The sequence below is a fragment of the Bombus affinis genome, chromosome 7, assembly GCF_024516045.1.
Source record: "Bombus affinis isolate iyBomAffi1 chromosome 7, iyBomAffi1.2, whole genome shotgun sequence".
Classification (NCBI taxonomy): Eukaryota; Metazoa; Arthropoda; class Insecta; order Hymenoptera; family Apidae; genus Bombus; species Bombus affinis.
The window spans coordinates 11212236-12271041 of NC_066350.1; the positions used below are offsets into that span (position 1 = coordinate 11212236).

General features: G+C 40.8%; 39 protein-coding genes, 8 long non-coding RNA genes and 1 other non-coding gene across 136 annotated transcripts; 20 read left to right on the plus strand and 28 right to left on the minus strand.

The window, feature by feature from the left end:
* The first annotated feature begins 97962 nt into the window (after positions 1-97962).
* On the plus strand, positions 97963-256286 carry LOC126918956 (irregular chiasm C-roughest protein-like). Of its 5 annotated transcripts, none has more exons than XM_050727574.1 (13): positions 97963-98966; positions 199190-199530; positions 220783-221015; positions 235533-235733; positions 236537-236664; positions 238924-239075; positions 240005-240315; positions 241487-241727; positions 242755-242910; positions 243507-243754; positions 244448-244683; positions 245355-245484; positions 245780-256286. In XM_050727574.1, exons 1-13 carry the CDS (start codon positions 98839-98841, stop codon positions 245876-245878), a joined length of 2604 nt encoding a protein of 867 aa, XP_050583531.1. In that variant the 5' UTR covers positions 97963-98838; the 3' UTR covers positions 245879-256286. The 5 variants fall into 5 exon arrangements, with proteins under 5 accessions (XP_050583531.1, XP_050583532.1, XP_050583535.1 ...); XM_050727575.1 differs by having other exon boundaries at positions 242767-242910; XM_050727578.1 differs by lacking the exon at positions 97963-98966 and adding an exon at positions 186640-186761.
* A 74-nt stretch (positions 256287-256360) lies between these two features.
* LOC126918990 (GPI mannosyltransferase 1) lies at positions 256361-257774 on the minus strand. Its single transcript, XM_050727659.1, has one exon. It carries the CDS (start codon positions 257632-257634, stop codon positions 256483-256485), a length of 1152 nt encoding a protein of 383 aa, XP_050583616.1. The 5' UTR covers positions 257635-257774; the 3' UTR covers positions 256361-256482.
* A 357-nt stretch (positions 257775-258131) lies between these two features.
* LOC126919023 (uncharacterized) lies at positions 258132-258887 on the minus strand. Its single transcript, XR_007711489.1, has 3 exons — positions 258772-258887; positions 258256-258392; positions 258132-258172 (listed from the first exon to the last, which is right to left on the minus strand). It is a non-coding gene; the product is annotated as an uncharacterized LOC126919023 (long non-coding RNA).
* On the plus strand, positions 258879-260120 carry LOC126919017 (ER membrane protein complex subunit 6). Its single transcript, XM_050727703.1, has 5 exons — positions 258879-259025; positions 259339-259499; positions 259563-259655; positions 259762-259781; positions 259902-260120. Exons 1-5 carry the CDS (start codon positions 258989-258991, stop codon positions 259930-259932), a joined length of 342 nt encoding a protein of 113 aa, XP_050583660.1. The 5' UTR covers positions 258879-258988; the 3' UTR covers positions 259933-260120.
* A 207-nt stretch (positions 260121-260327) lies between these two features.
* LOC126918971 (excitatory amino acid transporter-like) lies at positions 260328-263496 on the minus strand. 3 transcript variants are annotated; one of them, XM_050727609.1, is made up of 10 exons: positions 263349-263496; positions 262948-263145; positions 262796-262886; positions 262518-262716; positions 262239-262449; positions 261902-262180; positions 261572-261805; positions 261297-261491; positions 261090-261224; positions 260328-261014 (listed from the first exon to the last, which is right to left on the minus strand). In XM_050727609.1, exons 2-10 carry the CDS (start codon positions 263019-263021, stop codon positions 260807-260809), a joined length of 1626 nt encoding a protein of 541 aa, XP_050583566.1. In that variant the 5' UTR covers positions 263022-263145; positions 263349-263496; the 3' UTR covers positions 260328-260806. The 3 variants fall into 3 exon arrangements, with proteins under 3 accessions (XP_050583566.1, XP_050583565.1, XP_050583567.1); XM_050727608.1 differs by having other exon boundaries at positions 263303-263479; XM_050727610.1 differs by lacking the exon at positions 263349-263496 and adding an exon at positions 263291-263309.
* A 1071-nt stretch (positions 263497-264567) lies between these two features.
* Positions 264568-268150, plus strand: LOC126918961 (transforming growth factor-beta-induced protein ig-h3-like). Its single transcript, XM_050727588.1, has 14 exons — positions 264568-264751; positions 264952-265216; positions 265315-265413; positions 265483-265547; positions 265624-265769; positions 265834-266007; positions 266078-266378; positions 266446-266655; positions 266731-266868; positions 266947-267062; positions 267134-267324; positions 267390-267561; positions 267628-267750; positions 267827-268150. The coding sequence occupies exons 2-14, from the start codon at positions 265107-265109 to the stop codon at positions 267971-267973; spliced, it is 1992 nt and encodes a 663-aa protein (XP_050583545.1). The 5' UTR covers positions 264568-264751; positions 264952-265106; the 3' UTR covers positions 267974-268150.
* A 32-nt stretch (positions 268151-268182) lies between these two features.
* LOC126919012 (U7 snRNA-associated Sm-like protein LSm10) lies at positions 268183-271158 on the plus strand. Its single transcript, XM_050727695.1, has 3 exons — positions 268183-268468; positions 268538-268655; positions 270718-271158. The coding sequence occupies exons 1-3, from the start codon at positions 268329-268331 to the stop codon at positions 270910-270912; spliced, it is 453 nt and encodes a 150-aa protein (XP_050583652.1). The 5' UTR covers positions 268183-268328; the 3' UTR covers positions 270913-271158.
* LOC126918982 (5'-nucleotidase domain-containing protein 1) lies at positions 268662-270909 on the plus strand. The gene has a single exon (XM_050727643.1). It carries the CDS (start codon positions 269122-269124, stop codon positions 270601-270603), a length of 1482 nt encoding a protein of 493 aa, XP_050583600.1. The 5' UTR covers positions 268662-269121; the 3' UTR covers positions 270604-270909.
* On the minus strand, positions 270913-274014 carry LOC126918987 (acetyl-CoA acetyltransferase, cytosolic). Its single transcript, XM_050727654.1, has 8 exons — positions 273853-274014; positions 273212-273333; positions 272852-272964; positions 272406-272605; positions 272076-272305; positions 271819-272007; positions 271593-271755; positions 270913-271517 (listed from the first exon to the last, which is right to left on the minus strand). Exons 1-8 carry the CDS (start codon positions 273899-273901, stop codon positions 271399-271401), a joined length of 1185 nt encoding a protein of 394 aa, XP_050583611.1. The 5' UTR covers positions 273902-274014; the 3' UTR covers positions 270913-271398.
* Positions 274015-278605: 4591 nt separating this feature from the next.
* Positions 278606-476174, plus strand: LOC126918944 (MAP7 domain-containing protein 1-like). 28 transcript variants are annotated; one of them, XM_050727527.1, is made up of 19 exons: positions 409213-409375; positions 413545-414113; positions 414967-415229; positions 452342-452410; positions 459787-459846; positions 461273-461341; positions 461668-461857; positions 462537-462883; positions 464466-464648; positions 466584-467018; positions 468466-468645; positions 469114-469421; positions 469504-469717; positions 469783-469904; positions 469987-470228; positions 470323-470446; positions 470552-470883; positions 474301-474557; positions 474639-476174. In XM_050727527.1, exons 2-19 carry the CDS (start codon positions 413815-413817, stop codon positions 474650-474652), a joined length of 3708 nt encoding a protein of 1235 aa, XP_050583484.1. In that variant the 5' UTR covers positions 409213-409375; positions 413545-413814; the 3' UTR covers positions 474653-476174. The 28 variants fall into 28 exon arrangements, with proteins under 28 accessions (XP_050583513.1, XP_050583494.1, XP_050583498.1 ...); XM_050727531.1 differs by lacking the exon at positions 474639-476174 and adding an exon at positions 470996-471061 and having other exon boundaries at positions 474301-474543; XM_050727532.1 differs by having other exon boundaries at positions 409214-409375; positions 466584-466739.
* LOC126919033 (uncharacterized) lies at positions 293414-301882 on the plus strand. Its single transcript, XR_007711500.1, has 2 exons — positions 293414-294951; positions 295034-301882. It is a non-coding gene; the product is annotated as an uncharacterized LOC126919033 (long non-coding RNA).
* Positions 305832-308714, minus strand: LOC126919026 (uncharacterized). 3 transcript variants are annotated; one of them, XR_007711493.1, is made up of 2 exons: positions 308423-308714; positions 305832-305938 (listed from the first exon to the last, which is right to left on the minus strand). It is a non-coding gene; the product is annotated as an uncharacterized LOC126919026 (long non-coding RNA). The 3 variants fall into 3 exon arrangements; XR_007711494.1 differs by lacking the exon at positions 308423-308714 and adding an exon at positions 307650-307776; XR_007711492.1 differs by lacking the exon at positions 308423-308714 and adding an exon at positions 306553-306751.
* Positions 364512-365508, minus strand: LOC126919024 (uncharacterized). Its single transcript, XR_007711490.1, has 2 exons — positions 364698-365508; positions 364512-364589 (listed from the first exon to the last, which is right to left on the minus strand). It is a non-coding gene; the product is annotated as an uncharacterized LOC126919024 (long non-coding RNA).
* Positions 476175-487690: 11516 nt separating the features above from the next.
* Positions 487691-637966, plus strand: LOC126919020 (protein Fe65 homolog). Its single transcript, XM_050727705.1, has 16 exons — positions 487691-488003; positions 512979-513035; positions 524681-525033; positions 577521-577839; positions 628167-628319; positions 630167-630396; positions 630544-630662; positions 630744-630856; positions 630965-631163; positions 631248-631375; positions 631478-631483; positions 631561-631811; positions 631882-632084; positions 632151-632327; positions 632403-632541; positions 632697-637966. Exons 3-16 carry the CDS (start codon positions 524742-524744, stop codon positions 632744-632746), a joined length of 2379 nt encoding a protein of 792 aa, XP_050583662.1. The 5' UTR covers positions 487691-488003; positions 512979-513035; positions 524681-524741; the 3' UTR covers positions 632747-637966.
* Positions 498623-502394, minus strand: LOC126918980 (probable cytochrome P450 28d1). Its single transcript, XM_050727641.1, has 4 exons — positions 502251-502394; positions 501836-502039; positions 501536-501642; positions 498623-500954 (listed from the first exon to the last, which is right to left on the minus strand). Exon 4 carries the CDS (start codon positions 500751-500753, stop codon positions 499263-499265), a length of 1491 nt encoding a protein of 496 aa, XP_050583598.1. The 5' UTR covers positions 500754-500954; positions 501536-501642; positions 501836-502039; positions 502251-502394; the 3' UTR covers positions 498623-499262.
* Positions 502491-504731, minus strand: LOC126918979 (cytochrome P450 9e2-like). The gene has a single exon (XM_050727640.1). It carries the CDS (start codon positions 504174-504176, stop codon positions 502686-502688), a length of 1491 nt encoding a protein of 496 aa, XP_050583597.1. The 5' UTR covers positions 504177-504731; the 3' UTR covers positions 502491-502685.
* Positions 507619-509490, minus strand: LOC126918978 (cytochrome P450 9e2-like). The gene has a single exon (XM_050727639.1). The coding sequence runs from the start codon at positions 509377-509379 to the stop codon at positions 507889-507891; it is 1491 nt and encodes a 496-aa protein (XP_050583596.1). The 5' UTR covers positions 509380-509490; the 3' UTR covers positions 507619-507888.
* LOC126918981 (cytochrome P450 9e2-like) lies at positions 510388-512073 on the minus strand. The gene has a single exon (XM_050727642.1). The coding sequence runs from the start codon at positions 511967-511969 to the stop codon at positions 510479-510481; it is 1491 nt and encodes a 496-aa protein (XP_050583599.1). The 5' UTR covers positions 511970-512073; the 3' UTR covers positions 510388-510478.
* On the minus strand, positions 515288-519109 carry LOC126919025 (uncharacterized). The gene is made up of 2 exons (XR_007711491.1): positions 518611-519109; positions 515288-516960 (listed from the first exon to the last, which is right to left on the minus strand). It is a non-coding gene; the product is annotated as an uncharacterized LOC126919025 (long non-coding RNA).
* A 166-nt stretch (positions 637967-638132) lies between the features above and the next one.
* LOC126918970 (bicaudal D-related protein homolog) lies at positions 638133-666965 on the minus strand. The gene is made up of 5 exons (XM_050727607.1): positions 664469-666965; positions 644292-644624; positions 642005-642174; positions 641058-641376; positions 638133-640667 (listed from the first exon to the last, which is right to left on the minus strand). The coding sequence occupies exons 1-5, from the start codon at positions 664706-664708 to the stop codon at positions 640050-640052; spliced, it is 1680 nt and encodes a 559-aa protein (XP_050583564.1). The 5' UTR covers positions 664709-666965; the 3' UTR covers positions 638133-640049.
* Positions 666966-667611: 646 nt separating this feature from the next.
* LOC126919021 (coiled-coil domain-containing protein 63-like) lies at positions 667612-670952 on the plus strand. Its single transcript, XM_050727706.1, has 7 exons — positions 667612-667925; positions 668153-668533; positions 668612-668946; positions 669358-669581; positions 669731-669993; positions 670118-670407; positions 670569-670952. The coding sequence occupies exons 2-7, from the start codon at positions 668183-668185 to the stop codon at positions 670747-670749; spliced, it is 1644 nt and encodes a 547-aa protein (XP_050583663.1). The 5' UTR covers positions 667612-667925; positions 668153-668182; the 3' UTR covers positions 670750-670952.
* LOC126918996 (cilia- and flagella-associated protein 73) lies at positions 670911-672494 on the minus strand. 2 transcript variants are annotated; one of them, XM_050727670.1, is made up of 4 exons: positions 672244-672494; positions 671736-672024; positions 671407-671646; positions 670911-671323 (listed from the first exon to the last, which is right to left on the minus strand). In XM_050727670.1, exons 1-4 carry the CDS (start codon positions 672357-672359, stop codon positions 670994-670996), a joined length of 975 nt encoding a protein of 324 aa, XP_050583627.1. In that variant the 5' UTR covers positions 672360-672494; the 3' UTR covers positions 670911-670993. The 2 variants fall into 2 exon arrangements, with proteins under 2 accessions (XP_050583627.1, XP_050583626.1); XM_050727669.1 differs by having other exon boundaries at positions 671736-672163.
* A 120-nt stretch (positions 672495-672614) lies between these two features.
* On the minus strand, positions 672615-674997 carry LOC126918964 (protein sly1 homolog). The gene has a single exon (XM_050727595.1). It carries the CDS (start codon positions 674643-674645, stop codon positions 672756-672758), a length of 1890 nt encoding a protein of 629 aa, XP_050583552.1. The 5' UTR covers positions 674646-674997; the 3' UTR covers positions 672615-672755.
* Positions 674998-675132: 135 nt separating this feature from the next.
* LOC126918952 (jmjC domain-containing histone demethylation protein 1-like) lies at positions 675133-680348 on the plus strand. The gene is made up of 7 exons (XM_050727564.1): positions 675133-675380; positions 675489-675768; positions 675845-676532; positions 676610-676934; positions 677021-677318; positions 677411-677706; positions 677781-680348. The coding sequence occupies exons 1-7, from the start codon at positions 675330-675332 to the stop codon at positions 678792-678794; spliced, it is 2952 nt and encodes a 983-aa protein (XP_050583521.1). The 5' UTR covers positions 675133-675329; the 3' UTR covers positions 678795-680348.
* A 590-nt stretch (positions 680349-680938) lies between these two features.
* On the plus strand, positions 680939-684615 carry LOC126918985 (uncharacterized). 2 transcript variants are annotated; one of them, XR_007711488.1, is made up of 4 exons: positions 680939-681065; positions 681881-682903; positions 683078-683431; positions 683503-683653. XR_007711488.1 is itself a non-coding variant. In XM_050727647.1 (3 exons), the coding sequence occupies exons 1-3, from the start codon at positions 680968-680970 to the stop codon at positions 683723-683725; spliced, it is 1344 nt and encodes a 447-aa protein (XP_050583604.1). In that variant the 5' UTR covers positions 680939-680967; the 3' UTR covers positions 683726-684615. The 2 variants fall into 2 exon arrangements, 1 of the variants encoding a protein (XP_050583604.1); XM_050727647.1 differs by lacking the exon at positions 683078-683431 and having other exon boundaries at positions 683503-684615.
* A 1008-nt stretch (positions 684616-685623) lies between these two features.
* LOC126918972 (uncharacterized) lies at positions 685624-695590 on the plus strand. Of its 6 annotated transcripts, none has more exons than XM_050727612.1 (4): positions 685624-685785; positions 691861-692033; positions 692785-694146; positions 694782-695590. In XM_050727612.1, exons 2-4 carry the CDS (start codon positions 692026-692028, stop codon positions 695035-695037), a joined length of 1626 nt encoding a protein of 541 aa, XP_050583569.1. In that variant the 5' UTR covers positions 685624-685785; positions 691861-692025; the 3' UTR covers positions 695038-695590. The 6 variants fall into 6 exon arrangements, with proteins under 6 accessions (XP_050583569.1, XP_050583571.1, XP_050583572.1 ...); XM_050727614.1 differs by having other exon boundaries at positions 691880-692033; XM_050727611.1 differs by lacking the exon at positions 685624-685785 and adding an exon at positions 685817-686244.
* On the minus strand, positions 685838-691840 carry LOC126918960 (glutamic acid-rich protein). 2 transcript variants are annotated; one of them, XM_050727587.1, is made up of 8 exons: positions 691667-691840; positions 689223-689469; positions 688661-688948; positions 687828-688147; positions 687499-687742; positions 686949-687150; positions 686605-686884; positions 685838-686537 (listed from the first exon to the last, which is right to left on the minus strand). In XM_050727587.1, exons 1-8 carry the CDS (start codon positions 691838-691840, stop codon positions 686376-686378), a joined length of 1917 nt encoding a protein of 638 aa, XP_050583544.1. In that variant the 3' UTR covers positions 685838-686375. The 2 variants fall into 2 exon arrangements, with proteins under 2 accessions (XP_050583544.1, XP_050583543.1); XM_050727586.1 differs by having other exon boundaries at positions 686949-687225.
* Positions 695591-743731: 48141 nt separating the features above from the next.
* On the minus strand, positions 743732-765730 carry LOC126918802 (LIM/homeobox protein Lhx5). 3 transcript variants are annotated; one of them, XM_050727201.1, is made up of 8 exons: positions 765600-765730; positions 761526-761718; positions 750877-751109; positions 748464-748685; positions 747205-747446; positions 746689-746974; positions 746080-746247; positions 743732-744824 (listed from the first exon to the last, which is right to left on the minus strand). In XM_050727201.1, the coding sequence occupies exons 2-8, from the start codon at positions 761696-761698 to the stop codon at positions 744709-744711; spliced, it is 1440 nt and encodes a 479-aa protein (XP_050583158.1). In that variant the 5' UTR covers positions 761699-761718; positions 765600-765730; the 3' UTR covers positions 743732-744708. The 3 variants fall into 3 exon arrangements, with proteins under 3 accessions (XP_050583158.1, XP_050583156.1, XP_050583157.1); XM_050727199.1 differs by having other exon boundaries at positions 748464-748664; positions 765600-765705; XM_050727200.1 differs by lacking the exon at positions 743732-744824 and having other exon boundaries at positions 746131-746270; positions 765600-765705.
* Positions 765731-770313: 4583 nt separating this feature from the next.
* On the minus strand, positions 770314-771518 carry LOC126918805 (mitochondrial fission process protein 1). Of its 2 annotated transcripts, none has more exons than XM_050727205.1 (4): positions 771373-771518; positions 771181-771292; positions 770960-771087; positions 770314-770876 (listed from the first exon to the last, which is right to left on the minus strand). In XM_050727205.1, the coding sequence occupies exons 2-4, from the start codon at positions 771233-771235 to the stop codon at positions 770589-770591; spliced, it is 471 nt and encodes a 156-aa protein (XP_050583162.1). In that variant the 5' UTR covers positions 771236-771292; positions 771373-771518; the 3' UTR covers positions 770314-770588. The 2 variants fall into 2 exon arrangements, with proteins under 2 accessions (XP_050583162.1, XP_050583164.1); XM_050727207.1 differs by having other exon boundaries at positions 771181-771279; positions 771373-771505.
* A 168-nt stretch (positions 771519-771686) lies between these two features.
* On the plus strand, positions 771687-773630 carry LOC126918804 (N-acetylglucosaminyl-phosphatidylinositol de-N-acetylase). The gene is made up of 5 exons (XM_050727204.1): positions 771687-772466; positions 772536-772617; positions 772732-772928; positions 772997-773127; positions 773212-773630. Exons 1-5 carry the CDS (start codon positions 772154-772156, stop codon positions 773350-773352), a joined length of 864 nt encoding a protein of 287 aa, XP_050583161.1. The 5' UTR covers positions 771687-772153; the 3' UTR covers positions 773353-773630.
* LOC126918803 (neuronal membrane glycoprotein M6-a) lies at positions 773504-776875 on the minus strand. 2 transcript variants are annotated; one of them, XM_050727203.1, is made up of 5 exons: positions 776455-776875; positions 775822-775958; positions 775554-775736; positions 775326-775476; positions 773504-775236 (listed from the first exon to the last, which is right to left on the minus strand). In XM_050727203.1, exons 1-5 carry the CDS (start codon positions 776456-776458, stop codon positions 774920-774922), a joined length of 792 nt encoding a protein of 263 aa, XP_050583160.1. In that variant the 5' UTR covers positions 776459-776875; the 3' UTR covers positions 773504-774919. The 2 variants fall into 2 exon arrangements, with proteins under 2 accessions (XP_050583160.1, XP_050583159.1); XM_050727202.1 differs by lacking the exon at positions 776455-776875 and adding an exon at positions 776103-776428.
* Positions 776876-777412: 537 nt separating this feature from the next.
* LOC126918801 (serine/threonine-protein kinase PLK4) lies at positions 777413-780928 on the minus strand. Of its 4 annotated transcripts, none has more exons than XM_050727196.1 (11): positions 780714-780928; positions 780550-780645; positions 780114-780440; positions 779932-780024; positions 779571-779852; positions 778965-779504; positions 778585-778890; positions 778456-778519; positions 778238-778362; positions 777992-778171; positions 777413-777908 (listed from the first exon to the last, which is right to left on the minus strand). In XM_050727196.1, exons 1-11 carry the CDS (start codon positions 780768-780770, stop codon positions 777729-777731), a joined length of 2250 nt encoding a protein of 749 aa, XP_050583153.1. In that variant the 5' UTR covers positions 780771-780928; the 3' UTR covers positions 777413-777728. The 4 variants fall into 4 exon arrangements, with proteins under 4 accessions (XP_050583153.1, XP_050583152.1, XP_050583151.1 ...); XM_050727195.1 differs by having other exon boundaries at positions 778238-778383; XM_050727194.1 differs by having other exon boundaries at positions 778238-778519.
* Positions 780929-781037: 109 nt separating this feature from the next.
* LOC126918846 (tudor domain-containing protein 3) lies at positions 781038-784784 on the minus strand. Of its 2 annotated transcripts, none has more exons than XM_050727275.1 (11): positions 784424-784784; positions 784230-784314; positions 783949-784148; positions 783704-783851; positions 783412-783645; positions 783212-783342; positions 782889-783134; positions 782164-782809; positions 781963-782076; positions 781783-781882; positions 781038-781708 (listed from the first exon to the last, which is right to left on the minus strand). In XM_050727275.1, the coding sequence occupies exons 1-11, from the start codon at positions 784462-784464 to the stop codon at positions 781545-781547; spliced, it is 2109 nt and encodes a 702-aa protein (XP_050583232.1). In that variant the 5' UTR covers positions 784465-784784; the 3' UTR covers positions 781038-781544. The 2 variants fall into 2 exon arrangements, with proteins under 2 accessions (XP_050583232.1, XP_050583231.1); XM_050727274.1 differs by having other exon boundaries at positions 781038-781711.
* On the plus strand, positions 784785-785974 carry LOC126918849 (uncharacterized). The gene is made up of 3 exons (XR_007711447.1): positions 784785-784862; positions 784983-785052; positions 785632-785974. It is a non-coding gene; the product is annotated as an uncharacterized LOC126918849 (long non-coding RNA).
* Positions 785975-787199: 1225 nt separating this feature from the next.
* On the plus strand, positions 787200-795737 carry LOC126918847 (CD151 antigen). The gene is made up of 7 exons (XM_050727276.1): positions 787200-787530; positions 793246-793341; positions 793425-793619; positions 793715-793885; positions 794017-794109; positions 794829-794969; positions 795251-795737. The coding sequence occupies exons 2-7, from the start codon at positions 793264-793266 to the stop codon at positions 795296-795298; spliced, it is 726 nt and encodes a 241-aa protein (XP_050583233.1). The 5' UTR covers positions 787200-787530; positions 793246-793263; the 3' UTR covers positions 795299-795737.
* Positions 795738-802311: 6574 nt separating this feature from the next.
* On the plus strand, positions 802312-839709 carry LOC126918690 (uncharacterized). The gene is made up of 14 exons (XM_050726886.1): positions 802312-802664; positions 829604-829841; positions 830492-830600; positions 830715-830739; positions 830834-831014; positions 831205-831551; positions 832326-832392; positions 832517-832825; positions 833093-833201; positions 833535-833869; positions 834738-834854; positions 835768-835854; positions 838212-838844; positions 839113-839709. Exons 1-14 carry the CDS (start codon positions 802627-802629, stop codon positions 839278-839280), a joined length of 2763 nt encoding a protein of 920 aa, XP_050582843.1. The 5' UTR covers positions 802312-802626; the 3' UTR covers positions 839281-839709.
* Positions 815884-817212, minus strand: LOC126918693 (uncharacterized). Its single transcript, XR_007711411.1, has 2 exons — positions 816294-817212; positions 815884-816197 (listed from the first exon to the last, which is right to left on the minus strand). It is a non-coding gene; the product is annotated as an uncharacterized LOC126918693 (long non-coding RNA).
* Positions 839710-839849: 140 nt separating the features above from the next.
* On the plus strand, positions 839850-844201 carry LOC126918692 (uncharacterized). The gene is made up of 5 exons (XM_050726888.1): positions 839850-840550; positions 840688-840921; positions 840997-841953; positions 842379-843002; positions 843094-844201. The coding sequence occupies exons 1-5, from the start codon at positions 840195-840197 to the stop codon at positions 843755-843757; spliced, it is 2835 nt and encodes a 944-aa protein (XP_050582845.1). The 5' UTR covers positions 839850-840194; the 3' UTR covers positions 843758-844201.
* LOC126918686 (probable phospholipid-transporting ATPase IA) lies at positions 843768-865817 on the minus strand. Of its 21 annotated transcripts, none has more exons than XM_050726856.1 (23): positions 857684-857839; positions 856657-857011; positions 853170-853408; positions 852988-853086; positions 852808-852918; positions 852473-852720; positions 852118-852398; positions 851750-852044; positions 851444-851673; positions 850990-851366; positions 850774-850911; positions 850553-850705; positions 850281-850478; positions 850105-850204; positions 849790-850034; positions 849572-849697; positions 849351-849491; positions 849146-849264; positions 848939-849073; positions 848767-848871; positions 846371-846468; positions 845623-845815; positions 843768-844047 (listed from the first exon to the last, which is right to left on the minus strand). In XM_050726856.1, exons 1-22 carry the CDS (start codon positions 857684-857686, stop codon positions 845670-845672), a joined length of 3942 nt encoding a protein of 1313 aa, XP_050582813.1. In that variant the 5' UTR covers positions 857687-857839; the 3' UTR covers positions 843768-844047; positions 845623-845669. The 21 variants fall into 21 exon arrangements, 20 of the variants coding, with proteins under 20 accessions (XP_050582813.1, XP_050582820.1, XP_050582822.1 ...); XM_050726873.1 differs by lacking the exons at positions 843768-844047; positions 856657-857011; positions 857684-857839 and adding exons at positions 853692-853855; positions 854650-854765; positions 855119-855339 and having other exon boundaries at positions 844218-845815; XM_050726872.1 differs by lacking the exons at positions 843768-844047; positions 856657-857011; positions 857684-857839 and adding exons at positions 853692-853886; positions 854650-854765; positions 855119-855339 and having other exon boundaries at positions 844218-845815.
* On the plus strand, positions 855293-863664 carry LOC126918694 (uncharacterized). The gene is made up of 2 exons (XR_007711412.1): positions 855293-855420; positions 855488-863664. It is a non-coding gene; the product is annotated as an uncharacterized LOC126918694 (long non-coding RNA).
* Positions 865818-866361: 544 nt separating the features above from the next.
* LOC126918688 (uncharacterized) lies at positions 866362-873047 on the plus strand. 9 transcript variants are annotated; one of them, XM_050726880.1, is made up of 18 exons: positions 866362-866973; positions 867465-867582; positions 867657-867796; positions 867905-868003; positions 868094-868207; positions 868391-868516; positions 868586-868765; positions 868838-869167; positions 869233-869475; positions 869555-869687; positions 869752-869892; positions 869969-870401; positions 871227-871343; positions 871421-871678; positions 871768-871942; positions 872020-872205; positions 872279-872398; positions 872482-873047. In XM_050726880.1, the coding sequence occupies exons 1-18, from the start codon at positions 866824-866826 to the stop codon at positions 872635-872637; spliced, it is 3219 nt and encodes a 1072-aa protein (XP_050582837.1). In that variant the 5' UTR covers positions 866362-866823; the 3' UTR covers positions 872638-873047. The 9 variants fall into 9 exon arrangements, with proteins under 9 accessions (XP_050582837.1, XP_050582835.1, XP_050582836.1 ...); XM_050726878.1 differs by having other exon boundaries at positions 866362-866679; positions 866797-866973; positions 868391-868765; XM_050726879.1 differs by having other exon boundaries at positions 866362-866679; positions 866821-866973; positions 868391-868765.
* On the minus strand, positions 872931-874640 carry LOC126918691 (uncharacterized). 2 transcript variants are annotated; one of them, XM_050726887.1, is made up of 2 exons: positions 874010-874640; positions 872931-873396 (listed from the first exon to the last, which is right to left on the minus strand). In XM_050726887.1, the coding sequence occupies exons 1-2, from the start codon at positions 874410-874412 to the stop codon at positions 873065-873067; spliced, it is 735 nt and encodes a 244-aa protein (XP_050582844.1). In that variant the 5' UTR covers positions 874413-874640; the 3' UTR covers positions 872931-873064. The 2 variants fall into 2 exon arrangements, 1 of the variants encoding a protein (XP_050582844.1); XR_007711410.1 differs by having other exon boundaries at positions 873248-873396; positions 873483-874152.
* A 16788-nt stretch (positions 874641-891428) lies between these two features.
* Positions 891429-892915, plus strand: LOC126918148 (GS homeobox 1-like). The gene is made up of 2 exons (XM_050725791.1): positions 891429-891747; positions 891870-892915. The coding sequence occupies exons 1-2, from the start codon at positions 891483-891485 to the stop codon at positions 892634-892636; spliced, it is 1032 nt and encodes a 343-aa protein (XP_050581748.1). The 5' UTR covers positions 891429-891482; the 3' UTR covers positions 892637-892915.
* A 7678-nt stretch (positions 892916-900593) lies between these two features.
* On the minus strand, positions 900594-900665 carry Trnap-ugg (transfer RNA proline (anticodon UGG)). Its single transcript has one exon. It is a non-coding gene; the product is annotated as a tRNA-Pro (tRNA).
* Positions 900666-939380: 38715 nt separating this feature from the next.
* LOC126918845 (uncharacterized) lies at positions 939381-972748 on the minus strand. Its single transcript, XM_050727273.1, has 8 exons — positions 972418-972748; positions 961082-961330; positions 959767-960487; positions 956175-956326; positions 954112-954349; positions 948865-949086; positions 947432-947627; positions 939381-944956 (listed from the first exon to the last, which is right to left on the minus strand). The coding sequence occupies exons 2-8, from the start codon at positions 961307-961309 to the stop codon at positions 944947-944949; spliced, it is 1767 nt and encodes a 588-aa protein (XP_050583230.1). The 5' UTR covers positions 961310-961330; positions 972418-972748; the 3' UTR covers positions 939381-944946.
* A 15212-nt stretch (positions 972749-987960) lies between these two features.
* LOC126918856 (RNA polymerase-associated protein CTR9 homolog) lies at positions 987961-994037 on the minus strand. The gene is made up of 14 exons (XM_050727292.1): positions 993907-994037; positions 993354-993452; positions 993042-993281; positions 992390-992962; positions 992198-992317; positions 991585-991895; positions 990987-991512; positions 990726-990920; positions 990534-990650; positions 990136-990446; positions 989726-990063; positions 989465-989639; positions 988252-988986; positions 987961-988158 (listed from the first exon to the last, which is right to left on the minus strand). The coding sequence occupies exons 1-14, from the start codon at positions 993946-993948 to the stop codon at positions 988062-988064; spliced, it is 3879 nt and encodes a 1292-aa protein (XP_050583249.1). The 5' UTR covers positions 993949-994037; the 3' UTR covers positions 987961-988061.
* A 68-nt stretch (positions 994038-994105) lies between these two features.
* Positions 994106-998231, minus strand: LOC126918857 (solute carrier family 35 member F2-like). 2 transcript variants are annotated; one of them, XM_050727294.1, is made up of 8 exons: positions 998065-998231; positions 997487-997596; positions 997161-997354; positions 996267-996429; positions 995980-996136; positions 995688-995898; positions 995362-995489; positions 994106-994919 (listed from the first exon to the last, which is right to left on the minus strand). In XM_050727294.1, exons 1-8 carry the CDS (start codon positions 998190-998192, stop codon positions 994727-994729), a joined length of 1284 nt encoding a protein of 427 aa, XP_050583251.1. In that variant the 5' UTR covers positions 998193-998231; the 3' UTR covers positions 994106-994726. The 2 variants fall into 2 exon arrangements, with proteins under 2 accessions (XP_050583251.1, XP_050583250.1); XM_050727293.1 differs by having other exon boundaries at positions 994106-994934.
* Positions 998232-999269: 1038 nt separating this feature from the next.
* On the minus strand, positions 999270-1041232 carry LOC126918700 (ryanodine receptor). Of its 8 annotated transcripts, XM_050726896.1 has the most exons (61): positions 1041064-1041232; positions 1037749-1038145; positions 1031099-1031203; positions 1030893-1030991; positions 1030026-1030040; positions 1029429-1029506; positions 1029263-1029338; positions 1029063-1029175; positions 1028690-1028889; positions 1028061-1028243; positions 1027790-1027961; positions 1027171-1027340; positions 1026888-1027012; positions 1026446-1026816; positions 1026036-1026367; positions 1024518-1025626; positions 1024034-1024242; positions 1023684-1023783; positions 1021836-1022034; positions 1021048-1021421; positions 1020709-1020940; positions 1020609-1020638; positions 1020334-1020478; positions 1019914-1020215; positions 1018648-1019181; positions 1017914-1018146; positions 1017462-1017564; positions 1017233-1017403; positions 1016955-1017070; positions 1016098-1016643; positions 1015147-1015965; positions 1014727-1015053; positions 1014178-1014198; positions 1013818-1014095; positions 1013500-1013720; positions 1013410-1013433; positions 1013167-1013257; positions 1011904-1012220; positions 1011169-1011472; positions 1010934-1011087; positions 1010007-1010798; positions 1008610-1009628; positions 1007881-1008252; positions 1007629-1007741; positions 1007005-1007098; positions 1006432-1006680; positions 1006234-1006257; positions 1005854-1005874; positions 1005332-1005743; positions 1004213-1004617; positions 1003826-1004042; positions 1002892-1003750; positions 1002603-1002805; positions 1002095-1002338; positions 1001684-1001971; positions 1001317-1001603; positions 1001185-1001245; positions 1000836-1001114; positions 1000595-1000751; positions 1000345-1000510; positions 999270-1000263 (listed from the first exon to the last, which is right to left on the minus strand). In XM_050726896.1, exons 2-61 carry the CDS (start codon positions 1037800-1037802, stop codon positions 1000101-1000103), a joined length of 15477 nt encoding a protein of 5158 aa, XP_050582853.1. In that variant the 5' UTR covers positions 1037803-1038145; positions 1041064-1041232; the 3' UTR covers positions 999270-1000100. The 8 variants fall into 8 exon arrangements, with proteins under 8 accessions (XP_050582853.1, XP_050582854.1, XP_050582856.1 ...); XM_050726897.1 differs by lacking the exon at positions 1020609-1020638; XM_050726899.1 differs by lacking the exons at positions 1013410-1013433; positions 1014178-1014198 and having other exon boundaries at positions 1017233-1017388.
* Positions 1041233-1058806: the final 17574 nt, after the last annotated feature.

The following is a 1058806-nucleotide window of genomic DNA, read 5'->3' on the forward strand; positions in this document are numbered from 1 at the left end:
AAACTTTTGAAGGATCAACTTTTGCCCCATCCCTGGAGAGTGACATCGCACCTGCGATCCCTCGAAATTTTTCCCGGGTAATGCTTTTACCGTGTCGAAGGGCCAGAGGGGTCGGAAAACAGGTTGAAGACGCGGATGAGCGGTGTTCGGTTACACGTGCGACGTTTATCGGAGCGGATAGCGGACGCGGAAACGCGTTCCTCACGTTTCACGAAACGTGCTGCATTTTTTTCCGCGCGTCCGTGCTCTATGCAATTTTTTCGCTATTAATTTCACCGTTCCCTTGGTGGATGCTTGGTATGCGGTTAAGAGACGGCTATGAAATCAAGAATGGACGCGGACCAAGAGGAAAGAGAACGTGTTCGTCGCGTTTTGCGGTCCACGCCACTATTGTGCGACTGTCTGGTACTTCTGACAGCAGGCCTTTCAAATTCATAATGCTTTTCCAATAGTCGCCGAATGACATGCCATACGAGTACCTACGGCTTCTCTCCTTACCCTACCTCGTCATTCGTTCGCTTTCCTTTCTGCTATACCAACGACATTCACGGCCCAAGTAAATGCAAGCCGCTTTTCGAAAGGGACGACAAATTAGACGGTAATTTGCACCTTTTCGATCCTACTTGCGGTTGAATGCTAGAGAAGCTCGCAGGATTCCCAAATGAATATAGCATATTCCCGGTTGATAGTAGGATTTTCTCTCCTCGAATACTCTGTCCATATATATATATATATCGAATCGTTTGCGCCGAAACGACGAGTATTTATATTGAAATACCGTAAATTCCTTTGTTACCTCTCGCAGAGGGTTCAGTATCGAAGTTCAGATTTATTAATTCCCCTCTCGCCTTTTTCCACTCTTGCCTGTTTCGCATAAAAATTTCGCCGAGATTTATGAAGCCTGGGTAGGCACAAATTGCCCCCGGGGATCGAGGAATGTTCCTCTGATAGAAGGATCCTCGTTTCGAGGGAAGTCCCTATTTGTGTGGGTCGTAGGTCGAAGCCCTAAGAACGACGATCCTGCGGTGAAAAATGAGGCTTCGTGTGGCCGCTGCTTGCCAGATCACTAGCTCCAACGACCGACGAGCTTTTTCCTTTTCCTTCCTTTCTCTCTCTCTCTCTTTCTCTCTCGTCCCATTACGATCTTTGTACTTCAGTCGTATCGTCGCGATCGCCACGCCTGTTTATCGATGAAAAGTAACTTCGTCGCAGGGAAATATTTGTCGAGCAAACGCTGACCGAGTCGACGCTGTTTGTTCGAGTCGACGACAAATACAGTTCATAATCGGTTCTTCGCAATGACGCGGTTAATTTCAGTTAAAACAGAAAACACGCGAAACAATTCGTAGGATCGAGTCGTTCGATTGAGGATTCCATTCTAATGGAACGGCTCGTGATCGAAGATAACCACGTACGTACTTCTTATCCTTTCCGCCAATTAAGCTCTCCATCTTGTCGATGAATCTCTCCAGTTATCCGATTGGCTATCGACTAATGCTGCTTTTTGTTTCTTTCCATCCTACAATTTACCATTTATCGAAGGTAATTAATTAACAAGAACCGCGGGAAACGATCGATTCGCGAAGGAAAGATAGAGTGTAACAAATATCGAAAGATGGAGAATCGAGTGGAAAGTTTATCCTTTCGAAAATAATTCTTTAATCCGCTAAAGTTTTTGTCGAGCTTCGAGAGCGATCGAGAAACGAAAGAAAAGTACTGAAAGGTTGTGTCATGAGAATAGTGGCGACGATCGTAGGAAAAGTTGGCGGGATTAATGTACGACGAGGAGATGGGTTTATAGCGATATCACTGGCGATTAATTAGCAGAGTGAACCCGACTTGATTCGCAAGGGAAGACCGCGTGTCCATTTTTTCTTTTTTCCTTCGGCCGCTCTTCGGCTTCGCTTTGCCATCTGTTGCGACTAAGGGTCGATTGGGCGACGTTATACGTACTCAACTTTTTCTGCGATATTGCGATCGATGACACGACTGAAAGGAAAAAGAGGCAAGAGGTGAGTGCAGGTGACAAGAGAGGCAGAGATGGAAAAGAATAAGAGAGAAAGGGAGACAGATAAAGGAAGAAAGGGATGCTTTCACGGCGAAAACAGAAGAGAAATAAGAGCTGAGAAGTAACCGGGTGAATTCAACGTACCATGTGATATCCGATCATACTGATTCAGTGTTTCCATCAGGATGGAACTAGGAAGAAGGTTATCGCGATGATAAAGTTCGCGAGGGGTCAGGAGAATTTCTAGCCACTTGTCCTCCGACCGTTTTACTTCGAGAAAGATGGTGGAAAAAATATTCCGCACGGTGGAACGAAAATTTCGAAAAACGACGCTCCGTGGAAGTGGTTGATTTATGCCGACGGGGATCTTAAAGGAGTAGCAGGTCGGTGCATATGTTCATTCTTAAAGTTATGGGATCCTTGGCAAACTACCTCCTTCTTAAAAAGAATCCTTTAATAACCCGGAACGCGAAACGCGTTTTCTTGTTGGTTTTACTTTCAAATTGTACGTACAGGATACGTTCCGTGTTAAATCGCGAATAATCAACGCCACGGTAATAACTCGGTGATTCTAATGAACCATGTATATCACCGGGAGCAGGAAATCGACAACGGTGTTTCACGATTCAATCAAAGGCTGAACGTTTACCCTCATGCTCTAATGTGCTGTTCAACTTTGACGCGTTCAATTTCGGAAATCTTGCTGTTTGACTTTGATATCCGCTTTATGTCGGTCATTGATCTTTCGTGAAAACTGTACCACGGTATAACGTTTTCCGAGAATCAACTTCGCCCCGACAATCGATGAGCCGTGCGTGTGGCAAGCTACTAGAACAATAGCAAAGAACGACACGATACACACGTGAGGGTGAAACGATTGAAGTGGACGACGCGCAATATAAACGGCAAAGAAAGTTGAACGTTCGTTTCCCGTGCATTGAAAAGGAGGCCGCAACCAAGTTCCAGATCGAAAATGAGATTATCTAGACGGAGAAGCGGGTACGGTACTCGCGAGCTTAACAGTTACGTTTACCTGGATAGAAGCGGATCCACTCGCGTAGCGCGTACGTTCTGGTTAAAACTGATTTTAATTAGAAAGCCTGCGGGGGGCATTTTAGTGCGTTTTTACCTTCCATTTTAAACTGGTTGGCTGGAAAATGCATTTCGCGTCATTAAATGCGCAGCGGCGCCGTCGCTTTCGCTTTTAGCGAAAGCTGCGCGGGATACGAGTAGAAAGCATTTCGTCCCTCGTATCTGGCCAGGCCGCGTATCTGCTTTCTCATTTTTACATTATCGTCTACCAACCTACGCCAACGTTTTTTCTTCGTCATCCGAGCTTCGCACGCTTTTCCACGGACGACGAGGTCAAGCTTGAAGAAAAGATAGTTTCCTTGTAACACCGTAAATGAATATTTTTCCCGCCGTATTTTTATCGTTTGTTTCTTTTACTCTTCTCAATTTTATTTCTTTTTGCTGCCAACGTCTATGAGAAGTAAAAGTAAATAAAAAGCTGATAACGAACCAACATTCGGCCAACGTAATACACGTTCAGTAAGCTAGGATTATCCGACTCGAACGTCTAGCTCCAACGTCTTAATATTCAATTTTGAAGTTTGCACAGAACAACCAAGCTTGTACGTTATGGCACACTATTAAGTCTTTGATATAACGAGCCAATGAGAGAGCATGGCGCGTTTCATGTTCGGCGAGAGGAAATACGAAAAATGAGAAAATTATTCAAACCCTATGATATATAGTTTATTTGGTAGCGAGAAGGTATGAATAAACAACAGAAAGGTTCATCCCCACGCATAAAATAATTACGATAATTATAATTGAAAGCAAACATATTATTTCAAGAAACGTTTTTCTCTTTGATAAGTAGAAGTTACGTTTTCAAGACAGTTCTCTTAGAAATTGATCGAACTTGGCGAGCTGCAAAGAAAATTACTCAACTCCACTAAAATATCTTACCTTGCGTGAAATTTCGCCATTCTCTTTTATTACTGTGTCGCGGAATGAACGGGATCGAATAGGCGATTGGTATATCGGTGATATATCGCATGGTGTATCAATGGTACTCGTTCGTTCTCGAGACCGTCGCTGTTCGACTTTTACTAGTGAATCAGCCGAGAATATAGGTTTTCCTTGATGTCACTCGTCCTCGCTGAATGCTCGTAAAACGAAAGGGTTACATCAGCTTCGACGAAACCACCTATACACCTTCGATATCACCGTAAACTGGTTTTCCACAGGCCGCAGCCCGTGGCGATGTATCGGAATCAAGGTATTACGACGTGCAGCTGCGCCCCTGTCCTTTCATCGGCTCCTGCAAATCTCGCCTGTTCGTTTCTCTTCCTACGTGTTTTTCCCTCTGCGAAAGGAATTCGTAATAACTCGTCGAATAGTTTGGAAAACTGGGTCAACCTTTACGCGGAATCGCGCTGGCGAACTTCGTACAATAGGCGAGCGTAAAACTTACAAGTAAATACCTCGTACAGACGGAACGAGCGTGCTTTTTCTTTCAAGAAAGAATTTAATTTCCGTTCCGGCCACAGGGGCGAAGGTCCGCGTCGATGCATGGATTACGTTTACCTTCGTAATGAAACCGTTATATAAAATGGAAAATAATCGATAAATTAGAGGGAAATAGTATTTAATGGAATGACACGAAAAACAGAAGGCCAAGACACGATAATTTTTAATTACATTTCTTTTTGTTTTTCGTATAAGAGCAGTTTGAAAATCCGGTACCTTGTTAATTTTATTCACACGTTATGAGCATCGTGTTTTTACTAAGTTCGGTTATAGCGTTCTATTTGAAAAATATCTGTATCAAAAAACACCGATCCTTTTGATACAAGATGATAATGATCTCTCGCGAAAAATATTGGTTTTGAGATATTGGTTGTCAGATTTGAAATATTACGTCGCTAGCTTTCTCTACGTTCAGCTTGTCCTATATTAGTTTTCTTTTTATATTAAAATCCATCCTTTTAACAAAACTAAATCAGATTCTCCTTCTATTTGTCGTATTTTTCTCCTCTAATCTTCATACCAGTTCCGGTGGAAAACAATTTTTATCGAATAAGGAATGTAACGAGTCGATTAGAGACTCGGCAATTTCGAACGAAATTCGATTCACCGTTAATGGTGAATAACGTTCACCTCTTGAAATATTGTTATAACGAAATCGTTATGGTAGGGTGGCGCGTATCAGCGTCGTTCGACAGAGGGATATCGTGATACTTGAAGCTGTTTCGGCTCGTAAAATCATGTTCGCGTAATTCCTGGAGGCATGTCGCGCTCGTTTGAGGTCAAGCCCTTAAGCTCGCCGCGGCTTAAATCGTTTTACAAGGCGAGAGGGGTGAGCTACGTTAAGGAGAGATTGCGAGCGGCAACGAGACCGCTGTGTGCACTCGTTTCGCTAGCAATCTTCCGAGCTTTATCGTTATTATCCATAAACGGTATTAACGAAATTATACGAAAACGTTCGGACGTTTTAAACATTTCCCGTTCTAAGGTAATTTTCTTTTCATCGCGAAACCGAGTGACCGAAAGGCGAAGAAAAATCGTGCCCGATCCAGTTGTCGCGCGATTTAAATCAACACTGAGGCGGAATATTTTTTACGAGTTATACAAAAGTCCAAAACCAGAGGAAAAGAGAGAAAAGAAGTTAAGAAACGGACACTCGCCGAGAAATTTCTACGGTTTATCTTGACCCGTTCTCTGAGTCACATTCAAGGCTGTGCACGATTCGTGTTGAATATTCTTCGTTCTTAGGCCGTGTCTTACTTTCCAGGAACGCGGGAATAAAAGTAGGCCATAACTCACAAGTTGAACACCGCCGCTCCAAAGCGGTCGTACTTCTGCTCGAATATCATTGTTTTCAACTACCGGATGATAGCTGCGCCCGACAAATTTCTCCCGTTTTCTTCTCTTCGTTCTCTTTCCATCGTTCGCAGCGTTCTATCCGCAAAATTGTTCCGTTATAAATGAATTTCCATTGACCGTTGCTGTTTATCAGCCGTGGAACATGGTAGAGCCACGATCGAAGAAGCTTTTCATTTAAAAGTTTCACGCGACCAAGAAATCTCGCAACGAGTCCCATTGTAAACCGAGCCGACGCGACGTCTCGGAAATATCTTCGTTGGAAACGATTCCGTTTGATCGTCGTCGCGCATTTCTTCGAGTTCTTACAAATCGAAGTTGCCTGTCTGTGCAAGACTAAACAAACGAAAGCAGGAGAAAGAATTTATTCCGCGTTTAATAATCTTCGTTGTGAATAATATTGGATAATAACGCGTTAGCATTATTACACAGCGAATCGTCTCGATTCGCGTCCATTATAAAGCACGTACGCACCCGGGGCTGCTTGACAAAGAGAGTCGTCGTACAATCAGTCTCTGAAGCGACGTTCCACGCGGATAGCCGGTCGCTTTGTATATACTCATAATTGATTTCTAGTCACGTGCCGGAAAAACACGGTCTCGCGGCCCTTCGACCGATCGCGTATTCTTGCAAAAGCAATTTCATCGCTCTTCCCCTCGAAACGACCATGATTCGCGAATTGCCTTCCGTCCCCCGCTTTATTTATTTTATTGTTCGCCAGCCTTCCGCGTACACAATGATGCTCCGACTGCTAGCCTATTTCCGATCGGCTTTGTACGATGGTCAGTTGCAAATATCATTGACAAATCCGGTGCGCGCGGTGTGGCGCGCCGCCTCACCGTCTCCCAGATCCGAATTCGTTGTGTTTTTTTCGCGTATCCGTTCGTTTCGCCTCGTTGTCACATAGAGCCAGAGTCAGAGATATTTTGTTTTTCCTATTTTATTCAAACTCACGGGTTGCCATATGTTTCGTTCCATTTTCTTTTTCTCTTTAAACATATGTTGATCATTCGTGAATAAATTATCTCTGATTTTTGTACAGACTTCGGATGCAATTATATCGAAGTTCTACTTGTAAGGGAGTAGTGGGTCGTTTGAAAAGTTCATGGCGTATTTGACCCTTCATATACGTTTCATGAAAATGGAGAAAATATGATAAAAGAAAGAAGGTACTGTTAGAGCGGATTCTTTCATGATTATTTAATTACAGTTATTTTGTATTACACACTATTTTAATGGTTTATAATATAACGAGTAACGTGTTTGTGGTATAAAATCCTGAAAATGTCTTACAGTTCATGTTCTATCGTCTACCGCGATACACATAGGTTTTGACATTCCACGCGGTAACTGTCACATGCTCGCAACACTACCAAGTTCTCTGCTCCTAGTTGAACAGAGAAATATGTGGAATTGATTAATTATTTAATTCCCTTCACAGAACTCGTACTATCATCGATTTCGATTTTTATAGAGCTCTATTTATTACGAGATATTAAACGCTTTAAGGATTTGAAGGATCTCGTTGCGGATGAGCAGCTTCTTGAAAACGATTCCTGAAACCACCATATAAGAAATTCACAAAAAAAAAGAAGAAAAATACATACGTTATTTAATTATTTAATAAAATACAACAATTTTCTCTCGGATAATCGATATTTTCACTTCGACTCCCATTTAAGAAAAGTAGATGGTATAGATAATGAGAATTTCAACGAAATAATAAATGCTTCCAGTAATTTGAATAATTGACAAGCCTCATTCACGATTCCCTGGAAGGATCGTAACTTCCATTCGACAGTAGAATTTCGAGTACGAATACCGTCGTTAATAAGACGACTTTAATTCAACGGGAGCTTTTCCTCCAGCCCTCGCAATAATTTAATTTGTCGCTATGCAAGCTGGTGTCGTGTGCCAGGTAATAATGCAATTTGTTAACCACGGCAATTTGTTGAGCCCGCAGACAACGGTTAGGGACGCTTGGATAGACCTTTTAGCGAAAGGTATGCACCTTGAACGTTAAGACACCTCCTCCGCAGTCAGCGAAGTGTTCTCGCTCCAGGTATAATACCATTCGTATTTACCTATTCGCCATCGTCCTCGTCGCAGTCAGCATCTTAGGGCCGCCAACGCGTCGACGGTGGCCCGGGCAATAATAAGAAATTGATAGTAAAGGAGGCATAATTCCGAGTATACCGGCACTCGGCCTCATGAATTTTTCATGAATTCCAAGGCTGTATATATGCAAATCGGACTATTTTCACGATTCGGAATGCTTTAAACGGTTTAAATATACGACTGGGAATAGAACGTAACACGGTTTGCCTCTCGAGGCCATTAAGTTTTCACTTAACCCTGGCTTTCTTCCCATTATCTTGTGTCACAACGCCACCAAATTACGGGTCCCATTGTCTCGACCTATGGCTTCTTTTCGTTCGACCGTGACCATCGTGCAACTTTTCAGATAATTGTGCTACGAGGTATTCTCGGTCATGCTACACCTTGAAATAGCTGTACACTGCCATTCGTAAGTATTAGGATACTTTCTAGTGTATATATAAGAGGCGATATGATTATCATCAAAGAATCGATGAATCGACTATGATTTTGCATTTATGGAAAGTAACGATGCGAAAATTCATAAAAGCTAATTGTGAGAATTAAATCGTTCGGAAGCTACATTGATCAACTTTATAAATTGTTACAGGAAAGTAATACCGTCACAATTATTATCATTAGTTTATATTAAGAATAATTTTTTTAATAATTTCCTAATTATCTCTAACATATTAACCTCGCTCCTTGTCAGTATACCGATATTTATGAACGGTGGTGTACGTTTCATAATATTGTTTCCGCCAAGAACGAACGTTCGATCTATAGTTACTCGATTTTGGAGTCAATATGTATGTTGTATACATGTGTAGCTATATCCGAGAGATCATCGAGCAGCATGTTTGAAATTCGTGTCGGATTGCAGTTTCGTGAGCCTGGTAACGCTAGACGAATTCTGTCAGGATGGAACATCGGCAACAGGATATCCTGCTGCCTATGCTTGGTCTTCCATCATGTCGGAATTTAACAAAAGTTTACGTATCGTGGACAACGAAAAAGACTGGAATCGGTCGGTGTAGCTCACTTTGCGCGCGCCACTACTATGTTAACGGCCCCATAAGGATACGCGTAAACCGTGGAACGCGTAGCCGGCTGACGTGCATGCACCTTAAACGTTAACGACTTCATAAGGATATAGGAGATGCGAAGAAACTGTCTGCGTTTTATAGGCAGTAAAATCGGCGGGTGAAAAACGAACGAAAGGGAACTTTTAATAAATAGATCGCAGAAACGTAGTTATCGACGTACCCGACAACGAGCTTCTCTTTCCGTCTCGAATATTACAACCGAAAGATAGCGCCGTCTTATAGTTTGCAGCTGACTTCGTAATTTACTGGAGAAGTAATTTGTTTAATTAAAGAACCTCTATAAAAGAGGAAAGACTGTGTGATAAAACTGACGGTGAAAAGAAAGGCGAAACTTGCCGAAGGTTGACAAGCTGTATACGAGAAATAATTTAGTCAAGTTGAAGGAGAAGGACGTAATTAGAGTAGAGATCGTAAAGTTCCTTGCGGTTCGCGGTACCACGTCGCGTTACGAGTTCGCGAATTTTATTTCTCTCCGAATACCATGCTGCTACGAGACGATCGTGCGCGGCTGAATAGCATGATCAAGCGTGTCCGGTATATTCGGCTCACGTGGTATTGATTAAAGGGCCCTCTTTGAACTCTTTCACCCGGTTCTTCTCTTCTTCGATCCACCGTCAGAATTCTCGAAAACCTTTTTACTACCCGTTCCTTGTGTATTGCGAAATCTGCGGTTTCGAAGGTAACAGTTTGGAAGGTAGCATGCATAGCCGAAACGTAGCATCGGTTATTTGGCCCTGCAAATAGCGGTACAGATTTAAACGTTCCCTCTGACGTAAAATCGTGATCGCGTGCAGTACCTACGTAAGATTACCGTAATTTTCGGATTTTCTGTTCCTTCCAGAGGTTTTCGAGTATTCACCATCTAACAGACGATCCTTCTCGAAAGCATGTTACCTGGAGGATTCGAACCGCAGCTTCTTATCTTCGAATCGCACGAAAAATTCGATGCCAGAGAAATAGACGATGGCTTGAATTAATAAAAAATCCGATCGTTCCCAGCACGCGTCTTGGACGTAATAAAAGATCCGTTGGATAAATAAAACGACCCGGAGAAGAACACGCGGTAACTTCGAGATAGTCTGGTGCAGATCGATCGAAATACTTTAGCGGAGGAACGTTCGCCCGCGGCGAGCCAAACCCCTTCCCACTCTTTCCATACTAACTGGAGAATCCATAAACGCAGCGATCTTCTGAAGGTATTGTACAAACCGAGAAATCTGTGGCGGATAGAGGGTGGGGTTTTAGAAAGGGTGGCTCGGTCGCCGGTTAAAGACGGCACCGATTAGGGTAAGCGATCCCAAAGGATTTCTAAACTACCTTCACCGATACGACCTTCCAATCTTGTTCACAAATTGACATTAAAACTTGTTCGAATGCCGAAACGCGTCTGTTTTCAGAACACCCTGCTATTGTCGCGACATACGACCCGATCCTAATTTTTCATCCCTCATCTCCAACTAGATCGGCTCATGTACTTTGCGTGGATTAGAACGTCTATCCGATTTTGTGAGATATTTACTCTCCGATCTGCGTAACGATCAGGTCCCGTTTGTCGATCCCATTGAAAAGTCTCCGTTACGTAGCTACCGTGTCCACTAGGCGGGAAATTTATCCGGTTATTACTGTTTCGAACATCTTTACGATCAACCATTGCGACTCGTTATACTTTGTTACGATGTTATTTCACGGAACAACATAGATTAAAGGAACAAAGCTGGTAACAACGAGGTCACCGGGGGTTGTATTTCGCGGGGTATATTTCACAGTATATCGGGTTGAAATATTTGCGCAAGAAAATATGGAAACAAAAATTGTGTTTGCGAGCAGCCAGGCGCGTTGTTTCCTATCCGAATCAGCGTAGTGTTTCCTTAGTTTGACGAAACTCACTCGTTGCTCGTGATACGCTTTGCAGCGGAAAGTTCGTTGCGAGAACTGAGCTTGTTATTGGTTATCCACGTAATTCGTTCGTTTAACGGTACTTTAAACTCCATATCAACTAACACCGTACGATTCGACGAAAGTTCATCGAGCTGGATTTTTGCGTTATTTGACGTCGAACGCGAGGAAGGTTCCTGGTCTTGCGCGTGCAGAAGGACCCGAGTGCGGTTGCAAAATGCGGTCTTTTTTCGGTCTTTGAGTCTGGACGTAATTCGCGGCGTGCTTTTCATCTTTTCGAAGAAATCCGTTTCTCGCGGTATGCGAATTTTTCAAAGCCGCGTGTCCGTTGCCCGACTATGCACAGGCAAATTACTTTGCCGAATGAAACTTTTATTCGACGTTTCGAAGTTTGTCAGTGATGTATGACTCCGAATTTAGTTTTTTAATTTGGTACTCGTGGCTATGTATTGGGGTTCGGTTGTTTTCGCTACACGTGTAAAGTTTGGAAATGCTACGTGGTGAATTCTCCCTCGCGTTATAAACGTTATGAGAAATTCTTCTGGAGTTAATAACTTTGCGGGTAACCACAACTTTGCTCAGGAGCCAAGTTCTTATCACCTATTTTGGAATAGGGTATTGTAGAGCCACACAGTCATGTTTCCTGTTAATAGAAAATTACCTTATTCGTAGAAGGAATACAACTTACTGTTAACAACAGATTATTTGATTTCCAATCGTCGAAAATACAACAGCTTCTGTGAGAAATAAATTAATGATGGAACTACTAAACTACTCAAAATTCTGGTCACTGTTTTATAGATATTTTATAGCTTTATAACAGATATTTGAGGGCTTGCTTTCCTCTTCGTGTTATATACTTGGTTCATTCGATTTACTTAAATTTCAAATTGATTTTCTGGCTACAAATAGTCGGATATCCAGCGGTTGACAGTTTCAGAAATAAAGCTCTATCGCAATGATAATTTAGAAAACAAAATATTCCACAGATTATAACGACGTTGATAAATAATCTTTCATCTTGTACGACATTCAACGCTAAATTAAAATTTACAAAAAATCTAAACGGTTGACGTTACACCGCGAAAAATAATCTCGGAGAAAGCTGTTCATGCGAATAATTGAACACAGCGCCTCCGCGCCGTTTGTTTGAAGGACCGCGACATGGACGCTTGAAACACGGGAGAATTTCTCTCCTCGAAATTCAATTTTACCGATGTATTTCCGTAGCTATGGCACGAAACCGTTGGAAGAAGATTCTTTTCTCTCGTACAATCAGCCGCGTACGTGTGCACAAGGCCGTGCTCGTAAGTTGCCGCGCCAAGAACTTTCTCCTTTTTTTTCGCTCTTTCCTCTTTCTCTCTCTCGCCCTACCTTCCCTTTATTCCGCGTCTTCTTCTTCCCTCCGTGTATACTTCTTTTTTACCCTTGAGTGCGAGACGTGAAATACGCGATATGCATTGCTTCCTCCAGGAAAAACAGTGGAGCTGCTTTTGTGCGAACCACGACGTCGATAGGCGAGAGTCGGCTCCGCAACTCGTGTACGGCGGCAGCCATCTGAAAGCAAAACAAATGTTTTCGCAATCACAGCCTTTGTGACGGAGCACAAGATTTTTACCCCGTCCTCCCCATACTCCCCCCCACCGGGAAAAACTAGAGCGCACCGAGAATTCGTTTATTCGATAGAATTGCAAGGAACCAGGCGCCACCGAGCGAAAGAGGTAGTTCAGAGGGTGGAAAAAGGGTAGGAACGGGTTGAAAAAGGAAACAAGCGGTGTAAACGCGTTTTCTCCGGCTACCGGAAAGAAATATCATTCATGAAGACCTTATGAATGGAAACAGCGATTCGTCGCTCTAATAGGATTCCATATCGGATCCGTCTGTAAGCCTTGAATATTTCTTTTCGAGGATCGAGCGTCTTTGACGTTGCTGCCGTGCGAGTGAAACGAGGAAAGTCGTAGAACCGCCGGAAACGCCTTTTGTAGGTAGAAAAGCTCGCTGTCAGGATGAACGACGATATTTATGGAGTGGTACTAATATTTCACGCAGCCCCACTTTCCTCCCAGCGGTGTCATTAATAATAAAATACCTTGCGATTATTTCGCGATATTATTCGCGAACGAGTCGTATAAATAATATATGTATTCGAGGGGAAGTAGGCAACAAAGGACCATGGAAAATATATATAACGGTTAATTTATGAAGCAGAACCCCGCTAACCACGCTCTGTCCACTCATTTTTTCCAATAAGAACGAAAGGATCGTTGATGGATTTTAGAATTTTCTAGCGAGATCTTATTAACGTGTGACCATTTGCCCACCTTTCTCTCTCTCTCTCTCTCTCTCTCTCTCTCTCTCTCTCTCTCTCTTTCTCTCTCTTTGTGTTCTTGTTGGATGATTTATTTTACATTCTGTTTGGCTGATTCAACTAATTAAAATGAAATTGACCGCATATATCTAATTGTAATCATGGCGGAGGAGAAATTCGGGCTGGCGTTGCAACATGCCATTGAATAAATCAATATTTCGATATCGTTTTCACACAAAGGAAGCAAACGGTGAAAGGTTTACGATGGCTATTGTAACTGGCATTTGGTAAATGAGGAATAGGCAGTGTTATGTATCCTGTTCGTTTATTATTTCGGAAGAACTTGTGGATAGGAGAATATAATACGAATAACAACGAGAAATCGGCTATTGAATATTATTTAAATCGGATTGACGATTTAAATCGACCATCGGGACATTACGTAATCCCAATCATTTCGAGTTATTATTAAATTAAGCGTGAAAACGATCCGTAACTTCGCAGCCAACATCATCTTATATCTCTCTTTGTTAACAGGTTGAAAGCGACAACGCTATGGTAGCGATATCTCTGAACATTGTTACACGATCGCTGATTGTACACGATTCCGCACTTACTTTTAATTCCTTTCTATGTGGAGAACTCACTTTCCTCGTCAGGATTAATTTTTACACGTCAAACGATTCCACTAGCGAGTCGATCCAATTATATAGCTATTCTTTATAATAAAACGTGAATCAAATAGTCTATAATATAAAGTTTCGCAAAAGACGAGTAACGGAGATGCGAGGCGAAGGGGCGAACCGTTCGAAATGCAATCCATGAGCGGTAATTATCTGTGAAGTAAAAATCTATCTTTAATCACGCTGGTTCTGGTGAGTTGTTAATTGCAAGCCAATCGCCGGGATACCTTCCTATAGAAAATATAATTGAAACGTCGAGAGCTCGTACACGGTCGAACTTCCGTGTAACAAAAGGTGACCATTTTCGTGCTTCCATTCTTTTTCGTGTATTTCTTTGGACACGGTCAGAAGACAGATAGGAGAAAAGCCGAACGATCGCGTGTTGTATCATTGAAAAACCGTAGATCGTGAGGGATGTATGATGGGAATTGGAAGAAAAGGCGTGACCGTTACTCCTTCAATGATATTCTTCAGGCGAAACGAAGGAGCGCGTGTACGCGTTCGATATGGAAAATTGCATTACGCCCTGCACGCGATAACTAAACGTTTAACTTAAATTAATACTAATTTCCAGAGTAAACGCGTTGTCGCGACTGTCGTCGTACGTGATATTGACTGTCGCTATCTGAAATTAAATGTCCACCGACTAATTTCCTAAAGTGAACCCGGTCGAAACGTATACGAAGGGGAGTAAAAGGATTTGATGTCGTGCGCCGATGGCAGTGACAAGACGCGAAGAAATGAAACGTTCTGTCCCTCGGAAAGATATCATCTTATTCGAAGACGCGGTACATATCACGTGTCGTTCGATACAACGATGCGTATCGATTCTGACAGCGAAACAACGTCGCACGGAATTGCATATAAGGAAACGATAGCGCGAAATTTCAAACGTAAATAATCAATAGACGATTCTAGAGGTACGGCGCGTTTAAAACCAATCGAAACAGTCCATAAATTTCGAACTTTGTGTGCATTCATAGCGCATTCATAAATTTCGATATGAATATTTATGTGTATGTATATGGTCTTGCAGGATTTTAACAACTGTATGGTAAAACGAGGCAGGTGTTAATTTTGTTCTGGAAGAGCGTCAATTGCAGCGACATAATTTTAATGCAGACGAATACTGTTCATGGTAAACTAGGATATGTGAACCTTCATGGGTCCTGTACATGAAATATCACGACATGTACTCATTTACATTTTTTTAACAAAATTTGTTTTGCTCGATATTCCATATTATACAGTGTACATAATACAAATGAAACAAACAAATTTCTAATAAAATAACAAAAGAGGATTCGATTCATACTCAGCAGGTATTAGTCAGGTATTGTAACACCCATTGCTGAAATTGGTTTTTAGATGATAGTTCTAAGATTCTTACGAAGAACATAGATATAGAAGAACATCAAAAGATTATTTAACCAAAATCGACAGACAATTTACGCAATTCGATCTTCGAGCAATATCGTCCAGGCTACTACAACAAAATACTCCTGAAAACGAACATGATCGAAACTCGATAGACGATTTAGGACAAGGAGTCGGATGTTGTTGACGCGAGTCAGATATCAGTGCTCGGGAAAGCATCAGGTAAAAAGATACCTTCCACGAGAAAGACGCTTAGAGGGACGATAATTAATTTCAGTTTCGGAACCAGGGCTTTCTCGTTTCACTTCCCATTATACTTGGTGGCTTCTACGCTATATCGTCCTACATAGCCGAACACCGATGATTGAACAGGAGAAGCTGTACGAACAAGAAAACTCATAAGAGAGAATCAGGACGATAAAGGAAAGGAACAGAATTCTCGCGAATCGCGGACTCTTTATTATCCCAATAGTCGTTATAATTAAATTTATTGTTCGAATCGGCTTCTTTGTATATACCTGTATACATACGTATTGGGCAATAGCAACAATTATGGTCGTCGATCGCCTTGGCGTTTCCTTTACGCGCTTTCATACCGTTAATCACGTAACGCTACGAATCTCGATTGATTCCTGTTCGGAGTTCCGCGCTGAATCGAGCATCGTCGATGCCACGTCGCCCATTTCGCGTTCAGGAAACATTTTCGTTGGAACCACGCCGGAAATGATCGCATCCCAGTGCTATTATGGAACCGAGGGTGCGGATCGACCGATCACAGAGAGGGGAGACAGCGTATTAGCGAATACATGCCCGTACACATCATAGTCCTAAATTCGTGTTATGATTGAAACCAGGCAGATTCTATGGGCCGAAATTAGAGGAAACTTAAGAATAATAAAATTACGTCGAAGACGTATATTTTCAAGAAAATGAATTCGTTTAATTTGCAAGAAGAGAGGTGCAGAGAATCGACAGAAGATTATTCGATATGCAACGTATGAATTAAATTTTCAACTAATTCTCATTTGTAGAATAATCTCCTGTCGGATATTTATATTAGCCTAGTTAAGAATTGAACAAATTCACGCATACTTGATAAACTTCTAAGCTTGATTTTCTAGAAAATAATATCTTCCATGTAATTTTATTATCCTCGATACTATTTTCAACCGTACGATTTTCCTGGCTTTAATTGTGCATATGACGAATATAGAAGCAGGCTGTGTAACGGTAGTCTGGTCGATACGTTTGATTGGATGTTAGAAACAGTTACAAAACACGACCAGCGAAACAAATTTTGTAGAAGATACCTGTTAAATTTTCATCGTTATCGTACCGCACTGAACAACGCTGAAATAAAAGGCAGAATGGGTGAAACGTGTTACGATATTTTGCAGCAAACTTTTCGTCCGATTGCCGTCGTTATTACGATCATTGCCGCTTCTCCCGTTCTTATTTCTCGCTGGGATCCTGTTCAGAGTCTCTTTTATCCAATCTAGCGAAGCGCATCTCGAAAATCCCTTCGCTTATACAGTCGCCCAACGATACTTCGCCCCACTTCTTCTCAGCTTTTCTCATGCTGTGTCTCTTTCTGTCGACGTTGGTCCGATCCCAACGTTGTCGTACTGGAAGCAAGCTTCTTAACAGAGTTTTCGCAAGAATCTCGTAAATGCTGGGTTTCCAAGCTAGACGCGCAGCAACAAGAAAGCACGCACGTCCGAAACGGAGGTGGGGTAACGTGAAGAATGGCGTGTTACGGTGTCCGTAGAGGGATGCTCGAAAGGGTAAATGGACGGGCGCGTTGGAAGCCCCGGCGAAGCGCCAGAACCAGCAGGGATGCTTGAAGAAGAGGAGCTGAGACTAGGGGAAAGACGAAAGGCAGAAGAAAGACAGAGAGACAGAGAGACAGAGAGAGAAGAGAGGGACAGAGAGGGCGAAGAGGGGTTAGGCAAGAGGATATGGAGGCTTCGTTCGCAAAGGAATGATGTATGATCTATCCGTGCCACGCTCTGCGGTAGCGAGATTTTCAACCCCTTCATCTTCGCAAAAGGCTGTGCCGTAGCCAGCCATCGGACGAATTGATGGTGACGCTGCTCATAAAAATGGCTCTAATGTATCCTCGTCCAAAAATCTATCCGCTTTTGTATTCGATACACTCGTGGGCCATTCTTATTTGTTGGCCAATTCGAGAAATTCGTAACACCGAGAACGATCCGCGCCTTTATCTATCGGGTGGTTTGAGTTAACTCGACCGAAACAGATTTAACTCTGACTAGCCCCTTAATGCTCGCATTTCTCTCGATAAAACTCTCCCGTTTCCGAGTGGGTTTTTTTTTCTTTCCCTCTTCAAAATTATAACTTCGTATCGTATACGCTTATGACGATTCATTCTCGTTCTAAAACATAATTTTTAATTGCTATAACATAAATGTTGAAATTTAAATCACAGCGGAAAACACGAATCGACATTAGTTTTCGGTAACGATATCGTATTTTTCTGCAACCACGTTTCACGTTGATTACTAGAATTGTTATTAATTGTTTATCGATACGTTAATATAATGTGAGAGGGAAAAGGAGACTTTAAAATATATGAATCTACAACCTCAAACTACGATACACAGCAGCTTACTCCGAGAGCTGGAATAAATGAACCGCTAATAAAAGAGCTTATATATCAACTGCAGTTCGCGTGGGAGCGGAACATGCACATTTTGCATGCATTGCAGGGGATAGAACGTTAAGAGGTTAAACGTGTTGTGCGATTCACGGATTCAAGAAACAAGGAGTTACGCAAGGAACGCGCTATTTATTACCGGTGACGAGCGTTCATTAAGGTTGTACAGGAGAGGTAGTGGGCAGGTGGAAACGTAATTACTCGACAACAATTTCATTTGCCGCGTGAAAGCGGGCCTTCCATAAAATTTGTCCGGATGCTTTCAACCGTGACATTCACCAGTATCGTTTAACGCGGTTCGCATACTTATATTTTCCGCGGCGCTTAATTTGATAACTAATGCCATGCGGCTTTCGATAAATCGTGCAGCGGTCGGACGTCCGTTTGCACGCGGAGAATTTTGCCGGCTCGCTTGTTCGGCCGTTGTCAACTGGATACACTATTAAAATGTGTAATTGAGCCGGTTATTCTAGATGCATTGCGGTTTTCTAACGAACCAGGTTCGTATCAACTTATTGGTGTGCACCATTCCCCGTGTTTTATCCAGTTATTTTGCATTTGAGAGATTTCATATCGTAACGAACGCCGGCCATGTTCCAATCGACGAGTTTTTAATTGCATATTTTCGCGGAAAGCCCGTTCCCACGCTGCGTTACACATGTCAACCGTTTGATATCCGCCGACGGATAACGCACACAATCGAGGAATATTCAAATCATAACGAATTCGTTATTTCAACGGCACCGTGGCTTTAATTTCGTATCCTTTCGAAAATTGAACTCGTCTCGCTACGTTTTGCGCCGACCCGCGAATCAGGCTATTTTTAGTTGGCAAATGGCTGAATTTGCCCCCGATGGGGCGGTCGCGACCCGAAAAGCCGCGGTTTTTAATTGTTTCGAGTCCCAGTGCCGCCATAAAAGCCGTGCCAGTTAATCATACTTGATTAGTCCGTTTGTGCCGAGATATCTGTCAGTCGATACCGCGTAAACCAGGCCGCCGCTGGCCAGTGCTCCATAAATTCCAAAGGGAATAAACGTGTCAGCATATTATATGGGCGTTCCGCCGGCTGAGAAAGTCGTTTTTAATGTCGACCTCGCGAAACTGACAATTCTTTTTTCCAATTTAATGGACAAATAACGAGTCGTAATGAAGTTTCTGCGTCGAGCTCGCGTGAAAATAATAGCGTCCCTGGCGAGATGCCACGCTATCTCGGAAACTTCCAACCGGTCCTGTGTTTCGACGTATTTTAAAAGTAAAAGTTGCCGCGGTACGTTGTTCGAACACGTTTGCGAATAAATATCGCTGACTGTTTTCATAGTTTTCTTTGTCGAACGTAAGAAACATCGTCGAAAAACACGCAACGATATCCCCATTTAAAGATATTCCGCGTCGCGTGCTCGGTTTCTCGACGATCGGCTTCGAATTAACAGCGGCGAAACGAATCAACGATATTCGGAGAAACGAGACCGGTCGGAGTCATCGATTCCGTGACACAAAGCCTCAAGATCGTCGATGCAACAAGAAAGAAGGGGGGAAAAAGCAGAAAAGGAAGAAAGACATAGAGAGACAGCTCTGTATAACGAACGCGGGATTTGAATTTTTGCGGCTCGTGGATGAACGATTAACGAGAACGAAAAAGGGGAAGAAAACAGATACCGCGGCAACGTCAGAGGTGAAAGGGTGAAAAGGTGGAGTGGGTTAAAAGGGGCTTGCGGATGTGTACAAAGAGACAGACAGTGGAGTATCGCACAAAGCTCCAAATCTTCAGGCCACCATGAATGAGTCGTCGAAGGGATGAGAAAATGGAATATAACCCTTTGTGCAACACGACATTGGTGTTTCCGTTGGCATGGGATTTGTGCGGTGCATGCAGCTAACATAATACAGGAAGATTGTAGATACAACATACCTGTAGGTCTGTAGGACGTGTGGCGTATATCGTTTGAAGGGTGGCTGGCGAGATAGGGGTGTATTGGGTGGCAAGAGGCGGTCGTGGGAGTCAACAGTGGGTGTCGAACGGAGAGTTAAAGTGGTCCCAGGCATAGGACGACCAGGAATAGTACAGAAGTAATGGAATCAGGTGCCACGTGCCGTGAATCGTATATGTTTGTAGGGGTTCTCATTTATAGACAATGGTTGTACCAGTCGCAATTCCACCGTCTAATTACCAGAGTGACTATCATGGATGATTAAAAAAAAAATTTTATGAATAGTTGCCTGTAGCTGTTGTGCCTAATATCCTTCGCGCTCGAGTTTATTCGATCGTCGATTCCACGATCAGAGCTTTAATTCAAAACCAGTGGACGAGTCAAGATTGATATTCTCGTTGTTTCGAGGACGTCTTTTGTCGCGTTTCATTCGGACCGATGTTTTCATCGCTGTTTATCAGTTTATGTATGCATCGCGAACACGTTTCAGGGTTCTCGTGAATACTGCGATTTTTTCGAAAGACACGTGCAGGATTACGATATCGTGCAGCTTGAATCCTTCAAACAAGCGGAATTTTCTTCTTTATCTGTTCGGTATGGTTTAATCGCGCAGCTTCAACGGCGATAACCTACTTTCTCGAACGATAACCGATGACGTTTTTTCTTTCAATGACAAAGACTCGCGTTCGATTCGATGACATATCGAAGTCTTGACAACAGACGAGCTCTTTACGCCGCTATGGCGGTTGAAACGCCGTTATCGCGGTTAGAAGCGTCGCGCCTAGAACGTGAAGCCTACCGTGAAACGCGATCATGCGTTCGCTAAGTGCACTCGTTTGCGCCGCCGCTATTTCAATGACGATCCGACCGCTTGGAAACGTTTTGCAAAACGCGCGATCGAGTCATTGACGTGACGTCGAATACGCTTGCTGTGAAATCACTCGTCCCCGTTTTTTACTGTTACTTATTCGTGGGCGCTATTAAACTCGTTCAGTTTCGATCGAATCGATGCCTGCAAAATTGCTCCGCCGGAAAAATCTATCTCGCACCTCTCACCCTCACTTGCTTTTTCCAATTTAAACCTGATTTCAGGTCGTAAACTAAGCGAGCGTTATACCGTCGAAATAATGAAATTATTCTAGTTAACCTTTTAGGTACGATGCGCCACTATAGTGACTTTCGCGGATGTCATCTTATATTACGACGTGCCACTATAGTGGCTCATTCTACTGACTCATTCGTCCACCGTTTCAACTAACTGATCTGTTTCATTTGTCGTACTTCGCACTTTTCTTGTTCTCGCAATGTTTTATAACGGTGTTAATAATATACAAGTAGAATATATAGTCTTTGTTTTTGATACGCCAGTGTCAGATATCAATTGTTGTTTTCTGTTAAAATAAACATACCATTATTGGATGCTCTTTTTAATATACCGAACCGTATCCTTATAATTTTTTAGAATATTCAACCTAAAAATGTCGCTACAAAGTAGAAAACGAAGAGCAATGTGAAGAACACTATCGCGCTATGAGTGTGAAAATTGTGTCGTGAGTCTATGTGTCGTACCGTGCTTTAAAATATATCACGCTCAATTGTATTGTTAATTATCAAAGTAAATTATTCAAGTTAAAGTATATACACCATATCTTTAAGAAAAATTATAATTCAATTATCAAAAACTTCATTCCAATGTGCTTGCGTAGAGAACACTATTATCCGTCACACATTGCAGTGCTGCTGCATCGTTTACGCGTAATTCGAGTCAAACTCTGCCGTACAGAGAAACAGCCTCGCACAAAATTCAACTGTACCTAAGAGGTTAACAGCGTCGAGATATCGTCTGTCTCGTAAACTCGACTTCGCAACAAGTTTTATGAAACGTCGTCTAAGAAACGATTCATGGCGACAAATTACAACTTTGACTATGCCAAACATCGTACCTTACGACAAAGCGTACTACGATACGATATAGTGGCATGATCTCGACGATATGTATCTAAAACGCATTATTGGAAAGTATGTTGTTTTTTTCACGGTGATTGTCGCGTCTTAGGAACCACAGAGAGAGACATGAAACATGTAACGCACAGTGAAAAGCAAGACTTTATGGGATAACGAGGGTTCTTTAAATTTTATGTTGCGATTTCTTCGCGTAATCCTTTAGATGGCTGTTTTCTCACGTTCTTAAATCGCCGTGAAAAACTGTTGTATTACGATATTGAAAGCTATAGCTATGGTTATACCGCTGTTTGCTTTACAAAGAAAACAAAATTTACATCGTAGCGCGTATGCCTTTCAGATATTTCGATCGTAAAATATTCAACGATAGAGAAGGTAATAACAAGAATAAAAAAAATAAAGGGGAGGGGGAAGGAAACAGAGGAAAACCCGCGTATCGCGTTGGATTCGAGGAAAATTCGTCGTTTAACGCGACTCGTTTTATCGATGAATCATTTAATAGAACAGAATTTATCATCTCGTGGGCAAAGGTGTGCGGGAACCGGAAAGCTCCGAATACCCAGATGGGTTTTGTTGGACGGTTTCCTGTCGGAAACCCGAAAGTTTCTGGCTTTAAATTTTAGCTAGCCGTTCCGGGCCAGGCTGAATGTTTCGGATTTGCAGTTTTCCCGTTGCCCCCTGTAACAACGATTCGCGTCACACCGGCAACTTTACAACGGTAAAACTTTATAATATAAAATAATATTTTTTATTAGTGGTGCTGCGTTTTTATTCGCCACGTCGAGCCGTCTGCGCGTTCCCGTCCGCTTCAGTTCTCGCTCGTTCCCTGGCGTGTTCTTCGTTCTATTCTTTTTCTGTCTTTTCTTTCCACCTTTTTTTTCCATACCACCCCAGTCTCCTCCTGTTTCTCCCTGCTGTGGCTAGTTCTCGAAGCACCGCGAAAGTTTCGAGCCGACCTAGTCGCCATGCCACACCGGGGTCGAAACTGGCGAGCGAGCAGAAGCTCGAACGATCCCACGGTGGTACACGGCCCGCATTATTTAATGAAACGCGAACTATCGGTCTTTGAGTGTGTTTCGAGTTTGAATTTGCATGATGAAGTCAGTCAGCGTGCACAGAGCAGCGCGCCATGCGGCCGCAATTTCCGTGTCATTGACATTATTCCTGGCGAAGACTATAAATACAGGGAGTCGATGCACGACCTATTCATACAGCCGTAAAACTGAATTTATCGAAACCGTTGGTTAACCCATCCTTCCGCTAAAATCGCCCTGTCATTCCTTCCCCGAATCCCATTCTTCTTTCATGAGAATCTCCTGAAATATTTTATAGTGGTTAAATCACGTAAAATCTCGTTTGGCAATGTTCTGTTATCTTTTTCAATTCTACATATCCGGATATTTTCGGTTGCCGGCTGTCTCTTCTTCTTTTCACGGTAGCGCCTGCCTTTCTCGCTGCTGCATCATTTGCTATTCCCGCATCTCGTCTCTCTGGGGTTGGGACGAGAACCGAAACGCCACCCATAATTCCTCTGTGGCCGCTTACCCTTCGTTTTCCACGAACTCGATCTCATTTTCGACACGACTTTCCTCTTTTAAATGTTTCCTGTTACGCGATCGCCACGCTCACACTGTAAGAGACCGACTTCGTGACTGGCGCGAAGTTTCTTTTCAGCTTATCACCGGTAGCTATGCTTCCGTATCGGACTCTTGGCTTTAAATTTTTAAAAAGAGCAGATACAACCTGCTGACCTTCTTGATATTTTTTCCAAATCGTCTGATATTTCCACAGCAACTGACACGTCGATAAGGTTTCTCCTTTTGGTATATACCCGGTCGAATTTGTTCGTATATCTTCAAAAGGACGACGTACAGTCATAACACGAGAATTATTATCTTATCGGATCGCTGACAAGGGCCCTGTTCCCGTCAACGTTCCGAGACTGGCTGCTTCGATGAAGTAAGGTCGCTTCATCTTGCCCCTGTAATCTGTCCGCTTCCTTTTCAGCCCTCGAGCTTCTGACACCTCGAATTTCCGCTTCTCTCTCCGCTTCTCCCTTTCATACTCTCTCATAACCTCTTTCTTTCTTCCCTCGGACAGATCTAGCTGTTCTCTTCAGCTTCTCGAACAATGTTACTACCCAGTGAATGCGTGACGTTCGCCCATGTCCCATTTCACATTTGATAATCTTAGGATAATCCCGGCCATATCTCGACGCTCGAGGAATTTTCGATTAAGGGTTTTCAGAGTGAGTCGCGTCATTGTTCTCTCGTTGACTGCTCATTTCTTTTTTCTTTTCGGATTCGCCGACGCGTGTGACATCGAAATCGGCGAGAGAGAGAGAGAGAGAGAGAGAGAGAACTGAGACACAGTAAACGAAAAAGAAAATCGATGTCACGCGGAAAGCGTAATCAAGAGTTTCCACGCAACGAGTGGGAAATTTCTTTTATTTCTAGTGGACTGTTTGTCGTGTAGATAACGAAACGACCTTCTAGGCCGACTTGATTCTCTCTGATCAAGCGGCGCATCCGCTGCTCTCGGTTTTTCATCTCGTGTCAGGGTAATCTGCCTCGAGGTACAGCCAACTAGAATTCCCGTTCCTCTTCCTTTTTCTTAACGTGTTCTCTGCCACGCCTTAGTGTTCTCCTTTACTCCCCCTTGCTGTAATGTACGTCGAGTTAATTGGATGAGGCGGCCTCATCATGAGTGTGTTCAGGCCATTTCTATGGCCGGTCGCCAGGTTAAAGTCGCAGAGACTCGCCATTCTTAAGCACGTTACCGTTCCCCGCTGTGATGGAGCAGTCGAACCGATTAAATGACTGCGCTCGACATTACCGAAAAAAGGTAATTATCTCTAATTTGATGTTTCTGCATTTAATTTTTAACGTCTGGGACCAATTACGAGATGTTCGATTTTACCGTTAACCAATGCGTAAATGTTTGAACAACGCGACGCTCTTTTTGGTTAGCGTATTATTTTTCTCCTCTCATGATCTCGATATACAGGTAATAAATTCGTAACGGCAAGCAAAAGTTCGATAACCATTATCGCGTAATACTTATTTAATAAATTTCTATCGACGTTATTTGTTCCAGAATTATCGTTAATATCATTTCCTGCTAATGTTTTGAGTGACGTTGACAGAAATAAGATACGTTTCCGATAATAAATTTAACTCTGCCGCGATTCTTTTCTGTACTGTAATCTCGTTGCACACCTTTCTCGTTTCGTTGAACGAAATGACTTTTCATATTAAGAGAAAACATTGGAACAAAATTGAAACGTATAGGTATTAATCTTTTCTAGGCAAACTGAATTGTCAACAATCAAAATGAAATTTTATTTGAGCTTTATCGGAAAATGTTTCAAATATTAGTTAGATATTATTTGTTATCGCTGATTAATGTCCTATTCCCGATGAATTTTAGTCCCTTTTTTTAGTCTTATTCCCGATGAGGTAGATTTCTACGTTTTAATTTGACAAAATCGCGTATTTCGATGGAAATTAACATCGAAGCATCATCATTCACTCGCGATAACATTACGTCGTGCTTCCTTCCTGTATGGCTCTGCATTTTTACCATAATACTCGGTTGGAAATTATATAAAGTGTACGAGAATATCCTAAAGTCGTTTCAAATATTGTACATAAGGAAACCCATAAAGAAAAGCGTCTGCTGCACGAGTACAAAACGGTCAATAACCTACAGATCGATTTAATATCGTTTTTAATATCTTTGATTTCAAAATAACAATATACAACGTGTATATCAATTTCACACATTTTAGATAACTTTTTAGATCGTAGGACTGGGATATTAAAGGGTTAACGATAGAAAAGCGATTGGATCGAAAACGATTGAACGGGTATAGCAGGGTTAATCTGAACCTTCGAGCTTCATAAACGTATCAAGACTTTCAACTGCTATTGGCTATTGACCAGTTGGCGTTCTTCTTAATGCGACCCTTGTCTCTCTTCGCAGTCCTGTTAACGATTCAGGCTATCTCGACTTCGATCTGGCCGTAAATCGGCCAGTTGGAAACGGTTCGACGGGAAAACGAGCCCGATAGAATTTGCGGACCGGAGCGGAAACGCGCGCGGAATTCTTCCTCGTTCAAAGGCCGTCGAAATTAACCAAGGTTTTATCGGTTCGTAAAACGGAGGAAAGATAAATTCGCTTTTAATGCGGCACGATCGCGATCCCCTCGTTTTAAAATTCCTTTCGGCCGTGGCGGCGCGGGCGTGCCGAATGTGGCCAACCGCGAATTCATTTTCGCGAATCCGTTTATTCCCGGTTAGCACGTTTCGCGGACGATTTTCTTTCGTTAACAAGCTACACTCTGAACTAGTAAAAACTTGCACTCTTCCGCGAATCGTTTCCCATTGGGACTATCCCACCGGGCAATCATCGCGGGACGTCGGAAAGTGTCGTTCGTTGTGTTCTCACGGCCACACACGGATTAAGTTATTCCGACTGGTATAGTAGTAGTTTTACTTCTGCTATACGCTCCAGGGAAACGAATGTTTTATGAGCCTGTTATTATTATTCATCTCGTTGCTGTTAATATGTACTTGCGATTGAGATATAGTAGCTTGTGAAAGTATTTGAATATTTGCACGTAAAAGATCTTTTATATATATATACTATGGTCCATAATCTATTTGGACGCTCTCGCAAACTGTTGAAAATATGTATATGAAATATATTTCTCGACTGAAACTCTGATCTAATATTGATGTTATTCCAGGGAACTATATATTTGTACGTAGATAGTAGATCGATAAAAACAATATGTAGTTAATATCAATCGATCTAAATAAAGGAGCGACGATGGAACAGTAAAATATTTCATTTCTTCTTTTTCGTCGTATTATTAATATCTCTATAATAATAAAGGTTTAATATTTGAAAGGCTATTACGAACTGAATTTTACCCGTACTTGACGGGAATTTTGTTTCGATACTATTCACCCGTAATAATTCTATCGTAAGATTATTTATAACTGTGAAAAATAACTTCTCTTATTATCGTCTAGATAAATATTGAATAATAAGAGATTGAATTACATTTGTTTAGCTTTATTCATATTGCTGAAATAAAAGTACATATAATAAGGTACAATTTCGTTCAGAAATGTTACTGCAGCTTTACGGACATGTCGATGAAGTTTCGAACAGGCATTTCTATTTACGTGATTATTCGTTGTCGACGAGCATCGGGAACACGTAGCTTCCGTAATTTGTTCCTTTGTTCCTCAGAAAAATCATATTAGCCGCTGGCTGTTCCAATAACAAGCCGGTGAGTATCGGTCAAAGAGGGGTCGAGAGGGGATTTTATTTAGAGTTTTTCTCTTTCGATGTCGCTCCTGTTGCCCAGCCGCAATGGAAGCAAACTCGCCTTGTGCATTCTGGCGGTAGGTTGTCACTGTTGTCAACGTGACAACACGCGTCGTTGTTACATCGCTAAAGTATTGGGCGTACGTGTTTACATAGGCAGATCTCGTAAGCGATGGATATCAACCGTCAGGCGGCCGCGCGCAAAATTGCTTCGTGACGTGTTTGTCGTTTCGTTCTGTACTGTGTGCGAACTGCGGCGAAATCACAAACCATTCGTCGATGGGAAGTGAGCCAACGGGACAGAGGAACGCTCGTACCATGGAAGGCAGGGAATGAAAAGCTGCATGGGGGAAAACGAGCCCACGACCTTCCAGTCCGAAGCCCCCGCTCGACCTGACCATCCAATCATCCCTTTATGCGAAGACGTCTCGTTCTTCATGCGTTTTATACGATATCTCTTTACATACATATAGCTTGTGTACGTTTATGGAGTATATAAACGTGCGAGACACTGTTGACCCCATCTCGTTCTTCGATATTTCGGGATGGAGCGGTAAAGCTGTTTGCTAACGTAGTTTGCTGTCGTAGCGATGCCGTGGACTTTACGAAAGGTGCTCTCGTATTGTGTTATATGTTTGCTGGATACGCGCGTGATAACCGTGACGAATATCAAAGAAAGGAGAATTTATCGACGTCTTCTGTATAGCTTAATAATCGTGAATAGAAAGGAAACACGTTGTCGAAGTATGCGATAAGTTATACGATGGAAAGACGTGTATATACACGTTTATAGTTCGTTAGCCAGTCTTCGGTCACCAGACAGATGCGCTCTTCGTCGTCTATCATCTAGTTGCTATGGCAGTCGAGGAATACATTATCGACGATGCAATCTGCCGGTGGTTAAGACAGATATATTGGGACGAGGGGCGCGTCGATCTATCCACAGATTGAAATCTTCGCTGACGAAAATTGCCGCACGGGAGCTACGTACGATCAGCTTTATTGAAACGTTCGCGTGTTTGGAGACCCGACCTTGCCGATCCCCGCGAGATTGCCGTCGATTAAGTTGTTATCCGCGCCAAGGACGTATTTACTAGGTAGGGACTGCGATCTTTTCTACCGATCAGGAAACGATCAAGATGGATCAATGCGTGCAACGAGTTCTGCCTGTCTTGGGAAACGAAATCGCAGAGAAAACCAGCTTTCTAAGTGTTTAACTAATGAACGCGTACGTTCGTACGTGCTGTGTTATCCATTTACGATCTCGATATCGCTAACGTAGGTCATGAGATTCTACGTTCATTTAACGATACTGCACGTCTCTTCGAATGAAAGTTTATTATTACATTGATGTCGATGCGCGTATTAATTCACCGTGTAATTCACGGAATGAGCATTCGCAGCCCATCCATTGAAGCACGTCGCTTAAATAGGCCGGATGTTTCGTTTATTTAAGCGGATGTCCTGCCTTCTCTACGAGCTGCTTCTTCTTTCCTTGCTTTTACTTTTTTCCACGAGTACGTTTTAGAAATAATATCTTCTTGCGTCTTTGACGTAGTTGCGTAGAATTAACGATGTGGCTGTAGAAGTAAATTCGAAACAATAAATAATTCATTTATTTTCATATGTATACGTTGTGTCATAATATAAAATCATTGTTATTCCGTCTTGTACACGTTACGTCATAATTAATTACGCAAGTCATTTAAATAATCACGCGTGTATTTTTTTCGTATTAAAAAGCACACGGTACAAAAGTAATCCAGACAGATGAGAAATACATAGGAGGGACTGTTTGTTTAATCGCTAGCACGTTTATCCGTGCATATTATTTTTCTTTCTCCCTTTGCTCCAGCTATTCTTTATTCTTCTACCTATGCAGCAACAGCTCCAAGGGTACCATAACGAAGGGGCTAATTACGCGTTTTACCTTTGTCTAAACGCACATCGTATTCGATCAAACCACCGAACATCAACTACCAAAGAGAGAGAGTCGTTATAACCCAACCGCTCCTCTTGTTCTTTAGTACTTTAAATATGAAACATAATTAAACACGACGAAGTAACTTACTAAGGGCGTCCTTTGAATTTTCAATTACATCCTTCGAGGTACCTCGTCGCCGGTCGTTTATGACATAAGCGACGCCGCGAGCGACCGACCAACCCTTTCACCTGGTCTCCGTTGAAAACGCTACATACGTTTTTACGCTCTCGTTTCACCGAGTTGCTCATCTTGCGATTCACTTATTCCGCAGGACAACGAGCTCGTTGTAAGGGTTGGACGCTACTGACATCAGCGCAACATGGTTTCCGGTTCCGATACGCGTTCGTGATAAACTAAACCCGCGTGACTCGTCTTTTACATGCTACAACCTTGTGGTCCCGTTATAATTCATCCCTTATGTCTCGTCATTTCCATTTTATCTAATGGGCGAAGAAAAAAGAAATGTACGGTGGAAGTCAGGGCAAATTACAGAGGCGTAATTGGAGAGAAATACACGTTGCGGGAGGAGAGCGTGTCGATTAATCGAATTAGTAAGAGTAGCTTGTTGTCAAAATACACCACCGCAAATCGTGGCCCGACCAGTGTAAACGCGCACCCGTCGCGTTTATTTTCCAGTTACAGTTCGTATCGGCATTTCTGCTTCAATCAACGCTTCGGATGTTCGATTTTCGCGCGATTGACCGTGCCGTTGTTTCGTGGCAAGATATATCTGTACACGCTGTGGGATCATGGCATGTAGCGATTAATGGGAAAGGAAAGGGAAGTTAAATAGGGTCATAAGATCGTGTGAACTGGAAAATATTTAAGGGACGGAAAGAGCTATAACATTGTTACGAGTTGTCGATATTCGGTTTGAATGGCTGAAAGTTTAACGATCATCGATTGATGCGTTCGCTGTGTCCATCGCGGATTCTGATCGGCACATATTTAAATTATACGTACGATATCAATTTTAATATAGGACGCGAATCAAAAATTACAGCATTCTGCGATCAAAATTTTATAATAATTTATATCAAACATGTAATCGATCTCATAATCATCCATTGATATACGGTAATCGACTTTTTCGATACATTATGATATCTCATTCGATGTCTTGCATATTATATAACAAGAATAAATGAATCTCCCGTATGAATTTCACAGAACGTTGCTTCTTTTCTATGTTAATAAAGAATAACTTTTGTACCTTTCACGTGCATACGTTTGTATAATATACAGTTGCTGACAAAAGTATTGCATCATTTACCATAAGAAATTTTTACGTATTTACTGCATATTTTTTCAAAATTTCATTAACACTGTAAGGAGACATGGCTATCGTGATCGTACTGGACAAATACGAAACAAATCTGGAAATGTATATAGAAATTACAAATCGGATTCGCAGTAAACGCGTCAAATCAGAGAAATCGAACTGCGACTCTACCGGAAAGAGGCGAGATTATCGGCACTGCACGATTATCAAGGGATCAAGATACCCCTGATTTACATCTTCGAATACATCGACTGTCGACGTAAATCTATCCGTTTGTTATCGCTGTTCAGACACCGAATCAATCCACGGGTTTGTTGTTTTATGCAAGATCGATGAAACTTGTCGCGAAGATGCGATTAGAACGGAGCTTGCCGGAGTTAACCTGAATGTTATTAAAGTTACTACACTGTGTCGTTATCGCTTTCCGTGGATCGTATAATCGGACCGATAAGTCGGTCGTTCGAAAATGCCAGAAAAGAAGAAAAAGGAAAAGGAAAGAAGAATAAGCGGATCGGAGAAACGTGGCTGTTGCGATAAGTAAATGAAGGAAGCCACGATCAAATTGACTTAGAGAAATTTCCGATTCTTCTGAAGCAACGACGTTTGAGAGGATTCTAAAGACGCCTCGCGACAGACATCGATTTCCTCTTGGCCACTAGTGGAACGCAATAATTCCGTGTACTTTTCTCGATCCTCTGTCTAAAGCCTCGACGACGAATCAATCGCTTTAGAGTTCATTTCCTCTACGACCCGATCTTTCGCGCTCAATTTCCGAACGCTTGACGCGAGCCACGCGGAAACGGATCAACGCATTCCCATCGTGACTCTTTCAACGACTTCGACGACTGACTATCTTGATTGCATTAGTTAAAACTTTTATCACCTAACTATTGCGTTGGCGATTAAGTGATTGCGGATTTTGTCATTAGGCGGTATTGACAAAATTCGTAATCACTTAGTTGCCAACCCAATAGTCTCTCAACTCAAGTCGACTAGTAGTCAACTCAAACTCGATAAAATCGTATTTATTTATGACAAATGGAAGCTAATGTTAGAAATATTTATCATTTATCATTATATTAGATATATATTTGTCATTAGGTGATATTCACAAAATCCGCAACCACTTAGTTGCCAACCCGATATTTCTTTATAAACAAATACGACTTTATCGAGTTTGAGTTGAGGAGTCAAGCTTTTCTGTAGACGTTCAAAGTATATGTGTCTGCATACATGTGTATATGTATATGTATATGTACAGAGATTTTAGGTGGCCAGCTGAGCAATTGAAAAATGTAAAAAGAGGGTAGCCTAAGCTGAATCAGCTATCCAAGAATACTTGGTATCACGGGCTTGGTCGAATAATCCATTATCTAAAATTGTTCGTTCATAATTAATTCATCGATGGAAAGATTGAAATCTATGATCACCATGGCCAATACCGATGTTGTTAAAATTGCATATCCATTTTCTGATGAAACTAGCTGCAATGCGTACAATGAAAAGCTTCGGATATTATTGATTAGTAGATACGTCGTTCGAAATAATTAAACTATTGCGTTTCATGATTGATGCAACAGTTAAGTACATGTTAGAATTATAAATACATTTCGACTTTTTTACATTTATAATTTATATTCTACTGGGTATAAATTCGTAATCATTTTGCTCGGTGGACCTATATTGAATGTACTGATAATTTTACTATTAACTCAAATTATAAATTTACTATTATATAAACTAATCCTCCGAAAATATTCACAGTAATTTGTTTTAATTCCTCTTTCAAGACATCATCAATTTCCGATGAGAAGATGTTCAAAGATAGCAGAATTCTGAGTTGATATTTTTTCAAATATTTTACTTTTGTAGGACACACAGCAGTTCCAAACTTTTTGACGTCCATGTATGTGTGTGTATATTTCCCATTGATTTATTTTGTTTCAATTTGTTGCGCGATATGGAAATACTCAACTTTAATTATCAATATCGTAGAAATCGGAAAATGGAATACAAGTTTACGTATTTGGTGTATCGAGTTGTACAAACTGGCTCGTTAAAAAGTTGAGTCCTCTGTTCTCGTAAAACCGCCTTGCCGCTTATTTCGATAATAATTAAGTTTTACACGGGAAAACCCGTTTTTCTTTGGCCACGAGCAGCAAACCGTAAAAACGAGCCACGTTTCTGTTGTGTACCGGGCGTAACGAGGTGCAACGAGATGCAACGGTACAAAGTAACGAGAAAGAGTAACGCTGTCTTCGAGGTGCGTGTAAACTTCCGGTCGCGGAGGTGGCAGTGCATGATCGGTTGCACGACCTGACGGACAGTTTCGTGGCTATTTTTACCGATGAATTTCATTGTGATTTTTATGACTTTTCCGGTCGTGATGAAATCTACTTTCATTATTTTTCATTTCTTCCTGATTGGTTTTCGATTTTTAAACAGAGCTTCCGAATAACGTGACGAATGAATCAGAGGTTATTACTACTATTTCAGTATAATTTATCTATCCCGTCGAAGGACATTCATTTTAAAACGTTAAATTGTCTTATTATCGAACGTTCGTTATTAAATTTTAAGAAAGCAGTATGAGTCTTTTTCCTATATGTATACACGTAGATCACCTTTTTCTATATATAATAATTAATTTTTCTATCTCTAATCTATCAAATCTGTCTGATCTAGAAATTGGTCAAAATTTTGTGGTTAAAATTGCGTGGCATCTATAAAAATGTTGCATCAAGGATCGCGAAAATCATCGTCGTGCGAAGTCCAAAGCAGATCTAACTCACCTGCATAATTTAAGCCTCGGGCTGTCATTCTTTCGTCAACTCGTTAATCTCGTTGAAATTTGCATTAATTGAAGATCGAGTACTAATCTTGAAAAGTACGCAATTAAAAGACGATTTATATTATAGAACGCATAATATAAAATCAACAGAAGAACAGAAATTTGAAATATCCTCTTATTAATACAAGATGGATTTTATCTCGAGCATTTCCTGCAACGAGCAACAACTTTGCAGGAAATATTCCGCATAGACTGAGGATATTCGTGAATCTTCGAGGCAGAATACGCGAGACTAACAACTCGTTATCGTCATCGAGAAATTTATAGGACTTTAAAAAGTTTAATCTTTCCTAAACGGTCGTGTTCGACGTGCTGGTGCGAGAAACGCGTTTCCTCGTAAGTGGTATGGTGTGCGCTCGTATTCCACGGGGAATTATCTGGCAAGTATCTTCGAACGAGCAAAGAACATTTCATAATAAAACAAGATCTCTTTGAAAAATTTCACTTCGACAGACAAGATATTCTAAGGAATTATCAAGGCATTCGTCGCACGAACGATCGTAAAAGTGAAACACCTTAAACTCCTTCTGCGAGGTGATGAAATTATGCAAATGTCGCGTCTCCGATTCGAAATAGTAGAAAATCTAACATTGAAAGAAAAATATTCTCACTTAACTGTTAATTTATCGTCCATAAGGCTTTAGCTATCTTTATTTTGCGGAAAATGTACGAAATATAAGTGAAGATTCTCTAACGTAACTTTTGCCATTGTTCCTTTCTTACATGGGTCTTTCATATGTAATAATTAATAACAATTAATAATATAGATATTGAAACAATAAAATATATTTCACAAAGCGTAGAGAAAAATTAATTCGATGAAGGTATGAAGTATAGCGATTTCAAGCGCGTCTTTAGGAACATATCGAAAGATGAAATTATCTAAAATCAGGAAAGTAGTCGTGGACGTGTTACAGGTCATCTGAAAAGTCACATTAAAGGTAGACACATTAAAGAAATTTGTTGTTACATCATCTGGAATCGTAAACGCTATTGGTACTTATCGCGATGAATATAAATACATAAATATGTATAAACGAACAAAATATTTAATTACTTTCATAAATCTGTAATACATTCTATATTTCGACACGTCTGTAACATAAATTGCTAATCGTTCTACAATAGAAATATTCATATTATTATAACAACGACATAAATCTTCTAATCTAATTTCATTCAGTGGGAAAATACTTAGCACGTGTCATCCGAAAGTCTTTCGCAAATGATTGATATCACTTCGGAAATTTTCGAGGCGAATCGCGAATCAAATTCCAAAGTAACATGAAAGAAAATTCACGGGAAAGTGAAAATTGGAGGAGAACTGGAAACGTTGGGAACGGCGAATCGTCGAAGCGCACGTTTACGCGTTACCGGATCCCTTCAGCCGAGAGTTCACGAAGTGTCGCAACGCAGAAGGGAGGATTTGAATGTTAAGGATGCTCTGGGCGAGATTAGCGAAATCTTGGAGCCAAAGTGTACAACGATTTTCGGCTCTTAGCAGGCGTCGGTAATCTACGGGCAAGTCCGCTAGAAGAGACCGGAAGACTACGAAGAGGAGAAGAGTAGAAGACTCTTTGCGCTCTGGGAAGTCCAACTAAGTTTCAAACTAAGTTAGTAACGTAGATCCTATTAACTAGTAGGGTAATATGGGCCAAGAGTCTTATCGTGAAAATTATCTTCGCCTTATACGATTCTTTTTTAAACTCCTCTTCTTAAGCTTTGCTTCTACCCCTTCTTTCTTTCTCTCTCTCTGTCCCCCCCCAATCTCTTTTTCTCTGTCTCTGGTCTATTTTTCTTCATTCGTCCTTCTTTTCGGCCGAAGAAACGAAAGTTTCCTTTCCCTGAAAGGCAATTCAGAAATACGTTTTTCTTTGAGCTCCCTTTCGCGCATAAATTGAATAGACGCGATTTATCGCGAGCGACACCTGGTAATTGCGAATAGAAACACGATCTTCGACTTTTTTCTTTCAGCCACTCTAGAAGCTAGGCAAGATTCTAGAAAGATTGAAAGAGAACCGGTTGAAATTGACTGTAACACCGTGGCCCATAATTTACTTTCCTGACGCTTATATTCGAAATTGTACTTCGCCTGTACCGTTCTCTTGATACCTTCTTTTTCATTTTAAAGCTATAAAAGGAATGATTTTATACGCTTTCGGCTTGAACCAAGAACATGGAATAACGTTAAATTCGTTTTCGTGAAAATTGAATAAGCAATTTGTCGCACGGGACTATGTCTACGTTCACGTTTATCCAGTATATTCCTAGCTCGCCCTTAAACGTACACAAAATTGGAAAATCCGAGTATGGTAATAGTTATGACGGTGGTGGCGTTCCACGCTAATTTAACGAAGCCCGGCTTCTTTGGTTTCAGGATTAATTAAAGCAGGCTTGTAGCTTCGGTTGCGGGACAGCGGCCGTTTCGCTCGCGTATATTTTATCGATTCTTGGTAATTCGGTCGAAACGTCCGAGGAAAAAGGGAGGAAACGCCAGCGAAAAAAAAGACGACTATGTTAGTCCACCGACTCTTTGCGATCCAATGAAACGGGGGCTTTCCAATCTTCGACCAATTAAGGATTCGATTGCCTCGCGGTTTAGCCAGCGAATTCCAGCGATTTCCGTTTCCACGTTTTCGGCTTCTAAAAGACGACGTTAATCGATGGTATACGATAATAGAATATTCTCGGGACGGTGGAACCGCGCTAGACGATCCGATAAATCGGAGTTTCTCGATTAATTCGCTATTCGAATTCGTATTGCCCGAGACCGCTGTACGTGTGTGTCGGTGTGTACGTATCGGACGAGTGTGAGTGCGGCAGTAGTGAAAAGCAAGTTTTTCAGGAACCCCCATGGTCGATGATAAATTCCGTCCGTTCTTCGGCTTCGTACTTTTGTGCACGCTCGCTGCCGGGGTCAGGACGATTCCGGTTGTCAGGTAGGATTCATGGTGACGCAGGTGGCGGACGAAAAAAGTGAATTTTCGGCGTGACATCGGTTATTCCGGTCGTGGCTCCGACGACATAAATCGTAAGCCACCGACTGCCGAGCAATCAATACCAAGTGTCTGGTCGCGTGTATTCCTACGCGCGTCGATATACGTATATATGCCTGTGTTACGCGTACGTACGCCTATGCGCGTGTCACGTTCGTATGTGGATCGCTCGACAATCAGACCTACAGATCCCCGGAGATAAGACCGGGCAAAATGTAACCGGAGAGTCCATCATCTTCGATATGTTCGAACTGGGTATTCGCGAACCGATCGATGCACGACCTGCTCGCATCAGTCGCCGGAAAGTACAGACGATCTGATCGTAAACAAAGAACAGAATCACCCATAGCGAGCTACGCAATTCGCGTATCCTCGAAAGCAAAACGTTCGTTCGACGTTATTTCTGTACGGTATTCGACGGGTGAAACAGATTTACGACGATCGAAACGTCTGGCGAGCTCATTTCGTAGTCATTCTTCCCCTTTTCATTAGTCTCCTCGAATCGTTTGGAGAAAATCGTCAGAAGTTCTCTCCTTACCCAGGACTTTCTTCTTTCTCTGGCACGCACCATGGGCTCCCGGCGTCTCCGTTTCCCGCCACTCGAGCAGAAACGCTGCCGCGGCACTCGCCACCCTCGCTCGCCGCTCTTTCCAGCCCTTCACCATCCTCTGCACCAGACCTCTCTCCCTCCCGAGACCCTTCACATCCAGCGTCGTCGACGCCGTTACCACGACTAACACCCTCTTTTCCTCTCTTCTGTTCCACACCCTCTCTCGGACTTGCAGTCACTACTAGTCATTTCAGGGGCCACCACTCGCGCTATCGAGCACGACTGAAGCGCGCCTGAAACCTTGCCGACGTCTGCGAGGTTTTTTACGATTGCATCGAGAGAAAGTAGAAAACTCTTGTTCTTTCTCTCTCTCCCTTGATCCACCCTCGCGCTGGTACGCGCCTCGAGCGCGCCGCTAAACGCGACGGTAAACGTCAAGGGCAACCGGTTACGGAGGGGCGTCGAACGGAGTGCAAGCTGTTTTGTAATTGGAAGATTATTAAGCTGCCACGCTTGTCCCACACAATACGAGTTTTCTACTTTCTTTCTCTTCGTTCTTTCTCTTTATTTCGGCTGACCTTTTCGCACGGTAGCGCGAGATGCGGCGCCACGTTGCATTTCGTTAATTGAAACGCGCGAAGAACGTTATCAATCGGAAAGATGAAGGTGTCCGGAAGCAATGCCAACGGAATAAACTACCACGTTGATTCTGGAAGGCGCACGAGGAAGTCTACTTGGCTCGCTGTTAATTGAGATGAAATCGCGCCGTTTCTCTGAGATCTTCACAAACTCGGGCACCCTCGCAGCTTCTTACAACTCTACCACCGTGTAATTTCATTCGGCGACTGACGTTTGATACCGGCCGTGCCGAAACGAGCAAAGTTTTTTCATTCGTATTGAAGTTCGACCACCTCTGTGCCATTGGTGAACACGCTCGCGCAAACGTTATCAAAACTCGTAGTTTATTCTTGCTGAAAGCACTTCTGGTTAATCCGTTCCATATCCCTAAGCTTTTTCGTTTCGCGACTGGACCACCGACCGAAAGCTCTTCGAATTTTTAATGTGGCTTATTTTACAGAGAGTAAATGCTTTGTAAATCCGCTTTTCGCCAAATCGCCGTTTAAACTGTTCGCTCCGCGTCGTTCCATGAATCCAGTATTTAGAGCCGTACAATTGGATGATAAAATTCTTTTTCTTTCTCTTCCATTCTCTCTTCCCCACCTCCCCCCTCTCTCTCTCTATTTTCTACGTTTTTTAAACGAACTTCTCTATCAAAAAATTCACCGGAAAGCCTCTGTCGAGTGTATTTCTTCAATCGACCATCGAATGGCTAGTGCAGCGGGTGTGCGTCTTCACCGACGAGAAAAGAATCCGGGCGAAAGAAGGAACTGCTGTCGGTTTTTCAAGATCCTCTCGTCAGCCTCTTCGTCGACCCTTTTACATCCACTCATTTCCGGCATGCTGGTCTTTGCCAGTCGTTTCATGGACGAGAACCTGGTGCTCGAAACCGAACCCTGTATATATAGGGATTCGCGCGATTGCCCCGGTACGCGTAAGTCGCTCGCGTCACTACTCTCGTTATTAGCCGTAGGATTTAACGGTCGCACGGAAAAACCGTAGCCCACTCGAAGAAAGATGAAAGGAGAGAAGAACAGACGAGAAGAACACGAAGTAGAGTAGTCCAGTGGATAGACGATGATGGGATAAGGGAAGAGGGACGTTGTCTGTTTCGCGAGGGTCGTTCGAAAGTTCGGGAACCCGCGTAATCCAGCGGGCGTTCGCTGAATGGCGTAATCGGGACTCGTTTGAATTTAAAATGCCCTCCCTGTGAATGTTTTTCCCCTCTTTCCGGAATGCACGCTAAAAGGACCAACGACCTATTTGCCAGTCTTGACGAGGGAAAAGAGAGAGAGAGAGAGAGAGAAGGGGGTGGAGAGAGATAGTCTGGATCGTAGAAACCTGCTGAAGCTTCCGACATTCTCTTCCGCGCCTTCACTCCGGCCAACGTTATCTCTCCTCATCGCTATTAAAGTAACCACCGGTTACAGGCGGCGCGATTTGAATACTAGGATACGTTTAAAAGTTTACGCTCACCGAAGGTAGGTCTCTACCGAAAGCGGGACAAAGGGGATACGCGAGGAGAAAACCCTGTCGGGGGGTGGCCGAAGGGAGGAGAAAAAAGTTATGGGACGAAAACAACGTCGATCGGTTTCGAGGGCCTGCCGGGGCGAGATCGAAGCATCGATATGATTGCAATTTGCATCTAAATTGCGTCCCTTTTTTTTTTCTCTCTGACGTTTTTCGAGGAATACGCTACGAATTTTCCTGCGACCAACTATCTCGCTACACCGAGAGTTCTGCATGTTGGTTAACACGATACGGAACCGGTATATATGTATTCCCATTGCATTTTGTACTTTGAGAGCGAGAAGTGTGTACGCTATTTCCGAGTATATCGATTATAAATAATAGAAAACGTACGCTCGATCCGGAGTCGTGTGTTGAAACGTGCTTCGTCGAAAACATACGTCGACAAACGAACGAAAAATTGATGCCACGTCGCGCTAATAAAACGTTCGCCAAAACAATTTCGCTAGATCGTCCAGCGATCGTTTTACGCGTCGAGTACACCTTCTTTATATTCCGTCAACATTCGTCCCCGGAGCGCTTTCCCGCGTGGTCGATAAGATTCTTCGTTTTATAACTCGAAGAGGAATCGAGAGACCAAACTTAATACTTCCGGCATACCGATATACGAACCGTTGCGAACTTTCTGTCATCTAGTTGACCTCTCGGACTATCGAACGGGACGCACCGTCGCATGTCTATATTCAGTCGTATTTACGGCTAAACTGCTCGTAAACACGAGGAAGCCGCTCGTAAAGCAGCCAGTTATTCGCGATTCCGATCACTGGATTCTCTACTCTTCGAATCTGCTCGACCATACGCGTGCACGCGAGTTCCGTTTTCTACGTGTCGTTCGAGGATTGGAAGGTTGTTCAGAGACATCTACGTTATAGATCAGGTGCGTTTTATCGCGGCTACATCAGCTGCGTCCGCTTCGCAACTTCGTGGTATTCAATTTGCAACACGCTCGAGTGGAATGCAATCGAGGTTACTTTGCTATGGTAGAAAATGACCGCTGTCGACACACATTGCCAGTAAGTTAGACGCGCGTTTCTCAGATTATTCGCGATAAACTTTCGTTTTATTTACTTTAAAGCGTATAAAGAAGAGTCGATCTTTGTTTCGATACACAGACGTATTTGAGACGTATAGAAATACATACGTAATATTATAGTATACATAACAAATACAAGTCAAAGTTACGTAGGTTACTTTATGTTATAAAGGCTAATTTATATCGTAGACAGATTATAGGAAGAAAGTTCGATATTCGAAGAATAGAAGATTAGAAGAAAGTTCGATAAAGACCGATATTCCGCGTAATTACATAATTGAGATTCGCTTTAGGAACACTCGAGACAGAATATTACGTAATTTCCATACTAGCTTGTGCATCATGCTATTAAGCATCGCTTTAAAACCGTCGAACGTAAATTCCTCGGGCTCGTTTTTCATAGATCGGCCGTTATACGAGAACGGAGCGTCACCTGAACTGTATAACGTTCCGAGGAGACTCAATACGTTACGTTTCGCATATTATAAACATATCGTGACACGTTTCCTCTTGCTCTCTATTAATATCTCCTCCGTACGATATCTCTTGATAATTTCGCCATAGCATCGTCAAATAAACAAACGCATGCTTTTTCAAAGTTTCCGTGAGATCAGCAGAATAAGAAGATCCATCGGTAACGGGTTACGACTTTCGAAATGAGTAAATCACGAGAAGCCTCCGGTGGAAATAGTCGACGCCCGACGATCGGCAGAGAACTTATTCTCGAAACAGCTGTTCTTGCGACGCGAACGACGTTCGGGCTCGTTGCTGGAAAACTCATGGAGTTTCTTCCCTCTCGAAGAAGGAAAAAGGCCCGAGGGTGGCGAAAGAGAAACGGAGGTTGGTTAACTCGTCGAGGTCAGCCCCTTTTCCCTATGAAAGACAACCCTTCGATAAATCTACCACGAAAGACCTTTGACTTAACACGGTGTTAGCCGGCTGGAGAGAGGAGTGTACAGTCAACGCGAAAATCCAACCCCTGCGGCCCTGTCTAGACGCTTACCCCTCTATTATTGATCCTGCCGCGGCAATGGGATGAAAATCCCATTGACGTAAAGCGTCGAATTTGTGGGAATTTCTAACACGGTGGATAGAATACACAAACCGCAGGATTTCACGAATTCCGCGGCTTGGACGAACAACCCTCTTTACAATCCCAGATTTTCTACGTTTATACATTTATTCGTTTATTTATCTATTTATCTGTTTGTTTCTTCTCTGTTATAGCCGGTGGTCAATTTCCTTTGTACGCGAATTCGTCCAACCTGAGACCTCAAAGAACACTTTGTATCCGTACACCCTCCTCGCAGCGCAATCTCGCGATGATCGCCTCGAGCGTCGCTCGGTTTACGAACTTTACCCTGGACGATGAAAGATCCCGACGTGGAGTTAACGAGCAACTTCTTGATGGAATTTTGCGTGTTTTTAAGAAAAGACCAAGGTAAGGGTAGCTCGGGCTAGTTTCTTTTGCCCGTTACGAGGGTTGAATCTAAAAAGGTAGAATCGGAGCCCGAGGTCCCACCTGTTTGATGCGTTCCTTGAAACGACCTGGGCGGGATGGAAACTTACACAGGGACTTGGTTTACGATTATTGTCCGTTTCGAATTGGCGCCATCGGCTCTGCCATTTGTTAGTTACTTTATCGTGCTTTAGTAGCGCTATGTAAGCTTACGATACTTTTCCTTTTCCCTTTTTGAATACAGGAAGGACGTTCGATCTCTGTATACTTATCTGATCTTCATATTTCCCATTTATATTTACAAATTTTTGCGTTATGGTCAATATCCTTTCACGAAAGAAATAAAAGTAGGATTCACGGAGGAGGCCAGTTCGGGATACGTTTACGTATCCGTCATTCGATAAATTCGAAGGTAGCGACGTTTACTACACGGCAACCAACCATCCGAGTCGCGGAAGTACCGTCGGAAAGAAAAACGAGAAACTTTTCGGTGTTTGTTCCCGCTGCGCGGTCGGGCGCGAATTCGTTTCAAACTTCAAAGTTTATCGTCGTTTTAACGACGAACCTCTTACTCGAAGATTCCGCGCATGTGTCGCGTATTTAATCCTCGAGGAGCATCGCTGTCGTCGCTCGAATCACACCAAGGATACATTTCCTTGATATATCATCTCGTGAAACGGAGCAACGTTGTCGGCCATTATCGTTGGCCATTATGGTCGAGCAAGTTGTCAGGGCTAATCGACGCCTCTTCGTAGCCGACGATCGTTTTGTAACGGTGGCGCGTCCGGAACAGAGGCACGGCGAAATCGCGCGTACACGCGAGAGAGGAGATTTGTTTCGAAAGGTCGGTTGACAGGGCCGCCCCGTTGCCCCGTTGGGAAATGGGATCTCGATTGAATGGAAATGACGTTCGTACCAGACACGTGTATGCCGCGCGGAATGCACGTGAATAGTACTAATCGGTGTCTATAGCAAACGGCCGCGGCTACGTGTTCCCTTCGTGGAGTGTTAATTTCGGAAACAACATTCAGCATGCCCTTACACCTTGTTCTACAGCTACTAAAGCCTGCTTGATAACGATAATGCCGTCGGTTTTCGACAGTAATACGATTTCACTGATAACCCTATATTATACGTTGTATCCTCGTTTGTGATTCCTCCGCTATGGTTCCTGGTCATCGAATTAGAATCACGTCCGAAAACTTCAATTTTCTAATCGCGATACTACGTCACACGAGCGGTAAATTCTCCTCGAGTATCTAAATTGTTGTTAAATATATGGACGACGCATATATGGAAATTATTTAATTCGTCTAATTTATTATTATACCATCTCGTTAAAGAATATCATTGCAGTGTCAATTCATCCTGATTCAATGAGAATAGAAATTTCTAATTTTCGATTAAATTGCCTACACACGTACTCATTCTCTGCCACCGATATTTTTTTTTCTTTTTAATTATTTAATTTGTACTGTACAATTTGTGTCGCTGGATATTCGATAAATTTTTCTAGCTTAATTGCCAAATAACATGTGGATGGCTATCCCCAGATACCATCTTCGAGTTTGTCTATTTTATTTCTTTAGCGAGGTCAGTCGGCTGTTTTCTCTTTAGTCTTCTTCTGCCACCGATATTACCCAATTTAAAGATACAAGTTTTGTTCGTCAAGGTTTTTCATATTATTTAATTTGTACTTTACAATTTGTCCAGCTGGACGTTTGGTAAATTGTTTTAACTTAATCGTCAAGGCGATGAGAATTAGTGAAAAGTGTGAAACGGGCAAGCAAAAATAATGCATATCTACGATACTTTAGTAATCCATAAACTTTATCATTAGAATTCGTTCGTGCTTCTTAATTTAAAAAATTGAAAAGTAGCAAGAGCTTTCAATGATCCTAATTTGATAATCGGAGGCTGTACCAAAACAAATTGAGTCTGTTAATAGATTAGCAAACTTTACTTGTCACAATTGCAACATTTTGACTTTAGGAGTACACAAAATGTTCTTCTATAACGTTTAAAGATAACAAGAAATTATATTTTCACACGGAAATTCCTTTCTCTCGTAATAATTTTAAAAAAGATCTACTTGATGATAATACTTGCTGATAGTATAATATAAAGATGTATTTATTATTCTCACTGAGATAGTATTTGGTATATTTGATAGAACTAAATGAAACGCTGGTATTTTTAGTATTAACGACGATTGATTTGCGACACAGAGATATTTCTTGAAGGAAACTTCTTCTGCTTCTTCAAATCTCTGGTACATATATCTACAGAATATTATATAACGCTCAGCTAGGAGCTTGGCGCCCTAGTATACGAAGGACATCCACGGCTCGCTGCACATTCTCGAATGACACTTTGGGGAAACAACCTCGAGACTCCACGTGTTTCTTCATAAATCAGCCCGATAATTCTTTCAACGCTACTTTGCTTCGACCGTCGAATAGCCTTGGTAAAATTCCTCGAATGTCTGAGCCATTGTAATCGAAAGCCTGTGACGCTAAACGGGCAAGCAAAAGTTTCGACCGAGCTCGATACTTTTCGAAGAATCCGAGGTTTCGTCCGGCGATTCGACGAAGCGCAGATCGAAATCGATGTGGATGCAATCGGAGTGCAGAGTTTCCAATTGGCTACTCGATCAATTTCTAAAGCTTCTCTGAAGCCAAGGGGACGTCGTTCAAAAACGTGGCTCGCGCTATTTGAACACGATACTTGTCTGTTAAAAAGAAAATCTGATGGAAGTTCCAGGTTCGAAAGTTGCCGATCGATGCGTTCGGAACAACGTTCGCGAATATTTTTCAATAGGAAGAATTTGCAATTAGAGAAAAGAATTGAAGTAACTCGAACTATTTGGCAATAAACATCGAAACGAATAAAATTACGTAGAGTTCTTGACGAGTGTGCTCTCGAGATAACGAATACTTAAACATTGCCGTGTAACAGGTACAATTCATCGGTCGAAGACTCTTACCCCCCTAAGGTTCGGTTTCTCGGCTTGGCGCATTATCGAGTTGCGGTTAACACGCACAGACAATGTAACGCAGTTAGTAACGTCAATATTAATTTGTGCCGATGTGCAATTTGATTACGGCACCAGGGTGTTCGGTTAACACGCTATAATAGCGGGTTGCATTAATATCCACGCCCAGTCGTAAGATCCCCCTCTTCCCTCAGCTCGCTGACAAACACGAGAACGAAGCGTGCAACGTAATTTTTAGCTTGGCAGGCCGGACCCGGTTCACCGTTGCTATTTGCATAATTCTCTTCGCCGCAATATACCACCTTCTTCTGCTAGCAATGCACCGGTCCGCGACGATCCTCCAGGTTTGGAAAGAGGTTGTCCATGACAGCGGAAGAAGGGGACTTGGCGATGTCAACGGTACAACAACGAAGAGATCGTTCTCGTTGATACTCGAGCTATTCGTTAAAAGTTTTTCGTTGTCGTACTTTCGTGGCCTCGTTTTAATTTCGTTTTACCGCTAAGATTGTCGAGTGGGAGGTTTGCTCGAACGCGTGCTCAAACGTGTCAAAGTTCGAGAAGCTCGTCGGAAGGTAGAAGTAGTTGGAAAAGTGTACGTTAAAATTCACTTAGCCGCGACTCGCGTTATGCAATTCGCACGATTTCGCCCGACTTCCTCGTCCCGGTTACATCCTCTTCCGTCTAGTCGCGACCGCTCGTTAAACATTCCTCGCGCGTCCCCGCGTCACGTACTTCGCTTGCTATCTTTGCCGATGCATCCGTGGAACACCTTCCGAGCGAGATTCCTTGTAAAACATCAGCCCAGCCGCTCGTTCGCCACCGTCTTTCCCTTTTATCTAACGGCTCGACTGTGTTTAAATGGATCCCCTCGCTCTCTGGTTTTGCAAAGTGCAGCCGAAGACGTGGCATCGGTAAACAGGGCGATAAGGGATGAGAAAAGCAGCGGGAAAGATCAATCGTTACGAAACAAGTAAAAGTCGCAAAAACAAAACACATCGTCTTATTTAGTCAGCGGACGAAGATTTCTCGTAATAGCAAAATTTATAAGGTAAGATCCTCGAGATAAATCCATACTTCTTTATTTTTCTTGATCCCATTTTCGTTCCTCGTTGCTTGGTATCGATCTTCCCGTCGGTATTTTTTCAAGCACCGCGTGCCAGGATAAATACAGAGAGAATAGTCTACGGCTTTCTATGTACGTGGGTGAACGTAGTAAGAAACCAGGACGCAGCTGTTACGGTGTCACGTTACACTGAAAATCTTTGGCGTTTTCGGTGGGTTCTGATTCTCTGTCCTCTGTCATTCGATTGCCGCATAGCGAACGATAAACGAAAGATCGAGAAAGGATCGATGGGAAAAGTCGGGCCACGCGTTTTCCATACAAGGTTTCCGTTTGTTCGTATAGTCGGTTCGTTTAATGCCCTTATCTAAATGCTAACTACTTTTAATCTCGACCAGTTTCCACGAAGGGTGAAACTACGAACGCCGGATATTGGCTTCGTACCGGTAACCAATGGTTCTCACGCAACTGCGGTTTCACACGATATTGGAAACGGGCATAAGCCTGTAAAGGAGCCGGTCGTAGCGGCACGGATACGTTCGTATCGGAGAACTCGCTGTTAAACAATGCAAACGGACTGTTTCCAATTGAGCGGAAGCCGCTAGGAAAAATTGATTTATTCAGGATGGACGATTTATCGGCGATGCTGGGCTTCGAGACACGCTCGAATAGAGACACGTTGCTTTCACCAGTGTTATACGTGTTCTTTATATTGGAATGAATTTGTTTGTCTGGCGAAAATTTACGCGGTATTACGTTCTCGTTACTCGTCGCTCTTGGATAATTTGCACGGTGTAATTCCTCTTCGTTATTCATGAAAAGGAGTTTTACCCGTCGTTGATCGGCAGGAGAATGCTTTCTAATTATGTGTTCGCGATTTCACGCGATTACAATCGAAGAAATTGATCTTTAGACCAGCAATCGATGATCGGATGCTACATTTTGGATGCGAAATTATTCAGGAAACCAGTTTAGGAAAAATTGCTTCGACGATAAATGCGGCAGATTATAAATACATATATCGGTGCTTTCCGGAGCAAATTGCCGTTAAAACGACTGACACGATCGCGGTGAATTGTTCGTAGAAATTAAAAAGGCCACGAAATTTGGCAGGTCGCCAAGATTAATTATTGAGAAACATTATCGTCGAGGCGGAAAGAATTCGCAGACATTTAGCCGGAATATTACGCAGGCTGTTTAATGGCGGAATAATGCAACCTTTTGTTGCCTGGGTTATTATAATGATTGAGGACACGTTAGCTATTTTACCTCTGCTGGTTTTTTAATTGTACGTCGTAATGAAGCATTGGGTGTGACGCGTAATAAAAGCCAGAACAGACGTATCACGTAACACGAGAAAGATACGTAAAAATTTACGAACGACGCGGGAGCAGGGAGTTTGGCATCTGTGTTTCTCGTGGGATTTCGCGCGCTTTCAACGTAGATTTTCACGTTCCAGCGGTCTTATCTGACGATCGTAATTCATTGTGACCATTCTCGATGATAAGGTTAAGCTAATTAGAGCATTTATCGTTGAGTCCGGGATAATTATGGGGTTCATGCGGTTCATGGGACGCAGTACGAAAGAAACGGAGGCGCGTTATCTTATCGAGGGTGGATTTGTCGCGAGTTTGTCCGATGTATCTCGGTCACGAGCTTCTTTCGTTTCGCTTGTGGCCTCCATCGAGTTTCCATTAAACGACGCGGTGCCCAATTACGAGCGTCTTCCTGGTTATCGCAACAGAAATAAACGATCGGTGTTTCGTTTGTTCAACGCCGCGCACGCGTGTTGCGTTAATTAATGATACTCTTATTTTTTCGCCGACCGCCGCTGTACAGTTTAATTACGGCATTCATAGACTGTCGTAATTAAACTACGCACGATCAAACATTATACGAGCCTGACCAGCATCTTCTCCAGCTAGAGATACCTTCGGTAGCCGCGTTATTTGTCATTCTGCAAGTAGAAAATTATCATTTCACGGCTAATAAATCCCGCAGCTTCGAGTATGCCTTTGCGAACGATTCGATTCCCTCGTATTAATTTTTCAAGCTGACTCAAAGAATTTAACGTGGGTGTTCTCATTAATAGCGCAAAACGCGTACATCAGCCGCGATCGATATTATCAAGCTTCCTATCGATAATATCGGAGCAGCAGTCTTTCTATCGGTACGTTAGAATACCTCGCCGATGATTCTGCGATTTCAATTTGTCGATCGCGCGTCTATCATCCGTGGAACACCCATGGAGCGTCCGAGGCTGGCCAACAGAGAATCGAATAGCCGGTTTCGCGACTCACAGCAATTTATATTCAGCCGACGCCAATGCCGAAAAGAAACAAGTTGGATCGTTGGCGAGATCAGAGCACACTCGGAGCCATAATTCTCAGCTGCCCCTCGCGACGTTTCCACGTCCGTACGCAGAAATAGATGTTCGGGTAAGTTCAGGGTCGTAGCCACGGTCTATGCCCAGACCTATCCCTATGCAAAGTTTAAACGATACGCGATACTCGGAGCGTCGGATCGGACTCACAGTCGCATTTAACTTTCTCTCCCGTGTATATACTCTTTGGTTTAAAGAAACCAACTCACACGCGTCTCACATAGAACACATGTGTTCACACAGACACGACCGGAGTCCATCTTCTGCCTGAAGAACATCGCCACATCCGTCGCATCTGTGCATCACCATTCACTTCTTTTTTTTTCGGGGTCTTTCCTCTTCCCTTGTCTCGCACCCCACCCACTTACCACCACATGACGCCCTTCTCTCGTGCCACGACCCCGTACCCTTAAACGTTCCATCAGCGCGGTCCGTACAGGTCCGTACAAAAGAGACGCTCCCGCTACTCGACATTGAAAGGAGCTGCCAATAAAGGAGGAAGGACATGGTTCAGCTAGCCCTTGCTCGCGCCCTCGCGGTGTTAATGCTTTTTATGGACCTTGACGCGTCTAGTCACCTCCCGTTGCACCTGCAATATGCACTCTCAATGGGGAACTCACGGTCCCTCCTTCGCCTCCTCTCTTTTTTTTTCTCTCTTTTCAAGAACACCCGTCCTCTCTCTATCATCGTACTCCCTTTTGGGGTCTCGATGCGTGCATGCTTCTTTTTCGTTAATATTTACGCGCGTCTCTCGTTGGCTAAATTTCCTCTTTTTCAGACGCCGCGTTCCACCCTCGGTAGCTGGGTTCGTGACGAGTTAATTAGCAGCGGATGCGCATTGAATCCGCAAGGTTCTCGTACCGCTAGATTTATTACGTATTCGACTACTTTAATCGCTTTTTCTGCTGGTCAATACGAATAGATACGTTCTTTTTAAGGCCAATAGAGCGGGCCAGACCCTGGATCCTTTCGCGGATAATGTTCTTGTTCCGTGTATTTCGAACTGTATTGTAAATTGACGTGAATTAAGCGGTGTTCGGTGAACGGCCGAAGGCGGAACGTTTAATGCATTCTTCGTTGATTTATTCGCGTTGATTAGGAATTTCACACCGGCGACTTTATCTAGCAATTACTCTTTGTTACCGAAGCAAATATTTCACTGGCGAAGTTTCAAGCGGCCGCGATAAATAGGGAGCGAAATGAAAAAGCACGAAAGTTTGATGACACGGTTAGCTCGGTGCTACCTTTGAAAGTAAGTTAGCACGAACAGACTATAGAGAAGGCAGAGCGGGGTACGGTGAGGCGGCCAGAAATTTTAACAGGCCGGCAACCCGGTAGACATCCGCTTTCATGAAAATGAATACGCGACGTCCATTCGCTGTGAACGCGAGCGAGCCTTCAGCTTTCAGCCGTATTCGATTTATTTACATTAAACCCGGGCTTGTACATAAATTTGTCCTTTTTGGTTGTCTTTCCTTCTTTTTTTCCTCTCTGTCTCTCTTTTTTTATGTTTGTTTTCCTCTCCTTTTTCGCTTCATTTTTTATTTCGTTAAAACTCTGCACGCCATAAATGACGCATCGCGTAAACGTCAGTCAAGTGGCGCGCAGACACAAGCCGAAATATAAGCGCGATATCATTTCCCCTTCGACACGGGTGCAATTTAATATTTCAACGATGCAACTAGTAGGCATCTCGTTCCGTGCAAATGAATTCGTCGGCCTCTCGCCGCGATCCGGAACATCGGTTTAAATTTTAACCATCCTCTCTCCCCTTCGCGTTTCCCAAAGCTCTCGTGTTTTATTTCGTTCGAGCTGCCAAGCAGAATAGAGATTGGGCGGAGTAAAAAAAATAGGAAAAAAGAACAAATGAGCGAAAAAGGGAATCGGCCGAGGCCGCCTTTGATAGCAATTTTTCGCTTCCATAGTCCTCCATGAGAGCCTTCGTTTCCTGTATAACGCGTTCTCCGCACGTTCTAGCTTTTGTACCGGGTAATTCGACTTTTTGATTTCTCTTCAGTCTTGTGCTCTCCGTCCAGGCACAATTTGCCCCGATACCTTTAATTTTTCCCCGGTTGTTATTATTTTGTGAAAGGATTTCGGGTAAGTTAGACCTTTGAAAATATCACCGGACGAAAGGAAAGGCGTCGTAGCGAGAAGCTGTGAGAAAACATCAACGAAATATTATACCCGCGTGAAAATAACGGCGCAATATCGCAGCCAGCAACTGCTTGATATTTTAACAGAACATCTAGTAGATGTCCGGCCACACGAGAATGAATGCGCAGTCCTGCTGGCAAGTACCGTGGCCATGAAGAGCACGCTGTTTCGTGCCAGTTCATGGCACTTTTTGCACCAACCGTTACCCTCACCACGCTTCGTGCGATCAACCAAGCCAACCCAAATTGTCGTAAACGCTGGTTACGCTATTACGTTTATTAGTACTTTTATCGTCGTCGTCGTTACCATTGATAACATTTTTCTGGCTCCCGAAATGAATTATTTCTACTTACATCTTTTTTCGAACGTGTTATGATATTCAGAAAAAAATTTATAGATACTAATCGAGGTGTAAAGTTAAGAGAGAATTTAGTCTTTTTTTTTCTTCTTTTTGAGTGGAGGGGGATCAGTTCATCCATTTACTTTGACGATGGCTTTCAAAAGGTAACGTTCATCGGCTTACTTTCTGTTTTGAAGGACTAAATCCGTGCGAAGTCTGACTCGTTCACTTACAGCAGCTGACGGCTCCGGGTATCCTTTCCCCTTTAAATACTCTAACATTCATCTGTCTGCGAAAGCAGTGCTCCTATCTTACTCAGTCACCGTCAACAGCAGTTAGCTCGTGTCAGAAATTCGTCAGATTGACTTAGCCTTCGAACTTTGCCGTAACCCTCGTTATCGTAGGACGCTGTTACTGAAACACACTTTCTTATTGGAACATAAATTACCTTCTCTTATATCCGATGAACCAGTTTTGCACCTCCCGCGTCGATTCAATCGTTCCTAGCTGTTTTTAGTGCCACATAACTAAATATCTGTCACTGTTGCAATTATTTATAGCGTTTTTATTTGAGGCGAAAGAAATTCAAATAGGAATCCATCTACCAATCGAAAGAATTTTATTAAAAACGTCCACGTTAATCCATTTTTATATCGATGAAATTACGTTAATTATTTCATAGTACTTACTTTCATATCGATCAAATTAAATTAATTACTTTATGGGCAGTTCTTTCCACATGGAATTATTTTACTCGTTCATTATTAATTAAAAGCATCGCATTAAAGTTATTTTTTTCATATGAAATATCAAAAATTCGAGAAAAGTACGATCCTTCCGTTCGTGAAAAAGTAATACGTGTTCAAGGGAATGAAATTAACACTCGCAGAAGGGAAGGACCCCTTTTGATACGGTACGCTTTTAAAAGGGCGCGCGAGAAACGATTGAGCGTCGGCGTCGTCGCGTGGCACCGCGGCAAAGTCGCAGCGTCAACATTTTCTGTGACAGGCTGGCAGAAAAATTTGCCGAGGAAGCTCGTTACTTTCGTTTCCGCGGAGCTCCCCCTTTTGCCTTGCTTCCTTCGCGTTCTTGAATAAGCGAGCCCAAAAATAATTCCAGTTCTCAGTCATTGCGAGTGCAGCGCGCCGAGACCATCGCTATCCATGAAACGTTTCGCAAGAAACGTCGAACGACAACTACAGGAAATGAATCCTCGAGCGCGGCAGTTTCGTGGAGGAACTCTTCAGGAACTCTTTTCCACGGTCGCTGCGCCTCTGCAACGTTTCTGCAGCGGTTCTGCAGCAAGCGAGCGATGTCTGGCGTACGCTGATCTTTTCGACTTCTTTTTTCTTTTTTCCTTTCTCTCTCTCTCTCTCTCTCTCTCCCTCGTTCTTCCTCCAAAAGGAAGGGAATTCCCCTGGACGAAATTATTGAACCGAAGCACATCTTCTCGATTCGGGTTTTCTTCCCTTCTCGAAGTCACGGATAGTACGTGTCGGTTCGCGATCGAATCGAACAGACATAGAGAGATGCTAATGGCATCTCGATAAAGCCTCGAATTGTTTTACGAGGACGCGACTGTGACGTTTTAAAGGATTCTTTTACTGTACTATTGTCGCTGTTACCTTCAAACGACGCGTTAGAGGGTAACAGCGATGCTTTAAAAATAATATCGACGAATGAAAGAAAAATGAGATAGGAAAACCGAGAAGGAATAGGAACGAAGAAAAGAGAGAATGCGGTCGTTACGAGCGTAATAATGGAACCGTCAACTACTACTACGTATCAAATGGGCCTGAGCGCAAAATGAATACGAGGAATAGCCGAGGAAATAAAACACTCGAAGGTCGGTGGGAAACGACTTTATCCAGCATTACGTACGCGCAGCATCGGCCTCGCCCGCGCTGTTTATTACATTTTGAATACAAAGCGAAACAAATTGCCGCGGCGCATTCGACGATGTTATCGATTTAGCCGCCGAGTGCCGGACTCGTTCGGTGAGAATGAAATAAAAAAGAAAAAAAGGAAAAGAGAAAAAAAGGAAAAAAAACCGCGCCAGACTTTTCGGCTAGCAGTTCGTTTCATTATACGGCTCGCGGGATTTTTTCCACGACTATTAAAGCGCGAGCCATCGAAAACGGTGAAGAATAAAAAGAGGCGGCTCACGCGCGTTTCGTTGTATCGAGTGGCCGAAGAAGAATCGATTTTATCGGCACACCGCACCGCGCCGCTTGCCCGCGTCTTCAAGGTTTTATTCGACAAACAAGCTCGATGAACGGTGGCTCGCGCCGCTCTTAAACGAGCCGCGATTAAATCCGTCGGCGTGCAAACATTTGCCTCTCGATCCTCAAGCTCCTCCATCGTTCCACGAGCGCACTCACAACCACACAGATTTTTAAGCCGATCGAAAAAGATCTTGACGGCGTTTCTAAATAGATGACGGTGACACCGGCCGAAGGATGAAACCGATAAAGCATCATGGATTCGTTGGCTGAATCCGTTGATAAAACCGAAGCGCGCCTTTTTATCGTGTGCTCCATTTGAAACGACATGGGGGATTTTTAGCTCTCTCTGTCTCTCCTTTTCCCTCTGCCTTCCGCTTTCGCCATTCTCCATCAGATCCCTTTTCTTTCAGCCTCTCGCTCCTTGCCTGTCCCCTCGAGTCGGCTCAACTCGACTTCACTCTCTGCTCGCCATTCGCGAACTTTCTCGACGACTTTCTTGCCAAGCCAGAGAGAGACAGACAGAGAGAGAGAGAGAGAGAGAGAGAGAGAGAGAGAGAGAGAGCAACGAGGGAAGGATCGAGAGAAATAGGACGATAAAGGGGTGCAATGGACGCGGAGGATAGGGAAAGGAGCATAGGAGAGCGACGAAGGTGGAAGGCGAAGGGGCAAGAAGGAGCAAGAAGAAAGGAAGAAGGAAGAGGGCGCAATTAATCTCGAGGCTGAAGTTTTCTGGTGCAAGTCGGTCAACTAACCGGGCCAGGCAAAAGGGCTCCCTTTGTTTTAGCCAGAAAATAATAAAAAGGGGTAATGGTCCAACAGGGTGAGCCTTGGCTCCGGTACCGAGTGCCGGCTCTGTCAGTTGTACGCCATTCACCACCACCACTTGCTCCCCCCATTCTCATCCCTTCCCCCAAGTTTCTCGTCGTCTCGTTTCTTTTTCCTTTTTTGTTCTTCTTTTTCTTCTTCCCTTCGCTTCCTTTGCTTCTTTTTTAATGGCTTCTCTCGTGGCGTAGGTATTACCGACGCGGCCTATTTTATACACTCTGTATATTTATCCGCCTTTTTCGTTCTTCGAAGACGCTGACTGTCGTTGCTCCGAGTTTTATTGTCCCAGCGTTTCGCATTGCAACGCCACGAAAGACGTCGGGTGAATCGACTCGAAAGGAAAGAGAGGAAGACGCACGGCACGGCATCCCTTGAATACATCTCTGTGAAACAAACAGCGAATACGGGCTGGCTCGTGTTTCTCTTGAATAAGCGCTGAAAGATCCCGTTCGTCGAACGTTCCGCTCTGTGTTCTCTCCTCTACGTTCCCTCAATATTATCGCTCACCCCATTATACCACACAGGTATCGTCTCGTATCCTTTTCGCATACACATCGAACTTTGCAATATCACGTCAACGAAGCGCGATCGTTTAAACTTTTGTATTTATCATTTCATGATTACGATGTCGATGTTGACGGGCTCGTATCAGGATTAATTTATTTCCTACCGTCCTCTCGTTATTAAACGTCGGATCGGCGAAATAACGGGCGATAATTCGAAAATATTTGCGTAATTATCGGTAACGTGGCATTGCGCGCGCGTTACTCGATCGCATTAATCCAGCCACGATAGAAGGCAACCATTGCAACTCGAAACGTCCGAAATCCCGTTCAATATCAATTATGGATTACGAAATCGTACGCCAGCTTTTCACAGTCTCGGCTATATGACCGTCCACCCTCTCCACCCTCTCCACCCTCTCTGCCATCTCCGGTTGCCGCCTCTCACTCCTAGTTTCATATTGCTCGTGTGTTCGAAACTAACCAACGCTGCTGGCCGCAGTATAATTTGCTTAATTCTCGCGGTGCACCGGCAACGAGCTAACTTACGTCTCAGGTGTAACGACCTAACGATAACTCGGTTTCCATCGGAGAACACGTCGTGGCTGGGCAGCTTCGGTGAACTCAACTATTTGATAAGGCTCTCTATGCGGTTTCGCGACTGGATCGGCACGATCTGTGCACGCGTATTGGTGGAAGCGCGTTCGCTGTTCACGCAGGACACAGCACCGCGGAATTATTCATCGAGGTCCGATCAACAATGGGAGAACGGTCGACGTGCTGTGGAGAAGAGGGGGATGCACGCATATACAGAACGTGCCTTTCCAGAGGAAAGCAATTTTTAATTGTCCGAGCGTTGGGTCGCTTTTGCGTCACATCGTCGCTCTAATTAACTCGCGACCGCCTCGCCACGGAATAAAATTAACCGTCACAAATTACGCGAAGCCCTAAAGGTAATTTTCGCGAACGTTTCACGCGTTAGCTTGCAGGATGAAAGGGAAAGTAATGGTCTTTTGTCGTTCGGCGCTGCGATCCCAACGATCCGGCAATGTTGAACTTTTCAGCTCGCCCGTCGTCGCAACGTGAACAGGTTGTCCCGGAAAAAATATTCGGTGTCGCTCTGTCTACCGTTTGTGAAGTGCCCGTTGCTTTAATGATACCGCCGTCAAGGCTGGTTCAAATAGCTCGCCGTATCGGAGATTAAGTCGAAAGTTGCCTAACAGGATCCTACAGGATGGGTTGGTTCGATGTTGTTGCTGGACCAGATTTGGCTTCGGTTTATCCGACGATCGGTCTCGACTAATTCACCGAGTCTGCCAGCCAATTCCACACGATCGATCTTCTCTCTCTCTCACTCTCTTTTTCTCTCTCTTAGCTCGGTATCTTTTTACATCTCTGTATGTCGATATCGATCGATGCTCTATAATAGTTTTCGAGTTTCAAGGTTGTGACGTGTCTCGTTCATACAATATCTTTAGCAAGCTTTTCCGAATCTCAACAGAAAAAGATTGCAAATTCTCGACGACTTTTAAATCTCATACGTGGCGGCAGATTGGAATTTACGAGATACCGCCACGACCCATACGGAACGTAATTTCGATGCCGTTTTAAAAAGTATCGATCGAGGTGGAAGAGGGAAATTGAACCGTAGACGAGCATCGGGGGGAAGCTATCGCGTTGGTTTTACGGGACTTCCTTCGCATCGCGGAGAAGAGAGGGTGGATCTGTTTAAATGGTATCGCCGTGCTGGAGCCATCAATAGCGAGCAAGAGCAGGAAAAAGAACGATATATAAATATCGTTTTCGCGTAAGCGAGGCTCCTCTCGGTTCAAACCAGTCGCCTTTCATAGAAATTCCGGCGGCGATATTGAGAGGCCTGCGTACACTTTATGCCTTAAACTTCGATATAATGCATCTATATTTAATCTTTCTATACCGTGTCAATTACGAAGTTAAATTACTTCATTCGCGTTTCGCCGTGGATTATTTACTTTTTCCTCTTTTCTTTAATCACCTAAACCCTTCGTGTGGCGAACATGAGAACGTGGCTCGACGCTTCGACTAAGACGGATTAATTACCGAAGACGCTGTGTAACCAGTCTTTGAGGACGTCGAAGGGAACGGGTCATCACTGAAAGCGAAGAATCACTGGCGTCGAGAGGAAAAAAAAGTAGGTGGAATTGGAGCAAGGATTTAAAAAAAAAAAAAGAAGGTTAGCGACGGAGAGGAAGGCGATGGAAAACGAGAAGTCCAGACTTTGTTCGTAGCATTCAGACTCGTTCCCGGAGCATTGGAATCCTTGCGACTCATCTAAGGAACAACAGCAGACGGGACTGGTTGAATTCGTTTAATTACCCTCATTATTCATTTTAGCTTTGTCCGATTCAAACGAGACTTAGGCCACGCTTCGTCTGCGAAGCATCGTCACGGATGGTAATTACATCGGCCTTCCGGCTTGCAGTTAGATCGCGCGCGATCCGACGATTTTTCCAAACGAACGTTTCCTTCGTTGCTTCCTACGTAGAAATAAAACGAGAAGGCCGAATTATGGAATTTCACGTATAAAAATGTCCAATAGTCGAATTAATTTCAGACAGCTAGATATCGAAACGTTATCGTTCAATTCACTGAGACGCGGCTGTGTTGTAAATAAAATACGAGTGCTGTGGTGTTTTTAATATTGGAAATTAAATGTGAAATAATATACTGATTGGTGAACTGATGAAGTGTAGTTGAAATAAATGAAAATAAAATTGGAAAATTAACGGTTTGTAATTTAAGCGTATGGAGATGCAAAGCCACTGACCGATAGAAGTTCATTTACGGGCTCGAACGAGAAGGAAATGTTTCGCTTAAAAATAACATTTCGTTATATTCCGTTATATCATAAATTAATACTCGTCAATCTTTGAGTAAGAAATAAACGACCGACCTTTCGTATAAATTTCCATTACTTTCGAGTAATTCGAAATTTCTAGCATGACCTAGAATCGACTGGAAAGAAATGTCGCGTGTTGTCACAGATTTTTTCATGCTCTATTTTCCTCGCAACTGCTGCGTACACTTGCAAGTGAGTGCACGTATTTCGTTTAGATTTTTGAATCGCGGGACGAGCACATTTTCCTATCGTTGTTTTGTCTTTAAACGTTGATACGTTTTTGCGTGACGACCGAATGACTCAACCATGGATAGAATATCGTCATAAACTGCGGGCAAAAATATGGCGTTCGATGAGGAACACTCACCCTCGCTGTGAGTCACGACTTGGTCGCCGGGACAGTCGTTAATTCGCCGAAAAATTCGTACACGAAGCACCGATGAAAAGATCGCGAAATAATTACGCTACTACCGATCATTTGAACGTGGCGCGGGCTAAAGAAATGCCTAAAAAAAAAGAACAAGTATAAAGAAAATATATGATATATGAAATATATAAATAAATATATAATCATCATACGTGGTCGTAGAATATTCGTATTAATTTATTTCTGCACATTTTTATACCTTTTCCCTCGCCTCGGTCGCAGTCTGGTTAGTCGTTAATTAATGGGAACGTTACGATGAGATTCCACGAGCCAAACGGTATTAATGCCGAAACGAGCACGAAATTACATTTTGCGGATTTTCAAAAGCTTTCGGTTTGTAAACCAAATTAATATCGTAAGGTAAATACTAGCGGAAACAGCGTTTAAAAGGTACGACGCCTGATTAGCCCGACACAGGTATCATGAAATCTATTCGATTCGTTCGTTGATACGCACGATATTTTCTATTCCACGCGATTCACCAAACACAATTCTCTATCAACCAAAAACTACCTAATTTTTCGCAAACACCAAAGGAATGGTCAACTTTTCTCTTTGTATTGCGAAATCATGAAAACAATCGGACATTGAAAATCCCTGATTCTATCGAGTTTCCGAGCAATTTGTTCTTAACACGAGCTCTGTTCTGTGCGATTGATCGGCCAGCAGGAAGCATTACCGCGATTCGTTCCAAACGATTCGACATTGGTGTCCGTGGTCGATGTCCGAACGGCACGCATCGTCTGTTATGACTCATTACTTTGGCCCGTGTGTACACGTTAATGGGCCGACAGAAGGAGGCGAGCTGCGGACAGCGTACGCGAGACCGGGTGTAATCACTTACGCCTCCGCGTTCGCTAGATGGTGGCTCGTCCGAGACAGGGCCAGTTGGGGTGAGACAGAACGTGGAGGGGTGAGTCAGAGGCGCTCGTGCTGTCACGCACGTGACGTGTTGCGCGATTATCATATAGCGAAACCTCACGTTGGCCGCGTAGTCGCCGACGAGGAAAGTGACACGCGACACATTTCCGAAGGTCGGACGATACAGTGTTTGTCGTTCCGTGTTATAGACAAGTCGAAGAAAGGGTGGGTACGTTAATTGGGTGGCGCGTGCACGTGCTTGGCTGAAATTACCTCTCCGTTGTTGAACGTCGAATGTATTACACGCATTTGAGGTTAATTTTGAATTGAAATCGTAACGTGGAATCAATCGATAACATGATTTTATTAATTAGACAATTAATACTTAATTAATATTGGCCGCGTTAATACGATGCGATGAGCGATAATTAAAGCTACATTTACTTATTAATTGCACAGCTTTCAATTCTTTAGCCGTTTACACGAAACCGCACGATATTCGTTAATTACGCTCGTCGAGCAAACTTTATCTTCCTGAACGGCGCGTGTTTGTTGAATCACGCGTGCATACTTTTACCGCCCTCTTTTTTCTACAAATATATGTACATTTCTCCCTCTCTCGGCTCTTTTTATATTCTAATTTCACTTATCGACAAACCTTTATTCACGTAGCCGGCGATATGTCCATTCTCGGTGTTCGCCACGCGAGCCAACACAAAGGAAATTACAAGGCTGAGCCTTGAAGATAATATCGAAGCTAAATATTTGAGCAGAAATAGCGCGCGATCGCTTGTTTGTCCTCCATGTTTAAAATAGATTTAAATCGTCACGATTTGAAAACCAGCGAAAATCAAGATTTTACCCTTTGAAGATTCTGTTCTGCTCTCGTTCTCCGACGTATACGACTTTTTTCCTTTCTGCCTCTAACCGCGGTACGTTCGTACGTACACCTAACTGTCGTACGAGTATTAATAACGCACAGAAGCAGGTAAATTTTGGAATTATTAACCAACGGGATGGAACGCACGTATAAGCGCAAGTATATTTAGCAGTCGTTATATTCGGGTTAACGCGGTAAACGTCGTTAAGCAAAGCTAGTAGCTGCAAGTGTCGTAACTTCATAGACTGGACCGCGTTGTCAAAGGACATTATCGATCGAATCGATGGCGAATCGATATTCTAACAGCGTTATCGGTGCCAAAGGAGAGGCGAGCTTCTTTCGTATCGTTCCTCTGGCTCCACTTTACGAAGGGTAGATTCTTCGAAGATCAATTTCGCGGTCCCAAGGACTCATGGTCGAGGATTTATTAACGCTGTAAACCGTGTTCTGGTCCCGTTTACCTGAAATTTAACGGTGGCACGTTCAATCGGTGAATAAAAGCTCTTAAAATACCTTACCCGATAGCCGCGAAAGCGGTTTTGGCGCATCGTGGTACGCGCGCGAACTATGGCACGCGATGCATCCGGCAGTGAATTATTTTTTCTCTCCTCTCCTCTTCCTCGTCCTCCACTTGCCACTGCCGCCATCCCTCCCTCCGGCCCCCTTTGCTCAACCATTTCCATTCGCTTCGTTTTCATACCGTTGATCGAATCAATTTGCCATGCGTCGCCTGTGTATTCCGTGTTTATTAAATGGCCTCGTCGAGCATTTGCATGAAAATGTTAAAAAATCCAAATTGGCCGAATTATCTGCGAGCACGATCTGCCCAGCCCGTCGTGGTCCGCCTCGCAATTACTTTGCACTGGTAATGCATTTCCACTGGCCGCGTGACTCGCCAACGAAAAACGAGGCGTCCGACCAAAAGAACAGGGTAGAAGACAAATAAAACAAAAGAAAAATACGTGTAGAAAAGAAACTGGAAAAAACGAGAAATACAGGCGGTCACGAAAGTATCCGGCTACCTGGGAATTTCACATTATCACTTAAAATGTAATTTTTACACCTTATAGTCTTTGTTCTCCGATCGTTAGACCGTCGCTGTTCAACGAAACAACAAGTAATTATCAAAAATAGATTTTTATTAATTTTCTCTTCGTCATTCGTGTACAGTACTTCGTAACAGTAGTCCGTCAACGTTTTTCCTTTCCATTTATACGATATTAGCATTTTCTCGTTTAGTCATGAAGCCACGTCAATCAGAAAATCAACAAAAATGTACTCGTCACGTGTCTCTCCCGTGATTCTCATATATGTAAAATACGCGATCTGTTCGAGTACTAATACGTTCCTCGAGCGCGTATTATTTTCATTTTCTTTTTTTCGTGGAGCCGTTCTTCCGTTCGGCAGTTGCAACTGTCAATGGGCGCGTTTCAATCAATATTCAGGAGGAGTCGTTGCGGTCGTAAATCAGTATCCACTCGGTGCACCGAATCATGTTCGATCTAGAAAATTGGTTAACCGCTCGTCCCGAAAAAGCCAAAAGTCAACCTCCGATAAGTCGCGGGCCGCACGCTCAATACGTTCAAATCTCAATTTGCACTTTCATATTTTATACGAGAGAATATAAACGGCGCTTAATACGCGTTGCAAATCGCACACGTTGTCGATCTCCATTGCTTGCTGCTTGCGATAAGATATTTCTAATATACGAGTCTGTTAGGTCCATACGTTCCGCTCGATTATGTGCTCGATAGTAACTGTTGCGCCAAAATGGGCTCGCGAATGGACGATGATTGACTCGTTTCATGGCTGCTGTTACGATCAATTAATATCGTCGCCGTGTATGGTTACGGCGTAACGAATTGATCGTTTAAGATCATCAGGAAGCGAATTTCCAAATTGTTACTCCGTTGCCGTTGAGATTTAAGTGCACTGTTTTCGAATATATCTTGAAGTAGTTTCGGAAGCGATAGGAAACTCGCGAGCGAGGAAAAAAATTGTCACGCGTGGCACCGTTCACGGTGGGTGGCTGGCTTTGCATTCACTCGATACGAGGCAAACAAGCATTGTATTGTAACGATACACGAATGTTTAAACTGTAGGAAATTAAAACACGTTTACCGAGTCTTGATTCATTTGTTTTATCGACTCTATTTTGTTTTATTTTTATCTTCCTTTGAGTTTCATCGAGTGTACAAAATTCCTCATGATTTTTTCATCGCGTTTCCTATAGTAAATAGCTTTAATATACGTTTCCAGATTTGGTTTATACTTCAACAACAATAAGGAAAATTAATGTTACGTATAACACATAATATATGGATGAAAGATTTCTACGAGCGGTCGCATACTTTTGTAATTTCTATTGATTTTCTGATTTTATGTCGCTTTATTATTAAGCAAGAACGTTTTAATTTCTAAAAGCGAGAAGAAGCTGTTATAGCTAATGAATTTTTGCAGGAGGCATCGGTATACATATTAGGATGAGTAATATTTTAACGTTAACGTTCTTTTATAATATTTCGAAAATTTTTGACGAGATAAAAAGCCGCTCTTTAAACTGTAAAATCAAACGCGAAGACAACTGCTTCTCTGTAAAAGCATAGGAAATATAACGCATCGTTTTCTTGCTTCGTAGTATCTATGTTATATCGATATAAGAAATATTTGGAACAATTTGACAATCGCCGCGAGAAAGATGATTACACACGCCGGCCCGTAATACCTTTAATAATTATCTCGATGATATTTCAATTTCCAACGACAATGTGGTAAAATGGCGAAAGAATTTCACGCGGCTTTTCGGAGATTTGTCGGGGATGTAAGGCGCGCGACTTCAATTTCTTCGTTTCGTCGGCTGGAACAACGTATTCCCGCGGCGTGTATTCACGGCATATTCGAGGAAAATGAAAACGCCCACGCGACATTGGCTACGAGCTGACGTATTTCCCCGTGTATTGGGAAATATCCCGGTGATTCTCCTCCTCGCATCCTCCCGTCCATCGTCGTCTCTTCAAAGCCGCGTTTCCAACTAGAAATCATTCGCACCGTCAGCTTGGAGAAGAAATCCGGGAAAAGTCAAGTGTCTCGGTTGAAGATTATACTCTTACGTCCGTGTCGCGAGAAAATTCGCGAAAACATGGAAAAACGTCAAACTTGCAGTATGACGCACGCTCTCTGGCAATACTCACATGTCATGTTAACAGTTTGCTGAGACACGAGGCTGTGGATAGGATGCTGTTCGATCTTCTCTGTGGATGCTGCCTAGGCGTCCCTGTGATGGATTGATCCAGCAGGGATAATGGGTGAAGACCTGTCTAAATTTCCAGATTGACAGAATTCGTGTGTTTATAGAACGTGCACGGTGTAATATTGGATGAACCAGGTGCGTCTGTGATGCGCGTGGAATCAGAATCTGCCACGAGGTTTAGCCACGCTACGACTGGGATTTTTGTGTCCGAATGTCGATCTCATTTTTCCTTTCAACGGGCGATGCTTTTGGAAAATTCGTATGCATAATTGGAAAGGGAATTGACATGTTAACGACATTGACGATAATTCTTATATATTTTCCTCGGAAAGAATTTGTTAACGAAAGAAACATGCTCCATAACTGGGATAAAAGGATCCCTAGAAATATTAAAAGCGATCTTTCGTTTTATAATGATTCTTCGAACGATATCAAACTAGGTAGAGGAAGAAAAGGCAAGATAAAAGGAATTGAATTTAAAGTTTAAGAAAAATAGCATATAATTGGATCGATAAGTCAAGATATGTTAATAATAATACTTCTTCGATATTTTCCTCTAAGACTGAGAAATGTTTTAACAATAAAAATAAAGTTGAAAGTGCCTTAAAGAACGTAGCAGGGCTAAGGACCTATAAATGTTAAGAACGCTCTTTCCTTTTATAATTCTTATTCGAATATCATGAAAGCACGCGGTGAAGTAACAAGGGAAAAAGAACTAAATTCGAACGATCGGCAATTGTAGTCGTTCCGTTGATAACACTCGCAACGGTCGAGCGTTGTCCCGGCCCGGTTTGACGAGTTTATCAGTGACACGCCTCCGGACATTTCGCCGGAGTTACTAATAGATCCGAAAGCGCAATGCTCCGTCATTTCCATGATTAAGCTGCCGTTGGCGGTGTTCCTCGAACGAGCCTGAACGCGAACCGCGTAATTGCGGTGTTGCGACGAGCGAATGGGTCTGGCGATGCCATTTGGCTCATTATGATCGCTTTTGCGAGATAGTTGCGTCTCTAGTGGAGCAACGTGTATATTTTCGTGCGAAGATTATCTAATCGATGATGTCTAGCGCTTTACGAAAGAATTCATGTTAAACTTCTTAATTCGTTATTTTTCATTTTTCTCGATAACGATTCTTACCCAAACCAATCGCAGAAATTGATAGTCGATTGAACAATTCAGTCAGCGATCGTGACAATTATCGTATCACGATCGAACGAAACGACTAGTTAATTTTAAAATCGATTCGTCTGCCAGTTGATAGATCCGACGAAGAATTGAACAATCGTTCAAGTAAAACGTCCCGAACGTTTGAATTATATAACTGGGCCGATTGTATCGCATTTGACTCTAAATCGAGTCGTGCCGATGAAATTTACGTTTGACAATTGTGCGAGCGACATTTAGTGAATAAAAAAAGTAAATGATCGAGGTTGGAGAATACGATTTCATTTAGACCTCGTAGAAAGTGAAATCCCCGTGATTTGTGTATTTAATGAAACGTCAATCTCTGTCTTCTTGACAGACGAACGACATAGACGTAGTGGCTGATGATTTATCGATAGCACACGTTCGACGCGATGCTGGCTACATCTTCGACGAGCATCGAATCGAAGCGCGAATTAATCGTCGTCGAAACGGAGTGGAATTTCCGACTCTTCGTAGATTTTCAACCGATGCATTCTAGCGGCTATTCATTGCGACTTATTAGCACCGAGTCAGTTGAGAAATGTTCGAGAGCACCGTTTTGCAAGAATCGAAATCCTCTGTCTCTCATTCTCTGTTGCTGTCTCCATTTCCGGGATGAACGAGCATCAGCGTTGCTTATTCCGCGTGTGACCGCGCTGACGTACGAAAATTTTCCAATCGAACTTTTTCCCGCTCCCCTCTTTTCTTTCTCGTAGAGTGACGGCCAGAAAAACTAACCGACAGACATTGATTGTTCTCGCGCGACCCGAAATTCGATTTCGCGCTCCCTCCGTCTCTACAACCTCTAACCGTACATTGGCGCTGTTAATTGATCCATTTACGATTTGACGTTCGATCGAAGTGGATTTTAAACGACGTTTGCGACGCTGCAAATATTTTCTAGTCGATTCGTATCATAACGACCGTAATCTTCCGTGTGGGTTCGTTTGGTTGTTAACGAAGCTGAAAATAAACGATGGACGAGTTGAGCTTCTTCGATATACAAATAGGAATTTGTCGAGACGTTATTTTTTGAATAGCGGCAAAAACTATAGTTAAAAGATAGGATGATTATAGAGGAAATAGCAGTACCTGACAATTTCGATCTTCAGACGTTAAGTAATGGAAAGGTAATGTTAGACGCTAAGTTAGTAAGTAAAGTAGTTAAATATTTTATATCATGTATAGATATTAGAGAATTTATTCTCTTGAGATATACCATCAAGACGTCAAAGTTTTCTTGGATGCATACGGAACACCATCGTGCAACATACAGATATTTCCATTATGCAAATTAAATGACTAATCAAATCAACCTTGTCCATCAGCCAGATTTATCTACCTGGTCAATCCCTATTACCTTTGAAACGACTACTTCTTTACGACTATATCATAGTGATTCACATGTAACTTATTTTTTATTCCATCTTTTATGACCCCCTAGAATTTATCCTGTAAATAAGTAAATAAATAAATGAATAATAGCAGTAGAGATGTACCGAATAGAGCTTAATAAACGTAATGAATAGCTGACACCTTTTGAGGTTTTGTTATCTCGAAAGATGCACAAGATGACCGAGTAGATTATTCGGTTGTACGTCGAGTGACTTGCTCCGAATTCTCTAGAGACCGGGGTTAGTCTAACCTTATCTTATGTAATTTGCCTTTCCCAAAGGACTTCTTTGGTCAGTTGCTCGAATCGAGTGTATCTTCAGAAATGGAAATACCGAGCTTCAAATACCTTTGAAGCGTTATGGACGGATTCTATCTTTATCTCAAAAGTGACCCCGAATTTTCCAAGCTGTATTTCATATGCACTTGTTGGCAAAGAAAGTGTTCGAATACTCAACATATTATATTATTAATAACATATTATATCGACAACTATTATGAATATACCACGTACATTGTGCAAGTCTTTGAAATTTTATTAGCATTAGCAGACTACAGTGGAAAATCAAAATGTATATACAAGTTACAAAGCGTTTATCACAAACATATGCTTAACAAAAAGTTACTGTATAGTGTGAATAATTGCCTTAATGGCGCCATTAAATATTGAGATTTATATAGTGGATAGTTAACTGATGTTTAAACTAACGTTAAAAGCACACCTTATCAATGTGTCATACAACCTTTCTTTACGTTTCTTTTAATTAAATTTCGTACATTTCATTTTCAAAGTATCAAATAATTTTCGTAGTCGTACGAAAGTACCTACCGTTAAAGTGATACGAAGTATAATATGTAAATTGGACTTAATTAATACGTAAGTAAAATGCTATGCAATATTCGAAGTACAGTCACTGTAGTCATATCAAAGTAAGTTTCCACAGATGTTCAAATACTTTCACGAACCTGTATTTAACCTCGACTGTTTGAACTCTACCACGTTTGATCAATTCTAGCGTCCTGTTATAATCTGTATGTAACTTGTAATGTAACTTGAAATATACGAAATCCTTCGGGCCCAATTTATCGTAATATCGATACCTGGATGGGATAGGCAATGATGCGCGCAATATGTGCGCGCAAACACCATCTGCATCATTCGCTGACGTATAACTACCGCGTTTACGGCTCGTTATTTCGCACCGTCGTCGTCGTCCTGTCACGTATACTTCACGCGTATTTCGAAAACCAGCCCTCGTGTCACGGCTTTCTCGCGAAACGTAATGCCGCGGCCTGTTTATAGCGTTCGCAGCGTCGACTCGTTTTCCCTAGTCGGCTCTTTTGCTTACTTTTTCAATCTTCGTCATGTGGAAATACGACCCACGGCTTCTCTTCCTGTGGAACTTGTTCCAGCCGATACCGGTTCATGCGAGTCACTCGACGTCTTAGACTAGTCTGGACAATGTGTCGTTTTCTCTACTTCTAGCTCGTTGCCTGTAATCACGCATTATGCCGCGTTCACGTTGATCAAAAGTATCCTGGAACAGTTGATAAGCTGCTTGCGTATTGGTTGCCAATGAAGGAAGTATTGTGTTCACGTCTAGAGTAGAAACTAGAGTGCGCATCGTAAACTTTGATACACAGTAGAATTCCATGTATATGAATCCATAGGGCATAACTGATCGTATAACTGGAGTTTATGCAATAAGAGTTCGGTGTTCCAAATTATCGAGAACTTTAGTTACATTCATACACTTGGGACGCTCGTACAAACGATTTGCACGCTCGTGCTACGTCTACAACTACATCGTCTTTTCTATATTTCAGTAGCAACGGCGTACATAGCTTTATGGCATTTTTGCTAAGATAAATAGGATGCATACTAAAAACCAGTAGTTCCAGTGTTAACGAACGCTATTCGCGACCTGTTTGCTAATACCACTTCAGTTTTCCTAAAAGCGCATAACGAGCATCCTCGCACTTCCCTTTCTTTCGAAATAATTGAATTGCGCATCGTTAACCACGCATTGCTACGGACTACCAGCCTCCGCAATAACATCCATCCAACATAACGCCGCCAAAACTCTATGCCGTAAATCCTACTTTACCCGTGAACGAAAGACACGAACGAGCCGGTCGATCGACGGCCCGAAATTTCGTGCAGAAACGTTTCGCGCTTTTACGACGTCGAACACGGTAGTGGAACTCGTTGGCCCGGCTCGTTTACCGTTCACCGGATTACTGGGTCCGTAAACGTTCTCGGGCCGCCGCTTAACGGCGAGATCCTGGCTGTATTTAAGCCCATAGGATATTACTCGGTTCGGTGGAACGCTAATTACGACCACCGTGTTCGTGGTAATTAGAATTTACTTTCTTCCTAAGGGTGCCACGGCTTCGGGTCGCGCAATTCGTACGCTACCTCTCCTCTCTCTCTCTCTCTCTCTCTCTCTCTCTCTCTCTCTCTCTCTCTCCTTCTGTCTCTTTCTCTGTCGCGCGAATAGCGGCGAGTTTCATGCAAGCTCGTCTCGGAGCACCGCTGGGAACGCGGCATTATTTCGTAGATTAAGCGGTAACGCGAGAAGGCAACGGCGCGGTAACACGAGCCCCTGAGTTCACGGTGGCGCGGATTTTCGCGACTCAAGGAAAGGAGGGGTCAGCTCGAAAAGATCTTGGAGTTTTTAATTTCGGTATAATTGTCTCTCGAGGTCTGCGGGTTTCGTGGCCAGCCTGAGACGAGTAATCCCCCCGGTGAAACCGGCCGTCTCGATTGTTAAAGTTTCTGGCCGGCCGGATGGTAGGAGAACAAACGAAACTCCGGAAAACGGAATATCGAGTTGAGGAACAGCGTGCTGTCCGTTAATCCCGGCGCAAACGAAAGCGTTTTGCGATAATATTAAATAACTCCGGAGCTTTGTTCGTTGTCGTTGTCGTTTGATCTGGCGACAAACGTTTGCCCTTTGTAACGAAACATGTTTCGGTGTTGGAGGAACGGGCGCGGTTCCAATCCTCTGATTCCGAACGAAATTCCATCGTAGGATTAGTCGTATTCCTACTTCGTTCTTGCAAAAACATTGTATATTTTTATATTTTGGCGAAACGAAGCCTAGAAATCACGAGACCTTTCGAGTTTCCAACTTTCCGGCAATCGACGCGCAGTTCTCGCGCTATAACCGCGACTCTACCGGGTTGCTTTGAAATGCGACGTGGAAATCCTGCGGCTGACCCTATTCTCGCCCGCTTTCCAGATTACGTCACCCTTCTTGATCGCTTTTTGAATGTTTCCGAGAAGAGAATTCGACCGTGTGGCCTGGCGCCGCGCTGGTTATTTACTATCGTAACTTGGGGAGGAAAAGGTTTGGGGTCGGAAAACCCAAGGAAGACACGGGCGGGAAGACGAGAGCGGGAAGAAAAAACGGGGTGCTGAAAATCGTTAGTTCGGTGGAACGCTATCAACTCCTGGTATTTCAGACGCGAAACACGTGATTGAAAAGACAAATAATTTAAGAATCATTCCCGGTTTCTAAGCAAAATCATTGACAACGAGAATCAGCAATATCATCCTCACGATACCAATTTTAGACTATAAAATTCCAGCCTCGGTCTAAACATTTCACACGAGTCAGGAATTTCAAACAAACCACGGAACAATTTACATTCCGTACGAAGTAGAGCCCACGCCAAAATTCCATCCAATCAAACAACGTCTATAGACATTTGCTTATTTTCAAACAGTATTTCAACGTGTTTCACTTGTAAATAAATTTGCAGTTCGTAAAGGGTAGTGTTGGTTTTGTGAAGGAATGTCGATTTTGTTCGTGGCTCGTTCTCCATACCCGTGGAAGCGCCTCGTCTAGGGGTAAATGGTTAACGGCTGAGGAAGCTTAAAAGGGCATCGGTTTGAACGGGATTCCGTGCAAGCAGCTGATCGACTCGAGCCCCGTAGGGTTGTCGGAGCGTCTGGCCTGGTTATTTTCGGAGTTCTCTCGCCTCGAGGAAAGGAAACGGAGACGGATGGCGCGAGACGGGGATCGCGAGCCGAACGTCTCACGGATTTCCGGACAGCGGAGACCGTTCGCCTGTAACCCGCGACGGAAATAAAAGCAACCGGCGCGGCGAGCAGGGAACCTCGGATACGTGTACGTGATGTCCTTTACGTGAGCCGCAGCTAGAAAAAGCCTCCCTCCACGTACGTACGCGCGCTTCGCATTTATTATCGTTCGAGTCTCGAGGTTTCGACGTTTAGTTTCCCCGAAACGCAAGCGCGTGTCTATTTTCGAACGGGCGAGATTTGCGTTGCTTTCGGGCCAAGTTGGATGAAATTAGGGCTCCCTTGCGATCAGGCAAGGAGATTTCGATGGAAACCAAAGTGAACTCTCTGTGGAAGCTGGAGCATTCGTGCGAGACTAATTTGGGATGAGCGATGTTAGCATCTTATTGTTTATTTATTATCACATTTACGACGGGGTATGCTAATTGGAATTTTGTGTGAAATGATCACGTTGGCTCGAAATATTTAAAGATTTACTTGTAGAACCTTTCGTGAATGTATGGTTCGCGTTACTCGAGGTATATTACTCGAAGAGCCCATTTTGAAATTTCATCGACGGGACAACGACTCTTCTAATTATATTAACGAAACATATTGTTATATTAATAAGGTTTAATAACATGCAGTGAAACCATTTTCAGCACTAATTAGGTACATGTATGTTTAAGATAACTTTCACCAATGCTGTATTTAACACATAGCTATATTACCTGCACGGAATCTACGTTTGCGGTAGATCTTGTAACTTCTAATTCTAGGTATATATGCACATATCCAAATTTGTGTAAAATCTTCTCAATACAATCGCGATATTTGTGTCTTATTACAATATTAACGCAGCTTTAAAAAGTTTTACATGGAACACAGAGTACATTCATAAAGGTTTCTATAATATACATGAAGATTTCTGTAATAATGTTGAAATTATTACACTTGTTTTGTATATTAAATAATAGAATCCTTTTTAACGTATCCTTAAATTTTCATACTAATGGATCGATTAATTTAAAAGGCGATAATATAATTAATTACGTCCGTACACGAATAAATTGTTAATAATATAATAACGCAATAGTAAAAAGCGCATTAAAGGTGATAAATAAGAAATAATTAAGCAATAAATAACATACAAGTAATAAAACAAGGTATAAAAGCGTGAAAAATAAAGCACCGTAAACGAAACAAACTTTATACAACAGCGAAGAGACAAAAACTAAAATAGATAGCGTGGGTTGATATAATACGTCCGGTCTATTTTCTTTCTACCTTCTTCCTTGCGTACTTCCGTTGGATTCGCAGAAAATTTTATAAAAAGCGTAGGTTAAAATTTGCTATCGTTTGCAGAGCATTGCACCAGACGATTGTCTCTCGGTGAAGTATTGGTTGCTATTCTAATTTCAACGATTATTAGTCATCGGTTAATATTCAGTGGTTATTCTGATCGTTACTAATTTATTGGAATGGCTAAATCGCGATAAAAAGTTCTTCTTAAAGAGTTTTATACTTAGCCGACCTTGACTGACGGAATCGAAATAACTTGCACGATGTTTGCTGACTCGTACAGTTGCACACGTTCGTCTTCATTCGCGGCTACGTTTATATTCGTATCAATGTCAGTAGGATCTTCGATACTATTTCGTATTACAGTGTAATGTCGTAAAGATTCGAATTATAGTATTATCGATTGTTTAAAGAAATCCTTTTCGCGCCGTTTAGGTGTAATGGCGAGGCGAATCTAAGAAAAAGGAAACAAAAAAAAAAAAAAGAGGAATGAAAATGGACAGAATAAACGAAACTCTCGTCGAAATGAATCGTCCACGATTTCATCTGTTAAAATTCCACGAATCTTCGATGCTGTGGATCACCGTCAGGCCTTTTGAAATCTCAATTATCGTTTAACGTAATCAACAAACGAGCAACCAATCCGACTGTTTGCAATTGTCGTGATAACGTATCGTGGACCCTGTAATATCGGTGGGCGTTCTCTGGCGTTCGTAACTGGATCGTGTCTCTCTTTTCGTCGCTCTTTCCTCTCCACGTTCTCTTCTCTGTTTCGTTTATCTCTGTTCATCTGGAATCGGCGCGACCCTCCGAAAATCTGCAGGTGACAGGTCGTCCCTGATCGTATCACTCGTAATTAAATGAGTCACGTGCATCCTATGTCCGCGAATATTCGAACGAACTGGACGAATATTCGTTCATCAGTGAACTTTGTAACGCGTTCTCTAATTCATCAGAGCGTCGGATAGCCTTATATTAGTTGAGTTAAGCTAGCTACCAGTGACGCAGCTGACCCTTTTGAAATCGCAGCCATGGTATGGCACGAATGATTCAAGAGTAGAGAATAATTGGTTTAATACTACGTTTGTGTCTCGAGGCGTGACGTTTTTGCACGTTTGCGGAAAACGTATCCTCTTAAGATCAAATGAACGATCACCGCGAATCGAGTTAATAGTTTCAACTTGCTCTCGTGAGAATCGCGCGGTCTTTCAAAGAACGATTTACCTTAAACATCGCGATGATGTTTATCAAAAACGAGTACGTAGAATGTGAACGCGTTTCTTGACGCTTTTCTAGTCGCGTTTCTTGGCGCGTTTCTTTCCATGCACACGCGGCTGGAAATGTTCGGATGATGATTCTTTGGAATCACGTATCGTACGACACAGGGCGAACGTTGGCCCCGCAATTACGATTTGAGAAACGCATTGCAACGCGAAACATTTTATTGCCGTACGTGACAAATCCCGCGGCACGTCGCCTTAACTCCGGTGAACTCATAAAACTCGCGAAATGATTTTATAGCTCGAAGTTTCCGCGACTTACGGCCCGGCGTCTGGTTAAATCGTCGAGGGAAGCACGAGAGAAGGCTCCGTGAAATTGTGCCGTGACCAATGGTAAATAGCTATCGGCCGATCTTGTACGCCGCTTTATACGTTTATCTTTATATCATCGTGTGTCGGTAACATAAATCGTCGATTTGTTTGTCTACTAAGCGAGGAAAAATATCGCTTGATTATATACAATCGGCGAACAATGCTACGTCGATTAACCTATTTTCGGTGTGGCGAAACACGAATAGGGGAAAAACAGCAAACCGCCCTGGTTTTTTTTAAGAATAAAACGAACCGACATATACTAGGAGCGCGATATCGATAATCCTTGACGGATTCGTTGTATTTTTTAAAATTGAAACTGTGTTGCGATTTAAAAGGATTACGATGTAAAAATAATTCGAAAATGGAACGCGCGCTTGCTCTATGTTGAAATTTATCAGCGTCGGAAACCACTTCGTACGCAAGGTAGCGCGAGAGGTATTGGTAAATGGATGCGACAGGTCACTGATCGGAGAGAGAGTGAGAGAGAGAGAGAGAAAGAGAGAGAAACTTCTTTTTTAGATAACAAATACATAAAAGGATGAATACCGCCCAGGCTCCAATTTTAGGATTTCAATTTACGAAATCAATAAATCCACGAAGCTTATTATTCTCTTTGACAAAGTACGTTAATATATCGATAGAGATAACCATTAAAGACAAGAGAATTTTTTTAATTTGCGCATACAATGATGGCGATACGTAGTTCAGGCACAGTTCAGTCCGGGAAGTCATTAAGAGCTCGTAGCAAAATGTAGTTGTAGCTGATTGTAGTTTTCGTTCCTTGCTCGTTGCACTTGGCAGTGCAAAATTTCTGCTAGACGCGTTAAGACGCCTATCCGTTCGCGAGAGTAACGCGGGGGCGGTATGCCAAGTACACTGGCCAGATGGAAAAAAGACGTGGAAGAGACGAAGGGGACGAGCAGGGGCAGGAAGGAGGGACAAAGTTTATCGTCCGACAAACGACACGGACTTCGCGCCGACGAAAATATCCCGGAGCAGAGGAATTCGTTACCGCGAGCATCTCGTCGTATCCTACTCTTTTTCTCCTCGGTGTGTGGCGGCCGTTGGTTTCGCGCGGTTTTAAGCGACCCTCCGGCTCTTTGATGCACGCTTTCCGGTACCTTTTTTTTCCGGTCTTGGTTAATTACTCGCGTTCGGTAAAAATACTCGACGCTGGAGGAGATTTAAGGATACATGCATGGCCGATCGTCAGAGTTCGACATTCACCTTGGGTTCGCTACTGTCGTTAACCTTTGCCCCGGCCAGTTCAGCATTGGCGAATTTTATTCATAGATTCGCGGCGAGGAAGATGAAAGATTCATTTTTTTCAAAGGAATTCGCGTGAACGCCGGGCGCTTTCACGAATTCCTAGCCTTCCCGCGCGTTCGTTTAAATTCAGAGCGCTTCGCCTACGCGAAGAGGGAGTCGACGTTGACGAGAACGTTCCAAAGCGGAGACCCAGATTTCAGCGAGGCGTGAAAGCCCAATAAAGCGGTGCCATCCGTCAAAACGGATGTTTACCGGCGCCACGTGTCCGCGAGACGTTTCTCGATCAGGCGTGCACCCACGCTGCGGAAGATTCGTCAAACGTCTGGAGGTGCCTCGGGATTCCTCCGATCGGAATTCTCTATTAACTCGGTGAAGAGCGATAGGAATTCCGCGTTATCGAACGGTTTGTTCATCCTTACGTGAATCAAATGCTCGAGTTATTAGCAGTCTTGCGGAGTTCTAAAGAGCGACTGAAATGCGAGGCGCCACCGTGGGTGACACGCGACGAGAATCGCGAGACACAGAGGAGAAGTGGGAAGCTGGAGGAGGAAAAAATGGATCACTGGTCGAAAGCCGGTTGTTCATGGAGGAACGAAGACAGTTGGAGAGATAATTTTAGGCCACCCTCCTTTTCCGCGTTTCCCCTCAAGTTGCTTTTTTCCTCCGATCTTCGCATCCGGCTTCAGCCACGAATATTTGTACAAGTATCGTTGACGCGATCGTTCGATGCTCCCGATGGATATTTTAAGTTGAATGACCTTGAATGGTAATAAAAAGTAACGTATTAAATTCGCTCGTCTGTAAATCACATAGTTACATACATATCTTTCACTATCGTTTGCAACTTCTCTTTAACGTTTCGACAGCTTTCGAACTTGTTGCTTGAAAAATGCTGTTCTTTTTAACGAAACCAAACCAATTTCCAAGGCATCTTTGGAATTTCACATCGTCGTGAAAGGTAAGAAGATTTGAAACATTATGGGAGGAAGAAATAAGATAGTAGTCCACCAAAACGAGAATTTTAGAAAGCTTCTCATCTAAGATCCTGAAAAGCCACTTTCGTTAAATTGTCGTCGTATGTGTCGTTGATACGAATGTTGTTGACAATTCCACGATATTCAAACGTCGACATGAAATTTATATCTTATTATTAAAATAAAAGAACGACTCGAAAGATATCGAACGGTGTATAATGGATGGATAAATATTCCATACAATGCGAGATACAAGCGATGCGAAATTATGGACCAATCTAACGGTACGAGCGATGCGAAATTATGGACCAATCTAACGGTACGAGCGGCAATGACTATAATATTATCTAAAGAAGAAAGTATTCGGCGTAATAATCGTGGAGTGTCGGTGACATCAGGACCGACAGTCGTAACCTTCTACTTACAGTCCAAGCATCCACTTAAACCGTCCGTCTTATTAAAACGATCTCGAGAAATCCGACACGGTTGCAACAGCTGAAAAACGTTAAAAAGTTAGACCGACTACGCTATCTTTACTGTGCCGATTCAAACTTCCTTATAACTTCAATCGCGTGCCTGCGAGATTTTAACCTACCGCCAGTTCCCAAGAACTCGCGAGTTTCCCTAAAAACTCGAAGGTGGCCAAAGTTTGATTGCTCGGAAACCTTCTTCCACGTTCTACGCTTCCAAGTGTCTCCAGCTTCCTATGCCACAACCACCCCTCGTTCATCCCTCGAAAACGTCATCGAGGTCTATAGTTTTTATTTCACGCGTTTCCTTGCGACAGCCTCCGGTACGTTCTATTCTCGTTCATTGGGGGAAACACGACGACAAGAGACAGATTCCAACAGCCGGCGATGAACTCCCTAAAAGGCGGCGAGGAACGCGTAACGAGCGCGTGCCACGCTGGTATTTACGAGATAGCGGGTATTCCCGCGTCGATCGTTCCTCGCTTCTTGCGACTATTCTCCTGGAATTTCGGTCTTTTCGAAGCAGGAACGCTAAGCGTCTGAAGAATCGGTGAGAATAAGCGGTTAAAAAGAAATTACCGGGCAGACTGTATATTTTTAAGCAAGAACCTGTTGTTTAGGCGAGTGGCGAGTGGAGAAGATTCGAGTTTGGAAAGGTGAGAGAGTAAATGTCCTTGTTAAAATTCCATAAAGGCTCGTAGGCGAGATGTTTCGCTTTCTCTATCGTAATATCACTGTTCCACCTCGGCGACGATTATTGTCGTGTGACGCGTGTTACACTCGTAAAAAGCGGCCGGAGAATGCGGTTATTTAGAACGTCGCGGCGCAATTATGACCTCTCGTGATTTATTGTCATCGTAAAATCCACGCTTCATCCTCTTGTATTTCCCTGATGCTTAGATTCTCTTAGATTCCGACCTTTCTTTTTAACGTACACGTACACAGAAATTCACATGATTTAGACAATCTCACGCGTGTTCTACCGTGCGTATCTAAACGAATTGGAAACGCAGCATGTGCGATATTGAAAAAATAGTCAGAAATTAGATCATAGGAGCCGTATCGCCGATAAAACCGTGCGAAGCAAAATACCCGCAATCTGATTTAGAGCCATCAGAAGTTCGTGATGCTGGTTAAAATTGTCTTTCCATTGGAGACCTGTTCGGACCGAATCTATTAGAATATTCAAAGGGATTTTCATGGTTATTCGTTGCGTGCACCTCGATCGGATCGATTAGGTCCAAAACTGAATGTATCCAAGAACAATCTGCCGGCTCATTTTCGGTTGAGTCAACGAGCGATATCCACGTAACAGTACAATTACGATCGTAGACGCGGGCCGTAACTTGTCCGCTTGCCTCCGCTCAATCATTGCCAAGATCTCTGCCGTGTATTCAGCTGGGCATGGGATGAGAGGCAGCGACGTTCCGTGTCGTTGAGCGCGTTGTCCACGTGCACGAGAAGGGAAACGCGATTCGCTGCGACGGCCAGGCTGTCCGAATTCGCCGAAGCAATTACTCCGGCGGCGAGAGTTAAGGTAGGCCGAGCACGAAGATGAATTTCACGCGGCTTCTTTCAACAGGTTGTCCTTATACGGGCAAAAACTTGATTGCATCCGAGAATATACAGCAGTTATCTGGATGGTCTGGATTAGACGAACCGGCGGATGGCCAGCGGATAGAGTAAATCTCGGTGGCGCGGCGAGTCGCGCGACCCGCGAGCAAAAACCTTCCCCTAATTAACGCGAATGAATCACGCTATGCTTGGTCGGCGGCGTTTGATCACGCGTTTCCCACTGGCCACCGCTTCTGGGGGGCTTTTATAGTCGATAGCGTCTAAGGAGTCTCGCAAATGCTTCCGGCGGCGGGCATATCGCCTTGCCACCGCTTGATAAACGGTTCACTGGCAGAACGAAAGAGACAAAGCGTTTCGTTTATTACGTGTGAGATTGCCTGGACGAACGGAAGGCCACAGTGCAACGGTTGAGAGTCACTGGCTCTGCACACCGATTGATTAACGATGCGACTTCTTTCTCAGCGCTGTTTCCACCATCCGAAACCAAGAAACGGATTAAGATCGCTAATCGGTTTTGATTCGCGATAAATCGTTGAGGAATCCTTTGTTCACCACCGATGCGTTCGACCTATTCGCTGTCTTACCGCTTGCAGGTTTATTTTCCCCTGGTTGATCGTCGCGCCTCGTTTTACCGTGATTTAGGACGAAGTGGGAGGTTAGATACTTGAATGGCTTGGTCGCGTTCAGCCCCTCGACTCGACGAATCGCTGATCGAGGAAACGATCTATTTCCATTTTCTTGACCGTTTTCTTCGGACAATAGCAGTCTAGTTTAGTTTGGCCGGTAACGATCACGTATCTTTCAGATTTCAGAACCTTCTCTTTACGATTAAACGTAAACGTAAACGAGTCATGGAATTCAACGAGTGACATTTTACTGCTTGTACGCTGATAAAATACGGCAAACGCTCGGTGATTTATGTTTTCTAGCGTAGTTTCCAGCAGGAATATTACTCTTTACTCTGCTTTAGTATCGCAAACTAGATCGAACCGGCGCGCGACTACGAAGGACGCCCGATAGGCCGAGACGTTTACCAAGAGAGAGAATCGAGGAGGGTAGTTTGGAAATCACGAACCACGATACCTTGTTTGCGAGCGTTCGAAACGGTCTAGTTACCGGACTCGGATTCGAACAGTCGTAAAATACCCATGTCCCCGGGGGCGAATAAGATCGATACCGCGATGGCTAATTAAGGAAGAAAGGCAACGGTACGGGTTCAATATTTATACTTGTTTGGTAGTATGAAAGGCCGGAACAGGGACCGAAGCCAGACTGAAAGAAGAGGTGGAAAATATTCTGAGAAGAAGAAAACTTGAATTCCTCCATTAACGTAATTCGCGTGACTATTTTTCTTTCGCTCCGTAATTATTTGTATTTTACTTTTGCCACGACTTCTATGTATATATATATATATATATATTATACATGGCGTCCCTTTCATCGGCGACCCTAACGAAGTTAATAGCTCTATTTACACGACGCTTGAAGTTATTTCAATACGCATACTGCACGGGCAATCAGGACGCGCGTTTTATACCGCGAAAACTCATTTCATGCATGTACCACGGTTGTAACATTGTTTCGTTTATTAGTGGATCAATGCCACGCGCAATATCGCCAGATTTTACCGTGGCAATCGCGCGACTGCCACGGAAATGCAATTAATTCATCTCTTTCGCCCTTTTGCGTATTGTCGCGAACGTTGTCGCGTTGTTACGATCGGAAGCTCGTTCCTAAATGAACGGTGTTCCAGCTTTCTATCCTCCGTCGTTTTGTTATTATTTTTTTAATCATTTTTCTCTTTCTCCCTCTTCCTCGCTACTATCCCATTTCTTTTTCACTGCTTCGCTTTGCGCCGGTGTTTCTTTTTTCTCGCCTTTTTCACCAGCTACCACCGCTTCAATGGACTTTCGATTCTAATTGAAGCTAGCTTACTCGCGCGAGCCGCGAAACACAGAGATGCTTATAAAATTTCAATTAATCGACACCCGGAGGGCTGAGCGTTGCTATTTCTGGTCGCGCGTACGAAGGCAAAACTTTTCGATTACGTAATAGGATTACCAGCTGCTCCAGTTATCATCGTTGCCGCCGTTTTATCGTCATTACGGACCAACAGCTACTTTCGCCAATAGCCAGATATCTTCCACGGTCCCCTCCTCCTAACGAGCTTGCAGAGAGCGCGTAGACAACGACTGTTTCTGTGTTACAGGGACGAGGACCGCGCTGCGTTGTTGGAAACGAAACGTTCCACGGAAGACCCGCTACGACATTTCCTACGAAATCCAACAGAGATCCAATCCTCGTCATGGAAGCGTTGCACTTTCAGGTAAGCTCCTCATCATCCTGCAGCGAGACAAGTTTCTGAATTCGCAAATTGCGGCCCGCCCGCAGATCCTCCAACCGAATTCCAGTTTTCGTATTATTTACATTTTACACGTAAATGCCTCCTGTCTCTTCTGAAATGAGAACTCGAAAATACGCATGACGCTACTCCATTGCGAGAACTGCTTCTTTCGTTCACCTCTTTGATACATTTGGAATAACACATTATGAGAATAAGCCGTGGAGGTCGGATGACACGCAAAAGGATTTTCAACTACAATATTTGGGTAGGTTTTCAGTCACGGTTATCGACAGAAAGACAGACATCAGCTTTTTTATTCGATCTAGATCGTCGAATGACTCGTTACTCTTCGTTCGAGGCGTCTCACGCCGAGGCATTTGAACGAGGATTCAAAGACGAAGAGACGCATATTGTGATGTGCAGTTTGTTCGAAAATTGATATCAGGGGATCCGACGCGAGTAAAAATTTGTTTATCAAATCTTTTTTAGTATTTTCCCTACGTCCTGACTCGGTTGAAATATCTTCTTTTCGTCGCTCAAAAATACCGGTCACCTGCGATCGTCTCATGAAAACCTACCTTAAGAACAAATTCTTATACGTAATGCGGATCGTGCGCTTGCGAAATTCCGATCGTCTTTACGCTCTTGCGTTTTTCTCGACGCACGTTTAGGATACTTGGCGTAAGTTCGGTTATTAGTTTGATATTGGCGAGTGCGGGGGGAGAATTGATCGATCGACGATATAAAAAAAAAAGTATGATTAATGGTAGAAGCTGGTGACGTATGGGTGATAGGTACTAGGTGGAAGTTAGCGCGCGTGTGGCTTTTTTGAAGGACATAGCTTACCTCGGCTGATCTAAATTACTTTTCGAGGATATATGCACGTACAGTGCTCGAAGCGACGAGTTTACCGCAAGTGCTTAAAACGTCGTCCAGCGAGGTTTAATGCATGCACGGACACGTGTCTTCGTAAAGTACTGAATCAGATCAAAACTGCCGGAATGGTTATTGAGACGCTTTGGTGAGTCAGGATAATGCAACATCACGAGCAAAAGTTCGATCGTGTTGAATCAGGAATATTCGAGGGTTTGATACCGACTGGAAATAGTTTTTATTTAATATTCACGAACGACTCGTATTAACGAAATATTTGCCTGAAATTATAAATCAGAAGTGGACGTTTCTGTTCGATGCTTTGGAAAGTAACTAACCTGTATTCCAGCATTTTTAATCTACTTTTTACTATTAAACGACACCAGTCTGCGTTTGACAGATCGCACGTGTATTGTTATTTCACACCTGTCGATTATATTTAAAGAGTGACCAGTTAGCTGAATCTCAAATAGCGATTATTTGTATAAAATATTTGCACTGCGGAACTCAATGGCTAGCCGTTTAAACAGTCCGAACACGTTTAAACAAGATCTTCCCATCCAGCTAGACCATCCTTCGGTTGATCTGACGCCAAATCATCGTCTCGCTTCGTTGAGTTCTTCGTCCATCGTCGATCAAACCTGCGTTGTACACACACACACACACACACACGTATATTTTTTTTACATACGTGAAATGAACGGCAGATGTTACACGGTTTAATAAAATCGCTGAAACGAGGAAAACAGAGATAATTCGGGGCGTTAAAACCATCGACATAAATCTTCTCGAACGATTTTTGCAATTAGCCCAGCCCATACCGTTTGTTAACCGGTTCGGTAAAATACGACGGAACTTTCGGTGAATTATGTCTCTCCAGGTTGGTCCTGACGATCTTTAACTAAAACTTCTCTAAGGCGCTAGAAAAGATGCCGCTTAATTCGCTCTACAAATTAACCTCTCTTGCCTCGGTAAATTCGTAATTAGGACACCGTTACGGCGACGAGCTACAGCCAAAATAAAAAAAAGAAAAAAAGGGAAGACGATGACCGTATGTATGTTTCTCGGTCGCGAGACTATGCCGATGACCTTTGGCAGACGACGCGATTTGGCGCGATTATCCTCGAGATCCGCGGTCGATAAATCTTTGAAGAAACGGGAAGGAAAAATGTTTCGTGTCGTTGGACGATCGCGAGGGGATATATACGGAGGGATCACGAGAGAGTTGGGCGTCGTTTCAGCGCTCTAAATTTCCATTTAAACTCCTAATTAATTTTCATCGCTCATACGGCCTGAGCCAGTGGTATTTATTACATGGTCTCGTGGGCGGAGCGTAAAGGTTGTTTCTCGAAGCTAGGCGGTTTCGTGAATCGTAAATAAAATTCGTCGCGCGATGTTATCGCGTAAACGGGCCGGCTGGACCGGCCATTAGTATTCTTTCGGATTAAAGAAACGTTCCCTGGTGTGTTTCTCAACGGCCCCAGGGTATAATACCCCCTTCCCTCTCGGTTAATGGCGAGCAAGCTCAGAGAGATAGATTCTTCGGTTAGCGTCTTAATGAATGCTCGTGCGAGCCTGCTGGATTCGCCGTTCGTCACGGAAGATAGGGGAGGATGAGAAGGAAACAAATAATCGAGCGACAGGAGACGCGCGCGGCGCAGGGGAATCAGCAATGAATATTCAAGCTGATTATTTTGCAGTTATTCATCGGTTAAGTTCGGGAGACGAGACTACCAGCAAGTTAGTTACAGTGGCGCAGTTAAGAAGTTTGTCGTCCCGTGCTCCACCACGGCAAACCGATCCTGGATTTAACCAACCTAGTGGAACCGCTTAATTTATCGCGATCTAATATCGCGACAACGGGACCCAATGCGGGTACTAGTTTAAGGTTCCACGGTATTTCGTTGTATGTCGATCGACATAGGCTAAGAAGACAATGAGGTCGAACACGCGAAACGAGGTAGAGCGTTCGACTTTCGTCGCGGAACAGGCATCTAGGTAGCCAGGCATATCGGTGCAGTTTCGATGTTAAATTCAGAGGCAAGAGGGACGAGATGCACTCGAGACGTCTCCAAGGTGGAGACTAAAGTTTCTCTTGGCTCCGAGGAGACCCTTCTTCCCTTTGAACTCGCTCACCGAGAGTAAATCATGGATTTAGCGCATGGGCGTAGGAGCCGTCCGATCGTCGACTGGCTAACCGGTTCATCGTATGAGATAGCGCTGCTTGCTTGTTTCTACTTCGGACTCATTGTTTTCCTTCTTTCTTTGTTTCCTTTTCGTCATGTTACACGTTGTTTTCTTTTTCGACGCGATTGGCGAACTAATGAATACCAGAGTTTATTCGGATCTCGTGGAAACTTTGGAAAAAGGGAGGGGGAGAGAGATAATTCCGCGCGCGCTTTTTGTGAAATTCCCGTTGGAAATTTTATTTTCGTACATTTCGAGAAACTCGCGGCTCGACTGTATGCCGTCTAGGTTCGTTTGGAGAAGTTTGAAGCGGCTAGAATTGAAAAAGTTGCGGCTCGTCTCCGCGGTCGAAGCTACGGGGGATTTTAATAATTCGCGAGGTGACAGAGGGCCAGGTAAAACGGAAAGTGAACGAAAGAACCGTTCCAAATGCGACGAGGCTGGAATAGAAGAAATCAAAAGTTAGCCGGAGCCAACCCTCTTCGCCTTTCCCATCCCCCCGGCGACTGTCACCTCGTATGAAACAAGTAGCGAATCGTCTATGCACAAGTTCGAAAACTACGTGGCGATGAAAGAGTTTACCTTTGGGGATATTCGTTCTCACCCGACGTGTTGCAAAAAAGAAACGGAACGGGAAAAAGCTACGAAAGTAGAGCACACTGGACGAGTTTCGTCGAGTAATTGACGTATCTACTCGCGCGGGTACTATACTCAAGGTGCTCGATATCGTAGTACGGTGCCTGAGGTATCGCGAAAATTCTGTTGGTCATTGCTGTTATTTACCGTAACAAACAAGAAAGGAGCGAAAAATATAGAATCAATAAAGAAAGAAAAACCATATATATATTATAAAAAAGGCACGAGAAAGCACGGAGCTTCTGGTGGAAGCATTTTGTCTTTTGAAAACGCATATACATACATATGTATGCAAGCGCACACGTACAAACGCGTATCCACGTTTCTACTGAGGTATGCACGCGTAACAAGCGACGTAAATCAACGGGAAAATTTGTATCGTGCAGAGTCCAGGATTCGCGGAGATCCCCGGACGAGACAGAGTTGTGGAGAGCATCGACGTTATCCCAGAAGAGGCAAATCGATTCGATCCGAATAGAGGAAACCCGGTCGACTGCGAAAGCTTCCGTTCGCTTTTCGATCGGTATTCCTTTTTGTTTGAAACTTCCCGCCCGAACCTCCCTCTTTCATCGCTGACTCCCCTCTTGCTGTCCGCTGTTCAGCCATCCGCCCCACATCTCCTCTATCTTTCTCTTCATCCAAGAATAGCTCGACTGCCATAATAACCGCATGGAAAGAATACACGAGAGGAGAGTAATTTCTGCTCTGTGAAGAGTCGCGTCGCGATATATATTCATCCTCTCGGCTCTCTCTGGCTCTCCTTCTCCCATCTCTCTGGACCGCTGGCCCGCTCGACCGGCCCCTACCTCACCCCATTGCGCGTTTGCGCCCCTCTGCCACCTCTTTGCTGGCTGCAGTCCACTGTTTGTCACCGCAGTCTCTCCGGTTAGCATTGTGCTCGCTTTTCCCCTTCTTCGTACTTCCCTTCCCTCTGGCCCGCACCCCCATCTCAGCCCTCTTGCCGCGATCGTTGCCGTCGTTCCTTCGTTCCCTTGTCGTCTGCGTTACGTTTCTCGTTACGACTCTGTCGTTCCTCCCTGATTCCCCGTGTATTTTTGGACGCGGACCCGAAGAAACGGTTCAACGACCCCATTCGTCCCCGAACTGGGACGTGTACGTATGCGCCGACTGACGAGCACCGAGGAAAATCGTGATTGATCGTCGTTTTACCAACCACGTTTTCGCCAGGCTCGCCCTTAACGAGGCCTTGATACGATTCCTTGCTTCTTGCGCCCGACTGTCCCGCTTCGACGCTTCTATCGTCGTCGTCGTTCTCAACGCCCGACGAAAAATAATCGCCCGATCTTCACACCTCTACCAATTAGACGGAAGTCATAGTTATGATCCGAGAAATCCACTGATTGGTGTTCTTCGATCGAGTAGAATCCCGCCTCGATCGAATCGGTCATCGATGCAAATAATCTCCTTTCACCTTGTTCCTGGTGTCCTGGCGCTTTAGTTTCGCTTCACTTCTAAAACGCGTTTAAAAGTCGTTCATCCCCGTTGCTTAAGATTGTCCCAAATATCTTCGGTTATCCAAAATTCCACCCTTTCGCTTTTTAATTTTATTCTTCGACGGAATTCTACGTGAATCCGAATTTTCTTTGGATTCGGCACTTTTAGACTCGGAAGAGGAAATGATGAGAAGTAAAGGGTTTCTTTTATTCCATTTTTCTTTGTCAGCCAACCTCTTCTCCGGTATCGTTGAACGTGACGATTTCGACGATTACAGTCGTCGCGGTTACATTCCTCGCGTGTAGACAATTTAACAGTTGAAAAAAAGAAAGGAAAGGAAGAGTAGGGAAATAAAACGTGGCGACATTGCAAAATCACCGCGCCCACAAAACCGTCAGAAGTTAGACAGGCATCATGGAATTACATCTAACTTGGCGAAAAGCTGGGAAAGTCTGCTAGTGGCACTTTTTCCGCGTGCATCGCGATTTCTCCACTAACACACGCAAACCGGACACGTAGCGTGTTTTCTAAATTTTCCTCGCTGCCGAGCTGCTGTCACGTAACCGATAAATAATCCCCGATTCTCTCGTTCGACGATGACTGGCGAGAAAAAAAACACCGAGACGAATCGTACTTGCTCGTTTCCTCCACGTATTTGCGATTTGCATTCTATAAACGCGCTCGTCGCGAAAATTATCGTTCGTCGCTAACGTTAGCAGTCCCGGGAAACGTGTTTCCCTCGAAATTTTCCATCTCATAGTCGAGTGTCCATGTCTATCATCGCAGTACAAGTGGTTTCTCAAATATTTGAGTATGACTCCACTCGAATTCCTTTTCCCCGTTACGATACACACGTGTATTTTAAAATATATGCGTTTCATCCAACCGAAAGCCATTTTCGAATAAAATTCATGATACCGCGGGAAAGTCGAGCGAAATCAACTTGTACGAGAATGGGTTGCATAATTAAAATCCGTATTTTCAGCTTTGGGCGGAGTCATACGCCTCGCTATATGAAACGCAAAATTGATATTATGGGTCGTTCGCCCGTCACGATGACAAGTAATTAAATTGCATTAACGTGTATTTAAAGATACGAGCATAAAGTAGAATTTTATTTTGAATTTTTTAATCGGAAGTGACGTTTCAGTGATAACGTTGCCTTGTTCTTACAGTATAGCAGTGTTGTTTAAGCCATGTAAGCTCAAACATCTTAACATTCGATCTTGCAGAGTGATCCAGCCTATCGTATGAGACACCATTGATCCTTGTGAGTGGACTAGTATGATGTTATTTATTGGGTTGGCAACTAAGACAACAATAGATCTAGCAAGAAATATCGTCAGAAAGGTTAGGATTATTTGAGTCAATGACAAGATATTATATAAGAACTAATAAAATAAACAACAAAATAACTTTCAGAAATAAAATAATACATACGTACTATTAAATTATGATAATTACAATTAGTAAATAGATGTTATGTTCTGGTAAAAAACTATAATCTTCTAGCGTGCAATATATGTATTATTTGTATCGTGCTACAAATAATAAGCTAGTTAACCTTCTTCCAAGAGAGCTTAGATATTTCTATCAGAATTCGGTGAATTACAAGAATAATGGCTTTAGCTGAAATATCTCTTAGACCGAATAGTGTTCTTTCTTACCTATATGTTTCTGTACCATGAACAATGTATGCTTAACCGAGATATTCCTAACTGAAATTTATTTATACTGAAAAATATCTGGTACGAATAAACTTGCATTATTTATTTATTTTTCTACCAATAATAACGTACGAGCAAGATATTCGAATATGAGACCCCAATTTGAATCGTTAAAGGGTATCCTGCGGAGAGTAAATCGATGAGATTTCACGTTTCAGTGTCTCGTCATACATCCATTCTCCGAGTGAACGTTCCTTCGCGGACGTGGTACCGATCGCGAAACAGCGTGCAGGCCACGTTTATCGATCTAGCATCAGATTAATGCGGAGGGAACAAGTGTAATCTCGTGCATGAAGTCCGCCGCCGCCGTTGGCCTCTGCCTGTCTCTTTTCCGCCGAGGATAGAGGGACGTAATTCCGGGTCTGTACGCGTTCCGGACAAATTGACCCCATAGTTTAATGGCGCGCCGAGTTTCGAGTAGTTGCGCCGCGCCAGATAATGGAGTCCCGGGCTATATTCGAATGATAATATTCGAAAGGCGGCCTCTGCCTTCTATTTCGAACGAGTGGAAATGGGTCGTGGCGGAACCGCTTCGTTGGCGCGCCATCGTCGATGGCGAAACGGACCGTAAATGACTCGTATAATCGGATACGCCGTTAATTCGTGGTCCTGAAAGCAAGGATAACAAAACGACCTGACCATCGAGGTTGCAACGTACGCCCGCACGTAACCTTGCTCGTTCGATTTTCGAACGTCCAGAAGATGGTTGAAGAAAGGAAAAATAGGTCGGCGAATGGTTTTCGTTCGGCTAGGAAATTGAGAGAGGATGAAGGTGGCACAACACATGCCGCTTTTTACGAGGACATTTACGATCGCAGGCGATTCGCGTGTACAGTTTTTTATACGTTCAACGGTACGAAGGATAAAGCATTTAAGAGTGGTGTTTATGGATTCGAATCGAACGATAATTTGCCGTGGTTCGCTTCGTACGCTCGTGATCCGAAGAATCGTTAGATGTTCTCATGTAGTGGATGTTAACGTGCGCACGTGTGCAACGAGCGAAGGAAAAAAGGAGAAAGAATCAGAAGGCGCAAAAGAGAATACCGGCTAGTCGTTCGTCGAATGTACGATACTTAAATCTCGATAATCACGATCGGTCGGGGAACTTGTATTTCTCGGCTATCGACGGTCCCGATCGTTAAATCCACGTAGGAGGCGAGAGAGAAGGGAAAAAAAGGAGAGAATAGGGGGAAACAAAATGGTCTTGCTTAATAACGTGCACGTAATGAAAGTAACAGAGGTTAGACGAGTAGCATGCTTGATAAGAAATACCTTTGCGAAGAGTTAAGAACGATAGAGAGAGAAAGAGAGAGAGTGAGAGAGGATGAAAATAGCGAGGGCGGCTGCCGTTTAACCTCGACGAAGAGAACGAGCCGTGTAATCGGACTGTCTACTAATTCAAACTACTTAACACTCGATAGACGTACCCCGTGGAACTTGCGTTGCTAATTACTTCGGAACTTTCGATAACTTTGATTATCCTTTTGAATAATTCCATTAAAATCTCGTAACTAGTCCCCTCATAGTTAATGCATACGCGCTGCGTCTCGTGAACGAATCATACGCCGACCATTACGTTCACTTTCATCGAACAAGTTGTTATTAAACTTGAGTGACACCGATGAAACTGCTACACTTCGAACTCAAACCCGTATCTTCTGCTTGTTAGACAACTGCTAGAGCCAATTAAACTCTCTCTCTCTCTCTCTCTCTCTCTCTCTCTCTCTCTCTCTCTCTCTCTCTCTCTCTCTCTCTCAAATTGTCGACGAAATTCCTTCGGAACAAACAACGTTCAGTATGTACAACGAGAAGGAAACTTTATTTTGTTGCCTACGAGACGAGGACCCTTTAACGTCTGCCGGTTATGTTTTAACACATCTCACGCAGCTTATCCTAACCGTCCTAATCACCGATTTAGCATCGTTTCGTCGTTTCCCCTTTCTCTGTCCTCCTGTTTAATTTAATGGCCAGCAGATAACGATTTAACGTGAGATATTTTAAGCAAATTAGTTTTCACGGAAACGCACCGTATCATCTAGCTCGAGGGTTAACGGTCGTGTACTTCGATCGTACGACGCGGCTCGATGTGTCGCGCGTGCACGCATAGAAAATCAGCGACGACGCGTACTTACGGGGGCACACAGTTCGTTCCTCGTGACTTGGTCCCGCTACGCGTCAAAAGAGTTCTTTGGAATTTCGATAACGGGCACGGATCACGCGACCACCGGCATGCACGCAAGGACGAGGGTGGCGCGAATTTCAGGGGAAACCACGCTCTCGTCCGCATCCCTGGATCTTCTGGTTCGGGAATAACAGTGATCCTCGACAAAAGAGCCACGCTTCTCTCGATATACCTGCCTCGAATTTCTGGCATTACGGTATCAAATTGCAGCCTTCATACCCGTGGCTTTGATCCCGCGTAATCATTTTTCCCTACCCGTTTCTTTTTTCACCTCTTTTTTTCCTTTTACCCTTCTCCCTGCTTTCTCTCTTTTTTTCTCTCTTGTTTCGTAGAGTTATCACAAAGGAGAATCCGGCAATATCAGTGTCCACGGGCGCTTATTAATAGGCGAACATCGAGACAGGGAGAGGAGAAGCAAGCGAGACGAGAAGGAAAAGAGGGTCACTGACGTGTCCCACTAAAAGAATTCATTAACGCGGAAACCGCGCGACGGTGACCGATCAAAGTGTCCGTCGTTCTTTTCAAAAATCGTGGTTTAACTTGTTATCGTACCTCTGTCGTGCACACAGATTCCCCAGAACTATTATTTTTTGCTTCCTTTGACTTGCCCGACTTTCGATTCGATCCTCCCTTTGTCTCTACTAGGTACACTTTCCACCAGGTTACCTACTAACGACTTCAAGATCTGTAACTCTTTCTTGAATTGGTAATTTATTCGCCAACACTCTTCCGAAATAATGTACAGTACCGAGAAGTTGCCGACGACGAACGTAGAAAGAAAATGTTTGATTCGCAACGGGCGTTGATAGAAAAGGGGGCGAGGCACGTCGCGAGGGGTGGTAAAAGAGCAAGGGAACTGCAAATAGAGTGTGGCAGGGATAATTGCTCTCGTGATGTCATGGCATTTATCAAATCCACTCCCCGAGGCTTGTTCGAACCCCTTCCGACCAACTGCCCCGACCAGAACAAACCCAATGCTTTCCTTCGCCTTTGCCAACTACCCTATCGCAGCCCTTAACGATAAGGCCAATTCTCCCTTCGACGCAGTCGGCCGATCGTTTTCTCTTTCCTCTCTCCATTTTTTTCGCGTTGTTCAGCCGTCAAACTTTCGTCCTCGTCGCTTATTCCGCGATTAGCGTCGCTACGTGTCACCAGAAACCGAGATGGCGTCAAACGAGCCATCTGGTCTCGGAAAATTTGTGAAGGCTTAAGAAGACAAACGACTACGCTGTGTCTTGCTACGTAACAAATGGCTATGTCCGACGAAAGTGTATAAAGACTCGGCAACGATTTAGATTTAGAAGAATATTTCTCAAGAAGAGACTCGTTAGAGTCAAAACGCGTTACATATCAAACAGTCGGTGTCTTTCATGCCCTCGACTATATGCGATCTTCGACGTTCTTTCCCGAGTATGGAAACTGAAATTAGTCAGATCGGCGAAGACACGTGAGATTCTCGTGCAGCGAAATAGTTTGGATCGCTTGGAAATTTGGCAAGTTTGAAAGTGTCGTTGGAAGGGGAATGCGCCAACCATGGTCAGACTCGTTTTAACAAGTAGTCACGGTCGACTATCGACACCGGCTTCCTTTCGCTCTGTCGCCCCACTTCCAGGCCAGTTTGTTCGAACCGTTTCACCTGCGATTCATTGGCATCACGTGCTGCCTTCAATTAAGATACAGAGGAACGTGTTCCCCGCTGATATTAGAATCAGGGATTAAAGAAATTGTGCACGGCTAGGCTGGCTTGATTGGTGGGACAAACAAATGGTTACTTGTGCAGAGATTCGTTTCTAGATCGGATGAAATATCTTCTTTGTTTCGAGGAAACAATTATTAATTGTGAAGGAGATTTTGTTGGATTATTTCCAGCAGAGTGGAAAAGGTTAATCCAGGAAGAGTTAAAACAATTCCAAAATACAAAAATATTGAAAAGTTTTGCTTGTTCCTACTCCGATTCGTAAATATAACCATTTCATCTAATAACGAAAATGCGTATACTTTATTTTGAAGATTTTGCCACGGAATGTGACTGTATTACGTTATAAACCAATCAGACCTACGTAGCTTCCATTAGTCAACTTTCCAATCACGAATGGGGCAATGTAAGTTGACAAATCTCGACTACTACTGTTCGTTGATTATATCGAATACGCATCTTTAATAAATTCACGCGCACATTTTTCTCCCTGTATTATATTTTCTTTCGCTTATTTCAAGCAAGCTACGCTCTCGCAACATTCTCACAATACATTCCAGTCATGTCCATCCAAAGCCTCGAATGGCCATGCGCTCATCTTTCCTACCCTAACTCCAAATATGCCCTTTCAGTCGTTCTTCTTCTTCCCACTCATCCTGAAACTCACAATCAGTATTTGAAATTCGATACTCGGAACTGATCCGAAATAAACAGCACAAAATTCCCATTTCGACAGTTGTAATATTTTTAAACAGATACATTTTTATACGATCATCGGCACTCGAAAACGATTCGAACGATTCCAATATTCTCGAACAGGTAGAACAGCATTAAGCAGAGCCATTAAAAATGATGCTCAGCCCATTTTTCCTCTCTCATTAACATGGAGTATTCGCGTGATTCGCGCGTTTCCACGATTCTCGGCCGTGCTGATTTCGGATGCTTAATTGAAGTGGACGTAATTGGTTGGAGCGAGAAAGGAAGTTTCCGGTCGCGGAACAATGGAGAACAGTTCCAATACGACCGCATTATCTGACATTTAGTCCCGATGAGTTGCGCATCGCTGCTGTAGCTTCGATCGCTTTCTCGTTATTCTATTGCACGTTTGCGATTGGGTATCTCGCTGGATCTGTCGATTGATAATTAATCTACGGTTACCCCGAAAATACCTGGGGCGTATCTTCTTGATCGGTTACCGTAGAAATCATGTTCATTGTAAAATGATTTCTCTCGTGGAACAGGATTTCTCTTGATCCACGTACGTTCACCAAAAATTCATATTATCCACTTGCTGTATCGTAATACGTGTCAAAAATCGGTAATTTTTAAATATTCGAAAAAATTAATTTTGAAAACCAGCTACTTATTATCATAGCAGTATTATAATTCGCTATGAAAATTACGCTGTATATAACAAGAACAACGTTACAACTCGATTACTAAATTTATTGGAAAGATTGAAACGAAATGTATGTATGAAAACATGTATTTCAGGAAAATCCATTTAAGAAAACAAAATTGTTAAATTGTTAGAATGGTTCTATACAACGGAATGAATCGTTGAATCGTTGGTAGTATTAGGAGTTGTCGCTATAAATGTTATGCCACCGTTTGTTTATGTTCGCTACGTTTCGCGTAGTTATGCAGTAAATGGACTCGACGATATATGAAAGATTATCTGGATAATGGGATAAATAACAGGACAAAGATTACGAAGTAGTCACTGTAGTAGCACTCGTGAGTGTAGATTATCGCACAACGTGACAAATACGAATGGCACTCGTAGCGCGTAGCAACGAATTCTCTTGCCATCTGCCATAATTCGAGCCGCACGACTGGTGGAAATGTAATTTTTTTCACTACTGTCTTTATCTCGTCATGCATTATTCAAGAGGCTTGGTCGCGAAAAAATTCGCGAGGCAACAGGTTAACGGAACATACGAAGCTGTAAAAACGACGAAAAAAGAATAATGTATAATCGCGAGGAGAAGGAGGGGGCAAGTGAAGGATCTTTTACAGAGTTTTAAGAAAGGTTGTAGGGGTTAAAAATCCGAGACAAATACATTACCACCGCATCTATAACCGATGAAATGGCCACTCGAGAAACTACACAAAGTCGTTAAAGAAAACTCGCGGACAAAAGTAATAAGCGGTTTTATCGTCTACTCGATGCGGGCGCCGATTGGCTTTTCAACTTTATCGAAACTACTTTCGAGTCGTAATATTAATTTCGACTTATCCGGAGTTGAGCTGGAACGTCTGTGTGGCGCGGAGCGTCTTTGGCGCGAGGAAATGGGAAACGATTAGGAGAAGAGGCGAACGGAACGGTTGTCTCGCGCATAAAAGTCGGGAACAGAACTGAGCGACCCTTTTGAACGCAATAATTCGACAAATTGGTATTTCTTTGAAAGCGCGCCACCGAGCGCGTCGCATCGGGGAATGGTAGGCGAATAAAGGGACGGATAAGACGGCGGTAAGAGGCGAAGGCAAAGGGAAACGCGAAGCGTCTCGAGGCCGACAGAAACGGTAGGCAGAAGGAAGAAGCTCGAAACGTATCCAACGCCACTCGACACAGTTCTCCAGTCGAGGAGCGGGTTGTAGAGGTGGAAACGAGCGACGCCGAGTCGTAACATTGCCGCAAGAGATCGCGGTGAAAATGAAATGGATGAATCGTTGGCGATATATCGTTACGGAAATCGTTTTCCCGGCTGTCGATAATATAACTTTCAATAAAAGCCAGGCCATTGTTCGTACTCTTGATCGGACGAGAATAGAAGTAAAAAATGAAAAAAAAGAAAGAAAAAGAACGCAGCGTAAAGATAAAGAAAAAAACTGCTATTGTTTCTCAGAATGATGCTATGATTTGGTGACTCGGACGAAACCGCGTTTATTCGAACAAAGTTTTCCTGACACGCTTTTTGCCACTTTTTATATACGCCAATCCTTCTCCTTCTCGTTTATTTCTCACCGCGAGAAAGAAAATAATGGTTTCTCTTTGATAAAATGAAAACTGCTGTTGGCTCGCAACGCGAGTACGTTGCGTACGTTGCGTGAGTACGATCCGAATCTGTTTTTATAGGATCGTTGCCGCGATGTTTGCTATCGACGCCGGTAAAGGATTACTACCACCGAGCTGCGAAGCTTCAGCGCCAGGCGGAAATTCGGTTTAATTCCTCCCCGAACACATCTTCGCTCGTTAATTAACTTGCAGCGATGTAACTTCCATGAAAATGCGGCGCATTAATAAAGCTTATATCAATAGACGATGATAACGAAAGATTCCGAATGGAGATACACGTACGGTCCGCGTACGGTATCATTACACATATTTGAGCACGGTAGAATAATATTGACTAGAGAAAATTGCGAAAATCGCCGATTAATAATTCATCGTACTCGACGAACTGAATGGTCCAAAGTTAAACAGGAAAAACGGAAACGATACGAAAAGGAGAGAAGGAGGGAAAGAAAGTACGATAGGCGAGAGGAATGGTTATTATAGGTGCATTAAGGACAACCACAAGTTGGCTTCTGAATGATCGTCTCTTCGAATACACAGCACCGAGGAAATCTGTGAGAATTATTCAACGTCGAAATGCACGATCAAATTTATGTCGGCCTCGGAATACGCAGCGAAGCGTGATACACGAGAAAATGTAGTTAGGAAATGGCGTGCATGCTACCGAGTGACGACAAAATAGCTCGATTAAGAGCCTATAACCCTACAAGGAAATATATATTTCTTCCCTCTATAGCTTAGCGTTATTGGCTATCATCCCCGTTTCGATCTGAAAAGCTTCGGAAACGCGAAAACTCCTCTTATCGGGAATAAGAAATCAAACGTATCGTAAAATAAATATATATTCGGCACGAAATAACGATGAATTTCGAGACAGATACAGATCTTTCGCATAGGATCTGGAAAGAAAAAGGGAAGGGACGAAAAAATCCATGACACTCAAAAGGGAACGATCGTCGTGTTAGGAATCGATAAAAGTCAGTTTCGTTCGCCCTCTGATTTTATTATTTTGTAGAAAAGAGCAGCAGCAGCAGGCTTTCAGTGGCCGAGACCAAGCTCGATTGAATATCCAGTGCGGGGGTTGATATTGCGATCGAACGTGGCCCGTAATCGAGTTCTTTGGTCCCATTCGTTCGGTGACATTACGATGGCTCCGTTGCAGAGCGGATCTCGAATTATCAGAGGCTCGAATTTATAATATTATCGGAAAACACTCCGATTCTCTCGGGAATCCTGGTACCTCTTATCTCGATAATACGTTGGCCAGTACGTTAGGTGTCCTGAAGGACGCCGAAACACACCTACGTAATCACTCCAACTATTGGCAAAGATTAGAAACGAATAAGAACCAATAACTTGGCATCGGTCGAGCATTAAACATACTTTCGTATTTATCCAAAAGACACGGGATGCATCGATTGAATTCACGTGCGACCGAGTCGCTAACGAAATTCCAAGTTGGCCTTCTGCCACAATGGCAATATGTCCGAGCGTTTTTTGGTTCGTCGACTCGTTTCTTGCCGTCCAAGTCCTTAGGCAAATACGGACGAAGTTTATATGGAGGCGCGTGCTGCAAAAATCCTTGTCCCAGAATCACCGTGGCTGACCACGTTTCTCGTTCTTGCCGTCTACCCCTCGAATAGAGCGATTTCGAGGCGTGACCTGGAATTTGTCCGACTTTTGAAATTTACTCCGGTGTACGTCGCGCCAGAAAAGAAAAATTCTTCGTGGAATAAGTAGTTTTAAATCTGGCTTACGACTAACGCTCTCCCGTAACATATTGTTCCAGTATAAATTCGCCGTTTTAATAGGCGCGTCGCGATATTTCACCGGCAGTTGCGCCGGAACTACCGGATATACAGGGGATGAACATTACAAATAACGATCCACCGTCGTGACACAGGGGCAACCATTAATTTATGAGACCGCGAATATTCTTGTTAAGGAAGTTGAATAAAAGATGAGCGAAGAAATGCAGCGATACGAATGAAGACGTTCCTTCGTTAGGAAATGTGACGGGTGAACAGGACGAACTTGCGATTCTCGTTTCTTTATTAATTCTTCCTTTATCGTGGAACTCGTAGAGAAATTGTTAGTATCTTAATACGGTAGCTGGTAAATTTAATAGGATCAAATTTTATTATCGATGTTAGGTGAACATGTCAAGTGATCGATTTACAAACCCTGCTAAACGGTTCTGTCGTCACGTTTATATCGATTGTATTAATCGTCTATGATGATGCTTGTCTGACGAGAGATATCTTGGTGATGCTGGAGCGCCCGGAGCAAAACAGGAAGACGACGCACGGCGCTATTTTTTTAAATCATCGTATCGTAGATGGAGAATCTACCAGGTACAATATCGCGAATCGATCTTAAACGCTTGGACGGCGTGGCAACGATCGTCGAACGTTCCCGTGATGAAATCTCTGCGTGATCTAAAGTGCACCTTCTAATGTATCGAGTCACGTTACACGTTGCATTACAGCGGAACGGGCGCACTCCCGAGGCCCGCAAAATGTTTCTGGCACGATCGGTTTTAATGGCGTCGCTCGGGACCACTTTTACGCTCTGCCTGTCGATTTCCACGGTACGGAGATGAATAGTACGAGGAAGGATGGAACGGAGGGTAAGCAACAAGAGATATCGGAACAGATTTCAAAGAAAACATCGAGAACAAGCAAGAGTGACGAGTGAGCAATAAGCAGTTTGAAAATTTAAATCGTACGAAACGTTCGAGCGGCTACCATTAAGTCGAAGAAATTCGCTCCAAGTATCTGTAATATTTAAGACTAAGCCGAGCTGAACGAAATTCGTGGTATTTTTCCACGAAGGAATAGTAGAAGAAAGCGAGAGTTCTCGGTGAAAGCTGTTAGGCTAACAAGCAGTTGTCACTTTTTATAGGCAGAAGCGGAAGCGTTCTTCGCATTTATGACGGAAAATCGTGCAGCCGCGAAGCGACGTTCCTCGTGTTTGTCACCTGACAAATACCGGTCGAATAAAAATTTCCTCGTCGTTGAAGAAAATCGAGGAAGAATTCTCCTTGTTACGAGAAATCGAATGGGATTAAAAAGAGATTGCGTATTAAATTAATTGCTGTATTAAAGTAACAGAATTTTCGTGGCATTACGTCGTTTCTGGTGACGTGGTCGTTACTTTCGGATAATTACTCGTCGTTTCGCGCGGTTCATCGGTTCTATGTCGCTGAAAGCGATAGCTAGGTGGCTGAATGATTTCTAAGGGCTGGCGTGTAGGTGGGTAAAGGGTCGATATTCCCGTTGGTCGAACGCGCGACAATAGCAAACTTCGAGGTCGTCGCCTCGGATCAATCCATTAATACGGCACATTAGAAAATCAATTAAGCCGCAGTCCCGCTTAATCTCGTGTCCGAGGATTTGCCTGGTAACCTCCCAGCCAGGAAAAGGATGGAGGGACTCCACGTCGTCGAGAGCTGACGGTTCTCACCGTTCGGGGCAAAAAGAGAGAGTGGTGTTCCAGAAGAGATCGAGACTTAACCTTACTCTCTCTCCCTCCCTCTCTCTCTCTCTTTCTCTCTCATCTTCTCTTCCTTTATCCCATACATTTTTACGATCCCGCAGGAGTCCACTGCGCAAGCGTTGTTCACCTCTTACGAAAATAGAAGAAGTAAATCACTTCGTTGCTCGAGATTTAAAAAGGGAAATTATGCGGTAAAAGAGAAAAAGCCAGGAAATATGAAATTGCGTTTAATTAAAGAAACTATCTAACTACATACGTATACAAGGATTATCGCAGATTTGATTTCCTCAATCATATGTTGTTGTTTTACGTTCGAAAGCATCCTATTATCGGTATTCTGTCTAACAAGACAGACGCACGACAGACATCGAGTCAGTATCCCTCAATCAATTGATACGGCTGGTAACATTTTAATCGAGAAGACCAGGATCGATAAGGTGCAGTGTCCCGATCGAGTGTATTGACAGTATTCATGAGGGTGAATTTCAATGAAACTGGTTGCTATCGCGAACGCCAGAGTTGCAAGTTCAGATCCCCTGTCGCAGTACGCGGCGCGCGCTCTCCCTTGGCCTCCGATATCTCTGTGTCTGCATCGCAGTACGCAAACTTGGAAGATCCAGGCAAGCTGAGTGCATCATTACGGATTAATATCCTCTCGAGGAAACACGTAACCTAGCGCTACCACTTCTCGTTATCACCGTCGGTTACGTCAAACGAAATGTCATTTTACGGTTCCCTCTACAGTCTCATAGTCCTCTGTTGAAGTCTGGCTACTACTCAAACTAAATTAAACAGGATTGTGGGTTTCTTCTAAATTCTTAACATAAAGTTTTCCGATTAGCCGAGTAACCTTCCAGGCGAACGGCGTTCCTTTTCAAAGTAAAAATACTCCGACTCTTTCTTTCGCTTCGCTCTACATTAGCCGACGTTGATCTATAAATATCCTGGCAAAGTGAAATTTGAATTACAAAAAGAAAACCGTAAAACGAATAACATCTTTATCTGTTCTCGAACGGCGATTTCAAGCCATTCAGTACGAATCGAAGCATTGCCCGTCTGGTGTTGTCTATCCTTACCATCGCGTATGAATGTAAAATATTCAACGGCGCGGAGTTGCCGGTTACGAGATGATATTCCCTCTAGACAGCGCGTAACACCGGCGTAACTCTCGTTATCATCGTCGTCGCTGTCGCTGAAGAGCTTCCCACTGGCACGATCCCCGTCATCGTCACCGTCGACGTCGACATCCCTGTCATTCTCCTACCTATACGCGTTTACCTACATTTCTTCCGGAGGACGCATGCCGCAGGATCGAACGGCGCAGGCGCGCCGATCCTCCCGTTACAAGCACACGGCCAAACGATACCGAATGTATTCGAAATTTAATGACGAGCCTCCGTACGAGTCAGACGCGTTTTGGTCCGAAGGAAGCGGCCAAGTATCCTTGCCGCGAACGTTGACAAATATTTGTCGATGGCAAACGTTTACCCTTCGGCAGAGCGAAACCTAAGCTCTAAAGACATATCGCGCTCAAGGCTGCGCTATTATACGAGCAAACTTCTACCCAGCCTGTTTGACATTCCTCTACGTCCACCGAGCAGACGCTAGGAATTCTCTCGTCCACCGTCTTGTCCAACGCTCGAACAGTACGCCACGAGGCGCGAACGTAGTTGGAACGGGACATCTCGGCTTCCGATACCTTCATCGGTAGTCGTGGCGGTTCATTTAAAAATCCCACGAGCGGATCAGCTGGCTCTTTTTTAATCTTTACATTTCGAAAACATGAATCATGGTATACGCTGTATACGGTACAATGATGTCTGTACGCCATCAGTGGCGTAGACCGTAGTAGAGGTCTCTGCACCCCACGGTCTTCGTTATCCCGTACGTACTTACCGTACATTTCACGGGGATACATTCCCGCAGGAGAGCAATGCGCCTGCGCGAACGCGCCGTGTCTACGTATCTCTCTCGTACCGCGTGTCGCTCCCTTTTCGTACGGATTGTACCCCTTGCCCTCTCTACCCCCACGCGAGAGCAGCCCGCCACGCGACCATTGCCCCCACCAGAAGCGTGAGCGTGTGTCACGCTCCGGGTAGCTCGGTGCGTGCCCATTAGAAGGAGGGGGTAAGGGGCGCGTGTGCCCTACGCGAGGCCAGTGGTGGGGTGCAGTTGCGCGACCAGTGGTGGGGATGCAAGTACGCTCGACGAAGAACTCGCGAGTAGTTTCCTACGAACTCTCGCGCGAGTCGGATGACGGGTTACTTATGTTGAGCTCGTTCCCGTTTGCCGTTGACATCGTAGCTCCGAACAAACAATCGTATTCGAGGGAGCACGAAACCACGCTAGAGAAACTTGTTCGCCGATCGGACGCCTCACTTACCGTGTTCTCATCTTTCGTGTTGTGCGCCAGTTTTTGGATCTTTGCCTCCGTCCGTCAGTAGAAACGCGTAGTCGACGTTGAGTGCGATTTCGTGTGACCCCCATCGGTACGATCTACGGAAGACACGCGAGTGTGAGAAAGTTCCGCGACGCGAATGCCGTGATGCTGCACGGTGGTGGCGGAAGAAGATCGTCGGGGCCGCTCGACACCGTCTCGATCGCTTCCTCCTGACAGTATGAGCCTCGTGCATCGTCCTCGCCGATGAGATAGAGTGGCGTACCCGCTCCTGGGACGATGTCATTGCAGTGATTTACACACACGACACAGTGAAGAGGTTCCGATTCTCGAGGTTTGTGTGAATGGATCGGGACTACGTCGCGGACAAGTGGCACTGAAGTGAGAAGCGAACAGTGTGTCCGCGACGTCGGATAGTGATTTGCGTACAACCATATAGTGAACCGTGGTAACTCTGTAACACGTGTGACAGTTCCCGTGAGGGATAGAGCATATCCGGGGTGTCGGGAGGTTGGCTAGCGAAGGAGTTGATTTCAGACGTGGTTGTATCGTGTCTGTCTGTCGTGAGATTACATTCTCTGATGATCTGGTTAAGTCGGTGCCGGTTCAAACGCCGATCGTGTCACGTTATGCAATGTTGATATAGTGCGTTAAACGTTGATTTCCAGTGAACAATGGTCGGATTTCTCGCGGCGTACACCATGGATTTCTCTATTTTCAACGCGGTGCCGACGCAACGCACTACGACCAGGGATAACACGGATCTTGCAAGAAGTAGATCGAGACGACACACGACCGGCAGGTATGTGCAACATTCTTCTTTAATCGGTCAATGCGAATGGTTATCGGCGTTCTCGTTGGTTTAGAGGGTTAAGACTGTTATTGTGGCATCACGCCAATGTCCCTATATATACTGATGCGGTATTTTGAACAGGAATTCCTTTCCGGACAAGTAACTCCATTGATAATTCTCCGATACTCGTTCTCGTGGATATTTTGGAGCGCATGTGTGGTCGTAGGGAACATACGGCACACCGTGCCACCGCGTGCTGACATACACGTGATAGCAGAACGGTACTTGAGAAAATCTCACGTCATTCGTAGTCTTTCAAACGATCGAGAAATATAAAAACATATAAAAAGATATTACTCGATCCGGTTACCGCGTTCGTTCGCCGATGGTATATAAAAACGCGAAATACACGAAAAACGCGCGAGAGGTCTTTCACAACAACGATTTCCGGCGGCTGGTACAACGCACGTTCGTGCCGCGCGTGTTAAAATATTCACGCAGGATCGATATTCAACGATTGTCGCGATACGTGACTTGGGCTAAGGTATATGGGACCGAGCGTAGAGATTGCGTTTTCGGTGATTCCAGGACAAGGGATAGCGAGACAGCGACAGGGAGATAAATGTAAGGCACGCGTCGTTATGGTATCGATTTCTGTGTGGAATAGGCTGGCGCTGCATACAGGGCGCGGGAATTAAATGGCGCGCAAGGGAATTTAATGCCATTAGCCTGCGAAGAAATTTACGCGGTCGATATGAAAACGCGTAGCCCGTTAGATACGCCACGGGCAAGACGTGCTTTAGATTTTCGCCCCGTTGATTAATGGTTGCGTTAATGCTTGGCGTATAATTAACGAGGAGAAGGATTTGTCGAAAACGATCTCGCCAATTTTCTACGTGCTCATCCTCCCACCATTTCGATGTACGAGAAGACGCGTAGTCTCTCAAGGGAATAATCACTTCGCCGCGTTGTCGTCAAATATTTTCAATTTGCCCTATGGAACGGCGAATCGAAATTCCATGGAACGACAAATTTCAATTGATAGTTATATATATATATATATGAGATATGTCACACCGTGCTCCTGGAGTCTTTAATAAGCGCTGCACGTAGATACGTCAAAAATCCCTGATAAGCTCCTTTGGAATCGTTTTTGAAAAGGAATCAACGAGAAAGCTCGTATCCGGAGCATTTTATTGCTTCAATAACGAACTCACGTCGGTCGTTTCAGCTCCGTAGAAAATCCTGAGTCACCGGATTACTAAAGCAGTTTCACGGCAGCGTGCACGTACAGAGATAGGAGAAGATACGTGGCGCGCGCGATGTGTTTCGTCCGCGTCAAAGCCACCGGGAGTTGGTCAAATTTTAATTTCATTCGTTCTCCGGCCACGATATTAAACGACGGCTCGAACGAGGGCATCGTGTAATCTCACCTTAAAGATACAGGATTAGGTCTGGCCGCGTGCGGTGAAAAAGCCACGGGAGCCTTGAATAATTTCAGAACAAAGGCAACACGAAAGCTGTGGTTGTTCTCGGCTGTTCGCCGCCGCGTCAGTGTACCCTTTTTGCTCCGGGGCCACGAATGTCAATGCGTCCTCTGCGTATCGCATTTGCCTAATGCTTGAAACCCTCATGACCCGGCATCTCGTAATCCGACCGTGTATTTTAATTGGCTCACCGCGGCTACATTTTCGGTGACGCGACACGAAATGACGTCAGAGAAGATGTAACCGTGGTTTTAACTCCTTCGTTACACGACCCCCAGCTTATTTCATCCTCTTTTTTCGACTCTGTCTCTCCTCGAGTCCTTTTCTTTTTTGTTCTCTTCAAATTCGCGTACTTACACGCAGTACTCGTATGCGTAGTTGCTTCGCGCGATGGCGAGACACGGACAAAGCTCTCTGTAACGCTCGCGTCTCGAAATCCCATAGTTTCAATTGTATTATTAGAAAAAGGAGTTTTTCAAAACATCGACATTTTTCCCGCTTTGCTGAATTTCTGCGTGAAATCAACCGAACAAACGAAACGAAAGGAGATAATCCAATTTTCGTTACCGCCAGTTTTATCGACGTATCGCCGTATTAACTTTCGCTTTTTCCTTTTTTTGAAGCTGCGTATTGTTCCGGCGTTTCGATGATAAAAAAGAGGCAAATAAATAGGAAATAGATTTTCAGGCTGCACCGAGCCACCGGCTTCCCACCCTGTGTTCTCCTATGTACACGAGGTCGTTATATCATCTCCTTTTTGTCCATTCACTATTCCCGACCCAAAGAAAGTCTCCGCGTATACACGAGATTGATTAACAAAGTTCTCTTGTACTAGCATCATCCGTACATGGATGAGAAGGATGGATGAATGCAAATAAACTCATCGTACGAGCGCCAATAACGGATCATACGTATTGATAAGTATATTATCCACCCATTACCGTTTCGAGATACATTCATTATATTTTCTGAAAACTTTAGTAAAATAGAGCGGTACGGTACCGAGTGGCGCAGCAACGGTAAGAATAATTATTATTCGCTTTTATTTGAAAATAATAAGTCACGTTGCGTAAAAATCAACAGGGCGGTCAATGCTGATGAGCGCGATACCCGCGCTTATCTCTCCGAAAGCATAAATATTTTCATTTTCAATACAGCAGATTGGTTTCACCGCAGCACCTAGTTATTTACAGTCGTGTCGCAGAAAAAATAAAAAATAACAGAGAGACAGAGATAGAAAGAGAAAGATAGAAAATAGGGGAAAAGCTCGGAGAAACATACGCGCAGGGATAGAACGATACTGAACAGAGGAACGAACGTAATACGCAAGGGGAATAGGATATTACTGGGACATTTTAACGGGCAACAAAGACTCGTCTCTGCTGAAAATTTGAACTTGGATACGACCCTCTCGTTTCGCGAAAACGCGCTCTGCCCCGTATTACCCCGAATACGATTGCAAGGGACGATGACACGCAGTATGCTCGAATCACTGTGCCAAAGCTCGTGCTCTCGCGAACAGGAGCAATTTCGAATCGAAAATAATCCATTTATCTCCCTCGATTCTTGGATATTCGGAACTCTTTTGGCCAGAGCCAAATCCTTTCGCGGGCGTCTCTCGGCGAATCAAGTTAGGAAATATAGTCATTTAGGAGAAAGAAATAAAGACAGGGAAGGGTGGGGCCAAAGTGGGTAGGATACAAAAACGAAGTTGCTCGTGATAAAACAAGGAAAAGGAAAACGCGCCCGACGTACTCGAGCGTCGAAAGTTTGACCTGGTTTCGCGAAATTATCCCTCCATTTGGCAGCGATGCAGTCAAAGGCTTCCGTTGCGCCGTAAAAGCTTACGAAAAGAAGGGTGGAGGAAGCACGATGCGTCTGGAAGTAGTAGAAGTGGTAGCGGGGTTTACATTTCGTCTGGAACCAAACGAAAGGAATCGTAAAGTAACATACGTCGTCGCAAAGCTAACGTAACGTCGGTAACTTGGCAATTCTTTTATGGTATAGACAAACGGTCCAACGTCTTCCTACTTCTTACTGGTCAGGCTGTTACTCTGTCACCAACGTACAATGCATTGAAAGCTACGAGGAGCAAAGTTAAAACGAAACGTTCTATCACGAAACCCTGGTCATCGTGAAAATCATCAACTGCGTAGATACCACATTATTGGTATTCGATGGGCGAATGACGGTATTCTACAATGGAGTATCGAGGATTGGTGATACCGTGGATACGCCATTTCGAAATCGAAGGGAACTCTGTGTATTAGCGCGTTATTAACACAGCTCAGATTCGCCTTAACGCGTTGCGTTTCTAACGGCTGCGTATTTCCGCTGTACAGAATTTGAGCTATATAGAACGAGGGAGAGAGAAAGACAGAAACGTGTTGCATAGTTGCAAAACATTTCATTGGTTAGGCCGCATGAAACGTTGTCGGAATATCTAACGCGGTGGGAACTAGCGCGAATTATGTGCGGATTTGAATGATACCGATGGAAATACCGTTGCGAACAGAAGTTACAGAAAGTTGGAAACCACCGCGATCGAGCCGAGTAAGGGAGGTGTTGCATTGGGAACGAGAAGTTGCATCGGCTCGATCGAGCGCACGAAAACCTTCGGTTTGTTATTTTCGGCCAGCGAATTTGTGAAACAATTTTCAACCGGTCAGCGATAAACAGGTTAAACTGTGTTTGTAACTCGAACACGATCTTCCTACCTGTTAACTTTAATTTCATTCCGCAAATTGTTTCAATTCTGAATATCCGTTAACGGGTAATGCGTATCCTCGACGAGCTTCACCGAATCTCGACGTACTCCTCTTCTATCGATATATCCCCCTCCTAGTCATAACGTCGACGTCCTCAAGAACGTATCGAAGAAGTATCTGCACCTTACTACCGTGTGAGCGTTCACGATATCATCGATTGAGTTTCGTATGCGTCCTGTATCGTGATCCGGTTGCCGGATATTTCGAGCGCGGCAAAGAGTAAAGAAAATCGAGCAGCAACGAATAGAAGATGGAAAGCGGAAGGATGGATGGAAGAAGAACGCGGAAGTAGATCGACGGGGCTATCGAAAACATTGATAAACGAAACATTATAAAGACGGCCACGTTCGAGCGAATATTATATTACAGTAATTCGGTGGAGAGTGCGGCAAGGCGACGAACCGTGAAACACCAGACAGAGAGAATGAGGAGCAGAGAGAAGAAACGGGAGAGACTGAGAGGGTAAAGATCGGTGGCGATGTTCGGGCCGATTTGTCTGCGTAAATTCACGGCCTCGAAGGAAGTAGACGATGATATAACGTTAGAGAAGCGAAAGGCCGGCGGGGTAGTGAGACCACGTAACTCTTGGGTTCGCTTTGCCAGGGTTGCCGGTGACCCAGCAACCTCTCTTCTTCCCTGCCTCTTGGCCCAGCCTCTTTCCTCCGTCTTCCGTGGTCGATCGATTCGCTAAAAGTAAATAAAATTCACCCCTTCGATTGCTGGCGTAGCAGGCCGTGTGCGTCGGTGTAAGTGTCAGTGCTGGTTGTAATGCAATAAATCAAGTCGATGGAGAGCCGAAAGTCATCGAACAACCGAGGTGCACCTGATTCTCGGTCTCGCTTCGCGCACCGCTGAACAAAGAGAGGGGCAACATCCGTAGATAGGTTTTTGCCACTATGGTAACCATCGATGATTCTTCTTGTAAAAGCAAATCAAGTAAAAGCACATAAAAACGGATCCTCAGTATGGTCGAGTTGACCCAGCTTGTTAAGGTTCGAGTTTAAAAGATGTTTCGTACCGCGTCACGTTTACTGGCTCTTTGCTACTTTACGATCGAACAGACGTCACTGTTGCGCCGTTTTACTTACAAAGTCGTTTCGATAGTTAGGCCTTAAAGGGCAACGAATTCGTCGATGGCCTAGATGGCTCAATTGGCTCAATCCTTCGTCGGAGAACGAGCCACGTTTATATCTAATAATTCAACTGATTAATTTCTTTTCTTCTGGCGGGGCAGGCTGCTGTGTTTTTCCTTATCTCGGTCTCTCTCTCTCTCTCTCGCTCGCTCGCTCTGTCTTTCTACTCGATTGTCGAGGAACTTTTCTTCCAATACTACGTTTCCAAGTAACGAATTTACCTAGGTTATTCCACGGTGCAATCCAGTTTGGCGAATTGAGTTTTAAACTTGATTACCGGGCCGACAGATATTCTCCAATATTCATGAAACACTTGTTCAACGAAAACCGCGTTATGAGGCGAATTAATTTCACACACGGTTAAAACACGCGCAGGCCCATCATTTATGGATTAATAATAGTGAACTTATCGTCTATTTGTCAACGTCACGACGCGTTAGAATTTAGCACAATTTTTATAAGGAGCTTTTAATATCCGTGCATTTCGCGGCAGACTGCGCTCGATTTCCGAGCTCGTTGAAACGTCGGATAAAGGGGCAAAAGGAAAAGAAAAGTAACTCGCAAGCCCGCCGGGATGCAGTTCGCGGTACGGGCGAGAAGAGGAACGCTTGTTTCTTCCAATTCCTCTGGTTGTTATTCTTCCGCGACAACCCGCACCGCGCCAGGTATCGCGCGCCAGAATACCCGTCGATAAATCAGGCTGCGAACGAAAAGTCGAGTGTCGTCGAGAACATCAACCGAGTGCATTTCGCACGGAGGTGCGACTGAAAAGATGAAACAAGTCACAGACGAAACAACCTGTCGAAATAATATTACGCGAGCACAATCGCGAATCGTGTAGACGTTTATCCATTTATTAGTTTCCCAACGTAACTGTTGGAATTTCTTTTCTTTTTGGAATGAAATTGTTTCTTTAATTATATAGTAATATGTTTTTCCTGTAATATTTGCATTCTACATTTTTTTATATAATCGTACTGTAAGTATTAGAAGTTTAGTTGTGCATTTATTTCCATGCGATTACACTTTATAACGATTGGTAGAAGGATAACCCGATATATTAATGTCAGAAATCGTCGAAATTATTAGAGTTCATATATCTCGTCCGTAGATATATTTTCTCAAAGAATCATATACGCTACTTATTTCAACGACTAGAATAAATAAAAGCGTATGAATTACTATCCGTGTGTCACAGGGATTAAGAACCAAGGAATGAAATTGTGCATAAAAATTGCACACACATAAAAGCAACGTTATTGGAGGACATAAATAAAGTAAATTTAAACGTCGTTTTGTCTAGATACGAGATATGCATTAGCATAGTGGATACCTTGCGAAATCTACTATGGAATTTAAAGACAAAAAGAATGTTCACCATTTGAAAAAAGAAATTATCACGGTGTTATAAATATTTTAATTTCTCCATGATATTGTACATGGAACATGAAACGATGTTAAAATGTTAAACCACGAGTAAAATATTAAACATTCACTTTAAACGTTAAATTAAAAATTGTTAATGTTGAATATCCTACTTCATAAGCACGATATCAAAAAGCAGAATTCAATAATGTAAATTGATTGAAGAATAGCTGCGTTAATACACCGTTGGTCTGAACGAGTTAAAACGATTAATGGATTAAAGCGAACGACGAAAGAAGGAATGTCATTTGAAATAATACTTGGTTCTGATAAAATACAAAGATCCACGTCCACCTTGGACTTTTCCATCGTCCTCGCACAGTCGCTTGATCGATATTTGACGAATAGCAAATACATTAAGAATTGGCGCGTTAATTTCTACGTATTAATAAAGTTTAAACAATTTCCATAGTTATTCTCGTATGAAACGATATTTTACGAATACATAAGAAACATAAGTCTGCTTCACATCAGGCGCACGGTTTGCGTAACAGGTGGTTCTTCGCGGAATGAAATAAAATTAATTTTTGGTTCGGGACAGCACAGTATAACCAGTGTACGACACAGTTCGTCACTGTCGGTGTTAATGGAATTACGGCCGCGAAATACCAACGTTCGAAGGTTGGTTGATTTCTTTTCGAAGGAAAGGGACAGCTTGAAAGGTCGACGAAATTAGTTTCTCACAATACGATAAATTGCAATAAAAGAGCGATGGTGGCGGTCGGAAAAAACGTCAGCCCGAAAATCTATTGAGATCGATAGCTTCAGGGATGCTCGGCCGCGTGATAAAACCAGTCGTCGTACCTTTTTCCTACTTCGTCGATAATCTTGACTTTATATATATTAAGAATTCAATGTATGAATTTTCCATTACTTACCGTACGATAAACATTCAAATTCTGCCGATTAGTTTGTTAAACGTTGGTCTAACAACCTCTATTCGACTGAAATTCGTCAGTGAAAAGAGAGAAATGCAATGATCCGAAGTGTGACTGTTTGCTTCCAATCCTTACGCAACGTCTCGGTTGAATTTGCATAAATCGAGGAAAATTCAACAACCGGTTCACCGGCTCCCGGAACGAAATGCAAATATCCCCTGGCCTGGTCACGAACTTATAAATCGAGATCTCGAATCCGGACTCTGCTGGTAGTGGTGGAGTAAAAGTCATCGAATGCGGCGGGCTAACTTGATTCCGGCTCGAAGGGGAAAACTTGCTGGCGAACGGTTTGATTTTCGTCGAGATTCGATTCGCGTCCGACGGATTCGCGTGGGGCTAAACGACTTACCTGGCGACCCAATGTATGGACGCTGATCGAATGTGTGTACTTTGAACGGGCGCTCGAAAGGAAGGTGTCAAGGAGATGAAAGCGTCAGGATATGGAAGGAGATTCGTTTCGAAAAGAAGAGAAAATTCATGCACGATGAACTGAACGCATGTGGTTTAACGACCGAAACGACCGAATGATTTGTCGAATAAAGAAATGGCGTAGCATTGGAAATACAGCGAAAGCAACCACCGGATGAAATTAACGTTCATTTATTTAATAGTTGTGCCGGTTCTTATTAAGCGTACGAGAGCTTGTTCCGCATATCGTCGCTTTTCTTCGGTCGTCGTTTTAATACCGTATGAATGTCGTATTTTTCCAGTGATTAACTAGATGAAACAAACTTCCGACCGTTGGTTGAGAGTTCAGACCAGTAGAATTTCTTTCGACGATCGACGAAGCACGGAAAAGCTTTCCCGCAGGTAACGATTTTGTCCTAATGATCAACTAGCTTGGTGTTCCAACATGGGATGACAATTACGCGTAATCGATTAATTTGCGAATACTAAATATCCTCGTGGCTCGCGTTATATTCCCATTCCGAGTTACGCGAATAGCATAGCCGCGTGCTCGTCCATCACTTTGTCCAGCCGCAAATTAATTATCTCGTAAGCATTATTTTAATTAACGCGGCCACCTCGAAAGCCCAGCCCGGCTTTTTTAACCCAACCAACGTTTCCGCTTTTCGTCCAGCGCTATCATTCTTCTCATTTTCTTCTTCTTTCTCTCTCTCTCTCTCTCTCTCTCTCTCTTTCGCCTCATTTGTTCATTCTTGATGACTTTTCATGTAAATAAAAATAAACATATCGCGGAAGAATTAGTACGTTCATTTCTTCCACTTTAAAACGAGATCGATCATATATAAACGGGAGTCGTCAGACGGACGATGAAACATTTGCTCGATTTTGTCGTCTGCGAGTCTTTTCTCCGGCCGCAAAGGGAATAACTATAATTAAATGAAATCAAATAAAGCGGCTCATACGTTTTATTGTGTTTGTTCTATACGTTTTCTTTCTTTCTTTTCGCCTTCGCCTCTTTTTCTCCGGTTTTTCCCTCTTGCTTTCCGCTTTGCGCAGTACAGAACGTCACAGAGAGAAAGACGAACCATACGCGCAGCGTAGCTCTCTGTGACTCGTCGTCGTTAGAAGACGCTAATTGCAAGTTAGGCACGAGGATGCTCCATCTCTGAGAACAACGTCACTTTATCGTCGAAAGAGAAAGGAAAGAAAGGTTGGCGAATCGCAAACGTCCAACGTAGACGACGACTTTGCGACGATTTACTCGTAGCAAAGAAAAAAAGAGATGAAAGGGAAGGTAAAAACGAGGGGAAAAAGAAAACTAGAGTGCGACGGAACGTTTGCGAAGGAAACGTCTACATTTTTAATTTCTATCCGTCGTCGCTCGACGATCGTACACGTGTGTGTTAACCGTAACATGCTTCTATATACGATGAAATATGTTCTATCGTTATTACGTGTCTCTCTCGTTGTTACTTTAATTATCGATATTTAATGTATTAATAATTATCGCGACTCGCGCTAGCGACGCGTAATCAATTACACATGTTAAACGAACATGCTTAATTGAGAATAAGCGAGTAGAACAGAGCGAGAGAAAGAGGGGAAAGAAGAGAGAGAGAGAGAGAGAGAGGGGGGGGTCTCTTTTCAAGCAGGGTCGTTACACGAATAATTCCATTTAATGCCGTTTCACGTAACTCGAAACGAAGCAGAGACACGAATAATAGAGCGGAGAACAGGGTGGTTAAAGGTTAAGGCTACCTTCGAAACATAAATAAATGTTTGTATGGATTACTTGCATAAACATACATTTTCTCATCGTATATTCCGGCTGTTTGCATAAATAACGAACCGGGAAATATGGAATGTAAAATAGCTCCGATATAGTTTCCTCTGGCGCGCTAGTTTCCACTCGAGGGATGCAACACTTGAATTAATCGTAAACCAAGAAGGACGCATGGTTTTTGCCTGCGTCTGCTATTCTCGTTTTTATTTGACGCCCTCCCTTTCTCTCCTCACTGCCAGATCGATCACGAAACAACACGTTTATTGAAACTGCTCCAGCCTAAATGCTCGCGTTTAAGAGTACGTGCAACGTGCGCCGAATCGACTCGTCGTTGATATCGTAATCGTGGCGTGGCTTCCCAACTGGTTGATCGTTGATTACTTGTCTCTCCACGCGTGGCCAAGCTCGTTCACATTCGAATGGAAATCGTACGGTATACCAGTAGAGTTTGCAACGATTAACCGTAAGATAATTTTGTAGTCTACCCGATCTTCTATTGCTAAAAGTAACGTAGATAAACGGATAGGAATAAGAAATTGTACATCTCTAACGTGATTAAAAATAGTAAGATAACAGGTTACTGATTAATCAGGATTTTCTATCAGGAAACCAAGGGAACAAAAATTCGCGTCTTTACCAACGAGTCAGATCTCTTCCTTTCTCAGTGACGATCATTTAGAATTAAATGCACAAGTTACAATTCCATGTCGACGAATCGAAAATGTTGGTAATTTCATATCGATGAATTAAATTACGCCTGGTCTCATAAGTTGTTTGGAAGTTGAGCAAAGGTTTACGCTGACACAGCTGGATCGTGGTCATTGATAAGGTCGTGAAACCGGGGCGGGTCGAGAAGTTGGAGGAAAATAACGGCGCGGGAAAGTTGCTCAAGGCAGGGTGGCAATTACCGGAAGGTCGGCCAGAAAAACCATCAGCGCCTGGGCTAGCGCGGATTGTTCAAAGTGTGCCGAGGTAAAGTAACTATTCTCATTGCGGTGCGATAAATGGCGATCGTTTAAGCGTCCACTTTTTCCCATCCTTCCGGCCACGGCGATAAATGACCGGGCGTTCCAAGCGTCTTAGCATCGGTTTGCATTTCCGGCCAAGGCTAGCTTAAGATCACAGAACTCGAGCATCGAGAGCGTTCCTTCCGAGGACTCGTCCCTTCCCACGCTTTCGACCCGAGACGCCATTGAATCCTCGGCTAATCCGTGACACTTATTATCCTCCTACCCTCCCTGCTTGCGGATAAATCGATCGTGTTGGCATCTCCTGACAAATATTCGATTAACAAAACACCCTCGATGATCGTCGCGTAAAAGAAAAGAAAACGATGCAACGAACTGTCTTTCTGTCTCTCTACCATCCTGCTTTCCCTTTCGTTGCTTCATATCACATCGACGTTCTCCCACTTTCCATTTCGAGGGAATTTTCTACGTCGTGGTCCCAGGGAACGATATATCAAATGAGCACGCCGCTTTCTGAAGTCCGCCTTATCGTGACGGCTCGCGTGCTCAGACGCGTTCGGGTAAATCGATCAATTGCCGTGAATTGGCCCTTTCGTTGTAATATCGCGGCGTTGGTCGTTAATCAGCTGGCAACTGCCACCCACGCGGTGCACCTGGTAATTTTCGAAAGGACGAACAACACGAGACTGAAACGTGTAGAACGAGCTCGTGTGCTACCATTTCGAGTCATTTGGTAAACCGAAATCTGATTATTTTTTTTTTTCTTTCTTTTCTTTTTTAGCCAATGTGACACGTGGTTTCTCGACCTGCTTTTTTCCCACTCTGTGTATATAGAGCCTGAAATCGATTCGTTGGAACAATCCGAGGCGACGCGTGAATCGTTGTTCGTTGTTGTCGCTCGACGAAGCAACCTCTTTCGTTCTCTTTTTTCTTCTCTCTGTCCTGCCCGCCCTGTTACCGCTCCTCCACCTCCGGCTGCCTCTTTTATCGGTGGCCGTGTCTCGTTTTCAACGGATGTATGTATACCCTTCGATAATTCATTGGCCGTCGATACTACAACAGGTTCCACGCAGCGGTCGCGACAGATCAATACGCTTTTACAATCGCTGCATGGAACAATAATTATTGCTACACGCGCGATAATTCACGACGATGTCCCTCGGTAGCCGTATATCGGTGTGCATCGACGATAGAAAGAGACACAGAGAGGAAGCAAATTATAGAGCGCCGGTGTATAGCACGGTACATTGTATTTTATTAACGTCAACGTATTAACGCGACGATGCCCGGGTTATCGATGCTCGTGACGCTCGAATTTTGCGGCGTAATCTCCAGACGAACTTGCCACCGACCCGACGATACATATCTCTGTAACTATCGTAACCGTGTTTCGGTGATTCTAGAGTATGCATACTTGCAATTTTCAGCCCCGAATCGCCGACTAAATTTTAATATCGCTAATTGAAAGCGTATTACCGCAAATTTCCAAGGATTTCACGTAAATTGGTTGGATCGTGATGAGGTATAGTATAGGTAGCATCTTGGTCGCAGATAATTTTGATTAAAAATTCACAGCGATAGAATATACATCGTAATCCTAAATTCGTGGCACAAGATGCAATCAAGGAAATTCTATGATTGAAAATATGACAAAAATAAAAAATAACAAGAATTAATAATTACAAGAATACGAATTTCTTTAGTTCACTGGTAATACGAATTTAAGAGCGACGTGTAGATACGCGTTCATGTCGTGGGCGGTCGATCAAAGTGAAACGTTATCAGCGTTCATTTACTAAGAATCAAAAGTCCCCTCGAGTACTCGATTCGTCGTCAGCGGAGATTCGTTTCTTTAGTCAATAATCGAATCGTCGTTTGCGAATGATAATCGTCTTCGCGTCCTTCCGTTTCGACGAGAGACGAACGAGCAATTTCACAGATAATACCGTACGATAGGAGCAACAGAAGATCCTTCTCCCTAAAGACCATCAGCAAACGGTGATTTATCAGAATGTACGAAAGGATGGTTTGAGGCGTGCATTCGCGTTAGGCACCCATCAGCTTTATCCGTTTTCTCCGTGACGCCTTCTCCTCGTAATCGGCCAACGATTTATTCCGGATTCTCTCTCGATCGCAGCTACACGTTTCACAGGCCGTGTTTCATTCCGGTATAAAGACCCGTATACTCGTATCGATTCGTTTGTATTCAATCAACTCGTTAAGTGGTCTCGTCCGTTGATTCTAAGTCGTTCCAAGAAGATAATTATGAAACTTCAACTAAGCAACCGGTCCTGTTCGCGCAACTCAAATGCCATATCGTGGATAACGTGTTTCATATAGAAATAATGATTTAATGTATAGAACCATTTGCTAGAAACATTCTTAAATCTTCGTAAACTTGCAACAAATAGCAGCATGAAGTAGAATTTTATTGACATTGGTTTTTTAATTCTCGAATATAGCATAAACGACAAATTTACCAGTTTTATGACTTTATTTCCCACCGTACTTCTCAATTCACCGCTTCTTTCTATACCTTTTACATCTGATACAAGCCAATTTCATTTACAAGATTTTCTGTCTAATTGAAGGTTGTCGACTCTATCATTTGACAAAACTTCACGTTCTTTTCTATGTATTTTATAACGTTTGCAGCATAATATGTTGTTGTACTTTTCTTATATTAATTATTTACTATATTATATTATTTAATTAATTATTATACGTATGATATACAAGCATGCGCATATTTTTATATTTTGTATTACACATTTTTATATTTTCTGTTACATAGTGTTATATTTTGTCCGTAACAACATACATATAATATCGTAGTAATATAATCTTCGTTTCAAGGCTTTGACAAAGCTGTGTTCACAAGCCTGGCGTTTTCACACATGCAAAAAAATTACTCTATTGTGCGAAAATATGAATATGTCATACAGTATAATAATAATTAAAATATAATAACTAGACTGCAGAACCTTTATGCAAATTCGTATTATCATAATCACACTCGAAGAAACAGAACCAAACCAGGCATTCCCTCCGTTCTCTAAATATTTTAACAAGTATTTTAACTTTAATTTAAATATTTCATATATTATGCTCATCCTGTATATTTTCGCACATTTAAATTTCCCATATGCGTGTAAATATCCGTGGTTTAATATTAACATGACAATTACAAATTCGTTTCTTAATATTTCCTAGAATTTCTAAGAGTCCAAAAAAAAGTATTCACCCGATCGAACATTCATATATTCATGTGTATTGATACCAGATCTGCATTAATAGAGCGATTCCAGTTACCATGAAAAATTATCACTGGAAATGTAAAGCGTTTTTCGAAATCCCGATAAACCAATGCTATGTCTCTCAGTTGTCTAATAAGTGGAATCACATTAATCATTCCTTTTTAGTTTCCCCGCATACTTTTTCTCGGCCGAAGAAAGGTCTCGTCGCGAGGAAATATAACGGGCTGCTATTCCGGCCAGATTGCATCCGACGTCTCGTATTTATGGCGCGGATCGGCAGAAAGTATTGCGGCGTTGCATGCGCGGCCAATATGCATATCGCGTTGAACGTATAATTAACAAGCCCGCGAGAAACGGGATTTCAGTGTGGTAATCGAATTACTTGGTTCTACTTGGAAGAGCGTGGCGGGTACGCGGCCGCCGATAGGCTCTCGGACCACTGTCGTCCGATCGATTTTGCGGCCGCTCGTCGCTGTCGAGTCTAGCCAACCTATTACCCGACGTATCTATGCAGTCTATCATAAAAGAAGGAACAAGTTCGCCAGAAAGTGAGTTCCCTTCCCTTCGAATCAATAATCACGCTCTAACCTTCGTAAAAAGTGACAAAAAAAAAAAAAGAAGGAAGAAAATCGAGATGGTTCCGTGGTCAGCTATCATCGGTACTTTACGTAATATACGAAACATGTCTCTGGAGTCGAACATAATTATTATGACGGTCATTCGACCATAATCTACGATCGACGATTATTTCAGGCAAAGTTACCAATCCAGTCCAAACCGCGAATTAAACGTACCAGTAATACCTGTTAAGCGTTCTCTGTCGTCCATGTAAATTGACGTTAAGCGACCTTGATCATCCGACATTACTCGCTCGTCGAATCGTTCTTGGATACTTAACAGTTTAATGGACTTCTATCATCTCGGGGGGAAACTTTATTCTAAATGCGAGCAAACGTAACTCGTACGTCTGCTAATGGATATCGATAAGTCGATTTATATTCCAACGACGTTGATCCGTAAAACGCACCTACGATATTTAGTTCGTGACAGATAGTACCAAATAACTCGTGGGGGAACGAACATCTCATCCTGGTAGCCGTTCGAATCACAAGCAATTCCGAGTACGAGGGACGGTCGTTTCGTTCGATTTTCGTTGCGCGATACACGAGTTTGCGGGCGCAGGGCACACGGGCCTCGCGTGCGCTACAATCGAGCGAGAGAAAAAAGGAGCAATGGGAAGGGAAGGGGGAACAGGGCAAAAAAAAAATCGGAATGGAGGAAGGGATATATATATATAGAAAGAGAGAGGGGAGAGAGAGAAAGATGAATGGCAATAAAACGTATAGGATTCGAATAACAAAGCGGTGGAACCAAATTGATCGTTAAGTGCGTGGACTGCGTGACTCGACTGATCGGTCTGCTCGATGGTCGAAATCGTCGAACAAGAGGCGCGGCTCTTCGTGCCTGCAAACCTCTGGAGATGCTTGATCATAGGGACGAGCCAATTAACAGTGGATTATGCGAATCAAAATTAGCGCGTGCATCAATTTCTGCGTGGCTACCGGGACTACGATAGCTGAGGGGAGGGACCAGCAGCGTTGTTAATTACACGCCGTTAATTGCATAGATATCCATGATACGCGGGCAATCTCGGTTGGAGAAGGCGCGGAGCGTACGATCGTGTGCGAGGAAACGTACACTTAAACGACGATTCGTTGTTCGACCGATTATCTATTCGCTGGTCGGAAAAGGGTTGGAATTCGCCGCACGTCGCCCGTACGCGATATCCTTGGTTTATATTGTGTATTTTAGGTTTGTTTGATCTGCCTGCAAGGCGTTCGCGAATTGGATGACATCGGGACCAGAATGTAACTTACGATTATGGTTTTCATCTCGCTGGTATTAAGCAGAAGATTTCGGAGACACACTCACGTAAGGTAACGAATGGTTCATCTAACTTGTTACTCCTCGAGATGGAAGCTGCTCCAGTAGAGTGCTCAGTAGAGGGAAGGTCCTTTAGTCCTTTAGTGGGAAGACTACTTCCGAGGAATTTGAAACACGCTGTTTATCTCGTGGAATAGAAATTTTCAAGTGAAGTCAAAAGTACCAACCGATATCTCGTTAGATCAATCATCGGTATACTTATATTTACCATGCAAGAAATTGCACCAAATATTTCTGCTTGCACGACCGTAGAACCGTGCCAAACGGTTTGAATTCCAAGGCGCGAATGCAACCGATCTTATCGTTGGGCTGTTCTCGTACACGAGAACGATTGTTTCGACCGATAGTAAAGGCAGAGCCGTGGTGTGTGCCGTGTCCGCGGAGAGTTCTCGAGTCTTCCTGCGTGGAGCAAGAAGCGCACGCCTTTTCGTGGGCCAGCGTTGTAGTAGCACGGCCGATAGAAACTGCCGGCTGGGTATACCGCCATCCATCTCGAGTAGAAATAGAGCGGAGGATAGAACGGTGAAACTAAGCGAACGTCAGGTCCGCTGGACATACCCGGAGGATATTCGATAGTCCGATTGTAAAGCTGGTTCGGGACGTGGAACAAATAGAGAGCACGTCTGTGCGTCGTTGGAACTCTCTGCCTAGATATATGTGTGTGTGTGTGTGTGTGTTTCCACACTTTGAACGTGCACGCGAAAGTGGGAGAATTCGGAATGGCGCAGCGCGTACCTAGACCACGTCTATTGTACTACCATCGATAATTTCCACGAAACCAATTCGAGAATTCTCTCGAGGATCCCACGCGAACTTATCAAGGAACGAAGGAAAAACCTCGAGTGGTTCGGAAGAAACCAGATAATTAGCCGCGTAACGAGCGATGACATTTATTAGCGCGAAACAGTGGATGTTCGGTCTGCTAGCCATATTTAGCTATGCTACGCACATTCCTCTCATCCCGGATAGGCGAAACCAGTTTTTTCAAGGAGATTCGTCTTCGGCCATGGAACACTTAATGAGAACCTTTCCATCCGATATCGATAAGATATTCTCGTATTCGTAATGCGTATGTCTTCGTTCCATTCACGGTGTGCTCGTAATCCTGATTTTCTCTTCTACTGGTCTCGTGGGAAGAGACGAGCACCGAGAAGAGCTCTATTCTTTCTATAGGTATCCCTTGGTCTTTCGTCTGCAGCTTGTTTCGTTGGCAAAAGTGAAAAGTCGCGCGAAGCTATGAAAGGTAGGAGAATGGGAATACGGGAACGGGAACGCGACGAAACCGAGTATAAAAACGCGAGCTCCATTACGTCCCAGTGGATATATCCGCGTTTGGCCAGCAGAGAGTATCCAGCGCGCTTCGTCATAAAACACTTTAAACGGAAAACATTGTACAGCTTTTCGTCGGTGGGAGTAGCTAACACAACGCAGCTGGCTCGGTTGACCAGTTGAAAATTTATCGGCGAGCGACGCCACTATGCCAGACCACCCTCTTCCTCTTTGCTCTCCTTTCGAGTCAGCTTTATGAGTCGGTGCCAGCACGACGACGACGTGCCTCGTTTCTTCACCAACCGCCACCAACAGATGCATTTTTATCGCTGCTCGTTCGTCTCGCGTAATTCCGTAGAGTTACGAGGAAAAATTGCCACGGCGCGGCGCCAACGTCGATCGAACAAAGTATTTCATACTTCGCGGGAGACATAGACAAAGTTTGAAATAATCGAGAAATTAAACGAGACGCCGTTAATCTTTTTCTCTCTATCCCCGTTTTCGCCTCTTTCTCGAGGTTCCATGTAATCTCGTCGAACGATCGATCCGTTCCTTTTGAAAATTCATCGCGATATAAAATACGTCGAGCGTGGTCAACGTAAAGGCTCTGTCACGCGCATTTTTATCATACCTCCATCATCCCACGTACATTTTGCCGTCGAACGTTCACAGGCTACCCAAGCGACCGGGCAAGTGGCGCGTGTGTCAGTTGAGTGCATCCTCATTATGGTCACGTTGTGTAATGTGTCGCCGAGAATGTGAAATTTTCACGTCGGAATCCATCCACGTCGTACTACCTACGTTCATTCAGAAACATCGATTCGTTCAGACATTCGTAGTTCCGGAGAACTAACTCGTACATATGATCGATGCGAGCGTGAAACGTCTAAAGTTGTGCGCGAAATTCGTAAACGAAGATAGTTCTCTCGAACCATCGAATAGAACGTTATTCGAACTTTCGTGGTGTAACCGTTGCCTCTATTCTCCGCATTCAACGCAAATTCGTCGGCGCGTCCTTGCGTTTCTACGTGGTGCGATGCGATCGAACGGATTCGAACGCATTCTTATTATTCATAGCGGTGCACTCGGAGCAGTCACCCGGTGCACGAGCGAACGCGTGAAATTTTCACACCGTTGCTAGCTTCCTCGTTCACTTTAGCCGCGTTCTCCCTTTTTCTCTCTCATATGGTAACACCACCCATATCCGATTCTATTCCGCACGCCGGATATTCCGGGACTAGCAACGCCAGATATCATTCGCCTTATTTTAGCCCATCCACCTACCCGTCATGAATTTCCACGCGAACGATGCCGCACCCTGCCACGTTTCTCTGTCCAATGCATGCCGTTCATTCTCTGCTGCATCCTGTCCTTTTCACGATACCCGGCCGGTCGAAACACGGCCATCTACGCGGCTCGGAATCGGTCAAAGGGAGCGGCGAGTTCCAATCGATCCACACCTTCATTATCCGTCGCGGACGATTCGCCGTCACACGAATGCCGATTGCGTGAAATTTTCATCCCGGTTTTCCCTGTGCTTCCTGTGTACGGCAAATTTACCATGCTGTAACGAAACGATGATCCATGTGGCATCGCATCGATCTCATGTCAGCGATGCATCTGTACACTCCCTCTGTCTCTCGAAAGTTCGCCTCTCTGTCTTTCTCTCTCAAAAGTTTCTACCTCTATCTTCGCGTAATGTCGATGAATCGAGCCACTAATCTCTGCGGCAAATACGTTTCATGCTCTGACGTTTCGCACGGAGTCCTCCTGAAACGTTTCTCGCGAAGCAACTCGTTACAAACGCGATCCATTTGCGTCACCGTGCTTTCGAAAGCTTTCCTTGCAATCTCGATCCTGTCATTCGAGAGACACGCTGCAACCCGAGTTTTCAGGAGGAGCATCGCTCGACGGCTCTAGATGATCGAATGCCTCCTCGATCGAGGATAGAACGATCATCGCGACAGTTTCCTCGTTCATTGTATAGTAATGAATTGTCACTTTTACGATATGTCATTGGGCATATATTACAGGTATACAGGAGCAGTTTCGATCTTTCGTCTGTCTTCCTTGTCGTAGTCGACGATGGTGGAACCGAGAGGAGAATGCATTGAGCGATTGTATCTCGGATATTCGAAACTCGAGCAATTCTGATACATCGTAGGAAATGTATCACGTTGTTAGCACATTTTTCCTATAAATTTCTATAACGTGATATCTAGATATTTTTGATGAAATTATGGTAATAATTTGACAATAATCGCCACTCCATGATACATGGTCTCGATTTAGTATTCTGTACCAGGTATTTAACGAAAATTGATTCTTTGGTAACGAAACCTATTATACGTAAATAGACCTCTATACATATAGTTTATATAATAATAATTCATTGACGTCATATACCAGGATAAAGTATCATTATAAAATAGGTGTAAAATACATGTAAATAAAAAGATGCGAAAGTTTAATACATGTTGCGTACGTATGTTTTAAAAAAGTTTGTAGATGGAAATTCTGAAGACATTGGTAGAACCACAGTAAAGATCTAATATATTGCCAAATAATATATTCACGGCATTACATAAGCGATTCGTTCTCAGTGTCTGAGATAAAAAGTTTTGATTTACAATGACAAGGGAGAAACGGAGATTGTAAGAATTTACGCGATCTTACGAGAAGCATAAAGATGAAGAATAATATACCGAACACGTTGATCAGATTTGTCGATCCTCATCACACGGAACACTCTGTATATCGCAACGAGTTTAAAAGTAATCGGAGCAAAATATTGGCCCGTATAACGTCGTTATTCTAAACCATTCCAAACTACTCTGGATGCCTCTCGATCTCTCCCAGAAGCTCATCGAAACCATCCTATGTCACTGTTAACAAATTCCATTTGTTTCGCTCGTTACTCGAGTCCGGTGTTCTGACAGGCTCATACACTGATAATTGGTTCCCTTGAATAGTCGCGAGATACGAGACCCGTCGATTGTGTCCATTGTACCGCGAAGAGAGCTCGATGCCAATCACCGTTGACCAGCGTGACACGAGGAACGTCGCGTTAGAGAGCCCTTCGAAAAACGCGGGCAACGCGCGAGGATCGTGCGCCTCGAATCGATCAATCGAAGCGTGTCGCAGTGCCAAGACGAGCCGCGCCGCTAACAATGGGTTAAAAACAATTATCGAGCGGCGCGGCGGGAACGAGACCAACCTCGCACACCCTATCCTTGTTGATCCCAGCCGGACGATCGTAATTGTCCGTCGTGGCAATTAATAGTCGTCAGACCGAGCCAGTTATGCGGGACGCGAGCAAACGGGCCAAAGGTAAATATAATTACAGTTGTATTATTCTTGTAAAATCGAGTGTACGTATGGCGAGAACGCTAGAGGGTGGTTTAGAATGTAGACGAGAATAGGCGAGAGAGCAGAAACGAGCGGGTCCTCGAAAATTATGAGTCCGCGCGTTTTCCGTAACCACCTTTCCACCACGTCACTTCCCACCCCCAGAGCTTTACGTTCTTCGTTCGACCTGTTCCAACGGGCGGTGCATTCATGCGTCGTGCTCGTGCAACTGCAGCACAAAATCTCCCTCTGGCAGATCTCGCCCCTCACAGCCCATGGTCGCCATTGTACTCTACTCCCCGCGAATTTTTCATCACTTCTCTCTACTCTTCTCTCCTTTCCTCTTTTGTTTTTCCTTTTCTTTTTTTTTTTTATTATTTTTTTGTACAGGCCCCTTCTTTCATCGTAGACGTTTGTTCGTGTCATTGTGACTAGGTTTAACCCCTTCGAGTGAGTAATTGCAGCGGAGATTTGACATATTGGCCATCGTTTTTATTAGAATCTTCGTGAGAACGACTTTTTGTTGAGTGTTAGCGTTCTTATGTACGGTAAGTTGGTGACACGGATATAAATATTTTATGCAGGAATTGAGTCGTTGAAAGAGACAACCTGTAGGGCTTTGAATGGCAGACGCGAATATCAGGCTGTTTGGAAAGGCGAGGCGAAACGATGGCGTGTTAACGAAGTTTACAACGTAACACGGCAACGTTATCGCGACTCGTTACAAGGGAATTAAAACCGCGAGATAAACGAGTCACCTGCACGTACACTCCGTAGAATGTATCCGATGCTTTAGTCCGTAACTCAACTCCGTAATTCCGCGTAATTAAAGCTTTCGATTTCGTACGTGTCCCCGATTCAACGGGTTTTCAGCCGAGCATCGATGGAACCACGGATTGAAATCAATCTCGTGTACTTTTCTTCTCGTTTTAACGCGCGATTCGTCGTGGATAGCGATCCACGCTCCCATGAACAGCAGCCACTCGAAACTACCGCACTCTCAGTCTCGTTACTCTATCGCGAAACTTTCACCCACAACCCCCGTCGCTGGTATTGTCCCTGCTACGTCGCTCGAAATTCCTCTACAGTAATTCGCGATCTAGTTCCGCGAGTCGACCAATTATTAGCGAGGAAAGTTAAACCTCTTTCCTACTGAAACACGCACGAACGTCGAGCAAGCGACACATCACGATCGTAGGTAGAAGCGTAAACGAATATCTTGTAAAAGCAGCGAAGCGACAGTCGTGAAAAACGAATTAAATAGAGAACGTTACTGCTGTACGTTTTAGTAAGCCGCGTTCACAGAGTTTTTTATACTTGACTTATTCAAGTATTTGATTCTTCATACTCGTAACGATTGCCACTTATCGTCTGTAAAGCGAAAAAGGCAACGGTTATATCGATTGTGGGAGTATTACGAATCGTACGTTTTAAAGCGATTTCGACGCAATACTGGAAACTTGTCGAATCGAATGCGTATCGATAACACTCGAATTCGAGGAACTTTTCCAGGTAGCTTACAAAGGGGAACCAGTATTAGAAAAGTTGACCTCCTTGGAATTTATACCACATTTTTTCGACCTCTCTCTATTATGACCTCTCAACCGGAAGCCAAGACATTATTGCTAAAGGCAAGACGAAAAGCGTCCACTTCGAATCGAACGACAAAGGGATTTCTCCGGATGCAGAGACTAACAATAGCAATTTTTTATCGTATTCTCTACCGGTACCGATCTAATGCTTCACGTCGTATCAATGAAATGGACGATCTCTCTGATTAACGAACCGCGATACGTCTGTGAACTTGGACCGCGGAAACTTACTTTCAAAGCCGTGTGTGTCCCGGTGACGGCATGGCAGAACCTAAGGTCGCTTTCCCTTCCATTTCATTCGGGCCGGACGTGACTTTTCACGTCTCAACAATGGTGCAAGCTGTGTTTCCGCAGTAGCACGTGATACGAAAGCGTACGCGGCTCGTTCGTGTTCCGAGAGACGCGGTACGGCGACCAGCACACGTAGCAACGACCGTTAATTTCCACCCTTCGCCCAAAGAAGTTCGGTGGAAGTTACTTTACTTATGTTTCAGGTCGTGGCACGAAAGCCACGCTTATCGTCATACTTTTTCCCCTTGTCTCCGTCGTTTCGTTTCGTTTCTCTTCCGACCGGCGCGGCGCTTGTTTTCTCTCGTTCCGGCGGTCTGTTTCCTTCCGTGACGCCGGATGTTGGCACTTGTTGCAGAAATTACGAGTTAATCCGATAATTAGTCGGGCAGGACCTTGCACTTCCGCTTCTGTTTCTCTCGTGGTCTCTGCCTTCGTCGCGCCATCTACGCGATACCTACGTGTCTCAGAATGGCACAGTTTCCTCTTGGTCTTGCGTCTCCAAACATGCTCGTTTATTTTTCAAACTTTTAACGACGCAATCTCGCGACGAGTCACCTTCCGCGTTCCTTGGAGAAGCTGTCGTGGATACGCGCACCTCGAACTCCGAGACTCGTATACGCTCGGAATAATGGTGAATTGTGCTCTCCAACATGCCATAGAACGCGCAATTGAAACGCTATCCTCATTTCTGCACACCGCGGAAAATTCGTTCCGCGGTTTACAAGTTTCGCGGTATTCTACGGATTCGTTAGATCGTGCAGCTTCTTGCATTATGCTCGCAATAACGATAGTATTACTCGGTCGTCGAGTTTCTCGTCTTGTAAGCGAACGAAGCGAACATTACTAGTTTATTGCGCGGAGATGGCAACAGTTCCAAGAATGCGTTGCGCCAAACGGAATTCGAGTGTATGGGACGATGATCTTCTTACCTTTCGCATCTTACGAATAAGTATACCATATGTATCGCGTCATACATAGAATGTCTTTTAGAAACGCGAAGCTTTTATGACTTTTATATGGAAACCTACATATATCGGTTAGACATCTTTTGTTCTTTTCTCAACGAATGCTACGTACATTCCCAAAATCCTGAAACCTTGTTCTTCAATGGCATTCTGTATGGCCAATGTTTCACTATTCCATTTGAGTACCAATTCTAGATGTTTCTTAAACCTCATCAAATCGTGACCCGCGTATCGACAATTCGTTTCGTTACCAACGTTTCCGACGAACAATCGTCTCAATTAACCCCCCTCCCCCGCGCGCGTCCGATCGAATCGATTTCGGAAGCTTCGAAGACCAAATAGTTACAGAAGTAGTTTACCTTAATCAAGATCCGCGATTGCCTATTACCGCACAAACGGCGTTCGATATTATTGGCATTATCAGGTAGAAATTGTGACGCGGCTCGTGGGGGTCCGCCGCAGGCTTCTTAACGCGATTCCGGATCTCGAGAGATCCCACGATCGCGGTTATCAACGCTGCTTCCACCGTAATTGGATCGTTTCGTCGCAGCCGGAACGCGACCGGATGAACCGGAAAGCTCGTTCGAAAGAACCACGCTCCCCTACCAGGTTGTTCCGTTTTTTAATTACGATCTCGTCGGACGTTAAGGAAGAAACTGACTTGAGGATGATGGGACAAGTTTCTTTCGGTAAACGTTACGGCAATGTTCTGATAATCGACTCGGACTTCGACGTTGGATGAAATAATTAATTTGCACGCTAAATCGTGTAAATCGAGGAATCTTATCGAAATCGTACGACAGTAATTGGAGACTCGTTCACCTTTGCTTCTAACCTTAAGTTACAATAAATACAACGAAACAAGTTATTTCTGTATAATTGTCGTTAATTAAATAATAAACTGTCGAGAAAAACGGGAAAGCTAGGAAAGAGACAGTCGTTTCTCTTTAAAACCTCGATTATCGTATTTCTTATTCGAATGGATATTAGAATTCACGGCAACACGGAAGAAATTTCTAACCGTATTCCGATCGTATCCAGTCAAAGTTCATCGACGCATGGCGGGAATACGAGATCGCGATCGCGATATGTATGCGGTTGAAGGCCAATTAAAATTACAAAGAGAAACTGATGCGCGCAGAATCAGTGGACATTAACGAGTGAGACCTAATTCGGCGGTTCGAAAGCCGGCAAGTTCCATTCGATCAAGCGTATCCTCGTTTTCAGCTAGTTAAGCTTGCCAGAATCTGGCGAGCAAAGAGCGTATCAACGAACGTTTCCGATCTAGTTGATCCGCGAATGAGAAGGAAATCGACGCTCGTTCACCGCCAAATATTCCTCTTTTCACGCGCGTAATAAAGCGATCTTTTCTTCTAATTATCGTGGTTCCTTCGGGAGTCGAGAGAAGAATCAACGTAAACGTGGTCAAGTTCCAACCTCTCGAATTTTCTTCCTATCTTGATAGTACTTGCGTGTGAATTGTTACCGATAACGCTAATTAGGTTCTCGTTTCAATTAAAAATTTGCAAATTTTTCAAAGTCATTGCCGTTGTAGAAGATTTTAGTCTGAGAATGGGTCGTTGAAGTCGAAGTTTAATATTTGAAATGAATATGGATGACGAGGAATAAATCTGAAATTTATTTCTTGAAATAATAAGGAGGAAGGAAGAGATATAATAAGAGAAGATTAAACGTAACGATTAGAAATAAACGAATACTTTGAATCTAGGGATGTTCTATAGATCTTTCTGTTGCTTCTCTCCGCAGCAAAGGACTCTACTTTCTCTACATTTGTCCGCGTTAACCTACAGTCAAGATCCCAAGTAACGGAAGATACGCAAAGAATTTTTTATTTGAGCATCCTTTATGTAAAATTCTAATCTATGATTTGTAACCCGTGATAAGATCCTTGCACGATTCAAATACCCATCAGAGTTCATTCCTATTTTTAGACTTTACTTGGACAATCAGAACACACATCTACGTCAGTTGGAACTTTTACGATTCAGTATAATTGTGACCATTAAAATTATATCAACAGGGAAGTTCTAATTTTAAATAAAACTCCTTTAAAACATTCTAAATATACTAAATATTCGCTATCGATTCTCATCCACGAATTTTTAATCATCTGCCATCCATTTGCAAACCATATATAGAACCCCATCGACATTTATCACATTTTACATTCTATAAATACATTCTACATAATACACATCCTATAGTAATTAAAAATTCAATCGAATTGACCTATCTGCCTGTCATCCATTTGCAAACCATATATAGAAGTTCTACAGGCACTTACCACACTTTACATAAATTAATAATCACGCAAATCAGGTGTGTTTGTTCCTACATTTCGTTCGACCAAAAATAGAACGAATTATTTTTATCACAGCCATAGATGCTCGCTACCTGACGAGGAATAAAATCACGATAAGATATTGCGAGAGAACGAAAGAACGCACTAATTTTTAATGCTCTGCCGAGAGAAAGGAGAAGACACTTTGGCACGACTTTCTGAAGGGTTGCGACCGTGTCTGGTATGATTTATTCAGACGGCCAAGCGTATACGAATAAATAATTCGCGGACTTGCAACGACGACGAGCCAGCGGATAAGAAAGCATCGGAGTTTCATAAACAACAGGCTCAACCGGTCGAATAAAAACGCTCGTTCCCGGAGTACTTGTATCGATTTCGTTACCGGTAAAACCATAGCCCATTGGACGTCGGATCGAATCGAGAAGATATTAAATTCAATTACGTGTTTATCGGAAAAAAGAGAATGGTCCGTGGACAACGGAGGTTAGATCAAATCCGCGATTCAGCTCGCATCTTCGATCGCCATATTCGATGCGGTTGCATTATCAACGCAATTTTCGGTGGATTTCGCTGAATCAGGGGAAAATAAGGAAGATTAGAAGCAATTCGACGGGGGCGGAATAAAAATAAAAATAAGGATGCCTGGTTATAGAAGAAAATATTTGAAACAAGACGGTAGGAACCGAATGATCGGGTTCTCGAACGGTTTTGTTCCGTTCCAAGTAATTATTTGCCAATACGTTCCCCAGTGCTTGTTTATATTGGTATTTTATCCCGTTCGTGCCGTTTCTTCGATAATTTGTTCGATATCCTTTTTGTTCGATAATATAACAACGTGGAGTTTCAATAACAATGGGAATAATCCATGAAAATCACGCGAATAAAAGGTAATTACCTAGACGGGGGGATAGGTAATCGAAATAACCAACAACAAATTTGCCCGACGATATCCAATGTACATAAGATAACAAAATTATTCGATTCGTTGGTTGAGCACGAGGGCTAATATTAATGAATTCTGCTCGGCTCGAGAAATAAAAGATTGCCGAGCGATCGGAATCGATGCGGCACGAAATTTATCAAACGATTTGTTCTGGAAATCTAGTTTGTACGGTTCTCTATCCCTGGAAAACGGAGGTACATAGCGAGAGCGCTTAAAAGGAATCAACGAAAATTTGACGTCCCTTCTCTGCGTTTTTGCACTCTGGTAGGATTTATTTCTCGGTGTCGGATTTAACTACAACTAGAAAATCGCTGCGATTTTTTATTCCCGTTTCCGCGCGAACTCGCGACACCGGTTCGTTGCTTTCGATAATAAAAATTTAGTGCAGTTACCGCAAACGCGATCCCCATTGTTACCGGTGCGCGGACATCCGCGCGAAATTGCCTTCGATTCGGTCCACCTCTCGATACAGGCCAGCTCGAAAATGGTGCCTGTGCGACGTGTTTCCCAGTTATATTTTACGCCTGGAAACTAGGCAAAATGCCTCCAATAAGCGTGAATACGCTTACTCTTCGTTTGCATTGCGTCGGGTATTTTAAAAGATAAACGCCCGTTAATCCGCGGATTTAGAAATCAATTTTCGTATATTCATAGTTCAGGATTTCAAAATGCATTCAAATCGGATGTTAATCATTTTTTAATCATTTTCAGCCTTAAACTGTTAAATTTCCAATATCTGAACTACCAATTTCGTACCCCAATTTATCGTCAAATTTGTCCGATAACTTGTTAAGTGCAATAGATGAGTTAACTTTACGGTCAGGTTGCTAATCTTTTAAACACTGTAACTTTTTATTCGAAAATCTCCTCTACCTTGTTTTATTTTCCTTGAAATATCGTCATACGTATAACGAATTCACATTTACAAGACGAAAACATTAATCTAACTTTTAATTCTGTGATTATAGATATCTCTATTTAACCGTCTCACGTGTCACGTTGTAATCTAACAAGCTATTAACGAACTATTATTACATCTTGTTCGCAAAGACATCAGAAAAGACGCGTCTCTACAATTAATAATTCACAAACAAAAATTGTTGTCACAGCGCATGAAACATCAAGTCTTTAAACTGGTTAAGGACCCAGTTCCCTGGTCAGCCAAATACAGACCTGTAACTTGTACTTCCAATAAAAGTCACTTTAAAGTTCCACATAATCTGTTTCCTGTAAAACTTAGTCACAAGAAGGGATCATCTGAAAATATCTTAACCTTCTTGAAGTAATCCTAATTATAATATATTATAACTTACGTACAATATAATATATTATAACGTACTTTTCTCTACAAGTACGTCAAAAAAGCGCGTTTCTGTCATTAATAATTCCCTAAAACATCGAATATCTTGGTTCACAGATTAACCAAGCTCAGATTCTTTTTCCTTCAAACACACATCATCGTGAAGCCTTCTCTGTATGATGTGGTTCTTACGAAACTTAGCCACAGGAAGGGATCATGTGAAAACACTTTAACATCTTCGAAACAGCAGGGTCTTGGAACCCTAGCTTCAACCTCGATACACACAATACCTCAAATTCCCTATATCAGTGCTCAAGGCGCAATCAACCGACAAACGAGGGACTCGGGTCCGGCTGTCTGTCAAGCACGGATCGTAATACCTATCTCCGCCTATATCGCACGCTCGATTAGCCTCACAGTCGGCGTACGATAGTAAATACCCTTGTCGACTTGCCATCAGTTTGCGGAGAGAACTTGGCGCGAGTCGAAGCTTCGCGAGCTTCGAGAACGAAGTTTTCCGCGCAGCCAGCCTCACCGCGAACGCGTTTAAGCGATAGAACCGACAGCGATACCGCGAGCAACTACGAGTAAATACGATAATAGACAATGTCGGCGATGTAAGTTGCACCGCTGTCGAGCTATAAATTTCCCAAAGTTACTGCCAGTTAAGAATTTCTATACGGCCAGCTCCGTGCGTCCTGGATACTCTCGGTTCCGGGGCCGTCGATCGTTTCTCCGAAACGGGCCTCTCAAAAATGTTCGATCGATGGCATAAATGAAATAAGCCACAGCACTACGCGCCTGAAATTCGTCAGTTCTTGCTTCGCTAATGTGTGCCGATAATAAGCTTCACGTGAAACGAGCCTTTTCAATCCCTTTAATGAACCGTCCTTTCCGGTATATAATTTCATGCGAAATTAATATTTTACTCTTAAAGTCGAAGCTCGGCTTCTTGTTTGTGTAAAGATAGTTTCGTGTCAAATATTGAGACTGGATATTTCGAAATTGGGGATTCTCTCGCGCGATGGAATTTAATATTCTTAGAGAAATTGTATACGTCGCCAGTTACAAGTTACCAGCGCTGATAAATTCTCTTGCGTAAGAGGAGCAAGATAATTTTACAAATTATCGTAATATATGAAATACCTATCTACGTTAACAAGTCGTACTTCATCGGATCCTAAAAAGGATGTACAGAAAATAGGAAATTGGTAATCTTCAAACGATACGTAAAGAGATCTGATCATTGAAAAAAGAAGGTTCGGAAAACGGATACAGCAAAATCGGACATTTCATACGACACTACTTAATACAGTATAGTAAGTTAGATTGTAGATACTATCGATATAAAATTGTAAAATTTTCCACACAAATCTACGATATGCAACTGCTCACTTTACAATTTACCTATTCTATTAGTTACTAAATTAGTGTGCAAGGGGGTCTCCATCGATTTTGGACGATCAAGGGGTCGCTAGAAATCCATGCAAAGCATCAAGAATTAGAACGGGGTTTCTACACGCCACTGTTCTCTCCGATCTGTGCGATGAAGCTAATTGTAAGACAGATCGCGTGATAGTCCCGTTCCCGTGGTTTCCGACGTAGTGTAGTGTTCGGGCTGAAAGGAAGGGCGCGTTTGATCGAGCAACGGGGCCGCTCGCAAATCAGTGAGCGACCGGGTTAAATGTATGCACGAGACCTGGTAAACTCGTTCCAAGCTGGTCCTGTGAATACGTGGCACTTGTTAACTGAAGAGGCCATTTCGATCATGGCGCAAAACACGCGTGACTGCTTTTGCAGCCGATGGAATTGCGACAACAAAGATGACCAATCGCGGAGGATAGGTGGAATGGTCGTTGACCTTGAGGTAGTCGAAGAATTTCGGTCGACCTGTAAACGGGTTTCGAAATAATGAAACGTGTCCTCTCCTCTCTCACTCCCTCTCGTTCTCTTTCACTCGTTTAGTTACTCTCTCCGTTTCACGATCAGTTGGCTGAAGAGGTACGTGTTGCATCGGCGTAGCCACGGTCAAAGTATAGTCGAAGCTTTGTCGAGGCTTTTGCGGCACTTTTTGCGAGCGGAGCTTTTAATTAAGGCGAGATATCGAGCTTTTCCTTTTGCCTACGGGCTGGTCAGCTTGGCTGTTTCGGTGTTCGATAAATCGAGCACAGGGATAGGCGCCATGGTCTTTCCAACTTCCACGGGGAATTTGTTACTTCAGAGACAACGATAAATTTCAACCCGGCAAAAACAGCACGAGCTTCGTAAATCGCAAAACGATTGCAGAGGCGAGAAACTGAAACGTATCTGCATATGTATACTTGGTGTGTAACAGCGTGTACTCTTGGGACACGTTTCTGCAATTTCGTTTTGCGGCTATTATATAGAAAAAGAAAAGGAGCGTGTGCCAGTTGATCGATAAGATCGGAAAGCAGTACGGTTTGTATCTCAACGACGAGCATTAACGGGCATAACGATATCGATAGATCCATTCGGAATATTCGATGTCGTCGTTTTCTTTTTTTTTTCTTTCCTCGTTTTATTCGTTTCGTTTGTCATCTCATTCTCGCCTTCTCCCTCTCTCTTTCGCTTTCTCTTTCTCACTCATGGCCTTTGATCGAATCGTTTCGCGGTAAAATTAGCAATGTCCTAGCTTCGTTCTTCTGCTCCTTTTTATTCCATGTCCATCTTTTCAACGAGGTATTCTTTCTCGCTCCGATGGTCCCTTTTTTTCTTCTTCTGCCTTTGTCCGAGTTGGGGACAAAAGGAGAATGTAATTTCTCCAGCTTGCGTTATTTCTACGACCCTCTGGGCACTCGCGTTGAAAAGAGACCACCGATCCTTCTCTCCTCTCTCTCCCACTTTCACTAACCTCGCTCCTTCTCTCCCGCTATTCACCCGCTCGTTTTTCTCGTTTCCTTCTTTTTTCCTCCACCCTTCCTGCCTTCCCTCCATTTCTCTCCTCTTTCCTTTTTTCGTCTCTTTTTTTGTTTTAGTCCTTTTCTCTTTGCAGACGGTTGTTGTTCCCGTCGCTATTACCGTGCTCGTCGTTGTCGATGACAAGATTCACGGAATCACCGGCGTCAAACGCTTCATGCCGCGATGGGCGACTTTTATTTCAGCCCGCCGACAGCTTTGGCTTCGTTCTTGCTTGAAAGAAACCCACCCTCGTTTCCACCTGCGTCCCCTCGTCTCTACCTTCTAACTACCTTCGTATTTAACCGGGACTTGAAATTTGTTTTACTTCTCCACCCTCTAATAGCAACAAGACGGAACCTTAAAAAATACGACGAAATGTCTAGTACGTTGGATTTCGCGAAAAATTACTCCCCCGGCTATATGTTTCCCTTGTAAACTTTCAACCTTGTTACTCCAGTAAACAGTTCACTTCGTTTTGAGAAAGGGAAGAAAAGATTGAATTTTTCTTTTTTGTTTTTTTTATTCACACTTTCGTAGCAATGTCAAATAAGGATAAGGTATCCTAAGAGCGGGACAAGCCAAGCACAGACGTGTACGAATCGTCTCGCAAGTGCACGCGTCTCTTTCGCAATGAAGAGACGAATGGAATGCGTTGAAAGCTTGGAAATGCGAGGTTCTTGGTTTCTTCGTGACAAATTTTTCTCGATCGTGTCGACATTTAAATGTAGGTCACCTGTTATGTTAAAATCTGTCGAGTTTATAAATTGTCGCATTTGATTTGTCAAGTTAAGTTTCAATATTTTACGTTACAATTATCTCGGTTTGTCAATTATATCAATTAATTCTGAGGTAGAAATGCCAGGCAGCAAAAATATTCGCGAAATAACTTAAGTTATCAATTACGAACGAGATAATCTTTGTCGATATTTCGAAGGATATCGTAGACAAATTATTATCTTTGCGTAAATACTTTCGATAAATATAAAATAAAATTTTTGTTCGTCATATTACTTCATATTTCACTTCTACCATATTTTTACTGTATCGCTCAACCTCGAAAATCTGCAGCGCACATTTTCAACGATAAATAAATAATTATTATATTAAATTCAGTGTTAACATAGTATGTAAATTATCCGATCAAATGCATACATAAAATACATATCAAATACATTTTTATGTAATAAAAAAAATGCGCATCTTGTTAAACGTAGTGTACTCTCGAATAAATAATTATACTGTCAATGGCGAAAGTGTTAAAATCGTTTATCGAAAGCAGCGATTTTCTGGACACGAACTTTTAGTTTCTTGAATGTAGTTACTTTCATTTCCAGCTAAGTGTTTCATTATCTCAGCGATTGTAGAAATTATGAAACTGTGTTCAAGCTTGACCGATCATGCAGGACGTGACTACATGGTGAGCGGACAAACCGTTATGCTGAGACTATTTGCGAGTTTAATCGAGTTTGGAAACGAGCTAACGGTGACGCAATCATCTTATTTTTTTATCTATACACCTTTCTTCGTTCGAACAGAATATCTTAATATTTTATTACAAATAAAAAGAACAGCGTGGGCCGTGTTGAAAAATGGCCGAGAATAGAGTTTGATACCGGTCGTTGCTGTCTCGTCAGGTTCCCTCCACGGCCTTCGTAGTATATTTTACTTGGTCTCGTTTTATTTCGTCCTCGTCATCGATCAAGACACTCTCCAAGGCTCGAGGTGGAACGAAAAGCCTCCTGGCGAAAGAGTAAACCTCTTGCACCGAGAAGTAAATCGAGCAGGGAGAATAAATTTCCGCAATTTGCGCGGTATGATCACCGTGCCACGTGATTCATTAATCATCACGAAGCATTCGAATTCGGATTTACCAATAGCACCATCCATCTTGATAAATCCTATCTCTCTTAAAACTACTTAATCAGAACGGCTATTGGTACACGTTGGTTACTTTCAAGCAACTGCCATATTTCCCATATAGATCCAAGTTAATTCTCGAAATCATCAGTAATATCATCCATCTTGAGAAATTCTCTTTTCGAGAAGCTTCCTCAGTAAAGCGTTTCCCAACACATGTTGGCCATTTTCTAAAAACAACTTCTTTTTTCATCGTCATCTATCATGGGAAAATTTTTCTCTTAAATTCTCGAACTTTCTTAACCAAAAGTATTGCCAACACGCTTTGATTATTCCAGAGAAAAAAATGATCATTTCTCTAGGAGCAAGATTTCATTCTTAGATTCATCGATGAAACTATTAGTCTCAACATATTCTTTTCTTCTAAACCTTCTTAATCAAAACGTTCACAATACGCGTTGGTTGTCCTCAAGAAACAACCACTATCCCATCTGGATCGAAGTTAATTCTCCAAATCACATCGTTCAAAAGATTTCCACCTTTTTACCAGGACGCTGGTGGACGTCTGGCTTCCGGTTCCGAGTCCCCTGTAACCGGCTGACCGTAATCTTGATGGTCACCGGTCTGATCGACCGCCCGCGGCTAGAACGAAGCTAGAACAGAGGGAAGTCAAAGAGAGGATGATCTTCTAACGAAGGGAATCGATCTTCGGACGACGTGTCCCGTCGATCCTTCGTCAGCCACCCATCCAGCGTTTCCTGTTCTCGCGTTTACCCTTCGTGCGGCGTCAGGTCGCTTATAAAAGTGGCGCAGCATCTGCTGGATGACTAAAGGGACGACTACAGTTCCTACGACCAGCTGTACGCTTTTCCGTCTTTAATAGACGTCGTAAAACATTTTACAACGGCCTTCCTGGGAACCGACTTTTCCACCGTACGAAAGCATCATCGCACCGAGCTGTCTGTTTTTTTTCCATCCACGAGGACCACCGACAGCTTCAGAGAAGATACGACAAGGATTATCCCACTCTATCGATGGAAATATGGCTGTCACGTATGGACGACTCTTTCACGACTCACGTACTTGTAATTCGAAAGGTTACGGTTACGGTATTTGTCAGCTATCGGGATTCAGTTGCAGTACGATCGTAAAGCTTGCTGCGAGATGGTGAAAACCGTAGAAAATATTTCCCAGAGATATAGGGACTAGAGATGTAATCGGTAACCGACAGTGGATTTCACTGGGGGCTGGCGATTTCTATCTCGTTTAACGCTAGAACTACCAAATCCCTCAAAATGGCGAATATCAATTATTACTAAGGGTGTGCACATATAGATTCCGGGCGAATTAGAGCCACAAAGTTAAGGGTAACTACAACATCATGTCATGAATGACAAATTGTGCTTAGTTGGCCAACTTGATACTAAATACGAAATGATAGTAACTAATTTATTACTGCACCATGTTTCGGTGCTAAACCTGTCACAGAGTTCCTTTCAGCGAAGGATATTCCAATACTCTCATTGCCAAGCAATTTACTCTACTTAAGTGCTATTAGAAATGTCTACAGCTTGTTCAGATCATTTGTATACTAAAACTCCAGACCATTGTATTACCTGGTTTGAAAGAAAAGAAATTCAACAGGTCTGATAAAATAGTAGGCAAGTAAATCACGTAATACGGTAGAGCGTATCGTATTGTGTGGAACATGTTAGAAAGAGTATAACCTTTAATCTCAGTGTTAGAGAAGAGAACGTAAATTATTAACACGTATATATATATATAACACCTTAGATTAATATTAAACTTAGTTAATAGAATTCCCAATTTTGCAAAAAAAAAAACTAAGAAATGTTGAAAATTTTATGCAAAAATACTGACAGCGTTAATATCATTAAAGTGAAATTTATTTGTAGCATAACATTTTCATTAATTACAATCGTCTACGTACAATATACCTACTCAGGTACGTATCAGAGATCGGTAGTTTTTAGCTTTGCTAACAACAGAACTATTTTCCTTTTTATTGCCGCAATTGAATAGTAGCAAAAGAAAGTCGTCGTTTCGTTTTCATTCGCCTTCATCCAGCCATGGCGCTGTCCCGCGTAGAAAATAAATGTCGTCAGCCGTACTCTTCGTCCGTTTGTAACGTGATTACGCGCAAGGTTCCTCTTAATCCTCCATAGACCGCGGTGCCGTTGATCAAACTGGCCGGACAGTTTTTAATTCGTCGACTCGCCGCGGCCTATGCGTCGAACACGGCGCACGAACGAAACCAAATTACCGCGTGGGTAATGAACGCGAAATTATGGCAATCCGATGTCGGTAATTCAGCCTCGCAGTCACCGTGCGCGAAGAGAGAGGCCTCTCCGGATCGTGCACGCGTGAAAGACCATCCCCGTAATTGACATGTTCAAAGCGTCCCGCCTCGAACGTATAGAAGTCGTCCGATAATTGAAGAAATTACGCCGCGTTTTTTCGCTGTCTCATACCATCGCAATCATCCCCTCCGTTATTACGAACTTAGCTCGCTTAACTGCGAACGATATTTGTTCAGCGGCACGGCGCGACCGTGAGTCGTGACCAATTTGTGCGAACGAATCGATTGGTCGTGCAGGATCGTTGCTCAATGAGGATTAAGAAGCAACGGAAGCGCAAAATTGCCACGAATCGTGGCCAAGATAAGGCCGTGATGGCGTGTCGAGCATTCGTTGAGAATGCCAGGCTCGATCATTGCGGCTTGACCACAACGAACGGGGCAACGCGTTCAGGACGAGGCACTAGATTCCCGAGTTATGCGCTGGCTATTCGAAACGATGGATCGAGCAAGGAGAAAAAGAATCAGGTCGATCGGATTGCTGGAATCGAGGATTCCCTGCTCTGCATCTTTCGACTGCTCTAACGATCCAGTTGCGAATATTGGGTTGGTTCGAACATTCCTTCTTATCGAAAAGAGAGCATTCCTGAGCGATACGACTACTGTTGAAATAAACTCGACAATTTCGTAAGCTTAAATTGTAACCAACGATTAATATGATCATGTTATTCGCTAAATTTAATGTAGATATGTTATGTATGTAGAATTAAATGATTTGCTAGAAAACTGACGTAGCTGATAAAAGCAAATCTCGAAGAACCTGAAATAGAGAAATTAAAGTAGAAGATGATAAAGCCAATACAAGTTAAAATTCGTAATCTACGTAAAATAGCGAAATCTTTATAGAAATAAAAGATATTGCATGATCTTTTAAGCGAACGTGTGTATGTGCATGTATATAGATTCCCTTTCTCTTGAAATTAGAAAGCTTCAATAAAAGGAAATCCACTCATCGATCGCTTGATATTTAATTACGGAATAAATCGGCAAAGAAGAAGAAAGTAATTACGATATCGTGGACTGATCGTTCTCTAAAATGTACGTTACGAACAACCGCGACGGCTTTTGTTTTAATTAGACGAAATAAAGAATGATAGATAACTGAATGACAGTGGCAATAAAGTGCAGACTGGCGACCGAATGAAATAACGTTGAATAACCATAGGCCAGGGGATGAACTAGGAATTACGCGGTGATTTGAGTGAGTTACATGCTGTATCGGCGCGACCGTATGAAAAATTAGTCCGTGGTCGACATTGAATTTTCAACAGCCGACTGAACTAATCGATCACTCGTTTGTATGACACGCGATACATATCTCAATGTTTATATGTATGTATTTTATTAGCTCTCGCGTGAAACTAATTATCAAGGCCATCTTATACAATTGAACTACTGTCATTAGCGAAGTTTTATAAATCACAAGCTATAAATTATCGTTATTAATTACTTTCGCATAAAATCAACAAGTTTGATAATAAATAACGTGGAATTTCACAAGTAAATTTTACAAATTACATCGAGTTATCTGATTATCGTATTCGATGAAAAATCATAAATTCGTCGGAAGAGAGGTTCATAATCTACACAGGCTGATGAAAATATTCAAACATTTGTAGAAATTTATTCTGAATATGGTGTTCGTGCTATATCAACCAGTTTATATGACATATAGTTTATGTGATATAATTATCACATCGATAAAGTTCGAAACCAACCCGAAAATATATACCTACTGAAATCATAAGATATTTATTACGAACATACAGTTGACAAAGGTTACAAAATTATTTAAACAATCAATTAGTCATTATAGCAAGAAATCTCGATACATAATATACTTTCTTCGGTATTAAATATAGTTTACGCTATGTACTAATTTTTTATTAAGTGTGTGTTTACGATAAACACCTTATAACTAATATACACATTCCGAGATTGTTTTCGAATTTTACTATAACTATGGCAGTCATACACATATTCGTAAAAATTGTCTATAAGTGTTCGAATACCTTCACGAACCACTGCACTAATATATGTCACATATTATTGTCACATATTATTGTATAATATTAACATGTTTATGTTAATTACATTTGCATTAATCGCATTTAAATACATTAATCGCATTTACATTAATCATATTAATTGACATTGTATTATTAGTGAATAAATCATCATACACGAGAGGCGAGAATATACCATTACAACTACAATCTCCAATTTCGCAGCGAAGATTGGTCGTAGTAGAACTCGCGCAGCCAAAGTAGAAGTAGAAGTTACTAGGTCAGACAGCGCGCTACAGGAGCTTCCTTCTCGCTAATAAAACGTGTATTACGACGTTGAAACGCGGGGTAATATTAAACATGGACCGCCAACGTTGCCCTCGCCAGCAAATACGCTGTCTCTCTCCCGAAACAACTCTTGTAGTCCAACTAGAAAGTTACTTCCCGAACAGGGCGGCGCCTCCGTTTTCGCAGACGTTAAATGTTAATCCGACAAATCCACAGAACTCGTTTGTTTCATCGTGTCGATTCGTCGAAGAAACTTTACACGCCGAGGCAAGTTAAACATTGCCTCGCTAAGAAAACCTTTGATGAAGGGTGTGGATGAAGAAAGAAGGCAGCAATAACGCGTTATTCTACTTCTTCCCGCTTGACCACGAGCATATAAACCGTGCCACGGTTTCGCGTCCACCTTCACGCTTCCTTGGGCGTCGAAGCAAACGAACGCTCTCGTATATCGCGAAGTTCACTAGACTCCGGCCCGTAAAAAGAAGAATCGAATGGCTTCGCGTCGAACTGGTGGAAACTACGCCGGTTAAAGGGAAGAAAAAAAGGGAAAAGATGGGTGCGCCGAACGATACCCGTGGCGCCATGTGTAGAATCGAATTAACACCGGTTAACGCAGTTACAATTACTATGTCGATCTGACGGTAATTCATTGGAACTAGCCCGGCTGTTGCGGCACGTTTACGAGAATGTCGAATATCGAGAACAGCGTCGAAGACAGACGGTTGTCATGAATGGCGGCGGTAATGACGATAATTCATCGCGTTCTATGTCACGCTTATGAAAAGCTGGAATATCGAGAGAGAGAGAGGGCGTGCTTGTCTAGTCGTCGCGGCTGTGTAACGCGTGGCAGACTTCATGCAGAGAAAGGGATGAGGGAATGAGGATGTAGAGAAGGAGAGGTAGCGGAATAGAAGGGACAGAGAGGAATTGGAACAGGGAGAGAAAGAGAGAGAGAGAGAAACGGGGAGCCATCGACTCAGTCCGGCGTAACGAAATATCCAAGTCCCGAGGGCGAAATAAAAGCAAGATCGTTTCCTCGATGGGATACGATCGGAGGAGGAAAAGAAGCGCGGGAACGAACGGAAAAACCGGCATTTGGAAATCGATACTTCCGATGTCGTTCAGAGACCGATGCCTTTGAACCAACTTATTTCCTTCGTTGGTTCTTGCGGTGAAAATTCCCTCCCATTGTACGCTCCCATAATTGGCTACTTCCGTGCGTCGCTGTACCCACTCTGGGTTTGCCGAAAACTCGTCGAATCGAAAAACCAATGAACTTCCTCTTGTCTCAACGCCCTCTGTATCTTTCTATGCACAACTCTGCGAAACTTCTTCTCTGATTTCTCCAATCCTCTCTCTCTCTCTCTCTCCCTCTAATACTTTCCCCGACGTTGCTTAGTTTCACTCTTAGCGTCTATTTCTTAGGATTTTTCCATGAACGATATCAATCCATTTTTGAAATAATATTTCGAAATACCGTAACAGGAAAGTCAGATGGCATTATAGCATCGAAAGCCAACAGTGTGTTCTCTGTAAACTGTATACACTGGCGAACCGTACAGATTTAAGTGATTGCCATCGGGAGAGTTCCGGGAACAATACCCCGATCGATCGTGATCCATCTCTTTTATTGTCATTTCGACCGATCTCTCTCTGAAATGCTCTCGTCTACTGTCAGAGTCAAACGATACTTAGCTATCGTTGGCGTTGATCCTTTCGTGGGAAACGGCTTCGAAGCGACAGGTGCTAAAATTTTTGACCTTCGGCTTATTCACGTGCCACCTGTACAAGGTTCGTTCGTTATACGTTTTTCGACCTTGCATGTCCTTGGCGAAGTTGTTCCACTGGTTTCTCAACGTAGCGACAACCTTCTTCGTATCGAACGCTATACATACACACACACACGCGCACGCTTTCTACTCTACGAACAGGCCTTCGAATTTACCAAGTTTCCTGTGATAATAATCATTAACCATCCAACAATAAGTACTTATATGTTATTTTCTTTTTCAACGAGAACCAATTTCATTTTCAATTAAAGAAACCATCTTTGTTGAATCTTTCCAAGCATATTGACCGAGAACAGTACTCGACCGAGTTTCAGTTTCAGTCTCTACACACTGCTCTCATTTCACTCGATTCGCTCGAACAGAATACTTCTTCTTTGGTGCATTCTACGAATTCGTGGTCACGTATCGTTTAACGCCTCCTGGATCGTAGATCGCACGGCCGTACGTACGTACAGTCGTCGTCCGTTACGATCGATACGCAGCCCGTCTCTTTATAATACACAACATTCGATTTATACACTGTTCGCGCTGCTTAGGTATATCGTTCGATAACATTGTCGGTGAATATCTAATTCGGCCGATGTTGTAGCTCGTTCGTTTCCATTGCGTTTCGGCCGCGACGACGCCTCTACTCGAGCTTTGTATTCGTGGAATATCGCATTTTGACTGTTCGTGCAACACAATTCGTGATAGCAATTATGCAGCCATACAAAGACCAATATACGTATGCGTATATACAGCGTCGCTGTAATCGTAGTACAACCGGACAAGAAACGATTCCTTGTGAAAAAATATACACGTCGAAAATATACAGTGAGGTTTTTCCAATGGAAGGAGGCTTGGTTTTTGAAAAAATATTTTGTCTATTTTAAAAACTTGCTCCGTCCAGTCGCTAGTAATTGTAAATTTCGATGGATTTTTGTTTCTACTCGTGTTTGTATTTCTAGACACGGACAACATCATTTTATCTGCTTTTTTGCCGTTGCTACTATCATACTTCTCGTCGATCTGCACTACAAGTCCCTTTTATCGTATTCAATCCGAATAATTTCATGAATAAGGATAAGGCTGTCGCTTTTCGAAATTCATTTGGTTAATGTAAAAACTATCGCGAACAAAATGTTGTCTTCGTAGTGTGTAATTTGCATTTTTAATTCTCCGAAAACAAGAGCTTTTGCTATTTTCTCTGTTACAATTCTCTGACATTCTCATTATCTCTAAAATATTCTCTTGATTTAATGAAACTCCATAAACAGTAGTCCGGCAAATCGGATTGGCACACGTGTACCCGGCAAATTTTCGCAATAGTTTCCCTGGAAACAAAGCTTCATACGGAGTAGCTTCGTTGTACATTTTCGACGTATTTCTTCGCGAGAAACCACTGCTGAACCAATTATACCGCTAATATTTTATATCCGCAATATTAATTGTACTACGAACATTACGTGGTAGATTGCGTTTCAACATCACCGATAGGCTTTCGCAAAAGATCGGAGGAAAATTCGTGTCCTCGACGATGCTCGACGGTGCTCGCCGCGGCTCGAGTGGTTCGACCTCTCAAGCTGATTTAATGAGGAGAGTGGCTGAGGACAAGAGGCGGTTTTTGGTCGCGTTGCGCTTTCCTCGCAGCTTTTGCTAAAGCGTCTCGACGATGCCGTGGAAAATCAAGAAAATCCAACCAATCCTGGTTCGCCGCGACGCTTTGTAATTTCTTCTACTTTTTCTTCCCCTTTGCTCCGGCTGCTATTTCAGAAAAATATTCGTAGAGTCAGAAAGCATGCCAGAGGTAAAAAAATCTAAAGCCCAAGAGGGTAGTGTGTGTGAGCGACGACAAGATCTGGATGTCTCCATGACATGACATTCGTCGGTATAACCGAACAACGCCTACCAACTGGGCTAACGGAATAATCGGGCGTATTTGACAGATTAATCCAACGGATAATGAGGACAAAAGTTGAGAAAGACTTTCGGTGTCCGTTAAGCTCGACGTTAGACGAATAATTCAGCGTGGCGGCCTGTCTGCTTTCGTTATTGGCATGGCAGTAACCCCGTAATGGATTCTTACTTAATAATGAGGACCGACGCGACGCTTCGACTTCTTTCGGCCGTGTCTGGTTATCAATTCTGTCGAACAACTTCTGCGCGATAAGTTTCCTCTGCATACCCTCTTTGCCGAAGATTCTCGATTTATTTGACAGAGAAAAACACACAGAAGGATAGAGGGAGAGAGAGAGAGTGAGGGGAGGGGGAAGGGGTAGAGACGGAAAGCGAACAAAGAAGAGAAAAGAGGTTTCCTAGGGTCGTAGAAGCTAAAGACCTTTTCACTGTTCCTCGTAAAAAAAAAAAAAAGAAAGAAAGAAAGAGGGGAAAAAAAAGATCGTAGAAGGCGGTGGATAAAGAAGGGTCGCTCGCGTTTTACAGTCGATGAGGGTGCGTGCCGGTGCAGCGTAATCCGGTCTGATAAAATTTATCGCCCGACGGGAGTTTCGTAAAAACAAATCGAAAGAAGGCCGATTAAAAGAGTTATCGGCGCACGTACGAACGTCCTCTGACGCGACAAAATTCGCGTTTGCGTTTTCACGTTTATTTATCGGAGGAACGCCAAAAGAAAACTGAAAGAACGGCGTTGCGGTCGGAGAACGCCGGACAATTACCCCGGGAATGTTTTAATTGAAAGGAAATAATCCCGAGCACGGTTTTTGTCCGCGCTCGCTCCCCCGGCAAACGACCTGTTCTCACGCTCCATAGAGACACATGGGATCTCTATTTAGATTGAGACGCCTTGTCCCGTCGCGCGCCTCCGTGTTTAACCGTGCATCCACTGGCGTCGACACCAAGAAAGAACGAGAGAGACAGAGCGCATTTACCGGGGTCGCTTTTAATTCGAATGTCGCGGCGTCGGTCGCGCGAGCCTCAAAGCCGCGAGCGGTCCAGAGGTCGTAATGGGTTGCGCGGTACAAGAAAATGCGCAGGATACAAATTGCTTTTGTACTACTATGCGCCCCGGTGAATGAAAAAGAGAGAGAGAAAGAGAGAAACTGGCGGTACAAGGAGGAAGAAGAAGGGACGAACTTGGCCAGTGTCTTCCAAAAAACGCTTTTAATTCAACGTCTCTCGCGAAACGCGTTCGTCGCGGTTCTGTTCATCGTTGGACGCGGTTATTTTTCGTGTTGAACAACGTTTTAACAGGGCGGTCTTTACATCGTGGTAAAAAGCTTCACAGGGAGACTTGAAAGCGGTTGTTCTTCGTGTCCTCTGGAGATTTTCCTCGCCCTACAGAAACGGAGACGAAGAAAGTGGGAGGAAAAGGAGAGCGAGAGAAAAGGTCCGCCGTATTATTTCATCCGCGTCTTCTTGTTGCAATTTTTATTCGAGTAATTAAAAAAATTCGGAGCAGAATAAAGGCAAGTCTCTTAACCACGGCGCGGCGCAAGAGCACAGTTTGCCGCGAGTTGTTTTATCGCGAAAGCTGGACGACGAGCCTTGGCCAGAGTGTGCAGGAAGAGGGAGAGTGCATCATCGTATTTCGTGGCGAACCAACCCTCGAGAATCGATACTCCACGCCGCTTTACGCCTATGTGCTTCGCGATTTCTGCCCGTTGCCAGCGCGTCTGGCCAAAAATACGCTCGTTCACGCGGTTGTTGATCCTGCAGACAGACGCGCGAGGATCGTGTAATCTCGTGTGCGTGCGCCCGGCTGTGGTAAACACGTACGTGTAAGGTTTCCGTTACTTGGAGTCGAGTGGCGCTCGCGCTCTGCAAAAACCAAGCGAGATTTCAGATTTTCTAGAGTCCTTCAACGAAATTACGTTTGAGCGCCAGCAGCTGCCGCGTACGCGCGCGATAATTGAAGAATTCTACGTTCGCCAACTTCTACAGTCTTTTAGTCTTGACACGAAATTCGCTGGATCGATGCATTTTACCGATCGCTCGATCGTAGTTTAGCTTTCGTGAAAAACGTTGAAAGCCGACCAGCAGTTTTGTTCGCTTTGTTTTCGTTATTTGACTTCATGCAGATTCGTATATTCGTTCGTATTTACTCCTGTCAACGATAAAACGTTGTATTATACGTTGTATTATACGTAAATTGGATCGATAAAAGTCTACAACCGGGCTATTTAAGTTTTCCTCCTTTCATCAATCTACTTTTAGCAGTTGAAATCTTACGGAAGTTACATCCTCGCCGTGCTTTATGGCTGGTAGATCGTAGTGCATTGCATTTATGACTGATTTTTTTTTTTTATAGAGTTTGCAACGTTGGTTGTATCACAGTTCATTCGTCACGGCACGGCATTCGTGGTATTTTCATTTATTCTCCTCTTTCTTTCGCTTATTGATTTATATTTGCCATGTGAACGACTGTATAGTCTAATGAAGTTCACGTCGTTCCTGTATTCGTCGTAGTTTTCATCAAATATTGGTCTTGTCTCGTAAACGAACACAATAAAATATGCTCGCTCGATTTTCAGGCGCATAGTTATCAGCCGCAAATATCGGCAACTCAAATATTCTACGATTCATTAAAAGTTCCTGAAATTGACATGATGGGTTAGTCAGAAAATGACAAAGCTGCAGATCTCAGTTCGTTATTAACTACATGGTTTTCTAGGGTATTTATATTTGATATTTGCAGCGTATTCATCGCGTGACTCTCTAACTACGCGGAAACAAAAAAATGACTCGAGTAAATGTTATTCAGCTCGATAAGAGCAACTCAAATAACAGAAAATTAATTTCCGTTTCTATTAAAAAAAAGGAAGGAACGAAAGGTTCTTTCTTTATCTCGCTAGCGGCCGTATCTAAAAAAAGTTTATTGCACTCTAAAAGAATAGCCCTCCTACTCGTTTAATTTAACTCGGCGACGTTGCAATAAGGATATGACATATCTTCAACGCTTCTAAAAATAGTATTATACGTACCTTCTTACTAGACATTTTCAGTGCTGATCATTTTTGGTATCTTTCCTTTATACCACGTCCTCTTATTTCAACAAGTGTGTCCTACGATACAGTTGAGGTTACAAATATAATTTATTGAATCACAGCTCCGATACAACTTCAAACTTTTCCATCTTCTCAACACACTGTTATTTAACCCATTAAGAAGCAATCAATATTTTTTCATAACGTTCTAAATACTTCGATCCTCTTTAATTTCATAAAAATTGTAAAATCCAAGTGAAAGAACAGATGATGGAAAAGATGAGAAAAAGTGAAGAAAGATGACGAAGGAAATATTAAACAAATCCTTGGAATTCCCATTCATAGTTACCATATTAAAAAGCGGAATTTCACAGTGTAAACTAATTGAAAATAAGTGAAATGCAAGTGAAATGTATTTACGCAACGTTGGCTCTTCTTGGCTATCCGCAGTAATTTGATAATTGTTTAACATAATCGTTTATAATGCTTCGTCCAATCCATCCTGTATACATTGAACTTAACGAAGATAAAGATACGCGATTTTATGTTTTTCACCTTTCGAAATTGAACTTCCACTTTCAGATCTATATTCGCGGAGGAAACGAGCAAGCGACTGCTCGAACCGCTTCTTGTTGCTGGTCGAAACGTGGCCTCCCCGGCCTTGGCGTTTCATTTTCCGTTCCGGGAACGGCAGATCTTGAATCAGGATTAAATTGACCCGAATTGGCTGCGCCGTGGCTGCGTCTCGCGTTGGGCGCGATCGACGAGGTTCTTCTTTCTGGCGGGACGACGACTCGGTCGAAGTAGCTGTTCTCGGAGGAAGGAAAAAGGGCCCCGGAGCAAAGCCCCTATAATCCGTTTACGGAAGCGCTGGCGAGAGGATAGGCTGGTCTGGGTGGGGCACCAAGAAGAAAGCTAATAATCGTGCACTTTTCATCCAGCAACTCGCTGCGCTTGCAAAACGTCATCTTTGTCCCTCTTTCCCTCTCTCTTTCTATTTTACTCTCACTATCTCCTTCTCTGTCCCACACACATACATACACACACTCTCTCTCTCTACGTTATTCCTCTTCTTCCTCTCGTTTCTTTTGTTCTATTTTGCGCTTACTCTTCTTAGCTCCTTTCCCATTCCTTTCGTTGGCCCGCCTTTATCCCATGGCTGTCTCTTCCGTTAAAGCGACTCTGGTTTATATTTGGAACGCCACTCAGGGCGACAGACCTTTCGTCGGTCCCTTTTAACGCGGAATTGACTTACACCCGCGCATAATAGACAGAAATTACTGGGAATTATTAAGTGTAAACTGATTCTGCGGGAAATTCGAGTCGCGGTGGAAACGGGGGAAAAAGTTGCGTCGCAGGGTTGGGAGAAAATTGGGGAAGCGAGGCTAACGAAGATCGGCTTGAACTTCGTTCCGTGTTACCGGGACAGGTAAGTCGATAGTTTCTCAGGCAACGAACGACAGAGTAAAACGGTGGAAGGTAGAAAAAGGTGGAAAATTCAGTCGCGTGGAAGTCGACGGCGACAACCTAGTTAGTATGATTCGTGTTACGAAAGCGCAGGAGGGTTAGCTTCTGATTCGCGAACCGCGATACGCGATCGCATCGATAACAAATTTACGACACATCACGCTAGAAAACGAACACACATACATCTGCTGATAAACATTCGATGAATCCGTCGATTGCTGTTTATAACAAGGCTCAACGTAGAATATGCAATAATGTGATTAGTCGAGGGTACTACACGTTATTATTCCGATGGTAAATGAAACTGGACTCTCAAGCTTATCGATGACGTGCATTTTTTACAGATTCGATCGTAACTGTTCCTTTTACGTGCGATCGATCGTAAATTTTATAAACAGCTGCCATCCAGAGTTGCATTTGTAGTAGGGGAAAAAAGAGAAATTCGACGGTTTTACTTTTTAGTTCCATTTGTAGAGTTGTGGGCGAAAAGTGGGCCGTGGTTACGTTTTTAGCGCTAGAAATATCAGAGTGATCAAAATGATCAATTCGTATCTTTCCATGAAAATTTTACAGATTTACAATCACGCGATCTGAACGATCCTTTTTTTTAAAAATAAAATACAGAGATGAAAGTTTATTGTTTACCTCGTATACTCCTAATATTTCATACAGTTAGCCATAAAAATATCAAGTACATCGGGTCAAGCATACATCGATAAAGAAGAGAAAATAGCTTGAAATTTTCTCTCAATTGATATTCATTCATTCTAATTCACATGTATGAATCAATTACATTCTAGAAACTAAATATGGATCTCGTAATGCTTTGAAACTTAAGTCGCGGTATTTGTGATGCTAACGATCTCTGGTTTGAGAATAGCTAGAACAGGCCATTTCGATAATCGATTGTACGCGAATGGAATTCGTAGCCGGAGCTTGTGGTAATCAGCTTCTGATAAATAATTGATCGTCGAAATGCGACCGATTCTTTCGTAGCCGTAGGCATAATGGAACTCTGCGGAGGGAGTCTCGGATTCGGTTTAACCGGTTGAAAAGCAATTAACAGAGATTGTTCAGCTGCGTTTGCCGTCGCTTTTCATCTGGAATTTCGAATACGGGCCGCAAGGTGGCTGCACGAAAATGGCCAGAAAGTCAATATCGCGGCAACGAGCGGTCGCGTGAAAGATTAATGAAAGTCCCGGAACTTGTCCAGGACATTTGTCCGGCGGGGTTGGTTCGCGTTTCTCCCGGCGTCTCCCGATTCCACGAAGGCCCGGGTCGTTCACGAGCAGGATGAAAAAACAAAATCGAATGGAATCGAATCGGGTGGAACCGAGTTATATGGTGGGACACGAGAGCCAAGAAAAGAAGAGAGGATGATACCCGTTAGCGAAACTCTTTCGAAGCGACAAATGAATGAACGTCTGTGCCACGAATCGACGTTGACCATTGTCTCGTACTAGAACTCGTCTCTCGTCTATCGTCGGTCGACCGTCATTGATTTTTCTCGGCTTTTACGCGAGCTCAAAGCTCACGTAAGACACGCGGCAAATCGACCAGCATCTTGTTCGCTGGCTTTTGTTCGTCGTCCTACTCAGCCGACAGATTCGACTCCTACAATAAATTGCGCACGCTACTTTTTTCACCTTCGGGCGAATATATCGACTTATGATACGTGAAACAGGTCGCTTTGTTACGCGTAACGAATGGAAGGGAATCTAGCCGAGGCTTTAAATTAAAGTACGGATTTACTGGAAAATCGCGTGGGTCGCGTGTTTCGTTATTTACCAGGGCCGCGCGGCTCGGGATTTATTGTTGTCGTTTTAAGAAGGAAACGGGGGATGCGCGAGGGAGTTGTAAATCCTCGAACAGTGTCGGGCAAACTCCAAGCTCTAGGAATTCCTTTCGAGCACCTGTTTTTTCCTCATTTCGACTTCTTACCTTCTTTTTTGTATCCTAATCGCGTTTCCTACTTCGATTTCGCGGCGTTGTCGAGGTAATCGCGAGCAAAGCTATGCAACTTGGACGTCGCATTTTTTCGTCAACTCGAAATCCCAGCGAAATCCCTTTTTGTTGAAGCATTCTTTGTAAAGTGTCGTCATAGAAACTACATCCGAATAAACAGTTTTCAATGCTGATTTCGAACACGACTAGCTGTTTCGGTCGATGGTCGTCCGTGAAACCGTGTGATCGCCTAATCTCGTGGCTGTGCGTTGTCTTTCGCTTTTAGGCAATGGCACGACGGCACTAGATACACGTGTCTCGTTTTTGTAATTAAAATTTTTGCCACTACAAGAATGTCGTTCGTGCCGTTCTCTTTTCTTTCAAACATCGTTGCTCTTGTTTTTTCACCATTCTCGCTGAACTTCGTTTCGCTCTTTAACCTGCCGGCGGTAAAAAGGAAACGCGTGTCGTGCGGAAGAAAAGAGGACTGTCCGAAGCGAAATAGCTTCAGGTGGCCGTGGAAGTATTCTGTTTTACTTGTATTAGCAATTTCAACGCGGCTGGCTGACTTTTAGCTAGAAAGGAACCGAGTCAAGGGGATTACCTCGACTCGTTACTTCCGTTCGTCATTTTTTCTTTCCTCATCTTCTCTCCTCGTCTCTTCTCCGCCCCAAGATTTCCGGTGTTTTTCTATTTTTCTCTTTTTTCTTTTTTCTAATTTGAACGCCGCTGTAATATCGCGGCTCACGCGCATATAGAGCGGTGTAAAACCGAGTTTCCCGTAGCAGAAAATCTTTTAAGGAAACTCGAGGCGCGACTGCTAAAATCAGCAGCGGAAAAAGCGTTAAATTAAAGCTCCCAGAACACTCGAGTTACCGCAACATCCGACTTAGTCGCAGTTTACTCTTTCTAATAACAGCTCCCTCTCTCTCCCCCTCTCTTTTTCTCTTTCATCTCTTTTTTCATCTCTTTCTCATTCTCTTCTATTTCTTCGCTTGGCACTTGGGCCGCTGATAACGCAGCATCTCGCATTGAAAGCAAACAACGAGTAAGGTGAATGAAAGAAACAACCTTGTTACGGAAGTCGTTTGAATCTGACAGTTTGAAGCTGTATAAGCGTTGACTCAGGCGTTCGGGATGCCGTGTACTTAGAGAAAATATTGCAGTAACTATGCTATGAAAAGTCTTGTGTTTTACTGGAAAATACAAAGTGGAACAATAGCAGATTGCATACTCTGTAAGTAATGATTTTAATGAAAAATGTTTCAGATAAAAGTTGAATATTTTCGAAAGAAACATAATTCCGCGTAATTAGATTTTTCGCAAGTGGATGTGTAAAGGACATAAAATTAATGAACTTGTCCCATTTAATGGAATTATATTTTTCATATAATTTTTATTTCATAAATCGATCTTGCTTTTCAATAACTTTATATTCGCTAATAGCAACAACCTTTATTATTCGCAACATTTGCTTTGAAGAAAATTTCCATTAAAAAAGTTGAAAATTGCTTGTTGAAAATACTATGTGGCCCGAAATTACGTCAAATTACATTCCCTTCGAAAAGCTTTTATAATAAAATATGTATACTTATAACGTAATTGACATTCTCAGCTTGTACGTACGTCGAGTTCCATTAACAAAATGCTTAAAATTCATCGACGTCCTTGGCCAAACTGTATCACCATATTTATGAAACGCCATGAAACTCTATCAGTTACATTTTTCCTTATCCATTCCCATACGCGTTAAACGAGCATTATTAAAGGACGACGAAACAATGAGAAACGATTTATTCCTCGTTTTTCCCCCATATATATCGTCGAACGAGGAATCACGACGATCTGATTACCCCCGAAACGGGGACAGACATTTCTTGTCGACGGGATTTTTTGCCCAGGCGCTCATTTTCCCGTGACGAGCAGCCAGTATGAAAAATATTTCCAGTATTGCCACGCAGAATTAAATCGACTGCGAATAATTACGATACCCGTTGTCGCCCGAAAACGGTGGCGCGCAGACAACTAAAAAGGGGTCGTCTGGTGTGGGTAGCAAGGGAAAGACAGAAAGAGAGAGAGAAAGATAGAGAGAGAGAAAGAGACATATTATACCGACGATAAGAACATTTTACTTGAGCCGTCGTTATTCCTCCCTCCCTCTTTTTGTTTCCTACCTCCTATACCATTCATTCTCTCTCTCTCTCTCTTTTTTCTTTATTTATCCTTGGCCATTCCAAAGAATAATTTCCTGTGCGAAACTACTCGTCCCCGGCGTCTTTTCCTTTCGCCGCGCTGCAGACCGCCGATCGATATATTCAAAAGGAACGCCGGTACAATGCGTAGATTCACGTGTATCACCGTCACCAGAAACGAAATTCATTTTCCCGGTGAACCAATTTCTATTATTACGCCTTCCACCAAAATAGCGGGGGAAAAATGAAAGAAATAAGGAAAAAATCACATCGACTCGTATGAATGCGAGAAGGGGCCGTCTCGACCAGTCGTGAATACGTGGAAACGAGCTACGGAATTAAATTTCTTTCTGTCCGGTATATAGTTCCGTTCTTTCTTAAGGTTAATGCCTTGTCGTTGGTTAGCTCTGATACGAAACGACGAAGCGGGAAACGAGAAGGAATTTTCATCCGGTATTACACCGTTTGCTGGTTTAACGTGTCGGTTTCAACCAACTGATCGGACGAAAGCACGCTATTAGCATACGTTCAACGTGTATTTCGTGGAATCACGATTTATTTCATGGTTGTCGGTCGATGATCGTGTAAACACAGGGAAATCGATCGCGGCGACAAGAACGCACCAGGGGTTGCGATTTGTATCGGTGCGGTGGCAGTCGCAGATGGTGTCACACGTCGTTACGATGAAACGCGATTTTTCCCACTGGATATATAATAGTATCTGCATGGTAGACGACACAACCGCGACTAATACCATGCGGTGGGCGTGTCTATATTATACGTACTTGTTTCTACGTACGAATATGCGGAACTCGTGTTAGCTTCTTGGAAAACGTGGAACGTAATGGAATACAAAAATTGGCCGAAGGCGATTTTCGCGGGGTTAAGGGTCGCGGTTCGTGATTAAACGCAACGACTCGATCTCACGGCGTAACGATAATTGTTTGGCACGCTTCCAAACGAAGAGAGCACCGAAGGTAAACGATACGTTGTTACTGCTTTAAATTGCCCAATAAAACTCGCGCTGCAAGTTCGTTAATATTAAGTGAAAAAAGGGTTTGCGAGGAAGAACGCGAAGTCCTGCTTGCCAGGATTTAATATTCCGGCAGAGAAGGTTAGGTCAATTTCTATTTACGAGGATATTTCACGTTTATACTTTGTAGTCTACATTTGTATATCGTTATTCTACGAAACTACGTATAATTTGATTTTTTCAGTGAACCGGGACAGGCTGTTTTCATTTCGCTGTTCGCTTTATTGGTCTGGAAATGCTTGTGACGAACATGACAAATAGCCTTTGTCAGACGAGGATTATCTATTTGTAGTTAGAAAAAAAATTGTATTCGTTCTATTTAAAATGACTCATACCCAATAAAGGACTATTTAAACTTTTTCACAATCTCGACGAGTTTCCATATTTTCGTAACCTACTTTTATTAAATTGATAACATAAAAGGGATATATTTCGCATGTATTGAAACATCAGAAAAGAAACAGCGGAAAGAATCGAATAAAGTACAATATCGGATTTAATCGAACTTATCGTTCGAATCTCAAAGATTTAAGCTACGACGATAACAGACGATGTAAGATCGCCAGCCGAATTTCCAAATAATAAGAAAGGAACGATTGATAGTTGATAAGAGACAAGCAAACGAAGCGTTCGCGAACGTCTTGGCACTTACACGATCGGAATCTTGTCGACACACTTAATCCGGTATGCTCTCGTCGTCGTTATCCTCCGGGCTAACGTACACCGTCCAGACACGTATATTTGCGATGCTGCTGCATAATCACCTTGCTATATATCAAAGGGGTACCGTACAGATGGAGCGGCCGATGCGATGGGTTCAAAGGGACTAGCCGATGCGTTTTCGCGAAAGGTACTCAAAGCCTGGACGCGGAGAACGGTCGTGTACATGATCTCGACATTCCCGGCGCCGTACAGCTGGCTAAATGGAGTGGCGTTAGCGCTAGTACCGCCACGTGGTACGCGTTACTGGTCTACGGAGGGATAAGACGGACGAATACGAGGAGACAGAGGAGGATAAGCGCACGATGATGGAGAGCGAAGACTGCGCTAGGGTAAACGAGAGAAGATCAGGTTGGAGGAGACGCGCGAACCAAAATGCGAGTTAGAAAGAGAAATCGGTTGGAGAAACGGACCGAGGGGGAGAACGAGACAGGGAGAGGTTGGACTCGTTCGAGTGAACATAGCAGCGAGTAGAGCGCTATAATACTCCCTAGAGGAGGTTCGCAGTGTGGGTGGATGATGTAGGCAGGGTGGGTCGAGCACAGTAGGGGCAAAAGGGGTACGGTAGGAACGAAAGGTGGGGTTACCGCTCGATACCACTGCGGCACAGCCAAAGTTGAAGCTATATCGCTACGGCTCTCCTTCTCTTTCTCTGTCAGCTACCCTCTTCGTCCATCTTTTCCATCTCTCTCTCTCTCTCTCTCTCTCTCTCTCTCTCTCTCTCTCTCTCTCTCTTTCCTTTCCGGTCGTATAACTTTCTCTTTCTCACCCGATCTCACCGTCTCCGTCCTACTGTGTATATTTACCTTTCCGTTTCTCTCTCTCTCTCTTTCCGTTCCTATCGTTCGTTCTCCTGCTTGTTTCTCTTTCTCTCGGCTCTCTCGCCTTTCCTCGTACATACGAGGCGCTATAGTAAACGGCCTACAGCCTTTGCCCGGTATCTACCCCCGAAATCTACCCTCCGCTTCCTCCGTCACTCCTCTCGCGCTCAACCGCCCCATCCCTCGGCATCCCTCGAGGGGATCTACCGACTGCGCTCTTTAAACAACGAGACACCTTTCCCTCGACTACGTCTCAATCCTCGCCCGGAAGAGGCCTGATCTGCCTCGTCTTCCGGGTAACTTGCACACACACCCCTCCGCATTCGTCGTCTCCGTGTACGACTCGCTTATCCTTCCATCTTTCTCTTCTTCTCAACCTCCTGTTTCATTTTACGCTTCCTCTTGTCACTTTTTCTCGATCACGATCTCGATCCCGTGTCTCGTCACTCGGTCGCATTCGCTTTCACCCTTTATTCCTTTGCGATCTCTACGACCTGACCTTTCTAGTTCTTCTACTTACGAGGATCGATTTCTGTAATTCCGAAAAAGAGCATCGTCGTGAGATCTGCCTGTCGCACTTTGAACGTTACACGACGACGCTAGAACAACGTTTCTCTCGCTGCTTCGCCTGTTCCTTTGTTTTCGCAGCTACGGCAGCGACGCGCGACGATAGCTTCTTTCGAGGATGGGTAATTACTACAGATGAGATGATTCGAGAAGGCTCGAGAGCGCGTGGATGATGGTATTCCGCGCTAGTCTCGGGACTCGTGTAATTGCTGAAAGAACATCGTCGGGTGTCGAACGCGAAGAACAACCACCTGGGTTAAACGAGAGCGCGACGTCACTCTCTTACGTTACGACGTCGCAGAGGGTCGTTAACCGCGCTAAACGCGCGCCGAGGCGAGTAAACTGCCACGAAACGCAAACTTTTGATGCGATCGCGGCTAACGTTGGTAAATCATGTTTTAACGCGTAACACTCGAATCATCAGGGAACGAAACCGGGAACGTGGTACATTTATGCGTGACTAGTTCGTTTGCAACGATGGATGCGTGTTTGTCCAGTTGACGGTCGATAATTCGATCGGTACATTTTCATATAAATGAAACATATTTAGGAGACCAACGATACCCTATAAAATCGAACATATCAATCATCGCCGCGTGACCGTATAACATCAATCCAGAATCCTTTCCAACCGCTTCTCGCTCTTTTAACCATATCTTTCTTTCTCCTTTCTTTTCTCTTTTTCCCCTCTTTCCATACTTTCCCTCGTTCCACCCTACCAAATTTATCGGAAATTTATATTTGCGGAGCGTGAATTATACCCGGCGTCAGGTGCTCGATTTTTCTTCGCCGCGAGGAGCTCGCCCGTACGCTCGTCCTATTTTTCACGTACACGCGTTGCTCCCTGTTCCGAAAATTCTTCCCTACCATCATCGACTGCTTTCCTCCGGCCTCTACACACACTCAGCCCTGCTCCTCGTTCTCGCTCTCCAGGGAGCAACGGAGCCTCGTGTGCGGTGCGTCCAAGTCGGCAACGGAATTTTCGCGGTGTACCTTGCGCCACTCGACTCGATCCGCCGGTTTTCAACACATGCAAACCAACAACAGTAAAATTCTACTGATTAAATTCTCTCGATCCTCTAGTCGTTGTAGAACTTTCCTGTATTTAACTTGAAGCTTTAATGGGGTACATTTGCAATATACACGTTACAATGTACGTCGACTCGATCAAATTTCCCCGTGGAATTTATATCGAGTGTCGTAAAAGAAATTTTTCTTTGTTTTTAAATAATGTTCATCAATAGTTTTTGAATCATTCCAATTATGTGTAATGTATGATATCGATCAAATGACTACCTCTAGCTGTGTGTGGCCAGCACCACAAACGTGTTCCCTTTTGATAATATTTTTAATAACATTTTTCATAATATTTTGATATTTCTTCTATATTAGTTGTTCAGTTTTCTTGCAAATAATATTATTCGACAACTACTCTGTTGCCTGCTCGCGTAGACCTTCCCTTTTAAATGTATTCAAAGAAAACGTCTGAATTCAAGCGAATGAGGATGTCAGTCAATGTCATTTCTTTTTTGCATAATTCGGATGATCGATTCTGATAATAAGAATGGTTCACACTGTGCGAGTGTTATCACAAACCTGCCATAACATCAGCAGAAAAAAAATTACGACGAAACGATAAGCTTACGTTTCTTTCATGACACACTGTATTAGATCATCCCATGAATAATGCGGTCGTTGGTTTTCCTATACCAAATGAAAATAAATTACCTGTTGGAAACTGATCACCGGTGATCTTTCCGGTATCTTTTACAATTCCTTGTTTTTCCTATTAGCTTTTCTATTCCAATTTTATAAAGCTCCGATAATAACAACTTCCATTGCTTGAAACTTAGCTTCCAGAGAAATCTTATTACTTATTGGCTGACCTAATATTTACAATATTTGCCGGTGCTGCGAACCTCTTGGCGGCTTTCTCCTACTCCATGGCCCGGCGCACATTTTTCTCTGGCAATCTCGTGCACGTTCACCCTCGCTTTTGCTTACTCTCACTCGAATTCTGCTTCGATCACCCTTCCATCCCTTTCACTCTCTTTTGCCCTCTCGCATTCTTTCACCTTTCTCGTCTCTCGTGGCGGAGCCCCTTCGCTCTTGATAGCAGCGTCAGGAAGTCTGAACCCTCTCGTTTTACGTTTCGCAAACCGTTTCCCGTTTTCTTTGTTCCAACGGTTCCTCGACCCTGTGATTCTTTCTTTCTCGACGACCATCGTGTACGTTAGGCGCGTGCACTCGCGAATTATACAGCACTGCTCGAAAGTAGCATGGTGGCTAATTTGATTCACGGGCGGGGCACGGGGAGCATCATGCATGCAATGAAGCGAATACCAAGATCAAATAGCTCGCAGCGTTTCCCTCGGCGACCGCGTGACTCGGCGCTAAGTTCAAGTAACGTGCACCACACGTTTTCCAAGGGTAGATGCGAAACAGCGCATTAACGCCGGCTAATTACTCCTTAGGTGCTTCGTTATTTAAATTCAGCATTAGAAAACGTAATAGCTTCAGGAAGAAATAGGACGAGTCGGTGTTAAAACGTTCCCTGTTCTATATTATGCTCGTATTTATAACGAAGTCAATCAGTACATACGTAATCAAACAAAAATTCATCAGATCACGTTAAAACATATTATTTCCGTAGAAAGTCTTTGTGAAATTCTGCAACCACATGCTGTGAGTCTCATACGGTAAAAGCAAATATTTATCATATCCTATATTACGAAAATCATATATTACGATAACAAAATATTTTTGAATTAACGCCAAAGTCTAGATAACAAAGAACACATGACCTACTTCATTTTTATAATCACGAGCACTTTTCAACAATAGCGTACAACGCGCATGAGGTAACAGACATAGAATGAAATAATTAAAAAACAAAATCGATGAACAGCATTACATAATACAATACAATCTGTATATGATATCAGTAAATGCTCTAATACTTACGACCAGCGATGTGGATACGAATGTTAGATATGCATCTCCAGCGATTCCGAAACAATAACCAAAGCGAAACTTGATTCGTTCGGCACAAGCCATTCATCGGTTCGAGGCGAATCCATCCAGATAAAATTCCTCCATTCGGCATTAAAATCAACGTTAATCCATCGCGTGGAATCAACGGGGTTCCGAAATCGAGTGGATCGGATCCACCTAACTCGGTGCTCGATGCAGATTCGAATGGCCGCTCGCGTGGCTATCGGACGATTTATTTCGCACCGCGACAGAATCGTCGGACACGTCGCTGCCAACGGCGTGGACGCTGATTGTTTTTTTTCTTCCTCTTTTTTTTCTTTTTGGTTGCACAGGCACGGCTGTTTCACTTGCCGGAACAAAGCGGTGGAAACAAAAGCGACTAGCATTTTGCCGGCAAAGGTAAAGGGGTGAAACGGCGGTAGCGGCCAGCGTTGTTTTCTTGCTCGTTATATTTCCAGCCGCTTTATGTGCCAGCTCTCTCGCTATCTGTGTATCCCGGTCTCTCGCTCGCGCGAGTCTGTCCGGCCTCCTCTCCCTTCCACCAGGATGGGAGGGCTCGATAACGATTAATAATTTTTTCATCGCGCTTCACCCGGCCAATGGATCTCAAAGGGAGATAACACCGAGTCGTAGCCATGCCGGGGAAACCGTCGAAGCAAGGGTGTTACAGCGCGAGTCTGCGGAAAATCTTGCACTGTGTTTTCTCGTACAAACCATCCCAGCATGCCCCCGTTTGTTCAGGTTAAAATGTTTTTTTTCCACTCGATAGATGGTGAATGGCGTTCGCGTTTGCGAAGATTGGATCCACGTATCTAGATTAATTGTTTGACCATTCCACAATAGATGGCGAACACTTTCAGCTGTCTGACGAGTCAGCAAGGAATCATTTTCCTTTCGTAAGAGCGAGGATCGTTGAATATCATTGGATTAAAATTGACTTACGGTACTTTTCCTATGTTTTCGTTGATTTGTGGAAACTATTCGAATTTGATCGAAGCCTGCAAATTAGAGCTGAAATAATTTATAGAGGCAACATTTGCCTCCAGAGACCTATAAAAAGACATAGTAAAAAATTAGATACTACGTGTAATTTTTACGATGGAAGTCTGAGAATATTTAGAAGAACGCTCTTGATCTGATTTATACTTTATTAGAGCTGGTTAAAGAATCTATAGATAATGAGCTTCTCAAGCAGCAAAACCTGCGAAGTCGACGATTACAACCGTCAGCTTTCATACGTATTGATCTATACCGGCTTCTAAAAGTAAACTTAATCTCGTAATAGTATTCTATTATACGTTACTGTAATGCCTATTTAAAGCCTAATACTTAATACTGTAATGTAGTATTTTGTAAAGGATAGAACGGTAGTCTAATCTATCCGTAATTTGGTAATTAGAATGCACATTGTCAAGTACGAGAAAGAATGCGGATACTTTTAAACGATACTGTACATCGTTTATTCAGAGAGATTCCAGGTTTGTTTAAACGTATGTAATTACGGATAAGCGAGCCGTGCTAAAAACGAGATTGCCTAAGTACGTGTCTGATACGTGGAAACTGCACAACACTTTGAACGAAGCGAGTTATGATACCGACTAATTAATCACCGCAGTTCCGAAAGGAATATATCATTAACGAATCAGTTGGTACAATTTTAAAAAGCTTCCCCGGAAATGCGGACCTGCGAAAGCTCCGGCCGATCAAACTCTCCAAATTATTCAGATCATCGATCTTACCAGAGAATTTCGCTGGGAGCGACGCGCCGGATATTTCCGTGAAATTTCTATCGTCGTTTTCTTTCCTCGATTCGTTCGCGCAAAAGATGATGGAACGATCATGTCGCGAAGTAAATCACGGCTGTCTGACGAGAAGTTGGCCAGCCCCGATGATCGATCATAGTCCGGTCGAACGCTTTTCAAATATGCAACCCGACAAATACGAAGTCGCCGTGAAATCAATGGCACAGCACGCGCATCGGTGGCAGGCCGCGTTTGTACACGAGCAATTCGCCTTGTTAGCGAACGTTTATCGAAACGTTTGAACCGCGTTTCGGGTTAAGGGTCGAACGCGCGTCACGTGCACCCACGATCGTACGACGTGTTCTATTACGATTGTGCCGACGGTCATCCATCGAGTTCGCCAACTTTGCAGCGAGTTTTCGTCGATCTTCGTCACGAACATTCAATACGAAGCTTATTAAGCCTTGCACGCAGTTCGTGAAGCTTTATAGCAAATAAATAAAGACTCGTCTGGTAATTGCTTCTCAATGCTTTAATTTACAACCGCTTTATGCCATTCCCATCTAGTATAGTCCGTAATCATCCTTTTGGTAGTACGATAGGCGTATCTGGGTTAAGCACCGAGGCCACAAGGACTAGACACCTTTCAAGTGTCTTGACCCTCCCATTTTAGGTCAGCAGGACTCTTCATTGTTCCTGTTAAAGACCTACTTCAAATTCTTCGAGATGCCAACACTCCTCTCAACCTTACTATAAACTTGTCAAACCTTTAGCAGACATTTTCGAAGAGATTAAGAGATCGCTGGAAATTTTCACTTACACATGCGTACTTCTTGCACGTGTCATTTTTCAGGCTGCAAGAAATCTCTGTTCTTGTATCGTTCGCAGGATTTCCAAGTAACAGCAACGCTCTTCAGCAAGCGTAAACAAGGGTTGGCGATGCGTGGATGTTTCATGGGAGTAGCAACGTGGGAGAAATCGTGAGGGAACGGTGAAGTATCGGCAAATATTTAAATAAGCCGACGAAGACGGATTCTATTTTACTCTCTGTCACGCAGCTTCGTCCCACTCGTCTATTTTCTTGAATATAAGCGACTAGACGCGACACGTGTTTATGCAGCGGGGAGCATCTCTCGAAAGTACCACCGAATGTGGATGGTTTGGGTTAAAAACAAAACTACAGATGGAGAGCTAAGGCGCATTTGGAATCTTTATGTATGTAAACTACTCGGTACTCGATGATCTGTGGCAGATGTGTGTCTTTGAATCTGCGTTGGATGATTCTTGGTGTAATTTCAAGATGTTAGTTCACGGAAGACACAGATAACAGTCTATTCGTCGATGTTTCGTTCAATCCATTTTCAATTAAAGGACAGTTGAGCCATTCGAATGAAATACAAAGACTTTCTTTAAATTCCTTTCTTTCGAGGAATTTCCTTTGGAACCATGAACTTACATAACGTTCATCGATAAGGTGACTTATACCCTTTTTTTTCAATAACTTTCAAATCTCCTCATTTTCTAAAAGCTAAAAAATATCTTTTCGTCCGAAAGAAACAATTCAGATTGGAAAAGATTCGTTTTACATTCGCAGCAGCATTCTACAATCCCTATTACAAGATACAAGACGAAAATTTTTACTGGTATTAAATCAAGGATCACAGAAATCAGCCATTTCTTCCCAAAGAAACACGAATTCGTGACTTTAACCTCGCTGAAACGAAGACCATCGATCGTAAACGTTTCCAAGATTCACGCCATCGTTCAAACGTTTTACGATACCGTCAGAGCGAATCGACTCGACCTGGTGCTAGACCGAACGACTCTTTTTGTCATGGAGTCTCACTCACGAAGATCGAACAGTGCTTTAATAATTGCAAAATTAATACTCGTTCACCCCTCAACCTGCAATCGATCGTTTTCCCTCTCGTGCTATCCGGACAAGATCAATGGCAAACTTTTGATTCATGAATCAAACTCGACCGATCAACTTCGGCGAATTATCCATGTTTTCTTCATTTCCATTCGATAGTTTGGATCGATGACTAACTAAAGGGCATTCCGTGCGATTTAATAACGTGGAATTCTTGGTAACGTCGAGGAAAGGAAAGGAAAGGACGACGTAACCAGAACGATGGAAAAAAAGCGCGGCAAAAAGGAAATATTGGAGAAGGGGCAGGACGAAATAGCGAATTCTCCGATTTCTCGGTTGAAAGGGCAGATTTCTCTCCGGGCTCTATTCTATTTTTACACGGCGACTCCCCGTAGAACTTTCGATGCATTGTGCATTGTTCAGCAAGTTCGCCGCGGCTCATTTCGACCAAGTTTCCACAGCTTATTGGATTCGCGAGTCGCGCGACACGTTTCCGCCTTGCTTTCCGGTTCGCGTAGCCCGGAGGAATGAAATTCTATCTCCGGAACCAGGATAGAGAAGTAGGACCAAAACGGTGTCCGTTCGCGCAGAACATTTGTTCGCGCTCATCGGTTGATGACTCGATGATTAGCCGATGGAAATACGAGAGCGTGGACCTTTAATTAGCTTCGAAGGATTCTTCGTTACCTGTACTACCTGTATAAGAAAATACTCTGCGAATAAAAAATACTGTAATGTAACGTAATAATATAATACCTTAATAATAATAATAATACAATATTTTAATAACAATAACGCACAACAACGAAGTAAACGTATTTTCAGGTAGAAAAGCCAGAAATATGAAGAAATATTATATCTGTGACTGATTAATGTAAATTGTAGTTATGACAATTGATTTCTCTCTCTCTCTCTCTCTCTCTCTCTCTTTTAAAGGACAAAACAGCTTCCCCATCAACCTAATGTTTTCTTCGACCAATTTCGCATTTATCGAACATTCTTCCACAGCTTTCGCTTCCATCCCTTGACAATACAACGTATAATAATTCCAGCAAGGTAACTGCAGAATCGCAGATGAAAATCACTAGTGAATATTTCCGCCGGGACCTCCGTTGTATTTGGAGTCTGCAGAAGTCTTTCGCAGCGAAGGATCGTCGATAATTTAGGAGCGAATAATTAATAGCTGAAGGCGGTGCGGCCAGTTGCCAGGTTGGCAGTCTGTCGTACACGGGCCCACGGGTTGAGAAAATTCGTAGACGGAAAGGGGTTGGGACCACGCGCAGCAGAGGAAAGAGAAGACGGCAAAGATTGCTGCGATTTGCATAATTTATCGAGTACTGGCATTTGGATTACTCGCGACTATATATTCCGCGAGAAAAAGTAGCAGGACGCCTGGGTGTTGGCCGAGAGGGAGAAGCTCGGCGCCGTGCTGTGAACAATACTTTCTCTTCCTGGTTTGCGAGGACCAGGTCCCCGGTTACAAAAGAAAATAGACCGTGCCCTGCTACCGTTTCCTCCTTCATCCGGTGCTCCGTAGCTTTTTCAAATATTATGAAGTCCGTAACTTGTGAAAAATTCAAAATCCAACCGAGTTTTCCGCTATTGTCCCACGGTTTTTCCAGTGCTCTATCTTTGGGCGGACCCAACGTGCACGAGACGAAAGAAATAGGAGAAGAAAAAGGGGAAATAAGGAGACGGAGAGAGTCTGGAATACGTCTTCGATCCCTCGTCGATGATGGAGCGACACACAATCGGTGACTAGAACCGAGAATTGTCGAATTCCGAGCCGAGTGACATCGGCTTTCAAAGTTTGTCACGATGTACGCGCCGAGGGTGCCGAGTGTGTACGTGTCACACGCGACACGGCATCTTGTAACGCGAGTCCTGAATCCGGGTTAAAAGCTGTGTACACCTCTCGCGTGCGAGTTGCACAGTTGGAAAAAAGAGACGACCGCCCGGTGAGAGAGAAGAAGGGAAGGTTTCTAGACAAAGAAGTCGCAAGAAAAACGAAATGTCAGACAGATGGAAGAGGAAAAGATAAGATGCAGGAATTCTGTGACAAAAGAGGGTATACGGTATCTGAATCTTGAGGACTATACGAGCGCGATGTACGATTGGATCGAGAACGGAACAAAGGGCTTGAAGTTTTTTGAGAATACAACGAAGAGCGTCGTCGGGAGACGAAGAAAATCTTGCAGGGACTTGTGGAAAGGAAACGACGTACAGGATAGAGATTAAAAGACAGACGGTAAGAAAGGAGGAGACTAGGAAAGCGCGACGTGGAGAAACGACACGATCGGGTAAATAGTGGAAAGCAGAGATTTAATAGAATGGCGAGGGTAAGGGGGAAGGCTGAAGGTTCACGTGAAACACATGGCATCAGTGCCGGGAAGTACTTTTCCCTGGTTTAGCTGGTAAACGTTTCGGGACTCGCGCGGAAAATGTTTACCGGCAAGAGGCTGCCTCGCGCGAGTACCTCCCTTTCTCTCTCTCTCTTCCTCCCTCCATCTGTTTTATCCGTCTACTCATGGTTTAATACTGAGAGACGCGAAACGAGAAAAGTATGGAAACAAAAAAATGCAAAACTGCGAACGATTCGCGGTCGACTCAACTCCGACGGAAGTGTGTTGATATTTCGCTCGTAATGAGCTCGTCGAACTTTTGCGTCTAGCTGTGCCTGGTTGCGTTACTCGTATGTCGGTTAGAGACGTATCTACCTACGTGTTTAGAAGGTGGGGATAGTAGAAGGTGAAGGAGGTCGAGGTTGGCAGGCACGTACGTATCGTTCGTACGTATATCCACCTCGCCAGAATCCACGGGATAAGCTCGCGACGACCGAAGCGTTTCCGTGGCTGCGCGAACCGCCGCTGTGAAATTAACAGAATTTCGCTAGACGCTCCTCCAGATCCGCCTCCGACCTTCCTCCTTCCCCTCTCTTCATTAACCCGCCACTGTGTTTCTCTAATTCGTTTTACGGGGTAATGAAAACTACGGCTGGAAATTGCGCGACGTGACGCTTTGTCTTGGTCCCGTGAAAATCGAGCCTCGAACCCAAACTTGCGAACCACTTCATAATTTCGGAGTAACGGTAGTGCAATGATGGCTACCAACCGCATCAAGCACATCTTTTACCTCGTTTTATCACGCACCGTTTCTCCAGTTTGTCGTATCAAGACGATGGCGATCCGACGTTATCGAACGGAAACTTCTTGCTCTGACGATGCGAGGCTGTTTGTAAGGTGTATGGCTTATGGAAATATTTAGACTGGAGTGTTTGCCGGTTACCCTGAGATTCTCAGATTCTGGAGGCTAGAAGTTGCAGTTTATTTTCTTACGCATCTCGCGACGTTAGGTATTTCGAACTTTCACGTTCGTTAATTATCAGGCACCCGGTGGATATCTCCGGGGCACCGAGAATCCAGATTTAACTACCCTTTCTTCGTAGTTTCTCTCGTGAAGATACGGCTGTTGTGGAATTCTCCGGATATTTCCAGAAAAGTGTGCAAAGGGTGCACGGAGTCACCAATGCGACGATTTATTCTTTTCTTCTGGCTCGTGGTGTACGTTTCTCGTTTCGTCGACGCATCCCGCGCGCGCCACCCGTAATTTCTTTCTTTTGTGGCGTAAATGAAATCGCGCGGCGTGACATCCAGTCGAGAAAGGGGACAGACGGGACGTACCTTCGTTCTGTTTAGAATACTGGCACGTTTCTTTTGCCCTCCGACCGTGCTGGGATTTTTACGAGTTAAATTCCGAAGGCTAGCTGCCGATGCTCCCCATCGGGCTACCGGTCCTTTTGTCTCTCCACGTCGTTAATTATAGTCTGACCACGTACACGGGACGTTCCACTGCAGTCGAGGCGCAAGAGTCGGAAGTAGGGACAAAAGAAGGAAAGAGCATAGCAAACGAACCGATAAGAAGTACCTACAGTAATTGGTTTTTCTAATTTTGCGATGTTCTGCGAACGAAGTTAAGAAATTGATGTCACCTAGTTTTGAATCACACGATGTTCGATACGTTAAGTCGTATTCACACTGATATCTATAAACAGATCTTGATCCGTGTTCATTAGAGGTGCAGATCGTTTCGTGAAGAGAGTTCAGCGAACTCGTCAACAAGTAGAGAGAACGTTGCTCTAGAGACCGTATAGCGGATGAAATCGATATAGCAAAATTATGAAATAGATCAAGGGTTAAAGTTCATATGTCTATATATTTCGAAGGCGAGTAATTCGAAATAGTCTGAGGGATCAAGAATTTAGAGCTTCGTACCAGAAGATCTATCCATTAATAGAACAATCGACTATTGAAGCACTAATTGATAGAAAATTTGGCAATGGTATCTTTTAAGAGAGATTGAAAAACAAAAATAGAAAGCGATAGAAACTGTTACGCTTTTTTCAAAATTATTTTTTCCGTTTGTCTTCAGAGTGTTCCGGAAGATGTACAAGCGAAAACATCGAATCCTACGTTCTCACATAATCCAACTAAAAAAATACTTTGACACGAATATTGATATTTGTGTAAAAGTAGAGACATACTGCATAGCTCATTATTATTATTATTATCACTTGCGCTGTAAATATCGATTTATATGGATTATCTATACGAAGAAAGGGGAAGTTAGGCGAGCAAATAGTGAAAACGAAGAGAGTATCTTCGTTTACGTATCAGCATACACGGTTCACTCGGATTCAGCCAGAGATCATTCGCTGCTTGAACTGGAAAAATTCGACTGTTCGATTCGGACGATCGAACGACCGGCTCAACGTGTCGATATTGGTCGACGCCTTTTCAATTAAATCGGCACCGGTAGCAGGTCCGAAAGCACACCTATCATTGATATCGAGGCGCCTCTAAATCCATGAAAAGGGACAAGGGGACAGGGCGTTAAAGAGAAAAAGGAAAAGCGGAAAGCACACACATACATGCTTTATATATATACAGTCGGAGACAAGAGTGAGTGAACAAGTAGTGGAAATAGATATCGTTGAAGTTTCGTTAAATATCGCCTGTTTACACAGCAACGTAAATACTAATTTCAATTTTCCTAAATAATCTATCTGCTATAAAGATATGTAATAAATCAAACTTAAGTATACGACACTAGTATAGTTCGATTAAACTTTATCGTTACTTACCTCTACTATCTGTCCACTTATTTCTGTCTCAGACTATACATCCACTTGTATATATATATATACGTATATACAAGATCCAAATGGAGGAAATAAATCGTTTATCGGCAAAGACACCCATCGCGAGCGAATCTTCACGGTTCAGAAGGATCGGGCCACGTTTCTCCTCGGCCTGCATCCTTTTCTCTTCGATAAAATATATTTAAACCGCGCTTCGTCGAACTGTTCTCTCTTACCCTTTCTCTTTTCTTCATCGGTTTGCTTTTGCCTTGAAAAATATATGTGTATCGCTATTGGTGGAAGAAACACAGGGCAAAAGAAGACACCGATGCAACCTAGGTGTGCAAAGCCGACTGTGGAGGATCGTCTCTTTATACGTACACCGTGCGCCTGAATTTACGATACAAGCGAAGTCAGGGAGATACAGTGACTCGAAATAACACGAAAATCAAGAATAACAAAATTGCTTTGAAAGTTCTATTTCTAAGAAAATCAAACTTAAAAAATTGCCACATATATATGCATAATTCTCGTTTAGATAGAAGTGGATAATTGACAGGAGGTCATTCTTCGTATGTGCGAAAATAATTGAAATTTCTTCGTCCGAAGTCTCGTTTCCTTTTTGTTTTAAGAAAATCCAAATCGAACATATTTGATGGCTTAATTTTCGAATTCAGCTTTCATAATTTTCTCGTTTTGATGTCCAAAATCGATCTCGTAACGTGCCTGCACATATTTTGTCACATGCCGAATATAAGTTTATGTATGTGTAAGCGTTCCAGGCATCGTTGGTTGCACGGAATTTCTTCGACTCGGTTGGAAATTGAGGGCGAATCGGCGCGAAGGCGAGTCGACGTCATACCCCGCTGGAACGGTGCAATAAATATCCATCGGACGGGCCAGGTGTTAAGAAAATGGATCAACTTAGTGTGGCGGATAAAATTGAGTGCAGCCGGCGAGTGCGTTTGATTTATAGCCCGATCCGCGGGATATTACTCACTCGACGCTGACGCGCGTCTTTTGCCTGACCTTACGACGCCAGCCTCGTCTTCTCGTCGCTTCGTTTCCTCTTTTCTTTTCACCTTCTTTCCATTCTTATCGTCTCCTGCTCCTTTTCTTTCTTGCGTTTCGCGCGAGGCGATTACCACCGTCAACGCGTCTCGGCAAGGAAATAACGCGCGGTTTCTTTCGTCCATCACGCTCGAAGGCGGAGGATGTCGCGGAAGATAATTTATCGCAACGAATTCTCGCGACGGTATTGCTCGACGTCGCAACCTTCGAGACAGCGATAACGCGACCCGACACGTTTAGATGCGCGCCGCGTCGACTCGATCGCGAATAACAAATAATTCAGCCTTAGCGACGAACAGCTGCTCCATGATCGTCTGGACGACTAATCGCACAGAGGGAAACGCGCTCGAGTGTGGCGTGAGAAATTAGCAAAAAAATGGCGGGTAATTACGGACCTTGGCTTGGAAAAAAAGGTACGCGAGTCAGTCGCCGAGTGCGCTGGTTATTATTCCAAGGATGGACTCGTGCGACGTGATTAAATCAGAACTCTGGCGCACTGCTTTTGGAAAAACAACGAGATCCGATGTTTAGCTGGCTCCCTTTGAATTCGTCGTTAAATCATGCACCATCCGGCTGCTCGTTCCACGAGGATTAACCACGCCCCTATGACATTTTTTACCTGCAGCGCAGGATGAAAATAACGAAGTTCACGCTGTGAACTCTTTTTTTCAAAATCTGTTACTTCTGCCGAACTGAATAATGAATTTAATTAATCGCGGTTCTTTTAATCAATATTTTTCTATTTCCTTGCTTTAGCACGGTACAAAGAAGCTCCTTGCGAGCTAAACTGATTAATTCTACTCGTGCATTCTTCAACTTTATTGCCTGGATTATTGCGTGATTACCGCCTAACTTTTTAAAATATCGGTTTCATTTTATAACTTTCTTTATCGTACGCGCATAGCGTATGATTCGGATTTAGTTTCCTCTGCTACGATAGATGCTGAACGAAAAAAGTATGAATTCCAGTAGTATGAATTCCAAGATTATTAGCAAATATTTACAAAATTATCACTTTTCTCTATTTTTCAATTTCTTTTTTTTTGCGGTAATTCAGTATAATTTCCGTGCTAAAATATCGGCAACGTAAACTGTTACAAGCAAAGAATATAACAGAAACGTCGTTATACCGACGGACTTAAACAATTTGTCGCAGCGGTTCCTCGAGATGCGCGTAGGAAATCTCGTTGCACAAACTCCTGAAGCTTGCAAATTTGTAGGCGTGTCGGTATCAAAGACGCGGGTTATATGAAGAGGAACGAAAGAGCAGCGTTTAAGCTCGTGGAGCGTGGCAAAGCTCGTGGGATCGTCGAGACAGTGGCGCAAACGGCGTCGCCGGATTACAAATTAAGAAGAACTGTAATCCCAGCCTCGCGTTCACGACCCAGCGCAAACGATCTAAAGTGGACAAGGCGAAAGCTCCGACGTAAATTTGCGCTGATGTTCGGAAACGCTTTTTAGAGCGACGCTCTTTGATGTTTCGTTTAATTTAATGATTCGAACGAATTTTCTCATATTGTACCTACTTAACATATTTTCTGCTATTAAAATATTATCAGCCGTCTCTGAATCTTTTTCCTATCGGGAATCTTTTTATTTCATGCGATAATTCTGCTACTGTACGAACATATTTTCAAGTTGAAAACCTATCTGCCAAATCTTTTGTCATCGTTTAAGCTGAACATTTTTTAAGCTGCAAATCCATCTTACTTATCTATTGTCTAACTGTCTGCCTTCCGATAATTGTAATTTATTTTATTCGAATCAGTAGCAACTAAAATATAACGATAGTGTCAACAATATTACTTAAATAACTGAATCGACGCGACATATGCGTCAATGCTGGCAAATGGTTTAAACCGGATTTAAATTTCATTAAAAAAATTCGATATTGGAAATTCGTTAAATTAATATGCTGGCAGTTCAAATCATAACAACGCATTGAAACGGGCGGATTCAAATCGCCGTCTGTTTGCTGTCATTCTTATAATTCTCGCATCACGATGTAGCGCATTAAAACATGACGAACGACTGAGCCCATTTATTACTACGAATAATCAGTCTTTCGAGATGAAATAATAAAAGTACACGGTGTTTCTCGTATAATACGAGCCGGCAGATCGAGAAGGACAATTTCTATCGATCGTGGTTTTGCGTAGTGGCTCGAGTACCCTCTTACCAGGGAGGGGGGTGTCAAGTCGCCTGGGGTCGTTCCTGTCTGTCGTGTAAAAACGTCCCTTAGTACACACGTGTGTTTTTGCTCTGTCTAACGTATCCTGACGGTTGCAGACTCGTCACGTGGAACGTGACGTTGTAACAATCACCGTAATCAACCACTTGGTCGTTCTTCGATAGGGAAACCAGTAGCATCCCAGGATGAGAATTCTTCCGCGTTATCGCATACCCCTTCTCTACTCTTCAGTGCATCCCACGTGAGCGCCGTTCATCCCCCGTTCGTTTCGTTGCCTTTACGACACACGCTTCTGGAATCTTGCGACAAATTTCAACCCGCTCGACCCTCGCTTTCTCTACTTTCGTTTTCGTTCCGTTACGGATGCCTGAGATTGTGAAAAAAAAAAAAAAAAAGAAAAAGACAAATGGGCCAAATATTGGGTTGGTAACTAAGTGATTGCGGATTTTGTCATTAAATGGTAATGACAAAATCCGTAATCATTTAGTTGCCAACCCAATAGTAAAGAAATCAAGTTTCTGGAACGGGCGAATGTATTCACCATCGTGGAAAATCGGGTCTTTGGCCTTTCCAAGAATCGCATTCGCCTGGCAAGTAGTTTGGAATTGTCTTAGTCAGACCTCAAATTATCGAGAATTTCCTGGAGGCTTTGACGACCGACCAAAAGCGTCTGTCCATGGTCGATAGGCGGAGAAATGATAATTTCGAGCATCCCCTCTTCCACCACTATCGTTCCCCTAATCGTGTTCTATAACAGTAGTTCACTTCCAGTCTTCTCGTCGTATTATCGTTCCAGCCCGATAAATGGAAGTATAGATCGATCATCGATTACTACGTTTGTCTCTGCAACGGATAAATCGAGGAAATCTTGGTACACGTCCCTCGTTCTTTCTTCGGTGCAAAGATATTTTCGTTTAAAGGCGAATCATTAGAAAAAAAGCATTAGTTTCTTGCCGCAGAGAAAAGTACAGGCGCGCGGGTTCTCGACTCAAAGGATACCCTCTGACCGTTAGAGGGTCGTTCCATGGGACGTGACACTCTAACAATCGCCATAGTGCCTTCATCCCCACCTCCCATCCCAGCGGCGTCCTTTTTCGAAGAGGAAAATTGCGACGTGTCCTAGCGAAAACGTGACACGCCGTCTCGTTCTTCCTCCTACATCCTTCTTGCGATCTTTTCCTCCTCTTACGAGTGCCGGGCACGATCCTTGCTGCGTAACCCCGTCGTTTCTTTATTCCGGCTACGTTGTGTCTCGAGAGGACCGGTTACACTAAATGTTTCTCTCGATATTGACTCAGCCTCGATAACGACGGACGAGTGTCGTTGCCACGCGAAATTCACTTTGGTCCTGTCTCGACCCGCCTCCACGAGGAGAATGTTCCCGCGAGAATGCTAATAACGGCCACTACGAGACCAATCGGGAACGCGGCGAACCAGAGGATGGTTTTTCACGGTGGGGCCGTGCCAAGCCCGATAACCTCGAAGCATATTTTACCCATTAGGGGTAGCTGGCACGTTTTAACGTACATCGGTAGACCGTTGCACCAGAAAGAGAAAATTACCTCCCAGCGCGAACGTGACGCGTCCTCCGATGTGCACATCTTCTGGTTTCAACCTCCGGCTCGTTTAGTCGCCCTTTCTCCTTCTTCCACTAAAGAAGAGAATGAAAATCAGGCGTCCGTGTCAGATCGCAAAAAGATAGACGAGCGTATTCAACATTTAAGTCACGATCTAATTCAGCCGGTGGCCAAACACCGGCTGGATTTGAGTAATTAAACGCGACTCGGCCGATGTTATACGACGAGGAACCAGGTCGGCTTATCCAAACGGTGGAACATTCCGCGACGACGAACGCGTAGTCTTGTCGCTGTCGTCTCTTCCCAGCCAGCCAACACGAGCCTCGTAAATCTTCGCCGGCTGGATTATTAAATATACTTGGCATGTCTTAAGCGAATGTTATTCCGACCTTGAACCGTTGTCAACGCTCCCCGTGAACAAATCTCGAGGGTGCTTGGTGAGACTCAGGTAATTGAATATAAGATTTCGGTGGAATACTTTTATGAAAGCAATTAACCCAATTTCGTGCTACACAAGGGCGAAAAATGTTTTACCTCTATAACTGTATAAAAATTATCTTCGTTATATCTATATACAAATATTTCAATGCATTTAGAAATGTCGAAGCACATTTCAGCGATTTGTGGACGACATATTTGAAAAAAGAAATATATACCATATATAAGTACATACATATTTACGTATATGCCGATTATAACGTAGACAATTAATTTTTTTACTATGAAAGTATTTAAAATGATCAACACATCAAGCTATTTAATAGTTGTATCGATATATTGTAGGTTTGCTTTAAAGACGGGTAATCATTATTCGTTTTCCATGAAATCATGTGCACCAGTCGTCATGTGCATCATCTATAATCAGAATTACTAATTTCATCTAAAAGAACCCACCCTTTTATGCTATTCAGTGACAATTGCCAGTGTAGTTCAAGAATATTTGTACGAATTCCAGTTGCGAGTAGTTTGACGTCTGATCCTTGAAACTTGATTTTAATTTTATAATTCGCGTACCTGAAGACGTACTCAATTCGAAAGTTCGATGAATCTCGATCGATGTTTATATCTTTGACGACATCCCAGCCTTATAGACATTGTTTCCAAGTATTGTGTTTGTACTCCTGAGGTTCTGAATTCCTAAATCACGAGCGGACCCAAATTTCTATAGATCTTGCCGTGTTCCATACAGGTTGTCCAATCAAACTTGTAACCAGACGAGAGGAACGCCGTAACCGACGTAGCTGGTACAGTTCCATGCCTTAGCACTTCCCGTAACCAAAGCGAGTCCTGCGAGAGTCAGTGGAGACAGTTAATTGTACATTTTCTAGCTCCGCTTTGTAACGCAAGCATAAGCTTTCACCGCAATTGCGTTCGCTTTGCTGCGTTTCGGAAACGGAAGATGCTAGTTACTTAAGCCAAAAGGCCTGTTTGCAACTCGAGCTCACCACGTTCCCAACTACGAATTAATTCCAACGTAATAATCTCAGAAATATCGCCGCCGTAAATTGTTAAAAAGTCTACCTTCATCTTGATCTCAAACATGCCGCGAATAAGCAACCTTAATGGAATCGAAACTATGACAAATCTTCTTCGTCCAGCGCCGGTGTATCTTCGTAGCTTCACCTATTCCTTTGCATGAATTTGCAATTTTTCCAGCCAGAAACCACTCCGATTCCTCTGAAGCGAACGAGAAAGCAAACAAGCTTCCGTTTCACAGTTTCATCCTGATGCTCCCGAGACCGCGGTGATTTCTCAGAAACGTTATTTCCTACTGCGAAAGTGGAGCGCGACGTGGCTGTTTCTGACGATAAATCGACGCTCAAAGAGCCGCTCAAGAGCCTGAAAACATCCGGTTCGCCGGCGTGGCGTCCGCGTCCGACTCGAATCGGCGGTAGCTGCCTCGAAAAACGATTAAAATTCATTGTAGCTGTGAATCGAAATTCCAGCGCGGTTCATGACTTCGATCCGTATAATTAAATGCTCGTCGCGTTGCGCGTACTTTTTCAGAGACGTGTGAAAGTCGAGCATGTGCGTGCAATCCCTCCATGTTCTTGCAAAGCTGTGCAATATAAGCGCGATGCTTGCCGAGCTTTAATCGCGCGTAAATCGCGTTTCCTCGATGCGCGTCTTCGTTACTGCGAAAATTAAGCTGTTTGTAGGTTAATTTTCATGACTCGGCTCTAACTACTTGGCTTGAGATTTAATTAACGAATATATGACTCAGCGTCTATTTAATTTTGGAAAATTTGGTTGAGAACGATCTGAGATTCTTGCAGAATATAGTACAATAATATAACATTGCCTAGAGCGAAAGAAATTACAATTTTGATCGATCGCATTGTACAAATTAAAATCGAGTTGTATAGTAGAAATATTCATCTCCTTGTTACGGAAATATTCAGAATACATAACAAGCTATACTTTTAGATATAGATATCTGTAAGTGTATCGTACAAATTATTTTTAAATTCCACTAAAGTGTTCGTAAGTATGTTAGAAATACGTGGAAATAAACTTTAACCTGAGAAAATGATTAATTTTAGCCAGCGTGATATAGAATATCTTAAAACAGTCGAAAGTAAATATACAAAACGTCAAATGGTTGTTGGAATTTCCAAGTAATCTCGTTCCTCTTTCTCAAAATTTAAAAGAATGGAATACGCGCAATTTGCTTATACCCCGAGATTTCAATCACGCGTGAGAACTTTATTTCGTGTGGTTAAACAATTAGCCGGAGAACGAAAAACAAGGAACCAAAGCAATCGTTCGTATCCGTTTCGAGGTAACGGGATTACTCGTGTTAGATAAGGAAATATTTAACTACGAGAAACACGTAGAACTCCGGAACTCCAGAACTGTTACTATAGAATATTATCTCGAAGACGGACTTAGAGTATTATCTTAAAGCTTTACAAATGGCTGTGAACGTAGACAGCGGCTGTTACAACAGAGAGGAACGATTCTCTCCTTCGTCGACACGGTTCAATAAAAATGGCGAAGCCGCTAACCGGCGCGGCGATACGCGGCGAGCAAAAATCACGCTCGTCACCGGATATCTTTACGGTCTCCATCTGGTCGCGAGGAGCTTTCGCGCGCGTCTTTACGACCGCCGCGAACGATGCTATCCGTTTTCGCCGGTACGCGATATCGCCAGCGTCGGCGCCGCGAATACAATCGCGTGTTACCGGCAGCCGCTTTCTTCGAGACGAAGGAACGAGCTCTTCGCGCTGCTTCACCAGCCGGTCTTTACTCCAGACGCGTTTTAAAGACGCGCGAACAACGTGCGAAATGCATCGCGACCTGTGTTCATTCGACGTGTTAATTTTCTTCGTATATCTCCCAGTGACGCTTCGATAACATCGTAAAGGACTTTACGGTGTTGTCGCGGTAAAGGGGTGATGTATCATTCAGCGATTTCTCGGTGATAAAAGTTTCCAGACAAGTTGGAAGTTCGGCGACTTTATGAAAGTCGCTTAAATTATCGGTTTAAACGCTACAACTGTATTATGTAAATGCACATTAACATTGACGGACAAATGAAAATTAAAAATTGTTGCTGATGGAGGGGTAGATAAAGTGAGATTATAAAATCGAAGGAACAGTAAAGCTTACGTATTTCGGAAATTGGTACAGAGATTTGGAATATATATGTATATGCGAAGAAGAAGATAAGGAATCCTTGTACGGAATTGTGTGCTATCGACTTAGAATTGTTTCTTCTTTTATAATCTACATATTCTAAAAGATCGTATATAACATAAAATTTAGAAAGCGGATATTATAGCATTTATAGAAGTTTATATAGACTTGGATTCAAATATAATTTCATATCGTTCAGTAATAATTTCATGTAGCTGGAAAAATTGAATATCTGCTATGAAAATGGAATACAGAGAACTTAATAAAAGAACGCTTCATTGGAAAATAAAATGTGCACTTGTATTTATTGTATGAAACATACATATTGTAAGGAAATTTTCTAGATCGGAATAAAATTTTCTACCTGAGATTCAAGATGTTTCCATAAATAATCGTAGTTATCATCTCATATATGTAATTATTTAAAACTCTGAATACGTCTAGGTTATTTTCTGCCACCGATGAATAATTCAACTAATTGGTACTAATTAGTACTAGATAATTTAAACGTACAGAAGTATACAGAATACCCAGGATAAAGTTCTCGTTGTATTTCTCAATGCGTGTAAAAGATCTCTACTTAAGTTCCATTTATTTAATTGCTACTAAAAATATGAAAACTCGGCAATCTAATTACATCTGTCTTTCTAAATGTAATTTACTTTTGTAAAATTACATTCTTCCTTTCTTTTCTATGAAACTTGTTTCTGTCCGCCACAAGTATGCCAGCCCAGTATAGACTGTTTCTACTGACGGACGTTTGCTAGAAATCGTAAAGCTGCAGAACGGTAGTAATCTGAAAACAGTGAGCATCCATAATCTCGGTTAAGGGGTAGTTATTAAAGGCGAGATACAACTCGCGAGTTGCCTTTTCCACCATCCGGATCCCATGAAGTATTGAACGTTGAACCGCGATAGAACGCGAAGCTTTTAATAACAGCGATCATCGAGGAACGGATGTACAAGTGTTGTTTGGAGGAATTTTTAACGAGCAGCGAAACCGGAGTCTGTCGCTGGAAATTTATAGCCTGATCGTTTATTAATACCGAGGAAGATTTCCCCAGGCTGTGATCATTGTTTATGCAAAAGACGGCCACAGAATGTGAGCGCGGCTGCGGCTGTCTTGTTGGTGCACGGAGGCTGCAGGCGTTTCGAGGCCCAATTAACGGTGTGTCATGCGGTCTGCAAACGAGTTTTCGTCGACGGAGAAGCGTCGAAAGGTGGCCGGCTTGCCCGTTCAACCCTATAACATAGTTACGCGTTAATTGCGAAAACCGCTTGAAACGGGATAAGAATTAACATGCGAGCAGCAGCCGCTATCCTCGCGAATTTGAATCAATGCTGATCGTGCCGCGTGTTTCCACTTTGCTGTTGATTCTACGGTCCGTTTGGAGAATGTATTTCGAAGGATTTGACGGGGTTGGTTAATTCTCCTTCAAAGGGATAAGTTGAAAATCTATCTTGTACATAGAATGTCCCGGGGTTTCACAGCTTTTCGTCAATATTTTCTATGACGTATAATGAAGCAAAAACGTTATACAAACATGCGCCATTTCAAGCTTTATGAAAAAGTTACAATAAAAAAGAAAAGAAGAACAAAGTGCACAGAGAACATTACTTTGGCCTGCAATATCGCTTCCAATTTCGTGTCATTGGACTTTTATGTATGTATAACTTTCGAAAAGAGATATATTTCGAACGAAAATGACAGAAACGATGGACACTTTAAAACGGTTTACCAACAGCTAATAATTACGTTGATTATGCACATATTGTTTCGCAGCATAGTAACTGTGCGTCTATTATCGTTCCCTCTGCGTTATATACCTTCGTTATAACTTTTTAACGAAGCTTCAAATGACCCACGTTTATACAATTTACTTGACTATACCCATAAAATACATCTACAAAGTTTTACCATTAAACTTTGGACACTCTATATATATTATAAGACCTTCCAGCCGAATGCTTGATTATAAAGTAGTTTGTACATCCTCTTGATTGGTTTTCTGCACGTTTGAGGTTTATAAATCGCATCCCGGTATTCCACGTTTTTATTGGAAAAGAATCGCTCCACTTGAGAATCCAATTCACATCGCGTTCCAACGGACCCCGTAATAGACGTATTGTCGATCACGGAAGAAAATCGACGATACGCCGCTTTATGCCCCGCCGCGCCGCGCTGTCGGGAAACTCGAATGAATTAGCTGGATCCAAGCGAGAACCGGAGATATTCAACGAGTTTCCGTAAACCGTTTGAATGTGAATAGCCGGCGATGAACAAGCGAACGAGAGAACAAGCGAACTTCGACTTCGCCGCGGTCTTGTCTCAGTGAAAAACTAATATCTCCCGGGCGCGCGTCATCGTTTAAGCTACAAAACATTAATGGAAGACGTTTCGATGGAATTATGGAATAGAAAGACGGAGAAAGCTATTAAAATGAATTTATTGAAGGTATTTGGACGACGTTTGGCCGACGTTCAACTTTAAAACCAGTAATTCTGAGTCATTTATGGATGGTTCCGCAGTCGAGACAGTACGGACAGATTCGTCGCTACGGCGAATTATCTTTCGTCGACATACGTATTCGTAGGTGAATGACATTCTACTAGGCTGCCAGGGCATATTGGCAGCGAAACAATTTCTCGCCCCGAGGTCGTTAACCATCCCCACCGAAGCGCAGTTTTCACGGCGACCGAGTGAAACCGAAGGCCAACGACGCCGACGATGATAGCGGTGGCGGCGATTACACGACGAGGATGACGGTCGATCTGAAAGTACTCGCGTCCGCTAAAAGATTCATCTTTGAGAGGGAAATGGCGCGAAAAGAGAAGCGAGACGAGAGACTAGACGAGAATGAAAAAAGGAAGCGTAAGGTCTCGGCGAGATTCAATCGTTCCTTCAGTCTGCAGGTAGCTTAATAGCAGACCGGTCACTCCGGCATCACCAAATACCTATATACACCTGTGTCTGTGTCAGAAAATGGTGAATTTCATCCAACATAATCTATTCTTCAATTTCATTAAAATTGATCTCTCGCTTCGTATCATCGGCAATTCCACTAATATGGCGCAAGACACACGATAGTAGACAGAGAACGTGTAAGGTTGAATGGCCTCTCCGCTTGCAAGCTATTCATTCTCTTCCAAGTCTTCCGCGTGTTTAATGTTGCATCGATATTCTCCAACGTCGGCTGAAGAATGGAAGCTAGCCCGAGTAACGTCTGCCAGGACGAGAATAAGTATTCCGCGTAACGATCCGGTTCGGGCTAATTCCGACCGCGATAACGAGAATAATGCTCGACAATGAAACTCGAAGTAGGGGCGGCCGTGTCACGGCATAATAATCATTCCAGGAGCAAGCCGTGGCTCAACGTCCACTTTCCCTGACCTGGAAACTTGCACAATTTTTTTATACACTGGCAGAGAGTGCAGTCATTCTTTCTCGCCATGATGGCTAGACTACCAAATTAGACTATAGACGAGTAATCGTCTCGATTCTCGGAGGGTGCGCTGTTTACTCGCGTTACACCACCACTGGTATCGGCCTCGGATTGTCTAATGGGGTTCGAGACGACGCGGTGCGAGTACGACTATCTGCAATTCTCTTTTCCACCAAGCTTTAGCTACCGCCAACCCCTATGGGACACTCTCTGTTCAGTCGGTGGACAACGCTGCTGTTTTCCAAGCTGGTTAGGTTACTCGCGATAGATTGCGAAAAAGGACAGGTCTCGACATGTGTCTCGTCGTACGAGGGATTACCGGTGTATCGTTCCTGAACCGGGTAGTTTGCGGGATTCTGCGGTTGTTCGGTGATCTATCGATCAGTGCACCCCAGCAGTAACGATACGTTTAGCATTAAGAATATTTACAGTTTCTTTAATTCGTCGAATTAGGTCGACAGACGAAGACATGTCACATTTTCATCTACAGTGTTATATTATGCAAGACGTTCGAACTTTACTTTCGTTACGTTAATTTCATAAATTGAAAAGTAGGCTTACTTTCGCATTATAAATTTAAACATTCTACAAACTTATATAGGTCAATATGAGATTAACTATAGCCTGGAAGAGACCGTGTTCCAAATTTATGATCTCCGATCTGTTCTCCGATATTAGAAGACCGGTGATAAATTTGAAGGATTTCTTGATTTTGTCTTTCAGCCTGGATATTTCGCTTGGATACATTCATGTTCAACGAACCATAGTTCCGTGTAGTTCGCTTAAGCAATCAAGCAAGTTCCGTAGTCGGGCTGCTTACATTCGAATCGACTGTCGTGGGTCATTGTTGACAGAGATACAACTCCGCCGTGGTAATCATCGTAGTTTGCACGAGCATGCAACTGTGATGACTAGTTGCGCTGCAGTCAACCTCTCGAATCCTACCGAATCGTCTCGAAACAGAGATTTCGTGCGGTTATAGGCGAAATGTGTGGCTAAACGCGTCATCGTGGCGAAATCAAGGGAATTCCGGTCGTCGATTGCTCGTCTAGTAACTCGTAATCCGCGCTTCAACTGCCAAGTATGCTAATTGACCGAAAAAAGTACGTAACAATGGGGGGGGGGGGAGAGGAAAAAAGAAAAAGGAATGAACGTAGAATCAAGGAAAATGGAAAACGACGGTGCGTTTCATCTCGAGAAAAGGCGTACAGATAGGCAGCCGCAATGCGTCGAATAATGCACCGATGAGGAAAAAAAATAGGCGAAGAGAAAGAGGAAGAAGAGCGAATGTCACGCTCCACGAACTGCCAGCTCTTTTTACTCGTTGCACGCGAATGCATTCCTGTCAAGCATACCGCACGCGTGTGTATTATGTGTTCGAATAAATTTGAATACGAATGAGAGTACGATGAAAAAGAACAGGGGCGGTCGGAGAGGCAAAGAGAGAAAGCAGGGCGCGGTGGTCAAGGTAGAAAGGGAAGAGAAATGATAAAGAGGAACGGAGAAAGAGCGAAAGATAGCAGGGGTGGAAAAAAAAAAATACGAGAGGATCGAGTGGTTGTTTCTCTCTAGATCCGGAGAGTCACTATCGCTGCCGAGGGGAAAATTAAAATAAATCGCGGTTCGCTTGGAAATCGACGGTCGAAATCGACAGCTGCCAATTAATCGACCGACTGTATCCTTTCGTTCTCGAGCTGTGTTGCCCGGATTTTATCTTTTAATTGGCGGGGGACATTGGCCTCGGCCGGATTAGCCGTTACTCTCCAGACTTTGAAAGATCAATAAAGCCTGGTGCGCTCGTGGTACACTCGAAACCTCGCTATCTTCCAGCTACGGCAATGCTCGACTTCGTGCAAGATTGCGTCCAGCGTACGTCAATATTTTTCTGTGTCACGAAAACCTGGTGGGTAGAAGGGAGAGAAAGCAAGGGGTTGCAGTGGGAAAAGGGAAAATACGGGAATGCATAGTCACCGAAACCCGGGAATCACCGACATCGTCTCCTCTTTCCATACGAATTTACGCAACAATTCACTCGTGTTGTTCGTCGTTTCTCGACCGAATGCCACGCGGCGCTTGTCTCTGCTCCTTGACACGAGAACGTCACTTTAAAAATCAGCGTCTGATTCGTCTAAATTTTCTCCGTTCGATGGTTGTTTTTAATCACGAAACATTTAATCATTCGACCATTGAAACGTCTTTTCAATCGAAATATTTTATCGTTTGGCATTAAACCGTGGCACATATTTTCTATGAACGGTAGACATCGTTTCAAAAATCGACGTATGATAACGCGCTGATTAAAAGCCCGTCCCAGCTCGAGGAGGCTAGTGAACTGTCAAAAGAGGTAATTGCTCGCGGTGGAAAGGACGAAAAATGGTCGCATTTAAATGCCAAAGCGAGGAGTGATAAATTAATCGACGCCGGACAGCGAGTTAATTGTTCCCTTCAGCGGTAACAAATGGGAATGCAGAGGGTATTATCGTTAGGCTGGGAAAAATATCACCGGATAAAACCGTGCAGTCGACTTATAGAGATATATATTTAATTAGCGGCAACGTGCCGCCTCGATCCGCTGGCAGAGAGAGGGGTTCGTTCCTTTCTTACCGCAAGCCCTTTTGTTTCACCGTTATTCCATATAACACGCACACAACGATATACCACGATACGGGGTATCGTCAGAACTACGAGGGTGAAACCACCATATTGTGAACGTGCGTGAAGGGTATACCTGAACACGCTGTTTCCATTTCGTTCGACAAAATAGACCGTCCCCTCTCGCTAACGCGACAATGTACTGTACTACCAATTGGAGACCTCTGCGCTATTCTTCGCGCATAAATGTGCGCTCAGAGATACACTGGGGTGAATTTATGGATTGATATCTTCGTGATAGTCTCGAATGCTACGCCTCTCGAATGTCGTAACCGTGTCAGAAAGTTTATGTTTTCGTGGTTCCTCCCTATTCTTCCTACTACAAATGGATTGTCGATACTACATCGACTGGGGTTCGTTTTATTACGAGATGTATAACGTTTTCGTTAAAATATTTTCTATAGAGATTCTGATTTATTAGTAAATAGATGTGTAGCCACGCATTTTTCAAAATGTGCTTCATTTTTAAGGAAATACACGAAAAATAATTAGTCGCACGATCTTGTCTAGATTTCTACACTCGTATCCCTTCTGACTTCACTGAACTTGATTTATTTCGAAGATCAGTCACGATTGATAACTGATTCATAGCTGGCGCGCGTTGCGCTCTCTCCTAATTAAGCCGCAAGCCTTAGCCGCGATTTGCATACATGCATAAGCACGTGCGTGTGCACAGCCTGCATAATCTCCAAGTTCGGAAGATTCTCGACGTGCCTTCGAAGGAACTGCCTATGAAGATGGTGGTACGTGCGTCGCAACAATCTATGTGCATTAATGTGGAATCACGTGTTAGATAGGTGCTTGATATACATATGAGTCGTTCACAGAGCAAAGTGGTCGACTTGCTGGGACTACCAAATTTTAGTAGCGAAACGCTTGATCGTTTGACGATTTCTTTATATAATCTTATCGATTTTCTCTACCTTTTGTTTTGTGGAATTAACCAATTTGACAAATAAGCCAAGTATACGAACAATTGTTGAGTAAATATGACGTCTTAATGATTCTCTTAATCTATCATATTAATAAGCCTAAATTTCTAAATGCATATATAAAACATACAATATAATATATTAGTAAATGTCCAAGAATACTTCTATAAGTCATTGTATAGAGAATGTTTGTGTGAGTATATTAATAGCATTTTATATATAATAGCAAAGAGTAATTCAAAGAATTCGCGAGGTATAATTGATTGGCTATAAAATTCTGTATGAACCGTTTCGAGAGCATATAGAATTATTCTTAGAGTTAGTACCGTTTCATTATTGAATATTCCATTTTAAGAACAATTCAACAGGAATTGTTTGATCATAAAGTTTTATATGTTCTCTTTTGTTACCAAACATAGCACTTTTCGTTTTATTTTATATTTAACGAATGAAAATCTATTCGCAACCAAACTCTGACAGCTTCTACGGTTGCAACGTTCGAGATGAACAACAGAACGCTCGGCGCTACGTACGATTTGACCGGGAAAGGGACTTGTTCCAGACGAAAACGGGAATCCCTGAGGGATCGATGCAAGGAATGCATAGGAGGAGCCGCCAGCACGGGTCACCAGCGACACAGGAAGTCGGTGAACGATCGTCGAACAAAATCACGGTGCGCGCAGCGATGCAGAAAACTCCGGGGCTCGTCCGTAGCAAACGCAGACACATTGTGGTCGAGGAAAGATCCGGTCCGTGGAGCTCGTGCGTTATAACTTTTTTGGGACGAGCATCGATGAGAACGAAAAGAACGGTGCCAGTATCCGGGGTCAACATTTTCGAATCCGTGCCAGATTTCCGCGGTCGCGTTAGTCACGTATACAGCGAATTAATCGGGTTACACGAATTCTCGGAACTGTACAGTCAAAGTCGATCCAGGAAGTCTCCAACCCTCTGTTCCACTTTTGTAGGAGATAAATTATTTGATCGTCGCGACGGGTTTAATGGATCGTCGAAATTTTTCGTCTCGATAAGCCCTGAGCGATTCCCGCTTGTAATTTCCTCGAAGAAGAAGGGCAATCGAAATTTTCGAACGGTGTAATTCCGCGGAGCAACGATCCCAAGGAACGATCATATGTCCGGCTGCCGATGGTATTACTCGTGGACAAAACGCCGAGGAATTCACTTCCTTTTCTTGCTGGAATTGAATAAAACGAATGAATCAAAACGATGCCCACGGTAACTGGCCGAGATATTACTTCGTTAAGTGATCGTTGTCTATACTCGATAGTTCTTGCACCTGATTCCGCGAAGTAAGACTTTGCGGTTATATGTAACATGTACAAATATTCCGTACAGACGAAGAAACACTACTATACCGAAATTCGGGTACACGAAGTTAGAATATCGAAACGTATTGAAATTGGACGTTGTACGTTGTAGAATGTACATAACTAAGGAGACGTACGAAACTGATATGGTAAAATACGCGCGGTCAAGTGTAGCTAGAGTTGGGAATCGTCAGAGCGGAATCGCTATGTATATCGCGTTTCTCGCAACAAGGAAACATTGAAACACACGCGGATATCGGGAACGAAAATAAAAATGCATTAGAGACGTATATCTCCCGCTGAAGGAAACATGTTCTTTAAACGGGCGAGTCTGAGAATCGCGGTGGAAGACAAAGCTTGAAAAAGAGAACGCGGCGGATTTCTGAAAAGAATCCATATACCGGTTTTATTCCGGAAAGCCGCAATGAGCTCACGTCCCATCGATTTCTATGGTACGCTATACACAAAGACTACTGTTCTGTTTGTACGTAGAGTCCTTCCTCTTCTGGTGGAACTATTTTCTACCTTGGAATCTCTCCCGACCACGACTCTTCGTCTATTCGCAAGTGTACTGTACGAAACATCGTGCGGACTGATTTCGACCAGTCGATAGAGGTGGTCGAAATTAGAAAATACCGACACGCCTCGAGTGGAAACAATTATTTCGCTCCAAAGTCTCATGAAGTACGTGCGATGACTGAAGAAACATGGCATCGCCGCCACCCGCCTGGACTAAATAGATCTCTTATTGTTTTCTATTTCGCACACGACTCTCTCTTTCTTCCTCTCTTCTTCCCTCTCTCTCTCTCTCTATCTCTTTTTCTTTCTCTCCGCTCTTTATTCGTCTCTTCTGTAACATTCAGAGCGCGCTAAAATATTTACAAATTCCTTAGTCGAAACTTTTGAAAGAGAATAGGAAGAAAAGAGAGAAATACGATGTAGATGGTGAAGAGGAGGTGACTTTCGTATATCCTTCGTTGGTCCGTGCATCAAGTTGCTTTTCGGTTGCCAGGGTTAACAGAAACAAAGAGCTTACGAATTTCTTGCGACTATGGCCCTTGTTCAGCTTTGCAAACAAGTCTAACTTGTTTCTCGAACCGCGTGTTATTTGCCGTACGTTCCTTCTGTTTGCGGATAAATATTGAACCGTACGCCCTATCCGATGACCGGTAGCTAGGACGAAACATGTGACTTCCTTGCCATGAATACAAGCAACCACGTAGGATTTCAATAAACGAGCGGGCAAGCTCCCCGGTGATGTTGAGAAGAGATAGCGTGAGCCGGCACGCGGTCGGTTCCCGTGAAATATATCGAAACCCCCTCGTGAGTTTTAATGGCAATCTTAAATATACGACCTTCATGCGAACTTCTCTTTTTCACGTGGTTATGTAACGGAGACCCGGCTAACCCGACCCCGGTTGGGTTTATTTTAATAGGAGAGCCCTGCAAAGTTGAAACTTTCATCGATAACATTGCCTGTTCCAACGGACGGTTATAAAGTAGTTAAGTCCCGCTCGTGTGATTTATGGACGACACAGCAAATCTCATTTCGCCTCTCCTTTTTTTTCTTTCGCTTTTCTTTCTCTTTCTCCCCCCTCCCTTTTTCTATCTTTTATTTCCCATTTATTCTTTTTACTTTTGCCTTGCCGTTTTCCTTTCGCTTTTTACTTCCATCCTCGCACACCGATATCAGGCAATACGCACGGGGAAAGTTAGCGAGCAACGCTCCGCTGGGAGCTTAATTTGGTATCGAGGATAGATTATCAATCATTAAACAATTTTCCCTGGCAAACGCGCGAAATCATAGACGAATACCTCGGCGGAACAGGAACCCATTAATCTTCGACCGGTCGCGCCAAATAAAAACGTTTCGGTGCATTCTTTCCGCGCCGCAGCGGGCTACGCGAGTATCCCCGCCAACGTGGCTGCCGTTTATCGCGTTTTCTAATAGAATCTGCGAATACCGGAAGAACTTACGATCTCTATGATGCCACAGGATGAAGAGTCTACTTTTTGTTTGAAATCTCTGAGTGAAAATTAGTTTTACTACCACTTGAGGCACAATCGATAGTCTGTTGGAGAATTATTTCGTGTCAGCGTGACAGCACGGTACAAAACGGTCGTCGACTTCGGTTAACCGGAAATACGCGTCGTTATTTCTATTTGGAATAATGGGAAACTTGTCGTCGATACTTTTAAATAAAAGGTCAATGACATTGGAAACGTCCAGTCCTTAACAAACTATACTTTATAAATTCCAAAACAAATGTATTATATTCGTAAATGTTTAAAAATTAAACTCGCATATATAAAAGGAAAGTTTCACCTTATAAAAAATAAATTATTAAAACTTGAAAAATTCATATAATTGATGCGATAAATCTGACATTTCGTATATTACGATCTATTAACTGCGTTTAATAATATAGAATAATACTTTATTCCTATTTCTTTGAATACATCATTTGAATTTCTAGCCTCTTTACTTCATAACAAATTACTAAGTATTAATTTTCCATTAATTATTTAATCCCATCAAATTTAATATCAGAATATTTATGAACGATAGTGTACGCCTACTGTAATGCTTACTGTGCCGGACCGAATTAGCTGCAAGTGGAAAGAAAGATGACTCGAGTTTACAGTAGAAACGGACGGTGCGTTGTCAGACACGGTTAAACGCGGTCGACGGAGGATCGCGCTATTCTTGGAAGTACAGGATCGCCGCAACGCGTTCAAGCGCATGTACGTCGTCGCCATAATTCGTTCAACATCTTTTGTCCAATTTTATACGATGTAATTGAGAAGAACGAGGAAAGAATATCGCGTCCACGTAATTCGTAAAATGTACACCTAGTGTTATTTAATAATGTTCAATGCAATTGACACTCGAGTCGCGTAATAAGATCTCATTAAAGCGTGTACGACGCTTTCAACTCAAACCGGAAACATTTCATGCTCCGTTTCTTTCGTTTCTTCATCTTTTGCCGGTTCGTTCAATCGGAGATTGCATTCATTCAAACCAATGAGATCATTATTTCTGGGAATCAATCGAATAATTTTCTTTTTTCCGCCTTGAATAAAACGTTCGACAAGAATATGCAGGATTTTGCGGTTCAGAGGGTCGCTGCATAAAGACGCGCGGAATACATTTTATCGCGGTCGTTCCTCTTTCGCGACGTTCTCCTTTTTCTTTCATTCGTTAAAGGCACGCTTCCTTCCTGTTCGTAGGTTTCGTAGTAATTTTCTGGTAACCTTTCGATTCTCAATGTTTCCGTCATGATTTATTCATAACGATGCCAAGCATCACTAAAAGTTACATGATACGTTAAATATTTGTAAATATTCATTGTAACCGGTTGAGATTTTTGCATGCTTCCCATGTGGGTGTAGCCGTATCGCATTTGTTAGTCGACCATTGAGAAAACCAAGTTATCGCCGAACATCAAAGCCACTGCGAGACACGGAAGGCACACGACCACGAGGATCAATTAAATATTCAACGACGTCTACTTCAGTCTCGTGACCCAGTAACGTGATGCCGATATACGATGATGCGATACCGTGCAACAGTATATGTAGCTTATTGTGCTTTTCTCTTTCCAAATCGAGACAATGATCAGCAAATACATACGCGGCAAATGTATAAATGTATTTACCTTCTTTTTTTTCCACGAATACCGACGCTTCGCTAAGACCAGGCTTATTTTTAATTATCCCGGTTGGCGGAACAAGTGGATAAAGAGAAAGAGAGAGGGGAGAAATCACGAAGAGAGATAAAACTGAAGAGGAGGCAGTCAGCGTAAAAAAAAGGGGGAGAAACGTCAAGTAGCGAGGAAAACCGGACACCATACGCGGACCGTCATAATCTTCCAAAAATCTACGAATTACGGTTTTTAATTCGGCCTTACCGATTATGTCGACAGATACCGCCGCGTGTCTGCTTGAATTTTTATTCTCGTTCCTGGGAAGGCTTCTTCCCAACATCGTGTGTGATGCGATTCCATCGTGATCGTACTCCGAAAACAAGTATTATTCATGGCCTGTCTTCCACGAGTTCCCTTGCATCCTTCTTCAGTCACGGAAACAAAGAGAAGACAATGGAAAGCACGCGAAAATTGGAGCGGTGCTCCATCGAAATCGCGGAAATTGTCGCGTCGCTTGCCCGACGCTCTTCGAATTTTCCGACGACAATTTTCGGCATTCAGGTAACGGTTGGAGAAGTCGACTTCTCAAGAAATTTCCCAGAGAAAATTCCCGGTTAGTTAGATATTTTAAACGAGACGGAGCGAATGTATCCCATTCAACCTTTGTAGATTGTAAACAGCATAATAATGACCATTCTTATTAACATCCGGAATGGAACGGGGAATTTGGTGAAAACTTGCTAGGATTCGCGAAGCAGCTCGCGGAAGCAGTCTAATTAGCAATGCTAACGAAAGTTGGCGAAATAACGGAGGCCGAAATCCATATCGAATTAAGTGGTGTTGGATAGGCGAACACGTCATCAGTGCTACGGCACGATACTCGAGACATGGTTGAAATGTCCGAAACGCCACGATACACTCTTCTTTCTTCGTCCTTTCCACGTTTCTATCATGTTCTTTTCACCATCCTCTTCTTTACCTTCTCTTTCTCGTGCTTCGTTACGAACGAACGCGACGTTAGCTGCCGGAAGGAACAAGAAATTAATAGCAGTGGCTGCTAAGCAAAATTGTGCGCGGTATTACCTTCTTTAAAAGGTGCGCTGATTAAGAGCACCCTCGACCTACTTAACTCTTTTTCCAGAATAAAATAATCGTGAAATTAAACTCACGATGACTGAAGCTATTTGAAAGTTAAATCCGCGTCGTGATGAGCTAGAAGGGCAATCGTGTAACGTAACTAAATGTTCCTCCTGCTCTTCTTAACCTCTCTCATTTACCTACCTTTTGCCACCTTTCGGACAGTTTCTCTCCCTTTTCTGTCGAGTTTCATTCAAGCGTGCGAAGTGCTTTTTACGATACCGCTAGTCGCGTCTAAGACGGCCATACCAACCGCGAAGTAAAACGCAACGAAAACAAAGTTTCTACGACGTCGTTGAGTGCTCGTACCGCGTTATTGTTCGCATAAATAAATACCATATATATATATGTATAATAGAAGTGCCTAGCCATCTTCGATAATGGAAGTCTATTTATGTCGCGTTTCTTCTACGACCATCCTGTCATAGGGTAATTCTTTCGCTTCGTTGCATCTACATTTTTTGTCCCTTCCTTGCTCTCCGGACGACGTGTTAATCTATTACTGGGTCGGCAAAATTAGCCATACTGTGAAAGCTTCTTCGTCGTTCAATTATTTTCAGTCGAGAGAAAAACGTTCATTCATAATCCATTTAATTTTATCGTGCGCGTGTATCCGCTTCGTAATCGATTCAAAGAGAGTAGCTCGGCGTTACGGCCGTCGCAGAAACCAACCATTCCGATTAATTAGCCGCTAAGGCAAATCCTTAACAAGTTTTAACCGAGAAATCCTTTTTAATCACCGCATCGAATATCGTTACTCGACGCGGATTAGCAGTCGTGACTCGACGAGACGACATTGCGACGCAAACGATGGCACCGTGGCACCTCGACAAATTGAGAATCTTCGCGAAGCTAGCCAATGAAGCGTGCTCTCGCGAACCACTTGTCCGCGCGAAACGGATTATCGATACTTGGTTTACTTCACTTGCGCCACCTAACGATGTTATTGTACGATCAATCGTTTGTTTGAACAGCGGCGATGCTGACGCGGTTCGAAATCACTCTCTGCTCTCCCCTATCGTTCCGTGATCCTTCGTCCTTCACCTAGTTCGCACGGGCTGCTCGGTTCGTTATCGAGCTCGTTAAATATCTTGGAAAACCGCTGAACTCGCGGATCGATCGAACGCTCGCGACACTCGAGGCGAACGTGTTACCGGAGACAAGTCGATTTGTTCGATGCCGAGAAAATGAAATGGAATGAAGAGAACGATGCGTTAATTTTGCAGGCACCTGCGCTTGATTAAGTAACACCGATCGATTTCGTCTCCTTCCAGGGATATCCTGGGACTGATCATAGCGTATATATAATCACCTTCGACTATTTGCAAAACGGTCCATTAAGTATGGCGTCACGTCTGGAATTTACTCGGATGAAACCGCAGCCACCCCTCGAGCGGTAAGCCCGAACGTTATTCTCTTCGCAGACACTTAAGTCATCCGCAATAAAGAATTTTCTCGTTCCAAGGGTACGCCCTCGTAGTTTGTTTCAACCTTTCATCATTGCGATCCGACGTAAGAAGCTTACGTCGACGAGAGGTGAATTGCTACGCGTATGTACTTGTGTCTTGTAACGTATACAATCGTTGCTAGTAAAATCGCACGGCTATTGCTATGTTAGCATTCGCGGCGCAAACCATTATGTACGAATTAATTACGATCCGAGGCTCATAATTAATAGAGAATCAATGGAATTAGTTGGTATTGCAGTGGCTATGATAGCTTCGAGTCGATCGAAATGTCAGTTCGAAAGGACATCTAGTCCGAAGCTGGTACGTTGGTTAATCGGCTTGGCTAAGAGCGTCGACACGCCTCGCTTAGGAAGAGGGAACAATGAGAAACGCTATAGGCGACGACGATCCACGATGGTAACCGGAAAGCTTTACGGGATAACCGATTCATTCCGGCGGTCGTTTTCGAAGTTAAAATAATTTGCGACGTAAATGGAAGCGCACGCCCGCGTGGATCATAATGGAATAACGAAGCGCTGTTCTATGATAATGGAGTGTAAGGTAGTAGAAATGGGTAGCGTAGCCGTCGTAACGAGCGGCACACAGTCGTTTAAGCAGCGAGCAAAATAACGCTGGACGCGCAATAACTTTATTCCGCGCAGAAGTATTTCATATTTCCGCCGGTGGATAAGATGAAGCGCGCGCGGACCCGCCACCGCTGCTCTTCTACCTCTTTTTACAGGGCGCCGCGTTAAATTTTCATCCCGCTAAAAGAATTACTCGCGACGAGACGTTGCTCTGTTTCTACTCATCCTCGCGTTTATTAAAATCACAGAAAGACGGTGTAATTACCTCGAGACAGCTTTCTCCGGCTATACAAAAACGGAAACCGAGACAGATTTTTCGTTTCTTCCATTCTACGTATTTCTACGTTATGCATTTTCTTCGCTCAATATATATATATATATATACATACATACATATGTACGTGTGTATGCGAACGTATAGATACGTATTTGGCATACAGTAGTTTCGCATGAATCATTCTTCCGGCGGGCGACGCAACGCGCACCGGTAATAGACAATCCCCATTTTTCCGGGCTTTTTCCCAAATTCGCGGCAGACGCGCGCGACGCGTACAACCTAGAATAGGTTGCGTGCTCGCAGCGGGGGTCAAGCGACGACGAGACGCGTCTGACCGTTTTTTCGGCGAGGAAATTTATACACCCGTCGCGAGCCGAGGTGGCAGCGCGCGACTGTAATGAGGAAATATCGTTTCACGATATCGATCCACGCGGCGAAAGGTCAACCCTAGAAGGGGTTGCCGGCTGACAAACCCTCCGTCACAGAAGCGCACACGTACACGGGCCGGCGAGCACACGCGCGGCCATGCGCCCCTGCCACCTATCTACATACTTACACGCCGCGCCGCGGCGTATCATACGCTCCGATACGAGCATTGCGTCTCTTACGGATATTTTGATTCTCGTAATGAGACAGCCTCCTGCGAGTGATTAACACGAAAGCTCGCGGTAACAATACTCGATCGAAGGACCGTGTTCTACGTGTCACGTTCTTTTTCTTTCCTCCGTCTCTTTCTCTGCCCCTTCTCTCTTTCGTTGTTCGCGCCAGGCGATGCCACCATTTAAATATGAATTAACCGATCGATCGACAACTACGACGCCACGTATATATATACGTACTCGAGTTTCGGCTGGAAGAGAATTTCGCGTATACACCGATCGTGGCGCTATAAAAATTCAAGGGGATAGCCCAACGAATGTCTGGAACGTCGGTAGAGTTTTTCATCGAATATTCGACGAAATCCACGATTATACCGTGATACAAGAGCAAAATACACGGCGCCGCTAGAAAGTTCGCCACGTTCGACCGTTATCGCGCTATTTTCACGTAGAAATGGTCTACTCGTTGAAACAGCAAACCGCTCCATCACCGACACTGTCGTCTTCCATCGTATATGCTATATACGAAAGCTTCTCTCTCTTAAGTATCCGACTATCGTTCCCTCCGCGAAATGATCATTCCATCACGGCGCAAATATTGAATTTACATGGTCGTCTCGTTTCTGCATTGCAGATGTATACGCTCTAGGGATGTGAACCGCGGCCTCGTACATATGTACCATATGCATGTACTGGGACACGTAGAGAGGGAGAGAGAGAGAGAGAGAGAGAGATGGATACGAACACGGAGATAGATGGTAGGGGGTACTGTAGCGGTGTTTACTGCCTCTTTGCGACCAAGTCTCGCGGTCTCGTTGTATCAACTCGTGTCTAATGAAATCTGACTCACGGAACGAATCCTCCTCCCTTGCCCCCACTTTCTGTCTCGCTACGATTTAATTCCGCTCTCGAATACCATCGCAAACCGACGACCGTTCTTTAAGCAGCCTTGATTGCAACATTAACAATATTTATCGTCGTATTGCGTAACTTTCCACCCTTTGACAGCGTCTCAGTAACGGCACTGGTTTACGCGTTCATAATTTACATCCAAGTGATTCGCCATCGTATCTGCCCAAATTACGAAATTGAAGCAGTATCTCGACCGTTTCATTCGCCAACATACTTGTCAACCTTTTCTACTTGCCGCGTCTCGTATCAATCATATTAATTAATTAGCAACAGCGGGAACGAGAGAATTAATCAATTGGATTAATAGGTTGTAGTTTAACGAGGGAAGCTGTTTCGTACGCCTAACGATCCAGCTTGCAGGAATCGAGCCAGATATCTAGGTCACCGACAGGTTCCTTTCCTCTCCGTTGAATATTCGAAAATTGCTGCCGCCTCCTATAATTTGGAATATTAAACTCGGAAAACGAGAAGTCTAGCGACGGCTTGAATAACCTCCATTAGTCAGCCATTCTGCCGCGCGACCGTTCCACTTACAACCATGGGAAATCTTCGTATCGATACCGTTATATCTTTCCGCGTATGACGCGTATACGCTCGTACACATGCACGTTCCCTTTTATTTGTTTCGTAAATACTACTGGAAAAAGAATGAGAAACGTCCTCGTCTACGAATAGAGAACGGAGTGACGAAGAGGAAGCGAAAGAGAGTCGACGCTACGTTCTCTTGAACGATCGATATCCGCTTCGCGAGTTCACGATCTTAAATCACCGGGCGCAGCTTGAGCCCGGACAAGCAAGGATTCCCTCATTGTGAGGCAGCCAGCGTACTGTCACGGTGCATAACTTCGATATTATATGTGTCCTGGGTGTGCGCGCGGCTTTCCCCAGTCTCCTGTAACTCGGTTCGTCCCGTCGAATGACGACGTCCAAGAAAATACGATACGACGCGACCCGACGGTGGAACGGTTAGCGGTCGAAGGATGTTTTCTGGTGCATAAAGGGGACACGTAACGCGCTTAAGCCCCCAAACATACGCGTGGAATGGAGCACGGAATCCGTCTGTCCATTGTCCCGAGTCGCACGGAATGTCTTGTCAGGTGTCTTCTTCCGAACTCGAGAACCCTCTCTCTCTTTCTCTCTCTTTCTCTGTAGAAAACGATTCCACCAGATAAAATACGGATCATAGTGTCTCCTAAGCTTAATTCTTCTTACTTCGTGATTCACTTACGATGTAAGTAAGCTCACGTTGAAGTTAAGACGGGATATCTTTAACTTGTTTGTCAAGTCTTACGCTTAACTTATTCTTTCGTCGCGAAATTGGAAATTAATAGGGACAGATTAATTTCAGTGAGGTTCTGATGCCTGCGAATGATGCTCACATGGGAAAGATAAGGTCGATTTGGGTAATTTTCTGACTTTTGTGACATTTGGTGGCCATGAAATAGTTGAAGAAGAGAATATGTAAGCCTTCGGAGAATAAGTGAAAAATTCACTTGTATTGCTTTATTCGTTGCGTTGGTTTAATTCAATTAATATTAATCTGCGTAACTAATGTTATCAATATCTTTTAAATATTCAAGGAGGTGAAAACAACACATATTCAATTTCAAAATTGAATGAGAAAATTTTGAAAGCTTCGATGAATAGATAGAGAAATATAACTTATCAGGTTTTCATCTGTTCAAATATTTTTTATAGAAATAAAACATCAGATGAGAAGATAAAACATATAACTGTTATGTTCAAGAGATTGACAATCTAAAAATGACAAATTAACTCGTCTTTCCCAGTTAATAGGTTAAAGGACTGTTCAAAGTCAGTATGTGTTTTAAAGGATGGTTTGCTTTTTTACTTGCAAAGGTTTGTAACTCGAGCATCTTGTTCCCTGCGTATTTTCTGTTAGCTTGTGTCGCTTTTTCTAACGGAGTTACCACAACGTCGTGAATAGCGTACGTGACATTTACACAAACCGGCCAGCAGCTTCTTTACGGTGCACCTGTACGTTTCCAAGGGTCACAGGGTAATTGTTGAAAGGCCAACTTAAAGCTGTCGATCGCCGACAAAGCGGTGCCGTACACACGACACACCTAGCTTCGTATCTTCCAATGAACCGTGGTATCGAGTTATAAGCTATACCGCCGAGCCATGTTAAAAGCTATCGTTAAAAAGGGAATTCGAGCGAGATTCGGTGTACGATGGATCGTCACTGGAACGACGTTATTAGAATGAGAGTGTTGAAAGAAAGAAAGGTCGATAAAAAGAACGCGATCGTTATATTTTCGGAACGTAAACCTTGCTCCATTTAGATCTGAATGGTCTCTCTTAAATGGGAAGGATAGAAATCTAAAAATTATTAACAAGGGCAATATCATAAACATATGGAATCATCGAGTTCGTAATATGAGTTGCAAACGTTAAAGGAATTATAATGACCGCAAATGGAATTTTACAGTTAGAAGGATTAAATATAGCCGCAATTACAACTTACTCCTTTGGCATGATTTTAATTCGTGACACGATTAGATGTCGATTAAAGTCGAACTCCGATGCATAACGGGGCATTTGCTAATTTTAAACATTAGCTTTAATAAAATAACATTATAATTAAGTTAATACACACGGTTAATAAGTATCAACGTCATGTTATAATTACAACATCCATTTACGTCTATCCTACGTATACGTAGTAAAGTGAATGTCCAGTGAATTATGGGTTATGATAGTGTGCAGCATTTCACGCCCTTCTCCTCTGCTCAGCTTTCCCTGCAGGGTGTAGACGCTTTCCGTGTATAACGTGTATGACGTGTTCCGGTATCATCGGTAATGGAAACAGAGTTATCGAAGGCTAAAACTTTCGATGTTTATGGATTGTGTAAAAATAGTAGTTCGCAGCCGAACTGGTGTCGGATCTCACCCACGTTAGTACAACAGTCGTCGCTTAAATAAACAACGAAACCGGGCCGCTGCTTGTGAACCGCGTAACAGCCGCGAGCGTCAAGGTACCGCGCTACTTCCGGTGCGGTTGCAGCGCGCGTTACAGACAGTGGAAAATAGTCGAGCGCGATGTTAATTAAAACGAGATCGAACGGAACCAGGGGAACTCCCTGGAGGAGGCCGGCGAACTCCACAACGCCTGCGTCCTTTTTACGGAATCGAGGGCTTGGCCAGAAACAGCGGAAACCGCAACAGCTCTCGATACCTCGTCCTCGTTCCCAGCTCTATGACTTTGTCGGTCGTTCGAGATTGTGCCTCGAGTTTTCGCGTACGAAGCCCCTGGTTGTATCGGCATTTCCCGTATACGCATCCACACACACACAAACTTATATATGTACACACTATTGCACAGAGACGCGCGTCAATTTGGCATTGTGGTGTCCGTATGCAACGACGGACCACACACAGCCAATGTTGATTGTTGTGTGAGCACACAATGCGTCCCCGATGTAACAGTCAGCCACATCTAGCCCGACCAGACTGCGTACGGGCAGGCTTGACAGTTTTCGTTGCACCATGAATACTGATACGGGCAAACATGGTCCGGGAAAACGGTTACGCGATAATAAATCAATTTTCCGGTGACACGTGCGCCTTGGGAGCCGAATTGGAAAAAACAATCGTGGCGCAACGTGCTAACGCACGAAATGATTGGGACCGTTGTAAGAACATCGAGTTCGAAGGGGACCTTTCGTAAAATCCCTGGTCCGACCTAGTTTTATCCCCTATATGCTTTTTGCTGCATCAGTCAAAAATCTCCAGGTTAATAGATATTTAATCGGAATCCGTCGAACCGATTATAGATTATCGCTGGAAGGAGGAGCCCGGTAGCTCGATAAAAATGATATATTTCAGCCGGTTCTCGAAGCTGAGGGTTTTTCGCGCGTCAGCTGGTCGTTGGCGAGGAACTCCGTTGCTCATGGAATCCGCCTGAACGGCTATGCTGCAAAGTTAAGAAAGTACTAATGGCTTCGTTAATGCCGTGCAATCGGTCGGAGAACGGAGCTCGAATTTTCAACTCTTCACCGCAAAAGCGTAATATCTCCCCGTCTGCTTATAGATGCGATTTTGTGGTCGTAGATGACGCGTTATTTCGAGTCCGATCAAAAATTAGACGACACTCAAGGATTGGCCCAGAAACGTTCGACGACGAATCCCGCATAGAGAAAAAGCGAGGGATCATCAAACGGCACGTTGCCATTGTAACGGGCTGTATGGTCGGGCAAATTTATTCATCGGATTATTCAAATTGAAAGCCGTACACGCCAGAGGTATTGCGGTTTCGTAGTTATCGGCGTTTGGCGTGCCAAGGCTGAAGCGAAACTGAAGGGAGAGGTAGCCGAGGATACATCATCGTGGACGACCAACAATTTCATCCCTTTCGAAGGGGATGATGAGTAGCGCGTAGACGAAATTAAGAGGATCTGGTGTTCGACCCACGCAAACGGGAACATTTTTCGGATTGTCAGTGGAAATGATTGGACTCGTGTAATAAAAAGCAACGAACGGTGAGAACGAGTGTGGTGTATCTTTTTCATAAATGATATAGTTTAGAAGGGGGAATTGTAGCTTGAATTTATGAAGGCTAAAATAAACAAATGGCCAAGTATTTGTCAACTGAACAATGAAAATAAGCGTGATATATCTTTTGTAGAATATGAACTTTAGCGTGAGATATCGTAGTTTAAGTTCGTAATAATCAATAAATAAGATAAGCAAATTGTCAAACAGTTGTACAATTTTACAATTTAAAATGTGATATCATAGCTGAAATTCGTAAACAACAGTGGTTAAAATAAGCAAATTATCAAATATGTTTCAATTGCTACGGCTATTTCCGTGCATGACATAGTCGTTATTCGTAGCCACTTACCGTTTTATATTCGTCCAGATTATAGAGTTCAACAACCTGTCGTAATATTAGATTTCTCATATCTTCCCGCCTATTTCTTTTTTTCGTGACACATTTGGTTAAAATAACATTAACCCGATGTTATTAGAAAATGATCGTGCATTGTATTTAATTTACCTCGTGGCAACCGCTGCGATCGCTAGCCGGGGACCCATAGTTTCAGATGAGTTCCAAAACACTAATATCAGTAGCACACAAAGTTCCCAGATGATCAACCATATTGCCGGTAACGGTGACCAAACATGCCTTAACTTTACCGATCAAACGACAATCGTAGTCGTTAGCTAACGATACTTAAAAAAGCAACACAGCATGTCGCGTTAACAAATTTCGTCCGTTAACAAACTGATCGACAATAACCGTATTCCATTTAGCCAGCTCAGATCAGATTACTATACAAGATAAAAAAAAAAATAAATAAACGAAAATCGGTTACAGTTGATCGTATCATCGTTTATAGAGCTATGAAACGAGAGTAGGTGGAGTCAAGCATCAGAATCGACCGCTTTGTGTGTATCGTTTCCAACAGGCTCTGTCGATCCTCACGAATATCGAACAGCAGCCCGATTGCGAAGCGCGTGTACACATCAATCGGACGTTTCCAGAAACGACGACCCGTGGGACTCGTATCTTTGATTCTGGGTCATGCGATGACAAATTGATCAGAGACGCACTGTCTCTGTTCGACGACTCGAGGACGGCTACGACCGTGTTTCCAGTGACCCGGTCGAGTTTGTGCACGACTTCGATTTTCAGCTGTCAAACGCAGTCGCTGTGCCGCGTCGCCTGGCTATACGTCGACGTGGATTTTTCCATGCGGAAAAACGCGTCACCATTATCGAGACACGATGAGATTACACAATTTCCGTAGCGAGAATGTCGTTCTTCGGCGTGTTTCACGATGATTACTTGATTACGAACCTCTAGATGAACCTTTTTACAGGGAAATACGAAGGGAAAAAGGGATGGAAAAGTCGCGCGAGACAGGGTAGACTCGTCAAAATTTCGATGACAATGGGCAAGCAACCACGCGACAAACGAGTGCGTTTGTTCAACGGCGAGCGTCATCCCTGCGGCACGCTGATAATTGCCGCGGCATTCAGGTGTAATTGTTCGGATGAACAGCGGCCAATTAATTATCACGAGGCACCGACCGGGCCGCGCCGTTTTATCGGCGGCGCATGATCTACGAATACATGGTGGTTGGCAGGAATATCTATACTCAGGGACGTGTTAGCGTATGTAATAACCAAGTGGTATATACGTGGCTAGGAAAAGCAAGAGACCGATCGAACACGTTCCCTGCAATCGCACGAAATTTTAACGCGAGCCAACGATATAAAGTAAAGGGGACGTGCGAACGAATCCCATCTCGATAACAAACGGATAGACGCGTGCCGGCGCCACTTGGTTCGCCTCGACGACCCACAGTCGTCGACGGATTATATTCCGATAAAATTGAAATCCGTACTTGACTTTCATAAACTCCCGCCATGATGTATCGTATTATCTTCGTTACGTGTCTCATCGAAACTTTTAATTACCTTACAGGCGACTGTTGCGTAACAGAGTAACGAATGTGTCTCATTTGTTTAATTCTCTTTATCATTATACCGCATATTTTCCTTGTTTCTCTTACATCTCGCGGGCATGTGCATCGGGAATTTTCGTTAACTATTCGTCGAAACGCTTGTTTACCGAGCTCGGCGCGATTATGCCAAAATTCCCGAACGTATAATGAACGATCGTATCGAAATTCGGGATCGCGGCGGCTGGTATAATGGTTAAAAATCGTTGATTTGCGAACCATCGTTTCGTAGGTTGGGATATCGATGTAACGTAGCGGGGTAAAAAGTACAGATCGCTGGACGATAAATATTCTGAAATTTTTGCCTCCGGTCCGATGATTATTTATCACGCCACAGAGGAGATGTAACGTTATCCCTGAATTATGATCTCTGACCGGTTGATGTTCGGTTTAGATTGAAATTAATTAAAAGTATTAAACGTGATTATAACGAATGAACAGGTAATCCGTGATCGAGCTTCGTTTTAACAAGCACTTTCGAATCGTAACTTCGTGCTCCGGTTAGAACGGGTTAGTACAGGTTTGAGAAAAAAAAAAAAAAAATTCCGCCGACAATTAAAATTTGGAAAATGGAACGAAAAATGTTGCACGTTGATAACATTCTGTGTGACGGCGTTTGACGATAACATTGGAAAGACGAACGTTCGAAATGGTAAAACGTAGTATTTCTAAATTAAATATCAGACAACGGTTAACCGTCTGTCAGCCGGAATTCAATTTTTATCAATTTTAATATGAACGAAAAATCGAATGATTCTCTGTTATTGTTGTATTCCGTTAATGGACTGTTTCGTAATTCGCCCACAGGCTGATTCGCGACCAACCGTGACGCGATTATTTTCACTGTGAAAATAGGAGGAAAATAATTGGAGGAAAATATCGCGGAATTTATTAAAATCCCACTTTAACCCCAAACTTTTTTACTTTCCACGGATTGAAACGTACACTCGGTTATGAGATCGGTATTTCTCTCGCCTTTCTCCTATTTTCTTCTTATTTCTTTAAAACTCCTCGACAAGACTGCGAGAGGTTTCGTTCGGGTAAGGTGACTGTTTCGTGTGATATTTTCATTTCCCACGGCGCTAGACGGGAATAGGTTGGTAAAACGAGAGAAACATCGGCGAACGCGTTAAAGTGGCGCTTATCGATTCAAGCCGCAAAGCCGCAGCCGATCCAGGCATTTGTCAACGACGACAGGAAACGTGGCCCACATAGGACGCGTCGCGTTACCCGGACACATTTCAAAGTTCCGTGGTGCGTACAGAGTCGAGGTAGCTTGCAGGGACAAACAGCAACGACGAAACCGAGAGGCACAAGCGCAATTATTATTACGTCCATTAGGCTTGTATTCCATTGAAATGGTTCGACTGGTAACGACCAGGCTGAGGTTATTATCCTATTGAGCTCGTAAGCAGTTGAGCCGCACGATGTCGTACGACCGTCTTACGACATCCTCCCCCTGGTCGAGCAAACGGAACATGGCGCGACAAGAAACGTCCGCCTCCTCCTTGCTAACGTCGTCTAACTCGTTCAACGAGAAACACGAACGCGACGTGTAACGAGCGGGGCCGCTTTCTTAAAGGGTGCGAGCACCACGATTCACTGCCGGAACGAAAGCCACGGAGGAAGTTGGTGTGCCCGGACAGAACGGGATAAGGCGGATGGGGATTGATTTCGTACTCGAAATATCGTGGTTGACAGTGTCTAAAATTTAAAGGTGTATTTTGGTCTGAATTGTTAGCTGAAGACGGGATATCGCTGCGTAAAAACTCGAGAGCGATCTTCTCTTCGTTCCGTCTGAAGAACTCGCACGATGAAGATGCAGCGTGGTCCGATTCAAGCGTAAGCCAGACGAATAAAAGTTAATTGAGAGGTCGATGAAACGATTAAACGAACGCTTCGTCGGCTGACTGGCGCGTTTCTCGACGTGACCACGTTGAACGTGTTCGCGTCACTCGATAAGGAACAAGGGGGGAACACTTCACCGAGGAGAAATTGTCGCGTAAATTGCAACGCGAGAAACGTGTTCACGTATGTTATTAGAGCGCCGAAGCGAACATGTCCGTGGATATATTCGATTCGAGTGATAAAAGATCGAACATCGTCGATCGGCGTGCTTCTTTGGTCGTTGAAGATAGGAAGTATGTACGTCGCGCGGGGCCGTCCCGACCAAGAATTTCAATATCGATCACCGCTCACGCCGAGTTTCGAATAAAATTGTCGCAGCAACAACGATGAAAGTGGAAGAAAGCGAATTGATCGTGTTTTATTAAAGCGTTTCTCAATCGTTTAACGCGTGCTCATCCTCTCGTCTTCCTTCTCCTCGACAACATGCCATCGTTCCCTTTGTCGTCGTAAAACGGCTACCGTAATAATTACCAGCAACGGGTATATTTCTTTTTTCGTTGCATCGACAAAACGGTATTACCGTCGTAAAAGAAACGGAAGAGAAAAAAAAAGCAGAGAATAGAGGAGGAGGAAGAAGGATATAGTCTCACCTGGTCATAACAATGGCATCACGTGTACTAACAGCTATATATGCTCTAAAAACGCAATAATAAATTGCTGTACTGGCTATAGTTTTATCGTTTCATTTACGGCGACGACTTCTTGGTCTCCGCTCTTCTAATCCGATGGGACTATAAAGATAAATAAGGACGGTTCGAAGGTAAACGGGCGGAGCAGCGTACGACCGTCTGCAAGGTCGTTAAACAATCCTCGGCTAGAGGACTAGGCGGTGCGCGAAAGCGAATAGAAAGAGACAGAAAGAAAAGGACGGGGATGGGAGAAAAGTTAAATAACGAACTTAGACGCTTTTTACTTCTTATCGACAACCAACCCTGGAATATCATTGCGACGCCGTAAGTGCGTTATCGCCGCTCCACTATTAATTCTACCCTTTATTTTCCCCTCCGATCCGTAATTCGACTATCGACTGTTCTACCCCCGTTGCTCTGCCGGCGGTCCAAGTCATAATTTACGACAGCTCGTTCTCGCGCAATCAACCGTAAAGTTTAACGTGGTAATGTAGTTCCACGCTTACATAAGGCACCTGGGGTGATTTTTACGCGACGAAGAGGGTTCGGTTATAGTATAGTGCGAGGAAAGTATATTGCATGGATTAGGAACCGTTTGTAATTATTGGAATCGCTTTATTTCTCCTTTTTTCTTTTCTTTTTTCTATCGTGAAGAGTACTTGGAATAAAATTATTTTCTGCAATTCTCTCGGCATCGAACATTTTTCGGCGTATGGGAAAAACGTTTTAAACTACTGATGATAGAATCATGTTTTCTCTAAGGCTTTTATAGAGAGAACATAACAAAAATTAGAACTAGTCTTACTCGAAAGAAATACATTTATAGCTTTGTTAGTAACTTGTTGCTTTGCAAAGTAAACACACTTTTCAAGAAATACATTTATCTTTTATTTAGTTACTAACTTGTTGAAATACAATATTGCGTTACGTAAAACGAAGCAGTACAAAATTATTTTGTTTCTGCTTTCAGCACGAGAACAAGGGGCGTAGCAAGATCAACGCCATCTATAATCTGGCTATCGTTGCTACTGACGCTAGGAACGAGGGTAACGTCATCAGCGACGAACATAACGAACGTGTCACCATTGGCCTCGACGGTGAAGCCGATCACGACCACGGAAGTAGTTTATCAGCGATTCGCGATTGAACCGATGGATCAGACCGCGGTGATTGGCAGCCGAGTGACGCTTCCTTGCCGGGTCCTCGACCAGAAGGGACCTATTCAATGGACAAAGGACGACTTCGGTCTTGGCGCCGTCAGAAACCTCACGGGATACGAGCGTTACGCCATGATCGGCAGCGACGAAGAGGGTAAGTGAAATTCACTTAACTAACTCGATCCAATATAAAGATCATAGGAGAAAAATACAAGTAACAATTTTTATGATCTATAGAAGTAGAATTTAAAAATTCAACGTGTTGTCTGTTAATTTAATATTACCAATTTTTCTCATTTTATATGGTTTTAATGCAATCTGTATCTGACACTTTTTTAGACATTTGAAAGATATTGATTATCATAAGATTATACCACTGATTTCTTATGAAACTTTGTTGATTTACCAGCTATTTTTAAAAAGTTGTATATTTGGATTTAAGACATTCCTCTTCAATTATGTAAGTATATGAAAATACTCTCTTCTTGTCGACAAATAGCATCAGAACTAGAATATCAAAACGAACAAACTTATCATGTATTTTCTCTTTGGTCTTCATATATCTATAGAGATTTCTCTGTTCTCTTCTTACCTGTATAGCTAAATCTAAGATTAGAATATTATAGTCTAAACTATATATTACTAAACCGATATATATGCGTGAAAATAAAGCTTGCATGCGGGAATGAGTGGAGCGAGTTTCACGAGAACGCATGTTTGTAAGTTCCCAATCGATTTGCATAATGATTATGGAGTATACGTGATTGGTTATTTCCTGATAGAGCCAGTACAATTATAAATATAGACACGCCTACGGGCCGAAAAAAATCTACGAATAAGATCGTAATGTAATAACTAAACCGCAAATTTTTATGCATTTATTGGAAAATTTAAAGCTACGAGAATGCACAGAATGCACGTAATATCGAAAAATACTATATATAATATAGTATTTATATAATACATACAAATATATATAATGCTAAACAATAGCTATTTAAAGTAGAACACTGGTTAGAATATTTAACGAATAAAACTTGAAAATCGATAGTGTTCAAAAAATACAAATTTACATAGATATCCGGGATCTAATAACAATATTATTATCATGTTGTTAGTCATCCTCTTATTTTTCCATACTACATTATGCAAAACCTCGCGAACTTTCGTGACGCGTACGAGAATTAACGAGGATTGTAATGGTGAGAATTAAGGAGAAAATTTTTATACGAAGAGGACTTCCCGTCGTTCGGTGAAAATTCGGTAGTCGAGATCTCTTCAATGCATATTCTAATTAAAAAGGACAGTCAAATAGTCCAATATTGAGCAAAGCAATTGGCCAAATGCCCTCTGTATCGCCGCTTGTTTTTAATCCAACGCTACGGCTGACTAGAAAATCCATCCTTTCTTCTTTCGTGCCGTCTGTAAAAAGGAAGGGAACGGAGCGTTCCACTTTCCGATGTGTTTGTTGCGTTTAAATTACACGATGTCCTTAAGGAGAGGCGGTATCTCCGCAGGCATTCGCGAAATTGCTTTCCCCTTTGTTGCACGTAGGAGACGAGGAAGGAACAACGATATTGGAAAATGCTTATGTGCACGAACAAATTGAAACTCCGTATTTGCAAACAAGCGGGACGAGAAAACGGCCAAGACGTTGTTCTCCCTGTTTCGGTCTCTCCTTTATTTCTTCGGTCGTACAAGAGGAGGCTCTTTTCGGTTTAAGCTAAACTTACTTCCGCGAGGCCCACGTATTTAAAGTTTCTCCGAAACTAGGAGATTACCGTTTCGTTTGCCTAATTCTGAATTTCACGGCGTTGTGATAAACCCCCCTCCCCCTCTCTTCCGAAGTCTAAACTCATTCCGGGGATAAAGCTTCGGCTCAGGATAACGACCCACCCTAGCGAACCGCCCGATGAAATTAACCGCAGATTTCGAGGGGAAAGCCAGAGAAGTGTCGATATAATCGAATCGAATACGCGTCCACAGATATGCCGTACGAAGGATAAAAAATGAAAAAGAAAATAGTTCCCTTTTCATCCATCGTATTCAGCACCGTATTTCGCGATGCAAGGGATCAGTGTGGGAATATATATCCAACTGAATGACCGGTAACAGACGTACGGATGCAAAGGGTAGAACATATTTTCAGGGGTGAGTTAGAAATCGAATGAATCTCGATGGAGGCTTGGTCGCGTTCGACCGACAGCGCCATTTCCTTCGCGCTCGTTTTCCGTTTTTTCCCCGGCGCCGTTGGCCAGCGGCGGCACGCAGCTGCGATACACGACGGGTCAGTTTGCACGGACCAAATTCAATTTCCTGCGGCCTATTGATTTTTTCCTTTTTTTTTTCTTTTTTTTTAGCTGTTCTTTTTGCCTTTTTCCCGTAGTGTCGTGGAATTGCGAAAAAGAAGGAAGAACGAAAAAAATATAAGCGACTGAGTGAGTAGGAAAGAAAGGTAGAACGAAAGGGGTGAGAAGAAGAGGAAAAGTTGCACGATGAGACGAAATATTTTATGTAGAGCGTGTGCACGGGTCGGTTTGGGAGGGCGAATCGTCGTGCGAAATTCATACGGGACGGACGACGAACGACCTGACGTTTCACACAGAATGGAATCGTACGTTCGCCCATCTTGGTTCGTTCATGACTCTTCGCGTGACGTTTTAACTCGATTGTATTTCGATGTATACACGAGTGAATCGAACGGTGAAATAAATGAAAAAAAAATGTATCTATACGTATATTTCAAAAGAAGAAGCAAGATTGGGTGGTAGAGTATCATAGAATACAAGACCTGGACGAAGTGTGGAGAGAAAAATTCAAATGGATTCCCTTCGAACATTATTTGGAATAATAGTATACTCGCGAGGGCAAAGTTCGAAACGGGAAAGTCGCGGAGGAGAGTCGATAACGCGGTGGTATTAATGGGCCGCAAGCGGCAAGTTAAATTGCCTTTTTAACGAGTTCCGAAAAATGTGTGCTCCGCTGACGTAACATTTGCTCGTCCGCGTTCGAGCGTTCGTAGCATCGCATCGTGGCCCGGAGCGAGCGTTGCTCTCGAACGAACGCAGTCAGCCATCAACGAGGCGGGTACGTTGAAGGGTGGTATCGGTCAGGGTTGGAATTAACGACGATTCACCGGCGAAAGTTTTCTTTGGTTCGTTCGAGATCGCTGAATCGGTAAAATTGAAAGGCCCCCGAGGGATCTTTTTCAGGCCGTATCAGGCAATTGGAAATTGGCCGGTTACGCTCATCCAGCAAGGATGGACCGACCGTTTATTCGATTACCTGCCAATTAACCACCGTGCGCGGCCGCAAAGAATTCCTTTGGCAGAACGCGGAACGGCCAATCTAATCGATTCGTAGCCGCAGGCTATTTTGCGCGGCGTCGCTCGTGCTGGCCGACAGATTTAGCAATTTCTCCGTGACCGACGTGCGGCAGCGAATGTGTGTCATTGCGCGGCCATCCTACCGATACCGTAATATCATAATACACGGGCAACTATCGTGGATGCTCGGTCGCGATTTAACGAGCGAACGCGCGCACGCGTCGTTCTGTCGCGTTTTCGTGTTCGTCTCGGCTCGACAGCTAAATTCACGCGACGCTTTTTCCCTCCTCTCGTCCGTATCTAATGCCGCAAAAAGCGAGGCTACAAAAAGCTGCAACGTTTCGAGGTTTATCCAGTGAAAAATTTCCACGTTCCGCCACGATAAAACATCGCTTGCCGTACGGTACACGCGTATCGGCCAGAGCTTTGGCCCTTTTTCCCTCTCTCCGATACCGGTTACGCCATACGCTCTCCTTTACCTTCTATTTACACGCTGCTACCCATTTCGCGCGGCAAGGATTAGTCCAACAACCGATTCTACGATACACACTCTATGCGCATTTTCCCTCTCTCTCTGTATCGATATTATGTAAGCAGTGCTCGCGTACAACTCACCGTATATACGTGTACGCTAAACGCGAGCGAAAGCCAGCAGCGTGGAGCGGAGCGACGTATCAACGGCACGCCATGCAGCCGCCGCCGTGTGCTCTCGTAACAATCACGCCGGCTCGAAACGATAAGATTCGTGGCAGGCGAGAGGCAATTTAAGCCAACGGCACCTGATATACAAGGTGTACCAGCTAACTCTATTATCCGAGCTATTCCCTTTACTTTTCGAGTTTCCAGACGATACGAACCTTTGGTTCGCGGAAGTTGCGTGCGTGGCCCCGTTGCACGCCGAACATTTTCGTTGCCATTAAGCTCCGATATCGGGGTCACCGCGCCGTCTTATTTCGCGCGATTTCTATTTTCAACAAAGACAGCGACTCACGAGTACGTCGTACTGTTAGTTTCCTAATTCTGTAGAGTTGTAAGGAAAACGTAGATCTTGTTATGGGAAGCCTTACCCTGCAAGTTTCTTATTAGATATACCTATATAAAAATACAAGCGGTCTGCGTTCACCTGAGAAGCACCTAGAATCATCGGCCATTCAACTTGTCTTAAAAATTCCATCGGACACTCCTACGTTCATGGAAGAAAGAAGATATCCACTCAATAGCTCAATAGCTGTACCCGGAGCGAAAGCACTTTAGCCGATAAGGTCAGCTGGGACACCCTATACTTTTCTCCTTTAGCGAGTTTCGTTGGTAACAAGGGCAACGACGTGTTACTTTCAGTTTCCATAACATTATTGCAACCCTCACAGTGACCATTTGCACGGTAAACGTAGAACGCACACAACACCATCCATATTGGATCCTGTTGTTTGTCCGACGATCGACAGCGGTCTTTAACTTGGTCGAGTTCTGTTGTTGGGAAGGTAACATCCCAGTACCGTGGCTGCAAAGTTGATAAGAGTCTGTCCCGGCGAAGTTCCCGCCGTTTAACTCCTCTTAATTCCACCGGGATTAATTAATTTAGAAGCGTTTCGTTGCAACGGAGGAAGAATCGTCGGGTTTCGGTTTTACGAATTCCCGATAGGGACACCGTGGCGTCGAATCGACCGTAAATTGTGACGCGTCCTGTTTGTTTCTTCCAGTTAACGGGAGTCTTGATTTTCTTCCCTAAAGACAGTGTATTTTCCGTCTAGAACAGAACCAAGGTATCTCTCGGTTTGTGTACAGAGAATTTCGGTTAAATAAGTTCCTTTAAACGTCGGTTCCTCCATTCTTCCGCAAATAGTACGGCACAGTGACCAAAATGTCTTCGGTACTACACAACTCGTAACTTCCCATCAGACTCGAAACACGGGAACAAATATTTTCTCCGCGTCTCGGCGTGCTTGCGATTTGCCTGCGGTAAACAAATCCTCGAGCGCAGAGTATCGAAGCTTGGAAAACTGTCGATACAAGCGGCGACGCTTCCAAAAGTCGATATCGGAAAGTCGAAAGCACAGAGCACGATTGCTGCGGCTCGTCGATTTCGCTGGCTCGGTCGCGAGTTCCGACCAAGTAATCGCAATCAAGCGCGCTTAAAGATGCAAACATCGGTTCGAGAGGGTGGCGGAACTCAGCAGTTCCGGTTCCGGGACCGCACTACTACCGGTCCCTCCTAGATTGTGCCCACGACACGAGTTCGCGAACAATGGAGTTCGAACCTTCCTTACGCTCGAGTTACTCTCAATTTGCGCGGTCCCGTGCAGATTAGTAAACAGCTGCAGTGCTACGGCTGAGCAAAGCGAAGCAAAACGATAACGGAGACACGCGAAGGCGACGAAGTAACTTGCCGGCGAAGTTGAACGAGCTGTCGACAGTGTCGCGGAGCATATCGATGCATCGACGTGGTCGCGAGAGTTCTGGCTGGATGATTGGTGGCGCAGTTTCTGATTCATCCGGTCGATCGCAGCCGGTGTCATGTACGTGTCTCTATTTTTAATCGACCGAGTCGCACATATCCGTTGCACCTTGCATCCTCTGCAAAATCCTCGAAAGAAATAGGTACGCGACGTGTATTGGCCGGGCCACGCGGAATCCGCGGATAACTTTAAATTAGTTCCGAAACATTTGTCGCGTATACGCTGCACCCGGCTAATGCAGCCCGCTGGAGATCGATAGGGGAGATCGTGGAATGTTGGAAATGGCCGTGTTATGAGGATGAGGGTAACGCTAATCGCTTGGCAGCCGCGTCAAGCTGCAACCGGTTGCCCCACCGGATGTCCTTCGATGTGTCTCTAAGCGGGGATTAGAAGAGGACAGGATCGATCGCGGAGAGGATCCGTAGCTAAGATCAATATATATCTCCTACAGGATACATCCGCGGACAACTCGTTCGGCAAACGAGGCATTATCGTGATCATATCGAGAAGAAGGTTGCAACCATTGCCAGTACCTCCCATTGGCTTATATCTATAGGCGATTAAATTTCTAGCAACTTTTTCTTCTTTCTTCTATCGTGTCTTATTTGCCCATTAATCAGACCAGATAGTTTTTATCTCTGAAACATGCCTCGATTTCGTGATCACTCGTCGTAGTTCGTTCGTGCTCTCGTTTACGAACTCGAGAAGAGGACGATGGAGTTCGCGTCTGGCCTCGCGTAGAAATGGATTGCACCACAGTGGCAGTGCGGCAGTCCCGTAACAGGATGCGAAACCGGCACGACCGGCTTCGTCGGTTTCCGCGGAGATTGACGAGAAATCATCGAGGAAGGCCGTCGTTCGTGTACGAAGAACGAAACGTTACACGAACCTGAATATCATCATCCCTTTCGCCAGCTGTTTCCACCGTAAGACTATGAAAGGAGCGTAATTTTCTACGGCCACTTAACGTCGCAGTGGTTGTTTATTTATTAAGCTAAATCCGCAAAGAGAACAGATCGTCGGACACAGCAGCATAAAATAAGAGCCCTTGAAACGGTGATTTCCTATAAATAAGCGAGTTATTGCTCGTTAATACCTGGTGGAACGCTATGCCAGGACTGATGGTTTCGAGCGCGCTCTTATTCATCCGGCTCGTTATCGTTCGGGACCCAATAAATACGATTAATTAACACCGGTATCTTTACATTTGCCGGGTAACAGAGAAATTTGTGATCGGAACGAGGCAATCTACGAACGCGATCCCACACCGACATAAATTCTCTAACTGACGTGTATATTAATTGCCGCGGCTCTATAGCCTTACCAAGGTAATCCAAGGATTTTTCGATCGGTTGGCCAACCGGTCGATTGGAGTATCAATTACCCGCGTCCGCGTAGCTTAGACGGTGGCAGGGCTGCGCGAACGGCAGCAGAAAACGGCAGCAACATCGTCAGCAAGCTCGGTAGGAGCGGTGGTTGCGGGTCGAGCAACCTGCACGACCGGCTCCGCCCGCTTCTGCTGCTGCAACCGACTCGATTAATCGGTCTTACCGGTTTTCACCGAGCGTCTCTCTCATTGCCAGCGGCTCTCTCGACAGGTACCACATCTGCACCGTGTCTTGCCCTTTTAAATTGCCATCTCCCTTTTCTCCACCTCCTTTTCCTGTTCTTTGTCCTTCTGTTGCTGCTATGTGGCGAACGAGAAAAACGGCATGGAAAGCTACGGAACAAATACCGTAAAAAGTGCCATAGTGGCCGTGAACTATTACAATGGAAAGAAAAATACGAAGCAGGTGAGACAATGTGACCCGATGCAAATCCTCGGCCATTTATCCAACCGTGCTCGATCTCCTTTTATAGCACCGTGAAATCTACGCTTCGTGTGAATAACAAATGAACTTCTTTGTTCCGGAACCTTCTATTTGTTCAAATGATCTTTCGATCGCGCGTTACTGTGATCACAACGTGTCACAAGCATAACGACGATCGCTTGATACAACCAACTCTGTTAAAAAACAGGCAGTTAATCGAGAACTGTTTTTATCGACCGCAAGGTTAACCAATTTTTGTTCAGTTGATTTAGTGGAAAATGGCGTAAATTGTTTGAGCAATTCGGAATAGTAACTCCCAATATCACAAAGGCACAGATCAAAACATGATTGCTAGGTTCAGATGCGGGATCGAAGAAAAGGGAAATACGTATTGGAAGAAGATTACAATCTGCAGACTACGTGAATGGGCAACAAAGTCACTAGAACATATGTTGCCTGAATGTAAAGAACCGAAAGGAAGTTAACAGTAACAGAAATACTAAAGAGAGAGGGAAAAGTAGCGGAATGGATGCGTTTAGTGCTGGAAAAAAAAAGAGAATTAAGGAAGGATAATTCGAAGGAAAGGAAGAAACAGAATTAAACTCTTGGAATTAGATCTCCTTTCTCCCCATACACACACCTGCTCGAGTAACAAATGTAAACTCCCCATTTTAAAACTGCAAGGAATCAAATAAACCCAATTACTACTACTAATCTCCATTATTGATTTTTCGAGGAAAACAAGCTTTCGTGAAATGGCGAATATTCGGTGTAAAAGAATATCATCTCTTTTAACACGGTCGAAGTAATACGTATAAAGATACTTCGTTTTTATACTAATATTTAAAAATTGTCTTCAACATGTACATTACATTTCACGCAGCCCGCGTTAAAAGAACCCTCAACCTTTCATTGAATCACCACCGAGCAGCACCTTCCTCGAATCGCTTCGCATTTCTTTTTCTCTCTCTCTCTCTCTCTCTCTCTCTACCTCGATCCTCCATATTCGTTAACGACTTGGCCGATACATATCCAATTGCTCGTAACACCTACCAATGTTGTTTATTCTTGGAAAATCCGACGCCACGCTGGAGAATATTTTATACCACGATTTCACAGTAAACTCGGTTTTAAAACTTGCGGTAGCCAGACCGAAAAAAATTTCGCTGCTTCGTCGGTGGGGTGGCCGAGGGGTAGAGCGTGGCGGGCGAAACAAAAGCTCCATTTAAGCGTTTCAACGCAATTTTATGAGCAGTGCCGGCAATGAAACGTAAGAGAGGAAAACAGCAGCGGATAAGACTGTCTCGTTTTCGAGATTTCAACGGAACGATGAAGAGGCGGGAGAGGAGTACCGTGCGAACGCGGCCCGATTAATCGTGCTATCTCTCCTGGAAAAATGCCAGTGTGAGGAAGTACGGAGCCGAAAAACAAGAAATTGCGACCGGTAACAATTGGTTCCGCGAATAATAGGTTGCGCGGTTCCGTAATCGCAGATTTGCCGTGATAAAGCGGGACCGGATGTCGGACGGTTATCATGCTCTCTTCATATTGACGCCACTAAAGTTCCTCTTGATTTCACGGCCGTTTCAACCGCGAGATATCGCTGAAATCTAGCGTCTCCCTATGCATATGCTAATGTCTGAAAGTCATTCGACCTGCAGCGACGATGGTGCATTTTTATATACCGGGGCTGGTGTATAAGTCCGTATGAATTCTGGCACCTAAATCAGTAGCGATAACCGTAACAGATCGGTATCGTTGCGACCTACGACTGCTCTAATTATCCGTTATCACGTCCGCCATAAATCTGTGGACAATGTCCAACAACGACGAAGCCTGATCTTCAGAAGGCATCCGTTATTAGATACACCGCGGTCGGCAATATTCCAGTAGCGTAGCGCGCGTCCGTGCGATATCTGATTAATATCGCACGCTCCCGAATATGGCACGTGTTTGCTGGTGGCAACAATATTTGGACACCCGATAGGTATCTGCTACAAGCGGCTGGTATAATTGCCGGCAGCCAACACGTGTCACATTCGCGATCGAACATTCTATGAATTGTTCGTCTGGCGAAGAATTCGTTACGGTGGCATTTAAATACGAGCAAATTGTGGTTGCTGGAAAAACGAATGGTTTTATGAGATATCGATGGAAAGGTAATTTAACCTCTCGACGTTGGTCTTCGTATTTTGTATACGAGCTACGAATTGTTCATTTCTGTACAATAGCACGAATCAATTATCTAATTTATCTTTCAACTCATGATTTAAAATTGAGAATGAAACTGTTCAAAAGTTTATTAACAAATCCCGTAAATATGATACCTGAATCTCTGTTTAGTGATAGTGAGCTAATTGGAATAAAAGTATGTAATACGCAATACGAAAGCACGGATTATGAAACATTGAAAATTTATACAGCTTTATGTTCAAATGAAGCATCATGAACGTGACTGAGCTAGAAGGCATGGATTAGTGATACGCACAGTTTTCTCAGTATCAGTTTCCCTCTCTGCTTCTCTGCTTCCATATCCTCGTTAGAGCCACGTGCCAAAACTCGTCATGTTCTCCGTAAGCCTCGCTCTAATAGAAACATTCTAAATATTACTTCATTTACGCTGAGAGGAAAAAGTTTATCGCTCATCTGTTATGGACACAGTCAGGCACCGTAATATCGAAATCCTTCGAAAATTCCAATCTGAAATACGTTACCAATAAAAGAATTGACTTAAAGATGTCCACGGTGAAAGAAGAAATTTCGAAATTCAGCAACCGATATACCGCACGCTTAACGAATCATTCAAACCCCTTATCGTTAATCACTCAGCTTACAGACAGTACAGAAAAACCCATAGACTAACCATCAGACATAATCATTAGAATTACATAATAGGTTTCATCGTATAAATTAATCTATTTCGCGTCAACTTAAATTGCCTATAATTCTCCACAACAATCGACTGTAATTAATCGAAAGGAAATAAAAGAAATTAATCGTCGAAATTGTTATCCCAAAATTTGGCTCTATATAAACTTTCTGTCTCACAGTGACTGTCACAAGGTTTGATGATTTTCCTATTCTTAAAGCAAGATTTTTGATGAAAATTCCTCGTTATCTTCTCGTGATCCCACGAGTGATCACGAGTTGCACAAAGCGATCTATGGATGTTCCATTAAACGTCTCGAAATCCGATGCAGCACTATCTGAATTTCCATTACCTTCGAGTAAGTTATCCCCTTGGCATTCTTGCACGGGATTAAAAAACCATCTCCGTAGATCGACGTTCCGGGGGAACGTTTAACCTCGAAGGAGGACCGGATGTCTTTATCTAACATTTACGCTGAGAAGTTACCGGAAGAAATGGAGCAAAGCCGAGGGAAACCTCTAATCGCTGGCTCCTGCTGCACCGTTTCCAATTCTCGATTTTCAGGGTTCGATGATCAACGATGGTAGTAGGATTGTGTCGAGCAGGCGGGGCCAGTGTTTTCATGTCGTCGACCAGCCACTAACCCGTACTCCTGGTGATGTGCTCGCGCATACACCTAGTTGCGTTCCAAGTACAGAGACCTATGCCGACCGTGCTTTCCTGAAATTTACAGACGCGATTAATGTCACGACTGGCTCGTCCGGTACAGTGGTCACTCGTTTGCTTAAATGCCGTTTGTAGGCCTAACTGTTACTAATTTCCTTGTCGAATTATTGCCTGGCCGTATGTACTCGCTTTTCATGCATGAAACGTTGCTTTGATATGCAGGAGGATTTTTGTCACAGCTTTTGAGATAATGTAATGTCTCTTAGATAGTAGGTATTAAATATTTTGTTACAAGATATTGGAAATTCGGTGATATAAATTGCAAGATGTTTAAAAAATTAATAGAAATTTGAAAAGAGTAAAATTTCAATTGCTTCTTGATATAGAATTGACAATGTCAAAGTCGAATGTTATGGCTTATTTTTATATCTTCATCAGAATTTATGCATTTGTACTACGATCACATTTATCCGTTACATATATATTTTGTTATATAATTTACACGAAATACTTGAGCTTTTATAAAAATAGGTGTTTTAAAACTTTCGGAAAACATAACTCTATTTATTTGAATCCATCAATGAATAAATTATCCACGTATACCGGAGTGAATGCAATGGGAGTTCGATTAATCTAAAATTCTTCATTCATATAACAGAAATTCTCCTTTTATACTTACCAAAATTTCATTGCGATAAATAGATCACGAATGAATAGAGGATTACGACGTATATACATATATGTATACTTCCGCATATAGCTGGAAATGTAGCTCCATCGAAGTTTAAAATAATCGATGAGAGATAGAATTCATTGGCCATCTATCAATAAATAACTAGTAAAAGCCTAATTCGAATCCCATTTTTCTCCTATAATATTTTAAAATATGATCGTTCTATTCTATCTTTCTTTCCTGTATTTTGAATTTGAAATTTGGAAAAATTCGAATTTAATCGTTCGAATTTTTGATAGTTGGGAAATTCAAGTACATCGTATGGAACGTCTTAGAAAATGTAAAGGAAAGTTCAAAAGAATAGCGAGTAGAATAACCGAGACGGTTTTTGCATCTTTTTGCAAGCTTACATCGATCAGAATAAGAGAAATAATGCATGCATTGAAAGTTACATGAGAAAATACGCGATCGACGGTTAGGCCGTGAGTCAGAAGCGGAAAAAGCAGACGGATCGTTCATTGTCAGACGCATTTGCCTCGCCAAGCTAAGAAGGAATATACCTGGCTGATTCTAATGCATGCATTATTTAAAAACCGTTTCAAGTAACGCTTGTAACGCGCAGAAGCGCGATGTCGACATGAATATTTCGTAGAGCACCGTTCCGTACAGCAGAGAATTTTGTACTGTATATAAAATAAAAAACTTTGAATGAAGTTGATGAAAAATTTACGCGCCTCATTCAAAATATATTAATCCATGTAATATACTTTCGGAATTGTTTTCAAGAGGATCCGTATGAAAAATGTTTCGTAGAAACGCAACAAAACGTACGATCTATTGTTTGTACTTACTTTAACGGTTGCGAATGGACGAGAAATTCGGCATGCGCGTGAAAAACCGGCAGTCAGGTCGCTATTTCGATACACGTTTAAAACTGATATCTTTGCGTTTGAAAATAAAGCTTTGTTTTCTATCCAATTTTTATCTTGACAGTGTAAATTACATTTTTCAATAACTATTTTCTCTGTTCGAAAAGTGTTGTTAATCAATATTTGGATGGAAAATGCAGGTGTATTTATGATGTACAGATGTATGATTTAATTGAAACCAAATATGCGTTATAAATTTATAAAACACATATACGATATTACTAAAATATTCGATAAAAATGTACGCGACATCAGCGCGCCATAAATCATGCATTTTTCCTTGAAATAAATTCCATAAAGGAAATTTAGAAAACAGTGAGCATCTTTTCGAATTCTCGCGAATTTTCACGTCAAGTGTGTACTATTGTAACTGTGGGTTGTCGAACAAGGAACCTTCGAGTGTAGTAAAGCAACAGGACAGGAAACTGCAGAAAGTTAGAACAGCGCAGAAGGTAAATATTTGAGAAAAAACAGAAAACGATGTAGCAACATACTAACAAGGATACTTACACGTTTCCCCGTTGCTGGTTCGATAGATACGAGCTGCGAAATACAGTGTTTCTCAGTTGTTTGCTCGCTTGCGTGCCACCGATCAAATGTGCCGTTTTCTTATCGCTCGTTGTATGACAAGGAGAGTCAGTGGAAATAGCGAGAGTAAGCGAGACCAATCGATTGTAATGCCAAGTGCCGGCTCACGCTCTGAAATACCACCAACGAATACGTACTTTCGACGAATACAACGCAAAAGAATAAGGATCGAGATTAACTCAACTTTGTCAGTAGAGAGTTAATGCGGCAGAGCATAAAGAAACTGTGTATATGAAGAGTCGCACATTATACCAGGGAGTACACTTTCCACTTAGAATGAAGATTATGAGGGTTATATCTCCGAAACTTTTAACGCTTATACTCGAGTGAAACTTATTCGGATTAATAATTCATTAATTTCAAATTCCATTTAAAGTTCACGAACAACTCGCACGAGCCTTTGGCTCTCGCGCGAGAAAAACTTGAATGTGTTTCTCGTTCCGCGTATAAAGAGGAGGATAGAAAAATCTTGGTGATGTAAATCGGTAAACTGGCTAATGAAACAGGCTATACACCTGTCGTGATGCGTTATCAACGGCTAATTGATTTATTCTCGGTAGAAAAGCTTCTTTCTCTCTAGTCACTGTACCTTCTAGAGTGTCGTTCTAGAGTGTCGCAAATTTTCTCTCCAGCTTCAAAATTTTCGATGACGCCTGAATAACGTAGTCGATTAAACAGTGGGAGAAACGATTGCCTTTTAATTTCTGTTGGTCGAATCACGATACGATCGTTAACCGAGGAAATTAGCGGTGATCGATTTCTCATTTGGCACCGATTCGTTCCAGCATTTCACGCGATATCAAATCGGCAAGCCGTGAGTCGTAGGTTCTTTTCCAACGAAGTGGAGGAAGCGAGGAAAATCAAGGTATCGATTCGACGATAGGTCGGAGCTAAGAAATTATCACGGCCGTTTCGAAATTTACGACGCTAGCCTGCCCCTTATAGGTAAGGTCAACTGTGCATTATCGAGATCCGTTTGATTTACCGTAGCAATAAATGCTATGCGTAGCCCTGGCGTGCCGTTAGTATAGACGTTGTTTGCCCAGTTGCGGCACCAAACGGTCGATGATTATGCCAGGCGAAGCAGAGCTACGTTCCTGATTAAAGGATTAGTGGGTCTGTGCCAAGAGATTCGTGATTACATATCGTGATGTCGGTGATTCGGCCAGGATCGCCTCGATCGGCGAGAGAACGGATGTCACACATACACACACACATACGATGATGATGATTCGACGTTTCTCTACGATTTCATCTACGATAAAAGCAACCTAGCACATCAGGGCAAGGACTTAATACCTTCGGCAGTGAACACGTCGACACCGTTTAATGGATATCGCGCCGGTTCGATCGACTCAACCGCTTAGTTCACCTCGAGTAACACGATATCGCGATATAGCCGCGAGAATATTAGCATTTCATAACGGCTAATTGCCGATCGCGGAAGGTGCCGCGAAGAAATGGGCCACTTTACGGGGCGTTAAGTAAACACGCTATGCTACAGTTTTCCTTTAATGGTAGTCGTGTAGCACTATCGTAACCCTGTCTGCTCCTGACGTGTGTACGTTTTATTATCGAGTAACGAAAAAATCATCGAAACGTTTCCATCGGTTCTTTCGTTATTTTCTCGAGTATTCGTAGGCGGGTATGTTACTTTTTTCCTTTTTTCTTTTTAATGGTTCCATTTGTTCCATTTCTTTTTAATGGAACGCACGTGATTCCGCTGACGGTGTAATTATACCAAACGACAAAAAAAGTGCGAAAAAAAGGTGGAAAAAAAGAAGCAGCAGGAGAAAAAGAAAAAAGACGAGAAATGGGTAGACGGAGGCCGTGGCACGACTGTGTCGCGGTTTCTCTCAGTATGGCGAGATTCAAAACGATAATACCATATAATTCCTGCTGTATGCGATTGTAACGGAAAATTGCGATCCAATTAACCGAAATAATAATGATGGTAATAGCTACGCTGATTGACATACCGCCGTGGCAAATCTGGATTATTCGTTTTCCTATATGTATAAAACGGTGCACGGATTAGTAATCTATATATATATATATATATATGTATATATATGTACATAACCTATGTATACACGCGCGTATCCGCGTTGTCCATTTCGGAGAAAATGCGAGCTATGCAAACCCGACCATTTTCGACGTTTATTTAAATTTTTCGTCCTCCGATTATTGGACCGGCGCCATCGAAATCTGGCCGGAAAAATCGTCCGATTTTGAATACGAAATTTCCGGATATTGCGGCTCCCCACGTCCACGTCCTTCGTTTCCTGTCGGATAAAAGTGACCTTGGCCTATATCTTCTACCTCGGAACTTGGAAGAATCTCGCTGGAAATTTTCTTCGTTCGTGCAAGCCAAGCTCAAAGTCTTTTCAAGGAAGAAACGTGACCCGAAGAGATAGGAGAATAGTGTCCGGTCGTTTTTCGGTTCGTTTTTAAAGCGGTCTTCGCGTTTTAAACGATCTCGAGCTGAAACCGTTCCTCGTTGAGATCGAAGGGGAGGGAATCGTCCGCGATTGGTTCCTTGAACAAGAGAGTTCGAACCAATTGAGTAATTCTAAGCCAACCGTGGATGGATTCCTTTCCTGTAACCGACTAAGCTTTGTAATTCCTCGAACAGGTTAATTTTCTCAATTTCCTCTAAACCTCGATGGTAATTGAAGCGTAGTTATATCGAAATGTCGTAACGTTGAAAGGCTCACAAGCTTAATGTCCCTCGTATAAAATTGCTATTTAAAGTCGCTTATGAGCGTGACAATCGATTAACCGGCCGCGTTTCGCTTTAACCGTAATACTAGCTTCTATCTGATAATGGATGTCGTCTATAAAACTGAGGAATAAGCTTGGAAAACATCGTTGACAGCAAGACGAGTGAACTATTAAGACGCGTGGGTTAACCTAAACGTACAACGTAGGAACGTTCCAACGGATCCAGGCAACGATCTATGCCTTCCAGCTTGACTATACGCAATTAATCATAGTTGTCTGTAGTGGAGTGCTCGTTACCTGTTCCGTATAATTAAAATTAATTATGGCCGTTTGTAATATCGCCGACTGCGCCCGCACTAACTAATTGTTAGTGATGCATTGTTTCGCCGCATCCAGTTAGTCGTTAAAGCTCTTCTAGTGCCTTCTCCTCGTAAAGGGTTGCGTCTCTCGCTTTCCGCTCATCCGTTTTGCCTCATCCTCGCCTTCCTTCCTCGCTTTGTCCACCTTTGTCCAAACACGTGGTCGGAAATTTCTGGAATTGTATCTCAGAGAGCAAGGATTTCTGACCTGAATTGCTTGTTGTCCGTTCTATGTCGAGCTATATGAATACCGTACTTTTCGTGAATACGTTCAGCTTCTGCTGCAAGCCATTCGCTGACTTTAAGATCTGGCGCAGACGAACGATGGCGACATCGTTGCAATTCCTGGGTGATTCGTTGCATTTATGTTTCCAATAACGCAAAAATGCGATTCCGCTGTTAGAAACATTACATGGATCGGATTCGATCGGTAGATTTTACTTTCCTACACTTGTTACATTTATTTTATTTTACTGTGTTTACAAATTCATTTAAGTATTTTCATAAATTCCGCATAGTTGAAATGCATGTACACTTTAGTTCTTAAATATCAATTAAATTAAAATAAAAAGGTGGTGTAATATTGGTGGAGAAATAACTGTCGAGTAAAGTTGAAAATTTCACTGCAAATTAACATGCAACGATACTCGTGGTTGTCTTTCTTTTTCTTTCTTCCGTCAACTCTCTCTAGTTAATGAGAACGACGTTGCATGTTTCGAGAAATTCCTCGCGGACTTTTAGCGAGACTTCCGATCGTGCCAGTGACCGCCAGCTTTGTTTACGCGAAAGTTATGTTCTTCGGGAAGTTCCAGCTGGTTCTTCGAGTCATTGGCCCTCGTCGTCGGTGTCGTCGTCGTCGTTTGCGAGAAACGCGAGCTCCTCCGTGCGCGCACAAGCAATTACCAAAGCAGGGCTGCAAGGAGACGTCGCGCCGAGCTGCTTCCACCGAAGTTACCAAAAGTTGGCTAAATGAGCTCCAGAGGAGCGCTAATTATTGTCCCTCATAATGCAACGGAATCCCTTCGAGCTGCATTCGCGAGCTAGAAAGGCCAAGAGTTATTTTTGTGTTCCGCTAGACAGAGACACCGTGTAAATACAAAAGAACGCACAAAACGATAGCGTCATGGCGAATTCTCGCTAGGAGAACCCTTCTACCTTGCTGCGCTTATAGATTCCTATTTATTTGTTTAATATTTTCATATTATCATTCGATGATACAGTGCAACGATTTATAACTTTGCTTCATACCATAACTGCGTATTTCGAGACAGAAGATACTATTGAAAATGTACGGGAAGGATTTTAGTTTCTTCTGAAACTATGCACAGCGAGTTCATCGCTCCAGTTAGTTACCCATTCGCACATTCCAATTTATTTTGCATTGATATTTCGTATTTGATTTTGCACTCGTACAATTACCGATGCGAAAGTTTGTGAAGACTATCTGTCGCAATAGCAGGAAAAATATGGTAAATTAAGAATCATACGTGTTGGTCCTTGCAATCCCCTAATCTAAATCTCATTGAAAAAGTTTACGGAAGAACAGGTAGAAAAAGAATTAATAACACGAGTGTCGGAATTGTATAGAGTAATAAATTAATATAGATAAACGGGAGGAAAAATATGTATATACATATACATGTATAAATAAGAAGAACCTGCATATAAATATCGAGCCTCCTAAATAATAATTCTTAAAAGTTGTATTAATTTCCTAATCTCGTTTTCTGTAAACGCCTTGATGATTACGAACAAGTATCTACATTGATACTACACGATGATACGATACACGGATACGTAAGAAGTGCATATTGTACTTACGATATTGTACATTCGATCGATGCTATTGCTTGATCGCGATAGCGTACACAGAACAAACAAATAAACGAATAGAATGCAATAACAAATGAGAATGAAAATTCTATCTGTTCCTCGCGACGTCTACTCTGCTATACGATAACGCGCGCCTTTATCGTCAACGCGAAACGTTTTCCGTTCAATCTTCCGTGATATTGCGGCGGAACAGTCAGACTCCGCAGCTGAAATCCTTTTTCGTTCCCAATGGCACGCTAATACGCATCTCGTGGTGTTTTCAGCCCTGCGCCGCGCATGAAAGGAACGCAGATGCGATGTTTATTGCCTCGTTGGCTAGTAAGCCCATGCAAACTCTATGAATATTTGCGTTTCGTGCGAGAAGCCTTGCGGCCCCGGTTGATCCACTTTCAAACAACTCTTTATGCGCTGTTAAAACAGGTCTATAGCCCCGCAAATGGTATGCCGTTTGCAGGATTAGCGTGGCGTAAGTGGTTAGGCGAATACGATACACGTGGCTTCTATTTAAGAGAATACGCTGGGACGTGGCTGAATCACTCATGCTATCGTTTGACTTAAGCAGAAAAACGTGTGAACAAAATAAACCATGTTTTATATAACCGTGTTGTTTCTTTGATATCTCATCGCGTTTTTAATAATTTTACAAATAACGTTAAAGGATAGGAATTAAAGGAATGACTAAAGCGATATAGCGACTGAGAAAACTTCACAACTATCCTTTCTGCGGATATCTGACCTTATAACGTGGATTTATCTGTTAGAAAATTCTATTTTTGTACAAAATAATCTTCATCCATTCTTCTGTTTCCTTATAACGATTGTATTCTAAACAAGTCATTTAAAATTTCAAATGTCCGATTACAAGTCCGCGAAGATAGTTGCTCGTTCAGCGAAAGAAACTTTTCGTCACTGTGCAGATCGCTGTTCTAAAAATGCCCACTTTTTCTATCCTTTCTTCTCCTGCTTCCTTCGCGTTCTTTTTCTTTTCCCTTGTCTCCTTATTCCTTCCCTTGCTTCGTTCCAGTATCGCTATTAGATATCACCTTAGTAGATCTATCTTAGTAGACGAAAGCACCGATCGAACAGTACAAAGATAAATCCCTGAAAAAATCTCACGACGAAGCTCGTACCACTTGAAATCAGCGAGAGACGAACGACTATGGAGAAAAGCCGAAAAACGAGAGCGAAAGTTAGGTCCGCAAGGGCGCGATTTATCGCTGGAACGATCAGCCGCTGCGTACAAGTGAGACGATTCCATTTTTCCATTTACTAGTAGCGGCCCACTCGTCACCGCAGCCCGTTGTCCTGCCGAACGTCAACCCCATCTCCGCATCTGGATCCACGTCCATCGGGATCGTCCGGTTGTACGTACCCTTCATTCGTTCGTTTCGGTTTCATTCGTTCGTTCGAGCTGAAGCACAATTGCTTCGTCGTGCATGCCACGAAGAGAAGCGGCTCGTGAAAGTTGCATGAATGGAATGAAAGAAACGCGAGAGGGAATTGGGTGGATAGATGAGACGAGGCTGTGGCACGGCAATAGGGATAAGGTGAGGAGGGAGGGGGACAGAATGATAGATGTTTAGATGGATAGATGGATGGATGGATAGTGGCTGATAGAAGTGGCAAGAGAGGAGTGAGACGAGAAGGGGGAGGAGGGGGATGCTCGGTGCAAATAAATCACGCGCCAGACGAATTTACTTGATCGCGATCGGTTGTTGCTGGCGGCGATAATCGGTGCCCGAGATACTTTCTCGTGGAAAAGTTCGAACACTTGCGGTCTCGTGGTGTATCTTCGTGATTCAACGATCGAGAACCTGGACCGTCGGACGGCAATGATGGGAAAAGGAAGAAATCAACGAGTGGATGGAACCAGGACGAAAGTGGAGAAGGAAAGGGGACGAAGTAGGAGGAGGAGGAAGGGCAAAAGGTTGCGGAAGAGAGAAAAATTGGAATTTTGCTGACGCGGCCGGCAACGGGCCGTTCTAATTCGCGTCGATTCGCGCACTGCACAGCCGCCGCGTTGTTTCTGACAGCTTACACGTATATGTGGAGATTTCAAAATAAAACCGTCAGTCGGAGAAATTTCCTACGTACGGGCCGACACGATACGATCGAGCAGACGCTCGTAAACCGTTAGTTTCAATCAACGGGGGTAAATGGTTTTCTATCCGAGCACACCCCCATTCCCGTCACCTCATCTCACCCTGGTCCTGCTCTCCTCCACCATTTCTCGTTCCTAGTACCCGATGTTGCGATACCGGCCGCGTATAAAGTGAAAATCTCCGGCTGGTTCAATTTGCACGCGGTCCACCCCCGAACTTTTGGAATTCCGCTGGTGGCCTAACACCTGGTCCGGCTAAAAATTCATCGGCCCGAACGTGCTGGTCAGACAGCTCGATCGGAGCTTGTGGACCGAAGAAGTTGGATTTTGAATTGGATTTAAATTTAGATTTCGGGAGATAGAGTTGTTTCGGATTCTATATTTGCACGAGATACGATTTAGTTGAAGCGAATGAACGAAAGATACATCAAAGTAGAGACGTAATGCGAGCACCAGCTTAGATGGTTATTTCTAGCGTAGCTTTCATTGAGTTTCAAGTATTATGGATCTGTGGAAAAAGCGTATGCTTGAATTTACGGAATGAAAAGCGACGTATAGCAAAGCCGAAATATTGCAGTCGCTGAATACGTTTCGAAAATGCCTGCGTAGTTTATCCGAAGCGAGTGAAAGAGATTGTAATATACAGATAAAGAGAATGTATAGATAGTGAAAAGAGATTCGTAGCGTGCGACAATTTCTAGACTGTAATCATTGAATTGCTTTATACTTTTACTCAAAAATTCTCTCAACGTTAGATAAACCGGTAATGATATGAAAATATGCAACAAAGAAATCAAAATGACATGCAATGTAAGAAAATAGAACGAGAAAAATGTTCGTTAACTTCTACTCGTATGTTTTAGAAAAATTCCTCTAAATCTCTAAAAATTCATCGCAGCAAATCTATAAAATTTCCATGAGAAATGACGATTTCATATTCTTGCACTATTCTAACAATCCTATGGTTAGTAACGTATCCTAACATTTTCACATTTCCAAAGAATTTATGAAACAGACCCCTACGGTAATGTACAGCAACTGAAAAAGATCGTGTCTGTTTTTGTGTTCCAGGTGATTTCTCGTTACATATTTATCCGGTGGAACTGGAGGACGATGGCACATACCAATGCCAGGCCTCACCCACGAACGACGGCCAGCCAGCATTACGCTCGAGATTCGCCAAGCTGAGCGTGCTGGTTCCGCCTCAGAAACCAAAGATCCTTCAGGGCGACTTTCTTATCACGACCGAGGACCGGGAATTGGTGATCGAGTGCGTCAGCGTGGCTGGCAAACCGCCCGCGGAGGTAAGTCTCTCGTTTCTCTTTTACTTTGAATATCGATTGAACCGGATGGTAAGAAGTGGAAGATTGTACGAGGATTTACGAACACCGACGTAGGTGAGCTGTTTGCTGAGAGAGATAAAAGAGGAACTGGTACGAGTTCAAACGTTTCTATCTCGTTGAGCATCTCGCGAACAGCAAAGGGTATATACACTGTTTAAAAGTATCAGAGAATCCCTGTTAATGATTCTGTTGCATCAATCAGACGGCAATAGCGAAAAAATATTCTACAGGTATCGTAGATCGATGCGTTATTTGTACGAGACTGTCGTAAAGATTCGTTTTAAGATAGTTGTTGCTCCTTACGAGACATTCGACGAGATAGAAACGTTCGAAGCAGATTCTTTGTTACATCGGTCGACAATTTGCACGTACCGACACGTTGTAGTAGAAAAATCGATCGTTCTTCGATCCTGCATCTCCATGAATTTGATCGAACTGATCGTGTCATTTATATTTTTGAATATATAACCACGTGAAAATTAATCGTCGAAGAAAGAAAGGTTTCTTAATGCTCAATCGTGGTGTCATTGTTGGAGTAAGATCCTGTGCAAAGCGCGAAGAAATTCGCATAAACTTCGAGTAAAAGCTCTATAAGAACAGCAGGGAGCCAGTTGGTCCCGGCTCATAAAACGAGTAGGTACTAATTTAAAAGCGGAGAAAAGAGCTGCTCGGCAATGAAAATGCATAAATCTAGGAGCCGCAATAACGCGTTAAATCGCATTACGCCAGACACATAATTACCGGGGCAAAGGCTTTGTCCTTTCCACGGAGCGTATCGTAAAAGACTCCTTCTCTCTGAGCGCCTGTGCCACGAGTCGAAAAATCTTCACGAAAGCAGCCCGAGGCGAGATTGTTCGGGTTTGTCGACGTTGGTACAACCAGCTAGAGACCGCGATACCTTTTGATGGATGTGTTGGCGTTCGTTTCGCGGCGATGACGGGACCGCGCGCCGAAACGCTTTTAAACCGGCAAGCAGGAGTGACTCGACGATATGGCGGCTTGACCGACTTCGGATCTGCTTCGCGGCTCGAACTACTACGTACGGTTGGATCATGCGAGAAAAAAGAGAAGAAAAAGAGAAAGGGGAACGCAAAAGAGATCTTTAAAGGTGCTGCAGAGGGACTGCGTGCATCGCGGTGGGAGGAGAAAAAACCGGCACGAGGTAAAAAGCGCTGGGGAAAAAGCGACCACCCAGCTTCGATCCGCTCGTCTTTGTCTATTTACTTTGACGGCGGTGTTTTTGAGCTCGTAGGTACGTGTGCACGGTGAAATGGCGAAGCGCGACGCGGCGCCACACTAGGAACACCCTTTCGATTCCACCTAGACGCGATGACGCTCGAATAATGGTATCATTAATCCCTCGGCGAGCTAGCGGTGCACGTACGCTAGCGCCATCGGAGGCAGCTTCGATCGAATTATCGAATTATCGAGCACGCAGGCGAGAAACCTTCGGGAAACACTTTGGACGTTAGAGACCTATTTGTTGATTAAAAATCGAACGTTAGATATCGAAGAATATTAACCTGGAAATCCAAAATCTTCATCTCAGCCTATTTTCTTTTCTTATATCTTCGATAACTCTAACACAACGTGGATATCAAGCTGATAGAAAGATATGTACGGTAATGGTCGCTTAAATCTCAGCGAGTTAAGGCGTTATTAATGTTATTACTGAGAACAGAAATGTTACTTCTCGCTCTTTGACGGAATCACCATATAAAGAAGACGACAGCGCCTTGGCGAAAAGAAAGATTCACCAATAGCAACACGCCAGTAGCGATAAAAGTCAGAGAACACTGAGAAATAGACAATTCAAACAGACATCACTTATAGAACGCTTTCGAATTTATTCAGTAGCCGCATATTTCAATCGAAGTCAATCTATCATATATTTGTCTTATATTGTTCCGCATGCGAAGCGGCAATAACTTAGATCTAGATAGACAATATAAATATATTGATAATAAAAATACCACGTATAGGAAGTTAGTTATAACGAAAACTCGTCAAGCTTTCATCCGCGAGCTTATTGAACCCCTGTCGTAATAAAGATCGGGTCGAGGGTGGGAAGGTAGGAATATCGATGATGCGGCGATAATGCGCTGGCCGATTCGCGACACCGCGAACAATTTCGCGGTGGGCCAGCCTCGCCGCTAATTCACCGTTCGTTCGGTCGCGATTGTAGTCACTTTAATACAGAAATCCGCTTTCGATGGCGGTCGAACCGTTCAAGCCGTTGCTCCTTTCGGCCTAGATAAATAACGAGTTGCCGGGATTGTCGTCGACGCGGGGAATCGAGCCGCGGCGCCAACCGGTGAAAAATTAATTAAATTTGTTTCATGGTCGTTCGCAGGTCTGGCGCGGTTTTTAATTAAAATTACGCGAATCCCTTGATTAATGTCGTTACATGGGGATTCGTGATGCGAACGATGCTCGAAACGTGCTGGCAAACATCGACCCCCCTCCTTCCCCTTGCCCGAAACATCGCCGAATCTGAAAATCCACCGATTTATCCGATTTCGGAAAATTTCTTTCGGATCGAAGTATCCAAAGTGCGAACGCGATACGCGAGTGTCTCGTTGCGAACCGACCCGTGAACGAGATTCAATTATCACCGACCGCTGTGTGTTATAATCGTTTGTCTGGTCATTCGATCGATGCTTCGCCGATTTCATAAATATTATCGACGCGCGATCCTCGTCCGACGAGTCGTGTTATTCCACACCTTCGAAATTAACTCGTTGCCAACGAAAGGATATACCGAAATTTTTAAGCTAAATGGCGGAAACCCATGGTGTAGCGATCGGTTACATCATTATACCGGTAACATGTAAATTGAGAAAGCGATTGAACTTGCGGTTCGTGGATCTGTTACACGGCTATGTATATAGTAGGTGTTATTCGCGTATGGTAATAGTACCGTTTCAAATCGTGAAATGTTAGCTGGAAAGATAATTTTCTTGTTTTCATTCGTTTCAATAAGAAAGAGTTATTGTGCACGGATCTCCTAATAGATACTTTACCTAGTTTAAATCACAGATCATTCGATGATTGATTTCCATACAGACGGCTCTGTTCTTTCATAGTAGCGTGTCACGCGATTGAACGTTATTTAGTTTAATCGAAAAAACAAGGAAAACATGTTGGAACATGGAGGATGGGTCGTACAGCGAATGATCCATTGCAGTCGGTCCGGAAACAGTGATTTTATTCACCGTCCCCCCTTCAAAATCGGCTTCGCGCCGCGAGGTGAAAAAAATATCATTGCCCAACATACGGTAACACACGTGGAAAGATAGTTATTCTCTGGTTTGCGTTATACAAAAAAGAGGAATAGCCTCTACATATCCGAACTCTCGATTCCATTCTCTTTCTCCGATAACAACACGCGAAAAGTAAAGCAGAAAAAATCACGATGGAAGGATAAAAGGCAAAGCGAGGGAATTTAATCGACGACAGAGTGATGCATTCCGATCCATTGTAATTCATCAATGACGCGCGGTCCTCGGCGGTACGGCGCGGCGCAGCGTAGAAAATAATCGTGAAAAATCTCTGCAAAAATTCCGGCTATTGTTCGACCGCTGAAAGCTTCGCGGTGGTACACAAACGCAGGTGGATTGATCCCTAAGATAATCCGACTCGTTGATGCAGTCTGCTCGTGCTCATTTTTCTTTTCCTTTAAAAAAAAAAAAGCATAAAATACTTTTCGTTGTGCATCGGGACAAATTATCTCAAATTTTCCTCTCTGTTAAAGCAGCGCGGAGAAACGCGTCGGAACTGCGACGCCATCATAGCCGTCTGCTCGTCGATGGCGCCGGAACTTGGTGAAACGAGGACTACAATTGTCGCGGTTACCGTTAGAATGGCGTATATCCGATGAATTACGCGTATAATCAAAAATTGCGGGAAAAGCTATTGCGAAGGAGAACGAGAGAAACGAAAAGTGGCATTTATTCCCTCGTGGTCGAACAATCGCGATTACAAATAACGTTTGTTACGACTAACAGCGTCTGTATCGATTACCAACGAGCCAGAAATACCGCCGATATCCTCCAATGATTTGCCTGCTATCGCTCGAACGGTCTCGTGAATTATTTTTACTTGGCCACGTTGTAACGTCTCGTAACGGCAAAGATATTCGCGAAAATGCAAAACAAAGGAGGAAAGAAATACGACAGGAGGCTGATTTATCAAAATCATGAATGTAATTAAAAATAACCGGTTTCTAACGAGTCTGAAACAAGTCGAGTTATTTAGTCGGAGCAGTCGTTTTGTAGATATCTAGGAAGATATAATTTTGTAGGTGCCTTGCAAAATCATCAGCTTGGTATAACCATATCGTGTGTAAATACGATACAATCTCATATTCTATAAACGATACAAACTCATTCTCTGGCTAGTCCTAATAAAATGTAATCTTCGTAAAATGAATCGCAGCAATTATAACCGCAGGCTGTGTACGTGAATAAATGGCGCGTGTCGAATAGTCCTTGAACTTAAACATTCATAATAAAAAGTTTCGACTCCAATAGGAAGATTTTTGAGTTTCCTCTCTGAAATACCGGATCTTCCGGATCAAGTAACTGATTTAACGGAAAACCCACTCGCGATTTACCTCTCAACGAAACACCGGCACTCGTCTTTTTTTTCAAACCGGATGCAGATTTTTCGATAAACGTTTCATTATATTAAACAATTTTAGAGGGGCGGATGTTACGGTTTCGATGTTAAATGCAAAAGTTCCACGAATTTCACCGACCCGATTTCCACGAATTTCTTCTTTTCTTTTTCAATTTCTGTATTACCAAACAAGACAAAAAACTAGTCGATGAACTGTATTTGCTGCGATCGTTCTTGAAGTTAAGCATCGCGCGCCCGTTAATTAGTCGTTAGAGCGAAATATAGGATTAGAACGCGTCCCTATTTGGTCGTTGTATGAATTCATGAATTTTCAGTGGGTGAATAAATCAGCCGGACCCTCTGACCCTCGAGAGCACAGGATTGCCGCTCGTCTTTGTCGTGTAATTCAAAAGTTAATATTAAGCAGCTGCTCTCTCGTATTTTAGCCGTTGCATCGACTCGCCGTGATTCCGGTGCAGTTTCAATTATCGCGAGGCTTCCGTGATTTTTCCATCGACGCCGTTGGCGCTCTCGAACACGGCCGACCAACCCCGATCTTTCTCTTCGTTCCACCCTCTCACGAAAGGCAGCCGCCTCTTCTCTTTCATTTCCTCGTAACTTCTCTCAGTTCCGTGAATTTCTTTCATATTGTTGCGGAAACTTGCCGCGAGAAGCATCGCCAAGTTTCTCTCGAAACAAAATTTTAATATCGCTGTCGCGTTCTTAATTCTATTATGGCCAGCGGGATGGGGTACAAGATCAAAGGAAAACGTTTTCCGCCGACCTTTCGCCGCTTCTTATTCCCAACCTATGCAAATAGGACGAATTTAAGGAAAGAAAAACATCCCGGTAGCTGCTGCATACATTCATAAGGGGCCAAAGGCGGAGGTTTCATTAGAAAGAATCCCAGTCTCGAGAACGAAAGGCCCGATAAAAATTAGCCACCCCTGTTGAAGTTGGACGAGCACGATTCGTTCGACCTCTGGATACGAGCCAATTGTACCCAATGAAATGAACGCGATATTTGTTCGCCGCTATTACTACGAGCGTTTTATGCGTAACGCCATGATGGAAATGTCGGGCTACGTTAGGTGCTTGGGATATTTAGTGGGTTTCGTAGCAGCTAACAATCGTGGTTGGAATATCATAGAATATTTAAAGTGACTTACTGCTTTTACGAACGGTTGTAGCACCTGTAAGAGAAGTAACTCGTGCCTTCTCTCTGGGATATATTGTTGACGAATGAACGAAACGTACTTTGAATACGAAATACGCTATTAACTGATTTCAAATGACTACGTGTTCCGTACGATACAAAAATGAAAAAGAAATTCGCTTAATGCCTTAGTATCATAGAAAACGTTCTTGTCAAAAATCGAATAAAAAGACGAAATTAATAACAAAAGTAGCGACAAACGCAATTGATCAAGCGATGCTATATTCTTAGCCAGTAATCCATATCAACGTTAAGAGAAAGCTTCTTACTTGCATACATCCATAATCAACGATAAACGTCGTTCCATTTAATAAAGAGCAAACACCAGATTATAATAAAATATAAAAAGAAGAAAGCAAGGGAAGAGATTACAGATAACAAACTGACACTCGCACTTTGATAGGAAAGCGCGTGAATTTTTTTCTCTAACTCATCCTCCGTAAAGCGTAATGCATTTTTATAATAATCTTGAAATATCCGGAGAAACGTAGTGCCTGAAGTATCGGCTGACGTTCGGCAAACTGTCGCGTAAGTTCAACGGTGTACTCGTTGCGCGACACGTTCCAACGCGAAGCCGAGGCTCGTTGACTATACGGACAATTCGTGTACCGTGTTGGGAAAGAAGTTCTTGCTACGGCTTTTACCACGAAGGAAGACTCTCTGAATTTATGGGAGAAACCGTTTCCATTCGCCGTCTGCTAATGTCAAGCGCACACCCACACGCTTGCTTTCCTTTCACGGCTGAAAACAGTTACACGAGACCCGTCGAGACGAGCACCGGCAATTATAACGGTGTAACACGCGTATGTCGCTCGATGACGCCAGGCTAGATAATTAATTTCATTAGGAGGGCAAACAGTCGTTTTTGCCGGCCAGCTGGCTGCTTTACGGGTTTGTCGCGCGCGACTCGATTCGTATCTAATGAAACCCGATGAACTTTGTTCGTTCGTTACTACGAATACCTTTTTCGACCAGTCTACGTCTGCTTAATGAGACTCGACTATACAGTTTTCGAATTTTTTCTTGTCGTATTTTTAGAAGGGTTTTAACTTTAGAGTAAAAATACAGCCAGCTCGAACGATACGATGCGACATACATGGGAGAAAAAATAACTCAGACAAACATTAGGTCGTCCGAAAAGTTTCTTTCGTTTTATAAGGAAATAATGGATACATTTTCCGTTTTATATTATTTTATCGAATTACGTATGATCAAATTTGTTCTATCAAGATAAAGATTACAACGTTCGACAGATTAGGTTTCATGTTTGTATAAAGATGCATGGTTGTAAAAGACGTGTCTGTAAAAGAAAGACACTTTTCGGACAACCTAATATCTTCCATACTATACAGTGGCCTGCGAAAGTCTTCGAACACTTAACGTGGGAAATTTTTATGAGTGTATTATGTATGTTGCGCGAAACTTTTTCAAATTTCACAAACCATAATAAGGCACGACTATCATGATTATGATATAACATGTATATAATATTAAGGATATTTGTTGCAAAGTTTGAACGAGAGTTTAAATACTTTCGTGTACCGTTGTATATTCAAATATTAACCCATTCTTTCTTTCCCTATTGTATAATCTTCGTTGTTCGCATCGTATACGTGTTCATAAACTTTTCTTTCACATTCTAATTTCAAGCACGCGCTTCTAACACTTGAAGCCGAGTTACAGACAATGAACAATCGTACAAAGTTTCTATTATAGGAAGGAGAAAATGTTGACGATTAGTTTCGAAGTCTACACACAACTATGTAGATGTGGATGTGTCATTAGGGAGGGGAGTGTAGAGAACAGGAAAATTCTAGCGACAAGCCGCGAGAGCGCACGCATTTCCATAAAACTCGCGACGTGACGTTCCGACAGCTGGGTCGATCTGTCGGGTGCCCAAAAACAAGCACGCTAGCCGAAAGTTCTAATTCGCCAACTGTTGAAGTAGAAAGCTGCTCGTTAGGAAGAGACGCGAAGCCAATTTATTCGATCAAATTACTCGGCGGGGTGCAATTAAACGCAAAGCCGTCTGAGGCTGGTGGGGACAGAGGATGAAGAGGATCGTCGTTGATGTTTCCAGCTATCCGTCCGATTCGATTTCATCTCTCGTAATTTGAACGGATATTTCCAGCTTTCCAACGGATCTTGTCGGTTCTATTTATCAATAGAAACAACTTTCGAATTATTCATCAACGTCAGTGTACACCGTCGCGACTTGTACAGAAACTAGGGTCATTTTCGTTCGGCTGTCGAACGGCTAGCTAATAATTTCCCGTGGGTATTTGCGAATAAACAACGTCATGAACTAACTAGAAGCCACGTTGAACGGGTCGAGATCGTACGAGCGTTGTTTTTCCTTGTCGACCGTTGCTTTTCTCTGTCGGCTCTATTTAATTACCGTCCACGTTGAATGCCAGAGAAGGTTCGTTGGAATAAAAGGTCGCCGAACAGAAAAGAGTTCTTCTAGGAGACGTTGAATTGATGGCGGGATCGCGCTATCTTTCGCTTTGGTTTCCCAATTAACATCGATAAAGGCGTCATGATAAAGACGAACGACTTGGCTCCGTAGGGATACACGTGACGTTGCTATTTCGATGACTCTCACGGAGGCGAAGCCAGCGACTAATGAATATGATATCGTTCATTGCGAGCTTGTAGCTTTTGTGACAAATTGTCCGAACGAGAGGCAGTGTTTCGTAAAGTTTGTAAATTAATTCGCACGAATTTCGAGATATAAATTACACAAAGCTGCTCTAATTGTAACCGAAGTCACACGTGTCCATTTCTTTTACAATCTCGAATATACAGTATCGTGCAAAAGTTTTCGATTATCCTCTGTGAATAATAATAATAATAAGTATAAAGCTATTTTAAATCCATCGTTAGTTCTGGAATAAAATTAGTTTGAGCTGAAAATGTTATTGGTAATTTGTTAAAAGGATATCGACTCATTTAAAATAGTCGATATTGTAAAACTTTCTTGTCAAATCATTTTTCAAAAAACCTATTTTGTACTGTCTGTCACTCCATTATTCAGCATTTAAAATAATTCACTTACAGTTTTAACTTTTGTTCCCCTTATAGCTTCTATAAATTCTTTTATATATATATATATATGTCGGGTTGGCGTTAAGATTAGAGTTAGAATTAAAGGCGTGAAACGAATCCCTATTGGCGCTAGACGTGATCATTACGCAATAGAGGAGATATTTACTAGTGCAAATATGACTATGATGGAATTGGACAAGTAATCGCGATAATTAGATACTCGAGAAGCTAATGACAATGATCCTAGGCTCAATAACGAATCCGCGGTCAACGGGATGACGAACTTTACCCTCGTTAGCGTCTAAGTTACACTGTACGTTAGAAAAAGGGGCAATTATTCCGTATACGAAAGACCGTTCGATTGCGGATGAGATCGCACTAGAGAGTGACTCTCCGTCGCGGTGACGCTGTCGAAGAAAACTATGATGGGTGTGCCTAAGGGCACGAGATCATCGGATTCGCGGAGAAAAGTCTTCGTTCGAAGGGTGAGGGAAATTGACGTTGCTGTTAATTGGTCAATTTCCATGTTGGTTATTAGAGAAAGATATTAGCTGTCCTTGGGAAAAGTTGCTAGCGGGAAGCGTCGTTCGTGGAAGGATAGATTTCTCTTATCTTCCCGTAGTTGGGGCACAGGCTATTTGTCTATTTGAAAGACTTTGTATAATTGAAACTTAATATTCGTAGCGGGTCCTCGCCCAGCTAAACATATACTTTGAAGATGCGTTGGCATCTGGCAATCATCTTACCCGAAGGACAAAGTCTGCGTGTGGCGAGCCACGGGGCAGAAACCATTGAAACGTTTACCGTCGTGCCCTGTTCCAAGTATTTCTTTTAAGGAGAGCTATAGAATTACTTCATGCCTTTGTTAGACAAAACGTTCATCCCTTTGACCGCGGCTACGTTCGGCAACTGATTGTCGCCTCGAGCCCGAGCTCACTATCATAAATCTCAAATAAATACAGTCGGATCGAATGACAACAGTTTCTTAATACGGCTATGGTGAAATCTAAATTACAATACTAGGGGTCTTCCCAAAGTTCCAAAGGGAAGGTTCCGGTGTTCTTTCATCTCCGACATATATATATATATATATATACTTAGTAACATTTTGTCCAGAATTACATGTCTAGAATTACTTGATTAAAGGATTTTCTAAAAGAAACTATTATATTTATAGCAACGATCTAGCGATTTCGTCTCTTTCTCATGGAATTATCCCCTAAATCTTGTCACGTTTTTTGTCAAAAGTTAGACAAGAAATCGCTTTTCTAAATTCTATCGCCGATATTCATCTAGAAATTAACTACCCTTGAAATTACGTATTTGATTAAAATTTTTTAATAAGCGGAATTTCGTGATACAAATTCCTCTCTTTCGACCTCTGAAACTATTTTTAAATGGCAATGTACTGTACAAACATTCGAAAGTAAAAGCAACTCAACCCACCGCGGAACCATCCTCCGCGTTCTCTTTTCTGGTTCTTAAGTATTTCTATAAAAGCGTATGAAGTATCCTTTAACGAACCTGCGCGGAAACATTAGACGGAATTAACCGCTTACGTGGATTTATAAAAATATAAGGGCGTTAGGGGAGGCTAGTCTGGAAATAAACGAGCGGAGCCAAGGTTACGGAGGCACCGTTTTGCAAAAAGAGAAGACCGCGTTCAGGCTGTCACGTTCACATCGTTATTTAGGTCGTAAAAAATCGTTGAACGGAAGAATAGGTGAACGGAACGCGGCTGGTTCACGGTGCATTTATTTAGGGTAAGACTGGTCTATTAACGCTTATAATCATAATACGAACGTACCCGCAAATGTCGATCATCTTTCGTCCGTAAATGAAATACGCGCGGCAATTCGAAACGCATTGACGAGAAACGGTGGTGTACCACAAAAATCTGGATTCGTGAATTCTGAAAATTTTCTAATTAAAACGAACCAAATGAATTTATTCGCGAACTCGTAATCGTCATCTGCGTCACGGTCGTTGAGAAAAGTGGCGTTAAACGAGTCTCGCCGGAAAAATTAAGAAATCACCGGAGAAATCATCTTGATTGCGCGCTTTCTTTAACAATTTACGTCACAAAATAGGAATAAGAAGTATCCTTTAATTTTTTCCCCGCGACATTTTCTACTGTTATTGTTCGCTCGAGAAGGAAGATTCATCGGATGGGATGGCCAGTGCCACAATCGCCAACGCAGCTGGAATTAAGTCGGCGACCGTTCTCAAAGAAGTCGTACGTAAGGGCGCGAAGAGAAGAACGTATATTTTCCGAGGTGAAGATGCAAGAAAAGTTCGTTGCCAAGAGGTGGAACCTGCTCATCGAATATTCATCGAGCGACGAAAGAAATTTCAAAGACCGTCCATCCAGTGCTGAAGATCTTGCATCATTATTTCTTTTTCCTCCCGTTTTCTTCCATGGCTCGGTTCTTTCCTCATTCTTTCTCCCTGTCCGCGATCCTTCCGTCGTAATTGCGCCACGTTTATTAAAATTATAACGCGCTGTAACAACGCGGCTGGTTCCGCGCTATCGCGCCAAGTATCGTAAATAATATTCGAGCAAAGCGAATCGTAACTCCAAGTGATATGAGAGTACAGGAGCATTGATGCAGCATGCCTAATTATAGACGATACGATCGATTCGCGTCGGTGCAGCTACGGCAGAGCAGTGCTTGCTTCCCGTACGTAGAGGTGCATACGCCAACACGCATCGTTACATAGACGCGGTTAGCCGTATATGATCGTATTGCCTAGAGGAATAATAGAACAGCCGTAGGGAAAGTGTGCATCGATGTTCGTCAAACAGGCAATAGTGAGATTTTTTTCGGCGATTCGCACTCTGACGAATACACCTTCATTATCTGGATAGTCGAACAGTGGCTCGATCGTTGAAGTTTCGTGCTAGATTGCATGCAGCTCGTTGTTTCCGCGGTTACGGCGGAAATCGGCTGGAGCCGACGCGTCGGCCGATTTTCTTCCCGATTTCGTACCGTTCTAATCGCGCCCCTAGTTAATTGCAAATTACTCGTCGGCGGTGATGATGAAAATTTACCTACGAAGAATTCGTGCAACAGTTTCAGTTTCGTGCAAATGGGTCGCGTAATCGTATTACATTCGCTTCTTTATCTACAATCTGGTGGAAATAACATCACACCAGCGTCGTTGATCTTTTAAGATATTACCGGTATATTTAAATTTTATCTGCTGTCAAGTATATTACACTTTGGACAAATTAGGAAAATAGGCCGTACATTTTGCTACGCGCACGTTAGCACTGCTGGTAGCGAGAGAAAATTATTAAACACTGAAACGCAATACAGATTATGGTAACTTAACCCTTCCAATATGGAGATTACTTCAAGGCTTTTAAAGAAGGAATAATTTATATTTCTTATATACAGGGAAAAGCTATCTGTTTCCACTCTATTTTTCATAGAGGCATCAGTTCATTTTTTTCCTCTTATCGGGATATTCATAACTTTCTAACGAAAAGAAACGGCTTCTGGTAACAATAATCCAGCAGCGCTTCTTAACGTTGCTAATAGCCAGACTGCGAGAATTTATTTCCCGAGCATTTATAGAAATATTAAAGGTGCAAAAACGCACAGGATGCGCATAATATGCAAAAATATATAAAATATTCAAAATACTCGTAGCAAGTAACGTAAATCTCTATCTAACTTCTTCGCTTATATCCATCAGAATTTAATGATGTTTGCAGTCTACTAATAACTACGCTCTTGATAGGATATTAATCTTCCATTAAAAAATGCAAAAGAAATTTTGTCGCTCGTCTGTACCGTAAGAAGTAGTATAACATTATTATCTATACATAACCTCCTATACATAGCGTAACACCAAGAATACTAACTAGAAGATAGAAATCCAGCCACGAAATCCCAGATTAGCGTCGATTACACGAAACTGCGGAGTAGCGTTTCTGATCGGAAATATCGGTATCGGTGTCGAGCCAGGTTGCCCCAGCGGCACGAGATTTCTAATTAGAACCGATTAGATCGATCTCCGCTCGCTGGAATCGCCGCTACGAACTTAGGCATTCCGGGCGTGATATCGGAGAAACGATATCATCGTCGTTTCGCAGAATCGTTCCAACAACGAGATTCGCGCGTGTTTCCAGAAAAACCAGTCGACTAAAGATGAAAGAAAAAAACAAAAGAGGTGTGTCACGGTGCTATGCATATATATATATATATACATCTGGTGAATCGGCCCGGGACGAGAAGGGATTTTCAATCAAGTCGGCTGCAGGCTGAATTAATTCCGAAGAAAATTCGAAAGTTTGGAAAGCGAGAGCCGCAGATGAAGCTCGCGGTTGCCGGAAGCTACGTGCAGGCCGAGGGATCCGAACTACTTGCTGACCCGTTAGAAACCCGATCAAGAGGATCGATCGTAGCCGAATTATTGAATAAAATATATGACGGAATCCGTTATAATGAAATAACTTCCGATATGCGCGGCCCATCCCGGTTCCTCTCTCATCCCCCTTGACTGTGTTCAACCTCGACTTCTGACGCATTCTTCCTCTGTTCGGTCGATAAGCTGCACTCGGAAAATCCGACGGATCTCTTGCTGAAACGAGCCAACTGCTTTTAAATTAATGATCGAGAGCGTGGCAAAGTAGGTGGTAACTGGTATTCGTTAGGGAAGACGAATGAGTTGGCAGTTTGTGGCAGTTTAAAACAACGAACTATCATTTTTCGGGAGAGCACTGTTGCGATTGATACAGGGCACGCTTTAAACTGGCTGAATATTATACAGGGTGATTTTGCAGGCAAAGACAAATCGAAAACGTGGAATAAAATATTTTTCGTATACCTGAGTCTTTGTTTTCGTGATAGGCAATTGATAACAGTGATAACATATCTCGTTGTACGTTTTCATATCAAAGAGCACGCGATGATGCAGGAGATTAAAAAATAAATTTTATTACTTTAGAGACTGTTGAAACTATTTCCATTCGGCTGAACGTACAATTCCCTTGAAATATTTGTGAAATTAAATTTCGTTCGTTACAAAGCAATGAGATTAATCATACGCGAATGCGCTATACTTGCAACTTACTTTTTCATTTAAAATTACCCTCTTCCCGGTTCCACTCCTAATTGAAAAATACCTTGTATATCGTTGATAAAGTTCTTCGACTTTGATTAAGTTGAATATAAGTAGTGATATACACACGAGATAATCACGGTAAAACTGTAAAACATATTAACGTGTGAATAATTGCATACCACTTTAGGTACGAATGAAGTTGGTAAAATCTCTCGTGCATTTCTAAATTCAAGTTCCGTGACATCACATTGTCTGGAAAACACACTTCGGAAGAACGAATTCTCGAAAAATAAACAATCTGGCAACTCGAATTTTCCAGCTTCCTGTTCCGCGCAGCTGCTTTCTTAACTCGTTAATCGGATTAGATAACCAACCTCGATATCAGATTAATAGGTCTCCTATTATTCATTCGCTGTTGCATCTGCCGCCCACCATTCGAGTAGAATTGGCGAAACACTAAAACACTGATCGCCCACATTGAAATTTCATCCCCGATCCAATTAATCGCCGTTTAATTACAGATCACATGGATCGACGGGCTGGGGAACGTGCTGCACAGAGGTATCAAAACGACGAAAGAATTATTCGACGACGGCCCCTTGTACACGGTGAAATCCATCCTGAGGGTAATGCCGCGAAAGGACCACGACAACACGACGTTCACGTGCCAAAGTCAGAACGCGGCCGACCGCACGCCGCAGAATGCGAAACTGCGCGTCGAGGTAAGTGAAAACGAGAGAAAGGGACTGCGGAAAATCGGGCCATCAAACACCATTGAGACGTCGGCTTTGATAGTTTTGGGGCGTGTAGCTTACGCGCACTTTTTTCTGACAATCCATTTTTAAAAAAGAGAAACCAGGTTAACATAGCAGCAGCGCGCGAACCCGGCCAGAAACGCGGTAACGAGCTAAAGAATAATTAATGTCGCGTCCCGAAAACTGGTCTGTGGCGTAATCGCTATCCGGCACAGAGAGGATAATCTCTGGCCCCCTGCTGGCCCGGGTTTCTGCTTTCTTCCTCCGAACAATGGGAGCTCTGCGGTTTTCGTTTCGCCAGGCTACCTATCAGAAGGGGAAGAGAATCAAGAGACGCCGACAAAGAGAAGATCGTTTCTCTACTTTTCGCGGCGATGTTAATGATTCACGATGACGAGGTCGTAACTCTCCCTGTGTATCGCGCGAGCTGCACAGCTTCGGACATGACGGGTATACGGGCTACCAAACGATGATACGTTGCGTGGTTGCAGGTTGCCAGCTACATCATTTACTTACCGACTTGTCAACGCGCGATATTAATTGCCGAGAAATTACGTCCGACGACAGAAAATAAAGTGCAACGGCGGCTTGTGGTATTCGAGAGTGTCACGCGAGCCGACGCGAACCGGAGAGCCGATCGATCGACGCGACGACGATGGTCATGAAAATTTGAGCATCGGCTCGCGTGACATTTCAAGCATCTCTCTTCTCCCCCTCTGAATCGCATTCGACGCGTATCCATATCGAACGCCTCGTATCTCGTGTTTCAGGTACGCTACGCGCCGAAAGTGTCTCTGAGAATCCGGTCGGGCCTGGGCAAGAATGGCCGCATCGTGGAGGGTAGCGAGCTCCGTTTCAAATGTCGCGCCGAGGCGAATCCACCGAATGTCGAGTACAGGTGAGTGGGAAACGCGCGAGTAACGCGACTACCTCGCTGCTTCCATGCACCCTACCTCTACGTATATCCCTTCCATTTGGCAAGAGACGCAAACGATATCCTTCGATGATCGATACCCGCTACAAGAGCGCTCGTCGAATTTGGAGCGTTGTTGCTGCATGTGGCCAGATGTCGATGTCGGTGGTTTCATGGTTGCATGTCCGTCGACGATAGGCCGGTACATGATGAGCGTAGACGGCCTGGGAATACAAGCGTTCCTTCCTTGATAGATCATGCTACTCCAATTCTAGCACGTTCATTATAAAAAGAACATCGTTGCTTTGAATGTCGAGTGTACTTAGGGATTAAGGGTTTCAACTACGCCATATGATTAAAATAATTGTTATTTCTGAACGAAGGATTTCAGGTTTTCTATTATCTGGTTACTAATACATAGCACTTGAATGATATATATTTTACCTTCTATTTGATTATTATTTGTATATATTATATTTTAATATATTTTTTATTATAAATTTCAGAATTTAATATAGTTTCAAGCAATCCTTTCATCAAAAACACAATTTCAAATTATTACACGAAACATAGTTTCAATTTGTTCTAGTTTTCAAATAGAATATGGGCGTAATAGCAAATGGAATATGAAACAGAGTTGTAACAGCATCATAGAAGCAACAACCATTGGACTTGTCATTCGCTCAAAGTTCCAAGTATATCAATTACCTTTCGAGAGAACATCGATATATACTCTGTCCGTATAAATTTTCCAATAACGAACCACGAGCTATATCAACGAAATTTTCTCATCCTTTCGTTTCTCTATTAAAAACTAACGATGTCTCATAATACGCAAAAAATGTGCAATGTTCAAGATAGGGTTTTAAGATACCGAAGATTAGGTGACACAAATCATTCTACTTTACTAACTATTCGTTAAGCTAGAAAATGCTTAATTCGTGGATTTTTAACGATAACAGAAGGAGACGGATGAAAGAGAGAAGCATTGATTTATCAAAGAACAGAGTGGACCGGCACACATGGAGACAAAAGGAGAATTAGCAAGCAATCGGTCGTGGCTCGTAGAAAGCAAATAATTGATACTCCTTTCAAAGAGAGGACAATGCAAAGTTTAGGACAATGTTGACCGGTCGTACGTTGCGTTACGCGTTGCCTTGTTGACTGTTTCGCTGTTCTAGCGATCTCTCTATGTGAGCGCATACGAGTGTACGCGAGTTTGTATACGTCGACGTATATCAGTTGTGCCGTTTGTCTAGCGAGTCCGATAAAACACAGATCGCGAAACGAAAGCGAAACCATACTGTCCAGTGTGAATGGCTTTACTTTCGTATCCGTGCGATTCGAGAATAATCGAGCAGTGACAGGAAAATAGAGGAGAAACTTTTACATGGTTTCATTTAAGGTATAGCCCTCGACGAAACATCGATTTACTCGGGTTCGTGTGAAATCGAAACCGTAAAAGCCGGCTAGAATCTCCGAGCAACTGTTTAAGACGTTTACGGCGGAAGTTTCTACGACGTGTAATTTCGCGAAAATAATAAAAGCCAGGTAAAGAGTCACGCCGAGAGACCCGAGTGCTATTAGCGAGGGGACTTGGATGGTGCTAGAACGTGACCTACTGCGAAAGGTGCGAGAAAAAGGCATCCTTCCTAGGATACACGAGACACGAAAGTTTCGTGATCGTTTCATTCAGTTTCTTCGGTTCTTTGCTAACGTATATGAGCACGCGATTCGACCGGTTGAAAGACACCGCCTCTCCCCCGCTTTTATTGCCATCCGAACCAATCCTCGTCGCTCTTTTCATCGATTGTACCGGCGAACGAGATAAATCTTGCGGCCGAAGAACGGCCGTAAACCACGATCTCTCGACGAAGATCGTTTCTAAAGGACTCGCCACTAATTCGACGGGGGTTATCGTTCTCGCGTTTCCTTCGTCCTTTGTGGCCCGACCGAAAACTCCTATCGATCGAATCTGAAAAATGAACGAGGAGAATCGTGCTCGAGTATTATAGAACGAAATGCGATCGTGGTAAGAAAAACGAATTGTAGAATGGATTGGAGGAGATAGAAGAAGAGGAAGATCGAAAGAAGCAGCGAATAACTTTCAAAAATGCATAATTATTCCTTGAGACTTTTTGGTCGCGTCGATCGACCGGTAGCAGCAGCTTTTTGCAAAGCTGCCGCCTGCAAATTATACAGCAATTACACGTTCATCAAGGGTCTATCCTTTTTACTCGTTAGGTGGTTCATCAACGAGAAAAAGGTGATCGGCGACTATACCACGGAGATGATCATCCACAACGCAACCCGCGATCTTCACGACGCGATTGTAAAGTGCGAGGTTCACAACGATGTCGGGAAGAGCGAGGACACCGAGACTCTGGATATCACGTGTGAGTATGCAAACGAGGTGAAATGTACATCAGGGCAGAAAGGGAAATAGGAATAATTTTCGAGTCGTATCACGCTGACGATTCGTATGAAGAATTTCGTTTCAGCGTGTATTTGCCCCATACGAAAGAAAGCACGCGTTTAGTATTCGCTGACTCGGCCTCTCTTTATCCCATTCGTTCATCCGGAAGGGTGCTTCGACGTCGTTTCGTCGTGTTATTTAGCCAGGATCCGGTTGGCGGGCATCAGCGAAATTCGGGATAACGCTTGTCAAAAGCCGAGGCCGAGAATAAATTGGACTTCTTAGGAGAAAATTTGCCGTCATATTTTCGGAGATAGTTCTTCACGGATCGTATTCTCGATTTATGGATCTTCTCTTCAGTGTGTGAACATTGCCTCCTTCAAAAGATCAGACCAACCAAATTCGCGTTTCGTGACTTGTTTTGTGTTAAAAGCTTTGTACCGTAAAACACGATACAATGAACAACTCGTGATAGAAGCTAGGTACGATCAGAATTCTCTTGCACAATAATTTATCAAATAACAATATTACGATTCCCTTATATTCTCTTTTACGATTTCATAATTCTTTATTATATAGAATAATCGTGTAACTTGTGAAATTTAAAATAATCAAATACCTGTAAAATTTCATTTCTTTCATTACCATTTGTATCGTAATTATCTGTATCGTTATTAATACTGCTAACGGTTTCACGTGTGAAATTATAACATTTCGCTAATAATATTACTTCGATCGCACGAGAGATCTTTGATCGTTGCGCGTTTCATTCGGTACATGCCGGTTTGCGAATATTATACGTATATGATATCACAACAGTTTAAAAGGAGTAGAAAAGAAATTCTTTTCTTTCGCTCCCTGACACATCAATCTAGAAAAATTGTACGAGGTGAAAATTAAATTTCACAGACGGGCCACAGTTCCGGCACCAGCCAATCTCCGTGGAGACGCAGTACGGCGCGACGGAGATCTTGCAGTGCGACGTCGACGGAAACCCAACACCGGAGATCCGTTGGTACCACGAGGACTCGGAGCGACAGGTCGCTAGCACGCCGAACATCAGCGTGGTGGTGAACCACGAGACAGCCGGACGGTACTTTTGCAAGGCACACGTACCGGGTTTTCCGGAGCTGACGGGCTACGCGAATATCTACATCCGGGCGTCACCGAGCATAGTGTCACAGAGAGTGCAATATGTACCCGACGAGGGCGTTGTCAAAGTAATTTTACCATTGAGATTTTTCTTTATATCCATAGTTCATATCCACATTCATTTATTATTTTCTTGTTTTATTCTTTTTTTTTTACAATCATGCATAAGTATTCGTCCATCTATCATACTCGACTTTTTCAACACATTATGACATGTCATACAATATTTTGCCATTACATAACAGTTATAAAAGGAATATCACTCTTCCCGTAGTAATAGAAGAATAATTTTCTGTACCTTTGATTTCAATTTTATGCACATACGTATAAAATTTGATATAAATTTTATTAATATACATAGAAATTACAAAGCTATTTAGTACAATGTATATTTCGCAGAGTTGACAAAAGTATTTAAACAGTGATTTATCCATTGCATTAATAAACCTCGATATTCAGTGGCCACCATAATCAACGCTTATTTTTATTGAATATACGTTTGCAATAAATATCTTGTAATTTTCATATACGTTTCCAGATTAATTTCCAATTTGATAGAAAGATTTTTATGGTAAATGTCGAAACAATTTCCTGAGCCAGTAAATCCATTTACCTACCTGTGTGTACACCGCGTGTTCTAGGTGGACGAATACTTATGTATGCGATCAACAGTATGTTCCATTATATATAATAACAAAGAAAGCGTCAAAGCTTCTGTCGATTATTGAAAACAGTTATTTTTCGTTTGGTTTTCGACGTCTCGTAAAGCCAACGAACGCGACGCGGTTCCGATTTATATCAGCCATAACTTGCGCGCCGGGACCCGAAACGAGGCATTTATGGAAAATATGCGAAAACCGCAACCGCATCGCTAGACTCTGTGTCTCCGAAAATCGAACAGCCTCGGAATCTATGTAACAGATGGTTTAGAATAGCGACGTAAAGCGACCGGATATTTTTCGGCAGAATTTAGACTAGACGGATGAACATTCATAGGGCGAATACAACCATCGACTAACCATATTTTCTCTTCTTTTTTTTTCCTTTTTTAACTCGCTTGTTTTTCCTCTTTTTTACTCTTCATTTTTACCCATCAATGTACAACGCGCAATGGTCTTAAAAAACGAGACACGCGAGAAAAAGAACCACACACGGATATCGGTCGATTCGGCAAGAAGGGAGCAAATGTCTGGCAATTGGAAACGATTTTTATTCGACTATTCCTCCTCGATTTCGCAGGTAAAGTGTACCGCGGTATCTGTGCCAAAAGCGGACTCGGTGGTATGGAGCTTCGCCGGTCGCGAGCTCAATTTCTCGTCGAACAATACGCCGTTCCATGTGCAGGAGGAATACACCGGCGAGAGAGTCGTCAGCACTGTCACGCTGCTCGATCCCATATCCACGTACTTCGGGGATTACAACTGCACGGTCACGAATAGCTTCGGCACGGATTCCGTCATAATCAAGCTGACGGCACACAGTAAGTTCATATCCATTATAAACGACCTACCTTTCTCTTTCTCTCTTTTTTCTTCCTTTCTTACTCTTTCTCTTTCTCTCTTACTCGCTCTCTGCATTCTTTCCTCTCGCGATTTCATGCTTTTCTTCCATGTATGCGCGACGCGTCCTCGAAAAACTGCTACGTTTTCGGTCCATAAAAAACGCTCCAAGCGTTCCAAGCACAAGACGAGAAATATATCAATGAGAAAAAATCGAATCTCGTTCGACGACGGAGTCACGCGTTTCGAACGCTTCGAGATCGGCATGGAATTCTAACCAACCGCATTTCCAAATCCGTCAAATCGCCACCGTTCGTCCTACGATGAAATAAAAACATCGGTGACGGAGTATCGAGTGAAACCACAGAGTGTGTGTACGGTCGGTGATTTTGCATTTTTGTGAAACACGCGTCGGTATCTGATACGTTCGATCGTAGCAGTGACAAGATGAACCGGCGATTCGTTGGCCAGTCAGACAGGCTGTAGTAAAATACGAGTCGAAGTTTTTTATTTGAACATGTCCGATGGAAACAAAAATAACGAAAACAAATGGCACTCTAAGTCTCAATTTTTGCAGCGATCCTTGTTCATCGTAACTTTCGATCGAACCTAGCCAATTTTTTCCCCGATAATTCCGACCGATCTTTCACAGATCCGTCCGTTCGACTGCACGGCGTTCGTTCTACTAATTCAGCCGGTTGATTCTGTAAATTTTCATCGATACACGCTCCGGACCACGTCATAAATTCCACGGGATTCAATTAACCGACGCGCGTTCCGCGTGCACTTTGCAAAAATTTAATCCGCATCGTTAAGCAGTCGCGCGCACTCGCGTCCGACAATTTTATACTAGAGTGAACTCGTCGTCGGGCGCAAACACCGATCGTCGCGCAATTTTAAGAGGAAAATTGAAGAGGAAGTGAAAATATAAAAAGGAAAGAGATGAGAACGATATTGTTTCACTCGTTGAGCCAAACAGCCGAGATTTTAACCATTCGTGACGCTTAGCGTTGATTCCAGTCGATTGGCAACTGATTCTCATCATCGGTGGATTGGTCGTCTGCGTGATCCTGATTGGCGTGATCATTATACTCATTCTACAGTGCCGCGACCGCATCAAACAGCCACGACCGAGGACAGCCCAGACTCAAGAGACTGATATGCGTGAGTGAAATATCATGTTCGAACGAATTATTACGTCATTAGTCACGTCCGTTTCCCATTGTTTTTATCGTTTTTCGTGACTCGAGATTTCATCATTTCCACCCAGTCGCGGGACTGCTTCGAATTCTTCCTGTCTATGAACGAGACACCGACGTTATCGTTCGGCATCTATCGTTAACGATACGGAAAAACGTATACGTATAACCGTGGATGAATGATAGCTCATTGAATGCAAACGAGCCTGATAAGTAGCGAGTTGGTATTCAAACGTACTTGGGTGGAGTCAACGCGCGATATCTAGTGGTCCTTCGGTAGCTTTCTAAAGCGTTTATTTATGCTTGATCCAGCTTAATTTTTTCTTCCAGCGATTATACGCTTTATAGTTTCGTAACAGAGTTATCCGATATATTTTTCTACTTAATACATCCAAGTACTTATATTCTCGATCGTAATCAGCATCGACTCCGTTTACAGACCGTTTCGTACTCTGATCCTCGATAAATACTCGATGCAATGGACAGTCACGCGGGATATAACTCTCGTCAGGAATCTTATTTTTCCCTATGCTGATCTTTTGGAATTTCTTTCGCCGACAGAGGAAACAGATTCGAACGCGGATAGATATCGAGAAAGTGACAGAAGCAGCAACCTGTCGGACGTTAAAGCGGATATACGGGCGGGATCGAGTGTCAGCAACGCGGAGAGCGTGACAGCGCTTGACAGCGAGGGCGAAGGAAGCACGAGAGGTGTGAACGCTTTGGCGCTAGCCGGCCCTGTACCCAATCCCCTGGGTTATCGTTACAGCGCCGATTACACGGAACCTTCGTTCCCGCCGAAGAATAACGTAAGTATAATATAACCAATGCCATACTCGTTCGAACTACTAGTATTCACGTCCGAAAATTTCTCTGCTCGCAATCTCGCGTTTTGCACGAGGAGGATGCCAAGAACCGGAGCCAGAGCGCAATCTAGTTTATTTCACGAAGAAACAGCGAGCTTCTAGAGTGCATATTAAAGCGTAGAATCTCTCCCCTGGGCATGCACTCACGCGAACCGTGTAGATTTAATTTGCAGTTTTTAAGAATTTCCCCACCGAATCCTAATACCCTTTCCAAGCTTTGCTGCGTGGAACATTTGGAATTCGACCACGTCTCAGATCTCCCTTTTACTATGATAATCTGTACCGATCCTAATTTCTGTACACACTGAACGAATTATAATGTCGAGACCTAGAAATGTTCCTGGGTCGCGGAACCCGTGCCAACGTCGACCGTGCACGAACGTCTTACGGGTCGATGCCACGACCTTACGTCGCGAGCGTCGAGAAAATTAATTTTATATTCGGCACGGCCGGCACGTTCCGTCTTTTGTGTTTTCATAAAGCAACAAGAACAAACTTTCTGTATATGGTAATTACCAATTGTTTTTGATCGTTAGGTATAGTCACCCCGTGCGCTGGAACGAACGGTTTGTAAGAATTACTGGGAAATCATGATATCTGTCGCTAATGTTTGTCCTTCTGTTTCATTTGTTGCAGGACGGTAGTAACAATAATGGTTACGTACCGTACGTAGATTATACCCGCGACTATATGCCGCCCACGACGCAAGGAGTGGGTGCATCACGGGAATCCTTAAGCAGGATACCGTCTGGCGGAATACTAGCCTCAAAGAAGATCGGTCTGAGTTCTGCGAATTTGGGCTCCTCGACTCCGCAAACCACCCCAGCGATCGACCCACGTTTCTCTGCAACGTATGGAAACCCCTACCTCAGGTAAAGTTCTCAGGGACTTGGCTGCCGCCTCTGCCATACCGGGACGGTATCAATGGAACTCGCGCCCCCTGTGTCATCAAGCCCGCAATCTAGTTCGACGCTCTGGATAATAGAGGAAGCTTTGACCCACTGTAATTGTGTTTTGGCGCAGTAATCCTACAGAGGCGCGCACGAATTGCACCGAAGACGATGAAATTATAGTCGACGGTAGTTTGGAACGTGATATTCCATGAATCGACGGCGGATGAAAGGAAATCGTTGAAAAGAATAGAGTTCGTGGAGGGATGATCGAACGTGTCGTGTAAAGATGCGGCAGGATAATAGAAGATGATACGGCCGCTATTTCGAGAACTTGACGTTGGGACAGTGTACGCGTTAACGTTATAATATTTACGACGTATTGATTAACGGATTTGCCGCGCCGCGTGTGCAATCGTTTCCGGGGATTAATTATATTCCACGTAAATTATGAATCGTCTGTCTTGAATATTTATAACGTCGATTCGAACAGATCCCAGTCACGTTTAATATTAATCGAACAAATCCGCGCTTCGTCGTTCGATCAAACAATTCTCGAACGACCCATACACACTATAATCGCGATATTTTATACGATAATATAGATCACGTAAGAAATTGTTCTGATCGTTCTTTCCTCTGCCAAACAATAGAATGTCAGCCGCGGAGCAACTGAGACACGCGCCACACACGGCTGTGCCGGGAGTAACGCCAGCACCACCGCCCTACACGCAAGCAATGAGAATGAATAGCTTGAATACCTTGAACGGTGCTGGACCGCAGGTTAGTACAATGGCAGTGAATGTGTGTCAAATTCCGAGGCACAGTTACGACATCTCAGGTACATTCCTACGCTCACCTGAACTAGTTCGAGTTTAGATCTTGTTCGAGATAGTTGTGCAACCAATCGATTCTAATCGCGCCGATTAAATCAATCTTATTTTTAATGTTACACCGCCCACTCTTATTCGGTGTTATGTGCATTAAGTGCGTTCACTGCAAAGTCCTTATCCATCCAAACGTTACAATTCCTACGAGGTCGGTGCTAATTTTCTGTAACTTTTTGATAATCTTCCAGGCACCACTTTCGGCACATTACATCACGGGCGGCCCAAACGGTGGAGTAGCGACGGTAAAGCGCACCTCGGCGGTAGGGACGTTAGCGACGCACGTATGAGGCCAGGGGGTCTATCCGAACTAGAACCGTCGACGTTCGGACCTAACTAGTACCGCCTTCGAGAACCGTGAAGCCATCGAATGGACTCGGCAGTCGAATACACTCAGGTCGCACGAAAAGTTTCTCGCGGAAAATTTAGAGGAGAACTACCCCTATCAGAGCCACGATAGCGTCGAATTCGAAGATCGTGATATCGTTCGGCGAGCTTCCACGATCGCACGCGTGCCAGAAGTCGAACGATTGCTCGGAGAAACGAAGTCGAAGGACGAGACGAGGAAGTTTCGATTGAAGGGACGAGCGCAACGAATGGCTGAAAACGGCGAAGCATTAAAATACATCGAGATAGTGTTACGACAATTAAGAAAGGCCAGCCGTGATCATCGACAACTCGTGGAGCAGCGTCATCGGACCGTGCAACCGTTTTCTGCGTCTTCGACGATCGACGAATATCTTTTGGATAAGTCGAACGTACAAAGTTTGACGATTGCACGTGGGCAAAGCGAGGAGAACCGGATTGTCCGTGACATCTCTCGGGACACGATCGAAAGGTTACAAGAAGTTGGAACGAGCGAAGAACCGCAAGAGCTTACCGAGTATCCCGGCGTGGATGTTACGAAGAAACTGTTGGCAAAGAAGAAGACATACGCGAGAGGCATTTACCTACTGGAAACGATGCCCAGGAGGATCCACGAGAGGATGAGCGTGGCTGGCCGGCAGGGTCTACGATACGTTCCTGCTTACGAAGGAATTGACACTACGATTATTCAGTGAATGCGCTACGAGCTGGTGAAACAATGGGCAAACGTGAACGCTTAAGACTGCTTGAGAACATAGAGTCTGGCAAAAAATAGCTCTCGTCAAACTTGTAAGCTATTCGACCGGTATGAGAAGATCGTGAAGGATGCGAGGAGAGTTGTAAAGTTTGTTGGCCGACTTCGAGAAACGGCAGAAACAAGAATCGAATTAATGGCGAACAACTGTGGTAACGACAATGACCGATCGAGCTTGTCGAGAAGAATTGATTAGCCTTGACTACGCGTGGTACTCCATTTAAGAAGACTGAATCGAGGGATAAGAAGGTTCCTTCATCGACTCGGGAACACAGTGTATTTTTCTCTATCATCTAATAGAAATAAGATAGTCGACTTTGTACATCGAAGAGACTGGATTAGGGTAAACGGGGTTATCGTAAATATCAAAGAAATACGTGGCTCGACGTGGTTCGATAGAAATCAATTTAAAAAAGAAAAAAACAAAAGAAGAAGAAAGGGAACCATCATCGAAAATGGGTAGTTGGTGGATTAGCGAGAAACGAAGGACGGTGGTTAGGTTCGTAAATCGAAGGAGCTCTTCGGAACGAGAACAGACCACTCGGTATCGACAATCTTTTATTCGCATACTTATAGATCTCGATAAGTATTTAATGTTCATTCGAAACGTAACGAAAAAAAAAAAAAGAAGAAGAAACGAGAATCGAATTTCATCGCGGATCATTGTGGTCGTAGTAGCAGTCTCCTAAACGAGGGAAAACGCCACGAGGTGAACAAGAAAATAATGAACATCGAACAATTGTGCTTCGTACGGATAATTTGCGTTTTGAACATGTGATACGTAGACGGATGTCCAGGTAAGAGTGACGTGTTGAATACGAAGAAATCGTTGGATCGTGTCGTCAACACGGACAGGCATAACGTCTCGGCTGCTACTTCGACGTCACGCTGTGTCGCGCTGCCTTTTTTTATTTGTAGGAAAAAATGTTAGGTCTCGCGCAGTATTCGCAAGTAAGCGCACTAGACGAGAAAAAAGGACACTTCGAACGGATCGTGCTGCTTGTCTGACAAGATTGATCGCGATCTCGTGTCTCCTTCCGGCCTGAGGATTTTCAATCGTGAAAATACGCGCGTTTGGAAAGCGATCGAAGCGTTCCACGGGCCGATCTTTGTAAAATAGATAGCTAAAATGATTAGATATATACATATATAAATATATCACCTGTTGTCAATACGAACATAGGGCCTATAGTTTGGTGGCGCTACAAAAGCAAAGCTATATCGGAATAAGCTCGTTTGTGGATGGAACAGCTTCGTGTAAATAATATTATAACGATATTAACTAATAGACGATCGAGCAGAAGAAACAACGTGTTAGATGTAATTGGTCGTGTATCTCGTTTCGGAAAAAAAATGGAGCGCGACTTAAAATGGAAAAGAAGAAGAGAAACTGGCCGAGAATTCTTTGTTCGATTACGATTGTTATTAAGTTATCTTCGTTCTTATCGAAAATGTTTTCTTGTTCGTTTACAATGCCTGTAGCTCGTCGAACGAGGATCCAGACTTATTAAGTTCTCCTCGACGATGATCTACAGCCTCGAGATAGAGAATCCTCAAGTTCAAAGAAAAACACGGTAAAAAACGAAGCAAACAGATACATCGCTCATTGACGTCGCGATGCTATGCAGCGGGCATAATACCATTGATTACGATAACGAAACAGGGTAGCCTATCAATTACTAAAACGGTTTCGAAAGAAAAAGGCTGCACACTACGGATTGGCCCCATACTCACGTGGTGCGTCGGTAATTAACAGAATTAAAAAAAAAATAGGAAAAGGACAAAAGGAAATGCAGAGCTCGAGCAAACGTGTCGGTGACGACGATGGGATTCGAATGAACGATGACGGTGATCATGGCGCATTCAGAGCTAAAAAAAAGCGAATGAATATACATTTGTATTGTGGAGAAAATATCTTTATATTCAGACGTATGTAACATAATTTCTGTACATAACTGGAATTATTGCTCACCGTATCTCGTAAGATTTAGTTAGTTTTGTAACTGTGAAAAAGAATGAAAAGATAAAACACTATGTGCATATCTGATACTATGCGGACAGTTTCGCGACGGACAGTTCCCCTCGAAAGTTTTCGACCCTGTCGTCGTAGATCGAAAAAGAGAAAGAAAATCAGTATTCGTAATATAAATACTTCCTTCCTATTGAAAACTCATTCTCTGTCCCACGATCGACCGCGATCGTGCGCAGTCCGTCGTCACGAAACGATCAGTTCCTCTGTTCGCGCTCGAATCGTTTCGTCGAGAAGAACACGGTCAAATCGGAACGAAATTACACAGTGTAGTATTATCGTACTCGTAAGTATCTTTCCTCTCGTAATTCGATCGCCGTGTTCTTCTTGTCGCGAAATCGACCAGCCTCGTCGACGGAGTCTCCCATTTCCGGGCCATGGAACTGTCCACCGGAAGTCCAGATTATTGTACATCAATCATTCTGTACAATATTCATCCTGATGTTACTGTTAACTATTTAAAAGAATGAGAGCGTACGTGGGTGAGTGTTAACGAGTGTAAAAGCAAAAAAGGCGAGAATGACTGTGAGAGAAAGAGAAAGAATTTTGAACTTTTCACATTCAAAGCGCGCAAACGAAATACTGTGCGCATGCGCGTGTGCCAGAAGGCCCGGGCGCCGTTTCGCGGCACGCGCGCTTGCGCGTACGATCGCACACACGTTACGTGTAAATGTATAAATGCTTGGTGGAATTCCGGATTGTACAGGTTCAGCGGGGTGAAGAAAGAAACAAAAGACATAAAAAAACGTACACGGTGGAAACACTCGTTCGATCCGTGGAAACGAATCCGCGTACTATTACAGACGGCACGAGGCTATGTCAGAAAGAGGAAAAGAGAGAGATCTATACATACAGACACATGATTTCTATTATAAAAATGTAGGTTATAACGAAGTATACTGCGGGAAGTAATTACAATCAATGTACTGGATGGTCCAGGGCAATGTTAAAATTAGAAAAGTTTATGTCGTTTGAACCTTAGGAGTTTGCGCCTTCTTGCCGCAGGGCCATCCTATACGTATTAATTGGTTATCTGTCAATTATTAATTAAATTATATCGATTTCTTCGCCTTTAGTCAAAGAAAGGAACGAGAGCCATCGCGAAGTTTCCTTCTCGAGCGTGGCCGTGCGATTTCACCATGCGAACTGCATGCACTCGAGATATCGCGCGCGAATCTCTTCCTGCGAAGCTTCTGTTCGCTTATTCCGGTTTAAAGAAGTTCGCGGGCAAGAGCACGATCGATAACTTCGAATAGTTTATTTTTCTATAGTGCAATCATTTTATTTCGTGCAATTTCCGACGTCGTTGTTTTCATTGAAAGGTTTATTCTCGCGACGCGCAAACTCGCGCCTCTCGAAAGAATTTCGAAACGTTCGCCGCATCTCGATGAGGAAACTTGGCGCTCGGCTCGATCACGCTGTGTGTTATAAAGCGCGATATTGTTAGGCAATTTATGACGAGTCCTGTGACGAACGGTTAAGCGTTCTCTAACTAAGCGCGAAAACGGAAAAAATGTCAAGGAGAATGAGTAGAGAAAGGGATGAAGAAGGAGAAAATATTGCCTAATAGGGTGAACGAGGGAAGTTTTTTCAAATTTGTTGATACATTTCATACTTTACGATTAGGGATTATGGCCTATTACTAACTATTTCGCAAACCTTATCCGGCGATCCGATCGTTTTTACTATTTCACGCGACAGAGTTAAACGAATGGCGATTTAATCAGGATACCCCCCGAACGAGGGGAAACGCAAGAACGAAAAAGGCAACGTTTTGATACAATGAGATGTGCCATACCGTTCGTTGCGTAAATAACTCCCTGACGCTCTCGGGTTTAAAAACGAGAACACTTGAACGAACAAAGAAAAGAAAAAAAATACAAAAAAATACTGTCAACTTCGAAACAGGATATATGAATTACCGTGCAAAGAGCTCGATATCGGGGAGCATAGATCTTAAAAACGATCGAGTCGCCCGTCCACGCATTTGTGAAATGGAAAGTGACTTTTTAGAAAATGAACACTTTTTCGCGTGCTATCCATAAAAGCTACGTTAAACACGTTGCATCGATTACTGAGTATAAAGAAAAAAAAAAAAAACGCTATTTCGAATTCGACTGAGCGACATATAGGAGATACGATATATACCCCCATATTTTTCTCGATGTTAAAGCTTTTTTCTCAGAAAGCGTTACGCGGCGTGTAATGCTGCCTGCGAAAAGGAATTCAAGCGAATCGTTGCGAATCTTTAAAAATTAATCGGCGTATCGTTTGTATAATATAGCGGTGAGGATCCGATCGACAGCGATCGTTATCGTACGAGTATCGTAAGGGCGGTAGGAAAGAAGATAAAGGAAGGATGATCGTTCTGAAGCGACGCGAGCACTTCTGATTCAGACCGACCATCCGTTCGATCGAAGACTTGCACTATGAATTCTCGACGAAACGACGTTTCTTTTGTTTATTGTGTACGATAATCTTCTCGATCGTGTCGTTTGTATGAAATCGAAGGCAGAGTATCGCTAAGTTATCATCCGACAAATCCATTACGTTTTTACAGAAAGAAACTTTTCAACGTACACCGTGTGTAGTAATCTCGACCAATAATTTTTGATACGAACGCGCCAGGAATTTATTCGACTTTTGGTACGTCTCGAACGACAACGCTTGGGAACAACTTAACGAAAACGCACTCTTATCACACTCGTCCCCGGTATGAAAAATCATCTCGTGAAACAATCTCTTCCAGTCAAAGTTTCGGTCCACGCGCATCAAAAAACAAACACACCCTCGAACATCGATCCACTTTTACAAATACGATAGACTGTTTTACCGGTACACTAAACAAACGAACAAAACGGGAAAGAAAAGACTGTAAACGACTGCTCGTTGAAACTGCATCGAACGTTAGCGATGCATGATAAATTCGCGTACGAAGAGGTCGGTGCACAAGTCGCGTGACTCGGTTTGGATCAATCTCTCATATAAAATGAGAAAAAGAGAGAGAAAGAAAGAACACGACAGAATAGCTCGTGGTAATAATTATGAACGTTCGCGATATCTATCGAAAGATCATGTTACGACAAACACGTTATTACCATTATTTTTCTGTCGTCCGTTACTTTTTTGCTTTTCCTTCCTCCAGTTTCCAAACGGTAGCCTGGCCTTCCTCGGCCTCTGCTAATGATGTCTGAATCACATTCGTTCGAATCGAAATTTCCTTATACATACAATTAAACCGCGCACAATGGAATTTCAATTACGTTACGGAGATGCAACGAAGTTCTTGTAACATTGGACAATTGGCTCGACAAAGAAGCTTGACAAAAATTCCGAACATCTCGTAGCAAAAAATACGTTTCGTGGCGAAGGCTCGCCTAATGCGCGGCCATAATGGTCGATTACGATAATAATGCGTGTGATAATTGCGGGGAACGTTCGGCGAAGTAACGATGGAAAAAGAAACGACACTAGGAAACGGTAACGATGTGTAACACACGAGGTGTTACGCGAGGAGTCACGTGGCGCAAATGCCACACCGAGGCGAAAAGTAAATTAACCGAACGAAGGGTAACTCGATCTAAAAGAAATACACCGAAACTCGAAGGAAACTCTCGTAACGCGATTAAATGCAAGAACTTTTGTTGCGAACCCGTTACATCCCTGACGCTATCGCGCATCGAATTGGCAAACTTCACAAGCCGAAACCTACGCCACGAATGAAGTTCGCCGAAATACTATTCCGCTGGCTATCCATCCCCCGAATCCTCCCTCTGTATTTGATAACGAGTTATTATCGATCCGTTTACTTACGCGCGTTTAGCGTAACTCGGCATAGCCACCCAACCGCAACCTTTTTTTAACTCGATCGATTTTTCGAACAAACCGACCGTTTCGATTGAAAGTGAACTGATATTTAATTATTAAAGAATAGAGGGGAAAACGAAATTACATATATATATATATATAATTATACACCTACGCAACATCGCGCACACACGCCTTGCAGCCGATACTCGGTACGTTGATATTTCATCAGCGAATCGGTCAATATCGATGATCCTTTGACGAAACGAACAGAAGTGCACCAAGTGGACTATAGGATAATTCGAACGAAAGGAGGGTGAATAATAAACATGTGTAAATATTTCGAACACTAGAGATTTGACTATGAACAGCGAATCATACTTTTTAGTGTACATTACTTTGTATCATAATAGCCTAACGAAACAATTTAGCTAGACACTTTTTTGAGATCTCCTTATAAAAAACGAAGGGAAGGAAGAAGAGAGTCGCTGTTTCTGGGGTTTTTGTTTGACGATCGATCATCGATCTTACTATCGCGCTGCCTGACAGTGAATTGAATCGCCGCGAACGCGATATGAAAATCAACGACCGGCCATCGTGAATTTCGTAGCTTCGTATTTCGCGATCAAGCGCTCTTTTGTGACAACAGGATACGTTATACGCGGATCTACGATGCACAAACGAATTGCTATCGCCACTTTAACGGTTGGACGCATCCCTCTCTACGTTCTAACGGAAACCAGGTCGATTTGTCAGAAACGATACACATTTTTCATCCGCATCGGAAAGAAAGATATATATATATATAAAATATGAAAAATATATGCTTCGAAAATCATGAAACTTTGATCCGTATTGGTTCGATCGCAATTCGATTCAAAATTCCTCGCACGTGCATACCTGTAGCGCAAAGATTGGGCGCGAAAACGAAACCCACGGGAAAAGACAAAGCATTGTTCGCACAAGATCTTCCGTTAGCGAGAAAGAAATTTTAGTAAAAACAGGGAGAGAAAGAGAGAGAGAGAGAGAGAGAGAGAGAAAGAGCGCGCATTTTAGAGTGAAAGGGAGCGAGAGAGTTATATATAAAGATTTTCTTTTCTTGAGAATCGAGGAACGTACCGCGAAAAAACTACCGAGTCTTACTCTTCGATATCGACAGTGTGCCAATGAAAAAAACTTTTTATTCCGAGTTTAGCTAACGTCTGTCGCATTTTCTCATTCCTCTTCGATCACTTCGCGAAACATAGACACACGCGCGCGCGCACCATATAACCTTAAGGACATGTAAGTACAAAGGAACAAAGAAAAGAAAATAAGAAGAAGCTTAGAAATTTTCAATGTTTTCCGCGTCGCGACAGTCGATAGGTATTAACGCGTGCCCTTACCACTAGTGTACACCTGGCCGATAAAACTGACATTGAAACTTTCATCATTTCCGTTCAGCCCACTCGCTTCCCCTCACTGCCATAAGTACACTCACCCTTTGATCGAACTTCGTGTGTTCTTTTATTTTCATTTTTGTCTCTTCTAATTTCTTTTTCCTTGTCCGGAGGACTAAATTTTACGAGACGGGACACGTTTCTTTTCTTTCTTGCAACGCGAATAAAAGAAAAGAAACGACAAGACCAAAGAAATGTTTATTTTAATGTTGTGTATATTAATTGAGTTTATGTCGTATAAATTTGATAATGCATTTATTCATGCATTACACCGAGTGCTTTAATTATTCTTTCTCCTCTTTTTTTAATTATTATTGTTAGCATAAGTATATATTCGTATATATATATATATATATATATATATATATATATATATATATATATATATATATATATATATATTGAAATATGTTTTTTTTTTTTTTAGATAAGTATCCATCGTTTATTATCGTAATCATCGTGATCGATCGGCGCAAAAAATTTCGTACTTGTAAGGTGTACATTTTTGTTTACGCGACTTCTATCATCCATCATTATAACAGAACAACGATTTTTATTATTATTATTATAATTATTTATAGTTAATTGATTTACATACTAATTATTAAGCAGCCAGTGCCGTTTATTTTATACTTCTCGTAGAGTGTAATGTGTATCACTGCTGTTATCATATTTTATTAAATCTTTGCCATATAACAGCCCTCGTAGTCTCACGTTTTCACCCTTCATTCCATGCAAGACGATCCCATTTCTTGTCTGCAATCGCAACTCTCCTCCCAATACCAATACCTTTTTCACCAACCCCTCTTCGAATCTCCGTGCACCACAGCCACGACAAAGTCTATCTCTGGAGCACGTGTTCGTGGACTTTTTACGTTTTATCGTATTTGCTTTAATTTTTTAGCAAAGGACTAACCGAAGGCAAGAAGAGAAAAGAGTAAAAGTAATAAAAAAAGAAAAGGAAAGAGGGAAAGAAAAGGGAGGAAGTAGATACAACGATAATATCGAAGAAATGAAAGTCTTTCGATGCGTGGAAAAGCAAGAAGGAACGAGTGGTCCGGATGCGCTTAAAAGTTGCATCGTTCCATTGTAAAAATACGCGCGCGTTAACCGCCGAGTACGTGCAATATCGAGTGATTTCACGTTTCTCTACGCACGTCTTAAAGCCGCATACATCGAGACATATTGTTGCTTTGCGATCTTGTAAATGCACTTGAGCACGCATATCCTCTAACGAGCGCCGTCTTTCGTACTCTTTTGCTCCCCTCGTGCAGAAATAAGAGTGAGCGACGCTCGGGCTTTATTCGCCAATCCTCTGGGTATAATAAGGAGTATTTCGCGTCACGCAAACCCGGGGTGTTCTCTTCGTTTTCCTTATTCTCTCAGAGATGTAACTTATTCTTCTGTCTAGAATGGTGACAATTGATTTATCGATATAGCGTAAAACTTTAAAACCGAAGTACGTAACTTCCGGACCTTGCAGCCGGTACACGAAATTTACACCGACTATTTAGGGATTCATGCGTTTGTTCGAGAATCGCTGCAAGGTTTGGAATTATCACTTCTTCTGTTAACTTCCTTGTATTATCGGTGATTTGTGTCCTAGCCGGTGAGACCGACTTCGGACAGAAATCAACTGTCTGTTCACGTCAAGGGAAATAAAATAGATTATTTCACATAGCACACAGTTCAATAAACTGTAAACGAAAGCAATGAAAGAAAATAATGCTATTTTTATATGTTGCATCGTCTGCCGTGATGACCTATAGTTATACGAACTATACTTGAGTTACTTTTTTCATTTATGATTCATGTATCCATAGGGTCATTTCGTGTCGCACTTCGGATAATTTCTCTTTACGTTCGAAGTTTGTCTCTCAACGTGATCGTAAATATATCGCGTTCGAATATTTACTAAAGAAATGCTATTTCTTTCAGTCTGAATCGTGATTTGATCGATGATATTTTGTTATACTTTGTGTAAATGGAATAATTAGTATCGTTTGAATGATGTCGTTAGAAATTGTGAGAAGCATTCTCGTATAATTTGATGAGCAATATCCCCATAATATTAAATATCATCACATTAGCAGCTTAGAAATAAACGACAGAAATATTTCTAAAAATGATCCAAAGGATGCTCTTGCTCACAATTGATCTAGATTACTACATTAAGATTTACTATTATTGTATTATTATTACTATATCTACATTCCTTTTAAGAATCTACCACTATTACTTTACGAAACCATCTGTAAATAAGTATTTTGTATTCCTGCAAGAATAAAATTACGAATCATTAACCACGTATCTAATATTCCTACCACTGTCACTAAACTCGTGATAGTTTCGGATAGGGATTTGGAGATTTTTCGACTTCAATTTTATTCTCTTTTATTTTCACAAAACTTCATTTCACGTTGCACGGATAACATATATTTTTATTACTAATTAATATTTAACTTCGATAATAATAATGTCTTTTTTTTTAATTTCTAATTAGTACTTATAGTACACGATAATGTCGTTTAAAATTTTAACGTTGACAACGAAAAAAAATAAACTGGCAATCCAAATATACGTAAAAGTATTCAACCCTTGAAATTCCAATAAATAAGCAGCCAATAACCAAAAGCTTTGGCTGAGAATCCAAACAAAACACAAATATAATGATCTACGTAAGGTTAACCCAAACCGTGGGAGACACAATGGTAAAAGAGACAAATACCAAAAAAAGTATTGCGATGTTAGTACTGGATTATACGTCACCATTACCATGGCTTGTGTGAACATTGCAAAAGGCAGGAGAGACTTGCTTGAATATTTATATGACAATAATAGTAGTAGTATCAGTTGTGGCAAGAAAGTGAATATTTTTTTAGTTACATTAGGTAGCTGTTTAGCACATAAATATTGCATGTAAAAATAAACGGAAAAGTTATGTTTGGGATCTTTGCGTATGATATGATAGATGAGACTTTCATAAAGAAATTTATAACCATAGAAATAATAATTTATAGCTGTCAAAAAAATTATTAATGATACGCAACTAAGTACCAGTTTTAACTGATTTTTGGTTGGTATGACATAACTTTTATCGCGAAGAGAAAGATACATAGGTATACTAAACACTATAGGGTATAATCTAAAATGAATTGACAAAGCATGAAATAAACCTGCTAGAATGAACTTATCTCGTAGATACAAATACAAAGTTAGCATAATTAAAAGGACTGTCATAGTGTCTGCATTCCCTCTGGTTGAGATTACAATTGTAAAAGGATTATAAAGCCATGTGAAGGCACACATACGTTGTAATTTTTCATTACAATTTTGTAGAGCCACAATTTTTTTTATTAAAATTGTTACCAAGATATCAATAAAGGAAAATAAGATTTTCCCAAAATTTTCATTTATGAAAATATTAGGTGTTAAAATAAACGCTAACAATGGTGTATAGCGATATGTGTCTCGTTCAAATGGCGATGATCCTTCTACCATATGTCTCGCAGCATCGGTAAATACCTTATAATCTACATCAGTATATGGAACATTAAATGTTTTATCATGAAAATTTGAGTAAAAAACTAAAGCTATTCTGAAAATAAAGGCTAATACACAGTGTGCCTTAAATGACAAAAATTCACTCATTTTTAAGAATTTAAATATTCTTTTTAAACAATTCTTTATAGTAAATAAAGTTTTATTTCTTTATAGTTTTGTATTATTTTTTGCAGCAGCTCTCATTAGGCATGTCTTAAATTCCTTAAATTCATTTTCACAGTCACCTTTTTGCAAATTAGACTTTGCTAATACACATGCAGCATACTTAGCTCCAGATTCATGGCATTGCGCAATGACAATTGGGTACTTTCTAAATCGCTCTTTTGCTTTTTTTACTGCTTCCATCTTCAACTACGTGTTATTATTTAGCACATATTAATATATATTATATCTGTATTTCCTATTTATTCATACATTACTTATGTTAAAATATCAAAACATATTTATGTCTACTTGTTTTTTGGAATTTGTGGTGTTTGTGTCCATTGATAGAATGTTGTTGCAAGAACAGTCACTGATATTGCAGCACATACTCTAATAATCATTAATCTTTTGTTGTTTTCCAAGCGTACAATTTTGAACTTCTTCTTATTATCCATAATGAATTTTATTTCTGAGCTTTTCTCTGCAACAAAACGAAATTACAATAAATTAGTAAAAATTTTCAATATTGAAATAATTATACATGACAAAATTATTTGTACATACGTAATCGACTGTATTATGTTCGTATGGTTTGGAAGTATCTATACCATCACAGACTAACGAAATAGCAGAATGTTTTATACAACACTGTCTTAATTCCTCTATAACGTACTCACACCGTGATGGTTGATAAACGTTGTCTAAAAATGAATAACTAGTCAGCACATGTATAATCTTAAATGCAATCATAAAAATTAGAAATAGAAAGTTTTACAACCTAAAGCAAAATTACATTCAGGATACAAACCTTTTAAACACTGCTGTAATTTACATGCAAACTTTTTACATGGATCAGCAATCGTCATGCGAACAAATCAAATATCTTTTTAGATATGCAAACATTCAACGACGTACATCTTATATAATCTGAAGTTACAACTGGATCGATCGTACTAGTATCACAAAACTAGTGCAAATAAAGGATATTTTAGAGCTAAATTTATTGGTTATAAAATGTATAAATTTAACTATTTAATTAAGAACTTAGGAAATACTAATAATGGCGTATTAAATTTTTACCTTCCGCGTGGTACACTTTCAACAGAATGAACGAAAATAGTCTTAACAATCCAACGTCACGCGTAACAAAATCTTCTTAGCAGGTAGATGGCACTCTAAACTTACTTTATCATAGCAGCCGACAAACGAACTTTAATGTACACATATACATAGTCATTAACGAATGTGTTAGGTTAAATTATAAAAATCTTTTGCTAATATCAACAGAAATATAACAATGTTGGGAAAAATTAAAACAAAACAGGAGAAAGGAGGTAAATAACAGAGTATCGATTATTCTAAGGCTATTTCAATATTGAATGCATTTTACTAAATATTTGTAACATCTTTCATAGGTTATATTTTTATTTATTAATATTATATATAAATCCGGAAACGTCAGATTATAAAGGAAATAAAACTTGTAAAATAGCTTTTTAAACAATATTGAAATTTATTTACATTTTATTTCCATCTTGCCATTTATTAAATAATTCTGTTTTTTAATTTTTTAAATTATTCAGAAACAATACTACTTTCATATAAAGTAAACTCACTCTCTGGTACTAAATCTTCTTTCTTTTTCAGAGATTATTGCATATAGTGAATCAGCTGTTGTAAATAATGCTGCTGTGGTAGAATATTGTAGGATATCGATGGCAGCATTATCAGGAGGCACAGCTGGTTTATTAGGATTAACTGGATTATATGGTTTTGGTTTCTACATTTTTGCTGTATTTGGATTATGGGTAAGAATAATTTTTAAATTATTGTCATGTTAATAAACACTAAATAAAAAATGCTTTTTGTAGGCAATGTTATTGTTAAAAGCTGGAGGTCAATGGAAAAAATATTTTATAAGTAGACGAAATCTTTTAACTAGTGGATTTTTTGGAGGCCTTTTTGTATCCTTTATACATAGTCTTATTAAAGGAAGAAATTGAAATATTAAATACCTATTAAAACGGGCAAGTATTTTCCTTATTACGACTTATTACAATCATACAACAGACATATGTGCTGTTTTGGACGTATCCTTTTATAAACAATTCAATATTCTTATTCAAGTACAAGAATAAATGACATATTTATGTAACTCATCGCTATGCATCAAATTTATGTTTTTTATATTTTCCTTAATATATTATTAGATTCTTATATGGTATGGTACATGTATACTGATTAAAAGGATGTTTAGATTTAAGGGTTTATATTTTTTAACTAAATATGTCGTTAACTAATTAAATATATCACAAACATTTGCCAGTTGCTGGTCAGAGTAATAATATTGTTGATAAAGCACTATGTGATTTATTGTATATGTATGTACATAGAACACTTTCAAAAATACATTTATTCCGTCTGTTCCACCTGCTTGAATTTGTTCATTATTGTAATATTCCTAATGTGTATAATAATTATAAATGCAGTTAATCTGTATTTATTCTTCTGTTTCTATAATATACATATAATAAATAACATGGTATATAAACAATGTTAACAAAGCGTTGTAAAATCCCAAGGATAAATTATCTAATACGATAACAATCTATTGAACACAGTTTTTCAAAACATGATTAGAATAAAATTCTTTATTCGATTATTAAAATGAATAAATGATAACACATACATAATCTCATAACAAGTTAAACATTTCAGTTCATACATAAAAGCTACGTTTAATCCTTTGTACAATACAATTTTCAATTAATTTTCATCAGTACTTAATATATTGCAGCATACCGCAAGAAAACAGTTCAGAATGATATTATTTTGTACTTAACATGCTCACATTTTTATTACACTCTGTATAACAATAATATTTTGACAATATTTTTTTTAATAGTCTTAAAACATTTGTAACTTATCAACAATTTTTATTTGATCAAAAATCCAAAACTTTGTTGGCAGTGAGAAAATAAAGTTTCATTTCTACCAATTCCATTCGATACCGTGATGATAATTCCTTGATCGTGTGAGTGAGCAGAGTTTTCTTTTATGTTACCGTACAAGGAGCTAAAGAGAGTATTCGGAGGAAGATCAATATTCTTGCAAATCAAATCTTTGTTTCAGAACTTTCCTCAGGAGCAGGTACGCTCTCGCGTTGACAACTCTCTGAGATATCCTCAAGAGGTGTCCCCATTTCAAGACCCTCTAATTTCCTTTCTTGATCCATTTTCTCCAGTTCATGTTTACTCAAATGATAAACTATTCCAGCTCCGTACCCGTCACCCAAAACGTTGATCGAAGTCCTGATTCGATCCCTTCGAATAATAAGATATGTTATTGAATCTGGTTTTCTGTCGCCTGTCGTATATGAATATAAATAATGGACTTACAACATCCAATCAACTGCAAATAATAGAGAAATGTCGTTCGTTGGTAAACCTAAAGCTGTGAGCACTAATAACATCGTAATTAAAGCTGCGCTGGGAATACTTGCTGCCCCTATACTGGCCAAGGTTGCTGTGAGACTATATAGGCGAAAGAGAACCATAAGTAAGTAAAAGACCTGGGCATATTTCTGTCACATCGATCATACAAACCTGACTGTTATGACTTCACCTATTCCTAACGAGATTCCATTCATTTGGGCGATGAAAATTGCAGCAACCGCCTCATAAAGAGCCGTTCCATCCATGTTCACCGTAGCCCCGACTGAGACTACGAATCGCGTTACACGTGGATCGATTTTATTGTTTTCTTCGAGGCATCGGAAAGTTACAGGCAAAGTTGCAGCGCTAAAGGCATTAAAAAATATATCATACAGTTTACATAAGCTTATTTACAAAAAAAAAAGAAAGAAGTTATCATCAGGTACCTTGATGCCGTTCCCAAAGCTGTAATCCAAGCTTGCATCATACCCTTGAAGAACACGGCAGGATTCTGTCGAGTTATAAACCAAAATATCGCTGGCATAGTGATTATAGCATGAATCAATAAGCCCACGATGACCGTCACCATGTACAGGCCCAACATCTGAGCAGTTGCCGTCAAATTGTTGATCGACATTATCTTACCAGCTATCAAACACATGATTCCGAACGGAGAGAACCTGGATAATATTAATACTCGATTTTTCTAGATTTTTCTTTATGTCAAATCACAAATCAGATAAGCAAGGAAATTAAGTCGTATCTCGATCGCTCACCACATCACAATAATGCTGACGAACTTCATGATTATTTCGTTCAGAACCACGAAGAAGTCGACCATCAATTTTCCTCGAGGGCCGATTTGTCCAGCGAGAAGGCCGAACGTAATACAGAACACTATCATTCCCATCACGTTCGTTCCATCCTTGTATATTAATGTTGGCTGGAGAACTTGACTGATTTCATTTGTTCCTATGGCAATCACTTCCGTCGTCACGTAAGTGGTCTGCACCTGCTGGAAGCACGCCTGCACCAAATTTTCCGGCACCATGTTTCTAAAAATGGTATTCGTCGATGACGATTTATGCGATCTGTATCATGTATATCACGTACCTAACTATGTCGAGAATTGCGTCTAACGTAGACATTTTTGCGATATCCGCCTTAGGCGCGGTTATGGTGGTTTTGATTCTAGGATCACCGGGGTGGATTATAAGCACCATTGCGATGCCAACTATGGCCGCAAGAATGGTCGTTACGGTGTAATATATCAATGCTCTATATCCCATTCTTCCCGAACCCCTAGGGTCTAATTGCGCCATTCCTACAAAAAAGGATAACTTAGAGAGAGACTAGCTGAATGCAATGATTTATTGGATGTTGTGTAATCACCGGAGATAAGCGACGAAACAATGAGTGGCAGAATGAACATCTTCAATAGTCGCATAAGGAGTTCTCCGGGGAAGCTGAGAAGAGTAATGGTTTGCGGCGAAGGACTGGCTAATCGACCAAGAAATCCAAGAACAAGACCCACCAACACTCCAATGATCGTAAGAACCAAGAGCGTGTTCTCTCCGAACCAATCCACTACCTATATTTATGTTCAAATAGAATTCGAATGAAATATAGAAGAAATGTTGAAAGAAGAAAAACATATGAATATAACTAACTAGTTGTAATCTGTCAAGCGGTGTCTTCTTATCGGGGCAAATCTTCTCTTCTTCCACGGTCGTTATTTTCTCGATCTCATCGGAACATGACCTAGAAATTGTTCTAGGTAAAAAATCAAACTGCAAAGAAGGTAGCAGTTCGCAAATCTTACGTTTGTGCTTCTTTAACTTCCGAAGCGCCTCTGAGGACTGCGACGGCTCCAGATATACGTTTTCCAAGAGACATTTTGGTCAATTTGGTAATATATCACTTTTAAGACTTCTTGAATACTCTTCCTCTGTATACGAGGAAGATCACGGAGAACTCGTACTCGTTCATCCCGCGGCTTTCACCGCTTTGGCGTCTATGTCTGTACAAACCAAAGAGATCGTCATTGTATAAATTCCCTTTAACGACTAAAGAACTACACGTTCTGTTATGCGTATATAACACAGAGTCCTTGTGGCTCGTTTATCAATCGATCATAGTTAAAAAGCGAATATTAAAAAGCATACTGGAAGACCGACACTGCGCTAAAACGTAGAAAAGTAGATTTCCCATAGGAGGTCACACCTGAATCCTTAGTAGCAGATGCACAGTTTCAGAACCACTGCACCAATGCGATGAAATCGTATAACAAGCTAAATGGCATCCGTAACCGTGGATCTTGGCAGGTCTTTTACGCGCAATGGACTACCGAGTGACTACCGTATGATCGAATACCCGGACCTGGCTGGGTATCGCGTCGTTACGATCTGCCATCACGCAGATAATATGCCCCATCCAGGAAGCTGATTAGAGCTCGTGAGGGGTCAGAGGGTGAACATCGTAAGAGTGAAGGGAGACAGATCGGAGAGTAACAGAGATAGTCGACTACAGGAAGAGGGCACTCATCAGAACGGGTCGCACGGCACTGAATAAGCAGAAGGGAGAAAAATGTGTACCACGCGCGTCTGTTTCGCAGAAATAGACCCGTCTCTATTGGATCTACGGCATCGGCTAAATTGTTCTAAATGGAGAACTCGAACAGTTCATCCCTTGACGCACAACCCCCTACGAAGCGATTAAAATGTATTACAATGTTGCATTACCTCTTATGAAACGTTCCGACATTTACTATTGTAGTTACACGATCTGTTTCTACGTTTTCTCTTTCTTATATGTAAGATGCATTTGAAATAAAATAGGAGCTCTTTGAAAGACGTCGTTGCGTCTTAACAGGTTAATACGTTCTAAGTACAAAAGTACATTCGAGAGAAAAGCGTGGTTGTGGGCGTAAACGCTATGCACCACATACACATGCCACTTGCAAGACTCGTTAATTTTATCGAATTAAAGGCAACATCGTAAATCGTGTCATAATGCTAGACTGAAAAGTAAATTACGATCGTATCTACGAAAATGGACGCCGCGTATCAGTTTCCCTTGCTTGATGTTATTTTAACGGGAAATTCGAATCTGTGTTGCCCTGGTTAATTCATGGAATCATGGAAAGTGCATTAACAGTCGTATGCATCGTCATATTATTATGCGATTCTATTTATACATAAACCACATATATCCGTATTGAAATGCAACATGAAATTCGAAATTAATTGGAATCTAATGTATTTCACTGCGATTACTAAATTCGAATTGGAACGTTCATAACGAATTATTTTGAAAGCATGTAGGATATGGGCCAATTTATAGGGCCCCTTTGTATATCCGTTGTAAGGTAACCCAATTTCTCTTGCAATGATGGCTATGAGTGACTATATACAGACTAATAGTTCATAACACTAGCAGTTCATAGAGCAGATGTGCAATACAAGAGTAAGTTATCCGTCACCTCGAAGCACTGTTTAATATTTTGTTACACATATGTAACAAGAAATCGTGAATATAAAAAAAGTGTATTTCGTAGGAATGAATTTCGCCGTTGAAGATAGTGTTATAAAAAAATTGATAAATATGAATGTCGAAGGCATTTCAAGGTCAGTCGTATTCATCATTTAAAATTTATATTCTGATAAAATTGCGTATTAATGTGCGATACAAATGTTGCTATGCGAGTCTTAACATATGCAAAATTCATCTAGCCGATGCAAATGATTTCTAAAAATTGAGAAGTCCAACATGTACTAGATTTCTCAATATCAATTCACGTAGATAACATCGAAATCCATTTTAACAGATATATTTCCCAGATGGGATGGGAGAACATAGCCCTTAAAATACGAAGCATTTCGAACCGAGTCATTCTCAGATGTTCTGCTCGACCAAGCAAGTTACGCTTGTGCCGCGAGTCTTTTCATTTTATCGTGCCAATATTTTCATCATAGTGAAAACATGTTCAGTGAAATTATAACAAAAATATTCATATCATTAACGGTGTTTAATATAGTTTGTGCGTATCAAGGAAATTCTTGGTGGAAGGTTGACAATTCGCAAAGACAAGGGTAATACTTGCATAATTGTATATATATATTTTTTTTTTTTAAATTTGTATTAGTAGTAAATGTTTATGACACTAGTTTTATATTTCTAATTTCTGTAGACCTAACGTATGCGCCGTAGAAGTAAACGATGACATAAGCTATGCTTATTACACTGAAAGCAAACAGTGGAATCCTCGAAAAATTTGTGGCAAGCCTACGTAGGTATAATTATAGTTTTTAGATATGATGCATATTTGAATACTTCACTGCTTTCATTCGCTTCGCAGATTCGTAAGATACGAATGCTGCGCAGGATATTATAGAGTTCCTGGGTCTATTGGATGCACAGGAGGTAATAGATGCAATTATATATTATCGAGTCTTATATTCGTCTCCAAACTCAATTATATTTCTATTCTCCCTTTCAGTAAAACCATTAATAAATCTCATAGAAACAACGCGACGAGTGGGTGCTACGAAATTTGCAAAATTAATCGAAAGTTCGTCCTTCGTGGAAGAATTAATCAGTGGACCACCCTTAACGTTATTCGTACCATCCGACGATGCTTTTGATGTATGTTTAACGAAAATATGCGATATGTAATCATCTAATATGTTTTAATCATTTTCCTTTTCAGCACTACTTAAAAGTAAAAGGTATTCACCAAGAATACGACGGTAACAGATATGTAAATCTAATCGCGAATCATATAATAGACAGACGCGTATTATCAAATCAATGGCAAGCAAATCTTTTAATTCCATCGCGATTACAAGGAAACGTTTTAAGAATCAACAAATTTTCCAGTGGAGTAAGTAACATGTTGAATCGTAGAAGCTTATGTATGCACAATTGTTCAATAAACGCTTCCATCTTCACAGATGGAAACAGTGAATTGTCATCGAATTATACGCAAGGATCAAGTTGCCACTAATGGAGTTGTGCATGTTATCGACGGAGTTTTGGATCTTGCTTTGGCACAAAATTCAGACATAATTGAGCTCGCTTCTAGGGACGGTAGATTCGAAATATTTACAAAAGCCCTTAAAAATAGCGAGTTAGGAAATAGAATTAGATTCAGTGAAATACCCTGTACTATTTTTGCACCCACGGATCAAGCTTTTCATCATATTCCTAAAAGACAATTGACCGATATGTTGGAAAACCCGACAGAATTAAATGGTAATTGAATTGTGCGGAATACATTTATATAAGTTTTCTCTTCTGTATAATATATTGTTTCATTTAGCATTAATTGCTCATCATATCGTAACGCATCCTGTATGCGTGCCAAATATAATTTCGGAATATCATGCAAGCACGATGCAACGACAAGAACTAAAATTAAATTGCGGTCCGTATGGACCCATCGTAGACAATGCAAATATAAGGAATGAAATGTATCATGGAAAGAATGGATTACTTTACGTTGTTGATCGTGTGTTACTTCCGGATCGAGGTAAATAATTCTTGCTTGAATGGCATTTAAGAAGATCTTATAAGAATATTTTATTATGAATATAACATATTGCAGCTAAAACTATCTCGGATGTGATCAAAGAGGAAGGATTATTTAAATTTTTAGAAATAATTAAAACAGCTGAATTGGAAGAAAGTTTGAGACATTTGAAACACTTCACAATGTTTGCTCCCTCTGAGACAGCAATGTATTGTATGTATATTCGATCTTTATTCTTGACAAAACTAGACAAACGTATTTTGTTTCTTAATATAAGATGCTCTTTTATAGCTCTATCGAATCAGAAACTTGTAGAATTGCAAAGAAATCAAAAGAGTGCTCGGAACTTTGTTCTTAATCATATAGTTACGGGAACGTATTTCACCGATGAAATTAGTAGCAATCAAGTAAGTTGAGTGCAAAATTGAATATTTCAATATATTCCTCAATAACTTTTAAAGATTATAATTCATTATAGATCGCTAGAACGCTTGAAGTAGGAGTTCCATTACGCTTCCAAGTTTATCGTGGTAATTTTGGAATAGAAAATGCATTAATTATAAAAGCTGATAGAGAATGCAGCAATGGCGTTTTACACATTATAAGTCACGTTTTACACCCTGCAGAAGAATCTTTAGATTATATTTTGAGAAAAGAAGGCAATTTCAGGTAACTCTTTTCCTGTACACGAAAATTCCAAAACTCTGAGAAATATAAATGGAAAATTGTTACAGTATTTGGTTAGACGCTATGGAAAGAATTAAAGGCATTCAACCACAAATGTATGACCAATTTAAGCGCGCGAATTCTTCGTGTACATATTTCGTTCCTTCGGATAAAGCATTTAAACAGTTAGGAAATGCCAAACTTCAAAAATTATTGGAAGACAGAAACTATTTAACAAAGGTAATACTATTTTTATGAACAAATTGATTGATTCAATTAAAAATGTTTTTCGTTGTTCACTTTCAGACGCTACAAAATCATATCGTGGATAATATGTTACTTGCTGAAAGCTTCATGCCAGATTTACAGTATACCGTCAGAACTAAAGGAAACCCGATAAATATTATGAGAAAAAATAACAGAATTTTGGTAAGAACATAATTTTTTAGTGATTTAATAAAAATAATAAAATGAGCGTCTTATAAGATATAATTTTTTATTTCAGGTAAATGATGCCACTCTTGTAAAGAGCGACATTTTGAATAAAGCTGGAGTTGCACACGAGATAAACTCAGTATTACTACCTGATCAGTGTTCTAATGGTCATAGAAGAATACATGATGGACCATTTGTAAGAAAAGCTTGTCTTTAAGATAAATAATTAAACCTATCTATATTACTGACTCACGTCACTTATAATTACGATACTATATGTCTACCTACATATGTATATGTATATAAAGTTCACAAAGTATGTAGTAAGTTACTCATGCACTTATGTACTGCATTATGTATTCGTTTGGAACAATATATATTGAAATTTAAATGATTTCTCGACTATTTAATCGTTCTTTCGTTAACTGTGTTCAAAAGGCATAGTTCCTTTTGGTTATATTTATAGAGTTGGCTACACTTGTATAAATATTTCTTGTAACACATACTCTACTAAATATCTGCCGGCGTATATTATCAGATTGATATTATTATGCTTGTACTTGTATGGCATTATGGCTCCTGATTCAAAAGAAGAACGGTATTTCTATTTTAATACCTTAGCCATTTTATTAAAAGCAGTCCAAAATGAACGTACGACGATAGATCTTCGAAATGAAGCATCAGTTTATGGAATTGTAGAGCACACAGATGCGTGAGTAATTTTCCGTTATATGTTATCATTATTGACCTAGGACTATTTAAATTTTTTGCTTTTTTGCAGTTACATGAATATTGTAATGAGAGATTGCATCTTCACAGACCCTAGGGGAGACTCGTACAGTTACGACATGTTCTTTGTGCAAGCAAGAAATATCCGGTTCGTTCATATTCCACCAAAAGTAAGTACTTTTAAAATATAAGTCCTACTGTAACATTTTAGTTTAATTACAGTACATGATATTTAATATTTGATAATGATATTGTAAATGAATACGAGTCAACTTTATTTTATTGCAATTGTCGAATGTATATTGTACGTTGTACATTATTTAAGATATGCTCTTTTAAGTTCATTAAACTTATTATTGTATGAAAATTTTATGTAAAATTTCTTATGGGATAAGTATCACAAAATATAAGTATCACTTTGTTGTCGCGTTTCTGCGTATTATTATTGTGTTGTCTAGGTACTTTTGAAGTCATGGGTTGCTTATATATCAGATAACAGAAAGTTAAAGTATAAATTTAGAATAACTTTATCTTTGTGTAAACATTGTTTCTTTACTAATAAAAATAGTTGTGTATGTAGTATGTGTTAAGTGCTTTAGTTATATATGAACATATACATACAAATAAATAAGACAAATGATAAAATCTTGGAATCTGCTTTACAAATCATTAGCATCTTATTCACAAATGCAAAGTATTTTGTGGTATAACACTGGTGACAAATTAAAATTTTTCACACATTTTCGGACTCATATAAATTTGAAATATTATTCTACAACAGCCTCAATTACTCCATCAACACAAGTCAACATGAGTGCATTTAAGTTCCTTGATTATGACTGTATTGGATTTGATTTAGACAATACACTGTTACGTTATAATGTGACAAACATGGTACACTTGATATATGAAACTTTAGCCAATTATTTAGTTACAGAAAAGGGGTACAATTCTAAATATTTGTTAAAGCCATTAGAAGATAAAGATTTAGATTTTATGCAAAAAGGATTATTCTTAGATTTTGAAAGAGGAAATATACTTAGAATAAATGCTGATGGTGTAATTCAAAGAGCATGTCATGGAAGTAATCTATTAAGTACTGAGGAAATCAAAAAGATATACCCTGAGCAGAGATGGGAGATTATAGATGTTTTTTGTAATGACATGTTATCCACATGGAACGGTCCTTTATCAATGAAAATGAGAAGTTTATTAGATTATTTTGATGTTCCTTCATCTCTTGTTTTTGCAAGATTAATAGATACACTTGACGAAGAACAAGGAGGACCTTTGAATGCATATAATGTTTGGCCTAACATGTTGGATGGATTGATTGAAATGTTTAACAGAGATCATTTTAAAATGAACAGAGGGTATTTTTTTCCTAGCCTCAGAGAGAATCCTCATAAATATATGTATAAATGTACTGCAAGAACTATAACATGGCTTCAAGAATTAAAAAGACATCGTATTACTTTCCTTATCACTGGATCAAATGTTGATTTTGTTGATTTTAATGCTACTTATGCTCTTGGAGAAGATTGGAAATCTCTATTTGATATTGTAATTTGTTATGCAAAGAAACCTGCTTTTTTCACTGAAAAACGTCCTTTTCTTGATATTGTAAATAATGAAGAAGGTAATAATATCATAGAAAGTAAAGATTTAAAACGAGGTGGTATATATAGTCAAGGTAATTGGGAAGGACTTACTGAATTCCTTAAAAATATATGTGGAAAACAAAATCCTCGTTATATATATATTGGTGATAATCTTTTGCAAGATATTTATGTACCAAATTCATATGTACAATGTGATACAGTAGCTGTAACTGAGGAACAAATGTCTGAGGGAATGGTTCATCAAAACTTATCACATCCCAATGAAAAAGTATTAAATTCAACATTTTGGGGCTCTTATTTTTGTTTAAAAGATTCTAACATTAATATGGACTCATTATGGGGACATGTTATAAAAAAATACTCCAAACTTTGCATACCTGATATAGATTTAATAGCTCAACAGCCATTAGAAGAATCTTACTTATGTTTTTATAAAGATGGAAAGAAATATGATGGATATTATCCTGCAGTACCGCTTAGTATATCTACGTTTTAAATTCATAAATTTATCCCCAATTTATTAACTTCCAAACCAAAATTTTGTAGTTTTATGTTAACTTGCATGCTATAACATATTAGTACCATATTTATAATATATTCTTAATTCAAGATACGTATTATACCAGCTATCAAGGAACAATTGCAACATTTGCTAGTGCATAAGAGGGACCTAACACGTACTAAACGTACATTTAAATCAAAACATACTGAACAAAAACAACGAGAAGGGCTAGCAGCAGTGGAGAAAATTTTAGAAGATAGAAAAAAGGCAGAACAGAAATTGAACAAAAGTGAAATTAATTAATAACAAATTGATAATTTTATATTTTTATTAACAATTACATTTTTCATTTACGAAAATAACTTCTATTTAAACCTACATTGCATAATATAGTGAACAAGTTTAGCATAAAAATGATTGTTTTGTACAAATTGTAAGTACAGTTGCCAATAACTGATATATAAGTAAATATAGACAAAGTAAATTTAGTTAATTATATTAGTCAACACCTTATTATAATGATACAAAATAAAAAGTATTATAAAAGCATGTCCTCAACTTTCTATTATGGCCTTGCATATTTTTTTAGGATAATATTAATTAATATTTGTTGTAATAATATTTAAACTTTCAATGATTTAATAAATGTGTAATAAAATCAATATTTCATCATAATAATCCAAGAAGATAATAAAAATCTTATGTGACACACTCACATAGTATTTTGTTGCAAAATAATAATGCACAAGTATTAATTGAAATGTAATACCTATTTGGATAAAGTATTTGTTATTTTCTTTGAACAGCAATTGCTATTCCCATTCCTCCACCAATACATAAGGCTGCAACACCTTTGTTTCCACCAATTCTTTCTAAGGAATGCAATAGAGTTACTAATACTCTAGTACCTGTAACAGAACATGGATTAACAAGAATACTACAAGTATATAATATTTTCGATTATTCTGATTTTGCTGTCATACCAGATGCACCAATAGGATGCCCTAAAGCAATAGCTCCGCCGTTTATATTAACTTTGTTAGGATTTAAACCAAGAGTTTTTACGCAAGCTATGGCTTGCGCTGCGAAAGCTTCATTTAATTCATATAAATCTACTTCTTCTTTTGTCCACTTTGCTTTTTGTAACTAAAATATTCATCTCCTTCATTACATGAATTTACATATCGCAACTAAACTTTATCTACTAACCACTAACTCAACTGCTGGCACAGGACCTATGCCCATAATTCTTGGTTCCACTCCAGCTTCAGCTACTGCAACAATTTTAGCTAATGGGGAAAGTCCTTTTTGCATAGCAGTATCCGCAGACATAAGAACTACTGCTGCTGCTCCATCATTGATGCCAGAAGCATTGCCAGCTGTAACTGTACCTTTAGCCTGGCAATGTATAATTATTATATGATAAAGTATTCCAATTTATGAAAAAGATATGTAATTAGTCATACTTCCAAAAATGCAGGTTTTAATTTTTGAAGACTTTCTACAGTTGTTCCAAACTTAGGATATTCATCTTTATCCACAATAATAGGTTCTTTTCCAGTAGGTACAGTTACAGGAATGATTTCCTTGGAAAAATAGCCTGCAGTCATTGCAGCTTCTACCTTCTGTTGAGATTTAGCTGCATATTCATCCTGTTCTTTTCTACTTATAGTGTAGTCTTTAGAAATATTTTCAGCTGTACATATATATATATACATATATATATATTCAAAAAATTATACAATCGTAATACAATAATTTTTATATGATAGAGATGTATTAATTACAATCTATACCTGTTACTCCCATGTGAATTCCATGAAATGCATCTATCAAGCCATCGATTAATAAAGTGTCCATTAAATTACAATCTCCAATTTTTACGCCTTTTCTGAGGTGTAATACATGGCAAGATTGACTCATACTTTCTTGACCACCGGCTACAACTATTTGGTTCTCTCCAGCTTTTATAGATAAGTAACCATTCAAGACTGCCCTAAAGACATGTATTTTTTGTAAAATTTATTCAGAACATATTGCAACATATGGAATAAGTTAAAAATTAGAAGAATTTTATTAAAATACTCCTTTTACTATGACAACATTATATAAAGTACTGACATGCATGATGTAATGTGATCAAGAGAAGATCAAGGTTTTTTAAAAAAGTTGTGGTCATGAAGTAATAACATGCATGATATTGTACAACTAAATAAGGTTTGAATTGCAAAACTGCATTTACTTTAAACCTGAACCACATAGCATGTTAATTAGGTAAGCAGGTACAGATATAGGAAGACCAGCTTTCATTGCTGCTTGTCTTGCTGGATTTTGTCCTTGACCTGCAGTCAATACCTGTAAAATGAAGTCTCGCATATATTTTAAAATAATTAATTTTATTATGTTTATGCTCAGCTATTAATATATCAAAAAATTTATATCTTATCTTATCTTTATACATTATCTTATATGTTATCACAAGTTTCTTTGTAGATTTAGGAATTAGTATTTGATTAATGTTTGACAAAAAATACTTACGTATTGAATAATTTAAAATAATTAGTGCATATAAACATCAAAGTTAATTATAATTACAAATTACCTGTCCTAGTATTACTTCAGAAACATCCACAGGTTTAATATGAGCTCTTTCAAGACTCTCTTTAATAACTATACTTCCTAGATCTGATGCTTTCAATGATGATAAAGAACCACAGAACGATCCTAAAAATAATGAAGCATTTTATAAAATAATAAGAAAATCTATAATAGAAATTAATTGATTAATGTCCTAATGATTTTATGTTATATGGTAGAGGCAATAAGAATAAAATACAGAAATAAAAGCAATATAAAAGTAATGAAATAATATAAAAATAAAAAAATATATAAATTAGCAATATCATAATAATATGCTTATGATTTGTATACAATTTTTGCATTTTAGATCAATATTATTTAAGAAAAATGATATGAATAATTTTGTCACGAATGTGCAGATGTATGATGTATTTTTAAATGAAAAGGTATCTAATTTGTTAGAATATAACTAAAACAGCAAGAAGACAGTACGTGATGTGCTTTTATAATGAAACACGCTTTTATTACGTATAACAAAAATTATTGCGAATTGAAAATTTCAGTGTATAATGACATTTAAACTAAGTTATTAGTATATTATAGAATAAATGTTATTATTTTCAATCGTTATATCATTCAAACTTGTAAGGAATAAATTTATACCTATAGGTGTTCTGACCGCCGATATTATTACAACGTCGTTATTACTCATGTTGAAAACTTATTAAAAAATACGTGTAGACCTGTGAAGAACTGAACGAAGACTACCGCCACGATCCAATATAACGGAAATAAGTTAGAAGAAGTATTATATAGTAATATATGCCAGTAACGGCTTATTGAAAGTGTGTCAATCGAAATGTAGGCACATTCTTAGGTAGATAGTTCCGTGTGTGTCTCAATGAATGTTTTTTAATACTTTTAAATTAATATGACAATGAAAATTAGTATTACTGTAATCAAGTTGCAATCAATTATCAAATTAATTATTTTATTATATTTTACTTCGCTATTTGAACGAGCACTTTATTTGATTTATATCGGAACCTCTACTGTCTTAGATGTGATACGTTCCTGACCAACGTCATCGGCTGACTGACTTCTAATTCGGCGTACAGGTGGCGCTGAACCACCAATCGTGGTGTCGTGGTGGTGCTCGTTTGTTTTTACCCAGCGTGCATTGTGAATAGTGACTGGTGCTAAGATGGCCGACAACAAGGAGGAGATTTCGGAGCTCGTCGAAAAGCGAGGTATTTATTACAGTTGCTCGATTTATTTTTTGTGATCACCGTTTAGAATAAAAGCTCGATACACGGCGAACGTGTCGGTGATCTCGGACAGACGATATGATCCGTAGTTGCGATAAAAATCACGCCATCTGCACGCACGGTGTTCAGGAGGAATGATCGCGAAAATCGACGTGAATATACTAACGAATCGGGCCTGTTTCCCGTGTCTCTCGCGATATTCACGTTATTCACGGATAGTTAACCTAGGTTACGTTGACAGGAACGTGTCTGACAACGCGACGTCATGTTCAACCGGAGCCAAACATGCCACTTTTTGACAGGCTACGTGCACATTCGGTTGCACGATACCCTTTGTACAGTGTTCAGTACGTGCGAGCAGACAGAATACCGTGCTCGTTCTCGTGTGTCCGCCTAAGCGCTATGCTTGTTACTCATTAAGGTCATACGCCGACGGCCTTGCAATTCGCACCGTCGTTGAAGTAATCTCACTCGAGATTACCGTTATCTCTTACCGCGAATTTATTGCCGGTTGATTCGTCTATAACACCTACCGATTCTCTAGCGTGCGCGTGTTGTCTATGGGTTAGGTTTTCAATCGTGGTATTTGGGAACATCAGCAACGGGAAGCGAACGTTCCAATGGTTTCGGAGGTGCAACGTGGTTAGATCGTAGTCGGCTAGTAATAAATGCACGATGTCACTATAAATTTTTCTTTGACAGAAATATCTCTATGATCGATTGCCGTTACGTGACACTTGATGTATCGCCAACGTTTACATACTGTTTGATTTGCACATTTTCTTGTTTTCAACTTTGATAAGAGTACGATAATTACGCGCACATTGAGATAGTTCTTAGCTTTGTTTTGATATCGGGGAAAATTACTGTGTATAGTAACACGTGGTGTATCTTTCGACAATTTAGCAATCTACTACTGTATATAGAGCAATAACCGTTTGATTCCTAATCTTCGTTTCTTCGGTCTAATGTATGTTTATCAAATTATTGCGTGTTTAATATTGTCATTTGTGAATGTATGTATATGTAAATTAGCGAACCAGTCATTTACTCGATACGTGATTATTGTTTATCGGCATTCCATTAGCTTCCACCGTATATCGATCGTTGTTTCTCTATCTTTCAATGGGTAATTCTTTCTTTTTTTCCTGGGAACGAAATTTTTAAACATAAATCGTATACGGATGATAGAGTAGAACGATCAACCGGCGCGATTAGCCTCGCACAGTGATCAATCGTGATTTCTGCTCGTCTCTGCTACATAATGCGATTAACTGTTACATGCGTCGCGGTATTATGCGGCTAGTCCTGCACCCGTGTGCCTCGGTGCTCATCGAACCAGTTCCCATGCGTCTTTATTAGAATTTTCTTGTGGACATCTCTTCTTGGCTCTGCTTTTAACATGGATCAGTTCTAGCGTACATCTTGGTGGAGACCAAGGATATCGGCGAGCAATTAATTTCGGCATGAATTCTAAGATGTGGCGCTCCTAGACCTCGCGTGACTCTGTTCCTCCGTTCCTCGCAATATTTTTCCGTTTAATATCCGCTAAATCCATTCGGCTACTTCTTTGTCGTTGTTCGTTCCACTGATATTCCAGAAATATCGCGATGATAACGATCTTATGCAGACTAACGGATCAATATTCTAGCTAAGTATTTTACTCGTGTGCCGTTTCAATTTTCCTAGCGAGTCACGCGTGCTCTGGTTATGCATTTATTGTTGATTTTTTGAAATATGTATTATATGCTTGATGCTATTATTCTTTTGTATTTTTTAAGTTTCTTAACGATGCCATGTATAATGCAATATTCAAATCGAGATATACTGATAGTTAATCTTAGGGCTTGGAAAGAAAATATTTGAATTCAAATTATTTGTATATGAAACAATTTTAATTATCCGCTTTACAATCTTTATGAAATCTTTATCTTTATGAAATCTAAAACCCTATCGTTGGATCGTATCGGTCAGCTGACGTTAGATACGTACATACTCTTGGTGGGAATTTTAACGGCTGTTGTTCATTCAATGCTAGTTTACGAATGCACATGTTTCCGGTTTTATTGGAAACCAAATATTAGTTACTCTAATAACGTAGGTTTTCCAAATTGTTCTCGGTGTTCATCTGCACGTGATACCAGGTATTCATTTATGTTCGTATATTGCGTAGGAAGGTCTACGAACCGCGAGCGAATAGTTCGAAAATAAGGTCGTCGGGTTTATGAGTCGGTTGCGTTCTCAATTTTACTAATAGCCTGGTTAATAATCGCCACATAAATTATCTTTTTCCGGCTTGGAGGAAGATATTAGAATATTTAACTTTATCCATTTTAAAATTTCTCGTGACACAAATATCTTAGTTTTTTAAATCGAAGGCTACAGGAGAAGTTTTTATTTTTCATAGAGAACTTTTAAAATTCATTATATTATACATTATGTTACCAAAATTGTAGCTCTTCAGAATTTTAAAAATGTATCTCACCATCGTGTTAATCAGCTATTTTTAAAATATAGTTAATAGCTTGTTTCCATCTCCAATTATGCCGTATTAAAATCTTTACATAGCGGTATTAAGATCAGGAAATCAACAAAAATGTACTCATCGATGTATCCTTTCTTGTAATATTCAATTTATCCACGACCTGCAATAACCTAATCGAGGGAATAGTTAATTAGCGAATAGACCGTCTAAGTTTAAATCACGGTCCAGCGATCTGATTGATCAAATTTGTTCTTCCTAATTAGCGGTAACGAATGCAGAATTATACACAATTAAATCATAATCCGAAATTACCATCCGACCCCGTTAGCGGTTGCATGAATGTCAGGAGTATTATGTGAGGCACGAGTACTCGTATTATAATATGAACGTGACTTTCCACGCGGTGATGCGGCGTCAATAAACGAAGCCTCGATAGATATTCTTCGCTGATCTGCTCTATTTGCCGTCCCATCCGTGCGCATGGTACGTGCTGGCAATAGCAAAAACAACGCGATATCGAACGTCTTTTATATTTTCTATTAATATTTGCCTCTATACACATACACATTTAGTACAGTTTGCACGCGAGTCGAATACGCACAGACAGCCTTTGAAATGTCAGCAGATCTCTACGCATTGGTTTCCTCATTTTCCTGTGTGTTTCGATATTTTCTCTAACATAAATAAGCTATGAGCCGGTCACAGGATGCAACAGATGACGGAGGATACTCAAGTAGGTTGCATTTATTTATTCGTGGTGGCGTAGAACCGCGTTCGGTAACGGTACATCATTGTTTTGGCGTGGTCAGAAGCCGCGTTTTCAACGTCAAGCCACGATGTAGTAACCGCTGAAATAACTTTTCTCCCTATTTCAATCCCGTTCTCGGTTCCGTTCATTTTTTTTTATCCCTCCGATTCGTACACATCGTACGCATCCTTAAACGAGCAAATTATCGACTTTCGAGGGCTCGACAGCGTGCGTGCTGCAAATGATGCTCCTCGTCTCGTTCCACTTTAGTGGTTCGAATGGTTGGTACGCGCGAAAGTACGCGCCAGTTACTATTAAGCAGAATCGCTGATAATCTGTCCTTTCGTTCTGACATGTAAATAGACGCTTTTCATTCAGGCCCATTGACGAGCCTTATCTTTGTTCCGCCTATGTATTTTCTTCCTTTGATACGCAAGATCAGTGTTTTGTTTGAAATTCATGGTTCATTTCGTGACATTCACCGTCCTAGCCTAGATATCGTGTAATATTTAGGACGAACGGGGAACGAGGAGCGTACGGTGTCCTTGTGTCGTGTAAAGTTTCGATGGTTTGCCACGGCCACGTGAGGGATGGTATAAACAGGAAACGATGCAGAACGTTTTAAATTAGTCGGCATTTGTCCGACACTGAATCGGTAAAGGAAGGGGAGGCTCTAGCTCTGACCGTTTAATAAATCGTCCCATTCTATTGATAAGTACCTAGTCCGGGGAGACGTGGCGCAGTTCCACGCTCGTTCTTCGTGCTTTAGTAGAATCAATATCGTGCCCTCTCTTTGTTGTCCTGTGCGAATGCGATCTCTACGACTTTGTTCTATAACTTACTTTGCCGCGTTCGATCTTCGATGATATCTTCGTGTTTTCCAACGAATACACCGTATGTTATAGTCCTTAGACACACAAGGTATTATTGCACTGATCTAAATCAGCGCTTCGTTCTAGCTGCTCCATACGAGATGACCATACTAATTACGAGTGTAACGCTGCGCTATGTAATATGCACTAATTATTTTAACACCGTTACGTAATCGTTGACCGAACACCGTTTTCGATCAGCATTTCCTGCCTTGCTCTAGACGTTTCTCTGAAGATCTCTCGGTGTGGCGAGAGAAAAAAGCGAAACTCGCGAGATAATCACGGTAGTAATTAAGACTGTAATTGTAAGCGTCGATAACGAGTTATAACGAATTCGATTTTTTACGCACCGTTTCGACATTCTGCTTTATGTTTTAACATCGCAATCTTTGCTCACGGTTGCGTCGTTATATTAGTCTACGTTAAGTTATGCCAAGTTAATAATTCGCTTTGTAATTCGTAGTATTATAATATTTTACTATTTGATAGATTCTCCGTGCATTTTTCGTACTTCCAACTTGTTTGTTTCGTACAATGGACACGTACTTTAGTATTGTTGCGACAAATTTATCCACCACAATGTATACTTCTTTTGTTTCGATATCGAATCTCAACGGAAAGTTGCTTCGTCACCGAACGATTTTTATGGAGAAGAACCAATACGTCCTCGTTTACATATAGATAGCTTACCTTTCGAGCAAATGATCATCTCGATAGTCTTGAGCTTCGTTAATTTAGTAAAATTTAATCTCGCGTTAGCCTTCTACTTAAATGTTTTCGAAATTAATTGGACGTTCTTGAAATATATTGTCAAGAACGTTTTCACAAGTCGTGTCACGATCCTTCTGTACATAAGTAAACAGAATACACTACGTACGTTTCAAATATATGCAGTATTTTCCGCTAAATATAGATATTAAGTTATTCCATAAATTCTTCTTCGCTCCTATGTTTATAAACATGAGTAGTGTTTAGCAACGCTACAAACCGTACTTCTACTGTAAAACTTATATACAGAGTTCCATAATAATAGACCTCGTATAATCAGATAACTGTTAATAACGTATTAACTTATTATTTATTTATATTGACAATTATTTGTAATTCGTGGCTTAATAGACTTAATCGAGGCGCTGGTTACGTAAGTTGATTTTTTTATCTCGCCTATCATACCAGTTCTTCGAGTATCATCGCGACCGTGGTAAAAATTCAACGTCACGATTCGCTCGATTTGTTCGCGATCGAAGTGTATTCGATATCAATGTGTCTGGCCAGATAAGATGATTATCGATGTCATTTCTACAGAAAGTAGAAAGAACCGCTGACTTCGGTGCATAGAAGAACGAGCAAATTGGCTGTTCGTACGATTTATTACGGCTTAAATTGGCGCATGCGTCACACAGTGTACGTGACTAACCGGAACTTTCCTTCCACGGTAACGCACGTGGATCATGCGGTATGCAGCGTGGATGCGATCTCTTGACGGCCAGGCCCCACGAGAAATCGCCGGAGAAAAGTTCGATGTCTCTCGAGAAACCCATATACTCCACGTTTTCACGTGTTGCGTCTGTTCAACTGGGACTTAATTTTGACGATTTCTGTGTCATTGGCCCACTGTATTCGTTCATTACTCCTTGGAACGAAATTGTATGATCGCACAACTGCGGACAGATTTCGCGCTCGTTAAATATAAAATAGGAACTATACATATAACGGTAAGATGGAAATAATAGCAATTTAACGCTATAATCACTGTCATTTAATTTACTGCCCACTTAGAGATTAAAATATGTATAATTAAATAGGAATTTATACAAATTTCGTAGCTTTGATGGGAGTTTTAATACGAGTATCTTTTTAACCAGTTAATTCCGTTCGACGTGTATACTCGTGGCGTAAAATAAAAAATTACTATTTACTAAAAAAACTCAAAATTTGCTTAAAAAGAAAGTTTGATTATTTGATTATCCCCTTTGGTATATCGGTTATGCTCGGTTATAACGTACTGCTTTTTATAAATTGAGTTGATTATTTTCCCCAATGCATCGGCTATTCCTCAAATTGTTTTGTGTACTTTATAATTTGTTGGCAATTTTTAAGTTCTTAATAACAATACCTCTCTTGAATAATGATTCGTTAATATTTTATCCAATAAAAATATAATCCTTCCTTTTTTTGCTTTTTTCTTAAAATTTATGATAGGAGCATTTACTCTGCGGTCGACGTGTATACCCGTCATTGTTTTATTTTACTTGCGCACTCCGTAAAGGAGTTTTCAAACTGAACTTTGCAGTTAATACAATAGGTTAAATCGAAAAAAAATATATGTATATACATTTAATGCTTTACATTCGTTGAAAAGCAACGAAAATGTATAGAATTATGTAATAATTTTGAGAAAATAATAATCAGATTAACACGACCAGGATCTCTTAAACTTTGGTTCTCTCTCAACTCTTCAACGATTCTGTTTCTCAATCATATGCGCTCTTGGAGACCTCACACGTACAACATATATTCTTGCCACGTGCAGCCAAATTTCCACCATGGGCCCTGGTCTATTCGTGTTTTCTCCGAATCGTGTCGCTCTTGCCATCACTATTCTGGCAGAAACATCCTCTCTATTCTCAATCATTCGTCATCCACACGAATTCTTACTTCCTCGAGACGATCTTGAAGCGAAAGGTTAGTAAAAGTTTGCCTTATCATTGCAATATGTACTGTTTGCAGAGGGTGATTCAGAAGAATGTTGGGAAATTTACAACGGTCTTAATCAAGTTCCATTTAACCTACGCTTTATCGATTATATGTCTGAGTGTGTACACGATTATCTAGTCGATTAAGCTAGTATCGATTTAAAATGACTGTGAAACTGGTAGTAACTTTGACATGGAATGTGAAAATAGCGGGAATTTGAATAAATTCGAGTCTTAGGAATAGGCTCAGCTGGAGATCACGGATTTTAAGGAATAATAAATATTTCTAAAAACTTTGGTTTATACGTTGTCCAAATAATGCATCACAGAGGAAATCATATTTTTTGTCAAAATTCTGCGTGACTGTTATGTTTCGGAAAGTTTGGATATCGCGCGTCACTGAAGCTAGTTCGCGTTACGTAAGTTATATTTAGGGAAAGCTGAATAAGAGTGGCGATTTGAACGTGTTAGCCTACGAACCTCAGGCATGCGATAATTATAGTCTCGCTGGTGGATAGTCAGAATGTGAATAGAAGAAGCATTTGCGTTATATTCGAGCATACTTAACTTCAATGTACAAATATTTTTCTCCGACAACGCGACGTTTTGTTTAAAATCGATGTATATATATATATATCGTGCACGATATATATTTCGTTAGGGCTGGCGATACAAAATTCCTAGGAATCGTAAAACCGTCCAGATGTCGCGTGTCGTAGGGACGGGGCCACGGTTCTCCAACTTTTAGGTGCTTCCTGCGCGCGTTCTTGACGCATTGCTTGACTCAGTCGTTGGCACGTTGCCTGTTTAGTGTCGTCACACGATGTCCCAGGGCTCGACTGAAAAAAGAGGAGCTGCCTGCATCCGCAGACGGTACGCAACCTTCGTACCTTCTGTATGCATCCTTCCCTCGTCTTCCTATAGCACTCGGTCTAACAGAAATTCCTCCAGTAATATTCTGCCTTGAATTATCTCAATTGGCTTTTTCCGTAACCTTTCCAATGTATGGTGCATATGGGTAACGCTAGAGAGGGCTAACGCGTCCTTCGAACAGTGCAGGGGCGATTTAAGAAACTTACAACAATTAATTTACTTTGTTAGAAACTCAGGATAATGTATTGGAATATAACGAATAAATACATCGAAAGTTTCTATTCGTTGTGTGCTACTCGATCGAGTATTAGATTCTTAGACTTTTGGCAATTTTAATAGCCCATCGAAGAATTATAAATGTTTCTCGTTTATTAGAGAATCGATAGTTGTTCTATGCGTCGTATGATTTCGCTGGAGGCGAAACAATTGTTGAACGGTTCATTGACCCTGGTAGAAATTCAGTTACCTCCGTCTCTAGATATATGTATACGTATGCGTGTGTTTGACGTGCGAGGGGAAAAGTGAATGAGCAGTAGAACATTAAAGGAATTTGTGGATTAATCTATTAAACGGATTCCCTCGTCACTATCGACACTTTTATAATTATAGAATCAATACATAGATACCAAAGAAAATCAGTTTTAGTTGAATTTCAGTTTTTTTAAATGTAAATGGAACGTAATTTGTTTAAAACAAATATGAAACGACGCAGTAAAAAAATAGGACATCTATAAATAAAGAAATTACAGGCGATAGGAAGACAATTCTATTGTTAAATACTTATTTTGTGACCTTCGATCGTTGTCTTCGAGAAAACTGATAGATTAGAAATAGATTAAAGCTATACGGGAAATATTTATGTTTTCGTGGTTCTTGGAGCAGGATTGTGTTGGTTGGTCGGACGCCTGGCGTCGCGACGCAACGACCACGTTGGTACGTTTACTAAGACGGTGAAAGAATCGCGAAGGTGAAGGGGCGGAGTAGAGGTCCGCGAAGCGGTTATGGGGGGTGGAGGTAGCGAAAGAGAGGAAGGGGCAAGCATGGTGCATCGACTCGACATGAGGGAAGGGGGTTGATTCATCGTGGAGGCCGCACTCAGCTTCACGCAGTCGTAGAACGAATCTCGTTCATCGCGATCCTGGACGAGCGGGACGAACCAGTTACGCGTCTTCCACGCGAAAGTCAAGGACGCGAGCCGACGGAATTCCCGCTCTCGCATTCTCGAGACACGCGAGACAATCGAGAAAGTAGTCGTCTGTTGGTATGGCACATGTTCGACGTTATTTTTCGGCGTATGCTACTTGTTCGATTCCGCAAGGAAAGAGGAGACACGGCTTCTTGATCTTTAACCTCGTGCCATTATTTGTTTCTTAAGGAAGAATCGTTTGAAGATCTAAGGTTATCGCGATCTACGAGTTCGTGCTATTTCGGAGAATTATTTGTTCGAATCGATAATGGAAAACGAAGAAACTGTCGGACGTAGAGTTTCTATGATAATATGTGCCTACACGTTATTCTAGGCAGATGATTCATCGTTTACGTTCAATCTGTCTTTAATATTCAATTTGTCCTACTTACCTTTTTCGGTCAATCAGTTGCTGTCATCGGGATTTTTGTCTCCTCTTTCGTCTTGACGAGATATTTCGATTAGTTACAATTGTTATATTCGTCGTCTCGTTCGATTTTAAACGATGTTTGGTGTGAAACAGTTCATCCAGGCAGACTCGTGAGTGCTCACAATGGTCGTGGCGATGCTTGCTGACTACGGTCAATCTGATTTAGGTATGTGATACACAACAAACCTTCGTGTAAATGGATTACCGTTTCTTTTTAACTTAGCTGTTCTATAACGAAATCTAGTTCTCATTTTATACAAATTTCATATCATATCAATTTACATATTCACGCAGTGTGATACAATTATTTTCTCCAATGACACTAAAAGTAACAGAGGCATGATTAATGCAACGTAAGTAGCAAACAAACGTTACATTTCACGTTCCCTGAACGTTTATTATAGGGTAACTTCGTAATGGTGCTATCGATCGTTCGCTAGTTTTTGCAACTGTTCTCTAGCTTCACGTACGTAAAACACACGTACGTTCCTTCTCTCTTTAGAAAATTGCTGAATGTAACGCAAAGTTCATGGAAACACGTGCTAGAAAACACGATCGATATTTTCGAAGAATCTAACTATTCTTTGTATAATAACATGCTAACTGTTCGATAGAAAATGGAGGAAAAAGGTAAAATAATTATACGAACGACCGTTATTGTCAGAGCGGAAGTTTTTACGCAAACTGGTCGAGGAACTTTCAGCTTGAATTCGTCGCGGCGAGTTTGCAATCTCGCAACGTTCAACCGGTCCTATGGATTATTCCGTTAAATTGTACAGAACAGACAACGGTACACGAAACGAGCGTCCTGCCGTTTAATTCGCCGCGATGATAAAAATTCCACGAGCTATTTAGCGCTCCGAACCACCATGACACCAGTGACATTGTTACGAGGCACGAATCACGCAAAGACCTTTTACCGACTAATCGATTTCACGATGAAATTCTTTGTACGTTGCATTGAGAACTGATTTCACGGTGGAACAAAGGCCATATGTCCGTACTCTGTTGTCTCCTTGATATTATGGTGCTTTTTAAGGCGGCAGCAAGGCGAGATCCTTTGTCACGTTTCGACGCGGTTCCGACATGGCTTCCGTGGCTTTCACAACCCGGACACGTGCTTCAGCAATTGACCCGAAATTTTTTTTTTTAACTGTAGAAAGCATGAAAATGGTTCGGTAAACGTGGCGAATCGTTTGATGGGATTAACTAGAAACTAGCGTTCCACTTTAAATGAGTCAAACTAGATGAAATTTTAAAATACAGCTACTTCCTTTTTAGAATCATCCTGTATCTTTTTCATTAGGGATGTCTTTATTTTAAGCAGTAACGTTTGTTCCAATACACTGTCGATTGTCTTTCTAAATTATTCCATAAACAGAAACAAAAACGCAATAATTGCATCAACACGACTGCGTATTGTTAAATGATCAAAATGATGTAGTTTATACGTCAATACCAGCAACAGTGTTAACCACTAAGTTTCTCTCAAATTAAACACTGATCGTGTAATGCAGTAACAAAATTAACAAATTTTATTTGGATTTGTATATTATGTAAATATTAAACGAATCATTGTAAATGAAGCTTAACGAAGTGACCGTACAGATTTGCCAATGAATCATCGCGATTCAGCAGCCAAGCAAACTATCTTGCATTTTGCGTTTGAACGCAAGTTCTTGCTAGCTAAGTGAATCAGTGGTCTCTGGCTCATTGCCCTATGGTCACAACGACACATCGCACGAATAACTCGTAATCCACCCTAGCGATTATTCAAAGACGTCGCACGTGTCCTGCTCGATGAGTGACGCATGGCGCCGCAAGGCGTGTTCATAAGTCGTGGCCTAGGTCAATAACAGAAACCGTACTGCACATTTAAAAAGCCCAAACGTCTCTCTTCCTCCATCCCCGTATATGTTCGTCGTTTGCTCAAAGGAACACGTTTCGTGTCGTTCGTTTGTGCAAGCACAGAATTGGTTGTATCGTTACGTTTACTTAGCATTGTTCTAACGGCTTCAGATCGAAGCACAGCTGGCGCCTTGTTTTCCTTTCTGTTCTGGGCAGGTGAAGATTTTTACATATCGGAAGGCTGTTTCCAAATTTGTGCTTGCATCGTATTCACCCTTCGAATGTGTCAAAAGGCCTCGTGCTCGTGGTATCGTTTCTTGGTACGCACCGTCATGTTTGACGGGTAAAATCAAATATTTGTTCGTTGATTGTCACGATTCGTGGTAGCTTTATCTTGAGACCGGCATCCACCCGTTGCTTACGTGAAACTGCAACGGTGTGTAATTTTATCTTGTCATCGTCATTGTGTATTCGTATTATTATATTTTCTTCACGTAGCTTCTAAATGGATACTCGTCTTTAAGGTTAGAGTTTGAACAGATCAGCTCGCGACCGGATGCTAGCAAGCACACGTAGCACACGCGGTTACACGGAAAGAGCCAGAGCATTCTACGCGTGCATTGTCGCGCCGCGATTCACGGGGCATTGTTCCTCGTGCTTTTCAGGCCAGGCCAGAAAAGTGCAGCTGCCTTTTCCTTTTGTATGCGCCATTCTCGTGACAATCTAGATTTCGCGAGATCATAGATTACACCGTCGAAATGCTTCGGTAGGTGGAGAGCCTCCGTGGACGTTTCGTTCTTCTAGCTTTATATTACCTTTCTTCAATTTTCTCCTATCTCGGTGATCCTCTCGTGCATTCGTCGTGTTTCCTCCGATAAGCGAAATCCCTTTGAACGACCAGTCTGCATGTAAATTCTTCATCGTAAATTTGGCTCGGACCTGGCCGAAAATACGATTTAATCGGCGACCGGGTGTAAGATTGATGCGAACCATAGTTTCTCTTCCTAAATATTGCATGTGGTAACCAGAAGGTTACATCACTGTTGTTGTATGTGCTATCGATCCCGGATAAAGTAGTCATTAATAGAATTATCAATGGCTACAGTATGAATTTTGCATACTGCATAATGTAACGAGAAGTATAGGTTCTTTTTCTGTATACAATAGACCCGTTTTGTATTGACTTTTGTCCACTTTAGTGGACTTATAATTTAAAATTAAATCCAACAAATGTACTCTTTCATTGTATTAAAATGTATTGTCCTCGTAATTTTTAAATTGCTTCCTCCTTGAAACAAACTGGTCTATGTTCGTATTTCTGTAGGAGAACAAAAGATACTGTAGCATTTTTAGTTTTTGAAATACATATTTCGATTTTTCTTTTAACAAAATATTTATTATATTATTTAAAATTATATTTATTATATAATTCTTATAAGACGAGTAGGTATTTATAATTATGTCGCAGAAGAACCATATTTAAACATATAAATCTTAAAGTTGTGGATTCCATGACAAAAATTTATATAAAACAAGGTAATTCTAATTCAATAAAATACGGTCTATCTTTTGTGAATTCAACTTCTGTGTAGCAGAATACGTTATTCTTTAAGTCACAAAATTTGACAAGAGCCGTTTTTGTCACGAGCTCCTCAATTATACAGAAATACACCACCAGAACTACACCATTATAAATTTACAAAATTTTTATGAAAAATTACGAATTAATCATTTTAAATAATATAACATTACCAATCTTTCGTATCAAGGTAACAGTATATTTCCAATTTGAGCCAAAAGATTATTCAGATAACCCTTTGAATCACAATAATTGAAGTATTGTCCATGAACTATTCTCAGTTGGTACGATCGATGACTAAAAGTCATCTGATTAATCGAGATCTGATTAATTTCTGCACTCGATTGTCATCTGTCCGTTACTCTAATTGCATTTGCATAACTGGCAACGGGCCGAAACGCGGAAACGATTCTCGCGGTAACGCGTCCCACACGCGAGCTGTGGCGAGCGGATGTTGGCCAGAAGAGAATTATTATTCCGTACTTTGTAATGTGCGCGCGTTCCGCGGCGTAATCAGTGACTTCACGCCGCGTAATTGAATATTAGAAACACGTATCATGAATCATGTGAGTGGCGTTAAATATGTATGTATTTGTGATTGAAAGCAGCCAGACAAACGTATAAAAGGCTACAAATTGTTACAGTGTTATCGTGCAATGTCATTGTCGTATTTTGCCTATAACTTAGAATCAAATTACATTAGATCGTTTGGAAAAGCGATATTGACAAGCGTTATGTATTTCATGTATCGTGCTTCAAGTATATTGGAATATTGTCACTTGTAAATATATTTCTTATAACCACGTGTTTTAAGAACGTTGGTAAAAGTGTCAGGTATAAAAAAGTGTATAGTTACGGTTTTTATGACAAGTAAATATTAATAATTGAAGAATTTTTAAAGAGTGAACTCTCCAATTTCCATGGGGTATAGTTACATTCATTCTGTAGCATAAATAAATTGGTAGTTTATGGATTCTAATTAGAGGTCTCTATTACATGTGTAATTAATATATCCGTGTATTAATCGGTAGCTTTTAATTTAATACATCGGTGCACGTATATTAACATATTCATATTTTGATTCGTACGATCTATAGTATGGATATAGTATAAAACATAGTTCCCGGTAGGGTCGGTCGGCTAATCTCGAGAATCAATGGGCGAATTTGGATACGAATTAAGGAGTATTTAAGCTCTAGTATAGTATCCGCACTGTGAAATATTCGGCTACAATGATATTCTTGCACGATTTTTTTGAGATCGCTGAAGTCGAAAATGGGAGTCGTTTTACATGGAAATGGGGCGGAAAAAATTTCGGTCGACCTATTGATGTGCGATGTTCTCATGAATATGGACTGTATCTTTTTTAGAATTTGGTACTCTTAATCGATTGTACGGTTTACTCTGTCGAATTTTTAAGATCGTTCATTTTCGCGAAAAATGGCCCTCCTTTTTGGCTTTGGCAACTTAAGGTATCCCCGAGAAAACACACCCAGACCGAACATTTTGCAGTCCACGTACTACAATATATGTACCTTATCCGAGTATTTCTCGAGTAAGGTTCAGATGTTGTTGTAACTTTTGGAAGGTTTTGGGAAAGACTTGGGAAGTAAGAATCACTACGATATGACCATTGTGGACTAAGATGAAGCTGAAAGGACGAATAAGATACAGTTTGCAGATATTCGCTCGAGAGATCTTCGCTACGATCATGTTTTGTTTATAATCGGGGTCATCGTATAGCGAGGCAATATGATTTCGTTTCCGGGCAATGTTTTCCTCTTTTCGGCGTGCAGCGTGTCAGAAGCTTCACGATTTCGTTGTATGACATTCGATGTTGTTTCACGGTCTACAGAACGGTTTGCCGAGACAATAGGAATTCACGAAATCGTCAGGCATATTATTAAAAAAGGTTATATAAAGTCTCGATCAAAGACTGATTAGATCAGCTGAATAATACATAAATATTTTACTCACAACCACTACCCCTTGTAAAGGTCAGTTATTTTGCTTGTAGCAGTTTCTTTTACAATGAATGTATTCTTTTTTATGTACGCTATTTGAGTATTTTAATCTCTGTCATACCAAGGAGAAGCTTACATAATTAGATAAGGTTTATATAATAGATCAATGTAGAATTTGCTATTTTTCGGACACTTGAAATTTCGTTTACATCTGATACGTTTTTTTTTATACGTTTTATTTTAATATCGCTACTATGATTATCTTTTTTACTTTCTCTCTTATTATAGAGTTAAATGCTTTTGATGTTTACTAAAATAATAGGATATATTAAAAACATTTTTTAACTCATAATAAAAACAAGGATAAAAATATTTCATACGTGTTCGAAAATTAATTCTTGAAATTTCTTCCATTGTGTCACTAGAAAAATTATTTAAATTTCCCATATTGCATAAATAATTTCAGCTGTAGGAATTGAATCGAATAAATTGCGACACTATATACATGGAAGAGACTCGGTACACATATTGAGCAATAATTATCATACTCTTATGTCACTATGGTCTCGTACTTTGTGTCTGACTTAGATTCGAATTAGATTAGTTTCCACTTTTCATTAATATCTACAACTATTACGTATTTCGCGTATCGTAGCTAAAACATACTGGAATATTGTCACTTGTAAATCACGTGTCCGCTCTAATCATGTATTTCAACGATATTGCTACAACATTTAGCAAATGCCTGCAAACAATTACTCGAGTTTGCACGTTAATTCCGAACCGGGTGTAAATCTGCATTCAATTATAACGAGCTAAGCTAAACTACGCTCGAGGAGCGAGGAAATTTTAGAAACGTGTCCGGTGAAACACACGTCGACGTAATAAAATTCCATCGAGTCTATTTCTTCACGAAATACGGTATGATCGTTCGTCCTAATGGTTCTCCAACGCGGCGCGCTTTAATTAATTGCAATTGCGCAATCTGGGGTTTCTCTCCGAACGTTTAAATACCGAGAGAAGGAGTGAAAAAGAGACGGAATATAAATGGCATTAGTCGATCGAGGAATCTCGAATGGGCCGTCGGTCTTCGACGTGTTTTCGATAATAAATCGATTTTACGTAGCCCGATCTCGCGGAGCGTTGCGTGGCTGGTCGGCGCTCGCGTTACGCGGCTGACCTATTCGCACAGCTATTTGCGTGGAACGTTCAACAAATTGCTGCGCCTCTCTCGTTAGAAGCCGACTAATTTGCCGCGAGTGCCCGCTCCTCGTTCGCGCTCGTATTTTTGCGTTACATCATTCCCTGTTTTGTTCTACGCCTTCGTGACCCGTGGCAAGATGTAACGAGCACAAAACGCTACGAACAAAAGAGTATTCGAAGTCTACAAAGTCTCAGGTTGACCAAAGTCGATAGGTGAATTTACCACGAATGGAAAGAAATATCATATTTATAAAGCAAATAAAATTTTATAAATATTATATTTATACGTACGGTCTTTGACCGTCGAATTAAGATCATGCAAAAATTTCATTCTTTTAACTGCAACATGAAAATTACCGTTGACTGTTCAAATTGTATCTAAATACCTAGATAATTATGTGCGCAGTTAATATGCTATTACGCCGTGTTACAAAATTATGTAGATCCGTTCGTTTGTACTAGGCTGCAGTAGGTAATTTCTTTCATTGTCAGACAAATCTAAATTGATTGTCATATTATCCAATTCACAAGATGAAGATTCAAGATGTTTAACAAATTAATGAAGGGATAAAATATACGATTGTATATGTAGTATATGCGAAGCGCAAATGAATACGAACTGTAATCAAGTATTGCAAGGAAATGCAAATTATGTAGATGTTTCGCGTCGGTCACGCAACGTACGTGTTTTTCAAGTGTATATTCCTTTACTTAATCCTATTACGTAAAATGTCATGTATTTAACAAGAAAGTTTCTATATTTAAATTGATAATTACTCTTTACAAAAAATAATCCAATCAATAGGAGGAAGATATACTTTTATGTTACTAGCTGCAAACTGATTGTATGAAAAACAAATATTCTTATTCACCTGGCATGAAATGTATTAATATGTATCTACATATAAGTGTACAATATCGCGGTAGATAATAAAATTTGCCATTATATAGAGTTCGTTCGAGCCTTTCAATTTTATTAATGTAAAAAGACATTCAATGGTATCTTCATATTTTCTAAAAAAAGATCGGAGATTTTTACTGATGTTAATTCGGTAGCCAGAGGCGGTAATATCGCGTGACAGAGAAAACGGACGGGGAATATCGAGACCAATCATTGATATATCGACTGTAATCGTTTCGACTATAGCTATGCTTGATTCCGTCTTTGTAGCGTAATGCGTGTGCGATATTGCCACTAAAAAAAAAAAAAAGAAAAAAAAATAATCGGTATAGATATCGGATCCGGAAACCGAATAAATCGACTCCTCGAGTTTGCATATATTTCTCCGGAGGCTACCCGTATACACGGCGAAGCGTAGCGTGAAACTAAACTGAATTGGTACGTTGTACGCTTTTTACGATGATTTGATCGCCGTGTAAGGAATGATACGATACACGAAGATCACGGAGATCCGCTTCAAGCCGACGATTCGTAGAAATGGGTAAATCGTCGAGTGCATATGTATATCATATTAGGCGGATTGTGTCGTTTCTCAGAAAACTTGGCGTAGAAATCGCGGTCACGATCACGTTAGGGTTACCGGTTAGCCTCGTCAGTAATATATAATAGAAAGTTCCGTGTGGTATTATTAATTGGCGTTATTGAGACTGTTTTCGTGCGTTTCTAATGGGATGGTCGAGGCTTTCTAGGCTCCGCGAAAGGCGTTACTCTTTATCAAGCATGGTGATCCGATGAGGTGTTCCGCGATATATGGCTGTTTGATTGGTTGACTAGTTCGAGTTGTTTATTAAGTCGAATGCTGTATTATTCTTCTAATCTTGATTATTGTATACGTGTTAATCCAAATATGTTTTGTTTATTTCAGGTAAGCAAATAAAAGTTGATCTTCCAACGACGGTTTCAGTATAAACTTAGTTAGCCTTGCGCGCGGTGAGTTTAATATGTATAATATATATAATCGTCTCACATAAAAACTGGCCGTGCCTTCTTTCGTATCGGCAAGTCGTAAGTTACTACGGTAATTCGTATCGGTTGTTGCTTCCATTCTATTCCTCGTAACGAGGGATCCAGTTGCCGAGATTCGCTAATTAAAGTTTCATCTTGGCTGCCAGTTTTTCTGTTTGTTTATACGAGAGCTCATGCCGCGTGAAGAAAATTAATGTAATTATCGCCACGTATGGCGATTCTCGAGGATCGAGCGATTCTTGCAACGAGCAATCCGATGATTCGAGGATAAGGAGATCTTGTACTGTGTTAATATTTCGTACTCGACCGCTTTCGGTCACGGGAATTAAACTTGTATTTTACTCGTTTTACGCGATGTTTACATCCGCTACATTGCGAATCAACCACGATGAAAAACAAATCGTTCTCTTTTTCGCCTCGGTTCTCGATGACAGCGTCTCAATGCGGTGTGCTATTAGCACGACGATTAACGCGTTCATCGTTTCGTGACAGAATTCCGTCGCCGTCGTCTAAACGAGTCTCGACAATTTCAACGGTGCAACGAATAAAACGTTACGCGAGATCGGTACGATGCCTCGTTCCCATGCCGAGGACATTTCACAGGGATTAATTCCAAGCCGACCGAGATAGCTAGATCGAAGCTGATACCGGTGCAAAGAGGGTTAACGAACGCAATTTGCAAGCATCTCGTTGCGGTTTTTCGAGGTTAAAGGATAGGCGTGTTCAGGTGGGACACCTGGACGCGTGACACTCGCGTACAGGTCGAGGGAGAAGGCTTAATTCCTGAGAAAGTTTCTCACGATAGGAGGTGCGCCACCGATCTTGAGTTCGTATCGGTAATCGCAGAATCCATGCCGGGGAAAACGGTACTGTGTGGCCTGTTATCTCGGCCAATAATTTCTCGCTGTTATATTTGAACAGCTCCCACGTACGGCCGGCTAATCGTACCCTGGTTGCGTTTTGGTATCGATCTTTAACACCAAAAGCACGCCAGAATTACCTTCTCCTTGATCAAGCATTGCGCCCCAAGTTAGGAAACAAGGAATGAAAATGGATAAATACCGATCGAATCCATATCTTAAATCAATTTATCCGACTGAACGGCTACGAATATTATTTACTGGTAAATTAGAGTTGTCGAAAGATCGTAAGCAGTTTGTGTACGATATTTCCAAGAGTTATTACGTACGAATACAGAATTATCACATATTTTGATTGAAATTTTCTTTGATTATAGTATCTCGTTATTTAGTCGATAACGTTCAATAATATGATAAAAAAGTACGTGTAATATATAGGTTTATGAATGACGATGGATAGTTGTTAGTAAGCTTGTTAGTAAAAACACGTAATAATTGTATGTAGAACGACCTTGTTAAAACGTGTCCGCGCGAATCACGAGCGAGATACACGGCCAGAGTCATATTAAAAGACGCAGCAAGCCGTTTCGGCTACTCATTAGTATCCGTGAACAGAAGAACTTTAATTATTTCCATTATTTCCACGTTGAATAAGTTAGACTCCACCGTGACGTGTTCGTATATATGCACGAGGAGTACAGAAAGGGGAAAAGGAAGGTCAATCGCCGATGGAATTCTTCAATTTCGTGGTAGAGAGGTATTAAACTTCCCGCGGAAACGATGAGCTTCCTTAAGCGTGTCCGACTAATTTTCTGAATCGCACTCCGCTCGAAGATAAGGGGCTCGTTAAATTCCTTTTAATTGCTTGGCAAGCTCGCGCGCGCGGCCCAAATGGCTTTCGTGCTTTTTCTCGACGGAGTGTCTGTGAGCTTAGATTCGTAGAGACAGTGGTAATATTTGGAACAGGATACGTTATCGTTCCTCTATATGGCTTAATTAGCATCGCCACGGACGTTTGTTCTCTTATGCCAGTTCTCTAGCTTATTTTCATTTAATCATACATTGTTATGATTGGAGGCACTCTGCGTGATTAATTAAAGTGTCTCGATAAATAGGCGATCGCTCGAACGACGTGTTCGATTTATGACCTTCATTTATAGATCACGATTTCCGATAGGTCGTTAGTTATAACTGTAATTAACATCGATAAACTGAAACGACACGGTTTCACTGACGGACGCGTTAACTACGTTGCATTTTTGTTGATCTGTTTTTCTGATTACGTGCATCTGGAGATAATTCTAGAAACAGCTATTTATCAATGCGGTTTCGTATAGTTCCAATTAGTATCGTTCATTGGTTCTGTTCTGTGTTTTTGGCTTCTTTTTTATGTTCGGTGTCCTGTCGTGCATCAGATCAGAGATAAAGATACGTAGTCGGCGATGCTTAAAAATTTCATTGATTCTTAACGGCGACAAGTCGATGCTATCAGATGTTGTTTGGACGTTTCGTATGGTTAAACATGTTCCGATAAATACGCGATTGGTTCGTCGATAACCGACTAGTGCCGAGGTTAAACGACTCGCCCGCTACAATAAGATACCTAATTCTCTAATCGGTATTCGAGACTCCGAAACCACCCACGTGTACACGAACTTACCTCGAGGCTTTCTCCTCGGCCGACCCTTGTGCAATCGTCATTGCAGATCGAATGCTAACAAACGAGGAAACTTCTGAGAACGGTTTTCTACATATCGACAGCGGTTCGGCTAGGTCGTTCACCTTGATGGATTTCCATTGTGCTCCGCGAAATTGCTTATTCGGTAAGGTAGATGGAATATGACTAAATGGTATTTGGAACATACGTCGGTGTGTTAATCTGTACACAAATGATTTGACCAACAGTTTCATCACGGTGACAGCAATCTTACTATGTAGAAACACTAGGCAGAGAAACCACAAAGAATCGCTAGTTTATCGAAGAATGCGGTTTTAGTTGTCTTTTATACGTCTGACGAACAACATCGTTTCTCACTGTGAAGACACGGGAATCGTGTCAAACGAGCACCGGTATTTGTAATGATCGTTGTTGAAGGGTTCTTCACACGTCTCGTTGACCAGAACGAATCCATCAGGCGTCCATCGACGTTTCACGTAATATGGTCGAAGACGCGAGGAAAGGCAGGATGGACGACCTCGCCCACGTTCCATTACCCGATTACATAAACCTGACAGACACAGAACTCCGTAGAACGGTTGGAACGAGCGAGTTACTCAGCCAGCCAATGCCGCGACGTGTGGAGGCCAATGATGTTAAATGCAAAGGCCTACTTAACGTCACTTTAGTCTACAGGGTGTGACTGCCTTCGCCATCGCCACGATACGATGCTTCAACCTATATACGATGTCAATGAGCGACATGCTAATTTGCCTCGCGTACTGCCGGCGTCTTGACTATTTTATTTCGATCAACATCCAACAGTTATTTCCATTACATTACATTCCGATCGATACGCAGTAACTTTCGATTTTACCTTCTTTTTTCTTTTCTATCGGTTTTATATCGAGTGTAATCTACGAATGTACTGCAGTGGCAGCATGTGGTAGCAGTGGTTCATGAAGGTATTTGAACACTTAGATTAGAAGGCTTTTGTATGTGTATGTTGCGCGCGTGTGTGTGTTACGTGGAGCATTTTGGAGTTTCATTGTACTTAGTACTGGCGGCAGGATGTGGCTGTCATGATCGTGTTGCTAAGGGTTGGTTTGACTTGTTCAGAAGTGACATTGATCAACTCCATAAATCGAAGAGTACAGAAAACATTAACGACGTTGCGAAAACTGTTTTCCAAATTTACCTTCCAATCAAATGCAATGAATTTGAAAAATGTTTCGTATAATATACGTAATATATCTATATATATATATATTCACAAAAGATTTCACGAGTGTCCGAATGCTTTGGTAATCTGTTGTATAAGATTCGTAATCGCAAGAGTTCCAATTTTCCAAGTATTGCTCTCACAATACTGGGAAAGGTTAGTTCTGGAACGCTGCTCAAGGACACTGTATGCATGTAAGGTGACGGTATCTCATATTTTCTCGACGATGGTCGTCGTAAGAATTCCAGGAACGATCAAAGAAAATTACTCGACTGTCCGACGTTTCTTGCGTTTGGTCGCTTAACTTAGTGATGGAATTAGCTCATTACCTCCCTGTCCACGTTCTGTACGATTTACCATGCTCGATTCTAGCGTGCTGCTGCAAATCGCTCACCGTTGATGCATATCGCGGTATCGTTAATCATCTAGACACTTGGCAAGCTTGCGTGCGATATTAGAAGAAAAGTAGATTATGGGCTATATATATTGTCCGAGAGAAAAAGAGTCGTGCGAACGAAACGATAGAGGAGAGTCTTTGGCGAACGACTGCAGCGCTAATTACTTGTTCAGATTCAATTCCCTTTCGACTCGTTTGTCCAGTTTATGGGTGGTCTTCCGTGAGTTAGACAGGGAGTATCGTGTGTCGTATCGTGAGAGTAACTCGACTCTTCTCGAGCACTTATTCGATTTCGCGAAAAGTCGACGCGCATCTTGTTGTTGCTTCCTTGAAAGGAACGAAATCTCTTGAAACGTCTCGAAGAAAGTCGTTCCTCAAGTTTCCCCTCTTTCGAGTTATGCATTCTGACCATATCTGGGAAAAAAAAACGATCCGTGACATAATTCTCTTTCTCTCTCTCTCTCTCTCTCTCTCTCTCTCTCTCTTTTCTTTTTATTTCTAGTTAATTTAAACGTGCCACTCAGCTTAGGTAATTTATGAAGATTTATTCATTTATGGTGAATTTATATATGCGACGATATACACATAGATATATACGTACATAATATGCAAAGATATATAAGATATGGGAATTGTTGTAATTATGAAAATTAAAATTGCAAAAATGCACAGAATGTATACAACGTAAAAAGATACGTATTTAGCTTTAGCTGTATCCATAAAAATATCAGTCTACGTAAAGACCCAGTGTAATTATTTAACAAATGGCGATTCTTCGAAAGTGACATAATTTTGAATTAAAATTCCGCATACAAAGTGCGTATCATTGAAAGTTAATTTAAAATAACCGAGGATTTTTTGTTGTACGATTATGAATCATGGTTATCTTTTTATTTACATTTATTGAAGATATCAGTCGAGTTTCTTTCGAGCGACATATGGTTGCTTGATAACGTATCGGTACGTAGCCGTTTGATACCATACGGTTTGTTCTTGATTTGTTTGTAGCCGATCAGGAAAACTCGTCGAAGTAACATACTAACGAAATATGGATAGTAACTAGTTCCGTAACATACTAACGAAATCATGGGGACGCGTAATCGAGTGATTGAAACATGCAAATGTTGCCGATGACCCTGAAAATGTTGAAAATGCTGCTGGGCGAGTGTGACTCGACAACTGGTGTTTGAGGTCCGTCAGACGTTAAAAGAAATTTTATCCCGATAGCCATTTTTTTTTCAAATTAATGTAAGAAATGTTATTAGGTGGTACTAAGCACATTCGTGGACAAATGCGTTGCGGATAATTGATAATTGTAGAAAGTCTCGATAACTTGGCTCGATAGGAATATTATAAAAGATCTTGATAGTAATGATTCAATCAATGACGGCCAGCGAAGCGTTACTTGTATCGACTGATTCGTTCTTCTAAATTAGCGTATAATTGTCAGAAGTTATTTTAAAAGGTTTATTACGGTCAATTGGAATCTATCATTGGCTGTAAACGTGCGATTCTAATTAAAACTCTACCAACATGAAGAGTGGTTCTATGTTGCTTAGTCGCTTATTTAAAACCAATTACAAAGGATGGCTCGATTAGAAGGGGAAGAATGCCAAGCTAACGCGTAACTCGGCAGTAAATGAAATACAAATATATTACTCTCAATCAGCGTAATTAGAAACCATTATTCAGTGAATTACTAATGAAGGTCACATGTAGCAGAATGAACAGTAAGATGGTAGTAACATGGTGCAAATGCCGATGCATAGAACAACGTTATCAGGCAAAGGGTGGGGAAGAGGCAGGCAATGGTAAGACTGTGGCCGCGATGATGACGTGTACGTGATAAAAATGTTTCGACTTACATAAGCACGGAAATCGTGTATTATACTTACGTGGCGAGTTGAACAGACACAAGACAGGTAAAGACTCCTCTCGGTTTGTCTGTCCGGTTCACCTTTGCTAGGACGGTCGGTGCTCTTCAAGGTCAAGGCGAAGGCCTCTCGTAACCCGTCGTCTCGGCACTCGGTCTAGGTCGTCGGACCGGATGGACGAACTACATTTTCACCGTGTTGTTTCCCTTTGACTACTATTCGTTCCTTTTTCTAGTAGTGATTTATTAGCCTTACAATTTTATTTTCTTTCTAGTTCAGTTTTATTTATCTTTTTAACAATGTGCGGGATAAATCTTTGAACTAAATGTTGAAAATTCGCGTAGAATTTTTTATTTGTTGATTAAGAGTCTCTATTTTCGTCGTATTTATCCTCGCTGTCTTCACGAGGGATTCGTCTATTTTCACGATTAATGTAAATTCTCTGACGATAAAAAAAAAAACATTGTGCGTACTTACATGCGTATAGTTGAGAATATAAATCGATGGCATACGACGTGTCTCTCGTGACTTTCCGATAGCGGTAAATGTTAATAGTTACTGCAGAGGTTCCATTCTGTCCTCTTTTCTATAGACAACACAGTAAGTGAAAAGTTGAATAAATTGATACGAAATCAGCACTCAATTGACCTAAATTTTCTAAGGAAAAAATCTGCGTATATCTGGAATTGCCTTGTTCAAGCATTACTATCAATTGTATATCCTACTTTCTTTATAACGATGCTTATCAGAAGATCGGTATGCATTGCGAAATTGGTATTCCGTTGAATAGATATTTGCTTTCATTGCAGAAGGCAGATCTGTTTTCCTTCTAAGCTGAATTCCTTCAGTTTGATTTACTATTCAGTCACCAGGTGGAAGCGTTTGGTACGAGGTTCAACTTGTTTTATCCCCTCCTGTTTTTTATTCGCCGTGCTCGATCGACCGATAAATCTCTTTGTTACGATTCTCGAGCTACTCGATCGGAGTTCCTCGTGTACCACCTGACGTGTCCACCACGCTGCCTGTCGTGTCTCTTCTTATGGAGCCTGGCGACATCGACGTAATAAATATCTCGAATTTCCAGCAGTCATCGACGATACATTTCTCAACGAGGCATTTCTATAAAGTGCTTCAAACAAAACTTCATCTATTTACCTACCTGGTTTTGCAATATATGTTCAAAGCATGAGTACTTTACGCTGCTTCAAACTAGCTTAAACTTGGAAACGGTTACGTTTCATTGACTCCAAAGGCTGGATATGATTAAAGGGTTCAAAGCGTTTTTTCGTGGGACGATGGAATTACGTATTAAACACTTAACCGAGTTTAACGGAACAAGTTTCTTGTTGCTGATCCTATTACAACGGAATTGTGGGACATTAATCTTCCTCTTATCGTTAATTTACCTTGCGTTAGCTTCTACCTCGTTTCGTACCGTATTCTTCCACCGGTGTTTGTTCGACGTGTCGAACTTTTGTACACGTTGCACATCGTTCATGAGAATATTGTTTACGAGAAACTTCGAAGCAAGATAATTTGTCCGTATTAAGATTTATGTGCTTCGGTGGAATGCGCGATGAGAAAGGCAAATATCGAATTATGTTCTGTATCACGTATCATGAAAAGAACAGCTCTCCTGCATAACCGAGTTAAATATAGTGGAAGCTTACCCGTGCGCGAACCGAGGAAGATCTCGGTTTGCAAAGATAGTCGTGACGAATTCTTTTACGTACGGAAGCTTGGAATATTCAGCGTCTATCGCGAGAAACCGTAAGTTTCTTGGATGGAGCCAGCCTCAGTGGTAACTGCATGATCAGCACAACGCTATTTCATTTCAAGGACGTTTGTCGTCCAATTCAATTCCTTTTCCTTATCTATCGTGCTTAACGTTGCTCGATTTCTTTTTTTTTCGCCTTCATGGCTCGCTGGTATCGTTCAGCGTTCATTCCACTCAGTGAAAAAGTTTCCCTTGCTTTCCACGGTGCCGAACCCACTGCGCGCATCTAAAAATACGCGGCAGGTATTTAAAGAACGGAAAATCCGATAATCGTTGCCGTTTGACATTCTTGAGTGTCGAAGGAGAATTGTTATTGAACCCGGCGGAATTCGCGACTCGACCGGCAACAAGCGACCGCTCCGTACCACGACCTTTTCAAACTGCATTTCCACGAATAATAAATGGTTATCGCCACTATCGAGTAGCATTCAAGGATTATGAAACGCGGCATTAAGCTATGCATCGATATATCAGCCAGCGGAGAAAGCGTCGAATTTTTTCGCGTCGGCGAGTTCGCGCCGCGTCACCTCTCGCTAGTCGCGAGTTTAATTTATCGTAAAAATAGTTGACGAACGATCTCCCCTTCGCGCGCGCTCTCTCTGTCTCTCCTTCTCTTTCTCTCCGTGTTCATTTATGTTCCACGAATCGTGCACAAGCGGGCGAGGGTACGTCACGTTTGATCGAGAGGGTTGTGTCGCGCGCAGAGCTTACAAGAACGCGCTTACTTAAATGTGCGGGGCCATTCATAGAAATTTATATCGCGAATCGAATACTCTTTTCTCCCCTCCCTTCTTCGCCAACAATGTTTTCTCATCGAATGATGAAAACCGGTTGCACGCGCCAGCCACTAGATCACTGTCGAGCATTAAAGCTATTCTAGAGATTACGAACAATTTAAGCGCGGCATGTTTGTCTTTGTACTTTCACTTCGGGCTCTTTACCGTTACGGCCCGGGGAAAAAATCGATTGGTCGTGGTGCTCTGCGAGCTTGTACGAATCGAAATGATTTTTAACCAGGCTGAACGGTGCCACAGCTGATCGTTTTTCTACGAGAAACTCTCATCTCGTCTGTTTTTGTTCGCAGAGCGATCGCAAAGGGGATATTACGTTAAGCATATTCCGGTTAATGAAACGGGTCAATTAATGGATTTGCTAACACGTCGGACTCTTGGCAACTACAGCGTACATAGCTTAGCGATTAATTATAGCTTCGGTTTCATAATGAACTGGTTGAGCCGTGGTATACACTTGAACGATCGTACATGGCAGACGAAATCGTGTTCAAGCCAAGCCGATTCCACCAGCTAGAGCGATATCCCGATTGTAACAAATTACAAACATCCCGTGTTCCTTTCGTTTAATGCTCAATGGGCAAATCGTTCAATTTCACGCGATTGCACGATGATACCTTCTTATCGATCATTTATGTAATCTGTGATCATCTGTGAACTCAGTTATCGAGATTCCATTGCGTTTTAGTAGCGGCGCAGAATATAACTGTCTATTCTAAGAATTGTGTGTCCGACCTGGACCGGATGTTTCGCGAAAACGTATTTCCGTTTCCGCGGCACGCCTTGAACTTGTCCTCGTTGCAACGGAGCCTCGGGGTGCCGTGAAAGTTATTCGTTCGCGTAAAATTCACGGTAAATCGTAGGAAAACAAGACGGGGTTCTGCTTTCATTCTCCTTCGATCGTTACGTGTCTTTAGAATAGTTTGTTTAAAATTCTATCGTCTTCCATTAGAATTAATCGTTTGATTTCCTGTAATTTAAGCACTAGTTATGTATTTTGTTGCGAAAAATAAATGAATATCCAGTGGCTATGTTATCGAATAGTTTTGTATATCACGAAATCAATTAGGATTTCCATAGATTATTTTTCATTATGAAACCCATACATTATTTATAGATTTATTTCATTTAATATTTGTTTCAGATTTATAAATTGAATTAATCTAGGAGTGTTTCGTGTCAATGGCATTTCGAGATTTAAATTTTTCCACAAAAATCATAGATCTCATCACAGAGGAAATATACATAAATAATAACAACTTAATCTGCCTTCAGTATCCCTTTCGATCTCTATCTTTTGGTTCAACACTTTCCAACACAAGTCGACTTGCCTGTATGTTATGGCAAAGTCTGCCATTTCGAAAACCTATTTATCACTTATGAAATTACAATATTTCGGCGACAAGTTGTCGCTTGTGTAGGCGTCGAAGTGCGTTTCGCGGCTAATTTTTTCAGCAGCGCCAGGCACTCGTTGAAAGGAATGTAGTCGGTGGGTCAGGTTCTGGAAAGCCCAGACGCGAAAATAGCCAACACGCGGCGAATCGCGCGTTGCTTTTCACCGACTCTCTATACTGTACATCGTCTTCGAGGTTCGCCACCGTTGCTAACCGAGAACCGCTCTGATTCGAGAGTAATTTCGCGCAATTCGCCGCGTTGTCCTGCAACAGAGTGCACCCACAAGAAACTCGCTTGTTTATCTCAACCAACAATTCGAAGTCATCGGCTACGCTTACGTAAATAGTATAATGAGACTGTTTTAGGTGTTACTTGCGCCCTGGTTTATCCAAGAACGAACGGGCCTAGTGCGATCAATTAAGCATTCTTACATAAGACGATTAATATCGATTATCCCTGATTTGAGCCGATAATTGCACCATAGAACGATCGGTGATACTTAAATATCTAATAATATGAAAATTATGGAGAATATCTTGCGTGCGTCGATATTGAATATAATCTCGTATAAATCTCCCAGAAGCTCGATATAATAATAATAATTGGCTCGATATAATAACAATCTTGAACTGATGTTTATTGATCGATTCTATATCGATCCGATAGCTGCAACTGGCTTAATCCTGCAATTTCTATACTTTGTATTTATTCTGTAATTTAAGCAAATTGATATCTTGCACTGTTTGTATATTATTATCTACTGTGGTGGCTATTTGAATATTTATTTCAATATTCAAAGTACTGTTAGTCGGGCTACAAGGTCTGTTTATTTCTTGACTTATTATAATTAGAATGTTCACATTTTTATGATTACGAGCAGCAGAACAGTACTTAAATCGAGATTTGCTTTATTTTCTGAATATTGTAACAAATAACTTACTATAAATACTTTGTGCATTTACGTATAACATATATGTTTTGTGGATTTTCTCATACCATATCGTAATCTGATTTATAATAATTGTAGGATCGAGCTAGACTGCCATTGGCTCGAAATAAAAGATAAAAAACCTCAGGAACATGAGATAAATCACGGACAAACTATCGTGATTCGACACACAAGAGCTTAACGTGACACCGGGTAGCGGGATCGGAAAAACGATTGAACCGGTAGCTGGTTTGTAACGCGACGTAACCGTAATGACGATTTACGAACGATAATTACCTTGTCAAACGACTTCGAAGCGCACGCATTCTCCTCGCGATCTACACGCGAACTCTTATTGTTCGTCACGGTATTCTCTCCGTAGATAGAGCCGCGTCGTTTCGTTGCTTTGTTTTCTCTTTTCTCCCGGTCAAGCATGGCGAGGGAAGTATTTTTAAGAGGGACGATCGGAACAGAACAAGAGCAGATCGGTCCCGCGTTCCTCGACGCGACTAGCCGGAGATATTAGCAGCGCGTGGCGCTCGCGACCGCGCCTGCTTCGATATATTACGCCCGGTAACACGCGTTGCCATCTGCAAATGCGCGCTTACACTCTTTATCCGCAAGTTCCGCGTGTTTTCGTGCTTGACAACTGGCTCGTACCGGCAAATGAGATATCGTGGAAACAGAGTGCGTACGAACGCCGATGCAGCTCGACTTTGTTGTAGTTTACGTTCCACGTTCGAAATTATGCACGCGCTCAGGTATATTTAGTCCCGGTGAACGATCCTCTCGGAATTTTGTTAGATAGCCGTCGTTCGATATCGCGAGACTTTCTACTGACCGAATCAAACTACCGATCGTCTGTATCGTATCCTGATTCTTCGCTATTTATTCTCAGTTTTGTTTCTATTATACCGTTCGAGATCGCTGGCATAAATGGTTCTATTGCATTAACAAAATGTGATCGGAATTTGAACAGAAGCGAAGAAGTTCTACACGTGTATATATATGAATATTATCGTCGGTAATAATATCGTCACAGCTTTGTATGTACTGGGATTGAATTTTATCCACGATATTATAGACTTCCTTCGATGATAGCTCCCAAGAGTTAAAATAATCAGTAGAAAGCACTATACAGAAATAAGGTGTCTATATAAAAATGAAAGTGACGGAGTTCTAGCAACTTCGAGGAACTTCACCTTTCCATGGTAGACTTTTTTCGAACCGTCATGGAAATAAATAGAACCGCGAGCCCCGTAATTGACGCCGGAGCTCTCAACTCAATTAGACGCCCTTCGCTGGTTTTTCTTCCTTTCCCTTACTTATTCCTAGAATTTCTATACAAACATTTTAGAGAAGCCTGCTTGTATCCAACCACGTTCATTTATTTTTTCTCCCTCGATCATTTTGTATATACATATCATAAGAATTCATTCTCTTACATACTATTCTCATACGATTGCTTTCCACGCATCTGGTTCTTTTTTTAGTCTGTGCCAACGCGAAGTTTTCGTTGGAAATATCGGTGAACGGCCAGTGGAGTCCTAACGGGAGAGCACGAGGAGCAAACGAACACCGTCCTTTTTTTACTTTTCTTTTTTCTTTTTATCGAAGATATCGACGCAGTACGAAGTCGAAGAAAGGGACACGCGTTCGAGGATTTTGGCATGGGGATAATTACGCCCGGGTCCAGCAGGTGCAATAAATTACCTCGGGCCACGTCCGCGTACCCGTGGAATTCACCGGGATGCCGCGTCTTCTGCTTTATTTATTTTCACCGGACCAGGCCTCCTGGTCCACCGTAAACCCGTAATTTGCTCGTTTAATCCAGCCGTGCCAATATTCGTGTACTCGGTCCAAGTAGAAGCAACCTCGTGCTCAGCTTCTCGCGCACCCTTCTGACTTCGTTTAGAGCTCTGTGCGCCGCCTTTTGTTTCCTGGACGAAATTACCGGTCTATTACTCCTCCTTCTGCAATTGCAGCTTCTTCTCTAGGTGTGAATCGTTTACGATTCTGCCTAATACACGTGGACGTATCGGCATTGACGATATTCGACTTGTAAATCGTGAAAGAGACGTCAATTTTTCGATTCCGTTTAATTTATTAACTTCGCAAACACGTGCACGTACGTTTTTTGAAAATAAGTGATAGATGTAGGAAATTTTGTGAACGATCGAGTGAAAAATCATTTTTTATTTAATAGAGTGTAAAATACAAATTTAATTTTGTAATCACCGAGAAGGATAGTTATGATTATTGAATTTTTAAATTATTTACCGCGTTTTATCATTTAATTTTTATTTATTTGTCAGGTTGTGTAGTCCTTAATTTCTTTATTTTTCGTAAGTAGAAACGGCATATGTATAAAAGAGAAGTGAATACGCAGGTACACAGAAATTATATTATAATAAAAGTCGTAAGTACAACAGTGCACGACACGAGAAGCAACGTCTCCTTTGATACTGACAGCATTACACGGAACGAAGGTGTTTCGAGTAGGTACAAGATAAAACGTACAAAATATGTAAATGCAATTCCGGACACTCAAGGATGTACGTTGGCTGACGTGTTGAAAGAGGCTCGCATTGTTCGAGACGTGTCGCAATCTTGTTCCACGCATTACCGAAGTACTCCGATGTTATCAATTGAATGATACCAACCTGCGCTACCATCACGAGCAGGAAGCATTGCTTCAAACAAGATCGTATCACGAAATCGATGTTCTCTCCTTGTCGTCCAATTCGAAATTTGCATCAATGGCACTTGCTGTAAATTGAGAAAATGGTTACGAAATCGAGAATACTGTACGGAGTTGGAAAGGGGGAAGAGAAATGTGTTTTGCTCGCTTCTCTAACGAAGCGATGCAATTCACAGATAATAATTCAAATTAATTTCCAAAGTTCATAAAATATCCTGAATAACATCTTTATAAAGTCGTGGATTAGTCATTTTCACTATCCTGGTAATTCTAGTGTTAATTCCCACTACTCTGCACGTTCCATTCGTTAGTAGTAGATGTAAGACAGTTTAAGAATTCTTGGCTGAACTATTTTCCATTGAATATTGTAGTTAACAGATGTGATCCTTTTGTTTTATAAAATGCATCCGAGATTTACGTAGATAAAATTTACCGCAAATATTGACCACTTAGACCCATAGTCTTTTTCTTAACCTTGCTCCAGTTCTGTACAGTACATTTTATAGATGCGACACGACCTCCAGATGCGGTTAAAGGGTACGAATAATGTAAAAATGATGCGAGTCGCCTTCGTAACTTGTGTAATCGATAACCGGGGGAATGGAAAGTAATGATACACGGTAAGACAGGGTGTGTGGATCGGCTATATAAAAGGACTCGGAAAGGACGCTGGTGCATTCACCTCGTCTTGCGCCTGTCCAGGGCAGTCAGTCCGTTGCGTTCGCCTGCTTTTATGGTGTTTCGCATCTCCAGCTGTCCTTATGGTATCTAGCACTGCTCGTCTCTAGTTTTTATCCTATCCTCTTTTCTTCCCTCTTGATATTTATGTCTGCGAAGCTATTTTATTCGCGGTATCATCGCCATTTTCTTTCTGAAGCATCCCGATTCGATAGAAAACACACAAAACAAGAGAAAACACCTTACGACCTCGACTCCTTCGCAGACTGCATTCTTGGTCCGTCTTTTATCGGCTAACCAGCGTTGCTTGGCGTCGCTTTAAATTAAAGTCTCGCATAGGTGCTTCCGCGAGCTAGTCAGGCGAAATGATTAGATTTCGATGGCACGTCGAATGTAAGAGTAGTAGGGACAAGGGAAAAGAGAAACCGATAGCATTTTTAAGGTCAAGCGAACAGCCTGCGTTATCTCGCCGGTGGTCGTGGGACAAGGATCAAGGCGAAATTCACATAAATCGAGTCTTCCTCGTATCCGTGGTGGAGGTGGTGGTCGTCTCTGATTCGCTGAGAAAGATCCGTTTCGAAACCGCGAGGCTGAACCCATAAATCGATCGATCGACGCGGTAGCAACGTGTTCCGAGGTCTCAGGGGTGTACTTACCAGAACTCTTCACACATACGTACCGTTTAGCTCTGAAAGCAAGACCCCGACCGAGGTTAATATTAACTTTGCACGCCTGATTGTTCACACCTCCTGTCTGTAATTTCTCTTATATCGGATTCCTCTCCGGAGACGTTTATAGCGCGTGTGTATATGTTATTGATAGAACGTTGTCGATAGAAATTACCGATTCGTCAATCGGTAATAAATGTCACGTACGGTCAAAGGGACGATTCGCAGAAGGTTCTCGATGGCAAGGAAGAAAATCGTTTTTCTAGGCTACGCCACGAGGATCTTATTGACGTCAGAAAAATGGCGTCAGCCATGACGTTGAAGGTATAAACCGGGGAGGATAAAGCACACGAGGCGAAACCTCAAGGTCTTCGTGACGGGCCGCATGGCAGCCGACCAACCCCAACACCATCTTTTGGTTTCCCATACGAACCTGGCTGCGTTCCGCCATAGTAACGGAGGAAACCAACCACCCACCGATGTGTCTATCGACCACAGACGCCATTTGCCGGCGCCGTGCTCCGTCGCGACACCAAGTTCACTGCGCTCCCCCTTTCGACTGCCAGCCGGACTGTGTGTGTTTCCACGCACGAGCCGCGACACGACCTCCACGCCTGGGTTCATTCTCGAGAAAATCATATATCCGTCCGTTTTTCTTCTGGTTTTCTAACGAATTTCTTTTTCTTCTGGCTCGTTGAAACCATCGCTGCGGCATGTGGTGTTGTAAGAGGCTCGATGCCTCCGATTGGCCCGTCACAACCATCGTTCGAGGTAACGCTTCCTTTTTGCACGTCGCTAATTTTTCGATACTTCTTTCCGTTCGGCGAATCGCATCGTCCGAGACAGGCTTTTCAAGTCAGTGCTTTTTTTCGGTTTCCACGCTCTCTTTTTTCTGTCCAGCTACTTTTATTCCGGTCGTTGCCATCGCAACAAAAACTTGGCCACCGAGTCGATATAAAACGATCGTTGTGATATTTGACTTTTTGCTTCTCGATAAGATTTCGAATGAGAATCTTCTTCGCACGTTGCTTTCTGATTCATTTCGTTTCGCCAGTTTCGTATCGTCGGAGAAGCTTTACACAAACGCTTCGGCTTTTATGCTGTTCTACACTTGTGCTGCTATTATTACTCCGCTCGGTCAAAGTCGCGAATCTAGGATAAGTTCTAGGAAAGTCTATGCAGACTGTTAGTCGATGAGCTACTTACTTTAGGTTATACCGCAGGACATAACCGGTGCTGCGGATGGGATTGTTAATGGAATTCGGTAGGACCTCGAGAACGATTCGGGAACAAAACCTTAGTGAGAATTAGCTGCATTTTATCGCGTTTGCGGCAGACGAAGCCGTACAGTCAACGCCAGAAAACGTTTAGTTAATCGCGTCGTTCGTTCTAATTGCTTGTTCGATCTAATCCCACTTGTGATGCAAAGAACATGGTGCTTTTGGTACATCTTATTGGCGTTATTTATTCTCTAATTCCTCCAATCTTATCATTTTATCTTATATATTATATTATTTGAGATCCACACGTGATCTAATTTGAATCTAATTTAAATATGTTTTTCTGCCGAGCTATACTAATGTTAATATCCACGTAGATTCTAGTTTTGTTATTCATGACTTCTCTCTGGACTAAGATTCTACGCGACTGTGAAATATTCTTTTCATTCCATTTGAAAGACGCAGATGCAAATGTCTTCTGAATAAATAGCTTCTCTCTTTCTCGTGTGATCTTGCTTTTCTGCAACTAACAACTAAATCAAAATTTCAAATTCAATGTTACGCTCTTGAATACTCTAGTAATTTTTTCTTCCTGACCATTGACTTTGAATTCCATTTTTTTCATTATATATAAATTCAAAGTTGTTTCCTGTCTGTTGTCGTACAATGTTTTATAATAGGAGAGTTTTATGCAGTTTCTCAGAAACAGATCGAAGCTCTAGGAAACGAACTCGCATCAGGACAGAACGAAACGATTTCAACGACGAACGTCGTAAAGCAATGCCACCGGATTTAAATGCGCAGGACATCTGGACGTCTTTTTGGCTGCGGCTGTGCCGCTTTCTGGTGCCTCAGAAAGAAAAACAACGGCCCAATGGCTGCATAGTCATGGCTCTGAGTCAGCGTTCAACGACTGACGCAGGAACAGTGGCGCGTTGTTGCGCTGCGCGCATCTTTTCGGTCGTAATTCCTCAAAAATTATGTTCTCCATTATCTCATTATCTATTTTTTCCAATGTTAATGAACATATCATAAATAAACATCACGTTGATGTATAACGATGAATATTTCATGTAACACTTTTGCACTTTGTACCTGCGATTAGCGACGAAACAAAAATGAAACTCAGAAGTGTATCGATCGGTTATATCTGCAAATTCGAGGTGACTCATTCTACTCTGTGCTCACAATAATGTGACGCGTGTCATTGAGACATTAAATTGACACACTTCTGAGTATCCGCCAATGGTCAATTACATCGGACGTGGCCGGTTGCATCAGGCGTAATTGGATGAAGACGTACCTTGGAGTCCACGAGTCTCGAGACGCTCGTGTTAAAAGCGTTCTCGAGTTTCTTGCTCCGTTTCTCTGCGAGTCCGAGTCGCACGATGCTTGAAAATACTTCGACAATGACCGTATTCTATTTTTGGTGAGGTAACAGAATTTCTAGAAGATTTATATGGAAATCGTCAAATCGAAATTGGGGATTGGAAAGTTGGCACCTAGTCGAAACAGGGCGTGAAGTATACGATTATGCGACATTGACTATACTTCGGCATGTTCGAATTCTCTGGTTTTGATTCGAGTCTGTCTTCGTTTCCATTCCGAATGCGTAGATCGTCCGGTACGGAAGGAAATAAACTACATAGCCCCGAGGACAGAAACACACAGAGTGTAAAGATGGTGGTTGAACGCCGTACCTGAAGAAGCGGAAAGCAGGAGTCACGGTGTAGGAATAAAGACTTTCATTGATTCGCACTGTCATGAATCCTTGCAGTACGGTTTGCGCGGAAGAAAAAGAGTCGCGGTAAAAATAACGACTTCCGTTACGAGGCTGCGAAAGTATTTGGCACGCCAGTGATGTCATGTCCGTCGTCTGAAGGCGCTGCCTCTTTTTCATGTCTAGCATGCTTATTTTTAACCGACTGATGATGGCGCCACTCGTCGACAAACGTGTCTTGCTTAAATACAAATTGTTACTATATAACGCGCAACATTATTGTTACGTAACGCTACCGCAATTTGTGATAATTTAAAAGAAGGAAAAAAAAGAAGAAAAAAGAAACCATTGTTAATTTATCGAGTCACTTGGTGAAGTTCCACGTATTTTGCAAGAACTCTTGTATCCTCTAACTTTCAAAGCAAATTTGTTTTAGCGTTCGCGGATATCCGATTCATCGTTCATAAGCAAACTCCGATATTCATATTTCAACAATCCGCTCTTTCGATTGGAACGAAGTCGACTTATTCGATTCGTTCCTCGGACATTTCATTCACGAATCGTGACTCGGCTCAGCTACCGTTCTCCGTGCGTTAACTCTGATTTATGGTGAAATCTTTATCAGGTAGATATCGGTGCCCACGTGTTTCAACTATGGCTCTTTGAGAACAGACTTTACAAGGTTTCCATGCAGATATTCCCATGTGTCCGCCTACAGTGCACTGTTCTGTTCATTGTACGCGTCTCGTCGCGTACGCTGCAGACTGTAGTCTATAGACGATCGATAGATTTCTATGTTCTACGATCTTGTGCCAAACGGGAGAGTCGCCTATGGGACATCTTGTTATGGCATGTGAACCCGTATACAGGCAAACAATGTCCTTGCCGTTTCTTTTTTTTTTTTTTTAATTATTCTTGACGATTTTGCTCTTGCTTCGTACAAATGATAATTTTGTATTCTGAATTTAATCTTTATCTCATTTGATCTTATTCTTCTCTGTATTCAACTTTAATTTGAATGTTAATCCGATCTTCCGGATATTCTAGATACTATGTATTCTTAAATCCTTGCTTTAGTTTAATAATAGCGATATTCCACTGACTGAAAAAACAGTACGCAAGATGTAGCGTATTTACGAGTCACAGCTAAGTATATCCATATTTCAAATCTCCCCGGTTTTTCTTCCTCGCGCGCTGTTATTTTCGTCGTTCGTCGGATCCAATCTGTGAACAACCTCTACGTTTCTTCCATTTTGTACTTTCTCCGAAGTGCAGAAAAATTCATTTTCTTGTCAGTCGCGTCATAAATCATTTTCTCACAAACACAGTTTACAATACACAAACAATTTTGTTTACTTGAGCTCGTGAGAACGAAAGGAAAAATGGAAATGTCGGTAACGCATGACTCACGGAGGAAATGGGACACGACGCGCGATGTTTAAGTTCACGAGACATTATCTAGCACGGAGCGATGCCGAGCAAATCGATCGGACGAGTTCACGAGCGCCACAGTGTCTGGCCCGTGCCCGTTCACGGACACGTAATAACAATTATATCGTGACAACCTAAGAAAGATCGAGGTCACCGGCAGACAGGCTACGATCCTACGAACCGTCGATCGGAATACGATCCGTGTTCGCTCGTGATCGATCGAGAAGATCGTACCCTCCGCTCTAACGTTTACTGCTATTATCGATCGCTGATGATCGTTAATCGACGCGCTACGATCCTCGAAATCCCGACAAACGTGGTCTCCCGATCCTGTAAATTCTAACAGTCCCGTAATTTCGCCATAAACTATTAAAGACCGTAATTATTGCCGATCGATGATCGATAGCTGTTTATAGTTACCGACTTTCGATATCTTCCTACTAGTATCTGTCTGTAATCAGATAGAATTTCTAAACGATACATTGGAGTGTACTATGAGTTTGAAAATCAGTAAATATATCTTATTTGCACGTATGGATTTTTTTTTTTCGTAATTTTTAATTTCGTTATGTAACGTAGAAATATATACGGCGCACGTGCGTGGGCGATCGTTATTGCTCCGTTTCGGTGTTCACAAAAGTAGTAGCCGACGGCCAAACGATAGCTTACACGCGTTTCATTCAGTCGGAACAATTTCTCAAAGTACACGCTCGCGCGTTCAAGTATCGAATTGGTTGTCGTTTCGAAAGCCAGGATAATGATACGGTTCGGTGAAACACGAGGAAAGAGAGTCAAAAGTTGTACGACTATCTCACCGTGGCGTGTTTCTATGATAAACCAAGTCTGTAAGCTGCTACGTATCTGACCGGACTAGATGCAAGGTCCTGCCTAACGCGTAATTGTGCGGTTAACGGAGAAGTTCCGACCGGTTTGTAATTAGACCGCTAATGAGTAAGGTTACCACCTTAGCTTTTCGATCGCTTCCTTCCTCTCGCGCAATCTATCGCAATCTGTTCGTCGAACCGCCAAGTGATGCAAGACTCGTCTGTCCTGTTTAAATAATCCGTGGAAACGGGGCCTAAGTTGGACACGGTATCATAGTTTTCTTCTTGTCAGAATTTGCTTAGTTTCTAGTTCTCATCTTTTGGTTTTCTATTCTCTTTTGAATATTCTTTGTCAAGAGGTGAATCTTCGAAGAGAAGATTTCTTTCTTTCTGCAATAAAAATCGTTTTACAATCGGTTATCGAGGAAACACTTGTCGAGATCCATAAATTTTCTACTTGACTACGTTGCAAACCGGTAGACGCGAAGGCAAGTCGGTCGTTAAATTATACAGACGCAAGAATTTCCGATAGGAAACAACTGAATGCACTCAGCGTGCTGTCCGCTTTGTATAACAGGCCTCGCAAAATGGCAACGAGATTATGGTTAATTAGTTGACCCCGGGAACGGTAGGGTCATTACAGTCACATATGCAGTCACGTTTCTGGCAATAATCGTTAGAAGAAAGAGAGGAAATACCGTGAACACACCGTATCAGATTAAACAGCGTATAATCTTTGCCGTATTTTTATACTTTGTTCTTCTTTTCACATCGTTTTCTTGCGTACGTTATGAAACTTGGTTTTAATCGTTCTCCGCTTAATCGACCAGAGTCGCGCAATTTACTGCTTAATGTCTGTCTAATTAAAATAGCGATCGTGCTCGACGGTCTATCACGGATATTATTATCGAGAGGGGTTAAACTTTTAAACGCGTGTGTAGATCTCTGCGCGAAGAAAAATCGTGACAACGTACGAAGCCATCCGTCGCGTCTGTCTGAATATTTTCGAAAGTGAAGCAGGAAAAAGGTCAGTTCGTGGCTGGTTCTAAGAATCGTGTCGCACCGTGGTCGTTACTCGTGCCTCTGTTTACTGAGAGTTCGCTTTTACAACCGTTAATTACCACCGTTGTACTCGTATTTCGGCCCGTTCCATTTCACGTCCTTCGTCTATCTTTCTCCTAGCTGTGTCGGCCGTTTTGCATCCATTGTGCAGCCACTGCTGCGAGTAATTGGTCCCCTAACTTGCAACTATTAGGCCTTGCAGGTATTAGAATGCGCTTCATTCTCTCACGATTAGACAACTTGCTCTAGGTTAGGTAATAGTAACGACGGTCGTTGCTACTTAGGCGCTGATCGAGAAACATTTCTTCTTCCCTCGGTGAACGTTTCTCGGATGTAAATCGAGCTTTTTGCTAGATCGAAACTTTCGATCATTAAGTTGAAAGAAAAGAAATCTTGTTCATAGTTCAGTTGCTATTGAATTAACGTAGCAACTGAAGGATCTAGCGAATTTAACGCTGTGTAGTTGGTTACTGATAAAGCCAAGGGAGCGATAAAGCGTATTCGAAACAGTACTTGTACGAGTCCCGACAACGACGTGGTAATTTACCCAGTTCCATTCTTGGACCAATTCCTTGTGCGTGCTGAAACCTTATCACGATATTACTTGTGCTTAATCGCTATCGGAGTTTTGTTACGAGAATTATACGTCGAACGGTTGCGTTCATTTGCCTTCACGGGCTACTAGAGAAACGTCAGCTACTAAATCTACAAGCGGGTCACTCTGCCAACGTAATACCGGAGTTAAGAGATTTAATCATAGAATGGTAAATGGAGCGTCGAGCTGCATCAGGAATTCCATTCTCTCCACTCTCTAACTTCGTTTAAAATTCAAAATTCTGAAGCCCCTATAAGCGTCTACTGTCTCGAAACCTTTCATTCAAAACCTTCGACTTCGAAATATCTTACGTATTTATTAATTAAAAGACGATTAAGGCAAAATATATACAGCGGAATTAGCGCGTTCAGTTTATTGTGGCAATCAGAAATTATTAGATTTATTCGCAAATAAACTTTCAGCTTTTTGTATTGTAGCTATGATTCTTGCAGCGAATATACTCTATGGACGATCGCGTTAAAAGTTAAATGCTTTCGTGCCTCGTTGGGAGGTAAACAAAAGCATGATGAATCAAGGGTGTTCGAGGCACGAACAAGTAGAGAAATAGGATAAACGAAGGGAATGCGAATCTTGCGTAGCATGTGGGGTTCTAATTTTACGTACGGATGGGTCGTCTTTCTCGATTCCACCTAACAACGGCCGCTCTAAAAGCAGTCTTTTGGATAGAGGCGTGACTGCGCGCCACGGTTCAAATATGCTCGTAGGTTCGCGTTTTTTCCACCGTAATATTCGTGGCGCTGTGGTCGACGATCGAGTTGCGCCTCCGAAGTGGAGGCTTTCGAACTTCGTGATGAAAGTTTCCTTTACTGTCGGTATAGCGGAGCACTGACGCGTCGGTAATCGTTGCGACAGCCGGCAAACATGCTATAGCGACGTTGCATTTTATCGAATGGGCGCCGTTTCTATTCGGGATCATTTATTTCGACAGGGGAAAAGGGATCTCTTTGATCGGACCGACTATTCCTTCGTATTGCGTGTACGAATATCGTAACCCAGATCCAATAAGATGATTTAAATTTTAATTTAACGTTTTTAATTTTTAGAATTCAAATTTTCTAGTAGATTGGACCATAAAGTATAACCATAAGCGCGTGCAATGTAAATACAAGACTTTGACCGTTCAAGACTAGCAACCGTTGAATCGAAGATTTTTTTAAAGAAAGGAAATACTTTTATATCTAATCGCTTTGTCGCATCAATTTACAAAGAATGCAGCATCATTTTTATCGAGATTAATTTAATTACGAAAACATGTAATGACAGCCAGGGAAAGACTAAATTACGAGATACGATATCAATTAAACGTTTTAAAGACTGCAAAGAGTAGTATAATCCCAATGAGATCACCGTTACGATACTCGGGTAATTATCTCATTGTTGCGATTTGAAGGGGACAAGCGTATGTCGGACGATTCGAGTTGCGCGTTTCTCCCCTCGGAAAGACTAATTGCACCCCTGCGGTCATCGGACCACGACACCTTAAACATAGCGGTTTTTCCAGCCGGTTTACGATTGACAAGTGTCCACGAATGATTCAATTAAATTTCTCCCTGGGGGAGGACGCAGTCGATCGATCCGCCGTTCCATTACAAACAAACACGTCGGACATTCTCTTCCTTTTTCGTTACGTCCCGCTGGCTCCGTTACGATTGGCAAACATCGAAAAGAAACGGCGCGTAGAATCGTTCCTTGCGTTTGTTACTTTTCCAATTTTCATCGAGATTAGAACCGTTCGTCGAGGCAGTTATTGAATTTCAAAAACCCCCACTGTGTTTTACCCGATTTAAAAATAGTCCGTTAGCCGTGTAGATCGACTTTTACAATTCGTTTTCTTTTCTGTTTGTTACAGGTGAGTCCATTGTTGTATCAAATTTAACGATTCCTGCGTGATCGATGGTTAAACGATGGATCAGACTTTCACCGTAATGGGGTATGCATTCAGACGTTCAGGTAAACCCCGGCGTAAATTCTAAACGCACGTTTTCTTTGGACATTAAGCAAACAACTTAATCGAACAACGTGCAGCTACGCGTGTTATTATCATGGCTGGTGGAAAAAGTAAAAGGGACTGGCGTTGTACGATCGCGCTTTCACCAGGATCCTGATATTTAGAGACGCGTTGGCGCGAGGATACGTACGGTGAAAATAGCCGCTGCGGTATCGGGCGGCCGTTTGACATTTATGCGTTTCGTCCTAATAAGCGTAACGCAATAAATACTCGACGGGATGAAACCCACCAGTGGAAACAAATTGCAATACGCGCGCGCGACTTCTTCTTCATCTTCTTCGTGCCTGCTGGCAGCAGCCGTAGCAGCCATGCAGAAACTTATTACGAAAATGACCCGTAACCGTGAAATAATGGTCGTGTCTTTTGTAACGCGAAATCACGAATGTGATTCCTTGTTTCCTACACGTGTACGATCCATGGATTTCGTCTAGGAGAGCGAAGGTCGGGAATGAGCGAAATGATTAACTGTCAGAGATAGATATAATTTTTCCTCGTTTCCATTGGATATATCATGGACGATAATCGTTAGGTCTATTTCTTTTTATCTCGTCAATGTTCGAGTATACGATCGTGGAAAGCGATACTCGCGCTGTTTTATCTATTTAATTATTTATTTCTCGATTTAAAATATCACGGGCAACAGCAACTAGATCTATTACGTTCCTTTTTTTTTTTTTTTTTTTTTTGTTCTATGTATGTCGAAGAAAACGTGGAAAGCGGTATCCATATCCATTTTATTTATTTATCTATCCCATTTTAAAATACCACGAGTAACGATCGTTACATCTATTACATTTTTTCTACCTCATAATGTTTGAGAATAAATGAGATGATCTCTTTTAATACGAAATATTACGGTTCATAATTATTAATAGATTTTTCCTATTTTAACGATATAAGAAAATACGTGGAAAGCGGTATTCACCCCGTTTCGATGCGTTGCGCAGAGTTTTCTCTGCGTTAATTGGTGTCAGTAACGAAATTCCTATAACGCGAAACTTTTCCTTTTAATGTTATTCCTCATGACGTGGTTGGTATTCATAGTACGCTACGCTTTAATATTCATTAATTATAATCCAGCGGTCTATTCGAAACAACCGCATAACCATTAGAATTCTAATATTCGATAATTGATTGCGGACGGGCAATCTATAGCTAATCGATCTCTCGCATTAAATTCAGTCGTTCGTAAACATATTGCAGGAAGAAAGCAGTTTCGTTATTATTCATAACCCTAGAAATTAAGGTCGCGTGGCATTATTTCAATAAGACGACGTTCTGTGGATCGTTATTGGAGACGGACGTCCGCGTCGCTTTCTTTTAGCCATTTCGCAGACGATTCATAGAGAAGCGTCGCACTTTTTAGAAACCGCGAAGCATATTTTCGACGTTGCATGAATTTTATGCGTGTCGGAAAAAGCGACTTTCTCTCCTGGCCAGGATAAAAATGTGTTCCGTTCCTTTTTTCTCATGTCATTAATAACAAACCGCAATGGTCCACTCGTTGAACAGAACAAGACGTTAAATCTTCGTCTGCCGTTAATTATCACTGTGCTACGGAGAAACGATTAATACCTACAACCATGGCAACGGTCAATTAACCTTAATTATGTTCGTTAATTGCTACGTTACTCGGACTTGTAGACTCATTACTTCGGCTGTTTATTTCTATATTTATTTCCATGAATATCGATATCAGTCACTTTTTGCGATTCCCGTATCGTCGTTTGAGAATGTTTAGTTTCGCTTTCCTCGATTTCTCCACGAATTTATCCTAAGGTTTTAATTCGAATCGTGGAAGCACGGGAATTATATCGGCTACCGTTACGGGGATTTTGCCTTTTTGTAATCGGACGGCTGTTTGTACTACGAGAAAGCGAATTATTTTTCTAACCCGGCGTCCTAGATTCGAGTTTAATCGTCTTCTTTCTCGTATATTTGTGTTCCAGCTTAAACGAACCCGATTGCTATCCAAACGTCGGGTTGAAACGGGTTCTATCTTTTTCTCACTAGTTCGGCTCCCCTATTTCATCGGCGTTAATCCGACTGTAGTAATTTCTGCTCGTTAAAACGGTTGCAAGCTTTGCTCAACGTAGAAAAGATCCTGGCGACGATCTTGAGTAAGGAGAACCGCTATTTGCGACAATTTCATCTGAAAGCCTTTAATGAAGTTTGTTGCTCGTTGTCAGATCCTATGTTCAATGTTCGTTTCGTTTAATTAATCTTACGATGCAATTAATGGAAGAATTGGAAACGGTTAGGAATTAAAAGCTTTCGCTGTTATTCTGGAAGAATTTGTTTCTCGGACCATTTTATATCCAATTTCATTAAACGTAGAGGTAATTGAAAGCGATCAATTCGATACTTTCCACAGAAAGTAATCCACCTCAAAGAAAAAATATTATACAGGGCTTTTTTAATACCTAGTAACACAGCTTTTATACACAGCTGGATTCTTTCTAATTTCAAGCAAACAGTTTTCCGATAATCGTTGGCAGAATTTTATTATGCACAAAGCACTCGCTGATTTAATTAATTTATGTAGTTATCTACTAACGCTTATAAGCGCTGTAGGGTGTACTCTATTTACTTGTTTTACTGTTACTTTACTTCGTTAACAAAAGTGCAAAACTCAAATGAAAAAGTTAAAAATGAAAAATATGCGAGATGTATAATTCAAGGATAAAAAGAGACCAACACAATATCAAATATGACACGTGCGATCTTATTAATCGCATTTCTTTACTTTGTAATACGTACATTCATGATATATTCTCGGTATCATTGAGTTCCTTTAAAAAGCAGTTGCGATAAATATGTAATATGTAATGCCTAGTTACAGTTCTTATCATTGATAGCAATAACGTTAATTTTGACTCTTCTGGTATCGATCGGTAACAGAAAAAAGAAAAAGGAGAAACAAAACAGAAGTTGTCATAAAGATATTGATCGAAATCGCACAAACCGTAGGATATATAGAAAATAAACATGTCCGGCCATCGGAACACTTTATTCTTGGTCCAGGACAAACAGCAGCATCGATGTATCGCGATATAAGACGCGCTATAAATTTCGATGAGAACTTATATCGAAGCTAACCGTATCTTTTGCGCGATAAGTGTGACAAAAGATCGGGCATGCACGGGTACCAAGGTAAGTTTCTCTTCTCGGGGGCTGGTGGATTCGAAGTCCGTAAATCACACAACTCGAGATCGTAATCGATCGATGGAGGTCCGCGCGGATGGAACAAATTGACCCACTTAACGATCGTTTCGTTTCAGTAGTATCGATCGCGAGGAAGTTGTATAGTAGCTGGTGTTCGAGGAGAGATGCCGTTTTATTGAGACATTACTCATTCCTCCCGGGTTGCACTTGTTACGTTGAGATGCACTTGCCGTGAAGGATAGAGGGCGCGGTCAAGGAATGTGAAGATTCCTCGTAGAAGCAGAGGCGCGCTTTTGATTAATGGCCCGGCTGGATAGTTTCTTGACTTTACGCTTCACGTGCCTATGAAATATTTAAGCGCTCTCTTTTCTCCGCTTTTCTTGTAGCTATAATTCTGGATAGACTTGCTTACCGTGGATTTCAAAGTTTCTTGCTCTCTATTTTTCTCCCTTGGTTCTGGTCACCAATCTGAACGATACGTTTGACATGCACGTCTACTCGAAACGACAGTAACGACGACGCTCTCTAAGTAAACCGTCATAATGAACCCTTCGCGTGTAACGAGTGTCATGCGAAATCAGGTCAGTCCTTCTGTGCAATCACAGATGAATCGAATATAGGTAGCGGAACGTAGCGATGTGAAACAGAAATTCGTTCGTCCGAACTCCAACTGGCTTTGACAAAACGTACCGTAACGATTGATATATTGCATCCATTCCTGTCTTTCTTCTTTCTTTCCCTTTTTGCGTCTTTTAGACGGCACGTCGGCTCGCAACGTTATATTTCTTTTCTTTATGCAATTCGATCTATTAACAGACAATTTCAAGTTAGACCCAATCGATAATAGACGGTATTCTTGCCCCTATTTCAATTTCCTAATTGCACATGCGCCGTGAAAGCATTCACGAGAGATAGGTCACCGTTTCCATACGACACGTACGTGTCTCGTAACAGCGCGGCTCTCCTTTCTCATACTTCGATTCGACCGACTAAATCGTTTTCACTTTGAGGCTGTCCACAATCGACACCTGACTTACCAACTTCTGACAGCAATTCCCTTCAACTTGTCGCATGCATTGGATATCGATAATATCGCGGGTTGTCGGTTCTCGCCAAACGTTTGTTAGTTCGTGCAAAGGGAGAAACACAACGGTACATAAAATAAAACGGAAAAACTTGCCTAGAAATTGATTTCACGGACTTTGAACGCTTGTTTGCACACGATGTTGTTTTACAAAACCAATGCGCAAGCGAAAGTTGACGTCGATGGAAAAAAAGCCTATTTACGTGTGTACTTTGGTCTTGATGCATAACATACGTAATTGATCGCTACGATTTCGTATTCTCGTGCGTTCCCAATAGCTTCGAAGCAGCAAGCTGGTGCGTGAAACGCGTTCTCTTTTCGCTCTTATACGCATTCCGTGGAATATATTCCGATGAAATTTTACTTCGTTCGGTTCAGCTAACGCCTGTATTATACCTTCTTTACTGCTTGAACATGACCGTTCGTGTTGTGCTGGGGTCGAATACCGGTTGGTTATGGATTTTTTTCTCTCTCGACGTATACCTTTTTCCGTGCGTCAAAACGAAACATGACTCGCGATCTACTTAAAATCGATAATATTCCACGGTTCAGTCGACGCCTGGCTCCTCGTTCAACTTACAAACGATAGGTGTCGGTATCTCAGGCACGATCCGAGAAAACATTGTTACGTTGTGGCAACTTTCGAAAGCATCTAATTAGTTATACTTTCAGCAAGCATCGTAACTAGGACAGTGCAATATGGCAAGATTTAGGAGGGTGTATAACTTAGCACGCACGTCATCGGGAATCTTATTTTATAGAGGATATCCCAGTAATCGTGGTACAGTCGGAGGAGGAGCGATTTTACGTGAAAGGATAAGTCGAAAATGTAGGATAACATTTTTCATACGACGTATTCACTTCCAAGAAAGCGGAGTTTGAAAATTTGTCAAGTATAGTTGAACGTGGGTAATTTTGGATTTAATAGGGTTGAATAATTGACGAGGTTATTCTACATGTGGAAACAAGTGAAAGGTGTTGAATAAAATATTTTCGTAGAACGATTCGTTTTCGATAAAATAAAATTTGAAGATTTATCGTAATTAAACATAGTCGGCCTAGTTCTTTTCTACACGAGGCTGTAAACGGAAAAGATTTATTCTATATTTTCGATTTATATTTTCACGTGGAATCGCCTGCTTGCCGACTGTACTATGATTACTGGGATACCCTGTATGTGTCTCTCTGTATATGATCAGCTGTTGTTCGTATTTCTATTCGGTTGCATCTCACGTATGAAATAAGGTTCATCGAAGTTATTTCGTACGTGGCGATTTTCGAAACTGGGACGGTGTACAGCAACAATAGTGAAGACTTTTAGATTGTTCTAGGGGAGATTCGGTTTCCTTCTTTAATCTGGTTATTTCGACGTTACACGAATTGCCAATCTTTTGGGTGTAATATTATAGGATAGAATAAAAGCTAAGTAGTTCGTTTAAATGGAAATACACTACTTCAAATAACTAGAGAATTATTATTATGAATATTTTTATTGGATCAACCAGGCACATAGAAGAAAACCTTAATTTTTTTATCTATGTTAAACACGAATTACATTATATGTACACCTACAAGAATCAAAACCAAGTAAAATTAATTTATGTTTAGAAATTTTCAATTTAATTAGAAGTTTCTGGTCAGGAAACTATTCTGCTAACACGTTAATATAATATTTCCCCCATCGCATAATATCTACGATCTATCCAATATATTGCTAAAACCGCTCCGAAAAACTTATTTTCCATCTCGCTGTAGCGTAGCTTATTCAACACTTAACTCCCCTTCGAGAATACCCTCGTAAGGGTGACTCACTACAGTTCGAAACTAAGCTAATCCAATTGCTGCGTAAGATAGCCATTCCGACCTACCGGATCTACCAAATTCCCCTATGCGTCTGACTCATCCACGGCTAGATCTACTTAACGTATTCTAACAAAGCCTCTAAACTTACAGCGCCCTAGTGGGTCATGTTTTGTCGTTGGTTTCTTACGAGCTGGTCGAGACTAGGACGTTGCCACCTAACCATAGAGCTATAGTGCTTGTTGATCATTCTACAAACGTCGGAACTTCGTATCTTTGATATGCAATTAGGTCTGCGGACTAACGAATGATTGTTTTTCGTCTAATCGTTGAATGGTGGTTTGTTGTTGTATACTATCTTTGTTGCTGTATACTTTAGGCTCTCGAAAGATGACAAAACGCAGATTAAACGCACCGTAATCTCCTTCTACGAGCCTAGATCCTGACCTCAGAGTGGTTATCGTACGCGAGGAACAAACGAACGTTCATCGCGAAGGTCTGAACCGCCGATCGTTCGGCACGAGCGAGCATTGTTCTCGACCTTGCGTTTTTTTAATCGCGTTTTTCAACAGGCTGCGCGAACATAGCGTCCCTCAGGTGGACGTAGAATATTTTCTTTCAACTATAGACTCGACACGATCGGTATCAACAGTCCTGTTCGTGTTTTATCTGACCTCAAATCCGATCCTCCCCAAACGTTTCTATGTGATCGGATCGGGCTTTGGTAGTGTTCTACTTTGTAGAGATCGTTTCAAAGAGAAAGTCCCGTCGAACGTTTTATTCTATATGTATAAAATTAGCAGTTCTTTTTTTTTTACTCCTTCCCCGCCAAGTTTGGAACAATAGAAGTCAGCTAGTAGAAACTAGCGCGTTGTAATGACAATGGGGGGACGGCAGCTAGGCCCGAGAGAAAGATACGGATCGACGGTGTCAATAAAGTCGGATATTATCTTTATGCTTCCCCGTAGTCGTAACAATGCTTCTCGTTCGCGTCGTTAGGCGTATTTCGCGGGTTACTGGGACGTGCCGCGGTCGTAAAGCCGTGCACGATCGGGACTTCCGCCGCGATTAGCCGGATCTTTTCCTTCAATTGCAAAAATTATTCGGTTCGTGGCTCGTTTGCGCAACAAATACGTTTCACAATCCGTGACTGTGTCTGCCAGCCCGTGTTGTTTCGTTCGATGCGCCGGAATCCCGTTTGGCATTCGAAGTACGATTCGACCGCCGAATCGCGTGTTTCCGTAGACGCGCGGAGCCATCTTTATCGTCCTGGACAAGAGGACATCGTTACGTCCTTCGTGCAATCAATTTGCCCGCATAGTCGAATTTTCTTTCAACGTATTCTCGACCAGACAGTTTTCTCTCGAAATATCTTGGATCTATCGTTTCGAATGTAGGCCAGATCTGGTTAAGAAATCTGCTTCCCCTGCTAAGACGACGTTTTTTATATTAGTCCTTGCGACCTCCCTGAAGTTTATGTACATGATTTTTAAGACTCTTCTCTCTGTTTAGCATCGTGGTATGTTTTTCGATAGAATTCTAGCATCTAAACAGGATCGTAACCTAGTTGTGGCTTTTTATAGGTGGCCATCTTTTCTGCATGTAAATATACGCAATCGTTACACGTATCAACCCCTCTACTATTTAAAATACCCCTTACTTCGTTTATACCGAACGAAACCCAGAATCCAAGATGAAATTAACGAGAAAATCAAGGTTGCTCTAAGTTTATGTTTCGCCATTCTGCAAACGTTTCGCAAATAAACCGTTGTTCCAAGGGTTGCGTTTACCGCAGTTGTCGTTGCATTAAAAAACAGGGAGAAATGTGGGAGTTCGGGGAATAAATTCGGATCGCCCTCTTTCCTCAAGGACGCTGTCGCGGGTAAACAAACGTTCACGCTCGGCGAAGATGCCGGTTCTTCTCTTTGGACGAGGGAACGAATCGGTGACGTAGACGTGGTCGTATCGACCCTTGTTGGTCGGGTGCTGGCTACCGTCACCGTGGCAACCCTCGCCCATTTCCTTTTGCATAGGAGAGACCGTGTACCGCCAAGACGTCGCCCCGTATACGTTTTAGCCACGCAACTAGAACAACGTCTTTCCGACTGGCTTCTCTTCATTAGCTGTTAGAACCATCGGGCGCTCGAGCACACTCGCGATTTTCACCAGGCTTATCGCTACTACTCCACGGTACGTTGAATTTTTCCTCTCGAGGTATTCTTCTATTTTCCCTAGTTCTGTTCCCCCATGCGGAAATGTTGAATTGGAAATCTGACTTTGGAATAGAAAGGTAATTTTCTTAGAGAGGTCGAGATGTCAGACACTTCCTAATAGTCTGGTTCATGGTTGGCTTCAGGTAATGTAGTGAGGTTGGATTCTAGATAGGTTTTTGTTCGATAAATACAATGTAAAATAATGAAAAGTGTACTTAAGAATGGGTAGGATAGCAACGTCTCTGAGATTAATTGAATATTTTTAAAATTCTCTGTCTTTTATTGATCTTCTCAATCTTCTCTATCTCAATCTTTGAGCGACTCACTTTTCCAATCATAGAATCAATTATCGCATCTTTATGCTGTTAAATACAGTGGTTGTTTGAAAGTAAACATTATTCAATCTTATTTCAAATCAGAATGATGAAATTTTATTTTATCTTACATGATAATTGCCGAACGATATTGAACGATTATTGAACGATAATTGCCGATTATGTATTAGGGCATGGAGGAAACGTATCGTTACAAGAGTTAAGAATGTCATACATACTATATATATTCTTGCTACGTGCAGTCAAATTTCCATATGACGTAAACACCGCTCGTTATCAATAATCTAGCACAGACACTCTTATTTCTCAATCAGTCGTCACCCGTGCGAATTCTTGATCTCACGGAAAGCGATAATTTCCCAGGAGAGGGAACCTGCCAAGTAAGATGCAGGGAGATAACGATGCAGTGAGATAACGATAATGAAACAGACAATGAGTAATCCGCCACAGTCAGCAGAGCACAGAGAGTGTACTCGTTTTCTAGCACACGATCATCGTTGGAGTAAGCGAAGAAGAATGTGTAATTCGAACCTGTTAATGATTAATATCTCGAACGTGTTGTCGAAGGACGATGGATTATAAATTCTATAGCACCGCTAACGAAGTACGAATTACTACATTGCTTTTGTAGCAGCTGTTCGATAAAGATTACGATTTAACGGGGTAGCTGAAACGATCGCAATTTGCCAGGATGGACACGGAATCGGCCCGATGATCTCTCTAATTGAGTCTCGAGCTTCACCAGTGACCCGTATAATCGGTCGATGATTATTTATCGTCGAGCCACGAAGGTAGCAGAAAATGTCGACCGTGCCGCGGGCAAAGCATCCATCTACAATCAGATGCGATCCATTATTCACGACATTGTACCCCGATCTATAGTACAGTGTAGCCGAACTTATCGTTCGATGCATATTGCAAGTCTCTCGTTCATTGCCTCACCCTTAGCTGGTTTCTTCGCAAACGTCCATGGGAATGTTTCACTGACGTTTCTGACTGCCTCGTACATTGTTCATGCAGGTAAAAATGCTCCCGTGTAATACTCGTTTCAAGAAAACAGAGGATAAGTCACGTCAACCGCGTTAACTTCTTGAGATTACCTTTTCCATTGAAAACGTGGAATAGGAAAGAATACACGAACCAACTTGAGACGTGATTTTATTTCGTTGTATATTTTAAACATACATATGCGGGATTGAGAAATTAGGTGTATGGGTGTGATGACTCACGCCACTTCTTTTTAATAAATTTGTATCAATTCTCAGATATTTATCGATATATGATGCAATTGCTCGGCCAATCAGGCGTATCAAACTTATCTCCATATAAAGGAAAGTTCGAAGGAAAGAGATTAAAGAATAAAATTTTGCTGTGCTCGCTGGTCTAGAATCTAAATTTACTGGCTCGAAATTTTGATTGCACTTGCCAGATCCATTATAGCAAAGAAGCGATATTTCATCTTCGAAACAGTGCCAAATTAATACAATTTCAAGTTGCTTGTTTCGCGATTTAAATTTGTTGGAAAATAACTGTAAGGAATCTATAGAATAATAAATTTTATTAGATAGAACTACCTTATTATCTTTTCAAAGTTTTCGTTTATTTGTCACAAATAAATTTCATTTATGAATCAAAATCGTCAAGATTATGACTCAATTTGCTTAAAGAACTTTGCAAAACCTGCGCGTAACCAAATATCCCTATAGTATTAAAGCAGCGAAACGTTGCAGCGGAAATGCGCGTGGATTATTATCACCCTTGAAACAGGCAAAAGTGGGTCGTTGTTTCCTCTTCTTTGACGTTCGACGTGATCGAGAATGTAATTTAGAACGATGCTCCTAATTGCTTCCGATTAGGCTGTCTCTGTGAGACACGAGAGCCCAGCCCACGTAGAAAGACGGGATTTAACGCACCACGACATTGGTGTACGGAGTGGAGAGAAACACAGGTGCAGCAGGAAGTCGATAAACCGTCCTGCACCTGTGTGTATTGGGTTCGAACGTGAAATCCGAGTTCGCACGGTCCTTAGCCAGGTCGAGTCAATTTATTTGTCAGTTCTCCTGTGCTTAACAGGTCGCATGTGTATCGTGTCTCTATATTGTTAACCGTCATATCGATCTATCCTCGAGCGTCACGCAAGATCCTCGTCAAGGACTGTCGCGGATTCATTTGAAAGTATGATATTAGCCAAAGCTGGTTATCGCGATCAACGATCCAATGACCTGGCAAAAGCGGTTTAACTTAGTCGTAATGGAAAATGGTGAACAATGTGAACATTAATTAATAACGCATTTCTTATGTATTTTGAATGTTGTAATTTGTAGGAAAAGAGTTGACATTTGAATTTATTGACATATGTCCAGTTATTTTTCTGAACTAAGGTATTTTGATTTTAGAAGGTATCCAGTCAGTCATTAGAGTCCTCGTACACTGTATAAGTGGCTATCTTTAATATTTAGCTTCAAATAATATTATAGTTATTTATTAACCTACGAAGTACCAATAGTTATTTCATAAAAATATTCAAACAAATAGGAAAAACAAGTTCTTGCGTGGTCTCGCTATTTTTAACTTTAAATTAACCTTGTTTTGTCTTCTTTCTTTGCAATATAGCATATACTAATTTCATGGTGGAATTTGATGAAATTTAATTTAATTAAAAATTATTGTAGACTGTACGGAGACTAATCGTGAGTGTTTCGTGACTATGTATACTATGTTAGGAATTTTTATTAGCCAGACAAATTACTGTGTGACCGCATCACTTAGACATTCGCTCTACTATATTCCAAAATTCTGGAGCAAATGCCATGTCGCACCTCACAAAGGGGGACTAAATTACCTCTCATCTATCAATCGAATCTTCGATATCCAATATCTACGAGAGTGACTTCCAGTCACTAGTCATTTGCATAATCTCATTCGCACTTTCACTGACCACACACAGTTTGGATATCTATCGTAAATCATCCGAAAGCTGAATAATGTCAGACCAACTGCATTCGACGACTCTTAAAAATGTATCGTCACTGACATACACATACTTACATATACAATTTTGATAAAGTCTGCAACTTTAGACTTAGTCCTTATCAGTAACTCGCTCGTTCAAATATTAAATGCTCCGATGACTAATATGTTTTGGCGTTACCGTATAAATTCACTTCGTTATCTTAAATTAGTATCGTGACTCAAAATCGAGGTAGAGTTAGTCATCCAACGTTCGAGTCGTATAAAAACATTTCGATATCGATTCATCCTATATCGAGGGCTTATCAAGCGTCGATTTCATTCTCTGGGAAAACCTACCCGATAAATTTGAATTGGAAAATCGTTGAATCTAACAGGATTCATGGTGATTGAATGGAGAAACGATGTCACGGATACCACCGAGGAAACGGAACGCCTCTGCGCGTGCGAGACGAATGTCAGGAGCGCGAACGACGATCACGCGTTACTTTTAATAGAATGGGGCGCGCATCGGCGCGCACGAAACGGGAAATTGACGGCGGCGTGCGCGTACGCCTAGAAAATTTATGGTAATCCTGTGTCAGTTGCTGCCACGTTTCGATTTTTCCACCCTCGTCCTACATGTACGACACATCCTTCTGAATGTTTAATACTGCTTTTCCCTCGAAGCTTCTCTCTTTTTTTTTTTTTATCATCCAACGTCTTTTTTATCGTTGTTGTAAGATCGTATTATGACAACGCTATCGTCCTATGTATATATGCGTGGGATATTTACCTTGAATCGTATGTAAAACAGCAAACCCGAGACAAGTCGTACGAGTTATTCGTTGAATAGTAGATACACGTGTGTCTGATGAAGGGCTGCGCGATTCCACTTAAAATAATTTGTATAGCTTTTCGTATATGTTTGAAGTGGTTCATGGGTAATTGGCCACTTGTGTAAGACTTTCCTGGACTAACAAGTACACGCGTAACACGCATCCTTCCGTCTCTCCAACAATGATGTACAATTTGCTATGACCCGGTGATGTAGTTGATGGGAAGCCCCCCCACGTGTGAGACCAGCACTGGAATGCAGCTTGAATAGCTGCGTATGTGGTCGCTTGTCAACCTTAATCCGTTTATCAGCATCCAATTTCTCGCGTAAAGAGGAGCGATACATTTTTGAGCGAGGCTACCAGAGATTTTAAATAAAGTGGAACAATTTATATAATCAGAATTTAGATAGTGATCGATGTAATCCACAAAATTTAAAATTACCTGTATATAGTTGAGATGTTAAAATTCAACGGAAAATAGCAAATGATCACGCCTTAAACATAGCGAAATTTTACAAACTACAAATTAGAAGTTACTATCTAATAAATTCTCTTGTCTAACAATAACAGGTTTAACAATGAAATAAAGATTTAGGAACGATTTTTATAAATCATACAAATAGATTGATTGTTTAGTTTGACATAAAATTGTACACGCGGACGAGGACTGTGTCTTTTTATTGAACTGTTACGAACAATCGTGGCTGGCCAAATGTTGCTTATGCCGATGACCGACACGTATTGATCTAACTTTCTTAATTCGAGAAACTTGCACCGACATCGTGCTATTGTGACTCAAAGTTGACAGAGAATTCATCATTCAACAAACTCTCAACACCAGACGTTTCTAAAGTAGACGAAATTTTCTCAAGAAGTGAAACGACACATGGCGTGATGGTAGCCAAACGAAAAGAAGCCTGTAGAGACACGTGGCGTTAATTAAGTCGCGGCGAAGGCAATCGAGTCTGAGCCACGACGCACGAAAGTCGAGGAAAGTGGACGAGAATCGCGTGTCGTCGTCGTCGCGCCTCGTCACGTGTTGAAATGCAAACGTGAGGCAAGACTCTCCGTTTCGTACGCTCGAGACATCTCGTCTCGAGATCGAGCCGTGCCCTCTTGTCTCTTTTCGAGGAACTCCGAACGGAGCGTGTCCGAACGCGTGCATCTTGATTTTCTGCGCCGCGTCGGTCAGCTTTCACTGCCCTTGTCTACTTTTCGCATAAAATAATCCATCAATTATATTTCTACCATGTCTATGTGAACTTTCTGTCATCAATTAACGTAGACGAATAACTTACAGACGTGTCGGAATTATCGATTCACAACGAATGAATTTTGCTATTGTAGTTTCTTTGGAAAGTTCATAGCAAGATTTAGGGAACGTGTATTTAGGTATTCGGGAAATTTTACGATCGTTTCTCCGAAAAAGCTTGTCATTGTCAGCAATAAATTTCTCGAAGTAGTTTCTACAGGCTTCTCGACTATTCAGCTTCCTGCAATGGAAAAATGTTTTGTAAAGAGCAAAATATGGATAATATGCGATAAATTCTCGATGAACATTGAACATTTTTTACAAGGTCTTTCTGCCTGTTGGAAAATACCATCGATATGGATCAATACAAAGATTTTCCCTTTAATTGATGCATTTCATGTCCAACTAAAAGCAGTACATATCCGTCAATCAATGATTTGCTGGTATGTAATAGGAGTTGAATGCTTTCTACTGCGCTTTTATTTTCTATTTATTTTATTATATCTATTTCCTGCGCAATACATATCTATCTTGTAAAATACTAATGAAAGTAAAGCTTCATAGATTTTTCCAAGTATTTATGTATATGTCCTAACACTTATAGCCAACGATATACCTGTGCATAATAAATAATTTTTTTCAGCTTTTCTGAACTGTACAATACATGGGGTATAATAAAATAAACCGACTGTAAAAGACAAAAGGAACTTTCGAGCAATAAAATAAATATCCAAAGAACAAAACGTAGTTAAACACAAAAGGAGAAGCGCTGTTATTCACTTGGCGAAGCGCGTAATTCGCATCCTTTCACGGGAGTCGCATTGATCTTTAGGCAAGGAGCAGGTATAGGACGAGTCGAAGCGTCACGTCGGTCACGTTTTCTCTTTCCTCTTTCTTTCCTGTCCCTTCCTTTTTCTTTTTCTTTTTCTTTTCTCTCGCAGCCCGTTTACCCTGTGCTGTCTGTAGGCGTTAAAACGCGAGCCAAAGGATACCGTCGATCGATCGAACCTATCATCTGGGTCAGCCTCGCGCCACTCTCCACGTGTACACAGCCCTTTTTATTATCCTCTGCGCTCTCGAACTCGCCGCATCTACACGCTGATATCACAAGCTAACGAACTTACCCGGAGATACGGTGCGCGATTAATCAACGAACTCGAGGAATCTGCTCGATTACCTTGTAATTAGTTACGAGTCGCTGTATCCTGGAATTAAGAACCGAACGTGCTTCCATTCGGTAGGTCCGTTTGATCGGTCAGAGATCTTCTAACGGACGATGATCGAGGATTTTGCAGTGTAGGTTGTGTTATGTTCCGTGAGATCCACGGCTAATGGGGAACCAGTGTTTCGCAGGCGCAAGAACACTGCCGGTTGCGGAGTCGTAACGAGACGATACTCCTTGTACTATGGTATAATTACGCGGAGCAACTGTTATCTATGGCTTGTAGTTCGGTGAAAGCCTAAAAGGGGTAGACAACCTCGGTCACGCCTACATCCTGCTCGGAATGTTTGCGGTTTAACGAATTATTTCATTCGACTCCTATGCATCCGGCTAGATAAATTTCTGGGCAAGCGAAGTTAGCGAAAATCTCTCGTTAAAATAATCATTAATTTCCTGGAAAGAGGCCAAAGCTTTTAATTTGATGAATTCTACGATATGTCGAGCTCGAGTCATTATCCTTTATTCGATAAAGAATATCGTGTAATACGACATACAGGGTGTCGTAGAGGAGAACGTGAAAACTAGCAGAAAGAAAGAGAGAGTGAGAGAGAGATTTTAAATCGATAAAAGCAGAACAGAAGTTAAGGGCGAAGCGTACGAGAGTCGGGGCAATTTAATCAAGGAGATGGAACTAACGAGCCCTCTACTTTCTTTCGATCCTTTAATCCTTGCTGAAAGAGAAAGATAATTCTTGTGTGTCTTAGTCAAGAACTGAACAAGGATCTTTCTTGTTCATAAAGTGGTTAAATATGGCCGGACTTGGGTGAAACCGTTATCGGGATTAAGGTAGATCATATTGAAAGCAATACCCGATCGTTGCTACCTTGTTGTCTCGTTTATCGTTAAACTTTCTTCGAACGACTTGGAGTACACAATAAAATGTATAATTCAGTTCCCCTTAAGCGCATAATCGGCCAGAATATGAGAAAGGAAAGTTGATCGATGTTTTCGATTTAAGTTAAAGGCTTTCGTAGATTATTGGCCGGTTATTTATCGAAGCAATTCTCCACCAGCTACCACCGTTCGCGTAGAACAATTTTCCATCCACTTATTCCCGCGGCGATAATCTTCTCACCGGAGGAGAACATTCGCCTCGATCGCGATGGTTCGACTTTCGACGAGAGCAACGAGATACGCCAGCCGCTGACCGGACGAGATGCGATACCGCGGATTAATTCGCCGAGATTAAAGACACACGAGGACGATTGTTCGTGTTTCTCCGTGTATGTGCACCCTCTTTAGATTTCTAAGAAGGAAATACACTGGTGCTCATTGTACACTTCATTTCTTATTGAAACGAGAAACTGTAACGCAGCCGCCAGCAAATCCGGTGAGATTAGCTTCGGAAGAAGAGATTACACACCGCGTCGAAAATATCGATTATCAGATCGATACCACAACAAACACCATCATCGAGTTTCACCTAACAAGTTCACAGGGAGTTATAGCGAACGTTAACACTATGATAACCGATTGATGATGCTATATGTAGTATCTAGTATCATATGAGTGTTGGCTATGCGTACGATACATTCAGCGACTCATGAAAGTCATTGAACACTTATAGAAATCTTCTTACGGACCAAAAAACCACATTTACTCAACCTTTAACGTGAAAACTATAAAACTTGAGATTAGCTGCTCGTCATAGTGTTAAAGTGACTCGAATCAACTAATGTTAGTTAAATAATGTTAACGTAAGGTTAACTAAAATTTGCAGAGAGAAAAGTCCGGATCAAATTTCTCGAGTTTCGACGTTATCATAGTTTCTTTGACCTTCGTCCAAGACGAATCTTTCTGCAGACTCATTTAAATTCCTCTAAGCTTCATTCGTTAATTTGACTCGAAGGGGAGGAAAATGGGAGCAAAGCGCAGCAACGATTCTTCTTCGTGTCTGCTATCAAAAGGATCTTCGTTCGTATCTTTCGCCCCCCACATAATGTAAGATGTAGGGGACGGTCGTGTTTGTTCGTGAGTAGAAATTAGAAGAGTGCATTTCGTGTAACGAAATCTAGCCCTCGTCGTGGATTTTTCACCCTCGAACGTTTGATTCCACGTTGTTGTGTTGCTTATATCCGGCAACCTCCGGTTCTTATCTCCTCCCCAAGATCTTTCAACGGGTTCGAGAGGCTCGACACGCCGTGAAAGATCGTTTTTCCTTGGCCCTGGTTGCTCCACTTTCGCCGACCACGGTCGATCGTTTAATTTACAGAGATCCAAGAACTTGCTTCGCGGAAGCTCGGAGCAAGGAGAAAGAGAAAAATATATGAAAATAGGGGAGAAAAAAATAGAAGAGTGAAATAAAGAAGTTGGTGAAGTCTTTTTGGTCATGGGTGTCTTGGTACCTCCTCTACCCGAGATATTTATTACAGCGAAGCGAAGTTATTGCCTGCCGAAGCCACGATCCTTGGCAACGATCATAGGAACGAAATTATTTGCGTTCCTTTTGCGCCTTCCGGGAATCAGCGAGGCACGACCCAATTCTCGTTGATACACGTTTCGCCTAGTCGAGTTAGGCTCGTATTGGGCCAGATTCAGCATCTACAAACGAATTTATTAAGAACTTGGGTACAAGTGTTATATAGAATCCTGATAGAAAATTCTACGATCGCTAGACTGTGGCTATTTATGCATCCATAGACGATATAAAACTACAAAAATACATGGAATGCACGTAATCTGCGAAAGTATAGAAAATATCAAGTTACATTTAATGTGCGAAACAAGCCTCCGATTAGATTCTATTTCTTTAATTGCGCCCATAAATGTATAAATTTCTTCTTTACATCGATCTCGTTTTTGAAACCAATGCACTTTTTTCGTCTACCTTGTCGCCACTTTTGTTTATTGCTAAACCGTTGGATTCCATACAGGGGATTTTGTTGCGTAGGAGAATCGGTCCGTAGAAATGGATCGATCGTAACGGAATTGGATAACGCGTGGCAGCGTTTCAGTTAACTCCCTATAATCCCGATTAGCCGAGTAGACACTATGGCTAGCGTGAGTGTGGCGTTGGTAAGTCGTGCCAATTCGGTCGGTTCTTACGATTATCCGAAGCTAAGCGAGCCCCCCGTGTTATCGATAAAAGTGGGTCGATCAGGCGGGGCCATTGATTTTCCTTCGTTTCCTTTACTTGTTTTTGAATTTCTTCTTGATGATTCACGCGAAAATCTACGACTCGTATGAGTCGATTAGCAACGGAAATTGTTGATTACTAGAACATATCCCCGGCCTGTTAAACCGTTCCGATCGTATCTTTTGCCACGCGTGTATTACGCCGCGAAATTGACTCATTTATCACGTGGAGTAGAGAAAGAAGAACGCGCGCGCGCGCTAACGCGACTCAACCATTGCGACTGGCGAAAGAATCGCATCGCAGATTGCGTATCATCGTGTTGCCACTGAAAAACAGCTCGCGTCGCTTTCACCGCGTGCCATCTGCTCGTAACACGAGACCACGTACATACGTACGTCATGGCAGATTTAAACGTTTTTTGTTTTAATTATTTTCGCGTCAACCTTAATTACGAACGGTCTATGGCTTTGTTTACCTTGGAGGCTGCACGGATTGGCGTGTGGGCTGGATTCTAATCCGAGTAAACGCAGATTGCTACAATGTTTCGGAAAGAATCCGAGGTTGCGACGTTTTCAGGCTATCGTTACGTTTTATACGATACGTAGTTACACTCTCGTTCATAAATAGTAGGACTCCTACCAATTTCGAACAAAACGGGATACAATAGAATTCCGTTTATCTGCATCTGTTGGAACGAATTTTAGTTTCAATCAATTTAATTAATACTCGATCAATTGAACTATCGTCGATTAAATCCATTTGTCTGAACGAAAATTATATGTACGAAAAATGATAGATAATGGGAAAATGATATACTATGAACTCCAATTATATAAAATGTTTGTTCCTCGACCAATTCAGACAAATGGAATTCCACTATAATCAATCCGGGTTGACAGGTTAGAATTATAATATATTCATACCAGACACGTGATTCAGAATAGTCGGAAAGAGATTTGTCAAAATTACTTGGAAGAATTATAAGAAAATACGCGTTTATCGCATTTCTTTCTAATCCTAATTTACTTTTATAGGTATCGTAGTCTGAGGTATACTTCTGAACGGGAGTGTATGTATAAAGAAGATCGTGAAATGCGCGTGGAAAGCGGACGCAATTGGAAACGCGGTTATGACACATCCTCGATCACTCGTAGAAATCAAGCGTTCGCGTTATTAAAACGCTCGTGGCTATAAATAATCGGATCAGACATTAAACGATCGTTGGCTAAGAGAAAGTCATGTGTACGTGACGTAATTTTTGTAGGGTCCCTTTCAGCCGACACCTCGACGCGGAAGAGAACGTTTTTCTTCTATTAGATTTTTTTCTTTCCTTGTTTTCTTTTTTTAATGAGCAATCGGGATGATGATGCATGGTCAGTACCGAGAAGAAGGTCATTTTTGTGCTGCTAGTCTGATGGATTTTTGCGCCGACTGGACGATCGTAAAAAAGATAGTAACTTATCCGAACGGTACACGAAGCTACTTTTGGCTCATGGTCTCGGGGATTACCGTCACGTTTCGGTGTCCCTTTTCTGGACGATCGCGCGTATCGAGCATCACAATGCCGTAATATCATACACGCGAGCTGCGAAATAACGGGGACTCGCGTGACGCGCCAATTTAGCGATGATTTAATCCTCCGCGCCAACCAGTTTTCTATGCATTCCGCGCTTCTCGTTTGTCGGCGCGTAGCTGTGCCTTCGGATTATTGACATTTCACTAAGTTTTCTGATAGCAGTCGCTGTGCGAACCTTTTAGGAATCAAACCGATCAACTTTACTTTTTGCAAACTTCTCAATTTCATTATCTGAATGCCTTATTATTATTAAGCATTTCATAGAAATAGTTTATTTCCTTCCATAAGTTTATTCGTTTTCCAAGAGAATAAAATAAACGTACGTAAATCCCAATAGAATTCTTGAAGTATTGTATCGTTCGACACATTTTCTTTACGTTCTAATTTATGGAGTTAATCAATATACCTCAACGTATTACACACAATTTTCGCTACTTGATCCGATCTCTTCGAAACGTTAAAAATATCGGATCGTACTGAAACTTTTCACAGTTTCGAACCGACCTTTGAACCGTTTTATCGGATATTCCTTCGCTGAGATCAAGCATTTTTATTTTATAAAACCATAATTTTACTAGACTCCTCTTAAAAGTTTTCTGCCTAATGATTATCCAAGGCTATCGCAGTTTAATAATCGGCATCGCAGATCATCCGAAAATCACCGAGGGTTGCCGAGGTCATATCGTGTAACTTCATTCGAAGATTTAAGATGCCATTAAGATCTCATTATAGGAGCCTTAAGGTTCTTCAAAGATCTCTCAATCATCATCAAGTTCATAGCAAAATCGTCGTAATAGATTCTCCTACGTGCGAGATGAGCACTTTAATATCCCATTTACAATCAATCATCCGTTCGTTTAAAACGACCAGTTCAAAGGTCATCGTGAAAGCTTTTGGAGGGACCAAATCTATCCGTAGAAACGATTCACAACTGACAATTCGCCTGAGCCAAGCAACGTGACAAGATACCGTAATCAAGAACGAAGAGGAAGTTGAAGAAGAAGAAGAAGATCTCTGTCAATCCTTGGCCTGTCGGCAGATCGTGTGTCTGGTTCGATCGCGCCATGTACGAGGGTCGCCGCTATCAGGCGAGTCAGACTGCTGGACTTGGCATATTAGTCTCCATAAAAGGGACATCGATCGCTATTTCAGCGACTTCGTATACGAGGCACGCACGCGGAAGATCAAGCCGCAAGAAGCTCCTCCACCGCGTGGGTAACAGTATACGATCGATGGAACTTCGGTTGGTTGTGAAGTATGCAGCGGTTTAACTTCTCGGTCAAAACTTTTTTCTTCTTCTTTCGATTTCTCCGTGGGATCTGGCAAGCAACTTGAATTTTTCAAGTTGTCGCGTCCCACCACTGCGCCGCAGACACGCGCCCGTCTGCTTGGAATATTCATCGGCCCTCGGTCTCAGTTTCAGATTCCATGAGAATTCGGTGCGGTTGCGTAACGAAACTTTTTGCAAGCAGCGAGCAAGGACGAGGTACTTAATCGAGCTCGATCGGACTTGATACTGGAAACTCGTAGCGGTAGACCACTTTCCTCGGTGCAGATAACTGCTTCAGCGTTGTAATACGCTTTTAAGCGAGGCATCCAATTAACCATCCAGGTAACAGGATCAAAGGAACACGCCAACGAATCTGACAGAATTTCAGATACGGCTGTGCCATGTTGATTGGCGGTGATTTTATTTCATTAGCTGACCCTCGCTATCTCCGCTGGTTTTCGAAGAGAAGAAACAAATGAAAAACGAACGAGAAAAAGAAAGAAACAAGTTTGTCAGATATTCGTATCCTACTCGCGCTCGATGGTAAAGAAAGATGTTCCTGCGAATATGCTTCCTTTGATAATAATTAGAAATATATCCAGCTCTTCGATCTTTTGATTTTAAATGTACATTTTTTAAGGAGGAATTCAAACCTGACGGTGATGGTTTCTAATCAGTGTATAAGACTGTAAAGAAAGTGCCATTTATATTTAAATCCTATATCTATTTCTTAATATGTAACGCAGTAATAAAATAGTAAAATTTTTACGGTAAAGTTTCGTAGCATATATTTCAACACAAATGGCTACTTCATAAAGTGGACGAAGGCTTGCGAAGACTTTTATGATACAACACTCGACACCATTATTTACATCAACGTAACAAGAAGCTAATTCAAAATATACAGTTAGTTGTACAACATGGTAGAATATACCCGACCTAAGTGATCAATGGTTATATACTTACTTTCTTAAGTCATTGTACGTTAAACGGACAAATGTGTCGGCTATCCATATTCCTATCCTATAGTGCTAAACGTAGAAAAGAATTACTCGGGATTTCTTGGAATCTCCCTCGATACCTGGTCAGGTAAGGTCCTGACCAATATAACACTATTATAACGGTTCTATCGTCGAGCATCCAAATTGTTCCCCATTTGAGACTGAAACTATCGTTTCAACCGACGCATTTGTTTCCATATTCCTTCTTCAAAGCTTTGCAGTGTCAAGCTGTTACGTGCTTCCGAGAAACGTTCTAACGATCGTCACGTTATGCAGTATAGGTTCGGTGCAGCTTCATGAAACATTCCCTAGCTATAAAAGCGAGCTTGGCGCAAATTGCCAACCGCGGTCGGCCATGTCGTACGCTGGGGATATTCTCGCATCGCGAGCTTCTCACTCGACCGGCTCGCGCGCCTCCTCCCACCTTCCTCTTGTGCGCGTTTACGCTTAGCGAACGCGACGCTCGGTTTATCTTCAGCAAGAAAATCGCGGCCTGCCTCAACAGATCCGATGGATCGATCGAAACAGCACGCCGCGTTGTCATGCTTCGATAAGAAACACAATAAAAACGTGTACCAAGTACAATCTGGCGTTGCTCGAGTTGGCCTACGGTTTATACCGTTCAGGTGAAAGTCCATGTCTGTTTGTTTGTTTTTTTATTTATTTACAATTGCTATAAACTATTTGCTACATGAAAGGTAATATATAAGAAGGAGACATATGGTTATACATGTGTAACTTGAGAAAAAATTATTATTTACGAAGGTATTCGAACATTTGTAGACTGTTTTTTTTTTTAATGTGTTATATGTGTTATATTAGACGTTTTGAAATTTCATTAACACTGTTACGAAACCCGACTACTATGATTATATTAGCAAAGCGTGAAACAAATGTGAGAATGTATATAGAAATTACAAAGTATTTAGTTCAAGTAAAGTTCCGCACAGATCAGAGAAGTATTTAAATCAGTTATCTTGTATTATGTTAATAAACTTGTTATTCAGTGGGGCCATATTTAACACATATTATATCTGCTTAAGATGGCTATTTATACAGTATGATACTTTTTGTTTTTTTTTTTATTAGACATACATATGTTTGTAATACATATCTTGTAACTTCTATATATTATATACATCCAGATTTGTTTTAAACTTTATCGATATAACTATGATACTGGCTAAAAAATTAGTAAAATTTTAAAATATTTTATGTAATACGCATAATGTATTCATGAAATATTTTATAATATATTTTTATAGTAAGTATTCAAGTATTTCCACAAGTCATTGAATGTTACTGAAAATTCAAGTTCTACTTAAGACATTTATCCACCGATCCTGTTCCTTGGATATGTGTTCTAGAAATGAATTCTATTATAAACTCGTTTTTTCCGTTTCTTTTTTATTTGCCGAGTCAGTGAGCTTCCAGTATTTTCAGTGCTGTATCCGCTGCACACGCAGTATAAATATGTATTCACCTGATTGTACGTGCGTATTAAAATGCACATTAACGATCGCATCTTTGAGATCACTTCCTTTGCTTTCTTGCCTGTTGGGTATCGCGATACGCTGTAAACGGTCGTAATTACCGTTTAACTGTAATTCTAGGCACAAGTAATTGCCATTTAGCCGTGCGTAGAATAATGTTATAATTATAATTTTTTACGACTCCGTTAAATCTTTGGAGCGTATACTGTTAAATTGGACAATGGTTACGCGGGGAAATAAAATTACTCGCGTTTAGCAATTGGAAAGCCTTAAAATCTCGGAATATTTTTTAAAGAGACGGATATCCATCTTTGAAACAAAACGCGGAGCTTCTAGTTTATCGAGCAATGGAAACCAAGATACACCAGTGCATGGGCTATGAATAAGCTTTTACAGCAGGGTACAGAGAGCACAATTGTGCTATTGAAGCAAACGTATCGTGGGTAGTGGACATTTACGCGCAGAAAGCCCATCAGTTATTGGAGCATCTCGATCGATGCAGGAGTCAGGTTCAGTTAGCCAGTGAATTCTTTTTCAAATCCCCGGTCCAACGATCTTTCTCGTCCATTCAATTTCGTTTTTGCCATCCGCACAGTCCGAACGTGTATTTCATTTTCCACGTTTCGACCATTCTACCGTGGCCACTCATCCGTTCAGCGTCGATTCTCTCTCTGGTCCAGGCTGCGCGACGCAATTAGATTCCGGGAATTATATTCAGGTGCACAGGCACATGAGTATAGGTTAAAATTACGCGGAATGAATTGAAAGCTGATGCTGTGCTTTTCAATCTCGTTCCGAACGAAACGAAAAATCCGTGTGTCTGCCGGGCGAATCGTGCGTCCGCGTGCTCGGCAATTTCCGGCACCCCTCGGTGGGTCTCTCGAACGCGCCGCATCGCAGCGTCATTCAGTTGAACGCTGACCGCCACGCGCGAAGGATCGCGTTACGTTCAGTATCTGTGCGACGTCACGAGTCACTCCCGGCTGTCAGCTCAGCTGTTCGTGCACTTTGACAGTGAGTCACGTCTCGCGTTTTCCCAGCGTGTCCTCGTTCCATCGTAACGATCTACCATACGATCGTCGATCAAATTCGCTGCGAGAAAGTTTGCGTACGATTGTCGAGCCGATAAATTGCGTCGAATATTCGCCTTTCCAGTGTCTGTTCGCGAGGCACGTGCTCCTCCCGAGGGAATTAAGTATCGTCAAAGAACACAGTGCGTTGAATTATTCCCTCAGACGGACGATTAGAGGTTTGTACGCAAACAGAGCTGCTCCGTTTACGGACGGTCTGTTGGCAAACACGCTCGTCACACAGAGAATACGACATCGAGAAGGCTGTGTCTCCGATCAACGTTCACCTCGAGCACGTACACCGTTGTACGCGTTCGAAATCGCGCGCCTGAAATTACATTCAAAAGGGAACATTGTCGGGACACGTTCCCAGCCTCTTGGTAGCTTCTTAACGAAGCACTCCGCCTTTTAAACGAATTCAACAAGGCCACTCGTCCGCGGTCAATTCGTACCAGTCCGCGTGGACGGATTCGTCCCGCTCGTCTCCTCGCTCCATTAGGGTTGACTGACCGACCGATTCACGAGTTATCGTGCTGGTCCGCGCGCAGTCTAAGATACATTCGCGAAGCGTGTACGATGCGCTTGTTCCGTCGCGACAACGTGATATATCGTCGAGGAAAACAGAGCGCGTGAAAGGGGAAGAGAGCAGGATCGTGGACACAGAAGCGTAACGCCGGTGGCTATACCTCGAGAGAAGAGGATTTCGAGGCTGCCACGCGAATCCAGCGCGTAGTCGTCCGCCGAGAATCGTGAGCCCAGACGATCCGCAGTTAACGATCAACAAAAGTACTGGCCGGTAATTAGAGGTGGATTAATTGGACCGCGAAGCAGCTCGCGCCGGACGCGATGAAAGAGAAGAGGAACGTTGCGAGGAAGAGAGGATCGCTAGAATAAGCGCGCTGTGTTGCTTTCTCGCTTCAGGGATTCTCGTCTGCGACGAATTCCATCTCGTCTCTACGTGTAAATATTTACCGCATTGTCAGTGAACTCATTGAACTGAAAGACTTCTTCGTGTAATACGGATCTGTAAATTGGAACCTGTTCGCGAACAGGTTGTCCTTGTTCAGATTGCAGTTGCGATTTCCAATTATAGTAACTGCTCACTAGTGTGTTTATGATACAGTTACCAACCTCTATCATCGTTTTATCAATTTTTACGAATTATTAGCTGTCGTCTTTTTTTTGTACAATCTTCACATTTATCGAAAGGACTACTTCCGAGGTTAATTACGATAAGCGAAACTGGGAAGATCGGAAGATCGATAGATCGAAAAAGGGCGGTCGATCGATTGATTACGAGCGCGAGTGAATCGGCGGCGGTCAGCGTGTCGGGGATCGGGTCGGAGGATGCGCCGTCGCGCGACAACGCGATTTTCGGCGATCGTGGCGATAGGATGTTGACAGCCCGTTCTGGGCCTTTTGGGCTCGGCGTACCGCGAACCCTGGGGCCCGCGGAGGGGAGTGATCATCTCTTCCTACTACCTGAAAGGGCACTGATCATGGATAGCACCCACTTGAGACAGGACCTGGCTGGTCTGGACTTCAACTTGCACCTGAACCTGCTCCACACTGCGCCTCGCGGCAACGTCTGGCTATGTGAGTCTCGCTACTTTGTACTAGGTCACTGTCTAGGGATGATAGAACGCGCGCGCGCGCGGTAGACGCTTTTTATATCCTGTGAAAACCAAAGAGGCAGAGATTCCGGTTCCATGGAACTGGTCTTTCATGTAGTTTCTCTTGTTTGTTTCGATGATTTGACGGTGTTGCTACAAACGCGCGTTCATGGTTGAAATGTAGACAAATTGCAGGATTCGTATAGTGTGTATAGCAAGTATGTTTGATTAAATGGCTTCGTTCCGTCGATGATTCGGCATTCTGAATACAAAAGTAGGATCTTTTGTTTCTCGTCGCTCGTTCACCTGGTTCGTTTGTTAGAACGAGTTTTACGATCGAGACAGAGCGAAATGTTTAACGCGTAATCAAGGTGCATTTGTTCGGATTACGTGTTTTTCGTCTGAATGGAGAACACGTTTGAGGTTACAAAAAATGCTGTTTTATTGGAACAAGTATTCTTTGAATCGCGTGCTCAACGCGGCTTCTGTGTGTTTCTAGCTGTTCGTTTTAGTCGTTTAGCGTTTTCTGTTTGAATGCAGTGGAAATAAACCATAGAGAATTTTTATACACACGTAATCATTGAAATATATATACTATTCATAGATCTTCATAGCAATCGTATTGTGTAATGTTTTTTGCAAATCTCTCATGTTCGGTTCTGTGTTTTCATAAAACATACCAATTAATTTCTGAAGGTAACCTAGAAATTGTAATGATCGGTGATTACCGTAAAGTTTTTACTCCTGTCTCAAAAGGTCATTAAATTGCATTCATCCTAGAACATAATTCTCGGTTCAGCTTCTTGGCATAAATTTACCAACTAACTGTCACGAGTAAGAAAAGCTTTTCAGATCGATTCCTTTTTCGCTTAATGAAAGTAACGCAGCAACCCAAGGATACTTCATTACCATGATGAAGGCTCTGGTTAATGCCAGATGTCAATGCGAGATGCATTCTGAATATTTTTGCTTCTCCTTTAACATTAGTATTACCGACCACTCTAATGCAAGACTTGCATCAAAGAAATCAAAGTGAGCGGTACATGAAGATCATATAATCATATGTATTATAAAAAATCATTTAAATTCTCAAAAATATATCATTGTAAATCTATGAAATTTCTATGAAAGGCTATAAATTACTTTATCCATATATTTTATAAAAAGATCATAGAAGTTCCCAAAAATGCATCGCCATAAAATTATAATGTTTCCATAAAACTTCGTAAATTGGTCATTTTGTCTGCCCTAATAATTTTCATATTAAAGTTACGTGGTTCTTCCTAACGATACACTCTATTATTCAATATCCAATTTCAAGCTCTATTATTACCATTTATTACAAAAATATATTTTTTTAAATATCGTCGATTTATCACATAATACATATTCGTAAAATTTCCGTTGCCACGTTCGTAAAATTTCACCATATTACAAAAACATCGGATGATGTCGCGATGACAATCGTGCGTGTCTATCGATGAAAACGTTACGCTGTTCGTAATTTTCGTTACACGGTGTTCTGTCAGTTTTTAATTTTTGTCAGCCTGTTTCGGTGGAGCCAGCAAAACAAGGAGCATAGAGCATGGAATTGTACTCGAAAATGGAAAACCCTTGCCTCTGTGTTGCCGAGGGTTCGGAAAACAAGGGTGCGCGTTATTGGTCCATAAAAGTAGCTGTCGTACGAACACGTCTCGTGTTTCACGTTTCGTGATGTCTTAAACCTGCTTTTCGGTCGACTTTCTACCACACATATATTTTACAGGATCTTACGTAATCTTTTAATTATGCTACTGTCAGAACAATTCACCTTTATATCCTTTAAAAGAATGTATTAAGTACGAGTAATTTAGCACTGGCAATCTTTAATGCGTGTTTTAATATGTTGCACTTGAATAGTTAGAATTAATATAATCCGATGAACTTAAATAAGAATATATGAATTTCTTCGCAGCCAAGTCAAACAACTCCATTTCTGCATGTTTCTTTATTTCATTATTCGAATACATGATCAAAGATTGATTATTCTGAAAACAAATAATTTATCTCCACATGTTCATATATTGTAAGAGGAGGACACGACCTGTAAATTTCAAACTAACTCGGGAGAAATAATTCTTGAAGTCCACTGATATGTTGCATCTGATACAAACAATAATTTTGCCAAATGTGCTTACGTATTGTAACTAGAATGAACTCATCCCGGTTGAATCCATTTATCCAAGAGCGAACTTCCATTATATAAATGAATCGCAGGTATATCAACTTTTTGTCCCCTCATAATTTTAGACAAATGAAATTCTGCGGTAATTACAACGAAAAATTTGAAGCCCGTGAATTTCGATTACAGTTAAGTAGACGAAACTACTCCCCATTTAGAGCACCGTAACATCCTAAATGTACTCATAAAAAATCAACATCCTCGTATATCTCATCGTGCTCGTCGTTAGAATGGTATCATTAATATTCATCGTTGACCTCGTGCTGGCCATTATAGTTTTCGTTCCGACATTTGTTCGTGATGTTATTGTCCGCGCCTGTCAAGATTGATAATTACTTTTACCATAAACGTGTTCCCTTTTTTTTTCCAACGCGATGGTCGAACTCCAGGGCTTCATGGCGTCGTCAACTAACATTTTCTCGTTGGACTTCTCGCAATACAGTTAGGTCACTTATCGTACCAGGACAATCTGGCTGTTTTTAATAGCTTGCATCGTAACGTCGCATAGGTAGAGCTGCTATCCCAACCGTGGTCTAGAAACTTGCAGTCTTATTTAATGGGACTACAACCAGTAATTTCTGTTTACGTCGCTGTCCCCTTTCGAATGCAACGTTGTGTTCTTAATAACGCGAGGCATTCGAACAACGCTCCTAACCTAGCTTTTTGCTAATTATCGTTAACACTATTACGTTTGCCTCGATACGTATCGGCAGCTAAACTAACAAGGAAGCAAGCGTACAACTTTCGAGTACTGTTATAACTCGGATTTTGCATCATATTTTGCGCGTTACGAACACGCGAGCTTTTCAATCATGCCCCACCGTTTTTCAAACCAACGACACGCGACCGATTTACAATGGGACATCGAGAATTTGCACGAAACACCATTGCGAAAACTGGCTTGGTACAATCACGTGTAATTTTCTACATTCCATCGAAATTCGCTGAAATTCGCCGACCGAATGCGAAAAATTGTTCGAACGTGTTCGCTTGTTTTCAGCCCGTCTAACTGAAATTAATTGCGATATTTTGAAACTGTTGAATGTGGTCGATGGACGTTCATGGGCCAGTCTGAAAGTCAGTTTGATTACGGATAATATTGCTGTGCAACGTTCTTTTCCTTACGTAACGCGAGAAAGGTGGAAACGAGCTGGCGACTTTTTCCCCTTTTTTCCTCCGATTGTAAATGAACCGTTCAGCTGTGACGCGATAGAAGCACACCTTTCGAAAAGAACGAGAATTCCTTTAGGAATTCTAGTCGAACAGACTCGAGCATAATTGCTGTACGAAAATTCCAAACGCTCGTTCGATCTTATCTTTGACTACGTGTTTTTTAAACTTGCACCTCTATTTTCCAAAGTATTTAGACCAGAGCTCTAGTCAAGTATTCAAACACTTCCATATCTTTAACAAAATGCAATGTAGCCAAAAAATGATATATGTACAGATGGATTTGCAATGATTTTATCCGTTACGATAATTATAATTAGCGGCGATGAAATTAATTTCCAATAGCTAATATACAATGACAGAATCGGTGTACATAGCTAAAGATTGTTAAATTATGTTGTTCTTTAAAATCCTCTTCGTTCTCAGGTTGCTTAATTGCGAAACTATGAGTCAGACAAACTGACACAAGCCCACTAACGCTATTTCAAACAATGATATCTATCAATAATTACATCAACGATATACACAAATGTACAGACGTACATCAATGTAATCGTAAAGAAGGAAGTATATACCGCTACCATTTTTTAATAGATAATTTCTATTTATAATCTGCTAATACCATAAGAAGGTGACAAATAGTACATCTAGTTACTAATATGTACATTTTGATAAAATTTATATTCCGTCGTTGCATATCTATTAAAGTGTCTATAGATTTATGGAGACTGCGAAAATTTGTAAAAATTTGAATGTTCGTCAACAACGCGATTAAAAGAAGATAGTATAGCTAGGCAGATATATTGTTTCTGACTCGTCAAATATCATAGTAGTTACTATACTGTGCGCATTTTTCCATCTTTTAATTTTCTCTAATGGTATTCTATATTTAGTTTTCTACTACCAATAGTGTGTCACGTGTTTCAACAATTTTCAATAGTCATATTGTAAATAGAAATTTAAGAATCTAGTTTGCATATTCCTCGTGCAAACGAAGGAAGTTATCCGCGCAATTCCATCGAATTAGGTATAGACCTTGAATCGACCGATGCGTAATCCTAATAATGAAAACGTTATTACGTTGTCGTTGTAGGATTGTCGAGATCTCGTTCACCGTTGGTCGAGCAACGTAGGAACGCGATAATGATTAACAAAGGCTCGTTATTAGGCTAGTTATTAGGCTCGTTATTAGCCTCGCTGTAATTCTACGCGAAACGAAGTTGGCCGAGACATGAGAGCACAAAGGTTCCAACTAAAACGTGGAGATAGTGTTTTCCATAGTTCGGGCGCGGTTATGCTGTCGTAATCGCGTCTTTCAACGAGTAGTAGTCGACTTTGCGCTTATCCCAGATGTTTCAGGCGTTCGTTTCTCATTGTTCTCGATAAAGATCACCGCTGCTGTCTATTCAATTTCGAATGCTTGTTTCGTGTTTGGAGGGTAGAATCGTTTGATCATCTTGATTTAAAGCCAAGAATAGAGTTCAAGTTGGCGTTTCGTGTTAGGGTTCGCGATTATCGGTTCACGTTATGTTTACCAAGATCTTAACAAGCGTTTAGCGTGATTTGTTTCTTGCAAGATATTTCCTATCATCGATGTTAATTACTATTCTAACACGATTTTTCATTTTTTAAGTCCTGGATTATATAGTCATTGTATATTCTCATCGTTCCTAAACGAATTCTAATTCCGGTAAATTGTTTAAAATCTAGAGGATAATGTTAATAGAAAGTGTACTAGTATATAATTTATTCATTTAGAAGCCAGTTGACTAATAATATAATCTCCTAGTTGATTATTTAACAATGTAATCTATTTGTAGCTGTCCAAGTCACGTTTAACAAAATCATCAGCAAATGAATGTTCGGTCTGCTAAGTAAGTTGCAGGAAATTTCCGTGTAAAATAATTATTTGGTTGTAAAGGTTTATTTTTAATCGTGGCAACAGTATAAAAGTTAAACGATCGCATTTATCATTTTAGCAATAAGCAAGCGACGAGATTATTCCCAGTGTCGGCTTGCGTTATCTTCGTTAGTTATTTCAACCACGCTTGCTTCTATCGTCTACGACGTAATTCTCTGTTTATATTAATAAAATTCCAGGAAGTTCCTGATTTCTAAATTCAAAATTTTTCAATGTTTAAATTTCATATATTTTATCTCGAAAGAATCAGAGAACACTGATGCGATCGCAGGACCATCCTTTTTCAAGTTCAATTAACGCAGTGCACCGTTGTGAATTTTCACCACAAACTTTGCCCCAGGCGCAAATATAGGCTAATGTCTGCAAAGTCTGATTAAGCCAGGGTTTTACTACTTACATACTAGCGTGATTTCTCACGTGGAACTTCGTCCAGGAGGTTAATCTGGAATACAATACGGATATCTCAGTGCCTCGTTTACTTGTGCACATTGTATCCATTAATTCAGTCGTCGAGCACTGCTCGTTGAACCGATAAATTGTCGCACGGTTTCTCGAAGAGTTTGTTCGATTCGCCGCGCGATTATTATCAGTCTTCTTGCAGTTCGCGTTATCACGATGCCACGCCTTTATTCACTATGTGCAAACAGCTTCACTTGTTCGATATCGAGAATTGGAATACGCTCGACGAAAGCAGAAATGAAGTGAGAAAATAGAAAGACGTTCTCATTTATTAGATAGAATCGCATTAATTATTTTTAATCCGCGCTCGACGATCGGTTTAATTAAAGATTCGACCTTAAGTCGGGCCTTGAGATCGCAGAGCACAATTTACCAGGCTTGCTGTATGTACGTAGGATATCTTTAGTAGAAAATTTCCGTGTCCTTTGTCGTTTATCCCGGCTGATTGATCGCATGCCGATCGTTCGTTAATCCAATTACTCGCACGGTAATTAAGTAGTTACGTAGGACTGTCGATTATCGTGTATGGTCTTGCGTACGCTGCAATCGACTATTGACACTGTGAGCCAATAGTTCAACGATTCTTTTTTTTATCGCAGGATGAAGTCAGATTCTATTCGCAATAGAATCTGTGGTATATTAGATGCAAGTACGCCGGTCGTAAATTAAAACTTGGTAAATTGCACCTGGTTCATAGAAGAAGACGTAGATTTTTAATCGTGGATTGGAAGAATTATTTCCAAGTTAACTTTCTAGTTATGGTACATTAGGAACACATTTTTGATATGTAGATCAAAGATGTGTTCTGTTTTTAATCAATGATGGGGTAACAAATAGAGTAGAATTAAATAAGACACCCATTGTATCGAGAATTTTAATCCTTTAATATTCTCCTTGTAATCTTTAATTAAAGCTATACAGCATTATGTCTCCATCACTTTTTGCTCAATAACAATTGTCGTATTAGGAATAATTAATGAAGTAGTTGTTAATATATTATATGTTAATTGTATATTACATTATAACATAGTCGAGAGAAACAAGAAGGAACAATTGACACATACCCTTGTTTTCCAATGAAGTATTTTTTTATCGAGTTTTATACATTTCGTTTGCATAGTATCAAATTTTCGTAGTTATACGGAAATTCTACGGAATGATAACAAAATTAAATATACTCGCACCTAATCATTTAATATATAAATTCTACGTGTGTGCCAATACTTTTTATAGCTCCTGTAATACTCCCTTTAATCCCCGCAAATGGCTCCCATTACATGATTCGGTACTCACATATTTCATGACCGCACTATATCGTTCCCAGTCACATCTAGAAGTTTTATGATAGTCAACGAGTTTATTACACTGTTAGTTAATTGAATTAATGTCGTACGTGATACGTTATTGTCGTGGGCAAGTAATACGGAGAAAGAACACGAAAGACTCGACCTTGGATGGCACTTTTCAACGGCCAATTTTCACGCCAGAACGCTCCATATAGTCTCTGGTGACACCGAATAATCCTTGTCACCTTTGTCAAACTCGAGATCGATATCGCACCGCGCTGTGATACCTTTCGATGCATAATTGATTATAGAATGTCTTTGCTAGCAGTGACGCGAAACGCGGAGCACGATATTTCGTGTGACTCGGTTCCGTTTCTGCACGAATGATAAAGCAAAATTGCAGACTGACCCAGATATTTGTATCTCTCAAAATAATTAGAAGATCGTTGGCTAAAGTTATTCCCGGTATCCAATCTGATAAGAACTTCAATGAGTTGAAGTTGAGTCGGTTGATTAAAAATATTTCCAAGGGTCTGCAAAAAATCAAGCTTAAATTTTTAAATCGAAGCGATTTAAAAATTTAGGATAATCGGATTATTCGGAATTAGTTTGTTTAATATTACACGATGATTGACGTTCCCTTATTGAGGATGATTTATACTCCTGGATTAACTAATGTCTTGGTCTTGAAACCAGTATTTTAGTATCTCCCTGTCATAAATATATATATATATACTAATGACTGGTATCTAAATTACCCTTCATATTCCACGTTATGTATCAATATTCTTTAATAAGTTACAAACTAATTAAACGAAACATGTATTCGTTTCCGGTAAAACTGGTTCTAATTTACCTCCAAAAACATCAGAGTAAATATGTTTCCATTAGTATGAAATGACAAAAAGAAACCTTCTGCACAACATAAAACGACATTCAGCCTCGAAAGAATTAGAAGTATAGTCATATTTAAAGTAAAATTCTTTAATATTCTTTTAATATCATAGCAGCGATGTAAAGTACTAATTGCATTGTTAAGCGCTTGATCAATTTATCCTTCGCCGAAATAATCGACAGCCGTTGCAACGAGCAAAGCATACAGAATGTATTCTGCAATCAACATGTTAAATTAGAACATAATGATCACGGTAATCCCAACTTGTTTACAATATTTAACTTCTTATTAGCTCTCTGACTTCTTCAATGTTTCATAATATAAGTCAATATGTACATAGAGCAGATCGTAACTGATCTTCTTTCTTTTGTTTCAGGTGAGTATCCTTTCGAACAATTTAACGACACTTTATCACGACATCTGGAAAGCTGCACGTGAGTATCTGGCTCATTCGTTGCGCATCAGTTTCCAGCGAGGAAAAAGAGAAGAGAAGGCAAGCTTTCGTCAAATTTCTTAACTATCATTAAACATGATGAAGCGCGGCACTCGAACGAATTCCTTCGTATATATCGACCGGTTCTTTTTGCTATTAACGCGCGTAAGGGTCAAACCGATAGCAATGTGAACCGAATTCCGTGACTAACGATGTTAATGAACGTATCCAGCGGTTTAGCCACGCCCTTATTGACGAATCGATGCCTCTGAAACCGAATCGAAGCGCCGATCTCACTAGCCGGAAACGCGCGTGTGCCATAATGACGGGCCACGTGATCGATGAATTCGTTTTGCTATCCTTGAACACTTATCTTGTTATACAATCGCGCGTTACGTGTGTACGAATCTTTGTCGAAATTAACAAGGCGTGGTACCGAAATGATGGATTCGCCAGGAATTCCACGGAGGAATTGGCAAGCCTCTTAATCGATTGAAAATTCGATCGCGATTTGCGATTACGTTGCGCTGAATGGTCATTGGGATATTTACAGAACATAGAGGAAAATCGTGGAACTATATATCAACTATATATTTTTCTTCTTTCTTTTTTTTTACCGTAATGTGGATTAGATATTATGGAAAAGAAAGAAAGACGAATCAAATTGACAATCATTATCGTTCACTAATTCTTCAGAATTGATCTATGAATAATCTCTTCTTTCGTGATCTTTTTAAAATTCCTCAAATACAATTCGACACGTGGAACATCGTCAGTATAGTATACCACTGAGTTGACACTTTATCATAATGGAATTCTGATTAGGTATATCACGATACGACTGATGTTTGGGTAGAGCAATAACAACACTGAATTGCTAAGTCGCTGGTTCGTGTTTCACGAAGAGGTATTTGACGAAGGAAGGAGGTTCGCGAGCTGTACGTAGGAATGTAGGTTTGCGTGAATAGATATTGATAAACAGCGTTCGTCGGTAGTTTAACGAACTTAGTAAAGAGCTTCGTTGTTGATATACATATCGTATGACGTTGTAAATTAGATACGGGACTTGAAGACTGCTTCGGTTACTTATGTCTCAAACGATCCCATTAAATTAGTGCATACGATACGTCGCTTCTCCGAAATTGGAATTTTAGAGACTAGTGCTAACCATTAAATCTTATCTTGGATCACCACATTAAGGAGCAACTCCATTCCAAGGATTTTTTAATGTACTGATAATGTGCTAATAATTCTGCTGTTTAATATCCTACAAAGTATTTATACGAATTTAGCATTTTGTTGTTTGATCGACATTCGTAATAGACAATCTTTGTGCCAATCAAACGTACGATAGAACGTAATAGTAATAGACTTTTAATATAACGAAGGCAAATAAGTGTAATATAAGTAATTATATTTCTGAATAATCTTATCTTATTATCTAAAAACGAACATTAATATTATCAACAATACTTGCATGTGTCTAATACGTGCACTGATATCAGCCACTTTGACTGCTTTAATAATTTTAGTATTAAACATAATTATCAGAAATACAAACATTCTAAGCAATTTAATATACGTAATGAAAATTATACTTAAAGAAAGAAATATCTCATTCGCATCGATCTAACACACCTCCTTCGATAAACTATCTTACAAACCCGTAGATAATAAACAGTTTGCACACAGGATTTTCTCAGATCGTATAATATAATTCTGTCGGTAGATTCATACGCGATCACATTGCTGTCGTTCGACACGACGGTCGAACGTCAATAACGGCAGAACGTCCCTCGAGTCCTTCCGGTCGAGCTGTCGATCTAATGAAATTCTCGATAGCTCGACCTCTTTTAGGCGTCGATCACCGCGGTTTATTCAACACGATTGATAAATATCCCCGCGAGAATCGAGTATTGTCGACGAAAAATACCGATGAATAGAACCGACCAGTCTCTTCTACTCGTGAATTCTTCGCGAGTCAACCGGCGAAGCTTTTTCTCGTTTTTTCTCGACGATCTGATCGATGTTGGGGGAACTGCGAATAGTCAGACAGAGGTCTAGTCGTCGTATTCCCTCGTAGCCTCGATGACATTTTGTATTCGATGTTAATGGCGTAATAGCTTCTCGAAGCGTGATCAAGAGGAGCGGTATCGATACAGAGACCGCCATTGTATCGCGTTATCAATCGACTACGATCGCCGTGTTCAGAGGCGATCCATGAGCTCGAAGTGTGCTTTGATAGTTATCATAGATCTTCAAAGGAGTAATTTATTCGGTTATTGAAACGAATAATTTAATGAGCTTAGCAGAGTATCAGGGCTATATCGACGAACGAGATCGATATTAATTACAATTTGGTGACATGGTTCTGTCTGGTGATGAACAAGTGTTAATGGCGGCTGTTGAGAAGTTCGAGGATTTCGAGTACTCTCACGGAGACGTCGATTGAGTTAGATGCGCAGCAATTGGGGTCGACTTAGCTTGAGTTCGAGTCTACAAAATTCCGCTGCGAATGGAGCCAATTCTCTCGATAGTTTCTGACAAATTATTTTTGAACGAAAGTTATCGGAACTTTATAGCATCTAGAATTGAAAGACATTTTATAGATTAGGATAGAACTTCGTTTATATGAACCTGTTGAGTGATAAGCAGTTCATAAAACTAATCGGCAATTATATTTAATTATCTGCAAATATTAGTCATAAAGTAAACTATTTTCTACCATAAGAATGTCATTATCTTACCCAACAAAATTTTACTATTTAACAAGAATTTAGAAACTGTTTTAACCATTTTTTAAATAATTAATCTGCATAATCGATATCTTGTTAGGTATTTTTAAAACTAAGTCTATTATTTATATTCAAAAAGAAAGAAAGGATTTAACGTGGTAAATCATTTTATCAATTTTCAATTTAGAACAGTTTGCCGAGAAATTTACTTTGATAAGAGTTCACTGATCGCTCCTTCTTACTATCATTCTTCATTCATATAATGAATTCATTTGCATAAATCGATTCACTCGATTGGTTCATTTAATGGGACATTGATAAAGATCTTGTTTCAATAAATGTAGTTGGTATAAACAAAGTTCTATTTATAAATTCTAAATGAAAACATGAAAGAGCTAAATCAGATGCTACGAACAAGAAATCGTTTCAACGACGAGACATTTTTATTCCGCAATTATTGCAAATAAAAACCAAAGACTCGCTAACTCTCGTAACAAGCCGAAACTCTCGAATCGTATCGTACTCGAGGAACGTTCACAAAAGATGCACTCGAGAATCTCGCAATAAGGTCATTGAAGCCATCAACCATCCTATATTTTTTACTCTCCAAATATCTATCCAGGAATCTCGAACAAATTGTATTGAGTAAGAAGATTAAATATTTATACAGACAAGGATCATCGCGAAAAGTTTAACTTTATCGCTTGGAGCTCTTTCGGGTCTCCTTGACTCTCTCTCCCTCCCTCCCTCTCTCTCTCTCTCTCTTTCTCTACGAGATTTTCGAAAGATCACCGAGTAATTTCTCGGTTAATTTCGGCCTTGGTTTAATACCCAATCGTTTCCAAGCGGTTTGCCAAATTATGTGGTGCGTGCACAATGTGTAATCTGATTTATAGATCAGAAATTGGGCTAGGCGACCCGGCACACCGGATCAATACCTTTTCTCGTTGTCTTCGTTGGTAGGATTCTCTCGAAAATCAGGTAATTTCTTACGGTTTCACAAAATAAGACAATATAATGTTTCTCTGTGTTCTGCTTCGATATTATAGGATGGAATAGATTGCTGAAACCCCGATGTTTACGTTATACATATCTCGAAAATCGCAGTATAAATAGCGCGAGGGAGATTTCGTGACTGAAAATAGGACGAAGATGAAGAAATTACTTTGGAGACTTGATTCTTAGGAAAATAGAGTTAGAACATATTTGGGCAAGAATTTGCCCGACGTACGTGTATTCGGCAAATATTTAAACCCTATTTCATGAAAACCGTGGCTCTCTACGTTATGGATTTATTCTCGCACGTAGACTAACTTCCCATTCTACTGGGAATTCAGGAGTTATATAGAATGGAAAAGGATGTACATAAGTAGCAGAAGTGAAGATTTCCAACAGACTTTTACACCTTCTCTAGTCGCTTATCGCCTGAACGCCATGAACTTTCTGAAAATATATCGAATCAGTTTTAACCACAGTCTAGTTGATACTCAACTAGACTTTTTTATTTGAATGGTGATTTTTTTTATTCGACGATAATCTTAAAAGCTAAAACCCACGATTCTACTTTCAATTTTCTCCGTCTTAAATCACATTCACATTTATATTCTTCCTACGAGAAAATCGTTTTATATTATTTTACTTTCTAGTAAGTTTCGTATAACGCATGTAATATATTTATAGAAAACTTTTATGATAAGCGTTCAATGACATTCGTGACTCAGCGTATGTAAATATCAGTATTTACAGGCTGAAAGTGCCTGTAGTTTAATGAAATTAATTTTATTAAAAATATCGTTTTACAATAGAACGCAGGATCGCTGATCAATTCTCTGCCATTCTGTTACTCACACCGGACGATGAGAGTCTCGATGACTCGTCCCAGAGATCGTAGCGTATTGATATAGTCGACGAGACTCTCTTGAGAACAATGTACACCGACGCTAAATGACGAGGAACTTGGGCGAACGTTTCGAGACTTCGAGACTGGCTGGCGCAATAGGTAGGATGGAAGTGATGAAGTGGAAACGGTTCGTACGTAGACAGACGTGGTCGTTGGACGTTTATTCCGTTTGGCGCCGCGAAAAATTCCGATTCCGAATGCTGCTCGTAATGTGCACCACTCTATAGCTATTCTTTGTTGCGAATCCTCGATGCATTTACAATGAGCGACGAACGAGGTGACTCACTCACTGTTCGGTATAATAACGACGCCAATAAACTGTTCACAACTTCTGACTTTGATCTTGAATTGGCTTTAGGAATTTCGAGATTGTTGTACGTGATTTATAGTACCAGGAAGATCGATATGAGAGACAATTCTAGTTTGAACTACATTCTCTTCGATTTAATTTCGTATTCAGTATTAGAAAATCAACGGATCGTGGATATTGATGGAGATTTATGTTTTTGTATGGATAGAACTGAAGGGATAGGACACAAGCAGAGATTCGTTCTTTAATTCACAATTTCCAAAATGTTTTAAAAATGGAATCAAAAAGTTAATTCTGAAATGAGGCGAGGTTGATACGAATTAATATTATAACGAGTACTAAAATTTGTTTTATGTGCATATCATCGTACGCTATGTACATTTTCTGCATTTTCACGCTTTTAAATTTCCAATAAATATTCATACTCTAGGAAATCAAGAAAAAAAAAAAACACAAAAAAGTTAATGAAAGTTTACTTTATTAAGAACAGAGAATTATTTCAGTTCCACGAGTATTTTTTTTATTTTATCCCATTCAGTTTGTCCGTTTGTCTTCGTTAATACCTCGTTCCATTTAGTTCTTTTTCTTCAATCAATGGTAATCAAAAGAGTTGACAAGCAATTTTGTCTTAGACCACCTTTGAAGCTTCTTAAGAATTGATTTAATTTCTCGAGTATCCTCGTTGAACGATAAGGTACAAGGCAGGTGCAGCACGAAATGATTCCAGTTTCATCATTCGTACCTTTGTTCTTTAAACGAGGCTTCAAAAGAGCGAGGAAAACTCTAAGCCCCTTTCAGCTTCTATTTTCACTACTTCTTGTTCGATTTCTTAGACGTCCACTCTTCCTCGATTCTTCCACAGAAACTCTATAGATCTATCGTTTTCCTGTCGTAGTTCGACGGAAATCAAGTGGTTTCCTTCCGTTCCTTGTTATTCGCGTCATGGAAAGTTCGGAGTATGAAACTCAGTCGTAAATTCGAGAAAGAAAGCACAGAATTCCTCTATTAGACCTTTCTCCCGCTTGCAATAAATTATAGGACAATGAATGCTAAAGAAAGAATTTCATCAAATACGTACATAGCATAAATTGTTTATCCTCGCTACGATTCCTGAATATTTTATCGAAACTTTGCTTTCGTTTCACTCAGAGAAAGACTTAATTTTTTAGGAAAATTTTTGGCATAAAATTAAAACGAGAAATCACACTTTCTTATTTTCCTTAAACTCGACTCTTACCGAGAAAACGACGATCTTTTCTTGTCCGATGCGCTTCTCAGTTCTTGATTCTCAGGACATAATTATTTTAGAAAAATGACCTGAAGAGTACAGAAGCATTAAGATTGTCCAACGGTGCATCGTCCAATCGTTATCATTTAATTCAGACCGAAAAGACACGCGATAAACCTCGTCATTACGAAAGTCACTCGGCATCCTGCCAGGACGTTGTGCTGGCTTCTCTTCCTGCTCACGAAGACCGTATACGCCCAGCAATCTCAAAGTTTCCGCGAATCCAGCTAATGCGTGATTAACCTTGATCTTCCGGCTTGACTTGTAACCACCGACAATTATTTTGCCGATAATGTTCTTACGGGCACTAATTTCGTCAACATTGTTTATTCACCGACAGTGTCTTTGTCGATGTTGTTTTCATTGAACCGAATGAGCGTCGATGAAAACACTGCCAGTGAAGTCAACGCGTCGGTGAATAAACAATGTCGACGAGACTAAAGACGGTCGATGTCTGTGTCGACGAAAACATTGTCGGTGAAACGATAGTCGGCGATCCCAAACCAATCCGATCTTCCAATTCTCCGTACAACTATCGATTTTTCTATCGTACAGACGTACACACGCGTATACGCGTTCTCTTTTCACGTTCAAAGTTTCCCTCGACCTTCTCGCGAAACATCATAGAATCCTCTTTTTCTAGGAGAAACCCGTCGAAGATGGCATAGCATCGCATCGTAGGAAGCATTTCTGACCTGGACGCGTGGAACACTGTTTCTTTCGGGCTTCTGCGTGCGCTTAAGAACGAGTTTCGCCGCGTTCCTCGCTTTTTCTCGATCCCGCTTCTTCTGTCCGCGTTAACGACTTACGCGGAATTCACGGTGAATCCAGGTGGCGCAATTTCGCGCCATGGATTCACCGATCAAGGAATTTCCCTCGTCGCAATTGCTTCAAATGCCCTTTCATTCTTTGTTTAGTTGAAATTGTCCGACAATCTTCACTGTCTTAGCCGTCTTTTAATGGTCTCCCGGTTTCTCGAATCCCTCGCGATCCTTGGAAATTCGTTCATCGATCTGCGCTCCTCTCGGATGCTTCCAACGATTCTGCACTCGATCCGCACGATTTTCCTGAAGGAATCTGAAGGAACGTCTTTTTATAAATTTCTGGTGCTTGTGTCGTTTGTAGATTTTGTGACAGTCTTTTGTGATGTTACAAGAGCTTGGTGTTAGACCCTGGAAGTTTTTAATTAGCAAACAATTCCGAACATTGGTTTATTTCTTTTTTTTTTTAATCGTTAGATTAGATATTGTAACTGTTTTTATAGATTTATGATGCTATGTTACTTTCTTTAGTATCGTAAATAATTATGGGCCTGAAAATTCTATCTTATATCCACAAAACGTCGTCTGTCATCTTTACGCATCATTCAGAAATTCCTTTCGCGTGTTATGCTTCTTAAGATGCAAGGAACGTTTTATATTTTCTCGTTTTCCAAGATTCACGATACGCTTGTATATAAATAAATATCTTATCGGGATGGATTAAAGACACGAAAGCGCCTTAACCTTTTACGATTATTTGTTCTTACGAATTTTCAAATTTCTACTTAAGTTTTTCGACTTAATAATCCTCAGCATAAAATAATCGAAATTCAAAGAAAATTTCGTTGCGTATCCAGTCTACCTTTGTCCAATTATAAACATAATTCTTATAACGAGCGTGACTCGATGTTACATCCAATGCAGGAGGTTACCATTTCTTCATGGTAAACACAAGCTAGAAAAGAACCAAATACTTTTTCAATGTTGCGAAGCTAGCTCACGGATCGCTTCAATTCTACGTTCAACGAAATATCATGAAAAAAGATCCTCGTCCACGAGAGTAAGGAAAAAAGAAGAAGAAAAAGGAAGAGAGGAAGGAAGACTGGTCTTCTTTCCCCTATAACGGTACAAAAGTCCACTGGGTTCATGGAACTCGTGAAAAAACATTCAAACGTTAATTCGCAGTTGCCCAAGTCACTACCGACCGCTGGATACTTCGTGCTCTCTGATAGTCGAATATTTTCGCATTTTCAGTGGTCGCCAGCCCGGACTAAATTTTTCACAAAAGCGAATGACTATATTACAATGTAGAAAACGAACCGTTCTCGAATTTGGCTCGCGTAATACGTTTCGTGTGGTTGGAAATTACGTTGCGAGGGTCCAACCTACCTGGCTTTTTTCCTCATTTGCCTAAATTGCTGTAATAGGATAGGTCGAGTATCTGGTCGGTGTGCGTACGCCCTGCTCTCTTTCAATTCCTGTACACGCACACGTACGTATGTACGTGTACTATTGTGAAATACGATGCTTGGACGCGTGTGAGTGTCTCGAATCGATAGTACTTTGTGCAATACACCGTGAGTAAAGCTAGAAGCGTATCAGGTTACTAGAGAATCGACTAGGAACAACTCCAGTGACACATCGAGTATCTTAATCGTTTAACGCCAGTCGCATGTGGTTTAATCGATGGACTAAATTCTCCAACTGACCGTGACGTTTGAGATGTTCGCAGACTATAGAGACAAAACAAAGACGTTTATTTTGTTTTCTCTTGAAAGGTGAATCTCGCGTCACCCCTTGGTGTTCATCGACGCGCTGAAAATCCTCCTTCAGCGATTCCCCTCCTACATGAAAATAGGAAACCTCTTTTTAACGAGGCTTTGCGGTCGTTTACGCAGCCTCTGTTTATTCAGTTATTTTCCAACCACGACTTTTCCAATCGATTATTTGTACACGTTGTGTATTTAACTCAGAATATTTTCCGCTTTTTACCATTGTTCTCGTTCGGATCAATTCTTCCGTTTGGACAGTCGATATAGTAAATGGATAGCAAACAGCGATACTAAAAATGAATAAATATGATCTTGGTGCTTAATTAAAAAGAAAAAAGAAACGACAAATATCAGTTGTCGTTTAAAGTAGAAACCTATTTCGTTATTAAATGCATTCATTATACAAAAGCAGAGAAAGAGAACATGAACTGCGATAATGTACCAACATGTTGGAATATTTCGGATAGACAATGGAATTATTTCAAAAAGCATCGTGAAGTAAAAACATTCGGGGAATATGTGGGTTAATTGTTTAATACGTTTGTGTATTCATTGATTTTGGATTATGCTACTGCTTACCGTAATACACAACGTTTCGTAAGATTGCATCAGAATACCGAAGAGAGAAGTTCGGAGAAAGGAATCTTGTTGCAGGGTTGTCTGACGGGTAAATTACGTTAAACGGTTGGTTATAGCTGTTAACATAGTAAATGTAATATCCCGATGCCGAATTAACCGAAAACAGTCAAAGATCGAGTCTGATATCCGAACGTTAATTGGACCGTAACAACGAGCCTTTTCGATACAGCCGATAATTAAGCTCGCGCGTGAAACGTCCCATTTCCATCGACAACTGCGATTGAATCGCGAGCTGTCGCAACGTTTGTTAATAAAAGCCAGCCTTTTCGCGTATTTGCACTTCTTTTTCAGCGTATATAACCATGCAAACACCGCTATACTCACTCCCACTTCAGTATGATTTCTCGTTTCAACGATACTTCCAGCGACCTTTCGCGTATTCTAACTGGATAGGCACCCTACCGTGTCGTATTAACTGCCGTGTCGTATGAACTTCGCAGGTTCTCTGCGAACGATTCACCTAGCTTTGATTAGTGTATTAGAATAACAGCTTTGCGTAATCCACTCGGGCGAAACGTGTATCGTGTCGTTCGTTATATAATTGTTAGTGAAAAACAAACGCGCAGACACGGTATCCTCGATGTCCGTGCGTAATTTCGTTTTTCTGCGCGAAAGCAGTCCGTACGGCGATGATAATTCGTCAAGGATCGATCTTGAACGCAGTTGGGAGGATAAAAACGACGGTCGGTCGAATGGTGAATCGAGAACCGGTTTGCGAACGGACCAGCACGTGCCGGATGACGAAGCGTGGTCGTCTCTCTCCGGGAAACCTTCCCAATTTATTCCAACTTCTCGTTTAAGTCGTCGAACACACGATATGCTAGAGTCGACGCACGCACGTGATCTTACTTGGCAGTGAATGTATTCGTCTGTCTCGTCTGTATGTCTGGGTCAGACGCAGTGTATATTGTTGGTCGCGCAAGGTGAATCGATGAGACGAAAGACGAAGAAAGAGCTTCCTCCTCCGTTTTCTTCATCTTGGAACTTTGTTGTTTGAGTTGCGGGGGCGAGATGGTACGCCCACGTTGTTACACGACTCCTTCGTCGTATATTATGCGCTTTCGTACCGGCTTTATCGCTGCGTTTGTGTCCCAACGAAGATTAAAAGCGTGGTAGAAATTGCTGAAGTAAATCGAGATGAAAGAGACCCCGTCCATCGAGTCTGCGAGTAATAATTGCGTGGGGAAAAGGATATATAGTTGCTTCTAGACGTACTTTAATTTACTGAGAAATGTACTATCTTTTACCGGGAGGTATTGGGAAAAATATTCTTTCTTGTTGAAGTTATCGACGTCGTACCTTTTAGGGACATTGATTCGTGTTCTTCGGTGCGCGATGTCGGTAAGTCGGTAAGGAAGCTCTCTTTAATATTCTGTGATAGTGGCGACATTACCCAATGTAGGAGTAACTCTACAAGTATTCGCAGTGGGTAACTGGTCTCTATGAACTACTAGCACCAGGTAAAGCAGAGTTTCTCAATATATATTACCAATGGTCGATAAGTTGCTCGTCGAAATTAGTCGTTATTGTTCGAGGTATAAGTATGTAGTTCGCTACCTTGTCCTACCATTCGTTGCATTTCCATTGCAATCGTACGTACCATGCAAGTATCGTTTCTCCTTACTCTGTACGTGTACACGCGTGTGATACAATTGTCTATCTTGTCGAATCACTCGAAGTATTTTTGATTATATCCAAGCATCGACACGAAGACATCGAACTTAGAAAACCTCTCAACTCTCACGAATGCATCGAGAATATGCATCGATGACCTCGATTCGATTCTGCTGCCTTGCGCAATAGCATCTCTATTTCATTATGCATAATCCACATCAACGAGCTAATTAACTGCAATTAGCGAACGTCTCTGTTATCCGTACGCTTCCTGACCTCGAATTTCTGGAAGATCCCCATTTTCCTCCCTACAGCCCATTTCCTCCCATTCTCTCTCTCTCTCTCATTTCTTTTGTTTATTTTCTCCCTATATTTTCCATATCTGTATTTCTCGTTCCTGTCTTTTCTCAATTTCTCCCGCGTTCTCCGCGACAGCAACGTTTCCGCTCTGCGGAACCGGCGTATTTCAAGAAAATTAACAGGCAGGCGCGTTTTTCAGCCCACGTCGATCTCGTTAGCGACTCGACTGGGTATCGTGGGGATATTAATGGTATTAAAATTGTGCACGTAACCGCGATTCGTTATTCATTCCCGCGACCGTCGCTCCTTTGTCGATGAGACGTTTCCCAGCCAGTTCCTGCCTGGTCCCGCATTGTACTCGCGAGTTCCTCTCTTATTGTCCCGCGAAACTGTGTCTCTCCTTGAGGCCCGTGACGTAGAAAAAGTTCTAGAGCCACTTGGACGTACTAGAAAACACATCGTTCTCGTCCTACCAAGGGATTTGCCAGTCGATCCGCAAGTTGCGTGCCTCTGGGCGTGTTTACAGCGTCAAGTCTCTATATCGGGGAATTAAAATACGTGCGAGTGTAATTTCACTTCCGCTCATTATCCAACCTCGTAAATTTTCCTGATTTACCACGCCACAGCTCATCGATGTTTCAAGGCGTTCCCAATCAATCTATCGTTACACTTGATATGTACAATTACAAATGTATCGAGGCATCTCGTGGTTTTTATTATAAATCGCGTAAGAAAGCGCGAAGCTGCGAATATTTAGCAAAATCGTCTGGTTTCCGTCATTCTGTGTTCCAAGAAGGGAAAACGAAAATTCTCGAGGATGCCACGAATGGAGCCACTCGGAAGCCAAATCGATCGATTTCACCTTTTATTAGTTTCTTAATTTAATGATACAAATGCAAAATTCCCGATCAATTGTCGACAAGCAAACGATTCACTTTGATAAGTCTACTTGTTGCAAAGAGACGATACGAATGATTGTTAAATCTTAGGATAAATCTCAACAAGTATCACCGCTCCTCTGCGCTTTCTCATTTCTTCACATCCAAAGAATCGATCTGTGTACTTTGAACGCTTCAACTAGGTGTTGCTACCGTATTGTGTGCCGAGGAATATATTTATCCATACACATACACTGGTTATACTCTCGAGCATGTACAGGTATATTTTTCGATCTTTCTACGTGTTGCTCTACGCTTTCGAAAAACCTAAAATATTCCTGACATACTTACCGAAGTCTCTGTTACGTTATACACCATATACTATACGCTATACGCTACACGCAGTTTAGCTCAACTGTTTTAAAGCGTTCCAGGAAAAATAAAGATTCGCGCGAAGCTTCGTTGCTTACAGAGGATTAAATTTCCTATATCTTTGCTAATTCCGCTGCGGCTAAAACAACGATCGTCCGGGCAATAAAGCCAGCCAACTTTGCAGAATGGTAGCGCACGTGTGGAAAATTCATTCTTCGACAAGTATCCCTGTTTATGCTCGCGTTCAAACACGCGTTCTGCTTCTCTGAGAAAAAATCCGGTAGAATAATATACCACCAAAGCAGTTTTGTCGGCGGCTTTTCTGACTGTCGGAGCGGAGAGGCGCACGCACCGCACCTCGGTTGACCCATATTCCGCGCAAAGCCTCGCTGCTTTCGAGCACCATCACCTGGCTCCGAGCTCTACGTCACGTGGCGCAGCGGCCTCATATTCGCGCGGTGGAGCGGGCAAAGGTGGAGCGTAACGGGAAACGGAGAGCTTGCGTCGACCCGCTCGATTGTTCACCACTGGTGCATGGCAACCCGCGTATGCAAAGAGAGCGGTCGCGAAAGGGCAAATGGAAAAAATCGCGGAGCGGTTCCCGACATCAAAGTGGCTTTTCAATGCCGTTCCTGTCGCGTCGACCCGCTGAAGTTACGCAGCTTTGGCCTCTCGCAGGCGTAAATGCCAACCCAGCTGCGTAAATTACAGGCAGATCGATCCAACGAGGATCGTTTATTTTTCCTTGAATAGTCTGCGTGAGCTTTGCCGATCTCAAGTTTTTACTGTTCTTGTTGTATGGTTACGCGAGGACGTTTGTTAAGTTTCAGAGGCAAGGGCATTTTAGAAATGCAAATATTCGAAGAGCGAGTTTTAGTTAATAAGCTATGATTAGGTTTCTTTTTTATTTATTTATTTATTTAATTTAACTTTACAATTTGTCCAATTGGACATTTGATTACGCGAGGACGTTTGTTAAGTTTCAGAGGCAAGGGCATTTTAGAAATGCAAATATTCGAAGAGCGAGTTTTAGTTAATAAGCTATGATTAGGTTTCTTGTTTATTTATTTATTTATTTAATTTAACTTTACAATTTGTCCAGCTGGACATTTGATTACGCGAGGACGTTTGTTAAGTTTCAGAGGCAAGGGCATTTTAGAAATGCAAATATTCGAAGAGCGAGTTTTAGTTAATAAGCTATGATTAGGTTTCTTTTTTATTTATTTATTTAATTTAACTTTACAATTTGTCCAGCTGGACATTTGATACATTTTTCTAGCTTTCTGATCAGGTGGGCATCTTCTAATATTTTTATGTATTTGATTCGGTAGTTCGTATATCATATCGTCGTTAAATTGTTTTACATAGCGTAATAATTATTTATTTATCGACGAGATCGAAATTTAGGAGCCTTTGATATTGTAGCAGGTTGTGTGATCGAGTAACAACGAAAGGGAAGACATTGAAGAGAAGTTAATTGAAATCTATCAAAAGTACGATCCGAAGTTTAAAAAGCTTTTGTTCCTGTAACACATTTGTACTCATAAAGCGTGTACAGATCATTTATATTACAAACATCCCTGCAAAATTCAATTTCCTCCTTAAAACTGATGAACAGAAAAATATTCCGATTTTACGTCTTAAGAGAATAATAACAATAAATAAAAATATTACAAATAATCACGTACCTGTGTCTGTTTCTACCGTGTATGGTCTGCTCATGTACGACCATGATACCGAAAGAGCTCGAAGCGTTTGATAGAAACAAGATTCCAATAGATCGATCCAACGAGCAAATAATTTAATCTTGTTCGTGTATTCGTCGTGAATTCCACCGTTCTGCTTTAAATTGGTTAGGCGTGGGTGGTTGGTAAAAGTTTTCGAGAAAATAAACGCGCTTGAAAAAATCTTACACGGATTAGGAGTTGCGTATATAAACGTAGTTTTTTTCCCGTAGCTGGCTCTTTGCAGTTGGTTTTACGGCGGTACAATTTGCTCATTACTGTGTCGTAAAGGAAATTGCAGGCTCGCCGAGCTTTCAAGGAGAGAAGGTCGGGGGAAAAAAAGGCGGGTACGCTTCGGCCTGCTGTCCACCTTCTCAGAAGTTGGTAACGCGATAGTAGGCTGTCGAAGTCGTAAGAACGATCGTCGTAATCCAATGCGCGCTCCAAGACATTTAAACCGCAGCGATTCTGTTCCAGTGGAACTGTTTTCTTGTTCTTTTTCACCGATACCACTCATCGTCGATACTCGCCGGCTGTCAGTTTCCTCTCTCGCTCTTTCTCGCTTCTTTCCGATTCCCTTCGATCAAAGATAAAGTTATTAATTGTGTATCTGGTTTGTCTGATCCTGACCTTCCTTTGAAACCAATCGTGTATCGGTTACAACGTAGTTAATGGATCCGTTTCGTCGCCTTGTTCTGCTCTTGTAAAATTTGAATCCCAGTCGTTGACGGTTCAATGACTACACCCGTCGATTGCTCTAAGAAACAGCGACGAGTCTGGATTCGCAGCTGGTTGTAGTTAGAATGAAAATTCTGACTCGTAAAACGACTCGACTCGATGAATACTCGAGACGACGAAGCCAATCACGCTGGATAGACGTTAGAATTCTTTGTGTCTGAGTAATCGTTCTAAATGATTGCCACCCACACTGCGATCTAGCTTTACCTTCTGCATTCTTATCTATTTAACGCACGAGATAGCACAGTTCTTTCTTTTCTGATATTCCTCTTAAACTCTTAATGTCACGTCTAATTTATGTGTTAACACGCGTAATACCAAGTATTTGCTTTGTAAAAGATCCGTAATTCTTTGTTCCTGTAATTGGTTACCATTATTCTATGTTCCTAATGTACTTGTGTTGCTTCCAAGCGATCGCGCGAATGTTCGTCATAGCGTTTTTATCTGCCACAAATGTCCAAGGTTAAGCTTACGCTTGACAAACAATCGCCGAACAGCAACCTGTTGTTGTACATTTTAAACAAAAGACGAAACAACGCTTACCTTTCCCCTGAAGTAAGAAATTTCTGAATAATTATACTCGTCGATGAAAATCGTGCTTCTTGTCGGTTCGTTAGCGATGGAAAATGATCTTAGCGCTATCTTTAACGTTAAATGTCAACGAAATTAACTATCCCGAGAATATCCCGAAACGCCTAGAACGTCAAGGAAGAAAATGATTCTGGTCGCGTGGTACGAACCGTTGCTGTCAGCCGGTTCGATGGATTCCAAATATAAATTCCATCCCAATTTTGTGGGGCAACCTTTCATACTGGCGAGAGAAAATAAGATCGATTATGCGTACATGCGGAAAAAGTGATATTATGGAAGGTCGTGTCGCGATCCAACTTCCTACAGATTCGATACTACCGAGACTTCTGATTTCTTCTTGTTGCGTCGATCAAAGCGGGACTCCGGCTGAATCGGTGATTTTCTACGAAATTGATTTCTGTCGGGTCGTCACGTGCCGAATTAACGAGAATGTGTTGGGGAATCGCGCGAGTATGTAGGTGAATTCGAAACTTCTTTCGCATTTTTCCACCATTTATCCTTTGAGGTACAGTTACAGGTTTTTGGTGGGAAAGGTGGAACTTCGTTTAATCCTAAAACCATAGCAGAACGCTACACTGTGTTCTTCACCCATTTTTGTTTCGGAAGACCTTCAAGAAGACTTGTTTCATCCTATTTTTTAAGAAGTGGACAGCTCTTCGTTATTTAAACTATTCAGAAGTAACATCGATTAACCTGATGAATGAAAACATTGAAAAATAGCAATATGATACGAAATGTGAAAGAGAAATGTTATGCGTATGTGTAAGTAAAAAAGATAATTATTTTAGGAAGCTTCTTTTTTCAATTTATGGAAGTCGATGATTTATACTTGAGAAATTTCTTAGTACCCACGGTATTAACAGGATTATGTACAGGCGTAATGTTACAGAATTAATGATAGCAGCTGGATAATTTTCTGAAATTTATTACGATTAACTGTTGCGCATGTAATTCCGCAGAAATTAACCTACGTAGCTATTTGTATTTGCACGAACGCCTCTTGGTTACCTTACAATTTAGTTAATATTCGAAGATCCGCGAAACTCCGGCGAGTGTTTACCTCGCAAATCGTAGTTTGTCTCGAAAACTGTGCTTGCTTATAATTTGTATTCCAAAATCCACCCCCTTGTAACCTCCCGCCAGTGGCAAACTTTCACCACGAAATCCCGCTCTAACGTAAAGCAATTTCAACCTTTGTCACCTCGCGTAGTTAATTTTCGCGACAACGAGGCACACGCTTGCACGCTGTTGCAAAGTATAAAGAGCGAGCAGCGATAAAATACAACTAATTTCCCTTTCTTGGTTGTCGATCGACATTATGATCGTTGTTAATGTTAGATTATCGGAGAAGTTCGTAATATTTTTATTACGTATGGTATAAATCGCGAATTTTTATGCACTCGTTGGAAAATTAAAGGTGCAAAAATGACTAAAAAGAATGCACATAATATGCAAAAAATATAGTAAATGGGGTAGCTGTGATAGTTTTTAGGAGATAAAATTATTCTACGTCAAAGTTTCATTTTTTATACCAATATTTACAAAAATATAAAGTAACACAAATATTTGCGATACAATTGTACATTCCTGACAAGTAATGAAATTTTCGAGCAAACGCTGCTTTCGCTAAAAAAAAAACATCCGAGATCGATTAATAAAATAAATTTCTCTCTTTCAATGGGATAACACATATCGCGTTTGATATTATGTCTATAAGAAGTAGACAAGAAACTTTGAATCTCAGCTGGAATGTTCGATTCTATTCACCTCGTTTTTTACATATAAAATAGTTTTACAAACGTATTATTATTTGAATTATCCAGACGCCAAACTAATCAATTCTACTTTATAACTATTATCGATTGTATCGGTGTTTCCTGTTCGATCGTTGATCGACAACAAACTATCGAAAATCCCGTTAGAAGCTTCAGTTCGAAGCTCGATTGGTGTCCGGTTGAAGAAATTTTAACGAATTTTTTCCTCGAAGAACGTAGCTTTGTGCGAAGAGGAAAAACTCCTCATTTTGTTGACCTACATTTTGACCAGAGACATTTCGATACTTTGGGCATCATTAGGCGTCCGTTAACGGGCTGTAAGGTCCTTCGTTGGGGTTCTTTAGGGAATTCTAATGCTGAGGTAAATTTCAATGTCTTTAGATACAGGTATCGTCGAGTAAAGGTCGCTGAATTATAGAGCAAAGATCGCATTAAAGTTCCATTAATTTTGAAGATGAGGAGAGTTTTCGAATTTGATAATTATCTCTAATAATCGTTGGCTTATAATTTCTCTTCGATAGAAGTTATATTATTCTATTTTTTCACTGTTGAGTCTATACAGGTATAAATTATTTAATTTATAACGACACTTGTGCGATTATGTGTTTTCTACTCTAAAATCTACGAAGTTACGATATCCACCAATAGATAAATAACTATGTATAAGTTTAAGTAAGATCATCTCTCCTTTAAGTTTCATACCATCTAGAAACATTGTCAAATATAAAAAAAAGACGCGCGTTTTATTTTAATTAATTTAGTTTAATCATTATATAACGAAAATTAAGTCAGTATTCAAAAAGATCAACTTTTTCGAAGAATATATCGTTACTTCTGCCATATAAACTGAAAGGCATAATTGAATCGCACTATAAATCATCCAGTCCGGTCACGTAGCCGAGATCCAGCGCAAAACGAATCAGAAACCAACGTTTTACGTATCTCGTAGATCGAAAACCCGTCGATATAAATTCGTCCATAAAAATAACCTTGCCAGTCGAAAGCGCGGTCAGGGATACGAGTCAAAAAGCAGGGAGCTTCGAGTCGATCAACTCGTTTTTGTCTCTCGCGAGACAAGACACTACCCTCGTAAGACGTGTCCGCTTTCTTTTTTCTTTTTATATATATGCTAGAAAGTCGTAAGAAAAATGTGGAAGCATTCGTTCAAAGATTCCAATTATCGTTTGACAAAATCTCATAAACGGGACGAGTTAACTCTTTGTTTAGATTTTTAATTTTTTAATCATAATTTCTATATTTAGGAATTCTCTATGCTTTCACGTGCCGTTTCGTTTCTCTTAATCTTTGCACATCGAGTTTCGTATCTTGTATAGATCATTGTTTACGTGCAATAACACGAATCATTTATCTTACTTGTCCTTCTTTTATTTCGTTTCTTTCCTTTTTATCTATCAGTCATTTAATTTATACCGACAGAGAAAGAGTCACCGTTCTGTTAATTATAAAATATATCGAAGTTCAGCTCTGTAAAATTCCTTCGCCTGTGGCGATGGACGACAACAGGCTAAATATAAAGTACAGCATGTTTACACGTAAAAAGGACAGCGATAAACCCAGCTAAGATTGATTCGTTTTTACCAACTTTTAATTCAATGGCCATTTTCCTGCTAAAAACCGATTCAATTAACCGGTTAATCGAAGCAAAGACTTGTTTACCTCGTAGCAATATTAATTTCTGACAAAGCAAAACACGTGGAACTTGACATTTACAAGAAACTGTTCGCAACGTGGTATTGGAATATTCATTGAAATTTCTCTAATTACCGCCCCAAGAAAGGCTTTTAGTTGGCACGTTTGTAAATGAAGGCGTTGTTCACAGAATTCCGACTTCAACATCGATTGTAAGACACGGTCGTTCGCTGGGAACGTTGATGGAGTGGACGTCTCGTGAATTACACGGAAATCGACGCGGTTGATTACGTCGAGGAAACGGGGCGAGTCTGATGGGAACTCGGCTGTATATATCTTAAGCATGCGTGATATCGCGACGCGACGAAGCAAATTGAGCGTGACGATCATGGAATGTGTAAACCTTCGTCACGTCTAAATAAAAAAGAATACGTCAGAATATAAGAATTCATGCAAATCTGATTAATCGCTGTACGTGTCCTTCGTTCCTTGAAAGCAGTACGTAACTCTTACGCACAATCACGAAAGTATTCAAACATTTGCAAACGTTCTTTTTTTTCTTACGAATGTATCGTGCGTGGTATATGTGACGTTTAGAAGTTTCATCGTCGAACGTTTAATTATACTGGCAAAGCGTGAAATTACAAGACAGTTACTATAAGTATATATTTCGCAGAGATCGCAAAAGTGCTTAAGTACTCAATTATCCATTACGTTAATAAACCCCAGAATATTCAGTAGGGAACTACAACTTAGTTCAATAACAAAGTCAATTATCGCACTGTCTCCCGTATATATTTTCGTTCTGGTACGGAAACTCTCAACTCTTCGACTCTCTACTCCTTTCAAATGCAATTACACAATCTGCAATAATCGTTCTGTGGACACGTAGCTATTGTAATGCCGTAAATAAATGGCTTTCATTGAAAAATTATCTACGTGCCCATTCGTCAAATATGTAGCTATTATGTGCCTTATATAGGTATCTACAATAATTAAATACTTTGAGAAGATCCGATCGTAGGAGTTTAACGCTAAATTACTCGAAACAAACTCAGAAATATAGTTAAAGCTGTAATAACATAGACGACATGAAAGTATTCAAGAAACGGGGATTCGCAGCGATCCAGCGACGCGTTCAACGAAGAAAACTGTTAAGTGAAAGATTGAAGAATTGACTGAAAAAAAGAAATAAATGGAAATGGGCACCAAGATGCATAGTTGCCAGCGTAAAGGTTCGAAATATCGAGAACGTCGATTGAAACGTCCGGAGATGGAAGACGAAGACGTCGAGAAAACCTTAAAACGCCTGCAGCTACTTAGAAACGGCTCCGCTGGTTACGGAGTTTAACGCAATTAGGCGGATCCCGTGCATCGCCGCAACGGCTTCCGATTTCTTTTTTGACCTTCTACTCGAGATACGCGGAAGGGAACCATGATCGGATCGTGGCCGCCTTGCTTCCCCAAAAGTTCACCCACTTCCTCGCCCCGATATGTTATCTGGTTTGTGTAGGATGCTAGTAAACGGAAGGATGAGAAGGAAGCTACTTTGAAATTTATGTTTTTTATGCCACAAGTTTTTATATCGTTTTAGATGAAAAGGCGTTGTGATATTAAAGAGAGTAAAGGATAGTAAAGGAGGAATATTTATTCTATGAATTATCTATTTAGAACTTTATAAGAGGTTTAATTTAATTTAATATCGTGATATAATGTAGTTGCGTAATTAATAAGTAATTAATGTTGAAAATACAAATGTAGAAGTTGTTGGATATTTACGGTATTACAAAGCACAAAACACATAGTTTTGGGTATTATACCAGAGGAAACAGATAGAAATAGCATTTTCCGTAGAACGATTAATCAAATACAATTTATGTGTTTTAAATATCATTTCGTGATTTTGTTATATTATCTTTTTTCATCATAGCACCATTGCTTTGTTAAGAAATAATCCGCTTGCAATGGATATCCGTTTTTAATTCTTCTGTTAGAATAACAAGCACCGATTGATATTAATTTCTGTTCTTATGCGAAGGAAAATCCGAATACGATGGTTTAACTAAAAATTAGTAGAAACGAGTATAAGACAGTTTTTCTTCAAACGAGGCGGTATTTTACGCTCGGAAAACTTTTCGTTTGTGCAGGGAATAATGAAGATGGCGGAACTTGGTCCCTAGGTTGTTCACCGTGTAACAGAGCAGCGTGTCGCGACACAGTTTTCTTCAGAAACTTTGAAAGTTTACCTTCCCTATCAAAAAACTTTCGCCATTCTCGAATAAATATCCTTACGTTAAATTTTCGCCGTAGTATTGGTAGAATTCGGCGAACGCGGAAAGTACAACATTTAACCGTTTCATGCTCGCCGACTCGGAACAAAAATATCGGAGGAAACGTTTGGGGAACGAGCAGCGGAAAAGAGTAGAGGAAATAATACACATCGAATTCGCAGTTTTCGCGTGGTAGAAACATCTGACGGATTACTGGTTGCACGGCCAGCCGGTTCCTCGAGTACTCGAACAATGAGAACTCCGGAAATACAACGAATAGCTCGGTGACTGTTAAAACTCGGCCTGTTCCACGTTTCGCGGTACGTTTTTCATGCGGAAAGTTCGGCCTAATATCGTATCTGTTCGCGATTTCATTGAAGCCGTACGGATATATCAAGAGTATACATTTTTTGTCGACCTCTTTCTGTTTTTGTTTCATGATTTTCCTGACGAAAAAAGGAAAAGACAGAGCACAATTAGGAACGCTCGATGGATCGATAGAACAAACTGAATTTAATATCCAACGAATATACATACAGTAGCTAACGAAAATTGTTGGACGCTCGTGGAAAACTTTTCTTTACGAATATAATTACGTGTGTTACAGAAGACAGTTTGAAATTTCATTAATACAGTAATGAGATCCGATTATCATGATTACGTTGATAAAGTTTAAAAGAAATTTGGAAATGTACATAGATGTTACGACATGTTTAGCGTACTTCTATATTTCACAGAGATGATGATGGCATTCGAGCGGTCAATTACTAGATACGTACAGAACATATTGTAGTAAGCTACGATATTTAACGAGATCATCTTCAGCACTAATTATATCTAGTGTATTAATCTTTTACCAAGCGTATGTTTGTAATAAATGTCTTTTGTAAAAGCGTAATTTTTATATACATTTTTGCATTGGTTTCAAACTTTACCAACGTAGGCACGGTAGTCTCATTTGATTATAGTGATAATGAAATTCACAAAGTTTCGTGTAGTTTCTCAGAAGCCAAACTGGTCAGCTCCACTTTCTAGTTTCTAGTTTCCACTCTCAGTTTCGTTATCTGTATACGTGATTAATAATTTATTTCCATAAGTTCATTCGCTGACATAAATAAGTGTAAATCTCGTAGAAGTTCTTTAGCAATTGTAACGTTCAATACATTTCTGTTTACTTTGCAATTTATGGAATCAATCAACATGACTTCTGGGCGGCTCATACACTCGTACAAATTTTCTACAGTAATTAGCCTTTTATCCTAGTAACTCGTTGGTTGTAAATAATTTTTCCACGAAATATAATATCACAAATGTTTTTGGTGCATAATGTGGAACAACATGCAATTACATATATTACATACATTAGTATTTAGCAATTAGATATATTAGTATTTTCCTCGCGTAAATACCATTTCGAAATTCCATCGCTTGCGGTCGATCAAATGCGTCCAACGTGACGCGAAAGTGATGTTGGCCCGAGTAATGGTGTTCTGTCGGTGCGCTGTTGGCCGGCATACTTTTCGCGTTTTCAGTACATCGAATGTATGATCACTACTGGTAAAATACAGTAATCTGTATAATGTTTAATAACAGTTAAGCCACGCTTTGCTCTGCTATTGCATTTTACGCGGCCTGCCGAAACCTTTGGAACTGATACTAGTCTCGCTTTCAATAAGCGTTATTGATTACACGCGAGTTTTCATTGCGACAAATTCACGGAGAGGCTTGTTACATTTTTATTATACATGATAAAGTGGAGTATTTTATGTTCCTTGCTTGAAAATAATTCTATTTGTTCAGATGCATATGTAGCGTACTGTATTACGTATGTGGGTCGAACTGTCGCGTGTGTGTTAATTGAAAGATATTTGCTCTGCTCTTCAAAACGAATCACGAAACAATAAGAGTGCCATCATAATATATTACAATAAACAAACGCAACAGGAAGCATGAAAAAACGATAGAAATATACCTCTTTTTAATTATTTCGTTATATGATCTTAAACGTGAGTTTGTATAGGTGAATTCTAATTAATTGGGACAGCAATATAATGTATCTATAATACGATACAGTGCAGTACAATATAAGCTGACTTTTGTGTTTCTCATTTAACATTGAAGTTCTCATATTTAAACGTTTGGTACTAGGTAACTTTACTTATCCCAACTTTAAGTTAATCCATGGGCTTGAAACAGATTATACTTAAATACATACATAAGTCATACATAAGCCAAACTGTTTAACTCCATCGAGATTAATCACACGTCTTCGAAGAAATTAAACGTCGATCACACATTCTAGTATTGAAATTAAAAAAATTTAGAAAACGAAATGGAATCATTTGTATTCTAAATTTTAATATATGCTGCAACGAACTTATGCTACAATGAGCAAGCTTTTAGAATCAATTACTTCCTTCTAACATATCCTACAGTATCCTTCTACCTTCTCTGCAAAAATGTGCGTAAGAACCTTTTATTTCTCAAAATCAACCTGTTTTACCTCAGCTGTACAATAGCGTATTCGTATCTGCCAGGTAGATTTTCCTTGCTTTTTCCTGCTGTCTTTCATTCAGTTCATTCAGTTCATGTGGAACCCATTTTCCCACCTTCTGGATCTTTCCCATGGCTTTCAAACGTATTGAGACAGCTACTCGTGTCACGTTTAATTGATCAGCGAGTTGTTGTTGCGTTTGAGCATCATCCTCATCCAACAACGTTTGCAATTCGCTGTCTTGAAACTTTTTCGGTGGTCTTCCACGTTCTTCGTTCCTCACGTCAAAATTGCCACTTCTGAATTTTTTAAACCACTCAAAGCACTGTGATTTACCAAGATCATGCTCACCGTAAGCTTCGACGAGCATTCGATGCGATTCTGCAGCAGTTTTCTTCAAATGGTAACAGAAAATCAATGCTGTCCGCAAATCGTAGTTTCCAGGCACAAAATTCGACATGTTCAACACTATTACAATATATGCTGTTGTATGAAACTTGTATTGTTCTGAGTTGAAAATGCTTGTGAGATGTCAACAAAGACTTTTGGCATCAATGAAGCAGTTTAATGATAACTACATTATCAGCTAGGGCTATCTATAGGCAAATTCCGGTTTCATACTTACAGACTTGATACAATATTTCTAGAAACGGGAAAGCACACATCTAAAGTAGAGTGCAATATTTGTGTCGACAAAATCGACAATACGGTACAATACGATATTTGTGTAAATAAAAACGAAGAGAAATCTTCACGTTTCAAATACTAAGAAAAAAAAAGGAGATTCTTTATTTATTGTAGCGTAAACTAATTTGTAGTATGAATTAATTACTTTTGAACGTAATACAGGGTGGCAAAGAACATTTCACGCCTGCAAGGTGGTCAACAATCGAGAAACCGGCGCTGAAAGCAGTTACGTAACAGCGTCGAGTCGCAAAGCGGCATCGATCCGAAATTAATCAGAACCGCGAGGTCGAGTCGCGTTAAAATCTCGAAAGCTCGCTTGGCGTGCGCTTTTAAATTACCAGCCGCGCCGCGGCGAGAGTTAACGGTCTACCTGGCGTACGTCAGCCACCGAAAAAGCCTGCATAATACGCACTCGACGACAACCCCGTCGCGTTTCTCCCGTTAACGAACCTTTTACGCGCCGCGCGTATCCGCGACCAACGCGGCGCGTCGCCGCGACGGAATTTTTGTCCCTGCGATTGGACATTTCGTGGGGAAGACGTCGAAGGGTGACTGACAAGATTATCCCTTTGCCGAAGGTAAAAGCTCGCGTTTCTGACTCTGTAGCGATTTGAGGGTCGCTGAATCGAATATTTGGTTTATTTGAATTAACCGGAGGCGAGGAGAATGAACGAGAGATTGAAACGGATGGTCGGGATGAGTGACGGGAAATCTTGTATAAATTAGTTTAGCGCGGAGTTCATAGATACGTTGCTTAATTTTCATTTGTTACGGAAGATTTACAGTGCAAAGATGGGAGTATGGAAATTAGAAATTTTTTTGTGTAAATAAGTTTAGCATAGGACTTAGAGGTATATCGATCTTTGTTATGGAAAATTAATATTCCTAAAGGTAGGAGTATGGAAATTTGGATTCACTTTTACGTAGGGTGTAAAATCTTTGTTTGCTTTGTCTCTTGCTTTGAAAAATTCGCACTAACTGAAGATTGAAGTGTAGGAACTTGAAATCTTTCAGCGTGAATGAGTTCAATGTAGGATTTCAGGTGTCAATGGTTAGGATGAAAGATAGTACGCAATTGATGAAGATTCGGTTTTGATCATTTGCTTTTCACATGATCCCTTGGTTTTTTTTAAATATAATAACAGGGTGCTACATCACCTAGCTTTGTTGATGGATTACAACTAAAATTAATGTATCCTATGATCCTTTAAGATCAATATGCTTTTACTTAGGGAAAAAAAAACTTAAATCGGATAGAAATTATGAAAAATTGAAACTACAAAATGATAAGCGAAAAAGAATGGAGCTTCTCTATTTGGCGCCGCGAGAAAGTTACTGATATGACTTATGATTTCTCGTGATATTTACGACTCCAGAGTAATAAAAAGATTATTATCGCAATATTCTCTGCCCTGCTATATCGCATAATATATATAAAAAATCTAGCTTATGACCTCCTGCTGCTACAGAGTTGATCGAGTAGAAATCTAATTGCGACCTTACCAAGTTTCCGCTCGACCTGTTGGTTCGTGGTTATTACGATTTAACTGACCTACGGAATCCGCGCAAGCTTTTCTACGAGGAGGGAAAGAAGCAGAGGGAGAAGGAGAACGGAAATTTGCATAGTTACTCAATTTCCTTCGCAGCTATTACCCGAGATTGTCACTCAACGTTAACTTAATCCGATTCCGGGTATTCAGCCCCCGTTGGAGATAGATCTGTTTCGAAAGAGTCGTGCATTCAATTCTTCCGATATACACAAATAGTCTGGTGGATTAACATGCAATCATCGCGCCCCATGACAAGCTAAACTATTCTTCTGGCGTTTGCGTCTGACTAACGTATTCGTATACTACTGACGCATATGTTGCATGCGTCAATCGAATTGTTTATGTAATGCTGATATAACTATTGCATTTTGCTTTTTAAATATCTCCGTTTACAAACCTTATTTTTAACGAAACTTCGGTATTTGGTGTAGATTGTCAATTTTAAACTACACAAATTTTAATTAATCTATTGTATCATAAGTGACATTTTTTAATGATTTTATTATGCACTTGATTTTATCCTATTTTGAAGTTCAGAATTTTGGAAGGGTGTGCAGATTTCGATAAAATGGCAAAACCGTAGACAACGCATTGAAACAAACATTACTACATAAAGCAGAGGCATCTCTGATGGAGAAAAAATAAAAAATGGAATTCTACGCGTTGACAGTCGCGCTTTTTAGTAACGGCGAATGTTTTAATCGACGATTCTTGAATAAAAGACTACAGTCCGGTTTCATCGTGAAAAAACGTTTCTTGTAATTTCTAGGCTGTTAGAGGATTTTTAAATGCGAGACGCGTTTTTTCCCCAGAAACTTCAACCTCACTTTCATCGAGATTCTCTGTTCTTATCGTCTGTTTCTGATCGCCTGAATTAGTTACGTGAATTTTCGTCATTGTTATTAGAAACGTGGAATTTTTTCGTGTGAACCGCGGGCTACTAACTAGCGTACAGACAAGAATTGCAGAGAACTCGAGTATCTGAGATGCAAGATCGTTATGGCATAGTCGTGAGAAACCGACAGCTGCGAACTCGATATCCTTCGAATTGGCAAACTCCTTCTCATCCGCGACGTCTTTTTCAGCGACACGCTTGCGTTGATGCATCGCTGCTCGGGCAAATGGATCAGAATGTGTAACCTATTCTTATAGTTTTCATACATTTTGACTAATCACAGTTCAGAATTTCAAATTATCTTTTATCGTAATAAAGATTGAGCGGAAAATACGCAGTCGTCGATTTTCGAATTTTAAAAGAAATCTTAATAAACTGTAATTTTTGAAGGAACAATCTGACTAATTTATCTACGTAGTCTTTTTATATTTATATTACGCATCAGCTGAAATACAAAAATTTAAACAAACTTACTTTTTCCGTGGAATCTCGCCATGAAGTTACCGATCGTGCTCATTCTACTTGGAGCAGCGAGCTCGACGCGTCTGATCAGCACGGGTCGTTTTCACTTTGTCGCGTTCCGAACTCGTGAGGACGACATTCTTTATTTGGAGAGCTGTATTCACGTTTTCCACCGATTCCAGAACTGGTTCTTCGACTTTTACCGCTACTGTATCGATATTTATATATTCCATTAAAAAGATATCGTACTATTAAATAAACTTCTTCAGCGATGAAAATCCAGGACAGCGAAACTGCGATGGTAGAACGCGATTAATCGAGAATCTCGCCAAGTTTGCACTTTTTTCTCGTCATTTTCATTGACTTACCACAGCTTGACTCGTACGCTATGTAAATGACAATCACGTTGACATTAGGATTAGAGAATCCGCATACGACTGCATAGCCCGTTCGGCAGAGGAGTCGCTTGGCAAACAAAAGGCTTCCAGGCTCGCATACCGGTCCAGTAATTCTTACGAGCCATTACTGTCACGTTTATACATAATGAGCAGCGTGTAACTGCTCTCGTAGCATTATTCGGCGGTTTGTGAAACGTTTCTACAGCGGTCGTTGTATGCTCTATGTTGCATTCGCGATACTGTGTCATTTGTTCTACGCTGTTTTCGTTGTCGAGGTTTTGCGTTTTCAATTTCTACTCGAGGACATGCAAAGTGGGTTTCAGCTTTCGTAATTTACAACGCGGTTGTTTAGCAACATTTACGACAATTAGAAATAAATTAGGATTAAATGAGAATTATATTACTGCGGAGGCTGTCTGTACCAGAAACGCGTTGTGATCGATCAGTAGAATGGAAGAACCTTTTTAACGTTACCTAGAAGCGGAATGAACAAATTGAAAACGGAATACCTAATTAGGTTATAAACAGGATGGTCCTTTCGGTAATCCTTGTATACATGAATATTAATAAAAATCTACATCGTCGACGAAATCACTTGACACAAATCTACGTTTTATTTTCTAAAGATTCAACGTAAGGTAGATCGATGTACGTACCATGCTTTGCCTGCTATTTTATTTGATTTTCTTTTCTGGGAATTATCACTGGAAATTCTTAATTTAATAAAGGACGAATGTAAAGAGAATCTTCTTAATATATTGACCATAATTCAATCATCGTTAAAATTAATCAAATCGTCAAATCAAATCAATCCAATCATAATTCGATCATAATTCAAGTAATACGAATGTTATCGGCGAAAAAATTATAGACGACACAAATAAACAAATGACATTCTTAAAATGTGAGGTACGTTACTATTCCTACTATACTATAATAATTAATAATTTTACTACATAGATTGGAACGTTCCGTGGTACTCAGGTTCGAACATATAGACGTCACGAGATGCTCAACATGCTGAACGATTTTCTTTTTTCGATATTGGGAAGTAAAATGATGACGGAGATCGATGCGCAGAGAACTAGAGCAAAAAGAAGCGTCTCGCAACAGCCGTAAAAGAGAATTGTTGATCGGTGATAGTGACGGGAAGGCGCTTCGACTTTCAGTTATGTAAAACGTTTCACCGGAGTGCCGTCTAAACGCGGTAACAGACAGTTTCGAGATCGCATGCTCGATGCATGACGGGTTAGAGATCTATCGAATTATCTGTAGTTGAATAATCGTACGTTGCTAACTAGACTCCTTCTGTTTTACGTTTTTTCCTGTTCATTGTCCTATTCTGCAGGTTTATATTTATTAATTTCTTGTTAAATGCGATAATGATGTACGAATATGAATAAAAAATATTGAATACGAATATATATAACTGAAAATGATACTTCGAGATGCTTTCTTGTCGAACAAAATATTACTGATACGAAATAACTGACTGTTATTCGTTGCTTTAATTCGGTCGGATCTTTCTATTCAATTTATATGTATTAAATTTATTTATTTATATATTATTCCGAGGATTAACTAATCCTATAATAATTAACTATCATAGTATATTAATTCTATGTTAATTCTAATATTCTAATTCTATGTCGATTCTGTAATAACTAAATAACTAAACTAATTGTCCGTGTTTCACGTGGATATTTATTAGAAGAACGGTTTTTGATCGTCGGAGAGCCGTTGGAGCAGCATTTAAAAATTCACCGGGTTTTACTGGACCAACAATAGGAAGAGATTAATCTTAACCAAGAGTTAAAGCGTTCTGGCTAAAGCTCTTTCGAACCGAGTAAAATGCGGGGAAATTCTATTTGTCGGCTGGTTGATATAAAAATTGACTACCGTTATAGAATTACAAAAATGAAAAAAAATACGCGATCAAAGGATAATTCCGCAATCCTCGATGCACGGGTAAGCGCATTAGTCACTCTAGTTCAAAGGAATCGACGTTGCAATCGTATTGGTCCATTTGAATTAATGAATCGCTTCTATTCGAATTAATCGCAAGAACCGTTCCGTTGTAACTGGTCTTGTATCGAAACGATGTTAATTCTTCGCCTATCAAAGCAACTATTGTATATGACGATTGCAGTTACAAATGACAGCTGCTCATTAATCAGAATGACTGCTCTATTCATACGATCGCTATCTAAGATCGTGATGCGACGTTCTACGTACGGACTCGAGTACAATTGCCTACGCAATTCGAGAATCGATTCACCCAAATGCTACCTGCGCCGGCACCCGAAGCCTCGTGTCACTATCGCGACAACGCGACGCCACCATAGACGTCGTGCAGTTCGGTTTTAATAGGCTGTTGCACAAGAGGCTGACTCGCGAAAAAAGCGGAGGATTACGCAAACGACAGACCGGGATCGACAATTTTCGTCCTTCGATGCGAACGGGTGCTGCTTTGAAAGGTGAAATTCAACCGCGCCAAGCCCCGCGTCAGGAAACGTTCCCTACGTTTCATGCATTTGTAACTGGCACGCGCGGAATAATTAACGGCGTCCATGCGCCACGCAACGATCCGCCCGGACAAATTGGGGCTGATTGCACTTTCACGTGAATCAACGAGTTTTACGCGTCTGCGGTCGTTGGTAGAATTTGCAGCGAGATACAGGGAGAAAAAGGAGAGAGCATTGTTGAATATATTTATAGTTACATGAACGTCAATCGTATCGTCTCCATTGTTCAAAACACGCCGAGTCCATTTTTATTGATTTTCCAGTTTTAATATTACTTGGCAACTGGAAGGGAATATTTTAATATCCTTATAAGGAGATGGCAAGAACTGCGACATCTCGAACGAGTTGGCTGTGTGTGCATTCGATGCTTTCGGTTTATGATAAAACAATCCCAAGAGGATTTGAGTGCACAGCCCTCTTTGTGTTCGAGAAACTAATAAATTTCTTTTATATCTTACTTTGTAAATTCTTTTATAATATTAATGTTCTGTTGCTTCTAATATTAAGTTTTTATAATTTTTTTTTTCGTAAATCTCTGATTATTTTTATTCATCGTAGTACATAATTTCTCGATTAGTTTCTCGTAAACAAAGGGCCATGCATGCACATCTTTTTGCGACTGGATTACCGTCGATCTAAAACATCGAATTCACATACAGCCAACTCGTTCGAGATTTCTCAGTTCTTGCCATCTTCTTGTTAGTTGGGCAGAAGATCTTTTACATGAATCGAAAGACACAAAGCTTTCAGAAACAGCTGATGAATCTACGAAGTTTCGTAACAAACCAATAGCATACTGTTATGGCAATATTTTTAGCATCAAGATATACCATTTAGAAGCTTTATGAAGAACTCATTCAATCTCGTAATCACGGAATTCTTAACTCTCGTAACTTTCCATTTTACGTTGCCGTTACTAAAAGCGTATATACCGGAACTTACCACGTGAAATGAAATTGTTATGGCGAACAACCTAAGTACGAAGGCCTTTCTGGAACAGCGAAGGCCAACTAAACCGTTCTCTTTCAAGATATTCGTCTCGATTCGCGTTCTTGCGAACTTTAGGGCGGGGGACCATTTGCACGCGATCGTCTCGCAACAACAACAGAACGAAAACAGTCGCGGATTAGAATTTTAAATGGCGTAATATCGGCGATCCGTGAAAACGGCGATTAAGGATGCAGGGAAGTTGGTAGGCAGCCTCCGGGTTGAAACTTCCTAATGGCTCTTTTACGAACTTGCCGATAGATCTCGCGAAGTTCACACTTAAAACGGCCCCAGTGGCGTCCTCCTATTTTTCGTCGGCTTCCCCGGTAATTACCTTGATGGCCTTTTGTCACGGTTCCAGAGAATTTCCGCAGGACCATTAGCATCTCTCACGAGACGAATTTCACGAGATAAATAAAAGTAGACGAAGTATACCGGTCATCGATCAGTGAAAACGATTTGTTTTAGTTAGTCGATCTGTTCACGTTATTCATACGCTCCTTTTTTCGTTTTCATCTATGGAGACGTAGAAACGAGGTACTGTATTCCATCTTCGTGACTTAAACGTATTAAGTTACGGATATCCACTGTCTTTTACTCACGGAGAATTTTAAATTGTCCAATAATTTTGGAGTTTCTAAATCTGCTTCCAATAATATGTCTACTTATTATGTTTCTTCCCCGTGATGTTCAGATGCGATAAGTAGACCGTAAACGTTTATGTATTCGTGAGAGATTGAAAAGTGTAAAAATATACGGATATAGTAAAAGTTATCATATCTACTTCGTAGAACGAGTATATCTAAAGTCCATTTTTTTTTTACTTCACGTTCATAAGAATATGATGTTGCCTAGACATTTGCAGTCTAGCGATAGATGTAGTTGGGCGACGAGCATGTTAAGAGATTTTTGCAAGTAAAGATCGGTTCCAAGAATAGGATATTAGGATGCACAGTAACACGCTGCCAATTGACTATACAATGACACGCAGCAAGAATGTATTCTGCTTGTGAAATCTTTAAGTGTACATACATTATCATTGGAATAGAAAGACTGAGGTATGAGTCATTAAATAGTTGTTCGAGAGTTATGATATAATCACGGACTACTCAGAATTATTGAAAGGCGCCGTAGCAATAAGGAAATAACGTATGTTTATCTACTTATAAGATTATTGCACGATTATTGTTGCCTAATCCAGTGACTCTATATAGCGTATTGGCGAAGAAAGAATTTTTTCTTGGCGAAACCGGTTCCAATCGACAAGAATTAATCAGAAATCGATAATAATCCGCTGCTGAGAGGTCGAGGATAAAAGGAACGCCGATTGAGCGTTTTCTCGACCGCGTGGATAGTCGGCCACAAAGGCCGGATGCCATCGGCGGTGCACGCAGGTGGGCACAGTTCTAATGCCAGAGACGCTTTGCATTGCACGTGGCATTGCAAGGCCAACCGGCCACAAGAAATCGTCGTCAGGAATATCGGGGCCTGGCGACCAGTTCGAGGCGTAGAAAACGCCGCCGCGATGCGAACAGATATGTTTCGTTTCGAGAAAAATCGGTTGCGTAATCACGCGATATCGTCGCAAGATCATCGGCTACCTCCATCAACCAACCAGTTTCCATACGAGCAGTATGTAGTCGTGTTCAATCGAGACAGACTACTGTAACGGAGCGAAACGGAGACGTTCAGTTCGCAACGACGCCACATAAAATCGTCTGATGTAAGTGGCATGATTTCACACCGGACCACTTCACCAAAGATTATATTTCTGATAATTGAAGAGTTCGCGAGAAAAGCGATTAAGTACAGTGTCGTAAAAAGTAAAATTTTTAGTATTTGGGCTTTCGTGAACTTCTTCTCGTTGTACAAAACTCAAGGTTTAATATGCTCCTTTCTTACGATATGAATGCCTCTTCGTTAATACTTAAATTTTAAGAGGTACGAGATTTAATGTCCTGCGATTATTATTTTTATCTTAAGAGAAAGTTATAATATGCACGTTCTTGATTAGTTTAGTTGTTCGAGGATCGTAGAATTTGCATTGGCAGGTTGTGATTTATGCTTTCTAGAATGAAAATTTATAATCGTTTCAAGATTATTAACTGATCATAAATTCTCCATGACTGTTCATAAATGCTCCTCTATCGGAAAGATATGACATTGATCGGTTTTTTATTACATTACAGTCTAATAGCTTTCCCTACTTCTAATATACGATATAATAAAATCTCAATTTTTATTTCAGAAGGATTACGACTATTTTTCCTCGGAATACTTTAATTGTTTTTCTTTCGCACGAGAAACCCGAGTTGTAGCGCAACACGTGATGAAGGTTTTATTGTATGCGGGAAATGTAGTTCATAGATTAAATAGTGACCCAGATGTAATTGAACTTAATCCGGAGATACCAAGATATGAGGAAACATGATATTAAATGGTAACTGAGATTTATTGGTGAAAAGAGAATTATTGAAGAAAATGAAAGAAAGAAGGAACATTTAATACTGGAATTAAAACCTTTCGAAATGAATGTCATATTTTTTGCGTTTGTAATTACTAGAAACATGCAGGTACTTTTAACGAAGTAAGATATTGACTGTTATTGAAAAATAAGCTAAAGTAAAAGAAAGTGTGTCGTTCGAATAATTATAAGCGAATAATTATAAGTTTTCCTGTTGAAACCTTCAAATATCATCAACTATCATTGTTTCTAAAATATAGTGGGTGGTATCCGCGTTCCTTATTTCTTTTCCGTCTCATCTGGTAGAAAGTCTGTGATAAAAAACGTGTCGTCTGTTCCGTGCTCGATTTCCTCCGTGTGTTTTCCTTGCTTTCCAGGACGCTCTCGGCAAACCGTTCGGCAAAGATTTCTACGTCACCGGAAAATCGCCCGCAGGTTTTGCCGGCTGAATGAAAAACGAGGTCAGCTTCTCGAAGCGTTGCCTTTTCAATCCTCAAAGAGTTCGTTGCCGAGTTTCTTAGCTTCTCGCCCCTGTATGGATGTTCGCGAGCGCGACTGCATTTTCCCCGAGTTCTTCCATTTCAGGCGATACCACTTTTTTTTCACGTTCCCCGTCATGACTTTCATGGTCATTAACATCGAAGAAGGAGAGACTCGTTGCTAAAGTTTCTGCAGAAGACCCGTCTGTTTGTTTCATTGTTTGTGCAAGCTCCTGGCCGATTGTTTTTCACCTCTGATTTTGATCTATATCATGACGAAGCGCAAAACCACGACTCGAGTTGGAAAGACATAATTGTCCTTAATGCAACGACTATGCGGTTGTATAATTTTTTAGTATACCATTAAATTTGTTTTCTTCGTCTGTGTACAAAATAACTGGACACTTTGTTCTTCTTTATAGTGAAATGTAATGGAAAATACAAATATTATTTTTCTATGGAATATCATTTAGAGTCATACGATAGTTGGATGAAATAGCATTAAATTATTGAAATTTACCAGTCGCTTTTTCCAATCCACGGAAAACTACTATTAATAATGGCAAAAATATAAACATGTAGACATTATAATAACAGTACTACTCACATGCCTTTTCTTCAAGCTTCTTGTCGAAGTTTTGCCCGAGCTAGAATTAAACATAACTAACTGCATAACGCTAAATAACCAGGTACCGAAATAAAAAAGTATAATTATAGAAGAAAGACAGAAAAAATTAACAACACCAAGAATCATTACTCCTATCATTATTCTTAAAAGTGTTACAATATACCATACCCTATACCACACGATCGTAAAGTTAATTACCGCGTTCGCAACGCGTGACGTTTGCCTTTGCGTGACGCATGATCCTCACGAAAACACATCTTCGACGTAGGACCGCGAACCACTATGGAACCAGACTCGGAGCCGTGAACCAGATTCTCCGAGTCAGTTATTTACAGTTGGTCCCTAGTTCATGGATGATTTCAGATTTCCACGCATCGACGCTCACGCCTCGCGATAATTCGTCGAAGAAACCCTCGTCATGGCGATTCCGTTTGGCGGAGATTATCACGCGGTGATCTTCTCAGCGGGGAAAATAATTAGCCCGGAAATTGCTTGGCAAATTTCTCGGGGTTAGAAGATATATAATAGAATAATCGATGTTCGTGAAACCACCGTGCCGGACGTTCACCATGATTCTCGGCTTATAAATTGCATTTCTACCCTACCAACGGGGTGAAGGAAGGGAAAAGGCCATTCCAGAGGGGGGAAAAAATGTGTTGCCGCTTCCGTTCTCGTTTGCGGGGTCATCGATGAGCCGAGAGCAATTGGACTTGGTTATGGGCGATTCGCGCATTACGGATGATTTACGGTATTCACGGACCGATGCGTTGCTTGTGTGGGACGAAATTATCGAGAGATAACTAGTTGGATGTTACAGTGCGATCCTAGGACCCGTCCATTGTGACGGGACGCGGAGGCTATGCTTTATGAAAACGCGCTTAATTGCCTGTTAATCGCGATACTGTACGATGGAAATGTCAGTGATCGTGAGTAATTATAGAGCAGGGTTTAGTTTATTTTTCGCTTGTTTCGTTGGAGTGCATTGGGTCAAGAAGGTTAGCAGAAGACGGAGATTTAGTGTGACAGGGAAGAGGCGTTGTTGAAGCGGCATGGAAGAATGAATAAACATTGTAAACGTTATAGGACTCGTTGCGCATAGTAGTTAGCACGGCTTTCGATGGAAGCTTTCTCCTCGTTTGCATTGAACTGGGGTTTATATTGCAAGAATCTCTTTGGGTTGTCAATAGTTATCAGCGAGGTGTTAACGAATATTTTTATTGAAACGACAATGTATCGATTCGGAAACCAGGCCATTTCTTTATGCAGGTATTTTTATAGTTACGAGACTAATAATCGAAACAGTTGTATCAAATTCAGTTAGATTTCCTCACACATATCAATATGGTATCGTTTATTTGTGACGGAAACGGCACGTCGAGAAACGGAGAATCTTCAAGTAAAAAAATGATTACGTTCGGAATGTATAAACGCTAGAAAGTTCCTTCTCTCATTTTGTATTAACTAAGGAATCCACTGTCATCGTTAAAGACTTCGATCCCATCTGACCTATCCTCTCAACGTTAATTTATACCTGAGAAGCTCGTACGTCGCTTCTTCGGAACGTAGCGATTACCAAACCAAATTAACGATCTACGTTAACGCTACGGCGTCGATTTCTCGTTGCAAATTATCCATGCACCACAGATATGCACCATAGATATTCTATCTATTCCTATTAAACAGTCCTGCATTCACCGAAGTCTCTTCTTAAATCGAGCGTTACACTTTTCCCCCACAGTTTACAAGCTTCTTTACGACTTTCGATCAACATGGTGTTTAACCAAGCGAAGAGATACAGCGGGTTCAAAGGATTCACCGAGAGTGAACCAACCATTTACTTCTAGAAAATCGACGATGCTTTCAGAATCGCGAATGAATAGGTAACTTCTGAAGCAGAAAAAAAACAACCACACTTTTAACATTGGAACTACCGGAGTGGACAAAATGACCACCAGTTCATGATCTTTCATAGAAATTTTATAAATTTACAATGTGTAATAAAATGATACTGGTTTCCCTCAAGAAACTCCTTACATGTAACATATGCGGTGCAAAATTGGAAAATTCAGTCTGAAAATTTGTATAATTCTTAACCGCCAGGAAGAAAGCTATCGGAATAACCAAAAGATCCAATTTGCAACTTTTCATGAAAATTGTAGATTTGCAATAGTGTATTTTTAAGAATCTGAACGATTTTTGTATAATTTTTTTACTGCATTACGCGTTTTATTCCAAATAATTTTCATGTTTATTTCTCCAATATAAGTTTCATACTCGTCGTTAGCTAAGACTGTCATTTGCAACGAAAAGGAAAACGTTAGCCGATACCCGATTCCTTTTGTTCCGCGTTCAGGGCACGAAAATGTCTTGGAAGCCAAACGTCTCGTTATTCTTATCTCGGAAATGACAAACGTCGCGTAATCAAGAAACGCCAGAATGCTTGAGAAACGTCGCAGCAATTTGAATATCGTGACGAGGCTCGTCCGCGTCATCTCTTTTTATCTAGTCGCGAGGTTAGCCGTGAATAATGAGCCTCGTGATCGACGTGGATCGATGGAATATTCATTGACGCGCCGCGTTTCGTCTATTTTTAATGCGAGAATGCCACGTCGACGTATTTCAATGTTACTTGCACCGCGAACATGGCTGACCAGTAACGGAAGTAATTCTACTGATTCGAGTAAATGACGTAGCGAAAGTAAGACGTTTAATTTTTTTGCTAGAAATTTCTGATCGCCAGACTGCTGACTTTTCCGCGCTTGTATGAAGATTCAGAGATATAAAAATGCACAGAATGTATGTAACAAACAAAAGCGTATAAAATATCCGAAGTAGAATACTTGTTAGAATTTTTGATAGATAAAATGCAGCCTCATTTGAGCTATGTTTCTTTACTTGTGTCTATAGAAACTTCAGATTGATCTTAATCTTCGCAAATACAAGTATGACATGATTTATTCCCAACAGAAATATTACGACTGATTATTAGATAAAGAAACTGTTATATCCAAGCGATTAGAAATTCAGACAACATGTTAATTCGTCTCCTCGAAGAACAAGTTAATTTATTACCGACTGTTATCACTCATTATTGACTTAGAATTTCTCTCTATGCATGTGATAAATATGAGATATCTAGTCAAGAATGATGAAATACGAATCGCCATGTATCTTACCTCGTTATCTATCCATAATATGTCGAGCGTCTAAAACTATAAACCGTTAAGTGGCATTCAGAACACTTGAAATGCAACAAAATAATCGATAAGAGCAGAAACGAGGTAACGAAGACAGCGTTGGCAAAAAACGGACGACCATGTTTACTGGATCGGAACTCGAACCTAGAGCACTTGGCACTCACCGAGCAATTTCTCCTTCCAGAATTTCTATCTCTAATTCCACCGCTAAACTGGCTGTGTCTACCAGTGTAACTAAAAGTTACTTAGAACAAAGAACGACGCAGAAAGCGTAATATTGTTTCTCCTAATACTGTCTTTCAACAATGGCGCCTGGTGGATAACAACGTGTAAACAGAAGTAATCTATTTAAAGAAACCGAGTGGTTATACAACCACGGCTCGTAATTGTTCATACATACATCGTATGTGCTGTTCGAGCGTGGTGTACGAGAAAATGGAAACATCGATTCCCACTCCTTTGAAACAGACAGTCGGCACGCTGTCCAAGGTGCACGCAGAGCTCACAACTGTCCGTCGTCGAATCAGACCGACACAGAGAGGTGGGAGAGACTCGTAGAAGGAGCAAGAAAGACTTGCGACGAGTAAGGAGGGACCTGTGGCTTCTCGAGCAAGTCAGTCACACGGTCGAGCATGTTCCACAGGGACGTCTTGTTACCGCGATCGTGATTCCATTTGAAAATCGACACTCTCTCGTCTACAATTCTCAATCGATACCGCAAAACTCTTCTGCCGTTCGTTTAAACCTTTGTGATCGAATACAAAGTGGTACCGTATGATACGGTACACAAGTGCATATATCTATATATAGTTACATATAAAAGTGGAAACGATTCTTACGTGTATCACTGGTATCGGGAAATTTGAAATCGTTTCACGAATCGCAATCACGTGGTTACCTACTGTTTTTAGTGTACATACATGAACACGTGTACTACACGAAGGCTCGAAGGAACACAGCAAAGTGGTTGGTTGCGACGAGTCGCGGCGCTCGTCGATGTTTTCCCGGGTGAAAAGTGCGGAGTTTCTAAATCGATCTAGGAGAAAGGTACTTTCTAATCGTGACGAGGATGGTGTCGGTTTTCCGAGGGGACACAGGCCGTGGACAGCCGGATCGATAGCCTGCGTCGAGCCTCGTATGCAGCACCGCGAACCTACGCCCGCACGCGACCTTTAGCGCGAGCCATCAGCCGCTAAACAGCCGATTAAATTTACATGGTGACGTAACGTGCCGTCGCTGCTGTTGGTCGTCGGCGATGGCCTATGAAGAAGCCAGTTACGGGCATCACGGCGAAAAGAGGCGGCTCTGTTACGTGACGATCGCGTTCTCGCTCGACGACTCACTGTTAACGATCGTGTGACTCTTCCTTCCCACACTTCCGTTTATTTACGTTGACTTTCCGTTTCATCTGGAAATAAATAGAATCATCAACAACGTGGAGCGTGGTCCACACGCGGTGACATTAAAGTATCGATCGTTTGATCGGAGGAGATCGGGTCGCTTCGCTTTGTCGAAGCGCACTAGGCATCTCCAAGCGCGCGAAATTTAATCCATCGACACAGAATATTCGAGGAATTGGTGTTATTTCTTTTCAAATAATTCGTACGAGGATCAACGAATATTAGCGGCGACATGTCAGTGTTAATGAAACGTCGATGATATGGGAGCTGACGACATGAACAGAGAGATTCCGAGCAGTACCCTTGCGACTCTCAGGGGGATCCTAGTGAGTTCGTTGTCGAGGGAGAACCTGGGACCGCATGATCTACCTGTGCAGGAAAATGGAAGGCATCGACCGTACAGGAAGGTGCACTTTCGCGAAGGTACATTTAGAAGTTGCTTCCTGCGAAGCAGTAACCGATGATCATTTAAATATAAACGGAGGAAGCGGCGCGTCCATCGCTCTGTCAGAGACCCAGCAACGTTATTGCTCGATTATCGAACGCTTCCAAAGGGGATTATTGGACGACTTGTTCGAGATTAGTGGCATTCGAGATAGGAATTGTGGATATTCTGGGATCTTGGACGATCTGTATTTGGTCTAATTTAATGCAGAACGTTCGCGTGTTTTACATTAAATTAAAATAATTTACATTGGTATCGATTTGTTAGAATTTCCTCTATCTATATGGTATTGATAAAGTTCGTCGATATCGAGTTGCTTCATTAGGTTGGATAAATTAAAATGATAGGATAGTAGTAACATCGAAGGAAAGTTTAAAACGATTCTACAACGTTTTAATCGTTTGGTAATAAAAATGAAGAGTCGAATGCTCGATAAAGTTTTATACGTTTCTATATCGCCTAATTTACCATAGCGATTTCTACGATCTCGTTGAAGCGTGTCTGCGTATCGAGCTGCACGAGCCGCAAATACGTGTACATTAACCCATAGCGTCATCGAGCCTTCGACTTCTGAGATTGGTCATCGTTGAATTCGTTATTCCATTCACGCTGTCGTTGTCGTCCTTATGAATCGAGGATGCCGATCGAACTTTCCAGCTTAAGAGACGCAAACCCGAGGCGTGGTTTATTGCGTAAATTCGACGTTCGAACGGTGCTTCTGCTTCTTCTTTAAAAACGGCTCGAATAAAATATTCACGAGATTCTCGTTACCGGATTGCTTTAGTTTCCCGATTGGAGAAAGGACAGCAAAACGAGCTCGCTCATTTTCCCCCCAAAAAAGAGGCTATTGTACACGTTAAGTCGGATTTACCTCGTTCCAACGATCTTAGCTCAGGACACGCCTACGGCTGCTATTTCTTCGGCTGTCATCAATGGGATCGTATGACGTTTCTGTGATTAAATCGATTTAGATAGAACAGAACAGTATTTTAATTAATATCGAAGGCTCTCCACTATCTTCTCGAGTTAATTACAGCAAGTTTCGTAATTTGTTCGTTCTTCTTTGCCGGTCGTTATTTTCCTTGGATGTTATTTATTTCGACGCTTCGACGAAAGACGATTCGGTTAAGTTCTGCACGTGACGAGTCGGCTCGCTCGACTTTTCTCGTTAAACTCTAATGAAAGGCTTCCAACACGGGCAACGTTAGCCTGGCATTGTTTGCCCTTACGTAGAGACGTCGCTTCCTTTCCAGATTCGACGTAATTGCCGCACGCGGCTGCCGTCAACCGACAGAACTCATCGTCAGGCCCGTGACTAATAGATCTGCTGATGTCACGCGCTAAAAAGTACGTCTCCGCGCTTGACGCCCCTGGAAACGCGTTTGATAAACGACTGCCACTCCTGTCCGCTCCATTCTCCTCTTTTTTTTCCCCCTCCTTGTCCTCCGCTGCTTTAATGGTCGACGATATTTTCTCGTAGACTCTATTCGTTTGGCTTATCGATACTCGAGTATCGTAAGATTTTCGCGTTGCCTTCGAATCGCGGGGACATCGGATAGCGTGATATTTCACTGTTCAGGCAACGCTTTCGTAGCCTGTTTTTGAAAGTTTTTACGTTGTTCGATTGCTTTCAGCGGATGTGGTTACATATCCCTCTGTATCGACGAATCGTATCGAGGTTCGATTACGCGTGGGAATTGGAATCTTTCTTTTTTCTCCCATTTCCTTTTGAAAAAGTTTTATCGAGTTTACAACGCAGGCGAAAGGTTGAGGCTATGAGGTTACCTGTTTCGATTATCGTTCTTTTGGAAAGTCGAGAAAGAACGAAAGGGGAAAGCGTAAAAATATCGTTGTAAATGGCGTGTACTGACGTGAACGCCCTCGTGCGCGTGACCTTTCCCTTCTTTTCTCTCGGATTTAACGTGAAAGGTTAATTGAAATTAGCGAGCTTCCACCTCCCGTTAAAATTCCATTCTCGCGGCATTGTTGGATTTATCCTCTCAGTCATAACAATGTTTTGTCGCCATTCGGGGTCAGCGTTCCAACCGGAACGATAACAGGAAATGAAAAGTTCCAGTTGGTTTGCATTCCGCGTCATTCCCCTGCAAGGGGTGTAAAATGCATTAAGGAAAGGGACGATGAGAGGGTGAAGGTAGCCCGATGCAGTTGCGTAAATCCGAAGCGATGGGATTATTAATCGAACCGTGAATTGATTTATCCGTTGATTAACGATTACTATCTTGCACGATGTGACATAGTGAGGCGCGAAAAATAACACTTGATCGTTATCATTTTTCAACCGTCGATTGGCGCTCTGCTGGGCTGTTCTTCTATGTATGAAAATATTGCCACAGATCAGCTTCTCTTAAATAAATTTATAAAAACGTGGTACTTCATTCAATTTTTCTTTTTGTTAAATACAGCTGTTGAATTTAAAGTTGAAATATTTAACAAAACAGAATCGAAACAATCACGATATCAATTTCTTAAAATAATTATATAAAACCTTCATGATAGTTCCATCATATATGTACATTTGTAATAAATTGAAGTTTGTAAAATCATTGTCTTACTTAATCTTACTTAATCGAAAAATATATCAATGCATTTTCGTTGGTGCAAAACGTATTACTCCATAGAAAAAGAAGGATAAAAGTGGCGTATTCGTATATCAACTCCGACTGACCTCTAGCACTTACATCGTTTAAAGCTTTATTCGTCCTCTTCTATTATAGAAAATATTATTTCTGTATTTTTCATCACGTACATCGTTCAACATCTTAACCTCTGAATTATGGTTACAAACATCGTTTTCCTCCATTCTGTTCCATTATTATTCAAACGATAAACGGCGGATGTACTCTAGAACAGAATTTACGGGCTCTCTGCAACAGCTGGTTTACGCAGTGGTGCATACAGTCGGACATGTAATAAAACGCGGAGCATGCGTGCGCGTGTCGCGAGCTACTCTGTCTCGAGGAACGTTTTAATAATCGATATCGATATTTCTTTTCTGTTGCAGGTGAGTACTTTACCGTAAAACAGTGGCCATATACGAGTACCTGGGAAATTGCGGTACGTAGAGAGGAACCGAGAAGACGAGAATACCTGACTTGACTCGTAGTAGAAACTCGATCGAAGGGATAAGTGAGCCGTGATAAATGAATTCATTAGATTCACGCCGCGTCATCGCGTTTAATATTAAACACTACCCGTGAAATCGGGCTAATTGCAAAAGCTTGGCCAAGAGAAATTGGAAACGAATGCATTAACGTTTCTCCGCTCTTCCATTTTTATCGTGTCTCCTATCCTGTTGCTAATAAAATTCGAACGTCGAAAGATTCTCTGTTACGAAACAATTGTGGACAACTTGTGTAAGATCTATCTTACTTCGAGTTGATGTGTATGAATAATAAGTAACTTAAATCGACTAAAGTGAATCAAATTATAGAATGAAATTTAGAACACGTTTATATTCTTACAAGGTTGTTTTCGCGTATCGTTTGTCATGTTTTTACTATTACAGGATTATATTAAACAAGCGTTTTAGTTTTGATTATAACGTATACCGTGGTAGACTGTACGAATTTTGTCCATTAGTTCGTATGTTTATCAAGTTACGATATGCCATACTGAGTAGTGTTAGAATTTGTGTTTGTTGGTCAAAGCTTCAAGACAATTGAGTTTCAGTGTATTCAGTTACTTCTCAGGGTACAGTCATTTAGCTAAAGTATATGGATTATGTAACAATCTACCGATATACTTGTTTGCATGCATAATAGTTTTCTTTCTCACTTTTGATATTTGAGATCCTCTTTTTATTACATTGTTAATCACGAACTATGTATATTGCATCGTTGTTCTGTAGAATAGTATAGCGTAAAGTCTTTGATTCAATTCTTTCTAATATTTCTGCGCTATTTCTAAAATTTAATATCATAAATCCATACCGATTAGAATATGCATATATAAAATATAAATTTGGATTTGAATACGAATAATCAGTATACTTTCTTTCCTTTTTTCAAGCTGCCAATTGAATTTGAATAACCTTGGCGAATCGCCTCAGAATCTATTGTCAAAATAATTGCATAATCAGAATTTATTATCACATATATCTCAATAAATTTTGGACTATTAGTTCAAATTAAAATTTTCCAAACCGTTGATCTACAAATACGAATAATCCTTTACTATCTGTCATAATTAACTGCAACATCATAAGCCTCTATCGGGCCGTAAATATATTGCCGTAATTACACCTCGCTTACGTTAACAAGATCGGAGAAGCTTCGATTAGGAAAATTTTATATTCGCTACGAAGGAATGGTAAATTTACCGTACGTTCTTGGACCTCCCCCTTCTCCCACCTCCTCTTCGAGTAATAACGTGTTCGTGCGAAATTGCCCCACGGGATGCAGGCGCATCCCACATTCTCGTTATATTTCATATGCACTTTGTCAAGCGCGCGAAGGCTCGAGATGAGACGAGAGGATCTCGCGAGCATGAAGAAGCCCTCTCCCTTGACACTTTATCCCGAGCTCCGTGTGCGGCAAAGGGGAACGGGCCGTGACGAGCAATTAATTTCGTGCTCGTCGAACATTCGACGCTGTCTCTCACGGAATTTCCTTCTGTTCTACGCGAGCCTTGCTCGATAACTTTGTGACGGAGGCCTCATTAAAAGGTAGCCTAAATCACGGCGAAGACGCCGCTGTTCTTTCTCGTTACAAACCGTCCGAGTTCTTAGAAATATGGTACAGAGTAGAAATTTTAATTGGTAGCGGAAGAATAAATAGTTACTATCCAATTAAATGAACTGTCGTCGAGTGAATCTATTTATCCGAATGTGATCTACCACATTGACTATAAAGCCATGCTAAAGTTTTTGGTTCTTATACACGTACGAAGCATAAGATACGGTACGATAAAATCTCCTTAGAGGTACGTATAGAGCAGTTAAACTCATAAACGATATTGTTAGAATTTCATTTTCTTGTGTATTGAGTTCCTGTTGTAAGACAAGATTAAAGTAGTTTCCTAGCGCGTTTTGTCTTTTTCTGGTGAATATAATCTTCTGGGGATGAGAAGGATGAATCGTTTTTTAACACGATTTACGGATACGATATAGTTTGTTTCTTATCACATTATCATACGAAAATGATAAATTCTTTGATGATTTTATAGCTATAAGACGGAATAAATGAAGAATCGTAAGTTGGGAAAATCAGTGAGCTTTCGTTATGTCAATTAAATACTTAAAGCAACTTTCAGGCGAATGCAATTTGTCATTGTACGCCTCTTTGATAAAATAACGCGCAAAAGAGCGTTATCAAAGTGCAAAGTGAAGGACAAAAAGTGAAAACTGGGAACGTAACACATGGCCACGAATTTGGCGACGTTTAATTTCCGATAAGAACAGTTCACCGACTCATCAATTATTTGTAGTGGTGCGCGTAATGCCGCCTTCATATTTTACGCGATATAATTTACGACGGTCGCTGTTGTAAATAATCGCGCTGCATTAAAATACCTTGTCGCTGAGTCAGCGTTCGCGACGTTATCGTATTCGTGGTTACATCTGGCCAACCTTTTCGTTGTCTTTCTGCCGTACTTCCGTTCTCTGCATGGAATTACGTGTTGCACATTTTTTCTCCGATATATCCTTCGAGTGGATCTTGCAATGGGATTAAACGATCTGTCGACATCCGAAACGTAGCAACACGAGCATGGTCGATTAATATCACTCGTGGGAACGACGTTCTTTGAAATCTATCGTCGAACATCATGGAAACTCTCGTCGACCATACACGATCGAAAGTATTGTTCGACTGATTGACACCGCCGGATGTTACGATTGGCACGATGATTGACGCCTATCCACGAGACGAGCTCCTATCGTGATAGCGATCAAGAAACGCGCAGTGGTCATTTCTACCAATTCTTATTCTCTACGTTAAAGTGTCTGAGCGTTACGTTAGGTGATGCATTCTCACCGATATCATTATCTTTATGCTTTCCATAATATTATTCTATTCCTTGTGATTTTTCCATTTTTCTTATTACATGTATTTCTATTCTATCGTTGAGTCCATGAAAAATTCTGCGCACGGTTCTATAAACCGTTCTATCAATGATTCTATCTGCGGTTCTACCGACGATTGGTTCGCGAAGATGATAGAGCGCGCATCTTTTACGGGCGATTTGACCGCGAAAGTAATTTCCCCGGCGGAAATTTATCAAGAATCTAATGTCGATGAATTATTCATCGGTCGCCTCGATTGCGTCTACCATCCGTGAGACTGTTCTTACGAGCGCCACGACGGTCTTCAATGGCAGGATCCGTGTGCTACATGTAGCGCTCCATCGACGTAATATCCTCTTATGTTTCTCATAAACTGTTGCAATTTGCGCGTTCTAACACCATTGACGTCTCTCGTGTCGGTTAGTAAGATTACATACTGGTAAACGTAACTTTAAGAGAAGATTCTACTGGTAATGTTTATCGGCCATTTATTGCTCGTACGATCCGCAAATTCGCTCATGTGTAAGATTGCTGGCTTACGAAAGTACTTGAATATTTGCCATAAAAAGCTTTTACGTTCGTATTGTATATGTTGTATAAAACACTCTGCAATTTTATTAGCGTTTTAACGATACACGAATGTAATGGTTAAAATATAATGTAATAGGAATGTGGAATGTAATAGGTAAAATTTGAAACCAATCTGAAAATGTATAATATACAAAAATTACAAGATATGTAAACATATATTTATTGGAAAATTAATATACTAACAGTATGTCTTACATCTTACGATACGTTTTAAGTATATAGGTAGTATACCACTCGACATTGAGGCTGGTTGATACAATGGATAATGGACTATTTAAATACTTTTGTGATCTCTGAAAAATATACATACACTTGTATAAAAGTCATGTACGAATGATACGGATATCTTTCATCGACAGTTCGCCACACGCGTCGATCCGTAAATTCATTCATTTGTATGTATCATTCGTACGCATTGTACAAGCAATGACAAATTGCTCAGAGCTCTCTATCAGTATTCTGTATCGCCTGCCTCAATGAACCTCGTGGCACGTGGCTGTTTCCACGGCTGATAAGATCACGAATCATCTATTCAATTGATCAAGCTGGCGTGCGCTCTTAATTCGCACTATCAACCGATTGCTCTTAATGAACCGGCTGATTTCTCGACAGGCAACGAAAACGAACGTCAATTCCCATGATCGCTTCCCAATAATACCGGCGTTATTCTTATCAGCAGGTATTGAAGCCGCGCGAAAATCCAAAGCGCAGAGTTCCGTGCACAAGCGGCAGTCAGTGTAAGTTCATCTTGTTGAATGGGAAACGGGGAATGATCGGATAGGTTCGTTTATGCATCTTAATCCGGGCATTGTTGGCACGATTAGAATTCGTGAATCGCAAACGAGGACACAATATCTCGCGAGACCTTCCCCGGTGAATCGAAATCCGCGGCATAAACGGATCAGGAAGATTATCCTGGATCGTCGTCTGCCTAGGGTCGGCCTTTCATTCGTGCTTTCTCGTCGAATTCACGCGCGAGCATCGTCTCATTCTCTCTACGAATCTGCGCTGCGTGTTGATTCGTCGAGACGAATCTAGTTAGTTCTGCTACTTTTTTTATTTTCTTTTTTATTGTTCGATCGTCCAACGGGACTCGGGGCACAGGTGAAAGTTGTGCTAACAAAAGAAAGAATTCGGTTTCTTCTTGGAAACGATGTCGGACAGCATTCTACCTCGGAGGTAGTGGTAATTGAAAAGTTTACGGGATGTCGCGGTTCGCAGCTGGACGCGGAAAGAACTTGCAACTCTGGAATCCACGGTATCCTTATTCTGTTGTGTCGAGTTCGCTGTTTTAATTATGTATTTACTTACTCGCTCGTTCATCAACAAGTATAAGCACTTAGATATCGCATACACAGCCAGTAAAATATTTAGAATTATGTTTCCGGTTGTATCAGTTTATATTAAATTCCCTATTAACGTGGTGTTAGTCGAGGACTATGTGGGGAAAATATGCTAGTTGACTGCTTGATTTTTGCGTTACTTAATAGCTAGAAAGATGGTATTTTAATACGAAATGATTGAAAAGAGAAATAATCTGGTCGTGGCATATTGCGTTCTTCTGAACATAGACTATTGATATCGGATTGGATTTCATTCTATTGGATTGTTAAAACGGCCATTTTTGGAAATTCTCGCTTATCGAAAATATTTTGTATCTCATTGGAAACTTCCACAATGAAGTATTAATTTCAACGTTGGTTGTTTTTTGAATCTAGACAATCGCGACTTCATAGAGGACGAGACTCGTGTATTCGGCGACGAATCCAAAGAGAAGCTCACTGGCTGAGAAAACTTAGGACTCGCATCGATTCATCTTTACGGATCGCGTGTTTGGCAAAGTTTGCCACCTCCGGAACAAAGGCGCCACTCCCGGAATAAGAAAAGTAATCACCGCTGTAACCAGTCCGTGAAACTTTTCCTCCAATGCAAGAATCGATGGCCGACCGAATTTTTCTCCTATCTAAAAACCACGTCCGTATTATGAACGTTCTGTGTTACAAGTGCATTGTCATAGTAATCTTTGTTCCGGCGAGTTTCAAACTTTCGAGCTTGTCATTTTTCTCCGTGTCGAGTCCTCGCTTACACAGACTGAAAAATAGCAGGATTTGTATTTTCTTAAATCGTTGAGCAAACGCGATCTACCAATTTTCACTGTTATTTTATGTATATCAATTATTCATGAATGTCAAACATATAATAGACGAAATAGTTGCTAAAAATAAATAAAGAGAAACGAGGAAAATCCTATTTAGAATTGAGAAATTGACGCGTTATTCTCATAATACTGTAATAATGATTGTCTTGAAGATAATCATTGACAATAATCTTTCGTATTAATTTAAATAGCGTTCAATTTGTGTTGGAAATTTCCAAATTTGTGTTGGAGTGTTCCTACTATATTCGATAGAATAAGTAGAATCGAACAGTGTCTGAGCCGGCACTACTGTTATTGGCTTTAATCGTGATATTATACTGTGATATAGCCAGTTTAATTGAAATGTAATCAAATCTTTGTTTAGTTTTTATGTAGATGCTATCCACAAATTTTGACGATTGTTTTGAGATTATGCCTATATATATTACTATCAATATTCTATGAATATCAAATATATAATACTATAATGATTAAACTATATTGTATGAGAATTTTTTATAAGAATTCACTATATTCGACTGATTTGGTTCTCTGTAATTACTTTCCTAAGTCTCCAAATTCCAATCAAAGATTCGTAATAAGGACGCTACAACTATAGAAATCTATTCACTTATTAGTTAATCATTTTCAGCTTTATATTTACATTGAACAAACACGCGTCGAATAAAATGAATTATCAGTTACTAATGAATGAATTTATCACTACTTAAATGAAAATATTGAGAATCTTATTACTTTTTAAACAAGCTATGTACACTTTCGTTAATGCGAACCAATAGTAGACTTGTTTGGATTTCGCGAACGAAACTCCGGTCAGAATATTTAACATTCACCGGAGAATAAAAAAAAAAAAAAAAAAAGAAAAAAGGAAAGAAAAAACGAGTAAGCCAATTCTTTTGAAGACGGGCCAAATTCTGGAGCGTGTCCGCGGCTTGTTCGCGACCGTGTTTTAATACTATCGGAAAACACGGCTAAGGGATGTCGGATGGTAATAAAATTTTTCCCTCGGTCGGTGCAGTTCGTGTCCCTTTTTTCGATTCACCGCATATAGTCGCGGGATTTTGTTGGTACGGTTCCAAGTGGGCTGCGAAAAAAGTCGTCGGACGACCGGTAGATTTAGCTCTGTTCCAACGTCGGCTTCTTCCTCACGACTTCATCTTCTCTGTACCTCGAGTAAGATGTATCTACACCACAACCATAATTTCTCAGTTATTAAGGCGTAGAAACCGAAACTAATTCTCTTGAAATTGCTGGGACGTCCATCGAACGCGTTTCACCGGCAGAAGCATTCTTTCGTCTTTAAAAACGAAGAAAGATTAGCTCGTTGGGTCCTTTGCATAAGTTCTCCACATCACATTTGATCGCGCGTTAACGAGTTCCCGCGCTACTGAACTTCTCCATTTGGAACACGAAGGAGATAGATCACCGATGCTCATTAACGAGCGTTTATTAGTCGGTAAAAAATGTCGAAAGCGGAGCACAGGAAGAAACGTGACACGAGTTCCTCTGTAATTTCTTTCTCCGCTCGCTACGTGTAGAAAGCGGTTCCCGTGTGTATAATTCTCGGAGCATCGTGAGTTACCGAGAGGGGAAAAGATTCCGCACGGATTTTAATTAATCAACGGAAACGAGGAAGAAAAGAGGAAGGATAATAGAAAGAAGGGAAAAAATAGAAGGAAGGAAAGGTAAGACTTTCGACGATGCAATTATCGTCTCGACGCAGGGGGCCGGGTATATCGAAGCGTGACATCGGAGTGCATCGAGGCGCTCCTTGGCTCGGGCAAATCCCATGAAGAAACGAGGAGAAAGAAGCTTCCCTCTGTGCTCGATAACTCTCGATAACTGGTCGTGGCCCGGTCCGTAGAATCGGCCACTGTAGCGAGGAACAAAGGAGCTGCGACGTCGACATTATCTCGATCAAATAAAAATGCCCGAGTCTTTCGATACACTTGACATAAATCTCGCGAACGATAAAGCGGTACTGCGGTAACGAGCAATACGTCCGATCGTTAATGCCAGCGCCGTGTTTGAAACTAGAAATATCCCGTTCGTGGAGAACTCCAGCCATTTCGCGGAACCATTTTCCGCCGAGCTTTCCGACCGCCTTTGTGGTCGTTCGCTTTCGAACCTCTTCGCTACCTTTTTGCGTTCGATTAAAACGAACCGAGAGAAAGAACCATGTTCTGGATCGCGGTCTATCGTGGTATATGTATTGACGAGGGTAAAATGATTTTTAAATGGAACAGGATTTCCGAGGTCTGGTGGATATACAATGGGTAAAAAGTGTGCTGTATAACTCGCTCCGAATGCCGGGAACGTTTTATGCCTTAAATAACGGGCCACGTCGAATCCTTCGATTTTTCATCTAAACCGCTTTAAATCTAAATTTCGAGAAACTCGTGGTCAGAAGGCGAGTGATCCACGAGGGTGAGCTCGGAATAAATTACAGCGCAAGTCGTCCAGTAATTTTGACCCGGAACAGGTCGTGTTCCCCCGTGTGCACGAATGAGAAGTTCCTTTCACGTTCGGGTCTCGGCGATCGATAATCGATGATCTATTCCGACTGTGACGTACACGATTGCACTACCGGGATAGATTGAACCAGCAATATCACGGAATATGGAGGAATCGATCGAGAGGGAAGATCGGACTAGACTGACGCAGAGACCTTCGACTTCGAGACGGATCTGATAGCGAATTGAACGCCGCTTTTACCTGAAATTCGTTTATCGAGTTCGTAGGGTGCAGCCGCGTGCTTTCTATGCCGACCAGAGATACATACGGCTACCCCGCCAATTTCATCAGTGCGCTTCATGGATTTGTGAAACGCTTCGCTATCGCGTGGATACCCACTACGTTCGAAAATCTTTTTTGCGCCAGACAGACGAAATTCCACGGGTGAAATAAAGGGGAAACTTGAAAAGGTTGCTCTTTGTTTAATATTCGCTTCGCGCGTGTCGTCTAATCCTATTTAACACTCGCGAACAAAGCAGCTGCTGCGTCCGTCGTTTATGGTATCCACTGTAGAATAATACGAATATCTGTACGGTGTAATAGCAGCACTTTAGCTGCAAAAGTTTCTAAGCACTCGCGAGAGATTTAACGATGTACACGATGGCTCTGTTGTTAGCCTTTCAAATAATTTTTATGGTCAGATGTTAAATCTTAAGCGTTTGTATAAACTTTTTTTGGTACGAGGAAAATTATCATAGATCATCGATTTCGATGAATTTCATCAGAGACAAATGGTTTGCGACTAAGGAATAAACAATAGTAATTACAACGTATGGTCTTTCGCACATGTGTTTTTCCTCTTGTTTCTCGATACCATCGAAAGCAACAATCCAACAAATTTTTCTAATCTATCAGAAACGTGGATGGATCGTTTCAACGTGTCAGCAAATCTCCTTACGATTCTCTTTGGAGAAAAAGCGATCTTTCATGCCGGACGAAACGCTAAGTCACTAACGACGTTTTCTCTTCCCGTATCTTCAGATCGTGGCGGTGAAATCTCAGTAGAGGGAATTGTGTATCGCAGCAGGGCAACGAATCCTCCGTTATTTACGTAGGTAGCAGAGACGAGTCACGGCAGAGTCACGTACCAGGAGGTTTCAATTTTCTCTAGGACTTTTTCCTACCGGCAACGTCAGATGAGAAAAACGCGACTCATCTTCGAAATATCATGCTGGCCGATGTCCAAGAGCCACGTCCATTTTGAGAGTACATTTCTTCGGTGCAATCAGAACGCCGTAGTCGATCAATCGAACTGAACCGGGCCAATAGGCCCGTGAGATGATGGGAGACCAAGTCGTGCGTATGAAACTACGTTAAGACACAGAATGCTTGATATTTCGGACATATCTATAGTTTTTGTTCTGCATTGCCTGTTAGAGTTGATAATCGTCTACGTACAGCAAACTCTACGTTTTGAACTACGTTAACACTTTGCCTTACGATTCTGAGATAAATAGGTGTTTAAGTAAGATTCGACTATTCACTGTTATAATACGATATCAGGTTCAAAATAATAAAACAGTATACATTATTCATATTTGTCGATCCTTGTTAAAGAATTGAAGCTTTATTTAGCGTTGAAATTAAGCTTCTGTCTTTGTTCAACTGGAACCATAATCTGTTGCACGAGTGTACTTGACATTATAATGTAAGGAGTTAAAACTAGGTTGGAGTTTGGTTTAATCGTCAAGTCTAATAGCATCGAGGGTCTGTTATATAGAATATTGCGCGTAATTGTTCCATATCTCTTAATTGTTTCACCCCTTTCTTCTGAGTACAACTAATTAGGAAAAGAATTTTGCCGAGTTAGTTTCTTCCTGCACGATGCAGTACTCAGGAGAGTTTAATTTACAGCACCCTTTGGTGCCTGCTGTTTTATCTTTCTAAATCTTATGGTACAGAGAAACGAACAACCATTTTGAATGCTGGAAGCTTTACATTCTTTTAAGGTATGTCATCGCTGGTGTGGCGAATAGTTTCTCGTCTGTTTATTGTCCGCTTGCATAATACTCGCAAACATGCTCTGTAAAACGAGTACATCCCTTGGAAAGACAGTATTGTAGATATACAAAATTACTTTTGTAGCTTTCGAGAACCGTTGGTAACTTTGTTAGATACAATATTCGTGAGAAAATCGTAAAGTAGTCGTAAAATGTTTACTAATAACTTGCGAGTTTATGCTGATCGTGAACATACATATTTGATGATGAGGGAAGGTCGTCCTTTTACAACAATAACACGTAGAGTAGGTTAACGAGCAATGATTCTCAGCAATCACTTGCATTTGTTATTTTCACCCGGCTCTAAATTTGCTCACGCTTGGTCCTTCGAGTTAGAAAAATAGATTTAATCGATAGTATCGTGCGATATCGTCGTTAAACGAGTCGTTACCAATGAGTGTTATGTACCGATAAGAATCTCAGTGTGTCGCGTCACATTTGTTGTCTCAAAGAAAGAAAGATCTCTCCGATGTGGTTTATGAAAGGAGATCGATCTCGATGTGCCTAAATACGAGACTCGCAAATTCATCTGACTCTCGTCAGAGTCAGACGTCGACGAACGAGTTCCTGAGGGACAGACTGCCATTGAGAAGGAACACGTTCGATCCGATTCGTCTCGTAGGCAAAAGGTACCATTGAAGCCGAACATTGGCGCAACAATCGTATCTTCAGGAAAGGTAAAAAGCAGTCAACAGATTGTTACGCGTAACCGGTGACAACTATAGCCGCCCTGGTCCCAATGAAATTAATGGGAACGAATTCAGTAGAATAAGGATCACAAAAGAGTGTATACTGGGAGCAAAGAATAGGCGTCAAGAGTCTATAGAACGTCGAACGAAGTTATCGATCTCGGTTTCCTTTTCCGTCGCTGAAACGACAACGATTTATTTACAATTTATCGTGTCTCTTTATTCCCAAGTGGGAATAACGCGAGAGTGTGAAATCGGTGCGGTGGAATTCGAGCATAAATCGAACGCGAGTCTATAGGTAGAGAAAGTATCGATACGAAGATAACGCGGTCGTTTTAGCGCGTGAACCTTAATTAGGGGGATTAGAGTAGCAGAGCAGGCAGTTCGAAGGAAATGGGAAATCGATGGCCCGGAAAGTGTGCGTTCAGTGTACGGGATATGGAGTGCTGGAAGTTACGCTTGGATCGTTTGCTACTATTGTATGGAGAGAGAGAGGGAGAGAAAGAGAGGGAGACAGACAGAGAGTTTAAATAGCGGCGTTAAATCAGATTATTCCCGAAGCAAGGGTGAAACGCGAGGAGTTTGATCATTGAGGATCTTGGAGAATCCAGATCCTCAATCTGTGAATCGCGACCTCTAAGAAGATCGTAATATCATCCTTTCTAAAAAGTCACTGCGCTCACGTTAAGAATATCGAGAATACTAAATTATATTCATTAAGATAATTCTATACTAAGCTAGAATGGTGTTTCGAAATGTCCATTATTAAATTCTCTTTACCTTGTTCAGAAAAGTTTTTGTTTTATGTAGAACGCTATAAAAGGAAATCGCACAACTCATCGTCAGTAAGGTTCGATTCGGTAGCTTAAAGAAATCGCGATCTGAGAGAAACGTTCGGAGAGAGCAATTTGTAAACGAACACGGTGGGAACGTGTTGGGAAGGAAAACACCGTTCAATGACGCCGCCTCTCGATTTTTCATCCAGCATCCCGTTCTTTCCCACTTTCGATTAGTACACAACGAAGGCGTCCGATTGAGACTTCGTCGCGTCCCTTTACCCCAATGACGCCTGTGCTAGAGACCCGAAATTAATCCTCGATAATTAACCTGGTAGAGCTGCGAGGCTCGAGCACGAGCTGCTTTGCTCTCAAACGCCTACCACTCGATGAGATTTCCGGGGAATTGAAAAGTTCTTCAAGAGTACTGTTCTAGTCGACGAAAAAAAAAGAACCGAGGCGAAGTTTGGAAGAATATCACGACTATCGACGCTCTTTATGCTAGTGCTTGGAGAAGCAAACAGAAGCTCTGTAACCATTCGTGAAATCTTTCGATCAGATTTCTGCAATTTATGATGGCAAATACCTTCACTGAGAATATATGTGGGATTTATGTATTTACATAATAAACAGAACGCGAAAAGAAGCGTAATGAGGGTAGTTATTATAATTCTTTCAAAACTAGAAAGACTAAAGTATCTCTTAAATTTAAAGATTATTTCATTTGATACTTTATGCAACAACGAAGATATAAAATGAAAATTAAAAAATGCATGCATTTTAAAGTTCATAATATGCATCAGATGCTATTATTGATAACAATAGATGTTCTATGATTTTAAGCAGAAGTAACTAAAAGCAATTGTAATTATATTTACAATTGCAATGATATACGCCAACTGTACCTATTTGTTGTACGTCGCTATGATTCGTACAAGAATCTCCCATTAAACTTATTCTATTTTTTAATGATTCGCATAAAATTCTCTGGCTTTTCCATTATACTTTTAATTAGTCTTTTATTCAAGACTTACTTTTATTTGAGATTTCACACGGGTACACATTATACGCATATCCTCGCCAAATCTCTCTATGCATCTTTCAACAAATGAATTGTTTGTTTCGCTATCTATCGACATGCTAAGTTAAATATTTTCTCGTGTGCACGTGGATACATTTAGAAAATAAAGTTCAAAGTACATCATTGAAAGTTCCTATCACGTGCCGACGGAAAGCAAATTTTCTAGGTAAAAGGCGGCACGTTTGCGAACAAATATTTAAACGAAAGGGAACGGAATTACTTAGATATAATCTCTTGCGAATGTTCGTTTGATTAAAATCACGCGATGGAATGCGTATGGATAACACGTGCCATGGAATTTTTTGAATTCTATCCAAGGAAAGAAATTGGTGAATGGTTTCGCTGGATATTTCTCGAGTAGAGTACATGGCGTCGTCTCACATTGGACTCCTATTACTCTGGTTTCTCGAAATGGACGACGTCGGGAGTCTATCCAGCTAGATACGTCTGGAATTTCGGCAGACCCGTACGCGGATTCCAGTCATGTCACTCACGAGAGCAATGTGGATGAGTGGAAGAGACGTGCCGAGGGATCGACGAACGTTTGTCCCCGTTCAGACGCGATTTCGCAACCGGTTGGTTGCAAAACCACGAAGAATTCGTTCTCGTTCTGCATTTGCTACGAGTTATCTCTATAACATGCACATGCCGGTCCTCGTTAAACGCCACATTTGAATTTTTACCGTCCAGGAAAGAAAAATTCCAAAGGTGTCTCTCGTCCAAGAGAAAATTTGATTTTTCTTCGTCGAGGTTCTCGAATATGAATTTTATTTGTCCATCGATTGATTCCAGTTTACTGTTTGTATAAAACGCAGGCTCACGAAAATATTCGAACACGTGAGGACATCTTCTATGAACGCTATCGGTGGTACACGAAACGTCTTGAAATTTTGTTAGCGCTGTTATGACGTACGATTGCCATGGGTATCTCGATAGATTTTGGAACGAATTCGTACGAATATATATTGAAATATAAAGAAATTACAAGATATTTAGTATACACGTATATATTCCATAGATATTGCAAAAGTATTTAAATAATCAATTATCCGTTATATTAATAAGCCTCAAATTTCAGTAGGACCATATTTAACATTTGTTATATGCTTGAGTTAGAATAGTTGCGAATATTTTGATTCTTTATACATCATGTTGCTCTTGTATCTCATACATGTGATTTTGTTACAAATTATTGCATCGTTATCTTGTATGAATACGAAATCGTGGTCGATTAATCGTTTCCTGAATAATCTAAATCAATAGTCGTGTTTTATATATGGAACCAGAAAGTACCTTGATATCTATGAATGACAGTACATAACGTTTTATATAAGAGTAGTTTATCAATATTGAAGTATCAGGAAGTACGTAGACCGGTTAGATACGACGAAAAAAGTTGCGATATTTGGAATGGTTCGGCCGAGACCCGTTGGAAAAAGCAGGCTTGTTATCGAAACGCGGCGGCGGCGGCGGCGGCGGCGAGCGAGCGAAGTGAAAATTTGCCTCTGTCGAAATGCATCATATCTGACCGCGTTGTTATTGGAATAGCCCACTACCGTTTCATCATTCCCACGAGCAATCCTTTTTACCTGCGCAACGAGAGAATCTCGCGCGTGTAACTACAGCACGAACATAAAAAGTGATAAAAACCCAAGAGGACTACGAAAAGAAGGAAGAAAAGATAAAAAAAGGAATTTGTTGCTTGTGTTAAACCGAAAGAGCAAATCGTCTTCTATACTCGTCTCTTTGTTGTGCTATCCTTGACGCTTACAGCGACCAGAGAATAAGCGAGATCCACAAGAAAAGGAAAAAGATAATACCTCCATCCGGCATCGAATCCGCCTCGCATCTGCCCGTAATCTGTCAAGGGAGTCGAGAGGATTCTACGTCGTCTTCAAGGTTATCGATCCTCGAGAACTTCGCTGGAGGAGGATGGCCGTACGAAGAGAGTATAGCTGCGTAAAGACTGTTTCTCTCCTTTTCGGGATGAGGTTCGCGCGACCCTTCCAAATTCCTCTCTTTCTCCACCAGTTTCAAGGTCACCCTGTACTTCACCCTCTTGGAGAGTTGCTTTTAAAAAGCAGGTGTTGAAGTTAGGGGATGTCTGTCAGAGGTTGAAGAAGGTTCGTCGAAGAGCGGAGATCGATCGACGATCCTTCGACAAAGTAATTCCGGTTTAGTGCGACGAACTGAAACAAAACGGAGCTGTCCTACGTGTGTGCTTTAATAGTCAAGGTCAGTTGTGTTAGAATTACCGCGATACGATAACACTCGGCTGCGGAGTCATATAACCGCGACGTGATATGTTTGAAGGGGAAATGTGCGATCTTATCGGGCTAATAGATGTGAAATTGTAATAAATCCGTGCTATGGCGATGATAAGAAAAGAGACGAAGAGAAAACTGTTAAGAAAAGGAGGACGATAAAGATAGACAGGTAACGTAGACGAAGATGAACGAAAAAATTAGCCGGCATGACTCCGGAGGTGGTGGCGGGCACAGGTTGCACAACACGCAGTCGATGGGCAAAAGAGAGACGAAAGAAGGATCGAGCGAAGAAGAGAGAAGGAGTAGCCGGAGGTGGAGGGTTGACCATTTCGGGAGTGTCGGAGGTGGCAGCGCACGGCTGATCGATGCAACAGCAGCGCCACTACGAGCAAAGGGTAGGAGGCGTAGCGTAGTCGAAGAGAAAGGGCAGAGGGTAGCGTTCGTCGACGGTAGAGAGCCTCCCTTCTACCGTATGTCGGCCTCCTCCGTATCCCTCCGGTTCCCTCCCTCGGACCGTTGCACGCGTACTAACCGATCAGCGCGCGTTGGGCTTCGCTGTTGGACTCCATGCATCCCCCTCCAAGTCTTCCACCACCGCGAATTTTCAGATAGGGGTTGCTTCGACGCGACGCGACACGACGCGACGCGCGCCCTCTCTCTTCCTCCATCCTCCAACTATCCCTTTCTCGTTTCTACATCCTCTACCTCTGTCCTCTCTCTTTGTCGCTCTCGTACTCCCTCCCTCGCGGGCTCAGTTCTCGCCTGAAGACCGTGCGGTGTACAGGTGATCCGGCTTGTGCGTATTCAACCCTCTCTACGCTTGAGTTTGTCCGCCTGCTGATCGGGATGACGTGCTGCCGCGTTGCCACGAGGAGGACGCACGCTCTGTCCTGCCGTGTCGTCGACGAGGTGCGCTTCCTTCTCCTTTTTCTATTCCTCTGCAGATCCTTCTCGAGGGCACGCGTTCCTTCGTCCGCGTTGTTCCGGTTGTGTGTCGTGTGGTCGGCCTTCGAGTGAACGTCGAGCAAATAACCAAATCCTGACAGGTTGCCAGTTTTTTTGCACGCGAATTTTCTTCCTGGTGTTCATTCCTGCGTGTTTCGCTCGTTCTTTGATGCACGGCATTGTTTCTATTGTACCAGGAATTACAATACGAAGATCGTGCAGGCGTAAGATCCTGTGCGCGAAGTGACTCGATACTTTTCCTCTGTGAGCCTGCTGTCTGGACGTCAGGTCTCCTTTGATGTTTCGATCGCAGGGACGGGACGATGAATCCGTTCGAGATTGTGCGGGACGTAATAATTCCTCTGAGATGAGTTTTCGATCACGTGGGTGGATGGTCGGCGGCGATACGGGCCTGTATCTCGATGATTGCGCTAGCCTTTGAGAGTCCGGAGAGTATCTCGTTACTAACGTGACGGTCTATTTATTGCAGCCTTTTCTTTTAATCTCGTTCCTTCAAGGAAGGTCCTTTCATCGTTTAAGGTAATTAGAAGTTCATTCGATAAAAGCACTCGCTCAATGTACTTCTTTTGATATTCAGACTACGAAACATGTTGTAAATTTGCATTAAAAACGAATCACACGATTCTTGGATCACGTGGTCACAATATGATGCTCGCGATATTCCAACTTTCCCGTCGTGTTTATCGTACCGTGACGAATCATCCGCACACCTAATGATTATCGAGATACTTGGTCCAGTATCATCTTTGTCGTTCTTCTCAATTAACAGGTTAAAGGCGTTTATTTCCAGAGGCGCGCAATTAACGTGATTAATACTCTGGCGAATTATACATCCGCGTATCCCGGGACAGAATGATTTATCCTTGGCGTACATAAGCACCGGTATTAAGCAGCTAGGTGATTCTCACGGTGCTCGCTAAATAATAGGGAGCGCTAAATTGGTTCTTGGTCTTGCGGGATCTAGCTACGGCGGAATCCACGACTACACCAGCGTTTCGCTTTTTTCGCAACTTGTGCAACTTATCCCACCCACGTGTCTTTAAATTGGCTTAACCGCGAAGCTTGCTCCCGTTTGGAATCTCGTGCATCCTTTTCAAATTTAATATCTTTAAACTAGTCGCTCGACGGAACGTTAGTTTTTTTTTTTTTTTTTTTATTCAATGTAGCGGAACGATCCGTGGGCGAGAAAAAACAATGGAGCTTACAAGATAACCGATGAAATGTCTGGAAAATGGGAATACCGGTTACACGCGTCACGCGTCAAAAGAACGGTACCATTGTGCTCCATTTCTAAGGCCTGACGGAAGCTCGATGATTCGTTCGCCAGCTGGCAAGGCTCGCCGTCGATGAGTCTGTTTTTAGCCGAACACGTGAATTAGCTATCCTCGACCGAGCAAACGATCGGTCGGTTGCTTTTCAACTTCTTTCTACGTTTAACTCGTATCGATCCATCCCCCGTCTAATCCTCTCAACACTTTGTATCCGTATATTCCTGTCGACGTTTCAATTTATCCTGGGCGCTTCTGCCGCCTGGCCACGTGTCGAAATTGTCCACTTCAACCGATGAACTCCCGTAGAAACGTCAAAGACAATTTTCTCATTAATCTGACACAGCCTGAGAACATTCGACGTTTGCGGTTGGATTCTCTTCCTCCGACTATATCTTCGTGTAGCAGTCGTCGCAGTTGGCAACGGTGACGGCGCCATCGATGTCACAGACACGCTATAATCCACGAAAATTAGGAGAATGTCCGGTAAATCGTGAAGGTCACTGGTCCAAGTACTCTCGTGGACGAATGTGCCAGATTCAAACGATTTTACGATAATTCTTTCGTTATACGCCCTCGTTAACGCGTTCGCATTGAAACGCCACAATCCGATGGTTTGACGCACGAGCGAGTATACCAATCACATTTAACGGAATACGCGATCGTGAAATTTTTCCAGTCAAGCGCGACGCGTTATTCCAGCATTCGCATGCTGCAATCGCGTTCTCTGCTCGGATCATAATTAATCCAGCTGGATTCGACGCGTGGACGAAAAGCACACAATCGCGGGGGTGGGTTGCGTGGAATCTCGCGCGTTTTTATCGAGTGGTTTTCCGCGCCAAAGAGTTTTCGAAATACCCTTGAGCGACCGTCATTGAACCGACCTTTCTATACAGACTTCGACTATAGAGAGCTTGCTATAGAGTACAGAGGACGAAGGGTATACAAAGCAGTCGAAAACAACGATCAGAGACGCGTACATTGTTCGATGGAAGGTGGGGTTAAACCGACGATTGTCTCGAGAATTTCCGGGCAAATGGTACCGCGACAGAAACAACGGCCATCATCGTGGCTGTATTCGGCACGCGGACGTTTATCGGGCAACGGATAACGCTCCGATTGTCGTAACGCGTCCCAGCTGCACGTCCACGATTTTATCGTACCTTCCATATTCCCATCGGTAAATAATTCTTCGTAATTCTTTCGAATCGATCGCGTTCTTGCTCGGGAAAAATCATTTTCCCTGCTGTTGTTCTTCGTCGATATTCTTCCGGAATTATCGTGTTTTTTTTTTCTTTATCGTCGTACGATTTCTTTCAGCCGGATAATTAGCGCAGTTAGCGAAGCGTGAAGAACTCGCACGATGACAGTAAACCGTGTCAGTAATAAGATTCTATTAAAGTTAGAATGAAATATTAATTTTACGAGGCTCGTTAGTGAGTTAGAGTTCTTCTAGAGGATCTGTATGACTTTTCCCGGAAGTAGGAAACTGTATCATTACCAAGTTTTATTAGCTGTCCTGAGATCTTTGAATTTTTACATGTCAGTCTCGACCTTAGTTTAGCAAATAAAGAAGATCGTAACGTATTAAGAAAGTTGTTTTTTAAATTAGAAATATTTTTGACGTTAGAAAAAACGACGATAGCACGAGGATCGTTATCGGATTATCAAAACTCTTCTAGGCTTATAATATATGATTTTATCAGAAAATAGAATTTAAACAGCAAGAGCGCTTTTTCTAGCAAAACCAATACCGTTTTTCCATCATCAAACGCTTTCCCCTTTTCATAATATTTGTATTGGACGTTCGAGCGTTCTTTCGAATACCGGCGCTTCAATCAGCTTTGTTTGCGTTGACACAACCACTATCACCAGTAGCGAACACCAAATACCGCAAACATTACAGTAGCAGTTGTACAGTTACGAAGTCTTGACGTCTAAAGAAAGGCAATCGAATCACCATTGACCAATATTTTCACGATGGCGTTGAATTAATAGCGGAAGGTTATAGCGAACGCTGGACGTAATGCAAACGAGTCGATGCACTTTCGTGCAGGATGGCGGGCCGCGTGTTCTGTTTCAGCTTTCACGATATGCCGTTCTCGGTGCTGTCGTGGTCGAAAGTCGCCAGTAAATTTTCCAACGGTTGGCATTTGGCCAGACATTTTTATTACGGCATACGCCTCACGGAATGTTTCCTGGTCTTCGTCGCTAACTAACGCCATTTCCTGGACGTTTCCACCCTTAACGTTGCTAGCCGCTCCTTACGCCGATAGCGCACGCTCGTCCCGTGCTTTATGGAAACGACCCAAACTTCTCGATCAGCTTCTCCCTCTAGCTCATTCCCGACCCTTATATTCTCATAAACGCGTTTACATCGAAGTTACGTGTGGCCGCCGCGGCGGTACACGTCGGCTACGAGGGATTTGTAGGCCGCGCTCGTCAGCGTGCAAATCAGTCTACGTGTAAAGTTTTTATCCAGAACTATCTTCGTGCACGTTGTTCGCGATGGCGCTCCGCCGTTCCACCCTACGCGAGGACGAGCCCTACTCCTCGGCCGTTGTAACCGCAGCGTTTAATTATTTCAAGCTGGCTGCTCCTTCGAGATAATGTTTCTTGATTTTACCAAAGTACACGGTGAAATTCGAGCTGTATTTCTCTTACTACATACATATGAAATATAGGGGTTGGATAGCGTGCATCTGCCGTGGGAATTTTAAATTTCAAGATAAGCCTGTCAGGATGGTAACTGGTCGCTCGAGCATAAGATCTCCGTAGTCGACCACGCATACATATTTCCTTCCTCTGCGTTTATTTCGTTTAATTTAAACGTTGAAACAATAGCTGTAGACGGGGGTTGGGTAACGATGTAGTATCGAGCGATTCTTGCGACGGTGGAACCGCGGGCTACGGGTTCCCTAGAAGTAGACGACGAGGATGTCGACGTTGGAAGCACGTGGCCAGAATTGGTGAAATTTATCCGACGAATACACCAAGCACCGAGTTGAACGTGCGAGTTCGAGTGCGTTCGAACTTGGTGAACGAGGGAACAGAGGAGGAAGTTAAAGAAGAAGAAGGGTGGTCCGTAAGGGCCACGGCCATGGGGGAGGCAGTATGTTCTCCGAGCTGTGCAGGGAGACTTTGCGGAAGGCAGCCGTGTGCTACAGTTCTGGTCGTGCAGGAAGTTCATCACCATCACCACCAACGTCTCCGCCGCCATCTCCCGCCAAAGAAGCAAAGACTACTGCCAACGTTGACCTGGCAAATGTCCGTGACGCCTGCCACGAAGCCAGAGATCCAGGGACCAGCGGAAGAAGATCACCGCAGCAGCCGTCGTCGTCAGCAACGTGCACTACGGAGTTCCGTGACTTCACAGGAAGGAGATCGCCCACCGCTTCAGGCGACTCCAGGGAGTACGTTTACAACCGTCGCGAAATGCTTGCCTCTCTCGTATACGATCGCACGTCGCGTTGCTTTTGATCTCGGCTCGTTTCATATTCTTGTCTGTTTGTACAGATTGAATGACATGATAATCTAAAAAAGGATGAAGTCAAATGTCAAATGTTTATAAAGCACGTAAGCTTAAATGTCAATTGTCTGTGAATCAAGAAAATATGCAAAAGTATACACAATTTGTTTGAGAAGTAAGGGAATTGCGAATATATTACATCGAACATTGATCATATTTGTAAAAATTGTTCGTTTTATTCGTCGTTAACGGTTAACCAATCGTCGCTTTAATCTTTAATTTTATATGGTACTCTAAAAATTGTATATGGTATATAAAATACGTTAATTAATATATTCGTGTCATCTTGTTAAACGATTTCAGAACGAATACTAATCAATAATCAAAGAGATATAAATTTCATTGCTTCTCAAACAGACCGTGCGTATACATCTAAGTAGAATATCACAGTGCTTAAAGTGGATATAAAGTAGTGCCGAACCAGACACAGTCCAAATCTACTTATTCCCTATTCCATCCGCAATGACGCAGTTCCTCAATGCGGGCGATAATACTTTGCGCTTATTGAAATCTTCCCATAAAAATTCAACGTTTTTCAAGCCAATGAAAGAATATCGTCGAGATCGAGCCACGTGGGGAATCGTACAGGAAATTCGATCGTTCCTACGAGGCCCGGGGGTTCGCGATTTCCGCGCGGCTAATTTAAGTTCCCGTCGAGATCGAAAGTTCGTTAACGATCGAATTGGCCGTCTGGCGAATGAAAGCACGTAAACGTATTCCCGTCACGGAATCCCCAGGAAGCGTTCAACGGTGTCCGGCGATTCCGGGAAAAGATTGGGCTGCCCCGAAGCGAAGGACGGGAAGCGAAGTTCGGTTACGGCAGACACGAGGGACGGACGATCGGTGTCCCCAGAAAAGGGACGACAGTGGGAAGACAACAGGGGATCAAGCGGAGGATACGAGTATGGCCGACCAGACTCGAGACTCGGTAGACAATCCCCTGGATCTCCAGGATCGTCGCCCGAACCAGAGGACAACTCCTCAACTTCTGGCGACGAAGGTATTGTTTCTCTTTGTCGTTGATGTTTCCTTGCTAGCGTGCCATAGCACATGCTACAAATAGAGCATTTATTTTTATGGAGAATAGATCAATATGCGAATAGTAGAAAAGCGTCTATGTTGGATTTTTGATTGCTTATACATACTCGTTCACAAGTATTAAGTCGCCTATTGGTTTTCTACAGAACCCGATAACTGATTCAAATTGTTATAGAAATAATTAATCAGCTAATATTTCGTATTTTGTACAAAATATAAGGCGTAAAATTGTGAAGGTTATTTGCAACAATTTCAGGTGAGAATAATGAATTAACAGTCACACGTTGGTGTTTTCATAACTTCCTGGTCTAAAATCGCCGAAAATATCTCAGATAAACTAAACAACCCGAACTTTATATCTGGCATATGGAATCAGTCAGTGAATAAGGATATATAAAACTCGATAGAACATTTAATTACTATATTAATATAAATACATGTATATTTACAAATCGAATAATATAAATATCAAAATTGACTAAGACAATGGTCGAAGAATACGGTTTTTAATTAATTATCAAACTAAACAGATGACACTTGACACCGATGGCACTGATTGATCGAACGATTAAATCTAAATTCTTAAAATCGTGACCTACAACGCTAATTTTCAATTCACCATTTACGGAATGAAAATTGGGATGTACCTGAAATTATTTATAGCGATGTTACGTAAGTGGTACATGGTCTACAGTCTGAACAATGTGTGTTTATAAAATTTAGGCAGCATAATTGATAGGATCGTTAATGGCTTTAAGCAAAAACGAAAGTAGTTATGTGGGACAACTTGTCCGTCGTATTCGTCGTCGATACACGGTAATTAACGGAGGAAATCGAGTTTGCCAAGCCAGTGGCCATCGTGATAGCTCCATCCAGGCAAATTAGCAGCGCAAGGACACGCGAATTGAGTTTTCGAAGTTTGTCCGGAACATATTCGCCATTTTTCTAGATATTTTTCCAAAGCTCGTTTGCAGTGGATGATAAATATTAGCAAACTTCGATTGGTTAAAAAAAAAAAAAGTTAAAGGAAATCGCAGCATCCGCGAGAGTTCTCTCAGCTTCGTTTGTCTTGTTCGTGTATTCGTCGCGGCACGAGTACTCGCACTTTAAAAAACTTGACTATCGCACGTTCAGAGAGCAAATATTCACTGAGTTTACGTACGTTCGCAGTCTTTTTTGAATTCTCGAAATAGTAGGCGGGCACGTGAACAATTCACCAGCCTTTTTACTGCGCTAACGCGATTTTCGTTTCCCAGAACTAACTTTCCACGAGGGTTGTATGGAAGCTTTTATGGCATCAAGCAAACGCTTTCAATACGATTAGATGTTGAAAGGCGCGTGAGGTATTTAAATTTCTAAATTCCCAACTTTAAAAAATTTCAAATATTTTAATATGCAGAACGTTAAATAATTAGATTTCCCTAGTTTCTAAATGTCACAATTTTCCAGTATTTAAATATTCCAACGTTAAGAATATTTGATTTTTCAAATTTTTAAATAAATCAAATATCGAAACTTTTCAATCTTAAATGTCTTAAAACTTTCCATTTATCGTATCATCTAATCACAGATATATTTTTTATATGATATCGTCAAATGTATCACTGAGCAACTTTAGCGATCTCTTTAAATCATCTGTCTCCGATCTAACGGTCCTTCAAATCCAAAGGTAGATTACGAACAATTAACTCACAGTCAGCTCGACTTCTTGTCGTCTGCGGTATCTCTGTGAGAAATTCGTTTGTGAAAGAAGAGCGCGATTTACCGCTACGGCAAGCCAGCCGGAAGTTCCTTTCCCGCGACGCTTTCTTTGTCAGACTTCAAACGACTTTCCGCCTTTTTATCGAGCTACTTGTCGACGATCTCTTCTTTGCCGCGAAAATTTGTCCCGTTCCGGAAAGCGAAGGCGAAGAATTTCGTTCGATAAAATTCAACTGATTGTGAGCTCGGTGACCAACCCGCACAAAACAAATGAATCCATTATCGAGTCTCTTTCAGGCTTTGTCATTTGTACTTTGCGTACTCTGCCATGGATGTTTATACGAACGTGTTCAGTAAGCAAACTTAAATTGGCGTCTTAAATAAATTTTCGTATTTTTATTTTTTTGGGAACGAACGAAAGCTAAAGGCACACTTTCGGAAATTTCACTTCGTTTAAAGCTTTGAAGTTTCCAGTGAAACTCGATGCTTTCCTTCATGTGATTTTGCATACGCTGCATTACGTTCGCGATGGATTCAATGCTGTATGCTAACAAATATTCGTATAATCGTTCTTTGTTTTATAAAATTTAACATAAGTACAGTATCGGTCAGAAGCATTTCGACACCTATCCGTTACATGTATTGGAAACCTCTAAGAAATTTTAGTTCATTTTGTATAATATAGAGAGAGAAGAATTAACAGCAGTATATATATACGAGGAGTATTTCATAATAATTTATATTGAATATATACAGTGGTATAATAATTCTCCCCGAAGAATTACTCGTATCGATTACTCAGGATCACATTAATCAAGCAGATAAAAACTAAATTATTATATATCAAATGTCCTCATGATAAATAATATACCTGCTCACGCGCTGTTTAAAAAAAGAAAAAGAAACTTCCAGAGTAAAATCGGCACGACACGTATAACTTAAAAATACCTATCGACTCGAATCCACATCGTATTGGTTGTTAGTGACCGTGTTAAAAGTAGATATACCAAAGCGTTAGGAAATCCCAGGTCGTAAAATAACAGATCACAGAGTACCCTTTCGCTCGTTTCTTCGAAACTTTTCCCTCGACTAACTAAATCTAAAACAATTTCTCGCCGTTCGCTCAATGCGTCGGCGCAACTAATCAACTGTGGAGTCGTATCTGTATCGCAAACGTTCACGTAATCCCGAAACAAATCACTTTTGATGTGACGTTCTATTCGATCATGTCGGATAGGACAGGAATTGGGCCGCGATTCAACTTCTCGCCGTTTGAGAGTCGAAATTTTGCCACGCTGTCCGATATTTATTTGGCCCAATTCGCTTTCTTTTTTTTTCTTTTTTTTTTTTTTTTTTACCGGTCGCTTGGCGAGTCTCGCCAGTAGCAAGGCATAATAACGAATGAAACACGATGTTTCGATGTCTCCCATTTTAATTCAAGCTGACGCAACTTCTTTTCGTTTCTGAACGAGACTGTTGGCTCGTTGCATCGAACGATTTCGATCCTGGCCGTCGAGGATGCTCGCGAATATATGCGGTGCGCTGGACGGCAATGCCTTCGAGCACAAGAGACAAGCTGTCTAGAATTCACCGAGATATTCGAGGGTACGAGGAGTTCCGCGTCGACAAACAATTTTTTATCAACGCCCGGCGTGTTCTCCTATCGATTTTGGCTCGTAATCTCGACAAGGATTATGCGGAAGTGAGCGATACCCGTGTGGTGAGGGAAATCAATAATATCGTTGGACGATGATGCGCCAAAGGTAGAACGATAACGCTCCGTAATTGTCCTGTACCAGTCCATACTTGTAAAGACTGTCCATTGAATGTACAGGAATGTTTACGATCAGTGAAGCGTTACAAAAAGAAACCTCAGATCTAACGAACATGTAGTATCCAACAGGGAAGTTGACAAATATTTGACCAATGGAGACTTTGAAGTAAATCTGCTTGGTATTACATCAAATCTTGTATTCATTACATTTACAAGTTATATAGAATCGTATTCATTTCAAACTTTGTTTCTAATATTTAAATTGAATCTTCGATTAAAGAAAAAGAAAATGGATAAGATGAGGAGATAACCTGGTTTGAATCTTCCAAATTCTTATCAAAGACTTATCAAAAACTAGTGGAAAATATATAAGTAATACAAAATACAACAGGAATATTTGAAAACATATACCAATGCATAATTCTTAGATGTCATTCATAATTTGAAATGAAAGAAATATACGTCGAACATCCTCTACAAATGTACAAACAAATTTTTTATAGAAAATGAAATCTTCGATAGATCCTTCCTTTAACATTCTCTTCTTTTTGATGATTCTTCTCTATCCTCGTAAGTAAAAGACAACACATCTAACCTCTTATTTTCTCGACAACTTATTCCACTGTATTTATATTATATTCCCTACAAAACTTTATACTTGAAGTCAAATTACTTCATAACTGTATCAGCATATTGTTCATGGCGCGCAACAATATCCGAGCCCTTGTTCGCTCTTCGTAGTCTTCCGACAACTCTGACGCATAATCTCCGACGGATTACGGAGGTAACATCGGAGATAAACGCGAATCTGAAATCGGAATTGGCACGGAACCGCGACAAAACCGTTTCGACGATCGATGCTCGTCTTTGATCGGCGTAATTGTTTCGAAAGCAAGTTGTAACGAAACGTAGAAGCTAAAGCTTGTTGATGGAATAGGATGTTCTCTCGTGTCTCACTCGAACGTCGTTACACGCTGGGATATCTTGTACTTACGCAGGGAAATAGAGAGAGGCAAATAGAAGATATGGACAAGGAGGAAGTGAGAGAAAGGGGTTACAGAAGCCTGTGAATTATGGGCGTTAGCAGGTCGGCTTGATAATGCGGTCTCGCAATGCGGTACAGTCGTTTCCTACAATTTGCGTTGTTTAACGAACTTGCGTTCCGCCTGCTTCCCTTCATCGATCGAAGATTCATCATAATCCTACAACGAGAAAGTACGTTAGAACGTTAATGCTCCTCCAACGTGGCAACGTCCACGAGAAGCCTCTTCAACTTGGAGATCTTGTTTGCGATCGCGGCGAACCAGTTCCGGACTTACATCGAGCTCTTGCTCTATCTTTGGTATGTAAATGCAGATTACGCATCTGATGAATATTTATGGGATATATGTCGGCGATTCACGTGCAAGTGGTTTTTTCTTACGGTGTACTCCCTCGGAGTTGAAGAGTTTGTAAATACATAGTTGAATAGTCTAAGGGTGTAGCCTAAGGGGTGGTTGGATGTTGTTCGTGGGAGTTTTCGTTCATCCGTCGAAGTAGCAATTTCAGCGTTGTGCTTTTGTGTCGATGATAACATGAACAGTCGATGGTAATTGATTAAAAGGTAAATTTTAATTACGTTGCAACGCCACGAAATTAATATCGATCGCGGCAGGTTCGTGGTCATAGAAACTAGCCGATTAAAATTATAATATCCCCGATTTGCCTGGCTCAGCTACGCCGCTTTCCCTCATTTTGCCCAAACAATTTCCAGCATCCGATTCCGGCTCTTTATTCTCAGTTTACCGTTGTCGAAGTTTCGTTGCCGTTAGAATTTAGGATCTGTGGATATCGCATGGAGGAGGAAACTTTCCGCGCTTTCATAGACTTGTCGAGAATTCTATCGAAGTTTCCATGTCACGAAAGGGATTGCGATGAATTGTTTGGTCGCGGCACGTGGAAACGTTCCCCGCGGAAGCTGCTGGAAACGTGTTTGCGCGTTGTCTTCCGTGCCGTGTTTACGTAAGTTCAGACCGCTTGGCTCTTCTTCGAAACGGATCGTCGCGAAAAACGTGAAAGAAAAAAGGAATATTATACGGAAAAGTAGAACGCCCGATAAACGTAGAGGATACCCTTTCTCGCTGGTTTGCACGAGGATCATCATCTATATTTCTCTCGTGATTTTCTTCGCGAGGATCATCATCTCTATTTCTCTCTCGTGATTTTCTCCCTCGTTTTTCGAAAGGAGAATAACTCCATAGAAAATCACAACGCGTTTCATCCTGGCAAACACGTCAACATCGATATCCGTAGCGGCGTTATCGATACTGGTTTTTAATTGCATCCCACTCGTGTAATCCTAGATTAATTGCCCTAATCACGTGCGATGAGCTTGAGCGAAGCACACGAGGCAAACGGAAATTTCAGTATCATATAATATCGTAGCTTTACGATCCTGCTATTTTCTGAGGAATTAAGATATGAAGTATTCTTCTATCTGTATAAAATAAATACGAAAGATATCATTTTAACAAATAAATAATATATATATAATAACTTCTAACAACTATCGTCAAAGCAAATCGTTTCATCATGGTAAATTTTTGTTGTTACTTTAAAGATGAATAAAGTCAAATGAAATTAAGTGTCTTATTATTGTTTGATATCAGATAAAAAATAGAAATGTCATGGTAGAAAATTTCAACCGTGTTAGCCTTTAAGGTATAACAGGGTGGTTAAATCGGACATTCATTCTCTGTTATACAAAAACAATAGTTACTCTTCTTGACACTTGTATCGTCCCTTTTCGACGTGGCTATGCTGCTGACTAGCTGTGGTACGAATATATATTGTTCGTACATAGCAAGATGGTTAATGGAAGAAATGTAGGTCTGATTGATTTATGATGCAATAGGGCAACCTTACGTGACATATTCCTGAAAATAGGATACTCGTATTTTTCGTTGCTGACCGAGATGCAAGTCTGTTATCTACATCTACAGATCAAAGAAAGAGCGAAAAAAGTATCGTCTGATCGAGCAAAAGTTTCTACTTTTGTTCGACAGAAGTTGAAGCCAAAAAGTGGAAGGCACAAAGATCTGCGCGATATTTTCGACTGTCGATTGGCCGATTGTAGTATGAGACTTCTATTCTCACAGTTAACAACCAACGCTATATAATACACTATATAAGCTCATAATTACTCGAATAACATCAATGAATAATTTCATTTAGAACACATATAATTTCTCATCAATAATACCGGAAGCAGTGTTCCAGTAAAGCTTGCATGTGTTAACAGTAGCAAAGAACCCTACTTAGCTCTTATTTTATTAACTAAAAGTTACGTATGGTATGAAACATATATATTAGACGCTACTTTTGCTTAGTTAAACAGTACTTCTCTTATCGCTGCGCCATTTCAAAATGACTGATAATCAGAATGATACCCGAAACTCCACGTAATTCAGTTGATGGGCCGTATCGATGATCGAAACAAATGTCAGGTCCCTGGAGAAAGACGGAAGTAGCAATTTCTCGGGGATCATTTGAAGGGTGGTTTCAGTGATGGGACGTAATAAGTCGGTAGTCGGTGTCGATAGGAATCGCTGACTTCGGTCTGGCTCCTTCGAGCTGGGCAAGTCCTCACGATTGAAGAGGGAAGCCTTTTCTTTCTCTGCCGCGCGATACTACAGCAGCCGAAAGTGCCGAAGTTACCTCGCGGCTTGCCAACTTGGAACACTTCAGACCCTCTTCACCGCTTTGCTTTCGTATACGCGATTTCTCTCTAACCCTTTTGCTCGACTCGTGCTCCATCTCGCGCATTTCTTCCCTCAGAGTCGAGGCAATTTCGCAAGGACCGTACTCTTGCTCGGAATAACGAACAAGAAAATACCTACGTATACGTAAGCTTCCGGCGAAATTCTGTCGCGCCTTATCTGTCTCCGCGATAAATTTCCGCGCCAACTCCGAAAATGATTTGTGGCTCGTATATAATTCATGTAAGAAGTTATGCATATATATGGGCTGTCGTGTATCTGGTGGAATAATCAGGTATAGCGTGACTGTACGTGAAGAAATGTAAAATACAATTTTTTCATTCATTCTAAGGACGATATTTCTCGACTAGATAAGATATTGAATTAAAAAATTTGCCGAATTCGATTACATGTTCTGTATTTTCTCGAAAACGAAAGTCTTAAACAAATAAGAATTTTACCGTATGTTTTTGTACCTTTTTTCGCACGTAGAATAATCTTCGATCAATTATTATCGAATTATACATGCACGTGTGTTCAACGGATTTTAAAACTCGATTTTCTCAAACACAGAGCCTCGTACGAAGAAACTTTATCCCATATTTCTGATTCGTCTTTTCAATAAAATCATTTCGCCTCTAAACCAAACACCGGAAGTACGCTCTTAATTTTTTAATGCTTGTACATACCTGAATCTTCTATTCACTTGTTGTCTGTGGAATTGTTTTTTTGATTCGTGTCTTTTCTTTGTTTCGTTGCAGGTGAGTATTCCACAATATGGATAAGGAGGCCCGTTTAATTCTGAAAAACGAAGAATCCAGTCAACGAGTGCACATAAGTATAACAGAGGTTGAGAAAAAGTAAATTAGAAGTACGTCGAACGTTGGAGAAATTCCATTTACGTGGCTAATCACGAGCCAAGGGTGGCTCTTACGTTTTTCGTCGAGACCACTTTGCGTTTTCGCTTTTTTCCTGCTTTTCTACCACCACTATTGTACCAAATTAAAAGACCTAGGCTTTCTCGTGCCGAAGCCAATTCGTAGCAGGCTTCTCGAGCCTTATTCGAAAACGCGAAGACACGGCCTCGTCTGTAGGCTATCCGCGCTTTCCTCGGCATTTTTCATGAAAATAGAGTCCATTGTTCGCGCGGTGATCGTCCGTGGACGAATAGCTTCGTTCTGGTAATTGGAGCAGACCTGGCACGGAGTACCAATTAAACTTATATCTAGCGATGTCTTTGTTGTCGCCGGTTGAATGCGGTCGCGTGCCTAAATTCCTAGATAAATGAGTTTGCCGGCCATTGATTCGGTAACGATGTCGCGGTGAAAATTCCCTCGCTCGTATTTCGATAAACGACGAAATCGTGGTCGCTTAATCGGATCAAGGAAGAACATTATGCTGTTAACCGAAGAAGACGAGATAACTCGTCGTTCGTATCGTGTTCGTCTTTTCGGGAATGAATTTATTATGATCGGAGATTTTTTTATGGAATTTTATTAGTACTATTAAATTTCCTTCTATAAAAATATACATAGAAGAGAATTCTATACAATATGTATAGAGGAAAGAAATTAGATTTTAGAGATAAATTCTAAACGTTTATCTGTCGTTTAATTATTCCATGCGATGTAAAATCGCAAAACTGTAGAAGATAAATCTGTAATCTACGACTTGTAACTTGCCAATTGTAAATTTTTGTGTAAAGGAGACTGGGAAAGATAAATGGACAACGGAGACAGATATAGGAAATACTGGTAACAAATGAAATACTTAAAAACAGAAAAAAGAGTCTTAAAAATCAAAGAAATCATGGCTTTTTCATAAATCAAATCTAGCTTTAATTACTTTCATTCGATTGCCAATCTCTTAGACATAGGAATAAATGATATCGTATTTACGTTTACATGGACTGAAGCCACTCTGAAGCCAACTGAAATTGATTTGTCTCGACGAATTTTTAATTTCGTAATCATAAAAGTTCCTAATTAAGGGGCGAACGGTTTATCGTACTATGTGATATAATACACCTTGATATTTCAAAATAGATAAAAATTATGATTTATAACGATACCGACGGAGGCGAAATGGAATTTTTTTCCAGTTATAAAATGTCTATCTTTCCTTGGAGGAAAACTTATTGGCTTTATCGCGGAGAAAGTGTCACTTTCGTAGCTGTTAAGCGAGGCGTGGAATTTTCATTACGCTCTCTATACTTGGTAGTTTCGCGTTTCATTCGCCAAGATTTTCCCGGCGAATTCTCCTTGTTACGTAGTCTTTATATAACCGGCATTTCTCCACGCGGCATGCGCGATAAATACATTCTTAATCAGCGTTTCGTAAACAGCGTGCTGAGAGTGAAGTTCTCGTCTCGGAATAACAGGCTCATCGGACCCGTTTCGAATGCTAATTAACCGTAGCAAATTCTAACGAACGATCCGTTTTATAAACCGAGTTAAGAACATGGCTCTAAAGACGTCGTACGAACTTACCTACGAGGAAGCAGATCGCTTCACTTGTTTCCTCGTTTCTATCATCGAGATCGCTTCTTGCTTCGACGGCAGATTTGATAGAAATGGAAGTACGGCGAAACGATGCCGTGGATTGATCATCGCGGGATTATTATAAAGTTATCTCGATGGAGGATCATCTTCGAACATTTCGCTGTATATCGTAGCGAATCGCAGAACGTTCTTCCAATATCGCAGTAGAAAAGTGTAAATACAGGAGGATCTCTATTACGAGGTTATTCTGTTACGATCAATTCTTCGTATTCTTTGTCCTCGTTTGTTCTTTTTTCGTCGCTATTATGCAGTGACTACAAAAGGTATTGGCACACCAATGTATTTATTATAGCATTTACATGCCAATAAATTAGTTCAAGTTATATTAAATTTCGTATCATCTGACAGCAACATTTACTCGACCACAAAAATTTGATGCTATGAGAATGAAATGCCGGATTTAATGAAAATAAAAACGCTTGATTGGAAAATAAGGATATATGCAAATACTTTTTGTAGCCATTGCATATCTGTCTGTCTACTGTCTACATTTTTTGCATAATTGGATATTAGTGCGTTTTTTCCACGATTTTCTATACGTGTATGGTCACATCTGGAGATTGTAGGTAATCAAATTCAATCAGTTTCCGTTCTAAATCCTGGTAGACACTAATTGCAAATAGATGCACGAATTTCACAAAATACGAGCACATGGTGTAGTAGGAAGGTGAGCCGAGTGGTTTCTCTCATGGCTGCTTTCTGATCGATCGATGGAGGATGCATTTCGTTAATAGTTCCTTTTGCTCGGTTGGTTGCATTTACGTTACGTTATCGCATTTTCCTTTCTTCTCGCACTCGTTTAGTCGGAGTCGTTTAAAAATTGCACCACGTGAAAAGCTTTTACCATAACTATTGCATTGTCTGACAAGGTTTATTGTTAATTCTGTCGTAGCCACGACCAATGGTTTTCGTTCTCCGTCATGCACTCTTTATTATTTTCCCTGTTACATGTTTCATTGTTCTAATACTCTCAAGTAGGAAGGTTCTCTCCACCGAAACAAAATAATTGCGCAACGTTTCTGAAAGCGTTTATTAAGCCGTTTTCATTTACAAAGATCTTGTGTTCTAAATACGTTTGCCTTTTATTTCCTTTCAGACTTCTTGCGTTTCATAAAAAACAAAGATATCAAATTCTTTCAAGCTCGGTGTTGCATGTATACGTAACATTGTACTTTCGTAAGTTATTGATTATGTGAACAATAAATGTATTTATTTTCGGTAAAGGTACTTCCAGTACAATAATACGTTGACTTTATAAAACCACTCGAAAAGATATGTTTTTATTTGATAATAAATAAAATAATTTTATATACAGAGTATAGGGAGAGAATACAGTAAGTCACATGTTTTATGTTTTAGGAAAGGGCAATGTTAAATTCAGCATGTTGTTTATCGATCTCGTCTTCCCAGAATTGTCTCCCTATTTGGTTTTCATATTAAAAGTAGTGTGTTTCTTCACTCTCTTCATAGTTTTAGAAATATTTTATAAATACGTATCGACGTTAAAATATTGGAAATATTAAAACATTGTTTCTTAATAGAGTTATACCTCTATTTGATTTATAAAACTTTGTTAATCTATCAGTTACATTGAAAGACCTACATCTTCGAGCTCAACAGGTTCTTTCCATTTTCTACTCCTTTTTCATCGTAAAGTGACAGAATCAGAAGTCATCAAAAATTAATGGAAGGATCAGTACTCTCTTTTTCTACTTTATCAAACCAGTCGTTTTCGGAACAAAGGTGTTTTTCACGCTTTACTTTCACTCGTTAATTTTAAATTATCGATATAGTCAACAAAGTTATCTACATGGGAATACTCTGCTTAAAGGTTTTACCATAGGCGCAGCACGTAATTCCACGGTGTTTTAATTAAATTCGACTTAGGGACACGAGGGTGCATGTGTTTCCCGATACGTGCCTAACATTTCTCGTGAATCGCGTTTGCGAAGGCTCTCGTGGCTCCCTCGAGGCAGCTCCGACGATGACGACGACGACGACGACAACGACGACGATGACGACGACAACGACGAGAGTGCTCGTTGCGCTGACATGGTGGAAACGCAATGAAAATGCTCGAAAGTTAAGAAAAGCAGACATCAACGATGTCCTACGTGAGAACGCGCCGTTGACCGACAGACTGTGCAAGAAGAGGGTCTGAATTGAGTGACGAACATGTTTGACGAAGAATGGTCTCTGCTAAAGAGGCAAATGCGGAAAATATTTGGAGCATCCGAGTAACGTCGTAGTAGAAGGATGGAGGTGATCCACGAGATTCATTTGATACAGAGGAACTCTCTTTATGAATGGAACGCTAGAGTTATTAAGTCCATAAAAATGGTAGGATACAGATTTTCTGTTCTTGCAATTAGTACACTAAAAACGTGCAAGTGCTTTCGACAAAAATAACGTTGACATTTATTGAAACAGAAATGCAATTACATATGTATATATCTACTTATTTACGTGTGTAGAGTACAGCAGCGAACATATGAATAGAGAAATACTCGAAAAATCGTATTGTTATTTGTTTGGAGAAAAAATTCTTTTAATAAAATAGCAGGAAATCTTTATATGACACGGAACTTCGTTAATAATAATCAAATACTCAATTGAATAAAAATTTGAAAGCAATATTTATGATGTTTCAAAGTACACGGAATATAATTTTAAATGCTTTTATGAAGAAAAATAGGACTGAACATTTTCACAATGCGATTAATTGAATTTACAAGCGAGCATTTGCCTATTTGTACATTCACCACTGTACATATTACAAATAGGTAATTGTACTGTTAAGGCTGTTCGTGAAGGAGGAAATACGGTACTCTCTCGACTACTTGTTTCTTTAATTTACGCATTTGTCTCTGAATGGTATACAGCATGGCGTTGTTAATTACTGATCCTAGCAACGAAGTTTCCGTGTATTTATTACCGGTAACTTTGTCCTGGTTAGAACGTTGTAAGCTCGCGGAACTAAGTTGTAAACCGCCACAGCTTTTTATTTATATCGCGTTGTGTTTAAACTGACAGGCCAATGTACGATCGCGTGAGGGGCTGTTAATAAATTTTCAACGACGTCAAACTGCCATTATGGAATACATAAAATGCACGGGGGCTGGCTAATGGAAAAGATGTCTACAGGCAATTAACGTATTTCCACGGGGATTTAGCTGATCCATTTAATGGTCGAGTGAGACTCGTTTTATGCCAAATTGTAGCGATCCTGTAAACGAGATTATCGGGAAAAAAAAGATGGTGTCAGCCTTAAATTTCATGTGAGATCCGTTTCTTAAAGATAATGCTAATGAGGAATTAAGGCGAAACGATATACACGTAAATTCTCGAAGGAACTGCCTCGAGATGGCTATCTATCACTCGAGCTAGCACAATGTGTTCCGTGTAATAATTACCAGAGATTTTTTTCTAGTCTGAGGTTATCAATCATTTACGCAATACACCAGACACGGTAACGAACCAAGTGTGCTATTAGCAATGAAAAAATCCCGACATACGCCAAGCTGATGCATAACTCTTTTACTCGCTTACCAATTCGCTGAACACTTCGAATCACGGACTACCAGCGATCATATATAATATAATCATAATAAATAATTCATTCTTTACATTTTCAATTCTTTAGTTGGCTACGCTCCGTTTCACAAGTATCAGGGCACCTACTAATTTCGTACGAAACGTAAAAATCAGTCTAAAGCATTAAAATTTTATGTTCTTGCAAGATTCAGATCCAGTATACATAGAAACTAAGAATTTGTTTAAACTGTTTGGAAGAATTACACTGGTATAGTAAGTTCGTAATATTTATGTGCTAACCTGAACAGATTTCTGTAATGTAGGTATTGAGAAAATTGAAGATGGATTAGATAGGACACTGGAAAGAGTCTGCTCAAAATCTGAATCTGTACTGCAAAGTTAACCGTAGCATGAATTGAGGCAATTAACAAGAAATACGATGATGATGCGAATGTCAAAATTGATCAAACTGATGGTGAAAAGACGGGACAGATATACATGAACAAAAAGAAAATTAATTTCGTTGACGTTTCAAGTGGAATAATAGCTTTTAAAGGTTTTAGCAATTTCCTAATGATCTTTCGAGTGTACTTAAATTCTCATAAGTATACTAATAATTATGTAACTACTACAACTGGAAATGTGACATAACCGCCCACTTGAACATGAATGTTTAAGGTTTAGCAATGATTGGTTCGAATCAGATCTTTGTGGACGAAGTTGCATTAGTTTCTTCTATCTACTGTAATTTCGTGGTCAGACGTCGTCGATTATGGAAAGTGGACTGTCGTTAATTCGGATGTACTGGGCGAGCATAGAAAATGACTCGTTTAATCTCGTCTCCTTTTTTTCCCAGGAACTCGGAATTATTTCTGCTCGCGATCTCGCCGAGAATACGAAAAATACACCTTCGTGGAAAAAAGGAGCCTCATCAAACGTTTCTCTGTCTGCAATTACATGCTTCACTAGAACGAACGTTCCATCAGCCTTTGTTTTCTGATTTTCGAAACAATCCGCGAATAACGTAGGTTTACCATGTAGCAATTCCTCGAACTATTTCAAACATAGGTACAATTATTTCATTGAATTTAAAACACTGTTGATGGTAAAATGAATAACTGATTGTTCGTTTGAGAGGAAAAGTGGATAGACTAGTTGGAGATAGTCAACGTTGAATATGTTGATTTTTTTGTTTAACTCCGAAGGTAGCAATTTTCGACACGAATGAAGGAAAAATGTTACGTAATTAACGTTCTCTGGAAACGTGCGTGGGAGAATTTCCTTGAGTGCCTGTTGGTTATTTACGGTCTCTCTTCCTATTTTTTCGGTTTCCACAATGCCATCTTACTCGAGGTGAATGAATTTCTATACTGGAAATTCTAACTACGTTATCAGCTAGTCGCATTATAAGTCGATCGGTTTTCTACGATCACTTGTAGAATTTTCGAATCTTGTTTATAATTTCTTTTCTCATAAAAATATCCTTTATTAATCGTAAATAGTATTTGAAATATTTCATAATAATCTGGTATAAGCAAGATATTATTGCCGGCTGGCCTTCGAAAGTTAATTTCGATTTCACATGAATCTTCGAGTTTTCATTTCGAGGGATCATATGACTATCAGAATATTCTAGTGTTTGTGATCTTCGAGTGCAATCGATGGCGCGTTTGCGTTATTTTGAACCAGTGCATGGAAGAAGGCAATAACAGGACGAGACTCCGTCCGAAGCATTCGCGATATTGCACCAGGAAGATAGCCCTGGCGTATGTGGAACTTGTAATGAAATTCTATTGGTTAGTAACTCCGACCGCAGTCTCCGTATCCTTTGCTCCCTCTTTCTGTTTAACATGCGTGGACACACGTGCACGCAACGTGTACATGTCGATGCCAGGACACGAGCGTGTCGCTTGGTAACATGACTTAACTTGGTGCGACGCGTTGTTCGTCCTTGGATCAAAAGGATATTGACCTTTGTCAGGTGGAAGAAAGAATGGCATTTTCAAATTAGGTAGAAAGCTTTGATGGAAATTTTCATATTGGATTGAAAGTTTCATATTAAACAGAAATGTTCATATTAGGAATATTAGAAGTATTAGGAATAGGGATTTTAAGAATATCGAATTGTTTGTCTAACTGTGAAAAGAAATTATATTACAGAAATTTGTATCGTCGCATTTTGAGTAGAATTTGAAAACATAGGAATTGGAATAGTTTTGACGTCAAAGTAAAATTATGACTAAATATATTAAAACAATTGTAAGTTATACAGTGCAACACAAGACAGCTCGACAGCTATTATTCATTAAATAACCCTTTCACGTATCTTCCACGTAATATATACTGACATCCGCACATTCTTTCTTTCGTCGTATTACAATCTCAGTCACTTTAAGCAAACTATTCTCAGGACATATATAGTCACATCCGCCCTAAACCTTGCATGAGTATTGGTGGTCATGTTCCTTATCTACATTTTATTTTCTTATTTTCTTTCTTTTCTTTTACACCTTAATCTCAAGTATAAATACAATGGTTCAAAATTTTCTTCCTCGTTCTTGTAATATATCTTCAAAACTTTGTGTTCTTATTAAAGATCAAAGTATATATCAGTATTAATAAAAATACTTAGTTCCTTCAAGATTTGATGGTTTAGGATTATTCTCTTATTTTTCCACCACTAATTTTGATAATAAATATGGTCGCAAATGATACACGTGGAAACATAGTTTGGCCCTTTTAACACAGTCGACGTCCACAAATCTCTTCCACCAGTCCATTAGCTTTTTCTTGCCAGCTAGTTTTTTCCGGACTTTTCCGTCCGAGCTTGAATTTCAGTTACCTCTGCGCCTTTCCATTGGTCTGACGAGTTAAGGCCACTTCTACTGATACGGGCTAACGCGATGAAAGAAACTACTCGGACGGAAACTCGACCTCGAGGTGTTGTCATTGAAAATAAGGTTATCGAATTCTATTGAAAATGGCGTAGAATTTTCAACCCTACATCGCATTCACAAAATTCGAGCAATCGATCATTTTTCCTGCCAGATGAATCGTCGTAAACGGATTCATCGAATCGACATTCACAATAACATTTGATATTTCTTCGTGGCAATAATCTGGCTGACGCATAACGGAAGCAATCGATTGTTGTACGATGATCGTGGATGATGAAGAGCGCGATTATTAATATCGACACTCGTTGGCTCCTCTCCCTTTCGTAAACGATTCATAGCTACGAACCCGAAGTAAAAACGGTGATTGTGCTGCGGGATATTGCGATCCAATCATACGTAAAATCAGCCGTGTTACTCGACCGATACTTTTCCATCCCAATGGTATTTTCCTGTTGCGGCTGACCCTTTCGTATCGACGACGCCCAAAGCGATATTCGATGCTCGTGTCAGGGATCTCGTGAAAGTTTGCGCCGTTGGCTTCCTCTTTTTCTGAGATTTTCATCGGGACAAGCGACGCGGTGCTCGCAGTGATTGGCCGTAATTTATATGTAGATCGTGTGTACAGCCACCGTGCCAGCCCCAATTCTAACGAATTTTCCTCGGATACTGTGATCTGCATATTTACAAGCCGCTTCCGCTCTTGTTTCCTTCTCATATTGTCTTTTCTCTCCCTCGCTTATCTCTTTCTTGTTTTGTCGTGGAAAATACAAAGCGCAGTTTTTCATAGAATAATGACGGAACTTGCTCGCAACTTTCTTGATCTGATCAGGCGGAAGCTATGGCAAAGATACGTACACAAAACATAAGTCATTCTCTTTTTCTTCTCTTATGATGTACACATTATATTATATATTGTATTATATATATCGTCTTTCCTCTGCCTTGTTTATTTTTTGCATTGCTTTTTTTTTGTCATGAAAAAACGAAATTCAGTTTTTCATAGAATAATGACGCAACTCCCTCGTAAGTCTCGATCTGATCGGACGAAAGCTATGGCAAGAATACGTTCATAAAATACAAGTCACTCTATTTCTCTTCTCTGCTGTTCGGATTTTTCAGTATTCCAGAATTTCTCATGCCACTCGAGGAATTTTTCTTCTCGCTGAGGCCATAAATAAAGAAAACGCTGCCCTAGCATAGCAGAAAATTCGCAAAGCTACGGTCTAGTTCTAGCAGAGAATTTCTGGGGGGAATTGTTGCAACTTCTGAAACCTCTATTGCCAGGACGTTCTGTCATTTACTGAATAATTTGTGATACTTAATAATGTGATTGACTTAATTCTACACTTCTAGAAACATACTATAAATCTATTGTAAACCTACAAGATATCTATGAAAAATTATAAATCGTTTATTTTAATCTAAAATCCATATATTCTGACAATTCTACCAATATACCGTGATGATTCTTGACAAATTAATCTTGGCAATCAGAGTGCGAATATAGATTGAGACCAAAATTTCCAATTCCATACCAACTATCCGATGTAGAAACGGTTTCTCGTAGAGAGATACCGTTCTGTTCTCTTCGTCAGTGGATGATACCATTAATCAGCTGTATGAGAACAGCAGGTGGAATATAGCAGATGGACTTGGCTGGTGCGGTAGATCGTCCGACGTCTGGCCACATGATGCTAATGACCCGACAAATTTTCCAATTGTTCCCTATCATCGAAAGGATCTCATCCCTGGTGGCGTTTGATAAACGACCTTGATCACAATGGGTCAAAGCTTCCGCCGCGGAAACAATCCGACGTCGGTGTCTGTCCGATTTTTCACCGGTTCTCATAGAACTTCTCTCTTTTCGGATAAAGAGAAGGAACTTTTGACCAAATTTTTCGACAATGGAGAGCTTATCAGTCTTCATGGTCCTTGCGCGTCTCGTCTTATTATGCGATAATTACTGTACTCTTCTTTAGAACGATATTGTGGCAGACCATTTTTCTTTGAAGATATCTGTAAAGAGATTCGACGAGGATCTGTTCGCGGGATGCTTGAAATGAAAGTATTTCTTCGCTTCTTCTTTTCGGAGTGGAGAGATGTATATCTGTGATGAAAATGCCTTAGCATAGTTGTTATATTTGAAGAAAGTTAGCAATTTCAAAGTTGAAAAGATTGGGAGAAGTTCATGGATTGTCATTTAACGATAATTTAAATTTAATTTTGAGCTGCGAAATAAACGAATATAATTGGCGTACTTGGTTAAAGAAATTCTCAAGCAGATACAAGATGGATATAATTTCAAATCAATCATAATCTATATTACGTATTGAATCTTCTAAGCAAAAATGCATCGGAATATAAAAATCAATGGTTAATATAATCGACTAAACTGAAAACAATCTATACACGTCTACATACTTCAAGTGCGCATAAATATCGTTTGCAACGTGTATTTCTATATCAACGTCGCTATCATTAGAGATTGCTTATAGACACGCGCGTGGAATATCAAGTTTTGATTTACATCATGAGTTTGAGGTTGAACACGTGCCTTTGGAGAGGGACTATACAGGACAGAAACAATTGGCCCCGCAATTAGGAGGTACAAAGGGCTTCAAGCGAAGGAGAACACGACGATGAACAATGCGTTTGGGCTGCAGCTCGTGACAGCTTCTTTGAACGTTGCGCAGACGCCGCGGCGTTAACCTGGCTCGCGTTACACAAACGGTAATCCGATAAATTGCAACAGACTTGCCGATTGAACTCTGCACTAAGTCGTAAAGATCATACAAAAGTTTCCTCTGTAGATTTTTCCTTCGAGCTCGTTGGTCGATTTTAATCTACTGACCTAATTTCACGGCCCGTCTGAACCGTTTTGTCTCGGGAGTCGGGACCGCAAGAGAAAAAGGAGCCTCTTACGATAGCTTCTTACTAATTGAAATCCACGACAAAAGAAGACAGAATGAGACTGGTGAGGTGAAGAAGCTTCGCGGGCAAAGGGGTGGCGGGTCAGTTCTTTGTGGAACAAGACCCAAGTAATGGACGGTCTCATTGAGAATCGTCCTGTTCTTTTTGCTTCTTTTCTTTCTCCGGAGACTCCTTTGATTTGGAAACGAGGAGCAGCCTGTTTTCTTCGTAAATGAAAATCGAAAGTAATAATCAAGCTCTTTAACGTGGAAAATTCACCGAGCTTCGTAAAACGTTACGATTCTCGTTGATCCTCTTTGCCGATCGTAGCAAACGGCCGATAAGAAGATAGTAGTCTCGCTGTTGAAGGTACGTGGCGCGATTCACGCGCGTCGATGAAAACTTTCAACTTCGTATTCTACGAGTTAGTGTGTTTGCCTCTCTATGTTCGTCGAGCGTTGGTTTTCGAGCGTAGATGGTAGGGACAATCGCGTTTTATCCCCGTCTAAAGCTCCGTTTCTTTGTCTACTTCCGCGCCCTCGAGAACTTTCAACCCGTTTAAGGCAAATCCGTGAATATTGCTGGTACGCGTGGCGGGCAGAAACAGAAGAGTTACTCTTTTCTTCTTTTTTTTTTTTTTCTTTTTCACGTCTGAAATTTGGAACGCCGGGTATACCTAGCTATCTGTGCGCGCGTAGTTGACGCGCGAGTGAATAGGTGTTTGTATTTGCGATTCGACAGGAACGCGTGAAATAGGTGGATCCGTCACGCTGATACGTTTCGAGATTCGAAACTCGTTGGCAAGGTATAAGCCCTCCTTTGTCTCGAAATATGAAACGATACGCGCACCGTTTTCCCGTTCGTTCTTTTTTCCCTCCTTCTCTATCATTCCTAAACCCTTTCTCGCTCTCCTTGTTCACAGTTTCATTTCGTAACGAACAACTCTTCTGACGATGGAATGGAAACTGTATGTGTGGCGCGCGACTCGTGGAATTTTCATTGCCGCTCCATCGGTCGTGAAAAATCCATTCGCCTTAACTTTTGTCTCTTGCAATTAAATTTCATATTTTTTTACGCTCTTTGTTCTCCTTTTCTTCGCACTTCGTTTATTGTTTGCCCGTACGCGGTTATTTTCATGCGTTTTGACCAACGAAACGGTTACCGAAGAGTAATTTAGAAGAAGAAAAGAGAATCGTCGTTTCTTGCAACGTTTCAACCTCTCTGGATATTCGAGCTGGAATGTTCGTGGCGTGGACTTGCGATGCAAATAAGCTGCTGGATCAAACATCCGTCGACAATAGTCCGAAATGAAATTACTCGGTCGCTTCTCGAAGGACAATGCGTTTAGTCGCGCGACACACAGGTGGCCAGAAGATTAAATCGAATCAGAGCACGAAACTGACGTGCATTTAATTAGGTCGTAATCACGTTCCACGCTGGGCTGCGTGGTTCACGCGTTCTGCGAAATGATCTCAGTCGTTTCCTCGGACGTCTCCATTTAATTGAATAAATTAGTAACAACCTAGAAAACCGTTTTGTATGCCGTGTCCACTTCCAGGACTTTCCTCTAACGTGTCCGAGAAAGCGTTGAGAACGTCTACAAGCCCGTTAAATATTTACTCCTCTGTACTTTTTCCGACGTTTACGCTCTGTTGGGGGTTCATGCGAGATTTTATGCTCGTCACCTAGACGTTTGTAGTCTCCGAGGCAATAAACTTTGTTCCTGGATGGCGTATAAAGTGTGATATATCTAAACGAATAAGACTTCTTATTTCCTTGGTTGTCGGTTTATCAGAGATTGACTATAGAATTATTGACCCAAATTTAAAACTTTTCGTATGACCATCTGATATGATATGATCTGACATGACGAAGATCTCAGAAACTAAATCGACTTTTTCACTTTTTGTGACTTTTTTAATTCTATTCCTTTGATAAACAATTAGAATGATAAACGCGCTATTTTTGTAAGTTCATTTTTCGTAACGAAATAACATCAGCGTGAACAAATTCCGAGTGAAATTGAAAAAGATAATATTTATAATATCTTGACTTTCCTCTATTTCCTAGTTTATGCTTTCTGAACTTATATTATATATTTATATAATTAAAGGAAAAGTGATTTTATTCGTAATATCTTACTTAAAAAAAAAAAAACTATTCGAAGTCCTAAAAATGCGACATTGTAAATATACAATATCATTAATTGATCATTTTGACTACCGTTGTTTCTAATGGAAACGCTCACGTGTGACGTATCATGGAAAGAAAATTATCCCATTTTGGCTGATTTAAATCGAGGCTCAAACTTTCTCTTTAACTTTAAGTATAATTAAACATAACGAAGATGAATTTGCCTTCACTTTCCTCGAACTGTTAATCGGTAAAACCGAAAATCTTGTCTGCATAACGCATCATGAAACGTAACGTACTTTCATCGTGATATCCAGATAATCTCGTTTGTATTCACAGTTTTATAAGGAACGCAACATGAGTAAGCAGAACAAAATGGAGGCGAATTAAGTCGTCATGGTGATACGATCAAGATCAAACCATCTACAACTCCGGAGAACAAAGTTCTAACTGTTCTTATTAAAGTTTCACAAGCCACGATGGCGTGTGCGAAGAAAATCACTCGCGGAGGCAGCCTGTTTTTTCTTTCTTCCATGGAACTTGCAAAAAAACTTTAATCGCATGTCCCGTTGCATCGGGGAAATTTAAAATTACAATCGGTGCGCGAGGAATCGGTTGAGCGCAAGTAACCAGCGAGACGACGCCGAAAAAGTTGCATCTCGCAAGACGAGAATCTTGCTGTTCTTGCCAGCAGCCGCAATTTATTATCGTACGCTACGCGCGATGCTTCCTCGGCATATATAAATGTCATGACAGCCGTGACGAGTCATCTTCCTTCGTTTTAGGTTCCGCTTTACGAGTCGTCGAGAGACGGCAAAGATCGCGTGCCACATTGTGGCAATTAAAGAAAGACGAGCTGGCCGTAGGAACTGTAGTTGTCATTACGAACTCCTATGCATTGATCATAACATGAAAGTCGTTGCTTGGTCAGATGGCAAGCTGGATGCGGAAAGAAACTCCAATTAAGGAAATCGAAACGAATCGCTGATACATAATTGAACTGAATTTCATCTTCGTACCAAAGATCGAGGTAAAAGATGCAGTGGTGTGTGCCAAGTGTTTCGTGTATACGGTGTTTGTATATAACATATAAATACAGTTATAGGAGTTTTTAAAACTGTTACAGACAGAAGCGAATATTATAAAATGAAATTAAATGGTCCAGAATGAAGCATATATTTCTCGGGTGTACCTGTAAGGTGCAATTAACTGCAGGTTTTTCTAAATTGCATTTTGTATATTTTGTATGTTATAATCGGTGCATTCGCTCATACGTTACAAGAATTAATTAAAAAGTGCAAAAGGAACACAATTCGTGTCTTAAGTGACTTGAATAAAAAAATGAACAATTGTTTTAGGAGCAATAAAAAATTATGCAAACATTTGTTACAGCATATAGATAGTGCATGATACGTAAAAACAATTTAATAGACCTCGAACTGTAATAACATTTAAATTAATAATTCCAAGAGTATCTTAACCTATTTTTTTCAGAGAATAAAAAGTAGATAAAAAATTATGAGATAAAATTTAGAAAATGATACATTTACACAAAAACACATAAAATAAATTAATTAGTACATACTATACCAGACTGTGAAGCACTTAATTTCATCTCGCAACATTCTTCCCTATAATCGTTTTAAAGATATCGCCAGACCAACTTAAGTGCGACACTCTATGTCCTACAATTAAATTCAGCTACAGTGGTATTAAGCGCTGTGCATTACGGTGCCTTGCACCACATCACGCCGCGTTTACCTGACTATGATAAAAGGGAGGTTTAATCAGAGCCGGGCCTATCATTTGAACGCACGCGAACACGAATGTTCGATCGGACAGCGATGCTTCTTTTTGGTCGTTGATTACGATATTCTTTGCTCTCATTGCCTCTCCAAGAAACCCGATAATAACCGACTCATTTTATTGCTGTCTCGATGGTCAGCGAGCCGTTCAATTAATGCGGTCCGACAGAAGGACTGTTGTAAGTGTCATCCTTATTTTTCGCGATAATAGCGTCACCGAGCTCGCTTTGCGGTTACACTCTCGCCTGTTTTCGCGCGTTAATGACGATCGTGGTCATCCGATTCTTTTTCAGTGTCTGTCTTCTTGAAAAAATTCTGTTCGCAGAAGCCGCCCAGTCGTCGATCATAAAACGACAACACCGGTTGAATCTCGGATTAATTACTCGACGAACAGGCTCATCGATCAACTGCGATACACTCTCTGCCTGTTGATTACTGTTGCCACGCATATTCATTGGTTAACAGGAGACGTCATTGGTCGTCTGCTGATTAGTGACGTACGCGAAGTTGTCATAGGAATGTTGGATAGCTTTGCCAAGGGTGTCTGTCTCTTTTTTCCTTTTTTCTTTTTCTTTTTTCGAAATCCAGGTCAGATTTTCACCGTAGAGTAGGATTCTGTCTAACGCGATCATAAAATTGCTACCAGCGTCGTGTAACGCGATTTGGAAGATAACAATGAAAGAGAAACGCTTCTCGAAAAGATAATACCAAATTTACGAATGGAGAACACACAAATTCTGAAGCTGAAGGCGATTCATCCGGCAAAGGAAGTCACTAATGGAAAGAAAAGCCATAAAGCGATGTCGATGGAATTGCCTTTCCGCTTTACGTTATTCTATAGATTTAAGAAGGAAAATTTTATGCTTCTATTATTTAAAGATAAAGTAAAATACACATTGTTTTCTGCTATGTTGAGACAAACTTTTTATTTGATTCTAACTTTTCGCGCTCTGGATTTCGTACAACAGGAAACATATATCTCGCGTTCGAAAAGTCTCTTACGTGACAAACGTTGGTTTTTTCCAGGTACGCGATGAATTATCGTTGCTTTCAAAGCAATCATTTTTAAAGATTAACATCCAGTGTTAAATCTTCTCTGTTTTCCCCATGGAAACTCGATCGACCAAGTTCGTCGATAATTCAATTTAAAAAGGGAAAAGAAGAGTTTGGTCGTTCGTGTGCACGTGCCGTAGATTTAAGTATTGTGACTTAAGCGGATTTTCACAAAAAGAGTACGCTCTAGATAATTAAACCGGACGCCTAGGGCGTAGAAGGGCAAGCAGTTGCCGTTTTCTTCCCCTATCTCGATTTCGAAGGCTAATTAACTCCCTGCGCGTCTGATAAACCAACTAATGCTCGTGTAGATTTAAGTTGACGTCATGATCTGAACTTTGCTTAAGAATCACCGTATTGCTTCCTTCTCCCCTTCTTTTCTTCTTCCTTTTAACATTCAACAGCTCTGCCATTACGAAATTAATTTAATCAATCGATGATCATCCATATTTAAATATGCTAATTATTTAAAATTACTATAATCATCTACATGGCTAGTATCTGATTGGCAGTTTAAAGGTAGCAGCATTATTGGCGAGGTAAGAATTACACCAGTAAAAATACTCGATACGATAAGTCGATATTAAATTGCAAATGGTTGCGTGTTACAGAATATCGCCGTGTAACGTTCATACCTTTGTGGGACGAGAAAAAAATATTGCTTTGAGGAAAAAATGTTACCGCAAGTTAGCCGTTGGCCGAATCGATTAATTTTCGCTGACTACGAACTCGATAGAATTCTCTAGTGTTTTGCCGTCGCTTGTCAATACTTCTTCATCCTCCGAAATATAGGACACGTGTTTAATTGAAATCAATCTCGTTGGCGATAAAGTCGAATGTTCTCGAATGGAAAGAGAGCTCTCCTCCACGACCAATATAATTGTTGCTCAAAGCGCGTGATCGTTCAATGAATCATCTGTCTCTGAGGGAAAAACAGTTTTGTTGGTCGGAAAACGTGTTTTTATTGATTCGTTAAAAAAAGCTGCAGAGAACACTTGTTGATAATAAAAGCCATGAGTACGGTCTGTTTCGATTTCAACCCTTGAAACCGATGAAGGGTAATTCATTTTACTCTCTGTTGCATACTTGAATTTTAAGATCAGTTCCTCAATAATGTTCGTAAATGGACTGTGCATATTTCTGCATTTCTAACGAATTTAAAAGTACATGCAGAAATGTATAGAATGCAAATAGCGCATGAGATTATATGTATAGGTATATATGTAGTGATATTATTAGACAGAAAATAATTTCTCATGCACGAATTAATCTTAATCGGAAGGATGTGGAAGTCTGCCAAGTACACGTGTAAACACTGTATGCTTTTCTTTATATAAGAATAGTTTTATTAAGTAAGAAAATAATAACGACAGGAAGCAGATAGTATTGTTTATTTTAACATTGTTCTCATCTTAATAAATATCAATACGAACTGAGATCAAGATTCGTCAACTAAAGCACACGTGTAATCGAAAAATTTCCTATTTTGTTTTTGATTTTTTTTTTAATTAAAGCGTCACGTGCAATTCTACGCTTTCAATTTATTTGTATGTGAAAAACTTCTCTCAAGTCCAGTCTACCACGATTGGGACGAACAGAATATTCAAAACGAAATTTATAAAATTTAATAAACGAAGCATATCTCTATTTAGACTTTTTCAGTTGTACCTATAAAAAGAAACAATTTACATAGACATTCTATCCCACTGTATTTATAAACATAAAACGTTTCAACTAAAGATAAAGTAAAGACAGCCTCATCGATGACGTTTCAAATACGAACCAAATTCTGTTCTTCAGGTTCGATGGAAAGGATTTAGTTAGGAATTAATCATCGATCACGAGTACTACGAGTCACTTCGAAGCATCGGAAAAGTGTGTATCTTGGCTAGATAGAATGGAACATTTACGAGGGCTGCGAGTTTAGTTAACACCCTAGTAAGCGTATTAGCCTATGTTTGCCAACTAGTTAACTGGTTGGTATTTGCCTGGCCATCCCTGAAACGTATTCGAGGCGTAGGTCGTGGACGAGCGCGGTCAAAGCAGACGTCACGTCGGAATAATCACGACACTCCGTAACGACGAGCAAATGGACTCGCCCCCCTCCACCACCCTTTACAATCCGGAAATGAAACGACGAAGAATTAACTAGTCGCTGCAACGTGCTCATATTCGTGCTACTGTTCCTGTTATTGGATTCATATTGAACCCTTGTACGTTATCTGTGAATATTGACTATGGACGATGATCTACCTGCACGATAGACCTACAGTCAATGAATCGATAATTTTGTTGCGGATTTCAGATCAGCAGAAATGTTTGAAATTAACAGTATTTTAACAGCACTAGTAACTATACCTATAGTATGTTTCGCGGAAGTGGGAATTTTGATGTTTCTCCAAACTGGAATTTTCCAAAGGGACAATTTTGAGAAACATATTTTCATAAATTCATTAAAAATGTATTTGTCTTATAAACATTCAGAATACTCATGCGCATAAGATTTATCGAATCATTTCATTCTTTTATCATTATTTTTATGAAAAATAATTCAAAATTACAATGTAAAAGAATGTATAGAATGTCATGCAAGATACTCACAAGCATCATCAGAATTTTGGCCACATTTAACTCATTCTAACGAAAGCGCTTCTTTAAGGTACTTTCGCTAATTGCGACCTTAATTTCTACCATTCTGACATTAAAATCTGAACTCGGCATCGACTTGTACTACATCTGCAACAGTTTTTCTCACATTCCGTCTATGCGTCTTCTTGGACAAATAATCGCAACTAATTGGAAGGCACGCTAGGTTCGATGTTCACGGAGAGAGACAGAAAGAGACACGACGAAGAGAACGCGACGATTGCATTCGTTGGCCCCAATAAATTTTCTCGCGGCGCGCGATAGCGTGCATGCGACACTTGCATTAACGGGCCACCGCTGCGGAACACATTGCGACATTCGATAGTTCGCCGTGGCCGTGGCTTTGTAAATTCGAACCGCGCGAATGCAGATTCGACGAGGCAAGATCACCTCGGGTACACCGTAAGAGATCCTTTTGTCTACGACAGGAATTTATGGAGCGCGAGCCGTTGTCGTGCCACGAGAATTACGAGCTTGCTGCTCGACCAGGATCACCAAGGATCGGCTTTAACTGACATTTATGGGCTTCGTGAAACACTTCGTTGCCTCTTCTTTCCATTATTATATTAAAACACTTTTCTTTTTAATTCTTTTCTAGACTCTTTCAATTTGAAATTGAAAGTATTTCCATGCTATTAGTGTTGGAACACGTAAATATACAGTGAAAATTAAAGTGAGATTTGCTATAATCGAGGACGTTTCTTGACCGCAGACACAGTGAAAGTGATTCACAAAGGGATAGTTCATTTATTAAAAAGCAGCTATTGAGAGTATATTGTGGAAAGTGTATCAACTTGCCCATGTGAAAGTTATAGCTTTTTGGTGATCGCTTCTTAAAGTTAGGCTAATATTAGGTGTTAGTTATATACTGTATTTATTTATCACTGTATTTCATGCACACGTTTATTTCTACTGTTCAAATATTTCTTCCTCTGCTATTCACGAGTTCTCTCTCAAACAACTATTTATCGATAAATTCTGTTCAACAATGAAGTTCTTCAAATAGATTTTGCTTCGTTTAGGTAAGCGCCAGAATAAATGACAGTGTGACTATGTTACGTATAAAGTACGAAATTATACATTCCTGGTAAGATTCATGTTTCTTCCTAATCTTCCTCGATATACGAAACTCAACGTTAACTCGTTAAAGACTGAAAACTTTGTAAGTAAAGAGATAAAACTTGGTGTTTCATTTGATCGTGCTTCCTCGAAATCCATCAAATATAGTAATAGACAAATTGTAATTTTAAAGTTGCTAAGTAATTTATTTGTGTGTATAGTTGTACGTAGTAACTTTTTTATTAGATATATTTCATCATATTTCTGGCAGTCGTCTACAAGATATATTATATTTATTGCTTTCATCGAATACAATTCCATTTTATAAAATTATGCCATCCAACCGTTTATACTTAAACTTCGTGCGCTACTGTATATCAACTGTCAAAGGCACTACGAACATCTTTAACATTTTAATATAATTTCACGATTTCCAGCCACTGTAAGAGAATTGGAATTTTTTGCATTTTCTGATTCGTAAAAATTCGAGAGACGTTGATTACGCGAGACACAAAAAAGAAAAAGAAAGAGTCAAGTGCCTAAATGTTGACTTGAAGCTCTTGGCAACAGATACGCGTAGTTCAATTCGTGCACGGAAGCGAAAACGAACAAGGGGCAAAGGAAAGTTTTAATTTCACCAAATTATTTCAGTGTCGTTAAACATCCTCGTTGCGGGATATTAATTCCGGAAGGTAGAACGTCAGAAGCGCCGTTCGTGTGCTTCGCGCAAAAGCGAACTGGAGCAACGCGAAGTGACTATTATTTGCTATTCGCGACACGAGGCAGTAAATCAGAAGATTATTTAGCACCGCCAAAATGCTTCGCAGGGGTGTTCATGTGGACACCGGAAGTTGAAACGAACGTGCTCGTTATACGAGTGGCTTCGTGTATCGTGTTTATTCCTCTGAGTGTTCTCTTATATTACTCTGTGATCTTTCTAGCGTGTTTTACGCCGATCCATGCCACTCTACTCGTTGTTTCCTTTATGCGTTCACACGTGAAAGTGATATCAATTTCCTCAGTGGATTCGATTCGATTTTTGACGTGTTCATACCAACCGGTACATCTCTTTTTAAAGTGACACGATGCATCCTCGACTACAAACCCAACGCTTTTATCACCATCGGGCCGTTTAACAGCTATAAAACTGTTTTTTTTTTCTTTTTTTTTTTTCAAGGACCAGTTTCATTCCTATCGCGATATTCTCGTCGAAAACGCTTTATTGCCGAAACCATTTCGATCGACGTTATTGTCCAATATTGTTTCGTTATTCGTTATATTCTTACTGAAACAATCAGTTGGTTTCGACCGATAATGAATATCCAAATTGAATAAACACAAATTGCACATGAACGACCCTTTCAAAAAGCTGACTCGTGTATCGTGCTGTTGCCGTATTATTCATTGCAGTAAACGAATCTACCTATACTAGGCGTCGACATTAATTTCCATTCTTCGAGAACGCATCCAGACAAAAGGAAGTTCTAACCCTTTTCATCGTGAACATGGACGTAATGAACGGTTAATAAAACGTGATGCCACCTTCGAGAAAAGTTTCATCCACCCACAGTGCGGCATTTGAATGAGGATTTTGGGCAAAAATCACAATTCACGGACCATGTTCGCACGTTTGCAGGCAACGTTCGCACGTTCGCAGCCCACGTTCGCCTCGTTCGCAGCCCACGTTCTCACGTTCCACAGTGTAGCATTTGAATGAGGATTTGGGACAAAAATAAAAAAGAAATGCTTATAATCTGAATGTGTACATTTTCCTAAAACTAAATAATCAGAGGATCCAAGGTGGGTAGAAGTCTGTTTATCAAATCTTTGTTAATATTTTTCCTACTTTCTGGCTCAGTTGAAACAGCTTGAATATTTGTTTCTTTGTCTAACTACACACGATGTCGTTTGAGTAAATCTCTCCATTTTTGCATAAGTGTTACGCAGAAATAATTTATACTTCCATTCTGTTCTGTCAGATATTGTGCTGACATTTAGTAAAGAACAGAGTTTTTCCGTAACTTTTAAACTTTTGTCGGAACAAATGCGATCAGAAATTCACTCTTGATGCAAGTTGAGATTACGAGTGGATTTCACTGAAAGAAATAAAGAACGCGCAGTGTACCAGTTTGTAGCGGAAAAAGATTATGTAGCAATGTAATGCAATATCTTTCTGACACAGAACAATCAAAATTGCAAGATGGTTTGAAACATTCTTTTTAAATCTCACTTTAAAGAGAAACAGCAATTTTTAAATTGCCAATTAAAGTTATACGTATCTTTACTATAATTCTCCATGTTTAAAGTGTAACAAACACTAATTAAGAAGAATTAACAAACAATAATGTATAACGAACGAGCAATTTTCAAGTGATTAGATTTTCATGTGTAAACGATGTTTACTACTGTCGACTTTTTGGGGAATTACTCTTTACATTTTTTATATTATTTACATACAAACTGATAATATCATCGAATAATAAAATCAAAATCGAACAGTGGATTATTTCGATTTTTGTCCACTGCATGCCACGCCGTACTGTGCCACCCGGTTATCCTTCTGACGAGGATACTCTTTTTAGAGACAACCATTCGCGCGACTTGAGCCACGCCGACGAGTAATGGCGGCTTGTTCGCTCGCACGAGTAATAATCTCCTTCATCCATCCATTGAAATTACTGCCGAGCCTTCGTTGGAATTACGAGCTCTCAGTTTTCATTATCGTGCCACGGCGATCCACGATAGTGACGTTTTAATAGCTTGGATCTCCGTACGGTGGATGGAAGATCGACCGAAGAACGATTTCTCAAAGGATACGGAGACGAAGAAAGGGTCAACGAGCGCTTAGACGAGAAACTCAGCTAAAGAGCCGAGTTCGATAAAACGATTTTTTCTTTAAAGTCTCCCTGCTTCGTTCGACGTCGATTTCCATTTGTCTAGAGATTCAGTGGAGTCTCGCTTATCCGACTTGCATGGAACGGAACACCTCTGACAAGTTGCTACGACAATATATATCTGTTATCATTTACCGGTTAATGAAAAAAATGAACACATGTATGTTCATTGTTTTATATATATACATACTGGTGTGCATTGGCACTGGTCAAAAGTTTGGATCCATTTTTCTATCTATAATAAATCTCCTGTTGCTCTTATTAATTTCGAAATTAGCGCTCAATGGTAATTTTCTTTACTTCAATACGTACTTCGTTGAAAAGTTTTCTGAAGGAATATAGAATTCTAAGTCAACGTTTTCTTTAAGTTTCCAAGCTTGATGACGATGATTGGTAGGTAAAAGGTATACGTTATATATACGTTTACATATGTGTGTATATGAACTAGAAAAACTGCATTTATGCGTCAATGATATTTCTGGTCAACCTTAATCCAAACCAAGATCGCAATCGGTTAAAGCCGAGCCGGATAACCGAATGTCTACTGCGTTGCGATCCGTAAATCAAGAAACTCGTGTGGGAGAAGTATATAAATTTTTAAACTTCATCGGCTGCTGTAAAGTTCCTTGTAGTATCTTGTTGGTAATATTTAACGCGTCGAGAGTCGAGTCATTATCGTGGCCTAGCCCAGTTCCAATTTACGCCGGCATCATTTACGCCCTCGCGTAATAGCTGCAACGCGTTAATTCCCCCGCAGACGTGCCAGCAAATATTTTTGATAGCTCCCAGTAGGAAATCCATGGTTGCGCAGTCGAACGAGTGCATTCAAGTTCCAGAAACTTGGCTGCTATCTGTACGTTCGTTTCGACGATGTATTAAGCGCCAGGATAACAAAGTTCTCCGTGCTATTGCAGCAGCATTTAGAACGCTTAACTTATAATTTTACTCAGATATCCTGAGTTTCTTGTTTACGATGTTTTTAAAGGAAACAGCATTTCTCTTCTGTTTGGAATTTAAATCAAATGTATATTGATCAAAGTTTAGTCTATCGTTAATTTAATAATTCAATCGACAGGCTTAAAATTGGATGTATCAATTAAATTGTTGTATTATTGTTTTTTATTAACTTAGTACTCCAACTGTTCGAGGGAGATAATAATAATATTTCTAAAATTTTTAGAATACATACAAGAATTATCCTCCATCGTACTTCTGCAAGAATAATACGCATATTTAGGTTAAACGGTCACTTAGCTGTTACCCTAGTGTTGATGAAAATTCCAGCAGTTTATTCAACGAATTAACATAATAACACGAGCAATTGGCACGATCATTAGCGAGGGAATTGTCGAGAAGCAAAATTGGCATCATCAAAGGGATTCATGGCAAATAGACGAATGCCCCGATTATACACGAATGTTTTCATATATCCACCCTGAACTCTATCCAGATATGCGATACGTGGGAAATTATAATCAGGACGAATTGTATTATTAATCTATCCTGGGAAATTAGTTAGTTGGTCCTTTCCAAGTACAAATTTATTTATGGACTATCACTCAGAATAATATTTCGTTAAATTCTCCGTCAATTTCCGGCGAATCGATTTATCCCTCGACGAAATGATCAATCTTCTTCGTTGTTCACGACGCAGGCGACTTCCGCACCACTGACTTGGCGAACTTCCCCGGATAATGGCGGAGAAGAACTAGCCAAGGATAGAAATGTCGAAGTTCGCCGTCGTGTTCGACCGCAGAGCTCACCTGCATGCAGATCCTATATGTGGAAACGATATAGCGCGGTGATAAAATCAGCGGTTACTTTTGAATATTGAAACATTATTCGGAGACATTTTTGGAGAACTTAAGGATCTCTGCAAGAATTGTTTCTTGCTGTTTCTTTTAAAACCACACATCCTAATCTTCGATAAGTACAAGTTAATTGAGAGACACGTAACAAAATGTGTTTCGTAACAAGTTTCTCCACGTTTTTGATTTTAGGTTCTGGCTGTCGAAAGCAAAACTCCAAACATGGTAGAATCGATATGATTGATCTTGACTTATTGTCCAAGGAAACTGAACTGGTTTTGCTAAAACAGCCTATGTCACGAGACCCATAACTTCATCATTTAATAAAATGCAATTCTTCTGCGATATAAGTACAAATACACTTATAGCAATTGTATTGTACAGTCAATATCTTATTAAGAAGGATTGACATCTATTAAACAACAGAACTTAAAGATACTAAAATCTTCTATTATTTTCTTGGAAAAGTACAAGCATGGACAAAATCCAAGGTTGTTTCTACTACGAGCCCTTCAATTTTTGCTAATACAATTATTGACAACTGTTGTTCAGTAAGAAATGAGAAGTATTTAATTCCATATAGATTCAATGAAAGATTGTAAGAATATTAATTCACAGATAGTTTTTGCAGTCCAAAATTCAAATTGTCTCTACGTAAAATGTACTCCGTACTCGAAAATTTGAATTTTTGAAACATTGAAAATTTGGAAATTTGAAAATTTAAAAATTTGAAAAATTGAATTTTTGAAAATTTTAAAATTTGAAAATTTAAAAATTTGAATTTTTGAAAATTTGAAAATTTGAATTTTTGAAAATTTGAAAATTCAAAAATTTGAATTTTTGAAAATTTAAAAATTTGAATTTTTGAATTTTTGAAAATTTGAATTTTTGAAAATTTGAAAATTTAAAAATTTGAAAATTTAAAAATTTGAATTTTTGAAAATTTGAAAATTTGAAAATTCAAAAATTTGAATTTTTGAAAACTTGAAAATTTGAAAATTTAAAAATTTGAATTTTTGAAAATTTGAAAATTTGAATTTTTGAAAATTTGAAAATTTGAAAATTTGAAAATTTGAAAATTTGAATTTTTGAATTTTTGAAAATTTGAAAATTTGAATTTTTGAAAATTTGAAAATTCAAAAACTTGAATTTTTGAAAATTTGAAAATTTGAAAATTTAAAAATTTGAATTTTTGAATTTTTGAAAATTTGAATTTTTGAAAATTTGAAAATTTAAAAATTTGAAAATTTAAAAATTTGAATTTTTGAAAATTTGAATTTTTGAATTTTTGAAAATTTGAAAATTTAAAAATTTGAAAATTTAAAAATTTGAATTTTTGAATTTTTGAATTTTTGAAAATTTGAATTTTTGAATTTTTGAAAATTTGAATTTTTGAAAATTTGAAAATTTGAATTTTTGAATTTTTGAAAATTTGAAAATTTAAAAATTTGAAAATTTGAATTTTTGAAAATTTGAAAATTTGAAAATTTAAAAATTTGAATTTTTGAAAATTTGAATTTTTGAATTTTTGAAAATTTAAAAATTTGAAAATTTAAAAATTTGAATTTTTGAAAATTTGAAAATTTAAAAATTTGAATTTTTGAAAATTTGAATTTTTGAAAATTTGAATTTTTGAAAATTTGAAAATTTGAAAATTTAAAAATTTGAAAATTTGAATTTTTGAAAATTTGAAAATTTGAAAATTTGAAAATTTGAATTTTTGAATTTTTGAAAATTTAAAAATTTGAATTTTTGAAAATTTAAAAATTTGAATTTTTGAAAATTTGAATTTTTGAAAATTTGAAAATTTGAATTTTTGAAAATTTGAAAATTCAAAAACTTGAATTTTTGAAAATTTGAAAATTTGAAAATTTAAAAATTTGAATTTTTGAATTTTTGAAAATTTGAATTTTTGAATTTTTGAAAATTTGAAAATTTAAAAATTTGAATTTTTGAAAATTTGAAAATTTGAATTTTTGAATTTTTGAAAATTTGAAAATTTAAAAATTTGAAAATTTGAATTTTTGAAAATTTGAAAATTTAAAAATTTGAATTTTTGAAAATTTGAATTTTTGAAAATTTGAAAATTTGAATTTTTGAATTTTTGAAAATTTGAAAATTTGAATTTTTGAATTTTTGAAAATTTAAAAATTTGAATTTTTGAAAATTTGAAAATTTGAATTTTTGAAAATTTGGATTTTTGAAAATTTGAAAATTTAAAAATTTGAATTTTTGAATTTTTGAATTTTTGAATTTTTGAAAATTTGAATTTTTGAATTTTTGAATTTTTGAAAATTTAAAAATTTGAATTTTTGAAAATTTGGAAATTTGTAGCTTTGAAAATTTGAAAATTCAAATTTTTGAAAATTTGATTAGGCGCTGAATCGCCTAACAAACTATTAACTTGCGCGGGCATGGCACAAAATCGCATAATTAACTTTTAGCGACAAAATCCTTGGCTATTACACGGAGTTTATGCAGTGTGCTACGCTACGCGGAGGAGCTCGTTTCACAAACGATCGAGATCGATTGAAGCGAACAACTAGTATCCATGGTAGCCCGATCTACTGACCGCTTTCTGATTTCGTTCTACGTACAACACACCCTTGGGCGATGTGCAAAATGTTAAACGCGCCAGCGGATCGTTTTCGCCAGCGATATATACGCGTGAACGAGTACGAAACCCCGAATCGATTGCCAGAGAAATGACCCGCGAAGTGTAACCTGTTCAATGAAATTACGTTATTATACGCTACAAACCTTGAAACCACCTGCTTCGACAGCTATCTTCTAATCAGAGGCTTGTATTTAACGCTTTAAGAAAATATAATGGTTGTAGTATCTTTTTTAAAGGGAACTTTATGGTGAGGAGAATAGTATGGATTCTTTTGTATGGTACAACCAGATTTTGAATTTTTATGTATTTATTTTGATATATGGCATAAAGAATGCATGTAATATGCAAGAATATACTATACATGTATAAGATTTTTAAAATATTGTACGTCCCTGAAAGGAAATGCACTCGAGGCATGAAAGCAAGAGACATACTCTGACATACATTTCTCTTCTATGCAATTTGTTGTATATATAATTTATACATGTGTTTGCTTATCTTGATTAATAAGGAAAATAACGCATGCTTTATTTTAAAAAGTACGTCGAAGAAGATAAGCTTTACTAGAATGTAGTCAATCAGACCTGCGTATTCCTTTCAATGTGCCTCCTCTTGTGCGATGCACAATTATTGATATTTAACGAGTGAGAAATCTCTATTCAAATTCCGCTTCTTCAAGTGTATAATGTATAAAACTGAATTATGAATAAAATGAATTTGCATAAACACAGGCGATCTAAATAGAATGTACAAGTGCCTTCTATAAGACGAGCAAATGTTTAGGAAATAGAAATTGGCAGAGTACTTGGAAATGATTTGCAACGATTACCGATCGAGAGCAACGGCGTTCACAATGGAAGAACGTAGCGGAGAAAGTGACGAGTGAAAACTGTTACGTCGTTGGGTAACCGTTTCATCAGCTTACAATATACGTACGTACAATATATAAAAACGAAACTAGCGCGCAGGTTGCGTAAAAACGTTCCCGACGATATTTACATGGCTAATTTCACGTGGTGGAAAAATAATTGGAACGTGGCTCGCGGTCTGTCTGCCGGAAAGCTGAATTTCTCCGTTGAAAGTGTTTATTAGCAGCTTGGTGAGAGAGGGGATTAATGAAGACACAGTTAATAAGCTTGTTAGCAACGTGGGCGAAAGACGCAGGCATCGTGATAGTTAGCCTTATATGCAGAGTCAATGGATGCTCCGGCATAAAGGCAGCTATTCTCTACGTTGTCTCTCACTCTCTCTCTCTCTCTCTCTCTCTCTCTCCTTCTCTCTTTCTCTCTTTCACGAGTAACTGATGAATAGTTAGCCACGAGTGGTCGACACAAGCACAGCACTTGACGACATTTAGAGACATGCGACCTAACAAGGGGTGAAAAGGAAACCGAATATCAGCGGAGAATTTGTAATAAACTTTACTCTGTAAGCTAGTTTCTGGCGGAATTTTCGTCTTAAAAATTATAAATTGGACAGTCTGTTTCTTCATCTTAAAAAGCAACAATTGAACACCTGATGGGAAAAATATAAGTTCTGGCGATGAAAGAAAAGGATTCTAATATGGAATAGTTGAAAGATGAACAACCTGATAGATTCGAAGATAGATAGAAGATAGTGTTTTGAAAATAGGTGACAAAACCACAAGATTTTGTAAAAAACGAATAATAGTAGCTTTATTGCTACGTTAACTTTAATAATATACTTAATGTTATTAATGTTTCTCTTAATATTCAAGAGATTTATTTATTTATTACATAAGTCGAGCCTTTATTTATATTACAGTCGTTGTAATTATTAATTTACGTTAATGCACAAAAAATCAGGCTTGCATGTACTTTAATCGATAAATCGCCTATCGCACTTTAATTACGCTAAAACTCGAATCGTCATATTGAACGATGTAATAATAGTCGGTCAATTAAAACGAATAATTTTGTTACAGCTGGAGCCGCTTCTGAGGAAACTAACCAAAGGTCCAGTTCTGCACACAATCGCCACTCTCTCACGAAGGGTAAGCAATCAAAAATTGACGAATCGCCACGATATATTAGAATCATGGCACGACTGTATCCAATCGATCAACATCGTCGCGATGCTATATCGCTTCTCTTCTTTTTCTTGTTATCTCGTTCGCACACGTTTCCACAAATATTACGAGAATTTCATACACTCCATGCATGATCGTCCATACTTATATATACGTATAGTTAGGAAAGGCCATTTAGGATTTCGTATCGCATGTCGGTGGAAAAGTATCATTACGTTTTCCTTTTATCGCGGAAGCTTCTGGCAAATATTCCTGTTGCAACGCTGCTATCGCACAACAGCCACGGATGGTCTTTCTCGTTGATCAGTGGCTGTAAATTCGTGAATAGGAGCCGTTCGTTCCGAATAAATTGGTACGAAGCTCGTCGTTGTTATTTTCTATTAAAAACCGACAGTAAAGCAAAGCTTTGACGAGGTATTCGGTTGAGTGATCGTTATGAAATATAATAATTTCCTTCTGAATTATCCAGCTAAGAAATCGGGTCGTCTTTCAAGATGATTCTCAGTTTTCGCCATCTTCGAATCGAAGCGTATCTGATGAATATGCGATTCAAATACGACCGAAAGAAAAATACATAGGAAGTTCGACAGAAATAAATAGAAAAAACGATGTCGTTTTCCATTGTGGAAAATGAAAAGCGACATACGACGAGACGCACTCGTGAAGTCGAATAAAAAATCGTCGCGCGTATCGATCTATGAATGTGGAATCCACATTGTGGATCCATGCGCTTCTGGTCAACGCTAGATAACAAACGCAATATCTGCACACACTGTGAAACGGCAAATGGATTTAATAACGTTTTAATCCTATCGACTGATCTTCGCCGCAAATCTCAGCTCGCGCACGAAGAGCCAAAAGTTTAATCAACTGTGACAGAAGCATCCATGAAATTGATAATAACGTGTGCATTTGTTTGGAAGAATACCGAAATATCAATGACCGTACACAGGTCTGAAAAATTCGTTCCACCGGCGAGCCTTGAGAGATTTGCTCCAAATGTTTACTCGCACGAACTTTTGATTCGACGACAGATCGCGACAAAAGCGTTTCTAATCAAAAACGTCCGCAAAATGGAAACACACGTGTAAATAGAGCCACTCTTTGCGTGTTAAATACTGCAAAGAGATTAACGACCCATGGCAGCAAACTCAGGTAATTGATCGTTATACATATACTGAGTGTTTCCTGGTGAATAATAAATTTCGTTAGCGTGTTCAGAATGTTATTCCAAGTAAAAATATTACATGCATCACTGGCTGATTCGAGTTCGTTCTTGAGATATGGAAAATGTATTAGTATATAAACCGTAATAATCAGCCATAATTTACATATATTGTTAAATAGTCCTGTTTCCATTCGCAGCATCCATTGAATATCGACAATGCTAATTATCCAACTGCTGATGTGTATCATGTTTCTCATTTCATGCACGCTTGATTCGAAACACCTGGTAGAAAAAGATTAATCCTTATACAGGCAACCAAGATGCTATTGTTATCCAACGAGTGCATAAATAAATTTGAACTTTAATATACAATATCCAAATTTCAAACTTGGATATAAATTTCTATTTAATAATATCTAAGAACAAGAAGAATTCGGAGCGATTTCGCAATATTTTCACTGGAACGTAACAAATTCTTAAAAGCAATATAGAAATGGATACCCGTGGGTACTCGGTTGCTCGTAATAGAATTAAATGCAATTTCATAGAATTGCAAATAAATAATTAAACGAAGCTTAAGTGCAGACCTGAATAAATGGAACCATGGTTATGTAACATTTTTTTACTTAAAATAATATTCTGGACATGCTGCCAAAGTTCGTCGGTTCCACCGTGCAGCCAACCTGTATGTGTTTTATCGTCCATAATACAAATTTTACCCTCTGGCTGTTCGTGCATTGTATACTCGCGATATTTCCACGGAGATGCGATAAAGGGGTGGTAGATGAGGGGACGGGGAAAATGAAAGGATTTTGTTTTGCCGATAACGTTATTAGAGGTGTGCTCGCGGAATATTCAGCCAGGTGTTAAACGCGAGGACAATTATCAATGCTTGAGGTCAGAAACAGAAACAAAGTCGCACGGAATCGTTGCACACGCGAGGCTCGTTCGCTCGTTAAATATTAGTAGAACACTCTGTTGGCGCTAGGATGAGAAAGCAGGACAATTTCGATCGTCACCAGCAGACTCCCGGCGAGCTTCCATTAAAATGGAATACGAGCCACTCGACGCATTGCATTTAAACGTGTGCACATGTGTGCCGACCGAGTGAAACTGAATTCAACGAAATCACGGGTGCTCGGCGAATAGAAGCTACTTTAACATAGCTCAAGGCCGTTGCTACCGGGTTCGCATCCGCAGACGTGTGTTTATAGCGTTTTCTCATTCGTGCGATTCATTCCGTTTTTAAAATCGTTGAATTTCCAATCGTTGCCCATTGTCAAGAAAGAAAATTAAATGTTTAAAATTTGCAATTACTACTAGTCGATGAGATATCGTTGAATTCGATTGAAATAATAAACGAACAGCGTTGAGTGGCACGGGATATTAAAAGTAGGATGATTCTTAACGCAATGACATTAAAAACGAAAATGACGAATCTCGAGCACCGGATCGACGGATGATAATTGGCTATGTAAATTAATTGCTTTAGATTTATCCAATTGTAATAACTACCTTCTAGTACTGTACCGATACTGTATTGTAACAATTTATCATTATTTACACGTAATTTATTTGTGACGTATAATTACCTTATTCACATGATCCGTAATTATATTATATGTTACATAATTAGCTTATACGTATACACGTAGACTACGAATAAAATTTCAATTTTATTTAAAAGAGGGCGAAATTAATTTATACACGTAATAAATCACCGATCATTGGCTTGTATTCGTGAAAAGAAGCGGGTACTTCTTGGTATTGTGTATATATTACTCGAGAAGTAGCTTGAGCATTATACCGATGCGACAGAAGAGAGGAATAGCTGAAGGAGCAAGGATAGAAGAAAAGGTGGTTGAAGTGGAGAGGCAGTCGACTCGAGAAGTGCCACGAGCACAGAAAAATAGTAAGAACGATGCGCCAAGGTAGATGGGTAGAACAGATTCCTATTGTTTTCCGACCCACTTCCTAACGTTGGAAGATTAACAGAGTCCCTTGTCTGTATCTACTGACAGATTTTTCAACGTACAGCCTGCGAGATACTTTTGCGACCTTGCCAGTGCGGAAATAGGAACATATTGACCTAAAGAACCGCATTTCAACGAGTTATAGTCTGATATGACCGAATTGTCGTTTTCAACATCTCCGATGGAACATCTTTATACACTGCGTTTATTTATCAAGATGGATTTACGATTGAAGCAATTCCGAATTTCGAAATGGACACGACTAGGAATTTCGATGCATACATTTCTTCGATATCATTTTGATATGATATCTATTCGCCTCAAATTCGTTTCCTCTTTGAATAAAAACTTCGAATCCAGCGGCCATTGTAACTGGAAATAATTTGCGTGAAAGTATTCCGGAATATTACCCAAAGAGAGGCGTCTAAAGAGAGGGAAAGAGGGGGATTGGGAAAAGGCTTTTGTGTGCACGTATGCATTTTCCACCTTCTGAAGATCCAAGATAACACCCGCTACGTTGTTTCATGCAGCGTTACGTTGCATTGTAACGTAGCGATTCAGCGAAGCGCATTCCTATTGACAACAACAATAGACTAGTGTATGCGGGTGTTCAATTGGCAATGCGTTCTTTGTCATTTCTTTTTCCACGGAAGAAAATAGCGTGTCTTTCTGTCGCTCGGTTAAAGAACACGCGTACCTTTTTATTTGCACTCTCTGAAATTGCTTCTTCGCGAAGGTAGTCAAAAAGAAAAAAAGGTAAAAAAACACACAGAAAAGAAACTAAATAGTCGCAACTTATATAGTTTATTTAAGGGGATTGCATCGATCATAGCCAGGGTTATTTGTCGACCGATTTTCGCATAAGCTCGTACTTTGTAAAGATTCATCTTTTTAATTATTAGCAAATGATTAGGGGTTTTAGTTTTTCATCGAGACGAGCATAGAATTGAGAAAAGATCGGAGAACTTCCACGTCTCATCGGACTTTCAACGAACTTAAAATCGTTGATAAAGTAACGAAACGGTCGGCTGGACGAAGACAAAATCGGTTCTCGATCGAGTAATAAGTTTGCAATCGTAAATTGCGGGCTAGTATCTATAGAAAGATTGATAGCTTCCGGTGAAGCTCTAAATCTGCAATGAAACGTTGCCGTAGAGATAAGGGAAATGCTTTCAGAAATGGCTGGAAACTATCGCGGATTCCAGAGCTTTCGGTCCACAATTGGGTTTCTTCAGAGCGAAATTTCAATTCCAACGCGGCCTACGGAACCCGATGAAAAGGCTGGATTTCTATTGTTTTCCGACTCACTTCCAGGCGACGGAAGATTAACAGAGCCGACGTGTGTATATCCACCGCCGACGGCCTCTCGACGTTTTTCGACCGTTTTCGCGGAAAGCGGAACCCATTGTGACTCGAGACCGCTGTAATTTAAAATCATCGTCGAAAGTTTTTTACCTCGCAACTTTTTCCCCTCTTTTTTCCTCTTCATCTTTCCTCCTTTTTCCCCTCTTTCGCATAATCACTCTGATTTATATACTCGAATATCCAACGAGTTCCTCGAATTTCTAATAGGGACTCGATGCAAATGTTATTGATTCCGGTAACGCGCAATCGATACTTCCCATGAAAAGTAGAGCATTGATATTAATTACGTGTCGTACTTAGAGTGCAGTCTTTCAATATGCCATCTTTTTCTTTCTTTTTTTCGTAATCCGTTGACACGAATTCCATCGACAACCCTCTCCTTTTTCGCATCCGACAGAACTTTATATCCGTAACATTATCAGTAACGTCGAAACGTTTTCACCCTGTTTCCCCTTTTGGCTTTCCAGGCGTACGTACCCCGCCTGTTTCTATCGCTCTACCGGTAACTCCTCCTGTTCATGCAATGTCTCACTCCCTCTCGCTCGATTCCGCATCCGCATTGCTAATGAAACGTCCAATTACCATCAACGGCTTCCACGAAGCGGTCCACCAAGCTACACATTCTCTCTCTCTCTCTCTCTCTCTCTCTTTCTCTATCTCTCTCTCTCTGTCCCTTCCCTTTCGCTCTCACGCCTTTTCCTCTTTTCTGACATTTGCAATCAGCAGCCGGAAACAACATCGGCAGGTAGCAGCAGTTTCCCTCTACCTGACGTTCGATGGAAACGAATCAAACTACCTCTTGCGAGCTTCCCTGTCATCTCTTTCCCTTCCCTTTCGCATTCCTTTTTTTAAGCAGCGCGAGGTCGCGAAAATAAGCTACGCGAACTGCAATTAATCAGAATACATCAGGGGCTCTGTGCAATCAATAATCGAATGTAATTCCATTTTACAAGGAGCAGTAACATCGTACGCCTATCCTTTTCCAGCTCTTCTCGATCATTCGTTCTTTCCATTGCATCGCGTCGATATGCAATCGGCTATTATTATCGCAACAGTTGAAAAGAATGGAGTCTACCAGAGCGATAAACAGCCAGTCTTGATAATATGAATCGTTGGAAAGGTGGGGACGGAATGCGGAGGATTTAAACAACTTCCAATGATATAATTGACCACGCGATAACGCGAGCTCTTCCATTTCCATTCGCTACTCTCTGTAGACGGTTATCGAGCTGCGATCGTTTAACCAAAGAACACGGCTCTCGTATGCCTTTTTGTAATAATGCGTCGCCCATTCATCGCCGCTGTCCGTTTTCCAGTTATCAATTATAGTCGACGGCTGCCGCGTTTTTTCCTCGCGGCATTTGCAATCAGCCGGCGAAAGAATCGACGTTGGGTGAAACTCCCTCTTTCTCTCTATCTCTTTCTCACTTCATCGAATGCAAATCGTCGCCAGATGTCGAAAATAAGCGAGCAGGTTTATAATTAACGATCCTCGCAACAACAAATCTGTGACCGCGCATCATCACAGAAGACACAATTTAAATTCTCGTTTTCAAAGGTCGATGCGCAAGCTTTGAACAGGTTTCCATCATAAAAATTCTCTCGCTGATCCCATCTGTTCCGATGTCGTTATTCTTCATGAACGATAAAAAAAAAACTTTGGGAAATATTTATGAGATTTTACGTTTTTTCTAATTACGAATATCAGATGTAAAAATGTTCCTTCCTTTTCCCTATCTCACTCTTTTTTCTTTTTTTTTTTTTTTTTTTTTGTTTTCGCCTTATCCCATACCATTCATCCCTCTGATTCTAGAATATATATATATATTTTTTTATGAAAGAAGATTAAATCTGAATTTGGAATTATGTACTTTCGCATGGCATAAAGCAGAGTAGAGTTCGTCTCTTCGGTGCGCCAGCTTTAGAGATTTTCTTGCATTAAACCTGCGCACTCCGAATTTTTTAAGTCTTAATCTTGATTTAGTTTCAACCGAGGACAGAATAATTAATATTTCGAGAAAATTATCATACAATTGGAGAGATAATTCACGCGTATCAATAACGATTCTTCCGTATTTTTCTCAAATTTAAGAAATTTCTCGAGGATATGAAAATACGGTTCGATCGGAAATAACCTAAAGTGGCACACCAGGATTAAATTAATTTTCGTGTATTTAGAAGGAAACGAATAAACTGGTAATTTTGATGCTTTTATATTTGAAGGAAATTTGAAGCTGCAGAAATGCGCGGAATAGACATAATATCAAAAAATATATAAAATATGCAAAGTATAATATCTGGTCCCTCTAGCAAAACAGTTTGCCAACTCTATATTAGCGAATTGACAAATTTGCAAATTTGATCCTACAAACTTCTCTGTTATAATTGTACAATTTTGTATCGATTAGAATAGTCTGACGATTTGTAACTTGTTTGCGAAACTTCGAAGAAAATTTATTAACATTGGTAATAATTCCGACTCGTGGCTCGTCAAATTTCACTAATGACATTAGTTGAATTGTACAATTGAGCGTTGTTGTAGTAAGTAAAACGATACTTTATCTAGATTCTATTTCTATAATTGTATTAATAAAAATATAAATTTGCACATAAAGATATTCACAGATTAGAGATAAATTAAACTAAACTGAATTAAACTAATATGTCTTGAAATATTTTTAACTGGTCGGTGTGAAGCAATGGCCAGCAGTGTTCTCTAGTAAATGTAACAAACGCGGCAATCAAGGACGCGTTTCGATGGGACTTATAGGGATGGGATAGTCTATTTAAACAAAGAATCCTATAGGAACGAACTTCGAATTTATCTTCCGCAGAACAAACGATGCACTGGTTCGCCCAAATCGGAGGTGACGAAGCCTCTCCCGATTCGTCAGGTAATAATCAGTTTGGTAAATAACGGAGTGTGCTTTGCCAAATTCGACGCTACGTTTGCGCTGAATTTAATGCGTCGCGTAACGAGTGCGTACCTATTAATAGTAATCCCCCGTCGAAATTGGAAATGACCGCATTCATCAGCTACGAGTTTTCCCAGGCACGCGTGTGACCAACTTTCTTCGAGCGTTTCTCTTTATTAATAGTTTGATGTCACATTGACGGAAATTGAGAGAACTAACAAAAACGATTAAGTCTATGGAACATAACACATCCATAAGAATCATAAAACTTACTGACTTTTTCATTGTATTGATCTTTTCAGGTAATTTGCAGGAGATTTAAAAAGTTTTTAGAGATAATGCATTTTTATGGAATTAATATTTTATTGAATTACGCATGTGTAACTTGTTTCTTTCGATGACTCCTTGTAATGGTATCCGGCTTAATTTTTTGAAAAAAAACTATTCCTGCTTTTTAGTTAGGAGTTGAAGTAATTTTTGCATATTTTGAAGACCTGCAACTATTCAGCTTTTCGTTATCACTAAATATTCTATGAACGATTCCTTTTTCGAATTTGGAACAATATTTATCCTAAGCTTGCCATTTAATTGTTTATCAAAAACCTGTAATGAATCTCATTCGATGTAATCTAATATAAAGTCACGTTCTACACCCAGTGTTTTCAGACAGGCAGAAAGAAAGAATTCCATTCATAACTTCATTCTGTGTAGAAACCTAGGAACACGATTTCGCGACGTGAACTCATAACGATAAATCGAATGTTTCCATCCCGAGGTGCGAAACACGCTTTTTACAGCACCCTGTTTTTAATAATCGTATTATCCGAGCGAAAGAAACACGTTGGTATCACAAAAAATGGACGGGTTACGTCGGTGAAGCTGGAATACCGCACGAAGGGAGACAGGGAATCTAATAAAGAATTTATTTCATGCGGCCTTGTCACTTCTTTGCCAACTGATAAAACAGCTGCTCGCCGTGGGAAAGGAATATTCGCGTTTACTCGTGGAAATTGACTATCTTCGTAGTGGTAATCGAATCTGCGCGAGAAAATATACCCATGGAGACCACAATTTCTGACCTTTTTCTCTCCTAATTGTATTTCTTTAATTTCGTTCGGTTCACCACGGAACTTGAACCGAACACTTTTAACACGCGTTCTATCGGAATGAGATGAAAATTCGTTTACCGAAACTATCATACGCTAGACATCACGTCGACTGCATGAAGCATGTTTGTTTGAATCGTGTCATTTTGAAGAGTGTCAATCGCTTTAAAGGCATGCATTTGTAGCTGCAGTGTACCCGCAGAACTGTATGCTTGCAGTGCGTCGTGAATACGCGTGTTTTGCTCGTAATACCCGAATCTCACGTGCGTACGCACATGTTCTCGATTTCTTCTCGACAGATGTGAAGCGCCGGCAAAGTCTCTACGACGAGGACTCCCTCGATGGCGATCATCCTAGCGAGAACGAAGGTATCACGTTTTCAAGGGCAGTGTCGAGACTTTTCGTTTGTCACATTTTTCCCTCGGTTGTTTAAACATCGAATGGGCACCAAAATGTTGGAATTTTTCGCGTTGTCTAGCTGTAATAATCAATCTTTTGTCTCGTGGCGTACGATCGATTGTAAATAACTGGGAATAATTTCATTAAAATTAATTTCGGAGTTTAAATGAGCAATGTGTACTATGCTTTTATTATCGAGAACTGTCTGGGAAACAAGTAAACATCGACGTGTTTCAAGCAGAACGCGAAGCTCGTACGACAAGAAGAAGTAATCGGTCTTCGCGGTTGTTCTCAGGACGGGAGTCGACGGGAAGCGCGAAAGACGTGGACAGGGCGAAGCTCGTCCGTGAGAGACAAAACGAAGAGCGGCAGCGGAAGTTGGAAGAGTTGAGACAGCAAGCTCTCGCCGCGCAACGTTTCCGGGAACAACGGGAAGAGGAACGTCGAAGGCGCATCGACGAGCTCAAATCGCGTGACAACGACAGGTTTGTCTTTTCTTCTTTTCTTTTCTATTTTTTCTTCTTTCTTTCATTTCGTTTACTCAAAAATAATTCACTAATATTCACTAATAGGTTTACTGATACGTGAAAATTCGTAATATTTCAGTTGCGTCGTTTTTCATTTTTTTATATTCGCACTTTTTCTTTCTTTCTTTTTTTCCCTTTTTTTTTTTTGTAATAAAAAGTACAAGTCGGAGTGAACTTATGCTCGAATGGGAAAAGGATGAGATTTTAAGCCAGCTTTGCGTTTGAAATTGGGTTATTTAATACGATCCAGTTGCGAACGATAGAGCGCATGCCTTGAGGGTAGTTTTTTTAATCTATGACACGCGAATTTAAACCGACACGGAACCACATTGATGTGTTTAAACGCGCTCTTTACGAGATTACGTGCTCTCTACGAAGTTATAAGTTGACCTGGTTAATATGATGCCGGGCTAAACTGTTTCGCCGCCGCAGAGAAGCCCGGGAAATTACCACGACACCTGCATAAAGTTCACCCGCGGCAAAATCGCTTTTCCGTCCCGTCTAAAAAAAGAATAACAGCCTATTACATGTACGCGAAGACGTACTTTCTCGTTCGTACACGTAGCTCGTCGTACCTTGAGAACCTCTAGTTCGAAATCTGCTTTCTGCAGAAATATTCGTTTTATATTTATTTTAGACGAAACCAAGTCGGGGAGAGAAAACGGGCGATATGCGAGGCGGAAAGAGAAAGAAGAGAGGCGATCCTCCGAAAGAATCAAGAGAGAGAAGCTCGTATAGAGGCGAAGAAGAAGAACGAGAGGTCGCACATCGTGTTTGCGTTCGGAAGTTCTACACCGAGGATGTTGGAGCCAGCCGATACCGGTGGCTCCACTTTCTGGGGAACGCGTCGCGCAACCTCTACCACCAATGTAATGATGTTCTCGGCTGCACAGCCGTTGACAAGGAGATCCTCAGAGAGAGAGCTCGATGGCAGCAAGAAGCGAGCCACGTCAGCTGGTGGACTTGACCGGAAACCTGGCGAAGGTTAGTGGGAATTTCTCAACCGGATACAGATACGAGGATGTTATTGATATTTGCGGATACGTGTATTTAATTTAATACGACAGACGTCGATGATGATATTGTGACATCAAACTTCTATATTCGTAATAGTGTTTGTTACGATAATTTTCTGCCTATTCGTGTCATCCATGTCGATGTTATTTTGATTGGTATCTAGTAGTTGAGCAATGGAAGCACGTAGAAATTGTTCGACGTCTGTCGTTAACATCGTCAGTTATGGATAGTAACGAAAAGATAAAGAATCGCGAGAATTCGTGTAAAGAAAATTCGTTAGCGAATATCGTGTCGTTGGTGTAATAATTATTCTTTCTTCATGTTGGCACTCAAAAATCGTCGAGCTGCCGATGGTTGAGACGTACAGCGAAGGCCGCTTCTTTTCTCACTGCGTTCTTTCTACACAGCGCTTCTAGTGCTATATGTAGTTGCGCAACCGATGCGCCGTAACGCGTAACGCATGGATGCACTACGTTCCAGAAAGATTACGCAGAAGGCGAACGAGACATTTTTATACGTATTTGCGTGCGTGGCTTGTGCGTTACTCTTTTCAGTTAAAGATTATTTACTAATCATTTACGAAACCGGGTTAAAATCGTGGCACCTTATTCTAGCGATAAATCGAGCTTCCTTCGACGAATAAATATTTTTACGATGATGTTTGATTACCAAACACTACACATCAACCACCAACACACGACTTTATTCAACTGTACACGATATCTCCATGTGATGGTTAAAAAAGAAAAAAGGAAATTACGGAGCATGAGAGATCGATTCTCTAATGTTGATAGATAAAATGATTCGTGATCGTATTCGTAATGTGTTTTATATTCTCTGTACTTTTTTCAGGTTTTTCGTTTAAATTTCTACAGTTCGTATTGTATGTTTTTCGCAGCCAATTCCACCGGTTTTTAATTTCGCTGCGTTTCCCGACGAATGCAATTTGATTTCAGCGATAAACGAGATGATGTTATTGATTTCTTCCTCTCTTATTCTTTTTTGTTTCTTTTTTTTGCTATATATCATGTTCTTTTGCCAACATAATATCGCTTCATGTACACACACGAGAAGCACCTCATCTTCGACGCGCTGACTTCTCTGTAATCCGTACACGTTATTACGAAATACAAGTGTCAAAAGTACATAGACAGAGAGACAGATAGTTGTTCGTAGCGAGACTATATGCCTGAGTAAATGTAATTTCACTAGAGTTGTAACATTGACCGGAGAGAGATAGATTTCCTTTCGTTCGGTAATTAAGATCCTATTGCATCCGCTCTATTTATCTTTGTACTTACTGGTGGTGGCTCTGTCAGGCAAAGTGTAATTTTAAAGTATCTGTGAATCGCACTTATATCTAACTCATGCTAATTTCCCCCACCCTACGTTTGTTAATCTGTCGAACAACCCCACCCTTGCCCACCCTCGAGAAAATTAAAAAAAAAAAGAGAAATTGAAAAAAAGGAATAAGAACAAAAAAAGAAGAAACGAAGAGAATTCGATTGGAAAGTACCTAATGTTGCAGCGCTGAATGGTTTGTTTGCAGATATGAGAATGTCCTCGTCCATGTACGAGGTGTTCAATTGGAATTCTAGCCCTGATCCTCCCTTAACCCCCGCCAAACATAAGAGAGCCAGCCTCTCTCTGCCTCCTACAACTGACATCTTTGCCATCGATGATAAGTCTGATAGCGACACTAGGCGTCCGATGATTCAGCGGGCTGCCAGTGGTGAGTCCTGAAGTCGAAAAAAAGAAAAAAGTCTGCAACGGGAAGATTGTTCTGTTATCCCAGAATGAGCTATCAATATAACGTATCCTTGTCTCTCTTTCATTAGCACATCGGAATATACTCTCTTGCAAGCATGTCACTTTCGTTTAACGCCATAAAGATATCTGTACAGACCTGTGAAGTCGTGGAACACCGATGATGTAATTCTAATTCTATTTTTAGACTGCGAAAGCTTATGCATTTATGGAAAATTTAAAGGTGCTAGAATACATATAACGTACATAATATGCAAACATATACATCAAATATCAAGAGCAAAGTTCTCGCTCTGTTCAGATCTCATTTCTTTAGTTGTGTTCACTACAGACGTAGATTCGCATAAACGTTCGCAGTCTATCTATCAGATAGTTGTCATATATAATTCTGGTAACATTGAACTTGGATATCTTGATTTTTATGTAAATTTAGATTAACGAGTCTCGGTGTTGAACGACGTATATCATTAATTAGTCATATATGCATCCTAACGCTATTCAGAATTCTATACTAACAGTTACTAACATTTACATACGTTTAGATGGGTTATTTACTAACGAATTTAGAGTAAGAATTTAGTGTTATATTAGAATACTAATTTTGATATTGTTCTTTCTCTCGTTAATAGCATTACTTTATTCAGTGGCAGTTTTACGAAATGGAAATAAGTATCGAGAAGCTGAGGTGCCTCAATAGTTGAATACGAACTTCAAACGAGACACGCTATCGTTTAATTGTACTTCTCTAACATTTGCCTACTTATTATAAGAAGCAAGCATTATACACTCATATCATTCATAAACTTATTACATCCCTACATACTGTATTTAAATTGAATTTCCATTTAGTCTTCGATCGAGATAAATATTTCTTTTTACGTATTTTTCAATCATTTGAATAGAAAAACATTTTTTAACGATATCAAACGGTCGATTCGATTTTACGAGATTCTTTAAAACGCTTACTTTTTTCGCAACGGCTTCTTTCATTTTTTCACTCGATATATGAACATATGAACACGTTTATGCGTTGATTTGAATGCTATAACACGAGACACTTTCTGTATATATAGCTCTCTGCATGCGTTGAGATTTTTACCGCCTTACCGGATTTTTACCGGATATCGTTTGCATGTACCACCGTTTCGTTTTAGACCGCTTCCGTAACGTCGTTCGTACACGTTCCCAGTTTCTCATTGTCCTCTAATTACCGTAATATCTTTCTGTCATAATGTATATATCATTTTATCCGTAACAACACCATTTGCTCGACATTCCGTTTCTGGCAACGTTATCGAATGACGTCCAAGCTGTATTATGCACAAAAGTTCTTTCTATCTGCTTCGTACATACAGGAACACGTACACGCACACGCACATACATACACAGGAAACAGCATGAAGAATATTGACCAGTAGAGAGTATTAGTAGTCGAAAACGGAATGCCAAATGCACATCACTTACACATACTTATACACAGGCTCACGAAAGTATTCATATACTTGTAGGCACCTTTCATGAATATAAGTATGTATAATGTGTATTATACGAAATATTTTGAAATTTCATTAACACTGCGATGAGACTATTTCATGATTATTTCAGCAAATAATGATAATCGTGTTTCGTTAAAATGTGAATGAAATTTCAAAATGTTTCGTATAACACATACAATATGGACGGAAAAGTTTTCAAGAGCCAGTGTATGTACGTACATCATCCACACATATGCACACACCTACCCTACATGTACACTCGGTCCATGCAAAATGGAACGAATTTTCTTATGTTTGCGATGTTCAGAGGATGTACGCGCGCCTTGTACACGTTACGACTGTATAGTGCGCAGTTTCCGGTGGTCGCTTCTCGCGCTTCGCTTCTAAGGGAAACTCCATTGCAGGTGAAGAAAGCGACGGAACACCGGGAACCCCTAGCTCGGTTTATCTGCGGGTGAACAGGAGACGTACCGATCTGATGCCAACGATACCATCGCCGCGTGATGGGCCGCCATCATCAGGGCGTAGTTCGAGCGCTAAGGCCTTCGCACGTTCGCCAGGTAGGACTTACTCCATGTCCAGGCTGGACCAACTGGCGCAGCCTAGGAAACGTCCGACAGAACTTAGCACACTGACGGAACAGCAAAGCCAGCCTCTGAGCGCTTCTAGCATGAGTCGCAGCATGTCACATTTAGCTGCGTCCGGAGGCAAGAGCCTCAAACGCTCAGATAACTCTCGTAGCATGGGTACATTGCCAGGCGCGGTTCCAATGCCGAGACCAACCAGAGCCGAGAGACTTCGTCGCAAAGCCCGCGAGCATCAGAACCAACAGCAGCAAGGTAAGATCGTTCTTGTGCACTCAACTCTCGGTGACATTCTGCTCTTAAATATCATATTCATTTTATCGATACATCGTCATTCACATAGAAATTCATAGACAAACTATGTAAATATGACCAACAACATCATTCTATATTGTACATGTATATCCCTATGAGCATTATCACGCTGACAGTATTATTTACTGACAATAACTAGACAGATCTTTAGATTTATAGATTATAATAATTTTCATCAACCAATGTTTTACGATTGAGAATTCGTTTCTTTTTTGTTTTTTCTTTTTTTTTTTTTTTTTTTTTTTTTTACATCCCCGAATGAATCTATTTTCAGGATATTTGTCACTATCTATGCTCGCACTCCTGCCGTTCTATATAACTTGAGTTGGGTGCACATGTGCATGCGTACGAATACAGTGAGGAGCCATTGTAAATCAATAAGACAGAAAATCCTTGTATACCTCGGTTACTTTTCGTGCAACTTCGCGAGACGACGGGTAGAAACTCATGCTTAACTGCTTGCATATCGAATAGAGACTAACAAACGATCTTCAAAGCGTCTAACGCTTCAAACTTTTCTTTAACCATCGATTTTGTGTTACTTTATATTATCCTAATAACGATATATATCCGGCTGCATGGAATTCTTTTTGTGTTAATTATTGTACAAACTGAATTGATTAACAAAACGCTCCTGCTAAGGAAACGAACTCAGATCTTACCGGCTTTTCGGTACCAAGGGTGAAGGTACGCTCTAACGTTTTCCGGTAAGCCACACTTTTTTTTCTTATATGTGTATATATATATATATATATCTTATCACGTACACACACGTTTTACGCACAATACTAGACTGTGTACAGACGAACCGCAATCGTATTTAGTGTGCAATACATTTATATCGCTCCACTTTCGTTCTTTGATTCTTTTCTTTCTTGCTGTTTTTACGAGGTCTCGTAATTTCCCCTCGTTTCTTTTTATTTCTAATTTATTTATTTCGGCCTCTTTTTCTCAGTTACTCTCGATGTACATATACATTTCACATACGACACGATCAATAATATTTTTGGTGGCGGTGCTTGTTTTCTATTTAATTTCGCTACTTGTACCTCTTAATATATTTAAGTCTATTCTAATATATACAAATCAACGAAAAGACTGATAAGAATAGAACGGAATGGAAAAAGGAAACAGAAAATACGATTTGTTTGTCGAAATATACAAATACTCGTCAGCATTGTGCATCGGCGCGATCTGACGCGATAATCTAACGAAAGAAAATAGAAAAAGTAGAAAGAATAAAAGTTCGGTTCTCTCTGAAATGCCGCGGCAACGCGATGCTGCCGTGCATTTCACGGCGTTTGTTTGTTTAATGTTTAACGCGCGACGAACACAATGCATAAAATACGTAAATCAAGAGATGTTCACCTTGGGTGGGTACGCGTAGGCATCCGCAGCGGGGAGGTGACACCGAACAGCCCATCACGACCGCACAGCTCCATGAGTCAGCAAAGCGCCAGCAGTGTGGGCAGCAGTAACGTCAATCTGCGTCCTCGTACAGCTGCCCCGCGTCGACCGCGACCTGCTTCTATTGCCGGTACCGGTGTTTCGGTCACAGAACGACACAGTGAGCATGCCTTTTTTTGAATACTCTCTTGTTATTAAAAAAAAAAAAAAAAAAATCTTGTACACGAAGGGACCAAGCGGGCACCGCTCGAGTGTTCATTTCGCACGAAAACGTGCGGATCCATTCGACGCGACGAGAATCCTTTTTGCCCTGCAGTATTTGGACCCGAACTTCTGTTTGCTAAACACTTTGTTCGAAAAACAGTTTGTTTTTTTCTATTTGAATTGTCGTTCCAAACGAACGTTGATTTTCTCGATTTTTCTATGCAGTGTTTCTTTTTTTTTTTTTTTTTTTTTTAATTAATCACGGTTTTAGTTTTTGTACATGGCTTACATGTTATTTATCTATTTAATTTGTTTTTTGTCCTTTTTTTTTTAATACATGAATCGAGATTGCACATTCAAATACCGCGTGTACGTAGACACAAGTGACTCGTGTCGTGAGTTTCAAGTTTGTAATAATATGTAGATCTAGTGAGCGAACCGAAATCGACGAAGGATTCGAAACCGCCACTGCCAAAGGTCCATAGCACTCCAAAGAAATCATCTACACCGAAAGCGACGGAGATCAAGAAGCCGACAGAGAAACTGGTGAAGAGCGCGAAGGCTTCACCGCGAATAACCCCGAAAGTGACACCGCTGCAAAGCCCTGGAGCCGAGAATGCACCGCTGATTCGTGGTAGTACCGGAGAGATAATAAAAAGCGACGTAAAAGAGGATACAAAATTGGACGATAAATACGAGGAGAAGAAAGACCAAGGCACCGAGAAAACACAAGTAATTAATTTTCTCCATTAAGGAAATGTAGGCTATGCACGCATGAAAATGATCGATATGTGTTATGTATTCTTAATTGCAGCAGGAAATAAGCGCCGCGGAGCAGGCTAACGAAGAAATGAAAAAGTCGATCGTTATCGAACAATCCAATTCTATATCTAAGCAAACGAAGGACGAGACTAATTTGAATCAAGAGAATCAATCGACTGTACGGTCTCAAGAAACACCCAAAGCTGCGAAGAAGGAAGCCGAGGCGAAATCCGAGAACAACGTGGAGGAACAGGTCGATATGTCAGGTAAGCTGGACTTTGGATATTGAAATATGAATTAGGAGATTAATAAATAAATGGCCGTCTTTCAGCATCGATGATAGCGAAAATCCGGATCACTACGGAAGAGGAAGCCAAGGCAGCTATAGCTGAACGTAGAAGATTAGCTAGAGAACAAGCTGAACGAGAAGCCGAGCTTGAACGCCAACGACAGGTGCGGTTTTAAAGAGATTTTTCGCATAAAAGAGTGGATTATTCGCGAAAAGAAGAGACTTCATAGAGAGATCTTTTTACAGGAGGAAGAAGCCCGTTTAGAGGCCGAGAGATTGCGCGCTGAGGAAGAAGAACAACGTCGTTTGGAGGAAGAAACGCTTCGTTTGGCTAATGAAGCTCGTGAAGCCGAGGAACAGAGACTGAGACTGGCGATTGAGGAAGCGAAACGTCGCGAGGAAGAGGATAGGAGAAGAAGAGAAGAGGAGGCTCGTCAGAAACAAGAGAAAGAAGAGGCTGAGCGGAAAGCGAGGGAAGAAGCGGAAAGGTCAGTTGATTTCTTTCAGATGACGTGATTTTATTCGATCAACATTCTCTGTGGTCAAGCGTTTAATGATCACTATGTAATGTTTTTGTTACAGACAGCGGATCGAAATGGCGGAACGCCTTAAGAGGGAAGAGGAAGAGAGACTTGCTAGACGTAAACGTGTCGAGGCGATCATGCTTAGAACTCGGGGCAAGAACCAGAATAATACACCTACGAAAGTAAGATTACACATTTTTCGTTCATTGAATAATGTTTATGTGATCGTTAATTAAACTCTTGTTCCTGAAAGAAATATTTACGATCGTGTTTCGTGCTTTGTATAGGGTGAAGGTGGTGATGGCGATAAGTTGAAAGAAGACAGTCCTAACGATGAAAATAAAACAGCACCAGGTAGCAAAGTCGAAGATGTTATGACAGCCAGTCTGATATCCGAAGCGACTCAACAATTCATTAGCGGAGAGCAACGAGCTCATCATACAGAAAACAATACTACTACGGACATTGTGCATAACGGCACACATAGTAATGGCATTAATGAAAGTAAAATTGTGTTGGATAATAATCAGGGTAATGTGGAAGGAGAACTGAATGGTCATCATACAAATCACGGAAACGGTATCAACAGTCAATCAATTACACTGGATAATGCCACCGTGTAAGTATATCAAATTCAAAGTTACAGATCTGTAACAAACATTTCTATTAACCTAAGAGTTACATCCTGATACTTACCTGACCGCCATTAAAACAAAAACAAAAAATCCAAGATATAACTGGATTTCGCATCGATAACAAAAACTGAAAGATAACATCGAAGAGCATCTCAAAGAATTGTAAGTTCATTTGGTTTTTAGATCATTCGACAATAATATTATTACGAATGCCCATGCAAGGCTTATATCAGACTAGCGTTATTTAACATTGCTAAAACTCTCCTTACACATGTATACATCCACGCATTAGTTATTTTCATAACATTTTATGAGAATATTTATTTCGTCCCTTCCTCCCCCCCCCTCTTTCGGCGCGCATTCGTCGTATAGAATGAGAAATATTTTTTCAAAAGAAGAAACAATCCTTTTAATCGAAAAAGAATGAATAGCGAACATTTTAGAGTATTATTTCTATCAAATGCATATTTTATCTAAAGTTCCGTGCGAATATAATATATAAATATGAAATACACGCGATGTTACGCCATATATTTACTAAACTCGAATGTAGTTTCATTCAAAATGATCATGCAAAATTATGGCTAATATAATGTAACTAATATGATACAATTATTGCACAATATTAGCCATTGTATACGTAAAAATATTGACTGATTTTTAGTGCCGTTCATAAATATGTATAAACGTATTTGGCGTACAAAATATAGTTTAAAAAAAAAGAGTTAAAATGTATGTTGCAATTATGAAAAAAGAAAAAAGAAAAAAGATGGAAATATAAATCTGAATCAGAGCGTGCATTACATGTAACATTACTCTGTCACAAACGTACATGCTAATATGTGAAAACTGCAGATTCGTAATCATTATAAAACTAGATGTACAGTACTTTTAAATCTTGATTTAACGCAAATATACATATAATACTTTGTATATTGAATGATTCAGGGTAACGCTCTAGTCATTTATACAATAAAAGTTATTTATAGATTCATGACGAATTAATAGACACGCACATACAATATGAACTATAAATAACAATTTCTGAAGTATGTAGTAACTAGTCAATCTGTTTCGAAATTATTGCTTATAATGTCGCCTTCTATCTATTTTTGTTATCACTTAATCCTCCGTCGTTATTACTACAGTTTTAATATCATTTGTTGCTACAGTTTTATATCATAATTTTTGGTTTTTCCAAGTAGAAAATGAAATGCTGAATGAAATGGCTAGAGTGTGAACATTTTTTTCTAAACGAATATATAATAGAATGAAAAAATGTGCCACATTAAATATACACATAATAAACATAATGTATGATTTTATGACCAGCATTAAAACAAAGAAATAATTAAATATAGTAAAGCACCGATGCTTAATTGCTCTACAGAAGAAGAATTAAAAAAGATGTTGGAAGATTATAATCCTGTACGTTTATTATACATACATATAGAAGCACGCGGTGTGTTTAGAATTAATCGTTAATATGTATATATAATGAATTTTGTTGTTTGAGATGTTTTTTGTGGTGTTCGTATGATAATGGAAAAATTAAGTTTGAAAATATATCTACGCTATATGTACACTATACATAGTTATTTCAATAAGAAAATTTATTGCGCTTTCCTATAATACACATCGGAAGGAATTGCTTATAAAATAACATTTAGCTCGATAAAAATTGCTTCATAATAAACCACCACTATGATGGAAACGATTTTACATATATTGTACATTGCAAAAGTAGTCAGAGCAATGGTTGACAGATATGAAAAACAGATTTATAACAATTATTTAATGCTATTGAAAATTCATCTAATCGCATGATTATACCAATAACTAATAATGAATTATATGGAAGATTATAATATCATCGGTAACTCGAGAGGTATGAGGAATGTATATTGTATTGTCTATTATACTTATATATATTTTATAATTTATATTTAATCTTATAATAGTTAAAAATATACTATTTTTAGGTAGACGTCTAAAAGAATAATGAAAGGTTTAACCTATATTGTACGTCGATTCTTTTAGTAATGCGTTAATGGCATAAAACATGTAATGTTATACGAAGCATGGAAACGTTAAGCAACTAACAGAGCTATAGCGTTAAATACTAACTAATCAATAATAAATTCAGTGTACATAATGTAAAGAAAGATAAATAGCATAAATTTAATGACTCATCTAAACATTTTGTTTGTAATTTTATCATACAAGTTCATCAAAGATACACTGTTTCGTATGTTACTATGTTTGTATTCAACTTTATAGCTGTATACAGTCTGTCATCTTTGGTGAGCTATTACTTTATCTTACCTCCAATTAGTTACCATTCAAGCTCGACGTGTGTGCCTTAAGTACAATGTTTATATCAACATTTCTTCTTACCGATTCTATTACCACTAATGCATGTTGTGATTTAATTGTATCAATATGATGTGGCTTCTACTTTTCTTTGCTCTACTTTGTACCTGTTCTTTATGTTTGCGTTGTATATCATCCAGCAGTACGTGTCAACTTACTGTCTACTTTTGCTATGTACTATCGACCTTTACACGTTTCTGAAATTATTCTTTTGTTGTACGAAAATATATATTTCACACAATCCACTCCACAATTCCTACAGGAAGTTACCTATATCGAAACAGGGCATGAATATTTTCGAACTTATTCTACCTATGAATAAGAGAAATCGAAAATAGGGAACTACACAGGTCAAAACAATCGTTATCGATCTGATCTGTGAAACCTGCTGTATGGTAGTATCATGTATTTATATATTACATAATGTACATACCTAATTTTATTGGGTATGGCTAAAGGGAAATTCTTTTGTATGTTAATTGTGTTTTCCATGTACACTTTACGTTACGCCATAGAATTTTATATAAGTTCACAAGCATAAATAAAATGCTTTTTATAGTTGCTTTACAGTATTAAGGTAGCCAGGAAAATAGTGCTGATGCAAGATAAAATATTATCATCAACCAAGTCGATTATAAAATATGTTCCCAGGATAAGTGTTTGTTTCTGAACAATTTTTTATACTTATGGTTTGATATAAGACGAATGACTTGAAGAAATTCAGCAATCAGCATATAGTTGTTAATTTTTTATTTTCTTCGTTTATTCGTTTTCTAGACACATTAGATACTTTGAACATAGCTTTTAAATTAAGAGATTAAAAACATAGTTACTAATAAATAATCGTATGTGTATTGTACATACTAATTCTAGTAAGATAGCGTTCAATGCGAGTCGTCTATAATTGGCTTATCCAATTTAGAGATTGTAATTTCATATTAGAAATTACAATGCGCTGATGCAGTAGTAACCTAGTGTTAATTGCCTATTATTTAGTATTTGTATGTTTCCTTTCGCTGATTTTATAGCAAACAAAACAACGTGACCAACAACCTGTTAGACCTAACGGAATTCGACTCTCTCAGTAATAGCAGTAGTGGTCCAATACTCCAACTGACATCCAATCTGGCCAATGAAGACACCCTCAACTCGAACCTAAATCCAGCAGCTATACCTTTCACTCCAATGGCCAACACATACATGCCTACCGCTGCTAATGCCAATGTAAATCCGTTCCAGGATTCTTTTATGAACAACAAGCCACAAGATAATAGTCAAGTACCAGGTATGTGTGCGTATTACTAGCGCGATATTAAGATATAACATGTACGATGTGAATGTAATCATCACTGTTCTTGATCTGCAGATCTTTTATCATAATGCGCGTATTAAACATTCTGGTGAACGGATGAAGAACGATTGGATTCGAAAATATACCGTGTTGCTTTGCAGCGAGTAATAGGTATAATACTTGAGATGATGTCATTTATGAGATAATGTAAATATGCGCTATCGATGTGTAGAAATGGAGACCTAAGTAGAGAAAACGGGGGCACTACGTCAAACAGAAAAAAAGACTACTTTGTCCTTAAACGTCACGAGAAATGTAAAATAATATATAATGTTAATTAATAATATTATGTAACAGCAAATAGGCACTCAGTCCATTATAGTATGCTATAGATATAAATCTAATCTTTTAGAAGACCTTAAAGGGAATAAGGCCTGTTTATAACATATTGATTTAAAATACGCGTATATATTTTATTGTATTAAATTTCATTAAATTAATTTCACACGTAATTTTCACCCATACTGTAACATGTCGCGTTCAGAATGTTCTAAATCCTGGCAATTTTTAATGGAATGAGATTTTATCGAATTTGAGAAACACGAATTAATCGGTACAATGAAATCTTTATGCGTAAACGAACGTGTAAAACGGCTTGACAAATATTGCACAAGATGATGAATTGGTTGAAATATTTTACGAAACTTATATCTGCCAAAATGACGTAGGAGGTAAGCTCCAATGATTATCCTTACATAAGAGATAGTATAATATTACCTTATAGAATTTGAATATAGAAAACGAGTATATATATATATAGTCATATCTAGTAAGATCTTCTGCAGATATGATGTAAAAAAAAAACACATTTCTTCCATACTACATTTTGGGGCGTGCGCTCACTAGTCAAGCAATTTTACTGTTTTTATCATATTCTTCTCTTTTCCTTAATTATTATCCCTTTTCTTTTTTGTTTTTTTTTTTTTCTAGAAAACTCATCTAATATTGGTACTCTAGGTATCCACTAGATTTCATTACTATTACGTTTTCGTGAATTTAACATAAATTTTCTAGCTGTGATGTGACGACGATGACGAAGACGACGATTGCTTTGTGAAATAGCCACTGCATACGTTTATGAAATAAGAAACTGTCAACTATGTTACTTTATTTATAAATGATATTTTACTAGTTGTGGTAGGAGACGAAATGCAAATCTACGATTAATCGTTTCAGTCAAAAATAAGACATTAGCATAATCATTAATGGAAATCCTAGCGAAGAGCTCGGGAAATATTTTGTAGCAACTGAAGTGAACAAAATTTAAAGGTCGTGTTGTGTTGATCATAATATACAGTAGTGGCTATTCATTTTAGTGGTATCATACTAGTATACAGATAGAAAATGATAATTTTAAAGCCTGATGTTATTGAGCAAACATTGTAATTGGTGTCTAAGACATGAATTATTTGTTACTATTGTGGCATACTATTATAAAATCAATACGATTAGCATGCTTTGTGTTTAACACTTGTGAAATCGCAGGTGCATAATAGTGTCTTATACACATGGTTGTTTATACAAAGGTTAATAAAGTATAAATCTGATTAACCTAGTTTTCAAATAGCAGAAATGAAGAAGAAAAAAAAGGGAGAGAGAGAGAGAGAGAGAGAGAGAGAAGTCATCGACATGCCTGAAAGGATTATCATCGATCTATACAAACTCTGTATACCGTTTGTTGTCTCTTTTATTTTGTAATCTTTTTATGTTTGTGCTACGTACAATATTAGAAGTTCTCTTGAATTCTTTCCGCATATGTTCTATTGCGATTGATTTAAAGGAATTTCGCGCTGCATGCTTGCTATCAGTTCTTTTTCCTCGAAATTGTTTAATTTAAGGACTTTGAGCACATATATTTATGTAATACCGCAGTGTGTTGTATCTCAAAATAATTTCTATTGTGCAAACAGAAACCTAAGAATCGATATTTTAACGACACAACAAACAAACAAAAATCTGTATATTTATCGACAAAGATTGTAGCACACTGCTGTACAGAAGCATACGATCCTAAGACATTTTTAATTGCCTAAGCTTCGTAAGCGCGTAGTTACGATACCGTGAGGGAACTCAAATCAGTTTTACGTATCATAGCTCGATGCTCCACGTGGACTATTTTTAACCATAAAACTATCGTCGTTGCTTTCCGTGACAGAACTATGCAATGACTATATTATCGAGTTTATTTATTCAAACTATTTTATTCGGTCTAACTAAAACTATTCTATAAGAACACGTAATAATAATAACTATAATAATAATAACAATAATAATAATCCCAATACATACGAACAAATGTTTCTAAACATACAAATACTGAGAATGCTAAAGATCATCAGTCATGTCTAAAAATACTTCGTATTGTATAAATGCTTGTATGTAATAAATACTTAATATTGAAAATAAAAGAAATATTATTTAATAAACCTCCTAAACTTTCTTCCATTTCGTCGCGTTTACGATCGCGTTAACACTACAATACGTATCGTAAAGTCAAACGATAATATTATAGCGACTATTGTGTTGCAGATTCACGCAAGCATCCCTTAAAGCCGTTTCTCGGCTTCAAGCCGGCGTGAAATATGTTGAAAGTTATACAAGTGTATCTTTTTATTTATTATTGTAGAAACACGTACCACATCTATTTTCATTTTAAAACGTAACAACTAACATAGCCACAAGGTAATGGCCGTTGAAAGCAACAAGGTATGAAATATGGAGCACATACCTGGATGCGGTTCGTCTCTAGGGTGTCACTCTCGTAAAAAGTAATGCTCCTGTCTAGGAAAACTTTGTCTGTTTTACCCAACCGTAGTATCTTTGACGAGCACTCGTTTTCACGCAACCGAATCGTATCTGCAGGAGTACGATTCCATCTTTCATCGAAAGTCGCTAACTCTAACCTTCCAGTATATTTCCTTTCTATTATTCACATCTGTTTCCAAAACATTGTGCCTTTCGATCTTTCTTATTTCCTTACTAGCCTCCTCGAGTATCAAAATATCAAGAACAATTTTTACGGTAAAGCGCAACTTACCTCGTTCCGCTCGAATTTTGAAAATCGTTCAGAGCTCTGTTGCCTCGCGCGGTACTCAAGCCTATTAGCATAGGGAACAATTTTTGTTTCAGTTAAAAATATTTCTTTCTATCCCTATGATTGTTTAAGAGACGATGCCATAGGTTTTCGCATAACTTTCCATACTTAAGAAGTAAGTAAAGTTTGATACATATAGAGACATTTTTCCCTTTTTTGTATGACGATACATTTCAATGTGAGTTGTGCTCAAAAGGAATGAAATCGCTTGTGAGCCTCGTAATCCAGTGTTGCGTCTGGTGTAAATTAATTAATGAAACAACGTAATATCACGAGTGTTCTTTCTCTTTGCCACGTTATTACGACCGAAATAGCGAAAAGGATCGTCGCTGTAAAATGAGGATTTTAGATACGCGCATGTTTTCCAGCGGGCGCATAATTCCGGAAAATTAAACCGCAGCGCGAGATTACACCGAAAACTTTCCGACTCCTTCGCAACGTAATTTTTGGCCGACGATTTCGTTTCCCTGTTCCATGCCATCCTTAACGCGACTAACCTGGTAACGTTTAGCGAAACTTGATTCTTTACGAAGCATCCTTTTTCACGGAGTGAACACACGTTTCTTACATGAAACATAGTATCCAAAGTTTAATTAGCAGCTAAACTAAATTCAACCGGTTCTTAATCTATCTTCGTTATCGAAGCAAACTTAGAAGTATCAGACAGTATTACGTTGTTATCGGAACGATTAAAGTAGAGCCGCGGAGCATAGTAATTCATCGTTTGGGAAATCCATGGCGGTAATTCTGTAATGAATTTCCCGCAACTTTCGCGAAACGTGAATCGACCAAATGAGAAAGGACCGGTCGCGAATATTACAATATACATTACAATTTATGAAGAGAACGACTACATTCAAAGTAGCGTTTTACACGAGGGATTACGGTCTATATTTATCTTAGCGAGACCTTTAGTCGAGGTATCATGCTCACACCATTTCAGGAATATTTATGACGAATATTTCGCGAATAACGACCTTAATGGTTAATTTAAAGTCCTTAAAACGTATTAGAATATGCTCTCATAAGCATCCGTATGATTAGTTGAAATCGTCTGGTCGTATATTTAGAATGGAAGGCGTTTTCGCGCTTTACCGAGTCTCAATAATTGTCTAGCAAACGACAGTTAATATTCTTCTCCCTAATTTATCTCGGAAACCCGGATCGTTCCGTTTTGGAGAAGGGCAAAGCGGTATTCCGGTAGAAGCTTTCGCAGTCAGGGCTGTAATCCAGCAGTCTTGGGCTCGCACATTCACGTGGCAGCAAGGGGTGGTACGGGTGTAATTTGCGGCTTGTAATACCGTGCCCGTCGTTTGTAACCAGTTCGGGATACGCAAGTACGGTTAAGGGGAGGAGAAGGAAAACGAAAAGGGAGGTAGAAGGAGGAAACCAACGTAACCGCATCGTCTCATCGAGGGGATGTTTTCCACATCTGAAATGGACGAAACTTCCCCACGCTCATTTCCTTGCCATCAGAAAATACATTTGTCTACTTCGCCGTGCTCCGTTACTCTTTCTCGACAGCGCGTTCCGTATCGGTTGAATACATGTTTCAATTGCTCTGTACTTGTTTTCGCGGTGAACTTCCATTTATATCGGATCATATGCTAAAAGGGAGGTGGAAGAAAAAAGAGAAATGGTGTCAGACGAGGGAATTTTGTCGACTGTGTCCCCGGGTGCAATCTCTATGTAAATATTTTTATCAAGCCGTTGCTCCCAATTTCAGTAAAGATAAAGAATAAATAAGAAAAATAGGAGATGGAAGAGGAGGGGGGGGGGGGAAGGAACGCGAGACCGAAACGGCGAAAGATTCAAATGAAATTCCGTATTTCGTTTTACGAGCATGCTCGATTTAGCGGGTGGTTCAATGGTGGAAAGCCCGAACAGGGTTGAAAAGGATGCAACCTGTGAAGGGATGCATTCATTTTGCACGGGTCATAAGACCTTCTTGCGATGCTAGAGAGGGTTCGGGACTCTTCTGCCGAGGTTACTGCACTTCAGGGACGACTTATCCTCCTCATCGACCACCAGGAATTCTCGCGTAACATTTTCTAAGGAATTCTCGAGGAAACGTACAATTTCTGAAAAGTTTCGTGGATAAGACGTCGGTCGTTGTACCTTATGTTTGTCGATTTATGTCTTAAATTCCACTGTAAATTTCTTATATACAACGGCTCAGGAACTAGTTGCCTCGCGTGCAGGTAATTTCTCGATATCATCAATAATTTCATCATTTTCATCTTCTACCTCGACATTTCGAAAGAATCACGAAACGTAAAATTGTCGTTTAATAAATATTCGTTATAAAAACGATCGATGTTGAACGATGAGTATTTCCCTGAATATCGATGGTCGATAATAAAAGCTGATTTTACGTTTTCCAAGAAAGTAGAACGAACAAATTAATGGCAATTGGATGCCATATTTTCAATATTTATAACTGAAGAAGTGGCACAGGAATATTCTGGGACGATCCCAATTTTCTCTTCAAGATACGATAAGATAAATAACGTGCACAAAAATGTATAAAAAAGAGGTATGGAGATAGCGACAAACAAAGCAACCAAAAGCAAAGGCACCAAAGAACTTTTTCCTATTACGCGTGGATTCATTCGTTTAATTATCTTCCGGACGGCATTGCAGTTGGCAAAACATTAATTGTTCGGTTGATTGAAATGTCTAATGAACCCTTTCGAACTTCTTGCTTTACGAACGCGTCTAAACTTTTTTAATGGATCCGCATTTCATTTTTCTCGACTTTATCCTTCCTTCCATTTTCATCAAGGTAATAACCAGTCACAATGCTACCTCTTCTTCGTCAGACCTTCGGGGCTCTCAATGTCTCTTAAACACGAACGGATAGTCCAGTCGTTTATCGATCGCTGGTTGAATCGGCGACAAAACAAGCAGACATACCGATTTAATTTGCTCTCGAAGAAATATTTTAATCCTTGAATTGTACGGATAAATTAATTCATCGCCACTTCCGGGTCACGAATTACGCTCCATTTCCAGCATTTACGCGTCTCCAGCAGTTAGGTTCCATAGGTTCCATCGATTGTCTCGATTTGACGGATTTCCGGATAATCCGGATAACACGATCGTACCCGCGCAGAATCGGCAGAACTTAGTTGTATTGGATGGAAGCCAATCCGGGCAACTGGCGATTGACAATTGGCGGTGTGGGAATGATTTCCGATGAGCGGACCGGAGAGAACGATGGCCGATCGAAGGCGGGTCGAGGACAGAAGAGAACAATGACGCGGAACAGCACAGATATTAAAGGGGAAATATGATGAAAAGCGTCCTGGATTCACCTCCCGCGAACTAAATGGTTTTTTGTTCGCCGCTGTTTTATGCAGAAAGAAGTCAAATAAAACTACTTGTAGGATGCGCACCCGAAAGGATGGCGCCGCAGAACGATACCGCATCACCGGTGCTCTGTTGAAAAACCTTTGTACCAGAAACAGTTGTATCCGATTTAGGAAATTAATTAGAACAGGATCCATGAGAAAATGAAATGCTCGATCAAGTATCCGTTAAGGTAACATTAACGAATGCAAAACGGAAACGCGAATACCATGAATACCGAAGGCACCCTTTAACCATAATGCTTTTCGAATAACAGAAGAGATAACGCGTTTGCGCCTGAGCCAATCCGCCGTACCACCAGCTGACAATTGGCGGCGTGGCAATGATTTCCGATGAGCAGAGAAATGGAAGCGAGAGAGGGAAAAGGCGGGGTGACGAGGAAATTTGAAAGGGGGGAAACTGAGCAGAAGGAGAAAGAGAGGAGACAAAGACACACGAATATACGTACGAAAGAGAATGAGAAAGGGACGAATATATTTCGTTCGGCATTTGCGGTTAGCCGCGCACGGATTGCACCCGATTTCCCTCTTTCTACCCAATAATTTTACAAACGGCCATTCAACCTTCGTTTGTCTCACTTTCCACGTTTTCCAACCCTCCTCCCTTCGTTCGCTCTCTCTGTTCGGGCGTGATGTTGGCGCGCGCGATTCGCAGTTGTTCGGGGGTGAGAAAAATTCTGTGAGAAGAGGCTGGAAATTTTTTTTACGCTCACAGGTTTGTAACGCGTCGCATCCGCGCCGATATCATCGGTGTGTGGTTAAAATCGGAGATAAAAGCGACGCTGATGGTTTGTAAAAGATTTTTCGTACAACATACAGCGCAAGGTAAACCAGCACGCCGGGATTAATCAAGCGTTATTCGCAGAGCGTCGGCCCGTTTCCCTCGATAAAACTGAAATATACGCGAACATCAGCTACGAATTATCTTGCCTGTTTACAGTGCGCGTTTCAATTAATCCTGCAACATTTGCCCACCTTTCGTCGGAGAAAGAGAGGAGAAATTGCATCTATTCTATGTGAATGATTAACTTGTATTTCCATCTGAAATAAGATACCGTACAACGGCAGAGGAATAATTAATTTTTTAATGAATTCTTAATCCGTTACGTCCGAAAGAATAAACTAAAGCGAAATGTAAAATACATATTGGAGGAGTTATTAAGATTTCATAGAAAGAGTGAGTCGGAGACAGCTCGTCTCTAAATTACATTTTCCAGCGTTTTCATTGCGACCGGCGCGGCATGGAAAGATTTAAAACAAGATCGCTCGGTATGATAAATCCAGATTTCGGTTTCTATCGGTTACTCACACCGCAATATACGTAGCCGATGAAAGATTCGACTAGAAAATATGTTGAGACGTCGATGTTATTCTCAACTATAAAAGTTTGCGAGACCGAGACTCGAATTCAAGAAATAACAAGACGTCGATTGGGGAAATGGCCGTAAATTCAAATGCACGCTGTTCAAACCCAGCCCTAGAGGCAGTGGAAATAAATTCAAACAAAGTGGCGAACCTGAAGTGCGCAGGGCGGGAGAACCAAACGAAGGTTCGTCGGAACTTTCTCGAAGGGAAAGTTAGTTTCTCACGATTAGACTTTCACCCCCTTCCCGGTATCACTACTTTCGTTTCCGCTACCTCTAAACCGCCTCGAGGATCGAGATAGAGAAGCTTAACCTGGCCGAATGAAATTTTAATTTTTGATAAGACGCTCCGTTACTGGAGCCACCATTCCATCCCTTCTGCTTTTTCTCTATCTCCTTCTCGACCACCTCATCTTCTGCTCTTCGATTTCTTTCTCGCCTAGTAGGGATAATGCCGGTTTAGAGATATTAAATATCACCGAAACACACAAGGGTCAAAGTAAAGAAAATACCATTGGCAGAGCAGAAACGCAGAAACGTAGAAGCTTCCTGAATGTTTGAGGAGTGAGTGGCGAGTAAGGAACGTCGAGTCTCGTAGTTATGCAAAAAGAAATGTGCATCCACGAACGGATAAATGGGTTCGTAAGGCACGAATGTGCTGCGAAGTTATGCAAAGTTTACGTAGGGAATTAATTGCCAAAGCTATGCCAAGATAAAGAGCGTTTAATTAAAGGAATAATCAATAATCCTTGGGGCGACTAGAGCTTTTAATGAACAAACTTCTTGAAGTGTGCTTCGAGGAAGTACAAGTTTGAAGGTTTGTACGATATTTTTAGAAATTTATAGTTTAACCCTGGCTCGTAGTTTAGTTGGCTAAACTGAGCACGATAAACCGAACGAGACAAATTCATTGATCTTTAAAGCGTTTCTTCATCCCCTTGGATATAGCTGCTTCTAAAGCAATAAAGCAAACGGACATCGGACGATACCTCAGACGTATTCGACGATAACCAACATTTCTAATATCGTTCGTTTCGGATGAATGACAATGAATCTCGCGCGTGTGCTTAATTCTTTTTAGCGCCCTTTCAATCGAAAATTTTAATCGGTACTGAACTATCAATTGGTGGTTGTCACTACAGAAACGATTGCGATTTCACGATGATGTTGGTAGAAAATTGAGATACAACTAGAGGTAGAGCCACGAGAAGTGTTGCCTGTTAAACTGATAACGGAAGAGACGAGGAGTTTCATACCGAGGAAGAAGTAAGAGACGAAGTAAGAAAAAGAGAGAAGTAGCGAGAAGGAAGATGAGAAATAAGGACCAGCGAGTTTTCCATAGTTGGTGTAGATACATGTATGCTGAACGTACGAAAGCAAAATACAACGGAGGCAAAGTGACGTAGAGGAGTGGTGACGGCAGAAAACGTGGTAGGGGGATGCGTTATGTCATGTGTGAAATTACAATCACCCACCCCTAATGCGTTTGCCTTGACTCACTCCATTCTGTTCAGGTACAACGGTGTGAGCATGCACGTACATCCGCATGTTACGACTATTTCTATAAGCACATGCTATTATTACACACACATAGTAGAGCGTTTGTGTATATACGAGTTACACGGTCACGCTGTTTGGCATTCCGGGTATAGCTCTTTATACCGGTACGCGAGATAATGAACACAGTGTCTGCAGGAAAGTGTACACCATATGATGCGAAGGTCCGGTGCATCGGCCCTGAAGAACCTTTGGTAAACTTTGACGTGTAAACTAGTAGCTAGGACGCGACCCCGATCAGACTGCTCGATTATACGAGCGAGCTCGAAAATATAATCGTTTAATGTTCGTGCATGCTTTCGAGCCGGTCAGGTGAACTTAGTAAATTGATACACCGGATGATACAATGGTTGTTAATTCCCTGCCAGATACAACGGCACATTAATTAATTACGTATATGCAACTTTAATGTACTCTGTTTGTCAGTTTGTGTAGAATAAGTGGTCGTATTTAACGTTTACGAAGTTCTTAGGTATTTTAAACAACCACTCACTGATGCGCTACGATTTCTTGTCGACAAATAATATATATAACACGTATTAGAAGTTGTGAAGTACCGGTTGGAAAATTAACGGGAGTATAATTTAAATCTGATCGCATTAGATTGCGTGCTTTTGTTAACGAATGAACGAAAATTATCATTGATCAGGATTACTGTGCTTAATATTGTGTTCAGACGAACGGATGCCTGATACGGAATATGAGTCAAGAGTTGTCAGCACGAATGAGATTAATAAATATTAGAGGAACAAAGATACTCGAGGGATGCGCGTGATTTAAAGAGGTTCATGCCGCTGAGTGTTTTAATAAATAAACGGCCGCCGAAGTAGTAGCACACAAAATTACTTGGGAAATAGTACTTTTTTTCACGAGTCGACGGGTAATCGTTCCTGTCCGACCTACCGCTCGGGATAATTAACACGTCTGGGATCCTCGAATATTTGTAAATGTCACACGCAAAGCCAGTCATACATAAAGCACAAAGTAGGAAACCATATGAGACTATTTCAAAGTTTAACGTATATTTTATGAAATGTTTTTGCTTTAACGTTGAATGATGGAAAGCAGTTTTTAACGATTCGCCCAAATGAATGGCTTACGGATATCACCTAAGAGCGCAACATGTGTACATATTAGATTCACAATATACTTAAATATATTCAGACTCTGTATTTGAAAGCCAGAATAACTGAATTCATTTTTTCCAAAATTTATTATTGCACCCTTCCTTTACCTCTTTCATCCTCTCATTTCCTTTGTTCACTCGCGCTCTTCCCTTTTTCTTCTCTCTCCCTTTATGTCATTCCATTAATTAATATACTAATGGCTATACGACTTTTATAAAATTTGTATTTATGGTATATGCATTGTGTTAAATTCGTCCCTATTTCTCTTAACTATAAATACCTATATATCCAATAAAAATTTTTCCCATTTTATCATAATCATTCTCATCAAATAATAACAAAATCCTCAAAAACCTCTAGCTATTTCTTCAATACCAAATATATTTCTTTTTAGTGTCTGATGTCGTGCTGTTAAGTAGGCGACAGACTTTAATCATGATGTACTGAGCGTCAAGTATATCGCGAGTTCAACGTTTTACAAAACTGTTGCGAGTAATTACGAAAAAAGGGTGAAAAAGATGGGATCATTTAAATTAAACCGATATATATGGTCCCAGTATAATTACTCCATAACGTGTTCTCTTGGTGATCTAACGAAAATTTCTAATTTAACCTGGCGTCTGATGCGAACGAGCTCTAGCCTCGTTATTTTTATGGTGTTTGAATTTAACACCGTTTAACCACACCCTCTGAAGGATCGCAGTCGGCTCTGCTTAAAGGGTAATGGCGCGATATGCGATATCTCGGACTCGTTTCCTCCGAGTCGTGCTTTTACGAAATATTACATGACTGTTTTTATTTAAAAAAGCGGTGCAAGATACGCGTAAATTACGAGTACACGAACCGTTCGTATTGATTTTTGCACGCCTGTCCTAGGAAGCGTGTGCCACGACCCTGCAACTCACTTTTGTGGCCCTCCCTTCTGGCAAATACACAATTACACATACCGTTCGTACCACGCTTCCTGAATCCATTGTCTATTATAATCATTAACGGGATTTCGATTATCCGGCAGAACGCCTCGCCGCTGCACACGTAAGCTTTTCCATTTTCTGATTGTTAGAGATTTTATCGATTATTCGCTCCCTCATCGAAGGCTCGTTCTACGCCAAATGCTTGCTACAGATTATCATTCGACAATGGCTATATCTGATTTTGTTGTAATTATCGGATCGATCTAAAAATTTCTACAATGCTCGTGGTATTTACCCTTAACACCATATATGTACTGTATGAGAATTATAGTGGTGCAGATAAGTTCATTGCTACTTTTCATAAATTACTGTTCTATGTTTATTGTTACAAAAAGTTCGTATTTTTTCAAATCATAAAACTGCATTGCGGCAGAGAATAATGTTTTAAGTTAATTAATTATAGAAATACAGGAATTCAAATTTTTAAAATATCGGCTTATAGCATTGTAATTTCCAAACCGATATATTATTGGGACTCTATTAAATTCTTTTCCTTAATAATTATTGTTGTTTTGAACTATTAATTGATGTCAATGCAACCTTCCATAACCTCCAATATATTTCTATTACTAAGAAATTTAAGGTTATCCGAAAGACATATTAAGATCATAAAATGTTACTTCTAACATAATAATAATATATATATATATATAATGTAACAATTCAACATCATAGGAATTCTTAATATAACTCCATATGAACACCCAAAACACGATCAAATCGGAGCAATCGATAGGAAACGTACGAAATTACTCACTCATTCGTGTCTTCGGTTGTTTTTTCTCGGGAAGCAAAACGAACCCAGTTCTTAAAAAGAATTGCGACTTGCTTGATGTTCCAAATGAATATTTCGATCCCAGTTGCATTGAATCTCGCGTTATAAAACCGTATTAAACATTCTGATATCTTGTTCGAAGTTTACACAATAGTACCGGATTATATATCTATGTGCATCAACCGTTGTTATCGTCCAAAAATCTGCCACGTTAACAATTTTGTCGGTACAAAAATCTATTTACACATTTACCACCGTTTATGCAACCAATAAAACAAAAATGCATGACGTATCGATCTATCGTATACCGCGTAACCGCCATATTACGATAACTGACACTTTAATATTTGAACCACTAAATACATACAATATTCCAAATTTCTCAAACATTACCAATAAAACACAAATGCGATCAATATAATAATATCTTAATTAAATTATGTATTTTAACAAGTATAATATTCTCTATGAAAGTGATGCTTATTAAAATCAAAGTAATTAGCAATACTGCGTATGACTTGCGAACTATGTCGTTTGAACTTGCATCCAATCGGGAGTCGACTTCAGTGAATATATAATTAGTACTTGTTTCCACGAGGAACCTGTACGTCACATATATGGAAAACGGTGGTGGAAATTTCGGAAAATCGTTTCGATAGTTGTTACGAGGGTAATCGTAGAAATTAGCGAACAATACGGATGAAAACCAATATTCCTGGATGGTGGCTGTTGGTGGGGATTGGAGGGGTGGCCAATAGCGTTTGCGCGGGAGAAAGGTACGAAACGGGGGACACATTCGTAGGGGGATCGTAGGAACGCGGTCGCATCGTCGCTCGGCAGCGCCGCGACGCCCTCGAGGCGAACTAGACGTGATACTCTGTGCTCGCCACTACTCGGACTTTTTGGCGTTTCTAACCTTGTCTTTGCGCTGGTGTGTTGCTCCCTTTGTTCATACGTATAACATAGTGTCGTGCGTTATCTTTTTTGCTCTTCTTTCTTACATACGTTCTTAGTTTGTGATCGTCAGTTCGAGGTGAATCGTTCGATTTGTGAGCAAGGAAAAGAAGAAAGAGTCCGCCGACGCGGATTTTCGTCTTAAAATGCAACAGATTTATACGGTAAGTGTTCTTTCTTTCCTTTAGTACGAGCCTTTTCGAGGTCAGTCGCGTCTTTCACGATCAATTTCAATCGCTGTCACTCGTTCGCGCTCACAAACATTTGAACGTGCATCTCTTTGAATCAACTCGTTCTATAGGTCCATTCGCATGCTGCGTATTTCGCGCGAAACTTTCGAAGCGAAAAATTATGAATCGAGTAATGTTATAAATTACATATTAATAATTGCGTTACGTGATCGACATTTATCGTGAAATGACGTTTTGTTCGTTATTACGTTGTAAGGACATTGACGTTTAATGTCGCGTAAATCGGCGTTTAAATTCTATTCGAACGACGCGACTGACAATATCACCTCACCTGCTGTTTTGCAATATTTTGCTTGTAATATTTACGAATTGCGAAGCGTTGGGATATTCGGGGTATGGGATAAATAGGACACAAGTTTAACATGCCCGCAGGTAATTTGTTATTTTTATATTAATACATATACGCGGCGAAGGTAAAAAGCCAGTTGCACTTTAGAAGAGCAATATGTTTTTCTATAGAGGGCAATAGTGTAATTTTCTGTGTATGCCCTTGACACGGTTAATTTGCTTGGACAGTCGATAACATCAACTGTCTACAGTTTTTAGAACACACTTAGCGTAATAATCCTGAATTAAATGTCTCCACCAAGAAATTCAATATTTTATGTATTTTTATTCTGATTGATCAATACAATCAGGTGTTTGTGATTTTTTTTTCTACGGTCAACTCTTATTTTTTACGAAGATTGTACGTAATGACGATCGAGCTACGATCGATCCTTTTGAATAATATTTAAAGACATAGCTAAAGGTCGACCAACTTGACTGTTAAATTTCCTCATACGCTCTTCGCTGCTGAGATTCTTCTATGATATAATGTAGATTTTACGGTTCGTGAACAATATTGGTAATACTTTATTTGCATTATTTCTCGTGTATATGCGTTCACTGTATATTATTTATAGTACTCCGGCATTTCCTACGAAACATCTAACCATCTATCCCAGAACACCAGAATCTAATCCGAATCGTTTAGAAAATATATTTATTAAACATATAATTCTAATGACAAGATCGGGGTGTCGAAAAAGGGAAAAGCGACAAAGGGAATATAACCATAGTTTCGTCTCCCACATCAGAAGACCTCTTCTTTTTATTCTCTCGTTTCCATTCTCTCGAAGCGTCGAACGTGTCTCTTGTACAAACGGCAGAACCACGCTACCTCTCTCCGTGTATTATTTTTTTGCTCTTTCTCCCTTCGTTCTTGTTTTTTTCTCGTTTTTCTCTCTACTTTATCGTGGCACCGGGGACGGAAAGACTGGTCACGGATGTTGTTTCTTCCCTTGCTCTTCTCCTCCGATTCTTCCCCGTTCTCACTCTCATCCTTCGCCTTTCTGCATTCCATCTTCTTTCCTCTAGGCTTTTCCTTTGTCTCCCTGGAAACCTTGCGGTAGTTATGCGACGTTCAGCCCAGCCGCTCGGCTGGTGGGGTTGGAAAAAGGGGAAGGGGGTGACTCGAGGTTGTGTAGGCGGGAGGGGGCATCGGAGTTGAGGGTTGAAGGAGGAGAGGATACGGTCCTGAACGTGACTTGGATGCAATATTTAAAAGCGGCACAACGTCAATACTCCACTCTCTCCTCTTTCTCCTTCTACTGCTGTTTCCCTTGGTTTCTTCTTCGGCGACATCTTTGCGATCCCCTTTACGATCGGTTACAACAAGACGATCCTGAATCGGCTGCTTGGTCTGACCTTAACCCGGCATCATCCCCTTGTTCTTTAGAGGAGACCCTTTGCTATGGTCTGAAGGGAGCTAGACCCTAATGTTTCCTAAAATTCGTTACTTCATCCCTCGGCGCACCAATGACCGGTGGCCGGTTTACGAAATTCCTCTCCGTTTAACTTTCATATTCTTTGAAAATCTTATCCGATTACCTTTTACGGATCAAGCAATAGGAAATTAGCGAAGGGTGAATTTTTGAACAGTTACGTCCACGAATTGATAAGGAACATGAAATATAAGAACGTGTGCCATTTATCGTGCGGTAATTCATTGGGAATGACGCTTAAATTTTAGATCACTCCCGACCGAGAGTTATTGCCGCGCTCGTCTTTGCTAATATTGCCGCTTCGGGAATATTTTATCAATTTTTGACGCTGTTCGGTAATTTATCTCTAACGTCTTTCTTTGTGGTGGTCGGAGAAAGGACAACGAAGCGAAAAGGAGAAAAAAAGAAAGACTAACGAGCAGTGTGATATAAAAGGGCGAGAAAATGCAGGAAGTTATGACAATTATGAGCAGGGGAGGAAAGAACCGTCTAGGTGTGCGACGGCTCGTGAAATGAAATCGGTACGAGGAACGATCGTTTATAAGTTCGACAGATGGAATTTTTCTTTTCATCCGTTTCTTTTGCTCTTATCCTTTTTCTTCCTTTTTTTCCTTTTTTTTTTTTTTTGTCACGGAACTACGGATCAGCCGATAAATGGGTCTTCTATAATTCAATTAGGATATGAACCGACAGGGAAAAACGAGCAGAATACATTCGTCCGCTAATATTCGATTTTTGGAAATGTTATTAAGGAAAACAAAAATCTTAAGGTTCATTAAATTATACCGATCGATTCGTTTTCTTTTCCGTTTCTTTATCTCTTTGTTCTTCGATCACGCGTGATGTCACGTTCGTGACTACTAAATCCATCGGGAAATTTTCAAGCTTAGCATGCGAGTCACGGAAAGAAAACTCTTTGTACTGTATGTATGTGTACTGTGTTCTAATTAAAAGGGAACTATAAAGTTCACCCGTTTCATGCTTATCGTTATCTTTATTACATTTTCCCGAAACTTTGTTTTTCGTTCTTTATCGAGTTTAGCTATTTTAAAATATCATCAAACTTTCCTTTTCGCTTGTCTTCTTTAACTATGTAGTCCTATTTCGTTGTAGTAGGTTATTGAATATATCGGTTACATTTCCAACATTATGACTTATTCATGAATTAAGTCAAACTCGACACAGTTTCATTTTATAGACAGTGTCTGTATCAAAGATATTTGTATAAAACATTTCTCCAGATATTCATTGCGATAAAATAACTGCTTATCGGATATGCTTCATTACGTAAAATATTGTATTTGTTGGTCATATTGTTGTACATTTTACGTAGATACTACTTATAATCTCAGGCATTTAATATTCGGAAAAATCGAGTTACTTAAATGTTAATTCTAAAAATACGAACTTTTTATTACCGACTGTAGGATGAAGCATCCTTGAGAAAATAATTTTAGCAATGTTATCATATTAATCAATAACAAACTCACGTGAATATCTTACACATTGTTTCCTTCGCTGATAGCTAACTATGGTTATAAAACCGATTATATGACGCAAACACGGTATGGCCAAGGATTTTACGATGACCTTTACAAAACTCAACTTCTTGGAATTCGTAAAATTTAAAGGTTTATTTCTTTGGCGAATCGTTAGAAGAGGTAAAAATGGATAAAACGCTAACACTGTCTGATCGATTTTACATTGCGCCCTTTTGCGCGCAGTTAAACATTGTCAATAATTCTCAGACATCGCTTTATCCGAAATTTAATGTCAGATTAAATCCGGGAAGACATAGGAAACGAGAAATTATTTTCAGGAGATAATTTTGAAGATTTTCTGGAATTATTTGAAGAAGCTGTTAAGGACTCGAAGAGACGTAAATTGATTCTGATGCAAAAATCGTATTAAATGAGATATTTTGATTTTTTCTTCATTCAACGCATAACAGAATGTAAATATTTGAATTCCACCCCCGTTGTACGATCTCTTTTTCTTGTATTTTATTTTATCTGCACGCCCTTGCCCTTGACTTTCTCACCCTGACTGCCTTCAGATACCACCTTATCCCGAGCTTAATTCACGGAAGGAACGGTCGATGAAGGGCGTGTCTGGATGTTCGAGAAGAGCAGTTAGGAGGAGAGAAAAATTTTATGCTTACATAAGAAATGCTTGCTCTGTAATATATTCCAAAGTTGAACATTTCGCGGTAACGTCGGGATGACATTTAGCGTATTTTCAATGCCTTTACCATACAGCTGTGTTTCCTCTGTATCGTTCATCTTGTACAATACATTCTTGTATTATGTTTTGTTACATATTCATAACACAGGTTACAACGTCGATATTACAAGTTTTGTGTTAATGCTAGTAATGCATATTCGAGCATATTCACAACGCTTTAGCCAAGGACTATCCGTAATCAATATTTGCGTGTTGCTTTCACGTGCAGTACTAACTGTTATTGACCGAAATGCCACTCGGCCTGAGCGTCGCTTCGTATCGTTTCCTTCGATAATGATCCTATAAGGATTCCGAAAGGCATCCTCGAATCTATAGGTTTACACTTAATTCTGATACGTTGGCTATTCTGAGAACCGTTTAGGTGGTAACTGCTTCGTGATACTGGATTTATGAACTTATCACGCTCCTGTTAAATTCAATAATGACACCAAGATGATGATTTACAAAAGCTGCAGCTCACGAGATACAACGATCCGAGTTGTAAAGTCGATCGCGAGACGGTTTAAAAGCTTCTAGCAGGATTAGAATGGAGAGGGAAATGAATTCGTTTATTTACCATTAAAGTCGGGTGTCAACGAATAAATTTCGCACGTCACACCTTAACACGCGGGGGTGTAAAACGAGACACGGGTGAAATATTTATTTTAACGCTGTTGTAATTACGTATTCTGCTATAGTAGCATGTAATTTAGCTGTTGAATGCACTTACGTCACGGCAAGAGTTTACGAGCTGTGCGTTACGAGCGATTCACATAAGTAAAATTATAGTGGAAAGATGATTTAAAGTAACAGTACGAAGCTGCGGGTCCGAGAAATTCGCTCGAATAATACAAAAATCTAAAAGTATATTACGGTGGCTAAAAAGTTGCGTGAAAGAAGAATTAACCTTGGTCCTATTATCTGCATGGAAAACGTAATAAAGTTATTCGTATTGCGAGCACGAATTGATTTTCATCTAGATTGGAGATACTAATTTCGCGACTTGTCTCGCAACTTGCCCCATCAACTCGTCCAGACTTTGTCTCCTTGCTATGGTTTACAGGAAGCTCTTCACGTTGTGTTACAACGTAGCGACGTAACTGAGGGAGTCTCCGGAGAACTTTCGACCTGGAAATTCAATTTTCATCGCGAGACTCGCAGTAATGTCTCGCGACTTCTTTTTTTCTTTCTTTCCTTCTCGCCGCCTCCTTTTTTCACGGATCTTATCTCACCCGGGAGACGTGGAATGCCTATAACGGGCGATTTTTGCATCTTTTCTCTTCGCATGTCAAGAATGAGAGAGGTCGCGAGAAAATAGGAAAACCGTCTGGAAATAAAGCGAGAGAAAGGATAGATAGAAAGTGTACGTGGGCGATAAGAGGCATGACAAAACGAACAGAATAGTTGGCGTTCATAGGGACATTTTGCACAGCGAGAGCCCCGAGTTATTTTGAAAAATTCAGAAACATTGCTTCTTACGGATTGTATTTTACGACTTGTTTCCAAGTAATGGCAAAATGAAAATCGATTTCTCCCTTAACTTTATAGTCGAGCGTAATACAAACTGGATGATAGAAGTGTTGCCACCGACAGCTGTCAGACGTATAAAATACATTCGACTGTTGTATTCGATGCCGCGGACATATAAAAGTTTTAAACTAAAAAATAATCTCCTTGATGACTGCCCGTGCATAACGCAACATAATTCGGCTTTTGTGCTTCTGTAGCAGATTATATGATAATATTTGAGCACCGTATATCCATGTTAATATCTAAGTTAGATTGACCGGAAAGGAAGATCGTATCTCTCACAGAGGAGAAGGAATACACCTGTTACGCTGTTGAATGGACAGGCCCGGCCGTATGTAGATTTGCATATGCATATTCACACTCAGCAACGGTGTGGGATTACAAACAATTCCTTGCACGTTATCCTCGAGCAAGTATTTAGATCGCCACACACAACGCGAAAAGAAAATGGACGCACGAATTTGCTTTTACGTCGTCGTAAATAATTTCCAAAATAAAGGGTGTTTCCGTGCCTTCGACAATTTCGACACTTTTATTCAGGAAAGGCTCCGTTGTGGTAGAACTGGCTTATCCTCCTTTCTTCCAACAATATTGAGGTTTGTACTGTCCAACGGTTCAAGGGTGATGCTTACAGGCTGATGTCCTATCGCTATCCTAGTATCTCGGTGAGACTAACTGGCAGAAAGGGTCGTGTTGCTTCAATGTGGCGTGGTTACATGTGTTTGCCTCATAGGTGATCGTGGTGTCACGTGCGAGGGTGTGCGCGCACCGCCTTTACTAGAGAACCAGCTACAGAGGGATAACACCATTTTATGTCCTTGGGAGGTCGTAAAGATACCAGCAGACGTGCCTTCGCCTTTTCCTTCTTCTTTCTCCACCCGGAGCTAACGCACGTTTCCATCCATTCGTACACGCAGGAAACGTGCGGAACACAAAATCAGGCGCAACGAAATTGCCCTATCGACCTGTCTTTCTTAGGAGGAAGATCGATCGATTCATTAAGTAGCCAGACCAGGAACACGATAAAAAAGAGGAGGAAAATAAACGGTATATGTTAAGTTTCGGATAAAATAGAATCTAGTCTCGAATCGAATTAAAAAATATCTAGATAATCTGATTGATTAAAGTTACTTAAATCGTGAAACGTTGAATTCAGTTCTGTGGCGCCTCTCTCTTTCTCTTTCTCCAAAAGCTGGTGTGGACGACGATGCTTTATCGGCTAGGGAATACCAGCGCATCGTGACTGGCTAGAGATTAAAGCTATTGTTTTCGCGCTTACTCGAATCGAATGACCTAAGGGAGGACGAGAAATACGAACTCGTTTCGAAGCAGCTTCTCTGTTCATTTCTTGCCATATACCGACTATACCTATACGTGCTTTGCTAATTTCCGGTAATAGATCTTCGCCTCTTATATCAACAAGCTCCTCTTGTTAGTGGCCCTCTCGGTGGTGATAGGATTTTATCGATGTTCAAACAGTTCCCCGTTTCATCTTGTTATTGTTCGGAAGGTCCGTTTTATTTTTGCTTCAGCGGTCGGTCAAGTGATCGATACTTTTCAAACTGATAACATTTGCTACATAGACTTTCTAGTTATTACGAGTTTCATCGTGGGCCCGCGTGTAAACCGTGTAAATCGAATAAAACGATCCACTTCTCCATTGAAAGCTACTTGCTCGTGAAACGAAAAAACAGACTACACGCGTGCATACTGTTTTTCCAATGGCGCGCCCCTGTAGGTAGATTGCGCATATTTAACGTTGTAGCCAGATAAGAAAATTCCGTTGTGCGAACGGCGGAACAATTTCCAAGAAACCGTCGCGTTATCACACTGCGGATGTTGAAGACACTAATTCCTGAATTGACAAGAACCAAAATGACTTATTCTCTATAATCTGCCAGGGATCCCTGAGCACTCGCGAAAGTTTCACCGGCTAAATGAACTCCTAAATCACTCAGACACGATTTATTATCGTTATTACGCGTCGTCGCGAGGTGGGAGGCTGCCAGAACCAGAGAAGCGAACAAAAATCGAAAAATGGATAGACAGAGCGGGAATAGAAGGGAGGAACAGGATTGGCGTTAGTGTTTACCGTCCGTTCCCGCGGGAATCAACCGTTGTGTTGGTAGCACTGAATGGCACTATCTAACTTCACCCTGTTCGCTGATTCGCAGCAGCAATGTTTCAAACTCTCTTCCTCTCTTTAGTTTTTGTTGGCCCACTCTACTACGCTGCCCACTACCGTTTGATACGTCCCTGTTTCACTCGCGGTGACGCAATCTCAAAAAAATCCCCCGGTTATAAATGGCGTTAGAGATGAAAATGAAATTTCTCGTTGCTGCACAGTTCGCATTACACGCAATGCCGATAGTCGCATTACAGGTGAAAGCTTTGGTAGTCCTCGCGCCAGAAAGCTTTCATCCCTCTGATAAATCCTTTAGCGAGTCAGCATAATACGTATTTAATGACCTCCGCTCTTTGTTTCTATTCGGAATCACAGTTTTCTGATTTCCACGAAAAGGATGGGCCAATTTTCGAGCTATGGCTCCCTAATATTTTCTACAGTAGTTATTCGCGCGCTGTGGTGGTGCGTATTTGTGTGTCGAGAGGCGCTGACGTGGATTATAGGAAAGCGTGAGAGGGAGAAAATCTGTGTACGTATATATAATCGAACGAATGGCAGAAGGAGGAAGGATAAAGAAGGACAAAGAGATACAGGACGAAGGGAGGGAGGAAAAGAGAAGAATTCCAGCAGGAACACTGAACAAGAGGGACCCTTTCCAGGGCGATGCCTAGCTCCTAATTGCATGCCAGAGAGTGACTGCATCTCCACCCTTTTCCCTACTATTTTCACCCTCTCTATTGCACTCTCATTCTTCCTCTCTCGCGCGGTGAGTATTTGCAAGCTACCCCAACCCCCAACAGCACGCCACTCCGGAAACGTGGCATAAGAAACGTTATTGCGCCACTCCGTGAAATTTCCTGGTACGACCCTGTCTCTATCCCCTTTCTCCATTTCGTTACCCTCTCCCCCCTTTACCCTCGGCGATGTGCATTCGGAAAAGGCGGCGAGCAAGTATATTACGTTCTGGGTTGACGTTCTTCCGGTATCCTTCCAACCGGGATGCTAATATCGCTGAACAAGAGTAAAGAAAGAAACACAACGCTGAGAACAAGAACGAAAGCAGTCGAGGGAAATCGTTTCATGGTCGTTTAAAAAATTTATCTTTCATACTTGGGCTGCAATTGGTAAGCGTACGCTATATTTCAGTCCTTATGAAAACATTTCTTGAGAGAATATCAATCGTCCTTTATATTTTTCACCAACTTTTCGTTGTCGGAATACTTTTATCAAAGATTGCAAATAATTAACCTGTCAAATTTGTGAGTGAATAGTTAGTATACATGGAACGACGATAAATTAAAGCAAGAGAATGGACATTGTGAGATTGCATAAGAGAAGGTGAATAGTAGGATTTAGACATCAATGCTAGCAAGTATTGAACGTCCACTGAAGGGGATTGATTTATTGCCATAGCTTTAGTCAAAAACAATCGAATTTGTCGAGTTCTCTGTACCATGCCGCTAGTAATATTCCATTTAAGAGGATTAGTTCGCTCCGTAATTTTCAATTTACCGCATCACTGTTACCACTGTCCGTTTTAATTAAATTAAATCCAACTTCTACCTGGTCTCTCCTATTTCGAGTTGTCCCTGTCTCTGCGTGATCTGTATCATCAGCTTAACAAACCAAAATTTTCAATACTGTCCTTGTGTTTCCCTCCGATAATATACAGTGACAAACGAATTCATATAAATTCGTATTCCTAATATCTGTTGCGATATCTCTGTACATTAAAGGATAGCGGCTGCGATTTCTAGTCGAGGGATAGTGTCCTGTACCTGTTGATCCCTTCCTGGGGTCCTCGATCCTCCGATTCTGTTCGTCTTCTGTACGTAGATAGAAGGGGGTAAGTAACTGCTAGTAGGGAACGGGGGTGGAATTATGCTAGCTTCTCGAAAAGCAATAAAATAAATCATGCCATGCGAGAACACGCGTTGCGACTCTGTATCTATCTACCTTTCTCTATCCTTCATACTGCTTTACCTTCGATACGTAGCAGAAAGCTACCGAGACGACTTCTCCCACGGGAAATCAGAGAAAGATGCACTACGACGTGAAGGACTCTTTTCTCATCCCTCGAACCACTCTTTCTTCTTCATCGTTCTATGCCCTGCCTCGTTCTCTTCTTCTTCTATTCATAGAATGACGCCACACATTTTCGCTTTCCGTGTGCGCACGTGTTCTTTCCACTTTCTTGTTTTCCGGCAGGCGAACGTACAAATCGATCGGTCGTGAACAGGGATAAGATAGAAAAAGGACAAGGAACTGGCAGAAAGGAAAGAGAAAAAGAACGGAGGTACTAACCGGGAATGCGAGTGTATTGTGCTTCGCCTTGAAAGCGTCAAAAGGAGTTGCTCAAAGATACAATCTATCATTGAGAAAACTCGAAAATCGATCATTATTCGATTTACTTGTAAATTTATAAACAAGAATCTGGATATTTATTAAAATTGTTTCATATAATTTTGATGCAAATAATATGCCGAAATATATACTCGTTATGATATTTAGAGGATGAAAAACTTCAAAGTTGGAAGCTAAAAGATTAGATTAGAAATTAATCTCTATTTCGCCTGTAGTTCACTTTTACTAAAAGTGATCTGAATTATTGCATAAACATTTGTAATCTATTGATAACACTTGTACCGCCTCAATATATCACAATTGTGTCATCAGGTTATGTTTTTCTTTTTTCTCAGAATTTTCATCATCTCTACAATTATCAGTTCGATATCCACAGTTCTACTCTTTTTTTTTATGTCATTTGCAAAAAACGAAAAACAATCTTAAAGAATTACGTCAATAGTGTTACTATATTTTGTTTTATCTATTTTGTTACGAAAAATCACTCTTTTTTTAGTCGTATCACCGTGGATCAGTCTATATGATACGTTATAACAAAGGATTATTTATTTTCGAAAGTGCACACCAATTTGTCGCATCTTTCTATATACATATATTACGTAGCAGATAATACGATATATGTACTGCGTATATATAAAATATAGAATATGTACGCCACACACATACGTATATTTGACGCAGTTATGTATATATAGTCAGGGTGAACACGGGAAACCACTCAGAAAACTCGCTCGAGTCCCTTCGTTTTGAGACACGGAATAGAGACCCGTATACACACTCCCATAAATGCTATACGTCTAACTTTTTATTTTATTTTATTCATTCGTCTTTCACGCTTGCATCATGCTCAAAGCTTACATAACTTCCGTATCAATTTCGTGATGTTAAATTCCCTTCTATTACTAAGGTATATATATAAATATATATATATATAGAATGTCAAATCGCAATTTATTATCAAGTAATAAAGGTCACTGTCATGATAACTTTATTTTTATCGATTAAAAGAAGCAACAGTGTAGCGATAAATATATTACGCCTATAATTATCTTTTCTTTATTCTTTTAGCAAACGTAACAATTCTTAGCCAACGTAACAGAAACTTCGTAGTATTGTACATCTAAATATAAATATATGAAAATGTATAAAAACTTTTCGATAACTTTAAAGCTTAGAGATATATACCCAAGCACCACCATGTGGGTGCGTTAGGAAATAATGCGGCGACATTTTCAATGGAAGTTGCATTTTTGGTGACAATTCCAATTTGTAGTTTCTCAGTAAAGTAGCAAAACAAGCCTTCACCTGTAGCAAACCCATTCTCATTCCAACGCAAATTCTTGGTCCCTCACCGAAAGGAAGATATACCATTTTTTCTATAGTTTGCCTTCTCTCATCGCTGAATCGTTCCGGATCGAAAACTTCTGGATCAACCCAATAATTGGGATCGTTGTGCAGACCGTGAACGGATAGGAATATGTCAGTGCCAGGTTTCGCGCGATAGGTCAATCCATCGGATCCTTGAAGCTCGAATTCTTCCGTGCACACTTTATGCATGAAACCTAGAGCTGCGTGACATCTTTGAGATTCGCTAATTACTTGACTCATGTACGTCATCTCCTTCAACGCCTCGTACGTTAAACCGCCGTGCTTCTCGATCGTAGATATCACTTCGTTTCTCACCTTTTCTTGAATCTCTGGACGAGCAGCCAAGTCATATCCAACGTAATTCATGGTGACGCTGGATGTTTCGATACCATCAAGGTAGAAGGAAACTGCATGGGCTGCTACAATCTCTTCGGCGATGTGCTCTCCTGCTTTCTCCATGTCGATCATTAATTGAAGGAAATCTTTCCTAGGTGTCGATTCACTTCTTCTAACTTCCAAATTTTCAGCGACGACCTTTCTGAAAAATTGATCCACGTGTTTAGGCAGGAATTTGATTTTCAAAAAACGATTGACAGAAGGAAAGTGGAATCTGATTATAGATAATAATGATTCGGCGAACGCTTCTCCAGAAAGTTTATCGAATGCATTAGAACGTGGTTCATCTTCGAAACAGTGACCCTCGATTCCTAGGCCGGCGTTCGCCACAATTTCACCAGTGAATTTTAAAAATAATGCTTTTAATTCGATTTCGTACTTGTTGTTTCTTTCTAGTCGCCTGTTCAAGAAATTTTCGAATTTCTTACACACTCCGCTAATAGCTGCAAACAGGATCTTCAATCTCACGTTAGAAAACGCATAGGTTATACGTTTTCTTCCAGTTGACCATATATCTCCGGAACAGAAGAACGGATTTGTATATAAAAGAGGATCCGCGTCTGGATCGACATGAAATCCATTTTCGTGGAAGCTGGAGAAATTATTTTGCAGCACGATTTTCACTAATTCAGGATCTCGAACGACTAGTGCCGGTACTATTCCTTTGTACACTCCAACCATACTGTAATCTTTGTAATCTTCGTATATTTGACGAATAAGTCCGGCAAGATTCATTCTTCTTATTACTACGGGTAATAAGTGGCCCACGATTGGAATACATCCTTTGGCAGTTGGAATTCCATTTCTTTTCCAATGATTGTATACCAAATACAAATAAAAACAGAATAGTAAGAACGCTCCTATAAGGAGCGTGACAAATGCAGAAGCCATAAGTTACTCACAGAGATAATATCGTTAAATTATTATTCGAAATCACAACTACTCCAACAGTTTCAAAAGCACAATGTAGAATGATCGTCGTGTTTCAGTGCAATTCGATTTAAGCTCTAATGCCCAAAATGATTCTCCCACTCTAGTTGCCTCAGTACGTATTATGTTATGAAATCAAACTTTTCGGCCACAGTCGTTTATCTGAAAAATGTAGAAAGAGGACATATTGCATACTCCTATCTATTTCACAATTGTTGTGTTTTATGGTGATAACACTTTGAGAAAAACAATATAGTACATATACATATTATATATATAACTAATTACTATTGTTTGATATCAATATATTTTCTAGATTAATAGTCTTTTTATGTAATTTATAGTTAAGAAAGGTCGGTATTTTCTTATAGAAATTAAGCATATGATTTCTCTGCACTTCACTGACCCCATTGGGAATACCTACAATACATATTGTAGTACGTAACAAGAAAAATTAATCATGTTAAATTAGATATATTCCTGTTAAAAAGTCTTAATCTTCCTTCAAAACACCTGTCAATATAGTAAACAATTGTGTAAGAAATATGTAGCAAATAAAATTCCGAGTGGCGCGACCTTGAAATATGTGAGCCTCATTCCTAAAAACTATACTACATTCTAAAGATACACCCATTATCTAGTAGTCGGTTGTCACATGCCACGCTTACGTCACGGTTATCTCTCTGTTGTGCTATTTCTTATCTGATTAACTGTGCATTGAGTGCAGCTATTTTATGTTATACGTCTAATGTTTATAATGCAGTCGTCATATCGAAGCAATGATCTTTATGAAAGCTACAGTAAGTATTATACAGATTCGTAATTTATCTTCCTTCCGCAGCAATACAGTCTGAAAGAGTGAGAGAGAGGGAAAGATTAGGATACCCGTTAGACTCTCCGAATGCCTGTTCGTTTTCACGCTAGCGAAACTATCTGAAAACTGTTTTGTTTCCCGAGAAACTCTTACTCTATTCCGTTTCGAAATGCAATAGATCAGACGAGACGAATTACCTGATTTTTCGGATTCTTGTTTGTCAACCTACCTCTTTTTTACATATTACGTTTTAACTCAAATAAAATTGATGAATTTGTAATTTCGCAATTTACCATTTGGCAGTGTAATAAAATAACGAAGCGTTCTAAATGAATAATTTAGAGAGTAATTCTTCTTTATCTCTTCATAATTCTTCTGTATATCTGATGTCTCAGATACAAAAACTACATACTTTTAATCTTTTTACCTAAAACTTAAAAAATAAGAAATGAACATTAATAATCACGTTACTTGAAATGTGGAATATATGCTACTATATTTCACAGTTTACCTGAATCTGATTTAGGTTATACAAACGATTTAAAAAATGCCTGATTAAGGGAAGAATCGGTATACCATAATGTGTATATATATGCAATATAGCTATATAAATAATATATATTTAACGAAATCATTGTACTTACCCAGCAACGCTGATCAGGGGAAACCAGTTCGGTAGTTCGAACGACTAGCTTTCTTACAAACGGGATATAGATCGGCACTCAACATACTCATCATTTATCTTATTCTATTTATTCGTCTTCCATGCTCATATCGCGCTACGCAACTTCTATACCAATCCAATAATGTCAAATATTCCGCCGCAATAAGATATATATAATACGAAATCTTAAATTATCATAAGGTACACAACAATAATAGAATCACGGTAATTTCTTTTTATTGTCATATGTTTTAAAAGAACAAAGAACATAGCGTATACAATTACATTATTTTTTTACTTCTGTATATAGAGATACGTTTCCATGTAAAAATATCCAACATAGCAAAAATAATAATTTGGCTTCGTATAATAGAATTTTGTATTATATAAACATAATTATGAATTTTTAGAAACATTACAGCTTAGAGATATATACCCAAATACCACCATCTACTTCCGACAGAAGATACTTCGGCGATATTTTCAGTGGCACTTGCGTTTTTGGTGATAATTCCAATCTGTAGTTTCGCAGCAAACTAGCTATACACGCCTTCATCTGTAGCATAGCCATTCTCATTCCAACGCAAATTCTTGGACCATCGCCGAAAGGAAGGAATGTCATTTTTTCTATAGTTTGTCTTCTCTCTTCGTTGAATCGTTCCGGATCGAAAACTTCTGGATCGATCCAATACTTTGGATCACAATGCAGACCCTCAGCGGGTATAATTATATTCGTCCCAGGTTTCGCACGATAGGTTAATCCATCTAAGCCTTGTAGCTCGAACTCATCTGTGCATACTTTATGCAAGAAACCTCCAATCGTGTGACATCTTTGAGATTCGCTAATCACTTGATTCATATACGTCATCTCCTTCAATGCTTCGTACGTAAAACCTCCGTGTTCTTCGATCTTAGACATCACTTCCTTTCTCAGCTTTTCTTGAACGTCTGGATGAACGGCCAAGTCATATCCAATGTAATTTAAGGTAAGACTGGACGTCTCGGTTCCATCAAGGAAGAAGGAAAGTGCATGGGCCGCTATAACATCTTCGTCGACTTTCTCCCCAATTTTTTCCATGTCGATCATTAATTGAAGGAAATCATTTCTGTATATCGGCTCGCTTCGTCTGATTTCTAAATTTTCTGCAACAACCTTTCTAAAGAATTGGTCTAATCGTTTGGGAAGTAATTTGAACTTCAACAAACTAGCAATAGCGGGAAAGTATCGCCAGAATAAATTTGTTAGTGATGCGACTAACACATCTCCAGTAAGCTGATCGAAAGCATTGGGAGTTGTTTCATCCGCGAAACAATGACCTTCGATTCCTAAGCCAGCGTTTGCTACAACTTCACCAGTGAATCTTAAGAATAACGGTTTCAACTCGACTTCGAACTTGTTCTTCGTTTCTAGTTGTCTGTTCAAGAAATCTTCGAATTTCTTACAGACCCCGTTGACAGCTGCGAAAAGAACCTTCAATCTAGCGTTGGAAAACGCGTAGGTTAGACGTTTTCTTCCGTTCAGCCATGCGTCTCCAGTGCAAAAAAACGGATTTTTAGCCGTAAGAGGATCCACATTTGGGTCGATTTTGAATGCATTTTCGTGGAAACTGGAGAAATTACTTTGCAGCACGGTTTTTACTAAATTAGGCTCTCGAAGAATTAGTGTTGGTATTGTTCCGTTGTATATTCCGACCATGCTGTAATCTTTGTGCTCTTCGTATACTTTTCGGATAAATTGGCCAAAGTGTATTCTTTTCATGAATACGGGTAACATGTGGCCGAGGATTGGAACATACTCTTTAGCAGTAGGAATTCCATTTCTCTTCCAATGGTTGTACCTCAAATACAAATACGAACACAATAGTAGAAACAACCCTGTAAGGAGCGTAAAAAATGCAGACACCATCTTCTACCGCAGTGTTGTCAGAGCACTATTCTGAATTACACTACTCGAACAGTCTCGGAAGCACAATGTGGAATGATCGGCGTATCTCAGTGGAATCCAGCTCAGGCTCTCATGGTTGAATCGTTTCCTCCCACTCTACTTGCTATCGTTCGAGTGTTTACGATCAAAGTATACGGTTATTTTTTGTTTTAAAAATATAAAAGAATATTATATATCATGCCTTTACCTATATCCCTGTTATGTTTGTGTTATTTAATGATAAGGTGCGAGGAAACACAGAAAGGCAAATATATATATACATGATGGTACATGTATGTAGATAACATGACAGTTATAAGCGTATCATTTCAATGCCACATAGGCGTCATTGACAGGAACGGAGCTGTAAACGTGTCAAAATGATTCTCGTACCCTAAACGTTTGTATTATTTTCTGACAATATCGCGTGCTAATGTAAGTAATTAATAATTGCATAGATTGAACTATACTTACTTTCTAATATTTAATATTAAAATATTTCCTAAATAAATGAGTTTTTAGTAATCTACAGATAAATAACTTAATACTTGTTTATGGAAGTTAAATATATGAATCCAATTGGAAGAAAAATAGATTTAACCTTCACAGATTTAACCTTCTTAGCTATAAGTACACCAAATCGACTTCGTTCTTGTTCTTCGTTTTTTGTCGTCTGTTCAAGAAATCTTCGAATTTCTTACATACGCCGTTGACAGCTACCAAAAGAACCTTCAATCTGACGTTAGTAAACGCGTAGGTTAGACGTTTTCTTCCGTTCTGCCATGCGTCTCCAGTGCAGAGAAACGGATCTTTAGCTGAAAGAGGATCCACATTTGGGTCGATTTTGAATGCATTTTCGTGGAAGCTCGAAAAATAACTTTGCAGCTAGGTTTTTACTAAATTAGGCTCTCGAAGAATTAGTGTTGGTATTGTTTCGTTGTATATTCCGACCATGCTGTAATCTTTGTGCTCGTTGTATACTTTTCGGATAAATTCGACAAAATGTATTCTTTTCATTGCTACGGATAACAAGTGGCCCAGGATTGGAGCATATCCTTTGCTAGTTGGAATTCCATTTCTCTTCCAATGGTTGTATTTCAAATAGAAATAAAAGCACAATAGCAAAAACAGTCCTGTGAGAAGCGTGAAAAATGCAAAAGTCATCTTTCACCACGCACCGAAACAATGTTGTTAAAACACTATTACGAATCAGCACAAGTCTAACGGTCTCGAAAGCACAATGTAGAATGATCGACTTATTACTAAGCAATGAGACTTTAAACAAATGGCTAACTCTTGTATCGAAGGCATTTCTTCCACTTTGCTTGTTACGATGCATGTTATATACATGTATACAATCAAATTTATCGATTAATGTCGGCTATCTCAAAAACTTATGTGAGAGATACATTATTTATGTTAATCCATTACTGAATTATTTGTTTTATAGTTTATCGAGAAATGGAATAATACATTGCAACGATACATGTATATGTAGTTGATTTTTCGTACATGTAGGCCATATGGTAACTGATAACCATACTACGTAAGCGCAAGCACGCGGAATGAAATAGTATTGCAAATCTGCATTGTCTTCTCTAAATACCGCGAGGTTACTGAAAAACCTGATAGTTGTATAAAGTGAAATGAAAATTACTGCTATTTAATATGAGAATGTTTCTCAAGTGAATAGCTTTTCTAATCTGCCGATAAATAGCTTAATGCCTTTTTGCGGAACTCGAATTGTTTTGTGGAAGACACGAAAGTAAAGGATATAACTAATTATATCGAATTATATATCTTCCAAAATCACTGATGCCTTATTTATAAAATCTATGAATACGCCTATCAGTTCTATAACACAGCGTTTCGCGAATAAAACCTCAAGTGATACGGCCTTGAAACATACAAGCCTACAGTTCTGACTCTATATGTGATTTTAATGATACAACCATTACTTAAGTGGTTGCTTCCGCCACTATTATCCCTTGTACGTACTATGTTGTTTTTCTCTGAATTGTGCTTTATTATGTTTAACGCAGTGGCATTTGGCGAGTAATGAATTTTATGAAAGCTTCGCTAAGTAACGCCCAGATTTATAATTTATTCTTCCTCCACAATGATACATCCTGATATAGTGAGTGAAAGAGAGAAAAAGTGTTCCTCTGTCCTAGGCTAATGGCTAGGCTCCACGAATCCTGTTAAGTTTTCACGCTAACTGCACGAAACTATCGGAAAACTGTTTTGTTTCCCGAGAAACTTTATCTCTATTCCGTTTCGAGGTACAGCACGCGTAATGTACGAAAGATAAGTAATGAAACAATACGTCCACAAGAATTTTCATATTTAATAAGCAACTTTTAGAAAGCAACCTTTTCTATTTAATCGCGCCAAACTATACGAAGCAATATGTAGCATTGATCGCATTTATTTTCACATAAATTTTGTATCGTAACCGTTCGGAATCAATGTGTTTTTTAATCTGTTAACCAGAAGAAACGAGTTAGCTGGTTACTTAAATTGCCCATTCCGTGTTTGAGTCCCCCTTTCCTTCCATTATTTATATGTCGTTTCACTTGGTCACAAATGATTTAAATGATCGCGGTAGGTCCAGCAGGGGCAGGACGGTTAGATTCCCAACAGCGGGCACACTCTAATACATGTTTACTATCGTTTATCATTCTACACACTGTTTCAATGCCGTTGTTTTATCACACGGTATGCGAATCACAAGATCGGTTAGATCGTAGCGATTAATTATGTATCACACCATTATCATAGCACGATGTATGTATGAGCACAGCATATCCTATTTAAGATAATTTAAAACTCAATTGAAATTGATGAATCTGTAATTCCGCAATTTATCAACCGACGGTGTAATAAAGTAACAAAACACTCAGAATCTCTTATTTCTTTGTCTGTAAAAGTTGTCACTTTCCGCAATGTGAAATTGTCATATCTTATATTTGGTAATTTACCTGAGTCTCCTTCAAGCGACACAAAGGATTAAAAACAATTCCGATTAAGAAACGACTCAGTCAACAGGCCAATAGATCGCACATAAGTTACGAGACAACTAATACGATATACATAGAAAATATAGAATGTGTATGTGAACATACATCCGTATATATTTGATACATTTGTATATATTTGACTTACCTAGCAATATAAGACAGGAGAAACCACACCGGAAACTCATTCGACTCCCTTTGTTCTGAAGCACAGGATATATATCAGCTCTCGACACACTCTCATAAATTCTATATATCGCATACTTTTTAATTTTTCACGTTCATACATCTTCCATGCTAATATCAAAGTTTGCTCTACTCCTGTATGAATTCGATAATATCAAATTCCCGCCGCAAGTGAGATGCATATAATTGTAAATCGCAATTTATTATAAAATGTACAAAAATAACATCGTTACGATCATTTTATTTTGTAATCTGTCCATTAAAAGAAGAAATAATGTAGTGACTAATACATTACGTAGAAAATTACAATATATATGTACTTCTTTATATAACACATAAAAATGTTTTACATAAAAATAGTCAATACAGCAAAAATAATAATTTCACTTTATGTAGTACAATTTTGTATTCCGATATTATATTGTAATAATAATATAATATTCTATAATATTGTAATATTAATACAAGCATTGAAAAGTGCAGCGATAACTTTAAAGCTTGGTGATATATACCCAAATACCACCAACTACTTCCATCATGAAATAATTCGGCAATATTTTCAATGGGACTTGCGTTCTTGGTGATAATTCCAATTTGTAATTCCTCAGCAAACAAGCCAAACAAGCTTTCATCTGCAGCATAGCCATTCTCATTCCAACGCAAATTCTTGGACCATCGCTGAAAGGAAGAAATGTCATTTTTTCTACAGTTTGCCTTCTCTCCTCGTTGAATCGTTCCGGATCGAAAACTTCTGGATCGATCCAATACTTTGGATCACACTGTAGACCATCAGAGGATATGATTATATTCATCCCAGGTTTCGCACGATAGGTTAATCCATCTGAGCCTTGTAGCTCGAACTCATCTGTGCATACTTTATGCAAGAAACCTGCAATCGTGTGACATCTTTGAGATTCGCTAATCACTTGATTCATATACGTCATCTCCTTCAATGCTTCGTACGTAAAACCTCCGTGTTTTTCGATCTTAGACATGACTTCCTTTCTCAGCTTTTCTTGAACGTCTGGATGAACGGCCAAGTCATATCCAATGTAATTTAAGGTAAGACTGGACGTCTCGGTTCCATCAAGGAAGAAGGAAAGTGCATGGGCCGCTATAGCATCTTCGTCGACTTTCTCCCCTATTTTTTCCATATCGATCATTAATTGAAGGAAATCATTTCTGTATATCGACTCGCTTCGTCTGATTTCTAAATTTTCTGCAACAACCTTTCTAAAGAATTGGTCTAATCGTTTGGGAAGTATTTTGAGCTTCAACAAACTACCAATGGAGGGAAAGTATTGCCAGATTAAATTTGTTAGTGATGTGGTTAACGTGTCTCCAGTAAGCTGATCGAAAGCATTGGGAGTTGTTTCATCCGCGAAACAATGACCTTCGATGCCTAATCCAGCGTTTGCTACAACTTCACCAGTGAATCTTAAGAATAACGGTTTCAACTCGACTTCGAACTTGTTCTTCGTTTCTAGTTGTCTGTTCAAGAAATCTTCGAATTTCTTACAGACCCCGTTGACAGCTGCGAAAAGAACCTTCAATCTAGTGTTGGAAAACGCGTAGGTTAGACGTTTTCTTCCGTTCAGCCATGCGTCTCCAGTGCAAAAAAACAGATTTTTAGCCAGAAGAGGATCCACATTTGGGTTGATTTTGAATGCATTTTCGTGGAAGCTCGAGAAATTACTTTGCAGCACGGTTTTTACTAAATTAGGCTCTCGAAGAATTAGTGTTGGTATTGTTCCGTTGTATATTCCGACCATGCTGTAATCTTTGTGCTCGTCGTATACTTTTCGGATAAATTGGCCAAAGTGTATTCTTTTCATGAATACGGGTAACATGTGGCCGAGGATTGGTACATACCCTTTAGCAGTAGGAATTCCATTTCTCTTCCAATGGTTGTACCTCAAATACAAATACGAACACAATAGTAGAAACAGCCCTGTAAGGAGCGTAAAAAATGCAGACACCATCTTCTACCGCAGTGTTGTCAGAGCACTATTCTGAATTACACTACTCGAACAGTCTCGGAAGCACAATGTGGAATGATCGGCGTATCGCAGTGGAATCCAGCTCAGGCTCTCATGGTTGAATCGTTTCATCCCACTCTACTTGCTATCGTGCGAGTGTTTACGATCAAAGTATACGGTTATTTTTTGTTTTAAAAATATAAAAGAATATTATATATCATGCCTTTACCTATATTCCTGTTATATTTGTGTTATTTAATGATAAGGTGCGAGGAAACACAGAAAGGCAAATATATATATAATACATGATGGTACATGTATATAGATAACATGACAGTTATAAGCGTATCATTTCAATGCCACATAGGCGTCATTGACAGGAACGGAGCTGTAAACGTGTCAAAATGATTCTCGTACCCTAAACGTTTGTATTATTTTCTGACAATATCGCGTGCTAATGTAAGTAATTAATAATTGCATAGATTGAACTATACTTACTTTCTAATATTTAATATTAAAATATTTCCTAAATAAATGAGTTTTTAGTAATCTACAGATAAATAACTTGATACTTGTTTATGGAAGTTAAATATATGATTTTAATTGGAAGAAAAATAGATTTAACCTTCACAGATTAGCTATAAGTACACCAAATTACACACTAGAAGAAAAATTGAATTATCCTAAATTATATTCCATCAGAAATCTCTGAACCTATATTCAAAGAATCTGTATATATATATTTATTTCCGCGATAAAATATGTTGCTAATCCCTGTGGTTGATCGAACATTGCGATCGTTCAGGGTTTATTATATTTTTCACATGATTTGCTCGAAGAACCACCCACTAATGTGGAAAATGATTACTGGGCGATTGCTAAGAACAAAGATAATAAATAAATTAGCGAAGACGAGATCTAATTCGAGACAACAGGCTTTTATTGGCAAGGACAAGTGGCGACTACGAGTGTTGACTCGGAGGAGGATAACTAGAATTAAATAAGGCAAAATTTGAAATTGTAATTTATTATCAAGTAGAAAAAGATAGCAGGGATAGGCACCTGCCATTAAATATCGTAACAGTGAAGCCATACAATAACTTCAAAGCTTAGAGATATATACCCAAATTCCATCAGGTACTTCGGATAAAATATGGTTTGCCGAAATTTTTAACGGGATGTGGGTTTTTGGAGATAATTCCAATTTGTAATTTCTTAACAAATTAGCCAAACAAGCCTTCATTTGTAGCATAGCCATTCTCATTCCAACGCAAATTCGTGGCCCCTCACCGAAAGGAAGGAATGTCATTTTTTCTATTGTTTGCTTTCTCTCTTCGTTGAATCGTTCCGGATCGAAAACTTCTGGATCAATCCAATATGTAGGATCAGAGTGCAATCCATGAACGGATATGAATATATCGGTGCCAGGTTTTACACGATAGGTCAATCCATCTGACCCTTGCAACTCGAACTCCTCTGTGCACACTTTATGCATGTAGCATATAGCTGCGTGACACCTTTGAGATTCGCTAATCACTTGATTCATATACGTCATGTCTTTCAATGCCTCGTACGTCAAACCTCCGTGCTTCTCGATCGTAGATATCACTTCGTTTCTCAACTTATCTTGAATGTCTGGATGAATAGCCAAATCGTATCCAACGAAACGTAAAGTAACACTGGATGTCTCGACTCCGTCAACGAAGAAAGAAACTGCATGAGCCGCTACAACCTCTTCATCGATATGCTCCCCTGTTTTTTCCATGTCGATCATTAATTGCAGGAAATCATTCCTAGGTACTAGTTCCTTTCTTCTGACTTCCAGATTTTCTGTGACGATGTTCCTAAAGAATTGGTCCAATCGTTTAGGCAGGAATTTGATCTTCAAGAAGCGATTAATAGATGGAAAGTAGAATCTGATTATAGATACTAATGATTCCGCGAATGTATCTCCAAAAAGTTGATCGAAGGAATTTGCATTTCGTGCATCTTCAAAGCAGTGACCTTCGATGCCGAAACCAGCGTTCGCCACAACTTCACCAGTGAATTTTAAAAATAACGATTTCAGTTCGACTTCGTACTTGTTGTTCTTCTGTAGCTGTTTGTTCAGGAAATTTTCGAATTTCTTGCATACTCCGGTGACGGATGCGAAAAGGATTTTCAATCTAACATTGGAAAACGCGTAGGTTAGTCGTTTCCTTCCATTCGACCATACGTCTCCGTAACAGAAAAACGGATTTTTGGATATAAGAGGATCTACATCCGGTTCGATTTTCAACCCATTTTCGTGGAAGCTCGTGAAATTACTTTGCAACACGGTTTTCACTACATTAGGATCTCGAACAAGTAACATTGGCGTTATTCCTTTGTACATACCGACCATGCTATAATCTTTGTACTCTTTGTATGCTCCTTGAATAAATTTTGCAAAATTCATTTTTCCCGTCATTAGGGGTAACAGGTGGCCCAGGATTGGAATACATCCTTTGACAGTTGGAATTCCATTTCTCTTCCAATGGTTGTGTTTCAAATACAAATAGAAGCACAATAGCAAGAAAGCTCCAACGAGGAGCGTAAAAAATGGATAAGTCATTCTTTATCAGCAGAAACGATATTGTCAAAACACTATTCCGAGTCAAAATTACTCTTGAACTCGCGATGGCACAATGTACAATGATGAGCATAGTAGATAGCAATCCACCTTAAACTCTCGTACTTTGTGCGTTTCCCCTACTCCGTTTGCTATAGTGTGTATTATATGCGGTCGAACTGCTGATTTCTTATCGTTTGCTTTAAAAACAAAATATATCGACTGATAATGCGTTCTATAATACGTTTATCTATTTGTGATTTACTTTTATATTCTGCTGTGATAACACACTAAAAGAGGGAACAGTACATGTATAATATAAATCGCTGATGCTGCATTATTTAATATGTAGGCGATACGGTATTAGTAGTTGTATCATTTCAATATATGTATATTTCAATAGTCATATAGGCATCAACGCAAGGAATGAAATTTTATCATTATCATGAGCGTTATCAATATCGAAATATTGTGGTAGTTAATCTGTATTACTCCGTCCTAATATCGAGTGTTAATTTTAAAGATCTAAGAATTACTCTCATTCGAAATTAAGGTATTTCCTAAGTTTTTCTAACCAATATATGGTTGACTAGCTCCTTTTTTGTGGAAGTTAAATATATCCAAAAATATATGGTCACTTTCAGAATAAAGATAAATTATATACTTTCTTGAATGCTATACAGTTACACCAAGGAGTAAAAGAAGAAACTAATTGCATCAAATTATGAACTTGTTGAAATCAGTCAATCTTTATACAAGAAGTTTATCGATGTGTTAAACAATTTCGGAGATGATCATGTATATCAATTTAAATGGGTCAACCTATATAAATAAAATAAATTAGGTTTCAAGTGTTTCGACATTGAAAAATATAGGCATAAAGCTTTGACACTATCTATTACTGTAATGGATCAGCCATTATTTAATAGAATTCTTACGTCATTGCTATCTCCTCTGCGTGTTAGTTCTTATTTAAATTGTGCATTGAGTGTAACTATATTTTCTGTTACAGCTCTACCGTCTTTAAAGCAGTGGCCTTTTCGAAGTTGTGAAGTTTATGAAAATTACGGTAGGTAATGCGCACATTCGTAATTTATCCTGTTTCAAATATGAGACATAATCCTTACTCTTTGTACGATATGAATATTAATAATTACATTACGCATGGTGACGTCTAAGATGAAGAGATACTATTATATTTGACATTTTTCCTATGTCTCCATCAGACAATACAGTTAGAGTTAAGTGACGATCCACTCGATAAATGAAATTATTTTTGAAACTCAAATCTTGAAAGAACAATTTAATTTAATAGAGAAGGAGATCGATCTCTCGGTGAATTTTGCGCTCGTGGAAGTCTGCTAAATGGAGCTTAGACTCAGATCGCTTCCGATAAGGTGTCCTCTCGCCTCTCTTTACCTCGCTGGTCTTTGCCAAAGGCAGCCTCTGGTAATTAAGTCGAGCCCACAGCAACGTCGCTTCCATTGTGTTGGGCAAATGGGCTGTTTAGCCCGGACACATGACTTCATCCCCCTGTTATTGTGCATGTACCGACGCAATCGATCACCACCCTTGCTTTATTCTCGCCATCTCAACCCCACCATCCTCTATCTCTTCTCCCTCTCTTTTTCTTCTTCGACTTTCCACCGATTCCATTCCAACCCTCTTTTTCTCTGGGCTAATTCTGCCCTCCTTTCCATCAACCTCGATGTCTCGTCGGGCCTTCGATAATCGCGTAACATTAGATCGGAACGTTTAAACGAACAGGTAAAAAAAATGTACTCCGAAAGTTGATTCGAATAAACTCGGTTTGTCGTAATACGGAAAAGATAGACACTCGTCTCGTAGCCGAATGACAAAAACTCCCGTGTCAGTCTCTGTGCTGAAACCCTAGAAACATCCGGACGGAGGATTTGCTAGAACAAGTTTCCAGTTCGAGTCGAATCTGGCCGAATGAAACGTGATTCGACGGTAATAATACGTGGTGTATGTTTTCCCTTTTTCGAGTACATGCCGTCAAACAGTCTAGGCACAGATCACACACGAGAGGAAAACGAAAATATTGTTCCATCAAGATACATTTTGTTTGCGTCGGCCAAGTGGCGCTCTGTCATCTCTTTGTACGTGTATGCGACCATCTCTGTTGAAGTATACACGACTGAAAGATGGGAAATCCAGTTGAAACGAATTCAGGAAAATTCTCTCTAAGGAGTGGACGACGATTCGTGCTGCTTCCCCGCAAGAGTTTCTGCGAGCTCTTTGACACCGGATGCTTTGAAAACGTGCGACGAATATCTAAAATATGTCACTTTAGCGGTAACTATTTCCTTGGATATAAGCAGCACTTTTTGACACTATCGAGACGGAATTACTCCTCGTCCAAGATCGTGCTTTTTCCAGATTTTCATTCGAAGCATGAGATCTTTCCATACATACATACGTTACATACATAAAGTAACTAAATACTTGGGAATTTTTATGTTTATTTAGATAAAAGAAATTTGCTCGTTATATTTTTGAAAGACACGTTTGCCCACAAATTCATTCAAACTTGTTTGCAATTATATCTTCCGTTGTTTCGCGTTAACTTTCAAGTTGTTATATTCCGGAGGAATAGCAGACAGCTCATAACTTCGGAGCGTCGAACGAATCTAGTTTCGCGAGAAACTTTGGCGACACGGTGAACTTTCGCGACACGTTGCGAATATTTCACGTACGTGAAAAGAATGTAGGATGTGACTAGTTGGTTATTCTGTAGGTCGAGAAGAGAAAACGAGATGGTTCTGCAATTGATGACAATCGGTATCAATTACCATCGACCACGTACGATTGTCTTCATGTACGACGGATATTGAGCGCTCCATCGACGGTGCCCCTTGTCCTTAAACCACGTTTCTATCGATCAGATGTGGTTTGGGAACCACCTGACGCTTCGAGGATCTGCCTCGTTCCTGAGGAATTACACGATGTTCACCACAGATGCACCGATCCTTCGGTGAATAATGGCCTCCCGAACTAAGGAATCTTGTCACGAATTCTTAAAGCGATAAATCAACCGACGCTAAATACAACGTTCCGACGTTGTGAATTTGTGAAAAGCGAACGATGCATGTCTAATTGGAAAAAAATGTTAACTAGAATCTTTCTTTGCATTATGAAACATCGTTGGCGGAGCAATTGCTGCTTTAATAAATTTATGACGTATGGAAGTTGGTTACAATTATGCGCTTTCAAATTAATAGTGTAATTATTCACGGGCGGCGATATGCGTCGCGCTTTCCACAAAATGTAATAAAGTAGACAGGTGGTTTTCAATGCGCCTGGCGACCGACCTCTGAAATGTCCGACAGAAAATAAAGCTCTGATATGTCGGTGTTGAAGCTAATAACTTAATTTATAATGTAATCACATAATTTTTAATAACAGAGAGAGAAGGAGAGAGAGAGAGAGAGAGAGAAGGGAACATCTATCCTTTTTTGTAATGTTTAATAAAATGTTAACAGAGAATAACGTGAGACACTTCCCTGTTTTCGTTCTGGAACAGTATTAGATGTGAAGCAATCTTATTTTGAATAAGACGTACGTGTCCTACACGTCTAATGTTATATAATATCTAATATGATACGATGTTATGTGAAGTAATCTTATCTTGCTATACATACATTAGTAAAGAATGGAATATAATGTTCCATATCAAGAAACTATAAATATAAGTATCTTTTTCATGGCTATTCATTTCGACTTATCGAAATCAAAAATTAAATCGACAAGCAGAAGATTCTCTGGCATAAGAGACATTTATTATAAGGATACATTTAAGGACAAAGAAGTTAATTCTGAGAGAATTTTCGATCAAATTGGCATTAATCTACGTATTACTATGAACGTCGGGCGTATTTGCATTCCTCAAACGAATATTCTCAAATTCAGCATCTTCAAATACCCTGACAACGTCATCCTTGTAATTCCATAATGATTTGAACTATAAAATATTTATATTTACTAAATGACTGTGACTAGATATTTGTAATTGCACAAAAACAGTTTATATTCATGAAATAAACAATAATATTGTATTATTATTTATTATTACAGATATTACGGATTTATTATTACAGATATATATATATATCTGTTTAATACATCTATTTTTATGTAAATATAAACATAAATATTTTACAGGAATGTCATTGATAAATGTATTTTTCTCGACCATCATACACAGAGTATCTTTCCACTTATCAATTGAACGCTGCTTGATAACATGTGGCAATGACTTGCATGAATCTCTGCGCAGTTATGGTTCAAATCATATATATATATACATTAACAGAAATATTAAATCATTACTGGAATGACTTGCGATAAATTTTTATCCAATATTTATTACATGAAGTTTAAGAATTGTTTCTGCAAGCTAATCTGTGTATTTGTACATCTCTCAATCTTTCACAAATGCATAAGCATCAGCAATCTATTTGTAAAAAATCGTTTTTCTCACTGATTCGATCGAAGATCGCAAGGATTTATTTTTCTCAAAAAATGTGTGTTCTTCGAAATCCTGATACGAAGGTATCTTCCATGTAGCACGTGCAGCATAATTTTCTTATGTTTCATTCAGTGGCATCCTGGATAAAGATACGGTTTGGCGAGCAACCTTTGCCGATTTATTTCGACACCAAATCCGACTGAGTACTACGACAATTTTGGGGTAGCCTCTTAGCCACCCAAGGCTCACGGTAGCTGAGTTTTCTCTGCATTCGTTCTGAGAACCGTAAACTAGAACAAGCTGCCGTGCCCTCTCTGTCTTCTCTCGAGTGTGACGAAGTGGTCTAGAGTTCACTCTCCTCTCTTTGCATTCAGAAGTCTCTCTTCCTGTCCATCCTCTTTTGCCGTTACTTCCCTTGTCGTTTCTCCGTCCAATGTTCACGGATTTTAAAATTACGCCGAGGTCATCTTTCGAGTGTGTCGCACTCGCAACAAGTTCTCCGCTACTTTAAAATCGATCTGTTTAATCCTCGATCATTAACGTTGCACCGTGGGTAATCCACAAGATTTTAGGATGAAATACTTAATTTTAAAATAACTGGCTTTAATTTCTGTTCTGTGTTTTATATAGTAAACACCAATGCGCGCAGAGAAAATGAAATAAAATGAAACATAATGAAAATTAAATCGAATCTAATCTATCGTAATCACCTACGAACTAACGATCAAGGATTAATTCGATATTCCATAGGTCTCGTTTTCTCTCGTCTCGTATTCTATGATCAACGGAGAAACGAAATAATAATAAAAAACAGAAATATTTGGAAATATTTCCATGTACGTGAGATAAACGACGATCATCGAGTTCAAACGAGCGGAACGATTTTGGAAAGTTACACTACGGGAGTGGAAGCTAACTCTAGACATATTAGCGTTGGCTGGCGATGTCGTATCGTGCACAAAAGAGCGCCACTAGGGCGGAGGGAACAGAGTGAGGTCAGTGCATTTTATCGGGCGTATTTTCACGGAGCGGCAACACGAGCTCGCGGCCAACAGCATGAATGTTTGATGGAGCGAGTCAGATCGCTCGGAAGTAGCAGAGTTGCTTCTCTCTCCAATATTAGCCATGATAACGTCACTCGTCGATCAAAATGAAAGGTCCGCTCTTATGCGGGAAGCCACGGGAAGAGAAAAAGATCAAATGAATAAGTGACTGACAGAAAAAATCCGAGATAGAAACGATAGGTAGAATCACGATCCCTGCGAAGCTGCAGTTTCAAACATTAAAAACTCGATCGTTTCCTTGTCCAGTCATTTTCCTTGTTTACCGCATCGTGACTAAAGAGAAAAAAGAAAAAAGAATGGATGAATCGTGATTAAGCGAAAATTCATTTGTTCGTTTCAAGGTCTATTTCATTCTCCGTAATTGCTTTGGATATATTTATCATTTGTGTATCATTCAAGAAAATTACGAGTCAGAAAATTTATGCCTTAATGTCGTGTAGATAAGAAAGCGAGGACAGATCGTAGAACAAGCTGCATGCTAGTCAGAGATATACCTAGCATGGCGCCAGGTTGAGAAACTCTGTGCTGGCGCCAGGTTGGCTGGAACCTGACACGCGATCAATCAACCCGCTGCCCTGTCCACTAGCCGGGTTTACCTGCTGGTTTACCTCATCACTTTAGTTTGAATTCGCGCTCTAAATGCGCTGCATAATTTCTGCCTGCAGAACGGAACTAAACAGAAACTTTTAATTAAAATAGCGAGCAGTTTGTTCGTCCGAAAGGTACGGCGAATTTAACGAACGTAGTTATGTACGAACGCCCTCTCAATTAAAAAACTCTTCCAATGATTCTCGAACAATAAAACGTTTAGACGGGCCTTTAGCGATTATTAAATAAAGATTAACGATCACTTGTTCGCAAATTTACTACATTAAGATACTGTATTCAAATCGACGTAAGTTTCTCCACTTCATCGACTGATGTTGATCTCTAACCTCTGCTGACATCGACCATCTGATGTAATTCGTACTCTAATTTTCTTCTTACGACGATGACACGTAAGATATTCCAGTTCATCGAAACGCGAAATATACTCGGTACATTTGTGAATTTAGATCAACGATAACTTTCTTACAAATTTATATACGTACCAAGAAATCGTGCTCGACCGACGTAAATACACCGATGCTTCCATGATGTCGTTTTCTAATCTCTACTAACATCGAGATCTTGATATAGTCTGTACCCTAATTCTCTTTTAACGATGACACGTAAGAAATTCCCACTCAATGAAAGTCAAATATATTCAATATATTCGGGTATCTGCGTTAGGGAACTGCAAAGTAGCATCCTCGCCCCTAACTAACTATGTATATCGTCGTGTAAATTCACCTTCCGTGAGGATAATCTCGACTCAATGGCAAATCCCATTGCCAAGCAATCGCGATATCAAAACCCACTTCTATGTAATGGTCTGTCGTTAGTCGCCGATCGAAACGCGATACTGCTTGTCCACGTCCATTCCGTTAGTATTCATATTAATTCGTCGAATATTGTTTTCGGTAACGAACGTCGACTGCGCAGCTACAGTAAAATGGAATCGAGTCGCGTGATTCATCCTTGGTAGGCAAGATCAACGTCCATGAGTTATTTCCAACGTCATGCGTTCTGCGTAAACGCCGTTTACTCTGTCGCAAGTTCTCCAGTTTGCTCGCCAGAGTGAGGAATAAGACTCCCGTTTTTTCTTTCTCGTTTAACAGGAACCGTAGCTCGCGCGAGGATGTAAAATTACATCAAGTAGAATCAAGGTAACTTCCTGTTGTAACGCGAGAACAAAAGGAAGACGAAAGGAAAAACGCGATGGGAAATGCGGGTTAGATGTTGCGAACCGTTTTATTTTCATAGGCGAGCGTAGTTAGCGCGTGTCGCGAGAAAAAGGCGCGCGAAAGTACCGTCTTACCTGGCACGAAGTAAAATCTCATTTGGTCGAAGAACGAAAGGCGTGTATGTGTATATATAGGAGCGGCCAGACAGGATAAAATTACGTCGAGTCTGTCGTCTTTACGAGGTACGCCATGGCGACAGGGCGTCGTACGGCCGGTGTAACAAGCAGAAACCAGTAAATTACGTCTTGGCTTACCTGGCCGCTGTTGCACACGGCGAAATCCATTTCGGCCCCGGCCGCGTGTCTCTTGGCCCGAAAGGTTTTCTGAACCCTGAAATCTTAATTCGAGTGGAAAGCTTCCAGCGATGAGATCGAAGGAACGACGCGTTGTTCCTGCGAGATTGACAAAGATAATAGAAAAATTGCAAAGAAACGAAAGAGATAAAATGCGAAATAAAAGAATCTATCGTTGTTTTATAAAGACGATGATTACTAGAAAGTCAATGGGAATTGCGTTGGAAAGATTCGCATCGACCGAAGGTTTTCGTCCTGCTTCAGAAAATAAAGTCTATTTCCCTTTACGGCGTAAAATATCTGGAGAGATAGAGAGAACGAAGGCGCGAAGAACTAGAAACCTATTTGCATTCAAATCAAAAATCTTAATGACGAGATTCTTGTCGGCGCGGGACTCGTCTTCGATTTAGAAGATTTCGTCTTTTCCTTGGAGCTAAGGGGGAGCAAATGACATCTCTCTTATCGAGTCGACTAGCTACTTTTAGACGCTGTATGCAGTCAGATAAAAAATCCGTTCAACTTTCTCGTCGATAGAACTCCTATCTTCGCTCGTTCTAGTTTTTCTCCTTTCTTCTTTTTTTTTTTTTTTTTTTTGTACGTATTTGATGTTTGACGTAGTGTGTGTTCACAGTATCGCACATAAATCGAAGCGACGAGCTCGGAAAACTGTATGTTGTCCTTTTTTCGTCACGCGCGCGTTATTCATATAAATATTTTATCATCGTACGTTTGATATCTCTGGTCCCGTTTTGATTGATATTTCCGTAGGCGTACGCTTACATACCTTTACAAGCCTCGCTGGTAGCAGGTTATCAAACGAAGAATCTGTCCTACAGCTGTAGGGTAAACTCGATGTGTGGAGGTTAGCGGGGTTGTATGCTCCGAACGAGCGACATTGCGATATCGAGCTCGAGTTTACCATACATAAGCTCGACGGTTCGACGACGTCACGATTTTCCGCCAGGTGATATCGAGTCCCGCCGGATTTTCGCGGGCATAGTCGAGATTGGAGTCGGTAACGCCGCGTCGACGATGTTTACCCAGACACGAAGGGGTGAAAACGATCCACCAGGATTCGGTGTGTACGTGCTCGCAAGAGTACTCACCGAGTTCTGTACCGAGAGAAACTTACCACTCGTTTATATATCTATCGACCCGCGCGAACTTCGACTACTTTGTGAATGCGGCAAGAGTTCAACGGCCCTCGGGAATCGAAGCTACAGGGGATAAGAGAAATTCGTAGCTGCAAACAACGCGCGACTAATTTGAAAATCTGCTATCATTTTCCCTGCAACTTGGGGTAGCCTGCAGGAAATTAGGACGCGAAATTTGTCGATCGGACCAGTGGCTACCACTGTTCTGATAATTCGCAGCACGATGAATCATGATAATTCGACGTGATGGAAATTATACGTGAGAATATACTCGAGAGACGAAAATAACCGAAAATGACTGCTGAATTCGTTGTCCACCCATCGTTGTTCCTTCTTACCTTGAGCCTAACGATCCGTGAAATCATCCGTTGAACACGAATATACTGTTATAAATCACGGCGTATTTAGCGGTTAAAAGCTGCGTTTAAGGTTATTTTATGAATGGCCACGGAGGTGGAACGAATATCTCGTGCCCAGTGCTCATACGTTTCGTGCTCTAGAGTCGAGCAAGGGGTTGTTCCAGTTTTGGATAAGCCGTTGAATAAAGGCAAGAGTGGAGTGGGGTGGTCATGGCGCCCGTTCGTCTGCCGCTCCTGGTCGATGGCTTCCTTCAACCCCTCCTGGTTTCCCGGTGTTATCTGCAAACTTCTTAGTATCGGTATCGCGGTAGTCCTAGCCGGTCATGACTCATTCATACCGGTAATAGTGTAACTCGACGATCATGAACATTATCCGAATCGCGTGCAATCAAGGAAAAACGAACTGGAGGAGCCAACAGAGTTGAACACGGTGTTTCGACTAGGTAAATTTTATTGATTCAAACTCGCCAACGCCACGCGTTTATCAATTTTGCATGTCTCGATCCCGAGCCACGATTGTTCTACCTGCCTCTTTTATGCATTGTTCTAACGATGGGTTTTTATCGTTTCGATTAAAAAATAGAAAAAAAAGGTGGGAAAAAATCGACTTGTTTCGTTATTCATTGCATCATTATTCTTTTTGAAAGACAGGGAAAACATCTGTTCGTTATTGTGATGTCTTGGCGAGACGCGTCGGCAAACAGCGCCCTATGCTGACAGGGAAAATGTATTGTTAATATTTGCACCTATCGCGCGTTGGCGCCGATCAATTTGAAACTTGTTACTCGATCAGAGTCGGAACGAAATTTGATATAGATGATGGAAAGTTGTGGCATTTACCAATGGAACATTATATACGCACGCGTCCGTTCCGTGAATATTAATGAACGGATTGCAAATGAACAAGCCGAAACAAAAAATTCTCTCGGATACGTAGCTACATTTTCGAATGCGTTTATTATATCTGTATATCTGTATATGTATATATATCAAATTGAACATACCGAATATCTGTGTTACAAACATATGACGAATTGGAATAACGTCCCAATTTTAAATACGGGAAATAAGCTATATGGTTCATTAATCTTTAATAACGATATCATTAAACTAATTTGTCGTACGATACGTTATTCTGTATCGATTAGGAAGCCGAACGTTATATACATGTATATTTCGGACGATTTTCAGACTAAATTCACACACCAAGTCACGTCACTATTCAAGATTTTGTAACGTTATCTCTTATAGAATATTCCGTTCGCGTGTGCGTTATGCACAGTATGCTTTTTGGCGAAAATAGTGCATCGTAAAAGGTCGTTCTTCCTTGCTTGGGATTCACCGTCTTGCAGTAGCGTAGCGATGCGCACGTGTTTCTGGAAAATTAAATCACTTTAGTAATACTCGTTCTCTCCCTTCCTCTCTATCTCTTACAGTCGTTACACGGCATGAACATTTTCCTCGATTTCGAACCAAATAATAATCGTCTCAAAGCTGTCGTCGTGTTAAGAAAAGATGACCGTGAAACGATGTTTGCATATTCTACCTGCGATATCGACTGTGTCTGTTTTCGGTCGAGCAGCGCCGCAAATCGTATTACGCGTTTCTAGTTCTTGTAATTTCCAAAGCAACGAGCGATGCAGTTAGACTCCTCCTGTTTTCCGTGGGAGTGTTACACGGCTGCGCTTGTTCGAATAACATTGAATTTACAACGTGAGAAACGAGAGCAACTAGGTAGGAACGAGAGGATATTCAGTCAACATCTGCGTATTATTCCCGAAAATAGATTCGTTGAAAATTGGTAATCGATCTTGGTGTATCTGCGTGGCGTTACGCCAATGCACGCTACACACGTTCGAAATTCCGATCAGGAATTTCTGGAACTCAAACTCTACTACGATTTCTCGCGATGTAATCCGAATTCCCATGAAATATGTATGTCGCAGATAGTTCGTACATAGACGATCGAATTAACGGGAGATCATTTCCCTGGGTATTTCTCGCTTCTGATCCGTTACGGTTCACTTCGGTTGATCCGCTGAAAGAAATGCGTGCCAGTAAAGCAGGGCCGTATCAACGTCACGCACTTCGTTTCAAGCGACACTATTCTCGATACTATTGTGTAAGCGAGTCAATCTCTTTTCACAATGAGTTTACCGATCGCGTGTCCCTTTTGTATTCCTCGCGTGTATCGACGGTAGACTCCCTTACGCGTTTCGATTCAGAAACGTTGCAGTTCCATTCGATTTCTCGGTTGTCTTTTTCTCTGATTCCAACGGGTGATTTATGCGCGCGATAACGCACGATCGACGATACGAATCGATTAAACGAATGAACGCCGCGCTCCGCAGGAAATTCTTGGTGCGGCACCGCGAACGTGAGATCATCCAGTGTCCACACCCACGCACAATTCACCAGTGACGTCAGTCCGACAGAACAGCAACGCGAGTGGCCGGTCCCAGAAGAATGTCTCCGTTGCTATTGGATCGCTTCTGGTTTTCTCTTCGTCACAGTCCATTTACGCCCGTCCACTGCCGCGTTACCGGCTCTCCCTCGATCGTGCATCTCGACTGGTTCTCGCGAGAATACCCGTAAATTTCTCGTGAAAGTGATCCCTCGTCTCCGCTCTTTCGAAATTTTCACGCAAGATCAACGAGAAATAGAAGATTCTTGTGCACGTGGATGGATGGCACCGGTGGGTTCAATTTCCGGCTGTTTCGCCGTTGAAAACTTTACGATCGAACCACACGTCGACGAAAGAATTGTCAAACGCTCTCCTCGATCGCACGTTTCTATAAAATTCCAAGGCGTGTGTCGTGACGGACGAATCGATGCGAGCGGACTTTTACGAGTCGTCGAGTGCATCGAACGTTTTTGCATAACGCTCAGGCTCCACCTCCGAATATTATCTCGTATAACGTAGGTCCATATCTCATCGGTCTGTGTGTATTGTATACTCGTGCCTCGCACACGTGTTTGGATAGCGTATGTATATGTGCGTGTGGCATTAATTTACGCGCATTTCACGATAATTGTGCAGAATCGTATTGTTCCAGCCGCGGTGTGTCCAGCGTGTTACGCCAAATCTTTTGTTATGCAGATGTTTCTCCAAGTTTTGTTCTCAACGGCGCATAGCGCCTTTCGTTACGGCATATTATTCGGTTTCGTGGTCGGAAGCTGAAAGAGTAACGACCTTAAGTTACGTGGCATGCCGAGAACAATTTAACACGGTCCACGTTTCGGGTGTTTTTCTTCTTTTAATAGCTATATTCTTCGTGTACGCTTCTCGTTGCCTTTTTTCTCATTTCATGATAAAGATTCGTAAGATCGTAAAGATCGAGAGGGTGAAGCGAACAAGATATCGTTTCTGCGGAAGGGTTGAAACACCGACGAAATTTCAATCGACGAAGGGTAACGATCCCTGTGGCAATTTAAAACGATTATCTTCTTCTTTTAATTCGATCTAGGCTAAACTGCGTAATCCCACGACTTTTGTTTAATCCGACCTCCGTTGAATCTGTTGATGCAGGTAGTCGGCATCGAGGCGTTGCCAAGGTCACGAGGGAGGAGCTGAGGTCATCGCTGCACCTATGTTGTGCGGCGAACTCCTGAACGGTGGCTTCGTCAGTACCGGAGCGGTACCGGTGATTCCCTACGGTCTCTTAGGATTCTGGTTGCCGGGTTGTCTACGTGCTACCAGTCCCACTTCTCTCAACTCGTCTTATCTGACCTTGTTGGCCGAACTTCTGGCCACGGGCCACCTGGATCATCGAAGCGAACTGATGGACCTCGCGAAGAGGAGCCGTCAGGCTCCCACCAACGGGGCAGTCGACCTTGACCTCGACCTGCACGCCGACGACATCGATGAGAACGTCTTTCTCGGTGAGTAATCGTCTATGTTTGTTACTAGGAAAATGACGCATGATCCAAACGTGAATTTTTCATTCGTGATTTTCAACACCGTCGTGATTTCCTTGCGGACGAAGTTTTCTCGATTTAACGAGGACAAGTTATCCGTCAATGTGTAATTAACAGTATTAGGTCAAGGAGAATCTTTTCCATTAAACGCCCAGTACGTTTCTCGATAAATGCATGCATTTTAATAAGACGCTTTGAGTGTCGAAACGCGGATACTTCTAACTCGGTATTATAATCAAATCGATTTTTCACGGAACATCGGATTTCTTTGTCTTCTGTGCGCGTACTTTTAACGAACACCCCTCGAGCCAGCTTCGATATGAATAGTATATTGAATTCCGTTTCTGTCGAACAATCGGTCGAGCACGGTTTTACCGGCCCGCTCTACATACGTCGAACAAACAACGTCCGATGTACGAGTATCACGGTATTATAACGGCTCTATTTCGAAAGTGAACATTCCTTGGTAAGGCGTCGTATTTCGCGTTAATGGGCAATACCCTGGCATGACGACATCGCGAAAGTAGTTGCGCGTTGGCAGAAGTGAGTGTGGCGTAGGAATCGCGATTACGACTATGGGTAAATATGTCTGTCTGTTGGCTGGGAACTCTCTGTAATATTGCTCGTTTTTTCACGCGGTCTCTTGGCACGACATTTGTAGACTGATGCACCAAGAACGTACATAAATGTATATAACGTTTGACAAATTTCACCAGCAAGCTCGTATATTAAATCTCGTTTAGAACGAAAGAAACTTTTTCGCGAAATTACGCAAAATGACTCGCGATGCACGCGTCCATTTAAATCGACGAAAAACACAGATATAGGGCGTAGGTTTATTTTAACTCGCGACATTCCAGTCGGCTCATGCATTTCAATCATTCTCGCGACAAAACGTTTGCGACGCCCACGGCACAGTCCTATAAAAGATCCGACTTTTTGGCGATCGACCATTCAGTCCTGAATACCCACGGAGCCTGGCCGGCATCCAACTTCTTTTCTTCTTCTCCATCCTTTTTTTTATTTTTTTTTACTTTTCCATCCGATTCTTTCCTTTCCTCTAGTCTTCCGAATTCGCGAGAACTCGGCCTCTCCTCTAAATAATGGAAGAACGTTAACAATCTTTGCAGCTGTTTATCAAGATTTAGACCCCAACGGGTCGTTGGGCGAATGTACCGCGCTATCGTTGTTCCCTTTCCGTCTCTCGACGAGAATTTAAGGGTGTCCTATATTAACAGGGAGCTTCCTCTAGCCAGACAGATCGTGATTCTTGGCAAGCTCTTTCGGTTCATTACGTCTGTCGTCGGCGCGCGACTTTTAATTCCGTCGATTCTTCTTCGAGATTCTTCGCAGTTTCGCCATTCCGGAAAACTTCCTTTCGACGCTAGAAAGGAGTAACACCGATGTGCGACGCGAAATAGGATCTATAAATCTGGATTTTCCAAGCAACAAGTCCAGCTGTAAACAAAATTTTTGTCGATCCTCCAGCCATGAGATTTATGTTCGTACGTGTGCAAGCAGACTTCGCCTTAGCTGGACTCTGCGGGAGTATTAAGCTTCCCCTGGACAAGCCGCTTTCTCCCAGTCGGGTCATCCTTCTTACCTCGGCTACCTCGACTGAACCATGCAACATCTCGCATTTTGGTTTTCCTTCTGCTTTTCGAACTTTCAGGAATCTTAATAAATCGTTTCGTGACCCAAACCTATTCCGTTGGTGGCCCTCGAGAAAAATGGACTATCATCGTAGATCCTTCGGGATCTTTCGAGTAAAAATTATCCGACACTCTACCTTCTACTGCTCTGAACGCTTTTAATCCGAGGATAATATACCTCTATTGTCGCGCTATCTGCCTAACGGCCGACGATTACGGTAATTTCTTTTTTGCGATTCGTTGGAGAGAAAACGATTTCGGTGGAAAAGAGCAGACCATCTTTTCCCGGTTACATGTAAAGTGGGAATTTTTATTACGATATACCTGGAAGTATGAAAAGGTAGAGACATAATATAGTTTCAGTATGAAAGCAAAGGTATAATTAAATATACTGCAATAATTCCATGTTATTATAGTATTATACAATACATCACAATACACAGCTGTCGTTGAGTATTCTCTTTTTCTCTGTCTTCCCACTTCTTCCACTTACTTCAAACTTTCTTGAAGTTTACACTTATGGAGCACAGATGCAAGTAGATTAAAAGCAGAATAAATTCCATTTTGATAGGATGAAAACAAAGTTGATCAATTCGCCAATCTTGTTTACCTTAGGAATACGATTAGTAGGATTAAATTGACCATAAGAAATATGGTGTTATTCTTCAAATAGAAGCGTTTATATATTTAATCCATTTATGCATTCTTACTCTGTCACTCGTAATAGAAAGTCGCCTAAAATTTTCGTTTTCTCTGCACGTTCAAACCTATTACCCAGAAATTAATATCAAAGAGAACGAAAGCGTCCTCGCTCGATCAGACGATCGATTAACGCCTCGAGGATACGAGCGCCTAGATAACTTCCGGTGATCGTCGAAGGAAATTTTGATCTCGCTCACGTACCACAATACACGAGTTACAAGCTTGGCATAATTCACGTAACAAACTCGTGGCCTATTATGGGGGCTGATCGAAGGTCCGCTCTGCGTTAGACGTCCCTAATTGGAATACTATTCCCCATCCGTCTTATTCGACGGAATAATGCATCGGCTGGGAGACTGAGAGCTCAGGGCATCGAAAGTGGATTTTCGTGGTCCGTTCCAAAACCACTCGTCCTCTCTAGCCTGCAAAGTGGATGCGAGTTTGATGACAACACTCCGTTGCGTTGCCGCCACACGGCGGCCGAAAGTTGTCGAAATTGAATCGAACTTGCCAGCTTTCGAGCTACTTTTATCGGTCATCGCTTGCTGGTTCCCCTTAAGCCGGTCCGCGCACAAAGAGGCAATAACCCGCGTAGTCGTGTCTGGCTAAAAATAATTCCCATTCGAAGTCCTCTCGCGATATTACATTCGCTGGAACGAATTTACCGAGCGGGAACAGAGGCACAAAAGAAACGGTTTTCCGGTTTATTGTGGAAGAATATGAGAACACGTGGCATAATTCAACTGCCGCTAACTTTCCGCTATTCCGAGCAAAAATCGGGCAACTACCTGCTAAGAAGCTTCTAAATCGGGTTTACCAGATCTTTTACATTCGTCCTTGTAAACGACTGATAATAATTAGAAATGTTTGTACATTTATGGGATTTTTAAGCGCACAAAGAAAGACAAAATGCAGGTAATATGCAAAAGTATACGAAATATCAGATCAAGTGTTCCCTGCGATATACAGAGTGCGACTAGGACGATATACGTAAACATTTGAAATTGTAGATGAACTGATTCATTCTTTTGATGTCTAAAATGAATCCCGTAAGCGGCGCTCATTTTTGTGCTTACACCCTGTATAGAAGATGGAATAGATTTTTATTTACGTTCCATTCCTTCGATTGTTCCCATAAAAATGTGAATTTAGAGTTAAAAATAGCTGGTACACGTTGGATTTTTCAATTAACCCGATCGGATCTGAAGATTCCAAAGAATTTCTCCGAGAGATTGAATCGAACCGTAGGGTTTGTTACTCTTATCAGTGACCGGTTAAACCGTGACAGTTTCTGAACACGGAATGGTCTATTGGTCACGACCAGGCATAACGTTTGGTTGATGAAAATACGACGAATCGTGGGCGACGCAAGCATGTTTCTTGATTATCTGAGGAATCGACGGAAACACGAAACGAACAGAGTAGGAATAAGAGAGAAAAAAGAACGAAAGTAAAATCGAATCGATGCTTTCGATAGGTATTGGAAATTACTCGGCAAATTAATTCGTTTGGCGGAGCAGCGAGTATACCATTTCGCTGATGTATTCGAACGACAGATTGTTCTCTTCCTATCGATTGAATAAACGTTTCAATCTATCCTCCCCGTTTCGTTTTGTTTTCCACGTTCCACTTCGAAGGGATACGATAGAATATGAGCGCCAGCAAACCTTTGTAAATAAAAAAATAAAAAATGAAACGCAGGGCGGCAGATAGAACAAAAAAAAAAGACATACAAAAGAGCCGCGACAGAGTCGATTTATAAATATATCCTTCACGAGGTTAAACAATCGCGCGATTCGAGGTCGCGCTCGGCAGGGGATAAAATTGAGAAACGAGATGGAATCACAGTCTTTGACGAGAATTGAACGTGAACACGTAAATGGGGTTACACGTTTTACTACAGGAGACCGATCAAAGTGAAAACGAAATACGTCGGTTGATGTAGCAGAAGCATAGAAAGACGTGATATCTGTCTCTGATGGGAGTTAATAAAATTGATTTGCTCTGTATAATACAGTGATACAAGATGAAAGACACGTAAACATGCTATGTTACGTTATTCTGTGCGTTGTTACAACCCTGGGCGAAAAAAGATATAAAAATCCTATTCGATAAGCGACCGTGTAGAACGAGCTTGTAAAGACGTAGAAATGCGTTAGCACTAAGAAGGATGGATGCATGGAAAGCGAATTGTGCCGTGGGCGAAAAAAAAATTGATTTATTCGGCGAGAAAGCATCGCGACACAAAGAAGTATTACAGCTCCCTTTCTCCGTGTCGAATAAATGCTTCAATCTGTCGCGGATACTTCTCCTTCACTCCGAAGCCGTCTAAAATATGGGAATACGTGTGCCATTCGACAACGACTACGACTCGCGATGGTTACAAGTGGGTTGAAAAAAGATGAAGAAGCAACGTGGCGATGCATGAGACAGACGCGAGATAATGAAGAGAAGAGAAAGGAAGGAGGTGAAGGGAAATGATGAGAGAGGTAAAAGGGAGCTAGCGAAACTCGACAATAGAGAAGGGTTCCTAGAACAGACCCCCGATGTTAGCGGCGAGTGAATGAAGCGAGACACATACAGAAAAGCGAAACGAGAACAATGGCCGCGGTATTATTTTCTGTTTGCTGCGTCAGACCAACCACTCACTATCTCCCCCGTTCGTCGGTGTTCGTCCACCTCCAGTTTCTACCTTTCTTTCTTTCCCTCAACTCTTCTCCCTTTTTCTCCCCTTTTCCCCTTCGATCTTTCTCTCTTCCTTTTTCCGTCTGTCTTTCTAGCCGTGTTCGCTCCTTTTTCCCGGGTTGCTGCAACGCCACTGCCATTCCGGACCAGAATCCAAGATTACGGACTCGATATTTGCCAAATAAACGAATAATCTCCGCCTGGCTTCGCTGTTTCGTTCGATCGACCGAATAAATCATTCCCCTGCTTAATTTCCTTGGCTGGTTCGTCTCATCGGGGCAAAAAAGGCGTCCTTCGTTATCGAATTTCCTCGATCGTGTCGCGAACGTGTTCGTTTAATTAAAAGAAATATTTATCCCGTTAATTCTTCCTCTCTTTCTACAGAGGTAGAACTTTTCAATCGTATTTCCTTCTTCGCTACCAAAGCGACGTCGGATGGAAATATTTCGCCGGGGATTGTCTCGAAGAATTTTAATCTTTCCAACGAATTGCTAACAACTGTTGAATCTGTACGCGTACTTCGTAACAACGCTGTTTTACAGGAAATAGTCGTGGATTTTATTATCCCTTTGAACGCTCGAACATCGCAATTTTTATAAGGTCCGTGGGCTGAAAGGCTCGTGGGCGAAGATCGTAGATAACGAACGCGATGTTTCTCAAATAAACGGACATTAAATAAATCTCCCCCATATCCTAATCGTTTAACGCGTGGGGGATGGAAACGGATAGTATTTACTGCTCGAGTTTATCGATAAAGTTTGTCAAAGCACCTGTACTTCGAAATTAGTAATATCCACGCGAAACAATCGACCTTCGTGTCTTCTTATCTTTAATTCCCGTGGTAAAATTCGCCCATTGTAGAAAACACAATGGGCACGAATTAATGGTAGATCAATAATTAAAATGTTTCTATTCGTTGGTAACTGGAAATCCGTCGATAGTTTCGAAGCCACAGGGTAATTGCACGGTCCTGTTCATTTTGTTCACGTTCGAGATTTATTTCTTCTTTCGTTCGATCGTCTCCATCCCGATCACGGAAAATCCGACGGAGACGTCCTTTTGTCGTTAATCATTTCCGTGCTCCTCGTCAGACCGTCTGCCCTCCCCCTTGGAAACGAAACTGTTCTCGCAATTAAGCGTATTCAAAGGAAAGACCTCGTTTCCTGCGGAGCACTCCGTCTACACGTGCTTTCGGCATTGCTCGCTTCGCGGCTAATTCTCGGCCGTTTCCTTCGTTCCGTCAAAGTAGACCGTCGTTTTTCTCGTTTCCGTTGTTGACATCGATATTTCAATATCTCTAGGAAAACCCCGTCGCAAACAATCTCTCAGCTCGTTCACAAATACTCCGATAGACTCTCATAATTTTTCCCTGTCTCTTTTTTCCTATCTGTTATCAACACCTTTGAGATCGAGACGAACATTTTCTGTCGAAATTTCCATCGTCGCGATGCGTCGCACGTTTACGCGCGACGATCCTTTTTATAAAACACGAGAATGGGTCGCTTATTCGTGAAAAATAGAGCGTGCCGTACCGCCATTTAAAATATTCCAGTGATACGTCCAGCGTCGATATTTTATTAATTCCGCCAGAATCATTTCCATTGGCACGAGACGGTCGAAAGAGCATAGCTGAAGTGTTGAGGTTTGGGATTCGGGTCGAGTTTTCGTAGCCTGTATGGAAACTATGACGCCGGAAATCACCGGTAGGCTTTAAAACGAGGACGAGCATGCAAATTGCACCTCGTGGATTACAGGTATATACGGTATATAGGGGTATGTACACGATGAAGAGACTCGTTCCGTGCCAGTTTTGCCGCTGGGCTTTGGAAACGCGGCGTAAAAGTCCTGTCGGGGGATCGAAGTGGTGTATAAGGTTTCCCTCAAAACTCACGGTACGTGAATATCAAACGACCCTGACGAGAGATCCGGAAAGAGCCAAGCTCGCGGACCCTTCCAAGCCAGATTTTCAAAGTGTTAAGAGAGCCACAGTGCCATTCACCGACCCATCCTGCTTCTAGCTTTCGTTGTCATCGTCAGTCCTCCAGGTTCATCTTGCTCTCATTCTGTCGCGTCTCCGTTCTAATTGTATTTTTCTATCGATTTTCCTTTTCTCCACAGTGTAACTTAATTTACGTTTCATCGGATGTCTGGAGATCATTCACCTTCTTAAAGATGTTAAGAACTAGTGCATTCCAATCTGCATATACACTACCAGTCGCAGAAATTCGATTATCCAAAATAATTATGGCACGCGCTGTTCGCATAATCGGATTCGATGACGTTCCCTATCAAATTATTTTATAAATATCGATATTAAAGTTTTCGAATGAAATGTCATCGTATTACGCAGAAGAATCGTAGGCGATATCTTGAAATTTCGTGAGATATCGATCGCGAAGAGAACCACGGGTCTCGTCGAGCTACAGAGCTTGCGTAGTACTTGAATTGCAGCGGGAGTTGCAAATTGATAGCCCCGGAAAACACAAGCTAATTAATGCCTTCGAAAGAAATTACCTCCGGTGTAATTCGGCCGGTGTACTAGCTGTTAGTCTCGGGATAGGAGAGAAGCCACGAAGAATCGAAGTGGTTGGCCACGGATAATGGGAAGAATGGAAGATTGAAAGCCTCCATTTCCCTTTATCTTTTTTCCAGCCGTTCCGGCCTTTTTCCTCGGCAGCTCGTCATTTACGCCACGCCACGAATCAACTATCTCTCCCTGTAATTAAATATTTGTCGTTCGCGTAGCCGATGGGCATTTACGTTTTCGACGTAAGGGTAATTTTACGTAGCTTCTGGCGGATTTACTTGGGCAGGTTCGCGCGGTCACGAACTTATCGGATAAAACCAGGGATATCTAATAGTTCTTCTTTCATCGAGTTGAGTTCTCGCGCAGAAAAAGCGGAGATCACGTACGTTAGTTAAGACTTCGACAGGTTGTCGGATCTCAAGGGGATGACGTCGGTTAAGAAGCAATTCTCGCCGGATGAATTTATGGCTGGTCCGGATTAACACGGTCGGCTGCAATAAAAGTCACGAGGTTTGGTCATCCTTCCTTCTTTCCCTGCTCACCTTATCTTTACGTTCTCGTCGTCCCTTCCCTTTAATCTTCTTTTTCATTTTTGTCTAGGAAGACTCCGTCATCCGGTATCCTTGTCTCACCTCCCCCACCCCTCCTCTCTGTCTGTCTGTCTCTCTCTCTCTCTCTCTCTCTCTCTCTCTCTCTCTCTCCCGCAGAAGTTTCTGCGTTCAAAATGCTTTTCTTCTTTATTCCTCGGCCTCTTTGTCCTCCCCCGATCCACTCCGATTTAGAAGAGAGAAAATGAAGAAAGAAAGGAACGAGAGTGAAAAATACAACCCTCAGCCCCTTTTTCGTTACGAATGGACGGCTTCATCGGCATTAAACCACCGGAATGTTCCTGTTTTCGAGACACTCTGCCTTCGTTCGGTGAATCTCTTTCCTTTCGCTCGCCCCTCTCCCCCAGTATCTCTCTTCGGCACTTTTTCCTTGACGCATCGGATAAAAAAGGCTCGTGGCGTAATACAATACGTACTTAGGTGCAGATTGGTTTCGTATAGCCGCGAAGGCGAAGCATTTATGCCGCGACAAAAGACAAAGGACAAAGCAAGAGGGACGATTAACGAAATGCAGGAGGGATGGAACGAATGTATGGTAATTTACGATCGCGTTATATGAGAACAGTTTCGCATCAGAGCGATTTGAAAAACGTTGAAGTCGATGTGGTAACGATTGTGAGAATTTTCCTGACAATGTATCGGTCGAATAAAAAATGTTCAACTTTAACTGTAACGTCGTTACGATGGATAACGCCAGTCTGAACTTCTCGTGAAAGAGTTCGTTTATCTCGTCATTGATAATGGCAATTTTAACATTTTAACTAACTTTCGATCGATCCTGTTAATTACGAACGTTTTGTCACTTATATTCTTCATCTAAATCGTACCGAGAAATATGCTATTCGCCTGTAATATCATCTATACAAAATTGAATGTCTATTTATTGCCTTTCTCTGGCTCCTTTTGTTTGGAAAGCTTGTCAAAATTCTCTTTTCAATGCAGCGAACATGCATGAAATTCGAATCATTTTCCTCTATGCTTTTAAATCTATTCCGTGGTTAAATATAAAATATTATCATAATACCAATAATACGTTCATCGCGAATATTATCTGTGAAAACGAAGAACATGCCAGACTCGAGAAAATTGTATCAAGCACGATAATCTTGAAATGGTTTTAGATACATTGTATTTCGATAGCAAGAGTGTGCTAGTTTCAATAATAGGTCCCGGCCAACGTCTAAACGACGTTTTGTTCGATACAATATCCAAATAGAGTCGTCGATAATCGATTTCCGCATCTCAGATTCGATTAAAACGTACCTAACGAAAATTTTGTTTCGTCTTCTATCGACAACAGCTGTATTTATAACGTAATTCCCGATAACTCGACGCTGCTTAAGTTACTACATGGTCTGACCGTAGTGCGTCTTATTCTACTTGACGGCGGTACGTTGTTCGCGTGGCGGTTGTCGAGTTTCCTACGGGGCGGTACGCCGTTAAAACCGCCGTTCACGTAGAAGCCGGAGGTATATGTCGAAGACATTCGAATCAGCGATTTCCGAGAAGCGAGGTTGCATTCTGGTTACCCCGTTCGACGTCTGCACAAATCTCCCCTCTGGCGTTTTATCGGGCCGAAAGCCGGAAATACCAATGCAGGCGGAAATATCCAGACTGCATTCCTCGGTATCGGGCCGTTGCTTTGCGAGAACACGAAATGGAGTCCCGAGGAGCTCTTTCAGTCGGATATGTGATCGCGTAATGGACATGCTCCCTCGTACAAGGCACAAGGAAGACTTTTCGACTCTGCTGGTCGACCGATCGAACGGATTTAACTCGATTTTAGAAAAGTGCGGTGTCGTAGCCGGCGACGAAACGACGGCTGAGGATAAAATGCGATTCGACGACACCAGACAGTATCAACGATTCGATGTTTCGTTGATTTTCCTCGGTTCTCCTTTCCCAACGAATGAACGGAATCCACGGAAGACCTTCGTCGTCGTTCCTTCGTTACTCTCCCTTGATTTCTCTTGGCATCCCCGGATTCGTCCATTTCGTTGAACACTGACTTCAAATCGCATTTGCGATAGAACAACAGGAAACATAAGACGGAGAAGAACGACAGAAAGGGGTGCGAGGAGAAAGAGGGAAGTAGGCGGGTAACCGGAACGTGTCGCTAACGTAATAACATTTCAATTCGAGGACGGAAATTGCCAGAGGGCATGGCAACACGTCCCTCGCAGTTACGGGGTGACTACCCTGCTCTCTCGTTCTTCACCCTTGCGTCCACTCTCATTTTCTTCGTCTTAACGGAATGTCCGCGAACCTATAAGAACGTAGAGGAACGTCACGAACGTGAAACAACGTCGATCGGTTTATGATCGTCGGATAGCTTCGACTGACCGATCGATTGATCGTTAAAAACGAATGGAGCCCTGGTTTAAGTCGATGTTCCCGCTCCGTTTTCACGCGAAGGAGGGACTAACGAATCACGCGCAGGATTTTATATTCGTTTCGGTTTTACTCGCGCGAAGGATTCTTCACGTTCCGTTTTAAATCGAGGCATTAATTACGGCGCCACCCTCGGCCGGAATAATTCCCAAAGAAGCGTGCCACGATTTTCCCGAAGTTGCGACATGCGAACCGAGAAATAGGAAAGAGCACGTTGCGATGGGGGTAAGGAAACAGAAAAAGGGAACAAAAATAAGCGAAAAACAGGTTGCTCGGTGAAAACGCGAGGCCCCAAATGAACCCAGCGCGTCGCGCAGCCCCGTAATTGCGTTCAGCGTCGGCGTCGCTTTTAATTAATGCGACATACTTTTTTTCATCGCTAAAAAGTGCCACATCCTCGTAATCCACACCTGCCCCTTGCCCCCCTCGCCCGCTGCTCGCTGCCTGCAGGGAGTACGACCGGTGGGTGATCGTTAAATGGATGAAAAAAAATATGCAAACCCTCCAGGCACTCTTCTTTTTTCCCCTCCCTCTACCTCTGCCTCTCCCTCGCATTTCTCGTTTCTCCCTATTTCTTTTCGCCACTCTTCCTTCCTCTCCTTTTCATCTTCCTGTTCTCCCTCTTCGTCTCTCGCTTTTCTCTCTATTATTTTTCCCTTTTGTCATTCGCGATTTCCCTGTGCCACCATTCCTCGGAGTCCTTGCGGCGGAAATAAATCCAACCGGATCGACCACCTTCCTTTTTTCCTTTGAGTTTTCGTCTCTATAACATTTTTCTCTCCGATTCGCGTGCCTTTTATCCCCTCAGCTCCTTTTTTCGTCTTTTCCTCGCCATCGACGCGCCGCACGACCCCATCGTCGCTGCACTTTCTCTCGAGAGTATTAATCCGCGTAACCTACATGTGAGCAGGGGGAGGGGGTTGTGCGCGAACGATGAAAAGGACGACGATAAAACCTTCTGTGTAGGTGTATGCAAGACTCACCCACGCCAACGACGACGTACCGCGCGTGTCGTAAAAATATGATGGTCGCCACGCTGTGATTTCTTCGTCTCTTTTTTTCTTTCACATCCTTCGCTTGGAGGAAAATCCGAGACAAGCTGCCCTCCGACGCGCCAGCCTGATCGTTTAATACCGGAATAAGTCTATGGAGAGGCGATTCCTTCGAGCTCGGAATAAAAAGGGAAATATCGTTCCTTTTATACCTTGAATTAACGTGGTTGACGTTTACGCTTTCCTCGTCGCTTCTACTTATACTTCCCTCCGGTATTTATTCTAGCCACTCGAGTCGACAAACGTCTCGAATTTCAAACAACGTATATACGTCCCCAAGTTTCGTACTCGTTCGTTAACCGATACAATTCATTTCTTGGTCGTTCTACGAACGGTGTTTCCTGTTATAACAACAGTGACGGTGCACCAACCGAGTTTTTCGCTGTCCTGTCACCTGCACAAGAGCGTCTATTCAACGCCAACGGGATACCGTTCCTAGGGATGATTTGTGTAGGTCATCGAGCAGCTGTTTTGGTAGATACCAGACAAACAACGCGGCAGGCGAAGCGAGATGCGTGCGGCAAACTCTGATTTACTCGCAGTTTACACGTCGAACGCTTTCACGCCTGTAACCGTTGACACGAGTTCAGCTGTTACTGGTGTTTGATCTCGCATAATAATTCATCTGTTTTCAGCCAGTTTTCCACCAACTTTACCATTTTTTTCACATTTTCGTTCCTCAAAGTTTGTCGATAAAAAGCCAGAATCACGAAGATCGATGATTTTCTAGCAAATCAAACTAACGGCGTAGCATAAATTCCTGTTATATTCATTTTAAATCCTCCAAAGGAGAAAGTTTCGGTGCACGCGTTACAGTTCACTTTTGTCGGCAAACGTCGAGTTTAGCGTCGACGAAGTACGATTACGCTTTTTATCGCGGTACCGTTGACTATACCAGGGGGATCGTAAATTTGTAACTTGCGCCGGTCGGGCGTATGTAATGCCCGTTGAAAAATCGCAGATATTCACGTGGAATTCGTATCACGTGGCGGTAACGACATCGATATAAACCAAGGTAAAGAAAAGAGAAGAAAAAAAGATTAGAGTGGCGTGCAAAGAGTGGAAACTATGGCCCGTGAAAAGGCATTACGTATCGGTGATCCTTAATGCGACGAAACAGAAGGTATATCGATCGTCGAACACACGTGTTCGCGGAACTCGAGCTGATTCGAGAAACAGATCTCCTGGATACGTTCGTACGTGAAAAAGTCGAGATAACGTTGCTCGCGAGAATTGAGTGAAAAACGAAGGGTGTCCTCGAAAGAAAGAGATTAATCGGTAATCGCAAACCTGTCGCAAACTTTAGAAATACGACATGTAGTATCGAAAATACTTTTGCGTCCATCTCTGAGCTTGAAGTTGAGCGATGGTTATACGTATCGATGAAGCTACTCAGAACATTGACTTTAACGTTATATTATATTTCAAAATAATTGAAATCCATAGAGTGTGCTATATTCTATATAATTACCGATTAATTACGTAATCCATATGTCTCTGTTCTGCTGCCTTTTTAATCCTGACATTTTATCCCTTCCTCGTTTATATTACAATATTATAGAGAGTAGATTCGACCAGATGAAAAACCAATACGTTTCCATCGGTGGAACGTGTGCTGAAAGAGCAGCGTGAACAGTGATGGTAAAATGGATTTGAAATTAAATTGCGGCGCACGATTATTAAGTGCTGGAACGCGCTTTTAATTACGCGTCTTTCCGAGTTGCACGCTTTTAGCATATCCGACAGTCAAAAGACTCGGGCAAGCTCTGGACTGCATGCTACTGCCCCGGTTGCTAGGTTCTTTCTCTTTTCTTTCTCATCGAAGAAAGTTAGCCACTGACCGAATGTAGTCGTAAACGAAAGCTGGAAGACGAGAAGAAGGAAGGGGAACGAAGAGAACTATTTCGTTTCGCGTTAACGTTTTTACGTTTCGCGAGATTTACTATTCGATTCCCCGTAAACCGATGATTACGCGGAATTTAATTTGGTTTATGGATTCGATGAATTAATTTCATTAATGAGAAAATTACGAAGCGCATAGCGCATCCAGGTCGGATAATAACTAATAATTACGTACTGCTTATAAACGTCAAGTTGATCGCCGCGTCGAACACGCGTACCGCGTGCCAGGTAGCAACAACGCGTTTGCAAAATGCAACACGTTTTGAGAATCGAAGACTCGACTGTCCTCCGAGTTTTGGCGAGCCAACGTCCTCGTTATATTCCCAGAACGTTTCTATCTCGACTCATAAATCGAAGTATATGCAGCGAATGTCAATATATTGTCAGATTATACAGTTTTTCCGATGCTATCACGCCCATTGCCCCTAAAATAATCCCGATGATCTCTATTCACGCGATATCCCTTGTTAATAGAGTCATCGATCGTTGGATGACATATTCCAAGAGGGAGAACCGATAGAGAGAACGAGAGGGTAGACGCGGAGATAACCGATCGCAGCTTTCCTTTTTCCATCCCTTTGGCCCGATGATATCTTCCGAAAGGATTACTCGTTTCCGAATCGCTTCGGAATTCAAACTAGTACGATACAAACCGATCAAACGGCGAACTGAATTTCATAATCGATAATTTTCATGGCGAATAAGCAAACAATTTTCCCAACAAAAAACGGTCGATCTGTCGACTGTTTCGTGATCCTGGTACCTCGTTTATTCATGAACTGTTTACGGCATGGATTAACTCGCATTATTTTCCACCGGGCGAGATGAGTTACGGTGCACGTTTCTCGGGGAAAAGTCGACGGAGAAACGCAAATAAAAGGGGCGGGAATGGAAAATTTTTACGACGTACAAGATTTACGGGGAAGTTTTTTGGACGCGTAAAAGTTTCCCAGTAAATCCACATCTGGCAGCAGTACCGATCGCAGTGACGGCTGAATCGTGAGCCGCGCCGCCGGTAAGGCGATTTTTCCGTGGAAATTTTTCGGAAGAAAACATCTACAGCGTTGATTTACCACCGGCTTTCGCGCCTCTTCCACTTTCTTTCTCTCTGCAGCCTTCCTCTTTTCTTGCTTTCTCTTTCTTTCCATCCAATGCCCCCTTCCGCCGTTCTTTCTGCACCGTGGAATTTCATTTCAGCTAGAACGACGGCGACCTCGTAGCGTTACGTTGGAAAAACCTTGTTCGAGCGTGGAATACAAACAGGCAAGTTTTCGGCGCTAACCTATTTCCCGGTTCCAGGAAAAATGGTGCTTGGCATGCGTTGCATCGTATCGCAATTTATAGGGGCGCCGCCACTGTGTCACGTCCCGTGATCTCTTTTAACGAGTTGAATCGAACGGTTTAGCCGGCTGATATAGACGTTACGTAGAATGTCGCCAAACGTACGCTCAAAGTCGTCCACTGGCTACTTGTAATTCTACCAACGATCCGTACCTTTCCTTCCTTCTCTCTTTTTATTTTTATAAATTGTTTCTTCCGTGGGGGGGGGGGGCATAATGGCTTTTAAACGCTCCAATATCGAAGGTATGTAGAAGAAGAGAGCATTAGAGAAACATCAAAGCGTGAAAGGCTCTTTTGTTCGTGGACGTGGTCCGCCGGTACTTTAATCCTTCCCCGAGGATCCCAAGGATCGACAGTCCTGCCATTGCGTCACACATCGTTCCAAGATCGAACAGACCGCATGACCATCTATCCCTTCCACGAACGTTTCCCGAAGTCCGCAAATACACCTTTATGCTCGTTGTTCGTTCTCAAACTGTGAGAACCCCTGCGGATGACGTCACCCGGCACATGATTGGCCGACCTAACGGTCACGTGACCACTCGCTTGGCCAGTGTCTGGGGGGTTGTAGAGTGACTAAGGGAGAGGGTGGAAGCGCGAGCGAGATCGACGAAGGATGAGAAAGAGAAAGAGCGGAGAAGGGAGTTCGGAGAGCAGGTAGGAAAAAAAAGGAAGGGAAGAAGAGCGACGAGGATGATTCTGGCGAACGTGCATCGAAAAAGGAGGGATTGAACCGTGGGGAGAAAAGAAGAGGGCAAAAGAGGAAGAAGAAAAGGAACGAAGTTGGAAAGAAAAAGAGGGGGATGAGAAAGGACGTGGAGGGATGATGTTCCGCGCAAGAAAAAGAGCGAGAGAAAGATATAGATGTATAGATAGCGGTTGGTGGCGCGTTGGTGGGGAGAAGCGTAGGGATGCAAGAGGGTAAAAGAGAATTGTTGGAAGGGGTTAGAATTGGAGGGGGTAGCCGTGAGTCTCGCCAGTCACTGCGACGACCGCGACGCCCCAACGTCTCGGGGTGCCATTTGTTCGCTGCTGACCTTAAAAATCGTCGTAATTTTCGTCGACACCTACTTTACCGATTTCGAGTCGATACGGAACCAAGTAAATCCACGTACGATTTCACGGCGTTGCGAAAGATTTTACGGGCGCGAATGAAACGGATCGAATGGAATCGAAGTAACCGCGCAAATTTGCGTATCAGTGCCGGGAGAGAACTGGAAACCGCGTTTGTTTCTCTTTCCGTACCGTGTTATCGCGTCCCCATCGGTTCCACGATACACGCGAAAATGTGTTAGAAACTTTACACGTCTGTTTTATCTTTTTATTTTGCTACGTGCCTCTAAATCTCTAAATATCTGAATATTCCCCGTTCATTCGCGGAGAACCCTTTACTTCGCGAAAAAGATGAGTTAACCTCGTGAGAGGGTGGAAAACACCGAGTCCTTCGTGCACGAGTTTCGCTTCGGGAACCAGTGGAGCTATCGAGGACATTTTTATAGTTGCGTAAAACACGACCACGATGGTCATCCACGGAGTGAATCGTAAGTTATGTGTCCCTTATCATCCTCCTTTCGAGCGTATTCCCTGAATTTTTACAACCACCTAATCGACGTTGTCGCATGTACATATTCAAACATCTTCGAAACGATTTACCGTGCAACGATCAGGTGATTGAAAAGTCGTCGAATATGCTTCTAGTTCCTTCCTTCCCTCCGTCTGTTGTCGAAACGTATATACATGTACGATTAGCAACAAATAGAAACCCGACTAGCTAGTGCTCGTTTAAAAAGACAATTCATCCCTCCATGTGTTTGTGTTTCGTTTAAATGTAACCCAGCATCGAACGCATTATTTCCGATAAGCATCCTGATAAAGCAAACCCGTGTATATAACGGTTCTTAACAAATTGCATCCTGGCACGCTATGATTTTCCTAGATTCATCGTCCCTAAAAATAATTACGTTCAATCACTGCCATGCCATCGATCTAGTCGGTTTCGTTTCTACGTAGTCACGCGTTGCTCTTCCTCGAGAGTCGCTTCGTCGAAAGCTTTCCCAAGTGCCAATCACCGAGGTCTTTGGCACTTTGGTTATTTCGTGTCGACCCTGACCAATCGCACACACAGTGGCGGTAACGGTATGCGAAAAACGGAAACGTTTGGTCGCGTGACCGAGGAAGCGGTCTCAGGGCACGCCTCATTACTCATTGTAACCGTTCGATCACGCGAGATCGGAACAGACGTGACGGAACCGACGACCCGGTCAGATACGCTCTGACGAATGGCGAAGATGCTGAAATCACGACCTGTTTGATCCGTATCGCGACCGCTATACTCTTACCAGTTTACACGGCCCCACCGGAAACTTCGTTAAAGATGCATAGGCACGAAGATGACCTCTCGACGCGTCCACGCGAACATCTCTGTACCGAGCGAGGAAAATATACACGCGTTAGAGCACGTTGATGGCGACGATCGTGGAAATTCCTCCTTTTGTTCCCGGCTCGATAGGTTTCAAAGGCAGTCAGCGTTAAAAATACTCGAGAGGCTTCCTCCGATCGATTAACGACTGACTTTTACTAAGAATTTACGAGCCGTTGTTGAACCTGTCCGACACGCGATCCTACCACTAGTTCGATTCTTTTTCATGGCTATCGATCTCGCGTTGCACCGACGCCGTTCCACACGACGTGGTCACATACGAGAACGTTAGAAGGGATCGGAAAAACAGTCGCGTATCAAGGATATGTAAATTTTATTACGAAGCTTTTCGTTGGCAAGAGGGAGAAGAAAGACGATGGCGAGCGTTAAACGTGATGGGCCACAGTTATCGACGGAGTTGGCTCGCCAGGACATCTGGGAAAACGAATTTCCTCGACGAATTTCCGACAGCTCGTAAAACTCGCGCACGCCATGCCACGATAATACATTAGCTAATTGTTACATCGGTATCGAGATCGATCTTCTTGGTTCATTTTTGTCACTAGCTTTCGTGGACTTTGAGTCTCTTTTTTTATACGTATCGTACAGCTTTTGCCGCAAGTGTAATTTTTTGTCGGAGTAATTCGAGATAACGAACATCTATATCGTCGCTAACTGGTTACAGCTTTGTACGATCGCCAGATTGTCAGAGGTTCCAGTTATCATTCGTTTTGGAAACCAATAACGGGGCGCGTATCGTTATTGAAACAGGAGAAACTCGTCGGTAATCGAGCGAAAATATGATCGCGTTCCTTTCGCAGTTTTTCGACGAGCAACGAAAAAATTGATTCGTCTGGAAAATTGCATTTCGATGTTGTATATGGATCGCTGGACTCACGCCTATTGGCTAATTATCGTCGACGTATCCAATTCGTTTATCATTTCCGTTCGCCGTGCAATTCTCAGCGAGCTGTTCTCTGACCGGAAATTAGCGTAAGTAAATTTGCCTTCGTAGTAGATATCGACTAACCGACGCTTCTATATCGGAGGCCAGGTACTCAGAAAGCTATTTCCACCGCGGAAAATATCGTAGACGCAATTAGGTGGGTAATAACGCGTCTCGTGTTCGTGGAAGAGTCGTAAAAAAAAAAGGGGGAACGGAGATAGAAACAGAACCACAGGGACGAAGAAACAAAGATGAAACACGGTGTTTCGAGTAATAAGGAAGAAGTTTTATTCTAGCACGAGAAAAACTTTGTTCGCTCTTACATGCATAACAAATTTCAGGTTTTATCTGAAACACAGCCGTGTAACGCGATTCGTGGATTATCTCGGTTCCCAAGTAACTGTATGGGTTACGAAATAATGCATTCTATAGGATAAAGAGTTTAGCAATCCACATATTGCAAACAGGGTCACCCATCTTGGCCGTACGGAACGATCGGTATCGAAACATCGTTATAAATCGTAGGACTTTTTCTTTGCTGAGTACGCTAAACGACAAGAAGTTGGATGGTTTTAAAAGAACGATCGTTTAAAGTTGGACGAGATGGTAGTATTCTCGTAGTAAATTCCATCTAACCGTCGAGTCACGAATTTTCAATGGTTCTCCCTTTGTTAAAAAGCTCCAGCGAACGAGCGATATCGAACCAGCCACCGTCTCGCGAAGCTATCTTTGGTAGTTCCTTATAAAACACAATTACGAGTCTTAACCAAGTTTCAACGCACTTAATTACTCGAAAGTTAGAGCCAGTGCCCTGTTTCAGCCTGTCTTATCCTCTTCCATTCCCTGCATCAGCCATGACATCGTCGTACCAACGATAGTTAGGGCTTTTCAGTCGCGGTACAAGGCAATAATAATGAGGACGAAAGGTGGCTGACATACTCCACCATCAACTACGCCTATCGCCTTAGACAGCGTTCGCTTCGCAGCTACTTTGATGCCGCGCTCTACCACCGAAAGGTCTAGATATTAATAATTTCTGCGAGAGTTTGGACATCTGGAAAATATATCGTCGAGGAAATTTACGATAACGACGAGTACCGAGTAATTAGCCTCCAGTTACGTGGAAGAACTATGAAAACCTCTTGTTAGAAGATTTCATGTTTATCCGCTATCTGATTCCTTCCTAGGAACATTTTGGCTTCGATGCACATAAGCCAATTTTGTCGAACGAGCATTTATATAGCGTATAGGTTGTATAAAACATTTTAAACGTCATTGGCATTGTGACGAGTCACATCACAGTTATGTTGGTCTTCGAAAACAGTTTGTATATGTACATAGGAGTCGCAAGATATTTATTGCAAACATATATTCGGTAAAAGACTAATATACGGCGCGAACAGGTGTCTTAAGCATATAACAAGTGTTAAAGATACTAGTTGTAATTAGTTACAGTCACAGTTACCAGTCAAGTTCGGTGATGATGTTGTTGCGGAGGAAAACTATTGATGGGTGTTGCTTTGCGGCCGCTTTGTGTAAAAAGATGTTTTGTAGCGATTAAGGGCTTTGACAGTAAAATAAAAGGACTTAGTTTTATGACAGTCCCTTAGGATTATTGCGGTCCCACTAATTATATTTACACGCCGAGTGACCGTCTTGACCGAGGGATGAATTCCGGTTTATGTAGAGAGTCACCGGACGTAACAAGCTGTGTAGAATGTTCGAATACTCTCGTGCGCCACTGTATGTACAATTGTCACAGATCTGGCGGTGATCGCTTTATTTTATGGTTACAAAAATACTACCACCCATGCGCTAATGCTGCGAAAACGCACGAAACAAAATTGCTCATCCACACCCAACTTTACCATTAAACTTGCTGACCCTTTCGATATGCAATGCACTGTTTTGCTCTCACGAATTTCATTGCTCGCACAAATACCGCTAATCGTATAGACTTGGAACGTGCACGCGAAGCATTTAAATCTTACAGCGAACCATCGCGTTCAAAGCCAGAAGGTTGCGGTCTTGTCGTGACGTTCAAGAACCTCGAAGCTACCTCAAACAACGTCGGCCTCGAAATTTCTCCATCTCATTGCACGATATACGAAAGTGGCGGGCACGGGTTGCCGGGTCTACGCGGTCCCTGCTTCCTCCGGGTCGGGAACGTCTCGCCGGATACGACCTTCGGGGCTACGACCCTAAATTTCCACGTCTACCCATCTGTAAATTGTCCGACGTAACTGGAGGCATCGTGCCGGCATCGCAACTGCGATGCCTTCGTTGAAATACGAGCATCGTACACTGGCGTGGATGCGCGTGCATGCATCAGACACGTTGTAACGCCTCGTAGATTTGTTCTGCGCGTCGCGTCGCACGACCGCATGCAACTCGCATTCCGCGTAATGGCAGCCGAACGGAATCCTTGGGGTGCATTCGCGATGAGCTGCAGCGATTTCGTTTGTTTGTCTTGCTCGATGAGAATCGATCGATCGCGTGTTTGCGCCCTTCGAAATATTAACAACCGTGTCATAATTGAAAACGACAGAGCAAAGACACGATGTATCTTATCTTTTGATTTCACAGGGAGGCAATTTTTAAATTCAGTATATTGTAATAATCTCGTATTATATTACATTTGTATTTGGCTTGGCATACATATGTATTTCTCTCACCCTTTTGAATAATTCACGAACGTTAGTAGTCATGACATTAATTATGCCATTGATTTTGTATGTATAATACCTCGTTGATGTGTATACATATCGTGTATATTTACAATTTTCTTTTTATATCCTTGAACTTAACAAGATCCTTCTCTTTCCCAATTATTATATATATTGTATCAAAGTATTAGCATAGAAATTAGAATAAAAAGAATACGTTCATTACGTATTCCAATGTGATAGTCAATTATTCTGTTATTTTCTTTTCTTTCTTTCTTCGATTCTTGATTGTAATTAGGTTGACATTCGCGTTATTAGTTTCGCGTCATGTCAGCTTGAGTAGAGTTGTCTAAGGGAGTCAACGATGTTTATGTCGATTCAAGTATGCTGGATGGATTAATTCATATTAAATTCGACTAAAATACGGGGATTACGTGGCACAAATGCGAGCAGTCGTCATGCATGATTGAACGATTCCACGGCATATTGTGTACCCGCAGATGGATGTCAGCTCGAGGGGAGATTCCGAAGGCGTATTCACGATATTAATAGTCGTAGTCTTTCCTCTTCTGTCATTCATTTCGTGCTAATAAATGTTTGAAACTGTACTACGAAGTGAGAATCGCATTTTATTTTCTAACTTTCATAAGATTCCTATGCTTTACATATTAAGCGAGTATTTTGTTCCTTAAATTCTATTTACGATATTTTATATATATATATAAAATAACATACACCCGTCTTTTATAATAAAAAGGATTTAATGACCACCATTAGTAAAATGAAAAAAGAATTTATGCGTCGCGGGAATAGTGACAAATTAGGTTTCCCCAGGTACTTCATCTTTCTTTCCACCCTCGAACTACGTATAAAATGATCGTACTCGAATCTCATAAACACGAAGCATTATTCCAAATGGGCGTTTGACGATGGCGCGAAGGGCGCAAAGACGACCGACAGGCACAAAGATGGTATTGGTATCTGACAAAACGACTCTCTCGTATCGTGATATACGCGAAAGGATGCCGCGGAACGGCTTTGCCACAACGATATTTTCCATTCGCAATATCCGTCGAGGCAAACAAAAATCTAATACATATTTGTCCGTAGTCGCGGCTGTGGTCCGCATAACTGGCTACGGACACGAAGTGTGGAGGAACAGAAGGTCGTGTGTGGGAGGGGCGGTATCATTGAAGGGGCAGAGGCCATGGTGGCTGCCTCCCGATCTGCCAGTCGAACACGCAGCCGTACGAACCAACACGACGACATTATCGGTTTCGCATCAACCGTAGTTTACTTCGGCTGCATGTGTCACGCTCCCTTACCATTCACTCGTTTCGTACTTACACGCGTATCAGTGTAGATTTGAAGACCCGTGTGTAGCGATAAAGCAGCCTTTCCATAGCGCTTTCGACGCTGTGGAACGACGAAAGTCAGCGACAAAATAACGTTAGCCGATCTCTCCGTCGAAACGAGATTTTGCCTGGGAGAGGGGGCGGACATCGTCTCAGGGTGACGTTTACGCGGCGTAAAAAGCGCGGAAACGGTTATATTTAAGCGGAGTTCTCGCTCGGAGGGAAGGGTCGCGTCGTTTGCGCGCGTTACACTTTTACGATTTACTTTCTGCCCTTGATACACACACGGGTCGAGCCCTCGAAACACGAGGGGCTACTTATTCAATATCGTGCCCTGTCTACCTGGGGCACTACTGTTTGCACTCACGGATCATATTCCGCTTTTCATGGCGCGATAAAACACACAGATCACGAAGGGGGTGAACGCGTGTATCTTCTCGGAGAATTGCCATGGCTGGCTCCGCGGTAAGGCAGGAAGGGCATGCACATACATAGTTGGATGCTCGGATGAAAGCGGATGAAAGGGATGTCTTTCTCCGATACGTCAGCTTATCTTCGTCTCCTGGCGATTCTGCGTGGGCGAGCAAGGTGAGGGTTACGCGCTTCTGTCCGACTTTCGCTGAGTTAGTACGGATAAAGCCGACCATCTTTCAATTATTTTCTGGTATTATTAGGTCCGACGTGCAGAAGATTCTCGCTCCGTAAGAATGTCGCTTTCGTCCTTTATAGTCACCTTAGCCGCGTAAACGGATAGCTTAAGTTATTCTCGTCGCGAGGACCCTTCTGTTCCTTTTTCGTCGTTTTTCTCTAACGAACGTTGCGAACACAGTGTGCGACAGGCACATCCGTGGTTGGTGGCCGTAAATCCGACCTGGCTGTAGAAAAATTTCCGGACAAGACGCGAGCGTGTCACCGTATAATATTTGAGACGTAAAAAGAGGCATAATTCGGTCGTTGCCAGCGAAGAGCAGAGGCAGTCGGTGAAACTCTCGACGTCGCGGCAGAAATTCGGACTGCGCGATGAGGACGAGCACGAGGACGAGAAGAGACGAGGGGAAAAAACGAGAGGAAATAGAGGAAGAGGAAGGAGAAGGAGGGCTGCACGAGCTCGCTCGCAGACGAGTCGAGTATCTCGACGACTTACTCGACTCGGTTTTTTAGAATGTGACGAGGATATGCGGTCGATGGGGAACGAACAATCTTGCAAATGAACGGATCGCCTGGGTAAAAACAGCGTTTACGGCTGCCGGTAGTTGATTTCCGGAGCCAAGTCCTTCAATTAACGAGACAAATTGGCTAAATGAATGTGCCTCCCCCGAGGTAACGAGTGACGCTACAATTCGTCGCGCTTTATTTCACCGTTCCGCAGGAATTCCAAGGCCGAAGGCAAAGAAATTGTACGGCATTCCGGGTGAAAGGAGATCCGTTAACTCGTTTGTACCAAAGTCTATCGGCGTGGATGACGGCAGGTGGCTGACTGAGTCAGAAGTCGACGAAGGGGCTACAATTTTTCGAATTAATAGACTCGGCTAAAGAGAGGAACGAAAGCGGTCGCCGGAGGAGCTGAAGTAGCAAAGAACCGTGGGCCTGGCCTGTTCATGCATAATACATGCCACGCGCGGCAATATGTCGCCCTCGCTGCTTCCCTTGTTTTATGAATCCTTCTTGTCCCTTCAGACCGGCTATCTCGACTACTTCCAAACGTTGCCGCAGTTTTTCACCGCCCCAGGCTAGGGACGAGATTCGTCGTCGTCGTCGTCGTCATCGTTGTTGTCGTCATCGTTGTTGTTTCTTTTTCTGGAAGCACTGCTTCTCGAGATCCACTAACCCGAAACTCCACTCTTCTAAAAATTATTTGCCGTGGCTCGGTCATCTCGTTACCCTGGCAACCCGAAACGCGAAGCAAATCAGCTAGGGAGCATCGTGCATACAAAATACTTTTACCGAAAAGGTTTATCATTGGTCTACAGAAGAAAAGTGGATATTTGCGTAAGTGGAACGATCGAAGCTGAAATAGGAAACAGAGAAGAAGAGAAGGAATGAAACGATGACAGTGGACCACGAGGTGGATGCTGGCAGAATCCTTGGTCCGTTTCCACTCTCTGACCTCCCTCTTCCGACAGTTTGCCTTCTAGCTGGAGAAAATTTATGGCAAATTGTTTTAACCGTCGGCGTGGTAGCACCTGGTGCACGAAATATACCCGGTATATCGGCCCGCTGGAAACAGGCGTGGTCGTGCAGCAGATTTTGCGATGACACCGAACCGGTGTCTCCTTTTTCCTGTGCCGAGCACGCTGGGAGATTTGGACGACAGCAGGAGAGGAGGAAGTCTCTCCCTTTATTAGTCGGCTTACACCTGGTATTTTCTATCTATTAAATTTCGAAGCTCGCCAGTTGAGCTCGACATCGTTGGAGACGCGAACAATTACGAAACTGGAGGCCGTAATCCTATTTACCGGCTTGCAAAATTATGATGGTCGTAAAGTTAACGCTAGACTAGCTAGAAAGCAAAGAAAGCGTCGTAAAGGAAAATGCCGAGAAGAAATGAAGGAAAGCTCGGGTTACGCGAGGACAAAAGTACTTCTAGGACTAACGAGGACTACGTCTTGTCGGAGAAGAAAGGACCGTACGTTTCGCCACTTTATTACGAGGCTTACGTCGAGTTTCCTACCTATTAACTTTTGTGGACAGAGAGGTAGGCTGGACGAAGAAACGAAAGAGAGCCTGCATCCGGCTTGAATTCCTTTCTTTTTTCCCCCTTTCCCTTCTCTCTCTCTCTCTTTGTCTCTCTCTCTCTCACTCTCTCTCTCTTCTCTAGCACCATATCTTGAAGTTGAAACGAGAGCAGGAGGAGCAGTTGAAACGAGAAACAACTGCGAAGAAGAGAAACAAGAGGGGAGAGAGGAAAAACACGCTCGCGCAGTGAACAGGCGTTGTTTTTTCCCATTTTTCTCTCGTTATAATGCAGAACAACGAGCGAGTTGTTAAGCGGCACGACCGCGAGGCAAATAATTATAATTCGCGTAACGTTCGGGGAATTAATGTCGCGTATATGTTTAAAATTCCGGCACGCATTTCGAAGTGGACCAGCGAGCGCTCTGACGAGACAGGGAGAGAGAGAGAGAGAGAGAGAGAGAGAAAGAGGGCCCGGTTTTCTGAAACGAGCCGGGCAACTGCGCGAAAACACGGCAATGCGTCTTCGAACGCCATTTTTTAATTACGTTGAAACGCGTTTAAACGCGGATGCGCGGAGTTTATAGCGCGCCTGGGCCATTATTTCTGGAACGAGGCAAACTTCATTGTCGTCGTGGAACGAGGAGGCGAACCCCGGCTGTTCCAGGGGAGCATTGTGCGACCGCCGTCGCGGCGAGAGCGTCGCCGCCGCTCCAATTGTTAAGACAAAAAGCCGGATTCCTCGAGAGTCTGCGGAATGTAAAGCTCTGCGACCGGCACGCCGAACGGAGAAAATTGAAACGCTCGGAAGTTCTCGAATGACAAAGATTCTCGAAGAAATTGGAGCAGAAAGTGACGTAGGGATTAAACTGCGGGACAAAGCGCGTTGAGCGCAAAAGGTAGAAAAAGAAGGAATAAACGGAAGAAAAGGAAACCGTTTCCCGTTTTTTCTTTCGCTACATACCACCTCTATTCCTATTGTACTTGATATATACGGCCTAGTATGTATATGACCCGATCCCCAGACCAATACCATTTGCAATATTACGCAAAATTGGCGCAACGACGCGAGCCACGATTTATTCGGCCGACCAAACCGACATTAAAGCTTGATTTATGACACTTAAGAGGATAAGAAAGCACACAGAGCACGAGCTTGTAACTTGCGATGAGAATGAAGAATGGATAGGAGAAACGGTGAAATTGCGAAGGGATGGGCTTGTCCATTAGCCGCTTGGCGTATAGTGAATAGAATGCGTGTTTTTGGGAAACGCGGCGAGCAATAGCAACATTATGTAAACCGTGCAACAAAAGTACAGGGACCGCACCCTCGCGATGCCTTCTCTCTGTTGATGCTGTCGACGGCTGGATTATGCGGAGAACGCAAGCTGAAGAACGATTATGCGGTTGGGTCATGGACGAGAGGGCGATCCGGCTGTAGAAAGACATCCTTGTCGGTGTGTTTCGAGGTATACAGGCCGACGTACATCTACAAACGTATCTGTATAGATATATATATATATATATATTATACATGTTCACGAATATACGTTACGTGTATACGTGTATTACCTCGAGAATTTCGTGGATTAGAGAGAGGAAATGGAAGCCCTACGCAAATGTGTCGAGACTAGAAATGTACCTTTCGAGGGTTATACCAACCGCAGAATATTAATACGTTCCTCTGGCCTCGTCCGCGTCTCACCAGCACTCGCAAGTTGTGCAGACTTTTTCTACTTATGGACATCGTTGTTGAGGATTTGAAGTTTCGAGGAATCGAGAAGGACACATAAGAAAATTGAAAATGGAACGGGAATAATTTAAGAAAGTATTAGAAGCATTTATATTATATTTAAAGGTAAACAGCTGGCAATACCAGAGGATATGCACCCACGAGACTATAATTAAACCAGGGAAAACCCGGGGACTAAAAGTTAGTATGTAAGCATGAGACGAAGCTTGTGGTAAGAGTAGCAACAACATCCTACGACAGTCTTCGTCAGAGCATCATATTATTCATATTCAATGTCAACAAGATCGTACAACCGACGTGATCAGAACGTCAAACTCTTCGTGTATACACAAATAAATGACCAAACCATAGTAATACTCGATATATTTAATTTACCTCCACCTTGAGCGATAATCTCATTCAAGGTCCCCGATATCAACCGATCGGTTGAACTTGACCGATCGCTGTTTAGTTGAGAACAATCGCAACAATCGTATCACCTCGAAATTTATGCTCGTCTGTGTGATGCGGCTCGTGACCGATGGAAAGAACAGCGGAGTAACGATCTGGCAAACGGACCCGAAATCCTCCGTATCGGATACGCGTTTCGGGAAGAAAGAAAGATAGAGGACGAGACTTGCAATCAAGTTTGCAAGGAAATTCAAAATTTCTTGTCGCTTGAAGTCTTGTCGTTTGAAGAGTACGATAAGAAGGATCGGCGTATCGTAGAACACTTCGTTATCCGTGGTAGGAGTTTTCATTTTCAGAGGAACCAAAGCACACAAGCTTAGAATATTCACGTTACTCGACTTTTTCGATATTTATTATTCCCTATCTCTGTGTTCCTGGTCTATCACGGACGTGTGATGCTCGGAAAGAAACGAGAAGCCTGAATATGCAATAAAGTATGCAAAGGTGGTAGAACGGAAAACGCCCTTGTGGCGGGTATAACATCCCGATAGCATTCCTCGTCGAGGCAACGGTCTCGTTTCCTCTTCTTTTTCGTTTCGTTTCCGCCCCGCTTTTCTTTTTTCGTCGTGTCACGACTCCTCGTTCATTCCGTTGTTCCCTCGGCCTCTTTCTCGGTTCGTGGCTGAGTCGACGCGTACCCGCTGTTCCCGTCGGCCATCCCTTTTCCCTTCTATTGTCTCTGTTTCCCCCGTTCGACGGTCTCGCCGTCGCGCAGTTGGCACAACCCCATGCAAATGAAATTACCGCCCCACTTTTCCAACGGTGCACGGAGATCATCGGCCTGGTTGGTCGTCACCGTGTCGTCTCTTTCGTTCCGGGAGTATAACAGAGTTCGTCATGCACGTAGTAGCACGCGCGCACGCGCGACCTCGAGCACCAATGAGACAAACACACACACGCACATAGCTACGTACACAAACAGGTGTATACGCGTGCAAATGCGATACACGCAGACGGTGACGAGTAACGCAGGAGAAATTCGCAGAGATAGTTGGCTGGAGCGCGGCCGACAAACTCACACAAAGAGCTAAAAGCTTAACACATCAAATGAAAACACGTATTTGCTCTTCGCTTGTCACGTGCAAACAACCACGCGTGAACGTGCCTGTAATACGTGCACGAACGATTTGCCACGATCTCTCTACTATCTCTCTATCAACGGTTCGCTCTTCCCTGTTCGTGCAACGCGCGAGTCTCACCGAGTTCACGTCACTGTATCCCATCTCTCGGTCGCGCCTTGCTACAGTTTCCGGTGCTGGTCCACCTACCTCCCCTCACCGTGATCTGATTAACCCTTGATGAAGGCGACCTGGCGCAATGCACGTCTACGAAATCCTTGGAAATTAGTTGGCCTCGAGATAAGACCATGGAGACTATCTCAGTCGACTTCCATCCTCGTTCTTGGTGAACTATTTGGCTAGCTTTCTCACGGTCGTTTCGAGCTCGAGATCCCCTTCATTTTTGACGCTCCGAAGATGGCTGGCGGTTTATCGAGGGTTGACTTCTTCGTTTTATGCAGGAAGCTTGGTTAACTTCACAAGATACCGAAAAGTCGATTCAATTGTCGGAGAAATTCTATACGAACCATTTATCTCGGTGATTTTCCTTGAAAAATTCGACGACCAGTTGGCTCCATTGTCATTTCGTAATTACCATTCCATTGTCGAAAGGGCTAACTCACGAGCCATTCTAGTTAACGCGGTTGGCCCGCGGGCTCCCCAGGGTTTTGCCGAAGTATCGCCGAGCATTTTAACATTAATTCCAAGACAGCCGGATTCAGGGCCATTGTTTGCCCTATCGTAGGTCGGGGAAGAAACGAGAATGGAGACGGCGATCCTGGTATGCTGGTTAACGTCCGGTCCGTCCAGAATGGCGCGAGTTGCCTCAAGGGTCGTAGTCTCTATTAAAGCGGGATAGTCCAGTGGACCTTGTCAGCAGATCAAAACGCGAAGACCGCTTCGAATGGAAGCAGATCGCCCGATTTTGTGCACGATTGCGTCATGACGTGAAATTGCACCAGCTAGAAAAACGTACTCGTTCGAACAAATAGCTATTTCGCGACAGAAATATTCGCTTTTGGTATCTAAAGATCGCATGCATTCTCGTAGAAACTATACGAAAGCGTATTACTTTGTGACGTTCCTTTCGTTCTGTCTCAAAGAAATGGAAAAGAAATGGTTAAACGAATGGCAACGAGGTCACCGATTTATTAACAATAAACGTCAACCTGGTGTTCAAAGTCAAAGACTCGTTTCTCGTTTTTTCGTTGACTATATACATATATACGTAGAGTGCGGTCAAGCTGATCCCTTAATGGACAGAATCCCTAGTTCGCGATTAAGCCACTACATAATATACATAGGAACGCGTATTGCCGTTGTTTCCTCGTGGGAGCGTTGAACAGGTTGCTGCTATTTGTCCGACCTAATCGAGGCCGATGAAGCACAACAGCGCGACGTCTCTTTTCTTCGTACAACACGAAACGCCATTCGCGTGAACCTTTAATAACCTTCTTATCGATAATCGTTCCGGTGCACAGGGTTAACGAGCAGATGGACGGCCGCGTCAATAGACTCTCTGATAACCCAGAAATCAACTTTCTCATCCTCGAAATATCCGTTCAGCTGTTTTGTGAATAAATTAAACGCGTCGCGTACTCGTCTTCACGATCGATCGAACGCTCATCGCCCACGATGCTCTTTCTTTTCCTTTTTCGGTGTTTAGTTTCATCGTAACGGTGGAATCAGATATGAGAGAAAAGCACGTCTCCCGTGACGATTGAACCCTACCCTTTTGTAATGCAAGACGTCCCTTTTATCCCTCGCGTCATTCGATTCACGCGGAACGGATTAAAGTAAGCAGATTTGGACTGTTCGTTAGAAATCCGTACAACTCCAAAGGAATTCGAGTTGCCTTCTACTTGCTTCTTACGGAGCTAGTTTTACGAAGCAACCTCGCTTATCTTCGGAGAGTAATAGGTATTTAAACTTATAGCAGGTTTGGAAGATTCCAAACCCGGAATAGAGATAAAGACAGCCAGGTTGGTTCGGCGAACGATTTGGTGTTCGTTCGTAGACAAGCTCCTGCGGATTAAAAGGGTAGCTATCGCCAGTAACAAGATTATCCTGAAGAAGAAGCACGAACGGGGGTGAGGAGGCCGAGGAGAGGGGCAGGGTCGAACGTAGTAGACCGGCACGAGGATGAATGTTGCCGGGAGGGTGGAACCCGCGTGCTCTAGTTGAAGCCCTATCCGTATAGGTGTCTGCCGTAGAAACGAACGCTGATCTCGTTACCGTCTAAAAAACACATCGGGAAAATCCGTGGAAGTATCGGAGGAAGCGGTAAACCGAGCTACCTCGTCCTGCCTCGTAGAATCGATCTCGGGGAATTTATCTCGTGGCCTGTGGCTCTTTTTTTCTGTGACCACCGCTACGGAGTTCTTAAAATCATTGTGGGTAAGTAGATACTTAGGAAGATAAAATCGATAAACTGGCGCGATAAAGAGGTCCGATACAGCAACGTCGAATGAACGCCAACTTGAACGCCGTAAAAGAGTAATTCCGAAGGATGTAGAAATTATTTGGCGATGAAGGACGAAAGGTGGATTCAATGAACTCGAAGAGAGTTATGACGCCAAAGTTGAAGCTTATCGGCGAAGTTTTTTAGTTTCCGCGATTCTTCCGCTCTCAAGATGAATTGCTGCTTTTTTCGACGTTCATCGAGCTTAAGGGTAGGAACATTCCCCGACCGCATTATCCGGCCTGCTACATAATTTATCCTCCGGTCTGATTCGTCTTTAGATCGTCGAATGGATTAACGAAGCTCGATCATAGACCGTACGATGAACATTTTCTATCCTCTCTTTTACATTTTCTTCTTCGAATAAGTTAATCCGTTGGTAGTACGTTTCCCGAACTAATTTTCTTCCTCGTCCGTTCCATCTCATTTGCCGGATTTTTCGTTATCGTTTCCCCTCTCTTTGTGCTCGATATCGCGATCGCCCGTCAGACATTTCGGGGAACGATCCTACGTCGTTGGAAAACAGCTCTCCGGGAAACTTCCAGTCGATACGGTACCACGAAACACCCGTTTCGGCCAGAGGAGCTTCCATCCCGAACGAGAATACAAACTTTCTCCCCCCGACTGGGGAAGTTCATATCAGAAAAGGGTCTTTAGCTGACCCCGAAGTGCTCGCGACTGAAACTTCCAATCGACTTTCTTCCTCGTCTCTACCAAGGAATTTGCATGTACCTTAACCCGTAACGACTCTTTTCATCGCGAAAACAGGGTATTCCCCCTTTTGCGTCCTCTGTATTAAGCAGCGCGTTCAAGACAACCTCTCCGAGCGGGCTGCGTCTCACCAAAGAATAATTTTTGACGGCCAAGCTCAAGATGGTAGGCGAGCTTCTTTTATACGAAACACTCGCTCCGCTGCTTGTTATCAAAGGACATTGGAGGCGCCATCGTTGGGACACTTTTCCTGGCTTTGTTTCTTTAATATTCCCGTTATTCCATCCCGTGAAACAATCTAGCATTTCGTACGCCTTCCGTTTCGCTCGCTCAGCTACTCGTCGAGAGAATGAAAGTCGACGCCGAAAGAAAGTTCCTACCTGTTTCTTTTTCATGGCCACCTATTATAAACAAGGCGGATCAACGGAAATATTCCGCCAAGTATTTCTTCGAGTTTCCTTTATCGCGCTTCGGGCGTGAATAAGATGCCTCTTTGGCTCTCCAAAATAACTCGAAGAAATTAAAGATAGAAATGTGTGTAAAAATTCACCGTGGAAAATATTCCTTTGGACGACCAAGAAACGCCAACCGTGCTTCCTACGCTGCTTTTCGCGTTCGCGGGGGATTACAATTTTATTGAAGTAAGCACGGTGTATACCGTTTAAGACGCAACCATCGGCTGTGCACAGCGTTCGTTCTATTCGTCAAACGTTTACAGCGTGAGCACGTAACACGAGGCGAGGTTGGAAAATTGAATAAGCTCCGCTGTAACCGCGTTTCTGCTCGCGTTGAAAGTCGTCGGTTGCGGAGAAACGTCCTTTTCGCGAGAAACCCGTCAAGTATACGGTAGCTAATGAACCTAAGAACAACATTTTACTGGAAAATTGTTCGATGGTTTTGCATTTCCGCGAGGTCCTATGTGCTTAGTTTGCAAAATATCGAACAAGTTGCAGAATGTAATAGAAAAGGCAATTATAACGGTTCGAGGAATCCTTTGGGGCCGCCCACTGATTTGCCCTTTTTCTTTTTCTCGTTTAGTCGACCGAACCCGACAAACAGTTGGGACAGGCAACCAATAAAACATTGGTCGATCGGAAGGTAAACGACGAATCGAATTTGAGCGGCGCGTGTTTCATTTTGAACAGAGGAAATGCAACAATCGGGAACGGAATTAATTAACAACGGAGTAGCTAATTTCCTCGGATTTCAATTGCACGGATTATAGAATACGAGACAAGCCGTCAAACGGCGTTTACCATATTTCAGTAAACATGGCCCGTAGCATCGTTGTTGCCACAGTTAACAGTGCGTTACGCTCGAGCATGTGGGACGATGCATGCATACTGTACCGTACGGTGTGCTCGACCTTCGACACACACAGATATAGACATACGCGTACAAAGAGGCAAGCTTGTCCACACACATTGGCAGGCCGTGTAAATACGAAAGGCGTATCGGCCTTAGGCCATTTATAGGTGAGATCGAGAGTGTTACTTCGTCTCTACTTCTCCCTTTATACTCCTATAACCTGCCATAATTACGATACTGGCTTAGGCGGCCGTAAAGGCAACACGGAGTAAAGTAACGAGACAAGGGTGCCTGTATCCGCGCTGGTGACAAATATTGACGATAAAACCAACTACGATACGATCCTATAATGTTCTCTGCAGAACGCGCAATTATCACAGGCTAGCTGACTATCGTTTCATAAATTCGATCCACGGAGGCCACCGGTCGTTTCGTTATTTCTGTCTGTCGACCTTTTGCGATCCACCCCTTGTAGCTTCATATCGTCTGACCAACCATACGGTCCGGATTATCCTGTTATTCCAGCGTTGGTAAACCGTAACGCACGCTGGATACGCGTTGGATTGTAATTGGTTTGTTTCTCCTGTTAGACGCGTGTGTGTGCTCGTGCTACGCCGCACGAAAATCGACGGGATCGTTTGGACCGGATCGAACTGATCGTTGCCAGACGGAAGAAAATCGTCCCGGCAGATTTCCTGCGGGGCGAGGGGGGCCGGATCTCACGAAATATTCACGAGCAAATTACAGTCGAGCATAGCGCGCTGCATAATCGCCGGGCGCGAAACGTCAGTGATATATCACAAACTATGTGAATTATTAGCGCAGAAACTCGACTCGGTGAATTAACACGCAACGCAGTTATCGTTTTATTGAATTATTCATGGAGGCGAAGCGATAGCGGCCGAGGCCGAAGTATCTCGCCTCCCCTCGCCCTGTTCCAACGTGATATTTAATGCGTCGGTGTCTTTAACAAATTTATCTGACCGTGTGAATTCCATTAGCACGGCCATTTGCCCCTCTCACGAGTCGCGTTAGAAAGTACTTTCGAATCCATTTCCGTAATCGCTACCATTGAAATTAAATAGTTTGGCGCCGATTTTCATCGATCTGGAAATTCCCGTATCTGTCTACCGACCCCATAGCTTGATTCCCTCAAATAACAAGTCGTACGATCGATACGCGCGACACGGACGAGGGAAGGTTTGATGGATGCTAGAAGGTTATCTCGGTCGAATCTTTCGAGACGTCGAGCATATTCAGATAGCATCGGACCATGGTCGAATCGCAGGGAGATTAGACGATCGAAGACGGCCGAAACAAAAGAGTACAGGAAGAAGGGCTGGGTAAAATAAAAGAGTGCTTTTCCGTAATGATTGGAAGGCTCGTCCATTAAAATCCTGCTTACTCACCGAGTGCTCCCACCAATGTCCTAATTAGTCACGAATTTCTCGAGAGCCACTCGTGCTCTCCCGTCTTTCTCTCCCATTCCTTTCCCTTCCCTTGCCTCCTTCCTTCTCGTCTTTTTTAATCTTCTCCAGTGTGTGTCCATTGCCACGTTCGCGCGTCGCCGACTAGGATGCCCCGACAATCATTTCTTTCCTTTTCGTCTAATAGGCCGGAGACCAAATTGCTACGAATTAAAGGTATGATAATCCGACCTGAACTCGAATAACTCGGCCGTCGTCGAATCTTTGAACTTAAACCGACTGAAAGTAACTTTCTCCTTCGTGAATCTACCACTACTGATAAGAAAATGTGCCCCCGCACGAAACCCACGAATTTCGTTCTCATCTTTCTCGCTTCTTGACTCTTGAATTTTCCGTCGGAAGAAGGCGGCGACGCAGAAGTTCGTTTCGTCGTTTCCCTCGTGCGACGCATTCACAGCCTTTAACCGTGGAAACGACGTCGGCAGACGGTTCCCTTAAATCCCATCCGGACGGTATTTCACGAGCCTACGATGCATTTTGCCCGCGTAAATGTCTTTATCATCACGGGTATCGCTTTATGCCTTTATACTTTTATCTCAGAGACGCGACGGACGTTGCTCTCTCCATGATACGGACTACGATATTTCGCGACGTCGTTAAAGCCTGCTTGTAACTGAAACTTACGAGATCCACCGGCTCATGACGGCTATTCCACCTAAGGGGACTAACCATACGCCTATCAAGTGTCTTTTAACTATTTTCGTAAATGGATTTACGCGTGGAACGACGCGTTATGCGTCGCCTCGATATCGGAAGTGATTGTTCCGCCTTCCCTTATCGTTTTTACCCTCGACGAGCTTTTTTTCTGCTCCCTTTTATTCGCCCGGCTCCGTGGTAATATTTCGTGGAAGAGCAACAATAACCTGCTCTCATTATCACCGGTTATTTATAGGCCTTTCATGCTATGTAGACGATCGTATCTCGCCATTCGATCTTACTCGGCTCTTTTTATTTTTCACTATCGTACGTCGTTTGCCGTTTCCTCGCCTGCTAACGGAATTTCACCGGGGAACAATGCGACATCGCGATGTCTGTGACGACTGGCTACATCAGAAAGGATTACGCGATATCATAACGGTGTACCCTGAGAGCGAAAACCAGGATTGAAAGAGAAAAGTTAAAAGCGAAAAAAGGAAGGTGGGAGCGCGAGGAGCTCGACGTTATATGTATTGAGAAGCAACGCTAACGACTACGTCTCATGGAAACGAGAACGAGGGAAACAGACGGCACGTTTGTGTTCGCATCTCGTATCTCGCGATTCGCGAAAATTCGCCAAGTTATCCGCGTCTGGCGACGCCTTGGAACAAAGCAGCAGCCACGACTGCCACGTGACAGCTCGCAAATATTAAATTGCAGAGCAGGGGAACGCGAAAAAATGGAACGGGCCGAGGAGGTAGACGCGAGACTTCCGTCATATTTCAGGGGACACGTTTCACGCATCAGAACTTCTCAACATGTAACGTAAATAACTAGCGCCGTGGCATCGTGGCGCCGTGCGCCCAGCTTGCCACTTAGGTTTACGAAGTTTTCATATTTCATTGTATACCTTTGGCTGAAATTACTCCGTTGGATTTCACGCAAAGATTACAGCAGAATTTTATTTTACGTGAACGATTTAAATGCCAAAAGTTTCAAACATTCAGGCACACCATTTATCATTCAGTCGCTATGGCTTTTCGGCATTTACCACCTTTACAAATTCGGAGACAAAGTAAATACTAAAATATATGCTATTTATATATGAATTAATATTTATTTACTTCGCCTTGAATTATTTAAGCTTTGCCTCGAAATAAATTATCGTAGTATTTTTATTTACCGCATTCCACGTGAAGTTTACGCAGGTTCCCATTAAGAAATATCGTCTTTTGATTTCCTAACATTTACATCGTTTATCATTTTAACTGCCCCAATAGGCAACCATCTGTTATTTAAAAAATAAGCAGTTTCCACCGTGTTGTACCAACCTCGATATCGTTGCCTTGTAATCTGAGCAAAAGGGAGCATAGGTTATTTCGAATTAACCAGAAATCCAGTCCGATAACATTTCAAACTTCAAACCCTTTTTCTGTCTTTAGCCATATCAATTACGTATCGTAACTCTATTCGTTGTTTACCTTATTGATTCCATTTCCCTCGCAAGATCTCTACTTGAACGTTTCCTTCTTGATCTATCTCCTCTGCCGTTTTTCAAGTACTTACCTCACCCTTCAATTACTCATCTACTTTCTCTTTCGTGTTCGCCTCCGATGATAGGATGGTAAGCCCCAGGTTCTGGCGAAGAAAAAAAAGATTCACGGTGCCGCAGTTAAAATATTGAAATATCACCACGGGGAGGATCGCGGGAACGTTGAACTATATTAATTTGAGCTAATTAATTACCGGCTGTTAACGGCGTAGTTCGCTCTTACTGCGCGCCGACTCTACTTATCGGAAATAATTAATTGCTTCGCAGACGATATCAAGTCGCGAAGTAACAGTTTACCACGCCCTACGCCATCGTAGAAAATTTTCAACAAATAATTACGTGAAAATTAATATGACCGATTGTTTTGCGCCCGACATCTGCCTCGGTGATCCTCCACATTTTCGTCAACCGAACACCACGTTCTCGTCTGTGACAAACACGGAACAGTGGAATTCGAAAAATTTCCTTTTAATCGCTAGAAACGATACAACGATGGTTGTCGAAACACCAGATCGGTTAAAACGACGCAACAATTCTCCGAGGACTGTAAATTCGTCATGCCGTGTTTCAACTGCGATTACATTTTTAATTACGCGTGGTCGTTTCGCGATGTCGTTGGGAACCACGTTACCGTCGCGTTATAAGGAAATACGAGGCGTAAGTATTCCCGTTGCTACGACCGGCTATAGCAGTAAATTATAAAAAAGAAAAAGAAGAAAGATGGCAAAGGTGAGGGGAGGAGAAAGAAAGATCTCCGGATAAATTTACGAGGAACGCCGCGAGCTTCGTAGACAAGTGGCGCGTCCACCTCGTAAAATCCATGCCTCTCTTTCTCCCTTCTTCTTCGGCTGTTCCCTTTTTCACCCTTGCCATTCCTCTTGCTGCTACTTCGCAGTTCTCTCTATTTTCGACGAGCATAAAGTCCACGGTGGGCTAGCAGAGCGCATTTACAACCCTTGGACTCGAAAGCCAAAGCGAGTATGTGTGCACGTTGATTAACCCCCTTGTAATTCCACCCTCGTAGTTACGTTAACGCCACGTATCACCCCCCACCGCAGTACTCTTTCACCCTCTTTTCGTCGTACCTCGTATGCCGCGGTTGTTACCGACCGGCTTTTTCGCTTTCCTTTATCCTCTCTGTACGACGTTAAACGCGCCGATTTTTTCCTTTATCTTTACCACCCACCCAACCCTTTTCGTGCCATTAATACGCGTTCTTTCTCGACTGAAACCAATTTTTCACTGGTTCGTCGCTCGTCAACGAGCTTTACCGCCACCTCGCAAATAATCGCACCAGCATTTTTTTCAGCCGCATCTTCCTCTCGTCCGTCGAATCTGCTCTCGTCCGTCGAATCTGCTCTCTTCCGCTCAGTGCGCTATTTCGTTTAGCGCTCTTCTCCCCGCTTATTATCCGCGGCAAGATACAAAATCGTCGAGTAAACGCTCACGTTGCCGTTTAATCACGAAGTACGATCTAGCGACGGTCGTTGGCGCGACGCGACCGATTAATGGCGCTCGTTCTGCGTTACAAGTGGTGAGCCCTAGGGGCGGAGGAAGAAGTTTCACGAGGCGCTTGGTTCCGTCGCCAATTTCAAGCCAGTCTATTAATTAACAAGCACGCTGCATCACATTTGCATATCGCTCATATTTTATTTATGATTGTAGGAGCGCGCGCGCGCGCGCTAGCAAGCTCCATGCCACACCCGACATCGTCTCCGCGATACGTCGCGATTCCAGGAGCACGCATAATTCTCCATAATGCGGAAAGTTCGTTTTTCTCGAACGGAACAGGCATGTGAACGGCATTAAGAGAGACTTACACGGTGCCCGGAATATGTAGTGAGAATACGCGTGCAGGCTCATTACCGTCGGCTATTCATGTATTCCGGTATGATTATTATCGCGCAGCGATTTATGAAGGTTCACGCGAGAAACTGCCGCGCCAAGCGCGCGAGACGACCCGGATAATTTGCGAGAGGATACTGTTTCGGATTTCGTAACAGAGGAAGAAAATCTTCCGCCTTTATTCCGCCAACATTCTCAACGCGACTTCCGTGGCAAAGCTGTTCGTCCGAACGCTTAAATGTTTTCAAACATTTGTGTTTCATGTTCTCTTTCACTCTCACCCTCTTTCTTTCTTTCTTTCTGTCGTGTCTTTTTACAATGATAAATTTCAAAATGTTTTATATAATACACAATATATAATGAAGGTTTTGAAATACTTTTGTCAAGCACGAAAGGGGTTGCATCTACGTTGAATGCCTTTTTTTTCGTACAAAAGTTCCAAATTGCTTTTGTATTTCACGTTTAACGAATCGAACCTTTTCTCTCATGGATCTGTTATTCATCGTATCGTGGAAAAAATATTAGCTACCTACGTATAGAAATATAGCTTGTTATTTTTAGACGATGAATTGATAACATTACGATCTTCGTACTTTCATTTTCAAATAATTTCAAATATCTTTTATACCTACCTTTTATCTGTAAAAAGTTTATCCTAATAACTAATAAACGTGTAATAAACAAGCGTCGTCAAACATCTCACAATCCGTGTTGAAACGATTAAATTCAATTAGAAACGTTGAACATAGAATCACTCCCGAGGCTCACGAAAAGTGTTTCTGATCGCGTTTTGTTGCGAAACGTTGCAAGGAGCAGCGTCTATCGTCGCCTGCAGGCATGCAAGGAGCTTCGGCACCGCATAACTATCGATCGATCGAGGAACGTAAAACCGTTTCGTGACTGGCCGCGGGAAACTCGTCGCTTTTCGTTGCTTCTTATTGGCGGCTGGCGAACAGCCAGCAAATCTTCTCTGCAATTTCTTTTCCCAACCCGGACCAAAGACACATAGTCCGTAAGTCAATTATAAGGTGAGAAAACGGGGACAGTCGCGGGTTGGATGGCTAGCAATAACGGGAATGGACGATATAAAAGAAGCCATGGCTTCGTGACGCAGTTACAGAAGCTTCCTCGGGGGGTTTGCCAGAAAGCTTTGTCCTTTCGGCGCGTCTCTCTCTCTTGAGCGTCGATACAAAGACGGCTTTATGAAATTCCAGGAAACGAAGCTGCAAAGAGGCGGCTGGTTTCGTTCTATCGTCGTACGAATTCTTGGAATCTCTGATTGTCAGTTAAATTATGAATGAGACGCGATAATTGAGTATTTAAAATAGCTCAAAGAACGTATAATATTTATTCGTATTTGTCCCAGAGATTGTTAGATATTTATTAGGATTTTGAATGTAATAAATAGTCTTTTGTTCTTATGATTTAATAGCATCATTTAAACGAAAGTACTTTTCCAAATTGGTTAAAATATGTATAATTTATCAACACCTATCCTGAAGGATTTTGAAGATGTATTAGGATCCTGGATATAACGCACAGTCGTATATTTCTACAATTTTTTAGAACCATAAATAAGGTTATAATAACGAAATATATAAAACGATCAGGAACACGCATCAAATCGTTCGATCTTGGCTTCATTGATTTCGACTTCTGAATAACATTGAGCGATATAACGGAACGCCCAAGCTGGCTACTATTGAAAACCTCTTAAAGCCTCGACTACTTTTCCATTGACTGGCGATTCGCCAGCGATACGTTCCGACGATTTCGACGATTGTTCGAGCCCGACGAAAAGCCTCGAAGGGTGAAAGCCAACGAACAGAATGGGCTGGATCAATTAAAAGACGCGAGAGGAGAATTTACGGAAACGCGAAAGAGAAATGGCCAGCTGAAGAAACATCGTGGAAGGGTTACGAGCTGGAAGAACTAAACGACTAGCAGCTAATATCGCGAGAAATACTGTTATTGCTGCTGATATTTCGTGAAAACTCGGAGCACCGCCAGAGGGAAATCTCCTTATAACCCCTTCCACCGCGAAAGGATTGCGAGCGATACCAACGTCCATATTGCACCTCGTTTCACCTCTAATGCCTGCTTCCCGATCTCCCAACGAGAACAGACAATTCTCTCCAGATTAAACGCAATATAGATGGGTAAAAGTGGAGAAGTTACGCTCTCACGAATGTTTGTGCAAATATTTGAACGATTCTGCCCCGATACAATATTGTTTGACAACTCTTTCTCCCTCTCTCCCTCTCTCCCTCTCTCCCTCTCTCTCTCTCTCTCTCTCTCTCTCTCTCTCTCTCTCTCTCTCTCTCTCTTCCTCGCCCTATCTTTCTTTCTTTCTTTCTAATGCGAGGGATAAATCCTTGAAAAATGATCTTCATCCCATGAAGATTGTATTTGTATTCGGATTCAAATTTAAATGTCCAAATACAAATTCAGTGATGAATCTTCGAATTGAAATTCATGGCTCTAAGTTCAAATCCAAACTAGCATTAAAATTCAAATTTAAATGGAAATACGAATTTACAAATTAAAATTTGTTCAGGCAATTTTAAATTCCGGTTTTTCTTTTTAGATATGACATTTCGAGGATCATATACACATCTCGATAATAGTTTCCTCATATCCTTTGGCACAGTATTTTTGTAATCTGTACTCGAACGTAATTGTGATCGCACGTGTCTTCCGATCGATGTACCTTTTTTTCGCTCAATAGCTAATATCGCGGCAGATATTATTGTCGCTGATGTAACAGGGAAAATTTGTAACAGCAAAATTCGCCTCGGGAAAGCTTCTTGCAACTGGTTTCGTGCGGGCGGAAGGTTTGCGAACGATACCAGCCGGGTTTCATCCGCTTCCCACGTAATTCACGTCGACTCTTGTTACCGAAGCCCGGCCGGAAAATTCACGGCGAAGATCCGGAGGGAGAATATTTTTTCGCGAAATTATTATTGTTTCGCGACTAAAATTATATACGACGCGGTAGCGTCTGGCTTTTAAACGCTACGTTACAGGAACAATATGAAATTCACGGAAGCTACCATTATCCCGATTCGCAGAATTTCTATGCGGAATTCGTCTCGCGTTAAAATCCAATACGTATAAATTTTTTAACAGAACTGAAAAAAAGAGTAAAACCGTATTTTTCAATTTTCGTAATTAGTGGCGTGTCTCTGCTCTCGCTAATCGAGAAGTTTCTTTCTCCCAGACTCCAGGTGAACTTTCTTCTTCTGGAAAAATTCTAACCGCACGCGATAAATCGCATAGTTTATCGCCAATGCGTATCAGGCTCGCTAAACGCTTAAAAGGCGGCTGCAAAACGTACATTTTATGTTAGTACGAAAGTTAAACGTCATTAGAAGGAGACAACAGCGATTCCTTTAGCGTGGTTTCGGCATCGTGGTTCCGCCGGTGTTACCGCTACTTACTCAATTGAACAATCGAATTACGATTGTATCGTCTGTACGCGCAACAGGACTGTCCAAACATTGCAACGCTTCTCGTTTAATACGTAATGCAACAGTGTTAAGGTAGCGTGCACGAGATAATCAAAGCCCCGTCTCGCCCAGCTGTAATCCGGGATAGTTTCTTCGTCGAAGAGGTGTACCAGCCGCGTTTCCCCTATAATCCTGTAATCCACTGGTTCTAGAGTCTGTTACGTTCTCTTTACATAATCTATAGGATCGCCGCTGTCGTCGTCGTAAGGAAAGGCGCTATAAACAAACGGCCGATACGTGTACCAAATGCGTCGTTGGGCGGTTTACCGGCCGTTCGAGGGAGCCGCACTTTTGGAACGACAGAAATTATTTCGCAATATTGATCGTACCGGAAAATTCTCGGGAGATCTAACGTACGATAAACCGGTATCTAAGAAGAAGAAGGGTGAGTGGAGTCAATAAAACCGGCATGTCGTAAACTAAACGTAACGCCACGGAGAAAGTCGGTTGCCTGTGTAGTTAAAAGGATTAGTCGAGATGCCATTGCGCGGAAACGGTAAACGAATGCCAGCACGACGGTTCCTTCCTTGGTAAAAATTTCACCAGAAACCGGCGCAATATCGGTTTTACGGGCGCGCTTTAAAGATGTATCTAAGCCGCTTGTATGACGTGTACGTGCTGCTCGATGGACATTAAGGGGTTAAGGCACGTGAGAAACCAGACAAGGCCAACTTGTGTATCGCTGAAGTCAAAACCCCCTTCTTTTCGTGACATTAGTCACTTTTCCTATGAAATACGAACGTTAAATTTTTTGATAAACATTTCTGTCGTGAATAGTAGATAGGACGAGGTTTATTCACCGGCAAATAATATCAGCAAATTACGAGTTACAGATTATAAACTTCTCTTTCACGATATTACGATTTTTCCTCAAATACGATAATCGAATAACCTGTACAGTTTGGAAAATTTATTTGTAAAATTTTGTTCGTTTCATTAACAGGCTTTTCACCGTTATGCAATGGTATTTATTAGCAGCGATAAGTTGTGAAGCTGTAATCTCGCGCTAAATCACGTTTCAGCAAAAAAGTGTCGTGAAAATTCCATTCAGCTTAGCGAAGCACGTTACTTACTCAAATAACGAAACTAAAAGTCGTTACGTTAAAAATGCAGATAGTCGTACAAGCGCAGAGCTTAATAGACGACAAGGGAAAGTACTGCAGGATTTCGGTACATAAAAGGTTAAAGGGGAGTTGATTTATGGCGCGTTGGGATCTTAGGTGAAAAATGGCCGATCGAAAGTACGGGCAGAAATATCTAGCTGGCGGCTTTGCCGCTCGTACGAAATGGCTCGGTCTCATGCCGCTTAAGTACATATGCCAACACGATTCCCCGTGAACCGAGCACGATCCGAAATGGAGAGCGCGTCCGCAAAGCGCGATAAAGCTCCTAGATCGTGGTGCGAGCACGCAACCTGCCTCTTGGAACGCGTTAAAATTGCATCATGCTCGGGATTTATCGGTCTCCATCATCCGTAATCCTCTTCTAATTCGTCGAATTTTCATTTCACCGACCGAACGAAGATTCTCGCTCGAAAGATGTGGACGTTTATACGAGAAATCGCGTTGGAAACACGTTGATCGTCGCCATACGATTCCCTGAGGGAAATCTTCGACATACTTTCTAACCGAATATCCAGAAGTTGGCAACGCTCGTTGCCCGAAATCGGGCCGCCTGGAATTACCAAGAGGAGTTGCTCGAGTGCGATCGTGCCGCCGGAGGAGGAAAAAATGATGACCAAACTTAGGTTATTACCGCGGCACCGAGTTTAATCTAAATGCGAATCTAACGAGGACGAACCCCAACCTCGTTCGTGTGATGGTGCACGCTCAAAGTCGTCGCTCTGCAATTGTATTCCTCTCGTCTGTACGTACCGCGTCTCTGTGTGTTTCCGAATGTACAGATCCGCGACTCGCGCTTCTCAGACAGCTTCTGTCTCGCCGACGACATGTATAACGGTTTCTGATAACTAGCACGACCTTTCGAACTTTCCAGACTATCTTGTAATTAGACGAATTCGCTTAACTTTCGCGCCGTGTATCGCCGTTCTCGAGTCAACCGATCCTCCACCGAACATCCATAAATAAAAAGAATACAAAGTGACGAATAGTTTTCTTCCTTGCGCCGTAATTCATACTTTATCAGTACGTGTAACTGGAAATTATTGTCCTCCAGAGTATTGCTGGTATCAAGGAAGACACGAGTTAAATTATTCAACGGCAAAGGTAAATAGGACCTACAAAACGTCTACTCGATATTCTTTATTCCACCGTATCCTGCTGATCTTCTTCTCTTCCTCCTTCGATCGCTTAATACGAATACGATCTTTCTCTCTGTCAGCTACGGTAGATCGTCGTTGAATACTTCGCGTACGACAGCTCGTCCTTGAAATATCGATTCGCATCCGACGAGTACATCGAACGGTTTCAAGATGGCGGTTGCCGAACGAAGCAGACCAGAAGACGCAGTCAAATTAGATTATCTCTCTGTCTTAGTTTCTAGAATGTCTCTCCTCTCGCTCTTTTCTCCCATCGTGCCCGGAGAACACGAGGACAGGCAAACTTGGATTTCTGACTTACGTTGAAACGCAGCCACACTTTGCTCTGACGTTCGCATAGATTTGCATAATTCGTCTTAATAGCGATCAGCCGGAATCCTTAAGAAGCAGTACCCTTCTCTCTAAGGATTCATCTCGGCGGAGGATAAAATATTCTTGCAGCTGTATAAAGTTAAGGATTGCTTCCGGAAATTTTCATAAAACGACGTACGAAGATGTCAATGATCGTCTGGTAGAAACGATACGAGCTATTTATTAAATTGCCACGTGCGAAATGTTTTTCTGAAGCTTACATTTTACGAAATACATAATACCATCTATGAAATATTATTCCCTTGTCGATCAACCATACCGAAGATGAAGATATCTGTTGCAAATCATACACATCGAATGCTACGAAGATTCGTAACAAAAATCTGAGGATAATTTTCTTATGAGCTTAAATTTGAAAATAGCGAAGTCATGAATAATTAGAAACGTAAATTTATTTGCCATGGTCTAAGTACATTGAAAAAGCGCGTTGAATTACGCGGAGATTACTTTAACCAAATATTTTATGCCTTAAACGAGCTACGTATCGGCGTAATTTTATGTTTTCAAAAGCAACACTTTACATACGCCGACCTAATATTTTCTACGATGCGTTAGTCCATGAGACGGTTATTTTCACCCTATGAAAACACGTCAGAAATACCCAAAATCTTCGCTGCACACGCTCTTCCTTGACCTGGCACAAAATTATTGCCTGTCACCGGGCATTCCAATCGAGTAATCTCAATTCTACGTCGAAACTACCGGTCGATCGCAATTACTCGCACGCGGAATTCTGCAGCAACACACACGCGAGACAGGAGAACCACTTACGATTAGATCGATAGCTCGAGTCAGCGTTACCGCGACGTATGGCTTGGTGCCAGACTCAGTCACTTCTGTTTTGTTGCCGTTTTTAGCGCTGCCTGTACAGACGTGGTCGCATACCACGTATCTACGTATACGTATCAACCCGTGGCCTTTTTCCCCTTGCTACGTCGTTCTTCGAGCGACTAAGCGTGGGAACGGCTATTTTTACAGATCATCCCTGAGTCGAACGTGTGACGAAGCAGCTGTCATCGTCACGAAGAAATCCGTTTCGTCAGAGCTCTTTGCGTTGAATTCCCATCGCCAAAATTCGATAACCCTTTCGAAAGCCATGTCAGCCACGAGACGCACGAAACGTTCGATGACCAGAAATATAACGCCGCGTCGTTGACTCGTTCAAACTATCGCATAGGAGATATTAAATTTGATAATTTTCTGCTTTTCAAACGCCAATATTGCAAATGATACATTTCCAATGATGAGAGAAGAGTAAAGCCGTGAGTTGAAAGAAATTCTATGAAAGCGTCCTTGGGTCGAGAGCATTTACTCTTCATTAAATCGCGCGCTAACGCATCGGCAAATAGCAATCGGGAAAAGTAGCCGTCTGGAGCATTAAGTAGTAGACTGAAACCGAATGCCAAAAGGACGAATTGAAAAAGACGCCTGGCATCGGCGTGTAGGTATACTTTGCGAATTAGACTGTCACTTATTCATATTCATTGAACGTCCCTACTTTACACGAACCATAAACCAGCAGGAAGGTTTTAACTACCGACCCATGACCCTTTTTACTGGCGCTAGCATGGTTAAGTGAAAACGACCGGTGTCTGGTCAGACACGAACGCGTCTCCCATCTACTTTGCTTCCTTATTCTCGTTGATGAAAATTCAAGTGTTTCGCGTGGAGATACTATCTTATTCGTATTGTTACTAAACGTTTGAATGTATTAAACGAAGGATTTACTATCCACCACTACTGCTGTTAGTAAGTTTAAGCGAAAACGATCGGTGCTTGATCAGACACGAACACGCCTTCCATCCGAAATTCATACGCATTGCATTACATACTATCAAACATTGTAGAGTTCATACGAGTTACGAATTGTTACTGACGCTAATATTTCTGAGTGAAAACGACCAGTATGTGATCAGACAGGGCGCATCTTCGATTCTACGTCTATTTCCCCAATGACAGTCATAAAGTTATTTCTAGTAAAGACACCATTTTATACGTATTATTATTAATCACTGGAACTACCGATCATGTCACACGAGATATGATCGAAATTTTCACTAGCGAAACTGCAAAAGGTCGAATATGCTTGATGGTTTACCGATCGTGTTGCTTTTATTAAAAAACAGTTACCAGGATATTCGAGGCGCCGCGTGGACGTAGTACGAGAATGATATATCGTTGTCCAGTCCACGGCCCACACGACGTAAATCATTGACGAGCCACGGTACGAAGCACGTCGAACTATCGTCGTCTATCGATCGCAATTATCCGGTAATAATATCATGCAATGCATCAATTTTCTTTAGCGGTCATACGTGCATCAGTGAAACATCCTGAACCAAGGTTATAGCATCGAAACAAGATATTCGATAAAGTAACGAGAACACGTCGATCACTTTGTAGTCTAACGGAAGACTTTATTGGTCCACTGCGAGTGACCGTTGAACGGTATCGAGAAGCCAGATAAGATCGTACGGAAGAGGTCGACGTTGTTGGCGAGAACAGGCGGGGTTAGAGACTAGTTGGAGGCGGCATGGCGCGGCTAATAGTGTTTAAGGGTTGCGTGCGGCGCCGTAGGTGAATGGCGCCAGGACGTCTAAGCGCCAACGGGCCGACCGTTTCCAAAGTATACAGTATACGTGGTTCGATCGTCGGGATATAGTCGACGATTCGTTGCTGGGAGGGGACAAAAAATACGCATAAGCATCCTTCTGTGAAGCCAATCTACGTAATCATGCAGAGTTACGTACATCCCCGGGAAACGGTATTGCCAGAGTCGAGCGAAAAAAGGGCTGAAAGGCCAATTGCCCTCGAACGAGATTGTTCGTAGCTTGTTCGACGAAAATGAACGGGGGAACCGAGAAGAGTGGTTGTGCAGAGGGAGGGGTGGATGCTCTTGTTCTTTGATTCTTTTCGTCGCTTTTTTTCTTTCCCGCTCTTGTCCTCGTTTTTTTTCTTTTTTTTTTTAACATTATCCTTGTCGTTCCTTCTCATCGACTTTCGTTTCGAGCAATGGAAATGTAGCAAAAATAGGGTGAATAGTTCTCCGAGTTGTTTCATCGTTTGCATTCAATCTTCCCTCTCGAATATCTTGATACTTCGCTCCGTCGTCTCGTTACACGACCATATACGTACGTACGTGCACAGGAAAGCATCGGGATCTCGAATAAATTTGTCTTTCGAATGTGTCTTTTAACGATCGCTTAAGAGACGTCGACTTCGGCCACTTTCGGATACTTGGAGAACACGATGATCGGCTATGAGGACCTCGGACAGGCGACGAATAGAAATTCAACGATAGGGGAGAAGACAGCGTTAGACGCCATTACCTGAAAAAATCTTAACCTTTTCGAAGGTCCGCCAACATTTTCGGCGCGCTGTAAAAGTTAACGATGGGTTTTGAAATTGCCTCGGCCTTTTTTCGCCGTAACGAGACACGGTGCTTGGTTCTTCGCACCCCATTCTCTATAGTCTCTCGTGCGAGAAACATTTAAGATCGTAACTCTATTGTTATGGGGGTAAGGGAAAAACCAGAAGGGGCTGTGAAAGAAGCGGGCAGCATCGACAGCCGGCCCAGAGCGTAATCGCAAGGCCGGGCTCGAATAAACGTTGAATTCCGTGAAAGGGTTAACATGGGGTCGAGAATCACTTTATTTCTCGGCCCGTGAAGAATGTTATCGCGGTGAGCCGTGAACGAGAAGAATGGAACGTAGATCGCGAAGGATTTTTCTGCTGCTATTTCGTATTATACAGCGCAAGAGCTATTCTGTTACTCCGTTACAAACGAAACAAACACGGCATACATTTTCCTTTTCTTTTCCTTCGTCTCTAACCGGCGAATTAATCCGTCTGAGAAAATTGTAGGAGGAAGTCGACTTTCAATCGAGACATTGGATATTCAAATTATCGTCGATCGACCTTCAGGAAAATTGGTTTGCATTGCGTCGCCCTGTTAAAAAATGGCTATCCTCGGTCCCAGGAATGCTCGACGGACATAGTCAATCGCCTCCGGTACTTATGAGATACGTGACCCCCGCAATTCGTGGGGCGGAGGTTGTTCCGCGCCCATGAAAGTTAATATTCCGTGGAAAGGACTTACGTAAGGACGTCGACGGAGGAAGAAAGAAAGAGAGACAGGGTGAACGCGAGAAGAGCAGAGGTGAAGGGGCCAGAGAAAAGAAGAAGGGATAAAAAGAAAGGGAAAAAAAACGGAGGAGAGGTACTCGTTGGTGGTAAAGAGCCCCTTCACCCCCTAGACTTTACCTAGACTCGACCGAGGAATCGATAGGGTGACTCATCGAGGGGCGGTGACGGAGTTCTCTCCCTCCCTTATTCCTTGTCCTCCTTGTTCAGCCTTCCCACGCCCTTCTCGTACTCTTTCCATCACCTTGCTTCCGGTTCTAACGCCGAAAGCGTGTCCAAACTTTCAAACTTTCGCGTACGACCTACGTTCCGGTTACTTCTTCCCGTAGACTGTTCCTCGTTCTTCTTCTCCCTTGCGGGGTCGAAATAACGAAATGCACTATTCGGGGGCCTCGTTTCGGTATTCGTTCGTCCGCGGAATTTGCTGACTTCGATGGTGACTTAAAAAGTTGCAAACAGAAAGAGTGAGAGAGAGAGAGAGAGAGAGAAAAGGAGAAAGAGAACAAGCTTGCTATTTTCTTGTTCGCCGCGTGTCGTTTTCCTCCGCAGTGCGGTCTCCTAACCAACCTCGGATCGTTGCAAACATCGAATCGATGCCACGAATTTGGCCACGTTCGAACGATATCGTCCTCTTTCTTCCTTGTTTTTCTTGCATTCTTTCTTTACCCGGTGAAAGTAGAGCGACAGACGCACGGTATAAGTGTAAAGTTTTCGCACTTCGACCATCTCGAGGAAACTTTTCTCCATGAAATAACGAAGTCCGTTGGAAAAGACCGTTGCAGCTGCAACTCGCAACTGCAACTGCACTTCTTCGGTCGTACCTATAACGAACATGCGGCAATATGATCGCGACGCCAGCCAATTTATCGTACACGAACGATCCACCCTCCTGCTGAGTCATCCGACGTCCCTCCTGAATTAACGAAATCTTTCGCACATTTCCATCGGACTTACCTACGAATTACACGCTCTCCTTTTGCTTCTTTCCGCCATTCGATCTTTAAATAATTAACCGTCCAAAGATCGTAAGCCGATTGCACAGCTAAAATATTCACGAAAAGAAGTTAATGGAATCTAAACGAGCGTTCTTCTATCTCGAACAATTACCACGAATCCGCTCTTTTTGCTATAGCCATGTTGCCCCTTTCTTGCTAACGGCAGTGCCGTAAAATCAACCTTCGGGTTTCCAACGCTTTCCAACCGTTCCTCTTCTCCTAAAACTTTGATGCTCCCTTTCTCTCCCCTCTTGTCTCTCTCTCTCTCTCTCTCTCTCTCTCTCTCATTCTTTGTACTTCCTTCTTCGTTCCTCCGAGCTGCTTTCGAAATAACGAGATGTATTGATGTTAACAAAACACTGGAGTATCTACTTCGTGGCACGTGTAACGAGCACGCGACCACATGGCCAATTTGTCGCCCCTAACCATGCCGCCCATTCGCTGATTCATCTGAACTTCCCCCTCGAGTCGTTCAACTTTTATCGGACATTCAGGATAATCATGAAGTCGAGCACCTGGAAATTAACGAACTCGTTTTTTACTCTGTCGATCGTGAAATTTTCAACGTGGCGGATCGTAAAATCGGCGAACAAGGATGATTCATGGTCGTTCGTGTGTCAGAGATAGATGAAACGCGAGAAAACTGATTACCCTCTTGTTCCGGGCAGAAATATAGCTGCAGTCGATGGAAACCGGCGAGGGTCGTAACAAACGTCGAATTAGCCGAAAGAGGTAGCATCAAAGGGTTGCAGAAGCAACTTTCGTTCGCGTAATTCGATCGGTTAATTATCTCTCCTGTCGATGGCCCCATTGTTTCCTCAGGCCCGTGGAAAAAGCGTATGGGACAGAAATTCGCGAACAAAAAATAGCTTGTCTTTGATCGAATACTTTGTAATCGTGCATATGTCCGGTCGATTAATTTCATTCATATTTTTATCTCGTCAGTGTTTTCCTCTATCGTGTTTACGCTTGCTATTTCAAATATAATAACACGATTCTTGATTTAATCCACGGAAAGTGATGCAACTAACGAAAGGTGGCGCGTTTTTTGACAAGCGACCCTGGTCGAACACGAACTCCGCGTCGATCTGGCCGAAAGAAGCTCGGGCTCTCGAAGTACAGAGCTTAAAGCCCGCGGTTGAATCAATACCGAGAACAGGAGGGAGATAGGTAGACGGCAGAAGAGATAGGAGTGTCAAGGATAGAAGAAAGGAAGGAAGGAAGAAAGGAAGGGACAAAGGAGGCCAAGGAGATTCGTCTTAGACACCCAGATACATACACGTACACGTAACCAGACACACACATTCTTCGGGCCTGTTCCCTGTGTACAAGCCGGCGTATCTGTACACCGTGTATATACTCGATAGTTTGTCAATAAGTACATGGAGGTTCTTCGCAACGTTTTGCGATTAACTGGCGAGATTTTTTTAACGATATGACCGGCGTCGCGTCGGCATGGATGCGTTATGCCGGTTTCTGTACAACGTCCTTCTAACTACTGTCGTCTTGCTAAGGAGCATCAGTGAGTAGTGTAAACGTACCGTGCTAAATATAAAATGTCATGTTTAAAATAGTAGTCATCGTGATCATCGGTATATCTCTGTCTCTGTTTCCGCCTCACTCTCTCTCTCTCTCTCTCTCTCTCTCTCTCTCTCTCTCTCTCTCTCTCTCTCTCTCTCTCTCTCTCTCTCTCTCTCTCTCTCTCTCTCTCTCTCTTTGTGTTACTACGAGCTTGAAACCCACTCCTTTTTTACGCTTTCCAACCTTCAGCCTATACGAGACCTGATCAGTCGGTCAATGTTTTTAATCCTCTTACACCGTCAAGAAGAAGACTTTTGGTCTTCCCTCTCGAGGATTCTCGAACGTATTTCAACTCGCGAGGTCGTCTCTTCGCGATTGATCCGCTATACCCTTCGTTTCGTTTCCTATTTACCGCTCGAACGATCTCTCAATTTTTCTTCCGTTGATTTATTTTCGTTCGCGTTTTATATCACGAATAAATCGTGACGCTTTCGTTATCGTAACGTCAACCACACTTTTCTACGAGTGGTACCAAAACTAGAACTATCGACCGTCTGGTTATTCATACCCGTGCTTTTATCGCATCTTCGTCAAACGCAAACTTATCAGACGACTGAAATGCTTTAGTTTCTATATATGCGCAATAGTATTTTACGTACTTCTCTTTCAATGATTACGTCTATCTTAGGTTCTTGCGAAACTAAACTTTGACCTCCGTTTTTAATCTACCGATAGTCTCTTGTCTCACGGCTAACAGCACGCACGTGCCGGTTTGACGCATGTCTTGCAAAAACAGTCTCACGAAACAGTCGGGCGACCTTCGAAAAATATAATTTAGAACTATTGCTCAATGATTTTAACCCTCTAACATCGAGATCAAATCTTTCTGCACCTTGGGAAAGTTTTCTTCCTATTTTTATAAAACGTAATGCGCTGTAATTTAACACTAATTTGACCGAGAATAAGTATAATTATCATTTGGTAAAAATAAGTATAATTATCATTTATTTCATCATTTAATTAATAATTTCTTTAAGTATAGTGAGTGGAAGTTATTTCCTTACATTCTGCTTTAGTTCTTTCAAATAAATGTCCATCGTTCTTAGCAATTGAACGATGAATTACAAACTCGAAACTACCAGAATGTAAATTATGACTTCTAGTACTTGGCTCACATATCTCTCAGTTTACTCTCAACTCTCTCTCTCTCTCTCTCTCAAATTACTTGTTGTGAGTGTAGCCATCGAAAATTGTAAGTGTTAGTCATCGACGAATTTTACAACTCGCTATGTCGTGTCCACCTGCTGTGATGTCTCCTACACGTAATTTCCACTGTGAAGTGATCAAATACTCCGATGAACGTTGCCCTGCGTATGCCTTTAAGCAACTAACAATTCTACCGAAGTTACTAAATTAATTTTAATTCACATAAATTTTTCTCGATGTGTTTCAGAAAACGGTCTTCTCTCCTTTGAGAATCCCAACTATCACTTGGACCCAGCTCGTCTGGACGATGCTTTGAACAGCAACGAGAACGGCAGCTCTCTGTACGATGAATTGTATCAGGAATTGGTCGGAAACGGTGGCAGAAGCGGCGAAGTAACTGGCGGCGGCGGCGGTGGCGGCGGAGGCGGTGGTACGAGGGTGCAAGCCCGCAGAACGTACGCCACATTGGATCTAGGCAGCATGGGGGTTGACGTCACTCAAGGTCCACTCACACAGGATTCTGTGACAGAGGACGCACCGGACAATACCGACAACCATAACCTAGGGTGAGTAGAGATTCACTAATTTCGTTTCGTTGACATTAAGTACGAATTCACGTTCGCGAATAATATATGAAACGGAGAACGTGGTCGTGATTAAATTCTTGGATACATGCGAAAATATTATAGACACAAATGAGGAGACCACACGGTCTAAACATGATAAATCCACTTTTGGTAAAAGTTGAAAAGAAGAAAACAATCAGATATATGCAGAGATACTAATAGCTTAAAAGTAAGTGATGCAGAAGATATATTTAATTCCAATGTATCTTCAGAAGGACGCGTGTAATTCCAGAAATAAATATAAAAGGACATTTGGAAATGTAGGGCATTAGGAAAATGTAGTTTTAGGAAATGTAGGGACATTAGGAAATGTAGTTTAATGGCATGTACGAGTAGAATTTTAAAATAAGAGAAATAGAATTTATTATGTTTCATTCTCATGACCGAATACCGGTTAAAGAGACGTTCGATTATCGTAATTTCGATTCAGAAAATTTAGAATATAAATCTAAAGGTAATATTACATTTTTATATAAAAATATTTATTTTTGTTTAATTCTGATATTTAACGATCATGTGAAGATAAAGTTATTGTACCGTCGAAAAATCCGATCGTTCTAACAACTTGTATTACGATCAGTTTGTATAATTAAGGTTCTACTGTATGTATATCTAAAATCGATAACGTAATGCCTAATATACTCGATTTGACGAAACAGATAATCTGATCTCCAGAACGTCCATAATATAATCCGCGATTTATATTAGTCGTCACAGAAATCCACCATTTTCATCAGAATATCATTACGTTTCTGCTTTTAAACGGGTGGCGAGCTCGCAACGGCTCTCCGAGTTTCCCTTATTCGTAATATTCCCGGGCGGCTGTCGAAAGCTTCGTATAAGCGAGAAATCGGCTTCTCGAAGCGAAATCGAGAAATCGACTCGCTGAGAATGTTCCTCGTGGTCGTACCTAGGTAATATAAGATCCGGCCAGGCAGAATCGTTGATAAAAGTCCCGAGTCGGACCTCATCGGACTACCGCATAAAATTTCAATAAATCCGGATTCGTGAAAAGGACTCGGACAGAAGGAACGTATAGTCGATGGTACAAGCCAGTTCGAACTTATTCCCGACTGTTACACGAGAGGGAGGGTTTAGGTATTTGTTCGATCACTGGAACTTCTCTTCGTTCAGCTCCGACACTCTCATCGAAACTCCTTTGTCTTCCACGGCTGTTATCGAGCCCTGATAAACGTTGAGAACCACCTTAAAGGGAACCGTCGTTTCTCCCTCTTTGTTCTTTCTTTTTTTTCCTCTCTCCCTTCGATGAAAACCATGAAACAAGAGATTCTCATCAATTCGATGTCTATTTTTCCAATTTGATCGGAGTTCTTTTGAAATCATGGCAAATTAAGACTTTTTCCGGATTGTCGAGAAGCGAACACAGCACCGATGAATCGAACGAGCAACTCCGTCAAACCATTCCAAGTTATTCGAACGCGACTGTTACACCGGCCCTCCCGTATTCGCGATTGTTCAACGGCCTGGAACTCTCCGCGTCTCCTTCGTTCGACACTCCGGTTCTCGCCCAGCTGTTAAGTCCTTTCGTCTCGAGGACCTTTTGTCGGCGATGTTTGGAATTACCCCAAGTCTCGTCCCGACTCGTTAATCTCGCAAACGAGGTCTCCGTGAACTCGATCGCGGCTCCTTTTTGTCGATTTCAGAATTAGATTGGAAACGTTCCTTCGGGTTCGTCATCGCTTTTCACGATCGTCGACGAGTTTGTCGCCACGATTCATCCACTACAAACGATCGAAAATTGTGTTTTATCGTGAGAAAGATATCTCGTTGGAAAGCTGTCGAGAAACTTACACGTCGTATTAATATTTAAAAAGACAGACGTTAAAAGTATAATCTTTGGAGTTGATAAGTAAATTGTCACATGGCTTAATCATTTTGAACCGTTGGTTACCCAACAACTCTGTCTTACCATTGCCTCGTCTTTCAACATCTTACGAATTCGTTCAGGATCCGAGCTAAAAACGTGAAAACCAAGTGTACAGTGAAATATTAGAGAAAAGGACGAACTTAGAGTTTACCAGTCGATGAGTTAGTGATTTGGTCATCCAACAAGTCGTTCATTCCCAAAGAATAATTATCTAAAGCGAAGTTTAATGAGGCAGAAAAAGAATCGTAGCTGCTGTGAACACACACACTCTAGCTGCACCAGGTTTCGACGCGTTCAATCAACACGTATTTTAATGAACTACTACTCCTTTTTCGCCATTTCATTTTGTTCGGTCTACTCTTTTTCTTTTTCTGTACCTTTGACCCTCGTCTTCTTTTCGCTGCTCGGAAATCCGGACAAACATAAAAATGCAATTAAGGAAACGCCTGGCGTCTGGCAGAGGCCGCATACTTCTTGTTCCGTCGTGAAAGGTGGCTTCTTCTTACTCGTCCCGACGACTTCCTCCTGTACCACCCTTCATTACCTCTTCTTTCTCCTTTGTCTTCCCTTCGAGCTGCCTAAATTCAGTCCACCGTTCCGTTGGCTTGGTTAAATGGCCGCAAACCCAGGAAACAGACTAGAGGGAACGCCACCGTGACATCGAACTTTGAAGCATCCAGTTCAAGCAATTAAAAAGTTCTACGGTGAAGGGATTCAATAGGCGATCGACCAAAGGAGATCCTTAATCGTCCCTGGTATTTTGATGCCGTGTTCCTTCCACGAAGACGATCACTCTTCTCCTATTAATCGTGAATTCTGAATACGAATGGAAAAAAAGAAAACCGTTCTTCGCTCGCCATCGATATTTTAGGATAACGATTTGAAATATACTGCCACATCGAAGAAGGAAAAATATCAGCCCATGAAATCTCCAAGCTAAAACAAGAAATCGTGACTGTCGATGCTGCTACGAGGTAAATGGTTAAAAGGCTCGCACTGATGCATCTGAATGCTCGCAAACTACATAAACAAACACTTTGGACGTTTCATCGGTTGGAATCGACGCCTGTCGCTAGGTCCGACGCATAGTAAGGTAATGAAGCTATCGGCGAATGACAATCCGTCGCAACTGATCGAATTTTACGGTCGAAGCAGAGTGGAAAAGCGAATTTCCCTGCCTGCAGGCCGGCCCGCTTTCATCGTGGGTGTAACGTTAACTTCGTTTGCGTTGATGCGCCTGAAACGTACGCAGTGTTACGTTGTTAGGCGCTTGACGTGCTCGTATAATTTCATGCATCCGAAGTGGCTACGTCACCATCGCGTCGCCGGAAAATCGGTAACCTAATAACGTGCTTGATTATTCGACAACCGTGCGCGGTAATTGCCGTTCGCGAAATCTTTTCCCGCAACCTTCCCGGATAACTTCGTTTACGTCGCATGGAACATCGTTCAAACTTGGGATCGCTCCAATTCATTTACGCGTTCTGCGTATAGTAACTCTGCTCCGATAGTTAGGCTTCAGATACGATAAACGATTTACGTCTTTCTTTACGAGAAATTATGGTGGACAGATACTAAAGTCGAAACGAAGGGAACGTTGTTCGAGTGTGATAAGTTCATTGGTTGGATACAGTACTATTACATGGTAGACGATGAAAGTTACACGATAAATTGCCGGACTACTTTTCCCCCAAATTTAAGCGATCTGCCTAATATCATGGGGCCTCGATTTTACCTAGTTCATCTTCTATAATGGATAGGCAAAGTTTGAAGTGTTAGCGAAGAAGCTATTCTAGAAGTCATCGTGGCCAATTGGAGCTTTCCAGAATTGGATATTTCCAATCTTCCGGAATCGCATGTTCGAAATGTAGATTCGATTGTCTAGAGCCTTTCAGAATCGACTGTTCGAAACTTCTTGGAACTGAAGATTCCACTTTAGTTGTTCATCTGACGAACTATCTTTCTACGAAATGAAATATAAGAGCGCAGAGCTGATTCGCTAAAAAACGAAATACACGCGATGTAGCTACTATCTTCGCAACATTTTCTGTTCGTCGGAGAACGCATGCATAATATTACACTCTTGTATATTGTGTCGTTAACTCTTTGCGATTGCCATATTTTCTTTCATGATACTACCAATTAGTCGAAGCAACAAACGTTTACGGTTTGAAGAGAAATTTCGAATGCCGTCACATTCAGCTGCATAAAGTTAAAAATGCAATCCTGCCCAGTTTTGTCATCACTGCAAGATCGCCAAAATATCGCATCGATCTTCGCTTACGCCAAACTCTAAGAGGAAAACCCAATGGCCATCGCGATTGCAGAAGTTCTACGATGAAAAGTTCGTCACCGTATCCGGTGTCCAGACGGTATCTGGTAACATTCGGCTGGCAAAAATGGCTTGGAGAAGAGTCGGTGCAATTTCGAGGGTCGGTCGCTTTGTCAAAGACGAGAGAAGAACGAGCGCGAACTGAACGAACTCTCAGCAGAATAGAGGAAGCGAAACTGGACGGTGATGGGACTAGACGCGAAATGTCCTGATATTTCGTTCCAACCTCCGGCCCTCGAGGTGGGATATTAGACGATAAGCCAGCGAAAAAAGGGGTCGTTGGACGGATGAGTAGAGAGCTGCAACGACCCCTCGGCTCAGAGATTGAACTTCATCTAAACTTGCGACAAACTTTGCTCGTACTTGCCGCTATCTCTCATACTTCTGTCGAATCTCCGCCTACAACCCTTAACCTTGTTCCACTCTGACGGTGCCGCTAGGAGGGATGAGAGAAAGTTAGGTGACAGGCAACGAACTGCTTCTGTTCTCCTCCGTCAGAAGGATGTCTCCTGGTTCTTTGAAACCAAAAGAAGGTAAACCAAAAGGGAAAAGCAGGTATTCAAAGGATTCGATTCAAAAGAGGACGAGATAAAGACGAGGGAAACGAAAGTTGAGAAAATCCGAGTGTCTACCAGGAAAACAGAAAGTAACATGTTTCACGATGAAACGAGCTAAAACGATCAAAAGTAGAAATCAAAGGAACGACTTAAGAGAAGCCAACGTTATCAATTAACGGCGTTTGTCTTTGCCATTCGTCTTGCGAATTTCTTTTTGAAAAGATCCTCTTCAACAAGCTCCTATTTTCTCTTTAAAAGGAGACAAAATCTAGGAAGGAATAAAAGAAAGTATAGGAGGAAGAGATAGAGAGAGATCCGTGAAATTCGACGCGCTCGAAAGCGAACAAATCGCGTTTCAACGTTGACGTGCCGCCAGAGAGCGGAAATTTGCTACCGAACGGAAGGAAGGGCCGATAGAGCGCGGTCGGAGCAGAGGTACCAAGCTGGACGTGCACGATCCACAGTCTGGATTATATATTTTCCAAAAGCATAGCAGAGGCTAGAGAAGAACGAGAACGCCGGCCATCCGGCGCGCTTAATATATCCGCATTATTCTTCGTCTGGTGAAAACTGGCTTGGTCATAGAGCTAGTAACTGATGCAAGTCTCTGGCGGTAGTAGTAGTAAGGACAGACCAGACAGAGGTAGATTAATGCAATCCGCATCAATCTCCATCGGGGTTGAAGGGCCGTCTTCCCTCCAGGAAGCCATCAGCATCGCCGTTCGTATTCACTTACGCCTGTTCGCCGTTATTATGCATCATTTTGCTCTCGCTTTTTTGGCCAATCATCTCATCGCCATACCGGTAGACCGAGTGCTCAGGCAAATGGCCCGATTACCGTCGAGTAGCCGCGCAATGTAAAACATCCGTGGACCAACAGTTCCCTAGTGATAATTGAATTTTTATCGTTGTTCCCTTCTTCGGGGCATTATTCGTCGAGCTATTACGCGAATATCTCGTTATCGATGTTCTTTGTGGTGCTGTGGGGAAAAAAGGACAAAAAAGAAGGAAAAGAGCGTTCCATTAGGGACCTGTTAGTGAATTTGTCAGTAGACTGCCTAGGCTTCTGCTTTTAAAAGGTAGGTCAGGGATTACGTAGGATTGATACGCAGGAAATATAGGGATCATAGAAGACTTTCGCTCAAACATCTTAAAACGTCTTTCATTCTTAGCAAAACTCCGATATTTATGTACACCGCTCAAAACAATTGGTACAGCAAGTAATTGTTTAGATTCAGAACTTCCAATTACATGCAGTTTTTAGTAAATTTTCATACGTTTCTTATATACGAGATACCAAATATTTTTGTATTATTTTCCTTTATTTATTTTCCTTTTCCTATCCCAGTATTTTCCAGTGGTACACATGGAATATGTCTACGAAACATTTCGACAATTATGCCTTTGCTTCATATTCCTGTAGCTGTGAGTGTAGAAGAACCTCCACTTTTTCTATGTAATTCGAATAATCCTTATAATAATGAGAAAAAATCACCTATACCACGATGCATTCGTGTCTTTCGTGCTTTTTGCCGGTTTCGAACCATAGCAAGGCTATCGAGTTAACGTACGCCAGGAACCTGCGCCTTTTCATTTTTATTATCGCCTGGTTATTGTGCGGCGGCGAGCATATGTCGCGATACGTGCGGGCAACGTGAGCTTTTCAACGACAGACACATGCGTCAGGGTTGAATATGCTCGCATAATCGCGACCTGGCGTACAAAGCGGTGTCTCGTAATGGGCATATCCCTGTATCCTGATAAAATTCCCTCGCAGATCTGGCCCATTCAGGAAGCGTAAACCCGTAAGAAACGACGACGGTCGCTATTCGAACTACCCTGTGAATTGCGGGTCATCCTCTATAATACTGGCACAGACGGAAGAGAGAGAGACAGAAAATACTCTTAGCTGTAAGTTTTCTCTATCGGTTTCGTTGATATCATTCATACTACGAAAACTATAAAGAAGTATAGCGTAACTCAACGTGTGACACAACATCAAAGATTTACTTTATCAGTGAGTTTAACAGCTCGTAATAAAAATCATCCTCTATCATCTCTTCGATTTCTGTTCAGTATATCTCAATTCTTTCGTATTTTTTATATATAATTAAATAAGGAAGTTATAGTCCTAAAATTTTCATAGAACCGTATCGCGCATGTACCTATATTTCTCTTAGCCCTTGATATTACTCCGACGATACATCCATGGCAGATTAAAAGCCTCCGGCAGATACGATATTATTAGTTCTATTTTACATCGACTTCGAAACAGCGTAACGTCTACTGTACTTAATAAAAAGAGGAGAAAGTAGGAAAGATGGGAAAAAGTTTTCGGGTAATTCACGCGCCAGCGTTCAGGGAGCGTTGTAAGTCACCTCGACAACACCCTCCGGAGCACTCGAAGCCGAAACCCACACACCCGTGAGAAAGAACGAACCATTTTCAAGGGTTCTGTAAAAAAAAGAGAGAAAGAAGAGAGGGTCGGAAGACGAAGGAAAGAGGAGGGAACGAAGGTATCGTGGAAGAGGCTAAAAGTGGCGGAACTCGCACCTCGCTAGGATAGGTATCTTAACGATCGTGTCTGAGGCGGGATACATTGGGCGTGAAATAAGGCGCCTTTGTTAGGGCAGCTTTTCTTTACAGTCTGCACCCCGCCTAGCCGCGACTCATTCCCTCGAAGCGTTCGCCTTTAGTTTCCTTCGTTGCCACCCTCGCAACCGCAACCTCCGTCAGGATCACCGAACAGAGGGTCCACACTCTCTGACGCTCCATGTCTATGGCCAGGATCGTTCTGCTCGAACTCGATGCAGGAGGACTGACAGGACTGACGAACGTTCTCTCGAGACGTTGTAATTTACATTGAAAACTGATACTTTTGATCCAGATCAAACATTTATTTGGTAGACAATTTTATTACAGCATATTTAGAGCAGTGGGAAAAGGAGGATTTCGATACCAAAATAGGAATATAATTAGATAGAGTCTAAAAATTATGACTCAACGACTATGGTTAAGGATTTTTATAATATGAAACTTGTTAAGGACTAACCCTCGCATTTTTCACGCGATATATCCCCAGGCCTCCGCATTCTCTGTTTCTTGAAGCAGACTACGAAAATTCCTCTCTGTTTTTCTCTTCTCTTGGCTTCGAATATTTTCACCTGGGAGCTGAACATTGCTTGACCTTGAAACGAAATCGAATCGGTGGCAGACGAGCGATATCGTATGCATTCCGCGCAGTCGTCACTGTATCTTCAAGCCCGTCACGTCTCACGCTCCCCATATACGATGTGGAAATTTATGATAGGCTGGCAGGCGTGCTCGCGTCCCTGTAATCCCTTAACGCCGTTACCTGCAACACGAGTCTTGCTTTCCTTATTTCTACCGATCGTTCACAGGGAATTTCGAGCCGCGACATTATCGTCTATCACGCGTCGAATAAGGAACACGATGAAACAGGGGGTTGACATAAACCAGGGCGTCCCTCGTTCAAGATTTCCAATTGATATCAACGCATAATCCCGCTTCTATATACCTCCGTGTATCCTCTGATTTTCCTCCGAACCGAGGTCACGCGTATTATTCTATCGTTCTTTGATCCGATCCTAGATTTCGTATGTTAGCTTTGACCCTAGCTACCCTTCGAGCGGATACGGAAAGAATCGAAATCATCCACCTCGAAGATAAAGATAATGGCAAGATGGAGCAATACGGATTTTCCGACAACACGTACAACATATAGGAATCAAAGCACGACAGTTCGATGGAATCTGGCAGTTCCAAGGCGCCCAAGTTTAACCTGCGAGTGTTTGCTAATGAACTCCCAGTAGCGCAAGTAGAGACGGTCAGTACATAGTCGGCCACGGAACTTGAGGAACCTCGTTAATGAGAATAGGCATCGCGAGTACCGTACAACTACCGTGAAACACAAACGTTTCAACAACGTCTAACGAAGAACCAGCTACAAGGTACAATGGGGAGGCACCGGCAAAAGGTAAACGACACATTGTTCTCGTACCAGTGCGGTGGTAATATCGAGTATACAGTGGACCACGTTGTCAGGGACGAGTAATATACTCGTGGACGCTCGCTAGTGGGCCGAGCTTGGTCAACTATAATTCCAAACGCTTAAATAATGCAACGAATGCATCCACAGACCGCGCATACGCGGCTACATTCGAGCGACGCGGTTTCTCGTCGACCGCGTTTTCCTCGCCGATAAAACTTTCACGACTATCCCCGGATCGAAGTTTTATTGCGGCTTATCGATTATCTGCCATAGACGTAATTGGATTATTTCTCTGTTCAGGACATTGATACCTCTTCCCCCTCCCCTTGGTCCCTTTCGACCCGATTCGTTTAACTACGATGAAATTGAACTCGGTCAACGACATATTTTTTTTTATCTTCTCGCGCCCCGAGGAAACCGAATCCGGATCATTTTGATGCTCTTAAATCAAATCGAGCGACAGGGCTGTTCTGCGTTTATCCGCGTTTCATAGGCATCATTCTCCGATTTGTCCGTACTGAGTTTGTGAGATACGTTTTCAACGATGAATTGAATAGGTTATCCATAATATTAAAAGTAGACTAAAAGGATTCAGTCTTTGTTTTCCTACGTCAAAAGCAGATATCGGTGAAAATCTGTAAGTGGATCGACACGTTTAATGGTCGGACGTTCCGACGTTCGCCGTTCGACTGAGGATTTTATTACGAGAACAGAGAATGTGGATTTCCGGAAACATGGAAATAGCAGTTACTCGAAATCGAGGTCAGATAGGGCAATGGTTTCTAGAAACGTTCGGTACGCTCGATTCATATTATAATACGCCAGAGAAATTGCTCTCTTTCTCGTCTAGCAACGCTGCATTGCGGAACACCGTATTGCGGCGCGTTTGATGCAGTTCCCCGGCGTAAATGTGTCGTGTTACGATAGATCCTCTTCAACGGCTTTTGCAACTTGCTTTATACGTCATACCTGGCCATCTTACAATAGCGCGACGCCCAACTATAAATGTATATCGATTCCACGCCCACGGAGATAAATACGTCACACGGCGTACAGAATGCACGACGTCGTTTTTGATACCAATACTGATCTTCAAAGCAGCCGCGCGAGACGCCAATGCGTTTCGATCGCGAGATGTTTTTCCAATCAGATTTAATCTCGACGTCGCGCGTTCAACGACTCACGGCATCGAGAAGAGAAAGAAAGAGGGGAAAAAAGGGAAAAGAAAATGAAAGCGTGTCGTGTAACGGGATCTCGATGTTCCCCTGCGACTGATGAAAACGAGGCTGTATCACTATGAAAAGTTTCGATTCCCAGCTACGAGGAAGAACCTATATTACGCCTGTCGGTCTCGAAATTTCTAAGGGAAGATCGATACTCCGCCGCGATAATTATTTAAAGCAACAACCCGGGATGGTTTTTCCATTACTTAGTAGGGATTAAATGAGATCGCCCTTTTTCTTTTTACGAGGAAGGACTGAACATGGTTTACGTAATTGATGAGGTTTGAGGAAAGTGTCGGATACAAGAAACCAAATATTCCGTGTAAGATAATTATAGATAAAATTGGTTTATAATAGAGAAATTTGGATACTACTAAACGTTAAAGCGTATTTTTATATATATCTGTAAGGATTCTGAAGCTCATGACACGACGCTTTAAATAAATGTAGCTGTTACGTATCGTTGCCTATATTTAGTTCGTTTTTGGAAGAAATGCACTTTTCTCGTCGCACATTTAGTAGAATAACGAGAACATCGATATCCAAATTGATGTTATTCTCAGAATATTAACGATCAAATGACGTGAGAAATGAAAGCATAGAAATAGATGTGAAACAAATAGATCATAGCCCGAAAGTTGACCCAAAATTCGAATTCTAAAATGAGTCATCAACGTCCACATACATGTTCCATTTATTTTAGTGATATGGAACACATGATCAAATAAAGATTAAGAACGAGAAATATAGAAGTACGATTTATAGACAGAAAATAAACCTATTTAGGTTCTAAACTTGGTACATCTGTTACTTCTAAAGTATGAAAATTGAAGACGGGGTAGAAAGCAGGGAAATAAAGTAACGAATTGTTATCAAAAAATTAACCCAAAAATTTATTCTGCAAAACCACCAAATCGTTGCAGTCCAAATTTCGCTTTATACCCAAACCAACCAACAACGCTAAATGAAAATTCGATACGAGGGAACTGAAAATACCAATCGTCCGTTAAGTTAAAAAATTAACTTAGAAATTGCATTTCTAGAATTAACGTTAAATGGGCAGAATTTTCTCGAGGAAAACGAAAACGTAAATTACAACGAGAGAAATCGTTCGAATAGTACGGGATTCAGCGAGGCGTCTAAATCCGCTATTCTTCGGCCGAAGAATACGCGTCGCATCCTATCGATCCCTGCGCCCGGAAAAACGTATCCGACCGGGCGCATTCACGCACGAGGAGGCGCGGCCGGCCGCTGAAAATTTCAATCCGCGATTTCCATTCTAACGAGAGGCGGCGGACGTCGATCGCGGCGCACCGCCAAGAGGCTTTCAATTTCATGCAAATCGGCGGGCATCGTTGGAAGAGGTGCACAAACACATCTGCGTATCTCGACAGACGTAGACTGGCGCGCGCGCGTCGCTTGCTTGTTATTAAAATGCTTACACTGGCCGGTGGGTCGTCGAAATACACCGGATATTGCGGATTTTTCGAGCACCACCGCAGGAAACGCTCGGCCATTCACGAAAATTTCTGTCTCCGAATGTTACTCTTTTTCCGCCCCTTTCCCCCTACCATTCCTGGAGCTTATGAAAACCAGCTACCACTTTTTTTCGGCCTTCGATAAAAGGGAACGATTCGAATCGAGGGATTTCGTTCTGCTCGTTATGTTTCGCGCTCGATAATTCCGACAAGCCCGATGTTAGGGGATGAAATTGCAGGATGTGAACCTACAACGGCTCACAATCGTATATGTAGATACTTCCAGAAAATTTCTATGAATATATCGTATGTAGATTTTGGATATGGAGTTTTCAGATTCCATAAGTAAGCCGTAACGAAATTTTACCATTATCATCATTTATTTATTTATTTATTTATTTAACAGGCGTATAGTGGTTATATTAAAGGGTATAGAATAGACGAATGTAAGAACTGATATAGAAAGAACAAGCATTAAGTACGAGCAATGAGTTTTACAATTTCATCGGAGATGCTATGGCTGCTTTAAAGGAGGTTATTACGGTTCCGTGAAAGAAGTCGACGATTTCGCTAACATCGTTCACAGTTGAACAGTCTATTAATACGATCGGACATACCTAAGTTAGTCCGGTATTGGGCCATATAAAAAAATTGCCATCTTTTAATGGGAATTACAGAAGCGGATATCATATTAGTAAAATTTCAACAAATTTGGAAATTTGCATAGAAGCTACGAGTTATTTAATGCAAGTCTGTATATTTCACAGAGATGAGAAAAGTATTTCCACGGTTAATCCATTATATTGATAAACCTCGATATACAGTTTAATGCTTATTATATGTTTAAAAATGACTGTTCACACTTTATACTAATTTTTTACCGGATACACCGTCTTGTAACTTCCATAAACATTTTCAGATTGATTCCGAATTTCACCGATATAATCACGACAGCCGTGATCTCATTATAGTATTAATAATGAAAGTTTTCTACGATAAGTATCCTTTATACTATTTTCGTGAACCGCTATACATGTAAATAGATATGTATCGAGGTTGATTTCTATCTTATAATTTCGGTCCGGTAACAAGAAGAGGAGAACGAACGATATGAAAAAGGAATTACTTCGGTCGGCAAAGTTTCGTCATTTTGAGGCTGCAATAAATACTGACCTGTTTTATGCAAATTACTGGTTACAGGCGCGAAACTGACTACCTCCCTTTAGTCCCGCATAAACGCGCTTCCAACGCCTGTTATTAAAGCGCTTATGGTACAGCGTACTTCCGCCGAAAAGAAGCATTTTTCTTTTTTTCTCTCTCTTTTTGTTACGGTGAATGGCGAAACCCGTAAGAAAAGGAAGGGGGATCGAGAGGAAGAGGGAAAAGTGAAATAAAGAAGAACGAGCTGGAGTAAGGAGGGAATGCAGGAATTTTAAACAGGTCACAGCAAACGTTTCTCCATTTACATTCCATACATTTATAATCACGCTGTAAATTGTACAACAAAAATACCGTAGGATGTCCGTGGTGGTCTACAACCTGAGTCGGATCTCCGCGTTAAATATTTAAAATAGGATGATAGGTCCTTCCGCATAGCGTAGCGAAAAAATTTTGTTCTCCGATATAGATAGAATATAGAGCACCTTCTTAGTATGTAGTTGGAACAAACATTATATGTATTAATATTGCATTCCACGAAGTATAGAGCCAACTATAGAGCTGAATATGCTGATACTTGCGGGTCGTAAGAAAATATTTGATCTATCTTTTCAATTTAGAAGCATTAAGGATCGTATAGATTATCTTCTGTTAAATAAGATTAGCATTTATATGTCATCTAAGAATATTAGAGGAAATATTATATTCTTCGCTAAAAGTATCGGATTATAGTCTCGATTCGATTTGTTAACATCGCAATTTCTTCTGCTAATCGCTTCGACTGCTTTCGTGGAAATTCTTATGTACTTTGTGCAAATCTTTAAGGTACAATTATAGCTACAAGACATAATCTATGTACTTTTACCTTTTTCTATTTTCTCTCGTGTGAATTACATTATCGATTGAGTGTTCACAGTTCGGAAAGTCATCTTCAAGCGATATTCAGCAACAAAATCTCACGATCTTTATCCCAGACTAATTCAAAACTTCTTACGACCACAAAACTAATCATATTTCGAACCATGTTTGTTAATCCTTTCTTTCCGCGTTTTAACGAGAATTACATGGTCCCGAAGTTTGATATCATCTTTCCGAAACACCACGTATATCACGCTCTCCATTAACAACGCGCAGCAAAACTCCGTTTCTGTGAACTTGTCGGACGACAAATAGTTTACGTAATTGAAATTCATATCATGGGAGTCCGTTCGTTGTTCCCGCTATATCTATTACTCTTCGTTCGTATTCGAATAAACGGATTTAACAAACAGAAATTCATTCAAACCTAATGAAAAATTTCCTTACTAAGGCTCCGTTCAAACAAGCGGAATTTATATAAATGGAATTCTACCGCATAATTATAATGATAATATCCGATTTCTATCTATACTTGGAGAATCCCGATGAAATCGTATATAAAGCATCGGCGTAATTGGCTCAACGGTCCGGCGAAACGAAGCGGGAAAAAACGAAACGAGTAGCATCCTGCCCGATAATACTCTTTCCTCTCAACCCCTTGGCAGCTTCTTTCGTATTCATCGGCAATTTTCGCCGCAGTGCGCAAAACGTCGATAAATCGCATTATCCTGGGAACGGGCCACAGTCAGCGAGTGTCCGGGTTTATTCGGCCACGCGTTAAACTCCCGTTAGTGACGGTTTTTCCGCGATGGGACGCGCGTCGGGCTGCCATTATCCTCGAAAGCGATATTTACATAGCGGCACGTTTCAAGGTGTGCTTATTAAATTTTAACAACGTCCTGTCGACGCGTCAATAAGTGTGAACCGTAAAGGAAAATTACGGATGGCCATGGTAAACGCTCCTCTAAACTCATGATGACAAGATAACAAGGTGATAACAGGAAATCGACCGTGTACACAGGTACGTGGACTATACGGCTTAAAAGAACCCGTGGCCCGTTTCTGAATAATTCAATCGCTGCCAGCCGGTCGAAATATGTACTTCCATTTTTCGGGCTAGGTTGTGTAATATACGAATACTGTAGCGGGCCACGCTGCTAATTTGGCACACGAAATAACTAGTTTGCCGAGAAATTAGATTGCCGTAGAGGCATGTCGTAAAGTGGGATTCCTGAATGGCTGTGTATCACGTTCGTGTATCTAATAAAGAGAAGGCGAAGGTTATCTTAATAGGCTGTTTTTGGAAGCAAATCTCGAAAGATAGACCTGGATTTGTTCGCCAAATATTCTGTATTCAACATCAGAATTACGAGACTGGATAAAATGAGCAATTGTTTAGTAATTTGTCATTGAAATTTTGTACGTTTATATCGGTATATTTTTGAAGATTTAAGCGATCTTTTAATAAAACACGTGGTTAAAAGCATGTTTTATATCTTCTCACGTATCTATCATTTTAATTTTTTTGATACGCGATGCATTCTATACTTTAATCTTTGATAATTCAAGCGTTAAGACGTTTGATCGGTTATTTGAATTAAGCCAGCAACATGTATATGTATAAGAATGTAAAATAGTAATTGCAACATTAAAACAAAATTAAAACTTCGACCGTATCGCTGTTTAACGTTGACCATAATAGGATCAACAGGAAAACAACTGTAGTCCAGTCTATGATGCTTCTCTGCACAATAAGAGGATAATTACGGATTTGCTCGTTCAATCAGAGCGTTTCGGTTGAGCCACAGTAGAAGAGCTATGTTCTTAGTCGTACGTAGCTGAAGCGACGGTAGCGCAGCGTTTGGCACGAATCGGTTTCCATCGATGCACCTTAATTGCGATTGCACTCGCTGCTCCGGTGGAGAGCTCTCGTCAAATTTATGCGGCGGATAACAGGCGCATCGCGAATGTTCCACGAACCGTCGTAAATCGAACAACGCTCCACGGCTACGAAGAATCGGAAGAGTTTTCATTGCCGCGACCAAGAAGGCGAACAAACCGAAAGTACTCTCGTCGATCCTCTTTCGAACTTGAATTACCTTTCTCCATTATTTTTCGTCTCTCTTCTTTTTCTCCTTCCACCTTACAAATAAATTACCAGCGGCTATTATTTCGTTGGCAGAGCTAAACACGAATCTCGCGTGAACACTCGTTTTCTCCTATTCTCTGTTCGTATCTAGCTCGATAAGGGGTAGAGAAGGATCACTATAGGTGGAAAAAGGGGGTGAAAACGCGACGGAGGATGCACTTGGCACGAATCGGTTCTCTCCTCCGGCGGCCTTAATTGTAGTTACACTCGGCTCCGTGGCCATCGTCGAATTTGCCCGTTAATGCCGATAATGGGCACGCCGACGCCCGGCGAAGTTGCGGCAAGTGAATGTGCGGCAGGCGCATCTTATCGTCGTCTCTAGCACACCGTGTAAACGTCCGCTAGATAACGGCCGATCCGAATAATTATTTTCCGGAGGCGCCGTTTAACGTCCGGTAGGTAGCAGAAGTTTCGCTTAGCTTTCTGTGTCTCTAAGCTTGCTACGAACTTCCGTTGTAAACTTTTAATTACCGAACAGTTCATCGTTTAATCCCTACAGATCACGTTAATTTCCTTGCTGCAACGTTAGAACCCTCCACCTTTGTTTTACCGTTTTATTCTTTCATTTTGTTTTATCGCCTACCCCCCGCCTCCTATCTTGTTTATTCTTCAGCGGTGGAAAAAAGCGTTAAACGTTGGCGGATAAACACAGACGCTTTTTGTATCGATCGATAAGCCGCCATTCAATGCCAGTCACTTCATTGGCGGCTTCGATACCGAACGCAGGTTTCGAGCGCGCGAGTTCATCGGCAATTTCGTGTGTATACCAGCATAGAAAGAAGGAGGAAGGGGGAGAGCTGGAAATCGGCTTTGGTCACACGTTGGCATCGTTTTTCGCGTACAATGCACGGCGACGCGGGGCCGATCCTTCGAACACGAGCGCATTTCCCCGGGACACGTTATTTCGTCGATAAAACCGTTGAGCTCATTGACATTCTGCCAACGGTGCCGGATTGTACCATTGCCCGCGCTACTTCCTCTCGCCGCCGCTCTCGTATCGGCCATCGCATTGTACCGACTCAATTAACGACGCCATAAATGATTCATACCGATATATTACACGAAACGGAAATTACGGGAGCGGAATTGCCGCATGCCCGACGAACGTCTACTCCCTCCCTCCCTGGCCGGCGAAATAAATTGACCGGGAAAGTTGCAGCTAATGACGCACGGCCGCGATGAAATCGCGCGAACACTTCCATTTCACGCGGATCCGTGTTTTCCGGATTAGCGGCGCCACCGATCCCATATCGGGATAACATACGGACATATTACTCGATAAAACCCATGTGAATTCTTTTTTTTTTTTATTCTCCATAGTTAGAATGAAATAAATTCACACTGTATCGTATCATTTTATGTTTAAATAAATTTTCGTTTGTGAAAGTTGAAATTTTTGATAAAGGTTTATGCGTGGGGATATATTATCGTTCAGGAGTGTTCGCATGTTCACTTGTTTCCGACAGAATGTATTTTATTATTAGCCGAATGAAACTGCAATAATTCTCTTTTTTACAATCATTACTGATATGTATATAATAGAATATTATGAGGCGACTAAATTGATTTTTTAAAATCATTATGCCTTAATGAAACTGACGTTCGTAGTTATTAAACTGTGCAGGAAGTTAGATTCAGAAAATTCTCCTCGATTGATAAACAGATTTCTAACAGACTATCTTTTTTAACTTAAGCAGCGATATTTAAATAGTAAATATATCTGGTAGCATCTCTCTGTACGCATCACTATCGACTTGCACAATTTCATCAAATTCAAACACTGTTGCCATAGAAGAGTTTATACGTATAATTCTCGTTCTCGATAATCTCAAAAACAAGCTGAAGCTGTACGTGAACGTAATAGCATTTTTTTATACTGAAAAAAGTTACGTTGATAAAGATTGAAACTTTTAAAACAAACTTGCAGAAAAGAATCGTATCTCGTACGAATTGCTCAGTGCTCCTCGTAATAAAGTATGAGGGGTTGAAATCGATACAACTTTAGCCAGAGAATTGTTTCCACAGACAAAGAGCCTCTCGCAAGATATAATCATTCGAAGGCCGCGTGCGTCTCGGAGGAAAACGGTCCGCGTGTTGCACACACGTGCAACACGGTCGAAACCCTCTTCTCGTCCATTGGCATTCACCGGACCACGGCGAATTTCATTTATATGCTAACTCAAAGCCACGCGGCGGTCCCTGTTTTCACCTTGAGATCCCGACGAAACGTGTCGGCCTCATCTCGACGCCGCTTCCAGGGGACCACTTACGCAGCCCCGCCGATGTCAGGGACAAGTTCCTAGCAATAATTGATCCACCCTCGCTACCTTGTCCGTCACGAACAGAGAACAGCACGAACAATTTTGATCAACGTTAATGATCAACGTTAAATTTCATTAAATAAATTAACACGCACACCTTCGAATACGAAAGACCCGTATGTATATACAACAACGTAATAACTGGAGATAATTCAATATTTTATGTCAACTTTTATATTATCTGTTACCTACTTTTTATTTAATTTTAGAATAATCTTTATGCAGACTCATATTTTTATGGACTTAACTGAACAATCGATATCTAAATACAAAGTTGTTTCGTCTATTAAATACTACAATCGACGCTTTGCTTTGAATATTTTTTGTTTGCATACCATGTGTATCCTCTTTAAATGCTCTATAAATCCACGAATATCCACCATTTAATAATAATAATTTCACGGGTAATTTGGTTCTTTAACGCATTGATTGCCAGCCGATTTCATTCGGCTGTACGTTTCGTCAATCAATTTAGCACGTTTTGTTCACAACACCGAAATGATTTTGCGCTCTTCAACATGATACATTATTATATCCAGATATAATATAATATCTTATTAGAAGAATAAAGTTAGACGCATTGTGGTATATTCAGTACTTTATATCGTTTCAACGATATTAAAATTGGACATTGAAATTATGATCGTTTCCTTAATTTTGAGTGCTTTAACCGATTCTAGTACCTGTGTTTCTTTTCTTAGTTAAATTATCCTATCCAGTATTTGTTCGTTTCTTCAGATATGTCGAAATATGTGAAACTCTCCGTGATATTTTTGATTTTATGCGGAATTACATCGCACAGGCTATAAAGACTAAATACTTTAGCCTAAACGAAAAGAAACAAGTACTGAGATGTTTCGAAACTATGGAAAGAATATTTTATGATATCATGGCAATACCAGTGACGAGTAGACGAGGCTGATATAGCAATCAACGTGTTAATATTAACGTGGTATTCTTAACCTCGTTCCGAGTTATTTAACTTCTTAATTACCAGATTGGCCCGAATTTCCTCAAATTTACTGCAAATACCCACCAACTAAGCACGAGGATTTCCGATAGCAGGCCAAGCGCGGGAAATTTGAATTTTCTCGCGGAGCTCGCGCGATTGTGGTCGGTCCGTTGGCCGGTTTAATCGCAGCGTAATTAACGCTTGGCGATAATTAAACGGCCACGGGAGCAGCCGCGGGAGTACGTCGTTATAGCGTTGAGACGCGCGCATTGCGTTGCACTTTCTCACTCTCTCTAACGTTCTCTCCGTTTCTCTCTGACGCTCCCTTAAGCGCGATAATTCGTCCTGACGCAGCCGTCGTCCTTAGAAGGGGCGTCGTCGCGGAGGAGGGACGACACCCTCGTATAACGAACGTTGGCCGGGCACGGCTCGTTAGCGGACCGGCCGTTAATTGAGAGTTAAATTTCTGTTCTTCGTGGCCTTTGTTTACCGCGACGTGGCAGAGGAACGCGTGACGCGCTTGAAACAGTCGTCAACGCGAAGGAGAGATCCGAGCGTGAAAACGAGTCGTTGCGTTAATTAAAATGATTACGAGACTTTGTTCACCCGTTTGATGCTCGCTTCATCAAAGTCACCAAACTATTCCGACCTATTTAGTTTATCATGTTTGTTTTCCTTAATTATTCGCCATGGAGAGCTCTCTAACGAATGGTAATCGTACAAATGAGTCAAATGTGTCATTAAACATTCCTGCTATTAAAAGCACAGAAGGCATTAACATGGATATAGGTATTTTTACGTTTTCTTTGTGACACATTTTTCTTTTCCGTTCATTGTGGAACGTAATTACGTGTTATCTGATTGTATAATAAAATGCAAACGCACTAAAACGAGATAAGAAACGCGAAACGAATGAAAACGGTTTATCACGTGAGACACGTGTCACGTCGTAAACTTTTCTTCTCCGTGTTTTCTCTCTACAGAATCGTTCTGCTCTCATCTTCGCGAAGCACTCGAGGACGATAGGTGGCGGAAAAAGAAAGTTTTCCTCCGGGCGCGAGAAATGTGTCGACGCGTGTTATGAGAACGAATCGCTCTAGGGGTTACGTCTCCCTAGATGCCTCGACTACGAGTGGATGAGCGCTGAAATCGACCAAGTTTTACAAAAATTTTGCATTCTCAAAACACGTGAAATTATAATGAGTAATTTAAAATTACGATTATAATAATCTCTATATAATGGCAATGGTTTTAGTAGTTATTTTAAGCAAGCAAATAATAAGAATGGGAATCTTGTAAAAATGCATAGAATATTCCATGGCAACGCTCCACGTATACAGCAAGCACAGCTAAAAGAGGAATCGACAGAGCTTGAAAAACGTGTCAGTTTCCGGAGACAAAAATCGTTGGTGCGTGAGCAGCGTCGTAAAGTTCCACGATCCGACCGTTGTCCACTCGAACGGAGGGGCGTTTCGGTTTCCCTATGCAAAATTAACTGCTCTATCTATTTTGCAACGTTCCACGTGAACGCGAAATCGTTCCTCGAAACGGTACACGGAAACGCACCGGGATAAAAAATTACTCTCGTTTAAGAACACGAATGAACTGTATTTGTAAAGACAGAGCGGAAACGTAGGAAAAACAAAAATACAACGTCAAAGATCCGTAACTGGAATAAACTGTCGGTGTGCACCGGATAGGCACTAGAAGGTATACGAGAAAATTTCGCAATTTCGACGCGCACGACCGACTCGTTCGCCACGGCTTCGAAATTGCGAGTGTAAACATTTTCGACAAGGACTTGTTTTTTCAAAATCCACGAGTGCATTGTGTACATTGGATATAGCAAAGTCAGAGAGGAAAATTCGTGAATATTGAAATATGCAAATACAGTGTGAACATGAAAATCTATTTCTTTGGCGAATTTCTCTAAAATGATAACGTTAATTCGACGAGAAAGCGTAAAGGAAATTTATTTATCCAGAGTGAAATACTCGTTATAATATTTAGTACATGACAGAAATGCTTAAATAATATATTAATTTTTACGTAAGAGTAATTTTAATTTTTAATTCTTTTACCTAGAAGTAATTTTTACGTATTTTTAGAATTTACGTAAATATCCACGGTATATTAATAACATTCCCATATCATTATGTCATAAAAAGTTAGATGAAATTAAAATCAAACGACGTGGATCGTCAAGGACGAAAGGATCGAAGCAGAAGGTCGTGACTTCCGGTTGAAGCGTAATCGTTGATCGTCTGGCAGGAAAGGGGAGTGGAAAATAAAGTGGCGACTGAAAGCGGGCGTGTAGAAGGGATGAGTTTCAACCGCAAGTAAATGCATACGGATAACACAGGTTGATACTAGATGACCTATACGGGGGGTAGGGGAGTTGATAGAGGGCCAACGAACCCTTCTTACCCTTTGACCCTTTCGTACAAGTCCCTACCTCCCCCCTTTAGGGGAGTCACCAACAGAAGGATCCTCTCGACCGGAAGTGCTTTGCAATGCAAGTCGCCGCTATGAGTGTGCGAAGGTCTTTGTAGCAAGGTGCACTACGATGCTTGTAACCAAGTGCACCGTACAATCGATCGACGAGAGAGAAAGATGGATCGAGCAGCTGCGACAGCCACGCGAACCGCTTTTCATCCTTTCGCGTTTAAATTGAGTCGCGTCATATAAATTCGCTTTTAAGCGTAACCATGATTTCTTGGAACCTTTGACTTCGAACCGATGCAACCTCCTATTGTATCCTTTATTTCTGTCGGTCTTTCTAAGACGCGATTACGACGGATGCATATTTGAACAAACTGACGTTCCGCAACGTCGCAACATCTGAAGATCGCAATTCGCATATTCGTAAAAATCTATGTACATATTTGATCTCTTTCATGTATTGAGTTCAGACCGCCATGGCAGTTCATTCGAACACGCAACCGTGATACGAATACGTAACCATAGCTTTATATAGATACATACGTACTTCTCAGTTTTCTTTCTGCGAACAATTTATTCTTAAGAGCAGAACGATGTTACGATTCTTTTATTACGACGAAGCAAGACATTGGAAAATATTCATTGAACCTTCGTTTTCATCCCCTCCTTCAGAAGGTGTCGACATCGGTCTCGGGGTTAATAAACCATGTCCCTGGATCTCGTTTCGAATAAAATTGTGACAGACCGTGCACACGAAGATAACGTCGCACTTAACTGCGTATATACGCGCAAATTATTTGGACTAACGTTGTACTGAATGTTGGACCGATGGTTTACCAGCTCCGGTATTCGAAATGAAGTGCTCTCTCCGCGAACGGACAATTCGCGGAAGTCTGAGTGGAGGAATCGAGTGGACGCAGACTGTGGCTGAAAAAACTATGAATAAATATTCAAGCCTCGTCTACTGTTTCCCTGGTTTCCTTCGAAAGAGAAAGAGATGGAAAGAGGATAGAAAGGCAGAATCGTGTTCGAGTGGACCCTCGACACCGCACCAAGCCCGTTTCTTTTTCCTGCTTACGAAGTTGTCCCTCTCATCCCGCGAGAATCGTAACTCTGTCTTACACCAGTCACCCTCTATTTTCGTCCCTTTAGTTCGTTTTCGTAATACCTGACTAGAGAGACAAGAATCGCAACTCGAAACGAGACGCACGAAAGAGAATTGCTAACGACACGAAGTCCTCTGACGACTTCCAAAATCGTATTGTTATTTTGTCGAGAAAAACTGTCACGTCACGAATACGATAATGAATCGAGCTCTACGAATATCTTGAGCGTTGTGTTCCTATTGGTCGTTAAAAACAGGTTTATTGACAGCCTTTTCAGTAATGAGAATGTCGATGTTTTCGTGAAGATGTATTTATGGGGGTGAGAATGAGACAATACAAAGGTTATGTTTCTAGGAATTTCCCAATGTCGAGATTTGTATGATTTACGTTGAACAATCGCAAAAAATGCACAATGACTCGAATCAGGCTAAGTTTCACAAAGGATGAACTAGAAGAATTTTCTAGGAAAAGAACTCACCGTACAAAATGACGAACTGAGTAAATTGCATTGGTAATTTTAGTTCTAGTTTTTAATATTACTGAATTTTAAGTTGCAATTATTAGACCGCGGATTTTTACATATTTATGGGAAATTCGAAGGTGCACAGATGAACAGAATGCACATAGTATGCAAAGATACTACCTACGCAATAGGATAGTACTCGTAATAATATTTCATAGGTAAAATAAACTTTTACGTAGGTTTTTATTTTGATAATTATGCTTTATTCTTTTCATATGTGCAAACTGAATAAAAATTTCATAATTTATCCAGATGACTAGAAAATACACTGGCTGTCAATAAATGTACCACCGATCTATAAACTCTTTTTTTCGGGAAACTCTTCGATTTATAACTCTCAACAAGGAGAATATATAAGCTGTAAATTCCACGTTTCTATTCGTTTTTCTCTCTTGCGATTCGATCGTTCGAATTAAATGAACGAGTCAACTGGCTGAGGTGTCGTTTAATCGTAACACATGGGCTCGAGTTCGATCGGTCGCCAGCTGAAAATTTCACGCTCAAGAAATATTAATCGAACGATCGACGCAGCCCGTTGGAAATAGGTCGACGACTGGCGTCGTCTCGTATTTTTACTCATCGAACGGCTAACGAACTTCCACCGGCACGAGAACCAAACGATTTGAAAACATTCCGCTCCTTGACACGCGATAAACGATGTTAAACGATTTACGTGTCGTCCGTTGTTCCTGCCGCCTATCTCTCGGCTCGTCTTCTCTCTCTTCGCCTTTCTCGTCGTTTCTCGTCGCGTCGCGTTCTCTCCGTTGGCCAGCGTGATAACGAAATTTCAGGAGATCCAGCGAGCCGCGTCGCTTTGAGCCGTGATAACTTCCGGTTCAGCAATTTCATTGCTCACGCGAGTCTGCGCTTAGCTCCTGGATTTAATTTATCGTCTTCGTTGGAGCAGCACTCGGGGATCGTGTTCCGTTCGCCCTTCCCGTAATTTCTCTATCCATCGTTATGGACGTGCGCCACATTCGTCGCCTTGCCCGAAATAATTCGCCGGCCTGATGTATGTACTCTGTCCAATATTAAAAACGGGACGTTCCAGCTTGTCTCTTCCCCTTCTGTTCGTGAAATATGATTCTTACAATCATATTTAACTGTTCAACCCTTAAATCCATGATTTGTTCAGATGTAATAAGATAATAACGTAACGTACTTTTACTATTACGATACGAATATAATTATAAAATGACCAAATTATGGCCAAAATTATTCGACGATCTAATGTCTAAAATGTACAAGCTCCACGTAAGCTAATTATAGCGAAAATATAATAAATTACTTATCTCGTTAGGTGTAGATAAAGCAAAATTACTAAGGCACTTTGTTTATCTTTGGCCGTAATAGATTTTATCTATTCTTTTAGCTATTCTTAACGATAGAACGACGTTAAAATCGAAGAACCAACAAAACTCTAAGTATCGTGTTCCCTTCCTGTAATTTTTAAATGGTATGCACTATCTTTTTAAGGGTTGATTACTGTCCACTTACTAACTCGATCGATAGCTGCATTCTTTAAATATTACTCTTATAATCAGATAACGATTTGCAAATTATCGAAATATAAAAGTGTTATTCTGACGTAAGTATAAAATTATGACGTATATATAGAAGGGTGCAGAGCGTCATTAAATCGACCTTGAACCTACCTTAACGCCCTCGTAAAGTTGCTCGTAAAACGTAGTTGTCCAGGTCGCGTAGGGTTGTATAATGTTCGACGAAGTGATTTGACGCGGTGACCACAAGGGAGGAGGAAATTTCGGCGGGTCGTTTCGAAGACGGCGATGCGACGAGCTCCTGGCGGCGCACGAACCGCGAAACTTGCGACTAGGGGACGAACTTGTTTCAAAGGCGTCGATAATCCTGGCAGGTGATTAGAAATTCTGTCGCGAGACCCGAGGTCCAAGACTCGGGGGTATTGGACATCCTTATCGAGTTTACGCGAGTTCTCCCGCCTCGTCTGGTAATTAACTTGCGCAGTGGGGAATCATGAGAAACACAGGCTGGTTGGTACACGCGATATCTCGTCATCAGTGTCGGATGTGATACACAGTTTGCAAGCCGTCCATCATGTATCCCTGATACTCGACGCGCCTATCAACGAGCCATCCCCACATATCGTTTCGAATCGAAATCCAACGTTGACGCGAAATTATAGCAAAATGACGATCGATATAATATGTAAAAATACGTTTGAAGCAGCGATAATCGATATTTCCGCGCTCCGGTTCTCTTTTCTAACAACAAGGAACCGCTAAATAAACAGAGAAATTAAAGAAAACGACTATCAATTACGGAAATGGTGGAAACCGAGGTGAATATCGCGATGAAGAACCGCTATACATAACGGACGGTAGGGTGGTGACGAATGAATCCATAAAACTCCACCCTCTGGCGTTCTACCTCGATGGGCTCCGATACTATCTGCAATTATACTTACGAAACGCTCGAGCTATTTTACTTCGGACGTTCAGCACCGGTTTGGCGAGCCCTTTCCTCGTGGTTAGCTTCCTTTTCCTCGCGGTTTATGCACGGGGAAGAAGCAGAGAGAAATGTCGCCAATAAAAACCGCCGTCTCGTTGCACGACTCGTATATATTCCCGCGCTACTCGAGTACGACCATTTCGCATGCAATAACGTTTCTCCCGGTATCGCCGTTCAATTTCATTCTGCCCCTGTAATCGACTCAATAACGAAGCGACTCGATCGAGCAACAATTGCAGCTATATGGAGCAAACGAACTAACCTGGCTGGCCCAACAGCGAGAACGAGACTCTCCTCCTCTCGTTGGCCTCTAAAAAGAAAGAGAAAACCGCGGGCGCGCGGCTGTCGATATTTCTCCTGCGGACACATTGTTTCGGCAACAATTTTGTTATCGCGCTGGCAGGGATAGCGAAGCCGATACACGAGATTGCTCGTCGACGAACGGTCGCTGCTTTATCGGTGGTAATTTTACAACGGACAGACAATAACAATTCTCTCCCTTAGAAGGGAGATAATAGATATCGGGTACAGAATCGAAGGAACGATTCTTCTATTTGGCGAAGCGAGAGAGAATCTGACCGCGCGCCGTCTCTCCCACGGGATACAGAGAGAATGGTTGGCCCCGGCGTTATTATCAGTTCGTCATCTTTGTCTCAATCGTTGCCAACGACCGGCGGTAACCCTCCCTCTCCTCTATTTCCACCGCCATTTCCTTCTTTCCAGCCATTCTACCGGCTAGATGAGGGTGGAACAACCCCTCGCGTTTGGTTCCGGTGAGGAAAGCATCGAGGACGAGGACGAAGCGGCGGCACTTCGGTCACGTGGACGAGAATGCAGCTCGTTTAGGAGGAGCGGCAATATATCTGGTATCGAGAGAATGCACTCGATAAGGCCGGGGCCAGTGTACTCTATTGATTGGGCTGCGGCATTCTGTGTCGAATTCTGTCTCGTAATCTCCGGCTGCGTTGCACGCACGCGTGCGTTTCCTCTATTCAAAAGGAATCTGTTAATTAAATAAATCAACGGGACACAGGACATGGAAGAAGAACGGAAGCATCCTCCTGCCATAATTCGATCGTCCGTGCGCTCTCCTCCGATCGTCTCGCAAAACCGATATTCAAACAGTGGCGACGTCGAAACGAGGCAAGAATTATTTTATTCCTTCTTTGCCTTTTATCTTTGTTACGGTTACATTCGTTCATACGCGAGCAAAAAGGTAATAGAATGAGAATGGAGACACTGTTATTCCACTGGTTTTTCCACGCAAAATCGAGCGCCGTTTCCCGTGTACGCTGTTTGCACGCTGTTTTTATTGTCTCGCTGTGGAAAATATTTAATCCCCTCTTTGGTAATAGATTCGATGGCGAGACGCGATGAATAAATAACCTGCTCACGGGTATTTTTATTCCATTTTCTCTCTCGTGTATGCGGAAAATATTTATCTGGCTGCGTTTGCCCTACACGATGAAAGATAGCACGTGTACGTTCGAAAGAATCGTACTCCTCAAATTCAATGGACGCCAAATCGCATAAATAGTTTCGTACAGCAAGAACCTTTTAAAAACCTCCATTCCAATCGATGAGTCATCTTGTTGAAAGATTTCCCGAGCGTTGCACCGAGAAGAAAACCACTCCACTTCTTTCTCCCTTACACTCCTACAGGGACGCCGATCACAGCCTGGTTATATAGCGAGTAGACTCGTTTCTTGCGTAAACAAGTCGTTTCTGCTGTTGGCAACTTCCACCTTATCTAGTCAATTAGACAAACTACTTCTTCGTCGGCAAACAGAGCCGCGCTTGTTCGCGTTTCCGCGCTGTGTTCGGCTTGTTCCTGGGGCCGGTTCGTCGCGCGTGTCTGTGTACGTGCGTGCCAGGCCAAACTTTCGAACTTACTTTGCGGACTTCTCTGCCCTCTCCGTAGGTAGCTCGCGTTTATTAAGAGCAGGGTGAAAAGTTCCAGGAAAATATCCAGGAAATGAAAGCCGCGAGATCGGTGTTTCCAATCTACTAATGCCGTGCTTGCTGTGCGTTCTAACTCGATTACATATATTTTCTGCTTATTTATTCATTATTATTTTACCAGTTGTTTGCGATTTTACATTGTTGCCTTATATTATTCTTAAACTTTCACATTTCACCCTTTAAACTTGGTTGGCGTCAACGAGGAACGACGTGTATTATATTTGTTAATTATATCATATTTAAACTCGTCTTTTTGTTGCGTTTGAGGAGGAGAATTTATGAAATTGTACTCACACTGAAAGGATTAAAAATTCGCATATATCATAACGAAGAATCGCGATTAAAAGAACCGAGCTTGTCCCGTTAAACAACCATACATTAAGGATTACGCGTTTTCGTCGTTCCATATTCCCTGGCCGTAGATTACGTTATCGCGATCGAACTGATTTCCAATTCGCGTGATCCTGACTAATGTCACCAACCCGGTGCACGTGCCAATTACTTTCGCCACAGAGACAAAAGCCACATAATAGAACAAGTAAAGAAAGATCATGCTTTACGCTTGAACTTCGCTTACTCTGTGTTTCTACTTACATAGTATTGCGTGACCTGGCTGCAATCTAATAGCGTGATTTTCGGGGTTTATTTGAATATTTTCAAATCACCATGATCTTAACTTAACGTATACGGCCTCTAACTACCGTAATTCCCCGCGTGTGTTTGAAAAGAAAGTAGCAGAGATCAAGCGTATAGCCAGTCAGGCAAACGAGCCCTGATTGCAGGCATTCACAAGACATTCCAACAACGACGGAAGCGTCTAATTCAAATAGCGGCTTATACGGTGCTTTGCATTCCGCTGGCTTGCGGAAATTCGAAGAAAAGCGGTAAGAAAAAGTGGCGGAACATTCGTAACTGGAAAATACATCGTGATCCACCTGCGGGCGACCGCAAGGCGCCAGTAGTATGGGCACGCGATGGTACGGCAGAATGACGTCATGGCCCACGACGAATATCACCGAGGCGACACGAAGTTGCGCGAAATGTACCGCCTCAATCTCGAACGGCGCTCAGTCTGTCGTCGACCGTTGCGAGGTTGTGACGTTTTTGTCGTCGTGTTTCTCATATACCTTTCAGAGTAACTCTTTCTCGTTTCTCTCGCTCCCTTTCTCTCTCTCTCTCTCTCTTTTTCTCTCCGAGTTCTCTATACATATCATCCCCCGCCTCGATGAATCGTTCGCGTGAAAATCGAACGGTGGTTGTTCGCCGAATGGCTGCTCCGGTGATCTCGTGCCGGTGAAACGAACGTTCTCTCCGTGTAAATTGGGTAAGACCATCGGTACGGTTGAAAGAGATTTCGCGTTGAAAATTCGAAATCGGTTTTGACTGCGGTGCAACGACGATCCACCTGGCCGAATTAGAAGGAGGAGAGTATTGATTAGCACGCTTCTAAATGAATAACAATCCCGGCGCGGTGGAGGTCGAGCTCGTGCCGCGACTCCCGTTGCACGCTGATCTTCGTGGCAGCTGACTGTAAGTGGTTCCGATTCCCGTTTTAAAGTTCGTTGCCCCCTGTATTCGTAGTGACGAACTCCTTACCTCGCTCTCGTCTCCCTCAGCCACCCCTTCCCTCCTCCTCGCTGCTGCTCGTCCTTCCTACCCGTTCGCCACCCTCTCCGCTAGACTACCCTGCCTCTTTATTCGCGAACGGGTGTAAGTTGGCGACGTCGAAGCGTCTGGAAACGAGTGGAGGCCGGTAATCGAAGTTTAAAGTCGCTGGAAGAAAATATTGATTCGCTCCACTGCCGTGCGAACCACGACGCTCCGCTGGATCCCAGGCTAGGGGAAGTCGCACCGACGCGTTCGTTCAGCAATTTTGGGACCGCATTATAATTCTGGGAACGTCTCTCTCGGTTCTTCTTTCTTTCGCGATCATTACGTACGTATTCATTCCTCGATTTTTATCGCCTCTGTGTGTACTTCTGTTGAATTCACTCATACGTTTAAAAAAAAAAAAAGACAGCCGGTGAGAAATTGCACTTGAAATTCTGTCGATGATCGCGCCCACTAGCGACCGAACGTACGAACAATTGAATCGTCGAAAAGCCTCGATCGTGATTCACACATAGATCGATCGACGTGCATCATTCGCCGGACACGATCGATCAGAGCGTCGCGTCGTGACAAGCTGGTGCAATCGTCGACGACACTGCGTCCTCGGGCGCACACGCTTCGCTTGCTGAAGTGCGTGTCTCTCCGCTGCGCGGCGCAAATTCTCGTCCGCATTTTGTTCAGCATTGCGTGAAATGGATCGGATGGCGGAAAAAAGTTATCGAACCCGCGCTGACCTGCCACCGTTTTCACGCTGAACCTGTCTCTCCATTTTTATTTATTTGCTTATTTATTTATCCATTTATTTTATTTCCACGTTGTCGTCCGGCGAAACGTTCCCTCTCGCATGAACGAACTTCGATAATTCCATGTCACTGTTTTCGCGAACATATGGTTAGACGTTCGAGCTATGAAATTGTCCAGCACCCTACCAAATTGAAAATACCGATCCTCGTGTACGCGAAAGGTATAAATCCTTGGAGGGGACGGCCTTCGTCTCTAGAGTATTCCTAAGCTACGAATGAATCACTCTGGTCTTGCACGGCGACACTTTCAGCAGGATGAGAACCAAAGAAATGTCTGCGCTATTTCACTTATTTAACGCCTCCTTCCATACATTGTACATTTACATTTTTCGCTCTTTCCGTTCTTTTCTTTCGAAAGCTTGAGTCTCACATTTTTTCAATCCTTCCATTCGTTTTTCTTAATTTGATACTTCTCAAGCCTACGAAGAGAATATAGAAAATAGTACAGTATTGTTACATGAACGCGTTATAGTCATAAACGAAATAAAATTCGTAAGAGGCACTTGATGAAACTACCTTTGCAAATACGATACGTACGCGTTGTTGCGCTAACGTAGAATAGATGTAAATAAAATAAAATTTCAACGTATCGAGCAAGCTTTAAAATACAATATATAATACGATATTGTTGTAATAATCGAGAGTGGGCATAAATAAATTAAAATTCGTAGGGGCGATCGAACGAAAGTTGGTCGTAATACACAGAGCGATCTTCACGATGCATTATCATTATGCCAACAGAGGGTAGGTGTAAATAAAGTAAAATTTGAAGGGGCAGCCGGTCGAGCGATCTTTCGCGCGAGTTAAACAGGGATTCGCGCTGTTCCTCCGCTCGAACGTGTTAGGGGAGGTCGTCAAAGTTGCGCGTTGCGAGTTTACCGTTCGCCCGGAAGCCTGTCCGTTTGAAAAAGTAGTCTGCTGGAGGATTCTAGGGGCGGATAGAATGTATAGGGGGCAGGCTAGGAGTACTAGACGCGAAGGGGTGGTCGATAAAAGCTACCCTCGCGTGGCTGCGTTATTACGTATAAAGCGAGGGATTGCGCGCTCGATGACTGCACTTTGCTTCTCGCGTGCACGCGCTTCGCTTCGTTTCGAGTCGCCAGCTCGCCAGTCGGCCCTCCGTTCGATAACGGCGATCGAACGATTAAGCCAGCGTAATCTGGCCTCCGCATCGCGGCGATGGCGCTGCGTCGTTGTTATGCGAATATCGATCGGACGGTTAGCGAGAACCGCGATCCCCGTTCCTGCTTTTCTTTTGGCGCAGTCTTCGACGCGCGCGCTTCGTACCTCGCCGAGGAAATCCATCCAAGATCGTCGAAAGTGTTTTAAAAACTTTTCGAAATTGTTTAAGCCGATGGTGGATAATCAGCAAGATTTCTTAAGATGTCCGAGTGTTCGAAAATTTTCTGGTTGATGATATATTCTATGTACAGAAACGTAGATCTAGTTGCTTTATCCATTGATCTTCACGGATTCGAGCTACGATATTATATCTTTGTTTTATCGTATAAAGATTTAATCGTTTTCATTGGTAATCTTTCGTTAAAAAATTATAACAAAAATACGAAATATGAAGAGAACGCAAGGTAGCCGTCATTGGTACTATAAGAATATTTTTTTAGTCAATGTAATCACGAGTTGTTAATATTCCATTTCAAAACGTTCACCGATCTGATCAAAAAAAAAAAGACAGTGATAAAAAAGAACTGCTTATTATTCTTACAGAGTTCATTTTTATACTCTTTCATATCGATTAATCAGTCAATTTTTTATTTCACTCGATAAACCTTTTTCTTCGGTGTTACCCCCATAATAAGAGTTTGGTTGTATAAAATTGGAAATATTGCTTTCTTCGCATTTCCTATTTTTATTATGATTTTTAAAAAACGTTATGTAACATCCTTCTCTTCTTTATATCCATAGAATATCCTGAGAAAGATTAGCCGAAAAATCCCTAAACGGCTTGTACATACAAATATAAACGGTGGTATTATTTCTTTTACCAAGGTTTCTCCTTCGGTTTTTTGGTAATACGAATCTCTCACGATAGACAGACGTGATCCGTGCTCGAAATGCAAATAGCTGAGAATTTATCTAACCCACTTTGCGAATAACTCGGTGCAGGGGATATATCCGACCGGCTGGTTTAGCCTGTTAACGTGACGGCTGTTTAAACCGAGTTTCGTTTATAAACACGAGAACGTAATAAAGTTAGTACAAGTATGTTAAAGTTATCTTAACCGTATAGATTAGCTAATCCATATTGCAACGAGGATATCGCGCAAAATTATCCATCAACGTTCTTCTCGCTACCTGAAAATATCGATTCGTCGTAATATGTTGTCGTCAAGTCAGAATCTATCGCTCAAGTGTCACCCAAACGTTTTATTAATTCGTTTTCAGGGATAGATCGAGGGGAAGAACGATGGATGACAGCTAAAAAAAAAAAAAGATACGAAAGAGGGAAATAGGAAGGACACAGGGATTTTTTCAGGTGGAAACCGATCTATCGAGGCTGGCACGCTCAGCTGGGCCACTTCGCCATTCTAACCCTGGCGACAATCGTTAATTAAACCCAAATGTCCTCCAGAGCACTCGCACTTGCACTTGGGATCAGCTGGCGCCGATCTGTCGGCCCTTTCTCCCCTTTCGTAGCCGGAGAACGTTCAATGCCTCGTTAATCGCGGCTCGCCGCCAGTGAAATGGATTTTATAGCGGGGAGAGACCACGATTCGAGTATAATCGCTTTCAAGGGGGGTTTATAAATAGAGTCGCGTGGCATTCCACCGCGAAACGCGTACAAATAAAGAACGCGACGTTCTCAGTCATCGACAAGCACGTGATGCTTGCCGGATCCGTCGAATCGTTTCTTTGCGAGCGAGTTTGATCTCGGATTGATTAGCCGCCGACACCCCATACATCGCTTCGTTTTCGTCCAAATAAATGAACTAAACTGGAAGGTTAGGTTACCGTACCTACTTAATTAATTTGAATACTACGTACGTGGTGTCGACCTCTGTTAGGTTGCGTCTCTGTCCAGTTACGACGTTTAAAATGAAAATAGAACACTTGGTTTGTTTATCGACGCGTAGATCGATCGACTAATCGTAGTAGGAACGATTCTTGCTTGGTCGCATAGAATCGATTAGATCGAAATTAAACTCCTGTGGTTAGAACGTTGGAGCAAATATGAGCTTCGTTTAACGAAGAAAAATTTTAGGAGGAGTAGCTATAGATTTGACAATTGATAGGACACTGGTTATAAGTATCGAAAGAAATTCGGTGTAAAAGTGGCAGTGCTAAATGGTGTCTGCTAATTCTCCGAGATGTGGTTCCCTCAGACTCGAATAAATTATACTTCAAAGGGGAACATCGGTGTTTCACTTGCCTTGTATTTTCGATCGATGAATGTACCGCACGTGTGTCGTCGAATTTAGGAGAGAAACGTTGAACAGTCGACAGTTTCGACGCGACTCAAGGAGGATTTCGTCGTTGTTTGCAAAGTACTCGTGAAAGTGGCGAGCACGTCGTAATCGTATTTCGTTGCAAGGCTGCACTTGAACGCGTTTTCGTATCATCAACCGGGCTGGTTCTGTGATCATCGAGACACACGGGCTCGATACACACGGTGTCTCTCTAAAATTAGAATCCACTTCGCCCGTCTGATCCTACCCGTCCTTCTTCCCTTTCGGTCGGCTTTCCGCCGTGCTCTCTCCCTGCCGCCTAATCACTCCCTCGCTCCTCTTTGATCGCACCTCCTCTTTCTCTTTCGACTCCGCGCCTACATCATTCCCATCTCTCCAACGGCAGAATCTAGTAGCTGTACAAAATTCATGCGCGAGTAAACACGGTTTCGTTGTGTTCGTGAGGATTTCAGAGAATCGGCCGGTCTCGTCAAAATTGTTCTCCCTCTCTCTTTTTTTCTCAGCCTATTACGGATTTTTCCTTTGGATGTTTGCCTTCCACGTTCATCGTGTTCACCGCGTGGCGCCTCTTGATTTTCACAGATCAATTTTGGACGTAACGTTGCTCCCTTCTCGGAGTTATATTCCCGTGAAGCGCTTCGAGAAACAATTTTCAAAGTTGTAGAGTTTTACAACCACTCTTCTGTTTTACTATCCGGCACTTATTCCCTTGTTGAAAAACTTGCCAAGCTTATTCCTCGCGGGCTCGTGCCTTCGCACCACTTAGAAAATCCACGATACAGCGTCGCTCCTCCAGGGCATGCTTTACTCGTGTATTCCATTAACGTGACAACGACAGATTCTCTCTAATTGAACGATCTTCCTCCAGCGTACCTCCCGGAGACCCGGCTTAATCGCTTCGAGACAAAGAAACCGAGCAATTACCGAATAATTTTATTTGCCGCCACTGCGGGAATTCACTTTGCTCGTCTAATTCCGGCCCATCTGTTCCACCCCCGCCATTCTTACCGTTACTCCAGTCCAATTCCCATTTTCAACGGCCGCGTTCGCGCTTTGATATCATGCGGAAAATAGCTCGAAGGAGCAACATTGCAATTCCATACACGCGTAGCCGGAAACGAGCGGAATTCCAGCGAATCGCTAGGAATCTCTCGCCTCCGCGATCACTGCCCAACGGAAGAACAGAGGAAGGCTCGATAAACGCACGATTCGAATTCAATTTGGATGATGCAGTCGGGAAATCTCGTTAAATGGAGACAATCCCATGAAGTGTATTTCGCTAATTGGACAGTCGGCCAAAATGTCGACCCGTTAATCCCTAAAACCAATTATAAACGCGTTATTGTACGCATCGCTATTTCGATGAATTCCACGCAAACGCACCCGGTGCTCGTTAACAATTTTTTACCTTTATTTGTTCTAAGGGTTCTTTACAAATAATCGCTGCAATCGATAACAGACATCGTATTCATCGATCGATATAGCATGCGCTAGCAAGAGTTAGACGATTCGAAATGTTTGACTTTACGATCTGCGTAACGTTTGTCGCGACAGTTTTCCTCCAGCCACTTCGACTGTTTCTAACGCGTCCATTTCCCATTATCATCCACCGACACTGCCCGTTCTAATGGTAATAGCGGCGCTCGTTCCACTCTAGATAACACAAGGTGTGCAACGATGTACCTGTCCTCGGTTAAAGAACCACCTTGCGAAACATTCGTAGAATCGCCTTCTCCGTGGACGAGAATTTTATAACTGTTCGCGATTAAAAAGCCTCGATGATGGAACCGGCTAATATCACTCAGCATTATGATAAAATGATATTTATGGGCAAGGAAATGCTTATTGCTGATAATTCAGAAGAAACGTATTTTCATTTCCAAAAACGATACTTGACGGTATTCGTGAGATATTTAGAGGATTTTATTAAGAACAGATCATTGTTCGTATCGCGAATCAATAAAACACGAGGAAAGATTCGTTTAACCCAGTAAATATTATTATCACTACTGTACTTAAATGAATATTTTACTGAATATTTTTACGTAGTTTATTTTTTTAGTTACTGAATAGTTTATTAACGTATTACGTATATTCTGTTCATTTTCGTGCCTTAAATTTCCTAAAAATCCGCGAACATCCGCAGTCTGATTATGAATTTTCGAACCATTACGATTACACGTACTAAGTGTTTTAATATCTACACACTATAATTACATCTACATACGGACTTTTTTGTTAGAATTAAATTTTATTCGCAGCTCTTGCAAATCATAGATTTCATCATTTTCATCACTATCACTCTGAATCACACATTTATCTCTGCCACGACGAATTAGATTTAAACGATAATCGACAAACTTCAAGTATCGATCAGAAAATGGTTAACACGTCAGTTGGCATTTTATACAGATGAATCTAGAGTGTCAAATTAGCGTAGATGCGTGGCGATTTTGATACAGATAAATGTAGGAGATCAATTTTCAAGCGTATTGTCTTGTACGTCATTCGTAAGTAGAATGTGACAGTCGAGGACAGACGTTCAGTGAATTCTAAAGGTCTTGCCAGCACCGCGAGCTCGTTTCTTTCAGCACGCTCCGGGGAAAGCTAGCTCGTTACTCCATCGAAACGTTTCGGCCGGCTTGCTAAAAATATATCCTTTTAAGACTCGCGATGGAGGGCCTCTTGACTCCGGTGCACCAAGTATTTTCGTCTGTCCGCCGTAGACGAGCTTTTAATGGTTCGCTGGAGGCCTTCAAGGCATTCAGAACGAGCAAAATTTCATGGCTGCATAATGCTCCGACGTGTTTTATAGCTAAAGAAAAACACAATTTCACAGATGTGTAAAAGTTCTATTAAGTACAATATGTTGAAATTAATCGGGATCGATCGTTAAAATATGGCGCTATGTTAAATACCGTGGCATATCGTCGATGTGCTGGAAGAACGATACGTTTTTTCAGTTAATCAATCGTAAGATATTTGCAAAGATTAAAGCAAACTATCTAGAAATCTATCTACTTATATTTATAAATTATTTCAAAGACTAGTTGCTAAGATCGCGCTTAATGAAGCCATACCATTAATTTTATTATTGTTTATTAATTAATTTTATTATTATTTATTAGTCCTTTTTTCAATGGTAAGCGATATACATTAGCAATATTTTATCAAAGATCGGAAATTACCTAAATCGCGAAGAAAGATTTTACCTTCAAATCGTCGTATTATTTTCTACTTCGCGCAGATTCTGTTTCAAATCGATCTCTTAACTTATATTGCTCTTCTAGCAAACTAGCAATATTGCTGGCACATCACTATCCTGTAGAAACACAATACCTGGATTGAAGTTTTACTCGTAAAATTACGATCTCCTAACCGTATCATCGATAATATTCGATACGTATCTCGAGGCAAGAAACAACCGCATAATCCGCAACAACTCTCAACGTCGCGTTTCATGGGTTCCTCGGCATTTTCAACGCGGATTGTAAATCGATCTACAAGCAGGAGCAATCGTTTATCGCCGAGAGAAATATTTGCAACACAGTGAAAAGGGAAGATCCGACGATCCGTAACACGAACGAACGTTCTACGATGCTAGCAGGCTGTTGCGCAGATTACGCATTCGCTCGTTGTACCGTTGGATGCGGAGATATATTTCGGTCGTTAAAAATGCACGGTTCCGTATATTACCCGTGGAACAACCAATCTTCGATATCGGCGATTTAAGCAACGTGGAACTACTCGCAGGTGCAACGATAATGGCAGCTACGAGCTATTCCTCAAAACGCGGAAGAATTATTTGCGAGAATAACTTCGTACTCCCCTAGAGCTGGCTGGTGAGAAACGACTATCGATGAGCATGATATCCACCGCAAGATAAAAATTGTAGCTTTCGACAAATCAAATTCTTGATGGAAAATTCATTGAAAACTAAGCGAGAAATACAATCAGTCGTTACTAGACTATGAATATTTATATATTTACGGTGAAATTTAGATGTAAATAATATTCAAGAATACGAGTGAAAAATATGAATTCGTTATTCGTAAGACGATATTATTTATCCTGTCTGGCCATCAAGTATCGTTCTACTCGGCTAATTTAATTCTGCTAAAACCACATTCTATTAAATTTCTGGAAACATTCTATTATAAACACGAATTTTTGCCAACATTATTTAGCGAATATCCATTTAACTATTACTCCATTTATTTCGTCTAACCGATTCATCATTGTTCTATCGTGAAAATCACGAAAACCTAATACCCGTTCTCAATTGTAGCGACAAGAAAAAGCTTCTTATTCCCACGGTAGACTTTTTCTTGTCAGTCTTTTAAAACAACCAGCGGACACATGACGAAAATTGCACTAGCCACTGCAAGAAACATGCTCGAAACACAGATAGGCAAGTTCCTTGGTAAAATTCGTCCGTGAGGTAAGCCTGCCCGACAAACAAGAACCGCAGGCAACGAGAAAAAGAAGAAAACGGCATAAAACGGAAGCGGGAATGGGGCCAGCCAGTGCGGGACAGCTGGTTCGCGGGCGTCCCCGTTCTGGATTTCAGTTTAGCCCGATAATCTCGTCTCGGCTGAAACCCCGGAAGGACTTTTTCCAGTATTACTCTTTCTCCTATCCGTGATAGCCTCCGAGACGCCTTTGTCCTCCTCTGTGTCCCTGAATCGGCCGAGCTTTTACAAAGCACCACGCGGCAAGACTTATCAAGCGCACCAACTTCCCTGGATCGCCGATTACGTCGCACAGGTATTACCGCAAGAAAAAGTGCGAAGAAAGAAAACACGGTCTCGAGCAAAGGAAGAGCAGCAAGCCATCGTGCACCATTTTAAGAATTTATGGAAACGGCACATGCGTACTTGCTTGTTTGTTCGTCTGCGTTGTTGCAAGATTAGTAGAGTTTCTCATTGTTACACGAAGCGAATCTGCTTTCATTTAATATAGCGGATGTTGATGGGCTCCGTATTGAACATCGTCTCGCGTACGAGATTTGCAAGATTATTATGGAACGAACAGTTTAATTGTTGAAAGGTTATGTTGCGCGGTATACTCGTGGAATACAGAAGTGGTGGATTTCAGAATATCCTTTTGTTATGGTAATATGGCAGAAGTAGTCTTTGTTTCCATTAACAGGAGGCTGTATGAGTCTTGATTTAGCGTTGAAATTATTATGAAGGTAATGTTGGAAGAGATAGAAATACCGACGTATGTGATGTAAGACTCGATGAATCTTAATTTGATATTTAAGCTATAAAAAAAAGAAAAAAAGACAAAAAAATGGCCAGAGCTTATATCGAGCCTCCGACGTAGATCGAACATTGACTCTCGAAGAACACGTAGTCTTCTGGCTCACCTAAAATATGCGATTCCACATAAGGGACGCGTTGACTGCTGTCAATATTCCTGCCCCTATTTTATCTTTGCTCGTGTTCGACTTCTCCCTCGGCCCGATAAAAAAACGTATACGATAAATGGACCGACGTGTAAAAGCCCTAAATATTTTTCGATGGAAAGAGCCCTGAAATTTTCTCATCCTCGTATAAACGAATATGTTCTCCAGACGTATATAAAACATAAAATGCCAAGTAAAGTCGATGAAATCATTCCTTGCACGCGTAGTTGATCGATATCTTTTTGGTCGACGCTTCCGACGTCGTACCGTTAGATTAAAATCTACTTTTTAAAAAGACGAACGAAGGAAGAGGGGAATGTGGTGTGATCCGAAAGACAGAGGGTGAAACATGGAGTATCGTAAAAAAAGAAAAAGAAGGGAGCTCATAAACCAGCAAGCCGGCTAGCGATCCTTTTCAGAACCGACAGTTTATTAACCGCATTGTACGCGCGAATTCCGTGCCGAAAGAGAATGCTCGATTTAGTGACGTCAATCATAAAGCTTTACGGTCGACGGCAAAAAAGTTTCGCGCTTTAATCGCGACTTCGCGGTCTTCGCTTGTTGTTTGTGTAATTTATTCGACACGCAAGAGCTTGTTTCTATTATTATTATTATTATTTTCAAGGACGTAAAGTATAAATATTAAAAAGTACCGCCAGTAATGCTTTTTTAAATGCCCTGCTGTAGGTATATTTGAAATTCACAAAGGTTTTCCTAGAACGCGTTATTCATTTTCTTTTCTTTATTCTGTGAAGAGCGTAAACGAATCAGTAACGACAGATTTCTAAAGCCGAACAATTTGACCAGCGGAAACCGAATAAGAAATATTCACAGATTTAAAAAAATTGCTTGCATTAGCTTTATTTGCGCGAAACGATTGTGCGTATTTTTTGCCCAGTTCAATGTTGACGGCGATAAAAAATTTATACAAAAGCAGTGGTTGTCGATTTACTTATGCTCTTCAGTACATATACATAGTAAATACGTAGATAACTATAAATAAATACCTGTATACGTATATAGTTATTTTTCCGAATAGAAAGCAACGAAAGTTTTATCGAAAGCACCTGCACGTTTTTATAATTGGAAAACAAAGAGATCTGAAACTCGTCAAAGTGATGATTTTACCAGTTCTACCAGTGATGTGAAAGACCAAAACAATTTTCAGAATATTTTTATAAATCAAATTACTCACTCGAGAGACACGGTATAGTCAATTAACGATGGGCAAGGATAAACCGAGGGACCCAAAGTTATACACGGATCGTGAACGCAAACTATATCCGGCGACGCTTCGTGTTTCTCACGGATATGAATCACCTCTGGAACCAAGAACTTATCAAGTCGTTCGGATCGTTTATCGAAACTTTCTGATTACGAAACTGTCATAGTTTCGTGATCGTTTCAATCCAAAATGACCTCGTTTCTTACTTGCGTGAACCTTAGAGAAGTTTGCTGATTAATATTTCGCAGCAAATAACTCGTGTCAATTGCTCGTCTATCTTATATACGTGTACGTAAGTACTTCTAACTTACTAACTCTTGAACGCAGAGTGTTGCTATTTGACGACGTACTTATATCTCCCAACGTAGCAGACGTATTTCAATATCAATCGTAGCTATTATCGCCTCTTATATTCGCAGTCTTATTAAACTAAAGTGCTTAAAAACTTGTGCTGTACAATTAGCAACGTAAGCTATCTATTATATTTCCACGATACGTAATTTGTTTATATATTTTATAACCGAATATCAAACTCTTCCCAAATGAAAAGAACGCGTCGAGCTATTTTTTCACAATTTATTAATTAACTCATTAATCTGTGGATGTTTTATTGTATTAGGTTGTCCGAAAACTGTCTTTCTTTTACAGACACGTCTTTCACAACGATGCATTTTTATACAAACACGAAATCTAACCTGTCGAACGTTTATTTGATGGAACAAAATGGATCATACGTAATTCGATAAAATAATATAAAACGGGAAATGTGCATCCATTATTTCCTTATAAAACGAAAGAAACTTTTTGGACGACCTAATATTTGAAGAAACCGTGCATCTAAAAATCAAAATACCGACGCAGGGCATTACTTTTCCGCTATATATAAATATTGAAATATTGAAATATTGTTTGAAAGTAATTATGGCTCTCAGGTCTGCCACTGTACACAAGAATGAGAAGTCTTGCGAATCTAAATTCAAGCCATGACTTCCGGCGCCATACGATATTTATAGAATTTAATCTGAACGTGAAAGACGGTATCTTGGAAGAGAGCAAGAACGCGTTACCGAACTCCGTAGCGTTCCTTCCTCCGCTCTAAACTTAATTACCTCAGTTCACTGTGTACAGCCCTGGAACCCTTTGGAAGGGCGCAGAGTCCGCAGGGAATACGTTGTCGGGTCGACCAGACTTAAATGGCTACCCTTCTTGCGCAAGCCAGTCGGTTCCAGTGATAATATTTGGAAGAGTATCGTACCCTTTTTCGTATACCACTCATCAACTATCTCTTAGAATATTCTTTAAGACGATGGAACTAAATTTAGTTTCAGATCCAAGTAAAGACACCGGATAAAAGAGAAGCTTCGATTTTTCTGCGTTTATTTTCTGATTATATTATTACGAATCTGTTATTTATTTTTTATTTATTACATACGTACGAAGGTATTTGAATATTTATCATAGAAAACTTTTGTGTTAGAAGAACTTGTCTTATTTGGCGATAAAATCGCGATGATCGAATCTCAACGTAATATCGATGAAATTTTTGAATGTTCCACACAGAGATACACGATATATTTCTAAAAGGTTTCTACGAGCGTTCAAATACTTTGTGATCGATCGTACGCTTTCTAACGTAAACTACACCGAATAAGGCAAAATTTGTTGGAGCTTTCCAACGGATACAAGGCGGCCAGATGCCGCAACACTTAACGTGGAACGGCTCAACATCAATTACGCGTCACGATCACAGTGTTTTACTCTCCGTCGATATAATCGATACCTAACTCTCATTTACCCTCATCCAGTGTCGAAAGACTCTCCCAACTCTATCAAACATTTTCAACAATCTGCCTAAACTGAAATCGAGACCAAACATTCCGCCTCGTTCCCAGTCGAATGATCCCGATCGGAATTCCACCCTTGTGATTCTAAAACGAAATCAAAACAGCTCGTCTAACCCCGATGAAGTACGGCAACCCGCGAGCGCGATAACAAAGCCCGGTTGAACGATCTGTGCCGTGAAAAGCCAGGAAAAAAAAAACGCGTGCACGCTAATCGGTTTTTCCTCCCGCGAGTGGCGCGAAAAAAGCGAGAAGGCGCTCGCGCGATAAGACTTGTAGAGCTAAACGACAGCGGTCTCGAGCATCTAAACCGACGATAGTAGGGGTCGTTCGAAATGGAATAGGGAGGATAGGGTGTCAGGGGTGAACGAAATGGACGAGGGACGGCGTGGGACGCAGAGGGGTTGCTGGTAGTGTGTATTGATCGAGCTAGAGGAGCACCCCCCGACTCCGCTGTACTTCGTACGGACGCCCACGTACGCGGTGTTTCGCTCGTGTACGATTCTTTCTTCTTATATCGTCCGTTTTCATTTCACCCTGGCAGCCGTCGTTCGTCACCCTTCTCTCTCTCTTACACACACGCACACACGCAACCCCCTGTGCTTCTTTCCTACCTGCGAGTGTCACACCGAACGCCTAACAGATTACGCGACCTCGCATCCGATTAATGGTCCGCCGTGTAAGTAATTCTATTTGGCGTCTCTTGCTCGAGAAAATTGATGGCCTGTTCCCCTCGCTCGTGCAACGACTCAGATTGCCCAGATCCGTAAATTTTGAATCGGCTTGTGATTGATTGAGAATGGTAATTAAACCGCTCGTTGGCCGTGGCGGGGAATCGCGAAATTGATGAAGCGCTAGAACAGTTCGTTTGGAAGTTTGAAATTCGCCACTCGCGTCGTCGGGGTGCCATTGTTTTCGGGTTACGTGGATCATCGGTGATGAAATCTTTGTTCGATACTGGTATTTCTAAGTAGGTGAAATAAACGACCGGGTGTACAGGCTGGCAATTTGGAATCGTTTCGTTTTTTGTGGAACTTAAGTACGTATTTTTAAAAATACGGAAATATAGCAAGTCTTCTACTTGGGAATAGTTTCTAATCGAAAATCTGTCGTGATATTAATTTCGAATTGGTAACAGAGTTCACAGAAGAGATTCGATAGTATAGTTGGGAAACTGATCCGATGCTTTTAGCCTGCGATTTATGTTTCTTTGTAAAAGAAAAGAATCGTAATTAGACTGCGGATGTTCGTGTAGTTGTAGAAAATTTAATTTGTATGTCCGATATACACGTGATATACAAAAATTATTCGAAATATCAGAAGCACTCGTTAGAATATTCACAGGCTGAAAGAGATATTTACACGCGTTTACAAAAATATGAATTTGCACAAAGTTTCGCAGTCTAGTTATAATTCACTCGCAACTTTGCTAACAACGATAGAAATTCGTTTCTAAAGCAAAGTGCGTGCAAGTAGAACCCGTATACTACCAGATGCAGTTAAATCAGTCGCATTCATCCCTTCGTACGTGACTTGTCGCTACATCCCTCCCATTAATTGTAAATATACCAGCAATGACACGCCTGATAACCTAACACTTGAGATAAAAATTGCACGAAAGCGACGCAACATTGGACGTGTTAATCGTAATTCGAAATCTTTCCACCCTTCAGCGAATAAAATTACAAGGTCGGCCTGTAACTGATCGCAACCTCGGTCACGATCGTTCTAAACCAATGGTTTTTCCACCAGAGACCGCAAATTCTTTACGATCTTGCTATTTAAATAATAGACAAATACCTGGTCTCGTGAAGTCCATTACGCCGAGTGTCTGTTAACTGCGATTCGAACGGTCCGCAGGGAACAGAAAATCCAGCGATTACCAGTCGAGTCACGATTACGCGAAAGAACTAGAATCCGATTGCGTCGATCGGCTTTTCAGCCGAGAGGCTCGCGCCAAACGGACTGTCTAATTTCCACCGATATCCGGACACCGGTGTTCCGGCCAGAAATTGCAAAGTTGCGTATACCGTAATCATGGTCGCGGCGGATAGAGAACTTGCCGGTGTAATTTACGGTTCAGCCAGGTGCGTCAGAAGTTGCTCACCTTACGACCTAATTGGGTTTAATTACAACTCACTGAAAGTTACGGCAACACCGTGTGTCCATATATAGGGTGGGTTTACAATTACGAGCCGCCGACAGCTGATTTCAGTTACCGTGATCGGCCATATTACGTAGTCGTCTATGATTTCTCGTCGTTGCCGTCTGTGCCGGCTCTGGTTCTTGCTCCTAAGGTCGTGAAGCTAACCACCAGCCACGGTTTATATTAAGATTTCCTACGCTCTCTCCTATTTCTATCTTCGCTCGAGTTTAGATCTCTTGGATAACGACACGATTCTACGTTAGGTTAGCAGTCTGTTCGCTGGTTTCTCTGATCGTTCATGTGTCTGAAGGTAATCACGAGCAGAGCAAACAGAACGGCTAATCGATCATGAAACCGGTTGCCAAACGTGATTCGATTCACGCTTTGATTGGAAGGGTACCATTAGGGGATCGAGTCTCGACTATGGCGCCAAAGGTAACTTGAATGAGATGGAAATCTCGCGATACAGGTCGACGAGGAATTTAGTAATGTAATTGGATTAATACTGGATAGTACCCGCAGTTCTCTGTGGTGGTATTATTTTACGCAGAATAGACGTTATTCGGAAGATATGTAATTAGGGCTATTAGAGTAGATTTAGAAGAGACGGGGCCCTGCTCGAGGTCGTTTGCTTTCACTATCTATATTTTGATATGAGGATGGTATATTTAAAAAATCTTCGATTTTAAGATTTTACTTGGATAGGAATGTCATAATTATTTAATTACATTAGGGTATTTATCAAGAGATGTCACAATTTCCCCCTTTTTTTAATTGTAAAATATATATATATAACATTTTATTAGAGATATTCAAAATCAAAGTAATATCTGCTACATTGTAAAAGGAGAAAGTGAGCAATTAATAATTATGTGTTTCAAGATTTCTGTGTCCAATTTTTTTTTCTTATCTTACTTTCTTCAATCGTATCACTCTTCTAGCAAGAGATCTAATTTGTAAACTAATAACGAAATTTTATATACTCTGTCTTCACTGTTGTATGAGAATAACGCTTATCGACATACTTATTCTTACGAAAAAAGGCACGAAGTAATTTTCGTCGCTACACACAGTAGTAGACGCCGTTTCGATTAAAAAAGTATTAAATTCATCATTCATAATATCAACTCTGGCTGTTTCGACTTTGGTACTTGCGAAACAGCCCAGCGAAATTACAGTGAAAATACTACGAGAATTCCCTTGTACGAAGAAAAGAAACTAAATATTGACGCTGGTAGGTTGTACAATATTCTCGGTGGCCCTTGGACCGTAAGCTACGAGCCTCTGTGACTTACATTCCGCCAGGCACGTCTCGAGAGAACGTAATAAGAGACCCGGGAAACGGAATCTAAACGCGCGAAACACTGCTTGCTCGGAAGTCGCGAACGACTTGCGGCGCAACATTGTTCTACGTAGTAAGAGATGCAAATGAGCGGTTCTCTCTTTTTCCTGTAGCACGAAGGTAGTATCGAAGCTATTCCACGCTAGCGATTTTCAGCTAGTTATTTTGTCGCACAGTAATTACGTTGTAAAATATTGTTTTTCGCTTCATATCGCTCCTAGTGGTTTTGCTCGAACGATTTTATTAACTTCACGAATGATCGGTGGTCAAGATTTCATTATCGTTGATTGAACGTTGGTCCGATGAACGTATCAGTGAAAATAAGGAAAAGGAATAAAATTTTAAGTGCATGGATAATCAACGTTCTCTTAAAATCTATCTTTACGCTTCGCTTTCTGATTCAATTACATATAAAAAAAGAACGTTCTCTATATTTTTATCTGACCCGGCATATGTTTGTCAAATTATTATCAAACACCAGGTATAATTTAATTGAACAGGGAATACGTTTGCGAGTATTTGTCTCTTCCGAAAGATAAATACCAGTTATCGCTATTACCTGAATTTCACATTGTGCGCGTATTAACACTGTGTTGACCAGTGGCGCTACGGAATCGTCATGTTAATGGCCACTGACGCTATTGGCCTCGTGCGAGTGTCAACTATTAGCGTATAATTGCCATGGCTAAATTTTGTACAGTTCCCTTATACATTTAGAGGAATGTCTCTAACTGGTCGTCATAGTATTAAACGCGGATTCGACTCGTGGAAACAGCACATAGCAACGAAATAATGCTCATCGTCGTGTGTGTTTCGCTCGTGCATATACGTAGATGTACAAGTATTCCTAATCGTACGCCCACGTCAATTAGCAGCGACCAAATAATGCTCATTGTCATGTGTGCTTCACTCGCGCGTATCTATAAATGTATAAAATACGCTTAACCACGCATCAATTTCTATGTACACGCGATGTACCTACTTGCGTGGAACGCGTGAATCGTGAAAACGTTAGTTCGTCGGAAAATGCATCGGCTGTCCAAACGTGGTCTAAAACATTCGGCCGTAAAGTCAAAGCGAAGGAGCGTAGGTTCGTTAGCAAACGGCGCAAGAATCGCTCGTTTCGTGTTAGCCAGCTGCGATCGGTACACAAACGGACAATTGGCCGCCGCGAAAGTTGTCGCATCGACGACGATCGATAGAGAATTCCCGCAAAGGTATTCGGCTTAATCGATCGCCATCCGCGCTCCGACCGCATTTATGTACATTGCCTTCCTCCCCGTAACTTCTGGCGAATTTCCAAGCTTCTGGCCGTACCTTTGCTAACCCACATACTTGCTTAAAACGGTGTTATTAAGCTGCGGACAGTCGTTCGCGCGAAACCTCGCGCCTTCCTTCTCCATTCCAAGTACAGATAGTTCTTGGTCCTCTCTGTTTTCCCAACAATGCACTCTCTTCATTCTCTACTTTCCTTCTCTCTGTTTCTTGTCTCCCTCTACTTTAAGCGTTCAAAGCTATATGCACTGTAAAGTCTACATAAAAGACGTCTTTCTATGCGGAAGTTCTAAACGAAAACACGCGATTGCGATCGCATTTGAACAAGGAAAGGGGTTTGTTTCGCATGGCGCATGATTCAAAGGCAAGCTAACGATCGCAGTGTGTTAATGCGTTTTTGTACGAGAATAGGGACATTCTTTTTCAAGGGGAATCATAAGTGGAAACTACAGGCAGAGAACGTAACGAGTATAATTTTTACTGATCTTCTGATTTGAATGTTATTTAGTCGTTGAAGGAGTGTGCTTTAAATACGATATAGTTGAAAAGAAGGACAATCCAATACCAAATATTGAAACTGTAGTGATTTTTATTTGAAAGTTTCATGAGAACCCTACGATCAGATTCAATAAACAGACGATTTTGGTAATTCGTATTTGATTAATTGACAAGATGGAATTTAATATTGCTCTCGTACGAAGATTAGCTTCTCATCTGATTTTGTAATTGAATACGTGTCTTTGTCACCCTCTGGAGCATTCAAAAAGTAGTAAGAACATTAATTATATGCAGACTGAAATTAATCAAATTAAACTGACATTACTTGTCTCTTACAAAACACTGTAGATTTATCAATATCAGATTATTCTCTTCTTTGACAATTTCGTACCAAAATACCTTTTTTTACTTACCAAATGACGTAAAAGCCAGACAATTTTTTCTGTGGCGTCAAAAAATACGAAACACCTGACTCATCGTGTCTTTTCCCTGTGGCTTTCAATTTTAATTACATTCCTGGAACGCGTCGAGATTCCCTTTATAAATAACGTACGTACAAATATCAACTACAGCAGCATGAAACGCGCCGCGTTCTCTGGTTTTGTTTCGATATTTCGAGCCGGTCAAAGGGGTGTGTTTAAAGAGCTAATTAACGACATATACAAGAAATTACAACATGTTCGTTGGAAACTGTAATTAACGGTTACCAGTTGAGTCTACCGAAATCTCTGTCGCGTTTATTAAAGCTCGATAGCCAGTCACAGAAATATATGACGCGAAGGTGTACAATTGAGAGAATTTAATATCGGACCGACGAAGACCCTGACAAGTCCGTGTCAACTTAAAATATGGTCGAAGTCGAGGGAGCAGAGGGATAAGTGTCATTCATGGTCGGGTCATCCGGTCCGGATAAAGGATCGAGTTTCTGACTGTCAAAAGGGATCGGGATTCCCTCGAATAACCTATCCGTCCTTTTGCCTTCGCATCTTGATACACGATGAATTAATAACCTATTGGCTTCTGATAAGAACTGTTATTGCTGTCGAAGAATCCTACCATCAGCGAGATATCGTCCGAGAGCTTTTACCTCGGAAGACAAATATTTTTCCATCGGACGATTCGTTACAGTGAAACTTGTCCAAGTAATGGATTATGAATGTGAAAGATTGGAAGAAATTGGTAGATTGGCCCTCGGCTTTGGTCACCTTAGCAAGAAAATATGCATCAACGTCGAGACATTTCAAAGATCCGGAGACTTTGCTTTTCTTAGCATAGTGATGGATAACCGTGATCTATATGAGAAGGCAGGAACACGGTATTGAAGATCGCGCTTGCTACTGCAGCAAGATATTACAGAACCTTCGGAGGGTGTCATAGTTGCAAGAAGAAAATGCATCGGTGGGATGATGGGGAAGAAATCGTTTAAAAAGAAAGTTCCAGCTAGCTGTACTTATGGGCTTACGAACGCTATAAATCATTCGAAAGGTAGACGTCAAAGTCTATTCGTGGCTTAACGAAGCGTATTTCCCTCATAAAGGAATCTATTTCGAGAGGTGTCCTGTGGAAAATAGATATTAGTAATTATTCGAGGATAAGGTGTCGTTGTAACGTTCCACGAATATCTTATAATGGAAATAATAAATGATTTCCAGAATAGATGCTGTCCAAGTCTGTTCGTAGATTCGGTTAACTAAAAGTAAAAAATGGAAATTCGAAAAATTATTGAGGACGCAAACGTTAACGAATCGTGAAAAGACTAGAAATAATTAAGAAATATTAGCACAGTTTGCTGGTTGTTAACGTTAACATCGACAATATTTAGGACACTTAAACAGGGACGTACACGGTATATCAAAAACTACTCCTTACACTTTATACTTGCGAGAAAATTGAAATCCCAGTGGCGATCGGACATTAAAAGTTGACCGGTTCGAGATCGAAGGAGACGGCGAAGACTAGGCCAAACGACGCTCCGGAGAGACGAACGACGTTAGTCAGCAAACCGCTCGGCTAATCCCCTAATTACTTCGACATGGTTAGCGACCCTGTACTAACCACGTCGGTGCCTGGCTCCGTTCCCCAATCGTTAATTAAAATGGCACTTCCTTGCAGCCGCGGTAATTTCTAGCCAGTACGGCGCGCACAAATCACGACGTGACGGTTAATCGAGCTCGTCTTTAAGCCGTTGTACTCGCTCATTGGAAAATTTATAACCGTCGATACTATTTTCGCCGGTAGCTCGACTCGTAGTCGAGTTTTTCACTTTGAGACTCCCAGAATAAATAGACGGAACAGTTACCTCTGAATTACAACGACGCCTGTAGGCGTATTTAATTATTCGATCGAGTAGGTGGCGATCGTTTTGTTCGATATGTCGCGTAGGCGAATATGATTTTGTGAAAGGAGGAAAACAGTAGTGAAAGATATGTTCGGACTTTATGGCACGATTTCTTGGAAAATTGCGAAATTTTGAAATGCAGGAAAGAATTCGAATGGAGTTTTTGTAGGAGAAAATAAGGGTGGACGAGGTTGTAGTACAGTTTTCAGGGAACGACGTCAATTTCCAATAAATTCTAGTAACGAAAATTCTATTATTCCCTTTTGAAATTCCAGTGAAAATTGAATTTTTGTATTACCAACGTGGTAAACTACATTCGCTGAAACTGACGTCATTCGCGATATTTTCACCACGAGGAAATAAAAAAACATCTGTAACGCGTATTTATAAAACGAGAAGTAGGTTCTGAGCAAAATCTATTTGCAACGCTCGATTCGACCGGTCAAAAATATCGGCGGGAAAATTCGCTTGTATAAATACCACACGGCCGGCAAATGCTACCAAATCGAAGTTTAATTATGCAAAGTACTGTCAGTGGACAGTTATCAATTCTCATCATAACGAAGCCAGGTTCATGACTTTGTAATAATCGCATCGATATGATAATGCGACCATCGCGTACAATGTATGCATCAACCAGAAACCAAATACGCTCGATTTCGTACAATTTCGGTCACCGAATGGCATCAAAAAACTTCCCTGCAAGAAACCTACTCTTGTTTATCATGAAACGCGATGGAACCGTATTTACTCCGTATACTCGACCCATTTGAACACGATTCTATCGTCGATAAAAAATAGAACGACAGAGAAAATGATAGCGAAAATGATAGAAAAAGACGAAACATGGTCCAACGACGATCGATCCCTTAAGTAATGCGCACGACGACGTGCTGATTCAGGTACCGCAGCGAGGGTGTTGCGGAGTCTGCTCTGGTCGACGACACCCTCAACGGAAATCCTCGATCTTCGTCGTCGTCTTCCTCGATTCTGCCTCCCGTTCAGTCAGCATCCGCGGACACGGTCGACGCTGCGAATTTATCGGACTCGAGAAAGTACGTACGATAGAGCCACTCGTCGTACCCAGAAACCTTATTAAATCGCTGCACTATTTCTTAATCGAACAAAGTTGTTGCTTCACAGTCTTCTGTTTGTTGGATGTTCATATACGTATACATATTATATTATTGTTGTTATTGTTGTTGTTGTTACTATACTATTTGCTGGCTGCCCCGCTGCTACACACAATTTCGTTTATTATTATATTGATAAACAGATAACTGCTAGCGTCGCGTCTGGATACTTGTTTCAGTATATTTATATTATATATATATATATATATGTATGTATGTTTATATGTATGTATATATATAATTCAATGGCTGACCCGATGCGATTTTCAGCTGTAATCGCGAGCTTTTGTAGGCGGCAATGTTCCTCGCTGCTCCGTAGGAAACTCGAGCCCGAGTTGTTGTTGCTTATCCTTGTGCCAACCTTCCCCTCCATCCAACACCCTGTATACTTTGCAGTATTGTGAAGTTTGTTGGCTGTGGACGCGTTCAGCATTGCATGCTAGGTACACCGCGCAGGTTCGAAACGTGGGACGCGTGATCAATCGAGTATTCGAGGTAACTCCTCTTCGTATCTCTCGGTCGACTACGCCACCCATTTTTTTCAAATATTAAGTTTAACTAAGAGAATGTAAGCATTTAGACGTAAGATATATGGGAAATTGTGATCAAAGTTTGGCTTGTGGTGAACGACAAGAGAAAAAGAACAGGAAGGAAAGAAGGAGATATTCCTCCTGATTAATCAAACACGGAAGGAAACGCGCTCGATGGAAGATCGCACTTTTCCCCAAGGAAAAAACGCGTCAGTTCCGTTGAAAACGTGGAATAAAGTAAAAATTCTGCCCGCCAGACATACCACACCGTTCACGGTGCTCGCATTAGAAAGTAAAACCAAGTTTTCCCCGGGTTCGCGTCGATCTTTCGACCGCGCCTTTATCCGCTAGAAAGTGGGCGTCTGAATGCCGCATCAGTACCTACGGCCTGAAGAATGGATTTTATTCCACTGAGCGGCAGTGTTCCGCACAGCGGAATAAAATCAACTCCTATTCGATATAGATTCACGTCTACGAACGTTTCACTGTCGCTGCACCGCTTTTACCATGTTTTTAACGTAGCACTCTCTTCGTCCACCCGTACCGTTTATGCATCTCGTAGATTGTGCGTTTTACGATCATTGTGAAAGTAGCGAATCGTCGCGAAACACCAAGAAAAGAAATTCCAACGTGAACGGAGTGTCTGTGAAGATCGATCGATTTAGTTCATCGCCGGTTTCTCGTTTCACTCGGTACTCGTGGTAATTTCTATTCTCACCTGGTACGTTAATCACAAGCTACGCGCTATTCCCAGTAAGTAGGTCCGATGACGCGTGCAATCATCGACGCGATCGCGATTCGTCATTGTCGAATGCTAGTCGCGCGATCGATAAAACTCTACCAGCCACTGTCCATTGGTCAATTACGTGATCCGTAATGCGATTGATCGTAATGCGAACGGCGATAAGTAAAATGTTAACGAGAACCATCCATCTGTACCTGGCGCGCGAAGCTTCCTCCGCTTGAACGTTGAATTATAAATCTGATAAATCGTTGTCTGCTTGCGAACGATCAGAACATATACGCGTACGCGATAATGTAACCTTGGCGAGAACGACGTCAAAGTAGAACGTTGAAATTAGCATCGTTGCTTCGAGGCTGCGGTCTTTTTGCTTTCGTAAAGTCTACTATATCTATCAGAGTAAATTCTCGTGGTAAAGTGAGTGGTTAGAATCGCACAGAGAATATCGTAGGGTATGCTCTTACAATGTGATAATCTTGAGCCGTGGGATATTACAGTTATTGCGAGAAGGCGGATAACGATACGACAGAAATGGGAGGCGTTCCGCACGTGGAGGGTGGATTGAACAGCGAGCTGTACGCGGTTCCTGTGAAGCGGAGACAGCCCAAGGATCAAAAGAACAATACCACTGTGCAGAACAATACCCAGGAGAAGCCGGCGGAGGTGGATACCACCGATTCCGAGGATAAAGATGAGAATCTGCCACCCGGATGGCAGAAACACGAGGGTGAGTATCGGATCTGAGCTACGAATATGTAGCGAATGAATACATTACCGATAGATGGCTTGTTGTAAACTTATCTACATCGGGACGAACGAAAAACGCGAAACGTTTATTCGGATCGATTCGACGAACGATTCAATTTTCTTTCAGACGAGAATGGACCGTATTATTGGCACGTTAAAAGTGGAAATATACAGAGAGAGCCTCCAGAGGCGCCACCACATTCCAAGAGGGAGTCGCGCAGGAGTCTTATCAAAGACAACGACAGCGTGAGTAGAGATTTAAAAAATACTTTTAATAAATAGAAATTTGGAAAGAATACCTTTATGATTTGGTGTTATCGATAACAGATAAATAATTTCCACACTCTGAGCGGCATGGTGAACACCGTCACCCGCAGTAACACGAGCTCGGCCCTGGATCAAGAGTTAGAAAACAAGAGGAAAGTGGAGCTAGCTCTCAAGTAAGATATCATCGATACTTGTTTGTCAGTTTTTCTTCGATATAATGGTTCGCTTCACAAACACACGTACTCTATCTCTCTCTCTTTCTCTGTCTGTTCACCTTTCAGACGAAGGAGCTATCCCGCACGTGCGGACTCCGAGGGCAGGGACAAACCTATCAGATTCGCTGTACGCTCTCTTGGCTGGACAGAAATCGCCGAGGAGGACCTGACGCCCGAAAGAAGCAGCAAGGCTGTCAACAAGTGTATCGTAGACTTGTCGCTGGGTAGAAACGATCTTCTCGATGTGGTTGGGCGATGGGGTGACGTTAGTGTCAATTGCGAATTCAATTTTTTATGTTGCAACGAAAATAAACTAGCTACTAAAATACGCGATTTTAAATGTTACCAGGGTAAAGATCTGTTTATGGATCTGGACGAAGGCGCGCTGAAACTGATAGACCCAGAGAATCTTACCGTTCTCAACACACAGCCAATTCACACGGTTAGGGTGTGGGGTGTTGGCAGAGATCACTGCCGGTAAGTAAATCTCGATGGATATCCGAAGAAGTTTTAACCATCTCTATAATGAATTTATGATTCACGTTTCATGGCTGTTCCATCTGACTGATCCTCGCACAGTGAAAGGTAAGACGCATTCCAAACGATGACATTTAAATTCTTTCGCAATCTGTTAACCTGTCGACGCGTCATTTATCTTTCAGAGACTTTGCTTACGTGGCAAGAGACAGATCGACCCGGAAACACATGTGCCATGTGTTCCGTTGCGATATCCCGGCGCGCACGATCGCGAACACGCTGCGCGATATTTGCAAGAAGATCATGATCGAGCGGTCGCAACACCAAAATCTCGCGAAACCAGTCGACATCAATGGACGAACAAGTTTGGCTACAAGACCGACTAATCTACCCACAGAGCATAGACGCTTCCATAGAAACGGACAAGCACTAGTCAGTAAGTAATTTCCAAAGTTTGAAGATTTTGTTTCAGGCGAGAACTAGATGAAACATTGACCTGTTTTCAGCACAATCGTTTCCAACACCGATGGAGGAGCCAAAGAAAGTGTTGCGAGCACAATATCTCGGATCCATGCAGGTTTCTCAAGCAACTGGAATGGAGGTTCTGAATGACGCGATAGATCACATTGTAACTAACACACCGATCAACCAGTGGCGAAACGTGAACGTAGCAGTTGCACCCAGTATGATTTCCATCCTTACACCGAACGTAAGTGGATCGATGAGTAACGATATTTTTAAGGAGGGCAGACAGAAATAGTGGTACTTATTTCAGGAAGAGAAACTTATCACCGAGTGCAGAGTACGTTATTTGTCGTTCCTTGGCATCGGTCGCAACGTGAAACAGTGCGCCTTTATAATGCACACCGCGCAAGATCTTTTCATCGCACACGTCTTCAATTGCGAGCCTAGCAGCGGAGCCCTATGCAAAACTATCGAAGCTGCTTGCAAGGTGATTAATTTGTTAAAACGATTCCGTGTATTTTTCTAGACTTATTCCATTTACATTCTGTGCTTAATTATACAGCTGAGGTACCAGAAATGCTTAGACGCACATCCGCAAGGCTTTAGAAACGCTAGTAGCCTGAATACTCCAAGTGGAAAGGGTCTTGGCGCTACCTTGAAATCTCTGGTTGGTTCTTTGACTGGGCGTAGAAACAAGCAGGGTGAGTCCTGAGACGAGGCTCTCTCGCTGCAGGTAAATGATTGTTCGTAGCTGCTACAATATTATCTAAAACGAGAGAAAAAACAAAACGACCAAGTATATTTTTTCGCGATCGATGAACGATACGATCGCCAATCATAGAACACTATGTTGTAGTTGATACCTTCGCTCGTTCCTTCGCAGGAACTGTGGCCGCTGCCTGCTGAGCGAGAAGTGATCAGACACAGACATCTGCAGTCACCCCTGACCTTGAAGTACTTTAGCGGATCGCCACCGAGCGCATCCCTCAGGTCGCTCCTTTCGCCCTCTCTGGACAACAGGCGTATTCAACTGGCCCGTTGGGAGAGCAATCCTTAAGAGGAACGTAGCTGCAGGTTAAGACGATTCTCGACGAGGAAGAACGAAGGAAGAAAGAAAGGAAGAAATAAGAAAGCGGAAGATCGTATTCTTACGTTAACGACTGAATTGTGAATTCTGCAGAGTGCTATACTAATTACCACAGCTATAGTGGACTACGCTTACGTGTGTCGATATAATGTTATGTATGTTACACGCAGTGTCTGACAAAAAGAAAAAAATAAGAAAAGATAAAAAATATATCGTCGGAGAAATAAGACGTGAACCTCGTGGATTGGCGCCATGAAACTCGAGGTAGGATTCTTCTCAAGGTCGAAATGTCCATCGAGTGAACGCTTGCATGTTTCACTTGGAATGACCTTCGAAGAAACGGAAACAGCGTTATCATCGTTTAGGATCCTTCGATCGTGATGCGAAAGCACGTTCAAGGAGTGATGGTATCCTGCAAGGTTTGGGACAGGATAGAGAAAATATCTGTATATATACGGGATGGTAATTTATCGCGCTAAATTTAGTAAATTCGCTGGATTTAGAGGAAGTCCAGAGGAAGAGTGAAAGGGGAACGATGCGTGAGTGACGGAATGACTGAAGTAGCGTCCTAGCGTATCCACGAGGCATTCGAAGATTAAACGAAAAGACAAACAAGCTATAGAGAGCTTAAATGTATAACATACATGTGTATTCTCGGGTGTACAGAAGAAACGAGACGAGGATGACCAGACCACACGAAATAAAACACGTAATACACGTATTATATAGAAAAGACACGCATAGAGATACTCACGCGATGGAATACACGAGTACACATATGCATAACATGTGCATGCGCAAAAACACAGACGCGCGTACAGATACACGGACACTTACACGAGCAGGTAATAGGAAGTTTATTTTTTATGGCGAATTATAGAAAATAATTTTTTTGCACCTTTTTGAAACGAAGGTAATACGACAAATGCTATAGCGCGACCGTCCTTTAAATCCACGGCAAAGAAAGAGACCGAGTCGAACTTACCAAGCTATGTACCGATCTTGACACTCGCAATAAACAATATTATATATTATCGTACGCACAATCGTTGTGCAATAACGCTAACGCCTACATAAAAACGATTAACAACTCTATTCTGTTGAAACGGTGTAACGAATCGTTATCGTCAATCGTTGTTATCGTTGTCGTCGTCGTCGTAACGCGCCTCGCTGAACAAAACTAATTATCGCTGAGCACCATCATGAGCCCATGTGTTGCAATGGCGTCGAAAATTTTAACGATAATAAAGTTCCGTATAAAGGAGGAATAGAAGCAGAAGAAGAGAAAAACGAAAGAACATTAACACCCAAGAAATTGTCCAGGGAGCTTATTCACCGCCACGACGATGCCGTTCTGCGGAACAGCTCGAGCATCGACGCTTTAGCTCTTGCACGTGTGTGTCACGCGATCACAGAGAGGAATAAATTATATTGCGTACACGTATATTATCCGCAAACTCATTATTCGCACGTGCACAGCGTCGACTGCACCCTTTCACACGCGACGAACGTTCAAAGACACCGTAGACTTGGAACCAACAGAGCGAGGATAGCATTCGCTCTGTTCGGTGTCGGTCAACGGAAATCGTGGCACGTTTTAATGAACGTTGCATCAACGCGCATCGTATTCCGCGAATCATTGCAGCTCGCGTGTTTGCGCGTACGTGACCACGCAAAAGCACGACATCGGCGATTCGAAAGTAAACTCGGAGCTTACCAAATTGTACTCCTTACTAGCTAAACGATCGTCGTTTGAAGTGTTCGCGATGCCTAATGTCAATCAGTAGTTTAGAAAAAAAAAAAAACCGTGAATAATTAATCCGTACGTGTATCATCGTGCGCCGTTTTCCCTTCGGTTCTCGTTTTCTATCGATAGCTTTAGGCATTTTTCCATACGCGCCGAATTTTTGCAGCAAATCGCAGCGAATTGTACAGAGAACGAAGAAGAAGGTCTACTTCGCCCGATCCTTGATTATTTTCGTACGATAACCTCGCGATTAGACACGTGACGATATCGCGAACCGACGTCTCATCCACGTTGTTCCGGCTGTAATCGAACACGACTATGCCGACTGACAACAATGTGTCTATCGACTAAATTTTCTTCGCTCGTTCGGTCGCGCTTCTCACGTTTGACCGAAAGAAAAACGTTCCTAGCAATCGCGGCAATACTCTGGTTTGGTTCTACGCGTGATAAAAAATGTCGCGACGGACAGGCGGAAAAGCGGCGTCATGCAACGATGCAGAAAAACAAGAACGAACCAGAGAAACAAGATGAAACGGGACAAGGAGCGGCAAAATTCACCGGTCGTTTACGTAACAACGCATGTACTGTCAGCAAGAAAGCTACCGTGGCCAGCAGTAGGTCAACGTTAATGTCCCAGAACGAATCGTCCGGAGGGAAAACTGCTTCCGCACGAGAGAACTAAAAATCTCTCTGATTCTCAAGGAAGAAAGCCGGTTTATTTTCTTGCTTGCAGCACATCCTCGTCGTCCTTCGATGACGGTCACACGTCGTGGTAGCCATCGTCATTGCAAAAGATACAAAGTTGTGCGGGACCCAGAACGAAGAGAGATATTTCTACATATGTAGCGTTTAAATAAGAAGGGTGGCTGGCCAGAATAGGAAAGAAAGTTGAGTGGAGCGAGCGTGAATGTGTTGAATGGTAAGAAAGAGGAAAGCGTGCATGGTGTAGGCTGCTTGATGAGGGATTCTCATGTGACAATTATACGTAGATGAGGATGTAACGATGAGAGACAGAATCGCGAAGATGGTTTTCATCCTTTGTACATAAAAATACATGTGACGAGGATCACCTGCCTTTTACTATAAAGAAGATGAGAAATAAGAAGAGAAATGATGAGGAACGTAGCGATATTATGAAAGAAAGATGAATAATGCCGCGTGTGCGAAACGCCTCGTCTCATGGCTGAATGTTATATACAATATCTCGGAAGAGAAGGTCCTCGAAGGTCTACTAGCATTGCATCGCGGACCTTTTTGGAAATTCCCTTTCGATCTATCCGCAGCTTCGAATTTTCTTTCGCCTGTATCTGTCTTGCGTTCCTTCCGTTATCTGGTCACTCTCAATCTCTACGCGGGTAGGTTTGAGAACCGTGTCACGAACAATAACTAAATGAAAGCCGCGCGACGAGGCCTCCCGTGCGACCCACGCTCCGGAAACTCGATCATCCACGTTTTATAGGAAAGAACCAGCGATGTTTCTTCTGCTATTGATATATCGTTGATACGATTTCTTGCTTTGATATACGAATATATATATAAATATATATATATATACAAATATATATACATATATATGGTTGTTGAATTTACATTATCATAATGTTAGATCGGGCGGGCGATCAAGAGTGGCACGAGATAGCCTCGTGAGCGCGACGAGTGCGCAGATAATATGGTATGGATGTAAATATAATTATTATACATTTGTGTAGAAATGTAAGAGACTAAAGAGGAGAAGAGGAAAGGTCGAGGAGAAGTACAGAAGTTAAGGACACCATCGTTGCATCTATCGTCCGAGAGATCACTTACGTCAAGTGAAATGAAAAATTGAAACCGACATATTATTCAGGCGTACACTTAACGATACATACATGCACACACGGACATGCAACACACAGGCACACACATTACACACGAAAGAGAGAACACACACATACACAGGTTCACAAAGTACGCGTAGCTTAACTATCTCCTTAATATAGGTGTTGACACGCTGTCGGGCAAGATAGGAGGATATCGTGAAAAGAGCGAATACTGAAAATACCAACCACGGGTTGAAAGAGGCGGAAAAAAAAGAAAGAGGTGGAGGAGGGTAAAGGAGAAGGGAAGCCACTTGTAACTGACATAGAATAGTGCAAACCTAACTATATTTACTGTGACATGTAATATCCTTAATGAAAAAAAAAAAAATGCGATCTACTTGATAGGAGAGTTGTTCTGCACAAACACGATGCTTCATTGATAATTATAGTGTCTCTCTCTCTCTCTCTCTTTCTCTATCTTCAAAAAGTACGTACCTCTCTATACCTTATGGCAATTTAATGTATCCAACACGATATTTTCGATCGACAATTCGTTTCGGCAAATAGAGGACGAACGCTTTTCTTCGCGTTCGCCCTCATTACGGACGACTCTCGTCATCGTTTACTCGATTCGAGCTCATCATTGAAACGAATCACGCGAAGATACGCATCATCGAACGATCATTGTTAATTCTAATTGTAGTCACGGTCACTATCGTCGCGTTAATATGGAGTACAAGTATAGGGAATTCACCGTCATCGTCATGTCGTCGTAGTTAATGGGAAGTATTCTAAAACGGAAGAAGAGAAAATATCGTTACCACCGACTAGTAAAAATCATGCAGAAGAAAACACATGGATAAGAGAAGAACGGGAAGGAATTTTTATATATACGTATAAAAATATGTATGTATATTCCCTCGTGACGATCGGCTTTGAAACGTCGAGCGATCGATTAAACGTGTAACGTAGACGATGAAGAACGATCGACTTCTTTCGTCAACATTACGAAAAATCCCACGCGGTGCGACGCGATCGTCGTTATCCGAATGGGAAGCCAACGAGATTCTATTTGGAACATTTAGACAAACCAATTTCCGTTCTTTCGTTTATCCCTGGAATAGAATCTTGCTGTGCGCGTGTATCTTGAGACGAGAACAAGTTCTAAAAGCAACGAGGAGAGGAAAAAACAAAAATGAGAACACCGAGCGACGCGTTTCGTAATATTCGACGAGTCCACGTGTCGTTTTTACAGCGTACGAAAGGACGAAACACTTTGTATGCACCCGCCCCCCTTCCCCCATTGTTCATGCCCATTTATATTGCGTAGATGGACCGATCGATAATTATAAACGGACGTGAGAATACTATTATATATATACATATATATACATATTATATATATAAATATATATATATATAAAAGCGACAGAATGAAACTACTGTAACTACACCTGCCTCTTGTGAATAAATGCCTATTTGTTTCTTTTCAATCTGGTTGTTATTCTCATGATAGTTTCAATGTATATCGATCGAACTTATAGTAATTTCCGCAATTGTTATTTACGAAAATAAAAGTCAATTTTCGTCGAAAACCTTAGGATTTAGAATATGTGTTTTAACGAACCTAACGCGATTATTATTTGAAGATACGACAGATCCGTAAAACAGATTTTTATTAAATAAATACGTTGTCACAATTGTTTAGATCAGGTGGAATCATATAGCTATCGTAAAATATCGACGAGTACGTTTCGACTTCATCGATTACTAATTTACAAAGAAGATTACTGCGCGCGCGAACGCCAGCACAAACGCTGCGCGGCCGCGTTAAACGAACCGCGTGCAACCGCTTCGTTGTTACTTAATACCGATCGTTTAATTAAAGCTAAGCGTTCAGACTGAAATGGAGAGAAAGAATGTCGAGGAACATCGTCGCGGTTGACCGGCGCAAACGCGTGTGAAAAAATTTCTCTAGCATGATATTGCACTGCCGTTGTGTAAAAAGTTCGCAGGGTTATAGCTTGGTCGATCGACATTCGCCACTAGCCCTAACAATGTCTTTCTTTTCTTTGTATACAATTCTCGATTCGTACTACTTAATTTCCTGATCCATTTGGACAGATGGACGGACGGACGTTATTAACCGTTTGAGTCTCAAGCAGCGCGATCGCACTGTTTAGATTTTATGTCAAAAGTCCCAGTACATTTGGACGCTACGGACGATTGACGATATTTTGTATTTCATTGTTATCTTCTTAATAATTTTTAGGGAACAAAACTTGGAATATTTATAAACTAATAACACGCATATATAATAATATAGAGATAATTCATAAAGTAACAAATATGACGAGCGCTATCGCGCCGTTTGGTTCTCTTCGCAATCGATTAAAACAACTGCTATCGCACTGTTCGAGAGTTTTCTTTTTTTTCAATAACCCCTGAGACTCAAACGGTTAATGAACATTTAAAAAATAGCATAAATATAAGCCATTAAAATCCTCTCCTAACTTTTGGATTTAATTTTTTATTTCTCCTTCCCTATTTGATTTAATTTTTGTTCCTATAAGGTATTCTTGTCACTAATGTAACGACGATAGCGCCATAAATTCAGTTAAAATTTATCGTAACAACGATAATGTATATTACATAAATCCGTATCATCGCAATCAACGTCCAAAAGAAATTTCGCTCTCGTAAAAGTCAACGTAAAACTCATTTGTCTTACGTTATCAGAAACGTTTCGTATAATATATTTACAGCCACGGGTTGAAAAAGATCGATCCTCTTTAGGTCGTCTCGTCGCATTTCGTCCAATAAAGAGAAAGGAGAACGAGGGAGCTGGCTATAGTTTCGCTTAAACGCATCGGTCAGAATAATGATAAGTTTGTACCGCGAGTCCGGAGATCTTTACGAGTAGACGCCGCTAGAGATCGTTCTTACTGTGGTAACGAGTTGTTCCATGATTATGGGAATGACGAGATATTCACCCGGAGGGAAAAGAAACGTTCGCGCTTCACTGTATACCAAGTAATCGCTTAAGTCTGCCGATTGACACTTTCCTTCTTTTCTCGATGAATCACATAGACATCTGAAAAGAAGAAACTTTCTTTCGTTGTCTTGCATTCGAACACGTAACTGTGATATACTGTTCGACATTAAAAAAAGAAGAAAATAATAATAATAATAGCAGTGATGAATCTATTGTCAAAAACCTAGCCACGCCAGAAAATCTACTCCAAGCAAGATAAACGTCCCATGATCGAGACTCGATTTCGTGATCTTGCTAGTAAAAAACGAGCTGCCCTGTAAACTTAACAACTATACAAATTGTCGTAAAAAACGACGTACGCGAAGCGCCTTCTATGGCGTGTTTGCTGCTCAAGGTTCGAGTTAGCAGTCTGTCTCCAAACGTGACGGGTAGATGAGCGGGCGAGTGGTCCCTGATACGCTGGCCGCACAACGAAAAGTAAAAAACCTTTCTTCGAGCGCAGTCTTTTTCTCTCACCGTGCACCGGTGTCTCTTGGCTTTCATTTCGCGCAACGCGAAGTCTACGCGAAAAGTCATTTTCGTCAAAACAGACCGAACACCTTTCTCGACGAGGTGCTCCGCTTTTTCCTAGCCGGAGCCACGATTTCTGAATTCTCAGAGTTCGCGGCGGTGATAGAGTTCGTGACAGGCATCAGTTTGCTTCGAACATGTTCATCCAGAAGTAACTGCACATCCATTTGCCATTGTTCCAGCTGTTGACTAAGTTCGACCTTCTGTCGAATAGCCTCCATCAGCTGGCTGTCAGCCTGAAGAACGTCTATCCTCGTTTTGGCCAGTTGCACTTCCGCCCTGTTTTTCCTAGCCACAGCTTGGTCTCGAACTTTGTAAGCCTGAGCCAAAATCTCGTCCTTCGTTAACTGCGAATGTTCCATATCGTCCCGAGCTCTATCGCGTTCCTCTTTAACCCCACGCAGTTCGGCCTCGCTCACACTCAGTTTGCTCGTCGTATCGAGCAAAGCCTCTCCGCGCCTCTTTAATTCCTCTTGCGTTTGCTTGTGTTGGTCCTTCAGGTTCTCCAGCTCTTCGCGCACCCTGTGAAGTTCCACGGCTAAACCGAGCTCTCCTGGTGCCCCTCTTCCGGAAAGAGCCAAGTTGTATACCTCCTCCACCAAGTCCAACAAAGCACCGGGACAATTGGCCTGTAAAAAACCAGAAAGAACGCTTGTATAGAGAACATATGGCGAACTACTTGCGAGTACAATGCCATTGAAACTCGGATCGATCGTGGAAAGATATCTCTGTCGTGCGGCAAATTACGAAGAATCTTATCGGTGCAGGCTATATGAAAGCAACCGTGTAAACAAACTCTGCAAACACGAGCCACGTCGAAGCGTTATAACTATAGTGTACTTACAGCCGTATCTCTCTTAAAAGTACCGGTCACAGCCGATTTGTTATCTACGATCGAACCAAGCGTTCCAATCGGTGAACTGAGCACGTTCGTGGGCGCCCGACACGTGTTCTCTATATCGCATAGCCGGAAACCGGAAATGGTGGAACAAAAGGAGCGAGTTACGCGAACCCCTTACCGAACTAGCAAGAGTCTCCTGTCCATTGGTATCCGCCTCCTCCGTTTCCGTGGTGTTGTTCACGATCACGAGCATAGACTCGTCGCAGTCACTCTGTAAACCGGAGTCGTCCTCCCCTCGTCTCAAATGGACGCACAGCTCCTTCAATCGCTTCACCGCCCTCGCCACCTCTGCACGCAAATCCTCCTGATCACCCAGCGAGCTTCCGCTCTCCTCGCACTCCATCTCCGCCTGCAGGGACCTCGGTGGTTTCTGTATCGAGCCGGATCTGCCTCTCCTTTCCGCCTCGATAGTTGCCAATGTCGCCGCCAGCTCGTCCCTGTGGATTCGAACGATCAAACGATCAACGTCAATCGTACGATAAATCCTTCCTCTAAACTCGATCCAACGAACTCAACTCGTTCCAACAAACTGACATTCGCTCTCCCGTTTACGGATACGTGGTTACCGTCGTTCGCGTTTCTATAAGTTTCTACAAGCAAACGAAAGAGATAAACAAACACGATTACCGTGCTCGAGAAAAATCGATCACCGCTTAAAGCGACTGGAAAACCTTCCTCTATTTTCCGGTTCTCGCCTCGCGGAACGAACACGCGTAGGCATTTGAAACGAACAAGTATTAATTTCTGCCCTTTCAATGCGCGCCATGAAAAAACTCTCCGCTGTACATACGTGGGCTGCGAGGATTAAGAAGAACAATCTCCTATGATTCTAACAGACGGTGATAGATAACTGACCATTATGCGGAGATATTGTACTATCATTGTGGACCAAAACGATGTTGGTTGTAAGAGAATAATAAGTTAACGACGTATAGTGTCCTATTACGATGTTAGATGCCCGAAGGGGTACAGAGGCGCTTTCTGGCCATTATCCTTTAATTTATCTTTATTAATCTTTATTGAATGTCTTTCGGTTAAGGACCCAGTTAAGAAGTCGTATCTCACCTCTCACGTTCAGCTAGTTTTGCTCGGTGTTCCGCCTCGTGACCGAGCCGTTCCAAGGCCGCGGCTCTATCCTCGGCTTCTTCAAGAGCCGCCATTGCTCTCGCCCTCTCTTCCCTCAGCTCCAAGGACCTCCTCTCTAATTCTGTTCTTTGTGCGGACACCAACTGCACCTGGAACACGTTCAACATAAGTGGCTTATGTTCTATACGATTTCGCTATATCGGCCTGTGTCAATCAGCTTACCGATCTTCCTACGATCTACTACCTACGTTTGCGTATCCGTACACGAACCACCGCGACCGTTGATGTTTCGTACACGTGATGCAGCCTGAGAGCGCGTGCTTCCGGTACTTTCGTAAGGAGAAACTAGCACGTAGAATATAGACGTGCGTACAATCGTTGCCAGAGTGAGATTCGATAGTATGTTAATTAGCGAAATAGGTTTTGGATACGCTTGGTGCTGGTATCGTAATAACGATAATATTGGGTACTGCGCATTACTCCTTTCTTTCTATTCGACCTTGTAATAGATACGTGAAAGGGAATACCGGTTCTGTTTGCCTAATACAAGGAACGCTTTTTAAGTTGTAGCAAGGGCAGGTTAACATCTTTAGAGAAAAATTTACAAAGAGGAAAGTAATTACTTTTTAGTTATCCGTGAGAAATCTATTAATCAGGTTAATTATCTGACCTATGGACTACTAATTTCTTATTAATATGTAATTATTTTTCTTTATTTACAGATCATATTTTATTTCTCTTGAAAACGTATCATATCATTTCTAAATTTGCAAGAATCGATTGGTCCTCATCGGCCTTTTTAATTCCATGATCAAAAGAATTAGAACATGTTAAATCAAACTACCTGTAAAACAGTTTCATCTACTCAGAAATATTTATATACAAAAATGTTCAGCGTATCTTCCGAAATTATGTTTGGACGAAGGAGGAACTAAACGAAAGTAGTACGTGCTAGTATTCCTAAAACGATTAAGTTATTCCAAAGACACCTTTGTTCTCGCTCATTTCCACGTAAATTGCTTCGAGTTTCTTTTCACGAAGTCATTTTCCAATCTCTCGCCGATAAACCGATAGCATGACATAATCAATAACGTGGACGTAACGTGTAGACAATGTAACGAGTATATTACTCGGAGGGAATTCGCGCGTGAAGGGTATTTCCTGAAATTCGAGTTTCTTCCACGTAAGAAGAGAACAAAGGGCGCCAGTACGAAGGACGAGGCAAGTTAAGTCGATCGTCGAGGGTCACGACTCACGACCTGTTTGCTTCGAACTGGCGTACCGCGCGAACTTCTCACGGCTACGCGTACTTCCTCCCGCGATCTGCCTCGAATTATTAGACGCTCGTACACAGCCCATTGATATCTCCGGGGTCATACATATTCAATGCTGCTAACGCCGAACAATATCCATTAACTACGGTCGCAACGGTAAACATCCAGCTGGATTCCCAGAACGATCTAGCTACGATTATCCAACAATCGTAAGCAAAAACAAACGGGTACTGCGCTCGAGACAATCGTTCGACACAAATATCTGCCGAAGTTACGAGGACAATTCCATAATGGCGTGAAACAGAAGAGAAATAAAATACTCGATTGCGGAAGCGCGGATCTGTTTCGAGAAATCCCCCTGAAGCCTCATTCACATTAGCCAAATTAGTTGAATTCGCGTTGCCTGAATCGATTGAGTTTAGTTTCACGTTCATACATGTTGCATCGCTTGACTTTAGATTTAGATTCTGATTTTAGATAAATGTCGAAGGCAATATGAATAAATAAAATAATTGCGTACGTTGTGTACCTAACGTTGCGTTTCAAAGCGGCATAACATATTACGTTGTTTAGCAACTTGTCTTCTTTTCAAGTTAAAAAACATTTAAGGGAACTTTCACGATCTTACTCGAAACTTGACAGGATATTTCGAAACAAGTAACGGGATCGCGTTAGTCAAGGAATTTCAAACTACGCTGAACACAAATGACTCGAAGATGGATGACTGTACTGACGAGAATATGTATAGGAAGTTGAATAGATTAAGAATATAACACATTTCCATTAGTAAAATGACTTCAAACGATTCGAAGTTAAAGTAACTTTGCTGATAAAGACTCAAAGTTTAGACGAGAATATTTCAAGTTACGTAAACAAGAAATTCACACTAGCAAATTGTTTGAACTGAGGCTTCAAATCATCGATCAAATTGAAAATAACTTGGCTAACCTGAACGTGGCTCAATGCGCTGCTCTCGGAAACTACTAATTTACCTCGTCCCTGAGAACCTCCAAGCTACTGACGTGATCCTGGAGCGTGGTACTTCTGAGGGCACACTTTTCCCTGAGCACCTTGACCTCGATGAGCAATTGCTCTTCCTGCTTCGCGGCTTCTCTCAGCTGATCGGCCAGCCTCGTATTTTGCGCGGTGAGCTCCGCGACAAGCGTCGCCTGGTCCCGTTCCGCTCTTCTAGCTCGTTCATTTTGTTCTTCTAGCTGACTCCTCAATGTCTCCACGTCCGCCTGTAGCTCCAAGGTTCTCGCTTCGTTCTCGCTCCTGGCTTCCTCTAAACGTCGACGAAGCAGGTGCCTCTCTTGTTCCAGACTCTGTGACAACAAACAGCGGGAACGTTAAGACTATTATACGAGATCGATGAAAGCCAATTAACAGACTGTCGCGTGTTTCGATATCGAAACTTTTCGTCCCGGCACGTGTCGAAACACTCGACTGTGTTTGTCTGTATATACAAATGATCTCGCTATATACATATGTGAAGAATTTATAGAGAGAAAAAAATAGGTAAATAAAATGCATCTTTTTTTCAAAAATGAGATAAATATAGCAAATGGCATGTAAGATCTGTTTCTTATCTAATAGAAAAACTGTACAAATATTTCACCACGATAGTGATAATGTTTAGTCAACATAAGGTAGTGATGATATCTAATGTTTCAATATTTGATAACATCAGAAGTTTTTCGACTAACTCTTTGCAGTTCGTGTAGCATTTAACATTTTGCCCTGTGTAATTCATACTCAGTAAATTACTTTCAAAGATATTAACTATTTGACTATATGTTTGTAATTAATTGCGTGTATGTATTGCCATATTTCTATTAAATTAAGTTACAACGCAAAAGAATATATTTTATAGGATATTAAAGTTATAAGCTCGGAATGAATAAAATGAAATACAGCATCGAGTCGAGTTCGAGTTTACCTATACTTTTCATAAGTTAGAGATTTTATCGCGATGTTTCTTCAAATCTTCGGTATGCGTTTCATATGATCTCGAACGGAATATTTAGTTTCGAAAGTATATCCGAACGGAGAATACTATACTTTCTCGGTATCCATGAAAGTAGATGTTTATTCACGCAGTCTGGTCGATGTAATAACGGTGAGAAATATTCCTAACAAACGGTCGTGGCAAGAAAGCCTCAGCGCTATTGAATAATAAAAACAGAAGTGTTAAGAACGAATTGCAGAGAAAAGAGCGGCGGTCTACCTCAACGATGTTTGTAAAATCAGCAACTTGAATCGCTTGGTTACCTTCGACCTCGAAACGTCGTGATCGACCTACGAACGAAGGCTACCGCAAACGTCCCTGACTAGAATATCGAAAAACAGGATTCTGTCGTCGAGTCTCCTTTCTCGAAATTGTCACCTCGTTTCACCGACTTGGCATCGTTGGACGAATTTTAAAAAGGCACGCGGTGACTCACCGGAGTCGACGCGACGCTCGCCTACTTCTCTCAGGTTCAATGATGACGCTGATCCTCAAGACCTAACAAGATCCGGTGAAAGGATAATGTTTGGGTGTTTCGTAAGAACGCCGAAGCTCCTACACGAGTTTCATCATCCGTTAAAATTGAAAACATGCACGCTTGCTTCTTCGATTTATTATTATCCGCGATTAACCCTTTAAACACGATTGTCGTCAATATCGCCAAAAGCGATATCAAAAATTTGAATCGAATTTGAGGTACGGATATCATTTATTAACGACTTCGTCTGATATTGCATTTATCTTTGCTATCTTTCTGCGTTTGAAGGAGGCAATTTATGAAAATGTACACGTACTTAAAGAATTAATGAGAGACAATGGTTTCTCATTAATGCGTGTAGGAAGACTACAGACAAGATCATCTAGTTTATAATTAATTAGACACTCTTTCTTTTTAATTCGTTGAATCGGTTTCCGGGAAACGACAGAAAAATTCATTCATTCCGCTAATCGACCATCACGCGAACGCTTCGGCACGAATAATTCTAACATATCGATAATTTTCATCGTAATTTATTTATAATCAGTATATTTATATCCGTAAAAAATTCCCTTGTAAATTATAAACGTCTGAGCTTCGCTTTGGACTTTCTTCGACAATTACGAATCAGGTAATGAGCTAGTTATATCTACCTCTTTTAATTGAACGCTTAAGCGTTATAATCAAAATCATTCTACGTATTTTCATCATCATGAAGCGTGGTCTGATTTATCGATCGCTTTTGAATGAATATATTCCACTCGATAACGATTAAGTATAATTGGCCGCGGCACATTACGACTGATCCCTGCAGTTATAAATCACGAAATAGAAAACGCGAGGCTAGAAAATAATTGGTCGTGCTGGATCCCGCATCTGTTATTGTGAAGCTCGTCCAAGAATAAAGCCAACGAATGGCAAATGCTTGGAACGTTCGATTCACGGGGGAACGCCAGAATTTTAATTCCAATGCGTTCACGCAACGCTAATATAGAGTTTTGTGGTACGAATTGCGATGTATTTGCGAGGTGCCGAATGAAAAAGCAGCTGTAATACAGGCCCGCACACAACGATCACACGGTTCGATGTTGGCGGAGTTTATCGAGCTAGAAGGTAAGTACGGCCTTGGTTTCCCGTGGTTACTCATCGACCGATCGTCGACGCAGCCAAAGGCTCGTGGTCGCTCGATCGTTCGAAAATCGTCGACCACTAACGATTCGATCCTCGAATTAACACTGATGTCCTTTATTAGGATCGTAATTACGTGTCTCGTAAAAGGCGAGAGAAAGAGGGGGAAAGCAGAAAGAGTTTGAAATTAAATTAACCAATGGATAAAGAATTATCAATGGATACGTGATTGTTATCTTTGTACTGGGTTTTCTTTATACGCGTGTATCTTTTACCTTTCAGGTAAGGTTGTATCGTACAGACTGTTACGAGGTACGTAACGACGTTTAAATTGAATGAAGAAAGACAAAGAGAGAGCACGAGGAGAACGAGAAAATTGCGATTCTCTTAACTCGATATATTATGTAGTATATATATATAAATCTACAAGTGGCAAAACCAAGTTCGCGAAAAGGTAAGAATTATGCATTAATACAAGATGCGAAATAATAATTATATATCTCGCGTGTGTACGAGTTGAATCTATAAAAATGAAGTGCTGATATAATATGAAAAATGAAAAATCTGGTTAAAGTTACGTGGCTTCGACGGTTGTGAAACATTTCCTCGATATTTGTTTGAAATTGAGCAACAAATTAATTCAACAAGTAACGCAATTTCACACGACCGAGGTATCTGGAAATTTCGCGAGTATTTCAAACATTTCTATAGAAAGTATAATGCAGTCACGTCACTTTCAATGCCTCTCCAACAATGCCTATTAAAGACTAACAATGCCTGACATTTTATTGTGCCGATACGTTTATCAAAAAGGCTACGGAACAGCCTTTGTCTTCGCCGATTTTAACTTAAACGTCGGCTAATTTGAAGCCCTACCGATTATATCCACCTCAAGGTGGTTAAACTCTTCCCGGGTGCACAAAGAGAGGGAAAAAAACGTGGAAGGTGTACGTGGAGAATACAGCAGAAGGGACGAGACACACGGGGCTACGGACAAAAACCAGAAAGGCAAACACGTGTGTGATGCATACAGGAAAGACAAGAAACGTGCGTGTACGCTTTTTCCATAAGGTACATAACATGGCCGAAGGCGACTAGCGGAGATCCATGAGTCACGAATCTCCAACCCGTTCTCCAACACGACTGTTACTCCGATTGCGGTGGTTTCGCTATCCATGACGCTACCAGCTAGCTCCCACATCGGTGTACTTCAGAAAACATCATTTCTGACACCTCATCGACCTTTGCGTTCACATGGAATGCACGATTTCTCGCGTTTGATCTCCCAGGACTGTATCTAAGCTTCTCGAGTTTTTGTAATACTCATAATTGGTCCTATTTCAAAGTTCAGCATACATTAATTGGATTTAAATGTAAATTTCTGAACTAGGAAAATCTGTATGTAATCTAAAGAAAGATCACGTGTCTGGTATCATGAGTAAACATTCGCTTCGGTACATCTCGCTTGTATACGTCTTAGAAATCGATAAAGTAAAGAAGTTATTACGGGACAATAGTAATAAAACAAAATTAATATAGAATGGAATTTGATAATGTCGGGGACTTTAGGAGGTAAATTTGAAAATCGAGACTTCAATTTGAAGATTTGTGTTTGAATGTAACTATTCGATTCAAATTACACTTTTCAACAGAAATTTATTCGTGTGCAATCCTTCGCAACGCAGATAACGATAACATTGCTATTCATACCGGACTCAACCTGTTTCCCTATCTATCGGATAGGATGAATCATCGATAAGCAAACGTTAGTGATCCTTTTTATGGATCGAAGCATCTGTTACTTGTAATTAAAATCAAGCTCGATTATAATAAAGTTCGACCCCAATTCGATTACAATTATATTCGATCCCAGTTCGATTACAAACTACACATACGTATTCATGAGCAAATCGATGTGCATAATTACAGACGACATTCAATTGTAAAAACGTGAAAAGGTCCAAATATCGATTGAGTCACGAGTCATGTTCGATGTTCCATACTCGTTTATTCCTGTGCTCTTTCAACATCGAAGCTAATGTCGTCGTTAATGGTCGTTGCTACATCATGACATGTAACGAAATACTTTCATCAAGACACAGAATTAATTCGCAACGGATTTGAAAAAAGTTTCTGTCTATTAGAGACGTTAAGTCTGTTACGAAATATTTTCAATATCTGGGAAATGCTATTGATTGAAACGTAAAGCGGATGTAAAACTTGTATACGTGTACTATACTCGTATATCAAGCTTAAAGAGAATCCTTCATCCTACTAGACAGTTCGATCGATTAAAGGAATCTGATTTGGCGAACGAAAAATCTGAATTTCAATTTCTCATGACTACATCAACCGATATAGCTCGCTCGATGAATTCTGTTTCTCGGAACATGCATAATAACGTTTCCTCCCGTTAAAGGGAAAACCATCCACGACAAGGAGATTATTCTAATTATACAGCCGTGACCAGCAATACATCTTCCGGCACACTTTATCGGACTTCTAATTTAATGGCTGAGCTCCTGTCACTTTCTGCTCGAAGAAACAGACATCCGCCCGATAGAAAGGGAAGTAACCGAAACAAGGAAGCGGAGTGAACAGTGACTGGTACGTATGGACGCGGATCTTCGATTTATCATTTCTCTGTCCAACCGCATGATACCGCTCTGACTACGAACATTGCATACCTGCTTCTTTGATATGGAACGAACATCATTTTCCTCCGTATACGCAGTCATATACCATAAAATCCGACTTTTTTCCTTGCGACTTTCTTACAATTTCCACTTCGACTAATTTCTACAGCAAAAACTTTTAAAAGTTGAAGTATACGCCTATTCGTTCTCATTAACGAGCTCTAACGATCCGCCAATTGCGAAAACGAAATGACGAGTATTTTACAATATGTGGCAATCCGCGTATTTCCTTCCTCGTTGCCGAGTCTAATTCTAATCTTCGTGCCGCGTCTAATTTAATCACACGACTAAGAACCTTCGCGCAAATTTATTTCCTGCGACGACGGATCCTTCATTCCGCCTTTCGTGGATCCGCTGTACCGTTAAATAAAAGACAAGAAGTACCTAATGTAATCACAGAAACTGTGCGACATAATTACGACGCAATCCCTAAACGAAACGAATCACAGTGTTATAATCACATCTTAATTGCAGAAGGAAAGAAACGTCTTAATAGCTTCAACTGCGAACTACTCTTCGTTCACTTTTCAGGACGCGATGTTGCGATATTATTCGAGAATACTATAATTTGCTCGATGGAAGAGCGGCACAACTGCATCTTTTCCAAAAACGAGATAAATACAGGGGACGATTATCTCATGAATTTCTAAATCTTTAATAGTAGACTGTGGATTTTCATGCAAAATTATGAAGGCACCTAAAGAAGTAGAGATTCAAAAAAAAATTGTTTCATCTAATGTAAGCAGAGTACAATTGATCCTCGAACAACGCGAAAAGTTTGCTTATACTCGGATTGTTTTCTCGATCAATATTGTAGAAGTTTCCGGGATGACACACATACTATGTATGTAGTCGGCGTAGTAAAACGTGACTTTGTAACAAATTAGACGGCTAACGAAGAGCTGTTGAAGAAAAAAGCGAATCGCTGTTGTTAACAGACGATCGAACAGACTGTTGCCATATTATTGCCACGGTCGTGAGATCAGTCGTATGCCAATCGATGCAGTATAAATACGATATATCTATAAATAATATAACAAATGATATGTGTACGTATTTTCTCTCTCTTATATTTACGTAATTTTTTAATAACATTTTCTTCCCTCCAACTTATCTTATTATAAGAATACAGTAATAACGCATATATGTAATATGCAGAATCATGCTTTCAGTCAACAACAGGTTATTATATTGTACATGTACGTACGTACACAGTTAAGTTTTTTGAGACTCAGAAATTATACGCGGATTTTCGACTACTCGGGGTGTCTATGTCCATCGCATTGTTCGAGGGTTAACTCTACTCTATTTTACATATATTCTTTTTTAACATTACATGCATTCTGTGCGCTTTCGTATCTATTTTACTTAAATGCATAAAAATCCACGGTCTTATTAAATTCATGCGTATCTATAGCCTGGATTCAGTCAAGTCGCGATCCCGAAAGAATCTCAAATTGAACATTTTTAACGCGGTAATTAAATATTAAGATACAATCATGTTCCGAAGAAATCCTTATTTTTCGGATCTTCTCTTTACCTTGTTACAATTTGTTTTTTCTGTTATATAAGGGAGAGACAGGATCATTGGTTGCTTGGCTAATATAAAAGGAGGTCGCGACACGTAGTAATATATTTAAATATTCCAAAGCATACATATTTCTCTAGCAGAGTTCGACTTGACCCACAATTTTTCTAAAAAAAATATCTTGTCACTTACACCACTTTTTCACTCGATACATTCATTACACTTTTCCATAAACCGCTTTTATAAATAAACGGTTGCCGATAAACAGGTCTTGACTCGTGCACAGCTAATCGAATAAGTATTATCTAATGGGTTTCCTGGCGCATGCCACAGGTATAAGTCACAGTTTATCAAAAGAAATGGTGCACGTGTTTCATGATTGGCGGGTGTAGCGAATGTTCGGGAATAAAAAAGAAACGAAAAGATCGCGATAATGGCCGTTTTAATTGGCATTGCACTTCGCGGTGACGCATTGCGCTCGCCTCGGCTCGGCTTTTGGCGTTGCGCCGCACCGTTCCTCGTTCACTTTCCCTCAGAAGAAAACGATTATGCGAGGTGAACCTTCTCAGAGAAGGAAAAGGAGGAGAAGTAGGGAGGCTCGTAATAGAGAGGCAATGGCCCGTGACGAGCCAGGCAATGATCGTATACTATTGCAACAACCAAAGTCCATCCGCATATTGCGCGACCTGCTCCAGACGGTGGATTAATGTAACAAAAAGAACTAGATTATGGTATAGGTAGGTAAATATACCATTTTGAAAGTTTTAAATATACTATGTATATAATGATACTAAGTATATTATTTATTCGTTTTAAAAATTATAAGTATACAACATAAAAATAATATTAGACCATGGTGTGTACATATATATTGTTTTAAGAATTTATCGTATTCCTTTCACCTCTATGGTCACCTGTTTTGACCTGTTATGTCGAAACGGAATGTACAGAATGTAGATATATATATATTAAATATATGTATATGTATATTAAAATTACTTATAGATTCGACGAATGATTTGTCAATTTATATGCAATTTTATATATGTAGTTTGCGTACTGGTGTAACCAGTTTATTCTACGGAAATTTTTATAGAGTTTGTCAATCGAATAACGTGACCCAATTAAATATATGTTTCTTACAGATGCATATGAGTCTTGCGTCTAGTAAAAGGCTAAAGTTCGTTTTACGCTGCTAGAAATGTTTTTTAGTATAGCCAATGAATGTTAATTTTGAACTTAGAAAACTTCAAATTCAGAAGCTACTCTTCGTTCAAGAGTTACACTGATCTCTGCACACAACTTTACATTCGCAAGATGTTAGATCACTGACTGTTCAGCTTTTAATCAATTTGGAAAGTTTTCCAATTTCAAAGTTGCTATTTTTGGACTCTATTCATTGAACACTATAAGGAATAATTTTCGCTTCTAACAACGAACTTTAATCAATGAAAAATTTCGACTTTGAGATCCTTGCGGTTTTCATGTACCAATGGCGATCAGGTAACAGCAAAGCCGGATACGTCCATAAGCATTAACGTGGACGAGAGCAAAGGAAACCCGTGGCGATCGGCGTAAAAGCGTTGTGTAATTTCTCCGGGCCTATTACGGTCAGAATATCGCTTCATCATGGAAAGAGCTAATTGGATCGAAGCGTGACTCTTGTTCGATTGCATTTGCCTCTGATTTCCAAAGTTTTTGCTCGAGGTTCTTATTCAATGCTCTTCCATCAGGTTCTTGCTTAAGCTGCTAACAGAATTCGAACGGACAAGGAACATTATTTGATAACACTATACGATATTTTCTCGCAGCGGTAAGAAACGAACCGATATATTCTCGAACGTAAACGTGTTGTGTAATTAGAGCCACGTGAACACCTAACCAGGTGCGATGCGTCGAGCGTCACGATTACTCCATCGACATTCGATAATCTAACACGCTCGATTCGTTGTGTTATTTAATTTCGCGCACAATGTACCGAATAACGGGTTCACCAACTTCGACATCGCGTTATCGTTTTACGTAAGCGACAGCTTTAACTCGATTCCGCGATTGGTTGTCGTTGCCAGCTCCAAGGTGGAACGATTCAGAGCCGTTTGCACGATCGAATATTTAATCTACTGCGACGAACCGTAATAAAATCCGCTACGTGTCTTAACGAGACATTTCGCGATTTCACTGGAAGTTGGAACCAGCTAGAAAACTGTGCCGCCAGAATGGTTTCGGAAGATTACGTTCGTCTCGTGTCGATATATCTCGCTCCAACTATCAGCGAGCAGGTATCTGAAAGCTAAGAACGTACCTAGAAACTAGAAACTGGTATATCTAGAAACTGGTTGAAATTATAGGCGATAAGACTATCTCTGTATCGGTTCGGTTTTAAGGAAAACAGCGTTTTGTACAGAAAGAAAGTAGATCAGGAGATCAGTGCGGGAACGCGAACACAATGCGTTATTAATGGTTATCTTGAACGGTAGTGAATTCATAGCAACAATCTGCGCTGCAAATCGAGGCTGATATTAAGTAATTATTGTACTAAATGAACGTTCCCGTGGAAGTTGCGCGAAACGTTGATAAAGGACGCGTATGTATGCTCCGTTAGCGTAATTCAGATCGATGATCGAAACTCGTTTGAGAACGCGGAATCACGCGTTCCGTAGGGGGAAGTCGCGTAACTAAGTAGAAAACAAGGCTGCCGATTATCTGTAGAATCTGCGAAAGTAGCCAGCCAAGTACACGATTAATGAGATTAGCGGCAGATTACGACAAACCAAAAGGAGGCCGGTGTCGCAATCGTGTCAGCGACAGTTACCATCGTTTCATGGCTACTATTATTGTTTACAAAACTTATGTGACTCACCAGCAATTAAAGCGATGTTGAGTAACAAGAAGTTTGCGGTTCGTGCACCTTTCGAAATGTATCAAGGCTGCCACGATGCGACTAAGTTCGAGTGTTTGCCAAACGTTTTATCTTATCGACTCGGCCGATTCGTCGCATGACGTGTGCCTCGACCAATCGAAGCTTAAAATCTTACGGCAACTTCGATAGCGATAACGATTAAACGCTAGTTTAATTAAATAATGGGAATTATTAAATTGAGTGGGATCCACGATCGCGTTGAATTTGAGATATAGAAGGATGACGATGGCGTGAAATATCATCTAGAAGAAGATGCTAGACGACATCCGATGCTTCTTAGATTCTAACGTAGCATTAGTACTTGATCATAGGTAAATCAATCAACCGCTGAAATAAAACGAAATAATCAATGTGATAATAATAGCGAAGAGAGAAAAAAATGTGTTCCTCTGTGGAAACTGTGAATGATCTAAAATTCTTTCGCACGCGATCTACTCATCTATCGGCGCCATCGATTGAAATCGTGGGAAATAAGGAAACAGTCACGAGCCGGATCGATATTGCCACCAAGAAAAATTAATATTTTATTTTACAATGGTACCTTAAGCGGTAAACCGCGTCTCGAGAAACGAGCGTACCCGATCTCCCGTTTCAAATCGTTATCCGACACCGACAGGTGAGAGTGCACGCACTTCACGCACGCACTTCATGCACGCACGATGGCCGTACGAGTATTATGAGAGCGAAGGAAAAAGCGACGATCCAAGCACGTAGCCACGAAATTTTCCCCGTCGTAAAATTCGCGTAGACCGTGTACAATTGAATTGGCGTAGAATAATCACGGAAGGAAAAAAGGTGATTCGCCAGAGACACCGTGCGATAATTAAGTGCCACTTCGCAGCACCATTTAGAAGAATTTCTATCTTCGCCTTTTTAAGTTTAAAAATAATGCAGTGCATCCATCGGGTTTCACGATTGTGTTAACCGGATCGTGCCTTAATCGAAGACTCTTACAATTACGAGGTTAGAAGTTAGTAAAAACATGAATTTTGTTTAGGTAGGTTTTAATTCTTGCATATATAAATACGATAACTTGTTTTTAATAAGAATGAAACAATGTAAAAAGACTGGCCTCTAAGAAATAAAAAATCAAACGAGTAACAGATTGAGTCGTCTCCTCCGATTAACTCCGACTTGTTAACAATGAATATAATTTAACAATTTTCTTTTAATCAAATAAACCATAATATGGAACTATTACAAAATCTTTCATATAACTTCGATCCTCCTCTTTTTCCCGTCTCGATACAAATTAATTAATTCTTTCAAAATTTATTGAACGAGTAACGTTTTCTTACAAAATAGAGGTCTTGAGAAATACGTAGCTTCAAACATATAAAACATAACTGGAATTTCTCAAATTGGCACGAGGTGGAATTTACTTTCCCTAAACTTCAGTTTCATATACCTGAAGCCTACGCGCCGACCTAGTTAACGACGACTATGATCCTGAACATCGATAAAACTCAAAACCTGAAATAACAGGAAATCCATAAAATCCAGTCGCCTGCATCCTAGGGAAGAAAGCATCGACCTATCAAGCAGGTATAGCCATCTTCACGAGCTATCTCCAGAACCGTGTAGTTACCTTGTTAAAGCGTCACGGTACATTTGGAAATGGCTCGGCGCAGGTTCACCGTCAAATCAATTTCACTGCATCTTGACTCGTTTGCAAGTAAATCGTTCGTGGAACAGGCTCGCAGCCACGCATGTTCGCCCGTACGAGGATGCTCGTTCTCCGGCCTCTACGAGCACCAGCCGCCGAGAAACTGGCAGAACAATGGGGAAAGATAACGAACGAGGTGTAATAAAATTGAAAACAAACAATCGGAGTTTCCGACTAACGGTACAGAAGCTCTTAACTAGCCTGTTTCGTGACAAACAGCGCTGAACTTTTTCCACCGTCTCTTCTTTCCGCTCTTTTAATTCCACCTACCCGTAGGGTGTCTCTACGAACTGTTTCCTTTCTTGCACACCAATTCCGTTCAATTTGTATCCTCGTTGGTACCCAACAAAGTATAATATCGTGGCTTTATGATCCATCGGGTATAAGTCGTATCCGTTCGCGATAGAGTACCAACTCTGTACAATAAAAGAGCCAAAAAAGTGGAAGATTCTACGGCTTAGTACAAGACTTACGGCATCTAACGTTTATCTAACGATCGCGTGACATCCTTCTTAATGGTATTTCGACGAAATCTCTTGGAGTTCGTAACAAAGATTTAATGTCGTAACGATTAACCCGATTGGAACGGTGCTCGTGATCGTTTCTTAAGAGAAAATACTTGTTTTACTAGTTGATCGTTTCGACTAGTTGCTCGTTTCCTCGGGACGGCTCTGTGGCACACGCCGGCGCTCGTTCAGAACGAGCAGTTGAAAACACGAGTGCCCTTCTGACTCGAGTTTCCGTGTGGTGTTGTTAAAAACTTTCCCTATGCAGTTACGCTCTTACCTACGGCCGGAAACTCGAGCTAAAGAACGTTTGCTTCGTTGCAAAAGGCGAATTCCGCGCATGGGACCAGGAGTATGCATTTTCCGATGCTTGCAACGAATTCGCGAAATTTTCTAGATTCGTTTGCTAGGTTGTCGCTTGGTTCGTGTTCCCTTTAATGCGTTGGTAGGTAAACAAGCCGAGGAAAGAGGGTAGAACGTTCCTTTGAAATAACGGTTTGCTTTTTCGCGGACTTCCGGTCTGCTTCGCATTCTCCTAGACTTCGAATCACACCGTCGCAAAAGCGACTGCTCGTTCTATGGCAATTAGTCCTGCCTGGGTCTGGGAACACATCATTGTAACACGCACAGATATTCATTCTTCTTCTTCTTCGTGAAAACTGTATCCGCCTTTTGAAATCACACTTTTGCGTCGATTGAATGCTCGGCTGAATCTTGGAATTCTGTTGCTAATATTCTCAATGACTTCTTTAGTTACCACTGCTGCATCGAACGTCTGGAAACGAAAGAGCAGGTAGTCCATGATCTGCTCACCAAATTCGTATAACTCAGAAAATGTATCCCTTTGTGGAAAAAGAATTTTCCACAGGTCATTTCGAAAAAAAAGCCGCCCCGGGAATCCAAATACCATATTAAGATAACACAGGTAACCGTATTAATGTACCTGAGAAAGCGATTCTAAAAAGCGGCGAATATTGTTTCGTATCTGACGCGCTCGACAAAGGAAAATACGTCAAGCTGTGGAAGTAAATACGATAAATATTTAGAGGGAAAGGCGTAGCAACGCTGGATCCCCTTATAATCGCCTAACCGCGATCTCACGATGCACTTTCCTACAAATATTAGCGGCATAATAGTGGTCCGACAGAAACTTCGCATCATAGGCGCGGGCCAACCTGAATTGCATTCGCACTTTCTCACAAGGATTCCTAAGGTATTGTATAATGAACCATTGAAATCTCTCATCGAATCGTAAAACAATAAAGCTAATTGCGTTACGATTTACGATTGAATTATTTGTAACGTTTACCAGTGCAGGATTACGTTGCCGTCAACTTAATAATTTCTGCCAACGATCGAGAACCTAGACAAATTGAGTAACAGTTGAACAACATTGTTACGAAATACTCGTTTCGTTCTCACGACATCTGCCAATGCTATACCAACACTTTGTCCAACTGTTTATTCTCTGCGTATCATTAACGTGAAAAGAAGAACACTGGGATAACAAATTTCTGATACGAACGATAATGGGGATACGCCAATGGTTAGCAGAATGATGGTGCGTATCCCGCGGTTAATTATCGCGAGGTTAATGAATTTTTAATAGACAGAATCGCGCCACGAGCAAATGGGCAGATCGCGTAATTCACGCGCTCGAAATTCCCAGGTCACCGGCTGCGAGGAGCCCGTGGAATCTCGGCTTTCTAGATCTCGGCTGTGCCAACCGTGTAAGTGCCGCTTTTTATTGCCGACACGGTGCCGCGATTATTCTACCGCCGCTTTCAGACTACCAATTATACAATAACGAGAGGCAAACATAGCGGCTCGATCTCATTGCTACTTTAACCCACTTCTTCTTTCGGCATCTGTTAACAGTGCATCAAAAGCTCGGTAAATTTGGATCGGTGATACCGAAGTCCTTGGAGCCTCTTAGGTTCATCGCCCTCTTTTTTAAATAAGCGTTTCAGCTACTCTGAATTTTCTTTAAATAGACAATTTGAAATAGCTCTCTGTTATTAGACATGTGACGAATGTTTCGCAGTATTGCAGCTTTCGTGTAATATATTTAATAAGATAATTTAACGAAGTTTTTTTAAAACTGTTAGGTTCGTTGTTTCTTTTTAAAATACACTTTCCAGTTTTGTTGAATTGTTTCGAAATTTGAAACTACGAATAGCTTTCTGTTATTGTATAACGAACATTTTTGATACCTTTCCGTGTGTAAAGTGTTCCTACGAACGGTTCTACTTTTCCCGATAATCATCCAATTGCGTTCAATTCATACTCTCATTAGTCTCTAACGAAGTATAATATCGAGAAATCTTGTGATCCGGAGATCGAACAGCGACAGTACAGTTCTTAAAGATCCTTACACGCATTGCTTCCCTTTTAACTCTGAAATACTATGCTGCGGTATTGTGTTCTTCGTTCGATTTTATCTTGCTTATTTTTAAAACATAGCACTTCTTTATAATTTCCTGATAATTTCATGTTATAAAAAGCCTAGAGCTAATCAATATTTAATTTGAATATCTTTCAAAAGATTTACATTAATAAAATTATACCATTCAATAAACTAAACCCTAATTTAACTCATTTTCATAGTTACTCCAGCATAGATATGGAACTATAGAATTAAATTTAACAATTTTTTAAAACACAAAACCGAAATAGCGTCTCGTTATTGTATATAAAGAATAATTATTTCCGAATAATTATTTCATTGAATATTAACGCTACACCATTACACATCATTCGTAGTTGTAAATGAAGCAAGCGTGCATTACAAGATTATGCCACGCGAATATTAATTAGAATCTTTAAACGGAACTCACTGTCCTTTGTCTCGTTAACTATTGTAAAAACACAGGTCAAATTCCTAATGATAGAAACATTAATTCCTAACCGATGTCTTTTAAAGTTCAATCGCCGGTAAATTAACGACATTTGAATTTCATAATTTCAAAACTCTTCCATGACTAATTGTGAGTAGCTCCGTTTCAACGCCTGTACGCATAAATCCATTGTCCGTTTTCGCTATTAAAATTCTTTTCCTTCGATTACCATACTATTTTTCGTTGTTCGGCCACGAAAGGATTACCATTGAACGTTCGGAAAGCATCATTATTAAATAATCGGATATTTCGCAACGCGTCGATGCCATCGACCGATCGTCCGAAAAGGATAACACACGATCGAACAACCGTTTAGTTGCCACTCGATTCTGCATAATTCATGCGAGGGTATAACAAACCACGATACAATGGAATCAGAAAAACAGCTGGCGGACGAGTTGGAGGTGGATTGGTCGGGGAAACCGTCGATCGGTCGTTGTTAAAATGCTTTCTAGAGGCTTTACGTAACATTTTAAGCATACACCACATGTGCGATAACGCCGAATACGCGAACTTGTAAAAGTAACATGAACGGGTTTAATTAAAGTAACCGGAAACGAAACATTGTAACCATTCGATCAAAGACTCGTCGTGGCTGGTTCATGCGAGCCCTTCTTGCAATTCACACGCGCACCTTGTACCAACGTGTATTTAGACAAGTTCACGCATAGTCGTGCGTCGTTTATGAACGAGAAGGCCATCGTGAAAGTGAAATTGTTGAAAGCAGCGCGGAGTAAATCGAACAAAAACCGGAGGAAAAAGGAGAGAACCGACGCGTTCATGGATATTTTCTTAACGATACCGGATAAGAATGTACTCCAGTATCGTTCATTTCAGAAATAATCCATTCACGTGAATCGCACGTGAACATAACGAAGTAAGAATAGGCAGGCAATAACGCGGGTATTAACGACGAGATACAATCGATGACGATATCTTTGACGCGATACTGTTCTAGCTTTGTATATTTATCGACCAAAGTGACGATGCACTACCGATAAAATATCGTTTTCTCGAATGTGTCGCTTCTTTGACGATTCCATGCATCTTCGCCGATCGCTATGACGCAAGCCATAATTATATCCGGTAGCAAGGCGGAAGACACGTAGATCCGTTCGAAAGAAAGCACAATTATTTCTGGAATGCATCACGTTGCAATATAAAAAGAATCGCGAACGCCCAAGTAATCGTAATGTTCGCGTGTTTTGTCTTTCGCTCGCCAGAATTTTTCCTTCCAGCGAAATTGAATGAAAGCCAGAGCAGAAAGAAATATAACATTCGATAGAAATTCTCCAAGAAATACGCATTCCGGCGAAACCAACTTCCCTCGTGTTGAATCGCTCTGTACATTAATTCCATCGCCTTGCAAAAAATCTTTTCGATATTCGACAAATGATCGAAAGTTTCGAGTCTCAAACAGACGAAGTTCGAAGTAACCCAGTGAACTGAATCCCAGTTTATAAGCGTGAGCCAAGCACCATGAGTAACTAGCATTGTAACCAAAGACAAAAGAGAAACACGGGAGCGTGCTCATAGCGTGTTCTCCGGAGGTCAAAAATACGGTGACAGGCAAAACGCGGAAAGATAGACGAAGAAGCGGGTACGCGGGCAGGCAGACCGTGGTGCCGGGCATTGTCTTTGACGTTACGTTGCCTAAGACCTAAGTGACTTGTTTCCACGCTTTCGTGGCTTTCTGTCCACCACCGTACGACTGCCTACTCCAAGTCGGCAAGTTACATGCCATCGCAACATGCGGACAAGCTACTCTGTATCTTTTAGAATAAAACCAATATCTACGATTGAACGTTAACACAATAGTATACAAATTCGTGTTTTTATGATTATAATAAATAAAGATTGAAGTTAAGTAGAGATTGATTATTGTAACAAATATTATAGCAAATTCAGTGGCGTAAATTCAATAACTGTATCGTGCAAATTTTTATTTCTCTCTTTTCCTATAATATAAAATTTAAAGATACGTTTCTTGTACTTTGAGACACAAAAAATACCAACCAAATGTCAGAATTTTATTTCCAGTAATAATTACGCAATAAGTTAATCCGAATGTAAATTTATTCGTTATTTATGTTCATTATACCAACATCTTGACGTCCGCATAAATATACTAATGACTTTAACCAGTAGCCGGCGTCTTTTCTTAAAAAATTTCAAATTTCTAAATTTTACATAATCGATCGACTTACACGTGACACCAATGTGATAGTGTCAACGGACATTTTATTTCCTACATATATGCATATATGTGCATAGTTTATATAACTATAAACAGTTTCTTTTTCTATGCATGCATTGTATATTCACAGCCTCTCGATAACTTTTCGCGGAATACATAATTTTAATGAAAAAGATTTATATAGTTACGTGGTTCGAACATCTCAATTTTACGCTTTCCAAGCTGTAGGACGATATTACGAATGCATATAAATTCCACTTGTAGTAATGATCTCGCGTGAGACTTCCATACAAAAACATACATGGAAAGCCATTGTATATGTATATCTAAAATCGCGTTGAATGCTCTAACAGTTAGGTAGAATTACAAATACTGTACAGGAAGATTCGTGATTATTGCGATTAGCGTGTTTTCCGCTGCTTCAAATAAGTGATTCCGTGATTTTCCCTTAAATTCTGATTGCTCGAGCATCGTTTAACAAAGCGCTGTTAATAACATTTTCACAAGTTGCAAGTTACGTGACACATAAGAGTGACTCGGCAACGAGCAAAATTAACGATAAAAACGGCGAAAAATCTGGAAATTTTATTCTGGTATTCCCGACAATTTGATGTATAATATACTGTTAGTCGAATATAACGGTTTTAAAATTTTGGATTCTTATTCTGTAGGCACCAAGTGTAAAATAGAACACGATATTAATCTTATTAGTAACATGTAAAACTCAACAGTTAAACTTATAAAATATTTATAATATAAAATATTTATAATATATATATATATAATTTTTGAGAAAGAAAATGACAAATTATTTTCTAATAAGATTGGGTATAATATAATTAGATATAGTATATAAATAACACATAAAAATATGTAATACAACGTGAAGGACACGAGAAAGAAAACGCTAACAATTACGTTATTATTGATCTTTGTATTTCAGTGTCAAATTTTGTGAAAATGGAATATTTCACTGTAAAATAGTAGAGATATACAAAAGCTAAAATAGCCAGAGGTACAGTTAACGAACTTTTATAGACTTTAAATAGAAATTGGAAGCTTTTGTGTGATTTTATAGTTATGAGATGCGATGTAAACTGTGTAAAATCATTTTTTTTTTTTTTTTATTTATTCCTATATAGCTGTCGGTCGCAGCAATATCAAGCAGTCGAAAGAGAAAAGTAACACGTTGATCGCGGTACAAATGCGTCGCACCGAACGCGAAAGCGACGCGACAAGGTGAAAAATGAAATCGGCACACGTGACGGAGAGAAGTTTATCAACGAATGACGCTGCGCTCAATGTCAGCGTTGCCATTAGTTTTCGCAGATAAATTTATCGTCCGCCACGATCTCGAATCTCCATCGCGGCACGGCACTCGTTAAAAGTGCATTTGAAATTCAGAGTCGTGCCCCGTGGCCCGATTCCGGCGAAATCCGCGGAGAAACGTTTTATCCGCTCGCGAGCCTGCACCTCGACTTTCATTTTTCGTTTTTCTCCTTTCTTTTCTTTCCTTGTTTCGATTCATTCTTGTGAAAAGTCGGCAGAAGTCATGAAAACTTCCAGCAGGAGAATGCGCACACGCAATGCGAATCGCTCGCTAATAAACTACCGTTTGAGGCAGCCGCTCCAACAACCCTAACCGATCCACTTGACTCTTTCGGGAAATATTCGAGTGCCATTCAAAACAAATGAATATAAAATGTTCGTTACTGATCGAATTTTTATCATCACAATCCCAAATATTTTGTTTTCTTTTATAAGTGATTCTTGGAGGTCGCCTTTTATGACAGAAACAATTTTACCATTTCTTATGACAAGACAAAACTTGATCCAAAACAATAGTATTTTCTAACTGTACACGATAAATATAGATATATATATAAGTATATTTATCGTGTACAGTTAGAAAATACTATTATTTATATATATATATATATATACAGTGTTATAAAATCCTAAAAATATGTACTTCATTCTCCAAGTCATTATATCGCGCATAAAAAATAATGAAAATTTGTTTTCCGCCACGTTTCTCATAAATCTACCAACTACAGGAAAAGTACTGAGTAATTAATAGCATAAACATCCTGTATGCTAACAAGCAAGATCTACTGCCATATTGTAAAACTTTACGTACTTATGCTTACGTGCGTATATATGCTTTGTTATTTATTATGGAAGTTTTCTTTTTTAACGTCATGATTTTTGCTTTACTGGCGCGATCAAAGCGATATCATGAACATATCGTAAAAATACACGCAGTTTCTGATCTGAAACGTACAAAATAAACGCGTTAAAGCTTTTATGATAAGAATAATTGTGAAAAGATAACCGTATTTTAGAATGACCTAGACTAAGGACAGCTAGTTGATTAGGTTTTTTTTTTTCAACGATTCACGCGCGTGCTGGCATACAGTCATCCTATAGCTCTACCTACACTATTCATAGATCAGTTAGAGGCTTTTTTTATTCTATTAATACGAGATGATACGGCGACTCCCTTAATGCGAGCTTTCAGTGTAATGAAACGGTGTGTAACCGGTCTGTATGAGAACTCTAGAGGCAAACCACTCCTCCACGATTAATCTAATAAAACCTTCCCTTACGCAATGCGAATCGGTGCCGTTAATCTTCCGACGAACTGTTATGCCATATCACTTTCAGCTATAACATTGATTTCGATATAAACGAACCTATCGCGAGGTAACGATTTTATCGTCTTATATTTTCCTTTTTCTTGATTAAACAGACTACCTTGATCGTACCCAATTATAAGATACTTTCTTTATCTCTCACAACACAAATTGATATAGTAGTTAAAAAACTTGTGCTGTTTATTACACAAAATTCCTTCCATGAGACGCAATGGAAATGTATCATACATATAAGAAAGGAATCTCTCGTAATTTTCGCAACAATTTCTTTATTCTCATTGGTAATATCATATACAATATAACAATTCGTTTTGCAGTTGGTAAATTAACGAGATTTAAGTGAATATCGTTTCCTAACAACGAAATTAACAACGAAGTATATCTAGTGTTATAATAATGTGATAACTTCATGATACAGTAATTAAGTAACTAGAATGAGGGGCTAGAAACTCAAAAACATAACCGATCAACTTCAAATAAAAGCTTACCTCTAATTTTGAAGAATACTCCTCGGTGAGTGCTTCACTCTGTCTGGTTAATTCCTGGTTCCTTTCTAAAAGCGCTTTTCCCAATTCTGCGGCTAATACAAGATCTTTATCGCGTTTTTTTAGAAGCTCTACCGGATCCTCGAGGTCCTCCTGATCTAGGGAATTTCGTCGCGCTTGAAGGTCGGATATCATATCCTCCAGAGCGTACGGCTCCGGATGGCCGTCTTTTTTCGGTAGCATCGTGGTAGCGAGTCGTTACACGCCCGCCAATTGTCGATCGAATGTCACGTGTCAGGCCAACGCGTGACTTTTATCGTTGTTCGTAATGATGACACTCGCGAAACCAGGTGGCCGATCGTCTCAACGTCACAGTCATTTGTAATGCACAAAATGCGAGTATACACACTAATCAACACGGGCAATCCAATAGAAGTAACGTAGTTTGAATGTCACGTACCACGCGATACATGTGTCGCGGATGATTGACATTAATACGTAGTATATACATATCTAAAATCTCACTGAAAAAGCGATGTCATCGAAGCTTGCTCAATCTTCATTTTTTATCAAAGAAAATCGTTGGCGTATGGTATGCAGGTAATTGAAAATGTATCGACTCCTCGACAAAGTATATAAAATATAAAGTGGGATCTTTAACTGCTTCTTCCTGTACGATTAAAAGCTTTGATAACTAAGGTAGCTTATCTTCAAGTTAGAAATATTCGAATGTGCGTTGTGCGAATATCACGCTGATTTAAAATTTCGAAAACAGTTGAATAACGTGAGTCATACCGCTCACCTTCGAATATTGTAAATAAATTACACGACGTGTGCAAAAATAAAGACCGCGTAGAAGTTCACTTTTTCCTCGCCTCGACTCGTGCACGACACGTTGGAATCTAAACAGGTTCTCTCGCCGATCAGTAAAGTCACTCACTATCAGGAACGATCAGCTGTGATCACACTCACGGACGTAATCTCCCGACGAGTATATTGCTCTCGAATACTTCCATAAATCGTAGCCAATACACAATTCGTCGCACCACACATGCACGTTCGCACGATCGACTCAATTCGAAATAATTTGAAAATAAAGAGTCCCTGCGAGATATGCCGCGATAAAATCCTAGGTTAGCATCGATCGACATTCGACTGATCGCTTGTCGATCGATTGTCAATCGATTGTCAATGCAACATTCTCCGACGAGTGAAAAAACCAGGTGAATTGTTACGGGACTAATTCCGTTGTTCTGCTCCGTTTCCTCGTTACTACACGCGAACGTAGAGGCAGCAACGATTCCTGACTTTACGATAGAAAGTCAACAATGTAACCACGCTTCGAAACGACCAACATGGGTATAACATACGGACGTAACCCCTCTACCGTCTTGCTCACGATCGTTTCCAGGTACGATACACACGCAAAAATTGCCGCACTGCTCACTGATCGATGCACAAATTGTATTCGACTACTAATAAAATTACAACGATTCAACGTAGTATCCTGAAACTCAATGTTGTACATTAGACTAATATATCAAGGAATACTAGCGTTCTGTTGTCGATCGTATTCTGCGACCCATTTTTACGAATATCGATATAACCTTCGCAACATAACAAGTGCTGTACTTGTTTTCAGTTATCCTTCCATAAATATGACGTCAGTGGTTCAGAATATTCTGCCTAACACTTGAACTATACCGATTTCAATGAGACGATGATGCTTTTGTATTCCGTTCCGTCTTGGATTTCGACAATGTGGAAACGATAGGATCACCGTGAGATCGATACGATCGTCGTGGAAGGAGAATGATCTTTTTCACCAATAATCCCCTTTGTTCTCGTTGTCCTTTGCAGGTCCTTCTGTACAAGACAATCTCGACTGGCTCGTAGCGTCACCGTGAACTCACTGTTTGCAAGAAGCACGCGCAGAAGGACACGGACACACGAGGCGACCAGCTCGCCGCACCGTGGTCGGCCAGGTAGTGACTCACTAGCCGCCAGTAGAAAATAAATATTACGGAATCGTGCGCCGTGCTTCTCAGCCAAGTAGAGATCCTCCCACCTCCGAGACCTCGGCTGAAAGTAATTCGTTCGACTGGTCAGGCGCGTTCCGCTACGAAAACGTTCACTCGCACTGCTAAATTCGATCCTCGCTGTAATTATGTATCTCGATTGTGATCGTTCGTATCACCACCGACGCTACGTTATCGCATTAGATTATCTTCCGAGTAATTTACGTTTATCTCGCATCGTGTATGCATAGTATTCGGTATTCACTTGTTCTTCGCATTGTAATGGCTATAGAAAGAAAATAAAACGCGGGATAATAAGAAAAAATACAGTGTGACAGGATTTTATATAAAAACATAAGACAATCGACCTGTCGACCTTTCCCTCTATAAGCATACTAACCTCTCCCTTGGCTGTACCCACCACCAGCGTTACCCCCACTGCTTGACCCACCTGGTCGAACCGCCACCTGACTCGATCTCACGAAATCTATGGATCGTGTTTAACATACGATCCTCCTACGTTTACCGCTGTTACCGATGTATTATGTTAAAATAAATGTTGAAATTCCTATTACTTTCTTTTATATCGACCTATAAATTAATATAGCACAAAATAAATAAACTCTTTCGAGAGTTAGAAAATATGTTTCATACAAAATGATTCGAGCAGTTTCACTGTAATTCCAATGTGAAATTGGACGAACGAATGGAAAAAAAAGAGATGCATCTTCGCGAAAGAAAGAAACTTACATTATTATACAGCACTTTACAAACTGCCTAGTAATAGATCGATTAAAGGAAAAGTATGTAATGAAATTTACATTTTTTTAAGGAGCTGGTGATCACATGACACTATTCGTTAGCAATCAGGCGTTCTTGGTAATGTAATTATTTAATAACATTAGTTATTATTAAACGGCTTGCACCATCTAGTGGTTTTTCGAGTAACTGGTCTTATCAGAAGAAGTAAAGCGTCACTTTGATATTCGACAAATCATTTTAATCTTTCTGTACTGTATTTTTCCCCTTTTTTTTTTTTTTAGAAACGATATATTTCTTCGTTATATGCTTTTTTTAATTCTTTGCAAACCGGTCTTTCTTGTATAACGATGAAAGATCACTTGAACATTTTTCGCTAACTCGTAAAACGAGGATCCTGTTACTGTACACCCCTGAGAGGGTGCTTGGCAACCGGAAACATCAACAAGAAAGAATAACGGTGCCGCACGTACAACTAGTAGAACTATATAGGGTGGCAGATGTGTTTCTCAAATGTCGCCGCTGAACCTCATCGACAGTTACATTGGGAAAGTGTTTTCCTCTCCGTGGATCCTAAAGATCATCTGCGTGGACGGTGAGGAAGACACGGATGCGAACATTGCCAACTTCCGGAAAAATCTCGGATCCATTGAGCGTAACTTTCTATAAATGATTAATAAATAGTGAGTTTCGCACTAACCTTTATACTTAGACGTCGATCGATGAAAAGAATCTTAAACAACAAGTAGTGTATAGTTTGTAATAAAGCTTGCTCAATAAATAAAGTTTGAGAAATTGTAGACTAACTGTAACGTGTATTTTTATTGTATGTCGAAAGAGATAAGAAATTAACATTTAAAGGAAAATGATAGTGATAAAAATATAACAAAATCGTATTATGTTTTGAAAGGTTGTAATTATTGAAAAATAAAGCTCCATAATGGCGCATAAACTGCAACATATACCGGACGAGATAGAACTTGAGACGATAGCTATAGCTGAACTTTCAAGATTGAAAAGGCAGTATAGGATAATGGAAAATGATCGAGGTGCTTGTACAGAGGATGCAAAATTACAACTGCACAGTCAAATGAACATGATTAATCGCCTGGAGTACGAAAAGGCAGAACTCGTTCTTCGTATTAAAACTGCAACTTCGAAAACGTTTGTTCGTAAAGATGAGGAAATGGAAGAAAAATTAAAGTGCATGTTAACAACGCAAGCAAAATATGACGAGATGATAAAGACGGAGAAAGAGGAAATAGCAGAGCTCGATAATGAAATTCGCAAGGTTTATCAATCGTTGATCTTGATTTCAAGCATCAATGTTTCAAGATGAAACGATACTATTAAAATGCTTTATTTTCAGTTATCAAAAGAGGTTGATATTTTCAAAACAAAAATTAGGACAGACACGCAACTAAAAGAAATATCTTTACAACAAAATAAAATGGTTTATATATTGGAAAATCGACTGGAAGTAGCAACGAAAAGATTCAATGTTGTAGTTGCTCAAAACAAAAAGCTTCGAGAAGAAATTGAAAATATGTTGAAAGAAAGATCGCAGTTCACAATGCTTTGGAATAAGTTAATCAATCAATTAAACGCCGGGAAACAAATAATCAATGATTTAATAGAGCAAGCTACCATCGCGTTCAATCAAAGGGACGAAGAATTGAACAAGATTCAAGCTCTTCGTGAGAGGTACGCTCTTAAAGAATCTTTTATCTTGAATATTAGTATAAAATGAAAACTACACAGAAACGTACTTAGTATTGTTGCCACAAGTTTCACGACACTCTTTACCAACGAATAGCTGCGAAAGTTGAAAAGATTGGATCGTTGTCCCCATAACTCTAAGGATTACATTAATGACCTGAAAGTTATTCGTATTTCACGTCGAACGAATTATCCATCGTTGAATTAGAAACTCGGAACCAAGAGTAACGATCGGAAATCAATGACGCGTGATAACATCCGGTGATCTCGCTTCTACATCGGTTATCCAATATTTTATTTGTCGGATCATTAATTGACTTACACTTCAGTTGCTTCCGGTGACGGTGTACAATCTTTCAAACAGAAATGAACATCGAAATATCATTTTCTTTAAAGGGGGCTAAGAGATCTAAAGGCTCACGTGTCCGAAATGTGCGAATTACAAAGAACAATGGACAATGAAATGAAATTGCAAGAATTTCTTGGTGTAAAAGGACAATACCGCGAAATGGGTGATTTGAATGCAAAACGTGCAGCTGAAAAGAAAGCGAAAATGGAAGAGAAACAAGATAAGATCGAGAATTATAAAAATATCTTACAATTGATTAAAGAATTCACCGGTATTTGTGTTTTCTTCCACATATATCGCGAAACAACACGAAACATAATATTAAAATATATATATATTAGTATTAATATTATAATAACATTAAAATAATATTAAAATTCAAAAGTAGTAAATTTTTGTAACGAATAATCATTTTTGTAGGTGTGCACGACGTCGATAAGCTCATAGCGTACTTTATCAAGCAAGAAGAAGAAAACTTCGCTTTATTCAGTTATGTGAACGAATTAAACGATGAACTGGAAGGTCTCCAGTCGAGGATGGCTCAGTTGACGATAGCTATACAAGACGCACGAATTATGAACGAAGTTACTGATCAAAAACAGGCCGAAACATTGGAGAAACTCAAACGAGAACTTGAAGAACAAACCGCTCTCGCTGATGCGGCTGAAGAAAATCTGATACAGGTGATATCTTACTAATTTCATCGAATATCAGAGAATCAAAATCTACGGAATCAAACCACGACGTTGAATTTCCTTAAAAATTATATATTTCTGTTTAAATGAGTAACTTTATTATTTGTTTCAGTGCGACGACGTAATAGAGAAATTGTTAAAAGGAATAGATTCTCTCTTTAAAGCAATTCGTTGTGACAATTCTCCGATCTTACAACTGTTAGGTGATAATGAACAGATAACAACGTGTAATGTCATGCTATACTTAGAAATCATTGAAAAACGTATTACTCAGATGTTCCACAAAGTATATTGGTTAGATAAAGCTACCAGAACGCAACAATTGCGACTTGACGAAGAGAGAAGACCAAGATTGAAAGTGCCTCCTATTGAATATATTGCTCCTACTCAACCCTGTGCCTTGTAAGTCCTTCGATTCCATCTACCTCCATCTATTTCTCCTTCCTTTCTTATCCTTCCCTATTTCCAATATTTTTGAATTTTTCTTATCTCTTTATTTTCGTTTAGCTTCTTTGCATGTAATATTTATAACGAATATTTATTGAGAAAATTAAATCGTATAGATGTATCGAAAAAGAAGAATTACAGATCGTATCCGAAGGTTTAGAACAGCCATTAACGCGCGATGAAGCTACTAAAAAGTTAAAACAAAGACTCGAAGAAGATTACTCGGAACTCCTGCATAATATATCTGGTTGTCATTTACCGGCAGCTAGAAAAATCATACAGAAACGATATCAATAAAATGGTAACAGAAAGCTTATAAATTGGATACACAATCATTAACATTTACGAAGTACAAGGTAATTGGCCGAATCATCGACGTAATTGTGAGACTCGTAAAACTGTTCCGCCATAAATTTTCAATCCAATTTTTAGTAACAATAGTAAGATACTTATCAGTATTATATATATATATATATATTTAATTTCTTTAGAATATTTATTTACAGTAGCTGGACAAGTAATTTCAAGTAAAACGATTCTCTTATTTCGCTGCGCGTTTTTTTGCAACTCTTATGATTCGTTTTAATTCAAGAATGGTTCGTTTAATATGATTTAACTGTTGCTCGACGTCATCTTTGCTTACAGTCACGGGAATATCCTTTCTCTTGCAGATCTGTTGATATAGATTCCAGCAACACGTTTTTACTTGCATGTGCTCCAAATTTTTCTCCGCTGCAGTTACTTTTATTTCAGCCACGATTGTTTCCCATTTACGAGCTTGTACTTCTGCCCAATCGCGTCTTGCTTGTAATTGCGCTAATTTACTATTCAACCCCATAATTTTTTGTGACTTTGCCTCTGTCATATGATGCTATAAAAAAAAAAGAGATACGCATCCTTTCCATTGTACAATTATAAATGGAAAACTAATAAAGTATATCTTAAGAAAATTACCATTTCTGTTCCCCTTTCTTCTAATATCTCGAGATTTTTATCCTGATGCTCGGACAAAATCGTTCGTGCTTCGATTAAAGTTTCGTAACGATTAAAAATCTCAAAAATCGAATGAAATTCGCCTGTTTCGACAATGACCCTGTCTAAATAATCATGATATTTTTTATATTCTTTTACATATTTCTTCATCCTATCTCGAACATCATTCATGTAACTTAATTTTTCTTCGAGTTCTTTTATCTGAAACATGTTCTCTGCTAAATAAAAAATATTATATTTCCACTACTACGTAAATAATTTTATTTATTAATTTTATTGTGATATGTTACTTCTTCCATCCTACTTGCTTGACGATCGCGTTCTTCTTTAATTTTGCTATCCGCGCGATCGCGTTTTTCTTGATTTTCCCTCACGAATCTGTTGAATTTTATAAATGATTCTCGGAGGAACAATTCCTGACGTCTCATCTCGTCCCATTGCTCGTCCATGAATTTCCGCTTTTTCTCTTGTTCGACCCATTTTGCACGTAATCTCTCTTCGGTTTTTGCTAACTCACAACGCGCTCTAACTACTTCTAATGCCGGGTAAACTCTTGGCTTATCCCATTCAGGATACTTTCTAATACATAAAAGACAAAACTCACATATCTTTGGAAATGTTAGCTTTTTTTTAATTATATAAAGAAAAAGCATAAAAATAAGATACTTTGACAACCTTTTTCATAAAATTTTACATCAGTTTCCTAATTGTTATCGAACTGAAAATAAAAGAATGCAAAGAATATACTTGTAATGTATCGCAAATTGATTATATGAAATAGTTTCTTTGTTACATTACTTAATATCACGATCTTTTTGCTTCGAGAAGAAATATTCCGTGACAGCTTTTTGCGGGTCTGTTGTAATAACAGCTCGTCGAATAAAATTTTTTACTTCTTCTTGTATGGTAGCCATTTTAATTTAGTACAAAGCGATGTGAATAAAAATGAATGTTTTAATACGATGTTCACTAAATTTTTAATATTCCACGAGAAGATGTTAATTGTATGTATAATCCATTGATCAAACAATTTGAAATACAGGTTTGTTTCTTTACTGGTCAAAAATCCCTAGATTTTTATATAGCATATTTTAATTGAACATACATCTGGACCACCGACATGTATTAGATGTAACAAGTTCAATGACAGGTAAATACAATTAGAAAAATTGTATTTAAAATAATTAAACGTATTTTATTTATTTTACATTTTTACAAAGAGTAAATTACGGTAATGTGGAAAATCACTGTACGCTATAAGGGAATGGGAAATAAGTATTTTCAGATATTTATTGTATAATATGCAAATTTTACGAGTGAACTTCTTGTCCTAAGAGTGAAAGTTGTTTAAGTAACTGTTTTGCATTAATAAATGTTGTAGAACCATACGTGATTCGTTTATTGACCCCAGCCCCACTTTTTTGTTTTACATAGTCCACTAGGTTTTGATATTCTATGTAATTTCCACCACCAACAATAAAAACAATTACATCTTGGAATGTTGGTCTGTTCTTTGGCATTTGTTCTGTAGGCTTTAAGAGTTTTGGATCTAAATAACAATAATCATCTGCTTGAGACGATTGCCTTGATTCCATTAATTCATCAACTATTTTTGTGACTGGTAAATTATGCTTCTTAACAACCAAATTTTTTACTCCCTCCATTACAAAAGATGATCCTTGGTTCATTAATTTTGAAAACATACTAACTGTTTTAGTACCACCACCTTCATAATTATTTTGGATTTCTGCTATTCGGGTGTAACTTCTTAATCGTTTTATGTATATTAGAGGATTTAAGTCACATCCAGCAGCAAATAATGCTGTCTCAAGTTTACTATATTCGCTGTCTGACATATTTGTACAAATATAATATATAATAGCAAGACGTAATTTATCTTCTGGAGTACCACAATCTGGATCACTTATTGTTTCTAATACACTTCTATCTAATGTTTGCCTGCTCATTATTTTCTCTTCTAATTCAAAAAATGTGTCAAGTCTCCTGGACTTTATAAAATTCAGAATACCTGTTGCAATTGATGTATGCATATCAATCAATCGTTTCATTTCCAAGAGTTGTGGTAAATTATTGACAGCATTTGTCAAACGTGCTGTATTATTGGAAACCATTGATAATGCTACTTCACTATCATTATCAATACCCATAGATGATTTGAGCTTTTTAACATCATCTTCAAAAGTACGATACTGTTCCAACTCTTCTTGTATAGCTTCAGCTACTCTAGGGAATGGACTACCTTTATGTTGACACCAAAATCTATCTCTGTTATCTAGTTCATAAGCTCTAGTCTTTGAACGTGTTCCTCCTGCAGGAGATCTTCCCACATTTTCCTCGACAACAAGTCTATTCAATGTCATTTCTAATACATCATGCGCCAATGCTTGATAGGTCCATGTATGATGTAACGGTGTTGCCATATCTATGTTACGATCCAATATAATTAAAAGTGGTCTTTGAAAACTATAATGACCAGTTGTCTCACTTTCAAATAAATTATTTCTTGTATCCCAAACATTTTCCCTTAGTTTTTTATCAATCATTTTAGCAACCATTTCTGCAGCATTTCCTTTTGGACATCTTATAACCGGTACAGTACCCAATGTAACAAACACAGAGAAAAGGCAATCAACTATAATTTCCATTACAGATTCCATTTCAGTGTCTTTTACTTCACCCCGATTAATTGCATGATACGATATGACATCACTATTTTGATGTCTTAGGATAAATAAATCATCCTCCAATGATATAAAATTCAGATATTGATCAAATACTTTGTGAATATTTGACACTACACCTCCAAGCAATGCAGCAGCTGCTAAATCTTCCATCTTCTGCCTGGTTATTGGTGATATAAAATTCAAATGATAAATATCATATAACCCATTTTGCAAATCTTGACCAATTCTACCAAGATTTTCATCTGTAGGTGCACAAAAGTAAATAGCTGGTACTTCAGGAATAGAATCTCTGTCAGAATGTAATTGCATATGGAGTGTAATACCAAGTTCTCTAAGCTCTTTTACAGATATTAATGGCGAAATAATATCCTGTCCAAGTCTATCATAAATTAAAACTTTCCACACTGGTATTGCTTCTTCTAATTTTTTTTCCGGTTGATTCAGATTTAACATCAGTTTTAAGGCATTTATTTGCCTATCACGAAGGCTCATCATGGTTAAACCGTTTATTGAGATCTTTATTTTTTAAAACTTTCCTCGCTTTAATAAATACTTTAAGTTTTATAGATGAAAAAATATCTTTACAACTCTCTATGATTAATATCTTGTGATTATATAAGAAAAATAAAAGATTTAAAACACCATAATATAAATAAATATGTCAATATTCGATTCTTAACTCTAAATTGTCAAAAAATACTCATACAATGTAATACTACTAGGACTTAACACTGTAATATGGAACACATCAATAGTTCTCTGAAATGATGCAAAATCTCTAGATCATTGCTAATATCACTTATATGAAATATAATTAAAAATTCTACAATTATAATATCTTTAAAAAATATATACTTTTATGTCCTATAATACTATGTAAAAATAGGGAAGTATTTTTTTAAATATATATATAACCAGATGTAACATAACATTATATGAAATGATGCGAGATTTTTTATGGCTCTTATTGGTAACATTGGCCGGCAACAAAATGGCGACCTCATTTTACTGGGAAAGTAAAATCAAAGAAAAGTTCGATGTTAACATTAGACTATTGTGCGTGACATGTAAATAATAAACGAGATTGTGTTTATATAATATTAAAGGAACTAGTTTGACCTTCAAAGGACAATATACATTGAATATTCGATGAGATTTCGGTGATACGTTTCTGACAGCATGTCTGCAATGGCCGATGACTCTACTTCTCTGCCAAAAAGGCGTCAATTGGTAAACAAACCTAGCATAACTTTTTAATTTAACATTAATTCCAATTGTTCTATATGAAGTTTGCAAAATTTTGCAAAAAAATCATATTTGTCATGAATTTTATTGTAGCGAGAAAGAACTCGAAAGTTATATACAGACGACTGGACCATAGGCGATGAGGAAATTGAGGGTCGTAGGACTTTCCAACTCGACGAAAAAATCGAGTGTGAAAGATACAACCTTAACAATTTCACTGGGTTATTCCGTGAAATGGCAGGTTCTGAATTCAATTTAGCATACCTGCAAAAGCATGGTCTGAGCATACCATTGCTCTTTAGGGATAAATCTGGATTGGGATTAAGAGTCCCAAGTACAAATTTTACTGTGAATGATGTCAGGACTTGTGTTGGTATGTTTGATTTAGTTAAACATATTTTATTTGATATCCAGATTATTCAAAAATATTCATTGTCAATGTTTGTCAGGTTCAAAAAGGATATTGGATGTAATGGATGTTAATACACAGAAGAATGAAGATATGACAATGAAAGAATGGCAGAAGTATTATGAAGATCCCAACAAAGAGCGACTATTAAATGTAATTTCATTAGAGTTCAGTCATACCAAGTTAGAAAATTATGTGCAATCACCTGAAATAGTGCGACAGGTTGATTGGGTAGATGTTGTATGGCCAAGACACCTAAAAGAAGCACAAGTGGAATCTACAAATCTGTTGGAAGATATGATGTATCCAAAAGTGCAAAAGTATTGTCTCATGTCTGTAAAGGGTTGTTATACAGACTTTCATGTTGATTTTGGTGGAACCAGTGTTTGGTATCACATTTTAAGAGGTGGTAAAATATTTTGGCTTATTCCTCCTACTGAAAAGAATTTGACTCTTTACCAAGAATGGGTATTAAGTGGTAAACAATCTGATGTATTCTTCGGAGATATGGTAGACAGATGTGGTAGGATAACTTTAACAGCTGGCATGACTTTGTTTATTCCAACTGGTTGGATTCATGCTGTGTATACTCCTCAAGACTCTTTAGTATTTGGTGGAAACTTTTTACACAGTTTTGGTATTGAAAAACAATTAAAAGTTGCGCAAGTAGAAGAACATACAAAAGTGCCACAAAAATTCAGATATCCATTTTTCACCGAAATGTTATGGTATGATGAACTATTTAAGAGCTTCAAAAGAAATCTGTTATATTATCTATACAGCGATTTTTTGTTATTTATTACAGGTATGTTTTGGAGAGATATGTTCATGTTCTTCTAGGCAGAAGTCACTTAGATATTTCTGAATCACAACGTCAACATTCAGTACCACAACACCACCAACATGTACATTTAACACCATTTGAATTGCATGGTTTAAAAGCAATAGTTATGTATCTACATTCACTACCTTCTACGAAGAAGAATGTGCCTGAGCTAATTCGTGATCCGGTTGCCTTAATTCATGATGTTCGATGTCTAGTAGAGCAACATAGACATGATAATCCAGAAGCAGCTGTAACAGGGAATGCTGTTTTACCATCTCCACCTCCCTTGACAATTGCTGAAAGAGTATGTATAAAATGTTAAATTTTATTAATAATGTTTATTTCTTACATCATATTTACACATATCTTATGGCATCACTGGTATAACAGGAACGCTTGAGGATAACTAAGAAAAGTTTTACAAAGATTCAGAGACATCACTCACAAGAAAAGTCTGAAAGAGCTTTTCCGCGACGAAGGCGTACTAGATGTAAGAAGTGCGAAGCATGTACAAGAACTGATTGTGGAGAATGTATGTACTGTCAAGATATGGTAAAATTTGGTGGAAGTGGTCGTGCCAAACAAACGTGCTTAATGAGGCAATGTTTGAGGCCCATGCTTCCAGTTACTGCAGCTTGTAAAGTTTGTCGATTAGATGGTTGGGGTCAACCGCCTGCACCGTTAATGGGTACTTATTTATTTTTTTATTTCTTTCGATGAATTATCAATCTATTGTTAAGGTAATAAGTAGAGATACTTCATTTTTAATCTTCGATACAGGAAAGCCAACACCTACAGCTTCGTCAAGTTTAGTAGAATGCTCGATATGCTTCGACATTGTACATCCTGAATGTATAGGACTGGATCCACAAACCATAACCGTTAGCGACGATTTACCGAACAGTTGGGAATGTCCCGAGTGTTGTGAAAGTGGTCGAAATCTAGATTGTAGACCACGGCAACCTAAGGCTCGTGCTCGAAAACTTTCCGTATCTAGTGCAGCTTCATCAGCACCCACAACAGATTCTGAAAGGGCTACCACACCAAGTAAACGTTCAAGACCCGATCCCAGCGATGTAAGTCCCCAAATGGAATCTGAAACGGTCTAAGAATACGAAATTATTCATGGTTTCTATACAAAAAATTCCAGGCATGGAATGACAGAGAACCGGCTGAGGGTGAACAGCGAACAGCTTTGCGTACACAATTAGCTGTACAATTAACTGGTTCAAGTAGTAAGTCATTGAAGAGGCCCCACGTGGTGGTTAGGCCTGTTCCACTTCCGCCTGTTCAAAGACCAGGGCCCGATTTTAATGGACAATCTTTAGCATATGACAAGACAGCATTACTTGCTATTTTTAGATTTTTAAATATAAAGGACCTGGCGAATTGTGCCTTGGTTTGCCGTACATGGGCCAGATATAGTATAGATCCTAGTTTGTGGAGAAAATTGGATATGTCTCATTCCCATCTAACAGCTTTACACTTAACTGGTATAATACGCCGCCAACCGGAAAATCTGTCCCTTGACTGGACAAATGTTACTAAAAGACAATTAGCTTGGCTATTAAGTAGATTACCACAGCTCAGAACATTATCTTTACAAGGTTGTACGTGGACTGGAGTCTGTGCTTTAAGAACATGCACTTGTCCACCACTTGTTACCTTAGATCTAAGTCATGTATCTGGACTAAATGATTCAAGTTTGAGAGAAGTGCTCAGTCCACCTACAGATTCGAGGCCTGGTCTAATCGATAAAACTTCAAGATTAAAACATCTTAAAAATTTATCTTTGGCTGGATGTGATATAACTGATGTAGCTTTGAGATATATAGTTCAACATTTACCTTATCTGGAGACACTAGATCTTTCTTCTTGTGGTAGAGTTACTGATGCTGGTGTAGCTCAATTAGCAACTCCACCAGCGCAAGCAGTGACGAACCTGGCATCATTGAATTTGGCAAACTGTAGATTACTTACGGAAGCAACATTAGATCATTTGGCGAGATGTAAAGTGCTTAAACGTTTAGATCTTAGACACACTACTCAAGTCTCAACTCAATCTGTAATTAAGTTTGCTGCAAAAAGTATTCATAATTTGCATGTAACTGATGTTAAATTGGTAGAAGAAAAGAAATTTAAAGCAGAAGTTAAAGTTACATGAAAACATGTATTTTTTCTTTTTTTTTCCTTTTTTTAAACTGTTACGAAGACTTTCGACAAGTGCAATTTGGTTACCGTGTAAAACCATAAGAAATGGCAATGAACTTAGTACTGGATTTCAATTAATAATTATTTATTATCGCAAAAACCCATTAACACTATATCGCATCTTCATAATATAAGAGAATGGACCTGATTAGTATAGGATTTCTATTTGATAATGTTCAGTTTTATCGATGTCACCGTGCAATCTGGGCGAAGAAAAAAAAAGGAAAATACTGCTTATATATGATTTAAAATGACCAAAATATTTTTTATGTTCTGCTTTTTATTATGGTAGATGCTGTCTTCCTTTATGCCTGGATAGCTCTGTGCATTCTTCAGAAGTATTTTCACGAATACAGGATATTAAATAAGTAATGCAGATTCTAAAAAAAAATATTTATAAGTGACTAATACAAACCTACACTAGTTGAATCTAAAATACGTCGAAATATAGCAATGGTTAGCATTCCTAATACTAAAATTGTATAAAAGCGAAATATTAGGTTCTACTAACCTTGCCAAGCAAGAAAATCATTACTCGCTTAATATTCAGTATTCTATGAAATCGAAATATAATACTTACATCGATATGGAAATTTTTACTGTCGTACTGCTGAAAATGCGAACGTTCAGTATTTATTTTGTAATTCTATGTGGATGTAAAAATACAAATGCGGGTAAAAAACATATTAACATTCATACTCTTATGAAAAACTCAGCAGATTAATACACCGACGCTATCATTCGCCGATATATTGCTACAAAAGAAGAGGTATATTTATTTCTGCTGTGTTTGGATAGGTGTCCAACATGAAGATTACTAATTCATTCAAAAGTTGCAAAAGTAAAGCAGTTTGTTGACCATGTAAACTCATACCCTAATTATAAAAACGAAAACGCGCAATGAAACGTATTCGATTATACTATTTCATATTAGATACATAATTAACGTTATGCTGAAAAACATGTATATTACACAAATGTTTTAATTTTCGACGCAAACTATGTTAAACGTAATGTCGAATGTTTTTATGTAAACGAATGTATATACGTGATTCCTTTTTTTTTTTTTTTTAATAAATTTACTTCCCATTTTATTTTGTTAGCGTACGTATTATGTACGTAATTTAAGAGTGATAATAATACCGAGCAATAAGAATTTAATTACCTGCACTTTCAAACTAACTCTAGCTGTATAATTAAAGTATCTCACATTATTTGTATCATCTCTGTGAAAATATCTTCTAAAGAACACGATTTACCCGTGATTAAAATTCAGCATATTTTTTTCAGTTTAGCTTCGGTGTAATCAGTTTCACTATACTCGTTATTGTCAGATTGTTTATGACGAGTAAAATTTTTATAAATGGAACAGGTTTTAGGAGCATTTAAGATACAAATAATGTTCTAAAACTATAACACTACTGTATATATATATAGAATATGTAACCCATTGGAAAACAATAGTGATATTCTGATTTTTCAAATATAATTTTGAATTTTAAAAATACCGCCATCATCTTCGCTCATTTATTTTCGGCATTTTACATTCCTTTTCTAATTGTATTAGCAGAAATGTCGATGCAACAGAAAAATAGGAAAAAAGATATTGTTGAATAAACATATAATTATGAAACAAAAATTTGATATATTTGTTAACAATGATGACTATACGCTTGTAATGTAAACTATATGCAAGTGAAATGTTTGCGACGCCAGTGTAAGAAGCATCACTAGGGATTTTATCATACGTCATGTTAGATGTAGGTAAGCGTTCTTTTCAAACTATGTTAATGCGTAGTTGCAGTTTCGTTGAAACTGTAATAAACGTAGTGATTTATGTTATTCTGTACTCTAAATAAAATATCATCGTTGAAAAAATATAGCTTGTACATTCTGGAAATAACCTGCTCGTTGATTCATTTCAATTGCCAACATGTAAGTGTTGTATTGATTTTTTAGAAACTGTATAGAAACTTGGTGATCGAGTAATAATCGTCTTTATTAAAAAATATTTAACAACAAAATAGCAAAAAAGCAATATTCATAATCTCATATAAACATTTCCGACGTTCATGGGAAATATTACGATAGGTGTGTATAGATGTGTTATATAGAACGCATATTACATGACATGCGCCACAGGCATTGCGTCTTTTCTTTCGATCAATAGTTACGGTTTGACATTTTATCTCTGGTCCGTTTCACCATTCCGTGTAAGGACAGCGTGAGTATCGCTACGCGTACACAAGATATTTACCATAGATACTAAAGAAAATAAATTATCGCGTTTTATAATAATCGGTGCATTTAATAATCAGTAGAACAACATAATAGCTCTGTACTTTGCTTTGATTGAACAAAAATTCTATTTGTATAATTTTCTACAAGAAACGTTAAGCAATAAATGAGTGTACGTATAATAGTTGCTTTTGGTTTTTCGGACATAATATTTTCTATATTTCCAGATGTAATACTTATATGTGTATGTATACAATTGTTCATAATCATTCTTAGAAATGTTTTTTTTACATTAATTTAACTTTGCTAACACGCAGTCAATATCTTCTTGGAGAGTGAGACTATTTTCCCGTTGTTTTACTAGATCATCTTTCACTCTGTCGACTTGTGCTTTAAGGAGATAATTACCTTTTCTTAATGCAGCTAAACGTCCTCCGTGTTTTTTTTTTTTTTTTTTTTGGCTTGTTCATGTCAAAGTATGTGTACAATTAAGAGATTCTTATTTGACATGTCGTATAACAATTTGTATCACCTGTAAAGTATTTCGTTGACTTTCTAGAGATTCATCTTCATTTTCAGATTCCTTAGATTCTGATTCTTCTGATTCCATTTCTTTTTCTTCCTCCTCTTCCTCTTCATCCTTATCGTCATCTTCACTTTCTGATATTAACATTGCCATTTTATCAGCTTCTTTCTGAGGATGTTTATACTTCTTTTTTTCTTCTTTCAACAATTTTTGTTGCTGTTTAATTTGATATTTCGTTTTCGATGATTGATTAAATTTTGTTTTTTTCCAATCAGATTCGAAATATTGTCAAGAGATCATCAACAGAAGCTTGTCTCGTGTTTAAAGGTTGGGACGATATCGAGAGAGTCAATCAGTACAAGCTGGGGCACTCTTAAAGGTACTAATTTTCAGTATTTTCGTGCTTACGGAAATTCGATAAATGTTCGTCCAAGTGACCAAAATTTTCATCGTAGAGGCTTAAAAATGAGCGAAAATAGCGATAAGATCTCCCAGGAAAAAGAAATTGCACAGACGGAACCGAAACCTCTGCGCTATCCTCCGTATCCAGAATATTCGTACCACGAACCTGGAAGGCCTGTTTCCAAGTATTCGGCTCGTTATGCTCATCAAAGTTTAGAAAATACTAACATGAGAACTAACGAATCTGACGACAATCCGTCAAATAGTTCGTTTGCTGCTTCTGGTTCGCCAAATAAAGAAACTCCTCCTCATGTAGATGATAAAGAGACCGCAACAGAACTAGATATCATGGAAAACATTTCTGAAAATGACACATTAAGCGGAAGTCGTCCACTCAGCCCGAAAGATGAACAATCCAAGAACCTTACGGAACAGGATGATATTTCCAATCAAAAGATCGATCAGGATAATGTGGATACATGTAAGGCAGAAAGCTCGATAAACAAATATAATAATGATAGAGATCAAAATACAGAAAAGAAGGATACTCAGGAGTTCGAAGTTGAGAAAACCATGCCCTGGTTGCGAATGATTCCCGAGGACAAGAATCTCTCGAGACAGATGTTCCTTTACTTGACCCACACGGAACTGAAATCTAAGATCGAGGATGTCCAGAAGAAAGAGACGCAGGCGTGCAACAAACAATGTTGGGACGAGGCTCTACGGTTGAGGGACATGAAGAACAGACTGGAACTAATTCGCGAAAAGAGGATGTATCATACGGAAAACGTCGATTTGGACGAAGAATCGAGAAAGTGTGGATTCGCCAACATCGATAAGAGGGAAGCAGAACTCCTTCAACGAGAAAAAGTCTGTACGGATTCAACAATGTACAGGTAAATTTTAACAAATTACAATTTTTGATTGTTGGAAATGTTATTTCATGACCGTTGGTGACGAGCGAGATTATTTCTCTTTCTCTCTCTCTCTCTCTCTCTTTTGATATGCACTGTGGCGGCACTCGACAACAAATACCGCCACTTGACACTAACTCGTAACGGACACGGTAGCGAAGTGGTTGGCGCCTTAGGTTTCGAACGTTGATCCGATTTTTATTCTACGCATCAAAATAGAAGAATAATTAGCAGTACCCCAACAGCGACATCTACAGCCGGCAACTGCAACCATCACGGACAACATATACCACCTCTACAGCACTAACCACTTACACGCATCGAGTGTTTCGTAAATACGTGCCAAGGCGTTCGTCATCCTGTACGCCTTAAGTTCGGTCCTCAATAGATCGCAAATAGGTGGTCTACGATAGAGCCTTTAACGATAATGACGCGAATGGTACAAAACATAATAAAAAAGAATTGGGAAGTCGAGTTATAAGTAATCTTGGATCATAAGGATGATGAAAAGTACTAGAATTATTTTATTGTAATTTTCTGTTCATCTTTAATAATCTTTGTTTTTGTATATATTATTTTAGTGAAGATGCAAAGACCATGTGGAAAAAATGGGTGCACGAAGATGAACGATCCACGATCAAGGACGCTCTAATGCGGAGGGAAGATTTGATGAACAGATTGGAAAAAGAATGGCAACGCCTAGCAGTTCATGAGAAAGAGAAGATCTCACAATCGTACCAGATTGTAATGAAAGATTCTACTCTGCAAGACCTGCCCAAACTCGCTGCAACCGTTAGCGGCTAGAATGAAACGGTTTCCAGTTTCTTGAGTTAAACCATAAATCGTATTTACTCGTAGTTCGTGATTTTCTGCCCACAGTGTCAGATACTGTTGGATATATTCGAAGAAAATTTAGAGAACTGATTCAATTATAGTAAACTATAGATAAAAAAATAAAAATACAAAAAATAAGACAAAAAGGAAAGAGATATGTTTAACAGTTTACAACTGTTGAAAGTATTACATATATTGAAAATGTTCCTAGTGATTTCGTGCATTTTTTAATATTTTAAATGATTGTTTGTAAAATTGAACGCTATGGTACCATTACTTACTTGTAGAAGTTACATCTGTAATTAATGGATTTTTATTTCCGTTTTAGCATTTTAGTGTTTTAGCTTTACTTTGTGTTGGCAATATCACGTTATTGTTGTTAGGTAACAACACTTTACACTTTACCGTCAATTCCAATTATTTTTTTACAAATGTTAATAACTATATTTTAATAATGAGATTACTGGACGTTGTATTAGTGCCTTGGAAAAAAATGTTCACGAATACAGGATATTAAATAAGTAATGCAGATTCTAAAAAAAAAAAAAATAAGTGACTAATAGAAACCTACACTACTTGAATCTAAAATACGTCGAAATATATCAGTGGTTAACATTCCTAATACTAAAGTTGCATAAAAATGAAATATTAGGTTCTACTACCCTAGCCAACTAAGAAAATCATTACTCGCTTAATATTCAGTATTCTATAAAGTCGAAATGCAATACTTGCATTGATATGAAAGATTTTATTGTCGTGTTGCTCGAAATGCGAACGTCCAGTATTTATTTTGCAAGTTTATATGTAAATATATGTATAATATGTAATATGGATGGAAATAAAATATGGATTCAAAAATATAGATGTGGATGAAAAAAGAAATATTAACATTTACACATTAGTACACGGATGCCATCATTCCCCGATATATTGTTACAAAAGAAGAGGTATATTTATTTCTATTGTGTTTGGATGGGTACCCAACGTGAAGATTATTAATTCATTCAAAAGTCGCAAAAGTAAAGCAGTTTGTGGACCATGTAAACTCATACCCTAATTATAAGATATATTAATTTTCGACCTAAGCTATGTCGAACGTAATGCCGAATGTTTTTATGTAAACGAATATACATACGTGATTTCTTTTTTCTTTTTTTTTTTTTTTTTTTTTTTTTAATAAATTTACTTTCCCGTTTTATTTTGTTAGCGTGCATATTATGTACGTAATTTAAGAGTGATAATAAAACCGAGCAATAAGAATTTAATTACCTGCACTTTGAAATTAACCCTAGCTGTATAATCAAAGTATCTCACATTGTTTGTATCATCTCTGTGAAAATATCTCCTAAAGAACACGATCTACCCGCGATTAGAATTCAGCATATTTTTTCAATTTAGCTTCGGTGTAATTAGTTTTACTATACTCGATATTGTCAGATTGTTTATGACGAGTAAAATTTTTATAAATGGAACAGGTTTTAGGAGCATTTAAGATACAAATAATGTTCTAAAACTATAACACCACTGTATATATACATAGAATATGTAACCCATTGGAAAACAATAGTGATATTCTGATATTTCAAATATAATTTTGAATTTTAAAAATACCGCTATCATTTCCGCTCATTTATTCGGCATTTATTTTCGGCATTTCGCATTCCTTTTCTAATTGTATTAGCTGAAATGTCGATGCAACAGGAAGATATAAAAGAGAAAATATTGTTCAATAAAAATTTGTTATATTTGTTAACGACGATGACTATACTCTGGTAATGTAAACTATATACAAGGGAAATGTTTGCGACGCCAATGTAAGAAGAATCACTAGGGATTTTATGACTTCATGTTGGATGTAGGTAAGCGTTCTTTTCAAACTACGTTAATGCGTATTTGCAGTTTTGTTGAAGTCGTAATAAACGTAGTGACGTATGTTATTGTGTACTCTAAATAAAATATCATCGTTGAAAAAATATAGCTTGTACATTCTGGGAATTGCCTGCTCGTTGATTGATTTCAAGTGCAAGCATGTAAGTGTTGTATTGATTTTTTAGTTTGTAAATAACCTGTATAGAAACGTGATGATCGAGTAATAATCGTCTTTATTAAAAAATATTTAACAACAAAATAGCAAAAAAAGCAATATTTGTAATCTCATATAAACATTTCCGGCATTCGCGGTAAATTTTACGATAGATGTGTATAGATGTGTTGTATAGAAAACTTACATTACATGATATCCTTGACGTTGCGTCTTTTGTTTCGATCAATAGATACGGTTTGATGTTTTATCTCTAGACCGTTACGTCATTACTTGTAAATACAGCGTAAGTATCGTTACGCGTACACAAGATATTTACCATAAATACTAAAGAAAACAAATTAATGCGTTTAATAATTGATACCACGAAATAGTAGCTCTATGCTCTGCAGTTGATTGAACAAAAATTCTATTTGTATAATTTTCTACAAAAGACGCTAGGCGCTAGGTGAGTGTGCGTGTATTAGTTGCGTCTGGTTTTTCAGACATAATATTTTTTATATTTCCAGATGTAATACTTATATGTGTATGTATACAATTGTTCATAATCATTCTTAAAAATGTTTTTTTTACATTAACTTAACCTAACTCTGCTAACACGGAGTCAAGATCTTCTTGGAGATTGATACTATCTTCCCGTTGTTTTACTAAATCATCTATCAGTCTGTCGACTTGTGCTTTGAGGAGGTAATTACCTTTTCTTAATGCAGCTAAACGTCCTTCGTGTTTCTTGGCTTGTTTCTGTTAAAATATATATACAATTAAGAGATTCTTATGTAACATGTTGTCGTATAACAGTTTGTATTACCTGTAATGTATTTCGTTGATCTTCCACAGATTGATCTTCATCTTCTGTTTCAGTTTCCTCATCTTCAGATTCTTCAGATTCTGATTCTTCTGATTCTGTTTCTTCTTCTTCCGCTTCCTCTGCATCTTCATCTTCACTTTCTGACATTAACTTTGCCATTTTATCAACTTCTTTCTGAAGATGTCTATATTTTTTCCTTTCTTCTTTCAACAATTTTTGTTGCTGTTTAATTTGATCTTTTAACGCGTGTCTTTCTTTTCTGGCATTAACAGCTTTGTCCCTATTTGATGAAATTGACATTAGTTTCTTTATTATATATTAAACTTTAATATATTATTACTCACCTGAAATTTTTAATCTTGGTTGTCAAAAGCTTAATCTCTCTTTGTAACCGTTTCTCTGCTGCCTTTGGATCTTTGTCATCTTCTTCCTCTGAATTTTCTTCTTCCTCTTCTTCACTTTCACTCGGTTCTTTTTTGTCTATACTTTTTTGAGAAGCTATTTTTGCTACATCTTTTGCACTTGGACAACCAGCCAGTGCCATTCCTGAAACATTGTACCAAGCTGCTTCGTGGCCATCATCTGCTAGCTCAATTATCGGTACAGGCTCTAACTCTTGCTCTAATTTGCAAAGCGTTTAATAAAGAAGCAAAATTAGTATAAGCATAAGCAGGTTTAGTACTATTAATGAAAAACTAATAACAAGTCAGATCAGACATTTAGTTTTTCATTAAAAGTTTTTGTTATGCATATTGTTAAAATATTTCTAAGATTATGATTTTTTTTAGTATTACGTATATAATATGTGCAAATGATCTTAAGTAGAAATGAAAGTTAAGTAGCCTAGTCTAAGTTAAGTAAGTTAAGTAGGTGTAAATATTGATTGGCTTGTACCAGCTTTCATTCGTTTTTCTAAAGCAGCATACATCCTTCTCATTTCCTCCAATTCATTTCTTAGTTTGTCTCTTTCGTCCGAGACAATTTCATATTCTTTCTCAAATTTCTCAGCCTCTTTCCTTGCTTGCTGAGCGTCCTTTTTCAATGATTCTGTTATTTGCTCGTCGTACTTCCTTTGTTCTTGCACGCTTTTCTGAGATTTTGCATGGTCTACCTCGGCTTCAAGATTTAAAATCCTTGCCTGTAGGAAACATCAAGGAAAATCAACAGATTGTCGCCGTTTTTTCCGACGATACTCTGGCTTAACAATACTTTAAGAAACGTACTTGTAATCTTTTGTTCTCCCTTTCTAATGCCTCCTTATTTCTAAGTTCAAGCGCAAGCATTTGTTTAGTACTTTGTAAGTCATCCCTTACGGCATCAATATCGTCCATGTCATCCGAAATAGAGTCATCCGTGGGTTCTTCAGACTTTTGCATTTGCTCCTCTATCGTTAGCTGCCTTCGGAATTTCCTCAAGCCCTCTAGCATTGGTCTCGATCGATCATTGGTCTGTACTCTCTTTAATTTTACACCTTCCTGAATCTGCTTCAGCAATTGGTTATGCATGTTCGATTTTTCAGATTCGAACACAAAGTGTGCCTTCCCTAGTTAGAAACACTCAATCAGTACAACTGACACACGTACACCGTTTATAATAAATACAATTCAGAGACAATCTCCATGATTCCAGCCTTAAAGTTCATTTAGGGGATAAAGGAAATAGGAAAAAGAGGTATGTCGATAAAAACCCACTAAACACGAAGACAACAGTTAATTCAACGATAATAATATTATTAAACTACAGACGAGAGGGGTTCTCTTCTAGGAGAACGGGATCAGAACAATAGCTACTGTGTGTACTACAAACAGGTCATATCACAGTTTAGAAACAAAAGCTGATCGAATGAAAGCTTATTAACAATTTAATTGATTATACTCGTACGAGCCCCTTTAGATCGACATTCGCAAGGGTAAAAAGAGGGTTCAAGGGGTACGTAACAAAACAAAAGGGTTTTCTACTAGCGACTAATCGACAAACACGGTGAAATCGGTTGCTCGTTCCAAAAAGTATCACCCAAGGGAAATCTGAGTAGAATCGAAGTTCGATCGACGATCACCTGCTGGATCAGCTGTAACCTTGTTCACCCTTTCGATCAAGGGCGCGCTTCTGTCATTGCATTTCACGTGTCTCAAAGGTTTTCCGCTTTCCACTTCCTTCATCATGCTTGCCCAGTCAGGACGTTTCCGTGGTCTCTGTTTCAACATTTCCAGTTGTTGTTGTTGCGTGTCGTTTAGTGGCGGAAGATCTTTCAAGATCGTTCTACTCGGAGGTGGTGGCGGAGGTCTTGGAGGTGGTGGTGGTGGGATCGCTGCCCTCGACGAGCTTTTTGATAATGTCGGCGCTCCTATTTATACGAAAATTTTATTTTTATCCTGACCGAATGGTATCGCAAATTTTCGTGCCTTTTATTACGTTTGATAGATGATCATTACTGCGAAGAAAGTTAAATAATTGAAAACGTTTGTTACGTTTAACATGATATACAACTGTCGTGTTGGCTCGATATAAAAGATATCGATTAGAATAGATCTGATAATTTTTTGTCGTTTATGACAATATTACGAATGTTTATGGTTTATGGTTAAGCTTTGTCTTTACGGAGAGGATCATGCCGTTACCTGTAGTGCTCTCACTCTTAGAGAGAGGTATCGTGTCACCTCGAGATCGGGACCTCTCGATTCGAACCTGTCGTTCGAGCTGTGGCCTCGAATTTGGCTCTTGTCGTCCATTCTCGCGAAGCTTCGTCGGTGCCGGTTGACTGCTCGTATTCTTCTCGCTTTTAGGCTGTGACGGGATTATTGTGATCTTGCTCTGTTTACGTGGCTGTGCTTCCGCCGAGGGCTTCGCTTCTGGTTTCGATACACTCTATAAACCAATAAACACTTTTATTTCTCTCTTTTGAATTTTTTATCATTTTATCAATATCACCTTTTATCAAGATTTTCACTACGAATTTTTCCCTCTTCTATAAAGTATTTTATCAAAGTATTTTCTTATCCCTAACGAACAATACTTCGTAGTGTGTTTGTACGTTTTAAAAATATGCTTTCCACTTCTTTCACGTTTATTCTATTTTCATCTACTCGAAACGTTTTTCGCGAAGAGTCTAAAAATTACTACTAATTATCGTACTAGTAATATTTACGTGCCAATCGGCAGTCGTCGCGTACTTAGTTTTTCGATTACAATCACTTTATCGTTCACGATCGACGAATATTTATATTCGCAGCAGCCTTGTATCTTGGATCAGCCTGTTGGCAATTACTCGCAGTACTCGTTGATTATGACGCGTGGTAAAAGGAAGAAAATGATAGTACGTGGTGCGTGCCGCGAAAGATAGTCGTATTGGAAAATAGATAAAAAGAAAAAGACCGTACTCCCCCACCTAGTATGCTTCGTTCCTAAAGAAAGAAAGTCTCGAGAATTCTCTTGGCAAGTATCGATGTTCGTTCGGTCGTCTTTAAATAATCTAATTCGCACTTGCTACGCGATCGTTTTCAATCTAGAAACTTCGATCATTATTTTTCACGATATCCTATTGTTTCTTCTGTTTAAAACGAATGTACTACTTCTTTGTTGATGCTAATCGTTTTATGAAAGAAAGTTGAAGCGCGGATGGGAAAATTGGGACGATTATCAGAACATGGAAACGTGCAGATCTTTAGAGTAGAATTTGCAAATCCAGCACAACTTATCGGTATATTTACGCAAAACCGTAATATAAACTCGTTAAGAAACTGGCGGAAGACGCAGCTGGCAAGACAGTTGAAATAGAAACGCGTGTTCTTTAAATAATCGTGACCCAGAGGCTTATATGCGAGGACCCGTAAGGCTAGCCTTCTCTGTCTGATCGTGCTTGTATCGAGAAAATCAAATTAATTCAATCCCTTTGATGTCTCATGTAGGCACGTGTACGAACAGCTTGACGATTCTAATAAATCTCCGTTTAATTATATTAAAATCCGATAATCCATTCGCATAATTCGAACTTTAAAACGAATCGATAGGTCTCTATCGCGCGAGAAGCTCGATCATATTACCAATCATGGAATTAAAAACTTCCTTATCTATCGTATTAAACGTTTGCGATTAAAGAAATTCTAGAGCAAACGGAATATTTATAGAAAACAGTTTATTTTTGTATTATGTTAATTGGATTATTCATAGATATTTTTGGAATTTCTGAATTTCGCATTTGTTGGAAAATTTTCAACTTAACCGTTCGATAGAAAATTTCGTATGCGCTTTAAAAATATCGAGACGTAGCGAAAGTGATCGCGGATTTCGTAAATTGCGATCGAACTTGTCGATGATCTAACTACTCGCGACAGTTGTAAACAATAGCGTGACGCGAATGATCATGACGTTTCCACGTGTCTTTGGAACTTCGAACATCACGTTTCTCGCGTTTTCGCATGATCGAGGATCCATTCGTGTTCGGTCGTTTCGCGTGGCCCATTGCCAAAATATCAAAAGTACGCGTTTTCGAATCGTCGCACGACGAAAAATGCAAATAAACAAAAGTACGATAACTCGGATGATTTGCATAGGTGGCGTAGTTGATTTACACACGTACAGAAGCGCATACAACGAATCGTAAATATTTCCACAAATTAGCTGCTCACGGTTTCTCCAAGTGTAATTTCATATTTCTAATAATAATCGCGCTACGTTGTATAATTCAGATGCAACGCCCTTGTAAATTTCTACTTGTCGAAATGATTATACGCGAGAACTTGTTACTCGACACCCACGCAAGTTATTAATAGCGAAGCCTGGTGACTTTGAAACCTAATATCTGAATGGAAAAAGACTGCACAAGGCGGGCCTGATTCTTCGTCGTTTCTAGTAGCATAAGTCCGTATTTGATCGGACAATGAGCTAGCGCCCTGACGATCCCGAAACCAGACGAAAAAGCAAATTGAACCGGTGAACGTGTAATTTGTTTGAAATAAATTAAAATTGGCTTTTGCCGATAATTCTTTCGTATTGTTCGATAATCCGTTTGATCGTGTGTTAAAAGTCGACGATGACAAAGTAAACTGAGAAAAGAAAGACTCACTTTTAAAGTAACTTGGGTAAACGGAGGTGGTTCCTCGACTTTTGATTTCGAATCTCTTCTGGAATTGAGGGTCCAGGGTGCAGTAGGCATAGGTAAAGGTGACGGACCATCTTTGACCCAGGGCGGCCTGAAGGTGGTCCTCTGCGGTGGTGGTTGACCACCGGCACCAGGCATTCTTCTTTATTCTGTCACAGGGTTCTCTTCTCGTCTTAGCTTCGACTTTTCTATCGACTTCCACCTGTCGATGGAATTAGACAAAGAGGCACGGGGATCTGTGTATCGGCTCTGGGCGTGCGTAATGACGAGGATCCTCTCGAGGACGTGTACGATGCGCCACTGACGGACTCCTGGACGACGAAATGAAAAGGTGGGGATCGGTTTTACGTGGGAGAGCCACGACCCACTTTCCTCGAGACGTTTTACACTCGGGAAATCTTCCGGATTATCCTCGCGGTTCACTGGTCCCGTTGGACCTAAGCGAAGAAATCTCGCGACCGAATTAGGATCCCTTTTAGATCTACGAACGATTGATCCTCGCCAACGTCGACAAGAGGAATTACCGAAGAGCGAAGTGGTTGAGAATTTTTGGGAGTCTGGGAAAGATTGAGACCTGGACCACACATCAGGGCCACGACTGCACCTCCCTAACCGCGTGATATTTTCGTCGACGTGACGTCACAGAAAGACGCAAGCTCGAAATAGAAGACGGTCCTCTTCTTCTAGGATGTTTTCGGTGACTCTCTCGGTTGAAACGCCTCTTCGCTTGATCCTACGACGTATCCCACGTCTGTTTACGATGCATCCGTGTGCCGATCGACACGAAGGTCGGATCGATCATCGCGCACGTTCACGAGATGAACATCGTTCGATGAATCTGTTCGACCTACTAACGCTTTGCCACTTTGCGCGTCGATGATATGATAATCGGATAATAAAGACGATATGTAATTATTTTTTATAAAATATTGTATCATCGATAAAACGAAATTTCTGCACCAATTTGATCAATAAAACGTTGCCATCGCTCTATTCAATGATTCATTAAATCTTGTTTTTTTCCAATCAGATTCGAAATATTGTCAAGAGATCATCAACAGAAGCTTGTCTCGTGTTTAAAGGGTGGGACGATATCGAGAGAGGCAATACCAGCTAGCTGCGCAGAAACACAACCAGGCGTTGCTCAAGCACGATTATTACCAACAAATCGCGAGATACTTCGAACGAGAGTGCCGAATCGCCAAGCATTACGATTCTTGGAATTATAGGAATTTAGACCCCAAAGGTGAGCTCGAGAAGGCTAAAAAAGCGGAAAGGTTACATGTCAGAAGGAACAAATTGAGAAATTTGTTGAAGGAGGAGGATGAGACGTACAGAAGGGAGTTGGAGGAACGAAAAAGAGTAAAAAGCCGCGAGGAAGAAACGTCGTTAGAGGCTTTGAGGCAAAAATTACGAGAGAAACGAGCGGAACAGAGTCTGTATCTACCTAGAACTTGTCGAAGATATCAATCTTACTTCGTCTGTCCCAAAGAATCAACCAATACGGGTTGGGACACTCTCAGAGGTACCAATCTTCAATATTCTCGCGCTTACAGAGATTCGATAAACGTTGTCCGTCCAATCGATCAAAATTTTCGTCGTAGAGGCTCGAAAATGACCGAAGATAGCAATAAGACCTATCGCGAGCAAGAAATTGTACAAACGGAACCGGAACCTTTGCGCTATCCTGCGTATCCAGGATATTCGTACCACGAACCTGGGAGACCTGTTTCCAAGTATTCGGCCCGTTATGCACATAGAAGTTTAGAAAATACTAACATGAGAACTAACGAATCTGACGATAACCTAAGTAGTCCGTCTCCGGCTTCTGGTTCGCCAAATAGAGAAATTCCTCCTCGTGTAGACGATAAAGTGTCCACGACAGAACTAGATAACAAACAAAACGATTCTAAAAACGACACATTAAGCGAAAGTAGTCCGTTCAGCCCGAAAGATGAAGAATCCAAGAATCTCGCTGAACAGGATGATATTTCCAATCAAAAGATCGATCAAGATAGTGTGGATACATGTAAGGTAGAAAGCTCGATAAACAAATATAATAACGACAGAGATCAAAACACAGAAAAGAAGGATACTCGACAGTTCGAAGTTGAGAAAACCATGCCCTGGTTGCGAATGATTCCCGAGGACAAGAATCTCTCGAGGCAGATGTTCCTTTACTTGACTCACAAGGAGCTGAAATCCAAGATCGAGGACATCAAGAAGAGGGAGACGCACGCGTGCAACAAGCAGTGTTGGGACGAGGCTTTGCGGCTGAGGGATATGAAGAATAGGCTGGAACTAATTCGCGAAAAGAGGATGTATCATACGGAAAACCTCGATTTGGACGAAGAATCGAGAAAATGGGGATTCGTCAACATCGATAAGAGGGAAGCGGAACTTCTTCAACGAGAAAAAGTCTGTACGGATTCAACAATGTACAGGTAAATTTTAACAAATTACAATAGTAGATTCGTTTGATTGTTGGAAATGTTATTTCATGACCGTTGGTGATGAACGAGATTATTCGACTATAATGTACATAAAATTATATATGAACGAATAGAACTCAAAAATATTTATCCGCAAATATATTGTAAGTTCCTTTAATGTTCATCCGATGACCAGATTTGGTACAATATCGCTATGTGACCGTGAACGATGTTAAGGGTCTAGGACGACAAATAGCATCTCTCGAATTAGTCGAGATTCGTCGATGTTGCAACCGAAAGCCGTGACTCATTCATGTCTCTCTCTCTCTCTCTCTTTATCTCTTGATGTACACTAACCGCTTACACGCATCGAGTGTTTCGTAAATACGTGCCAAGGCGTTCGTCATCCTGTACGCCTTACGTTCGGTCCTCGATAGATCGCAAATAGGTGGTCTACGATGGAGTCTCTAACGATAAAGACGCGAATGGTACAAGGATAGATGAGTGAAAACATAATAAAAAAGAATTGGGAAGTCGAGTTATAAGTAATCCTGGATCATAAGGACGAAGAAAAGTACTAGAATTATTTTATTGTAATTTTTTGGTAATCTTTAATAATCTTTGTTTTTGTATACATTATTTTTTAGTGAAGACGCAAAGGCCATGTGGAAAAAATGGGTGCACGAAGATGAACAATCCGTGATCAAGGAGGCTCTGGTGCGAAGAGAAAATTTGATGGACAAATTGGAAAAAGAATGGCAGCGCCTTGCAATTCATGAGAAAGAAAAAATTGCACAATCGTACCAGATTGTAACGAATGATTCTGCTCTACAAGAGGCGCCTAAACTAGCTGCAACTGCTAACGCGGCTAAAATGAAATCGATCTCCAGTTCCTTGAATTAGACCATAAATTGTATTTTATATTTACTCGTAGTTCATGATTTTCTGCCTACAGTGACAGGTACTGTTGGATATATTTGAAGAAAATTTAGAGAACTCATTCAATTATAGTAAACTATAGGTAAAAAGATAAAAATACAAAAAAATAAGATAAAAAGGAAAGAGATATGTTTAACAGTTTACAGCTGTTAAACATGATTGAAGACTGATTATATTTTTATTAAATTCCTGTTGCGTTAAAAAAGTATTACATATATTGAAATTGTGCCTAATGATTTCGTGTATTTTTCAATATTTTAAATGATTGTAAAATGGACGGTATAGAACCATTACATACTTGTAACAGTTGCATATTTAATTGCATTTTTATTTCAATCTTATCATTTTTATTATCTCTAGTCGTTTTTGTGTTGCCAGTATCACAATATCGTTGTTATCTACTACTCTTTACCGTCAATTCCAATTTATAATTCACAAATGTTTATGACGATATTTTATTAATGAGATTACTGTACGTTGCATTATTGTCTTGGAAATAAAATGAACTTGGAAGTAACGGCGCATTTTTTCTATGTTTATAATTTGAAAAATCTAAATTTTACTAACTATATGTATAATGTAGAAATATATCGACTAGGGTTTTGGCCAACTAGTCGACTAGCCAATTGGCTCCCAAGAAGCCGATTAGTCATGTCTGTTAATCATTTTCAAATATCATTACAAAAGGCATCACATTTATGATTATTTAGTACTACGAATACAAAGAGAAAATTTGTTAACATATATTTATTTTATTACATCTTGTTTCTTCGTTCTAAAGAGCTTTTTCTGTTATGATAAAAGTTGAAAATAATGTCCAAAGTTCCTAGTTAACTGGTAACTATTTCGCTTATTTCAATGAATAGTAATTACTATATTGAATTTTGTATGTAATAATTATGTAACATTTAAATATATATCTATAAGTAAGTAGGTATACTACATATTAAAAAATAGTAAAACTATGCCAATGACAATGAAGAAAGAATATTATATATATTTTTATTTTTATGCCTTATCAAGTTATTAGTAATACTAAAAATTTAAGGCTGATCAATCTGCCTCTTTTGCCGACTAGTCTTCTTCTGTAAAAGTCGCTTCACCACTAATACGATGTAATGTGGCGAATTTCAAATTTACCGCGAAAGATTGCACGCCGATAAAATTTGAAATCATTTTCTGTTTGGTACGCAAGATGGCGTGGCGAGGCTGGCAGTCGACTCGCGAAAATAGCGCGCAGCACTCGTGTTCGCCGTTATGAAGTTGCGTTTATTTGTAATTATTGATATTGTCAAGGCATGTTTAAGTGATAATTAGTGCATCAATCACCAAAAACACAGTGAGAACGTGTTTGTCTGTCCACGCAGAGGCACTCATCCTTGTATACTTCACATGCTTTCGGCGATTCTTCAGTCTTCAGTTAGTTAAGTACAAACTTTGCTTATACATATTTTATAAAGAATTACATAATTTTCTGCCTGTAACATGTAATCAAAAATGTATCATATGCTAGATTTTGTTACTATTATGACAACTTGTCATCACAAAAAGGTTTGATTGTATAATACATTTAATGTTACATGCTCCAGATGAGTACATATTATCATATAACTATATCAAACATATAATACGTGAATTTCTATTCCCTTAATGATAAACGACGTATAACCTGAAAAATATACAAATCATGCCATCGTCGTAATAGGAAATATACTTTCGAAAAGTGAGAACGTATTGCACGTGCGTCGCGAATACTATACATATATGCGTATACGTATATCAACAAACGTTTACAGTACCGTGAATTCGGATAGAACCTGTTTTTTTCATTACCACATGTGTTCAGTTACGAGTTGTGACAACAAATCGAGGATAGCAGCCTTAGTACTTTATTATTGTTTCCATTCGGATCTGTTAATTAAGGGGCAACCTTTTTTTCGTCTGAACGAAGACACGAAAGAATTTCCAAGGAATTCGCGGTAGCATAAGCTAGGTGGTCGCCATTAATCGTCAGGCATACCCCGTGACAACGACCAAATTAGTCGGCCGATCCGTCAAAAAGAGCATTTCTGTGGTAGGCGTGCATTATATCCTCCGCGGACCGAGCGCCACATGGCACTTCGCGCGCAGACACGCCTGCGCATTCACCTTCCGAGTATTCCACGGCAAATGTGTTTGCATATACAGTGTTGTTTAAGCGTTATTACATTAACGTCGGTTCTATTTTTTAAATTATTCCGAAACTGAAGAAAAAATCTGTAATTTAAATCATTTAAATGAACATTTCATAGAAATATTTATATTTATTCATTTGGAAAAATATTTGATGGGAAGTATCCCTTTAGAAGAATTAGAAATAGCAAACTACAAGTCACGAGTAGTTAAAGAACTTAACCTGTTACAACTCTAGTCTCAAATTTGATGATTCTTGTTCGATTCTTCCATTTTTCTACGTATCGTTCATATCTATTTTTCTAAATAAATTACTCCACATTTAGTACATTTGCAAAACCTATCGTTGATCTAGTGACTATAATTTATTGATTCAGTAACTTTGAATTTTGTGATTATGCAAGTTTCTATTTAATAGGTTAACGTACTCTTTCTTGCAATAAATTTTCTTTGAATCGCCTGTTTACGCATATACGAACGGTATCATAAGGATATCGATGGTCTTTTTTTCATTTTCAGTTATAATAAAACAATTAATATAGTATATGATGACGTTAGGTATTCTATCTATTTGGCGAAAATAGGGGTGGGTATATGCAAATACTTCCTGTCCCCACCCTGTATAATATTATCCTACTGAATTACACTAAAAAAAAACTCGCTTATACCAATACGAAAAAGAATGTAACTCTCAAAAGGATAAATCATTGTTCGATCCGCGGGCAAAATGGTCCAAGTCTAACAAACTACTTATCATGTAGCCATGTATCCTTAACGACCATACAAGATGCATCCGCGTTGTATTTTTCAGCGGGCCATCGATCTCGAATTTTCGTGTTAACATTTAAATCACACCCACACTGTACATCCGGGACCATGGTAAACTCAAAGCAAAAGACATAGAGGAAACGAGAGAGAGAGAGAGAGAGAGAGAGAGAGAGAGAGAGAGAGAGAGAGCGGACGAGCGAGAGGGAGAGAGAGAGAGAGAGAGAGAGAGAGAAAGAAATATAGTTCGTAATACGTGGTATCGTGCGTGCAATGGCCCGTGAAAGCTGACTGTCTGCTCGGCACCCAAGAGAAGAGGGATGCAGCCACGCCAGCTATGTTAATTAAACGCGTTTCTAGCCCCCGCATAGGAAATCAGAGAAAAAAGGAGATGAGACGAGCGATGCTCGAGGAGATGGGGCAACGTGAAAGAGGGTGCCGGCTAATAACACGTCCCGTACGACGAACGCACGCCACACGCCCGTCTTCTGCTTCTTCTTCTTCTTCTTCTTCTTCTTCTTCTTCGTCTTCCCCTCTTCTCCTCAACCTCCACCATCTTTTCGTCCTCCGCTTCTTTCTCCGTCTGCTTCTTCTTTTCTCGTTCTCCTTCCACTATTGTTTTTTGTCTTCGTCCGTCACTTGTCTTCTTGATGCCAGAATGTCGTAACAATCCGGTCGACTGTCCGAACGACCGGGTTTTTTGATATTTCGAAAGGTTGAAAAAATTGCGAGGGTTACGGGAAAGATGGCGTTTCTTGTCTTGTAATTTCATAATTCAAAAGTTTGGTAAAAGAAAAAAGAAATAAATTCGTTTGGGGGCAAAAGCAATTTTAATGCGTCGTAGGCTTGTTTGACGCTGCTTTCCAATTCTTTGCTTCTTCCAAATAAAAGCCACAGCGCTCGAAATAGTTCCCTTTGAGATATCACTTTCATCTTTCTTCTTACAATTAGTTTCAAATCATTAAACTTCAATTTTGACATTAATTTTGAACGATCCCGTAGTAAAGATCGCTCGTCGCAACGCTAATAATCTCGGTAAGTTTCAATTGTCCTATGAATTTCATTAAGTCGTTGGTCGCTGAAAAAACAGGGCATCGATAAGATCCTGTCCCAAGACCGATTAGTTCAAATCGCGATAAGGTTATTGGGTATCACGGTTACACGGAAATTACGCTCGTCACGGGTTGACGCTTATACATGATAAAGAGAGAAAAAAAAAAAGAAGAGAACGAGAATAAAAACGACAGAAAAAGAGTAGTGCCAAGTAGATGGAAGGAGAAAAAAAGACACGCTTTAAAGGGCCAGCTAAAGTTACGCTAGCGACAAATTAGTCGACCAATAACGGGGTGTGAGGGGTTGCTGGGTTTCACGGAAACGCATACACGGACCACGTGGCTCCCCATAAAGGGAAGCAATGAAGACAGCATATGTCTGACAAGCGCTTAATCATCGGGGAAAATTTTCTGTCGTCGACAGATTAGCCTTGCGAGAGCGAGCCGGTTCGACTTCTAACACTTGCAGTTTGTGTGCGTTTCGCACCCTTGGTGTCTCTTCCGCGACGTTCGTTCCTTTACGATCGTACGATCGGCTGATCGTAATTTCTCTCGTTTCCTTGTCCTTTTTAGAAGTTCCGCTAACTTTAATGCTTCCGAGAAACGCCGACCGAATGGGAACACCGTTCGCGTGCAATTAAGTATCGATTCGCGGACAGAGAAAAAAAAGACACGGGAGAAGGGGGAAGAAGAGAAGAGATTAAGAGTAAATTGTGGCATAATCGTCTGGTGCGTCCGAGTAAAATTTTGGTCGCAATTTTGCCCACTTTAAACTCAATTTGCACGCGTCCTGGGTCATTCAAGCCAATCGAAGAACCCGCGGAAGAGTGTAACGAAACGTTAGTACGTACAAAGTTGTTCAAGCATGCAAGTCGATGATGCGTTAATTTTTTCTTTTCTTCTCTCTTTACCTCTTTCACTTTGATCGTTGTCCCTCATTCCCCGGCGGGTAGTACGCACGCTGGGGGAAAATTGATTTGATTATTCGCGACGAAACGAAGTGAACACCGTCGGTATTATGTAAATTTTTGTCCATTCGATGTTTCTGCCCGGAAAGTTCATTATACGCTCTATGAAACTTGGCCGAAATGCGAACAATAAATCGCGATTATTTGGCCTGCTATTAAATAACCGTTAAATAAAATAATATATTATAATCGGTGTTTACGCGGCTCCTAGTATTCGCTGCGATTTTAATCGCGTTACCGATCCGATAATTGAATACGATAAATGAATCCGACGAATTCGATAGAAAACGACAACCGAACACGGGCTGTGCCTTTGAACGCGTTCGCGCGTTACTCGTTCTCGTTATTCGCACAATGTATCACCCTGGATGGTGGCGTACAGCAGCGACGCAGTCTCCTTGATCCGCGACGCGCAGGTACATTTTTTCTACGATATCGTAACAACGAAGCAATTTTGTTAGGAAGTTGGCGAACCGTTGCCAAGACCGACGCTGGATGATAAATCTTCCTGGAGAAACTTTGTACGCGCGTCGAGTTCCGCGGAAAATCTATTCCCTTCGTTATCGTAAAGTTTCGCGCCGGCCTTGAACGTTGATCGTATCCCTTTTGACCGCGAAACTGGAACTAAAACCTACCTGAATGAGAATCACGCGGTTTACACGGAGAAAATTCTCGAAAATTTGCTTGAAATTTTGATACGTCGTATTCCCCGACGAGTGCCAACTTGCAACGATCGAATTTCGATGTAAAACGTGAAACGTAAAAGTGATCGTTCTTTGTTCTTCCGGCCGACCATTTTCCGATATGAAACGTTCTTTCGTTGCTTTTAAACGATTCAGAGAAGTTAGCATTTCGGCCTTTTAATCCACTTTGATGCCAATGCTTTGACATCGCTACAGGGGAAAAAAAGCAACGGAGGAAGAAAGCGATTCTTTTTATTTATTAGCCGCGAAATGGTTTTCTCACGGTGTCCGTGCCATAGTAATTAAAGCGTGTCTTTGAGGACGGAACGGAATGGAAATGCACGCAACGTGATTTTCGCGAAATAGTTCGCGGTTGGACAGATTTGGTCGATGGTCTTTTTCCAATCCGAACGAAACGATCTTTTCCTTCTTTCTTCTGTTCGTTATTATTCGAAACATTGGCGGCGTTTGTAGCCTCGGATCGCGATTATTTTCCAGCCAACGAGTCCGAGGACGATGTTAACGACGTTTCAAGCTGCTCGATGGTCGCGCTCCCACGCGACGACACAGCTTTCCCGTTTTTGTTTTATGGAAGACACCGCTAATAGCCAGAAACAAAAGTTCAATTTTTCCCGCGTACACGCCGAGATCGTAATTACACCTTGCGAGTATAAGGGACATTAATTGCAGGGATTATGATTAATCGATGCATCGATAGTGATTCATTGTCGCATCTAACGATACTTCGCTCGTAACATCTTCCTTAACAGAAAGCTATAATTAAGGATGAAGGACGGTGACCCGCGATTTCGAGACTCTTTTCAATTTTCAAATAAAGGCCTGTCGTCCTCGCTAACCGAATTATCCGATAGGATGAAAGGAACGTTCGATTAAAACTCGCCTGCCGGTTACGTCATTTTCCATACAACCATACAAATGATAAAAGACGCATAGTTTTAGAGGCTTATTCGATGCTTACAACGAGGTATCGTTCATGGAAAATTTGTCCCGTTACTACGAACGTCTGCGATGTATCGCTAATTCTCATCGAAACTGATGGTATCTTTCGTGGAGAGGTCGAGATAGTTTCCTCGTCAATAGGAGAAACGTATGTGCGCGAACGTTGAAGCGTTAATTACCAGAAGAATTAATTACGATATAACATATGTAATTAGAAACAAAAATTTCTCTATAACGCAAACAACGTTTACATACTTTTTAACGAGAAGATTTCTTGTTACTCGAAGACTCGTTACAACAACTTTCGTAATGAAAGGGTTAATAATGTTATATTTAACATTCATTACGTCAAATCAATACAATTCGTTGTACGGGAATGAAGCTTGTTCCAAGTCGGATTTCTCGTTCGATATAAAAACATCGAAGGGGGAATATCTCCATCGGCACGCGTAAACTTAACACGGAGCTACCTTCCAGAGGAGATACCTCGTACGCAATCAGAGCTAGTACGTGCAGAAACGCTCGGTACGCGCAATCTCATCAACTAAAATCGTCGGAAAGCTCTGGTGCAATAGGTGGGGCCGATGGTGATCGCGCGCAGAGCTCAAAGAAAATATATTTATAAAATTCATGGCAGACGTCTGGCTCGGTTAATCGGTTTCCCGAGGACGTTGATCAATTTCGCCTAGAAAGAGGAGAGAAAGATATACATATATATATATGTATATATATGTATATATATATATATATATTTAATATATACGCGCCCTCCGAAACTTCTCTATCCAACGTTCACCCTTTTCATCATCGCCTCTATCCTATCCCCCTTTTTCTCGTTCCGATCTCTTTCCCCTCGCTCCCGTTTTCGTTGCCTTCGTGCACCCCCTCCTCCTTCGTCCCTCCTTTTCGAGTCGCCAAAAAAATGCCCCTTCGGGCAGAACTCTCGTAGCTTCCGCCGTTCCGAGATACTCGCCTCATTCCCGCCTCCGCTTCGGTCCCGATCCCCACGTCAATGCCACCACCTCCACCTTTTCTCTCTACGATCTTGCTCTTTCTGTTAAAGACAAGCGAAGTGAGCGCGCGGCCTAGGTGCTCCGTGTGCCAGTGTGCAAAACCATGCGCTACTCTTCTACTCCGTCCTCTACCTGGCAGCGCAATATCGGTCCGCGTGCATGCATATACAGCGAGAGAACGATAGATAGAAACGAAGAGGGAGAGAGAGAGGGAGAGAGAGAGAGAGAGAGAGAGAGAGGGATTAACAGGGACAGAGGGAACGTGGCGGCATAATATACGCGAATACGGATGCAGCATTGCACACGTATATATATATAGGCGTAACGTGGTTTTCTTCTCTCGCTCTCGCGAGCCTGTTATGTAGAAAAATAAGTACATGCAGCCACCTAGGCACCCAGCGTGAAGAACAGACGGAGATACGGAGAAAAAGGGACGCGGCACTGATGGAAGAAGGAGAGAAGAACGAGAGACCAGAGTCCTGCACTCTCGGCCCGTTCACCACCTCTCTCTCGATGTGTCCTCTGCCGTGGTTCATCCGTGTGTTCGCGTGTACCTACGTGTTTCATGTTAGTGGCCCGTACGCTCGTCTTCGTCGCCCGGCTCGCGCCTCTGTCTGCGTGCACGTACATTAGGTACCTGCACGTATATATAGGTACCTATCTATAGGTACCAAATGGTAAATGAGAGGGTAGACGCGAGGTCCGGACGCCCGCAGCTAGCGGCGACCCAAAGCTTCGTCTACCGCGGGGCTGTATGTGCCACCACACGTACCGGGTGAGCTTTAAAACCGCACTTTTTATCGTCGCTCATTCTTCGTAGCGTTTGATACGATCGTCGACGCACGATTGATTTCCGGATCTATGGATTGAGAAAATAAACGGTGACTGATCGATGTCGGACGAGAACGAACGTAGGAAATGAATTTAGCGAGAAGGAAACGAAAGACGAAGATCTTCGAGCAAATTTTTCGCGTGCGCCTCGTCGCGAGTACGATTTTCTCGTAAACATCGAGCGAAAAGTCGGATAAAACAAAGGAAAACGTTGTTTTTCGAATATCTGTATTTTATCAGATCGACGCATCGTTTAAATCGAGTTTTCCGCAACTTGTACAAATTAATTCCTCGTAATAATAATATACACCCGTTTCGAATTTATTCGTTCGAATGTTTTAATATGTAGCCGGGAAATATTTTCTGCGCCGATTCGTAAAGCCGTTCGAATTGATGGTTTATCGGTCGGCGTGAAACGTTTTCGAAGGCATAGGATAAAAAAGAAAGACAACGATGGCAAAGGGAAAGGGAGAAAAAAGGAGAGAGAGAGAAAGAGAACGAGGGGCGCAGGAAATGTTGTAAAGTTCAGTCTCGGTGTGCATCGCAGTCAGAGATGAAAAATTTTCTATATCGCCACCTATTATCGTTGCTTTAACTGTATTCGACCGGCGCGCTTTTTCAATCGCGCCGCCGGCTGTTGAGTGTATTTTGTTCGCAAATCGGAATGAAACGGTGGTCCTGGGTGGCGGGACGGGTAGAGGAGGATGGCGAAAGGGGCAGGGGGAGGGGAGAAAAATTGCTACGGTTGCACGAAATTTCATATTTTCCCGCCGTACAATAGGCGATAATTCAGGAGCAGACCGAAAGGTGCATCGCGTGATAACGATGACGCGATAACTCGAGGAAAATGGAGCAGAAAGTGTATTTTAAAAAAGTCATGTACTGGGTGAACGGAAATTATTCCACGATTGCGTGAAATCATTACGAAATATCAACCGAATCGTATACACGTGCATCCAAGTACATATGTACGTGTAATATCGTGTGTTTCAAGTTTGGCGAACTGTTTGAATGTCTATTGAGAGTCGCACGAGTACCTCGTAGGCGTTGATATTTGCGAAGTCGTACATTGGATACGAAGCCCCGGAAAATTTCTCTCGCAATCGGCATTGTCGCAATTCTACGCGCACACGCGAGCGCACCGAGGGGTTTTCTCGTGCGACGAATGAAAGCGTTGTGTCGAAGCTGTAAGATGTAATCTGTTCGGCCGATCTTCCGAATCGCCAGGGCGATTCGAATTGATTAACTTCTCTATTGGTCTCCGATCTGCTGTTGTACGTTACGGTAGAATACTTGTCATTGAATCCACTGGACATTACTCGCGCGTACATGTAAAATTACCGAAGCGAATAAAATGTTTTCATACAGTTATAATTTTAATTCAAATTATAACGAATGTTACGTTTAAATGTTGAAATTTTCGAAATGTTAAACGAAGGTAAAACGTCCAAACGATAATTGCGATTATCCGACGTGTAGCTGATTCGTTGGCACGAAATAATTAGATTTTTTAATTATCTGCTAATTACTAGAGCTGCACACATTCGTTGCAACATTTTTCTTTTTTTCTTTGTTACGAGCAAGACGCGTTCGTATCGCGGTATAACGATAGTTCGTGTTCCTTCGATTTGGATTCTTAGCATCGTCAGAACGTTGCTTAGAGAGTCCTTTTTTTCTCGTACTAGAAACGGACGCGGTTCGCGGTGATTAGCAGGAACTCGTTACTCGCTGTGCACGTGCTCACACGTGCATCTCGATTTCGCATTCCCGGCTATTCCAACGCCGCTGACTTCAGCGTTTGACGTTCGAGAATCCGAAACAATTAACGACGAATAATAAACTTGCCTCGTCAAAGGAAAGAAGCGAACCACGATGCTTCATCTGCCAACGCTTCGATCTTCCTGTTCTTGCATCGTGATTTCAGACTCGTACAGACTTACAAAAGTTATCGAACGAGCGGATAATTGTTCCTTCTTACCGATTATAGTTGCCCATCTGCGAAATCAATATAAATTCGATCCTTGATCGTTCTGTGTTTTTCTTCTCGATTTTATTTCGTGTCGGCAATTACCCTGAGAAGGGACAAAGATTAGCTCGATCTTTTAATCGGATCGTTGCTCGAATGGAAGCTTCTATAATCGCAGAATTAAAAATTAACAGGGACGGATCAATATCCGGTTAGCTTAATTTCAGTCTTAGTGACCGTAAATGCGATACGGTGGAACTTTTATTCTCCGAATTAATCACGACCAAACTGCGAATGTTCATGCCAAGTCATATTTTTGTCAAAATGATATAAAACATACGACGTAAATAGAGAAACACGCTTCGCTTTGATATTTAACATAGATTTTCTAGTCACGCGCGTTCTGCAAATTTTTAGATTTTCCATAAACCCGCAAGCATTCGCGGTTTAATCGTGACACACGCGTTGTTCGAACCTTTCGAACTATTTTAAACACGTCGATGTTAATTAGGAACAAATGATTTCGACTAAAAACGTAACAATTTCTTCGAATTTCTATTCCGTTTTTCACTCTTCCTTACGGGGGATTATCCTCAAATTTCTATTAATCCACGTTTCGACGATCGTTCTATCGATCAAGATTCTATCGCGCGGTCTGTTCCTAATGGAAATAGAAAAGGAATAGAGGGTTTTTAAATAAAAATATTATCAAGTTCAAGAGATTAGCAATCCGAGTAAACGAGTTAGCCAGTTAGAGAAATAACTGGAAAAAGAATTACAGGTTGTAAGAGACATTAAAATTCACAGTAACATCGGTTAATTACCGTAATGCACGATGCGTGTGGAGTTTAATATTTCGCGGAACGCGGTTGGTGTTTCCGGTGACGGCTACCAGCTAAACACCTGTTATCGGTGGTTCCGCACTATTCGACATTACACGGGTTTCTGTTATCAAACATAGTATTCGCGACCAGAGGCGGATCTTGCGGCACTTTAAATCCGTATTGGACATACGGTGACTGTCCGCGTGTAATTTAAATTGCAACGGCGTCGAAAGGCGAAACGAGCTACCCGGGGCAAAAACGCCTGGCCGAAAGCTGGCTGCGTTCGTTCTTCGTCCATCGAAGCATTATCGTTCCGTGGTTTTGCAACAATGAAGCGAACAAATTCCCGGGGAACCGAGCCAAAAACCTGCGGCCCTCCGAAACCATGCAAACACACAGGGTGCAGAAGTGGCCGCACGAAACTCCCATTGTCCGTTTCAATCCTGTAAATAAAAATTCACCGCGTGCATTATAAATCTCCTTGGGTCGCGCAAATAATCGCCTGTCCGGGTATGCTACCGGCGACGAAACCAATTAACCGACGATCTTCTATTTTCGATACGCTCGGACCCGTTTCGCTCTTAAACATCGTCCCTATTGTCGACTCGGATCGAACCCGGGCAAGAAAAAAAGAACTCGACGGTCTATGATTATCGAACGTACGGATGTTTTCGAGAGGCCGGAGGAAAGTGCGTGAGCTGTGACGCGGTTCTTGCACGGACACCCGGTATAGAACGACCCGTGTTCCCGTCCACGAACACAGCCGAGCCAGGCCGCGGACTATATCGGTGTAAGAACGGTCGGTCGATGGGATGAGAGAGAGAGAATCGTCGTCCGGAGCTCGCGTCTACCCACCGAGTTGATAGGTTGTTCGAGCGAGAGAGCAAGAACGAGAGATGGAGCGACGGAGAGGGCGAAGAGCGAGGGTGGGACAGAGAGCAGTGACCGCGATTGCCACGGATCAGACAGAGAGGAAGATAGAGCGCGAACGAACGAGGCTGAAAGTAAGAGAGGGACAGACGAGCGACGAGATAGAATTAGAGGAAGACGGAGGAACCTTTACCTCGCCGCTGTTCGAGGGTTGAAGCGAGAGAAACGGCGAGAGAAGCGGCGAAAGAGTACGAGAATATCGCGGAAAGGAGAACGAGAGAGATAAGAGGTCGCGAAAGGAACGTCGGAGTAAGAGGAGACTCTCTTTCTCTCTCTCTCTTTCTTTCTTTCACTCCCCTTCTCTCTCTCTCTCTCTCTCTCTCTCTCTTCGTCTCTCTTTCTCTCGCGAGGAAGAGAGGCCGCGAGAAAGAGCGGCAGCCGAGTGTGCGTATATGCAAGAGAGGTAGGAGGTGGAGCGAATAAGAGAGAACCGTGTTTCGTTTCGTTCGGCTCCGGCTTTACCTCGGCTTTCGCTCGGCACGAAACTCGGAAGGGTGGAGAGGATGAGGTGTACGTGGTGGAAGAAAGAGAAGAAAACGAACGGAGGGATGGGCCACGTAGAAATCGTCCTACCGTACCCTGCTACTACCTGCGATCCTGCGGTGAATCCGCCTTCCAGGATCCCTTCCTTCCTTCCTTCCTTCCTGACGCGCTTCTTCCTTCTTTGCTTCGCATCTTCTACGTCCTCCCTCTTTACCGCTTCTCGCGGGTTGCTTCTTCTTCTGTTTTCTTCCAGTTCCATCGACAAAGACCAACCCCACTTTGCATCTCTATCTCGTGCTTGTCGGATGTTCTTTCCTTTCCCTCTTCCTCTTTTCCAATAGGTAAGCCTTTCGTTTCTTTTCCTCCGCCTCATCAGTGGAAACTTTTAAATTTCGAAACTGGTATTCGAATATCCGTCGCCGAAAATTGAATTTTCCCCGCGAGAAGATTCTTCGACGATCCGGTTCGTTTCTATGCCGTTCCTCGCCGCATCCCTTTCGCGCGTTTCTCTTTTACGCTCTCGTTTCTTCCCCTCCTTTTTTACTCTGCCACGTTTCTGGCTTCAAAGCTTTCGCATCCCACCTAGCACCGGGATATATCCATTTTTTCAAGATTGAATTCGTCTAGCCGCTATTCTCCTCTCCGCTATGCTTTCCTCCTTCATTTTACCTCTTTCTCTCTCTTCGTTTTCAGCGAAGCGTTTTTCCGTTGCATCTTCGCACCGCACCCTTTGAAATCTCGTTCCGCGCGAAGCTCTTTGTTCGCGGAGATTTCAGCTGGAAATAACGCCGGGGAAAAAATCCTGTCTTCCCCGCGAAAATAACGATGCTCGTTTCCCCGAGAGAGATTTCGAGTCAAAACGATTTTCATTCGCGTATTTTTCTTTCCACGTTCCCTTCTTCCACCCTCTTTCTTTTCCCAGCTCTTCGTTCGTATGCCTATCTCGTGCCAACCGTCGCTTTTATCGATGCTCTAATCTCGCCCGTTTGCGATATCGAGGACAACGCCAGGTACACGATCCAACGCGCAAACTTTATTACGACCTCCTTTTTTGGCCGTCCGCCGCGGTCGCATACTACTTGCACCTGTCACCCGAGTTTTGCCCTTTGTCAGACGTTCCGCTTCCACTGCAGACCCGGTGATCCGTTTTCTGCGTGCTTTCTTTTTCCTCTTTGCCACGCTGCGCTGTCCTTTAATATCCTTTTTCAATTTAAGATCGCGATCTTCCGCGCCTTTTTCACGCCCGCCCTTTTTTGTCCTCGTTTACCGAACAATTGCACCGTTCAACGACGCGTGCCAACAATCCCCATTTTCCATCCTCGTTAACATTCGCTAGTTTTTTCCAAACTTTTCTTTCCTCTCCTTTCGTTTTCCTTCTCTTTCTCCGTTTCTCTCCACTCGGGATCCTCCTTTATTTCCCTTAATTGTACGTATCGCAGGCACGAAGAAAGTTTCTTGCCGTTGTTGCCGCGTCGAGACGCCTCGAATCTTCGCCGTTCCGCGAACGACTCTGTCTTCGCTCGTTCGGACAGTACAATTTAAGTTTCGAATTAGATACAAGCAGCCTGTTAACGTTAGGGAATCGATCTTCTCGCGAGGCACGATCCTCTTCGAAGGTATCGGCTTTTCGCCCACCGAAAACGCGTGCCTATTCGTCGGCAGACTCGTTCCGCAGTTGGAAGGAAAAAAGAAAAGAAAGAGAAGAAAAGGAGAGACAAGGGTGGCGACGGCTGTTTTGAAACGGTCCAACGTACGTCGAGTTTCGAACTCGCATGCCTCTCCGCGCGATTAATCGTCTTCTTTTTTCCGACGTAACACGTACCGCGGCAGGAGAAACAAGAAACGAGAAGGTGGATCGCTTTGGAATAGTTTATACGTGGCAGCCGATCGAAAGGAATCGCGTGAAATCGAATTCGCACGCACGTACGACACGCAGGAACGCGAGGAAGGGAGCGATCTACGGGGTTGGGAAGGGGAAATAAAAACGAGCCCCGAGGGGAACCGTGTTCGAAACGATCAAAACTCCCTCGATCCTTCGACCGAACGTCTGGTCCCGATCCTTTGGTACTTTGAGCAGCGGAGATCGTCGGCTGCCAACGATGACGAAGCTGTTGCCATCGAAGAAAGCAAATAACGCCAGCTCTTATCGAACTCTGTGCAAACGTGCATCTCGTTTGCCCGATGATTTATCTGAAAATTTCATCGTCCGCGAACCAGAAACTATTTGCGATGATCGAAGAAGAAGTGCCGTCGTTTTTTTTTGCCACGCAACGACTCGCTAATACGCGTTTATGCTTTCTCGAATCGATCACCTTCAATGTTTTACAACTTAACTGGTCGTCAAGGCAGCCGGGTGTGTATGTGCGTGTGTGCGCGCGTGTTAATGTGTGTGCGTACAGAAGTTTTAAATTTCAACGAATAGTTGAAAATTTTGTTAGCGCATTTAAAAGTAATAAAGAAATCGTTGTTTTCTGAATAGCGTTCGTGAGAATACCAAAGGTTTACACAGGAAAATCGTAAAGTCGACTGTCGTAAAACATTCTTCAGCTTCTCCGTCGTCTTCCTGCTGTTCCCTCCAACCTCACCCCCGATCATTTTTTCTTTTACTCGCCGTGTTCGTTCAGCGCCAATTTCAAGTATTGCGTAAGACGGTCGTTCGCAAAGTTAAAGGCGGCGAGGCGATAATGATAATCTTTAGCCGCAGGTCGGACCACCGAGTTCGAAAGGTAAAAGCGACGCGGTTGCAAGGATGCCACGAGATATCGCGGGCCCCTTGCGACTCGCCGACGATCGAATGGAATCTCCAATTCTGCGCTCACCTTTACGTATTCGGTATTTCGCAAATGTCACAAACGCTGCCGATATCGGGATACGACGTCAGATTCCGCGGCTGATTTCATTAGAATTAAGAACTCGGGAAGCGACGCTAATTATTCCTTCTTCCTTAACGACCGTCCCGGCCATATGCCAACTACGCAAATGTTTACACAGTTGCTTGTACCTACAAATCGATTAACTAGAAATTCTTGTAGTTTTAAAGAGATGTTTTAAAATGCCTATTCGATCCGGTCGTCTTTCATTCAAAGAATCGATTCACCCGTGAGGAATAAAAAGATGGACGACGCTCGATATTTATGCAAAAGTAATCTCCGCTTCCTCCTCGTGGACGGCCGATTTCCGGCATTGCATAAACCCGAGACGATTGTTCGAAGCCAAAGGGCGCGGCACGATAATAATGTTAAATATTATCCTTGGGTCAGAGCACCGAGTCCATGTGCGATACACTCGCCGCGTTCCGTTCCTGGCTTTGGCAACAAAAAGCTTAGTGAATATTTACGGGCTTTCCCTTTGATTGAAACGCGAGCAGTTTAATTTAACGTTTGGCGAAATTATAGTAAGAGTCGAGCCGCGATTAATTCTTTCGTTAGAGAAATGTTGATTTTTCAGGGGCACGTTGAAAATCGTTTCCGTTTCTACTGTTCGGCGAAAGCAGCGACGGCAGTCGCGCTGATTTTTTAATAACGCTGGAAAATATTTTCGCTCGACGAGATTACGCGCGGTATGCGTCGGAGAAAATTAAACGCCGGCTTCGAAATGCAGGAAAACGAAAAGGGCGGGGGGCAGGATCCGATGGTTTGGACGTTTCGCTTGCGAAGCATGAGAAAATCTCGACGGACGATGTAACGACAACAATCTCCGTCATCTCAAGCGTTCGCTGTTTCTTGCCATATACGTTTTAACTCAGCCACCAGTTATGCAATATACAGATGCTATCGCTAATCGGTATCTTTTGCTTTTTAATACGTCTTTTTCTCATGCAATTAATTGATAAATACTCTTATGAATCAGCGACTCGATGCTAAAGAATTTAATCATCGGTGTGACGCGACACAGATCACCGATAAATAAGAAGTAATCGAACGATTAATGGTTGAAATAACGATTTTATAGATTTTAACGATTCTTTGTGAAATATGTATATTTTTTTTTTATTTATTTCTTAATATTCGCAATTTGTCCATTTTGGACATTAGGTCGAATTTTTTAGCAGTTATATTATCATGTAGGTGGCTACCCCCAGCGGGATACCATCCAAAATATGTATATGAGTGAAAATTTGTTTTTCTTATACGTACATTTTCCTACAATTTTCGTTTTATTGTAATTCTCTCGATACAAAATTTAACGCTTTATTCGTCGGTAGTTTGGTATTCAGCATAACGAGAAATTTGATAGATTTCACGGTTATCTATGAAATATACCATTGAATCTTACATTGTAGCTACATGTTTCTATTACTTTCCGTTTCAATTTTCTTACTAGAAATTTTACGCTATAATCGGCGATAGTTTTAGCGTATCGCAAAGTAACGATCTATCTACCATGCGTAACTGAATTCCTGACAAGTTCAATACATGAAAAACGTTAGACATAACGACGTCGGTAATTCCACGTAGATACAGCGATCGATCGGACCGATATCGATACTCGCGGTCTTCTATCACGTTCGAGCAGACTTTTGACGAAACAATGAAACACGGTTCCGGCAAGACGGAATACTTCACGCCTCGAACGTTACGCCGCGTAATTTCGTTGGCGCGTAAAACTTGATCGTTTGTCGACGTGTGCGTACCTATGGCGGAACTTAAGCGTAGTTCACACTCGGCCGATGAATCGCGTATAAGTAAAGTACACGTGCTATGCCTGACAAGGTTGGCTTTCTCGGTGATCGTGAAGGGCGATAATGATCGTGGCCAATTTGTTTTCCCCGTGGTACGCCTCTAGATACAACGTTGCCGTAATTATGATAATCACGTTGTCGTAAAAAGTGCGACGGGCGCATGATTTTTCATGAGTTACCAGCCGCCAAAGGCATTGCGAATATACGCAGCTTTCGATTTTCCGTGCCGCCTCGCAACTTTCTACTCGGAAGGGTTGTTTTTAATTGAAATATCAGTAGCTTCGCGGCGTTAATTGCGAGCTTCTGCGAGAAACATTCATTACCACCTATAAATGGAATATTTATATACGCGCAAGCTACATCGTCGAAAATTTAATCGATCAATCAAAAGGAAGATAATATACGTGTAGACAGAGAGGTGCGCGTCAGTATATACCTGCGTATATATGTGCGTGAATATTTGTGTACGTATCAAAACGCGTATGACCGCGGTACTTACTTGTCAACGTCGATGATCAATGGTGTCAACTTTTGTTTCTCGTTAAAGAATCGTGCTCGCAACGGGTATCAAAGTCGATCACCAAGCTACGGGCTTTTCGGTCGGTATAGTTGATTCATTCGATAATTACGATCGGCTACATTGTACCATGCACGCGTGTACGTTCTTCCTTGAAACAGAAACGTCGCGCCGCGTCGCAACGTAACGTTCAAACTCGGCTGGATCGGTTTTAACGAGTCGGACACCGGTTTATTATATTTTTCCGGACACCATGTCGTTCGTTGGCATATCGTTTTAATTATTTCAACGATATTACAGCGAAAGCATCGAACGTTATTTAATACTTTCGGAACACGGGTGTGTGGCCGCATAAAATGTTGCTTTGTAGTTACCAAAAGCTCCGCTTCCAAATATCGAGTAACAACGGTGGCCAGGTACAGAAGGACGGTAGCAAAGAGAAGGAAGGGAGGGTGTAGCAGGTTATTAATAATCCTGAACGATTTATGCTGCTTCGGAAACGTTCGTGCCTACAATTTTCAATAGTTTCGGGGAGGACGAGGGTGGTGAAACTCGAACGCAGACGCTGTATATCGGCGGGGTAAACTGTTTAGCTTAGCGCAAACAAGCAACGCGGCCGGTAAACATTCAATTCAAGAGAGATACAATGGCTTGGACGAAAACGGCGTACAAGGCAATTTGAATTTTCGTGCAATAAGCTTTCGCTAGACGTGCGCGTCGTAATGGATTAAACGAGAGCTGGAATACGTAGATTTTCGGCCGATGATCGCCGCTAGACCGATAGATTTTCGAGACATCGAGCGACGTTAGATCCTCGATTCGTTTCGACGAGTCGGCGATTTATTTTCCCCGGGAAACGTGCCTAACCGGCAGGCCAGCTTTAATTATTTCAACGACATCGCAACAAGTGCATTAAACGTTATTTAATCTATCTCAAAACGGGGCGCGTATGGCACGGCCACATAAAATATCGCTCTGTAACTGCCAAAGGCTCGACTCTCGAAACGAGGAGGGCGTTAATGATCGTGACCAATTTGTTTTCTGCATGAAACGCTTTCCCGCGGCGACTCTGCCGGCCCCGGACGGAATTTTTGTTCCTCCCGTTGCGCCGCATTGTTCTACGCGAGCGTGTGTCCTCCGTGTGTACCAGCTCCACTTCGCGCAAATGCAAACGCATTTCGCTTTGCCAACGTATTGTTAATCATTAAACGACGTCATTATGAATTGTCGACACATCGAGCTAATATCGTTCGAAAAATTCGATTATTTAAAGTTCAAAGCTTTTGAAATGGCGCGCGATGCTCCGATCAACATCTGTTTCCTTCTTTGCGATTAGAAACTATTACGAATAAATTTACCGTCTTTGTATTCGCCGTGTAAAACGACTCAATTACGTGTTTATGAAAATTTACAGAAAAGTATGTGCGCTGATTTCGCATTTATAGAAAATTTGAACGTTCAAAATCCGCAAAATGCGCATTACGAGTTGCCCGATTATTAACAGAACCGTCGATATTCGGTGTAAATCGAACGCTTCTATCTGCTTTTATTTTCTAATTATTTTAATATCAATCTGTTATTTCGTTATCGTGCGTGATGTGTAATATAAAATAACGAAAAAAAGTAAAATTTAGAGTCGTCACGATAGAATATGTAAAAGCGTACAAAGCATCGAAGGTCCTTACAATACTCCTTACAATATGATTTAACGAATTTCTGTTCAAGTTCTACCTTTTTACAGTCAACTTTCGTCAAAATATGAATTTGCCTAAACACGTGTAATTTACGGATGTTATCGGCGATTCGTTTTCTAATCCGCTTTCAATCTACAACCGTACAGTTGACTTTGTGGCATAGTTCTCGCTGTAATTTCAGTATTTTCTCGTACACCGCCTCTTTTTACTTCGTAACCTCTCCCCAACCTCATGTCATTGCCTCTCGTGTACCAACACCGATACACGTTTCGCGCTTGTCACGCGGTCAGAAGGTTTTCACGTCGAAAACGCGACCGTAAATACTCCTCGCGTTGGTAACTTTCGACCAACACGTTCCACCGTGTCATTTTCCATCCAGCAAGTTTTCCATAACGATTAGAATTATGAATTTCTCCGAACGTTCTCTACCTTGCACGTGTGTAATCGCGCTCCTTATGGATAACACCAGGCATTGGAAAATAAGTCTCGACATTTCTTCGAGCCTTTCGAGCGCCCTCGTTTGTTCATCACTCTCAGTTTCTATGCCGTGATCGTTGCGAGGCCGTTTGAAACGAGCCTCGCGCTGAAATACGTTCTTGGTTATTTATGATCTGTTTATGGTATTGCGATAAGTGCGTTTGACACGTATTCCGATTTCCGATGCAATTCCCATGGCTGACTGAACTACGATCATAAGTCTCCTTTAATGTGACTTTTCGAGTTCTCCTTTCTATCCTTTAATAAGTATTTCCACAGGAATTGAGGAGTTGCGATGGTAAACGACGTGAGTGGCAAGAGAATAAAAAAGGATATTTTATCGAACAAGGACGTAAATTCTGCGCGGAATACGGTGAGGAAAGTTGTAAATGTTAGAATAATTTATTTCAGCTTGCATCGCAAAATAGTACCGTGGTCGTAATTGACAATTTGATTACGATCGAAGAAGCTGAATATTTAACGTATCTGCAAACAAATAAATTCGTACAATTACATTTTTATCGTATATTCTACTCGTCGGTGATTATAAAAATGGTAAACGCTGAAAATCTGTACAGCGTTGAAGAAACGATTGACGCATGCGGTCGATACAGATATCGTTTACCGCTTTAGTCTATGTGGCTACTTTTTTAAGCAACGGCATAAAGATGTCGGGACGACGTCGTACGACTATTTCTTAGTTCGACACACGTGGACGAGAGCTACCAGGAATTCCGGATGCGTTTCAGAACGAGTAGGGCGACACACCTAACAGTCGTTTTGATCCTAATCTCGAGACCATCCGAGCCGCTCGTCTTATTCGGGTGCTTTAAACGTAGTATCCTGGTTTGGTGATCACGTGGGCAGGATTTATGCGTGTTACCTTAGGCGTAAGTTTCTCCCGTGGACACGTTGCATGGAAATGCCGATCGGTTTCGTCGCAGGGATCGTTCGTAAATTACGATGTGTCGTTAAGCTAGTAAATACCTCTTTCGGAACAATTAAGGACACGTCGTAACTTTCGCTGCCGTATATCGCCGATACGTATGAAAGTAGAAGATTGGAAAGTACGAGTTTGGTGATTTTCGTCGCGGCAATTAACGCCGATTATTGGAATAGGAAACGATCGGTCTGTAAGTTTACGTCGATCGTCGAACAGTGGCCCGCGTTTCCTGAACCAATCGCCAGTCTCCCGTTCATTTTAGTCGGCGTGATTTCTTTTTCTACCGGTAATGGCTACGAAATTATATCCTTTCAAACAGCCAGCTTGTCCTCCCGGCCACCCAGTATAATTTTCGGACGACGAATCGTCACTTTGCATTCCATTCACCGGATACACGAGCATCGTCCTGGCGATATCGTCGATACGCGCCACGGGTACCCGTTCCCTCTCCGTTAAAACGAACGAAAATACGGATTTTGTTATCTTAATGAATCCATGTGAACGAGACCACGAGTAGCACGACACGGCCACGGTAGCATCGAGAAGCGGTCTTAGGAACTCGGAGCTCGCGAGCGTGACATCGCCGATAAGATTACGTTTCTTTATTGGCGCCATCGGTCGACTCGATTTAATTAATTCGACATTAAGGAACGACAACCGGCCAGATAAGAACGTGCTTTTGGTCCGTGGACGATTTCTTTTTTACGCTAAACGCGACTGTTTGAAAAGGATTATCGAAGTCGCCACCGCTGTAAATAATTTCTCATTACGTTTTTAGTTGCCTCCGTAAAGATAACCGCGAGGTACGCGCAACACTCGGTTGCTTATCGACGGTTAAGAGGAAGTAACACTTGTAAAATATATTACAACACCGTTCACGCGTATATCGAAAGATACACCGGTAGATAAAGAGCGAACAGTTCCGCGCTAGCTTTTTCGCGGCGAACTGTTGCGCAAAAATTCGCCAGATCGTGATCCCGCGAGACCTAATCGACTTACAGAGAAGTGGCGGGCTCGGACGAATTCCCGCGCGTATGCAACTCCGTCGCGTTTGCCGACGCCGCTTGTTCTCGTGTTGCTTTCATGTCTATCTACGCAACATGTTGCTGCGAATCGAGAGTCTATCTGATAACGCAGATCATATTTATAGAACGCTTACCGATCTAATCCGACAGCAAAATTGCCTAATAAAGCTTCTCTCGCTAACGGCTATGGAAAATGAATATTACTGCTTTTATCTTCGAATTATATAAGAAAATTGTTAGAGAGTTGTCCCGCATTCGGTATATCAAAGAACTCGATCGTTAATTATTCTAGCCTATTCATATATTTGTATCGTTTTAATAAATAATAATTACGCTTGTTTATATTCTCATTCGTTTATTTACTTTTCAAGTTGGTTCGTGTACATTTTGTGATTATTTGTTTACATTCCGCGGTCCATTTGTTTGGTTACACGTATCAATAGAAATTAATTGCTACAAAATCCGTACCACCGATGGTGTATCCTTACAGCCGGGCAAAAGAACGTACTCTACCGCCGTCTTAAATTTCTTACGTATCTAATACAAAATCGTAGATGGAGAAAGACTAACAGCTCATTCGCTTTCTCCGTGAACTTAAATTTTAGTTCTTATCCCTGTTAATTGGCAATTTTATCCGCGATACGCCGGAACCATTTCACTTTATGATCGCCCCTTCGGGAAGAAATTCCTAGTACGTTGCGAGTAGCTGGCCGAGCAATTCGATACTTGCCAGTATCGTTGGTGGAACAGACGCACACCATCGAAACCCCTTGATGATATTGTATTACTCGGCTGGTACGCTTATTACGTTATCAAAACTCGAAAACGTAGACACGGATCGCGAAAAGGTAACGTTGCGAAGGAAAAGAAGCAAAATGAAGGAACGGCCATAATGGTAGGCGCTCGGTACGTTGTTACGTTCGCGGGTCACCGACGACGTAGCCACGATAAAAAGTCGGTTTTCGTTCCTTTCTCCCTCTCGTCGATTTGCCTCGAGTCAAAAGTTACGAACGGACTGACGGACAGGTGACGCAGACGGATGCCGCTCATTTGTCTCGCTTCGAGATGAACGACGAGAAGAACGAGAGAAAAGGTGTGCTCCGTGGTAGGTGCGAAAGGGATGAAGATAGAAGGTGCTCGAAGCGAAGAATCGGAACGGAGAAGGACGGAAGATTTTTTGGGCAAAGAGGACTCCCCGTCGCGTTGGGCTTCCCGCTGGCAGCGGTCAATTTGCTGCTCCTTTTTTTCTCCCTCTTTTTCTTTCATTACGCCAAACTCTCGACCGCGGGAATCTCTCTTTCTTTCCCTACCTTCGTCCTTCCTTCACCACCGTCGATCCGTGGCTCCTCGTCTCTTTCTCCTTGACGTTCCTCGTCTTATTGCGTTTCTTCCCTCTATGTTCCTCGCCCCCGTTGTCTTTCGATTTTCGCTGAATTTTTCCCAAATGAAAATCTTACGGCCCGTCACTCGGATACACCGTACGATCGTTGCCGAGTAACAATAACGCAATGACTCCGCTCCAGCTACTAAAAAATAGATTCCTCTTGCAGGAGCATTCGTTGTTGCCACTCCCCTAGGTGTTCCAGATTCCACGGTCGATAATTGAGTTTCCTTGTGAATCGAACGCTTCTGATCGCTAGTTTCTCGAGTTTCCCGCGGGAGAAGTTCCGGCCACGAGAATACCGTCTTTCGAATGGAAATAAAATGGATGGAAGTTGGTTGACGAAATACCGGAGCGTGCTCCGGTCGCTTGTTGAAATTGCCGCGTCAAAGAAAATCGCGACAATCTGTTGTTCGAGTTCCGCGAATGAGAAAGAATCGTAGCGACGCATGGAACGAGATCTGTAACGGTCCGATAAGCTATGAAATTTCTCCTGCCTTTAAAAAGTCCGTGGACCATAATGTCCTTAATCCGGACACGGGAAAACGTTTTCCTGCAGTTTCTTCTACTTCTTCTGTTCGCCCACCTCCGTCTCTAGTTCCTGCTCCTCTTCTTGAATTTCTTTTCTTCCGCGTGAAACGGCACGGCCGAACTTCGTCCTCATTATTGCGGTACGACGGAAGGAACGGCTCTTTTTATTATCGCCACCTTTTCAAAGGATTCCCTAATGGCGTCTCGTCTCGCCGATAACACCCCGGCAGCGTCCTCTTGTCGCCGGAACTCTCCTTTCTTTCTCTTCTTCTTTTTTCTTCCCCCTCCTCCCCCCCCCCCAGGCTAAGGAGAATGGAAATCTCGCGGAATTCCAAGACGAAAAGGGTCACTTTCTTCTTGAACAATGCGAGAAAAGCATCGATACGACGGAAACTTTTCCACGTCGTTCACGATGGTTGGTCCGAGTCTCTTTGTCCTTGAGAAGTCGCGAAGGCAACGAAGACGATAAATCTTCGGACGATGCGCGTGGCGGATAATAAACTGTTTAAATCGAAGCTACTTTTATCCGGAATATCTGGGAATTTCATCGACGTTGGACGATATTTCGCGTTCGCGTACGATTAAGGAGAATGTTTCCGATGTCTGGAGCGACCAAGTATTCTCTGTTGGCTGCTTAAAAATCGCACTGGTACGCGATAAATTATGTACTGTTTATACTTATTACATAGCTCTTGATCGCGTTTATCTCGAAGGATGTCGAAGGCGAGCGAACGTTCGGTTGTTGGGCTTCGCAGCCGACGTGTTTCTGCTATTACGTTTGCTCACGTTTCGCTTTCTTTTTTCACGCGATCAACGCAACTACTCACACGTGAAATCGCTCGCACAATCGTCCACCGATACTACTCCTTGCCTTCTGCGAAGCCAATAAAAAAAAGGAACGCGAGTTCCTCGGAGAGGTATCGGCTCTCGCGGACGTTATTTCTGCTATTATGTTTACACACACTTATTCGTCGGCGTTCAGGTCTCTGTTCACGTGCTTACACCGCGAAGAAGGCGTTACGAGCAATCCCGTTTTCTCGAATACACACCGCGCTTCGCCGCTTGACCAGGAAACTCGTCTCTCTCGATCGTCTTCGAAAACGGGTTCTCGATTCTCCTCGGTTCGTAAAGATCTTTCTCTTCCCATATATTTAACACTACGCGCCGCGGACGCCTCTTATCGATTTCTTCGATTTCAAGCTGCCAGCGTCCCGGCACCGCTTTTCTATTTGCGTAACTGGCAAAATGGATTCCCTATTGGGCACCGGTTTTATTATCGGTACCGATCGCACGTAATTAGTAGCTGAAATGGATTAATGTCGGAATATTCTCGTTACGTGGTTATCGTATCGCGATGGAGCGACAGTGACAACGCGTCTAATCGTGGTAAATTATCGATCGTGGTCGGTCGATCAGCGATCGATACGAAGGTCGGTCGACGCAGTTACATTACTATCGTAATTTCGATATCGATCGGAAGTATCGTACACGGTTTTGAAGAAAAGATTGACAAATCCATGGTACCACCTCCCCCGGTCTGCCCTTTCTCGTCTTTCTGCCTTTTTCTCGTGTTTCACGTCCTTCGAGTCCGGCAGCGGTCCGAGGTCCAAGAGAAGAAGACCGTGGCGGCGCGGCGGTCTCCTCTTTCTCCGCCGGCCTCTCTCGCTCGCACCCTCCCTTTTGCTCGTTGTCTCTCTCTCTTTTTCTTGCAGGCCAAAGACTTATGGATATCCATAGCAACGAAGTCAAAGCCATTAATAACTCCGGTGGGAACGCCCATCCTCATCTCGTGCCTTTTCTTTTAAAGTCGAGCGTGTGCAACAAACGCTCGTCTCACGTGAACGCGCTCGCTCTCGCGCTTACTCGTACGTTAACCAGACAGAAACGGAGAAACGGTGGGAAAAAAGAGACAGAAAGAGAAAGGGAAACTGGGAGCATACAGAGGGGTGTGTGTCTGAGTGCGTGCGAGCGAAAGATAGAGTGGGATCGAACGAACGAACGAACGAACGAACGGACGGAACGAAGGGACTCCGCGAGAGACGTAAGGTAAAAGAAAAGACGAAGAAAACGGAGAAGAAAGAGGGAGGAAGGGAGCGAGCGAGGGAGAGAGAGGAGGCGCGGAACAGGTAGATACGCACCGCGGAATATATTGGAATACCTGAGAAATTTAGTGGCGGGGCACTAAATTTCACTGCCGTGACTTTGCAGGAGGCGATGCTCGGCTGCAGGCCGTGAGCCACCGGGCGAAAAATCCCCCTCCCACCCCCGTGGCGGCCTCGTGGCGCTCACTAGCTCGGCCGGCCGGCCGTCCGCGGCCACCAAAGAAACCATCTATACCAGACTTGCACATTTTTTGACCAATTACATACTTTACGGTCCACGGCCTGGTAAATGAAAGGCAACCCGATGACATAAATCATTGCCAGTTTATAAGATTTTTGTAGTTTTACGCCAGCCTTTTCCTTATCGTCACGGATCCGCGAGAACTGGAAGTTCCTGTAACCTGCGCTCATTCGAACTCTCACATCCACGGATATCCATTCAACTTCTTGAAAGCTTCTCGCGGGCGTTCAGGTTATTAGAAAGCGAGTTTTTTTCTACTTGTCGCGAGCTACTCTAACCGTATTCAGGTTAATTAGTAACTTGCTAATGATTTTTTTCTCCCGTTTAAACCCTGCACGTTCGACCTGAGTCGTATCGACCCGATGCGATGGCAAATTAATCGCGCATCTTCCATTCGATTCTCGTTGCTTTAACGCGAACGATCTTATCGCATAGAGTATCGTTTGAAGATATATCTTTAAAGAACAATTATACGAGTATCGCTTAAACTCGGCTATCCTCCGAAACGTTGATTAACAGAAACTTCTGTTCGTGATCGTTCTTTAGAAAGAAGGCCGGGGGACAAGAAGAAAAACCGAAAGGGATTCGTATTTAAAATATAAAAGCTTTTATTCAACTTATTCGAAAGATTTTACCGTCGTTTAATCTCGATATTCATTGTTCGAAATAAATCGATAATCTTCTCTCGTAGGAAACAAAGTTAAACTGCAATTATTCGAGCAGTGTGTCTTCTGGTTGATTCAAACGATCAAAGTTCTGGCGCATGTAACAAAACCTACGTATGCGCGAGTGTATCTCGAATCATTTCCACTCATCTCCGGTGTTGCTACCGAACGCAGTTTCCAAGGATGGAGATATCTTACGTAAAACATGTTTGGTACACACGGAAGTTGGAAATACCGAGGATAAAAATATCGTCTCGTCGACGTGACGGCGACATTTCTTCCCGGCATTTTCTCGTCACGGTTCCGATGATCGGGGGCGGAGTAAGTAGGAGAAGGGCTAAAAGAAAAAAAAAAGAGAGGAAATTGTCAGAGGGGAAAAGGAGCGAAGTAATCAACGGCGGAGAGTGAAAGGACAGCGTCGCAAGCACGGAAACGACGACTCGAACGGCGATGTCGAAGGAACGAATTTTCATGGAAGCGTTTTCGCTTGGTCGAAATGAAAGTGGCGAGGAAGCCGGAGCAAGAGGAGAGGAGGAGGAAGAGGAGGAGGAAGAGGAGGAGGAGGAGGTGGAGGAGGAATGTGGGCGCGCTTGCACTCGATTACGCGTTCGATAGACGTTGATTATCGACAAAACACGTTGGTTCGACAGCCCCCTGACGATGACGAGCGGCCCTGTACGTGTGTTTACGTATTTTACGTGGGTGCCGATGCGTGGCGCGGCTCCGCGATAAATGAAGTCGTGTCTCCGTGAATCGCTATTTTCATTCCCGGTGAAATATTACGCGAAGAAAATCCGCTAGACGTTCTCGCGTTGGATAAATAGGTCATCGAAGGTAGCTCTCCTCCTTCTTCTTCCTCGTTGATTACATTTATGACCTACTCGTCGAAAAATCCACTTACATTCGTTCCTATAAATCAACGGAAGAAATAAATGTTTCTTATAAAAATGTGAGATAAAAAATGCGAATGGACTGTGGAATAATTCGTGGAAGATTCGATGCAGGAAGTTAGAATGGCCGTTAGTTCCTCTACCGTCGATACGAGAAAGCACAGGGATGTCTCTCATAAAATTATTATTACACGGTCGGCTCGACATTAATCACCAATAAAACTCGTCAATCCTAAAGCAGTGACGATGACAAACGCGAACGTGGGTGCCGATGCGTCGTAGGGGGTCGCCATACAGTGACGCGTATCGTTCTTTTTATGGGGTGTCAAGACGTCTTGTCGTTGCGATCATTCCCTCGCATGGGACTCACGGGCAGGTGCTCCGGCTCCCCCACAGCCTACGCTCGTTTCGTTCCTTCGTTTTGTTTCTCTCGTTCTCCTTCATTCTTAAATATCGCGCGTACACGCACCACGGTGACATTCGTGCTCCTTTATCAAGTATTTTAAGGTAGCCACCAGTCTCGTATTTATATCCGGGACAAACGCAAGCTTATTTAATTGAACAGAGAAACGAAGCAAAAGGACGATCGGGTATATTCGCGTTGCTGCGGCGAACGTTCGAGCCGTAGTGTCGAAACGCGGATGTCTGTTGGTCATCGAAGTGTAAAGGAAGCCGCTTGGTCGCGAGAAAGCCCACTGAGAAAATCCGAAGACCCGATTCCCAGAAATTTCTCGTGGTACGATCTCACTTACCGGTTAATACGATTCCAGGTTGTCGCTGCGGGCCACGGTTTCAAACGCTCTTCTCTCTTTTCTCTCCGTCTGCGCGCAAACGCCGCGTGCACAGTGTCAAGGGGAGAAAGGAGAGACGAGCAATGCTCTCTCTGTGCGGCGTTTTCGAGAGATCCGCAATTCCGATTTCATTAAAAAATGGAGATGGAGCAACAGCAGCAACGGCGGCAGCAAGCAGCTTCCAGGTGGAGAAACGGACGGAAACAAAGAAAGAAAGAAAGAGAAAAAGGTGGGCCGGAGAGCAATAGAGAAACGAATGGGAGGGTGGGAGTCCTAGAAGGCAGCGTGTGTCGTGTGGCGTGGCCTATCGTGTGTAAAGGTAGCCGGTCGTCGTCGAAAGAGCCCGCAGAAGAAGAAGAAGAGGGCTCAGAGGCCAACTGATCATCGCATGCATTTAAATTGGTTCATTAAAGCCCCACGGTCCACCCCTCTCACCCCCTCTTCTGGCCGACTAACCCCCTCCTCGGAAACCCCTCTCGTTCCCTCGTGACGGCCAGCCTCCAACTCGCCACCGGACGACCCTATGGAAACCCACAACACACGCTTCTCTTTGCGTACTGGGCGCAGCTCTGTCTGCATCCACCGACTGCAACCACCGAAGTGCGGCATCCTACTTATCACGCCGACACCGGACGAGATGTTCCACCGTACGTGCTAAATCGTCGATGCAATTACTACGAGAACTTCTCTTTTCCCTGTTACTCTAAATTTTCAAACTTTTTCAACGACGCATGCACATCGGTTCTCACATCGAATCTCACATCGAATAGATGCAATTTTTCAAGGGATGATTTCTCTTTTACAACTCCGTATACCATGACAACGAAAAATGAATCGTCTCTAACGAATCTCTCTCTTTTCATCGGATTCAACGTCCAATTTTTACAATATAATTTACCGCACGATTTTACAACGAATTTACGATACAAAATTTCGTATACTGGAATCTAGTTAATTAGTAGATCTAGGTAATTAGTATATTATATGCTATACATATCTACTATATCATTTGCATAAGTAGTGGTAACGTGACGTAGTAGATACAATATCTTTTACGCACACTGTGACTGTATCGAAACTTTCTCCGTTGCACAGTTCGAATTTTCGTTCACGCTTCTTTCTTCCTACATGATTTCGATGGTTCGAGAGTCGCACGGAGCGACGTTCGATGCCCTGTTCGACACGCCGGCATCGGAAAAGATGTTCCGCGCTACGTGGTAAATTGTCGGCGCAATTACGACCTCCGCCAACGTCCACCGCGAATATCTAATTTCGTTGTTCATCCTAAGGATTACAGGACAATTTTTTATTTTTCTATTCCGATACATTTTCTTCGGTTCGCGTGAACAACGTGATCCCTGCTACGCGATGACGTAAAAATTGTTCAGCCAGATTTATTTCTGCGTGTTTGCAATCCGGCAATCTGCGATCGAAAGGTTAACGCACCCCTACGGCACGTCTGATTACTTACTGGAAATGTGCGTGCGTGCATCACGCCCAGCACGTGTGTTTTCCACGCGTGTGCACAGACGCTCACACGTGCGCATCATTGGTAAATTTTTTAGAAGGCCATTGGTTATACCTGATTCACAAGGTGCGAATCGAAATGGCGCCTAAATTCGCTTGAGAATCGAAAGGCAGATGATCCCAGTGATGTTATTTAGTCTACCGCTATTTCTCGTAAAATAGTCTGTTCTACGTTTCTTATTATGCAAATACGCGACTAGATCAAAGTTCTCAAAATCTCCACCGTATCACGGTCTCTATATATTGTGATTTTTAGCCCGTCGATCGAGAAGCGGTTAGAGTATCGCGGAGGCTGTTCCAATATTTAAATTATATTTGTTGGAAGAGAAAAAAAAGCTGCAGGCTTCGTATCGAAGAACGTAAACGTTTATTACTACGAACATCAGATAATTGTGAATTTATAGCGTGTTTCTACGAATGACTTGATTTTTACCGATCTTGAACTGATTTTCTTGTTCCGTTGTTTAATCAAAACACTAGAAAGTGCCTGTTTGCCTGAGCAGCAGCCACTTCGATCGATCTCGAGGATCGATGTTTCTCTTATATTTCTGTATCGTTCCATAAGCTTCTAATAATTCACACTAGTAAAACGGCGACAGTATCGACTAATAAAACGACGAACGTTATTAAAGCGACAACGAAATTCGTTTTCCGTACACGAGCGAACGTAAAATTTATTTATCCACCGGTGGATTGTTTACGCGCTACAAATATGACAAATAGCCGATACCGCATCGCGACTACGGCGATGTTCGCAAATACGACGGGCCGGGCAAAAACCGTACAAAACTTTAGACACATCCTGTTGTCGGTCAACGATTGTCCGGTGTAATTTGTTAAAGGTGGTTAAGGATGAGCGTTCTTGTACGTTGCTGCCTGCAGGTTCGTTCGTTGCTTCCCCATTAAAATTCCACTGGGATCGATGGAACTTAGACTTCGTCTCCTTATGTATACGCACTGGTTGTACATATACATGCGTGAGGAAGGTCTAGGTGCTTCTTCAAAACCGATTACACCCGAATTGATCCTTCGAACCATCCAAGGTCGGACATAATTCGAGTAAATTAACATCGACTCGTTCGACCGCCGTTGAAAAACAGGATCGGTGTTGAGCTCATGCATCATATTGACATATAACCGCGTAAAATTTCTGATCCTTCGTTTCTTTTTTTTTTTTCTTCTTCTTCTTTCAAAGTTTGTACAAGTCTTGTTATAATTTTTTTATCGAAATATTAACCCTTCCTAGTTGAAATCAATTTTTACGGTTATCTTTCAAGTTGGATCGATTAAGTCCATGTCGGAGACCGTCTATCGGAAGAACGTTAATTTTATAAAACGAAAAAAAGAAAAAAAAGAGGAGAGTCACGATGAAAATATGGCCAAGAAATAATTTACAACGGTGTACAGCATATTACGGTATAATATGGCTAGGAGTAAATATCGGCCTTCCTCCTGTGTCGAATGCTGCGTGAAACAAGAAGAAAGCATTTGCCACTTCATCGCGGCTAATTCCGTTGGAATTGCCTTTCCGATGCAGTCAAGGTCGCCCGTAATTCGCGTACATTACTCCCGAATTCATCGATCGATGACCGCGAATGGGTTAGAAACTGTGTCGACGTTAATTTCCGATATTATGCGATATTACGGTCTGGCGAATGGAAAAAATTGAGAAAAAGGAGAAAGAAAGCAGAAAGTACGATATAGACCGTGGTACGTCGATCGTGTTTATGCTCACCTCGAGGAACCGGCAACGAGATAAAGATTCTGCCAACTGCTCTTCTCGTTATCCCCTATAAATCATACAAGGAATGGCTAGAAGCGTGAGTATACCTGAAAGAAAAAAAAAAGAAAGGGGAAAAAAGAAGAAACGAACGAAAGAGATCAACACGCTTATGTTAATACCCGAATGAAATTATGTTAGTGGGTCCCGAAAAGAACAGTTTTCAATTAACGTGATTAATCGTGTCATTCGTCATCCTTATGCGCGGTCAGTGATAACATTATCGTGTTGCGGGAAATTGAATTTATCGCATTGTGAGCCGGTAGCCCAGGAAAGTGTTAGAAGTGCGCGATCAGTGGACCGATGATGATGATGATGACGATGATGATCGTGATGATGAATTCTTCGCAGGGGGTAAATCTATTATCTATCGTTCGTTCAAAATCGCGCGAGAATCATGCATCACGTGCCACGACTATCATTATTGTTCCGTGAAATATCTGTTCCGTAAAATGAAACGATAGTATCGGTCAGCCCAAGGCACAACGTCGTTGCAGACGCGATAATTGATAATAATTGACAGTTTATTCATTGATCCTGACGGTACGTGCGTACCGGGCGATCACGCGGCCGCTCTATTCGCGGCTTCCACCTGGCCGTACGTCAATTTGAGAAAGTACGATCGCCAACGAGGCTTCCTCGAGTTCCTAACTTAAAGACGGTGCTGGATGGAACGTCAGCCGTGATGCTATAAATTTTGAGAATCGCGACGAACTACGCGGTCGCGAACAAGTCTATGGATACCGTTTTGCGTTACCGTGGCTGGTTATGAATAAACGCGCTAATCTTGGTCGGCTATAAATCTAAACTGGCTGCGAGCAGATCCGCCCTAACGACATGCAAACAAATAGCATCGAGCGTGTAAGGTGTCACGTCACAAAACGATCGCACGACAGTAGGTGGTTATCCCGGTTGGGCAGAGGAAGACGGAGCGGGAAGGAGAGTTTTCCAAAGAGACAGGCGCGTGACCATGGTGTGTGCAGGCCGTGTGCCGTCGGGGGCTGTCCGTCATGGCAAGCCCCAGTAGTTACCGTCACGCGGTCGTCCCTGCAATCATCCACGGATCCACCACCGCCGTCACTATCGCCCTCTTCTCTTCCTCCCTATTGTAGCCAACCCCCTGACTAATCCCATTCCCTTTTGAGAGTGACGGTTGCACGTATAGGTGAGCACGCGATGCACGACGTTTGCACCGAGCAGCACGTGGGAAACACGAAACGTGCATGTCCCCTTTCCCTTCTTCTCCCTGCGGTCTCTTCCTCTTCGTCGAAACACCCGACGCACCCCCCATGCACTACGACTCTCCTTTTTCCCCCGTCGTATTTCCGTAGTATACGGTATACTTGCTTCTCGTTCGTCGACTATCGTGCCGCACACGATTCTCTTCCTCTGTTTCTCGCGGTCTCCTCCTTCCACGAGTATACGGGGGCAAAACATCAACGATCAAGCTAACCACCCTAAGCGAACGTGGGCCACCCCTTCGTGGGCACGAAGAACGAGGAGAAGCGTGTAACTGCCGCGAGCTGGCCAAGTGTCGGATCGGGGGTGGATCGGCGGATGAATGCGTGCACGGGACAGGACGCATTCCTGGCCTGCGTAGGGTTGCTCCGAGGCCGCAGGAATGGTCTTACGGTGTTTGTCGATGACCCTTCGCTAACTTCTACCCTTCGTAATCGTGACGCGGAGTACGTTTTCAGGATGTTGGTCGATGTTAGGGTCACGTGGAAAGGAAACGAGGAAAGACTTTGGTCGGAACGGGATTAAGTAGCTTCTTCCTAGATTCGAATCTAATTAAAGTAACATCGTCGTATCACCGGCGGTGTCATAAACGTCGTGTCTTCGAAATTAGAATTATTTCGAAGGCAGAGAACCTCGGACCGATACGGTTATTCGTTTCCGCGCCGTCGAATCTCGATTCTTAATGAAGTAGTTTGCAGCAACGAGTGCGCACCCTTTCGAACTTCGAGTTCCACAGCCGACCGAACGATCAATTGACTCGTCCGTTTGATTCCCTTGGTATCAGCGAGCAACGTTGGCTCTCAATTATCGCAACAGCCTGTTCCCATCGAAGCTGCACTTGCCGCTCCTCGGCAACGAAAATATTAGTAAACGGGCAAAGATCGGGGCACGATGATGAGAGACAGAGAGGAGAAGATATTTTGTGGATCGATCGACGAGTGTAAGAAGGGACGAGGAGGTGCACGAGGAGGTTAAAGGGGGCTCCACGCGGGACCCCTGCTGCGCAGTTTTGTACCAGAAGAGGCCTTGCGCCCGAAAGGGGAACCCCCGTAGTGATAATTAGGGGGCCAAGCGAGTGTTTCTGGCCTTCGTGAAGGTCCTTGAAGTTTCGCCGCCCTGATCTCGAAAAAACGGATCGCCAGTCATCGTGTTTCACCATCACCTTCGTTCCTCTCTTCTTCCTCCATCCGCCTCTACCTACCACCCTCTCGATCCTCTCGGGGGTGGGACCAACGCGGGAACATCAATTTTTCAGTGCCTCGTCCGACGTACGGCTCCCAACCTCTCCCTTTCCCCTTCGTTTCGTGGGATTTCCTAGGTCATGGCTCTGTCATCTGGTGACCGACGTTCCACTTCTTCTTTCTTCTACCTTCAAGAACCGTCTCGGTGGTGTTTCTTTCTGTCCGTGCCGGCACACGCCGTGCACCCCTTAGAGACACACCCTGCCGTTCCACCATCTGTCTTCATTCGCGAGTATCGACAGCCTGCGTTAATTTCTCTGGTTCCTGGGATGTAAAACACTCCGTGACGGGTCTAAGAAAGAGATGCTGCGAATCGTCGAGGCGAATCACGTCGCAGATGACGTTCTCTCCCATCGAAGATTGAAACTATACTTGTCGAGAGAGTCGGAGGGATGAAACGGGAGATCCTGGGAACTCGCCGATCCTCCTTGGTGACTATTTTACGACGGATTCCTCTTCTTGACCATAAAACGAACCTTACCCTAAGTCAGAACTTAATCGATCGAGAAGGACGTTTAACTCAACGACGGCATTATCCAACTTTGCAAGATCTTCGACCTGATTTGTTGGAAGACCGTACGCTTATCTTACACGAGAGAGGGTGAAAACGTAGAATACGTTGAAAGATAAAATTGTTGGCAAAATGTTCGACGATCTACCGAACAACCATAGGCTAAACAATCAATACGATATACGTGCATAATGGTGGGCGGTCTTATCGCCAGTTTCCGACGAAATAACAGAACACAGAAGAAATCGTGGCACCTGCACGCTATCGCGTAGGTGCCGTCCGTCGCTCACGCAGCCAGTCTGTCTTCCGCGCCCTTTGCAATAACCGGCAGACAGTTCCACTTGATTAACCTGATTCATGCGTGCAACGGGGCTGACGTATCCCGGCGTGCCTTCTACGCCCTATAATGCACGATCGAAACCACTGTTGCGCACAAATGATGTACACTTACACGCGGCTACGGGACGAGGCGGTGCCGCCAAAATACGGCACACACCATGCTCTATTGTCCCGCACGAGTTTTACGCTCGTTTGCCGGTGACCGACCACCGATACGCACCGGGTGTTACGAAAACAAAAGGGATCCACACCGAACACGATCCGCCACTCGTTGAAATCCAAACGAGAGCCTCCTCAAAAATTCGTCCCATTTGCTTTTGTTTACCTGCTCTTTTTAACTTTTTCTTTTATTTAGCTTCTGTGGTTTGTTACGAGCCGGAATAGGGATGATGGAATTCTGAAGATTTTTGTGCCACGCGAATCCTGTCGTTTCACCGTAAGGTACAGTCGAAATACATCGTACGTTAGCTTGGTCGCAACCTATCGAGCAACAAAGATCGCGGTTCTCTTTCGTGCGATTTCTGTTCCTTGAAGCAATAAAATTCGTAAGATTTCTGTATCGCGTACGTTCAATTATCCTCGACTATAAAGTGTATGGATTCAATCGCGCCGTGTTTAGACGTCACTTTCCGTTTTCCAAGTATGAAGGGAATAAGATTTTGAAGGTGTTACGTCATCCTAAGTCTCCTTATATTTGCATACATAGTCCGATTGCAAAGTATAAGCGTATCCTGTATTTATTTTCTATTGCGTGATATCTGGCGACTACGTAGCACCGTTTTCTGCACGCGTATCCTATGAACGTCACTATGAAAGTATCTGCCCGTATCGGGGAATCGATAGAGACTCTTAGTATCTGCTCTACGCAGCGTCCGTTTCGCTGCTCTGCATCGCTAACTTCGAGACCGGCATCGCATCTCAACGAGAAATTACCTCGACCCTGACGTCAACCACGAACGCGCGTCTCCTCTAACTTAATTTCTTATTTGTACCATCGATATCGCAAAAGATTAACGATATTTCCATGCACCTATTCGATTATGCACCTCTCCGAAACGACGTGTTCCACATTCTCCAGCAACTTCCATTTACCGGTCGTATCTTTAACCGTAAAAAAGCCTCCAAACGATGGAAACGTCGTCGACACGTGATTCAATGTGACCAAGTAAGCAGGCAGCGGCTCGACGCACCGCTGAACCCATTTCTTCGTTCTGTGCCATTAGTTCCAGCCAGTGCAGTGGTACGCTCGTAGCAGAAAGAGTAATCGCGTTCGCGGAAACGCAGCAGCGTTTGTTTCGAGAAGAAGCAACCAGCGTGGAACGAGGACATCCGCGCGATGGTAGGCGTCTGGCACAAAATTCTCTTTCAGCCTGATCGTGCCTCGGTCGGCGACGGGGCCAGTCGAAGCTCCAAGTTTGGAAATTCGTGGGGACGATCAGTCACCAGTCGGTGAGATAAATCTGACTCATAAGTTACCGGGGAGTTCCCGTAGGCCAGGGGCGGCCGTATCTACGGGGGTGCCGTGGCAAGAGAGGAAAAGAGAGACGAAGAGCAAGAGGGCCTCGATGTAGCCCGTATCAAGATCTCTTTGCATCTCTGCTAGGCGGACGACGGGGGTGGGCGAGTGGGCTACGGGGGTGCTTATCTCCGCGTTATTCCCGAAGGGCGAACCCCGTCAGCCTGGGTCCCGACAGATAACGTTCCCCCGTTCCGTGCTACACCCCTGTCCTATACTGGGTGTCGAAGTCGTCGAATTGACTGTGTGCTTTCGTGCTACGTCGAAATAAAAAGAAAAAAAAAAGAACGTAATGGAAGAAGTGAAAGGAAAAACACGAAGAAATAGAGAGGAAAACAGCGATGGATTTGGATGAGCGATTTTTTAGTCGCGTAGAAAATATGAAAAGCCGTCAGAGAAGAACGTTGAAACAATGACTTGGAAGGGACGGAAGGTTATTGTCGTGGTAAACGCTATTGTACGCGCCTCGTTTTCAGAGAAGGTAGTCGCTGTGAAAACTGTCGTGCACCGATAGTAACTCGTCACGAGCTTAGAACAGCGCGAATACGATATAGAATATCGTGGAATCGTAGCGTTGGCGAACCTATGGGAGAAAAAGATCTCGTTCGATTCGATCTCGGGCAATGGCCGCGGTATCGTTAGCTTCGACAGGATACAGCACACCCAGTATAGGATGATCGAGTTTCGCTTCTGTACCGAGTCTCCGGTCCTGGCGGCTTCCAGATAAGCCACTTTCTCCGTCTCTTTTTCTCGCATGCTTAAGAGGGGTTGCTGGGGGTGGTTGCAGGAAGGTAGGAGGGAGGGAGGGAGGGCAGGGAAGAGCCGGAGAAAGTGTGTGCAGAGACACAGAGTCGAGTAGGGTGGCCGGTCGTTCGTGAAATAAGCTCCGCAGGGTTTTGGTGGTCGCGCTTTGGGGCGGCTTAGGGGCGCCTACACGGTCGCCTGGAACGACTGACTGCCGTTACTCCCTTCCATCCCCCTTCTAACTTCGCCAAAAATACACCCTGAAAGGGCCACCCCGCGATCCCAGCTGCCGATGATGTTTCCACATGGATACCCGCGAGGCTCGCGTGTTTTCGACGTTACCTCGATGATTTCGATTTCGTGCTCGTGCCACCCTTTCTTCTTCTCGTCGTTGGCCTCTTGTCCGTTCGTTCTTTGAAAAGTACTTTGGTCAGACGTGGGTTGCGTTCGTAATACCGGTGCTCGCGTACCCTCTTCGTTTCATACGCTATCAACGTAGCAAACGTTAAAGATAAATTTCACGTAATTTGTCAAACACGGCACGATGGCAGAGCATCGCCGGAAAACATATGTCTTCTCGGAAGGAGAGTACACAGAGCGAATATATCGAAAAAGCGATCCCTCGCAAAACATTGATCCATCGCGTCGCGAGAACTGTGTCAATCCATAGACGCGCCGAGACCTGTTTATGTATCGGGACGATCGATTATATCCCGGCGTAGATTCCTGGCCGATATACACGTGCACGGTAGCACCACCTCGGGCCCCGGAGGATCACCATAAGTGGTCCTCAACGAGACATTCAGGGGCCCTCTACGCTGCGGGGGTCCAGGGCACGAGATATGCATCGACACCCACTCCTTCGACACCAAGTCAAATTTCTAGCGGCCGCAAGAACTTGTCCTCCGTGGTGGCGACAAGGTGTGGTTCCAGGGACGTAACCTGCCCGTATAAACGGCCGCCACGCCGCTCCACCTAAGTGGTTTCCGGCTTTTTTCGATTTATAATCGGCGGACGATTACCCGAGGTAGCGTTCTGGGGCTGGACCTGGCCGCCTACTGTTGAGCCTTTCGGCCCGAGGGGATGTTCGATTATTACCCGTTGCTCTTTCCTCTATATAGACCCCTCCGATGATGATCTTTACGGATCAGACATCGTCTGCTAAATTAGCACCTCTTATGAGTCAAGGACAGACGGCGAAAAGATAGAGGATACGCTCTCTATCCAGGAAGTACGTCCAGAAAATTCGTATGGGAAATGCTATCGCGTTGAACGTTGAAAAAGAGCGGACACTCTTTACTCGTTTTATCTCGCGTTTAAATTAAATGGAACTAAAATTTTTAAGGAAACGAAACGATATAGAATGATTAGCGCCATATTTAACACTTCTGAAAGACACGCGTAGAATTATTCAGTTGATAACGTTTGAACGTATTTTATTCGACTCGGAGAAGAGGTATTGACATTTATTCTTTCTTCGTTGGCGTTCCATGAACAAGACAATCCGTCCGATGTTGGCAAGGTGTGGTTTCACCGACATAACTGCCATATAAACGCCACACGGTTTCGGACGTAAGTGGTTTCCGGCTTTTTCGGTTTATAATCGGCCAGCGATTACCGAAGTAGCGTCCTGGGGCCGGTCCCTGGGTGCCTACTGTTGGACTTGTTCCTCCTTTCCCCTCCGACTCGGGCCCGACGGGGGTGTACGATTAGAGGCGTAGCTTTCCTATACAGGCCTCTTCAGCGATGATCAGATACCAGCCTTGCCTGGACACCCACCTGATTTTTTATCTTTATTCTGAAACGGTGACACTTCCGACAGGTTATCCCTGACAAATCGAGCTCGATCAAGGAGAAATATTACGGAGGTGTGTCCTGAAATTCGCTATTATTCTTCGAGAGTGCATCGATCTTCCAGAGTACAGATATCTTCGCGTTTGCCTCGTATCTTTTTCACTTAAGCTGGCTACGCGTTTCCACAGGCATCTTTGAATCATAATCGCGATCGTTGATACAGCTTCGAGCATTTCCCCGAATCTCACTGCCACTGAATTTCACCAAATGTCTATTTTTCTATCTTCTTCGTCGACGTTGTTGTCTACTCCCGCTTCTATTCTCGAGCAGCGCCTCAGCAACGTACGAGACGACAATGTTTCTCACGTGGCGAAAAATGATCGGCGATCGCATTGAAAGGCCCTGTACCGGCTTCTAACCGCGTCCACCGTCGGTTAGCCGTGTAGGTGTACACTCGGATAGAAAGAGGTGGGGGTAAAGGTCGGGGGAGGGTGGTTTAATCACGGGGGCTATCACAATCCCTAAGTGGGCTTCCTGCCCGCTTCGGAATTATAGATAATGTCAGATAATAATAACACACCCTGTAGGGGCAGGCCCCGGAGCCCACCACAGGCAATAAGTATAAGGTAACCTGAAGACGAAGAAAGGGGAGCGGAGGGGAGGTAAACCTGGCGGTGGTGGTGGTGGTGGTGGTGATGGTGGTGGTGGTATTAGTAGGAGGATAAGTATAGGCTGTGAGAAGGCAAGTGGGTTGAGGTGGACGAAGGAGAAACGAGAAGAAAGAGGGACCCCGAGACTTCGCTTCTTCAGGGTTAGCCTTCTGGTAGAAGCTGGGAGTCAGGAGTCGGGCCCAGCAGTCTGGGGGCCTCATACGTGCCGGGCCATGGGGTCATCCGGGACCCCCGTTTCCCAGCCCCACCCCCCGCACCCTTACTTGCCAACTTTTTCTTCATCTTACTTCGTACACCTTTCGCGACCCCACCTTTCCAACTGCAACGCGGGATATCGCATAACATACTCCCTTCAGAGACTCCGTCCCTTTCTTCGTTTCGTCCTTTTGTTTTCCTTCCCTTCGCGTACCCCTTTCGATGCTCGCTCTTCTTCGTCCTACGCTCCTTCTTTCGCTCGTGTAGATGCGAAATTTTATCCCGCAACGGTTAGTAGACGCACGAGGCCCGTTAAGAAAGTCTCTCGCGTTGAAATCCCGTTTGAAAGAAACGTATCAATAACCATTTTACCGTGTCTTTCGGAGGAGAGACAACGAGCAACCAGCGATAACATGGAGGCTTCTTATCGTTCGATCTTTGCACGCGATACGACGGCAAGAAGCATCGAAAGGTAAATTGGTTCGCTAGATACGTACCGGAGGTTTAACGTTCTCCAGCGACGGTTTCCAACCACGGCAGAATCTGCGTCGGTTTCGTTCCACCGTCGTCAGTCAGCCTCCTTCCATTAATTATCACGCAGAAATGAGATTACGCCTCGGCGCCGTAGCGAATCTCACGCGTACGCCACGATCCACCCCTTGTGGCGACGTAACGCTACCATAACACGGCGTGAAGCGACGATGCGACCTTCGTCCTTTGCCGAAACCTCCGCGGACACCTGTTCCATCGTATTTCTTTCATCGCGAAACGACGCGTACCGAATGCACGGAGCTGCTGCATATTACGCGTTAAACGGGTTAGAATGTTCAAAGAAATCACCCTCGCCGATCACACCCCCTACGGTGACCCGTTCACCCCGTTTGAACGCGTGCCATCGCCTATCGAATGGGAGGGAAGTGTCGTATTCGGCGAAGGGATGTAGCAACGGGATCAAGAAGGGCGGACAGATGGGGGGCGTATCTCTACCGACGCCTCTGCATAACTGCGCGACGCTTTTCCACCCCCGTGCACGCACCGTAAGTGCCTGTATGACCGCGGTGTCTTCCTTGCTTGCCCCGATTCGTTTTGTGCCCCGTGAATACCAGCCGTTCGTAGGGGAGCCGCTAAAGAGAAAAATTATAGCAATAACGGGTGATCGTGTCGCGCGGGGTAATTGTCGCGGAATCGGTGGGTTACGTTCGTGCGATGGGTTCGTAATGTATTGGCCATTATGGCAACACAACGAGTTGCGGTCATAAAAATTGCTTTATAAAGGATGCAGTACATATTTGCTTCTTCGATACTCGGAGAATTTTTTAACCATTTGTTCTTTATTCATTCATTCACGGGAGTAAGATCATTGAAAATAGACGAAGCATCTCGAAAGTTAAACCGATCGAGTCTAACTATTCTTCATAAAATTCTCGTTTCATGGTACGTAATTAGCGTTCTTCGTCTTTAAAAAATCAAAGGACTGTTTTTCGTGAATGTATTTGCCATTAAGCGACGGCATAAGTAATCGCAGATTCCAAGGTAAATTTTAGAGAATTATATTCGCAATTGTTATTTTTCTCTGCATTTCAATCGATGGAGATGATCGGCATGACTTTTGAAAATCTCAAATAACGACAGTGGGATGTGAACGACGAAGATCTAAAGCGAGTTACAGCTCGGTAAACGTTTCGGAGAACGAGTGATAAAAGAACACGGCGGATATCCCAGTATTATTGGCATTTATGATCGTTTGAACGAAACGATTAAGACAGGCGTACAAAGAACGATGATATTCGATTGATACAGACATTCGATAATTTAGAACGGAATAAATTTTTGGATCTAACGTTCGGAAAGATTGATAACGAATCGCGACCGGTAACGCGTCGATTTGACGGAAAATGCACATCCCCATGGCGCCGAATTAGATGAAAAGTTGGACAATAGTTTGAACAAGGAAGATGATATTCGAATGGGATTTTCATTTCCTCGCAAATTCCAACATCCGCTGGTCCCCCGCTGATGGAATATTTTTCCAGTAGCAACCGTAAAACTGTATACCAAACTCTGGCAAACTATGTTAATCCCCCTATAAGACCTGCTAACACAATTAGGACAACGGGAAACGTAATTATCCTGGTCGGAGAATCAGCCCGTGGCGCGGCATCCTGGAATTACGAATCGACGGAACACGAGGCGAAAGAGAAAACAGGAGAACGAGCCGGAGCGAAAGGAAAATGCATTTCAGCCGGCAATCTAAGACAATATCGCCCGGTCGTATGAAAAGTTCGTTAATTGCAGGCTGGCACACGGAAGGTTGATCGAAATATCTGCGTGTAGCCCGGCAAGCAATGATTCCACCGGCAAACTCAAACATCAACGCGCGTATAATATTTACCTAGAAACGTGCAAATAAATGGGCGCTCGACATTGAAATTGCTCGACGCGAAATCAAATTATTTGACATCAAAGTTAAACGAACGGTTTGAAATATCCATTGTGCGCGCGAAATTAAAAACGAAAAGGAATATTAAACGAGAGCAAACAAATTTAAAAAAAAAAAGAGGCTGGGAAAAGGGACAAAAAAACACACACACACACACATATACTGCAAAAAGAAGCAAATGGGAAAAAATAAAGCGGCGAACAGAACGGTAAATTCGTCAGTTGGTTGGTTCGAGAGAAAATTATTTACATTGTCCAGACGAAATCGTTATTCCGAGGACCGAGATCGTCGGTGATTTTCGTCTACCTATCGACAGCCCTAAGGGCGTCTCGCCGCTCGAGGAATCGCGTCGTCATCGCCGATGGACCGTAATAGTACCTGTTGTTAATAAAAACACGAGGTCAAACGTGCCGTAACATCATCAGCTAGGGAAGGAACGAGGAGGGGGGAATCGGGTTTCCGAGCGAAGTGTGATTTCACTGGAGTGTACTCTGTCATGCGCCAGGTGCCGGAGGATCCTCGTGTCCATGGGGTGGAAGAGGCGAGGGCGGTGCTGATTGCAACGCTAGGAACTTCTAACGGGTGTTACCGAGGTTCACGGTGGTTCGCGAGAAGTCAAGTGGGGCTTTCGTCAGGGCCACCACCACTTGTAGCTAGGTATCGGAGGTGTGCAAGCCGGTTATTTTCGAGGTCTGTTCACCCCAAGCGGCGTTAGAGCTCGCTTTGCAGCAGCCTCACCCCGTTTACACGTTTCGACCCTTTCGTCTGTGAATTCGACCCCCGTGTAGGCGATCGACTGGTGGCCCGTACGGGCGCCCCGAATCGAAACGGAGCCTGCCACTCCGAGGACTTAAGAAGAAATATGAACGGAGATATTTTATGAATGTGTCCGTACGATAAAAACCCGGAACAACCCTACGCGCGTCTCTCCTCCACGGTTTAGTAAGAACGCGCGAATACATTATTAAAGGGAACGATATGTAAACACAGCCGCGTACGAACAGTGCCTGGAATAAATAATTCCCGAGAACGGAGTTGGCGAAGGTCGATCGTCGGGCAACCAGAACAGAAACTACTTGGAAGTTTCGATAATCGTCGGGGCTGACCTCGGAACTCGGTCCCAAACTACTTGACGTTCTATCATCGGGTTGTCGCACGAAGAACAATGGACGCGTAGAAAAGAGAGCGATTTTCCGAAAGTTTTGCCACCTGTTCGCGTTACATCTCGCATCCTATCTTTTTTCCTTCTTTTACTCCGGAATCAGCGATCACCGGTCGCTCAAAAAGTATTCAAAGTTTTTTTTCGCGAGAGGTAATACGGCGCGAGGAGGGTGAGATTTTGGCGGAGAAGAAGTCTAGGGAGAGGGTGGCTGGTCGAGATTGCGTGCGTTTACAAAGCAAATGGCTTGAAAATAACCGAGCGGTGTGCCCCGTGGGCTCCGCGGGGAGAAAGCTTTCGATGGACGTACGAGGGTGGCCGAGGGAAAAAGACAGGGAAAATCGAGAGAGGGATGGAGACACGTTGTACGACAGAGGGGGTTTGAAACCACCCACCGGTGGCAGAGAATCGAGAAGAGGCCCGTAAGGAGAGAGAGAAACGAACCGTAGAAGCGAGATGGAAGAACAGAGGGGGGTCAGGAAGGGGTGGTATAATCGATGCGGACATGTGCAGTTCCCTCGGGGGTAGCAACCCCTAACTCGCCAAACCTATTTATACAACAATACCCGGTACAACCCCCCATAAACCACCCTCGCGCTGGACCGCCGTGGCTGCTGTTGCTGTTGCTGTTGCTGCACACTCCACCGCCCTTCACCGTCGTCCTTCTCCCCGCCTGCTGCCTTCGGTTTATAATCAACCCCTCTTTTTCTCTCGCTCTCGTTCTCTTTCACGCCGTTTACCCTCTCCTAGATGTACGAACAGTTTATCTTGGGGCCCACGCGACGAGGACTGGTATTTTAAATAGCAAATACTTATCTCGCTACCGAGGCAGGGTGGAAGTACCGATAAGCGGGCCGAGAGGGTAGATACGCGCACGCGACTACGACTGAGAAATGTAAGAGGAAAGACGCGTGACGTGACGTTTCTCGCCGTTCTTCGTGTCAAATTAAAATGCACAGAGAAAAAGAAACAAGCCAGCGATCGTATTTATAATTTATGGTATTAATACGATACGCGCGTAACGGAAGATTTCGACGCCTATTTACACTGGACGAAGTTTGAAAATTCCTCGCGTGTTTAAAATTCGCATACACGCGCCGTACCACCGAACCCGTATACGACGAATAAACCAGGGAGATAATTTACACGCGAAAATAAAGCGATTCACATAGCGACGTTATTTACATTTACGTCGCCGGGTGTCTCGGTAATAGGAATGCCATAAGAACTTCCGTTCCGGCCAGCTATTCTTACAGGGCCACTCTTACCGCGTGCGTGTGTGCACGTGATTCAGCAGATCTACGGATCAACGGGCGGACAATCCGGAGCAATTAGCATAAGTATATTTATGCAGATCGTTTCTTCTTGACGAGAAACGTGGAGTTCGGAAACGGATGGAACGACCAGCTTTTTCCTACCGAAACGAAATTCGTATACGGCCAAGATCGAGACCTTTAATACTCGAGAAAAAAGAAAAGAAAAAGAAGAAAACAGCTATCGCTGTTACACGACGTGTCCGTAAGACTGGACCAGCTGAGGCACGAGTAATCCGGATTTCGGATTAGCCTAAGCCCAGGCTGAACACCAGGAGGTCGTTCTGGACACTTCTGCCGTCTGTCCGTTTGAAGCGAGACGAAAATAAGTCGGTCTACGCGCCACGAAAAAGACACGTTTCATCCGCGTCTCGTCTCCGATCGGTGACAACGGCCGCTAGACGTTTCCATTGTACATCCGCTCGTCGTCCCGATATTCCTCCACGAATATTATACGCTTCCAAGAACAGTCGGTTCGCGGAAGAATCGAATCAGAAGCGTATACGACAATAGACGGGATTCAAAAGGTTTCTCAAAGGCAGACAAATAATCCGAAATTATACGACGCTCAATGACACGTAATTGACTCGTATCGACGTATTGTCGTTTCTTACGGGACGGTACGAACCGGACGGCCGATGACTGGAAAACGTTACGAAGCAACGTACGGTATAATCGATGCTGATTTCCCGAGGAAATCGCGCCGATCAAACGACAACAGCAAGGGTTAATTGGTAGCTTTGCCACGTTAATTCGTGCCGGTGACGAGCGCTAGGGTTGGAACGTGCGCGGTAAGCCCGCCATGATTTGTAAGGCCTCCTTGCGTAATGATAGAAGAAGGACGCGAGGGTTTGCACGACAGGGGCTTGTTTTCCGACACGTGCTCCGGCACGTGAGCGTTCGGAACGCTTTCGACTGTGACACGATCCCCTTCTTCGCATCTTGGCCTTCCAAACGCATCTCGCGTTCTCCTTTAATTCCAGTGTGGCCAGCCCTGATAATCGTTTCTATATCTCTCTCAACGATCTTTTATTTCCTAATGAAAACACTCGCAATCTCTCGCAAACTTTTGCGTCATAATTTATGCAAAAGTTTTAAACGCTAAAGCTTCTTACGCATTTGTCGGCTAACTTCTGGTCGCCTACGTAAGTTTAACTACAAGTTCGGCATTCGTTCAACGTACAAGGCTACTGTTTAGGCGAGCGAATTCGTGTTCCAATGGACCGCCGTTCTGACAAGTATGTCAGAACGATCAAATATATAAATTCTTGAGACAACGTGCATTGCTTCTTCGCGCGTTTGATGCAAATTGAAACGTTCTGCTTCTTTAAAAGTAGTAGTAGATCGAGAAAACATTGTCACGCAGATAGTTTCCTCGTTAGAGACGTTTTTATCAAACATATTAGAACGCGATCGAGATTTAATTCGAGGAATCGTTGCGCGAGAATTTCTCCGTGGCCGAAATGCTCCTTAGGCGAACGAGAGGGTAACGAAAATGATACGGTAGGGTGTATACCGACCCGCTGGGACGGTTTGTCTCTGCAAGACTCCCGCGAGACCCCCGTGGTAGTTCCTGGGGCGCGGAGGCGGGCACGCATCTGTCGAATCTCCCGATGGATCTTCTGCAAGAGATCCGTCAGGACACGTATTACACGCTACGCTGACGCCCTTCGCCCTGCGAATCGCTGTTACAATGTACACACGCTGTACGTTGGCCGGTACTCTATCCGGTTAAATTCCATGATAAACTCCCGCGAGGATGCGGCTACGTAGCTTGACAAGGGATGAAAAGATTTAGAGGACGCTTTGCAGAAAAACGATCTCACCCTCGGATCGTTGCTGTCGTTAACTTTAAAGCGACTGGCCGCTGCGCTAACTCTTGCACCAGAGTGTATTAATTTGTTAACAACGTTAATGAATCGACGAACGACGAGTTGTAGCTTGTGAATTCGTTTTTCGTATTTAATTTTGAATCGAATCGATACGGTTATTTGTAATTTCTACGATTTATTCGAACGTCGCTATTCCATAATATCATTATTTTTATACAATTTATTACTAATTAATTAACAACGATGCTCTAATTTTATTACCACGGTTGTTGATTATTGTTCGCGTAAGGCAATCTATCGGTGATAATAATTTGTGATCAACTAAAATCTCGCTGTTACGTTACTCGAAATCCGTGCAAGAGGACCTCGATGATCGTCCTTTCCTTTCTCACGAAACATTGCTGAATCGTTCCGAGTGCTTCAAAGTTCACCGAAAATCCATCCATAACGTCTATAAGACGAATCACGTACATAACGAATAGGAATAACGTGTAGAGGAAGAGGAGATACGAAAAAAGACATAAACACGCTGGCAGAATGTAAGAAGAAAAAGAAGAAATAGTTACCAGTCAACGAGCATGTCCCGGAAACTCGTCAGGAAGACAAACGTTCGCTGCAATATTAAAGAGGTGCTCGGTCGCGTTTGCGGCGCCACGTTTTCGCGCCACTGAAAAATACATAGCTACCTGGGGACACGATGGTAAACTGTGACAGCGGACCACAGACACTACGTAAGTACTTAAGGGAGACACACTTGTAGGAGCGGTGGCGCGGGGGTCGATAGCACGTGTGTACACACGCTTGTAACGCTGGAAACACACGGACGAGACGTAGCACGGCAACGTTTCTGTCCCCAATGGGACTGTCAGGGATACGGGAACGGCGGAGTTGCAGCCCCGAGGAGCCGTACAACCCCCGGAGGGCAGAAACACATCAAAATCGAATTCACCAGATGTCCAGGAAAACGAATCTCCCGCACCCTCTCCAACGTGGAAAACGACATTGCACCCGTTAACGATGTTAGGCCAAAGCTAGGACCCCTGAGTCGCAGATGCGTTTGCGGACAGCGATTTAAGGGGGTGGCGGGCTAAAGTATTCGAGACTCGAGTATCGACAGTCTCAGGTGTTTGTCCCACTGGGGACGAAAGAAACTGAGATTTCGATGGGGACGAGAACGTGTTAGGAATAAACGTTCGGATATCCTCGACATGCAAACGCGAAGATTTAACAACTGCGACGACAAGTTTGAGAAACTTAAAAATAAGATGCGAAGGCTGTTCTAATGTAATTTGTCGCGCAACCGTGATGCAGTGGCTGACGAAAGTATTCGAACGCTTGACACAGAAAAGTTTTGTATATCGTAGCTGTTAGCCGAGATATTTTGAGATTTCAAAACGTTTAGTAAAGAAGTAGCGCACAGCAAGAACGTTAAACGTATAACAAGCGTTAAAGTTAGTTACGTTGAACGTCGACGCGTATCGAATAGTATACTTGCGCTAAATATTTTGTATATCACGTGCACATTTTCAAGTTTTTCCAACGTAATCACGATGACCGGACACGGTTATAACGGCAATATATTCGTTGATCGTTTGCACGAGTGTTCGACTACTCTCGTAAGATACTGTATATCAATTTATTTATTTTTAACGCAAAGATTTACTTACCATTTTTCTGTGCTCTCTGATGTTCCCACTCCTATTCGCACAACCTTTTCTATGGGTAGAGAAAAAAAGATAACGAAAGGCAAGAAATGCGCACAACTGTACGTATACGGAAATACGAGGTGGTTTATTATAATAATATTTATAATCATTATGCATCGTGGCGGCGTGTCTCTTTTTCTCGTAAGACGTTGGTAATGCAAGTTACAATTACACAGTTCAGTGACGGAAATCAGTCAACTAATTGTATCGCGCGCTTCCCGCAAAAAAAGACAGATTTATATTTATTTACATCGATCGCCGCCTTAACAGTTACAGGTTACACATTCCTATTTATATTTATACTTTATTGATAAATAGTACAGCGGTTTTTAAGTGTAGAATTACGCATGTGTACTGTGTGTCGTCTGTACGCGGTGTACCTGTTCGTATTCTGTAATGCTGTGTCTCTTTACGTATATCCAGATGTACGTCGTGTTATTTTTCCGATGATCTTTACGTGTCTTTCGTACGTGTTTCTCAGGTGTAGAACAGCAGATATCTACAGGATGTCTCTTAAAGTAACGTCGAAAATTAATCAACAGGGAGGGTATAATATTACACGATAGGACATTTCGAAATTTTATACACAATAATATTAATAATAATATTTAATGATTCGTAATCATAATAAAAATAATAATAAAATAGTAACGCGTTGGTGTTTAACCAACGGCCATAATAATAATAATAATAATAATAATAATAATAATAATAATAATAATATTAATAATAATACAGATAATAATGTTAATAATGACAATGATAACCGTGAAAGAAACGAAGCTAAACGATCGGTCGTCTTATCATATGCGTATCTTACAGAAACGTAACGTACAAGATGCGAAATCGACGTGGCTCGACGTGAACGACTCTCGCCATATTTTGTTCGCGGGCAAAAGTCTCTGGAGCCGGAACAAAGTCGTACGGTCTCTCCATCAGGTGCGCGCGACCGGTCGATTTTTCGCCGAAATTCGATCGATTTTCGCTCGGCTGATGGAAAGCAACAAAACACGAAAAGAAATGAACGTTAATTAAAACTCGTACTACCAGGCCAGCCCTTCGCTCTGCATCTGGTGCGGCTCCAGGAACCCACCCCCGCCGCCGCCGCCACCTGGACCGCCACCATTCCCACCGGCACTGGGATTACCCTGTGCTCCACCTGAGAAATATCAAACCCATCGAATCGGTTCCTTTCGGTGCTTCGATTTATCCCGAGAAACGTGGGATCCGAAAGAAAAAAGAAAAACATACGAAACCAACCTCGTCTTTCATCCAACATTATGGAGTGTTAGAAAGATCATGATTTTACAGGATAATTCGTCTAAGAGATATTACACTTTATGTCGTTTGTATATATTACTTTACGAGATAGACGTCTTACTTTACCTCGTTTATAGATAGAATCGAAGAGAAAAATATGTGTTGGGGAAATAGGTATCAATGAAATTTAATCGATCTTAATACTAGCGTTATACTTGAATTTTATTTATTACATAGCCTTATAGTACATAGATTATTTGGTAAATAATAGAAATTAATATTTACATATTTGCGTAAACCGGCCGGATTTAACGAAACTTCATCGATACCTATTTCAATTACACGTCCACTTATTTTTATCCTCGACCGTGTCTCTCGTGTATTTTACTTCGAATATCTCTGTTATATTAGGTCGTCCCATAAATAACGTCGTTTTTTCTCTCCGAATATGTGGAAAAAAATTAATACCTACGTTTATTTTTGGTAATTCATGTCATTGACCATCGCACTCTATGACCTTTTCCCATCTTTCGACTAACTTTTCGACTTTATCTTCGACAAACTTTTGTGATTTTGAATCAAAAAACTCATTCAGCCCGTTTGTTGCCGCTTAGAAACCATTTTCGACTTTTTCTCACATTCGGGATACGGCCACCGTGTACTTCACGATTGCTTTTAACAGCATCCTTAGTTCTACCGCTTTTTCAAAGTTTATACAGCTCGCCGAGAATGGTTTCCACCGACGCGTACTTTATAACTTCTTTTAACGCGAAAAATATCGATCCGACTGTTTCGTACACGCGTTACGAGCCATCCAGGTGATACTGTTTAAGAAACGAAAGGTGAAGTTGCTATAAACGCATGAACGAAGCGTAATACGCGCGTTTATTTGGAATTCGAAGCGAGTAAGAAACGATATTACTCGTGGGATTGACCTAATAACAATGCCAAGTTTATGTTTCTAACACCCCATACTATTGCTTCGAAATCTCGTTACGTCGTATCGCAATTTTACTATAATACTAGTGACTACCTTTGTACTTATAATATAGTCAACGAAACAGAAAATGACTGTGACGGAGGTACAGCAAGGACAAAGAATGAATTTTCTAGTGGTGAGAAAGGCGTAGCCTTTCAAAAGAATCTAATCGTACCTGAAGGTGCTAGGAACTCTCCAGGACTACCGCTAGGAGGTGCAGGGGGGCCCTGTCCAGGAGGGCCCGTGAGAAATTCCGGAGGGCCGCCTCCCGCACCCGGAGGTGGATATTCCCCTGTCACCGCCACTGCGGCCGCCATACCCGCTAAACTCGCCGGGTCCAAACCTGTCAGAAACAGATTACGTGTACTATTCAGAGAGGATCGTATCCGGCCTGCTATCTCCGAACCCGGCTGTCATAATTATCGCGACCTACCTACCCGCTACGATGTTTATTATAGTCGCGATAGAACTCGAGACAAGGTTCTGCTTTCGATTCCGTGAACGCGAATATGAATAGATCGCACGAAGTAAAACGTGGAATATCTACGCGTTACGTGAATCGACTATTTCAGCGGCGATTGTTTCGAAACTCTTCCAACGACCTTCCAACGACCGCGTCATTGATCGGCCGTGTTACGCTGACCACGAAAATAAAATCACCGATCGCGAACGACATTTTCTTGTCTTTTCTTTCCTTTTCTTTTCTTTTACGATCTTTGCCAGTGAAAACGAATCGAACGGAATGGAAAGAGGTTTCGTAGAGAAATCAAATGTCAAGACTCACCAGGATTGCCTGGTCCGCTGAAGGGCGGTCCATGTGGATGAGGGGGCGGATGAGCACCAAAGAATTCATGGTGAAATGCCACGGGCCCGCCGTAACCAAATTCAAACTTCTCCGCGCCGAAATATGGAAAACCGGGCGGCGGTCCGTCCTCGCCGCCCAAAGCACCGGGATTCAGGTTCAGGGGGAAGCCCCTCATTTTTCTGGAGCCGCCGAAGAACGGGCTCCTGCCCATCGACGTCAGTTGTTTTAACCTACGCTCTTTGCTCCTCTTATTTTGAAACCAGACCTGCGAACACCCATACGACCCGCTGTTTTTCATTCAATTTACCGGCCTTATGGGAAGGAATCGCTCTTTCAATTCGTTTGCTCGTCGTAAGAAGGTAGAATCTCGCGTTGCTATTCATAAAGTATCGAAATACGTAGTACGACAGAAACGTAGTAAACGTAGCAGACAAACTATCGCGTTGAAATCGATTGCAAGCAATCGTAAGTACGAAAGAATGAGATTTTACGAACCTGTATCACTCTCATAGGTAAGCCAGTCTCTTTTGCTAATTGTTCCCTGATGTGCCTGGTTGGTTTCGGAGTGGACGAAAAGGCAGACTTGAGAATCTCCAACTGTTTCGCCTTTATGGTCGTCCTCGGACCTCGCCTCTTCGAACCGGCACCGCCGTCACCGCTACCACCACCGGCACCACCGTCCGGACTTTTGTTCTCCGTCTGGCTATCCCTCGTTTCGGGATCTCCGTCCAGGGAACCTTTGGCCAATGCAAACAAAGCAGTTTAATAATCGATCCCACACACCAAGGGTAAACGCTTGTTTCTCGCGAAACAAGTGGCCCTTGATTATTCGGCCTAATTTCACCGGTTTCGCGATTGATCAGCAGCCGATTAGAATTTCATTCTAAATATTTGCCTTTGCGCGGAGGGGATCGAGGGGATCCCGCTTACAGGCCGAATGAATAGCAACGTTCTTTTTTCTGTTTTTCGCGGACGCTTTCTTAACAATTTATAGACGCGGACACGCGTGCATAATAAACGTATCTCGGAATTTGGATCGGCTGGATCGAGGTAACAACAATCGCAGCCAATCCCCCGGAAGCGATACGAAACCCCCATCGGATTATCGTGTGGCTGTTCTACGCTCGAAAGCTACACTCTATGAGGTGTACGTGTGGGTGTGCACACGAACGATGTGCAATGTGTACGCATGTAACGTACACACACACACGCACACACCTATACACGTAGTTTTCGAGCCCAACTCTTCACGATAATCTATATATACCCGGGGAGGTCTTAACCACGGGACAAAGAAAATGTTTGGACAGTGTCACACCGCGCTACAGGGGCCACCCTTCTCGAAGACACCCCTCTTTTCCTCTTGCCGAAGCATAGAAGTTGCTTGTACCCGGTGCTTCGAGAGAGGTAAAAGGGAAGGGGTCATTGTTGCGCTCGCGATAAAAGAGCAGAAGCGAATAATAGACCGGGAAGACCTGACGCGCTTAGTAATTCGTACTGACGCTCCAGGTCAAGCCACTGAATTTCCACCCTCGCTCGAGGGTTCCACGAAAGGGGAAGATTGGCCGCGATTAAGTCGTTAACCGGTGCCGATCGATCGTCCTTTCAAAATCGAGTTTGTCGCGGTAACAATAATAGTAATTTCTGATAAACGTGTTTCGACGTACTTTGATCAGTTTTTAATCGCTCACTCGCGTAAAACGAACGATCTAAACGTTTACCATTCAAAATGTTACGGTGGAAATGACACTTACCTTGATCCTCGGAGTCTTCCTGTTTGCAAGGATCGCTTCCAAGAGGTAGATCGCCAGTATGACCAACCGTTTGGTCACCAGGACCACCTGGACCCAGATTATGAGGTCCCAAATGAGAGCCACCGACACCACTGTGATGATGATGAGCGCTACCATCCTCGTCTTCGTCTTCCGATCCTGAACCCATCAACGAGTCTCCTCCTGTCGACAGGTTGGACGATTCTGCTCGTGAACGATCCGAATCGTGCGTTTTAATCACATCACTCGTCGAATCATTGACTTGGAAAAGAGCACCAGTCACTTTTCTGTTCAATGATTTGTGTTCGTTACATACTACGCGAGCCTCGAAGATATTTACGCTTCGAACGTTTAGGAAACCACTAGATTTCAGAAGAAAAGATTTACAATTCCTTTGGAAATCAGTGATTCGATCGAACTACTTTGATCTTATTCTTGTTAGAGAGCAACGTTTCGAAACACAGAGAATTTCTTTTCGAAGTAACGAAACGGCGCGTTTCGGAACAACAGGCGATAGCTAATAACAAGAAAGCAAGAAATCGTGATCGCTGTCGCACACTATCATCGCGTCTGTAAAATTTCGTTTGTGTAAAATAATTGCGTCGATCAACGTCAAGTTTAGACGTTCAAAGAAGCGAATATCCGCTATAGTAAATAGAACATAATTTATCAGCAGGACGAGTAAATTTGTCGATGTTCCATACGAAATTAGCAATTAAACGTGATTACGGTTATTCACTTCTGGACGTATACGACGCGCGTACCAACGCCGGCACAGTTCATTATGATTTTTCGAAATTTCGCAATTTTCCCCGGCCTCCACCGCGTTTCCCACCGCAGTGTCGCGCATTCAACGACGAAAGATGCTAAAAGTTATCAATAAACGTTGCTGATTAATCGACGCTCGTCGCGTAATTGCTGCGCTTTTCACATTCGCCGCAGACGATCACCGTGAATTCGACAACTGACAAATAGCTGCACCGTGATAGAGATTAATATCGGAAACGCGCGGAACATCCAGGACGTCACGATGTTTGATCATGGAAACGAGTAATCGTTGTCCACCTTCTGTGCGTATATATTTTTCGCAAGTAGCCGGTTGCTTCTTCGAACGCATTACGGAAATTAACGCTGGAAAACGTTCTCGTCCGAGCGATATAAATCCTCCGTACGTTTCATCGAGTTTTTGCGTTTCTATAACGAGACGAGACTGATCGCGAGCAACGACACGTCAACGGAACGATTAGAACGGTCTGACGCCTCGCGGAATTCGCATCTCGAAGAAGGGAAAAAGCACCGTGGCTCCTGTCATCCGAAAGAAAACGAAAAAGAAACGAGTTTGCCGGACATTTTGCGGTTTCGACGTCGGCATCGAAGCGACAAAAGGTTTGCCCCTGCCTAACGACCTTTCGGTTTTCGTTTCACGGCTTATACACCGGCGAGATCCTCGTGAAACCGAGCTGTTACTTTCTCTCTCTCTCTCTCCCCCCCCTCTCTCTCTCTCTCTCTCTCTCTCTCTCTCTCTCTCTCTCTCTCTCTCGGTCTGTATCTCTTTCTCTCGCTCGCGCGTTCGCCCTTTTTTCTCTAGACTCCTTTTCTCTGTTTCTCTTTCGACCGGTAGCTGACGGTCGGTTACATACACGCTGTTTTCACAGCTTGCCGTTCCGACACGGGGGTAAAACCCCCGTGAAAAACCTACCCCCAGCCTCCCTTTTTTAGAACGAGCTCGACTTCGTGAAATCTCGGGCGTTGGACGCGTTGAACTGTGCTCTCACCCTGACTAGCCGTCATCCCTCCGGCCCCCTTTTTCCCCTCGAAAAAAGAAAAAAAAAGAAAGAAGAAAATCAAGAATCTCGATCGTTCTGTAATCGAGCTTCATTTACCTACGCGAGAAAACGACGGGACAAGGTACGAATTTATCCCCGTCGAGTGTGTAAATCTTCGAAACGATAAGATCAACTTGGAGAATAACATGGAAGAATCGAGCTACGGCCAGGAAACAAAGCGAAAAATCGAGGCGTAAGTTGTTGGAAGTTCGGTCAGCCTCTTGGAAGCAGTTGTTGGCGAAGATTAGCATCCCCCTGACGATCAAAGCGATAGAAATTACAAAACGGTCGCGATAGGCTGTAACAGAGCACGTGGCGGCACATCGACTTCCTACTCTCCATAGGAGAATCGCGATCGTTTTAAATCGTACAAAGTTCCTAGCTCGCAGAATGGAATAAACGACGGTACAATCGATAACGTCCCGCGAGCCAACCGTACGTATTGTACAATGCCGCAAATCGGATTCAGAGCAAACGAACGAAACAAAGCAGCACGGCATCGTGAATATCTGGCGATGCTGCGTTCTCTTCGCGGTGGATAACGAGGGACAATGACACTTGTAACTCACCATGATGACCGTGCACGTGATGCGTGTCCGGCAGCGGCTTGCCCGACAGGTAGTCCTGCTTGCAGACGAACTTGTTGTCGTCCAGGACGTAGAGCTCCTCTCCGGTGCTCATCTGCTTGCGACATACCAGGCAGGTGAAGCAATTCAGGTGGAAAACCTTGTCCCTCGCCTTCCTCACGAGATCTTGAGGGCTTATCCCTTGGAGGCAACCGCTGCATTTCGTGCCGTATCGCCTGGAAACAGAACGCCGCGACAAACCACGTGAATAACGACGAACAACGAACAACCGGGCAAACTTTTAGATTCGTCGGCCGCGTTGAAAAACCGGATAACGAGCGCACGCGTCACCTCGCTCGTTCGAGAACACGCCTCGCGATTAATCTTGCGCAGAGGTTTTTCCGTAGCCGCGTGTCTCTCGACGCGCCTTCGAGAATCTCGACCGTCGAGTTTCTTCTTTTCATCTTCGCTCGGTTCTTCTTAATACTCCGCACCGATATTACGTAACGCGTTAGTCCGCAACGACATAAAACCGTGATACGTAAAATTCACTTTCCTTCGATTTATACGCGTTCGATCGCCCTAAGGATCGTCGCGAATACGACGGATCTTTGTTTTTTTCGTAGCCTTTGTTCCTTCCTTTTCTGCCGCTTCGCATCGGTAACGACCAACATGTGGACACTCGTCGATGCCATTCGGACGAACGAACGAAAAGGAAAGTCAATGTTGTACGACGGCGACGTTTATTGGACTCGAAACTTACAAGTCCTGTCATTAAGCCGCTCCACTCGCAAACGTCGATAAAAGAAATATGGCGCTTTTAAAGAGATGGGACTTTAACGTCCCGATAGGGCATAAAAAGTTAAAACCCTTCGGTGCTGTAAAAGCGCGTCGCGGTTACCAGCCAGCGCCTGTTCGATTTTCGCTTTTCTTTTCTTTTATTTTTTTTTTCTTTCTTTCTACTCCTTTACTCCCGCCGTGTCCTACTTGTTAATTTCGTATTAATCGTTCTTTCTTCTCGTTTTTCTCTTTCTTTCGTCGTTCGCCAACCAGATGTTTTTTCGTAGTAAACTGCGTTGTTTTTCCGAGTGGAACAGGATTGATCGGACGAAAAGAAGCAAAAAGAAAAAAAAATGACGGGGCAGATTGACCGACGATTTGCTCGAAAAAGAAACGAAAGCTCGTTGTGCAAACACGCGTCGAACCGGCCGTGGTCTTGCAGCATGGCCGCAACACGGTTCACGAGCGAGTTAATAAATCTAGCCTGGAACGATTCGTCCGACCGATCCTCCCGCGACTGTATCATTACGGAAGCATTGGAGCCACGTTACTTCCCAGTTAGTAATTCCGATCTTTTTAATTACAGGAATCACGCGATTAATTATAGCAATTACCGCGGTCCCTTAGGGCAGCCGCGTTTCGAAAGTAAATACATCTCAATCGATGCCTGCGTTGCACTTCCGACCGTAACGCGGCTTCGAAACGCGGCTACGAAACAAGCGCGTTCAAATTCCCGTGGCTGGCTCTCTCCCAGTAGGCCAGAATTTTCCTGTCGCCCGTGCGTATAATATCGGCTGACCCGGTTCGCCACCCTCGCCACTGCTATTATTTTATTGCTATCGCGTTTCCCGACCGGAAGTAGAAGCGTTCAACGTGACCCGCGACCTACATCGCGCTAATGTCGTCGATTCTTATTTTATTATTCAGCCGGACACGGGCAAAACCTATCACCGCAACGCGATAGAAAAGTTCACGGAGTCTCCGTTCGTTATTTACGGGAGCGTTTTCCATCGTCGTTTCCGTTTCGCGTTAAGACGCGGACGTTAATTAACCGCGAATAAACGGCGTTAGTCGGTGCATCGTTTTACCGAGCTGCGACATCGACGTCGTTTTGGTTTGCTTAAAATGGAAAGCAGAGAAAAGAAGAAACGGAGAGGGGAAAGTATAAATTACAAGGATTCCCTTTTGTCGATCGACACGATCGTCCGTGGCTGTTACGCGAAGTACTTACGCGGAATATCCTATAATCAACCGGCACACTTTTTCAAACTATTCATCAACCTGTCCAAATTAGCAGTCCTACGCGCAGTTCCTAACAATCTTCTCACGGAAGCAGAAGCCAGAGATATTTCTTGACCAACGGTCATTACGCTGCCAGAGCTTCCCTCTCTCGCGCGTCGTGCGTCTCCTTCTAACTCGTCCTCCCGTTTGCCACGTCTATCCTTGTCTGGCGCTGCGCGTTTCGCCTCGCGGTGCAATCCCTCTAGTCTAATTACAGGAATTATTTAATTAATTATAGCGATTAGCCGATCCCGTGTCAACTTCCCCGAATGCATACGTCACCGAATCACCGGCTCCTTCTCTCCTTATCCCTCTCTTCCTCTTTCTACTCTTCGCCCCTGCCTGTACCACCTCTCCCCTCCCTATCCTCGCTTTCTCGCTCGTTGGACGCGCGTCTGCCCTTAACGATTTTCTTGTTTTTGAGCGCGCGCGAAGGGCAGCAGCCCGGTCCAGGTCCTTTCTTCCTCGTGGAAGAAAAAGAAACGGAGGCCGGCCGTAAAAATCATTAATAGAAAGGCTTACGTGGTGCTTTCGTGTGTGAGAAAGCGGTTCGATGAGGGCGACCAGGTCAGCAGGATGGAAGGGGAGGACAGAGGCAGAAGAAGGGGGTGTGGGCTTCGGGCTCCCTTAAAGAGGAGAGCGTAAAGAGCCAGGAATTCTGGCGTGTAGCAAGAAATATAGGACAGCGGGGCTGGGATAAAAAAAAAGGGGGTGGGTCCGGGCCACGATTTGCCACGGAGCCCGGAGTTTATGTATGTGGTTCGCGTTCGTTCCACACGGTCCTCTACGACCCTGATGCGTACACGGGTCCCTTCGGTATACTAGATCCGTTCGTCGCGACGACGCTCGTCGTAACGTTCTCGTCGTTTCCCAATCGAATCGAACGAAACGGGGGAGCCATATCCGCCGCGGCTACGCCTCGTGAACTCGCCGATAAACCGATCAAACCGAACAGGTAGAACGGCCGGAGAAGCGAGCAACGAGGAAGAGACGTATCGATCCTCGGATGAAAGTTTCCTCGGCGCACGATCGAACGTCGATCGGACGATGATGACCGAAGCGCGGGTCGAATCGCGCCTCTCGATCGATCAAAAAAATTTTAATTACCATAGCATTCGCCATTTTTCTAGAAACGCTCGACCGACGTCGTGAACGTCGCTGTACCTTCGTTTCCTTGGTTCCCGCCGCTGTTGGTTCTCGTGGTCGATGCACACGCGCCAACGTCTCGGTTACGACGTCAAAGGAAATAAACAGTCGCGCGATATCGTTCACCAAGCGGCAGTCTAATTAACCGAATGCAATTAGTGGCGCGAGCGAACAAACGCTCGTTTCCGCTTTCCTATTCGGCTACCCTTCGAACGATTTTCACGAAGGAACGAAGAAGCAAGACGAAGAAGGTGTCTTTCCACTGGCAATTCCACCGTACGGTGGAATGGCAAGCGAGTCGACGCGATTTTCGCTTTATCGCGCTGTATCACACGCAGATGGATCGTAACGCGTACGGCGCGGTCCGGTTGTCGGGACGAGTTTCAAGCTGGCGCCGATTAATTCGTGAAATATCGTCGATTACCGTCCGAAGGGGGTGAAGGCATGCTTGAGAAACGATTCATAACAGTTATGCTAATGCCCCGGCGTTGGCTATGCGACACCGTAAAACGCCGTTTGCATAAAGTTCCAGCAGCCGTTCCTTTTCGTCTTCATCCTCGTTCTTCATCGAACTTTCGCGGTACATCGGTCCGGCTTCGTGCCACTTTCTCCGTGCAACAATTCCCGGGTAAATACCGCGCGTAACAACATGATAAACGAGTCGTTAAAGCAACTCGCGCTACTACGCCACGCTGCTTACGTAATTGTAGTTGGACTTTCCGTCACGAGGATCGGCTAATTGGTAAAAAGGCAGTGGGTGAAAAAAAAAGAAGAAGAAAAGAAAAAAGAAAGAAAAGAACGAGCAGAGAAAAAACTGCCACTACTTATGACCTACGTACGACGTATGACAGAACGAGGGCCTGTCTCGAGAGTGTGACGCAAGAATCCGGTGGTTGGCAAAAACGTTCCCCGTATGAATACGCATCGCGATATATGTATACTATTGCCGAACCTTCCTGGAAGGGAAACAACTCCATACCTCCCTCTCACACACACACACATACCACACTCTCTCTCTCTTTTTCTCGCTCTTTACCTCCCTCTCTGTTCTCCCTGCTTCTCTTTCTATTCTCGACCGCGCCGGCCCCGTCACGCCCAACAAACTTCTCCTACGGTTCGTAGCGGGCGTCACGCCGCATTTATAATGTTTCCACGTTCGAGTTTCGACGGGTCTACTCCCGAGGAGGCCAGCACCGCGGGTGGAAAGCAAGGACAATGGAGACCACTCGTCGGCGCCCTTTCGAACCGGCCCGAGAAAAGCCGCGCCGATCTATGATTGGCTTCGATCGTTTTGCTTTGATTTCCAACCGAGTCCATCGTCTAGTTTCAGTCTGTTTTCCCCCGCGGCCCGGAACTTGGCTCGTACCAACTGGAAAGAGGCCACCAGGCAACGGTAGATTCAGTTTAGAGAGTCGCTCCCAAGATACGACTGTTAATTAATGCCAACTTTCGATCTATCGTTAGATATTTAGGGCTCGAGATTGAATTTCTTTCTTCACGAAAATAGCGATATCGATCCGTATCGTTGGGCGATCGCGTTATTAACAATATCCATTTATTATCGCTTCTTTTCCCTCTCGATGCTTGACATTCGACGCGAATGCACGGTTACGACACGCCTTATGATTTATTTCGTTGTAAAAAAAAAAAAAGAAAAATCTCGTAGCAATACCAGTCGCCGTCATCAATACCGCGATAGATTATCACATACGCGACGATAATTCCGCGCACTCAACGTTACAGCGGATGCGTTCTTTCGACGAACTGGCATCCTAACAAACACGCCGGAACAATGAAATACGTGCCGCTCAGAAGACTCGCCGATTAACTTCATAAACCGAAAAGTAGATAAAAACGATATTATAAACGCTTCTTCTTTAAGTTCTCCTTCGGATTTACTACCGTTTACGTCGTCCTCTCGCAACGAATAATCTCGGACAAACGGGACAATAACGCGACTATCGTCCTCTGACGATCGAACATTGATCGTAACGAAATTAACAAATTTACAAAAAATCGCAATCAGCTTCTCGCTGAATTTTCGATATCGCGTTCTTCGGTCGCGAGAGATTAGATTATATCCGTTTCGCGACTTGGTCGCGACGACGGTTCGGTGGAAACACGCGTCCACGGTAAACGTAGACTAATTCGTCGAATATTCCCGCCAACGAGAGTAACCGCTTAAAGAAACAGACTTTCGAGCAAGCGAAATCCGGTCCCTCGGCAGCTCTTTGGCCGACTATTAGCAGGGTGCTAGTCTCGGCTCTCTGGTGACACCGCCGCCATCCCCCTAGCCCCGAGTTAATGTTTTCATCGGGCGTATTTCGACGACGGCATGGACCATATTTTAAGGTAATAATTTCTTGGTGGGTACACACCGGGCCATCGACCGCAAGCTACGGCAGTCGAGGCGGCGCTGAAACGGGGACATCGGTGCTTTTGATCCTGGACCCTTTCGGGCCCCCATGGGCCATTATCGACCTTTAAGGACCTTGCTGCGACTCGTAGAGCCGGTTACCATAACCGCGCGTACCGTTCCTTCGACCGATACCTCGGACCTCCCGGAGGTGTTACAGTATTCCCAACAGCGATTCGTTGAAAGTAGGTGGGAGATACAGACAGTTCGATTGGAGGAACGACATCGATAGATTCGTCGCGTCGTCGTGGGAATCGATCGGCATTCTCTGCTCTTCTACGTTCTTCCTACGTTTACCGGTTTCGTCGTTCAGACTCCGCTACTTTCGTTTTGCTTTCCTTCCTTTCTTTCGTAGCTGTGCAGAATTCCAGATATCGGTATGTCTGCTTCCACTATCAACCTGTGTTCTCATCGATGTTGGCGAACAGTTCGCGGATGCTTGTACGTACATAGGAAATTCAAAGTGCGTATCCTATAGTGCAAAGATATATAAAACGCGAGAAACAAAATAAAGTTTTGTTGAAAATTGTGCATCTTGATGGCCGAAATATTCTTATGGAAACATTACATTTACACTGGGCATCACTATTAACGTAGACACATATTTATTTTATAAACGATTTCTAGAATATTCATCGATACACACTCGCACGCATCTCGGCACTTTCTTCGATACCCGACCTTTTGTAGACTGTTAACCGACTGAACTATTTACATTCGTCTGTTTCTTAGTCGCGCACATATCTCCACACACTGATATCCACATACAAACATCTCCACTACGCATTCGACCCAGTCCAGCACAAAGATTATACATATCACAATAAGTTTAACGGATGAGACGCGTCTCTGCCGAGGTTTCGTTTCTTTCGTCGCGTTCGCAATATCGCGAATTTGTATAGACGTTCAAACTCCGGTCGTTAGTATCGCGTATCGTAGCCTGTTGAGGTTGACTGATAGAAGAACGAGTGGATGAATTTGTAGTGAAAAAATATATTGAAATAAGCATAGGTATAATAAGTATTAGTGTATGCTGATCCAGATGCTCGTTCTTACAGCGTTACGATACGATAGAAGAAAAATGATAGGGGGCACGTTCATAGGTTTACAGCAAAGGACATTACCAAAAAGTCAACTTGGTAGTTCTAGCCGAAGACTACGAGAAACAGCAATAGAAACATACTTATAGCTCTTTTGTTTCTAGACCTTGTAATGCGAAATAAAATGTATATTCAAGGGCACGATAATATGGACCTCCCCTTATTTCGAATTTGTTTATCTCGCTAAATCTACTCCCTTCGTAACAGCGGTCTCCAGATATACAAAAGAAGAGGTGTGTAGAGTTTTTCTCGAAGTAGTTACTTCGACATAGCCGAACGTGTTCGCGAACATAGTTCGAGTTTCCACGCTTCTTACCAACACCTTATCCAAACACATCGATATATCGGTATATAAAATATGTTGTACGCTTCGAAATTCGTCGACGAATTTGTTCCAACGGCTGTTCTCGCTCGAACAGAAGATCGTAGACGTACGAACACCGTTTGCGAACACGTTCGCCGGCGAATATCGCGTTTGCACGTTTCGAAATTTCGTTCTGATTTCCTCTACTTTCGCCTCGGTGAGCAAGTTGGATCTTAAAGGTTGATTTAAAAGAAAAAAGAAAAGCGCGTAATCACCGATCGAACGTTTGCACGACGTGTAACGGTAGCAAAGAGGATAACGCTAATTAACGGGACGCCGGAGCGAGAGTTATTTTTGACCCGAAAAGCTTTTCTACGCCGCTCGAGCGTAGCCAACCGTTCGTCTTACATCTAATGAATTTTTCATCGGGATGAAATGCAAAGTGCCTCGTAAAGTATACAACACGTTCGTTATACAGCCGTTCGTATAAGTATCAAAGGGCCCCCCTTTAAACGCCCTCCCCACTTTCTGCGTGTACTCGGTACTCCGATCTTTGGCCACAAAGGGGATCGTTCATCGCTTCCAGAAGTCACGAAAGAGAAACGCATCTCCAAATAAATCTCATTTCTTCGGGAACAATATTTCTTCTAAACAGGAACAATAACAGCGACGCTCGTTATCGCACCGGTGATCCTCATTGTCATTCGCTGCCAGTGGAAACTCATTCGTTCTAGTTTAACGTATCTGTTATCTAAAATAGAGGCGATCTGGAAATTATCTATTAAAATTATAATTATCGCTGTTTTATTTCGTGGTAAGCAAGGACAGTCGCGTTCGCTATCGCACCCAGTGATCGCGGCTATTCTTCGTTGTCACTGGAAATTCGTCGTCTTTTAATATACATGTATATATATATATATATAGAATACTATAATCGAAACGACGTTGAAACCGCATATTTTGAAACTTTATCCACGATCTTTATCCGTCTAAAGTTTGTCGGCGACTGCTGAAAATTCTTGGTTATTCAATCCTCATCTTCGTTATCCAAACATAATCGAGTTTCCACTTACGCGTGACCAGCGTTAAACTAAAGATTTCTCCTCCTAACCATCACTGTTTTTCACACGACCATCATCCTCGATCGAGTCCCTCACGTATCGCCACGCTGCAACCCTTTCGCGCGCCACGATTCGTTACTTTCGTCACAGGCTTTTTACGATTTTTAGCTTCTTACGCGACCCTTTGTATCCTCCGGTTCGTTACGTGTTGGCTGACGGACACAGTGTTGCAGGCTCCGTGATCGCGGCACGAGGAACGAAAACCGAGAGAAAAAATGACCGTCGCCTGGGTGCTGCTTCGCCGTAAAACTTTCCACATTTTTCGTCCGCGCCGCTTATTAATCGAAGCGACTCGCTGCCGCTTCTTCGCGCTAGTCTCTCCCGAGATCGCGATCCGATGTAAAAATCAAGAAGGATCGTTTCGCACAGAGCGCAAACCGATGTTCGCGCCTTCTGATCGGTTCCTCGCGCGAATGTCAAGGTCCTCCGGCGCAGGGAACTTCTGGCTCTCGCGAGAACGAAAAGTTACAGCTCGCTCCCTCCGCGCTGATAATCGCGCAAATTGGAACACCGGTCACGCTTTTTTCTCCTTTTTCTCGCGCCATTTATCCAAAACGACTAGATACGTCGAAGCAGCGATCGTTAATTCTACTACCACGCTATAAATATTCGATGGAAGTTGGTGAATCAACGCTCGCGACAAGATTTTACGACGTGACCGACGATCTTCCTAGGATCCTGTTCCGTGTCTCGTCTCCGCTCTCTGACTCACCACGAATAAATACGATCGGATCGCTTCTGCGTTAGTTCCGTCTATGGTTTCTGGTTCTATGGTTTTTTAATAAACCCGGCGAGTGTCTCCGAAGACATAGTTTCGCGATTCTCTGCTTCGATCGAAAACAGCAGCTTCTTAACGTTGCCTCGTTGATCGTCGTTCTAAATATTTCTTGCGTCGTTCGCGTAAATTCGCGCATCTTGACAAGCCGATAAAACGGTGTACGTTGGTTTTAACTGCGAATCGTCATTTGACAAACGCGAACAGATCGTTTCTAGATTAGCAGCGTCTACCATATCGTATGCTTCTTTCGTTTAGTTCTAGTTACTTGATATTCCAGCGCGAACCTAACTTTTCGTTTTTCCCTTTTCAACTTTGAAAGTACAGATTCACTGTCGTTCGATCGTCGAGTTTCAAGATCGTTAAGAACCAAAAGGGCAACTCGAGGCACAGATTTCCTCCTAACGTCGACGAGCGTCGGTTTTATTTCTTGCACGATTTACGAAAGATGGAAAATTTGACGCAAAAGGGTGGCTTTCGAGAGCCGATCGAAAGGTATCGATATTATTTGCGCGTTCATTGCTCGGAACGTGGCAAGAAACAGGAGTCACGAAGTCTGTGGAATCGCGAACCAAGAAATCGACTAACAGCCAGAGGATATAGCAGGACGAATATAGAACGTCGATGGACCGCGTAACGAATCGCGATAGCGCTGGCGTGTTTCGCTCGCGGAACGGCTCTCGATCGACCGAGTGATTTTTGCTCGGAAGCTTGATAGAGTGAAATAACGCGTCAGTTGTCCGGGAAAATGTCAAGGCCTCCTTTCCATTCGTCGCGAAATGCTTTTTCTCTCGGGTTGTACGCTGCTCCGCCATCGACGCGTTTGAGCGCAAAAAAGAAAAAGAAAGAAATAGACAATGTGTAAAAAAGATGAAAGGATAAACGTCTGGGCGATTGTCTGCCAATGCATCGATTGTAAATCTTTCGATTTTGCCTAACAGCGTCGACGGACTAGTAGCAGTTGCGATACGGCAGTTTACTTAATTATGCAAACAGAAAACAGTTTGTCGCGATGCCGGTACGCTCTTCTGTTCGAAGGAAACAAGAGAAAAAGTCACTGCCCCGTGACTTTTCTAACGATCGATCGTGCTGCGTTCTATCGATGCCAACAACCATAATAGAAACCTAATTACAGGTACGTACGGACAAGCGGAGGGACGATTTGGCCTGACGAATCGCTAACTAATGGTATACCTGTTTGTATCGTTTCCGCGGAAGCTTTTTTCCCTATTCCGAATACCTGTACAGGTTCTTACGCGGTCGAAGCAATTAATCAACTTATACGGTCGCTGCACGCTTTGAAAAAATCCTCGAAATACGTTTCAAATTTCGAATATCGCGTTAGAAGTTTCAAAGTTGAGATTAATTTATATAACGATAGTAATAGTGATTTATAGCTCGAAAGGTAAAAAGAATAACGATCATCGCGATGCGTTCGCAACGATCAAATGTTGGAAATCGATAAACGCGTACCTGGAAATATCGAAAATCTACTCGGATACGAAGATATCCCCTCGGAGACGATTCGAGTCGTCTTGTTCGTTACGCGATAAAGCATCGTCCAATCGATATTCGACAGCCGTTCGTCTCTAAACTGGTCGTAGCAGCTTCTGTTCCATCGAATAAGACGATTTCAATGGCACGATCGTTTATTAATCGTTAGGAGGGCGCGTAAACGCAGAAGCGCGACGATGAGAATAGACAATAGACGCGTAGGCAAGTTACCTACCTGAAGAAATCCTCTCTGCAGAACAGCTTCGCTTCCCTGGAGAAACACTTGTCCTGTAACGTGGTTCTGCAATCGAAGCAGCGGACACACTCGACGTGCCATGCCCGGTCCAAAACATTCAGCAGGTACTGATCCATAATTGGTTTCTCGCATCCTGCACATGACAGGATCATCGCCAGACCACGTCTGCCTGCTTCGAAAAGAAAGAGAGCATCTGTGAATACAGAGGATTCAACGAGATCGGTTAACGTGGTTAACGTTCAAACAAATACTAGGTGTATGAACGCGATTTTTAATAATTCGTTCGTATTGGATTCGGCGGTGGCGAGCGTTCATTTTCTCGAATTTAGCGAATTTACGTCGTTGGCAAAACGCGGCAGCATTGGACGGAAAAATAGCGGTACAGGTGAAAACGTCGAGCACCGGGAAAAGTTGATGGAACGGGCGCTGCCGCGACCTGACGAGGCGTTTTAATTTCGCGCACGTTCGAACGCCCGCGTCATCGTCCGAAAAACGAAACGTGGAAAACGAGGAAATTTCTGCGACACCGTGTTTCAACTAGCGTTCAATCTGTCTGTGTGTGTGTGTGTGTGTGTGCGTTATCAGAGTACATACCCTACTTTGATGTTGCGCGCCATCGCGAAATAAAAAAAGGAAAAAGAAACACACTCGGAACATCGAACGTTTCTTTGGACGCGGAATTCGAGAAAATTTTGAAGCGTTTCTCACGGTAGAAAAATTCGACCACCGGCGTGGATATTTTAATCGCAGGAACGTTGGAAGATCGTGGAAGAAAACGGGACACGCGCAGTATCGGTTTCAAACGTTCTCGATTATAGATTCCGAGGCGAAAGAAAATCGGCCGTACTTGCCGTGGCTGCGCACGTGCATAACAAACTACGCGTTATACACCGACGCTTTTTGTCATTCGAACGTTTTGATTACTGCGCACGGCTTACCGAACTGTACCAAAGACGACGCAGCCTTATCTACGTGTCGCGTAAACGACTCGCGCTTCCTAACGAGTAAAATAATTAGTAAGATTGGAAGATGATCGATAGCAATATGCCACGACGATAGAGTAAAAAGATAAAAAGAACGATAACGAAAAACAAGGTTGTCGTATGGTATCGTAACTTGGCAACACCATTGTCTGGAGACAAATTTCTTTGGAAGAGAAAAGAGCAGAGAACGATGGGAAAGTCGAATAACACGATATCGACGATGTACGACGACGATATCCGAAGGAACAACGTAATCCGTTATGCCATCGAATTTAATGATCGCGCTTGTATCTTTATAGTATGATAATTGTTTGTCAATAGCCACGGAACGAGCGTATCGTTGGGCGAACGAGGCGCTCGATGATCACGATTCGTCGTTAATTAACATTCGCGGACGAGATTGCCCTCTATTACATTTTCTTCGCCTACTTCGTTCGCCCGTTTCTATCTTCGTCTATTTGGATGGGTGGCACGTCGCCTCCTCTTCTCTCGTACCGGCGACCTCTGACTTCTTTTTTCGCCATTGCCGAACCCTCTAGGGGGTTCGCTCCTCTCTTTTTTCGCGGTTTCCGCCAATGGGCGGAGTTCCTCCCTGCCGGCGGGGTTGTCAACCTAGCAACCCTTCTCCCACCCCATAAGGTCTGACCTTGCGCATCTCATCTCCCTGCGTTTCGCGGCAGGGCGAGAAGAAAAAGGAGAAAGCCGAGCCGAACCGAGTCGAACCACCCCGCGGTTACCTCGAGATTTAAATCGTTGGCACGCGAAATCGACTTACACGAGTATAATTCCTACGGCAAAATCCAGTTCCCACGGGATATTTTCTAGTCGTACGCGATCCTCCGAGCGAATACGACGGCAAACGTTCGACTAGCGATAAACACGCGATGCACGTCGCTGATAAACTGAAAACTTTGATCGGGAAAATCTACTTGCCGCGATAAACCGTAAAGGGAAGAGGAAAAAGTTGACAAAGTTTTCGTTCCGCTGAAAGATACGGAAAATGTACATGTATAACGAAGGAGATTGAAAGAGATAGCTTGCGCGTCTTTGAGATACATCTCCTTAACGCGGTTCACCTTCCATTTGTTAAATCAGATACCGCGAGAAACGATTTCACGGCCGTGGCGCGTGAAAAAGAAACGGAGGACACGAGAAGGACGATTTCCTTGAATCGTCGAAACCAGATTAGGATTCGGCGTACGTGAGACGAAAGCCCGAACGGAAACGGGCTTTCGTTAATCCGATTCTTTTCTATCAACCGTACGACGCGTGCCACCTTTCGCCAGGATCGCTTTATCCAATCAAAAAGTCTTCCTCTGTCTCTCTCTCTCTCTCTTTCTTTCCCTCTGTTCTTAACGTTTGAATTTTTCCGTATTCGCGTCGCAAAGCGTCGAGACGTTTCGCAGAAACTTGACGTCGATACGCGTACGAAGAACGATGTCGCGACTATCGAAAAATTGAATAAATAGCAACTCGCAAGTTGAGCGAAGATTCGTAACGCGCAACAGTTGTAGAAACGAGAACGCAAACGATGAACGCAAAGCTCGCGGTGAAATTCGCAATCGCGACGTTACGCAAATCCGTCGAGTCGAACGCGATCTGATACCTTCGACGTGGATATTTTTCTTCGTCCCCCGAAATATGCTAATGCGTGGCTCTTCGACCCTTCGGCGGTTCGAGTTCTCGCGTTATCTACGGATACAGCCCGCGAAGGATAAGAGGAAAGAATACGACGCCGCATAATGAAACATCGGAGGGACGCAAAGGAGCGGAGGGAAAATTCGAAGCGCGGATTGTGCTAATTAACAAGAAAGAAAAAGAAAAACGTTTGTTCGGTATCGGACAGCTATCGACAATTTTTCATTTTCATTCGATAACTCTGCGTCGGTACTAGACTTAATAAAATAACTTGTTTTATCGGTTTGTCGTCAGAACGTTAACATACGATGGATATTACTTTCCCGTCGCTACAATTCGATAGCCGTATCGGTCACTTAAAATCGATCGTTCCTCGACGATCCTTTAAATCGCGTATTTCTCGTACAAGTCGTTACACTCTTTTTATCGTAATATAGCTTGGCTCGTGAACTCGTTCGCTATCGGTGGGTAATTTTTACCCGTAACGATCCGTTTTCTCTCGCGGCCCGTTTCATTTTTTCCTAGCGAGGTCAGAGAGAAATCTGTCGGCCGAACGCGTAGTCCCGCTCGCATTTGCATCGACGAGGATTACGATTTCCTCGAATCGGTCGTTCGTTACGCACAATCACGCGTATTTCGACGAGTGTTCGACCCTGTCCGAGGCAAATTTATCCTCGTTAGATCCGAACCGCGGGACAATCCATCACCCGCGGATAAAAAACGCGCATTCCTATGACATCCAAATTACGGTACGATCAATCACGATAAGCGAACGAACGGCGTTTCTACTGTCTACGAAAGGAAAAAAGGAGAAAAAGAAAAGCCCGGAGAAAAATATCATAGGGACCGTTTCTCTCGGCTCGAAACTCGAGGAGTCCGTGAGGAAAACCCTCTGACCTTCCGCGGTCCGTGTGCGAGCTCGACCTGGCGCCGGCGCTTACGAGGTGTTAAACCAACGTTATCCTCCGATCCTCTCGCTGTTTATAATCGAAATATCTCTCAACGAAAGAAGATCGTAAAGCACCGGTTACTCGTAAAAAGCAACGGCGATCTCTTGGAAACGCGCGTTCCCCAAAAAAACGAAAGAACCGACGACTTTGACGAAAACTGTCGCACGATCCTGCGAGCCAAACTGCGGAATAAATTCGTCCTAGAAACGTTTCTCCTAAACGTTCTTCGTACGCGAAATTCTACGATAAACGAAACAGATCCTCTCTGTATCCGCGAATTCTTACCGTTAAGGTTCGCGCGTTCTTCCTTCCGATCTGACTTCGAAATTAAAAGAATCGACGAGTCCGAAACGTCTGTGTGAACGTTCCGAAAATAATTGGAAGGTTCGGCAGAAATTTCCTCTGATTTCGCATAAAACCGACCGATAAGAATAAAATGTATATATCGGATAGACGTTGTAAAACTGAAACGATCTACTTACCTATGTTACAGGCTTGGGTGACGGGCAGGGGTGCGCAGCAGGGCCCGCTGAGGGTCGCGACCCTTATCCGGGGGGTACCAACCCCCCCGGGGCCCCCTCCCCCGCCCCCGGCACCCCCGTAGCCCTCCACCTCCCCAGCCGCGACTGCGGCCACCCCTGTCCCCACTCCCTTACCGGGCCCGGGACCACCACCAGGCCCACCTTCCACGGGCCCGTATCGGCCGAACGGTCCCGAGGGCCCCAGTGCACCCACTTTTACTGCGGTGTTATCCCAACGGCCGTTAAATCGCACTTCTCACACTTCCCCCCTTGGCTGCCAGTTTTTTTCCCAGCACACACTCGATATTTTGACAAATATTCGCTCCTCTTTTCCTCCCGAGTTCTGTTCCTGTGTTTCCGAGTTTTCAATCGCGTCCGCGTTATCTTACGTTTATCCGCGTCTAACGTAAAACCACGTTTCTCGTTAATCACTTTATCTGGTTATGGATGACTCGTCGTCGTTGTCGTCTTGTCTCTTCCGTACAGTTGTAACTCGTACGTTGGCCTGATTTTTATCTCGAGGCTGAAACGTTTGGACGTTTCAGTCTCTTTCCTCCTTTTTTTTGTTTTTCTTTTTCTTTTTCTTTTTTTTTTTTTTTGTTGTTGTTGTTGTTGTCTTAATAAGGATTCGACGAGGAATCACTCGGTCGAAAGAGTTTTCGATCTTCGATTTTCCAACGGTTTCAACGTTCGTCGTGTGTGTCTCAGCTGATCAGCCGGTACCGCCGGCATATCGCGATGAAGCCTGTGTCGCGTTAAGATCGTCTTCTCCCTTCGGATCTAGACACTCCGCGATGGATCATGGCGCCGATGAGACCGGTATCGCGACAGATCTCTCAGACGCGACGTGCGCGTCCGCGCGACGGGCCGCATCAAGAGCCGCTGTGCGCGTTTTACCTTCGCGCGATGATCCCGTTGCCTACTTTTCGCCGTGCAAGCAGCCACACGACGCGCGCTGATTTTTGCCAACGAATTCTCCTTCGAGATCCGCACTCTTTCCAGTTATTTGTCTTTCTTTTCTTTCTTTCTTTCTTTTAGTTAAATTGCGTTTCACGGATCGACGTAAATTATGACGTTAGAACGTAACTTGGATGGGGATGATAGACCGAGGAAGATGCGTACGAGTGGAAGGAACGATTACCGGACAAACGGTTGCGCTTTGATCGACGACGCGAAACGTGAAACGCGACGATCCTCGAGCACGCTCGCCTCGAGTTCGCCAGCCAACTGGCTGCACCTGTGACAACCGCGAGGGCCCCCCTCTACTTGGACGAGACGTCGCGCGCCTAGCTGGAACGGGCTACGCCCATTGGACACGACCACGGCGCGGGACCTTTCGCGCTCCGTTCCGATTGGCCGGCTAGACCCCGCTCGGGCGTAGCCAACCCCGTGCGCCGTCAGACATGGCCGTGGAATGGCTGCGGATCTCTGGCGGCGGACGGGACGCTTCTGTCGTTGCTACTGCTTCTGCTGCTTCTGCCGCCGTGTTGTTGCTCGAAATAGCCTGCCGCCTGATTCTCCTCGTCTCTGACGCGCTATCGATCCCCCTTCGGCGTATACCAAAGAGAAGAGTACCTCGCGAAATGCCACAGGTTTCAGAGAATCTTTACCACTCGAGCCCGCGAAATACGTATCCCTCTGTCCCCCCCCCCCCCTCTACCGCTCCTACTCCCCCTCGCCAGTCTACTTTTCTCTCTCTCTCTCTCTCTCTTTACCCTTCTCCCTTTCTCCTTTACTTCCTCGTCTCGCTTCTTCGTCTTTACCTGATCCTCCTCTCAGGCCACGGCATCTTTCCTTCTTTTTTTATTTTTCCTGTTAAACCGTCGCTTTCCTTCCCGCGAACGTTCCTCGGATCTTCTTTCCTCCTCGCTCCGTTATTCGCGCCGATAGCACACATACCTGTCCGTATGCGTGTGTGTACGCGCCCTCTGTTCGACTCACGAGACATAACCTTATCGCGAGGCTCGTTTTGTGACGGAGGCGTGTACCGAGGCAATGCGTTGCTTTCTATCGATTAAGGACCTCTTCGAGCTATTGTTCGATGGTTTTAAAGGATCGATACCGGTGGACTTTTGCTTTTCTCTCGGTTACGAGTTATCTTCCGTCGATCTTGCACCGGAGAAATATGTTGGGCTCACTGGTCGATTAGCATTGTTTATAGCGTTCGGCTGCCACTCGAACAAAGTCCACGCGTAATTTTCGTCGTGTTTGATAGACGCTTCCGTTTGTCGTAACGAAGAACAGTGCGAAGAGTTTAGGTTTCACGGTTTATGCTTCTCTATATATTCGCTGATCGTGATAACAGACTTCGGTTGTACGTTTACGTCGATGCGTTCTTAAATTTCATCGAACTCGAGACACTGTCGGCTGTCGGAAACGCGTGACATACGACATACGAGAAAAAAAGAACGTACTCGTCGCCCGCGTGCCGCCATAATTAGCCGTAAACAAGTGGCCTCTATAAATTATATCACGGTGGACTGGTTAACCTTATTACGAGGGTCGACCATAGACTACTGAAAAGCTGTCAAGATTATTATAGGGTCCCGTGAAAAATCGACCGACCCATGAATGTGTCGATTCGTAACCCAGCGCCTGTGTAAGTATAGTCCTCCGTCCTATTTTATCTTCCTTCTACGGACAATTATATTCTTTCGAAAATGTCTCGTAAAATCGAATTTCCTTTATTTTCTTTAGTCTTGCATACCCATCTACCGAACAATTTTCAATCGAAACGATACATCGAAGCTTCGAAATTGATTCAGTTAGAATGAAACAATTATTTGAATCTACGTATATACCAATTACATAGCAGACGTATTCTGTCGAGGTTAATTGTTTGGTATCTAAAAAATTGATTTAAAAAAGCTAGCCATGTATTTCGATACTGAAATTAAGAAATCTTCAAAAAATGAAGTTGATCAACTTGTGGCTTTTGACTAATTCATATGTTCTTGTATTCAGTTTTATAATTGTTCGTTTAAAAGGAAATGTTTCGTCGCAAATAGTTACACGAGTAAAGTTGTCAACGATTCGATCGTTCTAACGATTTGAAAAAATGTTATTAACGCATCTTTTTTATTTCATCGTCGACTTTTATTAATTTGCACAATGCACTACCTCCTAATCGTGTGATTTGTCCGATTATCAACCGTCGATCGTATTTTAACATCAGAATTATAATGCTTCCGTTTTTGTGCATCCTGTTATTATCGTGCTGTAAATCTTACGACGAAGACATATATACGGAATTTCATAATCGCGAGAATCCCCGGGCGTTGGATTTTTTTGCACATTTTATCCGCAACTCGACCAGCAGTAAATCGTATTGCGCCAACCTTTAAGAGGCAGTAAAATGTTATAATACGTAATAACTGTATGAGAATTAATTAGCGAGAAATTGATGCCTCTTCCCAAATCAGATTCTACTTAACCTCCAAATACTTTGTCTACAAGGCGTTTTAGTAGATCGAATGGAAGGATAGTTAATTTTACGAAAATGAGAAATTCACTGTAGTCCCGTGTGCGCTCGTGTTCCGTACACAGGAAAAGGAAAACAAATGGAAAACATACGAAAGATATGATAATTAGGCTGCGCATATTTATGGAAATTCGTATAATTAAAAAATGGAATTTAGCTAGGCAATTGTTTAGTTTCCTTGATATTGATAACGAGTACCATATATTTTTATATTTTATATATTTTTTTACGTTATACGCAATTTGTGTATTTTGCACCTTCAAATTCCCCATAAATGCTTAAAAAACCACAGTCTAGTGATAATCGAATAAAAATGAATCCCTTCCCGATTCGTACACATCACGATGTGTATCGTACTTGAAATCGTGGATACGTAGTAAGAATAAAACGTTCTATCCGTATTTGGCGCGTAGTTCGTCTTGCAAAATCGCGAAGCCAGTTCCGCGAACAAAGAAATACGATTAGTTTTTCTTGTCGGTTGACGTAGTGATTGTACCTGTGACGAAAAAATATATGTCACAGGTATGACAGGCTATTCGTTCCTATGCAATGTCGAGCCATTGTTCTGCGGCTAGCTCGTTTGACCCGACAAGACGATAAATGGGAAAATGAACGTGGCCTATGAGTTACGATTTTCCGTCTACGGTAATTATTATTGATTTTTCAACGAATCTCCATCGTTTATTTAACTGTCGCGATCGAACGAGAGAAAATTATGAACTGATATTTCGAATAAAAATATAAAAACTACGAGGGTAATAGAAGAAGGAGAAGAAATATTTACGTAATATCTTTTAAATAGTCGTTCTTTCTTTCGACGAGTTTTATTTTTCCATTATGAAACATATTTTCTATTATGTAAGGTACAGTTGTTTGAAAATAAACAATGTAATGTAATAATATGTGTTACTTGTTGCGTTCGATTTAGACTTTTGAGCTTGATAAGCATGTTCAGTGCGTCTGACTATATATTGGACAATTCTACTTCGCGCGCTCTAGTTTGAAGTGATAGATACCGACGTAAATAACGTAAGTAATAGATGATTAATAAAAAAAGTTCGATGTATCAGCGCAATATTAGAAAATTATAATATTTATATGCTCATTTATTATTCTTGTTGTAAATGTTAGTAGAAAAAAACAATTTTTGATCAAATTGGCATACACAAAAATGAAACGAGAGAAAAACAAAAATAACAATAACGAGTTTTATTTTTTGTTTTTAACAAAGCATTTGGATTTGTTTTCGAATACATGTTCCAAGATATTGTGTAATGCAATACAAAATTCAACGTGTATAGTATAATAAAATAGATAACTTTCAGTAATATTATATTAGCATTTTTATGCTAGATGTAGATTTTTATGCTAATGTATAAGCGGAAATGTTTTCGTTTCATTCGAAAACCGAATAAATCTAAGATCTATTCTCGAACAGCTCTGAATAATCATATATTATTAATTAATGGTCATTTTGGGTAGTATCCTATCCACCTTCTGTATGTTACATTCATTGTTTCTTCTACTATATTATCTATAGGGCGTATTATGAAAGGTATGGATGCTAAACCTATAATGGTTGGAATCCATTTGCTTTTTAAGAACACATTATTACTTCTTTTTTGTACAAATTGAACAGCAGCGCAAACTCTGTTAATCGTCAAACCAGGCACGACTACAGATGCAAATGACTGCCACAATAAAGTGTCTGTCATGGAAAGTACAGTATTTTTTGTTGCTTTTGGAGTTACATTATCCTGAAACGTACAATTTATATTTATAGTAGTCTTATTAATATGTATAGTATGTTTAAATAATATTTTTCTTATGAATTGCTTACTTGATAAGCTTTAAAGCCATTGTTAATTGTGTCTGCAAGAACGTAGCCACTGGCTACAGCGTAACTGAGCCATACGATTGAATTTGGAACTATAGATCTAAAAGCTTCTCCAATTTCATTTGCATATCCTGAAAAGGGAATCAAAAATGTCATTTATAATGTTAATGAATGAAAATAATAAGAAACTGTTTAAAAAAGCGATTACGATAGTCTTTCATTACCCAAATATCTGATAGGTGTATCACGGTATAAATCCACTTCTTTTTTTATGTCCATGGTAAAAATTTTGTTTATCAAATTTTCAGATTACTAAACATAACCTAATTTCATGTACTGTAAAGTTACTCGATATAATAAATGACGCTCATTGGCGTAGTATCGATTTTTTCCAAAATATAAATTGCATAACTTACAAATAATTAGGCGCGCTTCTGTGAAATTACTTGAAGTAAATAATTATTTTCATACAATTACAGAATACATGATAAAAGATTATTGTCTTCTAAAAAGATTCGAGAGATCTATAGTCAAAATTTTAAATCTAGAGACTTTTACTTCTTGGTAACTCTGTTGTAATATCAACAATTTACGTAGTAAAGGATTCAAAATAATGTGAAGACAAAGTTTAACGAACAAATACAATTTGATTTGTACGTACAATTGTAAAAAAGAAATAAATTTATAAATTAGAAGACGATTTAAAAATTAAACTTCTAGTAATGTTCTATTTCAAATACTACATGAATTCTTATAGAACGTAATCAATATTGCCATAGACTTCATTGTTGAGTGAATTTTTAATTTTATGAAAGACAACAATTAACGATATATAAAATAACTAAAACTTGAAATAATTATATCAAAATTCCTACACATTAATCACATAATTGAACGTTAGTAAAAGTAATTTGAATAAGTACTAAGGAATATCTAGATTTTTTATTTATAAAAGAAAATAATTTAACAAATAATAATAGTCTCAGGAACAGAGTATATAAGCATTACAATAGTGAATTTGTATTAACGTACTCAAGTATGGCGCTCAATCCTATTATCTCGTATAACATAACCTTGCAACAACCTTTAAACAAAAGAAATGTTGTCTCTAATTCTAACGGAATAGTTTGCTGTTCCAGAAATATGACAGGACCGTAATATTCGTAAGTGAAAATAGCTCATATATCACCATTCGACATGGTAGATCTCAATTTAATTAGAGAATATCTTAGTATACAAATTAATGAAATAATTTGTTGGTGGTGGTTTTACATCAATGAAATTTCATGGCAGTTGCTAATAGCTGTTACTGCGTATCTTTGCGTTTGTATTTCTCTTTATTCAATCTTGAAGAGAGTTAACCACACAGCGTGGCAGCTTCCGGGTCCACCTGCCAGAATACTGTTAGTTACAGCTCATCCTGATGATGAGGTCATGTTTTTTGGTCCACTGGTGTACTGGGTTACAAGATCAAAGGGTAGTAAGATTTACCTCCTCTGTCTTAGCAATGGTACGTTTATTAATCCCACATGAATTTATTATATTCTGGATGTTAAAAAATCTCTACATATCATTTTAGGTGGAGATAAGAAGAGGAAAGAAGAATTATGGAAATGTGCAAAACTATTAGGAATTCCAGAAGATAATGTAACTATAGTGATGTAAGAAATTGTTTCATCTATCTAATTTACAAAATAACTTCTTGGTAATTATTTGAATACAGTTCAATATTACCTTTTTAATCTTCTATCTTAGTTCAATAAATACATGTATAGGAGTACAGAGTTACCTGATGATCGAAATGTACAATGGCCAACAGAGATAGTGGCAGAATGTATCTTGCAACATGTAGAGATTTATAAAATCAATGCAGTTGTAACATTTGATAAACATGGGATAAGCAAACATAAGAATCATATTTCTTTATACTATGCCATAGCTGCGTTATGCATAGAAAAAAAAGTACCACATTGTTAGTATTATTTATTGGTGTATTAAATTGACATTTAAAACATTTTAAATAATTGAATCTCTTTTCAGATTGTAAACTATATGTTTTAGAATCTGTGAATATAATTAGAAAGTATGTACAACTTTTAGATTTGCCAATTAGTTTGTTATCTGCTTCATATTGGTATTTAATAACATATGATCAAAAAAATAACATAAAAGTAAGTGTGCAGTTAACATATATAATTTCTAGCAAAACTCTCATTTCTATCATAGTTGCTAACATAAAGGAATTACCTTTACAGAAAGCTATGGCTGCACACAAGTCACAATATGTTTGGTTTCGAAAATTGTACATGATATTTTCGCGGTATACATTCATTAATACCTTACAAGAAGTGTGTGCTCTTGATTTGGAATTGGATCTCCAGTTTGATGATGAATAATCTATGAACATTAATTTATACTATTGTACAAATTGTAATTAATTGTACATATTGAAGAATTAAATTTATCTAATAATGTACATATAATAAAGACATTATACCATTCTCAAAGAAACTTCAGAAATGTTTGTAAACACTGATGCAAATACAGTTTAAGTAGAAAGTATTTTTTTATTCGGTCTTACAGAAATATACAATTGTTTAGAAATAAGAATGTATCTCAAGAAATAAAAATGTATCCCAAGAAAAACAATAAACACATTTTTTATTACATGTAATTTGTGCATTACTTTTACTTATTTCATTATTCTATTGCAAATTTGTGTAGATAAAGTATAATCCTCAGTTTGATATGTTCTTATTACATGTATGTAATATACAGAATTTGTTTTCAACGTATTGTGCATCCAACAGAACTTTGAATTGCTATTAAAGAATTTGAGCAAGTACGAAATTATTACAAGTTACTTGCTATTCTAGATTTTAGATATATCCATTTTTAAAATCTGTCTCTTAGCGATAACGTACAATATACGTGATAATTTCTCATAATTTAAATCGTATTAGATTTGGCACAGTTAAGATTTGTGCATGAAGTATGATTAGAATTATCTTCATATTGTCTTTTTAACATTTAACATTTTTTACAGTATAATTTGATCTTTTATAAAATAGCAATAGATCTGTGACATAAAATTGAACTATGCATGCTGGAAGAAATCATAATTATTAAATTATAGATCTTTTAAGTATTTTTATCATTGACTAAATATACGTAGAAAATTTAAAATATTATTATTTGGCTCTTTCCTCCAACATAATTAAAATACTTTACTAGTAATACATCATATCAGTAATTTTCTTATTTTATCCTAAAGAGGTACAAAAAAGCTGCACCTTTCATGTAAAAAAAATCTCCATTAGAATGACATCAAATAGAACGTAATGATGCAGTCTGCATTTATAGTCTAACATAATATAAAGATAATATTAAATAGACTTGTAATATGAAACAATATATTAATGCATAGTAGAAATTTGTGAGTACGAATTATAAGTATATATAAGCATATCTTTGTATAGCAAATAGTTTAGAAAGAATACTCTCTGTGCACTTATATTACTCGTATCTCGCGATACGCACGTATATACAGTTTTGCTCAAAATAAACTATACTTTATCAACAGATATGTACGAAATATGGAATGTTTTCGTATGTCTTATACTGCATACATAGAAGTTCAACAAATAATCGAAGGAGTTAATACTATGAAAGATAAAATCTTATTTATCTTAAAATATCACTTAACGAATTCATACCATTAAAACAAAATAAATGCTTACAAGACAGTCGCATAAAATGGACGGCATAAAGTGTTCCCGCAAGATCCTCGATCAGTAAACTACTACAACATTAATCAATTAGTAGAATACTGAATTTAGGTACATAGAGAAGAATAACATCAAATTCATCATTAATTCTTGTAGAGTAGATGTCTTCAATGTTTCGTAAACAAGAATGTTGAAGTTATAGGGGGTTCATCGCGAAGATCTCGCGGGCCGTATCCTAGAATCTATCCTTGACACGATGGTGAGAGCTCAAAGTTCCCATACCGGGTTGAGGAGAATCTGGATCTCCTGGATCTTGCAGGTATTGAAGTTCTTGTAATTCTTGAAACTTCTCATGATCTCTAATATGTGCATAGTTAGCAGATAAACACATTAAATAATGTATGAGACTTAATACAACCAACATGGCAGCTACTGTTGCTAGAATAAACATGATCTCTGCTTTTTCAACAAAATCTTTACAAAATAATTTCACTTCTTGTGGTCCACATACTTTCATATCCTCTACTCTTGTATTATTTGGAAATATAAAACCTTCAAGAAATATAATATATGAAATTTTATCTACCCATAGTAATTAATTAATTAATAAATGCATTTTAAAAAAAATGAATTATACTTACTAAATTGAGTGAAATCAATGCACTGATCAAGAGACTGGACACGAGGATTACTGCATAAACCCCAGAATATAGTAAAAATCCAAGCAATTATAACCAAAAATGCAAATATTAGGAGCCATCCTAATTGTAATATATAAGTAATTGTCATGAACTAAAAAATGTAAAGAATATTCTATTTATGCTGCTTCATACTGTGATATTATAACTAATAACATTAAAGTTACATACAACAGCACATGAGATACGTCCACCAACTCTGGACCTCCAGGCTCTATATACTTTATGTCTTGTAGCTCCAGTTGCAAGGCAACCAACACATAATATCATAAAACCTAAAGCTGCCATACTAGCACCAAGTGTTGCAAAAGTCAATTGAACAGGCTCTAACCATCCAAGTCTTAAATGAAATACCTTAAATACACAATTATAAACAAACACATTAAATGTATAATGTATATAAAAAGAACATTATAATAGAATCATAGTGACAACTTACCTGATCCATCATTAAGGAGCCCAATGTAACACCTCTATACATTGTACCACAGAATATACCAACTCCTAAGCAACACATTATTGTTGCAATAAGAGTTGCATATGGTACTCTGGCCATACAATCATTGCACAAACTCCCTACAGACGTTAAAAAGATAATTTATTAATGATTTAGTATATATAAATTAATGATATTGTATCAAAAGTTATAAAATAGATTATTACTGACTTCCAAAGTTTGTATACTAACATATACGTAAGTTTATATTATAAAGAACTTACTACAAGATCGATCTTCATAATCAAGCATATGAAGACTTTTTTCGGAAAATCTATCTATACTAATGTTACTATCAAACCGTCTACGTAACGGTAAACTATCACTTGCACCTTGATCGTTCCTCATCTTTAATCATAAATGACTCTAACATTCGTTTGAATGAAGTGTGAAGCGATGATTGGAACGATGAATGAGTAATGTTTCCACATATATGTATGACAGATAAGATTATCATGCATATCGTACGATTACCCGCGATATTGGATCGTTACTAGGAAAGGTTTCTATTCGAGGGAGAAGATCTTTTATCACTATCGTACATAAATAAACAATTGTTGTAAATTTGTTGCTTACCCATCTTTCGATTTTAATGTTGTTCAAGGTTAAGTTCGTTTTAGGTGGGCACTGCCCGTTGTAGATTCTGAGACTACAATGCTAGAATTCTCTCAATTAATGTCGTAATTGGATGTCATTCTACTGTATTAGTGAGCAACATCCCACACGTTTCTCGTAATTACACATCCGCACATTACACCATTTGTTAATAGAGATTCTACGGGTTCTGACAGACTACTATTGTTAATTGGCCCTTAGAATATTTCGAAAATATTTTCTTCTATTTTATTCGTCTCGTTTAACAGAATAAATCAGGATATCTTAATATTGTGTAATAATTATTGCATTTTAAGTAAAATATATGTATTTTTTGAGAATATCATTTGTTTTTGAATAAGCCTTTAAAACAAACCAATATGGCGACAAAAGGAAAAGTGAATGGGATCGTTGTCCTCTCGATTATAGATTGTAGGGCACGTAGTAAATCAAACTGTTCCTTTTTTACAACAATCAACTATTATTCTAATATTGAATTATAGCTGTAGTTTTTATTGACTTGAATACCTTTATTTTAAATTTGATTGAAAATTACATTTGATTTTATATTTTGTATATGATAAAATAAAAGATATTAAATCTTTTATTATAGAATCTTATTAATAATAATAATATTCTTATTAATAGTAATAAAATTCTGATATAGATTTATAAATATAGAAAAAAAATTAAGATGTATCTACCTTCTTATATTTAAAAAATCAACTACTTAAAAGATATTGTATATATGCTATGTAAATATAAAAAATATAATTTTGCTCTTATTATAAGAAAATTACTTTTCGAAGAGCGAGTTAAATAAGGTATTCCAAGTTATTTTCTCTGAAATAAATGCAAACAAGGCTCCACTTTTTTTTTAATTAAATGGGATAGGAAAGCTAAGGAGTAATTTGTTGAGGGAACAAAGAGGAGCTCCTCCTATTTTTAAAAATAGAAAGTTATATTAATATTATCATATATTAATAAAATTTTCTATAAATTTTAAATCACAAAAGTATTCTTCGTCACTATTTTTTAGACTATGTATATCTTATTTGCCTGTCCCAAATGGCAAATATTATTTCATTTGTTCTTCCAGTAGTCGCCCGAGAAGAATTTGTTGCATAGATATGTAATAGTTCAAAAAAAAAGTCGGTGTCTGCACTAATTTGGGTAGAAATAGCTTAGAATATTTTATTTGGCCCACCCTCTATATTTTATACAAAACAATTTATATCTAAATGTATAGCTAAAAACTACCGGATGTTCTTACTCTTCGGTTGAGCAAAGTATTTAATAACTCCAGGTAGGTGGCATAATTTTTCTTTAACAATATGTGGTACTTCCACGTTTTGTTGATAATTCTGATTATATTTTATAACCATACCATTATTACCTTTATAGATTATATCATTGCCATTGCTCTGAGGACTTACCTTAAAATAATAAATTTGATCAAATTATGTTATCTCATTTTACTGATTCTAATATTATTAATGTAATTTATAAATATACTTACAGTTAAAGTAGAACCATCTCTGTAATCAACATGAATATCTCCAGAAGATAATTTTGTCGCAGTACCTATACCTGGAATCGATACTTTACAAAAACTATTACCAATATTTCGTATAGAATTCATTTTTCGTGACCGCGATGCTACCGTCGAAATAACAGAACTAGCATCAAAAGACGGCATCTACAATATTAATAAATTATGTATATCATATTTTATTAAAAAAATTATACGTATTTTGTTACTTACGACAGGTGCATTGTTCGTTGCTTGTGAAACATTCTCTTTTCCTCGTAAACAAGGAGAATCACTTAAAGCCGCATTAGGCTTACGTCCAATAAGAATAGGAAAGCAGGAATATCCTGTAGCTGTTTCTAAAGATGTTAAAGTAGACTCTATCAACAAACAACGCTGATAACATTCTGAATAATGTTCATAATATGTATCTAAATGGGATGGAAATTCACCCTCGACATAAGTGGAACCGTCACTCCTTTCCATTATTTTTACAATACCATCAACACGTTCAATCTATAACGATAAAAATCTTAATGTCTTCAATATTTACCTACAATTTATGATATTTATTTTTATACCTTTACGCCATCATAAAAGTGAATTTCACAATTTGGATGTGGTCCATTTTCCATAAATTGACATTTTGATCGTTCAGTGTACATCGTTAATTTCGGAGTTTTTGCTTTTACAAGTTTTATGAAACGAGAAGCATATATGTACTTTTTATGATGATGAGCAGGTAAATTTTCGTATGAATAAATGCTATCTGCCCCACGAGTCGGTAAAGGGAGTGGTAAATTACCAATATTCGTTAATGATGTTGGTTTGTAGAGAATAATTCTTAAACCATCACTCGATATTCGACACACTTCACTTATTTTTTCCTACAACAGAAAGACAATTATATATATATATTCACGTGAAAAATTTATTTAAACATTAATTTTTTAATACATACCATGCCATTTCTACGTTTAATAAACTCGACGCAAACTTCGCCATTATCTAGAATAGTAAGAATTGCAGTTTTTGTCTTATGTCTCACAGGTTGCAATCTTTTAGATGACAAAGGTGAGACTGATAATTTTCCACCGTTTTCTGTACTTTCAGAACAGTTTTCAGCTTTTTCTTTCTTCCTATGTTTATCATACTTGTGTTTGTCAATTTCTTGATATCCATTGGAACTGGTATAGAGCTCACATTGTGAGAAAACTTTACTTTGTGGTACTAATGGTATTCCAGTTAATACGGGATATTCTTTAGCGCGATAATTTATACCATTTGTTCTTTGTGAATGCATTCTTACAACAGGCTCAGATGAAGGATCACTTTTCGCGCTAAACATAGGTCCAAGGGCACTAGACATAATGGGCGTTGATGATATTCTCTCTTCCGACCTACAACGCATTCTTGGCTTTCCATATGAAGATAATGTTCTTCCAACCCCTGAATCAACGATACCATCTCCCAATAATCCTTTGTTCATATTATTCTTTTCCTATTAATACAAATATCTATAATAAGCTGGTTGATTTTTTACACGATTTTTTTATTTATTACTTACGTTGTATAATTTATTTTTTTTTATATTAGTGATAAACGGATGTTTCGGAATATCACGCAAGCGGATTCTATCTTTTGGATTTTTTTTTAATAACTTATCTATTAGGTCTTTAGCATTATCCGATAAATGAGCTGGCATGATATAATCAGCCATCACCACACGTGTTAAAGTGCTTTTAACAGCATCTGTATCAAATGGAGGTTTGCCAACTAATAGAGTATATAGCATGCATCCTAAACTCCATACATCTGCTTCCAAACCATGTGATGACCTTGTTGCTATCTATAATAAGATAAGCAATTAGTATTATATTCTAATTATTCTATATTCCTTACATATAATTACAAATTATTTGACAGACCTCAGGTGATATATAATTAGGAGTACCACACATGGTTAAGTGTTTTTCATCAGGCCTTGTTAATTGGGTAGCTAGACCAAAATCTGCTATTTTCTATAAATTAAGATTAAACTACTTTTAATGCATCCAGTTTAATTATTACATTCAAAGATCATATAATTTTACTAAATAGGTTTTTTTACCACTTGCATGTCCTTAGTCAGAAGCAAATTCGACAAAGACATATCTCTGTGAAGTATCTGGTATGAGTGTAAATATAATAATCCTTGCACTACTTGACTAATTATATGACCAGCTTGTGCTTCAGACAATGCACGAGAGCCTTGCATTTTAAGATAACGTTGAAGTTCTCCATTATGACACAATTCTAATACCAAATAAACATAATTAGCATCTTGGAAAACTGTGTACAGTTCAAGAATAGCTGGGTTCTTTAATTTCGAATGAATTGCTATTTCTTGACCCACTCTATCCACCATCCCAGCAGCTTGCATCAATTTTTTGTCGATCTAAAATTATTTACAATAACTATTTAAATGTTTGTTTACAATAATTGTTTTAAATACATGTAAATTGATATCTGTACGTATATTTAATTTAAAGGATTATTTAAGTTACCATTTTTATTGCGACTTCTATACCACTGCGCAAACATTTTGCTCTATATACACTAGCAAAACCCCCTTTCCCAAGTAAGTTTAATACTTCGTAGTCCTACGATCAGAAATTACTAATTAGACGTTACAATAAAACATGTAAGCGGATAAATTCAAAAAGCTAACCTCTATTTGTTCACCAAAAACCCCCGATAGCGATGGCATTACCGGCCTTCGAGTCATAAAACCATATAATTGCTTCAATCACCACAATCACTATATGGTAGTTTTCTTTTACATACAATTTCTTCGAAATTAAATGTATTTAGTAAATATATCAATAAATTAGTAAATAGAAATGACATGGCGCGTTCGCCATATGTAAATTTTATATGGCTTTGGGCTCGGTAGATGGCGCTCTAAGAACATCTTAATTATTATTCGAAATGTTCATAAAATGATTAATTTATAATGAACTAAAGGTAGGTCAGTAATAAAAATATTCAAATCTGTTGTGAATTTAAACGTGTTTTCAATTTCCGTAACTGTAATTCATTCTAAATAACTATAATTACAAATTAATTACAAATAATATACAGCACAATTTTTACATTATGCGGATTGTATTAGTGTTTTAGCGAAATTGGACGAAATATTGAAATGCTGCACAATCTTTTGATATTATCATATGATTATTCTACAATATAAATATTTTGATGTTTAGTTCTTATAATAAATACCTTAGATTTACATTTTTAATTATTAGTTTCACTTTCACTGTGTAAGGAAATAATTCATACTATAATTGTACACTTATTACATCTTTCATTTATGAATTATTTGTGGCACAGGAGTCGTTTACATCGCGTTTTAATTGATTGACCTATGATTTAAACTACCATACATGACAAGTATGGACTATTCTTCTTCATGAGGTCAGTCTTTAAAAATAACATAACTACAATGAATAATTCAGCGATGTTTAGTACTTTTACGAAAAAAAAGACTGTCAATACATTAAAGTAAAGAATTATTTTGAGTATTCATAGGCATAGAATTCTGACATCGTTGCGCCGGTGGTTGATAAATGGGCTGCGTGCTTCTTTGCTGATTACGTTTTTTGTTATAAGCAGCTTTACTTGCAGGAACAACACCACTTCCACCTCTTCGAAATTCCATACCTGCTATAGAAACTTTTATATACCTTTATGTACCTTAAATATAAATAATCATCGTAAACAAATTATAAATTTACCAGTTATGTGATTTTGAGCTTGGTCGTATCGCAGCTGCCTATTACTGAATCTTTGATCTGATTGTTTTTGATCCATAACATAATCTTGAATAGTTTGATTCTACAAATAAATACAAAACATTTGTTATTTATATACGGTATTGAAAACACATGTTTAAGTATTACGTATGTTTTGCATACATCATCTGTTATAGGTAAGCAATCCACTTGAAGCACTTCTTCATAATTTTCAAACCCTTTGAATTGAACAACACATGTCCTATCTGATACCCCAGTTACTTTTGCGTTATAATACTATATTTTGAAAACATTAAATAAAATTAAATGTAAGTACTACTAGTAGTATAAGCTTTTAATGTACAAATAATTATATTATCTTACCCTATTATCTTCCCAGTATTTAGCAAGACATTTATCACCTACGCGCCAAACCCAGGTACTTCCAACAGAAGGAACATTGGTATTTTGATTGTATTGGCTTTGTCTCCTTTGGCTATTGGATTCTACAATCCCCTTGCCACCAGAAGTCTCATTTGGTTGAAATCTATTCAGTTGGTTTTTGTAATTTTTATCAGTTGTATTTGCAGGATAAGCTCTATGTGTTCCATCTTCTTGTGCTCGATTATGTCTGGCATAAGAATCATAAGATTGTTTATTCCTGGTATCGGTCTCATAGTGATTATAACTCCTGCCTGCTCCAAAATGTTTGCCTTGTTGGTCTTGCGGAGCTTTATAATAATTATTACTATTCATAACGTTTGCCCCATCTGTACGTATTTGTACATTAGAATTTCGAGAATCATTTAACTGAGGTTTCTGATACGTTTTATGTAAATTATCTTGTTGAGAATAATTATGATTATCCTGATTTCGTTGAAACCTTGGTGGTTTATTTTGTTGAGAATGATTTCCACCGTTATATTGCAAATATTGAGTAGTAGAACTATTAAAGTTTGATTTTTTGCTACCCTTACTTTCCTCTAAATGTCTTGGAGGAACTTGATACTCACGACTTCCTTTTTGGGATCTACATAAAGAAGACCTTTATTAACGAATATGCTTATAATTTACACTATTGTACAAATTTTACTCATGATAAAGCATACCTTCCACCCTTTCCACTTTGTGATTCATTACTTTTAAGTTCAATTTTGTCATAATTATTTTCCGTATGTTGAGTATAACTATTCTGAGGTGGATTGGTTGGTTCCGTAGATTCGGATTGTAAAGGTAATTTATCTTCCAGAAAATCAAAAAGAGATATTTTTCCACTACTTGGTTTACCTTCTTCTACCTTTTTATCGAATCGTTTATTTCGTGGTTCACGCGATTCTCGTGGCTCTTTAAACGTACTAAAATAATTGAAACAGGATTGATAGTTAGGAAGTCATAAAAACTAATATTTTAAAATAAAAGAAAATAGATATACTTGTGTTTATCTGTCTTTTGCAAACTTTTCAAAGCTTTATCAACGTTATTACGATTAACTTTTAAGGCATATTCTGCTTGTTCTATAGAAAAGCCTTGATCTATGATTCTTTGTACACTGTGATCTAGAAGCTATAAAACAATTACACGAGAGTAAAATTGTTTTAAATATTTATATTATGGATATTTCATAGAAATTACCTGCTTATTTCCTCCACCAAAAATTTTCTTGCTGCCTTGTTTAGCAGCTTCTGCTATAGCATCTTTACGTTGAGCTTCAAACTCTGTATTTTCTTTACTAGACTTTTCTTTTTCTGCTAAAGCTTTAAAGTTTTTGTCATGTTCAGAAACTTTTATAATTTTTTTCCCAAATGGTATCCATGGTGGTGGACCACCTTCTTCTGTAGATCTCATTCTTGTATGTAGTGCTAATTTCTGTTACAAAATATATTTCTTAGTTTCATGTATATTAGAATTGAATGATACAACATACTTTGTTCAGTTCCCATTTTTCTACAAGATTTGTTACTTTTCCCCCAAGTACTTGTGCTATGTTCGATGGCCTTAGCAAAATAATTCCATGGGACATTGCTACATTCCCACAACCAATTAGTATCTTTGTACCAGGAGGTGTATTTAAACTGCAATAATTAAATTTATCATACCAATTTTCTCACATAAATTATAAAAAGACAATTATTATTTATACATATAATTAATCAAGCAATGGTTATATACCTTAAAAATGAAATATGTTCAACTTCTATAGCTTGAAAATTATTTTTACCATCAGTCAAAAAGAATTTTAACAAGCGTGGAGCTGCTCGAGATTCTTCATTGCTTTTAGGAGCAGCTACATTACGTACTTTTTGTATTTGTAATACAATATTACCCTGAACTATATCTCCTTGACCACTACCAATCTCTCTTAAATCAAGCTATACAATACATAAAAAAATTTAAAACACGTAAATAATTATTTGTTTTTAGGAGAAAGTTATATAAGGAGTTGTTCTTACATCTAATAATCGTTTAATAATTCTTTGTATATCAGTAACACTTTCAGAATCACTTGCAGCATTGTACCCATGATCTGTAATGTACCTAATCCAAACATTTATATATATCTGTACATTCAAATTTATAAAAATTTATTCGTGTTTTTAAACACCGACGTTCACAAACGACGAAATACGTCACTTTTTATACGTACCACCCCTTATCTTTCAACTTTTCCATAGTTTGCACCGTCATTTCGCTCTCTAGCCAGGTTTTTCAATGGAACGACCGTTTTGATTCGGCGACTTTCTCAGGTGAAATTTTATATACCTTACATGCGTACATTCGACTTGTACATAAACATGTGTCAGCTGACGTTTAAACCAATAGAGAACAAATCGTCGAAGTACAAACAATTCCGATATTGAAATCAGCTACTTTTATAAATATACGAAATCGTTTATTATATATAATAATACCACTTTGCTTGTCCAAATAACGAACAAAAGGAACCGCGCCTATTAAACCTCGAATTCTTCGCCACCATCTTGAACATTTAGTATACTGTGATTTTAAGATCGATATATCGGTACTGTGTTGCAATAGTTCAGTATCGATACATCGCTCGTTATTTGAACATGATGCTACTACAGGTATTATTGTCTAACAATAAATGATATTTTTGGCATTTCGTATGACATTTTATTGGATTTTTAAACTTTTGATACATGTATAAAGTCTTAAATGACCATTTATTTACATGTCATTTACAGATTATGAACGAATGTAACATTACTTTTTATATCTATCTAAAAATTGTTTAAGTAATGTTATTTTTATAAGGTAAGTACATGTAGATTTAAAATCTTTTCCAAATGTAATATGTAGTAGGTTATGTAATGATATATAGCTATAAAGTAATTATATTTAAAACAGAATTAGAGTGAAACATAACCTCACACAGATTTTAGAAGAAATCGCGTAAATGAGTTCAAGTAGATAAGTAGACTAATTGAATGTAACGCATCGTTATTTGAAAATGATGCTTGAACACATGCGCGGAAAATGGGTCATGAATACACGTCGCACACGCTAAGTTCTAAAATCGAGTGTTGAGAGAAAGTAAATGTAACATTTTTCGAATACATATTTGAAATTTCACGGATCATCGGCGATATCGAAAATTAAAATTCCATCATTAGTTTTTATAAAAATATTAACTAAGACAGTACAATATCATTAACCTTTAAATAACTTGATAAACTGTTTATTAATCTATTGAATTATAATTTTTTTTTTATAACCATTGTGTAAGTTTAAATAAAATTCAAAATAAGATCCGAAATATGTGTGACCTCAAGTAAGACCATGCAAAATGTTTCACACAATTCATAAATCAATTACGATCGATAAATTTTACAGAGATCACTACTACCAACAGACCTTATGGTGGCGAAGAATAAGAAAGACATCAATTTGAGCTGATGATTATTACTCGGGTGGAGTCTTGTTTGAACAAACGATGAAATTAGATCAGACAGGAACTAACTTCGGAGATGACGGAACGGTATAAGCACGATTAAGAATATGACCCACTCATATTACCAATGCACCAACAAGAACTGAGTGTACACAATTTCATGATTATCATAGATTACCCATAAGAATTATATAAATACTTATCGAATAGAAATAAACGTTCCATTTTCAGTGTTCTTTACCTAGATTCATCGAGATATATTGAAAATACAATTATTGCTTTAAAAAATACATGAATTTAAAACTACTCGTTTAATTCTACATTTATATATTATAGAAGTGAGAGAAATTAACTATATATTACTGGATCAGATCTCCTAAGTGAAAAATAATTAAGACGTTAAAGGCGTGTTAGATCGAATATAAATAACACCATTACATCTTTTCGCGAAACAACCATTTATAACTTGGGTAACGCATCGACTGAATTATTGGCATTACTTAGGAGTACAAACATAGAACGTTATCTGTCGTTTCGTATATTTCATGGAATTCTTAAGAGCAAAATAGTTTGTATGCATGTATACATATATATACATTATATTTACGTATGTGCTCTTCACATCATGTGTCCTACTATATCATGATAACAGATACAAAAAATCATTTACAATTCTACATATCAAAGAATCATAGTACTATCCAGGAGTTCCATACGCAACAGTTTATTAAGGAGAATATTTCTTAATCACATGTACTTACATCGAATGATCATAAGAATTCGATCGAGTACAATACATTACGTCGTTCGATCGCCTGACGTACACCCGTCGTGTCGTTTTCATTCGTCAGTCATATCAAACCCAGGGAGGACGACAATACACGGATGATTATGGAGCAAGTGGAAATAAATTAAACCTACATTATATCTATAGACACAGCCTATAACAAACGATACAATCTCATTGAATCTCGTTTCTCATAGCTGATATAAAAGTTCTGTACGTACACCATAGCGATTATGTATTTACTTTACCTAACTATATATATACTTAGCATGCGACTCGATGCAAGAATACGAGATGTATCTCGTTGCCTCGTTGCATATATCTGACATGCTATGGTGGAAGACGCGGCCGTACGCGTACCTCGTACTCCACTTTCGGTAGCTCTGCCTCTGCCCCTCTCTCTTTCAAAGCGTGAATTTTCCGCGCGTTGGGTCGCAAACAATGGATACACGCAGCATATACGTAAGTAGAGGTGAGGACTTATGCTGCACGGGTACGCACAGGTACGACGATGGGGACACGGTAAACGATCATTCGTAGTGGAAAAGGGAGATTCGACTAACGAAGAACAGAAACAGGACGAAACGTGCGAGAGAGTAAGAAAAAGACGAAACGGAGAGGGAAATAATATGAAAGAGAGAGGGAAATAATCAGGGAGACTGAGCAACACGGTAAACGAGAGAAAGAGAGAGGGCAAAACAGAGAGAGGGAGAGAGAGAGAGAAAGAAGTCGTGTCGGTTTTACCATTTCAGTTTCACTCAGACCCGGTCTGAAATCGCGCGTGTCCACACAGATACTCGAGCCGCAGCTTCGTGCCTGAATTAAAAGCGACAATTTTCCACCCTGCAGCGCTTCGTCGTTGCTATATCACTTAACGAAACCGTGGGATTAACAATAAGTGATTTTTGCATTCCGCTGCTATTGAAATAACATCCGACCGTGCTAGTGAAACGGTGTCACGTTTCATCGACGACAGAAATTGTTTATCTTTCGGTCGCTACCAATACCGGTGACGACGAAAGAAAGAGGCTGACATACGGTAAACATAAATCATGTGAGTACATATATAATAATATTCCGCGATGACCTTTACCAACGTTAGTTATTAATTAATGTTGATTATATGTATTTAATTTGAATTTCTACTGAGGAGAGATTATACTCGATGGTGTCAATCAGTTTTCAATCGTCAATTATCGTTCTCAGTTTGTTGGTTATAGAATTTTTTTGCCATTTTAATCGCATTATCCCTACGATTCGTCGTAAATTCAGAAATTATAGAATTCAGCTTTTTCCTCTAATAGAAGCACAGCGTGGCGACGATCCATTTCGACGATCGTGAATTAGTCAAGAAGTTCAATTACATTCGATTTAGCATATTCGAGCGATAATGCACGGATTAACTTGCGCCTCCGCGAACACAAACTCCATGAAGTTACGATGGTCAGCGATGTTGCAAGTGGCGATGGTTCGAGCTACGATTGCGTTTCGTCATATAGCGCGAGTAATTTCGATTTCGAACGGTCGATCGTAGTGAACGACGCGTTCTCGCGGCGGCGCACGCGTGATACGTTTCTTTGTAAGTTCGTACGATAACAACCGTAGAAAACTGTAACGCATTCGCATCAAGTGCTAAAAGGCATCATCATAAATGGCGTATCGTAACGGTCAAGAACGTCCCAGCATCCATATTGTAACGTGTTGTTGCGAACGTTTGTTATATGCGCCGTTACGAGCTAAGAGAAGGAAAAAGCGGGCAGCATAATCGTAGACGCGCTCACGATGTTCGCGCGAGTTTCGGCGATCGTACAACACTTCGCGGACCGTGTAAAACCTGGCGACCTCGGTTTTGACGTAACTTTCGACCGGTCGAAAGGAGAACCCTCCATTCGGCTTTTTCTTCGATCGTTCCTCTTTTCGTTTCCTAACCATCGACCCTCGCTTTCTTTTCAGGTCAGACGTCATATGACATATTGTGACATATTTCTCCATATTTCTCATTCTCGTGCGTATTTGATTAAAATTCGGTTCGATTCCGTATTTAAGCTCTTTAATATCACTCAACTTGATGTTAATCGAAATGAAAGATGCGTCAAATTTCTGAACACTGACATTAGAATTTCATAACAAATAGCTGAGATGTATTCGAATACTGGGAATTCCTAGCCCGTGACATTGTGAAGAACGAGCTCGATCGTGAGAAACACATTTTTAACAATTTTATCGTCGTTAACTTAACCTTTGAACTAATCCATTGAAATGCTTCAACGTTCTGCATACGTTTTGTTGTCGCCTCGCGTTTTCCACATAAATCTTTTCTAATGTCTCCTGGAGAAAACGATTCACGACGAGAAACTCGACAGCCCTATGCGTCAATGGCACAAGTATATGCATGATGTCAATTCGAATGAGTTTGTTTTCGTTTTACGTTTATGAATCATACGATGATCATTTAACATAGGAACGTTGCAATTGGAATGTTACACAGTTGTACTTTTTAAATCAACTCACGATTTTCTAATCATTACTAAGAGTAATCAACCTATCGTTATTAGTACACTGCGAAGCCAGTTCATAAATTTAAATCGGTTCTTAAGCCGAAAGGAATTTATCAATCTTTCCGGCATATAATAATTTTATCTATTAAAAATAAATTACCGAACTAACTAAAACTAAAATTGTCTTAATTGAAATTAATTTATCTGTCTTAGTTCTTTGTAGACAATTTTTTTAATATTCTACGCTACCAGGAAATTAAAAAATATTCTGCAATATTTATCAACATCTCTGCTATAGTACACAATCATTCATCGATTCAAATGTTTAATACCTTTTCCGATAAAAATAATATTTCTCTTCGAAGAAGATTAAGGGTAGATTCCGCTTATTTGCTCACGGAGGGTTAATTTTTAATACCGAAACTATAAATACTCCTGGTTAAGGGATGACCTGGTTCGCAGGTTAAATTCAAACGATCGTAATCGTTTGGGGAACTCGTGTCGTTCGTAAAAAGGGAAAAACGCGTTATTACTCGATGCCGAGGGAGACAAGAGTTCGACGGAAGTGTGATCGATACGAGTCCAAGTCATTCGAACGGTCACAATTACGACGCGTAGAGGAAACTACAGCGCTCTAATTAAGTTAGTACCGCCTTGATGACCGGTTACCCATTATCCCTCCAGGACGAGGAAGGAAGAAGTGTCCCGATGACGTCATTCGCCTCTTCAGTTGCTCTATTATTTTTACGTTTTACAGTAGCCGTGGATTACTTAATGCGAGGGGAGACGCCACTTTCTCTCTCGTATAACGTGTCTTTGAGGCAGTATGTCGGTGCGTGACCAAGCCTACTCTCAAGAGTACTACCACTACAGCACGTTTCAAAACCGGCGTTGACCCTCCAGCGTACGATATCGTTGCACTTATGTCGTTACATAACGTTTACGCGTTTAAGGCGATTTTTATTCGTTCAGCGAATTAGACGACGTTGCGTCAATTTCAAGTAATCCAGTAAGCTGTTTTAATTTGACACGATTTAGACGGATCGTTGAGATAACGAGAAGGTTGGAACGTTAAAATTTTAAGTAGCCTTCCACGAACGGATCGTGTTTTGTGACATCGGTCGCGATCAAAAAGTTGAAATGTTCGGCCACGATAACTGAGGATTATTGACAAAGGGGCGGGGTTACACGCGATATGACGTAAGAGAATTATTTCTCCCCTCCCTTTTTTTTGCGTGACAAGAAACGTGCATTAATTATGATGTAAGTTTAAGTAAATCAAGGGTAACGAACAGCATACACACGACAGTTAAATATACGACCTTAATTTATCCCCAACACGAAAACGTGAAATAACGCGGTTTCCATGCTCCAGGTGTAAGTTCGCTTTTATTATCCTTGATGAACAATAGCCGAGACGCCATCGAGGACTATTGCCGAGGATCTCTTTATTATCGTCCCGATCTTTTGAATTGAATTCTAAAGCGAATGTTGTTTGCCGATCGACTGGTCTTCGTCGGTATAATACTCGAGTGAATCGTGGCTTATATGATGGATTAAATATCAGCATCCGAAACCAGAAATTCTAGTCGCCTAAGCTCACGATGCTCATAATAAAATGCCTGGTTACGATGGAGATACCAGATTGATGCAATGAAAAAAAAAAAAAAAACGGTAGAAGCAGTAATAATGCGATAGATCGGATCGCGACCTTAGAACGCTTTGTACATAACAGCGGCACAGTTCTCCCGATAAGGATTGTGTAAGGAAGCTAATGTGTATAATTGCAAGGCGGAAATCGATATGTCTGCGCGTACGGACGTGTCAGGAAACTGTCGTTTCACGTATAAATAACGCAGTTCTTTTTCCTATCGCACCGTTCCTGAACTAGCCCGAGTTTCCCCTATCTAGGTCAAATTCGTCGAGGAAAATTGTTCGAGATTACGTACGATGATAACTGAATAACCTGTGTGATCAGTTAAGACTTCAATTCCTCCAGATCAGGGATTTCTCCATATTACACGCGTTTGAAAAGACGAGATAAGAATCGTAGAGAAAAGAGAATATTACAGACTACGATATTCATGCTTGAAATAAAATACTAATCCTATCTTAACCCTCTATAACGCTTTATAATTTAAAGGATATTTGCGTAGATTCAAGCAATCCTTTTATTGCAATTAGTACTACTTTCTAGATATCGTATTAACGCTTTCGCTTTCATTTATCCGACGTTTTGTGCCTCTATATTATACACACATTAAAAAACGCTAAACGTGTAATTTATTAAAATATGTACATCACTTCGTTACGTTATTAATTGCAAACAATAATTATGAATTTACTTAAATAAATTTAAAATTATTCGAACGATCGCGAAAGTGTTAAGTTAAAAAAAACTCCAGCTAATTATAATTCTCTTACTTCACAAACGAGCAAAAATCCGGTTTATAACGGCTTAAGAGTAACGTACTGCGGCACACCATTCTCTGAAGCGCATACCTCGAATACAATAGATCCCTGATACGCTTTCAAACAATATGCAATACAAGGTAGCATAGCAGCAAGCTACCTTTGTAAATACCATTTGTGTGACGATAAACATAACAATGTATTAACCACCGCCACCGGTTCGAAACGACCTAGTTCCGTTGGCCTCAAGAGGAGTCGTCGGTACGCCCTCATCTACCAGAAGGTCATCGTTTATCGTCATCGTATTTAGCAGGTGCAAAACGACCGATGGTGTAAGACCTACGTTGATGTGTTTCTGAACGGCTGACCGGCAGAGCTCGATGATCACGACATGCAAAACGGATCGATCGCGATCTTTTACGTTACATGAAAGAGATCCATGAGTTAGTTACGAGCAATGGCGGGCGTGTATATAGTTCACGGTGGTGATTCACGTAACAATCGAGCAGGGTTTTACTCATCGCATCGATGACGATCTTGAAAACACGAGGCGTCTGACTGTTAAGAATGCATTTACGCGGTCTACCATATACGAGGCTATTAGGCAGTCGAGATACTATGGTATACGATATATCTATAGATCATAAAATACAGATTATTGTTCTTGGCTGATTTATTCAATAACGTTTTACTATAAATCAAGAGAAATATGATACGCAATTTATTTCAAGAGCTAATGAATGGTTCAAGGAAGTAAATTTTGTATGACCTATAAAATGATAGATTATCATTATCACACAAGTAATTAAAAATTCAATAATGTACGTAGAAGTTACAAAATGTTCAACAAGTATCTTAATGCTTATGGTTGGCAGTATTACATAATTGTTGGTTGTGAAACTTTTGCATTACGTCATTTTTGTTTAAGATTTGCGATTAGGATATAGAGTAGGTGTGCGATAATCCGTTGAAACAAATAACTTACGCCTGAAAGTCGTTCGAGAGTTTTCTCAGAAGGATACGTGACTATTGTTGGGTTTTTGATATCTCTCTTTCTGAGAAATCATGATGCATCGATGTCTCGACCTATATATAGGCAAAGTTCAGAGGTCGTGTAATAAACGTTTGATGGACACGTGTTTGGAACGCAGACGTATCGACTTGAGTGATTTTGCCAAAACAGTCCCATTTGCGTATATTACTCGAGAATTCAGACGCAGCTTCAAACGCGTTCCCAGATGCTGTACTATCATTGATCTGCGAAATCCAGAATTTTCTGTCCCGTTGATTGAGATTCAAGGAGATTTGGAAGCCGATCGAGATTCCAAATTAAAGGTGACGAGACGATGGCGTAATCGCGATTAATTGTTGGCGAGAATGTGGGTCGACGGAAAAAAAAATTGAGAGTAATCACGAACTTTATGAAATCATGAAAGAATTTTCTGCATACCGTGACATCAGCGCGGAAACAATTACTAAACCGTTCGGGCGATGTCTGACCGCGTCTTAAAGAATTACAATGACAAAGATTACGCGATCGTTTGATCCTTATACGGATGTGGAACGACCGTTGCACTTGCAAAACAGCGTCTCAAGGCTTTCTAAGTATCGACTAGGGAGTTTGCATTAATGTAATTTTAAAACGTTCGTCTAGTCGTAAATCAGACGATAAATTATAAATTCGTGTTTACATTCCAGGCGAATCGCACTCGAGCGACATGCGTGAATCAACCGAGAACAATTTTGATGACTCACGTTTACAATTTACAACCTCTACGACTCGTTTTATTTACTTTAGAACACAACATTCACAGACTGACATCATCCTCTGCATTCATATTTACTTTTCTCATTTGTAGATCGAAACATAAGGAAAAATGGGATACGGAACAGAAATGGACAGCTGCGGTCGCTGTATGAAATATTCCTTGTTCTTCGTGAACTTCGTGATCTTCGTAAGCATGAGATATATGTAAATTATCACAATGATATTTAATGGTTTTCTATTTTAAGTAACAACGTATAAACAATGTTTTAGATCGGTGGCCTCGTGATAGCTGGTTTAGCGACGTGGGCTCTGTTGGATAAAGTATCATGGATAGGTGAACTAGTAGGGAACGATTTGCTAACAGGCGCTATTTACGTTCTACTGGCCGGTGGTATCGTCGTCGCTATAGTATCGTTCTTTGGTTGTATCGGTGCATCCCGAGAAGTAAAATGCATGCTTCTCACGGTAAATATTGTGCTCTTTTTTCGCTCTGACTCAGTCTTCGATCTTAGAAGAAATCTACCAATTAAATTATGTAACGTACAACAAAATTATTCCAGTACTTCATCATCGTGTTTCTTCTGTTCGTGACCATGTTAATTGGCGGAGTGCTCGCGTATGTGTTCCGTGAAAAACTTGTGAACACACTCGAGAGGGAAATGTCGAGTTCGATGAGAACTTACGATTCTCATAAAGTAGTCAGAGAGGCCTGGGATACGACGCAGTCGACGGTAAGCGCGAAATAAGAAATAAGTGATACGCAACAAATTTCATGCGGATAATTATTTCGAGCATCGTGCGAGATATTACGTCTGACTTGAAATAATATTTCTTTTTCTTTCCCCGTTCCTGTGATTTTTAGCTCCATTGCTGTGGAGTAAATGGCTGGAGGGATTGGGGAAATCTGGGACTCAACGTACCGCGGAGTTGCTGTCGCGAGATTCAACCAGGCCAGGTAAAGATTAATTTTCTTAACGAGCTCGTCTTTGCAGACGAAATAGCCGTCAGCGAATTCGCGCATACGTAATCGCAGTAATTAGTGATTCGCGGGCGGAACCCGTGGCGCGCGAGTCGCTAGGCAATCTAGCGTTATTACCTTGATGAGATACAATGATATTCTAAGAACCGAGAAAGAAAAAGAGAATCTCTCTTGCGTTTTAGCGCGATTGCTTTCGATTTGTATTTGCTTGCATAATTCATGACCGAATAGTTTACAAACACCGGTCTTTACGCTTCAGATTTGCTTCTAGATATACGTACTTCAACGTACTTGTTCGTTATTTAAAGAGAAAATAGAAATGGACGCAAAGAAAGTTTGCTTTTACTTCTGGTTTTTATTTATATCATGAAAATTAGCGAGAAATACCAACAGCCGATTCGGTAGACATCTACTATAGTACCGACCAACGATAAGAACCTGACGATTCGGAATTCCAGTTCATAGCATTTGCAATTCGAGATGGCCTGTTAGGAAAGCCCGATTCGGATAGTTCTCCACGGAATTTCGAAACGGCTACGACCTATCGATTACAGTTCAGAAATGCATTCATCCTGTGGTAATCTGTTAATCGCGACCCGAGTTCGCCGCATCGCCTCTCACGCTTTCACCCGGTCCGATCGACTTTCTCAAGCCGAATTGTTTCTCATGGAGACCCGATCGATCTTCTGTTGCAGCGATTCAACTGCAACGCTGGAGCAGACACGGTGAATCCTTCGAATGCCTATCTCGTCGGTTGCATCAATGGAACGCAGATTTACATGCAGAAGCACGCGACAATCATGGGTGGCGCTGGTATTGCAGTCGCGTGCCTGATGGTACGACTTTCTCTGTTTCATTTGCATTTTAATCGGTTCCAACACCAGCCAGAATCCATTAAGAAATATGTTTCCATCGGGTATTGCCGATGCGCGAGCTTTTCCTTTTTACTCACTTTCGACTGTTGCGATAATTCTGACATTAACGCAACGTCAAGCGTCTCTAATTAAATTGCTTGAGAATTACACGCGTAGAAAACATTAGAGAAACTTTCGATGCACAGATATATGATTCTTTTCGCCATGTCCAATGTTATTATTAATGTTTCTCTTTTCTACAGTTCTTTGGCATGGTATTCTCGTGCATTCTCTTCAAGATGATAGAATGACGAGAGAGTGATGTGCTTTAAAAGACAACTTCGTTTTTCATGACAAGCTAACGAAGAGAAAGAAGTGGATGTCAGCCGTCCTCGAGCGACTCATGAATTCATAATCAACGTCATCGTCATTGAGTGTACCTAAGCTGAAGTACGAGAATCAAAATGCATCTTCACGCGCATCTTTCCAATGTACAGTTCTCACCGTTGTTCCGTTTCTTCTTTCCTTTTTCTTTCCTTTATTTCTTATTTCTTTTGTTACATTTAGTATTATGCTCGATGTACCTTTGTTTTACGGTTGTTCTTTTGTAATCTTTAAGAATACGCCAAGTATTCTAAGTTTAATATTATACATAGTGTACTGTATAAATATAATTCGTATGGTAAAATGCACTGTGTTCCTTACACGCGTAATAAATATAAAACGTGTACAAACGTTCATTAAAACCAATTTGAATTTCAATTATTCTACTGCTATTCTCGCGAAGCGAATCGTGGTGACATTCCTGGTTTATAAATCGATTGGTTGACGAGATACTGTACGAGAATACTTCCGTTCGAATAACGAGAAGTTCGTCAAATTTTGCCTGAGATATCCAATCGCGTTCTTTAATTCGGTTAACGGAATGTACACGCGTCAGAACGTTTCCCCGTTACAAATCCTATTCAGGCAACCCCCTTCGTATTCCCTATATCCTGTCTATCCAACGATAAAACAGGCAGGCACGAAATGGTTCAAAGGGCAAAGGATTTGTCACGAACTTTTCACGGTAGAAAGAATTTCAAGAGGTAGTAAATATTTGTAGTTCAAACGTCAATTGAAAGTCGTTGAACGAAGAGCGTCATGCTGCTATAATAATATGAAAATAACTAATTTAATAATTACTACGAAACTTTGAAATGCCCTTGAAATTACATAAGTTTAAGAAAAGAAATTTTAAGAATGTTTATCTTCATATCTTGAATAATTGTTCTACTGTAAAGAAATTAAATTAATTTCAACAGCTGATTAGACGTTACTATGTAAATATATGTATAAGGAGGACTAATGAGAAGAAGAAGCTCGTTGCAAAATGGCGCTTATTAAAGGTACAAAACAATCTATTTGCGAGAAATAAAGGCGTATCGATACCAGGATGCCTTATTGGTCGTCTTTTCTTCGGGACCATTCGTGTTTTACGGGAAAAGAGGAAAAAAAGTCGAGTAACGTGGCTACAATCTTCGGTAATGAGAGAGCGTACATAGCTATTGTTTTGGGAACAACCAGTACGTTTGCGAATCTCCAACCGGTACAAAGACACGGTGGACCAATCCGAGTCGCATAGAGGCAACCCTTCGCGTCGATATTCCAGACGGTCATTGGTGGTACAGCAGAGGCAAGAAATTTTTGTTCGAACTGTTTCAACGTTTCTACCTTTTCCGTTCGAGGAACTTATGATATTTGTCAATCATTCAAATTACATTCCGTTACCTAAAGAATTCATCGCAGTAAATTTCAACGAACTTATCGAACGGAGGAACCGGGAGAAAGAAAAGTTAGTAGACACGCAACGTAGAATTGCAAAATAGAATGAAAATGGTAAACTAAACGGTTTATCGAACGATTGCCCGACGTTCTAATCGAAGTTTAGCATTTGAAAGTCTGCGTGTCTGTTGCCTCCCTGTATGTTTGCCTACAGCTTATTCACCCCTTTATTGTCAGGCAGCAAGTCTCCTTGCATTAAAGCACGACGGGTTCCCGTAATCCAGGCGTCTCGCCAAAATAAACCTTCGTCGCATTTTATCAGCCTTGTTTTTTAGTTTCCTTTTAATTATCGAACGATGGTACAGTCTATGATAAAGTTCTTGCGATACCTATCAAAATTATACGATTCATATACACACGTACTGGAGCATGTTTCAACAATTCTATTCGATTCGCGATACAATGCACGGAGAAACATTGTTCCTTTGCGTTTTAAAACATTCACGGAGGTACATGTGCAGGGAGAACAGTTTCTGCCAAATTTTCCACGGCCCCAGGGCAAGGTGTACAGTCGACGGAAAAATTTTGTGAGCCAGAGACGGCGAGTACAATCCTGCTGAAAATTTCTTCCGTCCTTTAAATCCCTATGTCATAATAAGGCGATATTTCCGCAACTGCTCTGTCGTCGAGTTTTGATGAAATTTTCCTGGGTCTAGTCGCACCTTCTATACCGTGATTCTAATTATTCCTTCCATGCTGGTCGATGTATACATCCGTAATTTTCCTCTACGTGTACGTACGTATGTATCATGGTTGTTGTACGACTCGTCACGTCCTTCCGTCCCTTTCGGTTTATTCACCCTAGCGTGCGTCACCCTACGTGAGTCTTTGCGTCGAGGCGTGACTGGCTGCCATTCCCAAGGCGTTCGAACGACCCGTGCGTGCCGTACAATTTTCCATTTAACCATCCTCCACGTTTTTCCTCTCTTACTTCCTACCTATCGATCTTTCCAATCTGTTGCACTGATTGGTCAAGAGCAGATCACTGTTTTACGAGAGAAGAGAAACATATCGTAAATCTCACGAATTCCTCTTATCATCATCGAAGTAGCAGTGAAGCATAACCAATGACTCATCGCCCCAAAATCAAACAGACGAAATAGCGGGCGTAGCCACAAAGAACCCAGACCCTATCTAGACTCTCATATGTTCCACCCTTTTTCACATATTCAACCGTAGATTGAAACTTTTACCGCGCGATTACTACGCGAACAACTCGAGCAATCCGCAGAATCGCTCGGTTAATCGCGCTGAAAATCCGAAAGAAGTCTCGCCCCGTCAGGTTTTCGGCTCGTTTCCCTTTTTTTCTTCTGCTCGTTTTTCTAATTCAGGCTCGACTTTCACCGCGATTTTCAGTCCTTGTGTTATTCACCCCTCGAGATTGGCGTGCTCATCGCGGCTCACATGCACACGATAAGTTTTCACGCCATTTTGCCATTCTGGATACACGAAACTCTGCAAGTATAAACGCGTGTCGCAATCCCACGCACGCGTGCGTGCACGATACACGCTGTTAACCATTCCCTGCGCCGAATAAGCCCATACGGCGTGAGCCATTCTCGCGCGTTGCCACAAAGGGTCCTCGGACAATGACGAATGAATCGCAACACACTACCGAGGGATAATACTACTCGTCTCGTGGTCCGATCTCGGTGAACAGCGCACCCACGTATACATAGACCAGGCTACTTCCCTCCATTCTTTTCTTGAGTTTCTTGCGCGCCGTCCCACGCTCTGACAATTGAAGATCGTCCACGACTGGAGGAACGATCGAAATCGAGACAAATGATTCGGCTGTGTCTCCTGATCTACGCTAATGTTGCGTATTTGTTTCGTTGCGAAAATTCCAAAGGGAGTAACTGTCTGGTAGTTGTTCCTGTTCCTCTTCAAGGAGCAAAGTAAAGTTTGCGAAGTTCCAAAAAGTAAGTACAGTTGTACAGGGATTTCCAGATCAACCTTTAGAGATTCTTTTTGAACTGTTACAAGTAGTTACTTCGACGATATGGTTGATTAGATCTTTATGAGGACGGACTCGAAAGGGAATTCTTAGGTGCCAGTGATAACTTCTGTACGTCAGCCGCCTCGAAGATGCATCGATAAATTAAAGAAGGAAGTAGGGAAACGTAACGACGTTCCAAGTATTATTTTTTAACGTTTTCCTTGAAATAGAATCTCGAGATTTATAAAAAAAGGAGGTAGTCAATTCGATTTCTGAAAAGATCACGTATAAGCACAGATTTTGTTTAATACTTTCAATAAAAATTCGCTAACTAAAGATACGAAGTACATTTAATGGAAGTAAACATATTAGCCTTGAAAAGCGTTTAATTAGTCCACGGGGAACACGGGCGAGCTGCGACATTTGCATGTCTGGGTAGCTTATAAATTGAATTTCCTACGGCGCCTGGTCTTTCGTCGTTTCCGTTCCTTCTTTTTCTCTTTATTGACATACTTTCCGGCCTGCTGACTTGGACGTTCTTGTCGAAAGACGAGGCAGCCTACGAGGGAAAAAGACCCCAGCTGCGGGTGCATAGATACAGCACGAGAGCAGAGACGAGAGATATCTCTACGTATTGATTTCGTCTCGAGCATTAAATCCGAATAGGCCGGAACCGGTGGAGTGGTTCAGGTGAAACCGAGAACTCCGGTGCTACTTCAGCCGGCGAGGTGCTCGGTTGCAAATTAAATTGTAGTCGAACTCGGAAAGGCAACTACGAGTAGGCCAATGCAATTGGCTTGAGACCGACCGTACTATTATGCAAGCTAATGTCATCGCGTGTTTGCGTCACGTAGCCATTGTAGGCGATACGACATTTTGCTGAACGCACCATACTAATAATAGCGAATCGTCGCAACGAACAATCTCTGGATCCTGTGCTTATTAAGCATTGGACGAAAAATCGAAATTTACGACTCGGGTTATGGTTATAATAGACGCGTGTTCTGACGAATGAAACACCAGGAAGACCAAAATGTATACACTTGCAAGAACCTACATTCATGAGTATTAGGACATCGGCTCGTCTCATAGAAAAACGTAACATAATCAAACTACATCGAAGAAAGAATTAATCGCTCAAAATTATGAGTTCACGCAAGATAGAAATTCAGAATAGGTAGACGAAAGTTATGGCAGCTCTCGATGACTCTTGATTTGGAATCAATGAAATTTTCATTATAACGTAAACTAATAAAGATTTTTCATATCGCAAGGTTCCGGACGAAATAAAGACGTCAGAGGCTTTAATAAGCTGTCGCTGATTTTTCGAGTTTTTATTTCTTGTAAATATTATCGTAAATGATATTTTCGTCAGAACACAGATCCGCTGTAAATCACCGTTAAAACGAAAAATCGAAAATTTTCAATTAGATGCGCGTAAGGCAAGTGGAAGGAAGGTAAAGCGTTTGGTTATAAAGAGGCAGATAAGAGAATCGTTCGAGCGGGTCGAATTAAACGGAGGAACTTAAATTACGTTAGCGATGATCATGCTTAATTCAGCGTGAGCGTGGACGGTCTCGGACACGCTTTATTTGGCGTGTCAATTAATCAACCGAGCCACGGGGGATGTTTTTGCGCGCACTCTTGGCAAATATTTGTGTTTCACCGTTACTCATCGCAAAAAATACAACGGCGCTAATTTACTCGGTCGAAACTGCGCTCGGTGTGTGCATCCGCGCAGCGTGCCACGCCATACCCGATCCAACGGCGATGCATTCTTGTTTCGAAGGTAGAAATCTCGCGGGTCGGAAAGTGGAGCACCGGAACGAGGCGGCGCACGCGAGTCCTGATGCTTCCACCTAGGCACCTCCTGGGTTGGGGTCGCACAGGGAGTAACGAAAGAAGCGAAAGAAACCAAGGGGAGAAGAGTGGAATTATGTAAATAGGAAAGGGAAGGGTAGTAATAACGGAAAGAATCCAAGAAAAGATTCAGTATCCGTGTGTTCGTGACCTATTCTTTTCGACTTCTTCGCTATGCGATAGGGGAAATAAAAATGACGCTGAAAGGGTCGCTTGATGAATGAAACTAGAACGTGTATACGTGTACACTAGACTGTGTAGTACATTACATGCACTAGATCTAGGGTGGTTATACGGAGCAAGTGGAACAGATTCTTGATGGTAGGGAAACGCGATAGGGTGTGTTTTAATTTCGTCGAGATTTCCGTGTGGAGTTTTTGGAGCGACAGCGAGCTTCTTGTGTTTGCGAGCAAGAGACAGGCGTAGCCTAGCTGGTATTTTCGCGCAAAGATCGGTCGGACTGGAGCCGTGTCGATGTTTGGTTCAGAAAGATAATGGTTCAGAAGAGGAGTAAAAAGAAGGTGATGTAAAGGAGAACCGATGCTTTAAGAAGCTGCATTTAAGCTTACAGCTTCTCGTCGTTGTCTACGAAACGATCCGGAGAAACGTTGTCTGCTTCGACGCATAAAGCTTTCCACGGCTATGGAACGCTATTATTTCTATCCGAACTGTACGCTCTGCCAGAGGATTTACGCTGTTCCAACGAGGAAAAAGTAGTCTTTTTTTTTAATTTGAGAGGGGCGGAACGAAGAGTCCGGCTACCGCGTGATTTATTATATCTTGGATAAACACGACGAATAAAGATCCACGTAAATACCTGGCGAGATCCATTTATCGATTCGACGACCGTGTGTACACGGCTGGCGAATCGCTCGCTCATGCACGAGGCGAGGCTTGTTCGTCAGATAAAAAGGCAAAGGAAAAGGGCGGATTGCTTTATAAGTGATTACACGATAGTCAATAGATAGGAAGGATGGCCGGTTGGAAAACGTATTTGCGTGGTTTCGCTATCCCGATGCTGTAACCACGGCAAGCGCCCACAAGAAAGTTATTAAAGTTCAACGCACGTGTTGAGTCTTCGAAAAAGGGAATACCGCGAATAATCGTTCGCTTCGATAAAACGACTTGCCCCCGTAACTTCTTCGCCGCGAACGACCAAGATTCTCTATTATTGCATCACGGCGAACGATCTAGACGTTAAAGAGATTGAACCAACGATTCGAAGACTAACCAAAGCATATTCGATATTTATAACGATCCTAGAACCTGCTACGAACGTTTTCAATTTGAAATTTAGGATTAAACATTCGAACGTACAAGGTTGGAAATTTGAATTCGAATATTCGAAATGTGCCGATACAAGGCCCGACCTATATATAGAATTTGAAGTAGTAACGTTCGAACGAGACTGCGTACGAAACGCAACCGCAGCAGAGTCAGGTGTGTCCCGCGTGTTCGATGGGCGAAAACAATTGGACCAGAGGCCATCATGTGAACAGAACCTTAGGTTCCATGGCAGCACCTGGTTGTGAACGCGCCAGACCAGCCAGAGCCGGCCAGACGGTTTGTTCTGTCAATCCCCACCATCGTCGGTGCTACCGGGCTCCTCCACTGCACCACCACCACCACCACCACCACCATCACCGCCGCCGACGCCTCCTGCACCGTCGCCAACCACCACCACCAGCATTGTCGGCCACTACCATGGAAACCGACGAATGCGCATTCTGACTTCAGTTCAGCCGACGGTTTCAACCTGCCAAGTCGTGCAGGTGTTGGCAAACGGTTGTTGCCATCCACGACCGATTTCATCCGCCGGTAATTCCCTCGGGGAAACGAGTTCGGGAGTACGTACGGAGTATTCGTTAAGAGCGCGATAATCGTCCCGGGGATCGTCCTGCAACGTGCCTTTTCTCCACGGAAATCACGCTATCAAACGGTTGCCACGGCGGGAAAACGGGCGTGTGTTAAAAAGCCGTGTTGCCGTAGAAGGGCTGCGATTTATGGAACCACCCCATGGATAGTAACATGTCGACTGCCGCCTTCATGCACCGGTATGGGAAACATTTAGATCGATAGCTAGTCGCGTCCCATGAGGAGGCTCGAAGCCTCTCGTGTGGCTCTCGTTCTCGCTTTCGTCGACACCGCCAATCGCCCCACTAGCCGACGTACACGAACCGAGAAATTTTTCCGTGAAAATGTTCGCGGTTCGATCGATCGGTTTGTTGCTATGCAGCGGGGGGACTGGCGGCGATACACGCGGACTTCGTCAAAGTGTCCTCGAGGTACGGAGGCAAGAAAGTCGGCGCGATCCGAGAGCCGGCATCTCGTCCGATCCACTCGTTCTCGAAGCTTATGATTTTACCCCGTTTTTGTTCGATGTTTGTTCACGGAACGTTACGGCGAATCGAAGAAACGCGCCCACTTCCTGTGCCTCCGCGAATCGATTTCACAGTATTCGAAAACTCTTTCGACGTGGAATCGAGCTTGTTCCACGGTTGTACCATGGAAGAATCTGAGATCTCGGGTTCCACGTATGCGAGATACGCGTATAATCTGCGTTCGAGGGTGTAGCATAAAGGCGAGGAAAGAAAAAAAAGAAGAAACGTGATGGCATTTTCATCGAGCGATCGCTGTTTGCATAGGGCGTTGCGCCCGCCACTTCGCTCGTAATCGAATCTTTCAATTTCTACGCGACGAGAAAATTGCTAGTTTGTTTCGCGTATGTGATCGATAAGCTTCTACAAACCTCGGTTAGGTTCGCTTATTAGTGGTTTTATAAAAGCACTCGCAACCGTGAGATTTGTTGCCATAACGATGTGAATAACACCGAAACAATTATCGTATTATAGTTACCTTTTAATATGATTCTCTGTTTCCTATATACGATTTCTATTTCAACGATCACGTACGTGATTCTTCCACGTTTTTCGAATTGATTTATCACAGAAGCTATCACGCGACAATTTTTCGTTTCTAATAATAGCAATATCCTCAAATTCTTCCATTTTGCTATTTTATAATATTTTTCCTCTCGATATTCTGTATACATCGATGTCTTACAATATCCATTTTAAAACGTTTCCAAGCGTGGCTGTTGGTATTCTATTAACCTGTATTTTCATGAGCGCGTCACCTGTTCGGTTTCCCCATGAACGACATGATGTCGAATCGGACCAGCCCGCTTTCCTTGAACCTGCGGATACCGCAGCCATTGACCGAGGCTTATTCCTCTGCTCCGTAACGAAAGGACCTAAGTGCGGTCATTCTCTATTCCTCTTCTTTCTCTCTCTTCCTAACCCCCCTCTGTTCTCCTCTTCTCGCTCCCTCTCCCTTTTTCTCTGTCTTTGTCCTTCGCTTTCGCGTGCTCGTCGTTAGCTATCTTCACCACTGGTGTCCCAGGTTCATTTGAATATCAGAATGACGCACCCGATTTACCGAAGGCCACAAAAACCGATCACAAATAGCAACGAAACGCGTATTTCGAGTTTATCGGTTACCCGCACTGCATATCGACACCTTTACCAACAACGAGATCGTATTTTTAGTTCGTTGTTCAGCGAGCATTTTAGTTTGGAATGTTAGTTTACTTTGCAGCGAACATTTGTGATATCGATATTATCTACTGGTATTACTGGATTATCGTAATGCAATTCGTATTATATCGGAAATTTTGTTTCATTCGATGTATCTTTTAATTTGTTAACCGAGATAAGCGAACTCGTGCAATTCTTATCAATTCTTGGTAAGAACCAATTACCAATTCCTTCGATAAAATAATGACTTTACTCGAAGAATCTTCTTACGCGTTAGTTTCGTTAGAAATTAATTTTAATATCGTGCTTAAATCGGCAAGGATTACACAGCCGATTTAATTTCAATCGATTCGTCTTTATTAAACTTTAATCCCGTAATTACAGATGACGTCGTCAAGAAAATTCGAAAATCTTATCTGAATCTTATTCGTAAGAATGTTATTGCAACACAATCGCACCGTAAATTCTTGTTAACTCGAAATGACTTTTAAAATTGAAAAATCCTCTGTTCTACGTAAACACGCGATACCACAGGCATCACGGGCGGAAGCAGACGATTCCAAGCTCGGAAATGAATATTCACCTCAAAGATATCATCTTTCCCGTATAATAAACAACAAATCCATAGAAGAACGCCCGTAGCAAAGCAACGTAACGATCCAACGTAATACGTAACACGGAATAGCGAGGCTACAGTGGTAACACACGATCTATGGATTAAACTTCCGAGCAGTAAGGGAACACGCCCTCTCAAGCCTTACACCGCGGCTGCATACCTTGGTTGCCCTATGGCAAGACGCCGAAACACAAGGAAGGCAACGTGAAAGAGCGCGGGATTACATAACGAGCGTAAGAGACATCGAAAATGCAGAGGATACGTACTACGACGATATACCAGTACCAACGACGAAGAACATTTTATCAATAGAGCATACGCGCATGAAACGCTCGTTTCTCGGTTCCGGCCTCTAAGCAGTCGCTTAGTCATTCCGCATTAATTCCAGCCGCGTTACCCTCCTGTCTTCGATCCCTCCACGGCTTATCCAAAGTGCATCCCCACGTTGAAAAGGGATCTACGCTGTTTCTCGTCCTTGCCACGCGTAAAAGCGAAACGTAGAATCGATACATCAACCAGAAGCTACGGCAAGCGGTATTTGCTCGTATTGATCCGATTACGATGATACCGATTCGCGATTTAAAAACAAAAAAAAGTCACCATCTTCCTAGATCACGTCGATCACGTTACGATGATAATTCACGATACGCGTGAGCAATGATATTTCTACCGACCAAGAGTGTGTTTCTTTTATATCAAACACACATGTGGCGTACGTGCGTATTCGTTGTTTTGTATCTTCTTGTAGCTGGCCTTTTTCTTCTTCCTTATCCTTCTTGGTTTTTGCGACGACGACACGTAACAGAGGCACTCTGCTTTAGGCGTGATCGAGAAGCTCGATACGAGTCGGAGCGAGCGTTGGTATTTCAGCGGAAAAAGTAGATGCTCGATATGAGTGGCGCGAAGCACATATAGAAAACGGGATTACGAAGAATTTATCGACTTTCGTTCGCGCCTACCACGGATATCTCCGACTGGCGATCGTGTGTCGCTACGAATTCTATGGTCGTGGACAGCTACCGCGACCCAGACGGCGTGCCACGTATTACTTGTACACCGAGGAAAGCGTACGATTGCTGTTAGGCATCCGTGGAAACAGTTATTTTTTGATTACAATAGACTTCAAAGTGAACGCTCGCACCGTTCCGTAGTTACGCGGAGGATTCGTAGCAACGAATCGCGCGTGAACTGCGCGCAACTAGCTGCGGTACAAAACTTTCCTAGCATTCTATCCTATTGCCTATAATCGCGGAGCTGTTAAAAACTCATCAGAAACACGTTAAAATGTTGCTCGTATAAAATGCCAACGGTTATTACCACACTTCGGACGAGAAGCGTTCGAAGTTAATAAAAAGAGAGCATAACGAAGTCAAAGATTCTAAGTAAATAGTATTCATTCAAAGAAGAGAAGAAAACATTGTGTAACTGGAGCAACCGATGGAAAAAAAGGGGAACAAGAATACAACACGGTAACCGGTCGTCCTCTCTATTTTTCCAAGATAAGCGTGACACTCTTGACGAAAGAATAAGGCCATAGTCGTGCTCGTATTAGACCGGTGCGTTGCTCGCGTTGTTAGAAGTGCATTCACACGCGGCCATGCGACTCTAGCTCGCGCTCTCGCTCGGCGACGCGCTCGATAGCTGCGTACGGATAGCAAAAGGCGAAGCGTTGGCCGACCAAGCAGCTCAAACTCGTTGCAACCCGCGTTACGTTCCCCTACGTACCACGGTGACAAGGAGCTACGGACGAGTCCGGTAACGGCGAGCCGTGCAAAGTGAAACTCGCTAAAGGTTTCCTATAGGGTTACACGGCCATCCATGAGAGAGTGCCTCTGCCCTGCTTGCCTGCCCCTCTTATGCCGTACCGAAACGAGTTTTACTCGTTGGGCGATATCGGTTACCGGCAAGTCGAGCATTTATTACTTACATGGAACCCGGAAGACCGATCGATCGGAAGTGGCCCACACGAACTTGAACCGTGTCGCGTAACGCGGTTCCATGGAAAAATCTTGCCTCAAGATTTTCTAGTAGAACCGCATTTATTTGAACTGGTTGAGTCATAAGTGGTTCACGTAATTGGAGCTCATTGACTTTTCAAATTAGTTAGCATTTCTCGTTCGAATAATAGGAATTTACGATCGGGTAAATCGATTGGGTATTAAATAAAACTTAAATAAATGCAGTTCTATAGTAGTATAGGTAATTAAATATTTCGAATGTTTTAACATCAGTACTGCCAGACCTACAGAAATAGAAGCAGATTTTTTATTCTGATTAATTTTACAAACGTGCAAGTGTTTTTAGTGAAATTGTTATCGACTTTTACGATCGATACCAATTTATAACATTTATAGTGTATTTTTACGTCAATGTGTATAGTATATCGCGTAGTATATTAAACGATTTTTCTTCTTAGAAACGAATATACGTATACTTCGAGTACCATACGCTTCGTATCATATATAGGGCATTAAAAAATAAAATGGCATATTATCATATTGGAATATTCGGAAATTGAAAGGGAAGATTACGAATTAGGCTTTTAAACAATAACGTGAACAAGATTGTCCGCGTTAGCACAGCTTTTCGTTCGTTTCAGGTATTTTCACAATTAGCTTAGGAAGGATCGACTCGTTTCATATATGAATGAAAAGATACTTGCATCTTTTTCAATAATGTTTACGCATTTATCCAGGAGAGAGGTCACTGAGTGATCACTCGGTTTAACGTCGTACCGAATCGAAACTCGTTTTACTAGTCGGTCGTTACGGAATACCGGTGAATCGGGCTGCTCGTTACTTACGTGGAACCCGGAAGATCGACTGGACGGAAGTGATGCATGTAACGTCGATTCTGTTTCTCATAAAACGAGTGACAGTAATTAATTGCGTGCTACCCGATGTACCGATGTTTATACCGTCTATAGACTAGGTTTCCAATTTCATTGCAAATGACTTGGAGATTCAAAACTATCAATTTGATTGCTTAATCTCCGGTTAACACGCGCGGTTACACCGAAGAAATATCGTCATGAGTCATTTTATAGGGAAAATGATGTTCTCTCGAGACACTGGTCGTAAACTCACCAAGACTTGAGGAAATGTCGGAAACGAAGATAGTTAGGGTTTAAGTATTTAAAGATCTAAATACTTTCAGGTAAAAAAGAACGTTATAAGGGATTTGAAAATTCATTAATCGATCTCATAATTTTAGCGATCTATCGATCTTATCAAAACTGTCCTTTTATTTCGTTGTCGGATTAAATATGTATCTTTGCGTCCCACTGAACGTACTGCAATTGATTTTCTACTTGATTTATCTCTGGAATCTAACAGTTTCTTTTTCTATCTATCCGAGATACCAAGTGGCAAGGAAACCAGGAGATTAGCAAAAATGAACTCGTCACGTTCTTCTCACGTGTTCTTCATTTTCTATCGCGAATGCTTTCGTTGCTTTCCATCGGCAGAAAAAGTCTGCATAATACGGTTAACATTCGTTCGATCGCAAAACATAAAACTCTCCATGGTCGAGCTCGACAGACCCGGAAGATCCACTGCGCTACAAAAACGTTCAGAGGCAGAGGATTTATCTCGTTTTACGGCTGTTCCGCAATATTGCCGGAAATATTTTAAAATAATATCTGAAATCCACTTGGTCCATGATTTGTATACTTAGGGACGTACCAGGGGTCGACAAAATCGTAGCAATTTCTCCACGAAGAAATTCCACGATTTATGTAAACCGTGTAGCCGCGCTAACTTGGATACTTGGAGAGCACGTGGTCCCTATCCTTCGTCCCCTCTCTGTCGTTCTCTATATGCTCTCGTACGAGAGAGCATTCAGCGCACAATAGAGAGTCGGAGCTCGGGGAAACGATATCGGTTACGAGCATTTACCGTACGAACCCGGAAGATCGATCGAGAGGAAGTCATTCGCGAGCATAAAGCCCACTTACCCTCCTTTTACACAAGCGTTTTTACCACCACTTCTAGTTCCTCGGCCTCTGTGTATCCTACGATCTATAGAAGTCACGGTGTTCGTTTTTAAGGAATTGATCAATCACGAGCCCGAACTGCGAGAGGTTTCAGCAGACACAGCAGAAAATCGTTGTTCCTTCCCACAGAGTGGATATATAGTAGTAGACGGTTGTTCCTATAAACGCGGTTGTGATCGGTCTTATTGATTTAAAGTACATTGATAAGGAAGCGTATCGATTATGAAAACATGCTGTATAATGAACAACGTGGAACATCTATAGACACGGCAGGATATAACAACGCGATAAAATTTTATGAGCGTACGCATGTCGATCGAACGGCGGATTATCGTTGTTACGAAGAATATTCGTTTCTTGCTTATCGCGAGATTGGCATTTATCGATGCTTTATAGAAATTTATTTCTTCATCCTGTTAGGAGACTGATTCCCTTTTTTCCGTACGCACATAGATATTCTACTAGTTTCCACTAACTTTTCCAGCTTTCGAACATCTTTCTTCTTTTCATTTTTATTTTATATCTTTAACCTTAATCTTAACTGATAGCAGTATTTTGACGATGTACGTAAGAAAATTATACTTGTGAGAATTTTCATGCCCCTTTCCAATAAAGCAAAAAATTGTTCTAGCATCCTTAAGACTCGCTGTCCACGAAGCGTCGCTTCGTAAAAGCATAAGCGTGGTCTATTAGGTGCGAAGACCGGTGTCCAGTCTACGAAGCGTACAGTAAGATATATTTTGTTATTAACAGTAATATATTTGTTGTTCGTTATTAAAATGTCGAACGATGAGGAAGACGCTTTCGTCTTATACCAGTACCAGTATCAAAGGAAAAAGGTTCGTTGCTGCCTCCTAAACAGATGCGTACTTACAGTTACAGTATTCAATAACATAAAGTGATAAGAGAAATTACAAATGAGATGTTACAATGAATAATACAAAGGTACTATTTCGAGGTTGCTTGCACATATCACTCATTAGCTCAGAGGAAAAGAAGATATCTTCCATACGCGTCACAAATCCTATTTACATTGTTCATTCTTACCTCTATCGACAAACAAACCGCGCTTTCCGCGATTAAACCGATCCTCGATGCAATTACACGCAGCAAGCATCCACGGCTACGGAAACGTCTACGGATGACGACGTGTTCGCGATATCAAGCCGCGAAATACCCGAACGCTTCCGCGGTAAGTGCTCTTTGACACGGATTAACATTCATCGATTCAAGTGCCTCGGTGTGTTTCGAGGCGTACGACGACAAAGGGAGGAGTACAGGATTATGCGGCGGGTTACAGTCATTATGCCAGGGCCGTGTATACGATACACGCCAATAACAGTGCATCAACCATAGCGTCATGCATTGGGGAAGACGATAATGAGAGAGGCGCGTTACACTCGGGACTCCATGTTTCTCTTTGCTTCAACGATCCTACCAACTTTTTGTATTCGTCGAACGTTTTTGAAAATTTAAGATCGCCTTATATTTCTTATCCTCTCTCGATCGAAGTATTTTTTAATTACCATGGAAATTATTCCGGAGTGTTCCGAACGTTATAGATATTCTTATAATTTTCGTCTGAAATAACACGTGTAGCTAATACGGAGAAGGGACGGCTACGAAAATCGTTGTTAGAATGACTAGGTGCAAATTATAGAGCATGTTGAACGTTGCAAAATCCTAATGGGGTTTTTCAGTATGAGCCTCCGTTTTTAAGATATTTGCGATTAAAGTTTTGCAAGCGTTCAGTAGTTCAATTACATAAAACATATCGCTAAGGGGGAATTGTGTAAGTGTTTCAGTAACATTCAACTGAAAAGGAGAGTGTAATGTTCCCTCCTTGTGTCTTCGATTTAGTTGAAACTTTTACATTGGTTTCGTTATGCTGTTTACGAGAAATACGCGATTATAGAGTTACATATTCGGTATTTCTCGAAGTAGTCCTAATTAGAGCATTGCTACGTTAAAATTGTAAATTGAGTTTTATAATTGTAACTTACAAGTTCGGAGCTTTATCTTTTATTAGGATATCTCACTCGATAAAATGTAAGAAGAAACGTGCTCCTATTATAATATTAATAAGAAATTAATCTTACCTCAAAAAAATTCGATCTTGAAAGCATCGATAGTTAAACACGATGTTATCCTTTGACCCGATATATTTTTTGCTACACTGTCCGCGAAGTAATTTCCATTCAAGCCACGTGTGTACGCTTCGAATAGTATCACGAATAGTGGCACACTGTACACTCTAGATACGTATATTTTACAGAACTTACGATCATTTATATTCTCAAGATATTCGTTCGTATTAGATCATTCGAAGAACTTGGAACGAAATTTAATTAAACAAGAAAATAAAATCCCCTGGAATTTACATTTCAATTACATAAAATACATATCGCTTCTTTCAATTAACGGCAACTTAATTAATTAAACTTAACAGAGAGAGAAAAAAGTATTCGTTATTTGGTGAAATATTGGTAATAAAATAATCTTCCGATTCTAGCAAAATATTACAGAACATTTCAATTGTAAAAATCTTTATTTTCCAATATTTTTGACTCATTTATTTGCAATATCGGCTTTCTTATTTGTTACACTAATTGTACCAGTGATGGTAGACGAGACGCGAAACGTGTAAAAGGAATACGAGGCGCGATTCAACGTGAGCAGGTGAAGAGAGTATCGTGATTTCTACGAGATACGCGTACGTTCTCAGGTATATATATTCCTTCTACGAAAAGGAGAGGAAAAAGATAGACAGATCCGCTGTATTTAACGCACCGAACATCGCCGAGCAAATTCAGGCCAGAGAAAAGAATAAAGGAAGAATAACGTCCTACTTGCATCGTTTTCGGAGAAAAACTTGAGCGTGTGATAGTCCCGGCACATCAGATGCAACGATGTTGAGCCACGAAGTTGTACGGATCGAAAGAAAAAGAATGAGCGCCAGCTCTCTTTAATAACTCCCTTCGCTGTAATGATACTCGATATTAATGCTCGATATTACAAGCCTCAAATTGCTGGATAGCTACTCGAGCACGCTTATCTGACGTACGTAATCATCGTTTAAAAGCTCGATTTGCCATTCATCCGTGATATTTGTTACTAACGGTCATGTTAATGCTCGTTTGCGCGAATCTAACAGAATTTCACGAGCAACTGGTTATCCACGATAACCACGATATTTACATATCGCGCTAATTAAATGTAAACATATCTCTATGATGTATAATGGTTAGGTGGCTGGGAAAAGTACATGGTTAATGCGTGTCTAATAATTCGTTGGATAAATCAACATCATAGCGGTAAAAGACGTATGGAAGCCATAGAACGGGCTAAAGCTACAGAATCTAGCAACTCGTAGCAGCTGGATGATTCAGCCACGATGGAATTCCTTTTCCTTACCAACGAAAACGAAAACGTTCAACCAGTAGAATCAACAATCGAGCAACATTCGTGACGCGGGAGAAAATTTCCTCCCCCTATCTTGTGGTAGCTTAAAAAATATCTTTCTGCTGGTATTGCGGCGTGCATAAGGAACCAGAGAGAGAAAGAGACAGAACGATCGGTAGATTAGCACGATGCAATTTAATGCAACATCGTGGCTGGCCTCGGTGCAACCACGTATCGGTGGCACTAAACAAACGAACAAGAAGGCCTGGTTGCAGTTCGTAAGTCATTATTAACCCACGTATAATTATACAGTGCCGAGGCGAGCTTCCAACCAGGCCTAGGAAAAGAAGCCACTATACCGCGGAAAGGTATTTAAATTGGCTTAGTATAGAGATACGTCGTCCTTTAAGAACTCGCCGCGCGATTATCTCGGGTTGTGCTCTTGATGCGGCTGTACCATGGATACGCGATCGTTGGTACCGGTATGCGCGTCCCAAGACATCGGCCTGTCCGATCGAGCATTCCTTTCGACATTCGGAACCTCGGATGCTGGACGAGGTCTATCCGTATATTCAGATACGACGAACAACAGATGACACTGCTCGGTTATTTCTTTATTTTCAACCAGAGAGAAATCGTTAGGTTAAATCTACACACTCCCGACCAAATGTCTTTGGAGCTTTAGTTTTATTGAAATTTTGATATTTGGTATTTTGATATTAAGGATTTTAGGTTACATGATTTTTTAAACGAGGTCGATAATAAATATATTACGCTTTGAAGATGCCAGAGTAATTGTGTTAAGATTTTTTGATATATATCCTCGTTCATAAATATTAGGATACTTATCAACAAATAGATTATTAACTTTTTATTGCATTTATGATTATTGTATTAATGCTATAGATAATTCTGCCAATTATTCAAATTTTAATAATTTTTAATTAGTTATTTTTCCATAACTCGTGCAATGACAATCTTTGCCAGCTTTTATTGCATTCTGTTGTTTCTGTTCTTTTTTCTGATAATTGATTGATGATATCTCGCATGAAATCAGCAGGAACTCGAAGCTACGAAAAATAAAAATTGCAACGTGTAACTCGTTTCAAGTTGTATATCATTAAATTCTATCAAAATTATAAATCGTCAACGATTTCGTTTTCTCTTAACGGTCCACGCCAACGCAGCGTACTAATTAATGATTTTCGACTGAATCTGAAATCTCTGAGGCGAAAAGTCTATCTGAATAAGATCAGTGTTAAAATTTATGATAACTCCGATGGCAAACCTCTCGTGTATTTCAATTTCCGCGTTTTTTTTAATTAACCACAGCGATAATATAACGGTTAAGCGGATCGTTCATTAACTTCGCCGGATTACTACGGAATTCTAAACCTAACTGTGTTCAGACGTTTTTCTTGCTAAAGGCATAAGGTAAACGCGTAAATACTCGAAAGGTACAGCAACGTGAATTTTATCGTGAGCAATTACGACACAGCTCTCGCTTTTGCCCGCGTACGGATGACAATAATGGTTCGCGTATATTTCAACGTGGACGAGGGACGCCGCTCTTTCGACAGAACCGACGAAAGTCCTAGTGAAAGTTATAGTTTACAGTCGCAAATTACAAAGGCCACGCGAACCAACGGTACAATTTCACTTTTATTTACCGGCGCCACGGTGACCGGATCCATGGAAAAACCGAGCCAATTTTCCAACGGCGATTCTCGAAAGTGGTCAACAGTAGATGCGTTTCAAGGAAACGTTGAAGAAGGAGGCAGACTCTAAAAGTTTCACGCAGGCAAACAGCGCAATATCGTTGCAATTTCGCTGCTGTATTGAGCTGCGTAATTCGACGGTTTTACGTTGTCAATAACAGAATTCCACGACAGTGTTCATCGCGTTATTAATAGAAATATAAATCTTTCCAAATCACGGGCATCTTAAATTCAATGCAAGTGATGTAGCTCTAGTGTGAAAAATATGAAAGCGTCAAATTGTACAGCATCACCACTACGAAATCGCAACCAGGACGCGACGTTACGTCTACACCAAGCCTAAGTCGGATTACGACCATCGATATCTCAAGTTGAATTCGTAGAATCCTGTGATTTTATACAGATTCCTTCGAATAAGTTGATCTCGGCTTATCACGAGTAAATACTGTTCCAAGGACGAATTTCCTGTCTAACCACTGTGAGGATGAATGTTAGGCTCGCATTCGATTGGTTTTATGATCAGACGCTTTTCCTTTGGAAATTATACGAGTTTGATTTATACAGATTCCTTATTATAGAAACGTCCTTTCTGTAACCGAAGAATTTGTTACATCGACGATGGAGCCAGATTTATGATTCGTTTGCGTTTATACGATTGTAGATGAAATAGAGGGAAATCATCAATTTACTTACTATCTGCATAGTTCGCGGAAATAGATCCACATCTGTTGATAACGCGTTTTTATGCAGAGAAATCGCTGGAGTGGATTTTGCAAGTGGCTTTCTCCTGTTAATTGCTAACTTCGTCGTTTAGAATTTCTATATATAATTCCATAGATTTTAAATATTTCCCTATATACATATGTAATCAAATAAAACACATCATTGACCAGTTGACTAATTAATCGTTCGATTTAGAAAAAATCACTTGAAGATTGCAAAAATATAATTTGCAGATGATTCTCATAACAACTGAATTACGAAGATTAATTATTATGTAAAAGAAATAATATTTGAATTCTTTATACTTGAAGGGAGATTGAACTACAAGCATACGTTTGAAATTGATATTTCCTATTCGTAACTAGATATTCGACAACGCTCGTGCTCTGTTTTCGCAGCAAAACACACGTGTCAACACAATTCTGGGATTTTCTCGTTGTCAATCCCGTAACCTACACTTTCCTGCCGCGAGATTTTTCCGGCAGCCGTGTCGCGACTTACGAAAGCGAGCATTGTGTCAGCCTTTTAACGTTAACGCGAACGAAACAGTAATAGGAGCACGAAGCATGCACGATAAACGTTGAATGTGATTAATCGCGGATCAGTCGTCCGCCAGACGATTACACGTCGTGTCTAGCGCGTGTCCCGTCGTCTGAATCGCACAGTTCAATGCTTCCCAATATCAAGAATTCCGAGAGCGACTCTCAAGGCTCAGACATCGAGGTCGATCACCCCATTTGTTTACAATTACCCGGCTTACCTACTCAAGGCTGAACCACTTAGGCGAGGGAAGTGGCACGACAAAAAATTACAACGAACGAACGCTGTTCTCTTTGCTTTTTAACCTGTGTATGCGTTTAAATGGAGTTTCTCGTGCGTAAACGTCAAACGATATAAAAAAGAAGTCTTCGTTCTGAAACTGTTTGAGAAACGTCTAATAAAGAATCTATAAATCATCGTTCGTTGCGAGAGAGAATTTGTGCAATTTGTTTTGCGTGAATAGAACGCTCGATAGAGGACCATTAAGCTAAGCGATAAATATTGCGAATATTTTCACGTTACAAAACAAGTGCCAAGAGCCACGTGTAACGTAACATCCATTCGCGTGAAAAGTTTACGCGTGACTTTCCCAGGATAATATACGCAATTTTTGCTATATAACATGTTCCTTGAATTATAAGTATTATAGGAATATACGTTCTGCCTTGTTACCTGGCCACCGCTATCCCCATCGTTTCCTTGAAATGCCTAGGGCGAAACGGAGTTGTAGTAATAGTAAAGTAATAGAACGTATGCATGTATATTTATTGACAGACAAAGTTCATGTAATTTGAGTTCACTCACCTTCCGCACTACCTATGATTTTTCGCTTATATAATAGAAAAGTTCAGATAAATTGATTCATCTTCAATAGCGAGTCATTTAATCGAGCACCAGCTAAACTTTCATTTCAATAAATGGAAATTGGGTAGATGAAATTCCGTTATATGTATATGTACAGTGCAGAAAGCATCTATACACCACTGCATTATAGCGTTTACATGCTAATTAATTACGTTCAACTACATTAAGTTTATAGTAATAGTACTTTCATATGACTGCAAAAAACATTCGATACTATGAAAATGAAATATAGAACCTGATAAAAAACGCTTCATTAGAAAATAATATACAGATATAGTATTTACAAGTACCTTTTCTAGCCATTGCATTTCTTTCATTTTGCTTATCCTGAATCCTTACATTCAACTGTTTCTACAATATATTATATAATATATATAACCTAGCGACTTTGAAATCTCGATATCTCGAATTGCATATTGGCTAGAATTGTGTAAGTCCATCCTTCTATACAATTCTATATTAACGTCAAATTTTTAATGTAAATTCTCCCTGACTAACTTGTTACATGTGTATCCAGTCGTCAGTTACCAAGACAGTACAGTATATTTGATATCCAACTCATCTTTTAATGCTACTTTTACACCGATCTTCTGGCTGATACCGTAAATAGTAATCTGTCACGTTTCGAAACTTTATCACCTAACCACGGAACATTTCGTGCCACTTTAGCACGTCTGTTGTTACTTGAATCACATCTTTTTTCATGCACTGCATTTCAACGAAATGTGCACGATTTGCCCGGTTCGTGTCAGCGATACGGTCACAAGCACACATAACCTGTACGCGGCGAACGTAACGAAACACCGCGTAACACGATCGAAGAAACACGAACGCGTGTGCAAGGAAATTCCAAAGATCGCGTCGTCCTTGTACGCGTTTCAATGTCAATCGGGACATGGAAACTCGAGACAGGTTCGTGATCGTTATCGCTTCGTTGCCACACAAGCTGGGATTCTCACGTAATCGAATGTTTGGAAATTGTTCCCGCAACCACCGAATCGGAGGACCGCGAAAGTCAATTGACTATTGCGTTTGGATATGTCTTACGATACGAGTTGCATCACCGCGCGTGCGCGGGAAGGATGATACAAATTTTGAAATACGCGCACACGACACGTTTGATTCTCATTTCCTCTTTGTTTTATTATTAAACTAAGGATGTCTATCTGTCACTGTAAGTTACAGTACTTAGTAGGCGAAACAAATCTTCGTTCAATTGTAGCATCCTCAATTGTATAAGTATAATATTTCTAACGAGCTTAAGACGAGTAGTTAATGAGAGTAGAAAAAAGTTCGAACGAAAACACAAAGAGTAAAAAGTAAGGAAACATTCTTGTAATGAGAATTCAAGACATTCTCGCGTTGGTCCACTTTCCCGCGGAAATACAAAGGGGATAAAGAAGCGCCACGCAATCGGAAACGAACTGAATAAGAAGAAAAGGCAGCACGTCCTTCGTGACTAGATTGCAGCTGTAGTAACACCGGGCGTTAAATAGCGCGCAAAACGTTGGAAATGCCGTGGCACCGAGCTCGGCATTCGGAAACTCAGGTGCGTGAGAAAACTCACGTTGCTTTACCGAGTTAACCGAGAGAATATATTGGCGGGAGATATGACTGGATGAAAGAAGAAGAAGAAGAAGGTTGCATAATTAGGGATTGCGATGCCGGTTACGTGGTGGCTAACCTCTCGTGGAAGTGAAGCAAATACGCGGTCAGCCCCTCCTTTTCTATCGTCCTTTCTATACGCGTCTTTTTCTCCCTCCGCCTCGTATATTATACATACGTCTGTATCAGAAATTCCCAAGCGAATGCCACGGTATTTCTACGTTTCACTCTTCACTGGCGAGATTGAAAAACGCGCCATACTAGCGTACAATGAAGCTGTCGATAACTTTCGATAGCTTTCGTCTCTATCGGCTATTTTTTATTCTGCCTTCGTTAAAACATACCGCAGGCAATTTCGCTATTTTCCTTAAGTCGTGTTTAGAGAAAACAGCTTCATTCGCGACCCGCACGGGTCAATTGACGGAATAATCGTCTTGAGACGGAAGACAGTACGATTCAAATCCTCGAGTTCAACTACCTGATCGTTAACTTTACTTTCTATATTTACAGAGAAACAGGATTCGTCTTGTAGTATTGAAACTTCTGCTGTTTCTTAGCGTACAAATTTCGAATGTCGTATTGACACAGGATGTTTGGAAGCGGGTTTAAGCGGGTAGCCATTCCTCAAATATTGGGCCGAGGGAAGGATTCACGGAGTTAAGGTTTCAACTCGTGGCGCCGTAGAGAGAAAGACAAAGAGGCAGAGAGATTATTCTAACTCGTACAAACGAGAGGATACTTCGCAAACGTGTGCAAACGTACGTGCATTACGTGCTAACAGATACTTCGATATTTACCCGTAGGTTGAAGCAACAACGCGAGCGCGCGCACTTGTGTCATGGGAAAGGTCATTTAAAAATGTTAGCTCTCTCGGCAGGTTAGCACAAGGCAACATTAACAGAATAGAATTGTCGTTACCTCATATAAACGAGACAGATTGGCGGTTATTTCATCGGTGAGTTAATCTCGAGGATGATAAGGCTCGATGAGACGCTTTCACGTTACCTCATCATCGAGGATGAGTAAAATCGTTCCAAATATGTAGAAAGCCGGTAGGCCGTAGGCCAAGTTGCCAGTCTCTTTCTGAAAACTCTCTCATGGATCTCTTTGTTTTCGTTTGAGGAAAAATGGGACAATATTATTGCAATTAGTTAAAGACCTTTGGTAATTAAAGAGAACGAATAGGAAAAGGAGGTCGACAGTCACACGGTCCGTCGTATCTGCCAAAGTAGATTGCAGACGTTTTCGTAGCAATCAACTCCGGTAAAGGTTGGCTCACACCTTTCCCGATACTAATTGTTTATGATCCACAAGTGTAAACAGTCGTGTTCTCCTTTATACGAGAAAGCTTGCTTCAGTCGCGTGATTTTTACGTGTCAATGACATCGTGTATTACCATTGAAAGCCAGCCGCGTCTGTAGCGTCTGATACGTTTCAACGATACCCGTTCTAATCGAGCGTCAAAGCAGAACGTTAAAGGAGAACCACGCGATCGATTAATCGGAACAAACGATCCGTCGTTTAATGAATTACAAACTCGAACACGAACCACTCTACCTTACCAAGGCGAGACGTTATGTCACGAAACGAGGTTGCTGATCTTGAGAACGGGCCAGGAGGCTTAGGCGACGCTGAATTCTCGCGATCCCGCGTTGCATATTACACCCGACGATTATAACAGACAGGAATCATTGCACGTGACGTGTGGCGTTACATAACCAGACCGGGCTATGTGTATATTAGTTGAAAATGCTTACGTGTACACATTCTAGCCCGAAGAGCTTGGATTAACGAATTGACGCCTGAAACTTTCCTTTCCTTATAAGACAAACCGGAGAAAACGGAGTCGGCGGTGCTTAAATTAAGGTCCCTTCTCGCCATTAAACGTAAAAGGAGACTCTAGTTCCCGTTTAGTTCTATAACATCCCGTGCAGGATTACTCCCAGTCGGTTATTCAATCCGTTGGCAAATATTTTCTATCTCCATATCCACGACGTTGATTTAACACTAGAATCACTAACCTGTATTGTGTTATCTAAACATATTTTACATAAACATAGTTGCGATTGAAGTCGTATGATAGGGAATATTAATTTTTGCATACGTTTAGTAATCACAAAAAAGATAAAAGATCTGAAAAATAATATTATTTCAGGGAGATAGGACGATCCTAGCGTTAAATAAGACTGAATATTGATATTGACTGAACGTGTCACCTCTTTTATGAACGAAGATCCATCATTTATGGATCTTACCTACAAATGTCGCTCTGGGATCATATTAGAGCGTTGAAAATTATAGTCCATCCTGACACAGATTCCATGCATAACTGTAGTTCCAAACAATTAATTTCTGGTGGCCACTTCTCCGGCCGCAGCGAATGCATCGTGCGCATCGAAGCAGCACGAATAATATATCCAACAAAATAAAAGAACCCCGGTTAGACCGGAATTCGCCGATACAAATATAGATATAACAAGACTCGGCTATAACAACGAATTAAAACGATGTTTTCGATGCTTGTTAAAATCGGGCAAAACCCGATAGGTTTAGACTTTCACCAGGGAAAAAAACTCGTCGTGGTTCGGTGAAAATACCGATAGAAACAATCGTCTGATAGCAAAACGAGAAACAAACACGGATAACGATAGAAAGCGTTATGGCGGGGAGTGGATATGCGGTTTTGCGGAAAACCTTGCGAGCTAGTCCGCGGAATAAATCGGCTGTAATTTTGTGACCTGTCGGTGAAACTCTGTGCACGAATCTTTGTGTCCGTCACGGACAATTCAATGAAATCACTCTGATAGCCGGAAAACGGTCCAACTACGTTTATTTCACCTTCGTTCGTCCAGTAATTTGCCAATCTGTGATGGGACGCGACGTTTCCAATGGTTCGCGTCGATTTAGAAAGCGCCGTAAACTCGATGGTCGACTGCGAGCAAAATGACTGCAATTAACGCGACTGGGCTTCGCATCGATCGTGCCACGTATATCTCCAGCGCTTAAAATCCAACGAAACCAATTGAAGGACAGAAATTTTTTGTTTGTTCGTCTAATTTATCGGAATTGCTCGAACGAGAAACATCGATAGAAAATCATTCGATTTCCAATGGATACGTTTAATGCTCGTCGAATGATAAACGATATTATCATCCTTAAGTTGGAAAGTCGAATGTGTATGTTCCACCTGTACTCTGTCGTCTCGGATTATCGCGCAGTATATGCTTTAAGAAAGCGTAGGTAGGCCGTATTTAAAGGAAAGTGACCATGTGCTTGACGGTAATACAAATTACGATCGAGATTGTATTCTAATAAATCGAAGATTTCTACGAGTCGTCACGATCATCGATTAAATGATCATCGATGTTGATCGATGCCGGAGAAAGTTGTTCGTGGAACAAAATCAAAGTTAATCGACAGCTTGGATTGATTCGATAAAGATAATGGAAGTCACGGCTACGTTCTACTCCAATTAGGTGAACGGTGCAAGGTCGATAACCAGTGGCTAAACATCGAACTTTGTTGCCGCTAATGGGTGTCACTGACCCGCTGACACACTCTTCCAAGTGCACGCGCGTTTCTTGCTCGCTCGCGTGTTTCTCCGTGGATACTTTTATAGTAGACCAGCGTATGTCAACGACCGTGCGTCTGTCGATCCGTATTCCGATAGCTGTTGCTGCAAAAAGGGAAAAACTCAAAGCCAAGAAGAATCGGGTTGAAGGATTTATTGGCCCCCTGGTCCCATCGATCAGGCGAGACCGAGGTCGATTTTATCTGTCTTTATGCTCGATACGTATGAGCGTTCCTGATATAATAAAAATAAATACGTGGGTGTCCAGTTCGGCCATCCGTGATTTACGGCTTTTGACAAGGATATCTCTCTTACCGGTCATCTATCTTCCCCGGTAGTCAAAACAGAATGCACGAGGTTCTACTTTCACAGGGAACCAGGCGAGTCTCGTCGCGTAATCGCCATTCTGACACCGCGCCCGAGGATTCTTGCGTTTAATTATTCGCCGCGTAATAAAAATAAAAATTAATGAACAGATACGATCAAGGTACGTCGTAACGCGTTACTTTCCACCACGTGAAAGCGAATCTTCTGTTTCATAAGTGGAAAAAAAGCGAATGGATACCGACACGGAAGAATCAATGTTGGCGTTACAACGTGACTGATTCTATTCGTAAGAACGGATCAACCGCGGAGTACATCGCTGAAACAGGAAAGTTAACGAGAAACGCGTGGAAAAAGTGGCAATTTTTGTCGGGTCACGAGTTACATTTCAGATTCGTTTCCTAACAAGCAAAGGGAAATCGTTCGATCCTGCCCGCATTTTAATCGAAACATATACGGGTTTTCACTCGATTATTTCACGCTGCTCGAAAAAGCGCCGAGAATTTTGCAAACGTTGCCTCATCGTTGCCTTCCCTTCGCAATCCGTTCGACCTCGTACACGCTTCGAACGCGTAAATTCTTTTGCCCGATGAAAAATGTCGTTCCCGGAACGCGGAACGAGACAACAAAAGTAACTCTGTTAACGAGCCACGAGTTGCACCCTTTGAAAAGTTACTCGAACCGCGCGGATACGCTTTTCGCATAACAAGCACAAATTGCTGAACAACGAAGAAGCTCGAAGCTAACGAGGAAATATTTGCCTCGCTCCGGAATACATTTGCATTTTATGAAGTTTCGAGGAGTCGGAGAGACGAGGCGCCGTTCAGACTCGACCTGTGAAAATTATCAACCGACCTAGCCTAGGTATTCCCGTTAGACACGCAGCAAGAAATAATTTACCATTCTATCGGCATTGTGCCACATTAAACGCCATAATCGGGTGCCTAGAGACGAACTGAAAACTTTACGGCTGTCAGATGATCACCGTTACCGTTCACCGCAAACATGGCAACGAGCATTGTGTTTCTCTTCGTCCGTATCTTTCGACGTCTACTCCTTTCCCCTTGCAGCTACGAGGACGAGCACGACGACGACGACGACGACGACGACGACGATGAAAAGAAACACTTAACGAGGCCCGTAAATCGTTCGCGTTCCAAAAGAATAGCGGAAACAAAGCGCGATCCGTAACATTCCTCTTTCACTTACCGCAGAGAGAGAGTCTCCAGGTTCTTTGATCGATACGTCGCATCATTTATCATGATTGAACATTGGACGTGTTTGAAACGGTCGATCATGGCGTCGATCCTTTTTCATCTTGCATTCCTCTCTTTCTTTTTATTTAATGTGGAAGATAAACGTCGATAACAATGAATAAATCATGCTCCTCCTTATCCAGACTATGAACTCGATTAAATCGTTCGTTAAAGGTGGATGTTAAGTTTCGTTCAGACTGTGCCTGTTCTCTGCGATCGTTAAAGTCACCGATAGGAACAATGATCCAGTGAACTTTAAAGAGATCGGCCCGCCATCGTACTTTTCCGCGTAGCCGTTCTTTTCCCCGACCGGTGCGAAGGGCATATCCAATAAATGAGAATATCGGAAATATCTCAAGGCCAGTACCGGCCGTTCAATATAGAGTTAATTGCGAATAAAAGAACGCGGAGGGAACTTGATTACAGTAATTCCGTTCTTTGATCACCGATATCCGGTTTATCGACTTCGCCAACCGTCTCAGGCGCTATATAATTTTTCACTCACCTCGAGGACGATTAGCAAAAAGGACGAATAGAGAAATCGTTCTGAAGATGTTAGGACAGCTGTATAATCGAAACTCTTTGATATCGATACAACGTGGTAATGTTAACCCATTACATACTAAATACCGGGCCGTGTTTCAGCGCATCATATAGAATGCTAATTACTAGGTAATGAATTTGGAAAATCTGAAATAAAAGTAACGGATATTAATGATTTTATGTGATATCTTCTTATTGAACTGCATTACCACGACGGGTATCGACTTTTAAATAAATGATTCTGAACATAGAGGAACAAAACTACGTTTGCAACGCAGGTGCGGTACGTAATTGGTTAATACCGATCGTTTTCTCGTGAAAATCGAATAAAGTGAAAAGGCACGATTCATCGAAAAAGTCACAGAATACCTTTAGCGTTATGTGAGGGAAAAACGATTAATCGTCTGGCTATATCCAAGGCGTAGTATACTAGAATCAAAGCTGAGAATAGCGCGAGTAGATCAACGACCGTGAACGGGAGGATAGATCGATCAAAGGCGCGGATTCTCGAGATCGAATGGAACGAGATCGGTGGCGCGTGAAGGGAAGAAACATGAAACACGCCCGATTCCGAAGCGTTGCCCTTTTCCTCTCTCCGTTGGTCTATCTGTGCTCGTTGCACACGATCTCGATTCGTGTTCCTCGAGGCTCTCTGGCTCGAGCGTAGTTAAAGCGGCAATTCGGCCGTAACGAAAATGAATTTTACTCTGCTCGAAATTGTGACGCGACGCGTGATCCACGATAACAGAGCCAGTTGTGCTTGAGACAGCATAAACGAGCGCAATTTCGCGTCGTGTACACTTAACGATATCAATTACGTCGTTCCCTGGACGACGCACGGATGTCGACGACGTGCGATCAACGAATACAATGCGATAACTTTGAAATTTGTTGTTCACAGTTCCTTCGCGATTTATTACGGCGATTCTCGTGGTTTCTTAGTAAAGCGAATCTTTATAGATCGCAAGAAACGAACGTCTTTTTTATGGCCAAGATAAAAGGTAAATACGTTTTAAATATACATACAGGGAGCTTGTTGCTCGAGCGCGTACATCAGGCGTAGCAATGCGGTAAAATAGGATGGATAATTTATTCCCTCGATTAATTTTGCTTTAACATGATGTTCGTCTGCTACTCTTTTCTCGAACGCGCTCCACACCGTGACGAAACAGGAACCAGAAAAACCTGTAATCGCGACTTTTCTGAAATACAAGTCCGCCTGATCTTGCCATTAATCGCGGTATACGCCGTTCATTACACGGCTGCGTGTATTCCTACATGAACGGGCTACGAACGTATTCACCAAGAGCGAGCTCGAAGGAAAATTCTCGTAATCGAGGTAGCCCATTGCGCTACGCGAAACGTCAATTAGGAAACCAGTTGGTTTCCTCGTTATTACCGGGAATCGGTTAATCGTTATTATTCCGTCCCTCCAGCAACGTTTATCTCGTTCTTTACGTAATAGGCCACTTCATTCACAAAACCGTTCCGCGAGTCAACGAAAGATTCGTTTGAAAACACCGATATCGGCTTTCATTGTCAGTTTACGAGCAATTCCACGTTACACAGAACTTTTGTACGACGACTCTACGATACTTTCGATACTTACTACGATTCGACGTGCTACGATTCAGCTTCGTAGAAGCAACTGTTACAACTGTTTCTTTTCGTTGCCAATGGAAAATTCGCAGTATCGAAAGAATTTACCGTTCCCTCCGGGTCGTAAATATTAATCGTATTACCCTCGTAGCTTGGTCGGATTAAAATAAATATTTCAACCTGACCGGAACGTTTCTGCGGCTCGATGTTTATGATCGACCTGCGACTCGGAGGCACAGTTTTTCACGATCTCCTTGAAACCCAGATAAAATGGAAAGTATCGTGTGGCTGTGGACGCTCGGTCGTGACCCAACGTCTTCTACGAGCGATCTAACAGGAGGCGAGGAACGAGACACGAGAGGACAAGAATACTCGTCAGGGCGTGTCTTTTCCGTGTTCTCTGCAACTTCCATCGACTTTCTCTACATTGTTTGCGCGCTGGACGTTCCGGGCATCCCTTCGAACCGCGTGCACAGACCAACACGAAAGCACGAGCTCGCGCAATTATGCGAGAAACTCGTGTCACGAATCGGAAGAAAAAAGACGAGTGAAAATGTACTGAACGCGAGTCAATAATTGCGCGCATCGTCCGATCGATCGCGCGCGCCACGTTCTCACCGGAGGTACACAATAAAGAGAACAATAAAGTCGGCTCGGGCTTGGGAAGGGCACCACGAACATACTCGTGTCTTTCCTCTTCTTTTCATTTCTTCTCTTCTTTTTTCCTTTCGAACCTCGCGCGCATATCGCCGTAGCTTTCTCCGCGTCGAACGATGAACTTAACCCAGAATCGATGGACCCTTCGCGCGTTTCATAATTATCATAAAGCGTGAATAGAATCCCGAGCCGATAATTCGAGGGTCCTGTTATCTCGCTACGTGCACACATGCACGAACGATCGGTATTCAAGCGCGCGTCTGTCGAGCATTGTAATGGTACCGATGATACAGCTGCTCGATATGAGTGACTCGTTGAATCATAATCCGGAAAATCGGACTTTTTATAACGATAACTTACGTCAAGCGAATCGCGAAGATTTCTCGAATATCGAAACTTCGTACGAGGTTGCCACACGAGGTTGTTAGCGTAACACCGTGGCTTATTAAGAAACGAAATAATTTCGTGGAAAGGCGTAACGTTAATTATTATTGTACAACGTTCTCTGCTTTCCCTCCAAAAACAGTCAAACGCGTTAACCAACCTGAGGAACTTCTTCCTCGTTTTTCGTCCTTTCGTTACTCGTTACCTCGTCGCGAAGGGAACTGATTAGCATAAAATATGAACCGAATGCGGGATTCGATGCGAAGTAAACGCGCGGTAATGGCCATGCGCGAGAGCTCTCTTTGACGAGCTGCTACTCTCAGACAGTAGCAGCTACCAGTATTAGCGTTGGAAGGTGTGGAGGAAAGTTCGTGACAGTCGTAACACTTTCGTGGCTGGATCGTTAAGTAGCGATATCGACGACAATAACGGTATGCCTGAGTATATCGATGGCCTGGCCTCTTGTCGCGGGAACCTCCTTGAGAATCTACGCGCGTCCATTGTCCTCGAGATTACATAAGAGATTACGTTCCTCGCGGTCTTGAAACTTTTCAACGACCTCTACTCGGTTTCTAGATCGCTCGCGGGATGCTCGTTATCGCGTCATCGACGCGTCTTATCGATATCGGACCATGAAAGGATTAATGAAACCATTGTTAACAATGTACTAACTCCGTAGATAGAATCTCGACAGCTTTGAGCTTTTCTTTTCCCTATCATCTCACCTTCTCTACTCCACGTTGCATTTCCATGAATATAAATCACTGGTTACGGTTATCGGAGCAGCACTTTTTGTGTCCGCCCGATCCTTTTCAGGTCGGCTTAACATTTGTGCCGTCTTGGCCGGACGATAGAAATACGGAGCAGTCGAACAAAAGCAGCAAGGGTTGAAGGGATCGTCAGGTGAACGCATTTTGGAGAGATGCTCAGAAACGAGGGCATAGAGGCGCGTTTACCGAGCTGTCGAGAAGTGGAGGCAAGCATCGGAGGGAGTTGTTGAAAACCTACGGCAGCGTGACTGTTTTCCGACGCGTTTGAAAGAGCGGGTGTTTAATAAAAGCAGCTACGACTTCCTTAAGGACGTCGCGAGGAACGCGTTAAAAATGCGTTAACAGCTTGTAACGAGTACCTACCTTTCGTGTCAGTGATCCCACCGGTCGAGAAATCTCGTGGATCTTAGTAGGTGTCGTCGACAGGTATTTCACCTTGCCGCCCCAGGGGGTAGAGCTCCTCTTCTTTGTAGTACTTTTCCCTTATCTAGCGGATCGCCGATCAGATCGGAGACTGGTCTTTCAAGATCGAACTCGACACGATATCACGCCGAGTCTCCAACGTCTCGTTGCTTCGGCACATATATGCACGTCCCTTATTACCGTCCAATAAGGAAATTTGTAATTTTCCGATAATTGCGAACGCAAGGTGCACCCATTGCCGAGGCAAAATGGTAATCACGTCGTAAATAGTCGCATGTAAATTGACTCGGATAGAAAGCCTTCGTCGGTTTGCGTTTTGTGTAGAGCGTAGTCTGCCCGAAATGATATCCTCTAAAAAGAGGAAGGCAAAAGCCCTGCAGGTTCGTAGGAAAGTGCAGACGATGGAATTCTCTTTCGCCTTCGGTAACGTTCAGGAAGAGCAAAAAGAAAGGGAGCAAGAACAAGTACAAGGTGGAATAAAGATAGAAAAGAAAGAAGACGAGCTCTCCAGCTAGTCGGAGTAGTTTTAAACTAGTGTCTCGTTCTTTCTAATGACTGTCATTTACCTGGTGTCATTCTCGTGTTCCGCTGCATCCGACAACCTACGACGTCCCTTCATACTGCACGTAATCTTTTCAATGTCCGAGACAAGACGGATTCCCGGCGTCATTAGGGAGCATAAAGTGTCTTTCTTTCCTTGTTTCATCCGCCTGCCCCACCCTGCGTCTCCTTTCTATCTTTCGTCTTTTTCGTCGTCTGCGGTGGAATTTGCTTCGACTCCTCCGCTTCGTCGTTCCTTCCTCGACGATTGCGCAGGCCAATAGTGCGCCAGGTGTGGTCATTAATTTCACAGGAGACTGTGGAAAAAGACCGCGAGATCCGAACAAAGATTGTTTCGAGTCGGACTGCGCGGCTCTCCGACCGCCGACTGAAACGAGCATTTTTGCAGGACAATTATTCGCGAAGGTGAGCCGCGTCGTTGACACAGAATTGCTGTAATTCCTCTTTCCAGACCGTGCACAAATTTTCCGGCCGTTTTGCCGTCCATCCCCAAGGAAAACGTTCGTCCGCGATTTTAATTCTTCTTCTTGCGAATCTTGCTAAATGTTACGAAATATTTCATATTTTCGTAACGCATACGGTAACCCAAATGCAGCTTCTAAAACCGCATATTATACAATTACACGTATTTGTGAAAAATACAATTCCTCTATATCGAACCGCTGTGAATATAGAACGGTTTTCAAATTTTTATTTCGAGCGATAAGCACGAACTAAACAAAGACTTAGTTTCATATTCAAATTTTAAAGTCAAACTTATCCGTCACATTCTAAGATTCTTCTCGAATAATCGCGAATTTCCCGGAGATATATAGGAACGTACAAACACGTAGGATATTCTATTACCGGTGGTAATTACCTGGGTAGCAGTAAAATCCAGAGGAGACGGAAATCAATGGAAAGCGTTTAAACCACTGCCATCCTCGCCATCCCCGTAAGCTATCCCAGACGCGCGACGCGACTACCACAGATATGCAACCAATACCCGGTATATTATATTCGATGGTGTACATGTCTATTCCGTGGACACCAAACATATCCAACGATTTCTTTTTGGATTTTTTTACGGTATACAGAGGCGCGCCAGTAGATCGACAATAACGAAATGCATAAATTATTTTACTTCGTGAAATAAATACAGGAAAATATCCTTAACGGATGGCTAGAGTAAAACGACGCCCTTTATACATATTATTCAGTCTCAATGACTAACTGTTCCTTCTGTCACACCACTCCCATTGTATCCTCGGGCCAAGAAACGTTTCTGTCCGTGATGTGTCGCGTTTCGTGACTGCGAACGTATATGCAAATTTTTACGAATACAATCAAAGAATCGGTACAAGAGGAAGAATCTGAAAGCAAGTATTATACCAAATACACGCTACCTATATTTTTCCATTTTTAGTGCGCGCTCTATCACGTTTTTGTATCTTTAAATTTTACATCCGCGCTATACTTGTGACTTATCGACATATCTCAACGTCGCTAAACACGACTAAGATTTTTTGGTGAGTTGCGAATAGTCGCCGGTTATTAGCGAGAGGGACTCGTGTGATTTCGCCGAGCGTGGAACGCATAGGAATAATACCGAGAAAGTAATGTTGCTCGCTTTACGTAACGAAAAAGACGAGACTCGTTAACGCGGTTAAATCCAGGATAAAATTATATCGCGGGTAAAGCGTACTCGTGAATTCATTCGGCTAAATGAAACGCGCTCCACTTTCCGTCCGAGCTGCTGATACGATTCACCGAACAATACGTGTAATGACGGTGGCTCGTAATTCGATTCGTGCCACCGAATCCACTTTCTTTTTCCAGCATTTTGTACTTCGTTAATTATCGTGCAATTAAATCCAATGCCAAATAACATCGATCAGACGAGATTGAGTTTTAATTGGTTTTCGCAGGTCGGGTGGTGCATCCGGCACAGGTAGTGCTGGGATGGTACCATCGACCGGTGGAGGTCCTGGAAATCCAACAGGAGGCGGCAGGATGGCCGTCATCGGTGTGACTAGGAATGTCAGGCTGAGACGGCGTGGAGCATCTGGATTTGGCTTCTCCCTCCGTGGTGGCAGAGAGTACGCAGCCGGATTTTACGTGAGCGACGTGCAACCTGGCAGCGAAGCTCACAGAAATGGATTAAGGGTAATGAAGTCACAAATTGTAGTTACACTTCTGTAATTGCTATCGGTACACTGAAGATGTTTGTGTATATTCAAATTTTTATCCACGTAATTGAAAGAACGGAACCAAGGCGGAGATTTATTTCATCCATTAAACATTACAATGATTACTATATCTTGAATGATTTACGTATTTCTGCATATTATGTGCATGTGCATTTACGGTGTTTCACAAATGCACAAACATCCACATGCACCGGTCAAAAATTTGGGATCTGTTTCCTGGTTGTACTTACATTTTGTCCCTCGCTAATTTCATTAATAGTTTAAGTTTAAGTTTAATAATTTTTAACTGTTTAATTCGATATCGATAGTCGTAAATTTCCTTTACAACGACAGATTCTTTATCGAAGGTTACTCCGAGATAAACTAGTTCTGAAAGAAACTGATTTTTGCTCAAGTTCTTAGACGCGACGAACTCTTTTCTGTTTTCTTCTTAATTCTCCGGGGGAATCACGTAGCGATTTCAAACTTTTGCCTGGTGGTATAGCTATTCGTATAACATTGGTCAAAAGATACGAATCGATTCCGTAATTACGAAACTACGGTTTCTGCTCTATTTCGTTAACCGTGTATTCTACTTTTCGTTTCACTTTGTTTTTTTACTTTCAGGTCGGTGATCAGATCATAAGGGTGAACGGGTATCCGGTCGAGGACGCAGTCCATCAGGAAGTGGCACTTCTGGCAAAAAACCAACAAGTGCTCGTTCTCAAGATTCGAAGTAATTACTCGCATTCTTTTCCTCTTTTTTCCTTTTTTTTTTTTTTTTGAATTCTCTCAACTCCAGAATACACGCGAACAACTTATACTGATTGCTCGTGTTTTATTGTTTCAGGCGTGGGAATGATACCTGTGAAAGAGTAAGTACCGATCGCTCATTAAAAATTCTGCAAGGCTCTCGCGTTAGTCCACGGACTGTTTCCTCGTTATAAAAGTACTTTATGATTCGCAAAGCAACCCGAACGATCCGGTCACCTGGCACATGGTGCAGCAGCAACAGCAGCAGCTACAGTACAACGAAACTGGTTTGGGTGCCGTTCCGAGCACCGAAGTCAGGATTCGAATTCTCGTCGGCGAGAAGGGTCGCCTCGGGTGTGGTGTTTGCAGAGGCATCGTGCCAGGCCTCACAGTTCAGGTTAATTATACATAGTTTCTCGCTGACATTTGATAGTAATTTCCTAACTCTCCAGTGTTTAATTTCAATTACTTTCAATTTCGACTTAAACGGCGATAGTAAAATTGATCTTGTTCGGTCAAATTACCGTGGATACGGAATAGCACGATATAACGGAGAATCGAGAATTAATTAAATAAAATTCATTTAGGGCACCAGAGACGATGGACCAGCTAGAGCAGCGGGCTTGAAAGCCGGCGACATTATAATTTGGTGCAACGGCCAGCGTCTCACTGATCTTCCGTTCGAAAGAGCCATCGAGGTAATGAGAAGCTCCGCCGTTCTCGACCTCATAGTGCAACGACCCACGCCGAATCACCTTTACGACTGCCCTGAACCATTATGGACCCGTGGCTCGAGCGGTTACGATTCTGAAACGTCGAGTATGGCTGCAGCCAGCCCACAGCCGCAGAATCCTTCTTACTCGCCGCAACATCATCACGACCCTAGAATGCATCATCGATACCCTCGCGATGACGTTTGCAACCGAAATGGAAGGTTAGTAAGACGAAGAGCAAATGGTACTTATGAAAAACTCGAACACTCGAAATATACGAAATATGTAAAGTAAAGCGATACTCTCGTTAACATTTAGAAAGCGAAAGAAATCTCTATGTAGATTTTGTTCCTGTAATGCAAACATCTATGGTCTACTTATGTCATTTTATTTCTCTAAAGTTAGGTAATTGATTGCGTAGATTACAAAACCAAAACAAATAGGCAGAGTAATATATACAGAATCAGAAATTTGTTTCACTTTCCCGTCTAATCAAGATAAATGCCTTGCAATGGTAAAGAAGTGTCTGTAATTAGTTACGTGCATAACTCTGATGTAACGTTTAAACGACCATATTGTAACACGATTATTATGCCATAGCCTGAACCGTTGTACGTAATTACAATTAACAAGGACCAGTTAAACTGTTCTTTGCCATAGAATCGAGCTAGATGCAGTAGCTCGCGCGGTTTATGGCATTGGATAGGTATTTCTCTCTTTCTCTCTCTCTCTCTCTCTCTCGTTACCGACCGTTATCATGTGGCATCGACGAATTTGCACCAAGGAGAAAGTCGGTCTATTAATAGGACAATCGGTGATAACGATCGTAGCACCGGGGAACAGGACGAATTCCTGACCGCCTCATAAACGTTCATCCTGTTCTTAACCCTCGTTCCTTTACGTCTTGCTTCCTCACGATGTTGTATAATTGGAATTAGAAAGTAGTACCGTTTGATATAAAAATTATTGGTAACACGTGACCCTGAATATTGCAGGATCTGTTGCCCGCTTGCCCTGTCCACCAGCAGCTGCAGCTCCGCGGAATGGGCTCACGTGGATCAGGTACGAATTCTTATTCAAAAAATGGATGGTAATTTTTATAAAAAATTGAAAAATGCTGAAGAGTGATAGTCGTTCGATCGAAAAATAGAGAGACGCTAAGCGATGATAATTGATCGATTCGCAGGCTCAGGAATGGTCTCGAAGACCAAATAACACCACGGTGATCCGTATTAATCAGAGCCAGAACCAAAACCACAGGTTCGTAGGTGCACCAGGTCGTCCGAACTCGCGTGGTAATTACGAAGATGATATCGATAACGAGCCTCTGTACGATCCTGTGGCGCCAAGAATCGATTACGAAGTCCACGATTTCGACGCTAATCCGAGAGACGAAGCGAATCGTCGTTTGGCTTATCGAAGGGACAATATGCGGCAACAGGACGTCATTTACGATGGTCCAGCCGATGATATGCCTCCCTATCATGGATCCAAAGTGAGTTACTCTTGTGTTAATAGGTATTGTTCTTCTAATATTTAGCGCTCGCTGTTTGATAATTAACGAGTATTCGATCAGCGCTTTCTACCTCCGAGTCTTCTCATAATCATCGCGATTATCTTGATCGAATTAACGTAATGATCAGTGTACAGCAGCCTAGAGCCATCGACGCGGCTTAATTAAAAAGAGAAACGATCGTGGAGGTACGGTGATTGTACGTTCGAACGTTGGACTGAGAGGCCTCTTGTTAAACTTTTGTCACAGGAAAATGGCACACAGGACGGAGATAGGAAAACGATAACGACCGTGGAGATCCACCAAACTGTATGCCCACCAGCGCCGCCGCCACCTCTTCCTTATAAATGGTCCGGAGGTGCGTTAAAATAATTCGAGAAAATACACGTAAGATCTATCGATACGGCACGTATGGTAAATCGTCATTTTTCTATCGTTAGAAAACGTTACGTACTCTTAAAACGTTAAAAGTATTTTTCCTGCTTGAAACAATGGCGAGATTATGACATGAAAAAGTCCAGAATCGCAGTAGCGTCAAACGCTGACACTTTCTAAGTAAGAAACAACATTCTAAATTATTAAGATCCTTTCGTAATATCTCGCAATACTTCGGACTTTAACAACGCGTGTTAAAGTCAACTTCTAAAACGCGTATCATAAAGTAAGGTGAAATGCGTTTCTATCCTTACAGACACGAAGCCAATGAACGCGAAGGGTATGCAAATGGGTAGCACAATGTCTATGGGCAGTACAGGCTCGACGGAAACGGAGTCGAGCCTCGAGTCTTCCTGCAGCAAGGACTCCGCTTCGACTTCTTCGTCCTTATCGACGTCCTCCTGCGAGCCACCGTCGACAGTTTCGTTCGGCTCGATCACTGCCACCTCGACCGGGACCAATAAAACCAATGACACCGCGGCCACCGCGGCCACCGCAACGCCCCGCAATTGCGCCACAAGGACATCGCCGATAGCCTGCACCGATCTAAGCACTGCCATCACTCAGGAATTGCAGAGGCGGGCGCAGCAGGTAGGAGAGCCGCGACTTTTCCTCTTCGCGAAACCTATACACCGCTTGGATCGCATTACCTGCTTGTTTATGCGCATTACCGGCCGTGTTACCGGAATTTGGATTTTTATATCGACCGATTCTCCGTGGAGATTCTTTGGATTTTTCTCGTCTTCGGAGTCTTTGTGGCGAGAGTGGCGCCTATCTGGCGCGGCAATATTTTTGTCCTTTCAATTGGAATTTAGATCACCGCTCAATGCTGGTATTATTTTATAAACGTGACATTTTTTTTGCGATCGATGACTCATATTGCATACACGATCTTATCGGATCGAAGATTAAAATAATTATGTCAAATAGGTAACAATAAACAATAAAGAAGACTGATTATTTCACGATTAAAGATTTCGATATAAAGTAAGTAAATAATTCATGCTTAGTAAATAATTTACTTTTGTCATGTAGCAACGAAAATTTTAATAACCAACAAGCTATATTATATGGAAATTTATATTTGTGTCTCTATTTTAGCATGGGTAATTGTCTTTTGCGATACATCATGCGTCATCTGCAAAGATAATTGTTTTCTTCCCAATAGATAAGATTTTGGTTCTTTCAACATGTTTCCATGGTGGCGATAATAGCAACATTAGTAAGGTTTCATTCATCATAAGAGACGTTCTATTCCTTGGACAACCGAGTAACACATGTAGATTCCTTATCGTCGACAAATCGCTTATCGCTCATTCCGTCTAACTCGATCGAGACTTTCTCACAGTATGACTAATTCTGAATCGATCAAATATTGCGTCACGAAATATCGATTACCGATGGTATATTTATACGCGATCGTGATGCGTAAGCGTATTCAATGCATCGTCTCTTTCAGAGGAACATGAACAACGCCGCGAAAATGGAAGCAGGAAAGGAGAAAACTGCGGAGCCGCGGAAGCCACAAAACCCGGAAGCTCTGAGGGCGCAAGAACAGAAAGTTACGCACGATAAGGTAGTCAATATTTGTGATCTTGCACAAACTGCGATAAGACCAATGTTCTGTTAATCTTTGTTTGATTTTTCTTAAATCTACATGTCGTAGCATAATATAACGTAAACGTCGAAATTGGTTCAAGTGTACGATCCAAGACAATAGGATTCCGATGCATTCAACGATCTTTTACCGCGCGACTTTTGAACTTTAACTAGACTCCGTCGAATTGCAGGATACCAGTGCATTCATAACGTCGCTGTACTCGTAAGTTGAGCATTCGTATCGCGCGTTCACTTGCCACGTACGAGAGCCCGATTCTCGTATCACGAACACCCACACGTTCCCTCCCGTGACATCCGACACGCTTGTCAGTTAAACTTAACACGCGAAAAGTTCATTCACTCGCTACGTTGTAAAACGTTGAAATTGAAATTACGACCGGTTGATCTCTCGTTCGATGGCTGAACGATCTAATCTCGTAAAAATCTAATCGGTGTTAGATCGGCGATGAAAACGAAACGATTCCACCGAGGATTGTTTTTCTCCATGGATAAAGGAGAAACGCTCGTTAATAGATGCAGAAAAAACAAAAGGGGCGATTAATACGCCGCGCAGATACTGAAAAGCGTCTGTACGTCGATAACGAGTAGAGAGCCAGCCTAATTAAAAATTACCGCGCGATGTTGCAAACGATCGAACTTTCGTAGATGAGCGTTCGAACGACGACGATTCACAGGCGCGCAGCTCGCTCGTACGCGTTTCGCGAGTTCAGTTTGCGACCGAACGCGCATTGAGCGCGCCGTAAATTTTACCGTGTGACCTCTTTGTTCTCGATCGATTAAGTTCGGTGCTTAATCTTCGGTCAGAGAAATAATATCAATAATAAAGTAACAGTAAAGACGCGATAACACACGTATTAAATTGTTTACAGCTAATGGAGGAGTTCAAGCGTGCCCATCGAAAGATGTTCAACAGCGCTCAGCAAAAAGTTCATTTCTCCGATCAGGCGCCAGAGCAGGTAAGAAAATGATAAGCTTATCTTTGCGGTACATGAACGATCTACTTATATACTTGAATACGTGATTTTCCTTGATTTATCTAATAACCTCGTGATATTTGCGTGAACGTGACTGTTTTGTTTTTCTTATTGCGATAATTAGAATATATCTTATAGCAACATCTACTATACCTTAGTTACATACTTTTTCCAACGATTTCGTTTCTGATATTATCAATTGAATCGCAAAAGAAGATTTAAGATAATTAGGTGACCGGTGTAAAAGAAGTAAAAGTAGAAGAAAAATTGTATAGATGGAGAAATTTCTTTTTTATTAAAGTTTCTATTATAATCGTACGCGTAATGCACGCCGTTCAAGTACAACGTTTAGTACTTTCACCGTTTCCTTTCTTCGACGAGGAAGACGTTACAGCTTCTGATTACACGAAAAGACTTCGAGTCTAGAATAAAATTTCTCGGTTGCGATCGCGAACTAATCAAAGGAAGGAGGAGCAGGGAGGACGATACTCCTCGTACGTATCGCACGGAAAGATGGAAAGAGCGGAACTAAGGATATACACGTATGCGCTTAATTAAAAATCCTATTAGCCACTCTTGGAAATGAATTCGCTATGGAAACGTATGTATCTCGGCGATATACTTATAATACGCTGCTTGGCAACCGAGCGTGGAAATTAAATATTGATACAAAAAGGAGGCGGTAAAGGGGGAAGTTTGGAGAAAAATACGCGAAGCAAAGCAAATAACGTGGTTTCGGGGCATATTCTTCCAGTTCTCGAGGCGATACGCTATACCGTGCTCTCTTGCGTCGTTTTTAATTACACAACCTTCTTCCCGAAGATCTGCCAAAGTAAATAGATAACGAGTCTCAAGATTACGAAGACTTCGCAGCCAGTCATTGTCTGCACGAGTCTCGAAACACACCGAACGTGTGTGCAGCGCAATACGCTCAGCTGCACCTGAATTTATGTACAAGCTGCGTTTATTAACTGTTATACACTCGCGTATGGTTCGAACTGACGACCGGCGGCGATATAGAGACCGATCTTCCTCTCTTACAGTCACGTAAGTCTCACCGTTCTGTTCTCAGTCCGGCTGAATCTGCCGCGCGATACGAACACTGGATCCGTACTAGTCGTTTCGCGGCCGGGCAATACTAAATCACGCCCTTAATTGAATCGCGGTTAGCTAATTAAGCCTGACAACTGATTACGATACGATAGAAGTGTTCGTGCGGGGGAAGCAGCTAGTGCTTTCTAAATCGGCTCTGTTCGCTGTAACGATTCCGCTAATTAACCATCTACTAATCGACCGATCATCGATTGTCCTCTACAACAATTTCGCCGTAGAAAGACTCGAGTGAATTATTTCTACCTCGCGACGTTCGGCGCTTCCTAGAAACGCGTGAATTATCGTAGAATCGATGACTCATTACATAATCGACTTATCGGCGGGTAATCGGTGCTGTTAAACGGACGTTCGACGGTAGCGGAACAGTCGATCGTTGGTGGCCGGCTCGTTCGAACACAAGTGGACGCGATCGTCTGTCGCAAGGATTTTTCCTTATGTTGGTCGACGTTGCACGTTGATTTCCTTCGAATTGCAACGTGTAAAATAATAGAGCTTACATAAGAGCGCGAGTTACGCTCGTGACTGTTTTCAACCGACTCGAATCGTGGCGTGCGATTGGTTTCAAGGTGGCCACTGCGGAACACCGCGAAATGCGGTTCGCTTGTGATTAACGAAAAAGCGGTGCCGCACTTGGCGTTCGCCGCAGTTGGTAATTCGCGTAGACGCGCGTAATTGGCGAAAAGTACCGACGACGACGACGACAACGAAGATTAGTTCTCGTCGCGACCTCGAGTTCCACGACCGTGTGCGAGTGCTCTCCGAAAGGCTGTTCGTTAACGAGTCGGAAGTGATTTACAAAAAGACGGTTGAAATTGAACCGTTATGCGCCGCTGCCGCGGCTGTTGCTACTAGCGAAGGAAAGTTAATCGAAGGAAAAATGCTAGGCTTTTGAAATCGAAGACATGAACGGTTTGCTGAGCAACGGTGAACGGAGGAGTCGCGTGTTGGTTACTATTACGCCTTACAATGTTAGTTATCGAATTTATCTGACCGATTAGCATTGAATCTACATTTTTGAACGAAGAATAGTCTAGAATACCTAAAGTGGAAAAAATGAAATATATACGTTCATAATCTTAACTATATTTCGAAACAACCTTCGGTAGACTGAATAGATTAAAACATAGTATCTATAAAATTAAATATGTATCGTTCGACTTCTTTTTCTGCTGTATAAATTGCTAAATTTATCATTGCTTATCTTAATCTCATTAAACTGTCACCAGGAACAAGAAAAAAGGGTATTGAACACGTCGACAGTGCCGACAAACAATATACCGCCGGCACCTCCAGCACCTCCAGCACCTCCGGCACCTCCAGCACCTCCGGCGCCTGTAGCGCCTGTAGCGCCTCCAGCACCACCGGCTCCACCCCCGCTTCCGCTTCTTTCGAAGACCAAAAGCGCCGAGGATTCCGTGGAGATGCAAAGCATAGAGTCGTTTAAATTGAAAGAGGCTCCAAACCCAGTGATTCCAAAGCCACCACCAACTTACTTCCCCATACAAAATAATTCTACGGTCACGTCGAACGGAAGTCCTCGACACGGTACCGGAAACAAGCCACAAGTGAATGGAAAGGAGACGTCGCCGAGTCCCGTGCCGGAAATGACAAAAGCAGCCGTGTCTCCGGCAGCTGCGAACGCACCGAACTTGAAGCCAGCCCCTGGAAAAGTCGCCATTAGGATAGGCGCCTACGAAGGGGAAGCTAAACAACCGTCTAAGCTCGACTTCCTGTCGCAGCAGTCTCGATCAGATAGAAACGGCACGGATGAATTGGCGAATGGGCCAGTGGTGTCGAGATTGCAGAACGAATTGGCTGCAACGTTACAAAGATCGAACTTAAGAAGAAAGACTGACGGGGTGAGTGGAATTTTTGTTGTATGAATTTCGAAAGGTAAACGAAGGTCGAAACGTGTGTAATGTCATTATGTCGTTTGGCTGATAAGCGCGATGCTTAGTATAAGTAGTCGATTAAGTCGCCAGGCACAAAACAACAGACGATAAAAGTATAAATTACGTTAATTACACGTTTGACGTTAACAGATGCGATTACAAAGCGACGAAGAACACGTTAAAGAAACGTGAAGTAGAGCAAACTTCGTAAAAACAATTGTTCGTTTTGTTTCAGGAGGCCCAGCCAAGTATTAAGCCAATCCCCGAAAACACAGTGGTGTCCAACAACGAGACAACGAACTCGGAACCGGGAAAATTGCCACAAAGCAACATCGAGAAGCTCGCGTCCGCTCTCAACAACAAAGTCACCATCAAAGTGAACCCCGAACATAATAATCGATAAAAAGTTAGCTTCCGTTCATAAAAGAAAAAAAAGCAAAAAGAAAAAAAAAAGAAAAAAAAAGTCGAAACGAACCGTTTTAGGAGTCCACCATGTACCTCTGCCACTTTGTACATTTTTGCACGCTCTTTGAACTTACATCGACTTTTTATTCTAGATGAAAGAGCGCTCCCCCTATTGGTGAGCTTCTTTTTTACGTCTTTTACCTGTATGTCTTTTTTTATATGTTATTTATTATCGTATTATAGCGTCTAAGGAATAAGAAACGGCTAAAGTACCCTTAATTAACCGAAATGACAGGCGCCGCGACACCTTTTACCACGTAGGCCCGAGTCTTTAAACAGAGTTCCCTCCGTCGCCGACTAATGTACAGGTCGTGAAACTCGATGGAGCCGTCGAACTGAAAAATAAAGACGATAATACCTAATGGAACCAGATCGTTTCTATATTTTTCCCCCTAGTAAAATAATCCTATTACTATATAAAAATGATAAAAACAGTAAAACCTCGATTGTCCAGACATTGGTCAGAGGAAGGTACGATTATTCGCAAAAAGGAATACAAAAACATGCCTGTTTCATTATGCGAATAGAATGTAATTGGTTCAAATATTCATTAATTCAGATAACCAAGGTTTTACTGTAGTTGAACGTTGATAATCTTCCGATTACTTCACTTTTATACAACTTCAAGCTTCCGATTCTATCGGTCTATTGGAATTTGGCACAATTACAAACTCCCCCTGACAGAAATTACGTCGTGATAACAGATTCGTTCAGAAGCGATTAACCTCTTGTGAACGAAGTCGTATTAATCGGACATCCTTTCAAGAAAATGTAAAGGCCGTGCTGAATCTCGTAGATGACTCGTTTAAACGATTCTACCTCCTGCGTTCTTCAAAAAAAAAATTCGGCTCTATGCAACCAGCATGTAAAATCAGATCTCGTCATCGAACGAGAAACTTGGAGCAAGAACAGAACAGAATTCAAAAGTTATTGGCTTCCGAGTACTCTGATTTCTCCGACGTCGTCCTCGTGGAATCTCCGTTTGCTGAAACCACCAGAAACGGTCATGGAATTCGACAAGTTTCACTTGGTCTCACGCCATCCAAGTTAATCGTGGCTGCTGACGTGTTCAAAGGAAACTCGCGGTTTTTCTGTCCGCGCACCCTCGATCCTACCATCGAGAGCTTCGAACTGATTTCTCTATATCCTCTACGATGCGTTAGTCTGAGCGTGTTCAACAGGAGACATCGCAAAACCTTGAAGGCAAGGTAGAAATTTGCTGAAAAATAAAAAGTCATGAAATAGAGATGCTCGATACAAATGAACTGCTTTCACAACTTTCTCTACTTTTCTTAACGAGATGATACTTATTAAATAGCGCTTTGACCGCTACTAATATCGTTAGATTCATCGATGGAAGAGTAAGCTATTACGAACTCGGCGGTATACAAGGAAGAAACATTTTCTGGAAGAAATGGTGCGAGCAAGTCGAAAGTTTGCTGGCGAACAAGACAAACGGAAGCTCGTTATCGGAAACGACCGCTGCAAGTTCAGCGAGCAGCTCGACTTTATACATCCTTTCTTCGGAGATCGAGCTTCGAAAAGATTTCAGAAAAGATGGAAGAAGAGCGGTGTGCAGGTGATCCTTTCGTTACTTGATATTTATCCATTTGTAAGAAATCTTCGTCGTAATACATTCTATAATTGGATACAGAGTATGGACTCACTATGGAGGCGCCGGTGATTATACACCTCCAACATGGCGTCACAAGGACTTATACCTCGGACCATCCTACAGCGAGCTGGTAGACGGTCAATACACTCCTGTTCCTATAAGATTCGCCGGTGCCAGTTTGGAAGACATTAAGGCCGAATTAAAAGATTTTTCTCCGGGCAAAATCGAGAAAGGGTCTCGTAGCTGGCCTACTTGTCGTTGCTTCGCGGAGAGACGCAAGAACGATGGTCTTTGCGACGTACTCTTTGTCAGAGATCACAATCGCAAATATTGCAATAAGACCAAATTCTACGCGACCTGTCAGACTTGTCCTCGTAATTTGCAAGCCAAGATATTCGAAGACAAAGTCAGGGAGAAACGGAACGTTTGGTACAACGAAGCTGTCGCGAAAGAAGAAGAATCGAAGAGTCCGAAGAAATGTCTCGCGCGAAGAATATCTCGATTTGGTTTTGGAGTTCCAGAGAAGTGTCATTCAGGGTTGGTTCTTGGTCCAATCCAAACGGATCCCGATTGCTTCCCTTTGCAATTGACCGTGCAGAATATTTACGTCCTCATGGAGAATGCTGTGAAGGTGTGGGAGGGCAAAGAAAGAGGTGAAAGAGGCGAGTCCTTGAAACATTCCAAACATTTTAGGAGATACGGTCTCTGTACTGCGCCCCATTTTCTTTACGCCCTTGGTCCCTGGTCGGTACAACCTGGAGAACGAACTACTCTTCAAGGTCGACGATCTTTCAGTCTGGTCACCATTCGTCGACAGCCCGTCGAGTCGGAACTGAAACTTCCTGTATCTCGTCGACAATTGGCAGCTAGTATTTCGTATACCGAACTTCAGTCTGGTAGATTTGGGTCGATCGGGACTACTGCGAAGGGACGAGTTGTGTTATTTTGGACACCAGAATACTGGTACCGACCCAGACCTGCTTCCGCCGCTTACAGGTAGTAACTAAAAAAAATATTGAATTAGAAAATCCATCTTATCAACACGCTTACCGCGAGACCTATATCAGATGCCTTTTCGCTCACGCGGCTCGTATTATTTTAAATTAAAATGGATAATAAGATACGTAATGAATTTTGTACTATTATTAGAGACCATGAATTTTTATGCATTTATGCAAAAATGCATAGAATATGCAAAGTAGAGTACTCGTTATGGCATTTGGTAGGTGAAACAAATTTTGTGTTTAAGTTCCACTTCCTTGGTCATATCTATAAAAATATAAATTTTCATAAGTATCCACAGTCATGTGTATTTTATATATTCATCATACGACAATTAGCGACAACAGACGTCACGAAAAGCCTTTTATCTGTCACCGGTGATCGTCATCGCGTTGAACGTGTTAATTGTATTGCGACAGGGAGCTGAGACTGCACTTGAACCATCTGAGAAATTTTCGCCAGGAGAAGGAACGACCGACCAGGAGGAAGCTGTTTAGGAGAAGAAAGAAGTGTCAGTGCGAAGATGATTCTACCATTGTTCCTGAGGAAAAACCCAGTTTCCTTGAACGAATCTTCTCTGGAAATGGATCCAAGAGAAGACAGAAATTCGAAAACAAGGAAAATAATACTACTGTTCAATTAAGAAGATTATTGAGAATGGACTTCAGAATAACAATTTGGGATATAAACAGCGACATTTTGGCGACGCAGCTAACACTCATAGATCGCGACCTCTTCGTCCGAATTCCCGCCGAGGAGATCGAGATCTTGGTCTTTCAAAGGAGCTCCAGGAACGCGCCTAATTTAGCAGCGTGGATAGCATTCAGTCATCGTGTTTCTTGTCTAATTGGAAGTGAAATTTTGGGCGTGAGAAAATTACCCATGAGAAGTAGAATTGTCGCGAGGCTCGTGAACGCCGCCAAAAAGTGCCTCGCTATGGGGAATTTTCACTCGTGCAGATCGATTTTGGCGGGATTGCAGTCGCCTCCGATTTTCAGATTGCGAACTACATGGGATTACTTGCGTATTCATCATGCGAATAGGTACATACGCACCAACATCGTGTACCTAAATAATTATCTTACTTTGTTACAAAGACTTCTGTCTGTTCAATTAAATGTTTTGATGATTTAGATACGAAGTGATGGAAAGACTTTGCAAGATTTACAAGAACCCGTGTGCTTTATCATACCGACGATCTTGGGCTAAAGTTGAAAAGAATCGACCTTGCATGCCGCACGTGGGTGACCTTTTGCTGAGACTTCTGCGATTAAATAATGCGAAATGCCATCAACAAGGCAATAGTATTATCCATACGAATGGTAGAATAAACCCTTCAAAGGATTTAGCTGCGACGTCTAACAGAAATAAGGATGTATCATTGGAAAGTAATCCGGATCTGAAACAGAAGCAAGGCTGTAGCAAGAATTTCCTCAATTCCGTTTTAAACAGGATAAGATATAAAAGGGATCAAAATACGATTTACGAGGAAAAGACAGATTTAACGTGGATGACGAGGCAACAGGATCTAGCGTGGAAATATTTCTATCGTTGGCACAACGCTGTTTTAAACAGTAAAATTCGTATCAAAGAGCAGAAGAGATTAAGGGATATGGATCCAAGGATGAAACGCGTGATCGAAGTTGCGACTTGGTTGTCGGATTGTCAGAAACGAGCTCAAGGATACGAATATCCGGTGCATTCGTTCACGAAGGAATTTTTATTGAAGAATCGATATAGGGAGGATCGGGAAAACTTCTTTATTAGTTTAAAATTGGAACCGGCAATGATAACTTGAACAAAAAAGATTAAAACGTCTAGCAGTTTATTGTCAATAATAAAAAGGGAAGACGAATAAGAAAAGGAGTTTTTCAGCGAATTAATATCACTCGAGTACTTATTTAATCTGAGTCGAGGTAGAATTGTAAATACGTTAAAAAAAAAAGGTTACATAAAATTTTTATAGTCGGTAGTAATTGTTAAGTCTTCCATATGAGTGGTCGAAGTTTTCAGTGCAATTTAAGTACTCCTCGGTCAATTCATCGGCATGATTAATCTCGTCATCGTCAATCAGGGGTATGGTGTATGCTATAATACAAAGATAGATTAAATAAAAAGAATAAGAGAAAGAAGAAGAACGAGAAAATTAAGTAAAATGTAAAAGAATTGTAGAAATTAAGTAAATTTATATATATAGATATATATATAGAGAGAGAGAGAAAGAGAGAGAGAGAGAGAGAGAGAGAGAGAGAGAGAAAGAGAGAGAGAAATATATACATTTTATATACATAGCTTACTGATACAATATATCTACATGTGCTTTGTACTTACATATTTATATTATACTATCATTTTAATAAAAATTTCAAATCCACTTATACATACATATAGTCGAACCAATTATTCAAATGTTTCTCTAACAATTGTCATAAGTTTGAAAAATTGAACAATTGCAACAATATAAACAATATTTCTGAATTATGTTCTTTTTATTCTGAATATAATCATATATGTATACTATATCCTGAATATAATGTACACAAAATTGTTGCTATACATGTGCACATATCGTTTCTTTAATAATAAGTTTAATAATAAATTTATCAGTCGTAAACATAAAAAAAAGTGTTTATAATGGCCGGAAGAGTAAATCTCTGAATGGAAACACACTTACATCAAATTCTTTTGACTAGATAACAACGCAACTATCGTATATATAATCGCAAAATATGTATATTAAAGTTGATTTAACAATGAACAAAAAAAAAAAAAAAAGGAACGAATCGAATGAACGAATAACGTGGAATCCAGTGGGAACAATGTTCTTTTAACATCTAAATCACGACAATCGACAGAACGCTAGTTAGTCCTTTTACACGATAAACATTTCAAAGGATAATTCTTCGAATACTTTCTTATTCATATACTTTTTGTTTTGACAGTACATATTTAGAATATACGTTTTACTTATGTTCGCAATCGAAAGTCAAACTCTCTGTATCGCCTTACGTATCGCCAGTCGCACAAACAAATCTTTCTTTCCATTTACAATAATTATTCGTTTCTTAAATTCATCGAATTCCACAAAAAAAAAAAAACTACGTTCCCGTTGAACTACAAAAACGGAATATACATTCAGAGTGCGTAATGATTCTCTTAAGATTTAGATCTAGCGTAAAATGAGTTTAGAAATGCACCGCATTTAAATGCACAAGACAAAAACGATGATTATAAGAAGTACGAGATCTTACAAGACGAGATTTGAGGTATATAATAGATATAGTAAATCTCAGAGGGTATCAAAAACAATTATGTAGGGCGTAGGACACCTATAGGGTTTCTCTTTGTCTTTCTTTCTTAGTCGTACACGATCTTAATAATTTAAGAAAACAGGGGATACATCTTTTTAGAATTGTCGTTTGATAGTCTTTCTAATACTATTAGTTACAAGGCCCGTCATCGAAAATCGTAACATCTCCCTTTTGCAAGGAAAGAACAAGCGAAATATCGAATCAATTGTGAAACACAATAGACAGGCGTTACGTAGGGCTTGGCGAGTACCAAATTCCCAGAAAAACTTCCTTTTTCTTCCCTTTCTTCTTTTTTTCTTTTCGTTTTTTTTTCTTTTTTTCTATTTTTGATTTCGTTAATCGAAAAAAGTACCTATAGAATATACATCTGTGTAGTTTCTCTAGCTAGAAGAATTAAGATCACATGCCGCCAGGTTTCGGAAGATTTGTATCGTAAGCTCTGATTACGTCCGTCTGTGTCACCGAGCCTCCTTCCTCTTGAGAGAATGCAAATCCATCTGCATCGCGCAGCATGTGCAACAACAAAGATCGTAGCCTATTAATCTCTGTTATTACAACATTAAATTAATTAACATACATGCACTATCTACAGGAAAATGTTAGACTTATTTATAATCGATGTTGGTTTACAGTCTTGCAGAATAAGTTCTATCTTTTTTACGATTTTAGAAAGATTCTTAAACTACAAGTTAAGACATCGTTGCGTAAGACAACGAGTTACTCGAGACAAGTACCAGTTACTCTAACAATTAAAGATTAGTGAAAGTACAAGTTTTGTTAGAATAATGTTGTTAGTGCAGCTTGTAGCTTGATAATAATACAGCGCATATACACTGTTAAAACGTATCTAGGTGCGAATATTGTGGAAGATTGCTTATTTCGAAGAAAATTTTTTTATATTAAATAGGCAAAAGTCGTGAATAACAAAGCGTGTGCACTTAAGTAAATATATTTGTTAGTAACGAGTAAAGAAAATACTACAAACGGCGAGCTTAGAAGACAAAGAATTTGTACAAAAGGACCATCGTTCTGACTGCCCTTGTTTTTCTTTTATTTCTGCTTTTCTTGATTGCAGGCCGTCGTTAGATAAAACAACTTACGTGATAGTTCCACATCGGTATTAACTCTGGAGGCGGCGTTTGATCGCCTGGTGAAAACACTTTTTACGTTTTTCAATAGCCGTGCCGTCTCCGTCAATCTGGAAAGCCGTGCATTCAAAATTGTTTTAGAAACACTCGTTTGTCTATTGGTCGTCCTCATCCTTATATTTCAAATTCTTTTCCCACAATAATGATATGTCTCGCGTGTAGCCTTCTCTTCACCGGCTACCTAATAGTCACTTATCTAGATTGATTCATGCGGTGCTAGAAATACTATCAGTTGGCGATACAGATCTTTCTGTTCATAATTCTTCTAATCGATGCTCTATTATCTTTAAGAGTTCTATTTAAATATTCCTTGATGCTTTTTATTACAACTTGGATACAAATCGTGTCCTTCGTAATATTATATTAATACAATTTAATTTTGATATATTAATGGGAATGTTCATACTATTAATTGATACACATATATGCCCTTAGGAATTTGAAAATTCGAATAAACACTGTGAATGAAACTAATTGAAATAGTAACAAAATAAAAAAATATTTACTAAGATCGTGATTTGTATCTATATATTCTACTAATTTCCATCCAACTAATTTCCAATATGATCTATTTCAATTTCTATCCTTACATGTTTCGATACAGAAAGAATGTAAAAATCGTATTAAATGGTGACTGTGATACACGTGCTAATATTATTCATACCGCGGTGCCCTTGCAAGTGAACCGTTGAACGATCATGCAGTTTGGTTAATCAGCAGTGCTTTCGCCTGAAAGTGTAGAATTACAGGAACACTACGGAGTTACGTACATACTACTGGGGGTACTTACACCTCGCGAGCTCGGCGATGGCATGCACAGGCCTTCACGGGATACCGCGAATAAAACATACCAGAAAACCGCATTAACAAACAGAATACTTGCTTCATACCGATGGGTTTTTTCAAGTGATTTGCCAAACTAGATTACTACCAGAATTAGTTTACTTTCGAAACAACCACTTGTCCGTATTACTTACAATATCTTTTATTGCATATTATTTCAATGCAACTTTATTCTTGTGAACCCAATTAGTATCCAAGTGCTAAACGATTGAAAATAAAATAAAAAGAAATAAATAATTAAAGTTTCTCTACGTTCGTATGCTACGATACTTCGAAAAATCTTTGGTCTTCGATGCTACTATTTACGCGTACGAAGTATAATCACCAATCTATACTGTAAATCGCTCGAAATAAATTTGAAAAATTGTAGTATTAAAACAGAATAAAGTATGAAATTAAATACAGATGAAGATGACAATTAACCATACGAGCAAACAGAGATACAATTAATGAAATGCCTCAGCTTCCTTTTTGCTCCTATACCATATTGCATAAGTATACATAATGATTCTATTTCTACTAGGTAGAAAGTAAAGAAAACATTATCAATCTTATTTATATGCAGATATGTAATAGACTTTATACTACATTTGTATTAAAGAACAATACAAATTCATAGTAAATAGTCTCTGTATAATGTTTAATACAATAAAAAAAAAAGTAAACACGTACAGTATTAGACGGTAGACGATACTAGGTAGGAATAGGTAAGGTATATAAAAAATATGAGGATGCTTACTGATCTTACAGTGGACGGGAATTTGTAGAAAATCTTTAGGAACATGGAATACGGAATGGTGCACTTGAAACATGCCCTGTATGATGAGTGAACCACAGATCACGCGCTGCGCGCGCAATTGGGAAGATTTTGATCTTATTTCGCCTTCGTGGCGACCAAATCGAGGTCCAACATCGAATTAACCATCGCCTCCTCGAATACGACTTCGATCTCCTGTTGCAATTTTCATTTTTCTACTCAATTGAGACAATTAAATGTTAAAAATATAATTGTTATAAAGAAATCCTACTATAGTAAAACATCGGAAAGTTGTTCGGCCTTTGGAAAAAAAATACTATTATGAAAACAAATCGTAAACACCATTTTTAACAAGATTGATACTGTATATCGCTATATGCATGCATCTCTAAGTGATTTGTTAGTTCTGAAAGTTATATAGGAATTGTCATCGATAAAAATGAATATTATTCTAGTGTGAATGTGGTTTGTTAAAATGTTACATTCAATAAGCCATGCATATTGAACATTAATAAGTAATTTTGTTTTTGTTACTCTACCAATTTTTCATGCAAGGTACATATACTGCTATGTATCTAAATGTATGTGAATTTTTAACCCCATACGAAAAAATATTATTGATAAGTTACCAATATGAATTACTAAAAGCATATGCCTTTGTTTCGTGACGGTTTTTCAATTCTGAGTCGCTATAATAATTCTGAATTTCTATAATGTATATTAAAAAGATATAAAAAAAAAAACTTACGAGCTTCTGTAGTCATGACTGTTGAATATATCCCCGGGGTCTGATTTTCGAATCTCATTTTCTCTAGCTGCCGCAGTTACGGACTTCCAAATTGTATTCTTTACTCTGTAACAGGATATACTTCAAACACGTGTAATTAACGTATTATGATAATTATTGGATATATACTTACGCCTTAACTGTTACATCCACAAGTAGCACTGCTGCTGGTATAAGTACCAAACCCAGCCAGAATACAGGTGAAGAAAACAGCATTCTATCGTTGCCCAACATCACTGCACCCACGTTTAAAACAGGCCAAAAATTACTGTAATTGAATTAATAAATGACTTCACTAATTTTTCATGTAAATAAAATACAGATATATTGCGTAACTTACCTATATATAAGAATAAACAAAAACCAAAGCATAATAGATCCCCATGTTGCCAAATGAGTGACCCACGTCCAAGAATTTATTATTAACCCTGCTTTTCCACATACTGTTACAACTACATACTATAAAAAAATAAAATATATTCTTTTTATAAAGAACTGATTTCATTTTGATAGCACAATAAAACAGTTATTAAATTAAAACATACAGTGTATACAAAATTCCCTAAAACAATGTATCCACCATCTCGGCCGTTTGCCCATATCACGCCTTCTTTTAGAGCCAGCAGCGATAACCAATAAAGAAGAGATGAATGTATTAAAGCATTTGCAATCCACATCCAAAATACCTATGTAACCAATGTCGAAATTGTACAAAATTGTTAACATAATGTCAAATATGACTAATACTATACAAAGAATACAATACCTTAAAATTAAACGACGATTCTCCAGTATTTTTTGTAGCATATAATCCTGGATGAGATAAATGAGTTTCCGCGGAACATACTTTATCAAAGAGACCCATAGCTAGTGGAGGAGCTGCTGTAAATACCTAATGTAAATAGTGTATATTGTAACATGTAGTATACAATAACTATATATTCTAGTAATTATATGATAGCACAATATGAGCCTATAACTTACAACATTGTAAAGACCAATTGACCATCGTTCGAAAAGGATTTGTCCGGACCAGCCGGAGTAAATAGCAAACCACAGTTCGATAACATACAAACAAATATTTTTGTAGAATGAGTACAATATTAATTTACACATTCTACTGTAATTCCATGAACCATGAACAAATAACAAACGTTTTAAAAAACGAAATTGCGCAATAGAATAGTCAGAAGCACAAGCTGCCTGAAGACCTTCAACTCCGGAAATTCCTAGAAATAATAAAAATTAGTAATATACATCTTTCTTGTTTGTCATGAAGTCAACGAATAAGTAACTTACCAACGCCGATATGTGCTTTCTGGATCATAGCTACATCATTTGCGCCATCTCCAATAGCAAGCGTTACAACCTTTTTGTTACTTGTTATCAAATCAACTACCTGAAAAACTTTATTACGTTATTGCTTTTGTTAAGAAACATCAAATAAAAATTAAATAAGTTCATAACAAGATCACCTCGGCTTTCTGCATTGGTGAAACTCTGCAACAAATAACAACTTTGCAAGATGAACATAAATCTAGAAAATCCATTCTAATATCACAGGATAATGCAAAATCTAAGGTATTTCCATCTATAATAAGAGCTACATCATTTTGACACTTTAGATCGATTCCAAAATCAAGACACCGCTGTATTATAACTTCCCTTGTTTTCTGTAATTAGATATTGATTTTAAAACTCTTTTCTAAGAAAATTAGAAAATATAGTGCTCTCAATCTTTTCTTACATCTAAAGATGATTCATTAATTATATATAATGGCATTCCATGCGTAATCAATTTACAAGAATAGCCAATATTTATGGCAGTTTCTTGTTTATCTCCAGTTAATACCCATACATTAATATCAGCTTGTAAAAGAGCTTGTATTGTTTCTGGTACCTATGACATTATGAATTCCCATCATTCATTTCTGAAAACATATATCGGAAAACAAACTACACACATACCTGATCTTGTAATTGATCTTCAATAGCAGTTGCCCCTAATAATCTTAATTTTGTTTCAATAAGGTTCGCAGCATTTTCGATCATACTTTCACGATTTCCTAAACTAATTGTCGCATTGTGATAAGTTTCACGCCACCACTATTAAAAAACGGTTCATGTCACAATTTTATTCAAGATGAGCAAGATGTAATTGAATTAACAATAAAGGGTACGCACTTGATAGAAATTATCAGGTATATCTGCAACGGCAAAACAAAGCGTTCTTAAACCTTCGGATGCAAATGCCTCCAAATGTTCCAAAGTTACGTCTCGGAAATCGTCCAAATTACTCTGTTCAAGGTCATTATTATCTAAGGGAGCTGGACATAATCTTTCGTAAATAACGGAATCAGCTCCTTTACAAAAAAGTTTGATTTTTCCGTCTGGTGTTTTGACAATTACGGACATCCTTTTTCTAGCAGAAGTAAATTCTATTACATTTAATATTTCATAACGAAGTCTTTCACCCAAAGCTATTATTTCCACATAAGCGGGCGTTCTAGTATCGAATACGTAATTAAATTTACGAGCTCCATCTACTAACGCCCTTTCATCTATTTAGATAATCGTGTATAAAATTAAACTATGAATAGTGCTTAAAGATATAAATACATTAATATAAATACATTACCTGGAGATGCAGCATGATAAATTACAGTTTCATCAATTTTTTCAGGAATAACAGTATGACACACTGAGAGCATAATCATAAATTCATGTACTACTTTTTCATGGTTTGCAGCCTTTTTATCAACAGGACGAGAAGAATCTTGTACTGATCTTCCTTCAACAATATCTCTAATTAGCTCACTATTAATACTAGTAGCGACTTCATTGCCATTTATATTTGGATTTGGCAAACTGTAAACAAATTTTTTTACTTAAAAACAAGTAAGTAAGATAAAAGGTAATAAATGAAATTACTTAAAACGCTTACTCATATAACTTGCCACCAACTGAACATCGTTTAAACTCCATTACATTTTTCGTAAGAGTTCCGGTTTTATCAGTAAAGACATAATTAACTATACCAAGTTCTTCATTAAGATTGCTTGTACGTGCCATTGCTGGTGTATCTGTTTCTGCATGGTACATTTCGATATCCATATTAATGAATGTGGCTTGAATAAATCTCACTACTTCCAATGTGACTTGCAACGAAATGGGTATTAAATTGTTAAATAAAATCATAAATGTTAAGAGATTAAAAGCAAAATTTTTAGTCATTTTCTCTGAAATAAATAAACAATTATTTAGTTTTGTGATCATCTCCGAGAAAGTTGAGAAGATAAGCCAATTTCTTACCTTGTAAACCTAAATACCACAGTCCATCACTATTAGCTTTGGTCCAAAGAATATTAAATATTGCAGATAATAGACACAACAAAAGAAGTATAAAGAATAACATGAGTATTTGTGTATTGGTCAGTCGATCCAAGGTCGACCTTTTTAAGGGTGCAGTTGTAGTATTGTTTTGCATAAGTTTTGTATCATGGCCTGTGTAAATTACTACACCAAACACCCACCGTGTGTTTCTTAGCATTGCACCACGAGGCAATACTTGATCAGGTCCCAAAGCTACAGGTCTAAAAAGTGAAATATACATTTCTTACATACAACTTCATAACATCTCTCAAATTTTTGTAAGAAACAACCGTACTGTTTATTTGTTTCTCGCAATACTCCATTAAACTCATACAATTGTCTGTTTGGTGGTTCACATTGAATATTTGCACGAAAATTCATTAATTCAACAGTATCTAAGAGACTGGCAGTGTCAGGATGGGCCTGCCGTATCTTCAAATTTGTTTCTCCATCCAAATTGGCAGTCTCTATGAAAGACATACCCTGTGGCTCCGATGATGATAATAAAATCAAATCAGCAGGGAAGAACTTGTTGTTGTGAACCTATGCATATTAAAGAAAGCGATTCTAGCAGGAATATGTTAATTATAAATCATTACCACATCCAACTTGGGAAAAATAGGATGCAACCTTAACCACATCACCAACAGCAATATTTCTCCATTGTATCCATTGCCAGTGGCCATCCCTCAAAACCTCCACTTCACGCATATTTATTTCATCATCTGCTCTATGCCTTTTCTACAAGTAACGATATTATAATATTTTATATTGGATAATAAAAATTAATTTATGATTAGGGATACTTACAATATCTTCGACTATCTCCTTTAATGCAGATACACTAAGAATAAAAATTAATGGAACCAAAGTTGTGTATCGACCTGTAGGTGATACATCCGGTATTTGCTAAAATTAAAAACAAGATAATGTGTAATAAAAAGTACCATATAAACGTTTGTTTAAGTACGTAAGATTTGTTTAATGATTACCTGCATGAGGGCGATGAATAGGAAGAAGCAATTACTATATCGACGAAATTGTTCGAAAAGAAACATAGGTATAAACGAAAGAAGTGAGTACTTTGCGGTACTAATGCGATTGTTGTTGTATTTTGCTGGCTGCTGGGGAGCATTTATGAAAACTACCCTTTCTTCACTACTATCATGTTGATACGCAGACCGCTGATCGTCACCTTGGGATGCACCATTTTCCGCCCTTATGGGACCAACTACGATAAAATATATATCATTTTATATTACTATGTTTTCTCTCATCGAAACATCTGCTTCAAAACTATAATAAACTAAATAAGTTACGATCGTTACATATGAAATAATTAATCAGTAATACGATATTACTTAATAATACATATTATGCTATTTATTAATATTTTATTAATTCGTTTTTATCGTTTTATAATATTACTTTGAAGGCATTTCTTATCTAACTATAATGTTCGCGTGTTTGATTGCAATCAACCACTTATATTTTTTCTGAATATGTTGACTTACGATTTTGAGCATACAAATAAAGATGAAACCGGGATCTGAGTTCGTTGAACCATTGTATTACTTTCGTACGAGCTATTTCCATGTTACTGGTTGCTAAATGAAATGTCTTTCACATTACTTCTCTTTGCCACACCGATCCATATTTATCGCGCGACAAGACAACACTATTACAAACACAATCTAATGTCTTTGACGCTGTGTTAATGATATAACATCAAACGATTTAAAATCAGTAACGTTTCACATCTCTTTTCGTTTAATTATATCGAAAAATAAATAATAATACACGAATTCAGACGTGTCTAGAGACGAGAGAGAACTTAGTGATTTCACTATGTTATTTAAGAAGAAAATGACGTAGTTCGGGACTCTATTATCATCTTGGAGGTTATAGCTGCATATCTAAAAAGTATTTCCGTAAAAAACTATTTTATCGCGGTCAATAAAAAGTAATATTGCCCAAGGAGAATTCATTTCAATGTCACTAACATTTTAATGATCATTAAATCTCCAACTTAACTCGTGTATGTTGATAATTTTAAAAATATTCTATACGTATAACTATATGTATTTGTATTATTTATATATACTATAAAATGGTGAAACAAAATGTTAAAAAATAATACAAAATCATCGTATTACTAACAAATATTTACTATATACTTATTGCAAAGCTGAAATTTAAACGACTTTGCATATAAAATGTATACATTTGTCGAATCTATTTTATAATTTAAATAAAATTTGTCAAAATCTCATTTCAAGGACAGCCGGTTATACCAATACTGTGAGCATCTTGATATGAGTATTATCACTTGTGTATATACATTGTGAATACCGAATATAGACATATTAGTCGTATCTGCTGCATCTAGATCGTATTACGCAAAACAAAAACTGCATAGTATCAAACTCGATACGTGGGTGTTAAATGATTATTCTTTGATAGTGTACATACATTATTCCACGACACGCGTGCACGCAAAATATTTGAGCTCGTATATCCCATAGTTTCTCAACACCAATCACGTAATAATTACTTCCGGCGATATATTATCCATTCGTACGTCACCACTACCAAAACAGTTGTGTAACAAGTAGTTGAATGTGATTAAAGTTGCAAATGAAAAAAGACAGCCTATTGCGAGACTACTAAATTGAATACAATCGATGACAATGGAGGAATAAGAAACATCAATAGGCACTGAATTTAAAGAATACAAATTAGACGTATCCTCTGTGATTATATTATTCGTTACTGATTAGAAAATAACGATCAAAATTGATATACGATTTTGACATTTTATTCAGCCGACTTGAAACTTGCTTAATCCATGAAAGAAAACAATATAGATAGCCAACATTCTGTGAAGATCTACGCACGTCTTCCTATAATAAAACTTCCTATGAAATGATAGTTAACGTACACCTGTCGAACACCTTTCTGCTCGAAATAACGATCGGTTAAACAAACTACATATCTGCGTCATCGTGGCGGAAGCTTCGCGCCTGTCGCCACACCCCTACCGATACAACGGAAATACGAATGTACGTGCAACGCGATCCTACGAACTAATCCACCTCTAACTGTTCTCTAAAACTCGCAGTACTTCTTGCAAAAATTCTCGAGTCGCGAGTTCGCGTAACCATGTCACGCCTGCAAATTTGCTCGGGAGACACTGATTCTAGTTCGTAGGTGGCACTGGTCATCAGCGACTTCTTTACCGAGGTATGTATATCCGGCCCATTAGATTGCCAATAGTTAGGTAATTTATGCGTGCAATTTATGTTACTAGTACGACTTCGTTTACGATCAACAACATTTAATTGTATTCCTATTCATACTAAAATTAAAAAATAAATAACGATGGATAAAAAATACTACTATAACTAAAGGAAACGAATAGGATGATTTTCAATATGAAAATAATATAATAGATAAATACGTTGATGAAATGTTCGAACGTATAAGATCGAAAACGTTGGCTTAAAACGTTGGATATTTGGATCGCTTAGAGACACAGGCTCTCAAGTGGTTTAGTACACTACTGACAAGGGGGTGTCCACAAAATGTGACAGCCCTGTACACGTGTTACCCTGAAAACGCATGCGCCTGCTACCGGCAACAAGTTGGCATCAGCACCGAGCTTCGCTCCACCAGTATTTTCCATGAATACGTAGACATGTACGTACGGTAAAGTTGCGTCAATATACAACGCCGATGCTCCGAGACTATAGGCCAAGGACATTTCCGCTGGGGTGGACTGGAGGTAGCTCCGCGCTACTGATGTTATACTTTATTGGACAATCCGTTCGCGCTATTTTAATGGAACAATATTACGATGTAAAATACAAAGAAAACGGGAAGCTCTTATTAGATTTTTCACTTTCTATAATATTTCAGAATGTATCTCGAATTAAACAATAGGAACGACAAGAATTATTCAGCGTGAATATTCTACAATATGTAGGATCTAAACACCGAATAAATTCTACTTCGAAAACTTAAAATTTAATTTCGCTACCGAATATTTACTGTCATTCAGTATTAGAGATTTCAATTTGCGGCTAGAAATCCTATCAACATATATCCTTTTGGCATGTATCTTTACGACCACAAAGAACAATACGACTTTGTGGCTAGCTATCATATTACGAGCTTATTTATAGCGTATTTATATTCATAGTATTGTGAATAACTAGACTCCGAATATTTTTTGTCAAGTCATTTTTTATCACGATTAAAAGAATAGAATCTGAATAGAGCTGTGTTTCATCTATTAAATGCTATAACGTCTGCTCTACTCTTGATATTCTGTATATTTCTTCATCTTACATATATTCTGCAGATGTTTGTACTTTTAAATTTTCCATAAATGCATAAACTGTATCCGCAGTCTATTAATAACAGAAAATCTTTCCACTCGCCAATTGCAGGAAATAACAGCCTGTGGACATGTTTTACCTTCGGAACTTGTTTCGTGCGCTCCAGCTTCCCGCAGTTCGATGTGTTCACGTGTTCTTCGGCTCCCAATCCCAGTCGTCAGAGAATCTATACGTAGGCCAATATTGTCGACGTTATCGATGTTGCCGAGATCGATGGGACTACCGATGATATATGGACCGGATTGTTGTTGGGCACCATCGTTGGTTTGGCCGCTCACGGATGAGGAACTGTTACGAACACCGCTGTTTTGTGGGGGTGTACCGTCCATATGAGGTATAGAAGAAAGATCCGGAGGTGTAAATGGACGTAACAAGCCAGGACTGGGAACCTGGGGGCTCCCCCTGGCAGTTGGTTGCATTGAACGCAGCGGGGCCTAAATCAGATCGAATTCATTAATGTAGCTAATGTTGGCTATCTTTAGTATTTAGCTTAAGGAGAAAAGTGTGTTAGACGTTTAGATGACTCGTTTATCGAAACGGTTATTAAGTCAGTAGGAAAATCGGGATTCGAATTTTTATGGTATGATTTTATGGTTTATCTAAATTTTGATTTTTATCTAACCGAGTATATTGTAGAATCTGTGGATCAACAAACGCCAACCATATTTTTAATATGATAAGTACTATCTGTTTATATATTAAATTATCCCAGATCAAATTATCACGATTCGTATCCCGATTCGATAATGCATTTTCTTCTCTTTGGTATGTAATAATAAGACGGACAGATACTTAAAGCTACGCAAACATATCTATTTTGAAAATAAAACGAGGCGTAGGTGAAGATTAAGATCAAGCGGTAAAATACGATCGTCTTTCGACGAACGTAATTTGCGATGATGTAATGCCGATGATGTTAAGAATATACAATGTAAAGACATACATATTGTAGAGGTACATATTGTAATAATTCGTCTAAATAAGAATACACGTACGAACAACATAAAATAATTCAGAACGTAATAAGAATTCGAAATGAGTTTGATCACTGTTTGAAAGTACTTTGTGGATGTTGAAAAATGGTAAGTCTGTGGATTCAACGATACCATTAAAAACAAAGGCAAATATTGATGTTCTGGGTGTGCACGAGACACAGTTCACGACACGAGCACTTTGCGACAATTTACGGTTATACGATGATAATTCATCGCGTTTGTATGGGTTACACATGTGGTTACAGTGTTACAATGTGAATCTATTAGAGCTCGATGTAAAAACTCGCTAGAAGAAACGAACATCATATCAGACGAAGACAGACAGGCAGTAGATATATTGTAAGAATACTTCTACTTATTTATACAATGAAACCAGATAACACGAAGAGGAATGTTCGTAGAAGTTTGCGTTGAATTTGTGCTTACACGAATCCTTACTGTTGGTCACGTACTGTTTTCAATGACACGATTATTCTCTAAATTAATTCATACACCCGATGTATTATTTATGAAGAGCTTTTTAGGAGAAGGTCCAGATATTAGCGTGCACTTATGTACTCACGATTTTCAATCGAGTAGGCCAAGGCGGATTTCTGGCGGCCGTCCTTCGACCCGTTTTATGGTTTTCGGCCGTCGAAACTTTGATTATATTTTATCAGGCTCCTACTGACGTAAGCTTACAAAAATAATTTATTTTTCTTTATCTTCATTGGAACGAATATGACCAGAAATGGTATTGACAACTTATCGGTATTATTCGTTTCTTATCTACTTTAGCAAGGCACTTCGATGCCACACTACGAACGTACTAACGCGATATGCGCTTCTAACAGCAAAGAAAAAATATAACATGGGACTCTTCGTCGCCCGTGTAACGAATCTCTATGTCAGAGTTTCAGTTTCGTCACGCTCGCTTGTTCAACGTCGGGAATCAAGATTCAGTAGTAAACGTGGTTCTCTGGCCAGACGAGTTGTACAACAGGTATCGCAATTCTCCTGCGACAGAGTAGAATATTCGAAACAGCTCTAAGAACAAATTCACGACGGAAATAGATCCAGCTTGCGCTCATACCGCAGGAAAAGGAATCAACGCGACGAACGACACACGATCACTTTATATTTTCGTTCTTTCGTTTCTTTTCTTTTTTTTGTTTCTTCTTTTTCTTTTTCTGTAACGAGGAAACAATTGATCTACACTGAAGCGTCCCTTTGCGTGTCGACGAAAAGAACACCTTGTCAATAACGCGATGTAACGAGCACTGTGTGAAAAATACGTTTGCACTCCGTAAAGTCTCTGCCACGCGAGGTTTCGATATTCTTCCCTGAATGACGATCAATCATAGCCACGTACAAACGCCGGCATCAAGTGGATTAGGACGTGTGAAAATTTTTGGCTGCGTTGATCAACCATAGCACGAAACTACCGATTATCAGGAGCCATGTTTCGCAATTGTTCTCTATGATCTTTGATATCAAACATTTACGTCAAAAACTGAAGTTAAATAGCGACTAATCAATGAAGCGAAATACCGTAGTTTCGACCGAACGTGAAAATTACAGGAAAATACTTAATCAAGGTTTCTCGTATTATTATAAACACAAATCGGCAACGTCTAATAATGACACAGAATAACACAAGATGTGCAACTACTCGAGCAATTCACGAGGTCTATGTAATCAAGATCAACGCAATCATGCTGCAACGTATCATTTGGTGATATCGGGTGTAAAATGAAATCCACGAACAATCGATAGATATGGTCTGATGATATGGCGAAACCAGGCAAGAAAATCGAAAATTTTCGAAGGACGACCAAACACTCGTGGAAAATATTTTCTTGACGTGGTCGGTTCTCATAAAATTCTCGTTTCAGATAGAAATCTCACCGCCAAGAGGCACCATGGTATTTAGAAAATTTTACGCTGATAAGTTTCACGCAATGTGTCGACTTCGTACACTTTTGCTGCCTGCGGTCTAATATTTTACATATAAAAATCGTTCGATATTTTATCACGTCGATCTTGTGATTTTTTACAGTTGAAATCTCCTCAAGTTGATAACGAGCTCTTGAAAACGAATATAGTCCGATAACTCATTCTGACAACTTGTTCACTATCACGTTTAAAATCTGTGAAATTTTCTCTGCGTACGATAAAGCACTGAATGTAATATTCTGCACTATCACCGATGTGTTACAGTATTCGAAAAAGATAAAATTACGTTTTGAAGTGTAATTCCACGACGCGATTAACCAGTGAACGCCGCGCGCCAGATAACGGTAATTAATTCGTGATTAGTTTAATAAGCATGTTTTGGACAGGCAATGGCAAGAAACAGTCGAACGGTGTAACGTGCACCCGACGATATCCGTTCATTAACTCTTCCATCTCTCTCGTTATCCCTGAAAACAACACGCGTACACGTGTACTACTTCTTCGTCTCCCTTCTTGGACGCGGGTTTTCATGTCGACGGAACGACGTACACTATTACCTGACAGACGCGTCGGCTCTCGTCTCTCCCTGATATAAACCGCCTACGATCTTCTGCGCGTGCCACTTGCTCGCTTAGACTTAGTCACCATTCGATCGACGAATTAGGCCATAAAATCGTTCCATAAAATCATTGCCTGTTCTGAGAAAGTTTTATCGTACTTTTAAGAAATTGCTCGTCTTAATTAATTTCATCGAATTGATCAATAATAACAAACGATTAAATCGAATGGATAGAATCAACGAAATATATTGTATTATTACGATGTTAGAAAGTAGCCTGATAGTACAAACAGGTTGAGGGAGTGGTTTCCATTACGTGGAGGATCGTGCGGAAGTGAATTAAGCGATCTACGTCAGACTACTATTCCTCGCACGCCTCTTTGTGTTTGAACTATTAGAAGTTGATCATTACCAGTAATTAGATAGAATGGGCGAAATTGATCTCATAATGTCGTAGAGATAGAGTTTAGTAGTATAGGAAAGTTAGAAGCAGTTTTTGTATTAGAATTTCTATAAGAAGAGGACTTAACTGTCGTGTCTGACTACCGTTGCTTATTCTACTTAAGGCGATCAAACTTACAACAAACTATCCATCAATTTATACGTTGCAGATTGCTGAAATTACGTTCTATGAAATGCTGAAATACGAAGGGAATACTATACCTTTGTACATGATAGAAAACAGCAAATACAAAAAATTAAGTCGCAATGCCGAAATAAACAGGTTGGTAAATAAGAGGCAATAGGGAACGAGATGTATCAAAAGTAATGAGATACGTATACACGTTGTTATTGCGTTATTACCATACGCTACTTATCGTGGCGCGTTCGCGTTATTATTGATAAAATGCAAAATCCACGCGTATATTTGATAAATACATCGACGTTCCACGAAGATTTTCATCGAATAAAACCAAGGTCTTTTCGCATAACAAATTGTAGAATAAATTGTATAATAAACGGTATGATACCGATGTTAAAAAAGGAGAGGAAGAATATACTAATAAGGAATGCGATAGCATTTATAATAGGAACAAATCGATATCTCGATTGAAATAAATTGATCGAAGAGTCGGCGAATAATTGAATTTTATCGATTTCACATAATTACATAGGCATATACTAGTGACCAGGCTCGAGTCACGGGTCACGAGACGTAAAAACATAGTCAATTCTTATCTAAGTCCCGTTATTACCAAGGACCGCCCTTTAGCGGAAGTGGGTTGCCAGGATTTGCAAAGGACGTTACACTTTCGAACTATTCACCGAAATGTTAATCCCCAAGAGAGCTTTTATACGCATCGATTTTCACTCGACTGTACACGTTTTCCGCGTATAAGTGTTTCTCATCTTTCGTCCAGCGTGTTGCCGTATTATCGTTGGCTTTCTATCTACGCCAATGATGATGCAGCCAGGCATATTGAATTTCGCGGGAAATTCCATTTATAATCGTAAACGTTCTGTCTTCTCGTATATCGAACAAATACATCAAAGAAACCCATATCGATCTGAATGGTTATGAAAGGAGGGAAAAAAAAAACGTGACAAATGACGAAACAATTTTTCCATTCGATGAAATCTATTTGAAATCAGATACAAACACGATGTAGCTGAAACATGCTAAGATGGTGGGTTATAATAAAAAAGATCGCATGATCCGTGTAATTGGCTTATGGGTGCAACCGTGTTTTTCGAGACGGAAATAAAAGCGGATAAGTCGGGGGAATGCCATAACAAGGAGGAGCGGCCCTTCCCATCTCCCACTGATCATCTACTGTATGTGTATACCGAGAGATATATTGGCACGTCTATTTACGAAGCCAACTTTCATGTTTGCGATCGTTGACGGCGTTGATTCCGTCGATAGGACACACGTGACGCCACACCCTCAAAATGAGCTCCTATGTCCTTCCTCTAGCACGGAATTGGGAAATGAATTAAGGAAGAAAGCAGACAAACCGCACACAGCATAACCGACAACAGGAACGATTTTTCTGATGAATTTATATGAGAGGATCGTGCACAGGTCACTTACTTCGCGTGCAAATGGAACAATGGAAGCGGAACCCCACTCGTTTTTAATATTTTACGCCGCAATCGAAGGAGGAATCTCATCGAGCGCCACGACCAGATATCGTGCAACGCAAGATCTAATGATATCACAAATAACAGAACTAGAGTATAATCATGCTAGCACGGTCAGTCATTTGTCAGAAATCCATCGTTTATATCTTCGACTGTTGTTTCCACCGATGTTGTCTAATGAAAAATCATTATCAGCAGGAAGTTTATGTCTTCGCGTTACGTAAATTATACATATATCTGTGTAAGATGTATTAGAGAAAATTTTCCCAATGCCATATTTATAACAGAAATATGAAAACTAACAGCTTGATTGCAACATCAAAGATATATATATATATAAAAATATGTATGTATATATATATATATGTGATTATCAAGACACGATATTGCAGCATTTTCACTGCCAGCGTTATGACCAGCGAATATAATGTTAGGAACATTCCAACGCTGGTGAACTGCATTTTAATCACGCGTGTAGGCAACTATCCAAATCACGTTTGTAATTGGCACTGACTGAACCTTCTAGTTGTCAGCGTGATCAAGTATCTACAAACTGCTTTGAAACAGGTTGTCTTTGGAAACATCTGTTCCGCACACGTGATAGAAACGACGCTTGTTCCATTACGAATACCGAGCTACCTGTTGATATGAATATAAATTCTAAATTTGATGTCGAAAATAATACCGATATTACCGAATCGACCGTGAAGATTAATTTCATATTCGTTAATGATTGCGTTCTCGTGGATACATTTGTAACGAATATTCGATAATAGCCAAGAACTTCATTATTCCAATTCGAAAGTCGTGGACTTCTTTTCGAACTAGTTGAAATAATACGATCAATTGGCTAGACTAGATTTAAATACCATCCAACAGGAAATGACTACTCTATTGGGGGTGGAGATTTTTAGCCAAGAGGAATTTTGTCAGACTGACATGTGTTCGTGAAAAGCTATTCTTCTCAGAAATAACTTTGTGAAATCGGGACGAAAACGTAATGAAAACCTGGCCGACGTTCAGCAACATATGCGGTTCACGTGAGAGGAGATTTGTTCCGCGTTTTTCAGCTCAGTTAAACAAAGTGCACGCGTTTCGTTGGTCGATCGTTAAAATCGAACAGTTGCAACAATAATCGGTCTCGAACGATTTTAAAATACATTTTACCTGTAGAAATAAATAAAACTAACTATTAAATACCAAAATTTGATTTGTTTAAACGAGGTTCAACACCTAAAGATAGCCACGAAAATCAATTAGAAATGTATTTTAATAATCAAATGAATTCGAGTTCCATATAAAAATCAATGTAGGATTAGAGGATTTAAGTGAAATACATTTCGCAATTTCTTACAATTACGAGGCTTTGCCCTAATCTTACTCATGCTACAAGAATTCTCTTCTCAATCACGCCGCATCTTCAACAATGAAATTACTAGAATGATCAAAATAACCAATTTGTAACTTTTTATATAAATTTGAAGTATTAATAAATATTGTTTTGTTCCCTGTACTATGTTCCTTTATATATCTTCCAGTCTTTCAGGACTTTCACAGTTCTCTTATCAGAAGGCGGAATGAATTTCCCAATTCATGATCATAACCCTCAGGAATCATAGCGCTAGTCTTCGAATATATATTTCAAATAAATGATACTCGATAGCCGGATGATTTCCAAACATCAGCCATCATCCGTCACTTCATCTCAAAAACATCCTTCTCAGTCAAAAGCAAAATAGCGTGGAGCAAATTGCCTTCGTGGTTTATTGCTAATATAAAATTCTAAAAATCGCTCTGCACTGGCTATTAATACTCTAACAAGGACAAATACTGATGTTGTGGAATCTTTCAGTATTACGTATCACTGGTAATTTGACCGCTTATATCACTTATCTTACATACACCCACGCGGATTCAGAGGGATCCTCTATCAATGTCTCTTTGGGGACTCAAAAGTGCAAGCGCTACTGCTAGGCCATCAACAAATGATATCATCGAGCCTTCCGTTTAGTATTAACACGCTAACCGTGTTATCGATCATTCAGGGTGAAATTATTACAAGGCCACCAGTCGATATTGTTGAATGAAAGAAACGAAACGTATCGACTTTTCATACATTAGAACATATGTACCGGCTATCGCGCGACAATTCGCATATAGTTGTACATTGTTTGACGAGTGCCTCACAAGTGCACACTACTGCACACGTGTGAAATGCAAACAACAGCGAATGCATAAAGACGTTGCACAGTTCGGTTAGGTCACCCAGATCGATGCATTATGCAACAAGTAGTCAAACTGAAGTGCAACGTTCAGCCTATTCGCGCGAAAATTCTATAAATGTAGTTTACATACACCTATAACAATCTAGATCTAACATCGTCGATCGCGTCGATGATGTAAAAGCATAAAGCATCGATAAAATAGTTCTTATTGTTCTTTCGGGCGAACAACAGTTTCGTCCTTGTGTAATCGTTGAATCTAATCAGAAACGATGGGTGTACGCGACATGAACAAATTTTAATTTGAATTAAATGCAATTACGCCCCCAGCTTGAGTCATTCGAGTTGCGTTTCATCCACAGTTCATTCCGTAATGCGATAGATATGTAATATTTGATATTACATGTTGTATTAATAATTATATTAAATGTTGTATGCCTATTGTTTGTATGAAGAGAGTGATACCTTGAAATCTTGATAGCTTGAAAGGATGTTTCTATGAGATCATTCAATGAAAAATAACTTTATTTGACTATATATGACTAATATCACATTGTTATTGTATTTAAGAAATCCAATGAATTCTTAATTGGACGAGGCAAATAATTTATTAGCATTTTCTGTAATACATATTTGCTCTACCTAGTCAATACTTAATAATGAAAAAATCAAATTTTAAACGAGACATTTAACATGAATTAAAATGTGCATTAAAATGCAATGTAACTAAAATAGGCTGATAATTTATATTTTAATATTACACGTATCAATAATTCTCACAACATTTGTACATAAATATTGGGTATTATACGTTTGTATTGTACTCTTAGTAGATATGTTCTATATGAATGTTAAGCGTTGATCGTACACAATATAACCTCTAATATTCTTTACACAACGTATTTGTGTCAATAAGAAAATGAAATGTCTAAGTGAATACTCACAGGTACTAAGCCGTGTGTCCGTATCTATAGTGCCGTACGCATGTTGCCAGCTTCTCAGCATTTCACACCGTTAAAAGATAAATCCAAGCAAACTCCAAGAAAATTACACAGCATACACTAACACATGAAAAGTAACCACTAATGCACACCCGTTTCACACCCGGGTAAGGTGGTACAAAAGAAAACGTAGAGTCCTGCACTTAGCCTGAACGAAAACATACGATATCTGAAAATAATCAACCGATCGTCAGCGCCGATATAACGGATTCTGTGTTCTGGTTACTTTCAATCTTTGACTTTCTCTTTCTTTTTGAAACGTTTCAAGGATCTGCACGAATCAGTTGCTCGCACACGATATTTCGAAGAAATGCAAGCCGCGGGAGCGACACTATCGAGATCTACGTCGTCTGTCATAGGCGCTACCTAGATTCTAAAGACTAGATGTAAAACACGTTGAAGTAACGTACATGTGACGGAATCGGTTATTTATTATTAACCCCCAGGCCATACATGCGAAACAGCGTCCCTATGTAAGTGTCATGGCGCCAAACGCTCTGAGTAATTCTCTTGTTATCGCCAGATGTCACTATATGTCAATGGGAGCGCTATCTATGGAGACTCATGTAACTAATATGCACCACGCTTTATTTGCGTATCGGTATTGCAGAATTTGGTGGAAATATTTTTTAAATTTGAACAATAGATGGTATCAACGTATAAAATATAAAATATTAATGCTCTGTAATTTGATAAATTTAATTGTTAAAGAAAGACAAAATATGATATAATTTAATTTTACTGTAACAACAAATATTACTAATAAATGTTTTATGTGAAAAAGAAACTATTTGTTTTTTGTTTTTACTACATATTAATTGTAAGTATGTATTGGTACCCGTTCTAAAATATAGTATAACAATTAAGAGAGACTTTTAAGACAGTTTATATTTACCGTACTATAATCAGACTAACATAAACAATTATTTTTAAATAAACAGTTTTTAAAATAATAAGATTGAAAGCCCGAGTTTGTGAATGCAGTTCTTGTTTAACCAAACATGTCAAAGAAGTATTTAAAAATGGCCGCAGCCACGAAGTATTAACCAAGAGTGATTTTGAAATTGCAATCGATATATTCTTATAATCATCGTAGTAAATACGTCAATGGCCTACCCTATTTATAGTACCTAATTCTTTTTATTAGTCTGCCAAGTATTTTGACGCAAAAGCTTCGCGAATATCGATTCATACTTTTACACTTCCGCCTTGCTCATGAAATTTATCAAGACGATTTCTGAGTTAGTCGTGTATTACTTATTTGAAATGCATCTTTTCGCACAATCGGCTCTATAATATTTGCAGGTAAATGACACCTTTCTATTCACATAAAATCATGTTCTTTTAAAATCGCATCGCGATAAAAGTTGTGCAACGAGGTTAACTGTGAGAAAACAACAAACAGAAAGGTACTTTTTCAAGATTGTAAGAATATTTTGTGCAAAGAACATGTCGCCCGGTGTTAACGATGGTCCACGCAACACAGGCACACTCCCGAAAAGCAATAGGAGAAATGATAGAAATAGAGAACGGTCAGCTGCTAATCAATTTGCAATCCGTTCTGCTTATCATGGACATACACAGCACTCTAACAATTTGGTAAACTAATAAAAAAATATGAATGATACCTTTTATTTTTAATATTTTATTTTGTATAACATATTTTTTTTTGTCCAAAAACTTTCTAGAAAATAGAGGAGTTGAATTTTAATAAATTTTAATAAATTTGAATAAGTATGAATAATTTTGCTGTAATTTAATTTACATATTTTCATTTAAAGAATTCCAGAGAATATCATATTGTTAAATAATATCTAATACTATAAATAGGTAAAAATAAGGTATTAAATTTTGTGTAACTTGAACTTTCCAAATGAAAACTTTATACAGCATTCTGTATATAGTAGTTTAAAAGATAATCTATTAATAGATAGCTGAATAGTGGGGAAGTTCTCTCTAAGAATATATATCCAGATACAATCCTACTTTGAGGCAGTAGAGTTTCAGTATTTCAGTCATCATTTCTAGAAAACTTAAACAATTATTTGTGTATTTAATTGATTCTTTATTTTATAAATTATATGTGATAGCATCAACTGGATTGGAAACCAGTCGGTGAACAAGAGCATTCAAGAATAACAAAGAACAGTAACACAAGATCAGTTTCTTCAGTACAGTCTACATCCTATCAAGACATACCCGAATTTGGTATATATTAACAGGTCTTGTTTTTATATCTTTTTAGTGTATTTATTAATAATTCAAAAATGTTATTATCTTAGTATCATTTGGTGGTCGACGACCATACAATTACAGTGCAGAAGAATTCTCGCCTTTGCAAAAGATGGTTCCTCCAACTGATTCTCAAACTCAATCTCCTCCAAGGCTTCAAGGAACAAAACCTTCTAATGTCGATAAAATGGTAATATACACTTTTTACAATACTAGAGTCTCCTATATTTCTTTCACCTAAAGTACAACTCATTTTCTAATTGTCTTCTACTGATAATTTCTATTTAATATGTTGCAGCCTGATAGAAGCCAAGTAGAATCACGTTTAAATCAAATTAGAGATTATATCAGAGTTACATCAACTCTGATGGATTCGCTTAATCAGTCCAGTGATCCAGTAAGTATATATAAGATATTAGTCATAATATGACATTACCTTATCTGTTTCATTGTTAAGTACTTTCCTCTATATATAATTATACTATAGCGTGCACAAGCTCAAAATGAGAAGTTAAGTAGAATGGTGGAAGATCTTCATGACAGTGAAAAAAAGCTAACTAAACTCTTGGAACAATATCAAACTCATGGGGTATTTTGTGAGGTTACTGAACTTATAGAATTGTTATTTACTAACTGATTAAAGGGTGTACATAACATTTTGTGCATGCTTTTTTAATTTAAAATCTATAAATTATATTCCATATGTGTTGGTTTATATATAGCTAGCTTTTGCTTTAGTCTATAATAGACGAATTATAACAGTTTTCAACTATTTCTTTCCTAGAATGGTGAAAATAGTAGAGAGGATGGAGAGGAAAATGGTGATATAAATAGAGAAATGCAACTACGTAAAAAAATGGAAGAATCACAAAGGAAACTTGCACAACTACAAGAACATCAAGCTAGTTTGGTGGGAATGCAATTACGCGTTCGAGAAAGATTAAATGAAGCACGTCAAGCTCAACAAGCTCTTTTACAGCAAGAAAATCAAAATTCAATCGGCTTAGCATTACCATTACCTGTGAATGTCGAGCAACTTGAAAATGAAACAGCTGCATTAAGGGGAAAACTGGCACAACTTCAAACAAAGAAGAAAAATATGGACCATCTTGTGGCAGAATTACAAGCTGTAGAATCTCTATCTGATAGGGGTAGTTGTGTTAGTATATTGTTTCTTATATTAATTTAATGTAGTTAGAAATGAGTTGCAATTATCTCCTCAATATTTTAGAGTTCTGAAGGAGCTCAAGGAAGACGTTCGAGAAGGAGTTCTTCAAGGAATTTTGGAGGAGACAAAGTTGTTGAATTAGAAGCTATGAAAGCACAACTTGCTCACTTGAAGTCATTAATGGAAGAAGCAACAAAAGTACGTGAATGTCTCGATTCAAACTCTGATCCTGAACCTGAAGTAGATGTAAATAATGGAACTATAGCTAATATGGATGAAAACGAAGATGAAAATGGAACGAACACTTCATTTGAACGTCAAAGCGATACGGATGAAGCAGATCACGAAAAAATCAGAAACACCGGAGAAAGGCCAACTTTCGAAGAAATTCAAGTATAAATTTAAACGCGATTAGAAGCTATGTGTAATATTGTGTCTCTATGAAACTTAATTTGCAGGCAGTCACGCGAGAACTTCGAGAACAATCAGCTTTGTTGCAATCTACTAGAGCAGAATTGCAACGAATAAAGCAACCATTATCAGCAATGCATTCTAATTCTACATCTGTGTTCCCAACTTCAACTCCTCCTCCATCGCTTACAACATCAATCAGTTCTGAAAAAAAGCAAAGTAATAACAGTAACTACGAAGTTCAATCGGCCCAAGAAAAGAGACGTCAAATTGATGATATTGTGCGGAAGGTATTTATTTTATATTTCCTTGTACATAACAAAATAACATTCGATATCTATTCTATTGTTTCATTTTATTGAACAATAGGAATCATCTCAAACATCTAGCATTAACCGCGATATGGGAGGACCAAGTGATTTAAATAGTCACAGAAGTTCTAGTTCACATGTTAGTCATACAGGTACTCCTGCTAATGTTTGGCCTCCTCCAACAACGATAGGTAATCATCATATACATATATTATCTACATTATATTAATTTTAAAATTACATTTTGATATATAGGTGGATCTAATGATCAAAGCGTAGATGGTGTATCTTCTGAAAATTTAATGGACATTGGGCCTCAAACAGCGGCAATTGAGAACGGATTTGGTGGAAATTGGTGGACTTATCCACCGCCTCCGTTAAATCAAATACAACATGGTAAAACATACGTATAATAGAAAAAATTTTTATCCAATATTTATATAATATAGTAACTTTCAAATATATCTTTTAGGTTCATCAGAGTATTATCGACAATTATTATTAGGTTCTCAAGCTCAACAACTTCAAATGATGGGTACTACGATACAACAATGTTGTCAACTGTTATGGTCTCAGCAGCGTGAATTACAAGCTATGCGTGTAGCTATTAATCAATTACAAGTTCATTTGAGACAAACACAGCTACAACAGCGAAACAATAGCGAGAATAATGATGAATATTCTAATTTAAGTCGTAATATTCATCATCTTGGTGAAACATTAGATTCTGCATTACCACCAAGTTCATCTTTACCGAATCTGGTGTCATTACCAAATTCTTCTCCTGCATTATCCCACGTCGTTGCAACATCTTCTGTTAATTCTCAACATCAACATCAACAACAATTGAATAATCAAGTTCCTCCTGGAAATAGAGCGAACAACTACTGGGACAATTTCAGAAGGTAATAGTATATACATATATACATATGTCAACTGATACGAATCTCATTTGTCCTCGTGTAGTGGAAGTATCATTTATATTGATACAACAGAATCATACACAATTCAAGATTTTCAATCATGTAATCATATAATAGAAAAGTGTATTTGATAAAATTTGAAAATATAATTTGTTTTATGACTTAAGGAATTCAATTTTACAGATCTTTTCTCAACGTGAAATAATTAATGTTTCTTTTTCTATCGAATATCATTGAAAAAAGAAAATATTTTTTTAATGAATTTAGGTGTTTTATATTCAGTAGAGATCGTGCACATCCATCTCCTATCTTTGTGTAAACCTAATGTATCATTACATAAAGTAATAAACATCACGATCTGTCTCTGCACTTTTTTGTCTTGTACTTCTTACTTATTACTACCCTCGTTTAAGCCATATCACACATAAAACCTGAAAAGATTTGATTTTATAGACCAACGTTTAATAAATAAGAATCTAAATGAGGATAGTATATTGGTACGTAAATTATGGGTATGTAATATGTGTTTGAGAATATATATATAAATATATATATATATATATTTTTGAAATATTTTGACCTTAACTAACAATAAACACTCAGTCAATAATATCCAAAACTTTTTTCTTTCTGTGATATCTTTGTTGTGTCTTTTCTCCATTTTTATAAACAATATACTTAAAAACATACCATTCTTTATCATCTTAACTACATCATGCATTCTGCTTTCTTAAGCATGGTATGAATAGCTTGAATATGATTATATATGTGAATTGATAAATATATGTTTTTTTCCTACATTTACAGCTATTCCAGACAAAACTTACTCTCAGGAAGTGCAAAAACTGTAACTGATGCTACCTCTGGAGCTATTGCAAATTCAACTTCGGGAAATGCTATATCAAGTGTTAATACTTCTCTTATGTATGTAAACATATAAATCATTTATAATATTTGGAAATGTAATATATATTTTAACATATTATACATTTTAAACAAAGGAAAGACAAACGCAATCGAGATCAAGGAACCGATAATATACCTTTGCCTTCATTAAGTGGAGTAGAAACACAATATTCTTCGAATTTGCAATTACAATCTAATTTACAGCAACAAGAACGGGAGAATACTGTTATGCGTAGTAATATTTTAACAAATGAAATGTCTCAACAACAAGTTGATAATCTTTGGGAAGAAACAAATTCATCATTTCGATTACCATCTGTAATAAATGATGATAATATGTTTCAAAACTTAAGGTATATTTATCCTATCGAACCACTTTTCAATTATTTTCTTTACGAAAAAATTATACTGAAATAACATTTTTGTTAATTTGGTTATATAGCTTTGAAATGAAAGAAGTATTAAGTTCACTGATCTCCGTGAATAAAAAACGACCAGACTATCTGGTTATTATATTAAGAGAAATTAAGGCAATAAGCGAAGACCACAGATTGCGGCCTCGTTTATGGAGATCGTTGCGTGCTCTACAAGATACACAGTCTTTAAGCAATCCATTGGTTTGTGCATTTATAAAATGTATCTGTAATCAAATAATGATTTTTTAATATATCTGTATCTGTTTAACTTTGTACAGAATGAAACAACTGATCAGACTGCCAGTGAAAGTTGTCAGTCTAGCGATGAAGATTCTGAGGCAGATGTAATATTAGGTCTAAGACCAGCAAAACATTCTATAGCAGAATTAGTTTCATCATCTCAAGCGGGAATTTCATCATCTCCTACTGCACATGTACCTTTAATAGATCATTTGGACATGCCAGTAAATATTATGAAGCATAGTATACTTTTAAGCATTTAAAAAAAATGTTTTATATTTGTTGCATATTTTATAGGGGACATCTTCAGGTAATTCTACAAGTACTTTGCCTTTAACACCTTCCATTAAACCAGGTTATAATGAAGATCTGGCAGAAGCAGATCAATCTAGACCTGAATCTTCTGATAATCAACAGGTATTTTGAACACATATTTAATAAAGGTTATTTAATTAAATAAAATAAAATGAGACATAATTAAATGAAATACAATCCTGTAGCCTCCTGAAAACGAAGAAGAGAACGAACAAGGCCAAGCTGAAGCAACTGGACAAACTGAATCTGCGCAAGCGAGGTTTGATGGTGAAGGGGATTTGGAAAGTTTAGCTGCTAAAGCTGAAGATGAATGGAATGAAGGCAATGCAATGATATTTTGATATTGAATTACATTAAAAAGTATTTTTAGTTGTATACACAATAACTGAACATATGTTTTAAGTTTAATATATGTTTTTTTTAACTGAATTGTGATATAATCAAAATCATTATATCATTTAATCCTAGATGCAATTTTGATTTTTCTGTAAGTACTATTTATTCATTTATACATTAATTGAAGTACTTCTCAATGTCAATAACATGACTACAAGTATGAAAAATGTGACATACAAATTTTTTATCTTTAATGTGTATTGATTATAATAAAAGTAGATTATAATAAAAGTTGTAATTTAGGAAAATAAGTATTTATTTTTTATTATATGATACAATGTAGTGGCATGTATAAGAGCATAGCGAATGTATGCTTTGTGAACAAATACAAAAAATATAAACATTAAAAATGTTATTGTTTAATTACTCTATTTAAAATTCTGCTTCAATACAATTGTTATCAACCAATTGCAATCGATGAAACTGATATATAGAACATCCATGTGTTTCAAATAAAATCTTTTCATATTCAACAGTGTTTTCAATTAATTTATGCCCACTATTGAATAACTGTATATAATTTGAATTATTTAAAATATCATGATTACCTGCTGTCCAGCAGCAGTTTTCTTTTGTAATCATAGATTCTTCTATATTATTATCAACAGTATTTACATGTAATACGTCTGATTCGTAAGATGCAGTACTTGATCCATAGTCCTTTGTACTTCCTGTACCACCGTTTACATTGTCCTTACCACCGCCTCTGAAAGGAAACCCATAGCCTTAACCCTTAATTTAACTGGGTATCTCCTATGCCATTTATCTTCTTAGCAAATTGTGTCCTTACCATCAAAAAAAGACCAAACTTACTAAGTGTCATTAGTTTATGAAAAAATATTAGCATCCATGCTTTCCATTGCATACCATTATCCATGGTACAGAAGATGACAGGATGCATTAAACTTCAAAATAAATTTAATGCCAGCATCAGATGAAAATCTCTGTGGTCACATGTAAATATACAACCCTTACCCCACAGGAGGGAAAACTGAATATTTATATATTTTAATATTTATTATTAGCGGGTATATCATAGCGACATTAAATAAATTTCACAATTTTTTAAAACTTCTTGTTAGTCAATGTAAATACAATGAATGAATCATAATATTTTCCCGCGCTGGAAGATCTCCCGCTTAAAAGTAAAGAAGGAACAAACAACGACCTCTAACAAGATCTATTTGAAGCATATACAAATATAAATTGACGAAATCGCGGTCTTATAAAATGTGCTAGCAATTAGAGCGTTGAAATATTCTTATTTATTCTTCATAGGAGAAATGGAAAAAGATAAAATTATGAATCTATTCCTACCTCTCCGAAACTTTTTCAGTTGACTTGCAGGGCTGAGATCGCTGTTGCGTCGTTTCCGATTCTTCCGTTGTAGAACATCCGCATCGTAAGTTACCCATTGTTCAAGTGGTAGTTCATCGTTAGTTCTTAACCGATCCTGTACTGTCGCTTCTAGAATTACGGAATCGTTATTCAAATAGCCTGATGCCATAGAATAATCACTTCCGTCCTCATCAGTTTCCATAATTGTATCATAGGAGTAGTAATGGAATGACGATGGTTTTGTAATTCCGATATGCTCGGACATAACATTATGCTGATTTTCTTTTTTACAATGCGGAACGCAACCGTAATATACGTTTGACGACATGAACGATGGAGCGACGGTTCTTGTGTTATACATAGCATCGCTTGTTACAGCCATACTTATTCTTCTGTAGGCACCGATTTTCTATATTATACCGAATGATATGAAAGCACGTTATTATATATCACTTATTGTTAGATATGTGTGGTTAATCACGTGATAGACAAGAAAACATAAAACAAACTAACGGAAACGGATAAAGCGTTTACACTTTCCAAGAACAGTAACGAAAATGGTTCGGGTCAGAAGCCGAATTCGCTCGAGCAATGAATCGGCAACGTTCGGCTTTTCTCGCACGATTTAGTTAGTTTCTTTAAATCCCCACCAACTCATTTTCAACAATCGACCCACGCATGAAAAATTTATATCGCTTGTGTCAGAATCTGACTCAAGCTTTTAAAGCTGCTTCTGACTAATAAATTTATTTTAAATTTGATTTTCAAATAATCGAAATAGGATCGACGTTTTCATACAATTTACAATTCTTGACGTCATCGTTACCCCATTGGTCAACTTTTTCGTATAATAAACGATTGAAAATATATATGTTGTCCAAAAGAATGGACCGTTTAGGCATATTAACGTCTTTTTGACATTTAAATAGACACAATTGAGACATTTTCTTAAATGCATAAATATTAATATTAAAGAAAGAAAAGCAACCCACAGAGACAAAAGATGAATCACCTAGAGCATTTACTAAGTACAAGATAGACCCGACATTATATGGCATATCTGCTCTTTGGTCTCATGTAATGACAGATCCAGAGTCGTTGATCGGGTCTATTCTGTATTTAGTCAATGACGATAATCTGTGATGATAAGTTCAATCAGTGGTCGGTATAGTAGGGAAACCCGTTCGACAACTGGTAAAGTACGGTATTACCAATGTTTCTTGTTACCGACGAGGTACTTGTCTGTTGCTACGCTATAAATTCTTGTTACCATGTCAAATGTTGCACAAATTGCAACTGTCAAATTGCACAGTCAACTGTTGTTAAAACGGCTAACGGATAACGGATAACGGATATTGCAAATATCATAATTGTGGTAATAGTTACTTGCAACTCTGTCGATATGTTAATACCGTATCACTTGTTATATCTATAAAAAGGTTGATATTTCCAAAACGAACGATGACATTTTATTTCTTGCGACTAATTTCAAAGCGATCTATAGAGCAGAATATGTATTTATGTTTGAAATAGAATATAACCCAACTGGTTCATAGTTAAATTTTGCGAGTTCGCGAAATGTCCCTTTAGTCTAGTCATAGAGATCCTTACCTGGGTAAATGATTGTACGTCGCTGTCCTTTTTGCCTTTGAAAGGGCCCCTCGCGGATAATTTCGGTATTTATGGGATTAATGTTGATGCTATGAACAATACATATAGAGTGATGGGTTTTCGATAGATCGGCAGGACAGCTGTCGTAGACACACGCCGCTAAGCCGCTTACGTCAATTCACGAAAATTTTTGCGCTTTTTTGGAAAATCGATCTCTAATCCGTTAGGCATTAGAATTATCGGTAATTTCGTCCCAATGAAATGATAATTGATTAGAGGGGTACATTGTGCAACCCTTCACAGTATGTCACGTGTTAAGATTTATACCTACTTGAAAATTGCGTAGCTCCATGTGAAAAGAATCTTTATGCATGATATTATTATTGATAGAATCAAAGCCTCAATGAAACAAAGATTTCTATCACGACTAATCAAATATTTTCTGACATGATTTATTAAAAATGTATCCATCTATTGGACGAAATATTTTCCAAATATATTTCACATCCATTTACAATCGAAGGCCGCAGATGAAAATCATGATAAATCATATTTCTTGTCTTTTATAGAGGAATAATTTTAACGTTAAATATGCTGTTAATCAATTTCACATCAAAACTATATTTTCATTTGATTTTGTAATTAAATATGGACTTTTGTCTCGAATAGTTAAAAAATACCAGTAACATTAGTGATACAATTTGACACTAATCAAGTTACATTAACATAACAAGTAAACTATTAATATTGTTCGTTTCTTACAAAACATCGTGGGTTTTCAAAAAAGCTTATACCTTCCAATCTATCAGTTTGTTTTCGTCTTCGATTATTTCATATTAAAGTACTTTTTATATGTGCGATCACTAAATAACGTAAAAGTCAGAAAACTAACAAAAATGCACGTAGCATATTTTCCCCGCGATTGTCGCGTAATACTACTAAAACCACGAGCAACCGAAATTGCTGATATGTTACAGATTTTTAAACAAGAAAATTATAGTCACGGAGAATCGTTCTCTAACATCTCTATATCCATAATTCTATAAGCTACGAAGCAGGCCTAATTCTAAATTATGTGCCTATAAACGTATAGAGGTATACGTACGAGATTACAAGTTACAAATGAGACTCATATATCGCCGGATTATATCCCGTTTGATGCCGGAATTGAAAGAAGAACCGCAGGCCTGAGTAAATAAGGCGGATGGTAGTAGGTCCTGGTAGGAGCAGCTTGCCAATAGAGAAAACCTCAGCGCCTGTCATTTTCTCGTGGTTTATACGTGTGAATATGTGGAAATGCTGGCATATGCTCGCGAAAGCAATCGTATAATTCACAGAAATGTCACTTACAACGAGAACGACCGAGAGGAACGAACGTCGGTGATCAGTTTTACAAGGGGAATTATTCTGTGTTTATAGAAGCAAGGAAAAATATTGTTTTCATAATCCGAATCTGTTCTGTCGAAGTTGTTGACAAATTAATTAAGGAATTTCCAGCGCAGGTTGTTGCGAAACCGTTGTTAAAAATTCAACTCGGTGAAAACGGATAATGACATAATTTAATGCACCGTAATTAATTGGAGACTAATGATTTTTAATTAAGAAATCGTAATTAAGACTTTGAACGAAGTAACGCGATCGGATACGTACATATTGATTATACATCTAGAGACTGTGTTGTATGCGGTACGAACGATTGATAAATGGAGCCAGAAGAAATTAATTAGTAGGAAACATCGTTATTAGATCAATAAAAGTAGACACTTGATTTTTACTGTACAATATCTTATATTAATATATTAAGATATTAAGATAATCAGAACCACGTACCGAGTTTTATTGGAGAATGAAAATCTCTGTCGACTGAATTACGATAGAACGATGTTACCGTGGTTAATCGGATTTTATTATCGACTGTATAATATAATCGAATTATATTACTCGTTGGAAATTGCAAAAGAATGTTTAAATTAACCACACGTGATACGAGTCAACATTTGATGCAGAATGCGCTCGATACAATGTACGTCCAAACGGACGTTTCAAAAAGAAAAAAAAAAAAAAAAAAAAAAAGACCAATACTACGCCTCACTTTTCTACGGACGGTGTTATTTTAAGCTTGCTTTGACGAATTTATTGACTTTATTCGCAAGGATATTCAAAACGCTTCGAACGTATCGACGAACGAATCGTCGTTCTAACGAATTGGCCAACAGGCAACGTAATATAATCTGAAATCAAGACGATACTTGAAGAAACTCGAATTCTGTTTTTACACCGAATTAGACCAAGCAGTTCTTGCTACAATATTCTAACGAAATGTTGCATGCTACAATTTTATCACGAGATACAAAAATGTATTTATCATCGGTAAAATCGTGAGAACGAATTCGTTCTATCAAATGCTGACTGTCCATCGTTTGTGTTCTCTTCAGCGGAATATAATTTATCGCGAAGTAAGCATTGCGTAACTAACACGGCATAACTAAAGACAAGCCCTACCGCCACTCGACGACACTCAACGCCACTCGAACACAATATCGAAATGCTTTTGCTGAAATGGTGTCTCTCGGCGTGTCGTTCGAGTTTACGTTGGTAAAAGGGGGCTCAAACACTGTCAACGTTATACGACCGATTCGATTCGCGTTTACGACTCTGGGGAGAGACGTTAAATGGCCGAGTTCTCTCTCTCCCTGTGCTCGTACAATCTGCTGTTTTCGTCGAGAAAACGCCACGAAGCGAAATTCAAATAGGAAGAAAATTGAAAGTATCGAAAGTAACGAACGTTATTCGCGAATGTTCCGATTTAAATTAATTTAACTTGAAGTAGCTAGCTAAATTAACGATCTCCGGTCGGAGTACCTATGGTTTTATCTTTATTTTTTCAACGAATCAAGAAGTTTTTGCATCGACGGCCGCTATTTAATACCGATATTCCGTTCTGACGTATTTCGTCTCGAGAAGCCATTTAATTTTCCCTCCCTTTGAGAAATGTACTTTTCGCGAGTTACCCCATTAGTCTTCCTCGATGGATCGTTCCCCGATGAATAGTTCTCCGATGGTTTTTAACCGAACGAGATACAGTGGCTATGAAAATTATTTGTATACCACTGCATTTATTACAGCATTTACATATCGATCGATTCGGTTCAAGCATATGAAATTTCGTATTATTTAATAGTATCTTCACGTAACTATAAAGATTTGCAGTTATTATAAAAATTAAACGTGGAATCAGATAAAAGGAAGCTTCGTTATTAGATAGGAGTATGTTTAAATGCCTTGTACAGCTATTGTATGTTTTCATCGATGCAGGATATTTAATAAATATCAAATGAACAGAAAATATCAAGAAACTTCACGAAACGGTTTTATATATTTGTTTCTAGTAATTAAATGGTACGTAAACTGATACTTCGGACATGAAACCGTCGAATGAATGGAAAATTGCAGCTTATTGCGTTCGCCGGCAGCGAGTTAGTCGCGAAATTTCGTATTTTTGGATGAAACACGGGACGATATTTCGTTTCGAATTTGTTGTTTCAATCTATATCGACGGTTTTATTATACGATGGATGGAATATTTATCCGTTGGAAAAGGCAAATATAGCAGGCATTATTTCGTTCTCACGAGTAGCTCGACATCTTGTTTTATACAAGTTTTATTTTAATGCGACACGTAGGTTCGTAACTCGCGCTCCGATATAAGTTTCGTTTTAGATGCTTGGCATTTAAGTTTCACGATGTTCCTTTCTCTACTAACCGACAAATTTTGTTCTATCGGCAAGTGAAAAAGTCTGTGCGCGCGACGAGATGAACATAGAGAAAGAGAAACGAAAGGAAAATTAGCCCCAACCGTTGGAAACTTTCTGGTGTTGAGACTTTCGCACGGTAACAGAGCAAATTAAATTTCCGTCTGTGTTTCAGGGAAACGGAAAACCGTGCGAGATGCTTTTGTTATCGATTTTCTCGGCCCTCAGCGATATTCCAACATCCGAAAATTGGCACGATAAATCGTACGTCGGTTTAGCGATATCCTCGATGCTTTGCCATCTAAAAGTACACCAACGCAACGTTAAAGCGGTGAAGCAATATTAGACGTTTAGAGTTTGGTTGCTCGTTGGTTTCGTTGGTTTCGTTCTTCGAAAGAGATAAAGTTCAGAGTAGTAAATGTACCTTTCGTTTATAAATATTAGAACACATGCTGGTTTTCCATGAGATACGATATCGGGCCACGATGATTCAAGTTGTCAAGGAAATGATTGGTCAATCAGAATTTTGCTTTCACGTAGAAATAATTTGAAAACTTTGTAAAAGCTAGTTATCAAAGTTATCGGCGCGATCTTCTAGTTTGTGTCTCGTGGAAAAAGCTTTAACTGAATCAGATACGACAGAAAATAAGAGAAATTTATAGGTATACTTAGAAGACTCGGACACCTTAAGATTCTTTAAGTTTCGGAAGATTTCGGAAGAGTACAGAGCCACGGATGTAATAGAAAAGTTTATATAAAATCTGAAAATTTAAAATAAACTAACGAATATAATGGAAAAATTAATAACACGAACGACAGAATTATTTAAATTATTTTAATTCTTAAACGTTTTAATAATTTTCCTCGTAATTTTCCAGATTTTCCTTATTTTCTGTTCTAATACCCATGAACGAGAGTACACGTGACGTTAATCTCGAGACTGTTTTCCGAAGCGTCCGAGGTCCCATGGACGTTATAAATTAACGACGTAATTATCGCGCATACACGCGCGGTTCATCATAAACCCGTTTACAGTAGACGGGCTTGATTAATATCGTTTTGTAAATTATATACAATGATCCTAATAACGGAGATCATTCGAGCGCATTGCACACTACGAATCCAGTATGAATCTCAACTATTTAACATACGAATCGCGCGATTAACCGCTTCGCATAAAGCTAGAAATGTCCTCTCCTTCTGTCCAATCTGATCACGAACCATTGGTCGTTCAATGGGACGCACGTTTCTTCCATTGAAAACGCCATAGTCGTGTCGTACCTGTATTTGCGAAAACCATAGAAGATTTCCATTGGCCGACTGTTAATCGAGTGGTTAGAGTTGTTGGTTGGAAGACGAACAAGCACGAACGGGGAAAAAATCGCTGTCTTTCGTAAAAGGGCGACGAGGAGGGGGCGGGGTAAATGGAAGGAAAAGGACGGATATTTCTCCGACACCTGGCAGCACATCGGCCCGTACGCGATGCGATTTCATCGGATCGGAAAATTGCCGTAAAATTGCTACAAAAAGTGATATTTTATTCCTTTCAGAGGCACGATTTACTAACCGCGTTGGGTAGGTTCCTGGGGATATTTATGGGATTTTATGGACTCGTGTCTCCCTTGTTTCGAGGGGGAGGTACGTATAAGAGAAGTTTGTATATCGTAACGTACGTGCCTTGTGCACCTGGTTAGCTCCAGGGTGATACGATATCACGAACGATAAAAATAATTTGTATACGTACATTTTTTATTTTTTCTTATTTTTTCTTCTTATTCCAGCAGATCCGTTTCGACGTAATCTTTATTCCACGCGTGCTTTTCTATTTCTATACAGCGACAATTATTCTTTCGAAGAAGATAGTTTGGCATGGAATTTATTATAAAAAGAAGGAAAAAGGAAGCAAAAAGAACAGATTATGCTGACATGACTGTATACACAGTAGTATGAGTAAGAATCCAACGAATCGATATTCTATCGACCAACGATATTTCTCTTGGTGAGAAACCGTTCTTCGACGAGCTAGTAGAAAATCCAGAGATCGGCAAAAAGGAAGAGTAAGGAACATTGTTTCTGCGCGTCTATGACATTGCCCTTGACCTCGTCGAGATAACGAAGCGAAAGCTTGAGGAACATTATGAGCGAATTTTCCAGATCCTGAACAAGCGATTGCACTTGGAGGATGCAGTTGCGACCTTTCAGCTAGTAAAACTTCATTTTATCGGTACGATCGACGAGTATACTTCAAGTTCGAATCAATTACAAGAACCGAAGAATAGAACGTCCTGCTCGATTAAATGTTTCAATTTAATGGTAGCAATTCCATTCATTGGCCGCGTAATCCGGTTCGCACGGCCATTGCTGGCATCGTTCAACCGGTGATTTCGCGTTTTCGAGGCACGTTCGCGATTCTAAAAACGCATGCCGGTCCTGTTGCCTTGTTACGTTTACGTTCATGCGAGCGTCCAGCCTCACGCTTGCCACTATAATGGGATTAATCACGGGATTGACGCGGGCCGACAATGCGCCAGTTAGCGCGACGACGTGGCTTTCATCAGCCGGTGTCTTCAGGAATTATTATCCTGGCACGCGTTTATTATGCGGCACGTGATCGGAAGCGTGCTCCCGCGGCACGCATCGAAACGAAGTTACATCGCAATCTATCGTTATTGTGCACCGCAGAAAGCCACCCAATAAAGTTTCCTGGATCATTCGGAAACGGTTTAACCCTGAGAGCTTTCGTCGCTGTTGCACATCCACCAATCCCCTTGGGGACACTTCGCGAGCTTCATTTTTTGTAACAGAAATGTACGAAGAATTAGTAGTAATTACGGTAATACTCTATAAAAAGTTTAGGCCTCTTAACGCGTGGAAGTATTAATAAAATAATATAATTGTATTTCGTATGGAAGGACTTAAAGATGCTTGTAATCTTAGCTTAATTCTGTTTTTGCACGTAAAAGGTATTTATCGTAATTGTCTAAAAGGTAAATTAATTTGATATAAATCTGATAATTGAGATGTTAAGAATTATTTTGCGGATGTTGTCGCTGACTAACTTTTTAGTAACTTCGTAATATCTGCTTTTTTGTTCGTAATATTCCAAATAATTTATTTATGTTTCTAATTTCCTTTCTTCTCATATTTCTATGCACATTCTATATTATACTATGCGTGTTTTGTGATATTTGATTCTAATTCATTAGATTCTAATTTATAAAATTCCAAAAGATATATAAACCGGGAAGAACCGCAAAGAAACAGCAACATTGATTACTCTCTGCCGGTACACCATGTATAAATACTTTCTAAAAAGAATAGGAGCACTATTATAAGAACACTATCATAAATATCCTAAGATCTCTGCAAAGTATCGTACGAATGTTATAATAGAATTGAGGATTCTATGTCGTGACATAAGATATTTATAAATAAGGTTGTATAATAATATGGTGTACGCTTTGTGACGAGCAGGCATAACGAGGGTAGATTTTCGATCATCCTTTCCCCAGACACCCTGATGAATTTATAAAATGGTTCAGGACCGACCAAGTGTGGAGGGAAATTTCGAGCAGGAAGAATAGCTCTCGTATCGCCTTGTCATCGAAAGTTCATTTTTCGCGATTGTTAGCTAAGGGTGAAAGAATACGAAGAAGCTTCACGGAAGACTGTACGATACGTCGAATAAAATACAACCCTATTTCCCTTTGACAATGAAACGTTGCTCTAACTTTTGCGACCTCCGGCAAGGTTTCGCTTTGATCTGACTCGCTTACGAATTACCTTGGACAAAGGTTTTGCACCGAATCGACGCAATCCGATTGTCGCTCATCGAAATGGATTTTTTTAATCCTATATCAGGTCGGCACAAGGTTGTTTCGCGAAATTTCAATAGCTTGACAGACAGAAGCTGCCGACAAAGAACGAACGCATCCATGCAAATGTTTATTTCTAGATTCTTTTCATATAGAAAATTTATTCTATTCACCGTGGATGATGTTCGCCAATGAGCACACGTTTGCCTTCGCTGAAAACAGCGTCGACGTTCTAATCCGAAATTTATCGGAGCACGAAAACGTAATTCCACGGCGAAATAACCAGCTCCGAAAGATATTTGGAGTTTATAGTTTCTGCTAACGTGGTCGTATTTAGTCTCGAAATCTTTTTCTTCCTTTGTAATCCGTTGCTTCGCGCGGATTACGCGTAAAACTTGGCGACCAAACGTCGCGTTGCGTCGGCAAAATTCATGCTTTATTCTATGCCGCGTAGTACCATCGAGAATCAAATAGCCGATATTCGTTCTTCTTTTTCCGATTGTACTAATACCAGCATGGCCATATTTCGTCGATGCCATACCAAGTAAATTTCATGGATTCTGCAATGTCGTAAAATATCGAAAACGCGTCGGATCTGTTCAGGACCGTAAGTTTTACGGAAAAGATTACACTTTAAGAAGGCACATTCTTCAAGGGGAGATAACAATGCAAGGCACGAACAACTCGGACATAGCCGTAATTCATACGGACGCGTGACTGTACAGGCCCGCTGGTGGAAAGATCTTTCTCATAAATTGTTGCATCTACCAGTTATACGCGTTTCCATGGCTTACGGAGGAAAATGCGCTTAGCCAACCTTTATCCGAGAACCAAAAAGGTACAGTCTCTTAACGTTTGACGGCAGGCTCGGTCATTACGTTCTATGATACTCTCACGTCCGTTGAAAGACGATGAAGCAAACAAGAAGATCGTGGCCGATTCACGGTGTTCAACAAACCGTGCGATATCTATGTACCGCTCAACGAGATCCGTAGCTGACCGTGTTATTCGTGAAAGCTCCTCGGCGCGTGTCAAAACACTAGTACCAAGGCGGAAACAACGGTAAGAACGTTGATGGTAGAGAAAAAGGAGGATAGATACCGAGACGCAGAGGCAATAACGACGAGGAGAAGAAAAAGGAGAGAAGAAGGGGACGTAACTTAGCGAAATTATCGAATAATCCACGCTAGGATGATTATCTCGATTCTAGCATGCTAGTTGCTACCGACAATAGCGACCGAAACAATAGCGTTGCTAACAAAAAGGTCATCGATGCACAGTTATGGTAAATTCGGCTTAAATCCATGAATTTTCCTGTTATAGCGCTTCATCCTGCGCTAATCTACGAGATTTATCGGGACCATTTAGATTTATCGAGTCACTTGACCTCTAACCCCTATCCTCTCGATGATTTCGCGTTACAAATGTCTTCGATTTTCTGGCGAAAAAGCTCGCTGGCTCGAAGAGAGAGAGTTTCTCGGTAAAAAGCTATAAAGAATGATCCACATCGATGGCCGAGAGTCCACGAGCAAGTTCTTCTTTCTTTTCTTTGGTACCAGTTGGCCCGCTACTCGGTTGTAGCCCATGAACTGGCTTATCGAGTTGCGGACTGTCGAGTTCGACGAAAGTTTCTGGATCGCTATGTATTTAAGCACATACTACATGCTTAGGTCCTTCGTGTATAGCCGCCTGAACAGACAGATGCCAAAAGGGATTCGCGGTCCGCCAGATAAACTTTTCCTTCTGAGAACAATGGACTTGACGAGGAACACCTACGCGGAGTTTTAGAATGCGACGTTTCGATAAATATTAAATAAAATGTACATTTTATTTGATATCTACGAAATGCGCAAAATGGATTCTTTAAATTTAGAATTATCTTAAACGATCGATCATTTCTGCTTAAACTCATGTGGCCACGTCTCGGAAGGATTTCGAGTGTTTGCAGAGCTAATAAAAAGAAAGAGAAGTAGAAATTGTAGCGGGCGATGTCTCATAGAGATATAATTCCACCAGTGGCCAACAATGAAGGGGGTAACAGACGAATAAAAGGATTTTCGCCAAAACTTTGCTTTCCCGACTATAGTCGAATTATTTGGTCTGGATGGCAGCAAAAGAAGAGACCCGAAATCGTATTTGCCATTCCCATGATTACTTAGTTGTGCCCGCCACCGTTTCATTCTTCTTTCTTTTCTTTTTCTTCATCAGGCCCTTTTATAGATGACCAATAGCGTGGGTTGAGTCGAGGTTGAATAGGATGCTCCTTTGGGATCGTGCATTCTGCCTTAAGAATGCACTTTTCTGTTGGGTGAAATGAGCCGAGCTAATTTCAGATCCTTGCCTCGAGATCGAACGCAGACCGGTGGAACAAAATAGCTCCGAAGAATAATGGTTAGAAAAAAAGGAGTAAGTTTACCGAACGACGACATCGTCCAAGCAATTCTCTTTCATCTGCGCTGCAATCGGGAAGCCCGATTGATTCACGGGCTCCATCGAATCGACTGCAATCGAAACGCGTACCTTCTTTGGTGCATGTATCTCTTTGGACGAAGCCGGTGAAGCTTCGTCGGGCACGATCGAGATCCTTCAGCTTGATCCATGTCGTCATTATGTCACGCTTTATCGCGTCCATCTCGAAGGACTTCTTGGTTCAATCTACGATCGATCCCCGTGATTATCCTTGTCGTTTGTTTGTCAGACCAATGTGGACAAATCACAATAACGCGCGTGTCATCGTTTTTCTTTTTGGATTTGGTTTTTTTCTTCCGTTTCGATCGATCTTGCGTTCGTATTAACCGAGTGAACGCGAAGCGGTACCAAGAAAGATCGCATCGATCATGAGTTTTATTGCTGGGCTGGCAAGTTTAAGAAGTTGAAATCAAATCTGTCTCGAATATCGCTAGCGGAAAATCCTGGCATCCTTCCAGCTAGCGCTGTATTTAGTAACTGACGGCCGATGGGGAGAAGTCGACATTTTATCGAAACTATGTTTCTTGATAAGCAGAAATGTTACTTGGCTAGTAGATATGGAAGAAACGTAATTTAACGATAAATAATTAAAGCGGAATATTAAAATATAGGTTGCTGCAAGGCCGTTCCATTCGTGATAGCTTGTTACCATGTTTCAAACTTGTTTCGAGTTTTTCGAGTTTTATAAGATTTCTTTTCAAATGTATTTAAACTTGTTAGCACACCAAGATTTTACGAGAAGTAAAGGCTGATTGATGGTAGTTTCTCGAGCGAGATCTTCATTATTCCAAGCATCTTCCGCGAGACATTACTACTCTCTTCGTCTTCCGCTATCTGTCTGTAGAAACACGCGGAAATGGATCAAATACTTTACTTTCCTGTTTTATAATTACCTACCTTCCTTATGAACAACTTCCTAGACAGTTCTGAAAGAAAGTTAGTTGTCAAGTTATACGAGTTTAATGTAAATCGAAGCCTCAAAAGAAAAGAACGAAAACGAAGGAACAGATTTGATCACCATGGAAGCCTCTGTTGCGCCCGGATGGAAAGTTGTCTTCCAACTCGTATCTCTTCGCTTAACGCAAACGTCGCTTAAAATATTTTTTCGGTGATCCTCCGGCGTAGTCACGAATAATAGCACGAATTTCGCAATTTATTTCCAACTTTCTTCCGCGCGAACGAGTTAACACGTATCGTTAAATATTTGGCTCGTCATTGACCCCGAGGCGTTCTTGTTCACGCGCCAAGAAACTTACATCTGGCAACTCTTGATATCGCCGAAGAGGAACTCATTAACATCCGACTTTGATATTTTTCGGCAAATATCCAAGTTTATCTCGGAATTATATTACGAGAGGGAGAGAGAGAGAGAGAGAGTGAAAGAGAGAGAGAGAGGGAGAAACAGAGAGGCGAAATTGGGAGTAAGCTTGCAATTAGAGGACTGCTACCTTCATAAGCCACTCTGAGATACAAACGTATGTTCAAAATAGCTTGTCGAATTTTGCAACTCGGTTTAATTACTAGGTAATTAGTTATCGATTGAAGATAATTCAACAATTTTAAAACGCGATGAAAAGCAGCTTTGGATCGGAATAGAAGTTTTGAATATACGTATATATATGTGTAGAGGACGATATTGACGGCTATAAATAGGATATTAACGTGAGACAGGTAAATTACGTTGGAAGTTTGATGGTAGTATCTCGAAAATACCGACGAAATTTCAATATTTCACAAAATATGCGGAGAATAGATGACAAAGTGAAGAAAATTGAAAATCTTGACGCACCTATATAGGATTTTCTTCGAGAACAACGTTCTCGATACTTTGATACTGGGATGCCCTAAGGGACACAGAAATTTAGAGGTGACTTTTTCAACCAATAATAGTCAATATAAGGTATATCAATAGACTATTGGTATTTCGCTTTAGAATTTCATTCAATTCCACGGATTTGTTTCTACGTTTGAAATCCATTTTTTAATTACTTTCAAGTATCCATGTATGTGCCTCGAGACTAATATCTAGATTGGATCTTTGTACAATTTTATATTTCTATGAACATAACAAAAGAAGTGAAATCTACGTGGAGTAGACCATAAGGAATACCCACGCACAAAAGTTTTAAGGCAGATATTATATTTGCCTTAAAACTGGGAATAGTTAAGTAATGGTTAATAGATACAAAAATATTACTTAACTTGACATTTTATACGGCAAAGAGAATATATTGCCAATGTATCAACTAAAAAATATATAATTAGTTTTATTAAAAAATGGTTTTACCAGCGAACAGTCAAGTACTGGAAATTCTTAAATTGAGGATAAAAGGTGTTCTAAAACTGTCGAGAGGTATTTTGCATATCACGTACATTCTGTAATTCGCAGACTATTAACATTGGTTTTTCAAAAATGAATCGAAGTATCTGGTCAAAATATATGCTATTCTTCTCTTTCATCGGTCTTCAATGGAATACGAAGCCGTAGCTGGTTGCCCTCGAATTTCTTGGAGATGGGATACGCCCCAAATAAAAAGGCCAGCCAATGGGGTGGTTAAAGGAGGGGTCGTATGTGAAATTAAAATATCCTTCGGTCGTAATGATTCGGGGAACGCGAGTAACGATGCACGTGAACGCTATGTACAAGCCCGTCTAACTTTGTTTGCGATATTCGGTGCGCGTACGAAGGGTGGCGCGATTCCAACCCCTCGCGGAGGGTGCGGCAACCCTTCGAATCAGCCGGATGCGCCGGACATATGCTGGAAGAGAGAGAGATACGCATTGTATTATTCACAAGCCGGTCGCGATATAGCATTACCCCGATTTTTAATAGGAGTTCCGGGGCTCGGTGCACGCTCCTCTTCGCGCTGCCTTGGTAACATCGTAATAGGATTAGTCGCGTTATTAAGGGTTTAAAATTACGGCTACGTCTTCTCTGATCTTTCCTCGAGTGCCCGCCGTAGCATTGCATTGCGTTTAATTCGTTTTTCATAGGATCTCGGGTGCTTATGCTCGCGATAAGTGCTTGGTTTAGTGTGAATTTGCTAACGAAGGAAGTACAATTAAATGTTCGAGGATCAGCCACTTGGAATTTTCGATAACTTTCACAAGTCGTTGCCCTGCTCGTATATGTAACATTTCTGTCACTATGTTCCGATATGTTACCCCTTCGCGACGGTATCACGAGTTACAACCGATACGATGCGATGATTCGAAAAGGATACGTGTACATCGTTACAGATATAAATCGGTTTCTGGCTAACGCGTGTAAACGACGCCATCGTTATCGTGTATCACACGTATCGTGTAAGAGATACACGTGATGATACGAACCAGAACGCGACAATTCGTACGATCTCGTAGCTGGTTTCTACGTATCAGGTAACAGGTGCCAAGGGCTGACTATGCTCGCAACGAAAATGTGCCCCGAATGACGAAGTGGAAATAGTGAACGACAGCGATACGAGGTATTCGACGTTAAATATTAATTTTCCGGTTTCTGAACATCGAGTGGGTGCCACGTACGATACGGTCGATAAAGCATTCACGGAGTAATCAAGAAATTAACTTCGCGGCTTCGCAATATGAGTATCTGCTCCTAGGCACGTTTTGTTCCGGGTATATTATTATTATTCGGTTATTTCGGGTAGCATTGTTCGTTTCCTAAATTAATAAACGATCGATTAAAGGTATGGAGTTGCCAGGGGAGATAATAAAACTCGAATTCATCGGCAATTTTCGAATCGTTGTTATAGTTTGCAGAGGTACGCGAGTTATGTCGTTAAAAAGACAAATCTAATACGCTTCAGTTGGTAAAAGTATTTCATCGAGAAATTATTTGCGAGCCGCATATCTAGAGGACGACGACTGAAAGCTGGCACCCATTTTCATCGATCGTCTACGCTTAAGAGTTTGCATAACCGAGATCGTTAAAATTCTCGGCCATAGAATAGCGAAACGCGCAACTGCGAACGTTCGTACGACAATCTGTCGACTCTGTCTCGAAAGAGATTCGAAACTTCGCTATCCTCTAGGCTTCGTTGTATGAAATTTATCTGTTCCTGATTCCCAACGTGAACAAAGTTATTTATGCATCGGAATAATTTACGATGCACAGAATTTGGAGCGGAACTGAATCTCGTCCGGATTAAATCGCAGAAGTGGCTTGTTAAATGTTGCAAACGATCTACGAAGTTAACATCGGAAGTTGGTTCAACATGGGATGATGAAGATGGTCGTTCTGTCTGATAAGGCAACGGATGCGTTTTATTGGAAGCGTAAACGATCGTTGAGCGATTGAGAATTTCCCTGGAATGCAAATCGTATGACTGGAAAGAGAGAAAGAAGCTGCAGTGTCTCAGGTACATTTGAAATTTGATTTGGATCTTCCAAGTTATTGAATGTCGCTGCAGAAATGAAATTACCGTTCAAAAGACTTCGGTACGGAAAATTGTACTCGATATGGAAAATTTAACGACGCGGATCCTCCATCATTGGCGATTGCAAAAATATTTTGCAAACGATTGATAGGGATTTTGATAAGACGTTTCCAACATATAAATTATTATTTATCGATGACATCTGCTTTAACATTTTATGAGAAATATTTTCAATATCTTACTGGAGTAAGTTGCGTTCGACGAACTAGTTACTAGAGAATAAAACGTTACCTGGAAAATTCTCTCGTTGGAAGTTCCCAGCTTGTTCCCTTTGATTGGCATAAAACGCCCACAAATTCTTTTTCCGCGAAGACCACTAATGACGCTTTCTTTAAACAAGCTGAATACCTGTGTTAACTACGCCGTCCCCTTCCACCAGTTTATCTCGATTGCCTGCAAAGATTCTTTAGCCCGTTCCGTAAAAATCCAAGTGACAGCTGACGGCAAAAGCGAGCGTGAAGCTTCAACGTTTCTTAACTCGTTAAAATGCATTTCCTCTTAAGTTTTTACGCTCTCCTTATTTAAGACTCCAATTTTAGAAGCTCAAACCATTAACAAGAAGAATAGCACGAGCAGTCACACTGAATGCACGTTGTACAAACATATAAACAGAATACTCACGATATTTCAATGAAATGCTACGGTATACGTATCCGCCGGATCCGACGATCGTTTCCGCCAATTTAAAATTATACTTCAAAATCATAGCGAGGAACGAATGTGGCCGAGAATAATAAGGAGACGTCGCAGGGGTTTAGAGCCCTAGCGTAGGCCAATAATAGTGGAAAGATGGGTACGGAGGTAGTATAAAGTTTCCGGATATATTAGCCACCCGTCGAATTAGCGTTGCGAGAAAATGCCCTACTCAGTGTCGATCCCAGGGGAAGCGAGCCGCTTGGTCCCCGCGCGCGTTTAGGGTGAATCGAAAGGGGGCACCCTCGAGAAAGGGCGGGGCCCCGTACAAAAGGGGCCCTGAAAGAAACCAACCCCTGGGTGGAGTTAACACCCCGTATATATTCTTGAGCGGTGGTCCTTCTGGGTGCAGAGCACGTTATACTATCGAACTGTGAGGATCTCGTCTTGAAAGTTTTTTTCGTACCATTTTACCATCCCGGAACACCCACTCTAATCGTTCAAAGGTTCGCACGAATGAATATCTTAAAGTTAGCAACGGCCTCGGTGATATTGAATGCAACGATATCGTTCAAACGACCAGGTGAAATCCAGCGAATCGATTGAGAGATTGTGCACAGTAACGCTTCAGTGGCTGGATGATTATTTAGTGCTTCGAGTCGAGTGTTGTTCATCCTGATTGAAGAGGACCGTACAGACTAGGTTTAACGCCTATAGAAGATACACTAGCAGCATGTCGCGAAGTTTCCTCGTGGACTCATTAATCGGAAATAATTCGCCACCTGCGTACCCGTTGCCGTATTACGGTAATCAATTGCCGAGCTATATGTTCAATTTCTTCAACCTGGGTCTGGGTTATCAGCCGATAAGACCTGTACCGAGACCACCGGCCATGCCCGTTGCGGTTCCAATTAGTCCACCCGCTTTGGGAAGCTTGCGACCGGTGCCTGGCCAGAGTCCTCCATCGCCTTTAAATACTTCTACGAGCAAACTTTCGGGTAAATATCTCCTGATATTCTTTGATATAAAATTCTTCGAAGTAGAATTTCCTTCTTGCAAGCGGAATCCATAGTAAATGTTCTAGGAAAGTTTCCATGCTAATGCGATCGTATTCTTTAAGATGTTTCAGCACCATGCGAATCACCCTCGCGTAACAGCACCCCGACGCCTCCGCCAAAGTCTCCGAACTCCATCAACAACAGCTCCAAGAGGATTCGGACAGCCTTCACGAGTACCCAATTATTGGAACTCGAACGCGAGTTTGCTTCAAACATGTACCTATCGCGGCTCAGACGAATCGAGATCGCGACGAATCTAAGGTTATCCGAGAAACAAGTGAAGATTTGGTTTCAAAACCGCAGAGTAAAATACAAGAAAGAGGATCTACCTTCCGGCCAGAGTCAGAAATGTTGCTGTCTGAGAACATGCGGGAAGAAGAAGGAGGGCTGCAACGACGATACGTCGAGTCGGAAATGCGAGCAGGAAGATGAGAAATCGATGAAAAACGAGAAAATGGACGCGGCTGACAAGTCCGCCGATACGATCAGCCACGAGGAATCGTCGAATTCCATAGCCGATCGTTTCGACCAGTCGGTTCCAACGTTGCCCGTGACAGACAGTGCACAACGGTTCTTGCAGGAAACGGAGGAGAAATTAAATCTTTCGAGGGCCGGTGCGATGGCCGATTGTTACGAGAGGAACGTTCACAATTTATCTAGAGGTTTGAAGAGGAATATGGGCGATATGGCCGAGGAAGCGGACGATAAAAAGCGACGGATCGATGGCTCGACCTTTTATCAGAATACGATTCAGGATACTGCCGTCGGGCCTGTGTTTAGAACCATAGGATGCACCAAGCATACCGTAGAAAGAATCGTCAACTCGTAAAGAACAAAATACGGGGTAGGATCGCTGTGCTAAAGGATTTTTCGCGACCACGTTCCGTGTTTTTCCATTACGCTGTCGTTGTAAATACAATTCTATCTGAGCCTTGTAAATATTGTAGATATATTTTTGTACGAATAATAGGAAGATAGAGACAAAGAATGAGAGAGAAAGAGAGAGAGAGAGAGAGAGAATGTGTGTGAACGCTGTATATTTTTAATCTAATTTTTAAAGAGAATAAAATAGATCATTAAAACTTATCGCCAAGTTTTTACAATGACTACCTTTGTCCCGGAATATTTTGCGTAATGTATTGTTATCTTTTTTAACGACGAAAAATTCTACCACGTGACGATATCGTATCGTTCCCGTTTGTTTATTCGTTTCTTGAACGATATAACGTTCCACTGAAATTCATTTCGTAATAATAACTCGATGAATTAAGAATAATAACATAATAATCTTGTCGGTGTATTTGTACAGAGTTTTAATTAATTCCACAAGCCCATGAAAAATCATATGTTAAACACTGGACAATCGATAAATGTTTCATAACGTAAAACACGATAACTTCGTGTCAGTTTCGCGATACTATTTAACATTCAGTTTCACTGATATACCTAATGAATCATCGTTACACCTACGACTATTGATCCTTGTGTGTCGTGTAAGTTATTGTCGGAGCTGATAAAAAAAAAAGCAATATAACGTCGCGTTGTTCTGTTTATTTATCCGTGAAAAGTTGGCTGGAAATAACGTTCTTTTTATCTATCGAGGTCGAGAAATTTATTGTTTGTACAAATCTTGGTGGAAGAAAGCGCCTCTTATTTCTCTTAATATAAGATATTACGTTATTTTGCAACGTCTTCGTTCCTTTGGAAGGTCTTCGTTCGATATGAATAATCGACATATAAACAGGAACAAATTACCAAGTTTCCACGTCGAATTAGAATCTGGAAATTCGTTGACGAAATTTCGCCGGTGGATTCTCATAAATAGGCAGCATACGAGCGTCCAGCAACGTTGATAGCCATTAATTTCTCTCAGCGCGGCATTACAAATGTAAAGGGCGCCATTTAACTCATGCGAGTTATCGTACTGTGTCCAGCTTCCGGTAAAACGATTTTCCGACTGTGAAGCCGCAATGAAACGGATTAAGGACGGACGTGGAGCATGCATGGTACGAATATATAGTACGGAGAAGCGAGAAGGCGAAGGACAGAAGATCTTGGAAATCAAAAGTCGCGATGACCGGAGTATAGTAGTCATTGTCGATGTGAAATCGGCTGCGATGCTGTAAATCCAAGAAATTTGTCAAGAGGGCCCCCACTTTGGGTTAAATTTAAGGTAAAACGTAGTTAATGGTGTTAAGGAGCGAGACGACAATGGCCGGAGGCACTCTCGTATCCTCGTCGATCTACAATAGGACACTTGTGTCGCCTTCGTGCTCGCAGCGGGCGAGCGAACGTGAAAACCGGCTGTCTTTTTTTTCGGTCCTCGACGTTCTCGGGCCCATTCACTCATTCACGGATCTTCACCGAACTCCACGGTTTGTGCCTAGATTCATTCATCCGCGAGGAGAATGAATGACCGACTACGGGAAAAAGTCTACGAATCAAAAAATTGTCAACGTCGCGCGTCGACTCTTTGCTTTCTTTGCTTCCTTCATTCTAGTCGAGAGAAGGGAATGTCTCGCGTGAAGCGCAAGGGCGGTCGGTACTTTTGAAGAACACCTTGTCCCGTTGGTTTATTGAATGTTTAGTGGTGGTTGTGGCGTTAATTCGCTGCGAATTTCGCGCTCTTTTAACGCGCGCGTCACCTTAACCTGAATTTAACTGGAATTTGCATCTTCTCGAGTGAACCAAATCGATTACGTCTCAAGGTATCGTTGCTATTCACCGGGAGTAGTGTTCGTAACAGTTGAAAAATTGCGAACCTTCAGTTCCCATGAAACGCGGGCACAATGCATGAAAGATTTTGTGGTAGGTACTGAAACGTCGAGCATTGGAATTCAGAAGCGACCGTTCCTATTTTACAAGATATATAATGATGCACTCTGTCCCGCGAGTTACGTTTACTTTCCAGGCTAAAAGAAGCTTGTCTTTCCTTGCCCGAAACGAACCGACGAAACGCTAGTACGTTGCAGTCCTGTCGTAATCACGTTGTCGTTTTAGCGTGCAGCGAATTCTTGGGTTTCCATTTGTCTCGCTTCCAAAGTACGGTTTTCTCGAGACCCGGGTAATCAACTTATTTAACGTACCTTCCACGTCAAGTTCCGACGTTCCACGAATCGCTCGAATCGATAAAATCAACCACGAGATGTGACATTGTATCAAATTGTATTACATGGAATTCTATTGCGATTTAAAATAAATACGAAAATAGACAATCGTGTAGTGATAAAAACAGAGGCTTCTTTTGATCGTCGAAGTACCTCGTCGTTCGATCTCTCCTCTAATCGTCGAACAGCAATAGATTTCCAGGTCGGTCGTTCCAGAGCGGTTCAATTGCTCCATTGCCTCCGCTAAATTCTGTATCGGCATAAATGATTCTGCGACTGCATCGCTGCAATGCTGTGATGCCGGCGGCCGAGCTGCAATTCAATTTTCCGGACTCCCGGGTGCACAGTCTCCTCACGCCTCAAATTCAATCCGATCCCGGGGCGATGCAACTGATATGCAGATACAGGAAAGCGCGCTCTCTTACAAATTTATTAATATTTGAGCCGTTCTAAAGTCAACGAGATGGATAGAGAGTTAGCGAGAGAAACGAAGCGTGGTTAGATGAGTTTCCAGGAACACCTGGAAATAGGGGGATTTCAGCTAACGAAGAGTCAGATTATTGGACAGGTTTCGACTTTGTACCATGGAAACTTTTGGTGAAGCCAATTAGCGAATTAAACTGACCTTGGGAACCGGCTACCCAGCTCACTCGCAACGCTCTAACGTTATTAAATACGTATCTCTCCTTCGTGCCATTTCCTGTGTGCACGCGGCTACCACTGTGAATACGTTTGAATAAACACGATTTCCACACAAACGTATGTGGAAAATCTCGTGAGATCTATGAAACGTTGGTTTAATCGTTTTAAACGCGATAGAACGGTTTATGGTATTTCATTAGCGGTGACGTGACCACGTTGCCGATTATGTCGCCCTGATTGCTATTGGAATTGTAATTACGTGATGATACGGTGATTGCCATTAGCTTTAGCTGTGTCGACGAGGGGAGGAACGATATTGGAATCGATTTGACGAGATGTTTTTGCGCCACCTTGAATAAATCAACCCCGAGATAAAAGATCGGGTGCCAGGGCTTAAACTCGATAAAGCGACGGCGAACTTACCGAAAAGGAAATAAAATGTCTGACAAATTCGCTTTGACGACAACGCTCTCCAGTTCTACGCTGGTAGAGAATGTTGAAACTAATCGTAGCATTGCAACGGGGTTCCCTGATAGTGATATTAATGAGTTCTAACAGCTCGCGACACTAGAGAAAAATTGTAGTCGCAAAACCTTTTGGGAAGGGAAACCGCAACGGTTCTCGCGTCTGGAAACAAACGACGATACGAAAGGGAACGAAAGAGAGCTAAAACGATCGAGTAAAAGAGAGAGAGAGAGAGAAACGCGGTATAGGGGAAATAAGCGGGAGGGTGAACACCAAGGCTTTCCGGTTCCGGAGCGCTAATTCATTTCATCTTATGCGCACTGAAGAGGCGCTCGATCAAAGTTGAAAAGAGTCAGCGCGACAGCACTCGAGATCCAACCAGAATGGCGGGGGTTGTTTCGTCGAAGGGGAAAGCACTCTGGTGACAAGACGAACAGGGAACCGACACGATGCGACGGTGCGGGCACTCGAAAATTGAAACCGTTTTTTCGTGTTTGCCGTGCAAAGGGACAATGGCGAGGCGCGATTTCAACGTCAACGCCGGGAATCTCTTTTAACGTGGAACGCGACCACTGCACAAGCACCATAACGAATTTCTTCTTTACAAAGGCCTGCTTCCTTTCATAATATCGAAACACCATTCGTCGGATAGATGTGATGTTTAACGTTATGTTAAAGTAGAATTTATTCGACTCGAGAACGTGACTGGATAGAATTTTAAATTCGAATAAAAAATTAATGTACGGCTTAATATATTAATGTCTGTCTCGCGGTTTGCTGTTCCGCTTCAAGGTGCTTTATCATTTTCCAAATGGATGTATATTTATACGTCATAGTTGTTGAACGAGAAAGTGTCTCTCCCAACTTCCAGCAAATCTGTATCGGGATTAAAACATTTACTTTCGTGTCACCTTTGACCTCTTTAATACACATTCGGTCCACGAACTACGTTAAACTCGGTTTGACGTATCATTAATTTATGTTTATTATGGATGCGTACAACACTGTTATCCCGTTTATGAGCTCGGTTAATTTGCATACATTTTTGAATATACCAGGCGTACACATCTGTTCACGACATTGCTGTGAGTGAGTGAAATTTAGTTTAGTTTACCTCTCTGTACGTATATTCTCTATACGTATATTTTCGTTACCAATTTTTTTATATTTTCATAAAAATATCGCAAGACAGTTTTTGAATCCTCATTCCTGGTATACGTTTCCAAACTAAAAATTTATACGAATTTGTTTAACGAATATGGTTAACTGCGTTTGACGAGTACACAAGTCAAATAAAAACTTTATTTCGATGCGTTTGACGTGTATACTAGTCGTCGCTTGTATTTATTTACACACTCCATGACCTAACCCTATCAGAGATTTCTAAAACTAAATTTCGCAGTTAACTGGTTAAATATTAATATTTCAAGCTTATTTATACGCTTCTTGGAAAACCAGAAAAATTTCAGAATAACCAAGGAAATTATAATATGTGTAAAATACAGAATGTTTAATTAATGTATCATTCATTTTGATCCGTTTTCCGTATTCGACGATGCAGATTGAAATTCTTATATTCTAGAATTCAATCACTATTTCTGGAGAATTCTAGTGTAACGAAGCGCGTTTCATTTTGTTCGTCTCTTCGGCATTTTGACGCTCGTCGTCTTTCAGCGACGTCGCACAAAAACCCGCACGTTTTGGAAAACGCAAAGATCTACGACGGAGGAGCCTTCTCATTGTGAAGCAGACCGCATTGTGAAATCGGCTGCATTTCCAGCGACGTTTAGCCACCGCAGCTACGCGCACTATGTTAGATCAATGACGCGAGAATAATTTCGCTGCACCGCCCACAAACACGGGAATCTTTTACCTGAATTCGATTTAGAACGCACACACGAGCTGCGATGAAATTCACGAGCACAATGTGGGAGTCATTGACGAGTTGCGAACACGGGAACTTGTCATCGCCAGAAAGCAATACTCGTATCGGAAGGGACTTTCGAATTGAGGAGTTGAAATGGAAAACGATACAAATGTCAAAAAAATGAAAAAACGATATTTTTAGTGAGAAAGAGAATATAAATTCTACGTGGAATATAACGAAAAAAGGTTAAAACTGCCAGAATAATATTGACTAAATTGTAGTTGGAAAAGATTCAATCTAATCAATCGGATACATTTTTTACGATTTATTCTCGCTCTAAATCTGTAAATGTGGTATAATCTCAAACTTTATAATATTCAAGCGATAAATGATACAAAATACTGAAATTGACAAAAATGAGATATTTGTTTCTAATAGAAATCTTTATTCCCGACACTTAGGTATATCGTTTATCATTTTAACTTCTCAATTGTTAAAAATCACCCTGTCTTCCTTGTTTACAGGTGAAAATTTATCCTTTCAGACTATGGGAAGTGCTTTCTTTTTATTTAGTTCTTACTAAATATAATGTTATCGCGCTTTTCTATTATATTATTGGACTCGAACGAAAGAAAAGAATCCAGGAGAAATACCAACTACGAGGGAATTTCTTAAACTCGATAGACGGGTTTCGGTATATCTGGTATAGGAGTAGTGACTTCCGCAAGGTGACCCGGTTTTCTGTGAGTTTCTACGAAGAATATAATAGAGACACAGTTTCGACGAGTCATTAAGCGATCGTTATACATAGCAGGTGCCTACTTTTATCGTTTTCCCTTTATACCATTTGATTTTCTTATTAAACCGTGAACTACACGTGTCTTAAGCATCTGCGTTCGTCTAATTTCGCCCCGCAAGTTTCAGGAAATTACTGTAGGCTCCGTCGAATCGGTTTAACCGAAAAATGTAGCTGAGCGTGACGATCGAGTACTTTGGTAACCCTGGCATCGAAGAGTTAACAATCGAGAACGAAAAAGAAAACCATTTGAAGGCTACAGGGAAAGCATACGATAAGTTATATTTCCGATAAGTCATATTTCTTACAAACAAGTAAAGCTTTGAAATTTCGATATAATGTCAATAAATGTTATATATTACCAAAATTGTCTGTATATTCGATTTTGGAGTTAAATACATGTCTTTTCATCCTCTTTAATATTTCCAAACTATTTCTCGTCGTAATATTATAATAGGGAAAATATTAAAATATTGTCTACCTTAGTTGTATCTCTGACCTGTGTAAAACTTCTACCTATTTTGGAAAGATTAACAGATTGTTTTTATTTTCAATGACTTTATATCAAGATTCTCTTGTTTAATCGTAAAGTGATATTAAAATCAGAGAACCAACGTAATAATATCTACTGATTTCCCTACGGGATTACAATGTTCCGTTTCCTTCACGCTTCAGGCATCATATACATAAATATCACATACAATGTAACAAAATCATATATATACATATATGAGTATATCCTAAACGTACATATATTATATGTACTTTATAAGCTATAAAAAGTATGAATCAACAAAAATATACCTATCGTGTTCTTCTCTTGTGATTATTTTATTTTAATAGTTAATTATTATTATTTTAAATTATTTTTAATATTATTAATTTAAAAATTATTAATATTATTATTAATAATTTTTATATATTTTTAATATTATTATTAAATATTATATTTTATTATATTATTAAATATTATTATTAAATATTATTAATAATATTTTTAATATTATTATTAATAATTTTTAAATTAATAATATTAAAAATTATTATTAATTTAAAAATGTTTATTTTTAATAACGTAAAGTTAGATACCACTTTACATTTATAATTTTGCCTGATTTTCCATCTATGAAATTCAAGCGTCGCCTCATTACGTACGTTACACGATCTACGTTTCTTACAATACGCTTTGTTCTTCGAGAAGCTCGTATAATTTTATTGTCTAGAATAGAAAATGAGAGATGCACTTTTTTCACTTTAATCATAGGATATGTACGTTAAAGACATTCGTACGCGTGCGTGTGTATAATCTAATATTTGCGTGTCTGAGATGATTATCTCGAAACGCCGGGATAATAAAATAGCAAAAAGCTAAAATGCAAATGAGCATCTGCTGCTGTGGCGGAGATTGATTTACGAGTGTGCAGCTCGTAACTGTTCAGCTTCCTCCCGATAGGTACGCGATGATATGCGAAAATCTCGACGCGGAGTTCGAATGGTTGACGAATGAAAATTTTGCAAACAATAAATACATCATACGAGATAATAATCACTGGTGTGTTGTTTTATACATGAGTTCAGTTTTTGAATACACATACGCGGGGAAAAAACAATTCGAAGATATAATTGTATCGTGATAACTAATTGTTCATAAAATTAGTTTATATTTTCTTTTTTACAACATTTTTAATTCAATCCCAAACAATTTATTTCCATCTGGTAGATCAATTGTAATAAATTGTAAACGCCAACTAATTGTACGGAAATAGAATGTACGTTGTTGTTGTATGCATTCCCCGATCGTAAAAAGTTGCAGTTTTAATTCGTGAAAAATAAACGTGTTACGTATGATACAAGAGAACTTAATAGCGTCAATATAAATATAACAATCGACGAAAAGAGAAAAAAAAATGGGCTCAGCCGGGATTTGAACCCGGGACCTCTCGCACCCAAAGCGAGAATCATACCCCTAGACCACTGAGCCGCTTATGAAAGATACTCACTTACTACAGTACGTGAGCGTTCAGCATAACATACTTTCGCGATTACAGATTGAATTAATTTGTTCGTTTGGTATGACGTTGCCTATTACGAAACGAACTGTTTGAACGATCGATCTCTCAATCATCTTAATTAAAATCCCACGTTTGATATGTAATTTCAACTTCTCAGTTGAATATATTCTACGATATATATCGAATGTGAATAATTTTATAGTAATTAAATATTTGATCGATGTTACAATAATTAATATTTCTAATCATCGCGTGTTTAATTATCTGCTTGCATGCTTTTAATTATGTATTTCATCAAATATTCGTCTCTTTCGTATATAAACGCTACACACACACGAGACGTAGCCTGAGTCATCTGAGTGAAAGTATACTCACAGAACCATAAATGCGTAATGTTGTGTCTTCTTAGACATATAGTATAGTGAAGATTTTAAGTTTGGAAAGATATTCTGGAACGGTTGATAATAAATGTGGAAGTAAAAGTGGAAGTAAAAGTAGGTACTTCGCTTATAACGTCTTTTATCGCGCACATCGAAACCGAGTGTCAGATAAACTTAGCAACGCGATTAAATTACGAATGGAGACGACATACGTCGGTTGCTTGGCTGAAATTGGTTGAAATTCATCAGACGACCAGGTCGAAATTGCGAACCATATAATGTAACGTGTGTCCGTGCCATGTGCAACCGAATAACTTGATTACAGGGTACACCTGCCTATTTTTGACCTCTAGTTATACCGCGATCACACCGATCACTATGTTCCATTCGGTTGATTGGACAAGTAAGTGAAATATCGATGGGAATCAATTTTTTAAGAAACTAGGTCGAATCGTCCGGAGCATATTCAAAAAACGAATCGGTATGTAGTTACGCAGAAAGATGTATAAAGAAAACAAAGAACAGACCCCGTCGAGATTGATAGCAGATCGTAAAGTCTTCGTCCTATTTGTCATAATTAGCACCATGAAATAGCTACTTAATTTCGATCTCCCCTTTTGTAAAAGGACATTCTATTTGCATCACTCGCGGTGATGTCGCAAAAAAGCGCGTATTGTGTGCGGCCACTTCGATCAAGCAACGCGAGAACACCCTTCGAATAGGCTACGAACCCGACGTGCAACTACAGCTGGTCACGAAGGGTCGGGAGATTTGTAGTCGTTCCATGATTGCACACAAGTCTGGGCGAGGTAAAACCTAATCTAGCAGCGGCTTACTGAATCCGTTGTTTCGATTCCAGTAGGACTCGAGGCAATCGACGAACCGAGAGATAACCGCGGCAACTATTCGATCGATGACGAACTTTCCGACGGACGAATTTTACCAATGTTCCAAGTTCTATAGATTTCTTCAGTGTCTTTCGTAACGTTACGTGAGCGCAGATCCAGCGACTTTGCGCGATGCTTCTTGTTAACAGAAGTGGAGAGTATTTCTGTGGTTGAAGATTGTTTCCTCGCTGTCGTGCGAGTATTGATTTTACCTAGCACGCTGAGCCAGACGTGAGATTCAGGTTAAATCGGTCACCATGTTTTCGGAACTCGCTTTCTTTATTCTTGAAAAAGTGTACAAATCGTAGACGATAGGAAAACGTTTCGACTCGACGATCACTCGAGTGACCATGCGCGTTCCTACGCGCCTTTTAACGCCACTTTAACGGGTCCCGATACCGATCTACCCATGTTCCCTCGGCTGGGGGCAGCTATTTTTTCACGGCGATACATCGCTCCGGAGGAAATCCGAGTCCACGATTGGTTGGCTCTTGGACGAAGAAGCGAAGCGACAGCTTGCTGATCGTGTCTGTCCTCGAAGATCGACCATGCCTGTTCCTTAAATCTCGTCGAGTCACCGCGCTAATCCTTATTTAACCCCGGAGTCTATCGGCAAGATCGAACATGGGGATTAACTTAACCGTTTCGGCAACAATGAGGCACACTAGAAGACATCACTTAGCGCGGGCTACACCTTCGTCCGACGGTATCTTGATCGAAGCTACACACAAGAGATTGGGGGATCACCTGTAAAATTGTCAGTCCTCGTGGAGATACGTGTCAGCGTAGACCATTCTGTAATGGAAATTGAGTAAGGAATGCAATTAGCGGGAACACTGGGCCTACGAAAGCGACAATTAGTGGTGACACGGTTGACAAGCCGCCGGTACTTAGACAATGCGATAATAATGATCGTTGTCAACGGAATATCGGAACAAAGATATCTAGAGCATGCCGATACGCGCTAGTTAATTGCAGTCCTTTGATTTACTGGCGATGAAACGATCAATGGAACTCTTGTGAACGCGAACTTCTTCTTTTCGTTAGTTTCTACGTTTCTTTTTAATTTGAAAATAACGAATAGTCGCAATTAGCGCTATATTCGATTATTAGAACTAAGATAAGTTTGCGATTCCAGTTGACTTAGAGCGAACGCGCGTCGTAATAATTATTCGCAGCGGTGAAAATCGTTAACGTTTCAAGTTTAATTAAACGAGCCGCCCGTGCCTCTAAAATCAATGAACGGTCACGTTACACGCAACGAACATCATCGCGTTTCAAGTGTTGGCCTGTTAATGAGGAATTTGCATAATATTAGCCACCCTTCGACGTCGAATTAATGTCCCTCCTCGACGGTGACATAATAGCGGGACAATGAGCATCAGGTCAGGGGACTGTGCTTTAACCGGTTATAAAAAATCGTGCCCACTTATATCTATGCTAATTTTATTTGCTAGCGAGACCAATCATGCCATTAAATCAGCCGGTCGCAAATAAATGTGCTGTCCTCCGAACAAGAATTAATTGACAGCGTCAAAATTTAACGTACAAATGTTGGTAATTAGTACATATTTTTTGCCTGTTCGAATAATAGCTCGATATAAACGAACTTTAATGGAAGTTCAATGGATGAAATTAACTGTTACACATGAAAGTAGTTCTATTCCTATCTTCCACTAAATTACTAACCGAAGGTTGAAAATAGCATCGTTAATGCAATATGCGTAGAAAAAGATCTTTTTTCGCTCTTATTGTCTGTTAACTTTTACTCTGGAGTGGCTGAAAGTATCGGCCAAAGGCATAATTTTTGTCGTTTATTTGGTCGCTTTTGTTCCTCCCTCTGGCGGAAACCAGAGGGGCCATTTAATTAGCTTAGGACCTTCCATTGAATTCATCTTCTTGAAAATAAAACGGCGGCCCGCTTCAACGTAACGAGGGCCATACAATTACGGTCCTTCTTGACTTCGTCATTCTCTTCCTAGTTTCTATACGGACGCGCCCTTGCCACTGATAAATTCTAGATAACAACGTCTCTCTCAGTTCACAGTCTTTCGGTTGACTCTGCCTTTCTTGGAAAATACCGACGCTTCTTCGAGTTTCGCCCGATACCATCCACAAATGGTTCGGGAAAAGCAAGTTTTCGCGGGGCGCAAGATAAAATTACAGCATGAATTCAGTTTTACAGGAAACTTGAACGTATGACGAATGCCCGGATTTCGAATTTAATTAAACTTTAAATTGAAAATTCGAGTTCCCAAATGCTTTATCCTGTTCGCGTGTTCCACGTTTCGTTTTATCAACGACACGTGTATTCCGCGATATGTGGGACGCAATATGGAATACAGCGAGTTTAGAGAAAGGAACAGGATAAAAAATATCTAAAAGATATGAGAAATTTTTGATTGCGGATTTTTCCACGTTTCATTTACTCTTTTCTCATTAAGGGGTTTTTTCATTAGAAAAGCTAAGCTTGTAATGCGAGTCGCGAAGCAATGATCGTCGCGTTCCAACCTGCATTTAATACCTTTGCTTTCCCGCGGCATCGTATTTTTTATGGATACTATGTGTGCTTTAACCATTGATAACCCGCAGTGCAAACGTTACCTGGGAACGTTTATTAATCGCATCAGAGACAGTATTATATTGTCGGCTATTTGTTGTCTAGAGGGACAAAGCTGCAAGCATGCATGATTTATAGCCGTATGGAAGTTTCGTGCACTTATTTTGGCAGAAGTTCCAATCAGTGACGATGATTAATTGTTCCGCGATCAATCGACGCTGCCTACCCTGGTAGTCGATACTTATACGTCACAAATCGTATATCGTTAAACTTTATAATTTCCCGGGGGATCCATGCTTGTGATCTTCCTCATTGGATCGGGTAAAAATCGAAGAAAATTCGCGAGACATTGGTGGAACGATGAAGATAGAATCGCAAGTGTTTTCGTTATATAGTTGGATTTAGCTCGGTAGACAATTTTGAAGAAACAAGTTCAAGAAATTCTTCGTGATTTCGTGTGATAGGTTAACCCATTTGTATTCATAGCTGAGTGGTCAATAGTAATTGAGGTGGGATAATGAGCCCATTAGTATGTAATACAACAAGCGATTAGATAGCCTGAGAAATCGATGTCTTTTCGTAAGAGGTTACGCTTTGTGTTAATGGTTATCGTTTACATACTGTATAGATAACTGATATATAACTGATATTTAAACTTATCAAGTGACAAACATGTTATGTAAGTAAGTTTCATATATATGTATATATATGTTGTAGGAATGTACTGATTCTCTTCATTACCTATGATCTCTTGTTTGTATACCTAATAGTTCATATTCAACAAAAGTTCATTTTAATTGGGCGCTAAATAAAATTTCGTACTAGCAAATGATAAATAGAGTCCTTTCTTTCTTGTTTTCAAAATTTAGGATGAATGCAATGGATAAAAAATTCTCAAGCTCAATGGAAAATCTTATGCCTCAGGAGTACAATTTTGGGAACATAAAATTATAGGAAGATCGTGCTGAAAATACGCTGTTTGCAAGGCAAGGAAAAAGAAAAGTGAAACGGTATGGCTGTAAAAAGAGTTTGGTGGCATATCGTGTATCAAAATCTTTTAAAGAGTGTAACATATTCAGAAAAATTCAGGAACTTTAAATCTTCTATATATATATATATCATAATCTTCTATAATATGTGCAGTGATAATATGAGCAACTTCAGGAAAGCATGAAATTACTTGCCTGTACCATTTCTTTAATATAAAAACTAAGCTGGAGCAAATTAAATTTTCTATAATATAATTAGATCAGAATGGTACTTGTTATGTGCAGTGATAATATGAGGAGCGTTAGGAAAGCATAAAATTTAATTTGCTTCAGCTTAGTTTTTATATTAAAGAAGTGGTACAGACAGGTGGGATAAGGACGAAAGAACTATGTCGCGTATGAACTAAATGCAGGAATCGTGGAATTCAAAATGACTCCCATAATTACGTGCAGTAGTTTGCGTTCTCAAGAGTTGTCGCCTCTCCAAGAACTTCTAAATGTCCTGGTGTTTCTTAAACGAGAATACTTTCTCGGTATGGTTAATGTCGGCTGTTCGTACGATCGATGCCCCAAGATTCTTCATTTCCCATCAACTTTTAATTTCGTTCCCGAGTTGACCTTTCGATAATCTCATTTCCAAAGAACTATGACGTCTCTCTCGCGAAGATTTAACAATTCCCTTGTCCCTCGTCTTCGAAATCGCTTCTTTTATCGTCGATAAGAGGATATTTGCGCGGTGTCGCGTATATGTACATGTTTCCTCTCCATAGCGCCACTGTTTATCGTAGATTGCTTTGCCTCTGATAGCTTATCGCGTGGCTGAGACGGGACCCGGGTCTACTGGCGAAGCGACGCTCGATCGACCTATTTTCCTTGGTTCGAGGGTTGGAAGGTTGTTTCGCAAGGGCGCACGTTCCGACGCTCTTTGTTCACGAAATTTAGCCTTGGGTTTCGTCTCAAAGACATCGAAGGGGACATGGTATATTTCTCCATATACCTTTCAAGAACATTCGATAGTAACTACCTCGATTTTTGGAATGTAATACTGTTTCGTAACTTATCTATGCTTATGCTTGTGTCATTCGAGACGTCTTTGAGCAAGAAATTCACCTCGAAGATAATTCCAAGATTACTTTGAAGCAACAGAAAAGCTTTGCATACCAGTAGCAATACAGTATTTTCAAGCCTTCTTTTACTATTCAATGCAAGGATATAATCGAGCAACGAAAGAAATGTTATTTGCTCGTGGCACGTTCAATCGTTCTTATTTATGTCACTGATTTACGATAACAAAGACCATGTTTGTATAATGTGCTCTTCCGTTTGAAGTAATCTGAAAAGTGCTCGGTTACGAATCGATACCAGTCGTATGGTGTTCCGTTCATGAAATGTCTGCGGCAAACCAAGCGGAATTCGTTATCGATACTGAAATTCGGCGAGATTCTTTCGCATCGCGTGAAAGTGGCACTCGTAAATCATACTAAATGCCGACGTGACGGTACGAATTATCGCTAGTAAGGCTCCTTCGGGCTAAGGGGAGAGACTGATTGCCCGATTTTCTTTTCACTCGGTGGTACTCGACCGAAGGAGTGCACTTAATTAATGGTCGCCCCTTCCGCCAACCTCCCTCAGGCTTAATAGCATTGTTACGTGGCATATGTTTACGAATTGGGCACACCGCCGCTTGTTCCAGGTTCGATTCGACGATTCGACCTGGCAAGTGAACCGTTAAAGCCACATCAAGTAGCTTTAGTTTCTTTCCCTCTCTCCTTCTCATTGTTCGTCGCAGTCCGCTCTGCAGATTAAACGAGAATATACATCGAGCAGTTTAACTTCCTACGAGGTGCACACGAGCATTCTTAATTCTACTTGATGTCGAGACGTTCTTCAAGGAAGCGAAGAATTGCTCGTACAGTCGACGACAACGTACTGAGTTATTCGAGCCGTTTTAGTCGTTTGCTCCCACTTGGTGCTGGTTCGCCAGTTCGATTTCGTAATTCGTTTCGATCGAAACGGCCGACAATACGCTCGATGGTTTAGTCTTTAGTATTGCGAAAGTTGCTGGGTAACATTTAAAAACTCCTTGGTGAATTGATGCGATGGATAAATGAACGCATCGTATGATGTCATGTAACGTAAGAAATCCAAGAATCAAACATAACGTAATAACATAAAAACATACGAGTGCTTTTGGAAAAATTAATATTGATTTTTGTTGGGATGTACATATAATTCTACACAGGCTACCAAGTGTTGTGTACAAAGGGAAACATCATTCAGTAAATTAAGTTCACACTTAGACGCCACCACGTGTCTTCCAAATGACGATTCTTCTTCGCAAATTATTGCTATGTCAATGACGAAATATAGTATAGAAGGACCTTAGGTTGTGGACCTAAGCCAATAAAATCCTCGCGACGAGGGTCAACTTTTCCATTCCCCTAAACTCTAAACCAACCATGAGATCTCGTCTAGTTCACGCCCTGTAGATATTTGATGTCGACCCGAAAGATCCTTTCTCGTATTTACATTTCTGCGGTGTGTACAAGGTTATCCGACTGGCCACGTTAAACGGATTAAAAGGGGGTGTACGGCGAACCATCTCGCATTTTGACTCGCACATTACGATCCTTTAAGCGTGTCTGGTCTGCGTGCAAGCAACGTGTGTACACGGGCTTTATGTGTCACAGCGCTTAACGACGTTTCCTCAGGCTGTAATGAAACATACTGAGTGTATACGAGATTAAGAACGTCTTTTCTTCCCAAGGAAAGGGATCGAATCGAAGCAGTCTGTAAGAAGATTTAGACTTATAAAAGGTGAAAACGTTGTTGTTACACGAATGAGATATAACGTTCGATTGTGAAGGTTGAATCTAAATCTTGAAAATGTATTAATGTCTTACTTTCGTGGAAAGATTGGAAAATTGTAAATGTACATTTGTTCGGTATCGACCGCATAATACAATTTTCGCAGATTTTGCGGCGAATTGAAACGACTGGCCACTTCGGGAGCACAAGTACAGAGACCTTTCCTCTTTTAAGAAAGGGACAGTGGGATTGGCAGCCGGGAAAATTACACGTTCATGGTCAGATCTCGAAAAGATTTATTTCTCATCGGTAGCATGAACTCTTGGTATCGTTTAAAATCCAGAATGATACGCCTGCGGGAACTGCATTGATTAATTTTTTATATCTTGATCGTTACGGTACAGGGTACAATTTTCGTAGCGGACGTCAAATTGAAAAATTCGTTATTAAGAAGCAGTGGAACTATTAGCTAGGAAAAATCGCGGAGGAACACGCGAATATCGTTCTACATTGGAGCGAACTGAAACATTTACGAGGTCTTGTTCTTAATCGTCTGAGGAAATGATAAATCGAGAGAAGTTCTCTTACAAAAGTAGAATTCACGAACGAAACGAAAATACAATACCGGAGTTTTTAATTTCGACCGGGTTTGAACGACCAGACATTTTGAAATATGAAAGTTGCCGCTGCAAATATTGGTAATTTCGACGTATCATGATGGTTCTGCGCAAACAGGTCGTTTAGAGACGTTACACGTCTTTTGAAAAGCCGAAGAACGATCGTTTAATGGCTCGTTAAACGTGCGAGTATTATGCGAACGGCTCATTCGCCTGGTAAACACAGATCGAAGTTATGACGTGCATCATTCCAGGCCGTTGGTTATAATTTTTTCCTTGGCTATAAGGAGTGAAATGATCCTAAGTGCTCCGGACCAGCCTAAGTAAACGATGGAAACGGCCCTGCAACGCTACTGTGCCCGTTGCTTTTTATTATACTGAACTACCTATTGGGATTGTATTCTATTTTTTATCATACTTTCGTTATATTGTTGCCAGATTGTGCCTTTTATCATATCCTTATTCATATCCTTTCTTTATTTACAATGTTTCATTATATATCTGATCTCGACCGAAGTAACAAGTTTCCTACTTTATTTAATCAATACCTTGAATATTAGTAAACACCGATTGTTTTCTTAATTTTTATTGCGACACGCGTTCCACGCTTTGGCATTTAAATAGCCGTACGAATATCATAAAAGTTTTGTATAAATACAAACATACGGTGTAAATATTTTGAACACAAATTTGTACAAATCGACGTCGAAAATTTTCCATATCGAACGTATGAAGCCACAAAAAAGAGAGAAGAAAAATAGCATGCGTTCATAGCCAAAAAATGTACTGTAGATAAAAACAAACGAAATATTAAAATCAATACTTCCGACGGCAATATTTCAAGTATCGTTTAACGGCTTTTACAGTCCGATCTAATATTCATCGCAACCCCGGAGGGCCATGGTCGTAATAATTCGCTGTCCGATAAGCACACAAATAACGCGGATGATCCGTGACCATAGGCATAAAGGATCTCGAGTAAACTGAATGCGAAGACCTAGCTGGTGAAAAGTAGCGGAGTGGATACGGTTACGTGTGTTGTATCGTTGGCAAAAATTCTCGACGCGCGTTTGATCGAGACACGACCTATTATGCGTCGATAAAGCGCGGAAGAATGGTTGGATGGGCCGAATCCATGGGGCCCGTGGGTGCTCCCATTGTTACCATCCACGATGCTACCCTTGGCTGTGTACAGAAGTGCTTAATGCAATAATACACTATAAAGATACCATCGGGAGCTCGATGGCCCGTGTTCTTTGCTCGGCACACAGCCTGAACCCGTCCCAACGAGATTTTCTTCCGACGGGAACATGAACTAATAAGCGTCAGCCACACACCATTCTGTGACTTGTCCCACGTTCTCGATTTTTGATCTCGTAATTGCCTAGATTAATACGTCACTCGATTTTATTGACAATTTCCGACCTTTCATAATGTTAGATTATAAACGACGTTGATGGAATCGATTAAAGATTAGTTTCTCATATTTTTTCATTTCTTCCCTTCTCATCGCTTCTTTTTCACTTTCGTGCTCGTTACACTCGGAACGTTTTGAAAATAGGAACTTATCGGTTTTATGTTCGGCCAGATCACGTTTCGAAGACCCGTTTCGTGACCGACAATCTGGCACGTTAGGTATTTGCCGCATCATGTTTAGGATCACGATTTTACAAACGTACGAATAATTAAGTAGGTCAGGTTGGCTGCCACATAGGCGATGAAAGTCGTAAAACCAAAGAAATTTCTCGAACGTAATTCTCGGTTTACGAGGGATCTTTAGTTTGGCGTAGAAATTATCGAGTTGCGAACGATATTTATCATGAATTATTACGGCTCATGATGGGGCAATAACCCAAATATGCCCCTGCATTACGGCGATATTTATTTAGATTACGAACTTTTGTCTCGCTTTATCTTGTGGTATTTATGAACGTTTGGACGTGTAAATAATTGATTTTCCATTCGTACCAAATAACTTTCGATCTAATACAGTATTAGATGAAATGACAAGTTTTTCACTTCGTATTACATTCGAAGCTTTTCAAAGGTTTTCTAATTAGTCACGCTGATGAGGAGGTAAAAATGAACAGGGTTAGAATGCATTTAACGGGGGCGACCAGGTAAATTACGTCACACCCCGTGGTATTCAGGTATCCGCCAGGTGTCACCAGACACAACCAACAGAACCATTTAACCGTAAGAATTCTTTTGGCTCTTGAAAACGTCGAGCACCCCACACATCTTGCGTTGGAGTTCGGGGCTATGTTTTGCCACAAGAGCGAAGTCGCTCGTTTCTACGCATTCGGCTTTGTCGGTGGCATCATGTCCCGTTGGTTTTCTGACAAATTGAAGAGAAGAGGGTAGTTTGTAACAGAGTGAAAACAAATTTGTCTGCGCACGGTCATTGATAGATCGAGTTTTATACGAATTTTCCAATTTGTCGCTATAAATGTCGTATTCGGCGATCGGTCGTGCCGATCTTTTTTAACGCAATTACAAAGCCTGTACCGTAACAGAGCGGAAACAAATTTGTCTGCGCAGGATCATTGATAGATTGAGTTTTATACGAATTTTCCAATTTGTCGCTAGAAATGTCGTATACGGCGATCGATCGTGCCGATCTCTTTTAACGCAATTGCGAAACCTATATTTTAATATCCGACTGCGCTGCGCGACACAATAGCCACCATAGTTTGTTCATATATGAATCTATATTATTCAAATCTCCGTACTCGAATTCAGATATTTTAATTCGCGTTCAAATATTTAAATTCCAGCGTACCAATTTTCATATCCAAGTGGAAAAATTCACGTTCGAATTTAGATTGGTTTTACAACGAACATTTGTTATTCTATGTAAGCTCACTTCTTTCAAGTCTTGCCTGTAAAGCAACGTCAACTGGAAATCGATTACCAACAAACTACGACGAGGAGAATTTCGTCAACTAAAGATTTACTTATTTACATAGTGCCGTATCCCGAACGTGAAAGAAAACTCTCAAGAATCTTTGCTGGTCAAGAGGATTTGCGGCGCGGCAGCTGCGAGATCTCGAAACTCGATGCACGCCGATTTTCTACATCAGAGCCAAACGATTTGTCGAAAGTACACTGGGCCTCCATTTAGATTTGATACGCCGGATCTTGGAAAGATTCTGCGGCAGGCACCGAAGGATTTCACGCCTCTCGAGGAATACACTGCCTCTCCGTTGCTCGCCTCTTCTCCGTTCGATCATAATGGAATCGAGGGGATACGAAGAATACACGTGCGCACGTACGCGACAGTCTATCTGTGTGAAAAGGGCACGCTACCGGAGGGTTGAAATCGGTGAATGCACTCAAGAGTCTTGCGACATTCCGTCAATTTTGTGGAGAACGCGTGAAACCGAGCGAAATGTACGATAGACCGCAGATGCAAGTAACGCACTCATTCTTTTCTTCCCTTCGACTTTTCGTTTTACTTTGAGAGATTGATTTCCGTGCCTCGATTTCAATTCCCAATGCACTTTAAATCGACGTCGTTTACGATTCTTCACGGCGAAATTCGACACTATGATATGGACGATAAGATATTGAGGTTTTCTTCTGGGATTTTGGTCCAGCTGCATCTAATACTTTTCTCGAAGATATGAGTAATATGTTGTCTCAGTTCGCAGTAGTTCCATTTCGTTAATCTATCTGAATTCTCTCTCTCTCTGTCTCCATTTTCTTTCTGGTGTGCAACTCAGATCCTGTCTTTCATCGTTAGATAACGGTTTGTTGGAAATTCGCGGAACAATTTAAATAGAATTTCCAATAACGTCTGCTTTGTTTAACTGTAGTCGTTGCTCGACTTTCGCAACAGATTTTAATACGAGATAGTAATTCGTCGCTGAATCACCTTCTAACGTATTCAAAGGCAATAATTAGCGAACCAACAATTGCGAGATATTTCGTTACAGAATTATGAATATAGAGAAATTTGAAGCGAACTCGACGTAGTCCCGGTACGTGAACCGAAGTAGCAAAGCGTGGAGAGTTAAAGGCACGTTAAAGCGGACAGTACAGGGTCCTCGCTCGTTTCATTTCCTTTCAACTATGTTGGTAATTTCCGCTTTATCGCGACAGCAATGAAAAATTCTTATCAAAATACTGCCGTTCTCGAACTCTACGCGCCGCAAGATTCAAAGCGCTCTCGAGTCTTTAATAAATCGATCAAATTCCGTTATCACGATCATTCTGGATTATTCCAGTAGTCTAGCAATTATTTTCAAAGGTTTCCGGAATTTATTATTTACTGTAATAATTACACGTTTATTTTACATTCGTTATTTCTTTTTACCAACGTTAGAAATAAAATTACGTCTACCTCAACTGTACCGACTCAACCTCCTTGAATTTCAAAATTTGTCATCTACCTTCAAGCGCTCTACACTAATTAGGTTAACCTTTCATTTCTTTTTAAAAAAAGGATTGCGTGCTAATTGCAATAAACTTCTCGTTTCAAAAGTCTTAAAGGTAACGTGAACGTCGGCAAGAGGAAAAAGTTTCTTTCCTGAGAAGTATTCTTATTGGAAAGTCGTAAAACTCGACGATCCCCGGACAATCACTGTCTCGCTGTGCCGTGTAATGCATTCTGAATAAAGATAGGTCAGTATTAACGGCGAAGCAATCGTGATTTCGCTACGAATCAATTTACCACAAAAGGATTGGAGTCGCCTACGTTTCCATCGACATTTGTCTACAATCTGCCTCTCACGAAAACACCGATAACTTCTTAGCATCGATATTTTTGCAAACAACTCGTTGACAAAAGGATTTGTTTCTCTTTTATAAGATGCGACGTCTAGCAGCGATAATTCACGAAGCCTCCGGGGAAATAGTTGCCTCAGACCTTTCCGTCGAACAAAGAACTGGCAAGAATTCGGGTTTCCTATTGGAAATTCTCTGTATTGATAGCTACTATCGAATTAAAACAGCTTTTCGTTATTGTTCATTTTTAGAACGTTAAAGCAAAATTAAAAGCGAAATATACAGTAGAGAACTCTGTTTGAAATTAATTTTGGATTATAATTAGCGTTCGATTGACACTAGAAGTATTCACTTGTGATTTATACCAAAATTTATGTTACGTAATTATAATAGACAAAAGTGCCAGCATTAATTTTTTTTAAAGTATTTTAATTTCTTGAAGGGTTTTAAACTCGACCATGGACTTTTCGATAGTAGGTTTGCCTAATTGTGCTCGTTGAAATACGAGTCCAAATTATTTTGCCAGCACACTCGTGCGTTTCAATTTGAAATCGCCAAGCAAGGGAATAACGACTCGTAAATCAGCTTTCTTCCGGTCGGGGCGTTAGCCGATATTTTAGACACGATAAATTCCACTTATTTCCGATTCAGATATCGATTCTGGCTTCACGACCCTAATAATTGATCGTACAAATCGATAGCAGTATCGCTGACAATGTATTAACTCTCAAATCGTTGAGTTTAAGGACCTAAATATAACGAATACGATGTATTATCGATGTGACGATCCTCTTGGAATTGCACGAAAACCTACGCAATGGAATTCAAGCAAAGCAGCGGCAAACCGAGATCAAAAGCTGCTCGCGAACGATGAACGAGTTTTCAGTGTGCATCAAAATATTCCGTCGATGGTGCTTCGTACCCGCTGAACTTTCCCTCCTTCTTTCTCCATGTGCCACGCACAGAAAGGGATGAAAGCGTCGCTGAAGAGTCGTAGATCCAGATAAAGCTTTACTTCAGCTGCGATAAAAAATGATAGGTTCTCTATTGATACGACAATGGCTAGGCATCAAAACGTAAGCGAGAGACATCCGTTAGTCGAATGACGCAAGTGCATTTTCTCAGAATTTCTCACCTGTGCTGCCGTTAATACGAAATCGATAGCGTGATCAACTTGGAGAGTCTAGAGCCAGAGAACGGCACTCAAAGTAAAGGAAGAAAGAGGAGAAAAGACCGTCATAGATTCCTTGGCACTCTTTAATAAACGCTACTTTCCATTGAATCCGAGGAACACGTGTCCTTCGCCAGGCTCCAGGTCAAACGATACGGGTATCTTTCGCAAAGTGTCATAAACCACCATAAAGAAAAAGAGAGCGATGCTTGGCCGAGGTCTTTCGGACGCTCAATGATCCCGGAGAGGCTATTATTATCCTCGTAGTAAGTCGAGCTGACCAGATGTTAAGACTGACCTCCTCGATTTCAGCACCGCTAGTATAGATTTCATTCACTAGATCTTCGGTTAGCTTCTTGAGTCGATCGATCCATTGTGACTTTGAGTACCTGTAACTTAGAAGACCCGGACGACGTTCGTGTGCGGTGGAGAAACGTAAAATCCAAATTTCTCGCACGGGAGGAGACGACTTGAAAGCCGAGACACTCATTGAGAAATGCAGAATAAGAGAAGGAGAGAGAGAGAGAGAGAGAGCAAAAATAGTGGAAGGAACGAATACGAAAAAGCAAAGACGAAGGAAGGGATAACCTTACGTCGTTCTCTTGCTAAAAACACGATAGTTGCCTCTGTCGAGAGGGTGTTTTCTTCTCGGCAATCCTCGCGCTAAAGCCACTGCCTCCTTTAACTTCATTCAACGTCGTGATGATGAATGGAAACCGAACAGTTCGCTAGTAGGCGGTGAATGAGAATGATGCTATTGCTGAAGTGCCAGGGTCGACGGGGAGTTTCAGTCGCAGTCGAAAAACGCGATCCTCTGACAAAGAGGTGCAACCAAGAGGCTGGCTAAAGGAGTCAATGACGGTTTAAGGCCTCTAGAAACGACTATACCATTCATTCTCGGTGAATTTCCGTTCATATTAATTGCGCGAATCTTATTGTCGTACAAGAGGCAATCTTCTTCTTTCCCTCGTATTATTGAAAGTAAATGTGGGAGTGTTTGAAAGAAAATTATGGCCAACGTACTACTTAGTCTAGAGGTAAATTAATATTTTCTAAGTGAGGAGAGTTACGTCGGTAGGAAGTCAGGGAGCAACGGAAATAAAAAGGGAAAATAGATTTTAAAGTAATTAATAAGTTAGCGCTTCGTCGACGAAAGGTCGATTTTTCGATCGGAAAAACCCAAGACGAGAGAGGAAATGAGCCGAGGAAATCGATTGAGGAACACGTTCTTCGCATACCGGTAGTCCAATTCCTTAGGAAGTCTGTTCACCTTCGACCATTTCGAGAAAACCGTATCGCGAACGTCACATTGGGAAACGAAGGACGACGTCAAGTTCAAGCTATAACGTACATAGTACGTGAAACCGCAGGTCGTCGTTTTTGCGTCAAGAATCATTTACTTCTTTTCAAAACCGGCTTCCTTTTATGTCGTTTGACTGCGTCGCCACGGCCTCCTTTCGTCCTTCCTCCGTTTTTCCCCCGAGAATTTTCGACGACACGCGCGGAAAAGATGTACGCGACGATAACGACGCATGATTACTTATCCTACTAGCAAACGACGTATGCATGCGTGGGTACATCATTATTTTGCATCTGTGACATTGCACGCGCGCGTTTCTGTGCTGGAGCCGCTGAAAGGCAAGCGATAATACTTTCTCATCTTCTCATCTTCTCACTTCGCGCCGAGGAAGAGGTGAGATTTATTTTCGTTACGGAGAATAAATGATACACAATCAAAATAAATGCGTCTTTCTTTCCTCTTATTTCGGAAAAAAGATAAATATATTTCGTAAAATTGCCGATGGTAACGGTAATGTTATTCGCTGTTGGAATAATATTGTAATTTCTGTATTCATTGAGAATACGCTGAAAGGTTAATGGGGATGGGCGTCGTTTAGAAAGTGGAACGTAATGAAAAATACGATGTCGATTTATTTCGTTAAACCGTTAATAATACGAACGATAGTGTTTACTGTCTGTGTAATGAACTCGAGTTCAACGAGAACCCACATAGCGTTTAAAGTTTATCTGGGCCAATGCGTGCAGATTTTGATCAAAGTGGCGTCAAACTATCACCACGCGAACACGACTTCGGGGTCGTTCACAACGTCACCTATTGTAATCAGTCACTTGTTGACCGTTTCCACCGGCCGTATATGTCGCTACTTTAAGCGAATTAAGCGCAAATCGAGTCGTCGAATCCGCAAGTGGCGGTCGACGAGCGTTAAGTTTACTTTAGCACTTTATAGGTCAATGGGTCGTAATTGAGATGTCCGAACAGCGGTGAATGTAGTCTGACCTGGTTCGTGGTAATACAGACTGCATAGTTCGCGATAATTTCGTTTCGACTATCCCATTCTGACGACCGTTTTATCGAGAAAGGTGTAACCGAAGTGAATTTGCAAAATTTCGTTGCCGACGTACTTTTGCCATTTAAAGGGGCAAAAATGTTGGAAGAAAGAAATCATAGGAAGTGGCCGTAATAATTAGCCATTAAATACACGTTTGAAGCAAACAGTTTACGAGATTCTAATTTTATAAGCAATATAACTCGAGGGATTCTCGTCGGAGTGCCGGCACGCTCTCTTAGTCGTAAATTTTTATTTGTCAGAGTTTCTTAAGCCCAGTAGGCAGCTTGCTTGCCCTTTCGTATTCTCGAAGCGAAAGGACTTTGCTGGTTGCTCGTAATTTTCCAACGAACTCCGAATATCCCTACCAGGAGTTGCTCTTTTCTTAGAAACTGCTCCTTATTTGTGAATGGTCGTTTTCTATTGAAACACGATCATTTATGTTTATATTCGAGGGAAATTGTAATAATGCGACTTCTCGGAGATTTATCAACACGGACGTCGAGACTTAGAAAGAAATCGTTATTTACTTTGGAATATCACATTCTTTAACGCACTTGTTCTTAAATTATTAATAATATTATCGCTTCAGAAAAAAAAAAAAGAAAAATGGGGGAAGATTCCAAAGAAATGCGAAGCGTCGAAAATCACCATGGATTATTTTAGAGCTCTGAAAACCTACCACTTATGACCGTGTGAATGCCGTTTTATCGCATTAACGTTATCCCTTCTATTTTTCAACTTATCCACCCTCTCGCCACGAGAAATCGCAGGAGAAATCTTTTCGGGCCAATTCGAAACAATTTAGACGGTTCCCTAGTTCTGTTATAAATCTTTATTTGTCAAAGTTTCACGAGACTGTCGAATGTTCTTACGTCGCGACGATGAAACTTGGCGGTGGATGACAGAGATTCGTGTCGAAGTTGTCGGGAAAGCTTCTTATATACTGTTCAATTTGCTTCGAGAAAAAGAAACTTTCCTTTTCTAGAATTAATTCTCTCAAGAGCGATAACAGTATATATTCTAGTTATAATTTATTTAGAAATTTTATCACCGTCAAAATTTCGTTACCGTGGCGTTCGAGTTAAATTATCAAACAATAAAATTCAGCAGGGCTCGTCGAATCTGTGGGATTGATTCACTCTGACATACGTGTAAGTAGTAAAATAATCTCCCTGCCGATGTCGCCGTCCCTTTAAGGGATGAACCGCAACCCTAGCTTCCTCTCAAGAGATGACATTTATTAAATTAGAAATGAAGGGAGCAGTATGGTAGATGCAACTAGCGGATACAACTGGGGCCAGAAGCATGTGGAATACGTGGCGAGGAATCTTTGCTCGGCGTTTTCATCAAGCAGAGCCTCCGCGAGTACGCTTGGAATTCAACGTGTCGCAGCCAGCTACCATCATATTGATCGAACCTCGAAATCGAGCCAGACTAACGCTTTGCGGACGCTGAACGTATAGATTGTTCGAAAAGTTCGTATCGAAGTTGAATGAAAAATTTACGTAATGTATTTTTATAAAAATTGACATTTTATTAAATAGTACCTATGTAGTTCTTTTTAGTAACTTTTTTTTTTATTCCATCGTTTTATGATAATTCTTTTGGAAGATAGCAACGATTTCATTAGGAAGGTTTAGTCTGTTGCTGTGGAAAGAGAGGCTTTCGTAGAGACAGTAAGTGATAATAGAGATGATCGTTAAATACTTCAACCAATTGTAAAATCCAATATTTTCCGGTATATGCATATCATCGGTATAAAACCTAACGTTGTTTCTTTGAAAAATGACTTGTTTCCTGTTAATAAATCATCAGAGTTTCCTCTGTACTTGTCGCATTTAATTTTGAACCAACGGTAGAAATTTTTTACTCGTATTTAGCATTTTATCGTTTAACAGAAGTACAACCCAATATTCGTACTATCAGTGTATGAAGGAACAAGAATGATAAAGGATAAAAGGAAATGCCTTCAAAAATAAATACGAATATTCATACTCCTGGAAGATATATAGATATCCACTCAACGTTTTCGCGAATGAATCGTTTAAATGCCATTTACACCAGATATTGACGGATTTCGAGTGTAATCAGTCGTGTTGCTCTCCGATTCGAGGCATTAATATCGCATCATCCTAGATTCATTACGTTAAGAACTTGCAGATTCATTGGATGGCGCACCGGTTCACTGCATATTCATCGTGCCTCGAAAACCAATAATTCCACGATCGTTATACGACCAGGTAGCCATGGGAGGCCCGGTTTGCCATCGCATTAATCTTTCGGTAGAACTTTGCAGTCTTAATAAACGCGTGATATAACAGTTTCGACGCCGTGATGCAGATCCATTGTGAAACTTGGTCGGTGGAGTACCTCGTTATATCGAGCACGTTGTGTGCAGCGTATTTCGTCGACACAACGTGATAGGACGCCGTTGCTGACTGAACGCGGTACACTCCAAAGTGAAACGCCTCGATACCAGACATTTCGAACGATCGTTTAATTGTTCGCGCTTAATTTTCGCGGTGGATCGGTCGAGGTCTCGTCGGAATTATTCGGATGACAATAAGCTTTCATTTATTCTAGTAATAGAGATAATAATAATAAACATCGTGGATAATTCAATAAGGAGGCCTAAAAGACGGGTATTCGAGGTTAAAGAGGAAATTAAGGTTTCAAGCAGAGACGGGCATCGATGTAGTTGCACTTAGAACAGGCGTATCGTGGAAATGATTCAAAATTTGATTCGATTTAATCTTGTATTGCGAAAGTTACCTGCAAATTAATGTTTTGCTTATGATCTTCCATTATACGATATAACTATTTCTCACTTCTTGCTCATTGACAATTGTCACGCTAGTAAGAATTAACATTCAAAGACTAACTCAAACGTGTTGCTTTCATTTTACGTATTTTATTTTATGTACTATTTCTAAACAAAAATATTTAATATTTTTCTGGAATGATGACTACAGAATACATTTAATTGATACTTCAAATAGAGAGAAAATTACTTGTTTTGTAAATCACCGCAGGCGAGCGTTCGAGCATAGCTGTGATAAAACATGTACATTTGAAAAATGTAGAGAAAAACGGTTTCTAATTGCCATCGCAATGTTCAGAAAGGAAACGAGACTCTCTAAAATCTTCCAAAAATTTCTTAAATTAGGTACGTGTTTTTGTTCCCGGAACACGGTTACTTCGCCTCTCGGTTGGTGTAACGACCGTGCCGCACTCGCGACACTAACTCTAGAATTTCCATAAAAATTTTCATAAAAATAGTGGCTGGCGGTCGCTTCTCTCCAAGTTCCATCATTCTTCACTGTCACCGATCTTGCATGCTCACTATTTCTTAGGTAAACAGAAGACGAAAAAACATGTAATTTCGTTGCAGTTGCATGCAGCTGAAGGCGATCGTCCGCGAAATCGCGCGTGTTTAGCTACCAGTGCATATATCGCTGTGGCCTGTCCGGGTGACGCGCGATATATCATAATTTTGTAACTGGTCTGAAAAAAAACCAGCGAAGGGAGAGCCTGTTCAGGGGAAGGGGGTCAAGATTGAATATGTTTCGTGTATTCATAACTCGACAATGGACACTTGAACCTGCCTTGTTAGATGGGAGCAGTGAAGCGAGAAACTGGGTGGAGTCTATAGGTCGCTATAGGTCGTTTCAGGACCCGTTGAACGTTATTGATGATGGTTCTACGTACGAGGGTAATACGGTTTCTCGATCTACGATCAAATCGTTCGACGTTTCGGTATATATCGATAGATAACGTTTAGGACGTGTTCCGCGAATTGTAGGAATTTTCAATGATCGAGCGTAGACGATAAACTATTTACGATTTAATTTCAAATGAATGTATAATTCCGTATAACGAAATCGATCTAGTATGTTATATCAATCGTTGATTCTGCATAAAGAGCATTCGAAACGTGCATAAACTACAGTAGTTGTACACTGTAAAGGACGGTTCGTATGATATTGTGCTGAATACATTCATTTTCGTTACAAGTAATCCACTATACCCTATTTGATGCAATCAATAATTTAATAAATTCCGATTGATTGGAACGAGATCAATCTAACTGCCGCTATAATTGCATGGAATAATAATTGAAACTACGATAAATATGATCGAACGTGTATCACGATTGATAAATATCCATCGAGATAGAAACAAGATATAGTGACATAAATAATACCAAAACATCGTCGTAGATCGGAGTATGATATTTATTATCGTCGACGATGTCCTCTTTCCGTTTGGCTCGGCGTAATTCCTTCTTACGCTCGTGGAACGCGAAGAATGCAATTATTTGTCGGTGTAATCGCTCGTGAATCCTCGGAAGATTCAACGCAAAGGGCGGATCGATCGAATTGGTTCCGCCATTTGCCGGACACACGACAAACTAAACGGCGACAACGGCCATGTTTCAACGAGAGAAACAGTAGCGCGAAAGCAATTGGGCTTCTCTTTCTTCCTTTCTCACGGTGACGAAATTTAATTCTTAATTAAAGCACGAAGACGATTTGCTACGCGCCATCGAGCTACCCTCTGTCCAAACGCACCTGCACGCCTGCGCCATTCTTCGACACGCCACGTGGAATCCGTAGAACATTAAGCGCATAGCGAGCGAAAACAAATACGCGTCACCCTGGACGAGTCCTCGAAGCGTAGGCAATAATATGTGTCCTCGACCCTAAACTGTCGAGTTGAAAAAGATGAGGCAACGTGTTCAGTCCACATAGATCTCTTCAATGATGCAGTGGCGCAGCGATCGAATGGACCTTTCGTTAAAAATTTCGAAATTATCTTTTTGGAAGTCCCCTGCCCTCCGTTTGCGGGATAAGTAATTTATTTGACGGAAAATAAATTACTTCGTTAAGAGTCTTTTCTTAGAAAACAGACAACAAATGAAGAGGAAACGTTGTAGCTAAAATTTACGATTCATAGAGCGTTGTTTGAAATTTCGCCTGAAAGCACGGTTAACTGCAAATGTTGATTCAACCTGTATGAAATTTTCCTAGACGCTCGGTGGTATTCCGTGTTTGTAAGTTTCGCCCGATCCAATGTAAATTGTATTCGCACAGAAACAAAACTTGCTCAATCGTTTCGAGCAGTAGCAGAGGCAAATAACTGCACGGTATAATAGAAGTTTTAACCGATAGTTTCGCGGCATTTGTCTATAGCGGCGCCATTGGAGGCGGCACACTGAAATGCGGGGTAGTTTCGACACCCTCTCTGCTCGGTGTACGTTGCACGTGTACGATCCGACAATTCGTCATGCTTCTGGTTTCCAATGCAACCTATGATCACGCGTGTTAATACACGTTAATACGCGTTATATATCCATCCAGTGTTTATATTGCACACCGCTTAGAAGGTATTACGAGCAGGATCGTCTGGTCGTTGCTTAATTTTTGTTGCGTATATTGCGCGAATATTGCGCTCGAGAGCAAATGGAAATGGGTCAGCGAATGCAGCAAAAGCCAAAGAAAAAAAGAAATAGGATAGTGGTGTACTATAGCGCTAGGATATTCGAAAGATTGCAGATCATTTGCAGATCCAAAAAACGTTCTCAAAAAATTGTGTTTACGTAGGCTGGTATACAACGAAAGCGAGTATACAAAGTATAGGATACAAAAAAAAAAAAAAAAATTAATGATCCTCGTAGTCGTTCGTCGATAACCGACTGGCTAAATTGGTCGAAAAGTCGTGATGGAAATGGAGTCGTCATCGATTCACAGTGGCCGATGTTACGACAAATTCGTATTAATGACCAGCAACTTTCCTTTCCATCGGTTTTTGCATACTCATCGCCGGCGCAATATGCGACGTAACAGTTGGTAGCGGATAGATTCGATCGTGAGTTTCTTCTATTGTCGATTTCGAATTGCTCCGCGATCATATGTCGAAAGAAGAAAACCGACGGGAGAAGGCGTTGTTCGACATTCTGTCATGCAGATCTCGATTATAGCCAGTGGTGACGGTTGATTCTACGCGAGAGTCCGACTCGGTATAATTAATTTACCAGTGGGATTATTGATTGTAGCGTCATCGGGATGAAAAGGGACTGCAAATTTACATTCTTCTCTCGTGTTGATAAAATAAATAACGTCGGTAAATGGTATTTACCCTCAAATAATTACTTTTATCTACAACCAAGAGTACTAATCATATATAGGGAATCGTTGAGCGTCATTGAAATCCGGCATAGATAGAGTCAAATGTCGTATTTGAAAACATTATGGATTTAGGTGCATCGCAGCTTCGTAATACAAACATCGAATGCGGATGATACAAAAGGTAACTGTTTTCTTTTTTAATATTTTTGGTCGCTTTCTGCTAAAAGATAACCTACAGAAATAAAATACGAAGAGCGACGAAGCGGTATACTCATCCGCTAATTAGACCCAATATTCCCTCGATCCATTATCCCCTTGGAACTGCCCTAACTTCCACTTCTGTTTGCTACTCGTTATCTCGCGAGTTTATAATATTCAACGACACAGGCCTGTGATCGCGGGCCTCGTCAAATACGCACGATTTTTGCTCATCGTGTTTGCTTCCCGTGGGATGATATCCAAACACGTATATGTACGCTTACACACGCATTAAACACGCTCTCGGTTCGGCACATGTACACGCGTACAATCGAAAGCAGGAACGGAAGAACATACAGTCGGTGCACGCGTCTTCGGCTTTGCTGCACAATCAAGTGTCCCTCGTCATTGTCCGCGGTTATTTGCCTGGCGAAGTAGTCAATGAGAAGTGATTTAGTAAACAAGTAGCATATTGCCGATGGCCGTTCGTTCAGCTGTATGATTTAATGTTTCGTCGGGATACAAGCAACCGGGGAATCGATTCGCCCGACACCGTTGCCCCATTATATCTGCTTATCGGTGGGAAACAGCGAAGCCCGTGTTCATATGTATTCGTACTTTCTGATTTAAGTGAGCGCGTGAATCGACCGCGATTCATTAAACTCCTCGATGGTGAACGAACGCATGTACGTATACGTATACATGGTAGCAAGTTGCATAATTTCAGGACACGTATGTAACGGTGATTATGTCAGTGGAACCGGTTAATTCGGGACAGGTATAATTAACCAGCTGTTTGACTAGTCTACGTTTGATAACGGCATTCCTGTTTCTATGGTTTATTTTAAATATTCATTGATGGGTATTGGTCTCATTAATGGCACGATAGGTCACATGATTTGCTATCCTGTGTAACATAATTGCATTGTAATATGTAAATACGAAATATAAATATTTCGAATAATATGTAATTTGAATAATAAACGAATAACGCGGGAATAATAATTAAAGTTTCTCTGATATATCATTACGTTGCCATTAATTTAAAAGATATAACTACAACAAAATCATCGTTCACGATAAAAGCTCCGCATCGATGAAACGTAAGCAGTGCCCGCGTACTGTTTAACATCCCCTGTGTGATTCATTATGGTTAATTTAATTTATCAAACGCGGATCAAAGGAACGTTTGGAACGTTTCGTTGCCTTTCAACGTTTTCCAGCAACGAATGCGCCATTGTGAACAGACCTCGCTATTGCCGCGAACAAACGTAACAGTTTTACCCTGTGTAACTATGATCGTAAAGCAACCACGAACTGCAGACCGCATACAAGTGTGTACGTATGGGCATTGCAAAAAGCTGAAGATCGCGTGTCTGGCGACTAAATGGTCCGACGTATAGCCAAGAGTTTAACGACGGGTGGAGAACAGAACACTTTAAGAAGTTCAAAGCGAGATGAGAATTTAGAGGAGGAAAGCCAAGCGAAATGCACATCCGGAGCGAGCTTGCTTGGTAATATAAGTAATCTGGCAATTTTCTGGGACATTGGTTCTCTACAACGCTAACTTTGCAGAAGTCGCAGGAAGTTGGGTTAGTTTAACACCTATTTGCGAGAACGGCCCGAGAACATTCGGACGACCGGTCCATCTTTCACTGACACCGAAAATTTTTCGTGAAGCCTTGGAGCGGTCACGACCCTTTGCCGTCAGCACGCTCCAAGAACATATGTCGATCTTTTGTGCGAGATCCCGAAGATTTTTCCTTTCGTTGCGGCCCCGAGTTTTTTCGTGTCAATACCCGGGACACCCTCTACGCGCCATTCGACCGGAGCCATTGGCGCGTGGTCGATCTCGTTAATGACCCACGCCCGTGCCAAACTTCTTTTTTTCCCTCCCTTTCTCGTGGAAAGATGGTAGTTTAACGTTTTCTGCTCTGTTGCGCAAAGGTACGTGCACAGGAGGATGGAAACCTTTCGTGTCCATATATCTTCGTTAAACGTCTGTGAAAGGTAAGACAGTGGTAAGGTTGTGTCTGTGTGACGTTTGCGGTTTCATCGATTCTTTCAATTATTGCCTTACCGAAATTACGAGTCCCTGCGGAATTACGATAAGATCGAATTACGCTGTTGTAACGATTCTTCGGAGTTTAAAAATCTATCGATGGAATAGAAGAGACGGCAGACACCTTACACAGTCGGCAATTTATTATAATTGTCAGAGAGAAACACAGTCTTTCGATAAAGGGAATGTTAACGAATGCGAAAGAAGACGTATCATTTTTCTTGATACTTTACTTTGAATTTTTACCCGTCTGCCTTTTCCAATACACGTTCGTATGAATCGCGTGAATTCAAAGCAAAAATTATCTCTAAGGTACGTTGTTCTATGTTAGTTCTCTTATAGATGTCTGTTCGCTTCTGGTTTCCTGTTTCCTTTATTTGACTCGGGCCCAACGCTTCAGTGTCATTGAAATAATATCCGACGAGGAGCCAATTGTTTGCAATTTTCTCTTTTCCTCTAAAAGTGCCACGTTACACGGTTGAACATTTGTTCGTGTCCTCCTTTGAGTACTTCGTGACATGAATTTTCCTACGAGCCATTCTTGAAAACGACGTTTTTAAGATGGCGGTAGGATTGGAGTGTTCTTTCGTTCTTAAAGATTCGTTTGGTGCCTCTGTAATCGGATAACATTGGGAAATGTAATCTTACCAGTTCGTAACTGTAAATTAAATTAATTCTCGCTTTCTATTCTAAAGTTAGAAAAACTTTCGCGAGTAGAAAGAGTGACGACATAGTTGGGATTGCATTAACATCGAACATACGCGAACCCACAGATTGCTTAATTCGCCGATTTAATTCACCAATTTAATTTACCGTATTCCAGAAAGCGACGAAATTAATATTTACGATGATAAGGACGGCGAATAATCGGGTGGATGAGATCGCAAATTACCCGGCATCGCTTCGTTCTTTTTCATTCAAAAGTTTCAACCAATCGAACCCCACGCTATCTCAGTTCTGTTTCATTTACCGACTGTAACGCACTATGTCTGGAACGTGTATTCGCTATAAAAACTAATTAACTTTTGATTAAACAGTATACCCTTGGATTTCGCCGGCTGTTGCGTTGGCCGAAGTTAATTCGTCGGCCGCTTGAAAGTTTGCTTTGATACGTAAGTAATCGCAATTAAAGCAATCAGTTTTTCACATAGGAGCAAAAACCATGATCTCGCGTAAGCCTACGCAGTAAATTCTCTGTCCAGATACGGTTTCCATGATTGTGCTGGCAAATGACGGAAGACCGGCAAATGCAGGACACTAGGAAATTCTGCAGCCACGTGTGACCGGGGCTTCCTGCGCGACGAGCAACGTTAATTGGACAAATAACCTCGGCTCGTATTAGACGGACCGTACGTTTCTTCCCAAAGGATTAGAGACCTGTGCATTCTCTAGGGTAGATCTGCTTTGCTTGTCGCAGTTTGCTCATGCGGCTAATCTACTTTGTTTCAGGTAAAATTGCGTTCTTGACGACATGTGCGTCATCGCTCTTGTTCCACGTTTGTGAACAAGGACAAAATGATAGACTTTGTGTTTCGACGAATAATATATACGAGTAAGTTCGAGTGGGTGACGAGTGATATAGAGAACTGATTCAATGTTTAGTTTAACATACTGTTTGCGAGTAAACAGTATCGGAATATTTGAAATGCACGTAAGGATCGCTATGCGTAACACCATACAGAAATTTGCTTGCACGTGAATCGTTAAGGAGTCGAAAGACGATAATTTTAGAATTCGTAGAATTGGATCGTGTTTGATTCCTATATTACCGTTAATGCATTTTCATTTGCGCGATATTACGTTTAATGAACAAAACGCTGCGTGACATCCAATATCCCTACAACGGTGACAGAGTCTTAACGGAAGGACGCAACGTTTAATTTTATGCGAAGATACGCGATAGTCTGTACGCAAATTTGGCTGCTACATGCATCGCTTATTCGAGATTCGCGTACGAATTATACATATGCATTTAACAATAACATTCATCAAAACGTTCTATCTTTATTGGGAAACGCAGAAACGAGATTTCTAACCCGGAACGGAAAATGGTCGAAGAGAATATGGAGGATTTGTAAAATTCTTGTATCGCGTTGAATTTGTATATTCTGTTCGCAGAAGCAAGAGTAACGCGTGCGAAATAGCTTGTTGTCAGGGAGTTGAGGTTGGCGCACGAATTCGATTAGGTACATCGCACCGTATTCTCGACAGTTCTCGCTGTGAATCGGCTTTATTCCATCCAACGAAACAGACAATGATCCTCGACGTTGAAATAGTTGCATCTTGTCTTAAAAACCGATAGTAGGAACGCACAAATGATGGAATTACACGGATAAACGAATATTCTATTTGCGAGCGAAAGAAGTTGGAACTTTGTGCCGGGTTATGCAAATTAAAAATTGAAAATCTTATTCCGTTGAAGAACACTTCCGACAGTGGGAATCGATGGAAAGAGCCTTTTGCGGCTTCGACGGCCAAACAACCGATAGAAAATTTATTTCTCTGTCACGGCATGAACGAGTTCAAAAGCTCTTTTACCGCGGGAGAAAAGCAGCGAATATCGCAGAAATAAAACGTGCCATTTTCCAACGAGGAAGGTGAAAAATATGCAAATATTAGGTGCCACGAAGGAGAGAGAAAGGGTCTTGTGGCGTCTTCTCTATCGTCTGTGCGACGATACGCGGTAAAAGTAAATTCACCTGCTCATCTTCCCTTTATTAGATTTTATTATATTTTCCAGCGAAAGCGCCATGTTCTCTGCAGCGATTCTACCTTTAATGCGTCAGAGTATAAATATCTCATATTCGGTCACTTATTATATATATAGTAATAAGGGGTGTTCTTTGAAAAGTTTACGCTTAGAGAGTACAAAAAGCTCCCGCTTCCATGAAACTCCCACGAATAACGATTTCCAGGAAGGACCGTATTTTATAATTTTCCCCGTGGAAAGCGGTAATTTCCTGTGAACTCTGTATACGGTTTACATTGGTCCTGCCTTCAAAGACTCTGCGTGACTGTTGGTAGGAAATAAGCACGCAAATACCCGTGCGAGTTCAGGAAAGGGAATGATGATTCTCTCTTGGAAGTGGGACGAGTTTCGAATGGCTTTTACGCGTAAGAAATCATAGTTCGGCTATCGAAGCTGAGATATCAAAAGTCTCCTTGTTCTCTTAACGATCATCCTCAGTCACTTCGTTTCGTTTCAGCTCGTTGTCCGGTGATTCTCGCCGATACGAGCTACCAGCGAAGAAGCAAGAGAGCAAATGCTCAATGATAGCCACCCTCCGACTGCGAGAGAACGAAATCAATAAAGCCAGGGCAAGTTTTACCAGCTCTCCTTCTCTCGCTTCTTCCTTTTGTTTACTAGTTCGCCTCTCGCTCTTTTGCGTGTCTTTGCATTATCCTCGTCGTATCTTCCTCTAGTTTCTCATATCTTCTACTTGCCTCGCTGCGTTCGCTCGCTTCCTTCATGCATGGTATATTAAATTTTTTTCTCCAGTCTCTCTTATACTTGTACCTTCTAGCCGTAGAATTCTTGCGTGTTTATGAGGAGAAAAAAAAAAAAACACTGGCTTTTAGGGTAAAAATTGATTTTATCGCGGCCTTTGTGTGTTAATCTAGAAACTGCGTTATTTAACATATAAACGGACTGTTCATACAAAAGTGACCTTTAGTTGGAAGTGAATTTTTTCACCGTCGTTCCTGAATCGGACATGTGAATTTGATAAATAAAAGGATAAGAGCCGTGTGAAAATGTTGCTATCGCAGCGATGGCTAGAACGCGATCGCATGCATGTTACGGAGCCATTCGACATCATAAGGCATCACGAAATATCAAGCATAGATTGAATTATTCTCGGGTAAGGCGGCTGTTTTTCCATGGCCGACGGAGCGTGCGTTTTCCAAGCGTACGTGCTTTCCAAGTATGTATACGAGAAAACAGCAGTTATATACTGTAACGCGATGCTTATATTTTGCCTACTATCAGAACTACCGACGGTTAAAGAATAACAAAAAGAAAGAAGAAACTATAAATTGTATACTTTGATCACCGTGGTACTTTTAGTGCGAATAATATGGTCAATTTTCTGGAAGAGTGATATAGGTGTAAAAGATCATCAAGGATGATAGAGTCATAACTACACCTATTAAGATTATAGGAAATAATGTTACAATTTAGAAATTAAATTGTGCATTTCACAATCTATGGCAAGAAGCAGTAGAAAAAGGTGAGGAAATGAGAACAACGTTTGCGATCGCAACGTGCATCGTATTAAATGAAACGTTAAAGTGAATCTTTGCTCGTGCGACCATAAATCCACGCAAAATGGTTTACGCGAATGTGAATCGCGTTTCCCGCGAGCATGCACGCTCGTTGAGCGTGATAGACAACAAAATTGCATCGGAAACGGTGCGCTATGTGCATGTAGTCACACATGCTATCCAATGCTATTTGAAACTGCAGTGACTGGCGTTGCAGTGGAATTGATAGATTAAATCTAACGCCTCGTTCGTAATGCGGGGAAGCATATGAAAAGTACATCACACAGTTGCTATCCTACGATGCTATGAATATCCAAAAGTTTCATATTTTTTAAATTTATTACGTTACTTTCTCGTAGAAACGGAGCGTCAAACACTGTAACATGGTCCATACATTATTCAAGTCAGACTTGTAATATATATTATCTTTCTTCAATGATAATTTGGATAGATAATTTTATTAGATTTTTTGATACTATATTTTACCCTAGATAGATGCCTATTGTTTGAAAACCGGTTTTCAAACTACTAACACAAATCTACTAATACAAAGGTTTAACGAACATATGAATCCAGAGAAAACTACATTGTTTCGAAAATTATCTGCAAAGATATTCGTATCGGAATTAACTTCCTACTAACCTCTTTGTAAGCGAATAATATAATCCTAGATATCGTCGCTATTGTATATATCGTACGAGATGTAACGATAGCGAAGGGATTGTTGCGGTCTGAAGGCAAAGGCCGCGTGAAAAGTTCCGGTTGACTGGGGATCCGGTTTTCCGGTTGCATCGCGAATCATACGAATGCGTGTGTTGTTCACAGTGGGCGTGCCGCGCCCGACAAATCGTCTTTCGATGTATGCTTGAGCGATTTCGAATAGGAGAAATAAAGCTGGGGCAAGAGAGCGCCTAGGAAACAAGGGGTTGCACCATAAATATAGTTTTTTCTTGAACGACCGTACGTTGGGTATCGCGCCACCCTGTTGGCAGTTGCCTCGCCTTTGCGACAGGTTTCGTCGAAAGAGAGGGGTTGGTGTGGAAAGATGGACCCGGTTCGTGTTAAAATGTGGGCTGGAAATGTGATAATTTAGTCGTGAGTGTAAAGAAACGTACAGCTCATTTTGGCTATTGTACTTCTCTTAATATCGCGTTGGATTTAGATAATTCTTTTACATCTTAGTCGATTTAAATTTATTTATTTGAAATTTGTAAGTTAAATCTGTTCGTTAAAGCGATAATCCCTGTAAGCCTTTAGGAATCCACTGTCTTTTTTCGAATCGCGCAGTGATCCGACATCGAAGTGCTGGAAAGTTGGAAACGTGAAACCTTGATGCTGAGATTAATTACCGAGTTTGTTGGTGTTCCTGCTCGCGCCTTTGACAACTGTGTACAGAGAGAAGTGCGATATTCAGTCGAGCGAAAAACTTGTAGCAGCAAATATTCGAGGCGAGAGGCGACGCGACATAGCCATCAGCCACGTGTTTACACGAGTGTCACTCGCAACCAGTCTCCTCTCGTACCTTGAACGTACTTTTCCCTTGAACTTTAAACTTCTTAATTACGCGACCGTGATCATCCTAAGGAACACCTCGAAAAGTTAAGCTAACTTCTGCTCCGCCAGAAATCCCTGTTAATCTCTTTCTCCCTTTTCGTAAACGATCCATTTCCAGCCGAGCCAGTTACGAATGAAACGAATTTTTAACGAATTTCGCTCGATCGATACGTTTGATTCTCCACGTACGTTTCAACGTGTGCGTTTACTATCTACTGGACAAAAATAGAAAAAAAGAAGGATACGTTTCGATCAAATTATTCGCTAACAAGCGTGAATACGCCTGTTAGCTAACGGTCAACTAATGGAATTTTCGAGCGAGATTTAGGCAAACTATCTGTCGGATAAACTATGGAGGCCAATTGATCTCGATTCGAGATCGTCGTTGTTGAGGATGAGTCGATTTATCAACGAGTAAGTCTCATCAATGGGGACAATGAGAAATTCAGGCAGGAACAACCATCATCGGCCGCAATATCCAAACGTTGTACACATCGTCGATGTCTGCGGGGCATTTACCTGTTCCTTACAATGTGTCCTTTCATATAGGATCGATCGAAGGTTTCTTTGAAACAGCATAGATGCCACCCTTCCTTTATCGATGTATCGAAGAGGTTAAACGACGGGATCGGGGAATGCAATCGCGCCGCCCCATCTGCGGAAAGCTCCGGTTCGAGGTTTCGGATGAAAGCGTCGTTGTCCAACATTCACGTCTAAGATTCATCTGAGAGGCTTAATTCGTTTTGACAACGCCGTTTAACCCTCCCTATTGCGCCGATCTGTTCCGCGTCTCTGTTATTTCGTAACTGAATTAGATCCGAGCTGATCGTTGTGCATTTCGGCAGATGTCAGATTTCGCGATAAACCCGAAGCAACGCGGACCGGTTCTCGTTCTGTTCTACAGAGAACCGATGAAACAATTTGCAACGATAACTCGACTTAATTTAGTTTACGATTCTCAGAGAGTCGGTGTTCGAAACTCACTGTCGCCGCTCCTTTTTTTTTTCTTTCTTTTTCCTTTGTTTCTGGGTATAACACCCGCGAGCGCGAGCGACGGCCTGTACGTGACTCCTGAGAGAGAAAGAATCGCGAAAAATTTCAATTTGCCGACGGTGAGTTTGCGTTTCCAATTTGCACAGCTTTGCGGTTAAACGATAAGAGATTCGAAACGATCGCCGGCGAAATTAACGAAGAATCAAATATCCAACGCGATTTCTTTTATACAATTTCGCCTCAACGACAGATTGTTCGAACGACCCGTTAATAATATGCAGATCATGCTAAGTTACTAAACGGTTAACTTTATCTCGCGTAAATCGACTCATGACGACATTCATTGTCGAGGGTATCGATCTCGCAGAACAAGTATAATACATTAAACGAGAGGAAGCAGTTTCACTCGGTAGAAAGTACGGTGCAGGAGTTTCTACCTGGTATAAAGCATCCATTACAGCCAGTTAATGGTCCACTAAGTGACCTGTAATAGAAAAACTTTCTGTACAATGCCGCTTCATGTAGAGTTTAGCACCACGATTGTTGCGTCCAAGCCAGTATGGCTGGTAACGCGACACCGGATTGCATTACCTCTTTAATCATAAGCTCGAACATACGTATTCGACGTGCTCAACAGGATATTAACTTTTCGCGATAAGATCCAACCGGCTGCCAGCCATAAGTTCTGCCCATTATTGGATTGGGAGATATGGGTAATCATTTGATTTTGATTACATTTGTAGCGTCATACGAACTAATGCACAATTCGAATCATGTTGTTGCTTTACTTCGGAGTTTACTTAATAATAAATAAACTCCGGGTAAAACAATGTCGCCGTTACGTGCAACAGTATAAATCAGTATGCATCGGTATAAATAAACGGACGCGATCGTAAAGAATTCAGTTATCAATCAGTTATCAGTTAGTCGCGCGAAGAAGTATCTACCAGTTACCAACGAGTTATCAGCGAATATTTCAGCGATTGTACACTGTCTTAGCGAATTTGTTAGTACGAGCGATTATTGTCTGTATTGATTTATTCCTCGTTTTAAATATACTTGACGATTTCAAGAACGAGCAATCTCGTTTTATAAATCTCACGATCAACCATCCTCTATAAGCCTCCACACATTTCTCGTATCCACCCTGAATGGCGCGTACTTTGACTCTTGTGTCGCGTTTGCTCGTGACTGTTTCTCTCGAAACGTCGTAAGAGGCACTCATAAAACTCGGAACAGTCCCGTTTCACGATTTATCGTGATATCTTCGCGAGATTATTTGTGGCGGATGCGGCGGTCACTGAACGCATCCAGAGGCATGGAAGTCGTTATCATATTGCCAGAGGTTATCCGAGTAGCAAAAGTTATTCGAAGTTGTAATTTCCGATGAACTGCTCACTCTGTAGGTACATATACGATATGATGAAACTTGCTTCGCTTTTAGCTTTCTGACTATCAATGTTCCGTTTCGACGTAAATAGGTCTACAACGACTACGAATTTCATGAATTCCTGCTGCGCTTGAAAACCTTCCTGGTTAGGTGCCTCGAAGTTTGGCGATCTTTTATCAACTAAACGAAAAGTTTCGAATCGTAATGAATCGATCTTGCGATACAGCGACATTACTTGCGGAAGTCGAACATCGGGAAACAAGGAATCGGGGCGACTGGCTGTCCAAGCGGCCTTACGCTCGAATTATTTAAAACAGTGTTCGACTTTGACCGACCTTGACCCTATTCGAAACACTGCGCAATAAATTTCCATAATCTGTTCTATCGAGTTGATTCGCCCCTTCCAAAGAACATTAAGGTGGCATCGTTTCGCCCTCCTGACTGGCGCCACCAACGCGTCGTCGTTGTGAAAATAAACGACCAAACGAACACAAAGTAAACGAACTACTTTAGAACTTGAAACTGCTATGGCACCCTATTTTCGATGAATATTCGAGTTTTAATGGTCGATGCAGATGTGTGTTCTTCCCTCGCGCGTTGCACCGGTACATAGAAATAAAAGAGCGTCAATTGTGTACATACATGTACGTGTATGTAAATATACGCTCGCAATTTCTATTCGTCACGAGCACAGCACCCACTTGTCTGTATTTTTCCATATAATGCAACGTACTGCTAAAATATGTGTAAAACGCTGGCGCGTCAAAACTCGCTCTGCTCTACATCGAGCAGACAATCGTACGTCTACTATCGATTATATATACTATCGATCGAGATTCATAGCAACAGGAATTACAAAGACCACTTTATCGTTATTAGAAAACCATGAACTACGTTGCAGAGAGGGGAAGCCCTTGCGATAATAAATCGTTATAATAATCGATAAACCCGTGGTCCGTTGCACGATTTCCACGACATAATGACATCACATGATAAACAACTGCGTAGTAAAATTATTCGATCCGAGAGGTTCCCACAATTTTAATTGGTCGACCGCGGCAGCTTTATGCACGACGATTAAATGGTTGTCAGGACGAACGCGACCATTTACACGTACACGTATACATACGTCTACATAGAATTAATGTCACCTCTTTCAGGCATTCTCCTAGCGGTTTCCTTTGTGCGATCCTTTTTTCGTAGGTCATGTGTTACGTGACACGAGTAGAATTGCCGCGTGTACGTGCGTATGGTTCGAATAAAATCGTCGCGTCGTCAAATGTCAACCCCAAAAGCAGCCACTCGAGTTACTCGGAAGGGAAACACGAGTCCAGACTTTTGGTCTCCAACTCTAAGCCCGACTCTGGGATTTCTGTCGGTTACACAGTTAACATTGGTTTCTCCGACGGAGGGAAATTCCTACGACTCTTTCTGATTTAACTGAATATTCAAATACTCTAATCTAATACTGTTCTGGCCGACAAAGATTTCACGCGACAAATGCGTGATTAATTCGTCAGAATTTTTAGAAGTTGCCTGGTGTATGTGTGTGTATATTTCACTATGCAGTTTCGATTTTCACAGCAGTTTGCACAGTCCCCAGGGAACACGGGGAAATTCAGTGATTTTTGCCACAATCCGAACGAATAAAAATTCAAATTATACGGCAAAATTGGGCGACGAGAATATGGCCGAAAATCGACGAGCAAATCGACAGTTCGTCACGTAAAAATTACGCAAAAATACGATAACTTTGATGGCTGATCGTGAAAGTTCTGGGAAGAAATAAAATGATTTTTGCTTGTACTCGACGCATTCATTCATTCGTCGTCAAGTCATTTTATTCGTGATAAGGAAGCGTCGATGTCACAGAGAGCAGGTTTCTAGCGCTATTTTCTGCAAACTATCGGCATCCACATCGGTAATCCTCTTACATTTTCTCGGTAAAACGCTGCGACGATCCTTCGCCAATGGAATTTAAGCGCCTTATGCGAGATCTATTAGCGAATTTGTGACTATCAACTCTGTTTTCCAATTTCTGATGATACATCAGGAAAGCGAAAACCAGTAGTCGCGATAAATAATTACGTCTTTCTCTTATCGTCGATTCGATTGTTTCTTAACAATGTAAAAATCACATTACTTTTTCATCGTTTACTCCGTTAATTGGTATTTGATCTTTCGGCAGAATGATAAAAGAATGACGACACAGGAATCTGAAATCTGAATGTCTTTAAACGTAAAGACGTAGCAATAATTTTTCGAGAATCCAGGAGAGAGAGAAATAAAGAGAGTTTCGTCAAGAAATTTTAACCAAATCCCAAATCAATGAAAAAGTTCGGGATGGAAAATCTAGTTTCGAATTCAGGAGAGATTGTAGAAAATGTTTTTTCGGAACTTTATGATAAAAATTGACAAAACTCGTAAAACAATCTAATATTTTCTTTGACAACTCTTCGACGTGATTTCGCCGTTTATGTTTTTCTAGAGATGTAATAATGCTTGTATGGTTCCTTCGTTGAAGGTTAGCAGGAATAGCAGCTGGAAGGGCTGTTGGAATAAAAGTTTACGGCAACTTTCGGAAACGGTACACTCGACGGAGTTCATCCTCCGTTGTTTCCGTATCCTCCTTTTCGCGGCCGAACTCGTCCTTCCGGAATACGGCTCGACCTATATTTACATTTAGATTGAATTCCGTATTTGCCTGGAGCAACTACGCAGCGCTGGACTACGCTGATTTGCAGCTCAACGATAAAGGCGCTGCTACTTACTTTTATCCTATTATCCTTTTTTATCTTGCTTATATCTACGTGAGCGAATTTAAAAGGGGGTGTACCGTGATTATAGCAATTTTTTAAATTTTCCAGGCACAAATTTACTAAACTGCAACAAGCATGAAAAAGAAAAAGAAGCGAACGAATAGAAAAATTGTTCGAAAAATTATTCGAGTACGTGGATCGATGGTAGCGCATCGAGATTAAAGAACAGCGTGATTATGCTAATTCTAACTTCACCACTGCCTTGAATCGTGTGCTCTAATGTTCCTTTGCATTAATACGTTGTATTTATTAGATCATTTTTTCTGTTAGTCGAACAATCACGATTATTCCCGTCGCCTCTTTGTTAAATCAATGATCTTTATATTTATGACGACGTTGGAAACTTCGAATTTTATCAGCTACGTGTCCACGAATCTACGCGAACGTTCCCCTTCGTTACTCTTTCTCCCACGCTATCAAAAAGCACTTACTCTAAAACATTCCAGCGGTATCGTTTTATCTTCTTTTTAATTCAATTTTGTACTTTCACGAGAAGCATCAAAGAAAAATATTTTCTGACCGAAAGAGGCCAACGCGTATACCTTTGAAGATTTTCCACTGGCTCCGCCCTTCGTCTTCGTTGCGTTTCATATCGCGGTGTCTGATGGTAATAGCGAAACGGTCAGAGTATACGATGTGGCAAGAAAAGGGAACGTGAAGCCCGAAGATGGACAATGATTTAGGTCAAACAGGTCGTTTCACGTTCAATGTAGACATCATGCGTACCACGTAGACACTTTTTATTCACAGTACTCGGCGGTTACGTTACAAATGGGTCACAATATGAGTCCACCACATCGTTTACAATTGTTTTACTCGCAAATTGAATGTTAATATCGCAAGTGTACACGTACAGAATTAAACGAATTTCTTCTTACATACTCGATTCATTCTTGATTCTACAGCGATAGATACGATAGATAGATAACGTGCACGCGTATGTTTGCTCGCGGATCCAAGGATATGCGTGCACTGGCACTGCTCCGTCGTTTGAGTGCACGTTTTTCCCTCGATAGTAGAGGGAGCGCGTTCCGACATTTTTCTCGATCTCTTTCCCTCTTCTCGCCTTTTTCATTTCCTTTTTTCTTTCCCCTTTGACCCTTCCTTATTTGAATTTTATTATCGCCAGCACGGAAATATTGCTCGTATCACGTAATTGGGATACGCGCGATAGATTGTATCATAGGCGTGCTTGATTAGCAACAGCTGCGCGGGTGTTGGCGTTGTAAGCTATGAAGAGGAAGAGGCAAATTCGCCGGTTTCGAGGGTAATTTAATTTAACGAAACATGTCGAGGCGATAAGCTCCGGCACTGTATGGTGTCGAGCCAAGTCTCGTCGCCTGCTACATGCAGATAATACGTCGCAATTCGAGGTTCAATTTACTTTAAATAGCCGCAACGTTTATTGACGGAACGCCTCCTCTGAAAGTTACATTTACTGCCGGTCATGTCGTTATTAAGTATTCTCTGTGAATTTATTCGCTGTTCCTTGGTCGCGGCAATGGAATATAGCCTCGTAACTTATAGTTATAACACGAAGTAGTCATAAACAGATTGACAGGGATATAAGAACAAAAAGCGACGCGCATCCCATATATGAGCCGTGCAACCGTGCGTTCACAAAAGATGTACAACTTCCTGGGACACGTTTCAAGAGATCGTTATACACGCTCGAATCGTGTCATATCGTCACGCTACTGCTTCGTGTAAGGACGTTACAACGATTAAGTATAATACGCACGGAACTGTAATCGACGTGTGTCTATCGTCGAAACGAGGTGTAAACGTTATACGAGCTATTGTTCATCTGGCAACACGATAAATCAGCGGAATTGATAAAACAACGAATAATTACCAGTACAAACATTCTCTGTTGACCGAAAGTACGGCTACGTATCGTCGTTTCGAAGACATTGCTCTAACAATAAGGTACAGGTTCACGATTGGTCGCGGTGTAAAGTCACTCGAAACATGGCGCTTCTAAAAAAATAATTTTCGATGTGCTCCCTTTTGGACGTTCTGCCAGTCCTACGACAAGGTCTATTTCGTATTCGAATCGACGATACCCGATGATTGGCCGATATTTCGATGCCAGGTTCGCGTGAATACGATCTCTTGCTTGTTGGCTTGAGCGTGGGCCTTGGGAAACGGTGTGTTCGCGCCAGGTAGGGAAAAATGTCACCAGTGACGCGATCGATGGTAATTCGACAGCGATGACTGCTTGACGTGCAATTCCGCTTCGTGTGGCTGTTCGACGAAACGAGCTGCCTTCGGTAGACGCGGAGGTGTGTAGATGTTACTTTTATGAATCGAGCTGAGGCGTTAATTTCTCGGGCAAATAAGAACACGTTAAATGGCCATATTAACGAGAGAGACTAGACAAACAAACGTTCGCGCCGTACTCGTTCGAATGGCTTCGCGAAAGAATATCAAGACGAAACTACTTCGGCCCCGACGCGAGTACAAGGGGTTGCCGACTCTCGCGACAAAATAGGGACGTTTTATTTATTCAATAGGAATCCCATTTTTATTCACTCCTCACTTTGCTGTCCGTATGCTTGATATTCGATTCTGAAAGAAGCCATTCGTTACACGTAGCAGTTCATATTTTAATCGCGATCGTACCGATAACAAAAAAGGAAAAGGACGTAGCGTTCTTCTTGCCATCCTCTATAAACCGTGGAAAATCAATAGCAGCACGGCGCTATCTAGTAATCGCAGAGTACTTTGGTGGACATGTTGCAACGTGCACTGTTTATTAGCATCTATATCGTTTCATTTCTGCCTTTGTTCGTTTTTTTTTTTTTTTTTTAACGCTATTTCACGCTTGTATTAATCGGTCGGCTTAATTAACGGCCGCGTCGAAACTAATGGTCGAACAAGAATACGCGTGTACGAGCTGGCGCCCAGTTATGGCGCCTCGCCCTCAGAGGTACTGCTTTCGATGTTAATTTCGCGCACGATGCGATCTCCCAACTCGTATTCTCTACGCACGGACGATTAATGAGGTATATTTATATCGAAAGAACACGAGTCGTAGCATGCTCGTTGGTATAGTGCAAATGGTGTAGAAAAATGTAATCGATGTATATGCGATACATAGTTGGTTCGGCCCCGTAAATAACGCTGGCAACTTTTCTGTTTCTTGAACGAAGGCGTAATAATATCGATGATGAAGCACGGGACAGGAAATTAGTTTGTAGTATCGCTGGAAAGGGTGACTGCGCGATACGGATATAGATATAGAAGTTACAATGGTACTGGGGTGTTGTTCAAGGTCGCAAAATGAAAGTTCGATTGATCTGGCAACATTTGGATGGTTTCCATCGCTATTTTCGGGTACCAAGGAAGGAAACACTGGAACGTGTTAACGACGTGAATTCTACGTTAAAGCCTGGACCACATTCGCGATGTTAGTGCGTGCAAATAATTCTAACCACTACTTAAATAGTTTACGACACGACTAAACGCACCTCACGCATTTCTAAAATGTTCTCACTGAAAAACGTTATATTTGTCACATAATTACAAGATATGTATTACGTTTATGTATTATTACGTACACGTATGATATTTACTTTAATTAATACGACGATCTGTTAATCAACGATAAAATCAACCGACGCGAGTCACGCGTATAGCGAAATCTGAATAAACGAAGAAATCTCGCGATAATAATAAATAGCATCTCTTCGCCGCTTGCGCGTTGTTTAATTAAATATATAGGACGCTATCAAACCATCCAGTATAAAAATAAATAAGCTCTCTATTCTATATAAATCCAACGACACGTTTATATTAAATATATCAACACAATTGTTAATTCTTACGTGCTACGGATCAGAGGAGATCGCCAAAGAGGAACCTTGTGTCCTATTGTAGCTCGGTTCCGTACAGAGTGACAGGATTTCTCTTTCACGACTCACGTACAGAGACAGATATACATTTATATACTATATATGTATAGATCTATATTACATCCACTTTACAGGGTATCGGGATTCGTGGAAATGTTAAATCAAATCGCGAAATCATTTTGTTGATTAATTTCATATTTGTCGTGGCGCAGCGTTTTAATTGAAATTTCAGAGTACCTTAGGCCGGTATCACTGGTTTCGCGTCTGCGAAAAATATTTCCGCGAATATTGTCACCCTCGGAAGAATATCGAAACGGTGGGTTTATTTGCGCCTGTCGATTTCAGCTGACTATCGAAATGGCGAGTTACCGGCCCCGATTAAAATCGTCGTCGCATTCGGTCGAACCGTTTGTTCCACTCCGCTTTTATTTCGCGAATTCGAAAATCGAACTATGTAACTTTTTCTACGGAAAGAGGGAGGCGAGGCAAATACAGATTTACGTTTTCACGATTTCCCGATAATCTTCATTGTAAAATTTTAGCAAGCGTTACAACGCATTCGCTCGTCTCATTCACTCGTTCACACTTACTCGTACGGCCGTGAACGGCGGTAACGAAAATCTGCAATGATTAATAGTATGTGATAAATTGTCGTGAAACAACTAATGAGCAAACTGTTTCGCTGCTATTCAGATAATCAATGTAACCACGTCATGGGAATACTTCGTTTCGTTGATTCCTTAATACGATTGTGAACCAAGTTTTATCGATACCAGCTACCGCGTAAATAGTGACTCTGAAAGATTCGATGGTGAACGCACTTACGTCTGTGATTTTTGCCATGACGCGACGGTCAATGTTTTAAGCGAACGGAATGATCGAAGATAAGTACATATTTGTTTCCGGCAAGCAGTGCAGATGGAAGTTGAGCGTTCTCGTTTCTCGGTAATCCCATTCGTTCGTAGTGTCGTAGATCTTACGTGACTCCTGTAAAACATCGTTTCGAGTAGATTCAACGAAACTCGTTAGAAAATCCCTCGAAACGTTGGCGCGTGTTACGCGTTAAATTTCGCGCGTAACTACATATTCAAGCCCTTTTTTTCACTTCATGTACCTCTAATTTTATACGCCTCCGAGTTGAATTCTATCATGTACGCGATGTGTGTGAACTTTTGCTAAATTTTCTGGCTGATTCCTTCTTTTTCTTTGGTACTTGGTTGTGCACATGGACGAGGCTCGTGCCTGGCGCCTGCAGCCTGTATGTGCTTACCCGTTTCGATCTTATTGTTATGCGAGCATATAGGATGATCTGTTGATTTTGTTAATGATATTAGATTCTCCAAATAATATCTTTTTTTTCGTCTGATTCAGTCGCAGTGCGTTTTCCTGTCGAGCCAAATTGTCAGTAGACGATGGTAAAGAATTTTGCATCTCATAAATCACAACACGGTACACGTACACGTTTGACAGCTCGGAAATGAAATTTTCAGTTGATTTGAGTTCGCCAGGCACGGTTTTCGCGAAAATCGGGCAACGATTCCGCTGATTTTCCCGTCGGCAATTTAATAGACGATCTGCGTTCTCAACGAAGTGTCATAAACTCGTCGACACAGTCACTGGCAAACATATATCAATTTAATAGAGCAAGTAAACATCTTCGCATTATTCGTCTACTGTTTTCTTTTGTTCCTTGTTCGACTGAAAATTGTACGTTGATTTTGAAACGATTCATTCGCCATCTTGGCCGAAACTCAGAAGAACGATCGCAAACGCGATTAACGAATACAGTTGTTTAACTAAGATGGTTCACATACATTTTTTTTTTTTTTTACATCGACAAGGTGTACACGATTACAGATTAGTAACATTTACTCGTACGGACGACTATAAGTATGGACCCGTTTTCGAATCGCCACGCAATCATGGACGTCGTACGTAGAACTGAAGATGAGCCTTTCTCTATACGTTTATACCCTCATTTAGATGACACGCGTGCCGAACGAGAAACACACGCTTTCAATGAACGTGTCTCGTTCGTGTCGTGTCTCTAAAAATAACTATAGAGCTCTTCTTCGTCTTGTTTTGGTCGATTCTTTAATAACGACTATTTAATAGCGTAAGAGCGTACGTGTATAGGTATTTATTGTATATATGTAGATATATAGACAGAATATATATATATATACGTGTATGTATACATCAAAGTGTCATCGACCGTTAGTGTTCCACGGCGATGGAATGAAATTTCCGATGCGTTGATTTAATTGACACTTATTCATTTTGTCTTCTTTCCAATCAGATTTTGCTTCTTTTTTGTTTCCATAGTCGACAGTCATTGGTATATGTACTTGCCACACACCGAGTTAAGAGAATTTTCAGCGGAAGTCACGCGGATCGTCCTGATCGCGTTACCTCGTGAAAAGGAACGAAAATACATCGAACGATACATCATCCTTAAAATAGTTTACAGACAACATATCCTTTGTTAGGCTTTATCATTGTATCGGGTTAGTGATATATTCGAGCCTTCGTGGTTAGTAACAGACACGAACGAAATACACATAATTTTTTTTTTTTTTTCTTGACACTGTTCAACATCGTGACGATGATTTGCGTCACCTCGAGTCGAAGATGATGGACATAAATCGAAACATTAAACATCGCGATTTTCTGTTGTATTCTGGTAACCTTGTGACATCGTATTAATTGGAGTTTAACTGTTAACCGCAGACCCACGTTGTTCGCGAGAAAGAAGATGTACGAGGGTTTGTTTCAACAGAATGCGTACGTTTTGTTATAACATTGAACGCGGTGTATAAACGAAAGAACATAGTGGTTAGAATAAACGATTACGATCAAATAAGAAAAAATGAGAAACGAATGAAGGTAAAGAGAAACATTGGTTAGTGTGACAGACCAGTTAACAGTTAAATGGATTTCAGTGTTAGCTACACAGATACGTTTGTACCGACCTCGTAGTTCGAATAACATGCAACATGAATGGAACCCCATAACCGCCGATAAAAACACTTATAAAAAGTATTATATACAACAAAACTCCTTTGTACGGATTTTCACGTGACAATAAAACGTGTTAGCCAGTCGATATATATGCGGAAAGCTCTTCAAATGGACCTGGATAAAAGTATCGACAAAAAGTACATCCACCTTCGTAAATATTACACGTCACGACGTAACTGTTATTGATTGACAAGATTTACACCTATTTGATACAAGCTCCATCAAGCGCGAACTTTCGAGATCGTCGAAAGTATCCAAAGAAAAGGAACAATAAAAGCGTCGCTTACCTTCGGTTTTCTTAATAAACATTACCGTCAAGAATCGACGAACGATTACAAACGACTACAGCTTTTTTCTTCGTCGGTGTTTTTCTGATTTTGGTGAAATCCTCGTGAAAGATCTAAGATCTTCTTCGATGAGCCGGATATTTTTCATAATTCTTAAAATATAGGCAGAAATTGTCGGGAATTTTCTGATGTATCTTTCTTTGTTGTTCGCTTCGTATACGGTTTGTGGCCCTCCTTTTCTTTACGTTCCGGAAACGCTGCTCGTCGGAGAGAGCTGCGTCGTTAAATTTGATTTGCTGATTAGATCCCAGCTTTAAATTGAATAACAGCTTATTACGTATATACGCCTACGCGTGTCTCGTGACAGTAAACATCCGTATTCTTTATCGTCTGTTCCTTCTCGTGAATTGTTCCAACGGTTCCTTTATCTTCCATGATTTTTTATTTCAAAAGAATCTTCTGGTATTTTCCTCTTCGCCTCTTCTCATCCAGATTATTCGAATTTTACGATGCAGGCAGGGTTTCTCACAAAATCCCAAGCGATAAACTTCTCTTGAATAGATTCCAGTAACGTAAGTTTACCACCTACATGCAATTTCCGTAGCTGCGCGTGTATTCTGATTATTTTCCTTCTTTCTTGGAAGAGATGTTTTCGTTTTGGCAAAGGAAGTTTAATCTTCGCGAAATCGATTCTTCCTCGTCGAAGTTACTGCTTAGTGCGTGAATATAGTCGGTAGATAAGAATCTTCTTTGAAAGTCGTTTGTTTCCTTGGGGTTTGATGGTAATTTGCCAGATTCTACGGTGTTCGATCGACACGATCATGCTTTCAGCTATCTTCGCATAATTCCAATTCTCCTGGAGTTTCTTAAGTTACGAATTGTCGATTTCCATAATTTACTTTCGATTCTACGTCGCAGCCGATGTTAAACTGTAAATGCAATTTCTTCTTTCCGTCGCAACTCGAGGGTCCAAGATTCTGAGCAGTTGGTAATAGCTTGTAATAGTGATAATGGTTGTAGGTTCGGTTGCAGGTTTGATCATTGGAAACGCTGTCATGCTTGACGCAATCGTCATTCCGCTTTACGACAGATTTCAAAATGTGCCCTTGGACGATGTTCTGGCCATATTCTACTTGCACGCGTCGTTTCTGTGATACCACTTCATTTACGTAATTAAATCGTTGTTGTTATCTGTATCTGGAAGAAAGAAGTCAATACGAATCGATGTAAATCGCGAAGCATTTAGTTTAGCTTAGTAATGAACGCGAAACCATGAAAACACGAGTAAAAGGTTATTCGAAATATCTCGATGAATGACGGATAGCTTTTGCAACTTGAAATTTTGTAGAAAATGTTACGCATCGATTTCAATGAAAAATTCTTTCTCGTAGGTACGAAATGCACAGTCGAAATGTTCGCACCATGTGTTTAATATAATATCGTCTGTCATAGTGTTAACTCGGCAGTTTATATTCGCGAAATATCGCGAACGTTTAGAGAAATGGAGAATATTTGAATTTTGTTCTGATGAAATATTACTAAAATAAAATAAAAGTAGTAAAATTATATAATATTAGTCAAATATTACCAATATACTATTTTATTGCCATTTGTTTAGAAGTGGCGTTTCATAGTATAAAGAACGATGTTTCGTCAAAGTCGATGTGTAATATTTCGTACAATTTCCAAGATTTATTTCTCGATGGATGGTCTTGTTACAGTAGGTTAGTGTCGTAAGTATCCATGCTGTATATCACGCGACGTCGACCTTTTAGAACACTATCCGGCATCTATAAGACGGATTACTTCAAGCAGTCTCGATCGAACGATCCTACTATCGTCTACTATTGTCACAAATGTTCCATTGTTCCCACTTCTGCTTATATTCTAGAAAATTTCTGCATAAATATTTCTCCATCTACCGAAGTGTTAAGATTCGTTACGTCTGCGAGAAATTCCATTTATTGCAACGACATTTTAATTAATATCAAATTAAATCGACCTTCTGTTGATTGAATTTGTTTATCCACGCGAATGTGAATCTATGTGATTATGAATTTCTATTATATGAAAGAAATCATAATTCTGTTACACGTATGAACTCCACTGGAGTCGTATATAATGTAAATCACTGATTAGTTTGTAGTAAAATTTGAGAAAAATCTGAAGATAGAATTTCTTGTATTTATCCCACTTAATAATAATAAGTAGTACAACGCATCATATATGAAACTACGCTTCTCTTGCACCTTCCTCAATTTCAGAAATTTCTAGTTTCGTACTTCGAAAATCCAATAAAATTACCAACCTCTAAAATATGTATTAACCAAAAAAGAAAAAATTATTTCACGATTATAATCGAATAAAATAAATCTACTGTCAAAATTACTAACTTTTCATAGAACTGGATATCTGTCTGCCGACGGATTCGAATAGATGGAGTTCTACTGTAACCTTGAATCACCAGCGAGTTTTCCTGGTGCTCAGGCTGGAAAACTGAAGCATAACACTGCCTGAACAATCTGAATATATCGCCGCGCGTCGAGATCGATCCGAGAGGAAACGCGGCGACCCGGTCAACTGGCGCACAATGCTCGGTATGCGTGTCGTGCAATTCTTTCTCTGTCGATGTCTGTGGTCACGCGAACCCCCGTTTAACACTAAGACAGGAGGAAACAAGAAGAGCAAAAAACCGGCAGTTTTCCGCTGCACGCAAAACGGGAAACGGTTGGTTCATCGTCGCGATGCAACGACACCGTTCGTTTCTGGTTTCGCGGCCTCCTCGGGTATTTATGAGACTGCCGCGCTGACACGCGACCAAATTCGTTGACCTACTATTTTGCACGTACATCTAGTTAGCGTGTAAGTGTACGTATACGTACAGAGGCTGATTGCTTTCCGGGTATAGAATATTTGACTTTCGCGTCGCATGCGGAACACCCGCGCTCGACTCACGCTGACCCGATACCCTAGAATACCTTGCGCTACATGAGGGGCAAGAAGTTCGTCGACGTCTTGCCAGGCTGTCTGCAACGATCCAGATTATTCGAACGGTGCTGTCTAAAGTTTGGCTCAAGAGCTCCGTGCTCTGGGATAATGGAGAAGGGATAGGAGAATCGCGTGGATGTAGATACGTTCTGGTTCTGTCTAATTTGAATAAAACTTTCGGTTAACCAGAAGGTAAATCGATAGGGACTGTGGTATCGGTCTCTGTTTAAGCTTAATTCGATTATACATTTCAATGGGCCGTGCTTGTAAGAAACGATCACTTTCTATGACAAAGAGCGTGGTGGAGTATCGATATCGGTGAAGCGATACTACTTCATAACCCTTGAACTTTCGTTCGAGGGAATAGTTGGAAGCAAACGAACCATAAGGAAAACAGAGGGAGGAACCGGTATTACTATCTATCTCGCTACCTTCGAATAGATTTCCTTTTCTTTTTTTTTTTTTTCGTTTCGTATACGCAAATTCGCAGTAAGGAATGTACAATATGGTGATTTATCGCATGATCAAATAGCAGTCTCATCGACCGAATTCTACAGTGTGGTAATTCCATGTTCAGACCAGCGTGTACGGCAGATCGGGTCGCGATTGAGGACGAATCAGTGGGTGGCGTATCGAACGCTTCGATTCGATCGAATTGGCGATTTACGATTGACCAAGGCTTACCTTTCTAGCAACGGACACGCTAGGATTCTGAAAGACGCCAGTACGGTTATCACGAGCAGTATGATTCCGAAAGTGATATATATCACGCCCAGATGTGCCAAGGAAAACAGATAAAGAGTTCTGTGACAGTGATCATTCGGAGTGTGTATAATGTAGGTGTACGGTGGCCACATGATGTGAAGTATCCAGTAATTTCCTGTAACACAAAGAAGATCAAGTAGCTCGTAGGAGGAAGAGTCGTTTGAAAATGCATCTTAGAAAATGTCTAAGTGGATCGTAAATAGAATTTAAAAATCTGCTTCATGGCGAGCAGGTTTTTACAAAATTAAACTGCAAGTTTGTTCGTGGAAGTAAGGTTCGAACTACGATTTGCGAAAACTTTCACAACGGTAAAAAGTTTCGTGTAAGCGGTAACGAGCGAGCTCGTGTTACACTTGAAGCAACAGCAACGACCTGGTCGCGAACACGAGAGAACAGAAGGGGTGAAAAACTTTGAGCTCGTTACTGTTTTTAAACGGACGCAATTGCGTCTGTAAACGTACGGCATGTTTTATAACGCGATCACGAAACGAAAATTAGGTTGCATCGGTGCAGTTTACCACCGACGTCTAGCAATTACCCGGCGGCAGAACGCAATCGATCGCTTATGTTCGCATTGTTTCGAGCCGTTCAAAAACACGTTCGGTGCGATACGAGTATTCGGAGATCGAGTACTTCGACACCTAAATCCTTTATAATTTACAACGTTCTTTTTCGTCATTCAAAAATAAGTCGCCCTCGAACGATGGAAGTTTTATTTCGATCACGAATCATAGGTTTCGAACGCGTAATTTACTAAAATATCTATTTCAATACGTTAATTCGTAATTAAACGTAATTAAACGTAACATATTCCCGCATTTTCGTCCATTCAAGGCTTCATATGCATTCGAAACCTAATAGCATCGTCTCCCTTTGAATATTACGTGAGCACCGATACAGTAGTAATATTTGAATGTTATTTGTACTGCCATACCATTATTCGTATTATCTCGTCCATTTTCTCATTGTAACGTTACATTTTTCCGTTACCGACTAAAATAACGGGATATAATAAAAATCCTGTAATCCTCAAGGATAATAATAAAACGAATATTTTACATGTATTCTAACAAGAACTCTTGAAACCTGTTGTTGTGCATCCAGAAAGACAGAGATTATGCTCATATTGTATCGTAACCAGAGCTGTGGCATTTGGAGGATTAAAGCGCGCGACTCGACGCTCGTGACAAAAGCATTAACATACGAGAACAATTAAACCGAGTCACGTGAACGATGTATTTCTCGCAAGAAACAAACTCTCACGGGATAAATGTTATCTGGATGGCAGTAATAAAGAACTTTCGTATTTCTCGCTTTTGCATTATAGAATCTCGAGTTTTCCTTCGACTTACCCATCACGAACCACCCCAGTAAGAAGCACGATAAGACGATGATGATCAATTTCCTGAAAGAAATTTGCGATCTGGTCGACGGAACTGACAGCATTTCTGGTCTCCTTGAACGTATCTGCGAGTAGATAAGCAACGGCATAAGCATGCTTCCGAATGTTCCACCAATCACCATGTATATGGGTATCCTTCGCTCTCTGGGACATTCTTTCGAGAAACTCAAACCTGAAACAAAATCAGGACGAGTTGTACGAAAGAGGAACGATTTTCCGACGTTTCCTTTCTAGCGGCACGCACGCTTCGGTATAATCGTTTTTGTTTTCGTGTTCATTTACAGTCGAACGAGCAAATATATCGCTTGGATCGATATCAAAAAGTTTTCGCGCTGACTGCGTTGAATAATGTAATGGTAATGACGTTGCCTGACTTCTGCTCACTGTGTCACGTCCTATTTCGATACTTAACTAAGGATAACTTGGCATGCGACTCTTACACGCCTGATTCTTAGTCCCTTGCCCCTTCGCCACCTACGATTATTTATCGCTAATCTTCAAAGAACCTCCGAACGACGTGTCAACCATTTACGAGACAAATTCTACTTTTCCTGAAAGCCTCGCAATTTTAATATCAGGATACATCAGAGAAGATCGAGGTTTCGAATTTTCTGAATTTTTTAGAAATCATGCGATTAAACCTGATAGAACCGATCAACTTTTTCTCGCATTCTTGTCTGTGTTTGGATTCTTTGCATCGAGTCAGACAAATCGATCATTTGACATTATTAACACGTTAATGTTGAATATTGCGAGGATTCTCGGCGACTGACGCTAGATCGGACAATGACTTCGTCGATGATCAATAGCAATATAAATAGTAAATAATATAATAGTAAAAAAATATAGAAATTAAAGAAACGATCATATTCGTAAAATTTCTAATGTTTTGAATATTACAATAAAATATTACACGCATCATGAGGCTAATTTTAGAACTACAAAAAATATACTTCGCTATACCACGCATAAATGATTGGAATCAAAGTGGTATGATAAAAACAAACAAAGTATCATATAATCATATTTTAAGCCATAATTAAGTTCACGATAAGAGTCATTAGTTTTTCCCGAAGCACATGCATGTTTTTAGTAATTACAAAAACAAACACTCTGAAACTGTTTATTTTGGTTTGGTAGCTCTGGTATTGAACAATATTGTTCCTCCACTGTAACTGCATTTAACAATACGTCATGCCGAGATAAGTACATTGATGCAGCGGGCAAAATACGTAAAATTGCCTTGTATTCGACGCGTCAACTCGACGAAGAAACAGCTCTTTTCTCAACTTTGTGCAATATCCCCACAGTAAAATTTCCTTAGTCATTCAGTAACAGTTACACTACCGTATAGTCTAATACTAACTGATTAGCGACGAGTGTTATTCATAGATATACGTGAAATAAGTAAACACCGTAGATTTCATTTATGCCGCTGCGCTGTTAAATTTTCTGGAATTCACGCGGTTGGAAGGTTCATCGGTGTTGGTAATTCCCGTTTCTCCGACCGCGTACTCTTTATCGATTCGAAGAACGTTCTATAACTCGAAGAAGAGGTGAACGCGCTGTCCTGGGCGACTCGCGCGAATTCATAGTCCGCGAGGGAAACTCGCTGGCGGTGTTGTTTCGCATGTCATAAGTAGCGCGCGAGCTTGCGTGTCGTAAACCAGGCAGGGTCAATTAGCTTGGAACCGATGCCCGCGTTTCACCGAGTCTCGGCTCAGGACCTCGAGAATATGCTTCGATCCGTAAAATGCTGTTTCGTGACGGTGCGGCGCGGCGGCGCGGCAAGAGCCGCCAGTATCTGCATCTTTACCCACGTTTCGCTGCAGATTTGAATCTAGCCGGCCGAGTTTCTATTATTCACCTTCGAGACTGGTATATCTGATATTCGCGTTTCTCTTGCTTAAGAAACCAGGACTTTTTCAACGGTCTGTTAATTAATTTTAATATCTGAACTGTGGATATAGCAGTAAGTTGTAATGACTTGTAGGTAGGTAAATGTAAACGTTAGAAGATAGTTTAACGAGATAATTAACGATCGAAGAACTGGAATGTTTCGATGTTTTCTAAGATTTGTCGAGTCTCGTTCTTTATCGCGTCACATCGTTTGGAGTAGATTGAGTCGTGCTATACCGGTAAATTATACGGAATCGCGTTAATACGATAATCGCGACCTATCAGAGAAATAAGATTAACGAGCTGCTTCGACATCACCGGTACATTTCCTCCATCGTATTAACGTCCAATCGTATGCAAATCGAAACGTGTGTTTTACGCATTGTTGTATATATTTTGATACGATCGGCTTAGGAATCGAGAGGCTTTTAGAAAAGAAGAAAACCCTTCGTGAGTGTCAACGGATCGTAACGTGAGATATACTTTCGATACGAAAACTGAAAGTTTAAATAAAACATGGCAGGGATATTACTGGCAGACTAAATCGTTTTTCTTAATTTATATTGCGGCTGTCGTAAAATGAAGTTGCTACTATTTGTTAATTACGAAGCTTCACCTCGATACGAACAACAAAGATAATCTCGTGGGATTTTTACCGTACTATGGACAAGTTAGTTGTCAAGTTAACTCTTTTCAAACTAATGGATGTGGAAACCAGGATTGGTGATAACGTTACAAGTAACGACAGCTCTCCGAGTTTCGCAACTAATTTATTGATAAGCCGAGTATTGATTCGACGTGAACACGAAGCGGTCTGTTAGGTGTTTGTAGATTGATGCTTTGTACATGGTACTACTATCTCGTGCTATTTCTTATAACTTCGTAGCAAACTATTTGTTGAAAATTCATAACAAAAGTAATGCAAATATTATACGCTTCGAAATATTATTTTGTCATCCAACTAACAGTATAAATATATGAATAGTACTAGACCAACATTGACATATTCATAACTACCGATTCATTCAATAACGCGACACCAAAACAATAACGTTCGTTCAGTTGTCCACGCATCGATGTTATTTATTGTGTACTTAATAATTAACACGTTCGTTACCAGCATCATACATGTACACGATGTTTCAGAATTAATTCAGATATAATTTTGAACGGGGGAAAATTAAAGAGCAATTAAAGAGGGAATTAAAGAGGAGGAAAAACATAATTCTCGAACATTCATTGTTTAGGATACACATTAGAAATATAAGTATTGGCACACTTTTTAAAACAGAATAACTTTTTCAAAATTGGATCAAACGAGTTGAACATTTTTGAGAAGTTAGAAGGATTCAATTTATTAGATAACGCGTAAAAAAATTTTGAGAAAATTGCAGTTGACCGGTATCGCGAAAAAGATAGTAAAGGTCACTTTTTACAACCTTTTCATCTGATCCTTTAGTGAAAATTTATAAACAACACGTTTCCTGGATATGTCAGTTATAAGCATGCTGAAAATTTCATCGAAAACGATTAACCTTGTTATGAGCTGCAAACAATTAACACCGATGAAAATCTCAATTTTCTATGACTTTCGACCTATAACTCGTTCTTCGATACCTGTAGCTTGTTTTTTTATCAACCGATTTCGATGAAAATTTTCACGTATATAATTAATACCAACATAGAATTAACGTCAACAAAGCGTACTATTTAAATTTTCATTATAGGTTCAGATAAAAAAGTTGAAAGTGACCTTTGCTACTTTCTTCGCGATTCCGACTAATTGCTATTTTTCCAACATTTTTTATTGCACGTCATCTAGTAAATTAATATCCTTTACATTTCTAAAAGAAGTTCGAGTCGTTTGGACCAACTTTAAAAAGACTATTCTGTTTTAAAGAGCGTGACAATACCGGTATTCCTAACTATGCAACGAATACGTTAAGAAAACACGAATATAAATTTCATATAATATGATGAGCATTATGGCGACAGTAACGCTGAACAAAAATCAATATTTCCAAAGTAACTTTATCAACCAGTTGTCCATCGTGTACGTTATATCGTTATCGACGCGTTACCAGTGATAAATACCTCGTTATCAATATACGAGGCACATACAAACGCTATTCGATCGTCATCTGATTAGTAAAACGTTCACGCTGCTATTGACACGGTACAGAAGAGTATCCATGCTATGCTATTACCGTCAAGTGGATTTACTTCTATTAAAACACATCTAATCATGTGAATATTTCGACGAGAAATTAATGTCATTCAGAAATTAAATGAACGATGACGTTTTAAAATATTTGAAGCACTCTAATATCTGGGAATCGAATTAAAGTTTCCTTCGGTTAAAAGTATATTGCAATTACAGATCACGGATGAAAAACGTGACAAATCAGATTTCCTGTATTTTACAAAACAGAATTTTTTAATTCGATAGGTTGTCAGCCAATTGTACGTTAAAATTAGCTTTGCGTTTGAGACTAAATATGTATTTCTGACAGAATATTAATAACATTACGGCAATTATTTACAAAGCGGACGACATCATCGATTTCCGCCGTCCTGGCATTAGTTTCCGTGATATTTGTAAAAGTTTCCATTTCGACGATAGCATGATTTCGATGATCGAATAATCGCTTTTTTTAATATCGTGGAAGTGAAGGCTGAAGTGCTTTCAATTTCGAATAACAACGATATAATATAAAGCTTAATACAAATTGCATCTGTCTTATTATTTAATTCCTTAGCTTATTTCACAGCAGCAAATAATTATCTATAGCAAACCTAACAAATTGATTTTTCTTTCCTGTATGAGTTGAAAATGATTATCGTAAATGGATTAGATTGGATTATATAAAAGTACGGGTGCCGTGAGGTGTAGCCAGAACGAGGGCTAATCGTAACATAAATCGAGCTGAAGCTTTTTGAATATATTTAGGATCATTAAAATTGGTGACATCGCCCGCGTCGTAAATAATTATCAACATTGGCAAATTAATATTAATAAACTTACACTAACCTAATAACTGAACTAATGTAATTTGTTTCTTACAAAACACAATGGTTCTTAAAAGGTGAAAATTTTCGAATCTCTCAGGCTAATTGCTTTTTCAACCATTTCACATCGAAATATTCCAATTTAGTCACCAAGCGACATATAAGTCAGAAAATCAACAAAAATTTTATTATATTTTCCCCTGTGGTCTTTACTTGCAAAAACATACATACAAAGTAGAAGTCCGATTGCGAATGCGGTAAAAGCGACCATTCAATTCCCTCCACTTACCGTAAATAAACATAAGAACCGGGACAGGGGACAAGCACATCAGGCAAACAGTAACCACCCTGGTTCTGCAGACAACCTTCAGCCCTCGAAACACAAAGTCGCAGATGTTGTTCGCTTCGAGATTCGCGTCCTTCAATTGAAACACCACGGAACCGTAGGTGAGGTTTCTGTTCTCCATTGTGTTCTCCGGTACTTTGGCGCTGCTGGTGAAAAGCCGTCGCGACTCGTCGCCTGAAAACTGAACATCAACGGAAACATTCACGTTAATTGCCTTCTAATTACCGTACTAGTTATCGTATACGTCGTTAACTAATTATATTAAGAGCTACTCTGCAAGAAGCTATTTAACATGAATATTGAAGGTTTGTTTATTAAGTATTGAAGCTCGTCAAAGGGAAAAGAATCGAAATGATTTGCGATGATCTCAGGTCGCAAAACACAAACTCGAGCGTAGGACCATAGATAAGTTACAAGCTTCTAACTCGAGGCTGAATGTCCGTGATCGCCGAATTATAGTAGAATCGATACACATATGTATATGTAGCGAATATCTAGAGGCTCTCTAGTTTACGCAGTTATTAGACTAATTTTAATTAATAGTCATTGTTTCATGATGAATGATATACATGTATAGAATATTTTGTATACGGCAGTTTCGGCGTGTCGTTTGAATAATTAATCTGTGAAAAATATAGCTACAATGCTGGCGAAACATTGAGGTAATGTTCCTATTGGACACGGTCTACGTTCGACAGCTGTGTGTAGTAGTAATTGCGTGTGAATGGTAAATATCGACCACTATATATATCCTGTTCGATACATAATTATTCCATATATATCCTGTCGCCTTTCTTCTCGGTTAAACAGTTACACATTGACAATTGTAAATGATACAATTTGTTAATGTGACTCTTCTGACCAATAATGAAAATTCATGTGCCTCGTCTTCGCGATTATACGAGCTGAACTGAGGCTATCGATGCATTTTTGTTTAGAAAGAAGATATAAATGATAATCGCCATCGTCGTCGAAAAGGCCAAGTAGGAAGGTGATTTTAAAATATGAACACTAATCATTTCAACTTTAGTATGTCGTCCTCGTATACTTTGAAAATTAAACAGAGACTCCGAGGTAAGGCTCGTTTCAAATATCCAGAGGTCAGAAAATATCTGTAGGGTCACCTTCTCGTTTCAGTTTACTCGAATGAGTCCGAATCTTAGGATGATCGCGCGAATTCGTGACTGTAAAGCGGTCGTTTCGATCCAACCGGATGGATCGTCTGGAGCTCGGCTGCTTTTTACGATCCAGCCATTTCTTTGATCCTCCCGGGAGGGAGGTTGTTTCTACACATGACCACAGGGCAGTTCGTTATATCATAAAGATTTTAAGCCGACACGATGGTGGATGCAAGGTCGCAGACTACGCGACAAGATGAAAAACACGCGACCGTATTTCATGATGAAATTGTCAAACGTATCAAACGTGTCATCGCTGGGCGTCAAACTCTGACCATATACATCGTCCTCGCTAACAAAATTCGATAACAGCGTTGACGACGAGTCGAAAAAAAAAGTTTTAGACAATTGTCAACTAATCATCACGTGGAGTATTTTATTCGAGTATACAGGCTCGGTCGATACTTTGTTCGACGAATACACCTCGAAAAAATAGAGGGAAATAATCCTAGAGCGTGTGAAAAATTCTGCGTTCGCGTAACGATGTTTCTCCATGGTAAAAACTGGATGAAAAAAAATGTAAAATTTCACTGAAAAAGTTTGTTTTGTTGGGATATGAGATACGAATAAAAATACCCTTCGGAAATGAATCCGTAGGATGCTTTCAAGGAATTGTAGTGTTGGCTCGTACTTTGCCTAACGAAATTTTCCTAAGAGGATACGAGAGGTTTTAAGGCTTTCAAGAACTGGGGTACTGGCTTATAGCGTACAAGGGGGAAACGCTTTACCCATTCTGGTGGCGTCCCCTTTTGTTTTTGTTATCGAATATCCCGGATAATAAATGTTGGATTTCGCCTCTCTGTCAAAGGTGAATGAAAAATATCGTACCTGCGATACCGAGCTGCTGGCTCGCCTAGAGTCCTCGAAGGTATTCGGGCCATATCCTAGAGAGATCTGAACCGTACTTCCGCGAGATTTGGCGCTGCCCGAGTTTACCTCCTTTTGCCGAGATGGGGATGAATTTCGATTCTCGTATATACCTGCGGAAACATAAAAAACAAAATTTTTGTCACTGATACCACAAGTTTCTTTTAGATAAGAATTAAATAACGGTTAAAGAAGCGTCATTGATACATATATATACTTTCAAAATATTGTCTTAATATCTAGCGTATTAATATTAGGCTAGTCCATAAATTTATGGTATTTACGAATGCAAGATTTTCAGTTTTTCCACAATCGTCTGATACGATTCAACGAACCATGTATTTTCTATCATCATCTGCAACCTTTTCCCCTAACATTGTGAAAATTTCTGTATTCTTTGCTTCAACGATTCCGTTGGTTTTAACGCAAATGAATTTTTGAGTGGATTTCGCAATTTTACAATGTTGTGGGAGGAAACTCCAGCTAAAGCATTTCGAGGAGAACGGGGAAGATGGTAATTCATCGAAGTAAAGTCCGATGAGTAAGGCGGATAGTACAACAGAGCTTCCCATCCAGGATCTGGGAGAGCCATTTTTGTTAAATTTATGGCGTGACCTTTGGCGTTATTGCCATGAAATAATGTCTGTTGTCCAATAAATCTTTATATTTTATATTAACAACAAGAACATTTTTATATGCAACCAGAAAGTCGAGAGCTGTTGTACGATCCATAATACATAGGAGATAGGCAAATATTATAATTTACGTTCAGTACGAAGAGAAACACGAATGAATTTATGGACCATAGAATGATATGGTTGATTCTACAGAAGCGGGAATTATTTGGTAATAATTTCGTTCACATACTTTTTCATTTCCTCTGCAAATTGTAACAAGTTTCGGATAGGGCAGAGAACGTACTGGTGTTGCTACAAAAGTTGCCAGACAAATAAATAACAAATAAAACATGTATGAGATTTTACCGGCATTTTTAAAATAATTATCCGCAGGGAACTGAAATTTCAATAAAAGTCTCATATAATTAACTGTGTTTAAAACTTTTTACTTGAAAAAAACCAATGTTTTTTCACGCTTTTTACCGCAAAGAATTAGTGAAAAGATAATTAGTTTTCGCAAGGATTATTTACGAATTTTGAACATACTACATTTTATATCAATAGTAATTTGTACAGTCTTGACATTTGACAGTTAAACTTGAAAGTTAAAACAGAAATAATTAGAACTTGCTATCAATTTTGGCAATTGTCAGTTAAACTTAAACTCAAAGATCATTGAAACCAATGAATAGTTATTCCTTAGCTAAACAAACTAATGATCAATCTTATGTTTCTTATTATAAACAGTGTATTTACAGAAAATACGGAGTAATCGGTATAAATCGGGTTCAGACATAACAGTTTAAAAAACACGAACAATTTCGTTTTAAACGGTTCGACTCCTTTTATCCTCGGCATTGGTCGCACGACAGAATCCAGTTATTAATTTTCTTTGTGAGCTTGTTCTTTCCGTGCCAATAAATCGTACACGTTTTTATTTTACAATTGGCCGGAATTTATGGAAGTAGAGTTGTACGTAGTGTCTCAGAGATAATCAATAATAGCGCGTAATCTTTAACGCATCGATAATTCGCTGTTTCCTAAGGATATTTCAAAGCAAATTACTTTTGTTCGATACATTTATTGCGTCGTTGGCAAGTCCCATAACTTTTTCTTATAAAGTTTTTCTCTTAAACAAGGACGATAGCACGATTCAACGTAAGAGTTCCATTTCTTTTTTAATAACGAGCAACACGCATGAACGATACATATTTTGCCAAGGAACCTAAAAACCAAGACTATAAAAGAAAGAAATGTTTCATTGCTAAATAATGGAAAAATGTATTTTTCTTAATTAGTTTGTTCTTTTAGCAAACCGACAATATACGTATGTTTAGCGAAAATAATACATGATCGTAAGCTTTTTAACAGCACCGATTCATAATGCCACATGGTCAACAAAAATTAGTTCACTCCGTTATTTCGTATTATTATTCCGTGTAACTATTTTCAATGTTCATATCAAACTACACAAATCGTATCAGAGTATTCATAGACCAACAATCTCAACGATGACTTTGTCTTCAGTTTCACACGATGCCTATTCGGTTCTAAACCGTGTTCCCTTGTCCTGGTGTGTTACGTACACATTTACAAGATTTGCTCGGCTAGATTAATGCGGTTGCGTGAAAAGCGACGAAGTGTCACGATGCTAGCTCGCTCCTATCATTATCCATACTACACTCGGCTATAATATCTCCGGCGATCAGATAGGATTATTAGCTTATCAAGAGATGCTATTTTTAGAGGAACGATCGTCCCGAGTGTCGCTCATCCTCGTCTTGATCCTCGATGTTAAATTTGTAATGTCACTTGCATCAGTTAATACTTGAAAATTTGATATCAATCCCTGTTAATCAACGTGCGATCAGATTCGCTTGTCTGTACTTCGATTACGACGCGGCGGAATCAACGATCTATGAAACTGCTCGGCAAAACGAATAAAATTTACGGCTCTCTTGAGATGTCGCGTCAAATTAGTGGGTAACGAGCATCGAATTGCCATAAGACTCCGGATACGGCGAGAACGTAATTCAATCACGTTTGCTGGAAAGCGTCATACGTCGATCTACAGCGAGAGAACTCGGTATCGAGAGGATTAACGTGATTAATTATTTCATCGAATGTAACGCCATATCGATGACGCCGTTGAAGCGTTATAACGGTTTTCGTTTCCATGGAGTGGTGAATATCGTGGATGAAACTGAATCCTATAATACTTGTTCTTGTTCGTAAATACAAACAAGGCACATTCCGCATAGCTTTAGTATGCCTGTATTCGCGTACATTAAAAACGCAGCTGCGATGCTAACGATATTATGGTTGAGCATTTAGAAGATTACAAAATCTCGTCGCTTTTATATGCTATTAAATTTTATTGGACTTCGTTTGTTCACAGTTATTCGCGGAAGTTTTTGTACATCTTACAGAAGCGCTATATCTGTTGAAATAAATTATATCTTTATCAACATACGCGACAATAGCCGTTTTGTAGGAAACTGCGTTGCTTCGCAAAAATATTCAAACAGAGAAGAGAGAAAATACAATTTGTGTAGGCTTATTATTTCAAACCGTATTATTTCAAATCGTTATTTTGTGAGAAGCTTGTTTTACTGTACCCTTAAAGTAGCTCTCAATTAGCCTTGACATAAAATATACTAACTTCGTGATGGAATTTTATTTCAATAAAAATAGTTTTACTATAAGCTATACGAAGACTTCCGTCACTGATCTAATACTATCAACTTCAAAATTACGTAGAAATTATCATTGGATAGAGAAACCCAGTTATAAATAATTAGGTTTCACTTTCTAACTATTTTAAGAGAGACAGAGAAAATTTCGTGTTCGATTTTCGGTATCCCATTGCCAATCGGATCAGCATTCTCTTTTGGCATTAGCATTCTAGCATTCTCTTAGAGCAAACAAACTCTTACCTTGATCGGCGGAGGCCCTTCTCGGATCGTGCGCCACCATGGTCGCCTTTGCGGTTCTTCTGTCTTGCGAACCACTGAGGCTGCCCCTCGGAGTTCTGTCGATCGTGTCAGAATCGATACCTCGCCGTGTGCTTCTCGTCTCTTCCTCATTAGCACCGATCGATCCTCTGGGCGCGTCGTTCATGCCAATGCTCCCTCGCGAGGATCTGTTCACCTCATATGGAATGATCGAGTTTCTTGGACTCTGATTCAAACACTCCGAGGCTATAGAACCTCGCGGGCTTCTCTGCGGGCTACGATCCACCAGTTCCATGTTGGTCATACTTCCACGAGGGCTTCTCGAAGAATTGGGTATCAAAGAATGTCGAGGACTGCGAGAAGGAGGATTTCCATTTTCAGACATCAGGGACGTCCTTGAAGCGTTCAGAGGAATCAGACTGTTCCTCGGGCTTCTATTGTGAGTAACGTCCGGTACCAAGGAATTTCTGGGACTCAAAGGAGCTTCCGGAACCAAAGAATGTCGCGAGCTGTATAACATGTCAGGTGCCAAGCTGGTATCTGGAACCAAACTGTTCCGAGGACTTCGAACTCCGTTACGGGAACTTCTGTAATAATCGTCCGGAACCAGGGAATTTCGCGGGCTGCGACTGATCTTCTGAGTGAACATGTTCCGCGTGTCGCCATATTGATCTCGCTCCAGCAGAGGCTTGTGGTGGATGGGCTGAAAGGTCAAGGGTATATCCTCGAAATTGATGAAAGCAAAAGGAAATCGTAAGAATATAATCAGCGTGGTGAATCTCTATGGGGGAATTTCGCTGATGCCAAGAAGTTCTAGGAGATTCGGGTGGAACACGGATAACGATATTTTTCACCTCAATTTTGCAACCACGTTTCTAACCAATTTCTAATCATTGCGAGGCGGGAGACAAGTATGACATAGAACAAGGTACGTCGTTCGACAATTATTTCCAAAGATGGTTCGAGTATTGGCACACGTCGAGCTCGCTAAGAATAGATTTTTTCCACAAGTTCTGCGGATTTCTAGAAAGTTTCGAAGCCATGCTCCGTCACATTTAAGTGTCGATACGCGTTACTCGTCGTGTGCCAGTAGCGATTTAGATTTTGTACTTTCTCGTCTCGAATTCACCTATGCGAGGTACGTGAAATATTTACAGATCATTTCGCGTTTGAAGCTTCCGTATTGTGCGATACATTAGCTTGTCTTATCATTAGACAACGAGTCTCGTTGTTCATGCAAATTCACAGGATGCGAGGGGATAAATCCGAATAGATAGAATTGTCAATTATGAACAACCTCGATGTCGTTTCCCATTGATAGAGCAATATCGGGCACGACACTGCCCCGTGGAGACCGTTGACGTTCCATAGTTCCTCGAAGACTCGTCGGTGGCAAATCGACAGGTTTATCGGTTGCCACGCTGGCGCGTCGTCCTCTTGGTCCGGCGATCGGCGACGTATGTCCAAAATTCGTCATATTGCGCGATGCTCTAGAGCGTCGCGATGATGTGCTTCGATGCAACATCACAGAGGCATTTTCTCATCCCTGAAAAACGAACGTAAAAAATCCTTTTAGTTAGATGACATTTAATTAATGTAATTTCTACTGATTCAATTTTTACTGATTGTTTTTCCAGCGACTGATTAGAATTTCATTATTCCAGATTTGCAAGAATTATCTGTGTTGGAATTGAAAAGTTCGCAGAAAGGAGTCGTTATAATTTCTTCGTTTACAATTTCTCTGAATGTTTTTCAACAAACTTTTCCAACTTTAACGTGATCGATAATTGACGATATAACAAAATTTAATAGATGATATTGACGTGCGAAATTTAAACTTGGGAGAAACGACAGTTTATATAACACGCTGTAACACATATCGAATCAAATATATTTCTTTTACTTCTTCACATCGATCTTAACAAATATTTTCTGTATTGCTTATTCGCCAAGTCACGTTCGCTTTATTAAATTTTTCGATTAAACTTTACGAAGAAGTTTCATGTAAACAGAGAACTTCGTGTCTTTTCCGACTGATAGGCATAGTAAAGACCCATAAAGTACTGGTAAACGAGACCATTTGACGAAATGTCGAGAAACGCAAAGCTAATCAACGTACTTTACTTCTTTTATCGAATATTTTTACCCGGTCAGCATGCGAAGTGTCCGCGAACACGAAACGTACGATCCTCGGTATACGCTTAGCCTGGAAAAGATAATCAACAGTATGGAATCAATTTCCCGCAAGCTACAGAACACGCCAGGTACGTAATAAACCGGCTTTTATAAAGATGACCCAGATACGTACGCGTCGCGTTGCATCGCTCATCGGTTTCGATTCGCTGGCTCGTGATCGCGACGAATATTTGCATGAAATAGCGCGAGGAATAGGTAAGCGAGCAGTGATCCATTCGAACGATTAATCATAAACGTGACCGATCAACAGCAGGAAATAGGTCCTTTATCTAATAAAAGCTATCCTTCAACCATCAAACGAACTGTAATTGAATTTTCACGTTATTAAGTTCGTTGAATCACTTCCGTTTTACCAAACGTAATCAATGATACGATAATGTTCGGTTTGTAATTGGAAATTTAATACAATCGAGAATCCAGATATTGAAACGATAAATAAAACAAATGGTGGGAAAATAAAAAAATAATCTTCCCATAGAAAAGTATGTAAATTTGATGTATACGATGAAACGATAGAACAGCGTCCGCTCTACACAAAGTGTATCATTGCAAATCCATAAAATTTCCATAAAAGATCGTGAATTAATTATTTTGACAACATCGGTGGTTAAATCTGATTAGATAAATTGAACTATTTCGATATATTTTTTAAAGGTGGCAAACGCTAAAAGCTCTTTCAACTGATAAATATCAAAAATTAATAAAAACACGATTCTCGTTTCTATTGAACATCTTCCCTTGTTTATCTTTTCGACCCCTTAATTAATAAATCTCTGGTCCCTATGATGTTATGTGAATCGTAATTACGTATTCTAACTATCGAAAATAATATATTTTAAAAGTTCTTCGTGGACTCATAAACACGTCGAATCTCATGAAAGTATTTCTTGAGACTAAATCTACTCAAAGTTAAAAAGATATAAACATAAAGCGCTTTTTATTCGTTTTGCTTCTTCAGATTGGTATACTTGTTCACTTCGACAGATCTCACGAAGTCGTAATAAAGCGATACACCCGAGAGCGAAGCTTTTTATCCGAGAAAATTGCATTCCGTGCCAGTCATCGGATATTTAATAATCCGCTGCTGCCAGCATTAAGCTCGACAGAGGATACGTGGTCATTGGTAATTAATGTTCTCGACGCTTTTTTTCGAAGGGGAAACGGCAATAATTTATGTAAATCGAATAAATATTGCGTGCGTCCATTGCGTAATCGTCCAACTTCTCTTAAATATAATCGAAATGGCATCGTATCGCGAATATAAGAAAAGAAATGTGGAACAGCAATCCATCCAACAGCACGTGACTTAACGCAGAACTGCTTGAACGCGAATCGAAGTACATAGAAAGCTTGTGGATTGAAGAAAATTAAAAGACCTAAATGTTATTACCATATTTTCTGATTTTTAAGTGGAACGATCGAGCTTACTTTTAAGTGATTTGAAATACTTCCAAATAAAATCTGAAGTAATCTTTCAAACTGTGAAACTTAATTAAAGTACAGTATCTACACATAAAATATTATAATTGTTTCGGGTCCAGGTGTCGAATAGTTATCTCTTGCCTGATTTCGATAGCCTTGAAATACGTTGTCAAGATCACCATTCTGATTAACTTTTTCTTATTTTTCGTATTGGAAAAAGTTGTTCAGAATGGCGACCCTGACAAAATATTTCAAGAGTATCGAGATTTTGCAAATTACAAGCTATTTGATCATCTAATTTGACGTAAAATTATAAAACTGTAAAGTTATACAAAGGAAGTCTATAAGCTACGATTCGTAACTTACAAACTCTGTAATATTACGAGTTGATCAATAATTTCGCAAGGAGCGACAAACAAGGGAGAAAAATAGTACGTTTCTGTATGGATTAAAGCAACGTGTTTTTCACTTCGTTTCATACTGACCATCGTCGTTAGCGCACGAACGTGACTCGATTCGACGAATCGTTAGAACACCGTTCGTTTTATTGGCTGCTGCAAGCGGAACAAGCTCTCGAGCAATTTTTTTGAGTCTGTTAACTATGATTGAGGTATAGAATTAAGCGACTTCTTCAATTAATTAGCATTTTGCGATGGCGAAACTGTTCAGCTGGGGTAAATAGAAAGAAAAACTCTACTGAACGCGTCTGTGTCCGCTGCTAAACTCGGTACCTTGAAATGTTTCTACGAAAACACGAAACTTTGAGTTCTATTAAATTTTGATCAAACTTTTCCATGTAAAATTAATAAGCTTGGATTGAAGATAAGTGGCCGAGGTTAATACGAAATCACGTCGGCAACGTCGTTTCGTTACGCTGCAAATGATATACGCCAGACTTGGAAATATATTAATCGATTAAACACGATCGATTACTTTATCACTATATACACACATGTACGTTTTCCATATTCTTACATTCGTTCACTTTACCGTCCTACTTCGTTAACGAAATACTGTGTCCGCGGGTAATAGTTTTACAAAGGTAACGATGATCACGATAAGAGGAAATAATGCACTTTTGCTGCTTTTCGTGTTCAACGTTGAGATTGTTAAGAATATTCAGCGATATTAATCGTAAAATGGACGCTTGAAGTACTACCGAGGAATAAAGTATACAAAGAATGAAATATTGCCGGCAATAATAATTCAACTACTAAATGAAACAATGTAGGAATATTGCACACAGAAAGTATTACGGTTGAATGACGTGAACTGTTACCTGTTAATTGCAGCCGGGACAGGAATGAAATTCATGCCGCTCGTGGTCGATACAATTACATTTTTGTGCAAGCCGTTCCCTAGTCGGAAATGAATTAACCAAACGCCACCAGTGTATTCCAATTGTTAATTGTTCCGATAACTCGTTATTATACCGAACCACATCGATTATCCCGATATATCATCATAATGCGTTTTCCAACGCGTCCCACGCCCAATGATAATCGCATCGCACGATCCTGTCTTAGCCTGTGGAAATCTTAAAGTTTCAGTGACTTTTTGTTCCATTTCAATTTAATTAGCGATAGTTCCCTTTAACGGATTGAAAGTAATACGATATCTTGAAAAACATCTCATATCTCGGCAGTGATTTGGGATTAGAAGACGATATGTAATCCGCCGATTGATTACTTTGCCTTCTTATTACGTTGAAATCGGCAGACCGAGAATTCGCTGGATTTCTTTAGAAGAATTTATAGTTTAATTACGTCGTATCAGAACACCCCTTTTTACTCTCGAAGCGATATTAAGATGAAAATATATATTAACAGGACTCTACTTATCGGCTTTTCCTCCTGCAATCTTCACATTTCATTGTACAAAAAAATATTTTGAATTTTTCCAGAAATGCCCATTACAATTACTCGACGAGAGGAAGCACAATCATCCTTCATCTTCTCGTCTATCCTATGCTCATCCCACGGAATTTCTTCCATCGTTTCCCCGAAATCCATTTGTCTCCACCGGTGGCGGAGGGCTGACGAGGGAAACGGGCCGATGAGTTTAACGGCACGGAATCGGGGCCAATTTCAGCGAGCTCTGGCAGCGCGTATATGGTGCCACGGTTCGGCTCAATTTCTATTGCGACTGGATTACTCTGAAGACGGATTTTTCCAACCGGTTTCGACCGTCACGAAGGCGAAGATAAGTGCGTTTCAGACGAACGGAAATGAAAAATTCAGCGTAACGAACGCGTGAAACGATCGTTCGATCTCCGTTAGAGGCAAAGCTGGAGAAGACGACGAATTTGCGGGAAGATCGATGCGTTCCATTATCACAAAAGTTGGTAATCTAATCCTTTCGGATGAGGATTTTTCCCGAGCAACGAATACGATAACGTAATAATACAAACTACGATACGCTCGAGTTTGAGAAAATGAAAAATGCGAGGAGAGAGCATTATGAGCCATATTTTCCACTCTTCGCAGGGACGGGGATTTAAAATCCAGTTCTAAAATTCCTCCTATTTGGTTTTGAAGGCAAACATACCCTTTTACTCTTCATATTCTTCGTAATTTCAGAAATGTTGCTTGGCGGAATATTAGAACACTGTTGGGGACTTTAGCGGCTGTTGAGGACGGTCTGGTCATCCGCTATGAGGAAATTGCTTGAGAAATGGAAGTCGAACAAGGTGGATGTGTGAAGGCTGACTACTTCTATCTAGTAGGAAATTTATTTCAATGGCATGGTGGAAATGAACGTCTTCGACGTGGCGGAGATTTTAAATTCTCGGCGAGATAGGTTCAATCGAATACTCGTTCTGGTGCAACGATTAAAAATTTATATTGAAATCAGTCGCGTTTCCCACTGGTACGATGTTATTAATGGTAACGAGGTCCTCGTGCGGAGTTTGGAAACTATTTTCTTTTCGAAGAATGGGAGGTAATTGAAATTATCGACGTCTATTCTTTGCAGAGAAATTTCCAACGGCCAGACAAAAAGAAAAAGAAGTACCAATGATATCGAGCGATATTTTAACTCTAATTGCCTTAACGAGCGATGTAACGATCGATCGGCTAAATGTTATGTTCTCGGTATAGCAAAAACGAGATTTCAGACGTGAAATAATGAAATAAACAATCGGCATCGATAACATTTTAATACAGACCTTTTTCCTAGAAATAAGCTGCTTTCAATAAACTTGTATAGAATAGAAGAATAAAAGGAATACCATAAAGATAGACTGTCATTGTCTAATGTTTATCCTACCAGCGTATTTTTCATACAGAGCATCGTTTCCGAACTTCATGCATTTCGAAGATAAGGGAAGAACAGCATTGTTAAAGGCAGAAAAAAGGGGATGAAAAAGAGTAGAATAACGTTCTGGCATATCCGTGTTGTCGGATATTTATCTGGGAAAAGGGGAATAGTGACAATCGGGTAAAGTTGCACGCGCGAGCGAAGGCCACAGGCAATCGACCGAAACTTCGAGCGCTTCATCTGTTAAATGTCTAAATGCCACTCTCTCTCTTTAAACGGTTGGCCGGCTGGCGGAGGTTTTCATTTAGAAAAAGTCACCGGAACGCATTCATTTAGTTTTACGCCAGCAATTTTAATCCGGTCGAAAAGATGAAAGATGCTTATCATGACGTAAGCTCCATTTATTTCTTCTTATCCGTTCTAGGAAGCTGAGTATCGCTGGATAGCTAGAGTACTAGCCAGCACTTGAAAAATTATTGGACGCCGATTCGAATCGTTTCGCAGGTGAACGCGTTAAGGAAATTCACGTCTTTATCTATTTAAGATTTTAATCTCTGTAAATCGAACATTGTCGTATGATAGACGAAGGATTTGAATGGATCGGATCTTCCTGCACGTAATCAGTAAATGGAGCGAGACGGAATCTCCGTTTCCGAAACGAGAATCTTAATCCCCGTTCCCTTTAGCCTCTCTTTTATTTCGCGTTCTTTGACGTTCCCGTTGGAATGAAAAGTTGGCGGAACAGCGTAGGAACTGCGTTCGAATCGCATTAGTCTCGTCGAGTCGAAAGTCAAGTACTACAACAAATGTAACTCGGGCCATTAGCCATTCAACCTCGAGTAGCGCTGCGAATTTATACGAATGACCTGAGCTGAGTTGCGTTAATCCACGCGGCGTACTTTCCGCTTTTAACGTAGGTTTACAAATAATTCCAACGATGGCTGTTTAATCTAATGCGTTGTATGGCGCGGACATTCTAAACGTTACGTTCGTACGAAAATGGTCGTCGTTTGTGAAACAACGGGAAACAATGTGCCGTTGAAGATGTAATCTTCCGTTAAAAATTGTGATTTAGACGGATTATTTAAAGTATTTCGTAGAGAGAACGTGCTGAATAACAACAGATAAGGATTCCGATAATACATCGACACGCAACTATTTTAATAATATCTGAACGGAATTGAATCGATAACGTAATTATATGAGCTGAAATTCGACCATACCCCACGAAGTTTGCATAATACAAACATGGTGTACATAGGACCGTGAGTTCCTCGGCGTTTGAGTAATCCGAAGATGCGCACCGGAATACGGTTTCGCGACGGCCGCTAGATGAACCGGGATTCCAGCGAGTCACCGATAAACAACGTTCAATCTACCGGAAAGTAAACTGTATTAAAATTGCAATGGAATTTAATGAATTCATTACCGTTAATTCGCTGATTCTTTGTTCGCATTAACAATACAGCATTGAATTTCGTAAAATACGATAGATAACGTATGCCACGCTTTGTTATATCCCATTTTCTGTAAATATAAGTAAACCATTAAAATGTTAAAAGTCGTAAGTGTCAAAGAAGAAAAAAAGAAAAACAGAAATCGATTTGTTTATGATAATATAAGTTGTACATTGGATAGGACGAAGAGATTATAAGGGCTGGAGTAATTAAAATGGAACCTATATCGTGATGGAAAATAAATTTTCTATTGTACTGATACTGTCCTGATATTTGATACCGTCCCAGTGAAAAAGAACGTAAACGTCAAAATGAATCGAAATGCGTAGTTTATTCCTATTGGAAATTTTCGCTTCTGGGTTACTCAAAATGACATGTAAAATATCAACGTATGGCGATCACGATGTGACACTGAATATATTAGAGGCAATATTTATATTTAGAGAGAAGTATAATACATCGTGCTTTCATGTATGACTCACTTTTCACCAAGGAACGATAAACCGAGTATATTTAGAATCATGCAATGCTGCACCAAAGTGTATAATCGGTCGCATGATTACCGTGAATACTGAAGAGCTCTCGCGGCCTGAATCGGATTCGTCGGGTTTGTCGAGCAAGAAGCTCTTGCTACCTACGCCTTCAATTAGCTCTGTTTTTATGTATGAGCAGCATTCCTGAATTTGTTTGCAGTCAAAGAAAGGAACCTGAGCCAGGTGGAACTGGAATCAGGATTAAGAACAAAGCGAAAATATTTCGCCTACTGTTTCATCTTATCGTATAAGAACGATAAGACGTGTAAGAACACGAGTACTTCTGAAGGTTGTATTGCTTGCTCGTGTGTCAAAGTTTCTGAGATGCTGAATAAAAGCTGATGCGTCTGCAACAATCATTTGTCTGCCTCTAATTGCGCGGAGAATGCGAGTCAAGTTTGCTCTTATACGCAAGATTACATCGCTCAGGGGCACATTTCCTCTTTGACGTGGAATATTCCAATACCTGTTAACGATGGTAATTAATTCGGTTACTCAAATTATTCAAATTCACGAACACGATTATATTGACGCAATACTTTACCTAATTTAGTCTCTCTATTACTTGCAAACGCTATCATTTCACAAGAAAGGAAAAATACGGAACGTCGTACTTGTTCGTGGTATGTGAATTGGAAAATTGTCAATCGAGAGCATTAAACGTTTTAATCCCATTAGTGATACAAAACATTGTACAATGTTACGCGCGGATTAAATTTTAAGCTATTTAACTGGAAAACGAGTAGATTTGTAAAGCATTGATGAACTGATTGCGCGTTTACGTTTCCTCCCTGTAAATGTAACACGTAACTGACTCTATACGACTTGGCGTACTGACGATTCGCGATCGATATTGTGCAAACAAAAATAGAACGTAATGCACTTATTTTCTATCAAGCCGATTGGTCGTGGTCAGACGCGATAGAGCGTCCCGAAAAATCGTGTTGCCGGTATAGTAGTATCAGTCTTTCACGTGTCAGCCGGCGTACCGTGGAAGGCGTATCCAACGCGAACCAAGGAGTTGGTGACTAACATTTAAGATTCAGATGAGCTCGTGTGAATAGACCTGCTGTCTACCTTACGGCCGTTTTAGTCACAGATATACACGCACTTGCCACTTGCTATAAGAACATATGCTTTCTTTAAACGGACGACCGAGTGAAAAGTTCTCGGTATATAAATGAAAAATTTCGCGTCACAACGCGGGTGTCCCGCATCACGACCGCTCATCCATAAAACAGCAGATCGTATGCCGAGATCGTGGAATGGATAATTAACGTTTATTATACGAGAATCTTAATGAATAGTCAAGCGTGTTCGCATATGAGGTACATTTTTCGTACTGAACTCGTATTGCTATTTTCTCACTTTTTTTTTTTTTTTTTGTAACGTGTCGAGAATCTATGCGATTGGACGAGATAACATCGAAGTTAGAACACGTTTGCAGAGAAGCTAAATAGTAAAAAATACGATTCTAGTAATAAAGGGATCGTAAGTTTCGATATTAATAGAACATACGCGGAACTAGAACTTTGAGAGTTAAGTACACCGTGTATTTCTGAAATTAGTCGATTAGTTTCACGATCCGCGTCTACGATTCTAGGAACCGAAGAATCAAGGATGAATACTTTGAAGAAACGATTGCATACAGAGAGGTTGATTTCGTAATACGCTTCGGAAAGCAAGAGACGGTGCAACGTTGCAAAGCTTGCTATGGAAAATCTTAGGAAATCGCGAGAATCTTTTAGTGTAATTTGTTGCCGGGGCATGGGCACACATTTCACGGTATTACGTATTCACGGATGTAGAATATTAATAGCGAAGGTCTTCTGCTTCGCGTTTCGTTCTCAAAACGAGATGAAAAACAAAAAATGATATTAATAGGCTTTCTCTAAAAAGCTTGTGATTAAACGAAGAAAAGGACTGGATCCCTTTGACCGTGTCTTCTTCGTCGTGATTTATTTTAATGAATTTTTATTAAGTAGCGTAAAAAATGTTGAAATTGAAGAGATAGGATTAAAAATTTGATTCCCTTGATATATCCATGAAAATATTAAATCTTTTCGAGAGGTCAATTAATTTGCTTTCTTGAGCTAAACTATATTCACGATGTACGCGCTATATATTGTTCATATTTTTGTAAAGGAATATTTGTTAATACCATTGATGAAAATAACTTTATATCACTATTAACGATGTTTATCATATTAACGATGTCGCTTGAAATAACGAACGAGGCCAGACGTTTAATTTTATCTGGAAAATTTAATCAGAGAAGAAATTTTTGTGACGCAATTCATTAAGAGAATCTTGATCGGATTTTGAACGAGAAACGCATAATATTATAAAGGCCACGAGCAGAAAAAAATATTCTGTTATCTTTCAAAAACGAATTCATGTTGAACCATCTGCGTAGAGCTCGATCAAAGGATTGCGATGTGAGAGAAAAATTTTCGTGAAAAAGAAGAGGAAAATTAATACGATATAGCGATCCTCTCTCTCAATAGAAGCATGCAATGTATTTTGCATATAGGAATTTTGTAAGTATCGTGGTTCAATGTCAAAAAGATGTAAGTATACAGATAAATGTTAGTTATGAATATGGCATGATTACTCTTGAAAATCCATTGAAATTTCTTCCATGAGGATATTGTTACTCCATGAGGGATACGTTCTAGAAACACAATTTTATTTGGCCGTTCCATTCCCCGCGCACGCTTAGCAATTAAATCCAATCAATCGTTGTAGCGGTAAAATTAGAAGGAATGCGAATGTCCCTGTAATTTCAATTCACTATCGCGAACGAAGAATTTCGCAGAATCAATGCTGCAGTTCGATGAATTAAACTCGAATTAGTCTGTACTAATTTCTTCAAACATTCTTCTCTGCTATTTCTCCCTTTACATTGCGATGAAATCCTCGCCTGGCTTCTGTGTCCTTACTCGCTCTACACTCTGACCACCCTAAAGCCACGAGATATCTACGTTCTTGACCCACTTGTACGTTGAATCTTTTATTGCAAAAAATTTTCCGTTTTACCAGCGAAACTTAAGCAGCGAAAATTCGCGATGAATAAAAATTAACATAATTAGGACAAGACTTTAAGCGCATCAAGAACAGGGTCAACGCCCAAACATATTCCCTCTGTTTACAAACGCCTTTAAAAGAGAGGCCTGCTGCACGAGGCATAATTATATGTCAGGCATTTGGCTTTTTCCATTGAACAACTATAGCGCACGGCTCGTCCCCGAATTCTTTCATGAAAAAACGAGCGGTTTAATCACGTCGGTGCTTTAGAGGTTGCTCAACCAGCTCGTTTGAGTTATTTACTCCTTTCCGTTTCCGTTCTCGTGTCAATAACATCCCCGCGAAAAGTCAACACTAAGTGTCGCTATTGTCACAATCGATCTTCCGTTCTATGTCACTAAGCCATCCATTCGACGTGAAACGTAGTTAGGCCATTTGAAAAGCTGTTTCACCTCGAACCAAATTCTGTGTTTTGCCCTTGCGAAACGGAATAACGTTCTATAGGGTCAGCTGATGTTCGTAGCAATACAACAGTTAAACGTAATTGAAAGAATGAAACGTAGTTTCCTTTAGAGAACACCGAGGGACTAAAATTCCGGAAAAATTAAAAAATAATGAGCACGAAAAGAGTTCGAGGCGATTATTACTTGAACGACTCTTCTGTTGCAAAATCAATTACACCGAGAGGCATGCACTCTATGACAAGCAGCTCGAAGACGAAACTTTCCAAGTCGACTTACCTCCGTGTACGAAAACGGTGGTAACGTGTTCATGTCCACCAAGGAGTACGATCGCGAGGTATCACGTTCTCCCGTTGGTATCATATGTTAAAATTGTTATAGCTCGCGGATTGGCAAAAGATTGCAAACGGTGGCGTACTCGCTTCTTCTCGGAAGGTTGTCCGACAAACAAATCTAGTTACTCGATGTTGATAGAAGATACAATTTTGACTTTCTATTCGATTCTGACGACAAGGTATCCCGGGGGTTGGTTTGTTTTCGTCGCGGCAGCCGGTCGCAGCGCAGGTTATCGCAGTCGCGGCTTGGAGCAGACTGAACGCGCCCCGCAGCTCAGGCCAGCGAATAGCATGACGCGCAGAACGGAGACGCTCTCACTGATACGCCCCGTGATTGTGGGCTCAACCTTAGACGCAATTCTACGACGATTGTACGTCTCATCGATCTTTTCGTGATTGATCTTAATTTATTAAAATCGTTTGGAAGTATGCTAGAACTTTCGGAAAAATCGTGGATGAAGTGGCTATTGATTATACCATAAGATGAGAACTTGTGAGTTTTATTTAAATTTGTGGAAGGAACTAACTTACCGAAGGAAAGGAACATAATTGGTATTATTTGTATCGAGTGGAATATCCGGGAGACGTTTAAGAACATTCCATGTGCATAATTTATTTATTTTTTTTTTTTTTTTTGGAGTTTTGCATTCCCGAAACAACGTCGTACGAAAATCTTGAAAAATCATAAAACATTCACGATATTACCGCAATATTGATATTAATCAGATGTACATTATAAACATACCAGATGAATTATTTGTCTTGAAAAGTTATGTTATCTAGGCGAATTTCCTTCCGTTTTGTTTAAGCAATGCGATAGCGTTACAGCAGCACGACTCACATCTTAAACAAAGTTGATGGTAGGTTAATTGATTTATCCTCATTTTGCATCTTCTCGGTTGACAATCGCTTTATCCGTGCTAGAGTTTCTAGGCACCAGCAGAATGAAACTTCGCCTGTCCTAAAGAGTTTTGGAATGTTTAATAGCTCTTTTGTCTTTACGGGAGCAGATTTTTTCGCACTGCATGAATTTTTCATCTATTATGAATCTTCCATACCGTAACTTGGCACAGTTTTGAATTTCTCTGGTAAGCACTCTGAATTCTTACGAAATGATTGCGTACGAAAATAAATACGCGATCGTTGTTTGTTTATCTCATCTTTTCCCTAGCTAATTGATTTTCAGTCTGCATGGACCTATGTGAGAATCGAATCTTTCGTTAAAAGTACATCGCAGCATGTTACAAAGAAACGGAAACCAGGAAGGGAAGTAGCATTTCAAAGTAGGTATTGCAATAAAGGGATTATTTTTATGCGACCCAAAGGTCGATCCCGTTGCTTCGAAAGGAATACAGTTTGACCAGCATGATCGATGGACTTTTGTAATATATCAAAGAAAATTACCGTGGCATCGGTTATGCATGAAAAACGGAAGCAACGAAATCGAGCGATCGTTACGATCTTAATAAGTAGGATTTAAATTCTCGTTGAAATTTTAACGTATGTACACCCGCTGCATTTTTATTGGCGAACGCTTCATGTTTCGATAAAATTAGACGCGTGGTTATTTTTTTACCCTGGCTATACCGTTATGTTACGAAAACACGACACGACAAACAGGAAATCCCGTAGGAGCAAGGGTTAATCGTCTATTTTTTCTCGATAATGCGATCAAATCGTCTTTTTGCTGTACATTTTTCATATAATTATTCTCACGTTTCGTGATTTTATCGGTGGAAAATCCTCGATGCCCGCGGGACTTTTAACGACTAAATAGTTGAACAGACGTTCTTTGTACGTCGCGACTACAGCCTGATCAAACGGTTCGAACAAAAAACGCGTTCCTTTTTGTCTTTCTACGTGTTGTCGACCGTGTACACTTTGTGTATATGCCGTTGGTTATTATTGTCACATTTCTGTTTCGTGTACTTATTTCCTTCTTATAATTACGTGTAATTGGGTATAATTAGATGAAACGTTTAGTTTATTCTCCGACAGAGGGAATAAAAAAAAAGAAGAAAATTCCGTGTACCACAGCGTTTAATATTAAAATGCGACGAATTTTTCGCGATACCTTTAACAGGGATACTCGTGTGACATTCGAATCCTCTGCCATCGTAAAAAGTACGCGTAACACACGCGTGGCTCATTTAATACCAAAGACGAAGAAGAAATGTTTATTTCGTTGATGCAGCATAAACAGAGTTTATTTACTGAGATATTTCTATCGGTATTTTTACCGCCCGGAGGCAACAATCGGATACACGTGGTTACTCGGAACTTCGCAGACATTGGAAATTTAAATTCTTTCTTTCGTATCGCCAAACGTACATAAATATTCACTGTACGTTGTTTACAATTCATTTTCATTGAATTGATTAAATATGCAATCGTTCCTGTTGCAATCGTTCATAGGCGACGGTCTTGAGGAAATTTTATAATTTACACGTAGCTATTTTTCAGGTTTTTCATCGTCATGCCGTCGTTGTTGGTTTCTGACTCTTCCTCACCACCAGTTTCCCATCAGTTTTCATTACAAACGTGAACCTTTACAACTGGTCTGCACAGAATTCTCGAGAAAAAGGAAAAAGGAAGAATACCGCTAAATGTCAAACTTTTTGACAGAGGAATTCATCTCGAAACTGATGTTTTGGTTTATCATCGGTTACGTGCTGCGAAAGCATTTTTCAGCCGCGTAATATGAACTTCAACCTTAAACGAAGGAGCGATAGGACGGTAATAGGATAAAAAAAGTTTCGTATCAAATTTCTTTCAGCACTATTTCCTTCGATGCTAGTCAATCTCCTGTAACCTGTATTGCATCCTCGATTATTTCCCTTTGCGATATGCAAGCAAGGACCTTGTCGACAAGAAAGTAGATTTCATCGCGAATACCAAATGATTTAAAATACGAGGAACACCTGCAATCTCATACGACGGTCGCCTATTTTTAAAATCTGTCTAGTATCGACGTTGTCCAATTAAATCGTTGTTCACGCTATAGAAGGTGGAAATTATCTGACCTTATTCGAATTTCGAACAAGGGCACCTGCACAATTCCAAACATGAAGTTAATTTGAAGTTAGACTTGTCGTTTGCAAAGGTTCGTTGTCAACTCTCTATCGTCGGCATTGGATTTCACGAAACCAATTCCACTTGTAGGAAAGGCGTTGCAATTCCTGCTCGAATAATTCGTAATTCACATCGTCGAACGCGATTAGCGCGTAATCTTAATGATTTTTCGATTTGTTAATCGAAACGGAGCGAAATAGTTGGAATCGTTTACAGCGTTTGTAGTGTTTCCAGCGAGGTGCATCGGGTTGAGGTTGAAATAAAAATAACGATTTTCAGCGATACGTTAAATGAAATAAAACGCGGCTGGCTATGTGTAACTTTTGACACCAATAACTTCGACCAAAAGATTAACGAACCAGAGAAAAGAGCGTGCTTCTATAATTTTGCAAGCGTGACTCGACAATTTCCGATAATGAACAGCTTAATAAAGCGCGCTTTTAGCTAGATCAATTCTGTCCCTGACAGTTGTAATTTGATGCTGTTAAAAAGGTCGATGGCGCCCGTGTTCAAAGTGCCAAGTTTAATGCAACGTACAGTCGCACAGATAGAGATATCTAGTAGTGCGTCTAATTGCTTAGAGATTAGATCAATTTCCCTTTTGAAATATTTAATTCCACCTTAACGCGATGTTTAAATTAAGTAATTTATTTCAAGATAGCGGTACACACACCGTGTTTCGTGCAACATTTTTTACTTATCCACGACATTTACTGGGGCGTCACAACACGACTCGTTGAATATTCCTCTTCGTAGATACCTGGAGCATGTTACACGTCATTCTAACTCGACCATACGGCTAACTGTAACTTTATTATACAGCTCGTCCAAATAATCAAAACCTTGTCGACCTTTATTATTTTCGTAGAGAATTTAACGATTGCTTCGCTCTACGCTAATTAAAAGCAGCGTTAAGATGCGCTGGAAGAGTCGAAAAGCGATGAGTTAATCCTGTTATAACCAGCTAACGAGAAACTAAATTTCTCTTTGCAAATCCCGTAGCAAAAGTACGTCCCACTGACTGTTATTGTGCTTCCAAATATTATTCGAAAATTATTCGATATCATTAGAATGTTTCAGTCAAGATCATATAAGGTCATTTAAAAGACATGCAAAATCATTCCAAGATCATTTTAAGATATCCCTAAGACCATATAATATCGTTTAAAGCTTGCTCCTGCCTTGAAGATCATGCAGCTAACTCAATAGTCTAATTTCATAAATTTATCGTCTTCCCTTTCCATTCCATTATTTTGCATTGGTCTTTGAGTTAAAATCTGTCCCGCAAATAAATGATAGACAAGAACTGAAATTGTTCACCGAAGAAAAGGAAACTGGACGACAATACCGAATCGTATGTATGTTTTCCAATTTATGAACTCGTTGGAAATCATATTGGAACAGCTAGCAGACGATTTTATTTCTCAACTACGCTGCTTATGTATAGTTCTATCACAATTGCACGAAGCAATTTCTCGATCGCCAAGGATCGTATCCAATAGCTATGAGTATGTACCTAAAGTTGAAACAAGGAGTAATTTTCTCGAGATTGTTATTGTACGTTCTTGGAACGTCTTCCGAGCACCGAATACGTGGAACGCGATGAAACTCTTCCGCAGTGAGCACGGCCGTGCAATTCGTCACAGTAAAATTAATTAAACTACGCGTACCGTTGTCAGCTGAAACTTACGGCTTAGGATTGCAAGTGTAAGAGCTGATATCCGTTTTGTTGATAATTTAATTCTTCTCTTTGCTATGTAAGCTTTGGAGTTTGGCTTTGAAACAAAGCTAGCTGACCGAACTATCATAAATAATCCAGCAGGTTGAAACATTGTTTGTAGTATCATAATGCTGTTTGCGGGATTACCAGTTAGCTTTTGGCACGCCACCCACTTCGTTTGTAAACACACGATCGTTGTTTGAGATAGAGATTAGGTTCGAGATAATTGTAAACACTTCCTAAGGATTCAACGAGAAAGTAACAATGGCTGCACTGTTATTGGCCTACTAGGTATAATACTTGCCGCATAAAATTCGAGAATTTATAAGAAAGTCTACTTAAAATTTTATTATCTTAAGAAATTCTGTCGTCAAGTGTCTATAAAATTAAAGGAAACTTTTACTAGCACATATTGGGAGAATTTCGAATTAGCAGGAAATTTGCTTTGATTATCTACTTATGTTAGAAAGTCTTAGAATATTTGCTGTTTTTTTTTCTTAAATAAATACTTTGGTATTTTAAATTATTGTGGATTTTAAATTATTAGGTTGTCCGAAAAGTGTTTTTCGTTTTATGAGGAAATAATAGACGCACAACGTTTTCTGTTTTATATTATTTTATCGAATTACGTACGATCCATTTTGTTCTGTTGAGATAAACATCGCGACATTTCACAGACTTGGTTCCACGTTCGTATGAAGGTGCACAGTTGTAAAAAACACGTCTGCGAAAGAAAGACACTTTTCGGAAACCTAATACATTCATTTTTCAACGAAATCATTAAGACGTTAGTAGCGTACACTTTCTTTGTCGTGTAAATCTCAAAACACCTTGAGACTGTCCCAAGATACTTGAACGCACGTATAAGTATAATCTTATTGTTAGGTAAATAGCGCATGATTCTTTTATGTATGGAACGAAATTCAGATTGTTTCAAGGTTATCATCATCGCTCCGGAATTCGTAAAACGAAGGCAAGAAAGTTGGAATCAGTGATTGAACGATTTACCACGTCGAACGGAGTCTGATCGGAATCCTTCTTGTAAATATTTCCCGTTACCGAAGATTGCAAATATATTCCCTTGGATCAACTGACAATCACGTTTGTCAAAGTCTCTTTAGATTTAAATTACTATATTGCAGTTAATGGAATGGGATGTGCGAAGGATGACGTAAAAGAATGAATCGTTTGTTACGCCACTAAACAAGTTTCATTCTCTTCGGAATCGAATTTCGATTTCAATCAAAACAGTACTGCCTGCCGGCAAGATATTTGCCATGAAAATGAGCTTTGGAATTAAATTCCACCCAACACGGACAGACAATCAACTTACAAACTGTATTAATGAACTTCTTAGAAGAATCGATTCGATCCTGTTCGACAAGTTGTCGTTGTCGTTATTTTTATCGTCAATCGTTCCCCTTTTTAAAGAATAAATATCATCTAGCCTATTAACGGCAGATAAATCAAATTTCCTGCGCCCTTCGTTAACCCTTTTAATAGCTCCGTGCTTATCTTTATAAAAAAAAGTCACTTCCTCGACAGTACACTACATTCTTTGTATTATTACCTCTTGAAAGGTATACGCTTCTCCGTAGATGTCGAATCGAGGATACTATTAGTATCGTTTTTTTCCATTCTCTTAAAATGCTTCTTCCATTAGCGGTCACTTTGTTATACCTTCCATTCAACCTTGATGCAAAGGCTGTCCATTCGTCTGTCAACATCTTCGAATCTACTCTTTTCTGTTTCACTTTGATTAACATCTCGGTACACCGCAATAGGATTAAAGGATGACGTTTTTGAAAAAGCACATATGAAAATGAAGAGATGAACATATTTGTTCCGGTTATTTGCCTTGCAAATGCGTACAATAGCAACCTAATTCCGTGTAAATGAATAATATCGCGCGCGAATACGTCGCGTGATAATTTTTCGATTTATTTTTGCTGACTGATAGACATAATAACTGAGCAATTATCGACAAAATATACAAAGGATTCGAAATTATTCACCTGATAAATTTCGACCGTTACCCCCTCACGAGTAACCAACAAGGAAACACGATTGTTTCTAAGAAACGAGATGTCAAGAACGAGCGGACCGATCTCGAAATGTCGTGAATATTTGAAAGCAGGTGACTCGCGAACTACTGTGACGACCATCTTATCATGGGGCCAACACACTTGACGCTCCTTAGAGAATAAAAGATATTCCTCCGACCTATTTTCCACGCATTCTTTCGGTCGGTCGTGAAACCGATTCTGCTGACATCGCGCAGATCGCTTCCACTTCGCTTTTCGATGCAAATGTTATTTGGAAAGTTTATTCAAAAATTCCAAGCTGTGATCCCCTGGGAATCGATGGAAAATTCTATGCAGACCTGTCGTGCTTTTATTTCGAATATTTTGATCGAAGAAATGCTAACGACGATTACATGAATAATTTTCCGCCGTTATTTTATTTTCCAAGAAGAACCTTTTACCTGCACGTTCTTGGATTCACGAATTAATTTAATCGAAATGTGAAATATGCAGTTTCTTTCTGTCTTCCGGTACATGATCGTTCTCCGACGGATATGTCGGACATGATCCCATTTAAGCTGTTTGTCGGAGCAGGAAATTCAGGCGACGTTATACGCTCGAATTACTCTCGCACGTAGGGAATGTATTCTACGAAAATTGTAGAAATATCTGTTTCGAGGTAGAGGAGCGCTCTCACCTTCGGGACGCCCCATTCTTACATATACCATGGTATAGTGTGTAGAAAATAAGAACGGGAACGCGAGTGTATTGGATTTAAAGGGGAGAGCATAGTTTCAGCCAGAATGAATTTGCCCCTTCAATTGTTTTCAAACTTGATGACTACCTTGGCTCCGCACGTGCATACCTTATGAATATACTTACTTTGTAGATGGGTACAGAAACGCACAAAGCGTATAAAGTAATATTTCCATAATATCGCTCGCGTTTCCTCGACGTCGCTCTGATAAATACATATGTATCCTGTAGAACACGGAGATAAGGCGAGGGAGAAGATTTTTCATTTTTAGCAGTGATATGAAATCGCTGGGCGACTGCGGAAATAAAGTTACAAGATTCCGGATAGTCGTAAGATTGGGACGTAAAAATCCGTGTTGCCGCAGTGTTTAAATTATTCATTAATACCAGGAACAGTGAAAAGAATAAAGTGGAAAATGGAATTCCCCTGTACTGACAGCCAGATTTTTTTTCTTTTATTCTTTTGGTACAGCTAGCAATCTGTCTGCGGTCAGCTTCCGTTCTCAGTTCAAAGCGAAAGGACAGAATTCTGATCGATCGTACAGGGTCGACGACGTAGGCACTATCTTTTAATTCGTTTCTTTATTCCTCGCTCTACTGCTCCAAGAAGAGATTAGCCGCCACTTCGAATCTGTAGAAGCATTTTATCTATCTTATTCCTAAAAACGTATTACTTTAGGATGAATTAAGTTCCAAATCGGATGGAAAAAGTGCAGCACTCTCGAATTTAGTTTAATGACGAAGAGACGTTCCAAAATAGTTAAAAAATTAAATAGTCTTGCTTAATTTAAAGCTGTGCAATACCAATTTCCTGGATATGTATTGGTTGTTAATTAATGTGCAATTCCCCTGTTGATTTCTCTCTCTCTCTCTCTCTCTCTCTCTCTCTCTCTTTTTCGTTTAATCGTTGTTCATCCGTAACAGCAGTTAGCCGTAAACGAAAATATAAAAATCGACGAGTTCTATTTGTTTGCAACGCGAATGAGCATTTCTTTCGAAACGTCGCGCGTCGCGTTGGAAACGCACGTACTGGCAACTGCAAACATCGATCGAATAACGTTAATTCCTTGATAACGTTTTCCATCTAAAAGGATTTTATTCGTAATAGGGCCGCGAGATGTTAAACTTTCTGCCTCAAATTTAACTCTCCAATATACATTGTTTTTTTAAATAAAAAACGACTTAATGATAATTTTTCACCTTCGCTATAAAGCAAAATATTCAACGACTAACGCCATATAAATTCAAAATCGGTTTGTTTCAAATTGAACAATTACTTCCCGGAGGGAACAGCTCGACCAACATCGATTTTCTATTCGATGAAATTCCATCGACTCTAGCAGGTATACATACTAATTTTTCATACGTTAACTTTACTATACTTATAGTACGTAAATATCAGATGATTTACGAAAATGTACTACGCGGCAATTTTTTCAGGGAAAGTTTGGATACGTCTTTCAGCTTCACAAATTTAGTTAACCGAAGGAAAAACTTTCATAAAGCAACTTAGGCGCCGGATAGGATAATCCTTCCTTCCACGCTTGAAGGCACCATATTACTCGAAATTTTAATCAAGCCCGTTTAACCGTCGATATTCTTTCCCTTTCGTTAAAATAACCACCACGAGCGTTGAAATGGTTGGAAGAAAGAATTCAGGAAAATTTCTTCATTATCTGGTATAGCCTTAACCGAAGTATTTTATGAGAAAACATCGATTCATCGAAGGGTGAACGCGATTCCCGTTGAGTTCTTTCATCAAGTCTTATGCCTGCAGTTATTTTCTCGATCCACCTAACAACGATATTGTAACTGGAGTAATGACTTTTTTACCTGTATGCCAGTAAAATGGTAAGATCAAATTGGGTCAGAATGATAGTCAGATACGTTCGCGGTTGTGAGGCAAAAGAAGAAATTTAGACAGTTCCTTCTCTCGCTCGTTTCTAAATCGAACGAATATTTGCGGTAACCTTAAACCTTTCGATGAGTACATACAAGGTTCACTGACCCTTAAGAGCTTCAGATGAAGCTCCGACTCTACCGATCATTAGGTTAGAACTTCCGGTCTATGACCTTTCTTGTTTCTACGGGTGAATCTCTGTCGACGATTCTTGTATTTTATGGATCACTGCATTTGGAGCGGCAATTAATTTTAAACGACTTAAAATTAGAATTTGGCGGAATTCGAAGGAAGTTGAAAATTGTATGCAATGTAAAATAAAAATTTTCCGAACATGAAACAGTTATATTTTTTAACATTGGAAATAATCGAAACCTGTCAATTGCATTGCATGCACGAGAACGTAAAACAGTACGTACTTAACAGTTAAGAGAATTGGTCGAATGCCAAATTCCGTCTATTGAAATAACGACACGTGTCAATGTTTGATCCCAGACACAATTCAACAGTAATTAAGATTAGTATTCATAGTTGCACGTTGCCCTGTATTCAACTGGAACTGTAAGGTATTTTGCGTGTATTAATACAGAAACGTCAATAGCTTACGATTGATCTAGCGACCCAATAATATTTCACCGACAATCGAGTATCCCATGTAGGACATGTAATAGAACGTTTCACTTTGTCCGACGAATAATGGCCTTTATCATTACGAACGATAACGCTATTCTATGTTCTAATACACTTGCTCTGATACCAGCTTGGTGGCAATGTGAACACCTATGTCGCCATCAATGAATGAAAATAGCCGTTCGTACGTCATTTTATTGCAACTTTTATCCAGAGCCAAATGCATCGTGTTTGACATAACGTGGCAGCTACTGCTGCTCTACAATAGTATTTGATATTACGAGGATTCTAAGAGAATATTCTTGGAAGTAATGTGAGTTCCACTAATGCAATGAAAATCTTTCCAGGAACCTTACACCGATGTTCAGGAATGAAATAATAAAAGAAGAATGTTGGGCATGTGATGTCAAAAAACCGCTGTGTTTCAGTTATTCTAAAAAATGTTATGTTATGTCAGTTATTCTACAGAATAACTTAAATTAAGTTTGTTATTAGCTCGGTTCGAGTTGGCTGAAAAACAATTCGTGTAAAATATTAAAATTGAATTAAGCGGTCCTACAGCTTCTCTTCGACGCCGTCTGATCAATAATGGGCTGTGCTACTGTGAGCGACGCCTAGAACCATGTGTTCGCTGCTTATAATGATTTTTATTTCGTATCTTCGGAAACTATAATCTTTTAATGGAAATCTTTATTTTCCAAATACTTCAAAATATTTTGTCCTTTCCAAGCGGAATCTTATTCGTGGAAGAAGCACATAAATTTCCAGTAAATGAACAGCTATGTATTATAATCGGAATCACTTTCAAGTAAATGGTACCAATTACGTAAAGCTTACTGTTTCGCCATCGGGATTTCTGTATATGTCTCCATTGAATACACGCTCGACAGCATGGATTATGCGAACAAGGCAGCCAACTGGTTTGTATACGAACTTGTAATTGCAGCCTTGTACGATGCGATGAGTATAGCAGCGTTCTTGTGGTTGACACATAGCTGGCAACTTCATCCATTCCTCCTATGGATAATATTATATCTTTTATGAACGAAATATGTGATCGTTACATAGTGCAAGGATACACGTCTACGAAATAAATCCAGTCCTTTGATTTGGGAAAATTATTTTTATATCGCTTTAAGCGGATGAAACTCGTTAATACCTCTCATCAGGTTAATTTGATCGTTTTTAAAAAGTTGGAAATTAGCTCGACATTATTAGAGACAGATTACGAGAGTGAGCTTTAAGTCGTGTAAATTTCTAGGAAACATCTTAGCGATATAAACTGAACAGTGGGATTCATTTGGCAAATTGAGGTGGAGGATGGCAAATAAGATGTTCGCTTAGATGGCAATTAAATGTTTCGCTTATCGCAGTTCGTTGAGTAACATCAGGCGAGCGGTAGTTCAAGGTTCGAAGTGAGCAAAGTTATGGAATAAGTAGATATCAGTAATTAGACGTTTACCGAGGAACAACGTCGAAAAATGAATTCAAGGTTAGCATAGAAGCTAGCAAAGTTAGTACGATGAGAGAATAACGTTATAATTAATTTCGAATTGTCACAGTCGGAAGCGAGGAAAGAATCTTGTGTCTCGGTCCGTCTCTGAAAGTTGGAGAACGTCGCAATAAAACGTATTCTATGGCCTTCCGGATAAACAGAATCTCGATTGTTCGTGTACTCGAAGCTCCAATTTAAGTCTTATTATTTTCACGATTTCATTTTCAATTCTACGTACGTTTGATTCTTGTTGAATTAAAATCATATTGCGCGCAACTTCGACCTGGCTCTCAAACGGAAAGGAAATCACCGACCGCTTTTGATCTCAAACTTTTCTACAGCCTCTTCTGGAAGGAAATTCTTCTCAGTCTTCGAAATCTTCCTTTTCAACAGAAACATGCTGAATATCAGTTTGCTCCATGACCTTCGTATGTTTCCTCTGCACGTTACCACAATTCGATTTAAGAATTATATACACTTTGCCACAGTGGGGTTTTCATATTCTATTCGTACGTAACGTGGAACATCAATCGCGTTCTTGGAACCTTTGTGATTCATAGCAAAGAACGATTTAATAATGGTTGTGCGTATTAATTCCTGTCTCAAGGCCAGAAACCGCTAATACAAGATACAAATATAAAAAATGGCTATTCAACTTTCGAAACAATGACACACAAACGAGGCTTTTATCCCGCCTGTGCATGTGTTTAGTCTCACGGATTTCGTTTATGGAACTAATTAAACCCACGGCATTGGAAACCTCTACGTTTGGCTCTTATAAACGGTACCATAAAATTTTCAAGAATGTTCATCTTTAGTGCACAAATCTTTTTGCAGGTATTTTATCGCGAAAAAGAAAAAAGAATGGGAAGGTTATAAAGTGCATATTGATTTATTCTGACATGAGAAGTAATACCGATCATCGAGGAAGATGCACATATTTCAAGATTTTTTGATTTATAAGTGGGTCACTGGTACCGCCATAGCACTCAATTTTTCTCGGGCTGAAGAAATATTGCACTCTGCATCTTTTTAAAGCGAGAAAGCCGACTTGAAACATGCGGAAGGTTCCTTAGATTTTGTGAATTCATTGTTATCATATGGATAGGTATATAACGAGATGATTCGTGAATAATGGACGAAACTAGCTGCACCGACAAAAATGCTTCAGTCATTTTTCCTACCCTTTGAAAAAATTTAAAATAAAAAAAAATTTAATTACATTTTCGGAAGGGGAAAAAAGGATTAAAAGGATGCAGCGACAGCGTGGCAAGAATTATCGATAATCTCTGCTCAAGTATTTGATAAATTGTCGGGATGTGATTGATGGAAAAGATTTATGCAGTCCAGATTGGAGGTAATTTGTTGCGAGACCAAACCTAGCCATCGATGAAAAATTTGTATTGATGCCAACATGTGTATCTGATGGATAAAAGAAACTAGTATCGTTAACTTCAAAATTATACCTAGTTCTTGACGTTGATTTCCAGACAATATTATACTGTTTATTCGTGGATGACGAACCTCTATCTTTTTACGTTTGTTGTTCAATTGGTAGTATACTTTCGAAACGCCAAGGAGGAAGAAAAAATTTGATGGTGTAGAGTCAGGTTAATTTGTTGTTATATATGTAAACCATATACCCGTTGCAGAAAATAGTTATCTTTATTGTTTGCTCCTATTTCGAATAAATAAAAATTAGAAAGATCGCTCAATTTATAACTCGAGAAACTGAATTTATTTTAAGCCGAAAATAGTCGGTCAGAGAACATATTGCGTTTGTAGGAGTTTTACATAAAAACGCTATTAACAAGTAGAATGACGAATATGCAAATAGGAGGTTAATCAAAACTCAGTCGCGAAACTATTCTATTAAACCAGCTTCGAGGAACTCGGGAGATTGTAAATAATTTCGGAAGTTCGCAACTCGCCAAGGAGGCGAGTAATTCTCGAATATCCGCTATATCTCCTAAGTAGCTGTGTGAAAATTCACGAAGGCTAATTAAAACTTGCGTTTATTGCAATGTATTAGAAACAACTTCACGAGGAATAAAAATTACACGCGGACTTCTTTTCTATGCTTTTATATGAAAATGTGGATCGAGAAATGCGACGATAGGAAAGGATTTGATAATCAAACAGGAAGAGCAGTAAGATATATGCACACTCTAAGGAGTTGAATCGAAAAAGTAAACGCTTCCAGCACTCAGAATCTTCGTAACTCGGATAAAACCGATATCTCTATCCTTCTATCAGCGTAGTTTCCTTCGCTATTTACTCTTTTGCTTTTTACGCAAACTGGCTCAGGATTTTTCTTATTCATATAATATTTGTGTACAACGTATATTTTATGATTTATGTATACTTAAAGGTTTAAACATAGTAGTAGCATATACTAAATATACTAGGACGATAAGCTCTAGCGAAGGTGGTATTTCATAACGTACCAATTTTTCAAGTATGATAGTTTTTCCGGAACGTTTCTTGCACGGCAGTGTTTGAAGAATTAAACGGTAATATAGCGATTCAATGGTACTTCAACATTAAAGTGATACGAATCGATCGATGACTAATCGTACGGATATTCGCATCAAACCTGCAATGATTGATTCGGTCGGTGTTTGTTTATTTCTTGATCTCACTGTTGAATGCGAATGGTATTAATCCTAAACAATTTTAAACCACTGCGGTAATATCTATAGTTGAACGTTATTCTTATCCTCTCACCCAAAGGTTTACTTATACCTTGTCGTAATTTTTTGCTTGTTCCGTAGCTATAGATTACAAATCGATAACGCTCGTGTGGGAGTGATAAACATTTGTGTGCATCCTCATGTAATGACATACTCTTAATATAGTTTGAAAAAAAAAACAATAACGTTGCAATATACATACTTGATGAAAATAGTTGAAAAGAATCGATGGAAAAATTGTATTACAGTGAAAAAAAATTGACCTTCGCGAAAAGGGCGCCAAGAGTGTAAAAGAGTAAAAAAAGTGCGACTTCATAGACAAAGAAAATTCTTTTCTAAAACATTTAAGAATAAAAAAATATTACATATAATGCTCTATCAGACGATCTAGATGAACGTCTAGTAGAAAAAATTGAATTAAAAAGCATTATAAATACGTTGTTAAGTTGATTAACTGTTGAACATTATTGACATAACATTATGTAATGACAACGTAATAACATATGAAATGGCACCAATGTCATTAACCTCTACAAAACTTTAATCATTTGTTTCATGTAACTGTTTTTATTGATACATGAAAAAACTTTAATCGTTCATATATAAAATATTTTAATTGTGTAATACATTTCAGGGAGACATAATGAAAACGTCAGTTATAATCTTTTTTTTGTAATTTTTAATATAAAACAATACATTGGTTATTAATACAATCTTAACATATCTTCTTGTATGTTAAACAATGTGTGTACAATAACAATTAAATCTAATTGTTTATCATAAAAAGTATCGACAGATAACTAATCAGAAAGCAAAACGGTTTATACATTGAACTAGATGAAATACGAAATCGTAATAATTTTACAAAAAAAAATTACCTTGCATCGTAAAGTAATACTTCGTTTTAAATACAATGTGAAGAACATAAATACACGGTTTCGATTGGAACTATGGGCTGTTTTAATAACCCGCAAACATAAAACAAATATTCAATTGTCCGAAGTATTACGTCCGAAACACTGAAGTCGCTCCATCTAGAGATCGTTTAGTTATCTTGAAACTGCTTCGATAAACGACAAATCGAAGTTACTCGTAAGCTCGAACGATTGCCAGTTGCCGCGCTCCATCTTAGCGTAACAATGCTGTTTCGATTCGAACGGTTCTTTCAAACGTGTGTTAAGAAATATATCGCGAAAGTAATATATATTTCATTTATATAAATTTGGCTCTTAGAAAAAGTATACAATCCAAGATTGGATTTTCTGCGCGCTAGTGATGTTATTATATGCGTATCGAGTTTATTCGCTTTCGCTGCCACCTCCTCGATCTGTACTCGAATGGCGGGAACCAACATCACTGCCCGAAACTGATTTTCTCGACTCTGGGGTAGCAGATCTGGAATAAAATAATCGCATTATGTGATCATCGCGGTATCCCTAGAGCTGTATTTCGTTTCGGTGAGTGCATTGTGATATTCTTTTTATTTACCTTGCCGATCCACTAGGGCTGCGACTTCGAGAGCCACTCTTTGACCGTGAGCCGGAACGTGATCTAGATCTTGACACAGATTTAGATTTTGATCGGCTTCTGCTTCTTGATATACGTCCCTCCGACTGTGATCCACTCCTTGATCCTGATCTTGACCTTGATCGCGAAGCTGCTTTTCTGGAACCACTAGGAGACCTTGATCTCGATCGTGCACTAGCTGCAGATCCCGATCTCGAACGTGCAGAGCCTGATCTCGATCGTGCGCTAGCTGCAGAACCCGATCTTGATCGTGCACTAGCTGCAGAACCCGACCTTGATCTTGGCTGCGATCCACTTTTCCTCGAACCACTACGCGATCTTGATCGCGATTGACTCTTCCGCGACCCTGATCTTGATCTCGAGCGTGAACCACTTTTCGCTGAAACGGATCTTGATCTCGACGGACTTTTCGACCGCGATTGACTTCTCGACTTAGAACCTGAACGAGATCTAGACCGTGAACGAGATACGGATCGAGATTGAAATCTTGATCGTGATCGTGATCGCAATTGTGATCGTGATCGTGATCGCAATCGCAATCGTGATCGCGATCGTGATCGCGATCGTGAACTACTTCTAGAACGGCTTCTAAGTTTCGATCTGGAACGAGACCTAGATCTCGATGCACGGGATCCTTCTGAGTCAGACATAATTCGTCTATTTCCGCGTCCGCGACCTTCATTACCGCTTTCACCTCTGAAAAACAAATTAATGACGCCATTAATTAATTTATTACACACCTCAGTATATTATATTCTTGTAGCGGCACATGAGTCAACTTTGTTTTGATTGGCTAGATTCAAAGGTAAACGAACTCCGGACAAAATATTATCGCCGTTATTTGTAATAGTCAACCGGAGTTACAATTAAACTTTTTATAATTATTACCGGTCGATACAAATAGACGAACATGCTCTCTAGGACGATTAGTATAACGAACTAGTATAGCAAATCAGTATGACGAATCATTATAGCGAGTTATGCAGTCGAATAACGAGCGTAGAGTTGAACAGTAGCATTGAGCGAGCGACGATAACGACCGGCATGCACTATCTCTGTATTTAAGGTGATTTTAATATACACTAACTATTACAATTTTATCACTCGTTTCTTTAACAAACTAACCAACACGTATAATAAACCACCTCATTCTCATAAAATGAATGATGCTTACCCGCTGGCGATTTTAAGACCTCCTGAATCGCTATCAGATTCGCTAGTCGATATAGTTTCCTTCGATAAAGGCATCTTTCCTTTTGCAGTCTCAGCTGTACTTTTCCGAAATGCTCTGTCTTTCTTAATAATCCCTTTTCTTCCACGTTTCGGCTTGGGTCGATCACTTTCTGAACCTGAATATTGCGAAATAAAATATATATTTTTTGAAAAACACAGATTAATAACGTGTATAATCGAAGATCATGAAATACTATCTTACCACTTTCTCCACTTCCCATTTCTTTCTTGCGCTTTGCTCTACCCTTAGCCCTTTTTTCTTTACGTTCACCACTTGCTTTTCTTTTGCGTTTCCTTTCTCTAGGAGCTTCCTCCCGACCTTCCTCTCTCCCAGAACCACCGCTGTCACTAACGTATTGATCAGTGCGTACTTTTCTTCCTTTCCTTCCAGGTTTTTCTGAAGGCATTTCACCGAATACTAAAGCGTTCTTTGTCTTTTCAACGTACTCTTGACGTTTCTGTAACATTTCTTCTTCTTTTTGTCGTCGCATCTCTTCAAGTTTCCGTTGTTCTTCTGTTTGTCGCATTTTAAATGCTTGTCTATACATTAATACAAGATCATTATTATGGTGTTTGATGTATTCCATATGCTAATTATGTTCATATAATTACCTTTCTTCTTCTTGTTTTCTCCTAAGCATTTTTTCTTCCTCGTCCAATCGTCTAGCTCTGGCAACATGATATTGGGCTTGCGATAAAAGATCTTGACACCTCCTTGTTTCTGCCTCTGCAAGTTGCCCCATTTTATCTCCATGCGTTGATAGATATTGGAAATATTTATGTGAGAGTCCCAATTCATGAACTGCCTGGAGTACTGTTGTTAAGGTGGATTTCTCATCCTTCAAAATTTGTGTCGCTAGACGTTGAAGCACAAGTGCAATATTGTATAACAAAACGGTGTCCTGTGGAGCTACTCTTCTTGCCTAAATTGATATAATGAAATTGATTAGTTATTCTTCTTTAATCAATTGTTAACGATATCAGAGCATGACACAATGTTTCTACCTCACCTTTAATAATGTCAATTTTGCTTCTTTTAATTTACCAGCTTTAAAGTAAGCTCTTCCAAGATATTGCAAAACTTCGACATGATGATATTTATAGAACTTCCGAAGGCAGTTTTCATACTGTAAAAAGATATATTTTATAAAATAGTTGCCGAAACATTATCATATCGTATTACATACAAAACGGAAAGTTACCATTTGAATAGCGCTAACGAATTGTTTTTGCTCTACATAAATGTGCGCAATATTTAACCATACATCGCAAAATTCTGCTGTTGCTTCTCGAACTTGAGCAAAAATATCTCTAGCTTCATTTACACAACCTTTATGCGCTAGTACAGCTCCTATTCCATTTGCAGCCCAAATATTTTTAGGATCGTTTCGCAAAACCTATGAATTTCAATATTTATATATGTATATACGAATAAGAAGATTTATTATTTTTTAGTATCATACCTGTTTGTACATAGCCAATGCTCTGTCTTGATGTCGCTTCTCTCGATCTTTATCTTTTCCACTTTGATGCAATGTTTGCAACCAAATGTTACCCAAAGCAATCAAAGAATAGGCATCGGTACTTGTTGCTGGATTTTTTAAAATTCTTTCGAATTTCTTCTGGCCAGGACCCCATTGCATTTTAACCAAATGTAAGTTACCCAAAAGAGACCATGCATCTGGGTGCTCGTTATTTATGCTTAAAGCATCCTTAAACCAATCAGACGCTTCATAAATTTGTCCTTTGTCTCGAGCCATACAGCCAAGTCGTAAATAACAATCTACATAGTTTGGATGTTTCTTTAAAATGGCTTTGTATAATTTTTCTGCTTTATCAAATATACATAAAGCTTCGTTCAAACGAGCTAAATTATATGTTGTCGTAACTGCAATTGAGTTATAGTATACAGAATCGTGTAAGGCATCAGCTTTAGAACGCGCTAAAGATTCCTCTAAATTTTTCCTAGCTTCTTCTAAGTTTCCAAGTCTACGATAAAGTAATAAGTTTTAGCCTTAATAGCAGATAAAATAAATTAAAATAAGGAAATATGAAACATACCTATAATGTAGAGCACCAACATTATTTAGAATTTCTGGTGGTATATCTGCCTGGACTTTTTCTTTTAAAATTCTAGTTGCTGTACCATATGCATTTAAGGCTGCATTAAGGTCACTTTGCTCCAATATTTGAGCCAATTCAATCCATGCTTCAACATCATCCGGAAATTGTTCAGTTACTTTACGAAGATGGTTTTTTGCAATATCGCGTTTCGATTGAGAACTTGAGTTTGCGTACAGAGATCCAAGAATTTTCATTGTTTCATAATTACCTGGCTGAGCTTTCAACACTTTTTCAAAACATTGTGCTGCCTGTGATTTAAAAACAGTGTATGTAAAAATTTATTAGTTTTACCCTATCATATATAGTATATAATATTAGGTCATCCCATAAGTTCGTGCCAACTTTTGTGTATACATTTCATGTGTCGATTTATAAACATACGGCGATAAGGGACCAATGCACTTGAAAAATGGGAAGAAGTTGTACAACAAGGGGGATTACATTTTTTCATGAAACTGAAAGGTATGTAAACAATCTTAACATATATAACAGCTCGAAAAACGAAACGAACTTATGGGATAACCTAATATATATAACACGTTATGCTTACATTTTCTGCATCACCACGATAAACATACATTTGACCTAAGCCAAAGTGTGGTAATACAAAAACTGGAGGTGCAAATTGTGTTGCCTGATAGTAATATTGAAACGCTTGGTCATAGTCACCCTAAAATAGTTAAATTATTTTTCAAGATTTTGAGTATGTATATACGTAAACTTACTTATGTTGTACACTTACCTGAACATGAAATGCTCTGGCTAATTGATAGCAACTCTCTGCACGCATAGCCTCGTTCTCTGTATTATGAAATGCATGGAGGGCTAAGTGCTGTACTTTGTTATAATCCTTTTTAAAGAAAAAATGATTTGCCAAATGATTCAACACCATGGGATTAGTCGAATCAATGGTATAAGCTTTAGATAACATTTGAACACCAGTTCTAATACTATCAGGCTGTTGTTGATTTAATTTCAGTACTGAAAGTCCAACTAATGCTCCAACACATTGGCCATCTAACTGTAAAGCTCTTTCAAACGCTAAACGTGCTTTTTCCTGGTTATTTAATTTCATAAAACAATGCCCCATTCCCAACCTTACAGCAGCTGGACAATTTGGATTTGTTCTCAATGCCTTCTTATAAAAGGCAAGTGCACCTCTATAATCTTTTTTGTTAAACGCTATGCATGCTTTTCCCAGTAGGGAAGGAATATTATTTGGAGATTGATTTAGTACAAAATTAAATTGGGCATCAGCCTGATCCATTTTATCTCCCTCCAGGAGGCAGAAATAAGCTCTGCCAAGTAAATGATTCTGTAGGACAAATAAGTATTATATAAATAATACATAAATATTTCCAAGCACCAAATGAAATACTAGAAACGATATATACCTGGTCATACATAATAATCTTATCTGCAGTTGTATATAATAGGGTAGCTTTTGTAAATAGATCTCTCTTTTTGTCCTTATTTTTTTCTCTGTTGGCTTCCTGCACATAATATGCAGCCAACATATCCAACCCACGCATTTGATCTTTTTCATAGTCACGGTAATCAATATTAGCATCAGTCCGAGAAGACTCAAGTATTTTAATGAAATCTTCGATTTTATGTTGTTTGTAATATTCAAGCTACAACGAAATACAATATGTTTAATGTCTTGTAGCTTTTCTATTATATCTATTATAATTCAAGGTACTTACAGCCAAATTGACCCAAATATTAAGTTGTGCATGTTCTTGACGTAAAATACCAAGAACCTCATCTCCTTCTGGTAATTGATCCAAGTATAGCTCAATTACCTAATAGAATGTAATTTAATATATTAAAAAAATTAACCAGCAAGATATGGTGAGAGATTTAAGTAGACAAAAAGTGGATAAAAGATTCAATTTCAATTAACAAATGTCTAATGTTTAATATTTTACTGTACATGATATAAATGGGAAACATATTGGAAACAATATGAACAAAATAAGATCAAAAAATAGGTCTAAAATTATGCGATCAAAACAAATATGAAACAATAGTAATTTATATTTCATATCGAGGACAAATTTCAAGATATTTAAAAGCCATTGTTTGTACGATGTATATATTCCGCAAACAACGCTTGCAGGGATTAACTACACAAACGTGTCTTCGTATCACGAGTTTTTAAAGAATTTTAAATTACATGTTAATGATTGAATGGTTTAGCTTACTTTTAATACTTCGCAAATGATAAAATTCAATGTTAAAAACAAAAATACTCACTTCATCCGTATCACGAAGTGGAATCTCTATGGAACCTGCCATTACGTTCGGTGTCTAGCCACTAACTGCAATGGAGTATAGTCGACAGATGTCGTGCCTGACCGGATCCGTCGCCATTTTGAAATAGAACATTAATATTAGATAATAAGTATGAATAATCTAGAAGGGGGAGGAAAAGAGAAAAAAAGAATTTTTTAACTTGAATTTTTTGTTTATTTATTATTTATTAATTTATTTTTTCATTTATTTATTAATTTATTTCAAAAAAATATACACAACACGCGAAATAACGTTCTAACACATGGATGGACTATAGAATATATAAATACATTTAGTGCATTTACGAACAAAGATTGTAATAAGAATCGTTAAAAATAATTCTCATTAATTTTCACTTATTATTGTACAACAGGAAATTAGTTAACGTCGTTCGGTATTTAGACCTAGTAACAATTATCATTTACAAAGTATGTTGAGCAACAGTAATGTACTTTTATTCTTACATTTCGATAAACAGTCAAATCAACAATGAAAATCGTCTTTATACGCGGCTAATCGATATTTATGTTGGTTAAGTTCTTTAAAAAATCACGACGTTAATTAGAACACTGTGTAACGCGTATATTTAACTTATTTAACTTATTTATCGAGATCTATTTACTCTTATATTGTATAACGTCATAGGAAATGAAAGAATGTACTTCCGTGATCATCAATTTCGAACTTGGTGTAAAACTTTAACAAGAGCGCACATACGGCGAATCTACGCATGTTCTTCGGTTTGTCTCTACGTTTTCTGTGCGTCTTCTTGCACATTCCCTTAATCGTAATAACTTCCGTAAAAGGAGGTGAAGGCTGTATCAGAACTAACGCTTGGCGGTATACTTGTCGCGTCCATAGTTTCTTTTTCGCTGCCGAGGGTCGACGTTCTAACGTCGAGGGTACCACTCACGCCGGACATCCCTGAACTTGTTGCCATTTCCACTTCTCCGACGTCAGGATGAGACATATGTCTTAAAATGACGTCTCTTTAATCCACAGTCAATCGTTTATTAATTTCTTGTCAGGGCCGATGATGAAAATAAAAAAATATAACGGGAATGGAGGAGTTGTTCTTATTGTAAGAGAGAATCGTAACCGAGTTTCTCGCGGAAACCATTTTTTGAAAAGAAAAATAAAAAAGGAAGACATATTCAATCGAAGGGTGAATGAATAGAACATTAATGAAATTGAGCATTTAAGAAAAAAGCTCGAATCGATTGGCGCTTGAAATCTTTAAGACTTTTCAGTGTCGTTTATATTTCGTTTCTTTTAAGAAATCACGAGTAACGTTTCCTTGGCATCTTGCTTGACGTTTTTCTTAATATACAAGCTTTTCGATCGTACGTACCTTCCAAGGCAGAACTGCTCGCTAATTAAAAAGGGTTACTTTTTAAAACGTTTTGTTAACATTACCTGTAATCTGGAGCAGTGGGTTCAGTGTGTTGTCTTCGCGAGTTCGACGACATTGGTGTTCTCTTTATCGCGTAGATATATATGCCCATCATTGTGAGCATGTACGAGACGAAGTACAATGCGTGAAACTGGAACAGGTGGAACGAGCCTTATTAGCATATGTAGCCATGTATTGTTTGTTATATAGGTTGTCGCAATAGATGATTCTATTCGCGTAACACATAGCTTGGAACACATAGCTTCGAACACATACGACAAACCAGAGCAATGACGTTATGTTTCGATTACATCCTAATCTGAAAGGATCGTATCGAATGAAGATATACCTTGTAATGATGAACCAACATGCCAGATAAAACGTTGAAAGAATCTGCGGTCAGTAATGCCAGTTGCAACGCAGTTGCACCGGACTCGAACAATACAACAGGTACCAACGAGAAAAACACGAATTGCGTGATGCAGTAAACTATCAAGAACGTTATTACTGGTACATTGTTCCACTGAAATGATTCTAACTTCATGCCCTCTAGTATGGCCCTGGAATAACAACGATATAAATCATGATAATCAATTATATTGGATCGAAAATAATCTTTTCTTCTGGTGAACAGTACTTACGTTTGCATACAGCATAATATAGTACCGAAGAAACCGATCATGCCGAGATATTCGATAATATCGACTGTCTTAACCGTTAATTCTTGTAGTATGGTTGTTATAGAAAACAATACCGCACCTCCAAGGCACAGCATATCACCAACAAGGTGATTCTTTCCTTTGCGGGAGAAAATTTAAATTGAAAAATTCAATGAGAAACTTTAATGGTTCTTTTCTCTAATTTGAAATTTATAATATTCGGCCGTGGACGAATGTTATGGATATAGATGAATTTGTAGAACAATCACCTGTAGTCGCAGGATCTTTATTGTCGTCAATCCCTGCCCAAACCAAGCACCCTACACCCATCAAAGAAACAGAAACGCCGACTATGTGCACCATCCGATATCTCACTCCTAGAACTAAACACGATAGCGCCAATGCAACTGGTATGGCCACACAATCGAGCAGCTGAAAGAAAATTATTTCATAATTAAATTAAACATTGTCGATTCTTTAAGTCGTTCAAATTTTAATCCGGAATGGGTGACGATAACGAAGTTCGTGATATTCGCGTGACGTTCGATTCGTTCGTAAGCATGCCGGGTCGAAGACCTGATATCCTCCCTCCGTTGGTGGTAGTATATATCCGATACAATAGTTGCGTTCCATGCCATTCATCTCAGCCACAAATACTACGTACGCCGTTTAATTGATGGCTAAGTGACGAAAGTTGCATTCTCAACCGCATATAAATTGTGCGATGCAGCGTTTGCATCTTATTTTATCGAAAGGGAGCTCTATACCAACGATGAAGAATAAGTCATTTTTACATTCAATGATGTCGTTCCGCCTTTTCTAAGTTCTGGATAAATACGAGCTTCGTAGAATTTATATTTAAAAAGGGAGAAATATCGAATAAAAGGAGCAAGTTACAAAAGAAATATTTTACATTCGTTCAAAAGAACGAAGAAATTTGAACAAAAGGTTTTCATCGTATAAATGAATTTCCACGTCTGTATAGCAAACTCTTTCGCTTTTAATGACATTTTTTATGAATTGTCTTTTTATCTCGAGTACGCAAGAAGGAAAATACGATAATTAATGTATCGTGTAATCTCTGACGTACGAAAGCTAAACTTCGTCATTGTTGTTTGGCAAAGTACAACGTTGAAATCCCACGTGACATCATTAGCACGTACCTGTATTCCGACTAGGCTAGTAAATTGATGCGAGGATGTTACAAGTGTGCACGCTTCGACGTCAATGAGAGCCAATAACAAGTACCTCCATCCACGGGCTTGTATGACAGAAATTAGGCCGTTCCCTACACCTCTGCAGGACATCCAGGTTGTGTACACAAGGCACATCATAACGTAATGAGGGAGGTTTTGTCCTGTTCCGCGGAGAATATTTGCTGGCTCGTTATATCAAATATATATACCTCTACGTACGATTTTAAATGTAATTCTATCGCAATTTTCATACACCGATTATTTATGCATGCGATTAATCATTAATGATATACCGGTCGGAAGCGCGAGTTGATACGCAGTGTTGATGTGATGATTTGCCAGTGTCATGAAGCATAACACGAGAGATAGAAATTGTCCCAGTATTATCGCTCTCCACACTGACCTGTTAACAATGAAAAACGCAATTAAAGGCATCAAGCATTTCATACATGATAAGCCTGAAATGATGTAGCCGTAAAATTGCAAAAAATTAACGGCAAGGAAATTTCTAAAATAAACGCAAGGTTAATTAAATGATAAATCATCGATTGAGATTTGAACGGTATCTTTTTAACGATAAAAAGATCATATCAAAAACTATCTGTGATTGAAGTAAATATGAAAATTATATTCCATGAAAGTAACAGGTCCTCGACGCGAGACAACACGAGATCAATGAACTGAGAACGTTGTTTTTCCGCCCACGAATCGTACGCAAGAAAATTGCTCCTAAACACCCGCCACTTTTATTTCTGGTGTTCCCCTTTCTCTCTCCGGTTTAAAGGAGGCGAGAAGCCGGTTCAAGGGTGGTTCGACGTTCGACTTCCAATCGGAGGTTCCCTTGCCGACTAATCAGCTTTTGCTTACGTACCATTGTCCCAGGTCCGATATGTAATTTTCGATCTTGTCGCAGACCCCGTTCCTGGACTGCATCACCGTATTTTCGCCGTAGCGACGATCACCCGCCGACACTCCCATGCCAGGGATATTCGCATGCATATTCGCCCCGAGGCTTTCAGCCACAGGCGCTAGAAGAGAGGCGCTTGCGCGACCTCTTTCCCTCCATCGGCTCTGCACAAGCAGGGACCGGTATTTTTCGTTTTGCGAGTGCGATGAGGAACAGTGTGCAAAACCGAGAAACACGCTGTTCCATGGATGTCCTTCCCGTTAGTTATCCTACTACGCTGCATCGATCGATGAGAGTACAATCCAGTTTGCGTTCTATCGGGAAACGAGATTTACCTGGATCCGTCGATCATTTTTATTAAAAATAGCTTCCCTCTTTTTTTTTTAAATCAGATAGCGTTAGAAAGTTATGGTTCGAAATTTCTTGGATTGTGAGTTTTTAAGAAGAAGTTTTAAAAGATCGATCACTAAGGCTGAATAGCTCCTTGAAACTTTTTTATTAAATAGCGTTAGAAAGCAATGATGAATAGCTCCTTGGGACTTCTTTATCAGATAATGTTAGAAAGTCACGGTCGGAAATTCTTTGGTTTGAGAATTTCGATGAGAAGGTTTGAAAGATCGATCGTTAAAAATAAATAGCTTCGTTGAATTTTCTCATCAGGTAACGTTAGAAAGTTCCGATTTTAAGCTCCGATGTTTGTAAGTTTTTGATGAGGTTTAATAAATCGATCGTTAAGGATGAATAGCTTCGGTAAATTTTTAAACTAAATAGTATTAAGAAATTAGTATCTAAAGTTTTTTGAGTTGTGACGTATTTCTGACGAGAAATTTTGAAAGATCGACCGATCGATAAAGATGAATAGTTGTTTGATATTTCTTTATCATGCATTGTTAGAAAGTTATGGTTTGAAGCTCCGAGTGTTGCCAGCTTCCGATGAAAAGTTTTGAAAAGTAGGATTGGAAGGCCAATCATACGATCTATTTCAAGTGTATTTTATTGTACTTAAAAAGTAATTGATGAAGTTTTCCTGGGAAACTCATATGATACCATTGAATGATAACGATAAACTTGTAAAATATTAATCGACGGTTACTTATGCCAGTATACTATTCAGAAACTCATGGAATATTAGTTGCGAGGGATTGGGAAAGGAGCAAAGAACATCGAAATAAAGAAGTATGTCTTTCTTTATTCTCAGGTAATCTTGTCGTAGATCGTTATTTACAACATATTGACATGTTTGATTATATCGCGATTTCAGTCGTCAATAATCTTTAAAGAGCTACCACGTGGTCGTAGAAACCTTTATAATTTGATATAAACTTTGAAACATCTTCAACTTACGTAATATTCTTGTAATATCTCAAACATTACGGTAATGAATTAAATCATCATGCACAAGATGTGGTCACTCGACGTATGAAAAGAAGGCAATCTTAACGTTTATGATAATGTAGATTTGTGCAGTCGGTTCTTTTGTCGATGATCAACAACTTTGTAAATTATCTATCTAAGGAGAGGAAACTGTTGATTATACGGTGTGTCCAGCCATCCTTACAAAGTTGGAAAAATAAGTTGGAAAAATATTTCACCAGTCTCCCAGCTTGTTTCGCTCGCTTGCACGCGCTACTGGAAATGCGAATTTTTCGATCTCGTACGCGTGCAACTCGCGCAATTCTTAATTAATGTGCTCTAATCCGCGCGTCGAAGAATTCGCTTAAAACTTGGAATAACGATAGATGTCGAATGTAGAAGATACACACGCGTTCAATGTAGTTTATCTATCGACAAACTAGCGAGAGTATAGTGTTTGAAGAATTGAAATCGTACGTTATCGAATGTTGTTTGCGATATCTTAACGCGACATCTTTTCTTTGCGTGTAGAAATTACAGACTAAGATTATCGAAGACGTTTCAGGAAGGGAGATCTTCCTTGGTAAATCGATCGATCGATTGGTCATTCAGCTATATGTAAAACGACATAAATTTGAAAAATTTGTTTATTTCTTCTTTGCCTCTTCTTCCACTGCCTCGTTCTGTTTGCGGAAGCAATCACCGACCGGGAAAAAGTCCCAACACCTTTGCTGATACATGTTCCACACGTACGTTTCTTGACCGGTGTATTCCGTGTCTGGTTTGTTGATTAAGTGCATAAGGAAGAACCTAGAAAATTTTAAAGCACGATGGTTAATTGCTTGATAATTGATTGCTTGAAACATACGAACGTATGTGAACGTGACGTACATATAATTAGCAAGATTATGCTCCTGTTGAACATGTGTATCGAAACCATGCGGTACCGTATCGAAATATTCTTTTCCTAAGCCACAAATGAAACAGTTGCTCTCCATGTTCGTTTTTACGTTTTCGAGCTGGTCTCGAAGCTCACCGAATGCATCGATGATCAAACCTATCGTGCCAAAAAACAGCAGTTAACGTCCTAGTGCCAAGAAGAAGCATACTATTAAAGACATTAAAATTTTCTTCGATTTACCTTGAATAATGGCCAATAGAATGACAATGACGAAGAAGAAGAAAGTGATATCAAACATGATACGGTAGACTTCATAGTCATCGCCATCAGGTTCGCCAATTTCATCACCGATACCACCACCAGCCCTGACACCTTTGTACAGATGAAATACGAAGCACTGAAACGTAAATATAAATATAGATGGTTGAACAATTTGTTCCAACAAGTTGCATAAGCAGCGAGAGAACATTTTCTGTTATACCGTTAACATATCATGACATTTCTTGTCGACTTCGTCGTCCTCTTCTTGAATATAGAATTTTCTGAAGAAGTTGAAGGCTATGACAGTGTATATATAGACGACGATAGTTAATAACATCACTGTTAACACAAGTTGTTTGCCATTGTGCGTGACGGACTGCAAGATCGTTCTCAGAGTTTTGAAACCAACCGCGACATCCAGCAAATGCGCAGCGAAGAAGAAGTTGTTATAATTGCCAAGGATCGAAAATGTGAAATACCATAAACTATACAAAAATGCCTATAAACGAATATAATAATTTAAAATATCTGAACGAACTGAATTTTATTAATATTAATTATTTACTTACGTTATCCGTGATGGTGACTCCAGCTTTCCATACTTGATATCTCCAATCGATATTTACGATACTGAAGAACCAAAGATCGTAAGTAAATAGAAACTCGTATAAAAGCTATAAAAGCTGTTTGATTTTACTCACAAGTGTATCAAACCAGAACCCTCTTCCTCTTGTTGGCTGAACGAAGTCTTTTCCATGCCAAGCAAGTTGCTTATGTAATCGAAGTCGTAAGTCTCGCTGTATTTCTGTCGAACTTTTTTCTTCACGAACTTGTCCCAATAATTCACGGGGAACGTTTTCGCCGATATCACCATTTTGTCCCAATGCGCCTTGATGTCATCTTCTTCCGGCGTCTCGGCAATGTACAGACCATCGAACTCTACGCGTCGCGCAATTTCCTTTTCCCGTTTGAAGATAGCCAGCGGTACCTACAACATACATTTACATATTAACACAAACGTATTAATATAATCGTTGAATAATACGCAATAATAATTAATGTTCGTACTTTCAAGTGATAGTAGGCAACCAGCATAGCAAGAGAGACGATGGCATGAAGAATAGCCATGAGTCTTATAACGTGTGCCATGTAATAGAAATCTTCTGACACCTCCACGTATTCTAACGCGTACGCATCTTCCTCTTCTTCCGACTCGTCCTCCCCGCTCCCGCTGCCTATTTCTATGCCACTGCCACTTCCAGAACCAGATACACCCTCGCCAGACATCTCTGCCAATATGTCACTAACCATTTGTCCGCTTCCTTCCTCATCCCCTTCGCCGGCCAATGATGTAACCTATAGGTCGATGATTCACGACGCAATAATGTAAAATAAAACATTATTTATTTCATGACAATTTTAAGCAAAGAGACAACTTTGCTTATCTAGTAAAGTTTTGAAGCGAAGAATTACGCTTACCTTGTAGAACAGCAACATGAAATTGATACAGAAAGCAAGAACTAGAGCCACGTATTTTAAATTGTAGAAGTTTCTAGCCAAGAAGGAGACGATACGATGGGTGTATTCGGAAAAGTCGATAGTAGATGTTGAAGGCTCTGCTATCGTTTCTTGTTTCGCTTCCGCTTCAACAGCAGCCATGGCTGCTTGTTGAGCGGCCGCTGCTTCTGCTGCGGCTGCTGCTTGGGCTCTAGCTTGTTCACCTCTGTTCAGAAATATTTAAATATATTTCGTATCATGTATACGCTAATAAAAATGTTGAATTGCTTTTCGAATTGTATTTATATCGAATCACCTGCTAATTTTATTATTAATTCATCTATCTTTACTTCGATAAAATTGTTCACCAATACAGTTTTCTAAACTAATAGGATTATACACTGACCTTTTTTAACGTTTGCGTTCTATGAAACAAATAGTGATTCCAAATTTTTTAACAGCAGTATACAAATAGAAAACTTAATTATACCCTAATAAATCAGCCAATGAAACAGGCGACTCCATGTCTCCACCACCTTCAGCTCTTGCACCTTCTTCGCCAGGAGCTTCTTCCGGTGTGCTTTCGCCCGTTTCTTCGATGCTCGATTGAGGAGTCGATGTTGCCGATTCGTGGGGCGCGATCTTTATCTGGCCGCCTTCTTCTTTCGTTATATCCATTCCGAACGCTTGTACCTGTATACAAAATCAAGAGAATTTAATCAGTCTGTGTAAACTTCCTTTTACAGCTATTATGCATAATTTTTGTATATTTTTCGAACCTGTAGATTAGATTCATCCGGTGTTGGCGGTAAAGCAGGCAAATGTCTTATCGGCTTTTCTTCCTCTTCCTTCACCTCAACTACAGGTTCTTCCACATGTGGTCCTTTCATTAACGCCAACAATAGCTTCATAAAGTACCCAATTATACAGCCAACGCCAAAACCAGAATAATAGAACGCATAGAATATCATCTTGAAGAAACCAATGAAGAGTTCCAGGAACGTCATCTGTTGCATTTCTGCGATCTTGTTCTTGATGTTACTAGGAGAGAATATGGAGAAAAAGAAGTAAATGCTGTCCTTGAATGTTTGAATGCCTCTTCTGATGGGATCTTTGTTTCTTTCTTCGTCATCCTCCGTCATATAGGTGTACGATGATTCTCTCGCCTTTCCGATTCCTCCACTTTCTTCTACCGCCATCAGCGCACTCGCGTGTTGCATTTCAAAGATAGCATCCTCGCAGAAGTTGATGAAGGTCTCCAATTTTTCCTTTTCTCCAGCTTCAACTACGGTATTATAGAAGTATGTTCTCTTTGACTCTTTAATTTGTGGTTTCTCCCATTGCTCGATGTTCGACTCCTTAATCTCGAAGTATACACGCTCGATCTTCTTATTTCCACCGAGAATTTCGATTCTTCCAAGATACGGTTCGAAGTAGTTCAACACGGAGCCTGCCGTTTCCAGAAATCTTGCCAGTCTCGGTTCATTTGGCATATGTTCTGATAAATTTGTTAACAGAACAGCAAGATTGAAACCGATTTCTTTAGCCGGTTCGTGGAAACGATCCATGAAAGCCACGTAATCGATTTTACCGTCGTGGTTCGTCTCGCAACAGGCCAACAAAAATTCGATCTCCTCGCTATAGAAATTTCTCTATGATATTTTTTGTCATTAACTTCGATATATAGAGATAAATATAAAGAATAATACATACTCGGTGTAACTCTTCTGTTGTTCCATTTTCTCTTTAAAATCTTTCGGATATACCCAGCCATCGCTGTTGAGATCCACTTCCAAGAAGCTTGGCGACGACACGAGGTCTTTCAGCTTCAAGAACATGTCGAAGTATTTCAGAATCAACTCGACGTTGCTTGCGGATTCTACCAGCGTGTCCACCATCTGTTTTCCAATAGTTCCATTTACGACGTTTCCTACGATACCAAAATTCGTGAAACATCCATTGAAATAGATTACATAGAAATATAGATCATCGTTAATGATATCTATAGTAGTTATTAATCTAACTTTATATATAGTAAATAGTTATATTAGTAAATAGCTTAGTTTAGCACAGAGTTCTTTATCGATCCGAAAGAAATACCTTCCAGCATAGAGAGCATCATAGTGATCATATCCTTTTGTAAGTTCAGCAATTCCTTCAGAAGGTCCACTTGACTCGAGTGTTTGGATAACTTGTCCTGCATATGAGAGAAGAGGAAAAGGAATCCACCAACAGCGTCCCACAATCGAGAGTGGGCAAGTGCCTGTTGATTCTGAGCGCAAGGTCCTTGAATCACTTCAGTAAGGGTATTGAATACTTGACTGGCAACGCCGATAGCTTTAAAGAAATTAGCCTTGCCAGCAGGATCGATGAGTTCCTTGCTGGAATAATGCCAGTAAAAGTCCATGATGGATTCCTGGAGGCGTAGTAGATAATCGACGGTGCAGATGACCACGTTCACCGTCGTCGTGTTGCCAGCTTGCGTCCTCAGATAATTCTGCCAATCTATTGATATTGAAGATTATATCGATTATATTTCTTTAGTCTCGTCATTGTATATCTATACACGCAGTGGATGTAAACATCTTTCGGCCGAAGCATAATTTTATTATATGGTTAAGCTAATCACCGAGGAAGATGAATTAATTCGTCACACGTGTGGCGGCACTCGGCAACAATGTATATCGAAGCGAAGTGTCTAATGAGCCATTAATATCCCAACCAGTCCGGTCAAAATAGACATAAAAATAGTGATCAAAGAACAAAAATTCCAAGGAGCTAAATTTTGGGGAAAAAATTGTAGATCATAAAATTATGTACAAAAATGTTCCTCATAATCTTTTTCCTAAGAATCACCATTCCTAAGATATCGCCATAAGCCATCGATATTCGAGGTACGTGATTGTTAATTATTGATTGTTAATCGATCAAGTTAATAGTTTAATAAACCTTTTTTGTTAAACATCAAGAGTATTTCTTGTGGGCACTTTCCCCCTAACATATTAAACCTCTCCTCCACCTTGAGCGTTAATTCATTCAGTCTACTAAGGCGTTCTTTTTGAAATCTATAGCTATATTTAAACGTTAAAGACCTGCGTCAAATTCTATTTAACTATCTTTATCATTTTAATCGAGATGGGGAATTCGGGTGATTCGTGGCATCGATACTAATCGAGACGGGAATTTACGACTCTTCCGCGAACACAGTCGAACACTTACCAAGATTGTGGCCTTCGCAAGTCAATTGAATGAATCGAAATAGAGCGCACGTAAATTCAGCATCGTGCATATTTTTCTCTCCAGCAGCTCCTTCAGAGCCGACTCCAAGACCTTCTGCTTTCGTATTCCTCTCGAACGCATCCAAATCCAATACGCTACAGGAATTCATCAGACCAGCAATCGAAGTGAAGAAGCCTACATCCTTCTTTTCCTTCAGGTGGTTCAGCATTCCTCGTTGAATTTCTATGTTACCGCCTCGCAGGATAGAGATTCCCAATTCCAAAGTCTTCATTACCATTTCACTAGGGACACCTTTGCACGCAGAGATATGAAGCAGAACCATCTCCGCTACGCCACGATTGGCGAGACGCGTTTGGTGGAAAAGAAGTTTCTGCTTCTCCATTTCTTGTTCCTAGATAATGATCGAGATTGAATCGAGAACGAATTTTAGAGTTAAAACTGTTTTGAAGTTTTTGATGGTTTGTTTCTTTATTTAGCTGTTTGTATTTTCTTTGTTCTTACCATAAGTTTGTGCATCGGTCGCTTTAGGGAGAGCATTAAAGAAAGCATCATAGAATTCGTTAATGAAGTGACAATGCTTATGATATTGGATGACAGGAGAACCATTGTCGAAAAGGAACATAATAGACACATGTGGGAACAAAATTGATTTTGTACAGAATGATCAGGGAATAGTCTACTGTTGATGCAAGCGTATTTACAAACTTGTGTATGTGTATGTCTCAATAGGAATAATTTTTTAAATTAGGTTAGCTAGATCCTACGATGAAATTTTGAGTAATTGATTGACATTACATTTAGCAATGGTAATATCGGATTTTTAACGAACGAGCGTACGTATAAAAGCAATTGAATTTCCGCAAACGATTACTTGTCCTTACCATAAGTGGCTTATAGCCCCGCTTCTACAAGGTCAGTACGCGAGAAAAAGATACGAAATTGTTAATAATTTTCAAACACATTGGACAATCTCCCATGTTTGTATTTTTCATAAAAGAATGTTCAGTAGTTCAAAGAGTTTCGTTAGTAGAAATTTTTGTTTTTTTAATGCTTCAACGAATATTAGAGAAAGTACTTACATGGATCGAGGCGCCACCTTCTTCTTCACCTCCTCCTCCACCCTCGTCTTCGCCTTCTTCTTCCTCTTCGCCACAAGATTTTGATATAATTTGCGCGTAACTCATGTACAAGGGATCTTCTTGAAGCGCGCCGGATCGCTCGGTCATAGCGCCACGACAGAATGTTGTTACCAATTGCGTAAGCGGATCTGGTTTTCCTTCGTCCTCGTCTTTGTCCATTTTCTTCAGTTCCGCGTCCTCGAAAGATTGCTTTCAAGAAAACAGATAAAAATAAAATATGAGTAATAACGATAACTGTTAAACGAGGTAACTTTCAAACTTTTGCCAATGCACATAGAACTGTCTCACTCCTCAATCGTATCATATTCTTGAAGATTTGACATTACATATGAATTGCATATATTTTTTAATTTGAATTACACGTGATTAGCTGCCGATACTTTAGACAGATTCATTCACAAGATGTTCACTCCTCAGTTCATTATTATTCTTCATTCACGCGAATTCTCATTTTCACAGTGAATAAAACGATAATTATGGAAGAAAATATTTCTTTACGAAACATATTCTTACCGTAAGGTCTTCAATCATCACTTCTTGGCCAACATTCTCATCCTGCAACCAGAGCTCGTAGTATGTTCGCGCGAAGATATTTATAGCCCGATGCCTGAAATAATATGTGAAATAATTATCATTTATCAAAACTCGAAGAGCCATTAAACGTTCATTTTACCTTCGTAATTTGTAAAGTGGCTCACTACGCAGACATGCAATCGCTGCCCTTTTTCTTGCTGCGCACAGCACGCGCTTCCATCCATCCCGAGATGGTGGAGGTTTCGTTGCCTTTTAGCAGCATGCACACACAACTACAGTTGTTAGATCACTAACAAACAATTACAGGGGTCATTGTCGGTGGTTAATATTATTTTTTGCTACTCTTACGATTAGACAAGCTTTCGTGGAAAACAACAAAAAATAACTGAAATTTTGGTTACTGGTTTACTTGATGATAGCGCACTAAAGGTATAATATTTGAAACTCAAATCGAAACAAACGTCACGCAACAAAAGTATAGGGATTAAATAATATATTGATTATCCTAATTTTATTGAACTTGATTGCTTTTCATTATTGACAGCGAAATAAACACAAGTGTCACGGTACACCGGTAACGCGAATCAAACTAAAAGAGGATACCTGGGCAGGGAATGTAGGGAAGTTTGACGGAAACAAGCGATCACTGCTCGTTTACGTTGTATCGACACCACGGATCGATATTGACCCTTGCTCTGCTGTTGCGGATGATCTATCTACTCAAGAACACAAAATTACTAAATAAATCGAACACATCTTTTGAACGAAGAAGCTTCGCGTATCTGAGAAACAACTATCGTAGAATATTCCAGCAGACAATGGTTATGTAATACTTGAAAATGATTCTTCACTAACCATATGTAAACCGTAAAGAACTTTGGCCATGTCTGTGATCCTTGCAACCACATCCTCTAGCTGTTGTGCTTTCACCGGTTCCATGGAATCCTTCTTCTGACCTAGTTTGGAGTACAGATAATGTTGCCAGGACATTTCGTCAGCTGGGTCGATTTTGTCTGGCAAAGTGAGTTGCGTCTTCGCGAATTCCGAGATCTCGTATTCCGGCATCTTCTTTAGGAATCTGTCCTTGCAGTGTTGCACTAATTCTTGTTCGCGACCAGCAAATAAATTCAGACCAACTGGAAGCAACCTCTTCAAACAGGCTACCATTAGGGAAGCCTGCACTTCTTTGTCTTTATCTCTTTTCTTGTCACGGTGCTTCTTCTTTTTCTGTTGAGTAATGGATTATAGAGTTAACCTTTTTTATTAATTTTGTTATTTTTTATGCAATTTTTATGTCATATTAACTACGATTATTGTCAGTTATGTGCATTATTAATCCTCTGTAGGCAATCGTTCACACCGCGAGTTTAAAGCTAATTTTTATTTTTTCTGAAAAATTTGACTTGTTTGGCTAGAACAGTATAAAGAGTAAGCATGGCAAAATATGCATACCCATAAAGAATTAGTTATAATTTCCATGGACCATAGTTTTTATTAATTATAATTACCATTTACTATATCGCTATAATAGCGATTTATGATCGTTGAAAGCCACTATTGATTCTTTCGTATCAAAATACTAACCTTGCCTCCTCCGGAAGGTGCTGTTCCATCCGAAATAGCAGTAGGTCTTCTGGTCGCTGTCGGCATAATGAGCACCATATTGTCGATCTCATTCGCCGATATGAAGTTTTGTTCTTCTCTCAAGAAATACTGGGACTTGGACCAAATATTAAATATCGCTGCTACGTGATTATAAAGATCTTCTGCTTCTGGAATGTTATTCCTCAGCCAATGATTTCTTTGCAAATCAACGTACTTAATCAAAAGAGGATAGAATGAGTAAATATCGCGAACCAGAAGTTGCCAGTCTTCTTGAATCTGTGCTTCGATTTGTGACGTGTCATCCGTGGATGATTTAATAAAACCACGAAGAGATTCTTCTTTATGGAACATAGTGTCTGTACGTTTTCTGACACGTTCAGCAAGTGGTAAGAATGGATCCTTCAGCAACTCTTCCGATGAATTTATAATGATCTGCTGAGTGTAAGCAGCAATACGAGTCATCCAAGGAGCATTTTCGTTACCGATGTTCTTTTTAATCAACTTTAATACGTTCTTCAGCAGTTGATTCATGTGATCGCTGGTAACCATGCTGACGTACGTCCCTTCTGTCGGGTTTACATTGTCTGGGCCTTGAGACCACCAGAAAGGCAGATAGGAGCAAAGTAGAGGAAGAATAATGTCAACTACGTGGGGAAGATCGTTGTAGGTTTTCTCAGACTCGACGAATTGATCGACTTCCGTCAAGATCGTCTCTAGGGTAGGCATACTCGATTCCATCTTCATCATGATATCTTGTGCTTCCAAGGAATGGTCGGCTATACGATTCAAAAGGGAATACTGATTGTGCTTATTTAAATGTGGCTCCAGGAAGGCCACAGGGAAACAACTAGAAAAGGCACCTAGACAGGAACCTAAGCTGGGCTTGTGACGCTCGATTTCTGTCTTCAAATATTTTCTGTCGTGTGTTAGAGAGGCATCTACACCGAGAGTGTATAAAGATGCCAGCATTTTGTAGGATGCCACCTGAATTTCGTCCACTGTTCAAAAATACAAACAGATCAATTTTTTGTGCATGTGTAGGTATCGTGTTCGATTAGTGAACATAATAATATTCGTTAAATAGTTAATAATATATCTCGCTATGTTCTATCGATATCACTAGACTATGGATGTTTGTGCAAAATTATATCTTTATAAATATGATTTAAAAAACGACAGTCAGATAGAAAATTATTTTACTCGCTAAATGTTACAACAAATATTATATTTGGAATATTTTTGCGTATTATATGCATTCTGTGCATGACTGGACTTTCAAGTTTCCCATAAATGTACAAACATCCGCAGTCTAGATATTATAAACATTTACACATATATTAAAAGGCTTAGAAGAATTTTATTTCAATTTTACTTACATAGCAAATCGCTACCATACTCGCAGGCAGCCAAATGATCGAACATGGCTGTGAGCACTGGCAAAACCACGCTATTGATATACGACAAGGATGTAGAAGTTTTCAAATGTGTTCCTCTCAGATGACTGTATTTTCCCTCTTGAAGATTAAGAATCGTGTGTCCTAAATCATCTGCAGTGTTGTTGAAGAACGTTAACATAGACGTTCTGATAAACTCGGGACAATTTTTCACTAAACTCTTCGCGTCTATGCCTTTGACTAGCACTTGAAGACAGCGGACGGTGATCCTAACATCCGGCCCGAAAGCAGCCAATCTAGATCTCAATAAACTGGCCAATTTGCAAAATAGAGCTGCTACCATCTCCTTCTCTTTCAAGGACGCAGCTCCGACATTGTTGGTAGCTGTTGCCACAGCGATGAAATAGTTTTTGTGTGTGCTAAAATATTTTTCCATCAGTGGCAGAACAACTTTGCTGAAGAATTTGATGTCTCTTGTAGACGTTTTAAAGCTATTTCTACGACTGAACGTGTCGGACGGTTTTAGCAATTTCATGTTGATAGTGGCCTTATCCAAGTAGGCTATCAACTTTTCAAGTAACGAGTAGGCGAATCGTAATTCCACCGAGGCTCCAGCCGTCGCAACTTCTGATTCTCCGCCTCTATTTGGTTTATGAAGCTTGTAACCCTGATATTGCAGGTACTTGAGGAATTCTTGGGAACGTTCGCGATCCTTTCGTTTCTCCTTGTCGGTCAAAAGATCATACGGAACTAGTTGAGGATGAATACCACCTCCTGTGAAGGACATAAATTAATATTTATATATTGATGTTAAATAAATAAGTTATTAATAGCAATATCTTGAGAAAATATTTGTGTTTTATTAATAAATTATTTAATAATTTATTTCGATTCTTCCTCGATACGAACCACAAGTGATGAGTTCTTCCTTCTTCTTCTTCGCCCAAATATCGTGCGCATTATCCGCGAGACGCTCTGCCATGTTTTGCATTTCTCTGCTCAGAGTCAAATTAGTCATGTCAACTGGATGAGGATTATAATTAAATGGACTCGCTGAATCAGCCTGAAATATTATTTTCTATCCGTAATATATAATTCAGTTGGTGTATCGACAAAGATCTATATAAATAGAATTTTTACTCACTTGACTTTTCGATGATCTTCTCATGGAACTACGATTGGTAGATGGTACATCCACCTCTGCATGTTCAACGCTCCATCCTATGGCCAATAAAGCTTTTAAGCTTTCCCTGACTGGCTCTTTGTATCGTTCTCTCTCGTAATCGTTTAACATGTTGTACGGCTTCAGCCTGGGATGAGTCTTGTTCACTTCAGACCACTGTTCGCCGTAGGTCCAACCGTTTTCTAACTTTCGACTGGCCCAAGCGTCGTGGTAATGCTCGGAGAACTTTTGGACTATCTGATTGAGGTCGTTATTGAGGACCACACTGTCGAATGTTAAAACAATTTCAGTATTACATAATTTAGAATTTTCATTCGCCGGTTTTGTCGAATCGTAAAGCACATTTCGAAGGAATTTTGTAATTTTACAAGAACTACATTCTTTCTAGAGGTGTTAGACAAGATTTATGACGTTGTTACGAGCGATAGCTATTTAATTTGAAAGTTTCGATTTTTATTGTATAGTATTGAACGCAAACATTCAGTTGGTGCATGATTTAGAAACTACGAACTATATTCAGGAGATTTGTTGGACAGTTTATATTGAAATTTTCGTATTTTCACTTTTACACGTTTCAGTAACAAATTACATTGTCATAAATCTCGTAGAACTTTCGTGAGAAGATAACGAAATAAGCTTTTCTTAAATGACTACGCTAATTATTCATTCACATTTTTATAAAGAAAGATATAATACCTAGAGGTATTGATTGGCTGAGGATTATAAGGTCCATCAGGCGACTGTGCAGATGCTGATTTGCTTCCGTACCACTCGTCATCGTAATTTTTGGACAATGAATAGTCAGGCGGTAACGCGCAACCAATAGCTGTGAGACAAGGTAGAGCTTTTCCAAACAATTCTGGATCATAGTCCATCTTGGATAACGAATCGAAAATGTTGCTGAAGAGAACCATAGTCAGGCGTTTTTCTTCATCGCTCGATGCACCGTATGCGCCTTGTCCACCGGTCGATCCGTAATATTTCGCGCAACGATCGTAGTGAAGGGTCAGCAACTATTATAAAATTATAAATACCTTCAAATAATTCAAAGTACAATAAAACTCCATTTATCGCGAATACGTCGAGAAACAAACAATTTATGTAACGGTTGTTCGCCAATTCTCTTAGCTACCAATTATTTCTTATTTACATAATAATAGTTCACATTCAAATTGGGGGATTTAATTGACAAGAGTTCGAGCAATCAGGCGCTAACTAAAATTTCGTTTCAATAAATGGAGTTCAGATAAATGAAATTTAGGTATATTTCATGTTTCAACCGTTCGCGACGCGAGATAACGCGTCAACGAGAGTCGTAAATTCTCGTTACGATTAAACAACCGACGCCACGAACTGATTGATCCCCTATTTCTATTACGAGAATAGAGGTGGTTAGGTTTGAGTGCATACGAACCACTACACTAGATTGGTTGATAAAAGTTTAATAAAAATAACGAAACAACAAGTTCAGTCAACGATCAACAATTAAAAACGAAAATTATAACAGTCAAGGTTTGCTTATAACGAGACCTGTCGCACTTCGCAGCTTGTGATAGACGTTATGCGTTAGATTCGATTCAATGTGTAACGTTCGACGCGTCACAAGGAACTGTTCGACTTTAGATGATTTCTTTGTCTCATCTTTAAGACGACCCCCACTATACTTAGGTCACGCCACCGTTCGCGCCTATGATCACGTATGTCTGTTCTTGCGTGGAAAACGTAACGGACAAAATTCGATGTTTCGAGAGCTCGCTGCTTGGCTACAACTATGCGCTCGTCCATACATTGTATATGATTCGGCGGTCAGATAAGACGATCTGACTGCGACATTGTAGGGCCGCGAGCGACGATTAGAAAATACAGCCTGTGGTAAGCCTCGTGGCCTAACATTTCATTTATATTTGTCATATTTTATACCCTACAATATTTTTCAATATTTTATAGAATTTACTTTACCCTTAAAGCGACTGTCGTATATTCTGATAGCTTGGACACGTCTACGGTGAGCTTTCGAAGCAGCTTCAGCAACATACTGGGTTGCATTTGGCTAAAAAGAGAAATACATTGAACATATATCATAAAGGAGTAAAAACGTGAGGGCACTGAATACTATAAGCGCCTTTACCCTTATAGTGTAATTATTGTGACTACAATCGTAGGCGAGAATTAGCAATTTAGAATAATATTGTTGAAACTTACGAGACATTTAACTCGTGGACGTCTCTTGTTAAGCAACAAAACGATTCCGTTAATCATTTCAATTGTATTTTGGAAAAAGGTCGCGCTTACCTGGTCAATGCCACGAGGAAATCCGACACTGCTTCACGTTGACCCTTAGTGAGCATTCTGTTCTTGCTCAATCGATATACAGTGTGCAATGTAGCATCCAGTAAGCTGGCGTAGTTATCCGCCTCGTTGTAGAATTTCGAATGCTTGATCAACAGAGGTAGAATACTGTTTCCAATGTAACGGTTCATCGCTAACGCCATGTCTGATTCGTATCCATCGTTCTAAAATGATAATTGAAATTAAAAGAGGAAACAAAACGATTCGACGTTCGAGTAATTGGTCACGAATGGAATAACATAGAGTCTGTCTTATATTTACCCTATCCAACATAGTGGCGGCTCTGAGATCGGGCAGAAACGCTTCCTCGAGTATCTTAAAGAACAATTCTCTGGTTTCGATTCCGTAAACGCGCTCCAAAAACAGAACGATGCTCTGTTTATGTCCAGGAATCAAACCAGACGGCATATCGCTTTTTGGTTTTTCTTCGCCTGCCGCGGGATTCAATAACGTGAACCTCAAAGATAGGACACCTTGTAGATCATCGAGTGGCACCAGAGATCGAAGAATAGCCCTCGCTCGAAGAGACTCGTTCTTCCCTGGAAAACATGCTCCGATGTAACCTCCTTCACAAATTAGCTATTAGCAAAGAAAAGAAAGCTTTGATTTCGTATATATTACCGACAGATTCTGTAGAAGCCTCTGTTGCTCGTCAAAAAATAAACACTGTTATTAGATAAATAATTTTGAAAGTTGCGAGGAATGGAGGAGCTCGTGCATAAATTAGGCCGCAGGTTCTTAACCATTTCATAAATACGTACTATCCAAAGCAAACTTATAAAATTTCTGTACCTCTAAAAGAAAAAAAAAAAGAAATGTATGTAGGAATTTAAGGCTTGACTCTCGTGTTCAGTTAATTTTTGATTTTGGTAGGAAGCTGTTCTACATATTTGGCTAGCCTCTAATTATTTAAATACGAGGCGACCACAGATTAAGATTGAAACTGAACTTCTGAATGGTATCATTTTTTATATTGTATATTGTAGAAATGCATACATTATTATTGTAGTACTGGTTGAGAACCGTTGGACCGACTATAAGCTTGGAAATGAAAGTAAAATCGCGAACACTCTATCGAAATAAATAATGAAGTGGTCATCAACTAATGATACTTACGAAGGTGCTGCGTATTGCGTAACCCAGGGAAAGGGGAATTCAACTTTTACTTACCTTGTTCGATAACAGAAGAATCTGGAGCGCAGCGGCCTAATAGGTCCACCAAGGTACAGTAGAAGTTCAAGATCGCAGCTCCTGTATCGATATAGTCTTCGTCGTCGTCTGATTCCGGAAGCGGATGTTCGAATTGCATGAGCGCCGTTGTACCTTCTGCTTCGTCGTGCACTTTCCTTCGATCAGCGATTCGTTCTGACATCTTGTTGGCGTCTATGATAGCTCTCAATAGACCCTCACCCTCACCACGAAGCGCTGGTCCCAGACATTCCGGTCTTCTGATCAGCAAACGGATCACCAAGTTTGCATTTTCCTCGACGCTTTCACCTAGAAGGAATTATTTCGAATTATTTTCTCAATGCGACATAACACGACTTCTTTGATATAAAATAAGTATCCCAAGATGAACTTTGGACTAACCATTAACCCAAACGCAGAACCTCAAAAAGTCCAAATATCTTTCGCCTTCCACCGGATCCCATCCCAGATCGGGATAACCTTTTTCAACCAATTCTGAATTCGATTGCAAACCACAACGGGATAGATATATGGCAATCTTTTCAAGATAATGTTCTCTGAGAGCCAGAGCCAGCTCCGTGTTTTCCATGAGGGAAGAATAAGCTACGTCCAATGGCGTGGAACCTCTTAAAGATGGTCTCGATAACAAGATATTACTATTCTCCAGTAAAAAGTCAAAGTGATCGAACATAGCCTTCTGATTCTGTCTGGAAGTTCGACAAAAGTAGCACAGGAATCTACAGCATGCTACCACCATTTCGTGAGAAGTATCCTTCTCCTTGGAAACTGGTTCTCCTTCGGTAGTTTGGGGCTGAGTTTGAGCATCCGATTGCGCCTGTGCACGTCTGCCTAGTGTGTTCATCATGATGGCCATAACGTTCTCGTGAATTCTAAGCACTCTGATTAAATCTGGATGCTGGAAGAACGTATGATTGTTGACTAATTTCCAGAGTCGTTCCCGAACGAGCTCTTCTTCCTCTTGAGACATTTGTACAGGCAGTAAGGCGCGAATTTGGCTCAAACCGACCCACATCAAAGCAACGTCGTCCTTTGTCTTGCTGTTGGTCACGTAAGTCTTTTCTAGAGCTCGAATTAACTCGCCCACCGTGTCATACTGGCGAACCAGTAAACTGAACATTTCTCGAACTAACTTCGGAGTCTCGATTTGGGATTCCTCGGCCCAGCTGACGATGGTTTTTATCAGAACTTTACGGAACACCTCTGTAACAAATACCAAAAGACGTGTCACCATTTAATATTTAAATATGTTTTAAAAAATGTAATAGCAAAAGACAGGAGCAAAAACAATCGAGAAGCTGAATACTGTGATCGATATTGTGATACAATTCCAACCTTCTGGAGTCTTTCTCTCGGGTTCAGGTTCGGGTTTAGGTTCCTCTTCGAGTTCTTTCACTGCGTTGATAAAGTTGAATAGCTTCTTAATGGCGCCAGGTTTCTGAACTGCGTCTTCTGCCTCCTCCACGGCGTCCGCTGCTTCCTGCAGGGCGTGCAAGGACACGTAGGACATGAGACTGTTGTGGAATTCATTCATCCGATTTATCAGATCTTCTCCGCAAGGACTATTCTCGGGATCATCCACGAATTCCATATTCTTGAAACTTAAGATCGCATTCATCTGTTCACGAGGTGGACATCGAAATTCTCTTGTCTTCTTCGCTGCTACTGCCGATGGTAAGTCAGATTGTTTGATTTCGATGTAACGCCGAAGTTGATCGGACTGAAGATCACCGACGAAGTCGTGGCTAAATGCGATAATGGACTCGACGCGATGTCGAAGCTGGATGTCGTTTAGATGATGAAGAAGATAGCACATCTGTAGTTTCGCACCTTCGGCCATTTTCATGTGAAGCAGACCCTTCTTGTGCTCGTCTTTTCCTTCTGTAAATTGATTTTTACATTACATTTCATATTTAGAAGATAAAATTTTACTTCTATTAAAAATATAGTAGGCTAGGGAATTATTGAAATATGATAAAATATTTAAAAAATTATTATTTGGATGCTGTATCATCTTATTTGCCTGGATATTACCTTGAAGTAATTACGGTATTAGTTTATTTGGTCTTTCAAATGATCTTTCTTCGAAATATTTTATTCAGCCATCAAATACTCGAAATGATCTGTTATGTCAATCTTTGCTTTTGTCTTCGTTCCAAATAAAATTTGCGTAAGTCTGAAATATATTTTACCTTTGTCAAACGTCGGATCCCAAGTCTCAGGATGAATCATAATCAGAAGCTTCATAACGTCTTCGTTCCTAAGCATTCCAACCAAGAGCAACCTGTCTACTAGTTTCAAAAGTGGCCTGTAATAAACAAAAATCACGTAAATAAGAGGCACAAGAATGGATCTGAATCTGCGGCAGCAAGCAAGTTATCCTGAAAGCATTTTCTTTCTTCGTATCGTCGACGTAGATATTAAATATGCAGAATAGCCCAGGCGTGCACGTATTCATTTGGCTACATACAGGAAAAGATTCTCATTGCTGCCACCAATGGGGTCCCGATTGTGAACTTGATTGACCTCAACGGCCTCGTTCAGTGCAGTCATCACGTAGTCCCGCACTACATCCAGAGGGAAGTACGGACTGTAGAGGCTCCTTATGTTCTCGATCGTTTGATCACTGGAAGGAATATCCCTTGATGTCGCCTATTAGTCATGGGGTTCACATCTAATTTTGAATTGAATGTACCTACCTGATGTCTGTCATTTTCATCTGAGGACGAACCGACTCGGTTTCTAGATACCTGAGGCTGTGCTTCATTTCTTCGTTTTCGTATAAATCCTTCAGTTCTTGGCCTATGAAACGTATACACTTATTGTTAGATATCTATAAAGTTATCTATATTGGTTACAGAAAATATTTCCACATGATTGTATTTATTATAGCATTCACAAACTAATTAATTGCAAGTATATTACAAGTAAATATATTAAAGTACAAGTTTATCGAATGTCGTGTCATTTAGTAGCATTTTTACATCACTAACAAAATGGAATATAGGACGTGACAAAAGAAATAAGTTCATTGGAAAATATACAATAAGAGATATGGAATATAAGGATGTGTAAATAATTTTTTGTAACCACTGTATGTATAAATAGATCTCTTGTTTCAAGGGATATTACTTTGAAAAAGTTTCTTTACCTAAAGGAATTATGTATTCATTTTTACACACTTCCATCGTAGTCGCGTGTGACTCGAGATGCAAGGCGATCAGCAAGTCGTAGAATCCTTGTCGTAGGGGCCCGGACATGTATTCCGCTCGAATTGCGTACAATAATTGTTTTTGATCGACGTGCTGGCATAGAGCGTGTGCTGCTCTGTAATTCGACTGATAACATAGAGCTGCGTACAGTGTCAGAGTGTGTGCATGGAAGCTGTAACAATTATATAGATAAATGTTAATTCTTCAAATAAATAGAAGAAAGTTTAATTCTCATTTGGCGGAGGCTCATATTTGTTTCATGACAATAACTTGAAGGTCCAGACAAAAAAATTTTTTACCCTTATATGTTAATAAAATTCCTTTAAAAAATAAAATTGTACGTAATTCGATAAAATAACAACGCATATGCAATACTGTCCATATGTATCTTGATACTTTGATCGATTTATAGTAATAATATTTAAAATAGACCAAAGTATAGCTAGAAGCAGCATTCGCTTGCTTTTTATAGAGTCATTTTATGAAATCGAATCCTTTTATGCAATCATTGCAGTTTGATTTATCTGTAATTTTGTAATTGAAATATATCTAACCAAAAAGTAAGTGACTGAATTCCAAATGACAGCATACAGGATGCAATTGATATCTGTATAAATCAAAATTGACCCAGCCTCTGCCTTTTGAGAATTAACATCTCACTTCCAAAATTTACCTAAGTAACTTATCCATCTCAATAAGCTCCAAGATATCGATACATCTATCCTCTTCAGGGATATGCAAAGCCAACATTGATATGGCATCCTCGCACAGCATAGACCAACCTCTGATATCAGACAGTTTCAAGGCATGAACCTGAAGCGATTGATTTGGAACTCTTGCCCATTGGTGAGGTTTCAGACATTGAACCTTCAATCTAGGTGGGAACTGTGGTATCACATGACGTTCTGAGTTTTGTAACACAGCAGCGGATAATGGTAACGTTGTGGAGGTTCTTCCAAGTTCAATCTGAAGGATTTCCTTGCTGGTAGCTTCTACGAAGATGGCAGGGAATAATTTCGTATCGGGTTCCATTTTGAATTTGTGGCTAGTTTCCTTTCCCTCGCAAGTGAAGGACACCCAACCAGTTGCGGTATCCACGAAACATCCAACGAACATTCCTTGAGAAGCTCCCTTGCCAGATGCGTCTTGCGTTACTTCGTTGTAAAGCTCATCCGCCCTTACCATATAGCAGCTCTGTCTATCAACCCTGCAATAAATTGCTCCATTTAACAGAATAATTTAAAATAAGTTATCTTGTAAAGTAAGTCGATTCATTCGTTGACATACATGCATAGAGTTACGCTTAGAGTTTTGCTAGTACGCCATGAAATTAATAAAATTTTAATAGAATCGATAAAATTGATAGAAAGTTGAAAATACGCATTTTTCGTGTCTGATAGGAAATCTTAAAGATAAATTTATCTTTTACATTGCTGATTTTCAATTTTTCATCATTTCATTACACTGTCATAGTGCTAATTTGATGAGTCTTGTTTGAATATATGTAGTATTTTAAATTGTCTAGAGCAAAGACAGGAAAAGATGTCTTATTTGAAGTTAAGTTTAGTTTTAGTTTAACAAGCAATACCCAATACAAAAACTGATTACAATATCTTCGTACGTCTTATTTCAACACTCGGCTCCCAACTTCTGTCTTGTCAGGTCAAAAAATGCCGACTATCAACCCTCGCATCCTTCTCTCCTTCATTCATTTAGCTTTGACGTCACCTAGGTATACACCCTTGCTTACACACACACACACTCTCTCTCTCTTTCTCTCTTCAGTAGCCCACTTACGATTCTTAGTTTATACTTTAAATTTACAACTTATACTATCCCGAGAAACCCGAACTTAAATATATAATAGACCAAGCGTATACCCCCCTCTTTTTTTGATATTACATTTATATATATATAATAGAAGAGAAATTGAACTTACTGTTCTATAGGACGATCATAGTCATCGGTAATAACTACAGAGCCCTTCCTCACGCGAGACAGATTAAAGTCTTTAGTATGCAAATGATACTGGGAAGTGACCCAGCCAACATAAACGTGCGTTGGATCCTGTCCAGGAAAGATTCTCACTCCGTAGAAGTATTCGTTCATCAATTTCAAGCATTCTGCATCGAATATCTCATTTCCAATCGCCTCGACGCCGCTTCCACTCAGAGCAGACATAGACATTGCTTTTGGTGCGTTGCGTTCTGGGATCTGAGGTGGCACTACTTTCAAGTCCGTCTATAGAAAGAATTTGTCACTTATTTCGTGGCGCTTGAACGAAGATGGCAATAAAATTATAGCAGCAGGTAGTTGGACGAATGGACAAACAAATAAATAAATAAATAAATGGTTTTACGTTTGATATGCGAATTTGGGGAGGCCGGTTACTTGCTTTGTTCATCGACTGGGTCTTGGTGCTCTTATCAGAAATGTCTGAACGTACTGGTGGCTCGGGCGTTTTCGATTTCGCGTCCGGAGACTTCGCTTTGCGAGAGAAGAATCTGCGAAACACATTGGAAATTTATTGTTTCTTCTTTATGTGTTCATTCGTGTTCTTCACATGACAAAGACGCAAAAGGAATTTCACATATGCAAATATTTAAATATGGAAGATTTATCAATTCAACTTACGGGGCATCCTCCATTTCTTTGCTAAGTTTGCTAGGAAAATTAGAATATCAAAATCTATTTCCCCGAGAAGAACTGATTTAAAATATGTGTTTATACTAACCGGAACGGAGAACGCCCACGTTTCTTCTTATCGTCCTTGATGTCGCCGTTCATATCGCCGTATCCATTCATGTCAACCTCGCTAATTGCGTTATCCATGTTTCCGACCCGTGACCCATAGAGGGAACCCTTCCTTGGAGGTCTCAACGGCTTGTTTCTTTGCATGGGAAGCGGTGACTCCTTCATCATTTCATCGGCTTCCACTGCATCCTCCGAATAGTTCCTTTGTAATCCTGGTACAAACAAGGTTTTCGTTAAAAACGCTCAGAAGTTTGAATTGGACAAATTATTCGTGTATCTATAAAAAATATAATGAATTATTAATCGTAGAAAATCTTACCTTTAATGTCGCTCATACTGAATCCAGACCTCATAATCTGCTCTATTTGAGCAGAAGGCGCTGCTTGTTGAGCCTGCTCCACTTGTTCAGACAATAGTCTATTCTGTCGCATTTTGATTTCCTGCCATCTCCTTAGTTTCTCACTTTCCGAAATAAACGTCGATTGGCAAATAACCGGTAAAGATAATCGCAGGAACTCCCAGTTCGCCTTTTCCATAGTTTCGAACGTGTTATGAGAGATCTTTAAACATGGTGGAGTATCGGAACCCGCTGGAATCCTGGCTACATCTATCCTCGTGTCAGCCATATCGTCTGTGTTCTCGAAAATTGGTTGATCCTTGGTATACCAATACGTAACTGGACGATTCATGTTCCTGGTATATTGAAGACGATTCTAGACATTTTACTTAACTCGATAAAATTCGTAATTGGAAAGGAACGAAGGAAACGCATATCTAATTGGCATATAATAAAATAGGATCATCTTCCCTTTTTAGAAGATAAGATAGGGTGCCTAAAAAGTAGGACACACGTATTTTCATATACGATAATCGCTAGAGAATTACTCGTATCGATTACTCGGATAGTTATATAAATCACATGTCTAAAAACAAAACTGTAATTCCAAATGCACCCATGATAAATAGTACACGTGTTTGTACATTAAAAAAAAAGAAAGAAGTATTGTTTATTGATCGAGATACAAAACAAGCAACCAAAACACGTTTCTTCCAGCCATCTTCCCAAACACGTGTAAGACGGATTTATGATTCACATGTACTACTTACACACAGAACGGTTCGTATCCCTCTTGCAAACCGCAGGTCGTAAAGAACTTTAAGGTATTTACATCCTGTCCGAAAGTTAATTTTGCTTTTTGTCCAACACCAAGCGTGAAAGCTGGCACGAAACAGTCACCCTGTACGTCAGCGAAAGACGTTTCACCACCGAGCGCATCCATCAACAGTTCTCCGTTTAGAGAAAAGCCTAAATATTTCGATATTTGTATAAAGATTGTTTGCGGTAATGGTTAAATGTATAAATTTATATTGGATTACTACCAGCACGGCAGGGATTAATTTTAAGAAAAGGGGTCAAGTAAAAGGAGTAATCCATTAGTGCGACTAGCAAGTTGAAAGTTAACGAAGCTTTACGTAATCAACTAGCAGCGGCTATAAAGATAAAACACGCGGATAAAATGCGACTATATACAACTATGCGAAGCAAATGTGAAAATCGACATAAGCGTTACACATGCATATAGGGCTGATAATATCATAGCATATATCAAATATTAAAGACATGAAAATAGTGTGACGTTATCACAAAGAAAATTAGCTTTGGATAATGAATAAATAAATTTTGCAGAAATGTTGTAATGAAGAGATAGAAGGGCACTCCATATTGGTCTAGTTCAAACAATATTTTCTATCGTTGATGAACCGCCACGGTCTTCTTTTCAAAGCCTATTCAAAATTATTTTGCGATACCAAAATTTAGGACCACCCTTTGTTTTAGTAGTTAATAAATATGAATCGTATGGAATATGAAAGCTTTGTTGCTGTTATTTACAATATTAATTGAGTAGAGTACTGGATACGGAAAGAATACAAGGACACACATGATGCTAATCGATTGTGTATGATTAGAATGTATAGCTTCGGTTGTAAATGGATGAAAATTTGATATATACGAATACGTTGTCGTGATGATGTGACAAGGTGAGGCAATAATCCGCATTAATGACTTTGTAGAATACATATAATGACTTTGTAGAATACATATGCTTTCTTTGCCGTATGATGTTGCAAAGTTTGATTGATTAAGCAAATGGCACTCATCCAAACTGTACGAAATACCGTGTATACAATAATGCGGAAAATAAGCGAAAGATGTACGATAAGAAAAGAAACAAACGAACGAACGTAGATTATTTGTTCGACTTTAAACTTTTGTATTTAAAAACACGTTTTTCTGTATCCAGTAATCTATCTCTTGAATCAAATTATATGTATGTATAGCTTGAAATGGCAGCTGAAGCGTTCGCTTGAAAGATTCCGTCTTACTAATTGTTCGGTCAATTAGATCCAGGAAAACCCCGACAACGTCTCCAACCTGCCATTGTTTGCCAAATGTCTCGGCTGTGCCCGAGTATACTTTTTCCTCCTTTAAAATAAAATTTCACCAATTCAAAATCTCCGTTGGTGATTTGTACGCGATCCATGACACATCTACCTTACGATTAAACACGCTTAATATCGATATAATTTGCATGTACGTTTCGTCGTATATTACGTATCTATTTATATATGTATATTTGTATGTCTGCGCGAGACTGAGATTCGAACAAAGGCAATACGTAGGAGACACAGCAAATGATGTACACTTGATAGATAATATTATAGAGATATAATGTTGTTCGCGGATTCCTTCGCGTTCGCTAATGAACGTCAAGCCACACTTCTCGAACGAAATCCCCAAATCAATTTCGTTCGATCTTCGGACAAGGAAACGCAGAAAAAACAACCAAGTCAACATGAAAAAGAACATATAGAGACAAAGACAACAGTAGTGACGAGAAAACTCAAAAAATGGTGGGCCTGCAGATCGAATTATTGGAAAAATTGGAGTCTTACTGATCGTTCGGTCTGCGACGTCAATGAAACATCCAACTACGTCGCCCACTTGATATCTGTGACCAAATGACTCGTGGATACCGGCGTGTACTTTAGTTACCTGATATTTACGATTGGTATCAATTATTTATGGCCTGTCAGCTTATGATGCATTTAGAATCTATTTCATGGACAAACATCTATCCTTACCGTGAACATTGTCGAAACCATTCGAACAAATTTATCTGCGATGCATAATTCGACGTACGTGAATTTTATTCTTTTATTTTTTCGTTTACGCGAGTTCAGTGTCTTTAATAACAAACTGCTCGAGCTTGAAAATCTATTGGATTGAATCAAGCAACACTTACGTTATAGCCGTCAAAAGCCCAAGTAGATTCGTCGCTTCCCAGCATATTGCCGGGAGAGCAGTCAGCCTTTGCCCAACCGACTCGCATAGGGCCAGCTGTCAGCACCTCGAACTCGAAGTACCACTTTCCGCTACTGACTGCGTAATGTTTCTCAACGCGATATGTTCTGAAGTATAGTTGTCGTAACCTGTTGGCTTCCAACAGTAGCGCTGTAAGAACAAACGTATGGAGGTAAATAATTTAATAAGATTTTATTTTACTATTAGGTCGATCGAAGATTTGAGATCTTCACGACTTGGTATTGCAAAATTTCCAAAATAAAGACTGACGTTGCTAACGGAGCTAGTTAAAATCCTGGCAAAACATCGGAACATATCTTTTTCTCAAGAACACGACCCACGCTCGGAAATCTCGATTATGAAAATTCTATTATTAGACTACTCTAGAATAAAACAGGATTTGCCAATATTTCAATATCTTTCACCTTCGTGTTGTTCTCCAGTAGGTGGTTCCAACATGTATCCATAAACCAAAAGTGTCCTCACAGTTTCACTGGCGGTGTCACGATTAGCTTTCTTGATCGCTTCGTCCACCTTCGGGTAGGGTACCAAATGGGGGCTTCTTCTCATCTCAGAATCCTCGTTCAGACCATAAGTCCATCCCTGGCTAATCCTTTCCTTTGCCCACAAATTATGAGTATTCTCTGCAAGCTGGTCTACCAGTTCTTCCATCTTTGGCGTGAGTGTAATGGCGCTAAGATCGAGTGGTGCTGGTTTATATCCGCTGCTTTGTAGGAAGGGTTCATTCGGAAGCCTCAGAGTCTTTATTCTAGAGGGTGGTTTATCCATCGTGATATAATATCCCAAGGCTAGAACAGTCTTCAGTGTTTGCACCGCCAACTGTGTGTCGTAACGTTTTTCTGCAGCTGGTAATCGTTCAAACTGAACGATACATGGATGAATCTTTCTCATATCGTCTCTATGTTCTCCATATATCCAACCAGCTTCGATTTTATTCATTGCCCACATCTCGTGGATATTCTCAGCTAGTTTATCTCTGATTTGCTCGACATAAGATGGTAAATTGATCATAGATGTGTCGACTGGAGCTGGGACGAAAGCTGTGTCGTCCTCGACCAGCCATGGACCAGCTAGGACCACCTTGTTCATGTTTCCAAAGTAGAAACAGGGATCCAAAGATAGAATTTGCTGCGGTAATAAGCTTTCCACCAAAGGTGAGAATTCTTCTGGCGGTTGAAACTTGAGTCGGCCGTGGTCACCACCTAACAGGAATCTACAGGATAGTTTGGACGAGCAGCTGATTGCGGGGAAGAACATGCCATCGAGGTTGAAATTTCGGAAGGATCCCATGATAGGTGCTCCGTTGAAGGTGAAAGTGATTATGGGCACTGTGAGATCCAATGCACATCCGATCACGTCGCTCTTTCTGATGTAAGGTTCCGTGACATTCTGAACAACTTGAGTTTTTCTACCACCGGTCCATAGATGTGCACCGTCGAAACCGAATGAATAGAGGTCGTCGCCAACGCCGTTTCCACCCCATTTCTCGCCACCACCGGGGTATGGCATGTACCTTCGCAGGAACAGATAAATAAGTGTTAAATCAGATTGAAGAATTCCCCATTGCAACTCTATGTATATTTCTTTTCCCGTAAAATAAGCACAGTTATATTTATGGGTAATTTTATTGGTTGAACTATTTTCTTAGCGACTTTGAGCGATTCATTCATAAGTTCAGCAGCTATAAAACAAGCTTAAGATTATCTTAAATATCAATGATGATGTAATGATATTTTGTGTAACTTTGATACATTTAGTTGGTATCAAAGAAGCGAATTCCCTGAAATGATCTCGAGTTGATATTTGATAAAACCTACACAGCCTTAAAAGGACCACGAGTATCAATGAGACGATTTGAAATGATTTTCACTATCAGTGAATGCCAATAAGACTACTCAATGGCCTGTCATTTATTGACTTACCCAGCAGTGTTCGCCCATCCTATTCTCAAATGCGGCATCATGTGCGTGGTCTGCTCGATGTGGTCAACGGTGACTTCGAAGTACCACTTCTGATAAAGCGCCGAGTTCTCGACTCTACCGACGAATATGTTCGGCCTAACGCTAGCCACGTGATCGACCAGTTGCGTTTGAAGAAGGAGATTTTTTCCTGGCAGCAAGAAGTCACAGATGTTGTTCTGCGAAGATCGAACAGCCACGCCGTTACCCACGCACAGCGAGCAAAGTACGTCCAAGACTTTTGGATCTCTTCCGTGCTTCTCCAACAAGGAAATGATGACTTTAATGTGCTCGTCCTGTGAAGATATAGAAGTTCATCGAGATTGTAGGATTTCAAATATTTTATCGTACGTTTAACTCGTTATAACGCTTACCCTCATCATGTTTAAAGCTTCGGGCGAGTCGATAAGAACGCAATGAAGCACGTCCAACATTCCAGTGCCTTCGCTGGAAGCCTGCGATCCGAGTCGACTGAACAACCAGTTCAAACGATTGCTGTTAGCGAATTGCGCGCAGTTTGTGTGATTTCCTTTGATAATAGCTGCCAATAGTTGATACAGGTATCCTGATATTTGATCCCAAGCTTGACCACTCTCGTCTCCCGAAAGTGCCACGAGGAAACCTTGCGACGTAATCACGTTGATCTTGTCGATGGCTTCGAGTATCAAGTTCAATATACCTTCCTCTTGAAACAGGTCTTGACGATTTCTCAGAGCGCGGAATCTGTTTTGTTTCTCTTCGTGCTCTACATAAATCGTTAGAGTACGTCAATCTACTGTAATAATAGCGTTTCTGCGATCATAATAGTTTGCTTACCCATGTCGTCTTCGGGTTGAGCAAAATAATTAATCAAGTCTTCCAGACACATCACCATTTCGTTCAGATTCACATTTTGGAAGAACATAGACGCTCTTCTATCTACTTGCAGCGTCTCTAGGCCTCTAAAACATATTCGGTCCTTTTAGCGATCTGCCTGTCCACGTTAATTTATCATTCGGTTTGTAACGGCTCTGTACGCTTCCATCCAAGCCTCTACCATTTTTAATTGCATACTTTAATGTGGAGAAATTACAGTATCGATCGAACGATAGACACTCACGTGATGAACTGTGTGAACAGACTGCTGCACTTTCGTATCACACGAGCTGTCCGGGACTCTTCCTCTTGAGACCGAGAGAAGTCCAAACCATCGTCCATCTTTCCTTCTTCGTGAAGGACGGCTTGCTTCTCCTCCACTTTGCCCACACCCTTTTTCTTCGTCTCGTACGACTATGATATAGATCAGAATCAATCAAAGTCAAGTTTAATCCACCCCAACGAATAATATATATGTGTTTTGACTGTAGATGCGTGTACGTACATCAAGATGAGTTATCTCAATAGTTAGGAGTTATGAGTGTAAAAAATAAAAAAGAGAATGCATATGAATTTGGAATTTACGTATGGATAGACTTCTTACGTTTAGTAAATATAGTAATAAACGTTTTAGTTTGGACATTTTATATATTTTCGTAAGTTCATTTCGTTTAGATGCTTAATTTTTCCAGTTCTGAAGTAAAGATCAGCTTTTATGAATTATTAAACTGTCCTAAAAGTTTTGTGCAGCAGTGTATCTTTACTTTTTCGTTTAAATAATTCACTTGCTTGAATATAAGAATCAAAGAAATATAAGAAATATAAGAAAATAGAAGAAGAAAGAAATTATTATTAATGTATACCTTGTACGAGACCCAGAGGCAAGTAGTAGCGTGCTGCATGATAACAGTCGAGTCACCATACTTGATGATCGGTGTACCGATAACTTCGAGGTCCTTATCCTCGAGAATGATCTTCTGATCATCCTTCTCTTGACGTAACCAAAACGTTGAAGTCTCGGTCGTTGCCTCGTTTCTTCAAACACAGAACATAATTATGTAACTTACGATTATTGGCACGACGTTCGACTTGACCTTTGAACTTTCCTATTAATACCTATTAATAGATATCTACCTATCGACCAGGTACAGTTCGTTGTTTTCTTTAACACCAAGGTAACGTCCAGTTGTCAAGTGTCTGATCCTCATCGGATGCAGCCAGTTGATAAAACCACCGGCCCATTTAGTTCTTGCCAGCTCCAGTCTCCATAGAGATCGAGCTTGACTCATTACGCTGCCTCCCTCGTAGACCACTATACTGTAAGCAATATATTAACTACTAGAAGCCATATGTAGCTTTAGCTGCGCTAATCGAATTATCCATAGAAACGATTATCTCTAGTGGAATCAACGCGACGATTTCGAAAATAAATAAATAACAAGTTGTAATTAATTTTCTCGAGAAGAATTTTCCTTCCAACAATGAATGCGACAATATGATAGTGTGAAGCGTAATCGGATTGTACATTGTGAGATATTTAAAGATGCAAATTAGAATGCACACTATATGCAAAAATATATAAAACGTTCGAAATATAGTATTCGTTATGATGCTCAGTGGATGAAACAAATTTCCGTTCAAGCTACATCTTTTGTTTAGTTCTATTTACAAAAATATGAACTTGCATAAAAATAGTTATTTTGGTGCATACGGTTTTGTTAGTCTAAAGGGATAGAGGAAGGGGTTGAATTTTTAACACTTACTTTTGACTCGGTGTTGTGCCCCATGTTGACGGTATAGTGAGGCATTCGTCGCCACCGTGAAAAAATCGTAGAACGTCGCCGCCAAATACGTAACCAACGTATTTCATCCGGCTGATTCCAGTGCCGTAAGGTTGTACCGACCAGTGAGTTACGTGGAACGAGGCGTTAACCACTGATAAGTCGTTTTCTTTTGTTGTGTGCTAGATAAATGTGGACGAGATTAATTTTCAAGGTAGTGCGTATTTTAATGAACTGACGATGAGACAACAAAATATTTGTTTATTTCAATGCGATGCTTAATAAATATCATTGTGAATGGAGCTATTGGGAATATTACTGGAAAATATTATTGTTTTCTGTTTGTGTTGCTTACCAAGTATCTCTCAGTGGCCACAGATACCAGAATAAGGTCATCACCGACTCGAACCTTCTCACCCTCTGACCTCTGCTTCGATGCTGGATGCACAGTCCACCAACACGCCTCACCTAAATCATCAATCGTATTACGTACACGTAAACACGACAGGAATTGATATTAGTTGATATTAATTCGATCGCGTTCCTTCGGCTAACCTTGAGAATGCTGTTGCAGACCTACGTCGAAAGCCAACTTGTCGTTGGACGAGCTGGTCGATAAACACGCCAAATACTGTAAACGAAACAGTCAGTTCTTGTGAAAATGACGATCAAACGATGATGCGTTTATCAATTACGTGCGAAAAAAGATGCAATTGTTTACCATGTCGCTGTTTTGATGCCTCAGTAAAATAGCGTTGCCATACAATAACGTTCTGTGTCCAGATCCAGTGCCCTTTCCCTAAAATTACGGAACGATGTTCTAGCAATTAGATGAAATATATAGAAGGCCTGAGATACACGTAGATCGAAAACGGATTAAAGAGAGAGAGAGAGAGAGAGAGAGAAAAAAAGAAACATAAAATAAGTACACAAGCATACCGATAAGAGAAGGCCATAAATAATGATTGTTAACGAATGAATGTCAATGGCAGGCATGTATTCATGCTCGTACGATCGAAAAAATAAATGCGTAAATTGATTGTATGTTAATTGAACGTAAAAGAGAAAAATACGCAGTCATAGAAATTCGCGCGATCAGCATACAACGTAACTGTGTCAGTATTTAAACATAAGATAGAAAGATGCATAATTGAAAGAGAATTTGAACGAGGAGGAAAGAAAAGAATAACCAAAATGGAAGAGAAAAGAGAAAGAATGAAAAGATCGGTGCAGGCAAATGACGTTACTCACAAGCATGAACGTAAACGTAAACGTAAACGTAAACGGTGTCTTAGAGCGATACGGAAGGTATACTTACTAAATTTTCTTGCTGCTGCAAACAGAAACACAGATGTTGTAAATCTCATCCTTTCGCTTTGTCAATCGTGAATAGATAGAGAAAGAATAGTAGAAAGAAAAATTCGGTCAACACGCTTACAATGTCGGTCGATAGGTAAAAATGTTTTGCATGAAATTCTCGTTTTGCGGTGAGGTGCAACGCATCGACGTAACAAAAATTGGACATAAACATGGGACATAAAAACAAATACGGACAAATGAAAGACAATTTGAGACGTGTTACACGGCTACATGGACGCATGCCACACTTATTGGATAAGGAAACGTGCGGATGCATTCAGAAATTTATTTTGTTGTGTCTTATCGAGGAATAAAAATGGTACGGAAATAACAGCGATTCAAACGCAATTCAATTCGCAGTATATCAAAAACAAGGTGGATAGGTTCGCAAAATCGCAGGTATCTACTTTCTAAGTGCATCGTTCAGTTTAGTTGGTACAATTTTACAAAAATATGGATAAATGATATTGATTAATCTCTTCTGTATACGATACATGAGATCAAATGGATTTTATGGCCCACTCCTATGCAGGTGATTTAAGTACAGAGGTCATTCACGTCGACCAATCGATTTACGCACGATGCAGAGGAGAGTCCTGTTTATCGTACGGATTAAACATACTGCAACTATTTGTTGTCACAGTTATCGAACAAAATATATGACAAGAACGCCTGCACAGGAAAACGAAAAAATATCACGGTGTGGAGGATTGTACGAAAATTAGAAAAGAAACAGTTGCTTCGACAACGTAACGTTCGAACGATCGTGTCAGTGACACACGAGGATCATCGTACGATGAAGGGTGATAAAGAAGTGGTACGTTACCGTCTCGGAACCGGCGGCGGTTACCAATTCCTGCAGAGCTCTCACCGACAGAGCTTGTTCTATTACGAATACGCATTGCGACAGGTCAGGTGGTATGTTCTGCAATTGTAAATAAAATGGTCAATATTAAATTTCTACGTTTATTTGGCTCAACTTTGTCAACAATCGTAACGAAATACAACAATCGAATTAATTAAAAATTCTACCTTGTCTGCGATATTCTCGAGGAAACAGTGTCGATTACCAAACCCCTCAGCTGCGAGGCAAACCCTTTCACCAGTTGCGGTACAGGACAGACATACCATGTCCTCCTACAATTTCGATTCATCGTTGAATTCAATTTTTCTTTCATCATTTTTCATTTAATTATCCGAGACGCGAAACAATACTAGCAAACGCTGATCTGTTTTTGATTTCCATAGCATCGTGTACATACTATATACAACGATGTTATATACATTTCGATGGTATTTCGTTGCAATAATGTAATTTTCGAAATTCTCGGTTTTCGAAATAACTAATATATAGTACTAACAAACGCCGATCTGTCTTTAATTCTCGTAGCATTGCATAACCGTTATATAATAGAAACTTTGGTAATTCTTTTGAAATAACGCAGTCTTCGAAATGTTCATTTATTTAATAAACATATAAAAAATGGCAACGTAGTGAGAGGAAGAGGTGTTGTGTTTAAAAAATGATTCATTGATGCATTAGAAATACGAGAACCAACGACGACCTTTGCGAAACGCTAAAATATGATGTGAGCCAAACGGCAGATGTTACGCACAGTGCCAGAACCAATTTGGACCGTCTCAGGAATGCTCGACGCTGGTTTTATACAAGCATACTGGGAAACGCTTCTCAAGACTTTCAAAGCGGATTGTCAGGGAAACGATTTCACTGTTTTTACTACGCAAGCTTTGCTTAAGCGTTACTTAAGAGTCAGGAGTGGTAGTATTCTTCGGTATAAGACAGTGGCTTCGACTGAGTCATATCTCACGCGAATGAGTTTTATCATGCAATTCCGCCAATGTACAACGCAATTCGGCGAAAATATGCAGACAAGAATTTTCGAAGTAGTTCGAACTTGACTAAAAAATATGTACTATATATTTGAAATAAAACAGTGACGCGACACGGCGGTGCGCTTAGAATTGCATTCTTTAACAACAGTATTGAAATTATCGACGATTAAAATATAACATTTCTACTAAGGAACTTGAAAACAGAAATATATGAAAAAATATAATGCAAACTTTTATCCATATATTTTACGACAAATCATTCAAATACTCAAAATTTATCGTTGCAAATGTGGAAAATTTCTACCGAAAGGTACACGAACTGGTCACATCGAATGCTTTGATAATTTTGAAGTAAATATAGCGAAAGTATTTTTAAAGCGGCAGATTATGGCCGCGGACGGATTTAGAGTTTCGAACGGATGTGAATGATCGATTCTAATTCGCCCGTGCGTTTCAAATTAGCGTCTTGGAGCATATTCGACGGCCCGTGGAAAGTTTCTACGCTCGATAACGCAATTAAACAATCGCTCTTTATCACTGCGATCGACGACCAATGGTGCAATATGGTAACACAATTATTTCTATCGTCAACGACGACCCGTCATGCCTCGTCGTATCGCACGCAAAAATTCCGTGTTGTTCCTCAATGTAGAATTCGTACGCGCGACGTCAAGAGTAACGACAGTTCCGCTTCGTTACTTTACATATTTTTCACGCAGATAAAAAGAGCACGCATATCCAAACGCAACGCGTACAACACGAACGCCGTTATGGCGTATTATGAGAAAAACGTGTTCGGGGGTGAATTAACATAACGTGTTACCGGGTTATACGGAAAGGCACGCAAGTCTCATCCGGCCGTCGAGTATATTTGCTATTCAGGCCTGCCAACACCTTTGCAAATTTGTCCAACGACAACGTTGATGGCGTTTCCCATTTTAATTATTTTAGCTGTTCGTTAGAACAGTCGAGCAATTTCTGATAAAATCTAAGGATCATCGATGGCTGATTACAAGTTGCAATCGTAATTTCTCGTGGTATTTCATTCGAGCGCGGAATATTGCTGCACGAATAATTCATAGACAAATATATCTTTGCAAATTTATTTCACGAGAATATCGACGATGTTCTCTACCTAAATTTCTATTTCAATTGTTCGTTGAATAATTTCCGGTAGAATCAATAAATTACGGGGACAACAATATAGGAATTTTGGTCGCTTACGATCTATGTATAATCACGACTTTTCTCGGTGTTCCATTCAATTATGGAGAATGAAGCAATCGAACACGGATAATGAATCAAATAAACCAATTATTTCCGCTGCCCGCGACAGCAACCGCGATCGAACCTGCAACGTGTTGCAAGCGCGGGTCAAGGGTAGGTTTATATTTTAGTGTTCAACAATTCGGCGCGATTTTATTCTAACGTCTAATAGATGTAAATCACTCGACTTTCGGTTATGAATCGACAAATTCACTTTGCATCTAGCAACCTTCATCGAAATTGATGTGGTGAAGTTTAAGGTTACTAATTTATCTTTATACGTCAAATCCATTCATGACATCGTACTAAGAATCATTCTTCAATCGTATAGGTATAATTTCACAGTTTAAAAGGAATAAACGTTTCGATTGGAACGATTACGTCGTTAATTGCCGATCGATATCTTCATTGTACAGCGAGGTGCTTTCAGCACTTTCCAAACCACTCGTATCGGCTACTTGGCCCGTGGTTGTGTACGAAATCGACGAGCAATTGTTACGAATCGTTAATGATACGTTCTTTGCGTTCTCGTACGCAAGTACTCGTTGAAACGAAGCACATTATTAACTCGGACGGTCGCTTTTCGACGTGGAATCTTTAACGAAGAGATACCTACACAAGCTGTATTGATCATACGGAACAATGCAACGTCGATTGCTAAAATTAACTGTCACGACGCTCTTAAAGAAGAGAGTTGACAGTCTAGAAGTAGCTCGTCCGCTAGACGCACGGCATATTTAAACGGTCCAATTTAGTATTAATTTTAATTAGCCAGCATCGTCTATTTGTTGCCACTCGTGCCGCTAGCGACGAGTGAATGTAGGCGAATCGTAAAAGTGTGCACGATAATTTTGAGGGGCGCTCTACGATGCCATTAGCTTAATTAATGATCATTACATACGAACCAGCGGATCGTGAGCGATGTCACGACTTTTCTTTTTTTAGCCATCTTTATATTTCTCGAGACATCTCAACGTTCTCGAACGTTTTCATTGGACGGATACCGTCAAAGATAACATCCATGCGGTTCTATGTACGTCCGATATATTTTCGCGAAATTACGTTAAACGATTTATACCAGTTTTTGAAATTGAAAACGGTGCAAGGAAGAGAAAGAAAAGAGAGAAAACACTGGAGAATGAAATTACGCTCCTATTTCCGTCCTTTCTCGAAGCGGGGTAAAATTGATTTACGTCGGACTCGTTCTCGTGCCAAGCAAGGCTAGCGATAATTTCGAAAAGATTATGTATATTTGTCTTCGTTAAACTGGATGAACGAATGCGTCGTTATAAATTTCGTTTAATCGCATTAATCGGCGCTCGATAAAGTAAACGGGACGTGAAACGATGAGACGATGGTTTTACTGGGATTAATAACAAAGATAGAAATTATTGATTTGCGTGTCGATGATAAACGAAACGTTCGGCTATAATCAGCTCCATCGTATCAATGCTCGATTCACGTATAACACTATCGATTCTTCTGTTCCTACATAAGCGAATCTAGCCGATGAAAGCTTCAAATGTTTTCAACCGTTTGGACATTTCAGATTTCGGCCACACATAATCAAATTTTCAAGTAAAGCTTAATAATAACGGCACATCAATAGAACATGGATCGACCATTCGATTATGAAAATCCTAATGACGACAGGTGAGACACGTTCGATCCTATAAACTAGGCTAGAATCGTGTTTAAAATCATTTATCTGTGAATCGACACGATCGTTCCTCTAAAACGAGGTTGGCTTTCCTATAACTAGATCGGTCTCGATTAAATTTCGTCGTGAATCCAACGATAAACTTGTTTCTCGCACGATTTCCTAATCAACGAATCGGCAATCCCATATAGTTGAACTCAACTTCAAAGGATCAAAGAAATATTAAAAATGTATTTTCTCGGTTGAGATAATCGATTTGCGATACGTCGCACACCAGCCAAAAACATATGACAACCATATAACGTTGCATGCCCCTAAACATTTTCTTTCTTTCTTCTTTTTTTTTTTTTTTTTTTTTTTTTTATTCAGCCGATACATATTTACTAAAATGCAGTATATTTTATCGGCGAAAAACGTGAAATTCGGTGGCGATCGATAACATTGTTTCTCTTCGAACAAATATATTCGGTTATGCTTCCCAGTCACGAACGCCACTTACAGTCGCTTAACACTTTGGATGGGGATATGCGATATCGTGTAATTTCATTAGCACGTAATTTCCTTCGATTCGTTTAATCAAACGCATCTCGTACCTTGGAAATAGCGAAGGAAATACGACAAAGAAAAGTAATTAGCGTCGGTTATAGCGGACCATGTTTCAAAAGACCTCTGGTTTAAGGTATTTCTTCGTGGCATAGTAATTTCCTTGGAGACCTTGGAACTTGGACGACCACTTTTACGGATGCGCGATTCTTCAAAGATTCCCCCGTGCAACTTCTGGGTCACGAGTAGTTTCCGTGAACGATCCTCCTAACGATATTTCGAATTAAAAGCAATTCTCAACGCTATTTTACGAATTAGATGTTATTTGGTCTTGTTTTTGAGGAAAAATATTTTAGGTTCGCAACGGGTTAGGCGTTCTCACTGGTAAACGGTATTTGCGACATGGAAGATAGTTCGCGAACAATGCCTGCAAGATATTCGCAAACATTTCACGATCGCTTTATGATCACTTTATGATTTTCGTGCGAATATTACTTGTAACAAACTCACGAATAGTTCTTTAAAGCTACAAAAATGTGTCATGTACCAATGGTGATCGATAGGAGCTTCGACGTAGACCGAGGATTTTCATGCTTTTCATAAATAAATATATCCCAGTTCACCACAACTCAGTAGCAATAAGATCGATATATCTTGCATGTAGAACTATCTTTGGATAATAAAGGCTTCATGGTATATATCACTGATCGAAAACCGCTGATACAGGCGTTTCAGAGAATTATGTTCCATGAACATATTCGCCAACTCCTAAAGGTTTAAAGGCAGCAATTTCAACGTTGTTCGTTCTCTTGATAGAAATGTAACGCAACAGACTGTTCATCAAGAACCGAATCCAGCCGTGGATAAGCCAGTCGTCGAAAGGGGAAGTAGAAGAGGATGTCACAGGCGTTCCCGAAGAAGAAGGAGGAAGTCCAAATGCGTCTGCAAGCCTCGTAGAAAGCTGATTCTATCGTCTAATCCTTTCATCATTTTCTATTTGGAAATGTACTTCAAAACGCCTGGGAAACGCGTGACGACAGTGGCTCGCGAGGCTGGTAAAAAGTGGTGTTCCATGTCGGAAAGTTCAAAGCGAAAGTACTACAAGCTCGCAGAAAGGGTGAGGCGACGATGCTCCTCGAGGCGGAGGAGATAGCTTGCGATACGATGCACGAAGTGTCTGGTTTACATCGTATCCGTGATACCATTCTGATGATAGGATAAGAGAATACCCGGAAGAAAACTTGAATGCTCTCACGTAACAAAGTAACGCGTATTCCAAAGCAAGAATCGGCCGTTTGAAACGCGAAACGCGTGCAACCTGTAGAAGTCGTATTATCGTAAAATCGAGGAATCGTATCGAAATTCGAATCATGGAATTCGCGTTCGAAAAACGAGATTCAGCGTATATAGATTCGCACTGAAACATACTTTGTACTTTATGGAACGAATTTACAAGCTTTTTTATACGTAGAAAAGGCCAGAACGTTGCGCAACGACAGCGTGTTGCAGAAAATGGAAAAGGCAAATAACAGAGGAAGGGAGAAACACGGAGGAAGAAAAAAAAATCGATGGACACGCGTGTCGGTGTTGTTGGTCGGCGATATTCCCCGATAAGAGGACCGCGTGCATCAGAGAGATATATTTTTACTAAAGGCGGGTATTAAAGAGTCGAGCATCGAGCGCGTGCAGCTTACGGAAGCTCAAGGCTGTAGCTACCCTCTCGGTCACTATGTTACTGCCTGATCCTTGCGGGTTGAACGAGGTCAAGGTCGTTCGACATGAGAACTTTAAGTGCTTCCACGATTCATTGAATTCCTCCCCCTCCCCCGTGCTCGTCCTTTGCAACGGAAAAACGCGATTTTATGCAAGACAACAGCACCGTAAACACCGCTCACACCGCGAATGCTAACTTTAAACGCCTTTTAAGCGGATTTACCCGACGTCACCTACTCGCTTGCCATCTAATTGCGTTCGAGCCTGAACCATATCCGACCTTCTACGATGTCGCGTTCTTTCTTCGCCGAGTCCAATCCTTCAATAACATCGCGCGCTTTTCGACCGCTCCCACGTGATGATCCGAGCTAGTCGAAGACTTTTCTGCGCGCGACTTTTACGTGAAAATAATTCGTTTAATGTCCATCGAACGTTTCTCTCGTTGGATCAGCGTTTGCATGGTACCAAACTATAATATAACAAAAAAGAAAAAAAAAAAAAAGAAAAAAAACGTTCCTTCGATAATAAAAGTCCATGTCACGCTCAACTGTTAAATTCCTTTTTGGAATCGTAAGATAAATCGCTAGAAAAATTTTCCTATTGCGTTATCAATTTTTAATGTAGCAACGGAAAACATTTGACTCACCGTACGGAGGAAGGATACGTCATCCTGCTCGGAGCCACCCTCGCTGTCAGCCATCCCGTCGGTACGTTTTCACGTAGCCTGACGCCGAGCTCAGTTCACCTCTCCCTCGCGTTATTTTTCTCGGTCGTGGTCTGGCCTGGTTCTCCGCGACGCACGTCCACCGTCTCCAACCTCGTAGTCAATAGGGTGCGGATGAACGGTCACACGCGATCACAATTCGACATGGTTCGCCTTTCCGGTGGCACACACACGGCTGCCGGTGCGGAACGTTTACGCGCTGGCCGACGATGAACACCAACACCACCAGCACGGTGTCGACGACGTCCTAACCTCCGATAGCGTACCAATGATCAGCCACTACTGGCCGGAGAGTGGCTCGCGTGAACCTCAGCAACCCCTGCGCAAGCGCCCGTTTCCTTCAATCAAATTCCGCATGCTCGAAATTCCGTCGTAATGAAAATGATACCCCGTATACACCATCCCTTGTTGCTGTTTTTCTTTATGTCAGGACGGTCTGCTCATTTCGGTGATTTAAGTGGGTTAAAATGGGCTAGTAGTTTGGGAATTCCCTGTATCTCCGGCAATCTTGATCGACTCGATATATTTCACGAATTTATCGAGTTCCGGAATCTTAGAAGTTTAGAGACATGGAATGTTTCAGACGCCCTTGGGATGGGGAAAGATCGCGAAATATTTTTGAAATTCATTAGCAATTTATCGGAAGATTTGACTGGGCTTATAATTTATACAGCGAATGCACGAATCGTGTCTAAGCTGTAGGATCCTTCGTATTTCGTCGGAAATATTAATTAGGTCACCCTATTACTCGAAAAGAAGCCAGAAACAGGGGAAATTGCATTGCGTCCTACGCACCGATTTAAACGATCAAAGTCGGAAAGAAAGCGTAGAAGGTAGAAATTGGCTGAACAAGAGTGGGAGGCTGCCTGGATCTTACCGCGTTTAATTGAATTGGGAAAGTAGACGAGTAATCGTCGTGCCCTAGAGTATTTCTACCTGGTGCATTTTGAGATTAGATACACACATTGTTTCAACCGTTCGCGGAGAGACGCGATCGCGAGATAACGCGTCAACGAGAGTCGTAAATTCTCGTTATGATTAAACAACCGACGCCACGAACTGATTAATCCCCTATTTCTATTACGAGAATAGAGGTGGTTAGGTTTGAGTTCATACGAACAACTACACTGGATTGGTTGATAAAAGTTTAATAAAAATAACGAAACAACAAGTTCAGTCAACGATCAACAATTAAAAACGAAAATTATAACAGTCAAGGTTGGCTTATAACGAGACCTGTCGCACTTCGCAGCTTGAGATAGACGTTAGATGTTAGATTCGATTCAATGTGTAACGTTCGACGCGTCACAAGGAACTGTTCGACTTTAGATGATTTCTTTGTCTCATCTTTGAGACGACCCCCACTATACTTAGGTCACGCCACCGTTCGCGCCTATGATCACGTATGTTTGTTTTTGCGTGGAAAACGTAACGGACAAAATTCGACGTTTCGAGAGCTCGCTGCTTGGCGACAACTATGCGCTCGTCGATACATTGTATATGATCTGGAGGTCAGATAAGACGATCTGCCTGCGACATTGTAGGGCCGCGAGCGACGGTTAGAAAATACAGCCTGTGGTAAGCCTCGTGGCGTAACACACATTATTATTTATTATTATTATTTAGCAAATATCGTAATGCATTGCAGATCGCTTGGTCTATTATTTTTCCAATGAATCATTCACGCGTTATTAATCGCCGCGTATCATTTCTATACACGATCACTGCTAATTGCGGCGTTAATTACGGTAGCGTTGCTATCATTGTTGTTAACGGTATTATCGGTTTTACTATTTACGTAATTATAGTGGCGATGCGTAAACGTGCGTCAATTAAACGGAGAAAGCTTCCAGCAACAAAGTCCGTATATTTAGATATAAATCCAACGGGTGACGGATTTAAGTAAAAATAGTTTAGAGCAACTGCTCCACCCCCTCCCTTCTCACCGTATTACTTCCGGTACAATTTAAGGTATAACGATCTGACGTCTCACTTGGAACAAATTCCTTTGCCATTGCACTCTTTCATTCTAATAACCGCGTCAAATTTATAAACCAATATATACACGCGACACGTAAGACCAAACATAAAATGGTTACGAATAATCCGTGGAAATCCAATTTGCTCACGAATCGAAATAAATCCAATTTCGTGCGAACTCTTCGATCAAGTTTGAAGCAGTTCTTCATCCTCGACCGATATTCGTTCCCGAATATCAATCGAATAAATCGAATTTAATTACTCAGTTAATTAAACGATATCATCGACGATAACAAACGCGATGGTAGACGACGTTGACGCGAACAGACACACGCTTCGATTCGGACCTGTTTCATTCTCGCGTCTATTTCCAGCAACCGGCAGAAATAGATGCATTTACCACACGGTGAAACGAGCGAGGGATCCGTGTGAGCTTGGCCGTGCCTCTACTCGAATTAGAAATGGCAACATGTTAATCGAAGGTTAAGGATATCGCGACGATGTATGAGCGAGTCGCGAGACGCGATCCCGAGAGGAATCGCCGAGAGTGCGTACGAACGACCGCCGATAAATCAGCGACGCGTTGCCACGAATTGGCAACGAATCAGCAGAAATTAATATTGTCCTAGTGCTAAATATTTCTTTGAACAATTCTTACGGAGCAGCAGTGAGAAAATATACCTTGTTACCGAGATGGGACCGTGTGAACGAATTCGTGCGAGTGTTTCGCAATTTTGGAAATTCGCTGCCAGAATATACACGAACTACGTGGAAGATCAGCATCGTCGCGTGCATCTAAAAGGAATATACCTATCTCTGTGCGCGATCGATCTCTTCGATCGAAGAATCGAGCGTTTCATCCACCGTTGTAGGAAACATTGTCGCGAAAGAAAAAGGTAAGAGAAAAGCTGCCTCTACGTATCTGTAATTAAAACAGGCAGAAACTTTCGAGAAAGCTGCCTGTGGCGCGTATCGCGCCCACTCGTACGCAGCCACGCATACGCTTCTCGATGCGTATAGTAAAATGCAAATGCATCGAGGTCGATCGGTCTGTCGAGTATCCGCAATGCAACCGGTAATTCACGCCGCATTACTTTCAAACTGCACGCCTTTTTTTCAGCCACTTCACAGTATAGCGAAACAGACGAATCGATCAGAAACAAAAACTGCCCTCGAAGTTTCACCTCGAGAAACGAAAGGAAAAACCGTAAAGAAACTTCCTTTTACACTATACACCAAAAAAACGGTAACACTCACTATTGTCTGAAATCGATTTGCGGATCGACCTGGATCGAACCAGGGGTTAATTCGGTCGAACGATTCAGGATGGCTGGATCGTTCGTTTTCTTGGTCGGGCCCCACCGACGAAATTCGTATCGAGGCTCGAGCGATTCTGCCGGAGCACGATGCCGAGCGGAGTGAAGCGAGCGAACGAGCTAGCGGCGCTCTCCGGCTATTTTCAGCCTCGAGCCGAGCCCGCGTTGCCTCTCCTCACGCTACGCGTCGCCGTTCCTCCGCGTTGCACGCAAAACACACCGTGTTGCTGTCGCTTCTCGCAACGACGGTGTCTTGCCTCGTCGTTTGAACGAATTACGAGCAAGTTCAATAATAGAGAGATTCGTCAAACGATCTTAAAAAGATAACGAAACCACCCTAAACAGATATTTAAACTAGTAGATATTATTTCGCGTATGACTCGTTTCTATACTTTTGGATGTCTCGTTTCGTGTCCTCGGAGTATATTTTATGTGCGTGTCAGAGAAACGTATGACTAACGTCGGTACAAGGAACGGCTGTTATTTATTATTGCAACATATGTAATTACGAGTTTCATTGAGTTGATGTTACAATTTTGCAATTGCCTCGTCGCTGTTGGCAATGTTTGCCAAATTCTCCTGTATCGAGAAATAGATTTGATTCAAACGTACAGAGAATTCCGACAGTGGTCAGACGAAGCGTTTTCCGTGAAATTACCCTTATAACGCACCACCGACAGAGAGTAAATTCTAGCGTATTGATCGGACTTGGTTGTTCCCGGCTGTTGGTATTCGTTCACGTGTCTCGTCAGCGGGTCTGCAGTGAATAAAGTAGAATATGATTTTTTTAGCAGGATATATTTTTTAACGATTACGTGACGTTAGATGGCGAGATTATTTAACGTTGTATCTTTTTCCCTTTTTTTTTTGTAAGTGACTATTGTTTAGAAAGGATGTAAAAAGATTTTTCAGGAATTTATTTCTTACGATACTATTTTTTCGGCCATTGTTATTACCTACTTCATGTCGATAAAAATTAACGTGCGACCAACGTTAACAAGTTATAGATAGAAATTCAGTGCGATACAACGATATATCTTAACTTATGTTGACTACGATCTACGCGATCCAGATAGATCCACGATAAATCTTCTACCTCTGTTTGTTTTATACGACCTCGGTGCTGAGCTACTGGTTGATTGACTTGCTTTGATCGATGGTTATCGCAGATTTATTGCTCGATAGAAGAGAACTTGTTAAAATTCTCACCGTGCGATAAATTCTTCCTGCACGATGTGAATTCGGTAGAAAGAAAAAAGAAAAAAAAAAGGAAAGAAAGGAGAGTGTAACGAAAGGTAACAGCGTGTATCGATGTTGACTATAGAAATTTCGTACAAAATAGAATTCGCCGAAGTGTCACGCGACACGATTCACGGCTCTATGGTGTTACGCAGGAAAGCATGTGTCATTTCTTATACTGCAATTCGTCCTCTTTGCGTGTACCTTAAAATAGAACTGTAGAGAAACATCGAAGTAATCGAACGACGATGTAACTTTATTTCTATATTTGGAGCTTCACGGAATGGTGTCTCTATAAATCACAGAGAAATCTCCCTTAGGACTCAAATTAAACAAACCTCAACCAAAATGGTATCCGCTCGAAGAAAGCACGAACCACGAAGACTCAAAATGCCAGTATCCAACCGTAAAATATCGTTGACAAATGGTCGGTTCTTGGCCTTCTCGCGATTCTTCTCCGAGCGAAGAGCAATAAGCCGCGCGTCAAACGCGAGGAATTATTGACTTTATCTGTCCCTATCCTACCGCCCCCTCTTTATATCGTGTAGCGCGGCAAATACGCGGTGGCTTTTTATCGAATATGGCAAACTTACCTAGACAATAAATCGCCTTAACCTGACCCGAGTGATCCCTTTATTGCCGGGCCCTTCGAAACGAGGGAAGGTTTGGCCCGCTCACTCTTTCGTGCTTCTTCGCGCAAATAAATTTGCACCGGCCGACCTGTACGCGTTGGAATCTGCCGGGGGAGCGTAATTTATTTTCACCCGTCTGCACCGAAGGCAATTGCATCATTTATATACGGACGCCGGACCGCTAAGGGTGGAAATTTGAAATTAAAACCCTGCCGCGCCGCAGCAACGATGGAAACTTTTGTTACGAGATGTTCGACATTTTTCGCGATTTCAAATTGAAAGTGTATAAGAAATTGAGCGGGTCGATAGGAAAGAGTCACATGCCACAAATGCCATAAATTTAGAAGGGAGAACAATTCTTACGTGAAAGCTTTTCCAGAAAATGTATCGCATTGGAATTGCTTTAAACGTTAAATAAATGCCAGCTATTCTCATATAATTGGTTATTACCAAAAGTTTGGTAATATGTGGAAAGACAGTCGAAGTACAACAAATTTTTAGTTACTCTTGCGTATTTGTATTATTTTGCTATAAATATTTTCTTCTCTTCCCGTTTCATTTGTCCTCGTTAGAAAAACGTTTTCTTCTTTTTATTACTGCATTCGAGTGGAATAAGTGAGTGGTATTATTCCCATCTTTAAAATAATAAGTATCTTCTTACGAGCTTTCGAGAAGACCAAGTATATTGGCCTTCTATCTATATTCTATTTGTTTGCTTTCTTTGGCGTGAAATTTTCATACGATCCTGTATAAATCATGGTAATATAAAAACGTACATGAGATGTTATATCGATACATGAAAAATGGTTAAATGGAAGCTAACAGAAACTAATTGATGATAAAAAGGATAAAAAACATTGATACAGATGTGACACGTTCCCTTTTTCCACTAAACCTCTCAATTGTTAGCCGACAATCGAGGGAACGAGCTTGGCTACATCGAGGACTTCTCTTTATCGATGTATTAAAGCTCTTAATACCAGCTTGAACTTGTACAAACGCTGTTATATCGGACACGGCTTAAGCCCCGTTCAAACTTTCCCTTATGAATAAGTATTTCTCGGTGTCGCGAGAAACCTTGTTCGTTCCATTGCATTTATTAATTATACTCCGTGCAATGGATGGAATATTCGATTGAATAAAATGGAAACGAATAAACGAGAGAATGCGAAGCATAAATTGGATGCGCAGCACTTTGCGGACGGAAATTCGTGTTTCGTCCCCCCTCCCCCGAGCTTTTTCGAAATTAGCATTCTACAAGCAAAGCGTCAAGTATTTAGCTGTGAAAGTTAATATTTTAGTGCGTTTGTTTGTGAATTGTTAACGGTCCAGTGTCGAATATACCAACCAAAAAAAAAAAAAAAGGGAAACAGGAAAGGGAAAAAAAAGAATGAAATTTGAAAATATCGCAATGTCTGTATACTCAGTCAATATTTTATTTACTAGCAAACCGTTATTATTTTCGAACGAGTTAAAACGTAATTCGATATGGAGATACGGTGTCGTCGTATTTGCGGTTTAGGCTTTCAAATAAAATATCGTTCGATTGAATAAAGTAACGCTTATCGACGGTAACGATGCAGAATCGTAGATGTTTCGAATAAAACTGGCGAATACTAAAAAAAAAAAAAAAAGAAGAGGTAATTTTCGTTTCCCTAGGAAAACAAACGAAGCACGGAGATAAAGGGATGGCGAATTGAGACAAGTAAAAGTGATTTACTGTTTCAACAAGAATATCATTCTACGGAGATCCGCACCGTTTCGAATCTATTTCATTGGTGGGCGAACCAAGGTATTTTCGGATAACAATAAAAGTTCCGACACGCCCGTTTCCACTAGCGCATCGATGGTTTACCAAGCCAGGCCACGACATCGTCCTCGTCGACCTTAATTTTCGACACCCAGGAACTGTTGCGAGTTGGCAGAGACTAGACGACCACCGAATCCGCAATCGCGGTTTCAGCTCCGACACCGAGGGTGATCGAAAAATTTTTTCCCTGTTTACTTCCGTTCCATTCGAAAATAAACGAAACTAGATTCTGTTACGCGATTCTGTCTATACGCCAATAACTTTTCCCCTCGATATTTTGTTTTTAATATCGATTAGTATCGTTTTTCATATTCCTATAATTCGACGACGTATATATAGTTGATTAATTTCAAGTTATCGTAATCGAGCAACTAGAACGCTGTGACGCGCGACAGAGTTTATTTGAAGAGATTTCGTAGAGCTGTCGTATGCACCGAATCGGTCGAGTAAGAGAAACGTTGCGAAACTTTTGGTGAAAAAATTTCTTTGACACGCAGTTCGACACGTGCAGCCTGCTCGGGATATGGACTTCGAATCTAATTTGTTCAATACGCAATGGAACTTTTGACCTCGTGGAATATAATGTTGACGTGAATTTTGGACAGCGTAAATGAAGTGACAACTGGACTTTGTTGCGCAACTGGAGAAAATAGAGTGCTCCTGGTGGTGGGCAACTGCTAACTGGGGTACGAAGTTAATCTCGGACTCGTCAACCGCACGAGATTAGCATATAAATTTGTCAAAATGCTTTGTCTACGCGGCCACGCCGAGCTTACGTGTTGGTACAACCGTTTTATAACGTCGACCGTACTTCTTGATTATTTTCCCTTTGTTGATTCGTTACATTCGTTCGCGTTGAACGCGATATTTCCCGTAGATTGTTCGTCCCTTCGGTTACACTCGCTCGTATTCGAAAGTTCGCCTATGAATAGAAACAAGCATAACAATAACTAATCTAGCGAGCCTCTGGACGAAGTGCTTCGAAAATAATAGCTTTTCACGTTGTTTCGTAATGACCGGAACTTGTACATTCTCGAATACATTGCGCGAATCCTCCTCGGTACCGAACTTCGTACGTCATCCTTCGCGAAATGCTAATCACGTTATTACGTTAAAACAGAAACGTCGAATATGTAACCGGTTCGATGGTAACTATCGAAGAACGCGTCAAGGTGATTCAATTAGGAATAGGATACGTTCGATCTTGGTTAGGATAATTCATGATCTTATCACGGACTAGCCAGGCTATCGTTGCATCGTAGTCAGCTACTTAATACGCAGTTACCAATACGTTGGGAATTTCGTTACAGCAGATGGCAGGTATACTGAAACCCTTAGGCCACACGCAGACACGGAGGATTGAATTATTTCACCACGATTCCCACAACCGGCCGCAAGCCTAATTACGAATAGAGGTGAGTTTAGAAACTGGCAGACGGCTGGAAGTTCAATTAAATTGTTATTCGTCTCTCTTCGCTTCCATTACTTCCGCGGCTAGCGGCCCAAGATCCATCGAATCCGACCGACGCGACGCGTCGATACGGAACGTACCAATTCCACGAACCATCAACTCACAATGAATAGAAAATAGAGGCGTATTTGAATTCTTGCCGAACGTTTTGATTAAATTAATCGACGAATACGGCTACTCTCGAAGAGGAATTATCCGCGTGTTATCGGATGAAAAATTGCCTCGTTAAGCTTAAAGTAGTAGCAGTCGGGGATGGAAGATAGAAATTAATGGAAAAAATTTAGGATCTGTGACATAAAGAAAAACAGGGGATTTGGGGCACGGAGCCAAGAGGCGAGAGGAGTAGATGGAATCAGTTTCCTCGCTGGCGTCTGTTTAGTCTCGCGTAGGATCTCTAAATCGCCGGTGTTTGTTTCGCAAGCAAAGAAACGTTGCCGCGCATCGAAATCCTTCATGGACCAACTCTAACACACAGAGAGCATTTGGAATCGTTTTTTCGAGCCAGTTCGTGGCCCGCCGAGTCGATGTTGATCCATTGCGTTTCAAGTTAAAAGCTTCTTGGTCAATCGTTGGCCGAGTAGAAACGGTAAGCAGTCCCCGGTAGACGACGTTGAAACGCGGCGGAATCGTGAAAATTGTTTGCCCTGGATCCGCGGTAAATTCTCTGCGAACCACAAGACGCCATGGTAAATGGAAAATGCTTTCCAAGCGCTTTTAAAATTTCATGATAAACGATCTCGTAAATAATTACACGGAAATTACCGACAATCTCTTTCTACTATTGTCCTGGTAATCGTCCTATCTTTGATACACGGAGGTCCCCTTGTATTGTTTTATTCAAGTATTTATGGGGAAAGCACGCGTAAGAGAAAGCAAAGAGAAAAAAGAAACGGCGCCGAGGGGATTTTCGCGCTCTATGGTGTTTTAATCGACCAACTTCCATTTCGAAATCGACGTCGGGGACAAAAATGAACAGGAAAGGGGAATAATCCACGTGGGATTTCGAAAGTTCAATTTTCCAGAGGGAACGCCACCTGTAACGGCAAATCCGTATGACCTTTTTGTTTCGATTCCGCGGGGAACTTCAATTCTCCCATCACTGAATATTCATGCGATTTTATTAAGCACGATTCAAACATCGCTTTCCCTCGAAACGCCCTTTATCTTCTTAGACCTGTGCGCCCATCCTTTTCCAACCATCAGTCGCGACCCTGCTATGAAATTAAATTTCGTCCGATTCTATTGTGCCATTTCGTTCCCGTGTCGGGCATCGTTAACCATTTAAAAGCAAAATGCTCGTTTTTCCTTCGGCTCGATTTAAACGGGAAGAGATTAAAGCTTATTGTACGTATAAATACTCGAAACAAAAGTTATCTACCCTCTCACCGTTTAAATTAGATCGCTCGTTTTCAAAACTTCCTACCAAACAATTGACATAACCGAACTTTTCTCCCTTGGCCGTGATATCGTGCGAAATAATTGTGCTCATAATCCAGAAAAAAAGAGGAGTCATTGGTATGCTGGCGGGCATTTTCAAAGTAACCGTAGAAATTTATATCACCGACGAGCAAGAAATAAAGAGTACCGATGGAAAGATTTCGTGGAGCAGACTTTGCCAGACCTTGGCATCAACTTGCTCGTTCGATCGTATAATGGCGGTATTTTGCATCGCCATTGTACGGAACGTGTAACAGCGGCTTCTAAATTCTCGCCAGCTTCAGGAATTATCCTTGAATCTTTCTTACGTTTAAATCAGGCGAAGCTTGCTCTTAACTTCTTATTTTATCTTAAGTCGAAGTAAAACAACCAAGAACAATTTATTATACTGCAGTTAACGCGAATATGATTATATCCTACGGTATATTAATATGTTAACATTACAACTACCAGACTGGTCAAAACGAAACGTTCGTAATTTAGAAATATTATAACATAGAAATTTGATAAACTTTCGACGATGAATTTTTGGAAATTGAAACGATCTTCTATAAAATTTTTCTCCTAGCAGTATCGTTTTATACTTTTTTTGAATTTTCACCATAGAGGCATACGTTCTCGTCCGAGATATCACGAATAGAAATATTGACGAGAACTGTACGAGTCTAAATAAGTATCTAATAATTATCCAAAAGTAGATAATTTTTGTTATGTAGCGTAGCAAGATAATATTGTAACAAGAAATTAAATTTCGCAAGATGTGAATAGCAAACGTCAGAAGTTTACGCGTATCATTCAGTCACGTTTTATACAGAAAGTTAAAATTGGAGGAATAGAAAATAAGATTTGCGATACATCATTGTCACTCATACTCGTTTCTGACTCGATCTATTCCGCTACCAGTGTTATGCAAATATTTTTCTCAGTGTGGTAAACTCTACAGTTATTTGCACACGCACTTCCGGGTATTAGCATACATGCATATCCTGCAATATAGCTGATTGCTTTCAGTATGGGAATAAATTTGTTAAGACGATGTGGTTAAAAATAGTTAGTTAATATTAGGAACTAAATAGCCGATGCCAATCGATACTAGAAAATATCTTGCTTCAAATATATCAATTATATCTTCAAATATATCACGTTCTGTTAGAAATAAGTTATGCTATATTGGCAAAGATTAAAATCAACTTGACTGAGATTGACGTACTTTGTTATCTTTAGTTCCGCGATTAAAGAAGTTTCTTACTAGCAAGTTAATGACTGGCGTCAGACTCGAAACATTAAATAATTTAAATTTATAATTTACGAATTACTGAAAGTAACATCACATATTTAAGAACTTTGATTCTTCCAATCCGAGAATATATGTCCTAGAATATCAGGTTTATGAATTAGAGTTAAATTGCGAAAAATTCAGTAGTTCTTTTCAAGAATCAAATATACTGTGCAAATTTATGTAGTATCGTGGAAAAGAGCCTAAGAAAAATGTCTTGTTAACCATAAACAATGCCGCGAGAGCCGAGACGCCGTCGAGTCCATCAATGTGTCGTCGGTTCTTCGAGTGAATAGTTTCGTAGAAAAGGCCTACGTGACCCTGGCCACGGGCCTTCGCGGAACACATGCGTGGTGGGGCTAAGGAAAAACAAAGGGTTGCTAGCCCAGGGGGTATTAGTTAGTTGGGAAATCGTACAGTGTGAGTATGAGCCGAGTATGATAATAAGACGTACGACGATATTGTAATCAGTTCGTTGTATTGAGTATTACTTGTTAAACCAAAACATCGTTACTTGTCCTTCCTCTAAAACCCCATTCAAGATACCACATTTATATGAAACATATAAATACATACTATACAAACGTAACTAAAAGTTAATTAATGGCTGACGCCAGAGTGCAAACAGTTGATATTTAACGTGAAGAAATATTCGAACAGGAATTCTCACGGTGCTAGTCTTTAAGCCCGAAAACAATTTATCCGAGCCAAACTATATTTCCACTGTTTGCTTATTTGCACGTTTCCGCAGTTTAGGACGTTTTATAGGTTTCTAGCCTTGGAATATTCTGCCTTTACCTGGTCAGTTTGTTCTCTCCATGATCTGAAGGAATGAATTGACGGTCGGAACGCTTTTACTCTGCTTCGAGGTTCAGCAATAACGTCTCGTATTAACCGTAAATCCAAAGGGGATGCTACAAGAGAGTGGATGAAAACAGAGAGAAAAAAATATATCGCGATCTCTGTTGTTCTCTTTCTCAAGTTTCTATGGAGGATATTAACTGTCGGATATCGCGAAACTCTTTCAAATATATCAACACGGATAGATCAGCATTTTTTTCATGGTATGTTTCACGCATGTTTCTCTAATGTATCGTAAATTGCTCCAAGTTATTCGAAGATCAACGGCGGTTCTTGTTTCGGTAACGCGAGCTTACAGCGTGATGTTACAAACTATGTAAAACATTTTTCAATAACTCGCGTGTTTGCGTCGAACTGTTCGACTATATATGTATAATATTCTCTGTTACGTGTAATCGATATAATACCGTAAATTTCATATGTAAAATATTATCGTAAGTCAATTATTAATTTTGTTATATATATATATAGTCTTGTATCAGCGGACAAAGAGATAATTATTTGAAAGAAAACAAAATCAAATAATAATTTGACGAGTTGTTTATTCTGGATTCTTTATCATTTTATTACTCTTTTGAAAGGTTAATCGAATCAAACAGATGCTATATCTAATTCCTCGGTTAATTATTGATTTCTTTTAAAATAGAGTTTCGACATTTTTCTTTCTCTCATCTTTTGTTGTACGGTTTTCGTTCAAACCTTCGTATTACTGTTCTATTCCAACAATGGTGACTAATTATTATCATAGATTAATGGTTAATGTTAACGTATGTAGGCGAAACATAATTCAATTCACAGAGGGTATTCTGTTCAATGAATGGTTGTACGTTACCAATGAATGTATAACTTGTATACACAGTTAGTAAACAATGACGTTTAAACAGCTAATAATTTCCTGATTGTTATAGAATCGTGTAAACGCGACCATTCATCAATAAGGTGAACAATCCAGTTGAAACTAACATAAGAAATCGAATCACTAATTAAATATTACAAACCGAGAACGTTTCTCTGTCTAATTCTCGTATAAATAACTTCTCAAATGATATGTATTTAATGTTCAACAGTCCCATTTATCTCCGACACGTTAATGTAACGTTATTTTCGAAATTACAACTCGAACTATTTCAGCCGTCTCGTTAGAGATCAAACAAGTGAGCAATATTCCACTCGGATATGCGCGAATTTAAACGTACTTTGTCGCTAAATGAGTCGAAATCGGTATTGTGTCCATCAAACTCTCCATTTATGGGTTGAGCTTTTCGTGCGGATAATTTACCTCGATGATATTTCACGTTCCTCTCGTCGTTCTCGTTTTTTTCCTGTTCTTTTTACCTATTCTTCATTGGAATTGAACAAAGCGGCTCGTTACCTGTTCACGGACGTTCGAGTTTTGAAATTTTCTTCTTTCATAGGGAAGGAAATTCTTTAGTTCAATTCCCGTTAAGCGTCCATTCGCGTGATTCCAAGGCAAGAAGAAATAAGCAAGAACAAAGAGGATCGGAAAGTTGGAACAAGTAGTTTTTCCGCTTTAGCAGTTTGCAATCTATAGTTTTGAGTCCCGAGTTAACAGCTTTTGTGCGATATATGTGAGGGGTACTTAATCCACTGGGGTATCCTACGCTGAACGGAACTTTATGTCGACACTAATTTCTCCTCTGTTATCTTGTAACAACACGCCCAGCAAGAATACAGCCGCAACTCCAACAGCGCTTCATGTTTTTCAATATTCTTAATCAATTCGCGTCAGTCAGGAAAGCTTTCGACCTAGATTATACTCTGTGAGAAAAGAAAAGTATATCGAAAAGAGGAAAAAGTAGAGCGTGAGTAGGGGATGCTGGGTCGTGGGATTTCACGATGTTGTCTCAAAAATGAAATCGTTCGGTTTGCTTAAGAACAAGAGGGGAAAGGAGTGTGGGTGGGAGGGAGAATGAGGGTGGACAGTAAAGAGATGGAAAAGTTGGGGGAAGTAGATTTTCTGCTTTCGCCGTTTGCAAAGCGAAGCTTTGAACGCCGGGTTAACTGGCCGAGTTCTGGAACGACGATGTCCGCTGTGCCCGCGGTACTTAACCCTTGGGGCATTGTAGTCAAAGCGGAATTTCGTGCAGACACTAGTTTCTCCGCTTCTAGCGTGCCAAGGCTGATGCCGTGGAATTCAATGAGACTCCATTTCCAATGGTTCACGATATCCGGAAAAGGAGTTTTTGACGAATAGCATTGCCCGGGCTAAGCTGACGTAATTTTTTCTGGTCCGCGGTTATGATCGATGATCGTTGTGGCGCGATTACAATTTTTTCCATACGACTGAAGATGTAAAGAGTGATGATCGTCTCTTAATGTAACGAAAGCCTTTTTTTATCCCGGAAAGAAGAGGAAAAATGAGGAAAAGAATAACTGAAGACCGGGAAGAGGCAAAAAAGGAGAGGAAAGGGAGAATGACAAGAAAGGGGACAAAGAGGAGGAAGGGCTGTAGAGCGAAGAAACGAAAAGTAGTGGGAGAAAAAAATGTGAAGAGATACGATTATGTTTTCGTTATTCAATCAAGACTTTTTACTGTAAACGGTCTGTATCGTGTTTCTGATGTTAGAAATTTTATTACAAATGTCAAATTGTTTGATTTCGCAGATAGTAACGTACTCTTGTGAAAAAACAATTTACGTTCTGATCTATCGTCGAACGAAACATAAGCGGTTCTAGAAACATAGTCCTTGTCATGGTTTCACAACTTCATGATTTAATCGGTAAGTGAAAAATCGAAATGTATCTTTTTTGTTTTCCGAGAAAACGACAAACATGGACAAGAATTGTTTCTATCGTGAGCTTAACAATTGTAATTAATTGACTGACACGAATCAGACTATAGTTACGATTTAGTAAATAATAGTTGAAGTTGGTGGAAAAGTAATCGACGCTACCTTTAATTCTTCTGATTTTCTATAGCTTAAAACATAACGACAAGATCATCAATTATGAGTTTGCAATTTCGTATGTTTTTTGAGAACTGCACGTTGATTTAAATACGATGGAAAACACGAAAAGCCGAACTCGGTGATACATGGAAGTAGAAATACAGGAAAAGTGGGTTAATGAGATAACAGTTTTACACGAAGTTCGCTCGTTTCGCGCGTTATTGATTCAGTGTTTTCGTAATATCCCCGAGGAACCACGAAAATTTTTCTCTTATTTTGAGATGATACCGCTCAGCCGTCGTCGCAAAGACGATAGGAATAATCCACGATTCGTCGTCATTGCGGAATTTCGACGAGACATCCACGGTTTGCAGGGGCGAAATTTTTCCGATCTGTTCGACGATTCGATTTCAGAAACAACGACGCAAGGGAAGTGGGTGTACGCTTTTGGGCGCTGACAAAGTTTTCGAAAGTACCAGGTTTGGATCGCCGACCGCTGAATATATGTATATACATTCCAGGCCGCGTTGTTCCGAAACAGAGTGTTTGTTCGAAGTTATAAATCGTTGCCCGAGCCAAATGTTATTCTTTTATCGGAGCACTTCTTACACGATTCAATTTGTGGATAAATTTACCTGTTGTGCCCCTTAAACAAATTTTTCTCGGTCCAGGGCAATATGACGCGCAGGTCAGAACGAATGTTTATTGCGTTACAGCCGATCGATATCGGTTGTGTAACAAGGTACGCCACGAAAAATACGACAATCCATTTCGGAAACTGTGGTCTCAGTCTGTGGCAGCAGGCAAAATTGGTTATCGATCGACCGGTATCGATGGGTTAAGTCTCCTTGGCAGCGGAATGGTCCGGGGAATTAATAAAACGAACGATAATGTTAATGAGTCTGTTTAGCAACATTTCATTTATTCTCGCCTCTGATTCTTTTCGTACGCGTTCGTCTACGGTTTAATCATTCCGTCGCCTCTCACTTACTACGAAATTCTTTGGCAGCCGACAATTTTCGAAGCTACTTTATAGATTAAAAACTAACCTTTCTCCGTTGAGATACTCGGCGGTGTAAACTCGCGGATTGTACCACGTCGAATCTTAAATTCATTTACGATCCCCTCGCGTAAGCGGGGATATTGAAAAGAAACCGAGCACAGCATTATCCGGCTGCTTTTATGGCGGGACAAACGCAGCCGCGTTAGTCAGCCGACATAGTCACAATGGAGCTCTTGTGCGTGATTAAAACGCAGCAGAGTGATTCTACGAGTGGGAGCGCGAAGAGCGGATTACACAGAAAGAGAAAGACTTTTTACGTCGCGTCCGTTGCCCTGGAAGCTAGTAAGCATTAGCGGAACGGTGTCGGTATAAGGAATAATAAAGAAATAGGGGAGAATATTTATGCTTGGTTCTCGCGAATGTCTTCCCTTTTAACCTTCATCTTTCTTCGACGCCCGTAATCGGAAAATCGCGAATGTTGCGCGCTTCTGTGGTAACGAGATAGCGTCTGTCGACGTTCTAATTAATTGAAAATGGGGGTAATAACTCGCGTGCTGGCTAATTTATATCGTCGTCGGATGGCAAGGTACAGACAATGTTTTACCTAATTAACCGATCTAATTATCGACCTGTAGAACCGACGAGCAAACGTTAACGCTCCATATGTCGTATCGCGCATGTATTTTAATAAAAATGACGCGTCTGGAACAAGTTTTTCGGGAAAAACGAGAAATTATTTGAAAGTCTGCAACGAGATAAACGCACAGTGTTGGCGAAGAATAACAGTCTCTAGAAAGCAGTGGTTGAATATTATCTTCGTAACTATCCATTTTTAGCCCTTGTGATCCGCTTTTTACGGATTTGATGTGTTTACACACGATTGGATTAGTTTGGTTTGTAATATTTTCGAAATGCAATGTAAGAGGTGTAATATTTGTACGAGAAATGATATTTTAATACAGGGAAGCAATTGAAAGGAATTTTCTTATAGAACATTCTGAAACGTATTATCTGTCCACGCTGTATTTGATCTTCGACTGATAGGACTTATTCGACTTATTCCCCTTTCAGTCGACTTATTGTCTGCGCACTTGCAAGGTATCCTTTGTAGCGAATAAGGCTCACGAGACACTAAATGTATATATTCTGTACAACCTAACAGGGTTCGCTGGTAGGATTTAACTTCATTTCACATTCACTGGAACGTAAGCTAGTGCTGGAGCATAGGTGTTGATCGTCTAAGTATGTACATGTATTCTGTTCTCAGGCTTTAAAGAATTTCAAGACTAATGGATTGCATTAATGTATCATAAATACATTACCAAATGTTCAATCGCGAATTACATTGAAAAAGTCATTTCGAATATAAATTGATCGATATAGGCGAATTAAGGATTCGTTGCAATATAGATACGTATTATTCGCGTTAAGTGGAGACGTTCCTAGAATATTCTGCGCTCGGATCGTGATTAACCATCGAGCTATAGAAACTGGGTCGACATTTTCTATAAAAAGACTACATCCGGAGCAACTGCACTAGCCACGTTGTATTTATGCAAAGTATCACTCAGTTAGCCGTGTTTATCAAACGTAACTTTAAAAATATTATCGCGTTACTTTTACTTTTAGATCCACTTCCCATACATATATTATACGCTGGAATTCATTTAATTTCGGTTATGGTCAGCTCGATCGCGCGACGATTCCTTCCACCGACGAACAAAGGGCTACTACGACCAACCGACCAACGCGGGGTCTACGTCGTACGGATTTAACTGGATAAAGATCGGGGACTAGAAACGACGTTTGGTTGTTCAAATATTTTATTCACCCGCAAAATACCTCGGGGTATTACAGTTTGTAGCGGGAAAGTACGGATCCATGGTGAGCACGAGAAGAAAAAGGAATATCCCGGAAAGATGGCGTCGTATAACTCGACGGGGGGTGGGAGAGCGATGGGAGAAAGGCATCGTGCGGAACGCGAATAAATCAGAAGTAAACTTGTGTAAACATCGCGAGTTTAGCTCACCATTACTTAGCATACAGACAAGGATGGCAAGCTTACGTCTTGTCCGAGAAATTACAACGTTCTCGCGAGCTGTTGGACCGGTCGTAAAAAATTTCCTGGCCTCTGCCACGGTTTCGAAGAGCCCTCGCGAATTACCCACAGAGCTTACACATATAGTTCTACGATGTTTTTCACGGAAAACCTGATACTCCTTCGCCAAATACGTTACTTTACTTTAACACGCGCAATAGCGGCGACATTACGACCTGTTAAACTACTATTACGGCATTTAACGCGATGTACCGTGGACGAAAGCTGCATCATGATTTAATTTGTACAGCCTGGCAACGTATGTCTTGATGTGTTCGTTCCGCGGAACGTGAAATGCTCGTACCGGCTCGGGAATATTTTAACGCGTGATCGTATGTATGTGCAATAATCAGAACCAACGTCGATTTCAACCGCGTTGAAATTTCCAACGGCAACCGCGCGACTGTAAATCGATTAGAAAATTAGAGCCTATTTAGAGTCGTTTTTAGAATAAAATCAGTCTCTGAATTCGGAATGTTGGTGTTTCAACGAAAGCCAGGAGAGAGGGTAAGAGAAAAAGACAGAGAGAGAGAGAGAGAGAGAGAGAGAGAGAGAGAGGGAGATCCAATCGGTTCAGCGACCGAGGCGTGAATAATTAACGAGGCAGAACTGACGATCGACGAGTGTTCTCGTCTTCGCGTGTTTCTTTACACGTCGCTGGTGGTGTGTCATAACGCATTCACCTCGTATATTACCCCACGGATTCTGCCCCCACGGGTAACTACCACGTTGGAATTTATCATTTTTCCGTGTTCGTAAAAGTATCGGAATTTGCTTTGAACTAAACAAAACCTTCATAAGACATGCATGAGACACGACGGATAAGAACGTGAATCGTAAGTAAGATAATCCATGTTGAAAGAGAAAGACTCGTGGTTCTCGCCCTTGGCGATCGAACTCGCTTTTCATTAGTCGCGATAACTTCCGAGAGGCTGGGGTTAAAAATAAGGGGATTATCATTTGTCTTCATCAACTTACAACTTTCTCCTTGTCCGACGCAGGGGTTCTATCACCTTAATCGATACCCGAGACATCACAGTCTTTCATCTATCCATCTATCCGTTCAGTCATGAAACTAACGCGGCGTGCAACGTGGATGCAAGAAGCGTCCATTATCACAGAACAGGTTTTTGCTGCTTATGCTAGTGAACTTTTTCCCGGTACCTTTAATTCGGTCCAAATAAAATGCCACCCATCTGGAATTCCTCGATGCTTTAAAAATCGTTCAACGACGAATTATTCGAGACGTCCGGTTAAAGGAATGCCAAACGAGATTCCGATGGCTGGTAAAAATTACTGACCATCCCAAACGTGGCTTAATGCGATCCACAGCTCTGGCTATCTAAACCGTCCTAGAAGTCTAGAAAATTTGTTCAAGGACGATCGACGCAAAGGACCTCGTCAAAGCTGGCAAGGTCCGAACGAAATGAAAACGACCAAGGGAAGAGAGCTCGAAGTGTCAACAGGGTGTGTTAATGTGATGTTCGAACGAGAAACGTGGAAAACGCGGATATGCGGAAGATGAACGCGCTCGGCCAGATACCGTTGAAAAGAGAGATAGGGGTAGATTTAAAGGTCTGTTTTCATTGCTATTCCGAATCGTGCGGGCTTCCGCACGGCTTCTATCGTCCTGTACGAGGACATCGGCCTGATTGGTAAATCTACGGCTGCTCAATGATGCGTTTATTTGCCAGAGAATTAGGGCAGGAAGCGAGACAGAACGACGGAGACTAGAGGTAACGACTTGTGGAAAGGGAGGAAGGGAATGGGAGCTAGGAAACGGAAGAGACCGGCCTCCAGAGAGGGACGACACACGGGAGGGTAAGTTCACCCCTCTGTGGAGGGACGGTGTACTCTACCGCAATCAGTAAACCTGTAAAACATTGGATTAGGTGGCCTAACCCAGACCTTACTCTGGCTTCGGTGGCTTGAACGTACTTCCAATTTCCATGGCTTGCCTATACACCCTTTTGTTTCTGTCTCGTGTTATCTTATTCAATCGCGTTCCTACATATTCACGTTTTACTTCGTCGATCCGCGCCGTATGGTTCTGGTTAGTCGTCACTACCGCGATTACGATGCCACGCGATGTTACTTCTTTGCTACGTATATTTCGTTCTTTTTGTGTTTGAGGTAGTTCTATTATTGGTTTACTCGTTCAACGAAGGTAATAGATAGAATAAAAACGTTATTGGAAATGCGACACCGTCGTGTGTATAAACCGTCGTTTGTGTACAGCAGGAATTTGAAATAAAAGAGGAACGAGTTTAATTAACGAAACGTTTACCTTTGAAAAAATTAGTTCGTCACCCACTATCGAAATTAGAATACGAGCGTGCTGTATATAAGTATAGCTATCGACCGGGTTGTCAATAATTGTTAACCAGGTTTTACTGGCTATCAATTACCGTTATTATTCCATTTTATTACGGAATTCACTCCGAAAGTCCGACCCCGATATTCGTTGCTGATGTTTCAAACACTCGCGCATACATGTTGTTTGCGTTTAATATTTCCGAATGAAGTATATTTCCGGAGAAAATAATGCTTTATTGCGAAAACGAATAATGCTAGAACGAATAATGGCCAAATACGAGACAGAGGATTTTCTTTTCTATTCGAACAGGATTTATAGGTCAAGTTAGCTAGCTCTCTTTTCCTCCTTGGTCGGAGGAAACGATGCACAACCATGTTCCGACTAATCCACTTAAAAATTCGATCGAACCACTTTTAGTCCAAGTCCATGAAAATTTAGCAACCTGTAAAAATGAAAAAGCTACTTTTACACCGACATGTTTTTTCTTGTCGGTGGAAAAATTTTCCCATGTAAGCGTTCTTTGTTATTCGATGCTGGTATTTTCATCGGTGCATGCTGTCCGTGTATTTCGCCTAGGTAGTTGATTTTTTAACTTCAAATATTGATCTTTTACAGATTTGATTGATTTAGG

Coding starts and splice junctions, on each gene's coding strand:
- LOC126918956 (XM_050727574.1), top strand. CDS start 98,839: ATGGTCGGATTTCTCGCGGCGTACACCATGGATTTCTCTATTTTCAAC. Junction 242,911..243,506: donor GACTCAAGAGACTGATATGC/GTGAGTGAAATA, acceptor TTTCGCCGACAG/AGGAAACAGATTCGAACGCG. Junction 243,755..244,447: donor CGTTCCCGCCGAAGAATAAC/GTAAGTATAATA, acceptor CATTTGTTGCAG/GACGGTAGTAACAATAATGG.
- LOC126918990 (XM_050727659.1), bottom strand. CDS start 257,634: ATGAGTGAATTTTTGTCATTTAAGGCACACTGTGTATTAGCCTTTATT.
- LOC126919017 (XM_050727703.1), top strand. CDS start 258,989: ATGTTGGGAAAAATTAAAACAAAACAGGAGAAAGGAG. Junction 259,656..259,761: donor GATTTTTTGGAGGCCTTTTT/GTATCCTTTATA, acceptor ATCATACAACAG/ACATATGTGCTGTTTTGGAC. Junction 259,782..259,901: donor ACATATGTGCTGTTTTGGAC/GTATCCTTTTAT, acceptor ATATATTATTAG/ATTCTTATATGGTATGGTAC.
- LOC126918971 (XM_050727609.1), bottom strand. CDS start 263,021: ATGTCTCTTGGAAAACGTATATCTGGAGCCGTCGCAGTCCTCAGAGGC. Junction 262,450..262,517: donor TGTTTCGTCGCTTATCTCCG/GTGATTACACAA, acceptor CCTTTTTTGTAG/GAATGGCGCAATTAGACCCT. Junction 261,225..261,296: donor GGTGAAGTCATAACAGTCAG/GTTTGTATGATC, acceptor TCGCCTATATAG/TCTCACAGCAACCTTGGCCA.
- LOC126918961 (XM_050727588.1), top strand. CDS start 265,107: ATGTTCAGTGAAATTATAACAAAAATATTCATATCATTAACGGTGTTT. Junction 267,562..267,627: donor ACAGAAACTATTTAACAAAG/GTAATACTATTT, acceptor GTTCACTTTCAG/ACGCTACAAAATCATATCGT. Junction 267,751..267,826: donor GAAAAAATAACAGAATTTTG/GTAAGAACATAA, acceptor TTTTTATTTCAG/GTAAATGATGCCACTCTTGT.
- LOC126919012 (XM_050727695.1), top strand. CDS start 268,329: ATGGCTCCTGATTCAAAAGAAGAACGGTATTTCTATTTTAATACCTTA. Junction 268,469..268,537: donor ATTGTAGAGCACACAGATGC/GTGAGTAATTTT, acceptor GCTTTTTTGCAG/TTACATGAATATTGTAATGA. Junction 268,656..270,717: donor TCGTTCATATTCCACCAAAA/GTAAGTACTTTT, acceptor TCTTAATTCAAG/ATACGTATTATACCAGCTAT.
- LOC126918982 (XM_050727643.1), top strand. CDS start 269,122: ATGATAAAATCTTGGAATCTGCTTTACAAATCATTAGCATCTTATTCA.
- LOC126918987 (XM_050727654.1), bottom strand. CDS start 273,901: ATGAGTAATAACGACGTTGTAATAATATCGGCGGTCAGAACACCTATA. Junction 272,606..272,851: donor CTATGTGGTTCAGGTTTAAA/GTAAATGCAGTT, acceptor ACATGTCTTTAG/GGCAGTCTTGAATGGTTACT. Junction 271,756..271,818: donor TGCCAGCAGTTGAGTTAGTG/GTTAGTAGATAA, acceptor TGAATATTTTAG/TTACAAAAAGCAAAGTGGAC.
- LOC126918944 (XM_050727527.1), top strand. CDS start 413,815: ATGTTCTCCGAGCTGTGCAGGGAGACTTTGCGGAAGGCAGCCGTGTGC. Junction 452,411..459,786: donor TCGCCACTCTCTCACGAAGG/GTAAGCAATCAA, acceptor TATCTTCCGCAG/AACAAACGATGCACTGGTTC. Junction 470,229..470,322: donor GCGAGGGAAGAAGCGGAAAG/GTCAGTTGATTT, acceptor TTTTTGTTACAG/ACAGCGGATCGAAATGGCGG.
- LOC126918980 (XM_050727641.1), bottom strand. CDS start 500,753: ATGGCTTCTGCATTTGTCACGCTCCTTATAGGAGCGTTCTTACTATTC.
- LOC126918979 (XM_050727640.1), bottom strand. CDS start 504,176: ATGGTGTCTGCATTTTTTACGCTCCTTACAGGGTTGTTTCTACTATTG.
- LOC126918978 (XM_050727639.1), bottom strand. CDS start 509,379: ATGGTGTCTGCATTTTTTACGCTCCTTACAGGGCTGTTTCTACTATTG.
- LOC126918981 (XM_050727642.1), bottom strand. CDS start 511,969: ATGACTTATCCATTTTTTACGCTCCTCGTTGGAGCTTTCTTGCTATTG.
- LOC126919020 (XM_050727705.1), top strand. CDS start 524,742: ATGTTGTGCGGCGAACTCCTGAACGGTGGCTTCGTCAGTACCGGAGCG. Junction 630,397..630,543: donor CGGATGGCAGAAACACGAGG/GTGAGTATCGGA, acceptor ATTTTCTTTCAG/ACGAGAATGGACCGTATTAT. Junction 631,812..631,881: donor AAACGGACAAGCACTAGTCA/GTAAGTAATTTC, acceptor ACCTGTTTTCAG/CACAATCGTTTCCAACACCG.
- LOC126918970 (XM_050727607.1), bottom strand. CDS start 664,708: ATGCTACCGAAAAAAGACGGCCATCCGGAGCCGTACGCTCTGGAGGAT. Junction 644,625..664,468: donor AGTATTCTTCAAAATTAGAG/GTAAGCTTTTAT, acceptor TTGTTGTCACAG/AGTCTGGAACAAGAGAGGCA. Junction 640,668..641,057: donor AGGAGACTCTTGCTAGTTCG/GTAAGGGGTTCG, acceptor GGTTTTTTACAG/GCCAATTGTCCCGGTGCTTT.
- LOC126919021 (XM_050727706.1), top strand. CDS start 668,183: ATGGCGCATAAACTGCAACATATACCGGACGAGATAGAACTTGAGACG. Junction 669,582..669,730: donor ATTGATTAAAGAATTCACCG/GTATTTGTGTTT, acceptor TCATTTTTGTAG/GTGTGCACGACGTCGATAAG. Junction 670,408..670,568: donor CCTACTCAACCCTGTGCCTT/GTAAGTCCTTCG, acceptor TAAATCGTATAG/ATGTATCGAAAAAGAAGAAT.
- LOC126918996 (XM_050727670.1), bottom strand. CDS start 672,359: ATGGCTACCATACAAGAAGAAGTAAAAAATTTTATTCGACGAGCTGTT. Junction 672,025..672,243: donor CAAAAAGATCGTGATATTAA/GTAATGTAACAA, acceptor TTTATGTATTAG/AAAGTATCCTGAATGGGATA. Junction 671,324..671,406: donor AAGAAAGGGGAACAGAAATG/GTAATTTTCTTA, acceptor TTTTTTTTATAG/CATCATATGACAGAGGCAAA.
- LOC126918964 (XM_050727595.1), bottom strand. CDS start 674,645: ATGATGAGCCTTCGTGATAGGCAAATAAATGCCTTAAAACTGATGTTA.
- LOC126918952 (XM_050727564.1), top strand. CDS start 675,330: ATGTCTGCAATGGCCGATGACTCTACTTCTCTGCCAAAAAGGCGTCAA. Junction 675,769..675,844: donor TGATGTCAGGACTTGTGTTG/GTATGTTTGATT, acceptor AATGTTTGTCAG/GTTCAAAAAGGATATTGGAT. Junction 677,707..677,780: donor CAAGACCCGATCCCAGCGAT/GTAAGTCCCCAA, acceptor AAAAAATTCCAG/GCATGGAATGACAGAGAACC.
- LOC126918985 (XM_050727647.1), top strand. CDS start 680,968: ATGACATGCGCCACAGGCATTGCGTCTTTTCTTTCGATCAATAGTTAC. Junction 681,066..681,880: donor CCATTCCGTGTAAGGACAGC/GTGAGTATCGCT, acceptor TTTTCCAATCAG/ATTCGAAATATTGTCAAGAG. Junction 682,904..683,502: donor ACGGATTCAACAATGTACAG/GTAAATTTTAAC, acceptor ATATTATTTTAG/TGAAGATGCAAAGACCATGT.
- LOC126918960 (XM_050727586.1), bottom strand. CDS start 691,840: ATGCCTGGTGCCGGTGGTCAACCACCACCGCAGAGGACCACCTTCAGG. Junction 689,470..691,666: donor TTACCCAAGTTACTTTAAAA/GTGAGTCTTTCT, acceptor ATTGGTTTATAG/AGTGTATCGAAACCAGAAGC. Junction 687,743..687,827: donor GGGAGAACAAAAGATTACAA/GTACGTTTCTTA, acceptor TGTTTCCTACAG/GCAAGGATTTTAAATCTTGA.
- LOC126918972 (XM_050727612.1), top strand. Junction 694,147..694,781: donor ACGGATTCAACAATGTACAG/GTAAATTTTAAC, acceptor ATTATTTTTTAG/TGAAGACGCAAAGGCCATGT.
- LOC126918802 (XM_050727201.1), bottom strand. CDS start 761,698: ATGATCCTGTCATGTGCAGGATGCGAGAAACCAATTATGGATCAGTAC. Junction 747,447..748,463: donor GGAAGACTCCGAGGATCAAG/GTAAGTGTCATT, acceptor CATTGGCCAAAG/GTTCCCTGGACGGAGATCCC. Junction 744,825..746,079: donor AGAGTTCCTAGCACCTTCAG/GTACGATTAGAT, acceptor GATATTTCTCAG/GTGGAGCACAGGGTAATCCC.
- LOC126918805 (XM_050727205.1), bottom strand. CDS start 771,235: ATGGACATAAAAAAAGAAGTGGATTTATACCGTGATACACCTATCAGA. Junction 771,088..771,180: donor TACACCTATCAGATATTTGG/GTAATGAAAGAC, acceptor TTCCCTTTTCAG/GATATGCAAATGAAATTGGA. Junction 770,877..770,959: donor ATGGCTTTAAAGCTTATCAA/GTAAGCAATTCA, acceptor TGTACGTTTCAG/GATAATGTAACTCCAAAAGC.
- LOC126918804 (XM_050727204.1), top strand. CDS start 772,154: ATGGTAGATCTCAATTTAATTAGAGAATATCTTAGTATACAAATTAAT. Junction 772,467..772,535: donor CCTCCTCTGTCTTAGCAATG/GTACGTTTATTA, acceptor ATATCATTTTAG/GTGGAGATAAGAAGAGGAAA. Junction 772,929..772,996: donor AGAAAAAAAAGTACCACATT/GTTAGTATTATT, acceptor ATCTCTTTTCAG/ATTGTAAACTATATGTTTTA.
- LOC126918803 (XM_050727202.1), bottom strand. CDS start 776,226: ATGAGGAACGATCAAGGTGCAAGTGATAGTTTACCGTTACGTAGACGG. Junction 775,959..776,102: donor TTATGAAGATCGATCTTGTA/GTAAGTTCTTTA, acceptor TAACGTCTGTAG/GGAGTTTGTGCAATGATTGT. Junction 775,737..775,821: donor GCTCCTTAATGATGGATCAG/GTAAGTTGTCAC, acceptor TGTGTATTTAAG/GTATTTCATTTAAGACTTGG.
- LOC126918801 (XM_050727194.1), bottom strand. CDS start 780,770: ATGACTCGAAGGCCGGTAATGCCATCGCTATCGGGGGTTTTTGGTGAA. Junction 780,441..780,549: donor TAGAAGTCGCAATAAAAATG/GTAACTTAAATA, acceptor AAATAATTTTAG/ATCGACAAAAAATTGATGCA. Junction 778,172..778,237: donor CAACGAACAATGCACCTGTC/GTAAGTAACAAA, acceptor TTAATATTGTAG/ATGCCGTCTTTTGATGCTAG.
- LOC126918846 (XM_050727274.1), bottom strand. CDS start 784,464: ATGACGGTGCAAACTATGGAAAAGTTGAAAGATAAGGGGTG. Junction 784,149..784,229: donor TTATTAAACGATTATTAGAT/GTAAGAACAACT, acceptor TGTATTGTATAG/CTTGATTTAAGAGAGATTGG. Junction 783,343..783,411: donor TTGGTGGAGGAAATAAGCAG/GTAATTTCTATG, acceptor ATTGTTTTATAG/CTTCTAGATCACAGTGTACA.
- LOC126918847 (XM_050727276.1), top strand. CDS start 793,264: ATGGGATACGGAACAGAAATGGACAGCTGCGGTCGCTGTATGAAATAT. Junction 793,342..793,424: donor TCGTGAACTTCGTGATCTTC/GTAAGCATGAGA, acceptor ACAATGTTTTAG/ATCGGTGGCCTCGTGATAGC. Junction 794,110..794,828: donor GCGAGATTCAACCAGGCCAG/GTAAAGATTAAT, acceptor CTTCTGTTGCAG/CGATTCAACTGCAACGCTGG.
- LOC126918690 (XM_050726886.1), top strand. CDS start 802,627: ATGGATAGTAACATGTCGACTGCCGCCTTCATGCACCG. Junction 832,393..832,516: donor AATGGGCTCACGTGGATCAG/GTACGAATTCTT, acceptor ATCGATTCGCAG/GCTCAGGAATGGTCTCGAAG. Junction 832,826..833,092: donor CTCCCTATCATGGATCCAAA/GTGAGTTACTCT, acceptor CTTTTGTCACAG/GAAAATGGCACACAGGACGG.
- LOC126918692 (XM_050726888.1), top strand. CDS start 840,195: ATGCAACCAGCATGTAAAATCAGATCTCGTCATCGAACGAGAAACTTG. Junction 841,954..842,378: donor CCTGCTTCCGCCGCTTACAG/GTAGTAACTAAA, acceptor GTATTGCGACAG/GGAGCTGAGACTGCACTTGA. Junction 843,003..843,093: donor CGTATTCATCATGCGAATAG/GTACATACGCAC, acceptor TTGATGATTTAG/ATACGAAGTGATGGAAAGAC.
- LOC126918686 (XM_050726856.1), bottom strand. Junction 850,035..850,104: donor GAAAGCACATATCGGCGTTG/GTAAGTTACTTA, acceptor TATTATTTCTAG/GAATTTCCGGAGTTGAAGGT. Junction 846,469..848,766: donor AGTCATGACTACAGAAGCTC/GTAAGTTTTTTT, acceptor ACGGCTTTCCAG/ATTGACGGAGACGGCACGGC.
- LOC126918688 (XM_050726876.1), top strand. CDS start 866,824: ATGTCGCCCGGTGTTAACGATGGTCCACGCAACACAGGCACACTCCCG. Junction 867,797..867,904: donor CTTCTAATGTCGATAAAATG/GTAATATACACT, acceptor AATATGTTGCAG/CCTGATAGAAGCCAAGTAGA. Junction 870,402..871,226: donor TACTGGGACAATTTCAGAAG/GTAATAGTATAT, acceptor CTACATTTACAG/CTATTCCAGACAAAACTTAC.
- LOC126918691 (XM_050726887.1), bottom strand. CDS start 874,412: ATGGCTGTAACAAGCGATGCTATGTATAACACAAGAACCGTCGCTCCA. Junction 873,397..874,009: donor ACTGAAAAAGTTTCGGAGAG/GTAGGAATAGAT, acceptor TTCCTTTCAGAG/GCGGTGGTAAGGACAATGTA.
- LOC126918148 (XM_050725791.1), top strand. CDS start 891,483: ATGTCGCGAAGTTTCCTCGTGGACTCATTAATCGGAAATAATTCGCCA. Junction 891,748..891,869: donor TTCTACGAGCAAACTTTCGG/GTAAATATCTCC, acceptor GTATTCTTTAAG/ATGTTTCAGCACCATGCGAA.
- LOC126918845 (XM_050727273.1), bottom strand. CDS start 961,309: ATGTTGCATCGAAGCACATCATCGCGACGCTCTAGAGCATCGCGCAAT. Junction 960,488..961,081: donor CAATGGGAAACGACATCGAG/GTTGTTCATAAT, acceptor TTGACCTTTCAG/CCCATCCACCACAAGCCTCT. Junction 954,350..956,174: donor CCAGCAGCTCGGTATCGCAG/GTACGATATTTT, acceptor GTTGATGTTCAG/TTTTCAGGCGACGAGTCGCG.
- LOC126918856 (XM_050727292.1), bottom strand. CDS start 993,948: ATGGCAGGTTCCATAGAGATTCCACTTCGTGATACGGATGAA. Junction 993,453..993,906: donor CACTTCGTGATACGGATGAA/GTGAGTATTTTT, acceptor ACATTCTATTAG/GTAATTGAGCTATACTTGGA. Junction 992,963..993,041: donor AGATTATTATGTATGACCAG/GTATATATCGTT, acceptor TTTGTCCTACAG/AATCATTTACTTGGCAGAGC.
- LOC126918857 (XM_050727293.1), bottom strand. CDS start 998,192: ATGCATGCGAATATCCCTGGCATGGGAGTGTCGGCGGGTGATCGTCGC. Junction 996,430..997,160: donor CTAGCCTAGTCGGAATACAG/GTACGTGCTAAT, acceptor ATTTTCTTTCAG/CTGCTCGATTGTGTGGCCAT. Junction 994,935..995,361: donor CCCACTGCTCCAGATTACAG/GTAATGTTAACA, acceptor TGTGGATTAAAG/AGACGTCATTTTAAGACATA.
- LOC126918700 (XM_050726896.1), bottom strand. CDS start 1,037,802: ATGGCTGACAGCGAGGGTGGCTCCGAGCAGGATGACGTATCCTTCCTC. Junction 1,031,204..1,037,748: donor ACGTATCCTTCCTCCGTACG/GTGAGTCAAATG, acceptor TCGAAATTGTAG/GAGGACATGGTATGTCTGTC. Junction 1,005,744..1,005,853: donor GACCGATGCACAAACTTATG/GTAAGAACAAAG, acceptor ATCATTATCTAG/GAACAAGAAATGGAGAAGCA.